This window comes from Microcebus murinus, chromosome 20 (genome assembly GCF_040939455.1).
Source record: "Microcebus murinus isolate Inina chromosome 20, M.murinus_Inina_mat1.0, whole genome shotgun sequence".
NCBI classification, from domain to species: domain Eukaryota; kingdom Metazoa; phylum Chordata; class Mammalia; order Primates; family Cheirogaleidae; genus Microcebus; species Microcebus murinus.
Genome location: NC_134123.1, coordinates 33477231 through 34554525, shown reverse-complemented (window position 1 = coordinate 34554525; position 1077295 = coordinate 33477231). Strand labels below are relative to the sequence as shown.

The window sequence follows — 1077295 nt, the reverse complement described above, 5'->3', positions numbered from 1 at the left end:
GCCAGGGCTGCGTCCTCGGCCCCCGAGGCCTGGCCTGAGTCTGGATCTTGCTGTGCAATCTCCATGTGTCCTGGGGACCCGGGACCCCACCCAGGGGACGTCTCTTCCTCCCCAGCTCGGGCGTCTGAAGTCAACCCTGCACCCCTGGCTCCTCGGAAGCCGGGGGACCTGTGTCTCAGGGGCGGGAGGGAAGAGGGGCTCCCTCGGCCCCGGGGGTGTGGGGTGTGCAGGTCGCTCCTGTCCCCGCAGGCCCTGGTTGGCGGGAACCGTGAGGGCAGCATTCCCGGCACTCGACGTCCTGGAGTTACTGGCTCTCCCTGTTCTCCAGTGTGCTGAGGGTGTGAGCCTCTGGCAGAAAGCGCAGAGCTCTTGGGGAGCCCGAGAGACCCCCAAGCAGCCCACGCTCCTCACACTCAGCCACCCCCTGCGCTGCCCAGGGGATGGGGGGCAGGGAGCTCTCTGGGCCCCATGACCGCCCCAGGAGCGGCTCCGGGCAGACCCTTCGGCTTCCTTGCCGAGCGCCCTGGGCTCTCCGCCCCGGAGACTTGTCCCGAGGCTGCTGTGCACCGGGGTTCCCCCGCCTGCGAGTGTGACAGAGACGGTGGCACTGGCCACAGAGTCAGTCACCCCGTGGCTGGGCCAAGGTCATCAGGGCCCAGGGCTTCGTGTCATAGAGGAGAAACTGAGGCAGAGAGAGCAGGGGAGACCCTCAGTCTGGGGCAACGGTATCCCAGCGAGGGATGAAAGAAGAAAGTCGAACGCTGAACTCCTGTTAGGGTCTTGAGCCTTTTTTATCCAAGAGAATGATCTCGGCTGGGCGCGGTGGCTCACCACACCTGTGATCCCAGCACTCCGGGAGGCCGAGGCAGGAGGATCGCTCGAGGTCAGGAGTTCGAGACCAGCCTGAGCAAGAGCGAGACCCCCCCCCCCCGTCTCTACTAAAAATAGAAAGAAATTAATTGGCCAATGAATATATATATACAAAAAATGAGCCGGGCATGGTGGCACATGCCTGTAGTCCCAGCTACTCGGGAGGCTGAGGCAGGAGGATCGCTTGAGCCCAGGAGTTGGAGGTTGCTGTGAGCTAGGCTGACATCACGGCACTGTAGCCCGGGCAAAAGAGTGAGACTCTGTCTCAAAAAAAAAAAAAAAAAAAAGAATGATCTGGTTTGAATTAATTACTCACTTTGAATAGGTAGCCTATGCAAATGACGCGGAATTCCAAAGGCTCAATGGACTTTTGCTGACAAGCAGGCTTTGTTGGGGGCCCAGGGCTGCGTCTCCTCAGAGCAGGGCCCTCGCTGGGCACGGCAAGGACAGGACCAGAGTGAGCTTGAGGCCCTGGGCTGGGGCCGGGTGCACCGGGCGCAGATGCAGAGGATGGGGCAGGCGTGAGGGTTTGGGGTCAGGAAGGCGTCCGACAAGGTTTCATGGGACCCCCACCCAGGGGACAGTTGGACCCGGCGTGGTGGGACTGCCAGGTTGGCCCCGGAGCCGTGGAACCGGCTCCACCCAGAGCAGCTCCCGTGTGACTTGTCATCTGCCCCTGGGCGCGGAGGGAGACCAGGGGTTTCTGTCCTGGGCCCGCCGGGTCCCTGACGGGGTGAGAACGCGGAAGGCGCCACCCCGGGGGCCGCCTACTCTTGAGACAAAGACCCGGTGGGTGCAGAGATGACGGGGAGCCGGGGCCAGTGCCGGGCTCGTGACTGTCACAGAACAAAGCCCAGTCCCACGCGGGCTGCGCTAACCTTAGTCAGGCCCTGAAGGGCCCTTTGCGGCTGGGACCCCGGGAGGCGGGAGGGAGAGGCGGTGGGTGAGACTCCGGGCCTGAAATGCTCCGGCGGCCCCGTGACTGACTTCCACCGACCGCGCTGGCTGCAGGCCCGCTGATTCCCATCTTGGCAGACATCCGGCGCCACCCCAGGTCACGGGCAGAGACGCCGTGACGAAAGTACACTCTCCTCCCAGCGCAGGCCCCGGCAGGCCGAGCTGGCCGGGGTTTCTCCGGGGCCCTCTGTGCACCCCTCCCCAGAGCTTCCCCAGCTCACAGCCCCTGCTCCCTGCCGCCGCTCATTCCGGAGGATCCCACCCCACGTTGGCAACCGACCTCCCCTGACGGGTCCGCCAGCCCTTGGCCGGCTGCCCCGGGGCAAGTGTGGGGGCTCTGTGTCCGCCAGACATTTGGCTCCTGCCCCTGGGGCGGTTGGGGACACCCAGGTGCCGTCAGTGCCCAAAAGCCAGGCCCGGAGGAAACCTGCAAGTTTGGATTCAAGCTGTTGGGAGACGTTTTCGATGTTCCCTGTGAGAAGATGTGGAGATAATGGGATGTTTGATGTGACTTGGGGCACATCCAGTACCGCGGTGCCTGTGAGTGACCTCTGTATCGGCCGGGGCCTTGGACACATCTTGACCGGGGAGCTGGGGCCCCTCAGCACCGAGGGCGCAGCCGGTGGTAGAGACAGGCAGGCAGTGACTCCATCATAAACCTGTCACATCCCTGGAAGGGAGCCTGGAGGTAGAACCTGTCCCGGTGGGCACCAGGCCCTCCAGGAACCAGCTCTGGCAGACGCACGCCGGCCGCCGAGAGTCAGGTCCCTGGGGGTCGCATCTGGGGTGGCCCTACGTGACCCACCCTGTGGCCCCAAGACCATCCTGAGAGGCTCGGTTTGCTCTCGTGGAAGAAAACACGCAGGTCCCCAGGTTCTCTGGGGCAGTGACCTGCAGCTGCCCTGACGAACCGTCCCACGCCGGGGGCTCCGGCAGCCCTCCCCCCACGGTTCTGGAGGCCGGAGATCCGAAATCAAGGTGTTTCAGGGCCGCGTCCCTCCTGCCTCCTGCAGCTCCTAGGGGCTCCGGGCGCTCCTTGGCGAGGGGCCGTGTCACCCCACCCTCCGCCTCCGTCTCCACGAGCCTGTCTGTCTCCTCTTCCCACCTCCCACAAGGACGTGCTCGTTGGACCTGGGCCCCCCCCCCCCCCCCCGCCTTAGTTACATCCGCCAAATCCCTTTTTCCAAATAAGGCTGCATTCTGAGGTTCCAGGTGGTCGTGAGTATTTGGGGGGGCAGCCCCATCCCGGCCCCTCCAGACTCAGGGGACTCTGCCGGCATCAGCCTCCCCGCCCCCCCCAGCCCCCCCAGTGGGAACATTTCCAGTCCTGGTCCGAGGAGAAATGCCCGGCAGCTGGGGAAATGTCCGCCCCTGGGACGGCCAGGCCACCCAGGCTGGACCCGGACCGCAGAGCGAGTGCGTTGGGCAGGAGGGGCCTGGGACGGTCGGGAACTCGGGGTGACACCATCTCAGCCAAAGCTCCTTAGACTGGAGAGCTGCAGCCCCCCCCCCACCGCCCCGCAGGCAGCACCTGACGGGGGGGACCTGCCTCCCAGGGAGCGTCCAGCTGCCACCATGGTAGGGTGAGCAGCGGCAGCGAGTGAGGTCTTCACTAGGGGACCTCACCCCGGACGACCTCACAGTCCTGGACAACCTCACAGTTCTCTCCGGGAGCTCCCTGCCCGCGTGTCTTCACGTGGCTTCTCCTCCGTGTCTGTGTCTCTCCCTCCCTAAAGGACTCCAGGCCTGGCATGCAGGGTCCACCCTGCTCCAGCGCCTGCACCCACAAAGACCCTGTTCCAAATAAGGCTACGGGCCGGGCGCGGTGACGTGGTGGCCTGTCATCCCAGCACTCTGGGAGGCTGAGGCAGCAGGATCACTCAAGATCAGGAGTTCGAAACCAAATAAGGCCACATGGGAGGTTCCCAGTGGACCTGGGTTTTGGGGGGGGGGGGCACGATTCCACCGCCAGCCGGGCTGCAGCTCTGCCGTGGTGATCAGCTCCCCTGTCGCTGGTGCCATGTCCCCGGTGGCTCTCTGCAAGCACCACGTGGCCCTAAGCACAGCGTGAACCCGCCACGAGGGGCTGAGCCTCAGACGCCCCTGGTCTCCCGGCGGGGGACCTTCCTTCTCCAGCGAAACCGAAACTCGCGTGGCCAGAGGACGGAGCGGGTCCCTGTGTCAGATGAGGCCACATGACGGCCGTCTCCTGACCACAGGCGGTCATTGCAACCGTCCGTGCGTCTCTGAAGAGCGCGGATGATGTCAGGACACCGCGTGATGGCCGGGCTCCCTCTGCCACTGCTTCCCAACCTGGCAGACACAGTGGGGCCGGTGGCGCCTGGAGGGTGGAGGGGGGCAGAAGCTGTGGGCCCAGGGCTGGGGTTGCGGCCAGAGCAGGTGCCAGGCTGGAGGGGTTCTCTCCACCCCGGCAGCCCCCTGTGCCTCGGGGCGCCCCGACCGCTGGCTGTGCCGCTTCCTGCCTCCCCCTGGGGCCGGGGCACCGCGCCAGGCACGGGACTCCGGGGCACCTGCTCCTCAGAGTGGCAGCGGCAACCCCGGGCTGCTTGGGGTCTGCCCAGGCATTCAGCCCTCTCTCCCCAAGCTTCCCTTTTTAAAAAAATTAATTTATTTTTAAAATTGAAGTGCAATCTGCACAACATAAAATTAGCCACTTTGGCCGAGCATGGTGGTTCACAAACACCTGCAATCCTAGCACTCTGGGAGGCCGAGGCGGGCGGATTGCTCGAACTCAGGAGTTCGGGACCAGCCTGAGCAAGAGGGAGACCCCGTCTCTACTATAAATAGAAAGAAATTAGCCAAATAACTAAAAATAGAAAAAAGTTAGCCGGGCATGGTGGTGCATGCTTGTAGTCCCAGCTACTCAGGAGGCTGAGGCAGGAGGATCGCTTGAGCCCAGGAGTTTGAGGTTGCAGTGAGCTAGGCTGACGCCATGGCATTCTACCTGGGCAACAGAGTAGACTCTGTCTCAAAAAACAAACAAGCAAAAACAAAACAAAGCTGAGGCTACAGAATTACTAAGATTAAAGGTGCTGCCGGGCGGTGGCTCACGCCTGTAATCCTAGTACTCTGGGAGGCTGAGGCGGGCGGATTGCTCAAGGTCAGGAGTTCAAAACCAGCCTGAGCAAGAGCGAGACCCCGTCTCTACTATTAATAGAAAGAAATTAATTGGCCAACTATAAATATGTAGAAAAAATTAGCCAGGCATGGTGGCGCATGCCTGTGGTCCCAGCTACTCGGGAGGCTGAGGCAGGAGGATCGCTTGAGCCCAGGAGTCTGAGGTTGCTGTGAGCTAGGCTGACGCCATGGCACTCACTCTAGCCTGGGTAACAGAATGAGACTCTGTCTCAAAAAAAAAAAAAAAAAAATGAAAGAAACACTGGGATCAGCTCTACCGAGGCCAAGATTTCCTAAATGGATGTGTATGAAGAATGAAAGTTGTGCTGTAGAAGAAAGAAAGGCATCTTCTGTTCTGAAGAGTGTTTTTGAAGATGGCCTTCCCTTCTTAGAATCCACTGGATCCCCTGTGCATGGCTGCGAAGCCAGTGATCGCTCTTCCCTGTCAGATGACATTAGCAGGAGTCTATCTGATGGACATGTGGTAGGACTTGACGTGGGATGGCCACCTGTATACAATAAAGGGAAACTTGGCGGACTTGCACTGATTTGGTCGTGCGTGTCTGAGAGCAAATGTTACTTGTTTCCCATTTCCTGCCATGTCCGTTTTCCCCCAGGGATTAAAAAATTTGCTTGAAAATGAAGCAATTAAAAAAAGCAGGAGCCCGGTGCGGTGGCTCACGCCTGTCATCCTAGCACTCTGGGAGGCCGAGGCGGGCGGATTGCTCAAGGTCAGGAGTTCGAAACCAGCCTGAGCAAGAGCGAGACCCCATCTCTACTATAAATAGAAAGAAATTAATTGGCCAACTAATATATATATATAATTAGCCGAGCATGGTGGCACATGCCTGTAGTCCCAGCTACCTGGGAGGCTGAGGCAGGAGGATCGCTTGAGCCCAGGAGTTTGAGGTTGCTGTGAGCTAGGCTGACGCCACGGCACTCACTCTAGCCTGGGCAACAAAGCGAGACTCTGTCTCAAAAAAAAAAAAAAAAGCAGGTGTAGGAATTGAAGGAGATCAGTGGAAACTTCTACGTGACTTTGACATCAAATTGAAGAGTTTTGTGGAGTTGACAGACATTGGCAATAAAAAGCTGAAATGAAGAGAGACCTGGAGCCTCAATGGTCTGGTTAAATGCCCCTTGGGGCAGGGCGCGGTGGCTCACGCGTAATCCCAGCACTCTGGGAGGCCCAGACAGGAGGATCGCTCAAGGTCAGGAGTTCCAAACCAGCCTAAGCAAGAACGAGACCCTGTCTCTACTATAAATGGAAAGAAATTAATTGGCCAACTAATATATAGAGGAAAAAATTAGCCGGGCATGGTGGCGCATGCCTGTAGTCCCAGCTACTCAGGAGGCTGAGGCAGGAGGATCGCTTGAGCCCAGGAGTTGGAGGTTGCTGTGAGCTAGGCTGATGCCACGGCACTCTAGCCCGGGCAACAGAGTGAGACTCTGTCTAAAAAAAAAAAGCTGAGATATAGAGAGACCTGGAGCCTCAATGGTCCGGTTCAACACCTCTTGGGTAAACAGCTTTTGAAAGATAAGTCTATCCGCTGTGGTGATTAGAATAATTCTCCCCTCACTGAAGACCAGAAACTGTATGCAGCCACTTGTGCTGGTCTCACCATTTATCAAAAATTAGAAATTTGGGGTGATGCCGCGCAAAGGTTTGCTGTAAATAAAGTGGAGGAAACCCTACCTAGTGACATGCAGAAACGATTGACTTCAATCTCCGAGGCAGAAATGGATCTGGATACACATCTTCCTGACACTTCCAGAAATTTGGAACATCCGCAGAGGGTTTCTAACCTATTAAAGGATATTTCAGAAAATCTGTATTCACTGAGGAAGTTGATATTTGGTTCTACTGACACCGAGGCTGAACTGAAGCCCAGCGATAACTTTAACTTCTTATCGTTGGAGGATTCAGCTGCTGGTGGAGTACAACAGAAAGAAACGAGAGAACATGAAATTTTTACTGATGTTAAAGAAGAGATCAAGTATCAATACTTGATAATTTAGTTCAACATGATGGGCAAAATGTACTTGGAAATGGAGTGAAACAAAAAAGATGGATTTGAAGATGGCATATCAGGCAATGAATTGAAAGATATAATAAGGAAAGAATTTGTATAGTGTCGTTAGCTGTCACAGAATATGAACTTCGAATGTTGGAACAACAGGAAGAATATGATACTGATGTCACTTCCAAATCTGCTGAGATACCAAATAAAGAGGAGACACTCTTTTCAGTTATTAGTAGGGTTGGCTGTCTTTTTTTCTGTAAAGGGGCAGATAGCAAGTGTTTTAGGCTCTGGGGATATATGATTTCTCTTCCAACTACCCAGTTCTGCCGCTGCAGTGTGAACACAGCCATAGACAAATATAAACAAATGGGCCTATCTGTATTCCTGTAAAACTTTATCTACACAGACAGCGGGCCTTATTTGGCTTGCAAGCTGTAGTTTGCTGCTCCTGACTTAGTGCAATAAGCAGCACTGTACAGTGGGAAGATTTTATAGTGTCAGTAGGCATTTGTTGTAATTTGCTATTTTATCATTTCTTATGCTTCTTTCTTTCTTTCTTTCTTTCTTTCTTTCTTTCTTTCTTTCTTTCTTTCTTTCTTTTTTTTTTTTTGACAAAGTCTCGCTCTGTTGCCTAGGCTAGAGTGTCATGGTGTCAGCCTAGCTCACAGCAACCTCAAACTCCTGGGCTCAAGCGATCCTCCTGCCTCAGCCTCCCAAGTAGCTGGGACTACAGGCACGCACCACCATGCCCGGCTAAGTTTTTCTGTATATATTAATTAGCCAATTAATTTCTTTCTATTTATAGTAGAGACGGGGTCTCGCTCTTGCTCAGGCTGTTTTCAAACTCGTGACCTCAAGCGATCCGCCTGCCTCGGCTTCCCAGAGTGCTGGGATGTTGTGCTTTTTTCTTTTTTGACAGAGCCTCACTGTGTTGCCCGGGCTACAGTGCCGTGGCATCAGCCTAGCTCACAGCAACCTCAAAGTCCTGGGCTCAAGCGATCCTCCTGCCTCAGCCTCCCAGGTAGCTGGAACTACAGGCATGCGCCACCATGCCCGGCTAGTTTTTTCTGTATATTTTTAGTTGGCCACTTAATTTCTTTCTATTTTTTTTTTTAGTAGAGACAGAGTCTGGCTCTTGCTCAGGCTGGTCTCGAACTCCTGAGCTCAAACAATCTGCCCGCCTTGGCCTCCCAGAGTGCTAGGATTACAGGCGTGAGCCACCGCGCCCGGCCTCTTATGTTTTTTTCATAGTTGATATGTCTGCCTTTGTGGATTCCCTTCATATCTACTAGTGGTTACTCTTCCAAACTTGATTTTGGGGGATGGTTTTATTTCCTTATACAGAGTTTCTTTACATTCCAGTAGGAGAAGGTTTCTAATAAACTGATGTTTCTACTAAAAAAAAGAAAAAATAGCCACTTTACAGTGTGCGATTTAGTGACTTTGGACACATTTGCAACGTTGGGCAACTGCGACCTCTGCCTAGTTCCAAACCCTTTCATCACCCCGAAAGGATGAACCCATGCATGAGCAGCCACTCCCATCCCCCTCCTCAGCCCCCCAGAACCGCTCCTCTGCTTTCCGTCCTGGTATGTTTTCCTCTTCTGCATGTTTTGCGTAAATGAGATGGCGCAGTATGTGGCGTTTTGTGTCCGGCCTCTTCCACTTAGCGTGGTGGCTTCCGGGGTCATCCGTGTTGGAGCATGTGTCGGAATCCCATTCCTTTTATGGCTGAATGATACTCCGTGTGTGGATGCAGTGTTTCCTGTGTCCACCCATGTTTGATGGACCTTTGGGTTGTGTCCACCTTCCGGCTGCTGTGAAGATTGGTGCACAGGTGTGTGTTTGCACATCTGTTCTCGATTTTTTTTGTTGTTTGGTTTTGAGACCGAGTCTCACGCTGTTGCCCGGGCTAGAGTGCCATGGCGTCAGCCTAGCTCACAGCAACCTCCAACTCCTGGGCTCAAGCCATCCTCCTGCCTCAGCCTCCCAAGTAGCTGGGACTACAGGCAGGTGCCACCATGCCCGGCTGATTTTCTCTATATATTTTTAGTTGTGCAGCTAATTTCTATTTTTTTAGTAGAGACGGGGTCTTGCTCTTGCCCAGGCTGGTCTGGAACTCCTGAGCTCAAGCGATCCTCCTGCCTCGGCCTCCCGGAGTGCTGGGATGACAGGTGTGAGCCACTGCGCCCGGCCCTGTTTTTGATTCTTGGAGAAACTGGGCATGGACTGGCCGGGTCGCTGGAGCTCCCTTTGGCCTGGCCCTGAGCTGACCCCAAGCTGTCTCAAGCCTCCCCAGTCTCCGGGCTCAGAGAGGAAGAGGTCTTCCTTCACATTCTGCCAGCCGGGTGGGAGGGCAGGGGTCCCAGAGTACGGGCGATGCCGCCGTGAGCCGGAGCCGCAGGTAGCCGCGACCTGCCCGAGAACCGGCTGGACCCAGCGGACGCGGCCCACAGACTCTTTCTCCCTCACGTGATATTTTCAAATACTTTGCATTAACATTTACAGATTGGGAAATTTCACATTTTAAAGAAACCTAAATGTTTGACTTTCTTAAAAGAAACTCAAAGATCCAGTAACGTGGGACTCGCGCCTGGAGCTTGGAAGCGGCTGGTGCCTCGGGCGTTGCGAGTCTGTCAGTGGGCGCCGTGCCCTCTTCCGGCCACCGTCCCCACCCGCCCACTTCACCCGTCCCTTCTGGCTCTGGCTCCTGTAGGCGTCTGAGCTCTCATCTCCTGGCTCAGGTGGAGCCACCGTCCAGGAAACTGCAGCCCGAGGGAGGCCCATGTGGCAGAAACCTGGGGTTGTGCAACATGGCGGCTGTGGCCAGGTCCAAATGCCTCTCCTTGCCTGGGGCTGCCCAGCGCAGGGGGGCGGCCAAGGACACCTGAGCGTAAAGGTCCCAGAGAGGAAAGCGGGAGGTGACTTGGAGAATCCACTCCGGACAGTCCGCCGGGTGAGGCTGGGGTGCAGATCCCAGCCGCCATCCCTCCCGCCATCCCGCCCTCCCCACTGCCTGGCCTGCACCCATGGCAGACAGGACCCGCCTGGGACGTCAGTCCCTCCGGGCTGGGGCTCCGTAACTCTGTCGTGGAGCTGGTTGCTTGCTGTGTCCTGTGCACTGTGTAGGATGTTCGGGCCCCACCCGCTAGGTGCCAGGAGCACACTCTCCTTTTGCTGTGACAGCCAACCCACTCCTCTCCAGACAGAGCCCAGCGTCCCCTGGCTGAGACCTGAGCCCAGAAGCTCCACAGTCGACCCCGGCTGCCCAGGGCTGGCCCCAGCTGTAGGGCGTGGAGAGAGCCGGTGGCATCTCCCTGCTCTGCTCCCCTCCCGGCACTTCCCCCCCCTCCCTCCCCCCTCCCTCCCCCCCCCCTCATAGCAAAATGCAGGCGGCCACCCTGGCTCTCAGCGCCCCTGTGAGGATCAAAGGGCACCCTGGCTCCCTACAGGAGCCCCCCAACCTCCCCAGCACCCCCCCTCCTCCCAGGAGCGCTGCCTCCCAGGGTGATTCATTGCCCCCCCTATCCAGGTGAGGGCGGCCAGCGCCTGTCAGCGTAGCTCAGAGCAGCAGCCACCAAATCTGATTGCACAAATGCAAATCTGCGTGCAAAGGGGGAGCCCCGGGCGCGTCCGTTCCACCCCACCCCTGACCTGTGGGGCCGGGTGGAGCGCCTCCCTCCACACTGGGATTAGCGCCTTTCACCACTCCGTCCTCCGCCCCTCCCTCCCGCAGGAAGGAAGGCTGGAGGCTGATGCAAGAGCCAGGACAGTTCAGGCGGGAAGGGGGAGTGTCAACTCTTCGGGAAGAGTTGAGAGGAGGCTGCCTCGGCGCCAGGCCAGCAATTCAATTCGTGCCATCAGCTAGCAGGGGGCTTTGCTGGAGCTCTGTGCAAGGAGGACCTGAAAGACACCCACAGAACAGGGAAGCGCCCCCTTCCTGGAGCCCTTGCGGACAGATGTGGTGCAGAAGGGGAAAGAGAGTGGGAGAGCAGGGACAGACACCTGCCTCTGTGTTTTGGTCAACTGTGTACGCCCAGGCACCTGAAAACATGTGTCCTCCTCTGTGGGAGGCGTGTGCATGTCCGGGCTGCAAGGACGTGACCTGGGCAGGGGTGAGGCAGGTAGAGACAGGTGAGGCAGGTGAGGCAGGTGGGGACAGGTGAGGCAGGTGGGGGCAGGCTGCTTGGGCATCCTGTGCCTCCAGCCCTCGGGGCTGACGCCTGGCCCACCACATCCACCGGGCTCGGCCCTAGGGTTCCAGGTCCCGTCCCTGAGGGGCTGCTGCTCCCCGCTCGGCATCCCTTGCCGTTCTCTGGTTCTCTGGCCGGGTCCCGGTTCCCACTCCAAAGCCCTCAGGAGCCGGGAAAAGCCATGCCCACGCATCCCACACAAACACAGGCTCTGAAGCCGGTGGGCTCACTTGGCCTTCTGGGAGCTCACCTGGGAGGACCTCTGACCTGAACCCAGAGCCAGGCGCGAAGCCACTCCTCCAGTGTCAGGACACAGAGACTGGCCGGCAGAAGTCGGGGGACCCAGGCACTTCCAACACGAGGGGGGACAGTTCCCTCTGCCCGAGGGAGACACCGTGCTGGGTGTGTGCGTGGACTGCAGGCAGCTGGCGAACGTCGGCGTCCTCATTGCTGCTGCTGCTGCTGCTGCAGCACAGGTCGGAGGGACTGGGGGGCCTGCTCACCTGCCCACCTGCCCACTGCCCACCTGTCCACTGCCCACCTGCCCACGTGCCCACTGCCCACCTGTCCACTGCCCACCTGCCCACTGCCCACCTGCCCACTGCCCACCTGCCCACCTGCCCACTGCCCACCTGCCCACTGCCCACCTGCCCACTGCCCACTGCCCACCTGCCACTGCCCACCTGCCCACTGCCCACTGCCCACCTGCCCACTGCCCACCTGCCCACCTGCCCACTGCCCACCTGCCCACTGCCCACTGCCCACCCGCCCACTGCCCACCCGCCCACTGCCCACCTGCCCACTGCCCACCTGCCCACTGCCCACTGCCTACCTGCCCACTGCCCACCTGCCCACTGCCCACTGCGCACCTGCCCACTGCCCACCTGCCCACTGCCCACCTGCCCACTGCCCACCTGCCCACTGTCCACCTGCCCACTGCCCACCTGCCCACCTGCCCACTGCCCACCTGCCCACAGCAGCGAGGCCGGGCCAGTACTGGAGGCCCCACAGCCACTCGGGGCCCAGACATGCTGGGAGGGAACGGGAGGGGAGGGGAGCGAGGGACCCGTTTCTCCCGCCTGCCTCACGTGCCAGGTCACCTGCTCTGCCCCCAAGACGTGGGATAATGTCGCTGGGACGCTGCCTTCTGGAAGGACAGAGAGTCGTCACTGTCAGCCGTCACACCCACGCTGTTTTCCCTTTCATTCCCCGTCAGCTGGGGTCTTGGCGGGCACAGGCGGCCCCCAGGGCAGTGACTTGAGGACCTGCTCCCAGGAGGGACACAGGCTCCGGGGGGCCCAGTGAGCCCCTGAGGCCCAGCGAGGGCAGGAGCAGGACCCCCAGCCCGGGCGGAGGCACGGAGGGTCGAGCAGGGCCGTGCACGGGCCTCCCCTGGAGGAACGCACCCCGGCGAGCCGCAAGGGAACCAGGGGAGAGCGTCCCCGCTGCCCAGACCCAAGCGGAAGCCGTGCCAGAGCCCAGTGGGAACGGGAGGGGGATCCTCCCAGGGCTGGCTCCAGACGCCATGTGGCTCTGAGGGCTGGGGGCTCGGGGCAGAGGGCGGGGAGGGCGCACCTGCTTCCGGCAGGAGCAGCCAGAGATCAGAGGGACGGCCGGGCTGGTCAGCGCCGGTTCTGGGCCGCTGCACTTGTTAATGGTCCTGGCATCGAACTTCAAAACAGCTTGCCTTGGGCAAAAGGGCGGGCAAAGGACGGGAGGACAAGCTGTGACTGCAGACCTGTGCCCGGGAGGTGGATTCAGGTCCTGATAGGAGCTGCTGGCACAATCCTCCCTGCTCTCCTGGCAGCCACATCTGCCTGCATCATCAGAGTGTTCTGCCAGGTCCCTGCCTGCCGGGCCCTCCCTCACAAGCAAGGGCCCCCCTGTCCACTGACTGAGCTGATGGAAGTCAGCGGGGATGTCGGGAAGGATGATGTTGGAGCCTGGCCCGAAACAGACTCCTCCTCCCTCCTCCCCTCAGCAGTGAGGTGTCTACTCAGGGCCACCATCCAGTTGCACAATTCGTACACTGCACAAAGGCACTGGGAACTAGCCCATGGTCCACATGCTCCCTGCCACCCTGGCGTGGGCCTACTCCAGCTCAAGGTCGGGGCATCTGCTTCTTTGCTCTGAGATGGGGTCCACCAGCCAAGCCTCCGGTGGGACTGTGCCCCCACCCACAGGGGATGCTTTTTAACAACATGTCCCCCCTCCCAGACGGTAGCCAGTTTTAGTTCTCACCAAGTCTCTGGCCCGTTATATCTCTTGCCACAGAACAGATCAGCCCCAAACTTACTGGCTTAGGACAACAATGTATTATAACAGCTCAGAGTCTGGGACAGGCTGGGCTCAGCCGGGCGGTTCTTGCTCAGGGTCTCCCATACAGTTGCAGCCAAGCGGTGGCTGAGCCCAGGGTCATCTCACGACGTCTTCATCCACATGTCTGGCACTGTGCAGGGTGGGCTGGAGTCACCGGGGCTGGTTGGGGACCCTCCCTATGGGGCTTGCTGGGGCTCCCTGCAGCCTGGCAGTCTCAGAGTGGTTAGATTTCTTTTTCTTTTTTTTTTTTTTCTTTGAGACAGGGTTTCACTTTGTTGCCCAGGCTAGAGTGAGTGCCGTGGCGTCAGCCTAGCTCACAGCAACCTCACACTCCTGGGCTCAAGCGATCCTGCTGCCTCAGCCTCTCGAGTAGCTGGGACTACAGGCATGTGCCACCATGCCCAGCTCATTTTTTCTATAGATAATAGTTGGCCAATTAATTTCTTTGTATTTATAGTAGAGACGGGGTCTCGCTCTTGCTCAGGCTGGTTTCGAACTCCTGACCTTGAGCAATCCTCCCGCCTTGGCCTCCCAGAGGCGATCAGGACACTGTACCCAGCTTCACACGCCTCCAATGTCATCTGACCAGCTCTCCCATGGTGACCACGCTCCTGGGATCGAATGGGGAGGGTTGGGGGTGTCCCCAAGGGCAGGCCAGGCCCCAGCTGCTGAGCGGGAGACGGGAGCCAGCAGCCAGCGTCCTGGGGCCGTGACCTGTGTCTCTGGCTGCTTCCCTGCGAAGACTGTGCCGGAAGCAAAGAGTGCTACTGCAGGGGATGTCCACCCAGACCTCGTAGGAAGGACATCGCCAGGGGGTGCTGGGTGTCCTGCAGCCTGGTCCCCCACCCGGCGGGGCCTCCCTTTATTCCCGACCTGTGGGACCCCTGCTGCTGCCTGGGATTCCAGAGCGTCAGGGCAGGGGGCGGTGGCAACGTCCTGTATCCCTGTACCCGACGTCCCTCCCAAACTCGTGGGGGTCTCTGGGAGGGGGAGGCCCTCCCTGGGCTGGGCCAGGAGCAAACGGAGCTTGGTCTGACTTGTAACCTGTCAATCCGGGCGGGCAGGGGGAGGCCAATCTGGGACCCCAGGGATTCAGGCTGGGAAGAGGCCCCACTAGGAGGGCCAGAGGGCATCGGGTTTTGGAATCACTGAGTCAGGCTCCGTGGTGGTGGTGGTGGGGTACCTGGGCAGGGGCAGGCAGGGAAGGGGGTACCCCCAGCCAAGTCACCAGGAAGCCGAGAGAGCCCACCTCCCCTGCCCCGCCGGGCAGCCCGGCCCTCGGAAACCGCCCGTTTATCTGAGATCTCCGGGAGCTGGGCTGGGACAGGTGCGAGTGTTCAATATTCTCATAGGAAATCGAACCCAGGCCCGGGCCTTGGGTTACTCTCCTTAGCCAAGATCCCGGGGCCGAGGTCAGAGGTCCTCACCACACTGGAGACGGGGCCTCCGAGCCGTCTCTGCCAGAAGCCAGAGATGTTCCCTGCGCAGGGAGGAGGCCGTTATCTCGGGCGGGGAGAAGCTGGCTAATGAGAGTGGCGTTCCCACACCGACCGGCTCCGGTTTACGAGACTCAGAGCTCAGCGGATCCCACGGGCACCCTGGCGGGATTAACAGGGCAGATTTCTCGGTCGAGGGCTGCGATGTTCATTCCAGTTGTCGGCACTTTGAAGCCAGAGCTGCCGACTTTTAGCGACTTCTCCTCCCGTGGTTTTCTCGGGTCACTCTGGTGGGTGTCGCGACGTCCACTCTCGGTTTGCACGGCCCTCTCGGGGTCAGAGTCTACATGCTAACATCACGTACGGGGTGGACGCCCTGCAGCGGCCACACGTGTTGCGTCTACACGCTGCAAACCCCCAGGGTGCCGTGGTTTGGTTTTGAACAGTCTTGTGTACGTTCAGTAAGTTTAAAAAAAAAAAAGAAGGAAAAGTTCATTTCTATCCCCCCCAGATAATTACCTTTCCGACGTTCTTTTATTCATGTATTTATTTATTTGAGACAGAGTCTCACTCTCTTGCCCAGGCTAGAGTGCCGTGGCATCAGCCTAGCTCACAGCAACCTCCAACCCCTGGGCTCAAGCGATCCTCCTGCCTCAGCCTCCCGAGTAGCTGGGACTACAGACATGTGTCCCTGCGCCCGGCTAATTTTGTCTATTTTCAGTTGTCTGGCTAATTTCTTTCTATTTATAGTAGAGATGGGGTCTTGCTCTTGCTCTGGCTGGTCTGGAACTCCTAAGCTCAAGCAATCCTCCCGCCCCGGCCTCCCAGAGTGCTAGGATGACAGGCGTGAGCCCCCGCGCTGGCCCCAAGAGCTCTATTTCAAAGGACCAGCTCACAGAGCCCTGCGGGTTGGAATAGGGTCCGCACCCCTCCCCCGGCCGCCCCTGCACCTCGCTGACCTCCCAGTGGGGTTACCCGGCACCCGAGGCTGCCCCCCAGCAGGCCCCCTACCCGGGAGCCAGTCCTGTCCCTCTCGCTGCTGGGGTTGCCATGGTGTGGGGACGGACGGGCCAGTCTCTGACACCCCCACTCCCCCGCCCCCGTGCACGACCTCGCTCCCCGTCCCGGAGCCAGCAGGCGTCTGTGCCTGGGCAAGCGGGCGCCCCGTGGACCCCTGTGAGCCCAGCACAGATCCCCGCGGCGGCTCGAGAGTTAAAGCCGCCTGTTGTCCCTTGCTTGGCGCGGGCTGTCCTCTGGTTGAGGACCGGTCATTCAGACACACAAAGAGCTCCCGGCGGCCGGCGGGGCGGAGGACAGAGGGGCCTGTGTGCTGTGCCGCCGCGGTGGCGGCTCCGGCCGCGGAATGCTCATTGTCCCACTCGGGCTGATGAAGTCCCTTCTGAGAGCAGAGCAGAGTCACACGCCCACACGTGGGGCCGAGCCGGGCCCCTCCTCGGGGGCCCTCGCCACCCGTGGTCTGGAGTCCTGCTTGTTTAACCCGCCACCGCCAGATCCCGGGCGGCCCTGGCTCTGGGCAGCGGAGACTAACATTTGTGGGCTGTGTGCCAGTGTTTGGCTGAGCTCTGCGACTGCCGCGGGGTGGCCGGTGCCCGTGTCTTGGCGGGGAGGCCTGGCCTGCCCGCTTTCCGGGAGGGAGAGCCCTGGGGGCCGGAGGGCGGCCATGCGGGAGACCGGGCCGGGATGCCCGGAGGCGCCGGGCATTTGCTCGTCCTACTCCAGTGTGGCTGTTAATTACAGCAAGCCATCCGCTCCGGAGAGCAGGACCATGGCGTTATCTCGCCCAGGGCTGGAAAGATGTGTCCGCCAGCTGGGCAGACAAAAATAAAGACGGGAGACCTATGAGAGTCTATCTCACCTGCTCCTCCCCGGGGGCAATCCCGCCAGTGACCCTGGGGACCCCAAGGAGCAAAGAGGCCAAAGCAAGTGGCCAAAGAGGAGGGACCGGTTTTCTTTGTGTGGGGAGAGGACCCAAGGGGTCCAGTGGGGTCCTGCAGAGGCCTGGCAAGGACGCTGGGGTGGGTGCCGCTAGGGGATTGTGGCCGGGAGCCCCACCCCGCCCTGACTCCCCGCAGACGGCTGAGCCCCACCCGTGTGGCCAAACAGACTCCTGAGTATCCCGAGACCCAGCGACCCCACAAGTCAGGGGCCACGTGGGGCAGCACCCCTCTGCTCCACCGCCAAGACTGCGGCCTCACCCCTCCTGCCCTTGTTAAGGCCCTCAAAGCCCTCGGGATCCTGCATGTTAATTCCCAAGGAATGGAACAGCCAGCGGGGCTGGAGTCGCTGGGATCTCATTCCAGGGGATTAACGACTTCCCCAACCTGACGGGACAAGTCTGAGAAGCTGTTTCCTCTCGCTGCCTCCCCGGCTGGCTGCTGGTCTTCTGTTCCTCACGTCAGGTTCCCAGAGCCCGCGGAGGTCTGGGGCAGCGCCTGCGTCAGTCCTGGGTCAGAGGAAGGAAGTGCCAGGTCAGTCCTGCACATGCCTCCCTGGGGCGGGCAGGGAACGTCACCTCCTAATGCGCACGTTACTCCTGAGAGTCACCAGTCATGTCTTAATGAAAATGACAAACCAGGCCGGGCATGGTGGCTCACGCCTGTAACCCTAGCACTCTGGGAGGCCGAGGCGGTCGGATCGCTTGAGCTCAGGAGTTCGAGACCAGCCTGAGCAAGAGCAAGACCCCGTCTCTACTATAAATAGAAAGAAATTTATTGGCCAACTAAAAATGTACAGAAAAAATTAGCCGGGCATGGTGGCGCATGCCTGTAGTCCCAGCTACTCGGGAGGCTGAGGCAGGAGGATCGCTGGAGCCCAGGAGTGTGAGGTTGCTGTGAGTGAGGCTGACGCCATGGCACTCACTCTAGCCCAGGCAGCAAAGCGAGACTCTATCTCAAAAAACAAAACAAACAAACAAACAAAACCAATAAAGTCTATAAACACAAACCAAAACAAAGCAAGCTCCCGTGGCTTCGCTGCCGTGGTCCCCGTTGGAGACCCCCGGGTAGCAAGTGTCCTGCTGTTCCTGGCCGCACCTCCTTCACCCCTCTCACGCCCCCCTTCGAGGGCGAGTTCCAGGTACAGGGCCGACCACAGGACCCCTTGGCTGTCCCCGCACACACGGAGGAACTACACAGGCATGCACGACTTCTAGAGTCCACTCCACCCACCCCCACCCCACCCCACCCCACCCCACCCCACCCCGTGTGCTGTGCTCAGCCACCCATCACAAAGCTCCACGGACCAGGCGGCTTAAACAGCAGCAGCCACGTGTTTCCTCAAAAACAAGACAGGGTCTTATATTTATTTTTCCTCAAGAAGACACCCTAGGGCTTATTTTCAGGGGATGTGTTTTGTTTTTTTTTAAGTATGGTACAACCTTCTACATTTATTCAAATATAGCCAAGTCGTCTTCTTCTGGAACATCATCATCACTCTCCAAACCCCCAATTCCATCCTGAATGTCTTGCGACTCTATTTCCTTTAGAACCATCAGCCCCAATCTCTCATGTGGAGCAATAGAGCTCTCATGGGGCAGATGAGAAGGGCTGCTCATCTTCTTTCCCCGCTCCACGACGACATGCACGGGATGTGCAAACTCACTGCATAGCCACGCCCGTCACTAGGTCTCATTTTCAGGGTAGGGTTTCTATTGCGCAAATGCTTAGAAATCCTGCTAGGGCTTATTTTATGGGTAGGTCTCATTTTCGGGGAAAGACGGTATTTCCAGATGTTTTTGGAAACAAGAGTCCCAGCAGGTGCCTGCCAGCAGAGAGAGCTCATAGGGTTGACCTTTAGCTGTCATTAGAAAATTCTGGGATTAGCTGTCCTTGCAGTCCCTGAGGCTGCTCCCTGAGGCCAAAGAAGACAGAGGACAAGGGGCTGGAGCAAAAGCAGCTGCAAATGAGGAGGACATTGACTCTCGTCTTAGAGAACCATCGTCCTCCCTTTCAGCAGAAATACTGAGTTTTAAAGTGGTTTTCAGCTTCCGGTTCTTGCTGTTCAACTGCAGCCAGGTCTCCATGAAGACCACAGTGACCTTTGTCCCGACCTTTCTGTGGGGCCACCTCCTGTGGTTTAAGATGCAAAGAACAGTTTTCTGCCCCACTGATGACTGGCCTCCAGCAGGAATGGAGGTTTTGATTCCCAAAAAGAGTTGGGGGATGAAATAGGCCGGGCGTGGTGGCTCACGCCTGTCATCCTAGCACTCTGGGAGGCTGAGGCGGGCGGATTGCTCGAGGTCAGGAGTTCAAAACCAGCCTGAGCAAGAGCCAGGCCCCGTCTCTACTATAAATAGAAAGAAATTAATTGGCCAACTAATATATATAGAAAAAATTAGCCGGGCATGGTGGTGCATGCCTGTAGTCCCAGCTACTTGGAAGGCTGAGGCAGGAGGATTGCTTGATCCTGGGAGTTGGAGGTTGTTGTGAGCTAGGCTGACTCCAAGGCACTCACTCTAGCCTGGGCAACAGAGCGAGACTCTGTCTCAAAAAAAAAAAAAAAGAAAAGAAAAGAAAAAGAAAAAAGAGTTGGGGGAAGTAAAAGAGACAAAGTGACACATTTTCCCTTTTCGGGATCTTCCGTTACATCCGGACGTGCCCTTTCCCGGACATGCCCTTTCCTGGGCGTGAGCCTCCTGGCATCTCCAAGTCCGAATTTCCCCTCGTGAGGACACCAGTCGGATTGGACTGGGACGCCCAGTGGCCTCATTCCAACTCTGTCGCCTCTCTAAGAGCCCCTCTCCAAATACAGTCAACGGTCTGAGGTCCTGGGGGGTAGGATTTGTGAACTAAAATAAAATTTTAAGGTTCACTCCCCATCGGCTGAATAAGCCCCCTTTGTGGCCAAAGAGAATATCCCAAAACTAAGTTGCCTGCCGGGAAGAGGGAGGTCAGACTGGCCTTACCAGGCCCCCCTCCCTTCTTGGGGACTTCCTTTGTAGCCCATTAACAGGCCTAAAGGTATGCAAGACACACCTGTGGGTCCTCAATTTACATAACAATTCTATGTCTGGTGGCTCATCTCTGATAACAGCTCCTTGTGCTGAAATATCCCAAGCCTTTGGACAAAGCTTCATGTCTTTAATCGCAAGCCACAGAACCTGTAAACCCACAGAACCTGTAAACCCACCTATATAACCTGTAAGCCCCCCCTTTACCTGTAACCCCTGTCTCCCTAAAATGTATAAAATCAAACTGTGACCCAGCCACAGCGAGTCCCCGTGCTCAAGGCCTCTTGGGCATGGCCCCGGGTCTCGATCCTCAAATTTGGCTCAGAGTAAATCTCTTTAAAATCACAGAGTTTGGCTTCGTCTCTGTTAACAGACTTCAAGGTATGAATTTGGGGAGAACAAAAATTCAGTTTATAACCCCTACTCCCCTTTTTAGAGCCTTTTTGTTGTAAAGGTAAAGCACAGATTCAGAAAACCACACAAGACAAAACGTACGGCTTGGTGAATCGTTCTTCCGAGAACGCCCTGATAACCGTCGTCATTCAAATGAGAAAACGCCATCTACGCAGTCTTGTAATCCCTCTGTCGTCCCCTGCGCCCCGCGCCTCCTCTTTCTACTCTACCCGAGCGAGGAGTCCCCTGCCGCTGGATTTTGCTGGCTGCGCACACCGGGCGCGTGGCCATCCCCAGGACAGACTCTGGGGCGCGGAGGGGTCCCCGTGTCAGGAGGCCACGGTCTGGCCGCCTCTGTTTTTGATTACGGGGAACCCCTGAGGGTGCAACGTGGTGGTAATATTCTGATTTTCCCATGTTGTTTCCATCCGATGTTTGGAATAGTCCGTAGTCTTACGGGGAGACCCTCCCCATCTGCTGCCAGGCGACAGTGGTACAGTTCTTACAGGAAAAGGTGGGATACCTTTTCAGTATTTTTTTTTTTTTTTGAGACAGAGTCTCACTCTGTTGCGCGGGCTAGAGTGAGTGCCGTGGCTAGGATTACGGGCGTGAGCTGCCGCGCCCGGCCTGCAGACTTTATTGTTTTCTGCAGCAGTTTTAGGTTCACAGGAAGTGCAGAGCCCTGCACACCTGGTTCCCACAGGCATGGCTGTCCACTGTCAGCACCCTGCACCGGAATGGAGGTTAGTCACCAGCCAGGACCCCACGTGGACTCGTCATCATCACCGGAGCCCGTGGCTTCACAGTGCTTTTAGGACCAGGTTTATTCTCTCCCTAGGTTGGGTGGTGGGGAGGGGTCTGCTCTCCTGTCCTTGTCCACAGAATACGAGGTGGGGAGGGCTCATTTCTTTCTATTTTTAGTAGAGACAGGGTCTCTCGCTCTTGCTCAGGCTGGTCTTTTTTTGAGACAGAGTCTCGCTTTGTTGCCCAGGCTAGAGTGAGTGCTGTGGCGTCAGCCTAGCTCACAGCAACCTCAGACTCCTGAGCTCAAGCGATCCTCCTGCCTCAGCCTCCCGAGTGGCTGGGACTACAGGCATGCACCACCATGCCCAGCTGATTTTTTTCTATAAGTTGGCCAATTCATTTGTTTCTACTTATAGTAGAGACGGGGGTCTTACTCTTGGTCTTACTCTTGCTCAGGCTGATCTCGAACTTCTGACCTTGAGCGATCCGCCTGCCTCTGCCTCCCAGAGCGCTCAAACCATCCTCCCATCTCAGCCTTCCAGAGTGCTAGGATGACAGGTGCCAGCCACCGCAACCAGCCGTATTTTTCTATTTTCAGTAGAGACAGTCTGAAACTCCTGAGCTCGAGCTGTTCTCCCGCCTTGGCCTCCTTGGAGCCACCAGAAACTGGAGGACAGGAAAAAGGAGGACAGGGAGTGGCAGATACGAAGTTCTTTGTCAGGGATCCCCCAGGGCTTCCTGAGATAACAATGGCTGATTAGTGACAGACCAGCCTTTGTCAAGTTGCAGGGCCTGGGCGGCAGGGTCCCCAGGCAGCATCTTTAAATTAACTGATGGCCCCTAGTGGCTACGGCTTCAAGAGATAAAGGCTCTGCTTAAAGCAGGGTGTGGATGTGATTGCTGTCTCAGTTCTATGCTGACACTCTCACCTGAAAAGTTTTTTTCCTTCCTGGGGGACGGGGGAGGACCACAGAGAGGACCCCACCCCCAGGCGTCGGGAGGCTCATATACCATTTAGACCAGGGCTCCTCAAACTTTTTAAACAGGGGCCCAGTTCACTGCCCCTCAGACCGTTGGAGGGCCAGACTATAGTTAAAAAACTATTAACAAATTCCTATGCATACCGCACATATCTTATTTTGAAGTAAAAAAACAAAGGGGCAAAAACACCCGCATGTGGCCCACGGGCGGTAGTTTGAGGACTCCTGGTCCAGAGGTTACAGAGAGAATGAAGTCTGACTCCCACCCTGGCCCCCTAGACAGGTATACTGGTAGATCAGGTTACAGCGGCCTGCTGGCAAAGGCGTCTCCTTATGCAGATGAAACCTCTGGGGCAGCCGGGTCAAATACTTTGGGAGGCCAAGGGGGGGAGGATGGCTCAAGGTCAGGAGTTCAAGACCAGCCTGAGCAAGAGGGAGACCCTGTCTCTATTAAGAATAGAAAGAAATTAGCTGGACAACTAAAAAAAAAAAAAAAAAAAAAAAAATATATATATATATATATATATAAAATTAGCCGGGCATGGTGGCGCGTGCCTGCAGTCCTAACTTACTTGGGAGGCTGAGGCAGGAGGATCGCTTGAAGAGGGGACCCAGGAGTTTGAGGTTGCTGTGAGCTAGGCTGATGCCACGGCACTCACTCTAGCTGGGGTGACAGAGTGAGACTCTGTGTCAAAAAATAAAATAAAATAGAGCTCCAGGAGGTTGAGCAGGTGGGGAGAAGGTGGTGGGGAAGGTGGGGGCAGGGAAGGTGGGGGCAGGGAAGATGGGGGCAGGGAAGATGGGGGCAAGGAAGGTGGGGGCAGGGAAGGTGGGGGCAGGGAAGGTGGGGGCAGGGAAGATGGGGGCAGGGAAGGTGGGGGCAGGGAAGATGGGGGCAGGGAAGATGGGGGCAGGGAAGGTGGGGGCAGGGAAGATGGGGGCAGGGAAGGTGGGGGCAGGGAAGATGGGGGCAGGGAAGATGGGGGCAAGGAAGGTGGGGGCAGGGAAGCCTGGTCAGCGGTGCAGGCGGGGCGGACATGTGGTTCTTTCTGCCGGGGACCCAGAGGTAGCCTGCTCTCTCCAGTGCTTTGGCGATGACGGCGACCACGCGGAAGATTAGATTATAAACGAGCTCACGGTTGGCCCCAGGCAACAGCTTCTCCCTGGGGGCCCGGGGAAGGGAAGAGTCTGCACTCGTTTGTGTTCTGAACAGTTGGGCAAACAGCCATTCTCTCGTTTCCACGGACACCTAAGGCACACCAGGTGCCGGTGGCTCCCCGGCCTGCAAATGTCCCCGTGTCCTCCTCCTGGGTGAGGCAAGCCCGGCAGGACACCCGGTGGGCCGCAGGGCCCCACCCTGCCCACCCGGGGCCGCGTCTGCAGGTGGGAGGATGGACCGGAGCAGGCTGAGGGGGGCCGGGCGCTGCTCTTCCCTCCTCCACCCTTTAAGACCGCGGCTGAGTCGGCGCCAAAGCCCCCTTAAAACCTGCGGGACAAGAACGCAGCTTCCCACGCGCTGCTGTCGGGGAGGCAGGAGGGAATTTGGCAGCCCGGCTCCCCCGGGGCCGGCCCGCAGGGGAGACCCCAGCACAGCGGGCGGTGGGACGGGCCACCTGTCCTCCAGCGCCTTTCCCGGTCGGGCCTGACGTCCCCGACAAAGACGGACGCCGGCCACATAGATGCCCGTCTGCACGGACAGAGTGCTCCCTCTGGGTGCTCAGCCCCGCCGGCGGGCAGGTCCCGCGCTTCCTCCCCGCCCCAGGATGATGCAACGCCTGCTCCTCCGTCTGCCTGATGCAACCTTCCGTGCTTGTGTCTCAGCGCGGCGCCGTGTCCGTGGGGAGGGGCTGCCCCCTGGTGGCCGCACAGGGCGTTGCCGGGCTCGGGGGCCCTGGCTAACTTCCGAGCAGTGTTGCATCAGCCGAAGGAAACTGAGGCCTGTCGGGCTTCGGTCACGAGTGACCGGGCTCAGGGCCACCCCACCTGCCGCGGGGGTTCTGGGGTGCGGGCCGGTGGCCCGGGGGGGGGGGTGTGAGTCACACGTCTGGGGCTCTGTGTCTCACTGTCGTGGGACCTCGAGGGCCTGGCCTCGAAGGAAGCTCTGTCCGGCCGAGGCCCTGGTCGACCCCTCGCCCTTCAGCCCTCCCTGCCCACACCCTGGGCCCAGCACAGGGTCGGGCCGTCTCCGTGCAGTGGCCAAAAGGGCCAGTGTGCTCTGCCCTGGCGGCACCTGGGCCGCCGACCCGAGTAACCAGATGCCGAAAGAGAAAACAAATGCCATGGTCGGCCTCTAAAAATATCCCCAAGGAGCGTACGTGGCAGACCCCTCACGGGCTTCCCAGGGGGCTGGGCAGGGGCGGCTGTGGGTAAAAACGGGGCCGGGGTGGAGGGTCCCCGCCCTCGAGGTACCTGGTAATTTTAAAGTATGGTGAGTCTAGTGACTTGGATCCACAGCTTTTCTCTCCTTTTGCCTGTTCTTTCGTTATTATTAATGTTTGTGCGAGGCCGGGCGCGGTGGCTCACGCCTGTCATCCCAGCACTCTGGGAGGCAGAGGTGGGAGGATCACTAGAGGTCAGGGTTTCAAAACCAGCCTGAGCAAGAGCGAGACCCCGTCTCTGCTATAAATAGAAAGAAATTAATTGGCCAACTAATATGCATAGAAAAAATTATCCGGTCATGGTGGCGCATGCCTGTAGTCCTAGCTACTCGGGAGGCTGAGGCAGGAGGATGGCTTGAGCCCAGGAGTTGGAGGTTGCTGTGAGCTAGGCTGACGCCACGGCACTCACTCTAGCCTGGGCAACAGAGTGAGACTCTGTCTCAAAAAAAAAATGTTTGTGTGAAATGTCACGTGTGGGGCGTAGTGATCGTGGCCCCTGCTGGTGGGCCGCGGGTCTGTAACGAGCTACCCATGTCGTCCCCATCACGGGGTCTCCGAGGTACCGCGTGAGGATCGGGTAAGCCAGGGGCCAAGGCCAAGGCCACGCTGACAATACTTGCGCGGCCATCAGCCTGGGGGTGGGCCAGGCCCCCACACGCGCTCCGTGCGAGACAGCTGGCCCACGCCTGTCCCGGCCAGCGCGCCTTCCGGAAGGTGGGCGCCAGGAGCTGGCGCCCACCCCCCGCCCACCCGCCGTAGCCTGACTTCTGCATGGCACCGGCCTCGCAGAGTTGCTCTTTCTTTGGAAGGGTTGAGGGTAACACCAAACACAGGGTGTCTATGAATAGATGTCCCGCCTCCTCGCCAGCATTTGGGGCCGTCCTGTTCTGGATTTTGGCCGTGGTGATAGGTGTGTGGAGGTATCTCATTGTTGTTTTTTGTTTTTTGTTTTTCTGAGGCAGAGTCTCGCTTTGTTGCCCAGGCTAGAGTGAGTGCCGTGGCGTCAGCCTAGCTCACAGCAACTTCCAACTCCTGGGCTCAAGCGATCCTCCTGCCTCAGTCTCCCGAGTAGCTGGGACTGCAGGCATGCGCCACCATGCCCGGATAATTATTTCTATATATGTTTTTAGTCGGCCAATTAATTTCTTTCTCTTTATAGTAGAGACGGGGTCTCGCTCTTGCTCAGGCTGGTTTTGAACTCCTGACCTCGAGCGATCTGCCCACCTCGGCCTCCCAGAGTGCTAGGACGACAGGCATGAGCCGCCGCGCCTGGCCTGTCACTTGAGTTTGATGCCGAGTGCACAGGGCCCTCAGCCTTTGGCAGTCGGTGACCCGTAGGCAGGACACGATATTGGCTAAAATACCCGACCAGCTGAAGGAGTCCCCTGCCTTGACCATGCCAAATAAACATGCTCTCTGCATCCCTTTAGGAGTCACTTGGGGACGTGATTCGTTTATTGTTCACTCAAAATTTATTGACGTTGAACAAACAGGGCAGGATTTTTGTCCTGGAGACATGAAGGCGCGTGAGGCGGGAGATCAGATCTGCTGGCAGAGACACACGCGAGCCGTCACCCTGCACCCACTTCTCGGGCGTTCCCGGTACCACAGGAGGAAACGTCGTTAATGGGAACGTCTTGGATTTTCCTGAAAATCAGATAAAAGAAATGTCATTTCTGGGACGCCTGTGAAACCCCGGGCAACACCGAGCCCATTCTCAGACGGTTTCCTGGCATTTTGAGACTGGGCGTCCCTCTCACCGCGGAGACTCTGGCCCAGGCGGCGTCCCTGCCGCCGGTCACCTCTTCCGTGCTCATTGCATCAGCCGCGGGCACTGCCAGGACTAGGAGGATGTGGTTAGCTCTGGGCCCTCGAGGGAGGTTTCGGGACCCCGCTTCCCCGGAGGGTTAGCACCTGGCGCCTCCAGATGGCCTCGCGGTCACGGCCGAGAAGGACCGTAGAGGCAGAGGCCCTTCTTGAGAACCGGAGCGTTCCGTGGGAGGGATTTCCGTGGCCGGGCACTGGAATTGAAGGGGCTGCAGCTACGAGCTCTAAGCATAAGGTGTTGACCATGGGATTATAGGCTGCAACACAGCTCGTTCCTGCTGGGCGCGGTGGCTCACGCCTGTAACCCTAGCACTCTGGGAGGCCGAGCTCGGCGAATTGCTTGAGGTCAGGAGTTCGAAACCAGCCTGAGCAAGAAGGAGACCCCCGTCTCTACTAAAAATAGAAAGAAATTAATTGACCAACTAAATATATACATAGAAAAAATGAGCCGGGCATGGTGGCACATGACTGTAATCCCAGCTACTCGGGAGGCTGAGGCAGGAGGATTGCTTGAGCCCAGGAGTTGGAGGTTGCTGTGAGCTAGGCTGATGCCACGGCACTCACTCTAGCCTGGGCAACAGAGTGAGACTCTGTCTCAAAAAAAAAAAAAACAAAACCAAAAAAAACCAGCTGGTTCCTGGGATAAGCGGGATTAAACAGCCAGATGCTCAAAACAGGGATAGTTTAGGGATTTTAAAAATCTACTTACTTTCAGAATCACCAGCACCTTAAGATGGCCAAGGACTTTTACCTTTTTAAAGACAAATGTAGGGGCCAGGCGCAGTGGCTCACGCCTATAATTCTAGCACACTGGGAGGCCGAGGTGGGCGGATTGCTCAAGGTCAGGAGTTCAAAACCAGCCTGAGCAAAAGTGAGACCCCGTCTCTACCAAAAAATAGAAAGAAATTAATTGGACAACTAAAAAAACATATATAGAAAAAAATAGCCGGGCATGGTGGCACATGCCTGTAGTCCCAGCTACTCGGGAGGCTGAGGCAGGAGGATCGCTTGAGCCCAGGACCTGGAGGTTGCTGTGAGCTAGGCTGACGCCACGGCACTCACTCTAGCCTGGGCAACAAAGCGAGACTCTGTCTCAAAAAACAACAACAACAAAAACCCACAAATGTCGCATTAGTGTCAGGCTTGCACTTTTTTTTTTTTTTTTTTTTTTTGAGACAGAGTCTCACTTTGTTGCCCAGGCTAGAGTGAGTGCCGTGGCGTCAGCCTAGCTCACAGCAACCTCAATCTCCTGGGCTCAAGCAATCCTCCTGCCTCAGCCTCCCAAGTGGCTGGGACTACAGGCATGGGCCACATTGCCCGGCTAATTTTTTCTATATATATTATTTGGCCAATTAATTTCTTTTTGTTTATAGTAGAGATGGGGTCTCGCTCTTGCTCAGGCTGGTTTCGAACTCCTGACCTCGAGCAATCTGCCTGCCTCGGCCTCCCAGAGAGTTAGGATTACAGGCGTGAGCCACCGCGCCCGGCCCACAGTTTGGTTTTATACATTTCAGGGAGACGGGTGTTATAGGTAGAGTCTTTTTTTTTTTTTTTTTTTTTGAGACAGAGTCTCACTTTTGTTGCCCTGGCTAGAGTCAGTGCCGTGGCGTCAGCCTAGCTCACAGCAACCTCAAACTCCTGGGCTCAAGCGATCCTCCTGCCTCAGCCTCCCGAGTAGCTGGGACTACAGGCATGCACTACCATGCCCGGCTAATTTTTTGTATATATATTTTTAGTTGGTCAATTAATTTCTTTCTATTTTTAGTAGAGACGGGGTCTCGCTCAGGATGGTTTCAAACTCCCAACCTCGAGCAATCCGCCCGCCTCGGCCTCCCAGAGAGCTAGGATTACAGGCGTGAGCCACTGCGCCCGGCCCTAGGTAGAGTCTTAATACATGGAAAGCATACATTGGTTTGGCCTGAAAAGGTAGGACATCTCGAAGCAGCGGCTTAACAAGTCATAGGTGGGTTTAGGGATTCTTGAGCTGGCAATTGGCTGAAAGAGTTAGGCTTTGTCCAAAGAGCAGGAATCGGAGGAAAGGAACGCTTGTGTTAGGATGAGAGTCTTCTATCCTTCCTGGGACGCTGTATCGGAATCAGGTCGGGAAGTGAACCACATCATAAAAATCTGTTGACTGAGATTTTATCATTTGTAGGCGTGACTCGCCAGGCCCTCTTAGAAAGGAATTTTTTGGGGCAAAGGGAAAGATCAGAGTTCAGTCCTCAGTGGGAAGGGGGACAGGAAACAGCAAGAATGAAGCGGGCCCTGCAGGTGCCCCTGAGCACGTGGACGCCCCACAGTGGGAGTCTCTGCTTGAGCGCCCCAGGGCATTGTTTGGGGTGCATCCTCCGTCCTCAGCCAGAAAGACAGGCGAACTACTGATTCATGCACAACATCATTCGTGGATGGATGGCAAAGGAATTAGGCTCAGCGGACGAAGCCAGAGTCCTTCCCTCAACGAAACAGTGCGTGCTGTAAGACTCTATTTTGTAAAACCCTAAAAGGTGCAGGGTAACCAAGAGTTCCGGGATATATATCAGCGACTGCTCAGAGACGGGGGTGCAGGAGGGGAAGGAAAGGTTACAGAGGGGCACGAGGAAACTCGGGGCTGACAAATGTTCACTTTCACAATTGTGGTGATGGTTTCCTGGGTGTACACGTATACAGTGTGAAAACTGGTGATGTGAATTGGAGTTCTCTTGTCCTGAATAAGTTAGCGTTGGGGAGACCAGAGGAAAAGGAAAGCACTTGGAGCACAGAGCACCTGCCCGGGATCATACTGCAGCTCACTGCCCGGATGACCTGCTGTGACCCTGAGCTCAGCTTTACCCCATAGCTGTGAAATGACCTGCCACGACACTATGGCTGGTTCCTCCTACACTACTGGTCGCTTACCAAGCAGGGTTTCCAGCTCCTGAAAACTTTGCTAGCGCCAGTCAGTTTTCTTCCGAAACACGAGTGACATTTCTCTTTCTAATAAAACCCCCAACCTTCTCTTTGTTCTTCAGACGTACCGAAGACCGCCCTGGTCATTGTGTATGCCTCCAATTGCAATTCTGTCGTTCTCACGTAAAACATTTTGTTAGAGATTCAGCTCTATATTTTTATTTGACCTCGAGAGTGTCAACACATATCAAATTCAACACTTCCCCTATTGTTGTAAGTAGAAGAATTCCATGTGTTGCTCCGTGCCAAGAAATTTGAACGTCTCCATTAAAAAGATAAGCCTTGTACCCAGAGACACACAAGTTTCCAATCTGGAACTTCAAGGCTGACAAATCCTACACTTGTTTCTCCTTATCCCTCGAACCTCCTCCGGAGTGGGTGGCCCTACCCAGAGAGCAGGGGCCGACTCTGGTTCACTCCTGCCCCCTAGGGCCCATGTGCACCAGCCTGGCCACGTGTGAACACTTTAAATATACGTATGCATTTACTGCATATAAACCATAAATAGATAAATCCCTAATTACAGTTGGAAACTTTATTACCCCGCTCTTTGGAATTAACTCAAAGAAATAGAAAAAATTTTAGTAAGGATATATAAAGTTTGGACAATGGTATTAATCAACTGGGCCTAAGTGACACTCACAGAACTGCATCTACTCCAACTGCAGAATCACATTCGATCCCAGAGCACAAGGGGACACATGCCAGACTATAAACCAAGTCACAATGAGTTTAAACGGACTGAAATCACACAGACTATATCATCTGACCACAAAAGAATTATATGATAAATAAACAACAAAAAGGCAATGAAAAGATCCCCAAATATTTGGAAATCGGACAGCACTCCAAAGAGGAGAGAATTTTTCTTTTAACCACTGCGGAGCAACGAGACTGGATTTCCCCTTTCCCCTTAGACAACTAGTAAACTGGACTGAATACAGGAAACAATGGTTTTGATTTTACTTTACTTTCTTCTCTCTCCCTCTTTCTTTCCCTGTTTCCTTTCTTCTTTCTTTCTTTCCTTCCTTCCCTTTCTTTCTTGCCCCTTATTTCACTTCACACAGCATTTTATGAACATCTTCAAATGTTTGTCCCACTAGAATAAAACCTCCTTGCAGCTGGCAGCTGGCTCTTCATCTTGGTACCCCTCACGTGGCCTGGTACAACATTACACATGCCGTGGTGTTCAACTCACGTTGCTAAATGAAATGAATTGTCAGCCTGCTCAGAGTCATGGCCTTACTTAACAGCATGTAGAACCTCTGAAATTTGTATTTTGCTTTTCACTTTTCTAAGCGTCATTATTTCACTTCATTGTCCCAAGAAATCTGTGTAGTAAGAGGGCTGGTTGGATTATTCTCACTTTCCAGAAGGGAAATGTGCAGAGAACCACCTCGTCGATACCACACTTGGGAGAACCTTCCAACCACACTGATTGCTTGTGAGGGTGATGAGAAATCAGCATCCCTTTCTTCAAGTTCGTCCAATATTAACAGATTTATTTTTCCTTCTGGACTTCAGTTTAAGGGCAGCAGAGGGCGCTTGATCACCCCAAAGATACCCTCTAAAAGTGATGTATTAGATTCAAGATAATACGTTAACGTTTCGAAAATGTGAATTTTACTAAAATAGGACCCTGTACTTAATCTTCCTACTATTTTAGGATCTGATCTCATTTTAGATGTTCTATTCCCTTTCTCTCTCAGTAATGAGATTTCAACCTAACATAAATCACTATGACACATATAATCCAAGAGCCTCCCCATTTAGCTTCAAGACTCTTTCAGGATAATAAAACTCTTAAACTCCACATCTATCAGATCCTTCCAACCCCCCAGCAGGTATTATGCTCCCCCTTTTGCAGCGCTGAAGTGGGGACCACTGTGATGTGCTGCAGACAGATGCACTGGGGCTGAAGGGCCATTTTGCTTCAAGTGCGTTGCCTGCCTCAAGCTTACCCAGGCTACTTAGAAAAGCATGAAAGGATCAGGCATATTCTTAAAGTCACAGCACACTAGAGGTGTTTTCCCAGGGCAATAGTGAGGGTTCAGCCTTTTGCATTGCATCAGAAAAGACAATCATGTCTGGAGGCTCAGGCCATGTTTCTGTGAAATTCTCCAGTTCCTTTCTGATCAGTTTCTAACTGGTTATTTTTTCCTGCTGTGACCCATGTTCTGTTCTGCTCCAAGCAGTGCTGGAGATAGAGATCGGGGAACTCTTAATCCAGTTCTACCATTTCTTCCTTTTGTTTCCCCAAATTTCATTTTTCTTGTTTATGGACAAGGCTGGGAGTTGGTTGGAAAATCATTCCTCCTTGGTGGCCAGTAATTGGTTCCTCAGTGGCCAGTAATTGGTTGGACCTAAGTCAGCTTCTTGAAGGCTGAGTCCTTTGGAAGTTCACACACAAAGAAAGTAGATTATTTCTGATGTATGCTTTTCCTTTGCTGAATTTTTCCTTTCCTTTTCTCTCTCTCTCTCTCTCTCTCTCTGTGTGTGTGTGTGTGCCTGTGTCTGTGTGATTTTTTTTTTGGAGATAGTCTTGCTCTGTTGCCCTAGGTAAAGTGCAGTGGCACCATGGTATCTCACTGTAATTCTCAAACTCCCAGGCTCAAGCGATTCTCCTGCCTCAGCCTCCTCAGTAGCTGGGACTACAGGCCTTTGCCACCATGCCTGGGTTTTTTGTTTGTTTCTATCTTTCGTAGCTCTTGTTCAGGCTGCTCTCAAATTCCTGGCCTCAAGTGATCCTCTCGCCTCAGCCTCCCAGAGTGTTGGGATTACAGGCGTCAGCCACCGTGCCCGGCTGCTTTCTTTGTTCTTAATTTCCCTTATTTCCTTCATTACAAGTCCAAAGATGACATCTTTTAAGTGGAGATCAGCATTTTCACGGTGCTCTTTCAAATCATAATACTCTGTGTTCTACACGATTTTGCCATTTATTACATTATTTGCGGCAAAACCTAAAATGTGGTTTCCTATCAGGAGTTGGATCTTCCCCATCTTTGTTTCTCAGGCTGATAAACTGACCACTCTTGGAGGTGTCATCACTGCCCAAGCCTGCCGGCTAAGAAACAGATGTTCTCTGCATCAGGATATTTGATGGAAGCCACACGGCAGGCAGAATGCACTGACCGTGGATTCTTGTTCGGCACAACACCCTAAGTACCGTGTTTTCCCGAAAATAAGACCTACCTATAAAATAAGCCCTAGCAGGATTTCTAAGCATTTGCACAATAGAAGCCCTACCCCGAAAATAAGCCCTAGTGCTGGGCATGGCTAGGCAGCCTATCTGCACAACCCGTACATTTCATCACTATGGAGCGGTAAAGAAGACGAGCAGCCCTTATCATCTGCCCCATGAGAGCTGTATGGCTTGATATGAGAGATTGGGGCCGATGGTTCTAAAGCAAATAGAGTTGCAAGACATTCAGGATGGAATTGGGGGTTTGGAGAGTTATGATGATGTTCCAGAAGACCACTTAACTCTATTTGGATCAATGTATATTGTTGTACCGCACTTATATATATATTTTTTTTTGAACTTAACACATCAAGGTAAGTTGTACTGCACTTAAATAAGCCCTAGAGTGTCTTCTTGAGGAAAAATAAATATAAGACCCTGTCTTATTTTCGGGGAAACACGGTACCTAACAGTATCTGGCACGTGGGGATGGGGCAGGGACGCCATGCATTTGGCAGGGTGCAAGGTGGAAGAGAAGGCGGCTAGCCACCCAGCCACCCATCGGGAGACGCCTGCGCCGCCGGCAAAGGCGGCCGCGTCTCCCGGGCGTGGGATGTTAGGGCGGCACGAGGCCCAGGCACCTCAGGACGGCCTGCCCGGCCCACTTCCCCTCGGACGTGAGCCGGAGCCAGAAGCCCCCGAGCCGGCTCGCAAAGACCGAGCACGAAAACAACACGGAGGTCAGCGCCGGTTCCGCCAGCACTTCCGCCGGAAGTGGGTCGGGCCCGGGCCGGAAGTGACGCTATTTCTGCGCGCCGCGCCCTCCCCGCGAGCACCTGCTTCCTGGCGAGGCGGCGCGCGCTGCTCCCGGCTTCTCTGGTGTTTCTACGCGGGCCGGCGCGATGGGCAAGAAGGGCAAAAAGGAGAAGAAGGGCCGCGGGGCGGAGAAGACGGCCGCCAAGATGGAGAAGAAAGTGTCCAAGCGTTCGCGGAAGGAGGAGGTGAGCGGGCTCCCCGCGGGCGGGACACACGGGGGTCCGCGTTCCGACGCCCCGCGGTGTTGCCTGGCCGAGTCCCTGCGCCCTCCGGGGCGGCGGGTCCCACCGTGTGCGCCGTGGTCAGCGCCGGCTCCGCGGGAAAGCTTGAAGCCGTAGGTGCGGCCCGGCGCCCTGCCCTGGCAGAGCCTCGACCTGGCCCGCCTCCTCCGGTGTCTCCTTGTGTGCCCGCCCGGCCCTCGGAGAGCAGCGGAGCTGCTGCTTTGGACGCGCTTGCCTGCCTTCGTGTGGTGTTCTGTGCGTTTCTCCTCTGCCCTGCCCCTCGGGTAGAAGCAGGGTGGTGGGAAGAGGCCGAGGGTTAGCATACCACGCCTTGGGGATGGCCAGGCTCTCCTCGGCAAGATGTGCTACCTGGGAGTAAGGCCCTTAACTTTCCTGAGCCTCAGTTTTCTCATTTTTCAAAAGAGGACAAATAGTCGTCACAGCATCTCTGAGGAGTGCACATCGAGTGCTGTTAAGTGAGTGAAAAAGCTGCTGGAACTGTAGCATATTCCGTTGTTACCGAAAGTTGGGTACTTGTCCCCAGCTGCATCAGAAGAACAAGGACAAGGGGTTTGCGGAGAAGGAAAGGAGAGTTTATTAATTTGCTGGCAAATGAGGAGTGTGGCACACTCGTGCCTTGAAGTATTACAGTCCTAACTATAAGCAGAAATACAGAACTTTTAAAGGGAGTTTTCAGCTTGGGGCTATTGTTGTTTAAGTATAGATAATGGTTCTGATCAACACTATCTCTGACCCCATCTCCAGGGGCGGATCTGGTGACCTCTGCTGGGGCAGTTCCCTGGAGCCTTCTGTGGTACAGACTCCTCTGCTCCTCTGATTACTGGCCTTGGGCAGGGATACAGGTTTTAATGCTCAGAAATGGGGGGGTTTAAAGAGACGACTCATAAAACATTTTACCCTTTTTCAGGTGTTCCTTCTGTTACACTGTAACAGGTGATGGTGACCACCACGGTGGTATTTTTCCCTCCCTCCCACCCCATCCCAGGATCTTCAGGTGGATCAGCTTGGGGTTGAGTGGATTCTACTTTGTGTTGACTGCTGCTCACGGGCTCCCTACGCTGGAACAGTTTTAATGGCCAGTATCTATTACGTGTGTGCTGTGTGCCGGGCACTGCACTGCCTGGGCTTTAGTACTCACAGCCTACCCGTCAGATAGCACTGGCGTTCCCTTACAACAGTGAGGAAGTCAGAGGCCAGCAGGTTACGCACCTCAGGGTCATGTAGCCATGAAGCGGTGTGGAACTGGGGCTTGACCAGACATCCCCAGTCTGGAGCTCCTGACCACGTTCCTTTGCCCCTTTGCTTCTTAAGTCATTCATCAGTCTGCTGCCTCATCTGTCAGACAATGGGGTTGGACTTTCCCTAGAACTCTCCGTAGGCTCTAACATTCTGAGGTTATGGATGTGGCGTGTTCATTAACGGAAGGGAGAGGACCCAGTGCAGCAGGAAGGGTGAGGGTTGGGGTGGGAGGTGAGGCTGGAGAGGTCGGCTTGAGGGGAGGGAAAAAGGTCTAGAGATGCAAGAAGGACAGCTAAGCTATCTTCAGGCCCTGCAGAGTGTCCTATGAGGGAACATGGCTGTGATGTGTGGGGCGGAGCAGAAGGAGAAAGAGGGAGGAAGGGAAGGAGGGCTGATCCCAGGTCTCAGTTTGAGCAAGGTGAGGGGAGTGAGAGCTCAGGGAAGAGATTAGGGGTAGAAGAGAACTTTCCACAGGGCAAACAGGCCAGGTATCACTGGAGGCGGGTCTGTCTTGCAAACAAAGAGAGCCTGGCGTTGGACTGAGGTAGGAACCCTTGGTCCCAGAAGCAACTCAGCACCATCACTTCTTCTTCTTCTTTTTTTTTTTTTGAGATGTTCTCGCTCTGTTGCCCAGGCTGCAGTGTGGTGGTGTGATCACAGCTCACTGCAACCTCAAACTCCTGGGCTTAAGTGATCCTCCTGCCTCATCTTCCCGAGTAGCTGGGACTATAGGCGTGCGCCACAATACATGGCTTATTTTTGTAGAGATGGGTCTTGCTATGCTGCCCAGGCTGGTCTTGAACTCCTGGTCTCTAGGGATCCTCTCACCTTGGCCTTCTAAAGTGTGGGGGTCACAGGCATGACCCACACCGCACCAGCCCCCTTAATTTCTAAGGCTGCTTGTACAGTTGTAAAAATAGAGACCTTCTTATGCAGATAGACGGCAGCTGGTATTTGTTAAGCCCTCTCTGTGCAGGCACTTTTCTAGCCAGTCACTAATCTTGCTCTTGGGGAGCTAATATCTTACTACATTGGTGGGGGAGAGGTAGAGGAAGTAGTAAATAAGTGAGTAAGAGAAGCATCAGACCCTGCTGTGTAGACAGTGAGGAAGATAGGACAGCCCTGGCCTGAGTCTATGAGGGGTGTCAGGTGTTCGCAGTGAAGTCAGGGTGGGCTTGTCTAAACAGAAGGCGCTTGAGGGCTTTGGGATGAGACAATACTTGGTAATGAACGTGCCTACACTTGTAAGCAAACTGCCATTGAGGTCAAGCTCTAAATATTTTATTTTTATTTTTGTGAGACACAGTCTCACTCTGTTTGCCTGGCTAGAGTGCTGTGGTGTCAGCCTAGCTTAAGTAATCCTCCTGCCTCAGCCTCCTGAGTAGCTGGGACTACAGGCATGTGCCACCAGGCCCGGCTAATTTTTTCTATATATTTTTATTTGGCCAATTAATTTCTTTTGTATTTTTAGTAGAGACAGGGTCTTGCCCTTGCCCAGGCTGGTCTTGAACTCCTGACCTTGAGCGATCCTCCCGCCTCGGCCTCCCAGAGTGCTAAGATTACAGGTGTGAGCCACCACACCTGGCTCTAAATATTTTTAATTTGGCATATTTAATATATTTGGCATATTGCATTTCACACACAGAATTATGATACACGGATTTGGTGGAACCCCAGTCATATCACACTGGCAGAGGAGAAAAGCTGGCAGGTTTAGAACCAGCTCACATGTGTCTGTTTGTTTGCCCTTAGGAAGACCTGGAAGCTCTCATAGCCCATTTCCAGACGCTCGACGCCAGAAAGACTCAGATTGTGGAAACCCCGTGCTCCCCACCTTCACCGCGGTAAGCAAGCAAGGGTTCTCTGCATCATGTTGTTGGACTGTTTCCTTCTGTAAATCAGAAAACTGCTTTAAGTTGACACTGTGGGCCGGGCGTGGTGGATCACACCTGTAATTCTAGCACTCTGGAAGACCAAGGCGGGAGGATCACTTGAAATCAGGAGTTTGAGATCAGCCTGAAGAAGAGGGAGACCCCATCTCTACTAAAAATAGAAAAATTAGCCAGGCGTTGTGTGCACACCTGTAGTCCCAGGCACTTGGGAGGCTGAGGCAGGAGAATCACTTGAGAGACCAGGAGTTTGAGGTTGCAGTGAGCTAGGATAACACCATGCACTCTAGCCAGGGCAACAGAGTAAGACTCTATCTCAAAAAAAATAAATAAAATAACATAAATAAATAAAAATAGTAAAACAAAAAATTAATTAAAAATTAGTTAAAAATAAACTAAAAATAAAATAAATTGGCACTATGTTTTTCATAAATGACCAGCCAGTTGGCACGTTTTCATCATCACGCCCTGTTCCAGTCACTTCCTTGTGAATAACTGGAGTGAGCTGCCCGGTGTTGGTGTCACACAGGAGCCGGGGAACCAGGCTCCAGCCACTGTCCCTGGGAGGCCATGCCTGGTTGGATAGTTCTCCAGCTGGGCAGCAATGTGTGGATAGAAGTGTTGCCTCAGTGGACTTTTCTTTCTTTTTTAAGGTATTTTAAAAGTGCCTTATCACAGGTGGAGAGCTGTTTTGCTATATTTATAATGCATTTATTTATTGATTGATTGATTGAGACAGAGTCTCACTTTGTTGCCCAGGTTAGAGTGCCATGGCGTCAGCCTAGCTCACAGCAACCTCACACTCCTGGGCTCAAGTGATCCTCCTGCCTCAGCCTCCCCAGTAGCTGGGACGACAGGCATGCGCCACCATGCCCGAGTAATTTTTTCTATATATTTTTAGCTGGTCAATTAATTTCTATTTACAGTAGAGACAGGGTCTCGCTTTTGCTCAGGCTGGTTTCCAACTCCTGACCTTGAGCAATCCTGCCCGCCTCAGCCTCCCAGAGTGCTAGGATTACAGGCGTGAGCCACTGTGCCTGGCCTATAATGCTTTTAAATTCTCATGTGAGAAATTTGATTAGTAAATTGCACATAAGCCATTTTCAATGAATTTGTGAATTATGTGAAAAAATCCCAAGTCTTATGGGGTTTAAAAGTCTTGTGGAGTGAGCTGGAGTGAGCGGGCTTTGGTCCTTATCCAACCTCTCATTCCTCTGCATCAGCTCTTGTCCTCTCAGCTTCTGAGTTTTAATTGTTTTATGATTTGATGTAGGGCTCTGTAATTCTTCTGTTTGTGGTTCAGGGAGTAGTGGGAAGACACATCCAGTTAGGAACCTAGGGATGATTCAGTGCCCTGATCCAAAAGACATCTGCATTTGAACGTTTATGGCAGCACAATTCACAATTGCGTAGGTGTGGAAACAACCCAAGCGCCCATCAATACATGAGTGGATTAATAAAATGTGGTATATGTATACCATGGAGTACTACTCAGCTACAAAAATAATGTGATCTAGCACTTCTTGTGTTATCCTGAATAGAGCTGGAGCCTATTCTAAGTGAAGTATCTTAAGAATGGAAAACAAGCACCACATGTACTCACCATCAAACTGGTATTAACTGATCAACACATAAGTGCACATATAGTAGTAACATTCATCAGGTGTCAGGCAGGTGGGAGGGTGGAGGAGAGGATGGATATATACACACCTAATGGGTGCGGTGCGCGCCATCTGGGGGATGGACACGCTTAAAGCTATGACCTGGGCGGGGCAAAAGCAATATGTGTAACCTAAACATTTGTACCCCTGTAATATGCTGAAATAAAAAAAGATACTGTATCATTCAGAGGAGGGGAAATGTGTCAACTTTGTAGTGGCCTGTTTTGGTTGGGGAGTGGTCAGTTCATTTCCCTGTGGATGGGGTTACAGGACTGCCCTCCTCCTACCCCTGTTGCTGTGGCAAGCCTGAGTGGAAGCCAGGGTTCCACCCTAAGGAGGGGAAGTCGTAATGCTTGAGGTGCAGGGACTGTGATTACCCACTGACCTCCGATGCAGGGCAGGGTCGAGTGGTCGCTTGCTCAGAGGTGAGGGGGATGCAGTGATCAGCCCTGAGCAGAATTTGTGGTGTGGGGTCCCTCCCAAAGGTGTAAGTCTTTCCTGTTTTCATTTAACAGTGTCTGTGAGGAATTGGGTTTTATTTTTCCCTTTGGCATGTTGTCTTTGGGGCCAAACAAATTATACATGGCAGATGTACAATCTTGTTTGAATTGTTGGAGCAAACAAGTCTTTGAGATCTTGCAGGCTTCAGATATGCCAGCACTCCTGCGGAAAGCTGCTTTGGGGATTGATTTTTTTTTTTTTTTTTTATGATATTTTAGAACTTTTCCTGGGGGGAAGGGAAGAGAGGGTGGGTGAACACCTACCTGACCGGTACAATGAACACTATCTGGGTGATGGGCACTCTTTTAACCCTGACTCAAGCATGACAAAATCGATAGATATAACCAAAAACATTTGTACCCCTGTTATATTTTGAAATTTAAAAAAAAAAAAAAAGAACTTTCCCTAAAGTAACATTGCCCGAAAAGCCAGGTTTCATGTCAAGGTATAAGGTAAATGTTGGCAGTTCTCTGGTCCACTGGGTGTGCTTCCTGACAGAATGGAGCACTTGTCAAAACTGAGATGTAGTGAAATTAAGACTGCTTGCTTGGTAACCTTAGTAACTTACAACCTTCTGCCTCTCAATCGTATTTTTTAAAAACCTATGAAAATGATCAGTTCTTAAGCATGCGTACCCTCGGTGTTGGCTCAGATGTGATGTAACTGGGAATGGCGACAGCCTTCAGCTGCCTCCGCGCCTGTCAGTGTGTCTGGGACTCCTGTGTGAGGTGTGCTCTGGCCTCAGGGCCGGTTCTGTGCTTTGGCCTGACACGGGCTGTCGCCCAGCTGTGTTCAGTACTTTGCCACAGGAGATTAATACGTGTTCAGTGAAAAAAAAAGATTTTGGGGTCAAAGGAATTTGGAAAACACTGTGTATTCTTTTTTTTTTTTTTTTTTTGAGACAGAGTCTGGCTCTGTTGCCCAAGCTAGAGTGAGGTTCGTGGCGTCAGCCTAGCTCACAGCAACCTCAAACTCCTGGGCTCAAGCTATCCTCCTGCCTCAGCCTCCCGAGTAGCTGGGACTACAGGCATGCGCCACCATGCCCGGCTAATTTTTTCGATATATATACACATATATCAGTTGGCCAATTAATTTCTTTCTATTTATAGTGGAGACGGGGTCTTTCTCTTGCTCAGGCTGGTTTCGAACTCTTGAACTTGAGCAGTCCACCTGCCTCGGCCTCCCAGAGTGCTAGGATTACAGGCGTGAGCCACTGCGCCTGGCCTATGTATTCTTTTTAAAAAAACTTTTTTATTGTGATAAAATATATACAACATAAAATTTGCTATTTTAATCATTTTTAACTGTGCAGTTTGGTGGGATTACTTACACTCACAATGCTGTGCAACCATCTGCACTATCTAGTTCCAGAACTTTCTCCTCACCCCAAATAAAAACTGTCCCCACGAAACAGCTGCTACCCACTTCCCCCTCCACATCCCCTGGTAGCTTCTCATCTCCTTTCTGTTGTGAATCTGCCTATTCTAGGTGGAGTCATCTGTCTTTTTGTGACTGGCTTCTTTTAGTCTGTTGTTTGTTTGTTTGTTTGTTTGTTTTTTGGAGACAGAGTCTCACTGTGTTGCTCAGGATAGAATGCTGAGGTGGCAGCCTAGCTCACAGCAACCTCAAACTCCTGGGCTCAAGTGATCCCCTGCCTCAGCCTCCCAGGTAGCTGGGACTACAGGCATGCGCCACCATGCCCCGCTAATTTTTTCTATATATTTATTTTTAGTTGGCCAATTAATTTCTTTCTATTTTTAGTAGAGACAGCATCTCGCTCTTGCTCAGGCTGGTTTCAAACTCCTGACCTTGAGTGATCTGCCTGCCTCGGCCTCCCAGAGTGCTCGGATTACAGGCCCGAGCCACTGCGCCCGGCCCTTTTAGTCTGTTTTAAGATTCATCCACATTACAGCAGGTGTCAGAACTCTCCTCAAGACTGAGTAATATTCCATTTTGTGTCTGTGCCACATTTTGTCCACTCATCTGTTGATGGATGCTTGGGTTGTCTCTGCCTTTGGCTGTTGTAAGAGTGCCATCGTGGCATCGCTGTGGGGTTGCTGGATCACGGGTGGCTGTTCTAATGCCGGTTCCCTTACTGTGGAATTTCTCAGCCTATGAAATGTTTCTATGCGCAGTAAACCCCGTAGAGAAAAACAGAGTTTTCAGATTTCCCAAGCTTATTTGGCCGTGAAAACTGTTTCTCCTTGTCTTTTGGAGTTGGTGTTACAGAACACACCTTGGGAGCCGCGTCAGAGAGGACTTTGAAGGAGGGTGTTTTCGGTGGCTGGCCCCGGTAGCCACTGTGCCTGCGGCTACCTTCAACCGAAATGGTCAGAGCGTTCTTCCTTGTAGCCATTCTTTTGTCCCCAAGTGTGAAATAATGAGAAGGTCACTTACAATTTCTAGCTGGAAGGTACCTGGGATGTATATTGAAATAATAAGTACGTGACTCTTTAGAACAGTTTTGGTTGTGATTTAAGAGGATAGACTATTAAAATAGGACATTTCTGGAAAATTTGATGTATGAGTAGAAGTATCTAGACTTGTGATTACCTCATGACTTTTAAAAGCCAGATGCTGTGTAAGAGCCCAGATCCGGGCTCCCCAGGAGCGTGGCCCTGGGCGTTGGCACAGGGCCAAACTGTTGGTTTTCAAGGTGGCACCTCTGCTTCCTTCCTCAGTGCCGGGCTCCTCTTTCATGGAGGGTTAGAAATGGCTGGTCCCTGGTGACAGAGAGGGAAAGGGACCAGCTGTCAGATGGGCACCCAGGGTGTGACTTTGTGTTGACTTTCTGCTTATGTCTCTCGTAGGTTAAATGCCTCCCTCTCCGCACATCCTGAGAAAGATGAATTGATCCTATTCGGAGGTGAATATTTCAATGGCCAAAAAGTAAAGTATATATTTTTTTCTTTTCCTCCCAAATTGTCATGGGCATCATTTGGAGTAAAATGAACTTACAGCAGTGACACCAAATCCGAATCGGTTCTTTTACTCCCGCTGTGTATCTTGCTCCTGACCCACGGGGCCTGGTGTGAGATGCTGTCCTTCACAGGTCACCAGGGCAGCCCAGGCACTGGAGCGACTGTGTTGACATCAGTCGTGCAGGGGGTCCTTGTGTCCTTAACTCACGGCCGAGCCTGTGTCCCGCCACACAGCTGCTCCTGTCACTGCCTGCTGGGGTCGACCAGGCCCCCTCGTCGCGGTTGATGGTGTGTGCTGTTCTTCCCCTCCGCAGGCTTCTGCATTCACACTCACAGCTTTCAGAGTTGTCCTGGACAGGGAAGTGTGGTAGATTGTAGGGCTAGCTCTTGTTTTTGAGCAGGCCAGAAAGACCTGTGTTTCAGAGTTGCCTGTGAAACAGTTGCAAAGTGTGAGCTGACTGTCCCTCCAGCCTACGAGGAGCCCTGTCAGTCAAACAACTTCACTGTCCATCTTCCTCTCAGAATTTCATGCATTTGACAACTGGGCTTGAGTTAGGAAAATGACACACACATCTTAGCATTGCAGTGATTACTGGCATGGTGGACATTTGGTCTCTCTCATTATGTTATCATCCCAAAGGATCTCAGGGGACCAGCCGCGTGGCCTCCTTGCATTGCTATGGTTTTATATTGCTTTAGGATTCAAGTTTCCCAGGGAATTCTAATGATTAAGATCATTCTTGAAACTTACTGTCACCTGCCTGGAAACATACTGTTTATGACACTGAAATTCCTCTTCCTCCCTGCAGACTTTTTTGTATAACGAGCTGTACGTCTACAACATCAGAAAGGACAGCTGGTCCAAAGTCGACATCCCCAATCCACCTCCACGGCGCTGCGCCCACCAGGTAACACCAGTGCCGTCAGCCTTCCTGTTCCCGTGTGAGGGTCACGCAGACACTTTCAGTGTTTATGAGGGACAGGTCACCTGGTGCAGAGAAGCTGGGCCTGAGCCTGCTGTTTTCTAACTGTGGCTCCTTACGAATCTTCACAGGTCCATTTCTTCACTGTGAAACACCTGCTGCCCCAGGTGGTGTGACGATCATATGAACACCCCGTGTAAAAATACTAGTGTTGCGCCTGGCACGGAACAGCCCCTTGGCACAGTGCTTGCTCCCCATGTGCGTGGGAGGACCCACTGGCCCGAGATCCGGACTAGCTGGTGAAAACGAGAGAGCAGGTGTTCAGGGAAGGTGTGAATGGTGGAGGGCAGATAACTGCTTTAGAGTGAAACAAGTCACAGCTGGGATGATGAAGTAGTAGCTCTGACTTGGCCCGTTGTTGGCTGGTTGCTCTCACAAGGAAAGCGTAGTCAGAGCCATTGTAGTCCCGGCAGGGAAGTATCTCTGGTCTTAGATACTCCGTAAGCTCTGTCCTTGTTCATTGTTGTGACTGTCTGCTTGGAACAGTTGGGCTTGCTCAAAATACAATTTGAACAAGTGCCTGCCTTTCCAGCGTGGAGAAGGATCACTGTATCAGATGAGCGCAGCATGGATAAAACAGTCCTCCGGGGTCCTGGGCTCCCCTGTTTCTGATTCTTTGCTTAGAAATAGCTACTGATCTGAAGTGGGGCTTGAGGGAGAACCCACCTGCCCCTGCCCTGTGAATGTCTCACCGGGTGTGGACGCACTTGTCTGATGCAATAAAGGAATTCGGTTACTTTCTGGTTTAAAACCGATCTTGGTTTTTTTTTTTGGAAACAGTGTCTCACTTTGTTGCCCTGGCTAGAGTGAGTGCCATGGCGTCAGCCTAGCTCACAGCAACCTCAATCTCCTGGGCTCAAGCAATCCTGCTGCCTCAGCCTCCCAAGTAGCTGGGACTACAGGCATGCGCCACCATGCCCGGCTCATTTTTTTTTTTTCGTGTATATATATATATATATATACACACACACATATATTAGTTGGCCAATTAATTTCTTTCTATTTATAGTAGAGATGGGGTCTCGCTCTTGCTCAGGCTGGTTTCGAACTCCTGACCTCGAGCAATCCGCCCACCTCGGCCTCCCAGAGTGCTAGGATTACAGGCGTGAGCCACCATGCCCAGCCTGATCTTGGGTTTTAATAAGTAAATAAATCTTGGTAAGTTCGAGTCTGTCCACCAGAACCTGCTCTGGTTCTGGGGAACGGACAGTCTGTTTAAGGCCTGCAGGCTGAGGCCAGACCCTGTCCTGCAGTGAGTGCTCAGCGTCTGCAGCTCTCTCGATGCCTCTCGGCTGGCGGGGCCTGGCGCGTGCTGGTGTCCTGCTGTGGCGTGGCACTATTGCCCTGTGCCCTCCGCCAGGTGGGCTCTGGGGCTGCTCTCATGTTTGTTTTCTTATCTGTTTTAATCATTGTTGCTAACTGCATTCTTGGAATCCATGTCCTGAAAGCCTTTGCGATTTTAACTTCAGTTATTTCAGAAGGTGCTGCCAGCTGTCACTTATGTGGCTGCTAGGCTAGTCTGGGTGACAATCTCCACGCAGTCAGGGTTGACTTGCTGTTTACACAGCGCCTTTCACGGTGAACCAGAGAGGTGCAGGACAGATTGGTTGCAAACTCGTTTTGCTTGTAGGTCACTGCAGCTCAGATCCTACCGTGACTCTGGGATATAAACAGGTTTCTTCATTGTGGACTGGTTTAATGAGTGCAACGCTAGAAGTTCATGTTCTCTACCTGCCCTGTAATCAGCTGGGCAAAAGGAGCAGAGAAAGAAAAGACCCTGGATTTTGGAGGAGTGAAATTTTAGTGTATAATTTAAGACTCAGATGGCTTTTTCTGAAAAGAGTGCAGCGCGGTGAAGTTAGGGGTCACACTTTCTCTTGCCTGTGTGACAGAGCGGCCTGACTGGGCTTCAGCGGTTATCTCTCAGTGCCCTGTCTCCCGGGAGGACGGGAGCTGCGCCGCGGACAGCGCGTGGCCTGCTGAGCACTCGGGCCGCTGCCAGCAGGGCCGTGGGGGTGAGGGGAAGAGACCGCAACGGTGTGAGGGACTCTCAGTTCACTGGGTGGTTTGTTTTCCCCAAAGTAATAACTCAGTAAAACTCACTTGAAATGAAATGCGTGTTCTCACAAGAAAGGGTGAAAAAGAAAAAAAGATCAAGATGGTTAAAAAAAAAAAAAATGATAATGGTGTTCCTGTCCCAAGTGTCTTTTTGTTACTGATTTGTAGTCCAGCCCTTTTGAATTTCAGAATTACAGCCTGCTCCGTCCTGCGCACAGTCCTCGGCGTGTGTGGAGGGAATGTGCGTTTGCTGGCCGTCGCGTGTCCTCGCTGGGGGGGGGGGTTGACGGCCTTCCAGTTTTCTAGATCCTGCCGACTTGTCCCTGAGAACCTCCCTTGTTCTGGAGCTTGCTTTGTCGCCGTAGCACAGCCACCCCGAGTTCTCAGGGTCAGTGTGGACGTGGTGTGTCTGTTCCTCTCAACCCACCAGTGTCTTTGTATTTCTTGTAAGCAATGCTGTGGTCCTGAGTCTTATTTTTATCTATTTTGGCAGTCTTTGCTTTTGACTCGGTGTCATTCTCCTGTGTTCAATGTAATTATTGATATGGCCATCAGTAATGTTTTTGATATTGCTCTATTTATCCCAACTGTACTGCATTTTCTCCTCTTTTTTTTTTTCTCTGCCTTCTTTTAGAATTTTTTTTTTTTTTGAGACAGAGTCTCACTTTGTTGCCCAGGCTAGAGTGAGTGCCTTGGCGTCCTAGCTCACAGCAACCTCAAACTCCTGGACTCAAGGGATCCTCCTGCCTCAGCCTCCTGAGTAGCTGGGACCACAAGCATGTGCCACCATGCCCGGCTAATTTTTTGTATATATAATTTTTAGTTGGTCAATTAATTTCTTTCTATATTTAATAGAGATGGGGTCTCTCTCTTGCTCAGGCTGGTTTCGAACTCCTGCCCTCGAGCAATCTGCCCGTCTCGGCCTGCCAAAGTGCTAGGATTATAGGCGTGAGCCACCGCACCCGGCCTCTTTTGGATTTTAATATCTCATTTTTATTTCTCTGTTGGCTTATTAGCAGTAATCCCTCTGTTTTCTTTGTTTTGTTTTGGTTGCTGCAAGGTTTGCAATGTGCCTCTGTAACTTAGGACATTCTGTCTTCTTTCTGTGGGCAGGCACGTGCCATCTCCCGGAGACTCTGCCGCCCACGGCTCCTGGGGTCCTGGGAGGGCGCGGGCCACAAGGGGCCCCCTGCCTGGAGCACTTTGTGGACTCTGCTGACTGATCAGCGATACCCTGGTTTCTGACTTGACGTTCTGGGCTGGGTGGTCGGCAGTTTCAGGTCGGGGCTGTGCTTTCTCCCCGGCTTCTTCTGGCTGGTTGAGGACAGCTCGAGCTCTGCCGTATTGGGCCAGAGGGTGTCGATGCCACTGCTGTCCTTTGCCACTGCTGCTCTGCTGAAGTCTTTAAAAGTAAGTGTTAGTAGTGCTACATGCGTGCTCCCTGCTGAGTGTGCGTTTTATTTGTGGGTAGTTTAGGTGGACAGTACTTAGCGGCCAGGAAGGGTCTCGTCTGGGCAGGTGGGCAGCTTTGTTACGATGCTAATGGAAAGAAGCCACTCTGTCAGGGTGTGTGATACTGACGTTAGGTTTTGGAGTAACTGTCCATTTTGATGGGATGTGTTGTCCAAATGTAAGTGGCTGTTTATTTTGCAGCCTAGGAACGAATGAAAGCTTGTTAGACTTTTGATGCAGGACCGTGAGCTGTACGGCGGCCTTTCCAGGGACCTTCCCGTCAGAGGCAGGAGGAGCGGAAGGCTGAGTGTGGGGCTGGCCGAGTGCTGGGCATGGTGGCGGTCACCCGTGGAGCCGGCCTCTGCCGTGTGTCTACGCCCTGATCTTGTCCTTTCTCTCGACAGGCGGTGGTGGTGCCCCAAGGTGGCGGACAGCTGTGGGTCTTCGGAGGGGAGTTCGCTTCTCCCGACGGAGAGCAGTTCTACCACTACAAGGATCTCTGGGTCCTGCACCTGGCCACCAAGACCTGGGAGCAAGTCAAGTAAGATGCTGGGCCAGGAGCCCAAGCTCGGGGCTGGCTCTTCTGAGCCTGCGTGCTGAGCTCTGAGTGGCAGGGTCAGAGCACTTGGAATACCGGGGCTCGGAGGAGCAGAGGGTGCAGCCCCGGGAGACTCGTCTCGCTGGGTCCCTGAGCGGTCGGGGAGATGCTCATGCTTCCCTGGATGGGGCGCTGTGGAAAGCGCAGCTGGGACTGGCTCCTCTTGTCAGTGCCTCAGCTGCCTGTCACGGTGCACTCTCCCCAGTGGCTGTCTGTTCACCCCACGGAGGCCGGCTAGCTTTGGCGCTTGCTGGCTGTGGAGCGGAGCAGGAGGGCACCTTGTATGTCCTGCTGGTGTAGGAACAGTGAGGCTGTGAGAGGGAAGGAGGGGAAAACTTCCACGCTTCTCTTCAGCAAGCCAGGCCGGCATCGCTGTGCTGGATTTCCACCTCTTCTGGAAATATCAGTTGTGGTTTTTTGCTGCATGTTTATCACAGTATCTGCAAGCAGTCAGAGCTGCACTTCTGTCTCTGTGTAGAGAGACAGGCAGTATATTTACATATAAATTTTTTAGGAGACTAAATCTCAAGAATGACAGAAGCAGAGGTGTCATCTTTGTTAGGGTCCATGCTTTTTTTTTTTTTTTTTTTGAGACAGAGTCTCGCTTTGTTGCCCAGGCTAGAGTGAGTGCCGTGGCGTCAGCCTAGCTCACAGCAACCTCAAACTCCTGGGCTCGAGCAATCCTTCTGCTCAGCCTCCCGAGTAGCTGGGACTACAGGCATGCGCCACCATGCCCGGCTAATTTTTTCTATATATATCAGTTGGCCAATTAATTTCTTTCTATTTATAGTAGAGACGGGGTCTCGCTCTTGCTCAGGCTGGTTTTGAACTCCTGACCTTGAGCAATCCGCCCGCCTCGGCCTCCCAAGAGCTAGGATTACAGGCGTGAGCCACCGCGCCCGGCCGGGTCCATGCTTTTATTCTGGCCTCTTTTTACGTGGGAACGGGCCTTGTGAAGGCCGGTGGAGGGTTTTTCATGGCGGGCCGCTGTCATCCTGAGGAGGCACCACGGAGCGTGTGCCCCACGGGGCACCTGGGGCACTCAGGTGAATGAATGCATCTTCCTGCCCTCCCGATGCCAGACGACAATCTCCTTCAAAGCAGGTTTCAGATGGGGCTCGGGACTCTGCATTTTACGCTGACCACTCCCCACACCCTCTCAGGGTTGAGCCTGACGGCCGCAGACGGAGTCCTCCATTCTGGTTTGATGGATTGGCCTCTGCCTGGCGAATAGATCACATGTTTTTGTTTTTTTTAAATACTGTTCCACTGATGTGAAATTTTCAGCTGCTGCCTTTTAAAAAGTAAGAAAACCCATGTAAAATGCTCCTTAGATCCTTAACGGTTAAACTAGTGTAGGTATTGCTTATGTAATTTACTAATGATTCCAAAACGTAAGTGTTACCAGGTGCTTGTTTGGGAGGACATGCTGTAATGAGCGCAGCGCGGGCTCAGTTGACGTGGCCTGGGGTGGCTGTGGACTGTGCAGGAGGCTGGTACCAGAGTCACCTGGCGGTTTCAGGGCGCGTTGGCAGTGTGGGGGGCTGTGCCCCAGAGCTGCTGTGCTGGGGCTGGGCTCGGTACTACCGCACTGGCGCGGCTGCTCTTGAGGGAGGACGGGTGCTGGGTGCTTTTCAAACTCTGGTTTTTAAACTTGATCTGAAAGAAGATAATGAGATTGAGCCAAAACGAAGGCTTTACCATTTCTGGGGAAGACAGCTTAGCCAGGTCTTGTTGCTGGGCCTGGGACCATCTGCCATCCTCCGAAAAGTGCAGAAACCTGAGCTTTTTGTTACCATGGCCTGGCCCTGCGCTGTGCATCCATTTTTTAGTTGCTACCTTTCACTCCTGTGGGGGGAGTCCGCTAACACTGAGGATTAGAAAAGGGTCAGTGTTGGTGAAGGCGAGGAGAGGCCGAGGCCCGTCAGCATCTGCAGCAGTCAGTCCCTTTCTTGGCCTTTAAAAAGGTTTTCCCTGTGGTGGGGCAGGATGGATGTCTCCTGCCATCTGGTTGTCCTTAACGATGATACGTCTTTTTGATGCCAGTACTCTGATTGGAGTTAGGTTTCTAATGTGTAGCGAGTGCATCCAGCCCATTCTTGCGTGTGCTCGCCCTCTGCTGAGATATGGTTCTTGCTGGACAGCAGGAGGGGCTGGGCATCCCCTGTGGTGCTGGGTGAGAACCGTTCTTCCTCCTCTCCTGGGGAGGTTGCGTGAGCTCCGGCAGGTCTCTGGGGGGCGCATCTTCGTGGGCCATGGCCTGCACATTTCCATGTTTGCATAGCACGGATTGTACTGGATGCTGGAGACTGAACACAAGGCCCGAGTCAGCTCGGCCCTGTCCTGCCACCGAGTACACCCAGATACAGCCTCAGCACCTGGCCATGCCTGGCAGGCTAGGGCCACCCCAAAGGGACCAGGTGCCTGTTTGATTTTTGTTAAAAGGTAAAAATTTTTTTTTTTTTTTTTTTTTTGAGACAGATCTCACTCTGTTGCCCGGGCTAGAGTGCTGTGGCGTCAGCTTAGCTCATAGCAACCTCAAACTCCTGGGCTCAAGCAGTCCTTCTGCTTCAGCCTCCTGGGTAGCTGGGACTACAGGCATGTGCCACCATGCCCAGCTATTTTTTTCTATATATTTTTAGTTGGCCAATTAATCTCATTCTATTTTTAGGAGAGACGGGGTCTTGCTCTTGCTCAGGCTGGTCTCGAACTCCTGGACTCAAATGAACTGCCTGCCTTGGCCTCCCAGAGTGCTAGGATTACAGGCGTGAGCCACCGCCCCGGCCAAAAAGTAAATTTTATATAAAGAAGAGTACACAGCCATTTGCAGCTTGATGAATTTTGCAAAGTTAAATGCACCTCTGTCCTCAGATGCAGCTGAGAGTGCGTCAGCCTCCCAGAAGCCCGTGCGCCTCACACTCCCTCCCACACGTGGATCCCTTTTGTCTGGTTTTGGACGTTATCTAAGTGGACTCTCGTGGAATATAAGCTATCATCTGGGTTTGTTCTCTGCGTATTACTTTGGTGAGACCCATCCGTGTTGCTTGTAGCACTAGTCCGTTCATTTGCCGGTGGGTGATGTAAATACGTCACTGTGCACTCAGCTAGCTGTCGGTGGGCATTGGGAGGTTGTCGGTTGGTGTCAGGACAGGTGTTGCTGTCATCAGCATCCCGCCAGGTGGGTGTCCAAGAGCAGACTAGGGTTCAGGTTCTGAGGTTTGCACGTGTCGCTTCAGCACATGCTGGCAAACCGTTTCCAAACTGGGGGTGCCGATTTCTGTAACCAGGAGCAGCGTGGGAGAGTCCCGGCCTCTCCATCCGGGGCGGCACATGGTATGCCCCGTGCCTTGGTCTTTGCCATTTTGGTGGGTGGTTTTGTGGCACATTTGACACAAGCAGACACTTAGTAAGGGGTCTCCAGTGTCTTCTGCCTTCTGGCAGTGCACACGTGTACTTGACTTCATGGTTTGAAAAGGAGAGGAAAATCACAGTGTTACTGACGCCAGGACCAGAGCTCCAGTGGAAGGTTGGCGTTGGCCGCCTTGTCTGACGTCGATGCGGGTGCCTGGTGCTGACAGCTGTGTTCAGATCTCCTTCAAGCTCTGTCTTGAGTGGGAGGTGCCTGTAAAACTGCCCTGATTTAAAAAAAACAACCCTGATGTTGCAGCATAGATTCTGTGCACTGTTTTTACTTTTATCTTTGTATGTTTGTTTTGACTGTGCACACATGTCTGTGGGCTGGAAGGAACTTAGACCCCAGCGGCAGGAGTTGCGCGCAGCACAGTAGGTAGTGCTCGAGTGTGGAAGGCGCCAGGGAGAGAACAAACATTGAAAGACTCACCTTTTCCCTCCCTTGGAAACACATAGTGGCTGTTGACAGAGAGTGTATCTGATTGTCTGCACAACACCTGGCATTTGCAGCAGTCTCCTCCCACGAGGGCCTGGCACTGACGGGGATTGGCCACACCTGGTGGCAAGGAGGCAGTGCAGGGAGACAGCAATAAGCCACATTCTCGCTGCAGGGCTGTGAGGGGGCGGGCAGCGCTGCTAACCTAGGCCTGGGGTCCTGGGGTCTCCTTGCTGCAGGTTCTGGGGCTGGAGGGGATGCATATGCTCCTGGGCCCCCCCACCCCTGCCTCTGCTGGTGCTTGCCACTCTGGGAGGGTGGGTCTGTGATACAGAGTAGAGCTGGGGAGCGGGAACCCCGCCCGAGAGGTGTTGCTGATGTAACAGAATCGAGCAGGCGAATGTATTTATGTGATGTTTGATTATAGAGGGGTGGGGGTGGGGCTGCCTTAACCAGGTAAGACAGCTGGTTAGTGTACTTAAAGTTTGGTCAGAACTTTAAAAGCCGCATGTCTAGAGACAAGCCCCATTTTCCCCCTGCCTCCTGGAGGAGGTGCAGGTTGGGACGGGGGGAGAGAGTTTGGCCCCCCTTTATCCATCTATTTCTGGGCTGGGTGGTCATCTGCGGCTCTCAGACCACTAACGAGGAGGCCAGGCTACTCCAGAACCCCACCTGATCAGTGTTTTGTAACAGCTTTCTTGAGACATGATTCATGCACCAGAAAGTCGCCCTTTCAAAATGTACGCAGCAGTGGTTTTTAGCATGTTCACAGAGTTGGGCAGCCAACACCGCTGTCTAAATTTAGAGTATTTTCCTACCCCTAGAACAAACCCTGTAGCTCCCCTGGCAGTCACCCACATGCTCCTTCCCCCAGCGCTGCCCTCTGTCTCGGGCTCCGCCTGTCCTGGGCACTTCACACACGAGGTGTCCGGACGCGTGGCCTGTGTGGCTGCTGCTTTCACGCAGCGTGGTGTTTTCGAGGCTCACCGTGCTGTAGCATGAATCAGAGCTTCCTCCTTTTTTATAGCCCAATAATATTCCATTGTATGGGTGGAGCACATTTTTTCTTCCGCATTTGTTTATAAAGAACCCAACTCCTTTTGACACAGACACACTCGCTGTTCTGAGGAGAAGCCTGTCAAGTAACAGCAACAGAACTGGGAGAGCAGTGGCCCTCCTTTAATACCGGTCTGTGTACCCCAGACTCGGGCCACTGGGAGTGTTTTCTCAGATGTGACGCCTTACCTCAAAGGCAGAAGGAGAGACCTGGGCCTGAAGGTGCACCTGCCTTCAAGTGCCACACTTAGTCTTCAGCTCATCAGACTGTCTCGTGTCAAGGACCGTCTTGGAATAATTGGGTATCAGTGGGGATGTTTGGTGAAAGCAATTCAGTGAGTTTGTTTCTGTGTGTGTGCGCACGCATGCGCGCATTTGTGTGTTTGTTCTTTAAGAGATGAGGTCTCGCTATGTTGCCTACCCTGGTGGGACACACCTAGGCTCAGCTTCCGGCTCTGCAGACTGGCTCGGTGGGTTTCCCAGCACGTAAGTGTTGATTTTCTCATCTGTGAAGTGGGAATAAAGACACTATCTACACCTTGAGGAGGTTGTGAGGTGTAAATGCACAGAAAAGGACCGTGCGTGGTGTAGAATAAACGCTCCTTAAGCGGTAGTTTTGCTATTAGCAGTGATAGTTAAAATGAAACAAGGACCTAGTTTTACAGGCTGCCTGAATTCTGGAGAGTGCTGCTAACAAGGCGTACGGTATGATTCCATGTCCGTATTCACTAAGCCCCGAGGTTGGTCGTTAGGTGAAGGCGGTACGTGGGAAAGCAGGGCTGGACGCCACAGGCGTGCGGTGTGCAATGAGGAGGAGGAGCCCTTGCGTGTGGTTCTGCCTGGGCCGTCTCCTGCCACTCTCGCAGGAGGGGCTTTGCTGAGGAAGAGCCGCCAGACTGAGTTCCGTGTTGGGTTGGCCCGTGTGGCTTTGTGTTTCAGGGATTAAGATAGAAATTTTTCTTTTGCTTGGTGTTGATGCTGCTGCAGTCACGCGCTGCGTAAGTTGTCAGTGAAGGATTGCGTATAGGATGGTCGACTGATGACTACAATGATGTGCTTTTACTGTACCTTTTCTGTGTTTGGATACAGAGACACTCACCATTGTGTTACAGCCGCCTGTACTATCCAGCGCAGACTTGCCGTGCAGGTGTGCAGCCCAGGGGCAGCAGGCTACACTGTACAGCCTGGGCGTCCCATCCAGGTTGTGTAAGTCACACTGTGATGGTCGCACATCACCCGACAACACATTTCTCAGAACACACTCCCATCACTGAGCACCGTGTGGCTGTATGGTGTGTATTGTTGTAAGATGTGAACTTTAAAATAACTCAGGGAAGCGTTTGTGTGCTGAGTGCTCAACTCTCTGTGCCCTAAGCATGTGGAGTTATTTGACACACCTGTTTTCTGTAAATGTCACTGCGGTGGCCCAATGCGAGGGGGCCTGATAGTGATGCTGACTGGCAGCGCGCCCCGTTGGAACACCGTCCTGCACGCAGCTCGCGGCTCACACAGCCTCAGAGCACCGGCTCCCACAGCGTTACGTGTGTATTTTTATGCCGCAGATAGACTTCTGGCTGAGTAGGGCATGTTAATTTCTTAAGACTCCATATTTAGGGGTGACAGCAGTTGAAAAGCCTGCCGGAGATTCAAATATAAATGGGCTTTTTTGAGTGGCTTTATTTTTCTAAAGAGAGATGTGGAATCTTTTTATAGAAAAAATGTTCCCTTTTTAGTCACAAAACAGTGGTATTTGGCTGTTGCCACGAAAAGTTAATTGAGTCCTTCGTGCCTGGCTCAGCCAGAGGACAGACATCCCGTAGGGCTCCTCCCACGCGAGGACCTGACAGAGGGTCTTAGCCGGCGCCTTCGGGGCTCTGTGGAGTCGTCAGCGGCGGCACAGCTGACCTGGAGCCTTGGCTCCAGGTATCAGAAGAACGCCAGTGCGCTCAGGTTCCCCTCTGCACCTTTTTTTTTTGCATTAGATTTGGATGCAAGTGTGCTAGCTTTGTTGTTGAATGAAAGTCTATTCTGCAGATGGTTCTTACAAAGATATCAGAAAGTTTCTCAGAAGGGGGTTTGTTTCTTGCCCAGTGAGCGGTGGTTTTCTTGTCATTCAGATATATGATGTGCAGTGAGCACTCTGTGTGACCGTACCCCCCGCACCTGGCGTGGAGGGGACGTGGATGTCACGGAGTCTGCTGGAACCGCGAGGCGAGGCCGGCTTGCGGGAGAGGGCCGTTTCCTCAGTGCCGAGTGGACGCCACAAGGGGTGGAGGGTCCCAGGGGCTCCCTGGCTCCCAGTGACCCCATAAACCTGTGGGGAGGCGTCATCAGGCATGCCCCAGACCCTCTCTTCTGCGTCTTGTCACAGGCTTTGGTATTTTTTTTTTTATCATGAACTTGGGCAAAAAAATATGCCTATTAAATTTGTGGGTGATACAAAGCTAGGAGGGAGAGCAAGTAAAGTGGTTGACACATTCAGCATCCAAAGTTTTCTTCATGGACCAAATCTAGCAAGATGGAATTCTTTTGTGGAGTAAGTTTCCCTTATAGGGTGCGTGTGAACGTAGGATGAAGGAGATGTGACTAAGAAGCCGCCCTTGCTAGGGGCCCGGGGGGGGGGGGGTTGGTGAATTGTGATCCGGTAGGAATCGGTATGTGAGGCGGCTGCCCAACGGGCTCCTTAGCGCACGGTGTCTAGAAGAAGGTGTGGGTTGCTTCTGGGTGACTGTCGGCGGATGCTGTGGTGGTCATGTTGAGTGACACGGTGAAAGGGACGTTGATAAAGTGGAGGGTACTAGAGGAGAGAGTCCAGTGTGATCCAGAGCGTGAACAGTGGGAACTGAAGTCATCCCAGCTGGGGCCAGTGCTGCGCGTGGGTCGTTCACCTGAGCGTGTGCCGCGGCAGCACGTGCATGCGCTGGAATTGGGACGATGCCGGGAAGGCTAGCGCGGCCCTGGGCAAGGGTGACGTGCAGATTTGGGACGTGTCCGTATTTGTATGCTGTTGCCGTGCCTGTCCTGTTAATTACTGCTGCTTGAATACCTGCCTTCTGGAATTTCGGAGACTATATTTTTATAATATATTTAATGAGTTAATTTTAGGTGAAATTGCATCCTAATTTTGTATGTGAAGTCAGGTTCATACATAATAAAGCTTGGCTATAAGCAAAAACTATTCATCTGAAATTTGTAAAGGGTAGATGTTTGTTTTGGATAACTCAAGCTTCCTTTTAATTGTGAGATTCTGTGTTGTATTTTTTAGGGTACCTGCTGTGTGTGAGATTTTGTATAAACCCTGTGAGTGAGTTTGAAGAAAGCTATATAACACGCATGAAAATAAATGGAATAATGCATTATATAAATAGGTACCGAATTTTGTGATTGAGGTTGTGACTGTCCTTTGCAGCCTGGAGTTGTGGTGGTCATTGCCGGGGCGGGGGCGGTGCAGGCCTCTTGAGAGGGCAGGTGCAGAGGAGCCGGGGATGGATTTCTATGTGGGAGGGGGCCTGGGGAGCAGCTGCAGTGACTGCCAGCTCTCACTAAGGCCTGCCTGTCCACAGCTCTGGGAGCTATGCGGGCGGTGCCCACACACCTGTAGCAGGTGTGTCTTTGTCTGAGAGCTTCCGGGTCCCTGGGACCCCAGCATGTCCACACCCCCACCCCCTCTTTGTTTTGTCTTTGTTCTTCTGTCTTGTTATGAAAGTGATACCTCTTCAGTGGTGGAAACTTGGGGAATGCAGGAAAGAAGAAGACAACAATAAAACCATGGAAAACCCTCAATTTAGAACCTTATGTAATAATTTGCTTTGTAACCTGTCATTTCACTTACTGTTTTTTGAGCATTTTCCCATGGCATACCATATTTCAAGGAATTTGATTTTTTAAGTCTTTTCTTTTTCCTCAAAACTTAGTGTTGACACAAATTTTTTTAAGTTCTAATTGGTAGAATACTACTTTTATTTACAATTCTTTGTTTACTGGGGAGGTTGATTTTAGTTTTGTTTCCATTATTTGTCTATATTCTTAAGGTTTTAAATTCACTTCTTTTTCTATTGTTTTTTATTGCCATTTTTTCCTATATTTTTCCCACTGACACTGCATGTCAGATAATTACCATACATTTTTCTATCAATTTTAGGTATAATTACGGTAAAATTCAATAAAATGTATATCTTTTAGGTATATGGTTAGATGAATTTCCACAAATATATCGAACCACCACCACAATCAGGGTAGAAGTTGCCTTGTGCCCCTCCTAGCCCTGGCCCCGGCAGCTACTGTCAACCGTAGTCTAACCTTACTGCCGTTCAAGATTCTCATATGCAGGCTGGGCGCGGTGGCTCACGCCTGTCATCCTAGTCTTCTGGGAGGCCAAGGCACGCAGATCAATTGAGCTCAGGAGTTTGAGACCAGCCTGAGCAAGAGCGAGACCCTGTCTCTACTAAAAATGGAAAGAAATTAGCTGGACAACTAAAAATATATAGAAAAAAAAAAAAAAAGAATCTCATATGCAGTCCCTGCTTCTCTTTAGCATGATGTTTTTGAGATTCATCCATATGGTTGTGTGTATCAGTAAGTGATTTTTTTGTTTTTTTATATTTTTAATTAAAAAATTACATTTCTTTATTTTTTATATTCTTATAATTTTTTTTCTTATTAATCTGCCTTATTGTGAGTTGATTTTTTTATTTTTTAAAGAGAAGGGGTCTCACTGTGTTGCCCAGGCTGGCCTGAAACTCCTGGGCTCAAGTGATCTCAGCCTCCTGAGTATCTTGGTGCTGCAGGCTCGGCAGTAATTGCGTTTCGTTGCTGAGAAGTGTTCCATCCTGTGGATGCGCCACAATCTGTCCATTCCTCCACTGGAGAGCATCTTGGCTGTTTCCAGTTTTTGACAATTATGACTAAAGAGTCTGTAAACATGAGTATATAAGTCTTCATGTAGACCTGTGTTTTCTTTTCTCTTGAGTAAATATCTTTTGTCAAATTGCCAAATTGTAGGCTAAGTTTATGTTTTGTAAGAAACCATCAAAGTGGTTGCGCTATTTTCCACTCTCACCAGTACCGTGTGAGTGAGTTCCAGTTGCTCCAGGTCCTCACCGGCACTTGGTGTTGTCTGTTTATTTTAGATATTCTGCTGGTGTGTGGTAGGATCTGACTGTGGTTTTAGTATTTCCCTGACCACTAATGACATTGAACATCTTTTCATGTTTTTATTGGCCATTTTACATCTTTTTTCCCTACTGTTTTTGTTTCTTGTGAGCTTTCCGTTCAAATCTTTTCCCCATATGTTTTTCTTTTTCTTCTTCTTCTCCTTCCTCCTCTTCTTCCTTTTTTTTTTTTTGGTGGTAAATCCTGGTGAGCTGTGGTCCATATTTTTATTGGGTTGTTTATCTTACTATTATGATAAAGTATGTTCTGGATATAAGTCATTTGTGAGGCATGTGTTTAAAAATATTTCTCCCAAGTTTATCCCTTGCCTCTTATATTTTAATGGTGTATTTTGAAGTTTTTTAAATTTGATGGAGTCCAGTTTATTATGTTTTACCCAAGAAATCTTTATCCACTCCAAGGTCATGGAGATTACCTCCTGTTTTATTCTTGAAGTTTTATAGTAGCTAGCTAGGCTCCATCAGGATGGTTTTGGTAGCTTGTGGATCAGACTATATGGTACACAGTAAGTGCTTACAAAATGGAAATCAGTGTAAAAAGAGGTTTTTTTTTTTTTTTAAAGCAACTAGAAATTAAGCAGATTTATACCTTTTTTTTGTTTCCTTCATTTTTAGAGCAACAGGAGGTCCTTCAGGTCGGAGCGGACATCGGATGGTAGCCTGGAAGAGACAGTTAATCCTTTTTGGTGGCTTCCATGAGAGCACAAGGTTGGTACCAGTAGCAGAAAAGCATTTCTTTGCAGAAGCATCAGGAGTGGACTTGTTATGGAAGGCCTTCCTGAGTACGCGTGGAAAATGCCCTCGCCCTCTCCAATCAGAGCCAACTTCGCCGGCATGCAGCTCTGGCATCCATCAAGGGCCCCGCAGCTGGTTTGGCGTTGTGTTGTCACTGCGCTGAAATTCTGAATTGTTGAACAGGGGGCCCCACGTTTTAATTTTACACGTGGCCCTGCACGTGATGTGGCCAGTCCTATGTGAAATGGGGCCTTCAGACTGTGGCCTGGTCCAGAAGACCCTGGAGGGCTCGTTACAGCTCTGACTGCCAGCCCTGACGCGGCAGGCCCGGGCGGGGCCTGAGAACCTGAGTTTCTAACAAGCGCCCACTTGACGCTGACGTTGCTGACCAGGGGTCCTCACTCGGAGAGCCACTGGTCTGTGACAATTAAAAAATATTCCTGGGGACAGCAGCGATAGCCCACGTTCTCAGCTCTGTCTCACATTGACATCCGTGCGGCTGGAGTGCGTTTCCCGGGCGAGCCGCGGGTTCTGTTTGAAGCCTGGTGTTTGTCTATACACCTTCTTGAGCTTCCTTAATGCAGACCAGAAAAGCAAGATGGGCGAGCAGGTGGTCACTGATTCTGTCTCAGCGCCGTCACATCCTGTGTACCGTTTTTTCTGATAATTTTTGGTTTTCTGGTAATTTTTGGTGCAGGGAAATAAATCCTCAAACACGTATGAGGAAGGCAGCGTTGGGTGAGTCAGGAGGGGCAAGCATTGCGATTTTCCCACATCCCCCCACCCCCCATCACAGGCTGGGGCATTAGATGTGGATTTGGCTCACTTAAGGTTTTGGATTTTCTTCATGGATATGAAATATTTTCATTAATTCCATTAATTGAGAAAAAGGTATCTAAATTATTAAATGCTTTTTGGGGGTGGAATTTTAAGAATATAATTCAAATTAAGCAAATATCTTAATTGGTTTTGTGTGCTGTAACAGAATACTTGAGGGTGGGTAATTTATTTATTTTTTTTTTTTTTTGAGACAGAGTCTCACTTTGTTGTCCAGGCTAGAGTGAGTGCCGTGGCGTCAGCCTAGCTCACAGCAACCTCAAACTCCTGGGCTCGAGTGATCCTTCTGCCTCAGCCTCCCGAGTAGCTGGGACTACAGGCATGTGCCACTATGCCCGGCTAATTTTTTATATATATATATCAGATGGCCAATTAATTTCTTTCTGTTTATAGTAGAGACGGGGTCTCGCTCTTGCTCAGGCTGGTTTTGAACTCCTGACCTTGAGCAATCCGCCCGCCTCGGCCTCCCAAGAGCTAGGATTACAGGCGTGAGCCACAGCGCCCGGCCTAGGGTGGGTAATTTATAAAAACAGGTTTACTTAGCCAATGATTCTGTAGCCTGGGAAGTCCAAGGACATGGCCCTGGTTTCCTGCGAGGCCTTTTGGGCTGCTCGGTGTCAGAGCAGGGTGGAGAGGTCAAAGGGGAAGTGAGCACCTGTGACCTTTTCAAGTCCTATCTGTGTTCTGCCATCTTTGGGCACCTGAGCCCCATGGGAGGCATTGAGCAGGACAGGATCGAGGGGCCTATGGGCGCCTCAGATTCTTTGCCTCGCTCGCGCCTGTGGATTCAGGATCTGCTTCTGGTGTCTTTCGTGTCCTGGGAACGCCCTGCCCCCCCCCCCCACACACACACACACAGCGTCTTGCCAGGTCCTCACTGTGGGTGTCTCTGCTCTGCCATTGTGACTGCTCAGTTAGGTCTGTAATCCATTGCTGGTGTTAAAACGCACAGCACGTGTATTTTGTATATATGTATGTGTATAAAACATATAATAGTAACCTAATGTAATTATTTGTGAGATTGTGATGCTGTTGACTGAGGAAATAGAATTATATTAAATTATACTTCTGTGGGCTGACATTATTTCTAGTTTTCAAATAGGAACTCACACGTGCTTGTGGTCCTTTCGTATGAATTTAAACTTCAGTTAAACAGATGACTTAGTAAATGGTAGGGGATTTACCTGTAATTTAAATCAGGTTCACTTTCTGACGTCACTGCCGTTTCCCAACGTTACTGACTGTGATGATGTGTGCTTTATTCTCCCCAGGGACTACGTTTATTACAACGATGTGTACGCCTTTAACCTGGACACATTCACCTGGAGCAAGCTGTGCCCGTCGGGGACAGGGCCCAGCCCCCGCTCAGGCTGCCAGATGTCCGTCACGCCACAGGGCAGCATAGTCATCTACGGGGGCTACTCGAAACAGGTGAGGTGTGGCGTGTGGGGAACGGTGACTTCTGTCTGCTGCTGTTCAGTTCTATCAGTGATGAAAACTTCCAAATAAGATTACACATGGGTTTAATATAAAACATTCTTTTTATTAAATTAGAAATAGAGGTAGTGCTGATCTGCTCCTTTGTGAACATATTAAGATTTTTATTTTATTTTTTTAATTTTATTTATTTATTTATGTATTTTGAGACAGTCTCACTCTGTTGCCTGGGCTAGAGTGCCGTGGTGTCAGCCTAGGTCACAGCAACCTCAAATTCCTGGGCCCAAGCGATCCTCCTGCCTCAGCCTCCCGAGTAGCTGGGACTACAGGCATGTGCCACCATCCCCTGCTAATTTTTTATATATATATCTTTTTTAGTTGGGTAATTAATTTCTTTATAGTAGAGATGGTGTCTCGCTCTTGCTCAGGCTGGTCTCGAACTCCTGACCTTGAGCAATCCACCCGCCTCAGTCTCCCAGAGTGCTAGAATTACAGGCGTGAGCCACCTCACCCAGCCTATTAAGATTTTTAAAGGCCATATCTCATCCACGCTCCCCCACAGCACCATGTGTGAATGATTCTGTATTTTGAGGGTCTGTCTTCTTAAGCCGTAGATACTAAGTCTACTGTCCAGTGTTCCACTGTGGAACATGCCACGACTCACTCCCCTTTCTACAGTGAACAGGCCACTTGCTCTTGCAGTCTGCAGGCGGTGCTGGCGGGAACATGTGTGCACACGCACAGGCGAGGGTCCTGTCACTGCACTGCTCATCACGCTTTACCTGTCTTCACATTTTGTGAATCTGAGCAGTATGAAATGGTCTCGTTGGGCTTTTAAAAATCCTTTGTATTTTGAAAAATGTCAAGCATATAGCTAACTTGAAAGAATTTTACAGTGAACATTTATATACCCCACCTAGCTCCTACTGTGGAGATTGTACTACGCTCGTTTCATCTGTCTGTCCAGCTGTCTGTAGCCCTGTCGGTCCATCCAATGTCTCTTGATGTCTGATGTCTAAGAAAGTATAGACGCCGTGCCCCCAAACACGTGAATGTGCCCGTCAGGTGGAGGTCAGCACTTAGTTTCAGTGTGAAATTCAGCCACACTGAGGAGCACACGCTTTACATGTGTGCTCGCTGGCTGTGACAGGCGCACTCGCCGTGCGACCTGAACCGTGGTCCAGCCCCACCCAGCCTCGTCCCCCAGAGGTGAGGACTGTTCAGCTTTCTCCCCCGCGCTAGCTTTGCCTGTCATGGATGCAGCCATACAGTGTGTGCTCCTGAGTGCGCCGTCCACGTTGCTCTTTCCAGCTTGTTCTCAGTGCAGAGTGGCATCCGACACGTGCCTGCACCATGGTTTGTGTCTCTCTGCTTTGCTGATGGGCACCCTGGCTGTTCGCAGTCTCTCGTAGGCGTCGGTAAAGCTGCAGGGGGCACTTCTGGGTGGTGTCGTGTGCCTACACGCTTTGACCTCTCGGGTCAGTGAGCCATCTGAGTCCGAGCTGCTGGGTCCCAGAGAGGCTCCAGCTTCACAGAAATGGTCAGACCTCTTCCCAACGCGATTGCACCAAAGGTACTTGCACTGAACACGTTAGCGTCCTGATGGTCGTCCACGTTCTTGCCAACGCCCGATAGTGCTGGTCTTTTGGTCTTTGTCACGAGTCATTCCGGTGGATGTGCAGTCTCTCGTTGTGGTTTTACTCCACATTTCTCTGATGACTGCAGATGTTGAAGGCTTTTCTGGAGTGTATTGGTCGTTTGAACTAATACATCTTCCCTGAAGTGTGTGCTCATGTCCTTTCCTGTTTTGATGGGCTGTAGCTTCGTTCCTGAGTCGCAGGAGTTGCTCACACATTCCGGCCGTGGCTTGCCTGCTTGCTTGCTTAAGTGTTTGTTGATGACTAGAAGCTTTAAGTTTAGACTTTAACAGAGTCTAATTTATTATGTTTATCTTTTATGATTATTGCTCTCCATGACCTAAGAAGACCTCGTTTATCTTCCGTAACAAAGATCTGCTTATATTTTTCTCTAAAAGCAAACACAGTTGTAGCTTTTACATTTAGTTCTAGGATCTACCTTGAATGGCTTTCATGTGCAGCATGAGGTGGGTATTGAGGTTTGTGTGTGTCTCCCACATAGATACGTGTTTGTCAACAGCACTGTCTGTTGACAAAACTCTTCTTATCCCATTGGATGCCATGCGGCCCGTGGTTGGCAGTCTTGTGGCTGGAAACGTGAGTCTGTCTCTGGGCTGTGCTCTGTCCCTGTGCTTTATTTTTATTTATTTATTTTTTTTTATCGAGGACTTCTGCATCTATGTTCATCAGTGATATTGGTCTCTCATTTTCTTTTCTTTTTTTTTTAGTGGAAATAAAATTCTGAACAATTACAAAAGCAAATACATTCCATTCACAATAGCATCAAAAGAATAAGATAGGAATAAATTTAACAAAAGAAGTGCAAGACTTGTATGCTGAAAACTAAAAAACATTGCTGAAAGAAATGAAAGACCTAAATAAATGGAATAATATCTCGTTTACAGATCAGAAGACTTGATTTTGTTAAGATGGCAATACTCCTTAAACTGGACTACAGATTCAATACCCTAACAAAATGCTTGCTGGCTATTTTTTTTAATTAATTTATTTTTATTTTAGCGTATTATGGGGGTACAAGTGTTAAGGTTACATATATTGCCCATGCCCTCCTCCCCCCTCGAGTAAGAGCTTCAAGTGTGTCCATCCCCCAAATGTTGCACTTCCTACTCGTTTTGGTTGTATATACCTATCCCCTCGTCCCCCCCCACCCACCCTCCCGACACCCGATAAATGTTACTCCTATATGTCCACTTAGGTGTTGATCCGTTAATACCAGTTTGCTGGTGAGTACATGTGGTGCTTGTTTTTCCATTCTTGAGATACTTAGTAGAATGGGTTCCAGCTCTATCCAGGAATATACAAGAGGTGCTGTATCACCATTGTTTCTTAAAGCTGAATAGTACTCCATGGTATCCATATACCACATTTTATTAATCCACTCATGAATTGATGCGCACTTGGGTTGTTTCCACAGCTTTGCGATTGTGAATTGTGCTGCTATAAACATTTGAGTGCAGGTGTCTTTTTCATAAAGTGACTTTTGATCTTTTGGGTAGATGCCCAGTACTGGAATTGCCGGATCAAATGGTAGATCTACTTGTATCGCTTTGAGGTATCTCCATATTACTTTCCACAGAGGTTGAACTAGTTTGCAGTCCCACCAGCAGTGTAGGAGTGTTCCTCTCTCTCTGCATCCACGCCAGCATTTGTTGTTTGGGGACTTTTTAATAAAGGCCATTCTCACTGGAGTTAAGTGATATCTCATTGTGGTTTTGATTTGCATTTCCCTGATGATTAGAGATATTGAACATTTTTTCATATGTTTGTTGGCCATTATTCTGTCCTCTTTTGAGAAGTTTCTGTTCATATCCTTTGCCCATTTTTTGATAGGGTTGTTTGATTTTTTCTTACTGATTTTCCTGAGTTCTAAATAGATTCTAGTTATCAGCCCTTTATCAGATGTGTAGCTTGCAAAAATTTTCTCCCATTCTGTGGGTTGTCTGTTTGCTCTCTTGACAGTTTCTTTGGCTGTGCGGAAGCTTTTTAATTTGATCAGGTCCCATTTGTTTATTTTTGTTGCTGTTGTGATTGCCTTTGGGGTCGTCTTCATAAATTCTTTGCCTTGGCCAATGTCTAGAAGAGTATTTCCGATATTTTCCTCTAGAATTCTAATAGTTTCACACCTAAGGTTCAAGTCTGTTACCCAGCGTGAGTTGATTTTTGTGAGAGGTGAAAGGTGTGGGTCTTGTTTCAGTCTTCCACATGTGGCTATCCAGTTTTCCCAGCACCATTTATTGAATAGGCTAGAGTCATTTAAGTTTCTTTTCTTTTTTTTTTTCTTGATCTTTGAAATGAGCCTGCAAAGTCAAAACCATTGCACCTTTTCTCTTGCTTTGCTTAGTATTGACTTTGGAACAGTCTTCATCAAGTTCTGCAATGTCTTCACTTTCATCATCTAACACATCCATGAATGTTCCTCCGTCTTCATCAATTTCAGCAAATTCATCGTTCATACTTCCCAAAGAAACTTCATCATCATCTAAGTTATCAATTTCATCATCTCTACCTTCTGAATCTTCATCTTCTGGGTTATGCTTAGTTCCTTTTGTTTTCTTTTTCACGTTGCCAGCAAAATCCATATTAGAAATGTTTTTTTATTGCTGTTTCAATTTCAGTACTTGATATTGGTCTGTTCAGGAATTCTATTTCTTCCTGGTTGAGCCTAGGGAGGCTTTGTGTCTCTAAGAAATTGTCCATTTCCTCCACATTTTCCAGTTTGTGTGCATAGAGGTTTTTGTAGTATTCACAAATTATATCTTGTATCTCCGTGGCATCAGTTGTAATTTCTCCTTTATTGTTTCTGATGGAGCTTATTAGAGATTTTTCTTTTCTGCTTTTCATTACTCTAGCCAATGGTGTGTCAATTTTGTTTATTTTTCCAAAGAACCAACTTTTTGTTTTATTAATCTTCCGTATAGTTTCCCTGTTGTCAATTTCATTTAGTTCTAATTTGACCTTAATGATTTCACTTCTTCTGCTGGGTTTCGGGTTAGTCTGTTCTTCTTTTTCCAGCTCTTTGAGACAATGCATTAGGTTGTCTATTTCTGATCTTTTTGACTTTTGATATAGGTAGGCATTTATGGAGATAAACTTTCCTCTCAGGACTGCTTTAGCTGTGTCCCACAGGTTTTGGTAACTTGTGTCACCTTTGTCATTTAGTTCAAAGAATCTTTTGATTTCCATCTTTTTTTTTTTTTGTGATCTAAAACATTTGTAATTGATTTCCATCTTGATTTCCTTATTTATGAAGTGATCATTCAGCAAAAGGTTGTTTAGTTTCCATGACTTTGTGTGGAAATGAGAACTCTTGTTAGGATTCATTTCTACATTTATACCATTGTGGTCTGCAAAGATACATGGTATAATTTCTATTTTTTAAAATTGTTTGAGATGTGCTTTGTGTCCTAGGAAATGATCAATCTTAGAGAATGACCCATGAGCTGATGAGAAGAACGTATTAATTCAGTGGTTTTGGGGTAGAATGTCCTGTAAATGTCAGTCAGGTCCATTTATTCTAGAGTTCTGTTTAAGTCCATTATTTCTTTGTTGATTTTCTGTTTGGAGGATCTGTCCTGTGCTGTTAGTGGGGTGTGTTAAGGTCTCCAACTATTATGGTGGTGGTGTTTATCCATTTGTTTAGATCCAGTAGAGTTTGATTTGTGAATCTGGGTGCACCAAGGTTGAGTGCATATATATTTAGAATTGTTATGTCTTCTTGTTGAACTGTACCCTTCACCATTATATAGTGACCTTCTTTGTCTTTTATTACTTTTGTTGATTTAAAAACTAAGTTATCTGTAATTAGCACCGCCACACCAGCTTTCTTTTGGCTTCTTCTTTGGCTTGAAATATTGTTCTCCACCCTTTTATACCTTTAGTCTGTATGCATCCTTGCAGGTTAGATGTGTTTCCTGAAGGTAGCAGATACTTGGCTTGTGTTTTTTTGTCCATTCGGCCAGCCTATGTCTCTTGAGTGGGGAATTCAAACCATTCACATTTATTGTGATAACTGATAGGTGGGGCAGATTTCTGTTCATTATGTTGGGTTGAACTTTGTTGCTTTGTTTTCTCTCTTGAGCCATTGTGGTATCTGGGCTTTGATCTTTAGCTTTGAGTAGATTTACATTCATGAGTGTTTATTGTGCTGATGCGTGGGTAACACTGTTTTGAGTACTTCTTGAAGGGCTGGTCTTGTCTTGGTGAATTCCCTCAGTCTTTGTTTATCTGAGAATGTCTTGGTTTCTCTTTTCATATACAAAACTTAGTTTTGCAGGGAATAAGATTCTAGGCTGGGCCCTGTGCTTTATTGCAACAGCTAGGGCCCCAGCACAGGGTGGGGATGTGTGCAGAACGAGCTTCCTGGTGCTCTAAGGAGGGAGGCATCTGGTACCCACTGCTTAGTACAGCACCAGCTGCGATTTCTTCAGAGATGCCCTTTTCTAAGTTCTATTCTTGTCTTCTGAGAATGTGTATCATGAATGGTTGCAAAATTTTGTTAAATCCATTATCTGCATTTATTGAAATGATCATATCATACAGTTTTTCTCCTTTATTCAGTTTATATTGTGAATTGCCTTGATTAATTTTTAATGTTAACGCTAACCTTGTATTTATGGGAGAAACTCTACTGGGTCATAGTGTGTTGTCATTCTTATGTGTTGCTGAATTTGATTTGCTAATGTTCTGTTAAGGACGTTGTGTGTATGTTCATGAGGAAATCTGCTTTGTAATTTCTTGGTGTAATGTTTTTGACAGGTCCTGGACTTACATTCTGTTGCCTCGTAGTGTGAGTTGGATCTGCTCCCTCTTCTCTTTTATGAAAGATTTTTGTGTCAGACTGATTTTGTATTTAGTTCATAAGTGTGTGGTCGAATTTACCAGTGAAATCCCCTGGGCTTGCGGTGTTCTTAATGGAGGGGTTTTGATAATGAATCTATTTGTTTGATAGATAAGGCTAACAATATTTTGTTTCATCTCATGTTAGTTTTGATAAGTCATATTTTTCAAGGAGTTTGTCTATCTTTTTCTTTTCTCTTCTCTTCTCTTCTCTTCTCTTCTCTTCTCTTCTCTTCTCTTCTCTTCTCTTCTCTTCTCTTCTCTTCTTGTCTTCTCTTGTCTTGTCTTGTCTTCTCTTGTCTTGTCTTGTCTTGTCTTGTCTTGTCTTCTCTTGTCTTGTCTTGTCTTGTCTTCTCTTGTCTTCTCTTGTCTTGTCTTGTCTTCTCTTGTCTTCTCTTGTCTTCTCTTGTCTTCTCTTGTCTTCTCTTCGTCTCACTCTGTTGTCCGAGCTAGAGTGCAGTGGTGCGATGGTAGCACACGGCAACCTCAAACTCCTGGGCCCGAGCTGTCCTTGTTCAGCCTCCCGAGTAGCTGGGACTGCAGGTGTGCACCTGCGTGGTGCCTGGCTAGTTTTTAATTTTTTTGTGGAGATGGAGTCTTGCTATGTTGCCCAGGCTGGTCTTGAACTCCTGGCCTCAGGCAATCCTCCTGCCTTGGCCTCCCAGAGTGCTGGGATCACAGGTGTGAGCTGCCCTGCCCGGCTCCATTTTATCTTTATTGTCTAATTTGTTGGTGTGAAGTTGTTTATAACATTCTCTTAATGTTTTATGTGTGTAGATCCTGTTCTGGTGCCCCTGCCTTCCTGATGTTGGTAATTTTTGTCGTCTCTCTTTTTTCTTGATTAATCTAGCTGAGGGATTTGTTAATTTCATGTAGCTTTCAGTTGAGTTCATTTTTCCAGTTGCTTTTCTCTCTCCTCAGTTTGTGGGTTTGTGCTGTTACCTCCTTCCACTCTTTTGAAAGGTTTGCTCTGCTCTATTGACTTCTCAGTCAAGCCAATTTTAGATCTTTTTTGAATGTAGGTATTAAAAGTTATAAATTTTCCTCTAAAAACTGTTAAAACTTCATTTTACAAATTTTGTCAATGAATTCAAAATATTTTCTAATTTCCTTTGTAGTTTCTTCTTTGAACTGTGGGTTACTTAGGAGTGTGTTGTTTAATTTCCAAATATTTGGGATTTTCCTACATATCTTATTCTTTTTTTGTGAATTCAGAATTGTGTTTCTACCTATTGCAGGATGTTGGATGTTGAAATTCAGAGGCTTCCTGTGTGTTTATTTTTGTGTAGGCATTGCTGAGGGTTAATTATTCTGGTGACTCATCTGTGTGATGCTTTTGTGATGCTTTTGGGTTTTCTGTCTAGATCATCATGCCATTTGCAGACATTGTGTTTCTTTCCAGTCCTGATACCGTTCAGTACTTCGTGCCTTTGCTGTGCTGTGTTCATGGGAATCAGACCTCCCTGTGTTCCGGTGTCTCAGGAGATGAGTCTTCCTGGACACTGGAGAAAGGCTGGCGTCGGTACCTGGGCTGGGTGTGAGCCGGGCTCGCTAAAGACAGACAGATGGGCCCTCGAGCTCACCTAAGCCGCCGGTAATTACAAGTTCTTGCTAAGTAGCTGTGCCCTGCGTCATGTGATCATGCGCGGTGCTGGCTCCCTGCACCCGTGTCTTCTGGGAGGTGTTCTGTGCATCATAGGGGAGCGTGAGCTCCCGGCCCCTTCTCCCCTGTGGTCCTTTCCACCCTGGGGGCTCATTTTCTTGCATCTGTAGGAAAGTGATCCTCATTTTTGTGTTACTGTTTCATCTGTGAAAACACAGGGAAGCTGAATACTTATTTGGTGCACCTCAAGTCGCATTCGAGATGTCTGGTTTCGGCATCATCTCAGTGATGGGTTCCTGAGCGCCCCTACGAAAGCTGTGGGACTGGTGGCCTTTGTAAAGCTGTGAGTCACCTCTCTCCCAGCTAGGAGTGCAGCTGAGGGACCGCTGTGTGCTCTCAGAGAGTCCACGAGCAATTGTTGGTCTCTGAGTGCGGTCCACACTACAAGTGCCGTCCCCCTAGAGCAGGGCAAAACTTGAGCTGAGACTCAAAGGATCGTTAGGAAGGAGATGTTTTGGGAGAGTCTTCAAAGAAGGGGGGGGAGGTTTATGAGCAAAGGGGTGGGTGGAAATGTGCAGAGTACATACAGAGGCACCAGCGAGCCCGCTGTGGCTGGAGCTCGAGTCTGCGCCGACGGGGGGAGCCTGGGGCTGGGCAGGGAGTGCCAAGAAGGAGGTGCCGCGCGTGGACAGCACGGGATGGGGGCTGGAAGGGCAGTAGGTACTGGTCAGGGGATGTCAGAGGGTGGTGCTTAGAGACTGGAGAGCAAGAGGAGGCTGCTGGTGCACCAGCACGTAGGGTAGGCTGAGGCGGGCACCCTTGCAGCAGGGAAGTCACAGGGACTGCAGTTTCTTTTCTTTTCTCTTCTCTCTCCTCTCTCCTCTCTCTTCTCTTTTCTCTTCTTTTTTTGAGACAGAGTCTAACTCTGTTGACCGGGCCAGAGTGCTGTGGTGTCAGCCTAGCTCACAGCAACCTCCAACTCCTGGGCTCAAGCGATCCTCCTGCCTCAGCCTCCCAAGTAGCTAGGACTACAGGCATGTGCCACAATGCCCAGCTAATTTTTCCCATATATTTTTTAGTTGTCCAACTGATTTCTTTTTATTTTTTAGTGGAGACGGAGTCTCATTCTTGCTCAGGCTGGTCTCGAACTCTTGAGCTCATAACGATCCACCTGCTTCGGCCTCTGGGAGTGCTAGGATTACAGGCGTGAGCCACCATGCCCGGCCGCCTGCTTGGTGCTTCTGTGTGTGCAGACTTCTAAGATAAATTGCATTAAAAATAGAGAATTTGAAGCACAAATACAAAGAAGAAACTGAATGTGGACTGGAAGCCCTGCGCCCAGTACGGGCGCTGTGCTGAGGAGCCTCCAGGGTGCCTTTGGTCCCTCGGTGCGCCGTGTGGCGTGAGGACATGGGGTGCTGGCGTCTGGCCTGGCGGGTGGTGAGATTCACTTGAAGCAGAAAACAAAGGGTTAAGGGGTGTGGACGTCTTTGTTTTCAAAGCCCAGGGAAGTCTCTAAGTGGGCAGTGTCTGTCCGGCTGCTGCACAGAACGTTAATTTGATTCCTGCGCAGAAGCCTGAGTTGCAGCATTTGAAGAGTGGAGGGAATGAGGACACGAAGGGACTGAACGTGAAGCGTGGCTCCGTAACGTGAGCCGGAGTCCGGTGGCGTCTCCAGTAGCGCCCTTCCGTGTGGACCAGGGCGCTGTGGGAGCCACAGGAAGCTCCAGTACGAGAGCCCTAGAGCAGCGGTCCCCAGCCTTTTTGGCACCAGGGACCAGTTTCATGGAAGACAGTTTTTGCTTGGACAAGGCTGGGGGAGGCAGAGCTCGGGTGGTGATGCGAGTGATGGGGGCAGCTGTAGGTACAGATGAAACCTGGCCCACTCGCCCCTCACCTCTTGCTGTGGGCCCCACCGCCCCAAGTTCCATGGAAGGCAGTTTTTCCACGGGTCGGGGGGCAGTGGCGGAGCACTGTGGCCTGGTCTCTAACAGGCCGGCAACCAGTACTGGTCCTGGGGACGGGGACCACAGCTCTGGAGTATTCTTAGCAGGATCGCGGCCATCGGAATGGTGGATTTTAAAAATGGATCTGTTCTTAGGTGAGCAGTCGTATGTGCAGGTGACATCGGAACGCATTGAAGGCGCTTCGGCACCTTGTCGACCTCAGGCTCCCCGTGAGGCTGGCCTGCGGGGAGAGCCTCTCCTCCCTCCCGTCTGCGGGCGCTGTGGCCAGCTCGGGTAGGTGCCCAGGTGGTTCTCACATGACTCCTTTTCCTTTACGCAGAGAGTCAAGAAGGACGTGGACAAAGGCACGCCGCACTCTGACATGTTTCTCCTGAAGCCTGACGAGGGGAGAGAAGGTACTGGCGCTGTGACCCGGGACGCGCAGCTGTCTGCTTGCCTTGGGAGGGCGAGCCCTTTCTGGCGCACGGGCAGAAGCGAAGCCCTCGCTGTCTCCCGTGGACGTGGGGCTGGAGGTGGCCCCGCAGCTGAGGGCCAGTCTGCCTCGCCCTGGCACGGCCGCTCCCAGACAAGGCTGTGCTGAGCCGCTGACGCTCTGCGCATCCTGAGCGTCCCGTCTGCAGACACGGTGGGCGGGCAGTGGGTGTTCAGACACGCGGCAGCGCTGGCCTTCCCGTTGTGGAAAGCTGTGAGTGCGGTGGGGTGCGTCCTTGCCCGCTGAGACACGCCCCAGAGGCAGCCCCCCTCGGAGTGTGCTGGTCCCCCACGGGTTGGGTCTCTTCAGCTTTCTGTGGGAAACGGTTGGAGGTCTTGAGCCTACCTGAGTCACCAGGTGCACTCGGCACTGTGGGTGACAAGGGTTCGCTGTGGGGGGGGGGGCGCCGAGGCAGGGACCAGTGCTTGCTTAACAGAAGAATTTCGGAAATTCTTCCTAAGAATGGGGACAGCCTCCAAAACGGCCTTGCACCAGTGTGGTTTCATTTACTGAATTCAGAGGATTCCCAGGGTGCCTAGATGGCTAAAAGTCTTCAGCTAAGCTTGGACGTAAGACTCAGAGTTTTCTTATTGAAAAATAGGGTACCGATGGTTATTTCTTTGGGGCTTTGTAAAAGGATGATGTGGACTTACTTATGGGGGAGCTCAGCGTGGCCCTGCTGGCCCAGGATGGGTCGGCCACCCTCACCACCTTCCATGCATGCACAGCCTGTGACACGTTCCATAATCCCGGGAAGGAACTGTAGGTGGCATTTCTCTGCAGTGGTTGCTTTAAAGACCCCCGGAAGTCGCAGAAGCCACACGTGTGTGTAGGGATGAGAGACCGGGTGCTACTCTTCTGTCATTTCTTTTTTTTTTTTTTTTTTTTTTTTTGAGACAGAGTCTTGCTTTGTTGCCTAGGCTAGAGTGAGTGCCGTGGCGTCAGCCTGGCTCACAGCAACCTCAAACTCCTGGGCTCAAGCGATCCTCCTGCCTCAGCCTCCCAAGTAGCTGGGACTACAGGCATGAGCCACCATGCCCGGCTAATTTTTTCTATATATATTAGTTGGCCAATTAGTTTCTTTCTATTTATAGTAGAGACGGGGTCTCACTCTTGCTCAGGCTGGTTTCGAACTCCCGATCTCGAGCGATCCGCCCGCCTCGGCCTCCCAGAGAGCTAGGATTACAGGCGTGAGCCACCGCGCCCGGCCCCTTCTGTCATTTCTTGACTGTTTAAAGAATTTTATTTGTTCTTGCTCAAGAGCAAGGAAAAGATAAGAGGACGTGGGATCCTGGGTGGTTTGTCGTGGCCTTGGTGTCCGCGGTGCCGTGTGGAAACTGAGGGCCCCGATGCCAGGTCTGCTGCGTGGCCTGTGCCAAGTCCTTGACCTTCCAGGGGAGGAGGTGGCTGTGCAGAGTGTCTCTACCTCTTTCTTGCTCACAGTGCTTCAGGCTCACACCCAGAAGTGTTGTGTGCCTGTGTGCTTCTCAGGTGGCCTCTGCACACGCATGTGCAGGGCTGAGGAGGGCAGACCTGCCCTGAGCGGGAGCCCCGGCTCACACAGCGGCAGGCGCGCACCTGCAAGTGTGGCCCAGGCCCGTGCGCATGACTCCTTGACCCCCAGTGAGATGACGCGTGTCGTGGGCTGGCGCACACTCATGTGTCCGCACAGCCGGGGGGCGGGCCGTGCCCTTTGTGCATGTGCGCTGACGTTCCATCCCCGCGGGCAGCCACACAGGTGGCCGCGGGTAGTGTACCGCTTCTGTCTCATCCCTGCCTTTAGCTGTAGTTTGGGATTGCCCTGTGGGCAGAGGTGTGTGGAGGGTACGTGGAAAACGTTATCTTAACACAGACTGAATCTCAAGAAGGATTAGACTTGGGGGTGTGTAGCAGCGTTGGTTTGGATTTTCTGCCCATGGAGCAGGAGGAAGTGCTCGTAGTGTCTTTTACCTGCTTTCAGTCTTGTGTTTTTTCTTTGTTTTTTGGAGACAGTCTCTGTTGCCCAGGCTAGAATGAGTGCCGTGGCGTCAGCCTAGCTCACAGCAACCTCAGACTCCTGGGCTCAAGCGATCTTCCTGCCTCAGCCTCCCGAGTAGCTGGGACTACAGGCATGCACCACCATGCCCGGCTAATTTTTTCTATATATTTTTAGTTGGCCAATTAATTTTTCTATTTATAGTAGAGATGGGGTCTTGTTCTTGCTCAGGCTGGTCTCAAACTCCTGACCTTGAGTGATCCACCTACCTTGGCCTTCCAGAGTGTTGCTAGGATTACAGGCGTGAGCCACCACACCTGGCCTGTCTTGTGTTTTTTCATTCCTTTTGTCGCCAGGGGGGTCTGGGGGGCCTCCGCTGTCCCTGGCCAGCTCTCAGGGCCTCTCCCTTGACAGGCAGGTGGGAGTGGTCTCGAATCAACCCCGCGGGAGTCAAGCCCACTCCAAGGTCTGGCTTTTCGGTGGCCATGGCACCAAATCACCAGACGCTGCTCTTCGGGGGTGTCTGTGACGAGGAAGAGGAGGAGCGCCTGGAGGGTGACTTCTTCAACGACCTGTACTTCTACGATGCTGCCAGGAACCGCTGGTTTGCGGGACAGCTGAAGGTAGAGTGACTCTGAGGGGCCTGCACATGCTTGGGAGGGTGTCCAGTCTCTGCGTGTGCCCTGGCGTCCGGGGAGCCCTTGGTTTTGGTGCTGAAGCCTGACCTGGGTCAGTCACTGGCGGAGGTGAGATGCTCGCGACCTCCCCAGCCCTCGTGTCTGTGGGATTCGCGCTTGTCCCTGCTTCCCACCGCCTTCTTCCTTGTGCTGTGTGAGCCCAGCTACTGGCTGGGGACAGGCAGGGCAGTGGGTGACAGTCCCAGGAGTGGAACTCCCATCAGCTTTGGGGTCTACGTGACCCACCAGCCAGACCCAGAAGGCCCCACAGCACGTTTGGTACAGACACTGAGCTTCCATCGAAGCGTCTTGGCCCCTTTAGGGAAAATCACTTACACATGAAGGTTTGTTTCTGGAATCACGGCCCTTTGTAGTTTTTTACTGTTGGAACGACTGGTTCCAGGCAAATGACTGTGCCAGGTTCTCCCCGTGGCTTCTCAGAGAGCCCGGAGCCCAGCAGATGGTCCCAGAACTCCTTTCTACTCTCAGAAACTACTGAGGACCCCGGAGAGCTCTCCTTTTTGGTTCAAAATGAAGCACAGTCTCAGAAAGAAGTAGGTCTTGGAAGTCTAGAAGTTGAGTCTGAATTTGGGGGGTTCTGGAGGTGGTCGGGAAATTTGAAAACGTGGCAAATGTCATTGCGTGGGATGGCAGCATTCTGTAGGATGGCAACAGAAGGGCCCGGACTTAGCCTGCGAGGCAGCCAGGCGCAGTCCCACAGCAGGCAGCCTGACCAGAGAGCTGCTCCCCAAGTGTGTGCTGCTGAAGGCTCCACTCCGGGCTCGGGGTTCATTATGTGCCATCTTGGACTGTGGACGTGGTGTGTCGTCCTTGTCGCTGGCAAAGGGTGGCAGGAGCCGTCCTGGCTGCTCCAGCCCCTCCGTGAGCGGCACCCCCTGGGCGTGTGGGGCTTTCCAGGCGAGCTCAAGCTGACGGGGCCGGCGCGGTGCTTCTGGGAGTCTGGTGGGCCTCCTCCACGTCCCGGTGGGGGAGACCGGGGGTGTGTTGCTTCCAGCCCCGCAGTGAACGCTGAGGCTGGTGGGAGACAGCCGTGTCCCTGCCTATCTGGTGTGCTGCCCCTGGGGCGCCTGGCCCACCTTCCCTGTCACACACCCCACGCCGGCCCTGCCCTCACATAACCTGGCCTTGTGGACGTGGCAGGGCCGCCCCCTGCTCCTCTGCAGCTCACTGCCCTCTGCCCCTCTTCTGCTAACAGGGACCCAAGACGGAGAAGAGACGGCGCCGGCGGGGCAAGAGGGCGGGGCCTGAAGGAGCCGGCGAGCAGGAGCAGGCGTGTGGGGGAGCCAGCACCCCGGCACCCCTGGAGGTGGTCACGGAGGTGGTAGCAGAGGACGGGACGGTGGTCACCATCAAGCAGATGGTCTGCGCCCCGAACGCGGCGGGACCGCCCCAGCCCGAGGATGAAGACAGTCCTGAGGAAGCCGGCAGCCCCGCGGTCGAGCCGAGTCCACGCTCCAACGCCATGCTGGCCATGAAGCACGGGGTGCTCTACGTCTACGGGGGCATGTTCGAAGCAGGTGACCGCCAGGTCACCCTCAGCGACTTGTACTGCCTCGACCTCCACAAGATGGAGGAGTGGAAGGCTTTGGTGGAGATGGACCCAGGTGAGCCGGACGGGGTGCACACCCCTCTGAAGGGAGCGCGAGTCCCGATCTGTTGTGTTTCGGGTCATCTACGAGTCTCCCACATTGCCCACAGTCACCTGCAGCTGACGCACCTTGGCGTGGGTTGTGCACCCGCCTCCGTGGCCAGGTCGACACGGGGTGGGACCCGCCTATGGAGAGGGAGGCCCCCGGGCATGGCCATCCCATTCCGGGTGCTGACGGGAGCTGTTGTGTGTGGTGGCCGGGACACTGGCACGGCCCCCTCCCCTCTGTCCAGAGTGTCCTCCTCTGACCGTGGGCAGCCCGCCGTCCGCAGGCCGCTGAGTCCCAGCCCTGGCTCCCGCGTGCTCTCTGGGCCGTCTCTGTCTTTGCTCCTTGACTCTGTGGTCCCGTTTCCCCCAAGACTGCTGCTGGACTCAAGTCACTACTGAGGTTTCCAAGGATCTGAGACTAAAAGCAAAAGCCATGTATTTGGGGAAAGGTGTCAGACCACTGCTGCAGGATGTTTGCTGTTTTATGGGAACAGTGATCCTGGGTTGCCACGTGGGCCCCAGTGGGCCGCCCCTCGCTGGCGGGGAGAGGGGTGTGATTTCTGTTTGCCCACTTCAGGGTCTGTGCTCTCAAATCCAGGAAATGGTCTGTTCTCCTTGCTGGTCTGAGGGTGTTCGGGGCAGGAGAGGTAGACACCCCCCCACAGTTCTCGAGTGAGGAAACAGTCCTCCAGGGAGCGGTGGCTGCCCTTGTGTGGTCGCCCTGGTGTGAGCGTGTGTGTTCTGCTTTTGAAGAAACGCAGGAGTGGCTGGAGGAGACGGACTCGGATGAGGACAGCGACCAGGCTGAGGGTGCGGAGGGTGGTGAGGAGGAGGAGGAAGAGGAAGAGGAGGAGGACAGCGCAGAGGATGGCAGCTCGGAGGACGGAGGTGAGGCCAGGCTCTCGGCGGGGCAGCCTGCTGTGTGGGGGCTGGAGGCTGGGACGTTCCCTGCCCGGGGCCACGCTTGTATCGGTAATGAAAGATTACGTTTTTGTTAGGTTTTTATCATAATTTGACTTTATCGAGGTGTGAGGAGACCTGGTGTCTGCAGCGTGTCTGGGCACGCGTTGATGTGGTTTTTCTGATGACATCCAGCGTTGTCCCTAACTGCCTGCCCAGGCGCCTCCTCCGCTGATGTGTTTCTCTCTCCTCCTCCCTCCTCCCGTGGGAAAGAGCCCCCGGCTGTGGCGCCCGGAGAGCGGTTTGCCGACTACCTGCCCAGGACCGAGCCGCACTGGGTGAAGCACGCCCGGGACAGCGTGGGGCCCAACGCGAAGGAGAAGCAGGTGCTGAGGGCGGCCCAGGCCATGGCGAGGACTTTCTTTGACAGTTCTGCTTAGATGCGGTGCTGGGCCGGAAGTCACGGCCAGTGCGGCATCGCTGAATTCCCTCCACGTCTCTTTGTGCTGTTTAAAATAAAATGGGACTTGAAAGGAGCCCACAGCAAAGGTGTCCTCTGTGCAGCACAAGGTACCCCGTGCTCTGGCGAGGCCTTGGTCTGCCCTTCTTGGGGTCCCTGTCCCAGGGCAGGGCTTGAGGGAGAGCACCCCAAGCAGGGGCAAAACCTCGGTCCCGAGAAACCCTCAGGACGGGAGTTTCTATTCCAGTAACGCTGGGATATGTCGTGCCTTGAGGGGTTTTCCTCCCATGAAACAAGAAGAAGGTTCTGGTTGGCCACACACCATCAAACGGAAGATCGGCCCTTTGCATCTAAACATTGTCAGAGCGCCACAGTCAGCTCACGCGTCCCTAGCCAGCTCTGAGCAGAGCGCCCGCTGGCCGGCCCCGGGCGGTAGGTGTCCCGGCGGGAGGGCCTGGGCGTGCGAGAGCAGCCCGGCTGCTCAGGGCACTGGCCTTTGTGGGGGGCGGCGGAGCCGTCCTCGCCCCTTACCCTTTGGCTTAGGGTTCGAGTTTGCAGATGACAGGAGGAGACTAAAGGGCGAGGACTCTTGCCGTCCCCACACGGCGTCCCCAGCCAGGGCCGTCTGGCTGTGGAGCGGCGGGTCGTCTCTGTGGCAGTGTGTGCTGTGCCAGCGTGCTGCCCACTGCCTGCGCCAGGTCAGTAGCAGGAGACCAGGTCTCATTTGCATAACTGCGGCCGACAGTTGGGCTTTGGATTCAAACCTGGGCGGTTTTTGCCCCGTTTATCTGAAATACCTTGAACAATGGGAACATAGGATTTTTAGTTTTCTGTAACCGGCTGGCACAGTCACCGTCATGACATTCTTATCCTGGGTGTCACCAGAGGCACGGGCATCCTTGCTCCTGGCCGGCAGGCCTTGGGCCGCGGCAGACTTGGTGGGGATGGGCAAGAGGCCCCTCCTCGGTCCTGCAGCCCCTGGGGCCAGCCCCTAGAAAACCCCAGCCACCCTGGGGATCATTTCGGGCACCCTGAGCAGTGGGCACGGGCCGAGCACCCCTGGGTGTAGCAGCAGCGCAGGAGGCCTTGGCAGGCAGTGCCAGCTCTGTCACCATGCCCTTTAGGCTTCTCTCAGGTTGGCTTGGAAGCAGGAGGGCTCTGGAGCAACCTCTGCTGCAGCTCACCCTCCTGAGGTGCAGGCAGCACCCTCAACATGGCGCTGGCGGTGCCCGCAGGGAGCAAGCCCCCGGGCAAGCCTGCCATGCCACCCGTGGTTTCCAGAGGTGGAACAGCCATCTGATCAGCGCAGGTGGCGTGTGCCTTGTGTCGGTGAGAGGGCATCGCACTCTGGTTTGAACGTCACATTTGTGCGTTTTCTCTCGCATGCTGGGCAGTCAGGGTCCTTTTCTGATGTTCTGGCTGGAGCTGGTCGCAAGGTCCTTGGACAGGGCTGAGGAGGCAGTGAAGGCAGCCGCAGCCTTAGGCATCACACGGAGGCCCCAGGACGGGCAGCCTGGCCAAGGCCCGCCCCGGCCCTGCCTGCTCCCTCCTGTGTCTGGAGCACAGAGCGGGTTGTGTGGCCAGCAGTGTTCCTCCCGCTGTGTTTGGGGACAGTGCCTGGGAGAGCTGGTGGCTGCAGTGCAGGGGTCTGTCATCAGAGGCCATTTTTCTTTCAGAGGAACCTGTGACCAGGTGGGGTTTGAATCAGCCAAGTTGAAAGAGAAGTGACAGAATCCCTGAGGAGGAGATGTCCTGTGCATGTCGGTGTGGAGCAGGGGTCCTCAAACTGTGGCCCGAGGGCCACATGCGACCCGTCGGGTGTGCCTGTCCTGCTTAGCAGCCGACTCGTCCCGGGCCCACAGCGCACATGTGTGGAATGTGCGCCGCACTCTCCAACGGCCCTCCAACAGTCTGAGGGACAGTGAACTGGCCTCGTTTGAAAAGTTTGAGGACCCCTGGTGTGGAGTGTCCTGCCGGGTGCTCGGGTGACTGCTGAGGGTCTGGCTCGTATGAAAGGGCTGGTCGGAACCAATGAGGATTCGATGGACAGTCTCCTGCAAGGAGCTATCTCTGTGAGTGGCATGATTAAAACACCGGTGCGGGCTCACTGAGACACAGCGGCAGGGAGAGGCAGAGACACGGCCCGGGACAGTGCTGTCCCCAGGAGCAGCTCTGCTCTGCCCTGAGAGCTCGGCCCCTGGTCGGGGTGCTGTTTGCCGTTTGCCGAGAGGACGCACCCAGTGCCCAGAAAGCCAATGCGGATTACAGGCGTGAGCCACCGCGCCCGGCCCAAGGTGACTTTTTCAGCCGCTTCATTGATAAGAAAAACCAGATCATGGTTGATGTTCCCTTTTCGTCAGCACGCAGGATGAGCCGTGTGCGCCAACAGTGCACACACAGCCGGAGAAACAGCCGGCAGAAGGAGACGAGGGCCAAGACCATCCCAGGTTGGGATTCACAAAAAGGCACCTACGCCAGGTCAGTGGTTTCTCGCCTTGCTCGCCGGAGCGACGAGGGCTGTGTTGGTTTCCACTTCCTGCGGCTCTGGGGCGGTGCTTCTGCAGAAATGGCGGGCGGTGCAGGGGAGCCGCGTACAGGCGGACTCGTCAGGTTAGCTCAGTGTCCCGCAGAGCCAGGCAGCTGATGTGTCTGGTCACGTGGAAACCGCCAGCGTGTTGCCAGGCTGGGGTGCTGGCCACAGCTGCTCTGGTTGTGGCCGTGTGCAGGAGGGCGGGTCTCACCCAGGGCCCACGTGAAGACAGTGGAGGGCAGGTTCCCGGGCTAGCGGTGCAGGCAGGGCCGGCCCCCCACCTGACCCCCATCATCTTCCTTCAGCCTGACGCCAGCGTCTGGGAAACCACCTGGGTAGCCGGCCCTCCTTGCTGGCCAGCGTCTGCCTTCGTGCAGGCTCAGGGTGGTCTGGGAGTGTCACTTGCTGAGGACGGGTTGTCTGTCCGGGGAGCAGCCTTGGAAGGGGAGGAGCCCCTTGGACTGCATGAGAGCTGTTGGTGGCCAAGATTGACCCCAGTGGAGAAGTTTGCTGCGCGCACAGCCCCGCGGGAAGCCAGGGTGGGAGGGCTGCCCTGGCCTTAGGGAGACGGAGTTCTCGCGGCTGGCCTGGGGGTTGGGGGCAGCATAACTGGAGACCCACGTCCTCAGTGGTGCAGACAGTGGGCAGGACAGCGGGTGACGGGCACACATGTGAGGACTGGTGTGCAGTGTGGCTTGGGCAGGTGGCCTGGCACACAGGAAGGACGTATTCGAACCAGGGAGGGGATGGGGGCAGGCGCGTGAATGAGGTGGGGGCAGGGGTCACTGCCACCGCCTGCCTGCCAGCCCCTGGCACCCCAGCGTCGCAGAGCGAGCTCATGCCACACTCTGGCCTGTTACCCGAGGGGCTGCCCACGTCTCTGAGGCTCAGAACTCGCTGGAACAGAACCTGACTGCTCGTTGGATCTTGGGCACTTGGCCTTTGGGCTTCTCAAAGAAGCAAACTCCAAAACCAGTGCTCAACATGCAGACTAGTGCTTTGGAGAACATTCAGCCACCTTCCGAAGACGGCTGCCCTCCCATGGGGGCCTCGCCTGCTCCAAGCACAAGCCTCGCCCCGGCTGACCTGGCGCCTGGGTGGCCCAGCTGTCTGGGGGTGCCACCCCTCCGAGCGCCGTGGCCCCCGCCTTCTGCATCTGGTACATTCCATGCCTCACATCCTGGCATGGGAGTGAAACAAGGGCAACTGCACTTCTCTTGCTGCTTTTTAGGGCTGGGTTAGGGATACTTCTTGGCACTTTGGGGACAGATTGTCTTCTGTCTTGGTGCCCTGTCCCCTGAGCTGTGGCTGGCCTGGTGAGAGCGCAAAGCTAACCAGACACGGGGTGACGCTGGAGCTTTAGCTGAGTCTGACCCTGCCCTCAGAGGCCACATGAAAATGCCTCCGTGGTGACGTCTGTCCGGCCTGCTGTGCCCACGCTGCCTGCTGATCGAACAGAAAAACAGTCACGTGGCACATTCAGCGTGGAAACAGACATCTGAAAGACTGCTCGGCACATTTTGTGAAGTTTCTGAGACCAAAGGCCAGGAGGAATGGGAAGGTGAGACTCGGGGAGAGGTGAAGGAGCTGGGCTGTCTAGCGGGAGGAGATTGGCCTTACCACGGAGTGTGAGCAGTATCTCAGCCACATCTGAAAATGGAATATGCAGCCGTCGCAGGAAGAATTTTGGGGAGAGGTCAGAGGTGTCGGCCGTGGTGCACTGAAGTGCGCACGCAGGAGAGCTGACACCCAGAGAGTGTGGCCCAAGCGGGGATCCTGCTGAGAGGATGAAAGCGTGGAAAACTTACGTTTCACTTTTCCCACTACCCCCACTTTAGGTGTGCGCGGCCTTGGGCGCTCTGTGGCGACCTTTAATAGTTAAGTGGGGTGGCCGCGTGGCTCGCTGAGCAGGGCCTGCGGGGAGGTGAAAGGGCACAGCACAGCGAGAGCCAGGCCCAGGGGCCTGCGGAAGCCCGTGGCCTCGTGTCGCGCAGGAATCTTGGGTTTAGAGTGCGTGGGGAAGGGCCCACTGTTCTGTCACGTGTTTCATGTGTCTTTGCTCGCGCCTGTACGGGGAAGAGCCTGTGGTTGTGCGGCATGGCCGGGCCAACTGGGAAAGCAAGCCCTGGCCCTGGTGCCTCTCCTCCCGCCCTGGAAGGACTCGGGCAACGTTTCTGCAGCTGCAGGGGGTGTTCCGTCATCATCGTGTTGGTGGTTTTGGTTTATAGTTGCACACTGGCTTGCCTGGTCTGTAGCTTTGTGAATCCTGCATACTGATTAGAATCCTAAAGAATGGATAAGCAGGCCGGGCTCGGTGGCTCACGCCTGTAATCCTAGCACTCTGGGAGGCCGAGGCGGGAGGATCGTTTGAGCTCAGGAGTTCGACACCAGCCTGAACAAAAGCGAGACCCCGTCTCTACTAAAAATAGAAAGAAATCAATTGGCCAACTAAAAATATATATGAAAAATGAGCCGGGCATGGTGGCGCATGCCTGTAGTCCCAGCTACTCGGGAGGCTGAGGCAGGAGGATCGCTTGAGCCCAGGAGTTTGAGGTTGCTGTGGGCTAGGCTGATGCCACAGCACTCTAGTCCTGGCAACAGAGTGAGACTCTGTCTTAAAAAAAAAAAAAAAAAAAGAGGCCGGGCACGGTGGCTCACGCCTGTAATCCTAGCTCTCTGGGAGGCCGAGGCGGGCGGATTGCTCAAGGTCAGGAGTTCGAAACCAGCCTGAGCAAGAGCAAGACCCCGTCTCTACTATAAATAGAAAGAAATTAATTGGCCAACTAATATATATAGAAAAAATGAGCCGGGCATGGTGGCGCATGCCTGTAGTCCCAGCTACTCGGGAGGCTGAGGCAGGAGGATTGCTTGAGCCCAGGAGTTTGAGGTTGCTGTGAGCCAGGCTGACGCCACGGCACTCACTCTAGCCTGGGCAACAAGTGAGACTCTGTCTCAAAAAAAAAAAAAAAAAAGAAAGAAAGAAAAGAAAAAAAAGAATGGATAAGGAGAAATTTTCAGGTGTCTGAAATTCCAAAAGCACACGTAAATCCAATGTGCAAAGATCCTCAAATTTGATAAATGACACAGGTTAACTGCAGGCACAGAGAGGTACACCTGACAGGTGTGAGTGTTGGTTTGCAAGAGGGGATGGCTGAGCCTGGGTGGTGACTGGGGCTACTTGCTTGCTCCCTGCTTCACTGTCCACGTCTGAAGCGTGGCAGCAGCTGCCAGGGCAGGAAGTGGTTCTTGTGAGGCTGCTCTGGGTGTTCACACTCGCCGCACGCTCTGCACACTGGGAGCCAGCGCTCCCGCCACCCCCCACTCCCCGACCCACCTGTTGTCTCATCCAGTCAACGTGACGTGTCCACCAGGACTGCGTGGCTGGGAGGACTGACTGGCGCCCGTCAGGGAAGGCAAGGTGACCAGCGTCGCCGGCCTGCAGGGTCCCCTAAGGAGGCCTTCCCTTAATCACAGTTTGGAAACCAGTTAAAGGTTTGCTGTCTGGAGTCTCTCAGACGCAGTGTGCTTTCGTCTTGACCGAATCCGCTTGGATTCACTGAGAATATGGGGAAATGGCCTTGTCCTTGTGGGAGTGGGGTCAGTTTGGGGTGCAGGGTTGTGTTAGTGGCAGCAGACAGGTGCCCCCCAGGTATGGAACCACCAGTGATTTGCGTTTCTGTGCTGTTGCTTTTGTGCCTGTCTCATGGAGTTTGCGTGTGAGCACGTGACCAGTCTGTGTCATGCAGTTACGGGATGTACAGGAGAGGTCTCTGTGAGCTTTAAAGGAGTTGCAAAGAGAATTACAACACACATATCCCAGCACGGAAGATTCTCAGAGCTGCAAAGAGCAGGAATCTTTATTTGGTTCACGTCAGGTCTGCAGCAACCACTCGATATTAAAAAAGAGGAACGGAAAAGTAAGATGTACAAAAAGATGTCATATCCCTTAGAAAGCAACATTCAGAGATGTCCTGTGTGGCCCCCCCGATCCTCCCTCCTCTCCACCGCCCCCCCAGGCCGGACTGGGGGTGAACGTGTAACGGAAAACAGCAGAACTGAATTTAACTGGAACATGCTCTAATCTTTAGTTTATTTCTGGTTAAAAATATAGCAATCCAGTGCAGTGTAGTAAAGAAATCTGCTCGAAAGGCAGCAGAGGAACAGCTGAACATAAGCAAAGCAAGGCAGAGTCCACGGGACGGGATGAGGAGCCACGGGCAGCGCCCCCGGGCGCGAGCACAGGGTCCTGCGCAGGGGCGTGCCGAGACCCCCGACACGTCCATGCACACGGGGAGCCGGGGCCTTGAGCGCTCGGACACCCTGCAAACCTTGTTCTTTTGTGTGGGCGACAGAGCGACCCTGGTGAAGAAGGCAGAAACATAAGGAACCTGTTCTTGTTGGACTGAAACAAGTTACATTGTACATTTTTGGGGGGGAGGTATCGGATATGCTACAGATTCTCAAGACACATTCCGGTCCCGGGCCCAGACCCGCTCTGGAGTAGCACTGAGGCATCTGGAAGGAATATGCATATCTGTTAGGGGAGGTTGAGGCAGGCACGGTACAAAGATGTGAAAACCCCTGGAGGTCAGTAACAGCCCGAGGAGACGTCCTTCTCGGGCCCTCGCTGCCGGGACAGAGCCTGCGCGCCAAGTGCGAGGCCGACCGTCCATGGCAGGGGGGCCCCCCGCAACCCACGGCACAGCCCCTCGACTTCCGCGCTCAGACGTGCCCCGTCGGATCAGAGTCGGCCCCCGGCTTGTTGGGGGGAGGGCGGCCGAGGGGCCTGAGGAGTGGGCCGTGGGTGGCGGAAGGAAGGAGGACTTTGCTTAAGACGTGGTGTGGGGAGTCGGCGTCTCCAGGGAGGCGGGGGCAGTGCCGTGTCTGGGGGACGGGAGGCGGCACGTCCCTCCCTCGGGCGCAGCACAGACCGCAGGCGGAAAGGCCCGGGCTATCGCCCTCGGGGGACAGCCCCCTTCCCACCCCCTCAAGGCAGGGCCTTCCGCGTGCGCGTCCAGCTACGCCACTCCCCCGTGCCGGGCACCACTGGGCGCGCCGCCGAGGGTCCTTCCTCTGGCGCCGCCTCCCCGCGCACCCCAGGCGCGAAGGGTGATGACCATGATGGCAACACTCTTCCTGCCGGGATCCCTTCTCCTTCCACGTCGGCTGGAGGGTCTGCGTGCTGGCCTCCTTCTGCCATGCCACACAGCAGAGAGTTACACAAGCGAAGAATTTTGGCTAAAATCCAAAAAACATTACCCAGAAAAAAAGGCAAACTGTGAGTGATACCCAATCATGTTCTTCTGCGGAAAGACCTGGAAGTTGTCGGGCGGTCGGAGCTGCGAGCTTTCCCTTGTGGTGGTTTTGCTTCTGCGTCCCCCTTTGTACACCGTTGTTTTTGCTGTGGCGACAATCTCATCAGATGAAAAAGTTAATGAACAAAATGGCGACTCCGATGTTCAGCAGGATCACCATGACGACCAGGATGGGTGCCGAGCCCTGGAACGGGAGGAGAGGAACAGCGGTGAGCTGGAGCCTCGGCCCCACCTCCCACCCACGCTGCTCTCCGTGTCCGCCCCTCGGGGTCCGAAGCCGGGGAGGGCGGGTGCCCCACGTGCTTATGAGGCTGAAGGTGCTGCTGGTCTTGGGAGGCGCTGTGGCCCCACAAACCGTGGCACCGGTGCCCCTGGGAAGAAAGCCCTGGCCCCGCTACCTGAGCGTCCCACCCGCTGCTGTGCTTTGCCAGGCAGCAGATGCCCCGGCGCTGCAGAACTGAGACTTCAGACCGTTGTGACGGGGAGTCCGGGAGAGCCCACGTGGCTGCCACGGCCGGCATCAGATGTGGCCCTTAAACACGCCTCCCTCGAAAAAGCACCTGCCCTGGACAGCTCTGTGCTAACCGTGAGCTGCCTCTGCCTCCACCTACCATCCCCGAGAGCTGCCGCAGCAGCCTTGAAGGGGGAGTGCCTTCCGTGTCGGCCTGGCTGGAACCCAGGCGCCAGGGCCCTGCTTCAGCGGCTCAGCTTGGGCATGGAGCCCTGTGAGCCCGAGCTTGCTGGGTAGGGCACCAGCACCTGTCCCTTCGGCGGGAGGAGGGGCAGCATGGTTCCTCTGGGTGCCGGACGTGTCCTGGCCCCTCCCCAACACGTCCGCTTCCCACAGCCGACTGGAAAGTACACGCAGGACGGACGTGACCCCCAATCTGCCTGGCCCTGGTGCTCCCGCCTCTTCCTGCCCTATCCCAGTGCTGCAGCCTGGTGTCAGTGCACTCCTGTAAGTTCCCAAACGCGGCCCCTGAATGGTCAAATTTCAGACATGACTGGGGGTAGAGGCTGGTTTTCCTAGACTAAGCGAGTCCTGTTTAGACTTATGGTAAAAAGCCACTGAGGGGACCCTAAAACTGCCTCTCCTACCACAGTGGCATCATCTCACTCCCTGGAGCTCCCAGCCGGCTGCTTGTCCCTCAGTGAGCCTGGAGAACAGTCTGACCAGCATTGCTACATGAGTCACCACAGACCAGCAGCTCCACGCCTGGCCACGTGTGCACCCTCACATCAATGTTCACGATAGCCGAGAAGTGGAAACAACCCAAGGTCCAACCACAGATAGACAAACAGATGTGGTCTGCCCACACATGGATCACTCAGGCGTGGAAGGAACGAAGCTCTGACAGGCTACAGCGTGGCCGGACCTCGGGAAGATGAAGGCAGACCCAGAAGGCCACGTGTTGCGGGATTCTGTTCGTAGGAATGTACAGAAACCACAGATCCACGGAGAGTGGATTGGTAGCTGCTTAAGGGCTATGAGGCCTCTCCCAGGGTAATAGGACTGTTCTAGAGTTAATGGAGAGAATTGCACAACTGAGTACACTGAAGGCCACTGAACTGTGTGCTTCATCGAGGTAGCTTGTGTAAGAATTATACCTCAATAAAGCTGTCACCTAAAAAGAGGGGGCGCTCAGAATGAATGGATTCAGGTGTCAGGTCAGCAGCAGAGTAGCACCTGGGAGTGAGGATCCCACCGACTGGAAGGGAGGGGGCTTTCCAGAGGTCCTCACTGGGGACGCGGCACCACCAGTCGCAATCCCTGCTGGGGCGCCTGCACACACCCACCAGGGCCGTGGGCCTGACCATCCGCCCATCTGCAGGTCCTCCTCCCAGGCTGTGTCCCAGCTGAGTGACACCCCCAAGGGTTGTTCAGGGCCCAATCCCAGCTCCACGGGGTGTTCTCAAACAGGTCCTATACTTGAGCCCTCAACGCCCTCTCCCTGGGGGCCTGCAGAGCCCAGGGTCCCCGGCTGTGCCACCTCCCTCTCCTGTGCAGTGCTGGAGCCCCCGCCCCGCCGCTCTCTGCCAGGACTGACCCTGTGCTGCTCACACAGGGCCTTGGGCACGAGCCATTAGCGTGGCCTCAGTCCCACCCTGCCCTGGCTTCCTCAGGTGACCACACAGTGACAAACACTCAGGCACTCGCCCCACACCCAGCTTGGGCCAGCGGCTTCACGTTTGGACTGAACGTGGTGACCAGCACAGTGAAAGGCACAGGCTCACTGCGACTTGCAGTTACTCTGCCTGTCCCTGTGCCCCGCGCCCCTCCAGCCCGGGCTGGCTCTGCACCGAGTGCAGGGCGCCCCTGCTGCCTGCACAGCGTGCATCCTGGCCCAGCGGGTCCCTGGAGATACTTTAAAAAAGAAAAAAGCAAAGCCTGCTCAACAGAAGGCACAGGGAGTTTTGAACTGTCCCCCCGGGACTCAGCTGAGGGAGGAGGGTCCCCAGACAGCCCCTGCAGCCCCACTGGTGTCTGCCTGTGCCCGGCCGGGCAGTGCTCATGCTCTGCAGAGGCACGAGGACACAGCCAGTGTGACCTGGGGCTTCCACACCCCCCACTGCAGTGACCCCTCCTCAGGTCACACGCGTCATTTCACCAGAGGGGAAACCAAGGCCTGAGAACCACTGGGGACCTCGCTGGGCCACAGAGTTCGCTTACGGGCAGCACCGGAGAGAGAACCCAGGTGTGTGCCTACCTGAGGGGACCTCACCGGGCCCTCTGGCTGTCCTGCTCAGTCACCCCTGCGCCTTCACAGCGGGACTCTTGTCCCCATGTGCTCAGGGGAGAGGCGGATGACAGCAGGACCCCAGCTCAGCAGCACGAAGCATGTGGGGGCTCCTGCCCTGACCCTGCTGTGACCTGCCGTCCATGCCCAGCACCTCACTGGCCAGGGAGTGGGGAGTGTCACAGGCCAGAGGACGGCTCCCTGACCCCACGGCGGCCCAGGGCAGACTGGGGACTGCCCCACGCCACTGTCGCCCAAGGTAAGCACTGGGGCAACCGGCTCCCGTAGGTGGTTCTGGGCAGTGCCCCAGGGACCCTGCCTGGCCCTCGCTATAAGCCCAGGCCCCGGGCAACCCCCTGGCAGGCACTAGAGTGCACCCTTCCGGCCACCTCCCCAAAGGTGGCTTCTGCTCAGGGTGGGGCTGGAGGTGGTGCTGGGGTGGGAGGAGGGCGCCCCCCAGGCAGGGACAGGCCCCCAGCGCAGCCCCCTGGTTCTCCTGCCGCCGCTGCACACCCAGGGCTGGCATCTACCCCAGGGAGCTGCGTCTGAAGCAGCACCCAGAGCGCCAGCGCGTTGAGCAGGCTAAATATAGAGCCCGTCCCGCATCTCCCACCCTGCCCATCGCGGCTGTTCCTAAAATAACCCCGCACGCGCACGGCGCTGGGATGGGGAGGATGCAGTTGTAAGCGAGAGCTGGCGTTCTGGTCCCCCCGGCAGGAGCACGGTGGGGTGGCAGGGGGTGGGGTGCTCCCTGTGGGCGAGCATTTGGGGGAGGGGAGGCATTTTAGGAACCAGCAACGCAGGCGCCCGTGCGCGCAGTGCTTCACGCGGAGGCAGGAACGGGCCGTCCAAGGGGCACGAAGCCGCCCTGGGGTGGGGCAGACTGGAGGAAGACACCCCAGCTCCCCTGGGGGGGGTCACAGAGGGAGGGAGGACACCGACCCCCCGTGCCAGGCATCAGTGCGGAACCCCAACACAGGTCCCAGCAGACCAGGCCTCCGCGCTGAGCCCTGCTCGGGCCTCGGCACCCTCAGCATCTCTGTTTAGAGCTGAAGCCCAGGCACCTGCCGCCCTTCCCCGAGTGAGCAGGGCATCCTGCGCATAAGGGTAGAAGCCCTGGGGTGAAAGGTCAGTCCCAGGAGGCCCCCTCTGGGTGCAGCAGCCCCATGGCAAGGCCCCGGGCCCCTCAGGCGCGCGCTGGGTCTGGCCCAGGGGGTGCAGTTCTTTCCTCCAAACCCGCACGGGGAGGAGTGAATTTAAGGTGGGAGGTGTCTGGGTGAGGCCGAGTGTCTCACTTGGGTCGAGAGTGAGCGAGCCCCAACACCGCCCACCAGGGCATGATGAGCCGAGGTTGCGGCCCCCACCCGAGCTGTCTGCTCCCGGTCCTCTGTGCTCCTCCCCAGGACACTCCAAAGCAGTGACCTCCCAGGCTGCTGCCTAGCACAGGGCGCCCTGGGTGTGCGGCTGCAGCAGGCTGGGGGCTGAGGTGGGGGTGGGGGTCCCTGCTGCCCGGCTCCTTCGTGGGAGCTTCCGGAACCATCCGGCTGTTCCCTGAGAGGACGGAGCCTGGGTGCAGCCTCCACTTCTGGGGAGAGGCACGGGCGGCCCGGTCAGCGATCAGCAAGGAGGCGCAGAGACAGGACCCTGGGGCCCATGCAGCCCGCCAGCTGCCCACTCACCGTGCTGGCCTTGAGCTCGTCCCCGGTCTCCTCGTCCGACTCCAGGGCCACCGGCAGGGACTTGCGGGGCGGGGAGAAGGTGAGGTCCCAGCGCAGCAGCCGGGGCTCGGCCCTGCCGCCCAGCCGCAGGCTCTCCAGCTTCTGCACCGTGGGCTCCGCGGAGGGGGCCGGCCTGAAGTTCTCCTTGTTCTGGGCCTTCGACCTCAGTCTCTGCACCCCGAAGCCCCGGTCCTCGGTGCGGTGGTCCTCCCCCGCGCCCCGGCCGGCGCCCCCCTTGCCGTAGCGTCTTTTCTGGGGGTGCGCGTCCTGCGCGTAGGCGTCCATCCTGCGCAGCGGCTGCATCTCCATCGTGTAGTTGCTGTGCTTCTCCTCGCCCAGCTGCAGCAGCTTGGCGCTCCCGGGGCTGTGGCCGCCGGCCCGGTGCGGGGACGTCCAGGAGAACAGGGGCGAGGACTCCGTCCGCCTCTCCCGGGGCTTGGGGTTCCCGGGCTGCTTGTGGCCCGAGCCCCGGGAGTGGAAGTCATCCGCGGGCTGGCCGCTGCGCAGGGCGCCGCTGCGGACGCCCCTGGGGCCCGCGGGCTTCTCCTCGCCCCAGCTGTTGCGGGCGTGGTCCCCGCCCCGGGCCTCCAGAAGCATCAGGATGTCCCCGCCGCGCTCCTCGTCCACAGACACCTGCCGGGAGAAGTGGGCCACCTTGTTCCTGGAGGCGGCGGGGGCCGGCGGCGGCGTGGCCGCGGGGCTGGTGGGGAAGCTCTGCAGGGGGCTGTCGTCGGGGGTCAGGTCGGAAGGGGTGGTGCCTTTGCGGTACAGCTCGGGGCTCTCCTGCTGCAGGGGCGTCCCCGTGGAGAGCACCTCGATGTCCTCGCAGGAGAGCTGATGCTTCGGTCTCTGGTACTCCAGCCCTTTGCGAAGGAAGAGACAGGACAGAGCGTGGGGTTACCGGAACGTTCTGCGGGTCACGCCAGACCAGGGCGACAGGCAGGCCTGGGCAGCGCGGCGCCCTCAAGCGGGGCCGGTGCCAGCGGCTCCCAAAGCCCGTCTGGGGGACCCCGGCCCCTCCCCACGGACACTGAGGGTCCTGGCCGTGGTCCCAGGCTGCAGGGACCTCGCAGGTTAGTGAGCGAGGACACTGGCCCGGCCTCTCCGTGTGGCCTCGGGCCCCTCCCGAGGATGAGAGGAAGCATCTCGCACCAGCTGACCTGCGGGGTCCTGGAGCCAGGGCCATCCCCCGCCCGGGAGACCGTATCTTGGTGGTGGGGCAGCCATGGAGGAACAGCCTGGCCAGTGCAGGGCCGGCCAGGAGTGAGGCTGCCCCGCCCGCCTCGGAGTCCCGGCCCTGGGGCTGGGCTCCCCCTGCAGGGCCCAGCTCTGCAGCCAGCAGGGCACGTCCCTGTCTGGAGGTGGTCCCAGTGGCCCCTGACCCTGAGGCCTGGATAGGGAGGGGTGGCAGAGTGGGACCAGCTACTGAGACATCTCTGGGCTCCACGAGCCTCCTGCAAGAGGGAGGGAGACCCAAAGCGACACCTGAGATCATAATCCCTGCCAGCAGGGGCAGCGGGTGCTGGGCTGACAAATGGAAGAACAGGGCACTTCCTGTCCCTTCATAGCAACATAGTCACCTCAAAGTGCAGTCCTCACTCAGCAGCAGAACATCAGAACCCCCAAACCCCTGCACCCCCATCCCACCCAAGCCAAATGCCACAGACGTCCCTGGGCGCTTGGTCGCCTTCTTCCTGAGGACGGAGGTCTCGGGGCCCTGCCCAAGGGCTGCTGCCTCCTGGTAACAGCCGGGACAGCGGAGCCACTGTCCTCCAGGAGTTTCTAACACCTGCCCACCCTCCTACCCTGGGCCTCCGGGCGGGTGCGGGTTGGGGAGACACAGTTCCCTGCACATGGCTGGAAACCAGACAGGCTGGCACGGGCCTCCAAGACGCCCACCGCTCAGATCCGAAGCACACCGTCACTCCCTGCTCCCTCTGGTGGCCTTAAGGTGCAGCCTTGAGCAGAACACGGCTGGAGCCTGGGGTGGGGTAACTCTGCCCCGAGTCTGCGTCCCTCTGTCCTGTGGGGGCGGGGGCCAGGCTGGTGCTCTGTGGTCACGCCCCAGATGCAGATCCAGGCTGTCGTGGGTCCCCCCTTCACAGAGGGGAGAGGCCAGGAAGGTGCACTCGAGACCACGTGAGACCCACACACCCAGGCCTATCACGCCATACCTGCCTCCTGGCCCCGACTCCAGGCCCTGCGGGGGTCCCCAGCAACCCTTCCACACGCTGCAGCCCTGGCACCAGGCCCGGCTGGCCCAGCAGCCCCACGGCCTGGAGGGAGCTGGGGCCTCTTGCTGGTTCCCAAGACCCAGGCCAGCGGGGAGGGGCTCTCGGCGAGGCGAGTTCTGGGAGCATCACCGTGAGGGCGCAGGGCAGAGCGAGGGCGCGCACAGCTCAATCCAGCGCCTCCGTCCCGTCAGTGTCCTGGGTCCACGGCCACTCGGGTCTCCTGGGCTCCGAGGGGTGGGGGCGGCAGCACAAGTGACCGGGTGCTGGACGCTGCCCCAGCAGGGTGGGGCAGACGCCAGGCTCTGTCCTGGTCCCACCATCAAAGCCACGTGGCCGCAGGCAGAGTCTCGACCAAGCTGAGCTCCCGGGCAGGGGTTGCAGCCGGCAGCAGTGGGCCAAGACGCCGGAGGCGGGCAGCTCACCCCCAGCTGAAGCACTTCCGTGGTTTGCCATTCGAGGCAGGTGTGGCACGAGCCTCAGAGCTGGGCCTCGTTTTAAATCTCAATTCTACGTTCCATCCGCAGCCGGAGGCTCGGTTTTGTTGCCTTGTCAGGAGGGGACACCGGCTCCACGAGGACCAAGTGAGACAGAGGGTGCCTGGCCCGCCCCAACGACGGTCTGGTCGAGACGTCCCCACAGTCCCTGGTCTGGGAACGCTGGTCTTTATAACACTCTCCAGGTGGAGACAGGAAAGGCCCCAGATGTCGGGAAGACAAGCCGCAGAACGCGTCTCACGCCACCGCCGAGCTGACAAACGCTCGACCAGGCTCTCTCTGCAGTGGCCGGGCCACAGGCAGTGTCAGCCACGGGAGCCAGCGATGCTCGGAGTGAACCGGGTCCAGGGATGGACAGGCTGGGACGAGGGGGCAGGAACGCAGCCCTGGACGGACATTCCCCGACGCCCGAGTCTCCGCCCTGGGTTCCAGGGCTGAAGCAATGAAGCACCACACGCTGGGGGCTTCCCACACAACCAGGGCCAGCGCAGCTGAGATCCGGGTGTCAGCGGGGCTGGGCCCCTGGCTTGTGGCCTTGTCACTGGCCTCTGTCTTCTCGTTGAATTCAGGGCTCAGCCTCATCCAAGAGGGTCTCGTGTCGAGGTGTGTACCTTACCCACACCTGCACAGACTCTCTTCCAAACGGGGTCACATTCCAGCGTCCTGTGGACACACTTGCTTCTCCTGGGCCACCACTCAGCACGGTAGGGAGCCTTAGATATCCTCTTGCCCCCTTCCTTTACAGATGGGGAAACTGAGACGGGCCCCAGGCAATGGAATCAGTTGGTGGCATGCAGGGCTGAGCCTGTGTGACCCTGGGAGCAGCATGTCACGTCCTGTTTTGTCCCCACTTGCATTCTGCAAGCCCAGCCAGGGCAGGTGAGATGTAGGTTAGTCGAGATTGAGTAAGACTCAGGACTCGGTCCCGCAGTCACACGCGGCTACTGGCCGCCATGCTGGACTGAGCCGAGAAAGGTAGGTCCCTCATCACCGAAGGCTCCAGAACACCTCTAGAGGAACGTGGGGAGACAGCATGGGCTGAGCAGGCGGGTGCCGACAGCGAGTGACAGTGGCCACCCGTGTGCACACAGGGACACGCAGCTACAGGAACGTGGGGGGAGGCACCGACACTCATGTGCATCCCAACACGCGTGTGCCAAGACCCAGCACAGACACGTACCTTCGCCAGAGAGAAACAGACACGAGGCCAGGTGGCGGCTTCCAGGCAGGCTCCGCCCGAGCCCATCCCCACCCCCGCCCGGACGCCAGCGCGGCCGCCGCTGCGGGACTCACCGTTTTCCCGGTGCTGGAAGGAAGGCGAGAACTCTTTGGCAGTGATCCTGGCGATCCGCGCCTCCTCCTGCGCTTTCTGAGCCGCCGTGAGGGCCGCCTCGGCCTTGGCCCGCGAGTGCGAGGTCCTGCGGGAGACGGGGAGGAGGTGAGGGGATGGCCACGAGGGGGGCTGGGGGCCCACGCCGGCCCCCACGCAGGGCGGGCTGGGACGGGGACCTGCCCTCGAGCCTGTCCCCGACCTCTGGACTCTCCGTTCACTCACCGATCTGAGCTCACCGGGTCCCGGCCAGTGCGACAGGCTCAGAGTGTGTTTGTCCTTGTTACCAAGAAACGTCCCACACGGGTGCCCAGGGAGCCACACCAGATGACGCCAGCCCCAGGGTGGACAGGGTGACGGGGCCGCCACCTGCGTCTGTGCTTCAGGATGGCCGCCCCAGCCACATGGGCTGGGGCCCGGGTCTGGGCGGTTCCCTGCCCCGGCAGACACGATACCGACGTCCACGGGTGGAACAAGGGCGCGTGGCCCCTGCTGCCGTGCGCGTGCCTGTCCCAGCGAGTCCCGCGAGAGCCCCGCCTCCCTCCATAGAGCAAGGGCCTGGCGGCGCCCGGCAGAACAGCACCAGAACTGTCCTCACCTCTGCCTGTGCCCGCGTTCCTTCCTACCCGGCGTTTGGGCTCCAGGGGCCCTGCCGGTGGCTGTGGGCGCCGCTGCCCCAACACGGGAAACCGAGGCACAGTGACCAATGCCCCGAGACAGAGGGCGGACTCTCCCTCAGAGGTCTCCTGCTCAAGGTCCCCGGACCCGTCTGTCACCGTAACAAAACGCCCACCGCGCTGGTGGCCCATCCGGTTCCAGAGGCTGCAAGTCCAAGACCCAGGCACCGGCAGATCTGGAGTGTGGTCTGCAGATGGCGCCGTGGAGAAGGGGCAGGTGGCTCCCCAGGGCCCCATTGCACGTGACGCTAGTGTCCCCCCCCCCCCCCCCCCCCCCCGCCGTCCCGGCAGGACGCGGGCACCCAGCCTCCCACGCTGCAGCCTGGGCGCCCCGCGATGCCCATTGCTCAAAGCCTGCGGGCTAGGCCTGGACACCCCACACTTCCCAGGAAGGACGGGGTTTTCTCTCCCCACAATCCCGCCCTGCTCACTGGGAACGCTTCTGCTAGAAGGCCACAGCTCTGACTTTTACACGGACACGGTGACACGTGCCGTAGCCACAGACGCGCGTCAGGAAAGGGAGGACGCGTCAAGGTCTCCAGGTCTCCTCCCGCGCTCGCTGCCCCAGCGCTCCTGCGCCTCACCCACCGCGGCTCCCGGCAGCAGGCCCCGCCCGGCCACCCGGGAGAACACGCACGGGAACCCGGCACCGCGGGACTCCTCTCCCTCCCCTGGCTCCACGTTCTGGGAACTGAGAAAAGACGACTGGCACAGCTGCAACCCCGCGTCGCACGGGAGCACGCGCACCACACCTTCTAGAAGATTCCTCAGGAACCCGCTGCTTGTATTCTGCATGACACACCAGGGGCAGGGGCGCCCTGGAGACAGACCCGTTAATAAAGCACCAGTCAACGCTCGACCTGCTATTGGTAAAAAAATCAATTAACAAAAAAACACCTGCACTTGAATGTTTACAGCAGCACAGTTCACAGTCGCAAAGCTGTGGAAACAACCCAAGTGCCCATCAATTCATGAGTGGATTAATAAAATGTGGCATATGGATACCATGGGGCACTACTCAACTTTAAGAAACAATGGTGCTATAGCACCTCTTATATATTCCTGGCTAGAGCTGGAACCCATTCTACTAAGTATCCCAAGAATGGACAAACCAGCACCACATGTACTCACCAGCCAACTGGTAGTAACGGATCAACACCTAAGTGGACATAAACAAGTAACATTTATCGGGTGTCGGGAGGGTGGGAGGAAGGGAGAGGATGGGTATATACAACCACAAGAGTAGGATGTGCAACATGTGGGGGATGGACACGCTTGAAGCTCTGACTCAAGGGGGTAGGGGGACATGGGCCATATATGTAACCTTAACACTTGTACCCCCGTAACGCTAAAATAAAATTAAAAAATCAATCGACAAGTCATCGCCCAGGCCTCGGGCTGGTCCCAGCCCCGGAGCAGGTCTCTCCCTCGAGTCCCAGCCTGGCGGGCCCTGCACGTCTCGGCCGGGAGTTTACGGGAAAAGCATCTGGGTTTTCCTGTCCCCGGCCCCGGCTGGTGTCTGGTCAGAGGCGGGAGGTGCCACGGGAGGCGTCAGCGGCACCACGACAGCCAAGATGAAAGAACCGCGTCTGCCGGCCCAGGCGGAGCCGCGGCACATCTGACCAGCATCCTGGGACCACCCAGCAGGAGAGGGCAACGACCTCGGGGGTCGTCTGCTGCACGGGGCCCATCACACCGCGCCAGCTCCCCCTGCTGCAGAAGCCCCGGGGCCACGTGGGAAGCCCCCTCCCTCCCAGCGCCCAAAGGAAAGGCCACGGCCACTCGTCCCACGCCCTGCTCGGCCTCTGTGCCCGGACAGCGGCATCGCCCAGACCTGCCCAGCGTGGACACCAGAGCCCCGTCCTGCGCGGGTCCGACCAGGGGGCCCCCAAACTCCACTCAAGTCCTCTCCCTGGTCCCCCCAACTCCCGAGCAGAGTGCACGGCTCTCGTCAGCTTCCGTGGGGACAGTCGATGCCCCAAACGTAAGACGCACAAGTCCGAACGCAGCTGGCCCCGGACGGAGACGGGAGCTCGGCGGGACGGCGCCGCCGGACCCCGCCGGGGCATCCCCAGTCCCTGCCCCAGAGCCAGCCTGGACGCGAGGCCAAGCGGGCTCCCAGCTCCCGAACGCCGAGGCAAGAAGGGGACGTCAGCTGCCCCGGTGACGCCTCCCGCGGCTGTCGTCTCGGCGTGCCCCTGGCTCTCCCGTGATGGGCGACTGTTCACGACCGCATCCCTGCCTCAAGCCCCGGGCAAGGACGGGGCCTCGCACCGCCCGGACCCCAGCCATGCCGCGCACGGACGCAGGCGCCAGGCAGCGAGCAGGAGACCCCCCCAGGGGCCACTGTTTGGTTCCCACATCTCTGCTTTGTAAAAATACCACCAGCATCAACTCACCAACATCACGCGTGTGTTTACATATGCACGTTCACACGTATATAAAAAGAACGCGCTGTGCCAGCCCTAAAATAAAGCGAGTTGGGACAAGTGCGTGGAAGAGTAGAGCCCCCCCGCCCCCAAGCATGGCGTGAAGGTTCGTTGTGGACGAGACTCTCGGGCCTGGCCGGGGGCCGGGACTCCGATGGGCGAGGATCCCAGCCGGCTGCCTGCCGCCCACACCTGCGGCACCTGGCACAGAGGCACGGGGTGGGGAGGGTGTCCGAGCCCTCGGGGGACGGTCCCGTGCCCGACGCCCACTCGCCAGGGGCCCCGCCACGTTGCTTCTCCAACACGGTCTTGCAGACATGCAGCATGCTCTCGCCGGCTGGGCCCTGCGCTCGGGGGTCCCACGACCACCAGCTCAGCGACCCAGAGGGGTGAGAAAATCCCCCGCACCTCAGCTGCTGCTGACAGCAGGCGGCCTGGGCCCCCCAGCGGGATTCACGAGCACCCCCCGACCTCCACCCTGCCGGTCGTCGGGCTGACGCAGGGGCGGGTGGGGCAGGACGGCTCCACTCAGAGCACCCTCACAGGATGGACTGGTGTCCCCCAAAACAGCGTCCGTCCAGAACCCGGGGACGTGACTGTATTTGGAAATAGGGTCTTTGCAGGACAGGACGACCCACACGGCCTGACCCGCCCCCGCCTGACGCCACAGGTCCCGGGCGGGTGAGAGCCACACTGCTCACGCCTGGGTGAGCGGCTGCCGCAGGGACCCCACTTTGAGAACCGCTGTGCTCAAGGTGGAAACACCAGGGTCCTGTTCCCTGGCCACAGCCCGTCCTGACCACCCCCTCTGCTGGCTCACTCGCAGCCCCGTCCCCTCCCAGTGCCCCCACCCCCAGTGCCCCACGGCTCTCCCTGCCTGCCGGGAGTACGCCGGCCGGCCGCGTATTCCTGCCGCAGAGAACCCTCCCGCCCAGAGCGTGACTTTACACACAGCTGACAGCTCCCCGCCTGCCCTGCAGCCGGGTCCTCGATGACGGGTCCACCAGACACAGGACCCAGATCCGAGGTCCTCACGACACGCAGCTGCCGCACCAGCCCCCCCCCCAGCCCAGAGTGCAGCCCAGAGCCCCATCCAGCCCAGGGCAGGTAGGACTCGGGGGCTGGGGCTGGCCTGGATGTCATCAAAGAGGAGCCTTGTGCGGGGTGGACAGAGCACATGGGGGGGGGTGAAGCAGCAGGCACCTGCGGGACAGCTACAGCCCTGACCGCGGAGGGTTCCGGCAAGAAAGGGCGTCCAAGCCAGGCTGGGGGAGCCTGGAATTGCTGCCCACCCTCTTGCCTGGGGCCTTCCACACACCTAGAGTGACAGTGACACGGGGCACCAGCCAGCTGTCAGGGTGCACCGTCATGGCCCCGACCACCTGACCACTGAGGAACCCCAGGCACAGGGCCGTCCTGGCAGCACAGGTGGTCTGGCCCCGCCCGGTCCCCAGCTCTGCGTGTCTGGGGTCCGACTCAAAGCAGCCCCAGCCCTGCCCTCTGGGTGAAACTGACCCCGGCCCAGCAGCCACCCCGGCCAGCCACCGGGACCCCTGACAATCTGGTCCCCGTCACCACCAGGCAGTAGGACAGCTGGCCGGCCACCGCCCCAGGGAGACAGAAATTCTACGTCCAGGTCGACAGAGCAGCTGACGTCCCCACAGGCCTTTCAGATGTGGACGTGGCCAGTCCCGGGCCTGAGCCGCCACCCCCACCGCCAGGATCCCGTGTGGCCCTCGCAGGGCCTGTGTCCCCAAACTCCTTCCTGCCAGGGCGGCTCACGGGTGACATTTCTCCCGAGGGCCTGGAGAGAGACAGGTGTGGCCCGCGGCCCAGGCCCCTCTCCTCGGGCCACGGGTGCCACAGTCAGTCTCGGGGGAGACGGTGTCAGCCTCCTGAGCCCGCTGTGACAAATGACCCCGACCAGGTGACCTGACAGCAGAAATCCTCTCCACGAGCCCAGGCGGCAGGTCCCAAACCGAGGCGTGGCAGGGCCACACTCCCTCCGGGGGCCCCAGGGGAGGGTCCTTCCTGCCTCTCCCAGCCCGGGGCTGCTGGCCCCTGTGGTGGCCAACGTCACTGCAGCCTGCACCGTCATCACATGGCCATCTCCCTGCGTCTCCTCTCCTCTCCCGTTCTGGGGACGCTTGGTGGTGACTCGGGGCCCCCAGGTAACCCAGGATGTCACCTCCAGGCATCTGCAAAGACCCTTTTCCCAGGTCCTGGGTGGACGTCTCTGGGGCCACCATTCGGCCCAGGCCTGCCGCCGTCTGGGCTGGGGACGGCTGGAGGAGGAGGACCCGGCCGGCCTCACCCCCAGCCTCAAAAGAGCGGGGCTGACCCCACTCCCAGCGTGCCCCGACCACCCCCCGCCCATTTCCTGGCGCCTCCTTGGTGGCCCCAGTCACAACCACGGCAGCTGCTTCCCCCACGCTCGGCTCCCGTGGGCCACACCTGGTGCGGAAGCAGTCACCGTTGCTCAGGCGGGAAACGGGCTCGGGCAGGCTGGTCTGCCCAGGCCGCAGGAGGGCACTCGGCCTGACCCCGCGGGGCACACGGCACCGTGGGGCAGAGTGACCGGGTGACAGTCGTGCCCGCGAAGAAAAGCCGGCAGACGAGAGGCAGAATTCAGGGGAAACACACACCACGGGCCTCGCACGCGTGTGCACGGTCCCCTCCCCCGACAGCAGCCCGCGGCGCAGCCACCCCTGGGTCTCATGTTATTAAACACCCGCCGTGGAGCTGCCTCCCAGCCCGGCACTAACGTGTCTCAACACACACGGATCCGCAGAAACGGCCGTGAGTACGCGGGGACACGCCGTGGCTTCCCAGGAGGTCCCCTCCACCCGCCCCCAGCAGGGGGTGACAGCCCCGTCAGCTCCCAGCTGTGGCAGCAACGGTCCTCCCGTTCCAGCCGATCCCCTAACCCGGTGGCACCGGGGCCTGGACCAGGGGTCCTCAAAGTTTTTAAACAGGGGGCCGTAGCCAGGCATGGTGGCGCATGCCTGTAGTCCCAGCTACTCGGGAGGCTGAGGCAGCAGGATTGCTTGAGCCCAGGAGTTTGAGGTTGCCGTGAGCTAGGCTGACGCCACGGCACTCACTCTAGCCCGGGCAACAGAGCGAGAGACTCTGTCTCAAAAAAATAAGTAAATAAATAAAAAATAAACAGGGTGCCAGTTCACTGTCCCTCAGACCATTGGGGGGCCAGGCTATAGTTAAAAAAAAAAAACTATGAACAAATTCCTATGCACACTGCACATATCTTATTTTGAAGTAAAGAAAACAAAATGGGCAAAAACACCCACGGGAGGCCCGTGGGCCGTAGTTTGAGGAGTGCGCCTGGCCTGGACTGATCTGAACCTCGGGGTGAAGGAAGAGAACCGCCATCACCCCTGCCAGCGGCGGCCAGGCCCACGTGCGGGGAAACAGCGCGCCCGGAGCCAGCTCCTCTTCCCTGGTTGCCGTCGCCACGGCAACCCGCCTCTTCAAGGGAGGCGGCTGGCTGGGAGGGACCCAGGCCCAGTGCCAGGCGTGCGGCGGCCCCCAGCCCACAGACGGCCGAGGAGGACCCAGCCCCAGAGGCTGGGCTGCTGGCTGCCCTCGAAGGGCGGGAGCCGGGGTTCCCAGCCCTGCTGCCCGGGCTCGGCCGGCTCGGTGCCAGGCCCCGGCCACCACCCCGTGCGAGCCACTCCCGCCCGTCCTCACCCCCGACAGGCAGCGAGACACTAGGTGCCCCATGTCCCAGGCACTGTGCCGGCGCCCAGCCCTCGGGGAGGAACCATGTCACTCCTGGCGTGCAGCCAGGGAAACTGAGGCTGGCACCTGAACCCAGTCTGGCCGATGCCAGCCCCTGTTCTGCCCGTGTGACGACAGGATGCCACAGGCTGTCCTGGAGCCCCGATCTTAGGGACCCAGACCCTCCCTCCAGGGCCCTGGAGTGGCAGCTGGCCAGCCCCGCCTCCGGCTCTGCCGCCCCAGCCCCGCAGGAGCAGGCCAGAGCCGTCCGGCAGGGCGGCTGCGAGCACGGCTCAGCCGGGACGCGCTGTTTCCCAGTCAGGCGCCTTGGGGAGCGTGTGGGGCTTCCTACCCAGGTGTGCCGCTCTGGGTGACCCTCTGTAGGGGCAGCTGGGACCTCTCCAGGGGGTCCTGTGGGCCGGGCCACCGGAACGGGGTCACGGCTGACAGAGGGAAGGGGAAGACGCCAGCAGGGGGGCCAAGGCACCTTCCGCGGAGGACCACCCCAGCCTGGCTCCCGCACGGGGCCACCGGAAATGCAGATTCCCAGGCCCTGCCCAGCCCGGCCTTCTAACGGGGCCTCGTGCTAAGGTCTCAGAAGTGCAGGCGTGACGCCGCGTGGAGACCGCCCCGCATTGCTGCATGCTCACACGGTAGGGACCTGAGCACGTCACACACACTCTGCTCTGCACCTTGCCCCGCCCTTCACCTGACACCGTATGTTACAGATTGTCCCGTGCCAACACGCACAGAGCTTGCTTCTTTTCTAGTGGCCGTGCCAACACCCGTGGCGTCTGCCTGCGTCCACAGCCGGGATGGCCGCTTCCGCCGCCTGCTGTCAAACACCACGGTCCAGCGGTGACCTCGAGCGTTTGATGTCTCACACCCAGATCCGTCTTCAGAATAGACTTCCAGAAGTAGAATCTGCGAGTCAGAGCTGCGGTTTCGACACTCCTATCGCCTGAATTAACCACGGGCCGTCCGGGAGGCCGCGGTGATCCGCTTCCCCGAGCCACGGGGGCGGCGTCTTCTCCAAGCCGACAGATCAGCAGTTAGTTTCCTCTCTTCCACGCCGACACGTGCGTGAAACAGCCTTTTTGCCTTGCTGTAGTTTTTTTTTGTTTGTTTGTTTGTTTTTTGAGACAGAGTCTCGCTTTGTTGCACAGGCTAGAGTGAGTGCCGTGGCGTCAGCCTAGCTCACAGCAACCTCAAACTCCTGGCTTAAGCGATCCTCCTGCCTCAGCCTCTCGAGTAGCTGGGACTACAGGCACGCGCCACCATGCCCGGCTAATTTTTTACATATATATATTAGTTGGCCAATTAATTTCTATTTATAGTAGAGACGGGGTCTTGCTCTTGCTCAGGCTGGTTTTGAACTCCTGACCTCCAGCAATCCGCCCGCCTCGGCCTCCCAGAGAGCTAGGATTACAGGCGTGAGCCACCGCGCCTGGCCCTTGCTGTAGTTTTAACTTACATTTCTGTTACTGGAAGGTTTTTTTTCTTCTTCTTGTTGATTTGTAGGAACATTTTATGTAGAAAGGAACCCAGTCTCGATATCCAGTTTTACACTTAAACTTTTGGGCCAGCTGGGACTTATCTTGGCGTAAGGAACGAGGTAGGGTCCCGACGTCACTTTCTTCCCAGATGGCCACTCGAGAGGGGCCCTGGTGGTGACAGCTAACGCGCAGCCCGGTCCCCGCCACCGAGCTGTGAGGCCACTTTCATCCACGGGACGTGGCCGTCCTGCCCGCGGTCGTCCCGCGTGACTGTGCACGTGGCTCTCATGGCCCACGCAAGCCGGCGCTGTCGCCGGCCCTGACGTTAGAGCCCCGGGGCGGACTCCAGGTGGCGAGAACACAGACCTCGAGACGGCCACGTTCCTCCTCCACCACGGGATAAAAATCACTGATAGTAACGGAGCCACGGTCTGCAGGACTCCCACCGTGCGCGGGCTCTGTGCACAGGATTTAATTCTCGCAGGAGCCCACGAGACCGCCCGCGGCCCCCCACTGCACAGGGGAGGCACGGAGGCACCGGGGGGTGCTGAGGCCCTGGCCCCAGAGCGGCCAGCTGTGCAGCCTCCAGCCGGCGGCACCATCGTTCCGGAATGTTCTCAGCCGTGCTGTGGGCCCCCGGCAGACTCGCCACGGGCCACTGTCCCCACTGCTGGCCTAAGGGGGTGCCACAGTGGCCCACGCCGGCCAGTTCGGACCCTGCCCACACCCTCTGCCCCCGAGGAGGGGTACGTCTGTAAGATACTGGGCTATTAGGCTGAGTGCCGTCTTTCAGCTTCTGTTCAGTGCTTGCTTGCTGACCACAGGGCATTATGGGTGCATTAGGGGATGCAGAAGAAGAAGAAAAACAAAAAAACAAAACGCTGAGACCGGAGCCTCTCGGCTAGGACCCGGAACAGGTTAGAGCCAAACAGGGGCAGGATGAAGTAAGAGGCTGAGCAGATGCATGACCGGCGGGGGCCCACCAATCGCTGTAGGGGGCAGACGTGTGATCAGTGCGTAAACAGCTTAGGTTTGAAGGCTCACTCGCACACGGGGGTGGGGTGAGGGGGTCCCCGCCCAAACAAGAGGCCATAGAGCCGGTGCTCTTAGGCTCGGACCCTAGCTCGAGCTAGACAACAAAACTCCTTTTGATAGTTACAGCCTCGGTGACTCTGTCTCTCTGTCCCGCGGCCCTGCGGATTCCGGCTCAGGACCACAGAGAGTTCCTGCCTCCGCGTCCGCTCCATGAAGGGCTGGACGGAAGGGGCCCCGTGGCAGCCGCAGGACACAGAGCCGGCAGCAGAGACGTGGCTGCGCCCACGGCCACTGGGCAGCCTGGCCCTTACCATGAGACGCCGGGACGCGGCGGCAACCCCTCTGTGCCTCAGGTCGCCCGCAAACGCAAAGCGGAGGGGCCCAAGCATCAACCCACACCGGGTGCCCACGGGGCAGCTGTCCCTGCCGTTGTCGTCCGTTCCCTGCTTCTCTGCTCGGATCCAGCCTGGCTCCCAGTAGGGCCAGCCCCCTGCCCCGCCAACCAGGCGGCCGCACACGGTCCTGCCGCACGGTTCTGGCCGCTACCCTGCGACCCCCCTCTTCCCACGTGGAAACCCAGCACGGAGCAGAGCGGAGCCCTGGCCACAGGCGGGCGGCGCGTGTCGAGTCCCCAACCCCACTGAGGGGTGGAGTCTCACGCAGGAGCATAGGGGGAGCCGGGGGGCTTTGGTGCACCCCAGCCCCACGGCCAGCGGTCCCCGCACCCCACTGCAGAGGACGTGTCGCCAGGGGCGGGGACAGTCTGGCAGGAGACGGGAGGGAGGGCAGGAGGCGGGCCGTCTGGAGAGGGCGGCAGGAATCTCTCGCTGGTTCTCGGCTCTGCAAGGACAGCCGCAGCGGGCCTGGCTCCACGGGACCCCGGGGAGCACTAATGAGATGTTTGTGGCGTGGCTGCCGCTCCCCCGAGACCAGACCCAGGCGGGAGTGAGGACCGGGAGGGGGAGCCATGCCGAGCTCTGCCCCCGGGCGGCCGAGGGGTGGGGCCCGGGTCCCAGTGTGGCTCCACAGGGGACGTCCCTCTCGTCTTCCCTGGGGGAGGCCGGGGGAGGTGGCACCTGGGAGCCGGTTCTTTGGTCTCTGACCGTGTCAGAGCTGGGAGGGAAAGAGACTGACGACAGTCACCCAGGGAGGCAGGGCCGGCCCCGTCGCGGAGAGAGGGACGGGACCTCATAGCCGGCACCACTCGGGCCCGGAGCAGCTCGTTTCAGCGAGAACAGGAGATTTCCTTCCGTTTCACAAAAGAGGAAACCGAGGCATTGGTAGTGGTTGTCCTGACAGACGCAGGACCTGCAGGATTGTTGCCGAGCGACCCTGCCACCGTCACCTTTCTGCTCGACGCAGGGCTCAGGCTGACGGTGGGCACGAACTTCCCGCGCGTGGGGCTGGGATCGGGAGGGGAAGGGCACAAGCCGGGGACCGTCTCCAGGCCCCGCGTGGAAGGGCCGGGCCTCGACGGAACAAACCAGAACAAGACACGAGGGTCGGCCATGCTGATGACTGCCTGCGCGTGGCGCTGGCCATCACCGCCAGACCGAGCGGCTGGGTCGGGACGGCCGACCGGTGACAGGCCGAGGCGGCAGCCGGACACCTTCCCAGAGGACCAGGGTGCTCGGGGGAGGGGAGGGGAGGGGAGACGGACCTGGGGCAGGAAACGAAGCGGACACAGGCCCTGGAGCAAATGAGGAAGTCGAGGAAGCCAAACGGCCACGTTTCCGAGGCCACGGCACGCGTGCACGGCTGACGTGAGGCTTGGCACGTGCGGGTGGCATCTGGGCGTCCACCGGGGCGGGGCCTGCACGCCACAGCGCGGGCCCAGCGCGGCCGTGGCCTGGAACTAGGGCAGCTTTGCTTTATCGAGGGTTTGCAGAGAAACGGGCAAAAGCACGTGGCCGAGACCACAGGGCCGGCAGAGCCCACGGCGCACCGTCCGGGCCTCTGTGGAAAGAGCCTGTGGACCCCGATCTGGAGGGAGTTTCAGGGGCTCAGCGTCTGACCGCCCATCCCGGCGCCCTGACAGGGCGGTGCTGGCCCACGACCCCGGCGGTCACCAGCGAGGACGCAGACCCCGGTTTCCCAACGCCAGATGAACGCGGAACGCGGGGAGCGGCTCTCCCGGCCTTAGTCTCGGCGCCGTGTGTGACGCGGGGCTCACCCCACGACCCCAGGGGCCTCGGGAGGCTCGAGGGAGCTCAGCCCCAGGTCAGGGCCCCCGTGGGATCCCCAGCAAAGCGTGTGGCCCCGCATCCCCCGCCCAGAACTCCGGCTCGTACTAAAGAGAGTGGCTGCCATCCACGGGTTTGAAGGGCACCCCAGAAGGCGCCTGGCGGAGTCACAGCCTCCCCGAGCCGCCACGTCCATCCCGGGCCCCAGCCGTGAACCCGTCACCTTCCCCGGCAAAGGGGCTCCGCTGGGGTGGCCGAGCTGAGGACCCGGGCGTGGGGAGGCCGTGCTGGGCTCGCCTGGCGGGTCCCGTGAACCACAGGCCCTCCCAGGAGGGAGGAGGGGACGCCCCAGCCTGGCACCGGGGACTGGGGACTGGGGGCCCAGCCTGACACTGGGGGACTGGGGACCGGGGCCCAGCGCTGACACCGGGGGACTGGGGACGGGGGCCCAGCGCTGACACCGGGGGCTGGGGACGGGGGCCCAGCCTGGCACCGGGGGCTGGGGTCGGGGGCCCAGCCTGGCACCGGGGGCTGGGGACGGGGGCCCAGCCTGGCACCGGGGGCTGGGGACGGGGGCCCAGCCTGGCACCGGGGGCTGGGGTCGGGGGCCCAGCCTGGCACCGGGGGCTGGGGACGGGGGCCCAGCCTGGCACCGGGGGCTGGGGACGGGGGCCCAGCCTGGCACCGGGGGCTGGGGACGGGGGCCCAGCCTGGCACCGGGGACTGGGGACGGGGGCCCAGGCCTGGCACCGGGGACTGGGGACGGGGGCCCAGGGCTGACACCGGGGACTGGGGACGGGGGCCCAGCCTGACACTGGGGACTGGGGACGGGGGCCCAGGGCTGACACCGGGGACTGGGGACGGGACCCAGCGCTGACACCGGGGGCTGGGGACGGGGGCCCAGCCTGACACCGGGGGCTGGGGACGGGGGCCCAGCCTGACACCGGGGGCTGGGGACGGGGGCCCAGGGCTGACACCGGGGACTGGGGACGGGACCCAGCGCTGACACCGGGGGCTGGGGACGGGGGCCCAGCCTGACACCGGGGGCTGGGGACGGGGGCCCAGCCTGACACCGGGGGCTGGGGACGGGGGCCCAGCCTGACACCGGGGGCTGGGGACGGGGGCCCAGGGCTGACACCGGGGACTGGGGACGGGGGCCCAGCCTGACACCGGGGGCTGGGGACGGGGGCCCAGCCTGGCACCGGGGACTGGGGACGGGGGCCCAGGGCTGACACCGGGGACTGGGGACGGGGGCCCAGCCTGACACTGGGGACCGGGGACGGGGGCCCAGGGCTGACACCGGGGACTGGGGACGGGACCCAGCGCTGACACCGGGGGCTGGGGACGGGGGCCCAGCCTGACACCGGGGGCTGGGGACGGGGGCCCAGCGCTGACACCGGGGGCTGGGGACGGGGGCCCAGCGCTGACACCGGGGGCTGGGGACGGGGGCCCAGCCTGACACCGGGGGCTGGGGACGGGGGCCCAGCCTGACACCGGGGACTGGGGACGGGGGCCCAGCCTGACACCGGGGACTGGGGACGGGGGCCCAGCCTGACACCGGGGACTGGGGCCCAGCCTGGCACCGGGGACTGGGGACGGGGGCCCAGCCTGACACCGGGGTCTGGGGACGGGGGCCCAGCCTGACACCGGGGACTGGGGACGGGGGCCCAGCCTGACACCGGGGGCTGGGGACGGGGGCCCAGCCTGACACCGGGGGACTGGGGACGGGGGCCCAGCGCTGACACCGGGGACTGGGGACGGGGGCCCAGCCTGACACCGGGGGCTGGGGCCTCAGGAAGCTGCAGGCGGTGAGGAACGGACGCCCCGCTGAGCTCCAGAAATGACTGTACGAGACGTAAGTGAACTCTGCGCCCGACCTGGATCCCACCCCAGGACGCCTCACTACGTTTGTGTGAATATTTCAAGATCCAAATAAATCTGAAGTCCAGGACGCTTCTGACCCCAGGCGTTTTGGATAAGGGACACTGAACCTGTACTGCTGTCATCCCATTTGACAGACAGGGAAACCGAGGCCCAGAGAGGCGATGCCATGGCTCTCCGGGAGTAGCGGCAGAGGCCCCATGTCAGCGCGACTGCCTGCCCCCCGGCCGGCCCTGTGGACGCCCGTGAGGCGCCGAGCATGGGGACCCCAGCGCCCCGGACACCCAGGCCTGAGCTCCGCTGTCTCCTAGCAACACCCGCCCCCCCCCCCCGCAGCCCCGCTTGGGACAGCCAAGCAGAGGCCACATCATGGGCACACAGGCCTCCTTGTCCCCTCCTCACTGCACCCTCTGCGGAGGCTGGACTGACCCCCACGTGACACCCCAGTCGCCCCTGACAGCGTCACCCTGACCCCTCAGGCATGGTGACACCCCAGGAGGGAGGACCCGAGGTGAGGACCCGAGCTGGCTGCTCCCCAAGTCCCCGTGTCTGCCAGCCCCTGGGAAGTTCCCGAAAGACACCGGACACAGGCCCGAGGTCAAGATTTCCTAGGAACCCAAGAGTCTGTGGGCTCAGCCCCAGAGGCAGCGAGACCCCCGAATGACAACCAGCCCCCCGGCGGCCCCCCAAGTCCCCCCCCCCCCGGCCTGGCCCTGGACCTGGCCGTTTCCCAGGGAGTCCAACACGCGTCCCTGGCTCCCCTTCCCGGCCGGCTTCCCGTCACGCTGGGCGGCCGGGGCCGAACAGATGGGCCAGCACCCGGCAGGAGGCCACTGCCCGCATGAGGCCGGCCTCCCACGGAGGCAGGAAGCCACCGTTCCCTGCACGGAGACAGCCGGCGCCGCGGGACCTGGAAGTGCCGCCAGCCCGGCGGGGGCAGGAGGGGCCGGGACACCTGCCGTAGAGACCGGGACACCAGAGGCGACAGACCTGCCCTCAGCCGGAACGCCCAGCGTCTGAGTGTCCTGGGGCAGCTATGACAAGTGACCACGGACACCACACGTTCATCCTCCCAGAGCTGGGCCGGACACGCGTCCCAGATGAGCCGGAACCTCAACGAGGGCAGCGATGGCTCCTTCTGGAGCTCCTTCGGGGAGAATCTGTTTCCCGCCTTTTCCAGCTTCTAGCAGCTTCCGTGTCCCCGGGCGCCCAGCCCTCCCTCCGCCTTCACAGCACCCTCTGCTTCCGGGGTCCCATCTCCCCCGACTCGGAGCCACCTGCCTCCGTGTGCAGGGGCCTCCTGTGGTCACACCTGGCCCCCTGCGCGGCCCGGGGAATGTCACACCACCCTGAGGTCCTCGACATGCCTCGTCTGCAAAGACTCTCTGGCCACACCAGGCCGTGTCCCGTGGCTCCAGGAGTAGACGTGGACGTCTCTGGAGACCCTTGTTCAGCCTCCCACGGGTAGAAGCCCCCCAGCGACGCGGCACTCGGTCCAGGCCACCGCCCCTCCTCCTGCGGCCCGGGAGAGCCAGGGAGGAGGCAGCACCCGCCCCCAGCCTCACGTGCACACACCTGTCAGTCACCAACACCACCTGCTCCAGGAGCTCACGGGGCAGAAGTGCCCGCGCGGGGGCCAAGGCGGCAGGATGAGGACAGTCCCCGCTAGGTCTGACGGATGCGAAATGCCCCGTGTAAGGGCCAGAGCAACGTGGCGCGTCCAGGGCGTCCGCTCCGTCCAGATCCGCCGAGCTGGAAGGGAACTCGCGGCCCCGGGACCCCACGTGGGATGGTGACCTCAGCACCAGGGAGGGGGAGGAGCAGCCACAAGCAGCGAGCGCAGCGCCATCCCGTTCCCGTGAAAGGAAATCACACGAGTGCGGCACGCACACATGTGCACACGCACCGGGAAGTCTGAAAACACCGCAGTTGCTGCTAAGGGGGAGGGCAGCCTGCCGCGGCACCCGGCGACACTGCACGGATCTGATTGGGTTTTCTGATACATGTATATTTTACAAGGTTATGTTATTTCATAATTTTAACAAGAAAACATTTTTTTTTCTTTTGAGACAGAGTCTTGCTTTGTTGACCAGGCAACAAAGTGAATGCCGTAGCGTCAGCCTAGCTCAAAGCAACCTCAAACTCCTGGGCTCAAGCGATCCTCCTGCCTCAACCTCCCGAGTAGCTGGGACTGCAGGCATGCGCCACCATGCCCGGCTAATTTTTATGTCCATATTTTTAGTTGGCCAATTAATTTATTTCTATTTTTTAGTAGAGACGGGGTCTCGCTCTTGCTCAGGCTGGTCTCAAACTCCTGACCTCGAGCGATCCGCCCTCCCAGAGTGCCAGGATTGCAGGCGTGAGCCACCGCGCCTGGTCTTCTGTGCTGGCCTTGTCCCAGGTTTTGTGCTCTGAGTCCTTCCCGTCCATCCAGGTGAGATGCTGTGTTCACATGGCATTTCGAGGATGCCAGACGCCACACCCACATCAGCAACGGGGGTCCCAGCATCTGGGCTGGGTCTGGGGGTGCCAAGGGGAGGAGCCGGAGTGACGAGTTCCAGCCCCACCTGGGCCACTGCGTCCTGGGCACCTGGGGCCACACCTCCCACCGTGCCCACAGAAGATTCCGAGTGCGGCACCACCTAGCTGTGTCTGCCCCACCCCAGTGCCAAGAACTTGCCACCTGTGGTCTGCAAGCCCGGTCGAGGCCTCACACACAGAGAAGCTCACAAGACAGCCAGCGCCCCGACCCATGGGAGCAGGTGCCGTTATCCACGCAGCCGCCTCCTGGAACTCGGCACGCACACCTGGCCTCCCCGCCCCCTCCGGAGCAGATGGGGGCTGTCCCCACCCACCCGCCCGCACGCACCTGCCCACGCCAGGGCTGTTCCAGCGGGAGCCAGAGATCCTGGGAGAGCCGCCCCCGGCGCACCCCCCCACCTGCCCACGGAGCACGGCGGGGCTGACTCAGCGCTCCAGGCTGCGGCTCTGCGCCAGAGGGGGCCAGAGGGGGCCACGCCCGGCGGAGGGCGGGGACACAGGGCACTTGGGGCACTGCCATTCCTCGCCTGCCTGTCCTCATCCAAGCACCCGCCACGGCCACGGCCCTGCCCAGGGCCAGGGCCACGGAAAAGGCTGAGGATGTGGCCCCAGCGTGGCAACCCCAGCCACCCCGCCCTCCTTGCAAACTTGGCCTCGTCATCCCTGCCTCGTGGTGGCCGAGGTCACCTCCTGGTCCCCAGCACTAAGGGAAGTGGCCGGGAGGCCCCGATTAAGAAAGTGGAGCCCTAAGCATTCATTCATTCATTCATTCATTCACTCATTCATTCATCTGAAACGCAGTCACCGAGCAGAATGTCCCGAGGCACTGGGCATTGGGCAGAGAAGAAAACCGACACAGACCCTGGCCGGGTGGGGTCTCAGCAGCCGGTCTCGCCCTGATGGGACTGCCTGGAGCCACCCCTGCACCCCCTTCTCCCCGGTCTCCACAGACACGCTCCCGTGGGCCCTCCCGCCACCCAGGGTGTCATGGCCACGTGTGCACGCGCCTCACCTCCCCGCTGGGCGGGACAGAGAGCGCCGACCGGGGAGCGGGGCAGAGGCAGGCTCTCGGGCCGCCCCAGACCTGCTGGGACAAAACCGGCGTGTGGAGCCCGACCCTGGCGTCTTTACCGGCCGTCCAAGCACCCCAGAATCACCCGGAGCGCCCGAGGTCCCGCAGCCCAGGCCACTTCTCAGACGACGGCGACACCCCCCCACCCGTCTTCCTGGAGAACCGTGTCCACGGTGCTCGCTGCAGCCGCCCCCGCAGAGCGGCTCCCGGGGAGGGTCCCGGCACCGCTGGCCTGGCACTGCCAGCCGTTTCCCGCTTCCTGAGCCCTGCCCAGCCTCCGTGACGACAGCCACGCCCTGCGCTGTGACAGTGACTCCAGTCCAGCAGGGCCAGTCGCTGCACGGCCCGGCTCTCACGCTCCAGTGGAAGGTCGTCCCGGCCATTGACCGCGAGTCCCTCCCAGGGGCCCTGGGCGCCGTCCCCTCCTCCTCCCTCCCCCTCGGTTCTGGCTAATTGAGAAAACCAGCTCCCGCCCCCACGCTGGCCGAGCTCCTCCCCCGTGCCTCCCGGGGCCTCACTGGGAGCTCAGGGCGCCCGCCTGCCTGTGCCTGGCCCCCAGCGGCCCAGGGACACCAAGGGCCACGGTGCCGGCTCCAGGCTGAGGGCCCTCTGGGGAGCCCCAGCCCAACCTTCAAGGGGAGCCCGGCCCAGAGAGGGTAGGCAGCCGGCCTGGGGCACCCAGCGGCAGTGGCCCAGGAGGGTGAGGTCTGTGGGCTCCCTGTGCCCGGGGTCCAGCGCTGCCGCCTCCTCTCGGACACACTCGGGGTGCCGGGCTCCGAGACCCAGGACGGGCCATGACCCCCCCACCCAACTGGGGGTGAGGGGACCCCACCACCAGCCCGGTGCCACAGCGTGTCACTGCCCGTGGCCTAGCCCCCATCTCCATGTGTGAGCGTGTGTACTCGGGGCTGTGCATGGCCGTGTGGCATGTGTAACTGCGTGTGCAGAGACAGAGTCTCTCAAGGGGGCCAGTGCCCAGACCCCAGCCGTGTGTGTGTGGGAGCCGGAACCCATCTCACCCCCAGCACCTGCCCAGGTGCCTGCCAAGCTGGTGACTGAGAGGGGCCGGGTGACCCGGTCAGTGCGGAAGGCCAGTCGGGGCCGGCCAGCCGGCGGGCTTCAGGGGTGCCCAATATGAGGAGGGTGGGGGCACCGCCCGTTTCACAGCTACACACACACGTGTGCACACCGGACCCCCACCCCACTCCCTCTGCCCCTCCGTCCATCTGTCCATCCGTCCACTAAGTGAGACCCGGCAGGACACGCAGGACACGCACCCCCCAGGACACGCAGGCACACCCGGCCATGCTGACGCCGCCAGCCCCCAGGGTGGGGACTCGCAGAGCTGTGCACCGCCCACCAGCCTCCTGCTGCTTCGAGCCCATGGTGCCCCGGGCCCGGCCCAGCCCCCGCGCTCTCCCCTGCACGGAGCCACACACCGCAGGGCCCCGTGCCGCACCCGGCCCCCAGGCCCGGAGAGATCACGGACCTGCCCCTGTGCCGCCCCCAGCCGCCCACGACACCTCGATCCCCGGCGGGGACTGGGCTAGGATTACAGGCGTGAGCCACGGCCCCTGGCCCCCACCTAAGCCTTTTTTTTTTTTTTTTTTTTTTTGAGACAGAGTCTCGCTCTGTTGCCCAGGCTAGAGTGAGTGCCGTGGCGTCAGCCTAGCTCACAGCAACCTCAGACTTCTGGGCTCAAGCGATCCTCCTGCCTCAGCCTCCCGAGTAGCTGGGACTACAGGCGTGCGCCACCGTGCCCGGCTAATTTTTTTCTATATGTATTAGTTGTCCAATTAATTTCTTTCTATTTATAGTAGAGATGGGGTCTCGCTCTTGCTCAGGCTGGTCTCGAACTCCTGACCTCGAGCAATCCTCCCGCCTCGGCCTCCCAGAGTGCTAGGATTACAGGCGTGAGCCCCCTCGCCCGGCCCTCAGCCTCTTTAAAACTCTCCCCCAATTCCCCTTGGGGGGTCCATCCTCGGGATTTTCCCTTTGTGTTGCTTCCCGTATGTTCCCCAATACAGCCTTGCCTGTGACTCCCCTTTGGCCTCTTGTTAATTTCTATTACGCGGCGAGCCCAGCAGCCTTCGACGGTGACACTTGCAGCCGTGAGCCCATGAAATCAGAGAAGTTGTCTCCCTCCAAAATGCAGTGGTGGGACTGGCATAAGACAGACATTCTCACTCCAAAACGGTGACACAGGCAACAGACAAGAAATAACAGGCCCCAGGTAAGTCCAAAACCCGACAGGGAAAAGAACATGACATCTTGAGCCTCCAGAAAAATCTTCCCTGACTCCAGTCTATGCAGCTTCCTGGACAGGCTGGGGTGGAGACTGGACCCCCACTGCCTGCCTCCAGCAGCCCCACCCCCATGGCTTTGCTGGGCCCCCCCAGCTCCAGCAATCCCAGGCTGGCATTGCAGGCTGGTTGCTCTATTTTTTATTTTTTTTCTTTTGAGACAGAGTCTCACTCTGTTGCCCAGGCTAGAGTAAATGCGGTGGCGTCAGCCTAGCTCACAGCAACCTCAGACTCCTGGGCTCCAAGCAATCCTTCTGCTTCAGCCTCCCAGGTAGCTGGGACTACAGGCATGCGCCACCACGCCCGGCTAATTTTTTCTACATGTTTATAGTTGGCCAATTAATTTATTTCTATTTTTAGTAGAGACAGGGTCTGGCTCTTGCTCAGGCTGGTTTCAAACTCCTGACCTTGAGCGATCCTCCCGCCTCGGCCTCCCAGAGTGCTGGGATCACAGGCGTGAGCCACCGAGCCCGGCCTGATTGCTCTACAGTTCCGGGTGACAGTTCTGCCCGCACAACTCCGGTGGGCACTGCCCCAGCGGGGACCCTCTACGGCAGCTCCAACCCCACGTTTCCACCTAGCCCTGCTGCAGTCCGGCTGCGGGTTTCCTAAAATGCCTTCCGAAGCCGAGACACAGCCCTCGAGTCACTGGGCACCTGCAGACCCCACCTGTGCACCTGCGGGGCCCTCGGCTGTCCCGGGGGGACCTTCTCCAACCTGCAGCAGGCGGCTCCTGCCACCGCCGCCTCCCGTCTCCCGCAGCCCAGCGGGGACCAGCCCCGGGCACACATGCCACCTCACGGCTCCCCGGAGGCCAGACCCTGCACCCCCTCGTCCGGCCCTGAAACCCCTGCACCCCACACCCACAGGCACCTTGGACCCCATGGGCACCTCTCGACTCGTTCCTTAGGGCCAGGGGCCCCGCTGAATCCCAAGTTCAGTGAGTCCCGCAGCCCGTTCAGAACCGGGGCTCATGTGAGCCCCTCGCCGGGCACCCACAATCGGACCCCCGGTCTCCCAGCTGGGGCCGCCTCTCGGGGCCCAGGCAGGATCTGGGCCGCAGCCTTGGGGAGCCGGGGCAGCTCCGGCCTCCTCTCTCATCCACCTGGGGGCATCACCCCTTTCTCTCAGCCAGCGGCTGTCCTACCCATCACGCCACCAGCCAGCCCCCCCTCCCCCCTGCTCTTTACCCGCCAGCGTTTTAGGTTAAATGCCGGCACCGTGAACGGCAGACAGACACTGCTCTGTTTGAAGGCGCGCCCCTCAGATCCACCATTTCCCGGCCCCACCCCTGCCCGCCGCCCCCGCCGAGAAACCCCTGGGGAGCCCCAGTGGTCCCCCGGGGCAAAGTTTGAGGAACACCAGCGTAGGCCTCAACCTGGGCCCAAGCCAGGGTCTTCAGGGACAGCACGACCGACCGCCCAGGCCAGGCCCCCACGCACCTGCCGGGTGACCGGGAGGGGCCCCCGCCCCCGGCCCTCGCCCCCCCTACCTGGAGGCGGCGATCTCGGCCTTCTGCTTGGCGATGGTGGCGGCCCGTTCGGCGGCCTCCACGGCCCGGTCCACCTTCTCGCGGATCTTGCTGGCCCGCAGCGGGATGAGGTTCTTGCGCTTGCCGCTCACGAGGACGTTCTGCTTGTACTTGCCCTCCTCCTTGGTGCCGTCGGGGAAGGTCATGCAGCCGTAGCCGTGGCGCCGGTTGCCGGCCCACTCGCCCTCGTACCTGAGCCCGTCGGAGCGCTGGCTGACGCCGAAGCCGGCCCGCTTGTCGTTCTTCCACTCGCCCACGTAGGTCTCCGTGGTGGTGGCGTCGATGTCGTCCTCCACGGCGGCCAGCTCGGCCTCGGCCTCGCCCAGGCTGATGGTGGAGTGGATGTCGCTGGCCGTGGAGCTGACCGTGCTCATGCCGGCCTCGCTGCGGAAGGAGCTCTGCTTGCTGCGCTGGCTGGCCAGGCTGCTCTTGGACTCCGACTTGCGCAGCTTCAGCCCGCTCAGCAGCGAGCGCCGGAACAGCCCCTTCTTCTTGCCCTTGAGGACCTCGCAGTCGCTGTGGGCCAGGAGCACGAAGCCGCCCCGGGACACGGCCGGGCTGCCCGCCGCGGGGGAGGCGTCGGGGTGCAGCGCCGTGCCGTTGGTGTGCTCGCTGCGCAGGGAGTTGATGGACGTCCTCAGGGGCGAGCGGATGACCGCCGCCATGCCGTAGGGGACGCTCTGCCGCACGCCGTAGCCCTGCCGCATGCCGCCGGCCCACTGGCCCTGGTAGGTCCCTGGGGAGGCAAGCGAGAGAGGGTGAGCGCCTGGCACCGCCACGGAGGAGCGGGCGGCGGGTCCGGCCGCGGGACGGTTCTCCGTCTGCGTTTTCTATCCGGGTGCAACCTTGCGGGGGACGGCGTGTGTTGGGGGGAACGGGCCGTGGGCGTTTTTACAATGCGTATCGCCCGGGTGGTCCTTCTGAAGACACTCCCGCCGCCCCGCGTCCCGCGGCCGGAGTCTGTTCTCTCCGAGCAGCGGGGGAGTGGGGGCGTCGGAGCCCGGCTGGGGAGCGGGGGCCACGGAACCCAGGGTGCACAGGGGCAGAGGCCCCACCGAGCGGAGGCCGGGGAGGGACCTGGTGGGGCAGGAGGAGGCAGCACGTCCTGGGCCGCGGGGACGGCTTTAGGGACGTGGGCTCGGGCTCACACCCTGGGCACGAGCAGGCTGGCTGGCGAGGCAGTGAGCTCCCCGTCACCGGAGGTGTCCAAGAGCCCGGAGGACCACTGGGCATTAAAGCGGGATGGGGGGGCTGGGCTGTGAGTGTCCGGTGGGGACAGGGCCCGCTTCAGGGGGAGACGTTCGGGATGAGGCAGCGGCGGCGGCCGGACAACGGCCACGTGCTTAACGCCACTGAACCGAGCACGGGAGAAACAAGGGGGACAGTGGGGCTGCAGTCCCCGGGCGAGACGGCAGCCCTGCGTGTGCCCCGTGTCCCCTTCCCTCAGCCGCACGCCCAGGCCCTCAGCCAGGCAGACCCCGCACACGGCCGCTGGGGGCTGCTGGCCCGGGGGTGTCACCCAGCAGGCCCTGGCTCTGGAGAGGGGCCGGGGGCCTGGGAGCCGCCAGGGTCTCGCCTGGCGCGACTGGGGTTGGGGTCTGTGACGCCGGCCACCCCCTGCAGAGGGGCTGGCTGGGAGGGGCTGAGAAGGGCAGAGGAGGAGAAGGGAGCCCGGCACCCCCAGCTTTCATGTGAAACACACGCACACGCTCCAGTCTCGCACACGCACACGCAGCCACAGGCCCTCGCACGTCCGGAACAGGCAAGGCCAGGGGCGGGAGGCTGGCTGTCGGCTGCAAGGCTGGGGAAGGAGAGTGGACCGCGACCGCCCGTGGGGACGGGTCTCCTTGGGAGTGGCGGAGACGGCCGACCGTCACAGAGGGGAGGCACCACGCTGCCAGCGCCCGAGAGGCCGTGAATGGAATCCGCACAGCGGTCAAGCTCCCGTCGAGAACACTGCACTGCCCGCTTGGGTGGGACGGCTTGTTTTACGTCACGTCGGTTAAAGAGAGAAGGCAGCCACGGTAGCAGAAACGAACGGCAGCGTCGTGACATGGGAACACATACGTGTGCAACTTCAAATGCCTGAGACTGGACAGGAGAACACGGGGCAAGTTCCAGGGGCCTTGAGAACTCTCGGGGTCACCGCGGTGCACGCCTGCGATCCGGGGAGGGAGCACGCCTGGGACCGGGGAGGGAGCACGCCTGGGACCGGGGAGGGAGCACGCCTGCGACCCGGGGAGGGAGCACGGTTGGGACCGGGGAGGGAGCACGCCTGCGATCCGGGGAGGGAGCACGCCTGGGACCGGGGAGGGAGCACGCCTGCGATCCGGGGAGGGAGCACGCCTGGGACCGGGGAGGGAGCACGCCTGCGATCCGGGGAGGGAGCACGCCTGGGACCGGGGAGGGAGCACGCCTGCGATCCGGGGAGGGAGCACGCCTGGGACCGGGGAGGGAGCACGCCTGGGACCGGGGAGGGAGCACGCCTGCGATCCGGGGAGGGAGCACGCCTGGGACCGGGGAGGGAGCACGCCTGCGATCCGGGGAGGGAGCACGCCTGCGATCCGGGGAGGGAGCACGCCTGGGACCGGGGAGGGAGCACGCCTGCGATCCGGGGAGGGAGCACGCCTGCGATCCGGGGAGGGAGCACGCCTGGGACCGGGGAGGGAGCACGCCTGCGATCCGGGGAGGGAGCACGCCTGCGATCCGGGGAGGGAGCACGCCTGGGACCGGGGAGGGAGCACGCCTGCGATCCGGGGAGGGAGCACGCCTGGGACCGGGGAGGGAGCACGGTTGGGACCGGGGAGGGAGGACGCCTGCGACCCGGGGAGGGAGCACAGTTGGGACCGGGGAGGGAGCACAGTTGGGACCGGGGAGGGAGCACCCCTGCGACCCGGGGAGGGAGCACGGTTGGGACCGGGGAGGGAGCACGCCTGGGACCGGGGAGGGAGCACGCCTGCGACCCGGGGAGGGAGCACGCCTGGGACCGGGGAGGGAGCACCCCTGCGACCCGGGGAGGGAGCACGGTTGGGACCGGGGAGGGAGCACGCCTTCGACCCGGGGAGGGAGCACGCCTGGGACCGGGGTGGGAGCACGCCTGGGACCGGGGAGGGAGCACGCCTGGGATCCGGGGAGGGAGCACGCCTGGGATCCGGGGAGGGAGCACGCCTGGGATCCGGGGAGGGAGCACGCCTGGGACCGGGGAGGGAGGACGCCTGCGATCCGGGGAGGGAGGACGCCTGCGATCCGGGGAGGGAGCATGCCTGCGACCGGGGAGGGAGCACGCCTGGGACCCGGGGAGGGAGCACGGTTGGGACCGGGGAGGGAGCACGCCTGCGATCCGGGGAGGGAGCACGCCTGGGACCCGGGGAGGGAGCACGGTTGGGACCGGGGAGGGAGGACGCCTGCGACCCGGGGAGGGAGCACAGTTGGGACCGGGGAGGGAGCACAGTTGGGACCGGGGAGGGAGCACCCCTGTGACCCGGGGAGGGAGCACGGTTGGGACCGGGGAGGGAGCACGCCTGGGACCGGGGAGGGAGCACGCCTGCGACCCGGGGAGGGAGCACGCCTGGGACCGGGGAGGGAGCACCCCTGCGACCGGGGGAGGGAGCACGGTTGGGACCGGGGAGGGAGCACGCCTGCGACCCGGGGAGGGAGCACGCCTGGGACCGGGGTGGGAGCACGCCTGGGACCGGGGAGGGAGCACGCCTGGGATCCGGGGAGGGAGCACGCCTGGGATCCGGGGAGGGAGCACGCCTGGGATCCGGGGAGGGAGCACGCCTGCGATCCGGGGAGGGAGCACGCCTGGGACCGGGGAGGGAGCACGCCTGCGATCCGGGGAGGGAGCACGCCTGCGATCCGGGGAGGGAGCACGCCTGGGACCGGGGAGGGAGCACGCCTGCGATCCGGGGAGGGAGCACGCCTGCGATCCGGGGAGGGAGCACGCCTGGGACCGGGGAGGGAGCACGCCTGCGATCCGGGGAGGGAGCACGCCTGGGACCGGGGAGGGAGCACGGTTGGGACCGGGGAGGGAGGACGCCTGCGACCCGGGGAGGGAGCACAGTTGGGACCGGGGAGGGAGCACAGTTGGGACCGGGGAGGGAGCACCCCTGCGACCCGGGGAGGGAGCACGGTTGGGACCGGGGAGGGAGCACGCCTGGGACCGGGGAGGGAGCACGCCTGCGACCCGGGGAGGGAGCACGCCTGGGACCGGGGAGGGAGCACCCCTGCGACCCGGGGAGGGAGCACGGTTGGGACCGGGGAGGGAGCACGCCTTCGACCCGGGGAGGGAGCACGCCTGGGACCGGGGTGGGAGCACGCCTGGGACCGGGGAGGGAGCACGCCTGGGATCCGGGGAGGGAGCACGCCTGGGATCCGGGGAGGGAGCACGCCTGGGATCCGGGGAGGGAGCACGCCTGGGACCGGGGAGGGAGGACGCCTGCGATCCGGGGAGGGAGGACGCCTGCGATCCGGGGAGGGAGCATGCCTGCGACCGGGGAGGGAGCACGCCTGGGACCCGGGGAGGGAGCACGGTTGGGACCGGGGAGGGAGCACGCCTGCGATCCGGGGAGGGAGCACGCCTGGGACCCGGGGAGGGAGCACGGTTGGGACCGGGGAGGGAGGACGCCTGCGACCCGGGGAGGGAGCACAGTTGGGACCGGGGAGGGAGCACAGTTGGGACCGGGGAGGGAGCACCCCTGTGACCCGGGGAGGGAGCACGGTTGGGACCGGGGAGGGAGCACGCCTGGGACCGGGGAGGGAGCACGCCTGCGACCCGGGGAGGGAGCACGCCTGGGACCGGGGAGGGAGCACCCCTGCGACCGGGGGAGGGAGCACGGTTGGGACCGGGGAGGGAGCACGCCTGCGACCCGGGGAGGGAGCACGCCTGGGACCGGGGTGGGAGCACGCCTGGGACCGGGGAGGGAGCACGCCTGGGATCCGGGGAGGGAGCACGCCTGGGATCCGGGGAGGGAGCACGCCTGGGATCCGGGGAGGGAGCACGCCTGGGACCGGGGAGGGAGGACGCCTGCGATCCGGGGAGGGAGGACGCCTGCGATCCGGGGAGGGAGCACGCCTGCGACCGGGGAGGGAGCACGGTTGGGACCGGGGAGGGAGCACGCCTGCGATCCGGGGAGGGAGCACGCCTGCGACCCGGGGAGGGAGCACAGTTGGGACCGGGGAGGGAGCACAGTTGGGACCGGGGAGGGAGCACAGTTGGGACCGGGGAGGGAGCACCCCTGCGACCCGGGGAGGGAGCACGGTTGGGACCGGGGAGGGAGCACGCCTGGGACCGGGGAGGGAGCACCCCTGCGACCCGGGGAGGGAGCACGCCTGCGACCCGGGGAGGGAGCACGCCTGCGACCCGGGGAGGGAGCACGCCTGCGACCCGGGGAGGGAGCACGCCTGCGATCCGGGGAGGGAGCACGGTTAGGACCGGGGAGGGAGAACGCCTGGGACCGGGGAGGGAGCACGCCTGCGATCCGGGGAGGGAGCACGCCTGCGATCCGGGGAGGGAGCACGCCTGGGACCGGGGAGGGAGCACGCCTGGGACCGGGGAGAGAGCACGCCTGGGACCGGGGAGAGAGCACGCCTGGGACCGGGGAGGGAGCACGCCTGGGATGGGGAGGGAGCACGGCTATGATCGGGGAGGGAGCACGGCTGTGATCGGGGAGGGAGCACGGCTGTGATCGGGGAGGGAGCACGCCTGGGATGGGGAGGGAGCACGCCTGGGATGGGGAGGGAGCACGCCTGGGATGGGGAGGGAGCACGCCTGGGATGGGGAGGGAGCACGCCTGGGATGGGGAGGGAGCACGCCTGGGATGGGGAGGGAGTACAGTTGGGATCCGGGAGGGAACACACCTGGGACCGGGGAGGGAGCACACCTGGGACCGGGGAGCTTGCACACTGCAATCAGGCAGAGGGCATGCCTGGGATCCGGGAGGGAGCACGCCTGGGATGGGGAGGTAGTATAGTTGGGATCCGGGAGGGAACACACCTGGGACCGGGGAGGGAGCACGCCTGGGATCCGGGAGGGAACACGCCTGGGACCAGGGAGCTTGCACACCTGCGATCAGGCAGCGGCACGCCTGGGACCGGAAGCCTGAGTCGCCCTGACTCTGCCACCTACACTATGCCGGGGGAGGGTAGTTCAGGTCTCAGGCCTCAGTTCGCCGCCCTGTGGAACGGGCGACAGTCACACCCCCGCCAGGTCTACACTCCACCACAGGTGCTGGCAGAGCAGTGGCCACGGCCGCGCAGCGCACAGCGTGACCAGGGCCAGCCGCGCCTTCCTCGCCCAGTGTTTGCAGTTCTGTCGTATTTGGGGTCTCGCTGCCAGTGGGGACACGTGTGCCTTCACGGCTGGTACCAGCACGATGCATTTGGACAAACAGAAACCCGCCCGGCACCTCCGCTCCCACCCCCCGGGCGGCGGCTGCGGCGCCCACAGCAAAGGGCTGGCGGGAAGCCAGACCCCGAGGTGCCCAGCGGCAGGGACAGGCGTCCACGGGGAGGCAGAGGGCGCCCAGGGCTGCTGGGGGGGCCTGTCTGGGCCGGTGCCCCCACCCCCCAGAGCCCATGACATCCTGCCTACTACACCTTCCACCTCACCCCTGACCCTGGAGCCCTGGAAGTCGCCCAGATCCAGGTGGCCCGGCGGGGGTGGGGCTCTGCAGGGTACCCGCCTCCTCCCTGTGAGCTCTGCAGGGCGCATGGCCACAGGGGGTGTTGGCGCAGGGGCCCGGCCAGGTCACCTGCCGGAGCACAAGTGGAGTCGGGGGGCACAGGTGGAGCTCAGGTGAGGAACAAGCCTCCCTGGCCTCCCGCCTGACACGCCGGCCGGGATGGCCCAGACACGCGGGGGACAGCAAACAGGAGGAGACGCCGGCCCGTTGTCACGCAAGCGGCGTCTGCACCCCCACCGGGTGGGGCCCCTCCCCCGCCCCGGCGCTGACCCTGCCACTGGCACAGCCCAAGAAGCCTAAGGCTCAGGGACCCCGTTCCCAGATCTGCCGGGAGATCACTCAGCGCCTGGCTCCCAGCCTGGCCCGCCGCGGGCAGCCGGCTTCGTCTGGTTAACGAAACTGCCCCTGCCCCGGCACGAAAGCCAGAGCCCTGGGCCTTGCAGCCCATGCCCCACAGCTGGCCGAGGCCAGGCTGAGGCCCCCAGCGCCCGGTCTCTTGGCCAGCGTGCACCGTCAGCTCCACAGGGGCGTCTGTGCCTCGCTAGGGCTCCGTGCAGCTCACACACGCGTGTATTTTCCTCCCAGGAAGCCCCGTCCATCAGCTGAGAAAACACGCCTCCACCACGTGGTCAGCCTCCTCCCGCCCACGGACGGTGTCAGGGCGGCTCAAATCTCCCCCATGGGGCATCCCGGGAGGCAAGCCCGGGGCTGGGGCACGAGGAGCCCACTGCAGACCTGAGCTCACGCCACAGCCGCACCCCACACGGGAGGCCCCCACGCACGGCCCCTGACCTGCAAAGTGTGGCGGGGGGGGGGTGAGAGCCCACCCAGGGCCCGCCGAGTCGGTAAGGAGGGGGCAGAGCGGAGAGCACGTCCTGAGCTCCATGCGGTCAGAGTCACGGTTCACCCACACGGTGCCCTGGCAGTTCTGGGTTCTTACTGTGCCCACTTAACAGGTGAGGAAACTGAGGCTCAGAACAGGTATAAAACCCACTGTGCAATGCCACATGGCTACAGCAGGCTGTAAACCGAGGTTGAGGGTCTTTGGGCCGGAGGTGGCGGCACCCCTTTCTCCCAGCCAGCCCCCCACCATGCCAGCACCAATGCCCGACCCCAAGCCCATCTCCTCCCACCCTGGTGGGCCACAGCCTCTGCTCTGGACCGGACCCTGACCCGCTCTGCCTGGCCTCGCCGGCCTGGGCCATTCCCCCCCACCCGGGTGGGGTGGGCACGGGCCAGAGCCCCCTCCCCGTCGCAGCTGACTGGACGGGGTTAGACCACCGCCTAGCTCAGCCAATCACATCGGCCCCTGGCACGGGGCCAAACACAACGAGGCTCCGCGGACGCTCGGCTGGGAGGTGAGGGAGCCGGCAGGGCCCCTTCCCGCCCCAAGAGAAAGGAAGAAACAGGCGCCACTAAGGCTAGGACCCGGGCCTCGTCCCTCAGAGGGGGCACGGAGGTGGCTGCCAGCTTCCCCAGCTGCCCTGCGCCTGCACCCCGGCACCCCTCATTCCTGCCCACGCCGACGTCAGCCACGTCGACTGGGTTTCTGTCCTTTGTGCCCAAACACTCTCTGCCCACGGAGCTCAGAACAGACCCCGGCCCCCGGGCTCCTCCTCTGAGGGACGAGCACCCTCTGGGTCCCCGTCAAGACCCAGGCCCCGGGCACGGCAGCGAGAGCACCCATGTTGGACGGGCATCTCCCCGTGAGGCGAGCGGGCAGCGTCCACACAGCACCCGGCTCTGCTCTCATGGGGAGCCCAGGCTCCCCCCAACTTCTGCGGCCACAGCTGTCCCCGGAGGGCAGGTGACACTCACTGCACAGGGGCCCCACCCTCTGCAGGGACGTTTTGCAAGTCACAAGCCAGTCTTGAGCTGCGGGACATTAGGTCATTCCTCATTTTTGACAGCTAATCTTTACATGCAGTGTTACACTTTATCCTTGGGATAAATTCCTAGAGTGAAATTGCTTGATTAAAAAAAAAAAAGGGGGGGGGCCTTGGGCTGGGCGCGGTGGCTCACGCCTGTAATCCCAGCACTCTGGGAGGCTGAGGCGGGCGGATCGCTCAAGGTCAGGAGTTTGAAACCAGCCTGAGCAAGAGTGAGACCCCGTCTCTACTAAAAATAGAAAGAAATTAATTGGCCAACTAAAAATACATAGAAAAAAATATTAGCCTGGAGTGGTGGCACGTGCCTGTAGTCCCAGCTACTCGGGAGGCTGAGGCAGGAGGATCGCTTGAGCCCAGGAGTCTGAGGTTGCTGTGAGCTAGGCTGACGCCACGGCACTGTAGCCCGGGCAACAGAGTGAGACTGTGTCTCAAAAAAATAAAATTAAAAAAAATTTGAAAAAAAGGTCTTGGAGTGTTTTAAGGGTTTTAATAAATTGCCCTCAGAAAAGGCTAAGAGTGACCATGTCCCCCCTGTCGTCACCAACACCACGGAGCATCATCTGTAAAAACCTCTCGGCTGGGACCTGAATTGTCACCTGCTGGGATTTGTAATTGTCACCGTGTTCCTCCCAGACTCGCATAGTGACACACTGGCCCCGCCACCTGAGCACGCAGCTGGACTCGGAGATGACATCTTCAAAGAGGAGACGGAGTTAAAACGGAGGCCTTGGGGAGGGGCCTGATCCGGTCTGACCGGTGGCCTTGCGGAGGGACTGCAGGGACCGCACAGAGGGGCCACCCCGTGAAGACAGAGCAGGACAGCCTCGGAGGAACCACCTCATCCGGCACCTCCATCCTGGACTTCCAGCCTCAGAACCGCGAGAAACAAATTCCTGCCATCCGAGCACCACTCGGCCTGTGGCATTTTGTCACAGTAGCCCAAGGAAACCAACACGGAACTCCTCGAAAATAAGACCTACCCACAAAATAAGCCCTAGCGGGATTTCTAAGCATGTGCGCAATAGAAGCCCCACCCCGAAAATAAGACCTACTGACAGGCGTGGCCACGCAGCGCGTCTGCACAACCCGTGCGTGTCGTCATGTAGGGGAAAGGAGACGAGCAGCCCTTCTCATCCGCCCCATCAAGACAGCTGCTGTCCCAGAGGTGACCGGACAGGTGCGGGCAGCCCCACCAACAAGGTGGGCTCCCCCTGTCAGGTCCTGGCCATCCTGTGCGTGCTGCAAGCTGAGGCTTTGAGGGGAAAATAACATCCCCTGAAAATAAGCCCCGGGGTGTCTTCTTGAGGGAAAATAAATACAAGACCCTGTCTGGTTTTCGGGGAAACACGGTACTTAAACAAGTAAAAGTTAGGACAAACCAGGCAACGGGACAAAAGGCCGCATTGTTGAGAACCTACACACAAGGAGCCAGGAGGAGGGAGCCCCCCCCCCCATGTGCAGGTCCCGGAAGAGAAGTTTCTGGAGAAACAGAAGCAGCAGCTCCCACCCCCCCACCCCACCCTCCACCCCGGGGTGCTCGGCAGGGGGCTGGGTGAGGCCGGGACGGGGGCTGCCGGGAGAAGCGCTTGTTCTGAACAGACACCGGCTGCCTCCCACGGGACGCAGGAGACTGGCCACGCCCGGCGGGGAGGCGCAGAGCCCCTCGGCGGGTCCGGGCGGGCCAGTGCCGGGCGGCCACACGCCAGCTCTTTGGGACCTGAGTCCGTAAACAGCAGCCTCAGGCGCCTGGAGAAACCTCAGCAGAGAAGAGAAAGGCCACAACGTACAAATGGGAAGAAAAGAATGATGAATCCTTTTATATATATATATATTTTTGAGACAGAGTCTCACTCTGTTGCCCGGGCTAGAATGTCGTGGCGTCAGCCTGGCTCACAGCAACCTCCAACTCCTGGGCTCAAGCGATCCTCCTGCCCCAGCCTCCCGAGTAGCTGGGACTACAGGCATGCGCCACCATGCCCGTCTAATTTTTTCTATATATTTTTAGTTGGCCAATTAATTTCTTTCTATTTTTAGTAGAGACAGGGTCTCGCTGTTTCTCAGGCTGGTTTCAAAGTCCTGACCTTGAGCGATCCTCCCGCCTCGGGCTCCCAGAGTGCTAGGATTGCAGGCGTGAGCCACCGCGCCCGGCCAAGAATTATGAATCTTGAAACACACAGGGGATGGGAGAAGACATCGAGGAACCAGAATGTAAATCCTCAGATAGATGAAATGCCGTGTCCAGGAAATGAGAATAAAATGCAATAAAAAAGGAAAGATCAGAAAAAGAAAGAACTCCTAGAAGTTAAAAGTGTGATGGCTAAGATAAAAAATCTGGTCAATGAGTTGGAAGATTTAAAAAAAAAAAAAAAAAAAAATCAAGAAAATCTTGCAGAAACTAGAGAAAGAAGAGGTGGGCAAAACAGTGAGAAGAAAATGAAAGGATTCATCCAGAAGGCCCCATGTCTGAATACTGAGAAGTTCTAGAAAGCAACGGAGGAAAATGATGGAAGATTTTTAGCAGGAAAGCCTCCCAGAAGGACTCGGGCCCCCTGCTCAAGGGAGAGCAAGGCACTCAGCCAAGACACGGCAGATGAAATTGCAGGACTCTAATAAGCAAGGACTCTAGATGCTTTCAGAGAAGCAGCAGGATAGACTGTAAATGAAGGGCTGAGAATCAGAACAGGATGAGATTCAACAGTAACTCCAGGCCGGGCGCGGTGGCTCACGCCTGTCATCCTAGCACTCTGGGAGGCCGAGGCAGGAGGATCGCTCAAGAGATCAGGAGTTCGAAACCAGCCTCAGCAAGAGTGAGACCCTGTGTCTACTATACATAGAAAGAAATTAATTGGTCAACTGAAAATATATAGAAAAAATTAGCCGGGCATGGTGGCACATGCCTTTAGTCCCTGGTACTCGGGAGGCTGAGGCAGGAGGATCGCTTAAACCCAGGAGTCTGAGGTTGGTGTGAGCTAGGCTGACGCCACGGCACTCTAACCCAGGCAACAGAGTGAGACTCTGTCTCAAAAAAACAAAAAAAAACCCAGCAACACCACACCTGGAAGTCAGTGGGAAACTGCTGCCACCCTGCCCCAAATTCTGAGCAAAACTCATTTTCAACCTAGCATTCTATACAATTTATCAAGCAAATAATCAAGCCACAGAAACTGTATCTCCTGTGCATCCTTTTCAGAAAGTTGCTTCAGGATATGCCCCACCAGAATGAGGGAGGAAAGCAAGAAACACGACAACATAAGATGAAACACAAGGGAAGAGGAAGAAATTTCCAAGATGGGAGGGGGGGGGTTGGGAAAACAAATCGATAAACTTATGTGTTTGTCTCTATATCTATTACTGACAATCTGGCAGGTCTGTTCAATTGAAAAGCTGCCTTTGAGAGGTGTTCCGCTGAGCATTTGCAAAGTGGAAAAAGACTGAACCAATGATTTAACTCATTGCCTGCCACGTGAGTTGTATTTAACTCACCCTAGTTTTCACCTTGGGGCCACGTGAAGCACACATAAAATCTTACTTGTTGATGTTCTTATCACTACGATTAATACTGACAATTTAATTCTAAAGGCGTGGATCTGGCCGGGCGCCGTGGCTCACGCCTGTAATCCTAGCACTCTCGAGGATTGCTTGAGGTCAGGAGTTCGAAACCAGCCTGAGCAAGAGCGAGGCCCCGTCTCTACTAAAAATAGAAAGAAATTCATTGGCCAACTAATACATATAGAAAAAAATCAGCCGGGCCGATTTTGTGGCGCATGCCTGTAGTCCCAGCTACTCGGGAGGCTGAGGCAGGAGGATCGCTTGAGCCCAGGAGTCTGAGGTTGCTGTGAGCTAGACTGACTCCATGACACTCACTCTAGCCTGGGCAACAAAGCGAGCCTCTGTCTCAAAAATATATAAATAAATAAAGGCGTGGATCACGTAGAAGTCAACAAATGTCATTTTTCTATTTATGTTTACCTTTAAATTACACTCGAAGTTTTTATTCTATTTTCATAAGCAAACACCGTGGCCCCGAGGAAAACTTTCTGTTTTTGTGCGTGGCAGTCAGCGCCACGCACAAACCACGCAACTGGGGCCGGCGAGGCTGTCTAACTCGAGGCGTGCGCGGGAAGCACAGGATCAGGGCCGTGGCTGGTCTCCGCGGAGAGCAACCACCGTCACGACGGAAAACTCCGGGTGGGGATTTAATAAGAAAACCTGTGACACGAGCCTATGGAGACAGGTGGGGAAGGGGCGAGGAAAGGGGCTGAACGACGAAAAGTCCCGTCTAGCACAGCGGGACGTCCAGGGAGAGGCCCGCTAGTGAGCGTGAGCCCGGGACACGCGTGTGCACGCGCGGACACGCGGGGCCGGCCGTGCGGCCGATTCTAGTTCTGAGCGCCGCTTTGTTTTCGGTACTCACCGGCATCTTACTCTACAAGCACGCGATCTCGGCAGGGATTAAAAACCGTAACGGGGAGGAGACGGGGAGACACCTTCACTCACACTCACACTCACACACACACACACACACACACACACACACACACACACACACACACACACACACACACACACACACACACACACACACACACACACCACCACCACCCCCCCCCCACACAGTAGTTCTATTATCCTTGCCTCTCCAGCCGTGGAAACCGAGGCTCAGAGAGGATTTGTGTCTCCGAGAGGCGGGTGGAGACCTGGGCCAGGCTGGTGACGGGAGTCCTGCTCCCCCCTGGGTACTGGGGAGTTTGGTGGGGACGCCGGAGAGGGGCCAGGGCAGCAGGCGTCTTTTGGAGGGACCAAGTCAGAGCCGAGTCAGACGGCACGGGGACGAGAGGAGGGGGCCCGGGGACGACCACGCTCCAGGCACCCAGGTACCCCCACCCTGGGGGCGGGAGGGGCCGAGAGCAGATCTGCAGTGGGACACCAGCGATGGGATCTCGCGGCCACCCGCGCCCGCCCGGGGAGGGGGCTCCGGAACAGCCCAGAGTGCGGCGTGGGGGGCTGGGGAGGTGCAGGGAGGCCGCCCGGGTGTGGCCCCGCCCGGACGGTCCCCCAACCTGTGCCGGGGGTGGGCCGAGGCCAGAGAGACGCAGTCGGCCGAGCGTGGACGTCCGAGCGTCCCCGTGTGGGAGCCTCAGTGCCCTCTGCTCTCCACTCGGGTCAGCAGGGGAAGGTCTTCTGTAACTTTTTCTTTTTTTAACTTTCTCTTTTGTAATGATAATTGATACGTTATTTTAGGCTTAGAGAAAACTTGGCTGGAAAGTAGAGCGTTACTTATTATTAATTAGTATTAGTACTGGCCGGGCGCGGTGGCTCACGCCTGTCATTCTAGCACTCTGGGAGGCCGAGGCGGGAGGATCGCTCGAGGTCAGGAGTTTGAAACCAGGCTGAGCAAGAGCAAGACCCCCATCTCTACTGAAAATAGAAATAAATTAATTGGCCAACTAATATATATAGAAAAAATTAGCCGGGCGTGGTGGCGCATGCCTGTAGTCCCAGCCACTCGGGAGGCTGAGGCAGGAGGATCGCTTGAGCCCAGGAGATTGAGGTTGCTGTGAGCTAGGCTGATGCCACGGCACTCTAGCCCCACCAACAGAGTGAAACTTTGTCTCAAAAAGAACAAACAAAAAAAATTAATATTAGTGCAATTAATACTGCTGTGCCCCACCCCCCCCGTCTCCCTGCTGCCGACATCTGCACCATGTGACATGTCTGTCACCACTGACCGGCCAGTGTGGTCATGGTCAGCTGAGACTCAGAGTGCACCTGGACCTCACACGTGGGGCCGTGCACTGTGGCTTGAACGGATATGTCACAACACAGACCCACCGTGACCGACTCACACGGAGAAGCCCCCCGACCCCAAAACCCTGCTTTTGCTGTTCAGACCAGGGCCAGGCGGAGGGATGGCCGCCAGCTCACAGTTCTGCCTTTTCCGGATACCAGAGTCGGAATCTCGCCGGGGCGTCCCCGACTGGCCCTTCCATGGCGTACCGCATGTTCACCACCCTTCCATGCAGTTCATCCGTCTCCCTGTCTGGGGGCACCTTTGCCGCTTCTGAGTTCTGACCATTATGAACAAAGGGAAGGTCTTTTTCCCAGCCAAAACAAATCCCAGGACAGGCCGGGCGCGGTGGCTCACGCCTGTGATCCCAACACTCTGGGAGGCCGAGGCGGGCAGATCGTTTGAGCTCAGGAGTTCAAGACCAGCCTGAGCAAGAGCAAGACCCCATCTCTACTAAAAATAGAAAAAATTAGCCAGTCAACTAAAAATGAAACAAAAAAAATCAGCCGGGCATGGTGGCACATGCCTGTAGTCCCAGCTACTCGGGAGGCTGAGGCAGGAGGATCGCTTAAGCCCAGGAGTTGGAGGTTGCTGTGAGCTAGGCTGACGCCACGGCACTCACTCTAGCCTGGGCATCAGAGTGAGACTCTGTCTCAAAAAAAAAAAAAAAAGAAAAGAAAGAAAACCAGGACAGACCTGCTCTCAGAATGAACATTCTTTCAAATCAAATAAATCCTCCTATTTGCCTTCACTAAAACCCTGTGTAAGCCGCCGTCTCAGCTTGTGGGGGGACATGGAAACCCTCCCGGGGCCACCCCTGCAGCAGCCCAGCAGTCGGGAACCACAGCTGAAGGGCACCGTCTGCTGGCACCTGCTGAGCACTCGGGGTACCAAGGCAGCCCAGGCACCTGTCATTCCCTGGCGGCTCGCTGAGGCTCAGAGAGGTGGGGCGACTTGCCCAAGGCCACACAGCAAGAAGAGGTGGAGACCTGATCCCTCCCCAGAGCCCAGAATGGAGCTCCGGGGTCTGGGGACCCCGCCCTCTGCCCCCTCTCTGTCCCTGCCTTGGGGGAAGCCCCACACCCAGTGAGGCCGGCTGACTTGTGCACGCCCAGGGCAAGTCTACGCAGTGGGGCTCGTCTGTGGACCCCAGTCAGCTGTCCTCGCCCCAGGAGCAGAGTGGCCCCATGTTCTCCCCTGACCTCTGGGCACCCTTCCCCGCCACACCCCGTGGCCCTGGGGGACTCCTGACCCCACCCGGGGCGGAGGTAGGGGGCAAAGGCTCCGAGCACCTGCTGCCGAGCTGAACAGGACCAGGAGGGAGACATCAGCACGTGATTGTGCCCATTTTACAGGAGCAAACACTGAGGCACAGTGAGATTACATCACCCGCCCCGAGTCCTACCGTTGAAGGGAGCACCTGAGCCGGGCCCCCAACTCGGGGTGTCTGATTCCAAAGCGCCCACCTGGTGCGGCTCCTCTCCACCACCCACCGCCACAGAGACGGGGAAGGGAAAGGCCAGGAAAGCAGCCCCCAGCTCTGGCGACTCCAGGTCCCGCCTGCCGGTGCTCACTCACCCGGGACGGCAGGGAGCCTCGTGGTGTGTGATGGCAGCGGGGCCTTGTGCTGGGCTCTGGGCCCCGAGAGCCCGCCTGTCCCCAGCCGAGGGGGCCCGCCGCGCTCTCTGCGGCAGCACCGTCCTCTCCCCGGGGTGAGCTGTTCAAACTCGCGGCTGAGAGACCCCCGGTGTCCTCCGGGTTCCCGAGGGCCAGCCCCGTTCTCGAGCCGGCCGCCGCGAGCAGGGACGACCCCGTCCCTCCCCGCTGCCCCTTGCTCAGCCTCCCGCCGTGGGAGCGAACGAGGACGCGGGGACAGACGGGGCACAGAGAGGGGACGCCATTCCCCATCGCACCACCCAGCAGGCCTCGAGGGCTCGAGGGCCGGCCTCTTAAACAGCGGGGTTAACGCAAGCCCTGGGGCGTGGGGCAGCAGCAGGTGGCCGGCATCAAGCCCTGCCCGTGCTGGGTCACACCTGTGCCCCATCCAGAGAGAGGACAACGGGCGGATCTAAGCACGGCCCCGGCTCTGTGAGCTTCCCGGTCGTGCGACCCTGGACGGGTTCCCTGACCTCTCTGAGCCTCAACTTTCCCCATCTGCAAAATGGGGATAAATATTATTATTCCCTCCGAGCTACAAAGGAGGGAGGCGAGCCTGGGAGGGGGGACAGCTATCATGAGGTACCAGCTTTCCCTCCTGTAAAAAACGAGGACAGGCCGGGCGCTGTGGCTCACGCCTGTAATCCTAGCTCTTGGGAGGCCGAGGCGGGCGGATTGCTCAAGGTCAGGAGTTCAAAACCAGCCTGAGCAAGAGCGAGACCCCATCTCTACTATAAAAAATAGAAAGAAATTAATTGGCCAACTGATATATATATATAAAAAAAAAATAAGCCGGGCATGGTGGCGCATGCCTGTAGTCCCAGCTACTCGGGAGGCTGAGGCAGGAGGATCGCTTGAGCCCAGGAGTTTGAGGTTGCTGTGAGATAGGCTGACGCCACGGCACTCACTCTAGCCTGGGCAACAAAGTGAGACTCTGTCTCAAAAAAAAAAAAAAAAAAAAAAAACAAAAAAAAACGAGGACAATGACGACACACACCTGGGGGCGCTGGGGGAGGGGCGGTTTGTGTTTGCAAAGCACCTGCAGGCGGCGCCGGGCACGCCGATAGCACGGCGTGTCATCAAACGTGAACACGCACAGGGGAGGCCCGAGACGGCTCTGGGTACGGCGCTGCCCTTGTGGCTGGGGAGTCAGGGGGCTCCCAGGCCGCAGCAACACATGGGCACCTACTGCATACAGAGTCTCTGGCTCCTGCTCGGGGCTGGGGCCCTGGCGATTCGGATTTCAGACGCCTGCAGCTGCGACCTGCTGTCAGGCAAGGAGCCGCACCTGGGGCCTCCGGCAACGGCTGCTAACGCCACCTTCACCAGGGCTGTGGGGCCTCCCAGGGGCCCCTTGTTTCAAGGCCAACCGCCGTTTCCTCGCTACAGCGCCTTTTTAGGGGACCAACAGTCTCAGGACGCCACAGGACTCCGTACACTTTGAATGGGTGAATTATGTGGTCCCTGTAATTATGTGTCAGAAAAGCTGTATTTATTTATTTATTTATTTTTGAGACAGAGTCTCGCTCTGTTGCCCAGGCTACAGTGAGTGCCATGGCGTCAGCCTAGCTCACAGCAACCTCCAACTCCTGGGCTCAAGCGATCCTCCTGCCTCAGCCTCCCAAGTAGCTGGGACTACAGGCATGCGCCACCACGCCCGGCTAATTTTTTCTATGTATTTTTAGTTGGCCAATTAATTTCCTTCTATTTTTTTAGTAGAGACAGGGTCTCACTCTTGCTAAGGCTGGTCTTGAACTCCTGACCTCAAGCCCAGAGTGCTGGGACTACAGGCATGCGCCACCATGCCCGGCTAATTTATATATATATATATATATATATATATATATATATATATATATATATATATATTAGTTGTCCAATTAATTTCTTTCTATTTTTAGTAGAGACAGGGTCTCGCCCTTGCTCAGGCTGGTCTCGAACTCCTGACCTCGAGCCCAGAGTGCTGGCATTACAGGCGTGAGCCACTGCGCCCGGCCGAAAAGCTGTATTTTTTTTAAAGCCACGGGTCTATGGAGTTCCTTCTCGCTCTGCAGTTGGGGAAGGTGTGGCCCGTCCACCCGGGAAGGCAGCTCTGACCCCGGCCTGCCGTGCCCTGCTGGGGATATCACAGTCCCCCGTCCGGACCAGCTGCGGGGACACCCCAAGCCTTCCCCCGGAGCCAAGGCTGTGCCTGAGAACCACACTCCCAGTGCCTGGGTTTTTAAATGTTTCAAACTTTTTATTGTATTTTACTCTATTTTTAAGGCCGGTCAGGTGACGCAGTGGGCGTGGAGAAGGGGCGAAGGCATCTGTCACTGGCTGTGACCGGCAAATTGTCGACACGGCTGCACCGGGACCAGCCCAGCGCCTTGGCGGCCGCTCCCTGGGTTCCCGGGGGCTGGCCCTGCGGCCCGGGGCCACAGCCGGGGTGTGTCTGTAAGCTGTGCCCCTCATCTCACCCCCAAACCTCCACAGAACACCCCAAAATCCGCCAGATGGGGTGGGTGGGACCCAGGGCAGGACTCAGAGGTGGAGGCTCCCAGTAGATGTGGGGTTACCACGCTGGGGAAGGGGGTGTCCCGGATGGACTCGGGGGGTATATGGAGAAGTTTCGTCCTTGTCTTTTCACTGACCCCTGCTTGAGAGCTAACACCCGCTTACACTGGAATCTGCCTCAGACCATGGTGGTCCTGGCCGCGTCTGCGACCCTGTCACCCAGAGAGGCGGCAGGTCCCGTTGCCGTGGAGGCAAACGCCGGGGCCGGTGTCACACCGGGGCCTGCCCTGGCTGGGGAGCCGGGATGAAGCTCGCACCCACCCGAGGACACCAGCGGGGCCAGCCAGGGTGGACAGGCCAAGGCCAAGGCCGGCGGCGCCCACCCCCGCACCTGCCCCCACAGCCGTCCATGGGCCCTGGCTCCCAGACACCCAGGCCAAAGCCAGGAGGGTGCTGGGGTCCCCCCAGGGGGGCAGGACAGAGCGGCTGTGAAGAGGAGACCAGGGGGAGGAGGTCAGCCTCGCCACAGCACCAGCCGGGCAGTGTCTGAGTGGCCAGCGGGGACCCCTCCTCCGACACCCCCCGTTGCTGACTCGGTATCCCCAAGGGCTGGGCCTGGGAGGGGCCTCAATGACCCGGTGCACCCCCTGGCCACAGCCAGCCTCTGCCAGGCCCCCCAGGCCCCGAGCTGACCTCACATCCCTGAGGAACCCGGGGTACCCCAACCATCCTGGAGAAGGGGGGTCCTCCAGCCAGACATGGGGACCCCCTCACGACCTGAAGCCTTGACAGCCCTGGGGGGGCAACCACCGGCCACACCACCCCCTAGCCCGCCAGGCTGCGGCCGTGCTGGGCTCCTCCAGGTGCGGCCGGATGGATCAGCCCTGCCCCCCTCTGGGGCTCCCCAGCACCTGAGAACCCCCAACTCCTCAGTCAGGTCCCAGCCCTCGGGACCTACCCTCAGCCCGAATTTGGCTAGACCCCACCTAGCCACTCCCCGTTGCATGGGCAGGAGGGGCTGCCAGGTCCCCTACCTGGGACTCGAGCAAACACAGCTGGGGACCTTGCCTGACGGTCGGGGGATGCCCACTCCTGCCCCGTCCCTGTTAATAGAGGCACAGGTGCCACCTGCTCAGCTGACCTCAGACCCAAGCCCAGGAGGAGAGAAGGAAACGGCTGGGCTTTCTGGAAACTTCCCCTCTGCTGCCACACCGGGGCGCCCAGGAAATGCGGAGGACCGGGACAGCAGGCAGGTGCAGGGAGGTGGCCTGCGTGTGCGCCCCGAGGCGTCCCCCCGCCCAGAGGATAACCCAACCTTTGCTACGTGTCTGCAGCGTCTCCCAGGACAGCAACCAAGTTACCCCTGACAGGGCCACGCAGCGTGGACGCAGCTGCTCGGGCGTGGACCCAGTGCGGGGCCTGGAGCCCCCACTGCTGACCCCGGACCCCGGAGCCCAGGTGACCCGAACGCACGCCTCCCTCCCTCCTGCGTGCATCTCCCAGCGGCGCACCGCCTGGCTCTTGTTTCCCCTAACAGCTGCGTGGTTCCGGGCAGGCCCAGACAGTGACGCCTGAGGTCTCGGGGGCTGAGGCTCTGTCCCCTGCACCCCTCGTGCCCCGGTCCTGGGCACTCGCAAATGCTCCTCCTGTAGCCTGGGAGGCCACTGGTCACCCACTCCGCTCCCCAGGAGGCTTTCCGCAGCCCCTGCCCACCCCTTCTGCTTATTACTTGGCACACAGTTGGTGCTCAGTAAACACCTGCGTGGGGCCCCACTGCCCCCAGATGCCAGGGCTGTTCTCTCTGGTTGCAGCCGGTCACGGCATCGAGGGTCCACAGCTGCTGAGCAGAGCCGGCCTGGCAGCCGGACCCCAGACCTATTATGAGCCATGGGGCTGTGGTCCTGGCTCTGCCGTGTCAGCATTTACTGAGCGCCTACTGTGTGCCTGGCACTGTGGCAGATGCTCTGGGTGGGGGGGAGAAAGGCACCCGGCACAATGTGTCTCAAGAAGCCCACCCTCCAGTGGGTACGGCCACACATGGGGCAGCAAGGGGGTGTCCGTGGGGGCATCTGCACCCTACAAAAACACGCTGTGATGCAACAGTAAGAAGACAAACACCCCAGGGTTTTTTGTTGGTTACTATTTTTAGACAGAGTCTCACTCTGTTGCCTGGGCTGGAGTGCTGTGGCGTCAGCCTCGCTCACAGCAACCTCAACCTCCTGGGCTCAAGCGATCCTCCTGCCTCAGCCTCCCGAGTAGCTGGGACTACAGGCATGCACCACCATGCCCGGCCAATTTTTCCTATTTTTAGTAGAGACGGGATCTCGCTCTTGCTAGGACTGTTCTTAAACTCTTGAGCTCAAGCAATCCTCCTGCCTCGGCCTCCCGAGGTGCTGGGATTACAGGCGTGAGCCACGGTGCCTGGCTAATTTTTTCTATTTTTGGTAGAGACAGGGTCTCACTCTTCCCCAGGCTGGTCTACCTAGTTTTAAAGTGGGCACGGATCTGAACAGACACCATTTCAAAGAAGATGCACCCATGGCCCATCAGCACATGCAAAGATGCTCAACTTCACAGCCATCCGGGAAACGCAAATCACAACCCCAGCGGGATGCCACTTCACACCTGTCAGGATGGCTGCAATCAAAAAGGCAGATAAGGGCCTTGCACTCTGGGAGGCTAAGGCAGGAGGATCATTTGAGGCCAGGAGTTCAAGACCAGCCTGAGCAAGAGCAAGACTAAAAATAGAAAAATTAGCGGCATGCGGTGGTGCACATCTGTAGCCCCAGGTACTCGGGAGGCTGAGGCGGGAGGCGGAGGTTGAAGTGAGCCATGATGACGCCGCTGCACTCTAGCCCGGGTGACAGAGACTCTGTCTCAAAAGAAAAGCCAGTAACAGGCGCCGGCGAAGACGTGGGCAGCAACCCACCTCAGGCGCTGCAGGTGGGAACGTGGGACAGGTGGCCGCAGTGGCAACAGGCCGGCAGCTCCTCCCGAGGGGAACGGTTACCCGTGGCCCAGTCACTCCATCACCCTGGCCTCGGTTGTGTCTGTAAAATGGGCACAGTGCCTGGATGGACCCAGCCTCACAGGACAGCAGGGACAGTGGCCTAAGGGGTGGGATGTTCACTGCAGGGTCAGGCACTGACCCTGTCTACACTCTCCTCCTCCTCCACCTCGCTCTCCCTCCATCCTCCCCTCCTGCCTCCCCGTCTGCCCCTAGTCCTGGGCTCCTCCAGGTCCTCCCAGCGCGTTCCTCCCTCCGACTTCCAGAGCCACCTGGGAGCCACCTCTGAGTGCACCCAGAGTGCCGTCCCCACTGGCACTCAGCACCGCACCTGGCTCCACGCAGCTTCCCACACCAAACTCGCCCCACAGGCACCCCTTGGCCTGCACCTGCGCCTCCTCCAGGGTCCCCTTGGTACCACCCAGCCCCAGCCCTGAGCCGGGACTCCGCCCTCCCACCCAGCCCCCTCCAAGCTCCAGCCCTGGTCCTTCCCACCGGGTCCAGCCGCCAGCTCCTCTCCCCAGACGCTGCACCCGCCTCGGTCCCCGGGCTCCACGCTGGCCCCCATTCCGTGCCCACCCAGCAGCCAGCGCGGCTCTCTGCACACAGCCACACAGCCTCCACGTGACCCAGCCACGCCGCCGCCGGCACCTGTCCCCGACGAGCGAGAAACCCCTGTGAGAAGGTGTGTGGCAGCCGTGTGCACAGAGCGCGACACTGGACACGCCCAGACTCGGGGACATGCATGCCACGGAGCCTGCCCGGCCACGGAGCCTGCCCCGCCACGGCCAGGAACCAGCCACCACCGCACACGTGACCACAGGAGTCCCGGAGAACTAGACCTTGGAGAAACAGCCGGTCCCCATGGAGACACGCCACACGCACGAGTCCGCTCGCGGGACGTTCTTGATACGAACAGAGCAAAGAAATGGCAGAGGCGCCGGGCTGCCAGGGGGTGGGGCGGTTGTGACAGGGCCACTGAGGGCCCTCGGGGACAGACACTCTCACGCTCCGTCTGGACCGCATGGCCGCCCGTGTCCCGACCCAGACGCTGTGCCGAGCTCTGCGAGGCGTCAACACCGGGGAAGCCGGGGGACGGGGACACAGGCTCTCTCTGGTCCTCACAGCTGCCTGCGAATGCACGGTGATCTCAAAATAAATGTTTAATTACAAAAACCCAAATCCCAGATCTCGGTGCTGCCCGGCTTAAATCTCTCAGTGCCCTTCCCTGGCCCCGGACAAAGCCCAAAGTCCTTTGGTGGCCTGGACGCCGTCTGTGCTCAGACCCATGCGGGTTCCACAGGCCTGGCCGCCCCGCTCGGACCCCGGAGCTTGGCTGATCTATCACTGGTCATCCCTTCCCGGAACCTTCTGGAACACCCCGCTGCTGTCGGGTGCTGTGCCTGGGGGCTGGGCACACAGCTGACCCCAACAGACCTGGCCTCTGCCCCCCCAGAGCTTGTGGCCCAAAGGCTGTGGGGTCACCTGGAGAACCCAAGGGCATCTCGGCTATGGCTTTTGTCCCTCCGAGTCACACGGTGGGCACTGCCCACAGCAGCCCGGCCTTTGAACTCTCAGATACACAAAGGCTGGGGCGGGAAGATTATGTGAAAAGGTGGGCCGGACCGTCCCCCTGTGGGCAGTCTGTCCCCTGGCTTTGCTTCTACGACAGCCCAGTTCTCCACTTCCCTTCCCTAACCCTAACCCTACACCCTGCAGTGCCGTGTGACACCTGCCGACAGGTGTGTGACTCCTCAGGGCAGGCCACACCTGAGAGCCCCCACTGAAAATCCCTCCGGGGTCTCCTGGCAATATGCCTGCCCCCCGACCCCTGCCGCCTCCCCCTCGAAATGCCTCATTTCCTCATTTCCTGACACAGCCTGGGGAAGGGGCCCCGGCTTCCCACGTGAGGTCCCCGGGACTAGCCAACTGCATGACCCCACCCCGGATTCCAGGACGCTCTCCTGGGCAGCCCGGGTCAGCTGACCGGGATGTGCACCGAGTTTGAAACCAACGACTACAGGTCGCCGAGTCCATTTCCCACTTCTCTTGCCTCTGGGAGCCTGTTTTCCCGCTGTGAGGCAGGGGGGCCTACAAGGATATCGGCAAGGTGGGCGCAGGAAGCTCCCAGCCACGGCCGGACACTCGCTGGGCAGGACAGAAGGACAGCGGCTGACGCCCAAGTCCACGCTGAGCTGGGGAGGAGGACGCAAGACTAAGGAGGTTCCGGGCATCCCCAGCTGCCTGCAGGGCAGACCCAGAGGGCAGGGGGCCTCCCCAGGGGGACCGGCGACCTCGTGGAGGTGCGGGGATGGGGAAAGCCCAGCGGCTCTCCCTCAATCCTTGGTTTCGGATCCACCAGGCTGCAGGACTCTGCTGGCTCCGACCGATTTTTCCACCCACTGTGCAAAATGAGATCAATCTGGGCACGTTTAGGCGCCCATGGAGGATGGAAGGTTCTTCTCTGGGGGTCTGAGGACGAGTCTCAGGGAGCCTCTGAACCCCCAGAGGTGCCACAAAACACTGTGCGTGTGCAGGGACTTGCGTCTTCCCTGGAAGAGGCCGCACGGCCTTGCCATGCTCTCAGCGGGTCCGCACAACTCCGCAGCCAGCCGGGCGCCGCTGCCCACCAGCCCGGCAACCTCTGCCAGCCACGCCACCCGCCAGCCTCTCCTCTCTCTTCTCCCACGCGGGAGCGGCATGGATTGCTTCAAGGCATTGTTTTAACCACTTCGGTACCAGCATCGACTTTAGTCGACAGCCAAAAGCTTTTGCTTTTATCTCTGCAGTTGCAGTGTGTACATTCAGCTAGTAAGTTACTACGAATCTGCGACCTTTTAACAAGCCCTTAGTAGGGGTTATTATAGTTATTTTCCTAAAGCTGCCTGTAAAGTGAAACAAGCTTTCAGTGCTTTAAAGCTTCCCTCATCACACAAGAGCAAAACGGATTCGTCGTCAATGCACAGCACAGACTACCGTGCAGACTGTGAGTGCCGGCTGTGGGCGAGGTTTCGAGGCCGGTGAGCCCCGTACCGAAGTGGTTAAAGGATAAAAGAAATAATATCAGCTGGGCGCGGTGGCTCACGCCTGTAATGCTAGCACTCTGGGAGGCCAAGTTGGGAGGATTGTTTGAGCTCAGGAGTTCGAGACCTGCGTGAGCAAGAGCAAGACCCTGTCTCTACTACAAATACAAAGAAATTAACTGGACAACTAAAAATACATATAGAAAAAATTAGCCAGGCATGGTGGCGCATGCCTGTGGTCCCCACTACTTGGGAGGCTGAGGCAGGAGGATCGCTTGAGCCCAGGAGTCTGAGGTTGCTGTGAGCTAGGCTGACGCCACGGCACTCACTCTAGCCTGGGCCACAGAGTGAGACTCTGTCTCAAAACTAAATAAATAAATAAAAAGAAATTAAATCTATGATAAAATGCCCAGCACAATGCTTGGAACAAAGTAGATGTTTAAAAAAAAAAAAAAAGGTGAGCACCTTTCTCCCAAAGGAATTAGTTCCCTGGCATTGGGATTCCAGGTTACCAAATCCGGTGGGCCCCTTCCAATTCTGCGTCCGTGGATTCCACCAACCACAGATCAACAATATTTTTTAGAAAACCACAATAAAAAAAAATACAAATAAAGATATAGTGTGACAACTACTTATACAGTATTTACACAGTTACAGGTGTTATAAGCAACCTAGAGATGGTTTCAAGCACACAGGAGGACATACAGGTGATTCGCGAACACTGCTGTTTCTTATCGGGGACTTGGACACCTGCGGGTTGTGGTATGCACGGGGGTCCTGGATCCAGCTCCCCCAGAATCCCTACGGATAATTGCATGTGCTTGGGAGCCCTTTCAACCTGAACTCTGGAAGACACTGTAGCAGACTGAATTGTTTCCCCCCCCCCCTCAAAAAAGATACACCCAAACCTCCAGCGCCTTGCTTGGCAAACAGATCCTTGCCGATGTCGTGAGGGAACTTGAGATGAGATCCTTCTGGATTAGGCTGGGCCCCAAATCCAATGACAGGTGTCCTCATAAGAGACAGAAGAGGAGAAGAAACAGAATAGAGGAGAAGGCCGAGAGACAACGGAGACAGAAACATCACACCACTTGTCCTTACTGGGACGTACGTATCCTGTCGGGAAATTTTCGAGCCTACTTCATATTTTTTAAAAACGCACTATATTAATTTCATGGACCACTTGACCCACAGTTTGAAAAGCTCTATCTAGAGCTGGGATTCTCAGCCCTGCCTATTTTATCAAGTACTCAGGCCAGGGCACCACCCTCAAAAGTTTCTGGTTTCCATGGTCTTGGCTGCACCCCAGCCCGGGCCAGTCCTGGAAGCCCTCCAAATGATTCCCACGTGCAGCTACAGCTATGTGGACAAGGGGTCCTCAAGCTGACATGAACCTCAGAATCACCTGCAGAGGTTTTTTTTTTTTTTTGAGACAGAGTCTCACTCTGTTGCCTGGGCTAGAGTGCCGTGGCATCAGCCTAGCTCGCAGCAACCTCAGACTCCTAGGCTCAAGCGATCCTCCTGCCCCAGCCTCCTAAGTAGCTCTGACTACATGCATGCGCCACCATGCCGGCTAATTTTTTTCTATATATTTTTAGTTGTCTAGATAATTTCTTTCTATTTTTAGTAGAGACAGGGTCTCGCCCTTGTTCAGGCTGGTCTTAAACTCCTGACCTCGAGCAATCCTCCCGCCTCGGCCTCCCAGAGTGCTAGGATGACAGGTGTGAGCCACTGCGCCCGGCCTCACCTGCAGAGTTTTAAAAAGAACTCTAACATCCAGGCTGCACCCAGAACACCTCGATCAGCACCTCTGGGGGGACCCGGGCATCAGCATTTTTTCAAAGCCCCCCGTCAGACCCCGTGCACAGCCACGATTAAAGTGAGTGAGACAGGCCCCGTGCACAGCCACGATTAAAGTAAAGAGATTAAAGTGACGCTGCGCTTCCTGCGCTCGGAACCCGTCTGGGCGTCTCGAGAACATGCCGCTTCTAACCGGGGAGGTCCACGGTGGGCCTGGGATTCTGCGTTTCTAACAATCTCCCCGGGGAACGTTCAGGGTGACTCCAAGGAGGAGCCGGAGTTAGGAGGCGCCAGCCTGGACCTGTGGCGCTCAAGTGGGGGTCCAGGACCCCCAGCGTCAGCACCATCTGAAACTTGTAAGAAGCAAAAATTCCTGGGCGACATCCCAGGCCCAGCAAGTCAGTGGTCTGGCCCGGGGCTGTGGGCCCAGCGGCTGCACCCAGGCAGCGGCGGCAGGAGCGCTCTCCAAGGTGCTGAAGCCTCTCCTTCTCCTGAACGAGGCCTCTCTCAAGCCAAAGCAGGACCACCAGGCCAAGGCCACAGCCCCACCACCACGTGGGCTCTCCCCAGCGAGCCAGGAAACTACGGACTTCGGGAGCTGCTGATCAGGGAGGGGCGGGCCACCGTGGAAAATGTACACGAACCTCACCCTTTCTTCTGATACTCACAAACCTAAACATCTTTTTTGTCACTTGAGGACACAAAGAGCATGACGTACAAAACCATCAGCTCACAGCTGAGAGCGGGTTATCTTTAGCCCCCTGGGGGTCTGGGGAGGACGGAGGAGGAAGGAAAGTCTTGGAGAAGAACAGCCCAGGGACCCCCGCCCCACACTGCCTCGGGCCAGCCGCCGTCCTCGGAGAAGACTGCTGGAGCTCTCTTCCCTCGGGTCAGCTACATTAATTCCCAGCGTCAGCCAGGGCCACCCGCTAGCGACACCGTGGACGCTATTTTCGGAGGGTGCTGACACTTCCCCCCTCACAGCTCCGCTTCCGAAAGCCGGCAAGTGGCCCGAGGGCTGAGCTGCTGAGGGAGGCTGCTCAGCGGCCAGGTTCCTTCCTCAGCTATAACCGGCAACAAAGGACTAGCGATTGCTCTTCCTTTCTCCTCTCCCCCTGCGGAACCTTCCGCCCCCACCCCCAAAGTGGCTGGCAGTCTGAGGAAAGGCTTTGTCTCCCCTTGCCGGGCTCATTTCTTTCTGTTCCCGAAACCGGTTACTACTGGTGGCATCTCCTCGTGTAGGCACCTGCTTCCTCCCAGCCTGGGCATCTGGATTTTTTAAAAAAGTTTACTTGTCACAGGGTCACAACCAAGCACCCAAAATATGCCCAGCGGTAGTTTATTTTGTTTAGACGAGAGAATTATTTTCCCCCTTCCACCAAGGGTCATCAGCAGCACACTCGTGGGTTTAAAATGGAAGCACAAGACCAGGCGCGGTAGCCCACGCCTGTAATCCTTGCACCCTGGGAGCCCGAGGCGGGAAGATCGCTTGAGCTCAGGAGTTCAAGACCAGCCTGAGCAAGAGCGAGACCCTGTCTCTACTATAAATGGGAAGAAATTAGCTAAACAACTAAAAAATAGGAAAAAATTGGCTGGGTGCGGAGGCACATGCCTGTAGTCCCCGCTACTCGGGAGGCTGAGGCAGGAGGATCACCTGAACCCAGGAGTCTGAGGTTGCTGTGAGCTAGGCTGACGCCACGGCACTCTAGCCCAGGCAACAGAGTGAGACTCTGTCTCAAATAAATAAAATAAAATAAAATGGAAACACAGCTCAACACCGCACCTGCCATCTTAACTCCCCGTCTACAAAGGACGGCGGGGATTCAGAGTTCCTGGCAGGTGGGGAGTGGACAAAGCCTGGGGGCGCACGTGGCTGTGTTTTGGGGGCCCGCGTGGAGCGCGTCTGCAGGTGGCAGGTGTGCCACGCGCATGTGTGAGCACGCAGGCGCCGCGGTGCGTCTGAATCCCGCCTGTGGGAGTGTGCGGTGTGTGTGGGCTGGGGAATCTGGGCCGGTGAACAGGACCCAAGGATGAGGGGAGAGGCCGGGGCGGGAGATGACTCACAGCTTGCAGGGCGTGGGAGGGTTTACGGGGGGGGGGTGATTTGGGCCCAAGGGGTTCCGTGTATGCGGGGGCAACCAGGAGGAGACGCTTACCTGCGCGGCCCACGGCAGGGGCCCCGGGAGCAGAGAAGGCAGTGGTCTCTGCGGGCTGGGGAGGGAGGGACGGGGAGCGGGGTCTGCATGTCTGCGCGTGTGCGTCTGCTACAACTCGGGCTCCTGCACCCGGAGAGAAGAATGGGTGTGGAGAAGGAAGAGCAGGAGGCGCTTTTGCACGAGGAGGTTTGGAGGGCGGCGGACCCAGCTTTGGGCAGGGCGCCACCCTGAACCCGGACCCTAGTCCCACCCGGGGTGCATCCACTGGCAGCCTCCACTTCCCACGTGGCAAATGGGAATAATGAGAGAATCAACCCTCTGGGGTATAAGAATTACGTGCTACGATTCACGCAAACGTCTGCAACCTACCTGGCACGTGGGAAGCGACTTCCTGTCACTTTCATTAGCCCCGTGGCCATGCCTGGCTATGGGTTCTAACAGCGGTCACCACAAGCGACAGTCATTGCGTGCGAACGGTAATACTAAAACAACGGTGAATGATAACGACAGCTTACTCTGTGCGCTGCACAGCCACACGCCGCTCCATTCTCAATGAACCCTCACCCAGCCTGCAGGTGCTACCATCAGCCCTTCGTAAGGATGAAGAAAGGAGCTCAGAGAGGTTGAGTCATTTGCCCAAGGTCACAAAGCAAGGCAATGGCGGGGCCAGCGTTCAAGCCGGGGTCGTCGGCTACAAGCGTGAGCTCCTGTTCCCGCCCCGCACCCCAGGCCTCCGTGCACGGATCCAGGCTGAGCGGCTCACGTCGGGGAGTGGCACCAGCCCGCACCGGGGGCAGGTTAAGACTGGAGGAGGAGGAGGAGGAGGAGCCGGCAGAAGTGTCCCCAGCTGAAGCGGATTCCAGACCTGTTCCAGCTGGGCGTCGAACACGTTCGCCATTCGTGCGTTATCCACCAAAACCGGCCCTACGTCGGCACCGGAAGCCGGACTGCCGTTCAGGAGCTTTGCCCAACATTCCCATGCCCCGTGCACGGGAAACGTCGGATTGGAGAGAGGACTGTGAACTCGTGATGGCTCCACCTGCCCGCTCAGCTGCCTGGAGGGGAGGAAGGCGTGGGGGGGTCCCCTGTTCTGTCCCAGCAGATCACACGCCCCACGCTGGTGCTCGCCAGGGGCTGCAGAGGGCACCAGTTCCCGACAGCCACCCCCTTCCCAAGGAGAAGCTGGGAAGCTCCTCCAGAAAAGTGTCCCACATGTCTGGACCCGGCCACCCCAGCCAGAGGGTCAAGCCTGTTTTCCCTCGTGCAATGTTACCAACCAAAGGAGGAGCTGGCCCCGAAGCCCACGTGTGTGTGCCTGCCTCGGTTCGCCTGCAGGGGACCCGAGACCCACGTTCCCCTGGGGAGAACATACATGGCTTGGGCTCCATGCAGGCTTTGCGATGTCGGGGGGTGTGGGGGGCCTGGCCCAGACAGGCGGGGGCCCTGCACCCCTGGCTCACACGGCCCCCTGGCCTCGCCTGTAAGATGCATGTGACCCAGCAGAACGGTGAGGAGGGAAACGCTTTGGGAAGTGAGTGGGGGGGCTCCGGCTGCTTGCTGGGTGGAGGGCGGAGAGCCCCAAGAGGTCCATCCGCAGCGGAGAGAGATGTTTCTCAAACCAGCATTTCGGGTCCCAAACTCCCCGCCAGCCACAGGGTCAGACCCTCCCTTCCCCAAATAAACCACAACAGAACCACCACCCCTCCTCCCGCAAACGGAAGCCCCAAGAGGGCAACAACCGTCGTCTGCCTTGCTCCCTGCTGCTTCCCCAGAGCCTAGAACGCCGGGCTCACGCTAAAGGCACAATAAATATTTGCTGAACGAAGGAAGGAATCCCTCAGGCCAGGGGGGAGGCTGGGCAGACTGGGGCAGCCCCGCCAGGCCCAAACATGCTAGGAGCTCTGCGGAGATGACAGGAGCGAGACCCTCTCCTCCCCACGCCCCATGCCTGCCTGGCCCGCACGGCTTTCCCAGAGCGGGCACAGCTGGCAGCACCTCTGGAGGAGGGTTCTGCAGAGCAGCCCGGCCCGAGCCCCGGGGGTGACAGCTGCCCCTGGGCTCCCGAACAGCCCAGCTGGGAGCGCCAGGCTGCCCGCCCGCCCGCCCGCCTCAGCCACCCACATCTGCTGCCTGGGCCCCGGGGTGCCCGCCTGCGCGCGCGCACAGACACACACACACAGACACGCACGCGCACACACACAGGCCCACAGCCTGGCACCAGGGGAGGACCGTCTGCTCCCGCCCGGCCCTCCGCGCCCCAGGGTCAGGGAAGCTCTCCAACCTGCTCCGAGAAAACAACAAAGCCTAGGAGAGGCCGCCTGAGACGGGCTGGGCACGGCTTTGACAGGCAGGAGCATTATATAATTAACTGCCCCAGACTCCTCCTCCTCCTCCTGCTCGGGTGATAACGAACCCTGCTTTTCAGTTGCATAAGCCAAAATAATAATTCTTCTGCAGCCCCCGTCACTCCCGGAGGTGGCCAGGGAGCAGGTGTTCCAAGCTCTCTCTCTCTCTCTCTTCCTGAGACTCGGAGGCAGCGGGCAGGCCGGGAGGACGACGGCACACTCCCGTGTTTATGCCTGGCAGAAGCACAAGTCATTGCTGCCTCTCGCTCCTCTCCCCGGCAGGCAGCCACGCCGGAAGAGCAGCCCAGAGGCGGCAAGGAAGCCACTTCTGAAGACAGAGCTCCTGGACTTGGGGGCTGGGGGGAAGGGTGCTGGGGGGGGGCAGGTTTGTTTGGGGTCCGGCTTCCAGGATCAGCAACTGCTCCACGAGCCTCCAACGCACCACCGAGGGTGGACGGTGGAGCACGGGGCAGGGGGGCGGCCGTAGAGCCGGCTAAGCCTCGCTGCACAGAAACGTCTCCCAGCCGCGCGGGCTGGCCGCTCACGGGCACCCGGCACCCGGCTCTGCCCTGGCCGAGGTGGCATCTTAGAAGGAAGGCGCAGAACAATCCCCTAAACTAACGGTGCACACGAGGCGGCCACTGAGAGGCGAGATGCCTGGGCTCTCGCTCAGCAGATGGGCCTCCCCTCCTCCCTCCGGCAGGCTGCTTGGACAGCACCAGCCCGCGTCCAACCACCTAGAAGTTTATTGCCTGGCTGTTTTGGTCTGGGCAGCCATCCCCCGCCTCTAGCGCTCCCAATCGCTCCCTTCCCGTGGCTTGGGTTGATTCGTTTCTGAGGAAGGCCCTTGGGCACCGCAGGGAAACAAGAAGTGAAGCTGGGGCCTGGTCCCCGGGCGGACACCGAGGGGGCCGTGCCAGCATGGGGAGGGGCCTCTCCCAGTCCCCCCTCTGCCCTTGGTGGGTCCCCGAGGTGGCGGCCCCGGGCCCGGCCTCTCCGGCAGGGCTCAGGCCTGCGAGGATGATGCACTGACAGTCAGCTCCGCGCTGCCACAGCCCCGGGCCTGGCTCTGCCTCTGGAAGCCCCCCGACACCCTCCAGCGGGCTCCAGGGCTCGGTCCCCCACCAGGCAGCGGGGCAACCTGTAGCCAGGAGCGGCTGTGGCACCCAGGGAACCCCAGGAAATGCCCCAGGTGCCCACGGCCCAGCCGGAGGGAGCAGCTCAACTTCCCCAGACAGAAACAGAAGCAGCGGGGCTGGGAGAAGGTCCCCGCGCCGCGAGGCCCCAGCCCAGCCCGCGCCCGGCACCTACCTCCATCGGAGTAGGTCTCGGTCCCGTACCCGTCCTGCAGCCCGTTGCTCCAGGTCCCTTCGTACTTGGCCCCGTTGCCCGTGCACTCCCGCACCCCGTAGCGCCCCTTAAATCCGTGCGTCCACTCGCCCTTGTACACCCACTTCCCCTTGCTCTCCAGGCCGATGCCGTGGCGCTTGCCCTGCGCCCAGGTGCCCTGGTACGTGTTGCCGCTGGGCCAGGTGTAGACGCCCAGCACCTCGAAGCCGTGGCTCCACGAGCCGGTGTATTCGCCTTGGCCCTTGGGGCCGGTGCAGACGCCATGGCCGTGCGCCTTGCCGTCCTCCCAGCCTCCGCAGTAGGACCCTCCGTCGTCAAAATTAAACCTGCCCCCACTGGACATGCATGAAACTCGGTCTGCAAATCCCGCAAACGGTGAAAACAAGCAGGAGGCGATCCACAAACCGGAGTCTTGCGGGGCGGGCTGGCTGGCGTTTTGTTTTGATTCGGTTTCCTAAAGGAGGAATGGGGAGGGCGAAACCCACGGCGGGCAGCTCCGGAGCGGCCGCGGCGCGTCCCGGGGTCGCGGGGAGCGATCCTGCCCGGCGGCGCCGCGGAGCCTGACCGGCGTCTCGCGCTCCCGCTGGAGCCAGGACCGGGGGGAGGGGGAGGGGAGGGGAGGGAGGGGGCAGGAGCGGCGGCGCTGGTGCCCGCGGCTCCACCTCAGCGGCAGATGCCCCTCGCCAGCGGCCCGCGGGGACGGCGCCTCCAGGCCGGGCGGGCGCGGGCGGCTCAGGCCCGGGCCGCAGCCCCCCACCTGCGGCTGCCGCGCTGCGGGCGCCCGAGGGCGGCGGCGGGGCCCGCGGGCGGCGGCACGGGCGGCGGCGCGGGCGGCCGCACCATATTGGGGGCCGCGGGCCGGGCGCGGGGCGGCGGCGGCGGCAGCAGCAATGCGGCGGGCTCGGGCGGCGGCGGCGGCGGCGGCGGCGGCGTGCGCTCCGGGCCCGCTCGCGCGCTCGGGCCGGCGCCGCGCGCGCCCGCACCCGCACCCCGCCCGGCACCCCGCCCGCGCGCCCCCGCCTGCGCCCGCCCCCGGAGCGCGGCGGCCTGGAGAGGGGCGCTGGCGGCCTGGCCGAGGGCGCAGCGCGCAGGCGGGGACCCCGGGGCGCCCCGCCCGCGAACCCCCAGCCGGCGCGCGCCCTCCTCCGGGCTGTCCCTTGGCCCCAGCCGGCCTGGGAATAGGGGTCCAGCCAGGGCGCCCCAGCCCCCCCTTTCCCGGGACTTGGATTTAAAGGGACAGGAACTGCGTAATGGGAAGGCGCCCAGCACCCAGGGCGCGCTGCGACCCTCCCGTGATCCAGTAGGTGAGGCCCGCGGAGCAGGCCCTGCTAGCTGGGGGGCCTCTGCCCCTGTCTGTCAGCCAGGGCACCCGACCCTTCCCGCCCCGCGCGCTGCGCCTGGCTCGCATCTGCTCCACCTGCCCCGGACTTGACTGAAAGGCTCTTTGCAAACCACAGGTGGTTTTTTTGTATGACAAAGAATCCATCCTTTTTCCTTCTCGGCAGCTTGGGTCCCCAGGGGGGTGGGGGGAGGGGTGCTCGCCTCAGAAAACATGTATTTGGCGAATCTTCCCCCCCATAAATTAAGTGAAAGTAGAGCCACAAGCACGTATCTTGAAGCTAAGTCACCCAAATTCCGTGCGTCCTGCGCCCTGGCCAACAGGTAGCCCCCCACTCCGGAGAGCAGAGTTGCATCGCATCCGGCAGTCGGTCTCTCTCCACACATACGCTCCCCGCCACCACTCCCCAAGAGATTCTTGGATCCGAGAATCCTGGGGCCCATTTAAAATGCATTTCTTAGACCACAAATCCGCAGGCAGAAGCCCTCGGCCCCGGTCCCCAAGCTCTCCTGGAATATGGAATATTGCTGCAAGCGGGAGCCACCATGCACAGGGCTGCGGGGGTCTGGGGAGGCCGCACTGGTTCCACCTAAAGGAGGGGCCGAGTTGACAGGCACCGGGGTGATCCAGGAATGGCTGCAGACCCTGAGGTTCAGGACAGGAAGAGGCGCAGTTTGGAGCCTTTGGTGAGTTGGGGACCCTGCTGACACCTTCCCCTGCCTGAGAGATGGACCACGGCCAGCCTTTGCCTGAAGGGGCTCCCACAGGATGAGCAGCCCCTCCTGGAGGCTCAACCTTGACCTCTGGCCTTGAGCACCAAAACCCACCCCACAAAAAACGTCACCAGCCAAGAGGAGCATTCAGGGGGTTTTGTTTTCTTCTGTGTAGTTACAATGTATCAGTGCACTTCCCAGTCCTGTCTCCTGGGCTCCAGCAGGTTTCTCTAGATGCCTAGGGGTGGAATTGCTGGATCGGGTACGTCTAGGACTTCGCTGGAAGCTGCCAGTTGCTCCACGAAACATCTGGAGGCATTTACCTCTCACCCCGCAGCGTCCCTGGGTCTGTGGTTCTCTACTTCCTGGCTGACACTGGTATTATCAAACTTCCTGATTTATTCTATTCATCTAAACGGGTATGAAATAGCATCTCAGGGCTGTTCCCGTGTCAGTGAAAAATCACGTGTTGCACATGCGTGTGCAGAAGGCAGCAACGTGTGCTCACGAGGTTCAGTTTCCAATCCTGGCTCCAGGGCCCACCGGCTGTGTGGCCTTGGGCAGTTGCTTAACGTTTCTGAACTCAGTTTTCTCCTCTGTAAAATGGGATCACAGCAGCTCCCATAGGGTTGCCGAGAAAAATCCCAGGAGCTGTGTGCCTGGCACAGGGCAAGCACACAGCAGGGGGTGGGGGTGGGTGGCGGGGTGACAGGCACCACGGTGAGCCAGGAATGGCCGCAGACCCTGAGATTCAGGACAGGAAGAGGCACCTCCCAATGTTGTCATTAGGAGGCCAGCCACCCGGCGAAGACCACGGTTCCGACGTGGGGACACCGGCCCTCAGCCTGTTGAAGGGGGCGTTGCCGTGACAGCCGTTCTTCCAGTCCCGGCTCCAGCCCTCTGTTGCTGACTCAGCAGCCCTTCCCAGCACAGGCAGTGCATTGCTGCGGAGGCCCTGCCGGAGACCGGTGACTGGTTCCAAGCAGCTACCGGGCAGCTCAGCATCTTCTACCTCTGGCCGGAGCACGCCCGCCCCCTCGCAGTTCTAAGCTGCCCCCCGCCTCCAGCTGACCCTCTCCGGTCTCCCACCTTCACGGTAACTGCGGCAGTGGCAGACTCCATCCTCTGAAATGCAGATATGGGAGGCATTTGCTTTGTGCAATTTGGAAATAGTTTTCCCATTAAATCGGGCTGGCAGTATTGATTTCATTCTGGAGGAAACTCTGCAAGGCTATCCACGTAGTACCACCCAGCGATTCAAGAACAAAAACGAGGGAGAAAAGAAAGAAAAGCTATAACCCACGTGCAGGGTTCCACGGCCCCCCGTGAAGCAGGCCCCCCACGCCGGTCATCTCACCCATGACATGGGGGCTGTGGGCTTGCACGTCTCCTCTGGAAAGAGACCCGCGAGGGCCTGCCCAGGCGAAGCACCTTCCCTGGGAGGACATGCCAGGTCTGCCTGGGCTCCAGCCCATGACGTTTCTGGCCCCAAGAGGCGCTGCCACTTGCTGTTCCGTGTGCCCCCTGGTCTCTCCTCCCAGGACAGGGGAGTTTTCGGGCGTCAGCTCCAGAGAGGCTTCCTGGCCTCACTACATTAGACAAGCCCTCCTTTTGTGTCCCCAGCAGCCTGTGTGCCCTTCAGAGAGCTTGGCCACCATTGGCAGTTACCTGTGCCCGCCTTCCCGGCCGTGCCCGTGTTTACCCCATCCCACGCAGTCTCCTCTCAGTAGACTGCTGACACCCCTCCCATGGAGAGGGGTGCGCTGCGGTCCCTCCCCCCACCCCCAGAGTCCCCCAGTAACGAAGAAGTGACACAATGTAATGTAAAAGGTTAGTCATACACGGTGACACGACTTCTGCCTCATGCTCTTGGGATGCACGAGCCGGGAACAGAGTCGCCATGCCGTAAGGAAGCCCATGCAGCCCGAGGACAAGCCAACAAGGAGAGACACAGGGCCCTCCCGGCCACAGCCACAGCCAGCAGCACTTGAGCTGCAAGGTGAACCACCTTGAAAGGAGACCCTCCAGCCCCCAGGCGGCCACCCCAGCCAAAGCCACCTGGAGCAGAGACAAGCCTTTCCCATCACTTCTTGTCGTAATTTTAATTTCTGAACAAAATGAACACAAGAATTTTTTTTTTTTTGAGACGGAGTCACACTCTGTTGCCTGGGCTAGAATGCCGGGGCGTCAGCCTCGCTCACAGCAACCTCAAATTCCTGAGCTAAACGATCCTCCTGCCTCAGCCTCACGAGTAGCTGGGACTACAGGCATGCACCACCATGCCTAGCTAAATTTTTCTATATAATTTTAGTTGGCCAATTAGTTTCTTTGTATTTTTAGTAGAGACAGGGTCTCGCTCTTGCTCAGGCAGGTCTCGAACTCCTGAGCTCAAACCATCCTCCCGCCTCCGCCTCCCAGAGTGCTAGGATGACAGGCGTGAGCCACCGCGCCAGGCCAAAAGAAATGTTTTAAGCCAGGCATCATGCAAGTATCGCCCAGAGGCCAAATCTAGCCTATTGCCTGTTCTCATAAATGAAATTTGATTGGAGCACAACCATGCCTGTTCATTTATGTCTATCTATGGTGGCTTTGAGACTGCAACAGAAGAGTCGAGTAGTTGTGACAACACCATGTAGCCCGTAAAGCCTAAAATATTTACCGTCTTGTCTTTTATGGAGGCAGCTTACCAAGCCCTATGTGTACGGCGTCTGTGAGAACCACCATGACAAAACGCCACCGACTCGGTGGCTAAGCATCAGAAGTGTTTCTTCTCATCGTCTGGGAGGCTAGATGTCCAAGATCAGGGTTCTGGCTGATTCCGTTTCTGGTGAGGGCTCTCTTGCTGGCTTGTAGACAGCCGCCTGCTCACCCTGTCAGGACCCGGGTCTCCCCTTTGCCATCTCTCGGTGGTTCTGTCCTCCTCTGTCCAGCTTATTCTTCTGCCACCTGCTCCTTCCACCCCGGCAGGCACTGACCTGGACTCTCAAGTCCCGATTCCTGAGTCCTGGGAGAGGTACTCAGCTTGCGTCAGGTGCTCGTTCCTGACCCAGCAATCTGTGGTCAAGGGAGTGGGGTCCCAACTCGTGACAGTGGGAAGATGGGATTGGCACTGCTGGTGCAAGCAGAGGTAGCATGTTCTGAGCCAGAAACTGGGAGTGATCTCTGTGGGTGAGACAGGTGACTTACAACTGAGAACGGAAGAGCTTTGGAAAAGCGATAGGTACAGGGTTGTTCACTGACTTGCCGAGACCTAGAACTATGTGTGAACCCAGGGAGCTGTCACGGCCTGTTTGATTTCAAGAGGGAGGTGATTATGAAAAGACAGGTGGAGGAAGGAAGGAGGAAGGCGAGGAAGAGGATAATGCAGAGGGGATTTGGATGGATTAGCAGGAAGGAAAAAAAGAGGCTGTGATGGTGATGATGGTGATGGCAGTGATGGTGGTGGTGATGGTGATGATGGTGGTGATGACGATGATGGTGATGACAGTGATAGTGGTGGTGATGATGGTGATGATGATGATGGTGGTGATGATGGTGATGGTGATGGTGGTGGTGATGATGGTGGTCGTGATGATGATGATGGTGGTGGTGATGATGGTGGTGGTGATGATGATGGTGGTGGTGATGATGGTGGTGGTAATGATGGTGATGGTGGTGGTGATGGTGATGACAGTGATGGTGATGGTGATGATGGTGGTGATGGTGATGACAGTGATGGTGATGATGACGATGGTGATGATGATGGTGATGATGGTAATGATGGTGGTGATGATGGTGATGATGGTGATGATGATGGTGGTGATGATTATGATGATGGTGATGGTTATGATGATGATGGTGATGAGGAATTATTTCATTCACGTGCCTGTGTACTTTACATTCACTGTCACATGAATGTAACAATGAACAGACTTCTAGAACAAACAACTTTATGAGGCTGGTACTACTGTTATTCTCATTTTACAGATGTGGAAACCTGAGGTTTACACAGGTCAACTCACTTGCGTAAGGTGGAATCGAACAAGCAGTTGACAGCAGAGCACAGATGTGCAACCACCGCTCTCCTCAGCCTCAAGTGTGTAAATGTCCCCTCGCTGGGAAAGATGAGCTGTTATCTGTGGCCAAGCCACGTATTTGCATAACTTAATGAGTAATTATATAGCAAGTGCCCATGTAAAGACCACCCAGGCCAAAGAACTGAGCATTACCAGCATGCCAAAACCCACTGTGCATCCTCCCCAATCATAACCTCGCCTCCCTCCAGACGGGACCATTAATCTGAATTTATAATCATCTTTGCTTTTCTCTCTATATATTTTTTTTTTAATTTTTTTTTTTGAGACAGAGTCTCACTCTGTTGCCCAGGCTAGAGTACCGTGGTGTCAGCCTTGCTCACAGCAACCTCCAACTCCTGGGCTCAAGCGATCCTCCTGCCTCAGCCTCCCGAGTAGCTGGGACTACAGGCGTGCACCACCATGCCCGGCTAATTTTTTTTTTCTATTTTTGGTAGAGACGGGGTCTCACTCTTGCTCAGACTGGTCTTGAACTCCTGAGCCCAAACGATCCTCGCGCCTCGGCCTCCCAGAGTGCTAGGATTTACAGGCGTGAGCTGCCACGCCCGGCCAGCTTTCCTTTATATTTATAAATTTATATCTTTCATTCCATGTGTATATGCATGCTAAGCACTGTGTTCAGTCCTGCCTGCTGTCTTTGAGCTTTATGTGACTAGAATCACACTGCACGCATTCTTTTTTGCCCAACATTGTGGGATTCATCCACGTGGTTGTGTCTCTGAGGTTCGTTTTTGCCTTTGCCGCCTGCGATTCCATCGCAGGAATATACTAAATGTTACCCGCCCATTCTACTGTGAGTAGACAGGAGCGCTATTTCCAGCTATTTCCGGCTATCGGAAACAAGCGCTTTAACGATCTTGTCTGCGTGTTCTGGAACGTGTGCACAAATCGTTCCACCGAGGACTCTATGCACTCTCAGGACCCGCCACCCCTCTCCAGGGGCGCCAGGCCGGTTTCGCTGTCTCCTCTCTGAACTCGGTCGGTACCCTGATCCCTCACCCACTACAGTACCGCGTTTCCCCGAAAATAAGACAGGGTCTTATATTTATTCTTCCTCAAGAAGACACCCCGGGGCTTATTTTCAGGGCATATGTCATTTTCCCCTCAAAGCCTCAGCGTGCAGCATGCACAGGGTGGCCGGGACCTCACAGGGGGAGCCGACCTTGTTGGTGGGGCTGCCCGCACCTGTCCGGTCACCTCTGGGACAGCAGCTGTCACGGATGGGGCAGATGAGAAGGGCTGCTCGTCTTCTTTCCCGCTCCACGACACAATGCATGGGTCGTGCAGACGCGCTGCGTAGCCACGCCCGTCACTAGGTGTTATTTTCGGGGTGGGGCTTCTATTGTGCAACTGCTTAGAAATCCTGCTAGGGCTTATTTTATGGGTAGGGCTTATTTTCAGGGAAACACGGTATACGTCACCCTGCCATGTATTTATCTTCTAATTCGCAGTCTCGTCTACCCAAACGGGGAGTGGGGAGTGCTGCCAGGTAGGGCCCCGAGAGATCTCTTTTCCCCCTCAGCACCGGGCATGGTGTCAGGCCCAGAATAGAGCTGCAGTCATTGCATTCTGAGCAAATGATGAACCAACGAACAAATGAATGAGCGGTCATCGTCCCCTCAACATTTGTTGAATCAAAATGTGTCACATTAGGCCACTCGCAGTGGCTCACGCCTGTAATCCCAGCACTCTGGGAGGCTGAGGCGGGAGGATCGTTCGAGGTCAGGAGTTCGAAACTAGCCTGAGCAAGAGCGAGATTCCATCTCTACTAAAAATAGAAAGAGTAAGAGACTAATTGGCCAACTAAAAATATATAGAAAAACTTAGCCAGGCATGGTGGCGCATGCCTGTAGTCCCAGCTACTCGGGAGGCTGAGGCAGGAGGATCGCTTGAGCCCAGGAGTTGGAGGATGCTGTGAGCTACGCTGATGTCACGGCACTAACTCTAGCCTGGGCAACAAAGTGAGACTCTGTCTCTAAATAAATAAATAATAAAATTCTAAAAAAAAAAAAAATGTGTCACATTAAGTGAAGGGCACAGCTCGAAGGTGCTTTAAAGACACTCACTCAGCCGTGGCTATTTCCGATCTACGTTTTGACCTTGTTTGACACCAGCTGATATCATCAACGTGGCACTTGGGGACACAGAGAGAGTGTAAGAGGTCTCCCCCGCCCCTTCCTGCTAGGCAGATGGTGTGTGGAACACATAAAGACGTCCCAAGAAACGCTTCCCGGTCCAATTGCTTCCATTCATGCCCTCCTCCCTGCCTGCCTCCCAGGGCTAATGAGTGTGATTAGACCTCATTAGCACAAGGCAGCCAGCGGTTTCCTTGTGCCTTTTCTTATCTGCCGTGCTGCGATGCGTCTGTCCCCGTGGAAGATGACTGAGCCGTGTAGGCGGCAGGAAGAGGCTCATGAATGTGCTGGTTCATCAAAGATGATGATGGAAGTCGCAGAGTCTGGGCTTTGGGAAGGGGCTTGAGCTACTCAAGGCTGGTGGGTGTTTCCAAGGGTCAAAGCCAATGTGGAGGGCCGGGCGCGGTGGCTCACGCCTGTGATCCTAGCACTCTGGGAGGCCGAGGCAGCCGGATCACTCGAGGTCAGGAGTTCTAAACCAGCCAGAGCAAGAGCGAGACCCCGTCTCTACTAAAAATAGAAAGAAATTGGCCAACTAAAAATATATAGAAAAAAATTAGCCGGGCATGGTGGCGCATGCCTGTAGTCCCAGCTACTCGGGAGGCTGAGGCAGGAGGATCGCTTGAGCCCAGGAGTCTGAGGTTGCTGTGAGCTAGGCTGATGCCATGGCATTCTAGCCCGGGCAACAGAGTGAGACTCTGTCTCCAAAAAAAAAAAAAAAAAAAAAAAAAACCCCAATGTGGAAAGGCGCAGAGGCTGGGGAGATGAATTCGGAAGTCGCAGTAGTGGACTGGAGCCCTGGCCAGTGTAGACCAGCCTCATTCAGCGTGCAGGGTGCAGCCAGGTGTGCTCTCACCTGTCCCATCCATGAAGGCTTCCACCAGCGCTCACTGACCTTGGGATACTGTCCAGCCTCCTTACCTCTGGTCACCTGACCGGGGTCTGCTAAGCCTCCTGTCTCCTCCCTCTGAGCCTCCCACTTCAGCTCCTGTAGCCCACCTGGGCCGGCTGGCCTCTGCCTCCCACATTCTGTTCCCTCTGCTTGGGCAAAAGCCTCAGGTTTCTGCGTGATCCTCAGCCCACACGTTGGCTTCAGCCGGTGCTTACAGCCTGTGTCAGAGCCTGAATCCAGCAGGGCCTGAAGCCAGACCACTCTGAACTTGCCACTTACCTCAGCCTCCCGAGTAGCTGGGACTACAGGCGTGCGCCACCACGCCCGGCTAATTTTTTCTATATATACTTTTAGTTGTCCAGCTAATTTCTTTCTATTGTTTTATTTTAGCAGAGACGGAGTCTTGCTCTTGCCCAGGCTGCTCTCAAGCTCATGAGCTCAAACGATCCTCCTGCCTTGGCCTCCCAGAGTGCTAGGATTACCGGCGTGAGCCGCCGCGCCCGGGCCACTTAGCCTTTCTGAGCCTCCGAATTGTCACCTGCCGAACAGGAAGAAGAAAACGGCCCCCCCTCCCTGCACAGAACGGGGTCGCGTGCATGTGACCAGTGTAGGTGACTGTTGCTGTGACGGCCACAATCCATCCTGTATATGGACGTGTCACTGTGCCAGGACCAGGGCTAAGCGTCACCCCGCTGAATCTGCACACCCCCAGCTGGGCGGCACCCCGGAGAAAGGAACAGAATCCCCAAGAGCCTGCTGGTCTGGGGGCCCCACGTGTTCCCTGCAGAGTTGGGGGCTCCCTTCCTCTGTCCTCCGACAGCTTCCCCTGCTCTCAGGACGCCAAAAGGAGCCTCCCTCACAGAAGTGCCGGGACGCCCGTGGGCCACGGCTCCCTGCTTTGCAGAGCAGCTTCCGGGAATGTTCCTGGTTCATTTTATAACCATTATGGTTATTACAGAAATTTTGCAAAATACAGAAAATTACAAAAAAAAAAAACGAAAATCATCGTCCCACTGTCTAGCAGTTACGACAGTTGGGGTTTGATTTATCTCCTTCTAGTTGTTTTTTTTTCCTATGCAGAGTTAACACAGATACATTTTGCAAAATTAAGAGCAGGCCGAGAAGGGCATTTTGCACTTACCTTTTTTTTTTTCCTCTGTGCAATATATCTGGACATTCTCCCATTTCATTAAATCGTCTTCTGCAGCCCAACTTAATGGTTGCTAAGTCCTCCTAAACCGTTAAAAACAGCAAAACAGCAAACGTTGGTGTCTCTCTACCGTTTATATAGTGCTCTGGAGCTTTGCGACGTTTACACGGCGATTATTTTTTAAATGCTCCCTATATATTAACTCATTTGATCCTCACAACAGCCGTGGGAAATAAGCATACTGCTACAACTCTGTTTTACAGGGGAGGAAACTGAGGCACAGAAAGGTGAAGCCACTTGCCCAGGGTCTCGTCGCTGCTAAGTGGCGGGGCTGCGATCTGGACCTGGGCGGGCCGGCCCAGAGTCCACCCTGCCGCTGAACCGCCCTCGCCGTGGCAGAAACGGGCAGGGCCGGCGCTGGGGAGGGTGGGCGCTCTGCCGTCCGGGGCTCTGGGAGACCACGTGCGGGACGCCACCGGGCAGCCTGTGCCCCCAGCCGTGCCTTCCTGAGCTCGCAGCGGGGAGGCGGCCTCGCCCGTCCGTGTAGGCGCCCGCACCCATCGGAAGCGCCGGGAACACAGTGGATGCGAAGGAAGGTCCCAGGGCTGCAGTGACGGTGACACGGGAGGGGGGGCACCATCTCCTGCCCTCCTCCCCCGCCCTCTGGGCCCCAGCACCAAGCTCCGGAACGAGGGCTGCCACCCCGGCAACCCTGCATCCGCCCCGGCCTCGGTGGGAGCAGACAGGAGCTCCGCCGACCAGGGGAGCCCGGCCACCTGCAGCGGCCGCAGGAGCCTCCGTCTGCGGAACTGGCTCCCTCTCCCTGCGGCCACACGAGCCCCTGGGCTCCAGGACAGAGTGCGGGATGGAAGTGCCCAGGGGCTCTGCTCCTGGCGTGTGCATGAAGGCACTGCAGGGCGCTGGTGTTCACGCCCCCAAGTTAAAGAGCGACAGGCCACCTTGCGTGGAACTGTGACCACTCCCACTCCCGCCACGTCACAGATAACCCGTGGGGAACAGATAACCCGTGCTCCCACTGTGGCAGTGGAGACAGACGGTAGGGGCACGTGGAAGGTGAATTCTACCTCTGTCCGGTGGGCGACCCGGGCTCCGTGACCCCCCTGAGCCTGGGCTCCTCCTTGACGCCTCCTGGCGGCTCTGCAAACGTGAAACAGGGACATCCGCCGGCCCCCCTGCGCCGTGGCACCCGTGGCGTGTGCTGAGTTTCTGCTCCGAGCCCCTCCACGGGGCGTCTCTGGTTGCTTCCTTTGGGAGAATGCCAAAAAAGTGGACCGGCAAGGTCAAAGGGCGTGTGCGGTTTGCAAACCCGCTGCCTGCTCCCGGCTGCCCCCCTGCCGTGCAACGGAAGCACCCGGGCTCTTGCTCAAGTGCAGGTTCTGGGCCAGCAGGGCTGGGAGGGGCCTGGGGCTCTGCATTTCCAAGGCGGTGCTGACGTGGCTGGTCTGGGCCCACACGCTGCTGCGTGGTCAGGGCTCCCCCACGCGTGTGCATGCACCCCCTCCTCCATGTCTCTCTCGCAGGAAGCCCAGTGCAGATCACAGCCCCGGGGAAGTGCGTTCGTGGCCAGGCTGGACATGTGGTCGTCAGGGCTGGGGAAGGCCCGTTCTTGGGAGGCTGCCTGTGTCCGGGCATGGCTCCTGCCTTCCGCATGGCTCCGGAATCTCTGCCATCAGCCGCCAGTGCAGCCAAAGCCTGCCGGTCCGATCCAGCCCAGAGAGGATCCACTCCCCGCACAGACGCCAGGCCATGGAGGGGCCGGGCCAGGAGGCATCGAGAAGGGCTGGAGCCGGAGCAGAGGGGCGGCAAGGGTTTCCTGCAGCCTCACAGCCCTCGGCCCCCTATCCCCCAGGCCCCAGGAGAGCAGGTCCCGGGAGTAGCACGGGCCGAGGGAGACCCCGTCTGGACGGGAGTGAGCGTGCACCATGGCAACCGTCTTCTTTCCTCGGAAATGCCACTCCGGGAAGCCTCCTCGGGGGGTGTGCTCCGTTCGTTCCAGTTCTGCCCTGGCAGCTGCAGATGCCTGCGCATTGCTCGGGCTGGGGGGCGGGGGGACCCTGCTTTGTGTCCAGGTGAAAGCTGAGGGCAGGGTGTGAAATACTCTGCCTGTCTCACTTTCCACAGGAACCCGTGGGGAACAGATAACCCGTGCTCCCACTGTGGCAGTGGAGACAGACGGTGGGGGCACGTGGAAGGTGAATTCTACCTCTGTCCGGTGGGCGACCCGGGCTCCGTGACCACCCTGAGCCTGGGCTCCTCCTTGACGCCTCCTGGCGTCTATACAAACGTGACTGGTGCTCTCGGCTGTTTGACACCTCCAACAGGGCCGTTTCCAGCAAACGCCCATGGTGGCTTTTACAGCTGCCCCGCTCAGGGGACACACATGCCCATGTGTCTGCACATAATCACATGTTTTACACGTGTCGCTGAACATGTTTACCACGCATGTCCCATGGGGTCTAAGGTGCCACCAAGTGTAAGGCTCTGGGTCCCTCAGCCCAATGACAGTGAGGGACTCCCCAGACAGTGACCCCGAGGATTTCATAGGATTTTCTCTTTCCCAGCATTGACCCAGAGCCACACGCCAGTGAGGACCGGCGAGCTGTTCTTACTCTCTCTTCCCTCCCCCACCAGACTCAGGGGTCCATCCTGGGCAGAGCCTGGGAGCCCAGACGGACAGCTGTGCCCGGGAGGGCGGCCCAGGGGCAGGGGCTGAACCCCACCCAAGCCCAGGAGGCAATAGGCGGGCACCTGGCTCACCTGGCCTGACCTGCCAGGGTTAGGAAGCAAAAGCTTCCCACGCTGAGAAAACAGGGGACGCCCACTCAGAGTTGGGGTCAGACGCGGACAGTGGAGTGCCGTGCGCACAGCGAGAGGGCAAGGAAGGACCGGTGCTCACGTGCTGAGGCTCTCTGGGGAGGGCTGGGCACGCTCCCCCAGCCCGACCGCAGGTGGCTTGAGGGAGGGAGACAGAGACCAGCTTGGGGTTGTACCGAGGTCGGGTGTGGACCGGGGCGAGGGCGCCCACATTCGGGAAGGAGCTCGCACGGTTTGACCCTCGTGCTGGCACCAAGGCAGGAGGACCTGGGCCTTGTCACCGCCCTGCCGGATCTGGGGCAGGGGGCAGAGGGCAGAGGGCAGAGGGCGGAGCCGAAAAGCTGTCAGCAACGTCAGCAGGGGAGTCAGACTCTATCACACACCGACAAGCCCGCTTCCCCGGCCCGGATCGAAACAGCGGACAGCCGTGTGTCTGCTGCAATGCTGGAGGGAGGTCATGCCTGACGCACACACCTGTCCGCACGGGAGCGTGTGTCACTCAGGGAGCATGACACCCCCCCGCCCCAGGAGCCTCAGCACAGGAGCATCGACCGGGGCTGTTCAGCCCGTAGCTCTCCCCAGAGCGCGCTCACGGCGGCTGCAATGTGAGGACACGCTGAGGACTGTGAATCACAAATAGTTCAGCCTGTACCGGGCGCTCCGGGGCCACCGCCCAGATTCAACACATGTTCATCTTTCCCGTGTCTGCTTTGGAATGCTTCTTAAGAAGATCAGAGCTGGAGAGGGTTGAAGCTGCACTTCACACCCATCCCTGCCCCCTCGGCCCGTGAGAGTTTGCTGCCGAGGCTATTCCACCCCCGGCACCCAGGACGGCAGGTCACTCAGGATCCACACACAGAGAAGGGGTCACACTGCTCAAATCCTGAGCAACTCGCTCTTTCCTGCTCTGCAGCGTTTCTGATTTTTTTTTTTTTCTTTGAGACAGAGTCTCACTCTGTTGCCCAGGCTAGAGTGAGTGCCGTGCCGTCAGCCTAGCTCACAGCAACCTCAGACTCCTGGGCCCAAGCGATCCTCCTGCCTCAGCCTCCCGAGTAGCTGGGACTACAGGCATGCGCCATCGTGCCTGGCTCATTTTTTCTATATGTTTTTAGTTGTCCAATTAATTTGTTTCTATTTTTAGTAGAGACGGGGTCTCGCTCTTGCTCAGGCTGGTCTCGCACTCCTGACCTCGAGTGATCCTCCCGCCTCGGCCTCCCAGAGTGCTGGGATTACAGGCGTGAGCCACCGCGCCCGGCCTCTAGAGCGTTTCTGATCTATCAGCGTTGATCCATGCAGCTATCTGCAGCGCACGACAGCACGCTCTTCCACTGCATGAGCACACAGGTGGCTTCTAATTTTTGCGTATAGTCATTGTTTTTAGAGGAAGCGTGTGAGACCACTTACCTGGGAAATGGCCGGACCAGCAGGTGCAGAGGGGCCTTTCCTCATCATGGGCGGGAACTCACACCCCAGCTCACGAGGCTGCAGCGAGACTGCAAGTGCCCAGGTGGGGTCGTCCATCGTGCTGGGTTTAATGATAAGTCCGTGGATTCTTGGCTACTCTTCTCCTTAAGCTGTAGAGATTAGGCCGGGCTCGGTGGCTCACGCCTGTAATCCTAGTGCCCTAGGAGGCCGAGGCAGGAGGATCGCTTGAGGCCAGGAGTTCGAGACCAGCCTTAGCAAGAGTGAGACCCCAGTATCTACTAAAAATAGAAAAATTAGCCGGGCATGGCGGCGCATGCCTGTAGTCCCAGCTACTCGGGAGGCTGAGGCAGCAGGATCACTTGAGCCCAAGAGTTTGAGGTTGCTGTGAGCTAGGCTGACGCCACTGCACTCCAGCCCAGGCAACAGAGCCAGATTCTAAAAAATAAAAATAAAAAGAGGTAGAGATTAATTCTCCTGTCCCTGACTGTAGGCTGGACTTCATCACTCATCTCTAACAAATAGGATATGTACATGCATGTGCGTTGGTACGTGTGTACACATGTGCATGTGTATATGTGCACACGCGTGTATATACACGTGTTTGCACACCTGAGAACAGGCACTGAGTGCTTACCATGGGCCCAGCCCCGTCCTAAGAGCTGCATTCTCGCTAAGGCCCTGCAAGGTGGCTCCTCGCTTTGTTCCCATGCACAGATAAGGGAACCGAGGCTCAGAGGTGCAAAGCGGTTTTCCTGAGGCCGCACACGCGGTGGGGAGCGGGGCCAGGGTCAGGGTGCAAAGCCAACCGCAGGCTCTGAGCCCGGACTCGGGGCCTCCTAGGCGGGCGTGTGACGACATGTACAGACGTCGGCAGAGGGCAGCGCTGGCCCGACCTCTTCCCTTCTGTCCCGGCTCCTCCCCAGCCTCGGACGCAGGAATCCTGGCACCTCGTCCCTCTGCTCATTGCACGGCGGGGACCGGCCCCCAGGGAGGGAGGCCACCTCCGCAAGCTCACACGGCTTCGGTGACAGGAGAGGCTCCCAAAGGCCCCAAGGCCTGGCTAGGCCTGCCCTGCCCAAGGGGACGGGGCAAACCTCCCCAGACCACGGAGCCCTTTCCGTTTGCGTTTAAAGTGCAGGGAGGTTTGCCCCGAAATGACCCCGGGGTCAGCGTGGCTTCCCTGACAGCTGTCGGGGCTGGCTCTCCGGTCTGGGGGAGCCCGGCCCTCGGCCCTCCGCTGGCTGTGGCCGCTCTCCAAGGCCCTCCTGAGCCCTGGTTTCCAGAAGGCGGTCGCCTCCGTCTCCCTTCGGAGAGCCATGGTGGAAGGATGGGAGCGACCGCGGGCTGGGAGCCGCCCTCCAGCGTGTGTGTTTGGCCCGCAGGGCTCGGATCACGGGACCAGAGGAGGCTGCCACCTGCGGTCACGCTGCCCGCAGACAGGCTGGCCCCGTCCAGAAATGACGTGCTCTGAGGCTCCTCCTAAACCAGAGGCCCAGGACGGCGTTGGTTTTTTATCATGTGACTTCTCCTTGCGATCCACTTGGGTTTTTTTTTTTTTTTTTCTCTCATTGGCTTTTTAAAAATTTGTTCCGGCCTGGCACACTGGCTCACACCTATCATCCCAGCACTCTGGGAGGCCGAGGCGGGTGGATCGCTCCAGGTCAGGAGTTCGAGACCAGCCTGAGCAAGAGCGAGACCCCGTCTCTACTAAAAATAGAAAGAAATTAATTGGGCAACTAAAAATGTATATAGAAAAAATTAGCCGGGCACGATGGCGTGTGCCTGTAGTCCCAGCTACTCGGGAGGCTGAGGCAGGAGGATCGCTTGAGCCCAGGAGTTTGAGGCTGCTGTGAGCTAGGCTGACGCCACGGCACTCTAGTCTGGGCGACAGAGTGAGACTCTGTCTCAAAAAAAAAGAATCTCACTTGCGAGCCTCCTTGCGGAGCTTGCACGTGGCGGCCTGTGCAGCGTGAGCATCATCCAGTAGCGCCTCTGCCCCTGCGGAAGGCAGGGGTGGGGCCTGCGAGTCAGGTGGGAAACCGCTGGGGAGAGGGGTGCAGGGTGCAGGGTGCACAAACATCGCGCTGAAGCAGCTAACGTGGCCTCAGGGAGTCGCACGCACGTCATTCCTGGCCCAGCACCGCCTGGATCCGGCTTCCCGGGAGGCCCCGGGCCCCGGGCTTATCCATCTTCCTCCCGCTGGGGCCACTCTGCCAGTAGGATTTAAATAATCCTGCCTCGCCCCAGCCCCGGGTGGAGCAGGCTTCTCCCCGTGTGGCTGGCCGCCCCTCCCGGAGTCCACAGAGCAGCCAGCACGAACCGAGCTCCTGGTTCTCCGCAGACGGGAGCCGGAGCCCCTCCTCCAGTTCCGGGGGTTTCCGCACTCCACAGTGAACCTTCCGGAGCTGCAGGTTACTGAGGACCCAAGCGAGCGCCCCTCCCCCATCCTGCAGGAGCTGGGCTTTCCCAACACAGGAGCACGGAACTGCCCTCTGCGGGCAGGCCTCTGTGGAATTCTCTAGAAACGGTGACCTGTGCCTGAGCCCGTGTCTCCCGCCAGGTGGGGAGGTGGCCCTCGCTGTCCTTCCCCAGAGACGCCTGCCGATAAGGAAGTGTGCGTGACAGCTCTGGGTCAAGGGCCCACTGGTGACCCTGGGCGAGAGGCCACCGTGAGGCCGGGCACGGGGGCTCACGCCTGTCATCCTAGCACTCTGGGAGGCCGAGGCGGGAGGACTGCTTGAGCCTAGGAGTTCGAAACCAGCCTGAGCAAGAGCGAGACCCCGTCTCTACTATAAATAGAAAGAAATTAGCCAAACAACTAAAAACAGAAAAAATTAGCCGGGCATGGAGGCGCATGCCTATAGTCCCAGCTACTCGGGAGGCTGAGGCAGGAGGATTGCTTGAGCCCAGGAGTTTGAGGTTGCTGTGAGCTAGGCTGACGCCACGGCACTCACTCTAGCCTGGACAACAGAGTGAGACTCTGTCTCAAAACAAAAAAAGATGCCACCGTGAGATGCTGCCATGACTTGTGCCTGACCAGCAGGGGCGTCCTGGACGCTGCCCAGACGATGGCCTTCTCGGGGTGGCCCCGTCATGGAAGCAGACATCCCTTCCCCACCCCGCCTGCCCCCACGAGGGGTGCAGAGTCCTCCGAGGTCTGCCCGTGGTCGGGGCCACACGGCGGAGCGGCACGTGTTGCTGGGCACAGACTCGGCTGCTGGTGAGCGTGTGACACGGCGCAGCCACCACGCGGCTCCCGAGCAGCTCAGCCCAGAGCGGCCACGGGGCCCAGGAGCTCCACTCCACGTATGTGCCCGAGACAAGTGAAAACACCTGTCCACGCAGAACCGTGTATGTGGACATCGCAGCCGCAGTACTCACGACGGTGAAAGGCGGAGGTGACCCAGATGTCCGTACATGAGGACCAGATTAACAAAACGTGGTCTGTCTGCACCGTGGAATATTACTCAGCCATGAAAAGGAGCGGAGCTCTGACATCCGCTACCACCCGGATGAACCTTGAGGACATGGTGCTGAGTGAATTCCAGACACAAAGGCCACGTGGCATGTGATTCCATCTATAGGAAATTCCCAAATCACGGAGACAGAAAACGGATGAGTGGCTGCCGAGGGCTGGGGGAGATGGGGGGGCTGCAGGCTGACAGCCAGAGGGAGCAGGCTTCTTTCTGGAGTGACGAGAATGTTCCAGAATTGGCTGACGATGGGTGCACAGCCCTGCGAACACACCAACTGCACTGGTTTGTATGCTTTACATGGGTCAATTATAAGGCATGTCAATTGCATGCAAATAAAACTGTAAAAAAAAAAAAAAAGCTAAAGTGGCCGGGCGCGGTGGCTCACGCCTGTAATCCCAGCACTCTGAGAGGTCAAGGAGGGTGGATCGTTTGAGCTCAGGAGTTTGAGACCAGCCCGAGCAAGAGTGAGACCCTGTCTCTACTAAAAAAAAAGATAAAAAGAAATTCATTGGCCAACTAAAAATATATATAGAAAAAATTAGCCGGGCATGGTGGTGCATGCCTGCAGTCCCAGCTACTCGGGAGGCTGAGGCAGGAGGATTGCTTGAGCCCAGGAGTTTGAGGTTGCTGTGAGCTAGGCTGACGCCACGGCACTCACTCTAGCCTGGGCAACAGAGTGAGACTCTGTCTCAAAAAATAAATAAATAAGAAAGCAAAAGTTAACAGGAGTCAGGAACGTAGAGTAACCGGGACTCTGGGAGGGTCTTTCCTTCTAGAAACTTGCAGAGCTTTGTGGCCCCGACAACGCCTACCAACGCGGAGGGTGCGGACCCCGGGACTACACACCCCGCTTCCCGCCCAGACCGAGCAGGCGGAGCACACCCGTCCTCCAAGAGACCCCGGCACACAGCGGGCGTGGCGACGCCCCGCCCGGGACAGCCCACGCACCGGCCAACAGCGGAAGGAGCGCGGCGATTTGGCCTGGCTGCACCACGGAAATCCAGGCGGCAGATGTGAATGCGCTAAGACAGCACACAACGCGGGTGAGTCTCACCGGCGCGGACACGCAAACAAACGTGCTGCCTAATTTCACCCACGAGAACCCCCGAAATAAGCCTTTGCTGTTGGGGACGGCACTCATGGTCGCTGTTGGGAAGCGGGCAGCTGGGAGGGGACAGGAACGCGGGATGGGGGTGCTGTTTCCTGACCCGGACTCTGCTCCGCGGGGAGCCGAGAATCCCACGGAGCACGCTTGGGACTCGCGTGCGCTGTCGCCGCGGGTGTCATGTCTCAGTAAGAACTCTGCTCGTAGAAATGTCTTTTGAAATGCAAGAGAGCAACCCCACTCTCCTCCAGCGGGCGAGCAGACGGACAAGGTGTGGTCTGCCCACGCCATGAAATATTACTCAGCCCCGAACAGGGACACGGCACGCCCCACGCTGCAACGGGGAGGGACCCTGGAAATTGTACGCAGGGAAGGAAGCCGTGCACAAAGGACCCCTCCCCATGGGATGACTGCACGCATATGAAACGGCCAGGACGGGCAAATGCACAGGTGCAGAAAGTAGGTTAGTGGTCGGGGGTGGGGGGGTGGGCAGGGGAGCGGGACAGACAGCAGCAGGCCCCGGACCTGGGCCGCGTGAGTTGGGCCGGAGCTGGGCTCTCGCCACGCTCCAACGTTGCCTGGTAATGAGCTACCTCATTACTGCTCAGACTGACACCCCCCTCGGCCACCATCTGCCATCTCTCCTGTCTCCTGGCACGGCCCCGTCCTTCCGCCAGCAGGGAGGGGCCCCCGGCGCCCGGACCCTCCCCACTGCAGCCTGCGCTCCAGGCCGTGCTCCAGGCTGTGCTCCAGGCTGTGTTCCATGCTGTGCTCCCACAGGGCTCCGAGCCAGGCGAGGCCACGCAGCAGACACGAGCTAGGTTGCAGGGTGTTCGGGGACAGCAGCCGGCTCCCCTCGGCACATTCTCCAGCCGAGGCCCGGGGCTAGAAGGTGCGGACGTGTGATTGCACCAGACAGGTGGCAGCTACGAAGTTGGAAAGGTACCCAGGGGCCAGCCTGGCTCCACGCTTCCCTTCCTCCTCCCTGCCAGAGCTCTGCTTCCGTCCGGTGCACCGAGGCACCGCCGGACAGTGTCTCCCCGGCCTTCTGCACAGCGGGGAGGGCTGCGTGACCCGGCACCGCCAGCGAGGATTGCAAGCCGTAAGGGGCTCCTGGGAAAGCCCTCCCCCTCGGCCGCATCTTCTCTGCGCTCTGCCCTCCTTCCTGCCCAGAACGCCTCTCGACCTTGCGGTGGCGCCGTCACGCTGCCACTGTCTTGCGGCCGCGAGGAGGAGAGCCGGGGGAGGCCACGGCTGCCAGCGTGGAGGCGCTGCCCCTGCCAGGACTGCCCGCGTCCGGACGTCACCGGTCCTGTGACGAGACACGTGCCTTACCGCGCTGTGCACCCGAGTCTGGTTCCCTGGGTGCCACCACGCCGGTGCCACGCCAGCTCGGGAACAAAGCCAGACGTCCGTCACCTCCCCGGTCCCGGCTCCCGGCTCCCCGCTTCCCAGAGGCAGGCGACAGGACCAGATTCTTGGGGTCTTTCCAGAAATCCTGGTGCATCCGTCCGTAACCATGCACGACTGTGCGCTGTTTGTCTTCCGCGCCCACATGGTAGCGCAGAGCGCGCAGAGCACGGCCTGTCCCCGCGTCCCCCGAGAGCAACACGCTCCGGCCTCCTCCCAGACGGGGCGCGGCACAGCGGCTGCACACCCTTCCGCCGTGAGTTCCCCGTCCGTGCCGCTCCCGGTCCTTACGAGCACGTGCTCTGGCCCGGGGTCTGAAGGGACCATGTGGCCAAATGGCCAAGGCTGTCATGGAGGACAGAGGTGGCCCAGTGAAAGCCACGCTGCCTGGCAGGTCCGTGGCGCAGCCCCTCCCCTGCGGCCGGCCGGGGCGGCGGGTCTGAGGGCCGAGGCCCACCGTGCTCACCCTTTGCCCGGGGCTTTGCGCACCCTCGCCTGGTCCTCAGACGCGTCCCTCCCGTCGGGCAGAAGAGGAAACTGAGGGCTGTCCGCGTCACTGTCCCCTGGCTTGGCCTGGGGGGTGTGGTCGGCTGAAAGAATGCATGAGTGAGGTGGGCAAAGGATGAGAGAAAGAGGCAAAGAAAAATGCCTGGTTTCCATGGCAACTGAAAGGATGCTGCACTCTGGGAGGGGGGCACCTGGGGCGTGGGAAGCAGGGACTTCTAGGTAGAGGGACCTTCCGTCTCCTCCAGTTCAGAAGTTCCCAGCTGGGGGCCAATTCGCAACCCCCCAGGGGACATTTGGTGATGGCTGGAGGCATTGGGGTTGGGCGGGGGGTGCTACTGGCATCTGGAGGGCCGAGATCGGGACTGTCGCAAAACGCCCCGCAGTGCGCAGGTCAGCCCCAAAACAGAGTTCTCCAGCCCGAGATATCAGCGGCGCCAGGGGTAGGAAACCCTGATGTGATTCAACCCGTTCTGGGTTTGAATCCCTTTTAGAACGTCCTCCCGCCCCACCAGAGCTGCTTTCAGTCCTTGCTTAACCACCCCCCATGATGGGGAGCTCACCACCTCTGGCAGCAGCTGGTCCGAGGAGCTGAGCTTGGCACTGGTGCCAGCGCTGACGAGACGTCCGGGCGGAAGGTAGGTGGCAGTGTCCACAGCCAGCAGAGCTGGCACCCGGCTCACACTGAAGGACTCCAGGAGAAGCAGGGCCCTCCCCCCGACTGAGTGACGACATCACGTTCATTCTGTCCTCAGACTCTCCTCGGTGGAGGGTCCTCCAGGAACAAGGGGTCTGGGGGGAACTTAGAGGGTCCTGCTTGTTCTCGGCCCGGGAGCTGCACAGTGAGAGTGGGGAGAGGCACGACTTGGCCATCTTTAATTATAGAAGTAAGTTTAAGTTTCTGAAACAGTGAAGTCTTGCTAATGATTTGTGTGCTGAAGTGTTTAGGAGGAAATGTACATATTCTGAAATACATCAAAATAAGATGGATGGATGGGTGGTAGATGGATGGTGGGTGGGTAGATGGATGGTTGATGGATAGATGGGTAGGTGGGTGGGTGGGTGGGTTGGTGGATGGATGATGGATGGATGGATAGTGGATGGATGGGTGGGTGGGTGGATGGATGGTGGATGGATGGATGGGTGGGTAGGTGGATGGATAGATGGTGGGTGGGTGGGTGGGTGGATGGATGGTGGATGGTAGGCAGGTGGATGGATAGATGGTGGGTGGGTGGATGGATGGATGGATGGGTGGGTGGGTGGATGGCTGGATGGGTGGGTGGCTGGGTGGGTGGATGGATGGATGGATGGATGGTGGGTGGGTAGATGGATGGATGGATGGGTGGGTGGAATGGTGGGTGGTGGATGGCTGGGTGGGTGGGTGGATGGCGGGTGGGTGGGTGGATGGATGGATGGATGGTGGGTGGGTGGATGGGTGGGTGGATAGATGGATGGATGGTGGGTGGGTGGATGGTGGGTGGGTGGATGGACGGTATATGAATGGATGGATGGATGGTTGATGGATGGGTGGATGGATGGATGGTGGGTGGGTGGGTGGATGTGTGTGGGGGGGGTGAGGGGGTGGGGGGGTGGGTGGATGGATGGATGGATAGTGGGTGGGTGGATGGATGGAGGATGGATGGTGGATGGATGGGTGGATGGTGGGTAGATGGATGGATGGAGGATGGATGGTGGATGGATGGATGGATGGTGGGTGGGTATTTGGTGGATGGTGGGTGAGTGTTGGATAGATGGATGGTGGTTATATGGGTGGATGGTGGTTAGATGGATGGATGGGTGGATGGTGGGTGGATAGATGGATGGATGGTGGAGGGATGGGTGACGGTGTGTGGATAGGTGGTAGGTAGATGGGTGGATGGTGGATGGATGAGTGGACAGATGGGTGGGTGGATGGATGTACAGATATGTGAACAAGCAAACATAGAACACATTTACTAATGTTTCATGATCGAACCCATGTTACAGATGAGAAAAAGAGGGTTGGAATGGCAAGGGAGGTCACCCGCTAGTAAATCACGGGGCCAGAATTTGAGCCCAGGTTGGTTACCCAGAGCCGAGTTCTGCGCACCCCTCTAGGACTCACCCCTTTCCCAGCAGTTATCCAGGGCTGTGGCAGCTCCAGGAACCATATCGAAGAGGCGACCTGGCAGCAGTCTCACCTGGGGCAGGGTAGTGCCCCAGGGGCCACCTTCAGGCTGCATTTGCAGGGCTCTTTGTGCAACAGCCTGGATGGTACCCACAGGGCAGGGCGCGGGGCAGGTCACAGGGTGTAGGTTTCCCGTAGGGAACTCAGACACTGGCCCAGACCAGAGCTCATTTAGATGCTGGGGACAGAGCGGGGCTGGGACAGGTGACCCGGCCCCTGCTTCTCGGAAGCGGCACTTTATTTCCTCGTCCTCATTATGTCACCGGCATGCTCTGAAACAAGGGTTCTTAACCCTTTTGTGCTGTAGAACCTTCTGGGATTCTAGTGAAATCTGTGCCCCTCTTCTCAGAACAATGTTTTACATGCACAGATAAAACGCGTGAGGTATGACCAAACCCAGTTATAGCTACATGTAGGTTTAGGTAGAGCTTTAGAATCAGCGACAGGTGTTTCTTCATCGGCCCACAGATGACCAGCTCTAGCGCTCCCGTCTCTGCCGCTGGGGTGGCCCTCGAGGGGGGGGGCGCTGGGTAGCTACCCAGAGAGCAGCCACCCTTCCCAGGACATGGAGTCAGACCCGGGTTCAAATCCCACTTCTGGCTGAGTGGCCTTGGGCAGTTACATAGACTCTGTGTCTCTTCCCGAAAGATGATGGAACAAGAGCATTTAGTCTCCAGAGTGATCGCACAGAGTGACAGGGGGGTGGGCACCCTGGGCCTCAGTTTCCCCATCTATCAATAGGGTGAGCCGGCCTCCAGCTCTGCCCTGACCTTCTTCCTACTGGAACCGCCGAGCCTCTCGCTCTCTTCTCAAAGCTGCTTTGCCTCGGTTTTGTGCGTGGAGCGTGGAGAGAGGACAACAGCGCCTCGGCCGGGCCCTGTGGTACCCACTCAAGTCCTCCCTGGTCCCTCCGAGGTGGTGACAATTATCATCCCACTTTGCAGTGACGGAAGAGAGGCCCAGGGAAGCTGAACCACCTGCCCAAGGCCACACAGCATGCGCGTGCTGGGGCTGGGTGGACGCGGGTGTGGACCCTGCACCCCCACACTCTGTCCCCAGGGTGGCTGCCTGTCCCCAAAACACGTGCAGGCAAACGGGGCTGGATCCTCCCAGGGGATGTTTGGGCTACGGGAGATTTAGAGGTGCACAGCAGTAACCACGGAGACCCCAGGGGCCAGGCGGCAGGTGCTGGGGTCTCACACACAGACTGTGTGGGTGTGGGGTGAAGGGGTCAGAGGTCAGGGGTCGGGGTCAGGCACTCCCCACAGGACGCAGCCTGGTTTGTGTGGCTGCGGGAATGAATTCCCCGGTGTGCAAGGGGGAAGGAGAACTCTGGCCTCAGTTTCCCCACCTGCAGGCAGGGGGTTGGAGGGAGAGGTTGAGCCAGGCTCCCAAACACACACACACCATGGACAAACTGTCTGGGCAGCGCCACCTGCTGGTCAGACACGGTAGCACACCCGGTGCAAACATCTCCATCTGCCAGCGAGCACCTGGCACCCACCTGTCCCTCCGGGACCCATCGCCCAGTTCATCCCTCAAAGCCGGGACCCTCGTGACTCCCACCTCCACCCTCACCTGGCTGTGGCGGCACAAGTGGCCCGAGGGGCCAGCATGTTTTCTGGCCGGGATACATCTGCCTAGGAAGTTCCTGCAGCGGTTTCCTACCCCGAGCGTGACCCGGCTGGGTCCCCACCAGTCCCTTCCAGCCAGCAGCAAGGGGACAGGGGTCGAGGAGACACTCCCCAGCCTGGGAGGACACGGCTCTTTCCCACGTGGCCACGTCCCCCTGCGAGGCAGGCTGGGAGGTGGCTGGCGTCCTTGCGCCTGGTCAGCAGCCACGGTTTCTCTTACCCCGAGAGCAACGCGGCCCGCGCAGGACCGCAGGGCACCCGCCGGAGCCCGAGCCTCTGTCCGGGGATGATTCACGGGCCGCGCACAGCAGGCCCACGTGGGGAGTGGCAGAAGGTGACCTCCAGGCCACCGAGGGGCCTCAGATCCCAGTACCCCTGCCTGCGTGGCCAAGGTCCTTGCTCATCTGAAAGACCCTAAACGCCGTAGGTCAAACGCTGGGAGCACATTACGGAGCTACCAGCAATAGCGTGTTGGGTGCCCAACACACAAGCAGAGCCAGCAAGGCCTCCTGCCCAGAGAGGTCTCTGCGGGGCTGCCCCGTGCCTGCCACGGCGGGGAGAGGGGAGAGAGGACACTCACGTCTGAGGAGTCCACGGCAGGGCTGGAGGTGCGGGGTCCATGGCCGCCGGAAGCTGCCCTCGTGGGGAGAGCCAAGGCCCGAGCACCTGGGTCCCCCCCAAAGTCAGCACACCTGGGCCCCTAGCGAGCACGAGCGCAGGGCTTGTTCCTGCAGGTTCCTACACAGGTGATGCTCGTTGGTTGACTGCCCCTAGGCCGGGGCAGCCGCCTTCGCCACCTCGAACCCCAGCTACGGGCTCCCGCCAGATCTCCCGCCTTCCTTTCCACTGCTTTTGTGCACCCCGAAGCTTTGGGGCGTGTTGCCTCCAACGCCAGCGGCGGCGGCAGTGGCGGCGGCTATCTGTTTGGAGGGCTGCCCTCGGGCTCTCAAAGCCACTTTGCTCTCATAAGTGGAAACGTCTGGGAATTTATTTATAGCTCTCTGGGCAGCCCTGAGCCAAAGACAGGTGGGTTCCGGGCGGGAAGACGGGGGCTGCAGCTCGCCGGACTCTGGCCGGATATCCTGAGCACCACTTGTCTCACCAGCCCCTTGCAGCTGCGGAAGGGCTTCTCCTGAAGGCTCCTTCCCCCCCTGCCTGGCTTCCCACCCCCCCCTTCCCTGTATCCAGGTGCACTGCCTTACGGATCACTGGAAAACTCATCGTCATATCCGGGTCTGTCTAGGCAACTTCTAGAAAAAAGATCTGGCTAAGCACGCAGGTTCCTCGGTACACCCTCAGGGCCATCTGGCATGGTGCAACTACAGAAAGAAAAAGCAGCAGTGCCCGGGCGCGGTGGCTCGCGCCTGTAATCCTAGCACTCTGGGAGGCCGAGGCGGGAGGATTGCTCGAGGTCAGGAGTTCGAAACCGGCCTGAGCAAGAGCGAGACCTTGTCTCTACTAAAAATAGAAAGAAATTAATTGGACAACCAAACATATATAGAAAAAAAATGAGCTGGACATGCTGACCCATGCCTATAGTCCCAGCTACTCGGGAGGCTGAGGCAGGAGGATCGCTTGAGCCCAGGAGTGTGAGGTTGCTGTGAGCTAGGCTGACGCCACGGCACTCACTCTAGCCCCGGCAACAGAGTGAGACTGGGAAGGAAGGAAGGAAGGAAGGAAGGAAGGAAGGAAGGAAGGAAGGAAGGAAGGAAGGAAGGAAAGGAAGGAAGGAAAGGAAGGAAAGGAAGGAAGGAAGGAAAGAAAGAAAGAAAGAAAGAAAGAAAGAAAGAAAGAAAGAAAGAAAGAAAGAAAGAAAAGAAAGGAAGAAGGAAAGGAAGGAAAGAAAGAAAGGAAGGAAAGAAAGAAAGGAAGGAAAGAAAGAAAGGAAGAAGGAAAGAAAGGAAGAAAGGAAGAAAGAAAGGAAGGAAGGAAGGAAAGAAAGAAGGAAAGGAAGGAAAGAAAGGAAGGAAAGAAAGGAAGGAAGGAAGGAAAGAAAGAAAGGAAGGAAAGAAAGAAAGAAGGAAGGAAAGAAAGAAAGGAAGGAAAGAAAGGAAGGAAGGAAAGAAAGAAAGAAGGAAAGAAAGGAAAGAAAGAAAGGAAGGAAAGACAGGAAGGAAGGAAAGGAAGAAAGCAGGAAAGGAAGGAAGGAAGGAAAGGAAGAAAGAAAGACAAACCAGGACAGGGACCCCCAGGCCCCCACCCAGGAGCCTGGGCTGGGCCGGGCCTCGGTGTGGGTCTGGACCCTACATCCCAAAGAGGCTCCTTGGGTGACAGGGCACAGCCCGGCTTGGGAACACTGTTCTAGGATCTAGAACAACTCTCCTCCCAAGCACAGGCTTTAAGCACAGCCACCGGCTAAGCAGCGCTCTCGGCGGTTGGTGGCGCTGTTCCCCAGGACTGCGCCGGCCCTGCTGGGAACACCAGGGAGAGCGGGGGGCTGGCGTGCCCGGGTGGCCTCTGGGGAGGCCAGGGGCTCCCGCGTGGAAATCCACCGCCCCGGCACCCCCGTAGCCCGGTGCTGGCGCCGCAGTGCCCGTTGCCACGGCAACAGCAGACACGACGGCTTCTGTGGCGTTCGGGTCTATAAATAGTTTCTAGAGCGGCCGTGGCGAGGTGAGCGGGGTGGGCTCCTCGAGGTGGTTCCTGGTGGCCAGCCGGCCGGGGGCAGCGAGGAGGCCACGGGGCCTGGGCCTGACGCTCCGCCCCGGCAGGTGGGGCTGGGGTCCCTTGCCGGTCTCTGCAGCAGTTTCCGCCCCAGAGGGCATTCTGGGGACGGTTCCATCTGTCCCATGGGTCTCAGAGACACGGGCACCCGGGCTGGCCGCGCTGTCCACCCCGTGCCGTCTCTTATGGCAAAGACGGAGAACATCGGCGAATCGGGCGGCGGGGCGGGCAGGAGCAGGTGACCTGTGCCCGAGCACCAAGAACTCACACGCAGTCAGCAGACGGGGGCAGGGGACCCCTCTGCGCTGACCCAGAGCGGCCCCCGAGGGAAATGGAGGAGAAGAGCAAGGGGTCGGCCATGGCCGCTCTGCAGGAGGCACCGTGGGATGGATCACACACAGGCGTGCACACGCGTGTGCACAGGGACACGTGCACACACACACACACACACAGAGCTAGTGAAGGGGGGTCCGGTACCCTGAAGATACAGGCTGGAAGTAAACTCACTTATTTTTTTGAGACAGAGTCTCCCTCTGTTGCCCGGGCTAGAGTGAGAGCCGTGGCGTCAGCCTAGCTCACAGCAACCTCCAACTCCTGGGCTCAAGCGATCCTCCTGCCTCAGCCTCCCCAGTAGCTGGGACTACAGGCATGCGCCACCATGCCCAGCTAATTTTTTCTATATATTTTTAGTTTGCCAATTAATTTCTTTCTATTTTTGGTAGAGATGGGAGTCTCGCTCTTGCTCAGGCTGGTTTCGAACTTCTAACCCCTAGTGATCCTCCTGCCTTGGCCTCCCCGAGTGCTAGGATTACAGGCGTGAGCCGCCGTGCCCAGCCGGGATTGATTTTTCCTGACATCCTTTTCTGTACTGTTTGGCCGTTGTGTTTTTCGTTCTATTAGACTACGCCATGAGTGTCGCGTGAATGTGACGGCTGCAGGTGCAGGTGGGCACAGGTGTGCTCATGGAGGCTGCGAGACCAGGGAGGCATGGCTGCTGGCAACACATAGCTCTCCAAAATGCTCAGCGACTCTCAGCAAAGTTCCAAACAGAGGAAGGAACGATCTCCCCTTGATCACACGGTGAATAGATTCCTAGAAAATCCAAGGTATATGACAACTATCAAAAAAAAAAAAAAAAAGCAAAAAACACTTAGGTTAGGTTCTAGACCCATATAGTATAAGAAGATTTTAAATTTACATGAAGGGCCGATGGCCACACACCTTTTTGAGACAGTCTCACCCTGTTGCCCTGGGCTAGAGTGCAGCAGTGGCGCCAGCCTAGCTCACAGCAACCTCAGACTCCTGGGCTCAAGCGATCCTCCTGCCTCAGCCTCCCCAGCAGCTGTGACTACGGGCACACGCCACCACGCCTGGGCATCTCTGCAAGGAAGGCGAGAAGGAAATACAAGGAACCGACGACTAATTTTTCAGTAAATGCATTTACCTTTTGAGATCCATGTTATTTTATTGTAATTGACTTACCTTTTTAAATTTTTCTTTATGTTACAGTTGGGGCATTATACTGACTTTTTTGCAAATGCTGTGAAGGTGGGTTATGTTTTCTGTGAATTTCATTTCAGAATAATAAATTCCAAATTTTTAAAAAAAGACGTTAAGGCTGATGTGATTCTGGGAAGCACCAAGCTACATGACTTCTTCAGATCCCTCCCAGCTTTTAATTTTTTTTTTTTTTGAGACAGAGTCTCTGTTGCCCACGCTAGAGTGCAGTGGCGTCATCATAGCTCACCGCAGCCTTGAACTCCTGTGCTCAAGCGATCCTCCTGCCTCAGCCTCCCGAGTAGCTAGAGCTACACGCACTTGCCACCACATTAAAAAAAAAAAAAATCAAACCCGACCTCATATGACCTTTTTCAAAGTTCTAACAAACCCAAGTGCACAGTGCCTTTTAAACCCGCCCCGAAGCATCGCTGCACCGTTCTGACCCACGTGGGGTGGGAGGCTTGATGAAAAGTAGCTGACCCTGTGGACTGACCCCGAGGAGGCTTCCTTCTGTCCCCTGGCGGGACGCCAGCCTCATGCCTGACACTGCGTGACAACAGACTTGCCTTGTTCATTTCCTCTTCACCTTAAGGAAGAGAAAAGCTGACACCCCGAACCCAAACCCTTCCTCATGCCACCTTTGCGCTCTGACAAGTTCCATGCTCAACTAGAATGTTGTTTTTGCAAAAAAAAAAAAAAACAAAAAAAAAACACTAAGAGTAAACAGAACCCGGAGGAAGTCTTTGGTCGCAAATGTTTCCGTGCTCGAGTGAGTCCAGGCCCCGGGACATTCCTTTCCGTTGATGATCTCCCCGGGCGGCGCATCTTCCCCGCGCCTCTCCGCCCACTGACAAGGCTCCGCGAACGGCAATCGCAGGGCGCCTGGCCGGGCGCCGCCTCTTCCGTCTGCGTGGAACAGGCTGTTCACGACGGCTGCTGCCACAGACGCCCGGCAGAGCGAGAGAGGTGCCAGGGAGGGAGGAAGACCAAAAGCGAGGAGGCAGAGGGGGGCGGGACCGACCAAAGCCAGGCAGGAAGCGCCGCGGCGCGGTGGCCAGGGGGCCGAGAAGCGTCCCCCCAAATGCACGTCCACCCCGAACCCCGGGACGTGACCTCGTGTAGAAGCAGGGCTCTTACTTTTCTGGGGAGCAAAAAAAAACCCCAAAAAAGGAGTCTTTGCAGATGTGATTGGTTAAGATGAAGTCTGCTGGAGCGGGACGGGCCTTACTCGCCGTAGAAGAGGGGAGCGCGGACACACGGGAGGGAAGGCGTGTGCCGCCCTGGCTGAGGCCGAGGGACCGTCTGTAGGCCGAGGAGTGCCGGGGGACCGGTTTACGGGTGCGGTCCACACCTGGCTGGATCAGTCTGAATCTTTGCTAAGAGGTGACAAGTAGCCGATGCGAAAATGATTTCCCGATTTCCCCAGCTGTGCCTTTGAGCTACAGGGACCCCGACAGCTGTCGCGTTGCTGTGGCCTCGTAACAAGCCACCCCAAAGCTTAGTGGCACAACACAAGCACCGGCTGTGCTTACAGAGTCTGCGGGTCAGGGCAGGGCACAGCGTGTGGTTGCTGGTCCCCAAGGGCTCGTGTCCCCAAAGAGAGGCACCAAGGTGGAGCTGGGCCGCCTTTCAGGACCCAGCCTCAGAAGTCCCGTAATGTCTCTGTCACCATTTCCTGTCGGTTAAGACGGTGACGAAGGACATTCAATGTCAAGAGGAGGGAACATGAGTCTACCTCCTTTTCTTTTTTTTTTTTTTTTTTTTGAGACAGAGTCTCACTCTGTTGCCCAGGCTAGAGTGCCGTGGTGTCAGCCTAGCTCACAGCAACCTCAAACTCCTGGGCTCAAGCGATCCTCCTGCCTCAGCCTCCCAAGTGGCTGGGACTGCAGGCATGTGCCACCACGCCTGGCTAATTCTTTCTACATATTTATAGTTGGCCAATTAATTTCTGTCTATTTTTAGTGGAGACGGGGGTCTCGCTCTTGCTCAGGCTGGTTTGGAACTCCTGACCTCGAGCGATCCTCCCGCCTCGGCCTCCCAGAGTGCTAGAATGACAGGCGTGAGCCATCGCGCCCAGCCACGAGTCTGCCTCTTGATGGAAGTTTGTCAGCATGTATTTTAGAAGGGCATGTGGGAGGGGACATATGTCGTCGTGGCCAAATTTAGAATGTGCAACCTGCCAAGGAGCCCAGAGCTACTACCACCCTTCCTCTGATGGATGAGGACATCTACCAAAGGACACCAGCACACACAGAGGAAAGCAGTGTGGACAGGAGGATAGACATCCTTGGAGCGCCTGGATCCAGTTGTACCTGAAGCTAGACTCCCCTGCAGATTTTCATTCCAGACAGTGAAGTGAGCCATGAACATTAATTCTGGCCAGGCAGGTGCCTCACCCTTGTAATCCCAGTGACTTAGGAGGCCAAGGCAGCAGGATCACTTGAGCCCAGGAGTTTGAGACCAGGCTGGGCAACCTAGTGAGACACCCATCTCTATAAAAATTTAAATATTAGCTGGGTGTGGTGGTGCACACCTGGAGTCCCAGCTACTCTGGAGGCTGAGACAGGAGGATCGCTGGAGCCAAGAAGTTCAAGGCTGCAGTGAGCTACGATGGTGACATGGCACCCTAGTCTGGGCAACAAAGAGAGAGATCACTTTTCTAAAATAATGACAATAATAATTAATATTAAAAATTAACTAACTGGCTGGGCACGGTGGCTCACGCCTGTGATCCTAGGACTCTGGGAGGCTGAGGCTGGAGGATCGCTCAAGGTCAGGAGTTCAAAAACCAGCCTGAGCAAGAGTGAGACCCCTGTCTCTACTAAAAATAGGAAGAAATTAATTGGCCAACTAAAAATAGATAGAAAAAATTAGCCGGGTATGGTGGCGCATGCCTGTAGTCCCAGCTACTCGGGAGGCTGAGGCAGGAGGATTGCTTGAGCCCAGGAGTTGGATGTTGCTGTGAGCTAGGCTGACGCCATGGCACTCTAGCCTGGGAAACAGCGTGAGACTCTGTCTCCAAAAAAAGAAGAAAAAATTAACTAATTAATTAATAATGTTGCTGTATTAATTAACTAATTAATTAATGATGTTGCTGCAGTGACTTGGGTTGAATTTCCGTCATTGGCAGCCAAAAGAGTCCTGTGCAACGTGCACACCGTGGGCTCGCTACGGGGCGGGACCGAGCCGGGACGGGACACTCTGGGACACCAGCTCACGCTCTGGAAGGACGTTTCCTCCGCTCTTGGGGGCGAGAATCACTAGGCCAGCACCCCCCCCCGCCCCCCGTGTGAAATGTGCCTCTCCTTTTAGAAGGCAGGAGCTGGTGACAGTCAGCTTTTTGTCTGGTTGGGTTTGAAGCAGCCGGAATGTTCCCTTCCCGCCACGGAGGCCACACAGCCTCTAGTTCACGGCAACCGGGATGTGCGGTCCCGAAGGCCCGGATCGAGATCACCGGAGGAGGGCGGGAACCCTCGGGGGCGCCCGGAACATGCTTCCAGGCTGGGGGGGGGGGCTGCTGGCTCTTGGGAGGAGAACAGCTGTCACAGTTGGTGCCTACTGCTCGCACCAAGCGTCGGCGCCTGCACCCCTGACTCCTGGGCTTTACGACAAGCCCTTCCCAGGGAGGTCTCGTCCCCGAGTTACAAAGGAGGAAACTGAGGCAGACAGAGGAGACACACACTTGCCCGAGAGCCACGGCCGGGAAGTTGCGGTGGCAGACAGGCGGTTTTCTGACGGCAGAGGCCGAAGTCTTGCCTGCCAAGCTGGGGAGCTGGGAGGGACACACGGGCTGGCGTGTGCCCCGTGGCCGTGGCCGGAGCTGGCAGAGGAGGGACAGGGAGTGGAAGGGGACAGCATCGGGAGGCTGGCGTGCCGGTGGTCGCAGGAGAGGGGCCTGGCGGCGTCCTGCACGCGTGGAGGCCCGGCCGGCTGCTCTGAGCCGGTTCCGCCCGCTGGTGAGTGGCTGCGGACGCCGCCTGCCCACCTCTGGGTTTGGCGCTGGCCGGGTGGACAGAAATGAGTCACTCTCCCCAGCCCCGCCGCCCGCCCGGCCGCCCCTCCCTCTGCCTGGGGCGCAGGCTGCCCAGTGTGAGAACCAAGGAAAGCCTGGCCCGCGGGGTCAGGGCCCGGGGGCGGGGCCCCACTGGTTGCTCCTGTGGTGTGAGGACCTTGTCCCTCTGCAGGGAGGTCCCCGGTGGCTTTGGACGGGTCAGAGGTCTGAGCTCCAGGGTGGACGGTGCCTGCGATTGGCTCTCGGCAAACCCCCACCCCCTGGCTTTCAGTTTTGTCCTCTGTTAAAATGGAGCAAAGCAACCCCACCCCCCGCAGACCTGCCCCCACCCCCAGGCCGCTCGTGAGTCCCTCCCAGATCCCAGCGCTGTGCCCCCATCCTGTAATCCGCTCATCATCTCCCCTTTCTATTCCGGAGGCTCAGACCCCTCCTCCAGCCCCGACTCAACGGGGAAGAGTCGGTTTCTGTTGCTCAAAACCCCAACACCCGAGCTGCAAGCTGAGCCCCGTCCCTCGCCCCCACCCCGCGTGACGGCCCGTGTCACCCAGGCCCCGTGCTTAGCCCTGCAGAGCCCCTGTGGAAGGGGCCCTGCCTGCTTCCCCGCGTGGCCCAAGGCCCACCCGGCAGCCAGAGCCCGGCAGGAGGAGCCCACGCCGCCGCCGCCGCCGGGCACGGCTCCAACCAGGGGGGGTCTGAGCAGAGAGCTTTCCAGAAGCGGGGTGTGGCCACATGTGTCGGAGCTGCGGGGACGCCAGGCAGGATGTGATGAATGTCGGCGGTGGGTGTGACAGCCAGCCAGCCCTCAGCCGCATTGTTCCCGCCGCCCCTCAAAGGCAGCCCCTCTCCCCCACCCGCCCGCCCCCTGCCTGCGGCCGCCCGACCCCGCTTTGCGGCGGCGGTGCCCTCTCCTCCCTCCGGAGCACAGGCCCGCGGTGCCAGCCTCGCAAAAATAGCATCCTGCCCGAGGCGCAGGCATGAGACGGAACTCCAGGAACGGAGGCAGCGTCCCCTGCGCCCGGGAGCGCACAGATTCCTGAGCAATCTGTCCCTGGCGCGGGGAGGAGGCCTGGAGCACGCACCGTCTGTTCTCCCGGGAAGGGGAAGCCGGGAGCCCTGGCATCCGGTCCCCGGGGCAGGCGCATGGCACGCTCTGCCCGCCCGCGGGCTGCTCTCTACCCCGGCCCTGGGGGCTGGCCCGGGAACCCTGTTCCGCCTTCCTCACCCTCCACTTCCCACGCGGTCTGGCCACGGGGAGCCACGGCTCGGGCTGGAGGAAGGGGGGAGAGGGAGACGGACGTACCCTAAATCTGCCTCCCTGAAGGTCACACATGCTGGCTGTGACCTTGACCCAAAGGCTCGGGTCCCCCAAGTCCCCGCCCAGAGCCGTGACGCAGAGTCCAGCGCCGTCCTGCAGGGTCCAGCGCCCCAGCTGATGGCATTTCCTGCCGACGTTTTCTCGGGCAGCGCGATTGATAGTAGCGAAAAACTGGAAGGAGCTGAAATGTCCAGAGACAGACGTCGTGGATCAATCCACGATGATGGCAACGGCACGGGAGGAGAATACTGCGTGGTCTTCCGGAAGCATCTTTTAGGACATCGCGTTTCTTCGAACCCGAGACATCGTTGTCGTTTGTTATTCGTGTTACTTATTCCGTGGCCCCTGTTTTAGAGGTAAAAAAAAAAAGAGAGAGAAGAAACGGCAGGGCTCGGGGGCTCACGCCTGTCATCCTAGCACTCTGGGAGGCCGAGGCGGGCGGATTGCTCGAGGTCAGGAGTTTGAGACCAGCCTGAGCAAGAGCAAGACCCTGTCTCTACTATAAATAGAAAGAAATTAATTGGCCAACTAATATATATAGAAAAAATTAGCCGGGCATGGTGGCGCATGCCTGTAGTCCCAGCTACTCGGGAGGCTGAGGCAGGAGGATCGATTGAGCCCAGGAGTCTGAGGTTGCTGTGAGATAGGCTGACGCCACGGCACTCACTCTAGCCTGGGCAACAAGCGAGACTCTGTCTCAAAACAAAACAAAACAAAAAAGAGACAGAGAAGAAACAGCTGGCACATTTTTTTTGACATTGATTCTAGAACGCGTCTTTACTTCAGAAACATTAAAATGTGAAAAAATATGCAATATGGTAAAACGCAATGATTTGGAGAAAATGTTCCCAATATATTTTTAAATTTAAAAAAAGTGGGTTAAAAAATATCATGCCTGGTATTAAGAAAAACTAACACGTGCCTGACAAAGACAAGACGATAAAAGAGAAAGAGAGAGGGAAAGAAAGACTAACATGTACACACATATGTAAAGTATGCCCATTCAACAATGAATAGATCCCATGAAATATACACACATACACACACATGCACAGGAAAAAAAAAAAGGAAGAAAGGGAATGTATCATAACAAAAGGCTAGCAGCACATATCTCCACGTTGTGGACATAGGAGTGCTTTTGTCACAGCTCACTGCAGCCTCAAACTCATGGGTCCAAGCGATCCTCCTGCCTCAGCCCCCCGAGTAGCTGGGACTACAGGTGCCACCATGTCCAGCCTGTTTCCAACTTTCTGATTTTACAATCAGACAACTAAAATAACAATAGCTCCCACCACACCAGGCGCGGCGTCTCACACCTGTAATCCCAGCACTCCGGGAGGCCAAGGCAGGAGGATCGTTTGAGCTCAGGAGTTCGAGACCAGCCTGAGCAAGAGCGAGACCCCCGCCTCTACTAAAAACAGAAAGACATTAATTGGCCAACTAAAAATATATAGAAAAAATTAGCCGGGCATGGTGGCGCATGCCTGTAGTCCCGGCTACTCGGGAGGCTGAGGCAGGAGGATTGCTTGAGCCCAGGAGTTCCAGACCAGCTTGAGCAAGAACGAGACCCCATCTCTACTAAAGATAGAAAAAAATTAGCCAGGTAACTAGAAATAGAAAAAATCAGCCAGGCATGGTGGCGCATGCTTGTAGTCCCAGCTACTGGGGAGGCTGAGGCAGGAGGATCGCTGGAGCCCAGGAGTCTGAGGTTGCTGTGAGCTAGGCTGACGCCACGGCACTCACTCTAGCCTGGGCAACAAAGCGAGACTCTGTCTCAAAAAAAAAAAGGAAAGACAGAAAGAAAAGAAAGGCTCGGAGCTGGAATCCAGGACCCCAAGTCTCCTTGTCCCTAAAGAACCGACATGTCTGGGGACCCAGCTGAGGGCTCTGAGCCTGTCCCAGCAGTGGTGGCGGTGCAGGCGGGACAAAGGAAATGGATGTGGTGGCAGCGCCGTGCTGGGATGCTTGGGCAGGGCCCCTGCGCCCCGTTCTGTGGTTAATTCTTGTTGTGCTGAAAGGAGCTCTTCAGCTTGCTGGGAGATACACATTCCTGGCATCACTTCTCCTGCGCCGGCCGCCAGGGGAACAGCTGGGAGCCCTCCAAGCACGGGAGGCCGCGCTCGTTTTCTGGAACTCAGCTGAGAGCCTTTTCTCCAGGAGACCCCAAGAAACTGTTCCAAATAAACAACAAGGCTGCCGGGGAAACTGGTCGCCAGGGACGCGGGGAGTCTGGGGCCAAAGACGCCAGCGCACCTAGGACGGCTGGGGGTGCCGGGCCCCCGGGGGCCAGGCGCGGTGTGTCCAGGAGCATGGTGGGGCGGGTGGCAGGACCTCACCCAGTGCTCAGGCGAGGGGAGCCGAGGTGCAGAGCGGGGCCCTGCCGGGGTCTCCGGGCCAGAACCCAGCCTGGGCTCGGGGTCCCACTTTTCTGGGCTTTTTTTTTTTTTTTTTTTGAGACAGAGTCTCACTCTGTTGCCCAAGCCAGAGTGATGTCAGCGTCAGCCTAGCTCACAGCAACCTCCAACTCCTGGGCTCAAGCGATCCTCCTGCCTTAGCCTCCTGAGTAGCTGGGACTACTGGTGTGCACCACCATGCCCGGCTAATTTTTTCTATATATTTTTAGTTGTCCGGCTAATTTCTTTCTATTTTTAGTAGAGACGGGGTCTCGCTCTTGCTCAGGGCTGGTTTCGAACTCCTGATGTTGAGCAATCCGCCCGCCATGGCCTCCCACAGTGCTAGGATGACAGGCATGAGCCTCCACGCCCAGCCTTCTGAGGCTTTTTAAACTCCCAGGTCTCGGACTCTTCTGGGAGTCTGGTGAAGTTACAGACTCTCTGCTTTGCATATATATATATATGTCGCAGGCATTTACTTGTAAAATGTTATATATAAGTTCAGGGAAGACATTAAGTGTCCTCAGCCTTGACAACACCTTGATTTTGAGCTCACAGAACTCATTTTGGACTCATTCTGGCCTCCAGAACTGTAAGAGAATAAATTCGTGGGGTGTTTTATTTATTTTATTTTATTTATTTTTTGCTGCTTGTTTTGTTTTCAGACAGTCTCACTCTGTTGCCCGGGCTAGAGTGCAGTGGTGTGATCACAGCTCACTGCAGCCTCACACTCCTGGGCTCAAGCGATCCTCCTGCCTCAGCCTCCCGAGTAGCCGGGACCACAGGTGCGCACCAAAACGCCCGCTAAGAGACTGGGTCTTGCTATGCTGCTCAGGCTGGTCCTGAACTCCTGGCCTCAAGCGATCCTCCCACCCCGGCCTCCCAGAGTGCTAGAATTACAGGTGTGAGTCACCACGCCCGGCCTAAATTTGTGTCCTTTTTAGCCACTCAGTCTGTGGTCTTTTGTTACGGCAGCCACGGTGAACTAACCTGCCCACCCAGAAGGAAACAGAACCCCCTAAATGTCTCCTTCCCGGTTCCCTGGACAAAGCAAGGACGCACACAGGGCGTTGCAGCTGCCCTCTCGGGGAAGCCTAAACTCTTCCTTAGGGCACGCCTAGGGGCCAGGGACTGCTGCGGGTCCGATTCACTCCATCGAGTCCAACCCACTCCATCGAGTCCAACCGAGGCCGCTCCCCGGTGCTGTGACACGTGGGGCTGTGGCTTCGCGTGGGAGCCCTGCCTTCCTCCCCGTTTCCTTGGCCCCAGCCCGGTGACGAGGATGTTGGTGTCCCCTGGGCCTGGGGGACACGCCCGGTTCTCCGCACTCGCAGTCCTGAGCCGGCAGCCTCTGCAAGGTGGCCCCGGCACGCAGGCGGAGCCCCGAGCACAGAGAACAAGGCACCACTGAGGCTGGGCTGGGAGGAGACGCAGAGACCAGGCCTCCAGGCTCTGCCTCTGCGGGCCCTGTCGCTCTCTCTCTCTCACGGCTGCTCCCTGGGATGGGCCAGAGCGACACGAGGGTTCAACCCGGCACGGTCTTCCCAGGGCCACCGCAGGTGGGGGCCGGCTTTCCTGCTGGTGATCATGGTGGCCCAAGTGCCACGTGAAGGATGAGGATGGGAATGCCGCTGGTGACATGCCGGGTCTGCAGGTGCCCCTGGGTCTGGGCCGGCCGTGGTTGATGGCAGAGAGCCATGCACGGACAGCCTCTCCGGCTGCCACCTCCTGGTCACACTTCCTCGGAGACGCTAAAGAGCAAGGCAGAGTCAATAACTTCCTTCCGTCCCCCCAGGGCCGCTCCTCACTCCTGGAGGAGGAGCAGCCTCGGGGAAGGGGAGGGAAGGATGTGCACCCACAGGGAGCAGAACGTGCTAGTGCAAAACGTTCTCACGTCCGTAACGTAGAAAAATCTGGCCAAACACATAATTGATCAAAAATCTGAAGATTGGGCCGGGCGCGGTGGCTCACGCCTGTCATCCTAGCACTCTGGGAGGCTGAGGCAGGAGGATTGCTCAAGGTCAGGAGTTCGAGACCAGCCTGAGCAAGCGTGAGACCCCGTCTCTACTATAAATAGAAAGAAACTAATTGGCCAACTAATATATATAGAAAAAATTAGCCGGGCATGGTGGCGCATGCCTGTAGTCCCAGCTACTGGGGAGGCTGAGGCAGGAGGATCACTTGAGCCCAGGAGTTGGAGGTTGCTGTGAGCTAGGCTGACGCCAAGGCACTCACTCTAGCCTGGGCGACAGAGTGAGACTCTGTCTCAAAAAAAAAAAAAAAAAAAAGAAGATATTGTGAATCAAATCAATTATTTCCTGCACAGCAACCAGCTCCCAAATACGGGTTAATAAGCGGATTAGCTGGGTGACCCCCGACAGCTCCTCTACCTCTTTGAAGTTTGTTTCTTTCCTTGCTAATTAGGCAGCTAACCCAGAGGGCCTGCATTTTCTCCCAGCTCAAGTCTCCCCTCTCAGGTGGATGCCACAGTATAAGCAGATATTAACAATATTTTGGGAAAATTCCATTTTATGAGTGTTTAGGTAAAACCACAGTTATACATGACAAATCATAATTGATGGATGAGATATCCCACATTTTGGAGAAATTAACTTAGTACCAAAAAAAAAATTTTTTTTGAAACAGTCTCATTCTGTTGCCCGGGCTAGAGTGAGTGCCGTGGCGTCAGCCTAGCTCACAGCAACCTCCAACTCCTGGGCTCAAGCGATCCTCCTGCCTCAGCCTCCCGAGTAGCTGGGACTACAGGCATGTGCCACCACGCCCGGCTCGTTTTTTCTATGCATTTTTAGTTGGCCAGTTAATTTCTTTCTATTTTTTGTAGAGACAGGGTCTCGCTCTTGCTCAGGCTGGTCTCGGACTCCTGAGCTCGGGCAATCCGCCCACCTCGGCCTCCCAGAGTGCTAGGATGACAGGCGTGAGCCACCGCGCCCGGCCCGTATCATAATCTTTACGGAGAAAAATATCTCTCTGTTTGGGAGAAACATTGCAAAACCTTCTGTAGGAAGTCAGGGTGGACACTGGCAGTTACTTAATGAGCACCAACAGCACACGCAGCGTCCACCTAGAGCCGGGAATCCAAAGTGACAGAAAACACCAGGCCCGGCCCCTGCTCCCAAGCGGTGGAGTCAGGCTGGTGCATGCGTGTCAGCCGGGCGGGGCTGCTGTCTGAACCCCCCGCGTGGCTTCCCCACGTCCTGCCGCCAGCGCTGGCTCTGACGGTTCCCTGCAGGGACCCTGGGAAACAGAAAGCGAGTCGAAGCCCCGAGAATCGAACGTGTGCGAAGAACCGCAGGTAAGACACGCAGACCAGCGGTTTAAACACCAGTCAGCCCCGAAACATTCCGCAGAGTCTTAGGCTGAAGCCGGGTCCATATGACGCACACACATGTGCATACGTGTTATCAGAGCTGCCGTGGTGAAAACGCGGGGACAAAGCGCTGTACTTGGCCGGAAACCCCCGATCACACAGGGGAGGGGACACGGGTTTCACGGGCCAGGAGGCCTGGCTCTGTCTTTCTTGGCTGTCCACTCTGGGCAAGGGGCTTCTCTGAGCTTCAGTTTCTTCGTCTGTAAAAATATCCCTGTGGCAGGCCAACACGGTGGCTCACGCCTGTCATCCGGCACTCTGGGAGACCGAGGCGGGAGGATCGCTCGAGGTCAGGAGTTTGAAACCAGCCTGAGCAAGAGCGAGAACCCGTCTCTGCTAAAAATAGAAAGAAATTAGCTGGAAAACTAAAAATATATAGAAAAAATTAGCCGGGCATGGTGGTGCATGCCTGTAGTCCCAGCTACTCGGGAGGCTGAGGCAGGAGGATCACCTGAGCCCTGGAGTTTGAGGTTGCTGTGAGTGAGGCTGACGCCACGGCACTCACTCTAGCCTAGGCAACAAAGTGAGACTCTGTCTCAAAGAAAAAAAAAAAGAAACTATCCCTCTGGCGAGGACCAAGCGCCACACCCAACTGGGGGCCTAGCAGGTATGACAGGCATCAACCTCCGGGCCCGGCCTCACCAGCCTCTGGCTCGAGGCCAGCTGCATGGCGACCCTCCTTGCCGTGTGGACCAGCCTGGGCTGCAGCCACTCTGGAGGGGACGGAGTCGCAGGCCGCGGGCGGGGGACTTTGTCCGGGTCCCAGCTGTGCCCACGTCTGTGTGGCCCGACTTCCTCCCGGCCAGGTGAGGACGCCGATCTATTGGTTTCTGAGCGTGTCTCGAGGGCTAATGAGGCGTGAAAGTGCTTCCTCCTTGGCGTTCCTGCCCTTCCTGCTGCCCGTGCCAAAACCCCGAGTCCGGCCGGGCTCGGCGAGAGGCACCTGCCAGCCCGAGTCCCAGCTCTGTCCCCGCTGGCTGTCTGTCCTCCCAGGGGACTGAGCCCGCGGTGCCCTGGCTGGGACGTGCGGCCCCGTCCTCGCTCAGGGGGCCGGCCGCCCTCGCACACGGAACCCACTCGAACCCGTGAGCGGCCGCGGCGCGGTGTCGTGATAGCTGTTCCCTGATGGGGGTCACTCAGGAGGGAGCATATGTGATGTAGACACACCCCACACACGCGTGTACACACCACACACATACCCCACATATACACACCACACACAGAGATTATAAACACATATACACACTACACACCACACACATACCCCCACATATACACACACAGATCACACATACATGTACACACTACACACCACACACATACCCCAACATATACACACCACACACAGAGATTATAAACACATGTACACACTGCACACCACACATATACCCCCACATATACATGCCCCCCACACAGAGATTATAAACACATGTACACACTACACGCCACACACATACCCCCACATATACACACCACACACAGAGATTATAAACACATGTACACACTACACGCCACACACATACCCCCACATATACACACCACACACAGAGATTATAAACACATGTACACACTACACACCACACACATACCCCCACATATACATGCCCCCCACACAGATCACACATATATGTACACAGTATACACCACACATAGTCCACACACAGATCTCATACATACTACACACCACAGAGATCACACCACACACACCACATGCCACACATATACACATACACATATACACACCATATACCCCACATACAAACCTATACACACACCTACATACATACACACCCGCATCGCATACCACATACACACATATACTCATACACATGACATGCCACGTGCACACACACAAATATACACATATACACATACTATTACACACAGAGACATACACCACATATCACACATATACACAGCACACACATATCACATACCACACATATCAACACACACCTACAGACACACATGCACACATACCCATACATATACATCACATACTACACACACGTCAAACATACACATATATACACCACATGCCACACACACACTCCACACACACCACATGCCACACACACACCCCATATGCCACACAGACCACACACATCTATACATACACCACACACCACATTCACACATAGATGTGCACACACACAGACTATGCACATATACGTCTGTCTACCCCTACATGCATGCACACACGCTAAGGTGACAGGTGTCCGTTGGCATCAGGAGTGTGTTGGAAGCCGCAGTGGGAGGGACACAGCGTCTGCACTCAGGACGCCTTCTGTGGCAGCCGCCTCCAGCACATTCGGGGTAACGGCCTTCCGGAAGCGAGGCCGGCCGCCGCCCCACACCCACTGGGCCCCGCGCCACCTGAGTCTGCAGCGCGTGTTGGAGCAGGCGTTGTCCTGCGTTTCACAGGGCCAGGGCTGGGGTATGAACTGCACGCGGGGGGTGGGGGGTGCACAGACTCGGGGGAGACCGGCGGGACCGTGGAGGCGGGGTCCCCGTCCACAAGCCGAGGGACCTCAACCCCTGCCAGCGCCACCAGCCCCTGGGAGACGCCCGGAGCCTCCGGAGGAACCAAGCTGCTGACGCCTCGACCTCCAAGCTCTGGCCTGCAGAGCTGTCGGAGGATAACTGTGTTGTCCTGAGCCACCCGGTTTGTGATCACGTGTGCACAGTACCCCAGGAAACAGAGTTTGTTTTTATTTTTTCCAAGGTTTTAATCTCTGATTGGCCACAGGCCTCACCACCCAGGGTCTGTCCTGCCACCCTGTGTCACTCACGCCTGGCTCCTCCCTAAGGCATTTTAATCCACAGCCCTTGGTTTAATCAACACATTCAATCAAAGTGGGTTTCAAAAGCAGATACTTCGCACTATATACAAGAGTAAACTTCACATGCACCAGGAATCTAAATGTTAAAAAAATGAAACTGTACAAACAGCAGAAGAAAATTATGGGCTAATTCCTTTACAACCTGGGTGTAGGGAAAGGTTTTCTAACCGTGACTCAGAATTCAGATGCAATAAAGACAACATCGATAAATTTAACAGATGAAGCGCAGTGGCTCACGCCTGTAACCCCAGCAACTACTGGGAGGCCAGGAGTTCGAGACCAGCCTGGGTGACAGAGCAAGACCCAGTCTCTAAAAACAAACACATACATGTAATAACATAAAAATAAAAGGAACTTTTTCAGGCAGGGCACAGTGGCTCATGCCTGTAATCCCAGTACTCTAGGAGGCCGGGGCAGGCAGATCGCTTGAGGTCAGGAGTTCGAAACCAGCCTGAGCAAGAGTGAGACCCCTGTCTCTACTATAAATAGAAAGAAATTAATTGGCCAACTAATATATAGAGAAAAAATTAGCCGGGCATGGTGGCGCATGCCTGTAGTCCCAGCTTACTTGGGAGGCTGAGGCAGCAGGATCGCTTGAGCCCAGGAGTCTGAGGTTGCTGTGAGCTAGGCTGACGCCACGGCACTCACACTAGTCTGGGCAACAAAGTGAGATTCTGTCTCCAAAAAAAAAAAAAAGAACCCAGGAGCCACCAGCTGCGTAATTTATCCCTGTGAAGCCTCAGTTTCCCCATCCGGGGAACAGGAAGAATCCCTGTTGAGTGGCAGGCATGTGACATGGACCTAAAGCTCTGATCACTACCACGGTGCTGTGGTCCGCCCCAAAGGTGCACCCTAGAAGCCTGAAAGCAAGATCCCCACAACCCAGCAGTAATTTCCAAACTCTGGCGCCAACAGAAATGCAGATTCCAAGGCCTCGCCCCCGGGGGTGCCTGGCTCAGTATCCTGGGTCAGGCTTAGCACGCTACATGTCAAATAAGAGCCCAGGGCATTCCCGCTGGGGAATGCGGCATCTAGCCCAACCCCAAAGACACGAGCCTGCCGCGGACAAAACCGAGTCGCTGTACAGAGACGGGGCGGGGCGGCGTTCGGGGATGACTGCCCTTTTACGACTCTAGTGGACTTTGTCAGCAGTCATGGCTGGGAGAAGCTGGCATGCAGCAAGCACCTTTGCAAAGGTAGTGAAGAAACGGTGTGTCACCTTTGTGTCTTTCCTGGGAGGGGCAGAGTCCGTGGGCCCTTGGCTGGGGTCGGGATCCAGTTCCAATACGTACTCACCGCCGGCCCAGCCCGCAGCCCAAACCGTCCCGCACCTGCAACCTGGGAATTCCGACAATGGAAGGCAGTACCGGGACCAGCCCCACAGGCTGTGGCCATCACACGAAGCTGCCGGGAGCCGGGACACGGAGCACGGACCCCCAGCACGTTTGGGGGGTCCACTGGATATGCGGCTTCCATGTGAGGGGTGCCGGGCCCAGAACCTTCTCAACCCCAGGACGGCAGGGCTCAGGCCAAAGGAAAGAGGAAACCCTGCAGGTGCGTCCCACCTGGAGACGTTGGGGATGTCCCACCCGGCTGCGTGGGGAACGCGCCTCCTCATCGGAGCGTTCCTGGGAATCCTACATCTTCCTCCGCCGGCTCACCCGAGGCCCAGACTCCTCCTCTCGGGCGGATGCTAAGTGGGAAGGGAAAGCAAGACAACGACCACAGTGGCCCGGGGAAGAGCGTGGACCAGGGGCCCGTTTCTAGGCTTGGCCTGGCCACCTGCTGTGGTCCTCTGAGTCAGTGCCGCTAGTTGGGACATAAGAAGTAACCCCAGGCATGTCATACCTCCATTGCAAAACTGGGGAATTTGTGGTGAACTCCAAGCCTCTCTAAAAAAAACACAAACAAAACTATTAAAGTGATTTATGCTTGATTCCAGCCCTGTGGAAGGGGCAGTCCCCACCTCTCGCTGGTCTTACACCCAGAGGTAACCAATTTGGCACAAATAAAAATGCAGACAGGCCGGGCGCGGTGGCTCACACCTGTAATCCTAGCACTCTGGGAGGCCGAGGCAGGCGGATAGCTCAAGGTCAGGAGATTGAAACCAGCCTGAGCAAGAGAGAGAGAGACTCTGTCTCTACTAAAAATAGAAAGAAATTAATTGGCCAACTAAAAACATATATAGGCTGGGCGAGGAGGCTCATGCCTGTAATCCTAGCACTCTGGGAGGCCGAGGCAGGAGGATTGCTCAAGGTCAGGAGTTCAAGACCAGCCTGAGCAAGAGCGAGACCCCGTCTCTACTATAAATAGAAAGAAATTAATCGGCTAACTAATGTATATAGAAAAAGTTAGCTGGGGATGGTGATGCATGCCTGTAGTCCCAGCTACTCAGGAGGCTGAGGCAGGAGAATCGCTTGAGCCCAGGAGTTGGAGGTTGCTGTGAGCTAGGCTGACGCCATGGCTCTCTAGCCCGGGCAACAGAGTGAGACTCTGTCTCAAAAAAAAAAAAAAAAAAAAGTAAACAAAAATGCAGACGGACCTATCTTGGAACCCTAGATTTTGAGCTCCAGCTCAAATCAGAGCTCCAGCACCCCAAGGCGTCCCCGCCCAGCCCCAGGGGGAGGCAGGGGCAGCTCTGGGGTGAGTAGGAGTGGATGTGCTTTCCCGCTCGGTGCCGCGTCTGGACACACCACCCACCCCCTGTCCCGTGGCCCGTGGCCTGTGGCACTCACCTGGAGGCACAGCCCACGCTCTGGCCCAGCCCTCCCCTGCCTCTGCCCCGGGGACTCCACCAGGTCTGGGGCTGGTGTGCTTCGGCCGCTGTGCTCTCTGGAGGAGGAGCGGGCAGCAGATGCCAAGGCCGAGGTGGGGAGAGACCCGCGTGCGGCCAGGCCTCTCCCTGTGCCCCTGCGGGGACAGAGAAGCGGGAGTGAGAGCAGGCACCCGGCAGCAGCGCAGAAATCCCAGGTCCGGGGGCCCAGGCCCCAGAGTGCTGGAGGGAGGACAGGTGAGTGTCCGCCCTCTCCTGGTCTAGGCCGCCAGTTCCTTAAAGCCAAGGGGCCGGGTCTCATTCTCCGCAACCCCCTCGTGAGGTCTGGCCTTGCAGGGTAGGTTTTTATTGTCTGTTGTGAACTGAATTAAGCCGGGCCACGTGGAAGTTTAGGAGGGAAATGACATTGCACTGGTTTCCTGTGGCTGCCATAACAAATAACCACAAACCGGGGGGCTTATGAAGCCACATAAATTCATCCTCCCACACAGCCCCGGGGGCCAGGAGTCCACAGCCAAGGCGTGGGCAGGGCTGTGATCCCTTTGAAGGCTCCAGGGGAGGGTCCTTCCTGCCTCTTCCAGCTCCTGGGGGCCCCAGGCGTCCCTTGGCTCCAGTCTCTGCCTCTGTCCTCACGGGGCCTTCTCCCCTAAGCCTCCAGGTGTTCCTTTCTGCCTCCTACACAGGCAGTCTCCTTGGATTTAGGGCACACCCTAACTCAGTATGATTTTTATCTTGATTTTTTACCTTGTAGATCATATCTACAAAGACCCATGATCCAAATTAGGGTCACCTTCTGGGGTTCTGGATGAACGTGAACTTTGAGGGGACACTATTCAATGCAGTAAGACATTAAATAACGAACGGCACAGCAAGAGGTACCCAGAAGGCAGTTGGGAGCTGGGGGACTTTGACCCCGTGACCTCCAAAGCTTCAGGCCTTCCTCCTCCCAGCTCACAAGGGCTTCCCATGGAGCATGCTTGACTTCCACTGCCAGCAGGGAGGCAGGGTTCCTGGCTCCCTGTGACAGATGAGGAAACTGAGGCTCGGATGGGGGGGTTGAGTGAACGGCCAAGGTCACACGGCTCGCCAGAGCTGGGACCGGGACCCGGGTCTCCTTGGTGCTGGAGCCCGGTGGTTTCCCAGCCAGCTCAGGCTGGATCGCAGGAACCCCAGCGCTGATAAGGCTCTCAGATTTTCCCGAGATCTTTCTCGGAGGGATGTGCTCTATCAATAATAAGCAAAGGTCTTGAATCTCGGTGTTCCTGCGCCTTCACTTCCTTAGATCCAGGAATGTGGCCACTTGCCTGGAATCACATGAGGAGGTGAAGTCCAAGGGAACGAGGATTAATGCAATTATTGACAGAAGTTGGTCCGTACCTGGGAGGTGAGGTGAGGGACCCACCTGGGCCTGGCCTCCCCGCCATGCTTGTGTGGGAAGCTACCCTAACTTTCCCCCTCCAATCCTGGACCTTCTAGCAGGGCTCCCACCATACCCCCAAGAACACTGGGGGGGTCTTGGGAAATGTGCTCAGGGGTGGAGGGGGCCGGGGCAGGAGGGAGCAAATTGTCCCCCCCCACCCCACCCCAGCTGTGGCTCTCTGCAGGGTCTGCTCAGCTTTGGAGACCGGAGGCTGGAGAATGTTTAGCTGGGAAGTTTTCAGCACCGTGGACCATATCCCGAAGAAATTCACTTATTTATTCCGCAAATCCCCACTGCCAGTCCCGCCCAGAGCCAGGTTGTGAGCCCCTGGGTAGGGAGGGGCTGGCCGCAGGGCTCAGGCCCCCGCAGCACCTGGCAGCAGGTGCCAAACCGACCCACGCAGGGACCCCATCCTACACCAAGACACCAAAAGCAGGCTTGCAGGGAGGGGGGGAAGGCCTTGCCCCGTGCCTCAGTTTCTTCACCTTGGGATGGGATGTCAAGGAGGTGGGTGCCTCAGCCCCTCCCCCAGCGCGGCAGGTGCCAACGCCAGTGCCAGGCGCTTCCTGCCCAGCCCGGCCAGGTGAGCTCCGCGACCCCGGCCCGCGTGCCCGCGTTTTCTGGGTTCCACTCGGGCAAGGGGAAATCCCGCCGCCGAAAGCCGGCGACTGAAAGGCTCCCCTTGCGGGGGGCAGGTTTCTGGGGAGAACCTCCTGCTCCCGTCGCACCCCGAGGCAGGCCAGCGCCTCCACCCGTGGGCGGCCGCCCTCTGTGAGCTCACCGCCTCCCCTCGGCCCCCCGGCGGTTGTCATTACCCCCAGTCTCCCCGGGAGGCGCCGGGGGCTCAGAGAGGCCGAGTGACTCGCCCAAGGTCACACAGCAGAGCGGTGACAGCTGGGGACCGGGGCGCGAGTCCTGACCCCGCCCCGGCCGTTCTTAGGGCACACTCCGCCGCGTCCCCGCTATAGCGCTCGGGGAGCGCGGCGGCCAGGCCGAGCGCCGGGCCTCCACCCGAAAACAATGCTCCGCGCAGATTTGCGGGAACAAAAGCACCCGGGAATCCACCCCGGGTTTTCGGCCTCGCCGGGCTGCGCCGGCCAATCGCGTCGCGCCGGCCGCCGAGGGGCGGGAAGGGGCGGTGCCGCCGTGATTGACAGCCCCGCTCGGAGGCGGGGCCGCGGCGCGGGCGAATCGGATTGGGGAGCCGGAACAATCACGGCCCGAGAGCTGGCCGCGCGAGCCAATGGGCGGCGGGGGCGGGCCCGGCCGGCCCGGGCTGTCGCGAGAGGCCGCCACCCCGCCCACTTGCGCCGGAGCGGCCGCCCGTCAGCGCGAGCGCGCGATCCCTCCGCTCCCGGACGCCGCCGCCGCCGCGCTCGGCCCGGATCCGTCCGCCGCCGCCGCCCGCGGATCCCTCCGCGCCGCCGCGTGTCCCCGCCGCGCGCCGCGCCCGTTCCGCCGCGCGGCCCCAGGCGCTCCGAGGCGGCGACGCCGAGCCCGCGGCCCGCGGAAACGGCCGGCCTGGGCGGCGCGGGCGGCGGCGGCATGGCCGGGGCGGCTCCGTCGGGGGGCGGCCCGCAGTGACAGACCCTGCGGCGCGCGGGGAGATGGGGGCGGCCGCCTCCCGGGCGACGACGACGACGACGAGGAGCAGCCGCCGCCGCCGCCGCCGCGCACCGGCCGCCGCTGGGGACGGGCGCGGGCCGGGAGCCTGCCCGTGAGCGGGGGGCCCGAGGCCGCTCGCCGCCCCCGGCCGCCCCGGGCCCCCCCGGCGCCCCGCGCGCGCCCGCGCCCTCGCCCGGCCCCGGCCCCGGCCCGCGCCCCCCGGCCCGCGGCGCCCGGCCGCCCTCGCCCTCGCCCGGCCCCGGCCCCGGCCCCGGCCCCGGCCCCGGCCCCGGCCCCGGCCCCGGCCCCGGCCCCGGCCCCGGCCCCGGCCCCGGCCCCGGCGCGCCCCCCGGCCGCCCCCGCGCGGCCCCCGGGCCCGGCTCGCGGCGCGGCGCGGGCGGCAGCATGGTGGAGAAGCGCTGCCCGCTGCAGAGGGACGGCGTGTACCGCTGGTTCTCGGAGCTGCCGTCGCCGCAGCGCGTGGAGTTCCTGTGCGGCCTGCTGGACCTGTGCATCCCGCTCGAGCTGCGCTTCCTCGGCTCGTGCCTGGAGGACCTGGCGCGCAAGGACTACCACTCGCTGCGCGACTCGGAGATCAAGGCCAACAACCCGGCCGACCTGGGCAGCCTCACCAACCTGACGGACGAGGTGGTGCGCAGCAAGCTGCTCGTGTCGCTCGCGCTGCTGGGCTCGGAGCAGCGCGAGGCGGCGGGCGTGCTGTACCGCACGCTCACGCACATCGACTCCATCATCCACAACTACGGGCTGCAGCTCAACGAGGGCCGCACGGGCGATGAGTTCCTGCTGCTCTTCACCATGGCCTCCAACCACCCGGCCTTCAGCTTCCACCAGAAGCAGGTGCTGCGCCAGGAGCTCACGCAGATCCAGAGCAGCCTGAGCGGCGGCGGGGGGCCCGGGGGCAAGGGCGCGCCGGCCTGCCCGGCCTGCCACAAGGTACGTGCCGCCGCCACCGCCCGCCGCTGCGCGGGCCTGGGGCCTCCCTGCCCGCCTGCACCTGCTCCCGACCCGCGCCTGCAAGCCCGGCCCCCACCCGAACCCCAAAGCCCCGACCCGCGCTCCCGGGTCTGCGCACCACGTCCCCACCCTGAACCCCCAGTCCCCGACCCGCGCCTGCACCGCAAGGCCCCACCCCGAACCCCCGACCCGCGCCTGCACCCGCTCCCGGGTCTGCGCCCCACGTCCCCGTCCTGAACCCTCGGCCCCAGTGCCAGACTGCACCTGGCGTCTCAGGCTGTACCGAATGGCTTTGTCCCCGCCAGGGGCCCCGTTCTGGCTGCTACCCCGCACCCGGGGTTGCACCCCAGCCCCGGCCTGAGCCTCCACCCCGCAGCCACGAGGCCTTCCCGCCTGGACGCTCGGGCTCTGGCGGCGGGGGCGCACGACACCCCGCGCCCCAGACCGCCGCCTGAGCGGGTCAGCACCCGGCCAGAGTCGGCCCAAGCGCGATAAGGCATTTGTCCCTTTAATTGGGCTCTTGGGTGACAGATAACAGTTAAACATTGTATCGCCTTGCTCTCTCCAAATCTGGTGTTTGTTACCGGGACTCGGGCTGTGCCAGAGCCGCTGGCGAGGTGGGAGTTGGGGTCGGACCGTGTGTCGGCTGTCCTCGGCACAGGTGTCCCAGGTGTCCGAGTGCCCGAGGGGCTGCGCCTAGCGCGGACGTGTGTGCTGGCGTGTACATGTGTGTGCTGAATGTGTGTGTTTGTGAACCTGTGTGTGAGATTGTTTTTAAGAGCCAGGCTGCTTGAACAGAGAGAGACTCGCAGAGCCTGAGCGCCCACTGAGTGACGTGCAGGGACCGCCTTCCCCGCAGACTGGCCTCCGTGTCCGGCCTCCGTGCCCGGCCTCGGTGAGGAGCTGGGCTGAGCGGGGCTCCGCCTGCCAGTGAGACAGGAAGGGCATCAGCTTGCCTGCCCCCTGGAACCCAGTGCCAAAATCTTGCTCTCAGAGGAAAAGATCTCCCTTTGACCCAGTGCGGTGGGTGCTTAGCTTACAACCGGTTCTCTTTGGAGAGGCAGAGGTACCGTCGGCCAGCCGTGCCGAGTGCTGCTTTTCGACGTCTTTATGCTCCTTGCACTTAAAACTTTGACGTGACTTTGCTTTTATGAGTGGCTGAGAAAACTGGGTTGCTTGTGTGTGGCGTTTTCTTGAAGCTGTCTTTCATCCCTACATGGCGGCTTTTCGTTTTTAATGTCTTCCTCTAAGAAGTGGTTGTGGTACTTACATTGGTTTTTTAATTGATGTCTTATCTTTTTTGGTGACATTTACCTTCAGGACTATGGTTTTCTTTTCACTGAGTTGATTCCCTCCCCCACCCCCCACCCCCCAGATTCCCCGTGTGCTGGGCAGGAAAGGGCTCCAGCCACAGCAGTGGCAGCCGGGGCCCTCGGAAGTGCGGTTGGTTGTGGTGAGCTCCGTGTGAGCCTTGAGATGCCGGGGAGGTGTCGCCGGGTCCTGGAACCTCCGTCGTCCCTGGCCAGTTCCACATGCCGTCCGTCAGTCCTCCCAGTCCCTTGCATTCGTGGCGTCCGGCTGTTGCTAGTCACACCAGCTCTTTAAGGGCACTCTGTCACGTGCAGGTGCATCGCTGTATGCAGAGGTGGTGATTGCTATTTTGGTGGGGCAGTGAACCGCATCTGGAACAAAAATACCTTTTTATGAAAAGGGGAGCCTTTCCATCTAGCCAAAATCCCTTAGATGAGGTGAAGGGGTCTACGCCCCCAACACCTTGGGGTCATGAGCTCTGAAGTTACCAGCCCTGCGGCCTTGGCCAGAGTCCCGCCCTCTCGAAGTTCCCTATGGCAGTGGTAGGGGGTGTCCCCCTACCTCACAGGCCTGTTTGGAGGGTTGTGCAGGTAACCCAGCCAGCACACGGCGGTGAGTGCTGCTTGGTTCTCTCTCTGTTTTTTTAAAGCAGTGTTTTGCAGAGGTGTGCTAACCGAGAACGGGGCACGTTTCCTAGAATGAAATAGCTGGGTCTTGGTCGCGAGTGTCTGTGTTCTGATTTGAGTTTTGAATAGTTACTTGAAGCTGACAATTTTTTTTTTTTTTTGAAAATCAGAAAATTCCATGTGAACCTTAATACTGAGGGTTATTATAAAAGGAGTAACCTTGGGGGCCATTGTTTACATCTTTCGAAACAACTGTGGTTTCTAGATTTCCCCCGAGTGTCCGCTGTGTCGCTGCTAAAGTCATTTCAATCATGTTTATTTCACTTTCTGTTCCTTTGCCGCTTTGTGGTTAAGGCCTGATGTCTGGCTCCTTAGACGAGATGAACGCTTTGTTGCCTGGAGTAGGCCGCTCGGGCGGAATCCAGCCTGAGTGTTTTGCCTGCTCAGTCCCTCAGTCTCACATTTGGTGTCATCCTGACAGCAGCCCCACCAAAGCCCTGTTGTACATTTCTTTTGTAAGCAGTTGCATTTTGCTTTGAACTCTTTGAGTTTAGAGACTCTGTGTTCTTCTTTTAAATTCTTTATCCTATTTAAATCTTTATTTCTTTTTTAACTCTACTTTTTGAAATATTCATTATTTGCATTTGCATCTCCAAACCCTCACTGTGTTTTTATTTTAAGATTCTTATTGTTCTAAGGACTTCTAGAAGTTTAGAAGTGTTGGGAGGGTAGAATAGATACAGCTGTATTTTACTTTCAGAAAGGGAAATATTCATTGTAGCGAAACTGACGGTAGATTGAAATAGTTTTATTCTGCTTAGTAGCTGAGCTGATAAATGCTATCAACTTGGTAAGCACTGATGACACTTGGCTTTAGACTTACCATTGCCTGTCTTTTTATTTAAATATAAAGCTGTAGTTCTGGAAACAAAGTTAATTCCTTTGCAATTTTTTTGTGTGTGTCAGTGATGTGCTATGACATATGCACGTGCTTATGTATCTTTTAGTAACAGCTTCATTGAGATACAATTCACACACTATGTGGTTTTTAGTAGAGTCGCAGAGTTGTGCAACCATGACCACTAATTTCAGAACATTTTCATCAACCAGAAGAGAAATCTGGTACCCATTAGCAGTCCTCCTCACTCGCCCCAGCCCCTGACAGCCACTAGTCCACTTTCTGTCTGTGGATGGTTCTCCTGGACGTTGCGTGGTTGGACCACACACTGCGTGGCCTTTCCTGTCTGGTTTCTTAGACTCAGCATTGTGTCTCCAGGGTTGTCTCTGTCATGCACGTATCAGCACTTCATTTTCGTAGCCGAGTGGTGCTCCGTTTTGTGGGTAGGCCACGTTCTACCTGGTTCTCTCGGTGGGTGGACATTTGGGTTGCTTCATGTGCTTGTTTTTAGATGACTTGATTTTGCTTCATGGTTAGCAGGCTCTTTGTCTGAGTTTCCTTATATTGGACCTGACCGGAACGTGGTCTTTGGAATGCTGTCAGCACGTGGCTGTGCTGAGGACCCTGGTTCCCGTGAGCAGAGTCCGCTTGGTGACCAGCAGGGCATCGTGTGCAGAGCCGTGTGCGTGTCTGTAGCCTGTCTCAAGAGCTGGACGGGGGGTGGCAGAGGGCTCCGCTGTAGGTACAGAGGCGCAAGGGCTGGTGGTGGGCAGTGGAGTTGCTCCTGGTGCAGGCGGGGAGGAATAGGGCAGGTGTCTAGGAGCAGGGCTCACACCTCTGCTCCGGCTGGCTGGCAGGTAGGCCCACGTGCCCCTGACCTTTGTGTTTCAGCATCCTTGCGATACAGACTGTAACGGAACTACTGCATGTTTGTTTTTTCTTAAAAGGGAGATGCTAAAGTGGTGTTTTTAAAGTGCTTGGTGCAGGGGTGTGGTGGAGAGGTGGTCTTCCCCAGGGCGTCTGTTCTATGGATGAGGTGTGGAGGGCCGTAGGACGAGCCTCGCAGAAACCCTGGGTGTGCACAAACGCTGGGAACGCACCTGCCAGCGACCTCTGGCCCAAGGTGAGCGGATCGTTGCAGTTCAAAGGTGGAACATCGGGTAGTTTGGCCTGTGGTTATCACGTGAGGTGTAAGTGACTTCTTTTGGTTTCTCCTTTAACTCTGAAACTCTGTGCCTGTTGCAACTGGGAAAGCCATCTAGCATTCCGCAGGAAAGGACTTTGGAGCAGCTGCCGGTGGTTGGAGGAATAGCCGTGACCCTGACTCCGGCTTTGCCATTTGTTCTCCTGGGCAGCTGGGAGCTGCCCCGTCTGTGAGCTGGAGTCTGGCTGTCTCTGTGTGCGTGACTTTGTTTCTTACGCCACAGGAGATGGCATCCTGACACATACGGGATTTTTTTGGGGGGGCAGGTTTTGTAGGCGTAGACGACTGTTGTTTTCGTAGTGAAGTACAGCATACGATACAGGAATTGAGACCTGCAGCCATGCTCCGCTTAGGGGTGGGGACGTGCTCTATATGACGTGCGTTGTCAGGTGACTTTGTCCTGTGCGCGTGAGAGCACACTTAGAGAAATGCAGGCTGCGGGGTGCAGCCTGTGGCTCCTGGGCTGCAAACCTGCGTAGCCTAGTGCTGGGCTGAATGCTGCAGGCCGTCGTGGCCCAGCGGCAAGTATTTGTGTATCTAAAGGTAGAAAGGGTGCAGGGAGGTACTCTGTCATCTAACCGGGCACCCACCATCAAGTGCAGCCAAGCACAGCTGGCTGTCGGCGGCGGGAACATTGCTACGTGGAGCATGGCGGCATCGAGTGCCGCTTCAGTTGCTTTCTCGATGGTGGTGTGTTCACGGACGGCGAAGCACCTCCCCTCCCGTGTGGCGATGGCTCCCTCACGCGGCACTTCCGTCGCTGTCCTCTGCCCTTGCGTCAAGTGGAGGCCGTTTGTTTTCACACGAGCTCGTGCACGTCTGATGTTTATTCAGCTCAGCAAACATTGGAGTTCCCGCTTTATAGATATTACGTGTTGTGTTCTGGAGTGTGGCTGTAGGACTCGGAGTTTTATGTCATCCTTGGGTATGCCGAGTGATGGGATGGTGGTCTTAATATAATTCATAAAAATTGGAAACAGCTGCAGATAAACGCCAACGTTGAGCCTTGCTGCTGCGGTTTTTGAAGCTCGTTGTGTGTTGAGGCTCTATTCTGCCCGTTTTAGCGTCAGTCCTGTAAGCCTCGTTTGCCTTCCTGTTGGATTGAGCACGTCTTTGGACTAAGAGGCATTTTCCAATACATTCACATTTGAGTCTTACAACTTCAGAGGCCAGCTAGTAGAAGTACCCACACTGGTACGTTTTTGTTTGCTCGTTGGAGTGGTGACCTCCGACCTCATTGGAGACTGAATTGGTCAAAAGAGATTTTTGTTATGCCTAGGAAAACTAATTCTCCCTGCATCGTAGAAGGATTGGTTTTGTTTGTTTGTTTTTAAGAAACAGGTTCTCACTTTTTTGCCCAGGCTGGAGTGCAGTGGTGCGTCATAACTCACTGCAGCCTCCAACTCCTGGGCTCAAGCGATCCTCCTGCCTCAGCCTCCTGAGTAGCCAAGTATCTGGAACTATGGTTGCGCACCACCATGCCTGGCCAGTTTTTTATTTTTGTAGAAATGGGGTCTTACTAGGTTGCCCAGGCTGGTGTTGAATTTGTGGCCACAAGGGATCCTCTAGCCTCGGCCTCCCGGAGTGCTGGGATCATACACACGAGGCACTGTACTCGGACCATCTTAGAAGATCCTTTTTTTTGTGTGTGGGAAACTCCCAGCTGAAGCAGTAGTTATCTTGTTTGTTTAAGTAAGAACTGTTAGTTTACATCATAGAAGGGTTTCTGATTTTTGACCTTAGCTTTGACATACGCAGTTTAGAATTTAGTTTCACAAGGTTGTTTTTGTCCAGTTGTACATAGATAGATGCTTTGATTGTGGAGAGACCTGACGCATTGCAGGAACATTTCCTATCGAAAGTAGAAAGAGGGCCAGGCGTGGGTGATCACGACTATAGTCCTAGCACTCTGGGAGGCTGAGGTGGGTGATCGCTCATGGTCAGGAGTTCGAAGCCAGCCTGAACAAGAGCGAGACCCCATCTATACTAAAAGTAGAAAGAAATTAACTGGCCAAGTAAAAATATATAGAAAAAATCAGCCGGGCATGGTGGCGCATGCCTGTAGTCCCAGCTACTCAGGAGGCTGAGTCAGGAGGATCGCTTGAGCCCAGGAGTTGGAGGTTGCTGTGAGCGAGGCTGACGCCACAACTCTATAGCCAGGGGAGCAGAGTGAGAAAAAAGTAAAAAGAGAAAATCCAGAACTAGTAAAATAGGTTAATTCTTAGCAATTTCTATTTCGTTTCCGGGTTAAAAGGCCTGGAGTTAGTTAAAGTGAAGAGGAGAGAAAGGCAAGACAGTAACCTTCCTGGAGTGGCTGTTCTAAAGCAGCGTGAGCCGCCTGGCCGGGGCGTGGTTAGGTGGGACTGCGCACAGAGAGAGGCGTGGTTAGGTGGGACTGCACACAGAGAGAGGGCTGCCGGGGCGCAGGACGCCGTCCCCCCCACACCTGTGGCCGCCGCCGCGGGTCTCACCAGCGCACTTGCGGGGGTGGGGTGGGGGGTGTAGTTTGCAGGCCCCTGGCAACAGCACGGGCCCTCGGACTGTCCTATCTAGACCTGGCCCTGGCCTTCATCTCTCTGCTGTGTCCTCTCTCTGTTTCAGTCACGTCTTCGTTTCCTCGGGGCACTGTTGGGTCAGTTGTCCGAACTTCGCCGTTTCCTGTCTCCCTCCTCCTTCCCCCCCACTGACCTTCAACCTCCAGTATTTTCCCACTCGGCCCACAAACATGTTCTCTGATTTGCCTCTTGCACAAAGCCAAGGCCTTCCTTTGATGCAGTCTGCCCCTGTCGGCCCCTCTTCCCGTGTCCCTGCGTGACCCACGTCCCCCCAGCGACCCGAGGCAGCTTTCCCACGCCCGGTGCGGCTACGGCCGTCCATGCCCGCCAGGCTGGCATGCGTCCTCCAGGGCATTTTTACCGTGTAATACATGTGTGTTTGCGGTGCTTTTGAAACGTCACATGTGTATTTACATGCAGGGGCTTAGCGGTGCTGTTCTCAGGGGCCGAGTGGCACGCGGCCGGCGTGTCCCATGGGCACCCACTGCCCCTGCCTGCTCCTCGGCGGCTGCCTCTGCCTCCTCAGCTAAGACAGTCGTTATTAAGGAATTCGGTGATCTCTTGAGCTAAGACAAATCTGAGTCCTCAGAGGTCCTCAAGGTTCGCAAAGGTGCCCAGCGTGTGGGGCACCCCCTCCCGCCAGCGGTCAGGAAAGGCCGCGGCACGTTCCAAGGGTCAGGCGGCGTCTGGGTCCCTCACCCGGTGCGAGAGCCCTTATTTCACATGTAGAGAACGAGCTGCCTGTCCTCTCCCCAGCCGTCCACTTCCCCTCCTAGCAGGTGACAGCGTTCTTTGTAGAACCTTCCAGAGAGCCTGAGCGTATTTACAAATGGATGACTGGCGTCATCCTTGCCACAGGGGCCTGTCCCTCGGTTCCCTCTCTTGGTGGCCGGGAGGAGGGTTCCCGGCAGTCCCTGCTCCGGCGTCCCTGGCCCTGCTCCGAGGCCGCCCGGGGCGGGCGTGTTGTCCGTCGGTCCCGTGGACACGTTCTGGTGCCGTCCCATCACTGCGGACAGCACGGCGTCCGTGACGTGTCACATACACAGCGCCCTCGTTCTGCAGACGTGACCCTTCACGTGCGGGCACGCGTATCTGCAGAAGGGAAATCTGGACGCGGAGTCGGGCGGACGGCCTGTGCTGTTCTCACCGTTTCACGTAGTGACGCGTCTCCCTTTTAAAGCTCCCGCCACGGCGTGGGGCGCTGTTGCCTGCACGTTGCCAGCCCGTGCGAGCGCCACGTGGTCGGGCGGGAAGCCCTCTCCGCGCCGCGTGGCCTCACCTTACCGCCCTCTCACGCGTGGGGCTGAACACGGCTTTGCCAAGCAAACCCTTTTTATTTATGTATTTTTAAAAATTTTTTTTCTTTTTTTTTAAAGTTATTTTCTACTTCTACATTGCCTCAAAGCGAACCGTTTTGTCATTTTCGGCGAGTGAGCCATCTCTGCGCGTCTCTGTCGGATTGTGGGTCTTTAGTTTTTAGAAGCTCTTCAAGTTTCAAGGAAATTAGTAGGAGTTGCAAGTGTTTGCTTTCCTTTTTTTATCTTTTGCCTTTGCCATGCGGGTTTTTTTTTTTTTAATGTCATATTTGTCAGTCTTTTTTTGTGTGTGGCTTCTGGGTTTTGTGTCATAATCAGGAATGCATTACCCATCGTATGCTACGCATTGCACACGTTAGTGCATGTTACTCACGTGTACGTGTCATGCATCATACGCTGTGAAGACAGTACCCCGCGGTGTCTTCTGGCACGGAACCCGTGTGGCTTCGCTCTGTGTGTCGAACCGATCCATCTGGAACCTATTTGGTAAAAGACACAAAGCCAGTTTCATGGGTTCCAGATGACAGCCGCCTGCCCGAGTGCCGCCTGCCCAGTGTCCGTCTTCTCCCTCCCAGAGCTGAGACATCTCTTGCCATATGTCCCGTGTCCACTGGGCTCGCGCCCGCACCCTCCGACGTCCCCGTCCTGGCCGGGCGCGTGGCCCTTCGCGGGCTGAGGGCGGTGCCGCCTGCCGCCCGCTCGGCGCTGCTGGCCCCCCCCTCCATCCAGGGTTTGCTCCCCGTTTCTCGCCTGCTCCCCTGCACTTCTAATCCCGCCGCTTCTCAGGCTTCTTTCCTCTCGCTTTGTGATCTGGGGCGCTGATTCAGCGCGGCTTTGCCAGTCTCACTGGCGAGTCCCAAAGAGTCTGTGTGCCCAGCCAGGCCTGGCGGTCCCGGCGGGGGCTCGGCCGGACAAAGGCAGGCCTCCCTCCTCCCGCGCTGCCGTGCTCCGCCGTGTCTCCCGAAGCTCACGCGCGGGACGCTCGGTGCCCGTGTGGCAGCTTTGGAGGTGGGGCCTCGTGGGGGCGGCTAGGCCGCTGCGGGTGGCAGTGGGTCAGTGTCCCTGAGCCCAGAGCGAGCTCGGCCCCTTCTCGCTGTCCTGCCCTTCCGCCCGGGACCACAGACCGCAGAGGCCCTGCCAGGCACGGCCCTCGAACCCGGGCTTCCCGGCTCCAGGCCTGCCAGAGATGCTGCGCGCGGCCGCTTTTCTCTGTGCACGACGGCCCCTCTCTGGCCTTCCGAGACGCCATCCCTCCTCCCGGTCTGCACCAGCCAGGCCCGCGCCTGCCGCCGTGCGGGAGCCCCGCGTCCCCTCCCTGGTCTGCCCCCGAGCCCCGACCCCCAGGGGTGCGTGTCTCTCGGGGTCTCCACCCGCGCTCGCCACACTGGTCACACGCGTGGCGTGCCGCCAAGGCAGACGCGGGTGTGGGGCAGTGGGCCACGGAGCCAGGGCGCAGATTAAAATAGTCTTTGGGGAACGGCCCGGCCCGGCGTAACTCCGCCTTCCTTCCGGTTCAGAAACGCGCGCTGGATGGCGAGGGACCGGCGGTGTTCTCTTGCAAGTAAGCCGGCGCGATTGTTTAAAGTCCGCAAGCAGCGGCTCCACCCCTGGTTTGTTTTATTTTTTTAGCTAAATGGTTCAGAAGCATTGATACCTTAGCTCTTTTTAGAAATCACAGGGACACTCGCCTCAACTTCCGACCTTGAGTTGGGCCATCTCTTTGGCACCTCCCGGTCTCCTGGCCTGGGTCCCGTCTCTGTAGCCCCCACCGCCCTGTCGCAGCTCCCCTGTCCCCTGCCGTCCCTCTGTCCCCCGAGCCCCTGCAGATGCTGTTCTCCCAGGCGCCTGGGGCCGGCGACACCCCCAGTGCCCGCGTCTTGGCCGCCAGGTGCCCTCCTCACCCTAGACCTGTGCGCCGTGCTGTGACGGGCTTCTCTACGTTTCTGGCTCCAGACTTGGACTTCCTGGAGTGTGGACGCTGTCTTGTCAGTCCCTAGGGCCTGGCAGCTCTCCCCCGATGGGCTCCTCCCTGAGGTGTCTGTTAAGGCCAGCGGCAGGAGGTGCTGGATGTGACGGAGAGGACGGTGTTTTCCTCGGGACGCCTGCCCCCTGGCCATGGTGGTCACTCACGTCACCGACTCCAGCTCCTCATCTTTCACCCTGTGCCCTTGTGCGACGGCTGCCGCTCTGACATGTCCTCTGTCTGTAGACCCTGGGGAGTTTTAACATCTGTATTCTACTTTCTTATTTCTAACTTAAAAATAAGTTTTTCAGGCCAGGTGTGGTGGCTCACGCCTGTTATCCTAGCACTCCGGGAGGCCTAGGCGGGCGGATCGCTCAAGGTCATGAGTTCGAAACCAGCCTGAGCAAGAGGGAGACCTGTCTCTACTAAAACTAGAAAGAAACTAATTGGCCAACTAACATATATAGAAAAAATTAGCCGGGCATGGTGGCGCATGCCTGTAGTCCCAGCTACTCGGGAGGCTGAGGCAGGAGGATCGCTTGAGCCCAAGAGTTTGAGGTTGCTGTGAGCTAGGCTGACGCCACAGCACTCACTCTAGCCTGGGCAACAGAGTGAGACTCTGTCTCAGAAAAGAAAAAAAAAGAGCAGTCCTGAGGCTGTGCAGCAGCACACCGTCGCTGTCTGTGTGGGAGGCCGGTTATCCACCAGTGCTCCCGCTCCGGGCTCACCACGGAGGCACGAGGCGAGAGCGGCCGGCGTGAGCGAGGACGGCCCCCCCCCCCCCCCCCCCCCCGTGCAGGCACTGCTCCGAGTGCTTCTGAGTGTTTATCAAGCCCTCGTAACAACGCTGCGAGTGGGTCTCTGTTTTTGTCCCCGCCCTAGCCGTGAGAAAGCGGGCACCGAGAGGCTCAGTGTAAGTGCTTTGCCGAGGTGACATTGGCAAGTGGCTGTTTTTGTTGTGTCAAGTCAGAATTGCCTGCCCACTTCATCAGTAGAAGCGGAGGAAACCCCGAGGAACATGTGCTGGGAAGAGAGCGAGCCGGCCCCGGGCAGCCAGCGGCGGCAGAGCTCATCTGTGCGCAGCTCCACTCTGCCTGGGGACGCCGCCCGCGTGCGTCCTGGGACGCAGGTCTCGGCCAAGAGGGCTCTGCGCCACGGGCCAACGTCTCCTCGGGTTTTCCTTTCTTTTCGTTGAAAGGTAGGACTCAGCGAAATGCACGGGTCCGAGTGTGTCACCGGAGCGTTTCCACTGTTAGAGTTCTGGCAGGTGCGCGGGCCTCGGGAGGGGTTCCCTCGCGCCGTTTTCCAACCAGGTCCCACCTGCACCCCCCGGCCCCGGCCTGTGCTCTATTTCTCATTCCCTGCTCTGCTGCCAGGTGGCTCGGTGGCCGTCCCGGGCTCATGCTCTGCATGCTTAGCTCTGAGCGGCGCGGCGGCCGTGCGCTGTCTCTGGTCAGCATGCAGGTCACATCTGCTCGTCCCGGCGCGGCGCCCTCGTTTGCTTCAGTGTGAGCGCGCTCCGTAAAGGCTAGGAGGAGACACCGTCTCTCACGCTGGCCCACGCGCCCGCCGTCCCGCCGCTCTCCTCGCTGAAGCTGCCAAGGGTCACTGCACCCTTGCGGCCCGCGAGACCGCGTCAGCGCCTCTTGGGGTGTGGGTGTGCTGGCAAGACAGTCCTAGTTTTCTTTTGTCAGAGAACGCTTTGCTTTCACCTGTGCTGCTCTCGAAGGGTATTTGCACCGGCCGCGGGATTCTTTGTCGACGTTTTTTTTCTTCCGGCGCTTCGAAGAAGTCGGGCCGCCATGTTCCGGCCCCTGCCGTCCGCCGGCCTCGGTCCCGGGTCCAGCGTGGTGCCTGCCTCCGGCTGGTCCCAAGATCATCTGTCTTTGTATGTGAGCAGCTCGACTGTGACTGTCAGCTTGGGTTTGTCCTATCTGGTTTCCTGGACTTGCTGGGTCTGTGAATTTATGCCTTCCACCAAACGTGGGAGTTTTTCTGCCGTGATTTCTCCATGGCTCTTCCTCAGCGTCTCTCCTTCTGGGACTCGGGACAGGGGCGTCCAGCCGTGCTCGTCGCTCGGGTCCTTGAAGCCTCGTTCATTTTTTCCTTTCAGATCTCTCTCTCTCCTGACTGCGCACTCTCCATTGATCCATCAAATCACCGAGCCCTCCGTTACCCCCAGGCTGCTGGTCAGGCCCATCCACTGGATTTTTTTTTTAGTTTAGAAATGGCATTTTTCAGGGCTGGAATTTCCATCTTTAAAAACGCCGTTCGTCTCTGGAAAGCCTTTTCCTTCCGTCCTTGTGCGTCGCGACGACGGCCGTTCCCGCCGAGCCCTCCGTGGCCTCCCTGCCTGTGGACGGCGTCCGTCCTCCCCGTCTGCCGATCCCGGGTGGCTTCTGGGATCGTGGCTGCGCCGTGGAGACTCCGGGCTTTGTCCTGTCCTCCTCAGAGTGTCGGCGCTCCTGCGTGTTTTCGCAGACAGCGGGTTTGGCCGGGCTCCCGCACAGACAGGCTTCCCCGCGCTCTCGGGGCTGGGATCTCTGCGTGGCCGTGTCTCGGCGAGCCCTGGGGCCTGCCTGCGCTCGCAGAGGTGTGGGCAGAGTTTATCTGCGGGATGTGGTGCTCCCCCCGCCACCCGGCTTCCCAGCCACGGTGGTCTAGCAGCGTGGGCTCCCTCCGGTCAGCCGCACGCCTGCCTCCCAGACCCCTCTGGGTTCTGCCTGCCCGGGGACCTGCGCAGCCTGGCGTTTGGATGCTGGGTGGGGAGTGAGTTCCTAGTGACCCGCAAGAGCATCGCGCTGCCTACTCGGCCGGCACGGGAGGCAGGACCACCTGCGGTTCATAGTCCAAGAGTCGCGGCAAACACGAACCGCGTGCTGGGAGGGGCAGAGGCGGCCGTGCGGGGGAGGTTTGTGCCGCAGGAGCTGCGTCAGGGAGGGCGCAGGGTGGGGCCCCGTCCGGGAAGCAGCTGGACAGTCTCCGCCTTGAGGTCGGAAGGTGCCTTCGGGGCCCGTCGTCAGTCTCCTGGCATGAGGAGGTGCTGAACAGCAGGAAGGAGAGGCAGGTGCGTGGTTGCCCGCGGGCTGCATTCCTCCCGCTGTTGTCGTGGAGTCCGTCTGGGCAGGTGCGGTGCACCTGTGCCGCGAGGGTCCGGCGGTAGCTACGTGGGAGGCGAATCCTGAATCCCCTTTCCCGAGCGTGTCCCGTGGTCAGGCCCATCCAGCCCTTTCTGGCCTGGCCCTTCCCTGCGTGGCCACCCACGAGAGGTCTGGTCCTGGCCGCGGCAGCAGCCCTGCCTGGTTCGTAGCGGCCGTGCCCTGCGGATCACGGGGCGGAGTTTGTGGCTCATGCAGAAACGCGGCCCGAGGGCCAGTGGGCTGCGCTTTCTGGACTCGGGGCGCATCGGTGCCAGCCGGGTGTTTCCCGCTGGGTCCGCGGCCTCGGGTGCTGCTCTCTGCACCCTGGACGCCTGAACGTGCTCGGACTGGACTCACCGTGGCTGGAGTTCCCAAGGGCAGTGTGCTGCCTGCTGCCAGTGGCCCACCGTGGGCAGGTGGACATCGTACTGGGGACCAAAGTGGTCACCGTAGCTTAGTTCACTCGCTGCGATTAGACACTTAGCCAGTTTCTCCAGAAAACTGCAGCATTTACGCGTGCTGCTGGCCCACGCATTCACTGTGACAGTCTTGTGTGGAGAACGTGCCTGATGTCAGAAGTCCCGAAGGCGAGAGAGGCCCACGGCGAGGGCTTTATCTGCCACCCTTGTGGATGCGACGTCCCTGCACCCGGGCTCTACCCGAGACCGCAGCGCTGGGGAAGAGCCGCCGTCTCTGCATCTGGAGCTGTCTTTCTTTTTTTTTTTTGAAACAGAGTCTCGCTGTGTTGCCCAGGCTAGAGTGAGTGCCGTGGCGTCCTAGCTCACAGCAACCTCAAACTCCTGGGCTAAAGTGATCCTCCTGCCTCAGCCTCCTGAGTAGCTGGGACTACAGGCATGCGCCACCATGCCCGGCTAATTTTTTCTGTATATATTAGTTGGCCAATAAATTTCTTTCTATTTATAGTAGAGACGGGGTCTCGCTCTTGCTCAGGCTGGTTTCAAACTTCTGACCTGGAGCAATCCGCCCGCCTCGGCCTCCCAGAGTGCTAGGATGACAGGCGTGAGCCGCCTCCGGCCTGGAGCCGTCTTGCTTGCCTTTTTTTTTTTCTTTTTCTTTTTTTCGTGCGAATCTCAGGGTCAATACCTGCCTGTTTTTGATATTACAGGTGACACACGATGTCAGTTTTTCTCGACGAGGGTGTGACTGTCATGGCGAGTGCGTTGCTTCATCATTCCAGACAGCATTGTCTTCAGCGTTTGGTGGGTCGGTTGGTTGGTTGGGTTGTTTGTTCCCCCCGGGCCCTTCCCTCTGTGCGGCCGGTGGGTCGCTGTCCCTGCTCCTTGTGCCTCCCTTCGGCAGCTGCTGGTGCCTCTGCTCCTGCCCCACCCCCACCATGTGCCGCTCCTCACCTCCTCTGTCGGGTCGCGCTGGAGCGAGCCTCAGTGAGGGTGGCGGCGCGGCTGCTCAGGCCTTGCCTGCGTCTGTCCTCGGCGTGGGACAGGCTCCGTCCTCAGAGCCACCCTCCAGGCCTGGCCGCTTTGGCCCTTGTAGCGGCCCCGGGGAAGTGAGGGCGTGGCCGTCCCCACGGCGCAGACGGGGGCACAGGTTTGGGGGGCCAGCGCCCCTTCTCCAGCCGCGCCGCGGGGTGGGGGGTGGAAGGCAGCAGCGTCCCTCCCGGGGGCTCTGGTGCCGCTCGCTCGCTGTCCTGCTCCTCGCTCCTGCGGGTTTCCTGCCAGCGTTCCCAGCACCTGGGCTGCCCCAGGCGTCTCGTCACCTTGTGTGTAAAGCGGGATTTCTTCTTAGCGGGGAGCAGCGGTCGCAGGTGAACAGCCGAGGTCGGACCCCGGTCGGGGTGGCGGTCAGCAGCGCCGTCTCCCGAGGGCCACGCCAGCGAGTCGCAGCCCGGGGCGGGGCTGGGGGAGACGTGAGCTGTTAGCACGTGGGGACCACAGGCTTGGCGTCCTCTCTTGAGTTGGCGACTCTCAGATGCTGTTTCAGCCCCGTTTTGTGGGTTTCCAGGACTAGGAAATACGTCTTCAGCCTCCCCCCCCCCTTAGGGCTCTGGATGCCTCTGTACCGCGGTCTCCGGAGCAGCGCTGGGGGCTGGCTGTGCACGCGCCCCTCCCCGCGGGCCGCTTATGTTGGCTGCGCCGGGGCGTCCTGGCATCTCGCGGTCTGAGAGCCCCTCGGCTGTGGGGGTCAGGGCTGGGGGGCCCAGTGGGGGCTGCTGTGCTGCTCTCAGGCTGTTTCCAGAAGTTTGCTTTGTCCTCACTCTACGGGAGCTCATCTGGCTAAGTGCTGGGTGCTTTTTACTGAGATTTTGAGAAGTGATTTGTCTTTTTTTTTTTAAAGAGTAGAGCTCTAGGGTAAGAAATATTAAAAAGAACAGTTTTATGTGGAATATGGTTTTTCTGGTCAGCATTGGCTTTTACTTGGCCTAAGTCAGCAAATAGCTTTCACTTATTAAACTATCTATTTTCTTGTTCTGGCTTTTAGGGATGTGTAATGACTATTTTAGTAAAATGCTTACAAATCACTTTTCCTTTTTATGTTTTGTGTTTTTTTGCATTGACTTAAAAGTGCTTCACGGATGTTATCCCTTCCTCTACAGAGGTGGGCTCCTTGGGAAACAAGTTGGAAATAAACATGTCGTTGACTCTGGACTTGGTATTGTGGTCGGCGCTTGGGACTTCGTGTTTGCGCCGGGGGTACCTGGCCCCTGCCTGGCCCTCCGCTCCTCTCCGCTCGCTCCTGCAGCCTTGGAGCTCCACACACTCTGTTCCCTGCACCGCTGGCCCTTCCCCATCGGCCGCGGCTCCGCGGGGCTCCCTGCCCTCTGGGTGTCTCTCCGTGCTCGCCTCCTGCTCTCTCTGTTTGCGGTTGTCTTGCTTGTGCGCTGTGCGCCCTTCCTGAGAACGGGCTCACGCACCACACACAGCCCCACGGGGTGCCGGCCGCGCAGCTGGGTGTGGGATACTCGTGGAAGGAAGGAAGGTTGCGGGTTCAGGAGCTTGTGTCGTACTTTTCTGTATCACTCGTGTCTTGTAGGAAGGCGTTATATTTAGGCTTAATATCTTTTTTTTTTTTTTTTTTTTGAGACAGAGTCTCACTCTGTTTCCCAGGCTAGAGTGAGTGCCGTGGCGTCAGCCTTGCTCACAGCAACCTCAATCTCCTGGGCTCAAGCAATCCTCCGGCCTCAGCCTCCCGAGTAGCTGGGACTACAGGCATGCGCCACCATGCCCGGCTAATTTTTCTTATATATATTAGTTGGCCAATTAATTTCTTTTTATTTATAGTAGAGACGGGGTCTCGCTCTTTCTCAGGCTGGTTTTGAAAACCTGACCTTGAGCAATCCGCCCGCCTCAGCCTCCCAGAGTGCTAGGATGACAGGTGTGAGCCACTGTGCCCAGCCTAGGCTTAATATCTATAATGCTTTTCTAATTCTAAAAGTGGTTACTGTGCCTCACAGAAAAATAAGAAATAAAAGCCACCCAGAGATAAATAGTAACATTTTGGTGCGTTCTCTTTTGTCTTTTTTTCAGTGCTCGTTTTGTGTGTGCACGCAACCGACACCCACTCCGCCTGTTTCCCCTCACCTGTGCGCGTCCCTCCTGCCTTTTGTTTCCTGAAGTTATTTTTCTAAAGACTACATAATATTTGATCATATGGATAGAGATTTGTTGATATGTTTAGATATTAATCTGTTGCTGGCTGTTGTTTGTATTTGTCTCAGCTCTTTCAAAGCTGAGATGAATCTCCTTGCATGCACACCTCTGACTGCATTGCTGATAATTTCGTTAGGGTAGATTCCTCCACGCACGACTGTGGGTCGAAGGTACAGATGTAATAAAAGTTTATTATGGCCTGTCTAATTGCTGTGCAGAGGGTCGCACCAGTTTGCACTTGCTAGCATCAACTCTTAGGAGCATTTTGTTTAACCGTAGTTCAAATAATTTGGTAATTTTTCAAGCTGTCACGCATTGGTGTTAGAATAGGTGATCACCTGTCATGGCAGAGTCCATTTTTTAAAATTTTGTTACCTGGTTGTATTGTGCACTGGTGAAGGCTTTTGGTACACCCACCACCCGAGTGATGGATATTGTCCCCCGTAGGTAAGTTGTCATCCTTCAGCCCCGCCCCACCTTTTGGGGTCTCCAGTGTCCATTTTTCTGTGGGGGAGTCCACTTTTTTTCTTTGAGACAGAGTCTCACTCTGTTGCCTGAGCTAGAGTGCCGTGGTGTCAGCCTAGCTCACAGCAACCTCCAATTCCTGGGCTCCAGCGATCCTCCTGCAACAGCCTCCCGAGTAGCTGGGACTACAGGCATGCGCCACCATGCCCGGCTCATTTTTTCTATTTTTAGTTGTTTGGCTAATTTCTTTATATTTTTAGTAGAGATGGAGTCTTGCTCTTGCTCAGGCTGGTCTCGAACTTTTGAGCTCAAGCGATCCTCACGCCTCGGCCTCCCCGAGGGCTAGGAGGGAGTCCACTGTTAAGTGGAGTCTCTGTTTGGAGGAGAAGGTGGCCCCCCCGGTGCCATCCCTGTGTGCAGGGAACACAGAAGCGTGTGGCAGCGTGTGGCGCTCACCTGGCTGGTGTGCACCTCCTTGTGCTGGGCACGCTCTGGGCGGGGCGGCCCGCAGCTGTGCGTCCTCCCGGCGCTCCCCTCCGGCACGCACTTCGCCGATGTGGCTGCCCTCCCGGCGAAGCTGCGCCCCACGGGGATGATCGGAGCCTCGGGCCGTGCACTGCCAGCGCGTCCTGCTCTCTGCCCACAGAGCCACGAGAGTCGGGTCCTGTGGTCCCCACTCACAGAGGAGGGACAGCCTGGTGGGAGGGTCTCCTGGCCAGCGAGGCGGATCCCATGTCCCCACTCACAGAGGAGGGGACAGCCTGGTGAAAGGGTCTCCTGGCCAGCGAGGCAGGTCCCGTGGTCCCCACTCACAGAGGAGGGACAGCCTGGTGGGAGGGTCTCCTGGCCAGCGAGGCGGATCCCATGTCCCCACTCACAGAGGAGGGGACAGCCTGGTGGAAGGGTCTCCTGGCCAGCGAGGCGGATCCCGTGTCCCCACTCACAGAGGAGGGGCAGCCTGGTGGAAGGGTCTCCTGGCCAGCGAGGCCGATCCCATGTCCCCACTCACAGAGGAGGGGCAGCCTGGTGGGAGGGTCTCCTGGCCAGCGAGGTGGGTCCCGTTGTCCCCACTCACAGAGGAGGGGCAGCCTGGTGGGAGGGTCTCCTGGCCAGCAAGGCGGGTCCCGTTGTCCCCACTCACAGAGGAGGGGCAGCCTGGTGGGAGGGTCTCCTGGCCAGCGAGGCGGGTCCCGTGTCCCCACTCACAGAGGAGGGACAGCCTGGTGGGAGAGTCTCCTGGCCAGCGAGGCGGATCCCATGTCCCCACTCACAGAGGAGGGGACAGCCTGGTGGAAGGTCTCCTGGCCAGTGAGGCAGGTCCCGTGGTCCCCACTCACAGAGGAGGGACAGCCTGGTGGGAGGGTCTCCTGGCCAGCGAGGTGGATCCCGTTGTCCCCACTCACAGAGGAGGGGACAGTCTGGTGGGAGGGTCTCCTGGCCAGCGAGGCGGATCCCGTGTCCCTACTCACAGAGGAGGGGACAGCCTGGTGGGAGGGTCTCCTGGCCAGCGAGGCGGGTCCCGTTGTCCCCACTCACAGAGGAGGGGACAGCCTGGTGGGAGGGTCTCCTGGCCAGCGAGGCGGGTCCCGTTGTCCCCACTCACAGAGGAGGGGACAGCCTGGTGGAAGGGTCTCCTGGTCATCGAGACGGGTCCCGTGTCCCCACTCACAGAGGAGGGGACAGTCTGGTGGGAGGGTCTTCTGGCCATCGAGGCGGGTCCCGTTTCCCCACTCACAGAGGAGGGGCAGCCTGGTGGGAGGGTCTCCTGGCCAGCGAGGCAGGTCCTGTTGTCCCCACTCACAGAGGAGGGGACAGCCTGGTGGGAGGGTCTCCTGGCCAGTGAGGGCCGCCTTGCTGCCTGACCCGGTGCCGGGGCCTCTGTCGCGTGTCTGACCGCTGTGCCGCTCGCCTCCTTGGTCCGGTCCCCAGCAGTCACAGGAGGACCTCGCCACCGTGCTTTCCCTGCTCTGCGGGCTCAGGGGCGTGAGGGAGTGCGTTTGGGAGCCGACAGTCAGCTTTTCTCACGTGTAGCTCGGAGATAATCTGATCCTCACGCGTGTTAATAAGGACGACTGCAAGGATCATGCCGATTAGCACGACACTGGCGTACCGGGTGCGTGTGGCGCAGTGCACAGTGCGGCCGTGCTGCGAGGGTCTTTCCCTTCTCGGGTCTCCGTGGCCTCCCATGGCGTGGCTTTGCGTCTTCGGCATTCGATTCGCACCTGGCCTTTCAAGCTTACTGAGTCTTGCTCTGCCCACGTCGTGCCCGGCCTCCTCGCCCGCTCGGTGTCCACAGCTCCTGGTGACGGGCCGTCCGTCCCACCGGCCCGAATTGGCGGCGCCTTGTGGTTCCCAGTCTCTCCCGTGGTGTGGTGTGCAGACTGCGTGTGGGAGCGCCTGCCTCCGTGTGGAGGGAGGCCGCTGCTCTGTCTTGGTAGGCGACCCGGGACCGCTGGCGTGCCCGTGGCCGCGTCTGTCCCGGCCATCTCTCCGACAGATGGTTGAGTTACCGTGCTGCTTGGCCACGGAAGCGCCGGTGTCTCGAGGTGGCAACTGCCGAGTTGCCAACTTTGTCTTTTTTTTTTAATATTTTTATTAATTATTTTTAATATTTAAATTTTTTTACCACTCATTGTTCTAGGTGCTCAGTTAGCTTTGTCTTAAACCTCGTCTCGCCACAAGGCTGTTACGCACTTGCGGGCACGGTGCATGCCTGCCCCTCCCGGGCAGTGTCGGGGCGGGCTGGGAGGGTTGCCTGTCGGGCCTGTCCTAAAGAACCTGTGGGGGTGTGAGCGGGCTGCGTGCGGCCGCAGGTGGATCCGCTCGCTCGTGGGGAGTTGAGCCGGGCAGGAGAACAGGGCCAGGAGAGGCTTCGTGTAACAGGGTCTTGGATTTGGGCTGGGTCCCCAGGTTTGTAGTGAGAAAAGAAGAGGTTGGGTTGGGTGCAGTGGTCCAAGCCTGTCATCCTAGCACTCTGGGAGGCCGAGGCAGGAGGATCGCTCAAGGTCAGGAGTTTGAGACCAGTCTCAGCAAGAGCGAGACCCTGTCTCTACTAACAATAGAAAGAAATTAATTGGCCAACAAAAAAAAAATATGTATATATACACACACACACATACATATATATACACATACGTATAGAACAAATTAGCCGGGCATGGTGGCGCATGCCTGTAGTCCCAGCTACTCGGGAGGCTGAGGCAGGAGGATTGCTTGAGGCTAGGAGTTGGAGGTTGCCGTGAGCGAGGCTGATGCCATGGCACTCTAGCCCGGGCAACAGAGTGAGACTGTCTCAAGAAAACAGAAGTGGTTGCTTTTGTCTTAAACGTCAGGCTTATCCCAGGGAAGTGAATCGGATGGGGGATGGGGGGTGCCCTGCGCACTGTGGGGTGTTGAACGGCGTCCCACCCACTGGTGCCCCGAGAGCCCACACGGTTAGGACTGTCTTCAGACGTGGCGCATGGCCCCTGGGGGGCAGAATTGCTCCCAGTTGAGGGCCCCCCTGGGTGAGGGAGTAATGGAAAGCGAGACTCTGTAAGTAGAGTTGGGATAAGAACCCGGGAGAGTCGGAGTCGGGGAAGGGTGTGGGCCGAGGCCGTGTCCGTCAGCACCTAGAGCAGATTTCCACGAAAAGCACCCGGCTGCAGAGCGGCCGGAGGACTTTCTCATCGGGCCTGTTTTTACGCGGCGGCGCGCGAGTCCATGCCGTTCAGGCCTGGCGTCTGGGGAGAGGAAACCAGGCGAGGAGGGCAGTGGCGGGTGGTCGCCGGGCAGCCCTGCCCCAGCCCTTGGGCTCGGGCAGATGTGACTGTCCCCAGGCAGGGGTCGTAGCCCTGGGAGGTGGGAACCCCTCACGGCTCTGGTCCTCCAGCCTCTACCTGGAGACCCGCGGAGCACTGAGGGACACACCTGCGGCTCGGCTGTCACCTGTGGCCGCGCCCCTGTGTGCCCGTCACTGCGCTGAAGCTGCCTCGGACCCGCTCGCTGCGTGTGTCTGAGGAGCTCGTGTGCCCGTTAATACCGTGACCTGGCTTCGCGTGCAGTCCCGCGTGTTCAGGCATTGGGGACGCATTTCCGGGAAGGGCCCAGGGGTGACCTCCCACGGCCGGCAGGGTCCCTGGCGCAGGGAAAGTGCGACCGTGCTCTGGAAGCGCTTTGCCGTTCGGGAGCGGTTTTCAGATGCCCGTCAGGGCCTGGGGCGTGACGTCTGGGGACCCAGGCGGCCTCCAGGCAGCTTCTCTGCCGCGGCGGTGTTCCGGGGGTCTCTGCGTCAGCCTGACTGTGTGTCAGCGTGTCCTGTCGCGATGACTTTGGGTGATCCTTAGTGAAATAGGTTCCTAGCCCGTAGCACTCGCTTGCCTTTTCTCATTATCCACTCGACACTATGCATACTCCACATCCGAGTGCAAAGGGTTAAAAATTAAATCTCGTGTGAAAATTGTGGTCTGGTCCATGAACGTTGAAGTGAGTTTTAAACACGGAGCTTTAAAGAAGCATTGTGTGATGTTGTTTTTATCAGATGTCATGAACTAAGGAAAACCTTTAAAAAAAAAAAAAAAGTGTTGCTATCCATGGGGGGGGTGGCAGGAGGTGTGAGCCCAGCAGCCCCACACTGGGGTGTCAGGCTTGTGGTCGCAGCCCTTTCCCTTGGAAGAGACCCTCTCTGTCATCTGACGTCAGGGCCGGGATTCCCTTTCCCGCCCCGTGCGAGGAGGCTGTGTGGATCGCGGCGAGCTGCTTTGTCCCGGGATGCTCTTGCGGCCCCGGCATCAACTTGGGGCCGGGTGGGAACGCAGCGCAGTCTCAGGCCCACCCCAGACCTTCTGGCTCAGAACCTGCATGTCAACAAGATCTGGAGGCATTTTGCACATTAAAGTTTGGGAGCAGTGGCCCAGTCTCTAAACAGGGGCGGCAGTCGGAAGGTTAACTGTCTAAGCCAGGTGTGAGCTACTTGAGCCCAGGTACCTGGACTTTATTAGTGTCCCTTTGGGTGTGCGGCAGCTGTCGACCCTGAATCGGCTGTCCTGGCTGAGTGACAGAGAGGTGTGTGGCCCGGGACCGCTTCGGGGTCACATTTCATCCTGGGTTGCAGCTTCCGCAGCAACTCTGGCCCTTCCCGCCATCGTCATCGGCCTCGGCCCCGCGGGGCTCCCTGCCCTCTGGGCGTCTCGCTGTGCTCGCCTTGTGCTGTTTGCTGTTGTCTTGCTTGCGCGCTGTGCGCCCTTCCTGAGACCAGGCTGCTCACATAATTTAAATTGCAGGAACTTCTCCTTTGAAGTGGGGGTGCTTGTTTGTTTAGTTCTGAGTTGTGTCACAACCTGGCGATGCAGATTTCACAGACACTCGCTAAGCGCCTGCCTGGTGCCAGCGTGGACAGAACAGACCAGTGCCAATCCCTGCCCCGCTGAGCGCCGAGAAGTCTCCTCGAAGGTGACACTTGAGCCGGACGGGAGGGCGGGGTGGGGGGTGTCGCAGGCGGAGGGAACAGCCAGTGCAAAGGCCCGGGGGCCTTGAGCACGAGAGCGAGGGGCGGTCGGACTGGGGGCTGGCCTGTCGAGGAGGGGCGCGGCGAGCGGGAGCCCTCATCTGGAAATGGGGCTCAGGGTGCTTTGTTCAGGATGTCGAGCTAACGGGAACGACCTGCCTGGGTCGACGGGCCTGTCTGGGGGCGTCTTCCTGCCGCCTTCCCGGCGGCGGCGGCGTGGGGAGCCGGCCGGGCCTCTGTTCCCGTGCTCCGGCAGCTGGGCGACGCCCCGCGGGTGAGCCTGAGTCACAGCGCGCCTGAGTCGAGCCGGGCAGTCACGTGGAGCAGGCTCACTCCACCAAAAATAACCCCGAAAACAGCGTTTCTGGGAAACGCGGGTGAAGACAGCGTTCAGTGTAAACAGAGGAGCGGAGTGGAGACACAGGCCCGGCTGGGAAAAACGAACGTCTGGAAACCCAAGAAGAAACGCCTTGGGGAGAAAAGTGCCGAGGAAAACAAGCATCGCTTTTCCAGCGGCCGTACTTTGAGAGCATTTCCTCCGTGTGTGTCTGTGTCGCACGCAGCACGTGTGTTTTGCTGGGGCCACACGTGTCCGTCCTCTCCCGTGTGTCTCCGCTGCTGCGCCCCGGTCCCCGTTCCCCGGTCCTGGCCGGAACCACGTGGGGGACGGGGTCGCCAGTGGGGCGTTGCTGCTGCTCGGCCCGGCTGCAAATTAGAGTCTCCAGAGGGCTTCATGCACTAAAAACAAACCCAAAGGCCCCGCTTCCAGAAATCCTGACTTAATGTAATCGGGTGTGCGGGGGCCACCGTCTCTGTCCCCTCGGCCCGGGAGTCCGGCGCGGTCGGGCTGCAGCTCCGCGTCAGCATGTCTCTCCCCCCCTCGCGAGCTGCGTTCTCCCTTCCTCCCCAGGTGGGGGGCTGGCTTCCCCTGTGGCCGTCCGGTGTGACTGGGGGTGGGCAGGTGGCGTAGGTGCCAGAAATCACTGACCACGCACGTTTCCGTCCGGGGCGGGCGGGTGGGTTTGCCACCGGCCACCGGAGTTGGAACCTCTGCGGCAGGCCGTCGGGGCAGCCCCCCGTCTCCCCAGGACCAGGACCGAGGATGTCAAAGTGGCCGGGACGGCGTGGAGGAGGTCCAGGCGCCAGGCGAGATGGGGCGGTGTCTGCCGTGGTCACGTTTGTTACGTGTTAGTAGCTGCAGTGTTAGCCTCCTGAGCCGTTTCCCAAAGCGACATTTACTGTTTGGGACTAAGCGTCTCCCCCCTGTGTAAAATTTCTGTCTTGCGTTGGTTCTGTTATCTTGCTGGACGGGAAGGAAGTTCGTTTCTGGGATACTTTTAACCACCGGGTGATAAAAGAAACTTTGCTAAATCTGAGGGAAACTGCCCAGTTTAGTTAAATTACAAATGCAAACTTCAAGAATTTAACTTTTCTTGATAACGTTCTGGTCACGTAATCCGAAGAACTGACTTTCTGGAGGAGTGCCAGGGTGGCGAGGATTTATTTTCTAGAGTCACATAAACCTCCAAATTAACTAGCCCTGTGCTGCTTTTCTTGGAGGGCATCACGTGAGGAGTCTTGAGATCCGCTAGCCCCCGCCCGTGCGCTGGGCGAGCTTGCCGGGCTCGGCGGCCTCCTGCGGCTCACCGTCCGTCCGATGACGGGGACGAGGCGCTGGTCTCCACCCTGTCCTCCGTCCCCCCGCCCCCACGCCCTGCCTCGCTGGGCCGGCCCTTCCCCCGCGCGCTGTGGCGTCTGTGCGTGGGGGTGGCCTCGCGGGACACTCGGCCAGCTGCCACCTGCCGTCCGGGCAGCGAGTGAGACGATGGGCACAGGCCGGAGAGGTCAGCACGTGTCTCGAGGCGGAGGCTGCGTCTTCCCGAGCGTCTTTCCTGGCGGCGTGCGCGACGCCGTGTTTCTCGGCCTCTGGAGACCCAGGCCTCTTCGGTAAACCTAAAGGCCTTGTCGTTTGAAATGTCTCAATGTATTAAATCGAGACTGTGTAGAAGTTAAAGCATGGGCAGTTTCTACCCTTCTGACTCCTGCAAGTGATACGTTTTGGTCGTGAAGTTTTCAAATGCTGATCCGAGAAAAAAGTGGAAGTTCCCGCAGCCAGCCTCCCCCGCCCACCCAAGACAGTCTCCCCTCGCGGGGGCCGCGGCCCGGAGCGTGCCAGGCCCGGCGCCTCCGGCTCGCGCACTCTGGACCTGCGGGGGGGGGGGGCGACCCCAACCCCGTCACGACGCGCCTTCCGTCCTCACTGGGCGTCGAGGGCTCTCAGGGCGGCGGGCTCCTGCCCTGGGCTCTGCGGAGACTCGCGGTCCCGGCAGACGGCCCGTGCGGTGCCCTGGGGTCCCTGGCGCCCCGCACCGAAGCTGCTCTCAGGCTTTCACTCTCGCGAAGGCTCCACAGCGAGCGCTCCCCCCCACGTGTGAGTGCTCGGCATGGTGGTGGATTCCTGGACATGGAGTGATAATTTTAGAATCTGCTTTTTCAGGCTGTGCCCCAAATAGATCCATTGGTATTCTGCTCTTTACTGTCGTCTTTAGGGCGCTTTATTATTTGTTTAAGACGTATAGCAGGGCAGCACAAAGTCCGGCCGTGTAATTAGTTTTATAGGGAACTGTTCGCTTCGAAGACGTGCAGAAATAAAGTTTTGCCTCACATGAAGGCACGTGATCCAGGACGGCCTGGCTCAGCCCGTTTCTGTCTGGTCCGGTGGAGCGCCGGGACGTGAGCGTGACGCTGAGCCAGCTGCGTGCTGTTTCTAAGTGTCAGTGGAGCAGTAGGTAGGTAGGTGGCATTTTTGTCTTTCTTAGGAGGCGCTTATTCTAGTGACACACGTTTTATACAAAATCTTAGAAACTGGCCGGGCGCGGTGGCTCAAACGTGTAATCCCAGCACTCTGGGAGGCCAAGGCGGCAGGACTGCTTGAGCTCAGGAGTTTGAAACCAGACTGAGCAAGAGCGAGACCCCGCCTCTACTAAAAATACAAAGAAATTAATTGGTCAACTAATATATATAGAAAAAATTAGCCGGGCATGGTGGCGCATGCCTGTAGTCCCAGCTACTCAGGAGGCTGAGGCAGGAGGATCGCTTGAGCCCAGGAGATTGAGGTTGCTGTGAGCTAGGCTGACGCCACGGCACTCACTCTAGCCCAGCAACGGAGTGAGACTCTGTCTCAAAGAAAAAAAAAAAAAAAAAGAAAAAATCTTGGAACCAAGGTAAATGTGACTTTTAAATAAGAAAAATCATTGCATGTTAACTCAGCGGAAGAGACTAAGGCGGTCACGCTTGTGTCCCCCCAGGTCTCCCCACGGCCCGAGGCCCCCGTCGGCGGCGTGGGCAACAGCCTGGAGAGCGCTCTGCACACATCGGCACATTCCACGGAGGAGTCACTGCCCAAGAGGCCTTTAGGGAAGCACGGCAAAGGTGAGGCTCCGGGGTCTCGGGAGGCTGTCCACGGGCACTGGGAGGAGATGCCCTGGGGCGGGGGTCCCCCGATGTTTTGTTACATGCTTCCAGATCTTCCTTCAGCGCCAGCCAGTACTGGGTGTTTTCTGAACTCTACCCTCAGTGCATGGGAATGTTTTGGCTGTAAAAATCTCAAATAGCGATGTTTGTTAAGGGGAAGAAAAGGAAGACCATCACACCCTCGTTGCCACCTCGCCCCCAAACAGGCCCTGGGTTCTGGAGCAGCCTGTCCTAGGGGCTCCTGCCGCCCTTGGGGTGCGGCCCGCGCCGTGGAGGGGCTGAAGTTTCATTTTTATTTAATTTAACGGCGAGAGTGACGTGTCCACGGGGTAGCGTGGCTCTGCGGCGAGTGGGTGGCCGCTCAGGCTGGGACGGGAGGGGCGGCCGGGAGGAGGCCGGGACGGGGCCGCAGTGGGGCGAGTCTGGGGGCAAGCACCCGTGCGGGGTGCGGCGGATGGGGGAGGAGCGTGGAGGTCCTCGTAGTGGGGCCGTGTGCCGTGGCCCCGAGGCGACTGCACCTCCGGCCCTTTGTCCTCCCGTCCCCGTGGACGGGGTGGGGGCTCCTCTTCCGGCACGAGGCCGGCTGAGGTCAGGAGTCTGCCCTGCGCCCTCCCTGTTCCCTGTGTCTGGGCCGCGGTGCTTTGCGCCCCGCAGGCCCTTCAGGACAGCCTCCTTTCTTTAGAGAGACGTCCGTGCCGAGAGCGTCGCAGCGGCCGCCGTGTCTGGCCTGGGTCACACCGGGAGCCGTGCGTTCCCCAGCGGCCCTGCGCGAGAGGGTGGGGGGCCGCGCCCGTCCTTGGGACAGCCCCTGGGGGCCGTCGCCCCGTCCGGCCTCGCGGTGCCCTCTGCGGCTGCGGAGCCCGTCTCGCCGCCCTCTCCACGGAGCCGTGTCCTGCCCTCCCCGGCCCCTGGGCGGCTGGCAGCTGGATGGCAGGGCCTTCCTCCGCCCTGGGAGCTGTGCTTCTCCTTGCTTCTCCGTGGCTGGGGGGCGGTGCCCCCCACGAGTGTCGCCCACTCCCTGTCCCCGACATCCAGCCTGGGAGCCGGCCCTGGTCTCCTGTAGGGCTCCTGGTTACCATGGCGCTCTTTCCTCGAGGCACAATTGCTAGGATTCCCCGTTCATTTTGTTAAGTTTGTAATCTTAAAACACGTGGCTGTGATCCGTCCTCCCCCCGTCTGTGTGTGTTGGTGCCCGGAGAGCCGTGTTAGCCGGTTCTCGCCTGATCTGGGGCAGAGCCCACGTGGGATGCAGACGAGAGGCCGTGGTTGTCCGTTCTCAGACCGCCACGGGGCCCGAGGTGACGCAGTGCGCAGGCACTGCTAGTGACCTCCAGTGGCCGTCCCCTGCCCTTTTTGGTACCAGGGACGGGTGCCTTGGAAGACAGTTCTCCAGGGACCGGGCGAGGGAGGGCGGTGTCGGGACGATCAGGCGCATCCCATTTATCGCGGCCAGACCTCTCTGCTGATCTGTGTTTGCAGCCGCTCCCCAGCGCTGGCAGCTCCGCCCCGGATCTTCAGGCGTTAGATTCTCACGAGGAGCCACAGCCTGGATCCCTCGCACGCGTGGTTTGCAGTAGGTCCGTGCACCTGTGAGGATCTCGCGCTGCTGATCCGACGGGAGGGGGAGCTCGGGCGGTGACGCAGCGATGGGGGCGGCTGTCAGTGCAGACGTTGCTTCCCTTACTTGCCCCCTCTCGCCTCCTGCTGTGCGGCCCGGTTCCTGACCCCGGATAGCCGCCGGGCCCGGGCCGCAGTCGCACGGCGTTTTCCATTCGTTAGTCTTAGAGAGTAAGTCTCTTTTGTGCAGAAATCGTCAGGCAAGTTAGCTTGGTTTCTGTTAGCTGTGTTTCTCGTGAATCCCTTTAACACTCTGCTGGGCTTCTTGCTGGGTTATTGCTCTCCTGAGTGTCGCAGTCGCCCGGGGGTGTGGTTTTATCGCTGTGAAGTCCTCCCCATCTCTCTCTACTGCGCGTCCATTTTGGCGATTCCCTGCTGCTTCGGGAGTCCTGGAGTGTCGCGGCGTGGCTCACCAAGGGGTCAGACGTCTGCGTTTCTCCGTGCGGGCGAGCTCAGGCTCGGGGAGCAGCAGCGGGGTCGCCCCCAAGCCTGCGCCAGCCGGGCAGCTCGTCCCAGACGCTGGCCCGCACAGTCCTCCTCGCGACCCCGGGAGGGGCCGGCCACACCGGCTTCACGGTAACAGTGGTCCCGTGAGGAGGCTCTGACCCTGTCTCACAGAGGGACAACCGAGTCACAGAGAGGCGGCATTCCTGAGGTAGGCAGGGGCTCAAACCCGGAGCGGGCGCTCCCGACCAGCGGGTCAGACTGGAGAGCGCGGGGAGGGAAGCCAGGCGGCCGTGGCAAAGAGCGGACGCAGCTTTCTTCCCTGCTGTTGAGTGAAATTGTCGGGTATGGGAGTGGAGGTGACAGTGCAGGGGACCCACATGCCTCCCCAGCGGGTGCCACGTGTGGCTTCCTGTCCTTGTGTTGCTTGGGAATGTAGCCGAGGACTGGGGTGCCGACGTGAGAGCTCCCCGTGTTTCCCAAATCCACTCACTTGTGTTTATGTTTACCGGAATTTTGGGAAACAGTTATTGTCATGTAGAAATCGAGGTGGAAGTTTTTCTTTTTCCTTTTTTTTTTTTTTTTTTTTTTTGAGACAGAGTCTCGCTCTGTTGCCCAGGCTAGAGTGAGTGCCGTGGCGTCAGCCTAGCTCACAGAACCTCACACTCCTGGGCTCAAGCGATCCTCCTGCCTCAGCCTCCCGAGGAGCTGGGACTACAGGCATGCGCCACCACGCCCGGCTAATTTTTTCACATTTTTAATTGTCCAGCTAATTTCTTTCTATTATAAGTAGAGATGGGTCTCACTCTTGCTCTGGCTGGTCTTGAACTCCATAGCTCAAGCAATCCTCCTGCCTCGGCCTCCCAGAGTGCTAGGATGACAGGCGTGAGCCACAGCGCCCAGACGGAAATTAGTTTTATTAATATTAATACTCTTAAAGAAGTTCTGTAACTTTGTTCTTTGGATTTTGAGTAATTATAATTTATTTTAAGTTATCTTTTTGTGAGACAGGGAAGGAGGTTCAGCTTCGTTAAACTTAATGACGTTTAGTTACCCGCAGCTCTAAGACCTTATGGTCTCAGGATCCCTTTGTAAAAGCTCTTAGAATTACAGATTCAAAAGAATGCATGTTTGCATGGGTTATGTCTGTCGATACTTGCCATATTTGCGATTAAATATAAATATCATTGGTTTATAATTAAAATTGATAGAGTTTTAGTCTACTTAAAAAATGCTCATTATTGTACACTCCCGAGGTTTCTGCGTTTGTCGTGCGTTTCGTGGGCTTTCAAGCCTACGTTCAAGTTTGTTCAGAAGTTTGAGCTGCTCTGTGGACACGCGGGTCTGCGAGTCCGGCCCAGCCTTGCCAACCGCCCGGTAATCGGCGGGTCGCTGTGCCTGGGGTGTCCCGTCACCAGCCCCTGAGTCTGCGGCATCTGTGATTAATCACGCTCGGCTCAGCAGGCCCCGGGAGTCCCCAGGGGTCTGGCCCCGGGCTCTGTCCTGCCTGCAGTCTCTCAGTCCCTTCCGTCCCTGGCCTGCTCCTCCCCGGCTGGTGCCCAGGCAGGGGCCGGTCTACCGCAGCTCCCCCCGAGCTCCTCAGTGTGGACCGGTGAGGACAGCTGAGGCCGCAGGGCGCCTGCTGTGCCCCTGGCCCGTCCCCGCGGCAGGGACCACTGTCTGTTTGTTCAGTGAGGACGGGGGCTTGGTGGGATGACACGCCCGTGCTCAAGATCACGCGCTTGAAGCTGTCGTGTTTCAAACCCGGACGTGCGCAGGCAGAGCGCCTGGGTTAACAGGGACCTGCGAGAGAGGCCTGACTCTCCCCGTGTGGCCTCTCCTGCCTCCCGGGCCTCGTCTCCTGACACGCACCCGCCCAGGTGCCTGCCTGGCTGGGGAGCAGCGCGCTGCCTGCCTCCTGGGCCCTGACCACCGGGTCCCGATGAAGGGAGCACGGCTTTACTTCCGCGAACCTTTTGATTTTCATCTCTCTCCCGGCGGGCCCTGTGCCTAGCACGTGGCAGTGCGGAGTGAAGCAGCTACCTTTGTACATAAGTGACGTTCCTGAGGCCACTGCATCCTTTTCTTTATTTTCTCTTTATCTCGATCCCCTCCACTGTGGGAGGCCCCCGAATCTAAGTACCTTATCGCTAATCAGCCACAGTGGAAAAATGTGTTCATTTCCTGTTTTTGCTACTTCAGAGATATTTCATCAGCTTTATGTTTTCCAGATTGTGCTACTTTTGTTTCCCTCTCTTTCTGGAGAACAGATCAAATTTAATACAATGTAGCAAGATGATAACAAATCAAAGAAAAATAAATTTCAGAGTTCTTAAGTGTAACACGATGTACAGTCCTGAAAACCTGGGGAAGAGGGTGCCGGTTAATCAAGTGTAGCAGACAGAGCTCAGATCGCAGCAGCGGCTAAAAGAAGCAGTGCTGCTAAAAATGATCCCTGTTAGCACAGGCAACTAAATGAAAGTGAGAAACTCAGTTGATATTTTGGGGACGTTATTATTCAGCGGAGACTTTCAAGAATACAGTTTTTCAATTTTTCAATGAAGGTGGCTTTTGGTAATGGAACTTTAAAACAGGAGGAGCCAGCATGCGATTCTGGAACGGCTCCGCGTCCCAGCGTGAAGACCGACCTGCATCGCGTGGGACTTGGGAGAAAAGCGGTGTCTCTGCTAGATAGCGGGTCTGCTCTTTCTTAAACGTCTTTAGAATGTCACAAACAGTATCCATCCCCTTTACTGTGATTTTCCAGTGTGCTGCTTTTTTTTTTTTTGAGACAGAGTCTCACTTTGTTGTCCAGGCTAGAGTGAGTGCCGTGGCATCAGCCTAGCTCACAGCAACCTCACACTCCTGGGCTCTAGCGATCCTCCTGCCTCAGCCTCCCAAGGAGCTGGGACTACAGGCATGCGCCACCATGCCTGGCTAATTTTTTTTTTCTATATATATATATTAGTTGGCCAATTAATTTCTTTCTATGTTTAGTAGAGACGGGGTCTCGCTCTTGCTTAGGCTGGTCTGGAACTCCTGACCTCGAGCAATCCTCCCGCCTCGGCCTCCCAGAGTGCTAGGATCACAGGCGTGAGCCACCGCGCCCGGCCCCCAGTGTGCTTTTGGTCATTACTGCAGTGCTTCCTGTTGTCAGGCGTGTATCTTAATGAAGACGCATGGAGAATGAGTAAAAGAAAGACGCGTTGCAGAAAACTGCCAGCCACTCAGTTCTTTCCAGGAGGCTTTGGGGTAGAAAGGGGAGGCGTGTGAGCAGCGCGAGGTGCTCTGGGAGCACGCGGAAACCGTCACTGGAGGGGCCTGCTCCGTTCGCAGCGACTCGACGGCCCCTTCCGTCACTGGAAGGCGCTTGGCAGCGAGGAGGACCCGGGTGGAGCAGCGCGCGGGGACATCTGGCCGCTGGGGCTCGGGGTCAGGCCCCGTCCTGCTTGGCCGCCACGGCGCCCTGCGTCAGGCCTCAGGGAGCGCCCGCCTGGGCGGGGGCGGCCCCTGCTGGGTCTGCCCGCTGCCCCACCAGCCCCTCATCGTCTTCCCCGGCCTCGGCCGCTGCCTCAAGGCCCTGGCGCCACTGGGTCACTCGCTGCTGAGCCAGGCGGGGCTGTGCGGTGGCGGCAGCGGGGCGGGAGGACCCAGGAAAGTGCGGCCCGTGAGGATGAGAGTGGTCCCGGCAGCAGGGTTCTCTGCCTGCCCAGTTACCCGCCGGCACGGCTGCCGTCTGCAGTGTGCCGAGGAGCCGGCGGGTTTCTGTCCTTCACGCTGTCTGCGGAGGTCACCTCAGGGTTGCAGTGACTCCACCGGCAAGGCAGGCACGGGGAGGCGGGTGCCAGGTGCGCAAGGCGGGCACTGGCCCTGGCGTCGGCCGCGGGCGTCACGAGCACAGCCGCACGGCGGTCCAGGAAGCGGTCGCCACAGGTCGGGCTCCCTTAGCCCAAAGGCTGGGGACCAGAAGTGTTTCAGATTTCAGACTTGTTCTGGATTTTGGAACGTCTGCGTTACTCTTCCCGGTTCAGCGTCCCTGATCCAGAATCCTCGGTGCTCCAGCGAACACTCCCTGCGAGCGGCTCGTCGGCGCACAGAAAGCGCTGGGTGTTGGAGCAGTTCGGATTCCGGGAAACACAGCAAATTGTGATGGTCAGGAAGGTTCTCTGCGTAGAGAACGGGGCCGCGTCCCGGACAGCGGATGCGAGGAAGAGGGGCGGGAGCGTCACAGGTCTGCTGGGCGTCCCAGTCGCGTCTCCCTACCTGCGAGCGAAGGCGGTAACTCCGGAGGAACACGCGTGACGTGCGTGTACGCCCAGCACTCTGCGAGAAAGTCACGCTTGAGTCGTGAAGCGAAGTGGGTCGCCGTGCCTGTGAAGTGGAGCAGGAAGTGCCAGTCGCCGGGGAATGCACGCCGGCGCCGGACGCCGCGCCACACGGGGCCGCCGGAATCACAAGGGCAGCGCCGCCGACGTGAGGGCCAGAGGCTGCGGGGACTGTCGTCCAGGGCGGCGGGAGACCGAGGCAGCACAGCCACCTGACACGTGTGGCCCTGCGTGTAAACATGTCCTGTGTGTATAAACGTGTCCCGTGTGTGGGTGCATTTCCAGCCTTGGGGGCTGTATCCCACGGAGTGACGGCGAAGGTCCACGCGGCGCGTGCAGGCGACGGCTCGGGTGACTGTTCGCGGTGGCCGGGAACGGGAGAGCGGGAGGACGGGTAACCCGGCGTGTTCGTAGGGAGCGGCGGAGCTCGGTGACGTTTGCAACGGCCAGTCTGAGCAACGGGGCGCGGAGTGGAAGAAGCGGAACCCAAAGGCAGCAGGCTGTGCGGCTCCGTTCACACGGAGTTCCAGACTTGCGTGACCGGGTGCTCTCCCTCCTCTGTCAAGGGTTGCGGGTCTCGGGCGTGTGAGTTCACCCGGACCCGGTGAACCGTACACCTTAGATGTATGCATTTTGCTCTATGTAAACTTTGCCTCAAGTTAGAAAACACTGTGGGATGGAGGCTTCTCCACATACACGTGTGTATTTTATTTTTTTGAATGTGAAAATTCTCACGTGGCATTTTCGTTGCCGAATGAGCTTCCCCGTACAGACTGTGAGGTTGCCGGCCTCTGGGGTAACCCAAGGGAAGCGAAATCACTCTTTCAACACCTCATTTGTTCACAAGGTAAAGGTTTTGTTGTTGTTGTTGTTTTCCTCAACGTCTCCACGGACACTCTGACTCAGGAGTTGGCAGAACGTTCCTGTGGAGGACCAGATAGGAAACATTTTAGGCTTTGGGGGCCACATGTGGTTTCAGTCACATGCTCTTTTTTCTTTTCTTTCTTTTTTTTTTTTTAATGACCCTTTAGGAATGCAAAGACCATTCTTAACTCTCAGACTGTACGAAACAGGCCAGTTTGGACTCTGGGCTCTGGTCCGCCAACCGTGTTATCTAAGACACGTGAGTTATAAGTGAGATAATGCACACAGTCCGTGTTTGGAGTAGGCAGTACCTAGAGGTATGATATTAAAAAAAAAAAAAAGATTGATTTCCAGACAGCATTAGTAATTAGATGAAAAATGTTTTTTTCTCTTTTTAGATGAAAAACGTTTTTTTTTTTTTTTTTTTTTTTTTTTTTTTTTTTTGAGACAGAGTCTCGCTTTGTTGTCCAGGCTAGAGTGAGTGCCGTGGCGTCAGCCTAGCTCACAGCAACCTCAGACTCCTGGGCTTGAGTGATCCTTCTGCCTCAGCCTCCCGAGTAGCTGGGACTACAGGCATGCGCCACCATGCCCGGCTCATTTTTTATATATATATCAGTTGGCCAATTAATTTCTTTCTATTTATAGTAGAGACGGGGTCTCGCTCTTGCTCAGGCTGGTTTTGAACTCCTGACCTTGAGCAATCCGCCCGCCTCGGCCTCCCAAGAGCAAGGATTACAGGCGTGAGCCACAGCGCCCGGCCGAAAAACGTTTTTTTACCTGTAACAATCATTGTTTAGTTTGCTTTATTTTGAGGTTTGGCTTCCAAACAGGCAGCACGACTCACAGTCCTAGGAAGACATTCTCGTGCCCCGACTCCGCTCCGGCCTGGAGCCCTCGGCCAGATGGTCGGCATGTGTGTCCCTCGGGCCGGCAGACGGCACGGTGGTGCCTGCTGAGCCTGCGTGCGGAGGCTGGAGGGACTATCTGGCAATAAAGTATCAAAGAACACTCCAAAGGAACATGTGATCCCGTGGCCGCCTGTCAAAACCGACAGCAAGTAACTCCCGAGGATCTGAGGGAATGGTTACAGTCTTTCAGAGTAAAGACAAAATACAGGAAGACAATATAGCAATCACAGTTAATGAGAAGAAATAAATTTGCTCTCAACGTAAACTGAAAAATAAGCAGCTCTGGCAGATGCTGCCTTTGTGATGGCTCACACTGGTGGACCATGTCTGCATCTTTTAAAAATAGATTATTTTGAAAGAGAAAAAAAAAAAATTACAAATTTTCAGAAAAGTTGCAACTGCAGTAAAAATAACTTTCCTGAAACATTTGGGAGTGATCTATGTACCTGATACCCCATGATCCCCAAATGTGGATCACATATATATATTTTAAAGTTTTACTTATTTACTTTGAAGACAAGGTCCCTCTCTGTCGCGCAGGCTGGAGTGCAGTGGAGTCATCACAGCTTGCCGCAGCCTCCGACTCCCGGGCTCGGCCGATCCTCCTGCCCCGGCCTCCTGGAGTGCTGGGACTGCTGGCACGCGCCGCTGCTCCCAGCCAACAGCCTATTTCCTATCAAACTTTCGGCTCAATCACTTGTTTATGTCTCCTGGGGCCACGTTCTGTTTGGTGGGTCACGGCCCATCTCCGCCATTTATCTCGATGCCCAAGACCCAGGCCTGGCCCGTGGAGCCCGGCAGGCTGACTCTGAGACGTCCACCGGGCTCCGAGCCCTTCCTTTCTGGCGTAACAGGATGTTCAAGGCTCGTCTTGTCTTCCCCGGCCCTGAAACCGGCCGCCTGTCTCTCCAAGGAGCTCTGGTCCCTTCCGTGGGAAGTGGGATTCAGGAGCCAGAATCTGATGCTGGGGCTGCTCCCTGCGAGTGGAGCGTGGCCGTCCCCAGGCCCTCTCTCGGCAACAGCGGGGCCGGGTGTGCACACGCATGTTCACACTTACACTTTGTTCTGTGTGTTTACTGGTGACCGCGAGTCTGCAGCAGTGCGTCTGGCGTCAGGCTGGCGCCGCGAGGCTCGTCCCGGCTGTCTCCTCTTGCATGTCGGGACTCCCTTCCCCGCAGGGAGGACCCTGTCGCGCGTGGCTGCCTGCGGCATCTTGGCTTGTCTGGTCGGCGCCCGGTCTGCCACCCTGTCTGCCACCCGTCCCCACCGGCCCGGCCTCTGCCACGGCCGGGACAGCCCCTCCCCTCCCCAGGTGAGCAGCCTTTTCGGGCTGCTGCCCACGGGCTTTTCCCCACGCCGCTCCGCTGCTTTGGTGGCTTTAGGGACACGTGGAAGGGCAGTAGGAGGGGTGATGATGAGCACCTTCTGCGTTTGCTCATTCCGAGCAGCTGGCTCACCTGGTTGCAGGCTCACTTGACAGTTCCGGCATCGATAGAAAAGCTGCCTACTTAAAAAACAAAAAAAAATCAAGTTTCTTGGAAGCAGCAGCGTTTTCTCCTTTAATCTTCCGTCAGTGACCCACAGTCTGCCAGGAACCCACCACCAGTGCCGTGGACGGGCAGCCAGGCCACCCGGGGCCGCCCCTTCCACCGCAGCGGCCTCACGGGTCGGCCCAGACGGCGGAGGCCTCCTCGGGCGGGATCACGGTTTTTGCTTTCAACCACGACACCTATTTTGAACAGCTCAAACGCAGGATAGTCTGTGGTGTTTACCCAGATGTTTGACATTTCCCTTGCCTGTCTTTCATTCCCGATGGTCCAGGTTTCCTTCCTGTTTATTTTCCTTCTGTTTGAACTCTCTCCGGCAATTTTCCCAGAGCAGGTCTGCCGGCAAAGGGTCTCTTAGTTTTCCTTCATCCGCGGACATCTTCATTTCGCCTTCCCTGGGCACAGGAGCGTGGCCGACAGTTCTTCCCTTTAGCACTTCAGACACGGCTCTGCCTCCTCCTGGCCTCCGTGGCTTCTGATGGGAAGTCCACCTGCGGTCACCCGGACGGCTTTCTCCGGTGACCTGACGGGTCGTTCTTATCTGGTTGCTTTCAGGATGTTTTCTGACTCTTGTTTTTAACATTTTGATTACGAGGTGTGTGGGTGTTGATTTATTTGGGATTTCCAGCTTGGAGTTCATGGAGTTGCTGGAGTGTGTAGGTTTATGTTTTTCAACAAATTTGGGAAATTTTCAGCCATACCGCCCTCTCCCCTCACCCCCAACAAGTTTTAATTTAGAATTTTTTTTTTTTTAATTTCAGAATGTCCACTTGGTTCTTTACATCTTTATTTGCTCAGGCTTTTTTTTTTTTTTTTTGAGACAGAGTCTCGCTTTGTTGCCCAGGCTAGAGTGAGTGCCGTGGCGTCAGCCTAGCTCACAGCAACCTCAAACTCTTGGGCTCAGGCGATCTTCCTGCCTCAGCCTCCCGAGTAGCTGGGACTACAGGCATGCGCCACCATGCCCGGCTAATTTTTTATATATGTATTAGTTGGCCAATTAATTTCTTTCTATTTAGGAGACGGGGTCTCGCTCTTGCTCAGGCTGGTTTCGAACTCCTGACCTCGAGCAATCTGCCCGCCTCGGCCTCCCAGAGTGCTAGGATTACAGGTGTGAGCCACGGCGCCCGGCCTGCTCAGGCTTTTAGTCTGTTCATTCCTGTGTTTGCCCTGCTTGTTGGAACATTTCTGTAGTAGCTGCTTTCTTGTGTCTGGCAGTTCCAACTTCCACGTCATCTCGCTGTTGGACTCTGTTGGTTTTCTTGCGTGTTACGGTGTGAGACTCGGGCGCTTCCTAAGTCGCGCGGAGAGCGCCGGTGCTTTCTACCCAGCAGGCGCCTGGCCTGGCTGGGGCTGGCGGCAGTGTCTGCGCAGCCGCTGTGGGTCGTGGCCGCCGAGCCAGCTCAGTCCCCAGAGCCTCTGCGGTGCTGCATGGACTTGTCCTCTGTGCGTGTCACCTGGTGGCCAGTGTGAGACTGGGGTGACGGCTTCCACAGTGCGGATCTCAAAGTCTGTGTGTGCTGTTTAGGGTCAGGTTCGTACTCAGGCTGTTCAGGGCTGAGCCCAGGGGCTCATAGCCAGCTGTGTGGGGTTGCTTTCCTGACACCTTTCCTGTCTGCTCTCTCTTGTCCTTCCCGGTCCCCGGGGCTCCCTTTTCAGTCCCCTGGCCAGACAGCTGGGACTCTGGTCAGCCCTCTGCCGTGCTCGGCCTGTGACCGTCTCCGCGTTCATGCGAGGACAGGAGGAAGCGGTGAGGTCGTGCCCCGCCCTCTGTGCTTTGGCTCTGGGGACCTCCCTCGTGCCTCGTCTTACCTGGAGCCGGAATTCTCTGAGAGTGTCTTCTTGATGGATTGGAGTAGAAAGCTATCCGTTGATAAGTCGTTTATAATCTTGGGATTATCGGTTATATCTTTAAAGGAAAATGTCTTTTCCTGCTACAGGGCCCCTGAATTTATTTGCTAAAATGGAAGTTCTGGTTCAGATTCCTGTTCTGTTTCTCGTTCTTCTTGCGCTGCAGGCTCAGGTGAGGCAAAGTGGGCTCATGGGGAGAAGTTTTGTGCTGCTTTTTCAAACCCGAATCCAGCAGAGCTAGTCAGTTCACAGACCATCATCTCTTAGGGCTTTTAGAGCTTCGTGCTTACCGGAGCCGTTTCCTGTTCCTACTTGAGTCGTCGTTCCCATTAAACAACGAGAAAGCAGATACAGACTGGCACTCGTTTGAGATTACAGTGGCAGGTTACTGAGCGGATGAGTATTCAAACTCAGATCTTGGGAGACGGCGCTTGGTCTTCTTTCCTTGTGTCTGAACTACCTCACTTCATCAAATGTGAGATGCTGCTGGTCGTAGGACTTTCTGTGTACTTTAAATAAGCTAAAACATTGCCAATTAAACTGACACACTGCTTTTTATTGCCTGTAATTTTATTGAAAGATTTACATAGAGTGTTAAAATCATATTCTTGTACATGCACGTAAAGGAACATTTCAAAACAGGCCGGGCGCGGCGGCGCGTGCCTGTAATGCCAGCACTTTGGGAGGCCAGGGTGGGAGGATCCCTTGAGTCCGAGAGTTTGAGGTTGCAGTGGGCCATGGTGACACCACGACACTCCAGCCTGGGCGACAGAGTGACATCCTGTCTCAAAGGGGAGAAAAAAAGACACTCCTGTGGCGTGTCAGGTCGGGCGTCCGCGTTCCCCACGCAGCCGGTCCTCCGAGTCGTTGCGTGCACGCGGGCAGCGTCCTTGAGCACGCTGTCCTTATCTCGGGGTTCTGCTCTGCAGGTGCGTCCTGGGCTCCCCCCTCTTCCCCAGAGGGGCAGGCGCGGCCAGCAGCAGGCGCAGATGATGCCCTCGGCTGGCAGTGCGGCCCCAGAGGTGTCCAGATGGCGAAGGTGAAGGCCGGAAACCGCGCCTCTGACCGGCCGCCGCGGCGATTTGTGGCGCCGACCGGATTTCCCATGTGCCACTCTTAGCCAGCCTTGTCCCTTTCTCTGTTTTCAGTTACTTTATCGACTCTTAAAATTGGGTATTGATTCAGTCACACACACGTCAAATGGTGGTCTGATGCGGTTACGCTAAGGCCGTGTGATCTAGCTGGTGAGACTTGAGCAGAACTGCTGCTGTGCACCCGGAGGAGAAGAGAAGAGACCTGCCCAGGCGGCCGAGCCCCCCCCTCCTGCCGGGCTCGTCCCCCGGCTGTGCTGGGGGCTCTTGCTGCCGATGGAGGGAGGTGCCACTCCCCTCCTGGCGTCTTTGAGTGAGTGGCTGCAGATCATCCTCTTTGGCTGTTTTATCCCGTCACGTGGGGGAGGGACATTTTGCCCCTGGAATTTGGGGGGGGCAAAGAAACAGGGCCGCTCTGCAGGCGCAGGCCGGGCGGATTGTGGGTGTTCACTCTGAAGTCATGAAACCACGTCGCAGAAATTTTGGGGGAAAATGACCCGTAATCCCACCGTCGTACAAAATCATCTTGACCATTTTTGGTCATTTATTTTTAGTGTTTTTGTTTTTTGCTTATTTACATCTGGAAACTGTAATCATGTTTTACGTATAATTTGTAATTTTCTAGTCCGTGTCACAAGCATTTGTCCCGCGGGCTGTAACGACGGTCTTCAATGGCGCCGAGGCCGAGAGCGCGGACGTTCCTCCCGCCCGACTCCCAGCTGCGCCTCCCCGCGTGCCCTGCCGGCCCTCCTGCACCGCGCGGCTCGCCGCGTCTGCAGAGCCCAGGGCGGCTGCCCCCGAGAGGGTGGCCGTGGCCTGCGGGCCACTCTGCAGCAGGCTCCGAAGCACTTCGGGCCTGGAGTTTGAAACGCCTGTTTTGTTTGAAAACAGCTGAGCAGCATTCATCTGCTTTTCACATTTTCCTGTCCAGATATGAGTCACTTCCTGCTCTCAGACCAGATAGGGTTTGTTTTTGGTTTTTTTTTTTAACTTTTTTTCATAAACCCTGATATTATCCTGTCCCGGAACATGGAGGTGCACGTGGATTGTCCGTGGCCGGGAGAATGCTGATCCCACGTTTCTGTGTCCATTGACGATCGTATGTTCTGTTCAGAAAAGTAAAAGCTACGGATCGGAGTGATGTCATTGTGGGTAGGTTTTTAAAAACGCTGCCTTGGAAAACCATAAAAGCGTTTATTTGCGGACAGTCTGAGGAAGTGGTCGGGCGGGAGCAGCGAAGGGTTTCCCGGAGCGAACCCGGCGAGGTGTGCAGCCTCCAAGCGTACCTAGCGTGCACCCTGTTTTGCCAGAAAGGAAATAAACGTTCTTATTTTTTCAGAATAATGCCTCCCTGTAAGGTGCTGTTTTAGGCTTAAAAGACTCTAAGCCGACTGGGTTCTAGTAGCCCGAGGTGCGGAGGCAGCGGCCGCCCCGAGCGAGTGGCGGGGGGGGGGGGGGGCAGGCTCCCAGCGAGGGGCGCCTCTCCCGCCAGCCTGTCTGCCTCTGCGTGCCCAGCCGGCGAGCGTGGCCTGTACGCGGCAGAATCGTAGTGATGGATGGCGAATGGACCAGGACTGTTGGTTTGGAGCAGGGCTCAGCGAACCTGTCCTGCAGAGACGCAGGTAGCAAATGCTTTTGGCTCTGGGAGCCGTGCAGCGGCCGGGGTCGTCCCTCAGCTCTGCGGCCGTGGGGCAGCAGGCCCCGGCGAGTGGCGTGGCCGCGCCTGCTGGCGGGCAGGGCAGCCTGGGCCAGAGCGGCACTGTCCCCGGAGCACTCCCTCCCCGATGACCGGAACATGCCGTGGCTGTGCCGTCCCTCGTGGCAGCCACCAGCAGGTGTGGCCGCTGGACACTCAAAACGCGGTCATTTAGTGCAGCTGGGGGTGAGTGTCTGGTTTAAGTTAACCTGAATGTAAGTAGTCAGGTGTGGTTAGCGGCTCTGGTATTAGGTGGTTGCAGGCTGAGAACCTGGCCCAGAGTGGGCTGTACAGAGCAGGCTGTTATTCATACATGTTAGGGAAAGAAAGAGTTCTGTGGCCAAAAGAATTGGGGAATCATTGTTTAAAAAAAAAAAAGATTTATTTATTACAGGACTTCCCAGAGCCTTTAGTGTGCTAATGCACATTAACAGTGTATGAGAGGTCAGGCGCGGTGGCTCACGCCTGTAATCCCAGCACTCTGTGAGGCTGAGGCAGAAGGATCACTTGAGGTCAGGAGTTCCAGACCAGCCTGAGCGAGAGCGAGAACCCCATCTCTACTAAAAGTAGAAAAACTAGCCGGGTACGGTGGCGCATGCCTGTAGTCACAGCTACTCGGGAGTCTGAGGCAGGAGGATCGCCAGGAGTTTGAGGTTGCTGTGAGCTATGATGATGCCACGGCACTGCCCGGGTGACAGAGTGAAACTCTTGTCTCCAGAAAAAAAAAAAAGTCTATGGGAATTGCAGGGTATGGTCAAAGGAATAAATAATTAAAAAGAAAAAAAAGTCTATTGGGGCTGGGCCTGGTGGCTCACGCCTGTAATCCCAGCACTCTGGGAGGCCAAGGCGGGAGGATCGCTTGAGGTCAGGAGTTCGAAACTAGCCTGAGCAAGAGCGAGACCCCATCTCTACCAGAAATAGAAAGAAATTAATTGGCCAACTAATATATATAGAAAAAACTAGCCGGGCATGGTGGTGCATGCCTGTAGCCCCAGCTACTCGGGAGGCTGAGGCAGGAGGATCGCTCGAGCCCAGGAGTTTGAGGTTGCTGTGAGGTAGGCTGATGCCACGGCACTCACTCTACCCTGGGCAACAAAGCGAGACTCTGTCTCAGAAAAAAAAAAAAAAGTCTATTGGAAGAGGTTTCTGAGATCCCCCCCCCCAAACTTTCTGACCATTCATTTTCCCGAGGGGCGGCACATGTGAGAGCAGTGGTATTCCTCCGAGAAGACTTTGGGAAACGTTGGCTATATCGAGCCTTTCGCCTTGGGCAAAGGGAGGTTTACAGATGTGCAGAAACCCCCTGGCGCACGGCCAGCTGGCTGCCAGGACGGCGAGAGCAGTGGGGCGGGGGGGGGGGGGCACGTTGGGAGCCCTCCTGCCTCGAGACAGGCCCTTCCTGGCTGTGGCTGTGCACAGGAGGTGGAGAGTGCGACTGTGCCCGTGGGGGGGATGAAGAGCTGGTCACAGTGAGCAGTGGAGAAACACCAGCCAGCAGCAGAACACACACGCATGCACACGCACACACATGCACACGCTCATGTGGGCGGAGCCGGACACTGCGGCGTGTCTGACAAGTGACTGTCGGATCTTGGACAGATATTCGGGCTCATTTAGAAGTAGCCCTTAAGGGCCGGGTGTGTGGGCTCCGGCCTGCCGTCCAGTGGCTTTGGGGCGGCGGAGGTGGCAGGCTCGGTGGAGGCCAGGGGCTGGCGGAGGCAGGGGCTGGCGGAGGCAGGGGCTGGCGGAGGCAGGGGCTGGCGGAGGCCAGGGGCTGGTGGAGGCAGGGGCTGGCGGCTGCAGGAGCTGTGGTCCCACCTCTGCACTGCAGCCTGGCGGCAGAGCGCGAGTCGTTTCATAATACCAAGAGAGAAACGGCGCCTGAAACTTGTCATCGTCTCGATTTTGAGGAGGAGGAAATGCACCTGTGTGTGTGTGTGTGTGTGTAGAGGGAGGGACGAGGGGCTTGCTGGCTCCGGGCAGTCTCTCCGGCCCCTCCCCCGTCCTCGGTGCCCCCTCGGCCGCCTCGCACCCCACGGCTGCACTCCGCTCTGCGGTCCCCTGCAGCTGGCGCTCGTCTCGCCACCCTGGCCTGCAGGACGAGGGCGGGGACGTGTCCGTGCACAGGAAGACGCAGGGGAGGGCTCTCCGGGCGACCGGCCGCGCACTCGCAGAAATGTCCCGCGGTGGAAAGGGTCGGGCATTGGTTTTCAGAGGTTCTCGCGGGTGGCTGCTGCCGGGAGGGGGCGGAGGCAGCTGCGCGCTCAGCCGCGGCTCGCTGGCTCTGGGTACACCGTGCCGCCCTCCAGCTCTGTCCCCTGCTCTTCCTTCTCTGTGATCGTTTTGTGCTTCGTCTGCGCTTTCCATTCTGCGTTTAAATTCGCCGTCGGTGCGCGCCGGCCGCCTGCGGCCGCCCCCTGCCAGCCGTCCGGGTCGCGGTGGGCCGGCCGCCTCCGCGGGAAAGCCGCCACAGCGTCAGATGCAAAATGATGATCGCGTGTGCACGTCAAGCTCTTGTTTCATTTGTATAATTTGTTTTTTGTTTTCTGTTTTTTTTTTACTTTTACAGTGAGTGTTGAAAAGATAGACCTGAAGGGATTGTCACACACAAAAAATGACAGAAATGTTGAATGTTCCTTTGAGGTAAGACGCTCAGTTTTTTTTCCCTCTCTCCTCTAAGGGATAGGAAGGGAACGCCTCCGATAGCAGGGGCTTTATCTGTCTAAGTAGAAGCCGGGCCTTTCTGCGAGGCCCAGCAGCCGTGCAGGCGGCGCCCGGGTGGGCCGTGTCCAGGACGGGGCTGCCCCTCCACACGCGTGTGGCCTTTGTGGGGACGGGCCTGGCCTGGTGGCTCCGTCCATCGGGGTGTGTGTGCCCGGGGGTGGGCGGAGGCCTACAGCACGGGCCTCGGGGGTTCCGGAGGACGAGCCAGACCCAGCGCCCGGGGTGCCGACTGTCAGTGAAGACGGGACGACAGAGGCTCCGTGGTCAGGCAGGGAGAGTTCTCTGCACCGACAGGCTCGGGTGCTGGTGGGGCACCAGAGCCGGGTAAGATGAAGGGGCGTGAGAGTGGAGGCGTGTCGTGCGCGGGGGTGGAGACCATCTCGGCAGGGCGACCCACTCAGAGTCGGTCTCTGTCCCACACGGGACGGAGCTCAGGGGAGGCCGCGGCTGGGCCCGTCGGAGCCTGAGGGCCGTCGATCTGACGCCCCCATGTGCCCTCGGCCTCGGGGTCCTGCCGAGGGCCCCGTCCTTGCGTTTCCCGTCTGGGCAGCAGGGTGCTGGGGGCCGAGGAGAAAGGTCACTGTTTGTCTCTCTTGAGGCACAGTCCTGGAGGCGGGCTCTAGACACGTGCACTGTGTCTCGTTGGCCAGGGTTGAGCTTCGTGAGCCTACTTAGCTGTGAGAGAGGCGGCCGGTGCCCCCTGCCCCGCCCCCGTTGTGGCCAGGCTGTCCCCGTCACCTGCTGGGTCCCGACTGCCCCTCAGGCCGCTCCCGGCGCTGCCGCACGGCGTTCTTGGGGACAGAAGCTTCGGGTCGTGCCTAGCAGGCACACCGTGTGGGTCCACTGATTTATTAAATGGCGGAGCCGCGTCAAAGCACTTCAGTCCTTTCACCAGTAAAGGGTAAAAATCTCCGTCTGGTCTGGGAGATGCTGAACTCTGAGAATCGGTCACTACGCCGCAGACTGGTCTTTTCGCGCTATGGGGGCCGTCGCAGCCGGGAGGGCAGAGGCCGTGCCACACTGGGGTGACCTGAGTGCCCGGCAGCCCGGCGCTGACCCCGGAACCTGGAGCCTACCGCCCGCGCTTCGCTCCTTCCCTCCAGTCCGCCCTGCGCTGGCCGCCTCCTCACCGGGTCCTGCTCGGCCTCCCGCAGGCTGTGCACTTGGAAGAGAGTCCCGCGGCAGCAGGGCCCGGCGCAGGCCCGGGCGTGGATTCGCTCCCAGTCCCCGGTCCCGTCGTCTGCGGCAAGGGAGTCACGGCCGTGCGGCGTGGGACGCGGTGACTTCGGACAGCGCGACTGCCGACCGCTGTTCTGTGAGGACTGAGCTTTGGCGAGATGTGTGGCCTGTTTGGGCCTCGGCCCGGAGCAGAGAGCTCTGCTGGGACTGCGCGGACCGCGGTGGCGGCACTAGAGTAGCCGCTGCTCGGTGCGCACGGCCCTGACCCTATCTAGCGTTAGGTGTTCCGTTTAAGACGTTCTCTCCTCCGAGTGGGGGCACCGAGCTGTTTCGGGACTCGCAGACAAAGCTTATTTGCCTGGAGCGCTGACTTCCCGCGATGTGATAACCGGCGGTGTCCCTGTGCGTGGGGCGCTGATAATCCTCCTCCCCCCGGTCCAGCTCGTCTCCTTTCGGGGCACTCACTGGGTACGCCCTAGGAATTTACAGCCCGAGCCACACGTGTTGCGTGGGGCGGTGAATCAAGGCACAAAGGAAGAGAGTCAATATCAACATCTGTTAGAAGTGTGTCTTATCAGTTACAAAACGTACTGTTCATTGATAGAGCTTAAAGCGTGTGCCCGTTTGGTCGTTGTTGGTTTCTCGTGCCCTTATCCTCTTAAATACGTGGCTGCTCACAAGACCCCATGGCGTCACTGTCCACGCTCCGCAGGTCTGGGCCTCCCGTCCCATAGGAGAAGTGCTAGGACTGCCGCTCTGCCGAGAAGGCAAACCAGGGGCAGCGTGAGAAGATGACTTCACACGTCTTTAGACGTACTTTCTCTCATGCTGAATGAAACACCCCCCACCCGCCAAAAAAAATCCCAGTGGGATTTTTCTATTTTAGAAATCAACAAGTTGATTTTGAAAATTATATGGAAAGAACTAGAGTAATTAAAACAATTTTGAAAAGACAAAGGCTGGGAGACTCGCACTACTCGATTTCAAGACTTAGTACAGGATCGTGTCCCTGCTGTCGCTGAAGGCACAGAAGGCACAGCCGCGCGGCACAGAGGAGAGACTGCAGACTCGGGCTCAGGTGCAAACGGCTAGTGGAGTCTTGACAAAGGCGTGGAGCGGGCTTGGCAGTGCAGTGGAGAAAGCGTGGTCTTTTCAACAAACAGCCTGGAGCCAATGTCCACGTGCACACAAGAGCCTTGACCTCACGTCAGCCCTTAAACAAAAATTAACTCGAAATTGATCCTAGACTTAAATATAAAACCAAACGCTATGTAACTTCTAGGAGAACACTCTGTGACTTAAACTAGGTGAAGATACAATGTAAAGATACACTGTATCTAAAAAAATAAAAAATAAAAAAAAATTTCTCTGATCTTCAATGCTGAAAAAAATAAAAAAAAAATAAAAAAGATACACTGTATCTTTACATACTTGAAGTAGGTAAAGATACATTGTATCTAAGACCTACAACTCGGTCTTAGATACAATGTCAAAATAAATCCATAAAAGCTGATAAATTGAACCTCTTTGAAACTTGCTCTTTGAGAGGCACCCTGAAGAGAATGAAAACACAAGGCCTGGGTTAGAAGACACTAAGCAATCACACACCTGATGAAGGGTTTACGTTTGCAATATATAAATACTCTCAAAATTTAATGATAAGCAAACAACCCAATAGAAAATGGGTGAAAGATTTGGACAATTTGCCCAGGAGCATGTGTGGAATCAGCACATGGGAGAAGACGTTCGGCATCCCCGATCGTTAGGAAAACACGAGCTCACACTGCGGCAGGAAGCGACCCTGTGCTGAGGGTCACACGGCTGAAGCGCAGAGACCCGCTGGCGGCACCGGGGAGGAGCTGGAATCGCTTTCAGTGACGGGAACATGAAATAGCGTGACTGCTTTGGAAGACGGTTTGGCAGCTTCTTGAAAAGTTAATCCTACTGCACCTACAACGCGACCATCGGTTCCGAGCCTCGGTGTTTGCCCAGGGAAATCACGTGTGTGTTTCCAGGAGATCCGCACATGGATGTTGGAGCAGCTTTTGCGTGTTAACACCACGAGGCTGCAGGCGGCACCGGTGCCCGCTCGCAGGGTGGGCGCGCACTGTGCAACTCTGTCCGCTCCTCGGACCAGCGCTCAGCGCCGAAGAGGAGTGCAGTGACCGTCGGGGTCCTCGCGGTGTGGGTGGATCTCGGCTGTGTTGTGAGAGACCACACGACTAAGTCTGCATGTCGTAAGTCCATCATGAGCATCTGCATAAACTTCTAGAAAACGCAAACCAATCTGTAGCAGCAGAAAGCAGCTCAGTGGTTTCCTGGGGAGCCCGAGGAGACTTCTGGGGTGTCTCCAGGGCCCTGTCCGTCTTCTAGTGCCTCGGGGCCCGTGGGCAGGCGCGGCAGCAGGGAGGGCCGGGCAGCTGGGACCCGGGGCACAGCCTGGGGGGACCCCAGCGTTGCCGCTGAGAGTGAGCCAGCCGCGGCTCCGCCTGTGGCGTGCGCGCTCTGTGACGGCCCCGGGCGGGTGCCGGCTCCATCTGTAAGCGAAACAGGCACCAGGAGCACAGGCTGCAGGCGCTGTGCTTGCGCGAGGCTTGTAGTCGCTGGGAGTAGGTTGTGTGTCTCGTCACGGAGCGGTCTGTGCGGGCTGCGCTGTGCTGGCGGGTTTCTTGTTGCTGGCGGGTCGCGGTGCACGTGTGCCACGCGGGTGTAGAAGGAAAGAGAGAAGAGTCACCCTAGAAACAGGAATGCGCACGTTGTGAGGAAGGGAGTTTCCACGACGTGTTTTACTTTGAAAAATGCGAGTTGCGGGCAGTGCTTTGGGTCAGCCGTCTGCGTGCCGAGGATGCTCCCCTGTCCTGAGATGCTGGTGGTGGCGTGCGAGCCCCTCCCGGACTCCTCGTCAGTGCCGTGAGGCCGCCCTGTTTCCGGCAGGGTCGCGGCGAGCAGAGGTGGGGCGAGGCCCGCCGCAGCGGTCCGTTTGGAGGATGCCGGCGCCCGCGCGTCTGCGAGTCCGGGCGGGCGCTGGGAATTCAGAGGCAGGAAGCGGGGTCCCGTCCCTCAGCTCGCTTGTGTTTTGCCAGAGTCTGACGGCGCAGACCGGGCGGTGCCTGCTCTGCGGGTGGGGCCTGGGGCGGGGCCGGCGGGGGGGGTGGGGGGCAGAGGAGGGCGGCATCTCCAGGCGCTCTGCTCTAAATCGGCGTGAACGTTATACTTTTTGTGTGCATAATAAAATACGTTTGGTCATTTTATCTCCTGATTCGAAGTCTTCCGGTAGCTCCTTCTGGATGTGAGAGTGCCTGTGCGTGTGGTGCGGGCCCAGCTCCAGCCCCACCTCCGCCTGTCCCCTGCCGTCCCCTCTGTGCTGCTCACCTGCCTTTCAGAAGGCGACTCGCGCGTTCCTCCGCACAGACTCGCCCTCCGACGTGCGCAGTGCCCCCCATCGGGTCGGCACCTGTGGGCGCACGTGTGAGGCCGGCGAGCATGAGCCCCTGCCCCGGGAGCTGAGTCCACTCGGGGAGACAGGAAATGACACCGGCCACCGTGCTCTGGGCTGGGAGGGAAAACCGACGCCTGTGCCTGGCCTGGGACACACCAGGTGCCGCGGAACTTGCAGGGAGCCTTGCCGGGTACTGTCCCTGGTTCTTGCTGCCCGGCCCCTCCTCCCGGGGCAGACACCTCCCTCTCCTGGGGCTCGCCGCCCTGTCCTGCCGCCACAGCTGTGCACTGTCCCGAGAGCGGATGGCGCCTGTTTTGTCCACGTGTCCACGGCACCTGACCCGCCCCGGGCGCTTACTATTGAACGAAGCGGCTTATTTCCGGGAGCATGTTGGTCTTGCATCTGGAGTCACGTAGTCTTACCTGAGCAGAGGTCCCCTGGAAACAGATGAACACTGGCGTACGCAAGCACGTTGTTTTTTAATTCATAAAGAATAGAAATTTCTCCAAATCCTGGAGGCCAGTGAGTCCATAGCCAAAGGGCCGCGTCTGGTGAGAGCCCTCTTGCTGGCTGAGACTCTGAGCGCCCGCGGGCTGCCGGTGGGTGGTGGGCCGAGCGTGGCGGGCAATTTGTAATGCCCGGTGATTTTCTAAAACTTAGCACACTTCAGACCGAGTGCCTGAGTAATTCGGTGATACTTGATTCAAATTGTATAGAACTAGGAGCTAAGCCATAACGGACTCGTGTTATAGGACTGTTCTTTCTCTAACGAGTCGAGGCACGTGCAGACGCGAGGGCTCCGTGCGCTCGCCAAACCCGCGCCGGCGAATAGTGCCAGGACGTGTGAGCTGTGAATTAAGCATGTGGTGTCTGTTCTTAAGGTTGGTTTGTTTGTTTGTTTGTTTGTTTGTTTTTAAGGTCTTGTGGTCTGATTCTTCAATAACATCAGTGACCAAGTCTTCCTCTGAAGTGACTGAATTCATTTCAAAGGTAAGGCGGCGGAGGGCTCCTGCACCCGTGGGGAGGGCCGCGTGCCCGGGGGTCGGCAGCACTGGGGTGCGGTTCCAGCAGGCCGCCTCCCTCGCGGCAGCAGCGAGCATGATCCTGGGTGCCAGGCACAAGTGACTGATGGCCCTTCTGTCTTATTTGTCACCCCTCACCCTCCCAGGGTCCCCCGGCCAGGTGAGGGGAGGGGCGCGCCGGGGTGGCCGCATGGGCGGAGACTCAACGTCTCCGGATGGCGGAGATTCCACCCTCGTGCGTGTGACTGTATGCACGCACCTCCGCACTTCCGTGTGCGTGTGCCTGTTTCACAGCTCACTGGCGTGTGCTGCAGCGTGAGCCACCGTCTTAGCCACAGTGGTGCGTCTAAGCGGCCCCGTTGTCGACACGTCTGTGTCCACAGGGCGCACGGCTGCAGGGGAACGCTCAGTGGGCGGCCCTGTCTCCACGGCCTGCACGGGTGTTGGGTGACACTGGTCTCTCTGGCCTGTTAGGCCTTGGGGAACTCGGGCCACGCCCCCAGGGCTGCACACAGCGCCTGGGAGTTCACTTTCCTCGCCCTGATGTTCAGAGCACGAAACTCCCGCCCTCCGTGCCCGCTGCCCATTCTGTGACAAAAGCAGTTTCCTTGGACACCACGAATGCCAGCTGGGACTGTGCCCTTCCCTTGGTCTTTGGTGACCACGCCAGCTACATTTGCACTGCTCGGGTCTGCGGCCTTCTTGGCTGTCCGATTTGTTGTCTTTTGTTAATTTTGGAAAATGCTTTTCCATTAGCTCTTCAAATATTTCTTCGGCCCGTGCTTCCCTCTGGGACGCGGCTGCACGTGTCTCAGGCCCCTGGTGTGTGCGTGGCATGGGCGATGTCTGTCGTCCTGTCCTCCAGACGGCCACGTCCCTCCCCTCACGCGGCCCGGGCTGCCGCCGAGCCTGGAGGATGTGCTGAACTCCCCGTCTCTGGTGCCAGGGATTTTGTTTCGTTCTCGTTTTTCCCCCTAGTTTTCCCATTGGACGTGACTTACAATAGTTTCCACCACCGTGAACTCTCCCGTTGGTGTCTATGCCTGGTGTCATCTTTTAACTAGATCCTTAAAAGTGAATGATGGTTATTTAAAAAAGTTGCTGTCTGATAGTTCCAACGCCCGGGTTATTTCTGAGTCTGGATGTAATGACTGCTTTATCTGCGGACACTAGCTTCCCCCCTTTTGGTTTTTGTGTGTCTCGCACATTTTGGGTGGAGTGTTGGACATGGCGCCTGGAAGACGAGGGCTGGAGGAAGAGCTGCTCGTGCCTGGGCAGCGACGCGCCTCTCCTCTCAGGCCCTTAGAGGGACCCCCGGGCCAGTGGGGCAGCCACGCTGGCTCTGGGTGGGGTTGCCATGGTTACCCTCGGTGTGTCCCTCCAGGGAAGGGCTGCCACCTGAGCCCAGGGGTCTTCTCGGTGGTGCGGCTCACTCTGAGCTCTCGGCAGTCCCTGACGCCTGTGGCACGGGAGGGGCGGGGGGGGGGGTTCTCCCTCTCCTCTCGCCCCCTCCCAGGAGTAGCCTGCTGTCGCTCGTTACCTGGTGCTGGACGGGGGCGGAGGTGTCTCTGGTCTCCCAGTCCAGCCTCGCCTCGTCCTGGGCAGGACCCTCTCGCCTGGCCTCTCCCTGGGGAGGGGCGGGTTGCCCCTGTTCCAACCCAGAAACGGGGGGTGACAAAAGCCCCAACAGCTGAGGGCTTTTGTCTTGGACTCAGCGAGGGGTCCAGGGAAATGCGCAGGGCCTCGCGCCTGGTCCTCAGGCCACCATCCGTGGGGCCCTCTGGCTCCTCCCGGGAGAGAGAGCTGGGGGAGGGCAGGCGGGCTAGCCACGCGGCCGGGAGCAGTGTCCACTGCCCGCCTCTTCTGACCTGCCGGTGTGCAGCCGCCGTACTGTCGGCAGGACTGTTCCCGGGTCCTGTCTCCTCCAGTTCGTGTGGTGGTGGGCGCAGCTGAGTTGTGTGGAGTGTGGGAGTGAGGCTGCTCTGCGGCCCCCTCCATCCTCAGGGTGCAGAGCCCCGCGTGGCTGCTGGTGTGGTGTGAATCCCGTCACACCCGCTGCGTCACCATCAGATGTCCTTATGTCTAGGAATTGTGCTTGTATAAAACGGGCTGACATCCATCGTACGCGCTCTCTTCTCTCTCAGCTGTCTCAGCTCTACCCCGAAGAGAACTTGGAGAAACTCATTCCTTGCCTAGCTGGCCCAGACTCGTTCTACGTGGAGCGAAACCACATGGATCTGGAAGCCGGCCTGAGGTGAGGCTCCGCCCGGCCGAGGGCGGGGACGGGCAGACCTCGGTGTGTCCTGGTCCCCGAGGTGCTCCTGAGGGATGCCCGGTCACCTGGGTCTGGGTCTCGGCTTCACCTTTAGGGATTTTCAACAGTTACAGGGAATTTGAAAGATCCTAATAGCCTAAGGGTGATTTTAAAGGTAATAGGGAAGGAATTTCAAAGCATATGCCATTATTTAAGGTACTGTTGACAGTCTTCCTAATCATGTTGGATTATTGTTTCTGCTCTGTAGTGAGAACTGAGACTGTTCCAATTAGCGCCTAGCAGACAGTTTCTCAGAGGGCGCTTGGTGGTGGTGTGGCGCACACAGTGGCGTGGCACACGGGCCCGTAAGTGAAGGACAGGGAAGGGGCTTTGCGCGAGCAACGTGAACCGTAGCAGGAACTGAGCCAGGCCGGGCGCAGTGGTGCACGCCTGTAATCCTAGCACTCGGGAGGCTGAGGCAGGAGGATCGCTTGAGCCCAGGACTTTGAGGTTGCTGTGAAGCTATGGTGACACCATGGTACTCTAGCCCAGGCAAGAGAAGAAGACCCTATCTCAAACCCAAAAAGAATTGCATTAAATTAAAGCAGGAAGAATGTGAGGTTCTGGCACATCTAGTTCTTATTTTATCTAATATGTATTTATCTTAATTGAGAACTACATTTTCTCCCCGATAGTTTTCGATAATGCCGTTTTCATGCTGATGAAACCATTCTGTTTGAGTTTCAGGTATTTGGCTTCGTTACCTTCTCATGTATTAAAAAATGACCATGTGAAGAAGTTTTTCAGCACCTCATCTCCCACCCAACAGCTTCAAAGTCCAAGTGAGTTTATGAACTTCGACTAAATAAAAATAAAAATATTTTTGTTGTCTGGAAATGTTTATGATAACTATTTTTAAATTTATAGGTCCTGGCAACCCCTCCCTGTCTAAAGTAGGTACCATGATGGGCGTGGCCGGAAGGTAAGAGATCTTCTGTGTAACCAACACGTTCCAAGTGGGCACTTTGTAAGGTTCACTTTCAGCTGTGGACAAATCATTGTCCCTAGAGTTAAGCAGCTTTCGAATGTAGCCTCGGACGGTGTGGGGAGGAGGAGCTGGGCGGAGAGAATCCCATTCGTGATTTCCCAGGCAGCGCTCTCTGAGCCACTGGGACCGGAATCCCAGGGACGCTCACTGCAAGTTCAGGTTCCTGGGCCCTGCCCAGGCGTAGCAGCCGGAACGTCTGAGCGGCATCCCCTTCCTGGGCTCCCCCGGCTCCCGCAGGCTCGTGACTGTGCCCCCACGGTGTCGGGGGGCTCCATTGGCACCCGGCCCCGGGGTGACAGCAGTATTGCTCAGAAGCTAGTCGCCTGTCTCGATGGACAGGTGACCGTGGAGGAGGCCAACAGGGAAAGAACCGCTGTCCAGCGACACAGCTGCAGATAGCTCTGAGCAGAGCGCTAGTCGCGTGACCGGGGCTCGGCGGTGCTGACGTCCGTACCCCGTGCCTGGTACATCGGAGGCTCTCAGTTAGTGTGTTTGGGTTTGCCGTGGGAGGAGCAAAGGCAAGGAGTGGAATGCTGCTAGTGTCGTTTAGGTTTTATTTTTCTAAAAGTAATGTGAATGTTAAAGATTTAGTAGTTGGTTTTCACTCCTGATGTATCAATGTCATCCTGTGGTTTAGAAGTAACAGAAAGGGGCTGGCGCAGTGCTCACGCCTTTAATCCCAGCACTCTGGGAGGATCGCTTGAGGCCAGGAGTTTGAGACCAGCCTGAGCAAGGGCAAGACACCTCCCCTGCCCAATCTCCATAGAAAAATAGAAAAATTAGCCAAGCTTGGCTCGGTGCACTCCTGTAGTCCCCACTACTCGGGAGGCTGAGGCACGAGGATGGCTTTGAGCCCTGGGGTTTGAGGTTGCTGTGAACTATGATGACGACACCGCACTCCAGCCTGGGCGACAGAGTGAGACTCTGTCTCTAAAAAAAAAAAAAGAAAGTGACTGGATGTGGTGGCTTACACCTGTAATCCTAGCACTCTAGGAGGCCGAGGCTCTAGGATTGCTCGAGATCAGGAGTTTGAGACCAGCCAGAGCAAGACCAAGACCCTGTCTCTATTAAAAGTAGGAAAAATTAGCCGAGCAACTAAAAATACAAACAAACAAAAATTAGCTGGGCTTGGTGGTACACACCTGTAGTCCCGGCTACTCGGGAGGCTGAGGCAGGAGGATCACTTGAGCCCAAGAGTTTGAGGTTGCTGTGAGCTAGGCTGACGCCATGGCACTCTAGCCTGGGGAACAGAGTGAGACTCTGTCTCAAAAAAAAAAAAAGGTAACATGTACACAGGTATGACGCACACATTAAGCCCATGCATGTGCGCTGGTGTGCACAGGCACGCACCTGCAGAGATCTCAGTTGGAGGAGGGAGGGGCAGTGGAGGGAAGAACCACGGTGTGTCCAGAGTTTGCGGCGCGCTGTGCTGTGGGCTGGCGGGAGGGCAGCGCCTGGAGACCTAACAGATCCGTGGTGGAGCCTGTGGTCTCTCTCTTCTCTGCCCGCCCCGTCCCACAGGCCCGTGTGCGGCGTGGCCGGCATCCCGTCCTCGCAGAGCGGAGCCCAGCACCACGTGCAGCACCCGGCCGGCCCGGCCCCGGCCTTGCCCCACTGCTCCCACGCGGGCGGCGCGGGCTCGGCGCTGGCCTACAGGGCCCAGATGGACGCCTCGCCTGCCATCCTGATGCCTCCCAGCCTGCAGGCCCCACAGACGCAGGAGCAAAACGGAATCCTCGATTGGCTCAGGAAGCTGCGTTTGCACAAGTACTACCCCGTCTTTAAGCAGCTCACCATGGAGAAGGTATGTTGGTTTCTTAGCGAGCTGTACAGAGTTTCCGTGGTTGTTTCCTCAAGTGATATTTCTTCTGACCTCGTTCCTGGGGGAACTGAGTTGGGTTTCCAAAATACACGTGAAGTGGAGGAAGTAAGGTGGACAAGCCCCACGGCCTGGTCTCACAGGGCGGGGGGCTGTGAGGGCCGCCTGCAGACAGAGACGGGGTTTGTCGCAACCAGCTTCTCCAGCTGCTCTCGGGCCTGCAGGGTCTAGATGCTCCGTGTGACATGACGGACAGTCCGTCCCCAGAGCCCTGCTGGAGACACAGGGGTCGTGACCTCTGTCACCAAACCCCCGTTCTGAGCGGGTTCCGTGTAGCTTGTGCGTGTCGAGAGGCTCAGTGAGGCATGTCACACGGACCCATACATGCAGGTCCACATAAGCAGCTCTCTGATGATCGGGCTGGATTTCGAAGTCATATCTAGAAGAGTGGACGGTTTGACATCTTTCAAGCAGTCCTGCTCAGAAATTGCTCTTTACAATAGTTTGATGAGGAACATTTTTTCTTTGTTAAAAAAATTCTGAAATTTAAGTCCTGATGTCACTAATAAACTAAATTGCACCTGGAGGAGGCGTTTGAACTCTGAGCGCCCCCCTTGCTGTACAAGATGACTTGGTGGCTTTTATCCATGAGAAAATTTCATTTGTCCATAAATCTGCAGTTGAACCTAGAAATCAAGCTTTCACTACACAGCTCTGTTTAGGGTTTATAAATCTTAAAAAGAGATTTATGGGTGGGCACAGTGGCTCATGCCTATAATCCCAGCACTTTGTGAGGCCGAGGTGAGAGGATCATGCGAGTCCAGGAGTTCAAGATCAGCCCAGGCAACATCGTAAGACCCTGCCTCTACAAAAAAATGCAAAAATTAGCTGGGAGTGGTGGTGGGCACCTGCAGTCCCAGCTAGTCAGGAGGCTGAGGCAGGAAGATCGCTTGAGCCCAGAGGTTTGAGGCTGCAGTGTGCTGGGATCATGCCACTGCACTCCAACCTGGGCGACAGAGGGAGACCTGTGTCCAAAAAAAAAAGAAAGGAAAAGATTATACTAACCTTGATCGTAGTTTATGACTTCTTAGTCTAATGTGTGAGTTGAAATGACTAAACACAGAATGATCTGAAAGCTGGAGTCTCATTGTTTGCTCAGTACCGGCCTGTGGGTGAGCCAGCTGTTTAGTTTGGGTGGCGTCTACTTTTCCGGACCACTTGCTGCCTAACAAAGTTGCTGTCACCCTTAACACATTGACAATCTTTTTAAAAAAGACCCATCCTAAGAAGGCTGTGCTCCCGTCTGCAGGGGTGCGTTCTTCGGGGCAAGGCTGCTCTCCTGAACCGTGTCTCTGCAGTGTTGAGCTGTGACTTACGGGACACATTTTCTCCGGTCACCTGCCCACGCAGCAGGCACCTGCCGGGACTGGTGCAGCACAGGGCAGGTGGCTTGCCCGGCTGTGCCACGGGGTGGGGGGCGTCACGGGGCCCCTCCGCACGGCCGGGGCCAAGCTTGGCGGTGCAGTCCTGTAGTCCCCACTGCTCAGGAGGCTGAGTGTGAACCGTCACACTCAGTTCACACTGCGGCGCCCCAGTGTGAACTGTCAGCACCGAACCGTTTAGCAAGTACGTGGTGGAGCAGTCCCCAGTCTCTCGCTGTCTGTTCAGTTCGCATCTCCCAGACTTGGAATAGATGTTTCCAGTTCAGGTCCACGCTGTTTTCAGAGTCCTAATTGCTGTTTTCAGAGTCCTAATTGCTTCTCAGTAACTTTGCAATTTGTTTCTCCTGTGCAAGTTCTTGAGCCTTACAGAAGAAGATCTGAACAAGTTTGAGTCCCTCACCATGGGAGCAAAGAAAAAACTCAAGACTCAGCTGGAGCTGGAAAAGTGAGTGCGCGGTTGTTCCGAAGCCTGTGTGTCCCTCAGTCTCCCGTGTGCCGCGGGGGTGCCGAGACTTACAGTTTTGCTAAATGTCGGGGATTGGGTTACTTGTTAGCGCTCATCCAATCCTCGGTAATTGTTTTAACGTGCCACACAGGGGGCTTTGGAGTGACAGGAGATGCCCTCTGTGGTAGATTCGACCCTTTCCCGCCCTTAAGACGGTTTTGCTGGGAACCGCCCTCGTGCGATTTGAACAGTGTGGAGACGGCGAGGGCCGCGGCGCTCACGTGCTCCTGTGCTGCTCTGTTCACAGGGAGAAGTCGGAGAGACGGTGCCTGAACCCCTCGGCCCCGTCCTTGGTCACCAGCAGCGGCGTGGCGCGCGTGCCCCCCACCAGCCACGTTGGACCCGTGCAGGCTGGGCGGGGCAGCCACGCTGCAGGTGGGGGAGCTCTCACGCGGCTGCCCTGGGTTTTCATGATAACTAGACCTCAGGTCACATCCGTTTGCCATTTACATTTTTTAATCTTTATACTTATTTTATTTTAACTTCTGTGGTCTCTGCCATAAGAGAACAGATGGGACGGTGGGTTAGAGCTGGAGGGGGGTCACTTGTCCGAAGTCGTTTGGGCAGAATGGCCAGGTCTAGAAACCACCGGGTGACAGAGCGCTCTGAGGTGGGCAGACGCGAGAGGAGACGCTCTCTTTCCAGGATTGGCGCTCGGGTCAGGTTGAGGTCAGCGCCAGCCTGCCAGGGCAGCTGGTTCTCCATCGACCCCCTGCTCTGGGGGGATCGAGGTCCCCGTGGCGTGCCCTTTTCCTTCCTTCTTGCTCTCCTCTGAGGAAGGGCCGGGACCTGGTGACAGGGGCTCTGCTCTCTCAGGGCAGCCGGGCCTTCCTTTAGCCCAGAATCCCCCGGGGGAACAGGGAGAAAGCCCATCCGTGCCACCCTCAGTCACTGGACCACAGGGACGTCACTCGGCCAGCCTCGCAACCCGGGTGTCTCTCCGTGTCTGTGAGCGATAGGGATGAAAAGGGCGCGTGTTCGGGGGTCTTGGTGTTCCTGGTGTCGGGTGGGGCAGCGCCCGCCTGAGTTTTGCTTCCTAACCCCTGTGTGTCCCAGGGCGGCGGCTGTCCCCAGAGACGCTCAGAGCCCCGTCTGCCCCTGGAGGTAGCACCGGCTCCTTGGGGCTGATGGTGCGGTCCATGCGCACGGGGCGGGTGGCGGCTGAGCCAGGAACCCCGGCCAACGGCCCTTCGCTTGTCCCCTCTCCGCAGAGCTGCGGGTGGAAGTGGAGCAGCCCCCTCACCAGCTTCCCCGGGAAGGCAGCTCCTCGGAGTACTCCAGCTCCTCCTCCAGCCCCATGGGCGTGCAGGCCCGCGAGGAGAGCTCTGACAGCGCCGAGGAGAACGACAGACGTAAGGGCGCCGGCGTGGCGCGTGGTGCTGGCCCGTCCCGGGCGCGAGACGGTGCTGACTGCTCTGTTTCCACCTCTAGGTGTGGAGATTCACTTGGAGGGGCCCGACAAGGAGAAGCCGGTGATGCTGCTGAACCACTTCACGCCGAGCAATGCGCGGCCCACGGCCCAGGTCCTCCCCGTGCAGAACGAGGCCGGCTCCGCGCCGGCGGGACACCACCCGCTGCCCCCGCAGATGATGGGCGCGGCCTCGCACGTGGCGCCCATGCGGATGCTGAGTTCCGTGCACAAGTCGGAAAGAGGAAACGCGGACATGAAGCTGCTCTCGTCCTCCGTGCACTCGCTCCTGTCTCTAGAGGACAGGAACAAGGGGTCTGGCCCAAGGAGCGGCGTGAAGGTGGACAAGAGCTTCGGCGGGGCCATGGTGGACGCGCTGCCCCCGCCCACGCCCCACCAGCCCGTGCAGGTGCTCTCCGGGCTCTCGGAGGGCGGTTCCATGTCACCCACCGTCTCCTTTGGTCCCCGAGCCAAAGTCGTGCACGCGTCCACACTGGACAGGGTGCTGAAGTCGGCGCAGCAGCCGGCCCTGGTGGTGGAGACCAGCACGGCCGCCCCGGGGACGCCCAGCACGGTCCTCCACGCGGCGCGGCCGCCCATCAAGCTGCTGCTGTCGTCCTCCGTCCCTGCTGAGCCTGCCATTTCCGGGCAGACGTCCTGCCCCAACAGCGTGCAGATCAGCGTGCCCCCGGCAATAATCAACCCCCGGACTGCCCTGTACACAGCCAACACCAAAGTTGCCTTCTCCGCGATGAGCATGCCAGTGGGCGCCCTGCAGGGCGGCTTCTGCGCCAACAGCAGCACTGCCTCTCCCAGCAGCCACCCCTCCACGTCCTTCGCGAACATGGCCTCGCTGCCCAGCTGCCCGGCCCCCAGCTCCAGCCCCGCGCTGTCCTCCGTCCCCGAAAGCAGTTTCTACAGCAGCAGTGGTGGCAGCAGCTCCACAGGGAACATCCCTGCCTCGAACCCGGGCCACCACCACCACCACCACCATCAGCAGCCCCCGGCGCCTCCGGCGCCTGCGCCGCCCCCGCCCGGCTGCATCGTGTGCACGTCCTGCGGCTGCAGCGGCAGCTGCGGCTCTGGCGGCCTGACCGTCAGCTACGCCAACTACTTCCAGCACCCGTTCTCCGGGCCGTCCATGTTCCCCATCTCCTTCCTGTCCTTCAACCCCAGCTACGTCAGCGCCCAGCAGTATGGCGGCGGCTCCACCTTCCCGGTCGTGCACGCCCCCTACAGCAGCAGCGGGACCCCTGAGCCCGTTCTGGGCGGGCAGTCGACGTTCGCGGTGCCACCGATGCCGAACTTCATGGCGGGGACGGCGGGGGTGTACCAGGCCCAAGGCTTGGTGGGTAGTAGCAATGGCTCCAGTCACAAAAAGAGTGGGAATCTGTCTTGTTACAACTGCGGGGCCACCGGTCACCGCGCTCAGGACTGCAAGCAGCCGTCCATGGACTTCAACCGGCAAGGTAAACGCGCGCGGCGGCCGGGTCCTGCGGGGCCCGCCTTGCAGGCTCTGCGCCCCGCGGGGCTCCCACGGGAGAAATACACACAAATGCTTGGTTTTAATGAAAATAATAGTACGCTGTTTTCTTTTTAAAGCAATTAATAATTTTCCGGATACTCTGAAACAGTGTGAAAATCTTACAGATAAGCTATGACGTCCCCAGAAGGGTTCCTGTCGGTTCTGAGACTGTCTTTATGGTTTCAGACAACTCCTGATTCTAGAAGGCGAGCGGCCGGTGCGCAGAGCCTGGGCTCTGTCCGGTCTTGCCACGTGCCGGACCAGCAGGTGTGAGGGGTTCAGTGCCACCCCTGGGCACGGATGCTCAGGCCATGGCACGGAAGTCCAGGGCCTCCGGGGTGGGGCTCGGGGACCCTCTGCGCCCACCCCCCGTGTCCCGGGTGTCTCACACGTGCTGCACGTGCGTCTTTTCCCTCCTCTCCTCGTCTGTTTCCTTCCACTCTGTGTTTTGACTCCTTTCGCCACGTTCCAGTGTGTGTCTGCTGCGCCCTTCACAGCAGCTTATTCTCGCTGTCTGTTCCGGGAAGATTGGACGGGGTAGAGAAGGCGGGTCCCGACGCTGGCTGTTCCCCGCGCAGCCTGGGATCTCCGCGGACCTCCCGTAACTCCGGAGGGTCGTGGCAGATCCGTGCTCCCCAGGCCTGCCCCCGCTCCCACCCCCGGAGAGTTTGTAGGGACACACGCTGTCTGATTCAGTAGGTCTGATTGTGGGGTGGGTGGGGCGATGGTCTGTGTTTCTGGGGGCCCCTCCCTTCAGAGCGCGGTTGCACTTCCTGAGGCAGAGGGTGCCTGCCGGGCTGTGCTGCCCTCAGCTCTGGGTGCGTTAGACCAGCCCGCCCACCTTGCGTCTGACTCCCAGAAAAAAAGAGTTCCTGTGAAGTAAAGAAATGGATCGGTTACTTCCCTCAAGTCAGTCCACCCCAGTCCGATTTCATAGACTTTAAAAAATGACCTCCAGGCCAGGCGTAGTGGCTCACGCCTGTAACCCTCGCACTCTAGGAGGCCGAGGCAGGAGGATCGCTTGAGGTCAGGAGTCTGAAACCAGCCTGAGCAAGAGCAAGACCCTGTCTCTCCTAAAAAAAATAGAAAGAAATTAATTAGAGGCTAACTAAAACTATATAGAAAAAATTAGCCCGGCATGGTGGCACATGCCTGTAGTCCCAGCTACTCGGGAGGCTGAGGCAGGAAGGATTGCTTGAGCCCAGGAGTTGGAGGCTGCTGTGAGCGAGGCTGACGCCAGGGCACTCTAGCCCGGGCATCAGAGCGAGACTCTGACTCAAAAAAAAAAAAAAGGGCTTCCAGTGTTGGGAGGGGAAGGAGGCGGGTGTGGCTGGCCCAGGGGGTCGAGGTTTCCGGCACCAGAATCCTGACCAGTGACTCTGGAACTAACTGGGCAGGTTGGCGGCTTGTGGTGACTCTACAGCGAATCATATTTGATCTCTTTTTCCCTCCTCTCTAGGTACTTTTAGGTTGAAATATGCCCCCCCAGCAGAAGGTCTGGACTCCGCAGATTGATATTTTTCTCTGGCAGCAGAACATTATTAAGCCATGGAGACATAAGGAAAATTAAATACAAAACTGAGAAGTCTAGTTGCTGTTGAGCTTAATATTTTTAATCCAAAGGTGCTTTACTTTCCTAGACTGGATAGAAAACCTAGCATAGAAGTACATCAGACTCGATTTTATTGCCAAAACCCTAGATTGGAGCTTGATGTCAGGACGTGGCCTAGCGGGTATCTCCGCGGTGGTGGAACTGGCCGTCTGCGCTCTTGGCCGCAATGCAGAGGTGGCGTGTCTCCCGAAGAGCATTGCTGTCGTTGGTCCTTCTAGGCTCACACGTAATTCCAGGGCAGCTACGTGATCTGAACCGAGACCTGAAGGCTGGAGTTCTCCGAGTGGAGTTCCACCCGCCGGACTCTTGACACCCCTGGGTTAGGGAAAATGTCGACTTTGTTTTGTTTTTTTTCTTAAAGTGATTAGGCACTAATCTCTGGGATTTTTAAGGATTGCACTACAGAAGAATGTAACCTGATGTAAATCTCTGCAGTTCTGGGAGACAGACTCCTCCGAGACCAGTCAGTGCAAGAGACTCAAATAATAATCCACATACACAGAGTCGGCACCAGCAGGCTACTCGACTTAGTACACAACAGAGATTTTAGTACTTCCTTCCCTCCTGCAAACACTTAATAGCAGTTCCAGGTTTTTAATTTTTTTCTGCAAATAAATTAAAACTACATTATTAAGTAGAAATAGTTTACTCGCAACAACTTAATTTCTAAGGGTCCAAGTCCCAGAGAATCCATAGTCGTCAAGGCTTTGAGACTACCTTCCTTCCCAGCCGTTCAGTGTCTTTGAGCCCTGACATCTTCCACTACAAACGAACTCTCGCAGGGACAGGGTGACAGTGCGGCTGTGTGACTTGGCTGTGAGGGATGCCGCACATCCTTGGCAGAGTTTGCAAGTTGCTTTCTGTCACACGGGCTCCCCAGGAACCCCCAGCCCCAAGGCTCACTGCTCATGGATTCACACCTGAGACAGACATTTCAGCAGTAATACAGTCCTCTCACTTATGAGCAAAAGATTGGGGATTTTCTCCCGTCGCTTCTTTTGTATTAGGCTGTGTACTGACAGTCAATTCCGTTAAAAATTACCTGGAAATCTTCAGTGGACAGTGGTAGGACTCTGGAAGAAAGAGGCCACACACAGGAGACAGAGCTACGAGATCTGTGCAAGTCTGGTTTTTGTAAGGTAGGAAATAAAAGTCTTCACTGTCGGTCTCTAAATTTCAGCCACTGAAATGAAAGCATTTTCCTCTGAAATTTAGGGACTTACTTACATCTTCAAGGTTAAAGGGAATTTTCTGCTCAAGTAATATTATTTAAGATGCTAAAGCCTTCAATATTACAATATTGATTGGTAAGGTCTTGCCAGGGACTTTCCAGTTGAATATCTACTTTTTTAAAAATTACAATATTCAGACCCATTCTAAAATGGGACAATCAGCCTCATGGAAAATTGGTATCAATCAAAAGAACGCCCTAGAACGTGAGGCCTCTCGAGGGAGGTCAGTTTCCTGACGTAACGGAAACAAATGACAGAGTTGTTACGTTTTCTTGCGGAAGGCTTTTCGGTAGAGTTTCCAGTTCTGTTTCAGTAGAGTTTTATTTCTATGCAATGCAGAGCTGACGGGCCTCTGTCTCTGCGCTCCTGGTGCGCGGCGCTGCGGCGCTGCAGCGACGGCGATGCGGACACGCGGCTGTCGAGGGGAACGTTACGCTCATCTCTCGAATCATAAACACTACGAAATGTCAAAACAGTGAGAACGACACAACTTTGCCTTAAAGAGTACTAGACTGGACCTTATCACATTATGTTCGAGGAAGACTTAAGAGTGTTCATTGATGTTTACGATTTTAATATTTCTGAGGCTATTATGGTGGCCTGCATATGTGCTGAAAGCCAAACTTTTAAATTTTTTTTTTTTTTTTTAAGCAAAGAAATATTTTAAATAAATCCTATCTCAACACAGTGAAATTGTTGAAAACCGTCTCATAACGAAAGTAAAAATCATTTAAAATTTTTTGTTTTAGTGGTCAGTACAGGGGAATGGAAGTATCTGTTGCTACCCTTGTAACTATTTTGATAAATATTCAAGGTTAACCTTAAATATAACACAGTTAGGACAGAAACTTCGGTTTGCAGCATGACATTCAGAGTCGAGACAGATAAGTTCTGGCGTCGTGTGGCTGTACAGGTCCGGCCTTCAGAGGTCTTTGAGAGCGTGTGTACAGTGTGACGTCTCCCGGGCGGCCGTTCCAAGTCGAGAGTGGTGAGGCGCGTGACGTACGCGGAACAGAGGCGCGGCCGCGGCTCACGAGACCTCTTCCTGAGGGAGCCGCACACTTGGACTTGAGATTATGTGCTAGCGGGCTTATCTCTGATGAATTCCTCTCCACAAGCAGCCGAGGTCAGGGCGCCTGAAGAGCATTTTGCGTTTCGTCAGGAGGCTTCCTCGCCAGGTAAACACACACAGCACCCCGGCCCTTTCAAGTACTGGGTCGTTTTCCTGAACTTGTGGCCTCAGTTTCAGAATGCCGTAGCAACCAGGTAGGTGTGGCACCGGCCACTTCTTGGCTCTTTGTAGTCTGTCGGATATTAAAGTTTCTAACACCGTTTTCTCATATCCAAGAACGGGGAAAGTGGAATGTGGAGATGGAGGGAGAAACAATGTTGGGATAAAACAACTATTTAATCTTTCATTTTATTTTTTAAACAAAACAGTTTTTTGCCTTATTTTCTAATTTTTATTTCGTGGTGACATTGACAATTGGTATTAGACATTAGAACTCCTGATGGCTAAAGAGCACTGAGGAGGTGGGCGCTATCTTCACTTGGATGAAGATAAAGACACTGTCTTGAACACGCATAGCGATTGGGTATTCAAAAAACCAGCATCATCCATCATCTCTGAAAGATTACAGGAGTCAGCTTGTTAATACGGTAGTTAGTAGGTTCTGTATTTTAATTCAGTATTTAGCATTCTAGTCCTTTGTTGCCAGAAGTCAGTATATAGTTTGTACTACACACTGCACTGGGGCACTGTGGCGGTGGTGGTGGCTTTGCTGGGACACCCCAGCTGTCCTGTGGTTCATACCTCAGCACAGGCTGGCGAGGCTCCGCTTGCCCACGCTACGTACTGCTCGTGGGCACTTGCTGGGCGGGGCCGGGCCACTCCTTCCTCCATCCCTGTCGTGTCCGTCACCTTCCCTGCTTCCTCGTGTTTCCTGCCTCGCTTGCTTTCCATCCTGGTCACAATTGAGGTCTTCACGTTGTGAGGGTCGCCACCTCCCTGCTCGACTCAACCCCCACCGCAGGCAGGAGTCCTGTGCAACCTTAGCGGGGTCGGCTGTCCTTGCCAAAGTGCAGGTGACTCCCAAAGAACGAGTCAGGTGACATTTAAAGCCATGGGTTCTGAAGAGGCTGAATTGTTGCAAAGTCCCAAGGGTCTGAATGAAAGTGATCATCCTTAATCAACACTCTATTTGCAATATTCTAGAAAACCATATACTGTGCTGGTTGAGGCCAAAGGTCAAGGTTGCTGCACTGTTCACCAAGGGAGGGGAGCAGCGGCCTTCAGCCCCGCTCCAGCTGCACGTGTGTCGTAACAGCCTCTCACATGTGCAAGTTCTCATGTGCACAAAAAGATGAGGCTTTGGTACCGAATCCGAGAACCTTGTATACTCTGCACAGCTTCTATTTGGACATAATTTCTTTTTAGGAATGAAGGAAAATTCTCCCATTTTTGAGCCATTCTTTTGTCAATTCTACAAAATTGCATGTAACTTTATAAATATTTTTAAAAGATATAGTTTTGTAAATATTTAATATTCCGCTAATTTGATTTTGAATTGTAAATGTCAAGTATTCTGTTTTTGGGGTTTTTATGTTTTATTATACTTTGTTAAAAAGGAAAAATTGTACATTTTTAGAATGTTTTTATGAGTAAATTTAATGTACTGAAAATAAAAATTAAAAAAAAAGGCTCAGTATCTGATTTTATTTGGCCTTTGTCTCAGAACATGAAGCACACATCTTTTCAAATCACAGTCTTGCTCTCCAAACTAGGGATCCTACCCTTTCTGCCTACTTCCCAGACTTACAGAAGGGGTACTTGGGAGGAGACAGCACCCACGGGCAGCCCCTCCGACACCCTATGGGGTTGTCTTAAGGGAGCTCTTAAGACAGGATGGCGCACATGTGCGCTTCTCCTGAGTGCTGGCGTGGGGACAGCATCCTCGTCTCGCTCCCTTGTATTTTTGTACACGCGCTTAAGTGCCTGAACTGCGTTGGGTCAGGTTTCCTAGATGAGCACCGCTGGCCGCTCCGACCAGGAGCACTGAAGTTGTATCTCTTTACCTAATGCCGGCAGCTCCTCACTTGGTCACCTGAGGTCACACTTTCCTGACCATACCCGCCACACTCTGTTCCCTTTGTGCTTGTTCCACTTTGGTGGCAGCTGGTTTGGGGCAGGAGGTTGTCAGGTGTTTATTCCCACAAAACACCTTGTCCCACACCCATCTTCCAGTTTGTAGCAGGTCCATAAGTTCTCATGAGAATTTAGTTTGCAAGACCAGGTGGTGGGGCTCTAACCTAGGTGAGGCAGGTGCGGGCGGATGTGCCCGGAGGCTCCGTGTTGGGAAGATAATGAACTGCTTGGCTTTGGAGAGAACCTAAAGTGTGGGATCCAGAGTCTCAAATGCTGATCTCATTAAATTAAGCTTTGATGACAGTTTTTAATTGTGCCTTTATTCACCTTAGTTCATTAAAAATGTACTTATTTTTAAAGATCCTATAAATAAAGTGACCAACCACTAGTCTCACACACGCACGCACACACTCCCAGTGCAGTATTTTGTTTTTGTTTTGTTTTTTAAAGCAGTATTTCTTATAGGAATCTTACTGGTCACATAGTAGTTACAAGAATGTCAGATATAATGTGTACAATCTAAAGACAGGCTGGTTAAGAATTTACATAATGTAAAAATATACATATTAAAAGTTAGCCAAGTGGACACGTGCATGCAGTGGGGGACCCCTTTAATGAGCAAAGATGAGGGGAGGACTCGTGCTTTTCCCTCCATTAGAGTAAACATCTCTCACTGACAGATACAGTACTCCACACACATCTGAACACACAAGGGGAAGCTGTGGCCTGCTACATGTGCAGTCTGAGGCGGCACCACTGTGATCTTTCTGTGATACTCCCAAGAAAACAGTGAACAGTGAGCCCCATGCAGCAGTAGGGTTTATCACAGGCTGTACGTGGAAGATGGTTAAGTCTGCGTTAGTATTTGTAAAGAGCATATGTCTCGTTTGGCTGCGTTTCCTCCACAACTGACATGCACTTAGAGTGGGAGAATGGTGGTTTGACCTAAGTGATAATTGAACTACTCTTTAAAATGTGAAAACCTTTTAATAACATTTTAGTTAAACACCCAACATAAAAAAAAACATGGATCACCTATAGCTTTAAGCCAAAAGGTAGGAGTGCATCTGAATTTCAATGCTTTTAATTTTCCTACTCTGTGGTTTCTGCCACTGTCCTAAGGAATGACGGTGGTAAAACTGCTTGTTCATCTACCAATGCAGGCACTAATTTGAGCTCTTAGAGAAGATCCAAAAGAAGAAATACCACTCTTTTTCTCTGGGGCCTCTTAAGAAACTAGACCAAAATTATAAATTATTCAAGGTTCCTATTGAGTGGTGGTGTTTTTCTGTAACTGTCCAGAGAGCATAGACTTGGGGTAAACTGCTAAGAGTCAGGGACCCTGAGCAGCAGTTGAGGGTTGTTTCCCTACACGCCCCATGCACCTGCTTTTGTGCCTGCTATTACAGCACATGTGTTTTGGGGGATCGTGCTTGACTAACTTTTGCCTAAAGATCCTCTGAGGAAGATTTCTCCAGTTGAATAGAAACCCTTCTATAAAAAGGTGGCAGGTTCTGAGAACCCAAAGAGAAGACTCAGTGTCTCTCTGAACGCCTTTAAATTATTGCTCAAATTGCAAGTTCCTATTGGGGGAAAAAGAGCATTAAAATAACTTGAAGGTCTATGTGTTGGCAACTTAGAATGCAAAGTATTTTATTTTTAAACTTCTAAGATCTGAAAACAAGATAGCCTAAGTTAAGTGATATAGTTTTCCAAAGCTGAATGTGCTCATTTGGAGCTCAGTTTTTCTGTCTGAAATACAAAAACAACTTCCTAAAACCCTAGGAGGTGCGAACACTACGGTTTTGATGATCTGTGATTAGATGAACTGATCAATCTCAGTTGGTAACATCCCTTTTTTTCCTTGGTAAGGGTTTAAAAAGTTCTAGAATGGGTGCATTTTTCTGGTCTTACACTGCCAATTTCATTCCAAACGTCTCCTGGGAGGCGTATACCATGTACAGGAACCCATCCTCATCCTTCTCGCTCTCGTACACCTCTGAGATGGGCGTGGAGACGCTCACCATGCTGTGTCCGTTCACCAGCAGGAAGAAGGCTTGGTTAGCGCTGAGCTGTAAGCGCCTTCTATTGAAAGAAAACAATATGAAGAAATACACATCAATATATTAAGTATGTAGCGTGTGTGAAAATATCACCCACCCTGATCGATAAAATATTAAGATTTTGTAAAGGCTGCTGCTGAATCTATTACTTCTCATGGAGAATATTTCTATGATTATACTGATGTTCAATATTAGCTATAATCACTGAAAGATTATTCTTACTGTATTCCTGAGACTAGTGTTAAGCCAGTATGCTGTCGAATAGGCAGGTAAGTGTCTAATGTAAGAAAAGCAGCTCAAACTAGTTTACAGACAGAAGTGCAGCTGACTGCAGATTTTAATCAGAACTAAAGATTCATCTGTAAGTCTGATAATGAGAAGTTACACAACGGACATATAAAACAATGGTGGTTAAATACCTAATTATCTTGATGAGTTCACTCATGTTGACGTGATCAGGTACGAGAAACTTGGTCTTATCCAGTACAGGAAGCTGCTTCTCACCCTTGTATCGTTCTATTATCACCTAGGAAAGAAGCCAGAAGAAATTTAAAAAGTCACCAACAATGAAAAATAGATAAAAATGCTTCCTATGTTGTAACTGGCACAGGCCAAAATGGGATTCAAATAGCACCTTCATTCGTTTTCTCAAAACTCTCCTATGCAGAGTGATGAGTTACTACCTCAGCCTCTATTCTTTACAAAACACGGTACATAAGAAGAGATGTCATGGCCGCTACCAGGTGAGCAGATGGCCGCAGGGCGGGCAGAGATACTTTGCTATGTATCCTTTCATTCTGTTTTGAGTTTGGAACCATGAAAAATAAACTACCTAGTCAGAAAAAGACCCCAAGCCTTAGAGGAACAGAAGCTGGGTACCAGATTCAAGTGCAAAGATCCGAAACAACTCTGCATCCGGACTAATACCACCAGTTCCTGAGACGTGAGAAGTTCTAATGAAAGCAAGTGCATGTCTTTTAATGAAAGTATAAGTTCAGCCAGGCACAGTGGCTCACATCTGTAATCCTAGCACTTTGGGAGGCCAAGGCAGGAGGATCACTTGAGCCCATGAGTGTCAGGTTGCCATAAGCTATGACGATGCCACTGCACTCTAGGCAACAGCGAGAGACATTGTCTCCCCCCCCCAAAAAAAAGTCTAAGTTCTTAATTATGGTAATATACTCAATGTTTTCCCATACTAGAGTCTGTCTATTTGACATAAAATATTGTAAGTAAATATTTGACAAGCCAAATAGAGACCATGAGTAGCTGGTTCTGGAGACAAAGTTGGTACAGAAGGACTTGGTCCTTTCATTTTGATAAAATATTCTTTGTATTTCTTTAAATGAGGTTAAAATTGAATTAAGTATGGGAACTCCATAAGGAACAAAAGTAGTTCCTTCCACGTTGTGAACTGAAATGAATCCATTAGCTCCTTGCCATACTGCCTTTCCATGGAGGAACAAAAAAAATGTTTTAGTTCTAAATAGCTATAAAATCTGACCACAGACCTTGCAGCTTCCTTATCATTTGTGTTTTCTGAGTGCCACAGATATCCTTTGCCCTATAATGTTAACTCTATCATGTCAAAACGATGGAAGGCGAGAGATAGGTATGGAAAGTCTTCACGTTTCTCTGGAAAGGAACAATGCTTTTCTATACATTGTTCCATTGTTTGGGACCTATATAAGGTTCTGTGTAAGGCCTAGCCAAGTTGTCATCTTTCTTGCTAAGAAACAGAGCTTTATCTAATGGGCATGTTCAGAAGCATGATATCCACAAAGATGTATCAGTGTGCAGACACCACTTGCCTGGGTTTACATGGCAGAAAAAATTAGAGGCAGTACAGAAATCTTGGATCCTGGCCCCAGGGGAACTCAGAAAAGGCCACAGAATAAGAAAAATTCAAGACCTTAGAATCTTTCTACTAAAGGGACAAATAGGAGTCTGGAAAATGCCAAATGATTATCTTGGGGGACCTTTCTGCTCTCATTTGTTTTGGGTCTGGTCTGCTGTGAGAGACACCGTTCTAGCAGGTCCTGACTCATAGAGGGCCCTGCCTGGAAGCTGGCCCCAGGAGCCAAGTGAGACAACTGTGAAATTTCCACCCAGTCTAGGGAAAACAGAGAACACTGCGTCTTTTACTGTAGCTAATCGTGCAGTTGGGAAATTGCTGGGCAGACCCCATTTCTTCCTTCTGTCCACTTGTAAAACCCCAATACAGCCAACATAGCAGCTTCTACCCGAGCCATCTTTTACCCTCTTACCCCTCTCAATTTTGTACGAATGGACCAGTCAGAAAGCCAAACATGAAAGTGTCCATAGAACTCAGCAGTGGAGTTCTTTTCTCAGTGGTCTATAAAATTATGAGGTAATATCAGCCAACATCAAGTGACTGCCCCTGGCCCAGAACTATGCAAATCTTTGCAATAACCATATGGGATTCTCTTCCCATTTTATAGATGAGGATGCTGGATCTCCTCTCAGAACTTTGTTATGTAGTCCAAGATTACTCAGTACCCTTGAACCTAGGTCTTGACCTTGACCTGTCTGAAACCAAAGGTAGGTTTCTCTAGACCAAATACCTCAGAAGGCCTGTCTAACATCCACCACCAAAGGATTTAGAGCAGAAGATGCTGGTGGCTGGGCAAAGCCATAAGAATCTGAGGCCCCTACACACGACAAGAAAGAACAGTGTCTTTTCTCCACCCCCTGCAAGGATGCAGGAGACTCTGGCATCCCTCAATTTGCAGTTATGTTTAAATCCTGAGAGCTACTGATTTTCCCATAGCGGTAGTCTGTTTGCTTCCTTGAAAAGACAGGTAATAGGGCCAGGTGTGGTGGCTCATGCCTGTAATCCCAGCACTTTGGGAGGCTGAGGCTGGAAGATCCCTTGAGCCCAGGAGTTTGGGGCTGCAGTGAGCTATGATACCACTGCACTCTTGGTGGGGCACCAAAGCAAGACCCTGTGTCTCAGGGGGGGGGGGGAAAGACAGGTAATACTTCTTTCCATAGTAAAACATGAACAATTCTAGCCCTCCTGTCCCTTTCTCCTCAAATATTTACATTTGTGAAATATGTAAAGGCAGCAAACTCAGACTTAGGAAAAATGTTTAGATAGTAAAACTGTCAAATAATATCTCAGTTCTAAGCTGGGTGCTTGCAGTCCCAGAGACCTGGGAGTCTGAGGCAGAAGGACTGCTTGAGCCCAGAAGTTTGAGGAGGCTATAGTGCCCTATGATCCCACCTGTGAACAGTGACTGCACTCCAGCCTGGACAACATAGCAAGATCCCATCACTTAAAAAAAATAAAAACCTCCACTTTAGGTTATGAAAATGACACACAGGGTTTGAATGTCTAGGGATCCCTATAGAATTCCCTGTCAAATGGGTGTGCTTGAGCAGCAGGGTTCTGAAGCTGTACTTGCCAGAGTATTCTCCTCTGTATACATTAATGACTAACACAGATGCCGGAGACTACCTACCGGGATTTTGGTAGGATGCTGCTCTCGGATAAGTCGGACATCTTCTACTCTTTGCTCTGCAATGAAAGGAAAAGACATGGGTGTTATTTAGGACCAGGCAGCTTCTTCCTAGCATTTCTACCGGTTCTACATCTAAATTCAGCTGTTCTTAGCTGTGGCATAGCAGAGCAGTGAAGACATCTTTCCTAGAGCCAAACAGTAACGCTTCATATCTGACAGAGGCCAAAAGCTAAGTATAAGAAAACCATGCGGCAACTGCATGGCTCTGTCAAGTGGTGTGACACAAAACCAGCAGCACAGAACCCCTAGTTTCAACGGACTAGAGCCCAGGTTTGTAGTCAGGTATGCTAAGCAGGTTAACTGTGTAGGATCCCATCTTTCCTACAAGGATTCCTACCGCCTATATTATCCACATCAATTTCTGTTAATCTCTCATAGTTTTTTAAGTTGGTATAGGAATCCATTATAAATCACAGACTATTCAATACAATTTCCTTATTATTTCCAACCTTTTACTGATATGGTGCTTAAGAGAAAAGAAACTGCTCAAGAGAAAGGAATATAGAAAGAAAAGAATATCCAATTTGAGTTTTAAATAGTTTTGCTCAGTGCCTAAAAGAAAGCAAAGCTTAAAGCACAAAGTCTACTATTGAATACTTCTGTGAGAACATCTCTATTCCCCCCTTTTAATATAATCACTTCTTTATAATTTTAACAGTTATTCTAGTCTCTCTGGACAATGCAGGAAAAAACACGCCAAGTCCAGTTCTCAATAAACTGACAAAAGTTGGAGAGATATGTCATTACAAAGCAATATGTGAACATAATGATTTAGATGACATTATTTAAAGCTTTCAACCAAAAAAATGAACAAAATCAGCTTAATTTACTATAGTAGGATTCATTCTCATGGTATCTGGAAATAAATGATCAATGTCATGAACTTCCTTGATAAGGTGGTTCTGGAAAGAAGATACTATGACCTATATAAATATAAATTTATTCTAATATTGTTGCCAATCTCATCTGGATTTAAAACAATTTTATTATCACTCTTTATAAATACTATTATAAAAAACTCCTGTGTGCAAGTGCAGCCATACTACTGTTCTATTTTCCCACCTGGCATCTCTTTTAGTGTTCAATACTAATTTACTGAACACAGACATACACTGTGCAGCTGGAACATGATTTGGACCACCCAACATTTCAGCTTCTAAACATAAACTAAAGAAAACATCTTTGCTGTGGACAAAGACTGCAACTTCACAGACTGCTGCCGGTGCATATTCCTGAGTAAGTCAGAAAATAAAGATAAATTCAGCTATAATAAACTTAACTGAGTATTTCGCCCAGCTGCACTGAAAACCCAGTGAGCCTGGAGCAACTGTGTTTGGTAGCTGCTCTTTTTCTTAAGTAGACAGCTGTTTCAGAGGTTAACAGTACGTTTAACAAAAGCATTGCCAACAGGTATCGATGTATAGAAGGAGGGCAAGTCTTTTGCTCCACTGTTTCTAGGGTAGGAGATGTGTTTACTCCTTGTCTTCCACAGCAGACCACCCCTGCCCTCAGGCCCAGCTCCAGTCCCCCCCACATCCTGAGGGCTGGGGCTTGTACACAGACATGATTAATAAACAACCGAAGGAAAGCTGTAAAATGGAAATGAATGCTCCCAAATGCACACTAACATCTATTTCCCCAGATTCCTTTCCTCTGGTCTCTAAGAATCCTTAGAAGCCTTACAAACAGACAAAAATGAAGGGGAGAGTCTAAGGTGTCTAACTCTAACTAGCATATTATTTGCAAAGTTGTCTGAGATATCCTCAAGTATTTAAAATGTAAAATTTTAGTTACACACATTTCCCAGGATTCATTTCACTAATAGAATGTAAGCATAATAAACATTTCTCCCAATCTCTGTTGATAAGCCATGAGTGCCAGCCAGGCTTCCACATAAATCACTCTCCAGTCCCCCAGCACAGCAGTTTGAGCTGTTTTTTTCTAGACCAACCCATAAACCTTCCAAAGACAAACATTTCCACTGGGGCAGCTTAAGACCTAAGTTTACCAACCTTGACAAAATTTCAGAACAGTATTTGGGAAACAGATCTGTTATTTAAAAAACTGGGGACCTCAGAAGAAAATGGAGTGAAATTATTGCATTTGAGAAGACCAAATACGAACTTTGCTCAATTTCACTTTTTGAAGTGGGTTAAATTTTTCAAAACCACCTGCAAGGACACACACTGTCTCCTGGCTCACTCTTGGTCCACTCCTCACATTAGACATGATGGGTATCTGCCTGAGACTGGGATCCAGGCCAGGAGGCTATGGGTACCAGCCCAGACTCTGCCACTAGGTGGACCACAATCTTCCTTTCCCGGCTCCACCCAGTTTGTTTAGCTACAAAAGGGGTTGTTTTGTATGAGCCCCCAGATCCAAGTCAACTTTAAGAACCTTCTTGGTCCTGATAGCAGCAGAGCTACATTCAGCTTTAAATTAGCCTTAAACTCACTCACTGGGAAAGGGAAAGAACCATTCAAGCCAACTGGGGCTGGTCTTGGGTTCTATACAGAGGTTCTCTCCAAAGAACTGATTTCCCTTATTTGCTGTACTACAAAGACTATACTTTCAGGGGTAATTTCTATCGTTCGTTGCTGTACTACAAATCTCTGAAAATTGTCAGCACTTGTCAAGATTACCAAAATCAGAAGCTAGGAAAGACAATAGCCGTTAAATGATACTTTTCTACAAAATGACCATTAAAGAAAACGTTAAGGGTGGTGGGAGAAATAAAGGTGAGCTAAGGAGAGCCACCAGAAAATAAATACAGCACATATAAGATATATACACCAATGGGGAGGGGTGAAGGCCATTCCAGTTGGTTTATACTCCCAGGGCCACTTTCAGGTTCCAGGCAAATTCCTTGTTGTGACGTGTTAATCTTGTTTCCTACCCTTACTACCTACTCTTCCTCAAGGACTTTTCCAGAATAGCCCAAAGGTACTATAAGCAAAACTATAGTTTGCATGATGAGAAAAAAGCACCTCTCCTACAAGAACGTCCCCCGTTAACTTCCATGCCAGAGTTGGTGAAGACAGAAACCAGATAAGACAGCAAGTCTACCTCAAATGTTGCTCTCAGGTCTCCATAAAGCCTTAGACAATACCAATAAGTTCATTAAGGTTACTAAAGAGAAAACTTTCTAACGAAAAAAAGGCATGTCTAAGTCTTGCTGACCAACAAACGGCCTCAAGAGGCTGTATAAGATACTCTTGGCAGGCCAATGTAAATTTCCATTTACTGAAACGTCTCAGGCACAAGAAACCAAAATAATTGTCAATAATGAGACACTCAAAACCATATCCAAACTCAAATGAACGCCAAGCTCCTTCTAGACTCTTCCAAGAAACTAGGCACAAGCAGACCAACAGCACCACTGTTTAAGACCCCAAAGAGGATCAGCACACGAACCTCGCCGTCCGCTGGAATGACACCGCTTTCCCACGACTCCTGCTGTCGTTCAGACCTGTCACAAGCAAGCCCTGCAAGACAGACATGCGAACCTGCCGGGATGTCACTGCAGAGCATGCTTGCTTAAAGAGAGAAATAACCACTTCTTTCTCCTCGTCTGTGTGCAGTCAATACTGCGATGACGCTTCCATCTTCAACCAGAAGCCAGCATGCCTACGGTGGGCCTCCCGTCCCAACTGGCAGAAAAGGTAAGAACGAACGGCCAAGGAGGAAAGTCACCCACCCTCGCCCCGGGGCGACAGCAGCTGTCCTAATTCCAGCCGGGACGGCGTCCCGGAGCTCAGTCTTCGCGCCTCTCCACCAAGGAACCGACGTTCACACCTGCCCAGGTGGCCCCTTCCTTCCCATCAACGCAAATCCCCTGAAGGTGACTCGCTCGGACCCTCAGCGGCACCACTTCAGCGCGGGCCTGCCCCGCTCGGCACCGGGCCCGCCGACCCAGAGCCCGACGCTCCCGGAGGCGCGCTCGCGGGAGGGGCCGGGCCGGCCCGCGGAAGGCGAGGGGGTTCGGCAGCCCAGGAGCCCCCGGGGACGCCGGGCCTCGGCCCCGCTCGGCTCCGCTCGGCCCTCGGCCCCAGGCCCGGGCCCGCTCGGCCCTCGGCTCCCAGCCTTCGGGCCCGCTCGGCCCCCCACAGCTCGGCCCTCGGCTCCAGGCCCGGCCGCGCTCGGCCTAGCCCCCAGCCTTCGGCCCCCGACCCCGGCTCCGCCGGCCCGCTCGGCCCTCCACAGCTCGGCCCCAGGCCCCGCCGCCGCGACCCCCACCGAAGGTGCGGCGCTGCTTGAAGGTCTTCTCCGACGGCATGGCGCGGGGACTGGCTGGCGGCACGGAGGGTCCCCGAGGTTCCGGGGGGCGGCGGAGGATCCGACTCTGGCGACAGCGACTTCCCTTGTGTCTCCTCAGCCCGCAGCCGGGTCAGGTGACCCGCGTCGCGTCACCGGGAGGCGGGGCCAGGGCCGGCCGGGGCCGCCGCCATGGCGGGCGTGGCGGAACCCAGGCCGCGCGCAGCGCGGGGGGCGGGGCCGGCGCGTGCGCGGCAGGGGCGGGGCCGGAGTGCGCGTGCGCAGCAGGGTGGGCCGGGTGTCTGCGGGCGGCGGGGCTCGTCCCGGCCTGTTTACGCCCAGGGCTCCGCAGGCCTGGAGGAGGGCGGAGGGGCGGCACCGGCCCCCAGGGAGCCTGGGCGGGGACGCGGGGACGGGCAGGGCAGACCCTCCCGGGCGTGGTCACTCGGGGGCTGGAGCCGGCCGGGCGGCGACACCGGTGTCCCCGCCGTTCCAAACGAGTGAGGCGGCCGGGCCGGGAGCGGCTTCCCGAGTGGCCACGCTGCTCTTGCGTTACTCAGCCTCGGTTTCCCAGCGTTGCATGCCGATGACCGACGCCGTTGCCACGTGGAAGTAAAGATTGTTTTCGCTGCTGCCTGGCATATCCCTATCCGAGGGATGAGGTTTCGGTTTGTGTTAGCGCCGGTCGGATCTGACACATCTCTGTTGTTGTTGTTGTTGTTAAGGACGCGCCGCTGGTAACTCCTGCCACGTGTCGTCTGGACCGGGAAGAGAACTGAGCTAACTCCCGCGGTGTCTGATAGAATCCGCCCTAGGAGAACGTCTAGGAGGGTTGGGCTGTGACTCGAGGCCTTCGTGTTGGGCGAGTCCCTCCTTTGACAAGATGCCACAGCCCCTAGGTGACTTCTGGAAGTCCCTTGGAGCTTCACAGTTTGTGCGCTGTCACCTCGGTTGCTACCCACCACCCGCACGCCTCTCATAAATAATGAGCCATTTTCATACCCTGTCTTTGAACCACTAAACCAAATGAGCAACCTTAAAACAAGTAACGAATTTGATAAGTTTAAGACTCATTTGTAAAAGGGCAAGGATATTGTAGAACTCCAAGTGTTTTGTGAGGAACAAAAGTAGTCTGCAGTCCATAAATCGCTTTACTACGTTTAGTTATGATCGTGACTGCACATCTCAGGAAGAGCACATGGTTATGAACAGCGCTAGATTCTTCGGCTGTTTTTGCTTTTTAATACTTTGAAAGAATCCCATCATTCCAGGCTTCCCCCTTCCCCCCTTTTATTTTTTGAGACAGAGTCTCACTTTGTTGCCCAGGCTGGAGTGAATACCGTGGCATCAGCTTTGCTCATAGCAACCTCAAACTCCTGGGCCCAAGCAATCCTCCTGAGTAGCTGGCACTACAGGCATGCGCCACCATGCCCGGCTAATTTTTTCTATATATATATTTTTAGTTGGCCAATTAATTTCTTTCTATTTTTAGTAGAGACAGGGTCTCTACAGCTCTTGCTCAGGCTGTTTTCAAACTCCTGATCTCAAGCAAGCAATCCTCTCGCCTTGGCCTCCCAGAGTGCTAGGATGACAGCCGTGAGCCACCACCAGCCAGCTTTACCCCTTTTGAGTTTGTAAAAGCCTTTGTTAAATGCCTGTTTGATGAAGTAATTGGATTAGGCTAATGTACTCTTCCTTATCAACTCGAAACATACAAAGCACACAAAGATACATTTCTCAAAGTGGTTTTATACAGTTGAGATTTCTTTCCTTATGGGGAAGCCAAATATTGTTTAGACCCTTGTATAATTAATTATTCATGGGGTGGGGGAATAAAAAAATTATTCCTACCACCAGAAGAATGATGTTAGCTGTAGTTTTTTATTCTACAGTTTTGTGCCGTTTTCTTTCTGTCATAATTCTTTACCTCAAAAATCTCTCATAGTTATACAATTAATAAAGAATAGTACTTAAACATTCTATTTAGTTCCTGAATTTCCAAAGGGAGATTTTTTTTGAGCTCCAGGCATGCCATCACATGAGCTAGGACGGTGTTCTTTGGAAGACGTCTGTGCCTTAGTTCTCTTCTACTCTGTAAACATTGAAAAAGGACATCCAGTGAGTGAACATTATGTACCTACCTTCTGCCAAAAGCAAAATGATCAGTTTTGAGGTCTTAAAAGAGAGTGGACTATGTATTGCTTTCTTTTTGAATTTTTATGATATTAAGTATTGACTGGTGAGTGCTTTCTTGGCTTAATTTCTTTGTAAGGAATGAGCTTTTTCTTTCTCATTGGGACAGCTGTTCCAAATGCAAGAAGAGGGAAAAAATCGATATTTGGCATATGGAGATGAGGGGGAGGGGAAGTAGAGTCTCATATTTTCCTACCCTTAGGCATCCATAAAGCTTAGCCAAATTACCCCTGACCTTGGGTTCATTGCCAGAGGAAGTAGCCTCCAGGATTGTGGTAGTGATGGGCCAGGGTCACTCTTTGTGTTTTTGAAATATAGTACTGAAGTCCACATTTGCAAAGCTGTTATAGTTCTACCCCTAACTTCCAATTCCAGTTTGAATTTAAAACCACACATCCCTCTGTGTCTCTCAGGAAGTAATCCAAAGCAGTTGGAGGTGAAGATGTTGCATAAGCATCAATCCATGTAAGAACAGCACATTTAGACACATAATATATAAATTATACTTATTCATATACGAATAAATATAAATTTAGAAGCAACTTCATGTAACTTTTGAAAGCAGAAGTGTGCCTGAGTATATGTAAAACATTTCATGTGACCCAAAAGACAGCAGTTTAATAGGCCATTTAATGTAGTGTATAATATTCAGTGGTAAATATTACTCATGAATTATTTTGAGTTAGTGTGAGCATGGTATGATTTTTTTAAATGAATAATATTAACATAAACATTAATGTTCCCTGAAATAATCCATGTAAAGTAGAAGAGCAAGAATACATCTTTTAGTGTATTCAATGTTTCTCTAGGAATTTCATGGTGTTTTTTAAAATCAAATAACCATTCATTCTAGAAAGCTCAGCAGTGGCAGTTTTATTTTTATTCATTTATTTTTTCTTTCTTTTTTTAAGGCTAGTCAAATGAAGCCGTGGGAGTGGAGAAGCAACAAAGGAATCTGTAACTGGCTATGATCAATCAGTTGTACATACCACAGCTCTCAGACCAGCCTACAGTGGCAGTTTAAAATAACTCACCCTATTTCTTTTCTCATGCCATGAAATGACCATAACCGTGGGGGAAATGATGTAACCGCTAAAACTCAAATGTGATCTTCCAGCATTAATGATGTAAGTGGCAGGAAATCACGCTGTCTAGTGAGGTCTAAGAATCTGTTAAATGAAGCACGAACAGGACCGGGCAACCCACAGCACATTAGGGTTACCCTCGCCACACTCAACATGGAGGGCAAGTCCTGCAGAGGATCTGCTCAGCGCCCCAGGCCTGCTGGGCCCGGCCCACCTCTCCTCCCTCTGGTTGGCCGCCATCCGTGCCATCCAGGCTGGCATTGGCCAGGTGTCAGATCAATCGTGGTGTCATCGCTCTGCTCTTTAGAACAAGTAAACAAACAAGTATTGCTCAAGAGCAGTGCCGGGAGCTATTCTCAGGAGGGACTTAAGTCAGGAGGATCTAGAAGTTGACACTCAGTAGGTTGCCGGCCTTGTTGTCAGCAGCCGGAGCAGGTGTTGTGCGCTGGTTTCCTCTCCCCAGGGAAGCTGGGCCTCTGTGTACAACTGAGACAGCGCAGATCAGTACTGGCAGTTCCATAAATCCTTCGCACAGCCTGGAGTTCTTTCCTGAGAGTGTGTAACAACCGGTGGGACTGACTGTCCCACCACTTTTCTGTTTGCTTGTTTAATTCTAAAGAAACTGTACAATTGCTGTGTTTACAGCTTTGGCTCCAGAGGGACTATGGAGCTATCTTATTTTCAACTGAGACCCTCTTGTTTATGTAGCCTTTTGAGTCTTTTCCCTTCTTTCTGGTTAGTATGACTATTTCTTCTGAGCGGTGCGGTAAGCTGCCATTTTTTTCACACCTGGATTCTGAGAACTCCTACAGGTAAAATTAACCTGGTGTTCTTAACTCCAAGAAACTTGACTTCCAGTGACCTCTGAGACAACCAACTGAAAAATACCCACAATCTACTTTATCTGCTTAGATGTTATCAGTTCTTCTGACAAAGAGCCCATTATTGTAAAGCTTCATCACGGTGTTAAAACAAATGATCTCTTCTATCTAGTGCTCCTGAGCATTTTAGAATGAATGCCCTCTCCTAGTGTTCTTTGTAAAGGATGGCAGTGCTACATAAGGGATTATAAAAGTGTTTCAAGGATGCATTAAGCTTTCAGGATTCGATGTGTAATAGTTCTCCGCTGGCACTAACTCTTTCCTCTTCCCGCCAACACGGTCCGTGCAAGCTCTCACAGCCGTCCTTTCCTTTCTGCTCTGGTGGTCCGTGCCAATCCCCTCACCCGCAGCTGTGGACGGCGGAAGACGGGTCACTGTACACAGCTTCTGTTAATCCTGCTGTCAGTCTCTCTTATCCTCTCGTCCTGTGATTTTCAACTGTGCTTATCCATGTGTCACCTTCGTCTGTACTGCTATTACCATTTTTTTTAAAACAGCTTTTATTGAGACAGTCTCACTCCATCGCCCCAGCTTGAGTGCAGGGGTGTCATCATAGCTCATTGCAGCCTCAAACTGCTGGGCTAAAGCAATCCTCCTGCCTCAGCATCCTGAGTAGCTGGGACTACAGGCACGCGCCACCATGCCCGGCTAATTTTTCTATTTTTAGTAAAGACAGGGTCTTGTTCTTGCTTAGGCTGGTCTCGAACTTCTGGCCCCAAGTGATCCACTGGCTTTGGCCTCCCAAAGTGCTAGGATTACAGGCAGGACCCACCATGCCTGGCCACAACTCACTTTTTATTTAAAGTATTTAAAAGTAGCTTTGTCACCAGCAGTAATATCCTTGCAATCGTAACTTTAATATGCTAGTTACATTTTAACTTATGTATATTGAATACTAAACTAAGATAAAAATGCTTAAGTACCATGTTAACTCATCGTGCATATGATTCGTAAGGGTACCATGCTGCACGCTGAAGCCTGGGTTGGCTTCCCAAAACACCAGTTTCATCACTATGTTGTCTGTCAATCCCAGATTCATAAGTGTGTAACCTGTGTTTCAGGAGTTCAAATTCTGGCCCCCATCTCATATTGATATGGTTATTTATATTTTCATGCATATGTATTTTCTCCCTTTAAAACATTTATTCTTAATTATACAAATAATATATGAATACTTCCTCATCATTAAGCTACTTAAAGACTAAAGAAAAAACAAAAGCTTGTGTTGATTGTCATCTAGTCCCTCACTCCCTCAGAGATAGCCACTGTGACCAGTTTGGAACATTTTCTTGCTGAAGAGAGGCATCCGTGTACACTTATCTATAGAAATAACATATAGTTGTATGTAATTTGTAAAAAATATTTTTAGAGACAGGGATCTCAGTCGTTTTCCCAGGCTGGCCTTGAACCTCCCGAGTAGCTGGGACATCAGGCCTGCACCACCACACCAGGCTGTTATCTGCATAGTTGCATAATCCAAATTATGAACATAGACTCATATAACCATTCTTCTAAAGATGGAAACTTAACCAAATTATGTTGTGTATTTAAATAAACTCAAAGCTCTTCTAGAGAAAAATGTGTTTTATTAATCTTTTTATACCTAGCTCCTAGTATAAGGCCTAGTAAGGGATAGATATTTTATCTTTTTTTTAATTTTAGTTATTCTTAATTTCTTTTTTTTAATATTTTTTATTTATGTCACCTTGATATCTAGTGATGTTCAAAGGGATAGATATTTTAAAAATAGATAAACTGAGGCCAGACACGGTGGCTCACACCTGTAATCCCAGTATTTTGGGAAGCCAAGGCAGGAGGATCACTTGAGCCCAGCAGTTCAAGATCAGCCTGAGCAACACTGAGACACCCCCAAGTCTACAAAAACATTTAAACATGAGCCAGATGTAGTCCCAGCTACTCCGGAGGTTGAGGAAGGAGGATTTCGTGAGCCTGGGAATTTGAGGTCGCTGTGAGCTAGGCTTACGCCCCTGCACTCTAGCTGGGGTGACAGAGTGACACCCTATCTCAAAAAATAAAATAAAATAAATAAACTGAAATACAACAGTGGCAAGGATTGTACTTTGGAATCTATGGCTATAGACAGGACATAGCACATAGGCTAGTCAGGCATTCTCTGAATGTTTATGAAATTTGTGTATGCATTGTTGCTTGCTGAGATACTTCCTGGCTTGAATCTCTGACTGATCCACCGGTCTTCTCTGTTTGGTCCTTCCCTCGTTTTTCAGACTTTTTGCCAGTTTGTGTGTTTGTTCTTTTTTTCCCCCATTTAACATTTAGTTAGCAAACATTCACCGATCATATGATGTTTGATGCCACAACATGTGACGGGATATGTCCAGAGGAACGGGTCAAAAGGAAACATATTTGTAATAAAACGATAGGATATGCTACAATAAAGCTCTCCTCTGGGAAAAGTGGCAGGGTGTAGCCGTTCAGTGGTACAGGGCACAGCTTGCCTGTTGCAGAGCGAGTGAGCCACAGGCTGGTTTTGGTGGAGGCCGGGTGGGCAGGTGCATGTGGACCAAGCCAGGCTGGGAGGGGCACTGCGTAATCACTGAATACTTGTAAATGAGCGAGTCACACGATGACTTGGCTTTTTTTTTTTTTAATTTATTATTGTTATTGAAGGAAGGGCGTTCTCACAACACTGGAGGAAGGAATGGAAAACAGGGCTCTAGGCGCAGGGAGCTCACTTCTTACAGCTACTGATTTCCAAGTGGGTGGACCCGAGATGCCCCAGGTTTGGGCTTGGGTGCATCTGCCTGGCTGTTTTCATCTAAAGATGCACTTCGCGGTTTACTGGACTCTGCGGACCAAGACGACAGCCCCCTTGTCATAGCAAAGCGCACGTGGTGGCAGTCCAAGCAACACTCCAGCACGTGAGGGCGGGAGCCGGTCCCTCCACCTGCGCTCCCCAGAACAGAGCAGCGTCTCAGGCTGCGCCTTTTAAACTTCCTTAACGTTTAAGTATTTCACGTACTCACGTGGAACGAAAGGTCACAGGGATGTGCAGCGAGCATCCTGCTGGCCACACACCGGAGTAGCTATGCGTCTGCCTGTCCTGCCAGGTGAACCCCACCTGCCGGGGAAGCAGGGGGGGTGGGGTCGTGTGGGACACAAGTGGACGGGATGCAGGTGGGCGAGATGCAGGTGGGCGCGTGGGGCGGGATGCAGGTGGGCGGGATGCAGGTGGCGCGTGGGGCGGGATGCAGGTGGGCGCGTGGGGCGGGATGCAGGTGGGCGGGATGCAGGTGGGCGCGTGGGGCGGGATGCAGGTGGGCGGGATGCAGGTGGGCGCGTGGGGCGGGATGCAGGTGGGCGGGATGCAGGTGGCGCGTGGGGCGGGATGCAGGTGGGCGCGGCGCAGGTGGCGCGGGCCTCAGGGGGCCCTGCAGAGTCCGGGGGCGCAGCGCAGCGGGCTTACCAATGCCAGGTTGGCAGTGGCGGAGCGTCGCGCTTCCGTAAAGGGCAAAGGGCCGACAGACGCGGTGTAGGTGTACCTGGCTCCTGCGTTTGGAGGCCGTGGACACGAGTCCGTCTGCGCCGGCCGGCCCGCGAGAGGCGCCTGTGTTTGCGCGTGTTGGGGCCGCCCTCCTAAGGTCACGGGCGCCGTCGGTGGCGCGCCAGCTCTGTCGCCGGGGTCGTGGGCCGGCCCTCGTGGGCATCCACGCTAGGCGCTCTTCGCTCCCACACAACACCGCTCCTTCTCCCGCGCCGGCGCTCGCGCAGATCTCGCGAGAGAGTAGGCGGGACCAGTCCCGGCCTGGACGCGCTGAGCATCCGAAAGTCGCGGCGGGGCGGGGCTTCTCGGGGGCGGGGCTTCACGGAGGGGCGGGGCCAGGCCCTCGGGTGGGACGGGGTCGGCTCTGCGTCTCGGCCGCGCGCGCCCTTCCGGCGGGGGCGTGGCCTGCGCGGGGCGTGGCCTGGCGCGCGTGCGCAGAGCGCGGCGTCCGGCCGTCAGTGCCGGCATGGCGGTGTGCGCTCGCCTCTGCGGCGTGGGCCCGTCGCGCGGGTGTCGGCGGCGCCAGCAGCGCCGGGGTCCGGCCGAGACGGCGGCGGCCGACAGCGAGCCCGACACGGACCCCGAGGAGGAGCGCATCGAGGCGGGCGCGGCGACACTGGCCGGGCTGGGGGACGGCCCGTGCGCGGGCCCCGCGCCGCCCCCGCGCTGCTCGCTGCTGGAGCTGCCGCCCGAGCTGCTGGTGGAGATCTTCGCCTCGCTGCCCGGCACCGACCTGCCCAGCCTGGCCCAGGTCTGCACCAAGTTCCGGCGCATCCTGCACACCGACACCATCTGGAGGCGGCGCTGCCGGGAGGGTGAGTGCGCGCGCGGCGGGGTCGGGCCTGGGCGGGGGCGGGGGTCCTGGGGCGGCGGGGTCTCGAACCTGGGAGGGGGCGGGGATGCTGGCAGGGGCAGGGGAGTGGCCTGGGCCCCGGAGGAGGAGGGGGCGCTGGAGGAGGAGCGGTCCTGATCGGGTTGGGTGCTTAGACCTGGGTGGGGGCGGAGGTGACCCCAGGGTTGGGGGACCTGCCACGGGCGCGGGGCCCGGGTGCAGAGAGGAGATGTTCCCGGGTGGGGGTAGGGAGCAGCCTTAGTGCTGCCCACGTTGGGGGTCCGGACGGGTTGAGGGGTGCCCCCGCGGGGGGGCCCAGGCTGGGACCCCTGGAGGTCCGGGCGGGACACCAGCTGGAGTCTGCCGGCTCCTCCCTTGCCCCTGGCTGGGCGCAGGCCGTGATGGGCGAGAAGGAGGAGCTGGAGTCAGTCGAGGCAGGGGTCCCAGCGGGCGTCCCCGGTGACAGGCGGGTCTGTGCAGACGAGGGTAGAGGTGTAGGGGGTGATTCCCGCCCTTGCCAGGTTGGGTCGTTCTCTGGGGGGCAGTTTCACACCTGTTGCAGGAGAGGTTTAATCAGTCCAGAGTTCAGGGCTCTCTGTGCTTAAATGTTGGCAGATTGCTGATGGTCAGTCAGCGCTCATACTTTGTTGAGAAAACATCCAAATAACACAACAGCAAGGAAGAGAGTAAAACTCATCTGATTCTGCACAGGACTCCCTGTACTTAGTGAAAAATAAAAGCTCATCAGAGACCCCAGCAATCAAAGATAAACCCGCCCTTAAAATTTTAGAAAAATTTCTGTCCATATATATATGTAGAGTCATGCACACGTTTTTACCCAAATGAAATCAGGGCCAAGCACTCTGGAAGGCCTAGCACTCTGGAACTAGCACTTGTAATCCTAGCATTCTGGAAGGCCAAGGCAGGAGGATTGCCTGAGGTCAGGAGTTGGAGACCAGCCTGAGCAAGGGAGGGAGACCCCCATCTCTACAAAAAATACAAAAAAATTAGGTGTGTGGCATACACCTGTAGTCCCAGCTACTGGGGAGGCTGAGGCAGGAGGATCGCTTTAGCTCAGGAGTTCGAGGTTACAGTGAGCTATGATGATGTCACTGCACAATAGCCCCAGCAACAGAGAGACACCGTGTCTCAAAAAAAAAGGGGGGGGGACACAGAGTAAATGTAACTGGAATTGCAGCTCAGGATAAATTCTTAACAGAAATATGCAAAGTCCTGATGAAGATGTAGAAAGAAGATGGGAGCTGACATAGGAGGACTACTCAGTCCTGCCTTTCCCGCTGCAGTTGGGCACAGCTGTCCCAGGATAGACACAAACAATTAAAATGAAATAAATAAAAGGTATATAGTGAATTCTCCTTCCTCTCAACCCCTTCTGCCTGGCTGTCTGCTCACCCCCACCACAGGACCACTGTTACTTTTCTCTTAGTTGGGCTACCAGAGGTTTTTATGCATGTGTAAATAAATGCAAATATCTGGTTATCTCCCACACTTTCCCCAAAGGTAGTGTTGTTGTGAGCATGCTGTTATGTCCCTAGCTGTGTTTATTCTTGGTATCTCTAGTAGAACGTGCCACATCAGCTATAGAGACTGTCTGTTTTGTTACAGCTGAGTGGCAGGCCAGCGTCATCACCTATTCATCCAGCCCCTCTTGACGGTGCTCAGGTGATTCCCAGCCTTCTGCTTTTGGAAATACAGCTGCCAGCTGGGTGCGGTGGGTGGCTCACGCCTGTAATTGTAGCACTCTGGAAGGTTGAGACGGGAGGATCACTTGAGGTCAGGCTTTTGAAACCAGAGCCAGACCCCATCTCTACTAAAAATAGAAAAATTAGCTGAACCTCGAGGTGCATCCCTGTAGGCCCAGCTACTCGGGAGGCTGAGGCAGGAGGATGGAGTTTGAGGATGCAGTAAATACTCCAGCCTGGATGAAAGAGCAAGACCCTGTCTGTAAAAAAACAAAAAAACAAAACACCTTATATACATATGTATTTATTGAGGTGGTATGAGGTGGCTCATGCCTGTAACCCCAGCACTTTGGAAACCCGAGGTGGGAGGATCACTTGAGGCCAGGAGTTTGAGACCAGCCTGAGCAACATAGCAAGACCCTGTCTCTACACATAAATTTATTGGCTACTTAGATTCCTCTTATTTGCACTGGTTTCATCTTTGCCTTTTTTTTTTTTCCTATTTTTCTTTGATTTGTGGGTTTATTTCTATCATCTGGATAGATTTGTTTAATATATTGTAAAACGTTTTCTCATTTATAGTCATTTGCTCTCTAATTCCATTTATAGTGACTTCTGTGAAATTTCCAACTTTAATCCAAGTTACAGATTTTATTTTATTTATTTATTTTTTTGAGACAGAGTCTCGTTTTGTTGCACAGGCTAGAATGAGTACCGTGGCGTCAGCCTCGCTCACAGCAACCTCAAACTCCTGGGCTCAAGCAATCCTCCTGCCTCAGCCTCCCAAGTAGCTGGGACTACAGGCATGTGCCACCATGCCCGGCTAATTTTTTTCTACATATATTAGTTGAGACAGGGTCTCGCTCTTGCTCAGGCTGGTTTTGAACTCCTGACCTCGAGCAATCTGCCCGCCTTGGCCTCCCAGAGAGCTAGGATTACAGGCATGAGCTACCGGCCCAAGTTACAGATTTTAAAAGTGTTTATGTGATAAGTTGTCAGCCCAAGGTCACTGAGGGTGGCAGCTGGGTCCTTGGAGCCTAAGTAGCTCCCTCTGGCAGCTCCAGCTCCACCCCATGCAGGGCAATCCCCTGAGGTGGTTTTACAGGTGTCTCCTTTTGTTAGTCTAACTGTGCTTGGAAATATGTTCAGGGATAGTCTTGTATGAGACAGCTCTGATCTTATTTGTCTGAGACCCGAAAGCTCATCTCTCCTGAACTTGACATTTGGTTGTGGTGGATGCTAGTGAGGCCACTTAAGTCAAGTTGATTTAAGTGAAAACCAGGCTGGTCCCCGGCTGCTGGGAGGTGGATATCCTAGCCTGTGTTTCCTGGCGGGGCATAGAGATGGCTCCGTTTCTTAGTGTCTCGGGAGGGTGAGTGAGACTAATCTGTGGGTTTATCACTCATTGTTTACGTGTTTGCTTCCTATATTTTAATGATTGGATTTCCCAAAACAGAGAACAAGCCACAAAAATGGGAGTGGGAAAGAAGGAGCTCCCCCGCCTGTGTTGACTGTTTCAGAGAACTCCGCCTGGACTGTCTCAGGGCAGTCAAGGTATGCACGGTGAAGAGCTCTTTGCAAAGCGATAGGGTGATTTAGGGGCAGGGGCAGGAGACACTGGAAGCTTAAAATGAAGTAGTTATTTATAATTCTTGGTGAGTGAGCAACTCAACATTTGCAGTGTCCTGTTAGCAGTAGTAGACCAGTTATTTTTACACGGCTTTGGCCTTACCCCTCCGTGTTGGAAAGTGGAGTGACTCAGGCTGAACTGGGGCAGCCTGGAGCCGGTGGTGTTTCTCTGGGCAGGTGAAGGAAGGTTCCGCTGAGAAGCCAACTCGTGCTCCCAGTACTGGAGCGAGCATGTAACCAACAGAGGTGGTTTCCCATGTGCTGGAGAACAAAACCAAACCCACCCAGCCTCAGGGCCTGGCCATGCATCACCCCCTTGGCTGCTGGCCTCCTGCAGGCCCTGCATGAAAGGCTATAAATAAGCCGGGTTCTGAGTGCCAGGGGCAGAAGCCAACTGCTGTGTTTGCCTTTGCCCCTGGCTGGACTTTTCTTGGTTAATGCTTTACTGTTCAGTGGGTGAGTTTTGAAATGCTAGCCCCTTGACGCTGTTCACTTATGAAATACTTCATGACGTCTGCCTAATAAGGCTGATGAGTTTGGAAAATTCAAACCCTAATTCTAAATCAAAATATTCAAATAATAACAAAAGATAGATTTAAAAAGAGGAAGCACTCATATCCCCCCCCCCCCCCAGGGAATGAGGCAGGAGGATTGAGTGTTACTTAGCTTCAGATCTGCCAGGGAATTTATAATTTATAACTTGCCTGTTTCTTCCCTTGATGGTAAATGTTTTAAAGTCTCATGGAATAATATTTGTACAATATTTTGATTATTTTTTAGTCTAAAATGGGTTTAAATTTCATCATAACTAGAAATACCCTTTTCCTATACAAGTGTTGAACTTAGGATTTTTCAGCTTTATGTTGGTACAAAAGCAGGCCATATTCAGTGGAAACCATACTTCAAGTACCATTCTGTTTATGATTTTCAGTATGTTACTCAGTAAATTATGTCAGATACGTAACTTTATTACTAAATAGGCTTTGTGTTAGATGATTTTGCCTAGTTTGTAGGCTAAGGTAAGTTTCTTTTTCTTTTTCTTTTTTTTTTTTTGAGACAAGAGTCTTGCTGTGTCACCCTGGGCAGAGTGCAGTGAGTGGTGTAGTCGCAGCTCACAGCAGCCTCAGACTCCTGGGCTCAAGCAACCCTCTTGCTTCAGCCTCCTGAGTAGCTGGGATTACATGTACCACAACACCTGGCCAATTTTTCTATTTCCTTTTTTTAGAGATGGGGTCTCACTCAGGCTGGAGTGCAGTAGTGCAATCATACATAGCTCACTGTAACCTTGAACTCCTGGGATCAAGGTGTCCTTCTGCCTTAGCCTCCCTGGTAACTAGCAGTACAGGGACATGCCACCATACCTGGCTAATTTTAAATTTTTTTGTAGAGTTGGTGTTTTGCTGTGTTGCCCAGGCTGGTCTCGAACTCCTGGACTCAAGTGATCCTTTTCCCCCAGTGCTGGGAATATAGGTGTGAGCCACCATGCCCAGGCTCAGTGCATTTTCAACTTAGGATATTTTCAGCTTTGCATTTTCAACATAGGATATTTTCAACTTCCAGTGGGTTTATTGGAGTGTAAGCCCAATTCCAAAAGCAGCTATAATGTCTGATCTTTATTTACAATGAAAATGGGAAATTAAAAACCAATATTCAATTTTGTTTTTGCATGCAGAAGAAAATGCAATTTCTGTTCTTTAAGACATATTTTTAATGCTAAAGAAGTAAGCTAGAAAGTGAATCTGGTGCTGAGAAATGGAGTCAAGGTCGTCCCCCCACCCCCCGCCCCCCATAGCTGGACAGACCCTAGTGACTTAGCCAAGGGAATTAGTTGGTTGCTGGAAGTCCTGGCATTGCTGTTCCTACCATTTCTGGGTGTTTGTAACTTGATGTATCCCGGGACCTGGGGTTTGGCCCTCTGACTGGAAAGGGCTTGTAAACACAAGGGCATCTTGGGAGTTTGTAGAGGAATAAGTGTCCTGTCTAAACACAAGTCCCTTCCCTGCCTTCCCTCCCCTCTCTGGAGATGGCTGGGGTTTGTGAGTCAGCATCCTGGGACAGAGATGCCTTCCCTGGCCACCCTGGGGAGAGGGAGCAGAGGGAGGTAGCGGGACTGGTGTCAGTGGAGGAAGAGGAAATGTCTGAAATTGTAGGCAAGGCTGGGGTGAGATGATCCAGAGTCACACTAACAGATGAGTGGTGTGCGGCGTCACAGAGGGCGTCCGTGCCCTGCAGGAAAGAGGGTGTCTGGGGATGACAGACGGGCCTTGGTGGGAGGCGGCTCCCTGGGCCGGGGTGGCAGCCGGCCATGGGGGTAGGATGGCGCTGCAGGTCCGCTGGCTGTGAGAGCCGGGCTTCTCCAGGCTTCTCCAGGTTCTGCTGCCCGGAGACTGTCTCGGCAGGGATCAGACTCGTTGAGAATTAAGTCCCCCTGGTGCGGCAGTTTCAGCCATCCTGTTTAGCATCCCAGGTGGTCCCTGTGTTTGGTGGAGACATGTAGGGATTGGGTCCAGGTTTTGGTTTTTACATTCTTCCCATCCTCAGGGGGCTGGCTGCAGGGGTGTTTTCCAGACCTACTGCATTATTTAAAAACAGAGTTTCATGCAGTCACAGTAATGGCTGAGTTGCAGTGAGTGTGGGGGAGGCCCAGCACAGGTCTGAGGTCCCTGCCGGTGGTCGGAGGGTTGCCTCGTGGCCTGGCATTTCCCCAGCTTGTTCCCTGTGCCTTAACTTCCTCTAGCCTCAGAAGCAAAAGAGTTTCGGCCGTATTTCCTCAAGGGTTATAATCATCCCCTAATTTAGTGCAGACACAAATGCAGTCTTTCCAATCAATACTGACTTTTAAAGCGGGCAGCACACCTTCCTTCGGCGCGTGTCCTTGACCCCTCCTGCTCCAGAGCCACAGGGTCCTGCCAGCTTCGGTGTCCACCCTGAGGCGCCGCCGCTGATGTGGGAGTGCGTGCCGCCTGCTCGAGTTCTCCACCTGCACATCCAGTCGCCTTTGCCGGCTCCGCTCTCCCCTGCTGAGCCCAGCCCCTGGCGTTGGAGTCCCCTGGGGCTGGGGCAGAGGTCTCTTTCCAAGCTTGTCTCGTGCACCCACCAGCTCGCCTCTCATGGCGTCCTGGCGACAGTGCCTTTCCCCTGAGGCGCTTTTGGGAGTGTGACGATGAGTTCCCTCTGATTGTGGTCCCCAGCATTCAGACAGGGCACTGGTTCATGACCCTGTGTCTCATCGCCACCTGCCCCCACGCGAGGCATGGGTAGCATCGCAGTGCTGTGGAGGGTGCACCTGGTTCCCTGCACCCTCTGCTCCAGGGAGGAGCCTCCGAAGCAGCTGGCTCCCTGGAGCGGAGGGCAGAGGGAGAGGGGGCGACAGAGGGGGCACTGCAGGCCATCGCGGTGGGAGAGAGACTAGACAGCAGGGCTGTGTGTGTTCAGGTTTGCGCCCTGGTAGCCCCTGTCACTCAGCAGTGAGCTCTGTGGGACAGGAAGTCAGAGTCCAGAGAGTGGTGGCCCCTGGCAAGGGAGTCGCCAGAGCACACAGCTTCAGTGGTAACTGGGCTCAGGCCAGCTCACTGGACCGTTCTTTCCCTCTTGGCAAAAACATTTCTTAAATGGCTTTTCGGAAATTTTCTGGTTGGAATATGTGAAGTGGCAATTTAATTTTTTATTGTGGTAAAAATAAACATAAAGTTAGCCATTTTACCCATGTTTGAGTGTACAGTTCAGGGGCACTAAGTACGCTCGTACTGCTCATACTGTTGTGTGGCCATCCCCACCATCCATCCTCAGACCAAGACCCTGTACCATTAAATGACAGCGCCCTGTTCCCACCCTCCCCTTCCCTCCCCAGCCCCTGGCCCCACCAGTCTACTTTCTGTCTCTGAATCTGCCTCCTCAGGGACTGCGTGGAAGTGGAATTCTACACTGTCTGTCCTTTTGTGACGGGCTCATTTCATGCAGCATAACGTCATAGGGTTCGTCTCTCATCAGGAGTCCTAGCTTTTCAAGATTGAATAGGATTCCATTGGGTGGGAGACGACACTGGTGTAACCTTTCCCCCTGGGGCTGCGGTGAGTGAGCAAGGGTGGGAAAATGTCTGTTTCCTGCCTTCATTCTTTTGGGTGTATACCCAGAAGTAGAGTTGCTATGTCATATGGTAATTCTAAGTTTACTTTTTTGAGGAACTGCCATACTAATTTCCACAGTGTGACCATTTAATTTTATATATTTCTTCCAGCTCACTCACTTTTTTTCTTCTTTCCAACTTTTGTTACTTTGTTGCCATCTTTGGAGTACACTTTCCAAAAAGAATTTCCTAATCCATTTCAATAGAGGGAAAGGAAATAGATTAGCAGGGAAACTTTTTGCATTGACAGCCTACAACACTAAATCCGTTACTTAAAAAGCAGCGTAGGTTGGCGTGCTATCTTTATGTCATCTTGGGTGAGATTGGTACAGAAGGATGGGGGTTAGCACTTGCTGGTTTTTCTGGAAGGAAGGGTACGTGGTTGCTGGAAAGTACACTGGCCTTAAAGCTATTTTAAGGGCAGTTTCCTTTGTTGGCTTGTTGTGAGAAGGTTGATAGAACAGTAAGAGGATGTGGAATTGTTCTGAGCCACTATTTAAGAAAAGATTTTTTTCAGCATGTGGAAAATAAACATTTCTTGCAGGAACAGTTGGATCAGAGTGACATTTTACTCTGGTGTGTTTGTTATGTCCTTTTGGGAACATCAGGAAGACCCACTGAGGATTGTCATATTTGTCAATACTACACCATAGTTTTGCTTTTCTTCTGGTTTTTAATGTCGGTTTTGTGGATGCTTTATTGAGCATCCAGTTCATCACCTACTTGGTATTATCAGTACCATTGTTGGCACTGGATACAGAGATCTGTGCTGGCCTGGGGCTCTGACGATGCTGTCATCCCAGGCAGAAACCCTGGAATCAGTCAGATGTCTGTGCAGTTGCTGGAAGGCAGTGCCTCGTGCCGTCAGGTTAGAGTGAGCGCTGGACTCAGTGAAAATGCACAGAGCCAGGTCACCAGCCTTCAGCAATCTGAGCAAAGAGAAGCTGCCTACGACAATATGGATGCCTTGCCAAGGGCTGGCTTTTGACTTCAGGCAGCACGAACAGGGCACCGCGGGTGTGTTTTCTGGTCTCTGCCCTATTACCTGACTCTTGGCACTGAGGACCGGAGCATGTCGCCTGCAGCACTTGTACATGTCACAAAACTGTGCGGTGTGAGAGGACCACTGCTGGCATGCAGACTGCACCGGTGAGGCAGTGTCCTGTGCGCCAGTGGCGTGCTGGAACCCAGGAACCGTCCTTTGAAAGCCACACGGAAGACACACTGAAGCGCCAGCCTTTGCTACGAAGTAACAAGTTTGAATTGCATCCTTTGTGCGAGAGAAGGAAAGGTGTGTTTGTGGCGAGCCAGACAAAATAGTGACAGCCGACTGGGTGGCTCAGGAGGAGACCCTGGGTCGTGGCCGGCATCCAGCAGTACGCACAGGAGATGCCGGACACGGTCTGACAGTGAGCGAGGCTCCTCTCAGCCGGTCCGACACGTTTGGAGACCTCGGGGGATGGGGCCCGCTGCTGGTTGACGAGGGTGGGTGGTCTGCAAGGACCTGGGCGCTGCAGGCTCTCAGACTGCTGGTGGCTCATGGTACCTGCTGGCATTGTTTCCTCCTTGCTTCAGAGTGGCAGGCAGCGTGTTTCGGTTTGTGGAGTTGCTCATGTGTGCTCCCACTCCCCCTTGCCGGTGGCGACTGTTTGCTGATGACTCTTCTCTCTCCTCCAGTTAGAGCTGGAGACTGCTGAGAGTTTGGAAAGGGAATTTAGAGAGGATTGAGTCCAATCCTTTCATTCACGGTGAGAAGTGAAGACGTTTATGCTGCAGTCACTTGTAGCTCACACTGCGCACTTTGTCCCGGCTCCCCCAAGAGGGGGCCTTGCGGAGCCTCCCCGTGGGGTCTGAGCATCCTGTGACCTCCGCAGACTCACAGAAGCAGCAGCAGACTTTCTTTCTGTGTGTTCCTGCCGTCCCAGGCGAGCGCCTTGGAGAGCCGGAGACCTCTCCCAAACCAACGTATTCCATTGTTGACAAATTTTCGCTCAAGAGATTCTTCCCAGTCCTTGGTCCCACCTGGGAGGCAAATGTCACATCCACAGACAGTCAGACAAACTGGAGTGAGCTGGTATCATTCGCTCTGCCATCGCAAGCAGCAGGTGCCGGGGTGGTTTGGGAGTGGCCCCTGCACTTCCCTGGGCTGGTTTGCAGTGAGGACAGACTCCCGACTCACTCTAAGCTCTCGTTCCTTTGTGGGAGTCATATCCCCTTGCCGAGCCTGTCTCCTCGGTGTTGAGTCAGATGACATGGCGACTCTCACAGGCCTGCTGGCGGGACGCGGCACAGCGATGCCTGGCAGGCCTGGCCTGGTGCTGGCACGTGGGAGGATGCTGGGACTGACAGCAGTTCTGTGGTAGGGAGGTCAGCTCAGCCGGGGCTGTCCTTTCAAAGGCGGGTGAGACCTGAGCCGGAGGAGCCGGCAGGGTGTGGGTTGGGACATGCGGATGGTGACTGAATAGTGGAGCTGGGGGGGAGGGGTCAGGGAGGAGGGGCAGGAGGGCGCTGGCAGTGGGGTGTGAACAGGGGGAGTGGAAGGTGCCAGGGAACCCTTCACTGAGCCCTGGCCCGGGGCAGCCAGTGCAGAAGGACGAATGTCCACCTCCTCCCTATGACTCACATGGTTCTCGACAACCGGCCTTGCAGCTGAGTGGAACAGAATCGGCGGCATGGTGAGGCACGTGGGGTTGAATAGGCCTTTGTGGCCGTCTGGGCCCTAGCACCAGTGGTGATCACGTTTCCATGGGGACATGGCACTGTGTCCCGACAGCCACACCTTATTCATAAACCAAGGATTGTCTGATTTTGGTTTGTGTGGTTAAGCTCTGGAGCTCATCAGAATAGTGCAGACTATTATTTCATCAAGGGTGATGCTGACAAAAAATAATGGCAACATTGGCGAATGAGAGCGTTGCCTGACCGGGGAAGACCAGTGGGGTCCCCATGGTGAGAGACGCACACTCGGGAGCAGGGCCAAGGCCACGTGTGCTTGCGGCCTCAGCAGCCTGTCCACCCCTGTTGCTTTCCGATTTCTAGGTTTTACATTTCAGCAACTGTTTCTTGTTACAGAGTATGGTGTTTGTGAAAACTTGCGGAAACTGGAGATCACGGGCGTGTCCTGCCGGGATGTCTATGCCAAGCGTGAGTAAATCTGTTATCGTCCTTGTTCACTTTGTACCAGAAGCGGACGAATGATGAAAACAGTTTGGCCCATGGTTCTGTTTTCTCAGACACTAACTCACACTCGCAATCTACGTTTTAAATATGGCACTGGTGGGAACAGCACCAGGATTGGGGCCCTGCGTCATTCGCTTTTCCGTGCATCGTGGGTGCAGTGTCTCTTGCTAGGCATCCTGGACCCCTGGATCTGAGAAAGGGGGGCTGCACAGGAAACAGCTCTGGTGCCCCTGGCGCTGCCTGCCGCTCTGGGCCTGGGCCTGGGCCTCCAGCCCTGCGAGACGTGAGCAGACGCTTCCTGGGTGACCTCCTCCCTCTGGCCTTCAGTCATAGAGAGGCTGCCCCTGCCCCACCGAAGCTCCACCTTCCCCTCAGTTTTCCATGAGCAGGTTGAGCCTCCAACACCCTATTTGTTTTTTCCCCGGATCCTTTGCTTTCTGAAGTCATGGGCAACATTCACGGAGTACTCAGTGTCCTTCCTCAGCCCCACACTGCCTCCCCAGCCGGCCTTCCTTCAGTGCCGGGAATGTTTCCATCTCTCGCTCTGTGGATGAAACTGTTGGCTGTTTCGGATGGTCAGTGGTTTCCATGAGTGTCTCACACGGCACGTTTTCCTCTCCTGACAGCTCTTTCAGTTTGTTAAGCCATTTGGCCCATATTGTCTCAAAGCAGTGTGGAACAGATTTTTTTTTTTTTTGAGACAGAGTCTTGCTTTGTTGCCCAGGCTAGAATGAGTGCCGTGGCGTCAGCCTAGCTCACAGCAACCTCAGACTCCTGGGCTCAAGCAATCTTCCTGCCTCAGCCTCCCGAGTAGCAGGGACTATAGGCATGTGCCACCATGCCTGGCTAATTTTATATATATATATATATGTTAGTTGGCCAATTGATTTCTTTCTATTTATAGTAGAGACGGGGTCTCGCTCTTGCTAAGGCTGGTTTCAAACTCCTGACCTCAAGCAATCCACCCGCCTCTGCCTCCCAGAGTGCTAGGATTACAGGTATGAGCCACCGCGCCCAGCCAGATTTCTAAGAGCTGTAAGCACCAGAAGTAACACACGGTGGGGACACAGGTGATAGAGCGAGACCCTGTCTCCAAAACAAAAATTAAAAATAAAAATACAGGTGGCTCACACCTGTAATCCTAGCACTCTGGGAGACCAAGGCGGGAGGATCACTTAATCAGAAGTTTGAGGCTGAGGTGGGAGGATCAGTTGAGCTCAGGAGTTCGAGACTAGTCTGAGTGAGAGTGAGACCCCATCTCTACTGAAAATATAAAAATTAGCCGGGCGTTGGTGGTGCACACTGTGATCCCAGCTACTCGGGAGGCTGAGGCAGGAGGATGGCTTGAGCTCAGGAGTTTGGAGTTGCAGTTAGTTACGATGATGCCACTGTACTCCAGACAGGGTGACAGAGCGAGACTGTATCACAAAAACAAAACAAAAACAAAAAAAAAACAGTCTTGAAAAAGGAGCCATCCTTAGCCCTTTCCCTGCTGTGTCTATTCAGGTATAAACCCGCGCGTGAAGTCAGGACGTTTTATGAAAATCCTCCCCGATTACGAGCACATGGAGTACAGAGATGTGTACACCTGCCGTATGTACCTCCCACTGGCTTTCGCTTTTGCGGCAGCGAGCACGCCTAGAACCCGCATGAAGAGGGTCTGAGCACAGACCGGACTGCTGGGGCCCCAGAGCAAGCTGACCTCCTGGCTTTTGCTGTCTTTTCACCTGGCCGTGGTGTTGCTCTGTGGTCTGGCCACGACAGAGGTCACAGCAGAGTGCAGGCCCCAGGGAAGCTGTGTGGGGGTCGGGTTTCTCCAGCAGCTTCTGGGTTTGGGGCAGCACTGATCGAGATCACTGTGTGGTGCACATTTTAACGTTGGTTGATTATGGAGGAAGCAACTGCAAAAAGTCATGCAGAGGCAGCAAGGAGAGAACAGTAGAAGCTTTAAAACTTTTCTCAGATGAGATGTAAGTAGTTGACTTCTAGGCTTTATTAGTTAATCACATTTTAATAGCATACATGATTTTAGAAAAGCATATACTCACAGTGGACAAACACAGGTAGCACCAGTTCATTCTTTAGAACCAGTCCCTCTTTCATCTGGAAAGTTTTCTAAGCCACAGTCACAGGACATTAACGTTGTGTTCGCTGCGTTAGCTCAGAGAGGCTGGTGGAGACGGGGACGGCGAATTTCAGCTGGGAAGAAAGAGACTGGAAACGCCTGCCCGCACTGACGGCCGTGCAGGGGCTGTTGGAGGCTGTGGAGCCCCCACTGTCCCCACCGCCCTGCGGTCCCTTCAGCCTGTCAGAGTGCCCTGGTCTTAGCGTGGCCCGCTGCGAGCCACACAGTTCTGAGTTTTATAAATACCCAATTTCTGACAAGTCCTGCCAGGAGCAGAAAGAACAAGGGCAGTTCACAGAAGTTTTCCCAGCATTCTGTTGGACCCTGGGCAGACAGCTGCAGTTTGATGACTGGAGCCCGTGTTACCTAGGGGACAGTCCTGAGGTTAATGCAGCGATGCCTGGTGTGTTCAGCCTGCTTTGGGTGGTGTCTGAGCTCCCTGCACAGCGACTAACACACCTGCCTTGTGTGTGAACAGGTGCGGAGGTGACCTGTCTAGCTGGGTGGAGGTCGAGGGCAACAGACACATCAGGGTCTGCGTGAATAGCATCCTGGGGTGGGGAGGGGCTGAGACTGAGACTGCTGGGGAGGGGTGGGCATGTTTGGAGACACCAGTGCTGTCCTTTCCCAAACCTTCTGGAAATAGCTGTCTAGAACATTTTGTCGTAGACGACCTGCTCTTCCCGCCTAGCAGTCGATGCCGGTGCCTTCTCCAGCCCCGTGGGAGAGAACGGCTGATGTAGCGAGAACTGATGAGAACAATCGATCCTGCTGTGCTGACCGGAACCGCCTGGCCTGGGCTTTTCAGTACAAGTGGACAGTCACTCAGTGACGTCATCCCTCCATCCCAGGGTTCCTCCGGAGCGTACACTGTGGAGCTAGGGTGAACTCTGACAAGCCTGGGGCAGGCTGGGCCTCCGGGACCCAGGGAGCCCCCATGGTTGTTCTCCGGGAGCTTTTCCCAGCTTCCAAGGGGTAGACCCCAGCTGCTGCTGGGGGGACTTTGGGAGCATCTGGACTCTAAGCCCCATGAGTGGTGGCCCTCAGTGCCTGCGTGGGCATGTGGCTCCAGACTGTCACATGCGTGTGCTCCTGTCCCCCCTACGGTTTCAATGTGGTGATAAAAATAGTCGTTGTGGAAAACCTGGAAAATCCAGAAAATATAGTGAAAAGCATCAGTTGTAACATCAGTTGCATTTCTCTGGGGACACGTTTAAACAATCAGTGGTCTGTTAGCTCCACAACCTGCTTGATTACCAGGAAAAAGGTTCTTTGTACGTGAAAAAAGAAACCCAATTCAACAACCAGTTTGAAAGCCATCGTGTGTTTGTGTTTCCAGTATTCGCGTGTTCTTAGAGTGTTTAATGGAGGGCACCTCAAACTTCGCTCTGTGTTGTCACTGTGACCTTTCGGAGGTCTGGCTGATGAGTGTTTAGGGACCTCATGCTGTTTGAGTTTCCGTCACCCTCGAGCTGTGAGACGGTGTTGTTCCCTGGTTGTGTTTTCCTGTGGACCCCGTGCTTTTGGGCCAGGGAGGACGCCGGGGGCTGGACGTGAGGGATCGAGCCCACTCCCTGGACGCAAGGCTGTCTGCGCAGCAGCAGGTCAGCCCGGCAAGGCCGAGGACCCCAGCTCTGCCGAGTAGTTTTGTGACCTCAGATTGGCTTCTTCCAGGGTGTCTTTCCTGCTCGTTTTTTCTCCTGGCTGTGTGTTGCTGCCTGGTACTCTGGACGGTTTGCATCTGAAGGGTGCTGGGAGCGCTATGGAGGAGTGCCTTGTCCTCGTGACGTGTCTGACACATGCACTCGTGTGCACATTGATGGAGACGGTCACGCTGCACTTTGAACTTGAAAATGACCGTGTGTAGGCAGAGGGCGTCTTGAGGGTGGTGTTCCAGGTTGCTCTGAGCAGGTACAGGGGATTGGGGGCAGCGTCACCCCCACCTGGTAAGGCGATGGAGGGCCACTTTTGACCCTCAGGTGACTCAGGCACTTGCCGCACAGAGCAGCCTGCTGGGAAGGCTGCCTGTGCAGCCCCAGCCTGCCACGAGGAGCTGGGGACACCTCGGGACGGAGAGGAGGGAGGAGGTGGTCGGGAAGGATGAAGACAGAAAGGTGCCCCCGCGCCTTCCCTGCCGTGCGGGGCGGCGCGCTGAGTCCCGTGCTGGGGGCCATGCGGAGGGACTGCGAGATCCATCCTCTGCGCTTGGTTTCGCCAGTGTGCCAGCTTCATGCTTCGCCGTTCTGTGTTCCTTCCTGTTGCCAGTCGGAGTTAGCTGGCAGGGCCGGGACGGAGTGTTTCCTGTTAGTGCTTTTAACGCCTGGAATTACAGGAATGTGTCCACCCCAAAAGATTATTGTAGTGTTTTCCAGGCTCTCCTATTGGGCCGGATCTGTGGTCCTCAGAGTGTGGTCCCAGGCCAGCGGCATGAGCATCTTTGGGGGAACTTTTTGAAATGTAGTATTGGCTATCAACACCTGTTCTTCCACATAAACTCTGGAATCATTTTGTTAAATTATTTTCAAAAACCTTTGGGTTTTTAGTTGGAATCACATTATTTATAATCAGTTGGGGGAAACTTCTGACTTCACAGTATGTTCTTCCCATGGAAGAACATGGCGTGTCTCTGTCTTTATTGATGTCTTAAAAAATGTTAGTTGGTTTAATTTGCTTATTGCTGTTATGACTGGGGTCTGTTGTTTTCTCCCTCTGAGTTACCGATGTGGCTTTGTGTGTTCTCTCGTTACCCGCCTCTCAGTTCTGCTGGAGATCGGGGCTGCGCTCTGGCCTCCAGGCGTGCTCCAGCAGCCCCTCAGGTGCCCAGGGGTGCTCCTCTGCCCACCTCGCTCCTGCCTGCTGTCCTGGTGGCGTCCTGGGGGAGCTCAGCCTCCCCTCATGGGCAGCCCCATGTCTGACGGGACCCAGCACTTTCTGCCCCTCTGTTGGAGGCTCTGGAAGCCGGTGCAGGGCTTGGTGGCTGGCACTTGCTGGGCAGTCACAGCCTGGATCACCCACCTCTGCCCTTGAGTGACAGCAATGGGCAGGTGTCTGCAAATCATCTTTTCTGTTGGCTCCTCCTCCTGCCCGGTCTCTTAGCTCTGCTACCTCCTTCCTGGGACCACCCCCAGATCAGCTGTTGCATCCAGCAGAGAGAACCCAGACCCAGATAGGGGAGTCACCAAGCGTCACCTCCTCCTGGTGTTCACGCTGGTGTCCCTTCCTTGACGTGTGAGGCTTCTTGAACGGTGTGAGCTGACAGTGCTGGAGTGGGTGAGGCAGGCTTCAGCAGGCATTTAGTGGGCAGGGGGTGGCTTGTGCAAGGTGGGGACGGGCTTGTGAATGCAGAAGCGACTGTGGGGGCTGCAGAGGGGTCGGTGTGATCCCCGTTAGGGGGCTGAGAGGAGCAGCAGGCGGTGTGGACAGGCAGGAAGGCCGTGCAGCCAGACGATGAAGGGCCAGCTGGGAGCCACGGAGAGAGGTGACAGGTGGGCGGGGAAGGCAGGCACCGGCACAGTGGCCCAGGCCCCATGAACTGCAGCTGCTCTGGAGGCGAGGGGGCCTGGGCTGGCTGGCTTGGCACGTGACGGAGAAGTCCAGTCTCAGGCCTCCTGAGGGTAAGGACAGGATCTGATCATTAGTTACCATAATTGCAAAGGTCTGATCGCTTCACATGCCCGTGAGGACCTGGTCTCCTGGCATGAGGAAGGCGCTCCACCCGCTGTGCGCGTCTTCTGTCATCCTCAGAGGGCTTTCCCAGCCTTGTTGAGTCCCCATGACAGGAAGCTCATCACTTATAGGAAACTCACTCCATTCAGGCTTCCCAAAGACAGTGTCATCTTAGAAATCTTTGGACACCTGTAGGCGAGGTCCGGTGCATGTTTGTTCAAGGCTCTCGCGCAAGCCTGTGGGTGGCCTCTCCAGGACGCCTCCCCGTCCCGTGCCGTCCCTGGTTTGCAGCAGCACAGGCCTAACTCGAGGACTCCTCTCTCCCGTAGTGCTTCACCGGTACAGACACATTCTGGGACTGTGGCAGCCGGACATCGGGCCCTACGGGGGACTCCTGAACGTGGTGGTGAGTGAGGGCCCCGCAGGCGGCGCCCGGTGGGGAGGAGCTAAGCGCTCTGGGACCAGGGGCACGAGCCTGCTTTGTGTGTCCAGCTCCGCCCTCACAGTCAGTACCTGACCTCCGCACGCACCTCTGCAGCCCTCTCTGCCTGGCCACAGCGGGCGGCGGCCTTGGGGAGGGGTGGAGGCCGGGCCGCTCCCGTCCCTTCTCTTCAGGATCTGGGGCCCCATCTCTGGGCTGGTGGTTCCCTGATGTCTTCAAGCAGCATTTAGAAACCTTCAGTGGGTTCAGCTTTGTCGAGGGTCTTAGCAGGAGGGTCGGTGTGACCGCCGCTCCTTGGTCGGAACTAGAAGCAGAAGTCTTTCTATAGTTTCACTTTGTATGTGCTTCTCAGTCACTTGCCTATTTATTTTAAAAAGTTGCTCGTTTTTTGGCCCATTTAAACAGTTAGGTGTTCTGATACTTCTGGGTGTTGGCAGGTGTTGCGTGTGGAGTGAGGTCCCCCGTGGTGCAGGTATGTCCCCCCTGTGGTGCAGTTGTCCCCCTGTGGTGCAGGTGTCCCCATAGCCTACGGGCTCACTTTCTGTCTTTGTTTTTTAGCGACAGGGTCTTGCCCTGTCTCCCTATCTGGAGTGCAGTGGTGCAGTCGAACTCCTGGCTCCAGGGGTCCTCCTCCCTCAGCTTCCTAAAGTGCCTGGACTGAGGCGTGAACCCCTGTTTCTGGCCCTTTCTTGTTCCCTTGAACAGAAGGCTGGAGCCCCCCAGGCGTATGTGGTTAGACCCTGCGGTGTCACTGTAGCTGATGCCACAGTAAAAACGAAGTGAGCTGCCCTTGCTGGGTGCCGGCGTTTAGATTTTGACCCCTTCTTTTGTGCACTCTGGGCACGGAGCCGAGTCCAGTCCTGTGTGCGCCGTTTAACCGCAGCAGGTGTGTGTGCCCTCGCCGTGGCCCTGCACGGACAGCTCTGTGCAGGTTCCGGGGCCTGGTGTCCACAGGCCGCCGGGTGACCGGTCACTCTGCATGTTGCTCACCAGGCAGGGCTCGGTGGGGACAAACGCTGCTCCTTCTTTGTAACTTGGCGGAAGCACCCGCTGAGACACACACGCATGTCGGTTTGAGGTCACTGGGATGAGCCTTGCTTTTAGAATGTTCCCTCCAGAGACAAGCCAGGCGCTGTCAGCGTGGGCGGATTTCTTTCTTTTCTTTTAGTCGGGAGGGCGATAATTGTTTTTCTTACTGGCAGTGACTAATAGAGTTAAAGCAAAAAACAAAGACCAAAAAAGCAGCCTCTGGAAAGCGGGATAATTAAGGAGACGGGAAGAGTGACACCAGCTCCCTCTCGTCTCAGACTCATCGGCCACAGAGATCACATCCTCTCCTCGGGTGCCGGGGCCGGGGCAGCGGGTGCAGCTCTCCGAGAAGGGGGTGGCTCTGGTCAGGCGCCGTGCGGGCTGGTGTCGGGGCTGCCCCTGCTTGCATGTGCTCTCCCTCGACACCCAGGGGACCCGGGGACAGGATGGCGGGACGCACACCTGCAGGTGTCACCTCCTGGCTCCTGTTCTTGCAGGCGCCTCACTCCCGGCACCTGTCCCTCCCTGAGCTCTTGTTTTAGAGCATTTTAAAGCAGATCCAGGCCCGTGGCAGTTCATCCCTTCCTGTTCCAGGATGGCATTCTCAGAGGAAGGTGTTTCCTCACCTGTCTGGCAGGTCACTGTCACACCTGATTAAAGTGGCGTTGACTCTCGATGTTCCCTGGCGTCCAGCCTGAATTTCAGCTTCCCAGGCTGCCTCTTAACTTCGGCTTGTTCAGATCAGGCAAACAGGGCCCTCGCGCTGCGTTTGTCTCGTCTCCGGAGCCTCTTCCCTGCTGAGAGTAGCACCTATGCTCTCTCTGTTAGCTCAGCGCCCTGGCTGGGGGCTCGCATCGTCTGGCTCGCTCCCTCCCGGCTGTGGAGCTGGGAGCCAGCGCTGCGGTGCTTGCTTAGGTTCGGTCTGGCTGTTTCGTTGACACCCCGACCAGCCCCTCAGAGGTGGGGTGTACGCTGCCTGCCACTGCCGGACAGGAGATGGGGCACGCGGGGCCACTGTCGCTCCGCCTGCCTGAGCCTGCACCTGGCCCCCTGCCCACACCCGCTGCAGGTGGATGGCCTGTTCATCATTGGCTGGATGTACCTGCCCCCCCACGACCCGCATGTGGACGACCCGATGAGATTCAAGCCCCTCTTCAGAATCCACCTGATGGAGAGGAAGTCTGCCACGGTGGAGTGCATGTACGGCCACAAGGGGCCCCACAATGGCCACATCCAGGTGCGTGGGGGCCGGGGCCTCCCTCAGATACAGCGTGCTGGTGTCCGTGCGGGTGCCAGCCAGCTGTGCTGCGGACAGGTGGCATAGTCTGGGGAAGGGGAGGGAGGTTCCGCCCTGGCCCGCTGTGCGTTGCTGGCGCTGTTTGGTGGGACGGGACTCCTCAGGCTCACTTGGGACGCCCCGTCCATCCGTGTTGGGTCAGAACCACTGGTTCTTCCAGCTGCCGTTCCTCTGTGTCTTTTCTCCTCTTTGCAAGAGTATCGGCTTGGAACAAAGTACTCTGCTCCCATGGGGCCTGGCGGAAGGCGCCCCAAGGAGCACCGTGTTACTCCGCACACCATACGAGACATGGGCCCTGCGCCGCTTCCGAGTCCCACTGGGAAGTCGCAGGCGCCCCTCTGGGACACGTGGCCACCACCGCCTGCTCTGGGAGGGGTGGTTCTGCACTCCCTCTGGACGGCCCGTTTTGGTGGCATCTTGGGCATCTGTGGGTGGGTTTGGTGGATGTAGGTGAGGGACGGGTGGTCGTGGCCACCCCATCATGCTGTGACTGTGTTTCTCAATTGCAATGTCCTTTTTCCTTCTGTTGTGAACATGCAAGATTGTGAAGAAGGACGAGTTCTCCACCAAGTGCAACCAGACGGACCACCACAGGATGTCTGGCGGGAGGCAGGAGGTGAGTGGGCCTGCGGGGGGCAGTGAGCCTGCCCTTTAGTCTCCGCGGTGGCCGACCTGGCCTCCCCCAATGGGCAAAGACAGACACTCGAGGTCGAAGGGTGTGAAATCGCCAGCATGCAGCATGGCTGTTTCCCGTGGTGCTGCCTGACGTTGGCAGGCAGAAAATGCGTCTGACATGCTGTCATCGCGTGGGTGTGAGTACGTGAGTGCGAGCTTTTGGTCTCTGTCACCCCTCGGAATGAACCACATGGAAATGGTTGTTTCCTTAATTAGCCTTCTTTGCCCCTGGCGGGAGCATCATTGCTAAAGGGCTGCCGGGAAGCTTCTCTGTGCGAGTTGCACCCAGCGTGCGTGTTCAGGGCTTCTGTGTTTTCCATCCTTGAGCCCCAGGTTCCGGGTCCTGGCAGGGCAGCTGGGGAGCCTGTGTGCTGGGCTCTCTGTGTTTGCATGACTGTTTTCACATTGCCGTGAGCTGTGGTTTTCTGACCCAGTCACACTGCCGTTTCAAAATAGTTTTACAAAGAACTTGAACTTGTGAAATACAGGATACTCGTGGCTTATATTCACTTGTTGGGTGTGTCTTTCTCAACCAGTTCCTGATTTTCTGGTGGTTTCCCCGTTAGCCAGATACCTGCAGGGAGAGCTGAGATAAACAAGGTGTGTGTACGTGGAGTCTGGTGAAGGTCGATGAGTTCCCTGTTTTCCTATGTAGATGACATGTGTGGATGACAAACAATGGGAATGCTTTCTCTTTTGTAATACTGTCATTTTACATGTAGTCACACGTGCAACATGTATGTGACTGCCGCAGTTCACAATAAGTTCTTAAATAAGAGAAAAATGTCAGCGTATTTTCCAAGAAAATGGAAACTCCTCAGCTGTTGAGGCCTTAACGCCACGTATTTCTGGTAATACATACTTTGGGATCCATAAAAGTTCCCGTCAGGTGACTTCCATGTGTGAGTGCACTGATTCTGAAATCCAACAGTGTCTTTCTGATTGCAAGTGCTTCGTGTCAGGAGCCTGGGCCCCGGCACCCCGGGAAAGCCGGGACCCAGAACCTTCGCTGTTCGCGGACGGGTGCGCACACACGTGGCTCCCCTTTCTCTCACCCAGCGCCGTCGCAGGTGCTTCCTGCCGTGCGTGGGCGTGATGGGTGATTTTCACGGCCTGTGTGTTCTCCCGAAGGAATTCCGGACGTGGCTGAGGGAGGAGTGGGGGCGCACGCTGGAGGACATCTTCCACGAGCACATGCAGGAGCTGATCCTGATGAAGTTCATCTACACCAGCCAGTACGAGTAAGCGCAGCCGCTCTGCACCGCGACTGTCTCCGTCTGATCCGGGTGTCTCCCTCCAGCCTGGCTCGGCTTCTGTCTGCTGAGTCCTGCACAGGGCCCTGCGTGGGGGTGTCGCTCTTCCCCCAGTGGCGGGGCCCACCTCTGGGAGCCCTGTTGGAAGTGGACGATAGCGCCTGCGCCCTGTGCTGTGGGTTGGCGGGGGAGGGGGCTCTCGGAGACCTGTGGGGACCCCAAGGCCCTGGCTGAGCTGCCTCACCCCACATGGCTCAGCCCGGGTGCTGGGTGGGCCGTCTCCCTGCCCGCTCCACACAGCCTCCCGCGCTGACGCCGCTGCTCCCTCTGCAGCAACTGCCTGACCTACCGCCGCATCTACCTGCCGCCCAGCCACCCAGAGGACCTCATCAAGCCCGGCCTGTTCAAGGGCACCTACGGCAGCCACGGCCTGGAGATCGTGATGCTCAGCTTCCACGGCTGGCGCGCCAGGGGCACCAAGATCACGGTGAGCGCCGTGCGCTGTCCCAGGCTGTCCTGCGGGGCTCAGCTCTGTGGGGACTTGAGTTATTGGGGGGCAGCCTGGGAAAGGAGCTGCTGAGCTGCCTGGTGACACCGGGTGCACCCACCTGGAGACCCTGCATTCACAGGTCGCTGTCGCACCTGTCCTGGCTGTAGCCGCGGTGAGCCCAGCAGCGAAGCCCCTGTCCTGGGTCTGAAGGGGCTGCTAAGAATAGGTGCTCACTTCCCACCACTGGGCCACCATTCACACTGTCTTGGCCTGTCGTCACGTAGTTATAGTGGGGACTTTCTGGCTGGTGGTAGTAACGTGTTCTGGAGGAGCAGAGCCACCTTCCCGAGCTTCCTGGGACCAGTGCCACGCATTCCCTCCACCCTACCCTGAGTTTGGACTCCCCAGTACCTTCCCTCTTGGCGCTGCTCCAGGTGCCACTGTCTGGGGGCCTCTGACATGTGGCTCCATCATATGGGATGGTTCCCAAGTCAGCAGGACACTGGCTCGAGGCCTTTGGCCACAGGCGGAGTCTGCCTGGACTCTGCACAGAGGCTGCTGTTCTGGTCCTGAGCCCCGCTGACCCCTCCCTGCCCTGCAGGGTGACCCCAACATCCCCGCCGGGCAGCAGACGGTGGAGATCGACCTACGGCACCGCATCCAGCTGCCCGATGTGGAGAACCTCCGCAACTTCAACGAGCTCTCACGCATCGTTCTCGAGGTCCGAGAGCGCGTGCGCCAGGAGCAGCAGGAAGGTGGGCGAGAGGCAGGCGAGGGCCATGGCCATCAGGGCTCCCGGGAGCCACCGCCGCCCAGCAAGGAGCTGGACGCGGCGCCTGCCAAGGACAGCGGGGAGCCTGGGGACGCGGCGGCCGCGGGTGAGCAGTCCGCCCAGTCTGGGCAGGGGCAGCCATTCGTGCTGCCGGCCGGTGTGAGCTCGAGGAACGAGGACTATCCCCGTACCTGCAGGATGTGGTGAGGACATGGTGGCCCTGCGCCGGGGTGGGCCGGGTGGTGGGAGCTTCCAGACTAGGGTAGGACCTCTGGCCACTCAGGCTGTGTCCCTTCCTGAGCAGTTGGCCGCATGGCTGGGTCTCGGGACAGAGGCTTCTGGGCTTCTGTCCCCCTCCTCGGGGCTGCAGCTGGGGACCTCAGAGCTGCTGGGGCAGGAGGCTGCAACCAGGTGCCTCACGTCACTCTGACAGGCACCTGCACCGCCGGCTCTGAAGTGACTTCACAGTCGAGGGAAACACGGAAACTGTCCGACAGCCATGACAGTAGAGAGCAGAGAACAAAGCCACCCTGCCCGCCCCCCCCGCAGGAGCCCAGGGGTAGCACTGCTGTGCCCGGGTGTCCCCATAACGTCAGTGCCGGCGCTTCTGCAGTCCCTAGTGAACGCAGCCTCCCTGCCTCCTCCCGCCACCTCCTGGGGTCTCCTGCCCCTCTCGGCCACGCTGGGCCGCACCTGGTGCGAGACGGTGTGTGGGTGTGTGGAAGGGGCTGGCGTCGAGGCTGCGTGACGCTTCGTCCTTACACCTCGTCTCACTTGACCTCAGAGAGCAATGAGTGCTGAGAGCTGGGCCCTGAGGGGTTTAGGAGTCTTGGTGGGGCTTTCTTCATGGCGCACAGTTAGGATAACAGTGGCTGGGTTTTGGGTTTACAGAGACAGGCATGCAAAGAGCATTCCAGTGTAATTTCTACTGATGTGAGTCTCTGAGTGGCCACGGAAGAAAAGCCTTTGTTACCCTGTGAGAGTATTACAGCTAGCTCCCAGTTGCTCACGGCGTGTGCCGTGGCCGCTGGCTGGGGAGCTCCTGCAGGACGGTGGTCCGCCCTGTGCTGAATGTCAGGGGCTCTCGTGGCCCGGGAGGGGCGAGCTGTGTCCCTTCCATCCTGGTTTGTGTGTCTGCAGGGCCTGGCCAGCACCTGCGTGGGGGATACCTGTTGCCTGTTTTCTGTGCGTAGTGGCCATTGCTCCACCTGCCCCTGGGCCATGGCACTTCTTTCTCCACCTGAGATGCCCCTGCGACACGGGCGCTGCTCCTCTTTCCCCGGGGCCAGGGTGGCAGGGGTGGGTCCTGGGCACCCCTTAGCCGCTCACCGAGTGGGAGCACTTAGTTCTGTGTAAGAGAGGCGCAAGCTGCCTCCGTCCTGCTGTTGGCTTCAGGGCCGTACATGAGCATTTGCAACTCCTGGCTCTGGAATTCACGTCAGCCGCAGGCTAAGTTTTATTATAACTTAATCATTTGTATGGTGGCATAACTGGCCAGAAGTTAAGGTCTTTGTCACGTTGGGCCTGCTTAGAAGGTGTGTACTTTGGGACAGAATTCCTCGGTGGGCCTGTGGCGGTGTCTCGTGTTAGTTGGGTGAGTTGGTAGAGGGTGGTCAGTGGTGGGCCGATCACCAGGAGAATCCCAGTCCCCTGCGAGGTGAGTCAGCGCTTATCCCGAGTGGCCCAGAGCCCTGGCCTCTGCATGCCGAGGGCTGTGCTTCCAGCAGGAGGTCTGCCCGCGCCGCCCCCTCCCAGCGGCCCCTGCAAACACAGGCTGTCTTCGGGTGCCGTCGGCCCACTGGCTCTTAGCTTGTGGCTGTTGAATAGTGGAAGTGGCTCTCATGGCCTGAAGGGTGTTGGAGAATACTGACGTGGCTCGTGCTCAGCTGGGGCCACTCCTGTGCTTTCGTGGCTCCCTCCGGCCCCCCTCACGCCTCCCCCCCCCCGCCCACCCTCCTCACGCTCCCCCTCTTGTCTCTCTCTAGTTTCTATGGCACCGGCCTCATCGCAGGCCACGGCTTCACCAGTCCTGAACGCACCCCCGGGGTCTTCATCCTCTTCGACGAGGACCGCTTCGGCTTCGTCTGGCTGGAGCTGAAATCCTTCAGCCTGTACAGCCGGGTCCAGGCCACCTTCCGGAACGCAGACGCGCCGTCCCCACAGGCCTTCGACGAGATGCTCAAGAATATTCAGGCCCTCACCTCCTGACTGGCCACGGCTGTGCGCACGTCCCCACAGCTCCGGGGCTCTGGACGCGACCTGTGAATAGAAGCAGCATGCACTTTGGAAATGCGGCCTTCTGCCGGAACGCACACCTCCCGTCGCCCAGCCCGGCTGCCCCGAGCACTCGACATACGGCGTGTGACACATGCCCCGTGTCTGTCAGTACCGCGATGGGAAAGCTGAGCATGTCTTGCCAAAATAAAAAAACAAAGAATGAACTAGAATAACCCAGATTTCGAGGGACAGCTGCAGGCACATGAGAGTGAAGTGGCGGAGTCGTGCACATCCTCGGCTCCCCGGTGGTTTTCCAGGGAAAACACGATCCTCCTTCAGAGAGTCCTTTTCTCGAGAGCAGGTACAGCAGGTTGTGGGGGGGCGCGCCTGCCCCCTCCCCCCCATGGAGCCAGCAGAAACGACCCCGAGAGGGGTCAGGAAGAGGCAGATGGTTCGGGCTGGGCAGGTGGCTGGGGGCGGTGCGGAGAAGGAGCTCCCAGAAGCCGGTGGAGGGTCAGGCCGGGGTGGGATCCAGGATTGCATTCCCACTTCTCTATTGACTCACGTGGATTTTGGACGAAAGCGTTTCATCCCAACCTCAGTTTCAATCCGTCAGTGAAATGGGGTTAGCGACATGGGTCACTAGGAACTGTCACTTGTGCCTGCCCCGACCACGCGCTCTAGCTTGGAACCAAGGCCACGTTCTGGCCACGTGACTGCCGCAGCGGCCTGCTCCAGACACAGCGTTTGATCCATGCACGCCGCCCTCCCTGTGCACGCTGCCCTGTCAGAACCAAGTCTGTGGGGTCACGCATCTGAAGTGGTCCCTGCGTTTATTGCATTTGCGTGGTTTATACAGGGGCAGTTCTTGGAAGTGTTAATGGCCAGAAGTGGCCACGTCAGATGTGGAAGCCCCTCAGCAGGTGGGAGGACAGCTTTCTAGAAAAGCCGCACCTACGTAGGGGTGCACTTTGGAAGCCAGGGCCTGTCGGGGACCCTGCAGCTCCAACACCCCAAGTGCTGCTGCTTCTGCTGGCGTTGTGCCCAGCGTTGTGTTAACACCTGCACTGGGGACCCTGTTGAAGATTTTAGCAATGTTAGTGTCACCTGAATGAAGAGCAGTGACCACAGGGCCTGGAGCTGGCCCCTCCTCCAGCCTGTCACCTGCTCTGTCCCCACGTGGACTTGTGGGTGCATCCCCCTCTACCGCTCATCCTGGGCTGGGCACCCTGGACTCGAGGGACCCACCCCCAGATGTGACTGACTTGTGGTGCCTTTGTACAGAGACCAGCCTGAGGATGTCCCAGGAAATGTTTTCCCGATTAATCTCTCCCTGACTGGCCTTTAATCAAATAAAATGAAAATTCCCATTGCCCGAGCTTCAGTCCGTTTGCAGCTTCCTTTGCTTCCCAGAGAGACTGGCGAGTGGTGTGGCCGCAGCGCTCAGTGGTACTTTGCCCGCCCTCAGGACGAGGGCGTGGAGAAGCGCACCCCGGGCAGCCCGGGTCCAGAAGCTCCCAGACCCCGCGCTGCGGGAGTTTCTGCTGCTCCTGCAGGGAGTTGAGGGCAGAGTCCCCTTTCTGGTCTCTCACAGGATTCGTCTAAATGCCCTCTCTGGTCGTGACTCTGTGTGTCAAATGAGGCAGTCCCTGAATGATGGTGACGGTGGCCACGAAGCCCCAGGGCCACACGCACGCAGGCTGGTGCTCTAAACAGCGCACCACTGTTTAAATCAGGAAGACGCATTTTTTACCAAGAGCCTGAGGCTCACTCTAAAGGGCCCGTCCCATCGAGGTGTCCCCTGGGGCCATAAAGAGCACATGGACGGGGATGAGCATTCTGATTAAAAAGTCTCAAATCCGAATGTGTGACCTGCTTCTAGTGTTTGGTGTGTAAATGGTTTCCACCAGTAATGACTAATCTCGGGCCACGGTCGGTTCAAGCGGCTGCTGGCTCTGGTGTGTGGGTGCTGTGGGGTCCTGGCAGAGCCCCCGGCCGGGAAGGCGAGGCCTTGGTGCCCGCACAGCGGGTCCCTTCTGGCTGTGAGGACACGCACGGCCTGGAGGGAACGGGAATGTTTTCTCCTTAGCCAGTCCTTGGTTCCAGTTTGGTAGGGTCAGTCCCAGATTCTGTCTGCGCCGGCCAGACTCCAGCAGCTTCCCTTCCAGCGCATGCACCCGGCTCACAGGGAACTTCCCGTTAGTTCATTCACTGCAGTTGAGGATTCGGAAGAGCTGACGTCACTGTCAGAGGCCTGCAGGCAACTGAAATTCTGATAAAACAGGTTCCAAGGACAGCCTGAGTAGCCCAGTTCAGGGAATGGCTCAGCCCAGGTGGTGCTGGGTGGGGGGGAGCCGCAGGTAGACCCGGGGCCTTCGGGCTTCCCAGACCTCTGCCCTGCTGGCCGCTGTGGCCTTGCCGCCTTGCTTGTGCTGGCTGTCATCTGCGGTTGGATGGCCCGAGGTGCAGCTCTGCACTCCTGAACCTGCTCTTCTGTGTCACTTGTTGGAAAGCATGTGATTCAGGATTTCAGACACGTCACTGGGGACTTTACTAGCTGTTTGTATGAGGGTGTTCCAATCAGTGATGTCGGGCTGTGGGACGTGGGCTGGTGGTATCAGGGCACGTCGGCTGCCTAGGCCCTGACCCCCTCGCCTGGTGCTGAGTGAGTAGGCTGGGGACCTCGTGGGGGTGCAGTTGCAGACTCCTTTCTTCCTTGTCCTGGCTGAGGCCACCCTTCCTGGCCTTGCCCCAGGTGCCTCCTGGCTCGCTGCTGCTGCTCCAGTGAGTGCTCCTGGCCCTGGGGTCCCACCGGTCTGGCCATGGCTCTGTGGCCTCCAGGGACCCTCCATGGCAGAGGAGGGGTGGGTGCTCAGCGGCGACCTTCCTCCAGCCACACGCTCTGCCTCGAGGCTCTGGGAAAAGCAGCTGGGCTCTTTAAGGGCCTTCTGTTCACGACCTTCGTGTTCTGACTTCTAATAATGCTCAAGGGACATGCTCGTGGAACCCTCATCTGGCTCACTCCCCACATGGTCATAAGTGCCGCATTAGCATGGACTGCCTTTGGTTTGGGGGGACAGATCAGGAATGTAATTGACTCTGTATTCTCAGAATTACTTAGAGTAGAAGGAAGCAACAGGAGAGGGTCGTGCCTGGGTCACCCGGTGCCAGATGGGAGCCCACCTCCTCCATGTGGGGGGCTGCGTGGCTTTGCTGCCCTGGAAGGCATCGCGTCTTGCGGAATTGGTGGGCCACAGTCAGGTCTTTCTCCCTGGGCACCTGGTGGTCCCTTTCATCTCTGCTCCTGCGGGGACATCTTTGTTGTGTGACCTCTAGTGGGGGCTTAGGGTCACTGCACACAGCTTGACCCCAGCAGCCACAAGGAAAAGAACAAAGAAAAAGCCATTTGGATAAAGTTTTCAAACCTTTCCTCCCATTTTTGACTGGAAAGCTCACGCATGACAGAAGGCAGTGATCTGTGACCCTCCTGAGAGGTTCGAGTCGGACGTTTTATGAATAAAATCCCTATGTGCATCCATGTAGAGATTTTTGTGTGAACACAAGTTTTCATCCCTTTAGAGTAAAGAACCGGGAGTGGGACTGCTGGATCGCATGGTGGGTACATGCTTAATCATACGAGAAACTGCCTGCCACGAAGAGGCTCAGCTGCCACCCACCTACAGCGGCGATGTATCTGCTCAAAGCTGCTGCCGTATCCCTTGACAAAAAATTGGGGACGAAAAGGGGAGGTTATGCAGGAAGACACGGAAGCCAGGCAGCGAAGGGGAGGAGTGTAGGGCGGATGGGGGACTTGGGCTGGGGGACTGAGGACACGCCCCTGCATGCAGCAGCGCTGGGGTGTGTCCTGCAGAGAAAGCTCCCACAGGGAGCTTTTCCTGCAATTCTCAAGGGCCCAGTAAATACTTCTTGCCTCCCAAGTGTCCTAAGGAGCATCTGGGCACTAAGAAAAGAGCCCATCAGTGAGTTTCACTTGCCCAAGACACGAAAGTCTCAGCTTCCTCATCTGTAAAGAGGTTGACAATAACAGTACCTATCGCATAGGTTACGGTGGGGAGGGAATGAGTCAAAATATAGGAAGCACGCAGACTAGTCCCTGGCACCTGAGAAACTTTTGCTATAGTAGCTATCACCAGCATCATCATCCCCATCACCACAATCCCTATCACCACCACCATCATGACCATCATCAGCACCATCACCATCGCCACCACCACCTCCACCATCACCACCATCATCATCACCATCACCATCAGCACCAGCATTGCCACATCACCTGCAAACTCTTAAGTCTGCTCTGGGGATATGTGTTATGTGGACCTTAAACAGGGAGCTCAGTCAAGGTCTCCTTGAGAAGGGGACGATGAGTGGAGACCCAGAGGCAGTGAGGCCGCCCTTAGACACTTGGGCTAGAACGCAGAGGAACCTGGACAGGGTGCGTCTGTGCAGGTTGAGCGTGCAGGCACACGTGCATGGGTATGCACACGCATTTGTGTGGGTGTGCGCCTGTGCCTACATTAACTAGGCACAGACCTCACGGTGCCCTGTGGCCCACCGTGAGGACCCTGGTTCACTCTCAGCCCCTGGAGGCTTCTGGGCATGCTCAGATATCTGCAGCTGGCATGCTGAGTATGGCTTGCAGGGGAGGAAGGTGGAGGTGGGAGACCTGGGAGCCCTGGGAGGTGACAACCCCTGGGTGAACTGGGAACCGTTGGGTGGGGCGAACATGAGCAGAGCTGGGTGTCAGATCTGATTCCACCCCTGCTGGACGCTCCTACTCAGGCTGTATTTGCAAGCGACTCTGCCCTGGAGCCCACCTCATGGAGCCACTGGCTCAGAGCTGCTGTCCCCACCTGGGCACCAGGCAGCAGAGAGAAGGGTATTTGCCCTGAGCCCTGTGGCAGACAACGGCCAGCCCTTCTGAAGGTAATCGCTCAGGAAGCTGCTACTGAACACAGCTGTGGCCCCAGGGCCCACGGAGGAATTAGACCTAATTTCTGTCTCTTCCTCGGGCTCCTGTCTCCTCACTTCCCTGCAGGACCAGAAGGGGGCAGAGGCTGGACAGCCCCTGTCACCGTGGAGCTGCTCTCTCCTCTGTTCCCAGCGTTCCACAGTTCTATCAGAGGGCGAGCTTCCACGGGGCGCCATGGCGTGGGGGACACAGCGGGCAGGACCACCCTCTTCTAGAGAATGTTCTGGTGATTTCAGAGAGAGCCCTAGGGGGTCTTCGGTGCCACGTGTATGGGGTGGGCGGTGAGATGGTGACAGGCGTTTGGAAGGCAGCAAACTCTTAGAGCCTGGTTGTCACGGCCGCGCCCTTTCACTCAGCTCTGGTGAGGGGAGGAGGACGATGACGCTGTGTCCCTCGGCGGACTGCAGGAGGACGGAGTGAGCGAAGACCCAGACCCTGATGTTCCACGGCCCCTCGGAAGACAGAACTGCAAATTGTCACAGTGGCAGAGGCGGGCAGAATAGGAGGCGACGATGGAGCCAGAGGTTCCTCCAGGAAAGGTAAGGTCTCAAGCCAGCAGAGCTGCTCAGAATGACGCCCAGCGTGGGGACTGGTCACACACCACAGGGAGCCACAGTCTGGTTTAAAAAATAGGAGTCCTGTATCAAAAGGCGCACTCAACACAGAACACAAGCCAGCACAGCGACAGCTGGGACCCCAGTCTGGGAAGGGGCTGCTCAGCTTCAGAGAGACCCAAAAAGTGCCCCCAATGACAGAGTGAGATTTTCAAAATTATAGTTTATTTTTATATATTATTTTTAAAACCACATTTTTACTTTATCCCCAGTGTTTGGATTTGTAGGATGCCTTTTCTATGCCTGTCGTGGGTCATATTAGGCAAGTTATCCTAGAACGACAAGCCAACCTCAAAACAAAATGACGAATTTTTGGTTCTTTTCTGGTTTAAGTAGTGCTGTGTACGCCTGTAGTGATGTTTTCAAAGCATAGACAGAGAAATGTGCACACGCGTGGAAACAGCATTCTCCCCTGTCAGGCCTCCTAGGGGAAGCTGCGCAGTCTGGCGGACATGTCCCCAGCCCCTTCCCTGCATGCTGTCCAAAGCCAGCACTGAGGACAGTGTCCGTCCTGGAGGACGCGTCTCTTCCCTGCTCCCTGTCCACCCCAGGGTCTTGCTGGCAGTGAAGGCTGCGGGAGCTCTCCTTTCTGCTCCTTTCCCTGCGTCTGCCCAGGGCTTTTTTCCCCTAAGGATTTTGTTACCATTTGCTCAGCCTCATGCTGCTGCATCCGTGGCAGTGACCGGCAGAGTCCACCTCTGCCCACAAGGTCTCCAAGGGTCATTGCTCTCATCTCTGGGTGAACCAGCTCTGGCTGTTGCTGGTCTGTGGCACAAATGCAGGGGGCAGGAGGCTTCATGACCATCAGAAAGAGCCCCTTCATGCAGCGGGTATGCGGTCTGAGGGACGGTGGGAAGGGGCTGTCTTTTCTGCAAGTAGTTAATTGGGTGGGAAGACACAGGCAGGGCAGTGGGGAGGTGGGATAGGGAAGGCAGGGCCTGCACCTGGGTCTCATAGCAAATGCAGTCCCATGGGGTAGCTGGAAGCTGGTGTAGATGTGCCCAAAGTCGTTCTGGCTGCAGAGCGAAGAAGCTGGAATATTGATCCACCTTCCCCATCGTTGTTGAGGGCTGGCCCCAGACATGGGTCAGGCTACTGTCTCGCTGGAAGGAGCCATTGAACAGAGTGACAGGTGCTGGCAGCTGGCAGCATGTGGCCATGGGTGCCGGGGGGGGGTGTGATTTGGTAAGCTGAGGGCAGAGTAAACATAAGCCCCACTCATGCTGTCAGCCAGGGACCCTTGGTTGGTGAATAAACTGTCACCACTGTGCCCAGCAGCCCTGCTTCTGCCTGGTCACAGGCTGCCTGGGAGGCATGTTCTGGGAGGCACCTGCAACTGTCTCTCTCCAGGATCAAGCAGCTTCTGTAGGTTTGGCTTTGGTCCCCCTGACTCTGGGACTCACAGAGCTGCACCTCCTTCCTACCTGGGGCTTTGGGAAGAAAAGCCTGGAAGAAAAACACTTGGCAACCTGGAGCTTCTCTGGCCCCACCTCCCTCTCCTGATCAGCAGTAAGCTGATCTCCTGCCTGGCGCAGGAAGGGAAAGGGGACATACAGAGAGGAGAAAGTGCCACTCAGCCACGCTCACAGAATAAGCCGGTGTGTAATGAACACTCAGTCTGTGCCTGGCTCTTTGAAACACTTGTCACGCTCTGTCTTCTCATACTTCCTTGGGACTGGTTCTGTGATTATTTGCAAACAAAACTGAGAAAAGCTAAGCAACCTGTCTGTATCTGTCTCTGGTAACTTTTTACTCTGAACACTCAGGGGCTGCTCGGGCAGAGTTTCCTTTGAATCACCACCCTGTGTTGTCACGGATTTGCTTTCCTGAACATCACACAGGTGTGATGATTATGTACATTTGGGGTCTGGATGCTTTGTCTCTAGGCTTCACCCACGCTGTGGGTTGCAGTTGTGTGTTTTTTTCCATTGTTGTAGCATTCCTCTGTGTGAATATGTCATACTTTCTAAAATATTTTCTCCTATGGATGGACATTTAGGTCATTTCCAGTTTGTGGCTGTGGATCTTTTTGTTCATATCTTCTGGTGGACATAAGCTCTCATTTCTCTTAAGTGAGGCAAAGAACTAGTTGGTCATAGAGTATTCACGTGTTTTAAGTTTTATAAATGCTGCCAGTTTGCTATGGTGTATCAATTTCATGAGCAATGAATGAGGGTTCCAGCTGCCACATCGTTGACAAACTTGGCACTGCCAGTCCTTTTCATTTGAGCCATTCTTGGGTAGTGGTGATGAGCTATTCTTGACACAAAACAAGACAGTGTCCCAGAGGTGATGGTCAGCGCTTCCAGGGCCATGAGCCTATCTTCTGTAACTTGTTGGGCTAGAGTGACGTTTCAGTGGGCTCAGGAAGAAAATGGAGGCAGCAGAGAAGCCAAGAGTGCTCCAAAGTGGGCAGAAATGAGTTAGTCATAAGTAAAAATGCTAAGCTAATGGTGAGATTCTTGGATAATTTTGTCATCAGCTAGAAAAAGGCGAGTGACAACATTATTTACACACACACACACACACACACACACACACACACACACGGTTACATTCGAAATATTTAAGAGCCAATTGGGCACTACCCAATTAGCAGGGGTGCTGGCCAGGAGAGCATGCATGTATGAACTGGCTGGAGGCTCAGCCCTGTTCATAGGTCACGACTTTAACGGTTAAAAAACGCAGCCGAGCAATCTGAGCAGAGCCCGGGAGCATCCTGTTGCTCCGTGGCTGGACCACAGCACGTCTGAGGTATCTATCGCCCGTCAGGACTAGAGTTTTTTTCTGATGGAATTTGGGCAAATACAAATACTAAGAGTACTAGAGTCTCCATGAAAATACTGAAAAGTGGGACCAATTAGAGTTCGAGATGACTTGAGGGACTTAACGAGAGAGGAAGAGGGCACACTCGTGCTCGGGGGCGGAGTGCGGTGGCCTAGGGGGCCCAGGGCCCTCCGGATGGCGGCTGTTTGAACGCGCGGCCCTGACGCCCAGGCTGCTCAAGAGGCACATTCCTCTGAGGGTCACAGCTCGAGCCCACGCCAGGGCGGCCGGGTCGGGACGCCGCGGCTACCTGAGATTTCAGAGGAGCCCAGGGGCCCTTCAGTGCAGCTTGTCCTCGCACCGCGGGGAGGGTCGCCCTCGCAGGCTCGGCGCCCGGCCCCACCTCGTTCTCTCGTCGCAGGGGACGGAGCCCCAGTCTGGGGCGCCCGGTGGTTCCCCGGAGCGTCCGCTGGACACGGTGGGCGGCACCCTAGGGCCAGGCGGGTAGAGGGGGCGCGGCCGCGCTCCCACCCTCTGACCCTAGTTACCCCGGCGAATGACCAATCAGCAACCAGCTAAGTTCACGTCGCTAGAAGGCTGCGTCTGATTGGCTGGATGTGGGCCAATCGGCGGGGCGGGTCACGGGCGCGCGCGAGTGAAGCTGTTGGGTGGCATCCACGAGGGCTCGCGACCCGGACCGGCTCCGGGTCCGGGTCGGGGCGGAGGGAGAGGGGGCGGACGGGCTGGCTCGGGCAGCGAGGCTGCAGACAATGGTGTGAAGGTCCCATGTGAGCCACTGTCCGTTTTTGTTGGCGTTGTGGTCGCCGTCGTCATCGCGATGCTGTTTGAGCGGCCCAGGGCACTTCTGCCTGTGGTGGGGTTCGGTCCGGTCCGGTAGTCATGCACGCACAGTCAGAGCGCATTATGCAGGCAAGTGCACCCCTGAACCCTGCCCGCCTGTGCCCGGACCACACCTGTGAGCATCCCGCCTGGCTCGCCTTACCTCCACGCAGGCGGGACTCGCGGTCAGAACCGTCCAGAACCTGTCTTCATCGGCCTAAGCACAAAGAGGCAACTGATTGTTTTCATAGAACTGAAACTTTGAGGAATAAGCCTACAGGCATGGGCGTATCCAGGTGCACAAGGACAGTGGTCCTGGACGGCTCCTCCTCGTCTCTGGGCTTCTTTTACTTTGTGCTGGATTCCCTCGTGGAGACAGGATGATCACCAAGACTTCCTGAGGTTTACATGTTATCAAATTATCAACCCCAACCGAAAAAAGGAGAGTTTCTTTCCCCAATATGTCCAGCACAGAGTCCCAGAATCAAGTCTCGTTGGGCCAACTTGTGTTATGCCACCATACTGAGCCAATCTCAGAGACCAGCTTGGCCTCACTTTCCAGGCCGGGGAATGGTGAGTTCAGCCACCTGAGCCACATGGACTGAGATGGGTTATGGCCCCCCAAGAAAACAGCAATGCTGTTACAGGATGCTCCCGGGCTCTGCTCGGATTGCTTGGCTGCGTTTTTTAACCGTTAAAAGTCGTGACCTATGAACAGGGCTGAGCCTCCAGAGGCACATTCCTCTGAGGCACTGGAAGGGGGCTGGTATGCCATGCAGGGCAACACCCCTCAGCCTCTGTTTTCAAGCATCAGCTGGGAGAGTAGATGCTTGACTCTATTACTCTAATACAATAGCAATAAAAATGATTATGATAATGAAATGCAAAAACACTTATATCACTCTTGTAGTTTCCAGGTTACAAAGCACTTTGACACGCCACCGTCAGGGAAACAGGGCTTTGCTTTGTGTTTGATTTGTACCCACTGGAGACTCTCCACGTGGCCAACATTCAAGCAATGTGTTGGGGTGAAGGATGGGGAAGAGTAACCCAGAGCTGTGTACCCCCAAATGCTGCCACCCCAGAGACAAAGCACCTGGGTTTTTATACTGGAAGGAGTTTCATGAATGTACAGTTTTGACAGTATTTTCCTTCAGTATTTCAGTAAGCTGGGGGTGTCTGACAAAACGTCATAGGTGGTGTGATTGGCAGCTCAAGGTCTTGGAAAGTTCTCACCAGGTTGGAACACTCCCATCTTTCCTGGTGGTCTAAGCACAAGTTTAGCTGGAATATACTTGCAGCAAGTTGGCTTGGGAATGCAGGATTCCACAGAGCTGGCATCCAGGAACTCCCAGACGTTAGCAAGCACACACCTGCTTCTGATGTCTCCCCAGGACCCTTCTTGGGCTCAGAAGGATGACCTTCCCGCACCCCAGGGGTTTATTGATAAGAGTCTGTTCCAAGAAGGTTGGCCCAGGCCCCTGCCCTAGCTCCCTGCCCCCCCAGTTTATGCAAACCCTGGAGTTTTCTAAGTCTTCCTCTTTTTTTTTTTTTTTCCCAGGCAGAGCACATTTCAAACCTTCAGGAAAGAAGTGTGCCTCACAGATCATTCGGTAAGGAAAGCAAACTCTCGGTCACTGTGCCACAACCTTAACACACCCTGTGGGGCAAGGAGAATGGAAAATGTGGGTCCAAAAGCTGCCTCTCATGAGAGGATGCACAGCACAAGAAAGTCTGTGATCTCAGGGCCGTCACTGAGTCCTCAAACCCCTATGTAGGGGCACCCGCTGCCACCCACTTTCCCCTCCACCCTCTTGGTTCCATGATACCTCATTGGGTTTAGGAGCCCTGGGAGAACCAGCAGGCCACCTAACGTACCTGGTTTGGGGATCAGTATCTCCATCTGCCCCTAGAAGTGATGACAGCCCCTCTCCTTCCTGCCTGTGAGTCTTGCGAGGGTCCTGTGGGATCGATGTGAAAGCCCTTGCAGACATGAAGCACTCAGACCTCAGACTCAGCCCTTCCAGACCATGAATGGCACAGGTGGCCCTAAAGGCAACACTCATCTCCCCGCAAGCCTCTAGAGCTGGTTGTACTCCACCATTTCCAGACGGGGCCCGTGAGACTTGTTTGCAGTAACATGGCAGTCACTGGCTGGGCATCCCAGAATGCTCTGGTCTGCAGATCCAGGTCTGGAGGGCCTCAGGGTGAGCCACCGTCACCTGCCTCTTTCTGAGCTGCCGTAGGGGCTGGGGCACCTGTCCCTGCCCCCAACATTCTTGCTCTGAGCATCGCCCTGCTATGCCAGGGTTCCTCGGCTGCACCATGAGTGCAGTGTCACGCTCAGTTCTGTCCTTTCTGGATCCTGCTCAGATGTACCCTGGCCCCTGCGCTGTTCTCCGGGAGCCCACCTGCTGTGAGTGCCAGACCAGATTCGGGGGCCGCCTGCCGGTGCCCAGGGCTGAGGCGGCGCTACCTTACTGGGTGCCTCTGTCCCTGAGACCCCCAAAGCAGGTAGGTGACTGGAACCAGGGGGTCTTCACCTAGGTGCAGGGTACACATCAGGGGATCAGAATTATAAGTCTCACGTGAATGCTATTTAAAAATTTCTGGACACAGCTTGTGATTCTTTTAAAACATTTTTAAAAAACTAGATTTCTGGAGGTATGATTGGCATGTGACAAATTACACTTATGTAAAGTGCTTGGATTGCTGAGTCCTGATGCATGTATTCCCCTGTGAAACCACCACTGTGGTGAGGTAACGGGCATACACACAGCGCTCGGAGGCTTCCTGGGGCCCCCGAGTGATCCCCCCGCAACCTTCCACACCCTGACATCCCCGGGCCAACCCCAGTCTGCTTTCTGTCACCATGGATTAGTTCCCATTTCTTAGAGTTTTATATAAATGGAACCAGTAATACCTACTGTTTTTGTCCAGCTTCTTGCACTTGGGGCCATTATCTTGAGGTTCATCTACCCGGTGGCATTGATAGTTTATGTCTCATTTTATGAATGGGTCATAGTGTGTTCATCCAGAAGGACATTTGCATTGTTTCTACTTTTAATCGGTTGCAGATCAAGCTGCTATGAACATTTGAGTACTGCTTGGTGTGTGGGTACCTCTCCCACACGCGGTGTCAGAAGCATCGTGTTTTCCTGTGTTTCTAAGGGTGGGTGTCAGCGAAGTGGGATTTGCTAGAGTGGCCTTGGCTCAGGGAAGCATGTGGTTTGGGGAGAGAAGGTTGAAAGGGTGGGGGGTGAGGCACCTTTGATTCCTGGGTGGCCACGTGTCACCCGGGTGAGGAGCCCCAGCGGTGCTCACTGAAGGTGAACGTTAGTGCTACCTGTGGGATTTGAGGTGGATCCAACTCCGGGGAGCTGGTTCACTGATGCATAAGGAAATGCAGACTAATAGGAAAAGAAGCAAAAACATTCTATCCCTAAATGTAGTTAAATGAAATTAAAATGGAAAGTGCGGGTCTGACCTTGCCGCGAGGCCCAGCTCGGGTTTCAGTGAGGAGTCTGAGCTCTGGCCTCAGAGCCACCCCCAGTGCAGACAGCTCTGCTCTCCCCTCCTGCAGGCGGCCGCTGCCCTCTTGTTGGCCATCCATCACCTATTGTCCCTTTCTGATGGACGTGCAGGCTGTCCGGTCACTACAGACTATGATGGCGCAGTGAATATTCCTGTGCACACGATGCTGCAAATGCAAAAGTGTCCCCGGAAGATGCATCCCTGGGGGTGGGACTGCGCGGTCACAGGCTGTGTCTAGGAACCTGGCGACTTGTCAGATGCCAGCAGAGCCCTCTTCCGGCTGAGAGTGCTGGGGCCTGGGACACTAACTATTTTGCCCAAGGGCCACTGCTGTAGAGCGCTGGGCTCAGGACAGGGCCAGATCTCTCGACACCACCCCGCGTGTTCTGCCTGGGTGCCACGTGGATGTCCTACAGCACAGGGGCAGACGGTGGGTGATGAGGGCAGGCAGGCCACGGGGGTCCTGTGTCCCCCACCTCTGGGTGTGTCTGGACGCGGAGGGACACGGGAGGAGATCTCCGGGCCCAGCGGGTGTTGGGTGTGGCTCCAGCCCCTTCTCAACCTGCTCTTCCCTTCCTCTCTGTTAGATCCCAAAGAGGCTCCGGTCTTATATCCCCCAAACCACCAAGATGTGCCCCTGCCCGTGCCACCGCTTCGGGGGCCACCTCCCAGTGCCCAGGGACCAGGCAGCCATGCCCTACTGGGTGCCCCGGGTCCTGAGGTCACAGAAGCAGGTGAGGAGGGCTGGGCCCACAGGGTGAAGGGGAGCATGGGGTGCCCAGAGGTCCCCAAGAGAGGCCTCTGCCACTGCCCAGAGAGGGTGCTCTAATCACTATGGCAGGCTGCAGAGCATGGAAAGTGGTGGGCCCAAGGGAGGGCCGTGCAGGTCTCCCAGCTGTCTGCGGAGGGCTTCCTGGTCTCCTCTTCTCCCTCTTCCTCTTCTCCCCCACCCCTCCCTGCTCCCTGACCTGGCCCAGCCCTCCTCCATCTCTGTCCTGTGTCTGTCCTGCATCCTGGGGTTGTAGACCCAGCCCTGGCACAGGGAGGTTGGGAAGGACCATCATGATTTCCTGTCCTCTCTCTGGTCCATCTGGCCGCCCCCACAGCACCCGTCCCAGGAAAGCGCTGCTGCCCAGCGGGCCCTTCTCTCCCCTGCGTCCCCAGGCCCTGGGAGGGAGGCAGAGGCTTCCTTCATTCCCTCGCCCACACCTCCAGCTGCTGGCTTTCGTCACTGAGTAGCACAGGGACCACGTAACAAGGGACCACGGCTGGCGTTCTGAGTGGGCCACCACTCCTGCCCAGAGGGTGCGAGTCCAAGTCACCAGGCCCTCCCCTCTCGTGGGTTGCTGGGCTGACACACATGCCCTGTTCTTGTCTCGTAGGTGGCGAGGAGGCAGCAGAGTGCTAAAGGTATCCAAGGTAACTCCGTGAGGCTCATCTCATTTCCTCCCGGACCGTCACGGTGGGTGGGGGGACTCCTCCCGTCCCCAGACCCCTGAGGGACAAAGAGGACCACAGTGGTGACATGCCTGTGGGTCCCCCGCCCTGCTTTCACCAGGCACCAGTGGTCACTCACCATCTTTCCTTAGTGACTCCAGAGCAGCCACAGCTCCCCAGGCCACCCCGCCTGTCTGTCAGCGGTGGCTCTTCCAATGGAACCCCGTTCTAAGTCAGCTCGATGACATCTGCAGTGGATTTTATTTAAGCTCTAATCTTCTGTAATTCATGACATAGTCGGGCTGTGTGTATGCACATGTATTCATGGCATAGCCCGTATTCCTGTATATCCTACCATACGCTCACGCATTGGTGTGTTCATGACACATCGTATGTTCAAAACACAACATTTATGCACCTGTTCACAACATGCTATATTCATAATTCGTATACTGGGGACCTAGTGTCTATACAGTCCTACATTCGTTATGGGTGTAGTATGTGCTCACACGCGTGCCGCATATTCTTGTATCTGTGTGTTTGTGACCTGGTGTCTGTTCCTACGTTTGTGACACGGACATCTGCACTCCCACGCTCTCCTGACACCCTATCTGGGGCATCGACATCTCCACCCACCGTGACTTTCTCTGTCTCTGAAACGAGGGGGTCGGCCTTGACTGTGCCTGTGAATGCGTGAATCTGTGAATGGAGGTGGGTTCTGGGGTTCCTGGGTTCCCAGGGAGGGAGCGTGGTCTGAGTGGAACTCCTAGAGCACGGGGGAAGGGGGGCGGTGCTTGGGGAATGAATAATCACCCACCAACACGCCCACCTCTTCATGGTGTACACATAAGTGCCTTTTTCTTAATTGATAAAAGTCCCACCATTGGCTGGGGTGCAATTTGTCACGGCCTTCGTGGGGGTCAATTTGGAGGCAGCTGTCATATTGTAAAACGTGCATAACCTTCCACCGAATCCCTTGTGGAGACTCCCACACTCAGCAGGAATTTACGTCGTGGAAAATTTCAAATACTCGTCGAGGTGGAGATTGGTTTAAAGAACGCCCTGTGCCCATCGCCAGTGTCTGACCTGGTTTCACCTGGTCTTCACCCACCCCCTTCCCCTCTCCAGAAAGAAAAGGTGATTTTGGAGCAAGTCCCAGCTTCCTCCTGCCTGCACACTGCATGGCCACCAGGGGATGGTGACTGTTGTTGGGAAGCACAGCCCGGGGCCGCTACCACCCAGGAAGTCAAGGCCGGCAGGACCTTCTTCATCCACTGGGCGGGGTCAGTGTCCCCACCCCTGAGGCTGCTCCCCTGACCTCACACCTGCCCTTTCTCCACCCAGAGGCCCCCCTGGACTCGAGTTCCCGGCACAACCGCTGGCGCATCTGCTGTGACGATGGCCGCCTCCTGCTCAGGTGGCAGCAGCTCCAGGCACTTCACGGGGACAGGCCACCTGTTCCGGGGCCGGGAGCCAGCGGCCCCACCTACCTGCTGCCCCTGGGCCTCTGCCTCCTCGCACTGCTCCAGGCCGTCCTGAGGGTCATCATGGCCATTCGGTGCGCAGGCGAGCTGGGGGGGCGGTAGGCCCTGGGCACAGTGCCACCCTTGTAGGGGGTGAGGGGTGATGGGCGGCGGGGGTTCCACGGAGGCTGGGGAAGCCCCCCACTTTGTAGTTCTGTAGCAGGTGTGTGTTTACTTCTGAGCTGAGCTTGTAGGACAGGGGCAGGCACCTGCCAGCCGTTTGGGAGAATGTGTGTTGTCTGCCTGGGGTGTGTGGGTGCCTTGTGAGACCCCCCCCCCCCGGGCCACGTGCCAGGCTATCTCGGGAGGAGCTGCAGCTGGCCATCCGCTGGCCTGGCTGGAGAGGGGTGAGCTCAGAATTCCCACCAGGGAGCCCTCCGGATCAGGGGTGGACCCGCCTTGGCCTTCATCTGTTCACAGCAGGAGTGTCATCCCCTTCCAGAATGAGCAGGCCCTGAGCACTGTGCGGACCCACCCTGTGGAGGCCGCCGGCCAAGGGCACTCCAAGGGCAGTGGGGGCTCAGCCTGGGGGCCACTTCCTAGTAACTGCCTCTCTCTTTGTTTCCCAGCCAGATTTTTTGGGTTTGAAGTTGGAATCTTCAGCTACTGTCGAGAGCATCAACAAAAATGTTAGCCACAATCAAGATCATCAACGACAGACCTCCAATCGGGAGGAGTCTGTGATGTCCATATTTTCTCATATAATATAATTCACACCCAAATCCAACCCAGATTATTTACCATCAGGGGATTCTTAGCCGTAGCGGAGTTGGTATGGATTGGGTGAGATTCTGTTGTGAGTGCGGTCAATAAACGTTATTTGTGAAACTCACAAGTGATCCCCTCTGATTCCCCTTCATTCAGGATGGGCTTGTTCCCCATCTCTGTGCCCCTGGATGAGGGTTCCGAGGTGGTCTTTGCACCTGTTTAAGGTGGGTTTCACTTTACGTTGGATAACAGTTGCATGTGAATTGAATTTTTAAATCTGATTAATATGATTAATTTTACATATTGTAAAATTCACTTTTTTAAAAGTATAAAATTCAGTTGTTTTTTAAAATATATTTCCAGTGTTGTGCAACCATCACCACCAATTCCAGAACATTTTCATCACTGTAAAAAGAAACTCCATCTCCATTAAGCCATCTCTCCTCCTTCCCCTCCTCCCCTGGTCCCTGGAAACCACAAAGCTCTTTGGTGTCTCTGCGGATTTGCCTGTTCTGGGCATTTCATGTAAGTGGCATTGCACAATATGTGGTCTTTTGAGACTGGACTCTCTCACTTAGCGTGTTTTTCAGGTCCATCCATGTTGAGGCGTGTATCAGGACTGCCTTTCTGTTTATGGTTGGATAATATCCCATTGCATGGATGTGCCACGTTTTGTTTATCAGTTGTCGGTTGATAGACAAGTGGGTTGTTTCCACCTTTTGGCCGTTGCAAATTATGCTGTATTGAACACTCATGTGCAAGTGTTTGTGTGGACAAATGTCTGCATTTCTTTTGGGTGTGTACCTGGGAGGAGAATAGCTGGGTCGTACAGTAGCTCTGTGTTTAGTGTTTTGTGGAACTGCCAGGCTGTTGCCCACAGCAGGTACACCATTCTGTGTTACCGCCCGCAGTGCGTGAGGGTTTTAGTTTCTCCACATCCTTGCCAACACTTATTAATATCTGTCATTTGATTGCAGCCATCCCAACAGGTGTGAGGTGGCATCTCGTTGCGTTTTTTTTTTTTTTATTTCGGCATATTATGGGGGTACAGATTTTAAGGTTTCAATAAATGCCCATTTCCCCCCCTCTCGTTGCGGTTTTGATTTTCATTTTCCCAACAACTAGTGATGGTGAGCATCTGTCCACGTGCTTGTTGGACGTTCGCATATCTGCTTTGGAGAAATGTCTGTTCAAATACATTGTATTTTAATTGGGTTGTCTATCTGGGTTGTCTATCTAATTGGGTTGTTTGTCGTTGAGTTGTATGTGTTTTTGTATATATTCTGGGTACTAGACTCTTATGAGATATATCATTTGCAAATAATTTCTCCTCTTCTGCCTTTTTTACTTTTTTAGTGATGCCCTTTGAAGTTCGAAAGTTTTAAATGTTTGTGAATTAAGCTATCTGTTTTTTTCCTGGATTGCTCTTGCTTTAGGTAATACGGTCCTGTCTAAGATATCGTTGCCTGATCCAGAGTCACAGAGGTTTGTTTGCACCTAGGTTTTCTTCTAAGAGTTTTGTAATTTTGGCTCATACATTTAGGTTTTTTATTTTATTCAATTTTGGTGTGTCTATGGTGTGAGGGAGGGGTCCAGCTTCACTCTTTTGCATGTAGATGTCCAGTTGTCCCCAAATCCCTCTGAAATGATGACATTATAGAAATGGAGAACAGATGCCATTTGCCCCGAGGGCTCTTTCCTTGCCGGGGGGGCCTGAGCCCCATGGAGAGCAGCAAGTTGGGTCCTTTCACTTTCCCACAGATGGGACGAGGAGGGGATTAGTCCCCGGACGCAGCGAGCTGCAGTGTCACAGGGATGCGTCCTCCTTTGTCACAACATCGAGTCCAGCATCTGTCTTGGGCGCCCGCAGCTGCACGTCTGGGACACCACAGCGATGCAGCGGCGCAACAGCGTGACATCACTCAGAATCTGTTCCTTGTCAGCTGGCCATGCGATAGTAGTGAACCCTGCTGCGCCTGCGTCTGCCTAGAGCTCAGCCACAGCTTTCTTTTCACATGGGTCCTTCCATGGGTGGCCCAGGTGGCCTCCGAGCACGGCAGCCGGGTTCCCAGAGTGAGTGTCCCCAGAGAGAGGAGGCAGAAGCTGTCGGGCTGGGCCCAGAGCTGGCCCGGCATCACTCCTGCCAAATCCAGTGGACGTAGACCACCCCATTGACCGCAGGAATGTCAAAGAATCGGGGTGCACATTTCAAACCCCTACGGTGTTCCTAAAGGTGAGGATGGGGTCATCTTGTCCTCGCTGTGAGGGCTGAGAAGGGGTGGCAGAATGGCTCCCCCAAAGCAGAATCAGACGCCAGAGGCAGGAGCGAAAGTAACCAACGGTCGGCGACAAGGAAGAAGAGGTGTGGGAGGGCAGAGGGCCTGCAGGCGGCCCCCCCCCCCAGCGAAGCACAGCACCTTCTAGGATTGCTCGGAGATGGCCCCAGGGCTCCCAGAGCCTGCAGCGTGGGCTCTGCCCCAGCTGCCCCATTCCGTGGGATCCCATCCACGTGGGGCTCGGTGCACCAGGCAGCCAAGGCTCACCCAGCTCCTGCGGGGTGCTGGCCAGGCTCTGCCTCGGAGACGACGGGCTCTGTCTCCTGAGCGCGTTCCTCCCCTAGCCTCTTCCGAACCAGCCCCCGCTGTGCTCCGGGCCCCATGGGCCTGATGTGACGGTGGGAGACAGGACTGTTGCAGACGTGGACGGCTCGGCTCAGTGTCTGGCCCAGAACCTGTTCCACGGTTTGCTGTGCGTCCCTCTCTGCACCTCAGTGTCCTCGTCCTCAAAATGGGGCAATAAAGTCCCTCCCTTAGAAGGCTGACGTGATGATTAAATGAATTAATAATCATAAAGCACCTCCGACAGCCCCTGGCAGGAAAGCGTCACGCAAGTGTTTGTTAAATGGAAACAGATGACTGAGTCACTGTTGTCAACGATCTGTTCTGTGTGTTCACGAATCATCCTGGGCTCTGAGTGCTGCAGTCCCTGTCACACTTAGCCCCGGGAAGGTGACGTGGGGACCCCAGACAGGGCACCATTGGTGTAGCCTGCAAACCTGACCCTGTTGGTCTGTTTTACTCATTTTATGAGGTGCCTACTACGTGCTGGGGGACGTCCCAGTCCCTCGTGTGCCACTGACAACCAGGGTGAGGCGTCTTAATTGGCTTTAAATGTGGCTGCCCCCGTCCTGCGCCACTTAACAGCCTGGGGTAACGAGCTCTCCCCGTCTCAGTGTTTGCTTAATGCTCTGTTTGCGGTCACGAAACAGTGGTGACATTAATTTCAGGGGAACTTTTAATGAGGTATGTGTTTGGTGAAGGTCCCAGCTCCTGACCCTTAGGTGGCAGATCTGTTTGGGGCTATGAGAGATGTTTTGCGTCACTTTCAGGAAAGAAAAAAGAGGTGCTGTTTTTCCTCAGGAAAAGAGGAGGCACTTTACAGCTGAACTTTATTCTGCTGTGGAACATTTGTCAAAGACTGCAGAAGGAAAACATGTGGAAATTTCCAGCAGTTCTCCTTTAAGGATTTGGACTTCTTAAACACAGAACTATAATCCCATTCCTCCATTTGCTAATCTGTTCACCAGTCCACTCATCCACCCATCCATCCATTCACCTACCCACAGTCCCTTCCACCCATGCATCCATCCATTCATTCACCCACTCACCCATCCATCCACCCACCCATTCATCTATCCATCCATCCATACTCCCATCCACCCACCCACTCATCCATCTACCATCCGCCCACCCATCTACCATCCAGCCACACATATACCCATCCACCCATGTGCCATTCATCCATTCACTCGATCACCCGTTCACCATCCATTCATCTACCCACCCACCCATCCACTCATTCTTCTTTCCATCCACATACCTACACATTCACCCACCCACCCACTGATGTACCACCTACCCATCCACCCACCAATCCATCTATCATCCTCCCATCCATCCATTTATCCACACACTCATTCACCTACCCACCCACACACTTACTCAGTGGCCTGTATGTGGCACACACTATGGGAGGTGTAAGGGAGAGATGAAGGGTTTCTCCCCTTAAGGAGCTCGCAGTTTAGCAGAGCTCATAAGACACAAACCCAAATGGTTGCCACACTAGGCACGAGGGCATGATGATCGGACAGGACACCTGCAAGGTGCTTAAGGGCATGGACTTCAAAGCCATTCTGCCTTGTTCAAATCCCAGCTCTGCTGTTCCCCCTGATGAGGCTTTAGGTACATTATTTAACCCCTCTGAGCCTTGATTCTTCTGTAAAATGGAGCAATTAGTAACAGCAGCCTCATGGGGTTGTTAGGAAGGTTCAGTGAGTGAGTCCCTACAATAGTGGACGGTCCATGCTAAGTCCCATGTGTGTGTTTGTTTAACAAAATCACTAAACCTGATGCAGACAAGAGATGTTATTCTGCAGAAGATGTATACATTGACAGTGTCTGAACACCCACTTGTTTAAAGCCTACATTTCCTGGTGTGAGATCGATGGCTAAGGTCCATGCAGTGGGAAGCGGGCTGGTGGAAGGTTTGAGGAGTTCTTGCACAGGGACCAGGATGCGCCAGTGACTCTGCTGTGTTTATTGCTGCAGGTCACTGCTGAGGTTGGCAGGTTCCAGAAGCTTCCTCACTGGCCTCCCTGCTCACACCTCAACCTCCACCGCAGATTACTGTTATATCTGTGACACTCAGAGTGAGAGCCAAAGTCCCCACCACGGGTCGCTAGCCCCCGAAGTCCCCTAGCCCTGCCAGTTGTGCCTCACTCCCAGGCACACGCCCACCTCTGCGATCTCAGCCTGGAAGCCTCAGTCCACAGATAGCTGCGCCCCCCCCCCCCCCCCCCCCGGCTAGCACAAGAACACTTTCACTAGCCTACAGTCGGACACAGTCATGAACACAAAGCCTGTTTTATACTGAAGTGCCGAATATCTCATGTCACTTATTGACTACTGCGCACACACAGCGTCATGCGGGTCCCCACCATTGACACGCACAGCTGAGAGCACGTTGGCCCAGAGCATGTTGGAAGCCTTGAGCCAGACTTAATCTCCAGGTGAAAAGCTGCAGCAGGGCCAGCAGCTCCTCTCTCCTCTGGTGGGCTCAGACCTGCAGGTGGGAGGCGCTGGACGTGGACACTGATGGCCAAGCAGGCGAGGTGTGTTCAGGAAGGTGTCAAGCATCTCGGTTTGTCCTCGAGACCACCCTCGTGGCCACCCAGCATTGCCACAGTGTGTATCACTAGCCTGGGAACAGATCAGAAACCAAAACTCCAAGTGCAGTTTCTACTGAATAATACGCTTTTGCACCCTTATAAAGTCAAAAGCTGGTAAGCGGGGCCGTCTGCGCGTTTTTCTTTTCTTTCTTTTTTTTTTTTTTGCTACAATAGAATACCTGAGATAAGTCTGTGCATTTCTTGAGCATGAGCACCTTGTGTCCTGCGCATCTCCCTGCACCAGGGTGTGGGCTCAGAGGGCGCAGGGCCCCAGCTGATTTCACCCTGGCAGCCACGTGCCAGTCTCTTGAAAAGGAGCAGGTCTCTGGCCGAGAGGACTCTTAACACCTTCCAGCAATTTCCTCAGACTTATAGGAGGTCTCAGGCAATATTTGTGGCCATAGTAATTATAGCAACATCCCATGTGTATCAGGCTCCTGCTGCCCTAGGAGCTAAGCGCGAAGTGTCTTATTTCACCCACGTTATAACCCCCGAGGGGGGATGGTGTCGCCCTTTCACAGAGGAGGTCATGGAAGTTACTTGTTCAAGGCCCCAAAGCCGTCAGGTGTCAGAGCCGATACCTAAACCCAGCCGCACCCAGGGGACAGGCTCCACCCTCGAAGGACCGCTGGGGTCTGCCAGGGTGCTGTGGAGCCCGGGTGCCAGGGCTGGGCCGCCCCTCCCAGCACCACCTGGCTTTGTCTCCCTGAGCGTCCGCCCAGGGTCGGCAGCTCAGGCCACTCTGTGTGCTGAGTCACCTGTATACCTTTCCCCCTTTGCTGGGGACAATGCTATGGGGAAGACAAAAAAAAAAAAAAAATCAGCTACCAAAAGCTTTGCAGACATCTTCAAAATCTATTAAAACCCTCCTTTCCAATATAAATCTCTGTACACATTATAAAGAGCTAAGATAAACACATTTTTGGTGAGCTGTTAAATTTGATAAATTCTACAAGTTGGTCCTCTAGAAAAATGATCTCTTGGGGGAGATGAGTTGACTAGGCGAGTTGACTCTTCTTCTCCGTGGCGGGCAGGTGGGACTCTGTTGGGGACTTTCTGAGGATGTGTGTAGACTGCACCCAGGAAGTTGTCTGCTAGAGACAGAAGAGGCGGGGGTGACCCAAGGGTGGCGAAGGGCTGTCCCACCCACAAGGTGACACGTCTGTGGCACTTCTGTAGCTGATGGGCTTTGGTGGGCTTCTGCGAGCTTCCCATGAGATGGTGACCCAGAAGCCGGGCAGAACGCAGGGGTACGCGGCGCTGCAAGGCAGGGCGCCAGGCTGCATCTGTGCACAGCTGGTTGGTGCGGAAATTGCTGGAGCACAACGGTGGGGTGCAGGGACAGCATTGGGCACGGGATGCCCAACGCACTAGACTTGAGGGTCCATCAGCCGCTCCTCGACGTGCCCTGGGCTCCCCCACCTGCCTCCTTTGCTCAGGCAGCTCACCTTTCTATCTAAGGCGATCTCATTTCTCCTGCACAAAACAGAAAATGAATTCCATTGACTTGCGTCCCATTTAAACATCTTTCCAAGGACTGTGCTGGCTGCCCCTAGCCTAGGATTGGGGCGGAAAGCCATTAAGATTCACAGTGATGTTTACGTGTCAAGGGCAGATTGGAGAATATTTATTGGCTGTCTCACCGTGGACTTTGTGTGTGGTTTCACATTCATCTTCAAACCAGCCAGACTTCTTAGGGTCTTCCCGAGGTCAGACACAGAAGTGCAAATGCTCATCACAGGATAAATGTGCATGGCAGATGTTGAGCAGCTTAAAACAGTCCTTCTCTCAACATAAGTTGTTTGTGGTTCTCTTTGTCCTTTTCTGCAGGTGAGTTTATTTTTCCTGACTGCTATTGCTAGCTAAGCTCTGTCTGCCTCACTGACGTGCTCCCGGGAGGTGGACGGAGTCTCGGGCGGTGAAATTGATTATAGATCGTTTCCCAGACCAGGACTCAAAGACGCAGAGCTGGCCGGCAGTTCACCACCGTCCCCGTGAGCCCTGCTAGGAAAGCTTTGTGGAGTCTCTGCTTTGTCTTACAAACGAATGAATGTGTGATATGGAACGAGCCACTCATTCAACAAGTACTTGCCAAGCACTTACTGCATGTCAGGTGCTGGGCTTGATGCTGTACATGCGCGATCTCATGTAGTTACTTTGTAATCCTGTGAGACAGACGTTCTCCTCATTGACAGATGTGGTTGGTTTGGTCAAAGAGATATGGGTAAACATTTCTTCCACCCTGACTTTTGTGCCATTTTTCTCATACATTTCTACGTGTGTTATAAAGCCCACAATACGTTATCATATTTGTATTAAACAACAGCTAATGATATTTTATTGGCTGGCCTAGGGTTTACAATGTGTGTGCATCTTTCACAGTCTACCTGCAAATAATATATCACTTCATGTACAAATGATAAGAACTTTATCGTTTCCCATCTTTTATGCTATTGCCGTCATACACGAACTTTTACCTTATGCTATAAATCCACAATCCTTCGCTTCTATTTTTGCTTTAGACACTAAATATTTTTGAATGGTTAAAAAGTTCTTTCATACTTGTCTTCATTTTAACGATTTCCAGAGTTCTTCATTTCTCTGTATAGATCCAAGTTTCTGTCTGGTTTCATATCCTCCTACTGGAAAAATTTCTCTTTAATGTCTTGTAGCACAATTCTACTGATAATGATCTCAGATTTATTTTTTTCTGAAATTAAAACATTTGCTTTCATTTATGCAAGATATTTCTTCCTGGGGGAGGAATTCTGTGCTGACGGTTATTTTTCTCTCTGCACTTTAACAAGGATACTTCATCATCCTCTGGCTTATATAGTTTCTGACAAGAAATCTGCTGTCATTCTTTTTTCCTTAATTTCACTGGCTGCCTTTAAGATTTTATCTTTTTATTTTTCAGGAGTTTGAATACGATGTGTCTTTTAAAAAAATCTTGCTCAGGCATTCTCTGATCTTTTTGGATTTGTGACTTGATGTCTTTCATTAGTTTTGTAAAATTCTAAGCCGTTCTCCCTGCACATAACCTCAGTGGTCACCAGTTTACATTCCCACCACCAGCACGGGAGGGTTCCAGTTTCTCCACATCCTCATCCCAAACCTGCGATTGCCTGACTTTTTGATTATAGCCATCCTAGCAGGTGTGAAGTAGCACCTCCTTGTGTATTGGTTTGCATTTCCCTGAAGACTAACGATAATGAATTTCATGTGCTTATTGGCCACTGGCATATCTTCTTTGGAGAAATGTCTATTCATATCCTTCCCTCATTTTTCAGTTGGGTAATTTGTCTTTTAATTATTGAGTTTAAGAATTCTTTATACATTTTAGGTACAAATACCTTGTCAGATATGTGACTTGCAAATACTTCATCCCATCCTGTGAGCTGTCTGTTCACTGTTTGATAGTGTCCTTTGAAGCTTTTTAGGTTTGATCAAGTCCAGTTTATGTTTCTTTTGTTGTTGTTGTTGATTTTGGTGCTGCATCTGAGAATCCATTGGAATTTCCAAGGTCATGAAGATTTATCCATATATATATATGTATATATATATATGAATTTTTTTTAGGGACAGGGTCTTACTTTGTCACCCAGGCTAGAGTGCAGTGGCATCACCATAGCTCACTGAAGCCTCAAACTCCTGGGCTCAAGTGAGCCTTCTGCCTCAGCCTCCTGAGTAGCTGGGACTATAGGCACATGCTACCACGCCTGGCTTTTAAATTTTCTGTAGAGATGAGGTCTCACTGTATTGTCCAGGCTGTTCGTGAACTCCTGGTCTCAAGTTATTGTCCCGCCTTGGCCTCCCAAAGTGTTGGGATTACAAGTGTGAGCCACTGCACCCAGCCTCTCTCTAACTACTGTGTGGAGAACAGATTGTAGGGGTGAGAAGGATGTGGGGAGACTAGTTTCCCACTCTCATGTGATAATCTGCCTCTGAGGAAAGGTCTGCTCCAACGCCAGCTGCAAAGGTAGAGAACATGACCAGAAAACACTGATTGGCAGCCACAGTAGTGATCATCGAGTTAGGCAGGGGTCATTCGTGGACGCTAAAACTAGCAGGTGAAAATTTCAGGAGTAACAGGACACTGACGTCGTCTCAAAGAGCGTCCTCACCAGATACTATCACAACTCTGAAGTGTAAAGAATTAACCCGAAGGTGAAGAAGGCCAGCAGACAGTCAATGTCAACATCATCAATTAATGACAAATAGACTCTAGGGGCCTCCGGACGTGATGCTCCAAGGAGGACACAAATGGCTCCCTGGAGCTCCCGCCCAGAACACACCTCCGAGTCCAATCAGAGGTGTGAGGAAATATCAGACAAGCCCGAATTGGAGGACATTCTACCAAACAACTGGCCCGAGAGAGGCAGGAAAGGCTGGGGAATGTTCCAGATGGAGGAGACTGAAGAGACCTGACAACTGACTGCCACGCCCGGTTGGGCTTTGCTTTGGTACGGAGGACTCTGTTGGGACCGCTGGTGAGCGAGGAGGAAGGTCCGCAGACTAGACAGTCACATTGTGCCAAAGCGAATCAGTGCCCGACGTGGAGCACTGTGCTGTGGCTAGGAGAGTGCCTTGTTCTAAGGAAATGCACACTGATGGGGTAGCAGGGGCAGCATGTCCTGGCCCCTTCCAGCCTCCCGTCAACCTGCTCTTGTCCCAGTTTCACAGATGAGAAAACTGAGGCTCAGGGTGGACAAGAGCCACGTGGAAAGCAGGTCTGTTTGGCCCTGCCCCCAGGCAGCCGGCCTCCCCCGCAGCGCCCTCCTGTCTGCGTGTGTATCAGCGTCTTCCCCCGAGCATCGGCTCTGTCCCGTCCCCTGCTGTGTGTCCCCTGAGCCTGGCTGACCACCTGCCCTGTGCGTGACAGGGGCTCCATGAACATCTGCTGATGTAAATTGGCTCGCTTAGTACCTGGGGCCTTGGGGTTGAAACTTGGCTCAAATTCTGGCTCTGCTACGGAGAAGCTGTGTGACTTTGGATAAGTTAATGAACCTCTCTGGGACACAGTTTCCACAGCCGTAAAATGCAGATTCTGACTCCTGCCTCATGGGGTTGTGGTGAAGATCTCAGGACACAGCGATGCAGACAGAGTGCTGGATCTCGGCACCTGGCATGGCACAGAGTGGCGATTCATGTTCACCGAATGAGTGCCAGTGCCCCGTGGCCTCTCTCTCTGGGGGACCCCAGATCATCCTTCAGCAGTATGGGGTGGGGGGTGGGGATTTACCTGGAAACTGTGGCTGAATTTAACACACGACATGCCAGCACTCCCTGTGAACTTCCCGACATCTCTCCCGCTCCACGGGGGGCTCTGGGCGGCGGGGCCTGCGGGTCCCCGGCCCACGCGGCTGCTGCTGCACGAGGCGGGCACGGCGCCGGCTCGTGGAGGGCCCTTCCGTTTCGCTCCGCGACACGTTTACTGGGCCTCTCCTCTGTGCCAGGCCCTGTCCTCCTGGTTCTGCCTCCCCTGTGTCTCCTCCATCCACCGTCCGCCCCGCGCCTCCAGTCTCTTCCTGGGGGGCCCCAAGCCTTGCTGGCAGACGGGGCTCCTTCTTGGAGCCCACCTGGGGCTCCGCTCCCGGCTACTGACGCTCCCCCAGCCCCGGGAGGCCCCGTGTCCCCGGTTCACGGCCAGGTGGGTACCTGAGCTGAGCGAGCCCGGGGGGCAGCCCGGCCCCCTCTCCCGTGAGCACCTGCGTCCGCCGCCTACTTCCGGTCCCCGGGGAACTGCGCGGCTCCACAGCCCAGGGCGCCCGGGCTGCTCTCCGCCAAGCGCCGCCGCGCGGACGCCGGCTGTCACCTGCCTGCCGGCCAGCAGGTGGCGCTGTCCCACGGGTTATGAGGCTGTGCGGGGAGCCCTGCTCACCCCGAAAACGCTGCTCGGGGATGAGGGGGAAATCCTGGAGACCTGACAGGATCTTGGAGCCGTTACCTGGAAGGAAGAAGGAGAAAACGAGCTGAGCTGAGACGTCTCCTCAGCCCCCTCATCCGAGCTCTGAGGACCGTTTTAGTAATTAGAAGAGAATTTCTTTTATTTTTATTTCTCCCCCCCCCCTTCTTACTGAGCGGGAAACAACAGCTAAATAGAAGAGAATTTCTGTCAGCTTTGCCTTGGAGATTGCGCGGGAAAGGCTGGCGGGGCCGGTAACACCTGTGCTGACTGACGAAGATGGCGGCTCTCGCGCCCCTTGCCCTGGGCCCCGGGGGAAGTCACGGGGCCGTCCCCGAACCTCGGCCTCCAGGTCACTGGGCCGCCATGAACCTCGGCCTCCAAGTCCCCGGGCCGCCGTGAACCTCGGCCTCCAAGTCCCGCGGCCGCCCCGAGCCTCGGCCTCCAAGTCCCGCGGCCGCCCGAGCCTCGGCCTCCAAGTCCCCGGGCCGCCATGAACCTCGGCCTCCAAGTCCCGCGGCCGCCCGAGCCTCGGCCTCCTCGTCCGAGAAGCGGGACAGAAGTGCAGGCGCGGCGGGGTTGCGCAGCCTGTGCCTGGAAAGGGGCAGCCCGGTGCCTGTCGCTCGCGTTGGCGTCAGAGACGGTGGCCGCCCTGGAGCCTGCCCGTCACGGAGAGGCGCTCTGCCCGGGAGAGCAGGCCCTGCTGTCGTCCGGGTAAGTGGGCCCCGCTCGCTCACGGAGCGCCTGGGGCGCGCAGGAGCCGGGCACGCGCGAACGCCCCGGCCTCTCTGGGCACCTCGGGCACTGGACGGGGTAGCTTTTGAGGTGGGCGCGGAAGGACGTCTGGGATTTCTTCAGGGGAGGCCGTGTGGGAAGGGCGCGTCGAGCAGAGGGAACAGCCTAGGCGAAGGTGTGAGGCGGGAAAGCGTCCGGCCCGGCTGGGGGCTGGTGGGGGAGCAGGGGCGGCGGGGGTGCCGAGGGGCAGGCTGGAGGGAGGCCAGGCGGGGCAGGGTGGGTCCCCGAGAGTGAGGGCCCAGCGGTGCCGCGTTGGGGCTGCAGGAGAGCCGCGAACCAGGACAAGGGCACCGTGACAGAGCACAGCGCGCGGGGCCCGGCTCCTCTGGAACGGCGTGGAGGGCGCCGCGGGGCCGGCTCCTCTGGAACGGCGTGGAGGGCGCCGCGGGGCCGGCTCCTCTGGAACGGCGTGGGGGGCGCCGCGTGGCCGGCTCCTCTGGAACGGCGTGGGGGGCGCCGCGGGGCCGGCTCCTCTGGAACGGCGTGGAGGGCGCCGCGGGGCCGGCTCCTCTGGAACGGCGTGGGGGGCGCCGCGGGGCCGGCTCCTCTGGAACGGCGTGGGGGGCGCCGCGGGGCCGGCTCCTCTGGAACGGCGTGGGGGGCGCCGCGGGGCCCGGCTCCTCAGGAACGGCGTGGAGGGCGCCGCGCGGCCCGGCTCCTCTGGAACGGCGTGGGGGGCGCCGCGTGGCCGGCTCCTCTGGAACGGCGTGGGGGGCGCCGCGGGGCCCGGCTCCTCAGGAACGGCGTGGAGGGCGCCGCGGGGCCGGCTCCTCTGGAACGGCGTGGAGGGCGCCGCGGGGCCGGCTCCTCTGGAACGGCGTGGAGGGCGCCGCGGGGCCGGCTCCTCTGGAACGGCGTGGAGGGCGCCGCGCGGCCCGGCAGCCCCACCGAGTGCTCGGCGCGCCCGCCCCGGAAGGCGGCGCCTCAGGCCCCTTCCCGCTCCTGCTCTGCGGCTCTGAGTTGGTCAGAGCCAAGCAACATCGGTCTCGCGAGGCTTCATCTGGAGGACAGAGACTAAGGCATTTCTAAGGCCGTTGGCTGCACGCGGTGCATAGGTACGGGAGCCCGGGGTTGCCGTGACTTGTGGTCCCCCTGTCGTCCCCCCCGAGCGCCGTGGGCGAACAGCGGTCCCCATTCTAAGGGGCTCTTTGACCCGGGCGCGGGCCCTCCCGAGCCGATTCTCTGCACGCCGCTGTTTGGCTTTCTGTCGAGAGCCGGCGTCGGCCGCGGCCCGGCCTGATTTACTGAGGCGGGGACAGTGCTGGGATTGTCTGGGCTCGGGACCCTGGCGGCGCGGCTGCCCCCTGCGCCCACGCGGCGGGCAGGAAGGGTCCTGCTGGGGGGAGCGCCCTTGCGTTTGAGGAGAAGCGGGGTGAGCTGACGGCCCCTCGCCCCGAAACCGTCCCGCTGGGGCGCCGGGGGAGGAGAAGGGGCCCGAGCCTCTGCCTGCCTCGCAGAGCAACATTTTGGTTTTCACACTCAACACTGAAAAGTCATTAAACTGAAAGGAAACCTGTGTCCCTTCCCTGTGCAGTCACGCCAGCGCCGTCCCCGGGCACCGCACAGTGTAGCTTTTGTTCGGGGGTCCGGAGTGTAAAATCGGAGTGGCAGGTTGTCGGTGCACACGTTCAGAGCTTCCTGCCTTTCATCAGCTGCGCCACTCAGATGACAAGATTTAATCCCAAATGTTTCCTTCCCTTCCCCGGCCCCTCCCAGCTCATACGCGAGAATGGTCCCACACAGCTGCAAAGTAGGCCTCTCCCGCGTTCCTTCAACCGGAATGAAAAGTATATTTATGATTTTTTTCTTAATGTATTTGCAGTTACGCAAAAGCTCCTGAACACAGCAAGGGGCCTTTCTTAGGAGATCTTGACTACCTGGTTTCGGTTTGGTGTGAATCTCTCCCGCTGACCTCTCTGTTCCCACCATCCACTTCACAAGGATGAGGCTGCAACGGTGATCCCATGCCATTTCCTTCCGTTGCATGCGCTGGAGTGATGTCACCCGTTGAATTGAAGTCTGGCAGTTTTTCTGTTATTTCGGGCCTTTTTCATTGTAGTCATTTTTATCAAAGAAGGGGTTGTTGTAGCTGGGAAAATTTGCCACCTGAGCTTTACACCTCAAAGTTTCTTTTTCTTGCTTGGGGGTTTTGTGCTGTCAGTCTGCTCAGGGATGGAGGGTGAAGTGGAACAGCCGCCCTGTGGGAAGGGGCTGGGCACTGCCTTCATCTCTGTCTGTTGACTCTTGTCTCTTTGTTCTCTGCCACTAGCTTCCTCTGGCCACTGACACCCCCAGGGCTGAGGATAGGAGGAAGTGGTGGGGACTCCTTCTAGAATGTGGCGGTTTATGGTGGAGCCTCATGGTTAGTTTGGGAGGAGGAGTCCCCAGGAGACAGCTGTGTGTGGGGCTGGGGGGATGAGACTCTACACTTCAGAGCCACGGTCCCCATCACTGGCTGGAGGGTGAGTGGACACCGTGCCTCCACCGTGTCTGGGAATAAACGTTTCTCAGCGATGTCACAGCTTTCCGCGTTGTCCTCCATTTGTGTCTTCCTTGGGCTCATTCAGAGCAACCATCATCTCCTCCCCGCCAAAGCCCCCTGGGTGCCTGTAACAGCTTGGACCACATGGCAGAATTCACCAAAGACATAAAAGCCCAACATGGGGATGCATGTGGAGGGGGAGGAGGTAGGTGAGGGGGACACCTGGGGGAGTTGTCATGGGTGGCAGAGTTTGGGATGGGATGATGGGTAGATGCTTCCAAGATTAAGCCCGATCTCGCAGCTGGTGGTTTTCCAGCTCGTGGAGTGTTCGTGCCGGGGCAAGACAACGGAATAGGTCCCCACAGGAACCATTCCTACAGCCCAGGGGCTGTGGGTTTCCAGGGGGAACTAGGTAATTAACGATATCTTGGGGCCATGTCAACTCGAGGTTCTGATCATCCAGCCAGGGTGGTGCCTCGAGTGTGCAGTGGGGGTGTGGGCTGTGCGGGTGGCAAGTCGCTGAGTGCTCACTCCATAATGGGTCCTGGCGGTTGGGGTCTGTACTGGCTGGAACATGTGTTCAGCTTTTGACTAAAAGCCAGTGGAAGATCTCCTTGCTTGATCCCAAAAGATAGTTTCACCCTTTGTTCAGGAAAGAAACCGTAAGTGCTCTAAAACAAACAAACAGAAACCCAACATCAAATATGACTGGTGTCCCAGGGGAGATTTCCTTCCTAACCTTAATTTTGGGATTAATTTGTGTTAGAAGTTCCTTGGCTGTTGTGTGTGTGCGTGCATGCATGTGTGTGCCCTTGTGTGTGTGTATAAGAAAAGAAATGCTGTGAATACTGTTTAACAGTTTATAAAACAACATCCTTAAGTACAAGGTCTTGTGGAGTCTTCTCTGCAAACCTGTGAAGTAGGGAAGGATAGCTCTAGCATTTTACAGATGCGGAAACTGAGCCTGAGAGAGGTCAAGAAACTGGCCTGGGGTCACAAAGCTCAGAAATGGCCCAGCAGAGCCTTGAATTCAGGCTTTGTGGTGCTTTGACCTTCTACCACGTCTGGATCGTGGCTTCTCTGTTGCACGTTTGATCTTTGCCCATGTGGGTATCTCTGGGCATCGTCTCCTATCCAAAGAGCATGCGTGTGATGACATATCCCAACTACAGCCTTCCACAGAGAGCACAGTCTTTGCTCCAGAACAGGATATTTTCCTATTCCAGGGGCGCTAAGCCATGACTACCTTGGAAGGTTACACTATCATAGCAGAAACAATTTCCAATCGTCCCTTGTAAACACCCACTGCGGCCCTAACACCTGGAGAAGTGAAGCATGTTTCAGAGAAGGAAAGTCGCCCTTTGACTCATTTTGTCAGGCACATGTCACTCGGCTTGAGTTATTTTTCTTGAAGGGGAACACTTTTCAATAGTCCAAGGCAAGGTCTGCCGCTTTTGAGAGCTCTTGATGTGTTGCTGTTTTAAAAATTAAGTACGAGGAGTTTGCAGAATGGACACGGCCTTTCAGTTTTTTAATTTAAGGTTTAAAAAGTGCTTTCAGGCTGTAATCCCCAGGGGCACAGGAAAGGCTGTTTGCTCTGTCCCTCGGACTGCAGGAAATCTGGCCAGACCACCTACGGGAAATTAGCCTCCGGGCCTCAGCTTAGCGGGGAGGTGACAGCAGCCCCTTCTCCTCGGTGGCCCCCTAGTTCGAGCTACATAATCTAATCTTTCAAGATATTTTTCTCTGGAGAGGCAGGGAGCTGAGTAACTAAACAGACACAATGTTGCTAATCCCCCTTTCCTGAGGCTGACGCTTTAACTCCTTGCCTTCTGCTTTAAGGCAGTGAACCCAAAATCAGCTGTCGGGATCGACATCAGGATTTTTAGAAAAGCATTTGGTTTTCTGCTATTTGTGCAAGTGAAACAATCAGAACTGACACTGCTTGGTTTCTGTCATCCTACTATGTGTCTGGCACTGCTCTAAGCGCCGTAACAGCAATTGGGTTACTCCTACCCGCTGAGGTGGGTACGATTGTTATGCAGAGGTGTTAAGTAACTTTCCCAGAATTCTAAACCAGGTTGATATCAGAGTCTGTGCTTTTTGACCCCTCTGCTCCTTGTTAAACAGGAAAGGCTCAGAATGACCCTGGACTGTCCACCCCAGTCAATTTTAATTAATTAATTCATTCATTCAGTGGCCAGTTTGCATTTGTTCCCTGCAGCATGCACATGCCAAGATAGTTTGGGTAGAGTCACTCACTGTCTTCCTAGGGGCTGACAGCCAGCTTTGGAAATCATTAGATTGTTAGAAAATGATGCTCCAGAGAGTAGAGGCAGCTATGGCTGTGCAGGAGCCAGAAGAGCGAGGGGACATTTATCACAGGTGCAAGGTGGTGACCACAGGCCACACTCAGGGCAGTGCATCCTGGGAAACTCTCCAGGCCCAGCTGCTGTCATCTTCTCCCGTGGAAGGTGGCATTAGCATGAGGGACCCTGAGAGGGAGCAGAGGGAGGCAGAGAGGGGTCTAGGTTTTATCAGCTAGGCTTGGGCAGGGTCTTGCACACACTCTCAGGAAAAACAGGCAGGTAAATAATTTCCCCCAACTTTGCAGGCCAGTAGCTTCGGGACCAACATTTCCAGGTGGTACATGGTGTAGAGGGGGCCCTGCTAAAGCCAGAGGGTGTAGGACTCTGTTTTTACTCATCAAAATAGCTACAGGTGCCCCTGACAAAAGCTTCTCTCCACAGCTCAGGAGATTTAGCTGTGAGGCTCAGACAGCTTCAGTCTCCTCCCCCTAGAAGGCAAAGGGGCTCTCATGAGGCCCCTTCTCCAGGACATAGGCCAGGACAGGTTCTCCACCCCCATCCATCACACTGTGACTACTGGCCGGTGCAGGATGTGAGCGGGTTCCAGCCAGTTCCATCCCAGTGGCGGCAGACAAACCATCCTTGCATTCTCGCTCCTTGGCCCCAGCCTGCAGCGGCACGTGGAGGAACCCCAGCAGAACCCCCTCTTTCCCCCTGTGCCTGGCAGAGCTGATGCTGAAAGCCCCTCTCAACCCACTGGGTTCAGAGGCCGATCTGCTCTGCAACAGGGACACAGAGATATCTGGGGCTGGAAATTGCTGTCTGCCATTTTGAAAGGTGCAAAATGTTTAAATAATTACTTCCCAACGTGGAGACCTCTTTCCTCCCCCTCCACCTGAGCTCTGGCTTCCTCCTGTCAGACCTCCCTCCTGCTTTCCTCTACCCAGCTTCCCTCACTCTTTCAGCCCTGTCCTCTCTCCACCTGGTCTCTCCTCTGCGCTCCCTCCCTCCTACCTGCAGCCTGGAGCCAGTTCTAAGCACTCATTAGCGACTTAGATGTCTCTGAAGACTCCTTTCTTCCCTTGTTTGTTTTCAAGTGGTTCTCTTAAGTAACCACATAGAGAGGGGCCCTGTTTGTTTTTCTTGCTTAGTGTCCACCTGCCAATCAGCTCTTCAACACAAAAAGGCTGTGCGAGTCCCCCAGGGCCTGCCAAGGAGTGGGGAAGGGAAGAGCCCTTCCCGGAGAGGAGTCCGGCAGTCACACCTGGAGGGAAGCAGCGCCTCTGGAAGAGCTGTTGGGCAGGTGACATGCAGACAAAATGTGTTTGCATTTCTGTGCCAGTTACAGATGAGGAACCTCAGGTGCGACCACTTGCCCAGGGTCACACAGTACATTGTGCAAATGGTTTGCGTCCACCATCAGTCTAAGCCAGCGCTGTCCAAAAGGAAAATAACAGGAGCTACAAATGTAGCTTAAAAATTTCCAGTAGCCATGTTATAAAGAGTGAAAGTGAAATTATTGAAAATATATTCTGTTTAACCCAGTATGTCCAAAATGTCATCCTTTCAACACTTGATCCACATGAAACACGTTAATGAGATATTCGTGCTCTCTTTCTCATGCTAAGTCTCTGAGGTCCCTACGCTGAGGGTGCATCTCAGTTCCAGCCACTTTTCCAGTGTCCGAAATGGCAGCACTGGGCTGTTTGCTGCATCACTGCATCGCCGGGGCCTTCTGTGCCCATGTCCTTTGCTCCCGGGGGAGCTCTGTCTGTGCTGGCATAGGGGGCTGCCTGCTAGCTTGAGCGTCAGACAGCGCTATGGCATCCTGGGCCGCGCTGCTGGGCCATGTGGTTGGGGCTCTCTGAAGCCGTGTGCTTTCTCTAACAACCTGCCCAGTTCTGCAAGCGGGCATTCCCTTTGTTCCCTCCCAACATTGCTGGCTTGAAGCATTTCCCTTTTATACATGAGGAAACCGAGGCTCAGAGGGGTTGAGTTGCTTGTGCAAGGTCACCCAGCGCATGGCAAGGTGGGGATAGGAAAAAAAGCCCTTCAATCCCAGCTCACCTGACGTGAAGTCCTACCCTGCTGACCACATGCTTTGCAGCCTTCAGATCTTAGCGGCTTTCATTAATTTGGGATAGGGGATGTCCTTTGCGTCCCCATGAGACATTCTGGGCTTCCCAGGCTTGGGGAGATTAGCAGGACTGAGAACTCCACTGAGGGCTGTCATTCACTGAGTGCTGGAAGCGATCGTCAAGGTCCCCGGTGCCCAGTGCTCAGGCAAACCTTGGCAGGCTGGCAGGGATAGCATGTGAGAAGGTGCCAAGGTGCCAGATTTCTCCCCAAGGGAACGCTTACGAAAGAAGGGCTGATCATCGGACAGTCTATTCAGCCTTCTAGTCTATTCAGCCTTCAATTACTGTGCACCAGGAACAGGGCCAAGAGATCGCAGACCTCACCACATGGGGTCCCTGTGACTCATGCCACCCCATGATCTGGGTGCTGTCACAGAGTACTCAGTGCGGCCAGTGTGGAGCGTGTGTCTCACGTCACATCACCAGTTTGTCATCAGCCACGGTGGGGTCTCTACACCACAGCAATGGGCAAATGGCAGGAGGCTGGCTTTCCTGATTTAAGAGCCAGTCATTAGACGTTTGCACACTGCTGCATCTTCACAGAGCAGGGTCTGCTGAGCCTCTTGATTTTGAGGAAAGAGAGCCGAAGAAGCAGTGTGACAAGTTCGAGTTAAATCTAACGCCTGTCTGTGACCGTTCCAATGTATTTTTTTTAATCAAGGAGGTAAAATTCATTTCAGACCCTTCCCTTGTCAAAGACAAAGGGAAAGCTTTGGTGATATAAGTTCTCGGTCTCCTGCTTTCACTTGCCTAGAGTGACCCTGGTTTTTCTTGAGAACTTTATGATATATTTTAATAGCAAAAATATTGCTTTGGAACAATGGGGAAATATTGAAACATATCATAAAAATACTAAGTCGTCCTTAGAGGCAAATTTGCGCACATGTGGATTAGTAGTTTTATAAAATGTATAATGTAACTATATTTTTTGGATGCTAATTAAATACATCAGTCACTGAAAAACTTTTTTTTTTTTAAAGAGCTCAGTCCTTTACATGAACTCACTTTCCCTGGGTTTCTAAATTTGGAAAGCAAGAAAGTGGGAAAATCTAGGAAGCGAACAAAGGATTCAAACACGTTGCTGGCTCTGATGATGTCATGCTGCAGAGCTTCAGCCTGGCCTTCAGAATGGGAGGATTCTACATGCACGTTTGTTTTCTTTCTAGCCATTTACTCAGTGAGTATGGGACTCAGACTTTGCCAGGAACTGGGGAAACCTGGGAGAATGGGGCCAGCGTGGTCCCTGAGTGCACAGGCCTCTGAGTCCAGGAGGGGGACACATGTACTATGGAACCACCGTGTGCTTAGAGTCACAGGGCAGGTGCAGGTGTGTGGGGGCTCCTATGCTAGAGGAGGTGGGCTGTGTCTGGGCTGTGGGGAGTTGTCCCCAGGAGCTGCTGCTCATGCTGGGACCTGCAGGAGGAAGGAGCCCAGGAGAGAACAGCACGAGCAAAGGCCCCGAGGCTGGAGGGCGCATGGTAAGTTTGACTGTCCATGCCCCAGGTGTGAAGTGGCAGAAGAGACACCCTGTGGGAGGCCCCAGTTGTACTAGGAGCCACATCCTCACCCACCACCCAGCGGGCAGGCTCTGTGCCATGTCTTTAGTGCCAATTTTCTGTCCCAGAAAGCAAACCCTGGGCGCAGGGTGGAGAGAGGGTATCTTCCCACGGCGGCCTCTCCTGCCAGCCTGCAGACCCTGTGGGCTCTTCCTTCCTTTGCCCGGGTCTGCTGGTCGGCTGTGCTGGGCAGTGCCTGGCGTGGATTTAGCTCAGTGATTGTGGCACATTCTGTTCCACTCTACTCAATGCCCTTCCCTGCTCCTCCTTGCCACTAGAGCTCTGTCTTAGGGCGCCACCCCCAGTGATGCCCTGAGGTTGGACAGGGCAGCTTCCTTTGCCAGCCAAGTCTAATTGGAACACAGCCACGCCCATTCATTGAGGGTTGTCTGTGACTGTGACTGCTTTTGTGTTACAAGGTCAGGGTCGAGTAGTTGTGATGGAGACCTTCAGGCCCACGAAGTCAAAGATATCTACTGTCTGGTCTTTTATGAAACAACTTGCTGCCCTCAGTCTAAGCCAACCGTGGTGACCTTGTTCTCTGGTCTCCCAGCTTTCCTGGCAGCTGGCTGCAGACCTCGGCTGTGGAACACTGAGCAAGCCCAGCAGCTTCTCTGAGCTTCCTGTCTGTAAGCACTGTGTCCATCAATCAGCTTACCCTCACAATGTCCAGCGAGGCAGTCAGTGATCTTGGAATCCAGGAAAAGGGGACAGGGAGGCCCAGTAACCTGCACAGGGGCTGGTCTGAGCGTAGACCCTTGACCGGTGAGTCCCAGTTTTACGTTGTTCAGTCTTGACGAGACAGGTGCTTTTGCTATGCCCACTTTTCTGAAGAGGGAAGTGAGGTTCAGAGAGGGGCATTCTCTGGCTCATGGCCCCTGGCCAGGGAACAGCAGCTGGGTCCTGCATGTCCCAGAGCCACCCACAGAATCCACAATGATTTTGAACTCTCCCTGCAAAGCAGTAGAAAGCCAGGCCTGAGTCACCTGCCTGGGGCCACAGGGAGTTTAAAGCTAGGCCCAGCTCAGCACTCGGGGGCATGGGGGTGGCTCTGAGGCTGAGGCTACCAGCTCAGACCTCCTGTTTTTGGCCCAGGAATTTCTACTGAGCCAGTTAATAAACAAATGGATCTATGTAAGTGAAAATGCTTAGAGGCAGGGAATTTAATTACTCAATGACTTTTTATTTTTTATTATTGAAATTAATTTAAAAAATTTTGAAATGTATGGCTGACACTTTGCCAGGAACAGGTCATGTATACAATTATTCCTCTATGTATCATGTATTCATGAGCACTGACTGGTCCTCATATCCATGAGATCATTGGAATCCACCTTCAGGGATTTTTCTTTTCTCCAAACAAATTAAGATTTGTAAATTTTTCTTGGGGAATAAAATCCTAATGGATACACACAAATACAGGAACACACACATCTCTACCTGTCTATATACGTGTGTGTATAGTACATGTGTATGAATGTACATGTATGTATAGGCGTACTCTGTGTGTATGAACATATATACAAATTATCTTGACAGAGCTTTTTCTTTTTGAGGCAGAGTCTTGCTCTTTTACCTAGGCTAGAGTGTGGCAGTGGTGTCATTGTAACTCACAGCAACCTCCAACTCCTGGGCTGAAGTGATCCTTCTGATTCACCCTCCCAAGGAGCTTGGAGTACAGGCAGGTGCCACCAACACTCAGCTAATTTTTCTACTTTTAGTAAAGTCAGGGTCTTGCTCTTGTTCAGGCTGGTCTCAAACTCCTGAGCTCAAGCGATCCTCTTGCCTCAGCCTCCCAGAGTGCTGGGATGACAGGCATGAGCCACCATGCCCAGCCTTGACCGAATTTTTAAGCTAGCATGTACTGAGTGATCAGAAGTAGCTGAATGTCAAAGACAGTAATACTGATTCAAATACTTCTTAGTCATAACCTCCTATTGACATCAGAACTGATTTAAATTTGGGGATCATTTCTTTGTTTAAACTTTTTTCTACATACTATATAAGGTGCACATCTCAATAAAGAAATGTGTTTCCACCTCTCCTCTGGGAATACAACTGTGTTAAGCATGGGGATTTCTTTCTAGTGAGTATCTATTTTTAGCTGTCCCAGTTTATATGCACAATTGCAATTTTCTCCTTTACTTTTTTGCTTGAAATTATAAGCATTTCCCCAGCTATTAGACAATCTTTAAACAATTTTTGGTGGCTGCATAGTATTTTATCACTTGGATACTTAGGTTAACTAATTACATTCCTATTTTTGATCCTTGAGCTGTTTTTAACTTTTCAATATTATCAATGACATGACATACAGCCATAGACAGCATTGTGTAAAACATTTTCTCCCTGCATTTAGGATTATTTTCTTAAGGATAAATTCTCCGAAGAGGAATTTCTGGGTAAAGTGCAACTATTTTCAAGGCTCAAATATAAGAATAAGAAAATTATAGGAGTTAATGTTTTTCTGGCCTTGCCACCAAGGACCGGGCTCTACACCCAGGCTTTGCTGCATGAGCTCACTGGGTTTTCCTAAAATCCTCCTGGAGAAGGTTCTGCGACCCCTGCACTCCACGTGAGGACCCGGGATCTGGGGGAGGCTGAGTGACCTTCCCAAGGCCAGGTCACAACCCCAGATGGAAACCCTGTATCTGCTCAGTGGGGCGGGCTCTTCTCCCTCCCTGAGGTGGAGGTTGTGAGAGTTTCCTGGCCTGGCGTAGAGAGGACCACACACCGGGAGGCTGAGAACAATGGCAGGCATTGTCCCACAGTTATGGGGCGACAAAGTCCAGAATCGAGGTATCAGTAGGGCCGGTCCCTGTTGCACGATCCCTTTGGAAACATGGGTGGGCTCAAGTTGCCTCCTTCACCTGTGCAGGGGCACCTCCGGCGGGACACTGGCAGCGGCCAAAGCACCAAATCTGGCCCTGATTGGCTCAACAGTTAGGAATTTATCTACCTCTATGGTTTTAAAGAAGTGTTTTTCCCTCTTGGTGCAGCACAGAAATGCTTCCCTTCCTTGCCTCCTCTCACCTGGCTGGGTTCCTCAGCACAAACACTAACCCAGACAAGTGGAGGCAGTGGTGGGGGGAGACGTAAAGAAAGGAAGGAAGGGAGGGAGGAAGGAAGAAAGAGAGAGAACAGCTGCCCGTTCCTGTTGTTTGGAGGGACGTGATGCTGCCCCATGGTTTTGCGGGAGGCAGTGTTGGGTGGGGACATGGCGTGGGGTTCAGTGAGGAGGGATGTGTAGGAGGAATGGATAACCTCCTCTCCATGCTGCTCCAAGATCCCCCAAAATCCAGCTTCTGGAGGAGCCCCGTGTTGCCCCGTGAAAGTTTGTACCAAGGACCTGCCTGGTGCCAGGCGTGGGGGACCCAGCAGCGGACAGCAGATGCAAGCCCTGTCCATCGGGCTCAGGGTCCTGTGGCCACCATGCAAAGGACCACAGACCAGGGCCTGAGAACCACAGTGATCCACTCTCTCCAGGTTAGAGGGCCGGGAGCTGACTTCCAGGGGTCGGCAGGGCCGTGCGCTGGCTGAAACCCGAGGGACAGGGGGTTGGGGGAACTGTGGCCTTCTGGATCCTCAAGTGTGGCCTTTGGACAGAATCCAAATTTTACAGAATAAACCCTTTTAATAAAGGGGCTTGTTCTGTGCGGTTTGGATTCAGTGGTCGGGCCACTCTTGGGGAGCTGGGGAACCCGATCATCCCTTTTTCTCAGCTTCCCATGTGGCCGGCCGTCCTCCGTGTCCCTGGACTTGGGTCTGCATCACTACGCTCTCTGCGCCCATTCTCACGTGGCTTCTCCCTGTGTGTCTGTGTCCAAACCTCCCTCTTAGGCGGATGCCAGTCCCTGTAGTCTCACCCCACACCACGTGACCTCATTTAGCTTGATGACGTCTGCAGAGACCTTATTTCCAAATAAGGTCACATCACAGGTGCTGGGGACAGGACTTGAGCATATCTTTCTAGGGAACACAATTCAGTCTACAGTGGGGAAAATGGCAGGGAGAGGAAGTGCCTGGGCTGGGGAGAGGGGAGTGTAATTTAATTTTGTGATAAGGGCAGTTCTAAGCATCCTCAGGGTACAGCTGAGGGCGCCAGCGTTCCCATGTCTGTGGTCTCAAGGCCCAGGACACGAGAGACCCTGCCTCCTCTGAGCCGGGGAATTCAGCTGCCCGCTCCTACCCCTTTGGAAGCTGAAATGAAAAGTCACCGAGAGCCTAATTTGATACCAAGAGCCCCGGACCAGCTACCTACCTACGTGCCTTGTCTCTGTGCCCCTGGGGCAGCCCTCTTTCAGCCTGGGCTTCGGCTGAGAAGTTGACGCGTTTCCACTAAAGCTGCCTCATAAAAGCTGGAAATATATTGAGCAAAGGATTCCATTTCCTGTCCTCCACCAGCCGGAGTGTGTACCAAGCTTTCATTCGTGGCCAAGTACTCCAGGGAGGTAATACTGCAAACCATTTTTCTGAATAAATGTTTGCACTGTGTAATTTTCCTTTGGTGCAAAGCACTGCATGTACGTGGAGAAAAAGGGTAGAAGTGAGACCAGCTTAGCTGTACCAACACAGGGAATCTGAGACACCAAAGAATGAGGAAAGGAGATAGACAGAGAGAGAGAGACAAGTTCGGTGGGGCAGACAGTGGCTGCTGTGGACACCCATGGGGGTCTCCTTGTCCTTGCCTTGGAGCTGGGGAACAGGGAGCCCCATGATATATTTTAGGAGGGTCAAGAATTCCATACATTTGTCCAGTTTCTCCTATGCCTATTTGTAACAAATATTTTCGACAGTTTTTTCTCTTGTTAATGTTCCTTTTGAGATCATGAACTAGCTCTCAATTGTTTAAGATCCCAAGGAGACCAGGAACAGTTTTATTTTATTTTTTAAATTTATAGACTGTTGGAACAGTTTGAAACTTACAGAAAAATAAAGCAGATAGTACAAAGAGTTCCCATATACACCCCTTCCTGTCTCCCCCATTGTTAACGTCTGGCATTAGTGTGATACATTTGTATCAATTGATAAACCAATGTTGATACATTGCTACTTACTGAAATCTGGCATCAGTGTGATACATTTGTATCGAATGATAAACTAATGTCGATACATTGTTACCTACTGAAATCCGCCATTAGTGTGATACATTTGTATCAATTGATGAGCCAATGTCGATACATTATTACTTACTGAAGTGCATAGTCTATGTCAGGGTTCATTCTTTGCGTTGAATGCTCTGTGGTTTTGACGGATGTGTCATGACATGCATCTGCCGTTGCAGTATGGGACAGTATAGGTTCACTGCCCTAAAAATTCATCTGTCCTCACCCATTGCCCTTGGCAACCATGATCTTCTCACTGTCTCCATAGTTTTGCCTTTTCCAGTGTCCCATAGGCAGAATCACACAGTCTGTAGCCTTTTCCGACTGGTACTTTCTTACATATTCTCGAGCATTTGAGGTTCTTCCTTGTCTTTTGAAGGGGCATGTCGTGGCAGTAGAACATACCTGCAGAAACGTGCACCACTCACACTTGTCAGCACACAGAGTTTTCACCACGTGAAGCCTCCTGTGTGACCAGCCCTGGCTTCAGAAGCAGTCAGTGGCCACCCGGGGAGACCCCGTGTGCACTTGGTCACCACTCCAATCCTTCTCATCAGAGGCAACCACTGTCTTGACTGCTAACAACTGCTGTTTCTTTTGGATTATGTTGTTAGGGCAGACTTCTGCAAATGGGATTGTGTGGCCTTGGCCACGCCACCCCAAGGACTCGGGATGCACGTCCACGCTGTGGGAGAGGCACGCCTGTCCTCCGTGCCCACTGTCACATGATGGGCTGGTTTTATCACAGGACTGGCTCCTTCCTAAAAGCGTCGCTAGGTGTCCCCTGGCCAGGTGAGCGAGCACTTCACTGAACCGTCTGGTGAGGCTCAGCCGCCTCTGCCAACCCCGTCGCCCCTCCCCCAGGAGCAGTTTCTGGGTCGTTGCCCAGACTTCCTGGTCGTCCTCTTGGGTTCTGCTGGGCCCTTCTCATCCGTGGAGTTACCAGAGGGCTGGGGGTTGACTGTCTGCAGTTGTTTACTCACGATACGTTGCGTGTCCGCCAGGTGCCGGGCATGGTGTTGGGTCTGATCTTGTGGGCAAATCTCCTAAAGCCTCGGTTGCCCTGTTTGCGGAAGGGTTGGGAATGCTGCCTGTGCCTGCTCCCAGGGGACCCTCTTGTCTGGGAGCCTAACTGTTCCAGCCTCCTCGTTATCAGGTGATTTTAGGTAAGTCGTAAGTCACAAGTAGTATAAGTGGCAAGAGACCTATTGCAATGGAAGAAATGGGGGGAATGGGGAATTTTATTTTTCACTTTTACTTTTAAAATGATTATAGATTCACAGGAAATTGCAAAAGTAGTACATTAGGTCTCTTGTGCCCTTCCCCCAGCTCTCCCCTATGGTGACATCTTACACAACTACGGTAAAATAGCAAAACCAGGAAATTGATGTTGGAACACTAGACTCCAGACTGTGTTCGGATTTCACCAGTTTTTACATGCACGTGTGTGTGTGCACGTGTGAACATGTGTGTTTCTGTGCAGTCAAGCTCTTGTATAGATTTGTGTAATCACCACCACTGTTAGGATGCAGGACAATTTTATCACCAGAAAGGAGCTCCCTGGTGCTACCATGGGGGAGACTCAACAGGGTTATTTAGTTAGTTAGTTAGTTATTTTTGTCCAGGCTGGAGTGCAGTGGTGTGATCATAGCTCACGGCAGCCTCGAACTCCTAGACTCAAGTGGTCCCCCTGCCTCAGCCTCCTAAGTAGCTGCTACTACAGGCACACAGCATACACTTGACTAATTTTTAAATTTTTTTTGTGGAGACAGGGTCTTGCTATGTTTCCCAGGCTGGTCTTAAACTCCTGGCCTCAAGTGATCCTCCTACCTCAGCCTCCCAAAATGTTGGGATTTACAGGCGTGAGCCACCATGCTTGGCCTTATTTATTTATTTTTAAAAATTGACAAGTACAAATTGCATATATGTGTGGTATACCACAAGATGCTTTGAAACATGTATGCGGAATGTGGAATGGCTAAATCAAGCTAAGTACCATATGGGTCGCTTCACATAGGTATTTATTTGTGTGTATGGAGATAATACTTAAATCTATTGTTAGCAATTTTCAAGTATATGATATACTGTTGTTAACTATAGTTACCATGTTGCATAATAGGTCTCTTGAACTTATTCCTCCCCCATAACTGAAATTTTGTATCTTTGACCAACACCTCACCAATCTCCCCACCCCCACAGCAGCCTTGAGTACCGACCTTTCTTCTTCCTACGAGTTTGTTCGACATTTTTCGGATTCCACACAGAAGTGAGATCATGCGACATTTGTCTTCCTGTGCCTGGCTCATTTCACTTAGCACTGCGGCCTCCAGTTCACCCATATTGTCACAAATGACAGGATTTCCTTCTTTTTCTCAAGGCTGACTAGTGTTCGGGTGTGTATGTGCACCGCTGTGCTTGCTTTATCCGTCCATCAGCAGTGGACACCCGGGCTGGTCTCACGTTAATACCTTGGCCACCGTGAGCGGTGCTGCAGGGAACACAGGCGCGCAGATGTCTCCCCAACACAGCGGCTTCATTTCCTCTGGGGATACACCCTGTAGGCGGATTCCTAGATCATACGGTGGTTCTCGTTTTAATTTTTGAGGACCTTCTGTATTGTTTTCCGTAATGGGTGTACTACAGCATGCAAGAGTTCCATGGGGGAGACTTTTTTTTTTTTTAAGACTAGTCAAGTGCAGTAGTGAGGAGGCGGGAAAGCAGTAGAACAAGGAGTTCAATCTGTAACTAACTATGAACAATCATGTGAGATAACTCACTACCTTCGGACCAGCCACGGGGGAGACTTTTAAATGTTAAAAATGTTATGTGGTTAGACAATGTTCATTATCAGAGAAAGACTTCAGAGAAACTGTCTCCAACAGTCAGAAATCGGGACGATCTCTTTTGACTTCTCTGCCAATTTTTTGTTGATTCCTTTCTTTAAGAACTGTCTTGAGTTTCTTCTAGGGACATCCTTTAGAAACCTCATCTCTTTCCTACTGGTCACTAAGTTTTATTTTCCTACAATTTCTGCTTGTGTGTTGACTTGCTTTCCGTGCCTTGTTTGCTGAGTTTGTTTTGAGCAGTTTAGGGCTGAGGGCTCCTTCTGAACATCACCATGGTGGCTGGGAGTCCTGGTTGTTTAGTTTCTACGAGTAGAAACAGACAGACGAGGACAACCGGCCCACTATTAGGGGCAGAAAGTGCAGGGCTCTGAAGTCAGCGCTGCCTGTGTTCAACCCTGTTTCACCTGGTCATGGGTGGGAGGGGAAATTGCTCAGATTTTCTGGGCCTCGGTTTACCTGTCTAAAAATGGAGGGAATGGTGCTTGGTGGAGTCTGGCCCCTAGGGGGCGCCCCACAGAGGCTCTGCTCATCCTCCCTGGGGGGGCTGCTGCATCCAGGGTGCAAGGACCTGGGGCTGCCTGGGGTCTGGTTCCCGTGAATCCCAGGGCACCACCCTCACTCTGCGTGCTCCATGGAGGGTGAGGACTGGCAGGAGAACGCAGGATGTCGTGATGCGCAGATGCATGAATGGGGATTGCGTGTCCAGCCTCACAGGCTCTTGGGACTTGGCGCTGTGTGTCTCCTGTCTGCGTGGTCGGTTGTATCAACAAACACCGGGCAATTAACTGCCCTCATTTTCAGAGCCGAGCCACCGGGGCTGGGCGAACAGCTCCCCACTGCTGTGATTAAAGGGGAGGCACCCTCGCTGGGCCTCCGGCTGGCTCTCCGAGAAACGGGTAGGCAAGCAGTGGTTGGAGCTGCTTTGCTCTTGGGATTTTCAAATAAAATCAGAGACTAATCCCTCGTCTAATACCAATTTAGGAAGGGCTGGGTTAGGACGTAGTCAGCTCCGTTTATGAACGCTGGTTAATATTTCTTTATAGAAAGCTATACTATTTTCAGAAGCATTTCAGACAAACATCCTAAGAAGACTTAGTGGGCTCAAGTTGTTTACCTTGGACCTGAATCTTATTTCTAATTAACCGAGTCTTCAACAGTCCATCAGAGAATGTAGTTACCTGCCAAATTTCACACCTAAGGGGAAAAAATATTCCCAATAAAATTTTCCTTAAAAAAAAATCCACTCACTTTCACCACTAAGACGTTCTCAGCATAGTTAAATCAATCCTTCTCCACAAACACACAGAAAACTAATGTTCTAGATCCCAAGCCTGTGTTTGTGGCTCCCAGGTTTCCGGGCAGCCGTTTTATTCGACATTCAGTTTTCAGCAGAGTGAAGGCAAGGGCCTGGCGGTGACGGGGAGCTGAGCGTGGGAGCGCGGCCTGCCACAGGCTGTGCACACGATCCTCTGAGACCTACGTTACCGTGGGGAATGTAAAAGATCTCATTGCTTTAATTCACCTGCAGAAACAACTGATTATCATCAAGAGGCTGGGATTTTTTCTCTTGCTTCAACATCAACCAGAGTTTAGAGTTTATTTCAAGGTATTGAGTTGGGTAGAGCTGTTTTTTTCTCAGACACAAGCTTCCTGGGGTCGGCCTGTGTGCTCCCAGGGGCTGCAAAATTCTCTGCCTACTGCTCCCTGCCCTGTGGTGCTGGGGCCAGGCTCTTGTCGAATATTTATTGAATAAAAAAAAGTTCATCAAATAAGTGTGACAGCTTGTTTTACCAATAATTTCCTAAATTTTATTATAAAGATATTAAAACACACACACACACACACACACACACACAGATTACGGATTATTGTAGATCGGTCAATAGAAACAGCCTTTTTTCTTTTGGTTTAGCTTTTAGGTTGGCCTAAAAAGACAAAAACAATAAAACTTATGTTGGTGATTTAAATTCTGAAGTCTGTCTAATGTGGTTTGGTGGAACGAGGCACAGTGGTGAAGGAATGTGCGATGCCCTAGAAAGAACCCTCAACTTCACCACATCATGCTGTGTGGACTTAGAAAAGTCACTTGCCCTCTCTGGGCCTCAGTCTCCTTATCTGCAAAATGGTGGAGCTGGAGCTGGAGCTGGTGCTGTCAGGGTCCCTCCAGCTCGGACATCCCAAGCAACCAGAAGGAGAAGAGAGCCACAGGTTCAAAATTCAGAATTAGAGCCAAGCTTCCCTGCCTCTGTGTGGCAGCCAATAGCCAGAGTAGGACAAGAGGTTTATGATGACAACTGCGTGGTTTTCTGAAAGATTGACCATTAATATATTGGTTTCCTTTTGCTGTCCTTTGGGGAGAAAGTTCTTTTTATATTTGCTTTTGAGTTTTCCTTGCAATTGGATATCTGAAATTGAGTAAGTTTGTCCCTTATTTTGTTTTGGGATCCGAGAAAGCAAGTATTTATTTATTTTAGTATTCCTAACCCATTTTTAGAAAAACTTGGAAATGGTTTAAAGTACAAAGTATAAAAAGCGTTAACCTAGAATAAAAGGCAAAAGAGAAGATAGTAAAGGGGCAGAGGTAGAAATCACATAAGAAATCTAGACAGAGGGAAGTTTAACTACAAATTAGGACACAATTTAGCCTTGAGTTTCCTAGCAGCAAAAGCAAAGAGCAAAAGTAGTTCAGTGCTGTTCTCAAAGTTAAATGTAGGGAAGTAGATCCAGGAGAGGCCAATAGTCCTAGGTTGCTTCACTAATAGTGAGCCCCTCACCAGCTCCTGGAACATTCTTGATTCTAGTCTGAAAGGAATATTTTGTGTTTGAAATCTTTTGCTAAAGTTCAAATCCAAGAGGCTGAAAGTTGTTGACCTTCAGTTCTAAAGTGTAGATGATGTTTGTTCTTAGGAATTAAAAACCAACAAAAACAAACTCTGCTGAGCGAGGGTGTGTGATATGGAAAAGAAAACATTGGTGGCAAAGAGACTTGGGTTTTGGTGGCTCTGCCAATCAACTGTGTCGTAGAGATGGCCCTGCAGCCTCTGTGGGCCTCAGTTTGACCATCTGTCAAAAGGGTTAGAACCAACTCCTTTGGGATCTCAAATATGGCAGACGGTTCTGCTTGTGAGTCTATAACGGGTGCCAGAGGGAGCACTTTTTTCACCCTCTGCATCAGATTCCCTGAGGGCGCAACTCCTGCCTGGTAGTACTCACCTCGACACCTTCACGTCCTGCTCCCCAGAAAGGAAAATGGCCCCTTTTTATACAACCCTGGAAAGAAAAAAGACCTTTTCTCGACATGTGGAATTTTCCTAGCTGAAGCCCATTTCCGTGCCGGGCAGCGCGCACATCTGGTGCAGGGGAAGGGTGCCCGGCAGACGGGCGTGCGGTGCTCTCAGCCCCAGCAGAGCTCTCCCAGGCTGGAACGTTGCAAAGACATTTTTCCAGGAAATTGTCCCTGGGCAAAAACATTGCCACTTTCATTGGGGGAGGGGAAATGGTTTCAAATATTGGCCTTTGTTTTTATGGAAAATGGTGAAAAATTTGAGGGAAAACCACAAAATCCTTTGCTTTTATTGAAACCACAAAAATTGATTAAAAATTTTTTTTAAAAAAACCAGTTTTGCTGAGGGCTGAAGTTTCCTCTTTGAAAGGCTCTACTTTACTTTTTTTTGAAATATCTCCTGAGAGCCTAATGAAAGGTCTTTCTGTTAGCGTGGCTGAGCCGAGCCCAGGCGTTCCAAAGCTCCACACTGAAGTGTAGCTTTTGTGCCCAAATGTGGCCTTTTGGGGAACGTCTTCACACTCAGGTCTCTAGACACTGCTTAGCTCTGCCCAGTGCCCAGGTGGGCAGGGACCCAGGGAGCTGGTGATCGTAACCTGGGCAGCACCCATGGTCACTCCCTGGTGAAGGTGATCTCGGTGAAATCAGTGGGCGTGTCTTTCTCTGTCTGGCCACAGCTTCCTGAGCAGATGGAAAGCCACGTGCCTACTTGCTGCTTTGCTAGTGAGGGCCTCACAAGCTGACTTCATGAATCAATTGGTCCCCAACCTGGTAGCTGGCACGGGCTGTCCCTGGATGGGACACAAGCTGTCTGTCCTGGCTTCAATCTATCTCTACTGTGCCCATGCTGGACATGCCACTGGCTCAGCCAGGGTACCGACATCTTTGCATGGCATTTAATTTTTCCTAACAAAAGAAGCTGGGGAGTTCTCCTGGGTCATGGGAGAGGGAGTTGTTTTTTCCTGATGCACGTTGGAAGGTGCAGGAACCAGAGGCCTCTGGGACATCTTTGGGGGCCTCCAACTCAGCTCAGAGGGGATCCTTCTGACCTGGTGTGTGGAAGGCCCCATTTATGGCCCAGAGGTCCCAGTCTGTGAGGCGCCACCTCCCCCATCTCTGTTCACGACGTGTCTTCTTTATGAAAGGGACATTCCATTCCTTGAGCCAGACTGTTGGGCCCCTGTTACCTTTGCTCACCTCCTCCGTGCAGGTGCACCTGTCCTGGCCTTGGCTTTTCCACCTGTCGAATGGGGATAATGAGCACCTACCTCATACATCTACTGTGAGGACTAAATGGAACCACGCCTGGCAGGTACTAAGTGCTACAAGTTATTGTTTTAATATTATGGAACTCATTATTCCTATCTTCCCTGCTGAATGCAAGTCTTACTTCATTTTGCAATTGAAAAGACTACAAAGTGACACAATTCAAGAAAAATTCAGGCCGGGCGCTGTGGTTCACGCCTGTAATCCTAGCTCTTGTGAGGCCGAGGCGGGCGGATTGCTCAAGGTCAGGAGTTCAAAACCAGCCTGAGCAAGAGCGAGACCCCGTCTCTACTATAAACAGAAAGAAATTAATTGGCCAACTGATATATATATATAAAAAATTAGCCGGGCATAGTGGCACATGCCTGTAGTCCCAGCTACTCGGGAGGCTGAGGCAGAAGGATCACTCGAGCCCAGGAGTTTGAGGTTGCTGTGAGCTAGGCTGACGCCACGGCACTCACTCTAGCCTGGAAAACAAAGTGAGACTCTGTCTCAAAAAAAAAAAAAAAAAAAAAAAAGAAAAATTCAAACAAGTAATTATCAATAATCTCCCACTACCCTAATGCAACGATTATATTCAACATTTGCATTTTACCCGGATACCACTGCTGGTAATCATTATTTTTGTGATGTTCAAGCGGCACTGAGGAAGAGCCCCGGGTATGCCTGGCATCACGCCAAATGTGTTCCTGGTGTCAACCCATGCACTGGCCCGATTCTGGGAGACATGACCCCCCTTTACGGATGAGGAAGTTGAGGTTTAGAAACCAAACCCTCCAGGCTTAACCAAATGCCATGCTACCTCTGTGCTTTGTGTAAGAGTTGTAAACCAATGCAGTTGCACTGTTTAAAAGAAAAAAGCAGGGAGTTTGAGTCTGAAGCATTCTTTTCACCTGTCTTCTTAGTCAGCAAAAGGCAGTGGAAGGTTCCATCCCCAGTCAGTCTGGGCAAACCTCCTTCAACCTCACAGAGGTGGCACGGGGGTGCGGCACAGAGCCTGCCTGGCCTGGGAGGTCCCTCCCCTGTCCAGACGGCATGTCCCGGCCCCAGACTTAAGCATCCCAGAGCCAACATCCAAAGTCGGGCTGTAGTCCACTAAGGACCCACAGTGCTTCCCTTCTCTCCCTCCTTAAGGTCACTTTTACCCAGAAATGATCCTTAGACCCTGGGTCTTCTCTCCAAAGCCCACCCCTTCCTCGTCCTGTTCTGAATTATTTTTATTGAAAACACAGCCTGCCCACTTGTCCAGGCGAGAAGAGGACCTTAGCAGGCCAGAGCTGCTGTCCTGATCACTGACCTGTGCTGTCATTAGCGTTCAAATTAATGTAAATATAGCTCTACCCAATCTGCAGCGCAGAGCAAGCCTCCCTTTGGCTTCCTTATCTGATTATCTTTTAAAAAAACAGCTCATTGTTCACATTCAAGAATAACAAGTTTCCCCACATCCAGCCCTCAACTCTTCATTTTTCTTCATTCTTTCTGTCCTGTCGAGCATCGAGTAATTACAGAAACATGCCTGTCAGCGATTTGCACATCTGATAATCAAATTTTCTCTGCTCCCAGCTCTCCCTCCATCTGCTCCCACCCCCGCCCGGCTCTGCCACATCTGGAACGGTCCCCTGCCACTCCATGCCCAACTGACTCCTGAACGGTTTCCAAATCACATCTTCCTTTTCCGGTGCTGGCTTCCTGACATGCTCAATCATAAAATAGTCAGACCCTAAATTCTAGTCATTTCAAATTCCTCTCTGCGTATAAGACAACCATGGAACGCAGCCGCTGTCTCGTTCCTTCCATTCTGGTCTGATGGTGTCAAAATGTATAATTCTCAGAAGGTAAAACCGGGACGGTCATGCCAATATAAAATGGCCACATTTAAGAGATGTTATTTAGGTTGTTAATAAGCTGTTAAGATGTTAAAGCTGATTCAAAAGAGATTATGAAGAGCAGACATGAATACCGGCAATCAGGAAAACTGGAATGAATTTCTTAAATAGGTGCACACCTAGTTCCTATCTCCAAGGCTCATGACGTAATGTTTGGAACTGTGTTTGCTACAGGGGAATTAGTTGTATCTCTGCAGTACAGAAGTTGTTTGCATTTCTAGGACTCCATGGCTTTGCTCTAATTGTCCTAGGTGTTCAGTTGTTAAGTAGCCTGCTCCAGCCCAGACAAAGGCAGCCCCTCCGCAGACTCGGATGGCTCTGCGGGGTTCGCCAGACAATTCCCAGCGTTGGGGGAAATATCCACTGACATTTCAGTCCAACCAATTCGTTTCATCGATCCGATGATATTCATGAATCGTTTTTTTTTTTCCCTTTTCAAACTGTTTCACATTAAACAGTCATTTTCCATTTCAATCTATTTTGAATGTTCAGATGGAAGGACTGTCGTTTCCAAACCTCATTTCAGGAGGAGCTTGGGAGAACACAGGCACAGACGTGGGGAAATCACTAGTTCATGGTAAATCTTCTAGGAATGACACATCCACTCAGGAAGTTCTTGGCTCAGAACTTTCCAGGTCTCCCCACTGCTTCCACGATAATTTCAGATACTTTACACGGTGTTTAAACTTCTCTACAACACACACACAACATGTGTTTGATCCTCCACAACGTTTGTTAAAATGACACAGGGCAGGGGCCAATGCTTAAATATGACAGCCACAGAGAGTAAAGACTGAAAGTTTCCTCCACTTCTGGAATCTTTATTGGTGCCACAAACAAAATAAAACAAAAAGCCAAAGAACTGAATAACTGCTTAACAATCATTGATTCCTTCAAATGAGGGTTCACTTGAAGTTTCTCTAAAAATCACTTAAACATTTTGTCAGAAATACCAATTTCTTCCCAGAAGGAAGGTGGGAATGACATCAGGTGAGGAGGGTCTTTCCTGAACCAGGTTGGGCAATTTTCCCTTACCGCCTCTCTAGAAACTTCTGAGGTATAAAATTATATTTATATTTGCATCTGTACCCATATAGTTTTGTATATAAATGCTATCATTCTACCTATATCACTTTTCAATTTGTTTATTAATATGTTTGTGTGCTAATGTTTTTTAAATAATATGTGACTGATGTGTCCTGGGTGTCCTTAGGCACAGAATACATCCAATATGTCTAGAGCTTTTTCTGTGATGGCACAGACATGGAACTCAGGCTGGCCCGTAAGGCAGAATATCCTGTTGTCTAGATGCTCTCTCTGTGTCCTCCACAGATACTCCAGTCTGTCTTCCTGTTGTGTGCTTTCTCCCACTGAAACCAGATAAATTCATTTTCTTTCCTCAAAATCGCTGTTCCTGCCCAACCAGGTTCCTTGCCCTTCGCTCAAGAGGGAGCCAAGATGCCAAGACGGCAGCGGTTACAGTGGGGAAAGAGTTTAAAGTCGCAGGGTGCTGAGCAAGGAGATGGAGAAATTGCTCAAACCCGCCTCCTTGAGAATTTGGGAGCCAGGATTTTTAAAGATAGTTTGGCAGGCACAGGGCTGGGAATTAGATCTGCTGACTTGCTGGGGCCGAACTCACAGGGGCGGGAAGCAGAAATTGTCTTCTTGCACTGAGTCAGTTCCCAGGTGGCAAGACCAGCTGGTCTGGGTGGGTCAGTGGTCCACTGGAGTGCGGCCTCTGGAGTGTATCTCAAAGACCAGGCTTAGCTTTCACAGGGTGAGGTTATCAGTAGGAGCAACGAAGAAGCTAAGAATTGTTATAACCACTCTTGAGGTGGTAGTGAGCAATTACAGGAGAGCCAGCTAGGGAACAGTGGCTGGTGATATACATATATATTTTTTAATTATGCTTATACCTTTGCAGAGTTCAGGCCCCAACACAATTCCCATTTTATAGCCTCTCATTAATTGTATAAAGGGCAGTTTCAACACCTTATCCATTTTTGCTAATCTTTCTCTACAATGTTACTTTTGCCCAATAATAACATTCAAAATAGAGGCACAGTCATGGCCCCAAATTCACGTTGAAGCCCTGACCTCCACTGTGACGGTATTTAGAGGTGGGGCCTTTGGGGGGTGATTAGGTTTAGATGAGGTCACAGGGGTGGGGCCTTATAGGAGACACTAATCGCAGGATTAGTGTCATAAGAAGACGAGATCTGTGTTGCAAGGAAGCGGTAAGAAGGCAGCCATCTGCACATCAGGAAGAGAGTCTTTGTCAAGAACCAAATCCACTGACCTTGGACTTCCCAGCCTCCAGAACTGTGAGAAAGAAGTCCTGTTTGAGTCACCCAGTCTGTGATACTTTGTTACACAGCCCAGGCTAAGACTGGCACCAGCTAAGCAGAGCAGAAGGACCAGTATGATCCCCCCTGCAGTCCCTGCCCAGCATGCTGGTCCCACCCGGGGACCCAAGCTGTCCGTCAAGGCCCAGCTCAATGTTCACCTTCCTTAAGAAACCATCTTTGATGGCATTTTTTAGAGTATAATATTAAAAATATTTAAACCACAACTCTCTACAAACATAGAATAAAAACATGCCAAAGGTCAATGGGCTAACTCATTAGGGGGAAAAATAGGATGGCAAAGCTAGAAACGGTAAGATGGCAAAGTGCATTGGAGGAACAGGGGTTGATATGTTCCACCAGGAAAAGCTTTTGAAATAATGTGTGAATATGATTGCTAACTAAGATTAGCTATAACTCTAGTTAATGTTATACAGGGCAATAAACAATAACCTTTTGGGGCTGTCTTTCCTTTCATGGTTCTCAGACAAGACTCACTTTCATTTCTATCAGTTTCTTTCAAGTTAGGTTCCATCCTTATAGAGACATAAAATATCCAAATATCTGGCATATCTTCCCTCCCTCACTCTCTCTGCCTTTCCTCCTCCCTTCCTCATTCCTTCCCTCTCTTCTTCCTTCATTTTCCCATCCCTCCTTCTCTCTCTTTCCCCTCCCTGTCCATAAATATTTTTGTGTTCTGAGCCATGCAACAGCTGCTGGGCGTTTAGCCGTGCATGGAACAGAAATACCCTCTGCCTGTCAGAACTTCCTGGTCACATAAAGAAGGAAGCAGGCGTGTCACTCCGATGTGACGAATGGCAGTGGGTATGGGTGTTCTGAAGGGATGCATGGCAGGTGCTGAGGGGGGCAAAGGCCCAGGGAGGGGGGGCTTCCCCAGCAGCAGCCTGGGGTTGGGCCCTGTGGCCAGGGCGAGGGGCCTAGGATGGGGGCGCAGACCTGGGCAGGCCACACCTGGACAGGTTTGGATTTGATTGTTCACTCAGTGGGAGCATATTGAGCACAACCATAGCCTAACTATCTGGGCTCTGTTTTTGAGGGGTTAAGTAGGAAGCCATAGGCTAAAGTGGCTCAAAGTAGGGGTGCAGGGGCCCACTGTGAGCTCAAGCCTTGCTGCATGCCCCACTGTGGGATGGTGGGGAGGGCTCCCTCCTCATCACCGCAGTGGGCAAGACCATTGCACCTGCTGCTGGGTGAGGGCCAGGCTGGGCCGGTCCTCGCTGGGCTGGTCCTCCGTCATGCACGGCATGTTGTTGTCATTGCCATGTGTCATGCAGAGCAGATCCCAAGCTGAGTCGTGACAGGCAGAGGAGTGGGGGGGGGGTTCCAGATTCACCTGGACCATTTCCATCTCTGTGGTCAAGGTGCCAGCTTGGCTGCTGTCGGTGTCTCTGATCCGAGTCACGTCCTATGTTCCCCAGAGGGTGGGGAAGGTGTGTCAGTGGCTGGTGAGGATGTGGGTGAACGTGAGATACCCACTGGGAAGGCCATATGGGGGCTGAAAGTCAAGAAGTGTTTCAGACTGTTGAGGACAGAGTTCCTGGAGACTTGGGAGCAGCTCGTAGAGACAGGACCCAGTGGACTTGCTGTCGGTGGGCTCCCTTAGGGACAAACTGACTTGCTTCCCTTCCAGAGCCTCCCAACATTGCCCATGCTATACGATGAGGATGGAAATCCCTCCCAGGGCCTTCCCTGCATTGCCCCTTCCTGCTCACCCCGCCCCTACCCCACCTGTGTCACAAGTTCTGTTTGCACCATTGACCTTTCTCCCAAGGGGCTTCTGGAGGGTGGAATTTCGTTTGTGTGATTGGTGCGTTTGTATCTGCCCCCTCCTTGCGGTGTTGATGTCCTGAGGGCAAAGACGAGGCCTCCTTTTGCTCAGCTGGTATCCCTGCCACCTGGCACCTTGCCTGGCACCTCGTGGGTGCTGCGTGTGTCTTTGCTGACTGGGGGGACGTGTGGTGGCTTCCATGATCAGGAGCAGGAGCAGGTGCTGACTTTCTGCCTAACTCCCGGCCGTTACTGTGATGGGCATTGCACCCCACATTGGCCAATCAAATCGTCTCCATTAGAATTTTAGGATTCTGGGTGGTTTCAATGGTGGGCGTATCACATGGGGATCAGGGGTTATTTGTATCCACCATGTACGTGGGCAACCAGAGGAAGCAGGTCTGGAGTGTGACAGAGAAGATACACACACAAGAACATGAGATGCAGAGACGAGGAGAGAAGAAGAGACTGTGTCTGCCTTAATCCCCGAGGCCTCTTCCCTCGAGTGTCTCTTGAGCTACCCACGTCACCTTAAACAGATCCCTTTCTTTGGCTCAAGCCAATTCAAGTCAGTGTCTGTCCCCTACCACCCTGAGGAGCTTTACCAAGACCCATGCGCCCCCTAAAGCCAGCTAACCAGGGAGCAGGCAGGCAGGCAGAGTGGCCAGAGCCCCGATAGCCCCACACATGGATGAGCTGTGTTCAGTCCCAGTGTGAAATTCTCCCTCCTCCCGCGCTCTGCAGCAGCCTGGACCTAGAGGGGCCACTTTCTCCTGGAGAAAGATGCCCTGAGCTCTGGAATGGGATTGGCAGAGCTCCATAAAAGGACAGAGGGGCCCCAGTGGGCAAGGTCTTGCAACATGCTCCACCCAGGGACATGGCAGGGACACTCATGGAGCCCTGCAGACCTCCTTCAGGGTCCCGCCGTGGCCAGGACGCTAGGCCGGCCCCAGGAGCTTTTAGTGGTGCTAACTTTCCATTCAGATCCACATGACAGCCCCGAGCTCCCCTCCAGGATGGCGCTGGCTCCCCCTCAACATTTACACCTTATAAACCACTGCCGTGACCCGACTGGGGTGCTTGCAGGAGGCGGTGCACGGTCCCTGGGAAGGGAGAGTAAATAACCAAGCGACGTTTCCTTGCACTTCTCCAGCCTTCCTGCAGTCTCAGAAGAAATAAAACAACTTACTTAATGGTGTTCTTTAATCTCCCGCACCAGCGGCTTTCTTTACAAGGTGTTATACAGAGTCCGCGTAAATCCAAGCTCTGCAATGGGGTCAGTGTTTCCCAACAGGTGTCGGGTGGGTTTGGGGTAGGAGACGCTCCCCCCACCTCCTGAACAAATACAGGAGCAGAGGCTGCTTCCCAGCGCAGCTCTCATTTACAAGTGAGATGGGCACTCCTGCCAGCTGCTCCCACCCCTTCATGCCTCTCTCCCTATTCCCGCCCTCCCCAGCCCCATGGACTTCCCAGCATGGAGCGGGCAGGCATGGACTCTGGTCTCTGTGACAATTCAGCCAGGGAGGGAAAGATGTCTGTCCCTCCCACACCCATTTCTCTCTGTGTTCCAGTTCTCTGCTTTCTCTCCAGAACAGCTTCCTTTGCGGGGAGCAGAAGCAACTGCACCTGAGACACACCTGAGCTAGTGGAGGTTTCCAATGTCCTCCTATGAAAAAATCTCAGAGGAGGACTCTGATTGGTTGTGTGTTCTCCCCTGGACCAATCAGCTGTGACCGTGGAGGTGGAGTCACAAGAGAATATGGCCACCCCCTCTAGCAGATGGAGGTGGAAGGAGGAGGGAAAAGTGGTTTATATCAGGAGGGGGTCGTACCAGAAGAAAGGGGGGACAGTAGGAAGACAAGATTAAAGAGCCTACTGCACGCCCCTAATGCAGTCCTGCTACTACCTGGATCCCAGGGGCTTCAGGGAGTCCGGAGCCCACAGCACCCCCAGCAGGCAGTGAGGCTGTGGACAGAGGGGCCATGGTGGTGAAGGCCCTGCTCCATCCTCGTCCAGCCTTCCTGGACCCACTTTCTGCCCAGCCCTGTTCACAGGCCAAAGGTTATCCCAGTTGGGGGTCACAGGATCCTTGTTGGTGGAAAAGGCCGGGGTCTGTAAGGCCTGGCACTGGCCCACTGCTCATCTGCAGTCCAGGTAGGTGAGTCACCCTGTTGGCAACTACACCACGTGCGTGATCCTCTGATACTTACACTGCGGGTCCACATGCCTCTGTCTGCAGCACCCACATCTCAGAAGCTTGGTACACGGGAGCGTTTGTTGTAAGTTTGCCACAAACTAATTGGGTGGCAAAACTTGAACTGATGTGAGTCTATTTAGGTCTTTATTTGTCCCACTTGTGGGGGGATGGTTGTGTTTTCTTGTAGCAGTATTAACGTGCTTGGTTGTGGGTGCTACCCTGGACCCTGCCAGGGTGTCAGGATACACTTTGTTGCCTTTCCAAAATCCCCAAAACTCCGAACTCCGAAGCACATCTGGCTCAGGGGCTTCAGAGAAGGGATGTGGACCGATGACAGCCCTGTGTCCTTGTGGGAACCTTGCATGAGGTAGAAATGAACAGTCCTCCTAGGGGTGAGGTGAAGGCAGAGGAAGCACAGAACAGAGTGTTGGGGCAGGTGAGCCTCCCATAAATGCTAGCGCTTAGCATCACATGCTTCAGGTTGTTAAATCTCTACAGGCCCCTATAAGGCCTGGGTACTACCACACCCTGTTTTGCAGATATAAAGGCTAAGGCTGGGAGGGGTGGGGGGCAGTTAAGCAGTTTGCCCAAGGTCACAAAGCTAGGAAGCAGCACCACCCTGATGGGCTGATTCCAGAACAAAGTACTCCTTATCGCCAGGCCGTACTCCACCGTCTACTGACCCATCTCGTGCTCACTGGGCTTCACTGGGTTTCATTTCTATGTGAAACCTTCGAAAGTCACGTAAGGGAAGCCAGCACACCATGTGCCAGCACCGTTCTAAGCTATTTATATGTATTAATATCACCTAATTCAGGCCAGGGCGCTGTGGCTCACGCCTGTAATCCTAGCACTCTGGGAGGCCGAGGCGGGCGGATTGCTCAAGGTCAGGAGTTCGAAACCAGCCTGAGCAAGAGCGAAACCTTGTCTCTACTATAAATAGAAAGAAAACCAATTGGCCAACCAAAATATATAGAAAAAATGAGCTGGGCATGGTGGCACATGCCTGTAGTCCCAGCTACTCGGAAGGCTGAGGCAGAAGGATCTCTTGAGCCCAGGAATTTGAGGTTGCTGTGAGCTAGGCTGACACCACGGCACTCTAGCCCAGGCAACAGAGTGAGACTCTGTCTCAAAAAAAAAAAAAAAATCACCTAATTCAGTTCTTGCTACAGCCCCACAAGGCTGGTGATCTTGTTATCACCATTTAATAGCAAGGAAACTGAGGCACAGAGCAGCCAGGAGCTTGCCTCACACCCAGAAAGTGAGGAAGCCATGACTGGGGTACAGATGGTCTTCCATTTTGCCCTGGCGTCTGTGAGCATGTCCATTTGCCTGAGCACCTCCAAGTGTGGACGGAAACACCTGTATAAATAAGACCCCACTTCTGTATCTCCCCACGTGCGTCAGTTTGCAAAGCACTTCTGCAAGGTAAGCACAGGAGAGGTGTTATTCTGTGGTGGGGAGGCCCAGACAGGCCAAAGGACTAGCACAGGGGTGCACTGGTAGCGCGTGTGTGTGCCGTCTCGCCACACTCCTGGGGGCTGTGTAATCAAGCTCACGGGTGCAGAAAGCAAAGAACTGCAGCTGATGAGAGCTTCCCACAATTACAGTGACTGCACGGGACTGCCACCTTAGCATGTCGCTCAGCAGAGAGGCTGGCTGTGTGCTGAGCAGCGCACAGAAACAACGTTTAACGCATCTCCAGAGTAAATCGACCACTTAGCAGCACAGAGCGTCAGTGCCGCTGGCCTCGCACACGAGAGACCGACTCGGGATGGAAGAGCACACCGTGGCCTGTGGAGCCACGAACCTGCTCAGGCTTCCAAGTCCAACCACCGACTCTCAGGGAATAGGAAGGACAGAGGCACAGGTTAAATGACACCACACTGGCCTGTAGGAGAGCCTGGCAGACAGATGGCCTGATTTCCTCAACACTTCTCTCTCTCCAGACACACACACACACACACACACACACACACACACACACACACACACACACAAATATATATATAGAGAGAGACAATGAATAATCTATATAATAAAAAGCTTAAAAGTCATCTCAAATTTATAACTTATGGCCCTTATTTGAATTCTGATTCAAGCTAACTGTTAAAAAGAAGTTATAATATCACAAGGGACTGGAAATCAGAACACCGATGAGGTATTTGATTAAGAAATTACTGTTTTGCTTGAGTGTGACAGTGGTCTTGTGGTCTGGGTAGACTGGGTAGAGATAAAACATGATTGGACAGGAGTGGACTGTTTTTGAAGCTGGAACCTGGGGCCAGGTACCTCAGGGCTCATCGCACTGTTCTCTGGATTGTTGCTCAAATCGGAATTTTTTCATAACAGAAAGTAAAGAAAGCATGTGTTTACTTGCCTAAAGCGATACCACTCTTGGAAACAATTCAAGCGATATAAAACATTAAAGTTTCTCCTTCCTCCAGCTTGTTTCTCATTCAGGTAACCGCTGTCTAGGGGTTTGATGTAGATCCCTCTAGATGTTCCGATGTCTATATAAACAACCACGTGTATTTATTCTGTTCTACACAAATGGGATTATACTGTACACACAGGCCTGCAGCAGGCTTTTTTCACTCAACGGTGTGTCAGGGCCAATCCTGCACGGTTTAGCTCTACTCTCCTTTCAACTTCACAGCTACCCTTGTGTGGATGTGCCCTAACTTAGCTGTTCCCTTTGGGTAAGCGCTGAGACTGATTTGAGTCTTTTGCTTTTGCAATTCGTGCTTCACTGAGCATCTCTGCATGTATGTCCTGGAGTGTTTTTGTGAGGATTTATGTCGGATGGGTTCCTAGAAGGAGGATCCCTGTGCTGGAGCGTGTGCTGCCAAAATGCCCCCGCTAATACTGTCCTCCCTCCTGGTAACGGGCGGGCTGTGCCCCTGCCTAGCCGCAAACATGCACTTGATGTACCCCGGATCACGTAAGTAACACGTGTATTTTGAAAGCGTTTGGAAAAGGCAGAAGAAGGAAAGAAGGAAGTGGACCCCAGACACGTTTCTGGAAGCTCCTCTTTCCTGCCGCCGCCCAGATTCCCTCCAGGCTTTGCTGTTGGGAGTCTTCCTGCAGGAGCTCCCGCGTGGACAGACCCGATCCACGTCTCCCTCGTGTCCTTAGGACTTGTCGTCCACAGCAGGAGTTACTGAGTGAAACCTTCTGGCTGATTCTGGGGTGCTTGTGCCGTGTCCCCCAAACACACACAAGAATGTCTGTGTACACTTGATGCCCACGAGCAAAGCCACAGAGCACCGTCTTGATACACCCTGTCCAGCATCGAGTATTGCCATGACAGTCTTATCTTTTTGTCTGTTGCCCATTTGTGGGAAACACATCCTTCCACTTTTTCTCCTTTTGGCTTTGACAATCTGTCAGGGCCGTGGGCTCGTTGCTGACCTGGTTAGTGGCACCAGCTCTGGCCTGGCTGCCTCACTCCCTCCCTACACTCTGTGGCTCACCTTTTAGGAGCCTGATCTTCCCCTCTGTGAAATGGGGTAGTGCTTAGTCTATCATGAAATGAAATGATGGGTGTGAGGCCTGGGCACAGGGTGGTGCTGATTGGTGCTGATGGTGATGTTGTCTATAAGAAAACATGAGATGTGGAATTTTGGAGCACAGGCGGTTGCTGAGAAAATAAGATGTAAAAAGAGAGATTAGAGACAGGAGCTTAGGGTTGTATGAGAGATACCAATGCAGGTGTCTTAATTGGGTGAAGAGGAGGGGAGAGCTCCCCGAGGGCTTCCTGGAAGAGGGGGAGGCTGAGCAGAGCCTCGGAGGACAAGGGCAGGGAGGCAGGAGAAATGTGGTGAGTGGGGGCACAGCGTACTCTCCCCCTCCTGCCCATCTTTGCTCACACTGCGCATCCCTCACCCTAAGGAGCTAGTAGGGGCTGCGGGAAGAGGTGGCTGAGAGACCAACTGCACCGCAGAAATAAAAACACTTGGCCCTCAGGTGGGATGAATTCAGTTTGACTGGGCAATTTTGTTTTGAATAATTAACATAGCTGAGGACGTTTCATAACAAAGACAGAAAAATATGGAAAAATACTTTGCACTGGAAAAAAATGAGAATTTTGTTTTACTTCCATCAGCTTTTTCAGGAATAAAGCTCGTAACCGTTACACATCTCGATTTCTTGGAGGAAGCTTATGGGTGAATGTGTAACACACGAAGAGTGGGCGGTGAGGAAACTGCAGGGTGGCTCTCCCACTTGGGCTGGACGGAGGTCCAGAAACAACCATGCCATCCTGGGAAGTCTCCCTGCTGCTAAATATGCCACGGCGCTGGTCACGTGGCTGGGGTGGGAAGGGCTTTCCAGGAGAAGGTACCCGGGCAGGGCCAGGCTGGCACTCCCAGAGGGAGGGTGGCATTGTCGGCTGAGGCTGCAGCCAGTGACAGCAGTGGGCTCCTTAGTTCTTCCCACGACACGGGGGAGGCTCACGTAGGTCCACAAGGCTGCAGTGGGCAGAATGAGAAGATTGACAAGGTCACAAGGAGAAATCACGAGACACACGTGGGTGCTTTCTGGGGATTCAGTGAAGGGTGGAGGTGTGAGAATGTGAGCCAGAGAGAGATTGTGGGTTCATCTGTAAATGAGGATGGGTTAGGGGTCAGAGTACCAGTCAAGCTGGGCTCTAAAATTCAGTGTGGTTTTGGACAAATTCCTTACTGTCTGTGAAATGGGTGTGATAATGCCCACGTCAGAGTTGTGATCATAAATACAGGGACATACACCAGGAGCTGTTCTGCCTGTCTATGGCTGGGTAACAAACCATCCCCAAACACAAGGGCTTGAAGTGGTAAGCTGCTGTTGTATCTCAGGATTCCATGGGCCTGCCGGGCTCAGCAGGTGGTTCTTCTGCTGTCTGGGTTGAGATTGCCCCACATGGTGGCAGAGGCTGTGGTGGGAGCAGCTGTGTGGCTCCCAGCACGGCTTCTCTGTCTCTCCAGTGACTCTACACGTGGCTGTCCTGTCCAATGGGGAGGCCTGGGTTTCCTACCCAAGTCTTGCCTCTGAGAGAGAGGGGGCCCAAACTGCCAGGTTATCCTAATATCTGGGCTCGGAAGATGCAAGTGTCACTTTGCAACATTCTATTGACCGAGCAGTCCCAGGCCCAGCCCTGAGTCAAGGGCAGGGACATACACAGCTCCAACTCTAGGCAAGCGGATGGGCAGCTCCTGGACACAGGGAGGGTGGAATTGTTCGGGGACATTTTGGAGATCACTTTGCACAGATGCTTTTCCCTGGGGCTGGCATGCAGATACAAGGCTCTACCAGGACTGTGGCTAAAATATTGAAATTTTGCAGTACTTGTTTGCAAATAATCGCTGCCTGGAGGCTTTGAATGCCACACCTGTTCCAGTGGGGCTTCTGAGACCAGCTCCAGTGTGTTCTGCTGACTGTTGGGTGCTACATAATTTGAGCATAACATGCAGGGCACTCTCTCTGTTTAGTAAGTGCTCAACTAGTGGGAACTTCTTTCATCACTGCTAATCTTGCAATTGTTATTTTAAGAGAGGGGTTTAGACATTGTACCTTGGGGGAAAGAAGAGAATATGCTATCAGCCTCAGAAATTCAGCGTGAGTCAGGTTTCCTTTCAGAAAAAGCCCGAGGCATGCAATGAGAAAATCCACGCTTCCTACTTGATTTTCTACTTGGTCATAGCAAGGAGGCCTCACGCTGGGGACTGAGACAGCAGGATGGCACCAGCACAGAAGGGACCTCTGTCCTGGCAGTGGTGGTCCCTTGGTTCCCCCTCTCTGATGGCAAGTTCCGGGAGGCCGCGCTCTGGCCCAGACCTGGGCCGAGTCCCAGCTGTGGGGCCGTTTCCTGAGCTTGCTGACAGAGCCGTCTGCGCAGCGCTGGGGCACACATTCCAGGGAGTCTTGCCGAGGAGGCCCTTTCTCCCAGCCCAGTTTCAACAAACACAGACAGACCACCACACTCCGGCTCTAGCCGAGGGGCTGGCACCGCAGGCCTCGGCAGTGGGGAGCGCATGTTGCCTGGCCAGGGCAGCAGATGTGGGCCTTCCAGGCCAGCAGGAGGAGGCCGGGGTGTGGCCGAGAGGGGCGCTGGGCCGGCAGGGGGCTGTGGCCTCTGCAGGGCGGGTCCAGCCCTCCCCACTCTCTGGGGCGAAGCCGGTCTGGGGCAGTGCGTCGGAATGTCCAAATGCATGCTGTGGTTCCCGTGGCTGTGGCCCAAGAGCAACCTCCAGGCAGATGGGAAAATCTGCCTTTTTGTATGAACATGAAAAATTCTTTGAAGACTGCTCATCTTTGTGTCCCGTTTGGAAAAGTCAGAGGCCTGAGAAAATGGAAACCGCCTGTTCCATTAGGGTCTCAGGTCCGGAGTTGAGGGGGATGGAATCTGGGCTTTCCTTGGAAAGTTCACAAGAATTAAACCTATTTAGAGAACATTTCCTGTTGAAGCTGGCTAGTGCCTGGAGTAGGTTACCAGAGGCCTCACCTTTTGGAGCTTTTTATAAAGAAAATAACCTCATGGTTTTGGGGAGATGATCGTGTGTTGCTCATTTGAGAGAGTTTATATCATTTGTTTAATCCAAGTCCCCAACCCTCACCTGTGGCAAACCTTGCTAATCGACCTCAGAGTTCCACCCGCTGACCTGAGATTTAGCCTCGGAGTCCTTCTTAACACAGTTCTCTGTTTTTAATCAACTACACTTGAGTAGAAACACTTTTGCCAACTTCCTTACAGTTTGTGCAGAAACATTCTAAATATCACAACGTCTTCTAGTGACAGCCACACAGACCTGAAGCACATTCCATCATTTCCACAGCCTCCTCTCATGCCTATGCCTAGTTTTACATGCTAGAACACTAATGACCAGAGAGACCAAATGACTCGGCCAGGGAGTGGTTCTGGGATGGGCAGCTGGCATCTCTCTCTTTCTAGTCTGTGGCCTTGTCTCTTGGGGATACTCTCTCTAGGCCATATTCTAGGTATCTTGTAATTATACCAAAGATAATGCATTTTTTGGTTTTAATAGTATACTACTGGCTTTAATTTATTACAGAATAAATAAAAGGCTTTAAGGCATTGTGTTTATTGTAAAATAATGGTATTTTACTGGTTTTAATAACAGTGTGTGTGTTAACCAGGTTGGTCAGAACCTCAGGTCTACAACAGAAGGATGTTTGCTGAGATCTCCCATCTCCCTTATTTTCAAATCCTTTCTGCTGGCCTGCAGCCAACTTCAGAGCAAACCAGTGTCCTTGGGCAGACCATCCCCTCCCGCACGCTGCCATGGAGCCAGTCCGCTAAGACATTTACCCAGAGGAGTCTTAGGATGCAGCTGAAAACCACAAAGCCTTTCGTTGCTTTTTAACTTTCCTTTGCAGGCTTAAAAAAGTTGCAGGAATATTGGAATGCTCGCTCAGTAGCTCCACGAACCAGAGGGAAATTTAGGGAAAAAGGTTTATTTGTGCCATGCTTGTTCTTAGGGCTCCCTAGATGTGGGCACACTTCCAGCCCAAGGATCCACCGGGTGAAGTGATAAACTGCGTGCATTTGCACTGATGTGAGCCAAGCAGAAGTGCAGCGCTCTTGCTGTCCCTAAGATAGACCCCAATAAGGTGACAAAAGGGCAACTGCCTCTACCACACCTTAAGCCTCACTCTTCTTGTAGACGAAGCATGGAGTGATGGAAACGTCTTTGGGGTTGGACTCAAGCAGGTCCAGGTTCAAGTCCCATTTCTGCTGCTTTCCCGTTTTCTTCTCCGAGCCTCAGTTTTCAAATTGGTGTAGCGGAATGATGAATGGATTAAATGAGATGATATCTACAGAAGTGTCCCCCTGCGTAGCATCTTAATATAGCTGTTACTTGGAGAAGGCTGTGAGGGTCTCACCGAAAGGGAAAACAATAAATGGAAAACCACCTTTCCCTGCACCCACTGCGTCCCCTCTACTGGCGCATTGACTCGAGAAGGTATTAAAACGCTGGTAGCACCTTGGGTTCCGGGCTTGTTTCTGTAGAGGATCAAATGCCGTGAATGGTGAGCCGCTGTTGTGTCTGTCATGATTTCTTTCTAAGGGAGCAGAAGTGTTTTCTGCCCAGTGAAGGCTGCTGTCTTCATCTGCGCTACGGCGTCAGGGCCGTGGGCCAGCTGCTTTCAGCTTCGTCCGTGAGGTTTACAAAATGGTTTCATTTTGGCTTAATGACCCACTTTGGTTAAGAACAATGGCTACGAAGTGCAAACACATTGGGGTTGGAATCGTCAGGTGTGTGACCTTGGGCGAGGCTCCCTGTGAACCTGAGTCTCAGTTTTCTTACCTGTACAATGGGGATGAGAGGGCTGCCTGGGAGGTTAGTGGGATCACGTGAAGTGTACACAGGGGATGGGTTTCAGGACATCCCATAAATACTGTATTTTCTAAAAAAAAAAAAAAAAAAAAAAGAAAAATCCGCATATAAGGAGAACTGTGCTGAGCAGTTTCTAGAAACACAATTGCATGACCTCGCCGAATCCTAGCAATGACTGGAGGGAGTGTGACTCCAGGGACCACCCTCCTTGCCTCTTGCTTTACTGTCATCTGGTTTTGCAGGGACACTGTCCAAACTGCATTTGTTTTACTTGGCTGAAGATAGAGGGTAGGGACACTGTGTATAGTTGCTCAGATCGTGCACTGCACAGCCCTAAAGGCTCCATTCACATCACGGATATCACAGACATGGATACTTATTTTGATACTTGTCCGGCAGCAAAGTGACTTATTCCAACAAAAGTTATTTTATGACCATTTTCTGATAGACTGAAGAAGTGACTTCTTTTTCGAATTCATACCAAAATTCTGTATGGGCCACTAGTATCACAATTATTGGATGGAGTCACTGCCTGCTTCAGCTGAAGGGAGGGAATCATATTCCAATGAGGAAACTGGGGCTGTCATATTACCTCTGTGTCTGGCAGCAAAATGCCTACAGCCAAGTACAACCTTGCATCCCCTAGAGGCAGGGGAGCAGGGTGGTTAAAAGCAGGAGTCAGGACCAGCTGGTATGGGTTCTAACTCTGGCTCTACCACCTATTGGCTGTGTGTCTTTGGGCAACTCTGGGCCTCAGTGTCCACATCTGTAAAATAGTGATGACAGCACCCATCTCATGGGGCTCTGCTGAATCTTAAGCGAGTTAATACATATAAAGTGCTTAGAACAGCAGGCGGCTTGCAGTTGGTGTTAGCTGGTCTTATCAAAGCTGGCCTAACGCCTTTCTCATAGAAGGGTGGTGGTGAAAACATGAGCTGATACCTGCAGTGTCCACAGATGGACCGTCAACCCTTGCATCTGGTCATTTGGAAGTTCCTGCATTTTCACGGAGGAGGTAGGTTTGCAACTGGGGCAACCTAAAGGAAGAAGACCAAGGCATTAACTCCTGCAGCTTGTTCAAAAGAAGACTGGTTCAGTGCAGTTCAGGCCCCTCCGTCAATGCCTCACAGCACTGACTACACATTTTTACCTCCTAGACTTCGCTGTAATTTTGTAGATGGAATTTCATAAAGGGTTTTATATATTCTATCACGATCGTTAAGTTTGCAGTATTTAAAAATAGATGTGTAAAAGATACACAGTGCAGGCTATAAAACACCCTCAAACGACGTTAAAATGGGAACGGATCCATTCATTTGAGTTTCAGCTGAGTCTATCTTGTATTTTTGTTTTACTATCCAAAGACCTGTAGAAATAGGTTATTGAGTAGGAAGTTGGCCAAGCGAGGGCTCCGCACCATGTGGGCACTTGTGAATGCTGGCACAGCCTTTGGAATTCGATCCTGATTGAAATGTAGTCATTTTCCACCTGCAAAAACAGTTTTCTCCAGCAAACCTGGGGGAGGGGGAGGGCGATTTCCCGCCTATCCTCTCTAGCAGGGGTCTCTCACGTTCCATCCGGCTCAACGCCCTCATGCCCATGCTTGTATGGTAGACCCTTGGAGAATATTTAATGTTTGTTTGTGTTCTTACACTTAAAAAATGTTTTCCCTGGTATTTCACATAAGTCTGTGATGAAATGAGCTATGTGAAATCAAACTCAACCTAGCTGGGGTCTTGAACAACCCCTAGGACCTAGTAGGTCTTAACGCACTTTCGTGCAGTGTGTAGATGAATATATATGGACTAGGGGTGAGGAGGGCGGACTTCAAGGCAGCAGGTCTGAAGACATCTGGTGGAGAACGCAGCACAACAGGCACGGGGCAGATCTAAGGAGGCAGGATGGAGGATGTGGGTGTGGGTCAGTCCTGGAGTCACCCCACAATTTTCCAGCTGTAGGACTGGGGTCAGGTCTTGCAACTTGTCCCAGCCTTAGCTGCTTCTCATCTATAAAATGGGAACAATGATTCTACCTGTGCCTTTGAGGTTTTTTGTAAGAATTAAATGAGTGAATGCGATAAAATGTGTAAGATTAAATGTGCAGGGTTCATGTTCAGTACATGTTAGTTGCTATTATTTCTAGAAATAATGATGATGGTGCTGATGGTGATGGTGGTGATGATGGTGATGGTGGTGATGATGATGATGATGGTGATGGTGATGGTGGTGGTGGTGGTGATGATGGTGATGGTGATGATGGTGATGGTGATGGTGGTGATGGTGATCAGGATGATGATGATGGTGATAATGATAATGGTCATGGTGATGATGGTGATGATGGTGGTGATGATGGTGATGGTGGTGATGGTGATCAGGATGATGATGATGGTGATAATGATAATGGTCATGGTGATGATGGTGATGATGATAATGGTCATGGTGATGATGGTGATGGTGATGATTATGATGGTGATGATGATGGTGATGGTGATGATGATGATGGTGATAATGATAGTGGTGATGGAAGTGAAGATTATAAGTGTTCTTTGGTGATCTGAAGACTTTGACCACATAGACTGTTGGTTTCTAGGATGATTTGGAGGAACTCAGCCACTCTCAGATGTTTTCCCTGCTTGTCACGAAAATTCCTCCATTGGCAAGTCATTCGTTAGGATTCAGCCTTGTGCTCTCCCAGCATCCCCTACATTTGTTAACTTTTTCTTTATGAGATATGTCTTTACTTCCTGTTTAAGAAATCCTTCTCAAAATCTATAATTCTTCTATTTCCTTCCAAAATTTTAAATATTTTGCTTTTCATATTTAGCTATTTAATGTACGTGGAACTTACTTTTGTCTATGAGATTAAGTAGGGGTTTATTTTTTGTTACTTTGTAATGAAATTCCCACATTACCATATCTTTAAGCAGTCCTTTAGTTCTTTCCTGTTGGTCTGAAAGATTTCCAGAGTATTAGATTTTTTTCCAGCCTCTGGGAGATAAACTTGGCAAAAAGTGAGTCAAATTTACTATTTACTTTTAAGCTAAGTGAATCTTTTCACAGCTATGTCCTTATTCAGATCGCTGCAATATCCATCCATCCATCCATCCAGCCAGCCCAAGCTGCTTGTTAGTCCCAATGCTCCTTCTGTCTAAACATTTCTGTCCTCGTTTGCTTTTGAAAAATGTTTCATTACTTCATCCAAAAATATTTCTCTCTAATGCTCTATTTTCTTGGTTAGGAATATTGTTAAATATTTATTTGAGCTTCTCATTTTATCTTCCATATCTCTTAATTCTTCATGTTTTCTGTCTCCTCATTTCTGTGTATTGAATTCCATGTGATCCTGTTTCACTAATTTTCTCCTTTACGGAGTCTAATCTACTGGGCCAACAGAACAAGGATGGGCACACGTGGGACAGCGATATGGTGAATAAGTGGAACAACTTCAGTGCTAAGTAGAACTTGGATCTGGATAGGACTAGGAGAAAGAAGGAGGCTGTATCTACTTCTTGGAATCCAGGAGAGGTAGGGCCTGAGCCTGGTCCCTGCTACACACGTAATGGGAACAGGGCTCATTAGAGCTGGCAACTGGGTTACCATGATATTTTTCAGAATTGTGTGATTGACTTAATGTTAATATCCAGAAGTTTAGTTTTCATTTATAGCTCTTTGGAATTTTCATGGGAAATTAAAAAAAATAGTGGTTTAGAACATTTCTGTTTTTGAGTTTTTCTAAGAGCACATTGACAACTGCACCTGCCTTACATCAAACTGTTGGACGTTGACTTCAGAGATAATTTTGGATCAAGGATTCCTGCCCAATATGCGTTTGTGCTTTAAGACCTGAAACATGTGCCCGAGCACTGGAAAGGCATGTGACCTGCACCCTCGGGCTCTGCTGTGTGACTTGAGTGTTTCACGTCTTTGAGTCTCAGTTTCCTCTTCTGTAAATGAGGAGACTGACTGAGCTCTGTCTGCCTTCCTAGAGTACCCTGAGGGCCAGGTGGCATAACGTATGGGAATCTGCTTCACAAACTGCAAAGTGTTCCGGGTGCTTCTAAGTCATGTGCAGGTGACCTTTGGGGAAACTTCCCTCCGTCAGATGCTGGCATTTGGTGTGGGCCCTTAATCTCAGATGGTCAGGGAGGGAGCTTTGAACTCTGTGGGATTTGAAATTCCTTCAAGCGGTGTATACACTCCGTAAGTTACAGGTTGGCTCTTGTGCTGGGCTTGCGACGACCCCTTTATCTTTTCCATGGGGACTGCCGGGCCTGTGTGGACACGGTGTGCAAATCTCGAGTGGCGTCATGTTGGGGTTGTGGTAGAGATGTCCTGCATGACATACGGTCTAGTCCTTCATTTCCACATTGAAGAATAATAACAGTAACAATATCTGTCATTCGCTGAGCGCCCTTGATGTGCTAGTCGCTTTACATATGTTAACTGCAAAGTAGCGACTGTTATCCTTATTTTACAGATGAGGAACTTATGGCTTAGAAATGTCAACGTGAAGGGATTTTCTCACAGTCACAGAGTTTGGAAGGGGCAGAGTTGGGGGCGGGATTTGTGTTCTCTGACCCCAAAGTCCATGTTCTGGTTAGGACACCATGGGGGTTTAGATCTGCTTTTTGTTTTTAGCCAACCAACGAACCAACCAGCCAACTAATGAACAATAATCCATCCAGCCAATAATTAGTTAACCAACCAACTAACCAATTAACGAACACCTTACCCAACTAAATAACAACCAACCAATAATTAGTCAAGCAACTAACCAACCAACCTATCAGTTAATCAACAACCATGTACTAACCAGTCAAGCAAGTATGTTGCTATCAGTCATCTGCTCAGCGCTGCACTTTGGAAGGGAGAACCTACTGTCCTGTGCTCAGGTACTGCCCGTCTGTGGGGAGTGGGGCAAATACCCTCTTCGTTGCTCTGCATCCTGATCCTTTATTCAGTGGCTGTCTCCGCAACTGGGTGGCACCTTCTGCAGGGAGGAGTTTCTCCTGAGTGTCTTCATACCTCTGGTGTCCTGTACAGGGCAGCACCTTGCTATCAGGGAGCGGGGGTGGGGCTCACTGAATAGCACACTCACAGGCTCTCACACTCATGCACTTGCTGTCACACACACGCTCTCACACTCATGTGCTCACTCACACACACACGCTCTCACATGCTCTCACACTCATGCACTCACACACATGCTCTCACACTCATGTGCTTGCTCACACACACACGCTCTCACATGCTCTCACACTCATGCACTCACACACATGCTCTCACACTCATGTGCTCACTCACACACACGCTCTCACATGCTCTCACACTCATGCACTCACACACATGCTCTCACACTCATGTGCTTGCTCACACACACACGCTCTCACATGCTCTCACACTCATGCACTCACACACATGCTCTCACACTCATGTGCTCACTCACACACACGCTCTCACATGCTCTCACACTCATGCACTCACACACATGCTCTCACACTCATGTGCTTGCTCACACACACATGCTCTCACATGCTCTCACACTCATGCACTCACACACACACTCTCACCCTCATGCACTCACACACACACTCTCACACTCATGTGCTTGCTCACACACACATGCTCTCACATGCTCTCACACTCATGCACTCACACACACACTGTCACACTCATGCACTCACACACACATGCTCTCACACTCATGCACTCACACACGCATGCTGTCACACTCATGCACTCGCTCACACACACTCACACATGCTCTCACACTCATGCACTCACACACGCATGCTGTCACACTCATGCACTCGCTCACACACACTCACACATGCTCTCACACTCATGCACTCACACATGTTCTCACATGCTCTCACTCACATACAAACACTCTCATGCACTCGCTCACATACACTCTCAGACACTCACATTCATGCACTAGCTCACACGCTCTCACATGCTTTCACACTCATGCACTTGCTTGCACACTCCCTCTCATTCTCTCGGGCTCTCTGACGCACACTCTCACGCATACATGCCCTCTCTCTGTCACTCACGCACACAAGCCCTTTCCTTTCTTCCTTCCTTCCATGACCATAGAACACAACAGGTAACCCACTACTGTGGAATGAATGAAGGCGCCAAGCGGCTTTCACAGCCTTAATCAGAAACTCTGGGGTCAGGGCCATCGTGGCAGGTCTGTGTGGAAAGCAGGTCGGCGCACACCCCGGTCTGGAGATCTCCCTCCCGCGCTAGGGCGAACAGGCCTTTCCTGGGACTCTCTCTCGATGGGGAAAACCTTGGATTGGGGTCAGGGGTCTGAGCCCAGATGAGCCACTAACACCTTGGGTGGTCTCGGACGGCCTACCTCCGTCACCCACGCCACCCCCTTGTTTTATGGATGAGGCTGCGGAGGCCCCAGGACCTGAGCACACCCCTCTCCAAAGCCCCTTCCAGCTCTGGCATTTCCAGTCTGTTCTGAATCCTCATTAACAGGGTATTTTCATTTTCCAACCCGCATTCCAGCTCCCTCCCTCGGGCCTCGACCCTCTGGCTGGGAAGCGGGCAGGTGTGGGATTCCCTGAAAGGCACCGGGAGCCGTGCCCGTCTCCCAGGAAGGGGGTGAGGCGTGCAGATACAGCCCCCTGTGTCGCCCCTACGATGGGCACTGCCAGGAAACACGCCCCCGTTGGTTACAGGCCCCTTGGTGCAGTCTGCTCGGAAATCGGGTAAGTGTTTTCTTACCCCAACTCGGGTAACCATCGGTGAAATGCATGGTTGGAAAGTCTCCGCGCTCAGAGCTCAGAGCAGACCACACAGGGACTTGCCCAGCGAAACCCAACGCCTGGGCTCACTCGCTTCACCCACAGCTGCTGGGGGGAGGCGGCTTTGGAGGAGCGAACGTCTTTCCATCTGCATCGGAACGTGGGTGCTTTTGGTTCACTGGAGACTGAAGGGTGTCGGCGTCACCCTGCTCTCAGCCTTGGCTGGGGCTCCGGCGTAGACAGCTCAGGAGAGGGTCCGGAGCACCAGCCTCAGCCATGGCGGCTGGACGTGCCCACCTGTCACGCGTGTCCAGAGGGAGCCGGAGCCGGAGAAGACGACAGCTGGCCCTCTCGGCCTGAGCTGCATTCTGGGAGCCTGTTCAACATCCAGGGCCAGCCCGGTTTTAATCAGCCTCGCACAGCCACACAGGCCAAGAAAAAGCTGTAAAGCCAGAAGCAACGCTGGCGTCTGTTCCGAGCGAGAACAGAGCAGATATTGTCCCTGGCTTCCCCCGTTCCTGCTGACCACACAAATGGTTCTAATCAGCTTCCAGAGGCTCTCCGTGGAGTTTTAAGATGTTTGCTCGCTGCATTCTTGGGCAAGTCACCCTCCAGTCTTGAACGTCACCTTCCCGCTTGCCCTCCCCAGCTGAAACGTTAGGGAAGATTAGGTGTGAGTCGGACATGTGTGTGCGAAGATGTGTGTGTGCCACACGCACCCGGGTAGATTTCCACTTCCATGTGCTGAAAGTCTCCACCACACAGTGTCCCCCACTGCCCAAGGAGAGGCACGAGGACGTCACTTTCCAGGTGACCCTGTTAAGGGGGCCATGCTCACCTTCCAGACCCCTGGCCCTAGGGCCTTGGGACCACTTGGTGGTTTGGGAGTGACAGTGGCCACATGGACCCCCCCTCTGAGACAGTGGCCCCCTGACACTGTCCTCCAGCAGCAGAGCTCAAACACCAAGGCTTCCTGCTGTGCCCCCAGAGCACAGGTCAGCAAGGTGAGAAGGGTGGGGGCTCTTTGTCAGAGGAGCCAGGAAGTCAGACCTCTAAGACAGAGGTCTTGCTCCCCCTGGCCCTAAGACCACAGAAAGGTGTGTGTGCACGAATGAAGTTGTCTGCAGTGAGACTTGCTGGACACGAGGGTGATAGTCTGACCTGCTCTTGTTGAGCAATGGACGTAGATCTGGAAAACGCCTTGTGTTGGGACGAGAGCAGCTGCTACTTGTGGGATGCTGACTGGGGGCCTGGCGCGGTGTTTAAGACCTGGGTGTGACTGACTTCCTTCTAGTCTTTAAGGCCTTTTGCTTTTAGGCTGGGGAGAGGTGTGACAAACCGTCATCAGTGGGTTTAGCCAGGAGGGTGACTGGAGTCTGGAGGGTGCTGGCTCCCCCACCTCCTCCCTCCTTCCTTCTCTCTCCTTCCTCCCGCCCTCATCAGCCCCACAACTCCCGCTCGGAGAGCCGAGGCTGCCAGCTGTGGGCTGGGGAGTGTCTAGCAAATGCGCCCATACCCACCAGCCATGAGGTGTGGTTAGGGGGAGAAGGGGGAGAAGGACAAGGTTCCCACCACATCTGTCACTGTTGAGCTCCTGGAAGCAGACTCTGAAACAGAGTTTAGGGTAAAAGATTTGATTTTTTAGATTAAGACCTATGGAAGGAAGTCAGAGTGAATAGGATTGGGCAGAGGGAGACGCTAAACTGCTGCACGGTCTGACAGAGCCCCGGCCAGGCTGGTGGGGCACCTGGGGCCAGGACTGCCCATCAGAGGGTCTGCCTTGGACCTTGGACCAAATGCCCAGGTGCCCACACCTCTGCCTTGTAGTCACCAGATGTGACTTCTTGCCCCTGGAAGGGCAAGACTTGGGCCAAGCAGCTCTTTGCAGCTGGGACAGGCCCCAGAGGAGTAGCTGGGGCCTGGGTGGCACATCTCTAGGTCTGAGCACAATTTTATTCTAGACCAACACTTCCCAAACTGTGCCCTGTGACCCAGGGGCTCTGTGAAGGTGATGAGGAAGGGCCCGTGAGTTGTTTTAAGATTCCAAAGCATATGGTTTTGTACTGACATAAAGCCAGACCCAGGGTTGTTTCTGTCTTGAGACTTGATGAGCACATGCCATTGTCATCGCGTTGCACCCTACAGGGCGTGTGGCAGGTGGAATCCCAGCTTGGCGTTCCCCAGCTGAGGGATTTGGGGCAAGCCGTTTTGAGTACCACTTTGCAAGATGTGGGTCCCCTCATCTGAGAAATGACACCTCGGCTCCTTTGGCTGCCCTGAGGGCACAGGAGACAATTCAGGAGAGCGCTCAGCTCTGCGCCAGCACAGGGACACGCTTGGTGGGTGTGACATTCTGGTAACTGATTTAGAGGATGTGTTCCTGAGACAAAGCGGAGCCTCCCCACGCTTTCTCCACTGCTCACACACAGCCACACACACACTCACACTGTGTTTCGCACATACTCACAAACGCTTACACATACACCCTCACACACACGCACACTCTCACACACTCCGCTTTCAATCCTGCACGTCCCATCACCTGCCTAATCCCAGAAACAGCCTCTGGACGGCATGTTCCTGGGGGAAATGGTTTCTTTCCTCCTCCAGCAGGAAGATGCCTCATGATATCCGCTGAGAAGAACGGACTCGACCCGAGGGCTCTCTGAGGACAAACTCTGACCCCGGGTTTGCTGGCGCTGGCCCGGCGTCCGTGCCACAGGCCACCCAGTCTCTCCCGCTCCCTGGGGGGGGGGGGGCTTCGGGTCACATCCACAGTCGTGGGTGGGCTTCGCCTGCTGGGCTGCCTAAGCTGGGCAGTTCCCCCTTCAGCGACGGCACTTTCCTGGGGTGGAAGAACAGACAACAGGGATGTCTTCTCTCCTCCAGGGCTGCAGTGAGCCTGAGCCGCTCCCTCAGGGGCTGGGTCAGAAGCTGGTTTCTTCGGCTTGCCCTGGGTCTGGGAAACAGTCGAGTTGAGAGCACAGCAGCTGGCTTGGATGCACCCGGACAGAGAGGGAGCAGCGGGTGTTTCCCGATGGGCAGGCTGGTCCCAGCCTGGGCCCCAGTGCCACGTGCATACAGCACCCACTCAGCATCCATCTCTCCTGCTCACAGCACCTGGGTTTCCCTTCAAAGAGTCATATCCCCTCCATGCCCAGTCTGTGCACCTGCCTCAGGGCGGGTGTGTGACCCAGGTTTGGTAGTGAGAATACCGTGTCTTCTCTGCCCATGGTGATTGGTCCAGAGGTGTCATGTGACTCACACGACCATGCTGAGACCTCTGATGAGAGGTCTGCAACACCAAAAAAGAGGCATTCTCTCTGTCCTGGGACTGCTAAATCAGGAGGACCAGAGCACAAGGATGCCGGAAGCTCCTTGCCGCCCCCCGGGACGGCCCATCTGAAGGAACACCAGCAAGAGGAAACCAGTCGGGAAATAGAGAGACCAAGACCTGAGACGTTGTCTGAGCCACCTCTGTTTAGGGAGGTGATCAGTTCCCCAGTTGGCAGGAGTCGGCGTGATGCAGCCTTCGCTATCTGCAGCCTGAGGGTCTTAGAACATGTCGTATGTGGAAAGAGGTTTACAAATTTACTGAGCATTGCCTAGAGAGTGTGTCTTAAAACTGGAATCTTATCATGACAACACGTTATCACTGGGGCTTATTAAAGCCAGGAATTACACAGAAGTTTTAGCTATTTTTCATAAATGAATCATTAAAACCATCCTGTGCTATGTATACTGTTATCATCTCAATCATCACCATCTTCACCGCTATGGACTGAATGTTTTTGTCTCCCCCTCATTTATATGTTGAAGCCTTAGCCACCAAAGTGGTGATATTTGGAGACGGGGCCTTTGAGAGATAATTTGGTTTAGTTGAGGTCACAAGAGTGAAGCCCCCACAGTGGGTTTCAGGTCCATATGAGAAGAGACACCAGAATGTTCTCCCCTATCCCCACACTACCATGTGAGGACACAGCAAGAAGGTGGCCATCCACAAGCCAGGAAGAGAGCCCTCACAAGAACCCAACCATGTTGGCACTGTGGTCTCGAACTTCCAGCCTCTGAAACTATGAGAAATACATTTCTGTTGGTTAAAGCGCCCAGTCTATGGTAGGTTGTTACAGCAGCCAGAACCAACTGAGACAATCACCATCATCACCTCCATCATCATCATCATCATCATCACCATCACACCATCTTCATCATCACCACCATCATCTCCCTGATATGAGCTCTCCACAAATACACATTGTATTTCAATCCTTTTTCCTTTGCTTAGGTAGCCCCTTTAGCCTGTGACTCTCTTCATTGGGGAGGTGGTGGAGGGAGTGGGACTCTGGAGTTAGGCTTCCAGAGTTGATTTTATGCTGATTTTTAAATAGTGAGCCAGCCTCGCATTCCTGGGGTAAACCCCACTAAGTTGTGGTCTATTATTCCTTTTATATACTGATAGATTCAATTTACTGGTATTTTGTTAAGGGTTTCTGTGTAGACAGAAAATACTGGTCTGTAGCTTCTTTTCTTTTTTAACTTGCTATGTCTTTGGTTTTGGTGCCCAGTAATGCTGGCCTCAAAATCAGTTGCTAAGTATTCCCTCTGCTTCTGTTTTCTGGAAGAGATTGTGTAGAATGCTATTATTTCTTTTTAAAATATTTGGTAGCATTCATCAATGAAACTATCTGAGCCTGGAGATTTCTTTTTTGAAGTTTTTTTTTTTAAACTGAATGAATTCAAATTCTTTCATAGTTATGAACTATTCATGTTATCTATTTATCTTGGGTGAATTCTGGTAGTTTCTATTAATAGGTTTTTTTTGTGTGGAATTTGTCTATTTTATCTAGTTGTCAAATTTATGTGCATGGAGCTATTCATAGTATTCCCTTATTACACCTTTTTTTTTTTTTTTTCTAGACAAGGTTTCATTCTGTTGCCCAGGCTTGAGTGCAGTGGCATGATCACAGCTCACAGCAACCTCAAACTACTGGGCTCAAGGGAATCCTACGGGCTCAGCCTCCCAAGTAGCTGGGACTACAGGCATGCGCCACCATGCCTGGCTAATATTTTTTTTTAATAGAGACAGAATCTAGGCTGTCTCAAACTCCTGGCTTCAAATGATCCTCCTGCCTCAGCCTCTGAAAGTACTAGGATTACAGGTGTGAGCCACTGCGCCCCAGCCAACAAACAGGCATTTTCACAGATTGCTGGTAGGAGGACAAATTGAAAGCCTCTCAAAGTAAGCACCTTGGAAATAGTTATTGATATGGAAAATACACACATCCTTTGACCTACTAATTCCAGTTCTAGGAATTTATATTAGGATTATACTCACAGATGGAATGATTACAAAGGTATCAATTTCAGCATTGTTTGTAATGATAAAAAAACAAAAAAATGGGAGCATCATAAAGATCTATCAGTAAAAATATATTAAACAGCTGCTGATCTGTCATACAGTGAAATATGATGAGGCTATAACATCGGATGGAGCAGAATTCACCCACTGACACATACAGATTTCCACGTGGTGGACCTCTCTGCCATATCCTGTCGGCCCACTTCTGATTTTGGGGATGGTTCCTGTGCAGCCGATGGCATCCTTCCCAGGCCCCGTGTGTCTCTCCATCAGCCTCAGGAATCTCCAAAGTCTCAGCCAGAAGGCTGGGAAGGTGAATCCCCAGGAGGCATCCTTTGACCTCCTGGGGAGGAGTCAGTCCTGCCTCCTGGCATTTAGAGGACAACTCAGTACAGCTCACAAGGTTCCTTATATGCTCTCGGTAGGGTGGAGTCCGGCTGCCCAGAGATGACAAACTCGGTGACCAGGACGTGGGAAGATCCCACGAAAGTTTGCTGAACTGAGCAATTTGGGGATATGAGCTTGTTTTCAGTGGATGAATTTTTTATTTATGGCAAGTGGTGCATGTCTTCCATTGTTGACAATAATACGAAGTTTCCTTTTAAGATGAATTTGCATCAGTTTAAAAAATAATGAGTGAAAGACATCAGTCCAAAGGCCACATACGATACAATTCCATGGACATGAAATGCCCAGAACAGGCCAATTGCCAGAAACAGCAAGTGGATTAGTGGTCACCAGGGGTTGGGGAAGAGAGATGAGGAGTGACTGTTAATGGGGACAGTTTCCTTTTGGGGTGACGATAAAGCTTTGGAACTAGACAGAGGTGATAGTTCTCAACATTGTGAACGTATTTAATGCCACTGAACTGTGCACTTCACTATGGTTAAAATGGGAAATTTTTTCTTGTGTGTATTTTACAATAAAATGACAACAAGAAAGTAATGGGTGAATTTAGAGATGTCAAGTAAACACCAGTACAGGTGGCGCTTGTGTAGGCGTCACCCCAGTGCTGGGAGAGAGTGGCGGAGGTTGGGGGGGGGGGGACTCGGCAGGCCACCTCGGGCGGGCGGGCAGCGCTGGGAAGCTCTAGCCTGCTGGTGCCCGGCCGTGCCCACCCCGTCCGTGGTTTTCAACCCGACTCCCTTTGATCTCCGTTCAGGGCTTCTTGTTGATGTTCAGCAGTGGCAGCCGGGGCAGGCGGCCTCTCCAGAAGCCCCGTCTCCCAGGCTGGCCCTGCCTCAAGCCAAACGAAGGTCAAAGAAAACAAGATTTATTTCCAGGGAGAAGCCAAAACGATGTTTGCTGTAACATCAGGCATCAGATGATGATGTGGTCCCCCCCACTGTGGAAAAATACTTCCCTCCAGTCTCTCCTATTAATAACGGCGGTCAGCCCATAAAAATTAACGTGTCAACTGCCTCAGAGCTAAGCTATCTCCCAGCCTTTGATCACCCTCGGCCGGGGCCGCTGGCCCTCAAAGATGTTTTCACTCCATATTTTCCCTTGATGGGTTTGCAGGAAGGTAATTAAATTATTAAAGCCTTAATTGCCTTCCTGTATATAATTATCACCTGCTAAAGGACACTTTTTATTCACAGGTTGAAAAACCTTATTTTTTTCTTTTCGTTTTTTTCTCTCTCCAGAAATGGCCTTGCTGTGCATATTTTGCAGCATTAATATGCTGGGAGATTTTTTTCTTTTTTGTCTTTAACCTGGGTGAGTGTGAAATGGTGCTTTTTGATTTTGAGGATGAAGACGGATGTTTTCTCCTTCCTTCTGTCCTTTGTCGGGAAGGACCTGTGGTCGTCCAGGGGTCCCCTGAACAAAGAGGTGACACAGTCACCTCTTGCCAGGGACTTTGAGTCCCCTGGGAGGTTGCTTTTAGGACAGATAAGACAGCCAAGGCCAAGAGAGCGGCCTGACCCCCCTGTCCAGGGGCCGCAGGGTTGGTGGGGCTCTGCTCCCAGGGACTCAAAAGTATATTTTGCCAACTGCCTTTACCCTGTGCATAAAGATCTTTGTTCACTTTGCTTGTCCTTAACACCCAGCCAAGTGTGATTCTCTCTTTTCTAATGACCTTTTCATACCGCCCTGGCCATCGTCTTTCGGGGGAGCCAGCAAAAAGAGGGTTACAGACTTCAAGGGGTCTCACGGCCCTCTCAGGAAACTTCTGCCCTTCCCTGGGTGACACCTGGGACCCAGGTCCCTGGGGCACCATGGTTGTCCACCCTGTCCAACGCACCCGCCTCCTTTTTATATAACGCCCCTTTGGATTCTGGAATGGAATTCTCATAACATAACCTACCTGCAGATAGAGTTTCACGAACAGTGCTATGGCTCTCACACAGAGGAGAAATGAAAGGGAAGTTATTTATTCACAACATGTATTGCAATATGGGAAGCTCGGGGTCACCTGTACTAGGACTCTTGGCCTACTTATGATGAACAAATTTGGATTTTAAAGAAGACACTACTCCATGGCACACTGTCAAGCCCTTCTTTAGATATTTGTGATTTTGAAACAGGGACTGAATGTGTATATTTGCGCGTGGACTCACGGGCTTGCGGGGAGGGTGGCGGCATCAGAAGGGACTGCTCTGAGTGTGCGTGGTTGGCTCAGATACCAGCAGGGCTTGCCAGCTTTCATTGCGACCTTCTGAACAATTTTTAACAAGGTTTTGAGCCAGGCATATTGTAGTTTTTCTTTAATTTATATCATAGTCACATTCTTAAAAAATTCAGGGTACGTTAATATCATTAAGAAATGCTTTGTATCTATACCCATAAAAAGCCATGTTCCAGGCTCAGATAATGATACAAAGAACTTTCATCTCTATGAATGTCAAAAGCTGCACAGGATGTAGGGCCATTCTTGGTTGAATGAGGCTGTCTTGCCCACTGCAGGATGCCAGGTAGCCTCTGCCCACACTCCTCCTCCTGTAAATGCCGGTAGCATCCCATCTGAGTTTCAACCAAAGTGCCCCTGGCTTCCAAAACATTCTCTAGGTAGCAATGTCATCCATGTTGAGAATCTCTAGGGCAAAATACACAGTGCCGGGAAAGTGGGTAGCAGGAATTAAGAGTAAAACATTTTATTCTATCTCCTGATATTGTGGGTTAGGTAGTGTGGGCAGAGCTCAGCTGGGTGGTTCTTCTGCTCCATGTTGCATCAGTTGAAGTTACTTGGTGATATTCAACTGGGGTGGATGGGCTGTTCCAAGGGGCCCAAGGCTACTTCACTCTCATGTTTGGTGCCTTCCACTTTCTTTTAGGCTCTTTCTTTTAGTGCTACTGTCTGTGGACTCTGGCTGGCTTTTCTCAGTACAGCCATGCAGGGGCTATGCCAGGCAGATGTACGGGACTCACTACTCCTTTAAGAACACAGAGTTAAAGTCCCAACCATGCACCTAGTTTTCAAACACAGCCTTAATGCATGCATCCCACTGCTGTGTTATGTGTCAGTCACCCAGCTTTATCCCAAACAGGTCCTAACACCCTACAAGGGTGTAGGGTGACAAATGCACCAGGACCCCTGAAAAATAAATACCCAGCTAGTGTCACCCTGAAGAAGCCCACCCACTTTGGGTTGTCTCTCTCAGGAATCAGACGTGCCATGGTGAGGTAAGGGCCACCCAGACACTGGGACAGAGAAGACTTTGGCAGGGACTGGAGAGTCTTGGGGTGCAGGAGGCAACATTTTTTTCTTTTATAAAAACAGCGTTGTTGAGATAAAATCACCTACCACACAATTTACTCATCTAAGTTCACAATTCAATGGTGTTTGGGGATATTTACAGTTGTGCAATGACTGCCATTGTGTAGTTCCAGAACATTCTCGCCATCACAAATAGGAATCCTGAACCTGTGGAGTGGACTCTCCTCCCCTCCTCCACCGGGCAACCCCAACCTGCTCTATGTGCTGTGGATTTGCCTGTTCTGGGTGTTTCCTGCAGAGGGAATCGTACAGCACATGGCCTATTGTGGCTTCTTTTGCTCAGCGTGATGTTTCTGAGGTTCCTATGTGGTAGCGGTATCTGAGCTTCATTCCTTTTCATGTCTGTGTAGTGTTCCACGGTGTGAACAGACCACGTTTTATGTATCTATTCATCAGCGGATGGGCGTTTGGCTTGTTTGTGTTCTGGGGCTATCATGAATCACGCTGCTGTAAATATTTGTGCATCTGCCACGGGTAGACTGAGATATTTTGGGGGCAGCCGCTGGGGACCCACGTGTGGGCAGAACTGCTGAGCCCAGGAGTGAGAGCCCCGGCCAGTCCGCTGGATCCCATGTAACTGCAGTTTCCCCACTGAGGGGTGAACACAACAGCATCCAAACCCAACCTTGTTACCTACTATGTGCTTTCTACTTACGAGAGCTGGTGCCTCCTTCCCACGCCCTCCGTTCAAAATCCAGAGCCAAGCATCCAGTTTTGGAGAGTGTGGGATCCCAAAGGAAGAACAACATGAACTTTGGTTTTTTTCCCCATTGTTTATTCATTTATATATAATGTTTATCACTTCTATAATACATTAAATTATTTATATAGTATATTATAAATATTTACATGTATAATATATACATTATAAACATATACATATGTAATAAATACATATCTTTATAGATATTTCAAGCAAGCAGAATCCGTTAAGGAAGATGCATTTCATGAAAGTTGCTTTGAGAACTGGGAGGTCACGACATATGATGGGCTCTCTTTGTCCTGTTTCTGCACATGCATGCATATACGCTTGTGCACATACGTGCACACGCACACACCTGTGCACACACACGCTCAGATCCTACTGTGCACGCATGGGGTATAATGGGCCGGCAGTTTTGTGGGGGTGCCTCGGCGTGCCCTGAGCTCTCGGCCTGGGTGACCATTCGAAGGCCACCCATGTCACTGCAGGTGCACGTAGCTCTTGGCCCTGAGGTTATCCCTCTGAGCGAGTGGCCGGCTGGCTGTCCTGCCCCAGGAGGGCTCCCTCCTCCAGGGAGGGAGGCGAGTGCGGGGCAGCCTGCAACTCCCACATGTGGGTGAGGAATATCTCACGACGCGACCTCGACCGGGCGGCCCGGTGGGGAGGGAGGAAGTGCTGTCCACAGGCCCGTTTGGTCTCAGGGTAAGATTTCAAAGGTCCCTGTTTTGAAATTATGAGACCACCAAAAAAGCATGCCAGGGCCAAAAATGACTGTAAAAGGTAATAATTGTTAATAACTTGGCGTCCGCCTGGTCATTCGAGCAGCCTGGTTTTGGCAAACGTCAAGGACAACATTGTAAGCAACGGGAAGGCCACAGCCTGGCCCGTAAACCGTTAACCGCACCATAACTAAATATTAAATGTGAGTTTTTAATTCAATTTATAGTTTAAATAAGGATCTTTGCACCGACCTAGAGAGGAGGAGGGAACTCGAGGCTCGTAAAACGCACGTGAAACAAGGCGCTCTGGGCATCTGCCGTTTTTGCCATCGAAGTGGCACCCTTGAGCCTGAGCCATCCCTGGAGGTCACCCCTGCGTTTCCCGGGCCCTTCAGGACATTTTTATTGTGGAGCCATGGGGTGAGCGGTGGGGGTGCCCGTGCCTCCCCGGCTGGCCGCTGCTACGGGTCCGCTGGTGGTGCTGGAGCCGGCCGCACACAGCTGTGCCCACTGGCCTCAGGGCTGTGGCCCCGGGTCCCCTGTCCCTCCCGGGTGGGCTCCACAGGTGCCAATCAAAGCCGCTTCTCTGTAGCTGGGTTTGGGCCGTGGCCTTCAAGCCTGCCCAGCAGACCCCACACGGCTTAGGAGGGCAGGGGTGAGGAGTGGAGGAAAGAAGGGTTATTCAGGTTGGGCGCTGGCAGCGCCAGGCGTCGGCTTCCCCTCAGGGCACGGAGGAGCAGCCCGCCCACTCCTGGCTCCTCCAGGAACTTCCCGCCCAGGCCGCGGAGGAGAGAGCCGTCAGGCGCAATGAACATTTGCTTAAAAAGCCTCCAAACTTGCTTCTTTTAATTCCATAAACATTACATGCTTCCAGCATGGAAAGCAGACAATTCAGAATATTACCTCTCAGAAAATAACCATCATGTGTGTGACTCCAATGGTTAGGGCTAAATTTGTTAACAGTTTGGTTTATTTGCTTTCATTCTTTTTTAAGCACAAATACCCTTATTTTACAACAGCAGCAGCAGCCACGGATTGCTTGCTCTTTGCACGCCAGGGACAGTGCCAACTGCTTTATGTGACGCTGGCTTCTCAGTAAGGGGAGCCCCGTTGTGGGCATGTTTCACTGACCTGTGAACCGGGGCCTGGTGAGACCGGGCTTGTTCAAGGTCTCACGGGGAGCATGGGATTAGGTTTGAACCCTGGGCCCACCTGATTCCCAAACCCATCCAGTCGTTGCTCTCTGCTCATTCCTTAAATCCTTGGCTTGTTTAGACCAGTCCAGCAGTTGGTTATATCATTGCTATATTTACTCGTGAACCTATCCCTGCGGCTTCATGAGCTCGTCGGATGAATGGATGGGTAGGTGGGTGGAAGGGTGACTATAAGCCAGGGTGTGCGCGTGGCATTTCCGAGTTGGGGCTGTGTGGGGAGGCACAGGGACACAGGGTTCACCACCGCGGGCCTTTTGCAGTAGGACAGCTTATTACTTATATTCCTAGCAAGCGTGATGACTTACATGGTATTTAATATTCACATGCTTCATCCACGGGGACAGGGAATCATGTGTGTTGGACACTCATTTTGTGCCCGGCACGATTCTGAGAACTGCGTGTGGACTGACCCCCTGACCTGCCCAAGGACTCTGTGCGCCAGGCGCTGGTGCAGACCACTTTGTGGACGAGGAAACCGCACACTGCGCAGGGCTACTCGGCTGCACACTTCACATATCATTCACATATCACTGAAGCTCTCGGGGTGTCAAGCACAGCAGGTAGACACGAGTGTCAGCTCTCGGGGTGTCACATATCATTCACATATCACATATCATTCACATATCATTGGCTTCACATATCATTGAAGGAAATGAGAAACTTCAGTTAGAGAATAATGAAGATAAAGGATAATTTATTTCCCACCCAACGTAATGGATTTTCTGAATTCTATCACCAGACTCCTTGATTCCCCTGGATTCCATGGAGTACTATTTTCATGTAGGTTAATGACACCCCGAGAGCTGACACTTGTGTCCACCGGCTGCGCTTCCTCCAGGGAGGAGGGCCAACCCTACTCTGAAGGGGTCCGATGACCAGAGTGATGACAAAATGAACTGTGCAGGTGCTGGGCTGCATTTGGACTTCGCATAGGTACCCGTGACAGTGCCACACATTGCACTTCACAGATGAGACCAGGGAGGCTGGGCTGGGAGGACAAGGGGCTGGTGGGGGCCACATGGCAAGGAGGGATTCGAACTCAGCTCTGTCCAACTCGGAGCTAGCGGTCAGCAACGCCCCCTCCCTGCGAGTGTTGGGGGGGTTGTGGGTGTGGGGATAGGGTGAGCGGGTGCTGAGCCCCTCCCTGGAAAGTTCCCGCTTCCTGCGGTGGGCTCTGGCCAGTGACCGGGCGGGTCCCTGCCCTGCCCTCCCGGCCTCTGTCCTGGCCCAGGGCCCAGCACTCCAGTCTGTTTTCCAGACAGGAAATATGAATCAAAATAGCATGACACACTAGACCGTAATTAGCGCTGCGCCATGAGCCGGGCGAGAGGAGCAGGAGGGGAGGGCCTGCGCCACCAGCCCTGCCCGCGCCCACCCAGCACCTGAGACCATCAGTCAGTCCTGCCCCTGATGCCCCCCACCCATGCCCGACAGCAACAGAGAGAGGCAGAGAGAGGGAAGGAGGGAGGCAGGAGGAGAGAGAAGAGAGGACAGGCATCTGTGGTAGTTCGGCTTTACTCTGTTTCTACACGCTGTCTTGGAGAGCCTGTGTGTTCTGGGCTTTTGCAGGACCTGCAGCCCCTCCGAAGGCTTTCTGAGAAGGTGTCTCTGCTGTGCAGGTCCGGGTCCTCCTGAGCCTGTCTGCTCTGTCTGTCCCTGTCCCTACCTCTGTCCCTGCTTCTCTGCCTCTGCCTGGTCCTATGGCCCCAGCTCTGTCTCTCTCTTCCTGCCCCTCCCTGGCTGTACTGTGGCCCCTTCCTGCAACCCCCCCACCCGGCTGTGCCCCTATCTGCACTGCCCTCCTCCCTCCAGCCTCCCAGCCCCTCCCTCCCAGGGACCCCCCAGAAGCTCCCCCTGGACAGGGCTGAGCCTGGCCACTGACCTTGCTTCCCTGGTGGTCTTCCTGCTGGTCAGCGGGGTGAAAGGTCGTCACTGTTGGAGGGGAGCTGGGGTCTTGGAGGGCGTCTATCTGGGTGTTCCCCACATGGGGGCCTTGGCCCCAGAGGGACCCCCAGGGTCACCACAGCTGTGGGGAGGGTCCATGCGTAACTCCTCCTTCTTAGCTTTCCATGCTCACTTTGCACACTCACCAGTGTCCCGGCGGGAAGATGGGGGTGAGCAGAGGAGAGATTGAGCCTCCGCTCGCACCTCCCGAGGTGCCACATGGACGGCAGCCTGAGACTGATGCGATTAGCTGCTTCACCCCCGGTTTTCTCCTCACTCAGTAACGTGGTTTTGTAACTAAGAGGGCTGGTCTACACGGTTGAATCTGGGCCGAATCCCTCAGCCCTGTAGCCAGGCGGAGGGTCCACGGTGAGCTGAGCAGGGGCCCCGAGTACGTTCTGTCCAGCAGGGGTCAGACGCTGGACACCGCCCCACAGGGAACTTACATGACAGGACGCAGAGCGGTGGGCTCCTCTGACCTGGCTTCGGGGAGACAGGATGCTCCTGGGCATGTGGCCTTGGCTGGATGAGGGGGGCTGGGCAGCAGGAGAGGGAGGGGGCTGGGCTGGGAGACAGCATGTGCAAAGGCCCTGCAGTGAGGCAGTGCTTGGCACACTGGAGAAGTGATCAGAACTTGGGGTGACTTGTGGCAGGCCGAGGCAGGTGGCAGAGGCTGACCTGCAGGAATCAAAGACCAGCAGGAGAGGGCTGGCCTCCTCAGGCCAGAGTGGCCGAGCCTGAGCCATGGCACCCAGCCTCCTTACGATGCTGATGGAGTCTCAGGGAGTCTCCAGGTATCACCCCTCAGCCCAGGCAAGGGGGGATCTGGGGCCGGGGGCACCTCAGCTGCGAGCACCGTGCGGGATGGGGTGGGACCCCCCTGAATCTGCCCTCACAGGCCTTAGGTTCTCCTGTTCTCTCGAGGTCGAGGTGGTCTTTGGGGGGAACCCAGCTCCCTGTGGGTGGCCCGAGCAGGGCTGCTTGCCCTCTGCAGGGTAGAGCTCTCCCCTCGAGGGAGTTTAAGCGGCCCTGTTCAGGTGCAACGTACACACCCTGGAAGTCACCCGTAGTGGGTGTGCGATGGAACTGAACCCAACATTGAGCAAGCGAGTGACAGACACACGCAGCCCACCGGGTGAGAGAGGCCGGCGAAGCGGCACACACTTGGGCTCCATTCTGACAACCTTTCCAGAAAAGGCCTCATCTTTATTTTTAAATATCTGACATGGAAAAACCCCATCGAATTTGAAGTCCATTCTTACTACCTCAAAACCTTTTAATGTTATGTTTGTCAGTGATAGAAAATGAACCTCAGGGAAGGTCTTCAAAACAGTTTCAACTTTTATAAATTTTTAAATAGTTGTAAAAGTTGGTTAGAAGTTTTTTGTTTTTTTAAAATTAGATGGTTGTGCAAACAAAATGTCTCTGTGAGAGTGATTATTGAGAACTTGGAGAAATCATCCCTGAGACATCTTGACCTGGGGCGGAGGCTGCCGCTGGCTTGTCCTATATCCCTGGGATGCCAGGTCACCTGCGGCTCTGACAGATGGGCGCTGGGCGCTGGCAGCCCCCGCAGTGCGCACCTGCACCTCCCTCTGTTCTGCCTTCACACTTTCCTTGGTGTTGGCCTCACCCTTACCCAGGTGAGATTGGAGGGAGGGGACACTGTGTCCTTCTCCTGTGCAGTGGTGGGGGGGTGGGGCAGTGAGGTTGGTCGGTGACAGCCCACACCTCCCTGCCCTCCCAGAGCAATTCTGTATGGAGGATCACATCACCTTCAAGTAGAGATAGTTGCATTTTTTTCCTTTCTGATTTGGATGCCTTTTATTTCTTTTTCTTGTCCAATTGCTCTGGCTGGGCCTCCCGTGCCGTGTGGACTGGCAGAGCTGTGGGCTGCACCCCCATCTTTTCCCTGGTCTGGGGGGGGGGGCGCTGTCAGTCTTTCTCCAGCGAGCATGAGGTCAGCTGTGGGTTTTTCACAAATGCCCTTGGTCACATTGAGGAAGTTCCCTTCTGGTCCTGGTTGTCTGAGTGTTTTTATCATGATAAGGTGTTGACTCTTGTCAAATGCCCTTGTTGTATTGATTGAGATGATTAGGCCATGTGCCCCCCCCACCCCCCCCCCCCCCGTCTCCTGACGTTCTACCAATGCCATGCATGACCTTGACTTTCATAGCTGAGCCGTCCTTGCCTTCCGGGAATAATCTTGCCAGGTTGTGGCATAGACTCCTCTCATCTGGTTGGATGCTGCCTGCAGGTGACCAGTTGAGGACGTTTGCTCGAGTGTCCGCCAAGGAGGCTGGTCGTGGGGGTGGGGTGGTTCCGGAGGAGTCCCACATGTTCCACAGAGTGGCGTGCCCACAGTCCCCTGTCTCTGACGCCCCCGACGGCTCACCCCCTTGCCCCGTCTCCCACTCCCACATCCTCACACCGGCCTCCTGGACGCCTTCTTCCCAAGTCCGTGTCTCAGAGCTGCTGCAGGAGGCGTGCAGACTGGGACAGTCCAGGCCAGGTGTCGCCAGGCCGGGCATAGGCCTGATTCCCAAAAATCATGCTCACAAAAGCAAGACTAAGAGCTTATTAAAAAAATGGAATGGCCTCCATTTGGAAGTTTCATATTCTTTCAATATTTAAACACCTTCCCCAGCTTTGAGTTTTGTTTTTTTCCTTAGTGTAAGTAGAAGATATAAAGCAAATATGACATTCAAGGGGGGCCAGGCAGAAGGGCCAGAAGAGGGTGGGGCATGGCGGCTGCTGTATGGGGAGGTGGGTCAGGAGAGATGCCAAATGGAGGGTGACGGAGCCACGCCGCTGTCTGGGAGGAGGAAACAGTGACGGCCAAGGCGGAAGCAAGACTGTGGGGTGACAGGCGCCGGGGATGGCGGGTGGGGCCAGGCTGGGGGGCTGTTCGCGGGGGGTTGGCCCTGGTAGGTTCCACGCTGGGAGCAGCATGGTTCGGGGATCCCTCTTGGTGTTGGGGTGGAGTCAGGGGACCCTTCCCCAGGAAGAGATGGTGGTGGGGGTGGCATGGAGTGCAGGATTCAGCGTGGAGTGCGCACTGTGAGGGACATTGCTGGCACCACTCCCATGAAGCGGGGGCACGAGCCTTCGACGAGACAGCCCAGGAGGACCCACAGCAGCAACCGGAGCTCGTACCCGGGAGGCCCACAGCCCCGGCGTGGGGGTGGAGGGGTGTTCCCCACAGTCCTGTGGGGTGAAGGGTCAATCCGTGCAACGTAGCCCTCCTTGGCAGTCTGATTGCCTGCAACCTTCACGGGGGCTTAATTAAGGATGTTTAGTCTGGGCGTGCTGCACTTGTCTCACGAGGTCAAGCTCATGGCCTCCCCTCCAACGCAGGGCGGCTCAGGCAGTCCCCGGGAGGAAGGGGACAGGGAGGGTTTCACTCGGCCTGCGGTTGGGTGGGCTGACCAAGGCTCCTGAGGGTGGGGTGGGGGATGACTGCCCCCAGACACAGGCACAAGTGCCCGGGGGGGCAGGCAGAGCTGTAAGCAGACTCAGACGACGACTGCGCGCAGTGTGTGTGTGCCTGGGTGTGCACATACATGCGTGTGCACATACTGCCCTCCTTGCTCTTACAGGAGGGAATCAGAGAGAGGGGTTTTGTCCCTATTCTTTAGCAGATCATGATGCAAAAATGGCCCCCCAGCGGATCCCAGGGACCATCTGGTGCAGGGGCTTGCGGCCTCTGTAGCGCGCCAGATGGTGAGCGTTTCAGGCTCTGTTTCAGGCTCTGCTGGCCCCTGCTATAGCCACTCAAGTCTGTGCTGCAGCACGAAAGCAGCAGTGGACATCATGTAAGTGGATGGCCTGGCTGTGTCCCAATGTCACCAAAACCAGCGGTGGCCCAGATCTGGTGCTGATGCCAGCCCTAGCACCCATGTAGCTTTCCCAGGAGGACTTTAAGGGCAGAGGAAGAAGTCCCTGGTCTGACTACAGGTCAGTGCAGAATTTGCTCAGACAGGCCTAGAATTGAGACCTATGGAGGCTTCTCCTCATCTGCAGGACTGTGGGTAATGCCCTCTCATGGTGTCTGCTCATCAGTCCATTCAACAAACATCATCCGAATCAAGATAAGTGTGCTCCTTTTTCTTTCCAGTGATTATGTGGCTGCTCATCAGGTGTTCTGGGAGAGAGGCTGGCGAATGCAGAGCTTCAGCAGTGACAGGGGCCCCCCGCCACCCATAGCCCGGGGACAGGAGTCCTGCCTTTGCCCACAGAATGCCAAGATTGCAGCTCCTGACTTTTTGGATGATGGCCAAAAGGCATTTTCCCTGAACCAATAAACACATGAACCCAGACAAACAAGGTTCCCTCCATCCTGTCATGAACCCACGAGTTTCATGCTTTGACCTAAGGCAAGGCATTTGTCTTCTCTAAATCTTATTTTCTTCATCTCAAAAATGAGAATTTTGGAGACGATACAGGTTTAAAAAGTTTTTCCTGTCTGGATAACTTTCTTCAGCTGAAACCCGACATTCAGATAGAACAGGGAGTGGCAGAGCTGCTTTGGCGGGTGTGGGGCACAGCCGGAGGCCCCATCCCTGCGTGCTCATCCTGCCCCTTGCCTGTGGGGCCCATGGTGGCCCGTCCTGGTCCCTTGGTGGCTCTGGGTGCCGTGTGCGCAGGCTGCTGCTGGCTCGGAGAATCTCCGGTTAGGACACCGTCAGCCAATCTTCGGACTCTTGGGGGAACTTTCAAAACCTTGCTGTGTTCTCACTTTGGCAAAATCTGGAGACACTAGAGAGCGGGGCCGTTTGGCACCGCCCCGAGGCTGGCCCCAGGAGTGAGTGCTCCCTGCAGAACCACCTGCTGGCGCTCCAAACCTTGCTCTACCACAATTTATTTTTTTACTGAGGGGAAATGTTTAGCATAATAAATCGTGTGGTTCCAGCCTTCCCTGAACCATTTCCACGGAAAGGGGACCCCGAGCCGGTCTCCAGACGGTGACTCACTGCCGGCAGAAGCGCCCGGCTCCCGTGGCGGGAAGGGGTGCAGGTCTCCCCTGGGCCTGTCCCAGGTCAGAGGAACCTAGCAGGCACATCTGCTCGGATCAGGAAGGGAAAGCCTGAGGGCGAAGTGGTGATGTCACTTTGCAGAGGGGGCAGATGGTTCCAAACCATGTTACCCACTATTTTTTTAAACAATGATTTTGAAAGGAATTCATATAATCCTGGCAATTTAGACATTAAGATTTCAAAGCTTTAATGGACCCAAAATAAATATATACATATTTTCCACAAATTTGAGAAATAATAATCCTAAACCCCAAACGATTTTAGTCTTGTTTCCCGAATCGGTCTCTTCCGTTCCGAGTGGAGCGCGTGGTGGGTCCGGAGCCATGTGGGATTCGTGGATCTTTCCTTTGGGCTGGACTCAGAGGTTTGGCTGCACTTGGAATCTCCTGAGCCACCAGCATCCTCTTGAAATCCACAAATTGTCAATGTTTTATCCTTTTAGAGGTGACATTAAGAGCAAGGGAGTTCCAAGGGACCCAGAAAGTGGCCCATTTAGGACTGGAGGCTTAAAAATCAGCCAAAAGTCTTCCACTCTTAGTTTTCTCAAGCTTCCTTAGGAATAGCTGCCTCCTACATCTACCTCCTGGGCTGGGCGGAAAACCAGGTGAGACGGGACGTTGCGCTTTGTCAACTGACCTTCCTTTGTGTCTGGAGAGAAGGAAGGAGATGCCAGTTAAACAGGCAGAGGACAGACTCTTTCCCACACACCTGTCACACCTGCCTGACCCCTGTGCTAATCTCCCTGCTGGTCTCTGCTTGGGGCGAGAAGAAAGGGAGACAGTGTGTTGACTCTTAGGCTCCATGCGTAGTGCTTACGCACAGCCACCTAACTGATCCTTGTGATGACAGAGCAGTTGGTGTAATGATGACTGTTCTTTTATGTTGAGAAAGTTAAGGCACAGAGAGGTTAGTCACCTGCCCTAGATCACACAGCTAGGAAGTGGTAAAGTTGGGTTTTATGCCAGCTCCTTCCCTCATTTCTTCCTTTCTTTCCCTTCCCTCCCTCCTTCCTTCCCTCCCTCCCTCCCTTCCTTCCTTCCTGCCTGTAGTTTCACTTAGATATAATTCACAGACTATATGACTCGCCCATTTTAAGTGTGCAAGGCAATGGTGTCTCCTGTTCACAGAGCTGTGCAGCCGTCCCCACAGCCAGTTTTAGAATGTTTTCCTCGTCTCACAAAGAACCCTACAGCCTTCAGCCCTCACCCCCATTCCCTTTCTCCATCCTCCCACCGAAGCCCCTGCAACCACTAATCTGTTTGCTGTCTCTGTGGTTTCACACACACTGAATCATGCGGCTTTTGTGTCTGGTCTGTCACCGAGCACAGCGTTCTCTAGGTTGGTCCACGTCGTGGCAAGCGTCAGTGCATCATTTCTCTGCACCGATGAGTAACGTTCCGCTGCACGGACCTGCCCGTGTGTCAGGGGATGGACACGTGGGCTGCCGCCCTTTGGCAGCTGTGAGTCAGTGCTTTCTGGAAGGCCTCTTCTCCGTGCCTGTCCTCTTGGGTCAGTGGACGGAGCTGTGGGTCACACACGTGGCAGAGCCCCAGTGCTCCCGCCGTCTCTGGGACAGGCCCTCAGAGTCACTCACTCACCCAACCTCATTTAGGTTCAGGGATGGGCGTGGCGTCGGGATGGCTCAGTGTCGTGAGGGCTGTTACTCCCTCACAGAGGCGGAGGTAAGTGAGCCATTAGCTCTCTTCCTCCTCCCAGAAATCCATCTCCAGGGCCGACATTGTGGCTCTGCTGGACAAATCAGCCAGCACCCGGGTAGCAAAAGGTCCAGGACAAGTTGGCAAGAGGAAGAAAATTGCCCTCCTCAAGCACCGGGAGCTATTAGCATCTGTCTGGGAGAAACAACCCCGGGAGAGGGGCCCTGGCCGGGCAGTCTCCCCAAGTGCTCTCAGGGTCTTGGGGGTTCCCCTTGGCATTGGCAGCCAGCACCCCAGAGGGCTCTGTGTGTCCTTAGAGTCTGTGGTGAGCGGGAAGTAGAGTGCTCCATTTCACGACTGGGGTCCAGAGTCACAGGAGGGACCTGCCATGCTCGGTGGCCGGGGTGGCAGGCAGTCTGCTTCTGGAAGGATCTCTCCTGCTCATTCCAGGTTCTAGGCAGGCTCCCAAGGTCAGGGATTTTGCCCAGTCTTGGCAGTCAAAGAAAACGTGGCTCTTTGAACTGCCTCTGCAAAAGCAGACCTGCGAGGTCACATCAGTCTGCGTCGGGGACGGGAACCGACGCGGAAATGCAGAGGTGGCAGCCCAGGTGCCCCGTCAGGAAGGAGATGCCTTGACTACGAAGAAAGAATGCAGATCAGCGTCGGGGTCCTGTCTCCCCGTGGTCACCTTTCACCTTTCGGAAGAGCTCGCGCACACACAGGCTGCCCATTGCGGCGTCTCCTAGAGCCAGCGCCGGCCGTTTTCGTTTTCCAGGCCAGCGACACCTCTGACCTTGTTATGAAAGGCTACGTGTGGGAGTCACTCACGGCTTTGCACATGCAGAGGAGTGTGCAACTGCAGGAGAGAGAGGAAGGCCTCGTGCCCCAGCACAGATGACTCGGTGAAGAGGATGACAGCGACAGCGGCAACAACACGCGTGTTGAGTGCCTACTGTGTGCTAGGAAGGGGTTGTGCACGTCACTCAGGGACACTCACATGAGAGATGTTGTGAAGCGAGCAGTAGACGAGGGAGTGAACCATGTGGTTAAGCAGAACTTACCAAAAACGTCTCTGGAAGGAGACCGGGGGCCCAGCTTGGTGACCGGGAAGGACTCTTGTTCCTTTTGCATTTTGTGTCATGTAAAAATCTTACCTACTCAAAAAAAAATAATAATAAATAAATCTAATTAAAAATGAAGAAATCAAGTCAGGACCACTGAACGAACTATTGCTTTGAAAGGGAACCATAAAAAACAACAATAACAACAACAACAAAAACAACCCAAAACGATCATCCCCAGAGCAGCGGTCTCTGTTGGCCACTTTCCCCTTCAAGTCGAACTGTTCTCCCCCAAGTGGAGTTAGATAATGAAAACAAAGAGAGAAAGAAAACAGAGCTCTCCTCCTTAGTGTCTTCCCCCAGCCCTGGAGTCTCCTCACTTTGTTTTCCTGAGGACTCTTTAGTGAACGGTAACATGACACCGACAGCTACGAAATTTGTCTCAGAATTTTGGGTGCTGGCGCTATTGAAATATTACAAAAGGAATTCTTCCTGGCACATTATTCACTAACTGTTACCCAAGGTACATCGTAGTCGCTAAGGCATGGGGCTGTGGAGTCAGACAGATCTGGGCTTGGATACTGCCTCTAACAGATTTATGGGCTGTGTGGCCTTAGGCAAGTGAATCAACATCTCTGATCCTCAGGTTCTTCATTGGTAAAATGGGAAGAATAATAGTACCTGCCTCCTAGGATTGCAGGGAGCACATGGCTGATGATGACGATGACAGGGGAGGGTGAGGGAAGGGAAGCTCTGGTACTTGGCGCCGTCCCAGTGCCTCCTGTCGTGTTCACACCAGCCTTGCCGCCAGCTGCCCCTCTTGCCCTGCCTTCAGCCGCACCCACTGGGCACCCTGCCTGGCTCTTGGTCCTCATGGCAATGCTTGTGCACATGTTCCGAACATTTGCCGAGTTGGAGCCCACATTCTCCGCCTTTCTGCCCTGCTCACCCCTGGGGAGCTCACTCTTGGGAGCTAAAGAGCACCACGTTTTTAATGGCAGCCCCTCCCGGAACTTGTGCAGTTTTATTTGATTTTCTTGTTGCTACCCAAGCATGGAATCCTCTCGGGCTGGGCTGTCTTCATTTCCCTGACGTACGACAAGAACGGATCCTCAGCTCACTTGATATCCATCTCCCCACTGTTTCCCTCCACAGGAAGAGAGTTCCAGGGGATCCCGACATCATTGTTTTGTGTAGAAAGGGGGGAAAAGACCCTTTGAACTTACAAGTGCAAATTGTGATAATAATGGGTGAATGTTTTTTTTTCTGATGTTTAGAATATTATGCTCACCTACAAACTGCTTCTGTGGGTCCAGGAGCCCAAAGCATGTTCGTAGAACTAATTTAAATTTCCTGCAGAGATTCCATATTTCCTGCCCTCTCTCCCCCTTGCCCCATAGTGGAGAAGCCCGATGTTTTAATTATCTATTTGTGTGTAACAAATAATTCTCAAATTTAGCCGCTTAAAATAACAATAAACATTTATCGTCTCACAGTTTCTGAGGGTCAGGAGCTCAGAGCGGTGCAGCAGGGGGGCTCTGGTGTCTCATGAGGTCGAAATCCCAGCTGGTGCCTGGGGTGCGGCCTCATCCGACAGCTTGGCTGGGGCTGGGGGGAGCCACCAGGGACTTTCCACAGTGCTGAGCATTTTAAATAATACGTTACAGCAAATCTGCATTCTGAATTGTGTTTCTGAGGGTTATTTTGTCTTTGGTTTTTTTTTTTTTTTTTTTTTTTTTTAAGTATTTTTCCCTGGACTCAAACTGCAAATTCCATCCCCCCTAATGTGTAGCCACTGACATCCCTGCTGGTGACTTGGTTCTCGTTTTCATCTGCGAGCCCGGCTCCTGGCCGTCCTCATCTCTGCGTAGCTTAGTGTTCAGCAGATGGTCTGGGCAGGGGCTGTGCTCAAGCACCTTGAGCCCTGAGGCTTCCCTTGTCTGCAGGTGGGTCTGTCTTGTATGAACACAGGTGTGTCCAGGGCCCCCCAGTTCCCAGATCGGCCCTGGCTCTCACTTTCCAGCAGGCTTCTAGGTGTCCCTGGGTGGAGCAGTTTCCTAGGCAGCAGGGACCCGGCTGTCCTTGGCTCTCTGTTCTCTCATCCCTAGGGTTGCCGCGATGCCTCTGTGGCTGTGGCTCCCCCGGCTGAGACCTCAGCTGCCACCGAGCTGTGGTCTCGCTCCCTGTGTTCAGCCCAGTCCTGTTAGCGGACCAAGCCCCTTATTTTCACACTCCTCCTGTTGAATATGCCCCTGGCCCTCTGGCAGCCCAGACGCTGGTTTTCTGAGCCAACCCCGAGCTGGCAAAGCCCCTTGAGGAGACGAGGAGGCCCCAGAGAGAAGGTGCAGACCCCCGGCATTCGCACCCAAGGCTAAGGCTGTTCTTCAAGGGCAGACTCTTCTCAGTCTGGTGTCTGCCTTTGGCCATTTTCAGATTTCAAAGCTTTAATGGACCCGAAATAAATATATACATATTTTCCACAAATTCCACAAATTTCCAGAGCCCTGATGCGGTTGTAACAACTTTGTCCAGTTGCTTTCTGCAGAGAGAATTCATTGTGGGCCCTGGGTCTGCTCAGGCCACAGCCCTGGGCCAAGAGGCTCCCAAAGCCTGTGACTTTCCCACCCCTCATGGATCCAGGGCTCGCTCCGTCACCCGGCTCGGGACTCGAACACAGCCCATGGGCAGCCGCGTTCCCAGCATGTGGGTTTCCCACAGTGTACCTGGGACCCCTTGGAAACCTCAGACAAGGGGAGGAGCGGGCAGAGCCCTATCGGGCTTGGAAAGGGATCAAGGCACTGGCGGTGGCTTTGGGGGGCTAAAGCCAAACACGCTTCAGCGTGTGTGTGAGAGTCCCGGGGTCACCGTAGCAATCGCCACACACTGGGGGCTTAAAACAGAAACTGTTCTCTCTGAGTTCTGGAGGACAGAAGTCCATGAGGTGCCTGCAGGACTGGTGCCCCTGTGGGCTCAGAGAGAAAATCTGTTCTGTCTCCTGCTTCTCGTACTGCCGACGATCCTCAGAGCTCCTTGGCTGTGGATGCGTCACCCCACCCTCTCTCTGTCCCAGCCTTCTCCTGTGTCCCTCCCCTCCTGCCTCACGTGAGGACATCAGTCACTGGGTTTAGGATCCCTTGGATGATAAGGGACGGCCTCATCTCAGCACCCTTGGCATAATTATGCCTTCAAGTTCCCATTCACAGGTGCCGGGTGAGCACACCTTTTGGGGGACACCGTGCAACCCTCCAAGAGCTCTCTGTGTTGTCCTGCCCTGACAAGACCGGGACGGCACAAGAGCTCGGGCTGTATCTGGAACCCGCTCTGTGTCTCAGCTCTGCACCCACGAGGCGCAGATGGCAGGCTCAGGACAGGGTGGGAGCCTGCGCCACGTCCCCTCTCTGGTCCCCTCTGTCTCTCTTCATACATCACGCTCAGCGTGCGGCCCTGGCACGGAAAGTCTGGGGCAGGGAGCCCCGTACTAGGGCACTTTTCTCTTTTGTTTGTCCCCGCTCCCCAGCTCTGGCAGGTGTCATTTTCATACCACGGACGGCAAGTTTCAGTACTCGACGTGAGCGAGGGGCGGGGGGGGGGGGTTTGCTGCCGTGTCGGTGTCTGTTGGCTCCAGCCGGAGGACGTGGACTCTACCCTCTGCTCCACTCTCTGGGCTTCCACGGTAGGGTTGGAGCCAAAGCCGCAGCTGACAATGGGGTGTTCCTTTACCCTGTTTTGTCCCTGTTGGGCAGCCAGCTCTGTCAGCACTGTCACAGAGAGGAGTGACGCCCCACGACGGAATTCAAACGTTCCCGGCGCTATCTTAATACTAACCCATTATTATAATCTTAACAAATTATGATAGCAGAAGTCCACGCTGTGTGCTAGGCTCTGTTCCAGCTGATTCAATCCTTACACAACAAACACGTTGCCTCTGAAATGAAATAATGCATTGAAAGTAGAAAAACACTGTATGCTGAATATTGGCCAAGAAAACAAAAACAAAAAACAAAAAAAGAAAAAGAAAAAAAAAGAAAGGAAGCAAAGCAAAGACAAGATAGACTCCGGATGAGTGGACAGAACGGCGCTGAAACGTTCCTGCAGCCTCCCATCCCCCGGCCCCATGCAGAAGATCTGTCCCTCACATGCCTGTTAAGCAAGTTCTGGGCTCAGATCAGCAGAGAAGTGCTAGATCCCCAAATCCAGACTCTTGGGGCGCAGTGGCACCGTGAGGGCTCTGAGCAGGCAGGCAGAGGACACGTTTAGTTGTGTTTTACCCAAAGTGACCCAACTACAGAGCCTTTTAGAATGGAATGCTGAGAAAACCCTGTGAAGTGTGTTTCTGGGGGCCACGCTGGAACATGCTCACTTGTCAGGAGGATGCTTCTTGGGGGCTTCCAGATCTCATGGAAATGGTGGTTGGGCCAGGTGTGCCAAGTCTGAATGGCAGAATGGGCCGATGCCTAGAAGCAGGGAGGAAGCGAGCCGTGCTGTCCAAGGGGCAGCTTAGAAGTCAGGGCCCTCGGGGTGTGGGTGTGAATTTGGGCCACACGAGAGGGTCCAGGGACTCTGTAGGGGTCTGTGCTTCGGCCATGCCTCATTGCTAGCCAGTGACCGCCAAGAAGCCCTCGTATTCTTGGCCACTGCCAGGTCCTGTGGGTTTGCAGTTTTCTGGGCCACACCCTGTAACAGCTGGCACGGTGCATGAGGGCTCAGGGTGAGGCCCCGAAGGACGGGGGTTTGGGGGGTGTCCACTGGCCAGGCCAGAGAGAGGCTTGCAGTTGTTCACACCCTCTGCCCCTCCTGCAGGGTTCCCGTAAACGCCCTCGGCAACCCGAGGGGAGCCCTCGCCTGGACAGCTCCGCCTGGCCTCACGTGCTGGGCCCGCGGCGGGGTGTGGAGCGCCGGTGTTTTTGGAAGCAGCGGGGCCTGCGGCTTCCCTGGGGCACAGCAGGGCCTGCGTAATGCAGGGCAGCCCCTGCCCTCCTCAGCCAGCGCCCGAGTAAACACGGCTCCTATGACCACGCAGCAGACAGCTGGAAAGGAGCCTGGAGCTTCTTCTAGTGCTAAACTGTTCACAGGATGGTGGGGAAACCAAGGCTAGGAGTGGGGAAGGGGCTGCAGCAGCTGCGATCCGGCCTTGGGCACTCCGTGCTGCCGGCCAGTCTTGCTGGTTTGTGCTGGGCAGGGAGGACGGCTGGGGAAGTGTGTTTACTGAAATCCTCTCAACTTACAAAACAAAAGGAGAACAGTGACAAGCACCACGATTCTTTCTTTCTTGAGTTTTCAAAACAAAAGACAATTTTTCTAGAAACCTGATTACCTTGTGCAGTTTTCTTTCTTACTGCTTGTCCAATTAATTTAAAAAAATATGTGTTTAAAAATATTTTATTATGGAAAATTTCAAATGCATACAAAAGCAGAACAGAGTCCTGTGTGTGTGTCACCCAAGGTTACCAATTATCAGCTCACCAACCTCCTTTCCTCTGTACTTCTGCCCACTGCCCCAAAGCCAGGACATTCCTGAAGCGAATATGTGATATTGTATCTTTTCCTCCCTGGGTATTTCAGTGTGTATCACTAATAAATAAGGATCTATCTTTTTTTAGTTAAGCATTTGATGTTGAGATAATGATAGATTTAGATGCAATTGTAAGAAATAACAGAGCAATGCCTTGTACATTTCAGTCTCTTTCCTGTGATATATAACTGTAATATTATCATGCCTAAAATATTTAACAACTGTTACTTAATATCATCCACTGTTTAAACAATGTTTACATTTCCCAAGTGGCTCATAATTTTTCTTTTTACAGTTTGTTTGACTGATTAGCTTTTAATTAATTAAAGTTGTCCAAGTTAACCATGTGTCCAAGTTGAATGTCCAAAACTAGTTAAATATTTTTAACTGCTTTATTGAGACATAATTTGTGTACTTACCATACAATTCACCCATTGAAAGCATACAATTCAATGGTTATTTATTAGCTTTTGTTTTGTTTTTTGAGACAGGGTCTTGCTCTATTCAGGGCTAGCGTACAGTGGCATGATCACAGCTCGCTGCAGCCTCAAACTCCTGGGCTTGAGCGATCCTCCTGCCTCAGCCTCACGAGTAGTTGGGACTTCAGGTACTGCACTACCAAGCCCAGCTAATTTTTAAAATTTTTTTGAGAGACAGTCTCACTATTGCCCGGGCTGGTCTCAAACTCAAGTGGTCCTCTTAGGTTGGTCTCTCAACGTGCTAGGATTACAGACTTGAGCCACCGCACCTGGCCTATTTATTAGCTTTTAATTTAAAGTGTAATGTTAATCTGTTGTAGAGAGTTCAAACAGTACCATCTTGTACAATATTAAAATGAAAGCTCTCTGTATATAAAAGTCATCACTATTAGTGAAGGCCTCCTTTTTTATTATACTAATTTAATAATCAGAAAAATTATATGACAGATGAGCAAAAAAGAAAAAAATTACCCTAAAGCTTGTACTAGAAATAACTACCAAATTCATTTCAAATTTTTCTTCTCCTGAGGGTGTTTTTTTTTAAATGCAGAATTTAGAATATCTTATACTTCACGTGGTAGCCTGCATATTGATGCATACTTGCTGCTGAGCGAGTTCTCTTTGCCAATACTCTAGTGAGACCCAGATAGCAGGCAGGGGCCTCAAGGTTGTCCTTGGGGCCCTGACCAAAATATCCGTGGAGAGAATTCGGGGCATTGGTGAAACTGGTTGGAAAAATATTGCACCTTTATTTTCTCTAAGCTCTCCCTGAAACTTAGCATTTCCTTCCCTTATGGACATAGGCAGCAAGCCAGTCGAATTAATAGACCCTGTCACTTTGTCACCAGCGAAATCTCATTTTCTAATCACAGGATAGCTGTGGCTGCTTTTCCAAAATATAACTTGAGCTCCGTGCTACTTCGTGTCTGTGTGATCTGTTTCTAAAAAGGTACACATCTGATTATATCACAATTTAAATTATTTTGTTAACTGAATCTCAATATAATTGTTTCTTTTGTGATCCTGCAAATTTTATACATTTAAAAACATTCCGAGTAGGGCCCATTGGCTTTGTGAGACTTCCAAAGGGGTCTGAGATCCCTGTAAGTTTAACAATGCCTGGGAAATGCTTTTTTCCCCAAGTCACTGATAACTTATTTTTAATTTTTAAAATAACCAGGGCCCCTTTGCAGAGCTCAGTTGCCTCCCACCTCTCACCCAAATCCGTTCTCGTTTTTCAGGGCCGAACGCAGCCCCGGCGCCAGGGTCCCGGGGAGAGGGGCAGCGGGAAGGGGCTGCTGGGCGGTCTGTGTCGTGGAGGGAGCTGGGCAGGGCTGTTTTCCATGGCCGCCTGCCCCTCTCAGACGAGTACACGGCTGGTTTTCACAGCGCTGGGCCTGCCCTCCTGCAGGGCCCGCTTCAGGAGAAAATCCATCTCCGTGTCCACGTGTTGTGTTGCCCTCGGTCCCGGGGACGGGAAGGAAGACCAAAGCTCCCGCACTTCCAGGAGGCAACTCACCCACTTCTTTGCCGGATGCGGGTGAGCGGGAAACCACGCTGGCTCTGGAAGTCAACACCGCAGCGGGTCAGAGGCGGCAGGAGGAACGAGACAGAGCCATTGTGTGCACCTCTGTGTGATGGGGGGACAGTTACCTTCCCAGGTGATCTGGGCGGCTCACCCACACGCAGGACTCGGCACCGTGGAAATTCTGACCTGCTATGACCACATGCCTGTGGACGTGGAGTAAGTCAGCCCAGCCCAGGGGCTAAGGGTAGCCTGGAAAGCTAGGAAGCATCATCCGGGAGAGAAAAGCGATTGGCCCTTTAAGCTGGGTGAGGCTGAGCTTATCAACCATGTGACTTGCCACGTGCGGTGTGCCGCGTGCTGTGCTGAGTTCTCACCTGTTACCTCCTTCAGTCCCTGCAGCTGCACCTGGCAGGCAGCACCTGGGCCTGCTGCCTGGTCCACGGCCCCACCGCTGCCACCCATCAAGATGTCACCAGGGCTGGTTCCTTCTGGGGGCTCCAGGGAGGATCCATTCACTGCCATTTCCAGCTTCTATATGCTGCCGCATCCCTGGGTTTGTGCCCTCCCCCCGCCTTGAAACCAGCAGCACTTTTTCTCTCTGACCTGGTTGTCATCACATCCGTCCCTAATCTCTGTCCGCCTCCTCTGTCCACAGTTAAGGACCCTGTGATTACTGTGACCCACCTGGGTGACCCAGGCCACCCTCCCTATTTTAAGGTCACTGATTAGCTCAACCTTAACTCTACCTGCAGCCTTAATTCCCCATTGCCACATAAGGTAACATATTCACAGGTCCCAAGGATTAGGATGTGGGCATTTTCGGGGAGTCACTAAACCCCTGGATGTATCTGGGGGCAGTTGCCACGTATACCAGCTATTGTGCTTCTTAGAAGGTTTCCTGTTTTAGTGACGCCTGCTGGGGGTTCCCTTTGCACACAGAGAACTTCAGGAAGCCAAATTCATTTATTCATTTGCCAGAAACTCGGGGCAACTTGCAAGCGTCTGGGGACACAGCGGGGAGTAAAACAGATGCTGCGCTTGCCCTCGTGGGATTTGGAATTAGTGGGGAGACAGATGATTAGAAAGGAAATCGATACAAACTTAATGACCAGGAAGGCTTGCTAGGAATTAAGGGAGGGGGAGTTAGTGTGGTCCAAGGGGCCCTTACGAGCAGATGACACCTGCCCCGTCCCCTGTAGGAGGACAGGGTCCGGGTGTGAGTGGGAGGACAAGGGATGGACATTGTAGGTGGAGGGCAAAGCTAAAGGACCCACGGGGAGGGGACTCAGTGCGAGAAGAGACCCATGTGGCTGGAGCTCAGAGAGTCGGGGTCATGGGGGAAGTGTCAGGGGTCAGAGGTCAGGGGTCGGGGCAGGTCGCAAAGCTTCCAGCTTCATGATTGGTGTGGGGGGGTGAGTTTGCATTTCACTCAGAGTCCCAGGCCGGGGAGTGGCATGGCTGCAATGCTGCATCTGTGTGTTCCCACATCCCTGGAGCCTCTAGGATTCTTAACTCATGCCAGCATCAAACCCTGCTAGAAAGGAAGGCCACAGCCAGGTGTGGGGCTCTTGCTGGTGTAATTCCAGGTGAGAGACACCTGGTCACCCATCCCTATATGGCCTGTGATAAGATTTACTGTCCCAAGTGTTCCACTGCCCTGACCTGTGCCCCTGGAGCTCCCACTTCCAGAGTGCTGTGGTTTGAATATTTGTGGCCCCAGAATTCATGCTTTGGAGGCTGAGTCCCAATGTGGTGGCATTCTCAGTGGCTTCTCTTCACCCTTTGGGCAAGGGAAGGCATCCTATGGGGCCTGACCCTAACCCTAACCCCTGACCCTTTCCCTATCCCTATCTCTAACCCCTGACCCTAACCCCTGACCCCTGACCCAATCCCTAACCCCTGGCCCTACCCTAGCCCCAAGGTATTCATTCTGAGGTGCTCTGTCTTGTCTGTGATGTCACTTATCCCACCTAATGACAGATTTAGCACTGGGCTGGTCACTAAAGAAAGACCCAGAGCAGTTGCTCAGTGATGACTCATTGGCATGTGTATCCCAGAACATTCTGGAATAAGCAAGCATGACTGGATGGAGTGTGGTCACGTAGTGTGGCCGTGCTGCAGGTGGGGTGTGTTAGAGAGTCTGGGAGGACAGTGGCTGCAGCGAAACCCCGACAGTCTCTTCACAGGAGGTTTGTCGGGTCAGGTCCCCGCACCTGCCCGCCCTCAGTATTCTTGAGTCAATGGGAATTAGACTGAAGCCGTGACTGATGACGCTAGGTTCCTCCACCACCTCCACCTCCTCCTCCTTCTCCTCCACGTCTGGGGTGAATGTTCCTGACACAGCTCATGTGCTTCTTAAGGTAAAAGAATGACAGAAAGCAGGGCCTCTCCCACAACCCGCTCTTCTCCACGCCGGGGTCTGACGTCCCCCACCCAGGCCGCCACGGGGACTCCAACCTGGCCATACATGGGGTGGGTGAAGAAGCAGACGTGAAGCAGGGACAGGCTGGCTTTCCCGGTTTGAAGCCCAGGTCTGTGGCTTGCTAGGCTGTGTGACCGTGGTCAAATTGCTTAACTTCTCTGGGCGTCATTTTCCTTTTCTGCAGAATGGAAAGATAAGAACCCGTCTCTGCAGGGCTGCGGTGACATCAGTGAATTTGCCCACGTTAGGGCTCAGGAGTGACCAGGGCATACACTCGGCACTTGCTCCAGAAGGCGTCAATTCTCCACTTGTGGGGCCGCGAGCCATGTGCACTGGGGGCCCGGCCCCTGAGGGGCTTTCCTTCCTCCCTTTCTTGTCACTCAGCTCTCCAAACAACCCAGAAGCCTCTCCTCCCCCCACGCCCTAAAGCCACGTTCTGGGGGAGCCCCGTTCACGCTCTCTGCTCTAGGCAGCGGAGAGGGACGTCTGGAGCCCATGCTTGTTGGACGTTCCATGATTCTGTCCGCCCCTGTGAGCCTCACACGCCACGTGGATGGCTGGAAGGCAGTTTTGTTCCCATGAGAAGAATAGGCTGAGGTCAGCCAGCCTCACTTGGGGACCAGCAGCCACTGGGTGGAATTCGTGGCCTGGGGTTTGGCGGCAGGTGTGAGGAAGCACCTGTCTGCACAGTGGTGGGCAGGAAAGGCTCCGAACCAAGGCTTGTGGCTTAAAACATGATGCTGATGGTCATGGATGACTTGGGACTGACACAGGCCCCTCCACAGTTTCTCCCATTCCTCCAGAGCCCCGGGATGAAGCACCTGCTCATGGCCAATGTGAGGGCCTTGTGGCTGGGAAGGGGGGTCTTGAAGGCTTACGCTTCCTACAGCTTATCACTGGCCCTTGGGGTGGTGTAGACGGTGACAGGAGACAAGTCTCTTTAGAAACCGGTTGTTGAAGTTAAAGACACACGAACCCAAAACACAGCCCAGTCCCGTTCCTTCCTCAAGGTGCCCGCCTGACCCTCATGGGGTGTCCCTGCTCCTTCTCCAAGGCCTAGCTCCAATGCTGCCTTCACCACACTGCTGTCCCCAGCCGTCCCCAGACACAAGTGACCTCTTCCTTCTTTGGGCTTCCAAAGCCCTTCCCCACGTGGCTGGGCCCCCAGTGTCCCGGGTCTGAAGCACACAGTCCCGGGTCAGAGTGGCTGCTGTGAATGCCGGTCTGGTCCGAGGGTCAATGGATGGATAGCTGGCGTGCTTGGCGGATTCATGTCCCCCGAAACTCATGTCCACCTGGAACCTGAGAATACGGCCTTATTTGGATATCGTCTTTTCAGTTGTAATTCGGGTAAGCTGGATTAGGGTGGCCTCAACCCAGTGGTTGTGTCCTTATGAGAAGAGGGAGACTCAGGTGCTCAGGGACACATGGAGGCCGTGTGACGAGGGGCAGAGATGGGAGCGTCGTAGCCACAAACCCAGGAGTTGGGCAACCACCAGGAGAGGCAGGGAGACCCTGGCATAGAGGGCTGGGACCTCTGCCCTCCGGAACAACTTTCCACTGTGCCAAGCCCCCTATTTTGCAGCGCTTTGTTTTGGCAGCCTCAGGGTACCCCTCCAGATGCTCTAGAATGGGTGTCCAGTGTCATAGGGCAGGTGTCCAGAGCCATGTCACTCAGCTGACAGCACTGCCCCCCCTCCCCCGGCCGTGGCCACGGCATTTCATCTCCTGTCACTGTGTCCCTGAACAAGACCATGCACGCCAGCGAGGGGGTGTGGGGGTGACACTCATGGGACTCGTAGGATGAAGATTGGGGAGGAGTTTTGAGTTTCCTCAAGGAGGAGGCAGCAAGGGGGGCAGAATGGTTGGGTCTTGGGCTTTGGAATCCGACAGACTCGGGTTCCAACTCCTCTTGCTGCTCACCAGCTAAACTCAGTGAGCTTGGGGGCTCACTTCACTCCTGTAATCTCCGTCTTCCTGTCTGTGAAATGGGACTGAGGCAGTACGCACCTTGCAGTTGTGCTGTTAGGATTAACCGGGACGGAAGGTGCAGGCCCCAGAGCCTGGTGTTTGCTACAGAGAGTTCGGTGCAATTCTCAACATGCTGCAAGCGCTCTGTGAGTTGCAGCAGCAGCGATTGTGTTAATAAACCGTGGTAGGTGCCGCGTTTGCAAAGTGGCCTGGCTGGAAACCTGAGTGCATGGTCCCCTGGGGGCTCACCCCAATTCTGAGGTTCCTTTCCCTGGGAACAGGGAGCTGAGGGAGAAGGGAGCTTTGTTCGCTAACAGGAAAGATCTCCTGCCCACCAGCTCCCGCGAAGACAGTCCCAGTGGTGGTGGCCGACCCGCCTGACGGGAGGCTCGGCCGGGAATGTTTTCTTTCCATCCGTCTCTCGGAGACATTTTCTTGCCAATCAGGGCGTTGGGGAGGCAGGCGGGGAACAATGGAACGCCTTGTCCTCGCTCCCTGCTGACTCGGCCGCGCGGACAGAGTTCACTCAGCGTGTAATCCTTGAGGCATGCGAAGCCCGCGGCAGCAAGGGAGGGGGTGCATTGCCCCCTGTGTCAGGGAATTAGAAACAGATTGCGGGACGGGACCACAGCATCCGAGGTGGGCCTCGCTCGGGCCCCACACGGCACCGCGAGCAGATCTTCCCCGGAGGTTCTGAGAACGTGCCGCTGGCGCCTGGGGCTGGTGCAGACCGGGGTGGCTTTCTTGGTGAGGCATCTTGTCATGCTGGACTCACCCAGGGGGACAAGGGCACCCACCAGCATGGCACCTTTACCCCTCTAGTCCGCTTCTATGTCTCAACACTCGTGTCTGTAGCAGAGGCTGGTGTCGCTCCGTGGCAGAGGGAAAAGCCCCCCGCAGGCCAGGCTGCAGCTGGTATCAGAGGAAAGGGCTGGACAGTGAGCTGAGACCCACTCCTGGCTTCTTTAGTGACCCTCCATGTGACCTTGTGACTGGCCTCATCACTCTGAGTCTCAACTTCCTACGTAGAATGCACAGACGGGGCATGGGAGGCCATGCTTGCACTGCGTGAGACAGGCAGGGAGTCATCTCTTCTAGAGGTGCTAGAAGGTCTAGAAGGCTGGAAAAGGAAGAAAGTCAGAGGTAATTTAATTTGGTAGTTCCCAGCCCTCACTGCGGCTGGATCACCCAGAAGTTTGGGATCCGACTCCCAGGCCCCCTCCTGTCTGGGGCAGGATCTCCAGGGCTTCGGGGTGAGGCCGACCTTTAGTAACCCACCGCTGATTCTAATGCAAAGCCAGTTTGAGGGGATGATCTTGGCTCTTTTCTTCCAAGTTCCAGCATTTTTATGATTTCAGGGAGATTTGGCTCATGTCCTTGCCCCCGGAAGGACTCTCCTCCTGCCTCCTTCCTCAGTAGCTCTCCAGATAGGACACAGGGCACTGGCTCCCGCAGCCCGACTCGGATGGAAACTGGACGTGTCACCTCCTACCCGTGGGCCCTTTGTGCCTCGGGCACACGAGGGCTGCCCCTGCTCGGCTTCCAAAGTGCCTCACCTCTTGGAGGAGGGGGCGTCTTTACTGCTATTAAATTTAGGGCAGACACAGACTATTCATTATTAGTTGTAATTATAAGCATTTCATAGCAGTGACGACACTATTGTCACCACTGTCCTTAGGATGCGGGGGCTCCAGGCAGGTGTGTTTTGCTGGGCTCCTATCTTCATGAACAATCTGACGATTCTCAACCAGCGTCAGCGTGATTTCGGTGTTGCATGATCTCAAACACACTACAAACAGTCCCTGCTTTATGATGGGGCGAAAGCGATGGGCACTCAGAGCGCTCCTGGACATGCCCTGGTCCACATCTGGGCAAACTCACCTTAAATCAAAAATACCTTAAGGTGAAAGTCCATCTTTGACTTATGATATTTCCAACTTACGATGGGTTTATCCAGACTCGACTCTGCCGTAGGTTGAGCGGCGTCCGTGCGCTGTGTTTGTCAGTGGTGCCAGGACGGGCCTGGCCGCCGGGCAGTCCGCCCACGGGCCCAGGTGTCCTCTGAGGTGTGAGGATGGAGACTGGCCCAGGCCCTGTCCTGCAGGGACCAAGCTGAGAGGAGATGCTGTGGGCCTCCTTGCGACTGAGAAGCAAGGGGTAGAATTACACTGTGTTCCTCCTGTCACGTGACCCTTTCCCATCAGGGGAGGCTTCACAGGAGAGTTCCCAGAGAGCAGAGGCCAGAGGTCAGAGGTGAAACACATGGGGGGAGGGTGTGGGGGCTGGGGGTGTGCGGATGGGATTCCAGGATTCCAGAGGCTCTGGGAGCTGGACAAAAGGAGAGGCTTGAACTCTATCATGGTGATAGGCGGCCACCAAGGGCCTTAAGCCTGGGTGCAGCCTGGCCCACGTGGCTTTCCGGAAGGTCACCAGGGGGACCTGTGGCCAGAGAGCTGCCTGAATGAGCCACGGTTTGGCCTTACGAAAGTGAGTCTGTCTTGTCATGATAATCTATTGTCAGGCTACACGTGTCCTGGTCCCTAAAATTACAGCAATTTGAATACCTTTTTTCCAAACCAAGCATCCCCCGCTCCCCAGGAAAAGACAGCACACACAGCCCAGTTAATGTGGGGTGGGTTTCAGGAAGGGGTTCTGCAAGGTGTGGGTAGGGACCCACCAGCTGCACCAGCAGATCAGGGGGTGGGGGGAGCCAGAGGTGGAGGAGCACTGGGTCGGGGAGGCAGAGACTGAAGGTGCCCAGCACCAGGACTCCGCTGTCTATGCCTCTTTGAGAACTCACAGAGTCTTCAGGGCTTTGCTCCAAAGGCTGAGCTCTGAGTGTTTCTGGCTCCATGGGACGGAAGCTGGACCCCACTGAGCCTCAGTTTCCCGATCACCTGCACCCAGGTTTTTGTGCTCAGGCTGGTCCTAGCCAGCCTTACTCCCAGCATGCAGAACCTAAAGGTGGTGATCACTAGAGAAAGCATTTTGCACACTGTCAAGTATTCGAGGGATACAAGGCAGAGATGCTATTTTGTCCTGAAGCCAGAGTGGCACAAATTGTTTTTAATCAGATGGGCAGTGACCTCAGTCAAGCCTGTGTTTTGTGAGGACCACGGTCTGATATCATTGCTCTGTCTGAATAGATGCCATAGCGGCCACTAGGAGAATCCGAACTTTTAGCGGGAGTCCTTTTCTTTTGAATCACCATAGAATTCTCTTTCCTTTCTCTCTTCCCCATTCTCTGACTCATGTTCCTCTCTCTTTTCTTGCTCAATGTTTATGATTTGCTCTGCTGGAAAGTAGCAGTGACCCTTACACACGGCAGGAAGAGGAGAGCTGGGGGGTGCAGGTCTCTGATGGGGGGGCGAGGACAGGGCGGCCACACACCAGACAGGAAGGAATGCCCCTCCTCAGCCCTGAACTTGCTAACTTCCCTGTGGCGCTCTCACATGCTGTTATTTTCCTTAAGGGTGTGTGAGTCATACCCAAAACTCACCTCTAACTCTCCTCTTCTTCACCCGCCTCGGCTGCCTTGAGGTCCAGTCCAATTCAGCTGAACAGCTATTTATCCAGCACCTCCCATGTGATGGATTCAGGAGAGCTAGCCAGAACAAATCGCAGAATCAAAAAGTCTGAGTATTGTCAAGGCTCTTGGAACTCGTTGCCAATTTGCTTTCTGTTCCCATGGGGAGTGCACAGGGCTGCCCTTTTCATCGCAGCCTCGCCAGCACTGGGTATTATGTTTTATTGTGTTTTAAGAGATGTACCCCGTGGAGGCCCATTCATCTCACAGGGGGGTATCCTCCAAGGTGGGGCCAGGGAGGAGTAGGTCTGCCCTCTCCCAGGTCCTGGGCATGGGTGACGTCAGGCTGAAGCAGGGCTCTGGGAGGGGAGGCAGTGGGGTCAGAAGGCAGGAAGGTGAGAGTATGGGGAAATAAGAACTTGCGTGCTCTGCTGGCTGGAGCATAAACTGCTGGTGCAAACCTTTGGAAGCTCAAGGTTTGGTTCTGCTTAGACACACTGGGCCACTGTTCACCCAATGTGGTAGACAAGACAGAGTCCCCACCTCCACCCCAAGGACATCCACGAATCCCCAGAACCCATGACTATGTTACCCTGAATATTAAAAGGCTCTTTGCAGACATGATTAAGTTTAGGGCTGTGAGATGGGGAGATAGATGGTCGTGCACTACCCAGGTGGGCTCAGTGTCATCACAGGGTCCTCCCAAGAGGTGGGCAGGAGGGCTCATGGCAGAGAAGATATGAGGACGGAAGCAGAGTTGGAATGACGGGGCCACAGCTGGGCAATGCTGGAGGTCCCAGGAGCCAGGAGAGCAGATCATCCCCTGGAGCCTCCAGCAAGCAGCCAGCTCACACCTTGATTTTTGCCCAGCGAAACCCATTTTGTACTTCTGACCTCCAGAATGAATGTGAAGGCAACAATTTTGGGTTGTTTTAAGCCACTGCGTTTGTGATGCTTTGTGAAGAAGCCATAGGAAGCTAACACACTCAACACTTCTGTGTCCCTGTGTATATTCTAAGCACCCTCACTAGGTCCCTAATGCAAGGCACGGATGGGGATGTGCCTGTGGTGTTGGGACGCTGGTGTGTGCCCCCCCCCCCCCCCGGCAGTGGGCGGGGCAGTGGGTGGGGCAGACTGTGCCATGGTGCAAGAGGCAGGTTGTGGGGAAAACAGGCCAGATGTGCACAGAGCCCCCTGCAGAGGGCCCCCCACAGTGCAGAGTGGGGAAATGCATCGAGAATGGTCGCTGGAAAACACCCGCACACTCTGTCTTTGGGCGAGGCAGAGCCCGGAGGGGGACCCCAGAGTGCTGCTTGGTTTTCCAATCCAGGTGCTGGTTTTCTGGCTATATCCAGTTGGTGACAACTCACTGAGCCGTGCACTTTTCTGCATGAATATTATCCTCCAACAAGATGATTTCCATAATTCATATGCACAAACCAGCAACAAGAACACCTTCAAGTCTGTGGAGACCCAGCCAGCGTGGGGGCTGGGCTGGGCTTGAGTATGTACCAGGACAGGAGAGGCTGCAGATGTGAGGGGAGGGTGACACAGCCTGATCTGGGGGTCCTGGGGGGTTGGAAAGTGCTCACCAGCCTCCTCCACACAGAGAATGCTCCTGCTGAAACCAGACCCTGCAGGCCAGGCTGTTGCAGAAACGCTGGAGCAGGAGGCCGAGGCTTCCGCCCTGCATACTAATGAGGCTGGTCCCAGCCATCGGATGGCCGCACCTCTCGCTGGACAGCCAGGGAGCCACCTGCGCAGCAGGGCCAGGGTCCCCCCAGGCTGTTGCTGTCCCCCTGCCGGGCCCACCTCTAGAGAAGGGGACAGAGAGTCCTGCTTGGGAGGTGAAAAGCGGGTTCACTCAAAACGTCAGCCTCAGCAGAGACTCTGCCTGCTGCCTTCTAGATAAACACAGCGGTGTTTAAAGAATCCGCAGGGAGGTGTTTTAGCCTGAAGGGAGGGAAGGTTCCCGGCCTCACTCTGAGCCCAGCTGGGACCTGCTCATTCCCAGGACAAATTAAAGCCATCGTCCACCGTAGCTCAGGGCCATTTCAAGGTCCTTCCGAGGGTCTTGCAACGGGAGGTGGCCACTTGGCCAGCCTTTGACCACGGAGCTGTGTTTCGGGGGCCTGCCGGGTCCCCCGCCGGAACGTGGGACTTTATGGAAAAATTGAGCCCCGAGCACATACAGAGGAAATTCCAGGGAGCGTTACTGACAGGCTTGTCTTGGACGGCAGCTGGTTACCTTGGCCCTGGCCCAACTCGCTCTCGCTCTCCTCTCGGCACTGCCCTGCCACCACCCAACTGTTCTTTTTCCCTCAAAAGAAAAAAAATATCCCAACCAGAGAGGCGCAATGGAATCAACCAGAAAGAACCCGAATTAAGAGAAAAGTGACAAACCCCTAAGGGGCATAAAACCTCCTGGGCCTTTACAGACACTCGTCTGTTTGCTGGGGAGGACAGACAGCCCTGGTGCGCCAGGGTCACACACAGTCACGCCTCGGGCACCCCCCTTTTGAGTCTCATGACCCACCAGCACTTGCTTTTTTCTTGGGGAGCAGCTCAGCGCCCACTTCGTGTGCATCTCCGTGAGTGGCCAAGTGTGCACGACCACACCCAGGTAGAGACAAGGCGAGTCCCGCCACCCCTGGACTACCTGGCCTTCTTTCCTAGCTGGTGTGTCTCCCGCAGCCAACCCGAGTCCGACTTTTATTGCTGTTGGTTTTGCTGCTCTTTGACGTTATGTCCACAGAATCCCACGGCACGTTCGGTTTCACACTGGTGTCTTTCATGTGTGAGGTTCACCTGTGTGTCTGGCTGGCGGTGTCTGGCTCTTTCTCACTGCAGTGCAGAATTCCGTTTTATGGACACGTCCTGGTTTTCACGTACATCTCCCTGTGGGGGCACATTTGGGTTGTTTCCATTTTTTGGTTGCTTCGAATGGCGTGGCCGTGGACCTTCTTGTACGTCGTCTTTTGGAGGCTGAGATCTTTGCACGTGTCCCGGCGTCTGAAAAGTCCTGGGCACACCTCCACGGTTGTTAACATCTCTACCTCACAGACACGGAAACGAGGCACACACGGCGATGGTGCCTTGTTCAACATCCCAGAGGCAGGAGCAGGGCTGGGGTTCCAACAGGACCCCTGTGATTGAGAGCTGAGCTATTAGTTCTCAACAGAGTCTGCGAGTGGCTCAGCCTTTCAGGGGTGAACTTGTGAGGGACCCCTGGTTTCACAGCGCAGGGGATTTGTCTGGGCCCAGGGTCCACTCACTCCTGCTGGGTCTCACATCTTCCTACTCCCCATTGCCCTGACCCCCGCCCTGGCCCTAGCTGCCCGCTCCCGGCTGCAGGGAGCCCCCGGCAGCTGTATTAAATGTCCCGGGAAATGCAGGATCTCTTGCCATCGGGGAAATCCCTGTAAATCCTGTGACAAACAGCTCTAATCTGGTGTTTAATGCGGAGCCTGAGGTCGGCAGCGGCCAGGGAGGGAGTGTTGGCGCCGGGAAACTTGATCGTGCCAGGGCTGGGTGTGCACGTGGCCTCTGCGCCCAGGCGGCCTGCTGTCCCCGCGGTGGCCAGCTGAGCACGGCGGAGGCTGGGCAGCTTCACCATGGGGCACTGCCCGGCTCCCGGCCCTTGGGGTGCGTGCGGAGAGATGAGATAATCCACGTGAAACCCAAGCTCAGCCTGGGAATGTTGCCGGCCGCAATGTTTTCACTTGTCCCTGAGTGGGACTCTCTTTCCCTCCAGTCCCTTATCTGAGACCCTGGGGGCCAGATCTGTTTCAGGATTCGAATCTGTTAGATTTTAGGACTTTAAATCAGTGCTTACATTGTATGTCATTAGCAGCCCCATGGGATCCTGGCTGGACCCGTAAGGAGACTCTGGATGGTTTCTGCCGCAGCCCCATGGTCACGCAGCCACGACCATCGTCACCCCAGCTCCGGCGGCTGCGCTGCTCATGGGGCATGTCACACGTGCTGACACTCGCTCAGGTGTCTGGTGGGTCCTGTCTGCAAAGTCACCTGCTCACTCTCAGCACTGCGTGCATGTGGTGTGTTTTGTGTGTGTGTGTGTGTGTTGTGTGATGTGCATGTGTGTGTGGTGTGCATGAGAAGCTGCTGCTCCCGCGGTAGGTCTTGGTCATCATCTCAGCCTGCACAGCGCAAGCATCTTCCTGAACCATGCGAGACTCTAACGTATGAACAGGTGTGTCTTTTCTGTGACGAGGCCCCTAACCTCAGCCAGCTGCTCCATGCGCTGGTTTAGAGAAGGACCGGTCTGTGCCGACACTGGGGAGAGAGCACTGGGTCCTTTGGCCTCTCGAGAAGAGTCTCGGGGCTGTTTGATGCGTGATTTTATTGGCTCCAGTGGGGTCTGCCTCGCATGCCACGGGGTGGCTTGGTGGTGGGGCTCGCTCGAATGCCTGGCGGCCTGTGCTGGCCGGTCCCTGGGGCCTCATGCTTGGCCTGCCTCTCGGCTGCTTGGGCTCCCTCGCAGCATGGAATCAGAGTTCTACACGTGCAAGGCGTCAGCCGGTGGCATGTTTACAGTCTAGTCTTGGCAGTCGCTTCTACCATACCTTACTGGCTGAGATGGTCACAAAGTCCCACCCAGGGCCACACAGACCCCACACTGCTTAGTGGAGGGAGCACCAAGATAATGTCCCAAGAAGTACACACGGCCGTGGGGGGGGGGAGTGGCATGGGACACACGTGGTGGCTACCTTTGGAAAACACAAGCTGCCACCGAAAGCTACGCTGCCTGCCCCAGACGGCCTCTGGGATCTCTGGAATACTTCCAGGTTCACTTCCAGCCCCACCACCAAGCCACCCCGAGGTCTTGGGGAGCCCCCTGCCAAGACACAAACCCCCACAGGCTGCCTGGGAGCCTACCCGGGCACCTCAAACCTCATGGGCTCTTTACACTAAAGATGCTTAGTGGCTTCCTTATTAATGGTAATCTTTAAGTCAATTTTAAATACAATTTATAACATAGTTACTCATTTATAAACAAATATTTTGTTTATTATTAACTTATAATAAAACTTAACATGTTAATACTATATTATATACTTATCTAATTTTATATTTTATTTATGTACAATATATGTTTTATATATGATTTTTTAAAGGTTTTGTATAATTATATATTATATTCATATATTATACATGTATTTATATAATAAATTCAATTATATTTATATTGATGAATATAAAATATTTACATATATAAAACATTTTATAATAATTATAAAATTTACCACTTTAATATATTTTTTCTAAAAAGGACTAGGAATTTTCATAATATTGGGGATCTCTGTCTAAATATTTGGTTTTTCAGAAGTAGTTTCGGTAGGAACCACCTGGAAAGACTTCCAGGAGGGAGTCTTTTCTGGGGAAACATTTAGAAGGCATTTCTGGTGAGCTTCAGGGGGAGCTACGGGCAATTTTCAGCACACACGGGGAGAGTTACTGGCATGAGGGGCAGCCGGAAGATCCACCATCGAAGGCCTCCCAGCCGGTGGGTTAGCCCCGGTTGGAATGGTTAAGAGGGGAAGAAACACACCACAACAAAAGAACATTTTACACAGCCTCTCGGATTGCCTAAATGCCAGAGAATGGATCATCCAGCTTCATTTTGAAAAAAGAGTTGTGGGTACCCAGAGCTGGAAGGAAGCATGGAGATCAGATAATCCCGTGCCTCTGAGATTGGGGTGCACCCAACCCCAAAGGTACACAGAGTGGGCAGAGGGAGTTCTAACATAAACATGCTAAGCTTTGATTTTTCCTGGATGCCACGCAATTCAAAACATTTTCAGTATTCAAACAAACATGGATATATCTTGGAGTAGAATGTAAAATCTCCGTAAATTTTTTAGGATAACACAGAAGACATCAAAGAAATTCCATATTGGCAGCAGACTGGCTTGAGCTGCAATGGCAGATAGATGCCTCCCCTCACTGCACCCAGGCGCTTGTGCTCACTGCCGTGGGGAACGCCAGAGGCCGTTTGCTGGCTGCAAGTTCCCACCTGGAGCTCAGCACTATCTCCCTGAGCAGGAAGTGTTAAGACAAAGGAAAGAGAGAGGGCAGGAAGGAAGGCTTGCTGCTAGTCCATCTCCATAAGGCGTTAGAGTCTTTCCCTCCAGTAGTCAGCTGGCCTGGACCGAGCTAGCCCCTAGGTGTGGACCCTCAGTTTGAATTTGTATGAAAAAGAAGAATGAAAAAAAAATCTCATTAATTATTTATATTGATTACATAATACAATGAGAATATTTTGGGTATATTGGGCTAAATAAATGAATTTGTTTCATTGTTTCTTTTTACTTTTTAAATGCGTCTACTCTAAAATTAAGAGTTACTTATGTGGCTGGCACTGCATCTTTATTGGCTGCTTTAGGCTAGAGCGCAGGGCTTGTCCTATCAGTAAGAGATGGAGTAAAACCGCCCTTCCCATAGCGTCCTGGGGGCCCGAGTTGAGCAGACAGGCTCAGATCACACTGCCTCAGGTGAAGGCTGCCTTTTTCACTGACCCCAGCAAATGCTGGCTCTCCTCCTCCACCTCTGTCTTGATCTCTTTCCACTGGGCTAACCCTCCCCTCGATGGTTCCAAACCAGCCTGTCCTCTTGCAGCCAGGAGTGCCGGGCGGACCTACCCCATTGGTCAATACGCCAAAGGGGAAGTCAGCAGGGCTTTCGGGGACGAAATTTCTTCCTGCATAAAGGAAAGGAAATTGTGTGGAGGGTCATGCCAAGAGATCCTGTTCCACTTGCTGCCACTGAATCTGGTTGAGGTGGCCGGTGTTGTAGCAGCCATCGTGGGACTGTGAGATGAGACCCTGAAGGAGCCCAGTTGAGGAAGGCTGAGCAGAAAGATAGCAGGGCCTGGGTGAGGATGGCACAATTGTGTTGTCAAGCCAAGCCCAGGACCACCTACTTATGGGCTTTTAAATTGTTATACAATGTTTTTTTCCCCCACAAACCACCTACAGTTGAGCATTCTGTTCCTTGCACCGGAATACCTTCTAACTGACACACCCACCATATTCTTTTTCCACGGAGCAAAAGAACTCATGCAATAGCCAAAATATGTACTATACATTAATGTCACCAGTAAGCCAGAACGTGACAGTCTCTCCATCCCAAAGCACTGATCACTGTGGCTCGAATGGTCATAGCAGCTATTATACAACTTCTTTAGGCCAGACTTGGTGGCGCTTCTCAAGCGGGATGTCATTGAAGCACCTTGACAACTCTGAGAGGCAGGCACTACCTCAGCTTTATGGAGGGAAAACTGTGGCTTGGGGAGGGGAAGTAACATGTCCAAGGTCACACAGCCCATCTCACTTCCGAACTGCAGGAGCCTGAGTCTGAGCCCAAACCCTTAACGATTAACCTCTCTGTGCTTCCTGGGCATGTTCTGTTCGTAACGAGGCCGCCGTACACCTCCAGCATTCCTCTTCTCTAAGTAATTCCCAGCAAAACTGTAAAAGAAAAAAAAAAAAAAAGAGGGACGCTAGTGTTCCATTTCTCTAATGACACGTCGGGTGCCCACCCCCAGGCAGGCCAGCTACGATTTATTTGGGGCTGCATCAAAGACGTCAGCTGTTGTAAGTTTTTCTTTCCAGTAGGTAGGCAGTTTCTAAAAGGACAAATCACATTTTTGATCTGAAAGTAACACATGAAAGACATAAAAAAGAAAAAATGTTCGGCAGGTTTATGGTCTCTCCTTATGCCAATAAACAAAGGCAGCGAGACAAGGAGAACGACCTTCCAACATACAAAGTGCTCATCAGACAAGCTGCAGAGAGTTAGTGAAACGGAACTTAGCTCTGCTCAGATTTAGCTTGAATGAAATATAGAGTTATTTTCTGGTCTGGGGTAAATGTGTGGAATAAATCAGTCTTCTGGAGAGACATGAGGTGAATTTGCTCTTCCACAAATACAACCTAATCTTGTATCTTTCACAGTGTGAGGTCTCTGTAGAAGAACAGAAAATGAAATGTAATCTTTTCAACTGTGTTTCTGCATTTTTTTTTTTCTGTTATTGGTGCAATCAGATTTCCTAAGAACTATCTCTCCAAACATTCTTGGTTTCAAGTGGAAACAATGATGAATTTCTTTTAAACTCTCAAAGAACAAGAGGGTGGGCATATACACAAAACATTAAAAACAGTTTGCTTTCTTTTTTGTTGTAGAATAAATGTAAGTGTATTCCAAATTTTGCTGATGGTGATGACAATAATATTAAGCATTTGTAACTGCTTACTATATGCCAAGCATTTTGAAAAGTGCCATGTGTGCTTTAGTTCATGACATCCTTGTAAAAATTTTGTAAGCTGGCTCCAATATTATCTCTGTTTTACTGATGAAGAAAGACGATATTAGTTGTGACAAAGGGTACCATGGTGATATGAGATAGTAACAACAGGGATATGGGATGAGGCCACAAAGGGACTTTCTGTGCAACGTTTCTGGAAGTCTAAAATGAATCTAAAATAAAAAGTGTGTTATTAAAAATGCATGATTATGAAAAAAGTGTGCATATAGGAAAGAAATAAATGGCATACTTAAAAACCCTCAAGGAAAAAAATCACTTAAAGTTCTACTATCTTATTTTAAACACGTTCAGTTTTTTAAGCAATGAAATAGTTTTGCATGAAATGCACACGATTAGAAAACATTCTTGTTCTTCCACGTTGGGGTCCTGGATTGGATCCTGATCAGCTACAGCCAGCTAACATAACCCCCCTCTGCTCTGGAGCTGGCCAGGCCTGTGTCGATTGGATCTTGACATCACCCTGGATTAGCAGGTGGGCCCTGAGTCCCCTCATAATGTCCTTATAAGAGGGAAGCAGGGGAAAAAGCACAGGGAAGGGAAGGCCACATGGCCACAGAGGCAGCAGACACTGGAGTGACGTGGCCAAGGAGTGCCAGTGGACCCCAAACCTGAGAACAGCAAGGAAGGTTTCCCCGGGAGCCTCCAGAGGGAGTGTGGCCCTGCGGACACTTCAGTTTGGGCCCAGTGAAATGAATGTTGGCTTTCTACCCTCCAGAATTGTGAGAGAATAAATTTCTGCTGGTTTTAGCTGCCAAGTTTGGGGTCATTTGCTATGGCAACAATAGGAAAGTAATAAAATGTGTTAACAACCTAGTGTGTGTCTTTCTGTATTTTCGTTCCTACTCAACTAATCTGACCTATATGTGCATTTACATTTTGGAGTTAAATAGTATAAAAATGGGTCCTACAATTTACACTTTTCTACGTTGCCCTTTCCTGGCCGTGTGAACAGTGAGCAACAGTCATCCTTGCACATGCGCTGTGTGCTTCCTGAGGTCCCTGTGAGTCACAAAGTGCCTGCATTTGTTGGTGGACTTGGGACACCTTTTGTCTCTGTTGTCCAATGCCAGGAGGGAGGGTTGGGCCTGCAGTTCCAGGGACCTTTTCCTTTTAAGTGCAAAAAATCTATGGTGAATTGTGTACAGCTCGCATGAGTTTCAGTGTATGGCTCAATGATTTTTATATGCAAATGCACCCAGGCAAACACCTCCCTGAGAAGCGACAGACTCTGCATTGTAGAACATCTCCGCCACCCCAGCCCTCTCCCGTCTCTTCCCGGGTCCTGCCTCCCTGGTGACACCTCCACCAGCGTAATTGGATGCCATATAATTGGGATCACACAGCACATGCATGTGGGATCACACAGTACATGTATATGGGATCATATGGTACATGTATGTGGGATCACACATGTATGTGGGATCCTGCAGTACACACTCTCTTGTGTCTGGCTTATTTTGCTGAACATCCTATCTGTGAGTCTCACCCACCATTTATTTACCTACTTTCATGTGTACGGGCATTTGTAATGCTTCCAGAAATCGGCAATCATCTCTGTGGACATGTGTTTTTGTCTCTCTTACGTACATACCTGCAAGTGAAATTGCTGAATCATAGGTAGCTATATGTTTAGTTTTATAAAAACTGACCATTAACCAAAACAGGGCACCATTTTGCACCAACAGAGAATGAAAGTCCCAGTTTCTGCACGTCTTCACCGCAATTGGTGTGGCCAGTTTTCTTGGATTTTCGCTCTTCCAGTGGGTAGGCAGTGTGATCTCAGAATTTGCATTTCCCTGGTGGAAAATATTTAACACTTTTTCATATGCTTTTTGGACATTTATATCTCCTTTTGTGAATTGGCTCTTCAAGGCTTTTGCTTATATTTTAATTAAACCCTTTGTCTTTTTCTTATTGATTTGTAGAAGGATATGAGTCCTTTCTCAGATAAACATATTGCAGATATCTGCTCTCATTTGTGGTTTATTGTTTTGCTTTTTAGACTTTTTGAAAAGCTTACTGTTTAAACTTTTAAAATATAAAAATATACTTTTTATATTTTGATGAACAGAAGTTTTCAATTTTGATGAAGTTGTATTTATTAATTGTTTTCTTTTGGTTAGCACTTTGTGTGCCTACCTGCTGATTTTTAAAACTATGATCTCTAACTGCTTTCACGTTTTATTTGAGGGATTGCTTGGCATTCACGAAGGACAGAATAGTTAGTTTATTCCAAGATACCACCTTACTCAGGGATTCTCAGCGTTGCAACTTCCTCGGAGAGAGGCCTGCCCCATGCAGGGCTTTGGGAGAGAAGTGTGGGTTTATGGCTTTTGGACAACTGGGTGAGGTTGCCACTTCCACTGGGAAGTAGATCCATTTGGATGAAAATTCTTTGAAGGGAGACTTTGCTTCATTTTCAGATATACAAGTAGAAAGTAGTTAGGTTTCACTAGAAAAGTGTGTCTTTGAGCTACTGGAGTTTTTAGACACCGTGTCTCTGTTTATAAAATAAACAGTGAAAAGAGGAAAGGAGAGCATGAATTTTAATGTGATCATTTGCTGGGAGGGGGAAACCAGCGTTCTTTGTATGCCATTGCTAAAAAAGAAAAAAGGGTCAGGTACCGCCACCGTCCTGTGAGAACAGTGGCAATCTTTAGACGGAAGCCCTCCCAGGTTCACTGTGATAGCTCTTAAGGAGAAGAAAAGGTTGCTATAGAAGACCCCGAAGTTCTTTAATCGTAGAACTAAGATACATGAAAGGGTTCCCTCGGCTACAGAAATATTATTTTTCCTTTTCAGTGACTATGTCCTCTTTAAAAGGGAAAGAAGAAAACATGGGAAGAAACTTTGTAGAAACCCTAGAGATGATGTGTTTTCTTTCTTTTCTCTCCCTCTACTTACTATTGTCTTTGTTTCTCTCCCCATCTGTTCCGTTCCCACTCAGCTACCTTTGGGTCCCAGTTTCCTCACCTTTAATATAATAACATCTGCCTCATAGTGTCGCCGAAGGGTCAGATTTGGAACACGAAGGGCTCTGGGCAGCACCTGCTGCAGAGTGATGTCCAAACTGTGTGAACTGCTGTCATTAGTGCCATTGCTATCACTACTAGATCTTCACTTCAAGAAAGGGTGGACTCTTTCATTGTTATCTGATTTGGGAACCTTTTCAAATCATACGCTACACTGATCTGATTTGTTATGAGCAAATTAATCCTTTACCTTGGAGTTTTGTCCCTAAGCATGAGGCTGACATTTGACTTGACAATTTTCTGTTTGATCCTGGAACGACTTTCTGTCTGTAGAAGTGAACCAAGGCCACCTGCTTGTGAGTCCTTCCAGCGATCAAACTGTGTTTCCAAGAAACACCGACTCCCAGAGGCAGGAAGTTATTGAGGGGGAGCCGGCGTGTGGATGCCGTCCCCAGACAGGTCAGGCACGAGTGGGCGTTCTAGTTAGTCATATAAGCAAATAAACTCTTTGTGAAGTGTTACATAAAACGAAGCAGTAATGAAAGTGAAAAATTTAGCCAAGTCATTTGCCTAGGACATTTTATATCTGCAATCTCTCTCAAGCATAAGTATTAAAGACCTTGATTTATGGATGGGGAAACTGAACTAGGAAGTTATGTGGCTTACTGATGGTTTTAGGAGGGTCATAGCCATTTTAGGAGGGTGTGGTAGGAAGGTGCCAAAATATATCATGATTTACATATGTAAATTTAGAAGCCAGATCTTTTGGTGTGTGAAGTCTTCTAACCTTCTAGAAGGCTCCAGGGTTAGATGTGCTTGGAGTGCAAAGCCTTGCTACTCTCCTGGGAGTTTTGGGGCCCTCCTTGGACTGGGCAGGTACACAGGTCAAATCCACCCTCTGCGTTTGGGCCCTACAGCCCCCCCACCCTTATCTGGGCCATGACATCATGATTTCCTCAGGGGAGACCCTCTTCCCCAGTTTCCTTCCTGGCAGCTGGGCTGGGCTGGCTGTTCTCCTCCCAGACCCAGGGTTGAGCACTTTCCCGAAGACCTATTAATATTAATAACCACTGTCCGTACCCCTGAGCAGAGGGTTAGATAGGGATGGGCACATGCCCCCAGGGCCACCACACAGAGCAGGTCACCAGTGCAGCAGGCTGGACCCATTGCAGGCGCCTCCCACATCGAGGCGCGCAGGTGGAGAAAGAGAGGGATGAGTTTTGGTGACACCGTTGGAGCTTTTGGCTTCTCCTGCTCTTGAAGCTGGAGTAGCCTTGGACATGCAACTGAAAGAGCGCAGGCTGGTACAGGGTTTGGTGTGGATATTTGAACAGAGGGTAGAAGGAAAATTATACAGAATTTTTTACCCATCCTATAAGAACAAAGTTATAAAATCAAATGTAAAGTATTCAGATAATGTCACATTTTAGAAAAAATCCAGGCTATGTAAAACAACCATCCCAAGGGACCCATAGATGACAGCAGAAAAAACATTAGACATTGGCCACAGTTCCAATTCTTCTACCTCTTGGGTGAGGACCAAGTCCCCTTGCTGAAGCCCAGATTCCTGTAAAATGGGAATCATGGCACCACCTAGGAGGGTTGTTGTGAAGATTGAATGAGATAATACATGGAAATTTATGGCTCTGAAGAGCTGTACAAATATTCATGGGGGAATGGATGACTCATGGTCCAACCAGCCTGATTAATACTACTACTAACAAAATAATAGTAACAATAACAAATTCCACTAATTGTTGACTATTTCCCCTATCAGTTAGCTTATATTACATGACAAATAGCCCAGAAACATAGCAGTTTAAAACAACACCATTTTTCAAAGTCATAATTCCACAGCAATTTGGGCTGGATTCAGCGGGGTGGTTCTTCTGGTAGGCTCAGTCAGGTGTGTATGGTTGTCTTTTGTGTTGGCATGGGGCAAGCTGGTCTGGGTGGGGGAGATGTTGGCATGGACGTCTCACCTCTGCTTTGTGTGGTCTCTCATCCACCCCACAGGATAGCTGGGCTCTCCCACTTGTGGGTGCAGAATTCTAGAGAGAGGGAGCAAGACCTTCTGAGGCCTGGATTCAGAACTGTTATACCACTCATTCCTGTTGGCCAAAGCAATCACAGACCAGCCCACATGGAAAGGATGGTGAAATCGAATTTACCTGTTCATAGGAGAGGGTGAAACCTCTCATTTCTGAGTCTGTGAAAACTTGGGGCCGCCTTTCTCAGTCCACCACATTTACCTTGGTTCACGCACTATTCTAAGTACTTAATGTGTATCATCAGCTCGTTCGATCCTTGCAGTAATCTTAGGTGGTTATATTATTGATGTCATTGTTATTTCTGTTGTCCTCGTGGTGTATGGGGTTTGGTTTGGGGATCTCAGGGCATTTTTAGGTGTGCAGGGGGATAGACTTGAGCTCTATCTTAATAGCTGGGCCTTGTCAGCTTCCAACCTGTGGAGTCCTGTGAGTGACCAGGAGTGACACTGGCAGCCCCCATAGTGGCTAAGGGATCACTCTGAGCATCCCCACAACAAGGGTACCAGTGCCAGGACTATTATGGTCTACGCTTTCTGGAAGAGAAGACTGAGGCACAGAGAGGTTGAGTCCTGTGTTAAGAGACACATCTGGAAAGAGACAAAGATAAGACCACCTGTGTCGGACGTCTTCCATGTGCCCTTGGATCTAGTCTCCAACTTCCCTACTCTGTCCGGTGCCCCAGGAGGCTCATCTGTCAGGGCTGCACCAGGGGCTTCCCCACTCTTCTGCTTCTGCTGGGTTTAGTCAGGGGCAAGTGTGGCAGAGGATCAGAGAGTGGGAGGAAAGAGACCAGGGTGTGTGTTTCCTCAGCTTCCTTCCTGCCAAGCACTTGTACCTGAGGCACAGCTCTGTGAGATGGCCCACACTCTGGCTACCTCCTCTGGGTGCTGATACCTGCCCCCTCCCCACCACCTGTAGACCCACAGGTGGTGTTAATAGCACCCTTGCTCTTATTACCTGGGGCTTCTGCAATATCCCTCACTGGTTTCCTTAAATTCTGCCTACACCTTTGAAAGCACTTTTGTTGAACTTTCCTCAGATTACCTTCTTTGGATGTCTCCCACCTGATTCTTACTGGGACCCTGATTAAAATGCTACCTGGCTTAGTTGTCTCTATATTTAATATTTATGGAAAATGTGAGAAGACTGGAATACTGATGGCAAAAATGCTAGGTGATACCCAAAGCTGAGCTCCTTGAAAGATGAAATCTAATGTCTGAGATGAAAACAGGACAAAACGAGGCTGTCTCCATGCTAGCCAGAGGCAGGAGGGCCTGTTTCTGTCTGGACAGACACCAAGCCTTGAAGACTATTTCTGAGTTATTTCCAAAGAGCTTGGATTGCATTTTAATTAATTTGCCTTGAAATTAACATACTCCACTTTTTCTTGAGCCAGGTTCAAACTTTCCAACATATCCCATTGCAAGGAAATGCTTCCATAAATCAGGGTGAACGTGGCATTGGAGACTGAGGGAGATATTTATCTATGGGTGTTTTATATTCCAATCTTGCACAAAACTTTAAAAATATATTTGCAAGAGGCATATTCCAGACCAGCAGCCAATAAATCCTCTGAGGATGTTCTGAGAGCAGTTGTTTCTCTATTTCCAAATGATGCATCACGACCAAGCACACCTGTCTGTGCCAGATTGTGGGGAGAGGAGAGAGAAGTCAGACCAGACCTGGGCTCCAGCCCAAGCTCTGCCATTTACTGGCCGTGTGACCTATTGTATGTTATCTAGCCTCCTTGGGCCTCAGTTTCCTCAACTGTAAGTTAAACTAAGGGGTCAAAGGGGCAGCAAAGAGAGAAAAGCTCCCTGAAGCCCTTAGGCACCTGCTCCACACTCCAGCCTCCATGTTTCCCACCGGATGGTCTCTGGCTGGGACCTGAGCATCCATCAGGACCCCACACTCTCAGATCTGCACTCGCTGCCAGGATGGACTTGGAGCAGCCAAAAGGCTGCCCACAGACCTGGATCTTCTTGGGGAAGCAGTCAGGAAATGTAATATGCAGAATGACCGAGAGGAGGTCTTGGGGAAGAATGCTTTCAAACCTGGGTTTACTCTATGGAAAATAGTATGGAGATTCCCAAAGAACTAAAAGTAGACCCACCAGCGATCCCACTACTGGGTATTTACCCAAAGGAAAAAAAGTCATTTTATAAAAAAGAAAACCAAAAAACAAAAACAAAGAAAACCACTTGCACTCGAATGTTTATTTCAGTATAATTCACAATCACAAAGATGTGGAATCAACCCAAGTGCCCATCAATTCATGAATAGATTAATAAAATGCGGTATATGTATACCATGGAGTTCTATTCAGCCATAAAAACAATGAATTAATTCCTTTTGTAACAATCTGGATGGAACTGGAGATCATTCTCCTTAGGGAGGTCTCACAAGAATGGAAAAACAAACACCACATGTACTCACTATTAAGTTGGAACTAACCGAACAGCACTCTTGTGCACAGATGGAAGTAAAACTCAATGGAAATCAAGGAGGTGGGACAGGGTAGGAGGGAAGGGTGAAATCACACCTAACAGGTACAATGTAGACTATCTGGGTGATGAGCACACTTATAACTTTGACTCGAGCAGTACAAAAGCAATCCATGTAACCAAAACATGAGTACTCCTGTAATATTCTGAAATAAAAAATAATATTTTATTTATTCTTTAAAAAACACACACAAAAAAACCACTTAAGTTTAAATTCTGACTCTTATCTCTTATTAGCTAAGTGTCAGTGGACAAGTGACCTCATTTCTTTGATGCCCCTTTCCTGGATTGTGGAGTGGGAATAGTAACAGCTCTCTTAGAAAATTGCCAAGAGAGCTTAATGAGGTGCAGTGCACACAAAGTCTTTAGCCACTGCCCAGCACAAAGCAAGTGCTCAAAGCAGGGCAGCAAAAGCCAAGCAAAAAGAGGAAAGTGTGTGTTCATGCACTCAGTGTTTACTGAGCTCCTGCCCGATGTTTTATATACTGTTAATCAGGCAGTTGAATGATGAATGAGGATGACATAGTCTCTGCCTTCAGGAGAATAAAGGTGTTATATCAATGGTGCAAATAGCTAAAGTGTGACAATTTTTAATGAAGCTAAGAAGGAAACAGATAAGAAGAAAGAGAATCAAGGAACGGCTGCTAATGTGGGGAGGAGTGACCCAGAGAGGACTTGGCATTTCCTTGTGTTGGAAGATTTAATATGATAGTGATATTCCTCACACTGGCCTACAGACTAAATGTAACTACTCTCAAAATCCCAGCTGGCTGTTTTGCAGAAATTGATAAGGTTATTCTAAAATTCATATGGAAATGCAAGTCACCCAGAATAGCCAGAACAATCTTGAAACAGAAGATCAAAGTTGGAAGATGCACACTTGCTGATTTCAAAATTTACTGCGAAGCTACAGGAATCAAGACTGTATGGTAGTGGCGAACGGGAGGATGCATAGATCAGTGGAACAGACCAAATGCATTTAATCAATTCCATTGAGGGAAATACACTTATGGGCAGTTGATTTTTGAAAAGGAGGAAAGAATGGTCTTTTCAACAAATGGTGCTAAGCCAATAAGATGCCTACAAGCCAAAGAACAAAGTTGGGCCCCTACCTTATACCACAAACAAAAGTTAACTCAAATGGGTTGAAGACCTAAATACCAGAGCTAAAACCATAAACATTCTAGACAAAAAATAGGTGAAAAATCTTTGCATCCTTGAATTAGGTAACAGATTTTAAAATATGGCACAAAAAGGATAAGCATACCCTCCTGAAATTGATAAATTTTTCTTAATTTTTTTTTTTTTTTTTGAGACAGAGTCTCGCTTGTTGCCCAGGCTAGAGTGAGTGCCATGGCGTCAGCCTAGCTCACAGCAACCTCAATCTCCTGGGCTCCAGCGATCCTTCTGCCTCAGCCTCCCGAGTAGCTGGGACTACAGGCATGCGCCACCATGCCCAGCTAATTTTATATATATATTAGTTGGCCAATTAATTTCTTTCTATTTATAGTAGAGACGGGGTCTCACTCTTGCTCAGGCTGGTTTCGAACTCCTGACCTCAAGCAATCCGCCCGCCTCAGCCTCCCAGAGTGCTAGGATTACAGGCATGAGCCACCGCGCCCAGCTCTTAATCAATTTTTTTAAAAAAATTATCCTTCAAAGGACATGATCAAGTGAGTTGAAAGAGAATCCACAGAATGGGAGAAAATATTTCTGATACATATATATGATAAGGGTCTATTGTACAGAATATATAAAGATATATCTGGCAACTAACTATATGAACAAATACAAAGAAAATATAAAGAAAAACAACTTAATTAAAATATGGGCAAAAGACTTGACATTTCCAAGTCTGATATACAGATGGCCAATAAACGTATGAAAAGATGCTCAAGATCATTAATCATTAGGAAAAAGCAACTCAAAACAAGAAGATATCATTTTATATCCACTAGGATGGCTCTAATGAAATGGCCAGACAAAAGCAAGTGTTAGTAAAGATACTGAGAAGATGAAACTCTCCTACATAAAAGACTGCACCATCCCTCAATAAACATAGAGCACCCCCGTGGCCCAGCAATTCTGCTCCTAGGTGTAAACCCAGGACAATTGAAAACGTAAGTCCACATGGAAACTTGTACACAAGTGTTCTTAGGAGCAATATTTGTAATATGTAAACAGTGGTAATAACTGAAAACCCATCAGTTGGTCAATGGATAAGCAAAATACAGTATATCCATGTTTCCCTTTGAACGTTCTTCAGAAATAACAGTGAGTGGAGTACTAACACATGCTACAACATGGATGAACCTTGAAAAAATTATGCTCTGTGGAAGGAGCCAAACACTAAGGCCTGTGATCCTCCTTGTATGAAACATCTGACTCCCTAGAGACAGAGTAGATCAGTGGTTGCCAGGGTCTGGGGGCCGGCGGGTATCGGGGAATGAGGGCGTGACTGCCAACAGGCTTGGAGTTTCCTTTATGGAGTGATAGAAATGTTCTAGAATTAGGTAGTGGTGAGCTTTGTGTAACTGTGAATATAATAAAACTACTGAATTGTATACTTGAAAAGGGTGAATTTTGGTATATGAATTATATCTAAAAAAATGGGTAAAAATTTTGAGTAGACCCTTTACCGAAAAGGATATGGATGACAAATAAGCATACAAAAATATGCAGAACATCACTAGTCACTAGGGAAGTGCAAATTAAAATTAAAGTGAGATACTACCATATATTAATTAGAATGGTATGATTAAAAAATAAACAGAACATCAAATGCTGGCAAGGACATGGGGCCCCTGGGACTCTCTTACATTGTTGATGGGAATATTAAGTGGTGCAGCTATCTTAGAAAGTATCAATAGTTAAGACAGTACCTTATAAAGTTAATCATACATTTACCATGTGACCCAGCCATCTACTCCTAGCTGTCGACTCAGGAGAGAACTCAAAAGCATGTACAGGAGTGTCTACAGCTGCATGTTCATGATCACCAAAAAGTGGAAACAATCACGTGTTCTTCAGCAGGTAAGTGGGTGAACAAGTGAGTGCATTTGTATGCATGATGGAATGCTGCTTGCCAATAAAAAGGAATGAGCTATTGATGCACACAGCAACATGGATGCATTTCAAACCCGCTGGTTTGTTTGGAAGAAAGCAACGTCTAAAGATCACATCCTACATTGTTCCATCTTACGTGATATTCTGGGAAAGGCAACAATCTCGAGACGGAGAATGTGTTAGTGGTGGCTGGGCGTGAGGCACGACTCCAAGGCTTTAGGATGAGGAAGGATTTTTCTGGGTGAGGAAACCACTCTGCATTCTGATTGTGATGTTGCTTATATGAGTCTACGTAGGGGTTAAAGCAGAACTCCAAAACAAACAAACAAATCAACAACAAGCAAAAAGAGGCATACGATTGTATGTTATTTTTAAAAATAAATTTTAAAACAAAAAAGGACAAAACAGGAAGCATAAAACACACCACCAATTTGTTTGTAAGTAATATTTTGGAGAAAATATTTTGGTGGATTTAGAAAACAAATAACATGTGTGGCTCGCATTTGAGTCTCGGGTTATGTTTCAAGTAGCCTCACTGGGAGAGATTAGGTCACGCCTGGCAGCCCATGATAAGGCCTTTGAATTCTGCGCTAAGTGCCATGGGAAGCATGATTGTAAACATTCTGAGAATGCCACGGAGGGAGAGAATCTTTCTTTATTAGAAGGGGAAACACAACTGGTACATGGGAAGTGACTTCCAAAGGCCACTTGTGAAGGGCACCCAGACCCTGCTTGGAATCTGACTTACGGAAACAGGAAGAAGGTTTTAATGCCTTGTGGATTTGTTTAATTTGTGTTATGCTAAAAAACAAGAGAGAAACAGAAGGAAAAGGAAAAAAAAAACACCCTATTTGCCAGTACACTGGCTTCATTATTTTCATTTGAGTAGAGTCCCAAGGCCAAAGATGGTTCTTAAATGATGTGGGGGTTGCCAGACCCTGTTCCCTTCCATTAGTGCAAATAAAATGAAACATTGGCTTGCTTACATTCTACTTTGTCAGCAAAGGTCTTGTTTGTAAGGCTTTCCGTTTTCATGCCTAAATTTTAATTCCTTTTCAAATTAGTCATTATCCCAGTTGTTGGAATATTGGCACGGGTTGTAACCACCGCATTTACCAACGTGCCCTCTCAGCCCACTTTCCTTTCGTCTTTGTTTTCTAACCCAGAGAGAAACAGCGCTGCCAGTCCTCCGGAGTTCACAAAGTCTCCTTCAGAAGCATTTTTTTCCCTCCTCAAGATTTGTTGAATGAATGAATGAGTCACCCTGAGATTTCAGTCTAATAGAGTTTTGTTTGTTTGTTTTATAAGGAATGAGATGGAATGTCATGACTTGGAGGACCCCAGGGGCATGTGGATGGCCTTCTGCAAAATTGAAGGCAACTTTGACTGAATGTTTCTGGGCTGAGAGAGTCTGTAGCTTTCAGAAGAGTTTGAAAAGGCCCCAGGACCCCTTCAAAAGTTAATAACCACTGGTGATTTCCCAGCGCCTTTCGCCGAGGGCTGTTGTTGGCTGGGGGCTGTTTTCTAGGTGTTGCCCCACTTCTCCTGAGGTGGGGGTGGGGCAGGGTGTCTGGGGGACAGTGACAGCAACAGTGGAGAGAAGTGGGAGAGGTATGGCTTATTTATTATTTTTTTTGAGACAGAGTTTCACTCTGTTGCCTGGGCTAGAGTGCCGTGGCATCAGCCTAGCTCACAGCAACCTCAAACTCCTGGGCTCAAGCGATCCTCCTGCCTCAGCCTCCCGAGTAGCTGGGACTATAGGCATGCACCACCACACCCGGATAATTTTTTTCTATATATTTTTAGTTGGCCAATTAATTTCTTTCTATTTTTAGTAGAGACAGGGTTTCGCTCTTGCTCATGCTGGTCTCGAACTCCTGACCTCAAGAGATCTTCCCACCATGGACTCCCAGAATGCTAAGATTACAGCCCAGCCAGAGAAGTGATGCTTTTGAAGATATATCTATATTTGAATTACAGTATTTCCCTTTGGGGAAATTGCTTAAGCTTTCTGAGCCTCCATTTCCTTATCTATGAATGGGTATGAAAATGAACTTCCCCACAGGATACCAGGACAAGGGGAGGTGTCGAGTGATACAATGTATATGTGAACATATGGATACAGTGTACAGTTTATGTATGAAAACTACTTCCTAGATAACAGGATAGCTGGGGGTTTCACTGAAACAATGTATATCTGAACACATTCATTCAATGGCTAAGTATATACAATGTATATCTGAAAGATGTATACAATGTGTGTATGTATATGTATGTATGTATATGTGTGTGTATATATATATATATATATATATATGCTACTTCCTAGATCCTAGGATAGCTGGGGTTTCAGTGATACAATGTATATCTGAACATAGTCATGTAACTCTAAGTATATATAATGTATAACTAAAGTGTAACAGTTTCTTTTTGGTACAAGTGTCTCCCCCATGGTTTTGAGAGCTTTCATAGCAGTTGCCATTGGCTGTGAGCTCACTATGTGTTAGTTATTCTCCCAAGCTTTTTACGCATGTCATCCCATTTAATCTTTCCAAGAAACCTTTGTAGCTGCTCCTGTAATATCCAAAGGCTCAGAGAGGAGAGGTAATTTGTTCAAGGTCATACAAGCTAGTAACTGGCAGGGTGGAGCTTGAGTTCAAGTCTGTCTGACCTGAAAGCTCCTGCGCCTGCTCCTAGCATGGCATTGCATTCTCCATGTGCCATGTTCGCGCCCCAGAGGAAGGGTGGGGGTGGTGCTAGCTGTATCTGTAGATCTGAGTTCACACACCCCTTGCCTCCACCATGGTCCATGCAAAGTGACCGAGAGACCAGCCATTCTGGGGGAGGCGGGACCGGCTGGCAGAGGCCGAGCAGTCTGTTCTGCCTGTTAGAATAAAGTGGCACTAGGCTGAAGCCCAGGGGACACGTGAAGCTCTGGAATAGGCCGCAGAGGCACATCTGGCGCCACCACCTGGGCCTGTGGCTCTGCCCAGCCGGGTTTTGCCAGGGGACCTGATGCACTGGGAGTGCTCTCTAAGCTTCCCTGGGGGAGACCACCACCCTCACAGAGCCTTGTGTGCAGGGAAGCGGGGTGCACCAAGAACAAGCAAAAACAAGAACCAAGTCCCAAACAAATACGGGCTGCATGCCAGGCTCCCCTCTTCCTTCCGGGCCCCCTCTGCCCCTGAGTGGGTCTCAGCCCTGCCTGCCCCTGCCTGTGTGTGCAAGCCCTGTGAGTTAGGGACACTGGGCTGTGAGTCCCGACTCCACCAACAGTGACTGCGGACACTTCTGGGATGGCCTCTGCCGCCGCGACCTTAGAACGAACAGCAGCAGCTGCCTCCTTTCCAGGCTGAGGGCTCGACCTTATTTTATGAACACCAAGCCACCGAAGATGGACAAGGTCTAGGTTAGGCTGAGAAGGTGTCAAACAGGCTTGATAAAAACTGAAACCCAAGCCGGGCGCGGTGGCTCACGCCTGTAATCCCAGCACTTTGGGAGGCTGAGGCGGGCGGATCGCTCGAGGTCAGGAGTTCGAAACCACCCTGAGCAAGAGCGAGACCCCGTCTCTACTATAAAAATAGAAAGAAATTAATTGGCCATCTGATATATATAGAAAAAATTAGCCGGGCATGGTGGCGCATGCCTGTAGTCCCAGCTACTCGGGAGGCTGAGGCAGGAGGATTGCTTGAGCCCAGGAGTTTGAGGTTGCTGTGAGCAAGGCTGACGCCACGGCACTCACTCTAGCCTGGGCAATTAAGCGAGACTCTGTCTCAAAAAAAAAAAAAAAAAAAAAAAACTGAAACCCAGTCCAGTTTTTATGCCAATTGAAGCCAGCAAGGGCTCCCAAAGTTCAGTGGGTTTGCCTGCACTTACGTTGTGTAGTAAGAGGTGGATTGGATGATTTAGTCCTCAGGACTGCTCCATTTGAAAGAAAAAGGGAGTTTGAGGTTGATAGAACTTAAGACAAAATGCAAAAAGTTTGGCATAAACCCCTCATTACAAATCACTTTTGGGGCAGCCGGTGGAATAGCTCCCGTCCCGTCACTTCATGGATCGGGCCTTGCCATTCAGTGAGGGGAGTGGGTGTAAGGGGTGTCTTTGGGGTGTTGCAGGGCAGAGTCCCCACTTTACCCCATTGGTGCTACAAAGTGCCCAGGGACAGGGGTCAGTTATTAAGGCAAGAAGGCGTGTTTGCGGGGAGCTCATGGACCACTAACAACTCTTGACCATGACAACTTCTCCTTTTTAGCAGAGAGAAGCCTCAGCTCAAAGACACAGAAGGCAACTGCAGCCAACTCTTTTTTATAGCATTAATTTTTATGCTTATTTTTAGGAAAAATGATACTAGCGGTTCATTTATACTAGGGGTATGGCAGCTTTTCTGTAGGTTTGACATTTTTCAAAATATCATCTTTTTTGAAAGACGAAGAAAATACCTGGTGCATAAGCGTTGGTGTGATGTCTAGGTGTGGCGTGGCCACAGCACTGCTCAGTCTGAGGTTTGGGGAGAACAGAATGAGTAATCTCTCCAGGGTCTCACAGCCTTCAAGCTCGAGGGCACCGTCCCCCCAGCCAGTGAACCACTTCCACGTATCCCACCTAAGAAAGCATGTATAAAACTTAGCCGGGAAACAAAACAAACCCTGAGATTCAGCAAGTGTCGTACAGGGGGCTGTAAACGCACTGGCGGGCGGGTCCCCCCCATGAACACAGCACGTGAAATCACTTTCTGACGTCCCCCTTGACCAAGTGCTCTTGTGACTGAACAATCGCTGTCCTAGTTCCTCCTCTTCCCCCCCCTCACCTTGAGCTTTACTACTAAGTCCTGTTTGTTTCTTGCCTCTTGCAGCAGGGTTTTCCCAAGTGCCCATTGTTCGTGCTGGCTGCCTGATTGTTACTTCTCAGGCGGAATGAACAGCCTCCTGAGACTCTGTTTAGTCTCCAGCAGGGTCCTGGTGAAAGGCAGAGAGTGCCGGCCACAGCCTGCAAACGCAGCGGCCAGGCAGCCCCAGAGCAACATAACACCGGTGCCCCAGGCCTTGAAGTGTATCTTGAACACAAGACCCTCTGCCGTGTGAACACACGTGCACAATGGGCCTTTCTGCAGCTGTGTCTGGCGGTGAGACCCACCAGCCCCGTGGGTGTTGTAACCCCAGGACCTGCCACCTTGTTGCACACAGGCTCCCGGGGCCGGCTACTTGCAGGGAGATGCCTCAGGAAGAGGCCCAGGGGCCCAAATGAGAGGGTGTATGTGCCAGGGCTAAACCCATCTTTTGCAACTTGGACCAGGGGTGGAATTCTCCTTGGAGTTGGCATGGAATACTTCCTGGGTCAGGGGGAGGGATTGAAGAGACCTCTGTGCAGCCCAGAAACTGGCATTTGGATGGTTTAAGTGAAATGAATTGAACACTGGCGTTGAATTTCTCTTGGATGCCATGAGACCTGAAACTTTAACAGAGGCAGATGGAGCAAATACCACAGTGCATTTGACTATAAAGAACATATTCTGAAATGTCCTTTGGAATGTTCTAGTAAAACCCAAATTGGGGCAGGTCAGAAGCAACTCTGGACAGTCCTCAGCCGCCTGGACTTTCCAGCTGCCACTTATCCTGAGCATAACCCTGGCCACGTTTCTCTCTGGTGGAAGGAACACAGGAAGAAATTACCCCAGTGACTGGCTGGGGTAGGAGTCTCCTGCTCCAACAGCTAGTTGTGAAAGCACAATGTCACTGGGCCTTCACACTCCCACAACCAAGCAGGAGAACTGTGATGAAAGTGTGTTCTCACCTCCTGCTCCACCGCTCTCCTGGGAAGATACGATGATGTTTCTCTGGAGCGGCCAAGCCCAGGGAAGGGATTCACCATCAATATGAGACCAAGTTGGAGCCAGACCTGTACAGTGGCCAGGAATATACTCACTCGCTTGGTTAGTTAGTCTGCCTGTCGACAGAGAGTTTGCTAGAGAGTGAATCTACATTCCTTAAGCTCACGGGTCACGGTATACAACTATTTCCACACTATTTCAAATCTTTCCTACTCTCAAAACTTGACTTCCCCCTTCCCTCATGTGCAGGAGTTGGATTTGTCTCCTACTTCACAGAATAAGTAGAGAACATATTATAAGAAGTTCCTCCACGTGTGCTCCCAGAGATGTCCTGGTATGAATAGATTCATTATTGTCCCACAAATACTCACGCTCTGCTCCACTGTCCCTCTGATGGGACACACTTCCCTGTCCAGTAACTCTGGACCTGATCATGTGACCTGCTTTGGCCAAAGGAGTGTCTCCGAGTTGACAGAGCACAGTTCCAAGAGGGCGCTTTGAGAGTCATTGTGAGTTCTCGCTCTGACTTTTTCCTCTTGCAGTCTGCCGCGAGAAGAGCACACTCAAGTGTCTGGCGCTCCCTCGGCGTGGACCGGACTCGGGAGCAGACCTGGAACTGAGAAATCAGTGTCACTGGCACAAGCCACTGCGATTTTGTACCTGGTTATATGATTATCTCTGCAAAACTTGACCAACAAAGATGAAAATCTCCACCTGCCCACATGCACACCGGTGACCCTCCCCGCTGCAGTGGAGAATCGTCCGTCCTCAGTCTGAGCCCGTCCCGCCTCCTGGCTTCACTTTTCACCTCCCCTCACCTTTGCGGGACCCTCGGTCTTTCTTTCTTATATCTTCTTAACCAGATCCTTTCATAGTTTTGAACGTGATAAGCTCCTCTGGCTTCCACTTAGGATGTAGAAAACTGAGTCACTCACACTCTAGCATCAAGGAAAACTCAAATAACTTATCAGAATCATAAATTGAAAAAATTATTGAGATTTATATATAATACATATAAAATATATTTTAAAATACATATTTTATATCTATAAATAAAAAATATATTTTATATATATAAAATTTACCATCTTAAGTATACGGTTTAGTGGCAATAAATTCATTTAAACTCATTTTTGCCTTCAACTTCCCCTGCCCCCCTTCCCTCCTGGCCTCTGGTAACCCCACTCCACTCTCCGTCTCCCCAAGATCCATGTTTTTAGCTTCCCACGTGTGAGTGAGAGCACGCGGTGCATGTCTTTCTGTGCCTGGCTTATTTCACTTAACATAATGGCCTTCAGTTCCATCCCTGTTGCTGCAAATGGCAGGGTTTCATTCTTCCCGGCTGAATAACATTCTGTTGTGTATATGCCACATTTTCTTCATACACTTCCATTATTCTAATCCAGAAGTCCTTAAACTACGGCCCGAGGGCCACATGCGGCCCACCGAGGACATTTATCTGGCCTGCCTGGTGTTTTTGCTGCCGCTGCCTGTCCTGCTTAGCAGCCGACTCGTCCCGGGCCCACAGTGCGCATGTGTGGAATGTGCTCCGCACTCTCCAACGGTCTGAGGGACGGTGAACTGGCCCCCTGTTTAAAAAGTTTGAGGACCTCTGTTAATCCAACAGCACTTGCCCAAGTCACCAATGACCTTGACATCACTACGTCCTGTTCCGTAGATATTTCAGCCCCCACTTCAGCCTGCTGAACACCTGGGCCTCTGGTCGCCACCATCCTCCCCAGAATGCCCCTCTGTCCCCATCTTCCTCCTGCCACCCTAGAGGCCTCTGCTGTTTTCTTTGCATGTGTACCTCCTCTTTTTGGACGTGAAATGTTTGTGTTCCTCAAAATCCTATCTAAGGCTGCCCCACTTCCTGCTCTACACGGTCCCTATGCAAACCTGGTCACACCCTCGGCTCTAAGTGTTACCTTTGCCCAGGAGACTGCAACTTTGTACACCTGTCCTGGAACTGTCCTCAGAGCTTCAGTCCCTGTCCAGACCTGCCTACTGATATCCCCTGAGGGCATCTCAAAGGAATCTCAATGTATCAAAAAGCAAAAAGAGTCACCGTTTCTTCCCTTAGCCTGGTGTTCTTCTCCTGTTCTCTGTCTCAGAAAATGCCACTGCCACCAGTACCCCTCCAGGGTTCATTCATGCTGAACGAGGTTTGTTGAGCATCTACTTTGTGTGAGATGCTGGAGATGAGGGCCACCAGGTGGGCAGGGTCCCTGGCATCGTGGAGTCTCTGCTCTAGCGAGGAGACAGTCATTAAGCAGGCAAAACAAAACAAACAAAAAACCAACCCTCCAAAACAAAACAAGCATTGAGCAGACAAAAAAAAAATATATCAACATACACACACACACAAACCCCGAAACAAAACAAAAACCCGCCACATAATTTCAGGGAATGGTAAACGCCGTATATGAAACTAACCTGCGTGTGGCCAGGCTGATCGTGCATGTGCATGTGTCTGTCCCCTAAGGCTGCAGGAAGCCACGAGCCTGCCTGGGCTGGCCACGGCTATGTTTTGGTGGATGTGGGGTGGGCCGTGGGCTTTGCTGTGATAATGCCCCAGATGGCTGACATGGGCAGGTCAGAGCCACTGGGGCGTTCTCTGCCCCATCTGCTTCCCGGTGGCTTCTGTCTTTGCTTCGTTGCCCCTGCTCTCTGTGGGCTCTGCACTCAGCCACGTTGCTCTCTCCCTCCCGCTGCCTGAGCTCACGTGGCCTCTCTGCTCCTCGAGCGTCTCGGGGTTTGGGTGGTCAATGCCCCTTCAACCTGCCCCTCGACGCAGCCTGCTCCTCTGTGCTCCCCTCCCCAGCTGGGGATCATTCTGCGCCTTCCCGGACGAGGTCATCTCTGGCCGTGTAGGCTTCGTCACACCCCACTCTCCTGATCTCCTAACGCGTATCACAGCTGTCACTTTACTGCCCGTGGTGGCCTGATGGACCTCTGTTTCTGCCATCACACAGGGCTCCAGCGGGGCGGAGCTGGGTCGGTTCTGAGCAGGGCATGGCACGCACAACACTCGCCGAAAGCCCCAAAGCCGCTGTGCTTGGGGGGCGCTGACTGGAGGGGCCTCGAGCGGCACTTCTGCAGCAGGACATGCAGCGCCGTCGAGCTGCTGTGAAGCACCAACGCGGGGTTGCAGGAAGACGCATTTGCCAAGGTTAACTACCCATGGAATATTTCATGTAAAGCAAGGCATAACATTTTCTGGAACACGCATACCTTGGGGAGGGATGATTTGGTTTGGGAAATACTGACTTACAGCGCAGTTTATTATTTTTTCCTCCACATATGCATACACACATTTTTTTCACACTTACTCCCCTGTGTGTGCATGTGTTTGTATGTGTGTGCCTGTGTGTGCATTTTCCCCCAGGTGACAGTGACAGGGGCCATGTTCAAGTTCAGGACAGACGGGGCAAGTGTGGCAGTGTCCTGTAGGCCACGCCCATCTCCAGTAGGGGCTCGGGGCCAGGCCACGTGGGTGCGAGCGCTGACATGGCATCTTGTTGGCTCCGCGGCCGAGGGCAGGTGACTCATCTCTGTGACTCGGTGGGCTCCTCTGTGAAATAACAGGGTCATAGTGAGAGTCGAATGGGTCACCAGAGGCTGGCACGGACCCGGCCCGGTGCCCTGGGCTCTGTGTGTGTTTCCCGCCCTGACGAGGACCCGCTTCCAGGGCCCCCGGGCCCTGCTTCCCGGGCGGGGCAGCGTGTGAAGTCAGGGACTGAGGCTCAGATGCGGAGGCAGATGAAAGGGCTCGTCAGAGGAGGACCCGGGAGGATCAGCACAGCCGCGTCAAATCCCCTGTGGAATGAGGTGTGGGGAGAACAAACAAGCGCGGGCGCAGCGCCGCCGCCATGCCAAGCCCGGGAGGCTGTTTCGGCCACCAGGCTCTTCTGTGAGTCTGGTCGTAGCTGAGGTGGGCAAAACTCGAAGGCTCAATGGCGACGACGCTGGGCGGCATGGGCGGAACGGCCGCTCACAAGTCGCTCGTGGTTGGGAGGACGGCCACGAGTGTGCGAGACAGTGAAGTCCGGCCGGCCGTTGTTTTAGAAATTGAAACGCTTAAGCACCCAAGCATAAAACTTGTCCCTGCACTCCGACTGGGAGGACTCTAGTTCACACATGTGGAGAGCGCCCCAGTGACACCGTAGAAGGGCATTTGCTGCGCTATGAATCGGGACAAAAACCCAGAGCTGACTGGTGCCTTCGAGGGAGGGGAATCGGGGGATGGAGCCGGCACATCCGTGACACCGAGAGCATGTTCGTTAACACGAGTGCAGGCGTGTGAGCCGCAGAGGGGCTGGGACGGTCCCGGGGAAAGCGGGGAGCAGCTCACAGCAGACGAGCCGTGCGGGTCAAGCCAGCGGGGCTGGGGCTGGGAGAATGAAGAAACCGGCAAACAAAAACGCTGGAGGTGGGAAAGGCAAAGAAATACTTGTCTCTGTAAAGAGAGGGGAGCGTAATCCACGCAACGGTGTGGAAAGTGGCTTGAGCGTCAATCACAGTCATTTGGTCGATAACTTGGAGGGCAGGAAAGGGTTTGTTGGACAAAAAGAAAACTGAATTCTGTCACCGTGCAGCCCCTTTATTCCTCTGGGCATGCGGCCTGGGTGCGCCCTCCCATCCGAGGGTCAGAAAGTGTCCCCTGGGCCTCCTTCGACAATACAAGTAAGCGGCTGCCACCAGGCCTGGTCATGTCAGAGGCAACGTCCGAGCTCGACCCGTGGCTGCAGTTTCCTAATTCTCTCCGCGGCAATCTGGATTTGAATCGCTTTGGGTCACGTCACCTCTTTCTGGGCCTCAGGTTTTCCATTAGTAAATTCCCTTTCCATGCTGTTTCATTTTGTGTGTGTCTTGCTTTTGTTTGTTATTGTGGTTATTTTTAGTCCTGTGGCTCTAAGTGGGACCCTGATGTGTGACCGCAGGGACCGAAAGTGAGCGAGGACAGTCTCTCTGCGCCATCTGCCAGACAGAGCTGGCTGGTTTCCACCCTCCCAACCTGAGCAGCGCAAACAAAGCGGGGAACAACAAAGAGAGGCCGGACCCAGGGTGCTGGGCGGGGCGTGCGGTTCGAATGGGTTTGTGTCCTGTGTACCCATCTGGAATGCCGGGTTACTTTTGTGCACAAATACGCGAGTCACACCACATTTGTCAGTGAAAAGAAAAGGAACACAGAAAAGGAGGTGTGTACAGCACTCTACGTGTCCATCGCAAGGGCAGGGGGAGCAGAGCCGGGCGGGCTGGGCAGCCTGCTAGGACTGACAACCGGCTTGAGCTGTGACGGCTTCCCCAGAGGCATCCTGGGCGTCTGCGCAAACCTGCAGCGCATGGAGGAGGCAGGAGCCGGGTCTCTCCTGCAGGGCTGGGCGTGGCCCCCAGCAAGGCTCGGAGATTGCCGGGGACTCTCCCTACCGGGCCTCGTGGGCGTCAGTGGTCACAAGCATGTGGACAGCGAGTAGTGTAGGTCAGGAGAAAAAGGTATTTATTCTCCTTTCTTTTACATTTCTTTGTCTTCAAATTTCCTCTAGTTATGATCAAAGTGGCTAAAACATGAAACATTGTGAATTGAAGAAAGAGTTATCGGGAATGCTATTATCTAAACAGAGTTAGATGTTTTGATGCACTTCTTTCCAGCATTTGTCTACCAGGAGTCCTCAAACTTTTTAAACAGGGGGCCAATTCACTGTCCCTCAGACCATTGGAGGGCCAGACTATAGTTTAAAAAAAAAAAACTATGAACAAATTCCTATGCACACTGCACATATCTTCTTTTGAAGTAAAAAAACAAACGGGCAAAAACACCCGCATGTGGCCTGTAGGCCATAGTTTGAGGACGCCTGAAGCATTGGGCAATTTTACAAGATTTTGCACACATTACATGCAGTAAGCAATTTCTTCTACACGTTTTCCCACGGATAGGACAAATCGATTCTATTAATACAGGGAAGGCTGCACTCTCTGATCCCAGAAGCCCCATGTGAGGTGATTTTACATGCAAGGGTAGCTTTCTATTTGTTGTGCAAAGATTTGCCTAGCCAACCCCCCACTTTCTTGGACTTTTAGGCTGTTATTCCTGCCAAAGGCACTTTTTTTCTTTTATTATAAATAATGATATAATGGACATGTACAATGCTCTCTTTCATATTGGTTAATATTTTTACTAATAATATTTATAAATATTATTTGTAATATATTTATGATATAATTTTAATAAACACCTATTATTATTTCTATACATTAATTCCCAGAATTGCTAAGACTAAAGGTCTACATATTTAAAATACAAAATTTATATTATAAAATCAATACATGAGCATTGTAGAAAACTTAGAAAACATAAAGTGTAAATAATATTAAAATGAAATTGACTTGCTCTAATCAAATAGGTACTATTATTGTCTTGGTTATAGTTATTTAGTCTTCTGTTTTTACACATTACAAAATCAGGAGTTAATTCCATATACTCTTTTTTCACCTAATGGAAAAATGAATCTTTGCTAATATTTAAATAGTCTTCAAATTACTTAATTTTTTAATGGTTGCATAATAATATTCTTCATATAGATTTATCATAATTTCATCACACAACTCCTACATTTAAGTTGCTTCCTGTTTTTTTAATCATTTAAGAAATTGCTCAGTAAAGACTGTAATTCTTGCATTATTTCCACAGGATACCTTAGAAAAGGAATCAAAGTGTGTGGTCACTTGTAAAACTTGTGAAATCTGTGGTTAAATTGCTTACCAGAAAGGCTGTGGGAATTCATAACACCTTTGCTGTCACTAAATAATTTTTTAAAAACCCTCTTCTTGTTAATTTAAGGCAAAAAGTAATAATCCAATGCTAGTTTTCATTTATCCTTCTTTGATTACTAGTTAGGATAATGTTTAAAAGGTGCATTTGTATTTGGGCATTTGTATTTTTTTTTCCTTTGTGTCCTATTGCACATTTTTCTTTTGGATTCGTACGCATTATTTACATATTAAGGAGAATGCTTCCTTTGCTAAGTTGCAGGTATTTTTTCACTTATTTATTTGTATATTAATCTTGTTTTCTAACTTTTTGCCAGATAGATGTCTTACATTGTATCTAGAAGTTTTAAGGTGTATGAACTATCGATCTTTTTGTTTCCTTGTTTTATACTTTGAAAGGCCTTTCCTACTTTCAGACAACAAATATATATTTTAAAGTGTTCTTGTGGTTCTAGGGTTTACATATAATTTTCAATGTTTTAATATTTTGATGAAATGATTGGAATAAATGTTATGAAGCAAAGCCACAACACTATGAAGAAGGCTTCCATCATCTAAGCACCATTTGTTGACTAATCCATCTCTCCCACATGGTGGAAATAAGGCTTTTCTGTTCTATACCAAATCCTCCAATGGCCTTGTGTCCGTTTCTGGGACTTCTGTTTCTCCCCCTGCGTCTTCTTGTGCCAGTATCACACTGTGGTAGCTATCGCAACTTTGTAACATTTCTTCTTTTTTCCATAAACTTCTCGACTCGTTTCTTATTTGTCTTATCTGTGAAATGCATTTTTCTTTTTTAACGGGTTGAAAATGGGATAAGTTGCTTCTTGATCTAACAAACTTCCCCAGCCTAGAAGAGTGTCAGCGGGAGCCCCGGGACCATTCGCCAGGGAAATCAACACCCTCTTGGAGCGTCTCTTCCCTGCCGGACGCTGGGTCTGGTTTTCACATGCATCGTATGAGAACCCGTGTTGTGGTCTCTGTCTGTAGACGAAAACGCTGAGGCTCTGTAAACTCAAGCCATGCGCCCCAAAGCAAGTGGGAGGGCTCACTCAGGTGCTAAGGCCAGGTTTTTCTGACCCCAGAGTCTGTGGGGTTAACCCCATTTTGTTTTGCACAATTCCCTTCGGTTGCATTTGAAGTTGTGTGTTCTTCTGTGGCGGTGCCCTGCGAGGGGCTGTGACCCCTGGGGCAGCGTGTTCCCGGCTCCCGGGAGACATCTCAGAGAGGAGTGCCATGCTCGGGGTTGGCCTGTCCCATCGCACCGCGTGCCGATGCCCAGATAAGAGGACACCGCTGGGGAGTGTCCGTCCAGCTGAGACTATTTTCATTCGAGTCTCCACTGACTCCAGCGTTTCCCCTTGGGCTTCCATTCTGCTTCCTGTTTCCCAAAACGGTTTTGGTGAGGAAATAGCGTGAAACTTGTTTTTCTTAGCTCTCAGATTTTCATGCGCAGCCTTAGCGAGAGGCAGCCCTCTCGTGTCACTCCTGTTTAGGACGAGATCTCGGCGGTGGGGTGCCTGGACCCGGGGCCCAGGCGTGGGTCCCAGTCCCAGCCCGGCTGGCCACGTACTGGCCACACAGCCCTCGGCTTGGCTTTCTGACCTGCACAATGGGGCTGGGGGAGTGCGGTGGGGGTCACAGGTGTGAGCGTGTGGAAGGTACGTGGGGAGTAAGCCTCACCTCTGGCAATTGTTACTTGTCTGTGGTTGGTACTAGCTGGGGTGGATTTTCAAATGCCAACCAGTAGTTACAAAGTGCCACATAAGCATCTGTGGCTCAGTGTAGAAAGTGGGTACGAAGAAGGATGTAATGGGAGGGTTCCCACGCGCCTGGACGCTCCCTGCACCCACCCTGCGCCTCCCCTTGGCCCCCGTCTCCGGTAGACGGACAACAGCCTCATGAAATACGATGCTCATGTTTTGAGTTTGGAGGGTGTCTTTTATGCTAGATACTGCCTCTTGCCTCTAGTCCTCACAGCCTGTGCAGCAGGTGGGATTTTAACTGTGAGGGTCTGAGCTGGGTTCCGAGGGTTAGAACCAGGCTGAAGTTGTCTGAGCGAGGAAGGGCGTCTACTCACCGGGCCTGATATTTCAAAGCCCAGTGCCGAGAGCTCTCCTTGTCGAGCTCCTCTCTTGTTGGCCTTCTATGAGACAGGAGCTGGCAGACACATGTCCCCTCAGTGTGGGGGCCAGTGGCCACCGCCTGGCTTTCCCATGTGCGGTGGAGTCGAGTTGCACAGGGTGTGCCCCACACGGCACTGGAGCTGGCTTCTCCCTTTGTGCAGAGCCAGAGGAGGGAGCCTGTCCCACTGCCACCTGCTGGTGCCACCCTGGCTGCAATGGGGACTGCCTTGGTTTCATTGTTGAAAGGGCGGGGCTGACACCAGTTTGCAGTGTGGTCCCAGGGTAACCCCAGTGGCCATGGCCGGGCCCAAGATGGAGTGATGGAGCCTGCAGATATCTGTTCCGAGGGAGGATGCCAGGGTGGCGGCTGGGGCTGGTTTACAGCACCTCTGTTTCCCTCTGTCTCTGTCTCTACATGTCTTTGTCTCTATGTCTCTGTGTGTCTCTCTGTCTCTCTGTCTGTCTCAGTCTCCCTGTCTCTCTGTCTCTAATCAGGGACAGGGCCCATCTCTGCCGGAGCATCGAGGCAGGAGTCTCCCCAGGTAAACCACATCCAGAGGCGGCTTCCTCCTGGCTGCAAGCCTGTGGCCGGGTTGCAGACCTCAGCCCCACTCGGTGGCCTCAGCGGACGGGGTAGAGTTGTCCCTAATCCCAGCTCACAGGCCTGCCTTTGGCTGTGAGTAGGACCGAGGCCTCGGCGATAGGAAAGTGGGTTTGGGTTTATTCGGAGAGATATTGTCACTGCGCTCAGCACAATGGCACGTCAGTGCGGCAAATGAAAATAAATGAGGACACTGTTGAAATAACTTGGCTTTTACTGCCGCCGCCACCGCGGGCTCATCAAACACCCTCTGTCTCTGCTGAGCTCAGTCTCGGAAAATGTCCTCCAAGCCTGACCCCGTGCAGAGTGGCCTCAGCAGGGTCCATGAAATAGCTCCACATTGGTGGGATTTTTTTTTTGTTTTGTTTTGAACTTTTCTACTTTCCGAAAGTCTTTTCTCAGGAAATACCAAACTGGAGGGGAAAAGGCAAAGAAAAAACTTCTATCGCTCCAGCAATGAATTTCTTTTATTAGGAGACTTTACTTTTCAGAGCGGTTGAAGGTTTACAGAAAACTCGAGCAGAAATAGAGTTCCTGACCACCCCTGCCCCGACCCCTGTCTCCCCTGTGGTCCACATCTGCAGTGTGGCATATTCGTTACAATATTATTAACCTCGACAGTCCACAGTTTACACAGGGATCACGCTTCATGTTGGACATTCCACACATTTGGACAAATGTGTAAGGATACATGTCCACCATTGGAGTATCACACAGAATGATTTCACAGCACTAAAAATCCCAAATCCCGTGTAGCAATGAAATCTTAAAGCAACTTTTTAAAAGATGGGGCTGTCCCAACTTCGAGCGCTGCATGAATAACCTAGGGATTGGATAGCTGGGGCGCATGCGATGGGGACACTCTTAACTGACTCTGTATCCAGAATGTGGCTGCGTTGGAGATGCTGCGACAGGAAGGCAGAACTGGCTCGGGGAGAATAGCACGGGCACCTATGTGCAATCACAGCAGTGCCAATGGCGCGTGCTGTTTCCTAAAGAGACGGGTGCCGTGGGGATGCGGGTGCCTGGCCTGGTGTAGGGTGGGGCCGCCCTCTGTCGCTGGCCTTGGGGAGCCGTGGTTTCGGGGTGTGGGCCCTGTGGACTCTGCCGTTGCACTGCGGCCCCCGGGACCGTGCGGCGGTGCCCACGCCACAGCTGGCACATCCCTGATTGGGAACCAGAGGCTGCCCCCTCCCCTCTGCACGCCGTCGCTGGCACATCTGGCGCCGAAGTCGTCCTCCTTCCTGTGCAGCGTTGCCGTGCAAACAGACCGCGGGCGGCCTTTGCCCCGGGGACCCAGAGATAATAAATCATTCTCCTGCTTTCTGGGGGCTCAAGTGAAGGAAGTGGGTGGCTTGGAAAAGTCCCCTGTACAGAACGTGTCCACGCCTTGGTGGCCCGAGGAACACGACCACTCGCCGCCCCGGAGGGTAAACGGCCGCGGCGCGTGCTGGCCCCTGTCCTAGAACAGACGCTCACAGAGCCTGAGTGGTTCCAAAGTTTAGCATCCCCGAAGGTATCTGTGCATAAAAGAAACACTGACGTGTCTGTGCGCGCTTGATTTATCTGCTGTAATTCATTGCCCTTCTCTCTCTGAAGGTGGGAGCGCGATGACATTGCTGAGGACTGACACATTCCCTTTCCTTTCCCTCTCCAAACTCCCGTGGCTCCCAAGACATCCCCTCGCCGTTTCCCCTTCTTACGTCCCTCGGCTCCCGTGTCCAGCTGAAAATGCGCTGATTTGTGACGAGCCCCGAGAACGGGAGAATAACCGCTTGTCACCCGGTTTCTTCGGACAGCTGTGGCGCGGTGCTGGCCCGCCAGCTCAGAGCCGACATCAGGACACACCTGGGGTCTTTCGGGAGGCTGCTCCCGCCGCCAATATAATTCTAAATATACTCCTAGTGGGTTCACTGACTGCCCGCCCCTGCGTTTATCCTTCCAGCTGAAATTTCCCCGACTTTTTTTCCCTTTCATTTTTATTAGGTTAATAAAACTTGGTTTTCGAGCATTTGGCTGCCCCAGGAGGGCGATCGGCCCCACGTCCAACGCATCAAGCGCCTGATGAGTGGCCTTGGAGGTCGGGGCCCGTCCATTCCAGAAGCTCCCGGTGCCTCGTAAAGGTGAGGCCCGTGGGCCGCACTGTATATTTTGTCTGTTGCTTTCCCAGCGTCTCTCGCCAGCTCGACCGTCACCGTGCGGGATTTATCTCAGGCCGACAGCACCACCGGGCAGCCCTGTCTCCTGCGCCGGTCTCCTCACCCCCACACGCCTATTGCCGTAAAATAAAAAGTCTGCAATAAAGTGAGGAGAAATGTGTCGACGCTGCATTTTAGAGCATTCCAGCAAAAGGGCTGCGGGAAACGCCTTCGTTTACATTCAAGAGGGAAGCTCCATGAGAGTGAGGGGTAAAATAGCCAGGGGAAGGGCCTTCAGGGGAAGACAGTCTGGTATTTAAAATAAACAAATTAAACACAAAATAAGTTTTGTGTGTGTGCGCGCGTGTGTTTATTCCGCCCCTGATTTGTTTTTTGGTGTTTCAGAGAAAGATCAGTGAAAGAGAAAAGTGGATGGCCCTTGCGTTCTGGGCCCAGGAAGGGGGCTCTGTCGCCTTCCAGAACATTCTTCCTTCCTGCACCCCTGCAGGCTCTCTCACTCTCTCTCCCCACCAGCTGTCGGCTCCTTGCTGGCTCCAGGCTTGGGGCCCGTGGCAGCCACAACATGGTTGAAAACTGGAATATGAATGGCCAATAGCCCGGGGAATATCTATCATTTCGGTGGCCCAGGAACCAGAGAGGGGGTAGCTGGGGGGGTCTCCAGGGTGGGGGTGGTTGCTGGGTTATGGGGTCCCCAGGCCAGAGGCTGCCCGAGTGTCCACACAGCAGCCGGGCCTTGTCAGCGTTCGTAATTGGTGTCCTGGTTCATCTCCTCTGGTTGGAGCCTCCAGAAGCTACCTCGCCTTTCACTGACTGCGTTCTACCGGGCCTTGCGCCGGCGCTAATAAATTACCCCACATGGCCCGCTGTGCCTGACGACTTTATCTTCCCTTCTTTCCCGCCGCCCTCCTTGAGCATGGAAGGCTGTGCTTGCTCTGCATGCAGCGAGGGGAGAAATGCAAAGCTGCCTTGCACGACTCTCCTTCGAAATGGTCGGCAGTGCCCCTTGCATGTTAGTGCCCACCCGGCCCTGATGCCAGGCCAAAGACCCGTCCCAACAACTGGCTGGGATTTGGGGAAGTCCTTTGGATCCCTGGGACATGGACAGGTGAGGTGGCGTCTCCCAGGCTGCGGGGGAACAGTGGGTGGGCATAGCGGCCCCTCTTCCGCAGGCTCCTTGCTCTTGTGGGCGAGGAGGAGTCTAGGGAGGTCTCGAGGTCACGGGGGATAGTCCTGGGCCTGGGCAGACCTTCCCTTCCAATGAAAAGGCTGGTGTGGTATTGGTGGCTGACGGCACAGCTGACCCGGTGCTCGGAAGCCCCGGCAGCAGAGTTCATTTCCTGACCCGTGGGGCGGTGGCCCAGCCAGCGTCACCTCCCTCCCACTTGGGGAAGACATAACACGCGTGGCTGCAGCAGCAGACGTCTGCACACCCCGTGGGTTGCAGCGAGGCCCAAGGATTTGGTGGAGTCCACACGTGGGTGGCCCAGAGTGGCTGTTTCCTTCGGGGCTTAGAGAGAGCGGCCGTTCCCCACCCCTGGAAGACCCTAAAAGCAGGACTGGCTGTCCTCATCCCCCCAGACCTCTAGGTGCTCGGAGCTCCTGGTTCAGAATCTCCCCCTGCCCCGCCTTCTCCCCCGCGCACCCCTCTCACGGCGGCCTGGCCGTGCGGCAGATTATCTTCTGAAAATATACTTTGAAGGGTTTTTGTTTTGTTTTGTTTTCCCTACTTGACACTCTTGAATAAAGTAGACCATTTGTCTTTTAGGCAGAAGAATTTCAACAGTTAACTTGCGCGGTGCAGGCTCAGTACGTGGAGTTTTAAATAGTTTTTCATCGCAGGCGTATCGCTGTCTCAGCTTCCCCCAAATCTCATAGCCTCCTGTCTCTAACTAATCCCCCCAACAGCCGCCCCCACCCCTATGGCTCCAGCCCACCTCAAGCCACTCACACTGAAAGGAGCATTCATGCCTGGGCCGTGTGTTTGTTTAGACTCAGCCTGTGTTAGTCCATGTTAAATGCAACAGAATGGAGAAAAATGTAATTCTCTGCCGGCTTTTGATCAAAGAGAGGACTTTAAAAAAAAAATTCAGGATGGATTTCTGAAGGACAATGTTATACACATTCCGCGTGTTTCTGAGCTTCAGTGTTTAGTTGATTTGGGGGGGGGAGATTTTGATCCCAGGGAGAAAACACTCACACAAACACGTCTCCGCACCGCAAACATTGCGAGACAGGCATTTTTCATAAGCCTCCCCAGCGGAAAAGTGGAAGGGATCGCCTCTTGATTTGTCAACAACACAAGAGAATCTGAAATACGGCTCGACTGCAACACGAGAACCCTTTCTTGCTTCTGGGGAACTCGAAGCAAAGTCACTCCTGTTGCCAGGGGCTAATTTGGGACCCAGGATGTCCTCCCCGGGTGCTCAGAAATGCGTATGTCCACACTCACTCCATCGATCTTCGTTTCACCACCAATCATTAAACGTACGTTTCTCCCCTAACTCCCTCAACTTCGGAGCAAATGCAAATAAAAATCGCTTAAAACGGTTAACATTTCCTGTCATTGAAGGCCTTCCACTGGGTGGGGGTCGCCGGGCTTTACGAAGTATTTCCACAGGAAAACGCGTTGCAGATCCGTGGTGGAAATGCGGACTGTTTCACCCGGCGAAGTCTGGGGTTTGCAATCAGCCTAAATTTATTGCAGTCCGTCAAACGATCCTTTATATTACGTGGACGTAGGGGAGCAAATATTCCAAACAAGCGCTTAGAGTATTAACCTGGGGCCCGGCTCAGGTCACAGGAAAAAACTAAAATAAGTCCTCTTTCCCCTCTCCTCCTCTCCCCTTTAGTCACTTTCTTTTCCATTATGGAAAAAAAAAAACCCCGAATTTGGTATTTTAATTTGTTGTGTTTCCTCTATTGATTGTTTAGTTAGTGATTTTGCCAACTTCCTGGATGTTCATTTCTGTTCTGCACAAAAGAGCCACATTTCCTTTTGGAATCGGGACCAGGAGACGGAGCAGACTCGGGAACCGTGAGTGCACCCCGGTCTGGCCTTCCCAGCGCCCCAGACCCCCTGCTCCCTGCCCTTTCTGCAGCTCGGAGCTAAATTTCCACTCCCGTGAACCCGCTCTGCGGGCCGCAGCGCCTCTCCCCACTTTTAGGAAAAGAGACTCTACAATTTCTACACAAACATCGGGTGGGAAGGGGAGGGGGAGTGACTTCAATTTTCATTTTAAGGCTCCGAAAGATGGAGAAAGTAAACAGAAGCAGGCTGGTTTATTTCAGGGGCTTGAAGTGAGTCTCTACTGAATTTACCTAATAAAATGAATTTTAAAAATTTTCATTTTTCTCATTTCATTCCAGCAGAAAATGAGTTTGCCTTTATAATGTCCAGATCTTTCGAACTCTATTGAGTGAGAAATTAAGTTACACAATTTAAATACTTTGGTGTACACACACACACACACACACACACACACACGAAACAAAGCAATTTGTGACTGTAATGCAATATAGCGAGCCTGGCTTTGGGGTCCTACGACACTTAAATTTTTTATGATGTGTAATAAAGAAAAATAAGATTCAGTAAAAAATGTTTCTCTTTTAAAAGGGGTGAATTGTAATACTCAATAACTGTAATTGTAATTTTCATTTGTTAATGTAATTTTCCTATTTTTTTTAAATCTTCCGAACATCTTGTCAAAATGTTGGTAGGGCTGGAAAGAAAACATATGTTAATGTTCGAGGCCACAGTTGATTTCTTTCCTTTCCGAGAAACTATTCCAACTAGCATGGGAAATTATAAAACAATGGAGTTCTCTTGTGAAAAGAGTATACCTTGCCTTTAATTACCAAGAGAAAGCAATTAATGCCGAAATTTCACGGCAAACCCAGCGATCAGTTAGGGGTGGGAAGAGGAGGAAGGCAGGATGGTGGTTTTCCGTCAGAAAATCCAGAAATCGACATCAGGCAGATGCATAATTGGAATGTGATTGTATTTACAAGGAAAAGTTACATAAACTTCAAAAATGAAAGTTGTTTTGCTTAAGTGTCTGAAAAAAGAATTTAGAATAATATTTGGGTTATCCTGGTTTTGTGCTCTCTTGTGCTCACAAAGGCTCATTGGGGGCCGGGAGGGATTAGAGAGCACCGTTCCAAGGAGGGTCGCATGTGTGTGTGGCGGTCTGCGCTGTCTCCCTGCACCCCACCCAGGGAGCATGGGGAGCTGACTGGTTGGAACCAACCTTTACTCCATAAATTCGTAGCTAATATGAAACTCTTAAAAATAGCAATTTTCTAACTTTAAAAAAAAATACCTCCTCTTTTGGGGGGTAATTGCAGGGAATAGCGCAATGGCTAGAGCTGGTTTTTGAAACTACGGTAGACCAGAGGTGTGCAGAAGGCTGTCTCCACTTCCCTGTGATTTTGACTAGAGTGTTTTGTTCTGGTTCTTCGGTCACTGAAACAGTGGCATTCTACACCTTAAAGCCATTTTTGAGTTTTCTAGCTTGGGTGGCCGGAAACAGAAAGCGTCGTCCCCTTGGCAGGGAGGTCTGCCCGCTGTCCAGTAGATGGCGATGTTACTTCTAGGGTGACCTGGGGGTGGGGGCGGGGAAGACACTGAGACTTAGCCCGAAATAATCTCGGGTCACCCTGTCACCTCTCCCAGAGTGCATCCAGTGGGCTTTGAACGTAACAAGAAACACTTTGGGGGCCTCTCCTGAAACGTGCCGAGCTATCAAAGAGTATTTAAAGTGTTTAAGCCAAATGTTAATTACCAAACCTCTCACCCTCCTGAAATAGTTGGTGCCCAGCGCGAGTTCAAAGAAACGCTCCCTGGAAAAGTTTGAGATAAAAATGGAAGAAACTTGGCAGCTATTTCAATATTTTGTCAGTTGCCTATGTTTTTTTTTTTTTTTAAATGACATCCTCACCTTTCTCCTGTAGCAGTTGTAGAGAATGTGCGTTGTACCGTAGTATGTGGAATTTTATGTGCATCAAAATGGTCAAGTGTAACTAGGCATGAATACGTGATGATAGTCTCACCTTCTCAAAAAAGTGTTTTCCTTTTGATGTGTTGGTGGAGCAAATATATACTGGGACGTTGTATTTCATTATATCAGCACCTGATAAAGTGGTATCACCAGATTCTTAGAGCTTTTAAACCTTAATGCCCCATGAAGGATTCCAGTATAACCACCCCCTTCTGCCCCATTTGGAACAATTTCTACTTTATTTCAAACACTTTTTTCTATCTCCATCATTTGCTAAAGAAAATCCCAAAATAATGATGAGCACATTCTTCAACATATTTAATGTTAAAATTAAAATGATGTTTAAAACATTTTTGGATGATGTCAATGTTTTGCTTATTCATGGGATGACATGATTCCTTAATTTATTTTATGCAATAATTTACTATTTTGTTTTTTAATTTAGAAAGAAGTAGTGTGCATGTTGACAAGTATTTTAAACAAACTGGAATTCAACAACAGCAACAAAAATATTTATTTCTTTTCCTAAAAATGATGTTATCATTTATTCTTGGGGGAAAAAAGGATGACTTTTTTTTCCCACTTGACTCCAAATTTGAAATACTTAAAGACTTAGAAATATGTAAATGTAGCCTAGTACAATGACTTCATCAAGTCTGGTAGTAATTAATCTTGTATCCTTCTGTAAAAATTTAATTGAATGACATGCTAGCTTTAACACTTGTGTGTATTTACAAGTTGTGCAAGTCACCCACTATACATAACTCAAGTGTATGTATTAATAAAATGATTGTGCAAAAATCCAGCTGTTTAAATAAATTCTGTTCTGCTTTAAAGATTTTGCCCTTTAGGGAGAAAGTCATTTAAGTATTGAGTGGCAGTGACCGGCGAACAATGGTTAAAATGTAAATAAATCCTCCTGAAACTTAGTTCTAATTTTCTTGAGCAAGATACTAACCCATAAAAAATAAACATTGTTTATTGAACCATGTTTGTATCAAGTGAACCTTTGTAAAATGATATGGAGAAAATATGAACATTTATGTCCCAAGTACTTCGGCTCCCTGGCAGAACAGAGGGAGCCATTCGATACGTAGAAACTAAAGAAAATAAAATTAGCGACTCTGGTGAGAGAGCCGTTCAGATTTTTGTAGTTGCATGAAGGTGATTGTACTAGAATTAGCACACACACAAAAAATTTGTGTCATTTGGCACCTTGGCTTAAGGGATAATTTAATTACACCACCTATTAGTGGTGACTTATGTTTCTGCTTCAGCCAACCTTACAATCTTGTTTATTTCCAGAAATCACATTTGTGACAGCTCTAATAGGCCATTCAACAGCAAACATTTTCTCATTTAGCTGAAAATATTTCAGGTTTCAGAAACTCGGAAAGGCAAAGCACTCTCAGACTTCATGCATCTGAGTTAACTGGTTTGGGGCAAGATTTTTTGACAAATGAACTCAACCATCCTGTTTGACAAATTTCAGCCTAAAATATTTTTATGTTTCTATTTGCCAACCCAGCAGACAAGGTTTGAGCAGATGCAGAGATTGCTGCCTCTTCTGGAATTTTTTTTTTTTTTTTTTTTGTGGAAGGGTAGGACGTGGGTCGGTGCCGTTTTTGCACGTGGGTCACAGGAATGGCTCGGAGGCCTGTCCGTCTGTGTCTACCACTGATTCAGATCCTGGGTCCTGTATTTGTAAACTTTCCACTTTCTGTTTTTTGAGAAAGGCACGTTTGATCTCTGCCAACGAAGGTGGGGAGGTGTATTTATTTCCTTCTTAACAGCTGAATGCAATCAGGGCACTTCTTTGGTGTTGTGTTTTAGTTAAAATGTAGAAGAAAAGAGAAAAACACACCCAAACAAACTGTAAGACACATCTAGCATCCAGCCTTCAGCCCCCAACCTTCAGTCCCGCCGTGGGGGACGGCTCCTGCAAGACCTCCTCCCCGGACCCCTCCCCGGGAAATTCTCCTGGAAGAAGAGGGGAAATTGCGGGGCTTTCGTTTCAGGGTCAGCTCACATGTTTAAGCGGCACGTCAGGAGGAAGAAGGCTGAGATCCTTTGTGCAAACAAGCACCAGAAATTCAAATCCCCTCCTGTCTCTCAGAAATGTTTTTGGGCAACGTCTCCCGGGCGGTTTGGAGAATGGAGCATTTAGAGGGGAGGCGTCCCCAATACCCCAGGCTGAACCTCCTCCAGGAGAGGGTGCTGGGGACACAGGTCTCTCTCCAGGCTTGTGTGGTGGAGACAGGGTACGTGCCCACCCAGGGCAGCAAAGGCTCTCGTGACTACCAGTGCCATGCGTGTGCCCTGCAGACCTGGGCATGACGTGGGCGGGAGGCCTGGCCAAGCCAAGGGGCTTGGACAGTGCTGCTCTGCTGTTCTCATGCAGCGCTCGGCCATTTTCACAAATGCCTTTGTTTCTAGTGTGTTCCCCGACCACGTCCCCTGCCGAGAATCTGGGTGTCAGGATGGTCGTATGCCCAAGGCCTCGAGTGGCACATGAGAGACGCTGACAGCTGTTAATCCAGAGCTCTAAGTGTGTTGGGTGTTGCATGGGGCAGCACGGTGGCATCTCCCAACAAGTCGGTGAGGCAGGAAATGTCATTATCTCCATTTGACAATCGAGGAAACTGAGTCCCCGGGAGGCTGAGTGAAGTCCCCAAAGTCGCACGGCCTGTGTGGAGGGCAGGGGAGGACCGGGCATCAAATCCAGGCTGTTGTATCAGGGACCCCACAGTCCTCACCAGGCCTCATGGCGCTTTGCTAAATAAGTACGTGTTGAGTGAATACGTGAGTGTTGAATTTGGGAGATGGTGGGGTGTGACGTCAGGAGGAAGGTTTCAGGGGAGGGCAGATTTGGGTTCAGGGAGGGCTCTGCCCCCTTCATTTACTGGTGACTGGTAAATTCCTTAAATTTTCCAGGCCTCAGTGGTTTCCTCCTACATAGACCAGAGCTAGTAATCTTGCTTTTGGGGTTGTGAAGGTTTGAGCTTGTGATGAGGGGCGTGGCGTGGCGTGTGCTCGGTGAAGGGCAGCATTGTGGCATTACGATGTCTCCAGGCCGGACCCTGGGCCCAGAAAGAAGCAGGCAGTGGGGCTGACCCTCGACCGGCCGGGCGATCCGGGCAAGAGTCGTGGGCTTGCCGGGTGTTGGTTTCCTCATCTGTAGAGTAGGGCTGGCTTTAGTTCCTCCCTCCAAGACAGGGCATGAGGAGGGCGAGCCAGGCCTGGGGTAAACACTAAACGGATGTCCACTCAGACTGTCCCAGGAGCACACGCCTCCTTCCAGCTCTCACATTCTAGGGACTCTCGGCCCTGGGGAAGTGTGCCCCATGGACCAGCGTCCAGGGAGCCTGTTGGAAACGCTGTCTCCGTCCCTTCCAGAACTCCTGAGTCAGAGGCTGCATTTTAACAAGATCCCAGAGATTTGTGTGCCTGTGGCCTGAATCTCAGGCACCCCAGAGACAGAGGCTACCGTGCACTTCCGTCTTCTCCAAGAGTGTCCCCGGGGGGTTCTGAGGAGGCGGCTGCCCACTTCTCTGTGAGCTCCAGACGTCCTGGGGCCCCTCCTGGTCCTTCTCCTGCCCTGCTCTGCCCACAGGCTCCCGAGGCTTCTGGTGGGGTCTGGCCGGGGGCCAGTGGGCGGCACTGGCGGGAGACCGGAGGGCCGGCTGGAGGAGGGGGACGCCGGGATGTTGCTCCTCTTCTGTCTGTCTGTGCTCAGGCTGTGTCCAGCAGCATGTGTGGGGCCACCATGAGCCCACGGAGGGCCAGCGCCGCTGGGCGGCCCCCACCGCAGGCTCCTCTCTCGGTCTCACGGGTCCCCAGCTACTAGCAGGTATTTGCTGGTTGGCATCTCAGCTTTTGCATCGCCAGAGCGAGCTTGCCTTCATGTCTCCCCTCCCTGACATGTGTCCCTGAGGTCCCCACTGCGCCCACGACTCGGTGTTCCACAGACACGCCACGCTGGCCCAGGCCTCTGCCTTTGCACATGCCGTGCCGTGTCTTCTCCCCGAAGCGCTTTTCCAGCCAGCAAATCTGTTTTCTCCAAGGCCCCACGTGAGTGCAGTGAGTGTCGGAAGGATGATCATCGGAGTGTTTCAGTGCTCCCTCCCGCCCTTTCCAGGCTGTCACGCCCGGAGTGTGTTCTCCTCTGCACCCCAGGGTCACCCGGCACCATCTCTCTGACCATGGAGTGTGGGAGCTAACGTGTCATCTGGGCCCATGTGACAAAACACTCACGGGCCACATTTCCCCAGAGACATGATGTGAGGGCATCATGACGTGGCAGGAGGAAAAAGGTGAGAGCAAAACAAAGCTTTGCTACATGTGTTCTGCGGAGAAGCCAGGCCTGCTAGGAAAGCTCTGCTTCCGTGGGTTTGTTCAACAGCTGGTCCTTCAATCAGGAGCAAATACTCACTGAGTGCCGCAGCGGTGAACAAGGGGCAAAGGCATTTGTCACCCTCCGCAGCCCGTCAGGGAGGACGGCACATCACCGGCAACTGCAGTCCTGTGCGGGGAAAGTTTAGGGGGCAGAGTGTGCATAGAGGAGGGGCTTCAGGGTTGGCTCTCCAGGCGGCTGTCCCAGCTGAGAAGGGGCAGCCTGATGTGGTGCAGGGCGGGGGCTCAGAGAGTGCTGGGGAGCACGGGGACCTTCCCGGCGGGTAGGCGAGCAGGTTCCACTGGCCTGGGAGGCTCCTCTCTCTTGGAAGAGATCGTCTCCACCAGTTGCAACATAGGCAGGAAGCAAAGGCTCACAGTCTCTGCGGCCTGCACGTCATGTTTTATGCAGGCAGGTTTTACCGAAAAGGGAAATAAATAAATGCATAAGTAAAATAATTAATAAAACGAAACCAACAGGCCAGGAAATAAAATATTTATCTTAGAATGTAGAGGTGGGCTCCCTTTCAGTGTCCCAAATGAGAAAGAAAATGTGCTACCTGGATGGCATCCCCGTCAGTCATCTCAGATGGGGAGAGGGAGGCAGAGCTGGGGGGGGGTTGTTGCCATGGAGACTGCCCTAGTACCCTCTTTTGCTTCCTTGGCTTGTTCCTGTGCAGGGATGCTCCCGGCTGCAAGTCAGAGGCCTGGGAGGGAGGGATGCACTTGTCTTAGAGCCCCAGATGGGTGGTGTCGGTCACCCTTTGGCCTCCATGCCTGGGCCCTCAGGGTGACAAGGTGAATGCCACACCTGGATGAATGTCACATCTCCCTAGGAGGAAGGATAAAGGGAGAAACACAAGGTCTTTTATCCTCTGGGCGTGCACATCTCATGGGCCAGACTGGGTCACCAGACCACTCTGCACTGCAAAGGCATCTGGGAAATTGCATATTTTTCATAGGGGCTTATTTTCAAGCAAAATGAAAGGAGACTGCTGCCAATAGGAGGAGTGGGGAGGGAACAGATGGGTGGGCCACCAGCAGAGGGCCCAGGAACGGGTATGGTCAGATCTGGTTGTCACCCGGATCCTCCCTGGGTCAGATGAGGAAAGAGACTTTTAAAAAATATTTTTACAGAAACCCTTCTGACAAGACATTTATTTCTTAACATCTAAATATTTCCCAGGGCAGGCGTGGGGTCAATGAGGGAAGGGTGACCCAGGTCGGGTAGGAGACCTAGATGTTATGTTGGCGTTGACATGGCAGGGAGTTTCCATCTGCAGCTTCCTTTTGCAAGTGGGGAAATTGAGGCACAGGGCCCCACAGCTAGCACCTGGTAGGGTTGAAAGTCAGTCCGAGGAGTAATTTCAGTGACCAGGGGTCCAGCCTCAGCATGTGACCCCAGACCACTTCCCCAGGAGGTCCTGTCCCAAAGCGAGTGAGGGGTGACGGCCTAGAGGCCCTGCCCGCTCACTCGAGGGGGGCCTCCCTGCCAGCATGTTTGTTTTGGGCATCTCTGTCCCGTTCCTCTGAGTAGCCGCCAGCAGCGCTTTTTCCCAGGGGGTGCTCAGTGGTGAGAACCCGGGAGTCCTCTCTTATCTCTGCAGAGCAGGACGCGTCCTGTGCCGCGCGCGTCCCCAGCGAGGCTTCCCAGCACTGTGATGAGCTTGCAGATTCCTGCGGGCGATTGCTCCAGCCGCTGCCCCCAGCCAGCTCTGGAGGGGGGGCTGTGTTTTGTTTCCCAGGCCCCCCAGCTCCGCAGCCGGGCGCCGCCACTGCCCTCTCCCCTGTCCCTGGCCTTTTCAGCTGCTCCTCGGGCCAGCCCGGCCGGCCGCCAGGGAGAAGCAGCACAGGGCAAACTGCTGTTTCCTCCCATTCTTTGTGCAGAGGCAGGGGTGGTTCCCAGTCAGCCAGGGCCGTGGGGGACACGGTGGCTCTTGGGGGCTCTGGGGGGGTGTGCTGTGCAGGCCCTGCCCACTCCAACCTGCCCCCACCCCATCAATACCAACTTCTGAAATATGCTCTTACCAAGCCACAGGGGGATAGAAACACTGGAGTGTGTGTGTGGGGTGGTCTCAATCTTACCTCCAGTGATGTTTGTCCGAAAATGCAGATTCTCAGGTGTCTGGTGTCAAAGTCAGACTCATTAACCAGGTTGGGGTCCATGACCCACAATTCACACCAGGCCCCCAGGTAATTCTTCTGACCTGTTAAGTTCGGGGAAAACACTGTTCTAGCAGTCGGGGCCGGCTCTGGACTCAGGCTGAATTCTACCTTCATGATCTTCTTTCAGTCGCTTTGTTTCTTGAAGCCTCTCAGAACCTCAGTCTCCTCTTCTGTTGACAGGTTCCGATGTTATCTTCCTTGTGCGATTATTGGGAGAAATCCCAGAGTACTGTGCACACAGAGTGTTTGAATCGAGTGTTCAGGAAAGGGCGAATTCTTATTGTCCACAATGATATTCAGAGACACAACCCTCCTGGCAAAGTTTCTGATAATCATAAAAACCAGATGGACCAACTGAGGGTTGGAGTCAAAAGTAGAGACCTTGGGCCAGGCACAGTGGCTTATACCTATAATTCCAGCACTTTGGGAGGTGGAGGCAGGGGGATCACTTGAGACCAGGAATTCGAGACCAGCCTGAGCAACATGAATTAGCCAGGCACAGTGGTGAGAGCCTGCAGTCCCAGCTACTCAGGAGGCTGAGGCACAAGTATCGCTTGAGCCCAGGAGTTCGAGGCTGCAGTGAGCTATGATGATCCCACTGCACATTCCAGCCTGGACAACAGAGCAGGACTCTGTCTCAAAAAAAAAATTGGAGAGCTTGAATGTTTCGAGCACCCTCTGTGGCTTCATTTTAGGTACTAAAACTATTTCTATTGGAAACATTGAAATGTTGACAATAATACAAGAGACTCAATTTCTTTGCTGTCCTCTAGAGTCCAGGAGCCCTGAATTGGGAACACTGTGTACTTCTGGGATTCTGGCTGAATCCCGCTCCAAGGGAGGTGTGTGGATCAAGGCGTACAGAAGGTGGAGCTGCAGTGATTCAGCAATGCTGACACAGGTGCCACCTGCCCAGCCCGGGCACGGGGACACAGAAATGGACACGCTCAGTCCCTGCCCACCAGGAGCACACATGCCAGGGAGAGGAGGAAGTAAGGGGAGGAATGATCCGGTGGGGTGTGCTGAGCATCCGCCCTGTGGGCCAAGTGCCTTCCCAGGCGTGGGTGGAGGAGGACAGATCCAGCTCTCAGAGGGTGGGGACGTCGAGTCCCACGGACATGGCAGTGGGACGTGGCTGGGACAGAGGTGATGGCATCTTTGGTCGTGAGCAGGAGTCCTCCAGGTAGACAAGGGACAAAGACGTTCTGAGCAAGGGGAATGGCTGATGTCAAGACACAGAGGTGTGGGCTGTGGTGGCCACCGGGCTTAGGAAGGGGTCCGTGGACGGATCTACCCACCACTGAGATCCGCAGGTGGTGGGGGGTTCCCAAGACCAGGTGGGCTTTTCCTGGTGCTCTCAATGCAGGCAGTCCTAGAACTGTCACCAGGGACCCCCGGATCATGATTAAATATATTGGTTATGTTCTGATGGTACCAGCCTTGGAAGGAGCCACTTGCATTATTTAAAGCCTTGCCTGTCAAGATTTCCTACCAAGGAATTTTTGGCAGAGTAGGCCCTTCCCAGGAGTGAGGACCACAGACCAACACCTGCCCAGGTGGGGACTGTTGGCATCTCCTCACACGTCTGTGTCCCCTGGTAGATGCAGATGCGTTTTGAAAGGCCAGCGCTTCCCCTTGCCCACACCATTATTGTAGTAAAAATGCTGATATCGGAGCATCATGTTTATTTTGGGGTTTGAGAAGCCAAGCTGACTGTGAGGAACGACACTATGGGCCTCTCCTCTTCCTGAGTGTCAGCCATCTGCACCTTAGTAAGAAAGAACCACGCACGATCCTCAGAGCAGGTTTTCCGTGACAACATGGGATGAGACCATAAAACCCGGGGTGCTGCATCAGGAAGAGGGGGTACAGACAGCCCTAACAGAGCCGGATGCGAGGAGGGAGGTGAGTCCTGGCCGGCCCTCTGCTCGGGGAGTCTGTGACTTGCTCTCACCAGACTCTCCTCTTGGCAGAGTTCAGAGATGAGACTCGCACGTGGAAAATTCTCTCCCTGGCTGAGAGCTCGAGTATGCACCTTCCTTGGTCACTTGCTGCCGTCACCCAGCGCGGACATGTCTTTAGGTCTGCGTCTCTCTCTGTACCGCCCACCTCCGTCGGCTTGAGAACATCCGTGTCGGGGGCTCTTTTAGAAATATTTGGAATTTTCCAAACCCTGACACAAACCTTTCAGTTTGGTTTAGTATATATAATAACATTATATTATCCTGCATGTGTATCAATCCATTTTTAATTAAATCTTTTTGTCCAAAGGGATCACAGTTTGTACACAATCATGATGTCTGATTCCTCACCTAGTTTCAAATGCCATTCCCATCACTTGCCTGCTGTGTGACCTTAGGTAAGTCACTTAACCTCTCTACGAGACAGTTTTCTAATCTGCAAATGAGGGATAAAAACAGTACTTAAGTTACTGTGAGGATTAAGGAAGTCGGTAGGCGTGAAGCCCTGGACATGGTGCCTGGTATGTGTTAGTTCCATAAGTATCAGAGGGCTTTGCCCCGTCCCGGGAAAGAATAATTTGATTTTCAAAGCAGACACTGGGACGCTGTTGTCTGCGATGCGAGATCACGCTCCCCGTAGCAAGAGCTTCACCGAGAAGCAACTTTGGCTCAAGGAAATACAAATCGACAGACAGTCACAGGCGGCTTTTCGGCAGTGGGGTGAGCCGCACGTGGGGGGGCCCACCTGTTGTTGGTGCTGGTGGAGGTGTCAGCACTAGAAATGGCTCCTCCCAGGTGGGCTGCCCCTTGGGGTCACTCTCAGGTCTGAGCCTCCAGTTTGCTGGAATTCGGCTCCAGCTACAGCTTGCCCAAGCTCCCAGCACGGGGCCTGGCCCCCCAGGGCGATCTCGGGCCTCAGGGCTTCTGGGCCTGTGATCTCCCCGGTGGGCCCCCAGGGTGCCTGTGCATGGGGGGGCTCCATTTGTGGAGGGACACATGCCATTTGTCAGTGGCGTGGGGTGACTTGCTGGGCACCCCTTGAAGCAGCTTGCAGAGTTCAAGGCCGGGCGCTCTCCGCTCTCATTATCAGATCTAATTGTGGGCTCGGGTTTCGCAAGTCGGGGCTGCGCAGGTGGAGGACGCGCTGCAGAGGTCAGGCCTAAAAGCTTATTAAACCGCTGGTGTGAAAGGTAAGACCATCTGGATGCCATTTGACAACTTAAGTGGTAATTACACCATTTGGCGCAGGAATTAGTGAGAGCGGGCCTACGCTGTGGAAGGGACAACTTTTCTGTCGGAGGGGGGTAGTTGGGGGTGTCCCATGGTCCTCACCCCCAGGTGTGGCCTGCAGGTCCCCTGCCTCGGTCTCTGGCTGTCTCCGGGCTGGCGGTCTCGCCGTCACGCGTGGGCAGCCTCCATACTGGGAACACACCTGCCCTCGCATTCTCCGCCCTGGGAAGGGAGGGGGCGGTGGGGGCGGCTTCCCGCGACATTCCTCCCGGGCAATATGGAAGTGTTTAAGCGGGGTTTGCACCAGGCAGGGTAGCTGAGATCTGAACCTTTAAATTATAGCCATTCCCGGGCTGAGGAAAAGTAAATAAACAGTTCACAGCTGCAACCAACTCAACACAGGGTCCGGCTATCTCTTCTGATTGCAGGACAAGTAATTAAGTGAGAAATGTGAGCCCTCCACGTCAGGGTGAGATGATAAAGGTCTCGGCAGTAAATCCACCCAGTTGCAGAGACCCTCGGGTTAACCCCCGCGCAGCCGGGAGGGGCACAGGGTGCGGGGCGGGGGGGGGCGCAGGGTGCGGGGCGGGTAGGCGCAGAGGGGCAGCCCAGGTTAGGGATGTCTGCAACGCGGGTGTCAAAGCCAACCCACTGACATGGCCCTGCCTCGCTTGCCCTGCTCGGGGGAAGGGGGCTCCAATGGGGTTCTCAGCAACACCCCCGTGGAAGCCCCTCCACACACAGGCGCTGTCTGCGTCCACCGACTGTCACAGGCCGAGCTCTGCCCTCACACGTCCAGCTGTGGACGCTCCTGCCCCGTGCTCAGGCTGCGCCTGTCTTTGGAGATGGGGCCTTTGAAGAGGTGATTAGGGTAAAACAGGGTCATTAGGGTGGGCCTTGACACAGCCGGACGGGTGTCCCCATAAGAAGAGGACATTAGGACACAAAGGGGTGAGCACGTGGGGACACAGCAAGAAGGTGGCTGTCTGCAAGCCCAGGAGAGAGGCCTCGGAGGGAACCGCCCTGCCCACAGGCTGGTCTCGGGTCCCAGCCCCAGCACCCAGGAGATGCGTTCTGCCGTTCGGGCCACCCATCCTGTGGGGCTTTGTGACGGCAGTGGAGCAGACCAAGGCGCCACCTTCACTTGTGCGCGGAGAGCAGCGTGCGCTTTGCAACACTCACGGGTTGCACCAGGCCCTCGCCACTTGGTGGCTTCTTATACTCACCAAAGCAATAGTAGTCCCGCTTCTCAGGTGTGGAAACTGAGGCCTGGGGGCAAAGCTAAGCGCCCAGGGTCACAGAGACAGGTGCATGGACACAGCTTCCCAGTGGAGGGGCCTGGGGCGTCTCAGAAATGCAGACTCCTGGGCCCCAGCCCAGACCTGGGGAATCAGTGCCAGGGGGCAGTTTTCAAGGCACCAGGTGAGTCTTGCGTCTAGCCAGGTTCCTAACCACCACTCTACACCCAATTCTTCTTGCTGGAATATTTTTTCAAAAAGCAGCTCCTTAGGAGGGGCTCCCATCCCTGGGGCACTTCCCATCTCTCTGTCTCCCCTGGGCCAGGCTGCCCCATGGAGTCCTCACACTCATGCTTGGTTAGCTTGTGTTTCCCCGACAGCAGTACAGGCTCTGGTTCCCAAATGCCTGGTTTCAAGCTCAGCTGCTGCTACCCCTTTGCTGTGTGACCTCAGGCTCATGGCTTGACCTCTCTGGGCCTCAATTGCCTCATCTGTAAAATAAGATCATAAGAGTACTCTTAAGGTAGTTATTAACCAAGTTAGTATTTGTGATGTGCTTAGAGTGGTGCCTAGCACGTGGAGAGAGCTGCGAAAATGTTTGCTAAAAACAAAATGACCATCTCACATATTAATACTTACCCCTGGGTGATAAGAAGCTGGGGGGAGGGGCGGGAAATGGGAGACAAAACAGGTTTGTCAAAGCTCTGTTCCCTGGAGAGGTCTCAGTGGAGGGGACAGGCACCATTTGTCCCTGGCATCCACCGCCATCCGCCCCACCGCCCACCGGGGAGAGGAATGGAGACGTGGCTCCTTCTGTTCCCGTGTGAGCCATGGGGCCCTCGGAGGGGCAGTCCCAGAGGGACTGAATCCATGATAGCAGCGGCAGGGCCTCCCCGTCAAGAGTGAGGGGTGGTGGCCACACGGAGGGGCTCCCTGGCTGCGAGTGCTGGGGGTCGTGGATCACCCTCGTGTCTGTCGCATTCGGTGTGTTCTCCCCAACCCGGTGATGAGCGCCTATCCTTTCTGTAATGAAGACATAGTGGGTTTTTTGGCTTAGAAAAAACAAAGAATGATGTGGAAGTTGGCTGTGTCACCCCAGTAGACTTTTCTTTGGGGCATGTTTTGGCATTTCCTTGATGTCCTCATGGCCCAGCCAGACTGAATGCCCCATCTGCGAGCTGCTCCACCCTTGCCCCCCGGGGCCATGTGCCTGCCTGTGTTCCGGCCTGTGGCCCAGCAGGGGATGGCTGTGTGTCACCCAGCTGTGGGTCTCCAGGAGCCGCTGCAAGGGACCTGCCCTGAAGCCACATTCCGGAGCCCCTGGCTGCATGGCATTGTGGAACCCTGGTCTCATGGGGTCCTGGGGACCCTCTGCAGAAAGTGGCCCTTCCCAGGGCAGGTTCACACGGCTCCTTTACTCACAGGCCACCGTTGGGTCTGTCTGGGAAGGGCTCCCGGAAGATGCAGGAGTGGGCTCCAGGCCTCTCCGCCATCGGCTCCCTCAGCCGGCCTCGTCTGTGGCGAGGGGAGAGCGCCCAGGTCTCCCCTTCCTCCGACCGGAAAGAGCAGACAGGGAGCTGCCTGGCCCCAGCCCTGGGGCCGGCTCCAGAGCTGCGTTCGGTCCCAGCCACTCTGCTGACTCACTTCTGCCCTTAGAGTCCACTGCCACTTCTGTGAAATGGGGACAAGAAGAAAACCCATTAAAGGGCCGTTGGGAGGATTAAGCAAACTAAAACCACTGATGGTGCTGCCACTTCTCGGAGTCTCCACTGTCAGCTCTCGCCATGGCCTTGTTTCCTTAGGACTCCGAGTTGTGTCCCTCTGCAGGAGGGAACCTGGGGACTGGGGAAGACACAGGTATTTACTCAATCCTTCAGCCAGTGGTTTCGGGCCTACACCAGGCGCTAGCGTTTCATGGGAAACAAGCTGACCTCCTGCCTTGGGAAGTACAGCACCTGCTGGGGTGGGGCAGCCAGGGGTCACATGACCGCACAAAGGGACCCTCCCGAGGCTGAGAAGTGCTAGGAAAGGGGAGACTAGAGCAAAGAGAGCAAATCCGGAGCCCGATGCAGACGGGGCAGCCCAGCCAGGGCGTGAGGGACGTGTGGGGCTCAGCTGGGCAGGGGAGAGGTGTGGCCTCCAGGCAGGGGCAGATCCGGGAGAGCCCGTTCTGTTCAGAAAGGGGAAGGGCAGCCTGGGTAGCTGGTGAGTGGGGGGGGGGGCCTCCGCCGGGTTCCCAGCTTCCCTTCCGTGGTGAGAGACTCCCTAACTGGGCAAGTCACAATTTGGGATGCAGAGCCCTTCCCCAGCCTCCGTGGCAGCGGCGACGTGCGTGTGACGAGCCCGTGTGTCCCCGAGGAGGAGGAGGACGGTGAGACCCCACCCGCCTTCTCCCCCCAGCTGCTCGGTGCTGAGTTGTTGCAGGATGGCCACGGTGACTGATGGGAGCGGAGCATCCCTGTGGTGCTGAGCCTGAGTCACGCAGGAAGCGTCCGCGTGGCCACAGCAGAGCCTTATCCCCAGGGCAGGGTCCTCCTGAGGGTGGGCCCCCGGCGAGGCCGGCCCTGCGTGTGGGGGAGAATCTCCGAGGGGCCTGGTGGGTGGGGTCCCACCAACGTGGAAGTCCTGGCCCAGGTGAGATCGGAGGTGACAGGACTCCTCAGGCACCATGAGATCGATGGCGGAAAGGCGACTGTCCACTCCCAAGAACCTTTGTGTGTTGACCCACTGTCCCGAGAGCGCCCCCCACCATGGTTCTCGAATGGCGGGAACTGACTGGGCCTTGAGTGGCTCAGTGTGGGGAGGGGCTCGGCTTTCAGAGGCCTCCCCTTGCCTCAGCCCAAGGACTGGCCCCAGGGCCACGCCCCTCGCAGCTGGAAACCGCTGACTTCCCTGTTCTGGGATCCAAAGCGGCAGCCCCGCCCCCCATGGTGACGTCACGTGCCGGGACACCATGGACACCCTTGCTCCGGGGATTTTTATAGGAGCGGTGCGAGGCCACAAAGCTGCTGGGGAGGATGTCGTCCCCCTGGCCAGGGCCTGGGCCTCGGCGACCTTGGGCTCCGAGGGAACTGTTGGAGCCAGGGGCAGCGTGTGGCCCCGAGCCCCGCTGGATGCATCCCAGCGCTCCGTGCCAACGGTGCTTCCAGGTTAGGTCTCGTTAGGGTAATAAAAGGGATGAAAAAATAGTATTTGGGCAGTATTTTTTCCTGGGGTGTCATGACAGATTGAAGGCCTGTGGCTCCAGGCATGCTGGCCAGTCCCAGCTCCTGTGACCCTGAGGCCAGGGGGGTACCTGGACATGCCACAGGCTTCCCCTGCTTCAGCCTGGCCTAGCCTCATGGCCCCTGACCCCAGCTACTGGCCCTGCTGCAGTGGCACCTGTGGGAACATGGCTCCCCATCCCTGAGAGCCTGTGTGGCCCCTTAGGTCCCTGGGAGCGGGATTGCGTCAGTCCAGTGGGCCGGCTGCCCACACCATGGCTGGCCCGGCCACGGGGGCTGGGTTGGCCTGGCTCGTCCTCCTGCACCTGGGACAGGAAAGGGCCTCGGATGGGCAGGTGTCTTGGCACCTGGCACCTCACTGCTCTGTGTGGAAGAACGGCTGCTTCTCTGCCATCTCCGAACCCAGCCTGGGTTTCATTCTTGCTCTACTTGCCCCAGATTGTCAACCCAACAGCTGACCTGGCAGATCGCCAGAGAAGGCAAACTCAACTGAATGTTGGCTCAAACCAATCCTAGACAGCAAAGCCCACGGGGAGAGGGAAGAACTGACCCAGCCCAGGTTCCCCAAACCAGCCCAGTGTGACCCAGTCTCCTGGGAAAGTGGAACCCGCAGGGTGTTGATGTGGTTAGTCCCCAAGTCTTCCCACTCGGGATTTTCTCAGGAAGGAGAATTGAGGGCAGCTGAGTGCACATTCTGAAAAATACACACCTGTTACTCACACAGTTTTCCACTCCTCCGAGATGAGTCAGAGATGCGCTTTAGCCAGCACAGCAGACGGTGAGGAGGAGAAGGCGGGGCAGGGGGAGATTCTGAACCAGGAGCTCCGAGCACCTAGAGGTCTGGGGGGACGAGGACAGCCAGTCCTGCTTTGAGGGTCTTCCAGGGGTGGGGAACGGCCACTCCCTCTAAGCCCCGACGGAAACAGCCACTCTGGGCCACCCACGTGTGGACTCCACGAAATCCTTGGGTCTTGCTGCAACCCTCGGGGTGTGCAGAGCTGGGAGCACGTCTGCTGCTGCAGCACGCGTGTTGTGTCTTCCCCAGGTGGGAGGGAGGTGACGTTGATGTGATTTGTGATTCTCTAAGTAGGCGTCCTCAAACTATGGCCCACGGGCCACATGCGGATGTTTTTGCCAACTGTTTGTTTTTTTACTTCAAAATAAGATATGTGCAGTGTGCATAGGAATTTGTTCATAGTTTTTTTTTAAACTATAGTCCGGCCCTCCAACGGTCTGAGGGACAGTGAACTGGCCCCCTGTTTAAAAAGTTTGAGGACCCCTGCCTAAGGTCTCAGAGCAAAGCAGGAGTGACAAAGGTTATATCTATAGAGGACCTGGCTGTAGGCCGTGCAGGTCACATGGTCTGTCACACCCACCAGCTGTAGTGGGACTGCTGCTGTAGGCACCCTGCAGATGAATGGACACTGCTGGGTTCCAATAAAACTTTATTTACAAATACAAGTGGCTTGTCGGACTTGGCCCCAGGGCCGTAGTTTGCAGCCTGAACCTCAGATTATGGAGTGTTTTCCCTACACTCTGGCTTGTGGAGTTTGTCTTTCCAGGGGTGATCATGTTCCACACAGAGCACTCTTCACGCAGCCGGGGCCTGGAATCTTGGTGTCGGGCACCTTCCCACTCTGCCATGTCCTTCCTGTCTGCACCAATGTCACCAGATCAGGGAATGCTGTCTTTGCAGGCTCACTGTGGACTCAGATTCATCACCCGGACTCCTATTCAGACTGTTCCTAAGTGGTCCCAGCCACGCTGGGCTGGAAGTCACCCGGAGAGGAGCTGTCCGTGGGAGCTTTCAGAATCCAGGGGGCTGCAGGCTTGGGGCTCATCGTCACGGTGATCGCACGCAGCGAGAGCCTACCATTTCTTCTCTCACGCTAGCCGTTTCAGTGCTGTCCCCTGGCCGGTGTTTATGTGCGTGTTAGAGGAAGGGGAAGGGGAGCGTGTCGTGGGGTGTTTGAGGAAAGCTTACGCTTGTCAGCTACTCGCACGTACGTTTGAAGAGTGTTCAGTCTTTGTCTTTAAGCTGAAGGCTCTGAATTCGTTTTGGACGGAGAGTTTCAAGAAAGGGGGAAACTGTCTGTGTCAAGACAGACGTGGATATAGCCTTTCAAGGTGCTAGATTTGTGCTGACTTGGTCCAAAACACAACCGCATCTGGCTACGTCTGGTGTCGACCGCTCCAAAAATGTCCTAAATTCCAGACAACCTCTTGGGCTTAGAAATAAAAAGTCATTAATCCTGCATTTGAATTTAATATTTGAAATTTTATCCTAATCTTTTTTTTTTTTTTTTTGCTTCCACATGAATTAACTTTTGAAAAGTTGGAAAGGAACATGAGTTTTTTTTTTTTTTAAGGGAACATTCTTAACAAAAGGGTATAAAATTAAACTAGGTTTGACCTTTTGAGTTTAGCAGATTTTCCACCTGGTCGGAGCAGGAAATGGGCTTCTGGGTAGGCAGGCGATTCTCCCCCCACTTCTGGAAAGCGACGCCGGGCACATTCTCGCGGTGGCGCGACTCTCGGCCAAGCCATAATGCGAGTTCCTCGTTGACGATTAGCAGATAAGTGGTGAGATCCAGAGTCTGGGGAGCCGATGCAGTTCAGGGGATGGCTCCAGGCAGCCCTAGTTCAGTCTCATCAGAAATGTTTCAGCCTCCTCCCTCTCCCCTCCAAAAAATGCGCATAATTCTGCAGGAATCTCACACGTGGGTGGACAGGGCCAGCTTGGGTTTCACCCATCCAAGGCCAACTTCTCTCTGGCAGGAGGGTGCAAGCGTGGGGCACAGACCCAGCCACCCCAGGATTTCTACTGTCCTGCGGGAAGGGAGTGTGGGAGAGGGAGGGTCCTGCAGCCTGGGGATGGGGGGTGGGGGCAGAGGGAAGTCTATGGGGGGGGACAGAGGGGTCTTGGGATGTTGCCACTCTTGGGGTCGGGGGCTTGGGGAACATGCCTTTGACTTCTGGCGTGGATTGCAGGGGGTCTCCTGGGGGCTGAGGATGGGGTCCCTCTACTCGGGAGCTATTGGGGTGACCAGGGTTTGAATCCAGCCCCACGTTTTACGGAGTGAGAGACTTTAGTGGAGCCACTGCACCTCTCTTAGCTTTGGTGTCCTCTGGTGTAAAGCAGGAATAAAGTGTCACCTTCCTTAGAGGCCGGTTGTGGGGCTTACATGGGATGGTGAGTTTTGCCAGCCTCCGTTGGACAAGCACCCAGTGACCAGCTTGAATGGCAGCACCCTTATGTCACCAGAGATCATTTTTGTTCCCCAATGTCGCGTGTTGGCCAAGGCGAGGGAGAGGAACTGCCATCGTTCACCCTGCACACCCCCCCTCCCCATTCGTTCTGTGTTTTTCCTTTCAAGGGTGGTCTCTGCTCACTCCACTCTGATATCACCGCCCAGACATGCGGGTCCCGGCATGGGGCGGGAGGGGCACGCTGTGGGACTTCTCCCGCCGGCCTCGCACCCCCGAGGCGCTGGCCTGGGCTCCAGAGTTCCGGGCTCCTTCCCAGTGGAATTCTCGATTCTCTGGGCCAGGGCTGGACGGCGCGCTGAGAAATAAAACACAGCCGGTGGGAAGCGGGGCCAGAGCCCTCACTCCCTCTGCCCTCCCTGATGCGTGGGGGGCGGCGGAGGGAAACCGGCTGGCAGACCCAGCCCCCACGTGGAGTTTGCTATCTAACGCGGTGGGGTCTTGGGCCTGTCACCTGCCCCAGCTGGGCCTCGGTTTCCTCACTCAGGAGGGAGGATTTGCATCTGCGGAGGTGAAAGGGTGTGATTCTATTTTAGGCAGGTGACAGGAGCGTTTCCAAGGCCAGGACTGGAGAGACCCTAGGTGACACAGGCGTGAGTGTTTTGAACTTTTACCTAAAAAATTCCGCAGGGCTGGAGCTGGGGCAGGGCAGGCGAGGCTCTTGCCTCGGGTGCAAAATTAGAGGGGATGTCACAAAACCCTGCCATCGTGGAGATAAATTAATAATTTGATGCAATAATTAAACAAATCAAAATGCAGAAAACTCCTTGGTGAACGAAGCATCAAAATCAGGGTCGGGATTGTTGTTTCCTTGTGCCTCAGCTTCGAAGATAGCCTGGCACCTGCCGCCGTGCGTCATAAAAACATTCCTAGCACGCCTGACTTGCAAGCACACAGATGCCGTTGCTGCCTAGAAAATGCCACATGGAAGTTTAAAAAGTGAGTGTATTAAAAAAAAAAGAAGAGAGAAGGTTATCTAGCGTGTGACTAGTCGTGAGTGGACGTAGCAAAACGTCGTGGCAACGGGAAGAAGAGTGGCTTAGGGTGTGCGCAGGTGCGAGCTGGTGGTGAGGGGTGACCCCGAGTGGCTCTTTAACCCCCCATGCCTAGGACCCGTGCTTGGACCCCGAGTATCCACCCCTCTGACCACAGCAGGCAGGTTCCCCGACCCACGCTGGCGCAAGCAGAGCCTCCCAGGCTGGGCTGGTGTCCTGAGCAGGAGAGGACACTGGTTGGCAGCTGGACAGGCCGGACTCAGGGCAGTGACAGGGTGACAGGCTCCGGCCCAGCCTTGCCTTTGTCATCCACAGACCCCTGCGTCATCACTGCCACCCCCAGCCCCTTGGCATAGCCTGGTTAGGCCGGGTTTTGTTCTCTTAAAATGAAATGGGCCCAAGCAACGTGATGAGGAAGGAAAAACAACCTTCCTGGGTCTCAGGGAGCAAAATCTATGACATGATTTTTTCCCACTTGGTGGTGCTCAGCTATGGCTACGTATTGGAGACGTCAGAGCAACCTTTGAACCCGAGGGCTGTGGAGGCGGAGCTCCTTGGCAGCTCTGTCCTCCCTGAGCACTGATCCATCTCAGCATCACTACCGTTGGAGGTGATGCCGTGTAACTGGTCTCAGATGGGGCCCTGTAGTTGTAATTGTGGTGACCTTTTTTTTTTTTCCGGAGAGGGTACATGTGTCAGGTCCCACTTCCTCGGGGGAGCCCACGCTCTATTCTGTGGGGTCCACGTGGCTCTGCTGCGGCCCACCTCCTGGCTCGTGCGCGGCGTGTCCCTGCGTCTGGCAGCTCAGAGTTCTGCATCTGCCATCCCTGGGCTAATGGACCCGGAGATAGGCATGGACCAGCCCAAGCCACCCCCAGAGCTGCAGGGAAGGTCATGCCCCCTTCGCCGGGCCCCCGGCCTGTGTGGGCTGCGACCCGTGCGGCCAAGGATCATTGTCACTTGAGAACAAAATCAAGACACCATGGTGGAGGGGTGAAGAGAGGGGAGGGACAGATTCCCGAGGGTTTTAGCGAGATCCCGCACCAAGTGTGGCTGAGGCCAGACCCACCGGGTAGGTTTTCTGGTTGCTGGAACCAACAGACGACCTCTCTGGTTAAACTGGTCTGAGCTGGGTCTCTGGCACCTGCGTGTGACTAGGAGTTCCAACTAAGTCTCCACGTCACACTAAAGCACAAGAGCAAGGGATTATTGTGGGCAGGGATGCTGGGGACCAACAGGCTCAAAGGAAACCGCAGACTCCTGGAGGAGGGGACCCTTGGCATCGGGTCTCGGCCCCTGAGCCCCGGTAGCTCAAAGGCACGGCCACGTGTGTGTCAGGTCCACAGAGGGAGCACTCAGGTGGTCCTGGCTTGGGTCCCACCCAGCATCAGGGGGCCGGGCACAGAGCTTCATGGCCATCACGGCCCTGGGGGAGTGGTGTCCGGAGAGGAGAGTCTAGGCAGGCGCCAGCACCTGAGGTCCATCCCGCGGCTGTGAAAATGACAGCAGAGAACCAGCGAGAGCCCATTTCTCTCTGGCTGGCTCAGAACACCCTGGGGGGCTTTTGTCAATGGCTTGGCCACAGCAGCTATGTGCGTGGGAGGAAAGTTGGTGTGGGCATGGCTTTCCTGCCTTGCTTGGACACAGGCGTGTCTCACCCAACAAATGAGACCACCAGGATGTCACACACCTCGTGATGCCACCCTCTCCGAGTGCCAGGGCCATCCTGTGAGGTGAGGGCTTAGCAAGTGCACTTCAGATTGTGTTTAAGTCCATTTATAAGAAGTGCCGACTTCCATCTAGACAACTGCTGTGTGAATTATAGGCAACTCTTCTCTAATCACCTCAGTGGCTGGCCTAACCCTAACCACATAGGGCTAGGTAACTGGTCGCATGAAAATGTCCTGTGAGTTGTGCAGTTCCATCCTGAACAAGGGCGCCTCTGTTAGTAGAAGCCCAAGCTCGCTACTGAGGAATGCAAAATCCTTTGATGTTAGTTGAAATTAAGAAGAAAATACTATGATCAAGCCAATCAGAAAGGAATTGCTGGACAGCGTCTTTATATTCAGGCTGCACATGGCACCCTTGGCGATCCCATCTCTCTCCTTCCTCCTGACAGTTGGGTGTCAGAATTATTCTGTAATTTCTCTCTCCCCATTTTTATTGCTAGAGGTACTGGGAGTGCCTGGGTCCAAGCCTCTTGGCTTGGAGGTTGGATCTCATCGTTGTCAATGATTTTCTGAGGAACCTCAGGTGAGTCCATTGGCTTTTTGAGTCTCAGTTTTCCCGTCAGTGAAATGGGAGTAATGATGGCCCTATAATGTGGAACTGGTCACCGTGTTCAAAACTGTTACAGCGCTTGGCACGCAGCACGGCCGTAAATCCGAGCTCTCATCACCGCTCCCAGTTAGCAAAGATTTGGACACATTTCTAGCACTTTAAATGTGCAGATTGTGTGTGCTGTCTCTGGAGCAACCTACATCCTGAATATAAAAAGGTTCCCGTGCTCAGGTCTGAGGCCGTTTATAGCAATTCCTGTTTCCACTGCGGATTCGGTTTTGCTGATATGGAGGGAAAATTTCAAGCCCTCCGCTGTGTAAATTTAGTTAGCGTTTTATTGCTGGTGACTCTTTTATCACATGACTTTTGTTTCTCATTAAGTCAGTGAAGGAGTTTTACTAATGCGCTGAGTAAAATCCAACCAGGGCAGGGCCTGCTGCTGCAGAGTTGCTCTCCCAGCCACCCCAGACGTAGGGAGCTCAGGCTGGGACACGCAGAGCGTCCTTCTGCCGAGAATGCTGATCCACGCACTCGCTTTGCCGTTAGCACAGAAACTGTGTGATTTTTGCAGATTTGTTTCCTGAAAATAAATATTCGTTGCTTTGAGGACAAAAACCAAAAATAGACATAAAGGACAATGGAACTGCTCTGGCAATGAAATACGGGTATTAAATGCAACTTTGCAATTCATACTCGATGGGTGATGACTACAAAAATGAAAAGGGATTTTTAGATCGATGTGAGGGTTTTTATTTCACTTTTGGTTATTTAAAAGTTCTGTTTCCAAGGCATGAGGAAAGTTAATGTACATCAATCAAGTCCCAGCACATGGTCTTCACCTGCACAGGCGTGTGCTCAAGGACACTAGTGTCTTCACTTGCACAGGCATGTGCTTACGCACACGGGTGTTTTCACCTGGGGAGGCATGTGCTCACACACACTAGTGTCTTCACCTGCACAGGCATGTGCTCACGTTCACGGGTGTCTTCACCCGCGCAGGCATGTGCTCACGTTCACGGGTGTCTTCACCCGGGCAGGCATGTGCTCACGCACATGAGTGTCTTCACCTGCGCAGGCGTGTGCTCACACACATGAATTCATGTTTTTCCCGACCACTAAAGACAGCTCTGATTCTTTCACTTGCCAGGTTCTTTCCTTGTTTTTTATTCTGTTTTGATTTAGCTGCCCTTGATGCTTAATGTCTTTCCACTGGGGCTGTGCAATAGCGATATTCTACCCTTGTGTTTTCCTCCATGAGCTGGAGCGAATTTACACAGAAATGAGTCCTTTCCACCACCAATGGGTTACCTGGGGTTGCAGTTCATACAGGAAAGGGAGGATAAATGATTCTTTCCTTTGATTTACCCAGTTCTTTTTTTTCTTGTTTTATTTTTATTTTTTTCAGCATATTATGGGCATACAAATGTTAAGGTTATGTATATTGCCCTTGCCACCCCCCTCGAGTCAGAGCTTCAAGTGTGTCCATCCCCCAGACGGTGCGCACCGCACTCACTACGTACCCAGTTCTGAAGGTGATGAATTGACTCCCTCTCATCCTCAAAAGGTGACCAATTAGATTGTTTAAAAAAAAAAAATCATCATCCACTTATAGATTGAAACACAACGAGTTTCAGTTATTACAGCTCATCTCCTTACTGAAGTTCCCGTTGTCTCCTGTTAACCAGCCTCCGCCGGCTTCGACACCTGTTTCTCTCTGATGTGTTCTGTCACTCTGGCCTTACCTTGTGCATTTCCTCTCCAGATCTGGAATCTTCCATTTCTCCAAGGAGCCCTGGTTTCTTTAAATGAGAAGCGACATTTTAAAGCCACATTCTGGCCGTCGGGGGTTATCGCTTAGTCTTTGTTTCTAGGTAGTTCCTAAATAAATACCTCCTGAGTTTGTACTGACGGCTCTATTTCAAATTCGGGACTACAGAGTTTCTGTGTAATCTCTTTTATATTTCTTCTTTTCAGTCTCTCTTCCACACTGAGAATTCCGGTTATCATGGAAATAGGGGTGGATATCATATAATATTCCATAATTACTAACTGGCTTTTGCCAACTTTACACATATAAGAGTCTCAAAATAGCATCACCAGTGTGACCACTGCCAGTGAAAAGCACTAACCACAGAGTAATTTTTTCCTGCCTGGGCCACCCGGCGGCTCTTCCTTCCTGGCCGGCCGTGCCCCATCTGCCGTGTTAGAGCACACGGCCACTGCGCGGTACACGCAGTGTACCATAGTCCCCGTTGAATCTGAGCTCCGCAGGGACAGCCAGGCCTCCCTTAACCATGGGATATGCTCTGAGGGACATGTCCTCGACTGATTGTGTCGTCACTGTGTGGACATCACAGAGTGCACTTGTACAAACCCACGTGGCACAGCCTTCTATGTATACCGCTGCGCGGTACCCCTGCTGCCTACGCTGCACGCAGGCCACTGCTCTGAGCGCCGTGGGCAACTGTGGAACTGTGGGAAGTATTAACATTGGGGTGTCTAAACTTATCTGAACATAGAACAAGTACAGTAAAAATACTACATAAAAGATAAAAACGTACATCTGTGTGGGGCACTCACCATGATGGAGCCCGCAGGACCAGGTAGCTGTAGACGTTACAAGCGCTGCACACGTGAGCTGTGCTACATTGATACAACGTTGTTCTTTCTTCAATAGTAAATGAACCTTAGCTTACTGCAACGTTTTTACTTCATAAACTGTTAAATTTATTTTTAACGTTTGGACTCTTTCATAACAACACAATAGCATAATAACATAATAACAATAATAACATAATAAAATAGGAACACATTGAACAGCTGTACAAAAATGTTTTCTTTCTTTATGTCTGTATAAGCTTTTGACCATTTTTAAAATTTTTTGGCAGATTTTATTCTGATTACTCTTTAAACTTTTTCTTGGTGACAAACGAAGACACAAACACACAAGTTTGGCGAGGCCCACACAGGGTCAGGTCACCCATATCACTGTCTCCACCTCCGCATCTCGTCCCACTGGAAGGTCTTCCAGGGCAGTGACACCCATGGAGCTGTCACCTCCTGGGACGACAGTGCCTCTGGATGCCTCCTGAAGGGCCCGTGGAGCTGTTTTATAGTTAACTTTACTTTTTTAATAACTAGAAGGAGCACACTCTAAAATGATGATAAAAATACAATATAGTAAGTACATAAACGAGTAGTACAGTCATTTATTATCATTACCAAGGGTTCTGTACTGCATGTAATTGTGTGCGCTAGACCAGGTGTCCTCAAACTACGGCCCGCGGGCCACATGTAGGTGTTTTTTCCCATTTGTTTTATTACTTCAAAATAAGATATGTGCAGTGTGCATAGGAATTTATTCATAGTTTTTTTTAAACTATAGTCCGGCCCTCCAACAGTCTGAGGGGCAGTGAACTGGCCCCCTGTTTAAAAAGTTTGAGGACCCCTGCACTAGACTTTCACGTGACCGGCAGCTCAGGAGGTTTGTCTACACGGCAGCTCCACGAACACGTGAGCCGCGGGCTGTGTGCTGACCCTGCACCTGCTGCAGTGTCACCCGGCAATGGGAGCTTTTCAGCCCCTTTATAATCTGATGGGATCTAAAAGGACCACCTTTGCATGTGTGGTCCACCGTGGCCATGTGGCACATGGCTGTGACTGTATGTGATGCCCCCCGCCAGCCTGTGGCTGTACGTGATGCCCCCCGCCAGCCTGTGGCTGTACGTGATGCCCCCCGCCAGCCTGTGGCTGTACGTGATGCCCCCGCCAGCCTGTGGCTGTACGTGATGCCCCCGCCAGCCTGTGGCTGTACGTGATGCCCCCCGCCAGCCTGTGGCTGTACGTGATGCCCCCCCCCCAGCCTGTGACTGTACGTGATGCCCCCCGCCAGCCTGTGACTGTACGTGATGCCCCTGCCAGCCTGTGGCAGCCTCATTCCTGCCCGCTTTACTGTCTGAAGCTGGTTCTCCGGCTGACTGCCCCTTAGATTGTGGGAACGGTATTCGCTGAGTTCCTGTGCACCGATGATAGTGTACCTGTGTGCTCTTTTATTAAAGATTAGATTTATGGGTTATATAATCCTTGGTTCAGATTTTCTTTCTCTATTAAAAAAAATACCTTTTTCTTCTGACATAAAGTACCGTGATCAAAAAGCACGATGATAACCCAGTTTCTGTTCCTTTGTGAGTCACATGCTCTTTGTGCTTCAGTGGCCAAATATATGTATATTTTACTTTCCTTTAAAGTCCAGTTTTTAACAATTAGAATATCTTGGAGTTGATCATTTTGATCAATATTATCAGTTACACAGTGTACTCTTTTAATGTATCATTTCAAATATTTTTAGTTGCAGAACAATTTTTTTGAATTGTGGGTTCAGTACTGCGTTCTGCACCCTCTCTTTGATGTTCTTCTTCTGGGGCATCTTATCCGTGTGTTGGGTCTTCTTTGTCTAACTCCAGAAGGTGCTGTGTCTATGTCTTTTTTTTTTTTGTCTGATACGAGTTGGATGTCTATGTCTTTATTTCTTCCCCAATGCCTGTATTGTTTCATATATATATATATATATATATGTATATATATATATATATATATATACATATAGTCATTATAGGTCACTGATATCATTAATGCTTCTACTATGTTTAACTTTCCTTTTCTTTTTTCCTTTCTCATCTGATCATGCTAATGTGGTGATGTACAAAATAACCAAGCATGTTAGAATTATATTTAAACAAAAAGTAAATAAACACAGAATGAGCATCAGAGGGACATGAACGAAACCCACGTGCTTTAGCACACAGGCTCGTTTTCTGGGTTTGGTGCTCGGAGACCTTCTAGGCATCCTTTCAAGTGAGCTCTGGATGTGTGGTTCTGGGTCATGAGGCTGCTGGAAAGTAGACCTTGTTTACAGCACATGTGGGCAGTCACAGCCCTCGGTGGAGTGAGGACTAACTTCAGAGTCGCCGCCAAGACCCTTGGAGACCAGTCTCCAGCCACAGCAAAGAATCCCTTTTCCCAGGGAGAACTGAGGCTGCTGGTCAGGTCCCACAGTCTCTCGGCAATTCCATTCGTTGTGACTTCTGGTTTCCTGGCTTGAGTGGTTTGAGGGGCTATGTTTGCTGTGCAATTGGCTTGTGTCCTAGTTCACTGGTACTAGTTTGTCTGGGGGTGAGAAGAGCAGAGCTGCAGACTGGGTGTGTCCAGCCAGGTGATTACAGTCACATCTTCCCTGCAGTTGCTCCCCCAGGGCTGTCTGGGAAGGGGGCTGCCTGCAGAAGCACAGGTGGGGCCCCTGTCTCCCCTCCCATGCATTATAATGTAGACAGATACCTCTTGTGACACCTTTAGATCTCTGTCCTCGAATGCAGATAGGCGGACAGGCTGTGACCTTGGGTCCCTCTGTGTGTAGCAGGGCAGAGTCAGCACATGAGTATGAACTGCCGGGCACCATTGGACCCTCCTGGCCTCAGTTTGCACTGCTGTTAAGTGTGGATGACAAGACCCAACCTCTCCCATCACTGTTTGGGGGAAGCACAGTAGTGTCTATGAGTGTCCAACAAATGCCCAGAACACAGTTGGTGCTCCACAAGTATTCTTTTTTTGTCATTGTCATTCCTGAGCAGAAAGGTTAGCCTTTCTCCTCTACCACACTGTCAGTTCCATGGGGACCCCATATATTGTGTCTGTTTTGTATGAAGATGTGAGAGCGGCTTTTCCACCTGTGGTAGAAAGAATTACAGGTCCCCAAAGAGTCCACATCCTAATCCCTAATCCCTGGAACCTCAGTATGTTACCTAACTGGGCAAAAGGGACTCTGTGGATATGGTTAAGTGGAAGATGTTGAGATGCGAGACTGTCTAGGGTTATTCAGATGGCCCATCTATCAGCAATCCAGGGGGCAGACAGGTGACAGGGTGTGACCCTGTCCGGGCGCCAGTTGAGGCAGCCCAGGGAGATTTAGGTTCAAGGTGAGACCCAGAGGATGGTGGAGTTGGCCAGGAGAGAAGGTTCGGAGGAGGGTACCAGGCACAGGGGCCAGCACGCAAAAGCCAGTGCAGTGACCTGATGAGACGGTGCTGGTACCCTGTTACGCGAACGAGGAAACCGCAGCTCAGAAAGACCAGGAACCTGCCAGGTCAAGGGGCAGGAGGGAGCATTGTACTTGGATGAATAGGTTTCTGACTCTTTGGGCCAGGAGCATCTATATCCCATGTCCCTAGGTGATTGGTGATTTCAGCTTCTTACTAAAAGGCTCATGAAAAGGCTTGCTCATGGGAAAAAGCAGAAGCTTCCCCAAAGCCCAATTTGGGCTTTGTACCTGTAGAGCTTTAGGAGAGATGTTCTGGGTTTATGCTACCCACATGTGCTGCGTCTGGGTGGGCAGGGCTCACAAACACGGGGGCCAGGCTCCGAACCCCGTCACCCCGAACCTGCAGGCTCTGGCCACGAAAGAGCTGGACGTGCACATGTTGGAGGGACACTGGACAGTGACCAAGCTTCGCTGGCTGGCAGATGCCCATCACTGGCGGCCACGGCTCTGAGCTCCATCGTTGGCCCCAGAGGAGGAAATATCCCCTCCATTGCTTCAACCATGCAAGAAATTTGCCCGTCTGTGTTTTCCGTGCTGTTACTGAAACCCTGCAGCTCATGTTTAATACCAGTTCCAGCTTGAGTTTTGTTAAAATGCTGAAGCCTAATTTTTCATTGAGCGACTTTTAGCATGAGGCCAGCATCAAATGAGGGGCCTCCCCCCTGGCAGGGCTGGCAGCCGGGAAGGCAAGAGCCTCACACATGCTGCGGATATTCGATACACTTTGTCCTGCTCGGGACAAGAAGCCCAGTCAGAGCAGCCTGATTTATGACATCGCTCAGGCTTCCTGTTACTTTAAGCCATGAGCGCTTGGAGCCGCACCCCGCGTTCCTGGCCAGCGCTGCCGCTTATATAATGTCAGGAATGGAATAATTGACTTTCCAGGGCTTTGAATTGTCCCCAACTTTGGTCTGCCTTTTTTTTTCTATTGAGGTGAAATTCACATAACACAAAATTAACTATTTCAAAGTGAGCGATTTGGTGGCATTTGGTTAACATTCGCAATGTTGTACAATTGTTGTGCAGAGATACCTCCGCGTAGTCCCAAAACATTTTCACCACCCCAGAAGGAAACTCTGTACCCATAGAAGCAGTCACTCCCCATCCTCTCTTCCCCAGCCCCTGCAACTATTAAACTCCTTTCTGTCTCCATAGATCGTCTATTCTGAACACTTCATAGGATCATACAACATATGACCTTGGTGACTGAGTTCTTGCACATAGCGTGGTATTTTCCAGGCTCATTTGTAGCATGAATCAGCACCTTTTCATGGCCAAGTAATATTCCACTGACCAGGCATACCACAGTTTGCTTGTCCGTGCACCTGTGGATGGGCACTTGGGCTGCCCCCACCTTTCTGGTTATTCGGAATAATGCCACTATGAATATTCATACACGAACTTCTGCTTGAGTCCTGGAATTGCTGGGTTCCATGCCAACTCTACGTTTAACTTTCTACGTTTAACTCTACTTTTAACTCTACGGTGGGGATGTGGTGGCTGGAGGGACCCTGGTGGTGTCTGTGTTAGGACCCGAGGGGCAGGGAACCCACAGCAGGGCTGTGGCCAGACAGTTCCTGGGGAAGTGCCAGCGACCGACCTGCAGCACTGAGCCTACCCAAACTGCGCCCCCCAGTGCCAAAGTCCTCTAGGTCTGGGCTGTGTTCTGGCCCCTCTGGAGGCTTCGTCGTCAGGGGAAAGGGTGTCGGCACTGCTGAGGGAGGAGGTGCTCACTGCAGCCGGCTGTGTTCATCCAAGCAGGCTGGGCCCCCCGTTCCTGCTGTGCTGTTCCCACCCAACCCCACCAAAGTGCTGTGGACTTTGGAGCTCCCCAGACAGGGGTTCCTATCCTGCTTCTGCCATCCCTGTAGCCGTGTGGCCTCGAGCAGGTCTCTTTACCACTCTGACCCTCAGCATCTTCCTCCAGAAGGTGAAGAGAATCCCACCAAGCAGGGAGGGATCCCTCGAGCTGACTCTCCTGAGCTCTCCCTGGTTCCTGGACAGCGTCACATTTAGTCTACACAGCTCTGTGACGCAGGCACTGTCACTGTCCCCACGTGGCAGATGAGGAAACTGAGGGACCAAGAGGTTAGGACGGTTGCTCAAGGTCACACCCCTTAGCGAACGGCGCTCAAGCTCTCAGCGCGTCCTCGTGTGGCCCTGGCATAACTGCCATCGTTTGGCACCATGCCTTTTTATGGAATTTCTACACAGAGGTGGACAGAGAAGGATAATGAACGCTGTGTGCCACCCGGCCCTGGCAGCCCCCCACATCCCCAGATTCCTCCCGTCCTCTTGGTTAATTGTGAAGCCAACCCTGGGCACCCCGTCGTGTGATCTGTGCACAGTGCGGCATGCGTCTCGGGAAGAGACTGAGTTTCTGGGTGATCGTCTTACCCTGCGCTGGGCTCTTGTCACGTCGGAAACTTCCAGCATGGCCCCGACACAGGGGCAGCGCTTGGTCAGTGTTTATTGAACCAATGAGCGAGTGAACAAATGATGTCGTGGACCTGGACCTCAGGGTTGTCTGTGGATCCGGGTGTGGGCGTCCCTCCTCCATTCCCCGGGAGCTGACGCTGGGGGGGGCGGAGACCTCCCCGGGAAGGAGGCCTGCAATCCCTCAGTGTAAGTGGGTGACAATTTATGACATGGATAAGCGCTCATAAGCCTCAAAGGAAAATAGCGTGTGTTTACGCAGGGCCTTGCTTCCAGCCCGCCTCGAGGCCGCCGCAGACGCGGTTTGGGAGGCTGCTGCCCGGCCCGGGCCAAGTTGGACGGAGGCACGGAGAGCCGGCCCACCCACTTCCCACCCAGCCCGCCGCAGCCTGCGTGTGTGGGGTGGGCAGGAGCACCCTGTCTGCCTGGAGGGGCTGAGGCCACCTGCGTGGCCCTTGGGGCCCAGCCAGACGGCCTCCGCCCCAGCAGCGGACAGGCGTGTGGCACACTCTCGCCGCCAGGCCTGGGAGCATATGAACATGCAGTCAGACTAACGTGTGTCCCCTGAACCCACACCTGCCCCGTTGAAAGTCCCTCAAATCCTCCGACAGCTCATGCAGCAGCTGCGTGGCAGCCTCACACTGGTGGGCAGTGACCGTGCTGGCCCAACTTCAGGGCAGGTTCGTCTTCGGGTGGCTCCAGGCTCAGCCCAACATGCTGCTGACAAAGATGTGGCTCCAGCGGGGCGTGCTGGGCAGTCCCGCGTCGGGCAGGTGGGGACCCACCCTGCCCCACCTCGTTGCGCCCCCCGTCTTCCAGCTGTGGGCCTGTCCTTCCCATGGGCATCGCTGGCTGGCCGCAGCAGAGTCCAGCTCCGCACACCCTGCTGGTCAGAGGCACGTCCCCTGCATTGCCCCAGGAGCCGGCTCAGAGAGGACGGGGATGCTTGTCACCCTGACATAAGTCCTCCCGCCGGAGTCCTTGCAGGAACGCAGCGGGTAGATCAAAGCTCCTTCCTGTCGGAGAGCGAAGGCGCTGGCAAGAGAATAAAGTCTCTGTCTCAGAAGGAGTGTCAAAGATGATGTCACGTAGGCATCTCGTGTGGGTGGAAGAGTGCTAGCTCATTGTCACGGGGGGGCCCGCCACTGCCTCTCTGTGTCCCTGGGGGCCACCTTCCGGCATGGGCCCAGGGCCAAGGGCTGTCCCTACCGTGGGGCCGAGATCAAGGTTTCCAGGGTCTGTGGGTCTCAAAGACGGTTGGGGAAACAACTGCCTGGGATTCACCCCCTGTCAGCCATCCACTGCCTCTGTCTGCTTTTGCTTTGGGCACATCTCGTGGCCTCTCTGGGCCTCGGTTTTCGCACCTGTTAAAAGGGGAGAAAGACAACACTCGCCTTGTTGGTGTTTGGGAACTTCCCATCGTCAGACTAGAGCCCCAGGCAGGGGGCGGGCACAGGAGTGCATCTGTCTCAGTCATCACTGTGTTCCTAGCTCAGGAGATACTCAGTGAGTAGGACGATGACACAACAGAGAGGCGGCACTCACCACACAGTGTTGCTGTTGCTAGTAGTAGTAGTAGTAGTAGTAGTAGTGGTAGTAGTATTTCTTCCATGTTCACTGAGGGTCTCAAAGCTCTTTCATAAACATAGGAAGCCCAGTAGGTGCTATAGGGCAGGGGCCAGCACACCATGGCCTGTGGGCCTAATATGGTCCCCTGCTTGTTTTTGTAAATAAAGTTTTATTGGAACCCAGCCATGTAATTCATTATGTATTTCTACAGTGCTTTTGCACTGTCGTGGCTGAGGTGAGTAGTCACAGCAGAGACCATGGCATGCAGAGTCTACGATGTTTACTCTCTGGCCCTTTCCACAGAAAGCCTGCTGACCTCTGGGCTAGAGTCCATGGCTGGGAAGGAGGAATTAGGCAGCACTTGGGGTCCTCTGGCTGGGAATAGTGCTTAGCTGGATGCCCAGGCAGGTAGAAGGAGGAGAAGGGGGTGGCCAGGGAGCAGCACAGCCCGGGTGGGCTGAGGGCAGAGGGAGGTGAGAGGAGAGGAGAAGTATATTCTTGTTCCTGCGGCTTGAGGCAGGTACGGAGCTGGTTGGAAATTTCTCTCAGGTTCCTCCATGAGTCAGTTTTTCTCATGACATGTCTGCAGCATCGGCTGGGAGAAACACGGCGAGAAGCCAGAGGGCCGACAGGAGAGGGACATTGGCAGGAAGGAGCTTTTCACTGCCGATGACGTGGACGCAACTCAAGTTTAAGGGCAGCTTCCAGGTGCTCAGGCCACATCCCTGTCACCAGATGCTGCCTTCACAACAGACCCAGAACCCAACACCTCCCACCACTGCACTGTCCTGCCTGGCCCAGGCCCCCAGGGCTCCGCTGGGTCGGCGCAGTCCCTGCGTCTGCGCCCCGCCCCCCCCCCAGCACAGAGCCGGGCTGACCCTTTTAAGATTTAAGTCAGTCGTAAAGAATCACCCCTATGTTTTCTTCTAAGAGTTTTATGGTTTTAATTCTTGCATTTAGGCTTTTGATCCATTTGAATTAGTTTTTGTATATGGTGTGAGGTAGGGGTCCAACATCCCTGTTCTGCACGTGGAAATCCAGTTCTCCCAGCACCTTTCATTGAAGAGATGATTCTTTCTCCATCAAATGGCCTTGGCACCTTTGTCAAAGTCATTGCCCACAGAAGCATGGGTTTATTTCTGCACTCAGTTCCATTTCATTGTTCTGTACTTAAAATGCCAATGCCATGCTGTCTTAATTACTGTAGCTTTATAGTAAGTTTGAATGTCCAACTTTGTTCTTTTTTAAAAAAAGAAAAAAATGTTGTGGTTATTTGGGGTCCTTTATAGTTCCCCATGAATTTTTGGATCATTTTTTTCAATTCTGTAAGAAAGGTTGTTGGAATCTCCACACAAGGGAATATTTCTCAGCCATCAAAAGGAGCGAATTTCTGACACCTGCCGCATCATGAACAGACCCTGAGGACAGGGTGCGGGGTGGGAGAAGGTGGACGCAAAAGGTCACATGTTGTGAGGTTCCATGTATAGAAAATGTCCCAGGTAGGTGAATCCGTGAGACAGGAGGCAGGTGGGGGGGGGGAGTTGCAGGGGCTGGGGTGGGTGCACTAAGTGCCACGGAATCGTTCACTTTAAAATGGTTAATCTTGTGTTATATTTCACCTTGATAAAAAAGTAATTTGAGCCAGATCCTGCCACTTCTCTGTCCCTTCTCTGTCCCCTCCAAGCCTCCTCACCTGTGGGCAGCTCTCCGCCCCTGCCCCCACCCTCCTCTCCTGTTTTTCCTTGTAGTGCTCCCCACTGTCTGATGTGCCAGATATTTGTATTCCTTATTTTTTTATTTTAAGGTTTCTTTCCCCCCAACCACAGTGTAGCCTCCTTAAGGGCAGGGATCTCCCCTACCCCTTGGCTCTGTGCTGGGTCCCTGGGGCCAAGAACAGCACCTGACACTGAGTAGGTCCGCTGTGGTTATTTGCTGAGTGAGTGAAAACAAAATGGCATCACTGGGAGGTGCCTTTCTGCCATGGGGGAGATCAGGGCTCCTGGGCTCCTGGCCCCTCAGCTTGCCGAGCTGGAGCTCTTCTTCCCTCTCCTGGCTCCAGGTGACACCTTTGGGAGGGAGGCTGGGCTCGGCAAGGGTGGGGACCTGGGTTTCTGATTTCCCAGCCTGGCCCACGGAGGGAACGTTCCACCCTTCCTGGGGCTCTCTGCCAGCTGTCCCAGGGCCAAGGCTGCCTCAGTTTACCAGCCTGCATTGTTCACTCTCAAATGCGCAGCCCAGAGTAACCTGACCTGCCCCGCTGGCCCAGGGGCCCCTCTGCTCACCGGCACCGCCGGGTTTTCCCTGCCTGTTTCCTCCCTGCCCATTTCCTCTCCGCCCCGGCAGTCTTCAACCCCGCGCCTCCCCTGCCCGGCAGGATGCCACTGCTGGCCGTGGAGGAGGTCACGTTCCTCTCCAGACTCTGTCTCCACCCTGCCCACCCACCACGGTGCTGACTCACAGGAGCTTGGAAGTGTCATGTGGAGTAAGAAACACAAGACTGGCGACCTGGTCTCCAGCGGAGGCCGGGAGTCCCAGCCCACAGCACAGGAGGTACCAGATGGCAGCACTTCCCACGGGGGCCCTGGAGCCCTTTGCACTCGGCGGTCACCACAGTGGAAGCCAGGAGAGCTGGGCTGGGCAGTGAGGGCCAAAGGGAGTGGGCACGCCCGGGGGAGAGCATCGTGGGGAGGAATGGAGACCAGAGGGGTGGACATCCTGGGGAAGTGCAGCCACCGAGTGAGTGTGGGTACAGGTTGACAGAGGTGCAGGTGGGTGGGGTTAAGTACCCACCTGGGTGCAAGCTGAGACTCCTGGGCACGAGAGTGAGCAGGAATGGGGAGGCAAATCCTCCCATCTACCGGGAGCCGCATAACCCCACTAACCTGTGGTTAATTCAGGATATGAGCAGCTGCAGAAATACATGGAAATCTTTCATGACTAAAGAGATGTCAGATGCAGAACTGTAATAAAAGGACCCTGGGCTGGAATCGGAAGCCCTGCAGTTGAGTGTGCCAGTTACTCCCATTTTATAGCTGAAATAATTGCAGCTCAGGGAGGACAAGTGTCTTGTTTAAGGTCACACAACTTACATGGTGGCAAGGCAATCTGAACTCAGCGGAAGAATTGTCTTCCATGAAGCCTGTCCCTTGTGCCAAAAAGGTTGGGGACTGCTGTTTATGGCTGAAATCAGGCCTAGCCTGGAATACAAGAGTCGGGAAGCTCTGGCTTTGCAGAGAAGAGCTCAGTCCCACTGGCCACCCCTGGTGCTGTCCAGTGAGCAGAGATGGTTCCAGTGCCACCTGTCCTCATCTCGGTCTGAGCAGGTAGCCTGCCAGTGGTGTTGTCGTCATCGTTGCTCTGTTGTGGTGGGGGTGGTGGGGGTGTGAGAAGAGTCAGGACCCTGCACAGGCCTGGGCTGGGGCCCTGGGGGAGACCAGAGAACCTTCCTTTGGGGAAGTCGGCCAACTGGTGATTTATCACAGACCTGAGCCAGGACACAGTCAGGCAGGCAGGTGATGGCTTTAGCAGTAGACAACGAGCCCCTGTTTGGACCAAAAATGTACCCAGATGGCTATAATTTAATTATGTTTATGTGCTGCGGCTTAATCCATTTCAAGTATGGGAAACTTTGGGGCCAGCAGCGTAACACAAAGTGAAAAGTGATCAGGGAAGAGCTGGGCCCTTTTTTGGCATCAGCAGTGGGGTTGACAGAGCGTAATAGAATACGACGACCTGCCGGGGGACCTCAGACACTTCCCTCATATTCCCGGGGTTTGGTTTCTTCATGTACCAGATGAGGTGTGATGAGATAATAAGGTCCTTTGTCACCAACAATCTCTGCATTCTCCGATCCCACCTTTGACCCAACAGGGCAGTCACAACAGCTCACATGGACCCAGGGTAGAAGACAGTTTTTCCACGGACAGGGTTGGGGAGATGGTTTCCAGGATGAGTCAAGTGCATCACAGTTATCGTGCAGTCAGACCTCTCTGCTGCTGATCATCTGTGTTTGCAGCCGCTCCCCATCGCTAGCACCACCGCCTCAGCTCCACCTTGGATCGTCAGGCGTTAGATTCTCACAAGCAGCCGCAACCCAGACGCCCCACATGTGCAGTTTACAGTAGGGTCCACGCACCTGTGAGAATCTAGTGCTGCTGCTGATCCGACAAGAGGCGGAGCTCAGGTGGTGATGGGAGTGATGGGCAGCAGCCGTGAATACAGGTGAAGCTTCCCTGGCTCACCTGCCGTCACCTCCTGCTGAGCGGCCTGGTTCCTAACAGACCACTGACCGGTACCAGTCCCGGGCCAAGGGATCGGGCACACAGATTTATAAGATCCAAACACTTTGGTGGTCACAGCTGGGTTCCTTTTGCATGTTAATGGTTTTTTTCCATGCCACCGAGAATAACTATAAAATTCATCTAGGCCATTGTCACATGCAAACCTCCAATACTCAACCCAGGAGTCTTATTTATAAATTAAATAAAAACAGAATCTCTACGTTGCTAGTTCTTAAGCATGTTCTTTGCCAAATGCCAGCTTCTCTGGGGAAACCAGCTATCCTCCCTCATGCTTGTTTATAACAAAAAGAAAAGAGTCAAGAGAGGTGTACGACTTTTGTCGGGGACTCATCCGTCTGCCCGGAGGTGGGGTCCCGCCAGGCCTCAGCGGCTCCCGGCGAGTTGCTCCCATCCTCTCTGCAGTCAGGGGAGGCACGTTCTGTGAAATTCATGCAGACAGTGGCCGGGGCTTGAACTCCTCATGGCCTGTCTTAAGAGCTTATATCATTTTTCCCGAATGAATGGGGCTAAGCAGAGGAAACAAAGATAAGGTGAACTAGGAGTGTGTGCACTGAAGCGGTTCCTGAGATGCCAGGAGTGAGAGGGCCATGTCCAGAAGTGGCCGAGGTGTGCATGGCGTCCTGGAGAGCCTCGGGGAGTGTATCACCCTGCCCTTGGGGAGGGAGCTTGGCTGGAGCCCTGAGTAGGCTGCCCAGAGATCTGGTGTCAGCCGGGAACTGCTAACCAGTGGGGACCCAGGGACAGACAAGCAGGAGGCTGTGGAGGGAATGGCCCATGGGAGGCTCACCCACCCCTACGATCGGTCCGAGTGTTTTCCCCCACTGAGCAGAGGTGCTCAGGAAGGGGAGGGGGAACCAAAGTTGCCACAGCTCCCAGGGACCAGACATTCACCATGTGCCATCACTGTGGGAGGTACCTTAGAAGCTTTGTCTCGTCTAATCCTTTCAGCAGCGCCCAAGGCCTGGGAGGTGGCTATTACTGTTGTCCCCACTGTAAAGATGAGGAAACCGAGGCCAGAGAGCACCAGTGACATGCTCTCGGCCACAGGCCTTAGAGAGTCCAGACAGGCACACTCAAGGCTCTGAAAAGTCCTGCAGTAAAAATCACACAGGGGAGCCCATTTAAATGTCTTTGAACCCCAGATTTCCTAATGCTGGTGCTTCTTCCTAGAGCCATAGTGTCGATTCATTACACCAGGGGCCCGGGTGGCCTCATAGTCTAAGCACTTTGCCACTCACCTAAATACCAGCTTAAGAACCTGCACCCTTATATAGAAAGTCCACTTGCCTCCGAGAGGCATCTGGTATACACCAAGTGCTTGATAAACATGACTGTGAATGAGTGAATGCATGAATGAAGGACTGCTCTGCACTGTCCGTCCCTACCTGTCTGACACTGCCTCCCCTATGGACAGAGTCAGACCCTCTCACAGAACAGGGAGGCGCCGTCACAGGTGTGCGCAGGGACACTCAGGCTTTTTGTCCCTCCCTCTGCTGTCCTTAGCCTGTGGCTCCGGCTTCTAGGGAAGGAAGACCTCAGCTGCCGCGTCCCACATCAGAGCCTCAGCACCAGGAGGCAATTCCTCCTCGTGAGTCTCCTCTTAGGAGGGAGGAAACTTTCCCCACCTGGTACCCAGAGTCAGACACCCCTTAGCCCTGCTGGCAGGGGCTGGGTTCTGTGCCCTGCTCCAGGCACGGCTTCATGGGTGTTTTCAGAACCACAAGAAGGGTGGTCTGGGAACCAGAGATACCTGTCTGAAGCTCTTGGTAAGGTGTTGCAGCATACATGTGATCTTGGTGAATATTCCTGCTCTGAAGATTGTTTTCCTTCCGTCTCCCATCAGTAAATATTTGCTGAGCACTTTTTGGTCCCCTAACCGTCCCTGCCGCTTTATACAATGTAACCCATGCCACCCTTGCAACAATGTTGCAGAGTCCAGACTGTTACCTTTGTTTTATACAATGTAACCCACTGTTACCTTTGTTTTATACAATATAACCCATGCCATCCTTACAACAATGTTGCAGAGTCCGGACTGTTGCCTTTGCTTTATACAATGTAACCCATGCCTTCCTTGTAACAATGTTACAGAGTCAAGACTGTTACCTTTGCTTTATACAGTGTAACCCATGGCATCCTTGTAACAGTGTTGCAGAGTCAAGACTGTTACCTTTGCTTTATAGAGGGCGACCCCGGGACACAGATGGAAGAGTCTGCCCCAGTTTCTCCCAGCTGGCTGGGGTGGCACCAAGCTCTGCCCCACCACCCTGCAGGGCCACCCCTGCTGGCTGCTCCCCGGCCTCGACCTCACATGGTCCTCACCAGAGGTGGGCGCCGCAGAGGGGCAGACGTCATCACCCCAAGGACAGATCATGGCTGTCAACTTCAAGCACTCCAGAAAGGCCCAGGACTGGCCTGACTAAAATCCATTTAAGAAAATTAACCCTGCGATGCGAGCTTTGCCTGGATTCGTGGGCGGCGGCCGCAGAGTGCTCGGGAGGTGTGGGCGGTAATGGAGTCCATATGCCCTCGGCTCCCAGCACTGCTGTGCTGGGTGGGCTTATCAACCGCTAGGACAACAAAGGGCGACAGTTCAAAGGACGGGCTCTCGAGACACCGGGCTCTTGTGGGGGCTCCACTCCGACCCCTGAGCAAATGCTGTCGTCCTGCTTCTGCCTTTGCGCCCCTGCCACTGGCCTCACTCCCCCCGCCCCCCTTTTCCTTTCACCCTTTGGCAGGGAAGCAGGGAACTTTGTGGGAAATATCCCTGCAGAAGGACTGATTTATAACTGCATTTGGGAGTGAGCCGGCCTCTGGTGATCCGTACCTGGGTTGTGGGGGCTGCAGGGGGAGCAGGCCGGGGGGCTTGTCTGGCGTGACAGCCCAGAACTTACAGCCTGTCCCCCGGGACAGGCGCCTCCCCTGTCCACACAGTCCCAGGGGGAGGACAATTGAGCTGTCATCACAGGACGTCTGTTGGGCAGAGCCGAAGGTTGGGCTCTTTCTGAGGGGCCAAGGTTCGCCCACGGGCTCAAATGACACTGAGATATTTCTTTGCTTGTTCTGTGAGAGACGCATCAAGCTGTGTCTTGCAAGTGCCCCCGGGTGGGACGTGGTTGTCCAGATTGGATGTCGACAGTCAGTGCCTCAAGAACGAGACAATCGCCAGCTCCCTGCTTGCTTCGAGATGACTCAGCTGCGGTCTGGACCGGGGTCAAGGTTTCCTGGTTTTGACAATGCATTCGAGTTGCAGACCCTCCCAGCTTGATAAATGAGCATTGAAAGACTGCAGGTGACCCAATATTTAACTAGAAATTAACTAGGGTTTCCAGAACACCCTCTGGCCACGAGGCTTTTTACTGGGATAGAGGATAATAACTACTACTACTAATGTTCAGTGTTTGCACTTGACTCTGATGGAGGGCCCTGTGTTCTTAATTGTCCGCCTCCCCCAGGGAGCCTTCCTGGGGCAACCTCAGAGTCAACTCTTCTCTCCTCCTGCCTGAAACCCAACGTTGGCTGATTGGTTCTTCCTCCATAACATATTTTGGGTGGATGGGAAGTTGCCCAGGTTAGAGGAACTGGCACACCTCTCTGAGCCCCAGTTTCCAAATCTGTAAGATCAAGGAGGCAGCAAGAGCCTTTTCCCGGAGTGTAGAGAACTTGCAGCGGAGATGAGGTGCAGGCCGCTTCCGGCCCTGTCGAACTGGGCAAGGAGATGCTCCTACCCTTGACTGCATCTGCTGCTTCTCTGCGGAGCAACGTCCATTTTGACCTTTACGTTTTACTTCCTGGGTCCGGCTCAGAACCTCGCACTGTCTTGTCTTCTCCCTACACATGGTGTTCACACCCCTCCACTTCTGACACCCTCCTGCTCTCACCATGGGCTCCCGCACAGCCAGCCCGAGACGTGCCGGGGAATGGCGGTTTCTCTGGGAGGCGTCCGGGGCAGGAGCAAAGGACAGGTGGGGGCTGTGACCAACGGTGCCGCCAGGGTGCGGGGACTCAGGCCCACAGGACCGTCTAGGAGAGCACAGAGCACCTCCCAGAGCTGTCAGCCCCTCGGTCTCCTGCCCTCGCTGGTCAAGCACTGACGCCCAGCTTCCTGTGTGGTGGAGAGACCAGAGGGCTCTGGCAGCCTCCATGGCGCTGGACGCCTCGGGGCAGATGAGAACCTACAGCCCAGGCTTGAGGCAAGATGTGTCGGCACGAAGCATCTAGAAGCCTGCGTGGAATGGCACCAGCACGCTGAGGTTAGAGGGGGCAGTGAGTGGACATGAGCTGGCAGCAGCTGTCTGTCTCTCTGTGGCTGATGAAACTCCCCACCTTGTATCTCTGATCATGTCCCCTTCCTGCCCATAAAACCTTCTGCCAATCTTCCTTCTCCATAAAAACGCTTCCTGGAGTTTGTCAGAAAGAGCTCCTCCATCCAACAGGGCTGAGAAACACTGAATTAAGCAAGTCCGGTTGGATTCCTCCCTGCAGGACTTCTCAAAGCCTTGAATCTGTTCATGACCCTGGGACTTGCTCAGAAGGAAGCTGGGGGTGTTGCTTTTGTCTCAACTTCTCGATCATGGGGCTCTGACGTTATACGTGCATGACACAGGACCCGACTTTCCTGGAGAAATGCTGGTAAGTAGAATGGTGCCCAAACTCCTTGTCTATAAAGCCACCCTTGTAGGGTGGCTGTGCATAGTAACAGAATTAATACATACCGAGCGCTTGGAACCTGGCCGGGCATGTTTTGCAAGCCTCCTCACTGTGGAAAATCCATTAGAAAATGCAGGAAAAGCTCAGAGAATGAAACAAAGTCACCTTTAACATGCCACGTCTAACACTGGATGTGTCCCTCTGCATTTCTACCTTACCTGGCATCCGTAGAAATGGGGCACTAAGTGATGTCGCTCAGGCTGCGCACTGCCCAGCTCCAGGGTGCCGTCTCCACAGGCGGGGATAAAATGGCCCCCCGGAGGTGTGCAGCGTCCACACGTATGCAGCAGCGAGAACACCCTGGGTAATAGCTTATTCCCACTCACTCTGCTGGGAAGCTCTTTCTCAGCCAGGGAGTTACTTGACCCCGTGTTTCTCAGAGCGCATGGGCGGCTCTGCCTTCGAAGGTGCCTCCGCCCCCACTGCGGCTTTTCTGGGTCTCACTGCCTTGGTTATCGCCTGGCCAGGGCTCTGGAAGAACGGAGTCGAAAGGGATTTGTTATTACTCTGCCCAATTAATCTCTGATTAAAGGTTTAAAAGGCTTAAAGAGACAGGACTAAGGGCCGAGCGGAGGAAGAGGCGGTAAGCGCAGCCGTGTTTATGGAGCCGTAAAAGGAACATTATGCTTCAAGGCTCTGCGAACCATCCCCACAGAAGCCGTCCTCTTGCCACTAATTCAGGGCGTAATAAATACTAATCCCACAAAGGGGCGGTTGGAGGCCGTCGAAAGCCATATCTCCTGTAATCAGAGCTGCGTCAGACCCCATCTCTGTGTGCGGGGCTGCGCCGGGCCAGCCCTGCCCCCACCTCCTCTCCGCCTCCTGCTCACCCGCCGCTGCCCCGGGGGCCACCCTCGCTCTGGGACATCCTTGTGAGGCCACTGGGTGGGGTGGTCAGGGAGTCACAGAAGTTCCGTAGAGCACTGGCCAAGCTCTGGACGGTGTGCTAAGCCTGTCACCTGTGTCACGTCATTTCACTCCATTTCTCAGCCTGCTAAGCCACTGGTCAGGGGTTCACCGATGCAAGTGACGGAGTACAGTTTGAGCCCAGGGGCCCCTCTTGGCCTCTGAACTACTCACCCCAGCTTGGGAAAGCTGGCACTTCCTGGCTACACAGGTGACCGGTAATCTTGTGTCACTTTTCCTCTCTGCAAGGCACCCTGGGCCCCCATCCTCTTGGCCGTGGTCTCCTGTAGCAGCGAGTCTGGAGGACCAAGTTCTCCTCCCCATCCCCTTATTCCCAATTCCCCAGACTCCTCGTGTGTGCCCCATAGCCACTCTGTGCCTCAGTTTCCCCAACTCTGAGAGGGCGCCGGCCCTGGCCCTGCCCCACAGTGATCCTCCAAGTACAGAGTTTGTGAGAGTGAAAATGTCACAAGGAAGGCTCAGCTCCTGGTGTGGCACAGGCCTGGCTGTCACACTCGAACTTCCAGCACCCTCAGTCCTCCCTCCTTCCTCCTCTTCAGCCGAGCCCCTCCCCCAGCCGCCCCTGCTGCAGTGGAGCCATCTCACCACGTGGCCCTCAAGGCTAAAAATAGCACGGGGGCAACTCAGGGTTTCCCGATGACCTTTGCGGTCCGGTCAAGTGTACGTGGCCTTGCTAAGTTAATTAGCCCCAGCCCCTGACCCTACACATCTGTATTTGGGTTTGAGGGGTGAGCAAGGTCCCGCTCCCCAAACAACGGGGTGATGCAACGGTCGTCTGCGGCGGGGACATTGTTCTCTTACAGCTTCTGCCTGGACTTCCCAAGCCGGGGCTGTTGGGCCTCCCCAGCCGGTGCGGGGAAGACAGGCCCTCAGGGACGCCCACAGCCCAGGGCCCTGGGCAGGCTGAGAAGATGGCCCCAAATGCCAGGTGCCCCCGTGTCTCTCACTTGGCATCTCTGGTCATTTCAACATAGCAACAGGTGCGTGTCCTGCAGAGAGAGCAGGCACCAGGTAGGGGGACATGCCCACGATGGCAGTGGTGGCCTGAGTGCCAAGACTCGAGGGAGCCTCCGGGTTCGGCATTGCAGACATCAGCTTCTTGGGGTCGTTGTAACCAAAGACCACAGACCAGGCGGCTGTGACAATGTGTTCTCTCCCAGGTCTGGGGGCCAGAGTCTAAAACACAGTGTTGGCAGGGCTGAGCTTAAGGCTCTTCCAGCCTCAGGTGGCTCCAGGTGTCCCCGGGCTGTGGCCACATCACTCCTACACCATCTGTATCCACCTCATACGGCCTCCTTCCCCGTGTCCTCACGTGGCAATCCGCGTGTGTCTCTGTGTCTCTACTCTTCTTGTCAGGATTTAGGGCTCGCCCTACTCTGGCGTGACCTCGTTGTAGCATATCACATCTGCAAAGCTCCTGTTTCCAAATAGGATCGCATGCTGAGGTTCGAGGAGGACGTGAGTGTAGCGGGGGGACCCTGCTCAACCTGGCATGTGCATTAATGCTCCAATATTGCATCCCCATTTTGCAGAGGAGGAAACCAAGACTCAGACGGCCAAAGCGGCAATTACGCCAGAGAGAAATCTTAAACCCATCGGGTTCTGGGGCCCTGCCCTCGGCCTGCACGCACCCCAGAGGGAGCTCTGCTTGTCTTTTGACCCTTGAAATGCAGATTCTTGGAAATGTCACAGCCACCAGATGGGGGGTCCTCGGTGCACAGGAGGGGGCCAGCAATGAGGAGGAAAGGCCGGGGCCTGGCCGGGAGCTTCTCTCGGAGCCAGCTCCGGGGGCTGCGGAAAGCAGTGGGGGGAGCAGGTGCACACAGCACGTCCCGGGGAGTGAACTCCGCCACATGCGGAGAATGGGTGCAACGTAGAACTGTAGAGATAGGCACAATTGCTGCCAAATCGCTGTCCTCATTATCTTGCATGCTCACAACGAGGGAACTGAGGCTCAGAGCAGGGGGTGGTGGGTGATGGCAGGGGCTGTCCCTTTCCTTGCGAGCTTCCCAGTTTTCTGTCTGTAAAATGGTTGTAAGAGCAATATCTGCATCACGGACCTATGGGCGCTCCATAAACAGAATCCGCCGTTAGCAGTCACGGGGCAGCAGGATGCGAGGCCGGGCCGCATCAGGCGGGCGTGAGGACGGGCCTGACCCCGGCTCCTGGATGCAGAGCCCCGGCCCCAGCTTCTCTGGGGGAAAGAGAAGTTTTGTATTTTTATGAAAGACTTTTTTTTTTTTTTAATTAGGAAGATGGCCGTAGAAGATGTTCTTAAGGTGCCACAGAGTTAGAGCACAGAAGTTGGTTCCATGGTCTGCTCTGGTGTCTACGTTGCCGACAGGCTTCCCGTTGACCCTCGTTTGTGCAGCACGTGGTCCGCAGGGCTCTGGATTTGAGCCGCCTCTCTGGGGAACTTAAGGGCCCACCTTCAGGTCCTCGGAGACTTAGGTCCCGCACTCCGGGAAGAAGCAAGTGCAGTTCTGTGGTCACCCTCAGAAATGCTTGCTGTCTGCCATGTTCTCAGTGTTTCCAAGCCTCTGGGGCTGGGAGCAAGGCCCTGCCAGCCCTCCCCTCAGTGGCCAGCCCACATTCCAGCGGAAGGTCTCTCTGCCCCAGGCAGCCTTATTGCTGGGGCAATTTGTAAGTAATTAGCCAGTGCTCAGTGATTAGAAACTTGCATAATAATTGAGGTAATTGCCTCTTTACACGTGGTGCCTTCACTCGGTTGCCTGGGGGCCCTGGGAGGGGCTTGCTGCATTCTGCTTTCCCTGACACTTTGGAGATGTCCCACCGGGCACAGTCAAGTGGGTGCCAGGCTCTGACAGCCACTGGGCCCTCCCTCAATGGGTTCCAGATGCAGTCAGCACACCGTCCTCCTCTTCTGCAAACAGCTCCTGGTGTGGGCGCCCTCAGTGGAGACCGACGGGTCTGCCGTCCTGTGGGGGTGGCGCAGGGTGGACGCCGAACACACCCGCTGTCCCTCCCCGATCTCCTCCTCCCCAGGGCACGCCCCACACCAGGGGGCTGGACACAGAACGCTGGGCGGGGGGGTCAGCAGCCCAGGGGCTTTCTGGTGTCGGGGGCTGGTCCCCAAAGTGCTCCCAGCTGGCCGTCTGTGTGGCAGGATAACCCGCTAGGAGCTGCAGGGTGGGGGCAGGAGGTGAGGCCACACTCAGGGTATCTAACCCTGGAGACGGCACCTCCTCTGTCCCTGCCGCTTTCCGCCCTGCTCTCTGGACTGTATTTTACAGACAGCCAGGGTCTCGGTGGCACATGTGGCAAAGATCAGCTCTGGCACCCGTGTTCACAGAAATCATTCAAAATGGGTGGTTTCCCTCATTTCTCTGCGGTGGCCGCCCTGCACGGGGGCAGGGGGTGGCCCGGAAGATTCCAAGCCACCTCTCCCCTCCCCCCGCCATCAGATCCGTGGACCTATAAACACGTCAGGACCGTTGTAAAAGAGATGGATTTTGCCGCTCCGAGATAGCCCCCACTGGTCTGTCGCCGGATGATTCACGGCTGGCCGGCTTTTGCGATCAAGTTCCCCAGGGGAATGTCCACGCCTCGACCTGGGGTGAGGGCGCCGCCCGGAGCCAGACTGTCCGGCTCGCCAGCCCCATGACCCGGAGCAACTTGCTTACCATCTCTGTGCCTCGGTTTCCCCACCAGTAAAAGGAGAGTGAAAATAGGATGTTCATACGTGGCGCTGATGATGTTAGGTGCATGGCAAGCCCTCAGCGCATTGCCCACTCCTCGTCATGGGGCAGGCAGGAGAAAGGGGGAATGTTCTAGACTTGTGCACACTGGCTCACTGCACGGTGGGAGTTCACGGTCTGTGCCTAAAGGCGATGGTTCCCGGAGTCCAGCTGTTCAGGCTTGAACCCATAATAGTACGTGTTATCTCGTTGAATTTGCACCACTGTCCAAGAGTTGAGTATTACTATTTCCATTTTATAGATGAAGAATATGACAGGTGAGCCCCTTGGTGGCGGAGCCATGTGCGGTCAGACCAGGTCCCTTTTAGTACACAACCCCCACCCCTGCCTCCATCCAGCCTCCACCCCCAGCCTCCTCCCCAGTCTCTAACTTCAGCCTCCACCCTAGCCTCCACCCCCAGACTCTCTGGCCAAGTCTCCTCCCCAGCTTCTACCCCCAGCCTCCACCCCCAGCCTCCACCCTCAGACTCTCTGCCCCAGAGTTTCTACCCCAGTCTCCTCCCCAGCTTCCACCCCCAACCTCTACCCCTAGCCTTCACCTCTATCCTCTACCTCAGCTTCCACACATTCCTGAGAAGTCCAGTCCTAACCTGTGCTCATATACAGGCTGCCGCACACGTTAGCTCCATATTTTAGCCTGTGAGACAGAGGCTTGGTGGATGCCAGCACCGCTGAGGAGGGCAACAAGGGTGAGGCCGTGACGCTCACCCGTGGTGGCCCAGACACATGCGGATGGCCGGCCGGCCAGAGCCCACGTGGCCGCTCTGCAGCTCTGATCCAAACCCACGTGACCGAAAGGCTGTGGGAGCTCCCTGCACCCTCATACGCTTGGCTCTCTGGAGCAGGTTGCGAGGCGGAGACAGCAGGCGGGAAGGGAGTGTGCAGGATCACCACGCTGGCGCCTGCGCAGGGCCTGGGCCGGCCCCGCAGACAGCGGGACGTGGGAGGGGGCGGCAAAGCTCTTGAACAGGGGTCCTCAAACTTTTTAAACAGGGGGCCAGTCCACTGTCCCTCAGACCGTTGGAGAGTGCGCACTGTGGGCCCAGGATGGGTCGGCTGCTAAGCAGGACAGGCAGCAGCGGCAAAAACACCCGGCGGGCCGGATAAATGTCCTAGGCAGGCGACACGTGGCCCACAGGCCATGGTTTGAGGACACTGGCTCTTGAACATAGATCTTTTAAGTTTATTTACACTTCAGAGCTGCGGAAATGCCTTTCCTGTTAAAATTGTAAAAATCATTTAATTCCTTTATTATCTAATAGCCACTTTAGGGTAATCCTATTTCTATTTTAATTTTATCCCTTCCTGCTGGGGCTGGTGCTCAGGTCTCCCCCACCCCCGGGTCTCCAGAGGGTCTCCTTCCCCTGCTGCAGGCCCAGGCACGCGCCTCACCCATGTGTCTCAGCTCGGGGTCCTCCCGGGCCACCCTCCTTGTGGCAGATAAAAAGCTACCGGCTTGAAGGCCCCCCGTGAAGCCGACAGGTTACCCCTCGTGCTGGCGGCTGGACCCCACAGGCTATACTCCAGGTCAGCCTGGCATGGGCGGGACGCAGGACCAGACTCACGCTGGAGGCTTGGAGGGGTCTGAACACAGCACTGGCTGTTGTGTGTGAGAGACACTGCCTTCCTACAGAGCGTGCGTGTTGGCGCTGCCCTCAGAGTAGAATAAACGGTAGAAATGACCTGGACTGACTTGGAAGCAGGCACCGTGTTGAGAGCAGACTCTACAGGTAAACTTTCGCTATGGTTCTATTTCTCTCTGTCTCCGTCTGTCTCTGTATCTATCTACACCTACATCTGCACCTATATCTCCATCATGTCCATCTACACATTTCACACACCGAGCACAGCACGCGTGCCCCAGAAAGAGACGGCACTAGCCTCTAGTGCACCCCGTTGTCCCTGGATGAGCAGCCGTGCTTCTGCCCCTGACGCCGAGATGGGCTGGGCGCGGCACAGCCGTGTCACACGGGCTCTCTGGTGCTGGGCTTTGTCCGCACGCGTCGTGTCTATGCAAGTCCTCTGCGTTGTTCTGGGCAGCGACGTCTCATTTGCTGTCATCGTAGGGTCTCTGGTTACACATGCATCCCGCTGGGGACGGGTGCCGGGTGGTTTCTGGTCCGGAGCTGTAGCACACGGCGCTGCCTGGACACTCCTGTGCCTGTTTGGGTGGACACGTGTCTCCATGGCTGTGGCGGGTGTGGCCGGGAGTGCAGCTGCCGGGCCGCAGGGCCACAGACGACCTGCCCTTCCGGGGGGTGCTGCCCTCAGGGTCCTCGGAAGCCCTGCGGCCTGGGATTCACATTATCGTTGGGGACCCGAGGCTCCGACAGGGGCGGCGGTCGCCCAAGTTCACTCTCTCGGCGGAGGAGCTGGGTCCGGGCTCAGGAAGTCTGACTCCAGACGCGGAGCTGAACTCTCAACCCCCGCCACCCGGGTCAGCCGCGCCAGCCCCCTGTAGAGGTGAGGCCAGGGTCACTCCCGCTCTGAAAGTCCGATCTGTATCTCAAAGTCGCAGCTTCCTCTCGCTAAGGCGGCTGGTCTCCGAGGACGTGGCCCTTTTGTAGGGGAGAAAAAAATATATTTTTAGCACAGCTGGGATCAGATCTTGGCTCGGAGACTTAGTAGCTGCGCGACCCAGGGCGACGTCAGGCGGGCAGATGGCTGTGGATGATCCACACAGTGTGAAGCTCAGCACGGCCACTCCTTTGCCGCGCCGGTCGTGTCTTCCAAATCTTTAGGCCGAGCAAAGTTTACTTATGATTTAGGGAACGTCCCCAGACCATGGGAGGCAGGCGGATTTTTGTCACCCTTTCTTGGCATTCATGTGGGAAGGCTGTCTCTGTGAGAGCTGTGGACTAACACCGCATTTCTTGCAAACCACGGGGCTCTGCGATTCCTCCCAGGATTCCGGGAGTGTGGGTCCTGGCCGGCTAAAAGCAGCTCAGACTCTGCCACCCAGAACGGGGAGTTAGGCCAAAGAGCGTTCCTATCTCTGCCCAGCGTTGCTGTCATTTCTGATTAGAACTCACCACAGAGTTTTCTATGGGTCGTTGAGAGGTGAGAAGCCAGTAAACAAATAAAGAAAGAAAAGAAAAGGGAGGGAAAAAAAAGCCATGGACATTTGGGGACTGCTGGCTCACATGGACTTCAACGGCTTTCTTTGCTGCAGGACTTCTCAGAGCCTTTAGTAAACTGGTGTGGATTGGAGGTTGACCTTTGGGGGATACCACAGGCAGCATTTATTACTCTGAGCAAGGCATTCCGTTTTCCTTTTTGTTTGTGGACTGCATTAGTTAGGACGCAGGTCCGGCTTCTCAGCAAAGCCCCTGGTCAACAGTGGCCTGAGCCAGACAGAAATTCCATTCCTTCCCTCAGGAGCATCTAGACGTCGGTGGTCCAGGGCTGGTAAAGACGCTGGATTGCCCAGGGCCTGGGCTCCACCATGTCCGGGGCATTGGCCTTATTCTCATGGGTGAAGATGACTCATCCCGGCCATAGCACATGTGCTCCTGCCAGCAGGCAAGGGCCAGGGTGGGAGGAAGCCACTTTCCTCGGCTTCCCAGCTACTCACACCCGCAGCACTTGCCTTCTATAGACACTTCCCAGAGACTGTACCTGTCATTCCCCATTGGCCAGAACACAGTCACATGATACATCTGACTGCAAAGGGCCCTGGGAAATGTAGTTTTTGCTGGGTGGCCTCCAGCTGCCACATGCCTGGCTACAAGTCGGACGTCCTAACACTGACCACCGAGGGGACAGACGTCGGAGGGAAGCCAGCGATCTCTGCTGTACGGGGCTCATTTGTCGTGGAGCATGTTTGGGGAGCAGCGGTTCGTTCCAAGTGTGTGTCAACTAGATGCGCCAAGGACGCCGGTGGTATCAGAGGTGCCAATCCATCACTCACTGAGAACTGGATGGGCCTCGCTAGGGCACAGTCTTGCAGACCAAGTGTCCTTAAGATGTAACGGGAATGCATGACCGTGCTCTCAGGAAAGGTGAAGACAAGTCGTCGTCCAGGGCTGGGAACACAGCAGGCAGTGACTGCTGGTGGACTCGCGGTTTCTGTTGAGGGTGGAAGGTGCCGAGAGTAGATCCTGGCGGTGCCTGTACAGCTCTGTAGGATGCTAACAGCTCCTGAATTGTGCACTTCAAATGGGCGAGTTTTATGCTGCTTAACTATATTTCATGTATCTGTTTAAAAACAAAAAAACTTAAAAATGAGTGATGATTATAATCTAAAGTACAAATCTTGTTATAGACGAGTTAGTGAAACGTGAGCATGTATTCTGGGGGTGTGGGGTGCATCTTGACAACCCGTCAGTTTCGCTGTGTGGGGCCCTCCCGGCCTCATCTCCTGCAGAGTGGCTTGTCTCTTGACACACTTTCTCTGTGAAGCGCCCATTGGCGCTTCAGTTCTGGGGCCCCAGGGTCTCTGGTGGGACCATTCGACTGTGCCATTTTAAGCAGCCACAGACAACATGCAAACATGGCTGTGTGCCAGGAAAACTGCCTTTATGCGCACTGAGATTTGAATTTCACGTGCTCTACCTGTGTTGTGAAATGTCATTTTAAAAAACGTTATAGTGATTGTTTAGATATGTGAGAAACGTTCTTAGCTCGTGTGTGCAGCACCAGATTCCGGGGTTGGGGGTGGGGGTGGCCCAGCGCTGTGGTTTGCAGACCCACTCCGAGCGCGTGTGGCACACACGGTGCCCTGCTCTGTCTTCTGACCGGGTGCCCCTAGGAAAACGCTCGCCGAGGGAGCCAAGCCTGCACTGACTTCCGCATCCTCTGTCTGGGTTGCACCAGCTCTGCCTCCCCCAGCTTTCACTCCTAGGGTGGGGACAGGGAGTGGGAGGGTGTGTGCGCGCTCTGGGTGGGAGGCCCCTGCTCAACTTTCCCTTCTGCAAGCATGAAACACCACAAGCAGAGAGGCAGGACCTTGTGAGCACCCCTTTCGTGTGCCTGAGCCTCGGCAGCCTTTTCCACGCCATCCTTGTCCTGCCCCCGCCACAGCCGGGTCACAGACATGGCAGCAGCTCGAAGCCTGCTTTGATGAGTTATGCAGACCTGCCCCGGGTGCCTGTCTGAGGGTGCCAGAGGGTCCCGGACCGTCATTTCTGACACCCAAGCAAGTTCATGCCAGGCTACAGACTCAGGGGAAGGCTGGGTGCTGGAGTCTGGGGTTCTTCTTGTGCTATTTGCTCAAAGATGGGGTCCAGAGCCAGCGACCACAGGCAGATGATTCCCAGACAGGCAGGACCTCAAACCTGTGGCCACTGGGTTGCCCGAACCCGTGAGCGACTTCCTGACTTGATTTTCACACAAGCCTCCGTTTCTGAATCTGCATTCTTTTTAAAAGCAAACTATCTTCTCTTGCACTTTAAAATTCATCCTGTGCATTATAGAAATTTAGGAAAACCAAGAAGGGGGTTGGAGAGAAAGGGGAAAGAAAGACACCTCACAGTCAGCTTTCATCCTCCCCGTCTGCACATATCGCTGCTGGATGTGTGACTGTGGTCCTACTGTGTGCAGAACTCGGTATTAACTGACCTCTCAAACACGTTTTCCATGTTCTTGCATTGCAATGCCCTGAAGCCATCTCTCTGCTCCTTCACAAAAAAGCAAATACTTAAACTGATAAAAAATAACCCAGACAAAACGAAATTCACCGTGGAGGAATTAGTTTTGCAGACACCTTTTCAGGAGTGAGTCTTTACGCGGTCCTGCTCAACCCCACCCCAGGCAGGGCCAGTGCCTCATCCGTCTGAATCCGGGCACAGACTCCAGGCTTCCAGGAGTTCAGAGAGGACAGGTGGGTGCAGTCTGGGGCCACCAGGTGAGGCTCCCAGCAGTGCCCATGCTGGACAGATGGGATGTGTCCACCTACCACCCATCCCTGATCAATCCGTCATCCATCCATCGTCTGTCCATCATGTGTCCGTCCACCCATGTGATGCTTCCCAAGGCACCTGAGGCTTTCTCTGTGGGGCCTTCTCAGTTCTCTCTATAGAATCTTCAGCTCTCCAGGCCCCCATGTTTCATATGACCCTTCCCAGTTTTCTGTTGTCTTCTCAGCACTGGCATGCCCTAAAGCAGATTTTACTTACTTTTCTTGCTTACTGACTGCCTTTGCAGCCAGCATGGGAGGCTGGGGATTCCTGTCTCCTTTGCTCACCGCTGGACTGCAGGGCTCAAACCAGCCTCGTCCACAGGAGGTGCTTACAAATATTTATTGTTCAACCTAAGTGGATCTGCCTATTCCATTCATGCTCTGAGTACCTGCTGTGTGCCAGGTGCTGAGCTGAGCCCTGGGGTTGCCAAGGTGATGAAGGTTGGGGCTGTGGGGACATAGGGAGGAGGTGGGAAAGTCCCCCAGGCAGTGGCATCTGAGCTGAAGCCTGGAGGCCAGGTCCGAGGCAGGCCAGGGCAGGGGAGCATTCGCTCTTTCCTGCTACATTGAAATCCGGAGGAGTGTGGTGCCGGGGGCTGTCGGGCACACCTGCTGACACATGAGGTCGGAGCCGGAAGCCCCGACCCAGGTGGTAGAGTCCAGAAACAGAGAGGAAAGTCAGTTTCTGGAGACGCCATTTGAACTCTCGAGCAAGCCATACCTGAAACCCCCAAATGACGCTTGGACCATTCTGTTTTATAAGCTAATAAATTCCTTTTACAGGGGAGCAAGACAAGAATGTTGTCATTGCCCAAAACGTGTGGCAGGACAGACGGCAAAGCGCAGGCTGGGCGTCGGGAGTGGGGGCTGCTGTTCGCTCACCGCTCCATCTCCCCACCCTCTGTGGAGCCTGGCTTGTCCCGGGTGTACCCGGGATCAGAGTCACGGCAAAGCTCTCTTGGCAAGGCCTCCCCTGGAGCAGGGGCTGGTTTCTGATCAGACAAGGCAACGGCGGCTGCGGATGCCGCCACTGTCTCGGGGTTCGGTTTCACATGGCCGGACACATCTGAAACGACTGGGTCTCTGCAGAGAGGGTGGAGGGAGGGCAGGCAGGGGGTGGTGGGAGATTTATCACCTCACTAGTGGCCACGGCAGGCCTTGGGGGTGAGATGTCATGTGTCCGTGGCAGGGGTGGGGGCAAGCAGCTGGGGGACAGCTGGGCCCAGCCCTGCCCACAGCCACAACTGCCCTCATAAGACATAACAGCGGACAGTTCCCCAGGCCCCAGGGCAGGCACCTCATGCGCATTAATCCACTTAATCCCCCAACAACCCTAAGCGGTAGCTACTATTTTTATGCCTATGTTACAGATTAGGAGACTGGCAAAGAGAGGTAAAGTGACTAGTCCCAGGCCGCACAGCTAGCACGTGGCAGAGAGGGGAACACAAGAGACGGTGTCCTGCAGAGCCAAGCCGTTCTTGAAGCGGCCACAGGAAAATTCTGGTTGCCCCGTACAGTGTGTTCTGCTGTTTTAAGCCACCCAGTGTGTGGCGGTTCGTTGCCCCAGGAAACTCATCCACCCACCTCTTTAGATTTCTGATTGTTTCTGAATGTTCCTTTCGATCGCACTGTGATTTTTGCACCGTGGGGCTGGGGTGAGTGCTGGCTGGCCGTCTGGTGTCCGCGGGAACTCGGGAGTTGCTGAGACACCGGCCGGCGTCACATTCCTGCCGTCGAGGGCAGGCAGAGTTGAGGGGTTGAGAAGGGGAACAGATTTCCCTGTAATCAAATCCAGAAGCCGCCTCGTAAACCTTCTTCCAGGAGACCCGGGTCCCGAGCGTGGGCAGCACGGGAGGGCGGATTTGGTTCCTCCCGGCAGGCAGATTCCTGGGGTTTGGCTGCCTGGAGACTCCGGGAGAGGAAGGTGGGAGAAGCTTCCAAGAGTGTCACTCGATCAGCTTCGGTCTCTCGGGGACAGAGAGGGCAGCTGGCTGCCATCATCCCACCAATCCCCGCAGTGCAGGGACAGGCCCCGGGGCCTGGAGGAGCCTGGTGTGGGGGTTGCTGGAAGGGAGGGGGCCGTACCTGTCAGCCCACCGCAAGAAAATTGGAAAAGAGGACAAAACCACAACTCTACTTCCTAACTGTGACAAACTGGGCCCTGCTGGGAAGAGCGGGACACATGCTGCAGCCGGGGTAGCTGGGATAAGTACCAACTGCCACCCACGGATGGCCGGGGAGTGGGCACATCCGTTGCCCTGCAGGAGCTTCAGTTTCTCTGTCCTATGGGGGTCACAAAAAAATTCCCCCGGCTGTTGTGAGTGTGAGACCAGAGCCGAGTGAGTTCGGGTTCCACGTGGCTCTGCCACTTGCTGTCTCAGTGGCTGTTCAGTGAGGAGGAGATTGTGGCGGGACCTGCCAGTGGGACTGGTGTGAGGTCTGACGAGGGACCTGTGCAGCCTCCAGCATCAGGCCTGGCACTCGGTGTGGTCAGTGAGTGGCAGGCTCAGGAAAGGGACGCTGGACACCGGCGTCGGGGCTGACGGGGGCCACAGGAGACGCTGGGCGCAGTGTCTGGGACTGGGCTGTGCGCTGGGACCTGCCCGTGCGTCCACGTGTCGGCTCTGAGAGCCCTCCCCGCTCGTGAAGGGCCTCGCTTGCTCCGCCGATACCAAAATACACACTTTAAAATGCTTTGACGTTTTAGAAAGTGGGACGCATCTTACCATTGACGCTGTCTTCAAGTTGTAGCCTAAGTTAATGGGAAGCTTTTCCTTTTTTGGGAAAACGGACGTATTGCAAAACCAAGGTGTACCTTGAAATAGTAGCTGGTGTAGGAAAAATAATTCCACGGCGTCTGTCAGTCTGTTGTCACAGTGGCACTCGGTCGCCACTGGACAGTGGCCCTCTGCATGTGGGGTGTGCGGTCTGTTCCCAGGGAGGGGGTGAGGATGTTCTGTCTGTCCCACCGACATTCCCTGCGTTCCGTGGGGGCCAGCGAGGGAGGCAGAGGAGACCGTGAGCAAAGCAGCAAGTGGGGAGAAGGCCTTCAGTTCCTGTGGGGCGCAGTGACGTGGGGATGCACGTAAGCGTGTGTGTGTGAGCTCACGCATGCACAGGTGTACATGTGCATGTGCGTGTGTGCACATATGTGTACAAGCGTGTGTGCACAAGCATGGATGTGATGTCAGGGGGTACGTACTATAGAGTATGTGACTGGGGTGGGGGGCTTGTCAGAGGAGGTGACACTTGGGCTAAAATAAAATGAGGTGGGCAAGGTAAGACCTGGGGAAATGTCCCCGGTGGGGACTGGCAGGGTCCTGGGATACCCCAGGGCGCACATGCGTGTTTCAAAGCGCTTTCTGAACACGAGTGGCAACCCTGGCAGGGTTGGGGATGGCGGGGGGCAGTGGGCCGGGGTAGCAGAGCCCCAGAAGCAGAGCTTTTGCTGGGTGGTCCAGGAGCTGCTCCTGCAGCAGTTCGTGGGAAGAGGCCCAGCCCAGCCTGGCTTTCCGAGGCTGCGTCCCAGCAAGTCTTGCCAGCTCTGCTCCCTCCCGGCACTGCCAGGGCCCCTCTCGGCCCAAGTGTCTCCTGCTTCTCTGTGTCCAGGGGGACATGGCACCCAGGCAGGGGACACCTGGGCCCAAGGCCGCCTGTCTGTCGCAGTCTGTTCTCGGGCTGGCGGGGCGGCCATGGGAGGATGTGCGTCCAGCCTCCCCTGCTCAGACGGGCACAGCCAGCTCCGACGCTGAATCTGAGATGCGTTTTTCACATTCTTTGACAGGATGCTTTTAGCAGAGCCGCGTGGCTCATAAATCTCCCTGTCCTGCCCAGCTCGGCCTCTGTGACGTCTTGGTCAGGAGCCCGGGCTCAGGCAGCCCCCGCCTTCTCCTGGGGACTGCGGGAGGCCCAGGGGTGGGGCGGTGGGTCCGAGGGTCCCAGGACGGCCGCCGGAGCTCTCTTGGAGGGTCGGAGCTCTAGAGCTGGAACCCAGGCCAGAGCCTGGGGACCAAGAGGCGCAGCAGGCCTGGTGGTCCTGCCCTTGGGGGGTCCCAGCCCAGCTGGGAGACATGGACTCTCTTTCATCCATCAGTGGAAAGTGACTGGCTGCTGAGGGAGGGCCTGGCACAGTGCGAGCTCTCTGTGGGGCCGACCCTCGGAGGGAGGTGGGCTGATGGCCGAGGGGAAGGAGCTGGGGGGGGGGCGGAAGGAAGGACAGAAGGACGCAGCTGCAGAGTGGAGCCATGAGCCTGGTGCAGGTGGCACAGGCATGCTCCTCCCGGGTCCCCTCCACTGTCCCACGCGAGACGCGTGCCTGCGCAAGGTGTCATTGAGCCACACGCATACGACGTGTATGATGCTTCAATCAAAAGTTTAAACAGCATCTGTCACACCCACGTGCTCAAAGTGCCTGCTGTTCTGGGTGTTGTGGGGTGTGGCACTCATGTGCCCTGTTGTCTGGCCTCTGTCCCTGTGTTCTAGCTCCGTCCACGCGTTTGTTTCTGTAGCGAGTGTGGGGTCTACGGTGTCCCCAGGTGCCTCGCCGCCAGGTGTGGCTTCTTATCAGAGTAGCTGGCGCGAGAGCAGCAACCTGGGCCTCTGTCGGACACAGACTGTCACCTCTGTGCATTGTGCTCTGCAGCCCACAGGCCCTGGGGACAGCGTCTGACCGGCCGTGGCGGGAGGAGCCAGGAGAGAAGAGGGAGGGGCTGGTGGGTGTGAGGAGGGGGAGGGGATCCTGGCCAGGCCAGGGGGCACAGGCAGCCGCTGGGAGCTCCAGAGGGTGCCCAGGTGGGACAGGAACGCCCAGGAGTGCAGTCCTCAGGGACATCTCCTGACATGGGCCGATAGTTACATTAGTTCCCGCAGCCGCCGTTCGGGAAGTTTCCACCCCATGCCAGCTCCCGCAGGTCCACAACGCCCCGTGGGGTCCCCACCCTGCCAGGTGTGTGTTATAGAAGTTGACTCACCGAGGTGGACAGTCAATAATGGGCTGATTTGGTCTCTGAGCATGAGAGCCCGACTGCTCATGTAGCTGTGGACCACGGCCGCCTCCAGGCTGTCTCCCTAGTGTCCTTGACCGAGGGTCCGGTACTGGTGCTTGTGGCTCTGCAGTCACCACGCTGACAGTCAGGGAGCGGAGCTTCTGCCCGCGGCGCCCGCTGACCTGATGTCGATGCGGAGAGCAGAGTCAGGCAGACCTGGCCGGAACCCAAGCTCTAGAAGTCACGGGCTGGGCCCTTGGATCTTGGACATCCTGTATCTCTGAGCCTCCTGTCCAGAGGCGGAGCCGGGACAAGCCGGGGTTGGGGAACGGAGGTGACCACACCTGAGAATCCCCGACACCCACCGGACTCCTGGACACCCCTGCCGCCGCCTTTCCCTGGAGCTTTTCTGGATCCAAGTGAGAAAGTGGGCTGCTGCCTTCCTCCCTGAGTTGTCACCATCTGGAAAGCCACTGCCCCTCCCTGAACTGTCGCCACCTTTTCCAAAGCCTTGTTTCCTGAGAAGCTGCCTGAGTGGGAAGTCCCGGTCCCCCGCATGGCCGGAGTCTCCTCCCAGCAACTTGCCCGCTGCGGCGGCCTCTGCCTGGGGGCTCAGCTGTCACCGCAGGCCCTCGGGCGTGTGGTCAGGGGGTTCTCCCCTGGGTCTCTCGCTGGAATGCATGGGATGGGGCTGCACCTGGGGTCATTGCCACGTGGCTTCCTTTCTCCTGGCACATGGGCTGGAGTGACACGAGTGGCCAGGCTGCGTGTGCCACGCCTTCCCAGACACCCGTCGTCTCCCAATGTGACCCCTCCACTGTGGCGGCTTCGGGGCAGTCTTAACTGGTGGCTTAGGGCTTCTACCTTGACTCTCTGGCTCACTGTGTGAGGATCACATGGAAAAGTATTCTGAGCAGAAGGAATGGCAGATGCAAAGCCCCTGAGCTAGAAAAAAAGCATTGTTTATCAGTTTTACTTTCCGAGAAATGGGAATGGTGGGTAATTTCCTGTGTGTGATGCTATTGGTGACTCAACTCAGATGAGGCAGGGAAGGGTGGGTCCTGTCCCTGCTCAGGGGACCAGGGGACTCATGAGCTGCTATAGGCATGTGTCCTGGGGCTCTATGGTGGCTGCTGCAGGGGAGACCCGCACATGGGGCGAGGGCAGCAGGACCTGCACATGCTCATCATCCCGATGCCCTGTGCCCACTCGGAGCCCCAGGTTGCATGGAATCCAGACATGAGGACATCTGTCACCAGGGGGCATTGCTCCTGCCCTCAGCGCCAGCCTTATGAAAGGCTCCTCTGTGCTCCATGAACACCAGAAGAGCCGTCCACGTGTCCCCGTCAATAATGGCGTATTTTTAGCAGCCGCCGCGCTCAGGCAGCCAAAAACCGTACTTGAAAGCTCGGCCTGGCCCTGCAGCTGCCAGGACGGAGCACTCAGGCCTGGATGGGGGCGGGTCAGAGGGGAGGTGGGGGTGAGCGGGAGGTCGGGTCGCATTTGTTCCTCGTGGCGGGTGGGACACCAGGACTGTGTTTCAGATGCAGCCGCAGGCGCTCTCTCTTCTAAGGGGGCTGGAGGCTGAGCTGGGGACTCTGGTGCCGCTGTCCTTGTCCCTCCACAGCCCACCACGGGGCAAAGCTGCAGCCATGGGGCCAGGGAGAGGGTAAGCCATCTGCCTGCAGCACCCCCAGCTGTAGGCGCCTCTCCCATGGGCCTCTGTGTCCCGTTCCCTTCACAAGTGTCTCGACCACAAAGGGGGCCACAGCCATAGGGCTGGGGCTCCCAAAGGGCCATTCCTCCCTCCTGGTAGGGTGAGGAAGCTTCTAGAACTGGTGCCATACCAGCTGCCAAGGAAACAGGCAGAGCTTACGTACCCACTTCTCCTAAATATTGGTTTGCTCCTGGCTTCACTGGCATGAGCTGCATTTTTCAAATCAAAAGAACTTTAAGCTTTTTCTTATAAAATGGTGATAGACGTTCATTAAGAAAAGTTTTTTGGTACAATATAGAGTGGTCTAGAGAACAAAAAGTGAATTAATCCCACTGATCAGAGAAAACTACCCTTGACAATTTAGTATGTATCATTCTAGACCATTGTATATTTTGATCATTATTTATTTTATTTATATGCATGTATTTTTTAAAAGGCTCAACCAATATGCCTCTGACCACAGCTCTCACTTCCTCTCCCCTGCGCTCCAAGCCCTTCCCTGCCCCCACCCTGAGCCCAGGATGCTGGGGAGGGTCCCAGGCGGGACAACCGGGCCTTCCTTGTATTCTGTGTGGGCAAAACCTGCGGGACCCCACTGGCATGCATGCCGGACCCCACTGGCGTTCACGCCGGCCCCTGGCGGAGTCAGCGGTCTGCCTGCACGGGTGGGAGGCTGGTTGTGCGGGGCTCCCTCTAGCACGGGCTCTGGCTCCACATCAGAGGCCTGCAGTGGGGACTGTTTTGGTCAGGAAGCTGGGGACATGTGTCGTGGTGGAGAACAAACCGGGGCCCCTGCCTTTATCAGCTCCCCCCTCCCTCGGGCTGTGAACAAAAGGCCATGGGTACCTGGGCCGGGAGACGCTGCAGCACAGGATGTTCCCAGCACTGCGGATGCTTCCTGTGCCGCCTGCCCCATATGACCAGGAGAAAGCACTGGGCCTCTCGAGGGAGCGTGGTGCTGCGAAAACTCCAACACACAGTAACAACAAAGCCATAAATCCGGGCTGCGACAGCGGCTCTGGTTTCAGGGAGCCCAGCTCTGGCCAGGGGGGCACCCAGGAGCTGGAAAGTGGCAGAATCTGGAGGGACAGGACTCGGGATGGACGCTCTGCACAGGCTTTTGTTAGGTGCGTGGGCACGGACAGGTGGTGCCCTCCTGCACAGCGGGGGCTGGGTGCAGGGCAGGCCAGGCATTTGGGGAGACAGCGGATGTGGGGGCCGGGGCTCCCCACCTGGGACCTGGCAGAGCCAGGGCTGACGCCACCTCTCTTCTCCTGCACATGAGCAAGTTCCTCAACCCCACAAAACTGGAGGTTTCTCCTCCGTAAAGCGTGCTAATGAGGCCACCTGCTAATGATGCTTGATTGTGAGGGCACCATGAGATGGTGTCTATCGGGCACATAGTGTGGAGCCCAGGAGACAGTTTGCAATCACTGTGTTTCCCTGTTCCCTGCCACTTAGTCTTCTCACAACGGCAGCCGAGGCTGGGAATGCATCAGCCCTTGTGCCTTCTGCAAACAGAAGTCACTCCAGGTATTTCGGACGGAGGGACTGAATACAGGAAGCTGGTCTTACATGTGATGAGCTGGTGGAGATGCCACACAGTGCAGGGTGAGGCAGCACGGAGTCACCAGCACTCCTTGGGCTGGGGGCAAAGGAGGAGGTAATGCCATGGAACCCAGTAGCCAGGACCACCTGGTGAAAGCTGGAACTTTGTTGGCCTGTCCAGAGGGACTAGAGACAGGGAGGGAGGGGCATTCCCACAGGGGCTGGAGCCAGAAAGGATATGGGGGAGAGAAAGAGAGGGGTGGGGAGAGAGAGAGAGGGGCTGCTCCCTGCAGTCCTCCATCAGTGCTTCCCATTAGCTGACCCTGCCCAGAGGTCGGAGCTCACGGGAGCCTCGAACTGTAGTACCCTGTACTACCAAGCTGGGCAAGGAGGGACAGGGTAGCCCAGTGACCAGCAGAGACCAGAGATCATAGAGGTTAATGATGGGGCTGGGAGAGAGATTTCCTGGCCTTGAATCCCAGCCTCCTACTTTTTAGTTGAGTGACCTTAAAGAAATTGACATCTCTTGACCTTGGTTTCCTCATCCACGAACGGGCGGTATTGATAACTATTCAGTGATTGGGTCGCCGTGGAGAGCAAACACAATACCAACTACCGAGGGCTTAGTATAGCACAAACCCTCAATAAATGTCAGCTGCCACATAGTTTGGAAAACTGGGTTTGACCAGGGATCAGAACAAGATCCGAATGCGCCAGCGAATGTTGAATGGCGCCCAGCAGGGCACTTGGCGTATTTGGACTTGGGGTCCTCTTCAAGGAAGCAGGTATAACAACCACTTTCTCGGGAAGGAATTGCTCATAAAACCTGGCCATGCTGTCTGCCAAGAATGACATAAGCTCCATGCGGAAGGTGGCTTCTGGGGGGAAGGAAGTGGGTTGAAGCCATCTCCTCCGCCACACGCATTCTTCAAGGATTAGAAAGCCGTTAGCTGTTACCGCAACGGAGACATTCGGCAATGGCCACGGGTCATTGGAAATGCGCGCATATTCCTGCTTCTCGTTCCCCATTCGAGGAGCTAAGCGTTCCTGACACCCTGGCACAGCCTGCTGGCATGGCTTCCCGGCCCGGCTGAGAACACACTGATCTCACGAGGGGGAAGAAAATGTTCTCTGTCTGGGTGAAAGCCTCCAAAGTGATGTCTTCTCTTCCTGGGGAGGATCGTGAAGAAGGCCACAGAGTGAGTCATCCTCACCATGCCCTGATCTGACCGCCAAGTTGGGAATCTCCTTTGTAGAGATGGGAGGGGGAGGGCGGTGGTGGTGAAATCTGCCCACCTGCTCCAGACCATGTGGTGGGACCTCCAGGGACCAGAGCACAGTGGGCATGCTCCACACGTCCTCGCCTTTGCCATGTTCTTGTCAGAGTGGGTCAGAGAAATAGAGCATGCTGGGAAGCTGGGGAAGCCACACTTCAAATGTGCTCTGGATTGGTTCTTGGCAGCTCAAAACCAAGTCCTGAGTAGCCACCATCAGGATAAGTCTTCGTCTCAACAAAGTGTCTACAGAGGAAGTGGTGGTAATTATGATGGTGGTGGTGATGGTGATGATTATGATGGTGGTGATGATGGTGGTGGTGATGATTTTGGTGATGGTGATGATGATGGTGGTGGTGATGGTGGTGATGATGATGATGGTGATGATGGTGATCATGATGGTGATGGTGGTGGTGGTGGTGATGATGATGTTGGTGATGGTGATGGTGATGATGATGATGTTGGTGATGATGATGGTGATGATGATGGTGGTGATGATGATGATGATGGTTGATCATGGTAGTAATGATGGTGATGATTGTGATCATGATGGTGGTAATGATAGTGATGATGGCAATGATGGTGATGGTGATAATGTGGTGATGATGGTGATGATAATGGTCATGAATAAGATGATGATGGTGATGGGGACAGTTATCATTCCTTGAGTGTTTGCTATCAGGCAAGCACTGTGCTCAGTGTCCTATATGTGGCATTTAGTCCTTCCAGCCACCTAGTGAGATGCTGTTCTGTAAATAGTCCCTATTTTATAGATGAAGAAACTGAGACCTGGAGAGTGAAGTGACCTGCCCAGGTCACAGTATGTGCCAGGTACAGTTATTGCCAATCTGCTTAATGCCGAAGTCCACATGTGTATTTAGTACTTACTGGTCTCATGCCAGGCACAGTGCTGGGCCCTGCGGATGTCATGACCACCAAGATGCAGGGGAATCAGTCTGGGAACTCTTGGTCCCAGTGCAGTGAAGTAAGAATCACTACAGAGCAGGGTCTTCACTGCCCTTCAAACCATGAGGCTGCCAGACTCTGGGTCCCAGCATGTGGAGCACAGAGCACAGACCCTCATCTTGGGAGACCTGGAAGTGCCCAGGAGCTGAGCCCTGGCACTCAGGAGGCAGCTGCACCCCACTCCCTGACTTGTCCATGTGTGGCTGGGACATCAGTCCAGGTCATGGCAGGCAGGGAGGAGGGACGTAGAAGTCCCGCCAGCCTGAGCAACCCAGGACTCCAGAACCTTCTCTCCTTAGTCTCGTGACTGGACGGAAGATTCCTCCTCTCCCAGCTTTGGCTGCTCATCCATACACCAGGGGCTGAGGGCGCCTCTGTCCTCATGTTGCTGAGGCCACAGTGAGCAAGTGCATGTGACACAACCCTGTGCCTGCCCTGCACACACGCCATCCGTGTGGTGCCTGTGCTCACATTCGCCCATTGGACCTGCAGCACACCATGATGCGCCTTGTTTCCCAGTGACAGATCTGGAAACTCAGGCTTGTAGAGGCGCGGGCTAAGGGATAGGGCTGGATCACAGCTCAAGACCGCTGCGGCTGGCCCGAGGCTTGGACATAAGGTGGAGGGGCTCTCCTCCCCTGAAGTTCTTTCTGCATGGTTGGTCACCTGTCATCCCTGGCCCAGGAACCCCTCCTAAGTCATTCCATGTATTATAAACATGACATCGTGGCTAGCACATGATGATATGTATTAGGTATGGACATGTCATAACATATAAGTATCATGCAACACATGTAGTTCATGTAATATAACAGGATAAGGCTATGTGTGTAGATGGATGTGACCTGAGTTTATGGAACCCCAGGAGGTGGCTGGGGACACACTGGCCCAGATACCCAGGGGCCCTTGCAGGAAGGAGGGGCAGTCGCTGCTCATCCTGAGAGCTCCTGCAGAGATAGTCATGGCTTCATAACCAAGAGTGAAACAGGGATGGGGGCAGAGTTTCAGAGCCAGGTAAGAGGAGCTGGGGCTCGCAGCCCCTGGGTGGCTGGAGGACTCGTGTCCACTGTCTCACTGACTCTTTCCAGAAACGCCTGTGTGTGGAATCTGCCTTGCTCATTCCTCTTTGCAGGGTGTTGGGAGGTGGCAGGATGAACCCACCGAGGGTCACCCCCCACCCCGAGAGCCGGGATCCCCTTCTGGAACGGCTTCAGGCTGCCGTGTGCGAGAGCGGACTCCTGAGTCCCTATTCAAGCCCATCCTGTGGGGCAGGAAGGAAAGACTCCAGACATAATTAGAAGTGTTTCAGAGCGAGTGGAAAGTTCTCAGGAAACGTATTATCATTAGAGCTGGCCTCTCGCCTCCCCAGGGCGGGGGTGGGGGTGAGCGGAGTGCGTGTGCGGTTATTGTGCACGATCACCTCCAACTTCCTATGTGAAACCCATCTCATCGCAAAAAGAGCAGAAAACTGGGGTTGCTTCCTTGCATGAACTTCTCTTCTTGTTGAGTTGCAGAGAGAGTCAGAGAGGCTGTCGGCCCCAAAGGGCAGGATCCAGGTAGCTCTGGTTGGAGGGATCTCCGATTACTCTGTATATTCAGAAACTTCCCCTAAGCACCCGTGCCTCAGTTTCCCCATCTCCAAATGGCCAGAAAACAGAGAGGAGGGCATTGCTTGAAGGGCCTCCAAGGTCCTCTCTGAGTCTTGAAATTATTTCTTTTGGCAAAGAAAGCCCAGAGAGGCAGTGTGACCGCGTGGCTGACAGGGTGGCCCTCAGCAGTGGGCTGGCTGGACCAGGGGGTCTGTGTCAACCTCGGCAAGTGACTCCTCCTCTCTGGCGCTCGGTTTCCCCATCTGTAACATGGGGAGGAAGACAGAAATGCCCATCTTGGGTCCCACACCCCAGGGCAACCTTTGGGGAGATTAAATCAGCTAGCACGCACGCAGTGCATGGGAAAACGCCCGGCACCAAGAGGCTTGTCAATCAATGTCACCACGCTCCTAGACAAGGTGGCACCCCCCCACATGTCTCTTCCTCCGAGTGGGGGTCCTGGGTTGTCACTCCCAGTGGGGATGGAGGGGACTCCACTGGGCATTATGGAAACTCTCTAGTCAGCTGCTCACTGCGCTCCGGCGCTGATCCCGAAATTTGGTTAGAGGAATGGCACTCGAACACGAGTGGTGCAGAGGTCTGAGTTAGTACCTGTGCCTGAGAGCACCTATGGAAATGTCTAGAAGGATCCCAGGAGAGAAAATGTGGCAGAGGCTTCCCCAGCAGGATTCGCCCGCGGAAACCTTCGGGGTGGGACCTGCCACCCGGTACCGACGTGGGTGGGCTTGATCTCTGCTGAGGAAGGGTGGGTGGAGGGCAGGTGCTCAGAGCCCCCAGACACTGTCCCTGCCTTCCTGACCCAGCCCGGGACCCTCCAGCCTGGCGACAGGGGGCTCATTGGCCGGGCAGGTCCCTGGTTCGTGGCCAGGCAGGGACAATAATGACTGTGATAACAACAGTAGCAGCAAGTGGTTGTTGAGCACTTACTCTAAATTTTTAAAATGTATTTAATATTCTTCACATGTGACTCATTAAATTCGTACACCAACAATGTACTAGATACAGATATCCCCAGCGTGCAGGGGTGGAAACTGAGGCACAAAGAGGTGAAGCTGCAGGGCTGGGGTAGGACGGGGTGCTCTGGCTTTGCAGCCCCCCTCTGCGGCATGAGCCCTGTGCACAGCCCAGGAAGCTTGGCGGGCGCTACCGTGGACGAGGAGCGGGTTCATGCCGGCAGCGGTTCTGAGCCTGCCTCCACCACCTGGGAGCAGGATCCACGAGCCAGGTATTCACTCCCCGTGCCTCAGTTTCCCCAAGTGAGGATGACGATGCCGTCTCACAGAGCAGCGGTGAGGAGACGCAGGAATGCCAATAGCCAGTTACCGCCATGCCTGGCTCAGCATGTGGTCTCCCTGAGCAGTGGACACAGGGACAGAACAGGAGGCGGGGGACCCTGGTGGTCCTCCCCTGGCTGAGGACGCTCTCGGGGAACACAGGGCTGGTTTGACCCATGCGTGCAGGGTGCACAAGGTCGGCAGCATGTGGGGATGCGGCAGGAGCATGGGGGACCTGAGCCGCTCAGAGCAGGTGGAGGCAGAGCAAATCTGGCGGGACGTCCACAAAGCGTTTCCCACCAGGACAGGACCGCCATCTTCCAAACTTCACCCAGGAGGGGGCAAAGTCCAGCATGTCTGGGGAGGGACGTCAGGTGAAGGAGGAGTTTGCCTTCCCCACCTGCCCGGTTCAACCTGCAGCCCCGACCACCTGGAGGGCACCTGCCAGGTGTTTGTCCTGACTGCTCTACCATACGACTCACTCATTCAGTGCATAACTCAAGGGGTTTTAGTGTATTTACAGGTGTATGCAGCCATCACAATAGTTAATTTTAGAACATTTTCATCACCCTCCCCTGCAAAACTGCACTCATTGGCAGTCACCTCTTCTCCCCGCCACCTCCCCAAGCATAAGTTTTTAAAGTAAAATCAAATTTTATGCTGCAAACATCTGCGTGCAGCTCCTGACCAGCACGTGATGATAATACTCCTTGCGTCAGCATCTTGAAGTCGCTGTCAATGTGAAAATGTGGTTGTACAAGTGTGTGGTTAAAAAATCTAGGAACAGATTTCGAGAAGCATTTAAAAATGTGGAAGAGTTTACATGACTGTTGAAGACTCTCGTCACTGTTCTCCTTTCACTGATAAACACAACGCTGTCACCTTCTGCGACGGTGAGGCTGTGTCCAGAACTCAAGGGACTTGAGGCGTTGGGCATGTCACAGCCATGATTCATGGAGCGCACACGCATGGTCGGAAGAGCCCCGGTAGCTGGCTACCCAAGGGGCACACCCACTGCCCAGGCCACGCGTTGCCACGTGTCCCCGCCTTACCGATGAGGACACAGAGCCCCAAAACGCTGACACACTTGCTCAGCCGACCTTCGGACTCATGAGCGAAACAGGCAGGCACCTTTGCAGCAGTCGGGGTTTTGGCCGTGGTTAGCGGGCTCTGTTGTGCCGAGGTTCGCCGCGTTGCTCCGGGCACGCTGGGCTCCCTCTGTCGCCAGCTTCCTCCACTTCCTGCTCTGCTGCTTCAGAGCCCAACCCGTGTGCTCAGAGACGAGTCTAACAGAGGCAGAGATCTCAGAGCTTCACCACCTGTGACGGCCCTTGTCCCATTGTGCCCTTTCCTAGGTGGGATTCCCTGGGCTCACTGGGTTCAGCCCTGCACGCCAAACGCTCTCTGCTTCTCGCCAGGCCAGGACCGCAGCCGATCTGGGCGGCGACTTCCAGAGAGACACGTGCATGCAGGTGGGGAGACTGATGTCTTCCTCCGGACGCTGCATCTCCTCCACGCCTCCCCCAAAGGTGTGTGTCCCTCCTTGCTCTGACCACGGCCGGCGCCGTCCTTGCCCCGGGCCCCGTCCTTGCCCCGGGCCCCGTGGTATTCGGGGGGTCGATGCTGCCTCTCTCAAGGATGCTGGGGCGACCCGGAGAGGAGGAAACCTTGAATAAACTTCAGGAAGGACAAAGCCGCTCTCCCACTTTCCCAGAACCCGAGAGCTTCCCCACTTTGGGAGCATGTTGTTTTTGAACCTGAGCCCACCCCGGACCTGGACATCGATCAAAGCCTGTATTGTTTTCCCTAAAAGTGTGGGGACAGAGCAGGTCAGCAGAATTTCAGGTGTTTGACTCAGCACTTCCTCTGCGGCCACCTTCCCGACTGGCACAGCCCCCACCGCGGGCACCGGCCCTGCCTCGGGAGGCCCCACGTGGGGGTCAGGGCCTGAGATTAGGAGCAGGACAAACAAAGGGGCCAGATGTGCCCTTCGCCAGCTGCTCAGCGCGGCCGTGGGCAAACCCCGTTGCGCACCTGAACCTCACCCTGTCCCGTTTAAAATGGGGCTAACGATGGTGGCCATTGTCACCCCTTCACAGCCGTGGTCCAGGCAGGAGAATAGAGTACGCGTGCGAGGTCCGGGCAGGGTGTCTGGCGCAGACAGGAACGCCCGCAGCAAACCTGTTGTGACCGGGCTCTGCCTCTGCCTCCCCGGAGGTCACCAGCGTGTGGGTGGGTGACTCCTGAGCCCACCCTCGGCTTCCTTCTTGCCTGCTTCTCGCAATCCGAGGGCTTGCTGTGGCGGGGAGAGCACCATGGGCCTCAGGGACTCAGCCCTCAGAGCAGCCCCCACCGGTGAGGACGGAGTGGGTGGAACCTGTGCTGGGGTTTTGTTTTCGGGGGGATAATTCCGAGGCGTCTTCCTCGTGGCTCTACAAGGATCCCCAACAGGATAGCGCCTGGTCACCCCACTGGCCCCAACTTGCATGGGCTGGCTTTGCCCCCCCCCCCCCCCGTCTCACCTCCCGCTACCCTCCCAGCGCTCCCTAAATTCACCTCCAAAATAACCCACTCGCACCCAGGTCCTCATGGCCCTTGGCTCTAGGTTTGCTCTCGGAGGACCCGCCAAGACAGTGTCTGTAAACATTAGCTGTTTCTATTGTTTGGCTCAGTTGGGCACAGACTGAGGACAGCTTCATGGTCAAATTTTGTCCTGTGGGTCCCCTTTCTTCTTATGTGAAGGTGAGAAGTCAGCCCTACACAACGCCAGAGGCAGTTTGGAAGCACCGTTTATTTGCCATGGGACTTCCACTGAGCAGGTGTTAGTTTCGGGTGGAGAGTGGGGACCTGGCCGGGGGCACCCGGGACCCATCCTCGGGAAGGGGAGGGTCTACGGAGCAGAAACAGTGCTCAGGTGAGGACAAGACCGAGTATGTGTCCCCAAGTCCAGACACGAGGGATGCTTAGGGGACTCACAACCCCAGAGGTGGCATTTGCTCTGAGGAGGGTGAGCTCCAGCTTGCAGGTGAGGGGGCCCTGCGGGAACCTGGCAACGCGGATGGAGCTCTGCACTCAGCCTGGTGGGCTTATCAGCCCCTAAAAGGCAGGTGCGGACTCGGGCAAGAATCTCCCCCCCCCCACCCCGGACTTGGAGAATCTCATCGCAGTTTAGTCCAGAGGTTTTGAGGACTTCCCAGATGGATGCGTGTTTGCCTGCATGTCGAGGAGGGGAAGAGCACACATGACATGATGTCTTCCTCATGAGAGCATTTGCTGGGGCCCTGGAGAGGCCAGGCAGGGAGGCTCCCAGCCTCTAAGTGGATCCTGGCCAGACCTTCGTTCCCCGTGACTTGACCGTTCTCTGCCCTGAACCCAGCATTGCAGATTCAGGTTCAGAAAGCGCTGAGAACCTGGGATGGTGTGGCCACAGCGTGCTATTAGCAAGGGTTGGAAGTGAGGGCGGCCCCTCTCTTCCCAAAGCCGGAGGGCTCGGTCCTGACCCCTGGCCACCGAACTCCCTCATAAGGCCGCGGACTGGCCTCGCTTCAATGACTCGGATTGTCTCGCGCACGAAAGCGCACAGGGTTTCCAAGTCTGCTCTTGATTTCCAAACTGCAAACAAAAATGCATTCATTCTTGAGGCCCTGCCGCAGCCTCACATTATCCACTTAGAGTCACGTTACAAAAATAGCTTTAAACAGTTTTGCTTGAAATATTGGACACATCCACTCACTGACAGCGGAGTTTTGTTTGGTTGTCTAGCTCAGCTTCGGGGCATAACTTTTCACGCGGAGGGCGTGCACGCCCGTCACTTTGACACAAGCGGGGATGTCGGTGTTTATTTTTGCCTCGAGAAAATGATGGGGGAGCAGGGCGGATGAAAAGAATTTCCAGAAAGGCCCACGCCAAACTCTCACCACATCTGTGCCAGCCCTGAGCCTCTTTCCCGGGCCCTCGAATTCCTTTGGTTGAGGGGAGAGTTCGTTTCCAAGTCCTGGAAACCTGGGCTTGTCCCACCCCTGGCTGCCCATGGGCTCATTTGGGGAACTCTTAAAACATGCCAGCGCCCGAGCCCCACCCAGACCCATCCCGTCATCCTCTCCCGCAGGGCCCTGCACTCCCATGTTTAAAGCTCCCCAGGTGATTGTGGCCAGCAGCCCAGGTGGGGAAGCTCTGCCCTGGAGCCATCCATGGGTGGCGCGGGAATTAGGGGAGAGAGTGAGGCCGGCATAGCAGGCTGCTTTATCTGGGGTGGTCACTTTCTGGGACCACCATGTGCTCCAGTCTCTGCTGCAGCCCCCCTGGCTAGAGGGTCCACTGTCTCTCACCTGAAGACTCCGTCTTGTGGTTGGTCTTGCCGCCTGGTCTCATTCTCCCCACGGCGTTCCTCCCACAGGCAGACGTGCCCTTGCCACCACCCTCGATAGCTTCCCCATGGTCTTGAGACAAAGGCGGCAAAGTCCCTGCCATGACTTCCCGGGCTCCCTGGCCTGGCCCTGCCCAAGCCCCCCCTGTGTAAGGGCCTGTTGCTCAGGAGCACAGGCTCTGAAGCACGTCAGGGGTGAATGCCTGTCCCACGTCCCCTGGGGAGAGGCCTTGGGTGAGTTCATGACTCTCTCTGCCTGGAAAAGGGGATGCTTGTGGAGCCCGCCTCATAGACTGCAGTGAGGATTGAATGGTTGCAATGGCATGAGGCCCTGAGCACCATGCCTGGCATGTGGCGACCATCTGATCAATGAGCTATGGCCATCATCAACCTGCGCGGCCCCCCGCTCTCCGGGCACCCACCACGCTGACTCTCTTCCATCCCTCAGACTCATTGTGCTGCCTCTTACCTGGGGGGTGGCACACAGTTGTGTCTTCCTGGGATGCTCTTCTTTTCCCTCTCTCCCTAGATAATGTTCCTTCCTCTAGGAGGCCTCCCCTGATTCACTGGCAGGGTCAGGGGTTCTGGAAATTCATCATGGCACCTTCCATTTCTTCCTCGAACCAAATACCACCCTTTAACCACTACCTCTGTGTCTCTAGAATGTAAATTCCACAAGGGCAAGAACTAGATGTCCGAGTTCACGGAGTTTTACCACTGGCATGTAGTAGGTGCTTAGTTAATACCAGTGGAATGATTGAATGAATAAATTCCACTGTTGACAAAGCCTTGCAGTCATTTGTTCTTTACCCCATCTTTGGGTGGGGTTCTGTGGTTCATGCCCATGTGCCAGGAGCTGACATCTGGCAAGGACAGGCCCAGGCCTTTCGCTTTGCTCTGCCAAGATGTCTTGACCCTGGCTCTGCCCCTGAGTTGACCTGGCTCCTTGGGGCCTTGCTGTATGAATAGACATTGTCTATTCATACACCACTTTGTCTATTCATACACCCAGGGCTCTCCTTCTCACCTTCCTTTGGTTGACATACACACACACACACACACACACACACACACACACACACACAGGCACTAACCTCTTGCCATGTCATTTCATTGACATGAAATGTACAGGCTATAAAATTAACCATTTCAGTCATTTATTGTTTTCCTGATTTCATTGAATTCTTTCTCTGTATTTTATTGAAGTTCACTAAGCTTCCTTAAAACAATTATTTTGACTTCTTTGTCAGATAGTTCATGTACCTCCATTTCTTTGGGGTCATCTACCAGGAGATTGTCGTGTTCTTTCAGCGGTGTTATGTCTCCTTGGCTTTTTATGTTTCTTGCTGCCTTGTGTTAATGTCTACAGATTTGAAGAAGTGGGGCCTTATTCCAGTCTCTGCAGACTGGCTTAGCCTTGGAAAACTAAATAATTTTAACGTGAACAACTAAGTGGCATTTAGTGTATACAGTGTGTTGCACAACCACCACCTCTATCTGGCTCCAAAACATTTTTGTCACTTCAAAAGGGAACCCCACACTCATTAGCAATCTCTTCTCATTCCCCACTCTGTAGCCCCTGGAAACCACGAGGATATTTTCTCCCCTGTGGGTTTACCTATTGTGGACATTTCATATGAATGGAATCAAACGATATATGATGTTTGGTGTCTGCTTTCTCTGACTCACCACGATGTGTTCTAGTTTTGTCCACATTGTAGCCTGTGTCAGAACTTCACTCCTTTTTGTGGCTGAATAATATCCCACTGTGTGGATAGAGCGTGTTTGTGTCTATCCATTCATCTTCTGGTGGGCTTTGGGCTGTTTCCGCCTTTTGGCTATTGTGAACAAGGCTGCTGTGAACATGTGTGTACATGCCTGTGTGTGAACACTTGCTTTCAGTTCTCTTGGGTACATGCCCAGGGGTGGAACTGCTGGGTCTCATACTGACTCTAGGCTTCATCTTTGGAGGAGCCGCCAAGCTGCTTTTCTCCAGCGGCTATACTGTGTTACAGACCAACTCCTTCGGTTAATATTTATCTGTCAGCTACACCCAGACATGGCTGCTCTGGATATCACCCCTGACCCCTGCACCCCTTCCCATGTCCCCTTGTCCCCTCTGACAGATGAACCATGGCTGGACACGGAGGGACAGGCTGTCTTGGGTGGGCCCCGGCCCTGCCTCGTGCAAGTTGAATGGCACTGGGGAAGTTAATCGTCTGTCCTGAGCTTCAATTCCAGTCTGTAAAATGGGGATGATAATAGTGGCCCCTCACCTTGGGATGGAGTTGTCGTGAGGATTAAATGAGCAATTATTATGCACCTAGAGCAGCACCTGGCATGTGCTTGGTGACCATGTGCTGTTATCTTCATAGAAACCCAGTGTGGGCGCAGAAGGAGAACCGGGCGTGGCCCTGCCCTGGGGGCCTTATGATCCGGGCGGAGAGAAAAGACCCACTCGAAGGGCCTAACTCAACCAACACATGCTGGTTCTGGAAATGACATGAAACCACAACTAATGGAAGACACCAAAGCTGTAGTTCATGGTATAAAGCAAACATGAGCTATTTGGAAAGGAGTTACACGTCATTAATTTCTGACATGGAAACTCTGATACTATGGAGAATTAGCACTAAGTCAGGACTTAACTATGTGGTTTAAGTTAGTGAAGCCCCTCAGCCCTTGGAAAGGAACTGTTATCGTCCTGTTTGGCAGACAGGTGAGCTAAAGCCCAAGAAGGTAGATATCTAGACAAGCGGCTCCATCAGGGTTCTGGCCCACGTTCTTCTGGCTCCAGAAACCACTCTCTTCACACTCTAAGTCCTTCCTCACACAGGATTCCAGCCCTTGAGACAGTCTCCCATCTTCCCACGCTCCGTGGAGACCCACGTTCCCACGGACAGCCACGGCGGAGTCGTGGACGCCCAGGGCCTGCTTGGGTTGTCTGACAGGCTCCAGCCCCCAGATGGTGTTTGTTTTTGCCCCATGGAGAGTATTTTCATTTGCTTTGGATGGAAAAACAAGCCAGTCTGTTGTTGTGACTATTTCAAAGAGGCCCGCCGGGCCACAAGATATCCGCTGGGAAGCCGGACCAGGAACAGTGCGCTGTTTCAGATACGTTGATTTTTATCAGCTTTTGTCCTCGTTTATTTATGAAAAAATAACTGGCTCTCAGATATGCTCCTTTGAAGGCACAAGTGACAACTGACCGAATGTGTCCCCAGAGTGACAGGGGTCTTGCCTGCGCCCACCCTGGCCCGCCGCACAGCGAGGCTTCTCCTGACACGTGAACTGGTGTCCAGGAGTGGCTGAAAGCAGAACCTTCCACAGCCACACGGCCCCCATCTCAATGGGGCCGGGGCGTGGGCCATGGGAGCCTATTTGGCACCGTGGTGCCTCCATGTGCTAACGAGGAAGGACAGCTCCTGTGACCAGTGTCAGGAGGGGGCACCGCAAAGTGGAAAGGGGTGGAGAGGCCAGGCAGGGCCCCCAGCACCAGGGCTCTGTCTTCTGCACCATGGGACACCCTTGTGCGGGAGTGGCCAGGCGTCCATGACCCTGGAGAGGGGTGGCCGTCTGAATTCACAGGGAGAACCACCAGGGTTCCATGGGAGTGGGGGACGCCCTGCACCCCAGACCCATCTGGTGAGACCCCACTGTGAGCCACAGCAACTTCGTCACTACGCGGGGTGGTGGAGAGAGACGGCAGCTCTGTCTACTCCATAACTTTATTGGCAGCCAAGCTCCTCGATGTGGAAAATACCGCCGGTGCCAACACAAGTGTACTCTTCCATGAATTCCCAGACAAACCAATTTCCGGAATGCTACTGGGCAACCCCCCTCCCCCGCCCTCCTTTTTCTAAAAACATCCAAAAAATATCTGACACACAGGACAAGCACTCTGATCTCAAAACTGGTTTTGGAGATGTTATTCATGAGAAAACAGCGCTGGTTTCATAAGCGAAATCCACAAAAGAAAAGACAAATTCAATGGTGTCAACATTTAAAAACTCCATGCTAAAATGTGAAATGGGAAGCCTACTTCACACTGCACGCAAAAATACACACCGTGTTCATTTAGAAATTTAATGTGGAAGACAAGATTAAAAACTTAGAAGAAAATATGCTTATGTGTTTACAGTACATAGATACAAGGGACATTCTCTCTCCTCCCTTGTCTTGCTCACTGCTTTGAACACCAGAGTAATAAGATGGCTTGTGCAGCAGCAGCTACCTTGTGACCATGAGGACAATCCTGAGAATGACTAGACAACTCTCTTACTGTCTTATCCCTGTCACCAAAAAGCCATTGTCAGAGCAATAGTTTTGATAACTTGACTATTAAGGTTTATGATACCATGAGATTTCTGTGGAGTAAATGGTTTTCATCTCACACAAAGCATGGCTAGGGCAAAGCACAGATGGCCTTACTACTTATCAGAGTTTCCTTTTCGATTGTGGAGTGTTCTCTGAAGTGCACAGGGTAGAAAAGAGAGAGGTGTGGCCTTCTGCATTTAGAAGCTGTACCTCATAGTTTCCTGCAGGGTTTCATGGAAGAGTTTTGGACTTTGGACTGGAAAAAAGAAATCTCCCAAGAAAAATGTATAGAAAACGATGCCAGACTGCATTTGTTTAGGCAAGATCTCATATGTGCACGGCAAAAGTTTTGCTTCCCATGTGAACAGAACTTCCTGAGCTGGCCACGCCCAGGGGCCACGGCACCTGCTTCTTTGTGAGGTTTCAGAACGTGGCTAAGAACATGGTTCCCCCGCAGAGAGGCCAGTTCAAAGCTGTGCTGGATGCTGCCTTTCTGTACCTGGTCCATCCGATTCAACAAATCATTTCACACTGAGATGCCGCTTGGTACCCAGATCATCAGCAAAGCTCCCTAGAGTAAGGAGAAAGAAGGAGTTTTCTAAATAAAGCATCCATCTGTGCTGTCACTTGGCCCCTGTGGCAGTTGCCGTCGGTGGCGGCTCGGCCTGTCCCCATTCCATTCCCTACTGGCAGGCGATTGGGTCCCGGCGGATCCACGCCGCTCTTCCCGTGCGCGGGTCTCAGCGTTGCAGTGCTCCCGGTTCCCAAGTGCTGGCTCCACACCGGGCCTGTCCAGGAGCGTGACAAGCACCTTACGTTTGCAAGTGGGAAGGCACCGTTGTCCCCACTGCACGTAGGAGAGACGAGGCTGGGAGAAGCCACGCAGCTGGCCCAGGGTCGTGCACTCGGAGGCGGCGAGCCGAGACCTGAGCCCACGTCCGGCCGAGTCTGCGCTCTGATAGCCGCGTGGGCACCAGACCGGGGAGTCCCGCCTGCACTCATTCTTCTTGTGGATCTCTCGAATCCCCTACCTGTGGCCTGACGTGGGCAGACTGTAGAAGACACCCCAGCGGCAGGTACATGGTGACCCCACGGTGGGTGCCTCTCGGGCACAGCGGGAGAGAGCCACTGGGCAACCCTGTCCCTCACAGGCTGATAGAAGGGCAGAGGGTCCGCCCATGCTAAATTCAAGCATCTCATTCATTCATTAATTGAATCTTTTTTTTTTTTTGAGACAGAGTCTCACTCTGTTGCCTGGGCTAGAGTGCCATGGCGTCAGCCTAGCTCGCAGCAACCTCAAACTCCTGGGCTCAAGCGATCCTCCTGCCTCAGCCTCCCGAGTAGCTGGGACTACAGGCATGCGCCACCATGCCCGGCTAATTTTTTCTCTATATATTTTTAGTTGGCCAATTAATTTCTTTTTATTTTTAATAGAGACGAGGTCTCGCTCTTGCTCAGGCTGGTTTTGAACTCATGACCTTGAGCAATCCTCCCACCTCGGCCTCCTAGAGTGCTAGGATTACAGGCGTGAGCCACGGCGCCCGGCCTGAATCATTTCTTCCCCGAGTACCCACAGGCCCTGGCTGTGTGACATGCACTGAGATCCCGTAGAAGCCCTGCACCTTCCTCCCTGCCCTCCCTCCACAGCCTGCAGCTGGGCGTGGCGCCCGAGGGCCGGCCTGTGCCTCCTGCTCTGGAGACGGGCAGCTGTGCACGGCTTAGGCCGAATGCCCAGGGGAAGTGCAAACAGGCGGCCACATGGGATTGCACGCAGCTGTCCAAAGTAGCAGTATTCACAGTAGCCAAAACTGGAAATAGTCCACATGCCCACCAGGTGATCAACGGGTCCACACAAAATGTGGCCCATTCACACGACGGAATATTGTTCACCCGCCACAAGGGACGGAGCGGTGACACCTGCTGCAACACGGACGAGCCTCGGAGACGTCGCGCCGAGTGGAAGAAGTGGGACTCCAGAGACCCGGCATCGCCTGGAAGTGTCCAGGACAGGGGGATCAGTTAGGGTGGTGGCTGCCAGGGCTGGGGCCTGGGGGAGTTCTTTTCCGAGTGACGAACACGTTCTGAAGTTCACTAAAATTGTTCTCACGCTGGTGACGGCTGGGCCACCCTGTGAACGGGCTGAGGCCCGCCGCATTGTGCGCCGCACACGCGCTGTGCGGCATGGGAATGACAGCTCAATGGGCTGCTAGGAGCGGCGGGGGTGGGAGGTCCCTGAATCTGAATCCTTTGTCCACTGTGACTTCCTGAGACGTCTGCTGTCGGCGGCCTCCTCTTCACGTGTGAGACCTCGGTCCTGTGTGCGTGTGCGTGTGTGTGTGCGTGTGTGTGACGTTTGTGCAGGAACCTGGGTCTGGTGTCTGAGCTGCGCCCCCCCCCCCAACCTGGAGCCCGGGCACAGAGGGGGCTGCTGGCACCTCACCCCCCAAAGCGGTTTGCGTCTTGAGAATGGCCTCAGCTGTGTGTATATTTAATGGGGTGTCACATGCCTCGTCACATGCCTGCTGGGCCTGCGTCTCATCCAAAGTGGTGTCCATCCAAAGGGGCAGAGGGACGGGCTCAGTGTAGACACTGTGTCCTCCCCAGTCAGTGGCTTTGCGGCTGCTCCCGGCAAATCTCTGCTGCTTCCTGCCTTTGCTCACAGGCACCCGCACGGACCGCCCTCTTCCTCACTCCCCTCCCCGTGCGCGGCGTCTGATAGCCGTGGGACCCGGAGCACATCAGTCTGTGATGACCGTCAGAACTCCCCCAAGCCCTGCAGTGTAGCCGAAACTTCCACTGCTCTGGGACGCTGACCCGCCGACCCTCCCGCCTTTCCTGATGCTTGTGTCGGGGGCATTTCGGTCGGAAGCAGCTTCCTTTCTTGTTTTCCTCTTTCCCAGAGAACTTGTCTGACCATGTGGCCATCAAACCCGCCCCAGCCGGGGCAGAGCGTGCAGAAAAGCTGGTTTGAACCCTGACCCTGTGCGCGAGCTCCACGGCCCCGGGCAGCTGCCTCCTCCTTGGCCCGTGGTCTCCAACGTGCTAATCCTGGGACATGGTCCCCCACAATGTCAGCCCATAAGACATTGTTCAGTACATAGCTCGAACACTTGCATCTCCTTGTGATAAACATCTTTGTCTTTAATTCTTTGTCGTGAAATCTGTCAAGTGTCTGGAAAATAATGGGAGATAACAGCTATCCACCACCCAGATAGTTAAACTGTTTTCTAAGTGCACTTGTGATTAAAGTATAAGATGCAATCTGAAAAATGCACAAATGCTAAGGTCACAGTCTGGGGAATTCTCACAAGGTGACCACACGCATGTCAGCAGTGCACAGAGAGAAACACGGACACCCAGGACCCCTCGGGCCCCTGTCCCCTCACTACCCCCAAGGCCACGCTTCACCCTGACCCCTAGCTGCAGAGATTAGCTGTGCCTCGTGCTGGACTTGACAGAACCCCGTGGTCGTGGGATCCAGCAGCGGGAACGCCTCCGTGGGCTGCCTCCTTCCGTCACCGTGGTGACGAGGACTCACCCCTGTGGTGTAGGCTGTCCTTTCCTCACTCTTACCGCTGTCACCGTCTCTGTCCCAGGGACAGACCACGCTTTTTCCTGTCTACTGTTGGAGGGCGCCGGGTTGCTCCCAGGCTCTAACTGGTGCACAGCGCTGCTGTAAACACACTTGCCGATGCCCTTCGCTGAACGCCGCACCTGCCTTTGCGGGGCTCGCCCCTAGCAGCAGGGCCTCGGGGCCAGAGGCAGGTCCCTGCTGGCTCACGAGGCCCCGAGGACAGCCGTCCAGGCCACGCGTCCCTTCCGTGCTCTGGTGGCACTGTCCGAGAGTTCCAGTGGTGCCGCGTCCTCAGCAGCACGTGGCTCTCCCGTGTTGCCCGCTGTGGCCGGCCCGGCGGGTGCCAAGTGGTGTTTCGGCATGGCTTTAGTTTGCGTTTCCCCGATGGCCGACAGTGGTGAGCACCCGCGCACGTCCGTTGGCTCTTTGGCTAGAACGTCTCTCAGAGTTTCAGCTTTGTCCATTTAAAAGCACAGATGCAGCTAAAGGCCCTCACTCGGCCCCATTTCTCTCCCGCCCTTCTTCCCGCCGCCTTTCCTGCGCTGGAAGGAACCTCTGTGCAGAAGTCGGGGAGTTTCCTTCTGGGCACAGTTCTAGACTCTTACCGCGCGCACAGGTAGGTGCCTAAGCCAAGATATGTTCCTGTTTCACAATTGTACTTTTAACTGTAAAATCCTCAACTTCTCTTTCCTTTCAACTATTACGACTTATCTAGTGTTCCTGGCTTCCTGTCTGGAGATGTTTCCACCAACTCATGTTGACACCTCACGGTCACACTCACACCACACCTCACACCTCACACTCATACCTCACGGTCACACTCACACCACACCTCACACCTCACACTCACACCTCACGGTCACACTCACACTCACACCACACCTCACACCTCACACTCACACCTCACGGTCACACTCACACACCACACCTCACACTCACACCTCACGGTCACACTCACACTCACACCACACCTCACACCTCACACTCACACACTCACACCTCACACTCACACCTCACACTCACATCTCACATTCACATTCACACTCACATTCACACTCACACCACACCTCACACCTCACACTCACACCTCACACACTCACACTTACACCACACCTTACAACACACCTCACACTTACACTCACATCTCACATTTCCATACCTGGTCCATCTGCCCAGGCCCACATCAGCCCAGGTATTTTCCCGCCACCTCTGGAAGTGGAAGGGAGGACGTTTGTCCACCCGCCATCACTGCGCACTGCGCTACTTCACTGTGTCCCAGGGGGACCCAACAGGAGAGGTGACATGGGCTCCTTTAGAAGGTGCCGAGTGTGCTCAGGGCGGTTAAGTGACTTGCCCGAGGGTGCACAGCTGGAAGGTGGCAGGAGGAGAATTCCGACCCAGGACTGGCCCCAACCCACACCCCACCCCCACGCCGTGCCCCGCGAGGCCCACGCCCGTTCCGTCCTGCCTGGCCGGGTGTGCTGCCGCCCTAATCGCCACTTTGCAGCCGATGAGCAGGGCCGGGTCTGCGAGTCGGATCCGCAGAGACCTCTTCCGACCTCTTGGTGCAGACTGCTCCCATCCGTGCCTGAGCCATGTGCCGCTGGCCTGTTCTTGGGAGCCGCAGGGACGCGGACTCGGCTCTGGGCCGCCGCTCACACGCGGTTATCTTCACGCAGCACAGACTTTCCACACGCTTCAGCGTCGCCAGGAACATCGAGATAATTCCTGGCCATTAAAGCCCTGACTCACCCATTGTTCTTGCTGATCGTCATTTTAGGAAATTCCTCCAAGGGGGTGTCCCAGGCAACAGGCCCCCGGGCAATGGGCCAAGACCCCTCACCGACCGGGGAGAGCTTTCCAGACTCTATCAGGACGGCTGCTCCTCTCCCCGTCCTCTCTGGAGGAGCTCCAGTCTCCCAGCACCTCCTGGTCCACCCACATCCTCTGCCAGCCTGCGTTAACTTCCCCCACTGCGCCGTGGTCGCGGTGGCGAGGTCTCTGGCTCTGTGATGCGGGGGCGCTGGGACCGGAAGCTCTGGGTTGGCTCTGAAGGAGGGAAAGCGCAGCAAGATTCTGCCCAGTGTTTTCACCCTCGGTCTTCCTTGGGGTGAGACGAGGAGAGGAAAGAAAAGAAAGGAGGAGGAAGGGGAGGAGGAGCAGGAGCCACGTGGGCTCCTGTCACGTCTACATTGCAGCAGGTAGGGGAAGGGATGGCACAAGTGTGTATCCTCCCTTTTGGGCACAGCCTGCGAGCTGGGCATCACCTTTGCTCCCACCCAGTGGCCGGAATCTAGACTTGGAGTCACACCCCCGGACCCTTGTCTTTATTAAGGACAGGTCTCTGGGAGGACGGTCCTGTGCCCGGCTACGGCGAGCACTGCCACGGAGGAGGGAGCACCGATGTGGGGAGAGCTGGCAGTCTCACCACCCATCAGGTTGGCCTTAGTTTGCAGACAGATATTCCACCTAGTAAATCCCGAGAACCGAAAGCACAGAGTCATCCCTTCCGTATGTGGCCCAGACTGTCTCCTCGTCCTGGTCTGTCCTTGCCGGGGGTTAGGTCCCTCTGTCGTCTTGGTCTGGACCTCCCCCCCCACCCCCAGCAGACCAGAGTCAGGGTTCCTGAGCAGGTGGTCCGTGTGCAACGTGATCGCAGGAGGTGTCGGGGAACAGGGAAGGGGCGTAGGGAGTGGAGGGAACAGAGCATGTGCCATTGGCTGCCGGCCCATCTGGGGAGCTCTGGGGGACAGTGTTGAGCCCCTGGGAGGGTCTCGTGGGGGCATCTCAGTGCTGCCCCCAGCTCAGGGCTGCTCCAAGGACAGAGCCCCCAGGCATTTCCGGCCTGTCCGTCGTTAGCGGCCTTTCCTTACGGACACCGATCACATCGGATTGGAGGCCAGTCCGACTCCAGGATGACTTCATCTTAACTAGTCACGTCTCGGAGGACCCGGCTTCCAAATAAGGGCACGTTCTCTGGTCCCGGCAGTTGGGATGCCGGCACATGGCTTTCCGGGGAACACTCCAGCAGAGTAGGGGCAGGGGGCAGACGGGGCTTCCGGCCCACACAAGGGATGACTGGACTCGCAGGTCGGGGCGGCTCAGTGGGCGGCCAAGGCATGTCCCTGGGTCACCCGTGAGGCAGGGCACCAAGGGGAGCTGCCCTGGGAACACTGGCTGTTTGGCCGAATGCCTGAGCGGGGACCCCAGGGGAGGGGTTCCGCCGGGTGGCCTTCCGTTTGTCGCGCGTACCGGCCTCTGCCTCGTCTGAACACATGGTGGCAGGGAGGCACCATCCCTTTGTCAGCCCTGGGGTCCATCTAGCTCCGCTAAGGCCACTGGAGGCTTACCTGAGACCTAGGGAGGGAGGGTGGGCGCCACACCAGGGGGCAGCCCTGTGGCTGTCGCAGCTACTTCCAGCCTCGGGCTGGCGGCTGTGGGGAGAGCCACCGCCCCAGACGCCCGGCACAGACTCGGATCTGAACGCGATCCAGGGCTTTGGCATTTGAGGCCCGAGCTTGCTGCTGGCCACCCTCCTCCCCCAGAGAATAATCCATTTAAAACCTCTGCGCTGTCTAGACTTGTTATCTGGCCCTAATTCCCGAGGGCCCGGAGCGGGCAGCAGCGGGGCTGCCGAGATAGCAAGAGGGTGAAGTCATCGGCGTAGATGCTGGGCAGGAAGTCCGCTCCGGGGACGGTGGACGCGTGGGGCCCGGTGCCCGCACGGCCAGATAACGGGTCTGGCCCCGCCGGCCGTTTCCTCCCCTTCCCCGGTGTCCTGTCTCGTCCTCCCGCCTTCCTGCCCGGCTGGCCCGGAGAAGCCCCCTCAGGAAGGCCAAGCTTCGCGTCCAGTGTAGGGGGCCGGCGGCGACACTTGACCTCGCCGGGCACGGGCGCTTTTTCTAAGTCACAGTGACGGCCGGGCCAGGGGCCCCTCTCGAAAGGCCACGCTGGCCTCTGTCACTTTGTCATTTCAGCGAGTTCAGTGGGTTAGGGGAAAATGACGTTTTCTCTCGGCGGTATCCAAAGGTCGGTGGAAGGCCAGGGGTGGGCTTGGGAGGACTCGAGTTGATGTCAAACAGGCCCAGAAGCTTGCAAAAGTCCTGGGGGAAAAGCCGGCCTGGGGCAGGTCTTATCTGAGACGGATATCTGGGAGCTGTCAAAAGCCCGCATTTCCGGAAAGAGAGGCTCATTTCATCCGTGCACACTGGCTGCTCCTGAATCCTGGAGCTGGGCGAGAGGTCAAAAGGTCATTGGGTTCACTCCCCTGCCTCCAGGCGGGTTCCCGCAGAGTCGTGTGTGTTCCAGCATCCCGGGACACACGTGGGGACGGCAGGAGGAAGCGGGCGGTGCGCACCTGCGGGGCTGATGAGGTGGTAATCCCCGCCAGCTGTGCCGGGCCTCCGAGCCCCAGCGGCGCTGCGGGTTTGCACCAGTGTGCCGTGGGGAACGTATGTGCAGGCGAGAGCGCCGGCTGCCGCCACAGCCACAACAGTGGCAAAATCGACAACGCCCCGAGCACCGCGTGTGCGCCAGTGGGGCTGAGCTGCGAGACATGTGCCACCGGGTCTCATTTCACCATAAAAACGAACCCACGAGCCCGTGAGGTGGGGACAGTCACGATTATCCCCACGCTGAGGCTCAGGGGAAAGGCGCTGGCTCCGGGCGCCTGGCTCATAGGAAGTGGAGCCAGATTGTGGGCCCAGGCGGGGCCGACCCCAGCGAGCTCTGGACGGAAGCGCTAAACCTTCTGCCCAGAGCCACGTGCGTGCTGTTCACCGGGGTCTCGTGTCCTGCTGACACCTTCTGGACAGGTGGGGTGGTGGCGGCTGGCTCAGGTGACACAAGGAGGGGCGGGATGCCCACTCACGCCTCTGGACCCCAGGTCCCCACTGGGCCCGCCCTGTCCCTCCCCTGCAGCGCCCTCTGGCCACATCTGAGCTCCCGTGGATGGCCCGTGGCGAGACGACGGGGTCCCTGGCCAGGAATTCCTACGCTCCACTCGGGGCACGGTTGAGCACCCACTGCAGGCACCGGAGCAAGTGCATGGCAGGACCTCGATGTCCTAACGGGAGGCCCTATAGAAGCTGTAGGGCCTCTGGTCTCACCTAGCTGTGGATGGGGCCTCAGGCGGGAGGGAGGTGGACCCCAGACACGAGGCTGCAGAGACGGCCGGCAGGAAAGGAGGGACGAGCCCTGAGTGACTGGGAGTCCCAGAGAGCCATGGTAGGGGACACTGGCTAATGCATGAGTCCATGGGAAAAGCACATTTATCATGAAGGGCCTGTGAGTAGGGGCCAGTTCAACTGAAAGGTGATAAACTGGCTAGTCAAGGGAATAGTACAGAGCCATGAAAAAGAATGGGGAGTTATTTATATAACAGCACACGCTGACCACCAAAATAGACTAATGAGAAACAAAGTGCAATGTGTTGTGTATCGCGTGTGTGCACACACTACATGCATGTATGTGTATGTATGTACATGCATACGTGTATGCATGTGTGTATACAGTTATACATGTATATGTGTATATACAGTCATGCATGCGTGTGTGTATACCACCATGCACTGCATAATAAAGTTTTGGTCAAGAAAGGACTGCATATATGATGGTGGTCCCATAAGATTATGGCGCCATATTTTTATTGTACCTTTTTGTGTTTAAATATTTTTAGATACGTGATTAGTTACCACTGTGTTACAGTTGTCTGTGGCTACGGTCCCCAAACCCTGGGCCAAGGCCTGGTACCAGTCCGTGGCCTGTTAGGGACCAGGCCACAGAGCTCCGCCACCACCCATCCCCTGCCATAGAAGAAAAATTATCTTCTATGAAACTGGTCTCTGGTGCAAAAACGTTGGGGGCCGCTGGTCTGTGGTGTTCGGAACATGCCATGCTGTGCAGCTTTGCAGCCCAGGGAGCGAGGGTCACACCACACAGCCCAGGTGTGTCGTGGGCTGTACCACGTAGCTCTGTGCTAAGTGCACTCCGTGACCACGAGGATGAAATCACCTACAGACACGCTTCTCAGAGCGTGTCTCTGTCACTCAGCAGCCTGTGATTATATATGTGTATGTGTGTGTGTATAATGACACGTGTGTGAGGATATGCACTCGCCTTTGTACATGCATGTCGCTACACGCTTACAGGCCTAACTATCTCTAGATAACAGTGCCCCTGGGAAGGTGGCTGTGGGAACAGGTGAGAGGGAGATGCCTTTTCCCATCTGGAATTTCTACCCACGTGAATATGTGACCTTAGAAAGAAAACAAGAACTCCAACCTGTCCTCTAAACTCGGCTGTTCTCTTGGATAATAAACTGACCCCCAGAATGTCTTGCCTACCTCGAGGCGTCCCAGGGGTAAGCAGAGGGCGTGTTCATGGAGAGTGAGCGTCCTGGCCCCAAGCAGGGCCTGGGGTGCTCTGGGCCCACCAGTCTCACCCTGGCACGCCCCCCACCCCCTGGGGGGTGCTCGGCTCTGGTCGATGCTGCACGAGCCCAGAGGGAGGTTCCAGAACCCCACGCAGAAGCCAAGCTCTCCTCACACCATCGACACTCTGGGCATGGTTCCCGCCGGCTTAGCAGAAGTAAAACCCAAGTTTTACCCAAGTCTCTATTGGCCACCTCCGGGCTCCAGCTCTCTGACTCCCCATCAAGGGAGGCAGGGGTCAGGGGTTATCTGTGGGTGGGCAGCTGGGGCCGCCACGGGCCCTCCCTCCCTGCAGCATCAGCTAAACCCATTAGGGGCCCTCCCTTTGCGGCAATAGTCGTGCCTTCTCAGCACCAGGCTCGGGTTTCTGACCCGCCAGCCGTCCCGCACTGCACAGGGCGGACAGGGCTTTCGAGAGTCAGGGCGGGGGCAGGGCAAGAGCGACAGTGGAGGTGCCCCCCAGAGAGAGGTCTGAGGCTGCCAGGCGGGCTGGGGGATATGGGGGTGATGTCTGTCCCTGCCACCAAGGGTCCAGGGGTGATGCCAGCCAATGCCAACACAAGTGCCCCGTGGCAACAAAACTTTAAAGGTCACAGAGAGAGACGGGGGATTCCGAAGTCCCAGCTCAGACAGCTCAGGGTGGGGCCAGCACATCTTGCTGTGGGACGTCCGGGAGGTCAGGCCATGCTCCAGGCCTCTGTGTTCACATCTGGACACAGATGTGGGACCAACAGTTCCTCTTCCTTGCAATGTCCCAGTGGTTAAATGAGATGACGCAGAGCAGCGGCGTGGCAGAGAGAAGACACGTGACACAGTGGTGGCCCCAGTACCCTTCCAGGTGCCCTTCCGAGAGCTTTGCCTGTAGCAACTTAAGGCAGTCCTTGAGTAACATGACATGAGGGGATCCTCTTTACCCCCATGTCACAGATACAGAAACCGAGGCAAGAGAGATGAAGGAACTCACCCAGTCTTGGAGCTGATGAGTGGCAGCTCCAGGACTCAAACCGGGCTGAGCCCAGCGGCCCTCCCTGTCCTCACCTGGCTCCTCCGCCCCAGCCTGTGACCCACGCGGGCTGCTTTGCCAGCATCTCAGGACCCCACGGGCGAGCTGGGACTCGACGCCCACTTTGGCCTGTCAGACTCCTCGGGCCCAGGACGCCCTCTCTCCAGGCCCAACCCCCTCCCCTCCAGGAAGGGGCCCGCGCCCCCTGGAAGCTGAGCTCTGACCGTTTGCTCCTCGCAGGACAAAAGGACCGGCTGTAGTAGGAGCTGGCGTCTGCTCCAACGTCACAGGGAAATAAGGATGCCACTTCCTTCTTGTTCGAGTCTCACCGTTCCATCGGCATCCGTGAGTTGGGTCCTTCACTCCCATGATGTTACTAAATCATCCCAGAGGCCCTCGAGGGACCACAGTCTTCTGCACGTGAGGAGACGGCGGCTGGGGGAAGCCAGGCGGCAGCAGCCCCCAGCCACGCTGTGACCATCCTGCCCGCCCGCGGCGGCCTCCCCAGCGGCACCGGGTCCCACTCTTCAGTCCTGTGCTCGTAACAGCTTCCTGGGGGTGTGACTCACGTCTCGTGCAAGTCACACATTTTGCAGCGTGCAATTCAGTGGCTTCCAGTATATTCACAGAAGGGGCAACCATCACCCCAATCAGTTCTAGAACTTTCTTATCATCCCCCCAAAGCCATGCACGCTTTAGCCATCACCCTCCTCCTGCCCCCACTGCTCGGCCCTAAGCGGCCCCATGTCATGGTGCACATTCGGTTGACACTAAGTGCCAGACCTGGCCCAGCCTCTCCTGGGTCTGGGTCCCCACCCTACACCTGGCTGAGTTGCTGCTGTCCTGGGGGCTTCTAGCTGGCATCTTGTGAGCTGGGTGGGGGCTGTGTCCCAGCCAGGGGAGCCTCCCTCCTGGGATTCTGGCAGTAGCAGAGGAGCCAGCAGGGTGGGGTGGGTCCTGCAGAAAGGGAGTGTGGGGCTGGCACAGACAGGTCACCAGGACGACGACCTGGGCAGTGCGTAGAGGGGCACGGGGCCGAGGGGCACACAGCTTGCGTTTGCGTTGACACAGTTGGGGTCCAAGTGAGGAGTGGGAGCGGGGCCGGTGCTTCAGGACGGAAAATGGTGTCTATGAAGATGAGGAAGAAAGAAAACAGGGTCCCTGTGCACATGCAGCAAACTCAGCCTGGCACCCCTGAGGACCAGCAGGTGGCAGGGCAGGAGGGATGAGGGACAGGCTAACAGATCAGGGCACTGACAGCCTGAGGGGAGGGGCTTGCTCTGTCCTGACCACGCCGGCCCTGGCCTCCCCTTGCCCAGGTGTGCACCCCTTGAAGGCAGAGACGGTTTGGGGGTCTCCATGTTCCCAGCCCCCAGGCAGGTGGGCGGCCTGGCAGCAGCTCAGAGGGTCCCACCCAGCTCAGAGCACTCTGCTGGTGCCCGGGACACTCTGGGCAGTGCCACCTGCATGCAGCTTCTCCAGCATCCTGTCTGAGCAGAGACCAGGCGCGCGCTGTGGCTTGGTCAGGCTGCCGATGTGGGTGAACTTGCTGCATTGCGGCTGGCACGTCACGCTGCAAGGCAGTTTCCAAGGGACGGGTGTGACGGCGAGAGCTGGTTTGTGCAGATGCCATTGTTTGAATGGCCACCTTTGGCCGTCATGTAGGGGGGCCTGGAGGGAGGAGCCCTGCGTCACAGACTCGCGGGACGCAGCAACGGCGAGTCCCACCCACGGTGACAATTCCATAGTGTGTCCAAACACCTCAACATGGATGCACTGTTTCGTGTGTGACCTCTTTCGTCCTCTCTGGCAGAGACTGATTAGAAATGCATCAAGCCATTTCCCCTTTTTCTTTTCTTTTCCTGAAAATACAGCTAGACTGCTTCTGTTTCCCAGCCTCCCTGTGGTCACGTGACCGCGGCTAGACAATGGCCTGTGAAAGTCTCCCTGGTAAGACTGTGGTTTCTTTCCCCATTTCCCAGCTAAATTCAGAAGACTCTGAGGCCCTAGAAGGCCACAAGACAGAGTTAGCTCCAGGGAGAGAGTTGCCTGTTAAGTCAGGAACACTTGTTTGGACTTCACACGGTGGAGTTACAAGCTTCCATTGTGTTAAACCGCTTTTACTGGGGGGCTATTTGCTGTGATACCTAGCACGCTCTAACACACTCTCTGTTGGAGGGCTGTTCTCTGCGGGCGCATCCCCAAGATGCCCATTTCTCCGGAGCCCAGGGTCACTTGCGACACAGCTAAGGGAGGCCGATACCCTCACTTTCGCCACCTGCGGCCCCAGAAGAGCTTTGGGTTTCTGAGTCCCATCCTTTAGTTGAAGTGCTCACTGTGGACGTTTGACGACAGAGGTCCTGCTAGCAAGAGGGTGCCCCCAGGGCTGAGAAAGTGGCCCAGAGGCCCCCCTCTGCACAGCACAGCGCCCGTCGTGGCAGGCAGAGCCAGTATGTAGGGCCTGGCCTCATGCTCCTCCGTGGCTGTGACCATTGCCGGGTCCCGGGTCCCGGCAGAACGAGGACAGCCCACCGGCGTCAGCTCAGCTCCTACAGCTGAACGCCCATCCATCTGTGGGTATAGACAGGGACAAGGAAGGGCTGGCAAAGGCCTGGGGTACCCCCGGCCCCCCCCCCGCAGGCCGGGTTTGCTGGGGAGCCCAGCAGGGCTGGTGGCGGGTTAGGTTTCCTCGGTCCCTCCCCCACCCCAGCCATCCGTCAGCCCCGACTCACCTGTGAAACCTGAGGCTGGGAACCTCCGCGCTGTTCCGTTACAAAACCAAGATTTATCGGAACATGACAGGCCTGGAGGGTTTTTATGGCGTGCACGGCGCCAATCCCTCCTGTTAACCTATTGGTCCCCGTGGGGGCGGGAGCGTTTTACAACTGCTGACACCGCTCCATCTGCTCCTGGCTTGTGGCGTCTTGACAAGGGACAGAATGTCCGGCTCCGTCGGGGCCCCACGGCCGGATTATCACGTCGGCACTCTCAGGCCCTGCTCCACTCGCAGGGAGACCCCACTCCCCCCCCAGCCGTGCCTGGTGCGAGTGAAATTTGGATGGAGCCCCAACAGCCCTGGCATCTCTGTTTTCCAACCTGACCCGCTTTCTACTCATTCATCTTCATGGCAGAAGCCGGTTAGGGTGTGAAGAGGGTTTCTCTGCTTGTGAAATAATCCGTTCACATCTCCACAAAGGCCCTGTGACACCCACACTGCCTGTGTCATCAGGAAGCAGGACGTGGCTTGGGGGCCATTTGGAAGGAGGTCGGCCCATCCTGGGGGCTGTCAGGGGACGGCCGGCGCCCGGCAGGCTGGGGAAGGACCCCGGGCCGTGACCAGGCCCCTGGGCCGGCTGTTCTGATGATTCGGTTAAAGAGTTAAGTCGTGTTTACGGAAGTTGAATGGAACTCGTCAGGAAGTGGGAAGCTCTGGGACCTGGCTCGTGAGTCCCACCCCGTTCGACACCCGCTCACACCCCACCGTGCATCTGTCTGGGCGAGGACCTCGGAGGGGCTTTTATTTTATCAAACAATAAAACAATGTTGCTTTCTGTTTGCGCAGTGGGCTCCCATCCTCCTCGGCCTGAGACCTCGCTCTGGGCCGGGGATGCTGAGAGGTGCGTGATGTTCAGAAAGGGAGCTCGGAAGTGGCTTCTCCTGGGTGGGTAGGAAGGGCGGCTCCCCAAAGGGGGCTTCCTGCCAGCAGGTGCGCTGAGCCCAGGCTGGGAAGGGGTGGAAGTAGGAGGTAACAGCCGCAGAGGAGACTGCGGGAGGCTGCTGTGCCCAAGCTGGGCGATCAGGTCCCTTGTCCCTGACTGCCTTGCAGACTCAGGACTTGCCTGGCCTCCCCCTGCCACTGCCCAAGCCCATCGGGGCAATAAATCTCTTACTGCCTGTCTTGCACCGGTTACGCAACTCTGCATGCACTGATATGGCCATGGGACAGCCGTGTGGCCCAGGACAAATTATTTTAACTTGTCTTGTGTTCCCATCTGTGAAATGGGGCTATTAAATGTGCTCGCCTGGTGGGACGGGGACAAAGTGAGCTACTACGTGTCGGGCACCGAGAGCGGCTGGCACAGAACACCTGTGACATTGTGACGCTGGCTTTACCAAGGAGATACTGAAGCCCCAGGAAGGCCTACCTGACATGTCACTGCACAGAGGTGGCAGTGCTGGCGTGGCATGCCGGGATTCTGCCTGGCCTCTCTGGACAGCACCAACCGTGCTCGGGCCACGCCCACTTGCACGCGATGCCGACAGCACTGGTAGCTATTAATGGAAGGGTCTGAGATGGCCCCTATATTCAGCTCAAATGCTGCATTCTGCAACAGGGGAAACTGAGTCTCAGGAAGGTTGTGGGCCAGTTACGCAGTTGTGGTAAGACTTTGGAGTCTGCACTGGCAAGGTCAGGGCCATACGACTGCCACGGCTGGCCCAGGAGGGGGCGGGTGCAGGGGCCCAGGAGAAGCCTAGCCAGCTTCCCGCTCGGCCTGCGCCCTCGTGTCCTCGAGGCTGACGTGCCTCGTCTTCCCCGGGACGCCCAGGAGCCACCCACGGGCTTTTATTAGGAACCACCAGAGGATCCTGCTGCCCCCCGAGCTGCGCATTTTTCACATTCCTCCTCGACCTGGCACGGCCGGGACACTGTCACCTAAAAAAAAAATAATAATAAATCTGGTATTTGAAATTAAAAAAAAAGAAAAAAGAAAATCACAGCCTCCCTCTCGCGGCCTCATTTCCTGTGGTGCGTCCCCGGCCTAATCGAAACCTGACGGCTGCTGTGGCAGAGGAAGCCGGGCGCCCCTGCAGCGGGCAAAGTTCAGCGTGGAGAATGGTGTTTTTGTTCAGGGGAGTGGGAAGAGGTGGTGGAGAGGGGGGCCTCCCCCACCGAAATCAGAAAACAAAGAACAGGGCCGAAGGCAGCGTCCCAGCACGCGGCTCCGATGGGGCCTCCCTGCGTCAGAGCAGAGCGCGAGAGCCGGGTCGCCCGTCCTCCAGCTGCACGTGGACCAGAGACTGGGACTGTCCTCACCAGTGCCCAGCCAGGGCAGAGAGGAGCAGGGGAGTGAAGAATAAGCCACCTGTTGGCGCTGACAGTGAGCCCAGTGGAGCCACCGCCAGGGTGGCCGCTGCCCACGGCGGGGAGTTTCCTTCTCCTTGCAGGAGCCTCCACTCTGCTCGCAAATCTGTTCAACTGACTCGATGAGGCCCGTTCAGATGATCTGGGGTAATTTCCCTTAAAGCCAACCGTTCACAGACTTTAATCACCTCTGGGAACCATCCTTGCTGCACACCTGGGTTAGTGTGTGACTGGGTGACTGGTGACCATACCGTTGCCAAGGTGACACATAAGACTGACCATCACGCCTTCAAAATGGAATAAGTAATAACTCGATGTTATGAAAGTTGTCAATATACACGGTCGTTTAGAAGACGAGGTTGTTCTTAAGCAGGACCTAGAAACATTCACCGTAGATACGGTGGATAGATTCTCGGGGAGTTAAAAATAAGCAGCTCTGTTGGCAAGGGGTGTGGTACTAGTCACAGCGCAGAGAGGCAAGCGGGCAAGGGAGGAACATCCACGACACACACATCTGGAAAAGAACGTCTGCGAGTCAATGAGACAAAAAAGCAAATAGTTAAGTTTTTTAAAAAGGACGGAAGGCTGGAGCAGACAGTGCTCTCGGGAGTCAGCAGCAGACAGTGCGTGCATTACAAGGTGCTCGACGTCGTCATCCACCAGGGAAATAAGCACAAACTCTACAAGAGACAGCCACTGCCCGGCGCGGGGAGGGTGCGGAGCTGGCAGAGCTCACGAGGGGCTGGCGGAAAGTAAATAGAAATGCTCTGGAGAACCACGACGCGGCGGTGTCTGCCACAGTGGAACAGCCGCCGACCCCACAACCTGACCCACACATCCACGAGAGTAACACGTCCGTCGATGACACACGCAAGACATGCATGCTCATCACAGCTCTATTTGGAGTAACTGTAAACTGGAAAGTGCCAGCATCCATCTGTGCAGAACAGACAACTACACCCAAGCGCCACTATCATCTCCACATGATTGATGACAGTCGGCAGTAGAAAAGGATGGGACACACAGCGCGTGTGACTCTCCCACGCTGGCCACAAGTGAGGGAAGAGGGCACACAATGGGCAGGTGTGAGTCCGTTCACACCTTGAGTGGCAGCACGGCCCGTGGCGGTGGACGTCGGTCAGCGTGGGGGTCACCCTCGGGTGCAGGGGGTGCTGGGGAAGGGCGCCAGAGAGACTTCCATGGTGCTGGAAAGTTCGGTGTTTTGATCCGGGTGGAAGTTACACCAGCCTGTACGCGTGTAAAAGCTGTTCAGCTGTCCCCTTAGTGGGTGTGCACTTTGCTGTATGCATCTACGTCACTCCAGGTAAAATCAGGGAGACAGCACAGGCACCACCCTCAACCGAGTTACGGGCTAGTCGGGGTGATCAGAGCACTCTAGGGGCTCAGATAAGGAAATGCCAGCAGGGACTGGGATGGGGCGGAAGGTCCACCGAAAACGTAAGTTAGAAAACTCTAGGGTCACCTTCCGACCCCTGTGGGTTCATGAGAATGTCTCTACCTCTGGGTATTATTTCCAAGGTGTATTGTAGGTCCACGTATGTGCATGTGCGTGTGTCTTCCTCTCTCTCTCCCCACCGACTCCCCTTTCCACATGTGTGTGTGCATCTGTGTGTGTCATTTGAGGTTTTATACACTTGCACCAAATGCAAAAAGTTTACACTAACAGCATTGTTACTATGCAAGGAATAAGTGCCCAGGTGTGCAGTGGTTCTTGTTTTTCCTAAATACTTAAATCTACCGTGGGGTCCTGACCAGGCTGGTGTATAGTTAGGCAGAGGGAAGAACAGTGACCCCCATCCCCGGCAGGGGCAGGGTCTGTGAAGGCAGCCAGGAGGGGCCCTGCTGTGACCTTTACACTGCTGCTGTCATGCAAGGGTGCCAGGAGACCCTCTGGGAAGGTCCCGAGCTCCCTGCTGCTGCCCAGAAGTCACTTCTCGGCAAGCTATCTCAGGAGTCCTTCGCAAAATCATAAAACAAAAATATTGCCATTGCGGAGGGTGGGCTGTGGGTAGATTACCTGCCAGACATGGAACGGTCAACCTTTCTTAACTGTTCAGAGCAGTCAGATAAGAAATGAAAAGCTATATGATGTGGGGAGCCTTGAATAAAATAACAGGAAGATGGTCTTTTCTCCCACTTTCCAGGGGAACCTCAATTTGTGTCCAAGGGAATGCCCGTCCCTCTGCGGTACGGGAGCGCTGAGGGCCGTTTGCTAGAGACACTCGGTGTCGGCTTGCGCGGGGCAGCACGTCAGTGGGTGGGCGTCATTTGCAAAGGGTGGACTCACATGCATAATTCAAGGAATGTTTTAGAGAAAAAGTTTGTTGCTGATGCCTGTGTGCCCCAGGTGTACTTTTTCCTGGATGATGGTGACTCCAGAATTACATTACATTCATTAATATGCATGACTCTACTCGGCCGCACAGCAGAGCCCTGGAACACAATAACTGTCCTTTAGTCGGCTCTGTGTTCTGGTGCCTGGCACCACGTGGATGCCTAATACGTATTCGCTGGGAGGTTTAATAAGCGTGTGAGTGAGTGAGTGTGAGTGACGGAGCGTGCCCTCGGGCGAGCCGGCGTTTTGAGCGTGTATTTTCTCATTCAGAAAACGAGGATAAGGATGGCACTGCCTCCCGGGGTTACCGAGAGGGCCGGGCGAGATAACGCACCCAAAGCGCTGAGCGCACGGCCTGTTGGCGGGCGGGGAGTGCCCAGTGATAGCTGGAGGATGAGGATGGTGACGATGACGACCACGACACTGAAGGATCCTAAAGGAGAGAAACGGAGGCGAAAGAATTCACTTTGTCCATTTTCGCTGACAAATCAATTCGGAGGTTGGAATTGGACGTGCAGCCCTCGCTTCGGAGTAGTTTCTCTAGAAGCACAAGACAAATGAGGCCCACAGGCCTCCGCCCTGGAACTCCATGTGAACTCACCCTGGCGGCCGGGGTCAAACTCTGGGCAGGGGATTGGCCCATTAAACAAATGACCTAATTTAGTACTTAAGACACCCGAAATTTACTATACCAATTTGTCAAGCCGTCCAGAACAACCAAACCACAAATGGCGAGCCCAGCGGGTTTTAGCGGAATTATAGACGAAATTCAGATCGGCTGCTCGGTAAAAGGTTAAGTTAAAGCACAAGTGACAACTCAGTCTGCAGAGCACAGGAGGGACTTTTATGGGCTGGTGTAAATCTTCCGGCCCCCTCTTTCATCTCGACCGTTCCATTTTTAGCGCCTCTCCAGGAGAATGGTTTATGGAAGGAGGGAGCCGGAAGCAGGAAGTAGGAAGCAGGAAGTAGGAAGGGTCTGCCACAGCTGTGCCAGCGGATAAGCACGTCAAGGCGCACATCCTTGGTGGGAACCATGAGAGGGGACCGTCCTACCCGCTGGCTATCGGGGACAGAGGAACGAAGAGCATTTATCAACACCAGCGGTGATCACTCAGCTCAAAGCCTAGCTGCAGAAATATAAGGGGCTGGAATAAACCGTGGTCACCCTGGAAGTGTGTTCTTTGCATCCATTCTGGACAACCAGAACCTCTAACTGTGCCTTGTTCTACCACTGAGGTGGCGTTTGTCATTTTGCTGCTGAGCCGTCAGAAAGCAGTCCGCACGGGCCTTGTCCCTTTTGCTGTTCGAGGAAGACAATGGGTGCAGTTAGGAAAGGCCACGTTTCTGGGGCCCCCTCGGCCCTCAAATCATCCGGACAGCTGTCTGTTTACACGGCCAGGGCTGCTGCAGAGCTTCCAATTTAAAGACCCATCTGGTTCTTCCATCAGGCCAGACCGCGTAACCTTAAGGAGCAAGCCCAAACACACCAGGGAGAGTTGAAAATTTAGGAAGGAGCGTGTTTATATTGTATTTGCATTAATGCTTCCTAGAGTTTATTTTCAAAGTGAGGAAAGAACAATGCATAGTAGACCATTAAGCCCAAACATAATCAGTTGGAAGTTCGGGGCATGCTCCCAGGGATATTTTTCTCCTGTTTTGAAGGGTCCACTTGAGCAGGGAGGGGGGCGGGTGCGTGTCCAGGGCGCGGGGGGCGGGGCGTGGGCAGGGGGACTGTTCTGAATTCTCCACAGGGTCCGGCCTGCCCCTGTGGGCCACTGCGGCGTGTCATATGGAACGGATTAGGCCCTCGCTCTCACACTGTCAACTTGGGTGTTCCATGCACAGGCTGTTTTCGCTGGGGTCTCGGTTTTGCTTTTTATAACGGCAGGAAGTGCCCTTCTCGGACCACATGTGAAATCGTGTGGGAACGGCCAGGCGGGGGCGGGGGCCCGGGGAGAGAGGTGAGTGGGGTGTGGGGCTGGAAGGGCCTCCCCCAAACCCGGGGCGGTGCGGGCGGAGGCCGGGGAGGGGGACACTCGCTGGCCAATTTAACTTTATGGGGCCCGGCCGGCAGGAGGATGGGGAGGTGGACGCTTCCTTGATGGAACCAGCCTGTCCCTAATAGATCTGCCCCTCATATTTTACAATACCACATAGGGTCGTGGAGGGACCATTAAAACATGAGGGATTGCAGCTGCTGTTTAATTTGCTCTAAATTTCCTGCCGGCCTCGCCAGACGTGTACAGGAAATGGGCGGTAAATGTTTAATAGCTCGTACCTAACCAGACAATTAACAGGTGCTGTCATTTAGAAAATCCCGGCCTGTGTGTGCATATCCAGCGCTGGAGCGAGCTCCCTGGTTTTTTTTTTTTGTTTTTGCTTTCTGCATAAAGCTTGGTATAGTGTTATGGGCCGGGACCCGACAGGCGGCCCAGTAGAATAAAACAAGAGTGGTTTAAAGCTCCAGGCTGGGGCAGCGCATGGACTTCAGCCGGGTCAGCTGCATTTGCTTCCCTCTAAGTGCCCAGCCTGGTACTGAAGTAGCCAGTGGGGCTCGCAGCCCCAGGTGGGGCAAGCCGGAAAGGCGGGGGTGGGGGGTGGGGTTCGGGTTCACCAAGAAGGTGCTTCCTCACCTGTAGCTCAGTGCCCACCTGTCCTCTCGGCAGGTGATGGGCAGATAGTCCACAAAGGTGGCAGCAAAGACCCTAATGTGGCGCAGGGTCTCTAGGATAGGGCAGAACTCACGTCGGGACCGACTTGGAGTGAGGGGAGGGAAGCGTGTTGTGTGTGTTTCTGTATGAGCGTGTGTCTGTGTGTATGTGTTTGTGCGTGCATGTGTGTGTGTTGTACCCGGGCGGGGAGTGGGGCAGGCATGAGACTGAAGCCGGTATGCTGTCCTCCCACAAAAGAACTCGTAACAGCCTTAGGCTCAAGAACTTCTTCCCAATCCTTACTAGATATCATGGGGACTCTAGGCACGTGAGCTGAGGGTTGTGGTGCGGAGGACAGTCTCTTGTGAGGTTCCCAGAAGATCTGACCATGCCTGACATGCCCACACCACCTCTGCGTTCATTGCCAACCTCCGACATTGCAGGGTGCCTTCACAGCTCCTGGTTTGATTGGCGTTACAGATTCAGGGCTGGCAGGAGGGTGATGACCATTCTGGTCTGCCTGGGACATGGGGCTTCTAGTGAGAAAACCAGGGAAGTCCCAGGCAAACAGGGACGTTGGCCACTGTGGCTGGGTGAGGTCTGCAGAGCCCCCGTCTCATGCTCTGATCTCACAGCCGCAGGTGCCGATGTCCGAAGATGCCCAGTGACCCCCCCTCACACGCACACCAGGGCTCCCCGGTGGGCCAGAGGTGGCACGCTAGTGCTCCCAGCTCTCCCGGCCCCCACAGCGCCAAGCCTTGCCAATCCCACGCGGATGTCTGGGTGGAAACTCCCACGCCAGCTCCCGGGCGACCCTCAGCTCCCATCCTCCCAGTGTTACCTGCATGAAGTTCAAGGCTAATGGAGTTCAAAAGATGGTTTAAAAACAACCTCTAAAAAGTCCTCTAATAGTCTATGACTAATGGGCTGGAGCTGGCTGTCCAATAAATTGTCTGCTCTGCAGAGCCTTTCGGTGGCCGTGCTCAGACGCCCTTATCAGCACTTGAAGCTCATGTAAACCAGCGCTCGTTAATAACAGGATGGCAGCGGTGACGCTGTGCAGGCCCACGCCTGCTGTCCGAGTCGCACTTTGAAGTCCAGCTGCTAATAGCAGCGTCGACTGCTTGCATCAAGATGGGCGGCAGGTTCTACAGACATGTCCAATTTCAAGCGGTTGATGTCAGCTGTCATTTCTGCCACAAGGCTGCTGCTGCTGCTGCTTCTCGTGGGCAAGGCAGAGCCGGCCTGGGGGCGGGGGGGGGGGCAGCTCACAGCTTGGACGCACAGTGACATTCTCCTGCTGCAAAGCACAGGGTGCAAACTGGTGGCTTGGGAACCTCACCAGTCCAGAGATGCTTTTAAGTATTTAGAGCCTGTCTCACAGCACTTTAAAAGAGGATACTTTGTTTAAAATCCCAGATCTCCAGTTCTTCTTGGTGAGTTAGAAGATCCAGCGAAAGCTGGACGTTGCATTTGGCAGCGGTTTGTTGGTGCTGGGTGGCGGCCGTCCCCGGTGGACAGGGATGTGAGTTCCATTGTGCCGCAGTCCCCACCACTCCCTGTTGTCTCCCACCCGGTGCACTTTGTCTATTGAAAGCATGCCTGGCCTCTGTGGGCACTCGGGTCTGTGAGCCTGTGTAGGAGTCTCTCATTGAAAAGAGACAGAAGCGAGTTCTAACCACATTTCAGTCTTCCAGATTTCTGAATTTGCCATTAAGGCCCCTAAATGCAGTCACAAATGAAAGCTCATGGGTGGGAAACTGCTAGAAACTTGGAGAGAAATGTGGCAGTCAAATATTCTGGATTCACATCTGTGAATAACCTACCACGTCCCCTTGTGTGACTTAATCAGGAGACTGCCCGCCTGTCCGATGGGCACCTGTGTAAGCAGGAGGGGTGGGAGGAATGACCCCAAGATTCCTTTCAGTACTTTGTGTCTTTCTGTCCCTGCCACCCTCCCAGGGTGGGGAAACTGAAGCCCATGGCAGGTGGTGGACGCTCCCCTGAGGGCCCGAGTCTAGCGGTGCCTGGGCCTCGGAACAAGCCACTCACCCTTTCTGGGCCTTGGTTTGCTGGTTTACAAGGCAGGGATATTGCAGAAGGTGATGTCTGAGGATGCTTCTCTCCCTGACACCCCCTGAGAGTCCAGGCCCTGGAGACCCCCTGAGCCCAGGTGGCTTGTTGGGGCTTTAGAGACTGTGAAATGGAGATGTCAGGATGAGATGGGGGAGTCCAGTCTGGACTGTGGCCAGGGGGAGGGCACCAGGGGGAAGTGGAATGTTCTCACTGGGATTTCAGTTCCAGCTCCCTCACCTCCCAGCTGGGTGATCGGGGAAGTGTTTTATCTCTCTGGTTTCTGGGTTCTTTATCTGTCAGATAAGGGTGATGATATTAGTCTTGTAAAAGTTGTTCTGGAAATAAAGATAGTCATGGCCATGAAGAACTGAGGCTAGTCTGAGCATGGATAAAATACTAGGATGTCCTTACCAGAAGCAAACTTCTGCTCCTTCCAGAGACCCCAGTGTGCTGGCTCGTTCCACGACAGCCAGACGGGAGCACCTGGTGTGGATCCCACCGGGTGATGGGCTGTTGATGGGAAGAGCTGCTGCTCACAGGCACAGTGTCAACCGTGGGCTTAGAGTGATCTGGGCACCTCCCCTCAACATACAGCAACCCTGTCACCTGCACGCAACATGGGGCAACCCTGTCAACTCCACTCAACATGAGGCAATAGTGTCCCCTGTGCTCAACATGGAGCAACTCTGTCACCTGCATTCAACATGGAGCAACCCTGTCACCTGCACGCAACATGAGGCAATAGTGTCCCCTGTGCTCAACATGGAGCAACCCTGTCACCTGCACTCAACATGGAGCAACCCTGTCACCTGCATGCAACATGGGGCAATAGTGTCACCTGTGCTCAACATAGAGCAACCCTGTCACCTGCACGCAACATGGGGCAACCCTGTCAACTCCACTCAACATGAGGCAATAGTGTCCCCTGCGCTCAACATGGAGCAACCCTGTCACCTGCACTCAACATGGGGCAACCCTGTCAACTCCACTCAACATGAGGCAATAGTGTCCCCTGTGCTCAACATAGAGCAACCCTGTCACCTGCACGCAACATGGGGCAACCCTGTCAACTCCACTCAACATGAGGCAATAGTGTCCCCTGTGCTCAACATAGAGCAACCCTGTCACCTGCACGCAACATGGGGCAATAGTGTCCCCTGTGCTCAACATAGAGCAACCCTGTCACCTGCACGCAACATGGGGCAATAGTGTCACCTGCACTCAACATGGAGCAACCCTGTTACCTGCACTCAACATGGGGCAATAGTGTCACCTGCACTCAACATGGAGCAACCCTGTTACCTGCATGCAACATGGGGCAATAGTGTCACCTGCACTCAACATGGAGCAACCCTGTCACCTGCACGCAACATGGGGCAATAGTGTCACCTGCACTCAACATGGAGCAACCCTGTCACCTGCATGCAACATGGGGCAATAGTGTCCCCTGTGCTCAACATAGAGCAACCCTGTCACCTGCACACAACATGGGGCAATAGTGTCACCTGTGCTCAACATAGAGCAACCCTGTCACCTGCACGCAACATGGGGCAACCCTGTCAACTCCACTCAACATGAGGCAATAGTGTCCCCTGCGCTCAACATGGAGCAACCCTGTCACCTGCACTTAACAGAGAGCAATCCTATCACCTGCACTCAACATGGAGCAACCCTGTCACCTGCGCTCAACATGGAGCAACCCTGTCACCTGCGCTCAACATGGAGCAACCCTGTCACACGCAACATTGAGCAATAGTGTCACCTGTGCTCATGGAGCCTCCACTCAAAATAGGGGTGCACTGTGCCCCCCACTCAACAAGAATCCCCTGAAGACCGGCTGTGAGCCCAGCATAATGTGGCCAGAGGCATCTTCGTGGTCATTACCTCTGGCAAAGGGACCTTGTTCTGGGGATGCTCTGCATTCTTACACTGAGAACAGCAGGGCTTCAAGGGAGAATGAAGGCGCAGGAGGAAGAGGGCAAGAGAGATGCGGGGAAGGGAGAGAGCAGAGAGGAGAAGGAGGAAAGACGTAATGTGGGAAGCAGAAGGGAGGGAGGGAGGAGGGAGGGGAGAGTGTGTGAAGGATGACTGAGCTGGATAGTGTGCAGGGCGCTGGTTTCTCCGCAACAGAGAAGACAAGAGAGTTTGCCAAGAAGGAGCCGAGTAAGGAGAGGTGTATGAGGTCTGTGTGTGGGAGCGGAAAAGACGCTTTCTAGGTGAGCGGATGTCCCGGCTCTGTCGGTTTGGAAGCCGGGGGTTAGACGAGGAAAGCGTCATGCCCGGTGCTCGAGGGTCCCATTCCGGAAGAGGAAGACAGTGTGGGCATCAGCTGAGTGGGGAAGCAGGAAGCTGGGATTGGGTGAGAAAGTGGACACGCAGTAAGCTTGGGCGCTGGGGACATGTAGCTTGGGAATGCCCCCAAGTCTCCTTCGGAAACCTCGGTTAACTTGGATTATGTTGAAGACCTCAACCCTTCGGGACGCAGCAAGACCCCCATTTAATCCCGAGTAGGCACCCAGTGAGCGCTTGCTGACGTGGCGATGGAGTTCGTGTGATGTCCAGTAGCGCGAGTCTACCCGCTGGGGACTGGCTTGGCGACATTTGTGGCATCCATCAGACGCAGCGTGAGGAGCAGGTGCCCAGGACCATCGCTCCCTAAATGTCACCAGCCGCCAGGAATGCAGGCAGGATCTGGGGGTCAGTCCTGCTCTCCGGACGGCAGCTCCTGTCCTGGACCAAGATGGCCCTCGCTGGGGGCTCCCAGGCCCTTTGGGACTCACCTTTGCCCGAGCATGGCCGGGCCCACCCCCTAGTCAGGGCGTCTCTCCCCACCTCATCCTTCCCCCGCCCGCGGCCCTGCTGGGACGCTCGGCTGGATTGCTGGGGTCAGGTCTGCAAGCTGTTTCCTCCATCGTCCCTTGGACGTCAATGGGGCTCTGTGTGCGGCTGCAGCTGCCAGGGCTGTGGGGCCAAGGAGCCGGCCCCGCTGTTCCTGGCCCGGATGGCAGGCAGAGGTGCCAGGGCCTCACTGCAAAGCCGGAGGGCGCAGCCTTGGAGCGTAGCTCCTCCGCTGGGAAAGGTTTGGAAAGGCTTCAGATAGATGAAACTGCTGACGCCCTTGACTTGGAGCCAGCTCAGCCTAAAACTGTGCCCACCCCACCCCAGGAGGACTTTTCATGGCCTCACGGGGTGCCTTGGACAGAGCTCATTCTTGGCCTGCTCCTCGGGCCTGGGCTGAGCCTTTGACGAACAGGCTCACCTTTCTGGGCCTTTCCACTCGGCAGGAACTTGCAAGGTGCCGCTAGCTGGATTGGAGTTTGGATCCTCCTGCGGGCTGCTGGGGAGGGCAAAGAGAGGCCAGCCGGCCAGGCTTGGCACAAGGCCCGGCTTGTTGCCTGGCTGAGGGTTCGAGGATAGTCCGGCGCAATCACCATCACACCCTGAGTAGTGCATGACCAGGGAGTGCAGGGAAGGAAGCCGAGGTGCCTTGCGGCTCCAGAGCCAGGCGTCATGCAAACTGCCCTGTGTCAGGTGGGACAGAGGGAGCATCTGGGAGAGAGACAGCTAGTCCTTCAGCCAGAACACTGGCTGAGTACATGTCTGACATCCTAGGCGTGTGTCTCTCCCCTGCCCTGTGTGTGCAGGACGGAGAGAGGATGTGCAGGACACCAAGCACAGAACCACATGCAGCTGCCAACTTCCAAGTGCCTTTGTGCATTCAGCAACTGTTTACTGAGCATCTAATCAGTGAGGACGCCGTGCCAGGCTCACAGCAGGAGAGAGAGGAAGTAGTTCTTCCTTCCAAAGTGTTGCAGAGCAGGGTTTGGGGCATGAGCTAAGTGCGAGAGGCAGACGCCGACCTTGGTGGGGATTCTACACCCGCCACTCTCTGTGGGGCCCAAGGCAGGTGGTCTTTACCCCTCAGAGCCTCAGTTTCTTTCTCACAGAGGTTTCTGAGGGTGCGGTGAGATGATGCTTGTGTGGGTCAATGCTCAGCAGCCCTCCAGTGATGGCAACAGCAGCCGTGGTCGTGGCAGTTACCTGGCAAGGGACACGGTGCACGTGCATGTGTGTGCCTCCGTGCAGATCCCCCACCCCCGTCACCCGGGAGCAGACCTAGGCTTGTTCCCTCCTGCTCCCACACCACCCTGGTCTTGCCGTCGCATTGCACTTTGGTGGGACTGGTTCCCACATCGGCCTCTCCCAGCCGGCTGAGCGGCTCATGTGCAGAAACCTCGCCTTCTTCATGTTCGAACCGTGGCTTCCAGTGTGGAGCTGGCATGTGGTACATCCACACGCATGCTCCAACCCAGTCCCCCTACCCCGTCCTGTTTTTATCTAGCTTGTTCTCCAGTTTACTTCTTCACTGTGCTCAGTGCCTGTCTCTCCCCACTAGGATGTCAGCTCCGCTGTTGTCATTTTCATTCACTGACTTGTCCCCAGGGCCAAGACCCGTCCCTTGTGCAGACACCTACAGAGTCCGACACAAGAGCTGTTCTGAAAATACTTGCTGCATGGATGACTGAATATGTGGGGGATATTTTATGAAATTACTGAGCAACTGTAATTGTTTGAGGCAGCAAGGCCACTGAGAGAGAGAACAGCATCCCACGAAGCACTGAACGTGGCCGGGGGCAAAGCCATGTGGCCCCACCGCCTGCCCCTCCACTTTTGGTCTGGAGGATGTGTTCGAATCACTTAACCTCCCAAAGCCTCAGCTAGCACACCAGTGAAGTGAGAAATAATCATGCTATGTGGCGAGATGTTGGGAGAATTAAGTGGAATGCTGGATGTTGACTGCTTAGGACCCTGCCTGGCACAAGGACATCACCCATTGTTAGTGATGATGGTAGCAACGATGCTAGGCTGTTCAGGGAAGAGCATGTCCTCTTGTGACAGCTGGCCTTGGTTTCTGTGCCGCCATCTGACTTAGAAGTCATTGGGGCAGTGAGTGTCCTTCACAACCGTCACCCCTGCAAAACCGCTGTGTGTGGTCGCATATTTATCCTGCCTTTTAGTGCTGTGAGCAAGGTGGTGTCCACCATGTTGCTCAGTGAAATGCTCTGACCCCTGCTGTCCCCACCCCCAGGCAGCCCCCTCCCCCCCGAGCTGCTGGTCCAACCACAGGGTCCAGAAGCATCTTTCCAGGGGGTGTCGGGAGCTGAGGACTCCGTCCCCAGAGCAAATCCTGCGAGTCTGAGCTCCTGGTCTAGCCCATTCATAGAGCGCCTTGCGCTGTGGCTTGGCCTGCTCTGCCCGCCTGTCCTCGGCTGCAGGGCGGCCCAGACAAGCTCCCACCCCTCTACCTGGCCGCATCTGGCACTCGTTGGTGCCGTCATGACAGTTTGTTTATGTGCAATTTCTGGCTAAGACTCGAAAGTGTAACCATTGCTCCTCTCTCTAAACAGCCACTACTGTTATACAAAAAGCAGGCGATCTCCCTGCTTGGATGTCGGACCACGTGTCTATTCCTGGTGTACCTGGAGAGCAAAATCAAAGGGGCTTGTTTACTCCCATATGAAAACTTCCATAGTTCCCCATCCCTCGGGGCTGGCTCGTTTCACACGAGGAAAATGCGTGCTGGATCACTCCCTCCTGCAGAGCCCAAATGCTTGCTTGCCAAAACAGCCATCGGTGGTCAGGAATCAGGTGGGGGCCGGGCCCACCATCGGGACAGGCCAGGTGCTGCCCTTCCCGCCTCCCTGAGCTCCCTGCCCCGCCCCCCTGCCCGCTTCTTCCCAGGGAAGGTCGGCAGGCAGGGCAGGCTCGAGAAAGTCCCCTTTGTTTCTCCCACAAGTGTTTTCTTTAGAACGGGGTTCCTCTTCTATGCATTGTCCCCGGCCCCTCGCAGCCACGGTCATCGGGTTTCAGGACCACGATTTGGACAGCTGCACATGCTGATTTGATCAGGTGTCTGTTGCCGGCTCCCAGGGACGCCGCCGTGGTGGCCACCCTGGCCCGGCCTGCAGGCAGGGGCCTCGGAGGCCTCCGGCTCCTCTGCAGACAGCTGTCCTTCAAACCAGGCCTGGGCCCAAACGTGGGACAACCCCGGTACAGCCCCGGCTTATAATTTATTTAATGATGCCCCCAGGGGGAAGGGGCAGGGGAAGGAATGGGGACCACTCCACTCGACTCTTCCTTCCTGTGGGGTCCACCGGCTTCCAGCCCGACACAGCTTTGGGGGCCGGGCGGATGGCGAGCCGCGGGAGGGCCTAGTGAATAACGTACAATTGTTCCCAAATGGACTCTGGGAGCCCCTTGCAGACCCCTCGATACCGCCGTCTCCTTGTAGGGTGCGGGGCCGGCCCTGTTTATGGGGGGTCTGATGACCCCTTCTAGAGCTGGAGTTAGTCTCCTGTGGTCGCAGTAACAGGTGACCACAGACGGGGGTGGGGGTTTAAAAACAACAGGTTTATTTTCTCGCTTTGCGGGGGCCAGGCGTGTGACACCAGGTGTGGGCGGGGCCGCGCTCCCTCTGGAGGCTCCTTCCTCCTCTTCCAGCTCCAGGTGTTGCCGTAGCCCCTGGGGTTTCTCAGTCTGCAACTGCGCCGCTGCACTTCCGCCGCCTGCCCTCGCTGTGGGGCCATGACCCTCTCCATGTATGGATGCCAGGCATTGGATCAGGGCCAACCCCCCCACCCCCCCGCCAACCCAGCGTGACCTAATCTTAACGTGGCTGCATCTGCAACAAACCTGCTTCCAAATCAGGTCCCATGCACAGGTACCAGGCTGAGGATGCAAACGCATCCATCTGGAGGAACCCACTCAGCCCGGAGCAGAGCTGTTCTCCACACGGCCCTGGTGCCTGGGGGCCTCAGTTGTCCTGTCTGCACAGTGGGGATAACAGTTGTACTGTCCTGGCTAGGCTGATGCGGGCACTGGATTTGCCCAGAGATGTCCAGTGTGCAGAGCTGTGTCTGCCACACAGAGCACACAACCCAAGCGGTCCTGTTCTCAGTGCCGCCATCTGTACAGGATGCCAGTGTGGTGGAGGGAAAAAGGGTCGGGGCAGACACAGGTCCCACCCCTCCGTGGTTCCTGGTCAGGACAGCCCGGTGCCCACAGCGTGGGGGTCCAGGCCAGTGCCCTCCAGTCCCCGACCTGTCCCTGCTCTGGTCCCAACACTCGGGCCTTCGTTCCCCACCTTGCTGCGCTGGAGGCCGCCGCAGCCTGGGCCGCTTCCTGCCTTCCCCGGGTCACTCTTCAGGCCTTGGTTTCCCTGCCTGGGCTTTGCTCCAGTTGACATCTGGTCCTGGTCCTTGCTGCCGGTTCCTGGCTTCCTCCAGCACACACGCTCAGCTGTGACTCGACGCGGGTCAACGTGTGCTCCTCATCTGGGCGCGTCTGGCCCATGGGCTCCGTGGGGACGGGAGCCGCATCTGATTTGCCCTCCTCCGTGTGCCTGGCACATGTGGGCGGTTGGCCGTCCTGACGCCTGAGCCCTGGGTGAGACGGTTACGGAGCCCCTTTTGCGGCGGGCGCTGTTGCTCAGGGCAGCCTCCGGCCCAGGGAGGGGCCCGTGGCGGGGTGGCCGGGCAGGGAGGCTTGGCCTGGCTCAGCTGGCTTTGTTTCCTCCTGTTCTACTTGTTTTTATTAAAGTTTTTATTTTGAAAAATATCTGGACCTATAGAGAAATTGCTAGATAGTACAGCGACCTGCCACCTAGGCTGGTCTGTGGTTTGCTCTTTGCGACTTCTCTCTCTCAACATCACGTCACCATCATTTTTTATTTTTGCTGACTTCTGACAGCCGCTCGTGGAGGGTGTGTCCCCCCGCCTCCGAACTCACCGGCAGTCTCCTAGCAACAAGGACACTTTCCCGTAGCTCCCCATTGCCAGGATGCTCTCAGCTGATACTCGCGTTCAGATCTCACCATTTGTCCCAATACTGTGCTTTTTTAATTTTATTTTTTATTTCAGCATATTATGGGGGTACAAATGTTAAGGTCGTGTATATTGCCCATGCCCCCCTCCCCCAAGACTGCGCTTTTAGCAACTTTTCCTCCCAACCCAGGCTTCCACCCGGGCTCTGGCGGTGCGCGGTTGCCATGTGTCGCTGCGTCCCCTTTAATCCGAAATGCGGCTGCGTCGTCGGTCTTGTTCTTTATTTCACGGAGGACTTTGGAGCGTGCGGGCTCGCCGTTTTGCAGACTGCCGCTCTACTGGAGTTGGTTTGATTGGATTCCCCTGAGGTTATGCACGTCTGGAAACTCGGAGCTTTTAGAGACGGAGGAGTTTTTCATCATAACAAAAAAGATCTTGCCTTTTAAAAATTAATAAATGTGGCAATGTTGGGCCCCAAATTTCCACCTGGTGTATTATCTGCAGTGCCCACCTCACAACTGCCAGACTCTCACGTTGTGGTGGGAGGGAGCCCTGAGGGGGCCAGGGGGCCGGGGCCCAGGGCCAGGCCTGCGCCTAGCTCACCCCGTGGTCCTGGAGATGTTCCTCACTGCCGTGGACCTCAGAGAACGGGGACAGAGGAAAGATCCGATCAGGGAACATCTTCCTGGTGCAGAGACCAGAAAATACGAGCCTTTTACTCTGAAGCCATGGGAGACTGCACACGGATGCTCCGCTGCAGGGGAGGGGCGTTGGCACAGCCAGGGACAAGGCGGCTGGCGGCTGGCATGGATTGTGCAACGGCAGGAGGGGTAGGTGATAAGCGACGTTGTAACACATCCAGAAAGGGCTCGTCAGCAACTCGATTTTTCTCAAGACCTCAGATAGGGGACAGCTCTCTGCAGGGAGAGTGCCGGCCCCAGAGAAGAGGAAGGTGCCCGTGTGGGCCGCCGAGGGGCCCCCAGCACCCCAGCCAGGCCTGGCTAGTGCTCTCCCACCCCCAAGTCAGAGCTGGACTCTCCCAAGTGTAGACGCGGCCGGGTCCTGTGCTGACACCCAGCAGATGTGACGTTTGGATATTTTGAATAAATATGTAAATGACTGGGTAAGTGTCATGTGGCTGCTTTGTTCTTCTCGATTAACTCTGTGGCTCATTCTCCAAACAAATGTGTCTCGACCTTCTTAAACACACCTCCCCTTTGGGAAGCACAAAAACGTGTCCCATTGTATATGCTGACTCACACGCCTGCTCCCCAAAGGGCTTTGGGGAATCATTTAGAATCTTTATTAAGTCCTCATTAATAGTCATGACCCCATCTAGAAATCTCCACCTGCCAAAAATATGACTCTATATTTTCAAGCTATTTCTCCCAAGCCTTATATAACACCGTGAAACAAAATGTCTAACAGTTTTGTGTTCCCTATCTCCACTCTAAAGGCTCTGATTGCTCAGAAAGTGGGGGGCACGCAGCATCCCCCACCCCCGCCAGGGAGGAGCTGGGACCTAACGCTTGAGGATGGGGACCTGCCCACAGCCTCGCTCTGTGGGCGCCTGACCCTGGTGAGTCGCTCAGCCTCGTGGTCTCTGTTCTGGAATGTTCCCCAGGAGGCTGGTCTCCAGAGCCAAAGCAGCTGGTCTGCTCGTGGGGCCTGGCCCTGGTGGTCAGCGTGGAGCCCCAGATGCCCCTCCCCCCGCACCTCGTGCCCCTCCCAAGTGGGACAAACGCCGAACCGTGGAAAACAAAAACAGAAAACAAAGACAGCCGGCCACCAAAAATGCCCAACAACTTAAAATGAAATCATGCACGTTCTCAAAAAGCAAACTCCGAAAAAAGGCATTTGGGGTCAACTGGGATGTTTATCTCCATCTCCTCAATGTGTTTGGTGATAAAGATCTTAATTGGAAACTTGCTTTCACAGAGACTAGGACACACTTTCTCCGTAATAATTACAGATACTGGAAAACTCTTGGCCGGTTTGGCCACGAGACAACACAGGAAGGGTTTCCTCTTCATTTGTAGCCGTAGCAATAGTAGCATCAGCCAATTTGAAAAAAGACCAAACGACGGAATTATCCAACGTAATGGTCCAGTGTGCTAAATTAACCATGAAATCTTCTAATTTTATTCAGGCATATCAATGCATTTTTTGTGCCTAAGTGCATCCAACGGCATGTTTTCAACTAGCTTTAAACAGGCGTTTAGCCTCCGAGAAGAGAACCACCGTCATCACGGGTCAGAACTCGGGGGTTCTGGGGCCAGCACCATCCGCAAAGGCACCGTCAGTATCTGATGGGTTGTTGACGTTGGAGACTTAGAGACACACCCTGGGAGTGTGGAGTCCAGACCCAGGTTCAAATCCTACCTCTGCCACCGCCTGCCTGGTTGGCCTCCAGGGGCTTTCTCTCCCTGTGCCTCAGTTGGCCCCTCTGAGCAAAGGGAATGAGGATCTCGCAGTGGCCACGCTGGGGGCGGAGGGGCTGAGTGGGTTAGTTCACAAAATCATCTTACTCGGTGGAAAGCTGCAGTGGAAGCTAGTGGTAACCATGGTGATGATGATGATGGCATTTCCTTAACATACCCTGGGTGCTTTGCACCTGCGGGAGCCAGAGCAGTGTGGAACACATACGGTTCAGGTCATTCTCCCAGAGCGCGCCTGTGCCTGCCCTCTCATGCAACTAATGAGGTTCTGGGAGACGGGAGACAGGGAAGGGTTGGGAACAGGCCTGTGAGCGAGGACCGGGGCCTCCCAGGGCCACAGTGGATAGGACACGACACCTGCCTCTAGGGGCCACGGTCACCTCCCCCAGTGGGTACCAAGCAGGGCTTTAGTGCTGGCGTCAGGGGACAGCAGGTGTCCTCGTTTGAGCCCATAGACACCCTGTCCCTGGCTGGACCAGACACCGTTGCCTCCGTGTGATTAAAGATGCTTCTGGGATGATGGACTCTCCACGTCCACGTCCTGACTTAAGTGCATCCACTAACGATCACCCGTTCGCTTTGCAACGAGAGGGTGGGTTCCAGTTTCCAGCTCCCGCTAAAGCTTTGCTTCGTTTTCAAGACCCTAATTTCCCTTTTTATTGACACATGAGAATTGTATGTATTTATGGTTATTTAACCGAGAGTTTCTGTCCTCAGCAATAGCTCTGGATATGCTTTGTGTCGTGAGGCTAATTGTCATTAGGTTTTTCCATGATGCTCTTTGAGCATTATGAGTGTTCCTAAGAATGTCAAGTGGTTTCCATTACGTGTCCGGCACCCACCATCCCTCTGTCTACCCATCTATCTATCTGTGCATCCATCCCCGGCTGCCTTCTGCCAGGGGTTGGCGGGTACTTGTCAGATAGACAGACAGATAGCTAGGACACCCCATCCACAGAGGCACTGTCAATACGTGACGGGTCTTGGATGTTGGGGACGTTCAGGTACACCCAGGGATTGCAGCATCAAATTGTGAAATTGGTTTTGTTTTTTTATTCACTTGGAGCACAACTCAGGCTTGCCAAATCAATGATTCACCAGGACCAACTCTGAAGTGCTATTTTAAAATTCAAACCAATTTCTAAAGATAAGGATTTGCTATGGCTAAGATGACCAAAGATAGGAACCACACATACGTATCTTTGAAGAGGCCAAACGCAGGTAGTTTTCTAAGACCCTTTCTAGAAACATGCTGGGCTAGAGTAGAGGGCAGCTGTTTCAGTAATAGCAGCAATACGTTTTTTTAGGCTTGTTATTTGTTGAGGACGCACACTATCGCCTGCAGTACTTGCAACTGTCCAGTCTGTGTGCTGTCGTTACTTCCCATCTACAGACGAGAAAACGGTCGAGAGCTAACAGTTTGCCCCTAATCAGCCAGCCGGGAAGTGCTAGAGTCGGGGTGGGAACCCAGGTGTGCCAGCCTTTGAGATCTGGGCCACGTCTCATCTCCCCGTGCCTCCGTGGTCCCGTTTGGTGCACGTTCTTATGGTGTGTCAGAGCGGTCTGGTGGCAAGGGGTGGAGAGAGAGGCCCGCGGTGGAGGAGCCGGGGGAGGGAGATGCGGGGCCTCGTGGGCGTCTGCAGGAGCTCTGGAGGGCAGGGGCGGGGGTGGGGTGCAGAGGGGTGGAGGTGTCAGGCCAAGAAGCAGAGACTCAGGCAAGAGCGGGGTTCTTAGCCTCCCTGGGGGGGTCCCACCGCAGGTCACTGACATCACACCGTATGGAATAGGATGCCCCACATACAACTCAGCGCTTTGCAAAAGCTCCCCAAGGGAGTCCCGATGGCCAGCTGGGGTGGGAAGCGCTGGGGCCGTGACGGTCAGGACTCCAGAGTCCGTCTCCTTCCACGTTCACTCCAGGGGGTGTCCTCTGTCCTGCGCCAGGCGTGGGGCTGCACAGGGCGGAGGCAGGGTGGGGGACCGGGGCTGAGCGACACCTGACAACGTCTTCCCGGACAATTTGAGAAATGGCACAAACAAACCGCGAGATGCCTGAGGGCTCTTGGTTGGCTGCCACGGGCCTGCCAGCCTCTCAGAAAGTGTCTGTCTGCTCCGGGACAGCCATGGGGACGCATGCCGCCCCAGCCTGGGGTGTCTCACAGCAGAAGCAGCAGCGCAGACAGCGGCTCTGGACACCCCCTGGGCAGCCCTGGCTCGGACCTCAGGCTGAGCGGCCCGGCCCGGCCGGGGCTGTGTCCATGCTCTGTGTGAGTCTCTCGGGAGGTGACAGCCTGCAGGCTGGAGAAATACATCCTTTGCAAGGCAGTTTGTCCCCAGATGAGAATCTAGTCCTTCTAACTGACCCCAAGGAGGTCCACCCCACGGCAACCGCAGCCCCCACAGAGAGCAGCTCCTGTAGAGAAATACCCCCTTTCTCTGAAACAGGCTTTTTTGCAATAAGCGAAGGTGTTTGGAGATCTCTCTAGAAGAAGGTTCACTGTAACTCTATTATCGGACTTTTGAGAATGAGATCCGTCCACTAAATAGTCAGAGTCATGACAGTAAAGAAGTCCCCAAGTGTCATTTCTATGCCTTCCACACTGACTCCTGCCCTTCCCAATGTGACACTCGGTGCTTATTTGGCTGTGTGGAACCAGAGCGTTCATGAACGTTGACAGTCTGGTGAATTTTCGCAGTGTGGGTGCAACCACAGGGAAATATGAAGTATTGCAAAAAATGTTAATTCTCTTCCGTCTAGTAATTCCATCCCTAAAGCTTAATACCGAGGAAAAATGAGATTAGACGTTAAAAGTCAAACGTGCAAAGATGTTCACTGCCAGGTAACCTAACTGGCAATACCTGTAAAATACCTGAATGTTCTAAAACATTCTAGAATGTTGGCAAACATTTCCTTAGATGGCCAGATAGTGAACAGCTCTGGCTTTGTAGGCTGCGTGCTCCCGGTCTCTGTCATGAGCCCCACATGGTCGGGGTGGGGGTGAAGGAGTGTGGCTGTGCTCTGCCAACCCTGTGCTTACAAGAGCAGGTGGGGTTTGACCCACGGGCCACAGACCCCTGTTCTATAATAAATATACATATATATTATTCTCAAATTTTGAAAAAACAAAACATGGTCAAACATTTAGGGGCCAATTTAAGCTTAGAAAAATGTAAGTGATGTCATACTAAATTTTAAAACTCAGTAAACTATGCACCATTGCGGTCATGACAAGTGTGTGTACAAACGGAGAACAGCTGAGTGGGAACACGCCAATAGGAGCCGGGTGCATGTGGCAGCATGGTGCGTGCCCATGAGTCACCGTTTGCTCTCCAGACCCTTCCATGGTGCTTCAGGGAATAGACCTCGTGAGGCGGACGGGACCCAGGCTGCTGTCCTGGGGTGAGGGTGCCTTTGTGGTGCCACCCTCAGTGACTGCACCCCCGTGATGTTTTCATTCATTCATCTGCTTATTAATTTATCCCAAATATCTGTTACGTGCCAGACATGTGAGTGCAAGAGGGACACATGGTGTGGGGGGCAAGTCGCCAGGAGAACAGGCCTGGACTGGCGCGGTGACCGGGGACGCCCTTGGAGATGACCGTGTGCTGCTCTTGGGGGAGAAGGCCAGGGCTGAGGACAGCACCTCTAACCTCCTGTGGCAAGAGGGGCTGAGCACTGGACGGAGCTCGGTGGCCAGCCCTGGGAATCCCCATGGGGACTTCAGAGCAGTGGGTGGCCCTGAGACACTGCAGATGGGGCTGAGGGCCAGGGGCTGCAGGCCTAAAAGAGAAGGTGGTGGAGGAAGGTGCACCTGTGCCCACCTGTACCCACCTGTGCCCATGCATCTACCTTAAATTAAGGTTGGGAAGAGCTGGGTGTGGCCAACAACAGCCCCACCAAGAGTGTGGAGGGTCCACCAGAGCAGGTGACATCCACGGCCCTCCAGGTCTCCCCGAAGCCCACCCACCCCTTCCTTCCCCGAGGTGCCTTGCCGTGGATTCGGCCTCTTTGCCCACGTGCAGGTGGACCGAAGCCTGCGGGCACCGTCCAGCCTGCCAGGACAGCACTTCGGGGGTCTGCACCAGTCCTGACGGGGTCTTGGGACAGTTTAAGATTTATGCCCAAGAGCTGTGAGCTGGAAACTCCACATGTTCGCCCTGCAGATGTTTCATGTGCAGTTTGGGGATTTGGGAATGCTCAAAATAGCATTTGCCCATAAAATTGCCTGAAATGCAGTCCAAATGTGTCTGCAGAGTAACCAAATAACTATTTATTGTTATTAGTTCACGTGCTTCCAGCTTCCACACGGGGCTGGGCGTCGATGTAATTGGGAGCCGGATGTGTTTGGGGGTGACAGCGGGCACTGACGTGGACACCGCGGCCTCTGTCCCGCTGAGCAAAGCCAGCGATCAGCAGGTCCCCCCCACGGGCGCCAACACCTGAGCATGACACACGGAGACAGCCCTGGTGGGCTTCCCAAGACCTTTTCCTGAAGGCAAATTCCTGAAAGCCTTGGCGAGAGTCCCGGCCTGTTCATAAATATGCCAAAATCCCCAGAAAAGAAAGGAGCAGGTTAGAAGATGATAAAATTACAATTAGGCAACCCCCTTCCAAAATAGCCCGCAGCAGTTCACCGCTTTAATTCTCATCGTGGTAAAATACACCAAACGTGGAATTCACCATTTTAACCATTTGAGGCGTATGGTCTGGTGGCATCAATAACATCCACGGTGTCATGAAGCCCTCACCACTGTCTGATTCCGGAGCATTCCATCTGCCCCAAGGCAAACCCTGTCTCCATTAGCAGTCGCTCCCCAACCAACCTCCCCAGCCCCCCGCAACCGCCTCTGTCTCCCAGGAGTTGCCTGCTCTGTATATTTCAGACGTGGAATCATCCACTGCGTGGCCTTTTGCGTGTAACGGGCCCACGAAAAGGTGCCCAGTGCCATGAGCTGTGGGGGAAACACAGGTCGAAACCACAGAGACACTGCTGCACGCCCACTGGGACAGCTGTGGACAAAATGGAAAATGACAAGTGCAGGCGAGGACATGGCACCCTTGCGCATGGCTGGTGGGGGCGGCCAGTGGTGCGGCCCCCCCAACTGTCATTTATGTGCAGGCTCGGGCTGGGCTGACCCAGCTGAAGGAGAAACAGCCGTGTGGGGACCTCCCACGAAGTGGCTTTGTGACCTCAAGTAATTTACTTGACCTCTGAGGGTCTTTGTGCTCCATCCTTGACCTCCCAAGATGCTGAGAGGCCCAGATAAATCCCACATGTGGCCGGCAAGGGCCTCGGTTGGGAGGTTGGGAGGCCCCACAGCCCCTCTGGCCGCAGTTTCTCCCCAAGACTCTCTCTGGTGCCCACCACCCCCAGCCACCCATAGCCACCTGTAGCCTTGTAGAGGAAAGACCCCATAACAAGCAGGCAGGCCTATCTGTGAATGTCGGGGAGCAGCAAGGTAAGGAGGTGACCCTGGTGCAGCAGGGCAGGCAGGGTTTGGCTCGGGTGGGCGGGGCAGGCTTCTCTGGGTGAGCAGGGCAGCACTCCAGGCAGGCAGCCCAGCACGTGCAAAGGCCCTGCAGTGGTCGGGTTGTGTGTGCCTGGACGGGAGGGTGGCCAGCGGGCCTGGAGGGTGGGGTGGGAGGGAGGGCAGCAGTGGGCACTAGGGCTGGCATGTGGCCTCGGAGTCCACGCTCTGTGCTGCTGCTGTGAAACATCTCCTGAGAATAACGGGACTCAGAGAGACGGGGCTGGGACCTCCATGGACAGCCACGTCATGTGGAGTCCCACGCAGGTTGTTGCTGTGTGTGAGACTCTGATCGGTTGCTTGGCCACTTGGGCCATCCGTAGGGTGGTGCTAAGAGCTGTCCCCCACGTGGCCACACGCGTCCCAGGAGTCTCACGTGGTGCCCACTAGGTGCTCAGGGAGAGGGCACCCGCTCAGGGAGCCCGACAGCTGCAGGGGATATAAGGCCACAATCGTGCACCCACGGGTGGCAACAGTCACGGGGCTCGTCTTCCACAGAGATCTGTGACGCCAGTCGTGGCCCAGGTCAGGGGAGCTGCGGCTGAGCTCCCCCTCCAAAGCTCGGATGCTTGTCGCCGACCGGGAAGGATCTCCGGGGTGAAAAACGAGGGAGAGCCGGGCCTGGCTGCATCTGTGTGCTTCTCGGGCAAATGGCGGCCGGCTCCTAACGGGGGACTTCACGCTGGCCACGCGGGGGACCGGCCGTCTGGCCCTCCAGCCCCCTTCACCATTGCCTGAGAAAGAGGCAGGGTTCTTGGCAGGGAAAGCTGAAAGACGGGTCCCCACCGGACCACGCAGATGATCTGGTGGGGCCTCTGAACCCCAGAGAGGGCCAGGCCCGGACAGAGGCCTCGTGGGCCCAGGGCCTGTCAATCAGCCGTCCAGGAGGGCGGGGCGCAGGCCGGCTTCTGAGAAAGCCCAGCACTGTTTGCAGAGTTTAAGCCTTTTCATCTGGGGTGTCACGGGGAGCCTGTGTGGCCATGCCGGCTGCTGAGCGTTGGCCGGGAGCTGGTGCCACGGCCCGTGAGGAACGGCCCTCTGGGGGCCCGTAGGTGGCTCCACTGTGTGACTGATGGGGAAGGCAGGGGGGAAAGGGCACATTTTTATCCCATATTTGGCGATGTGGTGGGCTTCAAGTTCGTCTTGTTCCCGAGTTTGTCAGGATCTTAATGAGAAGCCCCAGAAGGATTCAGAAATTTCCCTTTCCCAAGGACAGGAAAGAAGCGGGAACGTTCCAAGGAATTGGGGGCAAACCCGTTGCAAGTTAGAGATGGTAGTGGGGTGTGTGTGTGTTAGCGCGTGAGTGAGTGTGGGGTGTGAATGTGGGTGGGTGTTGGCGAGAGACAGAGAGAGAGACAGAGAGAGGCAGAGACAGAGAGAGAGACAGAGAGAGGCAGAGACAGAGACAGACAGAGGCAGAGAGAGGCAGAGACAGAGAGAGGCAGAGACAGAGAGAGAGACAGAGAGAGGCAGAGACAGAGACAGACAAAGACAGAGAGAGACAGAGACAGAGAGAGGCAGAGAGAGACAGAGAGAGGCAGAGACAGAGACAGACAAAGACAGAGAGAGACAGAGACAGAGAGAGGCAGAGACAGAAAGAGAGACAGAGACTGAGGCAGAGACAGAGAGAGACAGAAACAGAGAAAGACAGAGAAAGACAGAGAGAGACAGAGAGACAGAGAGAGGCAGAGACAGAGATCTCCCATCTTTGGGAGCTGCTTTCTGGCCTTTAGGCCACAAACGTTGGGAGAAGGTTCATCTTTCCGCGGCATGCTGGAGCCCCACTCGTGACGACGATTCACGCTTTGAGGTTCTCAGCTCTGCATAAACAGTTGTGTCTTCTCCCTGTCAGCGTCTGGCAGTGGCGTGAGGACCCTTCTCAGGCGCGTGTAAGTGCTGCTTAAACAGCACCGACGGGAGGAATGAACAGATCCTCGTGCACCGTAAATGCTGGAATCTATGTTTTCCACGTGATGTGTCTGAGGTCAACATGGAGGAGCAATGACGTGCAGGTTCTGAGACATGGTGGACACAGGTCTGGCCCCAGCAGACTCGGTTTCTGTCTTTTGGAGCTTCTAGAAAATAAAACATGTGACTTGGAAGCACAAAGGGCTTTTCCTCAACCTGAACGCTCCGGCGGTTTTGAAGAGGCAAACCGCAGCCCCGAGCAGCCGCGGCTGGGAAGTGCGGGCCCGTTCAGAGTAACAGGCTCTCCAGTGAAACTGCTGCTCGCCCTTTCTCCCTGTTTGTGCAATGTCCCACGTCCCCAAAGAGTGACGGCTTTGGGAACGCAGGACCCAGCTTCCCAGATACCTGCCCCAGTGGCAGTTGCAGCAGTGCCAGGCTGGAGCCTGGAATCTGGGCGAGCCGAGCACCAGCTGCCGCCTGCCCCGCCACGGGCTGGTGTCTCGGACAAGACAGGCACTTCTCCAAGCCTGGGTCCCCGAGCTGCCGAATGGGGTTCAGCATGTGCTGTGTGGCGTGCGTTACTGGCTGCGGGCTGTTCCCCCAGACACGGCAGCCCGGCGTTCATCTCCGTGCTCAGAGCGTCACCACCTGGCGACGCGCATGGCATCCATCCTTGTCCTCGCACACGGCAACACCTCCATCCCCTCACCCAGGCTGCGCCGCGCTCCGGCGAGGGACACACCCGCCTTCATCTAATCCCTCCTGACTGATGCTGGACACGTGGGCTGCTTCCAAAATCTTTTGTTACTTTGCACGCCAACACTGTGACAAAACTTTTATCCTTCGTACGAGGCATGCGTGGGTCCACTGGATACATTCCTGGGAGTGGAGTTTATGGGAAAAGAGTCCTGTGTTTTCACGTTTTTGGTAAATACTGTCCAAGTGCTCTTGAAAGAAGTTGACCAAATGCAGGTCCTGCAGCAGTAGCCCAGGGGTGTGCAGCTCGGAGCCCCTCCCGCGGATAGAAGCCTGCCGCAGGCGGGGCCGTGGCGCTGTCCTGGCTTTCTAGCCAAGGCCATGGACAAGCACAGGACCCCGGTTCTGCCAGCAGGGGAGTCCTCTGGGGCCACTGTCACTGTGGGGCAGCCTGCGGAGCCTCCCTGGAGATGCACAGGGGCCGAGGCCGCCGCCTCCCCTCCCTGCACAGGTGTGGGGCCAGCACCCAGTCCGCGGGTCCCTCTCCACAGGTCGGTCACCCTGGTGCTCCCTCCCCAGCTCCTCTTTCACGTTCAACTCCACCGAGGCGTTCGCCCCCTGAGCACTCAAACTGGCCCCCGCTGACGGTGGGTGAGGTGTCGGCAGAGGCACCTGGTGGCCGGGGCTCCGTGGCTGGGAGGTTCAGAGCACCCAGACTTGTCCGAAGCTCTCATTTTCATAACTGCGGACCCGAGGCCCAGAGAGGGTGGGCCACTCACCTGAGATCATGCTCGGCCCACGGTGGGGGCCAGCGGCCGCCTCCAGCACCCCCCACCTGGGGACACCGGCTGACCTCGAGCCTCCCCACCCTTGGCTATCAACCAGCCTGGAGCAGACCCACGTCGAGGCAACCTCCCCTGCTCTCTAGGGTTTCACAGGAGTGGGGTTCAAACTTCCCCAACATTCGAGGGGGAAATTGCGTCCCAGACCTTGGACGGCCGGGGTCTCCTCCTCCCCATGCAGCTGTTCCGGCCTCCACGCCGGGGAGGGGGGTGCTGCAGGGAACCCAGCGTGCTCCATGCTACGAGGGGCACAGGGCACAGGCCGCAGGCCGCACCGTGGTCCTCAAGGCTCAGCGGGGCGTGGACAGCCAGGGCCAGCGAGGAGCACTTTCCAGAGGGGCGGAGGAGAAACAGAGGTGCAAGGAGGAGACGGCGGGTCACGGATTCTCACCCTGCTTTCCCTCCCGCACTTTCAGGGGCTCAGACTACAATGAAGGAATGTGTGGTTGTCAGCACAAACGAAGGGCTGGAATTCTGCTGAGACGCGGAGAACACTGCGCTTGAGAGAGCCGTCAACTGAGTGCAGAAGGTCCCTGAAAGGTCTGTCTGGAGGTTTCTTGCCGGCCGGGCTCAGGGCTGACTTCCTGGTCCCCAGGGATCAGGACTGCAAAGTGCTGGCGCTGGTGCCAGCGGTGGCCCAGGGGCTCAGGAGCAGCCACGTGGCGCCAGGAGGGTTTGCTCATGGCATACCTGGTGCAGCCTCGCCGCCTGCCAAGGCCTGCAGGCGTCTGGGCTGGGCGTCTGGGCACCAGGACACCAGGCCGTGGGGGGGAGGGTGGAGATGAGTTCCTGAGGGCGTCTAAGTCCCTCTCGGTTTGATGTTTGCTTCCTGGGTGGGTAAGGGAAATAGAGAGAAAGCGAGGGAGGGAGGGTGGGAAGGAATGAGAGGGAGGAGGGAAGGAAGGAAGGAGGAAGAAGAGGGATGAGGGAAGGAGGGAGGGCAGGGAGGAGGAAGGTGACTCCCAGGCATGGCCGTGGGTAGTTTTGGGCGGCACTGGCCTAAACCCTTCGTCCAGCCTCTGACACCAGCCCCTGACTCGCGGGTGCTGGGTGGGCACACATTGGGTGGGCACAGCCGGGGCAGACCCGCCAAAGCCATGAACCTGCAGACACCTTCAATGGAGGGCAGATGTCTCACCTTGGTTTCCACACTTGACCCCACCTCTGCTGTGGAAGGGCCCTGCGTCCAGTAGCTGCGTGGTGGCCACCAGCATCCAGTTGTCCCGGCACCGTTCCCTGCTCTTACCCCCGAACTTACACCAGCTCTGCCGTGTGCTGGAGAGCATCTCTGCTTCCCTTCCCAGGCCATGGGTTTACATGGGGGTGGGGGTGACGCAGGCCGCGGCAGCATTCTGTGGCCTGACACAGTCACCTGCAAAATGCTCCAATGCACAGAGACCTGCCGCCAGGTATGCCTAACTCCCAGTGAGTGGCGTGTGGCTCCCGGATCGGGTCGTCATCCTACTCCCTGCCTGCTGGGCTGATCTCATTGCCCTGGTGCACGTCGCTCTTCCAATCCCATGGGGAGTTTAAAGGCCTTTGCGATAGATGATCATTAAGCTGCCTAAACCGCATCCTTGCTGAGCTGCGTCTGGTTTTGGACTGTTGGGGCGCATATGCTCCACCGCAGTCCGCAGCCTCACTGCACTGCGGCGGCAGTGGTCAGGGCCTGCAGAGGCCTGGGTACGCGCACAGATCAGACAGCGGACACCAGAGTCTCTGAGCCAACCCGCCTATCCTGGCTGCCCCGTGGGTCTGACCTCAACTCACCACAGGGACTGGGGGGACTTAGCATGGCACTCTCTCCCTGCTAAGGGTGGGAGGGGGTCTGGGAAATCGGGCAAGTTTGGGACCCTGCCTCACTGGAGCCTCCTCCCTGCTGTTGGACACTATGTCAGTGCACACGCGAGTGAGTCTGCGAAGAAGCGTGGTGTGTGCGTGGATGGAGCGCACGCGCATCGATGCTGCCCGTGTAAAGGTGAGGCGAGACTCACGCAGCACAGAACTAACCATTTAAAGTGTGCGATTCAGGGCACTTGTGCATTCGCGACGTCGTGGGACCGCCTTTATCCAGGCCCAGACACTCTCACCACCAGCGCCCATGTGCTCCGTGTGTTCAGGGAGGTGAGGAAGACACGTGCATGGTGCATGCATGTGTCTGTGGACACGTGTGTGTGTCTGTGGCCTGTGCCTATGCCTGCCTGAGAGACTTCAGGGTTTACTGAAGGTAAAGCCATCAGTCCCCCTCTGGTCCCTGCCTCTCCCCGGCCAGTTTATTTGATCTAGTCGGGGACAGTGAGTGACATTTGTCTGCTGGGCCCATATGGCTGTGAGTGACAGTTGCAGGGGTGGCCGGTCCTCTGCCTGCCCCAGTGGGAGGCTAAGCTCGGCACCCTGGGGGAGCCACGGCTTTCTTACCCTGGGGGCAGCTGTCCTGGCCTCCTGGGGACGGGGACAGGGCCAGGAGGCCAGGCTGACGCTATTCTGCATGGAGCATTGGTCCCCTCAGCTCAGCCTGGACCTGGCACCTGTGGGGAGGGGACATTCCAGCCAGAGTCAACCGGGGGGGGGGGGGGACCTGCCCCCAGGCTGGGGCTGGGGCTGGACAGAGTGGGGCAGAGCAGACACTCAATAGCTCCAGCAGAGCTGCACTTCAGCGGGAATTAAGTTCTAATGTCAGCACGTAAGCCTTCAATTAAGAACAGTATAGAGAAAGTAATCCCTGAAAGAACAGTTAACTCGGCCATAAATCATGCTGCTTCCGCCGCTGGCCCACGAGAGCGGCCAGCTTCTACCGCAGGGTCAGCGCCGGGATCGCTCCGTCTGCATACAGGGAATTCAACTCGCCTTCGGGACTGTGAGATGCTCTTTCTGGGTGGGCCGAGGGGCACGGAGGGGACTGGGCTCCAATTCCCTCTCCGGGCAGAAGTCCACAGAGGGAAACGTGGGCAAAGCCGCCTGATCGTGCAGCCGTTTCCTCTCTCCTCCCTCCGTCTCCCTGCGCCTCTCCTCCCCGCTCTCTCCCTGCCTCCACTTCCCTCCCCTGTTCCTGTCTCTGCCTGTTTCCCTCTTCCTCCCCCATCTCCCTGTCTCTGCCTGTCTCTCTCCTTCTGCTCACCCCACCCCACTGGCCAGCCCACACTCAGCTACACCCGCTGTGGCCACCGCGAGAGAGATGCCAGCCTGTGTGGCCGTATCTCCCCGGATTTCAAGAGAAGCCACAAGTTCAAAACGGTTGACGACATCTCCCAGTCTTAGGAAATTTTGGCTCAAATTAAAAATAAAACATGAAACCAAACAAAGGGGTGCCCAGGAGTTGCTCTGCTGTCCAGGGCGTGGCCCTCCGTGTGACACCTCTCCCTGGGAGTGTCCCTGGGACGTGTGTCCTTCCAGGCAGGAGCCGTGACCAGCACTGGCCCCGCCACGGCCCCCTTGGCCACCCTCGCCCCCCACGCACGGTGCGATCAGGCCTGCCAGGTGTGGGCTGCTGGGCCTGGTGCGAGTGTTCTGTGAAAAGTGCCACCAAGGGCATGGTCCCGCTTTAGCCACCGGGAGGAGGTCTCCCTTGGTGTGGACTTGAGAAGGCCCAATACTGGGGAACTGGTGACCTGTTTTAAAGCCACCCTTTACATTGGCTGTGCCACCCAATAGCAACAGATTTTTGGCAATATTTTTGGCAGATTTTTGGTCATCTGAAAGAGTGGCTGTTTTTTTCCTAACTAGCCTTCTGTGGCTCACGTGGGCCTGTCTTTTCCCTAGACGGGAAGCTCCCTAAGGACAGGGACGCGTCCATCACGTCCTCCGTTCTACCCAGGGAACTGAGCGTGGATTTTGGCACAGGAGAGGTGGTGGCAAGCGTGTTAGATGAACAAATGCCGGTGCGGCTGGCACAGCTAAGAGGGCAGTGACCGGCCACCAAGACCAGGGGCTGGCGGGAGAGTCGGTGCGTCTGCACGTCTCAGCCCCGCACGCCGGTCGGTGGAAACTCAGAGACAGATAGGCTTTGCCAGGTGTGGCCTGTCCCCCGCCTCATGCAGACGTGGCGCAGCTCTCCCACCTCCCAGGAGCCTCTGCCAGGGAGGGCCCCACCTGTTTTGCCTGTGCTCTGTCCCCTTTGCTGGAAACCGAGTTTATCTCGCCATCAAAGAGACACAGTTGGCACTTCTGTGTCAACGGAGATACGAGCCCTCCTCTCAGATCCCAGCTCCACGCTGTAGTCATAACCAGGCTAAGTTAAAAAAAGCAAAATGTGTCTGGCTCGATAGCTGGCCCCGAGCGCAATGGAAAAAGCCAGGAATAAACACTGTGAGCTGATGACATCCGTACCGTCGGTGGGCACGGGGCCCAGCTGGGCAGTGGGACCCTAAGGCCGTCTGGGGGCTGGGGCTGCCGGGAGGGTGTGGCGCTCTCCAAGGCCGCCGCCCTCCCGTGGGGCGCCCTGCGGCCCTCTGTGCCCAGAGCAGGACCAGAAGGCCGTCCCCTGAGACCCCGCCTTTGTCTGCCCGAGCAGCCTGTATCTACAGATTTCATTTTTCCTCCCCAGAGTGTCTCTTGCCGCCCAGGGTCCCTCAGGTGCTCTACGGGCCGAGTCTTGAAAGTGCTGCATTCTGGGCGGCAAGGAGGGATTGCCATGCCGATGGCGTGTGGTCGCCCTGACGGTCAGGGGGATTCTGTTCCCCTACTGGCACGGAGGAGGAGAGAGGGCTGGAACCAGGGTGGGGAGGGGCCCTTTCCGCCTGCCTTCGCGGCTGGCTCCAGCACCCTCCTCCCCAGTGTGGACATCCTGCTGCCATCCTTGTGACCATTTTGAATAATGTTTATTTGGAATCAGACTGACACCTCCTCTTTGTGCTTTTACGCAACTCTCCCTGAACAGTGCAATTATGTGTTTTGGTTACATAATTTTTTTCTTAAGCACTTTATTATAAATACAAACCAATTAAAAATTCTAGAGCATTCCAGGCACGCACCATGGGAACAGTCCCTGCGCCTGGTGGTGTCGTGCTGGTCTGGGAGCTGCTATCCTCACCCTGCCATCAGTCACAGGGAGCCCTCGGGCTGCTGGCTGGCGTTTGCTGTGGGCTGGGGGGGCTGGCGCTACCCGGGTGCCGAGGGGGTTACGGTACCCCACCTCCTCAAGGACACGTCGTCAGACTTCCCCTGGGCGTGCGGATTGCCTGGAATGTTCTGGACATTGCACAGACACCTGACGTCCACGCGTGTCCATCCGGCATGTGCGTTCCGTGTTCTCTCGCTGCTGCCTCCCCAGCACCCAGACCGGGGCCTGGCATGTCGTGGGGCTCGTAAACATGCGCCGAATGGATGCTGAATGGGTGGAGAGTCCGTGGGGGTTCGGACTCGGTCTCGTTCCCTCCTCCGGGCCAGTCTGCAGCCAGCGCCTTTCACGTGCAAGCGATTGTGTCGCCCCTCTTAGAATGCCCGGGTGACTCTCCTTGGTTGCACGACAAAGACCAACACGCTTAGGACGGCGTCTGAGGCTCTAGCTCCCCTCCTGTGAGCCACCTGCACACTCCTCTCCTCCATGCGGGCGCGTCTGCCTTTCCTTGGCAGTGCAAGGTTCTCCTCTCAGCCTTCGCACACGCTGTTCCCTCCTCCTGGAGTGCTCTTCCTCCATCTGGGGCTCAGTTTCCCTCTCATGTCCAAGGAAAAGCCTTTGCTGCCCCCCTCCTGCCCCTGTGCTCCAGAGCACTGTGCCGGCCAGGACAGGCAAGGTGGGGCCGTGGTGTCGAAGTGGCTCAGAAACCTCAGAGACGTCATAAAACCAACGTCCATTTTTTATGCGTGTTGCGCGTTCACTCGAGTCTGTGGGTCCCTCTCCCGCATCATCAGTCGGGGCCCAGGCGGAGGGAGGCTCCACTTCTGGACACAGCAAGGGGCAGAGAGCCTGTAGCGAACTCACTCTTGCCTCAACTGCCCAGAGTGGCAGGTGCCACCGTGGCTCACGGTCTGTTGTCCAGAACGGGTCTCCTGGCCCCCGCCCACCTGCGAGGGGGGCGGGGAAGCGCGGAGCCCTTTCACGTGCTCAGGACAGTGAACACGGAACAGGTGCTCTCTGCCACACCCCACGCGGACTGTCCCACGTGACACTGTAGCTGCCAATTCGCTTTTGCATTCACTGCCGCCCGCACGCACTCTGGCCCGAAGTCCCTGTGGTCCACGGATTTCAGCTTTTCCCCCCATTCGACACTTGGCACCTGGCACAGGACCTTCCTCAAAGGACCATGAAGTTTCTGGAGGAGCCGATCACGGGATCCGCCCGCCCAGTGCTCCCTGCCGCGCCCCTCCACGGAGCTCTGACTCCCCGGGCCGAGATGACTGTGACGGGTCGTCCCTCCATCCGTCTCCTCCTGCCGCTGCCCAGTCGTCAGAAACGCCGAGCACCGACGGAAAATCCTAAACGCGCTCCGCCTGTCTTGTCTGGTTTACATTCCGTGTGTGTGCTGCTTTTTCGGTACAATAAACAAGGGGAAAACGTGGAAGTAAACAGAGTGAGGTCTAAAGGGGTCTCCACAAAGAGAGGGTACCTGGCCATGTTCTTCTCTGGGAGCGCGAAGGCCTCGTTTGCACCGATGGCAGGAAAACGGCGCTTGGACGGCGGCCAGTTTTCCAGGGTGAACAAGCACCTCGAAAGGGACAAATATTTTTCACAGACTGTAAGTGAAATGGAAGCTCAAACATTGAAAAATAAATGCATAAAAGAGAAAGAAAGAAAAGAAAAGGCCAGGAGAGCCTGCTGGCCTGAGTTTCCACGTGAGCTGTAAACACGTTTTCGCGGTTGTGTTTACTGCTTCCAAGGAAACTAAATCCCTCATTTTCAACTCTGCGTCACTACTGCCACAATGAGTATTTCTAAAATGCCACTTCTGAGATTGCACAAGGGGCATCACGATTTGGGCCTCAGTTTCCTCATCTGTAAAATGGGGATAATGATAACTCCTCACTTAGAGGGTAATTATCAGAATGAAATGAAGTAACATGTACAAAGGACTTAGAGCAGGGCCTGGCACAGAGTGAGTTCTGTGTTAGTCATTATGATCACCATCACCATTGTCACCACCATCATGGTCATGACCATCATCATTGTCACCATCACCATCATCAATGTCATCACCATCCCCATAATCATCACCATCATAATCATCATCATCACATCACTATAATCATCACCATCATAATCATCATCATCACCATCACTATAATCATCACCATCATAATCATCATCACCATCACCATCGTCACCACCATCATGGTCATCACCATCATCACCATCACCATTATCACCATCACTACCATCACTACCATCATGGTCATCACCATCACCATCACCATCATCATCACAATCATTGTCATCACCATCATAATCATCATCATCACCATCACCATCATCATCACAATCACGGTCATCACCACATCACCACCACCACCATCACCATCATCATCACAATCATTGTCATCACCATCATCATCACTGTCGTCATCATCACTGTCAACGTCATCACCATCATGTTGTCATTATCATCCCATCACCATCACCACCATCACCATGATAATCACCACCATCACCACATTCGGGGCCCTGGGTGCCTGGTCCACTGAGAAGCCAGGTGAGCCGTGTGGACAGGATGGAGCAGATGCACTCGTCCCCCAGCTGCAGAATGGAGACAGTAAGAGTTCCTACCCCAGCTTAAGAGGGTTCAGGACATGAGGATGGAGGACGCAGTTACTGGCTCCGAGGCTGAGGACAGGGAGACATCTGTTACAACCACTACTGTCACTGGTAAATGTTGTGTATTTTGGAGAAGAGGTCAGAGTGGATTATTAATATAGGATTAATGAGGATTATTAATATACATATAATCTGTCTTCTCCCAATCTGATCATGGATCCAAAAGTGGAAGTGATCTAGTTCCCTAAGACGCAGAACACTGGTCACAAGCAGAACCTGCAACGTGCATGCTTTTCCGCGTTCCTGACCTGGCTGGGGCTCTCCGCCTGCCTGGAACACTCACCTCCGCCTCTCCCAGCCGGCTCACCCTTGCCCTCCACGTCCAACAGTCTCACTTTCAAACAGACTGAGAATCTAAACGTAATCACACCCCTCATCACCCTTCATACCCAGCGGGGCGGGGGATAATTTTCTCAAGGGGCAGTTTGGTAAAGCAGAACGGAAGTATTAAGAGTACCCACGTTCTCTTGCCTAGCAACTTAAAATTAAACCACAAAACTTTACATTCTAGGAATTAGTTTTGGAGAAATAAACAACCATGGACTTGCACCAGGACCTGGCTGAGGGGACTGTCATTCCCGTACCACCTGCTGCAGCAGAGGGCTGGGAGATGACCATGGCATTCTGTGGGAAGGTGGCACAGCTGCAGGCTGGTGCTGGGCAGCCTTCAGAGATGGTTTTATGGGGGAAAAAGCAAGAAAAACACTTATTGAAATGGAAAGATGCTTACGATGTTTCAAGTGGGAAAAAGGCAGGATTCAGAACAGCGGGGCCAGCTGCATACCCTGCGCCACTAAGGGATGATGCAACTCTCCCCTTTCACTCTCCAGGCTCCCAGCTGGGGTCACAAAGTCCATGCCACCCTAAAACTAGAACGCAGAGAAAGATCCGGCACTGGAGTCTCACCTCACTGAGCTCCAGCCATGCAAACTCCTCTCTGACCAACAGGCACAGCCGGTCGAACCTGCCGCAGGGCCTTTGCACTTGCGATTGCTGCTCCCTGGATTGCTCTTCCTGCCTCTTCTGTGGGGCCAAGGCCAGGTGTTCTTCTCTCTCCTCCTTCAGGTTTAGCCTCTCTGTGAATGTCTGGGGGAAGCCTTCCCTGATCACCCACACAGCACCCTGTTTCGTCGAGGGCCTTCCACAATCTGAGAATTTCTTCCGCTTGTTTGCTGGTCGATGTTCTGTCTTTCCCACCTGGAGACACACTCCATGTGGGCAGGGACTGACATTCACCATTGCAGCCTCATTTCCCGAATGAATGAATGAAAGCATGAGTGGTCTATTACGGCTCTTGACGGCACCTTACTGGCCGCTCTGCAGGAGGCCAGGCCTGTGGCCCCCAAGCTCCCTCCTGATTTTGCAGTTCTAATTCTCAACTCCAAGTGTCACCTAGAACGCCCTCCTCTCCTCTGAACAGAATCCACAACACCTGACTCACACCTGCCCCCCCCCAGCCTCCCTGGGTCTCTCACACCCCCCACGATGATGCATGTGGGCACCTGTATTTATTGAGCACCGGCTAATGCCGGCCACAGCGCTCAGGTGAGCAGCCGGCCCTGTGGCACAGACACACAGATGTGGGGAGCCCCTCCCGTCACCCAGATAGACCACCCACCTCAGGGTGGCCCCTAAGGCAGCTTTGTGCTGCTTTACCTGGCCCATGTCTGTGTGTGTGAGATGTCGTCTGCGCTCTGTCCGGAATCCCTGCAGAAACCGTCCCGGGCATACACCTACCGCGCGGGATTTTCTCTACATAAAATCACAAAGTTACTGCGGCTTTCATGGCCAACAATTCCATCCAGCACAAAGGCGGGAAAAACTGATGAGTCACAGCCACCCTGGAAGGGAAACTAACAGCAGACGGAAAGGGGCTATTTAGGAGGGGCAGGGACCGTCGGTGAGGTGGGGGAGGAGAATGCCATGGTATAAATATGTATTTATTTTTATGTTCCTGGTTGAGTTGACCCAGGGTGCTGACAAGGGGAATGAGTACAGAAATCTTAGGTGTTCTGAGTTGGTGTGAACTACCCTGCCAGAGAGACGCGGCGGCTGACCTGATGCATTGTAACACGCTCGCACGTGCTTTTACAGACACTTGCATCTCACACACGTGCCCTCTCTCACATACTTGCACCCACGCATTCTCACGCCCCACACAGAAGCCCACGCACCTATGCAAGCTCACAATGCACTGCTCACGCCTACGTCCTTCCCTTTTTCCTAATCTCTAAAGAGCTGCCTTTACCAAAATGTGCAAAATATGTGAGAGATGGAATCCACCTTGCTGAAGGGCTGGGTTTCATTGGTCAAGCCGTAAATCAAAACACGTGGAAGCATGCCACGTCTAGGAACACCGTGCGACTGTGCTACCCCACGTTTTATGGGTTCGTCCCTAATCGGAACCAGCTGACAACACGAAACGGAGTTCGTGGGAATCCACCCCGTTGAAAGCTGGGCCAGGGTGGCTGCCAGGAGCCAATTCGCACAAGGAAAACAGCTGTCATTGACTTGCGAGGTCAGGCTCTGGGCAGAGCCAGGGGACAGAGGTGACTAGACAGCCGGTGCATAAAATGCTGGCTCCTGTTCCCCTGCAACTGCGTAAAGAGAAGCCAAAGAGAAGGGCGTCCGTGTGTGAAGCTCCTGCTGGGGGCGGCTGCTGCCGCTGCTGCGTCACAAGTTTCTCTGGGCTTGACATTAACCATAGTAGGATGATGAAGACACCCGTGACAGTGGTGGTGATGATGATGATGAAGATGATGATGGTGGTGATGATGATAATGATGATGGTGATGATAAAAATGATGGTGAAGATGATGATGTGATGGTGGTGGTGATGATGAGGATAGTGATGATGGTGGTAATGATAGTGATGGTGATGATGGTGAAGATGATGATGGTGATGATGGTAAAGATGATGATGGTGATGGTGGTGGTGATGATAGTGATGGTGATGATGGTGAAGATGATGATGGTGATGATGGTAAAGATGATGATGGTGATGGTGGTGGTGATGATGATGGTGATGATGAGGATAGTGATGATGGTGGTGAAGATGATGCTGGTGATGGTGGTGGTGGTGGTGATGGTGATGATTATGAAGGTGATGGTGGTGATGATGAAGATGGTGGTGATGGTGAAGATGATGATGATGATGACAGCAGCAGACAGAAACTCCAAACAGGCTCCACAAAGCACAAAGAATAGCTCCACAGCAAAGCCCCTCAACATGAATGCTGCCAGAGTTGTACCCCTACCAACAAAATGTAACAACTTTCATTTGTTTCTTGTGACTTGTCTATTTTAAACACTTTTCCCGCTGAAACGAGGTCACTGGCATCTGAATTCCAGACGTGGGACATACACACTGAACACTGCCCTCCCCTCTGTCTCCAGTGAGCTCGGTGGGAACTGACACGGCAGGAGAGTCTGTGGGGTATTTTTAGTGCCTGACGACATCCTACCTTTTCCTCTCTCTGAGATTGTGTGATGTGCACCTGTTTCATATTTAACATTTTAGTTAAATATATAGATAGAGGTTTTTTTGTTGTTTTTTATAATTTTGCAAACATTTTGAGGTCCGTGTGAAGCACTGGAGTGGGGACTCCCACCCACAGGCCTGCTGCATGCGTTCCCCGGCCCAGGGCCTCAGGACTCTCGGGCACAGAATCTGGAGCGAGCGTCGCGTTGCTCCTCAACACAGGGGCTCACTCGGTGCCAGCTGCTGGGAGTCAGGGAGGTGAAATCAGCCGGCCGTTCCTGGAGACAACACCAGCCTCCCCCTGCACACTCGGTCCCTTCCCTTCCACCGGCCCGCAGAGAACGTACCAAGCTAAAGACAGTGTGTCACCTTTCCACATCATGAACATGGAAAGAGTTAACCATTTTTATGGTTAGCACTTACTACCCTATTCACTAAATCCATCTGGGAAAATCACCATTTACAATCATCCAGTGGACGCGTGTATCCCGGGAGGTCAAGATGGTGCAGTTTTTGCACAAACAGGCCTATAAGTCCCCTGTGTCTGCCCTGCCCACAGTGCCCAGTCCAGGAAGCCCCTCTTCAGAGAGCAGCCCTCCCTGGCATCACGCCCGGCACCACTCTGCCGTTGGATCCCCCTCTTGGAATGTAAGCTTCACAAGGGCAGGGACGTCATCCATCTCATGCAGCGACGCACAAACAGCATCTGGCATGGAAAAGGTGCTCAGTGTTTTCATTGAATCAATGAACGAATGAGTGGGACCTCCGATTTCTGAGTCCCCAAGGGAATGTTGGTGTGCTCGCAGGGAACACCTGCACCTGGAGGGTCCCCGGGGCCAGCTCCTTGCACACGGTGAGAACAGCAAGGAGAGGAAGTCCCGACTTGTATTTCCAATGAGGAATGCACATTTCTTTGTTTTTGTGGGCATGCGGCACCTGCTCCCAAGGGGCGTCTGCCATGGAAGTGCAGCTCTGGGACTCCAGGTGCCAGCAACTACAGGACGCATTTCCCATCTCACTGGGGCCTGTGTTTGTGAGGAGGAGACAGGGGCGTGCAGGGAACACAGCTGTCACCTTGCCCACCCTGAAAGTGGAACCAGACAGAGGAGAGAGCTGGAGCCAACATGGTCCAGGCGGGATCTCACTTACTTGTTTGAGTCCCTGGATCCAGCCCTGCCTGAATCCAACAACAGGAGTTTTCAGTTCCACAGCCCAACATGTTCCTTTTCTTGCTTAGGTAAGTTTCTGTCACTTGCATCGTAGTGTTTTGGAAAACGCAAGCGAATGATGACGAGAAGCAAAAGGAGATGCAGAAGGCTGGGTCCCACCCAGGCAGGCGGCCCGAGGCCCCTGTCTGTCTGTTGCCAGGGCAGCCCTTGTCTCACCTGTCCTGCCCCACAGCACACATGGGCTAGCCTGAGCTGTACCCCCGGGTCCCCACATCTGCTGACTGCCAGCTGGTTCAGCCACGGAAGGCCCCGGGGAACCCACAAAGGCAGGAGGAAGGGAGGTGTGGTCATGCCCTCTGCTCCTCCTCTGCATGCTCAGTGTCTCCAGGGCTGCAGCAGCGCCCCCGACAGGTGCCACGGTGGGTGTGGCCTGGGGGACCCCACACTGCGTCCTCCTATCTGCAACCTCCTGCTGTCACTCACCCATGGCACCTCCCTGTCCCCGGTGGGCAACGCTGCGGCTCATGTAGCCAATGCCCTGCGTTAAATTCTCTCTATGTATTTCCAATATTCAGAGTGTGTCTCCCGTCCTGCTTGGACCCCACCCAACACAGATGGTAACGAGGTTTCCTCTTGGGTCATAGAAGGAAGGGGGCATCCCACATTGGGGGAACAAAATAAATTCAGCATGATTAGGGGCTAGCCGTGAGGGCCAGCCCAGGCTGGGCCTTAGGAGCCAGACAAGGGGTCTGGACACGATCTCGAGGCAAGGGGAGCCCTTGGAGCACTTGAACAGGGATTAGGGGTGGCCATGGCACCATCACACGGTCCTCAGGCAGGGAAACATGTGACACAGGATCTGGGACACATCCTAGAATGACGGCTTGACTTCTGTGGGCCACACGTGCCACGGGCTGGGAGAAATGTGATCCGAAACTTCCAGTGAGTTCCTGCCCCAGCCTGCAGGTTTCAAAGGCCAATCCTAGAGGGACTCTTCGGGGCTCTCCCAGCTCCTCCTGTGAAAGGGGACGCTGTGCCGGAACGCGGGTGTGAGGGGACGCCGGGAGCCAGCAAGGCGGAGGGCTGGGGGCTTCGGTGCAGCAGCAACAAAGCGCCAGTGACCCGGCGGAGCCCGGAGCAGCCCAGACATGAAAGGAATATGCTGGAAAAATTAGCTCAGTGTTTGCTTTGGGAACCAGTCTGACGGCTCTTAATCCAGTGGGCGTGTGTATGTTCCAGCTCACGGGACGTCCCAGATCCCCGGCGGGACAAAGCGCCGCTTGTGAGCCCCGGCACGGCCACGGAGGGAGCTGCCGCCGGCCGCCTGCGCCCAGCAGCAGGGCGAGGGTGGTCGCCGTCCCACTGTTCGAGTCCTGCACTTCTCCTGGGGGCTTGCTGCCACGACGGCTGCCTGGTGACTGTCCCTCTTCCCACCCGACGTCCCCACCTTAGAAAGACAGAAGGGACGTGGAAGTTGCCGGGCCCCAGAGCTGGAAATTCGGGGAGGGTCTGTTTGCGAACACATTTGCGAGACCGAGTGGACGAGCAGGTCCTTTAGCCCTGGACGGAGCATCTGGGGTGGGGACAGCAGGTGTAACTCGAATGAGCAAGAAACAGGCAGCCCCTCTCCTCCGTGGAGGGCAGCCGGTGGAACCACAACACGCTCACGCGTGCACAGGCACAGGTGCCACACTCACCAGCACCCGGTCACGCGTGCTTGAAACGAGCTCTTGTTCTAAACCCCTTTGCCTTCCCCCCCGTCCACCCTGGGGAAAGGGAGCCCATGGCCAGAGTTCATAAAGACACAACAGAAGTAACTTCTGAGGTTTTTGAGCTTTCCAGGAGCAAGTCCTGCCCCTCCAGGCAGCTCAGATGATTCTCAAGGGTGCCGTGGGCCCCAGTCTTTGTGTCGCAGGTTGGGTTCGGAGCCGACCGGCTGTGGGTGTGGACCCGCCCGTGCTGTCCAGGGCACCCTTGCCCGAGCTCCCGTCTTGGCGATGCCATCATCAGAGAAGCCAAGCCCAGCAGCTGGGGGATATCGGAAGTAGCCCAGACTCCAACTCGGGGCCAGTGCGGAGGGCATGAGCTGCTTCCCCTGGCCGAGCCTTCCATCCCCTCCCACACCTGGCCGCCCCCGCCTCCCTCCCGGCACAGCCATGGGGCCTGACGCCCTCGTGACGGACGGGAGCCCGAAAGGGTGGCGTGGGAGGTGGGGTCCTTCTTCGGACATAAACAGAATCCTCTTTCCTGGGTGGGGAGGGGACGGCCATCGCACACGAGTGACTGTCACCGTGCAGGCTGGGATGCTGCAGACGCCACCTGGTTTTCTCCTCTGTGACTGAAGTGTGGCGAGGACACAGCTCTGCTCACCACTGTCCTGGCTGAGCCTCAACCGACTCTTCCCTCTGGTGTCCCGCTGCGACCCCTTGGCCTCTCCTCTCCGGCCACCAGGCTGTCTCCACCCTGCCTTCTCTCCCTGGCCCCCAGACCCACGGAACACTCCTTCGGCCGCTTCTGAGCACGTGCCCACGTTCAGACCCTCCCGCCCCGCAGGCCCCACCCCAGCACCTCCCAGATGGAGCCCCCCTCCCCGCTGCTGGACTCTCTATGAGAATTCGGGGTAGGGGGGGTCGAAAGTTTCAAATCTCCCCAAATTCCTTGGGATTGGGTTTGACCACAGAATGAGATTTATTTGAAGGCGTCCTCATTTTCCGTAGAACTTGCCAGCAGAGCGGCGGGAAATTCTAGCTCCAGCCCTAGCTCTGCCTTTCTGGACACTGGTCCTTCCTTGTCTCTTTCCTTGCTCTCCTCCTATCTATGAAAAAGAAACGAGAATCTTTGCTGCTTGCAACCCGTGTGCGCCTCTCCGAGGTTTCCTGGCTCCCGAACTCGCAGCAGGAGAGAGAGACGGCACATGCTGTACTGCGGGGGTAAGGGGGGGAGCGACAGTTTCTGAGCATCTCCCAGTGTCTTTGGTAAATAAGTTGTCTTTCAACGAAACAGTCTTTGAATAGCTGAGCGGTGACCTAAAACGCTAAGGCTGTTAAGAACTGGGAGACTCCTCAGCCTCTGAGTCATCGATTCTTTTTATTTCTCATGTATGTGTTGAATCCATGTGAAATTCCTTCTCCAAATTATAAATAGAAGCCAGTGTGCTTGTCAGTGGAGCTTTTCTTTTTTTTTTTTTTAATGAGGTTTTTCCCACGGACGAAAGGGATTTCGATTTCAGGAGGAACCATCGCCAGGGGCGAGAGGTTCTCCGGCTGGGCCTGGATCGGAGCCTCGGGCATCTGCTCCGGAGTCAGCCTCGGCGTGATGTCCCCCGCCCGGCGCCCTGGGTGCTTCCCTGCCTTGAGCTTCTCGGCTTAGAGAAAAACACCCCAGGTGGGAGTCGGAACTCGACTCTAGCCGCAGACGGCCACAGCTCTCTGGTGGCCCATCGGGGGACCGCGTCCTCCCATCCGAGGGCAGTTTGCTGCCCTGGTACTGTTGCACCAAAGTGGCCGCCACACCGGCCTTTGCCCCAGAGGATCCGCAGAGAGGAACAAAATTCTGCCGCCCCAGGCCCTGGATGGAATGGCTGGTGGTGTGAGAAGGGCCAGAGGAGGGGGCACCTCGGTGCTGCAGGACGCAGCAGCCCCCACGGGCACAGGGCACAGCCGGGGCAGTGGAGGCGCCGGGGTCTGCCCAACACTCCAAACCCCACCAGCAATTCCAACATCCCCAAAGCTGAAAACCTATAGAAAGCAAAACAGATTCAACTGGCAGCTTAACCTACTGCCCTCCTGCCTGGTGCAGGGGAGGCTGAGGTGGGTGGAAGGTGAGCCGGGGGCTTGCGGAACAGAGAGGACACACGTGTAATCCAGCCTGGGCCATCATGGGGGGCTTTCTGGAGTCGGCGGCTCCATCAGTTTCCGCCACCCTCCTTTTACTAAGGAGCTGGTACCCCAGTGGCTTCCCTCCGGGGGCTCAACCCCTTCGACCCCTGCAGGGGGACTCGCACACGTGCCCTTCCTGCAGGTGTTGCAGGACCTTGGTGGGAAAAAGGTGGCCCGAAAGAACGCCCTTCATGGTGAGAGACAAGCTAGACCTGGACGGTGGTGTTTCACGGCGCTGGGAGTTCACTAGGAACCGTTGAACTGTGCACTTTAAATGGGAGAACGTTACAGTGTGCGAATTACATATCGATAAAGATGTTTTTTAAAAATTTGCGCCTTGAGGTGTTGTTCTCTGACCCGCACCTGGTGGTCAGCCACAAACCCAGCCCCAGTCATTCTGCCAGCGGCGTGACCGCCACCTCCTCTAGCTAGGAGAGCCCTCTGCCCCTCTGCCGGCTTCTCAGAGTTGGGGGACAATGCTCGGGCATCTGCACAGCAGTCGACCGGCTTTGCCGTCCAGGCGTGTTCTGGGCCCAGCTGTGGCCGGGAGCAGGCGGGCCTTGGAGACGCAGAACCTGGCCCACCCTCCATCCACCGAGTCCGAGTCTGCACTGAGCAGGTCCCCAAGTGTTTGGAATGTTCATTAAGTTCCAAGACACCTCAGTCTAGGGCATGGCTTCTCAAAACTGTCTGCGTGCCGGGGACCTTTGAAAAACAGATGTTGGACTCCTTCCTACCTCCAGAGATTTGGATGTCATTGCTTCCGGGTGCGGCCAGGCGCGGCAAAGAGGACATGGTCCCCGGTCGAGAAGCCCCCATCTCGTGCACACAGGAGTTTTGCTCAGTGTGGTTGTTTTGTCCACAGCCAAACCAGCGCATTAATCCTCACGCTGCCCCTACCTGTCAAAACCCAGCACGACAAGCCCCTGCGGCAAGTGCCCCCTGCACAGTGGCGGCGCTTGCACTTCGTTTCATCGTTTCATCCTCGCCGATTGGTTGCTGCCACCTTTGTGGCCATTGTTAGACTTGGCCTCAGCCACACTGGGGTTCACAGCGATTGTCCAAATACCGAACTTCAAACAAACAGAAAGAAAATAACACTTGCTAACCCTTTGTGATAAGCTGCCTTTATCAGCTGCCTTGCTCCCAGCTGGCACGGGCTGGCCGCGGGCTCCCTTTGACGCGCTGTAAGTAAACACCACCTGTTTGTCCAGGATGACACCGGGGCAGGCCCGCTACTGGTGTTATCGCGAGGAAGCACTGGGCTGGGCGTGTGAGTGTTTGCACCAGGAGCGCCGAGTACAATAACAGCGCGCTGGCCGCGCCCCAGGGCGGCCGCGCCGGAGCCCGAGAGCTCTGCTGAGACCCCCTTGATTATTGCTTCCTGGAAGGCGGACTGCTGAGAAAGGGACTTTCACTTCTTCCTGCCTCGGTGGCTCCCTTTCCAGCGTCTAGACTCCTCGCTCACAATGGCGAGGGCTTCCGGATTCCATTCTCCTGTTCGCTGCCAGTTTCCGAAGCCATGTATCTAAATCGGGATTTCCTGGATTCCCAGAGCCTCGGGGTTGGAAGGGGCCCGGCGCAGGCGGGTGGTCAGGATGCACCAGAGCCGGGGCCAGACGAGAGAGTTGTCCCAGACGGAGCTGTCCCCTCTCACTGCAGGGTCTGAGCGGGAACCTGACATCCTGGGACATCCCTCCGGGAGGGGACAGGTCGATCCTCATGACCAGGGGTCTCCCAGCGGTGATGGCTGTGCAAGGGCGGCTGCAGATTTTGCTGCAGCTCTCTGGGTTTTGCTGTGCAAACATGGTTTGCAAGTTCTTTGAGACGGTGCAGTCTGGGTCCGGCTCTTCTCACACCTTGAAGTGCCTTCAAGGGAATCTCGTTAAACTACAGATTTCGGTTCATCGGTCTGGGCTGGGGCCTGGGACTGTCATGTCTAACAAGCTCCAGGGCTGTCCTGGTACTGCTGGGGGCAGGGGAAGGACACTTTGAGAAGGGAGCTGCCCCCACTTCATTCTTTAGAAGCTGAAAGTGAAGGAGGAGGAGTCAATGCATCCTGTCCCGTCCCCACCTGGCCGCTCACACCCCCAGGTGTGGGTCCGTCCTTTCTTCATAGGCACCAGGTTCTCATTTGGCCTCCAGCTAGCAGGTGGATGCTGTGAACTAGTTATGCTGATGGTCCTTTATGTTGGTGACTGTCAACAAGCTACACCTGCAAGGGCTCACAGCCCCGCAGGCCCCTCTCCCGAGTCCAGGCTGGGATTGGGACCCGCTTTAGCTGACAGAAGCTCAGGGGGCTGTGCTCACTCCAGGCAGAGGCTTTTGGGGCTCCTGGCAGCTTCTGCTTTTGCACCTGTTTGGACCCCTGAGCTGCCACATAAGAAATCTGGTCACCTGCTGGAGAGGCCATGTGGAAGGGACCACATGGAGAGGGAGTCGCCCTGAGGGGCCCTGGACAGAGAGACGCTGCTGCCCCAGAAGGAGCACAGCCCATCCATCCATCGGTTAAATGTCATCACCAAAATGGCCACCCACAGAAGAGTAGAATAACCACTATGCTGAGCTCAGTCCAGACTGTAGCATCCTGTGCAGACAGGCAGGAGCTGTGTCCAGTCACTATGCTGCAGGTGGCTTCTGACACAGAGACAGACAATGACAACATCCCCATGCAACTGGGTATTCTGAGCGTGAAAGGCAGCACTAGTAATTGCTCCAGAACTTCCCTAGGGCAGCCAGGATATGTGGTGGCCACCCCAGCAATGAATAGCCCTGTGACCAGTCCATGAACATCTCCTCCTGTGTGCATGCAGAATTATTAGAATTCTTCTTGTTGCAAGTGATGGGAACCAAACTCTAGCCAGCTTAAGCCAGAGACCATGTGTGGGGGACCAGGAGTGAAAACCCGGGCAGCAGGACCCCTCGAGGTGTGCTTCCCCCCAGGGTTCCCACCACGACATCAGGGCTCAGTCTCTGTTTCTGCTTTTTTTTGTCATTGTTGCTGTTTCCATTCTTTTCCCAACTCTTCTCTGACACAGCCAGACAATCCCCGAGCCACTTTAAGCTTGTGTTAAGTTCAAGTCCATCCTGGACCTGAGTCAGGCGGTGCTGACTGGCCGGGTTGCAGCTGTGAGCTGATCCCCGAAGGAGAATAAGTAGGGCTCTGTCGGTATCAGACTGCAAGGACACTTCGGATCCAGGGGTGTGCCAGTCCCCTCCTTTCACATAGGGTGGGATGGGCCGTCACCAAGGAGAGCCTAGGCCTGTGCTGGAGCCAGGGACGGAGGTTGTGCAGGCACAGAGAACAGCTTTGCAGCTCCTGGCTCCTGAGTTCCTATGTCAAGCCCGTCCTGCACTCCCTTGGGTGGTTGCTTTTCACAAGTGTGACCTACACCTACAAAGCTCCTATTAAAACCACCAAGCAGCAGCCTGCATGTGGCCAGAGGCCCATGACAGTGCTAGTGGAGGTCTCAGCAGGCTCTTGCGTCCTCTGCGCCTGGCTGCCAAGTAGTTGGCGAGTGCAGCTATTTGGAAGAGAGATTGGCCTCCCTGGCATCTCACCAAATTGCACATGAACCCCTCACAGGGCAAGTGAGAGAACTCTCTTTAAAAGCCCTGTCTTAGATGTGCAATGTTTGGGGGATGGTCACGCTTGAAGCTCTGACTTGAGGAGGGAGGGGAGGCATGGGCAATATATGTAACCTTAACATTTATACCCCCATAATATGCTGAAATAATTTTTTTAAAAAAGCCCTGTCCTGACACCTTCCAGAGCACACTGGTCCCAGCCCTGCTCTGAGCCCAAACCGGTTCTTAGCAGAACACCTGGCGTGACAGAGGTATAGTACATTATGGCTCTGATTCCTGTTGTGCTTCCGTAATTCTCCCCCACTGGAAGACGATGACCAGGTGCTAGGAATCTGTATGTACTTGTGACATGACACAGTTCCTGGGGTGGGAGAGAGATCTACCGGGATGACTAAGGGAGTGAATGACATCGGTCCTGTTGGGACACTTGAGGGAACAGCCCAAAACTTGAGGAGCTGCTCTGGGTTGGGACAACGCTTCCCTGCACCTTAGCCAGCAAGGTGCTCACCAGGTACAGCTCCATGCGGACAGGAACCAGTTGAGTTGTCACCATAACTCATCCCCCTGGAATCCTTGCACTGAGGGAGAGGGCTGCCACCATTGTGTCCCACCTCCGTGGCTCAGTCTCCATGTGGCACCAGACGAACTTCTGTGTTTTGGGTTGTGTAAGGACTGATTTGGTTGGTTCATTTCTCTCCAGCTTTAACGGGCAAGTTGGTTGACTGAGCAATCGGTTCCTGGCCCTGCGTGCACATCAGGGTCACCTGGGAGCTTCCAGCAAACACCGGTGCCCGGACCCCAGCTCCTGAGCTCCCCGTCTGGCCTCCCTGGGACCAGGTCTGGGTGCTGAGCCTTTTAAATCCTCCCTGGGGGGCCCTGGGGGAAGCTGGGATTGAAGACCTCTGCATCAGACCAAGTGGTCACAGGGACAGCCCTGCACCCCTCTTCAAAGAGGCCGTTGCCAAATGAGAGTGGCCGACACCGAGCTTTGGGATGTGTGCCGGGGGAGGGGCTGGGCTCCCGCCGAGAGCCGTTTGATGGCCGTTTGGCCGTGTCAGCGACGAGGAGCCTCCGTGGATGTTCAGGCAGAGCTGCGGATTGTTTGGATCCCCGAGTTGGCGCCAGATGCTTGGGCTGGGGGAGCAGGCAGCTCCTGTGGAGATGCTGCCCAGAGAGCAGGAGCGGCCGGGACGTGGCCTCAGCACCCGGAGGCTCAGCGGCCACAAGGGACCTGTGCAGAGGCCATCATAAGACAGAGAGCATCCGTGTGCCTGTTAAGATGTGCACAGCACTTAACAGATTGCAAAATGCTTTCCTAGGCTGCCTCAGTTGGGGCTTTAACCCCAAGGAGACTAGGCAGGGAGGCTGGAATTCTTATGCACATTTTGCACATGACAAAACTGAAGCTCACAGGGGTGAAGTGATTCCAGTATCGTCCCACGGCTAGGAAATGCCAGACCGGAAGGAGAACTGAGTCACCTGGGACCCTGACTACCCCACGGACTCAACCTCTAATCCCTCCTTCTAGATGACATAGAGACCAACGCCAGCGCCAGCTGCTCTTGCTGGACCACCCTGTGGGGGGGGGGCACGCCACATGGCCCCTCCAGTCACCCGTCATCCGATGCCAGCGTCTGCCAGAAACACCTTCTTTTTTTTTTTTTTGAGACAGAGTCTCACTTTTGTTGTCCAGGCTAGAGTGAGTGCCGTGGCGTCAGCCTAGCTCACAGCAACCTCAAACTCCTGGGCTCAAGCCATCCTCCTGCCTCAGCCTCCCAGGTAGCTGGGACTACAGGCATGTGCCACCATGCCCGGCTAATTTTTTTTTTTATATATATATCAGTTGGCCAATTAATTTATTTCTGTTTATAGTAGAGACGGGGTCTCGCTCTTGCTCAGGCTGGTTTTGAACTCCTGACCTTGAGCAATCCGCCCGCCTCGGCCTCCCAAGAGCTAGGATTACAGGCGTGAGCCACAGCGCAGAAACACCTTCTTGGGCGGCAGCGGAGAAGAAAGCGGAGCCCCTCGCATCAGTTCTCTGCAGGTCACAGCAGGAGGCTGCCGGGGAAATCAGGCTGTGGCCCAAACGAAGTTTTAAATCAGAGTTTCCCAGCCTTTTCAAGTACGACATCAAAATATGTCACAGACCCACCAGGGTAGCAGTTGGACTTTTGATGTGTGTGAACCGAGAAAATACACTGGCAAAATACGTCTCCTGTGAGTTCCACGACTCTCTGCAGTTAACTTTAGAAAACCAGTAGTGGCAGAATCATACGCTTTTTAAAATAATAGTCCAATTTGCATGTGCAAGACAGCATTTTCTCCAGAGATGCTTTTGGTGTTTTGTAAGAAAATGTCTATTTTTAAAATACACACACACACACACACACACACACACACACACACACACACATACTTAAGTATATAGGAAAGAAACGACATGGAATCTGGGAGTGAGGGAAGTGCTGATAACCTGGATGTGGTCAATAGTTTAAGGAAGCTCATTAGACAATTTGCCTACTGCAGTATGTGTTTGAAAATTTTCATAATAAAAAATTTAAATAAAAGTAGCACTTGGTCTAGAAATAAATCCACAGATCCCTTAAAATGATTTTGTCTGCTCCCCATAGCAACACCTGTAGCCCACAGACTGGAACCCACGGTTTTACATTATTGGTGAATGCCTGTTGTCTAGGTTGTTTTTTCTTTTTTAATCTGTTTGCTCAAAATGGAACAGAGCTATGATTGTCTTATGTTTGCTCACTAGCCCACCTTTTTTCACTCCATTCTGCACAGATGATGTCAATGGCTAGCTAATCAATCAATATTGATCAGTGGCCTACCATGTGTTAGGACACTGATCCTATGTCTGGGACAGGATTCATGAAACCAAAGGGACATGGACCTTCGTCCCCAGGAAGCTCATGGTCACATGGGAGACAGACAGATGCTAAACAGATCACGATGGGTGATCAATAAACCACTACAAGATTGCCAGATGTGAGGGGGGAGGAGACAGGTGCTATGAGACCAGGTAACAGGGAAGCCTCGTCCAGGCTGGGGTCAGGGCGGAGTCCTGGGGGAGGTGAACTGCCGCTGGGGCCCGGATGGTGAGCAGGAGTTCTTCAGGCCCCAGGACCAGCCCTGGGAGCTCCCCTGACATCCCAGGGAGCCCAGGCCCTAGCTCCGGGCGTGTGTGGCCACAGGCGCTAGGTGAGGGGACACTGCGCTTGGCAGCCCCAAGGAGACCCCAAGTGCGTAGCCGGAATTCTGTCCACAGCTGGTCCTTAGCACAGCACTGATCCCTGGCGTGTTTGATATGAAGGGGAAGCAAAAATAATCACCTGCCAAGGAGTCGCTCTTCCTCACAGACGCGGAGCGATCGGGTTTCCAGATGCGTGGGCAGCGCCGTCCACACAGAACATCCGTCTCCTGACGGCCGGGGCTGGCCGCGAGGAGGCAGCTCATCTTTCTTGGCCTTGCACGTGGGAGAGAAATGCCAGGGGGCCGCGGGCAGAGACAGCGTGAGCCCCGTTGCCCCGGGGCAGGCAGGGTGTCTGTCTTCCAGGTGTCTGCGTTAGGTTGCGCTGGAGATTTCTCATGTTCGGATCTGAGCTCCTGACTCCTTTCTGCCCCTGCCCGTCCTGCGTTCCTGCCAAGTTGTTCGGGTCGCCCCAGGGGTGCCTCAGTGTCCCCCTCTTCCCTGCTGCCCACACCCCAGTCCCATAGCAGATCCTGCCGGCTTCACCCTAACCCTGCTGCTCTGCCTGGAACCGGGAAACCTGGAGTCTGGGGGGGGGCAGCTCTGCACTCACACCCTCTGCATGGGCCACATCAAAGGGGTGTCTTGGGGTGACTTCTGCCTCCCCAACTCCTCTCCTTCAACTCATCCTCGAGGCTCTCTGCACTGCCTGCCCCCTTGCCCTTCTAGATTTTTCTCCATGGCCATGCTGCCCTGTGATTTAATCACTCGTTTATTGTTTTCCGCTCGTGACTCATAGTCGCACCTACTAGCTGGCCTCTCTGGAGGTGACTGTATTTGGGCCCGGCCTTCTCTGGGACTCCACACTCCAATCGATTTATCAATCAAAGTGCCAGTTCCCCTTTTACGAACCCAATAGTGTCCCATTCCCACCCAAGTTCACAGAGTGGAGCCCTCACCCCAATATGACTGTATTTGGAGACAGGGCCTTTAGCGAGGTGATTAAGGTTAAGTGAGGCCCCGAGGTGGGGCCCTTGTGCAGTAGGGCTGGCATCCTGCAATGAAGTGGCGATTAGGACACACACACACACTGAGGAGGGACACAGTGAGCTGGTAGCCTTCTGCAAGCCAAGGAGAGAGGCCTCAGAAGGAGTCATCCCTGCCAGCACCGTGGTCTTGCACTTCCAGCCTCCAGAACTTTGAGAGAGTAACTGTCCTGTCATTTAAGCCATGCGGCCTGCGGTACTTTGTTACAGGAGCACAGACAGACTAATGCGTCCCCCGTGGCCAAGCACTGGGCATGTCACCCAAGTGGGGTCCACCTGACAAGCTCTGCTCTCCCTGGAATTTGGATCTGGCACCAATTGACCCCAAGGCCAGAAATGGCTGGCATCACTCACTCTGACTGTGGCCCTGGGGGAAGACCACCCACGGGGCCCCTAGAGCTATCCGAGTTCCTGTCCTTTCTGCTTCTGGAATTCTCCCGTGACGGCCTGTGAACTGTCCCAGAACAATCAATGAATTCCCTTCTTCCTTAAGTCAGAAATGTTTTCAGTGCAACCAAAAATCTTCAAATAATAAAACACTCCAATAAAACTTTCAGGTAATAAAAAATATTTTTTAGATTAAAAAGAATGTTAATTAATCTTAACTAACATCATCACTCGTATGGTACTTGATGGAGTCGAATGCCTTCACTCTCACCCTGTCTGGACACGCAGAGGCAGCGAGGCGTGGGATTCCCTCGGTGCTACTCCTCATCTCCTTTTATCTTCTCCTCACTCATCCCGGGGAAAGAGAAATGCATGGGAACGGTTCCTTCCGTGACTCGGACCGCCTTCTGCTTCCATGCCAAATACGTGGATTTTTGTCCAAAACAAGACGAACATGATGGCTTTACATTTGGGGTGAAGCCAGAAGCACCCTTGGAATGGGGACGTTCCTCCACCGTCAGAGGGACGTGGAAAAGTGACCACAGAATCCTAGAGCGACTGGGAGGCCAGGGGGCGGTCATCCCCCCATGCTGGCCTGCCCTGCAGTGCTGGATTAGTGATGGAACAGCCTGGCCCCAGCGCCCCCCTCCCAGAATTTAATAAAAGGCACAAGTGTGGTGTGAGGCGCTCAGCCACGTGTAGCTTGGGGCAGCTCGGAGCGCTGGTTCCAAGAGCTCCTATCTGCGTGGGATCAGTCTTGTTCTGATTTAATGCAGACTCATTGCCAAGCAGCAAAGCACAAAGAGCCTTTTTCTTTTCCAGTCTGGATGCTTTCTCAAGCTGTGCATTTGCTCAGGCGTACGTTGCTTTTTAATGAAGGTCTAGTTGAACATTTACTCCAAAGCCTTTGGCCAAATATAAGGCAAAGTGTTCAACTTGAAAAACGAAAAGGTGGGCATATTTTTGATATCCCTTTATTCCAATCAGGATCATGGAAGGGTTATTTCCAAGGGTTAAGGAAAGGAAACTGGTGTGCCAAGGAAGTTTCAGGAATCACCATTATTATCACTGGCCTCCCTATTATCACCTTCACCACCATCATCACCATCACCACCATCATCATCACCATCATCATAACCATGATCATCATCACCATCATTACCACCACCATCATCACCATCACCATCACCACCATCATCACCATCATCATCACCATCATCACCATCACCACCATCATCATCACCATCATCACCATCACCACCATCATCATCACCATCATCATAACCATGATCATCATCACCATCATTACCACTACCATCATCACCATCATCATCATCACCATCATCATAACCATGATCATCATCACCATCATTACCATCACCATCATCACCATCACCACCATCATCACCATTATCATCACCACCATCATCACCATAATCACATCACCATCATCATCATCACCATCATCACTAATGTTATTTGACCACTTGTACTCTGCCTGGCTCTGTGCTAACTCCTAAACTTGTGTTTGCTCACTTAACATCCCATTACTACTTCCCTTTTATTTTTCTCCCTACACTCCACTCAATTTTTCTTCATGGCGTCCGTCACATTGTATCACATGCTGATTTGTTTTTTGGTCTGTTGTTTCCTCCTCTCTCTCTTGCCCAGAATGTAAGCTCCGCAGGGGATTTTGTTTGTTTTATGGACAGTGGATTCCAGAACCTAGCCCACTGCCCATCATATAGTAGGTGCTCAATAAATAGTACTTGAATTAAAGAATATCCTTGGCAACTCCATGAGTTAGATACAGTCACTGTCCTCATTGTAGAGATGAGGAAAATGAAGCTTAGAGAAGCTAACTAACTCATCCAGGGTTACTAGAACTAGAATTGAAGAGTCTACCAGTTAACTTAAATCTCAGGCCCTTTCACCACTGCTTCCTAGTAGACCAAGTTGTGATTTCATCTTTGCCCCAGAATTACCAAGATGTAGATGCCTGGAGACTTTTAAACCTTCATATCTGTGGTTATTTTTGCTGAAGCAAATGAAATGCATCCCTGCTTTCCTAAAGAGGAAGAAAAAGAGTTCTTCAGGGGCAGAAAGTCACCATGCATGTGCTCCTCAGCTTGGCATGGATGCCTGAGCTCATATGCTCCAAAACACTTGAGAAACGACTTGCCAAACTAAGAGCCATTTGCCCAAACTGCAGCAGCCATGAAAGTTGATTGACAAGGCTCTAATTAAACCCTAATTTATAATTTAACAGCTGAGATTTTGGGGTCATAAAGGACTTTGATCCTAGAAATCGTGCTAATAATAATACCCCACCCCCACCTCCTCCATCTCTGTCTAGCTTCCCTGACGTCAGCGGGAGCTGCAGTGGCCGGGCTGCAGCAGTGCTGAAAAGAAATTAGTTCCCTGCAGTGGCCCAATGAGCTCCCTTTAAAAATAACAACCACCCTGCATGGGGTCTTGAGATAGCAACCTCCCTGCGGGGCTCCCTTGGTGGGGACCTTTTGCATTGATGCCGGCCAGATGGCCCTGAGACAAATTCCAGTGTCTCTGATGATGGAGGAGCTGCTGCTGCTCAGGGTGGGGGTGGCTGGGGTGGGTGGTGCCGGAGAGGGGGCTGCTTCTGTAAGATTTAAGGGAATAGGCCCTCTAATGCTTTTGTGCAGAGGAGGATGCAGGTTAAAAAACGATAATATTGAAGAAAAAACAACCTAGCACAATTAGAAGGATGGGTAGTTCTGAGAATGGAGATGTGGCTGGGGCAGCCAACAGGGTGATCCTTAGCAGGGATGTCCCCACTATGTCTCCACTCATGGAGCAAATGACCCTTTTTCCAGTCAGCTGGGGAGGTCCAGATAAGTAGACCCAGATTTGAGGATTTCAGAGACCAGGAAATTAAAAAAAAGAAGAAAAATGGGTGGATTGACATCTGCTCACCTAATTTTATTGTGCCAGCTAAGTACTTGAAAAATAACAAGCAAACAGATAACAAGCAAACACAAACAACAAAACCCTATTATCTACCCTTATGACCAATTAATTTATTTCAAAAGAACATTTTAACACAAAAAAGTGGGAGGAGCATAATCCCAGGTAAAGGATAGATTGGCTGCAGAAAAGGTCAGGTGCCAATCTTATGACAACACATTTGTGCATATTTACCTTGTTGTTTTTCTCATTTGTCTATGGTGAAATCTGTTGTCAATCAGCTGAGCACCAAGTCTGCTGTTTTAGGGGGCCACACATCCCAGCTGGGCCGGGACAGTTAAGTCGAGCCTGTCTGTTAATGTACTAACATCTACTAATTGGTGTTAGCACCTCCTTTCATTCTCAAATGGGTCCCCATGTGGACAGTACATTACATGGTCATCACACGAGTTTGGGAAGCTCTAATGTAGGCAGTGCTCAAGACTTGGCTTTTACTCCATAACCCTATGGACACATTTTTAGAGCTCCTTTAAAATGCTTTCCTTGTAGACTTCAGCAGAAGGACGTGGGAACCTGGTGCCCTGAGAGGGTTTACTGTCCCCTGCCACCGTCCTTCTCCCTCCCGTTCTCAGTCCCATTTCTCCTCCTGTTCTGAGGGAGAATCAGAAAGGTCTTTGTGTAGGAGAGAGATCAAAGACATCACACATATTATTCCGTCAAACTCTATACTAATGATTTTTTCTGATGGAGAAGTCTAACTCACCCCCTCTGCCCACTGGTGTGGAAAAGTTCACTGGACACTCAGCACCTCATTTCAGTAAAGGGGGACACGCCACAGACGGGCACTAGGGTGTGGTCAGAACAGGGACCATTGCAACTTCTTTACAGAATCACCCCAATACATGAAAAAAGAGACACCGACTCTTATCACTATTTTCCACGCTGTCTATAAAGAGCGCCAAGGAAGTAGGATGGGAAATTTGATGAAAAAGGGTGTTGTCAAGATGAAAATCAGAAGAGGCAGTGTGAAATACAACTTCTGTATTCATTGCATGGAGGTAGTGTGTCACCGCTAAAATGCCACTAGCCACTCTGAATTTTAGCCCCATCTGAACCATTCCACAGCACTGAATGATAATATTGATGATGGTGGTGGTGATGATGATGGTGGTGGTGATGATGATGGTGATGATGATGATGGTGATGGTGATGATGATGGTGATGATGATGGTGATGGTGATGATGATGGTGATGATGATGGTAGTGATGATGATGGTGATGGTGATGGCAGTGATAATGGTGGTGATGATGATGATGGTGATGGTGATGATGATGATAGTGATGATGATGGTGATGGTGATGGTAGTGATGATGGTGGTGATGATGATGATGATGATGGCAATAATGACAATTGAGACAGCCACCTTAGAGTCCACTGGGCATGCCCACACGACGATCAATGCTGACTTGTGGGCACATGTGCTAACTCTTGGTTTGGTGATCATTACCCCAAATAACCCACATCACTCTAAGAACATTAGACTTCAAAGGCACTTTCACAATCTTCTTGTCCAATCCATTCATTTCACAGAGGAACACACAGTGAAAGTTTGGACAAGGACAGCTCTAGGCATTTATATATTCTTGCCCAAGACTGTAGGTATTTATATTTTATAGATAGCAGGATTTTAAATCTGTAGGGAGGGTAGCTGTTGGGTTTAGAAATGACCTGAACATCACCATCCTATGACTATCTCTGCCAGGCAGGCACGGGCCTCCGTACCTGTGCCAGGGAGTCTGCTGGGACTTTGCAATGATATGATTTAATCTTCCTATCACCCCATGGGTTGCACATCCTCATCCGAGGCTCAGAGTTATTAAGAAAACTGCTCTATGGTATCCCATTCCATAAGTGCCTTAGCCAGGATCCAAGCCCTGCTTTATCTGCCCCTGGGATCTGAGTTCTTGGCAATTCATTCGTTCATTGATTCATTCATTCATTCATCAAACAGTAATGGAGGATCTTTTTTTGAGCCAAAATATACTACACCTCATTGTTTGGAAATGTGACTAAGAGTACAAAGTTTGTATATGGCGTCACCTCAAGAGTGCTCAGGGGTCTGTCCCTGTTGAGTGAGTCTCGGAGAAGAAGGATGTGCACGCCATTCCTCAAACATCAGACACAGACTCCCCCGCTGGATCCGCTGTGCCTTTGTAATACCCATTTCATTACACAGAATAAATCAACATCCTGCCACTCAAAGCAGTGAGGACGTGGAAACGCAGACTCAACGGAACCAAGAGGACTTTGGGATCAGCAAGATGTAATTTTGACGCGGGGTGCTGCAGCCGTGAGACTGATGTCGGAAGAATAGGAAAATCTGTTCTGACTCACGCCTGCAGGCTTAGTGCGGGGGGAGTGGGGAAAAGTCGACAGGAAAACACTAAAAGTCAGGAATCAAAGAGCTGCCCAATATTTCCAAACTGGAAAGACGGCAGAGCTTTTATGGTGGGAAAGGAGGCAGAGATCAGAGTCTGCCCGAGACAATCGTGGCAGGGGGTCGTGCCGCGCAGCTGTCGTGGAACTGTCGACCAAGCGGAGGCTGAGGCTGATTGCACCCCGAGGCCATGGCAGTGACAGCCGGGCTCAGGGTGCCCACAGGGACCGAGCTCCCGAGCCACCCATGAGGTCTCTGCCCCAAGCCGGTGCTCGTCAAGGCTGCCTGATTCACCCAGGAGCTCTGAGGGTGACCGATGCCGATCCCGTCCTCCAAGTCATCCTGATGTCATTGGTCTGGGGAGTGGGGGGGGGAGCGCATCTATCTCTTCTTTTTTTTTTTTTTTTTTTTTTTTTGAGACAGAGTCTCACTTTCTTGCCCAGGCTAGAGTGAGTGCCGTGGCGTCAGCCTGGCTCACAGCAACCTCAATCTCCTGGGCTCAGCGATCCTACTGCCTCAGCCTCCCTAGTAGCTGGGACTACAGGCATTCGACACCATGCCCGGCTAATTTTTTTTGTATATATATTTTTAGTTAGTCAATTAATTTCTTTCTATATTTTGGTAGAGACGGGGTCTTGCTCAGGCTGGTTTTGAACTCCTGACCTCGAGCAATCCGCCCGCCTCGGCCTCCCAGAGTGCTAGGATTACAGGCGAGAGCCACCGCGCCCGGCCTATCTCTTCATTTAAAAAAATTTTTTTAAGATCACCAGATGATTCTAAGGTACGGAGCCAGGTGGGGAAATGCGGTACCAAAGCGACTCTGAAATACAACTGTTTTTAAACACGATTGCATGTTTGACCATTTCCCAGTCCTGGCTAAGATTTCTTTGTCTGTTTTTTCTTAAACGGGACGGCGGAGAGCCCAGGGTGAGCACAGGGGCGGAGGCCGGGCGTCCGGAGACGCGATGCCCATCCGAACGCTGCCTCGCGCTTCCTGTGTGATCCTGGCCGAGGCACTTCCCCACCCTGGGCCTCTGGTTCCTTCTCAAGAGGGACGTGAGAGGGAGGACTTTGTCCAAACCGCTCACCCCTGCGCCTCTCCTGTCGCCGGGCCCAATGCCAGCAGATATTCGTGGAATGAACAAACAAGTCAATCAACGGACCCATGCAAGGGTTGGTCCAGATGACCTAACTCGACCCTGGAGGGGTGGTACCCTACCTGCTTTAGTCCTTTGCAGCTATAAGAATTTTAAACCCAGACTTCTTAGAAACCCTATAACCCAAACCTCATATTTCACAGGGTCACAGAGTTAGAAAATGAGGACTAGAAGATGACAAGGTGCTGCTGCCATATTTTCAAAACTTTATTTGCAAAAACTTTTAACATTTACAACCCTAAAAAGAAAAAACCCACCCTTTTCATCATTGGCTTAGAACATCACCAACCTGCCCATTTGAGCTTGTAGCTTGTGGCTAACTCTTTAAGCCAGTGAAACACCAGCAGGCATCCCAGAAAGGTCCGTCTGCTTAGACCAGCCCACCCTTTTGCTTCTTGCAGTTTTGCAAGAGGAGACCCGAGACTTGACCAAGTCACACACTGTCTGATTTGAGCTTTTTCCCCACTCATCAAATTCCAACCATTCATCAAAGGAGAGACCGTTTTCCCTTTGCCTTTGACCTCAAGTTGCTTTATTCTTGGAATCTGTCACCCTGGAAATTTTACCCTTCTGGGAGAGGGCTGGCTCCAGGCATTTGAAGTCAGCAGAGGAAAGATAAAGTGACAGAGGCCAGTGAGACATGTGCCATGCAAATCACATCTAAACGGGACAGGACGCTGCAGAACCACCCAGCACTCGTGGGCTGCCCCTGCAGCCGCAGAGATGGGGCATTGCTGCTCTGTTTGCACTTGCTTGCTTGAACAACACAGTTCTTGTGTTATGTACTCAAGGAGGGGTGCAATTTGTCTTCAGAAAGCCTGTTCCCCTGCGGCAGACACCCATCTTTCTTGGCCTGATTGGCTTACAGGCAGCTACTGCCTGCAAAAAGAAAAAAAAAAAGTCCTGGGCAGATTTGGGTGGGTATTTGGTACTCACTAAAGTTCAGGCTCTGGGAGGTAAACTGAAAATGACAGCTGGAAACACCAGCCACTGGAAAGTGACCCTAGCCTAAGGGGACGGATGCAGCGGGGAGGTTAAATAGCATCTCAGTGATGATTGTCCCACCCAAAGGAAGACAAGTAACTTGGAACAAAAGTCAACTTCTGGGATTTGAGCCTCAAGAGAGAGGGCACAACCTGCTGCTTGACACTGCTGTCGAATGATCTTGGTGTCTGCTTTCCGGAATGTCACGGTTACCCACGCGGGGCTGTGCGGATTAGTATCTGGATGCCGGGCCTGGTGCTGTTACTCCAGGTAGCTGCATTTGCACACGCGAGTGTACCGTGCATGCTCACACATCAAGGGGGTGCCGGAGCTGTGGCCAGTGGGACACGTTTCCCTCCCAGCCAGCGGGTGACGGCTCCAGTGAGCCCTGTCTCCCGTTCTAGGGCAACCAGACCCTCCTGATTCTGCATCTTTTAAATTCACGTGGTCTTCGGGTTACGAGCCTCACTAGAAGGAGACTCCGCTAGCTTATTAAACCAGGCAACTGATTGTGTTCTTCTCCTAGCAAAGGATCCACGCTGATAAACCTCGTCATTTTGAAAGGGTGACCGTCACAAACACCGAGTGAGCAGCGCACTGTCTGGGGGGCTCAGACTACACACCGCAAAGCGTGGCCCCCAACCTTAGAGGTCATCTCTAACTTTCTCATTTCTTTTAGCCCCAAGCATCAGATGAGCAGAAACCAGTTTGAGACATTCTGAGGGAGAGATGCTATTTACAGTCGGATAGGAAGTTTCATGGCAGCGCTTATATAATACACACACACACACACACACACACACACACACACACACGGTGGCCGGGACATGGCCAGAGAGCTGGGGCGCCAATCCCGGGAAGCACCCAGCATCGGGGCTGTGTCAGTGTCCCCGGAGCCGGCGCTGAGAATGGTGTTTTAGATCAAGGCCATCGACCTCATCCAGTTGCATAGACTGCAGGGTCTAGACCCCGAAGGACGTCCCATAAACCCCAGTTGGTGAAGGAACAAAGCTACTGTGGAGAAGAGACCAGGCATTAGGAGCTCAGGTCCACAGTGAATGGTCCAAGCTGGAGTCCCGTTCACAGGGCGACCACAAAGGCAGGAGTGTGCGGCTCACAGATCGCAATGGGAACCTCACCTCGCAGCTTTAATATTCAATTCAATGTGCATTCAGAGAAGAACAAGAAGGGCCTCCTGGCCAGAGGCAGGTCAAGGTGCAGATGCAGGGCTGGCCCAGCCAGAAGACAGTGGAGAGAGCTGAGCACCAAAGCCTGGCCCTTCTGGGAGGAGAGAGGGGTTGATCGATGCACAGAGAACAGCCACAGTCATGTTCCGGGACTTTAGAACCCTGGCATCTGCAGTACCATAGGCGTATTCTCTTGGCCCTCAATATTTTAAAAATGGGAACATCTGGCCAGGAGCAGTGGCTCACACCTGTGATCCCAGCACTCTGGGAGGCCAAGGTGGGAGGATTGCTCAAGGTCAGGAGTACGAACTCAGTCTGAGCAAGAACAGCAAGACCTCATGTCTACTAAACATAGAAACAAATTAATTGGTCAACTAAAGGTATATAGAAAAAAATCATCTGGGCGCGGTGGCAGATGCCTGTAGTCCCAGCTACTCGGGAGGCTGAGACAGAAGGATTGCTTGAGCCCAGGAGTTTGAGGTTGCTGTGAGCTAGGCTGACGCCACGGCACTCTAGCCCGGGCAACAGAGTGAGACTCTGTCTCAAAATAAAAAATGGGGACACTCAACCATGAATCCAACTGTCCTGCCACTCTTGATAAGCCAGATCTGGTCACAGCGGGCCAGGAGTCCCGACCTAGTGCCTGGTCCTGGAGTCCCCTGGGTGCGGCGTGGGTCTCGGTTTGCCACAGTCCTCACCACTCCCTACTGCCCACCACCATGCGCCTTACCAGTCCATGAGACGAGTCCACGTCCTGCCAGGCAGTTGGGTTTGCAAGGCTGCAGACGGCTGGAGAACACGGATCCTCTGCCACATACTTACAGACTGTTGGGTCGAGTGACCCACAGTTGAAAGACCTACAGAGAGACCTCGGATCGGGTCACAGATGGGGAAGCTGATAGCTAGGCACAGGTTACGGAGGCTTTTGCTCCGGAGAGGATAATAAATACATCCCAGAGGGGATCTGAACTTTCCCCACCTATCTGATCCGTCTCTAATTGGTACCAATTGGTGTTCCCTTTCCCCTGGGCTTCTCTGTAACAGAGACCCCATTCTCATTTTCCCGCCGACGGTGACCCTGTGTTCTAAGTGCCCATCCACAGGGGTCACTGATTTCCCGGGATGAGAATTTTTGTACCTTTGGTGTTTAAAACGTCCCATTTTCTTTCCTCTCCAAACCAGCTCTCTTTACTTTAAATCATCCAGGAACATGAAAACCCTTGAAAACGACTGTCACTGCACACCCATCAGTAAGTGAAGCCAGGAGAGGTTTACTACGTGTGAGACTTTTGTGCATTTCTAAGAAATGACATGTCGGCAGAGGGACCTTTGTGGGGACTGGATTCTGTACTTACTGACCGCCCTACACTCTCATCCTAGGTAATTGTCCCCAGAATTGCGAGCTGGTGATTGCTTTAAACCCCATGTCGTGCCCTCTGACCTCCGGCATGATGAGGGTATTGTGGGTGAGGGGAGCTCCCCCCACCGCCCGCCTGCCCCGAGGTCTGGGCTGGATTAGGCCGGAGCACGACCCTTCCAGTGGGTGAGGCAGGTGCTGGGTGGCCGCGTCCCAGGCAGGGGGATGAGCCTTGTGGGGCTAACCCCTCCTCTGCTCAGGAGAGAGCCCTTAGTTTACGTTTGGCCACTTAAATAATGAGCAAGCATGGAAACGCTAAGGTAAAGAGATTTACCTTTCCCCTCCTCCGTCTTCCTGCTCCCGGGTGCCTGGCTTGCACCAGTGGACAGGCCCCTCAGAGCTGCCGGGGTGGGATGTGGGACCCTAATGATCCTGCCGGGTTCTGTGGCTGGCCACACTGGGGACCACGAAGTCATCTTCCAGGCAATTAAAGCATTAGCGACAACACAGCAGAGCACAGAAAACAAACACAGTAAAACCCAGGGAACAGAATGCAACGGAGATGTGGGCGATCTTGTCCCCTAATCCATCCTCTGTCCCCAGGGGCTCCTGTGCTTATCTGGCTGGCAGCCGCTGTGGATGACGCCAAGACTGGAACGGACAGTCCTTATTCTTGGACACATGGCCTATCAGCACCGGGGACGGGCGCACTGTGGGGGGGGGGGCGGCAGGGAAGCTGGCGTGGCCGAGGTCAGTTTTGGGGGTGCCAGAGAGCTCCCTCCTGAGCTGTCACTAAATGACGTTGGAGGGATTGTGTTTAAGGCCCAAACCCAGGAATCCACACAAGCCCACAAGTAGAGGAGGAAACCGCAGAGAAGTTTGGGAGGTACAAGCGCTTGGATGAGAATTAACTGACATGGTCAGCCCTGGAAAGCGGACCCCTGCTGCAGTGTTGGGTGGGGAGCCCCAGCCCCCCGATATGGGGCAGAGAATCCCCAGAGGCTGAGGGATGGAGCACCAGGTGCTTCTGGAAGTGAGGCGTGAGGCGAGGCAGGCGCCTTCACGCCAGCCAGCCAGGCAGCGCCCGCTACTCAGAAGCAGGGGAGGCTCGTTCGTTCTCTGAAAGGCTGGCGCAGGGGGTCTCCGGAGCAGGTGAGGCCAGGCCCGGCTGAGGGCGGGGGTCTGTGCAGTGGGGGGGTCTGGCCCCTCCCAACCCAAAGCCCATGTCCCCTGCTGACACTCAGAACATTAGCAGCTGGTCCTCAGTAAACTACTCTGCTGGGCAGCAGATTTGCATACGGCGGGACCCGCAGCGTCACCCCTAAAACCCGGGGAAATAAGCAGCGCCCACCCCCCAAAATATCATCAAAACATCAAAGTGAAATAAAAACTTAAATGTCGTTCCCAACTCACCCAAACAGTTTCCCTATCACTATTAAGTCAACGTACTCTACTGACGTGCAGAATAAACTGGGTTTTCCCTCCTGATTTTCATGATAACAAGTTAATGCCCCTCTCGAGGATGAATGACTCTAGAGCCAATAAAACCACATGCTGACAATGCATGTAAATTAAAAAAAAAAAAACCACATTCAATAAAATCCCAAAGTAACTACACGTTTTTCTTTTAAATTCCTGGAAGAGTTTTGAACAATACAGGAAAGATTAGTTGTTTAGAAATATGCATAGGAACATAAGCTCCTCGAAAAAGTTATCAAAGATGGGCCTTCGAGGTAAGATTCAAGGTGATTTGTGAAAAGCAACAAGTTAGACTGAATATCCAGGTAAAGCTGTACCAGGTGCATTGTGTATCCAGAGTGCAGGAACTCCAACGCCAGGTCCCCGGGGTGCCTGGGGTGTGGGACGGCGAGTGACCGGACCTGACCCTGCGGCGCCCCGCCAGTGGCCTGCGGCGTGTCTGGGAGCTGGCGCACCCTGGGCTGCTTCTGCCCGAGGGTCCTCGTCAAACGCGTGAGATACTCAGAGCCCATGGGGAGGAGCAGGGTGGGGATTCGCGGTGAGAAAGGCTCAGTGCCCTGCAGGTGCCCAGCACGGCGTCTGGCATTTAGTAGCGTGCGGCTGTCATCACCGCCGTCCTGCCTGGGCCGGCTCTGGGTGCTCAGGGGACATGCGGTCGGAACCTGAAAACCAAAGTGCACGTGCCGACGTTGGGCTCCTGATGGCATGGTCTTTCCTCAGCTTGGAGGTGCTGGGATTACGTGTGCACCAAGAGCCTAATAAGAAACTCCACGTTGTCACGCGTCACAGCGCTTGTGCTGGAGACTGACAGGTAACTTCACACGGTGGGGCGCAGAGCTTGCCTGCCTGTTGGCCATTCCAAGGCTGGGGAGATTGAACTCAGATGCATTTAGTTTCCTGTGGCTTCCAGAACAAAGGGCCCCAAACAGGTGTCTTAACAGAATGGGAAGTTATTGCCTCAAAGTTCCGGAGGCCAGAAGTCCGAAATCAAGATTGTCACTGGGGTTGGTCTCATCGTCACAGGGCAGGTAGGGAGGACCTGTCCCCGCCTCTCTGCAGCTTCCGGCGGTTGCTGACAGTTGGAGTCCTCCGCTTGCAGAAGCGTCACCAAGAGTCCTGTCTCCGTCTCCACATGGTGCTGTCCCTGTGCCTCTCTGTGTCTTACCACTGTCTGATAGAGACACCAGTCGTGTTCCATTAGGGAATCCCCCCTCTCCAGTAGAACCTCATCTTAACCAAGTGCATCTGCAACCAAATAAGGTCACCTGCAGAGGTCCTGGGGGTAGGATGTCAACATAGCTTTTTCTGGGGACACTGTCCAACCCTAACACCCTGGACTCCCTCCCCCCCAGCAACTCTGAGAATCTCTTTATTCCTCCTGCAAATCCACAGCGACTGTGCCAGAACGAGCAGGGTCCCGTCTGTCCCAGCGTCAGCGACTCTCCAAAGCCCTGGCTTTCACGGTTTGAAGGAAGCCTAATGTCGTGGCCATGGTTCTAATTAGGGGTTGATGGGCCATGTCATGACATCATCAATAAAATGAGCATAATAAAAAGAAATAACTCAATACGGGGCGTGGGCACCGAGCCCAGGATTTGTCATGAAATTGCATTATGTAGGCAATAAAACGCCGTTTTGGGCAACGCTGGCACAGTCCCCGCTGCCCAGGGCCGCGGTTGTTTGCTGAGAAGTTCCACTCACGTCTGTCTCCCCTCCCCGGCGCTGCCCTGGCGTGTGAAATCCGATTTGGTCCCGGCTGGCTAAGTCGAGCAGGTTAATTCCAAACCGCTGTGTCTGAGTCAGGTCCTTTCTGGAAATCCGGCACAGAAATCACTGGCATGCTCTTGCAGATGGGGCCGTGGCATGACAATGTCTTCTGGGAGCCCTGTGTCCCCGTGTGTCCTGCCTGGGCAGCCAGACTGAGACTCCAGAACAGAAGCCGCAGGGGTGTCCCCCGGTTTAGAGTTAAACCCAGCCTTGGATGCTTGTTTGTTTCCAGCCCCAGGCCTCTATATGCATGGTTAGAAAACTGCTTTCCCGGGAGCTAGAAAGGCTTGGCAATCGTGTTACCTCCCGGCAGCGTCCACTCTGCCGCTGAAGAGGGGCAGGGACACGTGGCTGGGAACCTGGTCAGAGGCCCCGGGGAGGCAGGTGCAGGTGGGGCTGCCATGTGGGGCTGTGCCCAGCTGTGTCTGTCACCAAGCGGTGGGGGCGGAAACCCAATTTGGGTCCCCCTGTTCATGTCACAAGCCACCAAAACGGCTTCTATGCAGAGCGGGGGGCCATCCTGCAATCGCCCACCCAGAGTGGGTGTCTTTGCCTAATTTGTCTAAAGGTGCCTCACAGGGTAGCGCAGGTCAGTTGAGGGAATTTGAGCATCAGAGACAAGGAGGGCGGACGTGCTATTTTCAAATTGAACTTGCCTATGCGTTCATTCAACAGATACAGAATGGAGCACCTGACGCCAGTTTGGCGTGGGGGTGGCCTCCCAGCTCCTGGTTTCTCCCTCCTGCCCACCCGCCCCGTGAAGTGCCAGTTGTTGCCCAACCCACGATCTCACCAGGAACGTGCCGGGTGGGAATCGGTGCCCTTGTTTTATGCCAAATAACTGGCTAGCATCTAATGCTTCATAAATATTGGAAAGAAAACAAAATTCTTTCTTAATGTATTCTTATTTAACCTTGTTTGTATAGAGTTACCTTCAGGAAACTTTCTCAGCACTCTACAAAAATTAATTTCTTTAATGTGAGCACGGCGTCATGGCAATTTCAAGGGTGAATTTTGGTGTCAGAAAGACTCAGATTTAAATCCTGGTTCTGCCACTCCTGTGAGCTGTGTGACTGACACCAAGTTGCCTAACCTCTCTGAGCCTCAGCTTATTCCGTGGTAAAAATGAGAATGTTACCAGCTCTCTGCTAGACTTGGAAGGAATGGAGGAACATCTTAGTACGAGCCATGTGAGATCACTGGCTTGCAACCTGTTTTGAGTTGCAAAGCTAACGTTTTCCATGGCTCAAACCAGCATGTGAAGAGCTTAGCACAAGGCCCAGCGCTTGGACAGTGCTCAGTAAATAATAGCTTCGTCGTCTTTCAACTTCTTTTGTTCGAGAGGAGCTAAGACGCAATGAAACTTTGCCCTGCATAGACGACCCTGCATTTCTCTCTTCATTGTCCTAAAGTCCTTTGACCTGTGTGTCCAGACTCAGTCTTCATCAGGACTTGCTAAGTCCTGAAGACTCGCCCCAGGACGGCCGTGCAGGGAAACTGCTTCCCCGGGAGGGCACGTCATGGTCAGTGTAAGTGACGGATCTGGGAATGGAGCGCTCCCAGGACAGGATGCCTGGTGATGCGAATTCCTCGACCATATGTCGCCCCTGCAAGGTGGGGGGTCCCCGCCACAGCCCGTGACAAATGGGGCTCCTGAGCGGGCGAACCACAGGGGGCGAGACACGCATGGGCTAATTGTATCAGGAGATGCCCCCACCCTAGTCCTCTTCCTGCCTGAACGCCGTGCCCGCCGATACGGAAACGCCAGTCTGCCCCCGGGGTCCTGCCCCTCCGATGCCAGCGCCGTTTCCTGCTGGGTCTTGCTGACTCCTACGCGAACAGACAGGTGGCCGGTGCCCACGCCGCCCTGCTCCCATCATAGGAAAAGTGTCACAAGGCAAAGGCTTTGGAGGGGAAACCAAAATGATGGCTCCAGGAGCCCAGTAACCGCTGGCCAGGAGTGGAAGCAGAGGCCACCCGTTCCCACGGAAACAGCTGCGGTCCTGCCTGGCCTCAGCTGCGTTGTCCCCACCAACAACGTTCCTACAGGTGTTTAGAGCCACGTCACGGGCCCAGACCGTCGTCACTGAATTGCGTGAGGTTCCGCCCTCGGTGTTAGCTGTGCTGCGGATGGCCAGGGGACAGCTTAATGGAAGGAACTCCCAGGGGCTGGTCTGGGGGTGTCCAGTCTGCCAGCACCGCCCCAGTAACCCCACTGCTTCTGACGTGGTGACGGCCAAGCGCAGGGGGGCACCCCAGTCATCTCGCAGCTGAGATGCCCGCACCCTCCCCTGCACCGCCCCAGCCCGCCGCCCTCTCCCATACCCGTCCCTCCTCGCCCCAGGCCGCGCCCGCGGGCTGCTCCACCAGTAACTGTTCTCACCACCGAAGGAGAAGGAAGTTACCAGGGGAACAGACACGTGACTATGTCGTCACGATAAAACACGGGCCCAACAGGCTGCGAAAGAAAATGTCAGGAACTCACCTCGCGGAGATCCGAGTATCGGATGGGGCACTGCCCTCGTGGCTGGGGGCGGGTCCCCTCCTTGCGGCGAGCGCACCTGTGTGCGCAGACGCGAGGACTAAGAACATATCTCCGCTTCCTCTCCTCCCTCCTCTGATTTCCTCCCCAGGTAACACGAGCTGCACAGACTTCTTATCAGCATCGAGGCGTTAACGTGGCGCCACAGCTTTTGATTTCCGGTGGTTGGGGGAGAAGAGCGAATGTCGCTCAGAGAAGTCCGTCACTCCTGGCCCAGGGGAGGGACTGGCGTGTTTTCCGCTAGACTCGGGAGGGCTGCGTCGCCTTAGGTGGAATTACGATCTCGCTGCTGACTGTATCCGGGCGGTCAGTGTGGTGGAAGGAGCTGCGTATGGTGCCGATGAGACAAGGGGTGGACTTGCGACCGGCGGTTCTGTGCGTCAGCATATCGGGGCCCAGTGCGCAGCCGCTGGGCTTCCATTGTCCGTGGGTGTGGCTGCGTTTCCAGAAGAGACCGACATTGGAATCAGCGGGCTGAGCGCAAGGGCGCACACACACACACACACACACACACACACACACACACACACACACGACCGCCCTCCCGGGGCAGCCCGTCTTGTTCGGTGAGGGCCAGAATGGAACAAAGACGGAGGCGGTGCGAATTCGTTTTCCCCTCTGTGCTGGGACGCTGGTCTCCTCCCGCCCTCCGCACCGGCGCTCCTGGTTCCTAGGTGCTCATACTTGGGGACTTACCCCAGCGGCTGGCCACAGTGTTCACACGGGGGGCCTAGGACTGGGAGGGACACTGTCGGCTTCCTGGCTCCTTAGGCCTTGGACTTGGGCTGAGCGGCCTCCAGCCTGCTGCCAGCAAATGGAGGGAATTCTTGGCCCCCACAATGGGGTAAGCGACTCCCATGATAAATCCCCCCTTACGTGCGTATCTGGGGGTCTGTTTCCCTGCAGGGCCCGAGCAGTGCGCCAGTTGTGAAAGGTCAGTGTGACTTCCTCGAAGGTTTGAAGGGAGCCGGCTCGCAGCTCCTTGGAGATCTGATTCGGAGGCCAGGCGGGAAAACACAAGATGAGCCTGGACTATCTTGTAGCGCCAGAAAGTAAGACAGTATTTAAAAAAAAAAAAAAGAATGGAGGAATGTGAAAAGGTTGTAGGAGTCAGTCTGAAAGATCTGGAAATAATGAGAATATTGAATTATTACCCAAACAATAAAATAAATGCCCAAGAGTCCACACTGATGTGAATAAATGCATACACGGGTGGGAAGGGACAGCTCCCCCTTAGAGAAGAATTCTAATCACAACTGTGCGGGGAATGAGAGGACGGGGACACCACCTTCAGGCAGGGTTTCTGCGAGTCTGCTGCAGAATGCTCACATTAGCAGGAGGAACTCTAAGAAACAGGATGGTTGCATAGCCTCAAACTATCTCCCCCAGAAAAAAAAAAAAGAAAGAAAAAACACTCCCCTAAAAGACACACTAATGACTGCTAGTCTCAGCGTGCGGCCATAGTGGCTCTGACTGTCCGTGCTCCAAGAGCTGCAGCCCCCACCCCTGGTGAGCACCGTGCCTGCAAGCGTCTCTTGAGGGTGGGGTCCCTTAAGCCACCACCTGGGGAACAGGCAACCTCCTTCTCTCTCCTCCCCGACCCATGGGGTGTTCACATTTAATGAGCCAGGACTATACAGCCACCACCCTGGATCGGGACGTGCCCAGCTCTGAGACCGGCCACCTGGTCCCTGGGTGGAGCAGGCTGCCTGCTCAGCATTGTGGCCGTGGAACTTGGGAAATGCCACACTGGAGCTTCCCTGGTCCCTGGGTGGAGCAGGCTGCCCGCTCAGCATTGTGCCCGTGGAACTTGGGAAATGCCACACTGGAGCTTCCCTGGTCCCTGGGTGGAGCAGGCTGCCCGCTCAGCATTGTGCCCGTGGAACTTGGGAAATGCCACACTGGAGCTTCCCTGGTCCCTGGGTGGAGCAGGCTGCCCGCTCAGCATTGCGCCCGTGGAACTTGGGAAATGCCACACTGGAGCTTCCCTCTGTCCAGATGCCCAGACTCCTCCCTGCAGGCAGCGCAAGGCGCAAAGACCATGGGAGACTCCACGCCAACAGAGTCGGGTGGGCTCGGAGCCCTGACAGCCACCCGCCGCCCCTCCGCACTATTTCAGAGAGTAATTAATTGATGACAGTGAGTAATTAACGGGCCGCATTCCTACCTCGGTGAAGTGCAGAATTCCGGGGCTGGTGGAACTGGGGATGGGCCTTGCTCTTGTTTTCTTTTAATCTGGTTTGAAAGGCGAGCGCTCTCCCGGCGGCAGGGATGGAGCCGCCACCCCGTGAGTTCATCGGTGTGGCATGTACGGCCTCATCGCGCAGGAAACGCCTACGTCACCGCCCCTTAGTGGCCTCGGGGGCGTGGGTGAGGAGCCTAATTAGCCGTGGTCACAATTTATTAAAAATCATAAATATTCCGCTTGAAGGCAGAGGAGAAGTCAGAGGAGGAGGGAGGCAGCGTCTGGCTGGTGTGTGCGAGTGTGCGAGTGTGTCGATTGATTTTCCACGGGCAAGTTCTTGCAGGCAAGCCTCACCTGGAGGCAGGGGTGAGGATGCGCCTCGGTGGCTTAAGAGCCTATTCTGGTGCCTGGAGAAACAGACACTGCTTTCCTCCTTGCTGAAGTGTCACGATAACACCTGTAGCTGCGCACTTCCCCTTTGGACACTGGACCCTGCACTCCATGCTGGAAATGTGGACACGGACCAGACATGCAGCCCTTTCATCAGTAGCTCTCCGTCTCTGCGGGGGACCCCTCCAGGAAGCAGACATCCTGGGGCATAATAATTGCACAAAATAATAATAATAATAGTGATAAAGATCAGCATGCGTGGGCCACTGAAGGGCATTCCACGGGCAGCCTCTTTCCAACTTCGTGACAGTCCTGGATCTTAGCGCTTGGTGACAGGCGCCTTCCACGGCCCCCATTCTTGCTCTGCCTGCCGTAGCTCAGTGTTCCCCCAGCACGCGGGCAAGTGCCACCCACCCAGCGATGCCCCACCCCGGCCCCTCGTGCCCAGCTGGGGCCTGGGGCCGGGCGCCTGCCGCGGGGTCTGCAGGAAGGCGCAGGTCGCGTCTACGCCCGGCTTGTACGACGTGCCGGTGTCGTCCCCCTTCCACTCACCGGCACCTGCACGGAACAAGCCCCCACCCCAGCTTTTTGTCTTGTCCAGGACAGACCGTTCGGTGTCGGGCAAGCCCACGGAACCTTGTCAGGACAGTGCTTTTAAATCCTCGGAACACTCAGGGGCAGAAAGAAACTGGGTTGCATCGCAGTACGTATGAACACGCACAACAGCACACAAACATCCGTGAGCACGTCTTCACTGATGCCTTTGGTAACGAGACGTCACAGCGACTGCCGTTTCCAACGGAAGCACGCAACATCTCAGGATATCCACGACCGAAATGTGGTGAGAGATTATCTAATTCCCACGGGCCGGAAGGTTCGCAGACGCCGCTAACACTGCCGTTCGCTGCTGCATTCGTGTCGGCAGCAACGCTGGACCTCAGCTAGAGGTCAGCGGGAGTAAGGGTCCCTCCCCTCCCTTCTCCCTCCCTGGTTCATGAGCCTCCCAAGTTCCCTGCGGTCTAGGGTGCAGGTTATGAACCGCGGCAAGGGTGGGGGTGCCACTGAGCAGGGGGAGCCTGGGCCCCCGCGTCACGCCGTGGAGGAGAGGCTTGCCGCGACAGCCCAAGAAAAGGCCACTCACCTGGACTCCCTGCCTCTGCTTGTGTGAGTCCCCAGCAGTGAGTGCAATTGTGGAAAAACAACTATTAAAGTCTCAACTAAACATGACCAGTGCCCGGTTTTAAATTCAGCCCTGTAAGCTGGTGCTCAGCGCCTCTCTGCATTCCGAATGGGTTAGTGTCACATATTCTATCTCCAGGGAGAAATAAAGGCATCGTATTAATATTTCCCAAGACACGCGATTACTTTGAAAAAGCCCCAGACAGCCCAGACTCACAAGTATATTTCTCCATGAGCAGTCTGGAAATCTAATTTTTGTTGCTGTTGTGGAAACTGCTTTGAATACAATAGGAAAGGAAGGAAGGGAAGACGGTTAATTTTTATGGCGTGCCTGCATGTGTCAAATGCTGGCTGAGATGCTGTTCCTACGCGATCTCATTTAGCTAGAGGCTGAAGATGCTTAGCTCTGACACTGTGTGTGACCTTGGAAAATCGCATCAATAAATTAGTTAGGACACAAGCACCAGATATCCAAACTGGTTTAGATAATAAAGGGAATTTCTTAGCCCACGTATCTGGAAAGTCCAGAAATAGGGTGGGCTTCAGGCTTAGTTTGTTCCAGCAGTCGACGGCATCACCAGGGCTGTATTTGTCCTGGGCTGTGGTGGGTCCATCTTCAGGATGACTCCTTCACGGTAGTTAGGTGGCTTCCAGTGGGGTTTCGGGCTTCCTGTGGCCCTACAGCAGAAGAGAGGGTGTCTTCCCGCCTCCTCTAACAAAAGTCCTGAGGTTTGCTCTGATTGGACTAACTTATGCAGCAGCAACCTCATTCTTGAAGACTCAGTATATGATCGTCTCAAACCACCCCGAGCCCACACAAACCACGTGACTAAAAGGTTCAGATTCCTATTGGAAACCCAGGGACTAACAGACCCTGAGAAGACCACTAGCAACAGCCGCTGCAAGCATTTTTGAGAATACGTTAACAACAACAACAACAACAAACCTCCCCTGAGCAAACCGCCCCGGGTCCTGCCCCGCGCCGCGCCACCGACTCTGGAACTTGTGCACGATCCTCACCGGGGCAGCGTGTGAGTGTTCACAGGAGAGTGATGGGGGTCACCGTCGGGAACGGTGACGAGCAACAGGCGTGACTCGGACCTTCCCAGGCAAACGGCGGCATCTGGGCACCCTCATCAGAGATCACCCGGGCCTCAGGCACCATTTGTCCAGCTCTCGTCTCTCAGATGAGGAAGCCGAGACTCAGAAAGAGGAGATGTTGCCCGAGACGCGGGACCACGCCCCGTAATATTACGTTGGCGTGTCTTCAGCAAGAGCACCTCACGCGGCCAAATCGAAAGAGGGACGACGCCGGCCGGCCGCACCGGGGAGCAAAGGCGGAGAGTTTTCCGGATGCGGCAGGAGTCCAGGGCCAACCACCCTGCGGCTCGGAGTCTGGTAATGGCTTCATTATCTTGGGGGAAAATGTGAGCTGGCTACACCCGCTGATCCATGAAATCACTGTTCCCCCGAAGAGTCGTTCATCATCCGCCGTTTCCAAGGCGGGAGGGACGGCATCAACGGCTGCCATGGTGCCACACGGGTGGCTTCCCACGGTGACTCGGCGGGAGGGACGGGGTCCTGGGGTGGGGACCCCGGGCTCGGGCTTCGTCTCTGCTCTGACTAACCGGGGGTCTTGGGCTCACTCCCTCCCCATCTGCGTTTCACTTTCCCTACTTAGAATAAGACGGTGGGTTCAGAAGATGAGCTCTGCCCACACAGAGCATGAGCTGACCCGTTGACAAACGTCACTCCCTGCCACGCTTTGTCATCTGGTGGCTCATTCACTCATTTCAACTCTATGACAGGCACGTCCCCCGAAGCTGCCATATTCAGCAAATTTGGTCCCCTATAATACTTGGAACATGCTTAAAAGTGTTAATTTTTAATCTGAAATTCAATTTTAACTGTGCATCCTGTATTTTATCCAGCCATTTTACAGAAGCATTTGAGTCTGAGATCCCAAGTCTGTAAGGTATATTCCAGCTTAAAAGTTCGGAAATACGTACATCCATCGTATTTACTGGTTTTCTATAACATATGTATTTTTGCCTTTTGGAAAACACGGTTGGGACCCCTATAAACCCAGACTCCAGTGATTCAGTCTCAAACAACTGTTGCAATCGAAGATACACAGTGTAGCTATCCAGAGTAATTTCAGAGTTGCTCACATCCTCTACTTACATTTCTCCAAAGCCACAAAGGCATCCTGCACAGCGTCCCTCACAGAAGACCTTTCCTCATCTTTCTCTCCACACCTGGGCGTCCCGTCGGAGCTGTAATTCCTCCCAAAGCTCCCTCCGCTCTGAGTCATTTTCCTCTCCCTCCTGCCCCCTCATTCCTTTACTAGGTCATAGATCTGGCTGCTCGTTAGCTGAAAAGACATTCCTTCGGGAAGAGGAGGGAGGGATGAGATTGGCAGTTCCAGAATGTTCTGTGGTGGCCATAGGGGATGGAGGAAACACACGGACAAGTCTACGTTTACAGTTCGTGTCCTGTCATCGGAGCATAGCGAAAACCATGCTTCTGCCTTCAAGGAACTTAGTACAGGGCATAAGACACACCTAGTAAAACACGTAGGGAATGCAGTGGCCGGGCCATTACACACTGGGAACGTAAATACCAAAGGAACAGAAACAAGGGAAGACGTCAAGGAGGCTGGAAGAAGGCAGCCCAATGCTCTTGAGTGGCCCCAAAGCAGAGGGTGTCGGGGATGTCCCTTACCCTAACCACGCCCACCTCCTGGTGCCATGTCCTGCCAGCTGAGGGCCATGCAAAGCCCTGGAATCTAGTCCTCCCAATGCCCACCTGCCGGGAATGCCAGGCACGCCCTTCCCCTGCCCAACCCCCAGCTAGCCTGGAGCCAAAGACAGGTGAGAGTTGGAGTATAAATGCCCCAGCTCCTCCCTTTGGGTGGGGTAATTCCTACCTCTGCGCCCTGTGGCATTCCCCACTGCTCGGTGATGACATAACAAAACCCCTCCCCACTGGCTGTTCCCCTCCTCTAGTTTCTTCCCAGCTTGCCACCTTCCCAGCGGGTGTTTCCTGGGATTGCCTCCCAAATAACGGCTTGTGCTGGAACCCTGGTCTCAGGGCTGCTTCTCAGGACCCCAAGCAAGGCAGGCACTGGTGTCCCGAGGGCCGGGTGCAACTCCCCAAAGTCAGAGGGTACGCCCAGGACCAGGAGGGGCCCCAGAGGTTTGCTGGAGTTAACTGCCCCCTTCAACACCTCAGCCACCTGCCTGGATTGCAGGCCCCCAGCTCCACAGATGCAGAAAATGGACTCAGAAAGCCTCAGGGCATTGTCCCATTTTTCTTCCCCGCTTTGCCACCTCCCTCTCAGGCGCTTTCTAATCCACAAAGAAGAGGCTGGGTCACCACCTTGCAGCCCTCTGGCATTGCTTACTAGCAGATACTGCCTGAAAAATAATCCTACCAGTCATAATAATAACGGAATCTTAAAAGGCATGTAGTCTGTGTCTGGCACTGTGTCAATCGATATACATGCACCGACCGCATTTCGTCTCCACAACCTCGTGATGCGGCACCTTCATAGCCCTGCTTTGCACATGGTAGAACAAGACACAGAGGGGGTCACCGACTTCCGAAAGGACACACAGCAAGGAAGTGCGGACCCAGAGCTCGTCCAGGCTGCCTGGCTCAGGAGCCCACACTCTTAAGATGCCAGCCCCAAATGGAACAGGACCACGCACGAAATAGCTGACCTAGGACAAAATAGGGAAAGCCAGAGTCCATGCTAAGTAGCTCGTCCTTGATGTCCCCTCGGGCACAGCCAGCCAAAGCCCACATACCAGCCTGCAAACTCTTCCTCCGACGGACGAGTTAACCTCAGGAGTTATCGGAGGCTATTCAAAGGTTCCAAACAGGGGGAAAATACATGGTTCAACCTCTTTGGCCTGGAAACACATCCAAAGGGATTCCTTGCACATTTCCCACGATTTCCTACTTTACCCTGGACAGAAAACCCAGGAATGAGGAAGGTGGTATGTTTTGTCCCCGGTGCCCATCCAGAGACAGGCATGGGAGTTAAATATCGTTAACCCCGCCGTTAGAAACCCCACTGTGAGAAACGGTGGGGCTGCTTCTCATTTTATCCACATCTTCCCACCCACAGCTGGTGGAGAACACGGCGGTTACAGTTTTAAACTGTTCGACCCTGTAATCAACCGCTGATAGATATGTGCTCGGTGCCTGCCTGGGAGTAAGACCCCCCTGCAGGAGCACTCTGAGTAAGACCCCCCTGCAGGAGCACTCTGAGTAAGACACCCCTGCAGGAATATTGTTCATAAGACATTCCTCTGGTCTCCTGGAGACTGACCTTGCTCAAGAGTCTCCCTTCACCCCTCCACCCCTTATCCTGCACTTTTTCCAGTTCTCCTGCTTCATCATGATGTATTTCTCCCTTTCTGTTCCTCTGGAAGAGCGTAAGAAGACAAAAATGCTGCCTTTGGGAAGCTCCCTGTGGGCACTTGTCCTGGGTTCATCTGCAGTTCTGGGTTCCCGGATTAGCATGTAGACGCTACGTTCACTCAGAGCTGGGACTGTCAGATTTTCACGGGCATCAAAATAATCTGTTGCATTTCTTTAAAAAAAAAAAGTGCGGTCTCCTTTCATTCTGCTGTAATTCGTGGGAGTTTCTGAGTGTGGTGCAACCAGTCTGTGAGACACCTGGGAAACGCTGCCTGGCGCAGTGGCCATCCCCAGGACAGAGGTGGAGTCCTGCCTGCCGGCACCTGCCTGCTCGCCCCGCGAAGCCACCGCCGCTCCCGGGCTCCCGGGGAAGACAATGTGGTGGCCACATGCACGGCACCCAGCGTGTGAGGATGCCGGGCAAGTGTTATTACAGCGATAACAGCGATCGCACTTAGGATAACAGTGATGGAAATCTGTATTGAATAACCTTCAGCCGCTGATACCTTCCCCTTTTCCCACTGGAAGAGAAGAAAGGGATGCGAATTTGTCACTTGAACTGGCAGCTGAGCTTCATCTGGACTTCATCTCTTCTGCTATCATCTTTATTAGCAGCATTTTTTTTTTAATGAGTAAGTTTTGAACCGCCAGGTGTTTTGAATTTTTATCTTGTTCACTTGCTTACGGGAGGAAATTCAAATAGGGACGAACGCATTAATAAAACCCAGTGGACGGGAAGCCGCAGTTTCCCTCCCCCATGGGGGGGCCTATGCCCTGCTGGCTGGTTCACCCCAGCTCTGGCTGCAGTTCCCAGCACGGCCGCTAGGAGGTGATCTTGGTAGCGTTATCTGTGCGGGGCTGAGCCCTGCTCCTGCCCAGTCCTCCTCTGAATCCTCTGTGAGTTCAGGTAGCCACAGACCTTCTTCTTCCTCCCTGTTGACCCCGCCGAGGGCGGGCTGGGTGTTGCTGCCCATGAGCTGGGCCGTCAGGCAAGGAGGGCAGGATCCACAGGCCCTTCCTTGCTAATGCAGCAGAATCCACCCCCCCGCCGCGTCAGTCTGGGGAAGAAAGGAGAGGGAAAGAGAGGCGGCCTCTGGCGGGGCAGCCAAAGGGTCCTGCAGTAAGGCCCCACGCCCGTGGGTCTCCTCGTGGTGCCTGCGGTCCCAACACCAGCTGCCGCACACTAGCGTGGTCTCAGCACAGGTGCAGAGTGAGGCTTTAAGCCGCATCAGCCCCAGGGACAGGCAGCCCGCTCTCCCCACTCAGGGAGGGAGAGCGTACGGTCAGCAGGGAACCGCGGGGACCCAGATGCAATTCGCTGACCCCTTCCCCTGTGTCACTTGGCCAACTCTGGCTATTAGGACAGGATGCCACTGGCATTCATTGCCACTGACACACGACAGAGGTACGATGGTGGGGAGGGGATGACACTTCCATGTAGCCTGGAAGGAAAAATGAGGAAACATCCCTTTCACCAGGAAAACTCTGCCCCCTTCTCCACCGCTCTGGAGACCGCAGGTGGCCGCTGCAGCCACTATCTGCGCAGAGACCCGGGCGCAGACAGGAGGATGAGGCAAAGCCGGCTTCTTCAGTGTCTTACTGGTGGCTTTGGGGAAGCGGGTTTGTGCAGGAGGTGGAAATTAACTAAAATGAGGCGGGAGGATTACGGGGTTTTGCTCGCGCAGGCATCCTGCAGCCGCCTCTCCGAGGGAATTCATCTTAAGAAGCCACTTCACTGATAAGGGTTAATCCCTGGCTAAATGGGACAGTACCAGGAGTAATTAACATTCCTGGACTCAGTTTCCCTTTGGCTACACAGCACTTTCGTGCTGAAGAAAAATCCCCGTTTGCTATAAAGACCACATGGCCCTAAGCCTCTCAGTTCTGCATTATTTGCACGGAGCTCCACCGGCTCACCGGCCGGGTCGCCGCTGTGGCCGGGCGCGTAGCAGCCTCCAAGGCGCTGCACATCTCCCGTCTTCTCGGCCCGAAACACTTAATCCTGAGCCACACACACACACACACACACACACACACACACACACGCCGATTTGCAGAATGCGCTGCTAAAAGATTTTCTAAGACCGTCTCCAACACAAGAAAGAAATAAGGACACCATCTGTGTGGATTAGAATCCTGTGGATGTGGGAAGAAAGACAGTTTGGGGTTTTTTTTCTTTTTTATTGGACATTCACCGCTTGCTACTCCCAAATCAGACGGTAAATCTCTTATCTTTCTGGAAAATTCTGAAACAGGAAGACAAAGGAAAATTCCAGAAAGTGAAACTTCCAGAACACTCGGCAATAACGATTAGTGAAAAATAAAAATAAGTCGAAGAAGAAAGCGAGTCCACGCGCAAGACTCATTAGGCAGCCGAGGCCCTGATCTTGGCTCACTTCTGCGCGCGGCATCTCCACGCCGCCCCGAATCCGTCCAGGAAGAGAGGAGTGAGGGCGGGGAGGGGAATGTGCTGGAAAGTGAAACCTGAGCAGATAGGAAAATAAAGAAGAGGGCGTCCCTTTTAGATTATTTTTAAGCCTCTCTTTTTAATGAATGAATTTTTTTACAGTGCCTGATTCCAGATTATCTTCTGTAATTGCATTATCCTGAGATTTACCGGGATAAAATGACCCGGCTCAGCTGCAGTAATCAACAGCAGTTGTAACAACAGCCGCATGTGCAGGCGACCGCCACGGCGCCCCCACCCCCCCACGCTCCGCCCGGTCGGGACGGGAGCCCCAGCACCTCCCGCTGCCCCCCACCCCCGCCGTGAAATCACACATCGCCAGGGTTTTTCCCGGCCGGGCTCGTGTGACTCAGCGCACGGACCTGCCCTCGCCCTCCACAGCTGTCACCGGGGCATAGACGTCCTCGCGTCCAGCTCGATTTTTCCCTTGCTCCACTCATTCCGTTCACCCTGACCGTATCCTGCGCCGTGGAATATTCTCCGCCAGTCCACACGGCGCACAGTGACAGCTTAGTTCCAGATGCGAAATGCCAGTGAGCGGAGGGCATTTCCCTTTACCAGAGGCCTCTGTGAGTCGCCGTTAAGGGGAGAAGTAGAATCGATCCGTGTCTGTTGGAACAGAAAAGCGAGGGCTGCAGGCACACCAGCTAACATGATGCCCGAGCAAGGCGCCCAGAATACACGTGTGGGGACGGAGACTCAGAGAGGTTAAGGAACTTGCCGAGGACCACGCAGCATGAGCGAGTTGCTGCCTGACAGCAGATCCTGTCCTACTGCCTCTGGCAGGTGACGAGGAAAGGCTCAGTGGGCTGCTTCCTTGGCTAGTAAATAACTGAAGTCTTGTGTCTTCATGAGGTCAAAGTGGACCGGCACCAGCAGGGGCCCGACGGTGTTGGTGGCGGCAGCTTCCTTCGTGCTCTGCCTGGTGTCTTGGGCCCTGCTTTACATCCGTGGTCAGCCCTCCACCCGGGACTCGCAGTCAAGTTTCCTCTGAAATTGGGACCACTTGTTAACAAAGTCAGGCCTGTTTCCTTCCCGGTTCTCACTTTCTTCCACGCTCCCCACAGAAATCCCTTCCAGAATCGCCATCCCACCCAAACCCCGCAGCTACACCTGGAGTGCTTAAGATAAGGTGAAAACCCGTGCACTGAGGCCAGGGCTTGCTTTCTGTGTGCCCCCTCCCTGGCACAGTAGAGCCTGGGCGCCCCGTGCTATTGGGCCACGGCAGGCGCCTGGACCTTAGAGTAGGTGTCGGGGTGTGTCCACGTGCAGTGAGGACCTGCTGGCACTGCGCCGCGTGCTCTGCATGCGTTCTCCCAACTCTCGTTATCTCGGCCACGCGCCAGGCAGCGAGCGCTGGTGGGGAGGGAGGGTGCTCCATGCGTGCCGGGCAGAGCCCCTTCACGCCTCAAGGTGGACTCTGCTGGACCTGGACAAGAAATCCTTTAGCTGGAGCCTCACTCACTGTCCAAGTCCCAGTCCTGACCTTGTATGGCCTCTCTGCGACTCAGTTTCCTCATCTGTAAATGGGAGTGAAAATTGGACTTCCCATGAAGATTAAAGGGGTTCATGTTTATGAAATACATGCTCAGAGGAGTTCCTGACCCACAGGAAGTGCTCTCTAAATGTCCGTGCAACCTCATCGAGTGCAATAAAGGTGAATAAACTCAGGGTGTGACCGTGAGGAAAGGTACATAATATGATGCAGCAGAGACAACGGGCATTAGCTGGGGACTGGGATCCATTGGATGGGTACTCGGGATCCATTAGATAGGTACTTGGGATCCATTGGATGGGGACTTGGGATCCATTGGATGGGGACTTGGGATTCAGTGGCTGGGGACTTGGGATTCAGTGGATGGGGACTCAGGATTCAGTGGCTGGGGACTTGGGATTCAGTGGATAGGAACTTGGGATTCAGTGGCTGGGGACTTGGGATTCAGTGGCTGGGGACTTGGGATTCAGTGGATAGGTAGTCAGGATCCATTGGATGGGGACTTGGGATCCATTAGATAGGTACTCGGGATCCATTGGATAGCGACTGGGGATCCAGTGAATGGGGACTCGTGATACATTAGATAGGTACTTGGGATTCATTGGATGGGGACTGGGGATTCATTAGATAGGTACTCGGGATCCATTGGATGGGTACTCAGGATCCATTGGATGGGGACTCGGGATTCAGTTGATGGGTACTCAGGATCCATTGGATGGGGACTCGGGATCCATTGGATGGGTACTCAGGATCCATTGGATGGGGACTCGGGATTCAGTGGATGGGTACTCAGAATCCATTAGATAGGTACTCGGGGTCCATGAGATGGGTACTGGGGACCCATTAGGTGGATATTATGGATTCAGTAAACATCTTTCAGAGTAAGGTTCATGTGGGAATTTTATAAAGGAATGTAGACCTAGTCCTTGGTGTTAATGTAAAATGGGCTGCTTACTATTTTTAAATGAATCAACAAACGGAATATTTTTTAAATTACTGTCTCATTTTCTCATATGATAAATATTGACAGTTATGACCCCCATACAGAAAAGCTCTTGTTTTTATTGCGAGAGTTTCTACAATAGAGCAGTTTCCACACCATGGAGCTAGAAAAGCAGCCACTTGGACAATGGCTAAGTCCCTCGCACATTAAAAAAAAAACCCAACTCGATTGCGTGTCCGCCAATGTAAGTTCCCTGTTTTCAACAACCACAGTTGCTGTGCGGAGTTTTCCTTTCTGTAGCCAATACATGGGTTGTTTAGAGAGAATAACAGGTTAGACCTTTCAAAATAAATAAATGGAAATGATTTTGTAGTTACAGATTGTATACATTGCCCACAACTAGTAAACTTCTCTCTCTTTACTTTCTCTTAACTTAAACACAGTTGAAATACATTTATTTTGAAGCTGAGCATACAAAGAGAGGGGAAAAGGGGCCCCAGTTTGTTGTCAGAGTCCTCTATCAAGAAGAGGGAATTTCTACATCCTAACTCCTCAAGAAAAATAGATCTTTCAGCTATTTGAAAAACATATCATCCTACCAGTAATATTTTTCCAAGAACTTTTTGTTTGTCAAAGGAGGCAGCTGAATCCAAATTCCAGCTCAGCCCCTTATGAGCTGTGTGACTCTGAGCAAGTCACATCACCTCTCTGAGTCTGTGTCCCCATCTGGAAAATAATTCCAAGTATCCGAGGAGAGGCTGAGTCACGTGAGGTAGCAAACAACCCCCCAAGCTCCAGGTCTATGCTGGAAAACAAAAGGCTTATTTCTTGTTCACACACATGGCCCTTCATAGGCTGGCTGCTCCCCGAAGCCACTCAAGGATGCGGCTCGTGGACCGGCTGCCTCTTGGTCCCAGGGGCCTTTGGAGGGCCCTGTGGGTCTACGATCCACAGTTAAGCGTGTCAGCCCCAAAGTGAGAAATTTCCCCATTTCTCACCACTCGCTGGCCTGAAGAAGTCCTGTGCCCCACCCCAGCCCCACGGTGCCAGGCAGGGCGGGAAACGGCTGGCAAACAGCAGGGATGACCACCACGCAGGGCCTCGAGGGTTCTGGCTGGTCCTTCGCGGCTCAGGAGATGGGTTGAGAAGGATGCTGATGTCGGCAGGAGAGCGGCAGGGTGGGCGCCGGCGTGGGCTGTGCGTGCTGTGGGGTTCCCACCGCTGGCTGGGACCGACAGCCTCTCTTGCCGGTTTGAAAACAGGGTACAAGGTGATGAACCAGTTAGTGGCAGGGTGAGACCGGAGGCCGGGGTGCCTGTGTCCCAGGCCAGCCTCCTTCCAACTTCTGTCACGCGGCTACTTCTAGGCTCTGCCGGGAAGTCAGACACTTGGGAGTTTTAACTTTTTCCCTGTTACGTAGCAAGACTCTCTCCCCTTGTGAAAAAATAAAACAGAGGTGCCAATGTGTGGCCCATTCTCTCTCCTCCCGAGTCTGGAGCTGCGGACACCGGGGTCACGTAGAGTACCTGATGCAGCGCTGGAGCTAAAAACAAAAACAGAGAGGGAAAATGTGGCTGAACCTCTGCTGTTTGTTCACACAAGGACTGAAATGATCCCGTCTTTGTTTTTCGGCGGAGGCCACATGGGTCAGCTGCATGCTGGCATTTGGGTTTGCAATTCCCACCCAGTGAGTCAGCAGAGAGGAACAGGCAGCTTTTTTAGCAGACAGCTCTGAGCTAGTGCCCACTACCACTGAAAAAAAAAAAAAAAAACAAAACAACAAGCTGGAGTCCTCGCTCCTACGGATAGACACGGTTGGCTCGTGCCAGTACGGGAATGATCACTTGCTTCCTCTCTGGAGGGCAACCCAGGCAGAATCTCTCACACACATACTCACATATACACATGCTCGGTATTTCAACCACTGAAAGAACTGGGCTGGAAACGCCAATCCCAGCCCAGAAATGGGATCCTTCCATAGCTTATTTATACTAATATGTAAATGCCTGGCATAGGATTTTTTTTTCATTTCTTTTCCTTTCTTTCTTTCTTTGTCTATTTTTGAATAAGTTTTGGCAAGACAGAGGAGCTGAGTGCACAAGATCATAGATGGGGGGTTTGGGGAGGGCTGAGCATGTAGGGAGAGGGATTGCATTTTTTAAAAAAAGGAGAAAATAGAGGATACAGAAAATAGAGGATACAGAAGATATAGGACCAAAGACAGACTTTTCTCCTGTCAGACATCTGCCAAGGACTGACTCTGAACTCACCTTGACCCATCAAAACTGTCGTTACTGGCTGGAAATCCTCCAGCCTGGGGCTGCGCCCACACAAATCCCCAAGCCACCTCCAGTGACCCCTTCTAGTCATCCCTTTGCAACCGTCAGCCCTGTGCTACCAAACCTAAACATTGTTCTTCTTCGACGTGTTATGTTTAAACGAAAAGCAAGGTGCGGACGGATGCTGGCGAGGGAACGGGAGGCAGGGGAAAACATGAAAAATGTCAGAGGGCAACTTAAGTCTTTGTGCCTGTTCCCCAAAGTACTGCCTTTCGCAAGACTGAAAATGCATTATTATTTTCAGGCATGGGAAAATAAATTGGGGGTTGGGTTTGTCTAATACAACTCACATGCAGTCCCAGCTCCCCGGGGGAGAGCTCTGCGAGTCCGCATCTCTGTATCTGATCTGGATGCATACACACATCTTGGGGGCTCCGATATGCATCGCTGCTCACGCACGTGCGCCCTGGAACGCCCGGCGGGAGCCGGTGCCAAACACGTGCTTGCGAGGGATGCTGGCAGCCTCCTCGGGGCGGCCCCAAGAGGAGACTGACCAGCTGATAGGCCCAGGTAGGGTACAGGCGGTGTGAGCCTCGCTCATGGCTTCTGCCAGCCCGAGAGACGCCCCTGACACCCAGCACTCACCACTCCACGCACTGAGTAAAGCTGCCGGAAGGTACTCTGCACCTACGGGACCAAGTCCAAGCACCTATCTCACCGTGGCATCCAGGGTCTCAGGCGCCCGGCATCACACATGGTGGAACCTACTGTGGCATGCAAGGCTCCCCCACAGCTGACCTACCCCTCCTGCCCCTCTCCTGCCCACTTCCCTGCACTCTGGTCCCATTCCTTGACAGGTCATGTCCACCCTCTCCAAGCCTCAGTTTCCCCATCTGCAAGAAGCAGATACAGCACGCTCACTTCATAGGCAGTTGCGGGGGCCGAGGGAGAGGGTGCGGCTGGGCAGGGCAGCCCGTGCCTGGCGCAGGGATGCCGCTCAGTTCCGGGGGCCGCTCTGAGGCCTCTGGCTGTGGTTTGCAAGGTCCCTGCCCAGGCTCCTGGCCTGACTTTCATCGTGCCACCAAACCTGAATGCACCCCTCTGCTCTCCCAGGGCAGCCCCAGCCACCCACGCCTCCCGCTGTGCTTCTTGGAGCTCCAAATTCCGAGGTGTTCTTGGGCACCGCCACTCATGAGCACCTGCTGTGTGTGTGCGCCGGCCAGGGGCTCCATCACGGGGACAGGCAAGAGCAGCTCGGCCCTGGGGGAGGGTGTGGACGGTTAGCCCTGAGATGCTTCTTATTAAACCGGAAACTGTGCAAATCACTTCCACAGCTCATTCCCCAGACGCTTTTACTTTTGTGTCTATACCACCCCCGGAGCTGCCTGCAGCCCGTGAGGGACGGGCGAATGGGCGTCTTGGTGTCTGGAGGATGACAAGCCACAGCTCCGGCGGGGCAGCGTCCAGCTGTCCAGCCGCAACCACAGTCCATGGCACCAGCTCACCCAGCTCTGCCCTCTGACCCCTTCCCAGGCAGACGGGACGGGTCCTTCTCCACCGTCTGTCGCAGAAAAGAACCAAAATGCCATCCGCACAGAGGCCCTTCCAGTCTGCCCTGGTCACCCACAAGGCCCCGAGTCGCGCCGGGGCTGGCCGGACCTTCACAGCCACAGCGGCTCTCTAAAAATAGAGCCCCCACCCCCGGGGAAGGGGGAAACCACAGGAAGCCGCGCAAACCACTTCCAGTGGCCACCCTCCCGCTCGGGAAGCCGGGAACGGGAGTGGGGCAGCGGGCGGATCAATGGACGGTGTGCCTGAGTCACGAATCACGCAGGAGGTCTTGCGTTGGAGCCATCCGGGCACTCAGGCCACAAGCCACAGGGCTGTGTCACCCGTGGGCCGGGCGGCCCGGATCAGGGTCAGGACTCTGTTTCCCACGCGGGCAGCAGCCCCGGCTTGGAGGGTCTCCCCATCCTGGGAGCCCAGTAAAAGTCAGGAAAGTTCCATAAATCGCAGGAAATGAACTTCTGCAGCTTTCATTCCTGCAGCCCCCTGGTGCAAACGGATCCTTTCAGCGTTGGCTCGACCTGCATCCTTGTCCTCCCTCCCCACAGCTCCATGCCTTTCCCTTTCCCCCGCAAACCGTCGTCGGAGAGCAGAGCCGAACGGCTGACCTCGCGCGGTGTGGTTTCCCCCCTTCCGTGTGTGTGTGTTTCTGTTTTGCTGCGACGCTGACGGCTTGTGGTCTGCCTCACACTCTGTAAAGTTTGCGGCAGCCGTATAAGAAAATACCGAATTTGTCAGCAAACCATGTTCTTTATTACGGCGACCGCAGTAATGCCAACCAGCTGGGACGGGCTCCGCCGCCCGACACCCCCAGCCCTCGGTGGCAGGGCGGGCCGTGCCGGCCTGCGACGCCAGACCGAGCCCCTCCGGGTCAGAGGTGAGGTTTCCAAGGGCGACAAAAGCAGCGAAGGGCTCGCAACTGGCCACACTGCTCTCAGGATGATGCGAGGGCAGGACGCTGTCAGGTGGAAAGAGCTGGACTCTCTGCCCGCACCGTCCCAGAGGCACCCTCACGTCCCTCCTCCGCCCCGCCGGCTATGCCAGCGCTCCTACACTCCCAGGAAGGTTGCAAGAGATCCCCTAGGTGCTTGCAGTGGCCAAGGGGCTAGAGCCGGAGCGGGAGCGTGACAGCAGCAGAAGGGGGGGGGGGGCTCATGGCTTCTGGGTCGGCGCTGAGGAACCAGCTCCGGTTCCCTCCTAGGGCAGGCGGTCCAGTGCCGGGAGAACACGCTAGGGGGTGGGGGGGGGAGGGGGATGGAAGGGGGGCTCAGTTTCCTCTGACCATCCTGGCATGAAATGACCCAGGAGAATCTTAAGGCTCCGGCCAGTAGGATCGCGGCGCTGGGCGTGGTTTAAGGCCCAGAGAGCGTGAGGCTGGGGCCGCTGGATGGAAGGACAGCCCCAGAACCGGACCTCAGGCTGAGGGCACAGGGAAGCTGGGGCGGGGGCTGGCCAGATCCCTCCTGGCAGGACTTTAATTAGTCTCCCGAGAGGGCTGAGGTTAAAACCAAAGTCCAGCCTGGGAAGGGGGAAGAGGTGGCATCTGGGTGGCCGCCAGCCTGGAGTTTCCATTTTCAATCCGATTTCCGTCGTGTATCTATTAAGTCAACCTCTAGGGTTTAGACATTGGTCCCCCCCCCCCCAAAACTCACGTTGAAACCTGGTCCCAGTCGGAACAGCAGCAAGAGGGTGGGGAATTCGACTGTGGAATTTGGGAGTCAAGGAGGATCGGGTGAAGCCATGGTAGGGGTGGGGTGGATTGGGGGCTTTCTCAGAGGAGGAAGGTACCCCGGCCAGCCCACTCAGTGGGCTGTGACACCCCACGTGGCCTGGGGACCCTGCAGAGGCCTCAGCAGGCGCAGCCCTTGGCGTTGGGCTTTCCAGCCCCCAGAACCATGGGAAATAAATTCCCTGTCTTTGGGAGTTGCCCTGTCTCCTGTATTCGGTTGTAGGGAGAGAAGACGGACGAGCATATCGGCTTAATGTGCAAGTTTCCGTTTACCTGATCTTTTGACAGTTTACAGAATCTCTTACATCTCAAACACCTACATCTCAGTGTTAGGCCAGACTCCCGATTATTTAAATGTAATTCTATTCACTGATTCAGTGCTCTCTGGCTTTGGACTCCTCTCCCATAATTAAACAGTTAATTTGGATTTATCTCTTAGAGAGCTACAACATAGCTTCCAGTGAAGTTTTTTTTTCTCTCCAAAAAAAACACATAAGTGTTATATTTTTAAGTATTGGCTTTATTAGTTTTCATAAATATTAGTCATGCTTACTTAAAAAAAATAAAGCAGAAATTCCTAAGAAGAAAGCAATCAATTGCCCCAAATACATTCATTTCTCCAAAATATTGTTAATGTTGATATCTTTACAAAAATCTTCCCCATGCAGAAAGCTGAAGAGAGAGAGAATTTAGTAAGACCACACATGCTATTTTAAGATTAAAATATAGGCCAGGCACAGTAGCTCATGCCTGTAATCCTAGCACTCTGGGAGGCCAAGGCAGGTGGATTGCTCAAGGTCAGGTCAGGAGATCAAAAACAGCCTGAGCAAGAATGAGATCCTGTCTCCACTAAAAATAGAAAGAAATTAATTGGCCGACTAAAAATATATAAAAATTTAGCTGGGCATGGTGGCACATGCCTGTAGTCCCAGCTACTCCGGAGACTGAGGGCAAGAGTAAGACTCTGTCTCCAAGAAAAAGAAAAAAAGGATTAAAATATATTAATTTTACTTAAATTTAATTGAAGAAAACAAACAACACTGAGGGAATTGCTGAAATAAGACTTCACCATAAAATATGGTAATTTCTAAAAGTCGCTCTAAAGCTAAGAAAAGTGAATAGAAAGGCCAAGGTAAGGGGAGAGTCCTTATGTTGGTGCTCCAGAGTGGTGCTCCAGTGTGATGCTCCAGGGCAGTGCTCCAGGGTGGTACTCCAGAGTGGTGCTCCAAGGTGGTGCTCCAGGGTGATGCTCCAGGGTGGTGCTCCAGGGTGGTACTCCAGAGTGGTGCTCCAGGGTGGTGCTCTAGGGTGATGCTCCATGGTGGTGCTCCATGGTGGTGCTCCAGGGTGGTACTCCAGGGTGATGCTCCAGGGTGGTGCTCCAGGGTGGTGTTCCAGGGTGATGCTCCAGGTTGGTGCTCCAGGGTGGTGCTCCAGGGTGATGCTCCAGGGTGGTGCTCCAGGGTGGTGCTCTAGGGTGATGCTCCATGGTGGTGCTCCATGGTGGTGCTCCAGGGTGATGCTCCAGGGTAGTGCTCCAGGGTGGTGCTCTAGGGTGATGCTCCATGGTGATGCTCCAGGGTGGTGCTCTAGGGTGATGCTCCATGGTGGTGCTCCATGGTGGTGCTCCAGGGTGATGCTCCAGAGTGGTGCTCCAGGGTGGTGCTCTAGGGTGATGCTCCATGGTGATGCTCCAGGGTGGTGCTCCAGGGTGATGCTCCAGGGTGGTGCTCCAGGGTGATGCTCCAGGGTGGTGCTCCAGGGTGATGCTCCAGGGTGGTGCTCCAGGGTGATGCTCCAGGGTGCTGCCTGGGATGTTCCCCCTCAGGGAAGAAGGGCCAAGGGCTTCACACCCCCTGCCGTTCCCTCTCCCTTATTCCTTGATATTTGCAATGATGCTGGGAGCAGCAGAATTTGGTTGGTTTCCCCATTTTACAGACAAAGTGAGTTTCAAAGCCACATGGCCAAAGTTGAGTTTCTACTCCTGGTTTGTCTGATTCCAACGCCTGGGTTCTTAAAATGCACCACCTACTATTACCCAGCTTTTAAAATACGGGTTCTGAAAATATATATATATATTTTTTAACTTACAACTTTGATGATAGACTTAAACGTTCCTCCACGTAACAGTCGTGTGTAAAGCCAGGGGTCCGTCTCTCATTCCTGAATGCCAGCTCTCCCAGAGCCGGAGCTCTCCCCTCCCCCTTCCCCACTCCCACGGGTCCATTTTTATTCCACATTTCTCACGTCCGTAACCAGAGATAATCTCTCCTTAAATCCTCTCTGGGACTGGGTCCAGTAGAACTGGATGTGACCAAATAGTTGTTCCGTCAGATTTCGAAGATGTGAGTGAAGGCTGGTGCAGGAAATGTCTTGCAGATATGGGGAAATGTTTTCATTACTGAAAAATGCCATTGCATTTTAGATTCCCAGATACTATGTGTTTTGTTTTGCCTCCATGAAAAACTTGCATTGATAAGAAGAGATGGTGCAATCCCTAGCTAGTCCAGTAGACACCTCTAGAGTTTTCTACCTGAGTCTCTGCTCTGCACACTGGCCCTCCTCCCAGCCACTGGGTTAGAAATGCAGGATTCACCCAGTCAGTATGCAAAACCTTGGCTCCCTGGCCATGCCGTGGCATCCCCCAGGGATTTCCAACAGGGTACACAGGGCACAGGTCAACATCCAAAAAGGCTGAAGCTATGAGACGGGAAGCTCAGTCCCAGCCGCCCTGCCCCCCGACACGCCAGCCCCAGCTCTGTCCCAGGCCCTTGGCACCATCCCTCCACCTGCACAGGGCTTCCTCAGACACACCTGGCCCAAGCTCTCACTCCTTGCAGATCACCACCGACAGGTTATGTTATCAGAGAGCGCGTCTCTGACCACGCGCACACACTCGTGACATGACACACTCACATACTCAGCACACACACTCCCATGCATGGACACACACACACAAACCACCTCTTCCCCTTTCCCTGCTTCATTCTTCATGACGGCATCCTCACCACCTGCAAATAGGTCAGCTCGAGGGCCACAGCACCCTGGCAGTGTTTGTCCTTCACCTGCCGTGGCCTCCAGCCCATGGTGAGATGCAGTGACCACGTGTGGACCCGACAAATGCACACACGGCCTAGCAAGTGGACAGTCAGGTGTTCTTGGGTGTGTGCGCGTGACTCAGGTCAGGCCAGGCAGTCAGTTCAACCCCACCCCCTTTCTTACCAACTTTGTAACCTTAGGGACCATGTTCTATCTTTTAGAGCCTCTCGGGTGGAACTTCAACAGAGACATTGATGGAGCCTCCTGGGCTGTTGTGAGAACCACTCTGGGCAGGGTCCCCAGACAGCTGGACAGACCAGCCGCTGCCCCATCCCACGCCAGCTACGCACCCCAAATGAGGTCCAGGTCGCAGCCTTCGGGTTTTGCACCTGCTCACTGTGCCCCCACCCCGCACCCAGTAATCAGTACTGCTTAATAAATTCTGCTGGCCCGGCGCGGTGGCTCACACCTGTCATCCTAGCACTCTGGGAGGCCGAGGTGGGAGGATCGCTTGAGCTCAAGAGTTTGAGACCAGCCTGAGCAAGAGTGAGACCCCCATCTCTACTAAAAATAGAAATAAATTAATTGGCCAACTAAAAATATATAGAAAAAAATTAGCCGGGCATGGTGGCGCATGCCTGTAGTCCCAGCTACTCGGGAGGCTGAGGCAGGAGGATCGCTTGAGCCCAGGAGTTGGAGGTTGCTGTGAGCTAGGCTGACGCCACTGCACTCTAGCCCGGGCGACAGAGTGAGACTGTGTCTCAAAATAAATGAAAAAATAAATAAATTCTGCTGGACTGATAAACAAGGCAGTCAGAGATCTCCACTGTTTCCCACCAACAAGCTTCGGAGCCACCTGAGCGCTCACACCCGGGAGGAGCCGCTGTTCTCACTCAGCAACCTCCAGCGGACGAGGGGAAAGAGCACCTGGCCGACTTTATTTTTCTGCTTTGCGGCCTCACTGCAGCGCTTCCGTTCCCTGCCCCCACGCAGGAAGGGAGAACAGCGTGACTCAGGGTGCAGAGTCTCAGCGCTGCCCACGCCACCCTGTTGGGTGGTCCGTGCGCTCTGGGAACACAGGGGCCTGGGAGGGGGCAAAACCGCGTCAGGGCAGGACACATGGGGACACGTGGGACGCGGGAATAGGGCTGCCAGGTGAAATGGGAATAGGTATAGTACGGCCCATGCAATGCTGGAATTTCAGATGAAGACACAATTTTTAATGTGCACATGTGTCCCATGAAATATTTGAATTTTAGGTAAAGATGGATAATTTTTCAGTCTGTGTTGCTTGCAGTATTTGAATTTCAGACAATAAAAGAATCATTTTGTACCGAATATGTCACATAGAACTAAAAAAGTTTCTTTCGTCGTTGTTGTGGGATGAATAGTGTCCACTAGAGACCCCACGCCTGCCTGGAACTTGAGGATGTGACTTTATTTGGAGGCAGGGTATTTGCAGAAGAAATTATGAATAGTTAACTATTCATAGTTAACCCTGGGGGGTCATTTTGGAGGAGACTGGGCCCTAAATCCAGGGACTGGTGTCTTATGAGAATGACATGCGAAGACAGGGAGAGACACAGGGAGGGCACACAGAGACAGAGGCAGAGGCTGGAGTGACATGGCTATGAGCCAAAGACATCTGGAGCCCCCAGGAGCCGGGAGAGGCAGGAGGGATCTCGGAGCTTCTGGAGGGAGCATAGCCCGGCCACGATTCTTGATTTTGAATTTCTGGCCCTCAGAAAGTGCAGATAATAAATTTCTGTTGTTTTAAGCCTCCCAGGTTGAAGCTGCAGAAAACTAACACAGTTGCTTATATGAAATTCACACTTACCGGGCAGCCTGGGTTTTCATTTACTAGACCTGGTGACTCTGCACAGGAATCCTACACAGGGGTGGTTAAACAGCGTAGTTAAGACCTGGTTGGTTAGTCTCCCAGGGCTGCCTGCTGCTCTGACCACCGGTGGCCCGGGCAGGGCCTTGTCCAGCACATGGGGGGTTCTTGCACCGCTCCCTGCTGTACCTGCTCCGTCTGCACCTTCTCACCTGCCCTTGACAACACCCCCAGCTGCCGGCCGTTCACAGTGACCACGGTGGAAAGAGCCCCAGACCCCTCCCTCAAATGTCCTAGATTACCTAAGACCCCCCCCCAAGACACCTACCACATGCTGGAGGAGCAGCCCTGCCACCTAAAAAGGTAGAAGGACCAAGGTGAGACCCTCAGGCATGGGGAGAGGGGGGATTGGATCCAGCTGGGTGAGGACAACTGATAAATACAGAGATTTCTCTGACACCACATCCCTGCCGCCACGGCGATCAGAGTCCACGCCAGAGCAACTTCCGTCTCCTGGTGGGACATTTTCCGTTTCTTCCTTCAGGGAGTGAAACGTGACCTTCCTCTTGCCCGGCCATGGGGACGGGGGCCTCAGCAGCTCCTGGTCGCAGAGATGCTCCGGCGTTTCCAGGCACCAGTGTGGAGACTCGGACAGACGTGGCTCCCGGGAGTCCCCGCAGCTGTCGGGAGGGACGAGGGGTGCAGGGCTGAGCTCACCGCAGCTGAGTAAATGCGGGCCGCCGGGAAGCCTTCCTCACGTCTAATTGCCGGGTGATTAGGGACCACCCACCGTCTGAATCGCCCTGGATCTGCGGAGCCCCGGCCTGGCAGCTCTCCTGCAAGACGCGGCGTCCAAGAGGAGGAGCACATTCATCTGGAATTCGATTCCCGGGCGCCTTGTCTCTCTTCCACGGACACGAGGGCCCGGACAGGCCTCGTGGTCATTCTACCAGCTCAACCCCTCCCCCCCGTGTGCACAGCTCCCCACGGCCGGCAGAGCCGGGGCCAGGCCCCAGCACGGCAGGGCCTACCCTCTCCGCCCGGAACCTTCCCCCTCCTTCCTACAGAAAAGTGGCCATCAGTGCCCAAAAGTAAAGGTTCCAAGAGGCGCCTTGCAGCCTGGCCTGTGACAGCGCCGCGCTGGCAGAGCCTGAATAAACGCTCGTCTCTAGGAGGCAGCTGCACGGTTGCACCTCCCAACGGCACTCACTCCACAGGTGCCAACGGAGGGTGCCCTACACACACGCTCAGGAAAGGTGCTGGTAGTGTCTCTTGAAGGCAAGCAGCGGGTTGATACAGAGTAGATCACATTTGTGCAGACAAAAAAAAAAAAAAAAATCAGAACTCTGAGTGTGGTTAGTGCATACGTATGTCTATACACACATGCACACGTGTGCACGTGCACACGCCCTGATTTGATGTGACGTCCACACCAGCTCTGGAGTCCACCTGTCTGGCTTCAAGGACCCGCTGTCCCACTTACTATTTCCGCTCGCTTTCTGGTGTGTATTTTTAGAAGGTTGTGCTGTGCGTGTTTTCACATCTGCGAAATGGGCGCAATGATGATTCCGCTTCTGCTGACGCAGAGAAGCCACCAAACCGCCAAGGGGCACACTCGTGTCTATGTCACTTCACATTGGTTGCAAGGTGGAAGTTTCATCGGATAATCTTGAAAACTGACCGGACTCTGTCGACACCTTGTCCAGAGATCACTGAACAGCGAGTTCCGAGACACGGGCTGATTTGTTTTCGCCGTGCGGAAGGGCCAGACAGGCCCCCCCCACCAACCACTGTGATATTTCTTCCCAGGCCCTCCCCCAGCTCCTCCGGCCCTTCCAATGTCCCCGAGGAATGCCCCCCCCCGGGTGGGGGCATCTCCAAATAGCTGATGACTTGGACGACTCCAGGGCCGGAGAGGAACCTTCCGTGGTCCTGAATCCTTGCTTGCAGGCCAGGTCTCTGTGTTTCTAACTTCAGGTCAACGGTCTTTGCCGATCTCAGCTTGTCAACACAACCAGCTCCTGGGGCTGAACCCCTCACGCTGCCTCGTCTGCCCCTGCGCAGAGGCGGGTTCTGAGGCCCGGTCGGGCTCGACACAGCCCCGTTACCTGCCTGCGACCGCCCCTCCTCTGCCAAAGTTCTAGCATCTCACCACCACCTCTTGCGTGTCACCTGTGAACATCGGCCAGGCCTCTGCACCACTGCATTTTGACCTGGCTCCTCTGCGAAAAGAAAGACGTCCCCACAGACCGATTCCCTCACACTGGGGTCTGCCCGATGCCGCTATTTGGCTCCCAAACAGCAGGCGATCCGGGCTCTGAACCCAGACCCTGAAATCCAGGTTTCTTCTCCTCCGACACCTGAAAATCACTGTGGAGCGTGACCTGCCTTCCGGCACCACCGAGCTGGGTGCTAAAAACTGTCAGAAATGTCTCCTGAGCTTGAATCTGAACCTGCTTTGGAAAAAGTTTGTTGTTTTCTTTCTTTTTTTTGAGACAGAGTCTCACTCTGTTGCCCAGGCTAGAGTGCTGTGGCGTCAGCCTAGCTCACAGCAACCTCAAACTCCTGGGCTCAAGCGATCCTCCTGCCTCAGCCTCCCAAGTAACTGGGACTACAGGCATGCACCACCATGTCCGGCTAATTGTTTCTATATATATTTAGTAGGCCAATTAATTTCTTTCTATTTTTAGTAGAGACAGGGTATCACTCTCGCTCAGGCTGGTCTCGAACTCCTGACCTTGAGCAATCTGCCTGCCTCGGCCTCCCAGAGTGCTAGGATTACAGGCGTGAGCCACCGCGCCCAACCTGGAAAAAAGTTTGGATGCATTAATGTTCTATCAAAATCCATCATTCTCCCCTTTTGCTAATCTGATCTCCAGAGGAAGCTGGAAAAGGCCTCTGGGAAGGTGCCCTCGTCCCAGGTGGGCCTGGCTGGGAGCCCCACCCTGACGCCACAGCACCTTGGCCCTACCAGTCCCCTCCCAGGCCCTCCCAGTCCCCAGTCCCCAGTCCCACCCCCCAGCTGCAGCCAATGCCACGTTAAAGCGCTTTTAGGCGAATGCCCCTGCATAGCCCTCCTCCCCGTATTTTAACAAAAAGTGGGGAGGGAGCGTTTGCAGAAAATAACAAGCGGCTTGGACGCGGCAATTCCTTGGAAACAGAAACGGCGTTCTGTGCGGGCCGCAGCCCCCCAGTGGTTTTCCTGGAAGGGGCTCTGCCTGCCGGTATTTAGAGCTGTCAGAACGCTTCATCCTGTCCCGCTGACGCAGCGCAGACCCCAGGGTGGCAAGAGGGGGCCAGTGGAATGTTTACGTCGCTGTGCTGTGAGGCAGAGCCCGCTGCGGGCAGCGGCCGGCCCCTTAATGCCAGCGGTTCTGCGGACTCTCTTTCCCCTCCTCTAATCATTTGTCAAGTCCACCGGACTGGATTTCTTCAACCTTCCCAAGCCGCCCATTTTGCACGAGCCCAGCAGGTGCCTGCGGCCCCCGGACAGCTGTGCAAATCCAGAGCCGTGGGCACCCTCCTCGGTCCCTGCTCTGTCCCGTCCGCTGGGCGCCGGGCTTGCTTTCCACCCGAGCTCATCGGGGGCCCACAGGAGGGAGCCCCAGAAGCAAGAGGCTCTGGAAGCATCAGGTGACAGGGCCTGGCTGTGGTTTACATTCTTTACCTTAATTTTAACAAGTGTTTCGGCCCCTTGGAAATTGCTTCTCTGCAATAATAAACAGAGCCCACCGCGGGTCCCGGGCTGGGGGCTCGGCGTTGGGAGGCCCTAACGGTAGCCCCGCCGGTGCGCGCGGGGGGTGGGGGGAGGGCACGGGGTCACTGCAGCCCAATTGCCCTCATTTGGGGGCTGCAGGGGGGCTGGTGTGGCAACCTGAGGTTTTGGGTTACACGTGAGTAGAACAGTGTGTGAGTGACGAGGTGGAGCGTTGCAGAGGAAGGGGCCAGCGTCTGCCCACCCGTCTGGCCTCCATCACGGCGGTGCGGTGCCTTTGTGCCTTGTTCTTCCCGGCCGAGAGCTCCGGAGCTAGCACAGGGCCATTGAAAAGATTCCAGGGAAACTGGGAATAGCTGTGGAGGCTCCATTGTTCCCCGAGTATCTGTGAGGTGCTCACGACGGGCCACGCTCGTTCCGGGTGAGGGGACCAGAGTGGATGGAAACTCTGATGAAGCGCAGCCCTAGCGCCTCGCCCTCCAAAGTGTGGCCCGTGACCCCGCACCGGCGCATCCCCGGGGAGCCGTGCTAGACACGTGGGGGCTCGGGGCCCGGGACTGGCTGAGTGGGAGCCCGGCCCTTAGCGGGATCCCCAGGCCACGCGAGTGCACGGTGGCGTCCGAGGAGTGTTCACCGCTCCAGGGGACGAGAGAAAGGTCCAGGAGGAAGAATGCAAGCGGCCCTGTCGGAGCACGGGGCAGGGCCCGATCTTGGCCCCAAACCCGGGTGTGAGCTCGGCTGGCTGGTGTCAGCTCCCAGCTGCTGGGGCCCAGAGACACATTTCTTCCCCCTGTGACAAAATGCCGGTCACCTCCGCCCGGCCAACATCTCCCTGTGCTTTGGGTCTGGGATCCAGTGTGTCTTCCTTGGGGACAAGGAGGAGCCCATGGCGTTGGCGCTCTTGGGGCCCTGTGTCTGCCCAGAGGGAAGGGCACGTCCGTTCTGCTCCCCAAGGGGGACGGCGTCGTGAGGACTCACCCTTCCTGTCCCGGCCTTCTCTCCGACCGACCCCCCAACTCTCCCCTCCCAATAAACAGGGGGGGAGTTGTGTGGCTATTCCGAGTGGTGACAGCTGACTCGAACGCAGAACTCACTTGCTTCAATGTCCTAGAGCCGAGCTGGGCCCCCTGCCTTCTCCTCCGGCCGCCTCCCCCGTCACTCGGCACACTCACCTGGGCAGGTGAGCCACGGCCATCGTCTTGCCGCGGGTCCAGCTGCCTGGGCTCCGGCAGAGGCAGGGAGGGGCGAGAAGCGCAACCCCACCCCCGAACACTCCGCCTTCCGGGAAGCTTTGCGTTGCAGCCAGCAGGAACCGCCCCTGTGAATGAAACTCCCACCCTCCTCTTGAGACAGACAGACATCCCTATTTTTAAAATTTGCTCATTCACTTACTCATTTCTCAGCCATGAGAAACTAGCCAGGAGGAGGGAGCGAATTAGGCGCCTACGTCTTTGCTAAAGTGTGCGGGCTTCCCCCTTTCCCACTGGTCGGAACCTTCCGTGAAGCCATGGACTCCGCTCAGTGTTGTGCTGTCAGCACACAGTAGGCGCCTAACACACAGCCGAGGCCGAATGTGTCCGTCCAGGTCCGCAGTCGAAACAGGCATCTGCTCAGAGCGCAGCAGTCACCAACCACCGTGCCGTTCTGCCTCTGTGGCCTACCAGAATGTTCCACTGCCCACATCCGCCCACCTCCCTTGCCAGTAAAAGCCAATTTGTGGAATTGCCCAACAGCCTGGGCAGACAGGCGGGGGATCCTTGGCGGCTCCCATGTGCAAACAGCGTGAAATACCTGTTTCTCCAGGACGCGGGAAGGGCAGGCTCCGCCCCGCGGGCCAAATCTTCCGGCTCCCCCTGGAGGTTTCTGTAACCAGCCGGTGGGACCCAGGCCAGGGCGGGCGAAGAGATTTCTCTCCAGGTGTGTGTAGAGGAGGCTTGGGCTTTGGGTGTCCGTACACAGCAGGCACGCCTCTCGTGGGCGCTATAAAGCGGGAGGGCACAGCAGGACCTGCGACGAGGGCTGCCAGGAGGCCTCAGAGTCTGGACGTGAGATAGGGTCGGGGTCGGGCACAGGCTCCTGTCTGTCGTGTGCTTGATCCCATCTCTCCCTTCCACTCAACCCCCCACGACACACACACACACACACCAGTCAGGAGGGAGCTGTTGTGATCCCCACTTTCCAATGGGGAAACTAAGGCTTGGGGAAGGGAAGGAGCCCGCCTAGGGTGGCGCACGGCTGGTAAGGCTGAGGGAACCAAGCCTCAGCCTCCCGGCAGCCTGACCCTGTGTGACCAGACCCTTAGTCCCTGCCGTGTCCAGACGGTGCAGCTGAGGATGCCACAACCGGGTCTTAGGACCATTTTCTTTCTCCCTTCCCTTCCCTTCCCTTCCTTTCCCTTCCCTTCCCCTTCCCCTTCTCCTTCCCCTTCTCCTTCCCCCCTCTTCCTTCCCTTCCTCAAAGTCTCCCTCTGTTGCCCTGGGCTACAGTACAGTGGCATCAGCCTAGCTCACAGCAACCTCAAATTCCTGGGCTCAAGTGATCCTCCTGCCTCAGCCTCCTGAGTAGCTGGGACTACAGGTGCATACCACCGTGCCTAGCTAATTTTTCTAATTTTAGTAGAGACAAGGTGGTGGGGGAGGTCTCGCTCTTGCTCAGGCTGGTCTCGAACTCCTGACCTCAAGCAATCCTCCGGCCTCGGCCTCCCAGAGTGCTGGGATTACAGGTGTAAGCCACCACCTGGGGCCTCTTTTACAAGGGCACTAATCCCAGTCTTGAGGGCTCCACCCTCATGGCCTCATCACCTCCCAAATGCCCCACCTGGTAATACGACCACGTTGAGAGTGTTTTGTGTTCCTCTTCCGTACATCTGAAATCGTGTCAAAAAATAAAAATAATAAAGAGGGTGTGAGCTGACCAAGGCACACCTGCATACCTGTGGGGAAGCAACAACTAATTTAAGAACTGGAACAGCGGTGGGGAGACACCACGTGCCCATCGAGGACTCAGCCCGAAGAGGCTGCCCCTGCCGCCCGTCCTTCCCGCACGGTTCTCCCCACCTGCTCCAAGCCTCGAGGTTTAAATGGTTTGAGAGCGTCAGGCGCCCCTCCCTCCACGACGGCATTGATGTTGGCTTTGGGCCAGGAATAGCTGATACGCCCTGCACGTGATGACAGCTTGGAGAATGTGAAAACGCTGATTTTTTTATCACATCTAATGACACGATGCATGCAAAGATGCAGGGTATACGCTTAAGAGTATAATGGGGCCCTTCAGCTTCAAAACATGATTTCACGTGTACAGCACAGTGGTCATGGGTGAAATATTTCCCAAACGTGGCCCTTCTCCCCTCCCTGAGCACGAAACACATCGCGTGATACAATTGTAGCACATTTCTTGGGAGATGCACTGGTGCCATCTTGACGGTCACGTGGGGGTGTTACCGTAGCCCCGATGACCGCCTGTAGTAGCATTTCCTAATTTCCATGACTGGGATTAGTGCCCTTGTAAAAGAGGCCCCAGGTAGTGCCTCACACCTGTAATCCCAGCACTCTGGGAGGCCGAGGCAGGAGGATCGCTTGAGGCCAGGAGTTCGAGACCAGCCTGAGCAAGAGCAAGACCCCCGTCTCTACTAAAAATAGATCTCTGCTAAATAGACCTCTACTGAAAATAGATCACGTGGGGGTGTTATCGTGTCACCAATAACCACCTGTCGAGAGCATTTCCTGGTGCCAGGCGCTGCCCTAAGGTCGCTGTGCCCTCCACTTGAGGCAGGGGCCCTCACTGGGAGCGCGGGGCACGCGGAGCGCCTGTGTGATGCACCAGGTGTCCGTTATCTGGACGCGACGTGGTGGCTCCTCCCCGGCACGTGACACTGCTGTGTACACACCTCCAGCTCGTGTCCACACTGCGTGGGCACTGGGCACGATCCAATCAGATGCAACGCGAGGTTCCTCTGCTGCATTTTCCCAAGGTCGGTTCTCAGGGCCTGCAGCTACCTGGACGTTCCAGTTCTACCAGCGGTGGGGCCGTCTTCATTATGCGGAGCCGCCGTGAAGCAGAACAACCACTTCTTTCAGTCTCCTCCAGTTTGCCCAAAGCCATGTCGGCACGGCCCCAGAGCTGGCTCTGCGCCTGTCTCTACAGCGCGTCTGCTGGAAATGCAGGCGGCTGAGGCGTCCACCTCCAGCATGGAGCGCTGAGAAAAGGGGAACAGCTCACATGCACCTGTCCACTGACTTCCAAAATCATTGCAAATTCGTGTGGTTGTCGTCATTGTCATTTCTGTTTGACTTAGCTCTTAGGGGCTTCAAAAATAAGAATAGGCCGGGCGCGGTGGCTCACGCCTGTAATCCTCGCACTCTGGGAGGCCAAGGCAGGTGGATTGTTTGGGCTCGGGAGTCCGAGACCAGCCTGAGCAAGAGCCAGACCCCATCTCTACTAAAAAGAGAAAAATTAGCTGGACAGCTAACAATATATAGAAAAAAATTAGCCAGGCATGGTGGTGCTTGCCTGTAGTCCCAGCCACTAGGGAGGCTGAGGCAGGAGGATCGCTTGAGCCCAGGAGTTGGAGGTTGCTGTGAGCTAGGCTGATGCCACGGCACTCTAGCCCTGGCAATGGACTAAAACTGTGTCTCAAAAAAAAATTTTTTTTAAATAAAGTCAGAATAATTATTCAAGCGTGCCTGGGCACTAAAGAGAACACAACCACTGCTTCCCACATCGTCAGTCAGACTTAAACACACACCCCTGACGGACAAGCTCACAGACTCTGAGCGCACAGCTCAACTCCCTGCCCCAGTGCTGGTGGCTTTGTTCTCTGTCTGGGCTGACTTTCGACCTCGCTGTCTCGAGCTTCTGTCTCTCGGGCCCGCCCTTCCAGGCCCAGCGCAGGGGCACCTGGGCCCTTCCTCCCGGAGGACACGCAGAGACAGCTCTGCCCACGGGGCCTGCAGGGCACAGGGTGCCCCTTCGGGGCGCACATGACAAAGGTGTCATAGCGTTTCCGTCTGCCGTGACTGAGACTTCCACGCTGAGCTCCTTGCTAGGTGGCCATGGCATCATATGGGCATACAGGTGTACGTGATCCTGAATAAGACAGGCATGGTGTTCTGTTAATGGATCTTATGTCAATATTTTTGCCAAAAATGACAAGTGGGCGATCTTGTATATACCTCTGGTGACTGAGTGTCATCTCACTTGCCAGGTCAGAGGGGACAAAAATATGGAGGCAGGGCGTCTGGTGTGGAAGCAGCCTTGTGGGGCCATCCCTGGGGGCTACAGGGACAGACAGAGCTGTCGCTGAGTGTGGCATCTGTCCCGGGGGAAGGAAGGGAAGCAGCAGCCGCGATTTCCTACTCTGGGCACAACGTCACCCTGCAGCAAGGGTGGACAGTCCCACATTCAAACCCTAAACCAGGCGTCCTCAAACTACAGCCCTCAGGCCACATGTGACCTGCCTAGGACATTTATCCGGCCCGCCAGGTGTTTTTGCCGCCGCTGCCTGTCCTGCTTAGCAGCCGACTTGTCCCAGGCCCGCAGTGCGCACTCCCCAACGGTCTGAGGGACAGTGAACTGGTCCCCTGTTTAAAAAGTTTGAGGACACCTGCCCTAAACCCACTTGCTCCCAGCCACTCACCACCTCCAGGTCCCCAAATCCAGAAGGAGACTTGCCGCCTTGCCCTGCTCCCTGCGTCTGAGTCACCTGGGCTCCAGGTGAGATGCAGGTTCTGGGTCAGGGGTTCCCGGTGGGGCCTGAGACTCTGCATTTCTACCAGCTCCCGGGTGAGGTCTGAGGACCACACTTTGGGCCGTGAGGCTCTAAAGAACTTAAATAAGAGCCCAGCACATGCCAATGACATGAGTGATACCTCTGCCACTTATAAGCTTAGGGCAGCTCAGGGACCCAGTACTGTCCTCTGCAGCCCCTCCTCTCTGGCCAGCCCCAGCTTGTGGTCCTCTCCAGCCCACCCAAAGCCCCCCATGAGGTGCTGCACATCTCAGCAGGCTCGGTCCTCTGGGCCACCTGCCTCTCTTCCCCTCCCTCCTGCCCTGGGAGAGGACCGTGTAGACTCTTGTTGGCCCCTGCTCTCTGGCTTCTGGCTGGAGTCGGCCAGGCGAGGGTGGCGTGGGCATTCTTCTCCCCGAGTGATGCTCTTGTCTTCCGGAGAACTATGGCATGTAGGGACTGGAGGGTCTAGCACGCTGCCATGCCCAGTGCGGATGGCTGTCGCCATCATTAGAGCTATTTCTTGTTGTCATTAAGCCTGGGGGCTCCAGCTCAGTTCCCTCCTTCACGAAGCCCTCCTGGATTGTGTGAACCTTCAACAATATCCTCCTCCTTTGGACTCATTGAACAAAGAATTCAGCCCCTTATGTTGAGCTGTCTTCTTCCTTTTTTGTCTCAGTTGGTTTTAAGAATCAGTCTGGTCTCCCCGACTCAACCGGAAGCTTCCATCGATTCCCTGGGTAAACTTTTCCTCTGAAGAGACAAAAACAGCAGAATGCATCTGAAACTCAAATAATTCAAAAAAATGATTTGAAAATATTTTTATGCGTGTCTTCTGTTTTTGGTAATGTATTTGGGGAAATGTCTAAAAATAATGAAACACTTTTTAAATCAACTTTTAAAAAACGGCTTTATTGAGCTATCACTTGCATATCATGTGAGTCACCCATTTAAAGTGTCGAATTCAGTGGTTTTTAACGTATTCAGATAATTGGGAAACCATCAGCACAGCCAATTTTAGAACATTTTTATCAACCCAGAATAAAACCCCGTCCCCGTTAGTGGCCAGCCTCCCTCACCGTGTTTGTTGCTGTTGGTACACGCTTAAAACGGGAGGCAGGAAAAACGCATCGCAGAGGTGAATCCCCGAGACACACTTTTCTGTCTGCACTGCCTGTGACTCTGATTCTGATTATTATTATTATACTGGATATGTTTCAGGAGAATTGAATAGATAGTATGAAAACTCACCTGTTTTGCAGAACATCCCCATTCACCTGTCTCCCTGCACACCTGAGGTCAGAGGCCTCCTCCTTCCACTAGAGGGCGTGGCTTCGCGGCGCCGCCCGCTCCACCTGGCTGTCCCAGGTGCCTGGGCCTCGCCCCTGCGGAAGGTGAGAGCCCGTTCCCGCCAGTCTGGGTCGAGCTCCCGGCTCTGCGCCTGGCCCGTGGGGGACTCCAGGAAGGAAGGTTTTGTTTAGGAGCCAACTGCGGCCTTGGTCGATTGGAAAGGGGAGACGTGGAAACAAAGGGAACACTGTGCATGGCAGAGGAGGGCGACAATAATACTGCCATTTACTGAGTGTTTACAAAGTGCCTGGCACAACACTAAGAACGTTACACGCGTATCTTGTTTACTCTCACAGCGACCTCCTGACACGGGCCTTATTATTTTGCCCCAATTGCTGATGAGGCAGCTCAGAGGAAGAGCCCTGGTCACCTGCCTGGAGGGTCTTTCCTGGCCTTGAGACGAGTGTAATGGTCGGTTTGGGTCGGGGGGGAGACCACCCCCAACCACATGGCCTTCTGACGTCCTCAAAGCTCTAGAATGCGAGAATTCCGACTCCTACGAAACCTGAACCGTCGGCTGGCCCTCGAATAAAAGCACTGGATCCTTTGAAAGCGGAAACACAAGAGAGACTTGCGTTTGGTGGGTGTGGAGCAGACTACCTTCAACGTAAGTGGGGAATGGCTGGCTACGCGTGGGTTGCCTGAGAGCTCAACCTCTGGAAGCTGTCCCCAAACCAGCCTTGCGGATCTGACCCCAGGAATGGGAGCTCCTGGGCCCCACCTGTCCCCAGGTTTACTGTCCCCACCTGCCCGGAAGCAGCCGTTGCTTCTCCATCTTCGGCCCAGGCCCCTGGCCGTGGGGCTCACTCTGCTCATGGTAAAGCCGTTGACGTGATTGGCGGCAGTGTCCCAGGTGACCCAGAACACCCGCCATTCAAGAAAGACTCCAGGTGGGGAGTCCCTGTCTTCACTTTGAGATCTAGTTAGCCTCGCTTTTTTTTTGTTTTTGTTTTTGTTTTTGTGACAGAGTCTCACTCTGTTGCCCAGGTTAGAATGCAGTGGCGTTAGCCTAGCTCACAGCAACCTCAAACTCCTGGGCTCAAGCGATCCTCCTGCCTCAGCCTCCCGAGTAGCTGGGACTACAGGTGTGTCCCACCATGCCCGGCAATTTTTTTCTATATAGTTTTAGTTGTCCCGCTAATTTCCTTCTATTTTTTTTTTTTTTTTTTTTTTTAGTGGAGACAGGGTATCACTCTTGCTTAGGCTGGTTTCCTGAACTCCTGAGCTCAAGTGATCCTCCCACCTTAGTCTCTCAGTGTGCTAGGATCACAGGCGTGAGCCACCGCGCCCAGCCAAGCCTCGCTTTTATAACAGCAGTTCAAGCTGGACTCTCTGAAGGCCCCACCGGCATTGGGGCCTGTGGGCTGCACAAACCGCTGAGCCTCGATAAGCAGCCCCGGCCCAGAACCCTCGCCAAGCATGCCACTCTCCCTCCCCCACCATCCAGAGCCCCCTGTCCTGCACGTGGCCCTCCTCTTGGATGTGGCCCAACCCGGACAGTGAGGCCACACGTGGAGCCCCAGAAAGCTCAGCCTGACAGCTCCTCTCAACGCTGCCTGTTGTCAGATAAAATTGCCCTCGGAGAAGAAATGAGGAGCGGCGCACACGCACTGTGGAAACCCCAGAAGACATGAATAAGGAGACGGGGGACCACCTTCCACTGGGGCTGTGAACTGGAGCCGCTGCGCCTGTGTGCGCGTCTGCGTGTAATCGAACACAGAGCCGGGCTGTGGCGTGCACGCATGTGATCGGTCTTGCTCGTTCGCTTGCTTACTCCACGGATGCTCGCCAAGCTTGTGTGCAGTAGCGCTCCGGGCATCCACTGGGAATACAGAAGTGCCCCCCCCAACACTGTGTCCTGCAGGGGTGCAGCCAACTCCCCGCCTTCATGGGGCTGACAGTCTAACACGGGAGACAGAAAACCGACTTGTGGCAAGATAAGCAAATAATGTATTTCCGGTAGTGACAAGTGCCGTGGACAGAAATAAACATGCCGAGCAAACCTGGAGGTGTGGGACGGAAGGCGCTTCCTTTCGGGGAGACCCTGTGCTTCTTCGTGTAAGGGTGACCCGCCAGGCCTCTGGCGGAGGGCACCACCTGAGCCCAGATCTGAATGACAGGAAGGAGGCAGCCACACAGAGTTCTAGAGGGAGAGCATTCCTGATGGCCCAGGCAGCAGTTACAAAGGCCACTGGGCAGAGCACCCCTGTGGCCACCACACATACCAGGTGGCCGAGGCGCGTGGCTCAGACTTCGGGACTCGGGTCCGTGAAGCGCCTGGCACCTTCTGAGCCCTGAAAGTTTGTTTCCAAAGTGGCATTTTTTAAAATGCAGACCCTACAGTGGGAGGAGCCCTGCTCTCTGTTGCCATGAGACTGACGGCGTTGCATGCGTTCGGTCGCACAGGGGACTCTCGGGGACGCTGAGGGGTTTGTCCTACCTGGAACAGGAGTTGCCGAGGCCTGGGGGATTTTGGCTCCTGGTTTCCTGGGGTGCGAGTGGAATTCCATGGGGGCTGCCTGAAGTCTAGCTCCTTCACCCTCATGTCTGAGGCCCTGCGGTGGCCGCAGCAGCAGCAGCAGCAGCAGCGCCCCTGGGTCCTGCCCATGGGGTTGCTAGGAGCCGGTGTCCCGTGGCCCCACCCACTCAGCTCAGTGAGCTGCTGGGGGCCCTCTGGCTCTCTGACTTTCTTGGGGCCTGCAGGGTGGCAGCCACCGTCCCATAAAACCCGAGCAGCTTCCCCCACCTGTGCCCTTCCAGCTCCTCCCCGCCGGCCTTTGAAGTGCGTCTGAGCTGGCAGTGCTCAGATGACACTGAAGTCACACTTCTGCTGAGCTCTTATCTCCCCAGCAGTCTTTGAGGGGTGACACCTTGGCAGCCCAGGCCTCTCTGTGGAGGGGCCTGTCCCCTGGGTGACCCCTAGGCTCTCTGAAGACGGCACCTGGGAGTGCAGACTGGGGGGGAGGGGCAGGGGCGGGGCTTCCCGCTGTCACCCGCACCTGTGCCTTCTCTTCATGTGTCCCTTTCATCACTGCCCTCAGCAGGGGCTGCAGCCCCCACTCACCCCACCCCAGTGCTGGGCGACACCCACGCAGGTGCTACTGACTCTCAGACCTTTTCGAAATTGCCATAAAATGTCCCCAATATTCCCCAGTTTAACCATTTATTCACATCACTGTTCACCCATCACCATCATCAATCTCCTCTTCCTGAACTGAAACTCTGTCCCCATGAGGCCCCTGGAGCCCCCCGGTTCCACTTTCTGTCTCTGCGGATGTGACGACCCCAGGGACCCCAGGCACTCGGAGTCAGGCAACACCGGCCCTTCCACGCCGGCCAGTTTCTCCCCAGGCAGCGTCCTCACGAGCCGTCCGCGCTGGGGCACGTGCCAGCGTTTGCTTCCCTTGTCAGGCTGACCCAGCTTCCCATGTGGGCAGACCACGTTTAGTTTATCCACTCACCTGTGGACGGACACGGCTGCGTCCACGTTTTGGTTGCCGTGAACGGTGGCGCTGTGGACACGGCGTGCCACAGCCCCTGGAGACCCAGGGGTGGCTCTGCTGGGCCATGTGGTGACTTGTTTAATTTGGGGGGAGTCTCCAGGCTGTTTTCCGCCGCGACTGCGCCATGCCACGTTCCCGCCCCCAGCGAGCGCACACGGGCTCCGCTGTACCTACATCCTCGCCAACACGCGTTACTTCCCGCCTTGTGTCATAGCAGCCGTCCCAGTGGGCGTGACCTGGACCTTGCTGTGGTTTTGTGTCAGAGGGTTTTCACAACCTCCATCCTCCAAACCGGCTGGTCGTCCTCTCCTGGATCATCATTTTAAGCACTTGGGTGCCGCGCTCACCGGCCGCGAAACCTCGCCCACAGCCGGCGCGCACAGTCTGCACGGTAGCTTGTGCTGTGCAGTGACGACGACTCCGTTTTGCTCTTGTGTGATGAGGAAAGCTTGAAAGCACTGAAAGCTTGTTTCACTTTACAGGCAGCTTTAGGAAAATAACTATAATAACCCCTACTAAGGGCTTGTTAAAAGGTCACAGATTCGTAGTAACTTATTAGCTGAACGTACACACTGCAACTGCAGAGATAAAAGCAAAAGCTTTTGGCTGTCGGCTAACGTCGACGCTCGGCTGTGCGCCTTCACATCACGGCTGTCGGCTAAAGTCGACGCTCGCGTTCATCTGTGGCCGTCGACTACAGTCAACGCTGTACTGAAGTGGTTAAAGCTCTTGGCCCTCTCTCCTGTCTGCCACTACTGAGGCCGTAGTTTAGGAAAGACGTGGCCCTGCTATTTGTGCCAGAAACTAGCTGTGTTTGCTGCGACGCACTAGGGACTCTGGGTGCCCCGGGAAGCCACCTGGGTGCTCACTCGGAATGAGGCAGAACGTGTGTGACAATCTCAATAATAGCCACCACCACTGGGCGGTGACAGGTCTTCACAGACGCCCACACCTACAAGTATCTGAGACCCCCCCCAGCCAGCCGCCCCTTGGCCCGGAAGGCAGACTGGACTCCTGTTTTGCAGAAGAGGAACTCGAGGGTCGAAGGAGCGCCCTCCACCACCGCCAAGCCTCTCGGCCACAAAGCTGCCGCCGGTGTCAGGAGGCGCGTCTGTCTTCGACGCCATCCAGAGAGTTTTGCGGCTGACATTCAGAACATCTCACCGTTCGCTCTCCCTGCAGCACGTGGCCCAAGCAAATATTCAGACGAGACTGAAAAGGTCTGGATACAAAGGTATCTATCGGATGCTGTCGGTTAACAGCGAGATTAAATAAATCAAGCAAACAAGTGACAACCTGCATGCCCATCAGCAGACACGTGGTTTAAAGTCAACCGACCACTGTGCCACTAGCTCTGCATGTTTGCACAAGGAAAAATGAGCGTGGCATACACAGCCTCAGAAGCGTGCTATAAAACCATGAGATTCCATTTCTGCACACATGCCATCCACACATGTACACAGTCCCCTGCTGCAAGCCACACCCGCCGCCCTGCCATCCCCTCCACCCAGCCCCGGTCTGAGCTGGAAAAATCCCGCCAGCCCAGAGGAACCCTTATTCAGTGGCGTCGTCCACGTGGCCCTTCAATGGCTCTTTCATTCCGCATGCCGGGCGCAGCCAGGAAAGGCGGGCGGGCGCTGGGGCAGGGAGGAAGAAAAAGCCGAGTGTTTGCGCGGGCGTCCGGAGACTCTGAGCTCAACAAGCCAGGTGTGTTGTGCGGCCACTCGGAGACCACAGGGGCGAAGGCGGCCGTCAGAGCCCAAGCATTAAAAGGTGCCAAATATCTGAAGCTCCGTCAAGACCCAGCTGCAGAAACCCAGAGGTCAAAGTGCTTAAAGACGCATAAAATGCGGATTTTTCCATAATTATTTAAATATGTGTTAATGAGTGCTGCGAACCCATCCGCCCAGTGTCCATCAAAGAATTAGAAATGAGGGGAAATTGGAAAGGAGTAGCTTGAAACGGTGGAAGAATCATGTACCTGGGGGTCGAAATGACCCCAAATCTCTATCTTGGCTGTAGCCCAACCTCCCTGGGGCTCCGTTTTCTGACTTGGACACGAACGTTGGGGTGGAACAGGTCGATCAACGCCCCAAGCTATAAAACTCTCTGGCTCATCAAAACTTGCCCATCTCCTGCACCGAATCACAGAGGCCATAGGAGCTGCTGTGCCATGCCGGGTCTGAGCGCAGAGGGAAGGTGCCATTCTGTAACCAGAGGAGCCCAGAGTGCAAACTGAGGGGACGCAGAAGAATCTGACAGGCAGGGGGAGGTTTCAAACCCGACTCAGCCTCTCGCCCTGCCCGGGCTGGAAGCTTCAAAGCATCCGTCTGCTTAGCCCGGGGTCCTGGATACGGAGCGAGGCATTTGCACCGTGTGCTGGGAGTGCAAGGAGACGGAGCAGCACTCCATCGTCTCTCTTCCCCCAGCAAGGAGACGGGAGGAAAGAAACCCAGTCCCAGGCCTTGCTACTTGCCATGGCTTTGACACCTACGCTTTTATTGGAACGGCCACTTCCAAAATAAAGAAAGTAGTGATTTCAGGGCATTTTTTTTTTTTTTTTGCCTACGTTTTGGAGGATGTTTTGGGCCTTTCATCTCCCCCGAAGGCGTGTCACCTAATTACGCCCCTTTCATCCTGTATTCCCCAGCCAGGACGCTCCAGTCCCCTCTGCGGCAATTGGTTCTGACTGAGGGGTTTCCACATCCCGGCCGGCCGGGGCAGAGAGGCTGGGTGTTTGTGAATACCTGAATAAACTCCTTTAATCCAAAAACAAACTCCTCCTGAAAGAAACGGCCTGAAAAGGCCTTTCATAACGTGTTTTCCAACCACCCTCCCCCCGCCCGGTTCACGGTTTCTCTGGATTTCACGGCGCTTCCTGCTCTCATGGTCTCTGAACGCGTTCCCAGTCGCGGCTCACTGGCCCGCCGAGGTCCCCGGCGTGAAAGGGGAAGAGGGAAAACAGCAACAGAGCAGATGCTTACAGGGGCTGCCAGGACTGGATGCGTCGAGACCAAAAGGAAGTACATGTGGCGGAGAGCACAGTGCGCTTTCTACAATTTTTATAAAACTGCCTCTCCGGGCAGCGCTCTGAAAACAAGGTTGCAGCCACGCAGATGGTCACAGCGGCTGTGGCTACTGCCAGGCCAAGAGCAGACTGCGTAAATTAGCTCTGAACGTCCACGGCTCCACGGCCTGGAGACACCAGTGTAATATGCGGGTCTGCTTTCGGAAGAGTCACAACTTGAATTGGAAAAAAAAAAAGTGTGCATCACGGAGGTGATAGTGGGTCCACGCACAGGCCACAGAACGGCCCCGTGAGCAGCTGCTGAGCTCCGGCCGTGGCCCGGACGCGGAGCCACAGCGTTCTTGGCTGGGAACCAGCACCTTCCCCGGCTGTAATCACGGATCTCTGATGTCGCTGTCGTAATTGCTTTGGGCGCCACTAACTAGGCCCATGTATCAATAATAGTGAACCTCATCGCAAATGCCGTGCGTGCTGAGAACATTTGTGATTCGTGGGGGGAGGTGAACATATCGCCGGCAACAGGCCAGACTGACTCTGATTTTGAAAGCAGCTCCGCCGTGGGTAGAACGCTATATCAAACGGCATCACCTGCTACAGAGACATCGTTAGCGAAAGGAAGAGTCCACCAACGTGGCAGACTTCATCGTCTTACTTTAAGAAATCGCCATAGCAACCACTCTCCACCAGCAAAGAGACTGTGACTTGCTGAAGGCCCAGATGACCGTTAGCATCTTTTAGCAATAAAGTATCTTGATTGGCCGGGCGTGGTGGCTCACGCCTGTAATCCTAGCTCTCTGAGAGGCTGAGGCGGGCGGATTGCTCGAGGTCAAGAGTTCGAAACCAGCCTGAGCAAGAGCGAGACCCCGTCTCTACTATAAATAGAAATAAATTAATTGGCCAACTAATATATATAGAAAAAAATTAGCCAGGCATGGTGGCGCACGCCTGTAGTCCCAGCTACTCGGAAGGCTGAGGCAGCAGGATTGCTTGAGCCCGGGAGTTTGAGGTTGCTGTGAGCTAGGCTGATGCCAGGGCACTCAATCTAGCCCAGGCAACAAAGCGAGACTCTGTCTCAAAAAAAAAAAAAAAAAAAAGTATCTTGATTAAGGCATGTGCATCTTTAGACACAATGCTACCGCACACTTAATACCCCATAGTGGAGTGTAGGCATAACTTTTGTACAAGCCAGAAAAACAAAAAATTCACGTGACTCACTTTGTGGCTCTTCTGTTCATCCTTGTAAAAGTGTCTCTGGAGAGCAAGTTTTTAATTCTGATAAAGTTGAATTTATCCATTTTTTATAGGTTGCACTTTTGGTGTCAAGTCTAAGACCTCTTCACCATATCGACGTCCCAAAGATGCCTTCCTTTTCTCCCGAAACTTTTATAACTTCATGTTTTATATTCAAGTTCACTTACCTATTTTGAGCTAACTTTTATGCAAGGTAGGACACTTACCTGGAGTTCACTGTTTTGCCTGTGGATATTCAATTTCTCTGCGCGGTGGCTCACGCCTGTAACCCTAGCACTCTGGGAGGCCGAGGCGGGCAGATTTCTCAAGGTCAGGAGTTCGAAACCAGCCTGAGCAAGAGTGAGACCCCGTCTCTACTATAAATAGAAAGAAATTAATTGGGCAGCTAAAAATATATATAGAAAAAAATTAGCCGGGCATGGTGGCGCATGCCTGTAGTCCCAGCTACTCGGGAGACTGAGGCAGGAGGATCGCTTGAGCCCAGGAGTTTGAGGTTGCTGTGAGCTAGGCTGACATCATGACACTCTAGCCCGGGCAACAGAGACTCTGTCTCAAAAAAAAAAAAAAAAATTTCTCTGCTTATCCCAGGTCTAAGGCTGAGCTTCGAAATAAATTCACCTTCCAGCTCCCAATTTGCCCAAAACCCTCAGCCCAGTAGCACCTGGTTTCACGTCACAAATACTTTTTTCAAAGGTGCAGCCTTGCAATCAGCTACTGCAGAGAGAACTAATGCTTTGAAATGTTCTGCCCCATAGGAAAGAGCTTTAGTGACAGGGAGATGATAATGTGGGATATTCGTGACCTGCCTCTGCCTGTCGCCAACATGTGACCTTGAGCAGGTCACTGGTCCTCTCTCAGTCTCAGTTCCTTTCTCTCTCAAATTCGAATAATAAGAGGTCTGTTGAAGGACCCACGAGGGCAGGGCGAGAGGGGCCTGCACGGAGCCCGGCCCGTGTAGCTTTCCGCGAGCAGTTGCTGTTAAAACGTGGCAGCCAGGGCCCTGGGCTGGGATTCCACTCCCTTACTACTGGAAAGGAAGGATTTACGGTCTTCCTTTTCTCATGTTGATGTTGGAGCCAACATTTATTGGTTGTAAATGTTAAAAATATAAACGTGCGGTAGAAACCCACAGACTGCGCATTTTATCCCATTACGGACGGGTCCGCCGTCACACCTGGTCAGGCACTGGGGTTTGTGTTTCCAGCACCCAAAATACACTCCAGCTTCAGCGAGGATTGCTCCGGGAAGTCTGACAGCTCCGCGGCCCTGTCTCGGGAAGAACTCGGACCACGGGAATCCGCCGAACTCTGCGGGGTGTGCGGTGTGCCCACGTGGCTGGGGGGGACGGGAGGACCCAGGTACAGACAGGTGGCCTCTGGGTGGTAAGAGCATCCTCACGGCCCCCTCGGGGACGCTGCGCAGTGTGACCCCCGCAGGAGACTCCAGGGCTGGGAGAGCCAGGGCCTGAGAGGGGGAGGCTGGGTGGCGTGGTGTGGAGCGTGGAGCGGGGCCTCGCACTCAGAGCCCGGGAGGACTGAAGCCCCTTCTGACCACCCTGCCACGGAGGGGGAGCCCACCCCCCATCCCGCTGGTGCACAGGCCCCCTTGGCGGCTGCGTCCTGAGCAGGGTGTGGTGGCCGAGGTGTAGCTCGACCTCCCTGCTTGTCGGGAAAGGCCAGGTTGCCACTGCCTTTGTGTATCTCTGGGGACAGCTGCTCCAGGAACCTGCAAGGGACACGTGAGCTGTCCAGGCAGCCCTGCAGCCCACGTGAGGACAGACAGAGACAGAGAGATGCAGAGAGACAGAGAGATGGAGAGAGACAGAGATAAAGAAACAGAGACAGAGAGATGGAGAGAGACACAGAGAGACAGAGATAAAGACAGAGAGACAGAGATAAAGAAACAGAGACAGAGATGGAGAGAGACAGAGATAAAGAAACAGAGAGATGGAGAGAGAGACAGAGAGACAAAGATAAAGAAACAGAGACAGAGATGGAGAGAGAGACAGAGATAAAGAAACAGAGACAGAGATGGAGAGAGAGACAGAGATAAAGAAACAGAGACAGAGATGGAGAGAGAGACAGAGATAAAGAAACAGAGACAGAGATGGAGAGAGAGACAGAGATAAAGAAACAGAGAGAGATGGAGAGACAGAGATAAAGACACAGAGACAGAGAGATGGAGAGAGACAGAGATACAGACACAGAGACAGAGACAGACAGAGATAAGGAAACAGGGAGATGGGAGAGAGACCCCCGGAGCTGCAGCGTGGCCGTCTGCGTCCTCCCAGCCCGGCACAGACCTGCGAGAGAAGAACTCAGGAACGGACCCTGCCCGGCCGCTCCCTCCGTCTTCCTCACCCCGTGTCTGCGTCTGCCCCTCTGCTCTGTGTGGAGACACTCGTCATTGAACTCGGGGCCCGCTCCAAATCCAGGATGACCTCGTCTTCTCGACGTAAGCCCCTTTTCCAAACGAGGCTACGTCACCAGGGACCAGGGGTTTGAATGTCAGCAAATCTTTCTGGGGGACACATGCAACCCGCAAGAGCAGCCGTCACCTAAGGGCCGCCTGGCCCAAGAGCAGAGGAAGCCCCAGCTCCGCCGCTGCCTGCCTGGACCTCTCTGAGCCTCAGTCTCTTCGTCAGCACCATCCATCACCCCCCACTGTTGACCCGAGGCACGCAGAAAGCCGCTAGCGCTGAACGTGGCCACGCAATAGGTCCTTGATAACGGGCAACTCAGAACTATTTTTACCTACAAATTCATGGCCAACCACGGAGTTTTCAGCCACCAGACAGCAGAGCTCGGGGACTTGGAGGGCAACAGGGATGTGTCAGAAGGGACGATGTCAGTCCTCCCCTGATGATGAGCCTCCCAGTGTTCGGAGGACTGGGTGGACCGAGGAGGGTCTGCGGGGGCTTCCTGGCCGAGAGACGGCCTGTCGTTAACCCTTTGCGCGCCGCCAGCCACGGAGGCGGAGCTTCTCCCATCTCCCACCGCGCTCGGGGCTGTTTACCCAGGGCTGGGAGTGCCAGCCCAGACGACATCATCTGCTCTGTTCCCAGCGTGTCAGCCAAGGGTGAGCCTCCCACACGCCCGCGGAAGATAGAATTCTGGAACGCGCCCTTGTGGCATTCTTGGACAGCGAGGGCCGCCTTCCGCAAGATAAATGCCCCTCCAGGAATGCTCCGGCCCAGCCCCTCTCTCCGGCCTCCCTGCCCTCTGCCCGGCTCCTGGGCCCCCGATGGGCCGGCACGGCCGGGTTCTCGGAGCTCTGCGGTGGGCTGAACCGGGCGACCCCGCCTTTCCCAGTCTGCGACAGCGAGCGCCCGGCGCCAGCACCGGCCCAGGGAAGGGGCTTTCAGGCAAGCCTGGATTAGCGGTTTGGGGTTTGGAACGTCCGCTTTCAGATAGAATCTGAATTTTTTTTTAAAAAAAAAAAAAGAAAAAAAAGAAGAAGACAGTTTGGGAGACGCGGCCTGAAAAACAAAACAGCTTCCAGCTCTTTCTCTGAAATGACATCAGCAGCCACCACAAAGCCCGAGTCGGCCTGGCTGCGTGCGCCGCAGCCGTGAGGAGGTGCCGTTTCCCCTCCATAGCGCCCACCGCGGCCTCGCCAGGCCCAGCCGCTCCCTCGGCGCCGGGAGCTGCGCGTTTTCCCACCTAGGCCGCGCACGAGGGCCGGGAATCGAAAAACCGCAAGTTGCAGATGAGCCGGGCGTCGGGGCCAGGAAACGGTTTTATCGTGGTGAGGCGGGCCTCCTGCTCTCTCCACGTGGGCAGTCGGGACCTGGGGTTCCGGGTGGCCCTGCCCAGCCCTGCTGCCCCCTGGTCCCTCACACTGCCTGGGTCACGTGTCCCTCCACCTCCCAGCCCCCGCTCTGAGCTCCTCCGGGCTCCCCACCCCCACACCGCTGCCTCTGGGGCCTTCAAACTGCGCGGAAACCCGGGAACATCTTAGGGATAAATTTTTGTTTCATGGAAGCGGCGACCCAGTTGCATTTAAATTAATTTATCATCACATAAAAACTGGACATATAAAAACGACTCGAAAGAAATACAATGGTATATTATGAACAACAATCTGGCTGTCTGTGGCTGATGGGTTATTTCTTTTTTCTTAATTCCGTCTACTTCTATACATTTTCTAAATTTTACTTTTATAACACAAAAACGTTATTTATGTAAAAAAAAAAAAAAGCCACCAACTGAATCTTGTCTGGGGGCCAAAATGAGCTACTTAAGCGAGTGGAAAGTTAGCCTGTGTAGAGCACCAGCAGCCTCCAGGGACGTATTTCTTTGAAGAGTCACTTTTTAAAAACTCAGAAATAATCTGCATAGCTGAAACTTCTGTTCCTCTGGGATTGTTACTCCCTCATTAGTTTAAGTGATTTACTGAGTCACAGGAAATTTCACTGCTGGACCAAGAAGTGATTCCATTTCCCAAGCATTTACTGAGTGTTTCCCCCGCCCGGGGCCTGGCCCTGATAAAGCCACCGTGTTCATGCCCAGGGTGGGGACACTCAGTCTGGTAGGTGGCCCGGAAGGGTCAGTGCTCTCGTTCATTCGACAAAGCCTTGTTTAGCCCCTACTGTGTGCTGGGCACCCTTTTGGGGTACGGCAGCGAACACAAGAGCCAAAACTCCCGCCTTCGTGGGGTTCGCGTCTACGGCAAGTGTGGGAAAGAGCGTCTGAGTCTACTCTGTGAACACCACGGCTGGGTAATTTATAAAGAAGTAAATTAATTATTCGGCTCATGATTCTAATGGCTGCAAAGTTCAAGTTCACGCACCTGCATCTGGGGGTGCCCAGGCTGCCTCCACTCTCGGTGGAAGGTGAAGGGGAGCCCGGCATGCACAGATGTCACGTGGTGGGAGAGGAGGGGGCAGAGGAGCCAGGCTCTTTTGACCACCAGCTGTCCTGGAGGAGGCACTAGAGCGAGAACTCACTCACCCCCAGAGAGGCAGCCCGAGACCCAGACGCCTCCCACTGGGCCCAACCTCCGACACTGGGGATCAAGTTTCACATGAGAGTTTAGGAGGGTCAAATGTCTAAATCAGAGTAAAAAGGAAGGTAGAGAGGCCGGGCGCGGTGGCTCACACCTGTAATCCCAGCACTCTGGGAGGCCAAGGCAGGCGGATCGCTCAAGGTCAGGAGTTCAAAACCAGCCTGAGCAAGAGGGAGACCCCGTCTCTACTATAAATAGAAATAAATTAATTGGCCAACTAAAAAATATATAGAAAAAATGATCCAGGCATGGTGGTGCGTGCCTGTAGTCCCAGCTACTCGGGAGGCTGAGGCAGGAGGATCGCTTGAGCCCAGGAGTTTGAGGTTGCTGTGAGCTAAGCTGATGCCACGGCACTCTAGCCTGGGCAACAGAGTGGGACTCTGTCTCAAAAAAAAAAAAAATGAGTTTTAAAAAAAATGGGTTTAAAAGGAAGGTAGAAAACACTAAAATCATTCAGGGGAAGAAGCTGCCAGTGACAGCCCGTGACAGAAGCAGGGCACCGGTGTCAAGGGAGGTGTCCCAGCCGGATTCTGTCTCCCTGCAGTTCCCATGCGCAGGTCCTGACCCTCAGCGCTCAGCTCGTGCTCACAGACACGGCCGTTGCAGGTGCAACGAGTTAAGACGGCGTCCTTAGGTTGGGCCCTAATCCAGTATGACTGGAATCTTCATGAGAGGGGGAATATGGACACAGACGTGCATAGAGGGACAATGACATGAATCTGAAGGCAGAGATCGGGGTGAGGCGTCTGCAAACCCGGGAATGCCAGAGGTTTCCCCCAACCACCGGAAGTTTGGGGAGGGCCTGGAACGGACTGTCCCTCAGTTTCAGAAGGAACCAACCTGCCGACACCTTGATCTGGAACTTCTGGCCCCCGGAACCAGAACAGAATGAATATCTGCGGTTTAATCCCCCCTGACATGTGGGCCTTTGCTAGGGCAGCCGGGGGCCACCAGTCGCGAGGGATTCAGAGCAGGGTGCACGTGGCCCCACAAAAGGCAGGTGAGCAGAGTCCACCAGGCAGAGCCCAGGATGGTGCGGCAGGGACGGGAACAAGCTGGGTGCACTGAGGCAGGAGGAGACCGGGGCGCAGGCCGTCCAACCAGCCGTGGGCAAAGGCAGAAACAGAGGCCAGACAGCAGCCAGGACAGGGAAGGGAAGTCTTGTTGCAGACGAGCCTGGGCGGGGAGGCTTGTGCTGGGCTACACGGACCCCCTGCCTGGCTCTTCTCTGTCCTCCTGCACCCGCCCCAAGCCCCGGGCAGTACAGGCTGCGCCAGTGACTTCGGCACGCTGCGACTGCCGGTTGTTTTGACCAAGGAGGGGCCAGCAGGAGATCGGAGCATGGGAAGGGGGATATTTATTCCTAGTTCCCTCCCTGCTGGGTCCTTGTGGCCCTGGCGGCCTCCTTCTCCAAGTTCTGTCCGTTCAGGCAAAGCCACCCAGGTTGGGACGGCTTCCTGCAGCTCCCAGCCCCGGGCGCTACGCTGTGCCTGCCCTCTCTCTCGGATGAAAGGCTCCTCCGGTTTCCAGTCTGGGCAGGACGTATCTCTCCCTCTGATGTCCGTTCTACTGCCGTCCCCTGCCACTGTCACTGAACATTGGTCACTGACACTCCCGCTGCTGCCTGTGCTGGGGGCCAGGTGCCACGTGGTGGGCAGTGCGGCCCCAACATGCTCTAAAAACTCGCTGCTGCTGCTGCTGCCGCCCACCCCGGAGCAGACCCCCACCCCTCCCCGGGCCCCTCTGCCGGCTTCCAGCCCCAGGTCCAATGTGGCTGCACTTCCTCCCCAGTATCCCGGTCACACGCTCGTCCCCGGCCCCAGGGGAGGCTGGACAAGCAGATGTCTGGGTGGTTTGGTGTCCAGAGGGGGAGGCCGGCCCTCACCCCCCAGAGTCTCATGGGGGGTGGTGGCGGATACTCGTCCCTCCCCTTCCCCTTTAGGAAGGAGAATCTCTAAATGGTGTTTGGGCACACGGTCACCGTGTTGGTATCCTGCGGCTTTCACCCAAATATTACATGGGGCATATTTGCACTTAAAAATTATTTGTTGGTTATCTAAAATTTAAATTTAACTGAGCATCCTGGTGTTTTATTTTGCTTGTTTGTTTACATTTTTTCCTCTAAACCTGACAATTCTAGAGAGTCAGTCCCGTTGGATCAGTTGCGTCCAAAACGGTGCAGCCCCACGCCCTGTCCCCAGGTCCCTCCGGGTAGCGGCCAGAGACCCTGCTCGGAGGAATCCTCTTGGTCCAGTGATGGGCAGACGCGCTGGCTGTGGAGGCCCGGCCAGCAGCCCACCCCTCGGCCCCAAGAGCACAGATTCCCAGCAAGAAGCCGCACGCCTGGGCTGGGCCCCTCCTGTCCATAGCCCCATTATTGAGGGCAGAGGCAGCCTCATGCCCAGGGGTGTGCAGGGAACACAGCCTGGCCTGCACATCCCTGGCAGAGCCTCCTCTGTGACCGTGGTTGCTGGCAGGTGTTGCCCACCTCTACTCGGGAAGCCACTGTGCACCCCCCTCCGAAGGGCACCCAGCCTAGGGACAGGGCCTCGGGGGTGCCCCACACCCTTGGGGAGGACAGTTCTCAATCCCCCGGGGCTCCAGCCTAAGGGCCTCGCTTGGGGACCACAGCACAGTGGCTGCGTGAGCCCAAGGTCGGGCGGAAAAGAGCCAGAGGCCCCTCCCGGCATCGCATTCGGGGGCCAGCAAGGTCCCCCTCCCCAGAAGGCAAGTCCAGCCTTGCTTGCTTTCGTTTCTGTGATCGAAAACACTGGGTTCCTAGGCCCGGCCCGCCGGGATGGCTGTTCCTTTAAAAACCAATAGGAAAGTGTGGTCCTGGCAGAGTTCACCGGAGCAATAAAAAATAAATCTCTGTAATTGTTGTGGAGACAGAAAGCAAAACAAACCGGGCTTAAGTACAATGTAAGAAAATGTCAGCGTCGGGGGGCCGGCCATTAGCGCAAGAAATCACTGGCGTCCCCGGAGCGGGCGCTGGACAGCGGCCAGCACGTGGGATGCTCTGCGTTCTTCCTGGCGGGGTTCTGGGAACGCCAGACGGCGGCGCGTTCTTCTGTTTCCTGGAAAGGACAGTGGCTTTGGAGACGGGGACAGAGGAGCCCCCGGGAGCAAGCCGGGCTGGGGGACATCCGCCGGCGCCCACCACCCCCGGCTCTCCACGGCATCCCGGGAGCCCCGGCTCCACTCGGGCATGGCAGCGGCGGTGGCGCCGTGGGAGGCCGTGTGCAAACGCCACCTGGGCGTCTTTGAAAACAGCTAATTCTCCTTTGACGTCATCGTCCCACAAGAGTGTCCGGTGGGGTGTCCACAGCACAGAGACCAAACTCACCCAAACTCACCCAGGGAACCTTCCTGGAGTCCGAGGCTGACCTCTGCTTCCGGAGGTCTCGGTGGAGTCCTCTCTCTGCATGCCGCGTCCACGGCCACACGCACAAGACAACGCTGTGGTCACAGATCAGTGTCCAGAAAGGACCTGGGATTTTCGGGGGACGGTCCCTGTTCGTGACAGATGCTCCCCGATAATTGCAGCCCCTTCACTTTTGGAAGGTGGGAAGATTGAGTGATTTGGGGCGTGAGACAGCCCAGGTCCCAGATGAGGAAACTGAGGCTCAGAGAGTGATTTAAGTGATGGGGGTGTGGCACGGACAGGATGCAAGGCACAGACGTGGCCACATGCTGGGGCGTCCAGCGCCCGGGCATGATAGCGGATCAGACTTCGAGTTGACTGGGGTGACCCTGATTTCTATTATGAACATCGTGCATGAATTTAAGTGAAGACTCAACGACAAGCCACTCGCTTTTCCCCATCAGCATGTCCTGCCTGCGGTCGGGGCTCTCCCGCCGTCTCGGGTTTGGCGTTCCGGGTTTCTCCAGCCGAGCTTCACGGCATCCCGGGAACGGGAGCAGCAGGCAGGGGCGGGGCTCTCCTGAGATCCTCCCAGGAGAAGACAGAAGGGAGTTTCACTTGTCCTTCCATCTGAAAGTGCATGCCTGCCACCTTTCACTGGCCTGGATGTCGGGTGCCCGAGGGGGTGCGCTGGGCTCCTCCCTGCAAGTCAGACACTCAGACGCTCAGTGCAAGCGGGGCCGGCCCTTGTGGCCCGCCAGTTGGCTGCGCGTGACACATGGGCAGGGATTGGCGGGTTTTCCTGACTCCAAACAGCCGTGAGGGTGAGAGGGGAAGAGCTGCTGCTGCCCGGCCAGGCTAGACAGAGACCTGCGGGGAGCGGGGCGGGCACAGAGCCCCTCACCGTGAGCAGTGGGTTCCACCTCCCTGGAGCCGCCTCTGTGCAACGGGGACTTGTCATTCATTCGTTCCCCGACAGGGATGCACCCCACGCCTACTGCATGCGGGGACTGGTCCCCATGCGGGTGGTGCAGTGAGACAATGTGGCCCCAGCCCCGGCTGGTATTCTGTTGCAGAGATACGCACTCAACCACGGATCGTGGAATATCGGCGTTGCTACGGAAAACCAGAACGCAGTCTGGAACCTGTGGCTAACGCTGAGAGAGATGCTTCTAGGCAGGGGGTTCAGGGAGGCCTCTAACATTTGAGCAGAGGCCTGCAGGCAGGGGCAGATGTCGTCAGATGCTGGGGGTGCCAGCTATCTCGTGCGGAGAGCACTGTGGGTGCAAAGGCCCCGCGGCGGAAGATTCCAGACGGCGTCTGGCCCACGACAGGTGGTGAGTGGATGGACGTCCCTTCAAACTGGCGTTTCTCGTCGTATTCCAGTGAAGAATCTGAAGCTTCGAGAGGTCTGAAGAGCTCCCCAAGATCATTCGTCTGTGGGAGTGGGGCTTGGGTTTGCCCATCTGATGCCAGCATCCTCCCGTCCCTCTCCCAGAAGCCCAGGGCCATCCTCTCTCCCAAAGCAGCTGCAAAGAGAAGCAGATTGGAAAGAGCTTTGGCTGTGGGGCCCCCTCTCTCGACATCACGCCATCGACTGTGCCCTGTGGCCCACCACTGGCTTTCCCTCCAGCGGGCTCCTCCCGACTCCAGGAAAACAGGACCAGTGTCTTCTCCCGTCCCCCATTCTCTCCTGACCAAAAAAAAGGTCCCCTCCTCATTCGGGAGGCAAATGCTTCTGAACCCATAAAAAGTGATGGAATGTTTCCCAGATTGCGATGGGACCTCGGGTTCCGTGAACAATCGTCATTCGCCATGAAAAGCAGCTCGTCATCATGGGGAAGTCAAAGGCTCCGTGCACACCTTCCCAGGGGGACGGCAACGGCCTCGCCTTGGGTGTCAGCCGCCATCAACTAGCAGTGCCTGCCCTGAGGTTCCCGAGACTCCACCTAGGCAGTGGAGGAAGAGTGCAGTGATCGATTGGTGATGTCTGCCACAGACATGGGTAGCGAGGGTTAGGGAGCGCGTGCCATGAATTTGCTATTCCTGATCTAGACCGTGGGCTAGTCGCAACATGTCTGTGTGAATTGGGCACTGTGCACCTGGGAGCCTTCACTGCACCGTTGTAGGAGTTCGACGTGTTTAGTCCCTCATCGGCCCACGGACCCGCCCTCACCATGAGGTAGGTCTATTGCTGGCCCACTTTTACAGGTAGGAGGACTGAGAGGCACACAGATTGAGTGACTTGCCCGGTGAACGGTGGAGTGACGTGAGGAGTCTGTACCTTCGGCCCCTTATCTCCTGGTCTCCGGGTGATCCGAAGAAGGCCGCCAGCTCTGAACGGGCAAATCTGGGTTCCGTTGCCCACACTGCGGTTTATCAGGGAGATACGTGGTTGAAGGCTCTCGACAGACAAACTGGCCCAGCCCCAGATGCAGGTAAATAGTCGTGTTTTCATGTCATTGTATCATCCGGGCTTCAGAGAAGGAGGGCGATCCGTCCAAGGTCTCTCGGCTCGGAAGGAAAGAACTCCGGACTCAAATGCAGGGCTTCCGTCTGCTCTAACGGGTACTCTTCCCCCTGCGTGCGCTGAGAGGCGGGAATCCTATCCCGTGCGAGCAGGGTTGGGAAATCAGAACCAGAAGCAAGAATGAGCCAAAATCCGAGCAAGCCCACGCTCTCCTTCGACCCAGCAGCCTGAGAGTACAAAGTGCAGGTTCCCAAGACGTCCCTCTCTGAGTCCGTGAACTTCCCGGCTTTCCCGCTGCTGTCAGGAATGAAGTAGACACCCTGGACCAGCACCAGAGCAGCTGGGAGCCGGTATTCCCAGCTCAGCTGGAAAAAAGAAATTAGCGCAAACCTCCAGAGAGAGCCGGTTCTCATGGAATCCGCGGGAAGGGAGGCGCCATCTACGTTCGTGTTCTCTCATCTGTCGACGTGTTTTCCTCTGCCGCCAGCCGGTCCTCTGCCCCGGGAGGGAGGCTCTGGGACTGCGGGGCACAGCAAGCGGCGACCAAATGCAGGACTGAGCGAAGGCCGAGTGAGTTCCCAGGTGCTTACCTGCAGCCCATCGCCACGGCCTAGTGGCCCCGGTTGGAGGAAGACGGCTTGGGGCCGTCTGTCCTAACAGCTGTCTTCTGCAGCCTAGAGGAGCGGCTCTCCGTGAAGACCCAGAATTGATCAGTTCCTGGGTGACTGATTCCCTGTTGTTTCCAAGCGCCCCAAAATCTGAGTGTTGGGAACTTTTTCTTGACACGTGGCCACCTTAGGAACTCACCGCTCACCTCAAACACGGCATTCACGTCCGTGGCAACCGGACACTGTGACATCTCGCTCGTGATGGGACTTTTCTTCAGAGCGATGCGGCGCGCTGTAGCGGTCCGCACTTGGACACTGCGGAGGCCAGCCCACCCTGGTTCGCCCTCGCACAGTCCCGTCACGTCCTGTGCCTTCCCTGAGGATTGTTCTGTTCCCCCCTGACCGGAGCCGACGCTGACCAGCCCACGAGCCCACACGCGCCAGAGAGCAGAAGCGTGGCCGGGCGGCCTCCTCGTGGGTCGAAACAGCAAAGAGACAGATGTGGGAAGTCGTCGGAAGGCCCTGGCCCCTCTCTCGCTGTGTGGCGGTGCATGCAGGGCCCGTGTCCCCTGCCCGGCTTCCCCCACGCAGGCTGTGGCGGGGGCCAGCTGGTGCTCACGCGGCAGCAGCGTGAATGCCTCCCCGCCAGCAGCGGGGACCATCGCTCTGGAGACAGCTCGGAATACTTGAGCGTTCTGCACTCGTTCCCCAAGTAAATAAGGTAGGGGAGCATCGGAAGGGAGTGAAAGGTCTCTGCAGGAATCCAGGCCACGGGGAGAAGACAGCGAGCGGGCATGGCCCAGCCGTAGGGACAGTCACCCCACGAGGAACGCAAGGAGATGCGGAAACAGCCGGCGAACACAGGGCAGGGACAACAGAGGAATCCCAGGGGCCCAGGTTGCAAAAAACAAAGCGAGTCGGAAAAACGTTTCCAGGAGCCGAGCTGAACCCCCGCCCGGCCACTGACTTACTCAGTTTCCCTCCCCGTGCCTCTGGACACCCCTGGCTCTGGGTGACGCCGGAATTCTGTGCAGCTGGTCTGCAGGTGCAGGATCGTGCTTCTGGGCGAAATTCAGTCGCTGTGGATGTTGCTGTCCACTGCGCTCATTTCAAATGGCTGCGACTAGACGACAGACATGTCCACATCCGTCGTGAGAGCACCGCAGCCCTCCTGAACCGACGCCAGGTGACAATCTCCCCATGGACAAAGCAATGGTGGTTTCCTTCTCGCAGAACCGCACTGACAATCCACAACTGTGTCAGCTGGGACATCTTGAGGCAGAATTTTCAATGTGACTTATTGTCTCCTGTTGGAATAATTTTTAAACAAAAGCAAGCGAATGCACACAAAGAAAATAAGCATCAATAAGAAATTTTAAAATTTCACCTCTGTTAATATCTGACAAAAGCCAAGATGAAAGATGGACAGCTTTTTGGAGGCTATGGGCACTGTCCATGTCTGATCCAGAAGACACGTGTCCAGTGTCCCCTTTCTTCAATCATCGGAGATTTTTACGTTCGAGTTGTTAGAAACGGGATGCTTCCTCGGTTAAATTTTCTTCCAAAGAGTCTTCCAGACACATGAATCCCTGTGCAGTGATTGAGAGTTAGAATTTGTACTCCAAAATAACTTTAAGTCCTTGGTCTTCAACTGGCAAGACGGGTGCAAATCCTTTCACCTGTGTAAGCTCAGCAAGGGTCTCTTACCAGGTTCTGGGAAGGCTGTAAGACGCACGGCAGAGAAAAGTGCCCGCCGTGTTATAATCTGCACGTAGAACAAGCGTGGTACAGGACAGCTAGGATTACTCTGGTTTTCTTAATGTGCCTCCCCCCATTTGAAACAGATTAGTTATTTAAATGGTAGGGTTTACGATTTAAATCGTAGGGCAAAATAATTATCCACGGTCCACACACGTGTGCACACACATACACGCATATCTCCAAACCGAATTTTAAGGGCCCGTGCAATTTGGGCAGGGCTCCTTGCTGCTGCTCTCCCAGCTAGTAAAATTGGCCGACTCTGTTTACTCTCAAAGTTATATAAAGAGCTGCATTGGCAACGGCGGCGGATTAAAACGGCCGCCACATGGCGCACAGGGACAGTCTCAGGATGTTGGTTCGCCCGGTTCCACAGAGCGATTTGTTCTTAATGAATTATGCACGCTGATCACAGGCGCTGCTCAAAGCCTCATTTACTCTGGAAATTCCTGAAATCGCGATTCATTTCGCCGAGTTCATTTTTCACCCCCTTGAAAGTTCACACACACACACACACACACACACAAAACCCTCAGAAAAAGAAAAGTTATTAGCATACATATTTTTGCAGATTAGAAAACACAAATGATTTGATGGAAAGCAGATTCAGGGTGAAATATCCACGATCATGAATCAGCTCTCTGACTTCTTTTTAAGCTATGGAAACCCTGGCAGCAAAGAGACTTTGATTAAATAGACTCGCAATAGATTCCAGCGTGCTCCAGGCCCGGGGTCTTAGACATCTCTGGAACAGCTCACAGCCCCCGAGCACATCATGGTAAAGGCCCAATTTAAACATGTGCGTGCAAATCAATAAAATCACATTTCCCAACAAGTTCTCCGGGAAGTCAAGTAAGGAACTGACCCTTGTCTTAGGCGCGGCGTCCTCAGAGCCTGTCTGTCTGGGTGATTCAGATCCGCCCTGCGACTCTCGCGGTAGGAAAACATTCTCTCTCTCTGGTGGATCGGAAAACAGCAGGACTTCTGGCGAACGTCTTCTGCAAGGTTGCAGCCGGGAAACACGGCGCTGAGAGTGTGGACACGGCGGCTCGCTGGTAAGCAGCAGCGTGCTTAGGAGCGACGAGGTCGCAACCAGCACGCCTGGTCTAGCCCCGCTGCAAAGACTCCCGGCGCAGGTCTTCCAGAAAACCGGAGTTTGGCTCAGTCATTCACTCTGTGCACGCCGTCGAGCGCCAGCCACAGGTGAGACGCAGCTGGGCAAGGAGGGGACCTCAGGTGGCCTGAGAGGCCATCCATCCCCGCCCTCTCGGGGCTTGCAGTCTGGCTAGGGAGCTACAAACAGAAAGTCAGAAATCAAATAAAGTGCAAATGAGAATGTGATGCAGGTAGATGCAAAAATAAAATAAACAGGCCGTGCATGGTGTCTCACACCTGTAGTCCTAGCATTCTGGGAGGCCGAGGCGGGCGGATTGCTTGAGCTCAGGAGTTTGAGACCAGCCTGAGCAAGAGGGAGACCCCGTCTCTACTAAAAATAGAAAGAAATTAGCTGGACAACTAAAATTATATATGGAAAAAAAATTAGCCAGGCATGGTGGCGCATGCCTGTAGTCTCAGCTACTCAGGAAGCTGAGGCAGGAGGATCGCTTGAGCCCAGGAGTTGGAGGTTGCTGTGAGCTAGGCTGACACCATGGCACTCTAGCCCAGGCAACAGAATAAGACTCTGCCTCAAAAAATAAATAAATAGGCTGGGTGCGGTGGCTCACGCCTGTAATCCTAGCTCTCTGGGAGGCCGTGGCGGGCAGATTGCTCAAGGTCAGGAGTTTGAAACCAGCCTGAGCAAGAGCAAGATGCCATCTCTACTATAAATAGAAAGAAATTAATTGGCCAACTAATACATATAGAAAAAATGAGCCGGGCATGGTGGTGCATGCCTGTAGTCCCAGCTACTCGGGAGGCTGAGGCAGGAGGATTGCCTGAGCCCAGGAATTGGAGGTTGCTGTGAGCTAGGCTGTCGCCACGGCACTCTAGCCTGGGCAACAGAGTGAGACTGTTGTCTCAAGAAATAGAAAAAGAAGGAATCCAGGGTCCTTGGCAGCACGCCCTCCCTAGCCAGGGAGCATGCCCTGCTGTGTCAGGTGGGACACAGGTATAGCGGCATCCAGGTGAGTTCTGCTCCAGGCAGCATGTCCCAGCATGTGGCCCACTGACACACGAGGGACCCAAGACGCTTTCAAGGTGTCTGAGAGGTCAAAGCCACATTCATGATAATACCGAGACATTATTTGCCTTTTTTTATGATGCTGAGCTTTGCCGTGCAGCCGAGCCAGTGCTGTAAGAGAAGTCAGGGCAGTCACGACAACCGCACCGTACTCGGCGCTTTCTCCCCTGCTGTGAACTCACGTGAAATATTTAAAAATCCAGTTTCACTCAACAACGTCTTTGATGGAGAGTCAAAGTTATTAATTTTATTAAATTGCAATTGTTAAGTAAATATGTTTGTAATATTCTATGTGATGAAATGGAAAGCACAGGTAAGGCACTTCTGCTGTGTACTGAAGTGCAGTAGTTGTTTCAAGGAAAAGTACATGTGCAGTTGTCTGGGTTGTGGGCTGAACAAGCTTTGGTTTTTGGTTTTTTTTTTTTTTTTGCATGGAACATAATTTTTACTTGAAACAAGTGACAGAGTAACCATGATTATTGAGATTGGAGTTTCTGGTAGATACCTTCTTGAAAACAAACAAAGTGAACCTGTCACTTCAAGGAAAACAATAGACAAGTTTGTTGACAAAATGTAAAGTTTCAAATAAAAATTAGAAGGTTAGAAAACTTGTATTCACCACTGCAAGCTTGGCAGATTCTCAATTCTAAAAGACTTTTCTGATGAGTTTGGTGGTGATGCTCATGAATGTCATTTTAAAAATATCGTATAATCAAATATGCCAAGCTTTGGAGGATTTTAATAACTCTGTAGACCAATATTTTCCAAATGACCAGTGTGCATGACATTACAGAATCACCCACTGGTGGGAGATCCATTTAAAGTGCCTGGCAGACCAGGGGGTTGATGTAACAGAGTATGAAAAGTTCACTGATAGGATTTCAGACCCCACACGGCCACTCGCCTTTAAGAAACCGCCACTTGTTGAGTTTTGGTGTAGTATCAAAATAGAACAGCCACAATTATCTGGAAAAGTTTATTAAACTACTCATCCCTTCTCCAACTGCATAGCTGCACGACATCGATTTTTCTTCGTACGTATCAATCAAAACCTATCACAACAGAGTGAAGTCAGAAACAATGTAATGAATGAGATTTGCAAACATGTGAAACAATGTTACTCTTCTCACTTATTTTTGTTGTTTGTTTTGGAACACAGTGTTTTTCATTTTTAAAAAAAATGTTATTTAGGTTGTAAGTTTATTTCTTCAAATGAATTAATAAAAATTCTAAAACTTGCTCAGTGACTATCAATAGATCTGTATGTATTGATAGAATATGTTCTATATTGATATCTAGACTATCAATAGATACCACCTCCGTAGACAAAAGTTCTTTGGGGATGTTGGGAATTTTTAAGATTGTATAGGGGTTCTGAGGCCAAAAAGTTTGAGAATCACCGCTCGGTGTGTACTTCCTGAAATTGCCCCGCAAACTGAATGCTGTCAGGGAATAATAGCCCCCGAGAGAGCTGGAATAATTTTATTTTAATAATTTAGATGCATGATCTCACGGCCGGCCATTGAGCTGCTAGGGAGAAGGCCTCCGCAGAACTACCCTTGCTCTAAGGATTTCCGTTTCCAGTGTGCTTCACAGCCACACTGAAATTATTTGCAGGGAGTTTTAGAATTGTAAGAAGGGATAAGCCAAAATTTGCCTGTTATTCAGACTGGAAAAAAACAGAGGTAGGAAACTGAGACCCTGCGGAGGGGCCGAGCCCGGGCGCCCCCACCGTGCAGTGGGGCAGGAGGGACCCCGAGGTGTCCGGGGCCTCCCCGGGGCCGCCACCCACCGCAGCTGGGCACAAGACCAGCCTTTCCCATGACACATCCACGGCTCGGCCTGCGGTCTCGGCTGGGAGCGCCGTGGGAATGGCTCGCCGTGTCCTGGCCCGCGCTCACTTCCGTCATTGCCGAAACCAGGAATTATCCAAGTGGGTGGAAAGAGAAAATGAGAGCAATTTGAGGAAGAGAAATGGGAGACAAACAATGGCCCGCCACCCTCCTCTCCAAAGCTGTGTGGCCGGCAGAGGACGGGGCCGGTGCCCAGGCCCTCGCGCGCGGGGATGATTTAAGGTGGCAGGCGGGGTGCCCTCGGCCCAGCCTGAGAGACTCCAGGCCCCGGCCCCGCCGGTGACGGCCCATGCTCAATTTCCCACACACAGCCCTGAAAAACGACTCCCCACACCCGACCGCAAGGGGCTTTTTATCTCAGCTGTCAGCCTGAAATACATTCAGGACTCCGAGCAATTATGGAAACATTTGGGTCTCCTGAACTCCTCTCTGCTGGGGTCCGCTCCCAAATAAAATGAAATGAAGCTTAGTTCTTTGGGGATTAATATAAACAGAGATCATGAAGGCGTCCACCGACCGCGGCGGGCGGGGCACAGGCCATCAAGGCACCGCGGCGCCCCCGCGCCCGACACGAGAGCATCGCGCACGGCCGCGAACAGGGGCTCTCGGGGAGGGGCCTGGCCATGAATACGGTTAATTCTTTTAATTAGAGCCCAGGAAAATGTTGTTTCGGCTCCCCCCGCCCCGGCCCGTCAGCCGACATCTCGCAGGTCTCCAACAGCATCAAATGCAAATGTCCTTTTTTTTCAAATGAGGTGGTCGGAGGGTCTGGAGGGAAGGAGGGATTTCTGAAGTATGCGCTAAGTCAACAGCCCCGTGAGCAGCGGGACAGTAAAGTTTCACAGCCAGGCTTTGATCTGGATTTCAGAAAAATGAAGCCATAAATGTAGAATGTTTTATGAACCCAAAAATAAGAAACTCTTTGTCTTTTATCTAAAATGTCCACTCAGAAAAAAAAAAAAAAATCAGAGAAATAGCTCAACGTCAGGCTCATTATGTTTTATTTGTGGCGGCGTAAGAAGAGAGCAGGAAAATATTTACCGAGGTTTATTTTAACTCTAAATAAACTTAACATCTATATCTATATCTATATATATATTTGGAATAGGTTCCAATGGACAAATCCATCAACCTGGATACGCAGAGATGAAGGCATTTTCTTGCTGGAATTGAGATTTCCTCTCCGAGGCTGCCGTAACCTCAATGAAGGCTTCCCTGTGTCCCAGGCCCCGCAGGTGAAGCGCCTCCCCCCTCCCCGCTACCTGCCAGCGACGCTTCCTACAGAAGGTTCTGGGCTTCAGTCGCCTCCTCTGCAAACTGAGAGGCTTGGACAGAACTGACGCTCACTTCTGCCTGGAGTTCGGGTGCTCTTAGAGGTCTTCTTTTTAAAGACGGGGTGGGAAGAGCGAGAAACTTCTAAACTAAGTGCCTGGTCCAGGCTGTTGTCGCAAAAGAATAGGAGAAACCCCCCCTGCCCGCCGGTGAGGGTCCTGACCCCCGCCCCCAGCCCACCTCCCCCAGGGAGGGTCCTTCCCGCTCCCCTGAGCCCCGAAATGGCCTCTCGACTGTCCGTGGGTGAGCCTGCTGTCCCCAAAAGCATGGCCACTCGTAGGCAAGTGTCGAGTTTAGCGTGGGGGGGCTCCAGCCCGGAAAGCCCATAAGCTGACAAAGCACCACACACGGTCTACTCTCCCTCCCCACGGAGCCGCATTCCTGGAAAATGACACGATGCCAAGAGGCTTTTAATATTAATAGAAACGACCCTGTTTGCCACCCTGGCGGCCCTGGGAAGTAGACAGGGCCATCAGGAAAGCCTCGCTTTGCAAATGAGGAAACTGAGGCCGGGAGCTGCCCGGGGTTTTGGCCAAGCCGTCTCCCACAAGGGTCTCTGGATCCCTGAGCCCGTTTCAGATCCTCGGTGCGTTCATTGCCTTCTCCCCCCAAAACAGCTGTGGCCGCCCTCAAGTCCGGTAAAGCACTCGCTCTTTAAACAGTCCTGCACGCTCTGTGTTAGGTGATTCTGCTATTCTGGCAAACGACGGGGACTTCTCAAAGCATTTCTCTGTCTTAGCCTCGTCTCCCCTCGGCATCGCGTGGACGGGCCGGGAGCTGGGCGGGGCAGCGTTGCTGTTGCTCTTTTAAGTTAAATGTCGACGATGGAAGGAGCCGTCGCTGGGAAGCCTTGGCAGGCGCGGCTCTCTGCAGGGCAGGGACGTCTGTGCCGGGAAGACGCTTCTGTTTCTAACTCTGCAGTGTCACCAGGACCATCTCGATTACCTGTTAGTTGCTCCGAGGGTCCTCAAGGGGCCGACAACCCGACGGTGATGATGAAGGACACGCGGTGATAGGTGACGTCACAACCCCAGCCCCGGCAGATACCACCTCGGCACCTTACGAGTGCCACCTCTCATAGCCTCTGTGACCCTAGGACCTGTTTTCATACTTGCCACGTAGTAAGTGCTCAAAACCTACCACGTTTCCCCCAAAACAAGACAGGGTCTTATATTTATTCTTCCTCAAGAAGACACCCTAGGGCTTATTTTCAGGGGATGTGTTGTTTTTTTTAAAGTACAGTACAATAATCTACATTTATTCAAATAGAGTTAAGTCGTCTTCTTCTGGAACATCATCATCACTCTCCAAACCCCAAATTCCATCCTGAGTTTCTTGCGACTCTATTTCCTCTAGAACCATCAGTCCCGATCTCTCATGTCAAGCCATAGAGCTCTCACGGGGCGGATGAGAAGGGCTGCTCGTCGTCTTTACTGCTCCACCACAAAAACGCATGGGTTGTGCAGATACTCTGCGTAGCCACACCTGTCACTAGGTCTCATTTTCGGGGTAGGGCTTCTATTGTATACATGCTTAGAAATCCTGCGAGGGCTTATTTTATGGGTAGGGCTTATTTTCGGGGAAACACGGTACCCGTGCGGTCGCTTTTCGCTGGAGCTCCACCCTCGCTGAACAGGTGCTACTGCACCCTTTCACAGGTGGGCAAACTGAGGAGCGGGAGTTGGCAGCACTTCCTCAGGCTCTCACCCCTGGTGCAGACAGCAGAGCTGAGAGAGCAAGGGCAGTGGCACAGGAAAGGGGCTGGTGACAATGGTGTGTCCCACTGCTCCGGGCAGCCAGTCCCCATGCCGTTCTAGGAGGCGGGCTCCAGCCCAGCAGAAGAGAGTCTCCGGCGCAAATGGCCCACAGGAAGAGATGCGGATGGAGAGACCCTCACAGAGAGGGGGCAGTTACGGGACCAGCGTGGGATGAGGGGAGGAGCGAGAAGCTGACGAGGGCCAAAGGACCAGAGGAGGAGGCGAGTCCGCAGAGGAAGCCGGGCCAGGGCTGCGGGCCTGGGGGAGCAGGATGGGTGGTCGTAGGTGGCCAGGCAGGGAGAGAGCAGGAAACAGCCCAGCCTCCCTCTCCTCCCGCCCTCGTCTCTCCTGCCGGGCCTGGCCCTGGCTGAACCCCCGGGGCCGACGGGAGAGGAACCCAGCAGTGAAATGGAGGGGCTGGCCAGGGTTTCCTGCCACCCCTGGAAGACGCCGTTGCCCGCCCGGATCCGAGACAGGATGTCAGAGCCCATCGCTTGACCTTGTCATCTCAGTGACCTTGAAGAAGCAAAACAAGGCCCTCCTGCCTCTAACACCTTTGACGTCCCCGTCCCATCAAACCAGCAAGGACCCTGGAAACGTCTTCTCTCTCCCGAAGAGGAGCCCAGCAGACTCACTGAGAACCCCGGTCTCTGGAACCACCGTCGCCATCCGGACAGACAGAGGAAGTGGTTTCCAGGGCGCCTAGACCACACGGAGCCCCCGCGGCTGACTCCCGCCAGGCATCCTCTGGTTTCCTGGCCTGCCTTCAGCTCGGCCTGGGAAGGGGGACCAGGAACCTGGCTGGGATCTAGCAGGTGACTGGAGTCAGGAACGTGCCCCGGAGCACTGCTGCTCGGAAGACAACAAGAAGGGGTCCTTGTGGCTCACACCTATAATCCTAGCTCTCTGAGAGGCCGAGGCAGGCGGATTGCTCAAGGTCAGGAGTTCGAAACCAGCCTGAGCAAGAGCGAGACCCCGTCTCTACTATAAATAAAAAAAAAGATATTAATTGGCCATCTAATATATATAGAAAAAATTAGCCAGGCATGGTAGTACATGCCTGTAGTCCCAGCTACTTGGGAGGCTGAGGCAGGAGCCCAGGAGTCTGAGGTTGCTGTGAGCTAGGCTGACGCCACGGCACTCACTCTAGCCTGGGCAACAAAGTGAGACTCTGTCTCAAAAAAAAAAAAATAAAAAAATAAGAAGGGGTCCTTACTCTAGTTTAGCCCCGAGGGGTGCGGGGAACACTGGGGGAAGCCGCGTGTCTTCCGGTGTATGGGTGTCACTGGGTCCCGAATTATGAAAGTCACCATCTACCGCAGAGCGCAGCTGGCAGGGACTTGCCGTCTTTTGACAGAGGCAGTTGTTTCCTGGTCACTGGAGGTTTCGGAGGCCCAGAGGACAAGCACGTCCTATGGGAGGAGGGGCATTATGAGCTCCGACATCTTTCCGTCCTGTCTCACACGCAGTGCCATCCGCAGCGGCAGAGGGGAGGGGACAGAGGCTCGCCCACGTCCGAGAAGATTGCCTAAGACGTTATAACTCATAAGTCCTGAGATTCAAGTCTGACGACAAACGCCATGCTCTTCCTACAAAGATCAGTTCCACAAGTTTCCATGTATACAGTGCTGCCCACGGAAGGGCCCTGGGCCGCCGGTAGTTCCCATGTTGCATCTCATGGAATCCTCACCACCCCCCATGAAGTGGGGGCGACCAGTGAGCCCACTTTGCCAGTGAGGGGACGGAAGCACATGGAGACCTGGTGACCTTCAGCCATGACCAGCCTCGAGGGCGCGGTCGTCACTGAAGGCATGTGGGAGCTGTGATCACAGGTTTGACTTGCAGGTGAGCCAGTGGTCAGGGCCGGCCGACGTGTTCTGAGCCAACTTTCAAGTCACACCGCGAAGCCACTAAGGACACAGTCCCAGCCACGAGGAGCTCAGCAGAGCGAGGGTCTCCCGGGTGGCCGCCAACAACTCCCTTCCCTCCCTGAGTGCAGGTGGTGGGCCTCCCGCCCCCTCCCTGGAACCTGGGCTGGTCTAGGACGTGACGAATGGAGTGTGGCACAGGTGACGTTCTGGAGCGTCCGAGCTCAAAGCCAGGGAGATTAGCAGCTTGGACTCGTGCACAGGGGAGGGTTAGATCCGGCGGTCTTTAAGCTCTGACAGTTTAGGATATCTTTTTCCTGCTCCTACCTTGAGTCCTCTCTCTCTGGTCCCAAGCTATTCAGCTGTAAGTTTAAGCAAAAGAGCTGGAATAGTAGCGGAATGTTGCTGTTCTTGCCATGGGCGCATTGTGCAGTATGAAATAAGCTACTAAATGACATTTTGATGTTTCGACATCATCAAGGTAAGGCCTGGTTTGTGACTTCCTTTGCGAATATGGAATCACTGAGGGGGAAACAACTAGAACATTAAGCAAAACGGAACAAGAAATCCTTGCTCATCAGGCAACTGTGTCGTGGGGGCCCATTTCTAGCACCCAAACCGCAGGTGGCGGTTTTAAAAGGTAGAGATGGGAGCAGCCTGCTTCGTAAATAGCGTGACCGTATATTAAACACGGTTCCTCTCTCACCCCTTCCCACCCATTTCCAAGGTCACCAGCAGAGCCAGCCCAAGGGCAGCCGAGCAAAGAGCCATCCGAACCAACACGTTAGTGAGACAAAAGGCAACGGCTTCGGTTTCCACGCCATATCATTATACCTTGAAATCGAGCTCTTGACATGCTGCGCTTGAAACGTACAGCTTTTAGCTAATTAGAAGGCTAGAAACTTCAACGTAATGAATTCAAGACTTGTTTATGCTAACCTGCCAAGGCGTTTGGCAATGAAGAAGTGTGATTTGGTGACCATCTGATTGCGGGCCGTGTGGAATTCCATATGCAGGGAGGCTGGGCTGGATTGAGTTTTCATTGAACTGTTGTCTAGAATGTGAACTAATTTCCGACTACCTCATACGGACTTCTAAGCAAGGTTGACAAAGGATTTATCATAATTATTGCTCCGGCCAGGACCGTGATTATAAGCGATACATGTGTGAATTGTGTTTATAAAGTTTCCGAGTCACAATTAAAACATGGTATAATTTCCCCCCTTGCCTTAAAACTTCCTTTTTTTTTCGGCTTCAAATTAATACCTGCCAACGATTTCCTTCGTACAGAACAGACTCCCAGCTCATTACCCACACAACTCTCAAGAAGCTTTTGATCTGCCATTTTTTCAAACCCGTCCCCTGAGAAAGTCATTCAGCTATCACTACTTTACATAACCCTTCTTTTCCAAGCCACACACTGAAAGTAATTTGCAAATGCCATTCAATGCTCCATTCTTCTCCTTTGTTGTGTGCCAAGCAATGTTAAAATCATAGAGTATACTGAGGACATGTCTTCAGAAAAGAAATAAAATGGGTTTCAGGGGGTAGGCGGAAGGAAGAAACGGGGAGAATGTGTTGAGAGTTGGGATAGAAATATCACACACACACACAAAATATGTGCGCCCTATTTGTCGGACATAAGTTCTACACGCATCTAGTAGAGCAAACTTGGTGATTGCGTCATTCAAAACGTCCATATTTGTGCTATTTTTGTCCATGTGAGCTATTGTCGTTATAAAGGTGTGTTAAAATCTCTAACTAGTGAAGACTTGATTTATCTATTTCTTCCCAAAATGCTGTCTACTGTGGATTTATTGATGGAACCATTATAGAATCACAGACTTTTTAGGCAACAGATAACTTTTAAAAAGTCATACAATATATAAGAAAAGCAAGACCCAGGAAGAGGAAGTGGCGTTCTCAGGGTCAATCGGCAAAGTGGTGGCCCCAGCACACCTGCGGGGTTCCCTGCTCTGTTCCGCCCCCAGCACCCCCCACCACCACCACATCTGATTGGTCCATGTCCCCTCAGACCAAGCGCAGCCAGCTCATTGGCTTCCCAGTGACCAATGGCGTGACTCGACACAGGCCAGTCGAGTAGACCAATCAGAAGCCCTCTCCCAGGTATCTGCACTGGGACACGCCCCTGCCAGCTCTTCCCTGGACCACGTAGTCTACCAGGGCCTGGACAGCATTTGCTGAGCGTGGGGTTGCCTGGTCAGTTTGGATTTTTATGGTAGGCCCCCAAGGGTTTTGAGAAGCCAAAGCTCTAAAGAAGCAGAAGCCATCGGGCCAAGAAAAGGTGCACAGGACGGCGGACAGCAGGACAGCAGACACACAGAGTCACCGGGGCCACGGAGAGACCCCGAGCATGGAGGCTCTGGCTTCTCCACACAGCCCCACGGGGAGCCCTTCCCAAGACAGGCTCCCAGCAGGACCCACCTCCTACACCAGCCAACCAAACCTACTCGAAGACCAGTGGCAGAGACCCCAACCTGTGGCCTGGGTGCAAGTTCCAGTCCCAGTTGTGTGGCGCTGGACCAGTCACCTAACCTCTCTGAGCTTTGCTTATCTGCGAAACAGAAACACCAGTAGTGCCAAATACACGGGTCACTCTGTGGATTGGGCAAGAAAGCCCCTTTCATCACACCTGGCGCTTAATAAATGCGCCGTGGAATATTAGCTATTTGGTTGCTTTCTCTCTATGGCATTTGGCCGAGAGTAAGAAGAAAGCGGGGACTGAATGGCCCTGTGGTTTCACACGTGAATTTCTGAACCAGCCGGGTTCAAGGCATGGCTTTGCGACTGACGGGCTGTGACCCCATCGGCAAGTTGGCCTCTGTGTGCCTCAGTTTCCCAGTGCACTGAGTGAGGATGACGGTAGTATCTAGCTGGCCGGGCTGTTGTTAAAATTAGTATTTGTGCCATGCTGAACCCAGCTGGCCGAGGCCAGGGCTCAGGGCGGCCTTGCCGGCGGGCTGACCCAGCAGGCTGACCTGAGTCTTCCCCAGGACTCAGGGAGTGATGCTCTTCTCCTGGGCCTTGGCCGTGACTGTCAGAGAGGGGACCTGCCATCCGTCATGCCTGTCATCGAAGACGGAGGCTCTAGGAGCCGCCGGGTGCTCGGCACAAGAACGTCTTGCTGAGCGGGCGGCTCTGTCTTCATTCAGGGGACGCCCGAGCCGGCCGCGTCTGAGCCCGTGAGCTCAAATATGGTGAGGCCCCGTCGCTGGGGACTTCCTGCAGCGAGACAAGTCTGACCTTCCCTCCCCGAGGTCCTGCTCTGGGCTAATTCTGAGAACAGAGAGGACAGCGTGTGACCCTCTGGGACCTCAGCGTCCACCCCGGCCCTTCTGCACGGTCCCTGCTTCCGCCGGAAGACGGAGAAAGCAGACGTCGGGAAGCACTACGGTTGAAATGGCGGCGGGCGCTACCCTCACGGTCAAATGGCCAGGAAGATCGTATCCACTGTGGCCCGCTCCTATCTGAGGGGACTTGGGAAGAGTCTGGGGGAACCATAAGGATAAGACAGAGTTAAAGGGGGCGGAGATTTCACTAGGAGACGGCCCAGGTGTCCTGGCAAGTCACTGATAGACTGTGATCACACACGCCAGTGGCCTTGTGCATTTCCTGGGCTGAAGCCGTCCTCTGACCACAGGCTCATGCTCAGCCCATGCAGGTGGCCAAGTCACCAGTGCCTGCAGGGACAGCCCCAGCCGCTGGGGCAGGGGTTGGTGGATGCATCCCCAGCCCCAGGCCCCTTGGCATGACGATTCTGAGTCATCTTCTGCCCTGTCTCATACAGTGTCCCCACGGAGACTGGCCTCAGCTGCCCAAAGCATAAAACACTCTCATGAGCACATCCTTTGTCACCTGTCCCTTCCTGGTCTCGCACCCCTGCCCTTCCCTCCCAATAAGCCCACTGCACCGAGTGCCCGGCTCAGGCCCTGCAGCTGGGGACGCCCCGACTAAGAGGGAGACTGCACCGTAGCCTTCAAGAGCCTGGGCTGTGCAACAAGAGGCTGGATGCCAGTGTCCCCCTGGCTCCCTACTAGCGAGTCCCTTCACTGCGCGGTTCCCCATTTCTTCATCTGTGACATGGTCACGATAAGGGGCCCACCTTCCTGGTGTTGTGCTTGGTATTGACTTAGCACACGGAAAGGGCTGAGAGCGAGGATCCGCCAGGGACCAAGCAGTGCACACTGAGAAACTCGATCACTTTTTTTTGTTTTTTAATTTCAGCATATTACAGGGGTACAAATGTTTAGGTTACATACATTGCCTTTGCCCTGTCTGAGTCAGAGCTTCAAGCGTGTCCATCCCCCAGACGGTGCACACCGCACACATTAGGTGTGAATATACCCACCCCCCCCACCTGCCCGACGCCCGATTAGTGTTACTACTGTATGTGCACTTAGGTGCCGATCAGTTAATATCAATTTGCTGGCGAGTGCATGTGGTGCTCGTTTATCCATTCTCATGATACTTCACTTAGTAGAATGGGCTCCAGCTCCATCCAGGGTAATACAAGAGGTGCCAGACCAGCGCTGTTTTGTGTGGCTGAGTACTGCTCCATGTGTACTTCCGTCAGCTGCTCAGCCAGTCGAAGCCTCGGTTTCCACATCTTCAGAACAGGGGTGCTATACGCCCAGCCTGCGTCTCTCCTGCCTGTCATCGAGGCCTCTCTGCGAGTGTCTCTCCCACCTCTCTCTGCTGAGCTCTTGGTCCACGCTGCAGGAAACCCACCTTCTCTGGCGTCCAAATGTCCTCCGTGCATGTCTGGCAGAGTGGAGTCCCTCCCACTCACACATTCCCAGGACAGGGGCGCTGCTGGCAGGCTGGCATTGGGGGGCCATGAATCCTGGCTCAGCGACCCACAGCACCGAGTAGAAGCTGCCTTGGCAAGTCTCCGCAAAGCCCACAAAGGAGTGGGTGTCCTGGCTCCTCGTCAGCATGCATCTTCTTGGGCAGTGAGTGTTCGGAGGAAGCTGTCACATCCAAGTGACCCCAGCAGTGCAAGGCCCGTGGCCACATTGTCCGAAGCCCCCTGAGTTGAAGCTTTGAGGAGCTGCTGCCTCTTGGCGGGCCCTGGCTCCAAGAGCTCTGGGCTGGGGTGGACCGGCCCGTGGGCAGGTCTGCTGCTTCTCACGGCACCTGAGGCAACTGAGTGGGTGACACCCCTGGCAGAGGCAACACTGAGAAGAGGAGACTCCACCTGGAGTCCCAAGCTACAGGGAAAAAAAAGGGCATCTTCACTACACAAAGCCACTCCTGCCCTTAGACCCAGGAAAACTGCCCAAACCAGGGTCGGCACTGCAGGTCCTGCCAGCAGCTCTGCAGAAAAGGGCCATTCCTCTGGGGCTCGACTGCCCAGAGGCACAGGGGCCCAGCAGATTCTAGCACCTGCCGCCTCGCCAACCCGGAGCCCCGGCCCCTGTCCATCTGCTGGGAAAGCAAACCCACTCTGGGTACTTCCACTGGAGGGATTGAATAGCGGGATTCGGCTACACAGGTAAAGGAAGAGTCCAGAAGCTCTGGAGAGGCCTGCACGGCAACCAGGCCAGGGTAGGGCTGCTCTGCCCAGAGCCAGGCTGGGCTTCCTGGCAGGGGCCCCACATGGAGCTTGTCCCAAGGTAGCTGGAAGCACGGAGCACATTCAGGCTTAAGGTGGGCAGGTGGAGAGGGCTGCTGCTCTGCAACCCCTGCCTGGGCAGGAGCCAGTACGCAGGGGACGCTGGGGGTGTTTTCAGAGAAGAGCGGGGCCTGCATCTGAGGACACTCAGGTGCTCTCCCCACCCCACCCCAGCAGAAGGAGGAGAAGTCCCCTCCCTCCTGGGGGCAGCTGCCTTCTGCCTACACCTTCCCTTCTCTCCCCTTCCAGGCACTCCAAGGCCCCTCCTGCCCCTCCCGAATGTGCGGCTCAGCAGGCAACTTCCCGCTCTCTGAAAAACAAGGGAGAACGCAGGCACGCATGGGACCTCTCCACGTGATAAAATTATTCCCCTGTGATCAGCCGTACTGTTTCCCACCAAGTCACTCCTTTCTCCCATAAAGTTCAGCCGCTTACCAGCAAGTTGACTAAGAGCACTTTAAGCCGCATAAAAATCTGTGTAGTAATCCCACGACCCCCCAGATCACGCCGCAGTGGCCCGGCCGGTGCCAAAAACAGACCACCAAGCCACCCAGAATGCTCGCTGAGCGATCCGTCACGCGGCAGAGCCCCGCCCGGCGAGCGCGCCGTTTCCCGGGGTTCTCCCGTCCCTGCCTTCTGCCCTCGTCACACGGCCTGGAAGCCGACTGCCCTGGATGGGGTTCAAACATCTATCTATATGTTTTTATCAGCATTTTAAAAAATGGAAGTTAAAAGTCTAATGGGATTGCCGGGTCGAGATTGAGCGGTTCCAGGGGAGGAAGTAACATAGGATAAAAAGGGGGTGTTTAGTTTCAAAGGCTTTTAATAGAAAGTTGGAGAAAGCTTGCACAGAAAGCACTTGTCCTCGGAGTGCCAGATTTTATTATGGATATCTGGTCCGAAAGAGAAATGGAAATGTCAAGTAGAAAAAGGAATCCGGGCAACCGGGGGACTTTCATCGTGGGAGGAAATACTTAACTGAGTGCATTATTCATTGTGCATCACTCAAGCGCCCGGGGCTCTGAGCGCGGTGGGGGCCGGCGGTGACGCGCAGGCTCCGCCGAGCTGTGCAGCTGGACGGTTTTTTTCTTTTGCAGTCTCTGGGGGAGGGTTCTGGCTCTGCAGGGTCCTCTGGCCAGGAGCAAACCCTCCGTCTTCCCAGAGGAGACTCTGCCTCTGCTCGACGGAAGAACGGAGAAGGAAACCGAACAGAACCCGGTTTTCTCTGGTTACCGGGACTCCGTGCGTCTTTCCTCTGCCCCGACTCGCCGCGTCCCCCGGGACGGGGTGGGCGGTCTCCGAGTCAGGGGAAAGTTCACGGCGGTGTTCGCGGGGCCTGCCGGTGCTCGCAGGCCGGGCGGGGACTCTGCGAGCCCTCCCGTCCCTGAGATCCCGCAGAGCCGCCTCCCTCCAGCTCTCTGACAGTGACGCACGACAGCCATCCCGCCTGCGCGTGTGCCGCGTTTCAGAACGCAGTAGTTCCTGCGAACGGCTCCCTAACTGACGCGGAATGCAGACTAGTTCCTGCGTCCCGAACGGGTTCCTGCGTCCCAGATTTGAAAATCGCTGTGTGCGGTTAGCCACCGCGTGGTTAACCACTTCGGTACGGCGCTCGCGGCCGCGACACCCCGCCCACAGCCGGCACTCACAGTCGGCGCGGTAGTCTGTGCTGTGCAGTGACGACGACTCCGTTTTGCTGTTGTGTGACGAGGAAAGCTTGAAAGCACTGAGAGCTCGTTTCACTTTACAGGCAGCCTTGCTTGTCATGTAAATCAGGATAGGTAACATAGACATGTATGTTTTCATGGCGTTATTTTTAAATGTTCACAATTTTATTTTGGTAAATGAAAAATTAGAAAAGTCAATTCAAAATTATAGACTGAAGTCAACGCTCGGCTGCGCGCCTTCATATCGCGGCTGTCGGCTACAGTCGGCGCTCGGCTGTGCGCGTTCCTCTGTGGCTGTCGGCTACAGTCGGCGCTCGTAGCGAAGTGGTTAAGACGAGCCTTGCTAGGGCTGCAGTTTGGAGTTTTGTTTAACAAACAGACCAAAAGAAGGCGGGGGTCGGGGGGAGGTGGAGGAAAACCCTAAACCCTGAGCAGATTATGAATGTCTTTAAAAATCCTGCAAGCATTGTGCCAATGATCACGACACGGGCGACAAAAATAGCGGCGAGCATTCGCTGAGGCCCAGCCTGCGGGGCCCCGCACAGGGGGTCCCCCACACAGGGTGCGCTGGACTTCCCCGACGTCTGTGCAAGGTGGGGGACACCGGCGACGATTGCGAGGAGGCTCACGGGGCGCCCAGAAGTGGGGCAGCCGGCTCAGGCTCACCCAGGCAGCAAGCGGTGGACCAGGACAACGTTCTCGTTGGCTGAGAGTCACCAAAATCTGAGTCGGTTGTGGATACAGAATGCATGGCTATCTGAGCGTGGGGGGCTCTATTAATGCAGCACTGATGACACAGCTCCACTCGAGGGACCCCCCTGCCAGAAGCTTCTAGCTGAGCAGACAATGAGAACCAGCACCCAGTTTCTCGTTCCCACTCACGCATCCCTAGGTCTGTGCCGTGGCTCAGTTTGGGTGCTGAATGCATCATCCTTTTGTTGCAGCAAGGCGTGCGGCTCTTGTTACAGCTCCTGACCAGGGAAAGAACCAAACGGCAAACGAAGAGTCGGAGAACTGTCTTTATTCTTCCAGCAGGGCCAGCGGACTGCTGATTTCTAACCCCCCCCCCCCACCTTGCTCTCCTCCTGCTTTTATACGCTTGGTAGGACTCCAAAAATCGTCCAATGAGCAACAAGCTTTAATATCCAATGAGCAACAGTGGGATTCAAAAGTACCCAATCAGGATCGCACAGCCAGCACGGCCAGAGTAGGCCCGGACAGCAGGCAGCGGCACGCGGGCCCGGCCCCAGCAGCGTGCCCTCCAACCCTGCACCCAGCACTGGCCCACCAGGATGCGGAACATCGGGGAGGTGGCAAGCGGCCGCCTCTTGGCGCCCGACGGTTTTCCGCATCACCGTCGGCATCCAGCATTGGCCACGGGGCCACGCACAGCTGCTCGGGAGGCCGGGCGATGCGGTCCTCGCCGGGTGGCGTGGACCCAGCTGAAATGCTGGGATCCGGCCACTAAAGACAGGGGACTCGGATACTGGACAGCAACTGCCACAGCCTTACCCGGCCCTGTGTGCCGGCCACTGGCCCATCAGTCTCCAAAGGACAAACGCACCTGTCCGAGGTTGCCGACCTCTGATAAGAATTCCAGCCACTGTTCCAGGTTTCCGGATGTTCCAACATCCGATGTCAAAATTCTCTTCTCAGCACAGGGTCTGCAGACGCTGGTGTCTCCGTTTACACCTGCGGTCGTGATGTCTTGCTCCCTGCTGCCCTACCAGCGGGACCCTGGTTCTGTGCAGGGTGACATCGCGGCATCATTACTCCCTGCAGACGAATTCTAAAGGAATCACATGGGTAGATGCCGTCCCCTCCGGGAAGTGGCACCTAATCCCTCCTTTGAGTGGGGACTAAACCCAGTGACTTTTGTCTTCCAGAGAATAGAGCGTGGGTAGAGAATGACAAGAGCATCTCTGTGGAGAAATCTGGCATGTGATGCGTTAGCCACGTGACCGAGGTCAGCGTCACCGGAGACATGTCATGCGGGTGTGAGGCAGCCCCGACGCAATGCTACGGGAAGGGCAGAGACTTCATCTCTGTGTCCCCTCCCCAAACTCGCCACTCTGCACTGATCGCAGGAGAAGCACGGGGCAAGCCCACGTCGAGGGACTTTCTATAAAACACCTGACCAGTCCGCTTTGAAACCATCCCGTTCAGGCCATGCGCGGTGGCTCACGCCTGTCATCCCAGCACCCTGGGAGGCCGAGGCGGGAGGATCCTTTGAGCTCAAGAGTTTGAGACCAGCCTGAGCAAGAGTGAGACCCTGTCTCTACTATAAATAGAAAGAAATTAATTGGCCAACTAATATATATAGAAAGAATTAGCCAGGCACGGTGGCGCATGCCTGTAGTCCCAGCTACTCGGGAGGCTGAGGCAGGAGGATTGCTTGAGCCCAGGAGTCAGAGGTTGCTGTGAGCTAGGCTGACGCCACTGTACTCTAAGTGGGGCAACAGAGTGAGACTCTGTCTCAAAAAATAAAAAAATAAAAAAAAAGAAAGAAACCGTCCAAGTCAGGGAAAAACAAGGAAGTCTGAGAAATTATCGCAGACCAGTGGAGCCTATGGAGACAGGATGACCACAGATGTCACGTGGGGCCCTGGGTGAGATTCTGGGGCAAAAACAGGACATTCTGGGAAAAGTGGTGAAACTCGAATAAAGTCTGCAGTTTGGTTAACAGCCAAGCACTGGCGCTGATTTCTTAGGTCTGAGGACGAGCCATCGCTGTACAAAACACCAACACCAGGGAAAGCCGGGTCGAGGGTGTACAGGAACGCTCTGCATGGCCTCTGTCATGTTCCTGTAAACTCACTCGAAAATAAAACATCTATCAAGATAAAAAATAGCACCGGCAGCACCCCAGCATCCCGGGCCATTCAGGGTGACCAGCTGACTCCGTCCTGGCCAAGGAGCTGTGAACGCAAGTCTGTTCTCAGAGTCGGTTCCTGGGGGAGCTGTTGTTTAGCACACGCGTGGTGCGTGATCGTGTTGTTTAGCACGCGCTGGGGACGGCAGACAGAGCCCGAGGCCCGCCCTCGAAGGTTCCCCCAGCCACCGCCAGCCTCCGCACATGACCAAGTCAAGCCTGCTTTGGTCAAACGCTGGGCCGAGTTTCTGCGACTTGCAGCCAACTCACCCTACGAAGTTGCCAGTATTTGATTGTTTTGACTCACAAAAATGGCAATTTCACAAGGTTTGACCTATGCCGGGTAAATTTTTTTTTTCTAAGTGGCACTGAGTCATGTTCATCAACTGTAAGTCTAAACAACGAGGAGGAGCAAACTGCCACTCACGAGCGTTGCTGTCACGAGGGAGCGTTTGGCCCTTTGAGAACCACAGTAATGGGGATTTCATGCTGCATTTTACCTGGTATTTCCTGTCTTTTTGATAACACCGATGATTCCGTGAAAGAGATTTTCACTGTTACGTGCATTAGATATTATTGAGAAACACACTGCTGGTGTTTTTAAAAAAATACCTGTCTTCCCAGCAATTTCATTCCTAGGTATTTACCGAAAAAAAAAAAAAAAAGAAAAAAAGAAAACAGGGAACCAACCAAAAACGTGCACACGAATGCTCCTAGCAGCGTTATTCACAATAAGCCAAAAAGGCAAAAACAACCCAAATGCCTGGACAAGCAACAACAACAACAAAAAGAAAAACCCACACAATGAAATATTATTTGGTCATGAAAAGGAACAAAGCTCTGCCACATGGATGAGCCTTGGGAACACGCTACTGAGAGCAGCCAGACACGGAAGGCCACGCGGCGTAGGATTCCATTCCCGTGAACTGCCCAGATCAGATAAACCCGCGGCGGCAGACAGCAGAGCAGTGGGTGCCAGGGGCTGGGAGAGGGACCGCGTGAAGAAACTGCTGAATCCATACAGGGTTTCCTTTTCAGGAGATGAGAGCATTTTGGAACTGGATAGCGGCAGCAGTATTTGCACAGCACCGCGAGTGGGGGAAACGCCATCCAGTTTTCCAAATGGTTCATGTTATGCTACGTGAATTTTACGCTCAATTAAAACATATTTTTCTTCCATGCTTCAAATACACGAGAAAATGAAACTAATAATCCTAGGAAAATGACTTATCATGGAGACAAAACGAAGGGTGATCTGGCCGAAGGAAAGAAGTTCTCAGTGCGCCGACCCTGCCTCTGTAGTGGTCCAGGTGTTATAGCTGCCTGGTGAACCGCGCGGAAATCTAGTGGCTTAGAACAACAACGTTAATGTTGCCCACGAACACACGGCTCCGCAGGGACAGCTTGCTCTGCCCCACCCGGCACCACCACCCAGGACTCCCCAAGGCCAGAGCCGGGGGGTCCTCTGGGGGGGGTCTTCTCTCTCACCTGGCTGCTGGTTCACGCTGGCCGGCGCCCCCCCCCCCCGCCCGGCGGGGCTGGGGTCAGGACACCTGTGCGTGGCCTTTCCGTGTGGTCGCGTTGCAAAGGTGAGCCTCCTGAGACTCCCAGACGGCCCCAGCTGCTGCAGCGTTGCAGGTGAAGAGGAGGGAAGGGTCGTCGTCGTTGGGGGGGGGGACAGACCGGTGCCCCCACCCCAGGACTGGCAATCTGATGCGTCCACCCACTTGTGCACAGAAGAGCTGAAACGGGAAGTGCCTTGAGGACGCCTGCTCGCGGGCGTGGAGCCAGGTTTCCAGCAGTAGTTTGGGCTTGATGATGGAGATGGGCTCTGGGTTTTCACCAAAGAACCTGGAAGTCAATTCTCCGCGCTCCCGCAAGTGTTAAAGGATCCCACAGACGCCCGCCCCACCGGGCTCCGTGGCCGACGCTAAACTCCCCGGCCAGCCCGCGCCACTCACAGCTGTCACCAATAACCCCCGGGCTGATTATTGCCCAGAGATATTTAGTTGACTCCACATACGCTGTGAACTGACTTAAAACATTAAACACATCTGTGTTTACCCAATCAATAACCTTTCCTGTCACAGAGAGGGGGGGAGAGAGGGAGAGAGGAAGGAAAAAAAAATCTACCCAGTGTAGTTTGGGTTGAAAGCCGGTGTTTTAGTGAAAACCACTTCCTCCCGCGGCCGGACTTCCCCGGAAGGTCCCCTCCCTCCCAGCGCACGGGCTTCTGGGCAGGGCTGCGGGCCGCGAGTCACGCCCTCTCAGACCTCGATGTTTTAGCACACTCGGGGCGGCGCTCAGGGTCGGTTGGCCAACACTGGGGAGGAGCGTGGCCCCCGACCCGCTCACAGTCCCACGCGAGAGTCCCCGTGTGACGAGGTCCCCTGTGCAGAGAGCGAGAGAGATATGTCCCCCCCCTCCCACCATCCCCGAGATGAGATGTCTGTCGCCACCCAAGGAGCGGGGTCCCCCAAGTCTCCGGGGCAGCCTGGGTGAGGGGTTGAGGGCAGGGCTGCGGGGCCGGGAACGGGGGGAGCCCACACGCCGGCTCCCCGCCGCCCTCTGCCAACTTTTCCCTCCGAGTTTCGGCGCGTGCATGTCCGGGTTAGAGTCGCCTGCTCTTCGACAGCCACCAGGGACAATATGTCCCACTTTGTGCTGCGGGGCAGAGAGTTCAGAGGTCACCCCCAGCACTCTGCAAAGCTCACAGGCTGCGTGAACCGACCACCCACCCGTCCCCACCTTGCTCCGATCACAGGCTCATAAGCAAAACCAATGACTGCTGTTGTTTCGGGCTCCTAAGTTTGGGGGCCATTTGATACACAGTGGTGGGTGACTGGAACCCCTACTTCATAGACCACTTGTTCCTGAGCCCTGATCTCAGAGTGGGTTCCAGGGAACCCCGCCGAAGCTGGCCTCGAGTGTCTGATGAGCCATCCACGCGGTGTCTGCACCTGGGCACGCACTGCACCTGGGCACACACTGCACCTGGGCACACACTGCACCTGGGCACGCACTGCACCTGGGCACACACTGCACTTGGGCACCGCAGAGCGTCTGGCCAGGGCCCAAAGGGAGTGGGGACGCTGGTATCTGGGCGGGCACGGCGGAGGCGGGAACCCAGGCTTCACGAGACGCCCGGTATTTCTCTTGGACCCGAGTCAGTAACCAGAACGTAACCGGAGGTGCATGTCATTCACATGAAGCGATGCTTTGCACAAGGTCACAGCAAATTGAAATCACCTGGCAGGGGCACCCGGGGGCTCCGAAGGCGCCTGTCACCAAGACTGTGGCTTGGGGCTCCGGCCTGGCCCCGGGCGGCACGGCCCCGGCGGAAGCAGGCTGCAGATGTGGGGAGAAGGGGGCCCTGCCTCTTTAAAAGAGGCCAAAAAGTCGAGATTTCAGCCCGGAGTGGACAGACATGCCACAGGGGAGCTGCCAGGGAGGAGGAGTGGTTTGGTTCCTTAAAGAGGCTGCAGAGGAGGCGGCCGCTGAAGGAGGATCAAAGACAGGAGCACAGCCCGGGAGCACAGCCTGGGAATTCCTCCGCTCGGGCCAGGCCTGTCTGGGGCTTCTGAGGGCAGCCTGGGAACTGGGGTTTTCTCTTCCTCAACTGACTCCCCTCAGACCCCGCAGGTGGCGGGGGGCAGCACTCCCCATCGTCATGGGAACGGCTGCAGTCAGGGCGTCACGCTCAGAGTCCCCTGTGAACCAGCTCACTCCATGGTCCGCCCCGAGCAAGCACTCGAACCCGCACCCCCGGGGCCGCCACCTGAGCCCGAGCAGGTTCAGCCGAGCACGGCAGGACGGCCGCTGTCATCAGAGGGGGGCTCTGGGTCCGCACCAGCTCCGTCTGTCCCCAAAGCACATGAGGAGAGAGCGACTTCTCTGGGTGTAACTGGCGCGCGATAAGATGCGCCGTCTTGCACGTGAGGCTCGATGGATTCTGGCACGGGCACAGAGCCGGGACGCCGACTGGAACCTGGGAACGAGGTTGCGCGGGCAGCCGGCCGGGGTCCCGGGCAAGCCCTTCCGCTGGAACCCGCTGCCCGTCTGCTCGTGGCTCCAGCCTCGGTTCTGTAGACTGGGGGAGGAGGGACTCGCCTGAATTCTTTTTCCTGTATCCCCACCATCCTCACACCCCCTTCTCCACTTGGGACAAAGATCTCTTTCCCACACAATTTGAGGGGGATTGGAAACACCCCACACTTTGGGATGGAAAGACTTAGGCTCACACCCCAGCCCTGCTGTGTGACCTGGGGCAAGTGAGTCAACCTCTCTGGGCTCCTGCTGTCATCTGGATAAAACAGGGACAATAAGGGACCCTGTGTGTGGGGGGGGTCGTTGTGAGGGTAAAAGAAGGTATTATGTGCACACAACAAATACTATTATTTTGAATTGTGCTGCTAGAACGAAGCAGGTGGAGAAATTGAAAGAAAAAACGATTTCGACTCTTGAGAAAAACACCCAAATGCTCTAAGCAGGCACCCGCTTTCCCGCCGTGACAGCCCCCCGCCCTGCCCAGTCTCCCAGTCTCGCTGGGAGAGCTGCTTTCTTGAGCAATCAGCCCTGAAGACAGCACCTGGGCTGTCGGTGTCAGAACGGACTCCCAGCCCCCGCGACGTCGGCGCAATCCAGTCCGACCAGACCCGGAGTGTTTTCCCGGGTGCTCGGGATTGTCTGGACGTGGCCTGGCCGTGTCCGAGCATGTGGGACGCGGCTGTGGTGCCCGGTGGCTGAGTTCGGCAGCAGCGCGGGCCAAGCGATTGGCGCCAGGAGCGTGAGGATGACAGAGCGCTGAAACCTCCTCGAGACAGGCGCCGTATCAGATGGTGCCGCTGCCAGCGCGGGGCTCCCAGGGCGGCAAGCGCGTCCCCGGCAGCCGATGGAGAGATAGGCGGGTAGACGGGACAGCCGTTAGCCGGGGCAGCCGGCCAGGCGCGTCCTGGGGGCAGGGGAGTCGTCCCTCCCTCCCCGGGTAAGCCCGTGTGGGCGGGAGGAAGGAGCACGGGACGGGGGGAAGAGCTCCCCAATTCCGTGCCTGTCACTGCCCGGGGATGGGAGATGAGAATGCCAAGTGACGAGGAGTGGAGACCCTCGGGTCATACATGCGCAACCTGTGGGTCTCGCTTGCACCCTGAGTTGGGGTGGATGCGGATAGGGACTTGGGTAGAGAGTGAGATAGCAGGGGAGGGATGGAGGGGTAAGTAGATGAGCGGAGACATGGGCGGATAGAGGGAGAGACGGAGAGATGTGCTGGGTGGATGGATGGGTAGATGCAGGGTAGGTGGGGAGAGAAAGAACGATGATAGGTGGATGGATAGATAGATGCTGAGAAAGAGACAGCCGGACGAATGGCCGGACAGACTGGTGGATGGTAGGACAGACAAGACAGATGAACAGATGTGCAGATGTAGAAAAAGATACCGATGCGGATCTGGGCAGGGACAGGGCCAGGGGTATGGATGTGCCAGTGGGAGGGATTTGAGCCATTGCATTTGCATTTGGCTCTGATCATTCTGCAGATCTCAGGCAAGAACAGGTGCATGGCCAGGCCCAGCCAATCAGAGCCTTCCCCGAGCGCGGCCAATCAGAGCCTTCCCCGAGCGTGCTGAGGGCACGGGGCTTCCACGCACCTCTTCACCCCTACGCCCAGCACAGCTAGCATGAGAGGGGGAGGAGGTGAGGCTGCTGCTTAGTGGGGGCTCCTTGTCTGCCAGAGACTCGCGGTGTTGGGGAGGCAGGCCAGGCCAGCCAGGCCGCCAGTTTCCCCCGAGTGGCCGAGTGCCACGAATAGCCTGAGCCTACAGCCCCGCCGCGGCGCGCCACTAACAACTGGGGCCGTCCACCCACCCTGCCTGGACCCGGGCCTGTCACCCCAGTGCTCTGTTTTCTGCCGATGTCACCGATTTCAAAACGACCTAGAACTAAACCATGTCATTTCGTCGTTCCAGTATACCGTTGGTGGCAGAGAAAACCAACGATGTCCCTTTTGCACAGAGCCGCTGTGACATTCAAGCCCGCTGGCGTGACCACGGGTGCCAGGGACCACTTCTGGACACAGAAGTAAAGTAATCCCACCCACGCCAAAGCGGCGGAGGACAGAGAACTACATTTTTCCCAGACTCCTGGTCTCCAGGGTTCTCTACCCGCTCCGTCCATGAGAAACTCCCATGCACAGTTCCGAAGGCCAGGGACATTCTTGATTTTCTGGCCGCCACTGTGGATGTGTGGGCTTTGGCAGACAGTGGTGTCTGCAGTCACCTCTGTGTTCCCGCGTCTGCCACCTGGCTCGGTGCTGCAAGGAGCCTCCAGCTGTCAGCTGCGGTTCCCTGCAGTCTCAGACCTCTGGGCCGTGGCATTGATTTGTTGATTCTTGGAACCACGGGGATAGATCTGGAAGCTGAGTGCAACCTCCCCAGACCTTTGCTCCTCCAGCCTTTCTGAGGGTTTCATAAACACCCAAACCCCCCCCAAACCCAACCCCTTTTCTTCTGAAATGCCCAGTGTGGCTTCGGTTTTCCTGAGCGGACGCTAAACTGGAGCACTCTACTTCCGTGGGAAAATTTAAGAAGTGCAGATCTCTCCAAATTTCGCTTTTTCTGATGAGAAAACCGGAGCCCGGCAGGGGAACGGGGTGGAAACAATTCGCCGCAGTCACCAGCTTGCAGACTTCCTCTCTCAACCTGCACCGCCGCAAACCGTAGCCACTATTTAAAGTGAATTAAAATTAAAGCAAAGTCAAAGTTGAGTTCCTCTGTGCCTCGCACGCGTAACAGCCACTTGTGGTCGGCGGCTGCCTCGTGGGAGAGGCACATCAGCTATTGAACACTCCGTCACCGCAGAAAGTTCCGGGGCACGGCGCTGTCCGAAGCGATCATAGTATAAACCTCCACCCCGACTGACATTAATTTTCCTCTTACTGCATAGTAGCACTGGAAGAGTGATTAAGTCCAAATCACTGTTGTGACGGATGGGGAAAACCAAGACACGGAGTCAAGAAGTGATGTGCGATCACCCGGCCACTCGCCAAGACCAAGTCCCATTTCCTTCCATGAATCTGAGTCACCCAGTGGTGGGGACCGCACGTGTGTGTCTTCACGTCAAACGCAGCGCTAATCTTAAAAAGCATGGCAAAGAAAAGAAAAGCAAATAAGTCACTATTCTTACAAATAAATAACGCATTTGCAATGAGTTTTGTTTTTTTTTTTCCCAATAGATTCAACTAACTGCTTTTTAAAAAAAAAAATGTGGTGGTAGAGTTTGGATTGGTTTTAGTTTTAATTCCCGAGCTGAAAGGTGTTTGGCATCGGATTCAGATTCTAAGATCCTAAATAGAGACGTTAGTGTGGTCCGTGGCGGTTTGTTCTAAGAGTCAAGGGCTCGAAGAAAAGATTCATTCTGCAAACCAGAGACACATCTGTCTCTGTTCTCAGACTCCCCGGGGGACGATGTCTCTTCCGGACAAAAGAACTGGACCCGGGGTGGGGGGCGATTTTCAGATCTCGGCAGGAGAGCAGTTTCTTGCAAGGCGTTTTGGAGGTAGACGCCATCTATTCCTGGGGACATTTCTCACTGCACGTCCTTCCGGGGTGAACGCCCAGGTCCCTCCACCTTCGTGTCCGGGGACCGCCCCGCTCTCCAGGCAGCGAGAGGCGTCGTGGGATTGAGTGTCTGTGGTCCCGGAGACGCAAGATGCAGAAGCGGAGGCCAGACGGGGGACCAAAGCAACGTGCTTCCCTTCAAGATGAGATTTCCTCCCCCACACAGCACCAGAGACTGTCAGACGCTGGGCGCCTGGCCAAAGGTCAAGGAAGGGGCCAAAACGTATAATTTTAGCCTTTTCAGACGGCCATTTCTGTCTCTGAAACGTTAAATACCGTCTCACCACAGTTGCAAAATCCTCGCGCACGGCGGGTGGGCAGGCCCTGGCTCTGGCCTCCAGGCAGGGGACACTCCCGGAGACTAAACAACCGCCGTCCAGCACCCCCCGAGGCCCGGAGTGTCCCCACGCCGCTCCCAGCATTCCAGGAAAGGCGGTGGCCCGGGAGGCGGCAGGTCCCGGCTGCAGAGGGACCCGCTCGGGCCTCGGATTCTGCCGCTGTAAAGGCGGGAGGTGGAGAAGGCTCACCTGCGCCCACTCGGGTTTGGACGACGACGGCTGCCGGGTGGATATGGTCTGAGGCTGAGTCCAGGGTCACAGCGTGCGGACGCGAAGGTGGGGGGGGCGGAGGGACGTGCAGCAGGACAAACGCTCTCTGTGATCTCTGCCGGCATCTCGGTTGTGTGTCCCTTTGGCGCACGGTAAATCCTGCCCGTCTCTCTCCGTCACCAGGAAGAGGTCCCTGTGCTTGAAGCCGGCCCGCGGCAGGGGAGCTGGGAGCAGGAGGGCCCCGACCTCTGGGGAGCTTCCAACTGAGCACAGCTCCGTCTCTCCTTCTCCCTCCCCTGGGGGGGCAGCCCGGCAGGGACTTGTGGCCGCCTCTCCTATAGCAGAGGCTGCAGTGCCCGTCCCCCACCCTGCCCCGTGCACCCTCTCCCTGCCTGTCCGCAAGGTCAGATCCCCACCACAAGCTCCCAAGACCTGCCTGAGGGAGCCCCAGCGTCAGCCCTGGCTCGGGCCGGGAAGGGCAAGGAAGCACAGGGTGACACCCAGCCGGGGTCAGCAGGCGCACGGCAGGCACCCTCCGAGTGTGGGACAACTCGGAGACAGGTGCTGCGGCCTCCCAAGGTCCTCCTGGGGCCAAGCCCAGGTGCCCTAGTGGTGACTCCACGTTAAGGCACCATCCCTTCCCTGCCCTGCATCCCTAGCCCCTGTGGGCGCTCCTGGGACACCCCTCCCCCCGCAAAGAAACCCCTTGCACGCGAAGGCTCTGCTTCCCAGGGAGCAGAGCCAAGACTCAGATCTGGCGACTGAAGGGCTGTTGGGGGAGGTCTTTCTGTCCCATGACACCTGCCCTCCTAGGCAGATCTCTCACCGCTGAATCCCGTCATTAGAGATTCGTGTTGCCTGGTTTAAATATCAATGTCTGGTCCGAGGACGCAGCAACCCCACTTCTTGGGGATACACCCGAAACACTGAAAGCAGGGACTCGGACAGATATTTGCACAGCCATGTTCGTAGCAGGATTACTCATAACAGTGAAGAGGTGGAAGCCACCCAAGACCCCACAGATGGACGAACGGGTGAGCAAAGTGCGGCGAATCCACGCAACGGAACACCCGTGCAGCCTCAGGAAGGGCAGGAAGTTCCCCGTCCCAGAGGGGCCGTGCTCCGTGAAATAAGCCCGACACAGAAAGACAAATACTGCAGGACCACACCTGCATGCGTGGCCCGCAGCACTCACGTTCCCAGAGACAACGTGGGGTGGAGGGGCCGGGAGCTGGGGGCGGAGGGGGTCAGTGCCTCACATGCGTGGAGCTTCAGCCTGGGAGGGGGAGAAGGCCGCGAGATCGGCGGCGGCGACGGCCGCACAAACGATGAGAATGCTCGCGACGCCCCCGAGCTGCGCGCTGAGAAGTGGTCACGACGGTCGGCTTTGTTACGTGCATTTTATCACATTAAAAATGTGATACATTTTCATTTTGTTTTATTAAAAGCAAAAATTGTCATGGTTTTAAAAATTGAAAAGACCGAGCTGTGGAAATAGCAGACCCCGCAGGAGATGTTGCATCAGAGCTTCCTCCCTGCTCCCCGGGGAGCACGTTGGCGAGTGGCGTGTCCCGGACTCCCCCTCTTTTCCACGCCCCAAGCCCACCCGATCCCCAGCGACATCTCCTCCCTCACTCCAGCCGGGCCCCCGCGGAGCCACCTGGCGCCTCCCTGCCCCTCCCGGGGTCTCCCGTCTTGCCTGCTCCCGGCCCGCCCGCAGGGCTCGCGCTCCGCCCGGGCTCCCCCCAGCTCAGCACAGTGCTGTTCCGACGTCGGGACTCACGCTCGACCTCAGAAACGCCAGCCACGGCCGGGCGTCTTCCTGAGCTGTGATGCGATCACGCGCCTCCTGCACGCTCCGTCACCGACACCCTCTAAGCGGACACTTCCCTCGAGCTGCACTCTCTGTAGGGGACACCTTTGCGCCTCCAACACAAATGGAAAGGCAACGGCAGGGCCACCAGGAGAAAGTGACTAACCGAATAACTAAGCGGGAAATGAATAGGTGCCACGAAGACAGAAGGACGTTTATTAGCGTCTAACCGGACACTCTGGCTGCCCAGGCCCCCAGCTGAGGCTCGTCCGCCTGTGTTAAGAGCGGAGATTATAAGCCGGGCGCGGTGGCTCACGCCTGTAATCCCAGCACTCTGGGAGGCCGAGGCGGGCGGATTGCTCAAGGTCAGGAGTTCGAAACCAGCCTGAGCAAGTGCGAGACCCCGTCTCTACTATAAATAGAAAGAAATTAATTGGCCAACTAATATATATAGAAAAAATCAGCCGGGCATGGTGGCGCATGCCTGTAGTCCCAGCTGCTCAGGAGGCTGAGGCAGGAGGATCGCTTGAGCCCAGGAGTTTGAGGTTGCTGTGAGCTAGGCTGACGCCACGGCACTCACTCTAGCCTAGGCAACAAAGCGAGACTGTCTCAAAAAAAAAAAAAAAAGAGCAGAGATTATTAGCAGGCGGTGAGAGAAGGACAGAGACGAAGCCGGTCAGAGACATTTCCCATCGTGTGACCAGAAATCTTCAATGAGGAGTGAAAGGAAATAACTCTCTGCATTTTTAACCCAATCCCATTGAACACGAGGCCTGGCGCCCGGCCTGAAGCATCCTAGGAATGCCCAGCAGAATGTGGCTCAGAGCTCAGGAGACCTGGGTCTTTAGCAAGAGCTGCAAGTAGGCTCTGACTTCCCTGCCACCTGGGACCCCTTGGTGGTGGCCGCCCGGGGCCCACGTCCTGAGAAAGATTCCAAAGGAGCAATGCAATTCCCACTCCAGGTCCATGTCCGGCGGCAAAGACATGGCGATCGATTAGCAATGTCTGCCAGGGACACAGGATGGGGCTGCAGAACATCCGCCGCCTACGTGGCTCCCCCAACCTGAATGCCTCAACTTCCCAAAAGGCTCTCCTGACCTGACCCAGCCCTCCCCTTGGAGCTCGTGTCAGGCCAACCCTTCCTGTCCCAAAATGCTCTCTCGGGCCACTTGTTTAAAATTGGGTTCACATCCATCGCTGCTCGCTCCTTCTAACGACCCCAAGGAGGCAAGGCTAGTGATTCTTGTTCTGCAGCTGAGGGGGAAATGGCTCAGGGAGGTTAGGTGACTTGCCCAGGGTCACACAGCTAGGAGATCAGAGCAGCGGCTGCCCTGGCCCTCTGCCCTCTGCTCCCTGCCCCCATCCCTCTGCCGAAACAGCAGAGGGGACCGACCCCTAGAACCCGTGAGTCTTCACTACCGTGACCTAACACACACACACACACACACACTCACACTCACACTCACACGCGACGACTGAGTCGGGAGAAGAGACGCGGATCTGTATTTATCCTGCAGTCCGGGCAGTGACTGTACCATCGGCATAGACACAACAGACTTTTAATAACTCCGCACAGCTTGAAGCCAGAAGTGTATTTTTACTCGGGTGAGTCACTCATTTATTTGTCAATAGAGGCCAGTGAAGGAAAAGGCCCGGGGGCCGTCTATAAACAGACCGTAGCCCCTGGAGACGGCCCAGGGGAAGCCAGGCTGTCTAGAAACGCGCTCGTCCCTGAAAACGATGCCAGGGAACAAAGAAGCTGCCGCAGCCGTCTGGGCGATGGCTGCTGGGTGGGCCCCGAGGAGTTGGGGAGTGGGCAGCTCACGGCCGAGCACGCGGGCCTCGGCAGGCCCCGGCCGGCCCCACCACCTACGAGTCCACGGACCTGCCAGCGAGGGGCTCACCTGTGCTGAGCCTCAGCTTCCTCATCTGCAGAATGGGCATGGTGATGCCAGCCTCCCTGGGCTCTGCAAAGGCGGGGGGGGGGTGATGCCCGTCACGAGCAGTCCTCAGATGTCATCTGTGGCCGAGATGAGGCTGCCCGTGGCGGCTGACGACGGTGGTTTGCTCAGGATTCACTCCTCAAACATGAGCGGCGTTAGCTGAGCACCTACTACACACTGGGCCCTTGCTGCGTGGAGAGAGGAAGAGGAGCAGGAGGAGGAGGAAGGATGTGTAACTGGAGCCCCTCTGAAGAGTAAGGCATGGAGGAACAGCAGCTCCGCCCCACGGGGACGCTGTCCGGTGGATTGCACCCAAGCCAAGACTGCACACACCCCCGACCAGCCATGCCCTTTCTGAGTATACACCCGACAGAAATGAGGCTGTATGGCAGGCGCCCTCAAACTACGGCCCGCGGGCCACATGCCGCCCGCCGGGGGACATTTATCTGGCCAACTGGGTGTTTTTGCTGCCGATGCCTGTCCTGCTTAGCAGCCGATTTGTCCCGGGCCCATGGTGCACACTCTCCAACAGTCTGAGGGACAGTGAACTGGCCCCCTGTTTAAAAGCTTTGAGGCCCCCAGCTGTATGTTCTGCAAGGGAGTGTGCGCAAGGAGGCCCACCGCGTCTTTCCTGGAAATAGCCAGGAAATTCCCACAGCCGGTGCATCTGTCAGCAGGAGACCGGATAGGCCAATGGTGGGGCATTCCCACGGGGAACGCTACGCTGCAAGGAAGAGGAACAAGCCACTGCGAGACACAGCCACGTGGCGGGACTCACAGTCGTGACGTGGAGGGAAAGAGGCCAGACACACACAGCACACCCCGCGCGGCCCTTTCGTCCCCCAGACAGTCAAGAATAGAGAAAAGCTATCTACGCTGATGGACTCAGGGGAGCAGCTGCCCCTAGGGTGGGGGGTCTTCACTGGGGAAGGACACAAGGGGACTTTCAGGGACGATGGAAATATTCCATATCATGACCTGAGTGGTGACCATAAATGCAGATGTCAACGTTTGTGTATATTGTGCTTTTAAAAAAAGAAGAAGAAGATAGGATCGTAGACCGCCGAGACTAGAAAGTATGTAAGAGACTGCCTGGTGAGCCTGAGGTTGCAAACTCAAAACGTCGCAAGGGCCAGAGAAATGAAAGAAGGACTGAAGTGCACCAGGTATAAGGCAGTAGATGCCAGGCGCTTCACACTGCTACCAAGCCCGAGATACGCCTGGCTACAGTGCATTTAAAACTGTTGTTGCCGGGCGCGGTGGCTCACGCCTGTCATCCCAGCACTCTGGCAGGCCAAAGCGGGCGGATCGCTCAAGGTCAGGAGTTCGAAACCAGCCTGAGCAAGAGCGAGATCCCGTCTCTACTAAAAATAGAAAGAAATTAGCTGGCCAACTAAAAATATATTTAAAAACTTAGCCGGGCATGGTGGCGCATGCCTGTAGTCCCAGCTACTCAGGAGGCTGAGGCAAGAGGATCGCTTGAGCCCAGGAGTTTGAGGTTGCTGTGAGCTAGGCTGACGCCATGGCACTCTAGCCCGGGCAACAGAGTGAGAGTCTGTCTCAAAAATAATAAATAAATAAAAATAAAACTGTTGTTGAACCAAGTCAAACGGCCGAGGCCTGGGTGCCCCCACTCCCAGGCTGCAAGTCTGAGTCCTCTGTACCCAACCTCTCATTTCACACTTGGGAGGACAGGAGCCCAGAGACACCAAGGGACCCGCCCACTCGGGCACAGCCACGGGAGAGGAAGCAGGTGAAGAGGGGCGCTGGGGAGCCGGCATCTTCCAAATGCGGCAGCCCGGCAGCCCGAGGACTGGAGCGCAGACTCCATCCGGGCGGCTAGGAGACGCGACCCCGCTCCCAGTTCTCGTCAAAGATGCCTCGGGCGGGTCCCCTAACCCGGACAAGTCCCTCCGGGTCCTCATCCAACGTGTGAGGATGGATGCTCGAGGGCCCCGCAGCGGGTGCACAGACGCCACGCCCTCCCTCCTGCAGGCTGTCTGTTCCGCAAGAGGCAGGCGCTCAGCCAGTGTCGCTGGGTCAAATTAACCCATCGACCGGCAGTTCCCGGCCATGTCTGGGGGACGCCGTGAGAACTCAGTCCGAGGTGGCTGTGCGCGGGAAGCTGGCCAGAGCGGTGATGCCGGGGGCCTGAGAGATGCAGACACGGAGCGAGGGATGCGGCTCCTCTCCCCCTCTCGGGAGCCGACGCGGCCATCAGACCGTCCCAGATCCCTTCCCAGACACCCGGTTCTCTACACACAAAACGAATTGTCCAACATGAGCTTTTAAATGTGATTTTCACAGGGGTATTTGGTCAGGACTCTGACGACAATCCAACAGAACCTGGCCGGAGAATTTGCCAGCTCCTGTAATCAAGATCAAGAGCGAATGGGCCCCGGGGGCTCCGATGCTGCCCCCACCCCCCCACCCCACACACACTGCTTTCTTTCCTTCCATGCAAAAAATAATAATAATACAAGAGAAAGAAAACGCCAAACTGAGACTCTCCTTGAGAGGATGGAGAAGGGTGGAACCTCCCCCAGGCACCTCCTGCTCGGACCCCTCCAGCCACCCGCAGGCCCCTCCCCAGAGCTCGAGGCCTGCCACCTGCTCCCGTGCGCGGGGCCCAGGTGGACTCTGATTGGCCCCGACAGAGGTTCGTGGGTTTCTCTTTAGTTTAACCCAACTGTCCCCACGCCCCATGACGCCCTTGTACAGCTCCGGGGAGATGCTGGGTGGGGGGAATCAAGAAGGCGGCAGAAAGATTGTACGGGGGAGGAGGAGGAGGGGGAGGAAGGAGGAAGGAGGGAGGAAGAAAAGAAGGATGAGTAGGAGGATGGAAGAGGAGGAGGGAGGAGAAAATAGAGGAGGAGGGAGGAGGAGGGAGGGGAAGAAGAGGAGGAGGAGGCAGGAGGAGGGAAGAGGAGAGAAGAGGAGGGAGGAGGAAGAGGAGGGAGGGGGAAGAGAAGGAGAAGGGAGGAGGAGGGAAGAGGAGAGAGGGGGAAGAGGAGGAGGAGGGAGGAGGAGGGAAGAGGAGGAAGGAGGAGAAGAGAGGAGGAGGAAGTAGGAGGAGGGAGGAGAAAAACAGAAGAGGAGGAAGGGGAAGGGGAGGTGGAGCAAGGAGGAGAGGAGGGAGGAGGAGGTAGTACGAGGAGGGAGGAGGAAAATAGAAGAGGAGGAGAAGGGAAGAGGGAGGAGGAGGAAGGGGAAAGGGAGGAGGAGGAAGAGGAGGAGGAAGAGGAGGGAGGGGTGGTGAGCACAGAAGGACCATTAACTGCTGCGCTAATTACTGTTTACAAGGCACTCGCACATTCTCAGCTCTGCTTCTCAACCGCAGCCCTGCCAGGCGGGGCGGGGTGGGGGCTGGGATCACCACTGCCACCCTACAGATGAGACAGACAGATCCCGGACAGGCGAAGCCACTGGCCTGCAGTCCTGTGCCTCCTTAGGTGATGAGGCAGAGGAGGAAGAAGGCTGGAGGTTCCCGCTGTCCCCACAGACCCCTTCCTGCCTGCTCAATGGACTTTCCTTGAATTACAAAGTAAACCGTAAAGCACCACTGCAAGTGGAAAATCAGCATCTCTTGATAAGGAGAATGCGACTAACAGCAAACACAAAGCAAAGCAATGTCCTTAAACTCTCGCTAGGCTGCCCAGGGCTCCTGCCCGGACCCATCCATCTGCTCAAGGAGAAGATTAGCGGGTGTCAGCGTGAAGTTAGACAGACCGACACCAAGCGGAGCCTCTCCTTGATATAATCAGGGGCGTGGCGGGGAGTGGAGATGGGGAGGTTTCCTCACCGGTGACTCAAAGCTGAGAAACGCGGCGTGCGGGCACCGCGCTCCCTGCGGCTGCGCGCCCGTCCGCCCTCCGTGTCCGGCCAGGATCTCCGCTTCCCTCCTCCTCGGGGACACGCGGTTCCTCTCTGCAGTGACTGTGTCTGGACTTCCAGTCTTCAGAGAGCAGACTGAAATTGCTACCCCTCTTTGCTTTGGAAAATATCTCCCCCGTCGAGGAAAAACATGGGAAACGCCAACCCAAAGTCCCTTTTCCGTGAGACGAGAAGACATCTGTGACCCTGCACGGCACAAGGGTGTTGTATGTGGAGTTGGAAAGCAGCTGGAAGAGACTCCGAAACTAGGCGACTGAGGAGGGGACCCCACGAGCCGCAAGCCCCCCACCTCCCCCGTCGGTTCAATTCCTGCCAAAGCCGGGGAATTTGAAAGCACCCAGTTACCTTGGAAGACGGGGGGGAGACGCAGGGCCAAACAGGGGAGGCGCAGGAACAACCAGGCTCCGGGTCCGGGGCCCGGCCCCCACGTCGGGCAGACAGGGTAGCAACCCACCCAGCCCCTCCTGGGATCAAGGTGTTTTCCCTGGGCGTACTAAGCCGCAGAGCCCTGCTCAGGGTCCCCGGAGATCTGGAGCCATGCTAGACTGCAAACGTGACGATGACAGCAGGTGCAAGACACCCCCGCCTGCTGCCCTGCCCGGCCCCAGCTCGCCCGTGGCCAGGCTGACGTTCCCAGACAGGAGGCAGCAAGAGCCGCAGCAGGAGGACCTGGGCGCGCAGGGAGAGAACCTCTGGCGGTCTGCACACGGCCACGTCTCCCTGCAGGAAACCCGCCCGCGCGCAAACCTCCCCCCGTGCCCACAGAACTTCCAGCACGGCTCCGCGTGCCTGGCCTGAAACAACGACCGAGGAGGCTGCCCTGCAAAAGACGGACCACAAGCGGACATTAAAACATGCTCACGGAGACCATCAGAGAACGAGAGGAGAATATTATGAGAGAGATTACAGTAACCGCAGAGCAGGTGCGGGACAGACTCTGGCCCCTGGGCCAGATCTGGCCTGGCCTATGAGCTGAGAACGTTTTTACTTTTCCAAGTGGTTGAGAAAAAAATCAGATGAAGAGGAATACTTTGCGACGTGTGAGAATGACGGGAAACCCGTGTGTCAGGCTTGATGATAAAGTTTTATTGGCAGGGCCAGTCATCGGCGTGTGGCCCGTGACTGTTTTCTCGGTGCAAGGGGGAGGCGAGTAGGTGTGACAGAGACCGTAGTGAGGGCCACAGACATGAGACTAGGCACTGTCTAGAAATTCGCAGAAGAAGTCTGCCAGTCCCTGCCTTAGAAAAAGAGGAGAAGCGATAGTGTTCGTCAGACAAGAACAGCAAGAACAGTATGCTGCTTTTATAGCTTGCTCGGAATGAAAAACAAGTTTTGGGGGAATAACAAGCATGACAGCATAAATGCAAACTTCAAAAAAAAAATGTTTGCATGAATATAAAGTGGAGAAAACTCTCCCAGAAAGTACGTGGGTGTTGGGGGGGGTGGGGCGTGCAATGGGAGAGAAAATTGGAAATTTAGAGAATCAGTCTTTGAGGTCTAGTATTCTACTAATGGAAATTCCAGAAGGAACAAAAAACAAACTCTAGGGAAGAAGTTTTCAAAGAAATAAGACAAGAAAACTTTTCATAATAAAGAGTATGCACCTCCAGATTGAAAAGGCCACCTATAGGGAGGCACAGCACACATTTAAAAAGAAAACATTAGTCGCCATGGCTACACTCACCTCTTCCCATCATGCCTTGCTGTCCAGAGACAACCGCTTTGGGCTCTTTTAACTCTTCTACTATTTACATCCATATTTCTAATATGTATATATTTCTGTTTCTTGGCTCATCAATTTCAGATCTTTACTGGCTTTTATTACATGAGGACTTTAGTTCATATATCTACCTTTCTTCCCCACACTCTCCTAATAGAATTATATTGTAATTTTCCATGATATTGGCAGTCCATGTTTTTCTTCCTATGACCATAAAAATATGATTCATCCTGAGACCAGTAGTGCTTTATGTATCACTTTATTTACTTTCTTGTATAACCTTTTTTTTTTCCCTTGGACTTAATACTGGTAGTTGCCCCAAGTTTTCATTCCTTTACTTTTCCTCTTTTGAAAACCCAAATGTTACTACTATTGAACACGTGCATAATTTTGATAAGGATGTTAATGTTACAAAAGTAACGCTATCTTTTTCTAAAGATCATTGGCATTTTCTTCAGGGAAAAAAGTAGATTCGTAAGAAAGTAAGAGGATGGGTAACATGCCCGTGACCGCGTAGGAAAGTCTGGGAAAGTTCTACGCAAGAGACAGACGGGGGAATAGGGAGCGGGAGGTGAGGGCAGGTGCTCCAGCCGAGGCAGGGCTGTGCGGGGGTCGGCGCAGGAGGGCTGGGGGAGGAGCTGCACGCGCAGGGCCGGGAGGAGTGCGACACCTTCCTCTTGGCCTGCCAGCGGGCTCGCACCGGTCCGCGTCCTAGTGACCAGCGTGGCTCGTGAGTGTAGAAAGGGGGCAGTTTTTGGCTTCTGGCTCACAGCAGGCAGTTAGGCGACAGAGAATGGTATTAGGGTGTCCCCCTGACCGTGAGCTACAGCGTCCCTGACAAGCATCTCCCTCCTACTCGCCAGTCCCGTCCGGCCTGGGTGCGCGATGGCCCCGGCCCCTGGCCCCGCGGCCCCTGGAGCCCTGCGGCCGTGGACCCGGAGAACACGCGTGTGGGTGTCGGGTAGGCCCCGGGGCAGAGTTACGTGCAGAGCCGAGAGGGTATATTCCAAGGGAGAAAAGAGGAACCATCGTGCCCATCACAGTGAAAGGCAAACTGTTCCGATACACTTAACTGTATGAGGTATTTTTTTATGCATAAGCCTTAAGGATTCATATGTTATAGGGAAGGCACTTGTTAAATGCAAACATGCAGTCAGAAAAATCCACAGTGTAGGCTACCCCACAGGATAAATGACCTGTTTCCTCAATAAATAAATCACAAAAAAGAGAGAGGGAGCAGAGGGCAGAAGAGGAAGGAGGAGGAAGAGGAGGAGTTAGAGGAAGAGGAGGAGGAGGAGGAGGAGGAAGGGGGAGGGGTGGGAAGGAACATGGATTAAAAGCGACATTCAGCCCTGTTCAGATCCCGACTCAAGCCAATTTTAAAATAATAATAATAATAATAAAATTATGAGAAGATAGGAGAGATTGAATCCCTGATATTGTATGGCGTTTGGGGATTTGTTGTCCGGTTGTGACCAAGGCAGTGTGGATTTTCTGAGAGCCGTCCTCACGTGTCAGAGACAGACGCTGAGGTGTCTCGAGGGTGGCATGCTGTGAGGTCCGGAGCTCACGTGGAAACCGTCAGGGCGGGCGCCCAGCCGAGCCTCGCCGGAGCTGGGTGAGGAAGTCAAGGCCGCGCCCCCTCCTCCTGTGTGTGTTTTAAACTTTTCATCATAAAATCTTTGACATAATTCAGATTTTATGGACAAATAAAATCTGTTTTATTGGAAGTCCCACCTAAGTTATATTCCCCTAAAACGTGGGGAGACCAATCCTCCAGAATGTTCTCCAAGCAGCCCTTCCCTGGACGGAGTCACCCCGGTTCCCGTCGCTCACACGGCCAGGGAGGTGGCCCCTGGTCCCCAGGCTTCGGGGGACAGTCCTGGACCGAGGCAGGTGCCCGGGAGGTCTTCAGGGGACAGCAGTTTGTCTATTTCACAGCCCGTGGGGAAGTCGCCGTTCTCTAATCGTGAACCAAACACGAACCTTTTATTTTCGGCTCGGGACCTCGTTTATGCCTGGCAAAAGGCAGCATCTCCTTTCAAAGCTGGGAAGGGAAGACTTTAAAAGATTTAAAACCCAACTCCAAAGACTCACTGGACATCAAACAGCTTTTCTGAAACAAGGTTTTGATGAGTTAAGAGCAAATGAATCAGAAACACATGGATTAAATTCCTCTTAAAATCCACATGGGATTAAAAACGAAGGAGAAAGGCGCTTGGCAAATACCGTTCCGGTTTTATCAAACCCCAGGCATTTTAGAAAGCAGTGTGAGGTGGTCGGGGGATCCAAAGCGCAGCGGAGCTTGTGCAGTGCCAACAGCGGGGCTGGGGACAGGCTCCGGCTGCACAAGCTCGGCACGCCGTGCCTGGGCGGGGGGTGTCAGCTTCTCCCTCCGTCCAGCAAGCGCAGGTCTCCTCCGGCGTGCCAAAAAGCTGTGAGCCCAAAACTCCAGCTAACAGTGCCATGGAGTAGCTCTGGTCTTTACAGCCACCCCTGCTCTTCTCGAAAGCACGTAACTGCCTTAAAGGAAATTGCAAAAGGCAGCGTTTCCATTTTTTTCGGGTCTCCAACTGCAAGTAGAGATGCCCTCCAAAATTCCCCCGACAGCCACCTACAGGGAAACAGAATGAACCCCAACGGAAGAAAGGAGCACCACCTCAGTCTATGTGGCCGAGATGAGGCCCCGTCTCGGGTTCTGAGCAAAAGACAAGCACGTGTCCTTTCGGAATGGAAGTCTGTAGTCTAGAAGGCGCTCCTGTGGTCAGGCGTTGCAGGGGGTTCTGAGCTCAGGAGACAGAGCCCCACAGCGTGCAGGGACTGACCGGCAGGTGGCCGTCGCCGAAGCCAACTGCCTCTTAGTACCAGGAGAAAGGGGAGCCCGAGAGCCCGGGGCTCGCCCAGCAACATTGGCAGCAGCACTGGAGCGAGGGTCCGAGTCCCAGGCCACACCTAGGCTGCGTATCGGGACTGCGTGTGCACAAGTATCGGGACTGCGTGTGCACAAGTCCAGGGCAGCATTCTAGAGCGTGACTCTGAGAATCCTCCTGGACCGTGTCTCTGGGGTTGTGCAGAAATGCACTCATGACCAGCGCATTTCCAGAATCAACACCAGCTCTAGTCTCTGCCATGCCTGGCAGCACCCGTACAGCCACGGGGGCTGAGAGCCGGCGGCACAGGCAGGTGAGAATCGCGGTAAGAGAACGGAGTCTGGCGCCAGACTGCCCGGGGCTGCCTCCTGCCTCCACCACTCGGAGCTGTGTGGCATTGGGCAAATGACTCCCCCTCTCTGAGGCCTAGCTAGCTCATGCATAAAATGAGGATGATGATAGCTCCCCTCCCGGAGCATTGTTGGAGCCCCTGCATGAGTTCATCCGTGTGGACACCGGGCGCCCCGCCGGTGCCCGATGTTGTTAGATGATGCGCCAGTCGCTGCGGATGGATGACCTCATCCCACTTAATCCTCCGCCGCCTCCGTGTCATTATCCCCATCTGAGGGATGAGAATCTGAGGCTCCCAGAGGCTGAATAACTTGCTAACGAGGGTCAGAGCCTGACTGCCAGTCCCGCTGGGGCTGGATCCAGGGCCACTTCGAACCCTGGGCGGCGTCTCCTCTCTGAGGCACACGGCATGGCAGGCTCGGCCGGTTTCCAGCTCAGTGCTCTGTGCAGTGCACAAGCCGCACGACCGAACGCCAGCGCCCTGTCCCAACCCAGGGCCTCCCCTGCTGTGAGCTGAGCACAAATGTAGGGACAGGAGGGGAGACACTCCCACCCAGTGCAGTGGGAGGAGGGGAGACGCTCCCACCCAGTGCTGAGTCCTGGCTCTGCCAGCTCCCCCATGCGTGGGCTCGAGCAAGTGGGTTCTTGGAGCCGCAGTTCCCTCATCTGTGACATGGGCCTAATGTTAGCATTTAAATCACAGGGTTGGGAAAAATAGATGACAGAAGACCTGTCACACTCTTGCTTGGCAGGGTTCCCAGTGCATGCTAATTGCCCAATAATTGTGCGTGCTTGTGACTATGCTGTCATTTGTGGACATTCCAAGCCTCCGCCTCCAGAGGTACAAAGTTTCTCCATAACACAGAGTCCTCTGGATTCACGCTCCTTCCTATAGCTCGTCTTCACTGCATACCTCAGCAGCCAGCTTCGTGCACAGCAGAGCCTGCCCAGGATTGCGGCACAGAAATGCAAAGAGACGCCAGCGCTCCTGTTGCCTGGGCATCTCCACGGAGACCACCCCGTGGGCATGCCAGGTTTTCCGCGGTTGTTACGTCCATGAGCGTGCCCGTGGCTGCATCTAGTCGCTCTTAGAGATCTGAGACCGAATAAACCACTGCAGTTGTAAGATGTCAGCAAGGACAAGGCACAGAGGTGGGTGGTGTCTTCTGCCCAGCCAGGTGGGCATGGACCTAACCCACCTTGACCTCAGCCTTTGTATCTGCAAAACAGAGCCCCAAATACCTGCTTCTGAAGGGTAGTGCCAGGAATACAGTAAGTGCTCAATAACTGCCATTCCCACCACTGGACACTCTACTCCACTCCCCGAATCACACTCGGAAAGCCGAGAAAACTGCAGGTTCGAACCGTAAGCAGCAGGCCATGGGAGGGGTCCATCCCCTGGGCTTGCCTGAGATGAAAAGAATTGTTTCGCCACATCAGGATCACAAACCTATTACATTTTTAAACCCAAGGAGGGGGCCCAGGCCCTTTGAAGCCAACGTAAATACAACTGTTTAACAGCTTATTTTAACTGTCCAATGGGAGCCCGGCTGTTTAAATGGATTCACATTGCCGGCAATCCCTTTTTGCAACATGGTATTTGTTAGAAATCAGGATTTTACTTAACTCGATGTCTTGCGGTCGCCCCCGCTTTGTTTCTTCGCGGGGCCGTCTTTATGTGAGTTTTCTTTGGCTTCCCAATAGAAGAGTCACAGATCCCTTTTGAAGTTTTTTATTGATGAATGAGCCGCTATAAATAACCCTCCGTGGCAGCCGCCCGATCTCCGAAGTCGGCTCGGGAGTCGTAGTAGCCGAGGGAGCGGAGCGCGAGGTGCGGCAGCCTGTCACAGACGGTTTAATGGGCTCCATGCTGTTTAACTTAATCTCTACAGATGTAAAAACAGAAATGCAATTATTCCAACAACTATCATTACATATCGCTTCACTCGTGAAAACGGAGGCTTGGGAGGCGCTGGGAGACACGGACTGGGGAGCTTGGGGTGGTGCTGAGAGCGGGAGAGGGCGCCGGGGGCTGGCGAGGCCCCGTCCATTCAGAGACAGGGCAACAGTCAAAGGGGGAGATTCTTGATGCCCCCAAAGTCTCCTTCTGCCTCTCAGCTTTACCACACACACGCATGCATACACATGCACACGCGTGCACATGCATGCACACATGCACGTACAGGCATACACGCACGTACAGGCATACCTGCACATGCACACATACATGCATGTGCACACATGCACACGCATACACATGCATGCACACATACGTGCATAGCACACACCTGAACACACGTGCGCACGTGGGCACACACATGCACATGCACGCACACACGTCACAATCACGTGGCCATCCGGAGTGCAGCTTCTCTGGGCCTCCGCCAGGCTGCAGTATGACTTATGGGGCCCGTGGAGAATTTCTGTTGCTGGGAAAGACAACCGCTCACTCTTAATGGAGCTCGAAGGACTTTTCCTGTTTCTCACAGTCCCCAGCTGCCACCCACCACCTCCTCCTCCTCCTTCTCCTCCTCGTTCCTGCCCCATCCCCCCATCGCCATGGCCCCAGCTTCTAGGGGCAGCCTCCCCGCCAGAGGGGAAGGGGACACAGCCCGCTGGAAAACCTATAAATCCAGAGGCCGTGTCTGCAGTCTGAAAGCTTTCCCCGGCCCCTCCGGGAAGTCCTGGAGATAAAACGCGAGCCCCGGGGCTCGTCTGCGGCGGTGTAAGTACTGCCCCCTCTCCGAGGCTTCAGGGAGGTCCCGCCTGCAGAGGTGGCCAGACTGAGACACGCCATCCCGCCATCCCGCCATCCCACCATCCCGCTGGCATTTTTCTCATGAGCCGAGGCCCAAACCCACTGCCTTCTGGACCGGGCACTGGGACACCCACACACACACTCTAACTGTATCATTTCCTGCCTCGGGGGTGGGGGTGTGGGGGGTTCGTTCCTCCCCCCGGCCCTCGGAGGGGTTCTCGCCAATACAGCGAGGAAGTTGCCTGAATTCTGAACCATTTGGGAAATGACGGGCGAAGAGAAGCCAGAACTTTTACTGTGAAAGCTCAGCTGGAGACCACGGATCCTGCTCCCGGAGAGCAACAGACGTGCCCCCTAGTCCGTGGCGGCTCTGGGCCCCCGCAGCCCCCACCCCATAGCTGGGGTGAGGTGGGTCTGGCAGACACTTTAAAACCTCACGTGTAAGCCAGGCATGGTGGCTCACGTCTGCAATCCTAGCACCCCGCCTGCAATCTGAGGCGGGTGGATCACTCAAGGTCAGGAGTTCGAAACCAGCCTGAGCAAGAGCCAGACCCCCGTCTCTACTAAAAATAGAAAGAAATTAATTGGCAAACTAAAAATATATGGGAAAATTAGCCGGGCGTGGTGGCGCATACCTGTAGTCCCAGCTACTTGGGAGGCTGAGGCAGGAGGATTGCATGAGCCCAGGAGTTGGAGGTTGCTGTGAGCTAGGCTGACACCACGGCACTCTAGCCCGGGCAACTCTGTCTCAAGAAAAACCCACTCACATGTGGAGGAGCAGCGTAGGATGTGTGCCGGCCGCCCGAGGGCAGCTCACTGCCCCGGGAAAAGGAGCCAGGCTGGGTCCCGAGGCTGGGTTAACTCCGCCCACGTTTCCCAATCAGATCACCCTCCCCACCCCAGAGCCAAGGCTGGGGAGCGACTCCACGTGGAAGGAGGCATCGGGACTGGGAAGGAAACACCGGGAGGGAGGACGGGGCCTTCGTAAGAAGATGCCTCTGCACCACAGATACTCATTGTCTGTTACGCACCGAGCACGTGCTTGTAATAAGCTGGGAGACTCTCACTGCAGCAGGAGAGGTGAGGATCTAGGAAACTTTCATTCCGTAACAAGTATATTTGAGGTGCCTATTGAGCCCCAGGTCTCGTGCATGCCCACAAAACGTGGCTCACCTAAGTTAAGATGTGCTGTGAGCACAAACTATGAACTGGATTTCACAGACTTAGTACAAAAACATGTAAAGTATCTCATTAATTTTAATATTAAGTTACGTGATGGAATGATCATATTTTGGATGCGTGGGGTTAAATACATTACTAAAATTGACTAAAATTGATTTCACCTGTTTCTTTTTACATTTTTAATGCGGCTACCAAAAGTTTTTCTGGTCGGGGTCCAGGTAGCGTGTTTCGTTAAGCTCCTTAGACAGCCCCGACGTGCGGTCCAGACTGAGGACCTCCGGGTGGGGTGCTGTCTGGTGAGACGGTGGGTCTCCCCGCCGGGCTCCCTCACCGTCTGAGCTGAGCAGGTGAGTACGGGCCCTGTGTGCCTGCCGCTTTCACGTCTGGTTAGATGATGCAGAAAGGTGGCTAAGACAGGTACACCTACCTGGGTATGGTACCTTGCCAAGGACTGGCTTTGCAACCTAAGGAAGCTACTAGTGAAATGGACAAAATAATACCGACTTCCTAGGCTTGTTTGAAGATTAAAGCGATCATGCATGTAAAGGCCTCAGCACAGAGCTTGACACATTATCATCACCATCATCACCACCATCACCATCATCACCATCACCATCATCATCACCACCATCACCACCATCACCATCTCACTGTCACCATCATCATCATCACTTACACCATCATCATCACCACCATCACTATCACCATCATCATCACCACCATCACTATCACCATCATCATCATCATTATCATCACCACCATCACCATCACCACCATCACTGTTACCATCATATTCACCACCACCATCATCACTATCACCATCACCATCATCACTATCACCATCATCATCATCACCATCATCACTATCACCATCATCATCACCATCACCATCACCATCATCACCATCACCATCATCATCATCACTATCATCATCACCATCACCATCATCACTATCACCATCATCATCATCACTATCATCACCATCACCATCATCACTATCACCATCATCATCACCATCATCACTATCACCATCATCATCACCATCATCACTATCACCATCATCATCATCACTATCATCACCATCACCATCATCATCATCACCATCATCACTATCACCATCATCATCACCATCATCACTATCACCATCATCATCATCATCACCATCATCACTATCATCACCATCATCACTATCACCATCATATTCACCATCATCATCATCACCATCATTGTTACCATCACCATCCTCATCCCATTATTAATTGTCTCCCCTGCTTCAGGCTGTATGTTGGCACGGCCCATATCTCATTTACGGAGGCGTTCCCCGTACTCAATACAGTTCCTGGCACTTGGTGATTGTTCGGTGAGGATAAACTACATTGCTTCTCGCACATTGGACACCCTGATGTTCAACACAAGCTTTGCTTCACCCACTCACACTACAACTGTCTCCTGAGCACCTTCCAGAGAGCATGTCCCGGCCATGTGCTGGGGATGAAAAGAGGAGGAGGCTCCAGTCCCTGCTCCGGTCTCCTGTACAAGCGGCTTCACTAATCCTGTGGGTTTGGGTTGGAATTCACTTCCCTGTAGGGTAACCAGCCCTGCCAGCTTGCCCTGGGCAGAGGGGTCTCCTGGGACCCAGCCATTCAGTGCTAAGCCTGGGAAAGACCCAGGCAAACCGGGGTGAGTTGGCCACTCTACTTCCCTGGCCCCCAACGGCTGGGCAGGGACCCCCACAGGTGCCCTTGTGGGACGCTGCTCCTAACAAGAGGAGGAACGGCGTGGGGTAGATAAAGGAGCCAGAGGGCCTAAATCCAAACTCCAGCTCCGCCACGCCCAGCTGCCGGAACTTGGGCAAGCGACTGAGCTCTTTAAACTCGGTTCCCTCATCTATAAACGAGGGGAAATGATTTCCCTAACTGTCAGGGACTCCGGGAAAATGAATGACTTAACGATATTCTACATGCAAAGTGTTTAGAACCGTCCCCAACAGGCACCAAGTAATCCAAAATATTAAAATTACTACTAGCCCCTCATGGATCTTATCACTCTTAACTTGGTTTAGCTTTTCTGCAAACTCCCCTTCCTTTACATAGGAGGAATTTTTGTTAAGGGATGCACGTCGAGCACACAGGGTCTTTGCTAAGGTTGCAAGACAGAGCCTGGGCTGGGCTTCCAGGGGTGACTTCTGCACTGGACGGCAGAGCTGAGCACCGTGGAAACCACGGCCTCCCCTGGGATCAGAGACCTTGGGCTCCAGGCCCACTCCCACCGTCCTCCTTGCAAAGATGGCTCGCCACACCCTCCCCTTTGCCCGCCTGGCTCCCTGGGGGAGCCAAGGGCCACGCTGCATGTCTGAGTGGTAGGCACAGAGAGACAAGCAGGGGTTTCTATTTTATATTAGGAAGGTGGGATGTAATGTATGGGAACCTATCAGAGATTGGAGAGTGCTGAAAACTTTTCCAGCAGGCAGAAATGCCCAAAGTGCATCAGACGGTGCAAGCCAGTTTGCTGCCCTTCTTCCTACTGGAGTATAAGCCCGTGCACGGCAGGACGGGGGTCTGACACTGACACGGAAAATGTCGGGTGCCGGGACGAGGGTGCTTGCCGCCTCCCCGTGGCTCCGCATCTCCGAGGGCCAGCGCTGCGCATGGCCAGTTGGAGGGCACGCTGCTGGGGCCGGCCAGAGGCAGAGCCACCCGCCACCCCCACCCCCACCTTGTGCTGGAATGCCCCCAGGCTGAGTGCCCGCTGCCTGCTTCCTGCTGAGCTGCTTGTGTGATCCTGACTGGGTAATTTTTGAATCCCACTGTTGTTGATTGGATGTTAAAGCTTGTTGTTGATTGGATGTTAAAGCTTGATGTTGATTGGATGTTAAAGCTTGCAGTTGATTGGATGCTTTTCGAGCCCTACCAAGGGTATAAAAGCAGGAGGAGACCAAGGAAGGGGGGCAGAAGACCAGAAGGCAGGAAGACAGCTGTGACGCTAGGTGTGCTGAGCCTGCTGGGGAGGGATAAAGATTGTTCTCTGACTCTTCGTGTGCCGCTCGGTTCTTTCCCTGGTCGAGGGCTGTGACGCTAGCTGTGCACTTGCCGCAGCAACACCTTGGTGTATTCCCAAGGCGTATCTCGGCCTGGCAGCTAAGGGGCAATCACTGTTTGTTAGGCGAGAGATGACAAACTGTTCTGATTACAAAGGCCCCTTGGTACGAGGCATGTTCCTCATCGTGGAAAGAGGCAAACTGCCCCTCCCTTCTGGGCATGTCCCTGAATGCATGTGCTTCCTGTTCCCGGAGCTGGGACACGTTCAACACGCGTGAGACTCTACCATGCGCCACGCGGAAGACGGCACAAAGGAGAGCGGGGGTTCTAGGAGCAATCGGCCTCCATTTTTTGTGAGCCTCCTCCCAACTCTGTGCCCTTCATCAAGCCTCCACCCCAGCCTCAATTTCGCATCTCTGGACTGCGGGGGACTCTAACCAATGTCCCAGGTTGTTGAGATGGTAATGAGGTGGCTGCTCGGTACCAACTGTCCCCCAGGAGTGTGGAAGGGCGATGAGGGCACAAGGCGCCTGCGACGTCAACAGCTGGCCTGCCTCTGTCAGCCCCCAACCCACGCTTTTGTTTCCTCTTGCCAAGTGGTGTTTCTGAATGATCCGAGCACTTGACCTCAAGCTTTTCATTACTGATGTCAAAACCACTGGTTCTCCTACTCAGCCACCCTAGAACCATTTGGGGAGATTTCTAAAATGCCGGCTGGGGTTGTGACCCAGCTGCTAATATTTTCTTGGAGATACACCCTCTTCTAGCGATCCCAGATGGCGGTTCGCTGGCCTAAACAGACAGCGGGAGTCAAGTCTCCAACCGACAGCTATGAATATTTCTGTCATTTCAGGGAGAGTAGAAATCCACCGAAAATGGAACTTAGATTCTGGCGTGGAGAGAGTAAGAAACGGGCACGGCGCCCCCGTGAGAATGGCGGGCACTGGCTGACCGTCCGTGGTCACTTAGCAGAGGTCTCCATTCCAATCCCGGGTGCCAGGTGTCACAGCAGGAGGACAGAAGGAACCCAAGGACTGGGAGTGCTGCACCCCCAATTTCAGGACTGATTCTGAAACTGCCTAGCCATGTGCCTTAGGAGAAGCCACCTACCCCTTTTCTGAGGGTCTGTGTGTGTGTGTGCGTGTGTGTGTGTGAGAGAGAGAGAATGAAGAACATGGTAGTGTCTACCTCATGTGAGGGTGGTTAAAATCAAATGAGAACATGAATATGAAAATTCTTGTACCAAGAATTTTCTCTTTTGCCTCCTCGCACGTTTCTCTGCACCTTCCTGTGAATCTACACTTATATCAAAATTAAGAAGTTTTAATAAATCAATCAATCTCTTTTTCACTCATCTCGCTCCCTGGCCAGGCTGTTAGTAATAACATAAAAGGATTGTAAGTTACAGAGCTCTCTGTCCCCGGTGCTCTGCGTGAGTCCTACGCAGGAAATGTTGAAATACCTTCTGGCAACAGTGATGATGATGATGGTGATGTGATGATGATGGTGGGGATGTGATATAATCATGGTCATGATGATGATAAGGGTGACGACAATGATGGTGGTGGTGATATGATGGTGATGATGATGATGATGGTGATGATTGTGGTGGTGATGGTGGTGGTGGTAGTGATAGTGACGATGAGGATGATGATGGTGGTGATGGTGGTGGTGGTGATGAGGATGATGATGGTAGTGGTGGTGGTGGTAGTGAGGATGATGATGGTGGTGATGAGGATGATGAGGATGATGGTGGTGATGGTGGTGATGGTGATGATGATGATGGTGGTGGTGGTGATGAGGATGATGAGGGTGATGATGGTGATGGTGATGATGATGATGGTGGTGGGGGTGGTAGTGAGGATGATGATGGTGGTGATGGTGGTGGTGATGATGATGATGGTGGTGATAGTGGTGGTGGTGATGAGGATGATGATGGTGGTGGTGATGAGGATGAGGATGGTGATGGTGATGATGGTGGTGGTGGTGGCGGTACTCTCTTGGTGGTAGGATTATTACAAGTAATTGTGAGCTTAGAGGTCTGCTCTCTTTTCACTATTTCTCTGAGTGCACGCATCTCTGGCATGCACGCACATAACTTCCGCAGTGGGCTTTCTAGTGGAGGGCAATTCTACACAAGTAAAGAGAAAGGACAGTTGAGGGCACAAGGAGATGTTGAGGGCCTACGCTGAACACGTGGGATGTGCACACAAATACGGGCAGATGAAAAGAAAGGACGGGTGAGCAATGCTCTCCACCCCTTCCCTACGGCCCTACAAATCTACCCCGTGGCATCCCTGCCTCGCCGCAGTGGCCCTCAGCTCGGGCTGCAGAATGAGCAGCGCTGCCTAGGGAACTTTCAGCAATGCACCGAGTGGTCCCTCCACAGGCTGAACCAATTGGAGTCTGAGGACAGGACACAGGTGCTAAACAAACCCTAAGTGTCCAGGTCATCCCTGGGGTGGGGACCATGGCCTCATGCCTTTCTTCTGATCGCATATGGAAGCCTCAGTGAAGACCCAGGAAAAACAGCAGAGTCAAGAATTGCAACACCCGGAGACAGATCTGTCTCTCTCCCTTGCACCTCTGAGTGGCTCACGGAGACGCAGGGCTGCCTTCACCCTGCAGTGCGTCCCCATGTCACATCGCTGCCCAACACCCTCAGTCCATGCGTGATGTCCAGTCCGCTCAAGTCACGGGCGAGCGCCCCGGGCAGGGACGAGCGCTCCCCCGCCCGCCGGGCTCTCAAGATGGAGCCTACAGTGCTGACTCCAAGTCCAGAAATGTGGGAAAGTTTATTTATTTCTCCAAAACATTCCTGATTTGTAATGTGCTTTCTAAAAATGTTCTAGCTGACCAAGCCCCTGCTATATTTAGCCACCGCATTGAAAAGAAATGCTCTTTACACTTTATAAGGCAGGCCACGAAATGCACGGGTTTAGGAAAAACTGCTCCTCCGGGCGGTCCCTTTCTCCCCAGGAGAGGGGTGGAGCCTGTCGCTTGGTCTCCGGGAACGGTCACAGCGCTGGAGGACAGAAAGAAAGAGTTTTATTCATTCCCAGGGCCCCTGAGTTCACACTGGCTAGACAGCCCTGCGAAGTCTCATCTGAGTTCCTTGTACCGCCCGGGCAAAGCCAGCCGGTGACAATCATCTCTCCCGTGGTTTTCCTAAGATCCCCTGCGGGGCGCAGCAGCTTATTTTGCTTTTAGTTTCATGTTCAAATGGTTGGGTCATCTCAAGAGATGAAACACTGCAACAAAGAGACGAAATGGACCCCAGCCTGCCCGGGCAGGAGAGCCGGAGACGTCAAGCCTCCCTGATTTCCTACAGAATTCTAGAACATGAGCGGAGTCCTGGGTCATGATCCTGTTGCAGAACTGAAACGTCCAGCAGTCCTACCATGTCTTGAGTGTGTTCCGTGCACCGGACGTTTTGCATATAGCCACTAATTTAACTCTGACAAGGGCCCGCATGTGGGAGGCAAGATCACTGTTCCCATTGTACAGATGAGAACAGGCGCTGCTGTCATGAATTTTATATCCGTCATTTAACTCACTCCTGTGAGGCCGTTACCAATGTTATCTCCATCCGTACAGATGACACGAGCTAAGGAGCAGAAGAGTTAGGGCACAGAGCCTCCGTCTGGGGGGGATCCAAAGCCACGGGCAACAAGGTTAACATATGACCCCCCACCCCAACATCCGTTACTGAACGGCGAGAGTCATAAGATGTTAACGGCAGGGATATTTCGCGACGCTGGTGTGTCGGGGTAGATCTAGAAGTGGGGGGAGCTGTGGATGGTGACCAGTCCCCCCCACCCCCCCGGGAGGACTGTGCAAGGCCCAGGGCCCCAGGCAGCAGGGAGCTCACGATATGTGATGCTTGCACATCGTGAAGACACAAGTTGTTCATGCTGTCAAGGTCAGCGTGACCTTGTGGGTGCCGGGTGTCATCCTCCACCCCTCTGAGAAGGCTGGATGCAGACACCGCCCTGAGGTCGAGACACCTTCCTTTGTGCCCTACTTCCAATGGGCTCGAGTTTGAGGACACCCTCCCCAACACAAGGTCCACACGTTCTAGAAGGACAGTAGAGCGTTGGCCACATTTTGCTTCCGACACTCAACAAACCGGCACAAAGCCACGTAAGATCGCTGGCCGAGGCCCCTGGTGACTCAGCAAGTCCTTCCCGGCTCCAAGATGTGAAGGCAGAGACAGCACGGCTGGGGCAGGCCCCTGGCAGCCAAGTCTAGGCCCAAGACTGGGTCCCAGCGGAGGGTCTAGAGCCATCTCCTCTTGGAAGCTTACAGGACAGGAGAAGCCAATCTTCGAGAATGCTAGCTGCGCTGCCGGTATTGTCTGAGAGGTGGTGGCCCCGGCTCTTCTACAGCAGTGGTGTCGGCAGGGTGGCTGCCGCTGCCTGCCACCGCTGCCTGCCACCGCTGCCTGCCACCCAAGCCTCACCCTACCCCCCGTCCCCTGTCCTTTCTCAACCCCTCCCTGCCCCTGCAGGTGGACCCCACCTGGGCCCCTTGTAGGCTAGACTTCCGGCAGGTTTCAGCCAATCAGAGGTGTCAGCCTGAGACCGGAAGGCAGGAGAGGACAGAGGCGGGGACATTTCTCCATAGTTCTCACCCTTGCTGGTCCCTGGCGGTCTCCTCCACCTGCCGCACGTCCCCATAAATAGTCCCTCCATCCTGGCCTTTTCCGCTGACCCAGCTAAGCGGGTTCTATGTCCCGCCAGGAACCTGATTCTTATACCTGATGAGAAAAGAGGCTGGGGGCAAATCTTTGCCCCACTGCCTCTTCCTCCCCCTCCTTCCTCACTGTAAATAAAAAAGCTGAGTTGGCCGCGTACCCCCAGATCCCATTCCCCCCCCCCAAAATGTAGATCCTGAGCTTGAATCTGGCTTAAGAGCCACACGGCTGATTAGCCCAGAGCAACTGGCATTTGCACGCCCTTTGGAGGGACAGACACCCCCCCCAGTGCAGCCCAAGCCCCCCCCACCGCCCCGCTCAGCAATCAGGCCCCACCCCAGGTCACTGCAAACACCTGTGGCATCTACCTGAGCCCTGGGGGACCCGGCTTTTGGGGCAGTCTGGAGAAGGAGTAGTAGCCGTGGAGAGAACGTGCCATTTGGCTATTCTGACGCATTTTCTAAGCTGCTTTAAGTGTGTCTCAAAAGAGTTTTACTTTCCCAACAAACTTGTGCTCTTCATTTTTAATAAAGAACTTCGCCCCTTGTCATTTGTGATTTCACTCTATGAAACAGCCTTTACTTCAGGGAAGCAAGTCGCCAGCCGTCACGAAGACAGGAAGTGCACGAAATCGCGGTTCTCACTGAATTTTCTCGCTCCTGGGTGCAGCTGGCTACTAGGAATGTCGCCCGCTTTTGTGACGTTAGCATTTGCCTACGCACGTCGGGGCAGGCTGGCTCTGGCTTTCAGCTGCGACAATAACTGCATGGAGCTGGCTCTTTAACGCACATGGGGTATACACGAGTGCCGCTCTGTGAAATGGTAGGGACACCCATAGCCCCGTTTCGGGGAAGCACGATTGCATCCGAAAAGGGCTGAACAGGTCCTGCTCAGACCCTCAAAAAATCTTATGGTGCGTCAGAAAACCCCGGAGGCCACCAGCTTCTACCAGAGCCAGCAAAGCAATAGGCCTTTTCAGACTGCTCTGTCCTGGAAGGAAAGTTCTCAAAGCTGGTGAGTCTTCCAAGATTCTTTTATAAAGTCTTTGTTAGTTTCGCTATAATAACACACACAAAAAATAAGTTATCCCTGGTTCAAACTATACAGAAAAACAAAACTATCAGAGCTATATAGAAATCACATGAAAAACTGTATAGAAAAAAAAATCTTTCAAATAGTGTCAGTACTTGGGTTAACTTCAAAGGACTCAGCACTTGATCCGAGCAGAAAAGATAAATTTGTGAGCATTCCTGTGTGCAGAGCAAATGTATACACTCACACACACATACACATACATATCTGCACATTCAATGTGTACATGTATACACATACATACACGTAGATATATGTATACACACAGATTATATTATCATACATGTACCTGCCATAACACCCATTACAATCAGTGTACTCAGTGTGTGTGTGTGTGTGTGTGTATCAGGGCTTGAACCAAAGATCATTTGCAGAAATCAGAATCTGTTACCTTTGTTTCAATGAGAGCAAAGAACTCTACCTTCAGGTTGCATAAGAGTAGAATGATAAGCTTGCTGCCGGCTTATCCTAAATATAGCTGAGATTTTGTTTTAATTAAGAGTAAAACTATGTCTTGGTCTCGTTAAGCCAGTGATTGCATCCGGAACGTCAGAACAGCTATTTGAGTTACTAAGCCCCAAAGCCCCTCTTTTCTGTTCAGTAGGAAAGAGCACACGGGGAATCGTGGATCGCACAGAAAATGATCTCACTGTCTATTTCTCCCAGCTTTTCTAAACCAGACAAAAGCGGGGATTAGGTAGAAATGCTCTTCACGTGTATACAAACACGCAGAGCAGATGCTTACTCCTGCCTTTTGTCTGCGCCATCAAAATAATCTTCATACAATACTTTTTCTGAGTCGTAACTCTGAAACGGGATCCTTTTAGAACAGTAGTATTAAATTATTTGCCTCTTCAAAAAAGAGCCATCACACGTGACCAAAAACACACTCGATAGCGTAGCAACCACAACAAGGAAAAAGAAGAAATTAAAAACGTGCTCAGGACAGAGAACCGTAGAACCGCTCCCCCGCCCGTTTGGCGGCCGCCCCTCCGTCTGTGTTTACCCCTCAGAAGCCAGAGCTGCCCGAGACGCTGACACGGTCCCCAGATATAGTCCTGTCTCCTCTTTCCTCCGCCGCTGTTTGTGTATTTCCCCCACCCCCCACCCCACCTCCCCGTAACCCACTGAACCAGTCACTGAGAGGTTAATGAAAAGACAACTTTATTCACAGAGGCTGAGAGTTTGGGATAACAGAATATCCAATGACAGCCCTTCCACTATGTCTCCAGCTGATCGCACCAGGCCGGATAGCAACACAGGCACCCGCCAAAGTCCTTCCAGCCAAGGATTCTCTGCAGCTCACCGGAGGCTTCCTCCCGGCCTGGGTGGGGACCCGGCCGGGGCAACGTTCGTGGATCAGCAGCCCGCGGTTCCACGTGGCCGTGCAGATGCGTTTTCCGAAAGTCAGCCCTGTGCCCACCCAGGACTGAATTGTGACGCCTGTCTGGGGGAAGTGCTTCCCACACACTGGCCAGCTGGCCCCTTTGACATAACCTTTGTGATCGCTTTATACAAGTCCCGGAAACCGTTTTAAAAATTATTTTAAAGGCCCCCCTCCCAGCCTATCTCCAACAATGTTTTGCGCCTTGCTCACATCAGGTGAGATAGAAGTTACTGGGAGGTTCAGGAAACTGAGTTTCAGAGACCTCACGGTAACCCAAACAGAGCTACCCTAAGAGGTTGGGTGCGTTTCCCCTAAGTTCTGTGAAAGCCTCAATTTTCTTACCCTGGGCTTTGTTGCAGACCCTCCCGGAGACTTCTAGTTACCTCTTTAAGGTGTGTATTTAACTGCAGGCTCCAGGCCTGCCCGGAAGGCACAGGGAGGGCAAGGCAGGCTTCAGGCCAGGGGTTCCGGGGCTGGGAGACCCTGAGAGACCCCGCCCTCAAGCCTCACGTCCTTTGGGGTCCAGAGAAGCCCCCTGCAGCAGACACCAGGAGACCCCTCATTTGTCCCCTACATGTGCCCATGCCCCTCTCCAGCTGCTTCCTGTTGGTCAGCCTCACCTCGCTCTGCAGAGGTTAAATGTAGCCTTTCATGAGACCTGACTCTGGAAAATGTAGCAAAACCAAGCTTGATTCTTGAAAAGCCATGGGGAATCAAACCTCTGACACCTCTGAGGCATATTCTGTCCCCCCTCACACCCTTCCCCCTGGGCCTGTTCATGGAAATCTTTAGATCCCTTAGAAACAAAAGCAAAAAGATAGGAGCTCTGCTACTGTGGGTTACATGGGCTGTCTTGACTACTGAGCTAGCAGGACGCTACACCGTAGAGTGCACTTTCTTAATAGCAGTTGTTGATACAGACGTTTTCAAAGGGCAGTGTTTACAGGGGAAAAGAGTCAAGTATTTAGGCAAAGAGTGAAGCATGCTCCTTTTACTGTCCAGACAGAAATCGAGAGGAAATCTCTCTATCTCAAGCAAGTGTTATTGCTCTGGGTGGCTTCTCGACTTCCACCTTAACGTTGGTGTAAATCCTCACCAGGCCCCAAAAAACCTGAAAAGCAGAGGGGACCCCTGGCGCCCCATAACTGGGCTTGGGGGACAAGCCAGCTGTGAACGCCCACCACCCAGCTGGGCTCAAAGCCAAATCCTGGGCCACACAGCGACAGCGGGGGCTGGGACAGCCAGACTGGGGCTCCCAGGTTGGAAGGACCACACTGAGTCTGTATGTCCCGCCTGGGTTGTTTGCTGGGCCCGCGCGTACCCCGAGCGCACGGCACCTGCGGAGGGTAGCCACGATCACGCCACAGGACCGACACTAACGTCAAGGCATTCTCTTGCTCCCGCGGTAGGGCGTCTGTGATGCCCAAGTCCCCTCCGGACCCGGTTTTTTAAACCTCAGAAGCCGCTGCAGGTGCCGGGGAAGGTCCGCTTAGGAGGAGGCAGGCTAGCCAGCGCGCCCACCTGCGCGCGGGGGTGTGTAGCGCTCCCGGGGACCCACACGCCGCCCCAGGAAAAGAGCGTTTTAAAAGAACGTGCCTGCTTCCCCCGCCGTGGGAGCTGTGGCCGGTCGCTCGGAGGAGGCTCAGGCCGGGGCAGGGAAGAGAACCGCGCGCCACTGTTGGCTTTACTGGAAGCGGAGCACCGCGTCGGGGAGCTGCAGAGGGAAATAGGAGAGGAACGGGATCCCGAGCTGGTAAAAGCCGCCCTGGACGTGCGGGTCGAGCATCAGGGAAGCGTTGAAAGGCGGGCGGAGGCTGGAGGAGGCAGCCAGAAGGGAGGCGCCCAGGCAGCTGCCCGGCCCCGGCTTGGCGCCCCCGGGGACCTGGTCCCCTCCGGCGGGCTCCCGGCCCTGCCTTCCCGCCAGGATGCTGTCTATGCTGAAGCTCTTGGACTTGTCGGAGCTCTTCGGGGAGCCGCGGGAGGCGGGGCGCGGAGGGGACCCCGCGCCCTCCACCGTGCGCGCGGGCTGGCCCACCGCCCCCGCCGCTGCGCCCTGCACAGCGTCGCCCGCGTCCTCCTCTGGGGACGCAGGCCCGGGCCAGTGGAGGGGCGCGGGCGGAGAGGGGCCTTCCGGGAGGGGCGAGGGGCGCGCGGGCGCTCCCTCGCGGCGGGGCATCGCGGGGTCCGAGCCCCCTGCCCCGCTCCCCGCCTCCCGCTGCGCGTCCGCGCGGCTCTCGTGCGCCTCGGCGCGGGCCCGCTTGGCCTCCGGGGCCCCGGGGCAGGGCTTGGGCTTCCTCTTCCGGCGCCGGTAGTTGCCGTTCTCAAACATATCCAGGCAGCGCGGGTCCAGCGTCCAGTAGCTGCCCTTGCCCGGCCGCCCCTTCTCGCGGGGCACCTTGACGAAGCAGTCGTTGAGCGACAGGTTGTGGCGGATGCTGTTCTGCCAGCCCTGCCGGTTGTCGTGGTAGAAGGGGAAGCGGTCCATGATGAACTGGTAGATGCCGTTGAGGGTGACCCTCTGCTCGGGCGCGTCCTGGATGGCCATGGCGATGAGCGCGATGTAGCTGTAGGGCGGCTTCTGCGGGGGCTCGGCGCGGCCCGAGGCGGCCAGGGCGGCCGCGGGGGCGAAGGCCAGAGGCAGCCCGGGTCTCTCGGGGCCGTACAGATAGAGCATGGGCGAGGCGGCCAGGGCCGGCAGCCGCGGACTGAAGAGGTGGCTCATGGCGAGCGGGCGCCGGCGCTGCGCTCCTGGCGACCAGGCGGCTTAGGGACTGCGCCCTGCCCCGCAAGGGCCCTCCTGGGGAGCCGGCCGAGCCTCTGCCTCCAGCTCCGCCGCTCTCCCCTGCCGCTCCGTGCTCTGTCCCTTCTTCATGGCTTTAAAAATGTTAAATAATTGTTGTAAGTTTGCTATTATATGTTGACTTAGCGCTGGAAAATAAATTGTCTATGATAAACAGTCGTTGTGTTCTCAGCCCACCCACATTAATTAAAATTTCATTGCTGAAAAACTCCAAGCTTTTCCCTCCACGTGTCTTTCTGATACCAGCCAATCCGTTTCGGGGCTATTCCTTCATTTGTTTATAGAATTAGTCTGTTGATAAGTCCGCCCACCCAAGTTGAATCAAGCTGTGTTTATTTGGAAAAATTTCCGGGCACCCAATATATAAACGCACTGATCTGATGTTTGAAATATCACGTCCACCCCTTGACGCTGTAAGCACACACACTCAGCGAGGCAGGATGTGGACCGCGGTGGCTGGGAGCAGGCTCTGCCCGGCCAGGAAGGAGCGGTGGAGATGGGGGTGGGTGCCCAGGGCTGACTTTTACCGCTGTCCTGGGGGAGCCCTGTAACCCCAAGGCCTCCCACAAATGGTCTTTTCTTCTCCCAGGCTTAATAGGAGGTGCAGAGATGGCGTGGACTAGTAAAATGCTTCCTGAGGCCCTTGAAACCTTTTAGTTACACGTGGAGGTGTGTCTACCCTAGAGGTTTGGCTGACTGTGGGGGAGGGGACGCTGCCTGTAGAGACTCTTGGCGGACCCTGCAGGAGGCAGGCACTCTCTGGGGACCCAGTGCCCAAGGACCCTCACCTCCCACAGGGCTCACCAGGGATCAGAGGAACAGAAATGGCTCCAGGCGCCTTGCCTCTCTGGAAGGGAAGGCCTTGGGCACCCGGGAGGCGGGAGGCGGAGAGGGCCCCGGGGTACCTGGTCCACAGCTCCGTAGTAGGGGCAGGTCTCAAAATAAACCCGTTCAGAGAGTTTGGGGGGGAAACTAAGGTCTGTCTGGTGGGGCTAAGGTTGCAAGCCAGGAACACCATAAAAGGGGAGCTTGGCAGCTGGCAGGAGAGCTCGTATTTGTGAATGCGGGTCTTTTGCTTTATATTCTGGGCTTTCCTGTTTATATCAAGGAGGGGGGTTATAACAACTTTACAAGTGCACGCAGCTGGCCCGTGATTACATTAAGCATTTGGGAAGCTGCTCGCCCTCCCCCACGCCCCCACCCTGGGGTGTAAGCACCCCCACCCCCGTCTCATTTTACATTGAGCCACGTCATGGTCTGAATCAAAAATCCTGGATGATACAGATTCCCAAGGAGGCCTCCCCCCCCCTCCAGGCACAGGGGAAGGGTGGGGGTAGGGGGGCAGGACATGGAGCCTAACACTTCCTGTGTGTGACCGCCACTGAATATTTTTTAAGGAAAATAGAAAACACTTGGGATAACTGAATGAGAAGTTTCATTGAATCAATCCTGTGGCTATACCAAAGAGGGAGGGGTGAGTGCGGCAGGTGGGCGTGGAAAGGGCCCACCAAGGGTCTCCTGCCACGGACCTCCTGGAAGCCTGGGACAGACACTAAATGCCCACCGATTGGGGTGGAGGCAGTGTCAGCCACCACCACTGTGGCAGAGAGGTGACACCAGGTTGGGGACTGGTTGCGAGTGCTCAGGTAGCCTCCGAACACAGAAAAGAGGGGAGCACCCTCCACCAAAGTGGGGACCCCAGAGTTTCTCCTTGGGGAACCCCGACCCATGGAATAAACAGGCAGCAGGGGAGTGGATAAGTTTTAAATACCCAAAAGGAAGTCGCGATCAGGGTCGGGAAACCGGTTTGGGTGTAGGTACTGCCTGAGGGAGCGCCGGCCAGGCCCTGGGCACCTCCAGCCTCCCTCCCGGGGCGCTGCCTTTCCTCTGCCTAGGCCAAGAGTGCAGCCCAGCCCCCCGCGGCCCAGGTCCTGGGGGTGGCCCTCTAGCCCAGAGGGGGCGGGGCGCTGTCCTCTGCTGACCCCCTGCTCTCACCGTGGTCGCACCCCTTTCAACTCTGGGGTGAGAAAAGAACCCCAATGCCCCTGCCTTTGTTATCGGGGGGCCCCACAGTCGCTGGGGCCACCCAACCTCTCCAGACCAGCGAGCGCCCAGCAATTTCAAATTTGGATCCAACTCCTCCGTTTCCCGTTTCTGCGCGTGTGTCGAATGGACCCAGACGGAGAGATAAAGCGATGTCACCATGCAGGCCCCTCCCCCACCTGCGCGCCCCGCGGCCCCTCCTGGAGGTCCCCAGGCACCCGAAGTCCAGCACGCACATCCCTGCCTCTCCCGAAATGCGCGCTGTCCCGGCGCGTCCTCTAAACTCTAAGGCAAATCGGAGCTTGAATTCATGCAATAATAAACAGCGCCCAATTTGGTCATGGGCCGGACGCGGGCGGAGACAGGCGCGGCTGGTGGGCGGGACACAGATAGTAAAGAGAGAGAGAGGAAAAAAAAAAAAAATACCCGAGTCCTAGTCGCGGTTTGGAGGCGCAGACACACAGGCCGTGCGTTTGCAGAATTTTGCAAAATCTCCGGGAGGTTTCAGCTGTAGAACTCCGGTGTTGCGCACGGCCCGGAGAGAAATTCTGGGGTCCCAGGTGAAGAGCTTGTAACTGGAGCGCCGGAGGGGCTGCGGTCGGAGGGAACCGCGCCGGGGCGCACGCACTTCCATGTTTCCGGGGAGTGCAGGCACCAGCCCCTGGCGCCCCGGAGCGGATGCGCCCTCGTGCGGAGGCTCCGTGGGCTGAGGACGCAGCGGAGGCCCGGTGGGGGCGGCCGCGCCTGGGACACGGCTGGGCGGGGAGGGTGTCCCAGAGAGCCTGATGGGGACGCTGACAGTTCCCTGCAGGTTCATAAGCCTTCGGGTCCCAGAAAAACGCGTCGTCTCCGAAGTCAGTTGGTGAGAACCCATCTCCCAGCCCTGAGACCTCCGCCCTGCCGGGACGCTCCAGACGATGGTAGTGTTTCCGACTCGGGGCCCCCACAGAAGCTGGGTTCAGCGTGGGATGAGGGCAGACAGCCCCGTCCCCAGTCCAGGGACACTGCGCTCCTGGGGAGGCGGTGGGAGCCCAGGCACCAGGAGGGAAGGAGCGCCGAGAGGGTGAGACTAGAGCTCCTCCCAGGCCTCCCGCCCACCCCCATCCACCCTCCCCTGCTCCTCGGGAAGATAAAAACACACACCCATGTTAACCACATCTGTGTCACCTTTCCAGGTATCTGCACCATTTTTCCAGGCGTAAAGAGAGTTAACAAATGTCACATGTGTGAATAAGTATGTGTGGATATGATTCCACCATACGTGCTGTGGGGACACAGCGCTGAGCTCGGTCACCTCACTGACAACCTAAAAACATTAGTGACGGAGATGATAATTATAACTAAAGTTTATTGATTCATTCCACCCTCAGGGCGACCCTAAGAAATAGAAACTGTTGGCATTCCCATTTTGCAGACCAGAAAACCGAAAACCCAGCACATTAACTGGCTGCAGGTCTCCCTGCAGAGCAAGTGTGTCCAAAGACAGAAGAACAATGGCATTGTGACAGCGACCACGCCCCAAAACTCAGGGCCCTGCGGGAGGGAGTTCTCGTTCAGGCTCACAGCACCTGTGAAAGGCATGGGTGTCGCCCATTTTACAGATGACAAAGCCGAGGCCGGGCACAGAACACCCCAAGACCACAAAGGTAGTAAGCAGCAGAACAGGGATCAGAACTCACATGGCAGTGCTCAAAGTCAGAGTGTCTGCAGCGGAGGACGGCAGAGGGGCCCTCCAGAGAGGACAGGCGTGCTGTCCCTGGAGGCGGAAGATTTCCGGAGCTGGGGAGCAGGGTCCTCCGCTGCTTTTCTCGGAGGGAAGTGCGCCTGAGTGTCCCGGACACGAAGGGACCGGCCACCCGGCCCAGCCAATTAAGTGGGACCCAGAGAGCAGGGCAGGATTTTCCAAATGGCTTCTGTAAAGCCCACCTTGTTCTCAGAAATGACTGAAAGGCTCTAAACTGGGCAGTTGGGGCACACGCACGTCCCTGCCCAAAGCATGGCCCATATGCCAGTTAACTGAGACCAAAGGATCCTTTCTCTTCTCCAGATAAGTCCTAAGAGCTGACAACGAGCAGTGAGCCCTTACCACGGAGAGAGGGCCACGGAAGCACTGTGCCAACCTGTGTTAGGTTCCCGAGTCCTCGGGATGACCCTGGTCAATGATCCTGTCATTTTTTGCAGTTGAAAAACCAGCCCAGAGAGCTTAGAGTAAGTAACCTGGCTGAGGCCGCGTGAACCCTCAGTTGGCCTGTTTGGAAGGGCCCGAGTTGGTGCGTACAGATTCCACCTTAGACAGACCTCACTGGGGAGGTGGCTGCAAAACAACGGGAGGCAGAGCGGGAGCTTGGGCCAGAGGCTGCTGGGCAGAGCCCACAGGGTGCAAGCCTGGGTGGGCACACACTGAGAGCACAAAGCTGCACCCCCGGACATGGGCGAGGGGGAAGCCTCCCAGCTCCATCCACTAAAGCACCCCGGGCTGCCAGTGCCCTTGTCTACTGCACCCCTTCCCTGCATTTAAGCTTGTCACACACTCAGCCCCAGGATCAAGTCCCCACAAGCCTGACGCTTGGAAAAACCCAGCACTCTGGGCTGGGCACAGTGGCTCATGCCTGTGGTCCCAGCTACTCCAGAGGCGGAGGTGGGAGGATCCCTTGAGCCCAGGAGTTCGAGGTTGCTGAGGTTGCTGTGAGCTGTGATCGCACCACTGCACGCCAGCCTGGGCGACGCTGTCTCAAAACAACAAAAACAAAAACAACCCCGGCACTCTGCTTTCACTGCGCAGGAACGTTGAACAAGTAAAGCACAAGTTGAAGGTAAGTGGCCTCTTCCCAGACCCCGGTGGCTGTCCCCGACAGCGGCTGCCAGCCTTCCAAACTCCCCTGAAATGTTCCACCGCCTTCCCTACATGCCTATGTCAAAAAGCAAACATTTCAAACGCCTGGTGGAGCTGAGGCCATGCAAGAAGGAGGAGGCAGGGAATGCTTCTCGAAGTTTGGGAAAGCATTTCAAGTATGTGGAGCAAGAAGGCACTCACTCACCGGGAGGCAGAAGGGAGGGACCTCTGGGTGCTCTGACCAGCCTGTCCCACTCACCTGGAACGGGGGCACTGGACCCTAGAACGCCAGGCCAGCCGCTCCTAGCCTAGCGGGACCTAAAGCATAAAACCTCAGGTCTGTAACGACCCACCTTCCCGGCACCGTGACAGGCAGGCAGGAGTGCACAGTCTGGCCCATGCGGAGGTGCCAGCCAGGCTCAGCCCCCAGCACCTTCCCCAGGAACGTGGCTGTGCCCATTCATCACGGGGTGTCTTTTTCTCACTGTCTCTCTCCCCACCCAGCCCAGGTTCTCCATCAGCCAACCTTGCCCATCACCCCCTCTCCTGGATTTGGGGGTGGGATAAGGCGTGAGGCGGCAATCCCAAGCCAGCAGGGCCGCTCCCAGGGGTGAACTGGCAGCTCCGCTCTCTGGACTCTGAGCGAAAGCCCCAGCCCCTCCCAGCCCCAGGCAGCGACCCCCGGGCAGCCGTGGGGTAAAGGGAGGAGATGGTCCCCGGAAGATTTATGAGCCAAGCGCCCAGGTTCCCAGGACCCTTCCTTTTCTCCTCCCGCTAACTCCTGACCTGGCTCCTTGGTGGCAGCAGAGGGCAGCGGCACAGGGCAGGGCTCACTGCAGGAGCCCTGGCTGTGCCCAGACAAGAAGTGCAGGAGACCCTGGTCACCTGGTCATCTTGTAGGTAAAAGGACTGAGGCCAAGACGGGAAGGTGGCTTGTGCACGCAGCGAGAGGTGGCCTCCTCTGTTCCTGGCCCAGTGCTGAAGCAATTCCTGGATGCAAGTCACAGCAGGATTTGCATCTGCAGGGACAGGCCACCTGATCCAGGGCAGCGAGGACCGCATGGCCACGGACCCAGGCCTGTTCTCGGAGAGGCCTGGGCATGGCGGGTCACTGGCAGTCCCTCTTCCTGACAGCTGCGGCTTGGGGCTTAGCCCTGGCGTCCCACAAGAAGCCGGATCACAGGGGCTAGTCCAGCTGCATGCAGCCTCTCTGGGGCTGGGGACGTGAGGGGCGCTCAGAGGCCGTGGGGTCTCCCCATGTGGCCCTCATCTGCCAAACCTGGACTCACATGAGGGTCATAGTCCACCCAGCCAAAGCCAGCTGGGGACGCAGGGCTAACTCTGTGGGAGACAGCCTGTCACGGTGTTCCGGTTACTTTCGTTTTATTTGCAGTGTCTGCGATCTGCCCATCCATAGCTTCTTACTGAGTCGGGAAAAACACGGTCGTTGGACAGGTCTCCTGCAAACTGCCTGTCTGTGGATGCAGACAGCCCCCCAACCCCAAGTCCCAGTGGCCTGTGTGTGGCAGGCCACTCCGGCCCTTCCACCCCCAAAGTCCTTTCCCGTTTCCCGAAGGGCCCAGGGCTTCCCTAGGACCAAATGGCAAAGGAAGGGGCAGCAGATAAGTAGATGGAGCACTGCCAGGCCCCTGCCCAGGCATGCTTTTTGGGTGCTGGGCAGCAGACTTGCACACCTTGACTGACAAGAGGCACAACTGTCCCTCGGGCCATTTAGCTCTGTGTCGCTCACAGCATCCAGCTGTGCTATCTTCCCACTCTGCTGCCCTGAAGCCCCCAGGCCTGAGGTCTACACCGGCTGCAGCTGCAGGAGGCCATGGTGAGCAGAGCTCTGAGCCAGCTCGCAGCACATGGCCAGGCTCCCTGCACCTACCCCAGTCCCCGTGGCCTCGGACTGAGTGTCTCCCAAAGTGCCCAGACCTGGCACAGCCCAGGAGACTGGCTCTCTGCCCCTCCAGAGGCCTGGATAAATCCCCCAATACAACTCCCCAGCTGTTCACATTCCCAGGGGAATAGAAAGAACCCCCCCTCCCAGCCCCCACCCCACCCTGTGGCCCTCACAAGGGGTAGGAAGAACCTTCTGGAGCCACCCACCCCCACACTGCAGGGACTCCTTTAAGAAGCCCATCCCAAAGACCAAAAGCCCAGCGTGGTCTCATGAACAGTCCCGGGAGGGGTCTCCCACCCTCACCGGCCCACCTTTCTCACTCCTCTAGTCCGATGTGTGCCCCTGGCCTTGTCATTAATTGGGCATCAAGGGCTCTAAATCTTACGATGAAGGCAGCTGAATGCAGGGACACCTCTGTGAAACATCTGGGGAAGGAGAAAGCCAGCTTGCTTGGGGTCCAGCGCACGCTACTCTCTTCCTGGGGCAACTAGCACGAAGAGCAGAAGCAAAATGAAACCAGAGTAGCAGAAGGGGGCAAGGAGCCCAGGCCACATTACCCTACCTGGTAGAGAGGGTCTCTCTCCCCCACCCACCTCCTTAGTTTTCCTCCTCCTAAAGCCGCCTGGCCTGGGCCCCACTGAGGGCCGAGCACCCAGGCACCCCGGCTCCCACTTGTTGTAAAAAGGAACAAACCACAGCCCTTAAATCCTAACTACGGGCCACCTCTAGGGCCACAGCTTGAAAGAATCTGCGTTGCACATATGGGGAAAATTATTATGCTTCGAATTTCCCCTAATTCTATTTCAACACAGCATAGAGATAAAAACGCTACGCTTAAAACAACAACAAAAACAACAACACCCAGGTTCGGTGCTACTGCATTAAGCAAAATCACCTTTGGCAAAATCGTCATCCCCTGAAATGTTTTTTCAAAGAACTTCACCCTTGGCGAAATACAGCTCACCTGCTGGGATGGGGATTGGCGGAGCTCTGGTCCCAAAATTCACACGGAGAGGCCAGCAGGGGAATGGTAGGTTTCAGCCAGTGAAACAGACCATAAAGCCTTTCTCCCGGCCACATGTCACAGCCACATAGCTATGTTGCTACTAAAAATTTAAAACACGAGAGATACCAAAATTGAAAAATAATATCTCTATGATGTCACATCTTGAAAATGCTAATACATCGAGGGCTATGGAAGCGCTGTACATTAGTACTGAGGGGCAAATGAGGTTTTAAATTTTTTTCGCAGCAATGAGGGTAAAGATTTAGAAATCACAGTGAGAAGCAAAGCAGTCTGAAACTCCCCTACGATCCGGCCACAGGAAGGGATAAACATTAGATGCTGGAGAATCAATGACCCTCAGACCTTCACCAGCCCAGTTCAAATTTTCTGGAAAACCATTGCAGTGGGTGAGGAAGTCCGCATTTTAGGAAATCGAGGGGAGGCAGCACTCACCGTGGGTTGTCAGTTAGCAAATGGGAACCCTTTATCCTTCCTTTCTTCTCTCCTAAATTGGGGACAGCTGGACGCTGAGATGGAGTGGCACTGTTTGTTTTACAACTGGCGTGTTTTCCTGCATTTAACAAAATGCATTACAACAAGCTCACCACCCCTCAGGCAGCTCAGTCCAACCAGGCTGGTTTCTCAGAATTGCCTCCAAGAAAAAAAAAAAAAAATCCCAGGGTGGGATTCTTTAATTAATCATAAAGCGTTTTTCAGTCACTAAACAAGACAATAGGTGACTGCTCCCATTTTCTTGTAATCCTCTTTACATATCTACACGAATACCCACCTGCGTAACAACAAAAATAATCAGAACAGGTAGGCTTGCAAACACACCTTGTTTTTAAAAACTGCAAGAACACAAACACTGTCCGAACTTTGGGCAGAAAAACAACATGGGTTTATTTTAAGGTAAGTACAACAATTAAGACCACATAAGACAAACACAGATGAAGTTAAAATTTTTGGTGTTTTGTTTTTTTTAAAGGAATACTCATGGTGGAATCTACTATACAAAACCATCGCACTTTATCAATATAAAAGTATCAGATACTTGATTTCTTTATCCATCAGCAAAAAAAAAATAAATTATTTTCTTGTTTTGTTAAAGATCTACAACTGGGAAAAAGAATTATAGCTCATCATGGTACAGGAAACAAAACCCACATAGGTTTCTTGAATTCAATTTGGCAGTTAGAAATGGTTGGGCAAGATGAAAAAAATTATCCAGTGAACTCAACTTTAAATATTATATTAATGGCTCTTAACATCAACAACGACAACAAAAAATAGCCTGATTACAGATCCACACATTTGTACAGCACGGTTAGAGAAATTTAAAATTACACACAGCACATACGTTATCTATAGAGACCCCCATACACCTGTGGCGCTCTCTACAGAAAGTCATTAGTGGGTCGCTACGGGATTTGGTCCATAACTTAATCTTTGGACCCCCAGGTGGAGCCGAGCACAGCCATGCTGGTAGGGGGGAGAGGGATTTTAAAATCGGCATTCACTGCGGCGGATAGAGTTACCTGCACGCCTCGCAGACCGCCGAGGCCGGCGCGCCCGCGCTCTCCGCTGCCGCCGGGTCTGCGCGGAAGCCGGTGGGCCTGTTTTGTGTCTTTCTCCGTCTCTGCGGCGTTAACTGTCCGAGCGGGCCGGGGCTGGGAGCGAAGCGGAGCGGGCCGGGGCAGGCGCGGCCGCGGGGGCAGGTCAGTATTTGGTGCAGTCGTAGGAGTAGGGGCCCCCGTGGCGGTACAGCGACGGCGTGGACCGGTAGGGCAGCTGGCAGCTCGCGTTGCCGCTCACCTGGGACTCCCCGAGCGCCGAGTTCTCAAGGCCCAGCCGGTGGGAGTTGAACATCTCCCGGACGTTGGGGAAAGTCTGCTGCTGGGCCGCGAACGTGTGGCCAGGGAGGTGGTTCAGGTCCCCGCTGTGGTTCAGATACCAGGAGGCCGCCTGCGCAGCGGCGGCCGCGGGCTGCGGGGCCGGCTGGGGCTGCGGAGCCGGCGCGGGCGGCGGCGCCTGCGGGTGGTGGTGGCCGTGGTGCTGGTGGTGGTGGCCCGCGGCGGCGAGCGCGCCCTCCTGGCCGGCGGCGAGGTTGAGGGCGCTCAGGGGCGACGTGGGGCCGCTCGGGTGGTCCGAGAGGGCCTCGTCCAGGGCGGGCGGGACGCACATGTGCGCCGGCCGCTCGGCCCCGGTGTACAGGCTCATGGCGCGCATGCTGCACTGGTAGCCCCCCGCGGCCCCGGCCTCCAGGCCCTGCGCGCACGGCTGGCCGTAGGCGGCGGGCGGCGCGGCGGCGTAGGGCAGCGCCAGCGGCTGCACCACCAGGCCCGCGCGCCCGGCCGCCGGGCTCAGCTCGCCGCCCGGCGGCGACGTTCGCAGAGTCATGATGTTCTCCACGCTGAAGCCGGGCAGCCCGTTGGGCGCGGCGGCGTGGTGCTCGGGCAGCGAGCCGTCGGGGGACGCGGCGGGCGTGGAGGCCGCGCTGCGCGGGCTGCCCTGCAGTGCGCTCTCGGGGCTCAGCGTCTCCACCTTGGTGATGACCGGCAGCGCCGGCGACGCCGCCTCGCTCTTGATGACCACTTTCTTCTCGGCCTCCTTGGGGGCGTCCGCCAGCGGGGGGCCGGCCGGGGCGCCCTTGGACGCCGCGGGGGGCGGCTCCTTGAGGTGGGCGCGCTCCTCCTTCTCCTTGGGCACGTCCTTCTTTTTGAAGCGTCGCCGGCGCCGCAGGAAGCTGCCGTTCTCGAACATGTTGTAGGAGTCCGGGTCCAGCGTCCAGTAGCTGCCCTTGCCGGGCTTCTTGTCGTCGCGGGGCACCTTGACGAAGCACTCGTTGAGCGACAGGTTGTGGCGAATGCTGTTCTGCCAGCCCTGCTTGTTCTCCCGGTAGAAGGGGAAGCGGTCCATGATGAACTGGTAGATGCCGTTCAGGGTGATCTTCTTCTCGGGCGCGTTCTGGATGGCCATGGTGATGAGCGCGATGTAGCTGTAGGGCGGCTTCACCAGGTCCTTGGGCGCCGCGGGCTGGTGGTGGTGGTAGGGCGCGTAGGAGCGGCCCATGCCCGCGCCGTACTGCTCCGGGTGGCCGGAGTAGACGCCCATGGGGCTGGCCATGCCGCCGTAGCTGCCCGCCGCCCGGTAGTAATTCTGCTCGCTCAAGTAGGGCACCACTCCCAGGGCGTTGGGGTCGGACACGGAGTAGCGCGCCTGCATGCTGCGTCTGCGACGGCTCGCCTCCGCCTGCGCGCACGGGCTGCGGCCGGGGAGCGAGGAAGGCCCGGGAGCGAGAGCGACAGCGAGCAGTGGAGAGAGGAAGGGACCGGCGGGGGCGGCCCGGGCTCCGGGAAGCTCGGGGCGAGGTGGAGGAGGCGCCGGCGCTCGGGCCGAGAAGGGGCGCTCGCTTTCAGCGGACCGGGCGGATCAGCATCCTGGAGGGCGCGCCCGGGAGGCGAGCGCGGCGCCGGCCCCTGCTCGCTGCTGGCGCTGTGGACCCGGCGGGTGGCAGCCGGGCCGGGCGGCCGGGACCGAGCCGAGGCGCCGCGGGCCCAGTGGACCGAGGCGGGACCCCCAGTCCGCGCGAGGACGCGGGAAGGCGGCTCTCCAAGCCCCCCAGCAAACCGGCAGCGCCGAGGGTCGACGAGCCGGGGTCCAGAGTGGCTGCGCCGCCGAGCCCGGAAAAAGAGGCCGAGTCCCTTTTAGGGATTGGGAAAAGTTTCAAAAGTCTTCTTGCTGAAAGCGAGTTTTTACTTTCCTCGGGCCACGCCCCCTCCCGGAACTGCGGACCAATCGCCCAGCAGCTCAGGGGAGTTGGCACCAATCAGGGCGAGGAGCGCCGGAATCCGTCGGCTCTAAGACCCAGGCGCGCAGCACCGGGCTTTTCTGCAGCTCAGCCTGAAGTTGAAAAGACTTAAAAAAAATAAAAAAAAAAGAGTTAGAGCTTATTAAGATTTATTTTATTATCACATTTTGGTTAATGGGCCCACATATTCAGAACAAAAAATAACGACGTTCCTTTGCAAAAAAAAAAAAATTGGCTTGAAACATAGAGTAGAATTGATGAATGCAGTCAAATATCTCCCCCAAAGACCTTGCAAGTAGCAGCAATCCTGGGACAGACACCTTCATTAATGAGCGATGAAGCGAATAATTAGGGTTCCTAATTATGGGGGCCCAGGTGTCATGGATTCAGAGCAGACGTGCCCGCCGGATTGGACCGGCCAGGGCCTCGCCGGGCGTCGTTCTCATTTAATCAAATGACCGTGGCCAGCGAGTTCCAGGCTCGGGGGCGTCAAGAAGAACCTACAAAGGTTTTAGAGGCAAACGGTAGACACTGAACCCCCCTCGCCCGCGCCCGAGGAGCCAGGCCCTCGTCTATAGGGCAAGGGCTGAGCGCAAAGGTAGCAATGTCTTGAGAATTTATTCCTCCAAATTCGCCACGAATTCGGTCCATCGTCCCCGTCACCACGAGCAGTTTTGTGGGGTTTGGGGAAGACTGTTCAACCCCCCTGCTCATTTCCCCTTCCCTCTCGCGCGTAGACACTCGCAGCCCACCCACTCCAGCTTCCTTCTCCGCGATATAAATTCCCCTTTGACTCGCCGACTCCCGCGCTCCCCAAAGAACCGAACAAAGCAGCGACCCACCGGGCCCGGGCAGAGCCCGAGCTCCTCGGCCCGGCGGGAAGAAACCCGAGCCTGCTTTGCGCGGGGGCTTTGGCCGAAGCCGCGCGCAATTCTCGGGGCGCACGGCGGGCTTGGAGCGCGGAGGCTTCCCAGGCCGGCGCCCGCGCCAGCGCCGACCCCAGGGCGCAGTCCCCACCTCCCGCTCCTGCCAAAGCCCCCTCGGGCATCCTCCAAGTCGAGTTTCTGTATTTTAGCCTTTTTTGTTCTGTTGGATTTTGGTAAGGCGAGTTGGGGCTGGGGCTCCGTGGGGGGACCGGGTAGGCGACTGCAAACGGATAAAGACCCCTGGGGATTACAGTATCCGAGAGACTGGCCTGGAGCGACTCGGAGGTCCTAGTCCTTCAAAGCTCCCTCCTTCCCTCGAGGAATCCCGGACAGTTTGTTTATTTGTGGACTGATTATTTATTCCTTCAACACCTGCAAAAATCAGACCTCCTTCCACCCACGTCCCCTGAAGCGGTGGGACACCCCTCGAGCTGGGCAGAATTTTGGAAGTTGTTCATCCGGTTAGGTAGGGGAGAGGACTTCAGATAAAACACTATTTCTATGTCTCGTTCCCTTGTCCCTTCTCAGCCCTCCCATCGGCGTTTAGCGGATTCCCAGCTGAAGGGCGTCCGAGGCTCCACTCGCAGCTCTCAGCTTCGTGGAGGAGGTGAATAGAAGACGCTGGGAACGTCCCACTTATTTCCAATAAAAGAACAAAAGGAAATATTCATGTGCACTATCTTTGTCTCCTGACGAATTCAAAATCAAAGGGAAATCACAAAACGGTTTCCTATTACCTCGAATATTATCCTTCTAAAACACTGTATTTTTCTTTTTACGAATTCTCTGAGCACTTTCTCTAACTTGATCCTTTCCCCCTTCCTTGTTTTTGAAACAAAGTGAAATGAAGCCGCTCAGTTCTCAACTCATAGGTAAATGGTTTGAGCCAGTCTCCCCAACCCTAAACTCCCACTATGACTTTATTATTTTTAATACCTCTACTAGTTTCACATCCATCCTTTTTTTAAAAAAAAAAAAATAAGAACTCCAGCAGAAAAGTGCCTTTCTCCCTGTGTGCATGACAGGCACGCTGAGGCGTTCTTGCAATTTTACTGGAAGTGCAAGGTATTGATCAAGAAACACTCCTCAGTCTGTGGGCTTCCTGGAGAAATATTATTTACTCTGCTTTTTACCAGGGGTGTGTGGGGTGTGTGTGTGTGTGTGTGTGTGTGTGTGTGCTTAAATAGCTTTGTCATAGCATAGGGCAAAACCTAAAATAGCTAAAAACTATGAAAAACAAATGAGAAAATGTCAGTTTCTGCCTGCGTTTGTATTTGCAAGGGTGTGCAGCTTTAAACCAATGTCATCTGAAGAAAAAAAAAAACCAATTGAGCACCAAGTATATTAACCAACGCTCCCCCCTCAAAAAAAAAAATTGGAGGGAAGAAATCCTTATAGTCAAGACAGAAGAGGTGAGAGACGTTTTCCTTTGCCCCTGGAATTGAGTTTCTTCTCCACTCAGTAGCACTCCGGGGGAGATGCCTGCTCGGGTTATTAAAACACCTGAACTTTGCAAAAAAAAAAAAAATCCTATTTCCCAGTTTTTCTGTGATCCGCCAGGTATCTTGGATGGGGGGGGGGCTGCCGTTTTCTTGCAGATGTCCCCGCTTCCTGGCCTTATCGTCAGGGGGCTGCAAGCGGAGTCGGGCTCCAGACGGCCCCCGCGTTCTTGGGGTGATGAGCCATGCTGAAGGCAGGGGACGCCGGGGGCGCCGTCCAGCCCCGCGTCGCGGGTCCCCGGCGCGGCCCCACCTGCAGGCGGCTCGGAGGACTCCGCGGGCGTTGGCGCCATCTTGCGGCCAGCCTGGGAACTGCGGCCAAGGCCCGGCCCGGCCAGGCCAACCTGGCTGCAGGGCAGGTGCTGACACCTCACGGACGCGCCTGCGCACTGCACGGTCCGGAGCTGAGCCTTCCGAACCGAGCCAGAGCAGCTTTGCACCGTGCCCGGAACATGGTCTGCTGGGAGACAAAAATGCCTTTGAAATGGCTCTGGGAGCGAGAAATCTTCTCTAAGGAAATTCGCTGAGGTTTGCAGCAAATAAAACCTGCGCCTCTTAGGTGGCTAGAAGTCTGGATTTATTTTTTCAAATTGCCTCGTCTCTGCCTTCGGCTGAGGCTGTCTTTCTGCCCCAGGTGTGGTGTGCGTTTGGGGCAGTTGGTCAGAGAGATTTTTGCACTGGACCCAGGTTTGAGTCATGCATTAGCAAGAGGAAGGCTTGCTAAGGCTTTAGCCCAATCTGCAGCCCCTTCCGTTTTTTGTTTTTTGAGACAGAGTTTCACTCTGTTGCCTGGGCTAGAGTGCCATGGTGTCAGCCTAGCTCACAGCAACCTCAAACTCCTGGGCTCAAAGGATCCTCCTGCCTCAGCCTCCTGAGTAGCTGGGACTACAGACATCCGCCACCACCATGCCTGGCTAATTTTTTTCCTATATATTTTTAGTTGGCCAATTAATTTCTTTCTATTTTTAGTAGAGATGAGGGTCTCGCTCTTGCTCAGGCTGGTTTCAAACTCCTGACCTTGAGCCATCCTCCCGCCTCTGCCTCCCAGAGTGCTAGGGTTCAAGCCATGAGCCACCGAGCCCGGCCCGCTTCTGCTTTTGAGGCACAACAGAGATCCCACTCAAAGAGAGGGCAGGTGAAAGGCATTTTGTTTCTCCTCCATTTTCAATTCATTCACCCCAACATCCTTTGAACACTTCTCTCAGGAGGTGGCCCCGGCGTTCGGGGAGGGGACCAGACCCCAGAGCAGTGCCAGGCGTTCAAAGCTACTTGAGAACCCCGTGAGCCTTGGCTCACACAAAGTCAATGCCGCTTCTTAAAAATCCCTTGCGATCCAGCTTCTAGAAACTACCTTTTGTGGGATGAGACGTGTGTCCCTGATGAAAACTGTCCAGGCTCATTTTGCCCGGTGTGTCTTTTCCAAGGTGGCACCGCTTGCAAATGGTGGACCCAGGGAGGACAGAAAGCAGGCGGGTGGGTGAGGACTGTTCTTGGTTAAAAGCAGCTCAGCAACTAAATGCGACACCTGATCCTACATGGAAGAAATTCTAAAAGCTAATAAAGGGCAAGGTTGAGGCTACTTGGGGGAATTGGCATCTGGGGTGTGTATCAGATAATAATCTTGTATGGAAAGGAAGACTCTTGAGTGTTATAATTCTGCATGGTCAAGTAAGAACACGTCCTTATTTACAGAAGGTACGTGTCAAAGCGTTTAGGGCTGATGTTCCACATCTCTGCAAGCCTTAAAAGATTCAGCCAAAATCTGGGGCGGGCAGAGGGGAGAAGGAGGTGGGACGTGGTGCAAACCTAATGCAATGAGAACGGGACTTAGGGATATGTGGGTGTCGGTTGCACTGTTCTTGCCATGTTTTTGTAAGTTTGAAATTTTTCAAAGTAAAAAATGGGAGGAAGATCCATTTGTGACTCTGAAAAATTTAAAAGGGATGTAACACAAAGCAAAAGTCTTTCCGTGAAAGGAACTGCACAATATTTAATGAGTGCCCAACTTGGCCCAGTAACCCCCTCTCCTCTTCTGGAAGTTTCTGAAAAACCACCATCAACAGCTATGGAGTTTATCACAGTAACTTGTGGTTACCAAAAAAAAAAAAAAAAAAATGGTGATTCTCTAAGGAGTTTATCTGTCTCATGATTCAGGCATTTCCACTAGTAACACAACCAAAGATGCCAGGCATTCAATACAGCACTGTGAATGTTTCCAAAACATAATATTAAAGATAAGCATGCATTGCTTCATAAAGAGCTACGTGTTACATGCTTCTCTATGCTGCTGGTCTCATGCATGTCCCAAATAGCTTCCCTGTATCTGTGTCACCAGGATTGGCTGACATGCATGTCAGTTAGTTTAGGCTGATTTGTGCTTGGTAACGAACACCTGGAGTTTCCGTGACTGCCTCCTGAGCCAGCCCTCGGTTGGGGGGGGGGGGGACTCTGCTCATCAGAGTCACTCAGGAGCCCAGGTTTGCAAAGACCACCTGTCCTCAGAGGGTTCCCCGTCATCTTGGCAGGGGGAAGAGGAGGAGATCCGGCCCTGGGAATGAGGTCGTGCATCCTGGAAGTGCCACATCCGCCTCCGGTCACAACTCATAGGCCAGAGCTGGTCACGGGTCCCCCACACACACACCCAGGGGATGGGAAGTTCAGTCCTTCCAGTGCCCAGGCCGGCGGGCAGCCTGGCCTCATGTCCTTCATACGTGTCCTGCCTTTCCAGGTGGCGGTGCCTATGTGCTGTGCCAGGCACTGTGACATCTTACCTCATCCCCTTTAGGGCTAGGTACTTTTTTTTTTTTTTTTATTTAGACAGAATCTCACTCTGTTGCCTGGGCTAGAGTGCCGTGGCATCAGCCTAGCTCACAGCAACCTCCGACTCCTGGGCTCAAGCGATCCTCCTGCCTCAGCCTCCCGAGTAGCTGGGACTACAGGCACACGCCACCATGCCCGGCTAATTTTTTCTATATATGTTTAGTTGGCCAATTAATTTCTTTCTATTTATAGTAGAGATGGGGTCTCGCTCTTGCTCAGGCTGGTTTGGAACTCCTGACTTGAGCAGTCCTCCCGCCTCGGCCTCCCAGAGTGCTAGGATGACAGGCGTGAGCCGCTGCTTCCGGCCTGGGGTAGGTACTATTACTACTGTCATTTTACAGATGAGGAAACTGAGGTTTCGAGATCGTAAATAACTAACCCAAGTCTTGCAGCTTACCAAGTGATGGAACTGGAATCTCTTAACCCGTTGCTTTGCTGCCTCTCCGGGATTAAGGGTTAGGGCCTTGGAAACTAGTGACTTAAAAACTTAAAGCAGAAACTTGTACATAAATAAAAACAGCCCCCATGGAAACTTCGTAACTACACAGACACATTCGACAGTGTCTGTGCGAAGTCATGACTTCTGGCCACACGAGGTTCAATGTGTGTGAGGTTTTAGGTTTTTATGTCATTAACTTGAGACCCCGTGATGAACCCCCACAGGGTGGGTAAGAGCCCGCAGGAAGCGGACTGCTCCCTGGGCGGCCACACGGGACTCTGACGTGCGGAGAAGGGAAGGGAGAGACAGAGGCGAGGGGGTTTGATGGCCATTGAACGTGCAGCCTGTGGATGGTGTCCTGGGCCAGGCTCGAGACTGATGGGCTGGGGGCAGCTTCAGGCAGCCTCAGAGTGACCACTGGGTCTCGTGCTGGGGGCTCACAGTGGCCGTGACTGAGTCAGGTCCCCGTGGGATGCGGGAAGGACTGAACAAGCCAAGAGCACAGAGCAGCCCCCCGCCACCCAGGGCGAGGAGTCCAGCACTGGCACGGGGCCGCTCTTCACCTTTAAGAGTCCGTGAAAACCCCCAGCTGTGCCCAGTGTGCCCACAGTTTCCGATGGCAGCCCCGCCTGGACCCCGGTCGGGGCCTCTGCACCTGCCACGCCCCTTGCCGGACCCCTGGTTCCCAGTCCTCTGCCCCCGGCCACCCACCTAGCTCCCCCAGCCCTCCCCGGAAGTTCCATTCTCTCTGTTGGAGGCGCTGACCACCCTGCTTGGTGCAGTCTTGCTTGTTGTCTACCCCGCCCTCCATCCGGGAAGGCAGGCGGGGACCTGGTCTGCCCCGCGTCCTGCTGCTCTTCTCGGCACAGCCTCCATGCCCCTACTTGAGACTTGAACGCACAGATGTCACTTGGGGGCTTCAGAGACACCCCTGCCTCCCACTGCCATGACCACGCGTCTTATCTCCCACGTGGTGATTGCAACCCCAGAATTCGGTTCGAACATTTCCCGGCACGCATGTTAGGCAGGTGCTGCATACGGAAGAGCGGAAAGAGTCATCACTCCCGGGCTTCCATGCCGGGGCAGGCGCCCAGGCAACGACAGGCGGAAACTTTTATCTCAGGCAGACACGCGTGGAGCCCCCGCCGGGCTCCAGGTGCTGTTCTAAGCATCGAGAGGCGGATGCCAGTCTGGCGCTATCCCCACTCTATAAATGAAGAGCATGGCACAGAGACGTCTACTCACTCACCCAGGCCCACACAGCCGGCCAGCGGCACTCCTGGGCTCAACGCCACACCGCAGGCCTGGCCCTGCCACACAGCTGCCATGCAGGGGGGAGGGCTGCGCGGAGCAAGACAGGCTGGTTCAGACGGGGGGGGGGGGGGGGGGGGGCAGAGCAGCCACCTACGCTGCTTCTGGGAAAAGCTGGCAACCAAGCCGGGCCTCGAAACCTGGGTCAGAAAAACTTTTTTTATTATTTTTATTTTTGTTTTTGGGTCAGAAAAACTTTACACGCAAATGTCCTTCTTTCTCCTTGAAGCTTCGGGTTGCCAGACTTAGCAAATAAAAGTCAAGGTGCCCACACACTGCGTGAGACATGCTTATACTGAAAGAAATATTGTTATCTGAAATTCAGATTTAACTGGGAAACCTGTATTGAATCTATCAAATGTGAATTTCGTGGGGAGGGAACGTTATTCAAACACCTCTTTAATTATTAGCTTCCAAAGCAACCTTCCATTTATTATTAGCTGCAACCTTAAATAACTACCTATTATTAAAGTTCACCATAAAAGGGGTCATAAAAGAGAATGTTTTTACCTTTCTCTGTATTGCGTGGTTTCAGATACGGGAGACATCCACGGGTCGCTCACAGCGTGAAATATAGAAGGAATGACCCTGATTGTTAGCGTCATACACTATAAATACGTGGCTAAAAACCCCACAGGACAGAAGCCCTCCACCCCAACAGGGCGATTTCCTGCTACACCCTCCACCACTCACAGAGACCATTAGCTCAACTTCATTTCTTCTGGCAGTCACCGCGTGTCTCAGAAAGGGGCGGGGGCTTTGCTGCTATTTCTCTTCTGGGCACCTAGAGTTCTGAGCCCCTGGCCTCCTGCTCTGTATTTAAAGATGGTAATGAGTTTACTTTGCAGAAATTGGCCGCTTCCCATGTGCCAGGGGCATGTTCTAAAACATGACCCAAGTCATTCCCGGTTATCTTTATTGTGTAACCATCATGCGCTGGGCACGGTGCATCCTAAATTAGCTTTCCCGTCCACCTGACGATTTCAGGGCACTGTGCCGGACGACCGCCCCTCCCTTCAACGCCCAACTTCCAATACAGACCTTCTTTTAATTATTATTATTTCTTCTGCAGGTTTCCTTTCTTTTTGCCTCGAAGTCACGCATCTTTACTTTCCATCACTCCTTCCATGCCCTTCACCGCGCCTGCTGCCCCACCACTGTGTTAGAGCAGTCTGTCAAAGACCAACCTTCCCTTTGGCTACTCGACAGGTCAGTTTGGGGTAGCAATTTGTTTTTAGTAGACTAGGTTTAATGGACTGTATTTTCTCAGCAGTTTAGGTCAACAGCAAAATTGAGTGGAAGGCACAGAGATTTCCCACATCCCCCCAGCCCCGGACGGGCAGGGCCTGCCCCGATACCAACACCCCCTACCAGAGGGTACTTTGGTTACAGTCTATGAATCTTCCTGGACACATCATTATCACCTGGAGTCCACAGTTTACATCAGGGTTTATTTTGGGTGGGGTAGAATTTTTTTTTAAACGCAGACATTGTGGGGGTGCAGGGTGGAGGAGGGCACTTCTGGGATGGAAACGACAGGAGCCAAACCTGCAAGGAGATGGGTGGAATCACATCCAGAGGCGGGAGGGAGGCAGCTCGAGGAGACACGGGGCTGATGTGGAAGCCAGTGTCCAGCAAGGGCTCGGCAGCCCAGCTGAGACGCCTGTGCCTGGCTAGTCGGAGGCAGTGAGAAGTCAGCGAGTCACCGCAGGTGGATATGCAGGTGGGGCGCAGGTGGACGAAGGGCAGGAAAGAGAAGGAGCAGAGAAGGGGGAAGGAGGAGGAAGTGGAGGCGTGTTTGCCTCTGAGTGCTGTTGTGGGAATTACATTTAGATATGACGTCTAACACACCAAGCTCAAACACCCAAACCTTATTTGCTGTGTCTATATCTGTAAAGTGGGTTTTAAATGCTTTTGTCTATCTCAGAAGTTTGTTGCCGGAATTTTATGAAGGATTGGAAATATCATTTTGAAAGGTTCCGTGTTTTCCCGAAAATAAGACAGGGTCTTATATTTATTTTTCCTCAAGAAGACACCCTAGGGCTTATTTTCAGGGGATGTTATTTTCCCCTCAAAGCCTCAGCTTGCAGCACGAACAGGATGGCAGGGACCTGACAGGGGGAGCCGACCTTGTTGGTGGGGCTGCCCGCACCTTTCTGGTCACCTCTGGGATAGCAGCTGTCATGACAGGCCAGATGAAATGCACGGGTTGTGCAGATACACTGCGTAGTCATGTCCATCACTAGGTCTTATTTTCAGGGTAGGGCTTATATTGTGCAAATGTTTAGAAATCCTGCTAGGGCTTATTTTATGAGTAGGTCTTATTTTGGGGGAAACACGGTAGCAACCACTTTTTGAGTGCTTATGACGTGCTAGGCACATTGCTAAGGCAGGCATCCTCAAACTACAGCCCACGGACCACATGCCGCCCGCCTAGGACATTTATCCGGCCTGCTGGGTGTTTTTGCCACAGCTGCCTGTCCTGCTTAGCAGCCAACTCGTCCCAGGCCCACAGTGGGCACTCTCCAACGGTCAGAGGGACAGTGAACTGGCCCCTGTTTAAAAAGTTTGAGGACCTCTGGCTAAGGGTATGCATGGACTCATCAGAGAGTGGTTTCTAGTGGCTTGGTCCCCCCTACCCATTTCTATGTGTGTTGGGGAGAGGGGGGGTGTGCTCTTCTTAATGCGTGAAAGCTGCACAGCAGAGCTATCTCGTTTACTCTCCAGCTGGCCAGGAGCCGGGGAGGGCCCGGACTCAGATGTCTGAGCAGCCTGGTCCCCCCAGTCGTCCGCTGGCCCTTAGATCGGCATAAAGGAGTGGTGTAGACGAGCAGACGCAGGCTGCCACGTCCTTTCCTTCTCGCGGAGATCCAGAGGTCAAGGTAAGAGTCTAACGGGTGTTTCTCCAAGGGTGGCCTCGGACCGCGGAGGAGTCACCCAGGGCCTATGCTGGCCCCCGCACGCCATCTACTGGACTCCCTAAGAAGTGCGGGGCTGCGTGGCCGCACACCCAGGTGTGAGCACCTGAGAGTCTGCCGACAGGATCTCGCTCTGGGGGAGCCATCAAGGCCAGCTGCCTGGAGGAGTCGGCCCCTCGGGACTGGAAGAGGAGGTGGGGTGTGTGTGAATCAGACGGGGGCTCTGAGAGGCCAAGAACTGGTTCGCGAGGGCTTGGCAAAACTCCTTGCTCAACGCACAGGCGAAAGGCCCGGGAGCCGCTCTACCTTACCCAACGCGGGTCCCTTCGGCCTGGCCGCCATACTGCATGCGCATGCGCACCCCGGGCCGTTAGCTCGCGCCTCCGCGCCCCACCCCCAGTGCGCAGGCGCGCGGCGGGTGACGTCACTCAGCGCCAGACTCCGCCGCGGGAGGCGTCGCACAGTGACCGTGTAGCCATGGAGCCGAGGGCGGGTAAGGGGCGCGGCTGGGCTGTGGGGCTAGCGGAGGCGGCGGGGAGGGGACCTTGGGGACCCCAGGGCTGGCGGGTGGATTGGAGGGGCCTGTGCGGGGCTCGGACTCGGATTCCCGATAAGGACGCCAGGAAGAATAAAGGTAACGGGCAGAAGAGCCAGGAGGGCCACCTGCTGACACATGGCGGGTCCCCTGGGCCCGGTGAGCTCGGGGGAAACTGAGGCAGGGGCAGGAATGGAAGCCGGTTTAACTTATACGCTGGGGGCGCTTAGTCGCTGTCGTCTCGACGAATGCTCTCGGAGGTCGTCGGTCCGAGGCCCTGCTCTGGGCACTGAAGAGCCTCCGGAGCCCCGGCCTGAGATCACCCTCTAGCGGGGAAGAGCCGGGACGGTCGATGGCAGGATGGCCTGGCAGAGATGGGGCCCGGTGCTGCCCATGCTCAAGTGTGCCACGGTCTGTTAAATCGAGGTGCCGCAACCGCGAGCAAACAGATCCGCTCCCACCCCGCTACCTACCTGCGCAGCGTGTCAACACGGGGCGAGGACGCAGTGGGGCGGTAACAGAGATTTCCACACGCGAAACCCTTGCTTGATAATCTGCAATGCTGGCCATACACTATGTTGTCAGGAAAACAAATCCTGTAAGTAGATGGAGTGATTTGAAACAAGTTCCTGCACAAGTACAAGAATATCCCTGGACCAACAAAACCAAACATTCAGTAAATATTTTAACATGTGTTCCTATGAATATGCCGATTTTATGCTTCTCCTACTTAACTGGAAACTGATTTTTATGTTTCTCTACTCCAAGAAGAGCACATGGTTGATGCAAATTTTATTTGTTGGTGCTGCCCCAAATATTTAAAGTATATGTGTTGCCTAACAATGCATTTGTAAAGTTGGATATGGAATAAAAGATTTCACCCTAAAAAAGGCAGTTGTGTAGTTGGTAATCCAAAATAATAGCTGGCTCACAGATCACTTAGTTTTAAGACAAGCTTACGTGACTTACAGCAAGAATAAACTAATCACAGTTATACTAAGACTGAACAGACTGAGGTTACAGTTTCTTTATAACTTAACAGAACTTGTGTGTCCCGAGGAGGACTCTAGAAATGCCTGGTTACATGGTTTGGGTTGTATTTCACTCGCCTACTCCCACAAGGTTAGTAGAAGTGGGCTAAACACTTGGGTTGTTTAATTTACTCTATTTGGGGACTTTAATCATTTCTCTTTGGTGTGAGACTTTTTAACCCTGATTTTTTTGACGTAGAGATCAGAACTTGATCTGGCCTGGCATGGTCACAAACTTGGGTGTAGAGGGTTGAGGGTGTGCAGCGTGGTCTGAGACTGCACGCACTGTGGGATTCCTTCTTTTATTATTAAGTCACAACACTTTTGTTGTCATAGGTGTCTCCAAACAGGACATCCGTGAACAAATTTGGGACTACATGGAATCCCAAAATTTAGCTGACTTTCCCCGACCTGTCCATCACAGGATTCCCAACTTTAAGGTACTTACTGAAGCACCTCTGGAGTACTTAAAAGGAAAACAGGATGTTCCTAAATGAATAACATTAGTAATACGGTTCCCATACTGCTTCATGGTGGAATTCTGTGACCAGAATTCTAATCTGAGTAGCGGTGTGAAATCAAAACCATCTGGCCAGGGCATCCTTAGTGTTCAGAAACATCCGTCATCATGTTACTCACCCTTCATTCGGGCCTCTTGCCTGTCTGTGCGGGGTGGCTAGCTGTGTCTTTCCAGGGAGGTGGTGCTAGGGCTACTGTTTTCTATCTGATACAAAGTCAAATATTTATCCTGGCTGGAAGCATGTTATTGTTGTGACACCTTTTCCCAAAATTGGCCTCCCTAAGAACATTGTGGAGTGAATGTGCTCTGAGGGGGAAGCCCAGCTACTCTCGCCTTCAGAAAGAAATGGATGCCTTGTTGGTCTCTGTATATACCGGGCCTCAGATTCGCAGCTGCTCAAAATACAAGAGGATCAAAGATGCACATTTTGCCAGTGTCGATAGAAAAAAAGTTTGCTTGAAAGAGACAAGGCCGGGCGAGGCACTCTGGGAGGCCGAGGCAGGCGGATTGCTCAAGGTCAGGAGTTCGAAACTAGCCTGAACACGAGCGACTTTATATTTTCTATAAATAGAAAGAAATTAATTGGCCAACTAATATATATAGAAAAAATTAGCCGGGCATGGTGGCGCATGCCTGTAGTTCCAGCTACTCGGGAGGCTGAGGCAGGAGGATTGCTTGATCCCAGGAGTTTGAGGTTGCTGTGAGCTAGGCTGATGCCATGGCACTCACTCTAGCCTGGGCGACAAAGTGAGGCTCTGTCTCAAAAAAAAAAAAATGAAAGAGACAACAATTCATACTCTTCAGCATGCTTATTTTCCAAGAGAAAAAGAAAAAGCACTTTTCAAAAATGCTCCATCAGGCCAGCAGAATGCGGCCATTTGCTCCCCGTCACCCCGGTTTGACTGGGCTTTCCCTCTCACGCCTGGCTTTTCCACAGCAAGCTCCAGCCCTTCTCTGGTCCTCAGCTGAGCTGGTCCCAAGATTGTCCTGTCCCTTTAAAAAGTCTCCTTTTGTTTGGTTTTGTTGTTGTTGTGTTTTGTTTAAGTGCTTGTTACCCAGGGAGAGATACAGGACATACAGGAGGAAAGATGAAGAATGCACAGAATCGTGGAGAAATCTTTAAAAGTGAACCGGTGGGGTTTTGTTTCAGTAAAAACTAAATTGGGGGCCAGGCGCGGTGGCTCACACCTATAATCCTAACACTCTGGGAGGCCGAGGTGGGTGGATTGCTCAAGGTCAGGAGTTCGAGACCAGCCTGAGCAAGAGCAAGACCCCGTCTCTACTAAAAATAGAAATTAATTAGCTAACTAAAAAAAATATATATATATAAAAATTAGCCAGGCATGGTGGCACATGCTTGTAGTCTCAGCTACTTGGGAGGCTAAAGCAGGAGGATCGCTTGAGCCCAGGAGTTTGAGGTTGCCATGAGCTAAGCTGATGCCATGGCACTCCAGCCAGGGCAACAGAAGTGAGACTGTGTCTCAAAAAAAAAAAAAAAAAAAACCTAAATTGGGGCTAGTCTCCTTTCCCCAAATCCCTTTCTTCCCTGACAACTTCCTTAGATGTTTCTTTGGATGGCTCTCAGTTGCAGTCTTAGAATTAGAGCCCCTTCCTGCCTGGGTGGGATCCGGGACAAGCTGCTCAGGCCACGGTCACCCCAGGCATGCATGGTCCTCTTGGTAACACGCAGTTGCATTCGAAACAGGGCGCCCCTCGTGCTGCCGAGCACCTCCCGCACTTGCAGGCGTTCCGAACAGCCAGAACCATTAAAGTAAATCCCGACGCTCCCCAGAAAAACGCTCGCTTCTTCGTCCTTGAAGTAAGTGCAACTCTGTCTATTTGTCTGACTAGGGGTCTTATCTGGCTTGCCAAAGCATCAAAGACCTAGACGTTTTTGCCAGAGCACAGGAAGTTAAAGTGGACCCCGATAAACCGCTGGAAGGCGTTCGGTTGCTGGCACTGCAGGTAATCCCACTTCCCTGAGCCAAGGCCCGGCCACCTAGGGGGACAGGACACGTTCTCCAGGTGGTGGGTACATGCATGCAGTCCTTGGTGGAGAAAGTCCGTGCTTCTGGCTCCCTCCAGTGCAAGAATGGGCCCGTGGTGTCTTTTCCAAGCACAGTCCAGAAGCCTGTCAGTTGTTTGGCATTCAGTCAGTCAGAAGTCCTGAATGTTTCTAAGTTTAGAGATGAAGGGTGTTCAAAGCGACGTTCTTCAGGCACCAACACAGGGAGGGGAACCAGGCAGAACCTGTAGTGTCCTAGACTTGAGGAGTTGGAGCTGAAGTAGAGGACATGCCATGTTGCCCTTGGAAACAAGCATGCTGAGAAGAGTTTACTGCACTTAGAACCCTTTGCTTCTTAATAACAAAGGGTCACTTGTTACTATGTCATGCTGTAGTAGTAAAAAGACCATGATAAAGAGCTGGAAATGTTTTTCTCAACACTTAAACTTTCCAAATCCAGACACGCTTTTATGATAAATTTTGATTTCCTTACCTCCCAAACAAACAAACAAAAAGTGATGGCATTGAGCCATTCTCAATTCAGAAGAGAAAGGTTACAATGTATTTAATTAGTTTTGCTACATTTATAATATAAGTCTTCGAAATGTGATACATCATGAGTAAGAAATCTGACAAATGTGTCCCCCAAATATATAAATTAGGATACTCCAGCCTGAGCAAGAGCGAGACCCTGTCTCTACTATAAATAGAAAGAAATTAATTGGCCAACTAATATATATAGAAAAAATGAGCCGGGCATGGTGGCGCATGCCTGTAGTCCCAGCTACTCTGGAGGCTGAGGCAGGAGGATTGCTTGAGCTCAGGAGTTTTAGGTTGCTATGAGCTAGGCTGACGCCATGGCACTCACTCTCGCCTGGGCAACAAAGCGAGACTCTGTCTCAAAAAAAAAAAAAAAAAAAAACATAAAATAAAAGTATGCTTTAAAAAAAAAAAAAGAAAAGAAAGTCCTATGTAAAATTTAATTTTGTAATTTATTGATTGCCTTTTCTTTAGAGTAAGAAAACACTGTTGGTTCCAACACCACGACTGAGAACGGGGTTGTTTAATAAGATTACACCACCCCCCGGGGCAACTAAAGACATCCTGAGAAAATGTGCCACCTCTCAGGTAAGTGTCATTCTCCAAGGTAAGAACTATTCCCCGCTGAGACTTCTGATGAGTTAGAATAGCGTAATATAGCATCATGACATTTATTTTCAACAGAGCCAAATGAGCAGGGACGGCATTAAATTGTTCAGCAATTTTGCCATTAAGGGAGCCAAGTAAGGAAGCTGTGAATCCATTTCTGTAACTCAGTTTCTGTTTTGCACCAAGTTAGGAAATTATAAGTTCCTTTTTGTAAGAAAAGGTAAAGCAAGCTCTCTGGTACTCCTGCACCCTCGAGTGTTAGCCTATGATACCCTCGACCACCGTGTAGCCTTGTCTTAGTCCCAGCCTGTCTGTCACACGCCCCCACAGCAGCTGGGCAGACGGGATGGAATTTCAAAAATATATTCACTTGGACGTTGCCTGACCAGTTCTAAATTAACAATTGGTGACAACTGTACATGTAAGATTTTTCTTGAATGCCTCACAATCTAGTAAAGTCAAAGTGTGTAAATATTATAGTTGGGTGCATTATAATAAAATTTGTCTTGTATTTCACAGCTAAAGAAACAGAATTTGATGGCTTTTTTTAAGAATCCTAAAGTAAACTCCAGGTCATTTGATTTCTAATCTACTGAGAATAAAAAATAAGAAAATTTCAGATATTCCTTTTTAAGGGATTTGCCACTTAAGCCTAATGTATAAAAATTGAATGTTTTCTTGTTTATTTACTGACACCCTGTCTTATTCCAAAAATAGAATTTGATGTGGCTTATAAAAATATATGACGATAAAGAAAAAAATATATGTAGATAAAGGAGCAGAGGACAAATAAAGGTAGAAAAGTGAGACGAAACCGTGGTTATGGTCAGAGTTCAGTCTCTACTAAAAATAGAAAGAAATTAATTGGCCAACTAAAAATATATAGAAAAAATTAGCTGGACATGGCGTGTGCCTGTAGTCCCAGCTACCTGGGAGGCTGAGGGAGGAGTTGGAGATTGCTGTGAGCTAGGCTGACACCACAGCACTCTAGCCTGGGCAACAGAGTGAGACTCTGTCTCAAAAAAAAAAAAAAAAAACCTCTCTGCCGGCTGGGCATGGTGGCTCACGCCTATAGTCCCAGCTACTTTGGAGGCTGAGGCAGAAGGATCGCTTGAGCCCAGGAGTTGGAGGTTGCTGTGAGCGAGGCTGACGCCACGGCACTCTAGCCTGGGCGACAGAGTGAGACTCAGTCTCAAAAAAAAAAAAAAAAGATGATGGCCTTCAGTATTTATATGGAATAGGTATGTCGTACAGCGGTTTACTGACCATGTCCTGTGTGCTGAATGCTCAGGGTGTGAGGAGCTACAGCACCCCCATAGGCCTGGATTCCAGCGTCCTCGTGGATGTAGTCGTGGTGGGATCCGTCGCCGTTTCTGAAAAAGGTGAGATCACAAACAGGAGCTCCTGGTGTGACGGCTGCCCCCGAAGCTCGCTGCTTCACAGTTCTCTGTCTGCCTGTCTGTTGACGGTTGGTGGGAGTCTCTGCCTTCCGGACGCATGCCCGTCTCCAAAGCCAGGGCTTTTCTCGTTCATGTCAAAGAATCGACTCGTGCCCCACCCTCCACCAGCCTGGCACTCAGCCCCTTGACAGTAGTTTTACTTTTCTTTGCAGGGAAAATAAAGTGAGATGACTCTCTCTCCAGACAGTGACAGATTTTCTCTCTGTTTCTAAGTTAGCTGGAACCGGAGCTGACTTTATTTGCGGTATGTCAGCAAAGAGTTGATCTTGGAGGGACTCTGGCAAATGGAGAAGCATCAGGTTCTAAGCTGCGTTTGTGTTACGCAGCGGCAGCCTCCTGCACACCACGGCGTGGCCCTCGGACTGCCCTAGCCTGGAGCTTTGCCCGCAGCAGGGGGCGCAGACTGCTCTCGGGCCACACCGCCAGGGGCCCCACGCCACCCCCTCTCGCCACCCCCTCTCATCTCCACCTGCAGCCTGCGCTCCTCTCCCAGCCGTTGCTCTGCGTGGGATGCTGTTGTTCTTTATCCTTTGCTCTTGGTGTGTTCCCAGTGTCGGCTGCGTTAGCTGCGCCTTCAGGGCCGGCACTCCCCGGCCCAGGTTCCCTGCGCGCCGCAGTGCGTGGGCGGCTGGCACGAGGGCTGGACTGTTCTCTGTGCTGGAGACGAGCCAGGACCGGCAGGAGCGGGCGTCAGAGGAGAGACCCAGGCGGCCCGCCAGCCTGGAGCAGGGTGTCACTTCAGAAGGGGCCTCGGGGCCAGCTCTCGAGCACAGGGAATCGTCGAGGCAGATGGCGCTGACGGGCTCTCGGGCAGAAGGGACAGTGTGCCCACGTGGCCTGGACCTCGCTAGGTTGGGGCTGGCTCCCCGGAGGCCTTGAGGCCAGGTGATGGGATCCCAGATGGTGTTTTGGCTGCGGGATATTAGCGAAGGTCTCCTCTTGAAAAGGATCGTCAGGAGTTTTCCTTTTCAGCTCAGGAAGGAAACTGTTGGCCGGGCATGGCGGCTCACGCCTGCAATCCTAGCACTCTGGGAGGCCAAGGCGGGAGGATCGCTCAAGGTCAGGAGTTTGAAACCAGCCTGAGCAAGAGCGAGACCCCGTCTCTACTATAAATAGAAAGAAATTAATCGGCCAACTAAAAATATATTAAAAAAATTAGTCGGCACATGCCTGTAGTCCCAGCTACTCGGGAGGCTGAGGCAGAAGGATCGCTTGAGCCCAGGAGATCGAGGTTGCTGTGAGCTAGGCTGATGCCACGTAACTCACTCTAGCCCGGGCAACAGAGTGAGACCCTGTCTTAAAAAAAAAGTGTGGTTTGGTCTTTTCCCTTCCGCATGGCACTAGAGTGAGGTACATTCTGTCGGATAGTCCGGGTGTAGCCTTGGGCTGTCTACGGGAAGATCCCCAGGAAGGGACTGCCACGCTGGAGGGTGAACTTCAGGCCTTGAGGGATGTTGCCAAACTGCCCGCCAGAGAGGCTGCTCATTGCAGTCCCCAACAGCGTGCACCCCGCCTCTGTCCCTGCTCCCTGTCCTCGGCCGGAGTTGTCGCGCTTTTATGTTTCAGCCGTCGGACAGTGAGCAGCGGCGTCCCGTTTGCCTCGAGGTTTGCATTAGGAGTGACGTGGAGCCTCTCTCACCTGTTTACTGACACCTGCCTGCCATTTCCTGCGAACCGTCCACATCCTTTGCCATTTTTCTGTTGAGTTGCCATTCTGTCCTTTCTTTGCATGCACACTTGAAGGTTCTTAATTCTCAGAGTCGCAGTCAGATCTGAACGGTAGAAAGACGTAGCGGCAGTGGCAGTGACATGGGTGCCCCTGGCGGTGGCGCAGAGGAGGTGGCGAGAGAGCCAGTGTCTGTCTGAGCGCCTTGTGCTTCCTGCAGAGCGGAACCGCGGTTCCTGCTGGGAGCTGGAAGGCTCTCGCTCTTCACTGTTTTCTGCACAGGGGGTTGGCTAGAGAGGCTACAAACCCAGGTGTGATCTTGGCTTCCCTTCAGGTTCGGGCAGTGCTTCTGTTTTGCTTCCGTTCATGAATTTCCAGATGGCATCAGTACTGCCCACACTGCCCCTCCCTCGGGAACTTGGGATAAACTGGGTGACTGTTCAATGCTTTTTAAGTGACAGGGCTGGTGTCTTCATGTATCCCTGGCTTAAGAGTTTTTGTTTTCCCTCTAAGGTCAATAGATTTAAAATGTTTTGCATTTAGTAAGAATTTGTCCTTTGTCTTTTTAGAAACTGCCCTTTCGTTAGTGTTCAACGTGAGGCTTGCTAACATAGAGGTTGCATGCATGCGACTTCAGCTTCCCTGTGTGACACGTTTAAAGGGTTCAGTGTTCACATCATCGTGTTTGCGGTTCTGTGCGTTTTCGTGCCGCTGTTCCTGTCTCACGCCTGGCCGTGCGTTTGCGGGCGGCTGCTGGCAGGGCTCCTCTGGAGATCCCCGTGGGCAGGCCCGGGGTGTGGGGCTCGAGTTTCTCCTTCCACCGTGCCCTCGTGGAAAGCTCCCTCCACAGTGACGCCCAAACCCACGGAGTCCTGACCCTCGCTCGGCCTTGTCTCCCAGGCTGGAGAATCGGGAAAGGAGAAGGCTACGCCGACCTCGAGTACGCCATGATGGTGTCCATGGGAGCAGTCGGCGAGGAGACGCCCGTGGTCACCATCGTCCACGACTGCCAGGTGCTTGCCGTGGACGGGCTGGGCAGGGCCGCTGCCAGGCTCCTCCCAGAGCCCCGGGGTGTGGGGAGAGACCCGGCCGCCCGCCTTGGCACCGTGCTGTGTCGTGAGTCACGTTGCTGGGCCAGGGTGGGATCTGCCGGCGGAGCGGCAGCTGAGCCTCAGCCCCGGCGTGGATGTGGGGGTGCTTCTCCCACCAGCCTCTCGGTCCCCGCCGAGCAGCGCAGCACACGCGACTGGAGCCGTGCCCCAGCAGCCCCTTGACCCGCTTGTGTTGCGCCAGGTCGTGGACATCCCCGAAGCGCTGGTCGAGGACCACGACATCACAGTCGACTACATCCTCACGCCAACCAGAGTCCTCGCCACCGGCTGTGAGCGCCCAAAGCCAACGGGGATCACCTGGTCCAAGGTGGGTTGTCGCCTCAGCCATCTCTGGCCTGTAGCTTAGAGGCTCCTCCCCTTTTCTAGTGTGTTCTGCCTGCCGCGGCCGCTGCTCGGCCCTGGTGTGGGTTTCTCATTGGAGTCGCCCGTGGAGCTTTTGGACAGTTTTGCTCCTAAATCACGAGCTCCAGGCCCAGCCCCGGGAATCTCCTCATAACCCTCTGGGATTCCGACAAGTACCTGGCTCAGGGTCTACGGCACAGATGACAAGAGGGACCCCACTGACGAGGAGGCTGGCGCCGCACAGCTCCAGTTGCCTTTCTTTTTTTTTTTTTTGCTCTTTTTATTTATTTATTTTGTTTGTTTTTATTTCGGCATATTATGGGGGTACAGATTTCAAGGTTTCAATAAATGCCCATTCCCTCCCTCCCCCCACAAGTCTGAGTCTCCAGCATGACCATCCCCCAGATGGTGCACATCTCACTCATTATGTATCTATATACCCGCCCCCCTCCCCCTCCCATCTTGCCTTTCATTTTTATGAGTTTTTTCTCTCCCACTTATGGCGTGGTCTGTGTGGCCCTCTCTCTTCAGTCCTTCCTTTTATAAATCCAGATTTTCTTTTTTTTTTGTTTTTTTTGAGACAGAGTCTCACTCTGTCACCCGGGCTAGAGTGCCGTGGTGTCAGCCTCGCTCACAGCAACCTCAATCTCCTGGGCTCAAGCGATCCTCCTGCCTCAGCCTCCCGAGTAGCTGGGACTACAGGCATGCGCCACCATGCCCGGCTAATTTTTTCTATATATTTTTAGTTGGCCAATTAGTTTCTTTCTATTTATAGTAGAGACGGGGTCTCGTTCTTGCTCAGGCTGGTCTCGAACTCCTGACCTTGAGCGATACTCCCGCCTCAGCCTCCCAGAGTGCTAGGATTATAGGCATGAGCCACAAGCCCGGCCAAATCCAGATTCTCTTACTGTACATCTGCATCTCCAGGCAGAGCTAAATTGAGTAGAAGGCAGTGTCAAAGCCTTTGTAGGGTTGTGCCTTTGCAATTTTTATCTCCAGACGAGGTAATGTTCATTACACGTGCCTCAAGGGAGAGGGTCTGGCCACAGCGTCCTCTGTGAGCAGCGGTCCTAGGACATTGAAGCCCGGTTTCAGGTCCTGAATAAAAACGTGTTCTCTGGAAATCACGTAGCTAACTGTGAACTGGCACCTACTACACGGGGCCAATGAGTCCAAAGCACTAGTGGAATTTTAAAAGAATTGTTATATTTTAAAGGAATTGTTATATTTGACCTAGTAATTTACCTTCCAGGAATCAATTCTAAGGAAATATTTATAAATGCAGGTAAAGATTTATATGTGTAATGTAGTATCTTAAAATAAGGGGGAAAAGTCAACAATTTAAGTGCAGACAGCCTTTTAAAAAATATTTAACAGCATGAGAAAATGCTCCTGGTATAAAGTAGGAAAAGCACAATATAAAATTATATAAGCTTGATGCCTAATTTGGTCTTCTAATTGTGTCAAAATGAGAAAAGACTGGAGGGAAATATATCAGTATATTAGCAGCTATCTCTGGAAGGTGGGACTTTAGATTTATTTTCTACTCCCCCCATTTTTCTATGAAAGCATATATTCCTTTTATAATCAACAGTTTTCAGTGGATAAAATAGTACATGTGGGCTGGGTATGGTGGCTCACGCCTATTATCCTAGCACTCTGGGAGGCCGAGGCGGGAGGATTGCTCAAGGTCAGGAGTTCGAAACCAGGCTGAGCAAGAATGAGACCCCATCTCTACTAAAAAAAAAAATAGAAAGAAATTAATTGGCCAACTAAAAATATATATAGAAAAAATTAGCCGGGCATGGTGGCACACGCCTGTAGTTCCAGCGACTCGGGAGGCTGAGGCAGGAGGATCACTTGAGCCCAGGAGTTGGAGGTTGCTGTGAGCTAGGCTGATACCACAGCACTCTAGCCTGGGTAATAGAATGAGACTCTGTCTCAAAAAAAAAAAAAAAATAGTAAATGCGACAAACATTTTCCACTGCAGACATTCTGCCTGGTGTGTTCGAATCTGATCACACAGCACTGCAGTACGCAAACTCTGTTCCCAGCATGCTCTGGGGCGGCAGAGATGGGAATTCGGAGACCGAAATGCTCACAGCCAGGTCTGCGCTGGTTGTGAGCTGCCCCCCCACCCTGCCTGCTCACGGGGGACATTCCGTCAGCCGTGGCCCAGGGGGTCAGCCCAAATCCTTCCACGGCTACCAAAACCGCCAGCCTCTGGCATGGTGGCACAGCCGCCTGTCACCGGGAGGTTTTAACTGCAGGACTTGTGGAGGAGCGAGCTGACGAAGCCTTGTCACCCAGAAGCATTGCTCGTGGAAGGAGCGATTTTATTGAAAGGAGCGCATCTGTGCACTTCCACTCTAAAGACAGCCCTGCACGGGCCAGCGAGCCAGTGCCGCAGGTTCCCACTTAGTTCGTCGTGCATGGTTCGAACGTTGTCCTCATTCTTCGGGTCATTATAGTTTGTGTGCGCCACTCACAGTAAGGCGGCGGTGTGCACGGGGGGTACATTTTTCTTTCACACCTGCTTTAATATCGGATTCTGCTGCAGAAGCCTGAGTGTGGAGCCTGGGAACGCCCGCTTCTGCTGCAGGGAACCTCGAGGTGCCGCTGTACAGACACAGCAGGAGTCACGGCAACTCGAGGACGTGAACCTGGGCTGCAGCAGCGGCAGGGTGGCCGCCAGAGCTGCAGTGTTCCCCGGGAGGCGCCCCCTCCTGAGAGGTGCCCTGGCCGGCGGCTCCCGCTGCTGTGCTCAGAGTCGAGGGGCTCTTGGTTCCTTCAAGTGAATGCACAGCCGTGCTCACTGTGGGTACAGTTTTAAACTTCATCACCCAGTAACTTAAGAAGTCCTTGAAAATCGAGTTATGACCAGTTTTTCAGTATTCCAAAATCACACAAGCATCTGAACTCTTTGCGAAGGTAGAATGGGGGTTCCACCTTTGAAAAGGTATGGGGAGGGGTTTTGTGGGTTGGACTTAGATCATCTTTGGACCTCGCTGGAACCCAGGGCTTCTGTAACACGATCCCGGTCTGTGAGTTCAGTGGCCTTGTGGTGAATCAGTTCAACAGAACGGCAAAGGGTCCAGGGAGGAAAACCTCCTTCTGATTAGAAGCGGACTTGCACCTGGCGGTTATGTTCAGGCCATGGGTGTGATTGGCGTTTCCTTTGTGTCTCAGCACTGGGAAGAGTTAGAAGGAGCAAGTCTTTCTTTGTAGAGTCCTTCTGTGGCGACCAAGAGCCCGTTTGCCATCGCAAGACCAAAGCAGGTGCCCGTCACCTGCCAAGGCTCTGGCGCAGCAGTGCCAGGGAGCACGGCAGAGCCCGGTTACAGGACTCTGGCCCTAAAGAGAAGGCTTTGCGTGAAGTGGAGATCATCTTCTACTCAGCACCGAGAGATAGAACCAGGCATTAAAGAGGATTAGGAGCCTTTAAGTTTTCAAGAAGGTACTTGACTGTTCTTAGGTGTTTGTGATTCTTTAAGTATCACTCTCATTTCCTGGTTCTTAACCTGGGGCCTGTGCACTTGTAGTCCGGAGGGCTGTGAAAAGTCTTCAGCAACCCTGGGAATTGTGCACACTATTGTGGGTGAGTCATTTTTGGAGGGAACCCCAGCTCTTCACAAAGGTCCCTGTCACCCTGCCAAGGATAAGAACCGTTGCCCTAAGTTACGTGCTATTCTGAACGTAATGAGAACATGGGAACCAGTTGAACTGTTTAGTTTTGTAGAAAAACGTGTAACTGTCGTGTGTTGCTCTGTATTCAGACGTGTCTTCTTCTCGGGGCAGGAGGCCTTACCCAAGAGTCCCAGCTTCGCTTTTCTACTCCCTGGGCCTCTAGGAAGACAGAGGCCCCGTCCTGCAGCCCTGCAGCTGCCGTGACCTGTGGGGAGATGATCTAGACGGCTCACTGAAGTTGGGGCGGGGGCTCAGAGCTACAGGGGGTTGGCGACATCTTCGTTTAAGACAGTAGGAGCCCCAGCTCCCCAAGAGCCAAGTGGGACCGTTCGGCATCCCTATTTGTGCAACGTGGTGGATAGTCAAGAGGTTTGTGTGACTGTGGGTGTCAGATGTCCCTGGCATGACTTTGTCCCTTCGGACATGCTGAGAATAGCTGGAACTGCTTTGCTTTTCAGATCAGCTGCGAGATGATGGAGAAAATCCCAGTACTGAGGCGGCTCCGGGAGCGAGAGAGGCAGGCTGGGAAGGATGTCGCCCTCCAGGATGAGCCCCGGCACCCCAGCGGCCACCAGAAAGCTCCTCCAGGCACTGTCACAAGTCCCCAGGACGTGCCGGGGCTAGAAGATTCCGTGGGAGCAGCCCGTGGCTCCCCGCAGGGGGAAGGCGCCCCACTTGCGGCCGATGTCTACGTGGGGAACCTGCCCCGGGACGCCCGCGTGAGTGACCTGAAGAGGGCGCTCCGAGAGCTCGGCATGGCGCCCCTGCGGCTCACCTGGCAGGGGCCGCAGCGCAGGGCCTTCCTCCATTACCAGGACCCCGCCTCGGCTCAGCAGGCCCTCTCCTGCTTGCAGGGCCTGCGCCTGGGCCCCGACAGCTTGAGGGTGGCACTGGCCAGGCAGCAGAGGGACAAGTGACCTGGGGGATGGCTGGGGGTGCAGAGCCTCGCTGCACAGACATGCCCTCACCGTCGCCCCCGTGTGGTGTGGGGCAGCCCGGGGTTCTGGCTCCTGTGGAACGGGAGGCCTGCGCAGCAGGGCGCAGCAGGACAGCTGCTGTGGGGCTGCTCGGTCTCAGGACTTCCAGGAGGTCCCAGCACAGTCACCTGCGCGCAGGGGCAGCTGGCCTCCGTCCACGCTGTGATGCTCAGGAGGCCGCACAGCCCGACTGAGTCAGGTTCTGGTTTGTCCGTGAGTTTGTCTGTCCGTCTGTCTGTGTCTCTGGAGGGACAGAGCAGTCCGGAGGGCTCGAGGAGCAAGCGGCGGTGGATGGGTGACGGGAATTTCGGATCTGAGAGGAAGGGGTTAAGAGGAGAAGATGGGTGAGGGATCCTGCCCGAGAGAAGCCCTGGCAGCAACCGCCGCAGGGCACAGAAAAGCGCCTTCTGCTCCAGGACCCTCGGCTGGCTGGAGCGGAGAGCCACGCTCCAAATCGCGAAAGCCCAAGTCGTGCAGTCCCTGGGTGCAAGGTGTCATCGCGGCCCAGTCTCAGTGTTACTCAGTGGGGACCCATGAGGCCTTCCCGCTGCCCTGTGTACCTCCCCTGCCCCCGCCCCCGCCCCGGGGCGAGCACCAGCTCCGGCCAGGCAGATGCTTTGTCTCGGGAGACCGGCTCTGGAATGAATTTCGTCCCAGCCACGTCATGTGCAAATGCGCCCAGGCTCACATCTGCCCAGCGCTGCCTGTGTTCCGGGCTTTTCCCTCCGGTTCTCCGTTTCTAGAAGCCAGCTGGGCTTTGGCTGAACTGCCCTTTCTCAACAGAAGTGCTTTTGCAGTCGGTCCTGGGCAAAAAGTCAAAATAAGCATTTAAGTGGAGATTTTACTTTTTTCTAATGTATATGTGTTGGAAATTTTTTTTATTTTTTAGCCAGAGGGTTTCACTGAGTGTATTTTAAGCACACCACCGTGCCCCGAGAGGGCAGGCCTTGCGTGCACTTTAAAGAGAATGTTCTCAGGACTCTGTCTTCTCTTTGAAAGGGCATTTTCTCGTTGGCCTTACAGTGAGAACACTATGGAGACTTCAGGAAGAAAATCTGTCCTTAGACACATGTGCTTATTAAATGCAGACTTCTTTGCCCACGTGTCATGAATGAAACAAGGGGGTAGGAACGTTTTCCATGCCACAGCCTGGCCCCCGGCCCCTGGGCTCTCCCCTCTGCCCGACGGCCCACCCCTCCTGCGCGGCAGGGTCTCGCGTCACATGGTGCTCAGCTCGCAGCCGAGCGGCACCTGGTCACGCTCACCGCCTCACCCTGCTTGTCCTGTTTTTTTTCATCTGGTATTGGAAAGGTTCTCGTTTGTCCTTTATTTGCTTTCTGGCCGTCCTCTTGCCACCATGAGGCTGGCAGCTGCAGAACAGCTGGAGCAGCTCCTGGCAGACGGGGAGCGACTCAGTAATAGTTCTGTCCTTTGTGCGAAGGGACCCATCGGAGCCAAGGGACAGAGGAACTGGATCCTGATCCCACCATTCGAGCTCCTGAATCCAACTGTGCCTGATGCAAGCTCCGCCCTCCAATGGCGGGGTCACTCACACAAGTCAGTAGATGATCGCTCTTGGGCAGCTGGGCTGCTTGGGCTTTCTCCCACTTGCAGCCAGAATAATCCGGGTATATTGACATACAGGTAGGCCAAAATGGTTTATCATTTTTACATTTGTGGAAAATAAGACAAACTAAAGGCCAAGTATCTGAAAGATAAAGGCCGAGAACGTATCAGCCTGCGTGCCTTTTACCTGCCTGGCCCGGCCCGGGCAGGCCTGTGAGGGCCGGTGCTCCAGGCTGTATCATCCCACCGTATCATCCCACGGTGGCAGGCCTGCAGCTGCACCGTTTCCAGAAACTCTCCTTGAGCTCGCCAGGAGCGAGCGAGCGCCGGACTCTGCGGCCCAGAAGCGCGGGCTTCCCTGTGCGCTCTGCTCCCAGGCGCGTACGGTGGGCAAGTCACGGGCCTCTCCGGGTTTGGCTTCCTCGCCTTTAGAATGAAAGGTTGAGCTCGTTAGTTCCTCAAGTCCTTACCAGTTCTAATATTCTGTGTTTCTTTCAAGGCTAACTGGTCGCCGTCACTTAGAGTTTTTCGTTTGTTCATAAAAGCAGTCATTCATTGTAGACATTTTAGAACATGAGAAGTGTCACAAAGGGCAGCACTTGGGCAACCTTGACGTTGCCCCTTACTTATCCCAGCCTCTCTTCCCATGCAGCTTGAAAACATAGCTGGGATTAGCAACCTGAGCTCAGAATCCAACAGACCTGGCTGTTGGCATCGGTCCTGCCACTGCTTGGTACCGTGAGCGGCGTGATGCAGCAGCTGGCTCACCTCCCAGAACTTGCATTTGCTCGTCCACAAATGGGCATGGTAGCAGCCCGCTCCCCGAGGTCTGGGGGGGCTGGCTGGAAGAGCTCGGCCCGCAGGTGGCAAGTGCTCAGGAGTGCACTCCCTGCTGCGGCCGGTTGGCCCGGCCAGCACAGCCGCCACCGCCCACCCCTCAGAAGGAGGAGCAGCTCTCCAAGGGGGGGCACCCCCAGGACTAGCGCAGGGTTCCCGTCGGACGTCCCTGCACCAGGGGTGGGTCCTGGGGCAGATCAGTGGTGGCAGTGGCTCTGGAGCCAGTTCCCAGGTGACAAGGCTGTCACGGGTGCCAGGGGCTGGTGAAAGAGGGCAGGGGCACCGTGGCACTGGGCGAGCTCGCGAACAAGCTGACGGAGGGAGGTTCCTTCGGGCGCGGCAGCCGCTCCTGCTCCGGAGAGAAGGCCGGGTGCCTCTGGCCCAGCTCGCTGGCTCCACCCGACGGGGGGAGGCCCCTTGAGTGCCGAGCTCCTGCCTGGGTGGCCCGCAGATGACCAGGTCATGGGACTGGGAACAGCCCTCCAGGGTGAGATCTGAGAGTCTGCGGCCACACACAGGTGAGGAAGCGGGAGCCCCCTTGCCCGGTTTCCGGGAAGACGTGAACTCTGAATACAATGGAATACACAGAAGACGGGGTCAACCTGGGGCCTTTAAAAGACGGTCTCCAAGTGAAAGAACCTGCCCTCTGAGATGTGACGGACGTCTAGGAAAAAGATTCACTGCGGAAAACAACATCTGCTCCTTCCTCCTGAGAGATTTGAGAAAAGTTCACAGGAAAGAAAAAGTTGTGTCGGCTGGGCGCGGCGGCTCACGCCTGTCATCCTAGCACTCTGAGGGGCCCAGGCGGGAGGATTGCTCCAGGTCAGGAGTTCGAAACCAGCCTGAGCAAGAGCAAGAGCAAGACCCCGTCTCTACTATAAATAGAAAGAAATTAATTGGCCAACTAATATATATAGAAAAAATTAGCCAGGCGTGGTGGCGCATGCCTGTAGTGCCAGCCATTCAGGAGACTGAGGCAGGAGGATCGCTTGAGCCCAGGAGTCTGAGGTTGCTGTGAGCTAGGCTGACGCCACGGCACTCACTCTAGCCTGGGCAACAAAGCAAGACTCTGTCTCAAAAAAGAAAAAGAAAAAGTTGTGTCAATGAAAAAGTTGTAGAAAAAAAAGACTTAAAAAAAAAAATGAAAATGTGTCATCTTTTGCCCGTGTCTGTTCTAATCTTAAACTATGCAGGACAACATGAGATCTAAACATAAAAGCCCTGTGGGGTAGGTCAGCATCCTAAAAAGAGAACTTGCTGAAAGTTAGCAGAAATAAAAAGCTGAGCAGGATGGGTAACGGTATTTTTTAAATAAAAACACATAATTATAACGTCGGAATTCGTATTGGAAGATGTGGCGCGGAGGAGAGACGAGAGCATCCTTCCGCAGGGCGCCGGCCGTGGGGAGCCGCCGCTGACCCCTGGTGCGGGCGGCAAGGCCACGCTGCACCCCGACACCGCAGCAGCAGGGCTTGCTGGGCCGCGGGAGGAGCGTCCACGCCAGGGCCTCTCTGCGCACCTGCAGGACCCTCACCTGGGAGAGGAGCTTCCCCAGCCCCGGCCAGTCTGGGCCTCCCCTGCAGATGTGAGCAGACCACGAAGAATTGCCGAGCACTTGAGGAAATCAGTGTCCTGCCATGTCTGTCCCTCCTGGAAATGTTGGCGCAGCAATCAGAAAGCCATTAGAAGGCCATCGTGCCCATTAAAAAAAAAAAAGAGAATGGGCTGGTAAGAAAAAAACTCTTAGACATTGAAAGCATCGTGCAATAGAAGACGAAGGCACAACAGACACAGACACTACAGTGAGTGGGAAGAGGAAGCCTCGTGGCTTCCGGAAACCCGTGCAGGGCTACGGAGGAAGGGAAGGAACAGGGAGGGACATGATCACGTTCAAAGTCGGCTTCAGCTGAAGAAAGATTTGACTTAATAGTGGAAAACTCCACGGAGCGCCAAGCGAGATACTCACACAGCCCCGTCCCTCTCCCGCACGGCGTCCACAGCTCCTTAGAAAGCTGCGTGTAATGCGGTTGCCACACAAGCTGGTGAGTGCTCGAGAAGACGCCTGATGGGGCCGTTCAGGGCTCGCACGGATGAAGCCATGAAACGTCCCTGAAGGGTCTGAATAAAGACGCACGTTGTGTTCCGGACGGGAGGGTTTGATGTTAGGAAGATACTACTCCCCCTGCACCAGGGCGCCCCGGACCTGGCAGGCAGAATCCCAACTGCTGTTTCTCTCGGGGGCCGGTGAGGTGGACAGTAACTGCCCAGCAGTAGCCGGCAAGGAAGAGGCCTTGCGCTCAGGTGCCGAGACTCACTCTGCAGCTTCGGCACGTCAGGCGGTAACGCAGAACGGGAGAGAACGTCCCCAAGGGGTGGGGCCCGGGCACGAGAGGGGACTCAGAGGGGGCGGGTTTGCTTCTCAAGAGGTGGACGGAGAGCTGCCGGCTGCTGTTTGGAAGGGTGAGAGGAGCGGCTCGGATCTCCGAATCCGGCCAAGCATAAAAATAAATTCCAGGCTAATTAGATATCCAAACATGAAAGGAGGCCTTGGCGATAGCAGGGTGCTGTGTGATGCTGGTACAGGAAGGGGGTTCACAGGCGAGACCTCGCACTCGAGGAGGAATTTCTTCCTTTCCCCCCGTGGGGCGTCAGGTTCGGGTTGGGATGGAATCCAGATGAGCCCGCCAAGACGAGCTATCTGAAGAATACTTCTCCGAGTAGCAACATCGACCGGACCGTTTTGTGTAGTTATGTAGTAATATCCTTTCCAACGCTGCCAGATGCAACAAATAAAGAGCCTCCCCGCACCAGCCGCGTGCAAACACGGCCGGCGGGCCCGGCTGCTCCCAGTGTGAGCTGACAAAGCGCGGGAGGGTCTCGGCCTCCCTGTGGGACTTGGGAGCCAGCACCCGACTCGCGTCCGGCCTCTACCAAAAAGGCGGGGGAAGCGGATGGGACCTACAGTTTTAACCTCCGGAAGGGAGTCTGCGCCTTCAGGGTGAAGCCCCGGCCCTGCTGTTGGGCCTCTCCCACCTTGGGTGGCTCCGCACCCCAAGCCCAGCACTGCTAGGGACAGCGGTGGACATGCAGGGGCTGGCCGGATGAGCACCTCGCACCCCTGCTCTAGGGCCGTGACATGGCCTCGGGCTCCCGGGAGTCCGTGTTGACATTCTGTGGGGCCTCCTCCCACGTGGTTTCTGTGCGAAGTCCCATCTGAGTGGCATAAATAGTTCACAACTCTGTGAAATAGAGGAGCCAAGATTGGTCCTGGAATAAGGACCTTTAAAACCTCTTGTTCTCTATTAAAGCTTTCAAAGCTGGGTCCGGTCCTGCAACCTGTGGAAAAGAATATTTGCCTAGGATTTCCCCCACGCTGCCAAACGACTACGGTATAAAGGTGTGGCAGAACTCTAAAAACAAGCGGTAGGGAGTGTTTAGAAAACATCAAGAAAAACAATCCCACTGCCTTAAGGAACCATTGGAACGTCTATGTTTTCTATGTTTTCTAATATTCGTCACTATGCATGGATTTTTTTTTTGTATTAAATAATATTTGGAATGATAGCCAAGACAGTCATTGTAACATCTGTTTCCTACTTCTATTTTTAAAAAAAATTTTTTTGAGACAGAGTCTCACTCTGTCACCCAGGCTAGAGTGCCGTGGCGTCAGCCTCGCTCACGGCAACCTCAACCTCCTGGGCTCAAGCTATCCTCCTGCCTCAGCCTCCCAGAGTGCTAGGATTACAGGCGTGCGCCACGGCGCCCGGCCCCGTCTCCTACTTCTGGAGCGTTCGGGGCTCTGCTCATCGCACCGGCCAGCGCGCCCGTCCGTGGCGTGGGGCTGCCCGGGCGGGACAAGCGCAGAGCTCACATGCTCCTGTGCGCACGGCCGGAGCACGCAGTCTCCATACTGCGCGTGGGAAAACGCTCTCCCCACGTGTGCAAATGAAACCGGTCTGGGGCCTGGAAGGAGGAAGTGACTTTTCCCGCCTGGTCCCACCGTGGGTTCTGGCAGAGCTGAGCCCAGTAGAGGCCGTGTTCGCTCCAAATGCAGTGCTCTCTTGCATCCGCCCGTCTCCCACCCACGGGACGGGAGCTCCCTGTGGCCAGGGCGGCACGTCCCAGGCAGCTCAGCCCAGCCTTTGGATGGGGATTCATTGAAGACGCAACTGGGTGGCTGTCACAAAAGGAAAAGGCTGCGCTCGGGAGATTTAAGGGACTCGTCCAGGGTCCCAACCCCAGGCAGCGGTAAAGCGGAGACTGGATGCTGGTCCCTCCGCCCCTAGAGCCTGTGCTTGCTCCCCTCGCTGCTCTGCCCTCTGCAGCCGGGTAGGCCAGGCAGTTCCCGTCCCACCCGCCAGCCCCGGGGCGCAGCCTGCCCTCCTGGACAAGTGCCGCCCCCGCCCCAGCGCCCTGTGGGCTCCCTCGTTCCCCACCTCTGGCCCCAGACATCCGCAGGAGGACGGCAGATAGGAGAGGCCAGGCCAGCAAGGTGAACAAGGTCACCCAGGGAGAACCACTGATGACACTCCAGCAGAGGGAGAGTGGAGGGAGGGCAAAACGTCACATGACAACCGCATTTAAAAAGAGGCTCAGGCCAGGCGGGGTGGCTCACGCCTGTAATCCTAGCTCTCCGGGGGGGCCGAGGCAGGCGGACCGCTAGAAGTCAGGAGTTTGAAACCAGCCTGAGCAAGAGCAAGACCCCATCTCTACTATAAATAGAAAGAAATTAATTGGCCAACTAATATATATAGAAAAAAAATTAGCCGGGCATGGTGGTGCATGCCTGTAGTCCCAGCTACTGGGGAGGCTGAGGCAGGAGGATCGCTTGAGCCCAGGAGTCTGAGGTTGCTGTGAGCTAGGCTGACGCCACGGCACTCACTCTAGCCTGGGCAACAAAGCGAAACTCTGTCTCAAAAAAAAAAAAAAAAAAAAAGCGCGGCAACCAGGCCTAGGGACAGTAAGTTTCGGGTGAACACGCCTCTTCTGCAGCACCCACGGCAGACATCACTAATCGATCCCGCACTCCCCTGGCTGGTCTGCCACACCTTCACAGGGCACCGTAAGGGCCCAGGGCCTGCCTGTCTCACTGGCACAAGGCTGGGGCTTCCTGCCTTTTTGCCAAAGGAGCCGACGTGAGGATTCGTTCCCTCCCTTCCCCTCTTCTAGTCTTCCCGGGAGCGTGTCCGGGCCCCCGGGCGGGGCTTGCGGATGACTGTTCCCACAGCTGTAACTCGCAGCCCCTGGCAGAAATGGCCAAGCGAGGCTTGCTGCGCGCCCTTCCCCTGTATCTGGCCCCCTCATGTATTCGTAAGCTATATGATGTGTTTATGTGTGGATGTGTTCTCATTTATATTGTTGATGACACGACATAGACACACAGACACACGTATGTGTAGTTCCACCTAGTCCTCGCAGTCCCTTCTGAGGGACACCCTGTTTCACAGACGAGGTCACTGAGGCAGTGCCCAGAGAGGCACCCACCAGCCCGGCACCCCCAGCGGGTGGGGAGTGAAGGGGGCTTCACCCGCAGCTGATTGTAGCCTGAGCCAGGGGCATCCACGGCCCTTCCTTCACGGTGGGCTGTCCCTAGCTTGCCACTTAAGGTAGAAGGAGGAAGACAAAGCCAGGGGTGTTTTCTGGAAGAGAAAAGCAGGGTCCCCGAGTGGGGGTGATTTCCACCAGGCCAGGGCCGCACCGCCCGACGCCTGCAGGGAGGCTCTCAGGTGTCCGTCAGGGCCGCCCTCCCGCTCTGTCCTGTCCCCCCAGCACCCTGAGTTCTCTCTGCTGCACTCCACTGAGCAGCCACCCCTGCTGCCAGCCACTGTGCGGTGGCACCCGGCCACCCTCACCCCTGTTGGTTGAGATTGCCCTGTACCCGACTGCAATTGTAGTTGGGGAAACCAAGGCAGCTTGTTCCCCAGTGCATGCTGGGGCCACAGGTCTGGAGGATCTGGGACCTCCTCCCGGTGCCCCCCCCCCTCGCCCCTGCGGCCAGTTCCTCCCAGGAGCCCAGTGACTTCGCCGGTCTCAGTGGTCATCCTAGGTTTTTACCGGAGACCGCCTGGGCAATCTTTCAAACAAGCAGAGGCTTTTAAACAGAGAGTCCACACTCCCGTTCCCTCTAACAGAGCAGGGTTTCTTCCCGTGAATGGAACCCTTTATTTTGATGCCCATAAATCACACAGGTTAAAATGGGAGCTGACATGTGACCATGTAATGTGGACATTTTGCACTTTGGATGGTTTGGAAGCGGTAAACTCAGGCCCCAAGGTGCTGAGTTGTGAGCAAATTAAACATCCTTCCCCCTGCTGGAGGGCGAGTTAACTCGCTTAACCCTCAGCGGAATCCCAGGTTCTCATTTTCTCCAGATAAGAAAGGCTTGGCTCAGAGAGGCTGGTAACTCAGTAGGGCCCCAGGTCCCTCCCTGCCACGGGGCAGGGCTGTCCTGTGCAGAAACACTGCCTAGGGCCACAGCGGGGCCTGGGGAGCCACTGGAAGCCACAGCAGCTTGTAGGAACAAAGAGGCCATTTAACAGCCGAGGAACATGGTGATGACGCCACACACACCTGGGTTTGCCTGCGCCTGAGCTGTGTGACCGCTGGCACAGCGCTTGCCCTCTCTGTGCCTGGGTCTCCTTACCTGTAAGGAAGCCCTTCGCAGACGGTTAACGCACTTAAGCCTCGCTGCGACGGCCATGCTTTCACCACCATCCCGTCTCTTAGATGGGGCAGCCGAGGCGGGCAGAGAAGCACCTGCCCCACTCACGCTCACGGGGTCAGGAAGAGGCGGAGTCGGGACTCACCTGCGGCCCGGGGGCTCCGGCACACTTCCCGTGTCCCCCACGCGCAGGGAGGCGGCTCCCGGGGCCAACATGGGGGGGCTCGGGAATGAAACGTTTACTTTCTTCTTTTCAGTTTTCTAAAGTTTAGTATTTTATTTTGAATAAGCCCTATCATTAGGAAACCACTAACGTAACTCTGTGACCTACGACCAAAAATTAAAAAAAAAAACAACCCAGCTGCCCCTTCAGGGAAGGTCAGAGCGTCCGAGACACCAAGGTCAGGGTCACGCCTCTGTCCGTGCCCGGCTGGGTCCGCCAGTCCTGCTGCAACTTGGCTTTCCCCGCGAGGAGCAGCCTAGGCTTTCCCAGCACGAAGTGCGCAAAGCGGACAGCAGGGGGCGCTGCCTCACCGCGCAGAGCAACGGCCGCGGGCACGATGCCTGGGGCGGCTCACAGGCTCCCCGGTTTAGAAGGACCCCAGCGCCCCGGGCTTCCTCTTCTCTCTCCCCAGGGCGCCTCCTGGCCCGAGCTCTCCCCCTGGGCTGGGCGTCCCACTGGGAAGACCCCAGGAGGCGAGCGGGCCCCGGGGCCCACGTCCGTTCGCTCCGGCCTCCCCTCTGGCCGCCTCCCCTTGCCCGAGCCCGTCCCGGCCCTCTCTGCCCACACCAGCCCAGCGGGGACGCTGTTGGGGCTTCACGGCAGAGAGCCAGGCTGGCCAGCGCTGCCCCGGCCTCGCAGAGACTGGGAACACAATGGGCCACTCGTCCCTGGCCCCCTCTGGGGGAGTACCCCCCCCCCAGGAACGTTTCCACCCTTCTCCGGGGACATCCGAGGGCCCAGCTCGCTTTCCCGTGGCACGTGGCCTTTGCCCCCCGTCACAGCCGGAGGCGCGCGGTCAGTGCCTTCTCCTGGCGCCAGGGCCCTAGTCTTAACGAGTGGCTCATCACGGCGTTCCCCAGCACCGCCCGCCGGCGGACCCCACCCGCAGTCCGCAGGAAGCCACGGCTCGGCCTGCGCCGGCCCCGGCCAGCGGTCTGCCCTCTCTGCACAGGCTTCCTCTCCGCTTGTCCCGGCAAACGGCTGTGGGAGTCGGAGGGAGGTGCCGCTGCCCCGCCATTCAGGACGCTCGGTGTTGCCCTGGCCCAGGTGACCTCGTCCTCTTGGGGTGCCCATGTGCCCCCAAGTGTCCTGGCGCTGGAAACAGCTGGATGGGCCGGCAGGACGTGTCCGCTGTATCCAGACACTGGTGGCACATGGGCCCGACGTCCGCTCTGAAGGGACGGACGCACCTTCCCGCCTCAGGGATGCCGGCCGCTTGGCAACCGGCGGGCTCTGGCCCCTGCTGGCCTTTTCCTGCATCCAGCAAGCCGGGGTGACTGGGAGCGGGCCTGGCCGTCTGTGACAGCAGGCGAGTGTCCGGCTGTCACCACGGATCTGGTCTAGCCCGGTGGCAGAAACAGGCACTCCGTGTCCGTGGAAGAAGGGTCGGATCCAGGTCCACGGGTGGGTGGTGGTGGGGCATTCCTCTGTCCTGTTCTCCTGCCCGCGGCATTTTACGCTTGCAAACACCAGGCGTTCCTCTTCCCCGCCCAGCCCTACAGCACACAGGGATGCACAACCGCCGAAGGCCTGCGGCGTGCCGGATCCTGCAGTGACTCGGTGCCCCGTCCTGGATGGACGTGCCAGGTCTCTCTCCACTCACCGTCCCCGTGGCAGCCACACCGCCAGCCCGCCAGGGCACACTGCCCCAGGCCTTGCCTGCGGGACATGCCGGAGAACGGCCTCTCACCGTAGCACAGAGCCCAGGCCCCTGGGATGTTGGTGCCAGGAAGATTCCAGAAGCAGAGCAGGGAGGCGCCCACACCTGCTGCCCAGCTGGGCTCTCTCATCTTGAGCACCAACGTTTTTGCTTGAGGTTTTTCTCTGCCGGCCTCGGGGGTCTACGGAGGCCCAAGCAAGCAAAGGGTGCTTGCATGGGGGACCTCGGTGCCACCTCGTGGGATCACAGCCGGTGTGACCCTGGAGGTCGGTGGATGTCAGCGTCTGAACTACGGCGGCTGGGCCAGTCTCCCCCGAAGCCCCCCACCCGCAAGCCCCTTCCTGGCTCAGCCGGGGGCAGGGAGGGTCTGAGAGTGCCGTGTGTAGAGACTCCAGCCCTGTGTCCCCTGTGCGCTGCCGCCTCCCCTGTGGAGGCCGGAAGCCAGCAGAGGCTGGTCACGGCCATACTCCAACCTCCCTGCCTCCCCCAGGCCCTGCGGCAGGGGGAGCGCAGGTGTCTAGGAGCCACGTGATGGAACGGTCAAAGACTCAGGCTTGGGGGTCAGACCGTCCTGGCCCTGAGCCCCAATCCTACCTCTCACCCACAGTGTCCACCCGGCTCCTGCATAAAGGAGACGGATGGAAGGTCGACCTAGAAAGAGGGCTGTGAGGATGGCTGAGACGCCATTCGGGAAGAGGGCCTGCCCTGGCCCCAGCACACCCACGGTGTGCCCACCAACGCCGGCTGTGGCGCCTGCCTGCCTGTCCTCCAAGTTCTCCCAGCTGGCCACGGTGACAGGCACAGGGGCGGCCAGTGGCTGGGGACAGCAGAGGGCGAATGGAGTGGCCTTAACCAGAGCCCAGAGCTGGAGAACAGACACCCAAACCTTAGCACCACCAGGGCCACCTGGCAGCCGGGGCCCTGCAATTCCTGGGTCCTACCCTCATCCCCAGATTGTAATCCATAGATAGCTCTCGGGGGTCCCCCAGGAGCCTGCAGTTTAACAGCCCAGACACTTCCGGCGCGGGTGGTTCTGCTGGGGCTGTACTCTCAGAATCACCGACAGAGGTGAGGCCGAGTGGGGCCCTGGGGGCTTCTGGCCTCGGGCTCTCCGCAGCCCCAGCAGCGGTTGGCTGGCGGGGTTAGGAGATTCCGCTGGTGGTCTACGGTGCGGCCCGGACCCGAACCTTCTCTTAGCATCCTCTCTCTTGAGCCGTGGGGCAGCCCCCTCCTCCCCGGGACACTGGGCGCGCCCAGGCCCTTGGGAGTCCAGCCGCGGCCGGACTGGGTGCTCGCTGTCGGCAGTCCCTGAGCAGAGGGCCGGGTAAAAGACGGATTCCTGCACCTTTTACGGTGCACAGCCCGCCCCCCCCCCCAACAGACATACAGGACCTGCAGCCACTCACAAACCCCGCCAGATCTCTAGGGTGAGAAACTCAGGTCTGATGGCTCCTGTCTGAGTCCCAGCGAGCTAGGCCGCAGCCGTGGTCCTTAGAAGCATCACCTCACTCGCCACCACTGGCCAGGCGGGTGTTAGCAGAGACAGGGAACGAGGTTCAGAGGTGCCTTGGCTGGTTGGGGTCAGGTTGTCAGCTCCATCTCCCCGCTGCCTGGGGGAACGCTGCCTGCTGGTGGGTGGCTGGAAGGCAGGGAGCCCTGCCCCGGAGCACGACCGCCCCTCCCGCCCTCAACCCTCCAGCCCCAAAGAGAAAAGGAACTGGTGGCCCAGGCACTGCTGGCTGGTCGGGCCCTGGGGGCGACTCCCGCGAGGTCAGGCCTGGCCTGCAGTCCCACCTCCCAGCTGCAACAGGCCAGCAGCTGAGGCCCCAGTGGCGCACCCAGGGCGCCGGCCTGGCTCGGCTCTCCGCAGCGGCCCCAGCAGGGTAACCCGCCCACAGAAGTCCCGCTGCGGGCATCCTTGCTGTTCTCCTCCTCGCCTTTCATTCTTCCCGGTATTACATACACGCAGGGCACCTTGACTTCCCAGTTCCAGGATGAAAACCCTAACATATGCGTAGGGATTTTCAACCCATTCTAGCTGGGATGCCTTCGGGCCAGCGGATACCTGTGTACACTCGCAGGGCGGGTAATTTTGCACCCGACTTGGAAGGAAGCGCCTTCGAGTTTCCAGCTTGTAACTTGCACATGCGGGGCCACGCTTTTGTGGCCGAGCAGCACGGCAGGGTTGAGGGGAGGGAGCCTGGCCGAATGGGCTCTGCGGAAGGCACAACCCAAGGGATCGTGGTGGCGGCGGCGGCACAAAATCTCGGACGTGGGTGCGGAGGCAATTTTGCCTGCGAAATCCGTCCCTTCCAGGCTTGCCTGGAGCCAGGAGCTCCTGGCAGGAAGGCTGGACTTTCCCTCTCATTCCCAGGCCGCAGGTCCGGCCGGGAGAAAGGGGCCAGGAGCGGCCCCAGGGCCACCCGAGCCAGTTTTCCCCGCACAAGCCCTTCTGGGCGCCTGCCGCCCAGCCGGGCCTGGACGTGGGTGCGCGGGGAGATCCGCTCAAGCCGAGAGGCGCCGCCGGGAGACCAGCAGGAAACTGGGCTTTGCCGCCACCATGGACTCTGGGCCCTGGGCCCCGGCGCCAAAGCTGCGCTCCACCGGGGCTCGGGGCTCGCAGAGGCCGCTGGCGCGTCCTGGCGCCAAGACAGTGGGTGCCGGGGCCGGAGGCTGCAGGAGACCCGGGAGCGCGCCGGCGGAGGGGCCGGCATTGGGTTTCTCCTAATCAGCCCGCTTCCCAGAGCCTCTGTCCTAATTGGGGCGCAGGCTCCGGCGGACAGAGGAGGGGGCCCCCAGCTCCGTGTGCTAGGAGCCCTGGGGGCTGGTCTCTGCACTTGTTTCCCGGCCGGGCACTGGGGGGAGGCGGTGGGTGCGGAGACGGCCGCTGCCCAGGGGGACCCTGCCTGACCCGCGCTGCCGACCTGCTCCCCGGCGCGGGCGCGTGTGGGCCACAGCCCTGCGCCCCGCAGAGCCGGCCCCGGGTCCCGAGAGATGGAATGGAGTCGCCGGCCTTTTGCTGTCCCCTTTATCTCGGTTTTATAGACAGCTGTTAGTTTGGGACATTAATTTGCCCAGGCAAGTTTATTGATAATTTTGATGTAACAGAGCACCGGAGAAATTACCCGCACGTCCAAAATGTCAAATCTGAGAAGAACCAGGTTCAGAGACTCGCGACCCGGCGACGGAGACACTGCGGTGGGTCTGGAATGGCCGCGCCAACAATGTGACTTTTGTGTTTGTTTTCCTCCGTAGCCGGGAGTTGGAATGGAGAGAGAAAGTGGTGGTCAGTGGAAGACACAGGGCAAAAAAAAAAAAAAAATTTTTTTCTTTTTTTCCGAGAAAGGGGCAAAAAATATGGCTTAGTTGGGGAAATGTTACCAGCTTGGAAACGTGCCTGCCACCTTGCTCTCCTACCGACAGCCCCAGCCTTGTCCAAATGTCGACTAGATGTTCAGCTGGGGAAAAGCAAGTATAGGGCACCAAACCCCTAAACAAGACAAAAAAAAAAAACAAAAACAGAACAAAACTTTGAAGTTGATTCGTGAATTACAACAGCTAGAATATGGAACAATAAAGTCTAAAACTAAAAACTCTCATTGGCCTTGGAGTGGTAAAATATATATATATTAGATACACAGACATGTATACATACCTGTGTATCTGTGAGTACATGTAAGTGTAGGCGGATCGTTTGCTTGGTTTTCCCAAGGGGAAGGAGAGCTACAGTTTTTCTTTAAACCCTTGATTATTTCTTTAAAACAAGAAATGACATTTAAGGGGCAGAGGGCTCTTCTTAAAATACAGAAGCCAAGAAAAATAGCTCCTCTTGTCCAGCTTGTACTTTGTGAAATGAAGAGTGAAAAGAGGAGGATCCGCCAAAAAAAAAAGAAAAAGAAAGAAGCATTCAGAATTATTCAGGCTGTAAATTTTTAAAAGTCTAGAGGTCCAAAGCCTATCTATGTCTTGGGAGTTTGGAAGACAGTCTGCGATCCCAATCCCAACAAAATACTCGTGAGATTTTATTTCTAGTTGATACAATTTTAAAGGCCAGGTACAAATGTTATACATTTTTTATTTTTGTTCTTTTTTTTTTTTAGGAAAAAAAAATACACAAAAGGCAAAAACATCCTCAAATGGTCATTTTTATACAGTGCAGAAGTAAATTTAAAATACGTGTCACAAACGCTGCACCCCAGCAGCCCAAAATACTAAAAAAAGGAGGGTAAGTCCTTCATATTATATATATATTTATATAAAACATATGGAGATTTGTTTTTACACAGATTGGTCTTTGTCTCAAATTTACAATGGTTATCTAAAAAAAAAAAAAGTTCTACATGGCAAATATTGCCAACAAAGTTACACCATTAATACTAATAAACGGAAGAGCCTACGAGGTGTTGTTTTTGATTATTAGGGGAAGAAAGTAGAATAAATAACAGATGAGCCTTGCTATAGTTTTAAAAGTGCCTTAACCTTTCTGAGTCACCGCAATCCTGAATACCCCCGGTGGCCCGGCCTCCCCGGCTCCCCGCGTCACGCGCTGTGTTCGGCTCATTCTCGGACCAGAAAGTTTACAGTAGAGATCGGGAGAGAGAGAAATAATACCCACCGGTGGAGAAAAAAAAATAAAAATAAAATTCAAGACAAAACAAAAGAGGCTGAAGAGGAGGAAGGTTGGGGGAGGAGGAACCGCAGAGGCCCGGAGGACAGCCGCTCACTCCCTTGGGCTCCGACAATCTTCTCCGTAAAGAGGGAACAGTGGCTTCAGAAATGCAAGTTGTTCTGGGGAAGATCCACCTGCGGTTGCCGCAGGACGCCTTCGAGGTGGGGAGGGGGCACCTCCCCCCCCTCCGGCAAAAGACGGCTCTAAAAGGAGACTTGCGCGTTCCAAGACATTCTTCCAAAAAATTAAAAATAAAAAGATAAATACTCAACCAAAAAATAAAAGTATTTGATAATGATTGGTCTCACGTGTTTGCCTTCCTTCTAAAATTCTTCCTCCCCCCCCACACCTTTTGCCACTGGAAGGGAGGAAGGGGGGCCTCAGCAGAATTCTTGTTTAGATGTGGGGGCTTCCCCCCAACGCAGCACCTTCTCGGCCGGCCGTTGATTGCGACGGGATCGAAAACAGACGTGTTTATTTTCCGACGACGACGGCTGCAGTCAGACCGGACCCGGCCGCCACCAGTTTTACAATTTCTGAAGGAGCTGGGGAAGGAGGTGACCACCGACCGACCGGGGCGCCGGGTCTCTGCGTTGGGGATGCCTTTCCGTGCAATCCGGTTGGGGACGGGGGTCAAACCCTTTTCTTCTTCTGCCGCCGCCGCCGACGGTTATACCTCGAGAGTAAAGCAGTTCCTTGCGCCGGGTTCCGAGGTCCCTGCCCCGGCCGCCCTGTGCCGGGAGGGCCCGAGGACCAGGGCCCTACACAGCAGCCTCACATCACGCAGGGCTTGATGTCTTGGTAGGTGACCTGCTGGTGGTAGTAGGAGCCGCCGCCGGCCGAGTGCATGGACGAGGACGCCATGGCGTTGAAGGAGAAGACAAACTCCTTTCGGTCACACATGCTGGGCGACTGGGAGTGATACCTCGGGATTCCTGCCAGGCGAGGGGACAGAGGGGTGGGGGAGCAAGAGGGTTAGCGTCCGTCCGGAGCCAGAGTTCAAGGCCGGGAAGCTGCAAGCTGGGCGCACAGGGCCAGGCCAGCCGGACACAGGGCACCGCCGCCTCCCCACGCCGAGCGCCTCCCCGACTTCCCGACTCTCAGCACTCGGTAAGGCCGGTGGCCCCGGGCAGCGAGGGCTTTCTGCTGGACGCCCGGGGAAGGATCCTGGAGCCCTGGCCGTGAGCCTTGCTCCCCGCAGCAGTGCCCGCTGCCCCAGCCTGTCCCGCCTGGGACACACCGCCTGATCTGGGGCTTCCTGAAGCCCAAGGGGAAGGGGTGAGGGAGTCCGGCTCCCCACCACAAACTCCCCCGCAAGGCCTAGTGGCCTTAACTCCCCCTCGGCGGCCACAGCCAGCACAGGGAGGGAGCCCAAGGGAGGCCGGGAGGCCAGGGTGGAGGGAGAGGCCGGTGCCCCTCAGGCAAGCACCCGGCCATTAGCAGGGGCAGGGAGAGGCTTCCCCGGAGGAAGGGTCCCTGGGAGAACAGGCCCCTCCAGGGCAGCTGGAGCCCAGTAGTGGAAACAGCCGGAGCAGGGCCTGCCCTGCGGAGAGGAGAGGTGGCCTACCCGCCCCAGGCCCAGCGCCTGCCTGCCTCCCGGCGGGCTGCTGACAGCTGACCCCTGACAGCCCCTGCTGAGCTCGCACCAGCCTCGCCAGAACCTGGCCCGGAAGGCTGCTGGGGGGCGCCGAGGTGGGCAGTTGGGGAGAGGAGACGAGGAGACGGTTTTGCATCCTCTTTCTCGGAGGGCTTGGCGTGTTTAGGGTGTGGGGGGTCTGGGGGCCTGAAAACCTGGATCCTGAGAAACAAAGTCTGGTCGGCCTGCAGCGCTGACCCTCGCTGGGCCTGGCCACCCTGCCTCTGTTACCACAAAATGCCCCGACTCGGCCTGTCCCCTGAACAGTGGGGAGCTGAGCCTCCCAGCGCACCGGCCCTGGCGGCTTTGGGCCTAACTCTTCGTTCTGCCCAGGCCCTGCGGTGGTGGTGGTGCCGGCTGCAGCTCTCCGGGCAGCCTGCTGGGGCCACCACCGGGGGACCCTCGGCCAGATGGCCAGGGCTGGGACCCCAGCTGCACACGGGGACCAGAAATGAGGTGTGAGAGGACTTAAGGAGCCCACAAAGACTTAGAGTACTGGGGTCTGGGACTTCTCCATAGCATGGGCCTACCTGGACAGGCTTGGGGCAGCCGGCAGTGAGGAGTTGGAACTTTCTGACAAATAAATTGGCCCGAATTGGGGTCAAAAGATGCAATCACCCCTCAAAAGGGCAGGGCCAGGGCCTAGAGGCACCCGGGCAGCTAGCACCTTCCCTCAGCACTGGGGTTTGCCCCGAGGAAGAGGAAGTGGGCTCACCCCGGGTGTTCAGCCTGTTCGGGGCTGGGTCCGAGGCCACTCTCAGATGCTGGGCTCCCCGGGACCAGAGCAGTCCTCGGCCCACCACTCACCTTGCAGCTCGGCTGGGGCGTTGTGGCTGTTCTGGTGCAGGTACGGCTGGTCCAGGGAGTGCGTGGAGAGGCTGCCGGACAGGGGGTTGGCCGCGGGGTTGCAGGGGGACAGGGGCTGCTGCTTGATGTAGGAGGCGCCGCTGTTGAGCGCCGCGGAGGCCGAGGGCGGCCAGGCGGCCGCCGACCCCGAGTACACGGCGTGCGGCTCCATGACCGCGCCGGCGCCGGCGGGCAGCAGCGGGGAGGCCGGCACCGAGCCGTCGTGGTGCGGGTACTCGCCGGCCGCCGCGCCGCCGCAGCTGCCCATGTACGAGTGGCCGCCGTTGGAGGGCAGGTGGGGCACCGAGTGGCTGGGCAAGGCCATGCCGTCCACGTTGCCCGGCAGGTGGCCGTTCATCACGCCCAGGCCGCTCTCCAGCGCCAGGCTGTTGGGCGGGCACGAGAGGCCGCCGGCCGAGCCCTGGAAGCCGTAGGTGTCCGGGAGGTGGTTGAAGCCGAGCCCGTTCACCATGCTGTACATGGGCTTGAGCGCCTGGCATTTCCTTCGGAAGCCGCGCGGCCGGCGGCGGAACGAGCCCTCCTCGAACATGAACTCGCTGGCCGGGTCGATGGTCCAGTAGTGGCCCTTGCCCGGCCGCCCGAGCCCCTTGGGCAGCTTGATGAAGCACTCGTTGAGCGAGAGGTTGTGGCGCACGGAGTTCTTCCAGCCCTGGTAGGAGCCGCGGAAGAACGGGAAGCGGCTCTGCAGGAACTGGTAGATCTCGCTGAGCGTCAGGCGCTTGGTGGGCGAGCTCTGGATGGCCATGACGATGAGCGCGATGTACGAGTAGGGCGGCTTCTCCGGGCGCCGGATGCCGGCGTTCGTCTTCTTCGCCTTGGACGGGCCTGACGACGCGGGGTCCATGGCCCCGCCGCCTCCCCCGCCGCCGCCGCCGCCGCCGCCGCCGTGCGGTGGCTGCTGCTTCTCGGGCGCCGAAGACATCGGGTGGCTGCTGCCGCCGCCGCCGCTGCCGCCGCTGCTCTGCGCTGCAGACAGGCCGGGAGGAGGAGGAGGAGGAGGAAGAGGAGGGGGAGGGGGAGGGGGACGAGGGGGAGGGGGCTGCGCGCGCGGGTCTGGCTGCACCTCTGCCGTCATCGGCGGCCACTTCTCCCGAGCGAGCCTGGCGCGCCCTCCCCCGCCCGCCCGCCCTCCCCGAGGAGCTGCTGGATCCGCAGGCGGTTGGCTCAGAGCCCCCCTCGCTCCAGCTCCCGCCTCCCCCGACTCTCTCCTCCCTCTTTCGCTCTCGGCCTCCCACAAGGGAAGGAGCCGAGCCGAGGCCGAGGGCAGCCGGGGCGGAGGCCGCGCGGAAGCTCCCCCCACCATCCCCCGCCCCGCCCCGGTGTTGTAGGGGGAGGCACCACCTCCAAGGCCCGCGGCCGTGCGCCCCGGCCCGGAGCAGCGCTGGGTCACCGCCGCCCGCGGCGCTCGGCTCCAGGATTCCAGCCGAGGCCGCTTTCCCTGCGTCTCCGCGCGGCGGCGTCTCGCGGGCCGGGCGCAAGACCCTCCAGGAGTTCCCTCCCTCCCGGCCCCCCTCCGGCCCCCGCGTTGGTGGGCGCTTAAAGAGCCCCCACCCCCGCCGCCCCGCGGCCCCCCGCAGAACCCGCCCCTCCTCCACCAACCTGGCGAGCAAGTGTTAATGCGCCCTGGGCCCGAGGCTCAGCCCCGACGCGCGCAGGCCTCCGCCTTCCCCGCTCGGGCGGCGGCGCGGCGGGAAACGCGCCCTGGGCCCTGGCCTCCCCCGACGCGCGCAGCCCAGTGGCAAAGCGCAAGTGCAGCGGCAGCGGCGGCGGCGGCCGCCAGGTCGTCACCATCGCGGGCACAGCCGGCTTGGCTCCCGGTCCCCGCGCCGGCCGGCGTAAGTTCCCGCGAGGGACCGCCTACCCACTCTCCCCGCCCCGGGAAGGACTGCGCCGCGCCCGGGATTTTTCGGACTCGCCCAGCAGCGCGCTAGCGAGCGGGCAGCCGCCTGGGCCGAGCGCAGGCAGAAAACGAAAGCGCAGGGCGGGTCTCGGCCGCTTTGTCCCGGCGGCGCCGCGGGCCTGAAGGGGACAAGGAGAACCCGCTAGCCCAGCAGGGACCCAAGCCGCACAGTCTCCCGGAAAACCGGCCTACTCACTCGCCCATGCGTGCGCGCACGCGTGCACTTGTGCACACTTAGCACACACATACATGCTTTGATGCACATGCAAACCGGTGGATTACACGTAGACCTGCAAACACACCTACGCGTGAGTTCCCGCTCACGCACAGAGGGCGCTCGGGCAAGTGCGCACCCACCAGTGCGCTCGCTCTCACGATAGGCACACAGGCGCTTGGCTTCTCACTCCCACTCGCGTCCACACGCCACGCTCTGATCTGAACCCACACGCAGCCTGGTTGTCCTCCCCGCCACGCACACACGCGGAAAACCCGCCTATTTGGCCCTGCGGCCGTGGCGGCCCCATTTTCCAAGCCCAGGTTCCGATTTCCCGAGAGATGGCAAAGGCCCTGGCAGGAAGTTTACAGGGCTTAACGTAAACACGTTCTGGGTGATTCTTTAATAATAATAATAGAGAATTCCGCGCGCGGGGGGAGTTGGCCTAATGCCTCTGTGGGCTCAGCCTGCCGCCGCCGCGGGGCCTCTGACACTGCGCGCCAGGCCAGGTTCCCGAAAGCAGACGGCGCGGGCGGGAAGCGCGGGCCGGGGCGGCCCTAGCGCTCCTGGCTGCCGGCCCGCGGGGGACGCACGCAGGCCTCCCCGCGCCACCCTCGTAGCGCAGGGGTGAGGGCCAGGGCGGTGGAGCCGGGGAAAGGCGGTGCTGAGCGCGGAGCGCAGGACGGCGCAGGAGCCCCGGCGCGATGCGGCGCGCCAAGACCCGGGTGAGTGCGGTTCTCGCGCAGACTGCTGTGCACGGGGGAGGCCTCTCTCGCCAGGGTCCCCAGTCGGGAGGAGGGGGCCAGGGGTGTTTGAGCGGGTCAACGCGAGGAGCCGAGCGGCCGTGCCCGGCGCGAGCTGGGGGGAGAGGCTTGTGCTGGGCTCAGAGCTGGGCCCGCGGCGCTTTCAAAGCCCGGCGACCTCTCCTGCTTCTCCGGACTCCTTGTCCCCCGCCGACTCCTCCTCCCTCCCGTGATCGGACGCCTTCAGCTTCAGTGGGAGACTCCTTGTCGCCTTCTGGGCGCCTGACATGTCCGTGCGAGGAGCTGGGGGGGGGGTCGCCGGCGTAGCCTGCCCACTGTCGCTGCCTCCTCCGGTGGAGCCGCGCTCCCAGGAGCCCGGGGCTGCGCTTCCGCGGGCCTCTCTGGGCCTCCCCGCGGCAGCCTGGCTAGCCTAGGCAAAGGGTGAGTGTGGGACGTGATCGTGTAGTTTGTGGTTGTGTGTTCGCGCACGTAAACGCTTACTGGCACACCCACTCCCCCTCCGCACAGCGTGGGCACACAGAGACACCCTCCGCACTGCTCGCGGCCTCGCGGCCTCGCGTACACCTTCCCTGCGAACTGCCGCACGGACAGCTCTGGCGCCCCCAGCCCTCGGTCGGACGCGCAGTCCTGCCCACCGGTGTGCGGGCCACTCTGGGCTGGTGCACAGCCTCGCGCGTGTCTGCGTGCTCTGCACCGCGCGTCCCCCCACGCGTAGACAGCCACCCTGGCACTCCATGCATGGTAGGGCCGCGCCGCGCCCGCGCCCATGTACACGTGCGCCACGCTCGCTTCGTTCCCTACCTGCCCCGTCTTTTTAATTTTTTTTTTTTTTTTTTTTTTTTTGCCAAACGGCAGCTGCAAATGAGGAAGCCCTGGCCACAGGAAGAAAGTTCCCAGGAAGGGGTGGCTACTGCCAGCTGCCAGAGCGCATCTGGCCTTTAGCAGAGAGGTGGAGGGGGAGGGTGCCCGATCTTAAGCCAGCTGAGGGTCCAGCGGGAGCGCACCCGGAGACTCCCTGGAAGTGGAAATCTCCTCGCCCTTCCTCTCGCCCCTCCCCCACTCATCCTCCCAAGTGGTGGTATCTACAGTGCGTGAAGTTGGGGGGCCCTTTTTCTAGTAGTCTCCTTCCCTCTTCGGCCCTCTCCGCTTGGGGATGGGGTGTAGATTCCATCTTGGACTAACCCGAAGACCAGCTTTTCCTCCTGTACATCATTGTCTCTCACAGGATCTTACTGGGGGCTTCTTTTTGGGGTGAGGGAGCGCCTGCCTTCCTGGAGAGGAAGCATGGAGTGGAGTCGGGACCCCACCTGGCCTCCTCTCACCCCTTCAGCTCTGGCAGCAAACCAGACTTTGCAGGGGAAGGGCTGAAGCCACTGCGCCCCGGGGAGCGAGGGCCCAGTAGCCTGGGAGTCTCAGGAACGCCAGAGATGGAGACCCAACTTCTCGCCTCTGCTGGGTGTGGAGGGAGGAGGGGGTGTGAGAAGGAAGAATAAACGCCAAGTTCTGTAATTTAGAGGGGACCCTCCCCTCACTTCTGGGGGAAACCACAGCCACAGCAAAGAGCGCTTTCCCGTATTTCCAGAGACTAAATTCTGGGTTCCTAAGATGCCTCAGAGAGGTCTCCCTTAATCCTGCATTTTTGGAGTGGGGAAACTGAGGCCCAGAGAGGACTTGGCCAGGTCAGCCGGCAGGGGGAAGCGAACGCCTCCCCATCGTTCATCTCTGTCCCCAAGGACAGAATAGCATGGCATTTTACCACCCCCGTGCCTCTCTACATAGGCCGAGAGTGGAGAGAGTGGGGTTTGGAAATGCTTCTTTGACCCCACACCCCTCCTGCCCGGGCTCCAGGGGGCAGAGACACCCACCGGAGAACCGGTGGTGGTGACAAAATAACATCAACAACAGCAGCGAACACCAGCCATAGGACTTACTGGTTGCTGAGCAGGCGGGAGGCACCGCTCCTGGCTCTTCAAACCGCGGGTGGACATTCTTAACCTTCCTCTGGACTGTGAACCCCTTTGATAAACTGTTAAAAACTACAGTCCTGCCTGCCCCTGCCCCAGAAGGTGCGTGCCTGTGACAGTTGTAGAGTGCTTTTGGAGCTGTCACCAAATGCCCCGGGCCCGTCCAAGAAAACAGGAGCCTGGTGAAATGTCCCAAGGATACTTGTGTAGTCTTCACAGAAGCCCCAAAACCAAGTCAGTATTAGTCCTTTCCCTGCACCCCGATTTACAGAAGGGCCGCGCAAGGTCGCTCCATGTCCTAAGTGCCCCTGCTGGGAGGGCCAGGGTCCAAATCTGGTCTGATGGCAGGACGGGGCATTCTGCTCCCGGGCGGCAGGGTGAGGCGGCTGTGGGCAGGGCTGGGAGCGACTGTGCTGGGGACTCCCAGGGGGGCTAGTATCCCGCAAAGCTGCAAGTGCTTTGGTTTCCTTACCCCAAAAAAATGAAACTAATAATGCTACCGATTTGTTGGGACTGTGGGAGGCTTGGACAAGACTGAGCAGGGAGAGGCTTAGGCTATTCAAACAGAAACAAACAAAAACTCCAGGGGCTCAGCTCCAGGGACTCGGGGAGGGACCGCAGACAGGAGCAGGGATATTGGGCAGCTTTTTGCTCTTAGCTTAAAATCCATAAAGTTCGCGCTTTCCCCCCCCCCATCCCAAATCAAATCTGCGCCCCAGCGCCGGCCCCAGGAATCCCAAAATTGGCGGGGATGGGGGGGGGTGTAAAAACAGACACGCCTGCGACGTCTCTCACTGCCCAGGCCCAAGGTATTTTTACTGGCTAATTGCTTAAGTGAAGCCGCCCGGGCCGAGAGCGCGCCGTAACCCGAGCGGGGAACCAGATCCCGCTCGGATTGCGCCCGGCCGGCCGCGCGGGCGGGGGCAGGGCGGCCGCCGACCACCCACCGCGAGGGCAGCCGCCCAGCCTGCCGCCGCCGCCGCCCTGCTCCGCATTAGCGCCGGGCCCGCGCCCCCCTCGCCGCGCTCCCTCGAGTCCCCTGCGAGGAGGCGATGTCCAAACGGTGCCCCGAGGTAGGGCGGGCAGGGCCCCAGGCGGGGCGCGGGCGCTGGGGCTGGGGGCGGCCAGTCTGGGGGGCGTCGGAAGCGAGGGGAGGACCCAGCAGCCGGGAGCGAAACTTCTGGGTCGGCCCCGGGGCGCCGGGCGGGGTATTTGCGGGCTGAAAAGGCAGCCCTTGGGGACCGTGGGGGAACGCCAGGGTCAGGGGAGGGGGCATCCAGTGGGGATTATAAGGCGATCTGGGACAAATACCCCAGATGTTTCTCTGCAAGGCCACACTCCACGCCGTCAGCCTGCAGAGCAGGCAGGGGAAGGCCTTGCCGGCCCTCAGCGGCCTCCCCTGTAGGCAGGGGGGCGTAAGGTGGGCGTCCAGGATGAGGGGCAAGGTACACAGAAGAGCGTCAGGTCCCTGCGCTCAACATCCTAGGAGGATGTGGGCACGATGTGGCGGTTTCATGTGTACCGAATATATATATATGTGTGTGTGTGTGTGTGTATTTTTTTTTCTTTTTTTTTTTTGAGACTCAGTCTCACTCTGTGACCCGGGCTAGAGTGTCCTGGCATCAGCCTAGCTCGCAGCAACCTCAAACTCCTGGGCTCAAGCAATCCTGCTGCCTCAGCCTCCCGAGTATCTGGGACTACAGGCATGTGCCACCATCCCAAGATAATTTTTTCTATATATTTTTAGTTGGACAATTAATTTCTTTCTATGTTTTTAGTAGAGACAGGGTCTCACTCTTGCTCAGGCTGGTTTCGAACTCCTGACCTTGAGCGATCCGCCCGCCTCGGCCTCCCAGAGTGCTGGGATTACAGGTGTGAGCCACCGCGCCCGGCCTGTAATGACTATATTAAGATGTGAACAAGATAACAAAATGCAGGCAGAATATTGGAGTGCAGCACGAGGCATTCTGTACAGACATGTGTACAAGACAACAGTTGTATGTACACAGACTCTTTAAGATGTGCACGGTATAGCGTGTTATGCACACGGAACAATCTGGGGGGGGTGCCGGATAATGCATCCTGGACTTGGAAGAGCGTGAGCTTTGTGAACCATGTAATCTGGCATGTAGACAGAGTGTGTGCACCGTGTGATGGGTACACGAAGGATTCACTGTGGCGCGTGTGCAGTGCCTGCGGGCCCAGCACGCCTTGGGAGACGTGTGATGCAGTATGAATTCTGGTTACAACGTGTTGCCAGGCCATGGGGTGACACGGTGACAGATGCCCTCCCTGCACGAGCACCAGGCAATGTGTGTGGGGGCTGCGTGCACGGGGCTGCGTGCACGGGGCTGCATGCACGGAAGGGCGGTCAGCGGGTTTGCAGGCAATCCAGCTTCATAATGGAAATGCAGTGGCCACAGGGCTGACGGTCACTGGTCACCGAGGCCTGCCCGTGAGCCCGTGTGCCCCGAGGCTAGGCACCCCCGTCATCCCCAGCTCAGAAAAACCACACCACGACCCTGCAGGGCAGATTCTGTTTTGATCTCAGGGCCCAGGAAAGGAAAGGGATGCTCCATCCTCCTATTTTACTTCTGTAGCAATGGAGTAATTTTTACCTGCTTTTTTGCCCTGGAAGGGGTGTGCGAACCCCAAGATGGAGGTCCTCTTGCAAGAGAGGCTGTGGGCGCTGGTGTTTGGGCTCCTATTGCAGCTGCAGAGAGCAGATGCGCACAGAGAGGGTGGACAGACAGCAGGAGAGGCCCCGAATCCTGGGCCCCATACCCTCATTTTGGGGTGCTGTCCCCGCTGGTGCCTGGGGCTGTCAGATCAAACTCAAAGCACGGTAGTCAGGAGCAAACCGGCCCCCGCCCCCCCCCACTCTTCAGCGGGGTGCACAGGCGAGAAAGGCAGCGCCCTCCGGCTTCACCCCACTCCGCCACACCCGCCACACCCACGTGGCACAGAGGGGGCTCAGAACCCACGTGTGGGGACCCCCAGGGCCAAGTTTGGGGAGCAGCTGTGATGAAGGCTGCCCTGGACTGGGGCCCTGGCCGTTCATCTTCCCTGTCAGCTATACATTTTTAGGGAGAGGTTCAGAGTTTGGCCAAGAAAGAAAAAAAGCAAAGCAAAAAAAAAAAAAAAAAAACCCAAAGGCTTGAGCTGCTGCCCCAGCCGCAGGCTCACCCCGTCCCCTGGCCCTTTTACCCGAAAGCGCGGCGGATTTTCCGTGACGTTCTTCAGTGAAATGTTTGACAACACTGCAGCCCAGTAATTCACAGCCTTCTTCCCTTGGAGATTTTTGGGAATTAGCAGTACGTGCAACAGGGGACGGTGAGCCGTCTGGCCGTCCCTATCTGGATGGGCCTGGCGTCCGCAGCTCGCTCTCCCTGCAGGGGTAAGCCCCAAGCACCCTGGTGTATTTTTAATCTCTGCTGGCTGCACAGATGTGCTGTCGGAAAGACGCAGAGAATATTTTCCTTCCCGACTGTCGTGTGTGTCTCTGTGTGTGTGTGTGGGGGGGGTGTTGAAGGGGCCCCCAGAATTTGTTTCTGAGCAGAGGACGGCAGTGAGAGTGGAGACGGAAAGGCGCAGTGGGCAGGGGAGAGGCGCTGAGCCGGTGGTGTTTACTCGCGGGGTGGAGATCCCAGTGGAAACCAGTCCCCAGGTCCCGCTGAGTGGGGAGGAGGGTCGAGAGAGGAGAGGAAAGTGAACGGGCTTCCAACAGAAACAAACCAAAAGGAAAGTACGAATTAGACTGCAGTGGCCAGGTACCCCACGTTTTTTCGGATTGGAAGGGGACGCAGTGAGAGGCGCGGCTCAGCCCGCGGGGAGGAGGGGGTCCTCGGGGAGGCAGAGGTGGGAGGCGCGTGCTCAGATCTGCTTGCTAATCAAAAGCAGCGACCGCGAGTACACCCAAAATGTGCCCATCGCTCTCCATTCGGAGCTTGTAACGTCCTGTCTGTTCCCGTTTAGAGGGTGTTGAAAATGATGAAAACAAGCGGGTATTTTTAGGGAGAAAACAAAATCCGCTCAGCCCTGGCACCGCCTGGGAAGGGAGGGGGGGCTTCACCTGCCCAGAGACGCTGCCTCCAGCCCGGGTGCGCTGAGAACTCGGGGCGACTCCCCCCTCCCCCTCCCCACCCCGCCCTCCAGGTCTAGTTCGGGTCCTTTTGTCCCAAGCGGGCTGCAGCCTGCTGCAGGGATCCCCAGAAGCATTTGACCGTAGGTTTGTGGGAGGTTGCTCGGACTGCCGGGCCGGCTTTCTGTTTTTATTTTTGTTTTTCCACGACGGGTTGGACAGCCAGCTCTTACCGCTCCGCGTGGGCACGGGTGACACAGGTCATCCTGGGAAGTCGGTGAGAAGGCAAAGTTGTGGTGGGGAGCCGGGCGGGGTCCACACAGACCAGAGAGACGCAGAGACCCCTCCAACCGCCACCCCACATTTGCTGTCAGGGCGCAGAGGCATCTGGGTGGGCAGGGGGACTGGGGAGGCCCCAGGACACACGCAGAGCTTGGGAGAGGACTTGGGGCCGGGCCGGGGCAGCACAGTGAGGGAGGTGTGGATAGGGTTCCCATGTCTGGAGGGCAAAGCCAAGGTTGAGAGACAGCGACAACACAGATGCACACACGCACATGCACACACACACAATGCACACACATGCACACACGCACAATGCACACACATGCACGCACGCACACGCATACAGAACGCATTCAGATGGATGGATCTCTTGGGCTGCCGCAGGGGTGGGCCCTTGGGGAAGAAGGGAAGCTTGGGGTGGCCAGAGAGCCGTGCTCCCGAGGGCTGGGGCCCCAGCCCTGAGCCCAGCACCAGCGCAGGCAGGAGGCCCCCAGAGGTAGAGAAGGGGCCAGCCCCGAGGGACACTAGCTCTGAGCCCGGGGCCAATGGTTTAACCTCTCAGTGCCTCAGTTTCCTCACCTGCAGAACAGGAAGAGTGGTGACACCTCCCTTCTGGGCAGTTGACTTGATTGACTTGATTGCATACGTTAGGAGTAGTTAGCTGTGGCTGTCGTTATTGGGGTGCACAGGCCCCTCAAGCCTGGTCTCTTGAGGCTTCTCTTGGCAGGGCCAAGGATTTGGTGGCGTGAACACAAGTAGCGGAGTCCAAGCTTATGGGTGGCAAGCGCCTTCCCATCTGGGCTGTGCAGGAGAGTGAGGATTAGAGTGGCCTGCTTGGGCCCACTGAGAACTCAGAGCAACTTCTCCATGGCAAAAAGATGACACAGTCTCAGGTGTACACACCCCCATCTCCGCACGGCCGGCCGGCCGGGCTTGGCCTCGGTGGCCCTCTGCAGTGGACAGAGCCCCCTCCTCAAGGGCTCAGCCAGCCCCAGACCTGGATCAAAATCCTAGCTCCTTGCCCCATCTGCTGTGCGCCCTCTGGCCAGCATCTTGACCTCTCTGAGCCTCCCCTCCCTCCCTTTTAAATAGCGGTACTTGCGCCCCAGGGCTGCCGGGAGGACCCAGTGAGAGCAGCATTATCCTTAGAGAGCCACGGAGCACCTACTGTGAGCCAGCGCCCTCAGGAAGGAGTTGCTGTCGTTAAGCCCATTTCACGGACAGGGAAGCAAGGCTCAGCCCCGGGGAACACAGCCAGGGCCCAGTAAACGTTGGGCCGGTTTGAAGGCGCCCCCCCATCCCGGGGGCAGGAGTGCAGACCCTGCGGACTCTGGGCTGCCTTTGGCAGGTCCGGGAAGGACACAGGGCAAGTCCTCGTGCATTGGAAGGCTCTGTTGAGTGGTTACGGCAGGTTTAAAAGCCCCCTTGCCCGGCTTCCCAACACACTTAATAACTAAATGACAGCCTCTAGCCTGCGGCCCGCCCAGCCGTCCTGCCCTGGGGCTAGGGAACAATCTGGGAACTCCTGGGGAGGCCCCCCAGGCTCCCACCCCCACTTCCCAGCAGGGTGCCGCCCTGCACCTCCCGGCTTCTGAGAAGGGCCGGGAGGGTGGCGGGTGGGGTCCTTCTGTTCTGAACTTCAGCACTTTCTGCTGCTGTTTGTGGGGGGGGGGAGCCTCACTGAGCCCCTTGGCTGTCCCCTCCCCCTGGGTGTTCAGGGAGAATCTTGGCTGAGGCTCTTTTTAAAGCATGAAATCAGAGCAGGAGGACTTTGGGCAAAGGGAACCCTTGGGGCGCTTCCAACTTAGCTCCTCGGAGACCCCAGGGGCCCCTGCTCCCCTCCCCTCCAGCAGACCTCCCCGGGAGTTTCTAGGAGGGGGGTGGCCCTGCGCAGCCCCCGCAGGAGGTCTCCACCTGGAGCCATCCTAGAGACCCTGCCCCGCAGCCCTGCGGCCTCACACCGGGAGAGCTCCTAGCAATTTAAAATTCATTTTTGTCCCTTTTTCTTTTTCTTTTTTTTTTTTAGGATTATTGTGTTACCTCTCACTCGGCGCTCCCCTGGTTTCCGGCTGTCCGTTTTCTACCTTGTAGAATTTACAAATCAGACGGAGGCAAAAACATAACGTAGCCACTCAAATTGCCTAGTCCTTTTATTTTGAAACATACTTTATCAATGTTTGCAAACACACGGAATCTCTGAACAAGTTGGTCACACCCAGATCCTAGCAGCAGTTCGTTTTTAAAGTAATTTCCTCGGTCCGCTTGGTTTTCATGCCCACACTTCATTTCTCCACCTCAGCTCCAATGACTGCCCATCCTGGGTGTTTTCGTCTTAATAGTTAGCAATTCATTACCTGCAAAAATTCGATCCCCGACGTGGGGAGCTGTTTAAGACCTGCTGTTTTTTAAAAAGCATAAACCTCAAAGTATGTTAAATATGTTGTTAGATTCCCAAGGTCAGAATGGATCCCTTTATCTTGCTCTTCCTCCCAGCTGGCTTTCCTCCGTAAGGGTGGAAAACGACTTAGCTCGTCTGAGCAGCTGCAGGCGAAGCTTCCGCCTCTGCACCGGGGTCATCGTCCCCCCCTCCCCAAATTGGCCTGAGCCCCATTTAATTCAGCATGAAAACTAACCTAATTAGGAATCAAATTCGCGCTTTTGTGAGAGACCGGCGGTGAGTGACCTAACACCTCCCCCGCCGCCGCCCCCGCGTTTCCAGGTCTTTTGCAAAACCTCCTGGAGCCGGGACGTCGCCCCAGGGCAGCCGACTCGCTCCCTCCGCCTACCTGGCCCCCGACTTCTCTCCCTCCTTTTTAAGCCGCGGAGACTCTGGTTTTGCGAATGTGACTCCAACATTCTTTACGTGGACTTCCAGAAAAGAACTGCCCGGGGCCGGCGTTCGGGCGAGGCGGTGCATCTGACGCCGGGCGGAGCCGAGCGCGTTTCTGTCGTCTGCGCAGTCCGGGGTCCCCGCGGGTTCCCAGCCCTCCCGGGTCGGCGTCGGGCCGCGGCGGCGGCGAGGTGACTCCCGTCCGCCCAGGAGCCAGCGGCGGCCAGCGGGGTCCCCGGCAGACCCGGCTGGTGACTGCTGCAAAGACGCAATTCTTTTAACCGTGGTTTGGGCTAATGATGGGTGACGCTTGCGTGAACGCAGTGTTTGTTTTACCTTCGCCAGCCCGCGGGAGGCGGCGCGCGCCTGGGCGCCCCAGCGCGGGACGCTGGAGCTGCAAACCCCAAACCTTCTCAGGCTGGGGAGTGGTCTCAGGGCCACCTCCTATCACGCAAGGCCTTTCTCACTAGCTGGGCCTTGCCTCGGTGGGGGTCAGGGCGGATTCGGCCTTCTGTCTGGCGTGGGCCGGGGTCTGGGGGGGGGCTGTGGCCACCAGGGTGCACCTGGGACCCACGCCCTTGGGGAGGCACCTTCTGGAAACCAAGTCCACGCGTGTCTCTCGTCCCTGATACCCCCTTTGGCCGTAGTAGGAGTGCCCAGCTTTGGGTACCTACCTCGGCCACCCCCATCCCCGCCAGGAGGCCAAGGGTGCCATGGGAGGGGGCCTCGGGGCTGGTCTCTGGCTGCAGCCTAGGTTGCCGCTAGAGGGTGACCCCTGGATTTGAGGCTCATGATTTGGGGGTGCCTCAAACCGACTTTTTCTCCCTCGCCCCCGCAAAACCAAGAAATGCACTTAAAATGAGAGATTGCTTGGGACGTGTCTATATGGGTAACGGGGAAATACCGAATACCCAGGATTATGCTAAGGTAAGGGGGGTAAAAGCACATGAAAGGTCTGTTACTTGGACATTTCCCCGCTAGGTTGTTGTGGGCCTGAATTATCGAGGAAACTGGATCCATACTCCACCTGCCTGTGCCAGTGTAGACAGAATCTGGAGACTGGGCCTCTCCACGGATGAGTCTGCCTGGCTTCCCACTGCATCTCCGAAACCCTCCCAATTTTAAAAATCCGGGCGGGCGTGGGGTAGAAATTGGGGCACAGTCGGGGGTGGAGGGGAGCGAAATTGGGGCACAGTCAGGGGCGGAGGGGAAGAGCCAGGGCGCAGCGACAAGCTCTGATTTCCCGCTCCCACCCAGGCCCCTGCGGCGAGGGGGACACGTGCGCGTGGGTGGGAAGGGGCGCGAACCAGGGATCGCAGACCACGGAGACCCTCCAGACTGTCGCTGCATCCGCTTATCCGCGGGGCAGAGACCCCTCCCGGTCGTCGGTCTTCCTCCACCAAAAGCCCAGCGGCAAAAGCGTCGGCATTCACCCCAACCCGAGGTCCTGGGCTGCGTCGCCCCCCTCCTGGCCCCCGCCCCCATCCCCGCCGGGCGTGGGGCTGAGAAGACTGCCGGGTTCCAATTCGAGTTAGCTCCCCGCGGCCTCCGCGGGCGACAGGCCCCTCCTGCAGTGGGGGCCGCGCCGGCGGCGGCGGGGGCGGGGGCGGGAGGGCAGGTAACGCGGACCAATTTGCCCCAGGCTTTATCGACAAGTGGCTTAACTAGGAATTTGCGTTGACAACTCAGCACCTCAGTCAGGGCTCCGGCGGCGGACCGGGATGACAGGCTGCGCCGGGGGCGGGGGAGCTTTAGGGGCGGGTGGCCCGAGAGCCAGGGAGCCCGAGGCTTCAAAGCCACCCGAAGGCGGCCTCGGCCCGGCCCGCGCGCGCGCGGCATGGACGGAGTGGACCCAGGCGCCCGGGGCGCGCTGCCCGGACTGGGCCCCGGCGGGTGGTGAGCGCGGCCCGGTGGGCGCTGGACTGTCTGTCCTGGCGAAGTAGGTGGCCGTGTATATTTTTGTTCAAGTGGTGTTTATGTTAATGAAAAAAGGATGGAATTACAAACAGCCCGCCGCCCGATCGCTGTGGCCGCCGGGCACTCGCGCGCGCTCGCGTCCGAGGCCCAATCAAAGGGCGCGCGCTCCGGGCGGGCTGCGGGACCTTCAGCAGAAGCCCCCCCCCCACATAACTGGGTGCAATCGTCCTGCGCCCTCTCCAGCCTCCGCCCCCCAAATCAGGAACTCTCTGCTTGCAATCATCCCCCCGCCCATCTCGCCCCCGCCTCGCAGTAGCTCAATCAGGTTGTGGATAAGAAAAAACGCTAATTTAAGTCCTGCAGCTCTTTTTTTTTTTTTTTAAGGGCACCAGATAACTCATCCGGGATGCTTAGATGGGGCTCAAATTCAGTCTATCTCCTCCCTTTCACCACCCTGCCTTCCCTAGTGGCTTTCCCCCCTTCCTTTTGATAATATAATTAGCCCGGATTTTGACTTTTGCTTCCCCCGCTGGCTCTTTTTCTGGGGAAAGCAGTTGGGCTTTCCGAAGGCCACTCCAGCCCCCCAGCCCATCCCATCCCAAGAGAACCTTTTCCCCTGGCCTCCAACACCTCCGCCCTCTTTTCCTTGGTCGGTGGGGAAGGGCCGTGGCCGCCTTTTCCCTCCCTTGTTTGAGAACCGTGAGTGGGAAAAGCACGAGCAGAGGAGAGCGCCCCACCTGCAGCTCGAGAGTGGCGGTGGCCGTGGCTGTGCCCTGGCCGTGGCCGTGGCCCACAGGGTGGATGTTGCCCGGGCCAGCCCACCGGGGCTGGTACGGGCACCATCCCCCGCTGCTGCAACCACAGCCCGGCACTTCCACCGCCCTTTCCAGGCTCGGTGCTGCCGGGGCCGCTCAGATAGAGCAAAAGGGAGACTTCAGGGTCCTGTGTCATCTTTCCCCAGAGGACCTTGGATTGAGGAGATTTGGGTTCACCGATCCATTTCTGCAGCTCTTCAGCACACTCTGCTTGTGTAGACACTGCTCCCCGCCCTGCCCCATCAGTTCACCCCCAACCCCCCGTTTTGGAACGCAGGGTGCCTGGCTGCCTGCAGTAGAAGGCAGGGGGCCCAGAGGACACCCCCACTGGTGGCTTCCAAGCTGGAGAGCCCCGCACTTCAGAGCCACTCGGGGCAGGCACCGCCATTTCCCCCGCTTTGAATCTCTGCTTCCCCTGGTACTGCAAAGCACACCGACAGTACTTCAAAAACGCTTTGGAGATAGACAGGGCTTGCCCAGCCTCCGTAATCCAATTAGCACCCCAGCGGTAAAGAAGTCAACGGTACCAAAGAAACAAAACTCACAAGCAAGAGGAAAAATAGAGGGGTAATCACTTGGCCAAAGGAGCGTTCTGCATGCAAACTTTCTCTGCAAGGAGCGGTGTCCTGGGGTGGTTCACTCTAACAGAAGGTCTAGGTGGCAGAAACGCTCACACGCCTCGAGGTGGGTTACAGGGGACAAGGTGGTTATTTGAGGACTCTGCCCCTCCCTCTGTCCTGCAGCACGTTAGGGCTCCAGGCCGACCCCTTTGCTGGGAGCTGGGAGGGTGGAACCGGGTTCTTCCTGCCTCTTGGGTACTGGAGTTAGCCGAGCCCTCCGCGGGTGAGTGTGTGTTTTTAACCTGAGACGGCAGGGTCTGGAGGAGGGAAGTGCAAGCCGAGTTGTGTAGGTGCATTTTGGGGAATAGCAGTGCCAGAGCTTTCATCGGATACTCAAACTGACACATCCCCCCTCTCAAAGAAGAGCCACCGAGACAGAACAACGTGGGCCTGAGTCACCCTTATCGGTACCCGGTTCTTGCAAAGAGCTGCTATCTGTCAGACTCTTGCACACGGCCGACACCCCCTGGGCGACTTTTATAACCTTGACGTTGAACAGAGGAGAAAAAAATTCAAGGAGGGACAGGGGTGCGCACAGCACCCTCCTCGGTGGGCCTGAATCCCGTCCCCTCTCCTGCAGGGCCGTGGAGGGCACAGGCTCAGCTCACCCACGTTTCTTTTTTTTGTAGGGCCACGCTGGGGTGGCGGCACCGGGGTGGGAGACGGGGCGAGGGGCTCCAGGGTTGCTTCCCGGAGCCTCTCCCCTCCTCCGCCACCGCCTTGCTCAGCTCTTGGCCGCGGTTTGCCGCCCACCGGGGTTCCATTGTCCGCACACCTTCAGCAGGTGCGGGCGGGTCCTCCTCCCCGCCCACTTCGTGTCCTCGCGGGCGGAGACAGACGGAGGGGCTTGTGCTGGCAACACCGCTCTCCGTGAGTGAGTGGCGATGGGTGGCGAGGCCGCGCCCAGGTAGCTTGCACCTCGCTCACGGAGATGGGGCGGCTCCCCCGACCCGGGGCTCTGGACGTCGGGGACCAGGTTAGAAGACGGAGAGGGTCCCCTGGGCCACTCTGCAGGGCTAGAGGTCGCCCTCACCTGGCCACATGGGAGGTTCCAGGGACTGCACTGGGTCCGGGCGCCGCGCGGGAGCCCCCTTCTCCGCCCGAGCCACTTTCTCCAGGGCTGGCGGAGGCCAGATGCCGGAGCCCGGAGCCCCGGACTGGCCTGCGAGCTGGCGGGGCCCTTCCTGCGCGTCCCAGCCATTTATTCCATCCTGCAATTAAACCCGAGGTCAAATATCTCCTTAACGACGCTATCAGCCCAGCGGCTCATTATGGCGTATATATAGCCATAAAGTAGGGGTTGCAGCGAGGAGTAGATGAAAATTATTGTGTTCTGGGAATGAATCCTTTTAGCAGAAACCAGAGCTGTTATTTACCGCGGAGAGCTAAGTACAGGCTGGGTCTTCCAGGCGGCACCAGCCGCAGCGGCCCAGCTTCCAGGCCCTTTCCGGCGGTGCCTGGCCCCGGTGCAGGCCTGCCACCGCTGCGCCCAGGCCAGAAGGCGCAGAGCGGCCGCGTCCCGCGGAGCAGCAGGGTGCGTGCGGGCGGCTGGTGCCGGTCTCAGCTCCCAGGTTGGGAGCTCGAGGGGCCCACTCCCCCCGTCCATCGCCGCGGCCTCTAGCAGGACTGCAAGAAGGTGCCCGGAGCTCGGTGGGGCCAGCACGTCCGGCTTCTAGGGTGGCTCTACCTCCACCGTGCTGCCTGGGGTGGGCTCCCCAACCTCTCTGCAGTTCAATAACAGCCTCGTCTATAAAGTGGGGAGACCGTTACGCCTCCTCCTGGGGAGCAAAGGAGGATTATCAATAAATTAGAAGTGAATGCAGAGGCCGTAGCCCAGCGCCGGGTCCAGGGAAGTTTGGTGAATGGTGGCTAAAAGAGAAATCATGAGGACGCTGATAAAAAGGACTCTGGGGGCTGCTGAAATGAATGAATGAATGAATGACACCACTGTGAGAGATTTGGAGTCCAGGGTTGGACAGGCTCTGGCTCGGAGGATGGGGAGGGTGCCCAGACAGTCACCAGCCGTGCACGCCAGCTTGGGTGACTCAGTTCCCTTGTCCAGGCCCCCAGATCTTCCTCTCTGAGCACCATCTGGCCCAGAGTTGCTGCGATTAGCTGAGATGCTACCGCCCGGTGTTCAGCTCAGGCTCAAACGTTGTCTCATTCCCTGCCCCTCCTTCACATTCTAGATGTCAGGGTGGCCCCAGTTGGAACCAGAAGCTTCCAGACACACTGGTGAGGCTCACCTCCACCCTGGCCCCGCTGGGGGGGGTGGGGATTGTGTGGGCCAGAACATCCCCGAATGTGGCCTCTCAGGAAGTGGCTGGGTGACCCGCAAGCTACAAATATTTGGACAAACCAGATGGGGGAGTCCCCGGTCTAAATGTTTGTCCAAGGCCTCCCAGGGGCAAGATTAACTGCAGAGCTAATGGCCTCCCCTGGTCGGGGCAGGTGTGTCCTAGAGCTGTGGTCCCCACCCCCACCCCCCACCCCCCGGCCGCTGACCAGCACCCAGTGGCCTGTTAGGAGCTGGGCCGCACAGCAGGGGGCGAGCGGTGGGCCAGCGAGCAAGTGAAGCTTCATCCGTACTTACAGCCGCCCCCGCCCATCACTCACCATCCACTGACACCGCCCCCCGCCCCATGGAAACATTGTCTCCCACGAGACCGGGTCCTGGTGCCAAAAGTGTTAGGGACTGCTGTCCTAGAGGAGAGTGGTGATGCCCCCCACCCCCACTGGCCACGGCCCTACTTCCTTGGCTCCCAGGCTGGGCAGGACACCAGACCCCCCATCCCTTCCCCAGGGGCTCCTGCCCAGAGGTTCTGAGAGCTCCAGGCAGACCGCCGTGAGCTGTTCCGGGCAAGAGCACGTCTTCCTGACCCCTCCTGTTCAAAACCACACACATGCACACACATGCACATGCACACACACGCACATGCACACGCACACACATGCACATGACACACACATGCACATGCACACACACGCACATGCACACACACGAACACACATGCACATGCACACGCATGCACATGCACACACGCACACACATGCACATGCACACACGCACACACATGCACATGCACACACACGCACACACACGCACACACACAGCCAACAACCAGATCCCCGGCACTGTCTGCTCGGGGCAGCCTCCTGCTGTCCTCGAGTGCTGTCCTGTTGGCTCAGCCGCGCACCTCCTTCCATGCCACCCATCCAGAAACGGAGACCCCGGGGAGCCCCAGGGGGTCCTCCTGAGCTTCGAGTCCTGCCGAGGAAGGGGTGTCACATGAAGCTTCTCTTCTTTCTTACCCACCGTGGGCCTTTCTGCAGTGGCTTGCAGCTCTGAGAAGGGAGGTGCTTGGTCATAGTGCTGTTGGACCTCGGGCAGGTCCCACTCAGTCTCTGGGTCTTCCTCTTCCTCTTCTTCTTCTTCTGGGGAATGGGGGCGGGCGTCTGTTAACCCTCTAGAGACCAGGCCTCCCGCCTCTGACATTCAATGGCGTGGCCGTCTGTCTTCGTCCGATCGGCTTGTCTCTTGATGGGCTGTCACGCCCATGGCCACCCCTGGCCCCCTCCCAAAGCACACGCCAGGGGCCTCCCCGGCATTTCACGGTCACAGCCCGAGGAGGCAGCTTTCCATTTGGGGAAACTGAGGTTCAGAGACGCTGGATAACTCATGCAAGGGCACACAGCGATCGAGTGCTGTCACACTGGTCACCCCTCTGCGGCCACGCCGGACACTTGCGCCAGTGAGCTGGTGAGGCGCCAGTGAGCTGGTGAGGAGGGACCTGGGTGCGGGACCTGCTCCGAGGTGAGCCTGTGCCGGGCTCTTCCCGCAGACGGCTCCGTGGCTGCCCCCAGGGAGAAATTCGACAGGCTTGATGACGTAGCTTCGCCACTCAGAGTAGAGTTTCTACCCAGGGATGCTGCAGGACGCAATTCTTGTTGGTTGGCGGATATAATAAATATGTGGTTTATTGCTCTACAACGATACGCACTAAGGGCTGCGGCCCGTGGCACCCGGGAGCGCCCAGGAGGGAAGACAGGCAAGCACGTCGCTGGGCGGCTCCACGCAAATCCGTGAGCCTCAGGTGCGCCCACGAACGCCAGCCCCGGCGGGGGGAGGCCGTGTCGGAAATGGCGGGGCCGGCTTCCTCGCTGGCCACTGTCCGGGTTGTGGTGCTGCTGGGAGGGTCTCCCACCCGGGATGACAGATGCGTTCAGGGTGACGCACGCCCTTGCAGGCGCACGGCCTGTTAGTCACGGCGGGACAAGCTCTGCCCGGCGCTTTTATTGCATTAGAAGCTTGTTTGCCCCCCTGCGAGAGCCGGCTGCTGAGAGAAGCCCGAGGACAATGCCCTGATTGTGGCCTTCAGGGCCTCCAAATTGCAAATTGCAGTTCTTGCACAAACTAAGTTCCTTCTGTTTAAAAAAAGAAAAAAAAAAAGAAAATTTTTTTTCTATGCTCTCCCCCTTCTGAGAGTGAGATTGAATGCTCGCCTTGTGGCAGGCCCGCTCCGGCGGGAGAGGAAATAACAGAAGATCCAGAAGGATTAGGCTCTCGAAGGCACCTTTTCCCGTCTGGGAGCGTACTCGGGCCTGTTCTCTCCGTTCAGCACGGATTTTTACAGCTGGTCCCTCGGGAGAACGGCGCTAAGTACAGCCGGTGTCTGGCCACGGGGACCCAGTGACAAGGATCAGGTTTAAGGAGCGCTCCCTGTGTTTCTGGACCGTGTGTCCGTTATCCCGTTTCATCCCCAAAACTGGCGGTGGAGGCAGGCAGCGTAGGGAGGGCGGCTCCAGACAAGGGCAGGGGGGCCAGCGAGTGGGCGTTTGTCTTCAGAGCTCGAGTGCCTTGGGGACAGCCGGTGAGCTCCTGTGGCCACCAGGGACATTGCCAGGCACGCCGGCAGGGTGAAGGAGCCGTAGTAGACCACGGTGCAGGCGTTTGGGGCCTGGGCTGGCGTTACACTAAACTGCTTAATTTACGTATCAGGTTTATGGTAAAACAGTCGACTTCAGGGAACCCTCAGATCACTCCCGAAGTCCTCACAATTGCTTTCTAAAAAGAGGGAGGGGAGGGGGGGTGTTCATATTTGCATTTTAGCGTTTGTGAGTCATCCGGAGCGTCTGTTCTTCATAAGGACTCTTTTCCAAACAGAACTCGTGAAGAGGTGACCGACATTTAAAGGCAATCTTGGATGCAAACCGTTTGATTGGACCAGCAATTGCGTCACCATCAAAACCAGCTCTGTCCTGGTCTTTCCAAGACATTAAGTGAAATCTGTCCAGACAGGATTTTTCTTCCAGATAATCCGGGGCCAGGGGCCATGGGAAGGGGTGGAAATGGAACAAGATGAGATGGGAGCTGATAAATGGTTGGAGCTGGGAAAGAGCAGATGGAGGCTGGTTATACTATTTTCTTTACTTTTGTGTGTTTTATTTATTTATTTTTCCATGATAAAAAAAAATTACACTCACCTTTCTTGAGCTCACAGGGACCAACATGGCGCGACTGGGGCCTGAGGCAGAGTTCCTTGGCCGAAAGGATGAATTAAAGAGACTTGCACACGAACCCCGAGAAGAGTGGGAAGGCATCCTAGGCATTTGAAGCTAGCAGGAAACTGATACGATCTGGCCCCTCCATCATTTTACAGTCAGAAATGTGAGACCAGAAAGGGTCACTGGCTTGTCCAATTTGCACAGCAAGGGATGAGATTTCAGAACTGATGCAGACTTCTGGTCCTATTTTAAATCATGTCCTATAGCAGGGCAAAATAATTTAGTGTTTGCTATTTGCCTTTGTCGGTTTGCAATGCTGCCACAGAGCACCGTGGCCTGGGCTGTCTTCCTGGTCATAGACCTCTGTTTTCTCACGTGTCCTCGTAGCAGAAAGAGGGTGAGAGAGTTCTGCAGGGTCCTTTTCATAAAGGCACCGATCCCATCCTAGGCCACCACCCTCATGGCCTAATCCCCTCCCAAGGCCCCACCTCCTGATACCATCACCTTGGGGGGCAAACATTTCAATTTCGAGGCGGGCGGGGGCACATTCAGTCCGTAGCACCGTTGTGGGAAAATCATTTAAGGCAGCCAAACAAGCCTTACACCTCACATCTGGGTAAAGCAGGTGAGCACGGCAGCAGACACCTGCAGCTCCCAAATATCTGGATGCTTTCAGGTGCGTGGCCAGCGCTTCTAGCTCAGGCGTCCTCAAACTACAGCCCGAGGGCCACGTGCGGGTGTTTTTGCCCGTTTGTTTTTTTACTTCAAAATAAGACGTGTGCAGTGTGTGCATAGGAATTTGTTCATAGTTTTTTTTTTTAAACTATAGTCCGGCCCTCCAACGGTCTGAGGGACAGTGAACCGGCCCCCTGTTTAACAAGTTTGAGGACCCCTGTCTGGTGAGCTGGAATTTCGTATTTTCCCAGGATGTTTTGGGATTGGCTGGAGTTTCCTATTTTCCCAGGATGTTTTGGGATTGGCTGGAATACCTATAGACATGTGACTGTCCACGGTCGCACCCTCTCCACCTTTTCAGATACTAAGATGACAGCAGGTGACATGACTGATACCACTCGAGGTACTTTGAGTAGATGGCATTTGATGCAGGGGACTAGGGGTTTCCAAAGTCATTGAAAAGGCCGGATGGGTGCGCTCAGCTCTGGGCGCCCAGGAATGTCTCTTGTGACCACACAGAACTGACGTGCAAACAGCTGTGGCTGCAATCCTTGATCGGGAAGGCACCGCCCACTGGCCTCTTGACACCCCAAAGCAGGTGCCTGGGTGCTGGGGTGCCACTGCAGGAGCCCCAGGTCTCCACGCTGCGGGCACCTGCACGGCCCAGAGCGGGGCTCTGCCCCAGCTGCCTGGCGTCTACCCTGGTCTCCTGCGACCGCATCTCCTTGGCTGAGTCTCATCCTTTCCAGCACCTTGGCTGCAAAGGAGCCTGGGAAATGTGGTTCTTTTACTTTCCGGAATCGGAAGGTGGATGGGAAAAGGAGAGTGGGCGCTGGGGGCCAGGCGGTCCCACTCTGCTGGTGGTTTAGACCCGGCCCTGCAGACGCGGGGATGCTCCCTGTCTGAGAGGTGAGGTCTGTGGCTTCTTCCCTGGAAACCCGGCAGGCCCCTGAGGCCACCTCGCCAGCCAGACTGTGGCAGAAGTGATGCCGGGTGACTTTCGGGGCCAGGTGAGCAGCTTCTGCCTGGCACTCTCTCAGGACACACGCCCTGGGGGCCCTGAGCTGCCTACTAAGGGGGTCTGGCTACCCTGAAGCCACCAGGCGGGAGAGACCTCGTGGAGAAGCCACGTAAAGATGGGAGAAAGTTCCAGAGCCTCTGCTGCTCCAGCCCCTCTCTGCTGCTTGAGTCTTCCCAGCCCAGGTGCCAGTTTCGGGAGTGAAGGAGCCTCCCGACGCCCCCAGCCCAGCCCCCCTCCCCCACCCGATCGCGTGGGGGACCCTGAGCCACAGCCACCCAGCAGGCCCCTCTCGGATTTCTGACCCGCAGGAACTGTGAGGAATCATAAAAGACTGTTGTTTAAAGCCACTGCATTTTGGCATGATTTGTTATGCAGCCAGAGATGACCAGAAAAAATCTGATTTACATTTTTAAAAGTAAACTTTTTATTGCAATAGAACATATATACAGAGAAGCCCACAAATCAGCTCAACGAGTTTTCTCGAAGGAAGCACCGTCTTGTGAGCGGATCTGGACACGTCCCCTCCATCCTCCAGAAGCCCCTGCAGCCCCCACGGCTCCCAGGTGACCCCTCTCCTGGTGTGGAGCCACAGGGACAGTCCCGCCTGATTCTGAACGTGGTATTTGTGGAATCCTGCAGAACGTGCCGTTTTGCGCATGCCCCTTTCTCTCTGCGCCACGTTTGTGAGAATCCGCCAGGTCGCTGCACAGAGCCGGCTCGTTCATTTTCATCACCGTGTGTCCTGTTCCATCCCACGACGTGCCACTGTGCCCCCCAAAGCGTGGTCCCCAAAACAGAGGCAGAGGGAGGTCCCCAGTGAGGAGGCTGAGGACCAGCTGCTGTAGGTATGACGGAGACCCTGGTTCCTGATAAGTAACTCTAGCCCAGTGGGGACAGCATGACAAAGGTGGCCGTGCGTCCTGGGGCAGAGCAGGTCTACGCCCGTTGTCCTGCTGTTTTGTCCAGGTTGGACAAAGATGGGCAGAGAAAATCGTTTAGAAAGTGACAGAGACAGACACCTGGAGAGAACACAGACGGAGACACACAGAGAAAGCCACATGATGACAGAGTGACAAACGGTCCACGCCGAGGAACGCCCAGGATGCTGGTAACGCCAGGAGCTGGGACCGTATGCTGGCTCAGAGCCTTCAGAAGGGACCAGCCCTGCTGTCACCTGCTGTCACCTGCTGTCACCTTTCGGGCTTCCGGCTCCAGAACTGTGGGAGGACACACACATTGCTAGTGCTTTAAGCCACCCGGGTAGTGGCCATTTGTGACGGCAGCCACAGGAGAGCAATGCGGGTTAGACATCTGATTTTTCACATATCGGCACATATGTGCATTTGTTAGATAAAAGGCAGGGCGTTGCAAATCAGTGCGCAACGCATAAAATCCATTACAGGGCGTTGGTGCAACTGGCGACAGGTCTAGTTTTATCCGTACATCTCATGTGCCGATAAAGATAAAAATCCAGGACTACGCGGAGTTCCTCTTGCTTTAGTTATTTCATTCTTTTAAACAACAAACAGTGCGGCTAACACAAACAGAACACATTTTTCATGAAGCAAACAGAAAGGGTTCAGTGCACTTGGATGATCCGCGGCTCCCACCGGCGTGGAAACAGGGCGGGGGCTGCAGACCGTGGTGTGTGTGGCGCGTCTGTGCGTCTGTGGGGTTTGGGGTTTTGCTCATTTTGGGGGACGGGAGCGGAGCCTTTCCGAGAAGTGCAGGCAGCCCGCTGGCTCCGGGCGCGGCGCCGGCTCCTGCTCAGCGGCTGCCGGTGCGAGCTGGGTTTGGGGGGCGCTTTGCCTGCCCTGGGCCTCTGAGGGCACAGATGCAGGCGGGACCCCCACCCTCTGGGATAATTTGTTCCCTGAGACCCCATCTGTCCCCGGGCCTGGGGACACGCCAGTGGGAACCTCCAGCCCCCTGAGTGGCCCGGGCAGCACCCATGGCTTTGCAAATTCCCCAGTGCTCCTACGATTCCCCGAACATCTGGGAACAAACACCCTTCTCCGCATTGCCGGGCATTAATCTATCCAATCCTCCATGGTGCTGGGTGGCCAGACTATTGCTAGCATCAACCCCACTCGACAGGGGAAACTGAGGCACAGAGAGGTGACGTCGCTTTGCCACAGCGGCACATGCAGAACTAGGACCCCAGAGTGCCACTGTCCCCCTGAAGAGTGGGGGCCTGGCGCCCCAAGAGGAGGCTTTGGGGGTGGACTCCCCTTGGCTCCCTGTCTCCGTCCCTAGTTGGTTCCTTCCCTGTCTCCCTGGTTCGGGTCAAGCCCCGCCTCCTCGCAGGGGCCGTCCCACCTACAAGGCGCCCTCCCTACTGCTCATGTCCCCCCAGTTTATTTTCTTCTCGGTGCTACACTTGTCACCATCTAAAATATGCTCCTTGGCCGGGCGTGGTGGCCCACGCCTGTAATCCTAGCACTCTTGGAGGCCGAGGCAGGAGGATCGCTTGAGCCCAGGAGTTCGAGACCAACCTGAGCAAGAGCAGGACCCCGTCTCTATGAAAAATAGAAAGAAATTAGCCAAACAACTAAAAATAGAAAAAATTAGCCGGGCGTGGTGGCGCATGCCTGTAGTCCCAGCTACTCGGGAGGCTGAGGCAGGAGGATCGCTTGAGCCCAGGAGTTTGAGGTTGCTGTGAGCTAGGCTGATGCCACGGCACTCTAGAGTGAGACTCTTTCTAAAAAAATTTAAAAAAAAAATAAAGCATGTCCCTTGTTTGGTGTCCTCTGCCCCTTCTACAAGTCCCTGTCCTGGGGGCAGCAAGTGTCCAGCCTCGTTCCTGGAGGTCGTAACCTCCCGACACCCGGTGTGGTGCCAGCTCAGAGGTCCTGGAGCTCGACATCCTCATGATCCATGCACATGGTGACGATGGGGGCGCTGCTGGGGGTGTGGGGGCTGCCCCTCAGCCTCCCCGACACGCACGTGCACCTGCCGAGTGCCAGGCACGCGGGGCCCCACCCTCCGCGAGAACGAGACGGCTACCCCGCAGTGACGCGAGGACGCCGGGGAGCGAGGGGCCCAGTGAGCGGGGGCCGCCTTCTGCAGCCCGGCCTCAGGGGCGGCAAGGTCTGGGGAAACCCCGAGGGGTCAGCTTCTCTTACGTTAGGGGTCAAGGGCCCCGCAAGCCCTTGACCCCTAGCGTGTTGGGCGTGTTGGGCGCAGCTGGGCGTCTGGAGCCCCGGAACCCAGGCGCTCGGTGGCGCTTGCTCCAGGGGGGCCACGCGAGCAGGACTCAGCACGAGAGGGGAGCAGGCCGCCCCAGAGGCCCTGAGCGGGGGTCCGGGCGCCCCCACACCGTCCCTCTCCCCCTCCCTGGGCCCCTGGCGTGGGCGTGTGTGCGTGACACGGCGCACACCGTGTGCCTGAGCCCCCCGCTCAGGTCCCTCCCGCAGCGGCTCCGTGTGCTCCGTGTGCTCCGTGTGTTCTGTGTTCTGCTCCGTGTGCTCTGTGTGCTCCGTGTGCTCCGTGTGTTCTGTGTTCTGCTCCGTGTGCTCCATGACCCGCATGGCCTTCGCGTCTGGCCGGCTCGGCCGCCCGGACGGCAGCAGCTCCCGGAGGAGGGATTAGGGTGCTATGGTCGGAATGCGGGCAGAGAGCTCTTGATTTCCAAAACAGGCTCTCGGAGCGTGCGGCGTCCGGATGGTCCTGAGGCTCGGAGGGGGACCCCGCCCTTTCCGTGTCAAGAGGCAGGACCCCCGGAGCAGGTCCCGGAATCTCACAGAGGTCACGGTGGGTCCCCCACCCCCCACCTGCACCCGTCGTCAGAGGGGGGCTGGGAGGAGGGAGTGAGGCCGGCGAGGGGGGGGGCGGCAGGATCTTGGGGCTGGGCCTGGATGGGGCGGGAGGCGCGGGGTGTGCACTCAGAGAACCCTGGGGGGGCACTCAGACAACTGGGGGGGCCAGTGGCAATGCCCCTCGACTACTTGTCCACATAGACACGTTCTCCTCAGCAGGAAGGGGACAAAAATTTCCCAGGTGGCAGAGAAAAATAGTAGCCCCGGTGTGTGCGTGTCCCGGGGCTGCCAGAACAAATTAATTACCACAAACTGGGCAACTTGAGACAGCAGAACGGTTGTTCTCTCCCAGTCCTGGAGGCCAGGCGTCTGCGGGGAAGGCGTTGGCAGGGCCGTGCTCCCACCGAGGGGCCCGGGATCCTTCCTGCCTCTTCTGGCCTCCGCTGGCTCTGGTGGACAGTCCTTGGCCTGCGGCAGCTTCGCCCGAACCTCTGCCTCTGTTCCAGGCAGCCGCCTCCTCCATCTCCGCGCCTTTTCTTCTTCAATCTCTCGTAAGGACCCACCCCAAACCAGGGCGGCGTCACCCCGAGACCCCTACACACATATCCACAGAGACCCCTGTTCATTCTCCGCAGGTGCCGGGGCTCAGGATGTGGACATCTGTTTTTTCTCTCGGGGGGAGGCTACCACTCAGCCCAGCACAGCCGGCAATAGCTGCTCAAAGCGCCTCGGCTGTGCTGGGATGATAGTTGTCGCAGCAGGAAACGGTTCCATTCATTAGCCTGGAAAGCAAAACTGGAGTGGGAGGAGGGAAGTGGGGTGGGAGATGTGTTAGTAGAGTCAGGCTTGGCTGCTGCAATGAAGTTCCAGGATAACTTGGAACAATGCTCCAGGTGTGCAGTGCTCCAGGTGTGCGGCGTGTGGGCCGATTCGGCAGTCCCCTGTGCCTGGGACCCAGAATTTCTGTCTCCCTGGTTCATCTGCCAACCACGGGATGCAGCCTCCACTTGCGCCACTCACCCCAACTCCCCTTTCTGGCCCAGGGGCAGGCGTGCCCAGGCTAACGCACATTGGCACGGCCGGGGCTCGCCATGGCCAGCCTGTGTCATCTCTCAGAGCCTGCGCGGTAGTGGCTGTTCAATGCTTGGGCTGTCACCATAACACACGCCTTTCCTTGCAGGCATGGCCGGGAAGTTGTAAATATCCCTTCCTCCTCTGCTCATGCCCCATTGGCCAGCACTTGGTCATGTGACCACAGCTAGCTGCAAGGGAGTCTGGGGAATGTATTTTTTTTTATTGAAAGGAGCCTTTTTTTTTTTCCTGGCGGAACATTCCAGTGCCAGGAAAGTCAGGGAAATGGGTAACTGGGGGAGAGTGAAGGTTCTCTGCGAGGGAGGGAACTGGTGTTCCGGGAACAGGCTCAGCATCTCCCGACTTTTCTGCTGCCTGGGGAAATCGTTGTAGAAAGGCTGGTGGGTCTTTGCCTGGCAAAGCCCCAGACCTGAGTGTGTTGTGGATCCTCCATAGCAGTTATGGGCCATCACTGGCTTCGTGTTGCTCGTTTGTACACAGCTAATTCCACCCCACACCCCACACCCCCAGCACGGCAAGGCTCTGGCTGTCTGTCCTTTGAGATGATAGCCCACTCTCTACCTGGGGGGGCGAGGAGAGCCGCACTGATTGCACCTGAGGCGCCAGGCTCTGCAGAGGGCAAGTGCCCGTGCATCGTGCTTTTCCAGCTGCTGCAGGAGCTGTCTGTAAACAGCCCTCCAGAGCGGCTCGCTCAAGGCCTGGGGGGGGGGGGCCTGGAGGCAGCTCCCAGCAGGAGGTGGCCCTGGGGCTGCCGTGCTGCTGCCGGCAGGCTGTGTGAGGTGACCGTCCACAGGAAGCCAAAGCCACCCCCTTTCCTTGGCAATGTCCCGCTTGCATTGTTCGCCTCAAAGCCTCCTGCCAGACCCCAAACCAAACACTCCCCCTGTCCTGTTCTCTTTTCGGTTCAGTGGCAGTGGAAAGCGAAATTGCTATGGGTAGGAGATGAGGGCTTTCCTTCGTGCCCTGCTCTCCTTCACCCACGGCTCACCGATTTTCAGCAGCTGTTTATTCACCCAGCAAATGACGAATAAATGCCATCTCTCGGGTACCTTCCGGAGGTCCAGAACCTGCGTCAGAGTGTGCCAGACATCACCTCTGTGCGGAGCAGGGTGGCAGGCGGTGTGTGGCCAGCCAGACACAGAGGCAAAGATGCCACCCACGGCTGTGATGCTAAAGATAATATGTATGACTTGGCCAGGAAGGACAGGGAAGTGGGTCCAGCCCCACGGGGACTCTCGAGGAAATGTCAATAACAAAGCACCACCCTCCCCCACCCAGGTACTCGCTTCTGGGCATGCATCGAAAGGAACTGACAGCAGATCTCAGAGGGATATTTGAGACCTCACCGTTCACGACAGCCAAGAAGTGGAAGCAGCCCAGGTGTCCGCTGAAGACAAACGGATAAACAAAATGCGGGGTGCACAACGGTGAAATATTATTCAGTGCTAAAAGGAAATTCTGACACGTGCTACAACATGGGCGAACCTTGAGGTCATTGTAGCTAAATAAAACAAGCCGGTCTCCAAAGGACAAATACTCCCATTTATATGAGGGACTTAGAGTGGTAAAACTCGTAGAAACAGAAATTAGAATGATGGTTACATGGGGCGTCGGGGGAGGGGAAACGGGGTCATTGTTTAATGGATACAGAGTTTCTGATTAGCAAAATGGAAAATCTCTGGAGGTCTGTTTCACAATAATGTGAATACACTTAACACTGCTGAACTGTGCACTTAAAGTAGTGGAGATGGGCCAGGTGCAGTGGCTCACGCCCGTAATCCCAGCAGTTTGGGAGGTTGAAGCGGGAGGATCACTTGAAGCCAGGAGTTTGAGATCAGCCTGAGCAATGTGGCGAGACCCCCAACGTTACGAAAAAATTTTAAAAAATTAGCCAGACACGGCGGCTAGTGCCTGTAGTCGCAGCTACTATTCGGGAGGCCGGGGCAGGAGGATCACTTGAGCCCAGGAGTCGGAGGCTGCATTGAGCTGTGATCATGCCACTACACTCACTCTAGCCTGGGCAACGGAGCAAGACCCTGTCTCAAAAAAAAAAAAATGGTTAAGATGGTAAAGTTCATGTTATGGGATTTTTACCACAATAAATAAAAGATGATGAAATACTATTTTTCACCCATTGGATTAAATCTATGATTGGTAGGAGTATCAACAGCTGAACTCGCTAGGGAAATCTAGAAATAACCTTAAAATGCGAATGCAGGCATCCCATCCTCTGCTGTGGCAGCATCTCATCTGAAGTCTCGAGAAACAGAGGAAGGTGATTGGTTGGCTTAAATGGGACAACCTGCGATCCCTTAGCAGCGTGCCCAGCAACCAGCCAGCGCTTGTTCATCTTATTATACCAGTGGCGAGGGGGCCTCCCCTTCTGCCTCCCGCTCACCTCGATCACAGGGGCTGTATCAGCACCACAGATGGAGAGACACAGAGACATCAATTTTAAGGAATCAGCTCACATGATTTCGAGGGGGGGGAGGTGCCAAGTCTGAAACCTGTAGGGTGGGCCACGAGGCTGGAACCCAGGCCGGATGCTGTGGTCTTGAGGCGGAATTCCTTCATCTCAGGGAGACCTCGGATTTTGCTCTTAAGGCCTTCGCCTGATTGGATGAGGCCCACCCACATTTTTTGGGGGGAGGGGGTAATCTGCTTTCTTTAAAGCCTTCTGACTGTGGAGTCTGGCCACATCTACCAAACACCCGTGCAGCAACGTCCAGGTGAGTATTCGACTGGACCTCTGGGCCCCTGCAGCCTGCCCGCTTTGACATGAGAACCTGACATGGCGGGGCTTGTGGCTGGATCACGCCGTACCTGACTGAGTCCCTCTTCCCTGCAGGCTCTGGGGACTGCCAGGCGGGAGCCGCTCTGCTGGTGTCTCCTCTCACGCCCAGCCGCTTAGAATAACCCGAGGGGCTGATTGACACATGAAGGTTTTCGGGCGTCATTCTTCATGTCTGAGCTTGTCCGTGTGGCGAGAAGTCAGAGCCTCCTCGACTGTTTTCTGGCCTGGCTGCCACCTGGCAAGTCCACAGGTGGGCAGCCTTCTCTTAGAGCGGGCCCCTGCCGGTGGGAGGACAGCAGAGCCATCACACAGACACGGGAAGGGAGGGTGACCATAGCAACACTTACCGGGCATTTATTAACATCACAGGCAGGCAGCCTTCGACCCCCCCTTCTAAGTCTTAACTCCTTCAGTTATACAGCTGGGTACTGTTATGTTACTATACCCATTTTACAGATAAGGAAACTGAGGCCCCGAAGGTTAGGTAAGGCTCAGGGTCACATGGCTAGTACCTGGAGCCGTCAGGAACCGAAGCCAGGGCCTCTGGCTCTGCTGTCCGTTTTCCTGAGCCTATAGCATGCGCCACCCTCGGACGTCACTGTCCGTCCCTATGTCAGACCCGGGGCTGACAGCCGAGGGCAGGACGCACACCCGGGAGTCTTAATCCCAACCCTGAATTCCTCTCTCGAGAAATGGAGGTCTCCTGCCGCTCCCGACCGATGCCTCCCCTTATCCGAGGCGGGACATAATCCCCGTCTCTCTTCTCTGGAATGTCGGGAGAATCTGCGCCTGTCAAAATGCTTTGGAGAAACATGAAAAGAATTTTTTGAATGCCGGGTCTTTAAAGAAATCAATTATCAGTTTGCCTTCGGGCTAGCCCTAAGCCAACATAAAATCCCAGACTTTCATCCCACCGGAGCGAACAGAAATTAGTGAGTCCGGCGGGTCCTCAGCGGTCGTGGGGTGGCTCTGGCGTCCCGGGGAGGGAGCCGTCCGGGGAGGCCGGGATCCGGGAGGGGATCCCAGAGAAGCGAGCGCCGCGTCTGCAGCTCGGCGGCGCAGGTCTCTCCGGGGCAGAGCCAGGGCGCGGAGCCGGCCTGAACGCTCGCCAGCGGCTTTTGCGCAGCCGGAGCCCTTCTGCCGGCTCCTTCAACGTTGGGGTCCGCCAACGAGATTCCCCGCAAGCCAAGCCGGCAGAAACCAGCTCCGACCACGGGCCGCCCAACACACCCGCGTTAATAACCCTTCCCAAATGCGCGAAGCACTTCGCCTTAGAATAACAGGAAGAGCGGAACCGCGTGCAACTGAGGATCTGGATTCCACCCCGGCCACCGCACCCCGGGGCCTCGTGTCCTCTGGCCGGCCAAGAGTGGCGGCCACAGCTCTGTGGGCTTCCCGGTGACCGTGTCGGCGCCCAGGCTCTGTGCCCCGCACCCCTGGGCTTCTCGGGGGCCGGAGCCGGCCGGGGCAGCCGCAGGAAGGAGCCTGGAAACGTGAGTCCCCGCCGCATCCACGGTGCCACGGAAACGGCTGCGAAATTGCTCCCTTCCTTCTCGCCCGCTGCTGGGCAGCCCTCGGAGGGCTTCTGACAAGAGAGCATTGTGCAGCCTCCGAGCCCTGTCCTGCCACAAAAGGGGCCTTTCATGCCGCTGCTCGGGGAGGGCGGGGCCTGAGCGTGGCCCGGCTCCGGGCGCGGCAGCCCAAGCGAGGTGCGGGCACCTCCAGCGGCCCTCCTTGCAGATGAGGCCTTTCTCCGACTTCCAACGGGGAGTCCTGCCGCGGGAGGCCAGCTGACTTGTTGGGGACAGGGGCGTCGTCCGCTGCTTCCTGGGAGCAGAGATTGGGCGGAGAGCTCACACGTCCCTCTGCGGGGAGGGCCATCTCCTCCTGGAAGAGGGACGGTGGATGGACGGATGGTTTGCTGTGTGCGCGGTGTTCAGGCCGGGCGCGGTGGCTCACGCCTGTCATCCCAGCACTCTGGGAGGCCGAGGAGGGCGGATCGCTCGAGGTCAGGAGTTCGAGACCAGCCTGAGCAAGAGCGAGACCCCGTCTCTACTATAAATAGAAAGAAATTAATTGGGCAACTAATATATATAGGAAAAATCAGCCGGGCATGGTGGCGCATGCCTGTAGTCCCAGCTACTCGGGAGGCTGAGGCAGGAGGATCGCTTGAGCCCAGGAGTTGGAGGTTGCTGTGAGCTAGGCTGACGCCACGGCACTCTAGCACGGGAGACAGAGTGAGATTCTGTCTCAAAAAAAAAAAAAAAAAAAGAAGAAGGGCATGCAAGAGAAGGAGCCCCCAGTGCCTTTGCGGGGCTGGGCAGCCTGGGGAAAGGACAGAAGGAAAGAAATCCATGCTCTGTCCTTGTGGACTTTGGAATACTGAACCGTGTAAACAAATATCTAACTTAAAAATATCTTCATCCCGCAAGAGGCCAAATATATCCTCCCATCTCAGAGCAGGAGGGTGGGTGGGGTAAGAAAGTCCTGCTGGCTGTTCCTGGAGGCTGGGCAGGGTCTGCATGTGTGTGTGTGTGTGCATGTGTGGGTGGGTGCATGCGTGTGTGTGTGTGCATGCATGTGGGTGTGTGCATGTGTGGGTGTGTGCATGTGTGTAGGTGTGTGCATGTGTGGGTGTGTGCATGCGTGTGGGTGTGTGCATATGTGGGTGTGTGCATGTGTGTGGGTGTGTGCATGTGTGTGCATGTGTGTGTATGTGTGTGGGTGTGTGCATGTGTGTGGGTGTGTGCATGTGTGTGTATGTGTGTGGGTGTGTGCATGGGTGTGGGTGTGTGCATGTGTGGGTGTGTGCATGTGTGTGGGTGTGTGCATGTGTGTGGGTGTGTGCATGTGTGTGTATGTGTGTGGGTGTGTGCATGCATGTGGGTGTGTGCATGTGTGTGGGTGTGTGCATGTGTGGGTGTGTGCATGTGTGTGTGTATGTGTGTGGGTGTGTGCATGTGTGTGCGTGTAGATGTATAATGCAATTGTTTTTAGCAGAACACAGCCCCACTGTGTAATTAAACCAAGGGTTCTGTCGGCTCCCAGAGTTTAAGTGATTTCATGTGCATTTGGTGATTATGCCCCTATTCCTCGGATAAAAGCACAGCTTCTATTTTCGCGTACGGAATGGTTCCCGGACCAGGCTGAAGGGTCACCCTCCCTGCCCGCCGCGGCACGAAGCTGGTGGGGTGGACAGCCCAGGGAGGCTGGGCTTCTGGCCGGCGCTAGAGAGGGAGGCCCCGGGAAGCCCCACCTCGTCCGGGCCAGCGACGGCGCCCAGGCGTGTTCCTCTGGACGGCGGGGGCTGGCGGCGAGCTCTTCGTCCTCGGAGAACACACGTGCTCGGCTGAGCCAGCGTTTGGTTGCTGGCGGCCTGAGTGTTCCTGCTCTCCGACCCCCTGTCCTGCGTGGTCTCCCCTGGGACCTTCAGGTTATTTAGACGTGTCTTCCTTCATGTTCAAGTATTTCGGATTTTTTTTCAGACGCTGTGGCCGTAGAACATACTCCGTCCGTTCCGTCCTCTGCGGTGGGGCCCGGCCTGTCCGCGGTCAGCACGAGGCCGGTCTGGGTGGACATCTCGTGCGCTCAGCAGGAGCGAGCCTTCCACGCTGGCAGGGTGAGTATTCCGTAAGTCCCACTTGGTCAGAGGGGCTGCTGGCGCTGCTCAAATCTCGTGCACTTTTACTGATTTTTTTTTTTTATTGCCTATCGCTCTATGAGCTACCCAGAGTGGGATGTGAAATCTCCAGTTAGGACTGTGCGTTTCTTTACGGCCATAAAATGTTCCGCTTCATGGCATTTTCAACTCTGTTATTAGGTGTGCACAGGTTCCCCTATGCAAATAAGTTCATATATATACATGTTTATTAATTAAATGTATGATATATGACAGAGGTCAGGATGTCTGTGCAGATTCGCATGTGCACACGCAGGTGCCTGTGGCTCACTCCCGCCTGCCAAGCTTTCGTCAGCTCCTCTCCCTGCCCGTTTCACGGGGAACCACTTTCCTTCTTGCAGAGTTTCCTCATGCACACGAAAGAGAATGCAGTCATACGTGTTGGTATGCCCGCCCGTCAGAGTTAGCGGATCGTACACACTCCTGCGAGGTTCTGCTTCCCACGGCGGTGCCGCTGGCCCCTCGCCCTGCCGGCACACAAACGTCGCCCTCTCCCTCCAGCTCTGCCCAGGCAGTGGCGTGGTGTTTCATCCCGGTTTATTTAACCAAGCGCCACCGCCGCCCGGCCGTCGGGTGGTCCCACATCTTGGCTGTTACGCACGGTGCTGCCTCTCCCTGCCCCAGCTTCCCCCTGCTGCACCTGGTCTCACCTGGTCACACCTGCCCCATCTGCCCCACCCGCCCCACCTGCCCCACCTGCCTCACCTGCCCCAGCTTCCCCCTGCTGCACCTGCTCCCACCCGGTCACACCTGCCCCACCTGCCCGCTCAGCACACCTTGGCCGGGGAATCGGCCAGGTAAAGGCAACCTCCTTTCTCTCGTAGAAGGCTGGGTGGGGGATGACAGTGAACACTCGTCATTTAATATTTTCCTTCACACACAGGTGCCCGGTGCACGGGCCTTGCCCTCCGGGAAGCTCAGTGTGCGGTGCGCGTGTGCGCAGCCACGCCCAGCGGCTGAGGAAATCGCTGGCTGGCGCGAGGAGGCTCTGTGCAAAGACCCCCCAAATAGTGGCGGCGCTGTGCAGCTGCGGCTTCTGTACCGGGCGCTCTGGCCTAGCGGTCACAAGCCTGGGTGTCTCGCCCCGAAGTCCCAGCTCTGCTGCTGACTCACTGCGTGTTCTCGGGCAGTTACTTTGCCCCCAGAAAATGGGGAGTTATAGCTGACGCTGGGAGGGGGCTCGTCACACACCCAGTGACACCCTTAAGAGCATTGGATCTATTTATTTATTTATTTAAAGACAGAGTCTCACTCTGTTGCCCGGGCTGGAGTGCCGTGGCGTCAGCCTAGCTCACAGCAACCTCCAACTCCTGGGCTCAAGCGATCCTCCTGCCTAAGCCTCCCGAGTAGCTGGGACTACAGGCATGCGCCACCATGCCCGGCTCATTTTTTTCTATATATTTTTTAGTTGGCCAATTAGTTTCTTTCTATTTATGGTAGAGACGGGGTCTCGCTCTTGTTCAGGCTAGTTTTGAGCTCCTGACCTTGAGCAATCCTCTTGCCTTGGCCTCCCAGAGTACTGGGATTACAGGTGTGAGCCACCATGCCCGGCTAATTTTTTCTATATATTTTTAGTTGGCCAATTAATTTCTTTCTATTTTTAGTGGAGATGGGGTCTCGCTCTTGCTCAGGCTGGTCTTGAACTCCTGACCTTGAGCCATCCTCCCTCCTCGGCCTCTCAGAGTGCTGGGATTACAGGCATGAGCCACCCGGCCCGGCCAAGAGCTTTGGATATTTAATCCCATTGACTTGACAACATTTTGAGGACGGTCACGTTATTTTCCCCATTGTGTAAGTCTTTCTGGGGCCCAGTGAGGTTAAGCAACTTGCCCAAGGCCACACAGCTCAGCAGAGCTAGGATTCAACCTTAGCCATCTGGTTTCAGGTTATCATGAGGGTTAAATGCATCAGTGAACACAAAGCGTAGAGCCCAGGACCTGGTGCATAGTACATGCTCATTAAATCTTAGCTCTCGTCACCGCAACTTGCCCAAGGGATTGGTATATGGCAAGTCCTGCCTAGGAGGAGAGCAGGGGGGAGTGCAAAATAGCCATGTGCACTTATGAACGTCAAAGGTTCAAATTTCCTCGGTTCAATTCTTAAAATCTCTCTGCTCAGGGGAGAGGAGGTGGAAGGAGCAGCTGCCGCTGGGGTCAGGTGGAAAACGGAGGTGTAGGGTGGAGGGGGTGAGCCTGGGTCACCCTGTCATCAACAGCCATGCCCAAGGAGTCTGGCTTCCCGTCACCGGCCTCTGGGATCGTGCTCTCCGGGGCTCCGTGGAAGTGAAATGTGCAAATGATTTGGAGCCCCCTCGCCTGCCTCTGCAGCTCACAGAGAGGCAAAGAAGTTAGCAAGCTTGTTTTGGCAGAGGAAAAAACACAAAACGCCCAACCACAGGATTCTCAAAAATATTGCTAAGCACTAATTTTGCTAACATGTTAGACAGCCCTCGGATCCAGGCAATCTTGTTCCTGGGCTGGAAACGGTTCCCGAAAGCCATGTGACTCCCAAATCCACCCTGAGCATCTGGGGATAATGAGAAAATCAGCTCCGGCCGCCCCCTGCCTTCCCGCCGGGGCTGAGCGGGCCATCCCTGGTGCCCCCCACTCCCCCGGGCCAGGGCCTCCCCCCAAACGATGCCAGCTGGTTCGAGGCGGCCTCGGCCCTGCCCTCCCGAGCTCAGTTCGGACCCGGAGGTTTCCTGGCCCTCAGAATAATGGGTCAGACCCAAACTCACTGCCCAGGTCAAAGCCACAGCTGCAGAAAGCCACTGCAGGGGGAGACAGGCCCCTCCCTGGCACAGTCCCCGGTCCTCCAAGGGCAGCGTCCCCGTCCAAACGGGCTGGGTAACGAGACAAACGGCATAGCATCGCTGTTAAGAAGGTAATGAGTCACAAATGCTATTTCGATGGCTTTCTTTGAAAGAAATACACACAACCAAACCGATTTTAATTAAAGATCTTGTCTTTGTAATCAGGCAGCCGCAAACGAAGGCAAAACTGCTTTCATGTGGCGTAATATACACAGAGCTGAACTAGTTTGCCCATAAAAAGGCAGGGCTCTTATTTTTATTTTTTCAAATAAAATAGTTTGTTCCTAACAATATGTGGGATGCAACAACAGCAACAACAAAACTATCTTTTTTTTTTTTTTTTTTGCAAAGTATAAAATTCCGAATCCTCCTGTGGAAGCCATTTGTTGACGTTAAACCGATCGTAGCGTTTGCCAAATTCTCATGCCGGCCGGGATCACCCTCCCCTTTGAGATTGGACATGTGATCCTGATTGTTAAGGGGAAGACGCAGCTGAAAACCAAATAAACATACCTACAAGTACATCTGAGGCTCCGATGGTCGGGCAATGATTGTAGCACACCGCAGTGTGTATTTCTGCGGCAGAATCAACGTGGAGATGAAAAAACGAGGTTTTGGTGTTTAGCTTTAAAGCTACGACAGAATCAAAATACCTCCCCTACGTTTGCCCTCTGAGACCAGCGAGGAGATGGTTGTTTTCGGTTAAATACGCATGTAATTTAATAATCCGCAGACAGGCGGACCCGTCCGAGGAGGCCGGAGTGAGCACAGCCCGGCGTTATCCTTTTATTGACAGCGCCGAATCGCATCGTCACGCGGTAGAGTGGCCGGACCGCCCCCGCCACCCGGCGCTGGCCAGCCTCTGGTCACTGCTGGGGAAGCCTCCCAGGGCAGCCCTCCTCTCCTGTCTCCCCCCTCGGCATCCCCAGGACGGGGGCCTAGGAGGGCACCAGGCGATTATTTGCAAACACGTGAACCTCGGGGGGCAGCAGGATGTGACGTCGTGTTGACTCGTAGGAGACTTTTTCTTTTTTTTTGAGACAGAGTCTCGCTCTGTTGCCCAGGCTAGAGTGAGTGCCGTGGCGTCAGCCTAGCTGACAGCAACCTCAGACTCCTGGGCTCAAGTGATCCTCCTGCCTCAGCCTCCCAAATAGCTGGGACTACAGGCGTGCGTCACCATGCCCGGCTAATTTTTTATATATATATTAGTTGGCCAATTAATTTCTTTCTATTTTTAGTAGAGACTGGGTCTGGCTCTTGCTCAGGCTGGTCTTGAACTCCTGACCTCGAGCAATCCGCCTGCCTCGGCCTCCCCGAGTGCTAGGATTACAGGCGTGAGCCACAGCGCCCGGCCTGCAGGAGACTTTTTAAGCATCTTTGGGTGAGTAACTGTCTATATTGGTCTTACACGTTCTGAATGTTGTTATCTGGTGACAACCAGAGCATGTGATGGGACAGTAGAGGATACTGGACGAATTCTAAATGCAGGCTAGTCCCGTTCTGTCCGAATGACGAAACGCACGCAGGTGGGGCGGCAAGGTGGGCGGTATGAACTGGTACCCTCGTGCTGGGCTGCACCTGTCTGCCAGCCCCTCCCTTCCCACGTGGGATCTGACCTGTCCTCGTGTTTCATCAAACCTTGGCCGGGCGCGGGGGCTCACGCCTGTCATCCCAGCCAGCACTCTGGGAGGCCGAGGCAGTCAGATTGCTCAAGGTCAGGAGTTCAAAACCTGAGCAAGAGCGAGACCCCGTCTCTACTATAAATAGAAAGAAATTAATTGACCAACTAAAAATATACATAAAAAAAATTAGCCGAGCACGGTGGTGCCTGCCTGTCGTCCCAGCTACTCGGGAGGCTGAGGCAGGAGGATCGCCTGAGCCCAGGAGTGTGAGGTTGCTGTGAGCCAGGCTGATGCCACGGCACTCTATTCTGGGCAACAGAGTGAGACTCTGTCTGAAAAAAAGAAAATCTTGCATGAGAACAGCAAAGCCAGCGCTCAGTACCGCTCTGTCCGGGGCGGGCACGGTTCGAGTCAGGCAGAGTCATGCCCTCTGCATTATCTTGCCCCGTGTGCCCTGAGTTCCGAATGCGTTTCTCGGGCCGGCAAGTGCTGGAGAACCACACAGCACAGCGTTGTCGGTGGTGAGGACAGGCGCTGCGTCCTCACTAGCCACCGTCATTGTCGTTCTCCAATCCACAGAGCCACGCGGAATTCCAACACGGCAGGCAAGAGCGTAAGTTGTGGGCTCAGACAGGGCTGGGCTCCACCGCTGACGGCATTACTAGCTTTGGGACAGTTTTCCCGTCTGTCCAGCGGAGACGACAGCGTCAGGTGCCCCAGGTGCTGGTGTGAACACGCTAGGAATTGCGGCCATAGAAACCTGAGCCCGCCCCCTGCGTAGACCGCGAGCCCGCGGTGTGTTGCGGCTGCAGCTTGGCTGATGTTGTTGCCACCGGAAGCAGAAGTCTCTTTAATATTTGCACACCACATCCTTTATCTGATTTAGACACCGTTTTTGAAACGCTACGAGCTTTAAACATAGAACTACCCTGTGACACAGCGGTTCCACTCCTAGGTTTCTGCCCGAGAGAACTGAAAGCGTGCGTCCACGCGAAGACTTGCGCGCACGTGGTAACGGCAGCAGGCCCCACGGCAGTCAAAGGCGGAAGCAACGTCCATCAGTGGGTGGCGGACACGCAAGTGTGGTCTGTCCACACAGTGGAATTCGAGTCAGCCGTGGAAAGAACGGAGCCCTGATGCGTCACGCTAGGTGGAGTATCGCGCCGACGCGAGAGGACAAGCACCGTCTGAGCCCCTCACGGGAGGGCTAGCGTGGTCAAGTGCAGAGACAGCATCGATTCAGGAGGGGGACACAGGGAGTCGTTGTTTAACTATTTGATGGTTACGGAGTTTCCATTTGGGGAGACAGAAAAGTTTCAGAACTAGATACAATGTTTCCCTGAAAATAAGACGGGGTCTTATATTTGTTTTTCCTCAAGAAGACGCCCTAGGGTTTATTTTCAGGGGATGTGTTATTTTTTTTAAAGTATGGCACAACCATCTACATTTGTTCAAATATAATTAAGTCGTCTTCTTCTGGAACATCATCATCACTCTCCAAACCCCGAGTTCCATCCTGAATTTCTTGCGACTCTGTTTCCTTTAGAACCATCGGCCCCGATCTCTCACGTGGAGCCACGGAGCTCTCACGGGGCGGATGAGAAGGGCTGCTCGTCTTCTTTCCCGCTCCGCGACGACACGCACGGGTCGTGCAGACGCGCTGCGCAGCCACGCCCGTCGCCAGGTCTCATTTTCGGGGCGGGGCTTCTATTGCGCACATGCTTAGACATCCTGCCAGGGCTTATCTTATGGGCAGATCTGATTTTCGGGGAAACACTGTAGTGGTGACGGTTGGGCAACATTGTGAAAGTAATTAATGCCTCTAAAATTTACACCTAAACATGGTTAAAAGTGCAAGTTTTGTGTTATATATACAATTTTTTAATGTGGTGAGCTGTGATTTTCTTTCCTGTAGTAAACTGGTCAACGTCCTTCTTGTGGCTCAATTAACACGCGCTTCAGCTGCCCTGCCCCGAAGACCAGTTTTCTGTCTCATGTGACACCCACACGCAGCGTTTGCCGAGGCGAGGGGACCACGTCGGAGCCAGGCGTCCGCAGAACCCACGGCCTCGGTGTTTCATACACCATGCACCGTGTGAAGAGACCGTGTGAAGAGAGTGGCCCGCTTACACACACGGACCACGGCCACCGTCCTGCCCGGACACACGTTCTCGGAGATGTGAACGGAGAACTTTCTGCTCGGGGACTCTGGCACTGTGCCCTTCTCTACCCGGACTCTTCTCTCTCCTGCCTCTTTCCCGAGCACACATTCCAGGCTGTTCCAGGCTCTCCGCTTCGTCCCCAGAGAGCCGGATGGGGCTGTGTGTGTGGCCGCAGACCCCGGAGCCTGCCTTCGCTCTGTGGCTGGCGAGCTTGCCCGGGGATCGGACGTCCCTGCAGACGGCACCAGCGTCGCCGGCACGGTGAGGGCTGCTGGTCGGTGGCATCCGTCACATGCCTAGAACATTTTTGTCTTTAACCAACACACTTTTTTTTTTTTTAGCACAATTTTAAGTTTACAGAAAAATTGAGCAGAAAGTACAGCGTTTCCACATAACCCCTTTGCACCACACCCCACTCCCGGGCGTTCCTATTATCTGTATCTCATGGCACTTTTGTCACCATTGATGAGCTAGTGTCGATACGAATATCGATACGTTGTTATTAATTAAGGCCCATACTTTACATTAGGGGTCACTGTGCATTACACGGTTCCAGTGACAAATGTCCCAGGACATATTCCCGCCATGACAGCCTCACACCGAGTAGCTTCACTGCCCCCAAAGCCCCCACCCAGACAACTGTGGATCTTGTTGCTATTCTCATAGTTTTGCCTTTTAAATAATGTCACACAGCGGCGATCGTAGAATACGTAGCCCTGTCGAGACTGGCTTCTTTCACTTACTAATATGCATTGTTGTTTTTTTTTTGAAACAGTGTCTCGCTATGTTGCCTGGGCCAGAGTGCCCTGGCGTTTGTCAGCCCAGCTCACAGCAACCTCCAACTCCTGGGCTCAAACAATCCTCCTGCCTCAGCCTCCCGAGTAGCTGGGACTACAGGCATGCGCCGCCATGCCCGGCTAATCTTTTCTATCTATTTTTAGTTGGCCAATTAATTTCTTTCTATTTTTAGTAGAGACGGGGTCTCGCTCTTGCTCAGGCTGGTCTTGAACTCCTGACCTCGAGCGATCCTCCTGCCTGGGCCTCCCAGAGTGCTAGCATTACAGGCACGAGCCACCGGGCCCGGCCTATTAATACTCATTTAAGGCTTGTCCACATCTTTTCCTGGCTTCCTACTCCATTTCTTTGTATGACTGAGTGGCAGCCCACTGTCCGGAGGTGCCACGTTTGTTTGTCCACCCACCTACCGAATCTTGGCTATTTCCATGGTTTGGCGATTATAAATAAATAACACTGCTACTCACATCGTGTGCATGGTTTTTGCCTAGAGGTAAATTTTCAACTCATTCGGGTGGACACCCAGGAGCACAATTCCTGGGCCCTGGGATACAGTGTGTTTGGTTTTGTAAGAAACCACCAAGCTGTCCTGCACACCGGCTGTGTGTTTCCTACCCCAGCCTCGGAGAGGGAGAGCTCCTGGCACCCTGCACCCCACCAGCATTTGGTGTTGGAGTCTGGGATTTTAGCCACTCGGCAGGTGGGTGCTGGCATGTCCCTGTGTTCATCCCGCAGACTCTACCTCGCTGCCACGCGGGCAGGTAAGCGCCCAGAGGAAGGGGAGCAGGCTTCTCAGCGAGCGCCGCTGGACACGGCCTGTACCCGGCGCTCGGTCAGGAAACCAGCAGCCGCGGCTCTCAGCTGCCCCCCGGGCCCCGGGTACGTCATTCCCAGGGGCTCTGTCTTGCCCGGGGAACGCCCGCCTCGGAGAAGAGGAGTAAAGAGAGAGAACCCAAAAGGCAGCTAACGTGGCACGGAACCCACGGATCGAGAATCAGGAACATCAGAGACCGAAGCTCTCTGGGTGCATGCACCGCTACAAACCCTAGAGATTCTGGGAAGCAGATGTTCTCTGCACAGAAATACAACCAGAAATGTGTTGACTCAGCGTGAAAACAATAGGACTCCCCGAGGCCATGGAGTCGTTGGTTTATTTGTATCAGGCTCATCTGATAAAGTGGTTTCCCCGAGCCAGGCACAGACTGGGAATGCCAAGTCCCGGTGGTGCTGCCTCGGTGTCTGGCCGGGACTTCCAGGTCGGTGTCGCGGATGGGCCAGCCCAGCACCCGCCCACGGGGATGGGGGGAGGGGGGTGGGCTCCTTCCGGCCCCTCCCTGTCCTCGGCTCTCTGGGGCCTTGCTGGCCTCCAGGAGAGAAGGGGACGGTCTGAACCCAAGGAGAGGGCCTGACCGCTTGGCCCGGGGCTTAGGGACCCGGGATGGCACGCCACCCAGCCGGAGCTGCCCCTGGCAAGGCGAAGGTGACAAGGTGAGGGTGGAGGATTTCTGCACGTGCAGATCTGTAAGCAGCCCAAACTCAGGTCTTTACTGGTCTTTCAAGTCAGGAGGCAACATTTCCACCCTGGCAGCAGATGACCTTGCATTTTGTTGCAAGTAATTAGCCTCTTCCTTTGATCAAGGATAAGGCCCTCGGTATTTCTGTAGATGCAGAGCCAGAGCCCCTGCCACCCCAAGGCCCTGGAGCGTCTCCAGACAGACAGAGCTTCCTCCCGCCTTCCCCCTGAAAGGCCCCCGCCACCTGCCTGCCCTTGGCCTGCACGCCCTGCAGGGCACAGCCCAGACACCTGCCCTGAGGCCTCCCCATCCCCCAAGCCTGGGCCCGGGGCTCCTCTCCTCCCCTGGCAGCAAATCTGTGCAGCCAGTGCACCTGCGCCAGGGCATGCTGCCGTCACCTCTCACCTGTCCTGCAGCTGCAAGCAATAGAAACCCAAAGGCACAGTAGCTTAAAGAAGGTGGATTTGGTTTCTCCTCCTCGCCAAAGGCTGCAGGCAGGCAGACCAGGGCAGCGTGATGCCTCCTCCTCTGAGACAAGCTGCTTCTATCTTGTCACTCTACCGCTCAGGTGGGGCCGCTGCCCATAAGCACCTTTCTTGGAGGTGACACTTGAGCTTCAGCCCCGACACCTGCAGGAAAGAGGAAAGGGCAGGGGCCTTGGGTCCGCTGGGCTGTTTTCTGTTTGCTTTTTAAGGGAAGGGGCCACCACACTCTGCATAATCTCATCGGCCTGATGTAGTCGCATGGCCACAGCTAGCTGCAAGGGAGGCTGGGAGATGTCCTTTCTTGTCTGGGTGGCCACGCGTCCAGTAAACGCCAGGGCTCCGTTACCGTGGAGGGGACGACAGGTGGGGCGCTGGGCGGGGGGAGCTGCAGGCACGAGGAGGCCTGTGGGGGCAGGGTGACCGAGCGCATCGAGAAGTGGGGGCTCCAAGTGACGGTCCCTGCCCTCTGGTGCTCTCCCATCTCTGGCAGCCCGTGGCCCTCTTTCCGACTGCAGCGGTCTGGGCCCTGCCCAGCGAGTCAGCAGGTGACCCCGCCCTGCTGTCCACCCTGCTGTCTGCGTTCCATTTGCCCCCTGCCCCTGGGGCTGGCTCTGCAGACAGCTGTGTGGGAGGATCCTCTTTTGCAATCCAGCGAGCAGCAGACCCTCTGACAACGGGGAAACTGGGTGGTTTGCTTCCCGCTGCGAGGCCCATGGCCCGGCAGAGCTTGAGCTGCACGTGTGCCCGGGAAGAGGGAGGGAAGGGTCGAGGGGAGCGGGAAGGGGAGGGAGACCCGACGCCCTTGCAGGGGGAGGAAGGATGCTCCTGAGCCCTGCCAGGCCGAGAGTGAAAGAGGCGGAAGGCGGGAGACACCCACGCACTTCCCCAATATGGCGGGTGTCGTAGCTGCGGCTCCTGAATTTCCACTCTCGGCCCCCACGCTCTGGGGACAGGAGGTCCCCTCTCCTGGCAGGCAAAGGACGAAGGGCCCTCGTCCACTCCTCCAGCCTCAGCCGGGGCAGCGGGGAGAGAAGGGACTTTGAGAGCTCCTGTGCCCAACCTCCTCCATTGACGGAAGGGGAAACTGAGGCACAGTGCAGGGCATGGGCTGCTCAAGGTCCCAGGAGAGCTGGGCCCGGATTGAGTTCCAAGTCCCTGATTTCCTCCTTAGGCCGCCCCAGAGAGCCTGTTTTGCACACGTCATCATCTTGCTTCTAGGATGCTTAAACCAAGAACAGCCCGCAGTACCCAACGTCAGGAACTTGCCCCCACCCCGACCCCCAGAGCTACAAGTCCCCTGTTTTATGATCTCCTCCACCCTGTTTCTATCATCAGAGGGAATCCTCTGCAGGAGCAATCATTCCTCCTTGCGATGGGGGAAACTGAGGCATCGACGAGTTCGTGAGCAATGTCTTAGAAAAGATGCCTCCCACCCCCGGGGATACGCCACCCCGGTGCCCTGCGGAGGCATGCCCAGGAGCTTTGGCCAGGCTGTTGCACGCCAGGGTCTCTTCCTCAGCTGCAGGCATTAAAGTCCCCAAGAAGCCATCACCCAGAATAGAAACTCCTTTGAGTCGCAAAGAGCCCAGCCGAGTGACCTCTGCCCCCAAATTGAGCAAGAGCCGGACCCAGGAAGTTAGCAAGCCTGGGTCCCAGCCCGACACCCTGTGCCTGGAGACACTCCCTGAGCTTCACATTTGAACCGAGCGGTGGGGTTACGTGCTGGCCACCTGCCCGCTGTGGCACCCCAATATTAATATTTTTAAGTTCTAAGTCAAATGCAGAACCTGCTCCAGGCCCACCTGTCTGGTTTTGCCTCCCCCAGTGGGAGCTGATGGGGGACACCAAGCCCACCACCCTCGCCACCTCACTGTCCGGGGGTCCGGTGGGCCCCACAGGAAGCCTCCTGGTCTGGGGGGGCCACGCTCGCAAACTTGGCCTCTTGCTAATTATCCCTCCCTGTTGCTCGGCCCGATAACTGCTGCAGTTGGAAATACATGACACGCTTTTTCTACATCTGCTCCAAATTTGCATCTCAGAAATTAGAGAACTTAGTTATGTGGTATTATATGGCAATCCAGGCCGGGCCTCGGAGTATGGAACTGATTGGATACTCGGCCTAAATAAGAGGAGTTTCAAGCTCTTTCCAGGAAATTGAGTGGAACACCCAAACTGACATCCAATATTAAATATTATATTTGTGGAGTTGTTCCGTAGGGTTCCCTGGCATCCAACATCTGGGAGCAAAATTTATAAATGGAGAAACTGAATACCTGGTTGGAATGCTGCTCATCAGAGCTAAGAAATTAAAATATTACTGTATATACTCCGAGCCAGGCTGCTCACAAAGGTAGGGCTATTAAAATATGATTAGCCAAACTGTATTTTGTCTCAAAAATGTCATACACCATTAAAGTCGAGAAAGCTTTGATGCAAATACCCCTGGCAAAGGCTCTGCCCTGTCAGCAGCAATGGATTCGAGAATGTTCTCTGCAAATATACAGGCTCACTGGGCAGAGGAGAGCCCTCAGGAGCTGCCTTGGGCAGTAGCACCCCCCAGGGCTGCAGGGACCCCTCCCCCCCCCCCCCTGGGGCCTTGGTCTGAGTCTCACCAGCATCTCACTGTGGGAGTTTCAGGCCAGGGAAGATTCATAGACGCATGTGGAATGGGGCAGGACTAGGACCAAAATTTAACAGAGCTCCCCAAAATCTTGGTAATCATGATAAATAATATTTTTGTATAATATATATATATTAAAAAAAACAAACCCAAACTGGCAAACTACTGCCTGCCACCACTGGCCAGCCTGTTTTTGTAAATAAAGTTTTATTGAAACCAGGGCCAGGATTAGGGCGTGGCCAGAGGGGCAGGGTTGTACAAGCTCAGGGTCAGATCCTGTCTTTATTTAAAATTTTGATTTTAAAAACTATCACATTAAGACAGCAGGTCCCCAGCCTTTTAGGCACCAGGTACCAGTTTCACGGAAGACAATTAATTTTTCCATGGGATGGGGGTGGAGGGCAGGTGGAGGGAGGAGCTCAGTGAGCAATGGGGAGCGGCTGTACAGACAGATGAAGCTTTGCTGCTAGGCCAGGCTGGCGGGGGCGGGGTTGAGGACTGCTGAATTAAGGTATTATCTTGATGTCTGGGTTTTTTTGGCATTCATTTACATTTTGTGACAGAGGCAAATGCCTCCTTCTCCTCACCCTAGTCCCAGCTCAGACGTCTCCCAGGGTGCCAGCAACGCCATCTGTTACTCCAAGACCCCCCAACACACTCAGAGCCACCGGTAGGCTCCCCCAGCCCCAGGAAACCCCCACCTTCGCCCAGCCCTCTCCTCCTGCCAGGTGGGACTGAGCTGGGGCCTCGCAGGCAGAAACATGAGCTTCTTTGCGTGCAGGGTGGGGGTGGTGGCCTGGGCCCCTCTGGCCCCACTGGGACTCCCCCTGCAGGGACCGTGCTCAGAGCAGGCAGGGGTTGTGGGGTGCTCCAAAGGGGGCATGTGTTCTCAAGGAGACCCCGGGCCCCACCCCAAAGGCCACCTGCCCCCCATTTGACCCAAGCAGTAGGTGATCACTGGGCGTTGACTGCTGTGAACACTTCACAGTGAAAACCTAAGGCAGCGCTCCCTCCCTCCCCAGCGGCTCCGTGTGCAGTGTCAGCTGCGGGCTTCAAGGGACCACACACGTGTCTACCCGCAGCCTGCCCGGGGAGCTGGGTGCAGCCTGCCGGGGTGCTGGGAAGCCCTCCGTGGACTTCTTAGGGCCCCAGGCAGCCCCTGTGGGGTCGGAGAGGGTGTCCCAGACCTGGTGGGCAGCAGACCAAGGCCTGACCCTTATCAGCCTGGGCAAGTCACTGTTACAGCTCCGTGAGCCTCGGTTTCCCCATCTGCAACCCGGTGGGCGATAAAACTCGTTCCGCCTACGCCCTTGGGTTGGAGGCTTCTCAAACCTGAAGTCACAAGGGTGGAGGTACCCGGCTCTGAAGGACTGCACACAACAGATCAAAGAGCAACGTTCTCCTGCAGACACGGGGCCAGAGATGCTAAGCGCCGTGTCCAAGGTCACACGGCCGGTGAGCGGGGAACGAGTCTTCAGGAAATTCCCAGCCTGGGTCTTCACCTCCTTCTCCTAAGGGAGTGGTTCCCCGGCTGGCTGGAGCCGGCACCGGGCTATGCCGGAGGGCTTGGCAAAGCAGACGGCTGGGAAATATTAGCCCGGGGTGAGAGCGGGGAAGGCTGGCACCAGCCTGGGTCCCCTCCTTTGCAGGTGATTCTTCCCAAGCCAGCCACCCTGGCCAGGCAGCATTTCCCAAACACTCTCCTTGTCACCTGCGTAAGAAGCTGCTTAGAAAAGATGCCCGTTCCCGGGCTCCATCCCAGACCTACTGAGTCAGAGGTGGGCTGGTGGGTGGGAATGTCCCTCTTGGACCCCCTCCCAGGTAATTCTGAGGCCTGTGAATCAGGACCAGCCGCTGTTCTCACCCCTGCCTCCCCTTACCAGCGGGGGGGTGGGGGGGTGGTTATTTTTAAGCACCAATTCCTGGCCCCACCCCGGGAGCCATTTGCATCTGCGTTTCTGGAACAATCTTAGGCGTGTTGAGCTCTTAGAGCTTTCCAGGTGTTTCCAAGGCACGGCTGGGACAGAGACATTTGAGCAGGAGGGTTTTCCCTGAGCTGTGACCCCCTCTTCCCCCTCCCCCCCATTAGGAGGTGAGTCCACCTGGACGGGCGAGGGGAGATGGTTGGCGACAGCCGGTGAACAGCGTCGGGGCAGTGTTGGTTTGGAAATCGGGTGGACAGAGAGCGCCATCGAAGAAAGTGGTGTCTGGGCATGAGGGTGAGTTGGTTTTCCCTTCGAACCGCGGAGGCTTGGCGCGGGCCCAGGTACAAGAGGACCGGCCGTACTGCCCGCCCCCGGCTCGGCCCCACGGCCTCGTAAACTGCCCTCGAGACCCACAAGCCGCCCCGGCCGCCGTTCGTGCCGCTTGGCGGAGAGCAGAGCTCAGGCCCGGCATTGTTTCTATTTGTTATCACGGGGTTTGGGGGTGACTCACCTCCACGTGTGAGCACCCCCTTGCTCACTGCCTGCGGAGGAGACCCGGCTGGCGTCCGGTGGGAGCCCTCGGCCGGCTGGGGACCGCTGCCTCTGGGCTCGGGCAGAGTGGCGGGCGGTCTCGTCACCCTCGAGGGGGCCCCGGCATTCCGGGTAACACTCGAGGTGTCGGTTTCCCGGGTGAGTTCTGGGCCAGAGGGTGGGATAGTCGCCTTCCGGAAGGGACCGTCGTGACTCGGGACACTGCTTCTGGCCCAACCGAGGCCAGGCGTGTGGTGCCGGACGGAGGAAGGGAAACTGAGTTAACCTCCGACATCGGGCGATAACGAAGCACAAGCTTGGGGCAAGGCCGCCTTGATTCGAATCCGAGCCCTGACGCAGAGCTGCTGTGTCCTCGCGTACATTACTTAAAAAATAAAAACAAAACCCCCTCTCAATGGGCCTCAGTTTTCCCATCTGTAAAATGGGAGCGACAACCAAAGTTGCCAGGTGGGGTTGTGTCAAATATAAGATCAATTCAGCCACACAGAGCCATCCTGCAACAGTGAAGTGCCCAGAAAGGGTTAACTTTTTCCAAAAAATTATTTAAAGTGTTAACTTCATCTGGTAATCTGTCCATCTTTCCATCCCTCTATCCACCACTCACTCCATGGGTTTTTTTTTTTAATTAATTAATTTACTTATTGAGACAGGGTCTCACTCTATTGCCCCGGCTGTAGTACCGTGGTGTCATCATAGTTCATAGTTGGCTCCAATTCCTGGACCCAACCGAACCTCCTGTTTCAGCTTCTTGGGGAGCTGGGACTACAGGCTCACACCACCACGCCTGGCTGATGTTTCCTATTCATATTTTTTTTTTGTAGAGATGGGTGGGAGGAGGTTCCTCACTTATGCTCAGGCTGGTCTCGAACTCCTGACTTCAAACCATCCTCTTGCCTCGGCCTCCCAGAGCGCCATTATTATTATCATTATTATCATTTCCTTTTACAGGAATCAGGCTTTGCCCCAGGGCCCCGTGCATTTAGTCTGAATGCGTCCATTTAATGTTTTCACCGTGCACGACTGGGGCCCCCACCGGGACGCGGCTGTCCCATGGCGACAGGCTCAGAGCCAGAGCGCAGCAGGCTCCCGGGGGATGAAAAGGCAGCAGGAGGAGCGGGCACTGCGGGGACAGGGAGCCGCCCAGGCGGAGGTGCTTCCAGCAGGGTCCGAGCTTGCTCAGGGCAGAGGCCGAATCTCCCATCCTTCCGACTGTGCGCCCCCCGGTCCGTTCACCCTCCCGTCTGCCCACTGCCCTGTCCCTAGGCGTCCTGCACGCCCCTCATGACTCTGCAGCTGCCCTCCCAGACAAGAGCTGTCAGGACCTTCGCTGGATATGTGAGGAAGGGGAAACCGAGGCACAGCCGCCTGTTCGAGGTCACGCGGTGGTGTGATCCGGGACCTTCCCGTGCCAGTGCCCGGGGCTGCCCCTTCCTCCCCTTGCAGCCATCTGGCGTTTCCCAATGGCCGGCGTGGGCGTGGGTGATGTCTCTGTCACTCGTGTGGCAACTCTGACCTCGGAGTGTGACGTCACCGCCCCCCAGGAGTGCCAGAAACCCCCTCCAGAGCCCGGGAGTTTCCCTGCTGGGGCCGAGACGGCTCCCACCTGCATGTGGCGTCCAGGGGGTCGGCTATGAGACTGGATTCAGGCCCTTTTCCTGCAGGGAGCGTGTCCCGTCCTGTGCAGTCGTGTGGGAGCAAAACCGCATTTCCTGTGTTTACCAACGCTGCCCTGTGGGGCGAGCAGAGGCCCAGCTCAGCCCGGCCCTGCACATTCCAGGAGACCGGCCGTCCCAGGAAGTGCCTTAGGGGCGGGCTGGACGCTGCGGGGTGAAGGTGCTGGGTGGGAGCCAGGTCAGCGGCGCCCCCGGCAGTTGGTGTGGCCGGCCACCTGCGATGAGGGAGGGCAGGGAGAGCACGCTGCGGCCTCCAGTCCTTGTGGGGGGGCTCGCTCCGGTGGGATGGAGTCCAAGGCTGGAGTGCACAGTCTGTAAGGAGAGTGAGGCCAATCACCATCATCATCACCATCATCATATCATCATCCTCATCATCACCATCACCGTCTTCATCACCATCATCACCATTACCATCATCATCACATCACCATCATCTTCATCACCATCACCATCATCTTCATCACCATCATCTTCATCACCATCACTATCATCATCTTCATCACCATCACCATCATCATCACATCACCATCATCATCATTGTCACCATCATCATCATCACATCACCATCATCTTCATCACCATCATCACCATCACCATCATCATATCATCATCACCATCATCATGTCACCATCATCCTCATCATTATCATTATCACCATCACCATCATCACCACCATCATCACCACCATCATCATCACCATCACCATCATCACCGTCACCATTGTCACCATAACCATCACCATCATCATCACTGTCACCATCACCATCACCATCATCACCATCACTGTCACTATCACAGGAACAACAGCAGCTTGTACTATCGTTGAAGTGACTTTTAAGGGCCAGGCGTGTGGCACACTCTCTCTCTCTGAGGTAGGAGTGCCATCGCCCCACACTGCATGGACCTGGAAACTGAGGCTGGCAGAATTGAGTAACCTTCTCCAAGTCATGCAGCTGTTGAAAGGTGGAGCCTGGACCAAACCTGGGGCTTCCTGAATCCAAACATCTCAACCCCTGGGTTGCTCCACAGATGCAGGCTTGTGAATTCCATCAACAGTAGGGAAACTGAGGCTGGGGAGAAGGCACAGCTTGCCCGGCTCCTGTCTGAGTAGGTGGTAAGGGGCGAGGCTCCCCTCCCTGTGCCCTCTTTAACTACGTCAGCAGTTCGCACCCCTCTTCTCCCTTCTGCGAGCTGGTCTGTGCCAAAGACGCCAGGTCCCTGGAGTAGGGCGTTGGTGGGGGCCAGAGGCAGGACACCCCGTGGGTTGGGGTCCAGCCCCATCTTAGGCAAGGCCGAGGTGTGTGGCCACCAGCTCTGTAAAGTGGGTGTGGCGGTGAGGATTAGACCAGGGGACACTCAAGGCACAGCCCCAGCTCACGGGACGTGCCCAGGAAATGACTGCCGCCTCCCGTCCCCAGCCTTCCCCGCGCCGGCCCCCAGGCAGGGCTTCCCGGAGGCCAGGCCCCGACCTGCCCCTGGCTTCAGAGACGCAGCGGGGCATTCCCTGGACAGGTGCTCTGGGTACATCAGTCCCTGCGCCCCACAGGGGCAGGCTCGCCCATTTCACAGGTGGGGACACTGTGGCCCAGGGACACTTTCTAACTTGCCCAAAGCTGCCCAGCAGTGAGGAGAGAGTTTGCAGCCCTCCCGAGAACCTGCCTCTGCGCCCTCTGACCTCCTACGGTGGCCCGCTGTGGCCAGCGCCCCGCAGGGCCGGCTGTCGGAGCCTCGGGCCAGGCCCGCACCTTCAGTGCACACGCGGGGCCCTGCGTTCCGCCTTCACTGTCCCCTTGGCCCGTTCTGCATCTGGGCAGGTCCCCGACTTCAAAGGCCCAGAGGGTGAAGGTGGAGGAGGAGGAGGTGAGTTCACCCCTCCAGCCCCTTCCCGCTGCTGCCTGGAGCCGCTCTGGGGCAAAGCCGGCCCGATCCTGCTGGGACGGGAGCTACCGGCCTCTGCGTCTGGGTTTGGGGCTAAACGGACGTTGGCCTGGGACAGCGGTTCCCAAGCTCGATAGCACACGAGCAGCAAGCGCCGTGTCACCACCAGAAATCACGCACGCGGGGCCTTCCCCTGTCCCCGCCCCCTGGAGTGTCATGACGTCTGGGGAGATGCCCAAGAATTTGACTTTCCGGCAAGCTGCCCGGTGACACTGCTGCTGCTGCTGTAGGTGTCGGGGCTGGACCTTGAGGGCCACACTGCTCCCAGCCGGTCTCTCCGGGTGGTGTCCTGGGCCAGGCCTGGCGCCGTGTGCACAGGTGTATCGGGTACCTAACTGGAGCCCCCCGACCCTGCAACAAACAAAACCCACCCTGCACACCTCGACACGGGGAGCCGCAGGGGCTCTGGCCGGGAACGGGGCGCCCGCCCACCGGCCGCCGCGGGCTGCGCCACTTTGGGGGGTGGGCCCTCCGGCCTCCCGTCCAGCTGCCCCGCGAGGCCCCGTGCAGCAAAGGCCGGTCTCCCTCCCGCCAGCTTCCCCTCTGTGACACGGGCCTGCCGGCGCTCTCTCAAGGGTGCAAAACGCAGGCACACGCGGGGCGTCCTCAAGGCAGGGTGTGGACGTCTGGGCAGCCAGGCCGCGGTGCAGCGTGTGGCCCTCCCCGCTCTGCACGGGACCCGCCGGCCCCTCCCCGAGAGCGCTTGGCCCCGTTTCTGACGTCTCCTAAAAGGTGAACTTTCCGAGAGCAAGCTTCCCCTCTCGGCGGCGGCTCGAGACATTGCCTCCCACCCGTCCTCTCCTCAGAATGGCTGCCCCAGCAGGGCACGTGACTGGCGCCCCCCAGCGCAGAGCTGGGCCCGGCCCCCGACGGGCGCCGGGTGCGAGGGCGGGCGTGGGCCGGGGCGGGGGGGTGGGGGGGGCGTCTGCAGCTGGCGGGGCGGAGAGGCCCCGGCGTGGGGAGGAGAGATGGTGCGTGAATAATCCGCTGACCTCTCGTCTCCGTGTTTGGGCGAACGTATAAGCCTGTTTACAATAAACCCCGGGGAGATTTTTCACCCGTCCAAATGGAACAAGGGTTATGTAAGCAGAGAGACCTCGGGCTCAGCAAACACCTGCTCCGGGGCCGAACGCGGGGAGCGCTGGGGAAACGGGGCCTCTCGGTTGACTCACGATCAAGTTCACGATGACAGGGCTTTTATTAAGCGGGAAGGCTGCCGGGAAAGGCGGCCAGCACTTCCCGGGTGTGGAAGACCAGGCCACACGCGAAGGGGGGTGGCATCCGGCTCCCCCGCACCCCTCCCCTGCACCCTGCACCCCTCCCCTGCACCCTGCACCCCTCCCCTGCACCCTGCACCCCTCTCCTGCACCCCTCCCCTGCTCCCCTCCCCTGCACCCTGCACCCCTCCCCCGCACCCCTCCCCTGTATCCCGCACCCTGTACCCCTCCCCTGCACCTCTCCCCTGTACCCCTCCCCTGCACCCCTCCCTTGTACCCCGCACCCTGTACCCCTCCCCTGCACCTCTCCCCTGCACCTCTCCCCTGTACCCCGCACCCTGTACCCCTCCCCTGCACCTCTCCCCTGTACCCCGCACCCTGCACCCCTCCCATGCACCTCTCCCCTGTACCCTGTACCCTGCACCCCTCCTCTGCACCTCTCCCCGTACCCCTCCCCTGCACCTCTCCCCTGTACCCCTCCCCTGCACCCCGCACCCCTCCCCTGCACCTCTCCCCTGTACCCCTCCCCTGCACCCCGCACCCTGCACCCCTCCCCTGCACCCCTCCCCTGCACCTCTCCCCTGTACCCCGCACCCTGCACCCCTCCCTTGCACCCTGCTCGAGTCAAGATGAGCTCAGGCCTTCCCGACCCTGGCTTCTATTTTAAAATTCCCCCAGGTGTCCTCTCTCTTTCAACGTCTGCCTTTGCCCTGCTGGGGGTGGGGGCCGCAGGTCTGTCGGGGACGTGGCGCGGAAGCAGAAGGTCCGTGCAGGGAAGAACCTCAAGAGCAATCGTCCCTTGTGAGTTTCTGTTTTTCTGATTTATGGCGTCCTGGTGTTTGGGGGGCAATTGCACCCAGGAGTGTTTCCTTAAGGAGGCTGGTCCTCCACCCCTGGGTGCCACACACCTCCACCTCTGGGTGAGCAGCCCACGTGCTCGGTCTGTGGCGTCACCCACGGAAGGTCTGGGCTGTCTTCCCCGGGCGGGGCCCCAGGTACGGGGCCGGCAGGTTCACTGCAGCCAGGGCTTGTGGCAGAGCTGACGGTCCTGGGATCCAACTCTCCTAAGGGAAGCCCTCACTCTTGCTTCACGAGCATTTCTGACACACATTCCCCGAGTCCCACGTGCCTCAAAGGAGGCCAGGGACACGAGAGCACAGCACCCAGCCCAGCCTGTGTCCCAGCGGGGCCACTCTCCAGCAACCAGAACAACAGGGGCAAGGCTCTGCTGGGGCGTTGTGCAGCTGGAGCAGGGTGGAGTGAGTCAGGAGGGCTTCCTGGAGGAAGGGGCATCTGAGCCCAATCCCTTAAGGAGCCTGGGAGTCAGCCAGGCACAGTGGAAAGACATGCGGCCTCACAATGCCAGGAGAATGAAGAGTGTGACCCTGGACACTTGGCCTGTCACGCTGAACACGCTCTGGTGTGGGAGGAGGGCGTCCCAGCTGGAGTCCTCTCCTCGAGCCCTGGGGTCAGGGTCCCCAGGGCTGGCTCTGGGAGACGCTTCCTCACCCCGAGTTATAGTCCAGGGAGATGGTGACAAAGGGAGGTGCCTCAAATGACAAAAAGCCAGTGGCATTGTGAGCTAGGCTTTAGCGAGCTGCAGGGGTGAGGGTGGGCGCGGCAGGGGGACACAGATCCGAGGCGTCGGTGACAGGGACAGACTCGGGGGTAGCTGGAGGCCCGGCCGGCTCTGGCCTTCCCTGCTGAACAGGCTGGCGCAAGTGACTTAATTTTTCTCTGAGCCTCTGATTCCCCCTCTTTAAAGTGAAGACAAGATCGGTTACCAGGGTGATGGTGAAAACCAAACACAACACTCCGTTAGTTGGGAGGAGCGTGTGCGTCATAGAAAAACCCCAAATAATAGAGGCTTGAATGATACAGCAGTTCCGCTCTCATTTAATGACCTGGAGGCGGGCAGGTCGGGGCTGCACTGACCCTCTGCTCCACGAAGTGCTCGGGGATCCAGGCATCTCCGGTGACCCGTGCCGGGTCTCCGCGCCCCACACCTGCTGTCCTCACCTGGTCCCAACAGCCACTTCCTCGTCCCGGCCCGTGGAGCTTAGCTCCCTCTGCTCACAGAGCCGGCTGTGTCAGAGGGATGGGAAATGTTTCTTCTCCCTGTTACCTAAGAATACCTTTTGTCTCATCTTCATGCACATCTGTGATACACGTTCACAGTGGAAAAATCAGAAAACTCAGATAACCAAGAAGAAAAACACAGATTTTGAGCAACCTCCCCATTCAGAGGTGCCTATTGTGCGTATGCAAATTTCCTTCCTCCCTGCCTTTGACCTGTCTTTAAAAACATAGTTTAGCCAGACGTGGTGGCACGAGCCTGTAGTCCCAGCTACTCGGGAGGCTGAGACGGGAGGATGGCTTGAGCCCAGGAGTTCTGGGCTGTAGCGCAATATGCCGATCAGGTGTCCGCACTAAGTTCAGCATCAATATGGTGACCTCTCGGGAGTGGGGGACCACCAGGAGGGGCGAACCGGCCCAGGTGGAAATGGAGCAGGTCAAAACTCCCGTGCTGATCAGTAGTGGGATTGCGCCTGTGAATAGCCACTCTCTGCGCTCCAGCCTGGGCAACACAGCGAGACCCCGTCTCTTAAAAATAAATAAATTAATCAAATTAAATAAAAAATGAAACATGCCCTACTGCACTCATTTAGCCTGTACTCTCCTTACGGCTTTACATATACTATCTCACGTTGTCCTTGCACAATTCTATCAGTTATGCATTACTATGATCCCTGTTTTGTTGGACCGAGGGGAAGTGACTTGTTCGAAGTCACTTAGCTGGTAGGTGACAGGACTGTGATTTGAGCTCAGCTAGCCTGATCACAGAACCCGTGTTCTTACCATATAGACACACACACACACACACACACACACACTCACGAATTATGTCTTGCACATACACACACGTGCATGCACCCTGGCCAAGAGGCGAAGCTAAACTCAGCTTTGATACTGTTTTATGTAGCAAAAGAGCAGGAATGTGTTTTTATTACACCACATAGAGCCCCCCTCACACCCTCCCCTGCATTTTCGGTCCCTGCCCAGGAACGGGGATTGTGTGGACTCAATCCCTTAGCGATTAGTATCTAGATAAACATCACCACAGCGGACATCTTAGAGCGGACCCTCTTTGCACACATCCTCAATTATTTCCTTTCCATAAACCCCTAGCAGCGGGGAAGCCGACTCACTGTTTATTCATACTTGCAGGTTTGGTAGATATTGCTCAGTCGACTTCCAGAAAAGCTGAACGAATTTACACTTCCTAGAGCTACATCTGAGCAGGATCGACGGGGTTTTGAATCATCTTTTTAAACAGGGGTTCTGGGGATCTTAGAGGCTTTTTGGCCATTAAGACCCCGACCATGTTCCGAGGCAGAACATTCCGATTACCTGGAAGCGGAGCCAGCGATCTGTGATCCCTGGGAAGGAAGGAGGAAGGAGAAGGAAAGGCAGGTGGGATGGGGAGGCTGGATTCTGCAGACTTCTTGAGAAGGACTCTTCCCTAGAGCCCCAAATTATTGATGCGTATTTGGTCTTCTGTGCATGAGGCTAAGGGGAGTAGAGAATTTGCCCTGTTGCCGTTTGGAATGATGTATAATCCGAGAGCGCTGAGAAGCCTGTCTTAAAGCTTTAGAGGTGATCTCACAGAGGAATGTTGAAGTGACCAGGCATGAACCCGGGAACGGAGCAGGGCAGGCCCCGGGCCATCGGCACGCCTGCCCTGCTGGGCTGGGCCCCACCGCGCTTGGGTCCTGGGCCCACGAACAGCCACTCCTCCTGGGTCATTCCTGCGTGGCCCCCAGAGGCTTGCTGACAGCTCGGTCCCAACACCGAGAAGGTTTCCAAAGAGCTCAGTGGAGGGGCAAGCGGAAGACACTGTGTGCAAAGGAGAACTCGGTTTGGTGTGGGACAGCCTCCCCGCGAAACCCGTCTCTGTGTCCTGCCAGCCTGGGGTCCCTGGGGTGGGGGTGGGGGTGAGCCGCTACCTCTCAGCTTCCTCATTTGGGGGGGGGCAGAATTGACCCAAGGGGCCCAGGACACTCACAAGTAGCAGCTGGTGCTAGTTTTCATCGTACAATTGGGAAAGGAACAAGTGAGGTCCCCAAATAGAAGAACCAAAAGCATCAGCTACGGGTGAAGATGTTACCTTCCGTGGCACGTGGCCCCTTCACTTTTTGTGATCTAGAATCTTCCCCGCAGCTCACCGAATCTCTCATTATACAGGTGAGGAAATCCCAGATGCGGACCTGCTGGAGCCCCGAGCCCACACTCTGCGGAGCCCCCTCCAAAGCAACCACATAAGAAAATGGAAATTTATTTTGCAGCCTCTGCCTGCCTGGGGACCCGAGAGATGAGGTGCAGGAGGCAGAGTGTGGTGGGGGGGGCGGCAGCCCTGCAGAGGGGACCCCTCCCCAGGACGTGCGGCCAGGACAGCCTCGGCCGCTGGAAGAGTCCGTGTCTAACTGCAGAGTTTCTCCTTCCAAGAAAAGCAACGGGAGGAGGGGCATTTCCCTGAGGCTGTGTCAGGTCGGGCAGAGCGAGCTATGAAGCGGTTATTAATGCCTGAAGTATCATAAATTGTTTTTTTTAATTGAAAAGCAGGTTCCGCGGAGCGACGTCTGTTTCCCATAATTGGCGTGCGCTCCCCAGACGGCCGTTCAGCCACCTCGAAAGCCAGTGTTTTCACGACCTCCGACCCGCTCTGGGCTGAGGAGCGCCTCTCCTACGGGCCGCTCCCCGGGATGAAAACAATAAAAGCAAATATATAACAGCGGAGGCCCGGGGTTAATGTCTTTAACAAGATAATGTTACTTAGGGGAGCCGTGAAGCAGACCGTCCCGAAACTGCGTGTGTTCGCGGCGGCCCCGGGAACCGGGTGAAGCGTGCGCGCCGCTGCCGCGCGTCTGGCCGGGCACGGGCCCCTTCGCCTGCCACTTCTTGTGCTCGGGTGTCGGACGGTTAGCTTCACACCGTGGCCGTCCAAAATCCCTAAGAGATACTCGGGGGCTGTCGACCCGGCGGCGAGAGAAACTCTTCCACGTCCTGCCCCGTCGCTGCCTGCGTTTCCCGGACGCCTCGACGGATGCCCCAGTGCCTCGGAGGGGACGGGCGTGGCCCTCTCGGGGACGGCTTCTCCCTGTAGGGGTGTGAGGTGTGGCACCCCCAGCCCCGGAGCTCGCCTCTCCGTGACGTGAAACCTGAGCAGGACACCTGAGAAATTCAGCCCAGCAAGCAGATGTCCAGGCCGCCCGGTGCCAGACATCTGGCCCTTTGGGAAGGGGCGGGAGGGAAGGGTGACGGAAACGTTCGGGTTTAACCTGGATTCTGGCGTCCGGTAAGCACAGGCTTGCGTCCCGGTAGGTAAATTCAACCTAGCACCGAGGCGCTTTCTGTCCCCCTGGAAATCGTACCCACGCTGCTCAAGCCACGCTGGTGGGAGCAAAATCCCAGTCGCTGATACGGGCAGGGGGGGAGCTGTCTAAAATGTTCCCGCCGCACACAAGAGCATGTGTTTCCCCCCGTGTTTTCCCTGGTGTGGCGTCGCCGTGCCTCAAACGTGAGGATAGGCCAGGGCGAAACCCCCGCCTTGTGTTGGAAAATGAAAATCAAACCGCAGTAGGGTCACGCTGCACCCTCTCGGGGTGGCTAGAACAGAAGACCCAGACGTGTAGACGAGTGCTCCAAGTGTTGGCAGGGACCTAGCTTCCCTGCATCCGTGCGGCCACTGGAAAGTGGCAACGCGGGACGGGCGGCCAGTGCCACTGTGGAGACAGCCCTTGGGCTCGGGAGAGTAGAAGGGTTTAGCAGCAGGTGTGGGCGTGGACCAGTTAGGACGAACATCAGCTGAAAGCGACGGGCACTGCCACGACAGCACGCACCATCTCTCCGTGTCTCTACCGGAATCCGCCGACATCCACGTGTCTACAGCCGCATCTACTGACATGCCTGCACCTGTATCCACCTGGATCTGCACCTCTGCCCCTGTCCACGCCATCTGTCTGTGCCTGTGTGCCTGTCTCCATGTTCCTGCCCGTATAGATTTCCGCCGATCGGTGTCCGTACCAGCATCTGTATTTATGCCCATGTTCCTGTCTCTGTCCGCCTGCTCTGTTGCCGTCAGGACCCACCTGAGTTTGGACTGCCTCCAAAGCAGGTCCCACAACGAGGGCGTGGTGCAGGGAGTTATCTGGGACGTGACCCCGAGAGACGCAGTGGGGAAACTGAGGCAGGAGCGTTAACGAGAGGGTGGGCAAAGCAGGCCACTGGGTCTCGGCCCCACTGGGGTCCTCTGGGGGCCCCAGGGAACATGCCCGAGCCTTGCCTTACTGAGGGTGTTGTCCGAGTTTGGGGTCCCCCAGGAGGTGGCCCTGAGATGCCAGGGGGGGTGCTTAAGGGGTGTTGCAGAAAACGCCAGGTGGGACAGAGCTAGGACGGCAGCGCAGAGAGGGTTTGTGCCAAGCAGGTGACGTCTGTGGATGGCTGGCGCTTAATCCTGCCGGGGATTCTGGGAGCCTCCCAGAACCTGCGCCTCAGTTACCCCACCTGTGTATTTACGTCCCAGCTCCCTCATTCCACCTGCTCCTGGGGCGGTAGCTCCCTGCTGCTTCTGACCTGGCGCGGGCGGGTATGGTGGGGTCCGGAGGCAGAGGGAGCCCCCAGGCAGACACCGGAAATGCAGACACTGGAGTTAGAGTCTGGCCCAGAGTTCCCAAAGAGGAAAGAGCAGAGGATTTGGGGCGGCAGTGACCATGACCGGTGTTTACGCCCTGACTCCTCACCTGCGGGAGGAGGACTGCCCCGGGGGTGTCCTGTGTGGGGGCTGGGCAGGCTCCCTGGCCAGGAGAGACCCCCCAGGGGAGGAGCAGAGAGCTGTGGGGACCGAGCTGGCTGGGGACTGAGCCCTGGGCTGCAGGTGCGGTCGGAGGTGCGAGGCGTCCACACGTGTCCTCCGTATGTGGCTGTCTGTCTGTAGAGCAATCCAGGCGCAGAGAAAGGAGGGGAAACCCAACCCCGGAGGGGCCGTCTGTGGACGCCAGGGTCCCGGGCCATTTCAGCTTTCCTTGTTGGGCTCTCCAGAATTTTCTGAACTTTCTCAGGGCAGCATGGCTCCCTCCTGCAGCCGGGGCTGTCCTGGGGCCATGGGCCAGACACCACTCTCTTGAGTGTGCAAATCTTGGTTTTCTCATCTTGAAGGTGAGGAGGTCCGATTGCAAAAATTCACCTACATTTAAAACTTTTTTTTTTTTTTTTTGAGACAGAGTCTCGCTTTGTTGCCCAGGCTAGAGTGAGTGCCGTGGCGTCAGCCTAGCTCACAGCAACCTCAAACTCCTGGGCTCGAGCAATCCTTCTGCCTCAGCCTCCCGGGTAGCTGGGACTACAGGCATGCGCCACCATGCCCGGATAATTTTTTTTTTTATATATATATTAGTTGGCCAATTAATTTCTTTCTATTTTTAGTAGAGACGGGGTCTCGCTCTTGCTCAGGCTGGTTTTGAACTCCTGACCTTGAGCAATCCGCCCGCCTCGGCCTCCCAAGAGCTAGGATTACAGGCGTGAGCCACAGCGCCCGGCCTTACATTTAAAACTTTTTTTCCATGCACTTAGTTCTCAACCGATCTCCAAATTAAAAATATATATATTTTAAAACATGAAAGATTTTAGAACAGCAAACGTATTCGCACCTGCAGGCGGGGCTGACCTGGGGCCGTGGGCCAGACCCCACTCTCTGGAACACCCAAGTCTTGGTTTTCTCGTCTTGAAGTTCAGGAGGTCCAATTGCAAAAATCCACCTACATTTTAATTTTTTTTTCATGCACTTAGTTCTCAGCCAATCTCCAAATTAAAAACAAAAATATTTTAAAACATCGAAGATTTTAGAACAGCAAACACATTCGCACCTGCAGGCGGGGCTGTCCTGGGGCCGTGGGCCAGACCCCACTCTCTTGAGTGTGCAAATCTTCACTTTCTCGTCTTGAAGGTGAGGAGGTCCGATTGCAAAAATCCACCTACATTTCAATTTTTTTTTCATGCACTTAGTTCTCAACCAATCTCCAAATTAAAAACAAAAATATGTTAAAGCATCCAAGATTTTAGAACAGCAATCGTATTCGCACCTGCAGGTATCAAACGCTCCCCAAACACCCTAGACGAACACGGGGCGGTGCTGCGCCCGCCTTCTCGGCCCGGCCGGGCCCTGCTCCTCCCACAAGAAGAGTATTTTTAGAGCCTTTTCAACCAGTTTTCACTGGATCCTAGTTTTTTCTCCCTCCCCCACCCCACCCAGTACCTGAGGTGTAGCAGTGGATTTATAACAGGAAGCCTTTGAATGGGGAGCCGTCGTGTGTTTGAAGTCCTCCCAGGCAGGGCCGTAAAACAACCCGTGTGCCTGAAAGGAATGTCACATTCCCCACTCGGGTCGCCTTCCCCAGCTCGGGAGGGCACGTCTGCGCGCTCGGCGCGAGGAAGCGCGGGCCCCGAGGAGGAAGAGGGCGTCGGGGTGAAGGCTCTGCACCTCCGCACGCCCGTCCCCGCTCCACGACCGGCCCTGTCCTCAGCCGGACGGCGAGGCCACCTCGGCGTGTGTCCCCGTGGGGCCACCTGTGCGGTCAGTGCATCTCCACACCGTCACTCTTCCACCACTTTGATGGCCGTTTCCATGGCAACGGGAATCAATATGGGTATTGACGGATGAGAAGTGCTGCACAGATTAAAAAACGTTAAAATGGGGTCCGTGCGCTACGCCTCGGAACGAGGGAAATCAGGCCCACGGAGGCTGGGTCCTCAAAGAGCTCTAGATCTGCCTGGCAGGTCCAAGCCCGACCCCCTGGGTCCCCAGGCAGCGAGGTGGCTGGCACAGGCTGCCCCCTGGGCTTTCCAGCTGCCTAGTGACTCCCCCGGCAGGGTGTCTGCTGGGACCCCGGAGAGACAGCCTCAGGGGAGGACGCCGATCGCCGGGGCTCATGCACCCTCGTTCGCTCCTCCGTAGATATCGATATCCCCGTTATACGTGGAGGGAGACTGAGGCCCGGGCACGGGCAGCTCGAGGTCACAGCTGGACCGCGTGCCTTGCCCCTCAGCATGCTACACGGCAACATCCGGGTCTCCATGTACGTTCACGCCTGGGTGACACAGAGGGTCTCGCCCACTCCACCACGGCAGAGCCGTGTAGTGACAGAGACTGGGCGGCCCCCTAAACCCAAAGTATTTTCCAGAGTCACACGGGGTTAAGTGGCAGAAGCTGGGACTCCGACTCTGACCGGAACGAGCGTCGGTCTAGGCCGGGATCGGCAGACTCCGGCCCGCGCAGGGGCCAGACCCAGCCCGCTACCTGTCTCCGTCGGCAAAGCTCCACCTGCACACGGCCACGTCCGTCTGTCCATCCGCCTGTCACCATCTCTGGTTGCTTCCCTGCCTCGGCAGCCGGGGTGGACGGTCACAGCGGGGGACTGTGAGCCCCGCAGCGGCCAGAGTATTTACCATCTGGCCCGTCGTGGGAGAGGTTTGTTAACCTGTGATCTAAACACATGCGGAGTCCGTTTCGAAATAGTTAGGCTGCCGTAGGTCCCAACCACGCTAGGCCGGCCGATGCGTCGGTCTGGATTAGCTGCACAAGACAGAAACTACTGGCGGGACTGTCGGTTGTGACTCGGGGGCTGGGGAGCCCGAGGAAACGTGGCGGGGGCTGGAAGGACATTGCTGTCTGGAGGAGTACCGGCCTCTTGCAGCGCCTGGGGGCTTCTCCCGCCCCCTGAGATTGGCACACCCGGGGCTTTTGCTGAGACTGCCCCCCCCCCGCCCCACCTTGCCTAGGTAACTCACCCACCTACAGCCCTGCCTCACCTCCCCCGGGAAGCCTTCCCAGGATGCTCACACTGGCTCAGAGGATGGTGCCTTTGTCTCCCTTGGAACGGTCCATGGCCGTCACCCGCACGACAGCACATCTGCTCACTGCTCCGACACCTCGTGGCCGATCCCCCCTTCCAAAGACGGGTACAGCAGTGTTTCCCACCCTACACGTGACTTGACTCTCTTCCCTTTGAGCGTGGTCTCAGTCCCTGTTCCCCGAAACTCAGCAGCCGGAGTACGGCAGCAACGATGCCGATTGGTACGGACTGACCTGTGTCCTCCCCCCCAAAAGATACGCTGGAGTCCTGACCCCCGGCACCTCGGAACGTGACCTTACGTAGTCATAGGGTCTTCTCGGAGGCAATCGAGTTCAAGGGAGGGCATCAGGGTGGGCCCTAGTCCAGTGTGACTGGTGTCCTTATGAGAAGAGGAAACTGAGACCCAGAGACCCGGGAAGGCACCAGGTGAAGGTGACGGCTGAGATTGGGGTGCTGCCTCGGTAGCCACAGCCCGCCAAAGGTGCCCAAGACCCCCAGAGGAGGCCAGGAAGGGGGGCTTGGCACCGAGTCTCCCTCACGGCCCCGGAAGGAACCGGCCCTGCAGACCCCTCGCCCTTGGAGCAGCGGCCAAGCTCCTGTCTGATCCGCCCGGTGCGTGGCATTTCGCTATAGCAGCCCCAGCAAGCGAGTGCAGGCGATCACAAAACGCTGTTTGCAGGCACTACGTTTCGGGGTGATTTGTCACGCGGCGCTAGCTAGCTGGAGCACGCTCTCACACACAGGAGTCTCCTCTCCTTGGAGGCAGGAACCCATGGAGATCGTGGTCTGCACTTGTTCAGTATTGGTTGTGTGAGCTCCGGGGATGACGGGTGGATGATTAGCCACCACCGGCCTCAGGCGACTCCCCAACGGCCCCATGGCTCAAGGACCGTGGTGCCCCCCAGAGAGCATCGGGGTCCAGGCAGCTGCAAGCCGGGGGCTCCACTCAGAAACCCGCCTGGGAGCCGGCGTGGAGCCCACGCACGCGGTGATGCATTTCCTGCCTGAGCCGGTGCCGGGAAAACAGGAAGCCAAGGCCGGTGCGTTTTTATGGGCACCGGCGTGAGGTCGTGGAGGATGGAGGCCCGAGGGCTGAACAATGCGCCTGAGCCGTTGAGAAAGAGGGGCGGCCATGTGCTTTTGCGCTCAAGAGAGCCGCACAATTGAAAAGATGTCCCACGGCGATGACAAAGCTGAAAGGCAGCTTAACCCTGAGTTCCGGAACGGATCCTGCACAACACGCAGAGCAGAGACAGGTTTGCAGGACTGTGGAGAGTCACGGGTCCCTCCCGGCAACCCCCTGCTTCCAGGCGGGTCTCTTCCCACCGTCCAAAATAGAGGGATTTTTTTTTTTAATGTTTACTTAATTTCCCAAAAGCGTAGTAAAGCGTTAAGGTTGGGAGTGGGCCGTTGACCTTTAAGGGAAAGGTCTCAAGTCGTGTGTGACGGATTTGGTGACGGCATCGGCTGTCTCTGGACTTCAGGTGTCCTGGACGCAGGTGTCGGGGAGGGAGGAGCTGGGTGGGGAGGGAGCCACACAGCACGGTCGCGCCCCGGCATCACGCAGACTGGAGGTGGCCGGGCGGGACTTCGAGCTCAGGCCCGCCCATGTCAGAGCTGCGGCCCTACTCCCCGGCCTTGTGCACAGGTGCTACGGCCGTGCGTGGCGCTGAGTGAGGGCGCAGCGGGGGCTGGAGGGGCCCTGTCCTCCACCCGTCCTCTAAGACCCATCCATGAGACGCTGCTGGTTTCGTTCTCATTTATTCAATATTTCAAATCACATAAACAACCTTGGCCGGGCGCGGTGGCTCACCACGCCTGTAATCCTAGCACTCTGGGAGGCCGGGGCAGGCGGATCGCTGAAGGTCAGGAGTTCGAGACCAGCCAGAGCAAGAGCGAGACCCCTGTCTCTACTAAGAATAGAAAGAAATTAATTGGCCAACTAAAAATATACATAGAAAAAAAATATTAGCCGGGCATGGTGCCGCATGCCTGTAGTCCCAGCTACTCAAGAGGCTGAGGCAGGAGGATCGCTTGAGCCCAGGAGTTGGAGGTTGCTGTGAGCGAGGCTGACGCCGCAGCACTCATTCTAGCCTGGGCAACAAAGTGAGACTCTGTCTCAAAAAAAAAACACCAAAAAAACAAAACCAAAAAAAACCCAAAAAACAAAAAACCCTTGAATTCTGTTCATAAGCCTCTAAATCTGAAAATGATAGTCGACTTATAACCACACTATGCCTGTTGGCCAACCTTCTCTCTCTTTCTGTCTCTATCTATCTATCTATCTATCTATCTATCTATCTATCTATCTATCTATCCACATATATATACACACACACTCAGGCCAGCCCGACGTCAGAGCTGCGGCCCTACTCCCCGGCCGTGTGCACAGGTGCTACAGCCTGTATATATATATATATATATATATATATATATATATATATATATATATATGTATATACCTTTTCTGCATTCCCCTCCATTCTCTGCACATGCCCTTACAGTGTTTTCTATTGTTCTAATGAAATCTGCTTGTGTCACTTGTGGAACTATCAGCATGGTGTGGCTCTTTTAGTTTCTCTATTTTCGGGGCCACGTAAGAACCTCCCCGCGCTGATGGTGTGGCAGCCCCTGCCGCAGACTCTAGGCACGTCTTCTCTGCTCCGAAACCCTCTGCACAAACATTTCCACGTGCAGAACTTTCTTTGTTCTCGCTCCCTCGTTCCCTTCGAAAGCATTTCTCAGAGTGAGATTTGACTAAATCAAGGTGCATAACTGTTGGAAAACTAGTTGAAACTAGTTTTTAATAGGTGACTGTCCATTGTTTCCCGAAGGCCTGCGAGCGTGGACGGCGTCCTGCCTGGGGGAGACCCGTCTCTGTCCGGGGGACCTTTCGCTTGTTCGTTTTGGCGAGGAGCGTGCAGAAGACGGCATCCACGCCTTCTGATTTAAGCCATACTAACCTAATTATTAAAAAAAAAAATCATTATTTTTCCTTGTGTATTTTTTTTTCCTGTATCAGAAATGTGTTTCTCCAGCTCAACAGAACGTGGAAGTCTGAAAAAAGCCTGCCCTGTGCAGAGGATGTGAGCTGGCCGGCGGCCAGGGCGGGACTGCACCCTCGTAAATTCCTCTTTTTCCCGTTAGGAGCCGGAGATAAGCCGCCAGGGCTCCGCCGCGAAGAGGGTGGCATCATCCCTCCGTCTGCGGCGGGCGGGGACCCCAGGGCCAGCCGCCCAGCCAGCCGGGTCCCCGGTGGTCGTCGGCTCCTCGAGCGGCAGGACGGTATCTTGTTCTTCTCCATGCCGAGCCCCAGCATGGAATGTTCTAGAAGCACACGTTGCCCAAAGAGACGTTTTATGTTCTTTCGTTTTGAGAGCCGCCGGCAGGGTGGGTTCCGGTAAACCCCGCGCTGGGCCGGGGTTGGCCCAGGCTCCCTCTCCTTTCTGTCCCCACACTCCGGGCCTCTCGCCTCCAGCCCCAGGGGCCTGCCGGCCGGCCGGCTGCCCACAGTCTCCTACATGCACTTCAGGCCTGTCCTGTTCGCTCCTGTGGCCGCTGGGCGCTCAGTATTCCAGGGGAGACGTGGAGGTGGGGGCTCCAGGGCTGCTCCATCCCGGGAAGACAGGCCCCTCCCCATGCCCGGGTGAGCAAGTGTGCACAGGGTGTCCACACCGCTCACCGCAGGCATCGGGAAAGAGTGGGTAGCAATGCCAAGCTGATGCCCACTGAGCACCTACTGCATACATTACCTCTGACCGTCACAGCCTGCAGCCCCGCCTCTCCGGTGGGGACACCTCCTGTGCCATGTGGTGGGGCAGGGCTGGCCTGGCGTCAGGAGGTCACGGCCTGAGAAGTGCAGACTGGGACCAGAAGGGCTGGAAGTGAGCTGAAAATACGCTCCCTGAAAGGAGTGCGCGTGTGTGCGTATGTGAGTGTGTATATGAGTGTGTAAGAGCGTGAGTGTGCATGGGTGTGCATGAGTGTGAGTGTGAGCATGTGTGTGTGTGCAAGGGTGAGTGCATGAGCATGTGGGAGGGGGTGTGAGAGTGTGAGTGTGTGTGGGTGTGCATGAGTGTGAACATGTGTGAGTGTGCAAGTGTGAGTGAGTGAGCATGTGGGAGGGGGTGTGAGAGTGTGAGTGTGCGTGCATGTGCATGAGTGTGAGTGTGAGCATGTGTGTGTGTGCAAGGGTGAGTGCATGAGCATGTGGGAGGGGGTGTGAGAGTGTGAGTGTGTGTGGGTGTGCATGAGTGTGAGTGTGAGCATGTGTGTGTGTGCAAGGGTGAGTGCATGAGCATGTGGGAGGGGGTGTGAGAGTGTGAGTGTGTGTGGGTGTGCATGAGTGTGTGAACATGTGTGAGTGTGCAAGTGTGAGTGAGCATGTGGGAGTGTGTGTGAGAGTGAGTGTGAACATGTGTGAGTGTGCAAGTGTGAGTGAGTGGGCATGTGGGAGTGTGCATGAGTGTGAGTATGTGTGTGTGAGTGTGCAAGGGCGAGTGCATGAACATGTGGGAGGGTGTGTGAGTGTGAGTGTGCATGGGTGTGCGTGAGTGTGAACATGTGTGAGTGTGCAAGAGTGAGTGAGTGAGCATGTGGGAGTGTGCATGGGTGTGCATGAGTGTGAGTGTGCAAGTGTGAGTGAGTGAGCATGTGGGAGTGTGTGTGAGTGTGCAAGTGTGAGTATGAATGAGCATGTGGGGTGTGCATGGGTGTGAGTGTGAGCATGTGGGAGTGTGCATGAGTGTGAGTGTGCAAGGGTGAGTGAGCATGTGGGGTGTGCATGAGTGTGCGAGTGTGAGCGTGTGTGAGTGTGAGCGTGTGGCGGTGCACGCGTGCGAGCGAGCCCGCGCCGTGGCTCAGCAGCCTGCCTGCAGGTCCGGCGGGCCCTCTGGCGACACGAGGGCATCAGGGCCAGCCCCACCCACCGCCGGTGCCACGGCCCCAGTGCCCGGCACTCCCCAGGCTCTGCCCAGCCCAACGTCACAAGCGTCAGCAGGGTTCTCAGCCAGGGTGACATCTGCATTCAGCAACGCCGGGAGCCATTGCTGACTGTCACAGTGGGGGGTGGGATTCTACTGGCACCCGGGGGGGCAGAGGCCAGGGACGCTGCCCAGTGCCCCCCACAAGCAGGACAGCCCCCCTGGCAAAGCATGATCCCACCTGACGTGCCAGTCTTGCTGAGGTGGGGAACCCCTTGGCTGTGTTCGGGTAGCTTCAGGGAGACAGAGCTGTCGCCTGCTCTGACCGTCTCTCCCCGGGGACCATGAAAACCGAGGCTTGGGGCATGTGCCAGCCACCCCCAGCCAGGCTCCTGGCCCCCCCGGCCGGAGCTCCCGCCAGCCCGCACCAGCGGGGACTCTCTGTAAGAAGGAGAGTCCCAGGGTGAGCCCAGGGCCCCCAGGGCCTTGACGGCATCTGTCATTCGTGGGGATGGATCCGGCTCGTATCGTCTGCCGTGCACTCTGAGAGCTGAGCCGGGGCCAGGCTCCTCGGGGCGAACGTCTCAGCAGCTGACCCTGAAGCACCCTCGCTGAGGGAAGGGGAAAGCCCGTGGCTGCAGAAAGCAGGGTGACTTCAGAGGAGAGGGGAGGGCTCCAGAGGGTTTGGGAGGACACCGAGAGCCAGGCATTCTGCTGTAATCGAGGCAGGCACAGGCAGGCTCACTGTCTTTAAGTAAAAAATAGAGCGGCAATTTGGGGAAAATGCACCCCAATCTTTAGCTCGGATGCTTCTGTTCCTGTGGAATATATCATGCCTCTGTACAGCATCTACCAACACGTAGCTGTTTCTGAGGCCCGTTTTCCCGTTGATTGGTCAGGTGGGTTTGTTTTGTTTTGCTTTTAGCCGCTGTTAGCACGTTCTCACTGATCACTAGTTCTTAGACCTCATGGTGGCCCGCGAGGTGGGATGTCCTGACTTCTTCGTAACCCCGCCTTGTGCACTGGGGTCCTCGCCACCTGTCCCGTGACGTCACCGCAGGGAGCGTTTCCGTTCAGACTGTTCTTTCTCTTGGCTCGTGCTCTCGGGGTGAACTCCCCAGGGTGGGGTCGCTGTGCTGCCTGGTGGCACTTACCTCACCGTGCTGTTAGCGCTTGGGTCTTGCTGCTCCTGCTTCCAAAGGGCTGTAAGGTGGTTTGCAAAGATGTGGGCCACCCCCCACCCCCCGGAAGTAGAACATGGTGGAAAGGGCGTGTGTTCGCAATCGCCGAGAATGGGTCCAAAGCCCGGCTGTCACTTGCTCACGGCGTGGCTTTGGGGTTTCACCGCACCTTGCTGAGCTTTATGATATTTCACCTGCATGGAGCGAGGATGAAGATGATGTAGCCGCCTCTGGCCTTGACATGGGGACTGTAGGAATGACGCGGCGTCCACAGCCCCGGTGGCCGCTGGCGATTTTTGCACAGATCGGTGTACCCCGTTGTTGCATTCCGTGAACGTTAACGTGAAGACAGGCGACAGCAGGCATGTGAAAGGGACACACAGCGACGCCGCAGCACGAATCCGTCCCACACGGGGTCCCGGGTGCTGGCCACAGATTTGGCTCTGGGTTCTCTCACTTCCCGACGCTGGAGGGAAGTGGGATCATACTGAAATTTACAGAGCCCGTAAAATAAAAGCAAGGCCATTACCGCGGACTACAGCTGTTTCTGATAGCAGGAAATTTCTCCCATGGGGTTTAAAAAAATATATATGATAAAAGAGCTAGAAACAACTGAAATGTCAGGCCACGGGGAGTGCTAGCGATATTAAGTTCATGCAACTCGAGGAACTGCCACGGGACTTTTAAACCATTATGGTTAAAATGTAAACGTCTCCATAAAAATGTAAAGAAAATACGTAAAACGTCATGCATGCCGGGATGACAACATCGGATTAACAGGTAAAGAAGATCGCATCCTTCAAAATCGGCTGAGCCGTTCGTGGAAGCTCGTTTGCCCACATACACGTTGGAAAGGCGGTCTGCCAGCTTCCTCCCGGCGGCGCGGCCGGGGCTGTGGCGGGGCCCGCGAGCGCGCAGGCTGACCTGCGGGAAACGGCGGCCCGCGCCGGCCACCCCGCCCACGAGCAGGATCGCTTTTCATGTGTCCAGCTCTCCTTTCGCGTCTTAATAAAGTTTTCGATTTCTCCATAAAAGTCCTGCACTTTCTTTTTAAGGGTCGTTCCCAGATGCTTTATAATCACTGGCGCGGCGTGTCGCTCTGTACCGAGTTTCCTGTGTCTTGGGGTTGCCCTTTGCTCGCGCCCAGGATGGCCCTCCCTCGGTCTGCAAATGCCACGCTCGCGCACGGCGGCCTCGCCGCGTCTTGGTGCCCGTCGCCGCGCGGCCTTTCTGGATGTTTCCGTGCCCGCACGCAGACGTGAAAAGGTGCAGAAGGGTGCATGAAATGTGCAGCAGATGCAGATGCGCCCTCGCTCTTCTCTCCCCCAAGCCCACGTGCACCTTGTGGAGTAGGGGGCCGGCTCTGCTCCCCCGGGCCCCAGGGGTGCTGGGGCACCGCGGCAACAGCTCTCGACGTCGGGGTGGGGTCAGACGGAGCAGGATGGAGCTCCGGCTCCCCGGAGGGTGCAACCCCGTGGGTGATGCCCCTTTTATTGGTCGCCTGCCTTTTCCTGCCTCACCTTTTCCCCTCCCCTGTGGGAACTTCCCGGGATCATTTTCCAAACACGCTGCTTGTGTTCCTTGGCCCCGGGGTCTGCTTCTGAGGGAGCCCGGACAAGACAGCGGCTGAACCGCTTCCCTTGTGAGCACCCCATGGGGCGTGGGCTTGGAGGGGGGCAGGGGGGCGATGGACGTCCGTCCTGCTCGGTATCTCGTGCCCGGCACGTAGATGGTGCTTGGCCCACGCCTAACGCTTTCGTAATGATGGAGTCCATGGATGAGCACACGGATGGGTGGGCGGGTGGCTGGAAGGAAGGAAAGAGGATGGAGGGATGGAGGAATGACAGATGGTTAGTAGAAGGGAGGAGGGCTGGATAAGTGGTGGTGGAAGAGCGGATGGATGGATGGATGGATGGATGGATGGATGGATGGATGGGTGGATGGATGGATGGATGGATGGTGGATGGATGGATGGATGGATGATGGATGGATGGATGGATGGATGGATAGCTGCCGTGGAGGAGATGAGAGGAGCCTAGACCACGTCCAGCGTGGAGGCCTACTGCGCTTTTTGGCGAAGCGCTCTGCATTCCTCCCCCACATCCCCTCCCTGCGTCTACTTCACCCGTCTCTGAAAGCGTTTCTCGGAGGCATCGAAGATAATTGCTCTCGCCCCACCCTTCCCAGGAATACCAGCGTCCCAGACCTCCGTCTTCCCCAGAACCTTGTTTTGGGGAATGAGCAAAACAGAAAACCACAAGGCCGGGCTGCGGTGGATCTTGCGGGCTTTCAGTTCGGCTCAGAGGGGAGGCTGAAGCCACCCCTGCTGTGACTCAGCCCCAAGTGGCTGACGGGATACACTGTCCAGGGCATCCGGCGGGGGGCGGGGAGGGAGGGACGTCCACCTGGGCCCTCCGGGAAGGGGCTCCCCATCCTCTGCGTCTGCCCCCTGCCTGCCAGCTCGGACCCCAGGCCCCTGTCCCTGGAAGCCGTGTTGCTCCCACCTACGCCGAGAGGTCAGGCTGGACGGCAGGGCGCCCGGGCCAGGCGCCCTGGTGGTTTACATTATCCGGCTGATACGAGATCTTCTCCTGAAAGCCCGGCTCGCGGAGGGGGAGGGGAGTCGGTGTGTGGCCGTGGGTTTCTGAAGCGGGGACGTGCGATAATGCTCTGGAGGGACAACGGAGAGGCGAGGCAAGGTTGGGGTGAGCCTTGCAACTGGCCACATAGTGCATGAGACGATATTAGACCATAACAACAGCTAATGTTTCAGGGCTCGCCGCGTGCTGGTACAACTGTGTTACAACGTACCCAGCAGCTAGGTTACATGACTAGCCGCATTTTATAAATGAGGGCCCAGAGGTGCAGGGAGGTTAAGTCACTTGGCCCCAGTCACACAGCGAGTTAGTGGAAGGGCCAGTTCCAACTTTGCTGCCTTCGGTGCAACATTATTGCTTCCCTGCCCAGTGTCCTGCCCGGTGTCCAGTAGACTCAACGCAAAGCCACTGGATATGGTTGATTTATCTCTTTGATCTTTGCTCCCACTAGATGGATAATTTGCTTTCCCCACTGGAGGAGGCAGCCAAGGACCGTGATGATCGTCAGTCCACGATACCTTGGAAAGGGCATGGAAGACTACAGAGCTGCCGTCAGCACTCTAGTGAACTGAGCAGTGCCACCACTGGTCATTGGTCCTCTCTGAACTTCAGTATCTTCTTCTGTAAAGTAGAGACGAGCATATTTCTCTATGCCAGGCGAGTTGCAATAACAGTGGTGTTTTTTGTGGAGGTTGAATGGGATAGGGCACAGACATGGACTTCACGCAAAGCCTGGTCCACCATCTTTGTGAGGATGGGCTTCCTGCTGCAACCCACAACCCACCCCCGCCATGCGAGAGGCTCCACACACGGCAGTTTTTCTCTTGATCACACGACAGCCCAGCACTGATTTTTTCCTGTTGGTTGGTCCTCCTGGGAGGCTCTCTGTGTTCCAGGTGCTTGGAGACCTCTCCACCCAGCAAGCAGGAGGCCGGGGAAGGAGGCTGGGGAGGTGCACGTCGGGGTTGGGAGGATCAGGCCTGGCAGTGGCCAAGATCACTTCCAGAGGTCACATTCCAGCGGCCACAGTTGAGTCATTCTGTTACCCCCAGCCACAAGGGGGTGGGGGCTGGGCGATGTGGATGTCTGTGTTCTCAGGAGGGAAAAAAAAAAGATGAGATGATTTCGGGAACAATGTGACCAGCAGGTCTGTGCCACGGAGCTGCATAAATGAGTTACAGCGGTGACAAGGAAGGTGTCTCAGCTGGTCGTTTTGTGGAAAGGAAAGAGAGACCCTCGACTTCCCAGGATGGAGAAAAGACCATCACTGGGTCGCTGTGCGTGCGCACGAGTGTGTGCGGAGGTGTGTTCGTGGGTGTGTGTGGAGGTGTGTGCGTGGGTGTGTGTGTGGGTGTGTGGAGGTGTGTGTGTGGGTGTGTGCGTGGGTGTGTGTGGGTGTGTGCGTGGGTGTGTGTGGAGGTGTGTGCGTGGGTGTGTGCGGAGGTGTGTGTGGAGGTGTGTGCGTGGGTGTGTGTGGAGGTGTGTGCATGGGTGTGTACAAAGGTGTGTGCATGGGTGTGTGTGGAGGTGTGTGCGTGGGTGTGTGTGGAGGTGTGTGTGTGGGTGTGTGTGGGTGTGTGTGCGTGGGTGTGTGTGGAGGTGTGTGCGTGGGTGTGTGTGGAGGTGTGTGCGTGGGTGTGTGTGGGTGTGTGTGCATGGGTGTGTGTGGAGGTGTGTGCATGGGTGTGTGTGGGTGTGTGTGCATGGGTGTGTGTGGAGGTGTGTGCATGGGTGTGTGTGGGTGTGTGTGCGTGGGTGTGTGTGGAGGTGTGTGTGGGTGTGTGTGGAGGTGTGTGCGTGGGTGTGTGTGGGTGTGTGTGCATGGGTGTGTGTGGAGGTGTGTGCATGGGTGTGTGTGGGTGTGTGTGGAGGTGTGTGCATGGGTGTGTGTGGGTGTGTGTGGAGGTGTGTGCATGGGTGTGTGTGGAGGTGTGTGCATGGGTGTGTGTGGAGGTATGTGTGGGTGTGTGTGGAGGTGTGTGCATGGGTGTGTACAAAGGTGTGTGCATGGATGTGTGTGGAGGTGTGTGCATGGGTGTGTGTGGAGGTGTGTGCATGGATGTGTGTGGAGGTGTGTGCATGGGTGTGTACAAAGGTGTGTGCATGGGTGTGTGCATGGGTGTGTACGAAGGTGTGTGTTCCCTGGGGCAAAGGCTCAGAGGCTGCCACTTAATTTGGGGCAAACCCAGGAGCGTCAGTGGGAGGGGGAAAGGGGGCCTGCCGAGGGTGCCACGCTCAACTGGCCCCGCGTGGCACTGGGAGCAACAGGTGGCCCTTTCGGGGGCCTCTTCCCCAAGTCCACGTGAACAATCGCCTCTCAGGGTCCACCCAGGGTGGAGAAAACAGAGACACGACTCCTCCGGCTCCTGCTCCTCCCTGGCCAGTCTGTGCTCCCGCAGCATGCTCAAGTCTTTCCTGGTGGTGCACAGACGGGCGGGGCGGGCCCCAACGCCCTTGGGCTCTGCGGCCGCAGGACGGCCAGCCCAGCGTGGGGCGAGCTGTGCCCGGCGTGGGGGCCCAGCAAGGCGCCTGCAGAGTGTGGCCGGGCTAGGAAGAGCTGCAGCCACGGCGACGCCTGGAACCAGGAACCCAAGCCCCCGAGGCCAGGCGAAGACAAGAGGGCCCGAGTCTCACGGAGAGGGTGTCTGACGCGGGCGTCGCCGCTGCCGAGCTCCCGGCCAGCAGGCCCGGAGAGACGTCCTGGCGCCCGGGCAGCGGCTCGGCACGCGGCGTTCCCGCCCGGAGCGGGGCCCGCCTTCCGCCCTGCACTGCGGCTGACCTCTGACGATCGTGAGTACTTGCTGGGAGCACAACGCCCCTGCACACACGATCCTCTGAGGCCGAGGCCCTGTCATCCTTCACCCAAACGAGCCCTTCAGCAAATGTAAATACCCTCCCCGCTCTCCCGGAGGCCCGTCCTAACAAGGCCTCGCCGGGCCCCCCGTAATCCCCGGGATTGCCGGAGCTTTTAGGTTTAAGGGAGTAATTTGTAAGGCTGCCTGTCCCGAGGCCAGCTCTGCGGCGACTTGGCCTCGGCGTGTTCCCAGGCATCTCCTGGAAACGGCGGCTTGCACTCACCCGGGGTGGCCGGGCGGCTCTGCAGGCCCCGAACCTGTCGCCCTCTGGGGTCCCAGAGCCGCAGGATTTTCCTAGGAAAGGCAACAACAGCAGGCACCATCCTTCCGGGCTCAGGATGGGGCAGGGGCGGGGTGAGGGATCCAATTCCCAGAAGACGTGGGAGGGGACGGCCGCGACTCACAGAGAGCATGGGACGATTGGGGCTGCCAGGGAGAGCATGGAGGAGCTCGGGGAGCCGAGGGCCCTGGCTGGGAGCCCAGAGTCAGGCGGAGTTGCTGGGTGGCCTTGGGCGAGTCAGTGGATGGGCCTGCTCCGCTCCTGCCAGCCACTTCCTGTGTCCTGGCCAGGCTCAGAGGTCTGCACGTCCCCACCGCCTGTCCCTGCCATCTGTCCCCAACACCCGTCCCCACCATGTCTCCACCACTTGTCCCCACTGCCCATCCCCACCATCTGTTCCCACTGCCCATCCCCACCGCCCGTCCCCACCACCCATCCCCACTGCCCGTCCCCACCATGTCCCCACTGTCTGTCCCCACCACCTGTCCCCACATCCCATCCCCACAACCCATCCCCACATCCCATCCCCACTACCTGTCCCCACCATCTGTCCCCAACGCCCATCCCCACCGTGTCCCCACCACCGGTCCCCACATCCCATCCCCACCACCCGTCCCCACCACCCATCCCCACATCCCGTCCCTACCACCCGTCCCCACCACCCGTCCTCACCTCCCATCCCCACCACCCGTCCCCACCATCTGTCCCCAACGCCCATCCCCACCGTGTCCCCACCACCTGTCTCCACCGTCCGTCCCCACTGCCCGTCCCCACCACATCCCCACCTTCTGTCCCCAATGCCCATCCCCACCGCCCGTCCCCACCACCCATCCCCACCACGTCCCCACCGCTCATCCCCACCACCTGTCCCCAACGCCCATCCCCACCACGTCCCCACCACCTGTCCCCAACGCCCATCCCCACCACGTCCCCACCGCTCATCCCCACCACCTGTCCCCATGCCCGTCCCCACCGTCCATCCCCACCGCCCATCCCGAGCCTCCAGCCCTCGCCTGGGAGGTGCTCTGCGGCTCTGCCTGCCCCTGGAGCCTCTGCCGTCTTCTGTGACTTCTCTTCTCTGTCCCCTGGCCAGACACCGAGATGGGAGGAGACCCCAGGACCACAGGAAGTGGGTCTTTGGCTGCAGAATGGCCACGTGGAGCTGACCGCCCATGCACCGTCCCGTGAGCGCATCACGGCACTCTAGCCCGGGCGACAGAGTGAGACGCTATGTCAAAAAAAAAAAAAAAGAAGAAGAAGAAGAAGAAGGACATTTGCGCAAAGACACCCAGGAGAGGAGGCCCCGTGACAGTGGTGGCAGAGAGCGGGCCCACGCGTCTACGCCAGGGAACACTGAGACTCGCTGGCGAGGACAGACGCCGGGAGGGAGCAAGGAACAGATTCTCCCTCCAGTCCCCGAGTAGGAACCCGCGTTGCGGACTCTTTGATTGCAGACTCCCGGCCGGCAGAACCGTGAGCGGCTCCTCCGCGGAGACACGCAGGCACCTGCTGTCCCCGTGCGAAGGGAACGTGGCCTGGGAGCTCTGCAGCCGCGTCACTCGGTGCTGAAGATCGAGGGCGCCCTGCAGGCAGCCTCACTGCGACTCGTGCCGGCTGTGACCCCGGCAGAGTGAGCCCCCGGGGAAGCCTCTGCTCGGGTAGAGCTGGAAAAGGAACGACACCCTCTGAGATGGCTCTGCCGAGGGACAGCGTGCTCAGTGCAGCGCCCGCCGCTGCGATCGGGGCAGGGGCTTCTTGGAGGACCCCACACCTGAACTGGGGCTTAAACAGGGGACAGGGTGACAGCAGGGATTGCTATCAAGAAACAAGCTCCCAAGGCCGGGCGCGGTGGCTCACGCCTGTAATCCTAGCTCTCTGGGAGGCCGAGGCGGGCGGATTGCTCGAGGTCAGGAGTTCGAAACCAGCCTGAGCAAGAGCGAGACCCCGTCTCTACTATAAATAGAAAGAAATTAATTGGCCAACTAACATATATAGAAAAAATTAGCCGGGCATGGTGGCGCATGCCTGTAGTCCCAGCTACTCGGGAGGCTGAGGCAGGAGGATCGCTTGAGCCCAGGAGTCTGAGGTTGCTGTGAGCTAGGCTGACGCCACGGCACTCACTCTAGCCTGGGCAACAGAGCGAGACTCTGTCTCAAAAAAAAAAAAAAAAGAAAAAAAGAAAAGAAACAAGCTCCCAGAGGACGAGAGGAGGGAAGTCCAGGGGGCCTGGGAGCGTGGGAAGACGCCCGCCCCAGGGCACTCGCTGTGTGACCTTGAGGCAGTGGCTTAACTTGGCTGGGCCACAGTTGCCTCCACCAAGCGCGGCTGTTGGGGGGACAGCCTGAAGCGGCCGGCCGGCCAGAGGGTCTCTAAAGACCCTCCCATGCAGCAGCAACTGTCGATCATCCCCAGGAACCTTCCTCCACCACGCCTGGCGCTCAGCGGGGCTCAGGCCTACCTGGAATAAAGACTCACTTCCCAGCCTGCCTTGCGGCGGCGTGCAGCCATGTGACCAAGTTCTGCCCAATGAGAGGTAAGAAGAAGCATCACGTGACAACTCCGGGCTGCCTCCTTAAATCAAAAGGTGGGGGTCGGACTCCTGCAGCCGCGAGGAGCCCAAGGAGACGCGAGTCAAGGTCCTGTGGGATCCCGGCACCGGGAAAACACACCGGGTAAAGACTAGGGCAATCCGGAGGAAGCGCGGACCTTAGCGACAGATAAATGTGTCGATGTTTGTTCGTTGATCACACCAAGTGGACCATAATAGCGTAAGACGTTAGTAAGAGGGAAAAGTGGGGATGGGATACAGCGTATGGGAGGCTCTTACCATATCCACAATTTTTCTGTAAATGTAAAACTGTTCTAAACAATAGAGTCTCTTTTCTTCCATCCCGCCGTCAGAAACTTGGATGTGACGGCTGGAGCTCAGGCAGCCGCCTTGGGCCACAGGAAGGGCCCTGTTGCAGGGAGGCAGAGAGGAGCCCACCCTGCTGTCAACTTCTCGGAGGCTCCGTACCAGCTCTGGCTCCACGCTCTTTCATGCTAGAGAATAAAAAATACTGTGTGTTAAAGCCACACCCCGCTGGTAGGTCTTCTGTCTTCCTTTTCTGGGCAGTGGAGGCTAATCCCAAGGGAGACTTCTGTCTCTTTAAATGACGGCAGACCTCAAGCCAAGCCCGCGTGGGGCGCCTCCCCGCCGGACGGGAGCCTAGGAAAAACAAGCAGTATTTCTCCCCTGCGTCCCCTGGAGTCCTGGTGTTAAGTGTTTGGTGGCAGGCCCTCCAGACACTGATTCACGGCTCCCCGGGTGACCGGGGCAGGACGCGCCAGCTCCACCCAGCTCCTTGCCACCCAGCCAGGCCACCCGGGTGGCACGCCGCGCGGCTCCACGCCCCGCCCGTCCAGCTGAGGCCAAGCGCGCGGGCTCCGTGTCTGGGGCCGGCGTGGTCTCGGCGGCAGAGTGGAACACGCGCGCAGTCGGCCGGGCGTGACTTACTCTCGTCCCTCGGTCCCGTCCAGGCAGGCGTCCGGCGAGCAGCAGGCACGGCGGGAGGAACGCATCAGCGTAAATTATTGCATCTGAAAAGAGGGAGTATCGTAAAAACGTTAACAGAGAAAGCAAGTATTTATGACTCTCAATGCCGGTGATTTTATTTTCCATCCGACTCCCCGGCGTGAGGCAATCGGCTGCTCCCTCCCGGCGGGAACACAGGCTGGGGCGGGAGCCTGAGCTTCCCGGCCTGGAGGGCCCCCTCCTCGCCCACACCCTCATTTCGGGGGGATCTTCCCTGGCGTGGGCAGTGCAGGCCCGGGGCAGCAAGGACACTAGCAGGGGACGCGCAGCGTCCCCGTTTCCCGGCCAAGCAGGGTCCACCGAGTCACCGTGCGGGCGGACAGACCGAAAGCCTGAAGTGGCAGAGCCAGCAGGTGCGTCTGCCCCGAACCTGTCACTCTGTCCCGCCCTCGCCCCTCCCTCTGCCGGGCATCACAGCTGAGTCAAGGGACTCGGTCCCCACCGCCTGCCCCCTGGGGGGATCTGAGGAGCAGGGCAGTGGGAGAGGGGTCAGCGTGTCTCCCAGGGCAGTGGTCACCTACCCTGACCGCCTGGCTGCTGGGGACATGGCACAGTCCGTGCCGCCTCTCAGACCTTCCGGATCAGCACGTCCAGGGGCTGGGGCCCAGCACGCTGCATCTTAACGTCTGTCCCAAGAAACGCCACGCACGAGAAGGCTCAGACTCACTGGCCAGAGAGATGTGGCCCCGCCACTCACCGGCCGCCCCACCTCAGCTCTCTGAGTCCCCCGTCCTGAGCTGTAGGATGGGGACATCCTCTCCTCGTCATATGCAGTGTGTACCTACCGTGTTTCCCCAACAATAAGCCCTACCCACAAAATAAGCCCTAGCAGGGTTTCTAAGCATTTGCGCAATAGAAGCCCCACCTTGAAAATAAGCCCTAGTGGCAGGCGTGGCTACGCAGCGCGTCTGCATGACCTATGCGTTTCGTCTCGGAGTGGGAAAGGAGACGAGCAGCCCTTCTCATCCGCCCCGTCGTGACAGCTGCTGTCCCAGAGGTGACCGGACAGGTGCGGGCAGCCCCACCAACAAGGTGGGCTCCCCCCGTCAAGTCCCGCCCATCCTGTGCGTGCTGCACGCTGAGGCTCTGAGGGGAAAATCACACGTCCCCTGAAAATAAGCCCTGAGGTGTCTTCTTGAGGGAAAATAAATATAAGACCATGTCTTGTTTTTGGGGAAACATGGTAGCAATCTAACGCCAGCCCATCTGCTGCGAGGGTCGTGAGTCAGTGCCACGAGTGTGGCTTCCCACCGAGGTGGGCAGGTGACCCTCCCCATGGGGGGATGAGCTGGTGCAACTTGCCCAAGTGGCGGCGACACTTCCCAGAGCCCCCTCCCAGATCTGGGTCAGAGCCGGGCTGCAGGTGCCAGGCAGCAGCAGGTGGCTCAGCGTGGCTGGAATGTCCGGGGTGGGGGCAGGGCTGCACTGCCGGGGCCCTGGCGCTGGCCAGGGGCTCAAACTGACCCCAAAGCAGCTGGGGAGGAACCCTGGAGTGGTTTGGGGCTGGAGAGGGACACAGCGGGGTTACGATTTTAAGAGGGGTCGTGAGGCTGCAGAGCAGAGGACGCTGGGGAGAGGTGAGAACATTTACTTTCTATGGCTAGGAGTCGGGGTCCCTGGGTGGGAGGACGCAGGGTCCGCCCAGGTGACCCCGTCCTCCGTGCAGACTGATCTGCTCATGCCCAGAAGGTGTCCCGGGTGTCGCTGCCTGTGTCTCTGCCCCGGCTGCTCTTCCTTCTCCTTCTGACCTACCTGGTCCGAGGTCCCACCTGGGCCACCTGCTTGTGACGATTTCTCGGGCTGGGTGAATGAAGGGGTATGGGGTGGGTCACATTAGGGCATATTTCTGGGGTCGTAACCCCCTAATGGGGTGATGCACAGGTGTGCGTGTGTGACTCAGAGGCCGGCAGCTGCTCCCCCAGGCCGTCAGGAATCCAGGTGACGGGACCTTCCAGCCCCTGGACAGGCGCGGCTCATTCGTGAAGCTCAGGTTCTGCGGGTCTTCCCTGCTGCCCCGGCGCCAAACCTGCCCTCCCGCCCTGGCCTCCTCCAGTCAGCTCTGGCGACAAATGCAGCCTTTTCACCCGAATTGCAGCGGCGTTGGCTCTAGGGGGGCGGGGACTCCGTCTGGCGCATGGCTGAATCCCGGGGCCCAGCACAGGGCCTGGCACGCTGCGGGTGCCCGAGAGGTATTTATAGAATGAACGAGTAAACAGCTCGCCAAAACGCTCCGCGCACAGAGGCCTTCTGTGGACACGGGGGCTTGTGCCGAAGGCTCACCGGCTCCTTCCTCCCTCTCTGCCTGCCCCGGAGCAGCTCGATCCTGCAAACCCGTGCGGGGCCGCACCCCGCGGGAGGCACGGCGTCCTCCTCCTGTGCTTGCAGACCCGAGGGGCTGGAGATAGAAGAAAAATAACCTTTTCACTTTCTGTCTCATGCTCACGTCCCATAGCCGAGGCCAAAGAAAACCTGGAAACAGGCCTCGGGCGATAGTGCGAGTGTCGGAAATCAGATCGTCTGGAAGGGTCTGCAGCCTGCGGGCCAGAGCCGCTGCTTTTGCACAGACTGAGCTAAAAGTGTTTTTTTTTTATATATATATATGCATTTTAAAATGGCTAAACAAATCAGAAGAGGAATTCAGTCTCGTGACCGATGAAAATGACATGAAATCCAAATGTCAGTGCCCACGATGCCTTGCTGGGACACAAGCCACACCCAGCGGCTTGCACATGGTCTGAGCTGGTTTCGTGCTGCAATGGCAGAGCCGACTAGTCTCAGCGAAGACCATGTGGCTAGCAAAGTCTAACCTATTCGCTATCTGGCCTTTTGCAGAAAATGTTTGCGGGCCCCTTGATCTGAGTGCTAACTTTGAGGGCTACAACCCACGCACGCTGGCGACTGGGTGCAGGCTGGCCGTGCACGCGTGAGCCCCTAGAGCTCGAGGAACCAGGGCCAGTCCGTGCGATCCTCAGTCAGACGGGGCTGCAGCCGTCACACCCACGGTGCCCTCCTGGGGACCGCTATTGGCGGCCTCTTTGAGCAACGTGTCGCAGAGACGCACTGATTATTTTATATATATATATATATATTTTTTTTTTTTTTTTTTGAGACAGAGTCTCACTTTGTTGTCCAGGCTAGAGTGAGTGCCGTGGCGTCAGCCTAGCTCACAGCAACCTCAAACTCCTGGGCTCAAGTGATCCTCCCGCCTCAGCCTCCCGAGTAGCTGGGACTACAGGCATGCGCCACCATGCCCGGCTAATTTTTTTTTTTTTTATATATATATCAGTTGGCCAATTAATTTCTTTCTATTTATAGTAGAGACGGGGTCTCGCTCTTGCTCAGGCTGGTATTGAACTCCTGACCTTGAGCAATCCGCCCGCCTCGGCCTCCCAAGAGCTAGGATTACAGGCGTGAGCCACAGCGCCCGGCCCTGATTATTTTAATTTCCCCGAACTTAGCAGCAAAATCCTTGCCTGTGAAGGGCCCCTCTTGCATTAAAGGTGAGTTGAAAGCTAACTTCTGCTGACAAACCTCAGTTCTGCTGCCTAAAATAATACTCCAGGATGCTGGCAAGGGAATAGTACACTTCCTGCGAGTGTTCGACTCGCATTCTCCCAAAAATAACACGGAGACTGTTAACACCTGCCCTCTCCGGCGTTTCCTCGCTAACAACAGGGAGATTAATGGGTTCCATTCAGCACGGACCTCTCTGACCCCATCTGTGAAGTCGGGGAACTCAGGAAATGGCTCGCTAATCCAGAGTTTGATAGTCCCAGGACCCTGACATTCTTCCCCCGCCCCGTGTGCAGCCCAGAGATGCCCCCGGCCGAACTGGGCTCCAGCGTGCGAAGCGCTGATCGGACGCGAGGCAGGTTGTTGCCCGCGGATAACTCCCAACGGGGTTTGCGTGAGCGCTTGTCGAGTGGGGAGATCAAAACTGATGTGACTCAGCAGGACGAGGAGCGTTCCGATTTGCCCCAGAGAGCTGGCCCGTTACCAGTAAGAAGGCAAACAAGAGAAAAGAGAAAAAAAAAAACCATGACAGAGTTGCAGTGTGTAGAATGCATCTTTTTGTCGTGTGGTGGACGTTTCAAGGGACGGCAGGAACTACGCACCGTGTTGCACGTGTCAGATGTCGCGTGGGACCAAATTCTGCCAACGTTTGTTCAGACCCTGGGCCACGTCGGTGCAGGGACCCTCTCGGTAACCTACGGTGGGTGTCGGAGCCTCAGTTTACAGGCAAGGTTAAACCGAGCTTACTCATGGAGAGGCGGGATCGGAACCGAGGTCTCTCGGCTTCCAGTCGAATTCTCTTTCCTCAGGTAGACGATGAGCTCCTCAATGGGGACGGACCAGGTCTTACTGAACTTCACGTTCCCATTGCAGAGCACACACTTCCTGGCATGCAGTAGGTGCTCCTTAAATGCACGTTGACAGTCTCATGGCCTGTGCCTCCCCAGACACCCCCGCCCCCCACCTCCCGGCCTGTGGTGATTTCTTTCTCTCTCCTGGTGGGATTGTGTCTCTGCATGTCACCTGGGACTTATAACATGCTCACCGTACATGTCATTTAACTTTTGCAGATGTAGTTTTTAAAGATTTCAGTTTGCGGGCAGGCACGGTGGCTCATGCCTGTAATCCTGGCACTCTGGGAGGCTGAGGCAGGAGGATTTTCGCCTTGAGTTCTAGCTGGTTAAGGGGCCAGCTCAGAAACTGCAGTGTAGGCTGGGTGCGGTGGCTCACGCCTGTCATCCTAGCACTCTGGGAGGCCAAGATGGGAGGATCATTTGAGCTCAGGAGTTCGAGACCAGCCTGAGCAAGAGCGAGACCCCGTCTCTACTAAAAATAGAAAGACATTAAGTGGCCAACTAAAAAATATATATAGAAAAAATTAGCCGGGCATGGTAGCACATGCCTATAGTCCCAGCTACTCGGGAGGCCGAGGCAGGAGGATCGCTTGAGCCCAGGAGTTGGAGGCTGCTGTGAGCTAGGCTGATGCCTGGGCTCTCTAGCCTGGGCCACAGAGTGAGACTCTGTCTCACAAAAAAAAAAAAAAAAAAAAAAAAAAAAAAATTCAGTTTGCGTGTGGATGATATATTCAAGGGCTTAAAAGGGTTTGTGGAGGAAAGAAATAAAATGTTCCTCCAACATCTGTCTCCAGGGCAGCCGTCACTAGCGCTCTTCACTAAACAGGTTCAGCTGCCCACCTTCCGGGCACCCGGAGGCTTGCATTTCCTCACCCCGTCCCCAGGGGCGTCACGTGGCAAGTGCTGTCCAGTGACCGTGAGCAGCCGTCACACATGCCACTTGTGGGCTGGAGCGGCCAGGTGTCAGCTCAGGAAGCACCTCCAGAGCTCTCTCCGCCCTTCTGCCTGGTGGCCAGCAGGTTCCGGCGGCGGGCGCTCCCCCAGCCTTGATCCCTGCGTGCTGAGTGCGCGGGGGGCACCTATTATCCCGCGCTAATTTGTATGCGCAAAAAGGTCCACCTCTATTGCTCGGGCCATTTTCCATTTTGGGGGCTGCTTGTCACTGCAGCACAGCCTCGCCTCTCCTGACTAATACACCCAGCCTCTCTTGGTTCAACTTCTGGGGAAGCTCCCACAGTGACCGTCTTCCTGTGTACCCTCCCAGACAGAGTGGAAGCGTGCACAAGAAAATACAGGCGCCTGGCATTTGACAACGGGGATGTTGTCTGAGACGCGCATTGTCTGGCGATTTTGTCATTGTGTGGACATCACAGAATGCAAACACACAAGCCTCTCGGGTGCAGCCCACACCTGGGCTACCTGGTACAGCCTGTCGCCTCCAGACTACAGGCGTGCCTGGCGGTTACTGTGCTGAACACCGCAGGCAATTGTAACACGATGGTGTTTGTGTGTCTGACATAGCTGAGCACAGAAAAGGCAATGTTTTGCATTACAATGTTATGACACCACTAGGTGACAGGGACGTTTCAGCTCCATGGTAACCCTGAAGGACCACCGTCATCCGTGCAGTCCACTGTGGACTGACATGTCGTTACGTGGCACGTGACCGTGTGTAATAATATACAATACACGCTAGTCTCTGTTTTGCTTTTTTTTTTTTTCTCCCCCACTTAATACGTCTTGGAAATATTTCCATATCAATATACAAATATCTGCCTCATTTTTAAACAGCTGAATTATATTCCACACAAAGAATGTATCATAACTTATTTAAACAGCACCTACTTTGTCTCCAAATTTCTGCTATTACAAACGGCGCTGCAGTGAATGACCGAGTAAGTATGCAATTTCAGACTCGAGCAATTATAGCGTTGGAGCAAATTAAGCTCTTCATTTCTCCGTTCTCGAGATGGGGATGATCACACGCCCCACCTGGGCAAGTTGTTGTGTGGATCGATGCCTCGGCACAGAGAAGGTGCGTTAGCAGGTGGTCAGTGCTAGGTACGTTAATAATAAATACATATAACATGTAAATACACAAACATTATTTTATTATTGACGTTCTGGCAAATTAGTGATATAAAAATAGGCAGAACAAAGTTCCCAGATGGAATCGCATCTGGAAAAGAGAGGGATGGAAGATGCTGGTGCCAGGTTATTATTCATACACGTGTATCATCGGTGACTTAGTCGTATGCAGAATTCCCTTCGTTTATTCATCTTCTTCCTCATCCTTTAACCGGACAGTCTTTAGTTTTTGAGCACCCACTTTGCCAGGAGCAGGGAGTGCCAAGGTGACTCACATGCATACATGTCTATTTTTATTAGCATCACTTTCCCCAGAGGTCAAAAATAAAAACAAAAATGTTCTCTTGCGTGTCACCTGGGAGTTTCTCCAATGCTGCTGATGTCTGCAAAGTAGATGGAATGTTCAAGATAACACTTAATCTTTAAGGGGAAGAAGCCCCATGGACTCGCTGCCCCAAGAAACTTTAAGAAACAGTCTTTCTTCATTTTCCAAATGCGGTCGACTTGCTGGATCTCGAAAGTGCACGAGGTGATGCAGCGGGTGGGATTTCCCGGGAGCGAGCGCGCCGCGTCTGTGAGCCCAACAGCTCCCGTGGCTGCCCCCCCTTATCCCCCCCACTGCAGCCCGGCGCTCCGGCTGGCCGGGCAACACCCGCTGCTTGGTGGCGGGTCAGGGCTTGGGGTCCAGCCGGGAGCTTGCCCCTGTGGCCTTTCCAACCACGTGCAAACACCCAGTTTCTCATATCAAAGCCCTTTCCGCTTAAAATAGCCCCATGACTTCTCTCTCTCTCTCTCTCTCTCTCTTTTTTAAACTTTATCCAGATAGAATTCGCACACCACCCAACTCACCGTTTAAAGCAAACGATTCAATAGAGCCTGGCAGATTCACAGAGTTGGGCGACCAACACCACGGTCGATCCGAGGACGTTTTCATCAGAAAGAAACCCTGCACCTCTTTGCTGTTCATCATTCTCTCCTCTCACCTCCCCTAGCCCCCGTCACACACCAGAGAGCGTTATGTCCCTAGGGACGGGCCCGCTCTGGACATTTCACGTGAAGGGACCCACACGGTAGGTGGCCCTCCGTGCCTGCCTTCTTTCACCGCGTGTGACGTCTCCCAGCTTCGTCCGTGCGGATCCGGGCGTCCCTGTTCATCCCTTTTCATGGCTGAGTAATATTCCTTCCGGTGGACAGACCCACCTTTTGTTTACCTGTCCTCGGTTGATGGACATTTGGGCTGTTTCCTCCTTTTGACCTCTAGTGACGACGCTGCCGTGACCGTCCGTGTGCGAGTTCCGTGTGCGTGTGCGTCTCCCTTCTCCTGGGCGACCACTTAGGCGAGGACGTGCTGGGCCCCACGGCGATGCTAGGTCTGATCCTGTTCCAGCTCGCCATGCCGGTGGCCTTCCGGCAGCGGCACCGTCTGACGCCCCCGTGCGCGGCGTGCGAGGGTCCCCGTTTCTCCACGTCCTCTCTGACACGTGTGTTCATCTGACTTTCGAGAGCCCCATCCCTTTCCCGCCCTGCAGTTGGAGTGAAACGGCTTCTAACCACCCTCCCCCTAGACACAGTAATCCTCCCGTCTACACCTCCGTGGGGCAGCGACAGGGTGAGAAGCATCCTCAGATGCAGACCCCTCCGCTCTGCCTGCCGCCTCCCAGCCGGCCGGGGAGGTCGCCGTCCTCGGAGTGGAGACCGGGGTGGAGGCCGAGGCTCCGGCGGGTCCTCGGAGCCCAGACAGCAGGACCTGAGACCCGGCTTTTCCGAGCCCGGTCCCTCGTCTCCTGCCCGCTGCAGCCGGGCATGCCGCCCCACGCGCCCACCGGCCCACTCGGAGGGAACGGGCTGAACCGGCTGCCGTCGCGGCACATTCGTGGGAAGTCCCGCGTTTGTCCGCGCTGGGCTTGTCCCCAGCGGTTTAGTTTCCAGCAGCCGGGGGAAAAGGTCACCCCGCCGTGGCCCCCGCGGGCGGTGGCTATTGTTCTGCGTCTTGGGGACCCAGCTCGTCTCAGGAAACCGTGGCGAGGTGAAGGCCGAGGCACCAGCCGCGTCTCTGGAAGCCGCTCCTCCCGCCAGAAACGCCCCTACAGAGGCCGGCGTCCCCTCGGGCTCCCCGCAGAGCCTCCCGCGGCTCACGAGAGGGAAATGCCCCCGTTTGGGACCCCACACGGCCCAGGCTGCTACTCCGCAGGGGGGGAGGAGGCGAGGACTCGCTGACCTCCGGCTTAGAAAACACGCGGGGTGCGCAGGGGGGGATGGGGGGCGTCCTGTGCACACCCGGCCGGAGAGGGCTGGCTGATAAAATAGGGTCCGTCCCTCCGCTGCAACCCAGCCGTCTGTTGAAAAGCAATCCTGTTTTAGCAGATGATCGATGGACTGAAAGCACGGCTGTGGCGTAGTAGGAACGAAGCGAGCAGGTGGCCACACAGCAGTGGCCGTCAACCGCAGTGGCTTTGCTAACGGGGGTGAGACGGCCCGGAGACGCTTGGCAGCCTCTGGGGACATTTGAGTCTGTAATTGGGGGTGCTGCTGGCAGGGGTGAGACTGAAGGGTGCCGCAGGTCCCCGACAACACGTGGGGTGCCAAGATGGAGAAACCTGCTGTGGCAATACGATTCATACGCCCCCTGTTTTGTATAGTGACGGCCTTATATACGATTGGGAGAACGTGCACTAACACAAACAGTTGTTGTCTTCCTGGACAAGGCAATCGGTAGGTGATGTGAAACCATGGACTCTTCCGTAGATTTCAATCTTTTTTCTTTTCTTTTTTTTTCTTAAAATAAAAGTTTACCTTATTTTTTTCTTTCTTCTTTTAATATTCTTGTCTCTCTCTTTCCTTCCTTCCTTCCTTCCTTCCTTCCTTCCTTCCTTCCTTCCTTCCTTCCTTCCTTCCTTCCTTTCTTTCTTTCTTTCTTTTCTTTTCTTTCTCACTCTGTTGCCCAGGCTAGAGTGAGTGCCGTGGCGTCAGCCTAGCTCACAGCAACCTCAAACTCCTGGGCTCAAATGATCCTCCTGTCTCAGCCTCCTGAGTAGCTGGGACTACAGGCATGCGCCACCATGCCCGGCTAATTTTTTATATGTATTTTTAGTTGGCCAATTAATTTCTTTCTATTTTTAGTAGAGACGGGGTCTCACTCTTGCTCAGGCTGGTCTCGACCTCCTGATCTTGAGCGATCCTCCCGCCTCGGCCTCCCAGAGTGCTGGGATGACAGGCGTGAGCCACCGCGCCCGGCCTGTTTTCAATCTTTTCAAACAAAAAAATACGCATTGCTCTGCGATCAGATAAAAAGTAAAACAACAGGAGACAGTGAAAACGAAGGAATCAGGGGGAGCGAGGTCGGGGAGGAGTCGCGGTCCTTCCTTCTCCTCCCTCAAGCTCGCTCCGTTTTCTCGTGAGCAGCCGACGGCCGGCGCCCGAGCCTCGAGGTCTCTCTGGCCTCGGTGTCCCGTCTGGAAGCTTCACGTCTCAGATCTGCGTTCTGCGTCTTCCCTCTTTCTCTTCCTCCATCTTCCGATTCAAGTCCGGCAAGCATTGGCTACGCCGCCGCGGTGCGGAAGGAAGGTTCTGGAACCTCGGTCTCTGCGGATGAGAGTGGTGGAGGCCGGGGACCTCGTCCCCAGCCTGGGGAGGGGCTGCCGCGGGCGCCAGAGGGCTGATTGTCATTGTTAGTCCCGGGGGGACTGCTGGTGATGATTAACGAACTAAGGTGGATGCACGCCCGCCGCCAACTAAGGGGGGTGCACGCCCGCCACCAACTAAGGGGGGTGCACGCCCGCCGCCAACTAAGGGGGGTGCACGCCTGCTGCTCAGCAAGGAAGGACGATGCTATCAGAGAGACGGCCGTGACTCGAGTCTGATTCGTAAAACCAGAAGTGAGTCGTTCGCGTACCTCGGCTACGCCGGCGCTTGGTACTTCTGTCCGGCAGACCCTCAGGCCGGGCCTCGAGCGGGGTTCCAACGCACGCGCACCGGTATTTCAGAACCTGCGGCGGAGAATGTTTATGGACGGGAGAGAACTTCCAGGAGGAGAGGCCAGCCGGCAGGAGAGGGAGGATGGTCTGGATCCAAATTGGGAAAGGTAATAATAATAAGAGCAGCTGGAATTTACTGAGCTTTCACTCTGTTCCGGTCATGATTCTTAAATCCTTCTCACGGACTAACTGCAATAACCAAAGAGCACCCGTCTGACCCTCACGGTCCCGTCCGAGAGCGGGCGGGGCCGGGTTCTGGGCGGCAGAGACCTGGCTGGGACCGTGGCCGCCTGGCCCCAGAGCCTGACCCCTCTGTGACCTCACGGTGCCCGGGAACAAGCTGCTGACCTGCAGCCGGGGAGCATGTCCAGCTCCACACGGCGCTTTTAAATTCTCTGGGTGCAGGGCCGGGTGCGGTGGCTCTCGCCTGTGATCCCAGCACCCTGGGAGGCCGAGGCGGGTGGATCGCTTGAGGTCAGGAGTTCAAGACCAGCCTGAGCAAGAGCTAGACCCTGTCTCTACTGTAAATAGAAAGAAATGAATTGGCCAACTAATATATATAGAAAAAATTAGCTGGGCATGGTGGCGTATGCCTGTAGTTCCAGCTACTCGGGAGGCTGAGGCAGGAGGATCGCTCGAGCCCAGGAGTTGGAGGTTGCTGTGAGCTGGACTGACGCCACGGCACTCTAGCCCGGGCCACAGAGTGAGACTGTCTCAAAAAAAAAAAAAAAAATTCCCTGGGTCCCAAACTAGGGTTTCAGTACATGAGGAAGGCACCCCGTACTCCATGGAACGTGCCTCACGGATTCTTGGAAATGCGTGCGATTTGCTGTCTTCTTTCCAAGCTATAAAAGTTCAGCTAATGGAAAGGGTGGGTGCAAAGCGTCGAAAACAGCCCCATGCGCCCAGGGAAAGCGACCAGCACCGCTCTCCTGCCTTCCTGACGGAGGCTCCTGGAGTTTGTAACCTGTCACCTGGGTGTCAAACAGCACTCGTCAAACCCCAGGGGCCTCGGCCAAATTGCACGGTCTGGGAATGGAGTCAAGGAAGAGGAGGGAAGGTGGAAAAGGGAAAGGCAGTGGGTGCCGGCGTGCAGATCCACCCCAGCCGACTGGCAGGATTCAGAGCGACCAAAGAAAGCCGGGCGCCAAGGTCTCCGCCAAGCACTGGGTGGATGCAATTTCTCCTGAACCTTTTACGCAAACCGGGTGAAGCAGGAAATGCCATGCCTACGTCCCCACGGTACCAAGGGTGAGGAAACCGAGGCCCAGGGAAGTCGAGTAACTCACTCAAAGTCACACAGCACATCAGCCAGGATAGCCTAAGTGACAAACAACACCCCCGCCGAGTGGCTTCAGGGAAGCCAGAGTGCAATTGTGCTCCTGTCCTGTGTCCAGTGTGGGCTGTCAGGGCCACTGGATCACACGTAGACCTGAGCAGAGGGAGCAGGCACCTTCTAGAACTTTGTGGGCTGCTGTGACAGAGGGAACAGGGGGACTCCTGCGAGTCTCACGCCAGAGACAGTCTGGCCCAGGGGTGTCCCAGCCTCAGCTCCCTGCTCAGAAGCAGGCTGTGGACCAAGGAGGGAGCACAGCCCTGCAGGTGTGCTCAGGAGCTCGGCGGCGAGTGTGGATGCAGCCGGGGGGCGGGGGGGGGGGGCGCACGAAATTGCCAAGTGGCACCTGTCATTGCCACCGTTAGGGGAGAGGGGGATCCCAGGTTTCACCCATCTGGGTGGGACTCCAGGGCGCTGTGTCCAAAACAGGCTCCCGGAGGTCACCTTCATGCATCTCCACGGAGACAGACGCCTTTGTTGCCTTCTGCCCCGAAAACGCGAGTCAGCCTATGCTTCCGTCAGGGCGATGGACGTGTCTGTGGGGACACGAGGGCGCCAGCATAGCCTCACCGAGCTGATCTCGTCCGCCGAGACAGCAAGGCAATAAACGCACCGGAATCTTCTGGAGATGGGAAGGGCAGGTGCGGAGGGAGCGGACTTTTAACTCAGCCACCAGGTACCCGCCGGGTGCGGGCGAGGCCGCCGTCGCAGAGGGGCCCCTGCCGCGGCTCGCACACGGGGAGGGCCTCCCTCCTGGTGGGCGGGCCGGGCCGGGCTCCATGAGGCCACGCGGGCATCCAGGCCTCCAGCATCCTCTGCTCTGTCACCTCCTCGGGTGGCTTCCTGTCCACACGACACGGGGGCTGGCGTCCCTGCACCGCGGCAGGGCTCCGGGCAGGGCAGGGAAGGGGGGATGAGGGCCGGCCGTTTCGTGTAAGGAAGCGGCGTGGAAATGGCTCTCTCCTTGGAGAGAACCGGGCCGAGAGACCCCACCCAGCTGGAAGGGAGGTCGGGAGGTGGAGTCTCAGCCCGGTGGAGACAACGGCGTGTCCTGCCGAAACTCAGGGGAGGGCGTCCGTCGTCGCTGGAAGGGCAGAGGGAGGCTGGCCTCCACGCCGCCCCCCTGGGGGGCGTCTCCCACTGGTTTCTCACCAGCCTGGGTTTCCTGCCTGGCGGGGCGTCTCCCAGTCTCCTGAGCCACCGTCTGTGGGACCCCAGGACCCTCCTGCCGGCCGGGTCCACGCCCCTCCGGCCCTCCTGCCACCCGGCCCCGTGGATGCCGGGTCCCTACATGCACAGCGTGACCCCATGGCTCCTGCCAGTGCAGCGCTGTTTGCGGGGCAGACTACGCGCGGGCCAGGAAGGCCCAGCCCGGATTCCAGCCCGGCTGCGGAACGAACCTCCTTTTCGAGTCTGGCCGGGGAGGCGCTGAGGTAGAGGAACCCAGACTCGCCCTAAGCCATGACCGTCTCCTCCGCGGCTCCCCGGCCCCTTCCACGACCCGGCTGCCAAGTTCAACACGGGCCCCCACTTGGTGACGGCGCGCCCAGACGCTGGCGGGGCGCAGAAACAGAAGGGAACCCGCCAGGGCCGGCGCAGCCTCTCCTCCCCCCGTCCACCCCGGCTGTGGCTGGAGTCTGGCCCGTGGAAGCCCGGGGCTGTGTACAATGTTATTCCTGGGCTCAGCCTCCCACGGGCCTTGGGAACATATTCTGGGGACGGGGGGAATAAATGGCCGCTCAGAAAGGTTCCCACCTCTCCGGATAAATGCGATTTCACACCCTGCTTAAAATGCCCCGGGACCTTGACATAAAAAACGGGCACTCAGACAGCTCCACGATGAACGGCTCCTTGTGAGCTGGGGCCCGCGACTGCGCCGCGCGGGGAAATCGCGGTCCTCGCCCTCCAGGGCCTTGTCTGGGCCTACCGGTCTCCCAGAACTTGGAGCCTAGCGCACGTCCCTCCGGCTGAATGGCCCATTCACCGGCCGCTGCCCCCGCCTCTGCTCCGGCCGCGTCCTTACCCGGGGTGCCCTTCTTGCCGCCCCCTGGTCCCTGCCTTTTAAAGCCCTTCTCTGCCGTCTGAGCCCAGCTCGAGCCCCGCCTCCTCCCGGAAGGCCTCCGGGATCACCCACTCAGCCCCGTTCCCATCTCTCAGTCACTGTCTCAGGTGGTCTTTGCTGCCCTGTCCCAGCGTTCGGGGCACGTTCCAGCCAGACGTGGTGACTGGCGCTCTCTGAACACTCTGGGGGAAGGTGGCCTGTCACCAGGAACCGGGGCGGGGAGGAGCAGTGGCAGAACCACCGTTGGGAAGGTGCGGGGTGGGGTGCGGTCTGTAGCCCTCCGGGAAGGTGTGGGGTGGGGCGCAGTCTGTAGCCCTCCGGGAAGGTGCGGGGTGGGGCGCGGTCTGTAGCCCTCCGGGAAGGTGCGGGGTGGGGCGCGGTCTGTAGCCCTCCGGGAAGGTGCGGGGTGGGGCGCGGTCTGTAGCCCTCCGGGAGCTGGGACTGAACGCGGAGCTCCATGCTCAGCCCCGCCCGGGGCCACTGCACTTGCACCCGGCTCTGCCCCAACGCAGAGCAGACCCTCCTCCCATGCCCGCCGCACGCCCGGGACAGGAGGCCCCATGTCCGGGGGGTGGGGAGGAAGCGCTGGCCGCCGGCCAAGGGCAGTGCCAGGCCCTTCTGGAGCATTCCTGGGCACGGCCAAGGCCTCGCTGTTCCCGGAACACTTAACGCAGGCCCTGCCATTTGGGGGTGCAGGCCGGCGAACGCGGGAGTCTCTGGACTGGGGGACACAACCAACCGTTTCCAACACCCGCGGCCCCCGGGGCCCAGGGGAGCGCAGGGAGGCAGCAGGGCCTGGCCGCTCAGCCTGCCTGCGGCCGGTGACGGGGGAGTCGCCCGGGCTCCCTGGGCTTCCCCGTCTGGGTGTGGTCCCAGAGCCCGAGGGCTCGAGCGAGGAGGTGGGAGGCAGCGGGGAGCAGGGAGGCGATGCTGGGGCGGGCAGGGGCCGGTCACCCACGTGGGCCATGGGAGCTTGAACCCACGGAAGGTTCTAGAAGCCGAAGCAGACCGCTGACCCAGGGGGCACCCAGAGCGGCGAGGGAGGGGCTGAGGCATCTTCTCCGTCACTCCAATCGGTCACCCTCGGAGATGCGGGTTCCCGGCCCTTGCGGGGCACACAGGCGGCGCTCTGGCTCCGAGCCCAGGCAAGGCCAGCCGGCTCCCATGGGTGAGGGCGAAACCCGGGTGTCTGCCACAGATGGTGCCACGGGTCCGTCTGTGGGGGCGCCGTGAGAGGGCAAACCGATGACTCGGGGGGACACGTCAGCTGTTCCCGATTCTGAAGGATTCTGGCGGGTTGAATGCGTGGCTGTCCCACACGTGGCCCCAACACCTTTCGCGGCTCCTCCAGGCCGCGCCCTCCCCTCCTGTCTCCGAGGTGGGCCCAGGATGCTGGCGGGCGCGGGGCCGCAGGGGACCCTCGGGCCGCCCTGAGCCCAGGCAGCTCCTGGGGGGGTGAGAGGGGCGGGGCGGGGTCCTGGGGGGTGGCCACGTCCTTCCACCACGGCTCCCGTGGGGGGCCCCTCCCCACGGCGTCACTGTCTTGGGGTTCCAGCAGTCCCGTGGCTCCCTGCCGCACCTCCTAAACAGCCTCCTTTAATCAAACTCTCCTCGGCTGCCTCCTGCTGGGTCCCCCCTGACGCCAGCTCACCTCCACCTGCAGGGATCCCTTGTCACCCTTTTTGGCCACCTGGCTCCCCATCTGTGTTTGGGGACTCTCCCACCTTTTGTGCTGTGGAGGGACAAGGCGAAGCTCGCTCTAGAGTAGAAGGTCCCAGGCGGTCCCCGTCCCAGCCCCCGGCAGCCGGGATGTGACCCACGGCCTGGACGCCTCCCACCAGACACACCTGCCCCGACTGGGGCTGGGCGCTCGTGGCCCTGAGCTGCGGGGACCACCCTGGCTCCCTCTCACGGGGGCGGCTGGGGACAGGTGGACACTGGACGTCCCGCCAGACCCCAGAGGCACCAAGAGCGCGCATAGGGCAGGCGGGGCGGCAGCGTCTGACTGCGCAGCTGCGGCGTCCGCATCCTCTGATAAACCCCTCTCCTCTTTCTCCCAGAGACCATGTTTCCCCGAAAATAAGCCCTACCCATAGAATAAGCCCTAGCAGGATTTGTAAGCATTTGCGCAATAGAAGCCCCACCCCAAAAATAAGACCGAGTGACGGGCGTGGCTGCACAGCGCGTCTGCACAACCCGTGCATGTCGTCGTGGAGCGGGAAAGAAGACGAGCAGCCCTTCTCATCTGCCCCGTGAGAGCTCTGTGGCTCGATAGGAGAGATCGGGGCCGATGGTTCTAAAGGAAATAGAGTCGCAAGACATTCAGGATGGAATTCGGGGTTTGGAGAGTGATGATGATGTTCCAGAAGAAGACGACTTCACTATAGTTGAATAAGTGCAGATGGTTGTACCGTACTTAAAAAAGAATAACACATCCCTTGAAAATAAGCCCTAGGGTGTCTTCTTGAGGAAGAATAAATAGAAGACCCTGTCTTGTTTTGGGGGAAACAGGGTAGAGACGGTCTCTGGGGTCTCAGCTCCTCACTCTCGCTGATGGTCGGTGTGTGACGGGGAAGTCCTCAGATGCTAGGGTCCGCAGTAGGATCGTCACAGATGCCCGGGAACGGGTTTCGGGCAAACTGAGGGCTCATCCCCAGGAGAGACTGGATGGAGTGTGCATATCGGGCGTACGTGAATTGGGTACGTAATTTCTGGAAGGGTGTCCCCAGCATTTAGTCAGACTCTCTGAGGCTTTCCGATTGCAGCTCGGTGTGCCCGGTCAGTTGCACCCGAGGAGCCTGTTCCTGCACGTTGCAAATGTCTGGGAGGAGCCACGCTTCTTGAGCGTGGTCCCCGCCTTACCCTGGAGCCCACACTGGGGTGGCATGGGTAGCCTCTGGGCTATCGTTCAGGGCTGTGCTGGCTGCTGAAACAGCCCTCGGTGCTTACATCTCAGTGGCTTGACTCGGTGGGTGTGTTTCGTGCTCCTACAGCCGTCGAGGGTGGGTGGGCTCTGGGTCGCCATTCAAGGACCCAGGCTCCTTCCACCTTGTGGCTCTGCCCTCCCCGTGGGATGCTGGACTCGTTCGGCAAGATCAGGAAAGGGCACGGTGGAGACAGCACTTGCTTCTTCCACCCTTCCATCCGTGACATCCCTTCTGCCCACGTTCTATTGGGGAGGACTAGTTACAGGTGCCCTGGTCCCGCCCCCGTGCCCGGCGGGCTGGGAAGGGCAGTTTCTGGCTGGGCGGCCACTCCCCGGGGCAGGAGCAAGCCGTGCCTCGGAGCGCAATGAGCTGCCTTTGCCAAGCCAGGTCGACGGCCACAGAGCCGGAGCCCCAAGGAAAAGCACCTCCTCCGACTCGCTACCCCCCCAGCACGGGGTATGATTTATTGCGTGCGGGCTCAATAAATATCCGCGGGATAAATAAATGAAGGGACGAGGGAGTGCGTGAAGCAAGCCATCAGGCTGTGTGCTGAGTCCAGGGCAGGTTTCCAAGCTATTCCGGCTGTTCGGGAAGCTCCCTGGGACGGTCTGCAGGTGGGAGGAAGAAAGAGCCGGTGGACGGACGGACGAATGTGCCATTTTTCTCCAGGGATGGTGGAAGGAAGAGAGCTGTCCGCCGTCCAGGATATCCGGAGCGGGGCTGACGGACAACCTCCCCTGCCGGGCCGCCGTCCCCGCACTGCGTGTTTATGGGCAGGGACGGCCCCACTGGAGGACAGGTGTCCCGCGCGAGGCCAGGGGACAGGGCCAAGCCCAGGGCTCTGCTCGGGCTCCCCTGCCGGGAAACTCACGGCCGCTCTCACTTTTCTGGTGGGAACGGGGAGTTTCCCAGCAAAAGGTAACCCAGCCCGAGGGGCATTGTTTCCCGAGACATGGTGGATTGCCCCGTCTGAGTCACGGTGGAATGTATGTTATTTTAACTCTCGGAGTGAGACTTGGGCTGCGGAGCACCGAGGGCGGACCGGAAAATCGCCGGTGGGGCCGGGGTGGATGGCTTGGGAAGGGGCAGGTCCCTCTCTCCCTGTCCCGGGATGACGAGGTGCCCCCCCAGGGGGACACGGACGGGCTGTGTTGCACTGGGCGACTTTCTGGAAGTGGGTCCAAGGTGGCCTTTGGCCTCTTGTGGACCCGCTGGGAGTGGAGCAGAGGGGAGGTGGCCCTTAAACACTGCCCAGCTCAGAGGGGCACTCGGCGGGTGTGAGGTGGTCTCGTCCAGTGAGTGGCCACCTACTGTGTGCCACGACAGGACCTGGGGCGGCGGTAGACAGACGGCCGGGACAGAAGCGACAGGAGACTCGAGGAGCTTTACGAGCTCAGGGGAAGTGCCGCCCACTCCTCACAGAAGGCCGAGTCCCCAGGGACGAGGTGGTTTCCAGGTGGGAACGAGGTCTCTGGCATTGACCTCGTCTCTGCAAAATAAAGATTAAAAAAACGAGCCGGGCGTGGTGACGCCTGCACCTGCAGTCCCAGCCGCTCGGGAGGCCGAGGCAGGAGGATGGCTTGAGCCCAGGAGGGTGAGGCCGCAGTGAGCTGTGTGACGGCCGTTCTAGCCTGGGTGACAGAGTAAGACCCTGTCTTAGGAAAAAGGGAGAGAGAGAGATCACGCTGGCGCATGTTGGCCGTTGATCCCGGGGCGTTGGCCCCTTTATGGGAAGAGCAGACGAGGCGCAGACGGGCGCGGGGAGACGACCGAGTGACGGCGGGGGTGCAGGTTGGAGTGACGCGGCCGCCAGCCGCACAGCCCCGAGGACAGCCGGTCACACCGGAAGCCAAAGGAAAGGCACGAAGCAGAGTGTCCCTAGAGCGAGCAGGGCCCGGCCGGCACCTCCACCTCGGGCCGCCGGCCTCAGTGCGGGAGACAGTGCGTTGCGGGGTTCCCAGTCCCCAGTGTGGACACTCGGCCTCCAGCACGGACGCCCCGAGGGTTGTGGCGGTGGCCGGGGTGGCGGGATGAGACGGGACGGCGGCCCCGAGGCCCAAGAGAAGCGGCTTCTCCCCAAGACACGCGCAGGCTTCAGTTTCCAGGACGCTCTGGAGACCTCGCGGTCCCCCAGGAGGGGGGCTGTGTCCGAACGGGCAACAGAAGGGCAGCAGGGCCTAGGCCCTCGGCCCCCGCGGCCCCGCGGCACCCCCCCCAGCGCGGGCTGGCTCGGAGCCGCGGCTCAAGGACGGGGCTCTGCAGCCCGCCCTGGCGAGTCACTCTGCTGGTGGTGAGATGGAAAGGGCAGCAGGAATAGGAAAGGCGGGAGGTGCGGGGGGAGGAGACAGGGAGAGACGGGGGAGGGGGAGATGGGACGGACAGAGACGGGGGAGGGGAGGGGGTAAGAGCAGCTACGGGGCAAAGGGCAAGCACTAAAGTCCCGGCTCCCGGAACGCAGGCTCCCTCTGAGCATTCCTGGGGGGGCCCACGGGTGAACCCCCCACCTGACAGCGGGGCATGGTTAATGTTCTCAAGTCCAAGGGCCTCGGGCCCTGGTGCTAATTAGGCACGCCACTGGACGGGGAGGAGGCGGGGCGCGTCCCCCACACGCAGCCGCGGCCGCCTTATCGTGATCCGCCGCAGGACACTGGCTTAGGGGAAGAGAGGGGCTTCGGGGAAGGGGGAGGGGGCGGCCCTGCATCGCCCACACCCCAACCGGGGTTTATGGGGCTGCAGGGGTGTCTCAGCTTAGGGGCGTCCACGGGCAGGAATGGGCTTTGCCCTGAGTGGGAGTCGACCCCGCAGAGACCTCTGACAGGGGGACGTGGAGGCTGCGTCCCTGCCGCCTCGGTTGCCGGCAGATGCAGGAGGCCCGGCTCCAGCTGGCTGGGTTGAAGACCAGAAGGATCGGCTCAGCTACCTGGGAAGCCCAGGGACAGACGACATCTAGGTGTAGCTTCAGGTCTGGCTGGATCCAGGTGTCTTGATGCGACCAGCAAGTCCCTGTGTAAGGCCCTCCTCTCCTTCCCGCATCTTTGCTTTCACCTGGCAGAACTCCATCCCCACACAGCGCGGTGGCGGTAACATGGGGGGTGTCCAGCCGGCACCAGTACCGAGCGCCCCCCCCCCCCCCGTGCCGGGTCCCAGGCCACGTGTGTCTCACCAGGCAGGGGTTTAGTCCTCCCCGGCCACGGGTTCCTATCCACCTCCACGAGGACAGTGACGCTCAGAGAGGCTGGCTGAGTCCCCCTAGGCAGGGCGGCCGGCGCAGGAAGCCGCTCCCCTGCGTAACTCACATCCCAGCCCGGGTCACTAGGGACGCGGGACCCTTTTCGTCTTTGCATGTGACGTCTCCCTGGTGACCGCAGTAGCGGTCACTCACGTCACTCTGCGGGACAGGAAGAAGAGGGTTCCCGGGGCCCCTCACAGCCTCTGCTCATGGCAGAAGTGTTTCCTGGGCACCCCCTGCCGCGGCAGGGTCCTCCGCTCTGCTCCTTGGCCAGGAGCCTCCCCGGCATGCCGGGAAAGCGCAGGGTGGCCACAAGGGGCTTGCGCCGGTCAGGACCCACCCGTCCGCCCCCCACCCACACTGCCCCCCACGACACTCGCACAAAGTTGGGGCTCCGTCAGCAAGAAGGAAGGAGGGCCAGATGGCGTCCGCTGGAGAGTGCCCCGACTCGCTTCTGGCGACCGATTCTTCTGACATCTGAAAAAGTCTTCCTTGCACCTTCGGTTTTTTTTGAGACAGATCTCGGTTTGTTGCCCAGGCTGGAGTGAGTGCCGTGGCGTCAGCCTAGCTCACAGCAACCTCAGACTCCTGGGCTCAAGCGATCCTCCTGCCTCAGCCTCCCGAGTAGCTGGGACTACAGGCATGCGCCACCATGCCCGGCTAATTTTTTCTCTTTATATATTAGTGGGCCAATTGATTTCTTTCTATTTATAGTAGAGACGGGGTCTCGCTCTTGCTCAGGCTGGTTTCGAACTCCTGACCTGGAGCGATCCGCCAGCCTCGGCCTCCCGGAGTGCTGGGATGACAGGTGTGAGCCACCGCGCCCGGCCTGCACCTTCCGTTTTTGAGAAGTATTTTCAATGAGTATGAAAGTCTAGGCTGGAAGTTGTTTTTTTCTTTGAATAAAGTTGTTGCTCCCCTGGCTTCCGGCTGGCATCCTCACTGGTTTTCAGCAATTTGATTATGATGTGCCTTGGTGTCGTTTTCCTCATGTTTCTTTTGCGTGGGTCTCGTGGTGAGATTGGTGTATGGTGGGTTTTTTTCTTTTTTAAATCAAATTTGGAGACATTTGAGCCATGAATTCTTTAAATATTTTTTCTGCTTCTTCCCACCCCCTTCCTTGGGGGCCTGCAATGATTACACACTGAGCCACTGAGAATCGGTCCTCAGCGCTCTGACGCTCTGTTCGTTGTTTCTTCCAATCTTTGTCTTGTCTTTCATTGTCGATAGTTCCGGTTGTACGGGCTTCAGATTCCCCGATCTGTTCTTCTGTGACGTCTAATGCATTGTTAGCACCCTTCAGTGTATTTTTCTTTTTATTTTAAATCTCAGATGTTCTTGCTTTTTGTGTCTAGGAGTTGGACTGGGGTCTTTTAAAAACATAATCCACCAGGCTCAATCTTTCTCTAGGTTTTTGAACATGTGAACACAGTTACGGTAACTATTCGTGTCCTTGTCTGCCAATTCTAGTACCTGCGCTATCTCTGGTCGTTTTGATGGATTGATTTCTCACCACGGGTTACATTTTCCCCACTTCTTTGCATACCTGGTAATTTTGGATCGGATACCAGATAGTGTGGATTTTACCCTGTTGGGTACTGCATGTTCCTGTATTCCTATAAATACTCTTGAGTTTTGTTTAGGGACACAGTTGCTTGGAAACGGCCCGATTTGTTCAGGTCTTTTTTTTTTTTTGAGACAGAGTCTCGCTTTGTTGCCCGGGCTAGAGTGAGTGCCGTGGCGTCAGCCTAGCTCACAGCAACCTCAGACTCCTGGGTTCAAGCGATCCTCCTGCCTCAGCCTCCCCAGTAGCTGGGAATACAGGCGTGCGCCACCATGCCCGGCTAATTTTTTCTATATATTTTCAGTTGGCCAATTAATGTCTTTCTATTTATAGTAGAGACGGGGTCTCACTTTTGCTCAGTGCTGGTTTTGAACTCCTGACCTAGAGCGATCCTCCTGCCTCGGCCTCCTAGAGTGCTGGGATGACAGGCGTGAGCCACCGCGCCGGGCCCGGACCGCCACTTTGGGACAGCTGTTCCGAATCCCGGAGTCCACAGCTGCCCTGAAAAGGGCGGGATCTGTTGTCGCTCGGGGGTGGTCCCTGGGTCGGGTCTCCAACAGCACCTGGGGCGTGGTCCTCTCCCCAGAGCCCATTTGACTCCCCCCAGGGGCCATTTTGTTTTCTGAGTTGAGGACTTCCCTTCCTCTCTGCTGCGCAGGATCTCATTCTGTCCCCACCCCTCCCCACCCCCATCTGTATTGCCACCCCGGCCCTTTGCGGAGGGGAAGACAGGCCCGAGGCTGGGCTCCGCCCCAGGTGGTGCTGGGGGCCGGCAAGGCAGAGTGGAGCCGCGTATCTGACCAGGTGCACCTGACTTCTGCGTCCTCTCCCCGCCCCGCCTGCTGCCCCGGCTCTCTGCAACGTGAGTCACCGGGAAGGGGTGGCCGGAGCGCGGGGCATGGTAGGGAGAGCCCCTGCCGGGCTGTGCGTGCACCAAACGCAGCGCCGTAAATAAAGCTCGCTTGGGCCGGGTGCGGTGGCTCACGCCTGTAACCCTAGCTCTCTAGGAGGCCGAGGAGGGAGGATTGCTCGAGGTCAGGAGTTCCAAACCAGCCTGAGCAAGAGCAAGACCCCGTCTCTACTATAAATAGAAAGAAATCAACTGGCCAACTAATATATATAGAAAAAATGAGCTGGGCATGGTGGTGAATGCCTGTAGTCCCAGCTACTGGGGAGGCTGAGGCAGGAGGATCGCTTGAGCCCAGGAGATTGAGGTTGCTGTGAGCTAGGCTGACGCCACGGCACTCACTCTAGCCTGGGTAACAAAAGCGAGACTCTGTCTCAAAAAAAAAAAAAAGCTTGCCTGGCAGGGGACGGGCAATAAATCAGACTACTGGGAGCACACACACTGGGCCGTCAAAGGCTTCATCTCGGAGAAGGAGGCCCTTCGCCTCCCCACGCTGGCCTCCACGACAAGCCACGGGGAGAGACACCATCACTTCTCGTGGTGGGCCGAGCTCCAGGACCCCAGAGAACCATCCCCGGGCCCTGCCCTCCCCCCGGCACGGCGCCCCCACCCCGACCCTGGCTCTGGGGGGCTGGCGAGGAGGGGCCGGCCTCAGCCCCGCCCTGCCCCGAACCGCACGTTCACGAATCCCAGAAGTCGCGCCCGCCTGGCCAGGCGCAGGGCCTGGCTGGCGCTGCCGGAGACATTCTTCTCTGTCAGGCAACGGATCGCAGCTCAGCCTGGCCAGCTGCGAGGCCTCAGCGCCCAGGGCTCTAATTAAAACAGTGGAAAATTAGATAACTTCGCAGATTCATCACCGCCCCCACCGCTGTCAGGGGGGAGGCCGGGGTCCCCCCCACCTTCCGCGTATGCGCTCGCGGCCCCTCCTGCCAGCCCCTGTGAGTGTGAGCCGGGCTGCCTCCTCCTCCTCCTCCTCCCCCCTCCTCCTTCCCTCCTCCTCCTCCCCCTCCTCCTCCTCCCCCTGTTCCTCCTCGTCCCCCTCCTCCTCCTCGTTCCCCTCCTCCTCCTCCTCCCCTCCTCCTCCTCGTCCTCCTCCTCCCCTCCTCCTCCTCCTCCTCGTCCTCCTCCTCCCCTCCTCCTCCTCCTCCTCGTCCTCCTCCTCCTCTTCCTCCTCCCCTCCTCTCCCCCTCCTCGTCCTCCTCCTCCCCTCCTCCTCCTCCTCCTCGTCCTCCTCCTCCTCTTCCTCCTCCCCTCCTCTCCCCCTCCTCGTCCTCCTCCTCCTCGTCCTCCTCCTCCTCTTCCTCCTCCCCTCCTCTCCCCCTCCTCGTCCTCCTCCTCCCCTCCTCCTCCTCCTCGTCCTCCTCCTCCTCTTCCTCATCCCCTCCTCCTCCTCCCCTCCTCCTCCTCCTCCTCCCCTCCTCCTCCTCCTCGTCCTCCTCCTCCTCTTCCTCCTCCCCTCTTCCTCCTCCCCTCCTCCTCCTCGTCCTCCTCCTCCTCCCCTCCTCCTCCTCCTCCCCTCCTCCTCCTCTTCCTCCTCCCCTCCTCCTCCTCGTCCTCCGCCTCCCCCTCCTCCTCCCCCTCCTCCTCCCCCTCCTCCTCCCCTCTTCTTCCTCCTCCTCCTCTTCCCCCTCCTTCTCCTCCTCCTCCTCCTCCTCCCCCTCCTCATCCCCCCCTCCTCCTCCCCTCCTCCTCCTCCTCCTCCTCCCCCTCCTCCTCCTCCCCCTCCTCCTCTCCTCCTCCTCCTCCCTGTTCCCTTGCCGATGCTTTCTGACCGCCCCTCCCAAATAAAGTACTCGTGCGAGAGTCCTCGTGTCAGGGAAGACAAAAAGGTCGCATGGCCAAAAGAGGACACAGAGCCACGTCCGTCCCATTCCAGAGAAGGGGTTCTTACTCTCCCAAGCGGGCAGAACCTCCCGGAACCGTCCACGGGCCTGCATGACAGCAGTTCAACGCGTCACCCCCGGCGCACCCTCTACCCACCGCTCCCCGCGGCCGCCGGGTCAGAGGGGGCCTTCAGGGAGGCGGGCACATAACGAGTGCCCAGGGAACGCCTGTCGACTGGGTGAGGCTCGTTTCCAATCCAGGGTCCCCGACTTCCAGCCCAGGCCCCCCCCACTTCCCACCCTCACCCCAAATTAGTATGTCACAGCAAAGCGTCAGCCGGAAAGTGCCACGTGAGATGCAAAGGCAACAATGTTACGGCTGTCGGCGCGGTCACTGTTTCCTTCATCCTCACACCCACTGGGGCAGTGTTCTAGGAAACACTCTTTTTTTTTTTATTTTTTGGAGACAGAGTCTCGCTTTGTTGCCCAGGCTAGAGTGAGTGCCGTGGCATCAGCCTAGCTCACAGCAACCTCCAACTCCTGGGCTCAAGCGATCCTCCTGCCTCAGCCTCCCGAGTGGCTGGGACTACAGTCATGCGCCACCATGCCCGGCTAATTTTTTCTATATATATTTTTAGTTGGTCAATTAATTTCTTTCTATTTTTAGTAGAGATGGGGTCTCGCTCAGGCTGGTTTCGAACTCCTGACCTTGAGCAATCCACCCTCCTCGGCCTCCCAGAGTGCTAGGATTACAGGCGTGAGCCACCACGCCAGGCCTAGGAAACATTCTTAACATCTTAAAATTTGCAACAACCCTATGAGGGGGTGCCAGTCGTTTCCCCAGTTTTATCAGAGACGCAAATCTAAGACACAGAGAGATTGCCTGAGGTCACACAGCAATTGTGGGACGGAACCAAAATAACGCATACACTGCCGACTTTCTGGGGCCCCCGCCCCCTCTTCTCTCCCTCCCTCACTCCCGCCTTTGAGGGAAGAACACAGCCCGGAAGCCGGAGACGCGGGTCTGAGCAGCTCTGAGCTCTGAGTCTTGTGTGCTTGCACCACTGCCTCTCTGGGCTTCAGGTTCCTCGTCTGTCCACGGGAACCACTCATGTTCTTCCCGGGTGGGTCTCCTACAGTCATCCTGAGACCAGAGCGGAAGGAATGTGGCCACGGCCTGTGAACTGGTAAGCGCCGTGCACGCCCCATGCCCCGTTTTATCTTATCTGCACGAACGGTGTTTGCCCGAAAATACAACCGACCCATGAAATAAGCCCTGGCAGGATTTCTAAGCATGTGCGCAATAGAAGCCCCACCCCGAAAATAAGCCCTAGTGACGGGCGTGGCTACGCAGCGCGTCTGCACAACCCGTGCATGTCGTCGCGGAGCGGGAAAGAAGACGAGCAGCCCTTCTCATCGCCCCGTGAGAGCTCTATGGCTCGATGGGAGAGATCGGGGCCGATGGTCCTAAAGGAAATAGAGCCGTAAGAAATCCAGGATGGGATTCGGGGTTTGGAGAGTGATGATGATGTTCCACAAGAAGAGGACTTCACTATGTTTGAATAAATGTAGATGGTTGTACCGTACTTAAAAAAAACCGCATCCTCTGAAAATAAGCCCTAGGATGTCTTCTTAAGAAAAATAAATATAAGACCCTGTCTTATTTCGGGGGAAACATGGTAGATGCAGCCAGGCCCCCGGCGCCCAGGTGAGCTGAGCCTCTCTGAGCCCCGGCACCGCCGGCTGCAGGAGGCGGGTCTCTGCTTCGCCTGGGAGCAGCATCCGGTCTCCACATCTCCTCTTGGCGCAGGCCCGAGCACGGCCCGAGGGGGTCTGGAGGGTCTCTGCGTCCCCCGCCCCACCTCTCGCTTCCTGCTGGCACCAAAGGCCACTACTACAGCGGACAGGGCAGGGACAGATGGCAGTGGGGACAGGGACGGGTCCACAGTCAGAACCAGGACACTCACTGCAATGCACATTCCGGAGCCGCTGCAAGAGAGGCTGTGGGAATCTGTGTCCAAGCAAAGTCCCCCAGGCTCTTCCGTGGCCAGCACACGGGAGACCCTCCAATTTAATGTTTGCTTGTTCATCCAACGAGCCTTTATTGGCCACTGCTCTGTCGTGCGCCTTGAGTCCAGCTGGTAAGGGGCCAGCTCAGCAACTGCAGGCCGGGTGCGGTGGCTCACACCTGTCATCCCAGCACTCTGGGAGGCCGAGGCGGGAGGATCACTCAAGGTCAGGAGTTCAAGACCAGCCTGAGCAAGAGTGAGACCTCATCTATACTAAAAGTAGAAAGAAATTAATTGAACAGTTAAAAATATATAGAAAAAAATTAGCCTGGCCTGGTGGCGCATGCCTGTAGTCCCAGCTACTCGGGAGGCTGAGGCAGGAGGATTGCTTGAGCCCAGGAGTCTGAGGCTGCTGTGAGCTAGGCTGACGCCACGGCACTCTAGCCTGGGCGACAGAGTGAGACTCTTGTCTCAAAAAAAGACAAAAAAGAAACTGCCGTGTCTGGGCTATATCTGGATCTTCCACAACCTGCGTGGGTCGTTTGACCTCCGGTTTCTTCTCAGCACCGATGACCGCATGCTGAGTGCTTGCTGGGCGCCCGCGGGGCGGTGGTCGCGGTGCTGTGCTGGGGAAGCCTCAACAACTGGCTTTCCTAGGTTAAAAAAAAAAAAAACCCTGAATTGTAGCGTTTGCCCATCTCCACGGTGAGAACACTCTCATGATGTCTGGTTTCGAGCTGCCTCTGGGCAGTCACTGCACACGGGATTGGGAAGGGATGTGCAGAAGCTCACATGACTGAGGATTTCCACCAAAGCCATTCAACCAACATAAAGAACCTAAGGGCAGAGATAAAAGTAAAGCGTGGTAAAATAACTATTAACAACAGGTGATGATTTGAGGGTTTATTACCTTTGCTTTTAGTGTAGTCAATTCCATTTTAAGCGTCCATAACTTAACAGTTAATAATGGCTTTGACAGTTATCTGTTGCAAGAAGCCAGGACAAGTTGGCCCCAGTCCCTCACTGGGTTGCTACGGCGATCATCCCCAGGTGACAGATGAGGAGCCCAAGGCACAGACAGGCTGAGTAATGAGTTCAAGGTCACGGGCCGAGCCAGGGTTCAAACCCAGGCCGTCGGGCTTCAGAGCTTACCGGCCTCCCCACTGGGACTGACACAGTCCCCTCGGGGTGTTTTAGGGATCAGTGCACGCAATGCAGATAGAGGAGTGTCCGGCACATAGCAGGTGCTCAGCCGGTGCTGGCCACTCTTAACAACGTCCCTGCTAGTGCCAGCCAGTGGGGCCAGAAGAACATCAGACACAGTTTCTGGCCCTGACAAACTCGACATAGAGTTTGCATGCATGCCTCCAAGGCAAAGCAGTTTGTGTCAAAACAGAAGAGTCTACAGCACCGTGCACCGCAGGGACACTCTGTTTACGGGGCAAGCAAGACTTCATGGCAGGAGGAATATTTAATTTAAGCTGGGTTTTGAAGGAAGAGTAGGAGTTCTCCAGGCAGTTTAGTGAGTTAGGAGAATGAGCCAGGTTACCTGGCTGGCTAGAGGAGCCATTGATCCCCTCACTGTCCCCATTCCCCTGCCCCCCGACAGTTAATGCCGATCCCATCCCCAAAGGGGCCTCAGTGCCTCGCCTTGCCCAGAAGGACGAGCTCTTGCCATCGTCAGCCCTAACCCTGCCTGAGCTTGGCTGCCTCTCTGTCCTAAAGGGGCTTGCTCGGTGCGGCAGGGAAGCCCGGTGGTCGCAAGAAGACGACGGCATCTCTGGGCTTGAGCTGTGACTCCTCTTCCTTGGCGAGGCTGGGCACGCTGCCGGGTGCCCGGGTGCCTCTCAGTTTCCCCAGCCGCCCGCAGAAGGAAGGGAAGGTGCAATCGCTCCTCCCTCTCGAGGCCACGTGAGAGGGGGGTGGAGAACGTGCCCAACGGGAGCCGGCTCCACGGCGAGCGTCAGCCCTGGAGACACGCGCGGGTCTACACCGCCTGCACCGGCACAGGCTGCTGTGCACGACAGCCAGGTGAGCCGGGGCAGGGCGAGCGGGGTGCTGCGAGCCCGCCCGAACACAAGCGAGGCCCGCGGGCCCCAGGACAGAGTCATCAGGGGGAGGGAAGTAGGGGGTCGGGTCACCGCGGCCGTGAGCAGCACCGCGGAGAGGCACCCTCCACAGCCCAGCCCTCCCTTTGAACTCGGGCGGCGGCTGCGCGCGGACATGCGGCTGCCAAGCCCGCCCGTTTGATGTCCTTTCCGGCTTTTGTAACGTGGCTTCCTGCCGGCGGTGGGAGGTGCGTTGTCAACGCAGGAGGGTCACGCTCTGGCATGAAATTCCCACCACGCAGAGAAGCAGCGGGAAGGGACCTTCCGGTCCCCACGCGGCGCGCGGCTTAGGCGCGGGGTCTCTCGGCCCCTTTTCCTTCTCCGGCGCCCTGGGACCCTCCTCCGTCAGGGAGACACACCTGCGGGAAGGGAGTCGCGGAGGAAAGGGCTGCCGTCTTTCGGAATCGCTCAGCTCCTTGCAGAGGAGTTGGTGGTGGCTTTCCTTGGAGAAGGAGATATAAAAATAGACCTAGAAATTATGGACGCAAAGCCTTTACATGTCTGATATGCACGGTAACGTGTGCACCGAGCATAACATAATAAATATAATATAATTATATATTATGTGTTATATAGTATATAATTAATATAATTAATATAATTATATATTATGTGTTATAATAGTATATAACACATAATATATAGTATATATGTAATATATAATATGTATTATATAAATAATATATATTATATATGTAATATATAATATGTGTTATATAAATAATATATATATTATATTAATTATATATAATATATATAAATATAATCAGCAGCATTTGCGGGGTTGCAGACCCTTTGCGAGGGGCAGCTGGCATCTATTTCGCGCTCTGCGGGGACCACGCCATCCCTGTCGCGACCACGCAGCGCTGCCGAGTCGGCCGGCAAGCAGCCACCAGCAGCGCACTAGGGAAGGGGTGCGACCGTGCTCCCCCAAACTTGGTTTGTTGCGACGAGGCGTGTCCTTTCCGTGCAGGGAAAGCGTGGCCCGGCCGTGGTCATGGGCGGCGGCCAGGTCTGGCACACGAGCTGCCGTTCGCGCAGCTCTGGCTCCTGCGCCGACGCAGGTAGGGGTCAGGACAAATCGGTCGGAGGCCACGACGTCGTCCAGGTTCCCCAGGGGTGGGAGCTGCAGGGGGTGGCTGACTTGGGGAACCCCCCGTGCCGCCGTCAGATGGAGACAAGAGGGCCGGCTGCGAAGCCCGGGGTCATTGCGGGGTTAGGGGGGGCCGTGCACCTGAGGTGCTGGCTGCCGTGCCCAGCTGGGTGAGCGGGGCCGGGCCGTCGAGGCTGGGTGAGGAGGAGGAGGGTGGCGATGGCGATGGGGAGGAGGAAGGCCTCGGTGGAAGGGGCCCTGGCTGGGGGACGAGGGGCCTGGGCTCTGGGTTCTACTCGGCAAACCCTTCCTTCCGGCTTCGGTTCCCCCACCTGGCAGGTAAGGAGGCCGGACTGAGGTTGTGCAGGCGCCCTCCCTGCTCGCCCACGCTGGCATCCTGCAGGACATTTTTGGGGGCACAGAGCTGTGCGGTGTTCACGGGCTGGGACCGGCGCTCCTGTGGCCACTGGACCCCAGAGGCAGCACCGCCGTGGGCTTTCGTCTGGACACCTGGTCTCCCACGGGTGCCCCGCTGCGAGGCTGGGGTTAGCCACTCACTCACTCACTCACTCACTCACTCACTCACTCACTCACTCACTCATTCACTCCTGTGTTTGCTCAAAAATTATCGAGCGCCTACCACATGCAGAGCGGCGCTACAAGCTGTGTGGATGAGAGTAGCAGGACCAGGTCTCCACCCTCCCAGGACTCACTCTCACGAGAAATCTCCTTTTTGGGGGGAGCTGGTCTGGTCTGGCCGTGGTCACTGCTGAATTATGTCCCCACCTAAAAATAAAACACATCCACATCCTAATCCCCCGGAACCTGTGGGGAGGACCGTACTTGGAAGCGGAGTCTTCGCGGATATAATTAATGACGTCGGGATGAGATCATCCCGAACGCGGGGTGGGCCATAAATCCAGGGACAAGCGTCCTCAGCAGAGACAGAAGGGGAGACACAGACACGCAAGGAGAGAAGCCACGTGAAGGTGGAGGCAGGGACTGGGGCAGCGAGGCCACGAGCCGACGAACACCCGGAGCCCTGCAGCTGGGGGGGGGGGCAGGAAGGACCCTCCCCTGGAGCCACCAGGAGGAGCTCCGGCCTGGGCACACCTGGGTGCCACACCTCCAGCCCCCAGAACTGCGGAGACTCGACCTCTCTCTTGTCCGACGCCGGCCGGTGTGCGGTGGTCTGCCGTGGCGGCCGCGGGACACCAAGTGCGGTCCCCGAGCCCTGCCGGGGCCGTTCCTGCCTCGCACAGGATGTTCCCGTCCCCCGAGGAAATACCAGCTCTTGATAAGTGCGAATATTCCGCCAGTGAAGGAATCGCAGGCACAGGCTTCCTTAATGAGGTTCAACGCTCTGCTCCGAGGCCCGGGTCAAAGGCTCGCGCGGAGAGGATTTTTCAAGTTCAGGGTGACGCCTGGGCGAAGGAATTCAGGACGGAGTTGATAAAAATGCCGCTATAAAATATTATTAACATCTGTGTGAGCTTTTTTTTATTTGTTAGGGATCAAAAATAAGAAGATTTTTTTGAAGTTAAGAAAGCTATATAATCTATGTGAAATGTAAGATAATGCTATACATTATAATCAATTAACTTCCTGTATTATATCTTTTTGTTCTATTTGTCACTTTTTCTTTCTTTCTTTTAGTTGGGTTTGGGCTTTACTGTTAGTTCGTTTACTCGTTCGCTTGTTTCTAACAAGTGGGCGTCCAGGGCTTTGGGAGAACACATCCGATGATCCCATCTCGGGAAGCAGTTCGGTCTTCTGGGCCTCAGTTTCCTCGTTTCTAGAGGGGAGCTGGAACAAGGACTCAGGGTCGTGTGAAGGTTAAACAATGACCTCGTCTCGGGCAGTCTGGCTCTGGGCCGCACACAGTAGGCGCCTCGTGCCCGTCCCGTCCTCGTCTTTCTGCTTGGGACAGAGGAGGAGGGCGCAGCTACTGAAACGACACCTCTGTCACTTCCAGACTGCTCGCTGGGTGGAGTCCCGGGTGCGGGTGTCGCACCTCAAGGTCAAGGTCAGACACCGGGCGGAAGTAGGTGGCCGGGCAGGGCCGGGACCCCACGCCGCCTGACCCCTGGGAGGCGCGGCCCCGAGACCCCCACACCCAAGCGCTCATTGCCGCGTCATGCACACCTCCCGCCGTAGCTCGAGGACGGGCACCCCCTTCAACGGCCATGGGGCGCCGGAGGGACAGGCAGGGGCAGTTGAGGTCCCCTGAGACGCGTCACCCACGTTCAGTTGCTGAACAGGCACCTGCCCCGTCCCCTGCTGGGATGAGGTGTCCCCAGACTCATTCCCCTGTGAGTGGCGCTGCAGAGCCCTCCGCCCCCCACCCCTGCCAGAAGTGCACCCCAGAGCTCTGCATGAGACCAGGTGGTCCCGAATTCTGGGGTGCCCCAGCTGGCCGTGTCTTTTTGAGATCAGCAGCTGCTGTTTCTAATAAACCCGTGCGGGTTTGACGAGTCTCCCTTTTCTCTGCCCGGCACCGTGGCCGTCTTCGGTGCTGAGGAAATGGCATCATTACCCGCTAACCGCTTTTCCCCGCTGAACGCGGGCGGGAGGGGCCGGGATGGAGGCTGGAGGCAGAGGCGGCCTGCAACCTCACGGGCCGTCCTGGCCTCTGCTGACATTCTCTCGACAGCCATTCCTGCCTCTTCCCCGAGCACAGGCGTGCAGGTGCCCCCGGGTGAGCGTGTGTCCGCACCTCTGCGTTGCTCGTTCCTAGCGGGACGGCGCCACTGTTCTGGAACCTGCGTCTCTGCTCAGGAGCCCGGTCGGCCCTCTGCATCCGCCCGCTCCAGCCCGCAAATTCAACTGACCGTGGAGGAAAAAGCATTCAGGAAAAAAAAAAAATGATAATAAAACATGCGGATAAAAACCACACAGTGGGGGCCAGGCGCGGTGGTGGTGGCTCACGCCTGTCATCCTAGCACTCTGGGAGGCCGAGGCGGGAGGATCAATCAAGGTCAGGAGTTCAAAACCAGCCTGAGCAAGAGTGAGACCCCGTCTCTACTAAAAAAAGATAAAAAGAAATTCATTGGCCAACTAAAAATATATATAGAAAAAATGAGCCGGGCATGGTGGTGCATGCCTGTAGTCCCAGCTACTGGGGAGGCTGAGGCAGGAGGATCGCTTGAGCCCAGGAGATTGAGGTTGCTGTGAGCTAGGCTGATGCCACAGCACTCACGCTAGCCTAGGCAACAAAGTGAGACTCTGTATCAAAAAACAAACAAACAAACAAAAAAACCCCCCTGCCGTGTAACAACTATTTACGCAGCATTTACATTGTATCAGTAGAGACGATTTAACGTGCGTGGGAGGGCGTGTAGGATATGAGCAAATACTGTGCCATGTAATATAAAGAACCGAGGACTCAGATATTCATGGGGGGCCCAGAGCCAGCCCCCACTCTGAGTATCGGGGCTTTAGAAGCCAACGACTGGTTGGATTTTTTTTTTTTAAATGCCTGTGTATGTGCAGAAAAACATCATCTGAATTGTCGGGAAGCGAAAAGTTTTCACATAGTCTCTAGGTAAGTCCCTACTCAGCACTCCGAGCACCGAGGGACCCCCACCCCTGTGGCCTCAAGCAAAACACAGTACACAAAACCCAAATCCGCTTCTGAAGGGAGTGATTCCCAGGCGCAGACACCTCGGGTCCAACTCAAGCTGAGAAACGCTCGCTCAGAGCTGACCTTCACCCGACCGAGGGCAGACAGGCCCAGAGGGGACCCGGGCCGGGAGCCTCCTCCCTGGATGCCTGGGGGGACAGTGACCGTCTGCAGAAGGGGGGCGAGGCTCGTGGCTGAGGAGGACACAGCCTGCTCGTGCCCAGCCAAGAGCATGGCGAGCAAAGCAAGAAACTGACGGGGCAGGCCCCAGGCCCCTGCTGTGCCGTGCGCAGGACCTCGGCAGCCCCAGGCCAGGGCCTGAGCAGGCTGGGTGAGGACGCACAGGCAGCCCGGGAGAGGCCTGGGCTGCGGGGAGGGCTCGGCCCTGGAGCCGGACCCATCTGGGCTTCGGTTTGGCGGCTGGGTGAGGCAGTGGCGCCAGCTCTGTGGCTCCCAGTTTCTTCCTCTATAAACCACCCTGGCAATAAGGCAGACCCACGGGGCTGCTGGGGAGACCGGATGAGACACGGTGCACAGGCGGAGGCACAGAGATGGGCTCTCGACCCCTCCCCTGACTCCAGCAGTCAGAGCCGTCCGCCAGCGGCCGCTCCCGTTGTAGTGAGCTCCCCATCAGGAGAAGCATCCAAGCGCTTACGGGGATGGGGTGGGGCAGGGTTCCCACACACAGAGGGGGATGGGCCTGGCGACCTCCGGGTCCCGTCCCTCCACAGTCTGTCCCTCGGACATCCCCAGGCACCGGCGAGTGACTGGCAGCTCGACCTTCCGGGGCAGAGCCCAGCCCTTTCCCACGCTCCCCCCGGCCCACAGCGAGGCTGACCCTGTGGCCTGCAACTGGGTCCTGCTCCTCTCACTCCAGAGCCACTTCCAGACGACGCCCGCCACCACTGCCGACACTGGCGAGCCGGTGCCATGGCGCTGTGCTGGGGCGCTTTTTAAAGCCCTTCGTCTTGCCTTGCGCTGCTCTCAGCACCGGGCGGCTCTCCCTTTAAGTCCGCTGCACCAGAGGCGCTCAGCGCCGGCCCTGGTGACGACACCCCCTTGGATCCCGTTCTGAAACATCTCTATTTTTTGGCCACCACATGATAACGGCTTCCTCATTCCTGACTCATCACCCCACACGCCCGAGGCGGCCAATCAGAGCGGGAGACGGCCAGCGCCGCCACTGCCGGCCGCAGCCGGGCGTGGCCTTCCCGTCCCTCTGGGCCCGTGCGCGGCTTCTGCTCCGTCTGCAAAGTCGTGGAAAGAGCTCCTGGGTCACCACCAAAACCTGCGCGGTGACGGAGAGGGGGCTCGCCCACCTGCCCCTCCCTCCTCCCCTCCCTCCTGCTCCTTCCCCTGCCTTGCCCTCCCCTCCCTCCTCCCCTCCCTCCTCCCACCCTCCTCCCCACCCTCCTCCTTCCCCTGCCTTGCCCTCCCCTGCCTCCTCCCCTCCCTCCTCCCCACCCTCCTCCTTCCCCTGCCTTGCCCTCCCCTGCCTCCTCCCCTCCCTCCTCCCACCCTCCTCCCCCTTCCCCCGCCTTGCCCTCCCCTCCCTCCTCCTCACCCTCCTCCTCCTTCCCCTGCCTTGCCCTCCCCTCCCTCCTCCCCACCCTCCTCTTCCTTCCCCTGCCTTGCCCTCCCCTCCCTTCTCCCCACCCTCCTCCTCCTTCCCCTGCCCTCCTCTTCCTCTCCCCTGCGTTCCCCCTCCCCTCCCTCCTCCCCACCCTCCTCCTTCTTCCCCTGCCTTGACCTCCCATCACTCCTCCCCACCCTCCTCCTCCTTCCCCCACCTTGCCCTCCCCTCCCTCCTCCCCTCCCTCCTCCTCCTTCCCCTGCCTTGCCCTCCCCTCCCTCCTCCCCACCTTCCTCCTCCTTTCCCTGCCCTCCCCTTCCTCTCCCCTGCCTTCCCCCTCCCCTCCCTCCTCCCCACCCTCCTCCTCCTTCCCCTGCCTTGCCCTCCCCTCCTTCCTCTCCATCCTCCTCCTCCTTTCTCTGCCCTCCCTCCTCCTCTTCCCCCTGCACTCCCCCTCCCCTCCCTCCCTTCCCTCCTTCTCCTTCCCCTTCTCGCCCTGCCCTCCCTCCTCCCCTCCCCTGCTCTCCCTCCCTCCTCCCCCTGCCCCCTCCCCTACCTCCCTTCCCTCCTCCTCCTCCCCCTGCCCTCCCTCCTCCTCTCCCCTCCCCTCCCCCTGCCCTCCCTCCTCCTCCTTCCCCTGCCCTCCCCCTGCCCTCCCTCCTCCCCTCCCTCCTCCCCTCCTTCCTCCTCCTCCCTTCCCCTGCCTCCCCCTCACATCCCTCCTTCCCTCCCTCCTCTTCCCTCCCCCTTCCCTTCTCTCCCCCTCCCCCTCTTTCCTCCTTCCTCCCCCAACCCCCACCCCCCAGCTTTTCTCTTCTTCTCTCAGTCACCATCCTTTCAGTCAAGCATTTCATCACACATTCGTTCTCTGACTCCCTCGTTCCCCCACCTGTCTGTCCAATAAGTCTCTACTGGGGGGACGATTTGCGTGTCCACCCGTGTGGACATCCTGCTCTTGTGGGATGCCGCCAGCCCCCGGGGATGCGGGGAGAACCTGTTTTCAAACAGTGACATTGGGGCACACGCTGGACCCAAGGGAGGACAGCGACAAGAGCCGACCAGGCACGCACCGCGCAGGGGTGGGGAGGGCTGGGTGTGGAGTCTCGGGAGGGGTGAACCTTGCGTCAGCCCTCGCAAGAGGAGAGGGGGTCCCCGCTAGGGGACGGGTGTTGGGCAGTGGGGACAGCGTGGGTGGAGGCTCCCCCGGGGCCCAGGGCCTGGGCGCGGTGTGGACGCGGGTGGCGGGAGGGCTGGGCGGGGGCGCGGCCTGTGCCCTCCTGGCCTCCCCCGGGCTCCCAGCTCCGAGCAGGCAGATCGCAGAAGGCCCTGCCAGGACGGCGGCCGCGGTGGCACCAGGCCGAGTCCCAGAACCGTGCAAAGTCCTGCCAGCGCAGCCCGAGCCGCCGTCGCAGGCAGGAGACAGCCGTCCCCCCGGGGGACACTGGGCTCTTGCGGCCGCCGGTAGGAAGCCCGGGCCTACACAGGAAGACGCCGACTGGACTCGGGAGACAAGGAAGCACCGTGGGCGCGGAAAGGCGGCCGCCCCACGTTACGCAGCGCGAAACCTTGGGAGACGGCGGAAGCCACTGTGGCGGTGGCCGATTTCTTGCCCTCTGACCCCCCGGCCCCGGCTGCCGCGTCTGGGTCGAGTGCAGTGACAACAGCACCTGCCTCCCAGCACTGTCCCGAGGTTCCCATGCAGGAGGCCAGGCCGGCTCCCCGAGCAGCGGGCGGGCGTCTGGCCACAGGACGCCCCCGGGCGCGGCGTTCCACGTGCTTGCTGCTGCCGTGCTTCACGGAGGTGGACGCAGAGTCCGGAGACGTGCGGGGGTCCTCCCAGGGCCTCGAGTCCCGGCCTCCCCTCTGCGTCGCCACGGCCGGGGGCGAGGGCCGGGCCTGCCCGGGGTCCGAGTGGGGCTGCCCCACAGGGACCCGCGCTCCGCCGGCCTCAATGTCGGCGCTCCGGCGGGCCCTGCGCCTGTGGTTTGGAGAAATGAATGACATGCTGATTACTTAATCCTAAAACAACAGGAATTTCCCCTTTTCTAAGGGGCAATGACAGGAAGCTGGCAGCGTTGCAGCGCCGGCCACAGAAGGCTCGGGCTGCTTTCTAGCGGGCAGAGCGGGGCCGGCACGGGTCTGGGGCTGGGCTTTCCCTGCGTTCCTCTCCTGGGCGTGTGTTGTCGTCCCCATGTCTGGTCTCCACTCCAAGGACACAGCCCAGCGCCGTCCGCCCGGCTTGTTCTCTGGCTCTCCCTGTGTCCTGGCGGCACTGCGGTCCTCCGGGGCAAGCCACCTTGCACAGGGGGTGCTCGTGGGGGCCGGTCCCTGGTCTCCAGACCTCGGCGGGCCGGGTCATGTGGACTCGCCTTCAGCCCCCAAAGAAGTCAAGGGTTCACGAAAGGAGAGTACTAACAAAATCGCCCTGGCCACCGGCCGCAGAGCGCAGCACTCAGACCCCCAGAGACCGTTGCCACCAGACTTTGGTTCCGTCCAGCATTTTGGACTATGGGTTCATTGCACGTCGACGAGCCTTTGCCAAGCCCCGCATGCGCTGCCGGGGACAGAAGCCGGGACAGGCAGACTCGGTCCTTGTGGAGCTCGGGGCGCAGCAGACGCCGCCGGCTCGGGTCCCGCCGCAGCCCTGTGGGAACAGCGGCTCTGGCTAAACTGTGAGACAGGGCAGGAGAGGACACGGGGAAGACACTCTCTCGCTGTAGGGGTGGGACGGTGGCCCCAGAATGGTTTGTCTACTTCCTAACCCCCCAGAACCCGGAGCCCGACCTTACTGAAAACGAGGGCTGCCGCAGAGGTGGCTAAGGACCTCGAGATGAGATCGCCCTGGATTAGACGGGCTCTAACCCCAGTGGTTAGCACCCTTTTTTTTTTTTTTTTTTTTTTTTTTTTTTTAGACAGAGTCTCACTCTGTTGCCTGGGCTAGAGTGCCGTGGCGTCAGCCTAGCTCACAGCAACCTCAATCTCCTGGGCTCAAGTGATCCTCCTGCCTCAGCCTCCCAAGTAGCTGGGACTACAGGCATGCGCCACCATGCCCGGCTAATTTTTTCTATATATTTTTACTTGTCCAATTAATTTATTTCTATTTTTAGTAGAGATGGGGTCTCGCTCTTGCTCAGGCTGGTTTCAAACTCCTGACCTCGAGCGATCCTCCCACCTCGGCCTCCCAGAGAGCTGGGATGACAGGCGTGCTAGTGTCCTTTTAAAAGACAGAAAAGGGAGGTTTCAGGCCCAGAAACCCAGAGACGAAGGTCACGGGAAGACGGGGTGATGTGCAGAGATTGGGGTGACGGGTCCACAAGCAGGGTTTGCCCGGAGCCCCAGCAGCTGGAACGGACGAGGCAGGCACCTGCCCCGGAGCCCTGAGCGGGAGCGTGGCCGTGGCAACGCCTAGATCTTGGACTTCTGTCCTCCGGGGCTGTGACGGAATATGCTTCTGCCGTCCTCAGCCCCGCGGCGTGTGGTCATTTGTCACGGCAGCCACAGGAGACGTACGACAGAGAAGAAAATACGTCCCAGGCACCCGTGACCCGGTGGATATGCTTCGGGGTTGTGGGGGCCCTGCGGGGCGGGGCGGGGAGGCACCTGCGGATACGACCTGAGCCTCGAGCCGCTCGACTGTCTCCTGCCCTCCCGGAAGGCTCCCACCTGGCTGTGCCCACGGCTGCCCCGGGCTGCCTGTGGAGTGGTGGCTGGAAGTACCCAGCAGTGACTGACCCAGGCAGAGGCCCAGAGAGGTTAAGTCACCTCTCCAGAGCCGCCCAGCTGGAGCGGCGAGGCAAGGGTGCCTTTGCTCGTTGAGCGCTGGGGCCGCGGTTTGCACGTGCGGCCGGGTCCCCGTTCTCGCCCTTAACTCTCCCGGGAGGCGGCTCTGGAGCCCGGCTTTGTTCCCCCCCGGGGTGGAGGGGACCACCTGGGCCGGCCTCGGCTGTCAGCCTCTCCCGTCCCGGTGGGGACGGCAGCTGTGCAGAGCAGAGCCCCCGCGGCAGTGATGGCCGGGACGCCCGGTGCTGACTGACAAATGAGCTGGCACCGGAGGGTCTCGAGCAGGGCGGTGACGCGGCGTGTCGGCTCGACGACCAGATAAAAACAAGGGGCCGGGCTGGGGGCAGCGGGCGGGCCGGGTCTGCACACGGATGGGGCATCCGTCACTCCGCGCCTGGCCGGGTGGTCCCGGGCGGGCGGGGGGCCTGTCAGCTCCCGCTCCTCCCACACCTCCCTCCCCTCTCGGGGTCCCGCAGATATTGGCGTGCCCGCCCGCCCGTCAGTCAGCAGCTCAAGCACTCGTCCGGCCAGACGCTGCCCAGGCTGGCAACCACGGCAACAGTGACCACGGCAACAGTGTGGTCCCCACACCTTCCTGCCTCTGAGCGTGGCGGGCACCGTCGTTTCACCTAATCGCCATGACCACTCTTTGAAACGGCTGTGATGGCCATCGGCTTTATAGATGAGAGAGCTGGGCACGGGGAGGGGAAGGGACTCGGTAGCTGTCACGCACACCAAGTGTCAGAGGCCAGGTTTGTCACCTCATGAGCCCGTCTGTCTGGCTCTGGACCCTCCCAGCTCGGCAGAGCGGGGGGCACTTGGGTAGAAACCGCAGAGCCCTGGCTCTCCAGGCTTCTTTGCTCTTAAAAAGAGACATAAGGAAGAAACAAACAGTTTGCCTTCCTCTACTGGACACTGTGACGTCTGCAAATGATAGCTGGAACCATGGCAACCATTTTGTGACATTGAGGAAGCGGCTGCCGTACTGAGAATGGTCATCTATGGAAGGAAATGGGCCTAACTGTTCACACCCAGAGAGCAGAAACAAACGAGGGGGTGTGGGGAGAGCATTAAAAAACAAAAATACAAAAAAAAAAAAAAGTCCACGACTTTATCTCTTGTTGCCCTTGAAGACATATGCTGCCATGAGTTCTACAGCTGCAAGGAAAATATTTCTTGCAACAACCTGGGGGAGCTTGGAGGAGAACTGCTCCCCGGTTGGGCCTCTGGTGAGCATGCAGCCCAGCCAGCACCTGGATTATACCCTTGTGGCACCTTGAGCCAGGGACCCGCAAAGCTGTGCTTAGTCCTGACCTGCACAAACTGAGATTACGAACGCTTTAAGCCCGCGAGCTGGTGGCAAATTGTTACATAGTAACAGGAAAACAATATAATGTTCATGGCTAGAAAATTCAAGCAACACGGAGAGGAAGCCCATGTCTTGCTCCCCCCATGGCGATGCCTGACCCCCACCCCAGAGTATTTCCAATGAGCACCTCGGCCTCCCGGGTGGGGCCGGGGGTCTGATTCCATGTGCATGTCGGCGACCCCTTTCCCTTTATCCCGCAGAATATGCCTTAAACAAACCTTGCCTTTCCCCCCCTTCACGATGCATCTCACAGCCCTTTTTGTGATTAGCTCCCCCGGGCCTCCTGGATTCTCTGGCCTTAATGGAGATGCGTCTGACCAGACCTTTCCCTCCCCGATTCCATCCTCCCCAGCCCGATTTCCGACGAGCGAAGGTTTGGCGGGACCCCCGCATAAATCCGGCTTTCGGGTCTCTGAACACGATCGTGGCAGCTAATGGATGCTCAGAGCCTGTACAGTTCGCAGGGCTGTCAAATTGCTTCCAGACACTTGGGGGCTGAGTGGCGGGAGCACCGGGAGCCCAAGGCTGCCCGGGCAGAGGAGGACGCTGCTTTATGGACGCGGGCGAGAGAGGGGTGGAGGGAGGGGTCCCCGCTCTGCTGTGGGGTGTTTTGGCAACATGAATGCATTTTATTGGACTTTCTCATCATGAAAGCACCACAGGAGGATGTAAGAAGCCCGGCCGTCCAGAGGCAGGTAAATGCAAAAGACAAGGGGGGAGCTTGCTCAGAGACACTAGTGGAAGTGGGCCGGCGTGCGTGTTTAGAATCTCAGCGCTGCAGGTAATCACCCCAGACAGAACCGCCCGCCCCAAGTGGATTAAAAGAGGACTAGTTAAATAAAGAGCCACGCGAGAGAACGCAGGGAAGCGGCTGGAAACCAGCGGGTGCAATGCAGTGTCGGACAGCAACGAGAACCGGCCGTGCGTAGCCACGAGCGGCCACACAGGTGGATCAACCTGCCCGGCGTGGAGGCAAAGCCGCCAGACACACAAGGACACGCGGCGTGTGACTCCACTGCTAGGACGGCGCACGTACCGGCGGGGGGCAACCAACGCGCCGGAAGTCCCCTCGGCGGTCACCCCGGGGGAGGGCTCCTGGGGGTCGTGATGTTCCGTGTCTCCATCTGGGCGCTGGTTACACGTGTGTGCTCGGCCGGTGCACATGCATGTAACCAGCATGCTGCCGCCGCCGTACCCGGGCGTAGCTGCTCCTTTCTGCAGGTCTCCCGCGTTCCAGCTCGAACTCGCAGGAGGCGGCTCGTCTTGTTATGACAAAGCGTGGCCATGTTTCTGACTCAGGCATAGCACATGGTTACAAGATGACACGCTGAGAAAGCCAGTGAAAATGCCTTACGGATGAGTCCATGTCCGAAATAAGATTGCTCCGTAAAGGCAAGAACTGGGGAGGCCGGAGGGAGCTAATGAAAAAGGGTCACGAGATGCATCCTTAAATGTGCGGGCGGAGCCGGGCCGGCGGGCAGCGGGAGGAGCAGGAGCAAACAGGGAGGAGGCAGGTTTCCTAGCAACGAGCCCAGCTCGAGTCTTATTGGCCGGACGGCGTCAGGGTGTCAAATGACTACCTGCAGCTGCAAGAGAGCCTGGGAAACGAAAGGCACCCTCTTGCTGAGCTCTGTTGGTTCGGAGACGACAGAAATGACCTTAAGGGCAGGAAGGGACATCACCACGTCCACGAAAAAGCAAGAATGGCCTACTGAGCCCATTTTCGTGCCTTCTGGATTGAAGACTGGGCCCTCCAGGGGGCCGGGCGTGCCTTCGCTGACCGGCCGGCGGCTGGCTGCGGCCACAGGCACTGTCCGGCACGGCCCGGCCAGTCAGGGCCGCTGAGAACTGAGTCAATGAAGGGCCGTTAAGACCAGGAGGAAGAGAAGCTTCTCAAGCCCCTCCCGTGGATAAAGCCCGTGCCTCGAGGAAGCTCTCATGGGGCCGCCCGACGGCCTGGGAGGTAACTGCTTATCACCCCGTTCTTACCACCCACGAGGCCACTTGTCACCCACGAGGCCACCAGCAGTGCCACGGTGACAGGATGGTGACTTTGCCCAGGGGGGCGCCATGTGTCCACACCTCTGTCTACATCCTATGACCGTGGTCCTATGAAGCCACCGTGTTCCGGGGGCCGTGACCCTTGGACAAGGGAGAAGAGAAGCCCAGAGAGGTCGAGGGGGAGCTTGGAGTCCAGCAGCGGGAGCTGGACTCAGCCCTCACCATCCCTAGCTGACCCTGGAGGCAACTTGGCAGGTCCAGGGGCAGTGAGGAAGGCACTCGGAAGACTCTGGAAGGAAACCAAGGACCCCAAAGGTTAAGGAAGTTGGTCAGAGCCTGGCAGCCGGGGGCAGGCAGGGCCAGCACAGAAACGCGGGTCTGCTCTGCCCACCGCAGCCTCAGACCCTTTCCTGTCCGCCCACGCCTCACGGAGCCCACGGAGCCCCTCGATGCCCTGCGAGCCGTGGACGGCGGGGTTCCACGTGGAGGAGGAACCCCAAATTGTCAGACGCAATCAGTCCTGGCCGGGCAAGGTGGCTCATACCTATAATACTAGCACTCTGGGAGGCCAAGGCGAGATGATTGCTCAAGATCAGGAGTTCAAGACCAGCCTGAGCAAGAGCGAGACCCCGTCTCTACTATAAATAGAAAGAAATTAATTGGCCAACTAAAAATATATATAGAAAAAATTAGCCGGCATGGTGGTGCATGCCTGTAGTCCCAGCTACTCGGGTGGCTGAGGCAGGAGGAGGATCGCTTGAGGCCAGGAGTTGGAGGTTGCTGTGAGCTAGGCTGACGCCACGGCACTCATTCTAGCCTGCGCAACAAGAGCGAGACTCTGTCTCAAAAAAAAAAAAAAAAAAAAAAAAGTCAGTCCTTAGGCGTATTCAGGGTGGTCCACAGGGCTCCCCAAGGGTCTAGATTCCCAGCAAGGACCTGGTGCTGCCCACCCTCCCCAGGTCGGACCCATCAGTCCCCTGAGGCCCAGGCTGTCACCAGGGCACGCATGTTGTGCGCATCCCCACGTGTGGGGCTCGTGCTGCCCGCCACCCCGTCCTTGCTGCCAGCTGCCTGGAGCTGGAGGAACAGCACCTGCGGACAGACCCTCGGCGTCCTGGAGCCGCCGTGCAGCCTGTTGGCCTTTGCTCTGGACGGTCCTTGCTAGCCAGAAAGGCCGGGAAGGCGCGGTCCCCTGGCAGTGCTGTGGTCACCCCTTCCCGAAGGGGCCGATTTCCCTGGAGTCCCGCCCCGGCCCTGCAGAGCAGCCCAGCTCTTCTGCGATGATTGACGGGCCCCTCGCTGGGGTCCCATCAGTCTCCGGGAGACCCCTCTCCTGGGGCCAGGTACTGCTGGGGTCGTGGCCCCGGGAGGGTCACCAGGGGTCAGATAAGGATGCTGGGCAGCCTGACAGTGTCCCTCCGAGGGACAGGCCCGGGCGGGATGGGGCTTTGCCCGCAGCGGCAGTGAGACCTGTTTGCAAGGGAGGGGAGGGGCCCCGCAGGCTGGGGTCGCTGGGTCGCTTCGCCTCGGTGCCTGGCTGCACTACGGGTGACATGCTTGTCCCGTAGCTCCTGCCGGGCCGCACAGGGTCCCTGCCAGACCCTGCCAGACCCAACACTTAAGAGAAGCCTCGGAGGCAGGGGCAGGTGACTTGGGCTCAGCTCTGGCGCAGGGCACAGCACACAGTAGGTGCTCAATAAACAGTGGCTGGGGACCTGCTGCGTGACCTGGAGCTGGCTTCTGTTGCTTGCAACCCTGAGCAGCCACCAACCCACCACACACACACACGCACACACACACACATGCATGTACACATACACACAGGCACACACACACACATGCATATACACACACACACGCACACACACACACACATGCATGTACACACACACATGCACACACACACATGCATGTACACACACACACATGCACACACACACATGCATGTACACATACACACATGCATACACACATACGCACATGCATATACACATACACACATGCATACACACGTGCACACACGCATACACACATGAAAACACATGCACACGTGCACACACATACACACACACATGCACACACATGCATGGTCATGGGCCTGCGCCAGGCCACTTTCCTCCCTGGGCCTCAGTCTACTCATCTCCAAATGGGTGTTGTGAGTCCTCCCCCAGGGCCTTTGCGGGTGAAGCGAGGGCGTGTTTGTGAAAGTGCCCAGGGCCGGAGCACGGGGCGCAAGGGGAGCTCTGCGCGAGTGAGCACAGGCGGGGGTCCTCCCGCTGGCCCTGACGCCCGGGCAGGAGGCGCAGGAGGAGGGGGGCAGGCCCTGGCAGAGCTGGGTGGAGCCTCCTCTCCTCTCCTCTCCTCTGTGCCCTCTGTCCCCCCCCCTCCCGCCTGCCCCCACCCCCGCCGTGCTCCGGCCTTCCGGGCCCTCATGGTCCACAGAAAGACCTGGAAAGCAGAGGCTCTGAGCAGTGGATTCCGGAGCTGATGACCCAGGTTTAAGTCCTGTCTCCACCACCCACGAGTTCCGTGACTGTGGGCAGCGGACTGAATCTCCATGAGCCTCAGTTTCCCTGTCTGTAAAGTGAGGGTGACAGGGAGCGGCGATGGGTTGGTGGGGTCACATTTGGGAAGTCGTGGCACTATCGAGAGCTGTTGCCGTTTATGAACGAGAGACGGCGGCTGAGAACAGAGGGGGCATAGGCGGGGAAGGGTCAGCCCTGAGGGTGTGGACTGGAGCCCCCCTCAAAGATGGGGGTGCTTCCCTTAAACTCTGCTGCTGGTTGGGCCAGGCTCCCCAAAGCAGGCAGAGCGTGGGACATCTGCAACTGGGAGGTGGGGCTGGGGGTGCAGCCAGGGGGGCCCACGGGGCGCGTCCGCCAGCAGGTCAGCGCCGGGTCAGGGCTCGGGGACCTGGGGACTGTGTGGGGCACCCCTCAGAGCTGTCCCTGGGTGGAGGTGGCCTGGACACACCCCCGTGCTCCTAGCCCGTCCCATGCACAGCGCAAGCGTGTGCCAACAGTCAAAGAACCGCCAGGGACCCCGGAAGAAGCCGCCAGCCTGTCTTGGCAGGACGCAGGCAGCCTCTCCCACCCTTGCCCTGCCCCCTGTGGTCGCTCAATCGCTCATTCGTTTGTTCATGGATCCACAGACACTGCTGTGCCCTCCCCCCCGGCTGCTGGGGCCTGGGTCCCCCAGGCCCCAGCAGACACACAGATGTCCCCAGAGAGAGCCCTCTGTCCACGGGCCCAACGACCAGCATGGGACGGCCACGCTGAGGGGTGGGGACAGAGCACAGGCAGTCCCTGCATGCCACCGCGGTGGGCGTGGGAGGGCGGGGTGGGGGCGGCAGACCCCTGCCTTCCCCACCCCCAGCTCCATTTCCCACTGCTGTGTGGATTGACCTTCATCCGGGGACCCATGAAAGAGCATCGCCGGTCCGTGGAAGCCGGGCCTCCATCTGCTCCCCAGCCTGCACCCCAGGCCAGGGCGCCGGGCACCCGTGTCTAGAATCCGCAGGAAGGAGAGCAGATGCTTCGCCCGCCCAGCCCTGGTGCCGGCGCCTGTGGGAAAGAATTCTCTTGAACGCTTTGTGTTCTTCTGGCACGAGCAGCTCTTCGGAGGGGATTTTCCTGGCCAGTGTTGCTGCGCGCTGTTGTGTTTTCCTGGGGGGCCGGGGGAGGGTTAGGTGCTGAATAACGGGGCCTTTGAAGGCTCCCCCGCGATCATTCCAAAACAACTCCCCGCCCCCCCCCCCCCCCCCCGAGGATCCAGCGAGCAATTCTTGGAACCGGCCCGTCCGCACCATTACACGTTACAGACAGCGCAATGCCGGAGGCGCTGTCGCAAGAATGGAGATCTGAACCCGACACCATCTTTCTCTCTCCTTGTTGGCGCAGGAGCAGGCCGGGCCCTGCCAAGGCAAACACGCCAGCCTCCCAGCCAGCCCCAGAGGCCGGGACCTCGGAGAGCGCTGCGTGTCCATCTCGTCGTCTTAGGAAAAACTCAGAACGGGGCACCGGGACGTGGTGGGTATTTTAAGTGACCTTACATACTTAGTAAAAAAAAAAAAAACCAAACAAACAGAAAAAAAAAAAAAAAGAGAGAGAGAGATCCCTGGATGAAAATCCCAACAGGGCGAGGAGCGCAGAGAAGGGAAGTAGAGACGCAAGAGAAGCCTCCGAGCGCCAGGCGGGCTCCCGGCCCCGGCGCATGGCCGTTCTTCCCGCGCTAGACCTCTCCACTCCCCACGCGTCTCGTTCCGTCTCATTAAACCCAGGCTGGAGGCCGTGGAGTCTGCGACAGCTTCCTCAGCCCCTCCCGTCCCCGTCGGTGACTCTCGTTCTTCGTGGTCACACATACTTGTCCTATGTCATGCGCTGTTATTTCTGCCTGGTCACGCACACGCACACGCGGCTCCCCCAGGAGACCACGGGTTCCCCGGGGACACAGAGCTACACATATGCCCCTTGGGTGCTTGGCACGTCCCCGGGTCCACGGCAGGGGATCTACACCATTCATTCGTTCGTTCATTCATTCATTCGCTAATTTAAAAGATGGTCTCCTCCATTCTTGACAGCAATTCTACTGGCCCGAGAGTCAATATGCCCCAGCCTTGAATGCGTGTTGCTCCAGTGTCTGTGTGTGTGCATGTGTGCGTGAGTGTGTATGTGTGCGCGCACGCGTGCATGCGTGCAAATGTGTGTGCGTGCGGGCGAACATGTGTGCACGCATGCATGTGCATGCGTGTGCATATGTGTATGTGCGCGTGTGCATGCATGCATGTCTATGCACGTGCATGTGTGCATGCACGCACATGTGCATGTATGTGTGTACATGCATGTGCATGTGTGTGTGCATGTGCATGCATATGTGTGTGTGTGTGTGTGTGTGTGTGTGTCTTTATAAGCCGGCAAATGTAAGAGCTGGAGCCGACTCCCAACCTTAAAACACACACGCACCATGAGAACGCAAAGTTAAAGGCTGATCAGAAATAATGCAGAAGCAGACAGATGGATTCCCAGGAATCTGGAATGAGTTAGTTGCCGTAATTAAACATAAAATTTTACTCTGCACTTCCTGGCAGCCAAGACAAAATGGAACTTGTTCGGCATCGTCGGCACCTTCCTGTTTCTCAGCTCCAGCAGGACTCTGAGGCCCCTGTTTAAAGCCGGTGGAAAATGCTCCTGACTCTATGCTGTAGAGGAGCAGAACGTTAGCCGTGCACCCTATTCAGACCCGAGGTCACCCCGAGGTGACGGGAAGAGGACGTGGAGGGCCGGGTGTCGTTTCGGAGCCGAGGCTCCTAGCTGGGACCGTGCCACCGTGGTGAGGGCCGCTCGCTGCCGGGGCCACCGGCACCCCGAGTCTTGGGGCGGTAAAAGCGAATTTCCTGCCCAGGTGTGGCCCAGGAATCTGCATGTTAACAAAGGCCACTACCCACCGGCCTGCAAGTGTCAGCTTTTGACGAGAAAGGATTTCTACGAATGCAAACACAGACTCAGCATCCAGAAAAGGGCGGTGGATTTACACACAGCAGCTTAATATCGAAACCCAGCGCTTGGGGTGGGGAGTGGGGCTGTGACCAGGATCCTAGTGTAGTAAGGTGGCCTTGGCACCCACGTTACGAGGAGCTTAAGCAAGACCACCCCACAAGACAAAGAGAGCCACCAGGTGTGTCAGGGCGTGACACCGGTGGTCCCTGGTCCACAGTCGTGGGAAGCAGTGTGAGGACATAAGCAGCTAAATGTCCCTTTCCTTTACCTGCCTTTGGGACTGAGCTACAAAACCCTCCACGTGGGTGTGCTTAGAAAGACACCTGGTTCTAAGGGGCAGTGAGAGGGAAGAAACCTCTTATCACATTGGAGTAACAGTTTCAGCTGCCACGATGAGCAAGGTCTGAGAAGGCTTTTTTTTAAACAGAGCCTCGTCATTCAGGAAAAGGCAGCTAGTAAACAAAACACGCTCGGAGCCTGAGCCCAACTGGAATCCAAAAGCCGAGTGGAACTTTCTTTTTCTAGAGCAGAAGGTTATGATGTTATCTGGTTCCTTTCTTTCATTCCTGGATTAAGGTGGTTTTACTCAGTCTTAATATTTACTAGATGTTTCCACACCAGCGGAGAAAAAAAAAATTGGATTTCCTACTTTCCTAAGTTTATCCGCAAAGAAAGGAAAAGGTTAATATATGTAACTATGTTTACAAAACGTTTTTTATTAATCCAGGACAAAATTAGAAAGTAAACAACACACTGGGGAAAATGTTTGCAATATCCGTGACTTTCCCACTGGCCTCCAGAAGGTTAAGAGAAGAGCTCCAAGAAAGGGTTAAAACAAATCATCGGTCTTTAATACGCAAACAACCCTTGTAGATCAGTAAGATGAAGGGAAAACATATTATCAGGCAGTTCACAAAGAAGAGACTCAACTGGCCAATGAACATAGAAACAGATTCGTCCACAGTGACCATCAAAGAAAACACATGGAAACACAGATGTTCTTTTTTTTTCTTTTCTGCCAAATTGACTAAGAGTTAAAAAGTGATTATAACATTCAATATGAGATTTTTGAGCAATTTGGCAAAAGGTATCAAATGCCTTAAAAGCGCGTGTCTTCTAAATTAGTCATATTTACAGGAATTGGTTCAAAAGATATTTAGGAATGCTGCAAATATTTACAGATAGGTAGGTAGGTATATAGATCGATGTTCATGACAGCATTATTTATATATTCTGTAAAAAAGTGGCAATTACGTAAATGAGTAGTAACCATGAATTGGATAAAGGATGGGCCAATGTCCACAAAGGAATGGTTCCCATTCTGAGAAATCACGTTCTCAAACAATATTTAAGGGTATAAGACACGTTTGCAAAATATAGCACAAGTAGGTTACAAGGCCATATGTGTGTTATGGGTTAAATTAAATATTTCATTTATTGGTCTAGAGAAAAACACTTGAAACAAACTCAAACGGTAACGACGACAATCTTGGACTTTCTACGCTGATGCTGTTTGCAGTCAGTGGGACGAACACAACTGAACAGATCATTGCCCAGTGGATTTTAGTTTTAGTTCCAGGGCTTGCCCGTGTTTTCCAACTTTCCTGCGATGGACATATATTTGTGTTTCCTAAAAAACAGAAAAACGTGACATCTTTCTGCCTCCTCTAGTTCCGTGGTCTTCTCCGCTTTGCTCGACAGTCTGTGTGTTAAGGTGGGCCTTATTTACGGGAGCCTGGAGTATCTAAGGTGAGGCGGGGCCAGGAGATTGAGAAATAATTGCTGTTTGATGGCAGAATAAAGATCTGCGAAGTCCCACCCCCTGCAGGTGACTTCCCCTCTCCTGGCCACGGACCCGGGCCCCACGCACGCAGCTGCATGCACATCCACGGCTCCTGAAAGCCGCCCCGGCCGGCCCGCGCCCGGCCCTCCCCGCCCTGGCAGCAGCTCCGGCCCCAGCCGTTCCTCTGTTTACCTGCTTAACATTTTGGGGTTTCTGGAAACGCATTGGAATATAAAGGGCTCTGTAGATTTAAATAGCTTCAGAAGTGCTGCTTAGGGGCACGAGCCCATCTTTGACCCTCGGAGACAGGCTTGGTGTTAAAAGGTGGAGCTTGACCCATAAAAGTAACCATTAAAAAAAAAAAGAGGGTTGAGAATCTAGGGCCCCAAATCAAGACGAGGAAGAATTTAAGCACAGGGCCACATGTACTGAGTGGGTGCTGGCTCTGTCCTTTATGTCTTTTAATTTTCACGGCAGCACTGGGAAATAGACCCTCTTTACAGATGGGCAAACTGAGGCCCCAGGTTGTGTCAATGGTGGAGCCAGGACTCGAACCCATGGCTGATTTCAGAGTCCTTACTCTTCACTGGCCTAGGGCTGCACGCACGGCACCTCTGGGGCGGGGGTGGGGATGGTGTCACCGGTCCTTGGAGGTGCAGATGATGTCACCTGGGTGGGGGTGTGGCTGAACTTGGGAGCATTGGGCCAGGCCCTGGGATCAGGGGCTGGGAGGTTTAGACACCTGCTCAGGAACAGTGGGTCGAATGGCAGCCCCTCCGCCCAAGAAAGATATGCCCGCACCCCAACCCCAGAGCCTGGGAACGTGACCTTATCTGAAAAGAAGGGTCTTGGCAGATAATAGTAAATTAAGGATCCCCAGATGCGAAGACCCTTGATTATCTGGCTGGCCCTAAATCCAATGATAACGAGAAACAGGAGGAAGGGATGAGAGGAGGAGGCCACGCGAGGCAGAGCAGAGGTCACAGAGATGCGGTCACAAGCCAAGGAGCCCCTGCAGCCCCCAGGAGCGGGACGGGCAGGCAGGAGCCTCCCCTGGGGCCCGCAGCGGGAGCACAGCCCCGCGCACCCCGGCCCCAGACTCCGGTCTGCAGAATGACCGGGACAGGATGACCTTCCAGAGGCCCTTCCTTCCGAGAGCCCCTTCCTTCCGTGGTTGTCACGGCAGCCACAGGAAAGCAACCCCCGGCGAGGACACTCGCGATGGCTGTCCCGGCACCTGTTTGCGTCTCTCTGGACCGTCTTGTCCCGGCCCTCGGTGTATCCAAGTCCAGCCTCCGTGGCTGACGCGGGCGGAGGCTTCGGCGTGCGGGAATCCGCCAGGCTGCGCCGCTCCGGGGCCTGACGGGCACCTAGAAATAGCTCCGGCCGCGGCGCCCTTTTTTGGTGAACGGCCCCGGGCTTGTGTGGGTGCGGGCCACTGTGCGGCCTCGCCAGGCCGGGAGGCGGCTGGGAGCCGGGCTCCCTCCCTCCCCGCGTGGCTTATCTTGATGGATTGCACGCGGGATCGGGATGGAAACTTAAACATGCCGCGCTCTGCACAGCCCCGGGCAGGGCCGCGCTGGCTCTGCTCGCCAATCCAGGCTCAGAAACTTCTAAAAATAGGCGCGGGGCTGCCCGTCTCACGGAAGGGGACGCGCTGATGTATGGCGGCTCACTGGCATCATCTTGGCACTTCTGGAGCTCGTGGGGAAGGTCCAGCCCGTGACGGTCGTACGTGTGGCCCGCAGTCCTCCTTTGCCTGCCCCGCGACCGTTGCCTGCCCCGAGACCGTTGCCTGTCCCGTGACCGTTGCCTGTCCCACGACCGTTCGTTCTCTCTCTCTAGGCAGAGACAGGGCACCTTGGGGGCTTTCTGGATGCCCCCCAGGGAAGGGCAAACATCTGGTGCTCTGTAAGTGCTGAAGACATAAGAACCGCTCCTCTGAGGCAGCTCACAGGAGCCAGCCGGATGGACGAGAAAGAGACCGTCCCCGGTGGCGTCTTCACCGAGTGTGTCCAAACAAAGACCCTCCGGGAAGGGGGATTTTCCAAAACAACAAAGAAAAGGGCAGGGATCGGGGTGAGGGTGGACGTGAGACACCCCTGAGAGTGCTGTCGTTAAAAGTACATTCAGGCCGGGCTCGGTGGCTCACGCCTGTCATCCTAGCACTCTGGGAGGCCGAGGCGGGCGGATTGCTCAAGGTCAGGAATTCGAAACCAGCCTGAGCAAGCGCAAGACCCCGTCTCTACTAAAAATAGAAACAAATTAATTGGCCAACTAAAAATATATAGAAAAAATGAGCCGGGCATGGTGGCGCCTGCCTGTAGTCCCAGCCACTCGGGAGGCTGAGGCAGGAGGATCGCTTGAGCCCAGGAGTTTGAGGTTGCTGTGAGCGAGGCTGACGCCACGGCACTCACTCTAGCCTGGGCAACAAAGCGAGACTCTGTCTCAGAAAAAAAAAAAAAAAAAGAAAAAAAAGCATGTTCAGCTGATTCCGTTTGGATAACGGCGGAAAGTAACGTTTGCCCGGGACCAGCAGACCGACCCCTCTGCAACTGAAATCAGATCCACGCTGAGCGCAACATGCAGAGCGGGCTTCCCACTGCCCCCTGTTCTTTGCTTTATCCAGGCGGGAACCTGGGGAGGCAGTGACAAGTAAGTGTCGCTTATAATCCCGCTATGTAAGAAAAATCCCTGTTCAACGCCGGGGGCAACTAGCTCCCCTTTGGTGTTCTTGTTGTCGTGCGTATTGCGTGCACTTAAAATTAAACCTATATCCCACAGGGCTGTTTGCAGCTCTTCCCCCCACCCCTCCATATATGGTACAGACATGTCAGCACGTACTAAATATTTTATGGTGTCGTTTTAAGTGACTCGGGTTCTGCGGCAGGAGCATGCTGTGATTCACGTGCCCACCCCGCGGGGTGCCATATTCGCTGTGATCATTGCGTTGAGCAGTTTTCAGTTCTAGGAGTTGAGCAAGAGGCAGATTCTTTCTCCTATAAACTCTTTTTCCCTTGCGGGGAGCACACAGGACCGAGCCTGATGCCGGCTTGTGTCCTCCTGCTGAGCGTCGATGCGGTGGACAGGGAATGTTGGGTCTCCGGCGTGGTGAGTGAGGGACTGTCATTTCAGACCTTCCCAGGCAGGGTCTGAGGCAGGCGGACGGCGGGGAGGACCTGGAATCCTTCCCACAGCCCGTGGCTCCCTAGGAAGCTGGAGCATTCTATGTCTGATTAGAGGAAGAACGGCATTCCCGAGAGCGGGTTTTGTGGGCCTGGCTAAAAGCCCCAAACAGGGCCTGTTCTGGACAGTTGGCTGACGGAACCTGCCCCCGAGGGAGTGTGTCATTCCAGAATCACATCTGGGTGCCGCTCACAGAAACCTTCCCCTAAGTGGTGGCTTGAACACTTGGCATATTGTTTTTCTCCAGTGTCGACAAGTCCCAAGGTAGCAGTAGATAGCGTCCGTTCAATACAAGACAGAGTTGAGATCTTTTTCCATTTTCCTGGGCTTGCCTTTATCGTTGCCTCATGGTGTCAAGATGACTGCCTCATCGCCTCCATTGCACCTGTGTTCCAGGCAGAGAGGAGGGAACAGTGAAAGTCAAACGAACAGACTCTGTCTGAATCTAGTGGCAATTCTGCCTGCAACGTATTGGCCCAAATGGCGTCACGTACTCTCACCCATCTTCAAGGGAGACCGGGAAATGTGCTTTTTTTGGATGCCCACTAAAAATCTGGCTCTGTCCATACGAACTAACGAAAGAACAAATAGTGGGTGGGTAACTGAAGATTTCTGCCACGTGAAACTGGCTGAGAGTAGGATTGACTTGTTTTGGAAAAAGACGCGTACGGGTAGACTGAAAGTAATCCGCCCATCCAAAAACAAACACGCTTCACTGGAGGGTCTGCCCCGAAACCCAAACCACCGCATCTCGGCTGAGGTGCTGTACGCGGCCTCCTGCAGGCTCCTCCCGTGCTGGGGAAGAGTCCAGGGACCAAAGAAAGAAAGTCTTGTCGCCCTGCGGCACTTTCCCAGGTACAGGCTGACGTGGGTTTCCCCGGCAGCGAACCGTGAGCTGGGGATTGCAGGCAGGTGATTTGGGGAGCAGGAAAGGCTGCCCTGCAGGAAGGGAGGCTGGGGAGGGGAACTGAGCCTTCCCGAGGAACCAGGACACGCGAGCCGTGCACGCACGTGGTGAGATCTCTCTCTCTCTCTGCGAGCTCACGGACACATTCCCGGGAGAACCGGCAGCGCAAGAGGGCCCTCCCTGGGAAAAGTTCCCGGCCCCTCTGCAGGCAGGTGATTTGGGGAGCAGGAAAGGCTGCCCTGCAGGAAGGGAGGCTGGGGAGGGGAACTGAGCCTTCCCGAGGAACCAGGACACGCGAGCCGTGCACGCACGTGGTGAGATCTCTCTCTCTCTCTGCGAGCTCACGGACACATTCCCGGGAGAACCGGCAGCGCAAGAGGGCCCTCCCTGGGAAAAGTTCCCGGCCCCTCTGCAGGCGGTGTTGGGAAAGGGCTGAGAGCTGGGGGGTGGGGGAGGCTGGGAAGCCGGCGGGAGGGACTCTGGGGTCCCCAGCCACCCCGATCTCGATCGCCTCTCTGCCGGGATGTCGTTCCCAGCGCAGAGCGGCCTGGCCCGAGCCATCACAAAAACTTTTAAAGGCTTAGGCGGCAACTCCCTCCGGAACGCCGCGCTTCAGCCCTCCTCGTAAACAGATTGTAAAGGCGCAATCAGCCCCGGCCCACGCCGCTGCGCTAATCTGACGCGAGCCGGCCTGATTTATACGCGCCAGTCCAAACAAACATACCTGCAGACCATCAAACTGGAATTTCTTCCATGCTTGCTTCCCGGGCATTAAGGAACCGCTTTTATTTCTCCGTTGCCGCAGGGAAGCGGCGTATTTATTTTGCGGGCGGGGAGCGGGGCGGGATGCAGGCTGCTGGGGAAGGGGCGCGCGGAGGGGCCGGCGGCTTGAGGGGGGCCGCAGTTCCGTGCCAGGCAGGGCCAGGCCAGGACAGAGGGCCGAGCAGGCACACGGCCGGCCCATCTGTGGTACGTCTCTGTCCATGTGCCCGGCTCCGTTCTGAGCGCTCCCACACATTCACTCGGGGGCTCTTCTGCCTCCATTTCAGAGATGGGTAAACCGAGGCAACAGTGGTGTCCAGTTCTCCCTGCTGCAGAGCTGGGTTTCTGGGTTACTCTCTTTCTCCTCCTGGCCTCTTAAGCTTCGGTTCTGGGTTTGACGCCTTCGTCCTCCCGGCAAGAGCGTCTGATTGCACCCCTGCCTGCCCACCCGCCCCCACGCCCTGCAAAGACAGCGGCAGAAGCTGGATTGTCAACTCCCACACCCCCTTCTGCTCCTCCCCCCAGTTCCTCTCCTTCAGTAGCATCCTGCGGGTTTGGCCAGCGCGCCAGCTCACGCCTGTAATCCTAACATTCTGGGAGGCCGAGGCGAGAGGATCGCTCGAGGTCAGGAGTTTGAGACCAGCTTGAGCAAGAGCGAGACCCCGTGTCTACTAAAAAAATAGAAAGAAATTAATTGGCCAACTAAAAATATATAGAAAAAATTAGCCGGGCATGGTGGCACATGCCTGTAGTCCCAGCTACTCGGGAGGCTGAGGCAGGAGGATCGCTTGAGCCCAGGAGTTTGAGAACAGCCTGAGCAAGAGCAAGACCCCATCTCTACCAAAAATAGAAAAAACTAGCCAGGCATGGTGGCTCATGCCTGTAGTCCCAGCTACTCGGGAGGCTGAGGCAAGAGGATCGCTTGAGCCCAGGAGTTGGAGGTTGCTGTGAGTGAGGCTGACGCCACGGCACTCTAGCCCGGGCAACAGAGTGAGACTCTGTCTTGAAATTAAAAAAAAGGAAAAATAGCATCCTGTGGTGCCCTCCGTGGCTGCCGCACCGCTGCGGTTCCTCACTGCTGCCAAGATCCACCACCACCACCGCGAGACTCTGCAGTCCCGGCACCCGAGGACCACGATGAGTTTCTCCTCCTTGGAGGCCATCTCCTCCATGATGTCATCCCGTGACTCGCTTTGGTCCATGGAAAGAAGCAGAGGAGGCAGCGTGCCCGTCCCAGGCCCAGGCCTCCAGGGGCCATCCCATGACGGCAGCAGGCCCCGGCCGGCCCGCCGGGCCCCAGGGAGATGAGCCGCACCGGCTGAGCCCAGCCTGGCCGGGCCGACTCCCGCCGACCTCTCGCTCACTCCTCGTGGCACGCCGCTCACACGCGGCGGCCGTGCCTTGCGCAGACCAGCTCCGCCACAGTCTTCACGGTGCAGCGTTTGACTGACGCAGCGCACGGTGGAGGGGACAAAGTCTCCTGTGACTGCGCCGCCCAGACAGCGTCTCTGTGAGCGTCTCCGCGCTGTCCTTCCTGCCGTGTTCCCAGTGCCTGCGTGGGCGTGACCGTGAGGGTGAAAGGAGACCGGGCCGCGGGCGTATTTCACGCACCTGCTCGCCCCTCCCGGGCATCTATCTCCACCCTCCGTGGTCAGCGGGGAGTCTTGTGTCCTTCGGGCACACCTTGGGGCAGTCCCACGTGCCGACCCCTCTGCCTGGACAGCTCCGCTCCCCTTCCTCAGCCGCGCTGACGCCGGCCGGGCCCCCCCTCCTCCGCCAGATGCTGCCGGGGCGGGGACGCTCGCCCCGTCCCTCCACCCGCAGTGCCCCGTCCTCACATTCCCTCAACCTCCTGCCTCCCCCGTGCCTGGGGGTCTGTCCTGCTCTGCACACTGGCAGCTCTGTGAGGGCAGGGACCCCTCCCGTCCCGGCGGACAACTAACAGGCCCAGCGCCAGCCTTCGGGAAGCGCGGCTGAAGCAGGTAACCTCACGGGATGCGGACGGCACACGATCCCGAGATCTTCGCTCCCGCCGCGAAAGGCCCCCTCGCCTCTCCGTGGAAAGCTGCCCTGGGCGTTACGGGACGCCTGGCGTTTTGCTCGGCTAGAGGGAGGCGTTCCTGCCTGTTTCCATGAGCCAGGGCTTGAGGGAGAGAGCGAGGGGACACTTTCCCAGATAAGCCGTCCTGGGGGTGCCCTGCCGGCTCCCACCCCCTGCCAGGGCGGGCGCCGGCCCTCACGGCCCAGAGCGCTTGCACCGCGGCGCTGCCTCTGCTCGGGGAACGCCGATGGCTTCCCGGTTCCCTGCAGAGGGTGCCGCCCAGCCGGTCACCTGGACCACAGGTGTAGATGGAGCCGGGGGCCAGGTAGAGGTGGGAGGAGGGGACGGGCAGGGCTGGTCACTGCCCGCTGGCCGGTCTCTGGGGCCTGGCCGCTCTCGACGGCAGGGGGCAGGCCCTGGGCTCCTCTATCGGCAGGACTGGGGGCCCCCGGGCCAGCCGAGGGGAACGCAGGGTGACCAGCTGCTTCTCCAAGGACACCGGCCTCTGCCGCCCCTGGACCAGGGGCCTGCTCCGTGTGGGGCCCCGATGGTGACGCAGCCGGGCCCCGGCGTGGCTGCCCTCTCTGGAGCCAGGGACGTGACTTCTCACCCCTGTGCCCTTTACCCGGCAGTCCCTTCCGTCACGGAGCACCCTGCCTGGGAGGACAGTGCCCTGTGGCTCTTCCTGCCCGAGGGCTCTCCTGAAGGCCACGTCTCTGGGGGGTGGCAGTCGGGTGGGTGACCAGGGCCAGACAGAGCAGGGAGGGACTGGAGAAGGGTGAAGGACGGGACAGCCTCCTGCAGTTCTCCTTCCCGATTCATGCTCACGGGTGCTCATCCACTGGATCACCCCACATCCCTTGCACCCTCTAGAACTGTCCGGCCCCAGGGCCTTTGCACGTGCCAGTCCCTCTGCCTAGGACGCTCTCCAGCTCACCACGTCACTGCCTCCTTCTCCTCTGTTGCTCTTGGCTCAGTGGCCGTCTTCCCATCAGAGAGTCCGTGCCCCACCCTCCTCAATGACCCTGTTACACCCCTGCCCCTCTTCCTCCAGCCCTGCTGCCGTCGGAAACAGCCTGGTCTGTATTTTGTCTTCTCTGCCATCCTCTGTCTCCCCGCGAGGACACAGGCCCCACCAGGGCACAGGCCTCTCTAGTTCCCGCTGCCCCCCGGGGCCAGGGACATGCTCAGTGGAGCTCGGCTCCTGTCCCCAGCGCCCCCGTTCCCCACCACCGATGGCAGGGTCGGGGGCTGTCGTCGGGGTCCTCTCCATGCAAAAGGAAGGAGAGGCTGAAGTGGGAAGGCCAGCCTCGAGTTGCACTTCCTGCTCGAGTTCAAAGTCAGCCCTGCCCCTGGAACTGCCGTTTGCCAGCTTAGATTGTTCCAGAATCCCGCTGCAGGCTGTTCAAAAGGCTCCCAGCTGCTACCAGGAAACAGCTCAGGAAGGTCTCTGTTAAACACCAAGAGACTGAGCTGCAATCAGCCGGCCTGGAATTCAGGAAAGCGCTGGCCCTGGAGTCCAAGGCAGCAAGAACACGTTTTGGGGCAAGAGGATACCAACCTGCAGCCCGGCCCGGTCCCTTCTTCCACCTGCTGAGCGGGGCCACCTTCCGTGCCCTGTCCCCCCGCACCCAGGGCGGTGGTGGGGGCCGGGCCGCGCTCTGCGGCAGGCACGGGAACGCGCGGTGATTGCGGCTTCCTCCCGCGCTGGCCTCGGCCCCTAATCTTTCAGTTGTGGTCTCGGAGGCCCAACTCGAACCAGGATTTTCCATTATGGTTGCAATTTTGGCTTGTAATTTTATCACTCGAATCTAAATCCACTTCAGAAATGCCATAAACTAATTGGCACTGAATAAACTGAAACTTTTGAGGAGTTTATAAAAGTGATTTAGTGAAAGAAAAAAAAAAAACAAAACAAAACAGGAAAATAGAAAACAAATGTGGCCCACAGAATTGTTGGCAAAAAGGTAAAAACTCTCTGCTTTTTTTTTTTTTTTTGAAAGCAATCCCTCGTCCGGGCGCGGGCCCTGCCCACCGCGGCTTCGGAGCCCGGTCCGTGGCTGGGACGGTGTTTGTCTTGGAGCCCGTGGTGTGGGTTTCGCATCTGTCCCCGGGAAGCTGATCGCGGGGGTGCCGGGTAAGGTCAGCTGAAAATAAATGGCCGAGAATCGGATCGTAATCCTTCTGCAGCGGAACGAAGCCTTGTTTCCCTGATTAAAAATAATAATAATAGCCGAGTGAAGTCCGGGGTTAAGTAAATGCGAGCTAATTACCAAGCTGTGACCGTGTTCGCAGTTTCTGGGGCTGAACGCCTGGGCGCGCCTTGTCAGTTTACGTTAGCCAAGGACTTGACTGGCTGCTGGTCCGCCATTTCCCTTCATTCATATTAAGAAACAATATACAAAGGGTATAAAGTGATCAGCTCTGTTTATACGCCGGCGGAGGGCTAAGAAATCAGCGAAAGGAGCGGGGCAGAGGGGAGGCCGCTCCAGCTTGGTGAGGGGCTGACGGTTTGTGCGTGAAAATCTTTGGAGAAACTTCCCAACTCGGACAATCTGGGAGCGGTCAGACGCCACGAAGCCCGCCACAGCCCTCCCAGTGCGAACGGGGGGGGGGGAGGGAGGAGGGTTTCCCTGGGGTGTGGTGCTTGTAGACAAGAGTCCACAAAAGACCCCAGGTCGAAAGGAACAGGACTTGGGACCCAGTGAACTCCTCCAAGGGGGATCCGGTGGTGATGGCAGCTTCCCGGAGACCCCGCAGCCTCTGGGACCCCCGAGGTCAGGGGTGGGGCAGTTGCGAAGTCCTGAGCTTCAGGCTGGGGGGCGTAGGGGGTCTACCTCCCTCCATCGTCTCGGGGAAACCCCAGAACCTCCTGGCCCCCAACGCCAGAATTTCCAGGCCTCGAGCACAGATGCAGACACACAGGTGCCAGAAATCGGCCCCAAAGTCCAGGAGGGGAGATCTCGCCTCTTTGAGGCAAAACCAAACAAAACAACACAAGAGCTGCCAACGCAGAAATGCCTTCTTCCCGCTACGCCTCAGCTGAGTGGGGAGTGAGGCGGGGGCTTGTTTTCTGAGCCAGTGGTCCTCAAAAGGCCGTCCCGGGGCAGCCGCCTCACCTGGGAACGTGCCAGGAATGCAGATTCCCGGGCCCCACCCGGCCGTCCCGAGTCAGAGATAGAGGCTGGGGCCGTCGGGGGTGTCCGGGTCCCCCATTGGGTGCAGTCCGGTAAGGAAGGATCAAGAACCCAGTTCCACCGGGACCAGCGGTGCTCTGGCTGCCGGGCCTTTGGCAAACCCTCTCTGGTCTCAGGGCTCAGTTCCATGAAATGGGTACAAAATACAAAATGTGAAAATACAAAACAGGAAGCTGGGAGTCCCACACTTCTGGTTTCAAAACCGCCCAGGAGGCTACAGGAATGAAGACGGTGCACGCTGGCGTCAAGGCAAGGCGCGGACCGATGCAAGAGACAGACGGAGCCCGGCTAATAGACACTTGCGTGTGCGGTCCGGTGATTTCTGACTGTGTGCGGTCCGGTGGCCGGCCACTCTGCGGGGAAAGGATGGTCTTTTCAGCAAGGGGTGCCAGGGAAACCGCATCTCCACGTGTAAAAGAATGAAGTTGAGACCCCACCTTACACCCCAGGCAAAAATTAACTCAGAAGGGAGCAAAGACATAAAGGTTAGAGCTGCACGTAAGAATTAAAAGGATAAAACTCTTAGAAGAAAACACGGGAGAAAACCTGCACGATATTGGATTTGGCAAAGATTTCTTGGTTATGACACTCCAAGCACAGGCAACAAAACAGTAGATAGATCCACGTACGAGCTTGTGCACGGAAGTTCATAGCGGCATCACTCATAGCAGCCAAAAGGCGGCAGCAACTCAAGTGTCCCTCGGCAGGTGAGCGGATAAACAAAAAGGGGTCTGTGCACACGATGGAATATTATTCAGCCATGAAAAGGAGGGGTCCCGACACAGCCACAGTGTGAGTGACTCTTGAGGACGCGGGACTCGGTGGGACAAGCCAGCCACGCCAGGACAAATGTCATGCGATTCCACTTAGTGCAGGCAAATCTGTAGGCCGGGGGTCCTCAAGCTTTATAAACAGGGGGCCAGTCCACTGTCCCTCAGACCGTTGGAGAGTGCACACTGTGGGCCCGGGACGGGTCGCCTGCTGAGCAGGACAGGCAGCGGTGGCAAAAACACCCGGAGGGCCGGATAAATGTGTTAGGCGGCCCTCGGGCCATAGTTTGAGGACGCCTGCTGTGGATACAGAGTAGCGTGGTTAGTGCCAGGGACTGGGGGGAAGCGGGCTGGGATTTAATGAAGACCTTCCTGAGCTGTTTCCTGGTAGCAGCAGGGAGCCTTTTGAACAGCCTGCAGCGGGATTCTGGAACAATCTAAGCTGGCAAACGGCAGTTCCAGGGGCAGGGCTGACTTTGAACTCGAGCAGGAAGTGCAACTCGAGGCCGGCCTTCCCACTTCAGCCTCTCCTTCCTTTTGCATGGAGAGGACCCCGACGACAGCCCCCGGCCCTGCCATCGGCGGTGGGGAACGGGGGCGCTGGGGACAGGAGCCGAGCTCCACTGAGCATGTCCCCCAGCCCGGCCCCGGGGGGCAGCGGGAGCTAGAGAGGCCTGTGCCCCGGCAGGGCCTGTGTCCTCTCGGGGAGATAGAGGATGGCAGAGAAGACAAAATACAGACCAGGCTGTTTCCGATGGCAGCAGGGCTGGAGGAAGAGGGGCAGGGGTGTAACGGGGTCAGTGAGGGAGGTGGGGACAGCCAGGGTGGGCAGGGACAGGTTCTCAGATGGAAGGCGGCAACTGAGCCAAGAGCAACAGAGGAGAAGGAGGCAGTGACGTGGTGAGCTGGAGAGCGTCCCAGGCAGAGGGACCGGCACCTGCAAAGGCCCTGGGGCGGGACGGTTCTCGGGGGTGTGTGAGGGATGCGGGTGACCCTGTGGATAGGCGCCCGTCAGCATGAAGGGGGGAGGAGAACGGCAGCGGGCAGTGGGGCTGCAGGTGGGAGTCTCTGTTTAACAGCCACAGAGTTTCAGCTTTGCAAGGTCAAAAGGGTCAGATGGTGGTGACGGCCGAACAAGAATGTGAATGTGCCCAAGGCCACAGGACTGTTTGCTTAAAAAAAAGGCTAAAATGGCAGATTTTATCTGATGTATACTTTACCACAATAAAAGAAGGGGAAAAAATATATAAAATGAGTGTGTCATCACGATGAAACGATGCATTCAAATAACTTAGATGTGGTTGGCAAACAGTAGGCACCCCTGTATTTAAATGTTTATTATCATCATTATGATGACGCCCCGTAAATGCTTGCGAGATGCCTTGTGGGGGAGGAGGAGGAGGAGGAGGAGGAGGAGGAGGAGGAGGAGGAGAGAGATTCCCTTTGCTGACCGACAGCAGGAGCTTCTAGAGCCGTCTTAAGTAGAGAGATCGCCCACGTGACCCCCGTTCATATTATAAAATTGATGAACCGGGTCTTTAAAATCACAGAGCACCAGATAGGCTTAAACCAGCCCCATCCTAGCAGCCCCGGCCCCCTGAGCCCTGGCCGAGCATCTGGTCCTCTCTCTCCAGCCCCGAAGTCGTGACCGGCCGGCCCATGTGTTGCCCATTAAAATCCAGGACACGGGGCCTCTTCATAAGTCGCCTCTTACGTTTCCCAAGAGCCGGGTCATCTTCCAAACGCTCTTGTGCTCCGCTCCCTGCTCGGTGCTCCCTGCAGGGTGCTCCCTGCTCGGTGCGGGGTGCTCCCTGCTCGATGCTCCCTGCGGGGTGCTCCCTGTGCGGTGCTCCCCGATGTCCCCATCCAGGACACCCTGCCCCGAAAGTAAAAGCTCTTACCCTGTGCGTTCCTGTCCCGCACCAGGCCACGGCCTCTTCATGGCCAAGTGTTTTTAATAAAGGCCGTGAGCTCTGGCCGTTTGCACAGACTCAGGGAACGGGGTGGGGGGTGGGGGAGTGGGGGTGACTCTGTCCCTCCGGTGACAGAGCTGGGGTCGAGGTGGATGCACACGACTCCTACAGATGCCTTCTCTTAGAAGCTCGCTTCCCTGGAACCAGAGGCAATACCCCACAACCCCGCTCTCTCTTTCCCTTCTTTTCCCTTTTGCTCGGGGGAACGTTCTGGGCCACGGCCGGGCACCAAGTCCAGCATCTACGAGGGCCAAGGAGCCAAGAATTCCCTCCCAGAGGAGAGCGGGAACAGGATGTTTCCTTCCCTCTCACGCGTGGGCCGTGGCTGGGTCCGGGGCCATCAGAAACACACCGGCCTCAAAGGCCCCCAGGGAGCCAGCAGAAGTCACCTGTTTCTCCACGGTTTTGGGGGCTTCTGGGATTTGAGACTTTGGGTGCTAAAACCAGACAGTTCCAGGCAACCCGGGGGACATGGTGGTCCCCCCTGTGCACAGGCCAGTCCTCGGGCCCGAAACAAACCCCTGCAGCAGCGCGTTCGAGCCTGGCCTCCCGTCCAAGCCCCTGCCTGCCGAGACCCCTAAGAGGCTCTCTGGCCGCCAGAGACGGGATCTGATCTTATCTCCTCCTCCGCTGGCAAGCCTGGCTCCACCAAAATAACTTTTATCTGGAAATAAAATAATGCAATTAATGTCCCGGCTGTCTGATACCCTCTCGGGTGATCTCAGCCCCGATGATTTAATGGGACCCTCTGCCTGCTAATTGTCCCGAGCATTTATTAAGTGAAAGGCATTCGCTTCAAAAACAAAGGCTCTGACTGCCTAGGGTCTTGTGCAATGAAAATGAACACACAGGCATGGATGGTTTTGTTTTTGTTTTTTGGTTTTTTTTTTTCGTTGTCTCTTTCTCTATTTGGATCTAAAATGGCTCCGTTCCCCACACCCCACCCCTTCCCGGGGCAGGAAAAGTGCGTGCCCCCCTTGAGTGTCCTGGCTGCATTTACGTCACCCGGGAATGTTCTTTTTCTGGCGGGCTCTCTGGCATCGCCCGGCCGAGAGGCTCCAGGAAAGTCGTAAACCCTGCTGAATGGCACCGCGGTAACGGCCCGTCCCCTCGGAACACGCTTGTGCTTTCTGTCTCGTAATGTCAGGCGCCCTCGGCGGGGAAGCCCACGCCACCCGCCCACCGCGCGCCGTCGGGCCGCCTGCGTCTCTGGGGGGAGGCGGGGCGGGGAGGGCTGCGCCGGCCAGCTCCGTCCAGGTCCCCGGGAAGGGTCACCTCAGGCCGCCCCTCTAGGAGCTGCCCTGCCGGCTCTTCGAGTGCTTCCAGAACCTTCCTGTCCACGCTCGGGGGCTGGGCGCACGTCACACACGGGAAGTCCTGGACTGCGAGGAGCTCAGTGAGCCTGGCTCCGCCAGGAGCAGCCGCCCGAGGGACCCTCGGCGCGGCACCTCTCCTCTCCCGGCTCCGGGCTCCACGCCCGTGGAACGGACCAGAGGGGACTGGGCCCGGGCGGGAGCGGCAACCCCATATCATCCCGGAACCTGCGCGTCGGCGGAAATCTTCCCGGCTGTGCCATTTGTACCACGGTGGGAAGTTGAGCTCTTGTGTTTGTGGAGCAGACAGTTGGCGGCTCAGCCCCATCCGAGGGGTACCCCCGCCACCCCCAACGGGGGCCATTTTGGGGGGCGCCTTCTCAAGGTTTAAAAGACACAGCACCAGGTGCTCTCGGAGGGGGAGTTTGAGCCCCTGCGTCCGTGCTCTGCGGCTTGCCAAAACCAGCTTCTCGGTGAGGCGGCGGGTCTGGCACGGTCATCCCGATCTTCCCGCATCTCTCCCTCAGCGAGGTCTAGCTCTGTTCCCGCCCGGACTTCGCCACGTCTGAGCATTCCCCGGAGACCCCGTACTGACGCAGACGCTCCGCGGCGGTCTGCGTGTCTCATTCCTGGCGCGTTCCCAGACCAGGCCGAGGCGGTGGCCCCGGGTGACACTCTGGCTGTCCCCGAACCTCCTTCCGCATTTGCTCAGGGAGGGGGTGACGTCGCCTTTGGCTTCAGAAGTCTTTGCAGGACGCCCAAGGTGTTCGGGGCAGACGCGGCCCTCTCTGTTTCTCGCAGGCACTGAGAGAGACACCCAAATGTGGCCGTGTCCCGCGGGGAAGTCACCGCTCCGCAGTGTGAGGCCCCCAGAGCCTTTGCATCACGGGGTGTAGACGCATTTGTTGCGTTCATTCTTTCCCCCCCATTACGGCCGAGGCGTGAAAATCTGACCGGCTGCGGCTGATCAATCAGACTGGCGTTCACACTCCCTGCAAGCCAGCGGCGGCCTGTCCCGGGGGGCACGCGGGGGGAGCCTCACAGATCCGTAAGGGACAAGGACAACACCATCCACCGCAGCCTTGCAGCAGGAGCTGAGGGGCCCACCGCCGGGGCCGCGGGCAGTACAATGTCGGGGTGCCCAGCAGGGAGCCCCATCAAGGGAGCGCGGCTGCAGACCCAGAGCCGTGCGTGGAGCTTAACACTTTGCTGAGGGCTGGAGGGAAGAAAGATAGAACGAGAGCTGTGACACGAGACAAATTAATGCAAATCGTCTGCACACAGAAGCTTGCACAAGGGCGCACGTGAGAGACGCTGTCAGGGTCGCCCGCGCGGCGGGAGGGGCTGGGAGTAGGGAAGCCCCAGAGAGGGCAGGAGAGGAATGAAGCCGGGGACGCAGGGGCTCCCTCCGGCCTGGGTGATGAGATGTCGCACCAGCCAGCACCTGAGGGCCGCTGTCAGCCCAGCCCTGCCCCCGAGTCGACCTAAAGAACCGATAATCAATCAACACAGAAAAAGCGAGAAACTGAAAACAAGCATATTGGTCTCGGGCGCCCACGGGCAGCGCTGTCGTCTTTACCCGAGTTAGGTAGGGTCCAGGCTTCTCCCCGCGACCACCGCGGCCTGGCCCCGCCCCCACGCCGGCCCCTCCCAGCGTGTACACGAGGTGGGGGTGGGGTGGGGGACCTGGAGGCATGGACGGTTGGAAATTAAGAAGAAAGAAAAAAGAAGTGACTCGTGGGGGTTTCTTTCTCGTCACCGACCAGGCCGGGGCTCGCCTCGCGGGCTACGCTGGGTCTGCCGCGGGCGAGCTCAGCGTTCAAAGGCGGAGAGCAGCCGTCTTGGCGCTGGCTCATCAGAACCAGCTAAGGTACTTACTGGGTTTCTCCGAAAACAAGACAGGGTCTTATATTTATTCTTCCTCAAGAAGACACCCTAGGGCTCATTTTCAGGGGATGTGTTATTGTTTTTTAAGTACGGCACAACCATCTACATTGATTCAAATATAGTTAAGGCGCCGTCTTCTGGAACATCATCCTCACTCTCCAAACCCTGAATTCCATCCTGAGTTTCCTGCGACTCTGTTTCCTTTAGAACCATCAGCCCCGATCTCTCATGTGGAGCCACAGAGCTCTCACGGGGCGATGAGAAGGGCTGCTCGTCTTCTTTCCCGCTCCTCGACGACATGCACGGGTCGTGCAGACGCGCTGCGCAGCCACGCCCGTCACTAGGTCTTATTTTCGAGGTGGGGCTTCTATCGCGCACATGCTTAGAAATCCTGCCAGGGCTTATTTTGTGTGTAGGTCTTATTTTCGGGGAAACACGGTACTTGTTTTAAAAAAGCACACACTACATTCACAAGGTCCGCCCCATACCGGGCTCCCCGGGACTGGGGCTGGGAATATGAAGTTTATAAAAAAATGTTTCCAGGTGTTTGGGATGGAGCCCAAGTCAGAGCCAGGCTGGGAGACCCACCTGTGGGCGTGCCAGGTGCGGAGAAGACTCCCCTGCGCCCCCTGGTGGTGAGGACGGAGGACAGAGGCCCCGTGTCTGAAGTCTGCGCTTGGCCCCTGGGCCCTGCCGGGGCAGGTGATCCCGTCCCACCTGCTCTTTGGGCACCAGTGGGGCGCTGGCTGCCCAGAGGTGGCGGATGACATGAGGGAATGGCCATCTAAGCCCTGGCTCTGGGGGAGGGAAGGGGAAGGAGGGGCCTCAGAGGAGGGAGGGGTGTGGGGAGCCCACACCCCTGCTTCGCTTTCCAGAGGGAGCACCGGGAAGGACCAAACCCCGACTCCGTTCCAGAGGCGCTGCAAATGCTCTGGCTGCTCCCACACGCCCAGGTGACGGCGTCTCCGTCCGGACCGTGACACCCAACAACTGCCGGGACCCATTCTGGACAGGGCCGTGCCCTGGGCTTACGGGGTGGCGCTGTGTCACCCCCCCCTTGGAGGACAGAGGGACAGGGGTGCCCAGAGGAGAACCGACTTGTGGCACGGCGCAGGCTCAGGCGGCATCGAGCACCCAGCCCACCATACACACACGCCAGTGGGCGAGGGGACCCGTGGATGCTCGTGGGCAGAGGTGGGGACAGGCAGAGGGTCCGGGTGACGATCGGGGAGGTGGCGGGTCAGCACGAGGGCTGTGTGGAGGGTGATCAGTGTTTACCGTTGCTCAGCCCGGTCCTTGTTCACACCAAGACATCAGAGTGCTTCCAGAATTCCTTTTTTTTTTTTTTTTGGAGACAGAATCTCACTGTGTCACCAGGGCTAGAGTGCCGTGGCGTCAGCCTAGCTCACAGCAACCTCCAACTCCTGGGCTCAAGCGATCTTCCTGCCTCAGCCCACTGAGTAGCTAGGACTACAGGCATGAGCCGCCATGCCCGGCTAAATTTTTCTATATATTTTTAGTTGTCCAGATAATTTCTATTTTTAGTAGAGACAGGTCTTACTCTTGCTCAGGCTGGTTTCGAACTCCTGACCTTGAGCGATCCTCCAGCCTCGGCCTCCCAGAGTGCTAGGATTACAGGCGTGAGCCACCACGCCTGGCCCAGAATTTCTAAACATTCAAGGAATTAGTGGAGAAGGCCCAGAGGAAGAGGGTCTCCTCGAGACCGGCTGGACGAGAAACTCCATGTGGGGCCCCTGGACCCTCCAGTGGTGGAAGTGGGTGCCCAGGGGCGCCTGGGGGTACAGGGAACTGCCAAGGGGGGGTGGGGCTCAGAGTCTCTGGGCAGTGCACACTCGGGCCTCCCCTGCCTGCACCTCCTGCTGGGGAAATGAGCCCCAGGCGTCACCCCTAGAAGCTCCTGTCCTGGGTCCCCACCGTCAGGCCCGCACAACCTCTAGTGTGAGCTCCATGGCAGGTCAGTGCGTTGCTTCTGGCCCCGCTTCCCACGCGGAAACCCCTTCCACGGTGGGGATGAGACGCCGACTCTCGGGGGGCCCTTCGGGGCCCAGGCTCTGCGCTGGGCTGGGGGCTCTCAGCCCAGAGACTTGAATTCACTTCCTTGTCCACACAGGAGGAAACAGAAAGGTGACAGGGAGAGGAGGCAGGCAGGGGGGGAGGAAGGGAGAGGGGAGCAGGGGAGAGGAAGGGAGAGAGGAGTAGGAGAAAGGTAGGGAGAGGAGGCAGGCAGGGGAGAGGAAGGGAGAGAATGGTGAGAAAGGGAGAGGGGAGCAGGGGAGCGGAAGGGAGAGAGGAGTAGGGGAGAGGTAGGGAGAGGAGGCAGGCAGGGGAGAGGAGGGGAGAGGAGGCAGGCAGGGGTGAGAAAGGGAGACACTGGTGGGAAAGGGAGAGCAGGCAGGGGAGAGGAAGGGAGAGTGGTGGGGAAGGGAGAGGGAAGCAGGGGAGAGGAAGGGAGAGCAGGCAGGGGAGAGGAAGGGAGAGTGGTGGGGAAGGGAGAGGGGAGCAGGGGAGAGGAAGGGAGAGTGGTGGGGAAGGGAGAGGGGAGCAGGGGAGAGGAAGGGAGAGCAGGCAGGGGAGAGGAAGGGAGAGTGGTGGGGAAGGGAGAGGGGAGCAGGGCCAGGGCTCCAGGCGCAGCCCCTCCACACTGAGCGTCTGGGGAGCACGCCCCGCCGTCCGCCCTTCCTCCGGAGAGCTTTGCCAAGATCCGGCGGTTGGCTCCTCTCGGAGCAGAGGTTTATGCGGAAACCGAGATACATGTTTAAAAAGTCGCCGGGTCCCAGGGGGCGCTTGCCCTGCACGGCGCTGTGTGCAGGGCGGCTGCATCCACGGCGGCGCCTTTTGTCTCAGGAACGTCAGCGGGGCCCGGGTCGGGCAGGAAAAGACGTCCCGGGAGAACTCGGATTCACGTTGGGCGGAAACGGCAGCGACCGCCAGAGCAGGCAGCGGGGCGGAGGGAGCGAGAGGTGGGTGAGGGTGATCCATTCATTCATTCACTCATTGATCCATTCATTCATTCATTCATTCATTCACTCATTGATTCATTCATTCGTCCATCCACTCATTCATCTAGCAGATACTTCTTTAGCACCTGCAGGATCCCAGGGACTGGTCCCTGAGCTAGAGACTCGACCACGGTCCTCAGACGCAGTCTCAGAACCACAGGAGGATGAGGGAGGGGTGGGGACGCAGTGAGACCTGGGCCACAGGGTCCCCGGTACCGTCTGCACCTGGTTCCCCGGCTCCCCGTCCTGCCTCCTGACGGGTTGCATGGCTACAGGCTGCACCCAACCCCCAGGCTCCCCCCAGCTCCTGTGGGCCCGGCCGTTGGCCCCAGTGCTGAGCTGGGACAGGAACTCAGGCCTGTGGGCTCCCAGCCCCCGCACCCTGTCTTCCTGCCGCCCCGGCCACCTCCACTGTTGTCGCCAAAAGGAGCTCTCTGTCTTTCCAGGTGCAGAGCCCGCGAACTCTGACCTTTGGCTTCAACCAGGTAAAAGTTGCATTTGCAGAAAGACGGGGACTGCAGGGGCGGATGGACATCAAAATATGTGTGTAGAAACATATATTTAATATATTTGTATACGTATGCTTATTCAAATTATTTTATGCACACATCTACTTTACAGACATATAAATATATTGCATCATTATTTTGCATGATGTATCACATAAAATAAATATAAAATAGTATAAAAACTATACAAAAATAAGTATGTATAAAGTATATAAATAAATGCTTTATTTTATTTTTTTATTTTTTAAATAGAGACAGGGGTCTCGCTCTTGCTCAGGCTGGTCTCAAACTCCTGACCTCAAGCAATCCTCCCGCTCTGGTCTCCCGGAGTGCTAGGATGACAGGCGTGAACCTCCGCAACCGGCCTTAAATAAATGTACATGTGATTTTCATAGAGAGTTATTCTGCAACCCCGTCCTAGACAGCGAGCCCACCCTGGGCTCGGGGGCTCTGTTCTGTTTTTTGCCCCACGGCCAAGGAGGAACAGCCCTGACCCCTAGCAACTGTAGCCAGCAACCGTTGAGGAACAAAAGCCATTTCTTACAGGGAAGCTGAGGCCCCAAGGCTGGAACTCTGGATCCTGGGGCGGGCTGTGGCAGACAGAGAGATCAGAGCAGAGAATCCTGTTTCTCAGGGCCCCTTCGAGGAGGGGGAGCACATAAAACGTCCTCGGGCAGTTTATGAGGAGGGCCCCTTGCTCTGGGCAATGTCCCCCAGAGATAAGAGACTATTAAAACGTAAATGACCAGCCACTCCGGGGCTCTCCTCCTAGAGGGACAGGGACCCTCCTCCTCCCAGGCCGGATCCGGCTGTGCTCCATTCATTCTTCCCAGAGGGCTCTGGCCAGGCCCTGGGAGCTCACACAAGATAAGGGTCCCGCTGCTCCTCCCAGCCAGGACCCCAGGAGCTAAGCCTCTCCTGTGCTTCTGCTTCGCTGTGGGAACTGAGCAAGCCCCGTGATAGCGGCCATGAGAGCAAAACTCTAAAACACCCTTTAAACGTGCGTGTCGAGATACCGCAAACGTACGGAAAACTGCACACGTCACGGGCATGTGGCCCGTCGGATCTTTGTGCAATGATCAGTGCCCCCCACCCCCGCCCCGCCAGCTGCCCTCCCCGCTCTGACGGCGCTTATCTGAGGCAGAGCTACCGGGGAGGCTGCGGAAGAGCAGATTGATTGCACGGTGTGTGGGGGGGCTGGGGGGCCAGAAACGAGGCCCTCCCAGGGAGGCTTCCGGAGCCTTCCGCAGTGGACGTGTGGACGCAGGCCAGGGAGGGGCGGCTGAGCAGACGCCTGTGGTGATGGTGGGGAGGACAGCTGCTTCTGGGGCTGGGGGCCCGGGGGTCACTGGGGGTCAGCGAGGCTGGCGGGGGCCGGGGGCAGGGGGTGAGGGGAGAAGGGCAGAGCGAGAGCACGCTGCCACCCGCCGCACCTCCCTGCCCGCATCCCACTGGGGCAGCCACGGGCACTCCCGGAGGGCGGCAGCGGCCGCTGCACGTCCACACGCGAGCTGCCACGCAGATCTGAATTCCAGATCAATAGCAAACCGTCTTCACGAGTACGCCCCACGCCACTCTACATTTTCACTCATGACTATGTGAAATTCGGAGTTCCCCGGGAGTCCTTGTGTCACCGGGCAACGCCTACAGCTGCTTCCCAGAGGGCGGCGTGTGTCCCATCCACAGCCACCGTGTTTCCCTGACAGTAAGCCCTACCCACAAAATAAGCCCTAGCAAGACTTCTAAGCATTCTCGAAATAGAAGCCCCACCCTGAAAATAAGACTTAGTGACGGGCGTGGCTACACAGCACGTCTGCACAACCCGTGCGTGTCGTCGCAGTGCCGGAAAGACGACGAGCAGCCCTTCTCATCCGCCCCGTGAGAGCTCTAGTGCTTTGACAGGAGAGATCGGGGACAAGGGTTCTAAAGGAAACAGAGTCACAAGACATTCAGGATGGAATTCGGGGTTTAGAGAGTGAGGATGATGTTCCAGAAGACGACGACTTCACCATATTTGAATCAATGTAGATGGTTGTCCCGTACTTAAAAACAATAACACGTCCCCTGAAAATAAGTGTCTTCTCGAGGAAGAATAAATATAAGACCCCATCTTATTTTCGGGGAAACACGGTAGTCAGGGGCACCCGGGCTCGGAGGGTTCCACCCTGCTGCCCCCCTGAAGCTTCCCGATGGGAAGGGGCAGGAGCCGGACACGTCATCAAAGGGTCCCTTGCATGACAGGCGGGATGCACCGTGTCCCATCGGGTCCCAAGAGCTCGGAGGGTGCAGGTCTGGAGGGGGGGACCACGTCTGCTGAACAGCCCCAAGCCCGTCCAGGCCCTGCTGACCCCCAGCACAGAGCTGTCTCTGCTCCTTCAGGGGGGCCGGGGGACGCTGGCCGGGGAGCGAAGGCCCCCGTCCGCCAGGCCTTGGCGGCCTGCGTCTTCCTGCCCGGCCGGCAATCCCCCGAGCGAGGGTCTGAGGAAACCTGCTGAGGAAACCAGAGGCCAAGGGAAGTTCTCCCCTCGGGGGGTGGGCGCGCTCACAGGAGGCAGAGCCACCGGGAGGCAAGCTGGGGCTAGAATCTTGCCTTCTATTTCGGGGAAAACGGCACAAAAATAGGGTCCACCTGGGATTCTCCTTCCCCGCAGCGCCGTGCCGGGGGGAGGGGGCCGGCGCTGGGCGACCCGGCTCGGGCGGACTCTCACAAACCCCTCCAGGAAACACCTTCTCCAGCAGGTCACATACGTGCGCCGGCGCCCAAAAATAACCTCGGGAAAAAGCACCGAGAGTGGATATTGAACTTGCTTGGGCCAAGGGCTTTTCGAGTTTATTTTGATTAGGGAGGGCTCCAAACCACCCCAGATTTTTTCAAAGGAAATTAAAACGCAAGAGATCAAGGGATTTGCCCAGGGTCACGCAGCACAATGGAGGCCTTCCCAGCCGTCCAGCTTCCAGGCAATCGCTGGGCCCGAGAAGTCGGGTGGCCTCTCCTCAGAAACTCTAAACATAGTAAACGTTGAAGGCCCCTCCCCGCGGCCCCTCTGTCCTGGTCACCCGGCCCGGGCGTGGTTCTTCTGACATGATGCTAACTCCAAATGTGTTTCAGGTTTTTCTTTCTTTTTATGGTGAGCTCCCCTGAAAATACGAGCTTCTTGGAGCTGGAGAAGTTAAAATTTGCAAGGTGGGGGGGGGGGCAAGGCATCGTCTGGCTGCTGGGAGGACACAGAGCGGTGGCCGGGTCAAATTGGGGACGCTGAGGCTGTTTATAAAGCTGCCAGCAAGGCGTCGGAGCACAGTGGCGGGCTGTCCCCCAGGGTGGCAGCCGGGGGCTGTTTCCACCTTTGGGCACCAAGGAGTGAGATGAGAAAAAGGGACTGGAGCTTGGGGGGGCGGAGGTGGTGCGGGGCCGGAGGTGGGGCACAGCAGGTGGACCCCACAATGAGACAATGCCACAGGCGGCTCTGCTCCTGCCTCCCGGCCCCTCGTGGCCGCCCCCAAGTTCCAGAACAGGCAGAGACAAGTGGAGAATGCCCGTCACCCCGGACCCCATCAGAAAACATGGTATTCGGCAAGCGCGTCCCGAGCATCTGCAGATCTCGAGACAAGATCAAGTTGGAAACTGCCACCTCGACCCTCCCCTGGGGTGATGTTCCACCAGTGTCCACCGCGGCCCCACTGTGACGTCTCCACGCCTTCGTGAGGACATCAGAATCGGTTCCCGCGGGGGGCACAGGGGCAATAATTTCTGAGCCGTGGCCAGCCGTAGGAAGGGACCAAGTGCACGGGGAGAGGTGTTCTGTGTCTTGAACATCCTGGCTGCATAGAATGATACTAACATTTAAAGACTCCAGCTAAGGCCACCGTAATCCCGGTTTCCTCATGGCCTTCCTGGATCGCGCTTGCTGTCCTAGCATAACTATCGCCGTGGCCCCCTTTGCTTGAAAAACACTTCACTTCGGGTGATAAATTATATGGTTGCCTTAGCTGTAAGGCTGGTGCACGAAATGCCTTATTTTATTTTATTTTTTTCTGCTCCGCTTTCTTTTTTTAAATTTCAGCATATTATGGGGGTACAAATGTTAAGAATATGTATATTGCCCATGCCTCCCCTCCCCCCTCGAGTCAGAGCTTCAAGTGTGTCCATCCCCCAGACGGTGCACATCTCGCTCATTATGTCTGCATATACTCATCCCCTCCGCACCCCTGTCCACCTGCCCGACACCCGATAAATGTTATTCCTATATGTCCACTTAGGTGCTGATCCATTAATACCAATTTGCTGGTGAGCGCATGTGGTGCTTGTTTTTCCATTCTTGAGTAGAATGGGTTCCAGCTCTACCCAGGAAAATACAAGAGGGGCTAGATCACTGTTGTTTCTTAAAGCTGAGCAGTACCCCATGGTATACATATACCACATTTTATCAATCCACTCATGTATTGATGGGCACCTGGGTTGTTTCCACAACTTTGCAATTGTGAATTGTGCTAAAATGCCTTATTTTAAATAAGGAGACATTGAAGCCAGAAGTCAGAACTGACTCGCCCAAGACCACACGATCCCTCCCGAGCCCAGCGCACCCTATTCCGCTCAATGAGTTGCAGGCTGCGGTTCACCAAGGACGCCTCAAATCTCAAGAGCAACGTGGCTGAGAACCCAGCTCACCTTTCGGGAAACTGTGGCTTCTTCTGCAACGTTTTGTGAATGAAGTTATATAAACAGATCTGTACATCCAAGTGAGATCTATTTCATCTGGCTTTTTTCCACTAAGTGAAATCAACTGACATCCACCCATGTTGTTACATTGTATCAATAGTTCATTTCTTTCTATTGCTAAATAGTATTCAGTTGTGTGCTGTTACACAGTTTTTGTTTATTCATTCACGGGTTGGTGGACACTTTGGTTACAGTGTTTCATTTCTTTTTCTTGCCTTATTTCACTATCTGGAAACTCCAAAGCAATGCTCAACAGCAGCTGGAAAAGCAGACAACCTGTCTCGTTCCTGATATTAGCAGAAAGCACCAAGTCTCTGTCCGTGAAATTTGATGTCATCTGTAGATCTTTCACAGGTGCCCTTTGTCAGATTGAAGAACATCCTTTCTACTCCTTGTTTGCTAAGAATTTTTTTAAAAAAAAATCAGGAATGGATGAATTTTCTGACATACTTCTCCTGCATCTATTGAGATTACAGTGTGTGTGTGTGTTTATTTTGTTAATATGAGTAATCTTGATTGATCTTGACTGTTAACTCAACAGTGCAGTCCTGGGATAAATCTCACTTGGTGTTTGCTGTATTGTTGGATTTGATTTGCTGAAATTGGCTATAGAATTTTTGCATCTATATTCATGGGTTTCTTATAATGTATTTGTATCAGGTTTTGGTATCAGGGTAATGCTGACTTGGATCAGTGTTGGGTCTACAGCTAGCTCTTCAAAATCTGGAAGAGTCTGTGTATATTTGGTAATAGTTCATCCTTGATTGTTTGGTAGATTTCACCGGTGGAACTATCTGGGTCTGAAATTTTCTTGGTGGGAAGAGTTTTCTGGATTCTACGGCTGGTTAATCTGGCTTTTCCCTTCTGCCATCCTCAGCTTGTTGGGCTTGTCCTTAGCCAGGCCCCTCATGGTCACAAAGTGACTGCATAATCTCCAGACTGTCACACAACATCCAAGAACAGGGAGGGCCCTCTTCCCCTACGTGTCTCTGTATTAAAGAGGAAATCCTATCTCAGTAGGTTCCCAGCTGACACCACCCGCTCCCTTCTCAAGCATCCAGAATCATGTCCCATACCCATATGCAAACCAAATGGTACTGGCAGGACTATACCAGTCAAAATCTAGAGAGGGGCCAGCTGTCACCTGAAGTACACAGCAGCCCTTTACCTGAACAAGGTGCAGGATCAATTATCAAAGGAGGAGGGAGGCATGGCGTCTGTTCATAGGGCAGTGAGGCAAGTTATGCAAACCAAGAGAACCTTCTGCAGTGGGTGACTTATTACCTAACTGACTCGAAAAGGCAGTGGCATCCCAAACTCTTTAAATTCAATCCTTATTTCCTGTGGGAACATTATTAGAAACCGAGATGGCACAGTATGGAAATTGACTGTGAATAGCCCTTAAGTGCAAACAAAACAGGCCGTCTGTAAAACCAAAACACTTGGCCAGGCGAGATGGCTCTCGCCTGTAATCCTAGCACTCTGGGAGGCCGAGGTGGGAGGATCACTCAAGGTCAGGCGTTTGAAACCAGCCTGAGCAAAAGCGAGACCCCGTCTCTACTAAAAATAGAAATTAATTGGATAACTAAAACTATATAGAAAAAAATTAGCCGGGCATGGTGGCGCTTGCCTGTAGTCCCAGCTACTCGGGAGGCTGAGGCAGAGGATCTTTTGAGCCCAGGAGTTTGAGGTTGCTGTGAGCTAGGCTGACGCCACGGCACTCACTCTAGCCCGGGCGACAGAGTGAGACTCTGTCTCAAAAACAAAAACAAAAAACCCCAAAAAACCCCAAACACGTAAGCTGCAAGTGCTGTCACTTATGTGCCTCCCCGCCCAGAACTTTTCACGTAGCTGGGCTGGCTCGGGGGGCTGCAAGTGAGTTTTCTCGGAGGATTTAAGCTTTGTGGGGGCAGCATCTGGGCTTGCTGTGACCACTGCTGCACACAGCGGGTGCTCAAGAAATGTGCGCCTGGGGAGGGAAGCCACACAGACCGCTGTCTTGCTCTCTGGACAAACCTCCCCCAAACAAGGACAGCTGCGCTCAGTACTGCGAGCACCTCCCGGCTCAGGTCTGCAAGGACGGTCAGCTGCCTGCTGACTCGGTATTTACGAAATGCTCTGGAATGCCAGTCTGGGGCAAGGGGCAGGGCTGTTTCCTTGGAAACACAGGTCCCTCACTCCAGGCCCTACGGAGTCAGGGAACACGGGCACGGTGACTCGGCCAGGGGTCAGAGTTCCCAGGGCAGGGTCAGTCCCTGTTTGGGTCCGTATTTTGCAGTTCCTGTTCATAACAAGTTCCAAAAGCGGGTGTGGGGGGTGGGCGGGTTGCAAGTTGAATGTCACTGCAGAGGGGGCGTTCCCTCCCAGAAGACGGGACCCCACACACTTTGGCTCCAGAGAACCCGGGATTTGACACGGCCTCCCGTGCGCATGGGCCGCGCGGGGCCCTGGCGAGTCAAACAGGCTCTCGTCTCTGTCCCCGTCCCCTACAGGGCCAGTGGGAGCATGAAAAGAGATTGCGTCTGCAAAGTGTGTGCAAAAGCGGCTCCCAGTAAAGTGTCCAGACTGGGGACGTTCGTATCTCCTTACTCAAGAAGGGAGTCAGTCGCCCCTTTACTGGGGGGTGGCTGTTCGCTGTGCAAACGCCCCGTTTCTTTGTCCCTGCAACCCAGCATCCGGCAGAGAGGTTTCGTGTACTCGTTTTCCTCCTCCCAGCTAGTCAAAGAGAAAACAGATGCTAGGGAGGGAGCCAAACGCCACCCGATCCGTTTCCCTCTCCCTTCCCATAACCTCACAGCATCTTCTGCAGGGTGACGTGGGGACGAGGTCTTGTGCCATCGGCGTCTCACAGCCATGCGGCCACGCCAGGAATTTGGTCGCTGGGGAGACCTCTGGTCCATTTCCATATGGATGACGGAATCGCCCGGGACTCTGTTCCCAGCGCCAGGGCAGACCAGTCACCCCCCTAATCCAATTACCTGAGATCATCAGCGGCTTGGGACACGTCCCCAGCCGACCGTTCAAATGGTTCGCCGCTGGAAAGCGGTCCCTTTGGCGCGCGATGGTGGCCGTGAGTCCTGGGGGCTCGGAAGGGTCAGCCCTGCCCCAGCAACTGGTTGAGTAAGTTGCCGACCCCGAGTCTGGGGTTTTGCAAGTACTTGCTTTGCCGATGGCTATTAGGAGAATTACGGTAACGTCCTCGTAGGACATGGCCCTGTGGCCGTTGCATGGGCGATTCCCGGGCTGCGAATCATTAGACCAACTCAGTTGATTCCTGTTGTCAGTGACCCCGAGCGGTTGTTTGGAGAACGGAATTGGATTAGACGCCCGCGAGGACAGTTGGGGTAAGCTGGGGAGGCCAGACACGTTCCCGAAGAATTCCTGCCTCCTCCGCCCACCGCTTTCTCGGCGGAGTTTGGTCTCAGGCAGAGCCTTTCCCGTTTTTTGCTTGAGTTGCATTTATTTTTTTTTTTATTTTTTTATTTTTTTATTTTTTTTGGAGACAGAGTCTCACTCTGTTGCCCAGGCTAGAGTGAGTGCCGTGGCGTCAGCCCAGCTCACAGCAACCTCAGACTCCTGGGCTCAAGCGATCCTCCTGCCTCAGCCTCCCGAGTAGCTGGGACTACAGGCACATGCCACCATGCCCGGCTCATTTTTTCTATATATTTTTAGTTGGCCAATTAACTTCTTTTTTATTTGTAGTAGAGACGGGGGTCTCGCTCTTGCTCAGGCTGGTCTCCAACTCCTGACCTTGATCCATCCTCCCACCTCGGCCTCCCAGAGTGCTAGGATGACAGGCGTGAGCCACTGCGCCTGGCCCAAACTTCTCCTTTCTCCTTTCCAGGTATTTCCATCCACCATCACTAGCGTTTAAATCATCCGATTCACACCCAGGCACCGTCTATATTTTCCGTATGTCTGTGTGGGTGTAAAATGCGAGGGGCTCTTCCCCGGGAAACGGACCCTTTGCAGCCCAGCCCCTGGGTCTTGACAGGCGTCTGGGATCACAGCTAATCCTGCACGTGACTGTCTGCGCGGGAAGCACTCTCGTTACCTGGGGTCGCCCGAGCCCTGCCGATCACCTGCCTCCCGTTTCGCCCCGAGCCCCTGCAAGCAAAGCCGGGCTAATGGACACCCCTATTGTTGCAAGACAGTCGTTTACCTTGGAGGATGGAGGATTAAAACAACACCACTGGGAGATGAAGCCTTCTCAGCCCTAAGTCAGGATAATGCACCGGGGTAAGAATGCTTAATCTCCAGGGAGTGCCCCAAATCCCCACGATATGCTTTCAGTGCTTCGCTTTGCATTTGGAAGTCTAGATCAACAAAAAGAGGTAGAAACTACACAAAGACAAGGGGCTCACCAGCCAACGATCTAAGCCGGCTGTCATGAACCCGTAAGGCATCTCCGTGCAAATCAGAAAAGGGGACTTTTCCCCCCTGGCAAATGTAGCCCCGAGCCAGGTGCAAGGCCCGGGGAGTGCAGGACGGGGCTGGCATCCAGCCCCCATTTGCCTCCGTGGCTAGGCACACCTAGGGCAGTGAACAACCTGCACAACTGTACCCAGCAGCCCAGAGTCCAAGAGATTCCTGGATGTTTCTTACTGCTTTTCACAAATTAGTTCTGCTGCCAGTCCGCATAGAATAAAGAAAGGCAATTGCACGGGTAAAGGCCAATGTTTGGCTGTGTTCGGATTGTACATACGTCAGCTCCTTGAAACCCTTGCTTTCCTGGCTTGGTGTCACTTGGGTGGGCTCAACCCTTGCTAAGGAGCAATTAGGTTAAGAGGCCTGTTGTCGACACCTTCACTTTGTTCGTGCCTCTCAGGGAATGGAAAAAGTGCAAAGAACGGCCCAGTCTGAACCCTGCTGCTGGTGAGAAGTTCTCCCACGGGTGGAGCCTTTTCTGAGCTGCTGTGATTACTTAATACCCCGGCTATCGATCAGCTGTGACTCCGGGAATCAGGGCTGTTCCAGTCTCATGCTATGGATGTCTGGGGGAGGACACACTGGAGGCAGAGACAAGCAGTGAGGACTGCATGGAGGAGGAAGAGGAAGAGGCAGCTGGGACTCCAGGCAAGGAGGGGGTCCCACTGTTTCGTGCCTGTCTTGTATACACATTTTGATCTTGCTTTTGCAGAAGAAGAAGCTGAGGCACAGAAAGTGCTGAAGCAACTTGACCAAAGTCTCCTGGAAGTGGCCACGCTGCAAGTAAGCGGCCAGGATTCGAATCCAGAGCTGAAGCGTTTAGCCTCTGGCTACCTTTCCTCTGTCCTCGGGTCATGGCATTGCTCTGGGACCTCTTGGGTTGTTTCCACCGGGTAGAGCTGTGGCCCCACTTCCTTGGTTTATTTTCAGGAACCCCACCAGAAGTGGACAAGTGTGATCTTTGAAGTCTTGGAGACACATCCAGAGTGGCACCTGTCACATCATGGAAGGGATTTCTCTCAGTTTCCCTACTAGGGTGCAGGGTGCATTGCATTTATGCCAAGCAGCAGCTTTTTGTTTTCTGTATTTATTTATTTATTTTTGGAGACAGAGTCTCACTCTGTCACCGGGGCTAGAGTGCCATGGCGTCAGCCTAGCTCACAGCAACCTCCAATTCCTGAGCTCAAGCAATCCTCCTGCCTCAGCCTCCCGAGTAGCTGGGACTACAGGCACATACCACCATGCCCAGCTAATTTTTTCTATATATATATTAGGTGGCCAATTAATTTCTTTCTATTTTTAGTAGAGACGGGGTCTCGCTCTTGCTCAGGCTGGTTTCAAACTCCTGACCTTGAGTCATCCTCCCGCCTCGGCCTTCCCAAGTGCTAGGATTATAGGTGAGAGCCCCCGCGCCCAGCCTGTTTTCTGTATTTTAAAATGCCTCCCGACCCTGCCACACACACATACACTCTCTGAATCTTTAAACCATCTTACTCTCTCTTTGATTTGGCTATTAGGAATCTCAGAGTTAAAAATTATATATAACTTTAAATTAAGAACTTCTATTTCCAAATTTCTCCCAAGCTTCATTTTATCATTCAGTTCTTATTTCCACAGTCCTTATTTTGGATATATTTAAGTAAATGGTATATTTTATAAGTATCCAAATAAGATAGATAAAATGATAGCTAAATAGATAAAATTTCCTATTAATCTGAACAACAATTATGACAATCCTACTCTGCACTAGGCTAGGGTTAAAATTTAAATACAACAAGAATTGTGTCACTAAGGAAAAAGATGTAATTGAACAAGACAAATGTGTGAACAAACAATTGTTCACACATTTAACAATTTAACAATATGATAGAGCTCTGCACAGATTGCATAGGTTGTATTTTTTTTCTGCATGTAATGTATTCTTTACATATATTATTACCTCACTTAAACCTTGCAGGATTCCTAGATTTCTACAGGTAAGGAATGTAGGTGCTGAAACATTGAACAACAACAAAAAAAATCATGGTGGTTTTTAACATATAAGTGTTTATTTTTTTCATTTGTAAAACAAGTTCATAAATAGGGAGTCCAAGGTCAATATAGTGGCTCCATAGTCATCAGATACTCAGATTTCTTTTATCTTTTGCTCCACCATCCATGGTTCAAAGTGGCTGCTGGAGCTCCAGCCATCATGTTTGCATTCCAGACAGCAGGAGGCGAAAGGGGAATTCCCTACTACTTGTCTCTTTCTTCCTCAAGACGGCTTCTCAGAAGTCCCACTCAACGATGTTCACTTACACTTCCTTGGTCAATCCTAGCTGCAAGGGAGGCTGGCAAGTTGGTCTTCTAGTTGAAAACATGACTTCCCCGGATAATGTCCCTAAGCGTGGTCTTTGGGGTAGGCCGAGTGCTGAAATGAACAGTCTCTCCAGATCTCAAAGGCTCATTAAAGTAAATGTTACCTTGTGCTCATCTGGCGGTAAACCACAGGTCGAGGGTAGGAGCGGGGAGCTGAGGTGATCTGCTCCTTCTGTCTTGTTCCTTCCACCCGAGTTCCGGGTCCTTCGGCCCAGGCAGCAGGTGGGAAGGGCGGGGAGGCCCACGCACAGGGGTCTCTGCGGGCTGGCCTGGAGGAAGGGCCCGCCATTGCCAGAGGCGTCCTGTGGGCACCTGGGTGGCTGTGGGGCCACACCCACCCGCAGGCGCCGGGGGAAGGGTCTCCGAGACCAGGAAGCCGCGGCCCTCACTGAAGGACACAGTCGGCGGCGCTCTCCGGGCCGGGCTCCCCCCTCGGTGACCCAAATCGGCCGTCTGTGGCTCCAGGGACAGACACGGGCAATAATCAGGCAGGTTTAGCACAGCGGGGATGAAAGGTCAGACCAGGGGTCCTCAAGCTGCGGCCCACGGGCCACATGCCGCCCACCAGGGACATCAATCCGCACCGCCAGGTGTTTTTGCCGCCGCCGCCTGTCCTGCTTAGCAGCCGGCTCCTCTCGGGCCCACGGTGCTCACTCTCCAACAGTCTGAGGGACGGTGAACTGGCCGCCTGTTTAAAAGGTTTGAGGACCCCAGGTCAGACTGTGGGGTCTCCCGGTATGGCCTGGTGACCCTGTGGAGGCTGCTGCTGGCGTCCCGGGCGGCGGGGTCGGGGGAACACGCCCGGACATCTGCGGACCTCGGGCTGGGTCCCCGCCCTTCACGTGGAGTCCCTGGCTCACCCCTTCCTTCTAAAACTCTGATTTTGTTTCATTTCGATCCAAAGCAGATGATCCGGTTCCTCTCGGCCCGTCCGCCGGGGGATGTCCCTGGGGTCCCCAGGTCCGGAGCGCCGGAGCCGGCTGGGGCTGGCCCGGGGGCCTTCCAGAGGCAGAGCCCGCACCGTCCGGTCGTCCTCGGCGTCCCGCCTCCCCCTGCACCTGCAGGATCATCGCCGGGCAGGGAGCTGGCAACTCAAGGGCCGCGGCGCCTCAGCGACACCTTGGAGAAGGGGCAACACTGCTTTGAAAACCGAATCTGGAGTCCCGGGCAGGAGGCCAGGCAGGAGGCCCAGGCGAGAGGCCAGGCGGGCAGCAAGGATGCAGCCCCACCCCTCACAAGCCCCCAATCCGCCTCCTCTCCCCCGGCCTCTGCCCACGGCTCCCCCAGAGATGGGGTGGAGGGGGTAACCCCGGGTCAGAGACAAGAGGGCCTGGCCGATGCCGGGACTCAATCCGGTGACCCCGGCGGGCAGGGCTGTCAGAGCCTAACTTCTCCCTCAGAGCTGGGACCATAGAGGACGGGACAGCATGTAGATTTCTAAGAATAAGCAAGCAAGCAAGCGTGATTTTGCTCCTAAACCCTCTTCCGAGACAGTGGGTCCGGGGGACCAGACTCGCATGACCGGTGTGCCGTAGCGGGCAGGGCTCCGGGATCTGGGTCTCAGTCTGCCCCTCTGTGAAATGGGATCGAATGCAGAGCCCGTGTCCCCAGGCTGGGGTGGGGGTCACAGGCAGGCTGTCCCCACCAGTGCAGTCATTTTTCCTTCAATGCCTGTGCAGAGCCTTCCCAGGACAACGGCCCATCCTTCTTGCCGCAGGGGACACCCTCCCCCTCGCACCTTTAAAACTTGATGGCACGCTCTCCTCCCTCCCACCTGGTCATTCCTGCTACCGAAGGTGAGCTCAGCTGGGGGCGGGCAGGGTCGGGGTGTCATCTTTGAGGGGGACGGCTTCTTCCACTGGGCCACTCCGGAAACACGGCAGCAAGACTGCTCTGCCCGCGCCGGGCCCCGCCCAGTTTGGCAGATGCTGCACTTGAACTTGATGGAATCTGCCGGGGACGCAGTGAATTCGCTCCTGGACAAATACAACTTCCCGGTCCACAAAACAGAATCGTTAAAAAATACGCGTTTTTAGGGCTTCAGCCCCCTTGCTGCCCGGAGCATGGCTTTTGCACGGTGACAGAGTGGGGTGGATTGAGGGCACGGGGACTTGGAAACCGATGGCTGCGTCTTGCCTTTAGGGTGCTCTCCGGCGGGCGGGAGCGCCCGGAGCACACAGGACGGCCTGTCTTGGCGGGTGCGGGGCCCACAGACGCTGGGAAAATCGGCGGGGGACAGGCGGAGGGGCTTGTCCGCACTCACTCACTCGGCGCCTGCCCACAGCATCCGGGCACCCGCCTGCCGGACAGGTGGAGGCCGCGGGGAGCAGTCGCCCACAGCCCCGGGCAGGGACGCTGCGCTGTCTACCCGCCTTTGCTGCGGGGAGAGCAGGAAGCAGCCGGCGCTGTCGTCTGTCTGTCTGTCTGTGCAGGAGGCCGCTGCTCATGCTGGGAGGCAACTGGAGCGACTCCGGGGAGCTCCCGGGACAAGCCTGGTCCCTCTAGATGGCTTCGTTTTGTTTCGTTGTGCAAATGAGAGCTCAAGTGTCGAAGCCACCAAAATAGACAGCCCTGGGGAATGAAAACCCTGGGGATGAATTGGGTTGGGGCAGGGAAAGACAGTCTTGCCCGGCAAAAAGGTGAAACTCAACTCGAGCGATGGCTGGGAGCCTCCTCGGGTCGGTGAGGGTCTGAACTCCTGCAATAGACACGATTTGTCTGGGTCCGTGTTTCTGTCATGCAAAGACGCAAGGTTGTTTTTATGCCTGGCGGCCAAATTAGCTTCCGGGGACTCAACCTTTAATCCTTGTGCGAAGCCAGAGACTCAAGTCACTCCTGAAAGTACCGAAGACTCGTGGTGTTGGGTGCTGGCGGCGAAAGTGCTGAGGCCAAGGCCAAGAGAAGCCCCTCGGGCCCAGCTCAACGGATCCGGGGAGGAGAGGCGGCGGCAGGTGGGGGTGAGGAGGGCCCAGAGGCCACGCCCACCAGGATGGCTTCCTCAGCAGGGAGGGGCGGGGGCCGGGGCGTTGGGCAAGCCATGGGCCAGGGGTCCCCTCGCCTGGGCATCGTGGTGGGTTCGCCGGCCCTTATGTCGTCATTGCATCCTAAGCACTCGCCACACCCTCCCCATGACATCCCCACGACCGTCACCTCCGTTTTACAGATGAGGAAACCGAGGCACGGAGCAGTGAGGTCACATGCCGAAGGCTGCAAAGTGAGTTTTGAGGCCAGGAGCCAAACCACACCACAACCCGAGCACTGACCCGCCTTTCGGGAGCACAGAAGGCCCTTCTTTCTGTGCCTGGGGCACCAAATTGTTTGAACTCTATGATACTGCCGATGTCCGGCTGCTATTGACCAAAGACAAAAGAGGCAAGTGCACGCAGTTTGACCCGACAGCCAGCATCCGTCAGCGCCACCTCCACCAGCGGACAGCTGGGTGCCACCTCAACGTCCAGCGCGGGATGAGCAGGGCCCCAGGTGGAAGGGCGCGGGGGCGGGTGGCAGAGGAACTCAGTGATCCCCGGGAGAAGAGGGTCATCAGCAGAGAAAATGAAATTGGCTGGGACTAGGGGACCAAGCCGGCGTTGAAGCTAAGAAAATGCAAAAAGATAACGTCAGCTTGGACTCTGCAGGCCCTGTAGTTGCTCACCCGAGTGCCGGGAGATCCGGCCTCCAGGTGGTCAAAAGGCATTAATAGGCCAGCCGGGCGCGGTGGCTCACACCTGCAATCCTAGCACTCTGGGAGGCCGAGGCGGGAGGATTGTTTGAGCTCAGGAGTTTGAGGCTAGCCTGAGCAAGAGGGAGACCGTGACTCTACCAAAAATGGAAAAATTAGCCAAACAACTAAAAATATATAGAAAAAAATTAGCCGGGCATGGTGGCGTGAGCCTGTAGTCCCAGCTATTCGGGAGGCTGAGGCAGGAGGATCGCTTGAGCCCAGGAGTCTGAGGTTGCTGTGAGCTAGGCTGACACCAGGGCACTCTAGCCCGGGTGACAGAGTGAGGCCTTGACTCAAAAAAAAAAAAAAAAAAAAAAAAAAAAAGACATTAATTCTAACCAGGCAAGCAACATATGTTGATTTGGGTTCCTTGCATGGGACATGAGTGTAGTGCTGTCATAGTCTTTGGGATTTAGTGGAAATAATCGGATATGTCTGCCCCGGCTTCACGGATGAGGACACTGAGGGGTGGAAGGCGTGTGCTGAGCACCAAAGCCCACACGCTACAGCCCCAAGTCCCCGATATCCCATTCCAATGAGTCGTAACCATTTTCTTCCCTGCTATTAATATCATTTTTTTTCTGTGTTTCCGGCTCAAGGTCACCGAAACTGATTACCACACTTAAGCTGGTGCTTTGCTCTTAACCTGTTGCAAATCAGATTTAGGAATAATCTAATTCCAACTCTGCTGGCGGGTTAAAAAAAGAAAAAGAAAACTCTCTCGACTGCGAGATTTCGGTTTCGGTGCCTAATTAGGTTGGTTCCACCGTTATTGTGCTTTAAAAGTAAAACATGATTTCATAACGAACAGTGAAACCGCAGGCGAGATGGTGTTGCAATGGAAATCACGCAGATAAGAAAGTCGAACCAGATGCTCCCATGTGGGGTGGGACAGGGAGGGGCCGTCCCAGGCATGCCATGTTTAAACCGCCAGCCCCTCCCGCGATATTTTACCCTATTTGAAAGCAGCATTAGAATTGGGAGGGAAGGAAGGGGTCTAATCAATCAGAATATTTCCAGAATCCAACCCCGGCTGCATACCCGTGTTTCCACGAAAACAAGCCCTACCCGTAAAATAAGCCCTAGCAGGATTTCTAAGCATTTACACAATAGAAGCCCCACCCCGAAAATAAGAACTGGTGACGGGCGTGGCTGCGCAGCGCATCTGCACAACCCGTGTGTTTCGTCGCGGAGCGGGAAAGGAGCAGCCCTTCTCATCTGCCCTGTCGCGACAGCTGCTATCCCAGAGGTGACCGGACAGGTGCGGGCAGCCCCACCAACAAGGTGGGCTCCCCCTGCCAGGTCCCTGCCATCCTGTGCATGCTGCACGCTAAGGCTTTGAGGGGAAAATAACACGTCCCCTGAGAATAAGCCCTGGGGTGTCTTCTTGAGGGAAAATAAATATAAGACCCTGTCTGGTTTTCGGGGAAACACGGTATTTCTTTTCCAGCCCACTGGGCTCGTTCTGGGCGGCCGCCGTCCCCAGCCTCTCGGGTCTCCTGGGTCTCTGGTTGCACCGGGTGCAGACTGTCCCCAGAGAGCTGCGCTCGGGTCCCTGCCAGAGGAAGGCCACCCGGCAGCAGCTCTGCAGGACGCCCAGCCTGGATCGCTGTGGTGGGGCCCCCTGACACCTGCAAGCCTCTCCCTCCCCCACCCCGTGGCGGATGTGCTCACTACCTGCAGGGCGAGGTAGGCTTTGAGAACAGGGACAAATGTGGCCTGAGATCTACGATGACAGTGGGAGGGAACACAGCTGGTGCTCGTCAAAGCCTGGGGCAGGACGGAGCAGATGGGGGGTCCAGGCTGGGAGTCGGATGTAGACATCCCCTATACTTGGGAAGGTCACGATCGTGAAAGCACCGAAGCCACCACAGTCCCGCGCCTTCCCTCGCCCCTCCCTGCTTCCCCTTCATCTAGATCATAACTTGACACCCCAATGTTTAAAATCTTTAGAAAAAGGCCGGGCGCGGTGGCTCAACGCCCAGAATCCCAGCACTCTGGGAGGCCGAGGCAGGAGGATCGCTCAAGCTCAGGAGTTTGAAACCAGCCTGAGCAAAAGCGAGATCCTGTCTCTACCAAAAATAGAAAGAAATTAATTGGCCAACTAAAAATACATAGAAGAAAAAATTAGCCGGGCATGGTGGCGCATGCCTGTAGTCCCAGCTACTTGGGAGGCTGAGGCAGGAGGATCGCTTGAGCCCAGGAGTTTGAGGTTGCTGTGAGCTAGGCTGACGGCACGGCACTCTAGCCCAGGTAACAGAGCAAGACTCTGTCTCAGAAAAAAGAAAAAGAAAAAAAAAGAAAACCTCCAGAAAAGAAGAAAGAGGACTTTAAAACAAAGCACCTTGAAAACAAAATGCCTTAAATGCACAAATTTTATTTCTTGTAAGTTGATTTAATGATTATCTAGCATTAATAGATGCGCTATAAAATGCAATAAGAATAAACTAGCTGATCTCCGGTTTATTGGAAGAGCGTTGACTGTGCATCTACTACTGTCTGGGGGAAGGCAACAGACAGACAGGCAGGACAATGCCAGGTGGCCGTATGTGTTTCAGAGGCGAGAGAGGCGAGTGGCGCCGTTTTAGACGGGGCACTCAGAGAACACGCGTGAATGCCTGCCCCGTGCTCCGCCGTGGGTGCTGTTATTTCCGCCCATTTTACAGGTGAGGGAACTGAGGCTGAGCCCTTAGTGGAATGAATACCGTACAGTCACCCAGATCGTGGCAGGATTCGGATCTAAATCCAGATTTGCCGGATGCCAGCGTCTAAACTGTTCTGTCCACTGTGTAGTACATTACGTCACGTCTTTTTCTGACAATTTAACTTGCTTTCTCGCAAGGTGGCCGCCCACCCCCGGGACACCCTGCAGAAATGACTGTTCCTTTTATCGAGTGGTAATCTGCCCACCGCCCCACCGGGGCTAGGCGGCCAGCCGGGACCCGCCGTCTCTGCACAGGACGTCACGCTGAGGGTCCCACCGCCGGCTCCTGTCCTGCTGGGCTGCTGGGACACCTGGTAGGGAGGGACCCGCATCTCTGCACACAGTGACCTCTGACACGCGCCGCTCCAGCCCGGGCAGCCATGCAGCTGAGAGAGCGCAGACTGCGGGGGAGATGGGGGCGTGTGTCGCAGGAAAACCTCCTCGATCGCTGATCACTTCAACCCCTGCTCCCCCGACGACGGCGGCCGGAGATCTTGACCTGTGTCTGGAGGCTCCGGGGCAGAGAAAGGACCAGACCCTCCAGGACTGAGGTGAGAGGGGACCTGCTGTGTACACTTGGTGCCTCTTCCACTCGTCTATTTGTTTGCTTTTGTTTCTTTAATTTTTTTTTTAAAGGAAACACAGCTTCGCGGTGGGCCTGCTGTGCTTGGGCTGCCGGAGCCCTCCTCTGGGGCAGGGCTGACCGGAGCCCCCGACCCTCCTCCTTCCTGCAGAATTCTGCAGGGTGTCGTGGCCGAGGGAGGAGCCCACAGTTTGCACTTGGCCGTGGGGAGCCAGACCCCACCTCTGCTTTGAGACATCTCTGGGGAAAGCTTTCTTCCTTTTACACACATGGTATCGATGGACGCTTGTTTGAACAAAGTCCACCGACACAGATGAGCACGAGAGCACAGATCCTCCCACGCCGATCCCACACCCCGGGGAGAACTGCCCTTGGCGGGCTGGGGAGCATCGCTCTGAATTTTTTTACGCACGTTCAGAACCTTTCATTTTGTGCCTTCGTTACGAAAGGAGGATGACCTTACACGTTCTTCAACTTGCTTTTTCCATCTGTTAATTTGCCGTGGGTAACTCTCAAAACAAGTATGAGAAAGTCATTCTTTTGCAACCAGAGTACTGGATTAATTCAGTGAGCCAACCAATCGATGCAATTTCTTAAAGTCGGTCATCTTCTTTGGGCCATGAGAAACCTGCAACCCTACCTATTTCATCTTTTCCTTTTGCTGCTAGGAAGCTCAAAGTTTAATGCCATTAGTAGCTGAAGTTGTGTGAATTCCTTCCTCTGTCCTGTCTTGGAATTAAGTTGGGAACACTATACAGCAGCTTCTGTATTGTAACAACAGGCTCATGTTGACATGTGTCTGCTATCCACTCTGGATTACAAGCTTCTTGGGAGCAAGGAAACCGCCCAGGCTCCTGTTTGATGACGAATGCAGGTGCCTGGGACACCACTATCTCCCCTCTCTTTCATTGGCTTTTGTTTCGTTAGAATTTTTTCCATTATCCTTGTTCCTAATCCACTTTGTTTTAAAGGATACACTAAATTATTTTGGGCACCAGGTGGGATATAAAACTTAAATACATTTAAAAGCAAAGGAAGAGCCGTCAAAGTGATGGAATGAACGGATAGATTAAGCCCAAATCATCTTAGATGATGGATGAGGGGATATTGCTTCCTCTGCATTTTTTTTTTAACTTGGGGACGTACTCCACCAGAAAACAAACAGAGTGGCGTTTATGAACCCTCAATTATTCTGTCCTAAGGCGCTATAACAGGAATGTAACAAGGGAAGTTTCTATCCAGTCACTAAATGCAGTTACCTGGGTTGGCTAAACGCAGCAAAATGAAGGAAGGAAATAGTCACAGAAATCATTCCCCAAACGGTGAGGTGAGCTTGATGCCGGGACAGCCTGAGCAGAGAGGGGCCTGGTCACACGGTCTGTCACTGATTCAAGTAACAAGTGGCTGTTGGCGCCTCCTGGGTGTGCCAGGCCCATATGAGGTGGCACATAGGACAGACGGACAGCTTCCTTGCAAGACAAGGGACTTCGGGAATGTCTATGTCTGAGGGGCTGGGGATGTTAAGCTTGTTAGGAAGCGGGGTGACCCTGCTGTTGTTACGTAGGCCATTTGGGGCCTCGTGGAGGTCGGGAGTGGGGCTGTGCCTCCCCCAGGTCACGTCTCGGGCCACCAGCGCCCGAGGAGCTGGGCATCTAGCAGGTGCAATGGCACCAGGAAGTCCTTCTTGATGCCACAGAGCCCTAAGGCCACGGCCGGGGACAGTCCCTCTGCCTCTCCACCAGCTCGTCCCTGCGGGAGGAACCTGGGGGCATTGCCTGCCCCAGGCCACCGCCCCGACCCCGTTCTGCGAGCGCCGTTTCCATGGCTTCTCCCCACGGGGCGACAGGACCCCGCTCCGCTGATGAACCAAAGCTGGACCGGAGACTCCCCGGCAGGTCTCCGTCCCTCACACCCAGTGACACAAAGGCCAGTGGCATCCAGTGACGTCCAGTGATGCCGGCAGTGGCCCGTGGGGATGGTGCTTCCCACAGCCCCGACGTCAGCCCACCCCCCCCTTCCCCTGCCCGCGAGCTGGGGAGGCTCTGGGCGGGTCCCTGGCGCTGCCCTCGGGCCTTCTCCTCCCCCTCGCGCCAACGCTTCCACCCCTCCCACACTTGGGGATGGTTGTCGTCACTCCAGGCCGCCGTGTTTGGCTCTTGTATAGCCTTCCTGACGACCCCGCTCAGCCCCTTCCGTAACGGCTCCTGCCGCAGCGCTCTAAACACCCGTCTGTCTGGTGATGCACGTCCCCATCTCCGGGGACGGGCGGCCAGGAGCCGCACACAGAGTCCGGGTGTGGATTCAGCAGCCCGGATAAGGAGGGACCAGGGAGGCAGGACCCCCACCCCCTGTCCTGGGGCACGTGTCCACACCCGTGAGGCCAAGTGGGACGAGCTGAACCAGCACAGGAGTTTTGCCGCTGTGGACAGAGCTGGCCAAGCAGACTCTACTCACCCTCGGGGTTGAGTTTCAATGCTTCCTTGCTTATATGCTCATTATAAAAAAAAAAAAAAAAAAAGAGAGAGCACATGTAGGCAAAAAGTAAAAGGAGAAAAAACCCACCTGTACTCCCAGCCCCGAAGGCAGCGCCTCCCGCCCGGACTAGGCTGGGGAGAGCACGCAGGGCCCAGAGGTGACCGCCGGGTCCCAGTAGTTTAATCTCCCTCTGCCAGAAGGAAGACACAACATCCTCTCGGTCTCCAGTCTGGCCGGGTCCGAGGTAATTTCTCCCCTCTGTTCTCAGTCCTGCATTCACGAGCTGTGTATCCAAGGACCGGAGCCCCTTTCTCTTTAAGTGGAAGTGACGGGCGTGACCTTACAGGGGCAGAGCTCTGCAGACCCCCCCCCAACCTGCCGTGGGGGTCCCTGCTGGCAGCTCCAGCCAGCGGGGTTCAGCCTGACCACACATCCTGCTTTAAAGACCAAGCGCCACCCCTGAATCCACCTGCACGACTTTTGGGGATCCAGCGCCCCGGCTCCCTACCCCAGGGCCTTGGCCAGGAGCAGGGGACCCAGGCCCAGGTGCGCGGTGGGTTTTCAGTGGGGCCAGGCAAGGCAGGCCCGAGAGGCTGTTATCCCGGGACCGCCTGACGTCAGGGGGTCTGTAGCTCCCAGGACAAGGTGTCAGGGGGGCTCTAGGATGCTATTTTCATGCTAGGGCCCTTTTGGAGTTTTTTCTTAAAGGAGACCGCCAACGATAACGACACCTGTTGCACCCGGTCACCTTTACAGGCAGGTAAAATGGAGCCGAAGGGTGAGTGACTTTCAGCTGGTTGAAGGTGAAACCAACATCTAATGGGAAAGCCAGGCACGGGCAGGTACCCCGAGGCCGTCCCACGCTGCCGCCCGCCCCAGCTGCTCTGGGGTTTCCGCCACAAGGAATGCCAGCTTGGAGCAGGTACCAGGCGTCCCGGGAAGGCTCGGGAAGCTGATTCAGCCAGAAAATCGAGGCCAGGTGGGGAGGGGAGGACATTCCCCTCGAAGGAGGAGGAAGAGGGAGAGGAGGAAGAAGAGAAGAAAGAGAAGGAGGAGGAAGCTGAGGATGGAGAAGAGGAACAGGGGAGGGACAGGAGGATGAGGAAGGAGGAGGAGGAGGAAAGGAAGGGAGGGAAGGCGGGAGGGCAAGCCGGGTGTGCCACCGTCACACGAACACACCTCTGTTGGATCCTTCCCGGGATCTCCCAGAGGTCCCCGGCGAGGGCTCCCGGGCACGTGAGCCACTCTGCAAACCCTCTCTGCGAAGAAACCCGTGCAGCGAGGCAGCAGGACTCGATGTGACTTCCTCCCTTCCAGCTCTGGCATGCTGGAACCGCACGCAACCGTCCCCACGCCGGGTCACGTTCGGGGCTTGCAACACGGGCAGCATTGCGCCTCATGTGCACAGGGCCTTCGCAGTAAACGAGCGTTATTTCATTACAAGAACAAATTATTATTATTGCTGAGCGAAAGGCGAACGGGCCCGGGGTTATTAAAACCACACTTCCTGAGGACTATCAGCTCCCGGAGGAAGACGGCAATCTCTCCTCCCGGGGAAGCCAGGTCAGGAGAAATCCGCTTCTAATTATCGATCGGCATTGACTTAATGTGCCATAGCTGTCTTATCGTGTTTGGGGAGCTTGTCTACTTAAGATGGTTAATTTAAAGCGATATCCCTAATTTCCTCATGGTTTCCAACATTTATGTTAGCTCTGGCCTGCTGGTTTGCAAACGCACTCTCGACGGCCCCGAGACAAATGCCACGCTTCGGTCTCCCGTGACTCCGGGGGTGACAGGCGGGTCCGGGTTTCCCGCCCCTGCCCCGTCCTCATTGAACGCAAATGGACCCATCATCCGTGTGCACAGGGCACGCTGGGATGGAAAGGAGGATTGGGAGAGAGACAGGAGGATGAGGAAGGGACAGGCCCTGAGCACATGAGGCGCAATGCTGCCCGTGTTGCAAGCCCCGAACGTGACCCGGCGTGGGGAGGGTTGCGTGCGGTTCGAGCATGCCAGAGCTGGAAGGGAGGAAGTCACATCGAGTCCCACTGCCTCGCTGCACGGGTTTCTTCGCAGAGAGGGTTTGCAGAGTGGCTCACGTGCCCGGGAGCCCTCGCCGGGGACCTCTGGGAGATCCCGGGAAGGATGGAGAGGAGCTGTGTTCATGTGACGGTGGCACACCTGGCTTGTCCTCCCTCCTTCCCTCCCTTCCTTTCCTCCTCCTTTTCCTTCCTCATCCCCCTGTCTCTCTCCCGTTCCTCCTCCTCCTCCCTCATCCCCCTGTCTCTCTCCCGTTCCTCCTCCTCCTCCCTCCTCCCCCTGTCTCTCTCCCGTTCCTCCTCCTCCTCCCTCCTCCCCCTGTCTCTCTCCCGTTCCTCCTCCTCCTCCCTCCTCCTCCCGTCTCTCTCCCGTTCCTCCTCCTCCTCTCTCATCCCCCTGTCTCTCTCCCGTTCCTCCTTTCCCTCCATGTCCGTGTGCACAGGTTTGCGCACACATGGTGGTGACAAGAGCATGATGTGTTAGAGCCACAGCAGAGCATCATGATGTGGAGTGAAAGGGACCCGTCACAAAAGGCCGCACACTGTACGATGCCATTTGTACCAAATGTCCAGGACGCGCAGATTCTCAGAGACGGAAAGTAGGTTGCTGGTTACCGGGGCTGGGACGGGGGCAAGGGGTGACTCTTAGGAGGCCCAGGGATCCTTTTTGAAGTGATGAAATGTTCTAAAATCAATTGTGGCGATGGCCGCACAACTTTGCGAATGTACTAAAACCACCAAATTGCACACCATAAAGTGGGCAGATTTTATGGTGTGTGAATTATTTCTCAATAAAGCTGTTTTTAAAAAAGCAGTCTTGGCCGGGCGCGGTGGTTCACACCTGTCATCCTAGCACTCTGGGAGGCCGAGGCGGGGGGATCACTCAAGGTCAGGATTCGAGACCAGCTCTGAGCAAGAGCGAGACCCCCTCTCTACTATAAATAGAAAGAAATTAATTGGCCAACTAAAAATTTATACAAAAAATTAGCCGGGCATGGTGGCTCATGCCTGTAGTCCCAGCTACTCGGGAGGCTGAGGGAGGAGGATCGCTTGAGCACAGGAGTTTGAGGTTGCTGTGAGCTAGGCTGACGCCACGGCACTCTAGCCTGGGCAACAGAGTGTGACTCTGTCTCAAAAATAATAAAATAAAATAAAATAAAATAAATATAAATAAAAAAGCAGGCTCAAAGCCTCGCCAGCCCCTGATCTGCGGCTCCCTCCGCCTGGCACCTGGGTAAGCAGAGGTCACGTGGCTGCACGCGGTCATACCCTGGTGTTTGCGAGTGTGTCCACTGGACCTCGTCTCCACCAGTTATGGGAAGCGGGTATCTGGGATAATTCTCCAGGTCAGCCTTTCCAAAGTAGGAATTTCTTTTCCCAAAAGCGAGGGAGAAACCGGGTTTAAGGAAGCGCAGCCGGGCTCTGCGCTGCCAGGTTTCTCCCAGGGCCTTCGCTGCGCTCCCGAGAGTGACAGTGACCCAGAGGAGGGAAGGCTGGGCGACGTTTCCCAAACCCGCCTCTCCAGAGAACCTCTTGGAAGTTTTCTCAAGGGGCATCTACTGGGACGGGCGCTGTACGGAACCCTTCTTGAGAACGTTTCTTCCAGGTCGTTTAAATCCCCTAGGATGTTTCTGTCGTCTCGGATGTGTGGATAGGGGTGGTTTGTTGTTTTGTCTTGTTTTTTTCCCCCCTTTTCTTTTCTGGACAAGTGATTCGACCTATCCCAGGAAACTATCGTGTCAATTAGCTGCAAACTGTTGGTCACATAGATTCAGTCCGTATTTATTTCACCTGTTCTTCTTTGTTGTTATTTTTTTGTTTGTTTGTTTGTTTTTGTTTTCTTGATAAAGTCTCAACTGTTACCCGGGCTAGAGCACCGTGGCGTCAGCCTAGCTCACAGCAACCTCAAACTCCTGGGCTCAAGCGATCCTCCTGCCTCAGCCTCCCGAGTAGCTGGGACTACAGGCATGCACCACTATGCCTAGCTCATTTTTTTCTATCTATTTTTAGTTGGCCAATTAATTTCTTTCTATTTATAGTAGAGACGGGGGTCTCGCTCTTGCTCAGGCTGGTTTTGAACTCCTGATCTTGAGAGATCCTCCCGCCTCGGCCTCCCAGAGTGCTAGGACGACAGGCGTGAGCCACTGCGCCCAGCCTCACCTGTTCTTGACAGCTCCAGGTGCTGATCTTTAAACACTGCAATGCTCTGTTTCCATCTCGGGATTTTCTGGTGAGAACTAACGAGACACTCGACCGTAACCTACGCATTGAATATTCCCGGAGTGCCAGCCCGTGTGCCGAGTGCTCTGAATGTCCAATTTCCTTCCACGTCCACAGCACTTCTGTGAGGCCGCAGTGCCCCGTGGCATAGAAGAAACAGAAGCTTAGGGGTACTCTGGCGAATTTCCAGTGTCACCAGCAGCACATGGAGACCCAGGCCGCCGTGCGGGCAGGCCAGGCCCTGAAGCGCAGCCTCACACCAGGAAGGGAAGAAGAAACCCACAAACAACCCCAAACCATCACTATCAGAGAACACGGCGCACCGATGTTTTTTACGGCGGGGGGGGGGGGGGACACGAATAATGTCATTCCCAATTTCATCGAATAGCTTCTAATACGTAAAACCACATGGAATCAACATGTGTGACTATTTTAGTTCTCGACCGACTAAAAGCGACGCTCGTTTTGTGACTCTTCTTGCAAGCGCGCTAAATGTACACTCGTGGCAGATGTGTTCGGCTCGTAAAATTATGTAAAAGTCTCGCCATTTTTTTTTTTTTGTAGCGCTCGACTCATTTGTGATAGGCTCAAAGTCTTAGGTTTCAGGAAGGATTTTATAGTCTCTCAACTTCTGCAAAAACAAAAGTTTTCCCTGTTAAACGTCAGCAGTCAGTGCTCCAAACAAACAAAAGGAAGAGAAGTGTTTTACGGCCTTCTCGGAGTTGCGGGCTGCTGAAGGGATGCGGGGATGATTTTGGAGCTAGGTCACAGGGGACCCCGGTTAATTAAACCCGGGGGGCCAGGGGTCCCACGGAGACATTATAAGGGGTCGAGGGGAACCCCTAAAATGTCGTGCAGACTCCAGGAATGGCCTCTCCCAGTCAGGCTCCGGAGCTTTCCGTGACTCACAAACACTGCAGGACAGCCGCTCGATTCCCTCCTCCCGAGGGGCGGGGGAGAGGGACTTGTCACCGTCACATGGCAAGGCCGTCCCAAAGTCAGCTGGGGACCCGCCGAGCCTCCTGAGGCGAGGGGCCCGGCACTGCCCTTCCTCCTGGTCCCCGTCGGGTCGGTATTTGGAATCTGCCAGGAAGCAGGTACTTGTGTTCACAAACTATGTCTTATATATATATATATTTTTTTTTTACCTAATTCCCGGAAATCACAAATAACCATTCCAGACGGGCGATTCCATTTTTCTCCCCCCACCAGAATGGAAGTTTGCTCACTTTAAGACATTTTCTGTAGTAGGGGAATGGTAGAATAAGTCACATCCACAGGACAGAGAATTAGCCAGCCATCAACGTGATGTTTACCAGGAACTTTTAATGATCTGGGAAAGTATTTGTGAAATATTGACGAACACGAACATACAGTATAAAATTCCCGATGCTACCTTTATAAAGGACACATTGTAAAATATATGTGTGTGTGTGTAAAAAACAGATTAAAAAGAAATTTAGCACAGTGTTAACCGCCATTACTTCTGAATGGTGAAAATCCATGTCACTTTTACTTTGCTTTTTCCACTCTCCTCAGTCCTCCCCGGAGAAAGGGTATTTTGTGTTCGTCTCAGAAACCAAAGGATTGTAAGCACACGCCGTCTCGTCTCTCTGCGGGGAGAGAGCATCGCGTGAGGGCTCAGAGAGGAAGCGAGCAGCCGCCGTGTTTTAGGCAGGCAGGGCTTCAACACCACCGTCACGGACTCCCGTCCACGTCCCCCGGTTTCACTCGAGCCCTTGAAAACCAGCAGATACCGTCACACGCGCTTGTCGCGCCGAGGCGCCCAAGTGGAGGAGCCCGAGCGCGGTTCCCTCGTCTGCCGGGAACCAGGCGACGACTGTGTCCCACGGGCGGCGCCGAGAGCTCCGAGTGTTCTCCAGCGTAACCCGCGCTCCGGCTTCCCCTCCTCTGCGCAGCCCGGTGAGGACGGCCCGGGACGGAGATTCGCATCCCATCTGTGGCGTCGCCCACGGAGAGAGAGGAGCTTCTCGTGTCGTCTGCAAAGCACGAGAGGCCGCGCCAGCTGGCTGCGGGACGGGTTCCAGCGCCAGCAAAGGGGCGAGGCTGGTCACGCAGCCCTGCCATGCAGGGCGCCCCCCCACGCCCCGCCAGACCGCCTGGCCTCCCCTCCCCCCGCGCGAGGGTCCTCGCCGGCCCCCCCAGAGCGTGGCAAGTGTGGCCTGCAGCCCCCGGGGTCAGCGCGGAGGCAGGCAGACTTGGAGGATCTCACGCGAGGCCCCCCCCCGCCCCCCCAGGCCGAGCAAACAGACTCCTCTTAAAGGTCACCTCTGCAGGCTCTGCTCAGCGGCCAGAGGAAGCCGCAATCATTTTTCAGGGCTGTAAATGCCAAAAAGCAGAACTGTGCGCTGACTCACGGCTTTCCTCCGTGCCCCTGGCCGGCGCAGAGCCCCTTCTCGAGGCATTTCCTTGCCAAATAAAGCTGCTTTTTTTTCCTCCTGAACCCGGAATAGACCTCGAGTAACCTTTACTCAAGGGTCTTGGGATGCAAGTTTTAAATTTAGTTTGCAAGCCGCAGTGGTTCCCAGCCAACCGCCCTCCGCCCTGGGGGGAGCCTTCGGCACACACCTCCGTCTGCCTTTGCACACTTGCACTGACCGGCTAAGAGGCTGGGGCCGCAGGGTGGGCCCTTTACACTAGAAGGGATCACAATGTGGGTGCCCTTTCGTTTTCATTTCTTTTACCTTTGGTTGAGTTTTGCTAGGTTTGCTTTGAAAGATAACGAAAGCTTTTATTTCTACGGCCCGATTCTTCCTCCGATTGGAAGCCAGCCCATAGCTTAACTTTCGACCCGTAGGTCCCGAGAACAGGCAAATGCTCCAGAAAGGTAAGTCATATAGGAAGGGAGGGTGAGATGAAACTTCAGGATTAGTTTCAGTGAAGCTGGAGACGTCTCTTGTCCAAATTATAGATATACATCTCATGGATGAATAGGCCCCCTTTAAAAAAAAAAATTCATGCTTTCCTGATAAGAGTCCAACTATTTACATTGTTGGGCTAATTCATACTAAAGTGTGACTGACTGGTGCTAGAGCCTTTCCTTAAGACACCTATGGACTGGACATCCAAGGAGTGAGTGAGGTTTTTAAAGGATAACATGAGGCCTAGCTGGGTAGCTGGGAAACAGGATGGCAGGGATGAGCAGAACAAATGGGGACATTGCAAATGGTGCCTCTGGTGTTCTTAAGGGCTTTTCTGCACATGGAAAATCTAATCTCTGAAACCGGCTCCCAGTGGGAAAAAAACAGAAGTGAGTGCTGCAGACTAACGTGGGGTCTATAGCAATTAAATTAGACTTTTTTGCCTCGTAACCTACAAGCCCTAAGGCCACGGACCAGTGACGCCCTGAGCCAGCTGGGAGGGACATCTTTAAGGCCAGGCCAGGCCTTCTGCCTCTTGGAAGAAGCCCCGGAGGCCAGCACTGCTCCTGCGCAAAGCCCACACTCAGCGGGCGTCCGGCGGTGGCTCTGTTTCCTTGGGCAGCTGAAGCAAGTGTCCGGAGGGCAGGAAGCCTTTAGAGAAAGCTATAGTTTGGGAAATTATTTTATTTTCTTTAGATCTCTTACCCGCTTAAAATTTCCTCCGTTGGGCTTTTAAGCAGCACCAAGTTTCCTCCAAGTTTTTTAAGAAAACAACACCTTCCGATAACTCGTCACGTTTCTTTGTAGCTGCGTGACCCCTGCCGAGTCGCTTGACCTCTCTGCGTCCAGTGGCCTTGGCTGCGACCCAGGTGGGCGTGGCAGCTCGTGAGGCCAGCACGGCCGGAGCCTCGAGGCTCTGCTCGCCAGGGGCCTGGCTCAGCTCGGGGCTGTCCCGCACGCACTGTCCTTGAAGACCAGGGCGGGACACGCAGTGGACAGTCTCGGGTGGGGGGCGCGCTCCCGTGTCGGGAAGGGCTCCGCCAGACCAGAGGCGGGACCCCCTCTTTGGAGACCGACAGCTGCGCCGACTCAAGCATCTAACAGACGGAGGGATGGAGGTGTAGGAGCGGGGGTTCAGGACTGCTGGCCACTAGAGACGTTTGCAGCAGAAGGACCTCGTTCCAAACACCCGGGCCCGTTCACAGGTGCATACATGCCCGATTAATATGTGCAGCAAAGCCATTTTTCAAAGAGCAACAATGAGATGCTGCTTTCTACCTTTTGCATCGTCCGAGCCGAGGGACAGAGCAATACCCAGCGTGCCGCGGGGCTGGGGGCTGGGCCCGGGAGCTTGTCCGAGGGAGGAGAGCTGGCTCCTCCCCGTGAGCGGTTTGCACGCGTGCACGTGCCATGCCCCAGCTATCCCGGCTCTAGGAACTTATCCCAAGGAAATAGTCGGGGCGAACGTGCAACAGATATTCTTCATGGTGTTGTTCTGTGATAGATGGCAGCAGAGCTTGGGAAAAGTCCAAATGCCACAGCTGGAGGCTGTGGAACGCTGCGCGGCTCTCTGCAGATGACGTGGGTCTGCACTTCACAGACCTGGAGACACAGCCTTGCCATCCCGGGGGGTGGGGAAGAAAAGCAGGCGGACAGCCCCGCGTGGATATGATCCCACTTTTGAAGCACGCACACGAATCTCTCTGGGTGCAACTCGCACAGACAGATGTTTAATGAAACGTTATCAAAATGCTATTCATCTGGGGGAGGTGATGATAGCTTTTTTTTCCCTTCATGCTCTGATGATTTCTGCAATTTTTTTTTTATAAGGAATTTTTATTAGCGTTTTAAAAAGACCCTATCCGTTTTCGTTTTGGAAAAAAATAAAATGACTTCTGCGCTGAGCCCTGCGGAAACTCTGCAGCTACCGCAGCGAGGCCTGGTCCACCTAATACGATGGCATTCCAGGACAGGGAACTCTCGATTACAGCAGAGAACAGTTGACGGATGGCAGAGCCCGCCCGGCCTATCTGGGCTGATAAGGCGATAACCCCTCGAGCCTGGCCGGCTTCGGACCACAGGGCTGGCTGCAGACCCCGCGGGCCCCAGCTGCTCCCAGAAGTAAACAGGAAGCAGAGCCGGCCCGGGGAGCCCGTGAAGGCCGTGCCCTCCTGGGACCAGAGCAGGGGACCCGGCCCCGCGCTCCAACCCCTGCAATTCTCAGACCACAGGCGCGGCAAGAGCCAGCGTGAGTCCTGAGCCGGCCCCCGGGCCCCCCTCGGTGGGGAGGGACGGACGGACCCACCGACCGAGGGAGGCGCAAACAGACAGGGAGACGCGCAGAGACAGACGGAGCCGGGGCAGCAGGGTGCTGGGTCCGGTTTATGGCGGGGTCCTTTTCCAGGAAGTAGTCATCGGAATTGAAACCGCCTGGTGACGCCCCTTCATGTGGGGACGCCGTCCGAAGTCACTGCCTGCCACCACGCAGCAGCTGACGGACGCCAAAATCCCCGAGATTTGGAGCAAACCTCGACCCTCTCAGCCAGCGCGTGTCACCGTAGGTGACTCCGTCACCCCGGCTGGCTGGGCTCGGCCTGGATGCTGGGAAAACCGGGTCCTGGCTGCTCTCCTTACCACGTGGGACTTTAAAGGTTGGGACGTAAAATCACTTAAAAATATAAAGTGTCGCACTTAAAAAAAGAAATCATTTTGAAAAGTGAAGGTAAAACAGGAACTGAATACTTTTTTATATTAAAGTAACTATAGTTCAAAAGAAAAAGAAATATATATATATATATATATAATATGTTGCCCCAATACATGATATCAGGTTTATATTCTAGAACTACTTAAGTTAAATTCTAGATTACTTTAAGTTAAAAAAAAAAATCTCGGAGAAATCATTCATCAAAAAAGTCTCTTAAGAAAACAACCTCCCCAAAAGCACCCTATATTTATAAGGCTCATTTCGTTTTTCATTCTTTTATCCATCCCTTCCTAAATTCCCAAGTTTCCTATTCGGCTCCTCCCAAGCGCCGTGCCCCTGCGCGGAGGCCGCCGCAGGGAAGGGAAGACAGGAATCCCGCCGCCACAGAATTTATGTCACACGGGAAACGGCGACCGCCGATGCCTAGTTTGTAAAAGGCGCGGCGTTGCACAGAGCTCATGGCAGCCGGCTAGCGGGTGAGGGGCCCACACCGACCGCGGCGGGGCTGTCGCAGGTTGTCACTCTTCCGGGACAGAGGGACGCGTGAACGCCCGAGAACACGGCGACGCTTGGAGACCAGGCCTGGAGTTGACTCTGCAACGTGGAGTTTCTGTCCGCGCGACGTCAGCACCCACAGGTCCACCCCAACACCCCCCCGGGGGGGCCCGGGGCCAAGGGGGTGTCCCCCGGGAAAGGGGGCAGCCCAGCCCAAGCCACCAGCAGCGTGTTTTCCAAGCTGGTGTTTTTCCAACACGAGCAGCTCCAGAAGCTATTTTGTTTCAAAACACACACGGACACACACAAAAAGAAAAGACCCTCTACAGATGACAAGATACCTTCAGACAAGATTTATCAGAAGGCCCTTTAAAGAAGTTTTTATTTTAATGATCATTATGCAATATCTTTCAGTGACTTCAAAAGTTTCAGAATAGGAATTCTCCCTAAAACAACAATAACAAGAGCCAGTGTCAGAAGTCACTTAAAAACATCATATTACAAAAGTGTGTGCAAATAAGATTTATTAGAACTGGACAGGTTTTTTTTTTTTTTTTTAGTTTTTTTCTCCTTTTTAAATTATATTTGTGTGTTTGCCAGACTATTGTTTTGTGCGATAAATATTTTTAAGTAATTTTAAATCCGGAGTTTCAGAATAGCAATTCCCTCTACCATGACAATAAATCGCCAACTAACTATGGACCAGGCACTCTTCTAAGAGTTTTGCATTTATTAGCTGGTTTGATCTGCAAAGCCGTCCTCATCCCTGTATTACAGATGAGGAAACTAACCAAGGCACACAGAGAGGTGAAGGAGCTCACCCAAAGGCACACAGCTGGCAAGGGGCAGAGCTGGGATTTGAACCCAGACCTCCGAGTTCTGTCATGTCATGTGCGTGTCCAACCCCTTTGCCAGACGGCCTTCCACGGGGCATGAGGATGAGGATGATGAGTGTCATCGGTGCCTAACACCTGCTCCACGCTAGACCCTGTGCTTTGTTATCTGCACTTGCGGCTCTGTCTGGCTCACGCTTTGTGGGGGCTAAGTCCTGTTCCGACCCCCATGTTATTAGTAAGGGGGACGTCCATTGCCCCCCCCAACACAGGCCTGGTGCGTGGAGAGGCTGGGGGGGTGGGTAACGCTCTGGCTGGGTCTTTCCATACTCATCACCTCCATGCAACGAAACATAGAGAAACAAAATAACATCTCTGGGTTAAAATTAACTGCGATTATATGTGTCTTGCTTGAGTCACAAGAGAGGATACATTTATGGGGAGATAAAAAAAAACAAAAACAACCCTGCCTTCATGAAAACATCTCCACCTTAGCTTTGCTCCCAGGAAAAGCCGGTGTCCTGGATCTTAGGGGAACATACGGTGGCGTGCGGGAGGTGACCGGACAGCGCCGTCTCTGCACAACTGCCGGAGAGGACGCATCCAGGAATGTTTGCCGAGCGCCCACCGCGCTCCCCTGGGAAAACACGCCTGGCAGCCAGCACACCTGGACGAACAGCTGGCCTGCTCAAACTGGCCGCCAGTGGTGGCCACCCGGGACGCTCCCGCCACGGGAAACCTTCCTCCCGTCCTGACGCGAGCGGGACGCCAGGCTCGGCACGCAGCTGGCGACATGGGTCTCTGCGGGGCAGGCGCCCCCGTTCTCCGTCTTCCGCGATGCGCCGGCGGGCCCTGGGTCGCATCAGGCTGCGTAAATAACCCCTCTGTTGTCAGACGTCGCCCTGGAGAGGAGAGGGCAGCTGGGGGAGCCGGCGGGTCACGACCTGCATGTTTCTCAGCGGGAGCCGGGCGGAGGTGAATGGGGGGGGCTGTGTCACGCCTGCGCTGGGCCCCGACAGGCCCGCCCGAGTCCTGCACGGCCGCGGCCGGCGCCGGCGTTTGTTCGATGGCCTGGCGCGTTTCGCTCGGCAGTTCGGCCGCCCACATCTGGTGGGAAAGGGGGGTGTCCCATGCTGGATCTTCCGGGCGGGGATGACTGGCAGGTCTGCGCGGCCCAGCCTTGGAATGGGGTGTCACAGTCGTGGCTTTCCCGTGCCTCAGTTTCCCCAGGAGTGAAAGTCGGAGAGGCCCCGAGTCCCGCTGATGGGACGGGCCGCTTGACACTCGGGTGGCCGGCATGGAGGGGGGGGGCGCCACAAATGCCGGGCTCCGCTTTCGGAAGCTTCCTCTTCCTGCTCCGCTTGGGGGCCTGACCGTGGGCAGGCGTGGGGTGCAGACCCCGGAAGACTGGCTAGAAGGAGGCGACACTCGGAGCTTGTGTGCCAGACGTCCGTCCTGGCCCACGTCTGCTCCCCCAGACGAGGGGCGAGATCTGACCCTCGATTTGGAGTGGCTGCTCTCAGCGTCCTCGCCGGGCACGGGTGGCTGCGGTTGAGTGTCTCCGCGGCACATTTGGTGGTTTAAGAGAAGGGAGGGTTGAGTCCCCGGAGAGCGGGGAGGAAGGAGGAGAGGGAGAAAGGAGAAAGGAAATGGACGGCAGACCGATGGCCACCGGCCTGGCTGCTTCCCCTCCTTTAATGCCATTCTCGTATGCCCTGCTGAGGGGCTGTGGGCCCATTTGATGGATGAGCACACTGAGGTTCAGGAGGTGGGCTAACTCACCTCGACCTCACTCTCCCATGAGACACAACTGCGATTCCATCCTGCAGGACTAGCAGGGGCAGCCTGGGAATGAGACCGAGGTCACCACCTCGAATTTCCTCCGATTAAGGGGCAGGGCGCCACCTCTCAGCTGCGTCCTCCCTCCGGGCCACCACTGGTTAGTCCTCCCTCGGTGCCAGGGTCCCTGGTCCAGGGAAAGACTTTCTTACAGTTGCCTACCAGTATTTACTTCTATCCCGAGTGACGGGGCCACGGGGGAGAAGGAACTGGAGGGCTGGGCCATGTCTGTCCTCCCGGCCTGAGACGGCGGTTTCTCTCCCCATGGGTGACACGTGGGGACGCCCAGCCTGTACCCGCGACCCCAGCTGCCGTTTCCCCAGGCTTGGCACGTGCGGCCTCCCTCCATCCCCTGAGCATCACTGGGAGTTAGCTGCCTTTCGCACGCCCACTTTCCAGATGAGGAGACTGAGGCTGGTGTCCCCGCTGGAGGCCTCAGGAGAAAGGGAGGCTGCACCTTTTTTTTTTTTTCTTTTGAGACAGCGTCTCACTCTGTTACCCAGGCTAGAGTGAGTGCCGTGGCATCAGCCTAGCTCACAGCAACCTCAAACTCCTGGGCTCAAGCGATCCTCCTGCCTCAGCCTCCCGAGTAGCTGGGACTACAGGCATGTGCCACCATGCCCGGCTAATTTTTTCTATATAAATTAGTTAGCCAATTAATTTCTTTCTATTTATAGTAGAGACGGGATCTCGCTCTTGCTCAGGCTGGTCTCGAACTCCTGATTTTGAGTGATCCGCCCGCCTCGGCCTCCCAGAGTGCTGGGATTACAGGCGTGAGCCACCGCGCCCGGCCGGGAGGCTGCACCTTGAAGCCTTACTCAGAGCGACAGCCACGTGGCTCTCGCCCCAGATGCTGTTTCTCGGGGAGTTTCTGAGACACAAACTGCTACGAGCCCCCGGAAGATGCTGCCGTGACCGCCGGCTCTGGAGTCGCCCTGCCCGGCCGGCCTGGGGTGCTTCCGTCCCTCCATCCTGTGTCCCCGTCCCTCGTGTGCTCAGTCTCTGGGAACCTCGGGGTTCCTTTCCTCCTTGTCTGTCCCCCCCAGGCTAGGGGCTCCCCAGGCCTCATGCCCGGGCCGGACCCCTCACGGTGGGCACTCAGTGCAAAGGGGCCAGCTGCTGGTGCGAGCTGGGGTGAGCAGAGCCGACCTGAGCCCACCAAGGAGGGGGCTCCCCGGAACCCCACAGCTGAGAACCCCCCCCATCACGCCTGGGATCACGCCTGGGACCACCACTGCTCGCCGGGGTCTGCCGAGCTGCGGCCCGAGGGGGCTTCAAAGCACGTCTGCCCGTAGATCTCCCTGCCTGGGGCGACAGCCCGCAGCGCTCACCTCCCCAGATAAACCCACGCAATGAAGACAGATGGGCCCTGCGGTGGCCTTAGCGGTGCAGAGCACAGCCCTGCAGCTGGTGCCGTGGGTGGCGGGGCCGCACAGCCCATCCCGGAGTGGGGGGCTGGGGTGTCGCCAGGATGGACGTTTGCCCGCTCAGCACCCATCCCCCCACCGGCCCGTGAGTCGAGGAGGGGGCGTCCTTCCAAGCCGTGGCGTCCAGCCAGGACCACGCGGCCCCGCCGTGGCCAGCGGGCGGGGCTTCATGGGGCTAACTCCTCGTTAGGCATGTGTCTGGGGTCGGGGCACCCCTCGGGGACGTCTGGGTGGGGGAGGACTGGGGGTGTTGCACAGCGAGGAGAAGCTCTGCTCGGCTCCCCCCCCCCGTGCCGCCTGGGGGGCGGGTACCGGGTCAGCCTCCGCGGGGCACAGCCCGGCCCCGGTGGCCTTTCAGGGCCCGCGGGGCAGGCGGGGCACCAGCTTCCTGCCCCCAGGAGGGCTTTGGAGTTGGAGCCACGTCCAGGGAGAGCCTGGGCCGTCTTCGGACAGAATGCCCGCCCGAGAACCGCAGCGGCTTCCTGCTCGAGGGGAGGTCACGGCGAGGCTGGAGTCCCGCGCTGAGCGGCAGGGGCAACAGGGGCGGCCGTCCGAGCACCCGCCCCTCAGCCCTGCGGCCACGCGGCTCCCAGCCCGGAGACGAGGCCTCGAGGGTGACGGGACCATCCCCGGCGCCCACAGAGCGTGTGACTGTGCGCCTTGCCGGCCCCGTCCCTCTGCCGCTCCGAGGGGGCCTGGCAGGTGTGTGTGGGGGGGGGCTGGCAGGTGTGGGGGGGTCCTGGCAGGTGGGGGGTCCTGGCAGGTGTGGGGGGGTCCTGGCAGGTGGGGGGTCCTGGCAGGTGTGTGGGGGTCCTGGCAGGTGTGGGGGGGTCCTGGCAGGTGTGGGGGGTCCTGGCAGGTGTGGGGGGTCCTGGCAGGTGGGGGGTCCTGGCAGGTGTGGGGGGTCCTGGCAGGTGTGGGGGGGTCCTGGCAGGTGTGGGGGGGTCCTGGCAGGTGTGGGGGGGGTCCTGGCAGGTGTGGGGGGGTCCTGGCAGGTGGGGGGTCCTGGCAGGTAGGGGGGTCCTGGCAGGGCCCCTGGACGTGTGGGGCCGGCCCCAGGCCTGACACATGTTGGAGAGGCACCTCAGCACGCGTCCCGCCGAGGAGAGGAAGACCCGCGCCGGCGCGGCGGGGGCGCCCGTGTGTGACTCAGGCGTGTGCGTGTGCGCAGGCGGGGCGGGCAGGCGGCGCCTGTGTGGTCCGAGGGGCCCCGCGTGTGTGGTCGCCCGCGGCCCCGCGCACTCATCTGTCCAGAGGCTGCTGACTGCTGCCCGGTGACCAGCGTGTTTACTTTAGCCCTGTCGGCACCGCGGCGCGGGGCGGGCCTGTCTCCCGCCAGCTGGCCCTCCTCAGGGGGAGGGGAGGGAGGGGGGGCCGCTGGATTCTAGAAGGAAGAGATAACAAAGAGAACGATGTACACACGGAGCCCCGCGAGGGACGGGCTGTAAACGGGTCCCCTATAAATCAGGGCGGCCGTTTATAGGCCGTTTCACGCCCGCCCTCTCTCCGGCACCTTCCGCGCCCGCCCTGCCCCCAGCCCCGTGCCCACCTGCCCGGCCGGCACAGTCTGCCCGGACGGTCCAGGTTCATCAACCGCCCCCGTGGAGTGCCGGCCGGAAGGTCGTTCACGCTCCCAACCACTGAAATAGAAACACGCATACGTGTGTTTGGACACGTGTGTCTGCGTGTGCGTGAGGGCCCGACCGCGTGTGCACGTGCGTGTGCGTGACAGGCCCGTCGAGGGGTGCGTGCGCGTCTGTGTGCGTGGGGTGCCCGCAGGAACCGCTGGCGGTTCGGAGGGTCTGGGCAAGCGCGGCGGGGGGCCGTGGACCCTCAGTGCCCACCTGCCCCACGCCGGGGTTGGCAGCCTCTCCCCTCCTCCCGGGAAGCCCGTCGGGGCAAAATGAGTGACCGTGCTTTGGGTTAAACATGCCGTATAGACACCGTGGGCGCTGGTGCACGGCCCACACCGCAGCGCTGCGGGCCTGCAGAGCTCGGCGGGTGGTTCTAATTGTTTCCCTCCCTAAATCTTGAGAGTCAACTCCAAATTGTCCCTAGCCTTTATTTTTTCACTGACGATTTGCTCCTTTTTAGCATTGATTTTCCTATAAACTATCCCAAATATTATATGCATTGGAGAGGAATGGACAGGAAAGAGAGAGGGTGGAAAAAATCTTTCTTTTTTTACTGAAAAGAAGGTTCTAGAAGGTCTGGTTCCAATGCATGTCGGGCCAGAACTTTGGGTTAAGGAGAAACTAAGAGCTGCGTGGAAGATGAGAAGATCACCAGATGTTATTTGTGGCCAGGTTTCATTCTTCGGGATACCCTATGTCTTTGAACGCAAAGGGAGCTGGGAGGTCGAGTGGCTCAATCCCACGTGTTAACTGTCGGTCCCCCGGGGAAGCGGCCGGAGAAACTGGGTCCCACGCCCCCTGGCCAACACGGTGCTCTCCACATCAGGTGAATTATGAAACACGAGACTTGAAGACAGATAAGGTGACTAGCTGACCTCTTTACTAGAGAATCTGGTACTTTTTATTGGGGTAAAATTGATGTAACAGAAAATCGGCCGTTTTACAGCGTACGGCGCAGTGGCCTTTTGTGTGCCTGCAACGTTCAGTGTAACTGCAAGACGCAGGCGCCGCAGCCAGTCTGGTTCCAGGCATTTCGTCACCCCAAAAGGAACCGCCAGCCCAAATAGGCACCTTCTCCCCGGCCCCTCGCCCCAGTCCCCGGCACCGTAGCCTGCGTTCTGTCCCTCTGGGGGTACCCGGGAAGTCACGCCCGTCCGTCTTACCCACCGAAAGTGCTCCCTGAAAATAGCTCAGATTGCTTAGCTGGGGTTTCTCTTTTCCTTATTATGAGGCTCATGCGTCCTCACGTAGAAAATTCAGCCACTACAAAAAATATAAAGACGTTACAAAAAATTGCCGCCTGCACGCCTCCCCTGAAAGTAACCACAGGGAGTACGTGGTGGCCCCTCTCCGGCCGGCCCCTGCCCCAGATATCTTTGTGTAAACACTCACGCGGCACGGCCTTCCCGGAAGCCGGCAGGATCACGCCAGACTCCTGGTTTGGAGCCTGATGCCTACAACCTGGCAACACACGTCACGCACGCGGTTCCGCGCCAGCACGCACGGCTCTCGTCGGCGGTTCCGGCGTCTGCAGAGGGCTCCTTCCCCGGGGACCTGCCGTGGGTTTAGCCAGCCCCCGAGGGAAGGACAATCAGGTGCAGGCTCAGAGCTGTCCCTCAAATGCTGTGTGAATTGATGGGATTTAGGCGGCTTGCTCGCAGGCCAGAGGGATTGAGTGGGGATTTAAGAATTCTATGGGAGAATTCGGGGCTTGCTGACAACCACGGACGAGACCCGAGTGAAACGCAGACACACCGGCTGAGTGCACCTTGGCAGAGGCAGGTGAGGCACAGAGGCGGGGCGAGGTGACAAGACTGAGGAAAGGAGCCGCCGGGCGTGCGACCGGCCAAGAGGACACAGGCAAGAGGCGTGGGCTGGCCATGTAGGCCCAGCGAAGGCCACTGTGGGCTCCACGGTCGTTCTGGGAGACCTGGGATGAGGGGGGTGGCAGGAGGCTGGCACCACCCTGGGGTGCTGGGTGGGAGGTGCCCAGTGGCGTGTGTCACATGTGTGCGTGTGTGTGCCTGTGTGTGCGCATGTGTGTCAGCCAGAAAGAAAAGAGAAATCCCCTTACAGACAGGGGTGTGTGTATTTCCAAAGCCCTCTTTATTTATTTATTTTTTTGAGACAAAGTCTCGCTCTGTCGCCTGGGCTAGAGTGAGTGCCGTGGCGTCAGCCTAGCTCACAGCAACCTCAAACTCCTGGGCTCAAGCAATCCTCCTGCCTCAGCCTCCCGAGTAGCTGGGACTACAGACATGCACCACCACGCCCAGCTAATTTTTTCTATATATTTTAGTTGGCCAATTAATATCTGTCTATTTTTAGTAGAGACGGGGTCTCGCTCTTGCTCAGGCTGGTTTCAAACTCCTGACCTCGAGCGATCCTCCCGCCTCAGCCTCCCAGAGTGCTAGGGTGACAGGTGTGAGCCACCTCGCCCGGCCAAAAGCCCTCTTTAGAACCTTGCAACTCGACTCTACATTTTGCTCTCATGACATAAGCTGCCACACATGGAGATTTTTAAAAGTCAATCATTTGTTCAAAGCTGCCTGGAGACAAGGCAAGTGGGGCTGCGTGGGCAGGAGGGGGGTTGGATCCCATCTTCATGCAAAATGTCGATGTTTTGCCTGCCGTGGATTTTGTGCGTTCGTTTTGATTTTTTAAGACATTGCATTAAAACACCGTTTGTCTCAATGGCTGAGCTTCGGACGCGACCTTCAGTGTTAGACCCGAGCTGAGGGCCTCGCTCTCCTCCCCCCGGGCCCTGGCCCTGCTGAGATTGCCTTGCGAAGGCCAACAGCTCATGCCTGGTGGAGCTGAGATTCGAACCCAGGGCTGTCAGCTGCCAGAGCTTTCCTGCTAGACAACTGGTCCAGAATCGTAGCTGCCGGCCGGACCACAGCATCGATTCCCACCTGCCAGGTGCGCGGGCGGGGTTTCCCCCTGGAGCAGATGGAGTGAGGGACCAGGGAAGGTCCACCCCCACCCAAGGGACGGGCACACAGAAGCTACTACATCATTCTTTTTGTCCAGCCTCTTCCCCCATGCCCCCAATGCCACAATGTCACAAGGCTTCCTCAGACGTCGGAGGGTGTCACCTTTCTACCGGTGCAGGGTGTTTCGAGCCGGGCATGACAACGACTCCGTGTGAGGCTCATGCGTTCACGCTGCTGGAATGCAGAGTTTTGCAGAGTCATGCATTTTGTGTGAAATATAGACTGCGACATATACTTCATCAAAACACTGACAACAAAACACTTTCCACTTTTTACTTAACGTCTGATCTTTTAAACAAAATGCTTCCAGAGCCCAGATTCTCAGAATCTGAGAAGGGACAGTTTACAGGGCTCCTGGGAAGAGCCATTTATAACCTGATTTCGCTGTTGACCAAACAGTCTTGCCTGTCTGTTTTTTTCTTTTTACAAGATGATAAACTTTCCCAAACCAAGAAAGACACTTGTGCGCTGCTCACAAACACACACACACGTGCACCCCAGGATGCGACTCTGCGTTGCCGAGCATACGAACCTGCAGTATTGGGGCAGCCCCAGCCGGAGGGGCTGTCAGCTTGCTTGCTTGAATTAAAAAATCTTATAGAAACGGTTTACAAAAGTATTACGTGTGTGTGTGTGTGTGTGTGTGTGTGTGTGTGTGTGTGTGTTGTGGAATACCTAAAACAGACCCAACGGCACCAAGAGGGAACGAACCACTCACACGCCACTACCCGGAGAAAGGCATGGCGGCCTTCACGTGCTGGCGTTTCAGTGTGCAGGTCGCCCGCGCAGCCCGGTGTGCGTGCCCGGGGCAGAGCCCGGCAGCGGGGGGCACCCGGGAAGCATTAGCTGTTGTTGTTACTATTATTTAGGTTATCTCATCCTCGCAAAAACAGGACTGTGTTGTGCACGTGCTCTTCTGCAAATCCCTTTCTTCGTGTCATTGCCTGAACATCTCCCCGGCACCCTTCAATAGTCTTCTACAACGTGATTCTTTATGCCTTAGAGTAGAAAGTCCTCGGCCGCTCCTAATTTTCCCCTTCCCGGGACTGTGTAGTGTCTGCCTTCCCAGGAAGGGTGGGGTGGGTACGCCGGGGTCCTGCAGGCGTCCGGGGCCTCCGTGCGCTTTGGGGAGACACGAGGCATTTTGGGGAGACCGACATAAATCCGTGGGGCGCAGTGGACCCAGCTCTTCATTCAAAGCTCCCGTGTCCTGCAGGGATGCGGCACAGAAGGAAGGGACCGGAGCAAAACAGCCAGAACCCGGGGCTACTGGGTTTCAGCAACTGAGGTTGAGCGGGAGGCCATCTCCCGCCAGGGGACACTCTGAATGGAATTGTCAATTGTCCCAGAACCACCGCAGAGGGGCCGAGTCCAGGGGAGGGAGCGGCACTTCCCGCAGTGGCTTCTGAGTCTCACAGCGGGTGCTGGGCTGCCAGCAAGCAGGGTCCCCAGGGAGAGGCGAGAGCACCTCACTGCTGCTCCTTCCTGCACCTGACCAGACAGTGAGCATTGTAACCAGAGAGAGGCCCAGCAGCCTGACCCTGAGCCGGGCAGTGCCCGGTGTCCTGCTCGCTCTTGCAGGAACCCGGTTAATTTGCAACCATCCTTTGGGGCAGGAAGCTCATCCCCGTGTCCCCACAGCACAGAGGTTCTATGTCGCCTGAGGCTGCATGGAATTCCTTCTGCCCCCCAGCAGGCATCCTTGTTTATTTCACTTGAAAAAAAATACTATTTACAATGTTACTCTTTTGTCCCCTCTTGCTACAAGGTAACGAACGCTCCTCCCCCGTGTTCCAGGCGTTTCAGGGAGAAATGACTTAGGAGGAAGGTCAGGAGAGGGTTCTGCCCCCGCTGACCCAGCAGGGCCACTGCCGATGCCCTGGAGGGTCAGAACTACCAGTCACGTCAGCGTTTCCACGCGGTCCACCCTGACACTGGCTGGCGCCACACTCACCGTCTCTGATGGCCTGTGGTCCTCTCCGATTATAAATGGATTTTAATAAAATGAGGGGGACGGGGGCAGCCCACAGCCAGACGGGTGACATTTAATGGGGAGTTTGGGCCCCACTTCTGGTTTCCTGTGACTTTAAACCTGTCCCCTCCAGGATCTGTCTCCCCAGCAGGGGAGGGGGCAGTCCCCCAGGCTCTGTGGATAATAAAGCCACTCCTGTGGCTGCGGCCCAGGTACTGGGGCCACCCCCAGCATTGCCACCAGCAGGGGGTCTCCTCCTCCTCACTGAGGCCCCAGCGTGGAGTGTGAGAAATGCCGCAGGCTTGAACACACACTGCTTCCCGGGCTGCCTGGCGTCTCACCGGCCTGAATCCCACACTCTTCAAACACTCCCTTTTCAGGGACGGCACAGGGCAAGATGGGACTATCTGTAATTCCAGCTTATGTTCTTATTAGGAATCTCTCTCCCTTTTGTTTCTAAAACAAAAATTTGACATTGCACGCACAAAAGTCTCCCGTTGCATCCAAGTCATCCAAGGTGACTAGTGGCCCCACTGCCTTCTTTTTATTCGGTGCTTCTGGGGTGAGGGGGGGGCTGGAGGGTGGGGAGTCCGGGCGGTGGCAGGAGCAGCCTGGACCCCTCCATCCTCTCCCTGTCCACGGAGCAGAGCTGCCGTCCTGGCTCACCTTCCCCTGCACCTGCCAGCCCAGGGTGGTCACAGCAGGGGAGACCCAGCCCCGTCCCCCCCCAGAGGGGGGCATCGGCCAGGGGCAGAGGAGGGGTGGAGGAGGGAGAGGGAGGGGAAAGCTGGGGGGCCAGGGGCACCCAAAGAGCCCGGCGTGGGGTCAGGACTGGAGGGCACAGGGGTGAGGCTGAAGGGGCAGTGAGTGGGTTCCTGAGGGACAAGGGAGAGCTGTGGGGAGGGGAGACCGGGAGGGAAGGAGCGGGGAGAAGAGGAGGGGACAGCCGCAGAGGGAGGAGTGCATCAGGGAAACTATTCTGCCTGCAAACCGCAAACCACTGTAGACCCTCGCCAAGCATGTCCCTCCATCCCCTCCCCCTTCCCCCGCCTCTTCTCTCTGGGCCCCAGTTATCGATAAGCTAGTCTCTCTGGGACGTGGACAGTCCTCTAGCCTGCACTGGGCAGCCCGGTCCCCTGGCTTCAAAGAAGAAGTGTGTTTTACAGGAGTTGCTGCCTGGCCCCAGCAAGGGTGAAGGTAGAGCTCCTTTTGCATTCGAATGGATTCGGCTGCCTCTGAATGCTGCTGGGAGCAGGTTAGCAGGAGAGGGTTCTCGTTCACATCCACTCTCCCCACCGCCCCAGGCAGTCCACACACTCCTGCATTCCTCCCCTGTGACTGCAGCACTCCTTGTGGGAGGTGCCCGAGACTGGGAAGGAACCAAGCACAGCACCCGTCCGTGAGCGCAGGTGAGAGCCGCTTGCCACCACCTCTGCTGAACGCTGCACCTCAGCAGTTTTCTCTTATTTCTTTCACTGGCTGGTACCAAGCTGTCATTTGAACCAGTGGGCAGAAGAAATATGCACATATTAGGGAATCAGACCAAGCTAGAGGATCGGCTTCCGGGTTCTGCAGCTCTGTATTTTGCCAAATTCACTGTAGCACATTTAATCACTATTAATAAAGTATACTTTCTAAAGGGGAAAAACCATGTTGAAGTAATTAATATACATGGAGAATATCATGTTGGAGCATCACATGAGAAAAATAATTTCAGTTCTTCGAAAAGATCGAGTGTGATTACGTTGATAGGCAAAAACTCAACAAAGGGTAAGGATTTGTGAAAAAGCTCCTGTCAATCAACTAACATTATTATTATTATGCACAATGAATATACCATTGTATCATTGTATGCATTATAATGTAATATATAATAATTATCATGACTTCATTGATTAATAATAGAGATATATGACAATATTACTTATAACTGACATTGATTGGTTGCCTGTTAGGTACTAAGTGTTTTACTTCTACCTCCACGCATGAGCCTAGTACGAACCCCATGAGTTGGACACTATTATTACCATCATCTCCATTTCATAGGCGGGAAACTGAGGCCCACAGTGGGGAAGTCACGTACCCACAGTGGCAGAGCCGGGGTTCGCCTCTGTACCATGGGCCGATGTTCACAGACGATCGTTTAAAACCGTATTCCTCTTTCTCAGATTTTCACGTAGACGTTTCTCATACGGACTCAGGTGTCCGCGGTCATAATAACGAACACAAACACCTGGCAATTCAACTCAGGAAAAGCTCGCCAAGAATCGCCAGGTGCGGGGCGCAGTCCCTCATCCAGGCAGGCTGGAGATGGCCCAGGTGGGGTCCCGCCCTCTGAGTTCTCACCATCTTGTTCTGCGGAGGGCTCCGGGGGTGCGTGTGCAGCCAAGGTGCGCAGTGCTGCACTCATTCATTCATTCATTCATTCACGCCAAAACATTGGTCGCAGTCATTGCCGCTTGGCAGGATTGCACCTGCCACCACCTGGACAGAGAGAGACGGAGTCCCCGCCTCCCCCCTCAGGGCGCATTCAGGCCACCAGCCGAGGAGACAGGGGTGGGGCCAGGTGAGCACAGAGCATGCGCAGGCTGCGCACTGGCCCAGCGCGGGGGCACGGCCTTGCCCAGGGGAGCGAGGTCTGCAGGGGCGCAGAGCAAGCGGTGTGGTTTGGGGCTCTGTCGGGTAGGTAGGAGCCTGTGCTCCTGGTTACGTGGGGAAGTGAAGCCCACTGTGTTGGCTAGCTCTGCCACCAACCATAAAGATGGAAAACCAGGCTCCGCAAAACAGAAAGAGCAAAATAGGGAAGTGCCGGAGTCTAAACAACAAGAACTATTTGATGGTTCCTGCAGGTCACCACTGCTGGTGTTCATTGTATTTAGTTTAACACATACGTATGTAGCTCTAATTATTAATTAGACGTTTATGTTTAATTCTCATGACAACCCCATGAGGTCAGTAATATTACCCCCCATATGGCAGACGAGGAAACTGAGGCCCAGGAGGGTTGAAGATAACCTGTCTGAGGTTAGCAGTAACCAAAGTAAGAGGCAGCAGAGTCAGGATTTAAGCTCGAGCAGTTTGTCTTTGGAATATCACTGCTTTCTCCTCATTAAAATAAAATTTAAAATGGGGGGGGGGTCTGGCTATCCGCTCTGTGAAGGTCTGCAGCCGTCTTTCTGCCCCACTTGGCAAGCTTCTTTCTTTCATTTCTCGTGATCCAAGAAGGCTGCGGGAGCTCCATCCACGGCCTCCACATTCCAGGAAGGAGAAAAGCGGTGACGGGGGAGAAAGACAAAAGGCAACTCTCTCTCAGATGAATCAACCCTTTGAGATATTTTCTTGGAAGTCCTACACAATAGCTTCTGCTTATATCCCAACAATAACAACAAATAGGATAAGAAAAATACAACGACAACAAATAAAAGCCCTTGCATCTACCTCTTCCCTCTTTTCTGGAGCCAGGTGATGAGAACCAGGTGAAATCATAGTAAAATCTGCCATTCCCTGGTTAACACTTGAATTCCTACATTTAGAAATGCTCTGGGCAACCAGTTGCCGCAGCCGCCCTCACCGAGTCCAGCACATCTGCAGGGAGCACACTCCTGGAGCGCGGGTGGGTGCTGGGCGATTGGAGCGAGCCGCTGGGGACCTTTCTGCATTTAGATTAAATCGGCATTTCCCATTCTCCAGGCCAGGCCCGCTTTCAAGTTCTTATTGGTGTCATTAAGTGAGCTGCTGTGCAAAGAAGACAGGCTGCTGTTTACATCTGCACCCCAGGGGGCCCAGATTGCCTCCTCCAGGCCTGGGAAGGTGTGAGGGCCAGACGCAGCCCCTGGTCTCCAGCGGGGTCAAACAGGCTGCCCTGGCCGGGCCGGCCTGGAGTGCCCAGGGCCTCTGACGGAATTCTCAGAAAGTGAATTACGGTCAGCTCCGCCCAGGCTAGATCTGCACGGGGAGCTTCAACGTCGCTCTCGCTTTGTTCAAGAAGGCTGTGAGTTTGCAGAACGCGGCAAGCCATCAAACCCGACGTCAAGCACCGAATTGTTTCCGAGTGGCTGTTGGTGTTCGCCCACCGGGAGGGGGAGGACAGCTTCACCACTCGGTGTCTCTGGGACCTGCGGGGACTCAGGGGCGGGAGGACGCTGTGGCTGTCTGCACCAAGCTCGGGTTTGGGGGGCTCCGTCCTGTCCTAGCTGTTTGCTTTTGCACCCCCAGCCCCCCGCCCCGAGGCTGGGGAGCGAGCCCTTTGCTGGCCTGCCCTGGAGGGGTTCAGGCGTTAATGGAGAGTCTTAGAGGCTGTGTCATCCTGGGCCGGGTGGTGAAACCTTTAGGACCTCAGTTTCCTCACCTGTGGAGTGGGAATAACCGTGGGTCACTGTGACCCACAGGGAGCCGGAGCTGTTCCAGCCGTCGTATTTTTTGTTTGGCCGCGAGGCTGTGCACAAACAGAGCGGGAAACAGCGGCGGGAATCACTGGGGAGCAAAGACCCTTCCCGCTCCCGGGAACCCTCCCTGTCCTTGCCGTTCCAGCGCCCCATCTGGATCCTCTCCCCGCCCCGGGCTCTGTCTTCTGGGCAGGAGCATCGAGAGCTGAGAAGGAGGCCACCCTGTTCCCTCCCAGGCGTTGCTACTCGTTTCCACTTGAGTCCAGCTCGAGGAGGGGACAGTGGCGTCATTAAGGATGTGGGCGCCCTGCCTCGGACGGACTCGAACACCTGGGCGGAGACCACTCACTGCAAGGGCAGTGGGGGCGCAGTCGCAGAGCGGGCGCTAGGCCGGGCCTCAGAAAGACTCCCCTGGGGCTTTAAAATTTGATTTCCTTGGCTGAGAATTTAGCTCTTGGCTTAACCACAAACTCATGAAATATTAACAATTTCCCCTCTGCAAATGGTGTGTGTGTGAGTGTGGAGAGAGAGAGAGAGAGAGAGAGAGAGAGAGAAAACACATAATTTTATTCTAGAAAATATTAAGTTTCCCATTGGACATTGTGTGTTTGTGTGCATGCATGCGTGTACGTATAACATTACCTTAGAAAATTCTAGAAAACATTAACACATTTCCCATTGGACATTGAGTGTGTGTGCACCAGTACACACATAACATTATCCTAGAAAATTCTAGAAAATGTGAATAGGTTTCCCACTGGAAATTGAGTGTGTGTTTGCATGAGTGCACACATAACGTTACCCTAGAAAATTCTAGAAAATATTAACACATTTCCCAATGGAAATTGTGTGTGTGCATGAGTGCACACATAAGGTTCTCCTAGAAAATTCTAGAAAATAATATGTTTCCCACTGAACATTGTATGTGTGCACACATTACCCTAGAAAATTCTAGAAAATATTAACACGTTTCCCATTGGAAATTGAGTGTATGTGCACGAGTGCACATATAACGTGACCCTAGAGAATTCTAAGAGCTGCATGGAAGCCTCAGAATGTGGTTGCCACGTGCCAGGCCCCCGGCTGAGCGTCTCTCTCAGATCTTCCCAACGCCGCGCCAGGCTGGGACGGTCCCCACGCACACCATGGCGACAGAGACAGAGACCACGCAGGGAGTCCGAGGCTCACCAGGGTCACGTGGCAGGTTGGGGACTCCGGCCTGCCCCAGGGACGGTGCTGCTTCTTCACATCAGGGCAGGGAGCAACGGGGCAGGTTTTATCCAGAAGGACAGTGGCCCGATTCTGGAACTTTCCCCAGGAGGCTCATCCCTACCCCTTCCTCCCTCCGCAGTAAGTGAGGACAGGCATTTCCGTGGCTGCCCCCAGAGCCACAGCGGCGGCGGCTCAGCAGCAGCAAGCTCACAGCGCTTGCGCTCTTTGCTCCTCCATCCCTGACCCTTCTCTTCTCTGGCACCAGAAGACTCAGGGCTGTCCCCTGCTCTGTTTTCTCCTGTCAGTGGCCGTGGGTAAGTCCTGCTTTGGTGGCCGTGCACGGATGGGGCGGGCAGGGCAGTGTCCTGGGGCCTTTGTAAACCTGGACCTGCTCGGCCAATGCCTTCCTCCGTGACATAATCTGAAACCGATCAAACTACACATCACGAGGTGCCCAGCACCACCTGCTTCTGCTGGAGATGTTTGGTCAGGTGTGCCCCACCTGTAAATGTCCCCAGTCCCCGTGAGCTACAGAGCGAGTGATGGAGCAGGGACAGCTCCGGTGGGAGCCCAGGGGCCTGGGACTCAGTCCAGTTTTCAAGTTCCACACCCTCCCGACCCTCCAGTTCTTCCTTCATCCAAAGGGATGAAGATCCCTTTGAGGTGACAAGTTCTGCAGCTCTGCCACCCCAGGGGAGGGTGGTGACGCAGGACTCACCTGAATGAATGGAGGTGGCAGCTGTGGTCACCATGGGAGACGGAGAGAGGGCAGAGGACATTTCTACCCAGCCCCACCTTCTCAGTCCGAATCTCAGTTGTGCAAGAGACAAGTCTTTAATCCTTCATAACTCTACCTGGCCCCAAATTTGACCTTCTGTTTCACTGAATCGCAGTAAATTCCAGGGTCCCCTGTTCACCTTGGCCAGGCGATATTTGAGAGCTGTGCAGCTCATAGTGTACCAAGCACCAGAGGAGACACACCTGGTCTTGGTGTTGCAGCACCGAGGTGCCACCAAGCTGCCCATCACCTTGTCCATTTGGCCCTTCAGTGTGGTGCCCATCTGCATGCTAAGCTCAGAGATGCTGGGATTCCTAGAAGCATCTGTTGTCTTGCCCACCTGAGTCAACTCACAGCCATTTCCTCTCTGGCTCTTCCTGTTTGCAAAATTCCTATTTGCAAAATTTGGGAAGAGGATTCAGCTTCATATCAGAGACCCAAACTCACAGTGGCTTGCACTGGACGAAAGTCAGTATCTTTCTCTAGACACGGGCAACTCGACTTGAACTCTTTTTTTTTTTTTCTAATTTCAAAAAATGTAAGGGGCACAAGTGTTTTCTTTACACAGATGAATTGTAGCATGCTGAGGTCACGGCTTTCAGTGCACCTGCCACAGAACAGTGCACCCAACAGGTAGAGTTTTGTCCCTCTCCCCCGCCCACCTGAACTTAACCACTAGGTGCAGAGCGTCAGAATTAGGGGCGTCGGGTCACGGCAAGGCCAGACGTCGGAAGGCGCATCCGTGGGTGCTGGAGATGACTGAGGAGGAGGAGGAGAAGGAGGGTGGGACCAGGGTCAAATCCCCCCAGCTGGTAGACGAGAGATGGGGGGCCCGCCTTCAGTGGTGACCTGCAGAAGCAGAGGGGCTCCCGAGAGACAGTCAAGAGGAGAGACAGCAGTTTGGAAACGGCCATGAGGAAGAGGAGCACGAGGAGGAGAGCCTTCCTCTTTGTAGTTGCTGAAAAGGATGGAGCCGGCCTCCCCCACTCGCAGGGGCGGGGGGGGGGGGGGGGGGATGTATAACCAGAAGAAACAGTCTCAGTCCATGAAAATTTCCAACTGGTTCAGTGAGGTTCAGGCATTCTCAGCTGCTTAAGAGCCTCCTCCCCTCTCACCCCAGCCTGTCCCAGGCAAAGCCCCAAGCTGCCTGCGGGGTGAGCTAACAGGCACTCGGGCTAGTTCCTTACGGCACCAAAACCCCAAGCCGCACTGCAAACCCTGACTTGGGGAGAGCGCCGTCTTGGTTTCCAGACTCTTACGGTGGCGGCGGTAACTCCTCTGGCGCGGCCGGGTTCCTGGAAGAGACGGCCTCGTGTGTAAACTGCACCCCCACATCCTGATGTCACGGCCCAGGATTTTATAACTTCCAGTTTCTGGTCTCCTCTCTGGGACTTTCCAAATCCTGCCTCTTTTCCCAAACTTAACTGTGGAACACGAATCGGAAGCCACAGGGATTTCGTTCCGAAAGAAGGTGCCCTCGGACCCTTCCTTTTGGTTGAAAAAGTTTGCTCTGTAATCTCTTTGGTGAAAGAACAAAAGGCAAAATGGGTGCAATGAAAGGCGAAGAAAACAAAATGAGCAATCCTATCACGTGAGGCTCACTGATAGGCCAGACACTGTACTGGCCAACGCACACACGTGGTGCCAACTAACCGCAGCAGTGCCGTGCGGTGGGCGCCGTGATCTTGTCCGTGCTACGGATGGGAGCGGGGTGGGAGCTCCTACCAGCTCTTAGTTCTAGTGCTTTCTCGCTTGGTTGATGTCATGCTAAACTTCCGTGCAGAGCTCACAGCTTTTGCATGAAAAAATCAGGCAGACCCAGACGTGTTGTCCCTGTTTCCATTTCTGTGACTCGCCACCGAAGAGCAAGCCACAAGGGCAGGGACCCTGACCTTTGACTCTTGGTACAGCTCCTGCTTCCTCCTGGTCTCTGGAGACCTGGGTGGGCCTGGACCTATCCCCCCTCCCCGTCCCCCGCCATGTGCTTGCCGTCCTCATCCTGGACGAGGAAGGTGACGGTGTCTAGCACGTGCTAGCGTATTTTCCCTGGGCCACCCAAGCAGTCCCAGACCAAAGAGCGATTCAAATGCCTGTCTCCTGAGTGTGTCTGCAGGAGGGAGCCAAAGGACGGAAAAGGAACGTGAGTGAACCGTCACGTGGAGAAACCCTGAGCCGGGCGTCTGCCGAGGCCTCCTGCGGAAGCGGTCGGAGCCCGCGCTTAGCGTGACCTTCGACTGAGAGCTGGGAGCATGTCCCCGACACACGCTGGGGCCCGGTGAGTCTGCCCGACCACGGCTAACTGGGGGAGGCTGGGGAGGTCAGCGTGTCTTGTTCTGGAAGGCCCCAAGTGCGGCTGCGACTTTGCAGCTGAGAGAGGTGCTGACGGTGGAGCTGGTGACGGTCCCCGCAGCGCGGGCGGCGGGGCAGCCTGGCGGGGCAGCAGGGCTGCAAACCAGGGCCCCTGAGAGTCGAGGGACTTAGGTTCAAACTCTCCCTCTGGGGAGACTCCTGACTCCTGCTAAGATGGAGTAGCACCACTCCCCCAGGAAACACCTGTCACAACTGAAACCCCTACGTGCAACACAGCAGACAAATACACAAAGACGGAACGTGGAATGAAGGAGGCAGACTGCTTACAGACCTCGGGACTTGAGGAATCACTAGGCAGAAAGTTCCCTGAGTTTCCTCGTTGTCTTTCACCTGGCCCAGATAAGAGGATGCTGGAGTAGCCCAGAGCTCCGATGAGCCCAGACGAAAAATGCCCCTAGGAAAGCCGGTTTCCCCGCTCAGCTCAGCTCACCAGGGAAGGCCTGGATTAGCAGAACAGAAAACTTGCGTGACCGTATCCACCCGACTCCAGCCAGCCAAACACCAACGGGACAGCTCCCTCTCTCTCTACGGTTTTAGAGGGGGGCTGAGCGGGGACCAATCTTCTGCGCCCCCATCCCAGCCTCGTGGAAGCTGCACTCGAATTAACTCTCCCAGCCGGAGCCAAGCAGGGGCCTCGCCTTCCCTGCCCCGCCCAGTGGAAGCAGGCGAGTGGAGCTCCTATTCCCTGCCGGGCGGTATGAATGTGATGAGGGGCTAGTCCCCTCTCCAGCCCATTCCCCCACTCCTGGTGGCAGTGGGGCCCAGGGGACGGCTGAGTCCCCATCTGTCAATAAGGCTGAGAGAGGATGGATGGGGCAGGGCTGGTCAGCACTGTGCCTCCCCCTCCTGGCATCGGGGGCACAGGGAGGAGCTGGTTATGCCCCCCCAGCTGCAAGCAGCGACGCAGTGTGCGTCGGCGTCGGTGGTACTGAGAGGGGAGCTGACCCCCCCCATCCTGCAGGGAGGCGGTGTGAGTCACTGCTCCACCTATAACAAGGTGGGCCAGAGGGCTGAACAGCCACCTCTACCCTCCATCTACCTGCTACCCCCAAACAGCCCGCCTGCCTTTCAGCACCTCGGTTTCCCCATCTGTAAAACGGGGGTTGGATTGGCAAACAGGTGAAGGTCATCTGTGTGCAGGGCTCCGGGTCACATGCTCCAAATACAAGAGAACAAGACCCAGTTCCTGCTCTTGAGGAGCTCCAGGTGAGCAGTGGCGACCCCGAGTGCACAGGTGACCCCCAGGTCGAGAGGGGGTGCAGAGGTCCGCAGCTCGGGGGCAGTCTGGGAGTCCTGGGTGCACGCCCCCGCTTGTTTGCCCTGGTGGGGGGACCAGAGCCGCCCAGCTGCGGTGCGAAGGGTGCGCGGGTTTGTGGGGTGGCCGCGCCTGTCCCCAGGCTCTGCGGAGGGGATGAGGGATCCCAGGCGGGGCACCGAGCTCGCACGTACGCGGTGCGGAGTGGTTTTCAAAGGACAGGCTGCGGCTTCCATCTGCGTCTGACCCGGAGTAATGTAAACTGCCGTCCTCACTAGAGCTACGGTTTATTTGTACAGTTTGGGCCATTTCTGTAAACATCTGACCCATTTGGAAATCCAATCCAAAAGGAAAGCAAATGGGGGCTTTTATAGCGTGCAATGGAGTTCACGGTCGCAGCGGTGACATTTTCCTATTGCAATTTATTGAACGCTGTGTGCAAGGAGCAACATAAAGAAAGGACCTGATTTTTGGCTTTTGTTTTGTTTTATTTTTAAATATCTCCAACCCTAGGGGCAGGGGGAAATGCATAGATCTATGAGGAGGTGTGAGACTAAACACGGACGGGGTTTCCTTTACCGGGCTCAGTAAATCTCGGGTGGATGGGAACCCCAGAGACAGAGTCGGGGACCTACCTGTGGTTAGAGCAAGGGGCTCCCAGGCCAGCGGGTCCCCTGGGGAGGTCCACGGCTCCCCCTCATTTCAAAGCACACATGAATCTGCCACGGCCTGCCTCACGGTGTTCTTGTACATCGAACTGTGCTACAAACACACTAAGGAGCATGTCACAGAAACGAAACGTGACTTTCAAATAAAATAGCTAATTGCCACCAATTTATGTTTTTAAAAAATTCATATAGAATTTTATAAAGTTTGACTTGCTACAGCTAATATATCAGAGGGAGAAAGAGAGAGAGAATGGGAAGGAGAGGGAGGGAGGGGACTCGCGCCATAAATAACGGATCACTGGTCTTTAAATTATTATTACGACCGTGTTGGTACAATCTGGGGGATTGGAGATACAGCACAAGAAATTATAAATGGAGAAAAATGAACAGAAAAATCAGCTAGTTCCTTAAGAATGCAGGGAGGACTTTCCAAATCTCTAACATCTGGTGTAGACGGCTTGGACACTGGCCGCTCACACCTGCTGACCAGGTGGGAGGCCCCACCTGTGACGTCCTTTCTGTGCATGCCAGTTGGGTCCCAGCCCTGCCACATACAGGGTGTCACCAAGCACAACAATTGAGCGCACTGGCGGCGGCTCTGAGCTTGGCCCGTTGTCGGGTGTGCACAAGAGCCCCGAAAATCTTGTTAAATTTGCAGACTCCACCCCTTCCCCCAGAGGTCCTGACCGGCAGGGCCAGAGCCCAGGACCCAGGAATCTGCACATTCCCGAGGTCCCCAGGTGCTGCCCTGGGGTCCGTAGAGTCCTGTGAGAACAGAGACCTGCCTGAGCCGTCCCCTGCGCTGCACCTTAGCACACACTTCCAGGAACGCAGCAGATTTCTGTCAAATGACTCAAAGTTGTGTGTCTGGGTCAGGGTCCCAGTGGGAAGTGGATGGACCACTCCAGTTGAAAGGGTTCCTGGGTATGTTTATTAGCCAGGTGGAGATGGGTGGAAGACAGCCCCGAAGGGCAGCGTGGGAAGCCGGGCTATGGTGCTGGAGCTGTTAGCACTCTTGGGCCCCAGGGGATGAGGCAGGACAGGGGAGCAGGGCTCGGATAGACAGAGCGGCCACCGGGAGAGGGGCCGAGGTGACCTCCCAGAGAAGACCTCCAGGAGGGACAAGAGTATATCAACGAGTGGCTGAGCTCTCTGGAAGCACGTCCTCTATTTTTACCTAAATCCAACTTGCGACTGTCCCTGTTATCTGTCCCAAGGGACCCAGGTTTCTGACATGCCCACTCCTGAGCACGCACCGCACCTTGAAGCCCCTGCGGGGCCCGCTGCCTACAGAACCGAGTCCCACCACCAAGCCCAGCCCCCGAGGGTGCCCCCAACTCCCCATTTTCCCCCTCGTGTAGACACCACCCCGGGGAGCTAGGGGGTTTCCCAGCAGGCTCCTGGCAGTTTCCCTCCTTGCACCTGCTCCTTCTGGCTACACCCCCTTCCCTGGTCTTGGAGGGTTTCTGGGCTTCCTCAAGCATTCTGCTCCGGTATTGCCTCCTGCAGGAAGCCTCCCGTGATCTCTGCCTCTGCATCAGGCCCCCTGCTTCTGAGCACGCACTGGGCCCCCTTCCCTCCTGACCGGCGAGCTCACACGAATTAAGTATGTGCAGTGGCTGTGTGTGGCTGGTGGCTGGATATACCATGTTTCCCCGAAAATAAGACCTACCCATAAAATAAGCCCTGGCAGGATTTCTACGCATGTGCACAATAGAAGCCCCGCCCCGAAAATGAGACCTAGTGACGGGCGTGGCTACGCAGCGCATCTGCACAACCCATGCGTTTTGTCACGGAGCGGTCAAGATGACGAGCAGCCCTTCTCATCTGCCCCATGGTGACAGCTGCTATCCTAGAGGTGACTGGAAAGGCTCGGGCAGCCCCACCAACAAGGTCGGCTCCCCCGTCAGGTCCTGGCCATCTTGTGCGTGCTGTGAGCTGAGGCAAAGGCTCGGGCAGCCCCACCAACAAGGTCGGCTCCCCCGTCAGGTCCTGGCCATCTTGTGCGTGCTGTGAGCTGAGGCTTTGAGGGGAAAAATAACATATCTCCTGATAATAAGCCCTAGGGTGTCTTCTTGAAAGGAAATAAATATAAGACCCTGTCTTGTTTTCAGGGAAACACGGTAGCCATTCGAGATAGGCTCTTCCCCAGATGCCAGGGAGGGATGAGACCCAGTCACGCCAACGGCATCTGCAGTCCGAGGTCCTTCATCTCTAATGCTATCGTCACCGTCATCCCTGGGCGTCCACTCTTGCCGTGTGTCTCCGAGGGGGCAGGCATGGAGTGCAGCGACTGGGGTTGGGGCCAAGGTGGCCCCTCACAGAGGGCATTGGCCAGGCACGCTCTGCGCACGGAGAATTTTCAGTTATTTTGCTGGTTTCAGTAAATGCACTGTCCTTCGGCCTCTCGGCCTCCTGCACAACCCCAGGGCCCTCAAGCCCTGGGACACACAGTGGCCTGGGTGGCTTCCAGGAGCCCCATCCGCTAGTGGTGGCTGGACATGGGGGTGCTGTAGAGTGGCCCCCCAGCCTCAGAATCTGCATCCCAGAGCGCCGAGGGCAGCAGGACGCCCAGAGGGGGTTTGGACCGGGTCCTGATTGGGGCGCAGTGGAGCCTCTGTGCTGCCCAGGCTGCAAACCGCCCCGTCCCGGGGCGTGCACATTTCAGCCGGGTTTGTGGTCACATCCAGGCTGTTCAGTTTCACCTAAATCAGCAGCACTCGGGGTGTCAGTCTCAGCCCTGTGGATTCGGTGACCATCAGTGCCAATTACATGAAATGCCAGTCGCCACGGCAATTCTACCTTTGCACGGGCCAACAGAAGAAAAAAAATCATTCCTGACGTTAATTGAAACCAAACCGAGAGCGGACGGCTCCTTTTGTGTGTGTGTGTGTAGGGGGTTTGACCCTGGCGTCCCTTGCTATCTGCACTTCCTCCCCGTGGTGCCCACGCAGCCCAGCCCGCATTTCAATTTGCGCACAATTCGCCTTTGTTGGGATCCGGGTTTGATTTCCTTGGGTACTTGGTTACATTGGCGGCCCATGTGGATATTTGTCCGTACTGGGCAAACCGGGTCCTTCATCTGCCGGACTAAGTGTCTCCGCTGTGGGGAATTTTGCCTGGAACATGTAAGTTCCAGGATTACGAAAGATCGGATCCTGTTCACGGGTACGGAGGGAGAAGGTAGGGCGCAGTGACGCAGTCCGAGGGGCATCGGGTTACTTCCAAAACGGGTTGATTCCTACAGCCCCTCCGAGCTTCTCGCGTGTCGGTGGGGATGAAGTTGATTGTGAATCAGCCGGCCAGGAGTTTCTCCTGCACGACGCTGAGCTTGGCCCGGAGCGTGCCTCTGGCGTGTCTGATTTTCTGTTGAGCAAAAGCTTGGCTAAGAGGAGCGAGAATGGGTCTCAAAGAACATAACAGTCACTATGGAAACATCCAGGACGGTTGATGGAGTTTTATCTCGCCATCTGGGCTGCGATATATATTTTTTTAATTTAGAAGGGTATCTTTAAAAATATTTATGTATTCATTTTAAAAAACCAGTATTGAGGTATAAATTCAGATGCTATATAAGTCGCTTATTTAAAGTTTATGACATTCCATGAGTCTTGATACATTATTGATACATTGTTAACCTTCGAAAAATCAGGGTAAATATATGTACCGTAAAAGTTACGATTGTATCCATTTCTAATGCACCAGTGAGTGACATTAATCACATTCACCCTGTTACGTCCCAGCTCTCTGTCCCAGAAACCTTCACCTCGCCCAGAAAGACATCGTGTTTTGTATCATTTGGCCTTCCCCGAAGATCGTGACGCTATCCAGACGAAAAGTGGAAAAATGTTGCCAAGTTTCCTAAAGGTCTTAACTCCGAAGCGCAAACACCTGGCTCGTCGGTTGCTAGAAGGTTCCGGTTCTTGAACTCGAGCTCCGCAGAGGAAGGGAATTTGGCTCGGCATGGCTGACATCTGGAGCCGCGTTTGGCACGTGTAGGCGCATGCTCGGTGTGAGTGAGACTTGTTGTCGGAATTAGCTTAACATCGGGGTGTTGGAATGGCCGCGGGGAGGGGTGGAGGGCACCGGAGCCCGCTCGCTCCTGGGGTCTCTGCGGCGGGAGAGGAGCCCATGGCTTGACAGCCAGCCAAGGAGGCTCTGGGTCTCTGCGGGGCTGCGGGCTGCTGACGGGATCCGGGTCCAGCCGCCACCACCTGCCTTCGCCGTCCCACGCGACAGCCCCAGTGGCTCGAATCTGCCATGACACTTGGTGTTTTTCTACCACTGCTCTTGAAATACGTAGAACGAGAAGTTGTTGTCCCCTTTTACAGATGAACCAACTGAGGCCCGGGAAGCCGCAAGACATCCCCTCCCCCTGCAGCTGAGCGAGGGGACAACTTCGAAGCTGATGCCTGCCCCTTACCCCTGGGGGCCAGCAAGGGGGAGCCCGACTTTTCTCCTTCGATCGGTCACCAAGGCTGGAAATAATAACCTGATCTTCAGGAGTGCCCTCTACCTGCATGCTGTTTTCGAGTCACCATACATTCTCGGATGGTTTGGTGACTTCAGAACATGCCATCCTTCCACCCACTTCCACTCGCAAGGGCGGATTTCCATCTCCCTCCCTGTGGATGCTGGCTGCTCAGTGACTGGTTCCAGCAAAGTGAATGCAGCAGAAATCACCCTGCGTGGTTTCCAGGATGGGCCGTCAAAGTGTCTGTCTTAGGGATCTGTCCCTAGAACCCAGCCACCGTCTGCAGGACCCAGCCCACACCCAGAGGACACGCGTCAGTCCTCTGGCCACCGGCCCCGATACGGTCCCAGTGGCACTTGTGTGAGTGCCCCCCCCCAACGCAGGGTACCAGCCCCAGCCTCTGGGCCTGCCCAGCGATGGCGCCACTCCGAGCAGCAGGTAAAGTGAACGTCAGCGTTTTGAGCCAGCACACTTGGGGAGGGCTGTGACCCAGGAACAGGTGACATTGCCTCTCGTGACACATGACATCCAGCCTCTTCTGGAGGCTCCTTTAGCTTACTTTAAAATCCCGTCTACCGAGCTTCTATCTCCCCACATGCATCTTGGGACTGAGTGATTCAGTGGAGAAAAATGAATCATCAATTGCCACAAACAGGGCAAAATGTCACTTCTCATGCATTAAGTGGGGACCGTCATGTGCTGTTTCTTGTAAGAAATTCAAAATGTTTAGCAGAAGCGTCCACTTTTCACCATAGCCACTGGTGGCACGGAGGTGGCAGACCCGAGGCCCCACCTGCTGGTGTTCGCCCCCTGGGGCGAGGGCTGGGCCCGGAGGGGCTGCCCCTGGCTGATAGCATCCCGTGAAGGTGACAGATGCATCAGGTCCCAGGTACATGGACACGTGAGGATGTCACCCAAGGCTGGGGCCCTGGCTTGGCTGGAGTCCTGGCTGTGAAGGGGCATGTGGCCTTGCCTGGGCGCCCCTGTGGCAGGCGACTGCAGCTGCCTCCAGTGGTTGAGGGCATCCTCCAGCTCGGGGCCAACCAGCAAAATAAAAACCCACCAAGAACCCTGCAGCGCCCCACCCAGCAGCCCGGAGGAGCTCAATTCTGCCAGGAGCCCGAGCGAGCCAGGAACTGGACCCATCCCCAGTCGAGCATTCGGGGGAGACCCCTGCCCTGGGATGGAAGCCTGCACAGGACACCCAGCCAGGGCGTGCCAGGACTCCTGGTGCACACAGACTGGGGAGTAATTCCCAAGCCTGCTGTGAGCTCCCGCAGCACACGCCTCCGTATCTGAGCCCTCTCCACGTCACGCGTGGCAGCTGTACAAGCTCTCCCTCCAGCCTCCCACGTCCACCCACCTCTGCCCCCTCGGCATGTTCCCCACCTGTCACCAGGGTGACCCCGCGGAAATGTACGCCGTTTCCCTGGGCCACGAGCCCCTCGCCACCTACTCTGCGGCCCCCCTCACCCGCCTCCTCCTCCCTCCCTGCCTCAGGCCTCTCCTGTCCCCGACCAAAGCACGTCAAGCTCGCTTCTACTTGGCACTAACCACTCCGTCTTTCCGGAATGTTCTGGAATGTTCTTCCACCAAGTCTCCACACAGCTGGTCCCCCCTCCTCTGGGAAGCCCTTCCTACCCCTCTCCCTACCTCTTTCATTTCCACCAGGCCTGACACTGCCGTGCTGTAGATTGGTTTATTCTCCCTCCCCGGCCCCAGCTAGAACGTGAGCTTCCTGAGCTAAGGGGCTTTGGCCGTTTGCCGCTGCAGCCCCGAGGGTTGGGTCCGTCCTTGGCGCGAGGTGGGTGCTCAAATCATATCTGTGGACTGCTCTGAAGTCCCCCGGTGAGCCGGGGGTGGTGACGTCGTCACGAGTCCCACCCCGCGATGCTGCTCCCCGAGAGCTGCCTCCCTCCTTCCCCGGTGGGGACCACAACTCCACAGACGGACGGGCGCTCAGGGCAGTTTTATTTTAACAGAAAAACACATGAGGCCGCCTCTGTGGGGAGTCCCGGCCCTCCGGAGGCTGGGGAGGGAGTGATTTATCTTGCGGCCGGGCTGCAAACCTGGCACCGGGGCTCCCTCTGCACCTCTCGGCGGCCAGCTCTGCTCCAGCCAAGGGGCCATTCATAAGTCTGCGGCTCCAGCAGTGACAAGATAATTGTCACTGAGCTCGTGGCTCTGGCTCCTGTTGTTTTCCTCCAGGCTGGCTGCCTGGAGCCTCGGGGTGACGGACAGACCCGGATCTTGCAAAGGCTGGTGCCGGCCGCTGGGCAGAAAGCCGCCGGCCCTCGGCAGTGAGAGCGTCAGCCAAAAGGGGTCCCAGGGCACCCAGCAGCACAGCCCCGGTTACCGGCACGGGGGTCCGGGTGGGCGGAAGCCGGCCACACTGCAGGGGGAGACTGCTTGTGGGTCAATGGCACTTGTACAGTCACTGAGCCGACAATCCCCGAATGCCACGCCACGGGAGCACCAGGCATCCGCCTGCCGTTCTCAGCCTGTGGGGCTGGGGCGTCAGGGTCACACACACTCTCACCAGTACCCCGAGCACGCACGATCGCAGGACCCCGGGGCTCCTCTAGGACCAGGACAGGTGGGGCACATCTGAGGCGCACAGGGTTCAGCAGGTGTCGCTGGCGTTTGAATAACAAAACCTGGTGTGGAACTCCCAGCAAGGAGCTTTACAGGGAGAAATTTGGCTCTCAGTCCTCTGCCCCTGGGAGGTGCCTGCTATCCACACATCACACACAGGGCTCGGCAGGGTGGTGAGCTCACGCCTGTCTCTCCCCACTGGAAGCAGAGGCCACGTCCAGTAACAACAAGAACAACGATAACAGAAAGAATAACTGAAGCGTGTGCATTTTCCTTCTTTAACTCCCATGGCACCCCACATTCAGACATGGGAGGTACCCCACAATGCAGGGGTGAGGGCAGCACCCGAGATGCCTGGCCTGGGGCTCAGCGGGCCCCAGGCCCTGCTCGGGGAGCTGGGCTTAGAGTTGGGAGAGGGAGGGGCGTGGGAGGAATAATCGCACACACAGAAGACCCCGCCCGGCCCAGGACAGGCACTGACACGGAAAGTGGGCTTGCGGGATGTGACGTTTATCCTCGTTTTGTGACCGGGGTAGGGGGTGGTGTCTGAGGCCCAGCTCAGTGGGCTTCGGCTGGGGGCCAGGGGCCAGGGGCCAGGGAAGCAGGGCCCCCAAACCCAGTGTTTCCTGATCTGAGCCCCTACCCCCCCTCAGAGATGGAACCAGCTGGGGCTAGACAAAGGGCGGCGGGAAGGACACTGAGATGCAGGGCTCAGGCTGCTGCCGGGATGGAAAACCCACGTGGCCTCCAGGATTGCTGCCCCCTGGCACCAATTGATCCTCCCAATGGCCTCTGACGTGCGGCACTCTGGGACGCTGATGAAAGGACTGCCTGTCCCCAGGCATCAGGCATGGCAGGGGCCCGAGAGGGGCCCCAGACCACATGGGCCTGGACCCCTGGGTGTCAAAGGAGGCATTGTCCAGGAAGTCACCGGAGAGGTGGCTCTGCATTTGGAACCCAGTGTTAGGTCTGCTGCTTTGAGCTGCCGTGTCGTGGGCTGGGAAGGAGGGGGTCTGAGTGGGAGCAGCCAAGGCTCGTCAACTCACAGGCTTCCTTCTGCTCAGGGGCTGCTGGCGAGGGTGGCCGGAAATGGCCCCGAATCCCATGGGAGTGCCCAGGGTGGTTTGCTGACCATGCAAGATACAGAGCGGTGTGTGTGTGAGTGAGTGTGCGTGTGAGCACAGGTGCCAGAGTGTGGGCGGGGTGAGGGTGTGCGCGTATCTGGGGGTGTGCATGAGAGTGGGCATCCGATGTCTGAGTGTGTATGAGAGGGCAGCGTGTACGTGAGGGTGTGTGCAAGCATCTGGGTGTGCACGCGTGAGTGTGTGTGTGCACAAGCGTGTGTGCGAGAAGTTTCAAACACAGATGTGCTCAATGTCCTGTGGCCTGGGACTGCTCCCTTGTGGACCTGCCATCCGTTAGCCAAGGAATTTCTGGAATACCAAGAGCGATGTCAGGACACTTGCAGGAGGAAGCTCCTTCCTGCCGGAGGGAAGAAAACAACCCCCCCCCCCGCCCCCAGGGAGCACTGGGAGGGATCTGGCCGCAGGGACAGCGGCTGTTCCTCACCGCAGGGTACCCTGTACGCCAAGGGCAAAGGCAGGCTCTGCTGCCAGTGAGCTGTGGCAAGGACAGCGCCAGTTTTCCTTTTACATTCTGAGAGACCACAAAACTCTTTAAATATTATACAAAATGCCTTTTCTCTTTCCTGTTTTTTTTTTTTTTTTTTTCCCCTTCATCTCATGCTCACGATAATTCCCAGAGAGTGGGCTAGAAGGGGAAGATCATCTTCCCGGGTCGATCGATGCAGGGTTTAGAATGACTTGTCTGGACAAGTGACAGTCATTGGATGTCAGAGCTGGGGGTAAGGTCCCAGCTGAGACAGAGCAATGGGAGTGAAACTGCGCTTTCCATTTAAGGATTAGGTGCACATCGGCGGGTTGTGCAAGCTCTGAGAAGTTAAGTTCATCTCCCTCTGCCGTTTAGCCTCTCTTGGTATCTTTCTGATGTTGCTACTGTAGTTACCACTTCCGCTAGTTGATTCATTGTATCATTTCTTCCTTTGTTCAGTCCAAATATGCCGTCTCCCTGCTTGAGGCAGAAGTTTGGGAACGTGCTCGGGGGTGAATGTTCAGTCCCTGCACCTCCCAGCCTCATTCCGTCCGGGCCGTTTAGAAGGATCTGGGGTGTCTGCACCACGTTGATAGTTTGTCTACAGATCCCCCAGAACCGGGGCACGCCGTTCTCCCTCTGCCTTCCGAGGCTGGAGGTCCCGGACGTGCAGTTGGCGATTAATTTATTGCCGCCCCTGGGGTTTTACTGGGGTCTCCATAAAATATGCTTGTTGAGTCATAAAGGTTTATAGTCAGTGTTGTGTTGGGGGGGGTTAGATTCTGCGTGTTTGGTTTGTCATTTTGAGAAAAGCCACAAGTTTTGTTTTGTTTTAAACAAAGGAATTTCAGGATTGATGGGGAAGCTGATGAGAACCCTATGTCCTGCAGAACGGAAGGAAGGGTCTTGTGGGGCATTCTCAGGGAGATAGAGGCTACAAAAATTGGGGACAATTCATCTGGTATTTTTCCTACCTTCAGTTCTCAAGTTTTTAAATCTCTCTCTCTCTCTCACCCTGATAAAATAGCTGAATGAGATTAAAAGGAAAGCGTCAGAAAAAAATATAAGTGAGCTCCTAAAAGTGTCCAAAGAATTCACAGTTCTCAGACACAATGGAAACCCATTTGGCCAAGGTAAGAAGCAAGCGCTTGTATTTAGATAGAATGTCAAATACGTTTTATAAAGCCGTGTGTTGTTTCTTCCATAGAGAGAGTAAATTTTGAAACTAACAAATATTTCCCCCTTCACGCCCAATCTCTCTTAAAAGATTTAGAAAGAAGTCAAGGGCAGCTTTTCCCTGTAAATAAGGCAAAAATCATCGATTTCTCCGAAGCCGGTGCCGTTTTTTTGCGTATATGGGGAGAGAGCAGGCACTGTCGTGTAGCACGCGCAGTTTGCTGTCTTTGCCCGTCTACTGCAGAGAGCTCGTCTTGTCTCCCTCCAACCTCTTTTAAACATTTCTCCTGCAGGAACTTTGCTTCCCAGGATTTCTATGATTTTAATGTACGTGTCACTCAAAAAACATTTCCTCTCTGTATCTATGTCTATACAAGGTGCTGTCATCTTAGACACCACGTGTTTGCAGATCACACTGATGGTGACACGCGTTATTAGATTCACCGTGAATGTACACGCAGCACAAATCCAACTGCTGGAAGCGTTTTCATAGTGGCTCAAACTTAGACATAGTATTAATACAAACCAAGAGAATTTCTATAACAGCTCAAACCTCACACCTAATTTTAATAGGGTTAATAGGTCTCCATTCAGGGCCTTACGGATAAAATTGTCCTTAATCTCAGCAGTGGGGGAACGGGTTCGTTCGATAAAAAACGTACAAAATATGCAGCTCTTTGCGTCACTTAAAGCGGATGACAAATGGGGGGGCGTGAACAGCTCACGGGAAACACTTCCAGCCCCCCCCAGAGCAGCAGACACTCCCAGGACCCCAGAGCGAGTGGCGGGAGCAGGCTGTCTTCCGTGGGGACTGCCGCTGCCCCAGTAGCCGGGGACAGATTAACTGTCCCAAGCCACAGAAGAACGCGCCTCCAGCAGCCTCCGGGCCAGCAGGAAGGAGGTGGCCCACTGCCCTGTTGTTTGCACCCCGGAAACACCTTGTCCCTGCAAGTGGGGCGAAGCCAGCACCTCCCGCAAGAAGGGGAATTCGGTGGGCTCTTCCGACGCCTCCATGTCAGGGTTTTTAAAACCCACGTTAGACAGAAAATGCACCTTGTGACTGACTCGCTTTTCGTGCCTCTGATCTGGGTAGCCGGTGTCCTAGATGCAATCTGAAACGTCTGCACTTTGTCAAGAAATATTTATCATTTGAGATGACCTCATCCCCGATCTCGTTATGTCTCCCTCCCACGAGCTGGTGAGAAGCGGGGCAGCCATTCCTGAGCCCCCCTCAAAGGAACGAGAGGCACCGGCTCCAGGTCCCCGCACGGGAGAAGCAGAGCCGGGCCGGCCCCCCACACCCGACTGCCTGCCCCGCGCAGGAGGGGACGGGCCAGGTCACACCTCGGTCCTGGCACCAGCGTTCCTGGCACCTTCCACTCTCAAAAGTGTGCAGACGTAGATGATAAAGTAAACGGTCACCCTACACATAAATACATTTGTACATATATGTTCCCTTGTTAACGTGTAGCAGGCAGCGTATGCAGGGCGCTCTATCCTTGTGTGTGTGCCCGTTCATAATCCTGGACATACGAAACAATCCCTGGGGCTCCCCGAAACCCTGCCCTCCCCACCACGAGTGCTCGCGCGCACGCACACACACGCAGTGGAGCCAATTCCGACCTGTGCACAGGGCAGCTGGGCTCGCATAGGGTTGCACCGCCTGTGTCCTGGTATCACTTGGAACTTCCTGCAAGTAGATCGTGGCATGTGAGTGTGCTCGTGTGTGTGTGCATGCACATGTGTGAGTGTCTGCATGTGCATGTGTGAGTGTGTGTGTGTGTGCAGGGGCCTTACAAGAGGTGCGGTACCGAGTTGGGGTAGCACAGACAAATGGGGGTGGGTCAGAGAGAAAGGAAAGCAAGAGGGGACACAAAGCCAGAGAAGCCTGAATCGTGAGAGCTTTCAACAGCTGAAAGTGCTTAATCTGCATCAAAGAGGGAGAAAGTCTCTCTCTTCACCCCACTTCTGGGCAAGTCCCAAATGGAGGGTAAAGGAGGAAGGTGAGAAGCATCTTTTTTTCCTCCCAGCTTTATTAAGGAATAATTGACAAATAAAAATTTTTGTCAACTGTCAATTAACAAAAATTGCATGTATTTAAGGTCTACAACTTGATGTTTTGATAGACATGTATTAACACATTGGAAATGATTACCACGACCAAGCTAACTACACATGCATCACCTCACCTGTTAGTATTTTCTTTTCAGGGACACAGTGCAGAACTGTTAGCTCCAGTCACAGGGCTGCACCTTGGAGCTCCGGAACTCATTCATCCTGCAGAACCAAGACTCTTTGAGCCACAGCCCTGCACTGCCCCCTGCCCTGGGCCCCCTGCAGCCACCTTTCTGCTCTCTGCTTCTCTGCGTTCAGCTTTTTTAGATCACACACGTAAGTGAGATCGGGCATCTCTGGGTGTGTAAGGACAGCATGTTCTCTGGGTTAAGCCCCGAGTGATGGAAACAGAGAGGAATCATAGCTTATTAGGTCCTCGGGTGTGGGACGAGGGTCTCGTTTAGCGGTTGGGGTTGACAGAGAACCTCTGCTTTGGCCCAGGGACATTTCTCCTGTCACCTAGGGGGTGGTGGTGGGGAATGGAGACAGCTCAGTGCCTGGGGCCAGCAGGAGCAGGGCCTGGACACAAGGAGGACCCCCCCCCCCGCTGTCTCTGAGGACTGTGGCCAGGCACCCCAAACTCCAGGGGCTCAGCCTGCTGCATCCTGTGGCCGCACCTCCCCCAGATGTGGGTGGCCTGGGGCGCCGGCACGCCAGGACTCCTGGGCCACCCAAGGAGAGGGCTGCGCCTCTCGTGCGAGCCACACGTGCTTCTGTTCTTGATGGACGAGAGGCTGGCGGGATCGTGCGTAAGGTCGCTCTCCGATCACATTCCCTGGGCGTGACAGGTAGGGACCCACTGGGTCTCTGCCAAGCCAGCACCGGCTCCCAGGGGATCTGGGTCCAGGGCAGCGTGTGCCCAGCAGCGTGGAACTCACCCCTGTCCCTACCTCTGAGAAGGGCAGGGTGTGAAAGCTACACCCGGTGAGTGGCCTTAGAACCGCTGGGGACTGTCACCGCGGGCCTCGCCCAAACCCAGTTGCCGAGGAGGCCTGGGTGGGCTTGTTTTATAAACAGCCTGCCTTCCACACAAGCTTTATGACCAAAATCAGCACCGGGTCGCCCCCATGGCCCACCCAACACAGCCCCAGGAGGAAGAGGAGGGAGGGAGGTGGGTCCCTGGGCTCCTTCCCAGCCGGGCGTGGGCTGACGCATCGGGGCTGGTCCAGACGCCCCCCTCCTCGGGCACCCCCACTAGCACCACAGCTCTGGGGTCCCCCCCAACCCCACCCAGGCCTGCGCTGCTGCGTCAGCCTCGGGCTCTGCGAGCGTGTGTCTTGGGCTGGGGTCGACGGTGACTAAGACAAAAGCCTCCAAGGAAGGAGAAAATGTAAGAGCTGGAAAGCTGTTGTTTAAGACTTTGAAAACACGTATGATGCCTTCGCCCACCAGCGCCGCTAAAACCAAACGCTGGCAAGGGTGCGAGCAGCTGCCCGTGGGAGTGCGGACTTCCCTTTCGGAAAAGGATTTGGCGGCAGCTTCTGATGCCGGACGTCGCGCCTGCTGGCTGGCGTGGCGGCTCGGCTCCCAGATCCAACACGCTGCAGGAAGACCCGCACACGTGCACCCCGGAACCTGCACACCATGCTCAGCCCGCACACCCCAAGCCGGAAGCCTCGGCAGGAGGACGGACTCGGGAGCACTGGTTTATTTGCACTGCGGAATACTATACTATACTATACTATACTATACTATACTATACTATACTATACTATACTATACTATACTGCCTTGGGGAAGTGGGGGCCAGGATACGGAGGGCCCGGGGGCGTCCAAGGGTCCCTACCATTTTACTTCTGGGTTCGGGGCTAACACAGGTGTATTCACTTCCTGATGACGCGTTGCCCTCTATGCACAAGATCTGAGAACGCTTCTGTTTGTGGTTTGCATAGAATAAAAAAATCTAATGAAAATAATCTAGAAATATGTTCACTTGCCAGACGGCAGCAGAGAAAGGGGTGGATCGGCTCTGGGGGCCCGAGGTCAGACCTGCACCTAGCTTGCTGGGTAACCCATGGCAACCCCTAGGCCTCTGAAAAAGGAGGGGTACAGAAGGTGCCCCTTTGACCCCTTTGAAACTCTTTGTGTCCTTATCGAGCAAAATGCACACATGCGCGACCTTTTGGGCGCACATCCTGGGGGTGCATGGACCTCCCCGAAGCTCACCCAGGGATGCCCACGCGACCCCCAGGGAAAGGAGCCCTGGGCAGGGTGTCTGCAGGGAGGAGGAGCAGGTTCCAAGCCTGACAGTCCCCACTGAGTCCCGACTCCAGCACTTCTCGGCCCCGGGGCCTTGGTGAGTGGCTCGGTGCCCGGGTCCCAGCCTCCCCGGGTCTGCAGGGTGAGGATGAGGCGGCTCGGGGAGAGAGCGGGAGCTTTGCCGACAAGACACCCAGCCAGGCACCGGGCTCAGAGCCTGCCCCACAGAAGGAATGCCGTAAATGTCAGCGGCTGTGCGGAGGTGGCCTCCAAGCCTCCTCCCAGCCCTGACATTCCGGGGTCCATTATCTCCGAAACATCCCGCCCTGAGCTCTGGGTCGGGTAACACGAGCCGGCGCGCTCCTCCGTGTCAGGGTCGGATTTCCTTGGGAGAGACGTGGTTTTGGCTCTCGGGCCCTCTGGAAACCAAAGTCAGCTCGCAAAGCAGATGCCACATGCGTCCGGCCACGGCGTCTCGGGCCCTCTGCGTGCAGAGAAGTCCCCAGAAGGACGTCTGCTCCGGGCCGGAAACTGCCGGGCGGCCCTGCGTGGTCTGGGCTGCGTGACTCCGGTTTCTAGCAATCAGCCTGTGGCCGGAGGCCGCTCCGTGCCTTTCGGGGGCCGGAGCCTCGAATCACACTCGGGGGAGGGGGGCCCCCGGGTGCGCTGCCTAGTGGCGGCCGCAGCTCTTCCACCGTCCTGGCCTGTCTCCTGTCATGCCCATAAAAAAGAAATACTTGCAGCAATAATAAAATCGGGCCCGGATTAACTGTGCTGCTCCCTGAGTCATTAGGCAGGCGTCTGCCCGAGGGGGAGCCGCCTCCCGTTAGGAAGCCAGGGTGGGCGGGGTCGGGGAAGGGTCACATCCTCTCCGTGCCCCTCTGTCGGAGGTCACGAGAAACCTCCAGAGGTTTTACGGCGATTACCGTCTGCGCTTGACGTTCCTGACGCCAAGAAAAACAGGCAGCCCTAGCCGAGGGCGCCCCGTGCTCAGAGTTGCATCTGCCCCAGAGATTCTTCTAAATGAGGGGCGGTTTCGTGCCCGTTTTGTAGAGGAGGAAACTGAGGCCCGAGAACACCAAGAGTCTCGACCACCGCTGCCATCAGTGAACGCAGGAGCTGGGACGTGAGGCCGGGCGGGTGACCCGGAGCCCACGCCCCCACTGGTCTCTCACGACGTCCCCGAGACGAGGATGTGGGGACCATGTCCTGCGTTTTCCGATTGACAGAAGAGGCTTGCAAGCCGACTAGGAAATTCACCAGACTGTGACGCAGACCCCGTCTAGCCGGGAGCAGACCACAGCCCGGCCCGGCTGAGGGCCCCTGCACACTGCGCAGGCCTCCTGCAGACCCCCACACGGTCCTCCTCCATGCCCCCGAGTGGTCCTCCAGGCCCTCATGTGGTCCTCCTCCATGCCCCCGAGTGGTCCTCCAGGCCCTCATGTGGTCCTCCTCCAGGCCCCTGTGAGGTCCTCCTCCACATCCCCACGCGGTCCTCCTCCTCCAGACCCCCACGGGCCTAAGAAACTTGGAGAGTCTGAGAGAATGGCGCAGCGGGGGTGGCCCGAGGACGCGTGATGGCTAAGTGTCATGCGAGATTCTGGGGGGGACCCTGGCACAGGGCGGGAATGTTACGTAAAAACAGAGGAAATCCCCAGTCGAGTATGGACTTTGATAGGAAGGCAATGATAACATGTCAATATTGGTTATCAATCACAGTAAATGCAGTTGGTTTGTCAACACGAGTGTCAGACGTCAGGGATAATGGGAAACTGGGTGTGGGCTATATGGGAACTCCCTGCTGTTTTCTTGGTTTTTCCATAAGTCTAAATGTGTGGGAGGGAGGGAGGGAGGGGAGGGAGGGAGGGAGGGAGGGAGGGAGGGAGGGAGGGAGGGAAGGAGGAAGGGAGGGAAGGAAAAAAGGAAGGAAGGAGAGAAAGAAGGAAGGAAGGAGGGAGGAAAGGAAGGAAGGAAGGAAGGAAGGAAGGAAGGAAGGAAGGAAGGAAGGAAGGAAGGAAGGAAGGAAGGAAGGAGAGAAAGAAGGAAGGAGGGAGGAAGGGAAGAAAGGACGGAAGGAGGGAAGGAAGAAAGGAGGAAGGGAGGGAAGGAAAAAAGGAAGGAAGGAGAGAAAGAAGGAAGGAAGGAGGGAGGGAAGGAAGGAGGGAGGGAGGAAGGAAGATTGAGCAGAATCTTGGTGGTGGGCACACGTGCCGTCACTACGTGACTTTTCTGCGTGTTTGAGGCTGTCTGCAACACAGCGTTGGGAGGAGAGAGGACGGGAGGCTGGTTCTCACGTCTCACCGAGGCCGAGTTTCCCCTCGGGTGTGCACGTCTTCCTGCGGAGGGAGAACTGACCGCCATGCTCGCAAGTTTCATCCCCACGGCGCAACTGGGGGGCACGGCACCCCGAGAGCCGTACGAGGTGGCCCTGACGCTTTTTCTCCCGAAGCGGGTCCAGATCTCGCAGGGCGGCACCACTGTCTCTGGGGCGCTGCCGAGGGGAGGCTGGGGGACAGGGACGCTGTGTGGGTGACCCTGCTCCCTGCTCCCGGCACAGCCAGCAGCGCTCGGCGCTCGGAGGGACGGGCACGTTGGTGCCTCCCCCTGCACAGAAGGGGGAGTGCCGCACCCCGGGACTGACGGCTCTGCCAGGCTCCGGCGAGAGCCTACCAAGAGGCAAGTGCGTGCCTGGTGGCAGGAGGACAGCCCCGGGGGACAGAAGGGGCATGCTGCCCGCCCTCCCGCCGCTGCCCGAGGACGGGACAAACAATCCCAAACGCGTCCAATCCGCTCCTCCGGGAGAAAGGATATTTGTGGTAACGGAGAAATTTGCCACCCAGCTCTGTTGCTTTGGTGTCGTGTTTCTGCGGTCACCAGTTATCCGTCCAGAATTGGTCTTTGCTAAGAAACAACAAGGGGAACAATAATTTCCATACTGCAAAATGGGATTGCGAGTGATCTCCCATTCTGGGGCTGATATTGGGGAAACGAGAGGAAAAAGACAGAGGAGAGCAGAGAACGGGAGTGGACCTGGCAAGTCCTCCCGCCTCTCCTCACTGACGCTGGGAGCCGGGGGGCTCCCCGCAGCGCCCAGGAGGGTCTGGGCTCTGCCCTGCCCCTCGGGGCTGGCACACGCTCCCAGCGCTCGGGGCGATGGCGCAGTGGGGTGTAGGGAGGAGCGAGCGATCCCGAGGGATGCCGGGCCTCTGCCAGGGCCCTGCAAGTATCCCCGATATTGTCAGGTGCACAAAGTTTCCGTCTGGACCGGATCCCTCTCCCCCCGGGAGGGCCCCACTCGCCGGCAGGGCCAGTGTTCACTGGGCACCTGCCACACGATCAGCACTGTGCCGGGAGACAAGGACCCGGGGTGACAGACACGGGGTGACAGACCCGGCTCAGGGAGTGGGGACTCTCTGCTCTCAGCCCAGGGACAAGGTCGCCTCGTCAGTCCCCTGCACGGGGGCGGGAGCTGAGCTGCAGAAATGTTAAGGGACTCGGTGGATTAAGAGTTAATGAAGGTGGCCCTGTCGGCTGCCCTGAGGCCCCTCGTCTGCTCTGGCTGGCCCTGCGGTGACTGTGCGGCAGGCCCTGACCACTGGGGGTTCAGAGGGATGAGGGAGAGGAGGGCTGGAAGAATTTACGGGGACAGAGCCAGGCAGGCGGTGGAAATGGGGTGGGGACCTGAGAGCTCTAAAGGTCAGAGAGGGTGGAAGGCGGCGACCTTTGGTCAGGCCAGGGGCTGAGCCACCCTCAGATGCGGCTGGCCACTGGGATCAGGTCCGCATTTCTCTCCCCTCCTCCTCCCCCTTGCCCCCCAACACCCACAGCACCAATAGTGCCACCCTGTGAACAACAACAGCACCAGCACCAATAGGGACAGTGGCCAAATAGGTTTGACCCTGGCCACGTGCAGGGCACTGAGCTGAGAGTTTTAACTACATTGCTTTGCTTGATTCTCCTGAGGGAGAACCGTGAGAGAGGCACCGCTGTGACACCCCCATCTTATAAGTGAGGAACTGAGGTGCAGAACGCTTGAACAGTGTGCCCAGAGCCAGCGCTGGGTTTGGTGGTGCACACCTTAGTCCCGGCTACGGGGAGGCTGAGGCAGGAGGATCGCTTGAGCCCAGGAGTTCGAGGCTGCAGTGAGCTGTGGTCACACCACTGCACTCCAGCCTGGGCGATAGAGGGAGACCCTACCTCAAAAAACAAAGAAAAGAAAGAAGGAAGGAAAGAAAGAGGAAAGGAAAGAGAGGAAAGAGGAAGAGGAAAGAGGAAGAGGAAAGGAAAGGAAAGGGGAAAGGAAAGAGAGGAAAGAGAAAAGAGGAAAAAGGAAAGGAAAGGGGAAACGAAAAAGAAAAGAAAGGAAAGGGGAAATAGGAAAGGAAAGGAAAAAGACAGGAAAGGAAAGGAAAGGGGAAATGGAAAGGAAAAGAAAGGAAAGGAAAGGGGAAAGGAAAAAAGAAAGGAAAGAGAGGCAAGAGAAAAGAGGGAAAAGGAAAGGAATGGAAAGGGGGAAGGAAAAAGGAAAGGAAAAAGAAAAGAAAGGAAAGGAAAAAGGAAAGGGGAAATAGGAAAGGAAAGGAAAGGAAAGGAAAGGAAAGGAAAGGAAAGGAAAGGAAAGGAAAGGAAAGGAGGAGAAAGTATATCCAGTCTCCCTTGCCTAGACCCGAGCCAGCCTCGAGCGGAGATGCTGGACTCTGAAATCAGGGCCCTGGCCTGCCTGCGCCCCCCCCCCCCGTGGCTTTCTGTGCAGGACTGTGTGGGATGGATCACCTCGGCGGGTGCTGGCGATGCGCAGAGTGCTGGAAGTGCCCACACGTAGCAAGTCACTGAACCCTTTCCAGAGCCCCCGGGCAGGAGCTGTGATGTCCCTGCAGGATGCTCCTCCGGAGAGCCGCCCACCCCCCCATTGTCCAGGAACGAGGTGGCAGGGCTGAGCTTCTGTCCCTGCAGCTGCACTTGCCACGGCCCCATGCCACCTCCTCCCCCAGGAGCCTGTGTCTGACTCTAGCTTGCCTTCTCTGGGCCTCAGTGTCCCCAACTGCAAGACCAGTGGATTCGCTGAGAGCTGCAGTTCTCACGCAGAGAACTGATTTTGCTGCAGGGACGCTCCGCGGTGTCTAGAGACATGTCCAGTCATCCCCGCCGGGCAGGCGCTGCCAGCATCTCGTGAGGCCTGGGCTGCTCTCAGCTCCCCACGGTGCACGCTCAGCCCCACAGCAAAAGTGACCCAGCCCCAGATGTCAACAGCGCCGAGGCAGAGAAGCCCCGACCTAGCAGGTCCCAGGCTCCCAGAAACTGAGGCCAACCCCCCAAAGCCAGCCGGAAATGGAATTCTCTGTCAAGATCCTAAAAGGAAAGAAAAAAAAATCCTTTCCCTGTTTTTCCCAGTCCAGCCCCAGAGAACACGCTCTGCACTGTGCACACGAACCCTGCAAAGCTGGAGTCGGAGAGGCTTGGAAGCGGTTGAGTTCCAGATGGAAAAGTGACTGAATTCCCCAGAACGGGCCCTCATCTTACACTATGGATTATCTGCACACAATTGCAAATCTTTTTTTTTTAAGTGCCGTTCAGTTCAGGGCAGCGATTTCCTACTTTTTCTTTCTTTCTTTTTCGTTTTTTTCCCTTCCTCCTTGCTGCCCTCAGATGGAAGCTCGGTGAACTCTGGCGTGGGTTGTAAGGACGTCTTTATAAGGGGTTGCATGAGATTTCTTGCTATATCGGAGTTCCTGAGGATGATGTATCACGTTACTAATTCCCTTAATTGCATGTCTGGGCTAAAAACAGACTCTCTTAGTTTTCCTAAGAAGTTACATTCTTAATGACATTAAAACGCGATGGTAAATGAAGCTAAATGTTAACTGATGTACTTAAATCATGAATCAGTCTATCGAGTGTTTACCTAAACTTGTTTACCCTTCTTGGTCACTCATTTCGTAGGTTTTGCCAAAAGCTGGGAGAGGAACAGTGGTGTCAGATTCAGTATCTGGAAATGGCTCAAGAATTTTTGTTTTCTTTCGATTTTTTAGCCCCAGACGGAGTGGATGCTGCAATCATGCAGTAATCAAAGAATTAGAAGGAGCAAGAGGCTGCAGGCTGATTCACTTCCCTGGATTTCTGGAGAGCGGGGAGGGCAGAGAAGCTGTAGGACAGATGATGTTTTCCCCTTAAGGATGAAAAGCTCTTAACCTTGCATGCTTGGTTCTTTCCAATTCAATTAAAAAAAAAAAAGATAGGGAGATTTGTGACTAATAGCAAAAAACAACATTTAAGGAGTACCTTCTAGATGCCAGGTGTTCTTCTAAACTTGCTGTGTATTTTTGCTCACAGATTCCTCCCCACAAACCCAGGAAGCTGAGTGCAGAAAGGCGGAATAACTTGTCCAAGACAAGCTTGTGAGCAGAGGGGGGGATTTGAATTTGATTGAGCTTTGACTCTAACCACTACACTTCCTGCCCTAGAATCTGGCTATGAAGTTTCCAAAAGAAGCCACGCTATCTGGGAGTAGAAGTAGCCCATAACTGAGACCCATCTGCAAAAATCCTTTTCCTTTGTCAATCCCTCTCCACTTGGTCAATTATCACGTTGACATCATGATGACCTTTCCTTCTCTGTGGGTTCAAAACACTATTTTGATCTCAGTTTCTGTCTCACCTGGTCCCACGTGCTCTTTCTCTCTCTCTCTTTCTCTCTTCTCCCCATGAAAGAAGGTGTCCACATTTCATTTGTTGTTAATGTACAATGCATTGCCAAAACCAATCAAAAGATACTCTTGGGATCTGTGCATTTGACTCTATGTGCATTATATCCATAAAAGAAAACCCATAATCAAATACTGAACTTTAGCTCAGGATACACACACAGAAGTGTTTAGGAGGCTGTGTACTGATGCTTTGAAATGCATCCCAAAAAAGTAGGAGGTGTTGATGGACAGACAGAAAGATGGGTGGGTAGAGGGACAGACACGGGATAAACCAAGTTGAGCACCACGTGGATCACAGAAACCGCGTGCTGGATATGTGGGTGCCCGCTGCACGATTCTTCGAAATATCTGCATGACTCCAAATTTTCATTAAAAAATGTTTAAAAAATGTAGAGTGCAGACACTTAATAGAAACTTAAAACATGCAAGTTAAAAGTGAGTCTTCCTCCACTTCTGCCTGTCCTTCTGTCTTTCAAACTCCCAGGCAAATGCCATCCCTGGTGCCTATGGTCCCCGGCTACCCTTCCAGGGACATCGTATGCATATTTCAACACACGTGTACATACTTCTCAATGATAACGACGATAACAAATGGTTATACAGCACTTGCTGTGTGCCTGGCACTGTCCTAAATATTTAGCATATATTGATTCACGAAATCTCTTCAATAACCACACAAGGTGGATGTTGTCATTTTCCCACTTTACAGATGAGGAAAAGTGAGGCCCAGAGGGATCAGTCAACTAACTTTCCCAGCTTCACTCAACTCATCTGTGGTGAGTCTTCCACAACTCAAAGGTCCCCACTAGGCACCAACCATGTCACACACCTTGCCCCATTTGCATATTTTGGGTCTGCTTCCTTACTTTTAATGGCTACATTGTTTTCCACTTAATGGATGCGTCATAATGTGTTCGATGCATCTCCTATGAAAAAGCATCTAGTTTACTGCCCAAAACAATGCTGTGATGAGTAAGCCTCAGCAGGCATCTGCACACTTGCAGATAAATTCCCAAAAGTGGAATTACCAACTCTAAGAGCAAATGCATTTTTAGTTTGGATAGTAACTGCCAGGCATTTCTCCAGAGGGGCCAGGCACGTGGGGGGGGCGCGCCGGTCCCGATGCCTGCCCCGCTGGTCTCTGCTCATCCAACTCGGGCACTCGCTGCACCCACACCACGGCCCCCAGGTGGTGCGGCGAGCTGTGTGTGTGGTCACACGTGGCCGCCTTGAGACATCTGTAAAGTCCCACTGTGGTTGGAATTTATATTTCCTTCCACATAGATGGGACAGAACATTTTTTTTTACATTCAAATTCATTTCCACTGCTGGTCCTCGACTGGACCATTTTTTTTCCAAATTATGGATTTAAGGGTGAGATGCACGGGTTTATTCCTCGCTCCTAATGCTCTCACTGAGGGTGGAGATTAGAAAACGACATTCCTTAAAAAGAAAAGTATTACTGCCCTAAAGGATGAAAAGAATAAAACAACAACAACAACAACTAAAACCAGAGCGAGTGGGAGCATGAAGAAGGGAGACAAAACCAAATTCGGGTTGCAGGAACCAGCAGGGATTCCCGGGCCAGACACCCACTTGAACCTCTTTACGGCCAGACCCTGTTTGCAACGTTCCCCAAAAGACAAAGGAAGGGAAAAGGCTGGAGTGAAGGAAGGAAAATGTCCCCGGGGCGTGTGCCCGAGCGTGCGTGCACGCTCACACACATGTGTGCAAGGCTGCATGAGGATTTGAGACTTGAGCTTATAAACGCCGGAGGGAAGAAAGAAAGAAAGTAAAGGGCTTGAACGTGCCCTACTCGGAGGCCACGCAAGATGCTATGACAACATGGGGACTCGGCCTCGGTCTTCATCTGCCTCCTCAGAGGGGAGCCGCCTGGCCCGGCCCGTGCCCTCTGCGTCATCCGCTGGTATTTACGAGAAGAACGCGGCTTCGCGGTGTCTGTTCTGCTCTAGCTCGTTTGGAACGTAATTGAGGACAGTCCTGTGCGTATTCTTGTGAAAGGGCCCCAGAGTCCCCCGCCCTTTGGAAGCTGCACAGTTCTTGGGGACATCTAGGCAATTCCTTCACCCACTTCGTCAGGAAGAGACGGGACACAGGTCTGGGGAGAAGGGGCCAGCCTTGCTTTCCATTTCTGGTTTTTTTGTTTTTTTTTTATTGTGGTGAGATTGCAAACTCACATCCTGAGACCGAAATGAAACGGAGGAAGGTCTTCCCGTCGTGGGTGGTCTTCGCCAGGCCCCGGAGAGGGAGAGATCGGATGGAGCAGGGAGAGTACATTTAGCAACATTTCCAATAGGGTAATGACAGCAATAACGATAGCTGTCCCACTTGGGAAGGGGAAATCACAAAAGCCTGCGCCACGACAAAAATAAACAAGCGTGTAACGCCGGCCGGGGAGGCCCGGCCTGTTCTGAACTTGGGAAACATCAAAGTGAAGCCAGTTATCGGGCCGCCCGGGCTCCAGGCTCCCCGAGCCATGCCCAGAGCTTTCATCAGCCGTGTGGACGGGCCCAGAGGACGCCGGCCGAGCACAGCTGGGGGGACCCGAAGCGCAGGGCCACCGAGTCTGCATGGAAAGGTGTTCGGGCTGCAGCTGATAGACGGGGGCACGGGATGAAATTTCACAAGGACGAATGAACCTCCTGCATGCAGATTCCGAAAATTCCAGCCCACAAAGAGAGCAGAAAGAGCCTGGACTGCAGTCACGCAGAGCCAGGAAGGAATCCGCACCTGCACTCACGCCAGGTGTCCCCACCTGCGTGTGTGTGTGTGTGTGCGTGTGTGTGTGTGTGTGTGTGGAGGGGTGGGGGCGGGGAGGGTAAAATGCACCCGACAGCCACCCAGCAAGCATGCTCTGAGCTTTTGCCACTTGCCACACATGGCTTGGGACATGGCAATAAAGTGGTGAAGAAATCGATGTTTAAAATACTCTTTAAGAAATCAGATTTTAAAAAATCCTTGTGGTGAGGAAAATGCTCTGTTCCATGCCTGTGGCGGTGGATGCAGGAACATACACACGTCGTAAGTTGCACAGAAACCCCCACACACATGCATGCACACGCACACACACCGCACACGTGTGCATGCGGCGCAGACAGGATGATACGTAAAACCAGGGCGATCGATGAGACGGGCGGATCGAGTCAATGTCAGTATCATGTTGTAACATTGTATAACATTACTCTACGGAATGTTACCATTGGGGGAAGGAAACTGGATGAAGGATACATTGTATCTTCCTGTACTATTTCTTAGAACTGCCTGTGAATCTACAGTGATCCCAGTACATTTTTTAGTTAAAACAAAGCCAGTACACATTTCACAACCCCTGCCCTCCTGGAGCTCGTGTTCTTCTGGGGAGCTTGCCCGCTAGACTGTAAGAATGAGGGGCGCCCGGGAAGCCCACAGCTTCATGTCAGGCATCGGGCAGGAGGGAGGTGGGGGAACCAGTGGCGGCAAACCAGGATGGTGCAATACCGCGGACAGGCACTGGGGGCGCTGAAGGGACAAAGGGACAGAGAGGTGACAATCAGCCTAAACTGAGCAGCTTAAAACAATAGAAATTTATTCCCTCACAGGTCTGGAGGCCAGGAGCACGAGATCAGGGCGTCCGCAGGGCTGCACTCTCTCTGGAGGCTCCGGGGCGGGACCCTCCCTGCCCCTTCCAGGTCTGGGGGCTCCAGGCGGCCCCAGACTCACGGCCACGTCGCTCTGACCTCTGCCTCTGTCTCCACGTGGCCGCCTGCTCCGTGTCCCTCTGCGCCTGTTTCCTCCTCTGCTGCTTCTTACAAGGGCGTGTGCCATTGGATTTAGGGTCACCCTCATCCATCATCTCAAGAGCCTTAACCTAATTACATCTACAAAGGCCCTTTTTCCAAATGAAGTCACATTCACAGGGTCCAGAGGTTGGGACGGGCCATGTCTTTTTTTGGGGGGGAGGGGGGATGACTGTCCACCCCCTGCAGAGGGTTCCAGGTGGTTCCAAGCCTGACAGAGAAGAAGAGTGTGGGGGGGCTGAGAGGAGGTGACCAGGGAGGGCCCCCAAGGCAGCAGCCGGCACGCAGTCAGTCTTCAGAAAACAGTGGCGACGAGGATTGGGATTAAGCCCCGAGGTGAAACTCCTGGGCCCCCCAGAGTCCAGCCTTGCCCCTGGACTCATTCCCTACAAGACGGTGTGGCCGCCTTCTTGGTTTCATGCAGCGCTGGTTTGATCCTCTGCCCTGTGTTTACTTGTCGGGGAGGACCCCCTCCTGTCGGTAACTGGGGTGGCTCCGGGCAGCGATCTGTGTTCTGCAAGGTCCAGGAAGCCCCCGTGGGCTTCAGGTACCAGAGCCAGCAGCCAGGGCCGCAGGAGGGAGAGCCTCCCAGGTGGGGTGCGTCACCTAACCCGGGGCCCAGGCCAGCTGGACACGCTCAGGCCCCTTTGTTCACAATTACCGAATTCTGGAGGGCAGCAGCGGGCGCCAAACCCGCCACAGGCCTTCCCCAGCCCAGGTCCTCGGTGACTACGGGGTCGTGTGTCTGACAGCTGGTCCTGCACCCGGGCCGTGGACAGGCGGGCAGATCTATGCCACGTGGACAGGCCACTGAGTTCACAGTGCACTGGAAGAGCCTCACCCTCCCTGGAGGTGCTTTCTGGGTGTGCCGGACTCAGGCGAATGGCATCCCTTTTGGCGACAGAGACGGGGTTGGCAGAAGTAAGACGGTGTCTCCGCAAGGGAAACCTGAGCCGCAGCCGTGGGCTGACTCCCACCACTGTGCTGGTGCCCGTCTGCAGGCACGAGCAGGGGGCCTGGCCGTAGCCGGGCATGGGGGCGCGGAGGAGAGAAGGCTGGGTCTCCTCTGCCCAGCCTCCTTGCCTCTCCTTGGAGGGAAGGCTGGGTCTCCTCTGCCCAGCCTCCTTGCCTCTCCTTGGGAGGATACCAGCGAGTCAGGTAAGCACACGGTGGCAAAAGTGAGACATTCTGTGGCGAGTTATTGACTCTCTGAGCCTCAGGTTCTCCGGTTGCAAAAGGCGGATGTGCCCACCGCCAGGGCTGCAGTGAACCCTAACTGTCACGGCACCGTGGGCATTTACAGCCGTGGCTGGGTCACCTGCCGGTCCTTCCTCCGGAGAAGATTGCACCACGTGGGAGGTGATGCAGGGACTTCACCCAAAGGCTCCGGTTCACTCAACAACCTCCCACAGGCATATTCCAGAATCCAAGAAACTCTCCAGTGAGCAGCTTGATTTTACATGTTTATTCAAAATTAGAATCCCCACCTTCTTTTGTTTGCTGTTTTTACTTAACTCATTCTTAATGTTCTTCTATCATATCTATACAGCATGAGGAGTTAGGTGTGTTTTTCCCCATTTTGTCTTGTCTCCAGCCCGTATTAAACCCACCTGTCTGTTTCTCTTTAAGCGTCCCAAGTTGTGGTTTTGGCAAAGATTCGTTTTTTCCCACCGGCTGAAGACATCCATGTTCTGATGCACAGAGCGAGTGATTATGTTGCCTGACATGTCAAAAGAGACTTGGTAAGTGGGGTCGGTCAGGGATCTCGAGATGGGGAGAGGATAGTGGGTGACCCAGGGGGGTCCGGCAGGCGGATGCAGAGAGCCGTGGCGACAGCAGCTGTTCGGAGGGATGCTGTGGCCCTGGCGTTGGCGAGGGAGGGAGGCGCCATGAGCCCAGGCATGCGGGCAGCCCCTAGAAGCTGGAAAGGGCAAGGGAACAGGTCCACCCGAGAGCACCCTGAGTGCACACAGCGCTGCTGACACCTTGACTTTGAGCCAGCAAGACCTACGTCAGAACTGTACGAGAATAAATCTGTATTGTCTCAAGCTATTAAATGTGTGGTCATTTGTTACAGCAGCCACAGGAAACTGATGCACTCTCCCGGAAGGAGGTTTCTAAATCTTACTTCACCTGAATTAGCTCCTGGTGATTGCATCATTGATCACCTACTGGGTTGGGCTGGGCCAGGCCATAGATTTTTTCTCCTCACACTATCCCAAACACCCAGGCAGGACGAGGGGCCGGATTGCAGCTTTGCAGCTGAGGACTCAGCCTGGGAGGGGCCGGGCAGCTGCCTGAGGCAGCCCAGCCCTCGAGGGACGAGGGAGAAATTTGAACCCAGGACCACTTGTCTCCCAAGCCAGCGCTCTTTCCCACTTGACCAAAATTTATCGTCTCCTCCAGATACGTGGGACCAGAAGTGGCCCACTAAGCAAAATGCCCCCACATGCTGTGCCAAGTGCAGCCTCCCTTCCCTCCCAAACCCACATGGGAAGGAAATCCAGTCCATCTGTTCCTGACTCATTTACACGTAATTCATCAAAACGTTCTTCGGCTGGAGTCATTCGAAACCCAAAAAGCCTAATGAGCTCTTTTTCCTTTGAACCAGGAAGCTGATCCTGCCAGCTCTGGACAGAGCTGAAACTTGGAAAGGTCCAAATTCTGTTCCCAAATTAGAAGCAAGGAAGTTCGGATGAGAGCTCCACACGGCAGAGTGTAATTAGGACCAGGCTCTCTGTCCCCAGCGGGGTCAGGGCCCTGGACCGGCCCCAGGACAGGCAGAGTCTTAGGAAGACTACGGTCAGCTCTTCTCCTCAACAACCAGGACGGGCTAGAAGGGGTGCAAGAATGCCATGAATAACATAAGAAGAACAGGTCATACCTACCAGGCACCTGCTCCAGGCCAGCACAACTCTAAGAACTTTACACGAACTGCCTCACTGGTTCCCTGACAGCGCTAGATGATAGGCCATCATCAACCCATTTTGCAGATGAGGAAACTGAGGTTACACATAGATTGGCTAAGAAACTTGCCCAAGATTACACAGCCAGAAGCCTTGGGCTGGATCCTCGAGTCACCAGGCACACGGGATGACGCAGGGTGCTAATCACAGTGCAGATTTTGGCTCAGCAGGTCTGGGCAGGGCCTGAGACTCTGCATGTCCAACAGGCTCCCAGGGGACCTCACTTCTAGGGGCAAAGGGTTAGGGCAGAGCTTTTCAACCCAGACTGCTCACTAGAATCACCGGAGACAATGCAAAAGCAGAAAAACAAAAGAAATAACAACTTTGATGCCCGGGACCCCTGCCAGACCAACGAAATCAGAATGTCTGGATGGCGACCAGACGTGGACATGTCTTAAAGCTGTCCAGGTGACTCTGCCATGCACGCAGCAGATGACCACCTGGTCTTCCCTGCACGTGGAAGGCACTGGCTCCCACAGAGAGCTGCCTCTCCTTAGCCAGGAGTCACCGAGCCGGCATGTCAGGGAAATGTTCACAGGCCACTCCTGTGTGAGCCGGCCGTGGAGCTCAGCCCAGGTGCTGCAGTGCCTCTGGTCCTCACCTGCAAACTGGGGAGAAGAAGGGTTGGGAGCTGACAGGGCAGTTGGGAGGATTAAGGGGTTAATTTAGGTTAAAATTCTCCAAAGGACACCAGTGCACGGTAAGCCGTGTGAGCTGTTCTAACCGTTACGTGCGTTAACTGGGCATCTTCTGCTAACACGGCACCTGAACCCCGCAGGGTTCCGCAAGCGCTTGTGAATGAATGGATTCAAGAATGCAGGGTAGACCTCGGGGGCTGGCTGCATCCTTGGGTTTCTTCCTGGCTCCCCGTATGGGGAGCAGCGATAAGCTTGAGCCTTTGCCTAAATCAAACAGCCCCCTCTCCCGCCCCGGTCCCCATGCTGATGCCATGCAAATGCACACTCACTCGCACAGCCCCAGCACATGTGTGTTTATTTTCTTTGCCGTTCACACTTCTCCTTTTATGGTCCGCCCCCCCACTCCGATTCTAAAGGCTTGTCTGATTTTGTTCAGGGCTCAAAGCGCAGCACTGAAGACACACACCTGGTCCTCCTGCGGTAGGTCAGTGGGTGGAGGGGAGGGCAGTCCAGCGGGGAGGGCAGTCCAGCGGGGAGGGCAGTCCAGCGGGGAGGGCAGTCCAGCGGGGAGCGCAGTCCAGCGGGGAGGGCAGTCCAGCAGGGAGGGCCCACGTGGATATTTCCTAAGCATCTGCCATGCTGGGATCCACCAACAGCACAGAAGTGAAAGGTGTGGATGGAGTTCACCCTGCTGAGAGGCAGTCATGTGACGTAGAGGAAGGAGCCATGTTCTCCATGGAGAGGAAGGAGCCCATGATCTATGCTGTATAGAGGAAGGAGGCTACGGTCCACAGGTGTAGAAGAGGAGCCCATATAGATATGGTACAGAGGAAGGAGCCTGTGGTCTACATGGTATAAAAGTAGGAGCAATTTGGGCCGGGCTCGGTAGCTGACACCTGTAATCCTAGCACTCTGGGAGGCCGAGGCCAGAGGATCGCTCAAGGTCAGGAGTTCGAGACCAGCCTGAGCAAGAGTGAGACCCAGTCTCTACTAAAAATAGAAAAAAATTAATTGGCCAACTAAAAATATATAGAAAAAATGAGCCAGGCATGGTGGTGCATGCCTGTAGTCCCAGCTACTCGGGAGGCTGAGGCAGAAGGATCGCTTGAGTCCGGGAGTTGGAGGTTGCTGAGTTAGGCTGATGCCACGGCACTCACTCTAGCTCGGGAAACAGAGTGAGACTCTGACTCAAAAAAAAAAGGAGGAGCAATTCATCCAAACCTGCACTATCTGGGTTTAAAACCTGATCATCATCATTTACTACGAGTGTGAGCCTTGTTCATATACATTAGTTCGGTGCTTATACAACTGTCTGGCACAAAGCTAACTTCTCAGCCAGCCGACATCTCAGGCCTCTGTGCAGGACCTTACTACAGGGCATTTAGGCAGTTTCAAATCCCTCTGCTTTCTAAACAACACTGCAGTGAGCATCCTTCTTTGCAGAAACCTGTCACACAGCTTATCCACACACAAATAGATGTTTAAATGAGCCCCTCCCCAAATGTCTGAAATTTTAAAGATATAGAAAGAGCACAGACTGAGTCAAGGACCTAATTGATCTCCACCTTAGAAAGCTGCCTGACCTCAGGAAGCCATTGCCTGGGGTGCACCGAGGAGTCACACGACAAGGAACCCAACCCAAACGAGCTGGTGGTGGCTGCATAACACAACAGGAAGTCCCACCCGTGGGAAGTCCGGCCCCCTGGGGTGGGCCTTTCCTCTTGAGACCTGTGCTGTCCAACATGGCAGCTCCCGCCACGTGTGGCAACCGAGCACTGGGAATGTGCCTGGTTTGGGCTGAGCTGTGCTGTAAGTGTGAAATACCTGACCTATTTTGAATCATTCGATCTGAGTAACTATTGACTAATACTTTTTAAAATGATTTGAATGTATCATTAACATTCATGGTGATTGCAGGTTGAGATGATGTATTTTGGGATTAAAATGTTTGAAAAATTAATTCAACCTGTTCCTTTGCCCTTCCTTTTTTAACATGGTTGCTAGACAATTTTAAATTACATGTGTCTTGAATTATATTTCTGTTGGGCAACCGGCCTTCGTGTCTCCCTTTTTTACATATGCATAATGATTTGCACTTTCCAAGGAGCGTTCCCTCCCCCCCTGCTGTCCTTGCTTCCTTTGATCTCAGGGCAACTCTGTATGGTTAGAATTTTCTCATCTCCATTTCCTCATGGGGAGATGGGAGACTGGCCCCAGACGACTGGCCCCAGGCTCACTGGGAACTGGTGGCTGCAGTCGGGACGTGTCTCTCTGTCGTCCTCATAACCTGTGGCCTCCCAGTCCAGGGCTCCTTGCATTGCAAACCTGGGGCTGCCAAGACATTGAATGGCACCCAGCTTTGGAGTCCTTGGGGATCTGAGCTTCCAGGGGGGACGTCTGGCTCTGATCCTCTAAGCCTGAGGGAGCTGCAAAGCAATGTGGGGAGGGGGGTGGAGAAGGAAGGCAGCTGCCCTCCCTGCCTGTGGCCCTCCTGGCCTGAGCACCCCCACTTCTCCACCTCCACCTGTCCTCTAGTCCCCCCATCTCTCCAGGCCTCCTACCGCCTGTCCAGAGCTTCCCCACCCCTGCGGCCCCCCTCACCTCTGTAGTCCCCTGCCCTGAGCCCTTCACCGTCAGAGCAGAGCAGAGCAGGGCCCCGAGGGAAGGAGGCGGCTGCTGCACTGCTCCTGTACAGCAATGTTTCCATCAGGGCGACTGTTGACAGGAACACGTCACATCAGAAGATGGATGCCGGCTTTGTCCTGTAAGTCCTCAGACCTTGGTACCCGAGGTGGCCCTGAAAGACCTTTTCTCAGTAAATTACTGAATTTATTTAGCCCTTGAAGGGTTGTATACAGAGCCCGCCTGGCCTTCGAGGTGGCCACAGCCACTGCCTCCTGGATGGCTGTCCATTTGGGCAGGGCTGTCCCTAGAGGCACGGCTGTCTACCAGAGGCAACACCAGAGCCAGCTGGGTCCAAATCTCCTCTCTTTTGGCATTTCCTTAAGCATAGGAAGCAAATTTTGTTATTCTTTTCAGTCTTAGCTAGACATGGCTTCAACAGTACGTTCAAACTGGGTTATGACAACATTGTGTGCTGACGGCAGTGCAGGTCGAGAAGGCCCCCGAGTCAGGTGCCTCGCACAGCCCCTCTGCTGGGTGGGAGACCCCCCCTCCACCCCCAGTGAGCCTGGTGCTGTGCTCAGAACAGCCCCTTGACTGGGATTTGGTAGCCCCACTTCCCATAAAGACACTGAGATGACGGGGGGATGGAGCGACACCCAGGCACGGTGGCGTCAGAACTGGACGGGGGCTGTGCTCCGGTGAGCCCTCTATAGAGCGTGGGTTACGTAACGACACAGGAGGCGCTGCTGTGTCCCACCGTCCCACACAGTGTTGCCATGTTGGTCAAGAAGGCAGGGCTGGCCTCCCAAGAGAGGCAGTCACCGAGCAAGTCTGGGCTGGAGGGACTGGAACCCTTGCACGCTGCCGGTGAGGGGTGACGTGGTGCAGCCACCACGGAAAACAGTCCGGCCGCTCCTGAAAAAGTGACGCCTGCGGTGGCCCCAGAGGGCTCGGCGATTCTACCGTGTGCCCCAGAGAATTCAAAACAGGTACTCGAGCAAAAAGGCGTCCACGAGTATTCACAGCAGCCTAGCCACAGCAGCCAAGAAGCGGAGACAACGCAAGTACCCACCAGGGAATGATGGATGCACAAAACGTGGTCTAGCCGTGCGGCGGAGTATTGCTCAGCAGCGAAAGGCAGGGAATCCTGATCCCTGCCGCGACATGAATGAAACTCTGAAAGATTACGGGAAGCGAGAGAAGACAGACACAAAAAGATTACAAATTGTATGATTCCATTCATATGAAACGTCTGGAGTAGGCAAACCCATAGAGACAGAAAGCAGATTAGTGGTTTCCAGGGGCTGGGGGGACACGGGGGAATGAGGAATGACAACTCACGGGTCTGGGGTTTCCTTTCGGAGTGATGAAAATGCCTCGTGCGCTTGTTGCACAACAGTGCGAACGTGCCAAATGCTGATGAATTGCCACTTTAAAATGGTTAATTTTATGGCATGTTAATTTCATGTCAATTAAAATAATATATATAAAAAATATATATATATATATATATCAAAAGGAAGCCTGGGGCTACAGAAAGCCAGGCTCCCGGTGCTGTGGGTTAAGTGAGCCTGAGGCTGCAGGGTTGCCGTGGGACATGGGGCAGGAGGGCTCAGCTCCACCCACCAGACACTCTTTTTTTTTTTTTTTTTTTTGAGACAGAGTCTCACTCTTGTTGTGCAGGCTACAGTGAGTGCCGTGGCATCAGCCTAGCTCACAGCAACCTCAGACTCCTGGGCTCGAGCAATCCTCCTGCCTCAGCCTCCCGAGTAGCTGGGACTACAGGCATGTGCCACCATGCCCGGCTAATTTATTCTGTATATTTTAGTTGTCCAGTTAATTTCTTTCTATTTTTTAGTTGAGACCAAGTCTCGCTCTTGCTCAGGTTGGTTTCAAACTCCTGACCTTGAGCTATCCCCCCGCCTCGGCCTCCTGAAGTGCTAGCATTGCAGGCATGAGCCACCGCCCCTGGCCCTGGCCAGACACTCTTGTGCTGCCTTTTGTTTTTTACCGGGCAGGGCCTGTCTCTTCCTTCCGACGGGGCAGAGGGCCACCCTTGACTAGCAGGCAGAGTGGGCACACACTGAGGCTCTGGTCTGGGGCAAAACCCCACAGCTTCCCCAGCGTCCAACCACTGACGCTGGGGGTTCCTCGGCCCTGCCTAGGACCAGCTCGGCGCTGCACGCAATTCCCCAGGTCCCGGAGGGTAAGGAGGTCCCCTTATCTCGAGTTTCTTTCAACCGCAGCAGGAGAGCTTGCAAGCCATTTCCCTCCCTATAAGTCTCAGCAGAAGGCGTCTCTGAAGCCTCTTGCCTGCCTCGAGTTCCCTCCGTGGGCCTCTCCAGCGAACTCCCAGAAGACAGCAAAGACTGATAACCGCTCAGAGAGGCAGTTCCATGCCGGAACTCTCTGAAAGGAATTAGATGCTTTTCCAGAAGAAAGGGACCAGTTTCCCCATTTTTCTAAAACCCAGTAGTTGCTCCCCCACTGAATTTAACAATGAATGAATGAATGAATTGGGAGCTCCCTTTGGGGGCCAGGCTCAAGAGGAAGGTGGTAAGTGAAGTACTGTGTTTCCCTGAAAATAAGACAGTGTCTTATATTTATTTTTCCTCAAAAAGACACCCTAGGGCTTATTTTCAGGGGATGTGTTATTTTTTTTTTTTAAGTACGGTACAACAATCTACATTTATTCAAATATAGTTAAGTCGTCTTCTTCTGGAACAACATCATCACTCTCCAAACCCCGAGTTCCATCCTGAATTTCTTGCGACTCTGTTTCCTTTAGGACCATCAGCCTCGATCTCTCGTGTGGAGCCACAGAGCTCTCAATTAGATGAGCTCTTATCCATGTAGCCTGCTTTCCTTCTTCCCCCTGGGGACACATAATACCTCAGCGTGCAGCACGCGCAGGATGGCCCCGACCTGACAGAGGGAGCTTTGTTGGTGGGGCTGCCCACACCTTTCAGGTCACCTGTGGGGTAGCAGCTGTCACAATGGGGCAGAGGAGAAGGGCTGCTCGTCTTCTTGGCTGCTCTGCGACAAAATGCATGGGTTGTGCAGACGCGCTGCGTAGCCACACCCATCACTGGGTCTTATTTTCGGGGTAGGGCTTCTATTTCGCAAATGCTTAGAAATCCTGCCAGGGCTTATTTTATGGGCAGGCCTTATTTTCAGGGAAACACAATAAGACCTCCCCAAACCAAATTGGTAACTAGAAATCCTTGCTCCTTAAGTTGGAAAAAGTAGTTAAAAGTCATCATACCCCAGGATGGCAAATGCATAGGGAGCTGAGCGTATGCTTACATTTTGTATCGATGGGTAAATGAATGTACAACCTTCCTACAGGATGATTTGGAAGTATACGCCAGGAGCTTGGGAGTCTTTACCCCTTTCCATGTGTGACTCCTCCATTTGGGACATAACAAAGGAAATACACAGGCAGGTTCACGCTGATTTATGTCTGAGGATTTACATTCGCATCATTGTTTATAAAGGTGAATATTCAGGAACAACCTACGTGCCCAGTAATGGGGGATGGCTTAAGTAAACATGAAATGAACGACTAGGGAGACACTAAAATCGTGTCTTCACCAAGTCTTGTCCTGGGTTTTCTGCTTACTAGCAGAAAATCTTCTCTAGACTTTGCCTGCCTTGTTCTCCACAACGGGTTTTGATTTTTTGGTTTTAAAATAGGTATTTCTCAAATAATGTTTAAAGAAATGGAAACATTGTGTGATAAAATAGTCATGAGAAAAACCGAATCTAAAATTATATGTATGAAAACTCAGACTGTGTTTGAAACACATAAAAGAGAGAAAGACACAAATAAATTAGAGCAAAATACGTAAAAACAGTTAACCTGAGGATGCCCAGGGTTATGGTTGATCAGTAAATTCTTTCTTAAACATTTCCAGTTTCTAATAAACTTCCTATGAACGCTTTGCTTTATAGTAAACACGTACTTTATAGTAAACACATACTTATTTTTACAACTGAAGTAAACACGTTTGTTCTGAAATCTGTGCGTTGGGACCTGAAATGGCTGTGAGGGGAAGTGCAGGCAGAACATACATGTGTTGGGTCACAGCACGTCACATTTTTTAAATTAAAAGATCCCATGTGGAGATTCATCACGCCAGGAGGCAAGAGTGGGTTGCGGGGAAACTCTCATTGTGCGGGTCGGGAGCCGGGGCTCGAGGCCCGGTGCTCGGTGGCCGAGATTTCTGCCAGACTGCCTCGGGGGCCTCATCTGGGACAGGAGATAAAATGCCTACTTTGCGGCCATGACGACCAGGGTGATGGCCGTGGACTCCTTCCAGGCTCCGGGGAGGAGCCACGAGCCTGGGCACGGCAGAGAGTGGACAGTGGCCTCCCCCTCCTGGGTGGGGCTGGGGCCCTGCTGAGAGGGGGGAAGCCCTGCGCTCCCCGAGTTCAGCCCCCGCCCGACCACCTCCACCTGGGCGAGGCCTCCGGAGGGCTGGTGCCCACCTGCCGGCCACCTCCGCCAGGTGCTCGTCCTCCCCTGGGCCTCGGGTCCCCCCTGTGAAGTGAGGGGTCTCTAGGTCAGTGTTCCTCAAACCCCATCACTGAAGTTCCATCAAAACCATCATACATCGTGCTGATTTACTTATTCCCTCTAGTTGTTTGAGTTAAACACCATAAAAGGAAACGTACTTTCTTTTTTTGATACTGAGTCTTACTCTGTTGCCTGGGCTAGAGATCCTGGGCATCAAACTCCTGGGCTCAAGCGATCCTCCTGCCTCAGCCTCCCGGGTAGCTGGGCCTATAGGCATGTGCCACCATGCCCGGCTAATTTTTTTTATACAGTTGGTCAATTAATTTTTTCTATTTTTAGTAGAGACAGGGTCTCGCTCTTGCTCAGGCTGGTCTCGAACTCCTAACCTAGAGTGATCCTCCCGCCTCGGCCTCCCAGAGTGCCACGATTACAGGCGTGAGCCACCGCGTCCGGCCAAAAGGAAACTTTCTATGGCTCTTGTAAGTGGGAAAGGATCACCCACCAACATAACTGTGCTGGTAGATTCGATGGAAACAAAATGACGTTATTGAACGCTAGCAATACTGTCGCCTGGTGAATTTTGACTCCAAAGGCCTGTGCTTTTTCTTAAAAGGAAAAGGAAGCTCCACCAGGAAGGTGCAAGATGGCATCTCAGGGAAGGGACACTTTGTCTCTGATATAATCAGAAAGACGGGCAGACCAGTGAAAGCAACAACATTCGCACTTACAGTGAGGCGCGCGGGTGCCCTGCTCCACGCCTTGCGCCTTGCGGGATGAACAGGGAGCCCCCGCCCAGGCCCCAGGTCCCCACAGGCCTCCTGGCTGCAGCCCGCTTGGTTTGCGTGAGGCCCCGGACAACGGAGGGTGTTGAGCTGTTTATTATTTCAAGTCAGGAGAATTAGCAAAGGCTTCTCGCTGGCCACTTAAACCCACACCACCCTCCAGAAATCCAGCCTCCTGGGAGTGATGCAAATCGCTCTCAAATCTCTTATTAGTGGTGCTCTCAACTGTTGAAAGATCACAGGCCGTTAAGCGGCCAGAGAAACCACAGAGACGGCCACAAAGCCAGGACAGGGGGCTGGAGACTGGGGCAGGCGGGGGCTCCGGGAAGGATGCACAGCCCAGACAACGGCACGGCTGGCGCGACGGTGCCACTTCCACCGGGCACTGCATGCTGGGAAGTGGACACCTTATGCCGTTCGCCTTGTCCTTCCCCCTCCCACCCTCCTGACATCAGGAGGGACGTTAGGCTCGTCGTGTAGATTTTTAAATGGAGCTCGGAAGGTTGAGTCTTTCCGTAAGAAAGCATCGCTCATTCGTGCACTTAACAATATCATGAACGCCTCCTGCGAGCGGCACTGACCTAAGCTCACACCGCGTTTCCCCGAAAATAAGCCCTACCCATAAGATAAGCCCTAGCAGGATTTCTAAGCAGTTGTGAAATAGAAGCCCCACCCCGAAAATAAGCCCTAGTGACGGGCGTGGCTACACAGCGCGTCTGCACAACCCGTGCGTGTCGTCACAGAGCGGGAAAGAACACGAGCAGCCCTTCTCATCCGCCCCGTGAGAGCTCTAGTGCGCGACAGGAGAGATCGGGGCCGATGGTTCTAAAGGAAATAGAGTCGCAAGACATTCAGGATGGAATTCGGGGTTTGGAGAGTGATGATGATGTTCCAGAAGAAGACAACTTAACTATATTGGAATACATGTAGATGATTGTACCGTACTTAAAAAAAATAACACATCCCCTGAAAATACGCCCTAGGGTGCCTTCTTGAGGAAAAATAAATATAAGACCCCGTCTTATTTTCGGGGAAGCATAGTAAGTGAACGCAAGTGAACTCAGCAGGAAAAACTCGCCCCCCTCACGGAACTTCCGTCCCCATGGGGAGCGTGAACATCAGAGGGACAAGGTGAAGTCAGGTGGAGTCGAGTGCAGCGAGGGAAACTCGAGGGTGAGAGGCAGGGGCAGAGGGGCAGTGGGCTGAGCAGGCGCCGTCTGTGCTCACCTGGCCCTCGTCCCTTCCCACCACGCGCAGTCAGCGACACAGGTGGCTTGTGTCGGGACCAGAGTCCTGGCTGTAACTGTGCCCCGCAGCGCACGAGATGTCCCGTGGGGGAGCCGGGCGGAGGGGCACGAGGGCTCTCACACCCTTTCCCTCAGCTGCACGTGAGTCTGCAAGGATCTCAAAGTGAAAGGGTTTTAAAAATAAAAATCTGTGACCAGAGCCAAGAAATGGCGGCGACACCTCCCACCTGCCAGGTGCCTAGAGCCGTCAGGAAGGTGACGTCAGAGAGTGGCCCTTAGGCTGCACCGCCCGGGGTTCACATCTCGACTGCACGCGTGACCTTGGTTACAGGGCACCGGCGCTCTGTGCCCTGGCGTTGGCACGCAAAACACGGGTTCGTGGCGGTGCCCGCTGCCTCGGCTGGGCGTGAGGACGAGACGGCCGCAGGTGAGTGCCTCGCTCGTGCTGTTTGTTTCATTGTTAGGACTCTGTGCCGGTTCTGGGAGCTCCGTGAGCATCAAGCGTTATGGCCTGCAGTCCTTCCACTGGGCATCCTTAGGGTGCAAGAATTAATGGCAAAGAAACAAAACCTCTGCAGGCTCCAGTGAGCTGAAGGGAAGCTTATGTCCTAAGGTTGGATTTAGAAGCATAGGCTTGGCCAGGTTAGTGCTTGGATGGGAGAAGCTTAGGCTCAAGGCAGCAGGGTCTCAGTCTCCGGAATTACCTGGGAGCTGGTAAAAAAAAAAAAAAAAATGCCGAAGCAGCCCGGTGCTGGACTGACTTCTGAATCCCGGAGGGTGCAGCCGGCCTCAGGCATCTGTGCGGGAACCCTCTCTGGGGCCTGAGAACACAGCGAGGGGATGTGAGGCTGGGACAGGGACGGCGGGAGACAGAGGCCCCTGCAGCAGAAGTGAGCTGCCAAATGGCGAAGGGAGGGGGTGGCGCAAGACACCCCCCGCTGCCCACCTAGCCTTGCTGCCTCTGTGCACTTTCCCGCCACCCGCCCGCCTGCCAGGCTGCCGCTGTTAATGGCAGCACAGGCCTCTCCCTCTCCACAGGTCTCTAACCCTAAAGCCTTTTCAACTGGGCTCTCTTATCCTCCTTCCTCAAATTCCATCTGTCACCTCCTGCCTCTGCCCTCTCTCTGGTTTCTCTTCCAGGCGGAGTCCCAGGCACCCGGTCCTACAGATATCGCCTCCTTCCAGGCGGGCTGGCTTCTCCGCTGCTTTGATGCTCAAGAGGTGTGAGGTCGCCGCAGGCCACAGCGGGTAATAAAGCCGGGCTTCCCTGGCTCTGATTGATCAGCAGGAGGGCGCCCAGGCCTGCTGAGGCCCTGGGAGGGCGTGTTCCGCACGCAGGGCCCAGCCCACCGGGCGCTGCTGCTGGCCTCTGTCTCAGATCTTCCGTCCCGGTGCATTTTCGGTCACACTGTCCCCTCCGGCTTGACAAGGACCTTAAAACTTAAGCACAGAAGGAATCCTCAGCCTGTTTTCTTTGGACGTGGGTAGCGAGATTCAGCTAGGAGTAGGGGAGCCAGAACTCAGCCTGGAGACAAGCAGTCCTCTTGGTGTGGCCACTCGCCGCCCAGGCTGCCTGCCTGCCTGCCTCTCCGTGGGGCTGGTCAGCGTCCACCTGCAGGGACTCTGTTCCCCCGGGCCGGCATGCACAGCGGGTGGGAGTGTCCGCTAGGAAGGGGGGCCGAGACACCTCGGGGGGTTAAGGGAGGTGGCGTGTGAGATGCACCACGCGCCCGTGATGCTTTGCGGCCGCGTCTGCGGGGTGATTTCATTTCTTCCCCCCCGCACGGCTGTCCAGCGTGACTTGCAGGCAGGAATTGGGCTGAGCCTGTGCAGCGGCTCTGGACCGAAAGATAAACTGCGCCTCGGTCTGTTTTGTGTGTGTGTGTGGGGGGGACAGGGTTCCCCAGGCACAGGCCCTGCGGGAGACTCGGCTCCAGGAAGGGAATCTGCCGTGCTCGGAGAGATGTCACTAATCGTTTCGGGCAGATCCGTCAGGGCGGGTCTGCCGGGCTGCGTCCCCTTGACCTCAAACATAACAAAGGAAGGAACAAAAACATCGACTCCTAGCTTTGAAGCACCTTTTGTCCTAAGACACTGTCAAGGATGAAGGAAGAAAGGCACGCGGCGGTCCTCTGCTGACCCAAGCTCCCAGGTGCACGCTGCGACTGGGTCAGGGTCTGAACCCGTTTTCTTGAGGTCTGGCTTAGAGCTGGTCTCAGCCCCAGTGCCAGAGGAGTAGAGCGGGCTCGCCGAGAGAGGCAAAGAGTCCCACTGCTGGGACGAGCCTCAGCATTTCCCTTAGGAGAGACCGTGGCCCAGAAATCAAGGTGCGGCCACCATCACCCAGAAGTGGGAATAAACGCCCCATCTCCCGCCTCACCAACCTCAGAGGGGGCCGCAGACCCCAGCTGGGAACTGGCTCCCAAAGCTCAGACGTGTCTCGGGGCCGGGCAGCCGGGGAAGGGGAGAGAGTCCATATCCCAAATGATTTTTTTTTCCCCTTTTGAACACGGACATCTGGTGTCCTATAAATAAAATTCAAAATGTAAATACCGTAAAGCCCATTAGAGAGTGGTTTTAGGTTTTGGGGGGAGCGCGGGTCAGCGGCTCCCCCGCCGGGCCGTGGTGGGAAAGCATCGCCCCGCACGTGGGTGTTCCCGGCTCCAGCACGCCGCGGTCTCACACGCAAACATTAAAACACGGGTCAATTGTCTTATATGTATTGTATTTGTCATGTTGCACGAACGGCTTTAAACAGCTACCTGAAAACCCTTCTGCTTTCGTCTTACGTGGGGAAAAGGACACTCCGGGAGGGAAGGCCCCACACCCCTGGCCGCGGGGACACGAGGGCCTGCGTGCGCCAGCAGAGCCGGGGGACGTGCGCCCGGCCAGACTCCGATATCGGGTTCTGTGTGCTCCTCAAAAGACGCTTTCCGTTCGAGACGTATTAAACAAGCTTTATTTAATAACGCTCAATTCGATGTATCCAATTTAAATATTTGCTCTGATCAGCGAGCATTTGATCCCAGCTACGCGTAAGGCCGAGGAATAATTTCTCCGGGTTATTTTTCTTTGGTGCTGGGCTCTTTCCGGAGGCAGAGGAGCTGCTCGAGTTCCCGGCATCTCTCCCCAGCCCGGGCTGCGGTGGGGAGGGACAGAGCCGTAAAGAGCCTCTCCCGAAGGCCGGTTTATGATGTTCACGGTGCTTGTCCTTCTTGTCTGTCTCACTGAGTGCAGAAAATATCATTTAAAAGGCTCCTGCTAGGCAGAGCACTAGAAGGAGGGTTTTTTGCTTTTAAATCAGAGCCCTAGCATGCAAAGAAATTCCCGAAGAGGTGATCCTTTTGGAGTGTGAGCTGCTGTCTTCCCCGGGCTTTTCCCCCATTTGGGCATTTCTGGGACAGTCATAGCCACTAAGAGATCAGCCGCTGGGAGTCAAGGACTTTCAGACGGCAGGCTGGAGCGGGGAGAGTCATTTTCATACTTTAATTCGATGTGTTTTAGGAGAAGGAATGCTGCTTTGATTTCTCCTGACGCTGGGAACATTTCTCGTGGATCTTTCGGTTCCCGTCATTGCCATTGTTCTGGTTTTGCTGGCGGGCTATTTCAAAAACAAGCCTTGAGTTTTATCTTCCCAAGCCGCCCTCAAAAAATAGCCCCCTTGAAGCCTGGAGCCCCGGTGCCCCTCCGAGGCGTCATAAAGCCATCCATAATGACATAAAGGCCTGACAGCTCCACTCCCCGATGGCAGCCCAGGGCGGGCCTGCGGTGGCGAGGGTGCAGGGAACCGGCCCGTTATCTGAGCAGCCTCTATCAGGGGACTCCTCTCCCAGACGGGAGGAGGGGGCTTTTCGGTGAAAGGAGCGTTTATTAGAGCAGGGCCGGTGCCTGGTTTGTGTGTCCTGGCCCGGTGGGAGGAGGCCGCCTGCCCCTCCCGCAGCCCGCGCCCGGCCTGAAGTGTTTACCGCCGGGTGATTTACGCTGCGCAGGTGTTCGTTTGGGAAACGTCTCGGCGCTGAGCTGACACGGCGATTGCTGGGGGTTTGCAGACCTCGGCGTTTCCCTATTCATCACGGTCCAGGGGCCAGAAAGACATATTTTTTAAAAAAATAAATAAATAAAAATACCGGCCTAAAGCAGGTTCCTCTCCCGTGGTTTTCTCAAAAGGAGGGTTAGGCAGCCGCGTTAGCCAAACGCCCCGGCGCCGGCCCCGTGCGGGAGACGCACTGTTGCCGACATTGCCCCCTTCCTCTGACCTCGCGTCAAACGAACTTCTTCCGTCCTTCCTGCTGTCCCGCCTTTTGGTGGCTGTGCAGATCAGCAGCCAGGCCCACACCCCGGGGCTCTCGAAAGGGTCCTGCTGAGAGGTCTCTGTTCTTAGCGGAAAACCGGAGCCCCCGGCCCGGCCCGCACGGACGCGTTTTAGAGCCCCGGGTGATGCCGGCTGGTCCCCCGTCCCTCTCCCCACCACCCCCCGCACCTCACGCTGCTGGGCGCTGACATTTCCAGGGATTCATTTTTCCAGGAGCCGTTTTCTGTTATTTTTGCTCACGTTTCAGCGCAGGTGCCGGCGTTAGTGCTTCGGCCCCCGGGTTTCCGCCGGGTCCCTGGCGCCTAAGCTGCGCCGGGCAGCCTGGCACGCGCTGACTGCTGAACCGAAACCCGCCCCCCGAGAAATCGAAAATGGCTTTTCTGCTTGCTGGAAAAATACATTTTAGAGTTTGTCAGATCATACCCATCACTCCCATTTAAAGGGGCTTGGACGTTTGTTATATACCCATTTCTACACTCGTGCTAATCTTTAATTCGGCGACTTCTGATCCTCTGATGAAAAAGAAAACAAATGTATTTTTGCCTCATAGAAGAGTGTGTGTGTGTGTGTGTGTGTGTGTGTGTGTATAATTGGAGGTGAGGGAAGGATGGTTACAGGAAATTTTTTTTTTAAAGATGCTTTGTGTTTTCATGTTTACAAAAAAAAAAAAAAAGAAATTTGAATGATCTAGAAAATACTGGGATGATTTTTAAGAGCCCATTTCAACTTAGCCGGTTTTCTCTCCTTGACGAAATCCTCCAAGAACAGTTCTTTTGCTCCCTTGTAAGATCTGCAGATATAAAGCACTTGGTCAAATGCGGGCAAGTTATTTGCCAGTTTTAGCAAATAATATCATCCCTTCTGCTTTGAATTCTGTATTTAAAACAGTCTTTTAAGCCAATGGCTCATATGCTAAGAAATTCACTCAAGCACTCAAACTTCCCGATCCTGTTCCTTTCTCCCTGCACTATCATAAATACGTAAACCTCCCCAACACCGGGGGGAAAAATATCACTGATTTGCCACACTGAACAGGGAAACGTTTTCACCACTAGCGATTGTTTTAAAATGATCAGCCCTGGGGCCAGGAAAAAAAAAAAAAAAACTCCAGCAATAAAACAAAAACTTTTATTTCCAAGCATCAGGTTGATGCCCTTTCAAAAAGTGATCGTGAGCTCCCTGGGAAACAATATGAGGTCGCTCTCTGCTACCTCGCACAACCCAATTTGAGAAGAACCACGCAGACAATCTCGCCGATCCAAAGAATATCCAGTATGTAAAAGAACAACTTTTGCCCTTTCTGTAGACGTATCAACTAGGTGCATTTGTGGATGTCTGTTCTTAATCTGCACAGGGTGCCCCCAAGGACAGACACCCACTTGCGGACACAGACACGTGAGAACATGCGTGACGATCGCTGTGTTAAGGCATCACCAGAGAGCACCGGACACCCAAGCATGGTGCAAGGCACCCGGGCAGCCGAGAGCACAGCTTAACCTAACTGCTGGATTCATTTATCTTAACTTCCCTGGAGCTGTCCCAAAAAAGCAGGTGACTATTGAAAGTTATTTTTTTTTCTTTTTCTTAAATTCTAAGTAACAAGGGAGATAAAACTTAATGTCACTCTATGAGCTCTGCACGTTAAAAGGTACGCACGTATTCGCCGGGGCCTGGTAAATGGCTAAACAGATTAGTAGCCTTACTTTTCAACATATAAACATCTGAAACCCGTTTCCTGTTTAAGAAAAAAAAAAAAAAAAGAGTCTAGGTGGATGACCTCGGGCACTTTTTTTTTTTTTTTTTTGATTAACAAATGTGAATTGTACATCACTGCGGAAAAAAAATGGCCCACGCTTGGTGGTCTCTCTACAGTCTGTATATGGGAGGGAGAGAAAAAAATACAAAAATAAACGTTACCTTCTCACTTTCAGGGTGGGCAATGCCATTTCTGCAGCCGACCGGGGCTCTGGCAAATGTTAAGGCTGTCACTGCAGACAGAATATCCCCACGGTCTGCGTGCCTTGACAGAGTCCGAAGAAAAACATTCCTCGCATTCTTGATGGTCGGTCCTATCTCCAGGCCTTGGACGCGGCCTACAGGCCTGGGTCACCCGGCCGATGGCCTCGGCCACGGCTGATCTAAACACCCATGCTTTCCCCAGCCGGCCCTGCCTCGCTCGGGGCCAGAACTTCGACCAATTTGCTTCCTCAGACCCGGAGGACGCGGCAGGCAAGCTGATGCTCGACCCCGAAGGACAGAGCACCAGCTGCAATTTGTTCGGCCGAAAGGAGCTTAGCGGTTCTGGCACGTTCTGACAAGATACGTTTTATAGGACTTGTGCTAAAATTTGATATTGGAAGTCGGGATTCCAATTTTATGTCTCCAGCGATAACGGCAGCAGCTGGGCCCTCTAAGAACTATGTGTGTCCCCTGTATTTAAGAGTTACATAATAAAAGCTATTTGTGTCAAACCCCTTATAAGGGAAAGATTTAGCCTGGATGTCAATAGAACATATAATACTTTTTTTTATATTTAGATAGGACAAAAAAAAAAAACCCTTATCAGTGCTATATATTATTTTTGGCTTGGACTATCAGATGAGTGGGGGCTTTAAACATTTTAAATAAGCTTCTCCTTATTTTAATTTACAAATCATTGAGTGGCCCCTTTTTTTAGTATTATTTCTGTATAAAAAACAAATACGGGTGCATCCCTATTTACTTTTCCAAGTCCACAGGAGAAGGGCACAATTTTACCTTGTTTGATTAAATTTTTATATAATTTCCAAGCATGCCACGAAAGCCTTCGCTGGCCCCGACAAACAGACGCTGCTTTTGTTTTCTGAAGAGGATCCTCGGCCTCGGAGTCGCCGGCCGCCCAGAACTTTTGTGATTCTGTTAAAGGGAGGACAATGCTTCCCGGCAGAGGAGCAGGGTCACCCGGCTCGAGGCGACACCCCTCGAGGCCACATTTCGGAGGGGCTTAGAACCCTCTCGCGCCTCCCTGGGGACGCCACGTCCATGTTTTCGGAGGCAGGGTCCCACCCCCTCGTAGGTGACAAATGTCGCTCATGCTTGGGGATGATCACACTCGTCCCCGGGAGGTGGGCTTGGTCGGAAGACCCCTGCTTCCTTCTCCTCTCTTCTGCTCGGACACAGAGCAGAACCTAACCGGGGTGGGGAGAGAACCCCGACGAGCAGAGCCCGGGGACCCCGCACACCCCACAGCCACACGCGTGTGGGCTCAGCTCCCTGTTCTTCTCCGTGCTCTGACGTGCGCGTGGTGTGGAAAGCCCAGTCAAGAGGGGCACTCACGGTCACCCGGACGCCCCTGTGCTCCCGCCAACGCCACCGCCGGCCCTGGCCCTCCCGCCGCGGGTGGGGAACCCCGAGGTCACGGGGACAAACGCAAAACCCATTTCTCCCCAGGACCTGCCGGGACCCGCTGGTGACAGGCTGAATCCCAGCAACATGCAAGTTCAATTTCTTTCTTTTTTTTCCCTGAAGCCACAACTCGAATGGGAGGGCTCCTAAGCAAATAAGGCCTTTAAAAAATAACTTGTCATTAGGCTGCTCCCTTCTCTCCTTTGTCAGAAAATTGCTTCGGCCTAAGTGAAAGGCAATTTCCCTTTCTTTTGTAACGAGAGGACCACCGCGGGGAACTAAGTGTCTTCCCCCAGTTTTGCCATCGAATCGCACCACTTACAAAAGAGCTCCCTCTTCGTGTCGCTATTCGGCCTGTTGAACCTTGTGTTGGGCACGTGACCACTGACAGGGAGAAAACAGCTGCAGGTGCGGCACCCAGGTAGGAAGGGCATTGAAAGGCAGTATCAAAATTTGAAATAAAAACACGCAGGCCCAGAGGTTCCTGCAGAGACACGCTGGAAACACTAGATCGGCCTCCCATTTTCTCAGCGACTAGATACGTTGCCTAGGTCTAACACCAGAGCGAGGGAGAGAAGATTAACTACAGTCCCCACGGGGAGGATGTCGCAGGAGGCTCGGCAGTGAGCAATAACACCTGCACTCGAATGTCTATAGCAGCACAATTCACAATTGCAAAGCCGTGGAAACAACCCAGGTGCGCATCACTACATGAGTGGATTAATGAAATGTGGCATATGTATACCATGGGGTACTGCTCAGCTCTAAGAAACAACGGTGATCTAGCGCCTCTTGTATTTTCCTGGATAGAGCTGGAACCCATTCTACTAAGTGAAGTATCTCAGGAATGGAAAAACAAGCACCACGTGTGCTCACCAGCAAATTGGTTTTAACAGATCAGCACATAAGTAGACACATAGGAATTACATCTATCGGGTGTCGGGCAGAGGGGGGGAGAATGGGTGCATACATACATAACGAGTACGATGTGCACCGTCTGGGGGATGGTCACTCTTGAAGCTCTGACTCGAGGGGGGGGTGGCAAGGGCAATATATGTGACCTTTTGTACGTAACCATTTGTACCCCCACAATATGCTGAAATAAAAATACAATAAAATAATAATCATATTGATAACAGCCTTCACGGGGGTGCTGCCAGCAGCCAGGGGTTTTATGCTCTTACAGTTTATGCTTTTGCATCATCTTAGCTGGAAAAGCTCACGTGGCCCCCACAGCGACCCTAGGAGGCTGGGACTATTGTTACCTCCATTTTGCAGACGGGGAAACCGAGGCAAAGAGAAGCCAGTCCCTGGCTGAAGACCAGGCTGCTGGAGGGTGACAGAGGGACCGGGTTAGGAGCAGAGGCCAGGCTGCCAGCACAGGCCAGGCTGTGACGACAGGGGGTCCAAGGGCAGTTAAAAGCTGGGATCTCACCACCTGGGGCCAAGCCCTGGCCCACCACCCAGCCGGGTCACTGAACGGCGCAGAGCCTTGGTTTGCTCCTCTGTCACCTGGGGCAGCCACGGTCCCCACCTCATGGAGCTTCGCTACAGATTGCGTGGAACAGGGCATGAAGAGCGCAGGTCCCACCAGAGGTGCCCGCCGGACACCGGGCGCTGCGTAGGAGGTCCGGGGGGTCAGCTGCCTGCCCACGTCCCCCTCCCTGTCACGGCTAAGTTTGCTCCACGAACGCGTCTGGGAGCCCTGGCCACATTCTTAACCACCACGGAGGCGGAGCTGTCTGGGGCAGTGCCGCGTGGCCTCCCGCAGCCGGGGCCCGGCCGGGCTGGCCTGTGTGCGTCCAGCAGGCACCCTCGGGGAGGGTGGGCACAGCGCCCCACGCAGCGGCCCTCCCGGGCAGGGAACATGCGAGCCCCCAGCGTCAGGCCCCCGGCCTCGCAGTGGGAGTCCGGGTCCCGACACACGACGATGTCGTCAGAGCCACGGTGTCGCGGGAGACCCGGGCGGCCCGCCGGCCACCCACCACCAGCCTTGCGGCCACCCCGGCCAGCCGCCCTCTGGTTTCTGTTGCGACTGTTTGGACGGCCGGCCCCCCGGGGGAGCCGCGCTCTTCAAAGCCCTGCCCGCCCTTGCCCTTCAAACGCCGTGTTGACGGTTGCACCACCAGCCGCAGAAACAATAAACAGCCCAGCGTCCGTGCAGAGGCCGCACGCAGCCGGCTCCACTGGAGGCCGCCGAGGGCCTTCCTCGCAGCCGTGGCCAGCCCTGCCTGGGACGCCAGGCGGCATGGTCGGGTGCTGGGGACTTGGGAGCTGGTGCCTGGCAGGCCTGGTTCAAATCCCACTTCTGCCTGCAACGAGCTGCGCTTGCTGGAGAGAGTGGCTTGCCCTGTCCGGGTCCCGGTTTCCCCGTCCGTTAAAGGGAGGCAGAGCCGGGCAAGGTGCTGGTCTGCCGTTCTCGGTAAATGTGAATCGCTGTGTCGCTGTTTAACTCAGGGAGTAGAAGGGAAATACCCGATTGAGTTGAGAGCACTAATTTGTTTTATAAAATAGGATGGCCACTGCAGAGTAAGAAAAGCCAGGAAAAAAGTTAAGTCCCGAGACACCGTCCGGGAAATTCTACTGCCAGGAAACTGGATGATCCACAAGTTTTCTCCCTGCTTTCCTACTTGAATTACTAAATAAAATCCTAAACCACTGAAAAAATCACCTTAGTGTAAACAAACATGCTGTCCTCAGTGGCACTAGGATATTCCTATATTTAACGTGCCTACACACTCGTAATTAAAATAATATCAATTTTTTTGCAAATGTAAAAACTTGAAAAGTAGAGGGGTAGGATTGTGGGTGATATTTTTTCTTTTCTCTGATACGTCCTTTATTGATGTCTTGTGTTTTGTCTTCCTGGCCTTTTCTGTGAATGTCTATGTGTTTAATAATATACACACGTAGTTGGACTCAGAAGACACGGTTTTATCCTCCACACCTCCCTACAGATACTTCGGCGTGGTGGACGGCGTTCTAACAAGCAGGCACACTCCTCCCTCTTTGGGTGCATTTACGTTGTTTCGGTTTATCTCCATAGCAGGGATGTTTTGCCCATAAAGCTTTCTGTCCTATTTTGATTTATCTCTTTGGGGTTGATTTCTGGGAATAATAAAAACAGAGGCAAAAGCCATCAGCATCTGATGATCCTTGACGGATTTTTAATGTCACTTATTACAGAGACACCCCCCGTCCAGGAGACAGAAAGCACCCACACCCAGGCAGCTTCCTGTAGGTCAAAGTTCAGTGGCTTAACATTTGTACCCCCATAATATGCTGGGGAAAAAAAAACCAAAACAAAGAAATGCACACACACTTGGAAAATAATAAAGAAAATAGAAATCACCTAAAAAATAAATAAATAAAAATTCAGTGGAAATGACCCCACGATTCTTTGCCTCCAAATTAAACTTTTACTGGGAGGTGGACGTCATGAGGGTGACGTTCTTTGGGGAAAACAGCTTTAAGGATGAGATTAGTATAAAGGGAATTGTTTACAGGGAATACAGCGAAAACATTTCTGCTAATCAAGAATGAAACAAACAAAAAAAAACAGGGAAAGGGGAAGACATGAGTTGCCACACCAACGGGAGCCAGCGCAGAGACTGGGATCGGAATTGCTGTCATGAACTGCGACCCAGGAACTACCCTGGACGTGCGTGCCCGTTTCCTCTCCCACGGCCCCTCCCTCCCCAGGCGGGGACTCTGCCAGCTCCTGGGTGCCTCGACTCCAACTCTACATGCCGGAACTGAGGTTCGGGGCCAGACCGGAGCTAAAACCCCACTGACCAGCTGTCTGTACGCCCCTACTCACACTGGCGGATGCCAAGTGACCTTTTGGGTTTCCTGGAATTAGTGTCGGCTCAGAGCCAGTGCCCAGGAGTTCCCAAGAGTTCTGTTTCCTTTTCTGAAGCAGCTTCCCTGGTCAACAGCCACATCCCCCTAGCCACCCCCACCCCCCGAGCCGTTCTCGCCCGGCAGCCAGGGTGGCCTTTCAATCCACAGGTGCAAACATGGCGTCGTCTTGCTTCCGATCCTTCGTAGAGTGTGTGTCTGGTTTACCGTGCGGGCCCGGACACTCACGTGGTCCTCCCAAGGGATTTACAGGGCTCCGAACGCTGAGTCCCGGCCCAGCCCACCTGGCCTCTGAGCCACCCCGCAGGCAGGTTCCCCTTCCTCTGCCCCCTCACCGTCGGGGGACGTCTGACTCAGCCTTTGGACGCCAATGGAGGCCCAGGCCCCCGGGTAGCCAGGGTCTTCCATCGTGAGGGCCCCTTCCCGCCACCTCGTCGTGCTCTGGCCTGTCCTTGCCGCTGGGCTGCCCGGGCAGGCGCCAGCCGTCCCCTCGCTGTTGGTCCTGCCACGGGCAGTGCCTGGCGCAGGAGAGACAGGGGCCTCAAAGGTCTGCCGAATGCATACACGGGGCTTCCCTGGACGCCTCCTACAGGAAGGACAAGCGGCCTCGAGTCTGCTGGCGATTTCGGCAGGTCCCTGCAAACTCCCACACGGCGCCAGGAAGCTTCCTGGCACGACGGGTCTGGGGTTGGGAAGCCCGAGGTCCGGGGGAGAGGGTGCGGTCTGGGCAGTGTACGCCGCCGGGTGGTTTTCCAGGACCCGGGACGTGTCCGGATCACGGCCCCTCGGCCGGCTACGAAGTGGCAAGTGTGGAGGGGGAAAGGGGCCCCGGGGCGGGGGTCTCTGTGGACGCAGCGCGGGGAGGGACAGTCAGGACGCGTCTCGGAGGGCCAGAGGCCGACAGGCCCACACAGCGCCTTTCGAGAGAGTCACCAACACGGCGCCCCTCTGGGCGGCCCCGGCCCCACGCCGGGGTGAGTACCTGGGGCAGTCGCCCCACTGCCCACCCACGCCCGCCCCGGGCCGAGCTCCCCGGTGCAGCCAGCAAACCGCACAGCTGTTCGCAGCGGCCCTGGGACGTGGGAGCAGGAAGGCTCAGGGCCAGTGGAGCACTGTGCTCTGAGGTAGGGTCCCACCATCCATCCCTTCTCCCCTTTCCTCCCCGTGTATACCCCACTTCGGGCCTCTGTGGAACCAAACTGCCTCGGAACTTCCCAGAACAGCCGTGATAACAAAGCCATTTTCTTTCAGGCCGCGGCCGGTGGCTTCTCCCCGCCGCCCTATGTCGTGCTGACGCTGTTTCCTTTTATTATAAATAGGAATGTTGCTCCAAGGGGTGCAGCCCCGTACCCCTCCCCTGCCTTGGACTTTAATCAGGGCTTTCCTGCCGAAAATGTTTATCTCCCAGCAAAGAGGTGCTAATTTTATCTTGCGAGAGTGGATATCTGCCCGTGCCCCTTCTACCTTAGGGAAAGATAACCCAGAGCGTATTATGTCATCTAAATACAGCATCCTCCGAGATCAAAGGGCGTAATGTACACAGCTGCCAGCGCTGATGGAGCGGCTATTGGGGGGCTCTTCCGCCCGGCGCGCGTGGGCTCCATTGATAGGCGCGCTTGGCCCTTTCTGTGAGAGAAACTGCCCGGCGCTCCGCCCGTGCCAGCTGATCCCAGCGATAGCGGGAGGTTTTGAAAGGAGAATCCAAAATAGATGTGCCCTTCTCACCCCTCTGTGTAAGCCCGCGCCAGGAAATGGCGCAAGCTCAGATGTCTGTGATGGAAGCGGCGTGGGACCAGATAAGGCGGTGTGTTCCTTGCGGCGACGTTTGCGTGTTTAGAATACGGTCAACATGACCCATAGCCCGGTGCCACCCGCGTGGGGTTTGCTCTGACTCTCGTCCTCCTTCCGATTCCAGCGCGGGGTCCCTCCCCCATCTCGGGCCCCGTTCTGTGACGGGCGTACATGCCTCGACACGGCACACACAGGTGCACATAGCTACCGTGTTTCCCCGAAAATAAGCCCTCCCCATAAAATAAGCCCTAGCAGGATTTCTAAGCATGTGCACAATAGAAGCCCCACTCCGAAAGTAAGACCTAGTGACGGGCGTGGCTACGCAGCGCGTCTGCACAACCCATGCATGTCGTTGCGGAGCGGGAAAGAAGACGAGCAGCCCTTCTCATCTGCCCCGTCGTGACAGCTGCTATCCCAGAAGTGACCAGACAGGTGCGGGCAGCCCCACCAACAAGGTCGGCTCCCCCTGTCGGGTCCCGGCCATCCTGTGCGTGCTGCAAGCTGAGGCTTTGAGGGGAAAATGACACGTCCCCTGAAAATAAGCCCCGGGGTGTCTTCTTGAGGGAAGACAAATGTAAGACCCTGTCTTATTTTCAGGGAAACATGGCATTTAAAGCAATGGCTCAGAAATGGGTGGCATGCTCTGCCACACCCTACACTTGCACTCTGACAGGTTTTGTCCCCACTCCAGTTTAGACACCTCATCCTTCGCTGTTCCAAGCGTGGTCCCCGGACCGGCACCTCAGCATCGTCGTCTGGCAGCTGCAAACGCAGACTCCGAGGCCCCGCCGCAGACCTGGGCAGCCTCAGTCTGCTTTTTACCAGCGTCCCGGGCAGTGCAATGACGTACACTGGCATTTGGGAGCACCAGGCTAGGCGACCTCATTTTTCTGAATTTATTTATTTTTTTATAACTTGGTCGCCAATGTCTAGATCAATCACCTCTCGGCCGTGCTTTATGACCCAGGGTGTGACCAGCTTGCTGAAGGAGCCAGGGTTCTCAGGGCTCCAGGGTGGCTCTGTTGAGAAAAGAAAGTGACATTTGGCTACAACTCTGCCCTTAGGAGCCACTTTCCCCAGACACCCTCCAAGACTGCAGACCAGGCAGGGGACATCCCAGATCCCTGTCGGCTTCCCCGCCTTACCTGCTCCTCCCGGGAAATCCCTCCGGCCATCCCCTCCCCTGCCCCCCGAGTCCCTGAGATGCTCAGAAGAGTGAAGACTTCCCATTCAGTGTGGTTTTTGCAAGCCTGGTCACAAATTGGGATTTAAGCACCCAAGCTCGGTGGAGTCTGCAAAAAGAGCTCTAAAGAGCAGACGGGGCAGCGTCGGGGTGCCTGGCCGGGCGGGAGCCTGGTGACTCGCTCACTTCCAGGAACTTGGCGAGGGTCCCCCCTCTCCCGGCGACCTCGTTGCTAAGGGGCCTCGGATTCAGGAGGGACTGGGGTGAGACGGCTCCCGGGAGACGCGGTGTTCGGGAGTACCAGAGGGAAGTATCAGATGAAAGGTGAAAAGGCCAACTCTTGCCTCCTAGAATTAGAAGTCGAGAATAAAAGTGCCTACGATGTCCCAGGCACCCTCACAAGAAGGCCGATTATCTCCCTCAGCTTAAGACTGATTTACGAGGATAAAATGAAATTATAAATGCACAGGGCTTTGGAAAGTGGAAAGCACGTTGAACTTGCCAGACCGTCAGAGCAGAAAGACCGTGTTCCCCTCGCAGAGTGGATAAACACACTGGAGAGATCATTCTCACCCCACACGCTGATTTTCAACTTTAAAAAAAAAAAATTTCAAAAGTTATCTCTGTCTTGGAAAATAGACAAGACACAAAGAAACTATGAAAACCACCTCCAATCACTACACCGAGAGAAAACTATTGGGCAGTTTGCTACGTGTCCTTCGACCTTTTTCTATGAATGCACACACATGTTTAATTGTATGCATGTAATATTTGTACCTTGTGTTGTTCTTGAAGACAAATGGCATAATACTAAACACATCATTCAGAAACTCACTTTTTATCCCAACAATATGTCAGAGGTCTTTCCCTGTCCACAATACTTATGAACCTTATTCGTTTTTAGACAAATGCACATTTTCAACGTGGAGACACCATACTTTGATCGTTTTTATACTGATGGTCGTTTCAAATATTTCCTGTGTTTTACCATCATACAAATGGTTTCAGTGGACAGCCTCAGACAGACCTCTTTGTACACATGCGGGTAATTTCTTTTCCAAAATTGATCTCTAAAAGTGTGATATCTGGGTTGAAGGGTTTATGGGCCTTCGATTAAGAGTAGACCCTGTTAAATCACTTCCAAAGACTCTACACCCATTTGTGGACCCACAGTGAGACCACCGCACTCTCCAAGCTCTCCTCAACGCTGCCTGGGATCGATCCTTCTGATATTACTAATGATACAAAAGAAAAACAATGTCTTGCTGTTTTAACTGGCACTTCCTGTTTGCCAATGAATTTGAACGTCTTTTCACATTGGGCATTTGTATTCCATTTTCAGTGAGCTGCTCCCTCTTACCCCTTGAGCACTTTCTATTTATACGTCTCTGTGTGTGCCTATGTCTTTTTAAGTCTAATTTTTTTAGGAGGCCCCTAAATATTTTGGATATGAGTCATTTCTGTGTTTTGTAATTTACAAGTATTCTTTCCCAATTGGCCACTTGTGTTTTTACTTTGTTTGTGGTGTTAATTATTGTACAGGTTTTTTACATGGTCAAATTTGTCATTTATGTCCTTTTTGGATTTTGCATGCATACGTTTTTTTAAAAAAGTTTTCTCTATCCTCAAAGTTGCAAACACATTCTCCTAAATTTACTCCTAACGTTTTTATAGTTTGTTTCCCGCTTTTGCCCACTGTGCCAGCACTATTGAGTGGATGATCCTTCTGCCAAGGTGTGGGGACACCCACTTCACCGTGTGATAACCCCCCGTTGTAGGCACACGTCTGTGCTGGACTCTGTTCTGTTCCATTGGTCTGTTTTATTTCCAGATATTTGGGGATTTTTTTAAAAATATACTTTTATGCTAATAGTTTCTAGTTTAATTTCACTATGGTCAGAGAATATGCTTTGTAGGATTTCATTCTTTCAGAATTTATTGAGGCTGTTTTCTCACCTGCAACAGGGCAGGGAAGGTTTTGTTCTGGAAAGGGCCAGGTAGGAAACATTTCAGGGTTTGCAGGCTGCATAATAATGTCTTTGCTTAAGTTATGTTGTGATTTTTTGGCAACCTTTTAAAAGTATAAAAACTACTTATAGATCATGTTCTGCACAAAAGACAGGCCATGGGCCATAGTGATCTAAAACAGGGGTCCTCAAACTTTTTAAACAGGGGGCCAGTTCACTGTCCCTCGGACCATTGGAGGGCCGGACTATATTTTTAAAAAACTATGAACAAATTCCTATGCAGACTGCACATGTCTTATTTTGAAGTAAAAAAAAAAAAACAAAACAGGCAAAAACACCCATGTGTGGCCCGCAGGCCATAGTTTGAGGACGCCTGATCTAAAATATGAGTACCTGAGTTAATTCTCCATGTGTACACGAAAAAAATGTATATTCTACTCTTGTTGGGTGGTGTGTTCTGTAAATGTCAGCTAGATCATGTTGGTTGCATGTGCTGTTTATGTCTTCTGTATTTCCTGTGATCGTTTCTGTCCACTTGTCTGATCGGTTATTGAGACAGGAGCATTGGAATCTCCACCTGTAATTATGGATCTTACTCTTTCTCCTATTACCTCTGCCGGGTTTTGCTCTCTAATACCCACTAGTTTTAGTCTTCATTGTCTTCATTCTGGCAGGCGGGTAGTGTCACCATATGTAGTTTGAACTTTCATTTCCCGATGACTAATGATGTCGAGCACCAATTGTGTGCCTATTAGACATTCGCGTCTCTTCTTAATGAAGGATCTGTCCAGAAGTATTGACCATTTGTAAAACTGGGTGGGTTGTCTTCCTAATATTGAGCTGTAAGAGTTCTTTACACATTTTGGATACAGTCCACTTTCCAGATATATGTACTATAAATATTTCTTACAGTCTGCTGCTTGTTTTTTTCATTTTTAATAGTATTTTTTTAAGCAGCAAACTCCTTAATCTTGGTGAATTTCAATTTATCAAATTTTCTTTTCTAATTAGTGTTCTTTCTATCAGGTCTAAGAAAGATTTGCCTGCCCCAAGTCTGTGAAGATATATTTCTTGTGTTTTCCTCTAGAAGTTTCATAGCTTTAGCTCTCTCATTTAGATCTTTGATACTTTTTCATGTTCATATATGGTGTGAGGTAGGGGTTGGGATCTTTTATATACACACACACACACACACACACACATACAGATATATATATAAATAAAACTATTCAGTTGCTCTTAACCAAGCTGAGGAATTTCCCTCTGGTTCTTAATGGCCAAGTGTTGGATTTTGCTAAATGCTTTTTCTGTGCCGCATCATGCATCAAAATATTAACAAACATGAGCTGCAGAAATGGGTTGACAATAATCCCAGCAATGTATTGTCAGGAATGGAAAGGGATTCATCCCTTTTGGTGGGTTTACTGCCATGGCGGCTAAAGGTCTGTGGCAGACGGTGTTGGTGGCCCAGTGGCCATCTGCAAATCCCTGTTCCTTGCCTCTCGGATAATCACTTTCCAAACTCTCTTGCAGCGAGGGGCGAGCCTGTGGCCCCGTGTGCACTGACCTGCCACAAAGGAAGGGTTGCTCTAGAGTCCTGAAGGAGAGTTTTGGAGAAAGGGCACTTTGCCGTCTACCTGCCTCTGGAGGCAGTCCTAGGAGGGTGCGATGCCTCAAGAAATACCTGCCACCGTGACGCCGTGCTGGAAAGCTTGGGAGAACTGCTGAGATGCCACCCAGAGTCCTGCCATCAACGGAAAACAGCTCCATCGTGGGGAGCTGAGCTCCAGACTTGGTATTCGGGAGGTGAGGATTGTCTTCATTACGTGTGCTACATTCATTAGTATTTTAGGATTTATAAACCACACAGTCTTCTCCCCATCCCCCCAACCCCAGTCCAGTCTGCAATGGGCCAACCCTGGAGCACATCGACTAAATATTTGTTGTCACCAATCCTGCCCAGACGTGGTGAGAATCAGGAGAGGAGAGACCGGCTCCTCAAGGTGCCATGGGAGGGGGCCTGAGGAACACAGTGGGACAGCCCCAGCCTGGGAGTGACACGTCCCGGGCTCCATGCCACTAGCCTCCCCGGCGTCTCTGGTCTTCCTCCCCTTCCTCCACGTTTACGTGCCTTCCTTGAGAGACGGCGTCGTCTGCCCGCCTGACCCACGCCCCTGTATTCCACTCTTCCCCTTGCCTGGCCGGCCCCACTCATCCCTCAGGAGTCCGTGCAAACATCAGCTCCCCAGGGCTCCCTCCAGATACCCCAGGCTCGCTCTCTTTGCACCTTGAAGTTTTCCTCCGAGCAATGCTCCCGGCTGGAGCCGGTGTGTGATGAGCCGTGCTCCACCTGCTCCGCCGGGCTGTGAGGACGGGGATCAGACTTGCCCTGTGAGGACGGGGATCAGACTTGCCCTGTGAGGACGGGGATCAGACTTGCCCTGTGAGGACGGGGATCAGACTTGCCCTGTGAGGACGGGGATCAGACTTGCCCTGTGAGGACGGGGATCAGACTTGCCCTGTGAGGACGGGGATCAGACTTGCCCTGTGAGGACGGGGATCAGACTTGCCCTGTGAGGACGGGGATCAGACTTGCCCTGTGAGGACGGGGATCAGACTTGCCCGCGGGAGCCCCACCGAGCTCTCACCTGGCACGGCGTCGGGCACGTCAGAGATGTTCCCTGCGGACCTGGGGTAGATGGATGAATAGATGGGTGGGTGGGTGGGTCGAATGGCACTGCCACCAACTCGCGTCACGGGCCTTAGGCAATTCCCCTCTCCTTTCTAGGCTGCAGTTTTCCCACCTGTCACACGAGGAGCTTGAACTAGGAGGAATCTAAGAGTCTTTCCACTGCCAGCTCTTGCTCAGATCGAACCCAGTTGCTCGGATGTGGCTTTGTTTCTAAAAGCGGCCCTTGTGTCCGTTTGCTTCCCACCACTGCTGGCGACCCTGCGGCTGCCCCAGAAGGTCATTCCATGGGAGCATTCCGTGGAGGACAGCTGGGGCGGTTGCCCTGACGACTCCAGGATGCCGAGTGCGATGGTTTCCGCGCTCAGGGAAGCTGTAGCCTCTGTTGGTCCCTGCGCGGTGCCAATCCCTGCTTTGCTCCCCCCCCCTCCCGCAATGAGGCGGCAGCATTTGCAGCGGTTGGAGGTCGCTGTCGGGGGCAGGGGGGCTGCACCTTTAGTGGCCGGCACACAACACGTCTGCTCGTGGTCGTCAAGTGGGCGGCAGATAAGCAAAGTCCCTGTTGCAGGTTGAAGATCTCAACCACCGAGGCTTCCCGCAATGCCCAGACTGTGGCTTTTACGGCTGCGCAGTGGGTGCTGCTGCGGCTCCATCCGGGACGTCCGGCCTCGCGCGGAAACCAGTCCTGGGAGCCCACTACACGCACACTCATGCTCGAAACCCGCTTTCGTCACTCATTCCAGAGGCCAAGGCGAAGACGGGCTCCACCACTTTTTTTTTTTTTTTTTTTTTTTTTGAGACAGAATCTCACTCTGTTGCCCAGGCTAGAGTGAGTGCCGTGGCATCAGCCTAGCTCACAGCAACCTCAAACTCCTGGGCTCCAGCGATCCTCCTGCCTCAGCCTCCCGAGTAGCTGGGACTACAGGCAGGCGCCACCATGCCTGGCTTATTTTTTCCTATATATATTAGTTGGCCAATTAATTTCTATTTATAGTAGAGATGGGGTCTCGCTCTTGCTCAGGCTGGTTTTCAACTCCTGACCTCAAGTAATCTGCCCACCTCAGCCTCCCAGAGTGCTGGACTTTTACTTTTTCTTTTTGTCCATTTCCTCAGGGAAGAGCGACCAGCTCGTCCGCCCCCTGCCCTCCTTTGGCGGGGGTCACGGTAAGAGGTGACGGTTTACAAAGCCCTGCTGAGCCAGGAGCGGTGCTGAGGACATTCCACACTCTCTCTCTGATCCGCGCGTTCTGTGTCCTCATTCCCGCCCCCTAGACGGGCAGCGGGACCCAGAGGCGGGCTCGGACGCGCCCGAGGTCACAGGGGCTGGCGTGGTGGGTCTGAGACTCCAACCCCGACCGGAGCCCCCCAGGCTGAGCACGTCTGCTACTGCAGGTCGCCCATCCATTAACAACCTGCAGCCAGAAGCAAGACGGGGAATTGGGAGACGGGGTCAGCGCCACCCCCCTCGCCTTCCCGATGCCACAAGGGGAGGCAGGACGAGCAGGGAGACCCGCAGAGGGGACCTCGCTGGAGGTTCACGGAAACTTCGGTGACCTGAGAGTCGAGCCCGAGGACTCCACCCTGAGGTGGTCACCTATCTCTCTCTGCGACAGAGATGGTAGCATTTTTACTCGATGCTACAAGAAGGTTGGTCGGGAAAGTCTTGAGGAGGGGAGAGCGTGCGTGGGAAAATGGGGTGTTTGGATCTGCAGCAACACGTTGGGGTGGCGTTTTGAGACAACCCCCAAGATGCCACCTCAGAGCATCGATGCTGCTTAGCTACCGCCTCCAGCCTTCTTGTATCACGGGGAAAATCACCCCTCCCCCCCGTGTTTACCCTCGGTTAGTCCTGAACGAGTTACCTGCCGCCGACAGCTTTCCGAACTGGCACAGTTCAAGCCAGAAACCACCTGTCCCCTCCCTGCCCCCCAGTGGCCGTGGGAGGCAGGGGGCAGAGCCGCCTCCTCCGCCCATGCGTGTTACACGAGCATCCGAGCCATCGGCCGCATCTCGGGCAAGCCCCCCGGACGCCGAGCCTCCTCCCTGCAAAACCCTGCCGCCAACCCTGACTCACGCCCGGGCGAGGGGTCCTCACCCAGCGGGGACAGCAGAACAACTGCCTGTTCACTGGCCACATTCCCAAATGTAAAAGGAAAATCAAAGAGTTGGTGTCCCCACATTCCCAGCCCGATGAACGCAATCAAAGATGAGACGAACGTCAGGCGGCCAGGCGCTGCCTCTAAACCCGGGGTGCACAGCCCAGACTCCCGCGGCCGGTGGGCCTCGCACAGCCACAGCGTCACCGTGCCGACCGCCGCGGAAGGCAAACCCCTACTTACAATCAACACGAACCCCGAGTGTCACCGGGAGGCAGCTCGCTTCCAGGAATGCCGGGCAGAGCCCGCCCCAGCCCCGCCAACCCCCCCCCACTCCCGATCCAGCTCACGTCTGCTACGCCCGCAGAGGTGCCCGGGACGCCAGGGACTTAACATCCCTCTGTCCCGCCTGTGTTGTCACCTGATGCTCACATTTGATCTTCTGGAGGAGACCGACCCTGCCCCCGACGGGGCTGAGATGCAGAGTCGGGGTCTCGGGGCCAAAGATTTTATGTTTCAAAATGAAAATATGCGCACAGCCGGGCAGGGTGCATGGGGGAAGAGGGAACAGGCAGCTTGCATTTGGCTTCGAGGAGCACGGACGAACGCCACCAGCCGGGAGGGCAGGCTGGCAACACACAGCCGGAGACCGCGACGGTGTGAGTCCACGTCCAGCAACGTCCCCTAGGGGACAACGGGAGTGTCCGCACAGGTGGACGTGGGCACGCAGGTGGGTGCCAGAGGAAGCCTTATCTTCACAGCAAAGCGCCGGGAGCAACCGAGATGCCCCACAGATACGGGACTGCTAAACTGACAATTGACGCATTGACAGATGGCAGGAGTATGGCCATTAAGAAGCATTTTGTAAAGAACAGTTAATGCCAGGAAAAATTCACGACGATTGGTATATTCGGACGAGAAACAGGTGCCAGAACAAGACGTGGGGCTGGATACCACCTGCGTAACCTGAACGCCCACGTCTGCAGAACAAGCCCGCCTTTGCACAGACACCTTCGGGATCCGACCCATCTCTGTGCTCGCCGAGTGAGCGGGACGTTGCCGCCGCCGTTCACTGGCCACGCGGCGCTCTCGGGTAAGGGCCGCCATGGCATAAACCGGGGACTCCCGGTCAGGTCTGAGATTCGACGCAGGAACCACAGCCCCCAGGCCTTTCAGGGGAACCTACAGACGAGACCGTGCATGTTGACTACGATAAACGACTGTCGCTGGGGAGTTGGGGCGTGGGGGGAGAAAGGGAAAACAGGCCGACATGAGACTGGGCCGGCGCGGTGCGGAGAGGGGCTCCGCACACGGGGTCTCAGGGAGGGAGTGGGGGTGGGGAGAGGAGGGGCGGGCGGCAGCTCCCACAAAGGTAAAGGCGCGGACGCTTGTGCACCTGCTCTTCCGTGGTCTCGGCGCGGGCTGCTGTGACCACACCACGGCTCTGACAACAGACTCCATTTCTCAGAATCCAAGAGGGAATCCTGAGCCCAGGGCGCCAGCACGTCGGCTCTTGGGGAGGGTGTGGGGGAGCCCTCATCCTGTCCACGGAGAGCCGCCTCCTCGCCGGGTCCCCACGTGGCAGGGAGAAGAGTCATCCCTCTCAAGCCTCTTCTTATCGGGGCGCTGATCCCATCAGGGGCTCCACCCTGGGATCTCATGTCGGGGGTTGGGGTCTCCCCAGCCCCACCCATTTTGGGGGCACGAAGTCCAGTCCATAACATACACGCCCCTCGGTCTCCAGCACGCCCTGTCTCCTCACTCCCCGGGGGGGCTACTGTACCCGGGGCCGCATCCCCACCTGCTCAGCCACCTCCTGACGCCGGTCACGGGCGACCAGCTCAGGGCTTAGCACAGAGCCTGGAGCCAAGACAGCTCCCAGGCTGGCCGGCGATCTCTAGCCTCAAAAGGTCATTTGATTCACTCGGGGCCCAGAGAATTCAGACGTACAAACGTGGAAAGGATTTGCGAGCGAGGGTGGAGCTGGGTCGGGGAGTGGCAATGTGCAGGGGGTGTCTGGGGGTGAAGACTGGGCCTCCCACAGGTGCTGAGAGGCGGGAAGAATGGGGAGGGTTGAACCTCACAGATGCACACGGAGCGATGGGGGGGGAAGGGAAAGCGAGGGGGTCAGAGAGAAGAGGAGGGAGGAAGATGCAGAGGAGGGAGACAGAGAGTGAGAGAGGCAGACGGAGGAAACTGACGGAGCCCTCCCAGGTCCAGGCATCCTGAACTGAAGCCCATTCAATCCTCACAACAGCCCTGCGAACCAACAGAAAGTGTCAAAGGCCACGTGTTATCTGTTTTGTCAGTCGTACAATGCAGCCTGATGTCAGGGATGTGAGAACGTGGGAAAATGTCTACTTGGAGTAGGTACATTTCTAAGTGTGCGACCCTTCTCCCCGTACGCTCCTCGTGGCAGGCATTACTAGTCGATCACAGCACTGTTTCCCGCCTGCTCTAGATGTGGCCTCAGCACCGCTCTCAACACTCTGTGCCAGGCAACCGCCAACTGATCTAAGGGGGCACACGAAAGGGCGCCCATCTGTGAGTCCCGGCCTGGGCCAGGATCTCGGATGAGTGACGAACGGGCTGCCCCCTCCGTGGGACGGGGAACATGGGAACAATCTCAACTTCCTGTCCTAGGGAAGGAGGCCCATGATTTAGGGAGGCCACCTAGAAAATGACTTGAGGGCTTCGTCCCGGTTTAAATAGCCCTCCACTTATTCTGTCACTTCCCTCCCCGGGGAGCTTTCTCAAGTGGGTTCTCATGGTCAACGGAGCAGACATGTCGGGGCTGCTTCTGCAATAGCCCCTACAGCAGAGGTGGTTCACCAGGAGAAAATACTCCATTAGGGGTTTACAATATAAAATCACGAAAACATGTACGTGTGTGCACGCACACAAAAACACACACACCCCACCAGGCGTAGCCAGTCATCTTGGGGTTGGCTGCTAAGGGTCACTTGTCCCTGGCCGGCGGCCTTGGCCAGCAAACAGGCACTCGCAGTCGTCCGAGGTTTAAGAACAGCCTCCGCACAGACTCTGCCGGTGAGAACGTGAAAGGGCACAGCCGCCCTGGAAAACTGTTTGGAAAAACACTCTGGAAAAAACAAGACATGCAACTACATTCCACCCTGAGCACTTTTCTAGAGAAATGGAAACTTAGGTTCACCCAACGACCTGCGCACGAGTGCTCAGAACAGCTTTATTCCCAACAGCCCCAAACCCGGACACAGCCAGACATCCTTCGGGGGTGCCTGGTGAAGCTCTGGGACATCCACCATCGGAATCGCTGCTCAGACGTCGGAGGGACGAGCTATTGACAGGCAGCAACCTGGATGCACCTCTGGAGAATTACACGGGGAGAAAAAAGCCAATCTCGAAGGTCCCATTTATAGAACGTCCTCAAAGTGACAAAATTGTGGAAGAGGAGAACAGACCGGCGGTCGTCAGAGTCCAAGGGAGAGTGGGGAGGGGAGGAGGGGCTCCCTGCAGCAGTGGGAATGCCCATGGCCCCGGCTGTGTCCGGGCCAACGTCCTGGCTGTGACACTGGACCACAGCTTGGCACTGCACCATGGTGTCGTAAGTCACCGCTGGGAAAACCGGGCAAAGCGTGGACGGCATTTCTTCTCTGTGTCATTTCTGGTAACTGCATGTAAATGCATGGTTATCTCAAAATAAAAAGGTTTTTAAAACAGATTGAAAAAAAAAGCCTCTGGTAGGAAAACCCGAGAGAGAGTGGGCCCCCCAAACACCCCTTCTGCCCCCCTCATTTCTCTTCCGCTCGCAGCGAGGCGGATCTGCGGGGGAGAGTTCTGGTGATGAGTGGAGGAGACCAGCGCCACTTCCCGCGCGTGAGCTCAGATGTCCCTTCTGCCTTGAAAGTCAGAGAGTTTTTCTCCCTTATTTCGTCGGCATCTCCCTCTCGTCACAGCATCTAGAAGCCAGGCGGGCCTCTCAACACTGAAGGACTAGTCTTAGCCGAATCCACAAGTTCCCAGGGCAGGTGTCCTATTCTCCACATTGGCACTGGCAGAAATGTCACCCACTGCGCTGGCGGTACATGACCCAGGCCCTCCAGCTCCCAGTAGTGACTTCTGCGATGCCTTTGCAGCCTCTGCTGATGTCCTCCTCGTCGGCCTGCAGGTCTCCACCCATTTGCAATTTCAGAACCACGACCACGTGTTGTAAGTCTTTTGTTAGAGCTGCACCCCACTTCTGGTAACAATTTCTGTTCCAGTGATCCATCGCTGTGTTACAGAGCACTTTAAAACATAGTGGCTGAGGCTGGGCGCAGTGGCTCACGCCTGTAATCCCAGCACTCTGGGATGCCAAGACGGGAGGATCGCTCAAGGTCAGGAGTTCGAAACCAGCCTGAGCAAGAGTGAGACCTCGTCTCTACTAAAAATAGAAAGAAATTAATTGGCCAACTAAAAATATATATAGGAAAAATTAGCCGGGCATGGTGGCACGTGACTGTAGTCTCAGCTACTCGGGAGGCTGAGGCAGGAGGATTGCTTGAGCCCAGGAGTTTGAGGTTGCTGTGAGCTAGGCTGACGCCACGGCACTCTAGCCTGGGCAATAGAGTGAGGCTCTGTCTCAAAAAACAAACAAACAAACAAAAAACTCTTAATTATGTAGACTTTGTGCCCTGGGAGGCTGTTTCAGCTACTGGTTTCCATATATCTATTTCTCTCTTTTTTTTCCTCTTTAATTCTAAAAAAAAAAAACCCAAACCACAAAAAACCTGAGGTTGACCTTGAAAATACAAAACACTTCACCAGTATTGATGATTCCTTTCCATCAAGCAGCCCTCGCTGGAATGGCACCCCCGAGGGGATGCAAACTGTGAGCAGAAAGCGGTTAACCTACACCAGGGGCCTGGGAGCCGGCGCTCCGTGGCCTCTTCTCCGCTCTGCGGACATGGGTGGTCCCGGGGACGTTCCTTCGTGACCCGGTGCCTCTGTTTCCCAGCAGACAGATAAACATCACTGTCCTTTCCCACTTGACGGTTTTCCCCCTCCAGAAACTAAAATGCTTGGGCTAAAAATATTTGTCCGAATGTGAAAATGAAAGCACAGGACGTCACATGTTCACAAGATCGCTGGATTATCCTTCTCCGCGTGGGTGTGCTGTGAAGCCCGAAGAGCAGCGGCAAAGAGCTGGATGGCTGGGGCTCTAACCCACCCTGGAGATGAACTCACATGTGGCTTTCTGTAAGCCGCCGGCCCTCCCCGGGCCCACGTTTTCCACATGTAGCAAGAACGCTGGACTAGATGAGCAGTTCTCGACCTCAGCGGTGTATTAGCGTCATCTGGGAAGATTTTTTTTTTTTTCAAATGCCAACACGCAAACCCCGCTGCAGACTCATTGAATCAGAATCTCAGGGTGTAAGGCCTGGGTGGGCCTTGGAATTTTTTAAAAATTCCCCAAGTAATTCCAGTGCTCAGCCAGGACTGAGAACCTCTGAACTGGGCCCAGAGTTTCAAAACTATTTTTAATCAGAGGTTCATTTTTTTAAAAAAACAAAAACGTACTCGTAGAGGCCCTGTGTGTGGTGCAAACGCACATGCAGTTATTCCGTTTGAACAGGAGAGGGGCCCCCAGTTCCGTCTGCTTAGCCACACTCAACCCTGGCGCCAGCCCCTCGGACCCCCTTCAGCCCCTGCAACCCAAGAGTTCTGCCGAATATAGTTTAAAGCTTTGGAGCCCAGATATTTTCCAAGACTGTTCAAAGAATTGAACTTCTGAAATCATGTGAGAGCAGTCAACACCTGGAGCATGATCTAGATCACACATGTCCTCACGAACCTATCTTCCTGACCAAATCTAGTTCCCGTGCAGAATATCACATCTGGTTGGGGACTCGAGGGGCAAACTTGGCTGCACTAAGAAAATTCTGGCAGCTATTGACTTCCACCGGTGCCCTCACCAGACAAGAGGCTGACCAGAGTCCGTTTCTCTCAGAGGCCAAGGAAAGAGATTCCACAGTGCCTCAGTGAGCACGGCAGTGGGCAAGGAATAGTTCCATCAGAATTACCCCAGCACCACTGCAGCTAATGCAGCAGAGGGAAGACTATTCGTGTTACACAGAAAGTGCCAGCACCACTGCAACTAATGCAGCAGAGGGAAGACTATTCATGTTACACAGGAAGTGCCAGCACCACTGCAGCTAATGCAGCAGAAGGAAGACTATTCGTGTTACACAGGAAGTGCCAGCACCACTGCAGCTAATGCAGCAGAGGGAAGACTATTCGTGTTACACAGGAAGTGCCAGCACCACTGCAGCTAATGCAGCAGAAGGAAGACTATTCGTGTTACACAGGAAGTGCCAGCACCACTGCAGCTAATGCAGCAGAGGGAAGACTATTCGTGTTACACAGGAAGTGCCAGCACCACTGCAGCTAATGCAGCAGAGGGAAGACTATTCGTGTTACACAGGAAGTGCCAGCACCACTGCAGCTAATGCAGCAGAGGGAAGACTATTCGTGTTACACAGAAAGTGCCAGCACCACTGCAGCTAATGCAGCAGAGGGAAGACTATTCATGTTACACAGGAAGTGCCAGCACCACTGCAGCTAATGCAGCAGAAGGAAGACTATTCGTGTTACACAGGAAGTGCCAGCACCACTGCAGCTAATGCAGCAGAGGGAAGACTATTCGTGTTACACAGGAAGTGCCAGCACCACTGCAGCTAATGCAGCAGAGGGAAGACTATTCATGTTACACAGGAAGTGCCGGCACCACTGCAGCTAATGCAGCGGAGGGGAGACTATTCGTGTTACACAGGAAGTGCCAGCACCGCTGCAGCTAATACAGTGGAGGGAAGACTATTCATGTTATATAGAAAGTTCTGGCACCGCTGTAGCTAATGCAGTGGAGGAAGAGTATTCATGTTACACAGGAAGTGCCGGCACTGCTGCAGCTAATGCAGTGGAGGGAAGACTATTCGTGTTACACAGGAAGTGCAGGGAATCCATTTTTCACATTCACTGGGGTGTGCTTATGTCAGAAATCAGACCTCAATTGGGCTGTCCCAGTTCTAGCCCTGAAGGATTTAAACAAAATTCCAAGTTCAGCGTGATGGGCAATGCTCTGTGCCAGCGTGGCTGTGCCCTGGGAGCCCCGGTTGAACATTATTTCTGGCTGTGTCCTTGAGGGTGTTTCCGGGGGAGACCAGCATTGGAATCAGTGGACTCGGTGGACCGCCCTTCCCCACGTGGGTGGGCATCGCCCAATCCGTTGAGGCCCTGCCTAGAACAAAAGGGTGGAGGAAGGTTGAATTCAGCCCGTTTTTCTCCCTGCCTGCCTGCTGGAGCCGGAACATCGGTCTTCTGCCCTCGGACTGGGATTCACATCATTGGCAGCCCTGGTTCTCAGGCCTTCGGACGGGAACTACACCACGGGCTCCCCGTGTCCCCAGCTTGCAGTGTCAGTGGGCGATTGCTGAGTAGCAGGCGGAGGGGCCACAATGTGGGGCCAACATGCTCTCAGAGTCCAGGATGCGGGGCCAGGAGAGGTCATCCACGCTCTGGCCTCATGTGCAACTTTTGAGCAGCCACCAAAAAACTCAGTGATTAAAAAATAATTCTAATGCACTATTTTTGAAAAGTCAAAATCAATGCAAACAATTTCATGATAAACAGCATGAGCAATATATGGAAATTTTAAATAAAGACAGGATCCATGTTTCTGATTTTTCTTGCTGCCAGAGTCTCCAACACAGCTCAGCTTGGTGCTGACAGGGTCCTCCAGAGAGAAGCAAGGAAAGTGTCTTTGAGTCTACTATGCACGATGCTTCTGCTGACAGCGAACGAGCACTGTGCCATCGTGTTACACAGCAGCTCTATCTCCACCACCATCTCCAATCGTCATGACGGCTGCTGACTTAGCAAGGGCTAGACATTTTTTCCAGTATCATCTGCATTTAATTTTCAAAACCATCCTGAGAGGTAGAAATGTATTACTCGAGAAAACAAGTCCTTTATCCAAGCGTGAGAGAAGAAACTGCGAGGTCCCCCAAGAAAACCGCCTGCAGAGCCCAGCCAGGGAGGAAGCCTCCAGGCCAGACAAGAACAGAGGCATGTTGGCCAAGGTTTTCCCTGGTTCCTCAGCCAGGAGCAACTGGACATTGATATGGAGGTCCACTGTGTAGCAAGGGTCACGGTGACTTGCAGTTGTGATTGTGTTAGCGTTACAGGAAAGAGGACACGGTGTTATGCTATCCAATGCACATAGTTGAGCCATTTCAGCTTTTCAAGCCAGTGTGCTCTGTCGTAAAACAAGAGGAGGGCAGAACGTCTTTCAACTTTACAAAGTTCATCCCACAGGCATCTGCCTCCTCTGTTACTGCTCCTGGCTTCACTGGGCAAATCCGCTCCCTTTGACTGTGAGGTTGCAGCTGGGTATGACCCAGACCTTTCCCAGGAAGGGAAGCAACTGCCCCAGGGCTGGCAGCAGGAGGCTCTCTCAGTCTCACCCTCAGTCTCTGTAACTTGCTGGCCAATCTTGACAGCTTTATGGGAAAGAAGCCTCCCTGGCTTGGCCATCACAGCCCGGCTCTAGTGGGCAAATCAGGTAGGCGACCCCCTTGCGGAATATTGATTTAAGATGGTGAGTTTCCAACTCACCTTTCTGCTTGATATGTTTAAGTAAAGCTACATGGGACAGCATAGCTGGGAAGCACACGGAACACCCCACCTGTTCATCCAGTGACCCAACAACACAAAAGGGGAAAGAAAAACAGGGGAAGGGGGTCTGTGCTGGGCCAGGGCCCCTGGTTGAATAGGTGAACAGATAAACCGTGCTGTGTCCGGACAATGGAATATTATACTATGAACAAAAAATATAAACTATTAACACAAACAATAACGTGGCTGAAAGTCAAGAGAGAGAAGCCAGGTACGCAAGAATATGCATCATACAGTTCAATTTATGTGAAGTTCAAGAACAGCCAAAACTATGATTCTGATGAATAGTGGTTACCTCTGGGGGGTTGAGACTTGACTGGACAGGGACCCTGGGGAGTCTCTTCTGGGTGCTAGAGATACTCGCAGGTGGTTACGTGGGTGGGTGTATATATCCAGGTGACTGAGGTTGCACTTCAGATTTGGCTCCTTCATTATGTACGTAATTCAAGTAAAAATAATAAAAGATGCTTCTTCCCTGCCCCACCACCTTCAGTGGCTCCTACAGCCTTCGGGAGAGAGGCCACATTCCTTAGCACGCCACTAAAGGCTGTTCCTGACTTCGAGTCCTTGCTGCCATCCTCATCATCCTCATTCTGTAAATACCAAAGTCCTCAATTTCCCAAACAAGCTGTGCTCATTGGGTCTATGTGTCCTCACGTGCTGCTCCTTCTGCCCCAAATCAATCTCCCCTCCCTGGTCCGCCAGGGAATTCCCTGTCATCCTCAGGGCTCAGTTGGACTGTCACCTCCTCCTTGAAGCCCTCCCTGATCCGCCAGGGAGGAGATGTCACTCCTCCCCTGAGCACCCACAGATCTTCATGCACCTGTTTGTTTTCCTGGGGCTGCCATCACTAACTACCGTAAACTGGAGGGGGGGGGGTTCTCTCATGGTTTGTTTGTTCTCTCATGGTTCAGGAGCCAGAAGTCCACAGAGAAGATGTCAGCAGGGCCACCTCCCTCTGTAGCGTCCGGGGAGAACCTGTCCCGTGCCTGTCTTTCGCCTTCTGGTATTGCTGGTGATCCTTGGCGTTCCTTGGCTTGTAGACGATCATTCCAGTATCACCTCCATCCTCGAATGGTCTTCTCACCTGTTCGCCCCTGGGTGTCCTTTTCTGCCTCTTAGAAAGTCACTCTCATCGACTGAGAGCTCGCCTTGATCCAACGTGGTCTCTCTCATCTCACATGTGCAAAGACCCTATTTGCAGATGAGGTCACCTCTTGAGGTCCTGGGTGGACATGGATTTTGGGGGGACATTCTCCAGCCCAGCACACCCCTCCTTTATTGCGGTTCCTGCCTGTGGCTACTGAACGTCTGCTCCAGGTGACGGTGAGCGGCCTCCCTGAGATCGGGATGTGCAGCCTTCATTCCGCGTCCTCGGCGACCAGCACCGGGGCCCCTCGGACTGGGAGCTCCGAGAAGGTGCCCAGCGAGTGAATGAGCGACCAGGACCCGCCCCCTGCGCAGGTGCGAGCCCTTCAGCCCACTAACTGTGGGCTCGGTGGCCTGTTGTCAGCCAAGGTGCTCGCGAGGAACCAAGAGCAAAGAGAGGGCACCAGGTTGTTTGGTGGCTCTTCGGTCTCCTCTGCTTTAGCTGGGCCCCAGAATCTCTCCGAGCCAGCAGCTGGGACGGTTTGGCAAGTGCTGGGAGCTCCAGGGCCCTGCCGCTGAGCAGCGGGAACAGATTACGTCTGTGCTTTTCTGTGTGGGCGGAGAGGGCCCGCGGTGGACGTTCTCCAGGAGGGCAGAAGCTGGGTGACTGTTTATGAGTGTGTGTCCCGGCTGTCTTGGTTGGCGATTTGGTCCGGGGAGCAGCTGGAGGCAGCAGCAAGGCCTCGGAATTCCAACCTACTTTGCAACCTGCTTTGCGATTACCAGGAAATCTGTGGCCCACACGCTGGGCCATCCCCGTAAAACCCAAGTGTCCCGGGGGCGGTGGCGATCTGTTAGTGGGCACGGACACCCCACCTGCGCTCCTGAGGACTCAGCTCGCCCACGCCCTCAAGGCCCCTTCGTCCTTCCCAGGGGTCTGCAGGGGTGCGAACGGCGGTCGCCAGCCAGGCCACGCACGTGCTTGTACGCCCAGCCCCTCGTGGATGCCAGTTTCCTGCCCAACGCCTGTCTCTCGGGGTCCCCGAGCTGCGAAGTCCTTCTGCACTGCCCTCTGTGCAGAAACGGGGCGACGCTTCTTGCTCCGGCCCCGTGTGCCCCCCAGCGACCTTGGTCCCGTCCCCCTTGCTGGCTGGCCCCCGCGTGTGCCCATCTGCCGGATGAAGCTGGTGTCTGGGGAAAGAGGGGAAGGGGCAGGGAGGCCGTTCCCTTAGAAGCGAGAGGGGCGGAAGCTGTGCGGCTGGTTCTGCTCATGTCTTGAAGGCGCGAATGTGGTCACGTGGTGGCACCTGGCTTCAAGGCAGGCTGTGGATGGGTGGCCGCGGGCCGGATTAGAACTTGGGGGGCTGTATTAATAAAGGGAGAGAGGCCGAAGGGCAGCAAAGGGCAGGTATTCACGGTCCACAGCAGGTGCTACCGCAGAGCTGCCTGCCCAGCAGTGGGCTTCGTGGGGACGGAACGTGCGTGCACCCAGTGAGGAACCCCTGCCTCTCCCTGGCTGCTGGAAGAGGAGGAGAATTCATCTGCGTCTTATTCTCTCATAGGAGTCACCAAAGAAATGCTCAAAGTTAGGTCAGAATAGGTGGCTTTTGTGCACTATGGAGGCTGCAGTTTGCAACAAACTGTGTACAATTTGGAAAGAGCTATCCAAAATTTTTAAATGTATAAATTATTTGATCTGGCAATATCTAAAAATTTATTCTACAGCTATATTCACATAAGAGGCAAAAACATATGTAAAAGAATGCTCATGGTGGCATCATTTGTAATAGCAAAATGCTAGAAATAACCCAAGCATCCGCCAATAGGAAATTGGTTTAATAAACTGGGGTATATCCCTGTAGTGGAATATTATACAGCCATCAACAAGAATAAATCCTATCTGTGTGTGCTGACATAGAGCATCATCTATATTTTTATATGTAAATATATATATATTCAGTTAAAGATCCAGACAGGGAAGAGCTGATCTAGTGCATTTCCCGTGTGCACGGCTGGGCATGGGTGACAGGCATGCAGGATGCATGTTTGTACGTGCACGGACCATCCGTCAGGAAAGAGGATGACAACGCTGGTGGCCTCAGGTGGAGACCCAGGGTCCGGGAGAGGAAGGAGAACTCCTTCCGCTATCTCCCCTTCTTTGTGCGTGTCAGGTTTTGTAGCCGTGTGCATAAATTACCTCTCTTAATTTTAAAAGCCAGACGAATAAATGAACAGGCAGGCAAGTGGGGATTACGGGTTTCTGGGGGTGAGAGCTCGCTGGCCCGCTGGCCTTGCCACCCCCCCCCCCCCGGGGCAGCCCGTCGCCAGCACCAGCACGCAGCTCGGGAAACCGCCGCGGTGATTCTCCTGTTTACGAAACCCGAATGCAGCGGCCGCCTGACAGAAACACCCCAGATCCCCGGGGCGGTTTACTTCCCAGCAGGCACTTTCCCGCTACGTGGCTCCAACCACCGTGGTCACGGGGTCCCCACAGCCCGATTAAGTCTGTCCTGTCCAGAAAACTGACGTCTCAAAGACTTGTCAGGACACAACCCGCCCGACGCTGTGTGATTCTGCGTCCGCAGAGAACGACAGCCGCAACAGCAAAAGCAAACCGAGAAACCTAAAACATGAGAAGAGAACACCAGAACTTGTGCGTGTGGAATTACGTGCACCGAGGTGCTCACGTGGCTAGTTATAATTGGTAGGGGGCTATTTTCTGTTTTCTTCTTTTTGATTATCTATAGTTTTAGTTTTTCTGAAGTAAACACAGAACAAGAAAACATAGTATGAAAAACAAGGAAAATTTTTTAACAGCTTAATTATAAAGATATAATTCACATGCCATATAATTCATTCATTTGAAGTGTACAACTCAATGGTTCTGAGTATATTCAGAGATAACGTGCAGCCATCGTCACAGCCAATTTTAGAACATTTTCATCACCTCAAAAACAAGCCCTGCGACCTTAGCAATCACTACCAATTTCCCCGAAAGTCTAGGCAACCACAAAACTGCTTTCCATGTCTAGGTACTTTGCTGTTCTGGACATTTCGTATGGGTGGACTCAGGCAACACGAGGGCTTTTGTGTCTGGCTTCTTTTACTAGCACGAAGTGTTCCAGCTTCACCCATGTGGAGCAGGGGAAAGAACTTCATTCCTTTTTACTATGGCACACGATTCCATTAACTTTTCTATTTTTTTAATTTTTTTTTTTTCCTAAGTCAGAGTCTCAGTCTGTTGCCTGGGCTAGAGTGAGTGCCGTGGCGTCAGCCTAGCTCACAGCAACCTCAAACTCCTGGGCTCAAGCAATCCTCCTGCCTCAGCCTCCCGAGTAGCTGGGACTACAGGAATGCGCCACCATGCCCGGCTCATTTTTTCTATATATTTTTAGTTGGCCAATTAATTTCATTCTAGTTTTAATAGAGACGGGGTCTCGCTCTTGCTCAGGCTGGTGTCGAACTCCTGACCTCGAGCGATCCGCCCGCCTCGGCCTCCCAGAGTGCTAATTTAAAAGTTTTAACAGCAGCTATTAAAAAACCGGCTCTCGGCTTGTGTGTAGATGGCACAACTGCGCAGTTTCTCACTCCACCTGTGGGGACCGGCCTCTCTGGCGCCCTCCCAAGCCCCCCGTTCTCTGGAGGCTGATGGAAGGAGGGATCCCGGAGCCTCAGCTCCCTGTCCCACCGCCCTTCTCATGCCTATGCTGCCCATTCTCCAAGGAGCACCCCGGAACCCTAGAACGTGAGTGAAAGCCCCAGGCAGCACACACCCCGTGCCCCGCTGCACTGGGGGCATCTGGAAGGCGAGAGCCCAGCCCTGCTCACCTCCACACAGCCCACCTGGCGCACACCTGGTCCTCCGTCCACACCTGAGGAACCAATGAATGAGTCAGTGAATGAGTGAAGGACTGTGTCTTGGCACTAGAAGCACCTAGAAGGCAAAGACTAGAGGGCTGTCATCCCTATAACCCAATGCCTTGCACACAGCAGGCGCTCCATTAATGCTAGTCCATAACTTGACGATAACACCATGATCGTTTCTCTTCAAGAGCTCTGAACATTTTCCCTCCTGGTCAGATTTTTTTTTCCCCCTAAAACCCTTTACTTTTTAAAGGATAATGTGGTAACACAAGCCAACCCTAAGCTATCTGTTTAATCTTCCTTCCCCTAAATATTAGCTCAGTGGGAAAGGGGGGCCTAACCTCTGTGTATGTTTCTCTCTGTGTATACTTTCGGCCAGAAGGCCGCAGAGACCAGGACGAACGCACGGTGCTCGGAGATTCTGAGAAAAGACGGGAGAGGCCGGAAGAGGGGCGTGGGGCGGGCGGGAGCAGATGGGATGCGTCCTGCTGGGAGGGCTCCGTCTGAGGGTTTGCTTGTCTTACGTGTGAGCAATGCTCCATGACAAGCCACTGGCACCTCCGTGACCCAGCCCGAGGGGAGGACGGTTTCCAGCTGTGGCCAGCGCTCAGGCCCACCTTCGCCTGGCTGGGAGCGCCCTCCACGAAGCCTAGAAGGCGCAGGGTGGACCCCTGTGCTGTGCATTCCCGCTCACAGTGCCACGCGGGGCTGGACCGTGGCAATGCCCACGCAGCTTGGTCAATCTCTTAAAGTCAAGGGATGGTCCCCTCGGGCCGGCTGAGTTTCACGGAGTGTAAATTAAACCTCAATAGGACTGTCAAAAAATAGAACATGCTCACGGGAAAAATTATATATACATGCGTACATATACATGTGTATGGACGTATGTGCATGCGTGTATTATATACACGTGTGTGTACACATCTGCATTTACAGATACACACATGCACAGATATAAATCTACAGTCAAAGGCAAAAAGAAGAAAGGCCCTTTCCAATCTGGAAGGAGTCCCAGACTGCAGGGCAGAGACCTGATTCCGGGCCTGGCTCAGCCGCTATGTGCTGAGCAACCCTGGGCAGGCTGCTTTCCCTCCCTGGGCCTTGTCCGGGAAGCACCCCCTTTTCCCCTTGAGAACCGCTGCCCATGGCAGCAGCCAGCGGGACCCTTTGCAAACATCGGTCCTCTGGTCAAAGCCCTGCAATGGCTCCCCGCTTCTGTGCAGGTAGGAGCCGCAGCTCTCATGGTGATCCTCATGGGTCCTTGAAGGCCCTGGACTAGAGCTTTCTGTGCGGATGGAAAGTTCTAGATCTGTGCCGCCCAGTCCTACAGCAGCCACCAACTGCGGGTGGCTATTGAGCACTTGAAATGCGGCTGGTTGGCCGAGAAGCCGATCTTTGGCTTGGCTTTATCTCACTTAATTTAAATGTAAGTGCAAGGAACCACAGGAGGCTAGAGGCTACCAAATTGCCCAGGGCAGCCCAGGCCACCTGCCCTCGCCCCGCCACTGTGCCCCACCACTTCTCCAGCCTCCGCCTCCCACCCTACCCCCGTCCCTCCGCGCCAGGCACAGTTGAGCCCCAGGGCCTTTGCATCAGCTGTCCCCCTTCACTGGACACGCCCCGGTGGCCCACCCCACCCTTCAGGTCTTTGCCTATGTTACGTCCCCCCTGAGGCTGCCTTGGGCTCATTTGAAGCTGCACGCCCACCTCTCTAGCACCCCACTCCCTCCCCATCTCTGCGTCCTACTCCCCAGCACGGCTCACCTTCTCTCTCCCTAACCATCAAGCCATCGCCTTGGTGACCCTGCTCACTGCCTTCCTCCTGCCTCCTGCCTCCTGCCTCTGCGGAGACAGGGACCTGGGCCTGCTTTGTGCCTTTGTGTTTCCCAGGCTCCCGGGACAGTGCGCGGCACAGCGCAGGGGCTCGGCAAACATCAGTTGAATCAAAAAATTACACGGAGACTCCTTGTCTGGTCTTGGTTGTGGAGAAGGACGGTCTGACCCCACTGTGTGCCACATCTGGCGTCCCGTCACCGCTCCTGGCTCGTGGGACCCTGATCCCCCACCTCTCCCACGTCCCAGGGGACAGAGGTCTTCGGATTGGGAGGAGGCCGCCCGCTCCCGGGTGCCCGGTTTGATTGGACTCAGTCTGCTGACCGGCTCCAGCAGGCTGGCAGCCTCCGCCTGGAGGGGCCCCTGGGGTGGCCGAGCCCTGCAGGCCCCCTCCCCCGCCAGCCCCTCCCCACACTCCCCCAACCATGCTGCCCTTCTGCTACAGGGGAGAGGCCGGCTGGGGAGGCCATCACTACAGGACCTGCCAGCCCCCCAGAGTCCCCTCGGGCCCTGCACACGGGCGAGAGGAGGCGGGCGCTTCAGTGGAGCCGCGTTTGTATTCCCGCAAACACACAGCACCAGCGGGACAAGCCCTCATGCCCTGCTGCACCGTCCCACAGCGTGTGTTTTCTGGACCATAGGCCGATCTACTTCTCATGCTGAAAATTCTGCCCTTCGAAACTCTCCACAAACCTGAATGCTCCCAAAACACAGGTCGGTCCTAAAATTTTGCCCCCTCTGGAAATCCTGTTTTGCTTTCCTTTTGCTGCGGAGGGCTTTGCCTCCGTAACAATACCCAGATCTGCCGAAGCATCATCTGGAAGGGCTGTTTGTTTGCCGGTTGATAGATTCCCTTACCCTGAGCTTGCTGCAGCTCCGGCCACAATTTATAAATGCAAGGCCGCTTTTTATCGCTCGAGAAGAGCTTTAGTCTTGTGGCCAAGCTAAATCTTTAAATGGTGGAGAGGCATTTAGATTTCTCTTCTGCCCGGCTGACAGTAGGTTTACAGTTCATAATCTGGCCTTTGTAAAAGCATTTGTCAGCCTGGATGTTTCGCTCCGAGCCCGACCACCCATGCAGAGGGACAGGCAGGAAGCGGCCCTTCAGTTGCACCAACAGTCAGCTCGGAGGCTGGCTGCAGAATCACAGGATTCAGTCACAAAGGGGGACTTTTTTGGCATTATCGACTCGCATCTCTGCCACAAGAGCGGCGCTTGTTTATACGAAGCTATTCTCGAACGCTAAATTTGGAAATTCTGCATAGTCCTCTAATCCGCCAGGCCCCGAGTGGGACGGGGCCGCCTCTGAGAAGCCTTGTCACTTCCCTGGCGTTCCCCGGGTCTCCAGCGGAACCTCCCAGCGTGACAGGGAGGGCCTCAAGGCTGGGGACCCGGCAGGGCAGCAGAGGCCCCGGCCAGCACCCAGCCCAGCCTCTGCTCCCGTCAGCCGAGAGGGCCACTCAGCAGCCGGGCCGTGTCTGCGTACAATGCACGGGACACGGCTCCCCCGGGGCCGGCCCAGCCCAGTCTCTGGCGGGATCTCAGGGCTCTGGTCCACGGGAGCAGGCCAGGGAGGAGGCATTAATTGATAAGGAAACCGGGAGCCCGAGCTGGCACCGAGCAGGGAAGGAATGCAGAGTGATAAATCACTCGTGTTTTATCTGTGCTGCTGGAAGGCTTCTCAGAGGGAGGAAATCACACCATTTCGGGCAACAGATAAAGGAGATAGAACGAGAGATGGCTCATTTGCAGAACACGCGCCTCCCTCCCCAAACCCTCTACCTGAGCAAAGACTTGGAATTGGTCTGGAGCCTTCCCGCTGCCCGTGCAGCCTCTTATCACACGCCTTGGCCTCCTGGAGGCCCGGCCTCCCTCGCACACCTTCTGCGGCACTGGCCCACCCTGCCTCCCGCCCCGCTGCCTCCTCTGCAGCCCGCACCTCGGGTGGTCTGAACTCTCCGTGACATGGTCACCTCCGGGAAGCAAGGACCAGCTGGCAGATGGTGACGGAGACGCGTAAAACTGAGGCACGACTTTCCCAGGAGCTTCCTGACTCCTTGTCGTCACACCCCGTCTTGCCCTGGAGCTGGGGACACCCAAAAACCGGACGCCTCTCAGGGCGCCTCCCCAGACGCCAAAGGAAGAAATGGCTTAGACGTTCGGGGCAGGCACTACAGGCCAGAGACCTCCGTTGGGTCCCTTTATCCTGTCTCGGTTTGGGCTTTTCCCAAGCAGAGCCTGAGCCAAGGGTCCTAGCGTGAGCGGGCGGGCGACTTGGGGAGGCAGCCCCAGGACACGCCGGCCAGGGAGCTTGGGCAAGTGACACAGCAGGGGAAGGAGCCAACCGGGGCCTTGTCAGGCAGGTCCCCACTGGGGCCACCGGAGCATGGGGGACGCCATGGAACACGTGGCTCACGCACCCCAGAGTGGTTCACTCTAAGCGAGCAGGGGCTGGAAGAGCTACCATGGCCTGCCCCCATCACTGGCGGAGGCTCCTCCCACGTGGCATCGTGTCCCCGATGCCGCTGGCCTTCCGTGCGCAGGGGAAGAGCCAGATCTCGCAGCCAAACGAAGCCCCCAGCAGCTGCGGGCGTTGGAACCAACTGGCATTTGGTAAAACGGCGAGGATGAGGGACTTGGGCGAGGCACAGAGAGACCAGAAAGGACAGATGTGGAGCCCACGACGAGGTGGTCTTATATGCCCAACACCCCACCTCGGCCTCGCCTGTCAGGCGCAAAACCCGGTTTGCTGGGCACAGAGCTCTCTCTCCAAAGCAGGTTTTAGGTCCTGTTGGTGCCTCACTAATCCAGATGAATGTCCACGAGAGCTTCCCACTTTCCTGTAACAGAAATCTGCTTTATCTGGATAGACTTCTCACAGGCCACGTTACAAAACACCCCAAAAGCTAATGTAATGCTTAAAGTGGTTATAGCCAAATTCTATTAGGAATAGCTCAGCTATGACCAGATACGATTCAAGTTTATGCCAAAACTTATTTTATCCTCTAATAAATTAAGATTCTAATGTCCAGGAGAGCTGTAGAGATTAGTTTTTACCGGATAACTACATGGACATTGGGCTGTGCTGCACACGTGTGCAGAATGCCTCTTGATCTCCTAGAATGCTGATGGCCTAATGCAATTTTTTTTTTCCTCTAAGAATAGACAACCTAGCCCACAGTAGAGACAGAATCCACCAACGTCACCAATAACGACATTACAAATCTGGGGTGAGGTTACTTATAAAGGGGTGATATGAACATTTACCCAGTCCTACTTCTCATTTACCCAGTGAAACAGGATGGGGTTGCAGGGCTATTTGTTCTTACAGTGAAAAATAATTTTAACTTTTGCAAAAGACATAAAATTCCCTTGGATCAGAGGATCCACTTAGCTCACAATGGTAATTGTCATCCTCACGCTCTTAGGTGTTACAAGAGCTCTACATGATGGTCCCACCCCCCAAAGGCTTTTGTTGGCAACGCTCCCCTCGGCCACCACACTGGTTTTGCTGAATGTCACATGGAGCTGTCATGTGACCTGGATACTTTCACAGAGTGGTTTCTCATAGTTTTTATTTAACAGCAATTCTTCATAGGAAGGCTTATGCGGTACTTCCACATGTGAAGTAGGTTTAGATGAAGTGGTCTGGGTAGAAATAGGGTCAGGGGTTCTGGTTGAAATCTTTATTTTCTCCACCCCAGGGCGTTTGCTTAAGCACCTCCACACCACCAAAAAGACCGAGTAAAAGAGCATGAAAACTGGTAATTAGGACTAAATTCTACCCCTGAAGTCTGAGACAAGCAGGGCCACGTGATGTTAAGTCATTCAGGTAACGTGGCAGAACAAGTCTGAAGGCAAACCCCGACCAGAACTCAGCTCTCTCGGTCTGTCCTACACCCACAGATAACCGGGTACAGTCAGCAGAGACCCCAGAGGGCCCCACCCTGACAGCAGGGCTGGACAGGCCGACAGCACGGGACCTTCCCTCTAACCAAGACGACAAGCAAGCCCCTAGAGGATCGGGGACCCCGGCCACCTGCCACAATAAACTTTGACCCCCTTTAGAGGAAAACCGCCAAATCCAAAAATTCAATTACAAACGCTGGTGATATTATCTGACAGCCAATCAAAAATTATTAGACGTGTGAAAATCAGAAAATGTGGCTGACCCATACCAGGAGAAAAATGGGTCAAAATAAATACAGCCCAGGATGGGAACAGTGGCTCACGCCTGTAACCCTAGCACTCTGGGAGGCTGAGGTAGGTGGACTGCTTGAGGTCAGGAGTTCGAAACGAGCCTGAGCAAGAGTGAGACCCCATCTCTACTATAAAGAGAAAGAAATTAATTGGCTAACTAATATATAGAGGGAAAAAAAAATTATCCGGGCATGGTGGCGCATGCCTGTAGTCCCAGCTGCTCGGGAGGCTGAGGCAGGAGGATTGCTTGAGCTCAGGAGTTTGAGGTTGCTGTGAGCTAGGTTGATGCCACGGCACTCACTCTAGCCTGGTCAACAAAGCGAGACTCTGTCTCAAAAAAATAAATAAATAAAAATAAAAATAAATAAATAAATATAGCCCAAAGAGACATCAAGGATAACATTAAGACTTTAAACAGCTTTTATAGACAGGCTCAAGAAATTAAAGGAAAACAGGACTATAATGAAGCAATAATGGAAAGGTGCAAAACAGAACCAAATGAAATGTTTGTAGAGCTAAAAATTCTATATCTAAAATGAGAAATTCACCAGGTGGGCTTTATAGAAGATTAATCGTTGCAGAATAACGAATAACGCAAATCAGGGAATTTGTAACCACAGCAATGAAAACCACGTAAACTGAAATACAACTTATCAACGACATGGAACAGTCTAATATGCATGAAGTTGGAGTCTCAGATGGAGGGTCTGGAGAGAGAAAGAAGCATAAAAATACTAATGATAGCCAAAATCTTTCCAGATTTGATGAAAACTAAATACCTACTGATCCAAGAAGCTCAATGAAACCCAAGCAAGATACACACACACACAAAACCACACCATGGCCCATCATAATGAAATCACTCGAAAACAGTAATAAAGAGAAAAGTTTTAAAGATAGAGGGGGAAAAAAGACACATTGAATTCAGAAAAAAAAGGGGGGGAAGAATCCCCCAAGACTGCTCATCAGAAAAAATATGAGCCCGAAGGTAATACATCAAAATTTTAAAGTGCTGAAAGAAAAAAAAAGAATCAACCTAGAATTCTGTATCTAGTGTAAATTTCTTGCAAACATGAAGGCAAAGTAAAGATTATGTCTTAAACAAAAGCTGAGAGAATTCATCACCACTGTACTTGAGCTACCATACAAGAACTGTCCAAAGAAATTCTTTAGGTGGAAGAAAAATGGTACTATTTGGGAACTTAGAAAAGAAGAAAAGTGCCAAAGGCAGTAAATACAATATATGGGAAAATACGAGATGATTTTTTTTCTCATTTTTGAAAAAAAAAAAAGTTAAGATAGTTGACCCATTTATAAAAAAAAAAGTCTGAAGATTTTTATAACATACAGAAATAATAAGTATGGTGTCAATAGCACAAACACAGGACAGTGAATGACAGTGCACTGTTCAAATGTCCCTACACTGTTGGGACGTGACACAGTATCATTTGCAGGCAAACTGTCCTGAGTTAAATACCCACATGGTAAACACTAGAGCAACCACTAAAAGTGTAAAGCAAAGAAAAATAACTAGCAGGCCAGTAGAGGAGGAAAAAATGGCATGAAAAAAAAAAAGGCAATCCTAAATAAGGTAGGAACAAATAAATGTGTGTTTGTATCAATTTTGGTTATGACATAAGTATGGGACATATATGCAAGGACAGCCGCACAGGACTGTCTGGTTGGTGAATCTGCCTTTGGCATCCTTCTTAGCACCCTCGTAAGAGCTCCTCGCTGTTTCCCAGTATCCCTGGCTCCTCAGGCTGCTGTCACCTTCCCTCGGAGCGTGGAAGTGACAAGACCCACTTAGTGCTGAGCACATCTAGCACCCAGACGTTGGTGTCTAACAACCATCCCCCAATAAAAGAAACTGGGGTTCTCTGGAAAAACGGACGATTCTGGGGCTGGGGTAGGATATGTATATAAAACGAGCTTAGACTGAACTATTTTAGCAACAAATAAATAAAGGACTGAATTATAACCCAAAGTATACAATAAATATCCATGAGTCTTTAGTGACATAGGTAAATGATTGCATAAGTAAGCAAATGAGGAAAAAAAGAGACAAATCTGCCACACAGAAGAATTCCAAATGGTTCGTGTGCACGCTACACCCAAAGGAGGTGGGGTGTAAATTTCCTCTCCTTCCTTAAGTGGGGGCCGTGTATAGTCACTTACTTCCAAGGAGTGGAGCATGGAAAGGGGGAAAACAGTAACTTTGCAGTAGGGAAGCCGGCGAGCACTGCCCCAGCCAGGTGATGGCGATTAATACCAACCACAGGTCGTGCGGACAGTTGATAGACCCTCGGTACAATGAGGCGCCTCATCTCTGGGGTCTCCTCCTCAAAAAAACCTAACCCCAGTTTAATAACCAGAAACACATCAGACGAGTCCCAATGACACTCTACAAGATACCTGAACTGCTCAAAACTCCCAGTGTCACCAAAATAATGAAAATCAATCTGGGGGACTGTCACAGCCAAGAGGAAGGAGCCTGAGGAGGCATGACAACTAATGCAATGTCAGGATCTTGGAACAGAAAGAGGAAATTAGCTAAAAACTGAGGAAATCCGAATAAAGCATGGGCAATAGATAATAATATCAATACTGGTTCATGTATGGTGATAAATATATTAATACCATACTAATATAAAATGTTAATAACAGGGGAAACTGGGTGTGTGGTACGTGAGAACTCTCCACGCTACCTGTGCAATTTTTCTGTAAAATCTGTTTATTTTTGTAAAGAGCTACTGGGCTATAACCTCCAGGAGTGCAGGGCATGTGTTTTGTCTGTTGCTGAATCCCCGATACTTGGGACACCACCTGGCAGAGTAGGTGTGTAATAGCTATGGAATGAATGCAGAGATGAACGGACGGATGAATGGAGAGCTAAGATGTCACTGGATATTTGAAATTAAATAAACATTAATAGTTGTGGGAGGCTGGGAGTTCTTCAGGACGGTCTCTTTTTGAAACATCGTGATTTATAGCTGGATCAAAACATTCGTTTTAGTGGAGGGTTACAGCTGCTGGCTGCAGAGTTGTAGGTAATTGAAACTGTTAAATGAAGTTGCTTATAGAATATTGAATGATGATAACTTACAGGGCATTGCATACGGCAGGCCCTTCTCCAGCGTGTAATGTGTAGCTGGCATATAACTGACATAGGTCAGTGGTTGGGAAGTCAAATATCAGGGAAGGGAGGACTGAACCAATTAGAGTTAAAAAGAAGACTATTGGCCCTTCCTGGTTTTGGTGGTTTCTCTTTACCTTTGGCCATGCATTGTATGGGTCATGGTTCGGTTGCAGACAACAGCATCCACTCATGCTAGTCTGAGAAGAGGGGGTTTAATTCAGGTAACTGGGAGCTTGGAGACGGTTGGGTGGGCAGAAGGAGCATGCTGTAAGCTCAGCCGCTAGGAATGACGACGGCTGTCGGAACCACAATGCCTCTGCCACACCTGGGAGGGCGGCCATCCCCACAGTGGGAAGCTGAGAAATAAGGAAGCCCAGTGAGCTCGGAAGCTTATGCTCTCTGGGCTATGATCTACGGGCAAGAGAAGCTATGATCTCTGGGCAAGAAAGCCATGCCACCAGCAGCAACCACGCCAGCCCAGCATGAACCGCACGTGCCAGCTCCCTGCTCACTGAGGTTCAGCCCGGTGATGGTGACGGGTCGGATCATTGACCGCAAACATTCACTCCCCTCAGACCCCAACCTGCGCAAGGGCTGGATGTCCTCACCTGGGGCTGGCCCTGGCATGGCACCAGCAAAGGCGTGGCGAGGGCTTACATGATTGGGTCTCTCTCGTCCACTCCCGCCTTTGACCGCGAGGAGAAGGCGCCGGGTCCAGCCGCACCCACAGCTCAGAGCCTCACACGCGAGTCCACCCCAGGTCAGCCCCGCTTAGCAGATGCGTGAGCGAGACACAAATGCTTGCTCTTGTGTGACACTGCACGGCCTTCTTTTCTTTAAACTCTGTTCTGAAATGCGTTTGAGTGTTTACTCTGTTGTCCGGATGTGTAACCTAAATCAAGCCACTTAACCTCTCGGTACCTCAGTTTTCCTCTTCTGTAAATTATGGAACGTTGGATCAGATCAGTGGATTCCGGTATTTTCACCACGAAAGACACCTTTTATTATTTTCCAACCTGCAGACCATTTGAGAAGGGTCTCTTCTACGTGAGGACACTAGCTTTGTTAAACATAATTGATTAATACAAGCAAGAAAGCAAAACAAAGGCACGTGTGATTGGGGGTAAATGGGCTCAGAGATGTGAAATATTGTCCCACTGGGGGTATTTAGTTAGCACAGGCAGAAAGAGCTACAGGGAAGGACACCGTGTCCATGGGGTCATGTAAAATACCAAAATGGGCCCTAGGAGCCTCCCAGACCACCTGCCGTGATCTATGCTGGGAATTCTCCAGGCCCAACTCGGGCTCTGCTCAGACTAGCCATGTTAGATGGTGATTTCGGAGAAGCTGTCCACGCTGAGGGACACTGCGGGGCTACAGCTGGACAAGGCGCCCTTGTCCTCGAGCGCAACTAGCGGGCAGAGGGGACGCACGTAGGAAAACATAATTTTGCACAAGATGCTGCAAGGGCGTTGTCAGGGAACGCCAGCCTCGTGGGATGGGTGCCGGGGCAGGGGGCGGGCGGAGAAGGCAGCTGTGATACCTCCCGGGGGACAACGTCAACTCCTCCTCTGACCGCATTTCGGAGGAGAATTTTAGGAAGAACAAAGTGCTGGTGGGCTAGACAGCCAGCGCAATCCGGTCTGGTTGGTTCGGGTAATTCCAGGACAGACGATGATTAAACTGCAATGGTTTTGGCTTTGAACCCACAGAGCTCGAGGCAGGAGGAGATGATCTGAGAGCCAGGCCCACGTGGAACCTTCAAAAGGGGGAGCCGGAGGCCGTGGCAAAGCCATCCGTCCTCACCGCCCCGGGGAGAGGGGAGGGCCCAGGAGCCAGCAAGCCCTGGGTTCAAACCCCATTTCCATCACTAACTGGTTCGTGATGGCATTCGTTCCCTAGGGCTGCCGTGACAAAGTGCTACCAACCGGGAGGCTTGAAAAAATAGAAATTCTCAAACAGTTCTGGAGTCCAGAAGTTCAAAGCCAAGGTGTCAGTCAGCAAGGCCATGTCCTCTCTGACGGCTCCAGGGAATCGTGGCTCCCTGCCTCTCCCGGCTCCTGGCGTTGCCCGTAATCCTTGGCATGCCTTGGCTGGTAGCCTCATCTCTCCAACGGCTGCCTCTGCCTCCGTGTGGCCGCCTTCCCTGTGTGTGTGTCTCCATGTCCGAGCCTTTTCTTATAAGGACAACGGTCATTGGATTAGGGCACACGCCAACCCGGTATGACCTCGTCTTAACTCAATGATGTCTGCAAAGACCCCATTTCCAAATAACCTCACTGAAGGTTAGGACATGGGCGTGTCTCCTAGGAGGACACGGTTCGACCCACAATAGTGGTGTTTCGTATCTCTTAGGAGGACACGGTTCGACCCACAATAGTGGTGTTTCGTATCTCTTAGGAGGACACGGTTCGACCCACAATAGTGGTGTTTCGTATCTCTTAGGAGGACACGGTTCGACCCACAATAGTGGTGTTTCGTATCTCTTAGGAGGACATGATTCGACCCACAATAGTGGTGTTTCAGAGGTCCCTGAACTTCTCTGACAAGTCCTACTCCAGGCATGTTCAGAGGACCCATGTTGGTCTGCATAGAAACTTTTACAGAAACAAGACATGGCTGTAACAGCCAATGCTCTCAAACTATGCAGTGACATCATCATAGCTGATTGCAACCTCCAATTCTTGGGCTCAAGTGACCCTCCTGCCTCAGCCTCCTGTGTAACTGGGACTACAGGCATGCGCCATGATGACAGGCTAATTTTTCTGTTTTTAGTAGAGATGGGGGTCTCGCTCTTGCTCAGGCTGGTCTCGAACTCCTGACCTCAAGCGATCCTCCCGCCTCTGCCTCCCAGAGTGCTGGGATTACAGGCGTGAGCTACTGTGCCTGGCCTTTAAAAAACATTTTAATATCCAACGAGCCATGATTTTGGGGATAAAAAAGATAAAAAATAACAACGACAGCAAAAAAGAAATCGAAAAAACAGTTTCATAGATGAATGGATTACAAAACGGTGGGATATTATTCGGCCGTAAAGAAGGAAATCCTCCCGTTTGCGACAACTTGTGCGAACCTGGACCACGCTATGCTAAGTGAAATAGGCCAGGCACGGAAGGGCAAACACGAAATGATCGTACATATGAAACCTAAAGAAGTTGCACTCATGGACGCCGAGGGTAGATTGGAGGCTGCCTGGGGCTGGGGATGGGAGAAATGGAAAGAGATGGGTCAGGGGGTACGAAGCGCCAGTTACGGGCACGATCTGGGGGGTCTAAGCGCAGGGCGGTGACTCGAGGACAACCGTGGAGAAGAACGTCCACACGCAGGGGCCATTTCCCTCCGACTTCAAAAGGCCACATCTGAGCGGGGCCCGGGGGGCCGCCGGGGTCTGCCCCGGGCTCTCCCACCCAACCCCCACCACCTCTGCTGGGAGAAGAAAGAGAAAAAAAAAATCCTTGGACGGGATCCATCCTTAACTCACTTGCTGTGTCTGAGGCCCAGACGCACGCTGTTTAGACAGCCTGTTTCGGTGGGTGGTCAGGTCGGGAGACCCGAGCGCAGAGTTTACAGAAGGCCCTGGCACAAATGAACTGCTGACGACCAACTGGAAGGGCTCAGTGAAATCACAACACGTAAAATACGGAGCGGGGGCCCTTTCCACGGGGGGCGGGGAGGAGAAAGAAAGGCCCGTTTGGAAGGAATTCAAGCGACCACAACAAGACCACGCACAGGAATCTCGCCATCAGACACATGGCCCTCCCTCCCCGCCAACACACACGACTTTTCTTTCTTTCTTTTTTCTTTTTTTTGACATTTCATAGATTTAAATAGTCTTTCTGCATCAACTACAAGAAACAGACCGACATTTTCTCACCCCCTGTTATGTGGCAGGCTAATATTTGGCCGTTCACGCCCCATTGGAGACCGTTTCTGGGAGAACGCGGCCCCCTTCCAGGTTGGTGGCCGCCCACCCTGGCCGGCCGCCTGCCCGCCCCCCGCACCCACCTTGTCCGCCCGCCGGCACTTTCCCTGCGGGGCCTGGGCGCTGCCTCTCTGGCTTGGGAACAAAGGCTTGGCGAGTGAGGAGCGTGGGGCTCGCTTCCCCAGCCCCCGGAGTCCATAAACACACACATCCCGCGTGTTGCTGACGCTGGCTGAAGACCTGAAGGCGCAGGCTCTGCAAGGGCGAGTGCCAGGCAGGTCGGGACGTCCCCGTCAGCAGGACCGAACCACGGGTGCCACACGCCCTGCCATCCGGCCATGCGCGCTTACGACTCCTGTGGTTTCAGAAGACAGGACACCACCCTGGGTTTGAAGACCCCGGAAGTCCCTCCCCGGTTCCCCTCCTCCTAAAAAGTCTCCACTATTAAGTCACTCCCAGGAGTGCTTTTGTTCTTTTACTATTACTCATATATATATATATATATATATATACCCCAAACAGCCTGCAGCACTACTTTTCATTTAAAAAAAGAAAATAAGTAGCATATTGACATTTCCTTTTGGAACTTTTCTTTACCCCCAAAGTCTCTTTTTAGAGCTAGTGGACATAGATACAAAATACTCTGTTGAACGAGCTCGGTTACTGTCCTGCCTCTGGGTACACAGAGCGCTCACAGCCAGGCTCCTGCTACACAAGCAGCTGGGGGTTTGGCTGCTACATTGTTGCAGGGAATGTCCTCCCACACGCATCCATGCATGTGAAATACACCTTTGCAAGACTTTCTCCAGGAAATGGACATAGTGTGTCGATTTTACTGGCTGTTGCCCAGTCGCTATGATCAGAGAGTGCTTCCAGGCATTCATACGTTTGCACCACGCAGACCCATGTCGCTGGGTGTACCGGTGACAGTTGGTGCTATCACACTTCTAAGTTTTGTCAATATGGTGAGGCTGAAAGGTTATCTCAGTGGTCACTCACTTCCCCGGACCTTTTCAGCAGTGAGTACACTGTTTTCATCTCCTGCGATTTACCTGTTTCAAATCCTCGCATACTTTTCTCTCGGATTATCTTTTATTATTGACTTGTTTAAAACTGTTTTTACAAACATGGGTAATGACGATGACAATAACTACTGCCTAGGATGTATTAAATGCTGCTCTAAGCACATTGCAGATGCCATCTAATATAATTTTAAGAAAATTTATAGATGAGGAAACGGGAGAGCCACCTGCAGTGCATGTGGACGTCTGTCGTGCAGTAACTCCAGGCCAGGACAGGCATTCAAGTTGCAAATGTCCTTCCTCTGCTAGTCTGTGGCTCTCACCCCCCACCACCCCCACCGCCCCATTTTGTTCATAGTGTGTTTGTTAAGAACAGAAGAGTTTTGTGTTTTAATCTAATACTGTCGAATTTGTCAGATTCCTCTATGGCGTGTGACAGTTGTATGTTGTTTACGAAAAGTTGTTCTGAATCCGATGTAATGAAGGTATTCTCCTATGTTTTCCTCTTAGAGTTTTAACATTCTGCCTGCTGCGTTAGAATGTACGTCTCATTTTGTACATCTAATTTTATTTTATTGGGTAAACATCTGCCATTACTCTGGGGATTCATTAATTGATTATGGTTTGGTAAGGGCAGCTGTCAGACGGACTAAGACCCACCACACCGTAGGGGCTCGGGGTGGTGTGGGAGGTGCCACAGCCATCACTGGAGGGAGGTTTGGTCACAAAAACATTGAAGACCCTTGATCTGCAACCAAGGTTTATTATTGCCTTTGAGATTATTTGGAGGAGAGAAGGTCACACTTCCATCCCATTCTTTTAGGTCTCTTTCAGCCCGATTTGCAGACTGACCTGCTGCCCACCTGCTGGTTCCCCCAGCCTCTGCAGGACGCCCGGGTTACAGGCCCACGGGGCCGACAGCTGCATCTCAGAACCCTGGCGGGCTCTGCTAGGAAACCGGCCTGCTGACCACCGCTGTGGGCGTTAACCTCTCACCTGGACCCTGGCGGTCAGGGAGGTGACAAGCCTTTACCCAGGTCCCACAGCCTTGGGGACAGATCTATTATTCCAACACAAACCAAACTCCCACACAGGTGTTCTCTCTCTGCCCCAGCATTTCCCAAAGAGCAAGCTGTCTGCTTCCAGCAGCTAAATGATTTTAGGTGGTACCTAGGGAACACCTCTTTGTTTTAATAATTATGTATTTTTTTTAACATGACACAGACGTAGCATAACCAGCCCATCTGAGCATCGCCCGGCTCAGGCTGTGCTAGCGGAGCTCTGCAGGGCCGGGTGTGGTTGGTTGCGTGCACAGGCCCGAGCCCACCTGTCCCGGCCAAAGCCCAGCCCCCGCCCCCAGCCAGCCCTGTGGCCCCTCTTTGTCCTCTCCCCTGTGTAAATGAGGCCAGTAACAGTTTATATCTCGGTTGGCTGCTGCAAAGCTTAAATGCCACATCTGCAAAATGCTAAGCACGGCACCTGCTGTGCAGTAAGCATTCTAGAACTGTCGAGTATTAGTTAAGAGTTGTTAAATGTAATTCTATTTTAAGAAAGATATTCCTGTTTATAGTAATTAAAATATTACATTTTTATTTAAAGAGAAATGGTACTGGCATTTTTTTTTATTTTTTGGCTGTGGAAATAAATCGTGGCCCTGCGACATCTAAGCTCCTCGGTGTCAATGTGCGCGTCTCGGCCCTGGGTGCACCTTAGAACTGCGTGCCCTGGCTGGGCGCCACTCCGGGCCACTTGGAGCAGAACCCCTGGGATGCGACCTGGGCACCAGGACCCTGCAAAGCTCCCGCTAATGGCAAGCACAGCTCCTCCTTGGAGAACCCCCGGTTCTGAGCGCCTGCTTCCCCCAGGCCTGACGAACCTGAACCGGGCGGGGACCCCAGGAACTGGCACACAGGCTGAGACTCTGGGCGCCGCAGGGAGATCGGCCGCAGCCCTCAAGGCCCGTGTGCTTTGCTGGGGAGGTGACCCTGCCAAGGAACGGGGTGACAGCTTTGCCTCCCCTTTGTGGCGCCTACGGGCCCCTCCAGGAGCCCGTTGACTCTTGCTTTGCGCACACCACCAGCACACCCAGTCATTTGGTCTCGAGGTCAGTGCAGATCAGAAGCAGAAAAGCAAAAAGGCAGGCAGGAGGTGGGAGGATAGGCAGCACTAAAAGGGGATGTTGAGTTTTTTAACCCTTTGTGACTCCCTGGAAGCTTCTTAAATTTACGTTCAGATACTTGGCTAAATGAAGTCCCCGGGGACGGGGGGTGGCGCGGTGTCTGCCACGTTCTGACCTAGTGGTGACTCGGGAAAGCCCCCTGCCTGGGGAAAACCACAGGGCTCCGGGAACTGCCCTGCGTGGCGCGGTGACCACAGGCCCCGAGGCCCCACTGTGTGCCGGGCGGAGGAGCTGCCCCGGCCTTGACCCCACGGGACTGACTTTTACCTTCTAGGGCTCTGCGCCTGGACCGGGGCAGCCTGGGCTCCTGAGTTACCTTGGGCCCCTCGTCCACCCCGGTGCTGTGTCTAACTCGGGGTAGAAACGGCCTCAACTTTGAAGGGCTGCTGTGAAGCTCTCAGACGGAGTCCGTTGTGGGGTCAAGTTTGGGACCCGTGATGACCTGGAACCGAGGCCCCCAGACCAAGGTCCCGGGACAAACTGCACCCCTTGGGAACATGTGGGAAGAGCAGGTCCCCGGGCCCCAGGCCAGGCCCACCGAGTCAGAAACCGAGGGCAGGGCGGGCAATCTGCGCTTCAACACGCCCTCCCTGCTAGCCTCCTGGGGCCAGGGCTTGAGAAAACTAATCTACAAAGTTCCGAGGAAGCCGAGGAAAACACCCTTTTGTCACTGCAGGTGTAGCTAAAAACCTCTGTCACAACGTGCACTGTGCAGCAGGCCAGGTGTTAACAAGCCCCCGCGACTCCTTCCGCCTCCACGAGGACCCTGCAGATCGCAAACTGCAGGGTGAGGTTCCCACGCCTGCCCCCATGCGGTCATCCGTCCCCTAGCGGGGCAGTGGCTGGTCCTCTGGTCACCCACCCACAGCCCACACGCTCCCCACCCTGCGCATGCAGCTCCCCAGGAAGCAGAGCGTATCACCAGCCATTTTTCTCCTGTCGCGGCGGCCCTGCCATGGGGTGATAAAGGCGGCCCTGGCCTCGGAGGAGACTCCACGGCTAATTGGATCCAGATGTGGCCTAATTAGCCTGCCGGCAGGGCAGGAGGGCCGCCCGCCTGGCCAGCACCTGAACCCCGATGACCGGTCCCAGGGCCCCGATGCCCCAGGAGGGGCACATGTCACGCCCCCAGGAACCCGTCCACTCAACGTGGCTCCAGAAACCTCAGCTCTCCGGCCCCCTCGTTTCTATGGAAACCACCCGGCAGACAGGTCCTCACTGCGCTCATCGCCAAGGGCCACGGTCCCCTCCCCAAGGCTCCTTCTGGAATGCAAGAGGGTGTATTCTCCTCTGCTCCTTAGAACCTTCTAGATCAGAAGAACCTTCTAGTTGTTCTCAAACTCCATGGCCACGAGAACTTCTGGAGGGTTTGTTAATGCACAAATCTCGGGGCTCCGTCCCCGAGTCTCTGACCCTGCAGCCTGGGGTGCGGGGAGCACGCGGAGGGGGGTGGGGGCGCAGGAAGGTTTTGGGGCCAGGCCTGGAAGTGGCGTCGTCCCTTCTCTCTGTTCCATGGGCACAGCTTGCCCTGGGGCCTCACCTGACCACAGGGACTGCTGGAAAGTGTGGCCCCGCTGGGGGCCCAAGACGAAGAGGGAAGAGGTTTGTGAACAGTCAGTCCCCACCTCTGGTCGGACTGAACACAACATAATGTCAAGTGGATTCCACTCCCAGGTATGTTCACCCCAAAGAAATGAGAACAGTCCACAACACACTTGCTCACAAGATGCTCACAACACGCTTATTCTCAAGAGCCCCGAACTGAAGACGACCCACAGGTGCGCTATAGGTGAGACGGACCACGGCTCAGCTGGGTGGCTGACAACGCAGAAACAGGTGACTCTCGCGAGCCCGACACGGGGCAGCAGGAACCAGGAACAAACGAGGCGCACGTGCGGCCCCCGACGGGATGTTCTAGAGCGAGCGGCAGCCGATGAGGGTGCCTGCAGCCGGGGCAGGGAGGGCATGGTGGCAAGGGCGGGAGGGGCTTTCTGGGAGGGTGGAAGTGAGTGCTCTCGGATCAGGCGGCAGTTGCCCGGGTACGCGTGACAACCCCACTGCACACTTGCGAGGGGAGTGCCGTATCGCAGGCAGATTGTTCCTCAACAACATTAGCTTATGAAGCGTACGTATATGCAGACGCATACACGTATGTAGACGCACACGCACAGACATACACGTAGACAGATGTAGGTACCTGGCTTCAGGGATAACAAGTCCACGTTTTCTGCCCCACACCATGGGAGGCTTCCCGGTGACCTCATCATCCTCCGTGGCCACACCTGCCGACACAGGGCAGCTCGGTCAGTTCTGGAACGAGATAAAGTTGATTTAAACTTTCTCAGAAGCACCCAAGGGTTCCTCACAAGTCAGCCAGAGCCAGGGCAGCTTCCCAGAGCCCGTGCGGCCCCTGCACAGCGCTGAGTCCTATGAGCTGAGTCTGTGTCCCTATGAGCCTCCTCTGCCATCCCATGAGCCTCTCTTTATCCCTGTGAGCCTCCTCTGCCCTCCCATGAGCCTCTCTGTGTCCCCATGAGCCTCCTCTGCCCTCCCATGAGCCTCTCTTTGTCCCTGTGAGCCTCCTCTGCCCTCCCATGAGCCTCTCTGTGTCCCCATGAGCCTCCTCTGCCCTCCCATGAGCCTCTCTTTGTCCCTGTGAGCCTCCTCTGCCCTCCCATGAGCCTCTCTGTATCCCCATGAGCCTCCTCTGCCCTCCCATGAGCCTCTCTTTGTCCCTGTGAGCCTCCTCTGCCCTCCCATGAGCCTCTCTGTGTCCCCATGAGCCTCTCTGTGTCCCCATGAGCCTCCTCTGCCCTCCCATGAGCCTCTCTTTGTCCCTGTGAGCCTCCTCTGCCCTCCCATGAGCCTCTCTGTGTCCCCATGAGCCTCCTCTGCCCTCCCATGAGCCTCTCTTTGTCCCTGTGAGCCTCCTCTGCCCTCCCATGAGCCTCTCTGTGTCCCCATGAGCCTCTCTGTGTCCCCATGAGCCTCTCTGTGTCCCCATGAGCCTCCTCTGCCCTCCCATGAGCCTCTCTGTGTCCCCATGAGCCTCCTCTGCCCTCCCATGAGCCTCTCTTTGTCCCTGTGAGCCTCCTCTGCCCTCCCATGAGCCTCTCTGTGTCCCCATGAGCCTCTCTGTGTCCCCATGAGCCTCTCTGTGTCCCCATGAGCCTCCTCTGCCCTCCCATGAGCCTCTCTGTGTCCCCATGAGCCTCCTCTGCCCTCCCATGAGCCTCTCTGTGTCCCCATGAGCCTCCTGTGCCATCCTATGAGCCTCTCTGTATCCCCATGAGCCTCCTCTGCCCTCCCATGAGCCTCTCTGTGTCCCCATGAGCCTCTCTGTGTCCCCATGAGCCTCCTCTGCCCTCCCATGAGCCTCTCTGTGTCCCCATGAGCCTGTGTCCCCATGAGCCCCCTCTGCCCTTCCATGAGCCTGTGTCCCCATGAGCCTCTCTGTGTCCCCATGAGCCTCCTCTGCCCTCCCATGAGCCTCTCTGTGTCCCCATGAGCCTCCTGTGCCATCCTATGAGCCTCTATGTATCCCCATGAGCCTCCTCTGCCCTCCCATGAGCCTCTCTGTGTCCCCATGAGCCTCTCTGCACTACAGTCCCTGAGCCTGGAGTAAATCCCCCAAGCAGCTGCCCCAGATGGAGGCTGCAGGGTCAGGCCGTCTCTTCCTTCCCTGCCTCTTTGCGGTCTCGAGCGGAGGCAGCGGGGAAGGTAGCTCAGGAGAAGCCGCGTGCGGGGAAAGCGCCACCACCAGCGACCCTTCCCACGAAGCTGGCACAGCGCCCAGCTGAGCCCGCGGTCCGCAGAGCTGCGCCAGCCACCCGGCGACGGGACTCTCCGAAGACCCGTGCCAGCAGCCTGGGAGTCACATTTTCATAGGTGAGCTCGCTTGAGATGTGCAGACGCGGTGGCTCATTCACATAAACCATGGAAGTGGAGACGGCACGCAAAGGACACTGTTCCCCAGGTCACGGGGACACAGACCCGCCCCCAAGCCCCCACCTATGTGGCTGCTGAAACCCGAACACTGGCTGGGCGTCGAGTTCAAAGCCGCAGGTGTTTCTGTGCAGCCCTGGGAAGGGGTCGGCGCTCCTGGCTCACCGTCCTCCCAGCAGACCGCCTCCGGGGCTGGGCGCCGGCCCGAGGCCAAGTGCCAGCTGGGCAGAGATGGCAAGTCCCCAGCCTGGAGCCCGAGAGCCCCGTCCTCGGCAGCGGCCACCGTGGCCGTCCGGGCGCCGGCTGGCTTGGTGGAGTCACGGCCTGCATTGGTGTCCCAGGCTGCTGTGACAGAGCACCACCAACTCTGTGGCTTCAAACAGAAATCTACTCCGTCTTAGTCCTGGAGGCCTAAAACCTGAAATCAAGGTGTCGGCGGGCCGTGCTCCCCACTCAGAGGCTCTCATGGAGGACGAGGCGTCCTCAGCTCTTCCCGCTCTGGGGGCCGCTGACGTCCCTGAACTTGGGGCCGCGTCTCTCCTGTGGACTCCGCTCTGAGGTCAGCTGCTTTCCCCTCCCCTCTGTCTCCTCTCTGTGTCTCTTGTGAGGATTTAGGGCCCACCTGGGCAGTCCTGGGTCAGCTCCCTCCTAAGATCCTTAACTTGTCACGTCTCTGTCACATAAATGGTCACTCCTTTGCCACATGAGGTGACATGCACAGGTTCCAGGGAGCGGGATATGGTCACATCTCAGGACAAAGGGACACTGTTTAACCCACTGCACGGCCTTAGCATGTTTTCACTGGGCGAGACCTCAGAGAAGGCATACAGCAGTCCCCGTGCCATTCGCAGATTGGAAACACGTGCACAGGAGGCGATGGGTACGGTCAGTTGCACAGGGACACAAGAGTACACATACAATATAGGCGGGGACGAGCGCCCCAGTTAGAGTGCCCTCCGAGAGGAAGAGAGTGACGGCAACAGCAACAGTGGTAGTCATGGTCATCATAACATTAATAATTCATCAGAGATTCACCGAGCACCTACTATGTGCCAGGCACTAAGCTAATCACGGAGGATACGGCAGTGAACACAAGGCATCTGCCCTCGGGGGATATATGTTCTGACAGGGAGGAAACAGACAGAGACGAGACATAGTGTCTGTTAGGTAGAAACGTGCTAAGCAGAGAAAAGGTCAGGGAGAGCGGACAAGAAGTGCCAGGGGAAGGACGGTGGCAGCGTGTAGACAGAGTGGCCAGGGAAGGCCTCGCTGACAAGTGGGCACTGAGGGAGGGAGGGAGGCGCGTTCCGATGGCCGAGCAGAGCTTTCCCCGTGAGAAAGCAAAATGTCGTGCGCAGCCCCAGGGAGGAGCGAGCCCGGCACCCGGGAGGGTCAGCCAGGCCCAGGGCCAGAGCAGCCAGGGCAACGGGGAGATGCTGAGAGTCGGGGTCTGGGCTGGAGCCGGTCCCGCGGGGGCCTGGAAGTCACTGTAGCTCGTTGGGGTTACTTTGGGGGAGCTGGGACCACGGGGAGAGAATGGGCGTGTCGTGGTCACTCTGTCTGAGGCAGGGTGGGACCCTCGGGGTGGAAGACAGAGACCAGCCAGCAGGATTCCAGCAAAGGACTGGGGCGCCTGGCCAGAGAGCTAGCGGTCGCAGGGAAGGTGGGAGGGGAAGTTGGATTCCGGGTGTATTTTGAAGGCAGAGCGGACGGGATCTGAGCCGCCCGACCGAGGCCTGGCAGGGTGGAGAGAAGGCAGAGCCTGGGGCACTTGGCCTGAGCATCTGGAAGGAGAATAATCATTTGCTCTGTCTTTGATACGCAGCTGTGAATGAAACCGCACCTGGCTGGACACATGGTCCACTAAGGGAGGACTCTTTAAAAAAAATACAGGCACTAAAAATTTGCATAAATTGAAATAAGTGCTCTAAAAGGCAAAAGGGAAGCGGCATCCCATAGAAATGTTAGCTCCTGGCGGGCGGAGATGCCGTATCACCCTGGCTGGGTCCCCAGTGCCTAGGAAGCCGCCAGCTTCTTAAATAAATATTCCTTGACAAACAAATGAACAAGGACAAGGCGAGTCCCAGTTACTGGGCTCTTGGCGAGGGGCAGGCACTGTGAAAAGCGCTTTTACACGTCACATCTCAGATCATCTCCACGATCACCTTTGAAGTAAAAACGGGCGGTAGGACACCTGGGCAGAAAACGGAGTCCCAGAGAGGCTAAAAAGGCACCGGAAGCGAGCAAGGCAGAGAAGAGCAGATGTGGGATCTGAACCCAGGCGCCCTGGCCCCAAGACGCAGTCATGTGACTCTGCCTCCCACCACCTTCTGGGCAGCCGCCCATCCGTCTGTCCACTCAGCCGTCTCCCCAGCTGGCCACCCACCCACCCACTCTCCATCCAAGCACAAGGCGCTCACCGCGTTCCAGCACTGCGCCAGGCCGCGGAGACGCAATAACGGCCAGACCGCACACGCTCCTCACGCTCCTGGCGACTCCAGTCTGGACGCGGAGCCCATGTGGAAGCCCAACGTCAGAGGCTGAGTGGGAGGGAGCCTGGCGTGTAAACACAGACGCATCCGTTGGCCGGGGCCACTGGCTCCACCTGGCGCGGACTGTCCCTGCACAGGGACGCCAGAGCCTGGCCTGGAGGAGCCACTCGGGAGCGGTGCGTGATGGGGCCGGGCCCAGGGGGAGGATTGTGCAATTGTGCAGCCTGTCTGCAGACCCTCTCTCTCCCCGTCTGTTTGGAAACTTCCAGCACCCACACCAGGGGCTCTCACGCTATCCTCCGAATGCCAGAGCCTCCCACTCAGGCTTCCGGTACAGTTTGCTTGACCTCTGCCCGAGGACCTCAAGTCCCTGCCTGTGCTAAGTGATGACTTAATCAGATAGCCCTGACCCCTGTTAATACCCTAATGAAATCATCGCAGGGTATCTGGGTAGCGGAGGGTAGGACACAGGGAAAGGGTAGCGGGAGGGTAGGACACAGGGAAAGGGTAGCGGAGGGTAGGACACAGGGAAAGGGTAGCGGGAGGGTAGGACACAGGGAAAGGGTAGCGGAGGGTAGGACACAGGGAAAGGGTAGCGGAGGGTAGGACACAGGGAAAGGGTAGCGGGAGGGTAGGACACAGGGAAAGGGTAGCGGAGGGTAGGACACAGGGAAAGGGTAGCGGAGGGTAGGACACAGGGAAAGGGTAGCGGGAGGGTAGGACACAGGGAAAGGGTAGCGGGAGGGTAGGACACAGGGAAAGGGTAGCGGAGGGTAGGACACAGGGAAAGGGTAGCGGGAGGGTAGGACACAGGGAAAGGGTAGCGGAGGGTAGGACACAGGGAAAGGGTAGCGGGAGGGTAGGACACAGGGAAAGGGTAGCGGGAGGGTAGGACACAGGGAAAGGGTAGGGGAGGGTAGGACACACGGAAAGGGTAGGGGAGGGTAGGACACAGGGAAAGGGTAGGGGAGGGTAGGACACAGGGAAAGGGTAGCGGGAGGGTAGGACACAGGGAAAGGGTAGCGGGAGGGTAGGACACAGGGAAAGGGTAGCGGGAGGGTAGGACACAGGGAAAGGGTAGGGGAGGGTAGGACACAGGAAAGGGTAGGGGAGGGTAGGACACAGGAAAGGGTAGCGGAGGGTAGGACACAGGGAAAGGGTAGGGGAGGGTAGGACACAGGGAAAGGGTAGCGGGAGGGTAGGACACAGGGAAAGGGTAGCGGGAGGGTAGGACACAGGGAAAGGGTAGCGGGAGGGTAGGACACAGGGAAAGGGTAGCGGAGGGTAGGACACAGGGAAAGGGTAGCGGGAGGGTAGGACACAGGGAAAGGGTAGCGGAGGGTAGGACACAGGGAAAGGGTAGCGGAGGGTAGGACACAGGGAAAGGGTAGCAGGAGGGTAGGACACAGGGAAAGGGTAGCGGAGGGTAGGACACAGGGAAAGGGTAGCGGAGGGTAGGACACAGGGAAAGGGTAGCGGGAGGGTAGGACACAGGGAAAGGGTAGCGGGAGGGTAGGACACAGGGAAAGGGTAGCGGAGGGTAGGACACAGGGAAAGGGTAGCGGGAGGGTAGGACACAGGGAAAGGGTAGCGGAGGGTAGGACACAGGGAAAGGGTAGCGGGAGGGTAGGACACAGGGAAAGGGTAGCGGGAGGGTAGGACACAGGGAAAGGGTAGGGGAGGGTAGGACACACGGAAAGGGTAGGGGAGGGTAGGACACAGGGAAAGGGTAGGGGAGGGTAGGACACAGGGAAAGGGTAGCGGGAGGGTAGGACACAGGGAAAGGGTAGCGGGAGGGTAGGACACAGGGAAAGGGTAGTGGGAGGGTAGGACACAGGGAAAGGGTAGGGGAGGGTAGGACACAGGAAAGGGTAGGGGAGGGTAGGACACAGGAAAGGGTAGCGGAGGGTAGGACACAGGGAAAGGGTAGGGGAGGGTAGGACACAGGGAAAGGGTAGCGGGAGGGTAGGACACAGGGAAAGGGTAGCGGGAGGGTAGGACACAGGGAAAGGGTAGCGGGAGGGTAGGACACAGGGAAAGGGTAGCAGGAGGGTAGGACACAGGGAAAGGGTAGCGGAGGGTAGGACACAGGGAAAGGGTAGGGGAGGGTAGGACACAGGGAAAGGGTAGCGGGAGGGTAGGACACAGGGAAAGGGTAGCGGGAGGGTAGGACACAGGGAAAGGGTAGCGGGAGGGTAGGACACAGGGAAAGGGTAGCGGGAGGGTAGGACACAGGGAAAGGGTAGCGGGAGGGTAGGACACAGGGAAAGGGTAGCGGAGGGTAGGACACAGGGAAAGGGTAGGGGAGGGTAGGACACAGGGAAAGGGTAGCGGGAGGGTAGGACACAGGGAAAGGGTAGCGGGAGGGTAGGACACAGGGAAAGGGTAGCGGGAGGGTAGGACACAGGGAAAGGGTAGGGGAGGGTAGGACACAGGGAAAGGGTAGGGGAGGGTAGGACACAGGGAAAGGGTAGCGGGAGGGTAGGTTCAGGGAAAGGGTAGGGGAGGGTAAGACACAGGGAAAGGGTAGCGGAGGGTAGGACACAGGGAAAGGGTAGCGGGAGGGTAGGACACAGGGAAAGGGTAGCGGAGGGTAGGACACAGGGAAAGGGTAGCGGGAGGGTAGGACACAGGGAAAGGGTAGCGGGAGGGTAGGACACAGGGAAAGGGTAGCGGGAGGGTAGGACACAGGGAAAGGGTAGGGGAGGGTAGGACACAGGGAAAGGGTAGGGGAGGGTAGGACACAGGGAAAGGGTAGGGGAGGGTAGGACACAGGGAAAGGGTAGCGGGAGGGTAGGTTCAGGGAAAGGGTAGGGGAGGGTAAGACACAGGGAAAGGGTAGCGGAGGGTAGGACACAGGGAAAGGGTAGCGGGAGGGTAGGACACAGGGAAAGGGTAGCGGAGGGTAGGACACAGGGAAAGGGTAGCGGGAGGGTAGGACACAGGGAAAGGGTAGGGGAGGGTAGGACACAGGGAAAGGGTAGTGGAGGGTAGGACACAGGGAAAGGGTAGGGGAGGGTAGGACACAGGGAAAGGGTAGTGGGAGGGTAGGACACAGGGAAAGCGTAGTGGAGGGTAGGACACAGGGAAAGGGTAGCGGGAGGGTAGGTTCAGGGAAAGGGTAGGGGAGGGTAGGACACAGGGAAAGGGTAGCGGGAGGGTAGGACACAGGGAAAGGGTAGCGGAGGGTAGGACACAGGGAAAGGGTAGCGGGAGGGTAGGACACAGGGAAAGGGTAGGGGAGGGTAGGACACAGGGAAAGGGTAGTGGAGGGTAGGACACAGGGAAAGGGTAGGGGAGGGTAGGACACAGGGAAAGGGTAGTGGGAGGGTAGGACACAGGGAAAGCGTAGTGGAGGGTAGGACACAGGGAAAGGGTAGCGGGAGGGTAGGTTCAGGGAAAGGGTAGGGGAGGGTAGGACACAGGGAAAGGGTAGCGGGAGGGTAGGTTCAGGGAAAGGGTAGGGGAGGGTAGGACACAGGGAAAGGGTAGCGGAGGGTAGGACACAGGGAAAGGGTAGCGGGAGGGTAGGACACAGGGAAAGGGTAGCGGGAGGGTAGGACACAGGGCAAGGCTCTATTCTTCAAAAGGTCTCAAGGGGGTGTATCCAGTGGCAGCACTTCAAGCTCTGTGCAGATCAGCCTTTGTTGGCCACCTGACCTCTATTACCCTGTTTCCCCGAAAATAAGGCAGGGTCTTATATTTATTCTTCTTTAAGAAGACACCCTAGGGCTTATTTTCAGGGGATGTGTTGTTATTTTTTTAAGTACAGTACATGTACATTTATTCAAATAGAGTTAAGTCGTCGTCTTCTGGAACATCATCATCACTCTCCAAACCCCGAGTTCCACCCTGAATTTCTTGCGACTCTATTTCCTTTAGGACCATCGGCCCCGATCTCTCGTGTGGAGCCACAGAGCTCTCAATTAGATGAGCTCTTATCCATGTAGCCTGCTTTCCTTCTTCCCCCTGGGGACACACAATACCTCAGCGTGCAGCACGCGCAGGATGGCCCGGACCTGACAGAGGGAGCCGACCTTGTTGGTGGGGCTGCCCACACCTTTCCGGTCACCTCTGGGATAGCAGCTGTCATGACAGGGCAGATGAGAAGGGCTGCTCGTCTCCTTTCCCGCTCCACAAGGAAATGCACGGGTTGTGCAGACGCGCTGCGTAGCCACGCCCGTCACTAGGTCTTATTTTCGGGGTGGGGCTTCTATTGCGCAAATGCTTAGAAATCCTGCTAGGGCTTATTTTATGGGTAGGTCTTATTTTCGGAGAAACACAGTATTTCTGGGATTTTCCTCCACTTTCTTATGAAAACTATGCCTTTCTCGTCATCAGCCCACAAGATTTGGGTGGTGGATCATATCACCCTTTGGTTACATGGCGAACATAGGACTCAGTCCCAGAAAAACAAAGGCACATCGATTGGTTCAGAGATGGTACGTGGCTAAGTAAGAGTCAACCCAGCATGTCCCTGGGGCAGCTGAGAATGAAGCAAGCTCTTCGCAATGACATGAGCAAACTGATGTCATGTGAGTCGAGCTGCCAGAGGCCAGTACATGGAGAAAAACCCCCTGAAACAAACCCACGCTAGAGCAAAGCAGAACCCAGGGAATGGAGAGAGACACATTTCTACTTCATTATTCAAGCACCTGGATCCAACCATCCCTGAACTCCTGGGGTCCTTATAGCACATGAATGGGATCTCATCGGGCTATCAAGATTACAAATATAAACTTTGGAGAAGGAATCTTCAGTCTAGCAAATCTACAATATGCTGTTTGGTCCAAAAACAATGCGGGTGACTTGACTCAGCCATGTTGAACCTCTAGTATGTTGTAAAAGGGAAAAGGAAGGGAGGGAGAAGGTTCCAGAGCATCTCCAGCTATGTTCCAGAGTTGATATCACACAGCCACGTGCTGGTCCCGAAGCTGAGGTTCCCTCCCTGCCTCGAAAGCACCCATCTTGACAAACAACCTTGCCCCTGCTGCCTTCTCTCAGCCACGTGGCTGCGGCTTTCTCTGACTCCGTGCCCAGCTCCGTGGCGATCGTACTCCGTTATCCTTGTGTAGCCTCCCCGCTGGGTCGCGTTGTGGGCACCACTTTCGACCTCTCACAGGTGGGGAAAATGAGGCTCCCCAAAGCAGAACTTGCCAAAGCTGGGATTCAAACCTATTCCACTTTGATTCCAAAACCCAAGTTCTTTTTCTTTTTGTGAGATGGGGGTCTCACTCTGTCACCCAGACTGGAGAGCAGTGGCATCATCATAGCTCACTGCAGCCTCAAACTCCTGGGCTCAAGCGATCCTCCTGCCTCAGCCTCCCGAGTAGCTGGGACTACACGAGTATACCACCACACCCAGCTAATTTTTTTTAGTGTTTTGTAGAGATGGGAGCTCACTATTTTGCCCAGGCTGGTCTTGAACTCCTGGCCTCAAGTGATCCTCCCACCTCAGCCTCCCCAAAGTGCTAGAATTACAGGTGTGAGCCACCATGCCCATCCCCCAAGTTCTTTTCATAGAGCCCAGCCAAAGGGAGTGCTGCTCTGCTTCCAGCCAGAATTCTGGAAACCAGAGCTCAGCCAGGAAGTCGCATGACATCATTCCTGGTCCCTGGGGGAGATGGGTCGGGGACCTGGGCTCTGGGCAGCTGGGATGGGAGGCTGCTGCCAGCTGCAGCGCACAGACTCAGCCCGAGGACAAGGCCTCTGGGATGCTTAGAGCTGCCCCAGGGATCCAGAGAGCTGAGCTTGCTGGACGCGGGACTTTGGGCTGGGGTGGATATAGCCACGTGTTTGCTCCGTCCTGAGCCTCCCACTCTGGAGGCTACCTGAGGTCCCCAGGCTGTGTGGGAACCGGAGCCCCCGGAGGCTGGAGGACACGGCCAGGGTCCCCTTGGGAGCCCCAGCTGGGCAGGAGGGGGCGGGGCTGGAAGTTCCGCAGTCCAGCCCGGGGGGCCACACGTGATTGCAGGGCTATTTTTAAAAAGATACCAATCTTAGCACAGCCCCCCCCACACACCGCCCCAGGGCCATCTCTGCAGGCCTCAGAGGAGGAGGAGGAGGAGGCTGCTCCTTCGCAATCACAGTTTCTGGGATTGAGTCGTCTTTCTCTAAATAAGTAAATTAGCTCTAATACCCTTATTTGCTATCAACCTTATAAACCTAATGCAAACCAGATGGGCTGCTCTTCCCGAACCCCCCACGCTGAATGGCCCGGCCTCCTCGGGCCTGCCTCTGGCTCATGGCTTCCGCAGACCCTGCGCCCCTGCCTCCCAGCCCCACCTACACAGCCCCTGCGAAAGGAAGGGGCATTCGGGGGCTCCCCATGCCAGCGGCTTCCCGGGGTCCTCCCGGACCTTCCCGGGAGCAGTTCAGAGCTGGGCAGAGACTGGTTATCAGGGCAGCCCCATTGGCGCCCTCCTTTTGCTATCCACCATCCCATAGTTGTTTTTGTTTTGTTTTATTTGAGAGAGAGTGTGTCTCACTCTATTGCCCAGGCTAGAGTGCCGTGGCATCAGCCTAGCTCACAGCAACCTCCAACTCCTGGGCCCAAGCATTCCCCCTTACTTGGCCTCCCGAGTAGCTGGGACTACAGGCACGCACCACCATGCCCGGCTAATTTTTTCTATGTATTTTTTTTTAGTTGTGCAGCTAATTTCTTTCTATTTTTGGTAGAGACGGGCTCTCGCTCTTGCTCAGGCTGGTCTCAAACTCCTGAGCTCAAGCCATCCTCCCACCTTGGCCTCTCAGAGTGCTGGGATTACAGGCGTGAGCCACCTTGCCCTGACAACCATAGTTCATGATTTTGTAATAAAAAAGCATCTATGATTTTTCTTCCTTATCATCAAAAGTAATGTCTTCATTTCAGAAACTTTAGCAAAAAAAAAAAAAAAGTACTTAAAAAGAAGAAAATGTAAAACCA

General features: G+C 55.5%; 10 protein-coding genes and 6 long non-coding RNA genes across 32 annotated transcripts; 9 read left to right on the top strand and 7 right to left on the bottom strand.

Moving 5' to 3' along the window:
• The first annotated feature begins 33166 nt into the window (after positions 1–33166).
• On the top strand, positions 33167–85510 carry KLHDC4 (kelch domain containing 4). 2 transcript variants are annotated; one of them, XM_075995852.1, is made up of 12 exons: positions 33167–33356; positions 36405–36496; positions 41514–41592; positions 42434–42532; positions 46522–46658; positions 57405–57497; positions 59633–59792; positions 70182–70257; positions 72724–72932; positions 74203–74611; positions 75397–75531; positions 84952–85510. In XM_075995852.1, the coding sequence occupies exons 1-12, from the start codon at positions 33258–33260 to the stop codon at positions 85101–85103; spliced, it is 1740 nt and encodes a 579-aa protein (XP_075851967.1). In that variant the 5' UTR covers positions 33167–33257; the 3' UTR covers positions 85104–85510. The 2 variants fall into 2 exon arrangements, with proteins under 2 accessions (XP_075851967.1, XP_012591187.2); XM_012735733.3 differs by lacking the exon at positions 84952–85510 and adding an exon at positions 75817–76079.
• On the bottom strand, positions 81816–146396 carry JPH3 (junctophilin 3). Its single transcript, XM_012735730.3, has 5 exons — positions 145400–146396; positions 113207–113981; positions 92326–92450; positions 88266–89167; positions 81816–84032 (listed from the first exon to the last, which is right to left on the bottom strand). The coding sequence occupies exons 1-5, from the start codon at positions 145779–145781 to the stop codon at positions 83952–83954; spliced, it is 2265 nt and encodes a 754-aa protein (XP_012591184.2). The 5' UTR covers positions 145782–146396; the 3' UTR covers positions 81816–83951.
• Positions 146397–194599: 48203 nt separating this feature from the next.
• Positions 194600–257522, top strand: ZCCHC14 (zinc finger CCHC-type containing 14). Of its 5 annotated transcripts, none has more exons than XR_012913720.1 (13): positions 194600–195163; positions 221082–221205; positions 238157–238230; positions 243848–243919; positions 246096–246205; positions 246947–247047; positions 247133–247187; positions 248775–249057; positions 250868–250959; positions 251267–251394; positions 252231–252371; positions 252451–256703; positions 257136–257522. XR_012913720.1 is itself a non-coding variant. In XM_012735728.3 (13 exons), exons 1-13 carry the CDS (start codon positions 194615–194617, stop codon positions 255465–255467), a joined length of 3225 nt encoding a protein of 1074 aa, XP_012591182.2. In that variant the 5' UTR covers positions 194600–194614; the 3' UTR covers positions 255468–257522. The 5 variants fall into 5 exon arrangements, 4 of the variants coding, with proteins under 4 accessions (XP_012591182.2, XP_012591181.2, XP_075851966.1 ...); XM_012735728.3 differs by having other exon boundaries at positions 246953–247047; positions 252451–253896; positions 255412–257522; XM_012735727.3 differs by having other exon boundaries at positions 252451–253896; positions 255412–257522.
• A 4055-nt stretch (positions 257523–261577) lies between these two features.
• Positions 261578–269945, bottom strand: MAP1LC3B (microtubule associated protein 1 light chain 3 beta). Its single transcript, XM_012735729.3, has 4 exons — positions 269786–269945; positions 265490–265545; positions 262424–262530; positions 261578–262026 (listed from the first exon to the last, which is right to left on the bottom strand). Exons 1-4 carry the CDS (start codon positions 269823–269825, stop codon positions 261852–261854), a joined length of 378 nt encoding a protein of 125 aa, XP_012591183.1. The 5' UTR covers positions 269826–269945; the 3' UTR covers positions 261578–261851.
• A 128-nt stretch (positions 269946–270073) lies between these two features.
• On the top strand, positions 270074–271000 carry LOC142862628 (uncharacterized). Its single transcript, XR_012913724.1, has 2 exons — positions 270074–270415; positions 270529–271000. It is a non-coding gene; the product is annotated as an uncharacterized LOC142862628 (long non-coding RNA).
• Positions 271001–276582: 5582 nt separating this feature from the next.
• LOC142862627 (uncharacterized) lies at positions 276583–277751 on the bottom strand. 3 transcript variants are annotated; one of them, XR_012913722.1, is made up of 3 exons: positions 277408–277751; positions 276964–277062; positions 276583–276789 (listed from the first exon to the last, which is right to left on the bottom strand). It is a non-coding gene; the product is annotated as an uncharacterized LOC142862627 (long non-coding RNA). The 3 variants fall into 3 exon arrangements; XR_012913723.1 differs by having other exon boundaries at positions 276583–276888; positions 276968–277062; XR_012913721.1 differs by having other exon boundaries at positions 276968–277062.
• A 171-nt stretch (positions 277752–277922) lies between these two features.
• On the top strand, positions 277923–304790 carry FBXO31 (F-box protein 31). 3 transcript variants are annotated; one of them, XM_012735720.3, is made up of 10 exons: positions 277923–278300; positions 288848–288919; positions 290462–290548; positions 295076–295152; positions 297287–297454; positions 298056–298130; positions 299321–299430; positions 299776–299929; positions 300534–300907; positions 302690–304790. In XM_012735720.3, the coding sequence occupies exons 1-10, from the start codon at positions 277952–277954 to the stop codon at positions 302910–302912; spliced, it is 1689 nt and encodes a 562-aa protein (XP_012591174.2). In that variant the 5' UTR covers positions 277923–277951; the 3' UTR covers positions 302913–304790. The 3 variants fall into 3 exon arrangements, with proteins under 3 accessions (XP_012591174.2, XP_075851962.1, XP_075851963.1); XM_075995848.1 differs by lacking the exon at positions 277923–278300 and adding an exon at positions 282087–282105; XM_075995847.1 differs by lacking the exon at positions 290462–290548.
• Positions 304791–307504: 2714 nt separating this feature from the next.
• On the top strand, positions 307505–319460 carry C20H16orf95 (chromosome 20 C16orf95 homolog). 5 transcript variants are annotated; one of them, XM_012735721.3, is made up of 8 exons: positions 307519–308137; positions 308268–308450; positions 313693–313744; positions 314505–314645; positions 316253–316399; positions 317048–317084; positions 318447–318660; positions 319199–319460. In XM_012735721.3, the coding sequence occupies exons 2-8, from the start codon at positions 308350–308352 to the stop codon at positions 319257–319259; spliced, it is 753 nt and encodes a 250-aa protein (XP_012591175.1). In that variant the 5' UTR covers positions 307519–308137; positions 308268–308349; the 3' UTR covers positions 319260–319460. The 5 variants fall into 5 exon arrangements, with proteins under 5 accessions (XP_012591177.1, XP_012591175.1, XP_020138358.1 ...); XM_012735722.3 differs by having other exon boundaries at positions 307524–308137; positions 319195–319460; XM_012735723.3 differs by lacking the exon at positions 314505–314645 and having other exon boundaries at positions 307505–308137.
• An 11357-nt stretch (positions 319461–330817) lies between these two features.
• MTHFSD (methenyltetrahydrofolate synthetase domain containing) lies at positions 330818–758331 on the top strand. 2 transcript variants are annotated; one of them, XM_020282870.2, is made up of 11 exons: positions 330818–331179; positions 569120–569243; positions 740906–741042; positions 742561–743244; positions 744654–744757; positions 746689–746802; positions 747857–747970; positions 749283–749373; positions 752018–752130; positions 752411–752536; positions 756717–758331. In XM_020282870.2, exons 4-11 carry the CDS (start codon positions 743229–743231, stop codon positions 757173–757175), a joined length of 1137 nt encoding a protein of 378 aa, XP_020138459.2. In that variant the 5' UTR covers positions 330818–331179; positions 569120–569243; positions 740906–741042; positions 742561–743228; the 3' UTR covers positions 757176–758331. The 2 variants fall into 2 exon arrangements, with proteins under 2 accessions (XP_020138459.2, XP_075851961.1); XM_075995846.1 differs by lacking the exons at positions 330818–331179; positions 569120–569243; positions 740906–741042; positions 742561–743244 and adding an exon at positions 743304–743385.
• On the top strand, positions 466440–470330 carry LOC105855046 (uncharacterized). Its single transcript, XR_012913642.1, has 4 exons — positions 466440–467189; positions 467803–467967; positions 468705–468820; positions 469739–470330. It is a non-coding gene; the product is annotated as an uncharacterized LOC105855046 (long non-coding RNA).
• FOXL1 (forkhead box L1) lies at positions 718213–721486 on the bottom strand. The gene has a single exon (XM_012764678.3). It carries the CDS (start codon positions 721159–721161, stop codon positions 720124–720126), a length of 1038 nt encoding a protein of 345 aa, XP_012620132.2. The 5' UTR covers positions 721162–721486; the 3' UTR covers positions 718213–720123.
• On the bottom strand, positions 729918–732732 carry FOXC2 (forkhead box C2). The gene has a single exon (XM_012764677.2). It carries the CDS (start codon positions 732250–732252, stop codon positions 730747–730749), a length of 1506 nt encoding a protein of 501 aa, XP_012620131.2. The 5' UTR covers positions 732253–732732; the 3' UTR covers positions 729918–730746.
• A 13182-nt stretch (positions 758332–771513) lies between the features above and the next one.
• FOXF1 (forkhead box F1) lies at positions 771514–776294 on the bottom strand. The gene is made up of 2 exons (XM_012764669.3): positions 775295–776294; positions 771514–773786 (listed from the first exon to the last, which is right to left on the bottom strand). The coding sequence occupies exons 1-2, from the start codon at positions 776274–776276 to the stop codon at positions 773626–773628; spliced, it is 1143 nt and encodes a 380-aa protein (XP_012620123.1). The 5' UTR covers positions 776277–776294; the 3' UTR covers positions 771514–773625.
• Positions 776295–777959: 1665 nt separating this feature from the next.
• LOC105871364 (uncharacterized) lies at positions 777960–817116 on the top strand. Of its 2 annotated transcripts, XR_001154064.2 has the most exons (4): positions 804413–805521; positions 805641–805836; positions 809072–809205; positions 815615–817116. It is a non-coding gene; the product is annotated as an uncharacterized LOC105871364 (long non-coding RNA). The 2 variants fall into 2 exon arrangements; XR_012913719.1 differs by lacking the exons at positions 804413–805521; positions 805641–805836 and adding an exon at positions 777960–778193.
• Positions 817117–930278: 113162 nt separating this feature from the next.
• Positions 930279–939224, top strand: LOC105871370 (uncharacterized). Of its 2 annotated transcripts, none has more exons than XR_012913717.1 (5): positions 930279–930630; positions 931131–931525; positions 932115–935868; positions 936505–937023; positions 937236–939224. It is a non-coding gene; the product is annotated as an uncharacterized LOC105871370 (long non-coding RNA). The 2 variants fall into 2 exon arrangements; XR_012913718.1 differs by having other exon boundaries at positions 936505–937029.
• A 78267-nt stretch (positions 939225–1017491) lies between these two features.
• LOC142862564 (uncharacterized) lies at positions 1017492–1019921 on the bottom strand. The gene is made up of 2 exons (XR_012913641.1): positions 1018941–1019921; positions 1017492–1017813 (listed from the first exon to the last, which is right to left on the bottom strand). It is a non-coding gene; the product is annotated as an uncharacterized LOC142862564 (long non-coding RNA).
• Between the last annotated feature and the right edge of the window lie 57374 nt (positions 1019922–1077295).

Bases quoted from the DNA above. Each gene is read 5' to 3' on its own strand.
- KLHDC4 (XM_012735733.3), top strand. From the start codon at position 33,258: ATGGGCAAGAAGGGCAAAAAGGAGAAGAAGGGCCGCGGGGCGGAGAAG. The intron at 41,593-42,433 runs GTAAAGTATATA...TCCTCCCTGCAG, and splicing joins AATATTTCAATGGCCAAAAA to ACTTTTTTGTATAACGAGCT. The intron at 72,933-74,202 runs GTAGAGTGACTC...TTCTGCTAACAG, and splicing joins GGTTTGCGGGACAGCTGAAG to GGACCCAAGACGGAGAAGAG.
- JPH3 (XM_012735730.3), bottom strand. From the start codon at position 145,781: ATGTCCAGTGGGGGCAGGTTTAATTTTGACGACGGAGGGTCCTACTGC. The intron at 92,451-113,206 runs GTAGGGGGGGCG...CGTCTCCCGCAG, and splicing joins GCCGAGATCGCCGCCTCCAG to GACCTCGCACTCGCGGGCCA. The intron at 89,168-92,325 runs GTGAGTCCCGCA...TCCTTCGCAAAG, and splicing joins CTTCCAGCACCGGGAAAACG to GGCTGGAGTACCAGAGACCG.
- ZCCHC14 (XM_075995850.1), top strand. From the start codon at position 194,615: ATGGTGGAGAAGCGCTGCCCGCTGCAGAGGGACGGCGTGTACCGCTGG. The intron at 243,920-246,095 runs GTAAGGCGGCGG...CTTCTCTCTCAG, and splicing joins TGACTGAATTCATTTCAAAG to CTGTCTCAGCTCTACCCCGA. The intron at 249,058-250,867 runs GTATGTTGGTTT...CTCCTGTGCAAG, and splicing joins AGCAGCTCACCATGGAGAAG to TTCTTGAGCCTTACAGAAGA.
- MAP1LC3B (XM_012735729.3), bottom strand. From the start codon at position 269,825: ATGCCGTCGGAGAAGACCTTCAAGCAGCGCCGCACCTTCG. The intron at 262,531-265,489 runs GTAGGTAGTCTC...CTTCTTTCCTAG, and splicing joins AGCATCCTACCAAAATCCCG to GTGATAATAGAACGATACAA. The intron at 262,027-262,423 runs GTATTTAACCAC...TTCTTTCAATAG, and splicing joins GAACTCATCAAGATAATTAG to AAGGCGCTTACAGCTCAGCG.
- FBXO31 (XM_012735720.3), top strand. From the start codon at position 277,952: ATGGCGGTGTGCGCTCGCCTCTGCGGCGTGGGCCCGTCGCGCGGGTGT. The intron at 297,455-298,055 runs GTGCGTGGGGGC...TGAACATGCAAG, and splicing joins CCCACAATGGCCACATCCAG to ATTGTGAAGAAGGACGAGTT. The intron at 299,930-300,533 runs GTGAGCGCCGTG...CCTGCCCTGCAG, and splicing joins CCAGGGGCACCAAGATCACG to GGTGACCCCAACATCCCCGC.
- C20H16orf95 (XM_012735721.3), top strand. From the start codon at position 308,350: ATGTTCCACGGCCCCTCGGAAGACAGAACTGCAAATTGTCACAGTGGC. The intron at 308,451-313,692 runs GTAAGGTCTCAA...TTTTTTTCCCAG, and splicing joins CAGAGGTTCCTCCAGGAAAG to GCAGAGCACATTTCAAACCT. The intron at 318,661-319,198 runs GTGCGCAGGCGA...TTTCCCAGCCAG, and splicing joins AGGGTCATCATGGCCATTCG to ATTTTTTGGGTTTGAAGTTG.
- FOXL1 (XM_012764678.3), bottom strand. From the start codon at position 721,161: ATGAGCCACCTCTTCAGTCCGCGGCTGCCGGCCCTGGCCGCCTCGCCC.
- FOXC2 (XM_012764677.2), bottom strand. From the start codon at position 732,252: ATGCAGGCGCGCTACTCCGTGTCCGACCCCAACGCCCTGGGAGTGGTG.
- MTHFSD (XM_020282870.2), top strand. The intron at 746,803-747,856 runs GTAATCCCACTT...CCTTTTCTTTAG, and splicing joins TTCGGTTGCTGGCACTGCAG to AGTAAGAAAACACTGTTGGT. The intron at 749,374-752,017 runs GTGAGATCACAA...CTTGTCTCCCAG, and splicing joins CGTCGCCGTTTCTGAAAAAG to GCTGGAGAATCGGGAAAGGA.
- FOXF1 (XM_012764669.3), bottom strand. From the start codon at position 776,276: ATGTCTTCGGCGCCCGAGAAGCAGCAGCCACCGCACGGCGGCGGCGGC. The intron at 773,787-775,294 runs GTGAGTGGTGGG...CTCGCCTGGCAG, and splicing joins CGCCCCAGCCGAGCTGCAAG to GAATCCCGAGGTATCACTCC.